At 40.1% G+C, this 1,095,144-nt stretch overlaps 9 protein-coding genes, 7 long non-coding RNA genes and 3 pseudogenes across 33 annotated transcripts; 10 read left to right on the top strand and 9 right to left on the bottom strand.

The window, feature by feature from the left end:
* Positions 1-35,458: 35,458 nt before the first annotated feature.
* On the bottom strand, positions 35,459-51,203 carry MTFR2 (mitochondrial fission regulator 2). The gene is made up of 8 exons (XM_020881097.2): positions 50,993-51,203; positions 50,034-50,146; positions 44,017-44,121; positions 43,422-43,534; positions 41,965-42,200; positions 40,112-40,466; positions 37,310-37,494; positions 35,459-36,343 (listed from the first exon to the last, which is right to left on the bottom strand). The coding sequence occupies exons 2-7, from the start codon at positions 50,094-50,096 to the stop codon at positions 37,311-37,313; spliced, it is 1,056 nt and encodes a 351-aa protein (XP_020736756.2). The 5' UTR covers positions 50,097-50,146; positions 50,993-51,203; the 3' UTR covers positions 35,459-36,343; position 37,310.
* A 7,474-nt stretch (positions 51,204-58,677) lies between these two features.
* Positions 58,678-88,407, bottom strand: BCLAF1 (BCL2 associated transcription factor 1). 9 transcript variants are annotated; one of them, XM_020881094.2, is made up of 13 exons: positions 88,233-88,400; positions 80,687-80,777; positions 78,908-79,021; positions 77,198-78,103; positions 75,303-75,968; positions 74,981-75,150; positions 72,547-72,652; positions 71,419-71,503; positions 68,826-69,001; positions 67,512-67,692; positions 66,299-66,445; positions 59,948-60,160; positions 58,678-59,793 (listed from the first exon to the last, which is right to left on the bottom strand). In XM_020881094.2, the coding sequence occupies exons 3-13, from the start codon at positions 79,009-79,011 to the stop codon at positions 59,788-59,790; spliced, it is 2,760 nt and encodes a 919-aa protein (XP_020736753.1). In that variant the 5' UTR covers positions 79,012-79,021; positions 80,687-80,777; positions 88,233-88,400; the 3' UTR covers positions 58,678-59,787. The 9 variants fall into 9 exon arrangements, 8 of the variants coding, with proteins under 8 accessions (XP_020736753.1, XP_070317582.1, XP_020736752.1 ...); XM_070461481.1 differs by having other exon boundaries at positions 75,303-75,449; XM_020881093.2 differs by having other exon boundaries at positions 77,198-78,109; positions 88,233-88,399.
* A 14,734-nt stretch (positions 88,408-103,141) lies between these two features.
* LOC110140312 (uncharacterized) lies at positions 103,142-129,455 on the top strand. The gene is made up of 3 exons (XR_011485633.1): positions 103,142-103,785; positions 104,875-104,942; positions 128,467-129,455. It is a non-coding gene; the product is annotated as an uncharacterized lncRNA (long non-coding RNA).
* LOC110140311 (zinc finger protein 639-like) lies at positions 106,240-107,723 on the top strand (annotated as a pseudogene).
* Positions 129,456-149,951: 20,496 nt separating the features above from the next.
* MAP7 (microtubule associated protein 7) lies at positions 149,952-320,969 on the bottom strand. 6 transcript variants are annotated; one of them, XM_020898704.2, is made up of 18 exons: positions 320,885-320,969; positions 210,305-210,406; positions 203,654-203,731; positions 186,815-186,978; positions 185,418-185,535; positions 181,585-181,695; positions 176,160-176,273; positions 171,322-171,473; positions 165,930-166,045; positions 165,317-165,600; positions 162,798-163,020; positions 161,182-161,353; positions 160,854-160,955; positions 160,304-160,354; positions 160,158-160,215; positions 157,269-157,371; positions 153,605-153,828; positions 149,952-151,467 (listed from the first exon to the last, which is right to left on the bottom strand). In XM_020898704.2, exons 1-18 carry the CDS (start codon positions 320,949-320,951, stop codon positions 151,457-151,459), a joined length of 2,250 nt encoding a protein of 749 aa, XP_020754363.2. In that variant the 5' UTR covers positions 320,952-320,969; the 3' UTR covers positions 149,952-151,456. The 6 variants fall into 6 exon arrangements, with proteins under 6 accessions (XP_020754363.2, XP_020754358.1, XP_020754359.1 ...); XM_020898699.2 differs by lacking the exon at positions 320,885-320,969 and adding an exon at positions 297,025-297,357; XM_020898700.2 differs by lacking the exon at positions 320,885-320,969 and adding an exon at positions 297,025-297,357 and having other exon boundaries at positions 157,269-157,368.
* LOC110140318 (uncharacterized) lies at positions 195,932-214,564 on the top strand. The gene is made up of 3 exons (XR_002314710.2): positions 195,932-195,991; positions 210,025-210,111; positions 214,326-214,564. It is a non-coding gene; the product is annotated as an uncharacterized lncRNA (long non-coding RNA).
* Positions 320,970-322,326: 1,357 nt separating the features above from the next.
* LOC110140319 (uncharacterized) lies at positions 322,327-326,455 on the top strand. Its single transcript, XR_011485621.1, has 2 exons — positions 322,327-324,561; positions 326,090-326,455. It is a non-coding gene; the product is annotated as an uncharacterized lncRNA (long non-coding RNA).
* A 443-nt stretch (positions 326,456-326,898) lies between these two features.
* On the bottom strand, positions 326,899-571,459 carry MAP3K5 (mitogen-activated protein kinase kinase kinase 5). 2 transcript variants are annotated; one of them, XM_070461452.1, is made up of 30 exons: positions 571,248-571,459; positions 479,183-479,322; positions 461,853-461,876; positions 456,012-456,205; positions 454,606-454,774; positions 453,139-453,245; positions 450,676-450,846; positions 428,602-428,714; positions 418,277-418,436; positions 415,182-415,335; positions 409,211-409,318; positions 403,174-403,223; positions 400,717-400,812; positions 396,050-396,131; positions 379,631-379,764; positions 376,184-376,311; positions 374,993-375,129; positions 373,958-374,063; positions 366,693-366,850; positions 364,162-364,339; positions 363,416-363,436; positions 358,239-358,416; positions 357,980-358,148; positions 350,959-351,144; positions 346,770-346,875; positions 337,655-337,898; positions 331,043-331,155; positions 329,954-330,066; positions 328,381-328,457; positions 326,899-327,670 (listed from the first exon to the last, which is right to left on the bottom strand). In XM_070461452.1, the coding sequence occupies exons 2-30, from the start codon at positions 479,303-479,305 to the stop codon at positions 327,610-327,612; spliced, it is 3,660 nt and encodes a 1,219-aa protein (XP_070317553.1). In that variant the 5' UTR covers positions 479,306-479,322; positions 571,248-571,459; the 3' UTR covers positions 326,899-327,609. The 2 variants fall into 2 exon arrangements, with proteins under 2 accessions (XP_070317553.1, XP_070317552.1); XM_070461451.1 differs by lacking the exon at positions 571,248-571,459 and adding an exon at positions 538,826-539,562.
* On the top strand, positions 361,673-372,798 carry LOC139032999 (uncharacterized). Its single transcript, XR_011485622.1, has 3 exons — positions 361,673-361,694; positions 365,700-365,761; positions 372,372-372,798. It is a non-coding gene; the product is annotated as an uncharacterized lncRNA (long non-coding RNA).
* Positions 369,120-370,207, bottom strand: LOC110140315 (protein lin-28 homolog A pseudogene; annotated as a pseudogene).
* On the top strand, positions 571,391-644,514 carry PEX7 (peroxisomal biogenesis factor 7). Its single transcript, XM_070461455.1, has 10 exons — positions 571,391-571,621; positions 573,377-573,434; positions 574,459-574,609; positions 585,240-585,317; positions 585,705-585,813; positions 598,332-598,438; positions 600,038-600,151; positions 602,092-602,147; positions 626,774-626,873; positions 644,046-644,514. The coding sequence occupies exons 1-10, from the start codon at positions 571,492-571,494 to the stop codon at positions 644,112-644,114; spliced, it is 972 nt and encodes a 323-aa protein (XP_070317556.1). The 5' UTR covers positions 571,391-571,491; the 3' UTR covers positions 644,115-644,514.
* Positions 644,515-651,223: 6,709 nt separating this feature from the next.
* On the top strand, positions 651,224-654,799 carry SLC35D3 (solute carrier family 35 member D3). The gene is made up of 2 exons (XM_020898698.2): positions 651,224-652,045; positions 653,032-654,799. The coding sequence occupies exons 1-2, from the start codon at positions 651,604-651,606 to the stop codon at positions 653,859-653,861; spliced, it is 1,272 nt and encodes a 423-aa protein (XP_020754357.2). The 5' UTR covers positions 651,224-651,603; the 3' UTR covers positions 653,862-654,799.
* A 69,046-nt stretch (positions 654,800-723,845) lies between these two features.
* On the bottom strand, positions 723,846-757,657 carry IL20RA (interleukin 20 receptor subunit alpha). Its single transcript, XM_020898708.2, has 7 exons — positions 757,531-757,657; positions 738,434-738,569; positions 733,109-733,287; positions 731,592-731,767; positions 730,878-731,022; positions 726,916-727,055; positions 723,846-724,746 (listed from the first exon to the last, which is right to left on the bottom strand). The coding sequence occupies exons 1-7, from the start codon at positions 757,637-757,639 to the stop codon at positions 723,955-723,957; spliced, it is 1,677 nt and encodes a 558-aa protein (XP_020754367.2). The 5' UTR covers positions 757,640-757,657; the 3' UTR covers positions 723,846-723,954.
* A 51,763-nt stretch (positions 757,658-809,420) lies between these two features.
* Positions 809,421-825,670, bottom strand: IL22RA2 (interleukin 22 receptor subunit alpha 2). The gene is made up of 5 exons (XM_070461514.1): positions 825,568-825,670; positions 821,203-821,338; positions 818,665-818,843; positions 810,974-811,140; positions 809,421-810,044 (listed from the first exon to the last, which is right to left on the bottom strand). The coding sequence occupies exons 1-5, from the start codon at positions 825,626-825,628 to the stop codon at positions 809,895-809,897; spliced, it is 693 nt and encodes a 230-aa protein (XP_070317615.1). The 5' UTR covers positions 825,629-825,670; the 3' UTR covers positions 809,421-809,894.
* A 5,602-nt stretch (positions 825,671-831,272) lies between these two features.
* Positions 831,273-858,131, bottom strand: IFNGR1 (interferon gamma receptor 1). Of its 3 annotated transcripts, none has more exons than XM_020882055.2 (8): positions 857,887-858,131; positions 846,096-846,210; positions 845,285-845,448; positions 843,675-843,847; positions 841,594-841,780; positions 838,048-838,119; positions 837,171-837,298; positions 831,273-835,382 (listed from the first exon to the last, which is right to left on the bottom strand). In XM_020882055.2, exons 1-8 carry the CDS (start codon positions 858,071-858,073, stop codon positions 834,834-834,836), a joined length of 1,575 nt encoding a protein of 524 aa, XP_020737714.2. In that variant the 5' UTR covers positions 858,074-858,131; the 3' UTR covers positions 831,273-834,833. The 3 variants fall into 3 exon arrangements, with proteins under 3 accessions (XP_020737714.2, XP_070317665.1, XP_020737715.2); XM_070461564.1 differs by lacking the exon at positions 857,887-858,131 and adding an exon at positions 848,336-848,399; XM_020882056.2 differs by lacking the exon at positions 838,048-838,119 and having other exon boundaries at positions 857,887-858,088.
* On the top strand, positions 857,120-859,764 carry LOC139033025 (uncharacterized). Its single transcript, XR_011485647.1, has 2 exons — positions 857,120-857,623; positions 858,447-859,764. It is a non-coding gene; the product is annotated as an uncharacterized lncRNA (long non-coding RNA).
* Positions 859,765-874,449: 14,685 nt separating this feature from the next.
* On the top strand, positions 874,450-876,817 carry LOC139032962 (uncharacterized). Of its 2 annotated transcripts, none has more exons than XR_011485573.1 (3): positions 874,450-874,767; positions 876,049-876,134; positions 876,227-876,817. It is a non-coding gene; the product is annotated as an uncharacterized lncRNA (long non-coding RNA). The 2 variants fall into 2 exon arrangements; XR_011485572.1 differs by having other exon boundaries at positions 875,867-876,134.
* A 33,080-nt stretch (positions 876,818-909,897) lies between these two features.
* On the top strand, positions 909,898-918,781 carry LOC139033013 (uncharacterized). The gene is made up of 3 exons (XR_011485634.1): positions 909,898-909,982; positions 912,895-913,053; positions 914,698-918,781. It is a non-coding gene; the product is annotated as an uncharacterized lncRNA (long non-coding RNA).
* A 141,637-nt stretch (positions 918,782-1,060,418) lies between these two features.
* On the bottom strand, positions 1,060,419-1,061,725 carry LOC110130252 (DDB1- and CUL4-associated factor 13 pseudogene; annotated as a pseudogene).
* Between the last annotated feature and the right edge of the window lie 33,419 nt (positions 1,061,726-1,095,144).

Below are 1,095,144 nucleotides of genomic sequence, written 5' to 3'. Positions count from 1 at the left end.
ACCAGGGACATTTAAATAAGTGTTAGTCGCTAAGTAGGGCCCAACTCTATGAGACCCCATGGACTATAGCCTGTCAGGCTCCTCTGTCCATGGGATTCTCCAGGCAAGAATACTAGAGGGGGTTGCCATTTCCTTCTCCCGGGGATCTTCCTGACCCAGGGATGGAATTAGGGTCTCCTGCATTGAAGGCAGATTCTTTACTGTCTGAGCCACTGGAAAGCAGAACTGTCTTTTCTGTATGTAAAGTAAAATGCTCCTCAGCCTAGCCAGAGAGAACCAATCTGTCAAGGCTTTCCTAGAGGTAGTGATAATACAACCCCAGTTATTTGGTTAACAAATAAAACTTGATATCCCGTCAAGTTTTCATGAATTCCATTCATACCCTATAAATTCTATCCACGGACATTTCCAGTGGCCCTTCCCCCTGTAATATTAGATCCTTTCTGGCCACGTGGAGAATCCAGGGGAGTCTCTGTAAATAGATGATCCTAAAATAGATTCTGTTCTCCCAAATTACGCTTGACAATGCATATGCTAAAAGGTGTTTATAAGTATTCCTTGGGGGGGGTGGGGGGGGGTGGAAATGGCTTCTGGGACTTCCCTGGCGGTTCAGTGATTAAGATTCCATGCTTCCACTGCAGGGGGCACTGGTTCAATCCCTGCTCAGGAAATAAGAGCTCATAAGGGCTTCCCTGGTGGCTCAGATGGCAAAGAATCTGTTACAAGGCAGAAGACTCCGGGTTTGATCCCTGGATAGGGAAGATCCTTTGGAGAAGAGAATGGCTACCCATTCTTGCCTGGAGAACATGACTGAGTAACTAACACTCAAGCTGCAGCAGGTGGTCAAAATTGTAAAATTTTTTAAATGGCTTCATAGCCAAAGAAATTGGCTATGAATTAAACACTCAAGTTCCTCTCCTGCATGCTACTCAGAACCTCCCATATACTAAGGCACAGCTCCACAATGACAATATAAATGGTATGTTTCAGATCTAATTTTGGTTTCATATGATCAAGGATTCCTTGACCACATCAACCCAGGATGATCTCCCCATTTATCATTTGTTTTAGTTTTGTTAGTGATTATTAGTTATTTATTATTATTAATATGTGTGTGTCTATTCTGCCCAACTTGAGATATAATATAACATTGTGGTTAACTTGTTTGAGCTTGTGGCTTGAATTTACTACTTACTAGGTGTCTGACAACAAAGGTCCAACAAAGGTTCATCTACTCAAAGCCGTGGTTTTTCTAGTAGTCATGTGTGGCTGTGAGAGTTGGATGATAAATAAAGCTGAGCACCAAAGAATTGATGCTTTTGAGCTGTGTGTTGGAGAAGACTCTTGAGAGTCTCTTGGACTGCAAGGAGATCAAACTAGTCAATCCTAAAGGAAATCAGTCCTGAATATTCATTGGAAGGACAGATGCTGAAGCTGAAACTCAAATATTTTGGCCAGCTGATGCAAAGAACTGACTCATTTGAAAAGACCCTGATGCTGGGAAAGATTGAAGGCAGGAGGAAAAGGGGACAATCAGAGGATGAGATGGTTGAATGGCATCACTGACTTGATGGACATGAGTTTGAGCAGACTCTGGAGTTGGTGATGGACAGGGAAGCCTGGTGTGCTGCAGTCCACGGGGTTGCAAAGAGTCGGACATGACTGAGTGACTGAACTGACTGAGATGTCTGACCTCAGGCAAGTTTCTAAACTTTTTGTGCCTCTGTTTCTTCATTGGTAAAATAATGATTTAAAAAATATTACCTATTTCATAGAGCTTTTGAAGATGGAAAGAGTTCATGCATATAAAGCACTTGAAAGCCTGGCACACAGAAAGCACTCACTAAATATTAGCAAGAAGCAACATGTCCCTCGCCCCTTGGCCCATAAGCTCCATGGTAACAGGAGTAGCTATCCTTTCTAGTATATTCTCCAAAGTGTAGTACAGAAAGCACAAAACAAATACTTCTTAAATGAAAGAACATAATTTTGATTGATAAATTGAAAATCATATCAGAACAATAACATTACTATTTAAATCCGAACAAACATGTTCCAACTGGAACAGTAAATGTCCTATAATTTGAATACCGATGTTGCTTTTCAATTTTGCTGAATTTCTATCCAGTAGACTTACATTGTCTCTAAGAAAAAGATTTAGGAAGACAACATGTTTTCTCCTCCCAGTTTACGAGCCTACTCTTTTGAGTGGTGACAGCAAAGATAATTCCCCTAAAAAAGTTGATGCCCAAAGATTTCTAGTTTTTTTTTCTTTCATCCAAATAGAAGAGAAATCTGCAGGACCACTAAATTGCTTCCTTTGCAGAGCTAATAAAAGTCTCCTGTTGTAACAGACAATCCAAGAAAAGGCAGACATAAATCCCAACACTCATCTTTAAAAGGGAACATGAGAGCAGCAGATGAAATCTCCTATTTTATCTTTGTTTCAAGCACTTGCAATCCCATATTACCAACTCCTGCTTTCTCTTCCCTGGAAGCAATTACATGTGCATTTCTTAAGTTGTCAGCAAAGTAAAGCCTAAGGGATCAAAATGAAGGGTCATTTCTTAGGGCTATTTATCCCTTCCCACTTCCCACTGTTATATTTTTGTTTGGACCTTTCTAAGCAAACAGTCAGACTTGACATATCAAAGGACTTTCATCCACACTTGAAGAAAAATAACTTACAAATGAAAATAAAATGCCAAGTGTCATATATTAGCATAAGTGAGAAATGTGTTCTAGAATTACAGATGACTTTTCAAGTGTTAACCTGACGGACTTGGGGAAGAACAAAAAGTTCAGATGGATCTTTCAATCCTTGAGTTATGTAACATGCTGTGAAATAGCTCTTAGACGCTTCCACTAACTTTCTTTCTTCCTTTTCTTTTTTTAAATTGGAATAGAATTGCTTTGGGCTTCCCAGGTGGTTCAATGGTAAAGAATCCGCCTGCCAGTGCAGGAGACACAAGAGACGTGGGTTCGATCCATGGAGAAAGTGGAAACTCCAGTATTCTTGTCTGGGAAATCCCATGGACAGAGGAGCCTGGTGGGCTATAGTCCATGGGGTTGCAAAGTGTCAGACGTGACTGAGCATGCACACGCACATCATTGCGTTACAGTGCTGCATTCGTTTCTGCTGCCCTACAGTGAATCAGCTATATGTATGCTTATGTCCCCTCACTCTTGGACCTTCCACCCCAAACCCCTCATCCCACCCATCCAACTCGTCACAGAGCACCGAGTTGAGCTTCCTTTGCTTTATATCAGGTTCCTGCCAGCCATTTTACACACAGTAGTGTATGTATGTCAATCCTAACCTCCCAATTTGTCCCATCCTCCTCTTACCACTTGTAGAAAGTGATCTCTGAGGCTTAATTTTGTTTCAGAAACAATAAGAATAGAGCCTATTTTGTAACTTTGGAGTGAGGATTAGAGCTAATATACTTGCAGTGCTTTGTACAGTATTTTGTATATTATTGACACCTAATAGTCATATCTGACTCTTGGCGACCAGTCCATGGGATTTTCAGGGCAAGAATACTGGAGTGGATTGCCATTTCCTTCTCCAGGCAATCTTCCCAACCCAGGGGTCGAACTTGGGTCTCCTGCATCACAGGCGGATTTTTTACCACTGAGCCACCGGGAAAGCCCCCTTTTTAATTTTTCTTCTAACTCAATGAGGCTGGTGATGGAGACAGGAGGCCAGGAGGAGAAATGGTGAGGGAAGTGAGCTTGTATTGGTTTTCCTTTAACATTCAAAGTAAAATAAGCTTTTAAGGAAGAATAACCAGGCTGAAACCAAGGTACTCCTCCCCTGCTATATAGTGTCCTGAGGCTGCTCTAACAGGTCACCACAAACTGAGTGGCTTCACACCACAAAACTCCATTCTCTCCAGATATGGAGGCTGAAGTCTGAAACCAAGGTGCCATCAGAGCCATGCTCCCTCCAAAGGCTCCAGGGAGGAAGCCTTTCTTGCCTCTTCTAGTGTTTGGGAGTTTCCAGGTGTTCCTTGGGAAACCAGTCATGGGGTCAGGATCCACCCTAATCTAGTCCGATCCCATCTTAACGAGTTACACCTACATGAATTATTTCCAAGGAAAGTCACATTCTGAGATTCTAGGTGGACGGGAATATTGAGAGGATGGGAGTTCTATTCAGTTCAGTATAGCTGGATACTGTGCACCAATCCACTCTGTGCCTTACCGCCCATGGCATCAACCCCATCACTCACACACACACACACACACACACACACACACACTACATACACATCTTCTGGATTCCCCCTGAGTGAGGCTACTGGGACAGAATGCTTTAGGTTTGAGATAGGGTTGTTTTGCATATTTGAAGGGAAAGTCTGGAGAAAAATCTTATAGGAAAAAAGATCGAAAGCACATCTTTCTGTCTTTCTTCTATCTTCTTCACTTACTAATTCAGATCTGTCTCAGAAAAAAAAAATTCTTGAAAATCTCTCTGGCTTCTGCCATCTGGAGATGACAATGTGTGTCTTATTCCACATTTCAGCTTCTTCACTCTCTCATCATCACTAATGTTCTAGACACTCCAGTCCATTTATTCACTAGTATTTTGGAAGCAAAGCAACAGATCCAGGAGGGTTGGCCACAGGAGGGAGTAGCTTCAGGACATGGAGGAGAAGGTTCGTGTAGATGAAGAACAAAAAGGACCTGGTGGCAGATGAGTTATCAACTTCGTGCTGAAGTCATGACACGCAGAATGAAGGTAGGACTTGAGGTGAGAAGCCCGGGGCCTCTCCAGTAACTGCAACAGAGAATATGGAACAGGAATGCTACGTAACAGGAACCCCAGGGAACAGAGTGTCAGCGTTTTGGACATCTCGGTGAAGGAAGAGGACTAGTGGTCTAGAAGTGGCAGTCAGATGTAAGAGGACACCAATCCTATTTCCCAATCCTGACATGAAGGACAGTTGGTGATAAATGGCCTCCATTTGAGAGGCATCTTGAAAGCAGGGTCTTGCATGGGGTTGGGGGGCAGTTTTCTGTTGAAGCATGAAGGATAGAAGAATGTCAGTTGTGGAGATAGGGGGTGTAATTATGTGTCTATCCTGTTCTGGAAGCTCCAAAGAATGAAATACAAGGATCAGAAAGGAGGACTCTAGTGAAAGGTTAGATCAGAATAACATGGAGTATGAGGTTATAGAAGAAGACAATAAGTGGAGGAAGCATTATTCTTAGGTGGTAAGCCAGGTGAGGGATGGTGGGTTACGCTGGGCATTTGATTGCCCAGAAACTAGTCCCAACATTCCCTCTGTGGCTGGAAGGAGACATTCTGGGATTTACAAAGTTCTCCTAGATGCACTTTCAAGCCATGGGGAAAAGAGGAACCCTGAGCTCTTGAAAGATGTGACTTACGGTTTGGATTGACTGTGATGGGCCCAAGGAGGTTCTGGGCATCAATAACTTGCACTTGCCCCCAGAGAGTGGTTAGGGGCTCCCAACCCAGACAGCCTTGGCTGGGAGGGGTGGTGGGAGCAGGCTCTTTGAGAAGCAGCAATACCCAGATCTCAGCATACGATCAGCTCAGCTTTTCCTGTGGGGACTCCAAGCCCAGCAATACTACTGTTCTAGATTCTGTGTGCAGTCTAGAGGCAGAGATAGGGTCTGTACCTAACACTTTTTAAGTGTCCTTTGTACTGGGTCCACAGAGGTCAACTGTGAGCCCAGGCAGCTAGCTATAACAGGAAGGCTCATCAAATATGCCAGTTTTCTGGATGAAATGGAGATATAATAAATCTGAAAAATGGAAAGAAATTTACCCTGACCAACCAAATGGGCTACTCTTTAATAATGGAGAATATTATGTAACAGCAAAGACTAAAAATGGATACTAAAAGGCAAATGATTTTTGATAACTATTTCTAATTACACATTGGAAATGCAAGCAATCTCTTTGTAAAGTATAAATCAAGCAACATCCAGAATTTAATCTCAATTCTAACTCAGTTAATGGAGAAAAAGAGGCCCAGAAATCAGTAAGGAAAAAAGACTTCACTCAAGCCCTCTTATATCTAATCAGGGTTGGCTCTCAAAAAGCAATGGATAATACGGAGAGAAAGAGATCACTTAGACACCATTGTGTGGTGATTTCTTATTAACATTTAATTTAAGAAAAAGACCATTCTTAGAATTTGAGAACTTGCTAGAAAATAAAATACTTCTTTTTCCCTGAAACTGACCTTGCTGCCCAGAAGCCTCCAAGCCTTCCTGGGATTTTTATTTAGAATTATAGAGAGTTCAGTAAAGATTTATAAAGGCAACCCCATCTTCTGCTAACATGATATGCAGAGGCCTTCTTCCTCCTAGAATTACAGGATCTATAATCCAATATTCTTTAGAAATGAAGAGGTCATAAGGCAATTCTGCTACCAAAAAGCAACAATTTCAACTGGAATGTAATTTCGAAATCAAGACCCCAGTCAGTAAACATTACACTGAAACGCACGATGTATTGAAGTTATACTGGGACATTGGTTAGTCCAAGGAAGCATTGGTAGAGGAATAGAGGATGGCTTGGTTTACGTGGTCACTGCAACTTCTCAGAGACTCACCCAAAGAATGCAATATTTGGGATGTTACTCTTCTCTTCCCCTCAAACCTCCACCTCTACTATGATTAACTAGCAGTTGTCTACTAAGCCACTGATTTCTAGTGGTGATCAGTGGAGAAACAGCATAGAAGAGTGGTTACAGGAAGATTGCCTGAACTGGAATTCTGGCTCAGCCACTTAGTAGCTGTTTATCCCTTGGAGGGTTCCTCAGTCTCTTTGTGTCCCTGTTACATCAATGAGGTAATAATAGCACCGCTCATGGGCTTCTTACAAGGATCAAATGAGTTGAAACAGTGTGGCCACATAGTAGCAGCTTAATAAGTTTTTAAATTGCTAAATGGTCATATGAACAGGAAACATGAAAACACACTCTCCTGATTTTTCTCACCTTGCTCAGAATTCAAGGAGGGTTACTCTAGGCAATATTGTCGGTATATATTTCAGTTTTTGCTTCCATGGTAGCTGTTGCAAGATTGCTGTCATAACTTCGGAGGTCATGTTTCCAGACACAGTGTTCCCTGAAACTGTCTCATTCACCAATTCATGCCCAGTATAAATCCACACTTCTAGCAGATAATAGGTCCTCCAAGAAAGATTGTTCAACAAAATGAACCTTAGATGAAATAGTTACAGAAGACTTACGGTTATCAAAAGGAGAGAGAATGCAAAAAATGGAAATAGCCAGGAGTGGCCAATCAAAGAGTGGGCAGAACGGCCTGTAAACCAACACCTGGAAAGTGGAACTCCAATTCATCTTTCCAGTATCTTCTACCCAATCATGGTCCCTCCACCATCATTCGTCCATGCCGGTAAAGAATAATAACTAAGCTGCTTAAAATAGAGGCACGGAAGCTACTGGGGGACTTCTCTGGCAGTCTACTGATTAAGACTCCATGCTCAGCACTTGGGGTAAAGAACCTGCCTGCCAGAGCAGGAGACATAAGAGATGTGGGTTCAATACCCGGGTCGGGAAGATTCCCTGGAGGAGGGCATGGCAACCCACTCCAGTATTCTTGCCTGGAGATTCCCAGAGACTGAGGAGCCTGGAGCGCCAGGCTGTGACAGCGCAGGAGCAGTGGCCGAGAGGAGCTTCCCCACCTCCAAGGAGCAGCAGCTGCGGGGGCGCAGGAGGGCCGAGAGGAGCTACTCCACGTTCAAGGTCAGGAGGGGCGGCCGTGAGGAGATACCCCTCGTCCAAGGTAAGGAGCAGTGGCTGCGCTTTGCTGGAGCAGCCGTGAAGAGATACCCCACGTCCAAGGTGAGAGAAACCCAAGTAAGACGGTAGGTGTTGCGTGAGAGCATCAGAGGGCAGACACACTAAAACCATAATCACAGGAAACTAGCCAATCTGATCACACGGACCACAGCCTTGTCTAACTCAGTGAAACTAAGCCATGCCGTGTGGGGCCACCCAAGACAGTTGGGTCATGGTGGAGAGGTCTGATAGAATGTGGTCCACTGGAGAAGGGAATGGCAAACCACTTCAGTATTCTTGCCTTGAGAACTCCGTGAACAGTATGAAAAGGCAAAATGATAGGATGCTGAAAGAGGAACTCCCCAGGTCGGTAGGTGCCCAATATGCTACTGGAGATCAATGGAGAAACAACTCCAGAAAGAATGAAGGGATGGAGCCAAAGCAAAAACAATACCCAGCTGTGGATGTGACTGGTGATAGAAGCAAGGTCTAATGCTGTAAAGAGCAATATTGCATAGGAACCTGGAATGTTAGGTCCATGAATCAAGGCAAATTGGAAGTGGTCAAACAGGAGATGCCAACAGTGAATGTCGACATTCTAGGAATCAGCGAACTAAAATGGACTGGAATGGGTGAATTTAACTCAGATGACCATTATATCTACTACTGTGGGCAGGAATCCCTTAGAAGAAATGGAGTAGCCATCATGAGAGTCTGAAAGAGTCCGAAATGCAGTACTTGGATGCAATCTCAAAATCGACAGAATGATCTATGTTCATTTCCAAGGCAAACCATTCAATATCACGGTAATTCAAGCCTATGCCCCAACCAGTAACGCTGAAGAAGTTGAAGTTGAATGGGTCTATGAAGACCTAAAAGACCTTTTAGAACTAACACACAAAAAAAGATGTCCTTTTCATTAGAGGGGACTGGAATGCAAAAGTAGGAAGTCAAGAAACACCTGGAGGAACAGGCAAATTTGGCCTTGGAGTACAGAATGAAGCACAGCAAATGTTAATAGATTTTTGCCAAGAGAACGCACTGGTCATAGCAAACACCCTCTTCCAACAACACAAGAGAAGACTCTACACATGGACATCACCAGATGGTCAACACCAAAATCAGATTGATTATATTCTTTGCAGCCAAAGATGGAGAAGCTCTACACAGTCAGCAAAAACAAGACCGGGAGCTGACTGGCTCAGATCATGAACTCCTGATTGCCAAATTCAGACTTAAACTGAAGAAAGTAGGGATAACCACTAGACCACTCAGGTATGACATAAATCAAATCCCTTATGACTATACAGTGGAAGTGAGAAATAGATTTAAGGAACTAGATTTGATAGACAGAGAGCCTGATGAACTATGGACAGAGGTTCATGACATTGTACAGGAGACAGGGATCGAGACCATCCCCATGGAAAACAAATGCAAAAAGGCAAAATGGTTGTCTGAGGAGGCCTTACAAATAGCTGTGAAATGAAGAGAAGCAAAAAGCAAAGGAGAAAAGGAAAGATATTCCCATTTGAATGCAGAGTTCCAAAGAATAGCCAGGAGAGATAAGAAAGCCTTCCTCAGCGATCAATGCAAAGAAATAGAGGAAAACAACAGAATGGGAAAGGCTAGAGATCTCTTCAAGAAAATTAGAGATGTCAGGGAACATTTCATGCAAAGATGGGTTCGATAAAGGACAGAAATGCTATGGACCTAACAGAAGCAGAAGATATTAAGAAGAGGTGGCAAGAATACACAGAACTGTACAAAAAAGATCTTCACGACCCAGATAATCACAATGGTGTGATCACTCACCTAGAGTCAGACATCCTGGAATGTGAGGTCAAGTGGGCCTTAGAAAGCATCACTACAAACAAAGCTAGTGGAAGTGATGGAATTCCAGTTAAGCTATTTCAAATCCTAAAAGACGATGCTGTGAAAGTGCTGTACTTAATAGGTCAGCAAATTTGGAAAACTCAGCAGTGGCCACAGGACTGGAAAAGGTCAGTTTTCATTACAATTCCAAAGAAAGGCAATAGCAAAAAATGCTCAAACTACTGCACAATTGCACTCATCTCACATGCTAGTAAAGTAATGCTCAAAATTCTCCAAGCCAGGCTTCAGCAATACATGAACCAAGAACTTCCAGATGTTCAAGTTGGTTTTAGAAAAGGCAGAAGAACCAGAGATCAAATTACCAATATCCGCTGGATCATCAAAAAAGCAAGAGAGTTCCAGAAAAACATCTATTTCTGCTTTATTGACTACACCAAAGCCTTCGACTGTGTGGATCACAATAAACTGTGGGAAATTCTGAAAAAGATGGGAATACCAGACCACCTGACCTACCTCTTGAGAAACCTGTATCAGGAAGCAACAGTTAGAACTGGACATGGAACAACAGACTGCTTCCAAATAGGACAAGGAGTACATCAAGGCTGTATATTGTCACCCTGCTTATTTAACTTATGTGCAGAGTACATCATGAGAAACACTGGGCTGGAAGAAGCACAAGCTGGAATCAAGATTGCCGGGAGAAATATCAATAACCTCAGATATGCAGATGACACCACCCTTATGGCAGAAAGTGAAGAAGAACTAAAGAGCCTCTTAATGAAAGTGAAAGAGGAGAGTAAAAAAGTTGGCTTCAAGCTTAACATTCAGAAAACTAAGATCATGGCATCTGGTTCCATCACCTCATGGGAAATAGATGGGGAGACAGTGGAAAGAGTGTCAGACTTTATTTTGGGGGGCTCCAAAATCACTGCAGATGGTGACTGCAGCCATGAAATTAAAAGACGCTTACTCCTTGGAAGGAAAGTTATGATCAACCTGGATAGCATATTAAAAAGCAGATACATTACTTTGCCAACAAGGTCCATCTGGTCAAGGCTATGGTTTTTCCAGTGGTCATGTATGGGTGTGAGACTTGGACTGTGAAGAAAGCTGAACACTGAAAAATTGATGCTTTTGAACTGTTGTGTTGGAGAAGACTCTTGAGAGTCCCTTGGACTGCAAGGAGATCCAACCAGTCCATCCTAAAGGAGATCAGTCCTGGTGTTCATTGGAAGGACTGATGCTGAAGCTGAAACTCCAGTACTTTGGCCACCTCATTCGAAGAGTTGATTCATTGGAAAAGACCGTGATGCTGGGAGGGATTGGGGGCAGGAGGAGAAGGGGATGACAGAGGATGAGATGGCTGGATGGCATCACCGACTCGATGGACATGAGTTTGAGTAAACTCTGGGAGTTGGTGATGGACAGGGAGGCCTGGCATGCTGCAATTCATGGGGTCACAAAGAGTCGGACACGACTGAGTGACTGAACTGAACTGAACTGAACTGAACTGAGGAGCCTGGCAGGCTACAGTCTACAGAGTCACAAAGAGTCGAACACAACTGAAGCAACTTAGCATGCACACACTTTTCCACTGCAAGAAGTGCAGTTTGGTCCCTGGTTGGGGATCTGAGATCTCACATGCTGTGCAGCATGGCCGAAAGATTTTTTTTTTTTTTAAGTTACTAGGAATAAATGAGACGGACTTCCAACATCTTCATGAGATGGGAGCAAAAGCACATTTGGAAGAGTCCCAAAAAAGGCAGACAGCAACTGCCAAGGAGAATGACGCACTCTCTGTCTTAACGAGGGCTCTCTGCTTTCATTGGCAGAGGTACTCTTCACAAAGCTCCAAGAAGAATTCCTTCATCTATTCTCCAATTCTCGCCTCATGCTCTTCCCTGATTTCTTCTCCACTTCCTAAAAATTTTTTGTGTGTGGTCATATTTCAGACTTTTTAAAATTGAAGTATAGTTGATTTACAATGTTTTCTTAGTTTCAGGTGTATCCTAATTTGTTTAAATGCCTTTTTTTTCATCTTAAGAACTTTTGCATCTCAATACTGCAAGTATTCGTTTCCCAGTCATGTAGACAATACATAAAGGAAGAATAACCATCAGAGGCTTGCACAACATATGGAAAGGCAAATGACAAAAAATTACTTCCTAAACCAGATTCAATGGGACTCTAGGGGTTGTTCACTGTCTTGGGTTAAATAAACTATGTAGACTTAGGGAATCATAAGAGCTTATTAAAACATAATCAGAAATAACAATTTAGGCACAGAAACAGTAGAAAACTTACCTTTTCCTCATCCAGGAAACTGAGACCCTTTTTTCTTCTTATATCTATTTTACGATAGCTGGCATAGATCAATTAAGGCTGCAATAAAACTAGCACCTTATTATTTAAAAATTGCTTCAGGGGGACTTCCCTGGCAGTCCAATGGTTAAGACTTTGCCTTCCAATACAAGGGTGAGGGTTCTCTCTCTGGTTGGAGAGCTAAGACCCCACGTGCCTCATGGCCAAAAAAAAAAAAAAAAACATGAAACAATAGTATAACAAATTCAATAAAGACTTTAATGATGGTCCACATCCAAAGGAAAAACAACTTTAAAAACAAAACAAAAGCCTCCTCAGGGACTTCCCTGGTGGTCCAGTGGATAAGACTGGACTCCATGCTCCCAGTGCAAGGGGCCCAGGTTCAATCCTGGTCAGGGAACTAGATCCTGCATGCTACTACTACGAGCACACATGCCACAGCCAAGATCCAAGGCAGCCAGGGAAGAAAAAAAAAACCTCCCCAAAAGATCCTAAAGCTCTATCTGCACTTCCCATGAACTCTTAAAAATCACTGTAGTCCAACTTCTATCTTAAAAGTGCTCGTGAAATTTCTCACCTTTCCAAATTCAGATGTCATAACTATTCTTATCTCACATGTCATTATCATTTGCAACTCACTATTTCTTCCTTTGAACACTCTTTTTTGCATCATATTCTCTTGATTTCACTCCCTGCATCTACTAGCCATTCCTTTGTAGAGTGACCATCCCTATTTGTCTAGGAGCCTCCTAATTTTAAGGGGCTTCCCTGATAACTCAGTTGGTAAAGAATCTGCCTGCAATATGGGAGACCCTGGTTTGATTCCTGGGTCAGGAAGATCTGCTGGAGAAGGGAAAGGCTACCCACTCCAGTATTCTGGGCTGGAGAATTCCATGGACTATATAGTCCATGGAGTCACAAAGAGTCAGACACTTTCACTTTCTCCTAGTTTTAGCACTGAAAATGTCACATATCAAAAAACCCCTCACACCAGAGCAAACTGGGATGGTTGATAGCCCCAGTCTTAAGTCTCCTTTGAAGTCTCCAAGTCTTCCACTCACTACTAAAACACCAGTGTCCCAAGGGTGCCATCCTTGGCCTTCTGACCCTTTCATCTATAAAGTCTCATTGATGACTTTATTCAACTCAAGGCTTTGAAAACTATTGATAGATTTGGATGGTGGTTACCAAATCCATACTTCCTCTAAACCTGAACTGCCAATATAGCCTAATGTATCAAAAGGGAACACATCTTCTCCATAAAATTGGCTTCTTATTTGTCATCTTGGTAAATGACCGAGGTGTCCATCTACCTAGTCATCCAAAGCAAAACAAATCTGGAAGCCTCTGATAATTCCTCTTTCTCTCTCACCCCTATTAATTCTACCTTCTAGATATTTATCCCTTGTCCTTCTCCATTTCCCATATAAAGCTTTTGTTCAGGCTTCCTAATTCCCCATCTGAAATATTACAGTCCAGTCTGTCAATACAATAGTCCTTCTAAAATACTAAGCTAACTAACATTTTTGCAGTCATTTAATGGTCTCCCCTGTGACTTTTCACAGAAAAATACAACTCTTTTTTTTTTTTAAATATTTATGTATTTGGCTGTGCCAGGCCTTCTTTGCAGCATGTGGGATCTAGTTCCCCAACCAGGGATCAAACCTAGGCCCTCTCCATTGGGAGAATGGAGTTTAGCCACTGGGCCACCAGGGACGTTCCAAAATCTCAACTCTTTAGAGCACTAAGGTCTTCATACTGTGAATTCTGCCAATCTCCACAGCCTTCTCACAATCACTGTCCCACCCTCCCTCTTGCCTCCCCCTCACAGTCTTGAGTGAGGTCATTGCAGACGCTTGCTGATTTCTGAAGACCACGTGTCATTTCTCACCTGTGAGCCCTCCCACCTGCAGTTTCCTACAATGGGAATGCCCATTCTCCACCTTACCCTTTTTGGAGCAATTGAAACAATTCTGTTTGATTGGCTGCCCTCCATCAGACAGCTATCGCACCCTCTACCACGGCACTTAGAATTCAGTTTTCTCACCATTGGCAATGTGTATGTTTCACTGCCTGGACTTTGAGCAACTTAGGAATAGAGTCTGCATGTTATTTGCTGTTATAAAACGCAACACCTAAAACAACTGTGCTCAATAAAACTTAACAATGAATAGGCAAATGATTTAATACCCAGAAACAAGATGAGCTGGCTTTAATGGCTTCATGAGCTTTATTCCTTTAATTTGGTGTTTCCATATTTGCCCACATTTCAGAAGTCAAAGAACTTTCTGGAGTTGTAAGAAGACCAAGTTTCCCACTGATAAGAAAAGGTAAGTGCCAGAACTTAGTTGAAAATATCTATGAATTTATAAATGGGTTGTGAGGATTTTTACAAGAGCTTGGTCAGTAAATAGTAAAACAATAAAGCAATCACTGTATGACTGTGTGTTCTGAGTCACTCAGTCGTGTCTGACTCTTTGCGACCCCATGGACTGTAGCCCACCAGGCTCCTCTGTCCATGGGATTCTCCAGGCCAGAATACTGGAGTGGGTAGCCATTCCCTTCTCCAGGGGATCTTCCCGACCCAGGAATCTAGCCCGGGTATCCTGCATTGCAGGTGGATTCTTTACCATCTGGGCCACAAGGGAAGACCTGTATGACAGGAGAGTCTGCCAAAAAGCACCAGAAGCACAACTTGGAAGTCTAACCATGTTCAAAGGGCAATGGGCCGACTGCAGTGCTCAGGCCATTGTATGAGTATACTTAGGGCACCTGGCTACACTTTCTAGTTTTGTCTCTTTCTCTGCCTTTTCATCTCTCAGGCCTCTCCCATTTGTCAGATACCCTGAGAACTCGTTTTGCCCACTGACTAGTTGTCTGTTAATTCTGGTCGTGGCTGTGATGCAGTCATTAGTTCTATTTGGGAAGCTCAGCTCCACAAACTCTCCCTTTACCTTTTCCTGGAAACTTCTGTAGTTTCTATGCGTGTTGTGCATGCTAAATCGCTTCAGTCGTGTCTGACTCTGTGCGACACTATGGACTGTAGCCCGCCAGGCTTCTCTGTCCATGGGATTCTCCAGACAATAACACTGGCGTGGGTTGCCATGCCTTCCTCCAGGGTATTTTCCCAACCCCGGCATCAAACCTGTACCTCCTGCTTTGGCAGACATATTCTTTAACACTAGCATTACCTGGGAAGTCTTATTACCAACTGGGCCTAGTTTTCATGATTATATGGTAATACATTATCACTTTTACAAAATGTGTTTCATAAATACAGATTTCCCTCACAGAGAATGTCTTGTATATCTCCTCTGCCTTGCTGCCGTCTGGTCTGTTTTGGATTCTCAGATTGGTAGCTTGGCTAAACCTCATCCCATGGCCACCCTCCTTCCATCAACTGCTGAGAGCTCCAACTAATGAGGCCTTATAGCAGATGAAGCATTCCAATTTCCCCTTGTCAGTTCTTACATTCCTGTGGTGACAAAAATATCTTGATTTCTTTCTCTTTGCTTTATTTTTTAGGAGGTTTGGGGGTGAATCGCAATCAACATGAGTTCACTCTTTTTCCTTTAACAGGGTGCTTTTTTGATTTAAGCTTTGCTCCAGAAAAATAGAGAATAAGAGCTGGTAGGGATTGGAAGGCAGGCCTGGCAAGGACCCGCATGTAAGAAGATGGGGTCAGGAAGGGCAGTGTGATGATGGAGAGCCCTGGAGAAGACTGGCCATCTTGGTCACAGTTGTCTGTTGGGGTGAGCAGAGAGTGGCAGGGGGATCAACACCTCCTGCTCCACCCAGATCTGTCTTCATTTCAAAATGGAAAGTCCCACATTCTGGGAATCCCCTCAGTGTCAAGGAGACCCAGATGATTCATAGCCACCTTTTCTGTTTACTTGGGCCTTTTGAAATTGCCTTCTTGGAGGGAGTGGAGTCAAAAAGGGGATAGAATGACACATAATTATTATGGTTCTACCTCACACTTCGGGGCTTCCCTGGTGGTTCACGGGTAAAGAATCCGCCTACAATGCCAGAGATGCAGGTTTGATCCCCTGTGTTGTGAAGATCCCCTGGAGAGGAAGTGGCACCCACTCCAGTGTTCTTGCCTAGGAAAGCCCAAGGACAGAGGAGGCTTGCGGGCCACAGTCCACGGGGTCGCAAGAGTTGGACACGACTTAGCAACGAAGCATCAGCACCACCTCATACTCCATATCGCAATCTGGAGGACAAATACGACTGTGTCCATGAGAATGCTTGGTAACAGGAGAGAGCTTATAAATAGAATCATCATCATCATCATTATAAGTGACCCTTTACTATCAATAGCGTCCCTTGTGGCTCAGCTGATAAAGAATCTGCCCGCAATGCAGGAGACCTGGGTTCGATCCCTGGGTTGGGAAGATCCCCTGGAGAAGGGAACGGCTACCCATTCCAGTATTCTGGCCTGGAGAATTCCATGGACCGTATAGTCCATGGGGTCGCAAAGAGTCAGACACAACTGAGCAAATGTCACCCACTTCACATTGTCAGTAGCAAAGTAGACACAGGATTGAAGTGACCGAAGTCCTCACTCAGTGTACGACTCTGGTTTTGTAATATTTTTTAAACTTCCAAGAAAATAACTACTCCTTTAAATTCTCTCATGTAAAATCCTGCCCGGGATTAACAATCCTTCTGATATCTACCAGAGAGTCAGGTAGCAAACCAACTAAACCAAACAGCTTTGACATCTGGTTTGCTCTTAAGACAAGAACACATTTCTAAAATCACAATTTAGGTACATATCACAGTGGAAATAAATAAACACATTCAGCAAAAGACTAGTGAAACCAGAAACAAACCACAGAAATGACCCTACTGAGCTCACTGGGAAATATTTGGGGGCCATAGAAAGAAAGGAGGCCATATTAACTTGGTGCCCACTCAGAAATACTTGTGTAATTAATTGCGTGGGAAATGTAATGATATGCTTCAGTCCCGTACACATCTCAGAAACAGGCAGAAACACAGGGGACAGAGATTCATTCCTTAAAAGAACACAGGAGGAGTAAGAAATGAAAGCACTACAGAAAGGACACAATCCATCTTCGGGGCCAGACATGAGCTCAGACGGCGAGAGCAATTTAGAGCTATTGAAACAGGCCCCTTTGGCCAAAGGCAGCTCTGTGAACCTTCTCTGACTTCACGGAACACTCACAGGCAATCTGTAACAAGTACACAGCCTCTAGGAAACCTGAGTGCTTCAAACACCCGCACTGATTTTACAAAAATGACATAAACAAAAACCACCAACAGAAGCCCAGGGCCCTAAGGAGTTATTGCCAGCCACACCGTAATGAGAAGGTAACCTACACACCCAACCGTCTCTATGTGGAGAAAAGGACTGACCCTTCTCCTGGGCCTTGTTTTGGCTATTTGAATTACATTTACGTGGACTGATGTGTTAATTTGCAAATAATGCCTTTGTTCCCTTTGCAACACTGAAAATTGTCATCACCTTTAGGAAGAGCAACTTTTCTCAACCTCTGACAGAGCAGCAAACTGTATCATACACATGCATCCTTCGGCTAATTTTGGGAGTTGGTACTGCTGCCAAAACCCTTTCAGAACATGGAAAATAAGGTCAAGAGCCAGGCCAATGAGTCAGTGAGTGGGGACACCTGCTCCTCCCTCTCCACCACTTGCCTGCCTGTGGCAGTACCCTGGCAAGGCCCCTGCAACTGGATTTGGGCTAAGGACTGTCCAGAGAGTGAGGCAGACAATTGCAATCACCCTCTCCCCCAACCTCACACAGGCACATGCACGTAAACACACACCACCAGAACTGTCCACACTGCTGGGCTCTAACTAAGAGGCAGAGAAGGACTTCACCTGGGAGCTGGGACACAGCATCAGCCCAGCGGATTGGCAGCTAATCCAGTGGCAAGTTATACAGGGAAGCAGAGTGAGAATTCATCACAAAATTGATCCTCACTGAAATCCAGTGGTCTGCATGTTTGTGTGTGTGTATGTCATCAGTCACTTTAGTCATATCTGACAGAATTCCAGTTGAACTATTTCAAATCCTAAAAGATGATGCTGTGAAAGTGCTGCACTCAATATGTCAGCAAATTTGGAAAACTCAGCAGTGGCCACAGGACTGGAAAAGGTCAGTTTTCATTCCAATCCCAAAGAAAGGCAATGCCAAAGAATGCTCAAACTACTGCACAACCGTACTCATTTCACACGCTAGTAAAATAATGCTCAAAATTCTCCAAGCCAGGCTTCAGCAATACTTGAACCATGAACTTCCAGATGTTCAAGCTGGTTTTAGAAAAGGCAGAGGAACCAGAGATCAAATTGCCAACATCTGTTGAATCATCAAAAAAGCAAAAGAGTTTCAGAAAAACATCTATTTCTGCTTTATTGACTATGCCAAAGCCCTTGACTATGTGGATCACAATAAACTGTGGAAAATTCCGAAAGAGATGGGAATACCAGACCACCTGACCTGCCTCTTGAGAAACCTGTATACAGGTCAGGAAGCAACAGTTAGAACTGGACATGGAACAACACACTGGTTCCAAATAGGAAAAGGAGTACATCAAGGCTGTGTATTGTCACCCTGCTTATTTAACTTATATGCAGAGTACATCACGAGAAACACTGGGCTGGAGGAAGCACAAGCTGGAATCAAGATTACCGGGAGAAACATCAATAACCTCAGATATGCAGATGACACCACCCCTATGGCAGAAAGTGAAGAACTAAAGAGCCTCTTGATGAAAGTGAAAGAAGAGAGTGAAAAAGTTGGCTTGAAGCTCAACATTCAGAAAACTAAGATCATGGCATCTGGTCCCATCACTTCATGGCAAATAGATGGGGAAACAATGGAAACAGTGGCAGACTTTATTTTTGGGGGCTCCAAAATCACCACAGATGGTGATTGCAGCCATGAAATTAAAAGACACTTACTCCTTAGAAGGAAAGTTATGACCAACCTAGACAGCGTATTAAAAAGCAGAAACATTACTTTGCTAACAAAGGTCCATCTAGTCAAGGCTATGGTTTTTCCAGTAGTCATGAATGGAGGTGAGAGTTGGACTATAAAGAAAGCTGAGCATTGAAGAATTGATGCTTTTGAACTGTGGTGTTGGAGAAGACTCTTGAGAGTCCCTTGGACTGCAAGGAGATCCAACCAGTCCATCCTAAAGGAAGTCAGTCCTGGATGTACATTGGAAGGACTGATGTTGAAGCTGAAACTCCAATACCTTGGCCACCTGATGCAAAGAACTGACTCCTTTGAAGAGCCCCTGATGCTGGGAAAGATTGAAGGCAGGAGGAGAAGGGGCCAATAGAGGATGAGATGGTTGGATGGCATCACTGACTCAATGGACATGAATTTGGGTAAACCCTGGGAGTTGATGATGGACAGGGAGGCCTGGCATGCTGCAGTCCACGGGGTCACAGAGTCAGACACGGCCGAGTCACTGAACTGAACTAACTTTTTGCGACCCTATGGACTGTAGCCTGCCAGGCTCCTAGCTACTTAAATCGAAAGGACCTAAAGTATGAAAGTGTCTCAGGCCTTACTGAGGTTCTCAGAGAGCCTGCCCAGAATTGCAGGAACAGCATGATGATGGCAATGATGATAGCAGCTCACATTTGTTAAGCACTTCTCAACATACTGTTTTAAGAGTTCTGTGTGAATTCATTCACAACAACCCTGTGAATTGAGTGCTATGGTTTCTTCTAGAGTGAGAAAACTGAAGATGAAGCAAAGGGTTAAATCCTTGTCAGGGGCAGTGAAATAAGGCCAGCTGGCTCCAAAGCCTGACAGGGTTGGACGGCCCTTCAGAAGCTCCCTGAAGCGTCCCCTTGCTTGAAGTCTCCAAAGCAGGCAACTCTTTACATCGCCAGCCAGCTCTGGTCATGAACTTCCTCAGTGTGAATGGGGGTACTGTTACATATGCTTTTTTTGTCAGCAATTGCACTTCCAAAAATTAAATCCACAGATGTGCATATAGACATTTTTTGGTGCAAGGTTGTAGTCTGTACAGGAAATAAGTCAAATTACCATCAAGAGATAACTAGTTAAATACAGGATTAACCACCCAGGGCTCTAGTCTATAAAACTGGCTCCTCTGCCCTGTCCCTCTGCCTCCTGCAGGCTTAGACAGTGGGTAGTATCTTGGTAGGAATAAACCGTGCCCTTTTCTCTAAGTGGAAGCAGCCTCAGGGTAGGATCCTTGCACAAACCATGCACTTTAGGCAGCAGCCCTAGAGCCAGGACGAGTAAAATAGAAAGAGGTGCATACACATCCATGCATAGGGTATGTGGAGTACCTCTGGAAGGACCTGATGACCATGGTTGCTTCTGAATAGAGGGCCTGGAGAGCTGGGGGCTGGGGCATGTGCTTTTCACTTATGAATCTTTTGGTCATGTTTACATTTTTACATGTACATGTGAACCAAACATACCTTTAAAAAGCTGAAATATAAAATTTTAAAAATGTAAACAACCCAGTGGATATTAAATATTCATTATTGGTTAATCAGAAATGAAAGAAAAACAATCTAAGTGTCCAACAATTAGAGGAATGAATAAGTGCATGAGAGGATACATCTTCATGGATGTACAATCATTAAAAGCTGGAGACATAGAAGGCAGGTAAAGAAAAGGGAAATATTTAGATGAATTATCATGAAATTAATTTCATGTTAATGAAAGAACAAAATACTATAAATGCAGTATGATTTCAAATCAAAATAATGTGAAAAAAATTGTCTTCTCTTAGCAACTAGCATGAGGATTTCTTCTGAAGGTGGGATGAGGAACTTACCTTTGTTGGGAAAATGGTTCATTAAGTCCTTTGGTGCAGAAGCTAAACTCATAGAGCTTCTCTTCCAAATCCCCAGGGAAGGTGTCAGTAATTTCTACTTTGCTCCCAACAGCACTAAATTGAACAGATTCTTTTCATGAAGACCACATAGAAAGACAGGAGACAGCCAACCCTAGGTTATCCCACAACATACAAAAAAGGAAAGAAGGGTCAAACTAAATTATGGTAAATTGCTAAGTAGTCATATTAGCAAGGGCTTCCCAAAATTTCCTGATTATAATATGATTTTGTTACCTCTATACTTTTTTAAAAAGTCAATGTTTAACTGTCCATGTAAAGAAACAATGAGAAGCAACTCCATTCCAGCTGTGGAAGTCAGTTGGAAATCTTGCAGAAGAGATTCAGAGGAAGGCTTAGTAATGAACCCTCTGCCTTTCTCAGATCCTCAGGCTTTTGGTTCTTGCTGCCTTCGTGTTCAAAAGGAAGTCTGAGCTGTGGGGAGAGGAGGAAAGTTTGGGAAGTAGGAGAGGGAACAAGGACCTTAGAAGCAGAAACAACTGATAATTTTCTCTAAGTTTTTGAAAACATCTAGAGAACTGCATCTCAGATGGATAACCAGTGCTCATAGAGAAACTGAGGATCACTCCAGGGAAAACGAGAGGATTCCCTGGTTATATCTGTTTAGTAACATTTATAACCAGATAGTCTTGAGGCTGATGTCTGTACTAAGCACAAGATATGGTCACAGTTGACATTTAAGTAGATGGGTATTATTTTAGAAACTGCATTTTTCATCCTTTTACCTCTGGTATTCTGTCCAGCCCACAGAACATGGGATTTGCAGTCAACAATCCAGCCCCTAAAAGGGATAGTTAGGGAGTTTGAGATCGCCATGTACATGCTGTTGTATTTAAAATGGATAATCAACAAGGCTATCCATAGCAGGGAACTCTGCTCAATGTTATGTGGCAGCCTGGATGGGAGGGACGTTAGGGGGAGAATGGATACATGTGTACGTATGGCTGAGTCTCTTTGCTGTGTACTTGAAACTATCACAAAATTGTTAATATATCATTGGCTATACTCCAATAAAAAATAAAAAGTTTTATAAGAATCCAGCTCCCAGCCTCCTACTGGAACATATGACTTCCCACATTACTTAAGCCTTCAAGCCTCAGAATCACCATTAATAAAATGGGAATGATAACAGTAACTACCCTTTCAAAGGGTAATTCGAACTACCTAATTCAAAGTCATTTTGAACTTTAAAAATGATATTAGATATGAAAAGCACTCCAGGAATTACATTACATTATCCCACATAAACAAGACTTATGCTGTTTCTGAAAATACAGAGAACTTCCCCCAAGTAATACAAATGACTAAAAGACTCATTTTGATATATCACATAATTTAAAGCATTAGCAATTTACATGTTGTTAATAAACTTGAAATTATATATTGCCTTCTCATTTTTATTTCGATATGTATTTATAAATAGAACCCAGTTTAAAGGAAAATGGGCTTTTTCTACCATAAATTTACTTGTGTGCTAAGTTGCTTCAGTCATGTCTGACTCTTTGTGACCTCTTGGACTTTGCCTGCCAGGCTCCCCTGTCCATGGGATTCTCCAGGCAAGAATACTGGAGTGGGCTGCCATTCCCACTCCAGTGGGAATTCCCACTCAAGTGCCTTTTCCAGGGGGTCTTCCCATCCCAGGGATCAAACCAAGGTCCTCTGTATTGCAGGCAGATTCTTTACCATCTGAACCACCAGTAAAGTCCCTTGAGTTTCCTTAAAGAGTGAAAAATAACATTAATAGAACTTTGAAAGGAAGATTGTCTAAACAAGAGGATAATGTCACTTTCTTGAAGTCACTTTTCAAAGTGCACCAGTGCTATAGGCTGCAGACTGCCTTTAATGAAAAACTCAGTAATATGTCCCTGAAAATTCCACATAGCTTAATCAGAATATTTCATCTTGTTCTTAAACTGAACTTTCTAAGTAAAAATTTTTTTCACCTTTCTTTTTCATTATACTGAATGTAAATTCATTCATTATATTAAATAAGAAACTGCTGTGTGATTATCAAGACTGTTATTACTATAAATAAACTCACAAATCAATTGGAAATGGATACTCTAAATGAAATATAACTCAGTGTTCAAATCACGTCACAGAGCCATCATCAGGCTGCAACCTATTAAGGGAGGCTCTGACCCAGATCCCACAGCCTCACAGGTAAAACAGGTAAAACAGCTCTCAGGGTTAGAAGCCTCTTCGTAACTCAGAGCCTCCATCTGCTTTCCTTTAACTTCCACTTGTGAGCTTGGTGCTTCCATCTGGAACAATACATAAGATGGGCCCCTCTCCATAAGGGGCTTCCCTGGTGGCTCAGAGGGTAAAGAATCTACCTACCTGCAATGCAGAAGACCCAAGTTTGATCCCTGGGTCAGGAAGATCTTCTAGAGAAAAGAATGGCTATCCACTCCAGTATTCTTGCCTGGAGAATCCTATGGACAGAGGAGCCCGGCAGGCAAAGTCCATGGAGCTGCAAAGAGTCCCAAAATGACTGAGCAACTAACACTTTCACTTTCACTCTCCACATGAAAAGATCTATCATGCCCTCTATCAATCTCCTCTTCCAAATTAAGTGCATCAGATTGGATAAACTCCTCCTTATAAAATAGGGCATCTGTTCACTAACCACCCTGGTCCAACTTCTCTGGATGGACGAATGGCAACAACAATGTCTAATGGATATGTTATTCCAAGTATCCCCTAAAATGTTCAATATACAGTAGAATCAGTAGATATTATTTCTACTACTATAACTTAAATGTACATACAGTTTGTTTATTTATTTATTTGGGAGGAAATATTTGTTTAGGGATATTCATTTCATTCCAGGTATATTTTGAGTTTGTACCCCTTATAGTTGGAAATTTTATGATTATGTGAATAAACTTCCCTTTTTCTTCAGAAAACATCTTGGCATTTTTTAAAAATTCACCATCCCTAGCATCCCTTTAGGTCAAAGAGAAAAGAATTACATGCAGCTAACTTCTAAGTGATCTCAATGGAAGCAACCTAGATCCCCATCAGCAGACGAATGGATGAGGAAGCTGTGGTATATATACACCATGGAATATTACTCAGCCATTAAAAAGTATTCATTTGAATCAGTTCTAATGAGATGGATGAAACTGGAGCCCATTATACAGAGTGAAGTAAGCCAGAAAGATAAAGACCATTACAGTATACTAACACATATATATGGAATTTAGAAAGATGGTAACGATAACCCTATATGCAAAACAGAAAAAGAGACTCAGATGTATAGAACAGACTTGTGGACTCTGGGAGAAGGCGAGGGTGGGATGTTTCAAGAGAACAGCATCAAAACATGTATATTATCTAGGGTGAAACAGATCACCAGCCCAGGTTGGGTGCATGAAACAAGTGCTCAGGCCTGGTGCACTGGGAAGACCCAGAGGGATCAGGTAGAGAGGGAGGTGGGAGGGGGGACCGGGATGGGGAATACATGTAAATCCATGGCTAATTCATTTCAATGTATGACAAAAACCACTGCAATGATGTAAAGTAATTAGCCTCCAACTAATAAAAATAAATGGAAAAAAAAAAGCCATGTATGATAAATTACAATTAATCAGTAAGTATGTTTAATCACTCCTATATTGATTTTTAACATTGAGTTATTCAATAAATTATCATTCAGACAGGTAAAAAAAAAATAAGTGATCTCAAAAACTAAATTACAAATCTCTATGAAGAGCAGTATATTTCTGGAAAATTCTATGCAGTCAAAGCTAGAATGTTTTTTGATCTTCAAAACATATTAGCTAAGTGTCTTGAAAATAGAACTAGGTCCTATACCAATCAGATAAATCTTAGTAACTGTTTTAGGTAAACTTTCAATAATTATAAGTTAGGTTAAATAAGAGTTGCAGTTAGGATGATCTTTTAAAGTGTTTTATTACATCTCAAGGACCTAGCATGGTACCTGGAAATCAGACCTTGTTCTATTTGCCAAGGATACACCTATGAATAAAGCAATTCCTTAACTGACATGCCACTTACATCTGCACACACACTTGTAAGTATGTGTATGGTGGTAGTATACACCCATGAATTATTAAAACCAAAAGTACAGAAATCAATGCCCCCCCACTTGCCACCAAAAGAACAAACCAGGATGGGGCAGGTATAACTAGGAAATAGAAATGCTTCATGGCTCTCTGTCCTTAAGGGATCACTGATGTTCTATGAATTAATTGGGCAAGAGAAACTATTCCAGGCTTTTGAATAGAATAAGTACAAGCAAATAAGTGTCATCTTGGACTTGTCTAGTGAACCAAAGACTGTCAACACACTTAGACGTTTGTTCTTCTACGATAAGGGATAATATATTAGTGATATAACCTTTGAGATAAAAAACATTTTTGCTTTAGAGTTTTTCCAAAGTCTTCATTTACAGAGAAGGAATTTGAGGCCAAAAGATGTTAAAATACTTGGCTAATATTTTTTTAACTTGTTTTATAGAAGTAGAGTTGATGTACAAATTGTGTTAGTTTCTGCTATGCAGCAAAGTGACTCAGATTATACATTCATATACATTCTTTCTCATACACTTTTCTATTATGATTTATCACAGGATGCATTGGGGTTTCCCTGATAGCTCAGCTGGTAAAGAATCCGCCTGCAATGCAGGAGACCTGGGTTCGATCCCTGGGTTGGGAAGATCCCCTGGAGAAGGAAAAGGCTACCTACTCCAGTATTCTGGCCTGGAGATATCCGTGGACTGTATAGTCTATGGGGTTGAACGACTGAGCAACTTTCACTTTCAAAGGATATAGAATATAGTTCCCTGTGTTATATACAGGAGGACCTTGTTGTTTATCCAGTCTACATGTGATAGTTTGCATCTGCTAATCCCAAACTCCCAAACCACTCTTCTCTTATCTCCCTTCCTCCTTTGGCAAACACAAGTCTGTTCTCGATGCCTGCAAGCCTGTTTCTGTTTCATAGACAAGTTTCTTTGTTCAGATTCCATGTATAAGTGATATGATACGGTAGTTAGGCTTTGGCTAATATAAATCGATACACTGGCGTCACTGCAGTGACAAGCTCTCCAGCCTCCCAGGGTCCAGTCTGCACTCTCTCTATTCATCACAACTGCCCCTGTCGTATCAGGACAGAGGAAAGGGAGAAGGAAGGAAGACCACTGTAACAGAATGCACAGTCCATTTTAATATGCTTTCCTCAAACTCTAGTTCTGAAATTAAGTTGAAAAAGGCTAAAGTTGGAATTCTTACAAAATAAAGCTTGGAGTAAAAACTATGAAACTGGGAATTCCCTGGTGGTCCAGTGGTTAGGATTCCGAGCTTCCACTGCAGGGTGCCTAGGTTCTATCCCCAATAGCAGAGCTAAGATCCTGCAATCTGAGTGGCCAAAATAAATTTAAAAATAAAACCTATGAAACTAATACTCAACATAGCATATAGTACATGAAATGCTCAAAGACTGGTTGACTTGGACAAAATAATGTTTTTGTTTTTTTTTTTTTCACGTCCAGCTGACTATCATCAATGTCAGCAATTTATGAGATGACGGATTCCTGGTCACAGACAGATTTCATTAAAGGAAAAGAAATCAACTTTTGTGATATTTTATCCTCCATCTACTTTTTTTAATGACTCAGTTTGGTCAGAATATGCAGTTCGAGTTGAAAATAGCAGATAAGTATAAAATTCCCATGCACATCTTAAAGAAATAAAGGTAAATAGATGTATTTATGATGTAACATTCCAGTTGTTGTTGTTCAGTCACTCGGTCAAGTCTGGTGCTTTGTGACCCCACAGCCACCAGCCTCCTCTGTCCGTGGGATTCTCCAGGTAAGAATACTGGGGTGAGTTGCCATTTCCTTCTTCATGAGATCTTCCTGACCCACAGATTGAACCAGTGTCTCCTGCATTGGCAGGTGATTCTTTACCACTGATTTGTGAGGGAAGCCCATAACACTCCAGTAGCTTCTGTCAAATCTAACCTGCTTTTGACATAAGGAGACAAGAATATATTATCTTCACCCAAAATTTTACTCTATCATTTGTTAAAACTAACATTTTAAATCTTAGATCCAAACAGCTATTCAGGCAATACCAATCACAAAACACATGGATGATTGGAAAGCCCTGTGATGGATATACTGACACTTCTATCAGAAATTCTGTACTGAAAACATTTTAAGTGAGTTTTTTACTTCCAAAAGCCATTCCCGGTAATGCAGCCGATGTAGCTGCTGCTCAAAAATATTTTTGGAACCAGTCTTCAGAAAATGCCTTCAAAAGCAGATTACGACAATCCTTACAAGAAAATCACTTGAATTACCTGCAAGTCGGACATCATTTGTGACCCATCGTACTATCATTCAGCTTGATCAACCATTCATTCATCAGACTTGGCACTTGTCTATTTCCAGAAATCAGATTCATCCTCAGAGGAGAAATAGATACTCTTGCTGGAAGTGGTTTTCCAAAGACACTGAAGCAACCCTTAGGCAGGCTCTTCTGTGGTACATCACAGGATGCAGAGCTAGCAGAAAGTGGGAGGGAATCTGGGTGGGGCAGGGACCTGCTCACTGAGGTCCTCACGTGGTCAAAAGCGCTAACCAAATGCCCAAGGCTGGTGGTTCCGTGAGGGCCAAAGACCTTGCCATCCCGTGATTGGTTCAGGCAGTCAGTGGTTCCAGCCTGATCTATCGGTTAAGAAAACCTGGCCTGAGAAAGATCTTGCCCTTCAAACATGGGCCACAAAGACCGAGGGCAGCTGCCCCTGGCCTCAGCAGCCCTAGTTTAAACCCCAGCTCATAACTCTTCTAGCTACTTGAATTCGAGACATTAACTTGCATTATTTGTTATACTTTTGGATAAAGTCTGTTATTGAATAACAGATGCTGTTTTAACTAAATAAATTTATAGCATATCATTTTCTATCACATTTGTCAAAGAAAAGCATGGAGTCTAATAGTTACATGCATAGGCTTGGAGATCAGACAAGCCCGGGTTCGAGTCCAGCTTTTTCAGTTGGTAGCAGTTCTCTGAGCTCCACTTTTGTCTGTAAGATGAGGATAAAAATATCTCTCTCGAAGGGCTGTCATTAAACACTATCCTAAACACCCTTCTTAATACATTAATGCTCACTAATTGCTGCTTCACTAATTTGTGAAGTCAAATACACAAATAATTTTTCAAAATGCCCAGTGGAGTTGGGGTGAAACAGACCCGGAAGCAATTAGAACTGCAACAAATACAACAGCAAAGAGGAAAGCCCAGTTGGTGGGAAGTGGTCACGTCTGCTGGAGGGTCTAGGGGAGAGGGAGAATCAGATAAGGCTTCTGAGAAAAATGTTCCCTAAACTGAGTCTTAAAGGGTGAGTGGGAACCCCCATGTGACAGAAACAGCAAATGCCATAGCACAGAATTATGCTAACTTGGCACTTTGGGGACCAGATGTTACCTATTGCCTTTGGCGATCAGATGAGGCAGCAGTGGTATCCACTGGGAGGGGCTGGTTCATCAGGAAAGAATTCAGACTCTGGAACCCAGAGTCTGAACTCTAGCAGTTTACTAGTAGCATGAATGTGGGTAAAGTACTTAACTTCTCTGCTCCTTAGTTTCCTCATCTGTAAAAAAGGAATATGACTTAACAGGTTAATACTTGTAAAATGTCTAGTTCAGAGACCAGAACAAACTAAGTTTTTGAGTTTAGGTACCGTGATTGATTATCATCATCTCTGACCACAAGCAGCAGGACCTTGGAGGACAGGAGCCATAGTCTAGCTCTCAGGGAAGAAGGGTTGGAGTGGGCAGACCCAGCACCGGCTCCCTGGCTACCAGCTGTTTAGAGCAAGGCTGAAAGCCTGACCGTGAAGGGGGGACTCAAGGTCCTTAGTGGGGAGGACCAGACAGAGACCTAGGCAAAGGCTGAAACCGCATGGGCCAGAGTGCCGTCCTGCTCAGGGGACCCCCGTGCCACATCATGCTTCCATGCCCCAGCAGATGGACCTGAAATTGCTGGTACTCCTCTCCAGATTAGCCTCTCATAAGGCTTCTCTCAACTGCAGGATGACACTGGGCTAATACAAAAGTGGGGGGCGGGGGGGCGGTGGTAGAAGGGGAGGGCAATCATTTAAACAATTACAGTGTCTTTGGAAACATATATTTTCAAGTGTAAATTATGGTATGAAGTGAAAATGTTAGTCACTCGGTTGGACTATAGCCCTCTAGGCGCCTCTGTCCATGGCATTTTTCAGGCAAGATTTCTGGAGTGGGTTGCCGTGCCCTTCTCCAGGGGATCTTCCCAACCCAGGGGAAAAAAAATTCTACCACTTTTTTTTGTGTGTGTGTCATTATGTGGGATCTTATTTCCCTAACCAGGGATGGAACCCATGCCCCCTGCACTGGAAGCCCAGAGTCTTAACCACTGGACAGCCAGGGAAGTCCAAAATTCCACCACTTTAATGTACTAATCTTTACTGGAATAAAAACAAAAACTATAATCCTATTATTCATAATTAGCCTTATGCTTCTCTCTAGCAGTCAAATAATAGCTGTACTTACACTGAAGAACTTATAAGAATCTCACTGAAATCTTAAAGTTTAGCAACACTGTCTTCTGCTCTTATCCTTGAATTATACAGAAAATTTATTTTGTTGGGAAAAGAGCTGAATTACAAAAAGATACAAGCATCCAATGCTCATAGCAGCATTATTTATAAGTGTTTAAGTGTTAGTTACTCCATTGTGTCTGACTCTTTGCAATTCCATGGACTGTAGCCCACCAGGCTCCTCTGTCCATGGAATTTTCCAGGCAAGAATACTGGAGTGAGTTGCCATTCCCTTCTCCAAGGGATATTCCCAACTCATGGATCAAACCCCAGGTCTCTAGCATTGCAGGCAGATTCTTTACCATCTGCGCCACCAGGGAAACACACAGTCTAGACATGGAAGCAACCTAAATATATACCAATAGATGAATGGATAAAGAAAATGCGGTACATATGCACAATGAAATATTACTCAGCCATTAAAAAGAATGAAATAATGCCACTTGCAGCAACATGGATGGACCTCAAGATTATATTAAGTAAAGTCAGAAAAAGACAAATATCATATGATGTCACTTACATGTGGAATCCTAAAAGAAAATACAAATGAAATGATTTATAAAATAGAAATAGATTCACAGACATAGAAAACAAATTTATGGTTACCAAAGGGGAAAGTTGAGGGGGGACAAATTAGGTATTAGGGATTAACAGATACACACTACAGTATATTATATAGATAAGCAAGAAGGATCTCCTGTATAGCACAGGGAACCATATTCAACATATTCTAATAATCTATAATGGAAAAGAAACTGAAAAAGAATCTGATTCAGTTAACTGAATCACTTGCTGTATACCTGAAACTTTGTAAATCAACTATACTTCAATTAAGAAAAAAAGTTGAATTAGTTTGATGATAAATCTCAGGTTGATAAAAGCCATGGTCATTTGTAATTCATGATTATGCTTCAAAGTAAGCTGTTTATGCAAGTTATGAAAATCTGACTCTACTTTATGACTTCTAAAGATTTGACATTCAAGTGGTATAACTAGCTGGTAGCTTCCAGGTGGTTCTAGTGGTAAAGAACTCCCTGCCAATGTAAGAGACACAAGAGACGCGAGTTCGATCCCTGGGTCGGGAAGATCCCCTGGGGAAGGGGATGGCAACACGCTCCAGTGTTCTTGCCTGGAGAATCCCCTGGACAGAGGAGCCTGGTGGACTACAGTCCAAGGGGTCGCAGAGTCGGACAGAACTGGAGCGACTTGGGTTGCACGCAGGTGCTCTCTAATACTACACTTCCCTCTTGTGGCAAATAGAGAAAACTGCAGTCTGAACTTCTTTCCCTTTCAAGTTTTTCTGCCAAGTTTTATACATCCTTGTAAACTGCCTTAAATACTTTCAGAAAAAAGGCAAAGTGTAAACAAATAAGTAAACAAATTTACAGGATGGACAATGCTTCCCAGGGGTTAAAAGTATGTATTTTATAAAAGCATGTATATATGTGTATGTGTGTGTGTGTTTGCAAACCCATCTGCCTGCGTTCAAATCCCATTTGGCCACCTACCAGCAATAGAAATCTGGGGGAGTTCATTCGGCTCCCCACGTCTAGGTCCCATCTGTGAAATGAGGAAAACAATAGTACCTTGTCTTGTTATAAGGGTTAGAGTCAATATTTGTTAAGCACAAGGAACAGGAGCTGATAGATCAATGCCATTCAAAATGAGAGATATTCGCTCTCATCTGAATGGTAAATCACAGCCCACTCCCAAGTGCAGTGTAACAGACGTTCTCAGGGACCCGTAGACCATTTCCCCACAGTGTCCAGTCCAAAACCACATCTCCTTGATAAGAATATTTGGCACAGAGTACAGAAAACCTGATGCAAAGAACTGACTCATTTGAAAAGACCCTGATGCTGGGAAAGATTGAAGGCAGGAAGAAAAGGGGCCGACAGAGGATGAGATGGTTGGATGGCATCACCGACTCGATGGTCATGAGTTTGAGTAAACTCCAGGAGTTGGTGATGGACAGGGAGGCCTGGCGTGCTGCAGTCCATGGGGTCGCAATGAGCCCATTGCAAAGTCCTGAGTGACTGAACTGAACTGAACTGAACAGAAACTGAAATGGCAACCAAATTGAGCTGTGAAAGTAAAAGTCACTCAGTCGTGTCCAACTCTTTGCAACCCCATGGACTATACAGTCTATGGAATTCTCCAGGCAAGAATACTGGAGTGGGTGGCCATTCCCTTCTCCAGGGGATCTTCTCAACCCAGAGACTGAATCCAGGTCTCCCACATTGCAGGCGTATTCTTTACCAGCTGAGCCACAAGGGAAATCCAAGAATACTGGAGTGGATGGCCTAGTCCTTCTCCAGGGGATCCTCCCGACCCAGGAATTGAACCGGGGTCTCCTGCATTGCAGGCGGATTCTTTACCAGCTGAGCTATCAGGGAAGCCCAATTGAGTTATGATTAACCAAACTGAGCTATGCTTATGTCTCTTTTCACCTGAGCCAAGTAAGTCAGAGGATGTTAATATCATACATCAGACCCCAGGGCATGTCCTGCTTCATTTTATAGTCAAGGAGCTCGGGGCCCAAGAGGTAATAACACAGTTCTCCCAGCACATTTCCAGCACTTCTTCCATTGGTTCCCAAAGCCACACAATGAGATAACTTTAATGTTTCTGAGTCCTTGAAAACTAGTTATTTCCATGAAAAGAAAAGCACAAAGCTGTGAAAGACCAACCAAAAGTTACCTACACGGGAACTGAGGGGAGCAGAGTAGGTTCGAAGGGGGATATTTGGAGACAGAAAAGCATTCTCAACACCAGATTTTAAAATGCAAACATTTTCAGGAAAATAAGTAGAAGGAGGACAGGGTAATGGGTACTGGGAATTCTGGACAGTCAATAAAACTCAAAGGCTCATGGCAGTGGAAGGCAGGCTGGACCCTGCAACATTTTTGGAGCCCGTGTCTTCTGTGGATGACTAGTCTGCTAATGGACTGTGATGCACCACTATGACAAACCTCTGGGGGAATGGCCTTGGTTGAAGAAGGATGCTTTGCTCAAGGTCATGCCGCACTCATCAGTGTAGGGTTAATGTGAAGACGTAAAGACCTGGCACCCTCAGAGCAATGGCAGACTACAAGCACGTGCGTTAAGTCGCTTCAGTCATGTCTGACCAGGCTCCTCTGTCCATGGGATTCTCCAGGCAAGAATACTGGAACGGGTAGCCATGCCCTCCTCCAGGGGATCTTCCCAACACAACCCAGGGATCGAACCCACGTCTCCTGTGTCTCCTGTACTGACCACAAGCACCACGTAGGGAGACTGCCCCATACGGCTACTCCAGCTTCAGAGCTCCCTCTGGAGTGCTCTGAGGCCCTTGCTGAGGCTACATTTCAGCCCAGCTTCTGCCTCACCCAATCCTGCTTTCTTCCCTAGTGGGAGTATGTTCCTGAGAACACAGTCAGATAGATTTCCTCACATTAATCCCTATCTCACAGTCTGCCTCCCAGATGACCCAACCTGCAATAGCCCTTTTTTGGTTTTGTTTTTGATTTTTTATTATTATTATGAATCTATTTTTTGTATGTCTTGGCTTCACCATGCAGCCTGTGTTATCTTAGTCCCTTGACCAGGCCTTGAACTGGAGCCTCCTGCAATGAAAGAGCAAATTTTTAACCACTGGACCACCAGGGAAGTCCCAATAGCCCTCTTTTTTTAATTTATTTGACTGCATTAGGTCTTAGCCGCAGCACAAGAGATCTTTGTTGCATCATGCAGGATCTTTCGTTGCAGCGCATGGACTCTAGTTGTCACATGAGCTCTAGAGCTGTCAGGCCCAGCAGCTGCAGTGTGTGGGTTTAGTTGCCCTTCAGCATGTGGGATCTCAGTTCCCTGACCAAGGATCAAACCACGTCTCCTGCACTGCAAGCCAGATTCTTAACCACTGGACCACCAGGGAAGTCCCCCAATAGCCCTCTTTTGATATAAAAATCTCACACTTGCATGATTGCCTTGTCTCCCAACCCAATTTTTATATAAATTTCATAATCAAAGCACAATTGCATTCTCATTGTAAAAACAAGGGCTTTTGGTAACCCCTACCCATGACAGTCCCATGCCACTATTTGCAAATCCAGTGCCTCCTCCAGTTGCTGATGTATCCTCCTAGGAGGTCCTCCTAGGAGGTCCCATCTCCCCTCCCTGCCTTGACAATCTCTACTATCATCTGCCTGTCCAACCAGTCAAGATTTTGATCAGCATTAACTCCCTGCAATCTATATTATAAAACCAATATTTTTTGCCAAATATAAAATAGTATTAGAATGCCTTGTCAAATGCCTTAATTCTTCTATATGGGTTAACTACCAGCCAATCAAGAAAGAGAATACAACTTCGTTTAAGGCATATGAGGAAAAGGGGAGAGGAGGGACTCTTTAAGACCAAGTGTGAGGATTCATGTCATAGAGTTAGGAAAATGAGTTCTTGTTTATGTATCTTGCAGGAAGATAAAGTTTCCACATTGACAATATGTTTAGACAAGTTTAAAATATGTTATAAACAACACTTAGGTATTAATTTACATATAGATTCATGATGAAAGCCTAAACCCTCACAGACACTACAGTCGACATTAAGTCACAAGGAGCCCAAGTGTAGGCCACTCAAAAGGCCTCCCAAAGGGGAGTTTCAGGGCACGGACTTGTGTTCTCCAGGACATTGGAAGTCAGCCTTCTAAATAGAGGTGTTAGTCACTTGGTCCAACCCTTTGCGACCCCACGGTATAACCCACTGCTCCTCTGTCCATGGAATTCTCCAGGAAAGAATACTGAGTGTGCCAGACTTCCCCGGTGGCTCAGACTGTAAAGCATTTGCCTACAATGCGGGAGACCTGGGTTCAATCCCTGGGTCGGGAAGAGCTCCTGGAGAAGGAAATGGCAACCCACTCCAGTATTCTTGCCTGGAAAATCCCATGGATGGTGGAACCTGGTAGGCTACAGTCCATGGGGTCGCAAAGAGTCGGACACGACTGAGCAACTTCACTTTCTCCAAGGGATCTTCCAGATTCAGGGATCAAACCTGGATCTCCCATATTGCAGGCAAGTCTGAATCACCAGGGAAGCAAATAGAGGTGAGCCCAAGGTCAATTCAATTCTGATGCATCCTAGTGCGGACATGGGCTTTGGGCAAGCAGGACATTCATTCTGAAGGAGAAAAGAAAAGCCCCCCTTCCCCCAAAACCAAATTAAGGTTTCTTAGGAAATAGACCTCACTTGGCAGAAAATAGTATCTTCAAAATGTTCCTGCAATGCAAGACTGCCCTATGGGATAAAAAGTAGTTATTTCAGAGAAAGAGGGACTCTAATTCCAAGTACAAGATGAGAAGAGGCAGAATGGGGACAATGTCTAGGAGGGGCGGGAACAACAGAAAGAACAAACTGCTGAGAAGTGTCAGAAGACCACTCAGAGGGAATAACAGGCGGGTCCGAAAGCCACACGGGCATACTTGCTGTGTCACTATGAATGCTTTTGGCTGCAAATAACAGAAAACCCACTCAGCATACTTTTTCATCTTCCTCATGTAATAAGAAGTCTGGAGATGGCTTTTGCTGGTGTTAGTTCAACAGCTCGGTGATGTCAGGGTTCACATTTCTATGACTCAAAGCCTATTCCTCATGGACGTAAGATGAATGCAGCATAGCCAGGCCTAACTGGAAGGTGCCAGGTGAAAGGGGTCGGAAATGGAGATAACCAGGCAGCCGACTCTCGACCACCATACCATGAAAACGGTAAGCAAACCGGGCTTTTTTAAAAGGAGAGAGCTTCCAAAATGGGTGGGTGCTGAGTCCATCCAAATGGAACCTAAGATCCGTTTCTAGGGAAAAATGGAAATTCCCACACACATTAGTGTAACGGCAGAGGGAAAAAACACCTATTCCAAACTTAAGTGTTTCATCATACTGACCAAGAAACTAACTACACAACTCTCTTTCCCCCCAAAAGTTTAGACTTCCTAAATGTAGTGAGAAGAAAACATGAATTTGAAGCGCTATAAAACACAAGCAAGTTCAAAAAGGTGTATTTACTTACAAAGGAACAGAGTACAATAGAGAACAAAGGGAAAAAAATGACAGGTGTACATATTTACATAGCAAGTGTAGACAAAACTTATCAGGCAGATTCTTTAAATACTTCTACAATTGAGCGTTTAACAGTCAAAATCAGCTTTAAGAATAATTCTTTATCACCTCAAGGGTTTTAGGGGGTTCAGTCTATGATTCAAGGTATGACTCTCTTAGTTAGTGAAAAAATTATAAGTTTATATTCTTTGAAAATCTCCAAGTTGCTGGAGGCCAAGTAGACCACACCACTACCAATCTTTAGAAGAGTCAAAGACGCTTAAATAAGCAAGTCATAACTGATTTAAGAAATCTTTTTTAAAAACAGAAATGTACCATCATCGACTGTGTAGTACAATACAGACTTAGTTTACATTACTTTCTTAATCCACTAAATGGTTTCTGTTACCTTATAATGAGGTCTTACCGTTCTCAAATGAGAAACATTAAATCGTTTACTATTTAGCTCTTAGGAAAATCATTCAAAGTATTTATTCAGCTTTAATAAACTTAACATATGTGGGAAAAAATGAAAAAGACCCATACACCCGACTATCATCAGTAGCCCGTTAACTGTTGGATCTTATAAAAACCAGACACAGGTCAGCATCCTTCAGACCTTTGCACTAACATACCCCAGTGTATGGACTACATTTAAATTCATTAACAGGAGACGCGATCCTTTCACAGGCGTGTAGGTATACTTCTGCAGTCCTGCCTTCGAGGTGTAGACACAGCCCCTGTTGCTCATGGCTTGGTCTACACCTGCTGGGTTTGTAGGTTCTTCCTTTAGTTCAACATACTTCTGACTTGAAAGACAGGGTCCAAACTGAAATAAAGCAAATGTTTAATATATTATGCTGATGTAAAAAACAGAACAGCACCAAATGACCCTGTGAAGCTCAACTCATTCAATAGTAAGTGGTTGTTTGAGAGCGGGCTATGTGTCAGGCACAGCACTCAGGGCTGAGGACACGGAAAGTGAGACCTCAGTTCTGCCAGAACTGACAGGAGAACTCTCCTCTGCTCTGCTGCGCTGAGTATTCATCTGCTTTTCGGCTTCCGCCCCCCCTCCTCTGCCACGCCAGTGACACCCACTGGACGTTAGACTCTGTCCCTCTTTCACTCCCCCCTTGTTCCCATGGCTTAATCCTGTTTACTTCCTCAACGAAACGATGAGATGGGAAACCACCCACCAAATTAAGGTTATATCTGAAGTAAAGCAAAGAGGCTTCAAGTAAGGAGCAATCTTCAGGGTTAAGAGTTGAAATATATTGTGAATTTTTTTCAGTGTCCAGGGAGCATGGTCATTGAAGATAATTATGATCTCACTTGCTTTGTTAAGCACAATTATAAATATTCTATTTATCTAAATAATCCAGTCTTTACATGTGACCAGGAGAAATACTGGGAGTATTCACATTTAAATATGGTTAGGTTGAATCTATTACATCATTCCTTTCTGGTCCTCTTAAAGTTACAGACGCCCAGTTCATACTGGGCAGTGACAGTGACAGACAGCAATGTCAAGTTAGCACATGTCCAGGATAAACCATTATAAACTTATGCATAAGTATTTTCCAAATCAAATGTTTTATCTCAAAAAACATCATAGGATGCTAAAAGCTAAAATGAGCATGTAAGTGAAAGTCAGTTCAAACAATCAGAACATCAACAGCACACCATATCAACAAACAATTTTAAGGCCCAGTCCACATAATTACTTCAAAAGAATGTGAAGATAAAGATACATCATGAACAATATGCATGAGAAAAACTGAAAATTTAACCTTACATTATAAGCGCACCCTTGAAGTTTCTGGACTAGAAAACGGAGAAGACTCCCAACAATTATCTTCTTTCTCAAAGGAATCTTCTTGGAATGCAAATTTCTGCTTAAGTGCATGGGATATTAGAGACACTGGATCCCAAGGTGAGTCTTCTCTTTTCCTTTTATGAATGGGTCTGCCTCCAGGAGACCTAAAAAAATGGGATAATTTGAAACTTTGTGTATTAAGTTCCTTACTGAAGAGCTTCCCAGGTGGCACTCATGGTAAAGAACCCGCCTGCCTGTGCAGGAGATGTAAGAGACAGGTTCGATCCCTGGGTCAGGAAGATTCCCTGAGGAGGGCATGGCAACCCACTCCGATTGAATTCTGGAGAATCTTTTGGACAGAGGAAGCTAGCAGGTCCCAGTCCGTGGGGTCACAAGGAGTTGGACACAACTGAAGCAACTGCGCACATAAGCCTTGACAAGCATAGCAAAAATATAAGCATTATACAGCAGAAATACAAGCATAATGTACTACAGTCTAATCAGTCTTCAATAGATTAGAATGTTTTGCCTTAGGATAACAAATGTATGGATTAGGAATCAGAAAGCTGAGAAACCATATGGGGCTCTACCACCATCTGCTAGAACCTGGGATTTATCAAATATCATCTTTGTTTTTTTATTTTCTAATTCTCCAGTAGGTAGAAAAGTTTAAAGAAATATTTAATAACTTTTAAAAGGACTACGGAGTTCATGAAAAGAAAAACATCAGGCTGTTTGTTCACTCATTCAGTCTCAATGCTGAGACTGAATTTTGCCAGGCTCCATTTTTACACTTTGAGGGTAGAGAGGTAATCCTGCTCCCATGGAACACTCTAGGGGCAGGAGTTCATCAGTGAACAAGTAAACAAGAACATCTGGGGCAGCAATTAGTGCTGTTAATAAAATAAAAGAGGGAGGGACTTCCCTGGTGGTCCAGTAGCTAAGACTCCCCACTCCCAATGTAGGGGCCCTAGGTTTGAGCCCCAGTCAGGGAACTAGATCCCATTGCTACAACTAAGATTTCGCATGCTGCAACTAAGACAGCGCAGCCAAATAAGTATTTTTTAAAATAAATAACTAAAAGAGGGAAATGTGATAGTGGCTGGGATAAAGCACTTTCGATGAGATGATGAGGATAAGTCTCTTAAAGGATTTGCCTGTTAAGGAAATGACAAGCAGTCAGTTTTACTGTAAACAACCAATGATGCATCAGAAAGGAGGCTGGCATCTTTTAGAAAGGGAAAACAGGTACAACTGGAGTGCAGTGAAGAAAGAAGGGAAGTGGGATGGAATGTCAGAGACACAAGGGCTGAATCCAGGCCACAGCAAGGTGTCAAGATGTCATTCTAAGCATAGTGAAAACCACCAAAGGATTTTCAGCAGGTGAATGGCATGATCTGACTTCAATTTTTAAAGATCACTCTGGTTATTATTCATATATGGAGAACGGACAAGGAGGCAAGAATGAAAAGGGAGTGACCAGTTAAGAGGTCACTGCCAAAGTCCAAATTATATAAAATGGTGGCTTAAAGTGAAAGGTGGCAGTGGGGACCATTGAGGGTATATAGATTTGTGTGGCCTTCCCCCTCAAAAAATGACAACAGGAAAAGCACATAGAAGAATTGAAAAGGATTTTCTTTAAAAGTATGATAAAAAAGCAAAGAGAAAGAAATCAGTAGAGGAAAGATATGAAGATAAGACAAATAATTCTGGCATTCAAACTTCTAATAGGAGTTTCAAGAAAAGGGAAAAAAATAGGAGAAGTATCAGAAAAATATTTTAAGAAATTTTCAAAAATAAAAGACAACTGATTAAGTCCATAAGTGCTCAGCATGAGAAATTTCAAAAGAACACTCCAGGGCTCATTGTCATGAATTTTGAGAACATTAGGATCAAAGAGAAGATCTCAAATGCTTCAAGAATAAGGGAAACAGGTTTCATACATAGTATCAGGAATTAAAATGACATTAACCTTGCAACAGAATACTGAGAGCTGGAAACCAATGGGATAATGTCTTCAAAATTATGAGGAAAAATGATTTTCTGCCAATTATATATCCAGCCAAACTAGCAAGTGTGAGAATAAAAAAAAAGTTTCAGATACACAAGATCTTAAAATAATTTAGCTTTTATGCATTCCTCAGGAAGCTACAGAAGATGGAACACCCAGGAAACAGGTGATGCAACATTGGACAAACAGGATGCCCATGATGACAAAGGAAATCCTGAGGATAACAGTGCAGCAGGCTTAGAGCCACAAGTAAGATCAGAGAAGGACAGAGGGCTCCAAGAGGGCATTCCCAGGGTTCTGGGGGGAATTCAGAGAGGCAAGAGTTAACTGCCATAAAAAATAAAATTAGTTAACAAATGAAATGTAATTGTAGTATATGAAACGGCTTTCCTGTGAATGTTTACTATTATAATAAGGATATAAATTCTGAACATGGATTTAAGACTGTGACTCAACCATATTGGGAAGATGTAAGAAGAAGTGTATGTGTGCATGTGTGTTAGGAGGTAGAATGTCTAAGAGAATGTATTTCAGATTTTTAACAATTCCAGTAAATATAACTAAAATACCAAAAGTACAATGTTGTTTCAAAAATATGAAGATAAGACACTAGAAGAGTCACAAAAATTTGAAAATGATTCTCTCTGAGAGCAGTATTTAGGGTGAAGAAGAATCAAAGAGAAGACTTATATATGTTTACTTTGATAAAATAATTTCTTTAAACACCACTGATAAAATTTTGGTTCATTTTGCAAACTATGACAACACACCTTTCAATAGCACGTAGTTTAACCTTATTCATATCCTTTAGAACATCCAACATGTTTGGAATATCTTCATTTTTCTGATGTTTTGAATGATGACTATAATTGTTCTTCCTAGCATCTGGTTGCAGATTTTTCACTTCAGTTGTTGAATTATCTGATGCACAAATATTATTAGACGCTATTTTTGTGAGAGAACAACATGGAGGCTGTACAGAAGATATCTGAGGAGGCAGTGGTGGAGGAAGAGAAGAAGGAAGCACTGAACTTGAAAACGAGTCTTCTTTGACATTGAGTTGAGTAGCCCCTGATGATGGCTTTTGTCCAAAACCACTAGGCCTGTCATTCAAGTCCAAGAAACCTAGAGAAAATTTAGTCTGTTGAAAAATGATGCAAAACTGTCTCTGACATAACAGGTAACACTAATTAGAATCAAAATAGGAACAATTTCTGTAATGCTATCAAAATAATGACACGGTGGCCAAGAAGGAGAATCAACCCCATCTGCTTAGCAATTTTTGGGACAGTCAAGCAAATAGTAGATTTCTTTTTAAGCCAACTAGGATTCTTTGTGTAGGGGGAAGGAAGAGAATGCATTTCAAAGAGAAAGTAAAAAATGTTTTCAGTTACAATCTAAATTTCATCCTCAGTTTACAAAAACTAAAACACAATCAACAGCTTGTGGCTAGAAACACACGAACTGATATATTCACTCTATGATGATACTGTAAACACCCAGGCACATATTTTCTAGGCAAAAGCCTAAGATGGGTACCAAATACTTAAATTTTTCACAACAGATTTGCTCCTAAAATCATATGTAACATGACTACTTTTTAAAGTGTATACATAATCTCATTTTTTATTCTATGGTAACATATATTATATAGTATTTCATATAAATTATAAATCTATAATACTATATAAATATGGGTTATAAACAAATCATATGTGTGTTTATATAGACATTTCTACATACATACAGATATGGTGTGTGTATGTATATTTTATTTAAAGCAAGTCACATCTCTAAAACTTTAGAAAGAATCATCTAGAAAACAGTATTCACCTAGATTTGACAGAAGTATAGCAGCAATAACTTCAAATGACAAATATATGAACCTCAAACCTATACTCTTCTCTCAAATTAATGCATCCCTCTGCTTAAATTTCCAACACTTTTCTAAAGACTTAGAAAAGCTTATAGTTGTCCATCCATATCCTCACCCATATCCTCTACATCTGTAGATTCAAAAAACTGCTGATTGAAAATATTAAAAAAAAAAAAAAATCCAGAATGGTTTCAAAAAGCCAAACTTGACCTGCCACGCACTAACAACCATTTACATAGCAATTCCATTATATTTACAATGCTTTGCATTTTATTAGATATTATAAGTAATGAGAGATGATTTAAAGTATAGAGGAAGATGGAGGCTGTGACAGGTTATATACAAATATGCCATGCCATCTTATATAAGGGACGTAAGCATCCTTGGATTTTGGTGGCCACAGGGGTCCTAGAACCAAAATGCTGAGGGACAACGGCACTTAGAAAATCGGCTTTTAAATATAAAACTACCATCTTTGGCAGCATAGCTAGCTCTTCTTTAAACCAAAGCCATTCCGGTCACTACAAACGCATCTTAATTTATTCTTAATAAACATCAGTGGTGTTATATATATATATACATACACACACACACACATACACACACGCACACATGCAACATCCCTTCATATTCCATATCATTCAGAAGATACATTAGCAGCAAACATTCTTTTCTTACTTAGAACCACACCGACTTAAACACTAGAGGAATATCATCCAACCAAATCAAAAACCCAGCGCTACTTACCAGCTTCTGTACTGTTCCCCAGTTCTTGCCGTCCCACAATTGTGGCAATCTGAGAGCGAAGAAAAGCTAGCTCATCTTCAAGGGCAGCTATTTTTTTAATTGCAGTTTCACTTTCAGGCCAATCATTTTCTCTTGGTTTGTTATGCCTTAAAGCAGGTGTCAATGGACCTTCAACTAGTTGCAAAGGATGAAAAGATGCAATTTTCTCCTCTTCTTCATTTTTCCATGTACTATTTCTATGGGTAGAATGAAGTTAAAAATGGAAAGAGAGAGATGGGGGAGGGAAAATTTTCTAAGAGAAATAATTTCTTTCAGTCAAAGAACAAAGACACCACAACAAAATCAGAATAGCTCTCTTTACTTTGTAACTGTCTGTAGACTCACTGAGGACAAACAGTATCTTACACAGCTTTGTATTCTCAATACCCAGAACAGAATGTTGCCCTTAGCAGGTGACCAAAAGTGATCAGTGAATAAAGGGACACATCTTGCTTTCAAACTGTAAACCAAAAATAATTATCCTATAACTGTCCTATTAACATCAAACAATACAAATGGATTTATTTAGAAATAAAGTTAATTTATTTAGAAATTCTACATATTTGGAATATAAGGCATGAAAGGATTCCATGTTAAATTGGGTAAGTGCTCTAATTTTTTGAAAATTTATAAACCAGCTTTACATAGAATAAATTTAAGCAGAAATTTTGAATAACTGACCTTTATTGTACTTACAGCCTGTATCTGAATACACTAGTATTCCCAAGCAGTAAAACAATCAAATGATGAAATATATTTAACATCATCACCTGGTACATAGTAAATACTATATAAATTTTGGCTAAATATATAAAACAAAACAGATCTAGTATTGGACTTCCCTGGTGATCCAGTGGTTAAGAATTCGCCTGCCAATGCAGGGAACACGAGTTCGATCACTGGTCAGGAAGATTCCCCTTGCCGAGGGGCAAATAAGATTGTGCACCACAACTACGAAGCCTGTGCTCTAGGGCCCACAAGATGCAATTCACCGAGCCCACGCTCTGCAACAAGAGGCTACCACAATCAGAAGCCGCTGCACTACAACTAGAGAAAGCCCACATAAAGCAACAAAGACCTGGAGTAGACAGAAATAAATAATTTTTTTAAAAAAAAATCCAATATTTAGTATACAGGAAAGAGTTTTCTCCTAAAAATGAATGTGGTGATCTTCAAATCCTTATAATATCATTTCTTTGTAGGCCTGGGTTAGGTTTAAACGTGCATTAAGAAAAACAAGCCAAAAATGAGAAAAAACACCAGTCATGCTTATCATGAAGACATTAGTAGGACTCAGAGTACTACAGAGATAGACAAAATAAATGAAAAGGCTCACTTAGTCTGAACACACTTCAACACGGGCAAGAATTCAGATTGTAGCCCACACCCCACTTTTGCAAGATATGTAGAAAAATTACCGAAATCTGAGATAACTGGCTTCCTCATCATTTGCCACACACCAAACATCAGCAAAAGACGGAACTACAGATCCACAGTGAGCCGGGTCCACAGAGCTCAAGAGCGGAACCAGCTAAAGGGAAAAAGGGAAAAGACAGTCAGAGCTCTGTGGGCAGTCAGGGCGAGACACACGCCTGCGGAAACCACTTACATAAGTCAAAAATCCACAAGTGTAAAAATTTCACAAGTGTGCAAAGGAAAAAGGGTATGCAAGAGAAAACCATACACCTGTTAGCAAGAAAAAGGACTCAGGAAAACCCAGTTCTAAAGTCTGAGCGTGTGGTACCATTCTCTCCCCAAGGAATGTCCTCCAACATAAAACACAGACTAAAAGAATCAAAGAAACAACTTGGGTTTCTTCACATCTGCCAATCTTGGAATATAATTATTTAAAGTAATAAAGACAAAAACACAGGTGAAATCACTTGTTTCCAAGACAAGCTACAGGTTTTTGGTTTGCAGGAAACATTTCTTCTTCTGTTCCAGTCTATGTCCCTATTTTCCTATAGAAATTTTTATACGTGGTACTTAAATAATACACGTTGACTGACTTACCTCGAAATTAGGCCTGGGACAAGGTTCTAAAGGAAGAAATTTTCCAATGATACGAACAATACTCCGAGCTGATCCATAGTCTTTGTTTTCCCAAATGTGTAAAACCTATTTAAACATAAATCATTATTTAAAAAGTACTACTCTATTGAGCATGTTTATACTGTTTATGGAAAGAACAAATGTTAAAGATAGAATAGCATTTTTTTTAAATATAGAATAGCATGCTTTTAAATTATTTTCTTCAGAGAATCAAACTAGTCACATGTACTTTTTAAAAAGCAAGGGTACAGGGGAGTTCAGCAGAGGGGGGAAGTTAACATTGCACATTCCAGGAAGATCTTCTGGGAAAGCACCACAAATTCACTTCCTTTTCTTTCTGAGAATGACCAAATATCCTGGGGAACTTTATTAATTTTTAAAAATTGACAATGTCAATTTCTCAAGCAATGAATACAGAGTATATTCATGTAATTTCCTTTAAAGAGGTGAATAAATAAGTCATGTCCTAGATAACTTAAGGATGCTTTACTTACTGTGGTATTGGCACAAAAACAGACATGTAGATCAATAGAACAGAACAGAGAGCCCAGAAATAAACCCACCCATGCACGATCAATTAACCTATGATATGGGAGGCAAGCATATACAATGGAGAAAAGACAGTCTCTTCAGCAAGTTGTGTTGGAAAGATGCACAGCTACATGCAAATCAGTGAAATTAGAACACTCCCTTACACCACGCATAACAATCAACTCAAAATGATTTAAAGACCTAAACATAAGATATGATACCATAAACTCGTAGAACAGAACATAGGCAAAATATTCTCGGACATAAATTCTAGCAATATTTTCTCACATTGCTCTCCTAAGGCAAAAGAAATAAAAGCAAAAACAAACAAACAGGATCTAATCAAACTCAGTAGCTTTTGCACCACATGAAAACCATAAACAAAACAAAAAGACAACCTACAAAACATTTGCAACCAACAACTGGATAATATCCAAAACATACAAACAGCTCATACAACTTTCTAGTAGCTACATTTGAAGAGTATAAAGGGACACATGAAATTAATTTACTTAATGTATTTAATTCATATGTGCATATTATGTCAATGTGAAATCAATATTTTTTAAAAACAATGACATTATTTTATAATACATTATTCTTTTCAGACTAAATCTTCAAAATCCATTGTATATTTTATACCTGTAACAAGTCTCAACTTAGACATTTCAAGTATTTAAAAGTGACAACCACACTGATCAGCACAGCCTACGGTACAGATGCCCGACTTAATTAACATTATTATCTCTGTGGTTCTGAAGATCACTCACAGGTGCACCCTTGCTAAGAACCACAGGCCTAGACGCTTCACTACAGTGAGAGCCACTATTGTCACATACAGTCACGTAACTCTTGGTTAATGCAAATGTCTTGCTCTGCAATTCCCATCCTGCCAAACTTCTGTCCTTCTCTCTCATTCCTTCATTGCCACTAACCATCTTCATCACTCTTATGATTTCACCTCCCTCTTATATTCCTGCTCTGGCACCCTCCAACTAACTTCACCGACTGTCCTACTAAGTAGGGAGTATCAAGTTGTTTCCATGATATGTTCAGTTCAGATCAGTGCAGTTGCTCAGTCATGTCCGACTCTGCAACCCCGTGAAGCACAGTACACCAGGCCTCCCTGTCCATCACCAACTCCCGGAGTCCACCCAAAATCACGTCCATTGTGTTGGTGATGCCATCCAACCATCTCATCCTCTTTCATCTCCTTTTCCTCCTGCCCTCAATCTTTGCCAGCATCAGGCACTTTTCAAATGAGTCAGCTCTTCGCATCAGGTGGCCAAAGTACTGGAGTTTCAGCTTCAACATCAGTCCTTCCAGTGAACACTCAGAACTGATCTCCTTGCAGTCCAAGGGACTCTCAAGAGTCTTCTCCAACACCACAGTTCAAAAGCATCAATTCTTCTGCACTCAGCTTTCTTTATAGTCCAACTCTCACATCCATTCATGACCACTGGAAAAACCATAGCCTTGACTAGATGGACCTTTGTTGACAAAGTAATGTCTCTGCTTTTTAATATGCTGTCTAGGTTGCTCATAACTTTCCTTCCAAGGAGTAAGTGTCTTTTAATTTCATGGTTGCAATCACCATCTGTGGTGATTTTGGAGCCCAGAAAAATTAAGTCTGACACTGTTGCCACTGTTTCCCCATCTATTTGCCATGAAGTGATGGGATCAGATGCCATGATCTTAGTTTTCTGAATGTTGAGCTTCAAGCCAACTTTTTCACTCTCCTCTTTCATTTTCATCAAGAGGCTCTTTAGGTCTTCTTCACTTTCTGCCATAGCAGTGGTGTCATCTGCATATCTGAGGTTATTGATATTTCTCCCGGCAATCTTGATTCCAGCTTGTGCTTCCTCCAGCCCAGCATTTCTCATGATGTACTCCACATATAAGTTAAATAAGCAGGTGACAATATACAGGCTTGACCTACTCCTTTTCCTATTTGGAAGCAGTCTGTTGTTCCATGTCCAGTTCTAACTGTTGCTTCCTGACCTGCATACAGGTTTCTCAAGAGGCAGGTCAGGTAGTCTGGTATTCCCATCTCTTTTGGAATTTTCCAGTTTATTGTGATCCACACAGTCAAAGGCTTTGGCATAGTCAATAAAGCAGAAATAGATGTTTTTCTGGAACTCTCTTGCTTTTTCAGTGATCCAGTGGATGTTGGCAATTTGATCTCTGGTTCCTCTGCCTTTTCTAAAACCAGCTTGAACATCTGGAAGTTCACGGTTCATGTATTACTGAAGCGTGGCTTGGAGAATTTTGAGCATTACTTTACTAGCATGTGAGATGAGTGCAATTGTGCGGTAGTTTGAACATTCTTTGGTATTGCCTTTCTTTGGGACTGGAATGAACACTGACCTTTTCCAGTCCTGTGGCCACTGCTGAGTTTTCCAAATTTGCTGACATATTGAGTGCAGCACTTTCACAGCATCATCTTTCAGGATTTGAAATAGCTCAACTGAAATTCCATCACTTCCACTAGCTTTGTTCATAGTGATGATATGTTCATTACTACCCCAAAATGGTTCATTCTTTTGATACTGTTCCTGTGTTACTAATGGATGAACCACCCCATTCATCTAAGAGTAGATGAACTACTCTTAGCTAGAGAAAAAAAAAATTAAAAAATAGCAACATTTAGAAAGACAACAACATTTAGAAAGACAACTTCCGCTGGGTGTTCTGCAACCTCTTCATAACATGTTTTGTTCACTATTTTGTCACCCAGAGCAATTGCCCATCTCTGAAATTGCCAAGGCTACCATTTCCATTATCTGCAAGTGGTCTTGCCTCTGCTCTTCAGAAAACCAGTGACTGATTTAACATACTTCAACTTTCATTTCTCTCCATATAAAATCTCTCCACCATGGAGCCCATTATACAGAGCGAAGTAAGCCAGAAAGATAAAGACCATTACAGTATACTAACACATATATATGGACTTTAGAAAGATGGTAACGATAACCCTATATGCAAAACAGAAAAAGAGACTCAGATGTATGGAACAGACTTGTGGACTCTGGGAGAAGGCGAGGGTGGGATGTTTCAGGAGAACAGCATTGAAACATGTGTATTATCTAGGGTGAAACGGATAACCAGCTCAGGTTGGGTACATGAGACAAGTGCTCGGGCCTGGTGCACTGGGAAGACCCAGAGGGATCGGGTGGAGAGGGAGGTGGGAGGGGGGACTGGGATGGGGAATACATGTAAATCCATGGCTAATTCATATCAATGTATAACAAAAACTACTGTAATGATGTAAAGTAATTAGCCTCCAACTAATAAAAATTAAAAAAAATAAAAAAAATAAATAAATAAAATAAAAAAAATAAAAAAAAAAATAAATAAAAAAAAAAAAAAAAAAAATCTCTCCACCATCTCTCACTTTTATTCTACTCTTTTTTGGTGGTGCTGTTTGAAATTGTATTAATTTTTTTAAATTAAAGTATAGTTGATCCAGTGTTGTGTCAACCTCTACTGTGCAACAAAGTGACTCAGTTACACACAGACATTCCTTTTTTATATTCTTTTCCATTATGGCCTATCACAGGATATTGAATATAGTTCCCTGTGCCACTAAACAGTGTGATCATGTTTATCCAACCTATATATAATACTTTACATTTGCTCATCCCAAACTCCCAGTTCTTCCTTCCCTCCCCCGATCCCTTGGCAAACACAAGTCTGTTCTTCATATCTGTGAGTCTGTTTTGTAGATAGGCTCATTTGTACCATATTTTAGATTCCACTTATAAGTGAGATCACATGATATCTGTCTTTCTCTTTCTGACTTACTTCACTTAGTATGATAATCTCGAATTGCATCCATGTTGCTGCAAATGGCATTATTTTGAGACTTTTATTCTACTTTTGAGCATCCATCTTCTTTCCACGGCCTTATTTACTTCTATTCCCTGACCAACTACTTTCTCCAGGGCATTGCTCAATCGTTCTCTCACTTGTATCTTAATTTTTTTCTATGATTAAGGATAAAATGCTTACAAACATGAAGTTACCTCTAAAACTGAAGATTGCTGAAGCCACTTTCCTTCCTGGATTATTCTTCAAACTACTACAGCTCACCTGCCACTCTCCACCTACAGAAATCCCTAAAGCCATCAGTAATCTGATAATCAACTATCAGCAACTACTGATAAGCAAGTCTTCAGCTATCACTTGGTCTTTGTTATTTTTAACCTTCCCAATTCTGAAATTCAAAATGCTTTGTTATGGACATCCTCTATCATCAAATAACAAAAGTATACAGATAACTCCAAATCTCAATCTCTTTTCTTTCCTACACCCAGAACCAATCTAATTATCTGCAAGATATTTGTATTTATATACTCCAACAGATTTACCTTATCTCCCTAGGAGAAAGTAGTTCCTCATACTGAGCTGTCCATTTTTATTAATGGCTCCTTCGTTCTTCAACTTACTTTTGTTCAAAATCCTTTATTTATCCTTGACTACTCTAATTCACCACACCAAATAGCAACAATTTGCCCATTTTCTGTATGCCCCTTTATTATTTTGCCTTATATGTACTCTTATAGCTATATGTATATATTTCTCATATCTCACACTATATTTTAAGAATAATGAACACAAGAAAGATGCGTTGCTACTCTGCATCACCTACAGAACCATGCATATTGTCTTAGATCTTAGATGTCATAGTTTCTAAGTAAGTAGACAAAATCTGATTTACGATTCTCACACCTAAGTCAACCTTTCTCCTGAATTTGCTGAACTATATAACTCATCATTCTATAACCAATGTCAAACACTTTTTTTTCAACTTTTTATTAAGGACTGATGTTGAAGCTGAAACTCCAGTACTTTGGCCACCTGATGCAAAGAGCTGACTCATTTGAAAAGCCCCTGATGCTGCGAAAGGTTGAAGGCAGGAGGAGAAGGGGACAACAGAGGATGAGATGGTTGGATGGCATCACCGACTCAATGGACATGGGTCTGGGTGGATTCCGGGAGTTGGTGATGGACAGGGAGGCCTGGCATGCTACAGTTCATGGGGTCGAAAAGAGTCGGACATGACTGAGTGACTGAACTGACTGACTGGCTGACTGACAGTTGACTGACAATGTTGCATTAGTTTCAGGTTCAAATTACCTTAAATACAACCACTAGAATTTTTAAAATATTTTATCTACGAGGGTCATGTCTGTCTTTCACTTCGTCATGTCTATCTTTTGCTTGGTTTCGATCTTTCATCAGCTTTTGACCCTTCAAGTAAATAGGTTCCTAATAATCATATCCTTTTTTTAACTCAAATTATCAAAGCTACACTACTGCAAACTTGCCTTTGTTACACCTTATACAGAAATAAGAATTTTGCCTTGAATGTTGACATAAAAATCGTTTCCAAAATAAGACTCCAAATACAACAGGTTCATTCAAATCCATTAAAAACCATTTACCTGGTTTATGGGAACACCAAAATATTCCAGCATCTCTCGTAAGATACTCAAAATGAATGACATTGATGAAGCAAATACAGAAGCAAATTCAAAGAAACATTGTTTCTTGATACCTTAAGGGGAAAAAAATAAGAAAACATTACTCTTGATAAATAACTGCTGCACACACAAACAAAAAAGCCTTCGTTACACATTACACCATCAACGAAACTAATCTTTCTGGCCAGCATTATTTTGAGGTGAGGAGAGAAAAAGGAATGGGGGAATGGGGAAAGGCTGGGTTAAAAAACAAAAGCAAAAAAACCTTCAATTTATCAGTTAAGTTGCATTAAAAATTCATGGGATTTTTTGAACCTCTTAAGGGACGCAGCGCTCAGCTGCTCAGTCGTGTCCAACTCTTTGAGATCCCATGGACTGTAGCCCACCAGGCTCCTCCGTCCATGGAATTTTCCAGGTAAGAATACTGGAGTGGGTTGCCATAGGCTCCTTTAGGGGATCTTCCCAGCCCAGGGATCGAACTCGCATCTCCTGTATCAACAGGCGGATTCTTTACCACCGCGCCACCTAGTTAATATCAATCAAGGATAAGCTGGAAACTTAGCAGGAAGCCTTCAATTTAGTTGCAACAGCGAGAGCCGAAAGCTTCGCCTCCCTCCGAAAGCTACGGCTGAGACTACGCAGGGATGAGATCAGCCCTTCCTTGAGGGCAGGCAGGCGGCCGACTAGAGACTTTGACCAAACAAAAGGAATGATAACACTTCCCTCCTGACTATCGGAGCACCACCCATCCCTCCTCGCTCATCCTAAAGATAAGGAGTTTGAAGCCCAGACAGGTGACGAGACTTGGTCACCCAACTACTAAGTGACAGACCGAGACTAGCTCCGGCTTACGTCACTCCCTTTGGCCCCAAGCCGCCTCGGGGTCTCTCCCACTCGGGGAGCACCGTCGCCCGGCTCACCTTCCTCCGAAGCCCAGCCTCCCGGCAACCGCGGGAACTTCAAGCTGCAGTCTTTAAGGAACCTCGCGGCGGAATCCGCAGAGGACGAGGCCAGGCGCGCTCTCGTCCTGATCCAGGAGCGCTTAGAGGTCCACACGTGCCCGCCCTCGCGCCCCGACTTGTCTGCCACGGGCGGAAACGACACCTCCACTGGCCCAGGAATTGTCCCCGAAGCCCCTCACCCAGCCGGGGTAACCGGGATGAAGACTCGGCCTTCCTCCAGTGCGACACTCAGCCTGTGGCTTAGATCTGACCGCTGCTTCCGCGTCCCAGGACGAAAATTAAACTCCGCGGGCCTTGACCCAAGCCCGATGTCATTGGACAAACCTTTAGATCGCTGCTTGTGATTGGTTACGGAAGGTTATTTAGACCCACAGAATGTCCATTTCCTTCAAGAAGGCGGGCCTTCAGCGGGGCAGCCAATGGAAGCTTAGTCAACGGGTGGGCGTGGCAGATCGCACAAAACGGCGACGCATGCTCAGAACGTGCCTCTAGGTTTCCCCCGCGCTGTCCCATACCTGCGTAGGAAGCCTGGCGTTATGGAATCTTACGGCCTCTGGGCCAGGCTCACGATCCCGAGTTCGTGCCCCGTACAGATCATCGCAGAGAAAGTGTGTCGTCCTCTACATACAGACCCCTCTCCCAAGTACGCTTGTCGTGGAGTGTCGCGATTTATTGTTTAATCATTCGTCCATTCAGCGAACATCTATTGTTTATGGGACTAGTGAACCAGTGAAGTTGCTCAGTCATGTTCGACTCTTTGCGATCCCATGGACTGTGCCCTACCAGGTTTCTCCATCCGTGGGATTTTCCAGGCAATTCCAGTACTGGTGTGGGTTGCCATTTCCTTCTCCAGGGGATCTTTCCGACCCAGGGATCGGACCCAGGGATCGAACCCAGGTCTCCCGCATTGAAGGCAGACGCTTTACCGTCTGAACCACCAGGGAAGACCTGTTTAAGGGACTAGCAGGTGCTTAAACACTGTCATCGAGAAATCTGCAGCATTCATGAAATGCTCCAGGTTATCTAGGCTATCAAATATATTTGATATCTCGTCGGCTGACCTGGTCTAGCCGACGATGGTTAAGCAATGACCAAGTCCTGGCAGTTGATATCTCATTTTTCAGTTCTGATCTTAAGTTACTGGGCTTCATAAAAAACTACAGCTCCTGCTTTTCATATTTCAGCATGAAATGCATTGGAGTGACATAATAATCTAAGATCATCTCCTGCTGACCAACACAATTTTTAAGTGGGAGAATTTTTCAACAAATTTCTCTGTGTCCACAACATGTATTCATTCAGCTAACACTGGATGTCTACTATGTGCAAGGCATCATTCTGACCACAGAGAATGCAATTAGCAAGGTAGCTAAGATCCTTACCCTCCTGGAACTTACATTCTAGTGGAGACCTGAGGAGGTTTCTCTGAACACCATATAAATAGCATATCTCCATTCACTTTCCATGATTTATTTTTCTTTACAGTACTCAGACCATGTACTGAGTACACCTACTGCCAAACTAAACTCCACAACAAGAACTCTGTGTTGACCCATGCTGCATCTCCAGCATTTTAGAGAATACCTGGTATATTTGATGAGCATTCAATTAAGAGTTTGTTGAGTAAAATAATTCTATATGCTTAAGAGAAAACAGACACCAAGAATGATTTGACACTAAGAAACTGGCAGAACAATAGTGCTTAAAGTCATAGGCCCAGTAGTATAAGCTAGATAAGGATTAAGGGAGCAGGAGAGGGCTGCTGGACAAATCTAACAGAAAACAAATGGATTAGCGACCCTACATTAAATTTTCTCAGCTTCCTTATCCTTCCCTTTTGCCTTCGCAAATAAATCATGATCTTGTAACTTCCTCTTTCCAATCAGGTATCAAACAGCACACAATAGGGCCAAAAGGCAAAATATCCCTTGAAAGAATGAGAAGGAAAACCAGTAGTACTAACACCTCCTTCAGGCTGCACTATTAATAGAACTCAACTGATCCAAGTGCAAGATGGGCCCAGGTCAAATGCTACACCTTCCATGAATGCCTTGCTGACAACTTTCCTCTAACTCTTCAGAGATCCTTCCTCCACTTTATGTGTACCAAAAGTCATACATACCACACCTTGCTAATCTTTTATGCGATGCGACATCATTTTTCTATTACCTTTAAGTGAAATTACTGTCCTGAACTTTGAGAATGATGCAGGATTCAGTAAATCTTTTCTATCTTTTCTGTCATTTAGTGGTGTTTGAAAATACAGTGGCATGCTTTCTAAGATCTTCCTGGCTGTGTTCCCCTCTCCCAGTTGAATCTAGGCCCTTTTCATCTCCTGTCTCTACTCTGCCCATTAAGATTTCCTTTCAGTCCTTTCCTCACTGTGGGGTCCTGTCCATAAAAGGAAGTCTTGTCTTGACAGGTCTACTTTAAGAGCTCACCGAGGTCAAGGGCTCCAGTCTTTACTGTGGGTGCCTTGTGCTCACTACTGGAGAGGACAAAGCCCCTGTTTTAGCAGGCACATTTTAGAATCTCTTTTTCCAGCCTGTCAGATGCTACCCAGCTCTTACTTTTACTCACACAGGCATCAGTACCAGGCAGGTTGATGATCTGTCCCCATCCCGCGACTTGCAGGTTAATGGGAAAACTTGTCACCTTTGGTTTTATTATCTATTTTCCCAGAATCATTAATAGTACACTATTGTTAATCATCACACTAGGTACTGTATTCTCAAGAGCAAGAAATTTTGATTCAACTTTAAACCCAATGCTAGGAATACTTTCCCAGTGAATAAATGGAGGTTGAGGGCTAGTTTGAACAAAGGCTAGAAAGCTAGGTACTTAATCTTGTGAACTGCCCAGTTACAAACCCCATTAGTCTTCTGACACAAACCTCAATTTTAGGTGATGAGGAGAACTCCAATTATTGTAATTACCTTAAGTAATGTGGCAGGATACAATGTTAACATTCTACCAAGTATGTAATGGTCTGTCCATAGTATGTTATGTCCTACACAACACATAATGCTAATTACTAAACATTTTACTCTAGCAAAGCATGACACATAAACAGGAGTTGCCAGCCTGAAAGAATAAGGACAAGAGGAAATTTTCTGATTTTTCGCTAAGGTATAAGATTTTAGGACAGATAAATGAACAAGGAGTAGGATAAGGCAAACGATTTAAAAAAAAAAAAACAAAAACGCAGCTCATAGAAAATTCCTGTAGTTCATCCTAAGATTTAGGCAACAAGAAATCAATTTTAGTTTAAATTTTTTTTTCAATTGAAAAACATTTCACTGAAGGCAATTAAAAAAAGAAATTTAAAGGTCAAGATTTCCAAATTAGAAGATTGCTGCAGCAACTGAGGTAAATGTGATGAGCATCTTTACCAGTTATCACAGGGGTGAAAAGAGCCACTCGTTGACTTTGAAAGTTGAGTATCATCACCAAATGTAAACATAAAATCACTGTATACTGACATTAACCAGTGAAATTCTGTTTTTAAAATATTATGTTTGGCTGCCTCGGGTATTAGTTGCATCATACAAGACCTTTGATGATTGTGGTGCGGGGACTCTCTAGTTGTGGGCCCTGGATTCAGCAGTTTAGGCACGTGGGCTCAGTTGCTCTGTGGCAATGTGGGATCTTGGTTCCCCAATTTAGCTATCAAATCTGTGTCCCTGCATTGCAAGGCAGATTCTTAACCACTGGACCACCAAGGAAGTCTCTAAATTGTGTATTTTAAGTATTGTTTTATGACTCCATTTGGTGATGATATTCAACTGCTTTCAAAAAAACTCCAAGTGCATTTAACAATCCCCTCCTAGCAACCACAGAAGTATCCTGGAAACTAAGTTTCTAGAGAATTTCCCCTGTCCAGTGGTTAGGATCTGATGCTTTCACTGTCAGGGCCCAGGCTCAATCCCTGCTTAGGGAACTAAGACTCTGCAAGCTGTGTGCAAACTCCAAAAAGTTTCCTTTTCTAATACAAATAAGCTAGAAAAATTATGACCTCCCATAATCAAGGATTAGGTAAGATTACAAATAAACCACCATTCTGGAGGGTGACAGTGGTAATTTTGTGGCTTTTCACAAGCCATGGATTTGCAATTACTATGACAGTACCAAGAAGTTATCATTGTCAAATACAGACTTCATACTGTGAATGTACATCCTTTCTTCACCTAAGTTTATGGTTTACTATCATTTTTTTTGCTTGTCCCAATTTATTTTATGGGGTGGCGTTTGTGGGGGTTTTTTATTTTATATGGGACTATAGTTGATTTACAATGTTGTGTTAGTTTCAGGTATACAACCAAGTGGCTCAGTTATACATGTATCTTTTTCAAATCTTTTCCCATTTAAGCTATTACAAAATATTAAGCACAGTTCTTCCCTATGCTATACAATATGTTTTTGTTGGTTACGTATTTTAAACATATATCATCTACTTTGGGGGCTCATTATTATTCAATCAAGAAGCTGGGCAACTCTAAGAGATTACTAAGAAAAATCTGATTCCAATTCTTAGAACAGTATTAAAACCACTTATTGTTTTCTACTTTCAACAATCAAGATTATCTTCTGCACTTTAAAAGCACTGCAAATCAGCTCACTGTTGTCAAACACCTAAAGATAAATGTCTTACATACAGATCCTTATAATTAAGACACATTATTTGCAATTTTTCTCCTAGTAATTGTAGGAAAGTGCCATCCTAATGCCTGTTCTTTTTAACCACTGGGATCCATTTTTGAAAAAACATGTGAGGATGTAACACAACAATAAAGAGAACTAGCACACTTAACGTACAACTTTGGATTCATTTGCATAACGGACACTAATCATTACTGAATGATTCTGAAACGTGAGTCCAGCTCATAAATTTACACGATCTCTACTAAAGCTCTCAAGTCAAACAATGGAATACAGTTAATTTCTATATATTCCTGGATTCCAAAATAAAATTTTCACTTTAAATTTCATTAACATAGACTTCAAATTTTTAATATCCACCTCAATAAACTGAACAATTAGACCCTTGACACTCACATTTATAAATGATTTCAACTATATTTTGAGAACCCAAGATGTTATGTAACAGATAATATTCTAAAATTCTGTCAAAGGATCTATCACAATCTACTACTTATATAGACTGAAACCAATCAAATACAATCTGAGGGTGAAGTTAATTTCTCCATGTTCCTTCCCTATTTAAGCAAGTTACAAATTCAGACAGGTCTCTGTACTTCTCTTTCTGAATGTGAAAGGAATATCATTCCACGTGGAACAAAGTGTATCCCAGAGATTCCAGCTGAAAAGTCAGAGGAATTTCCTGGTCGTCCAGTGGTTAGGGCTCCTCTCTCCCACTGCAGGGAGCACAGGTCCGATCCCTGGCCAGGGAACTAAGATTCCCTCATGCTGCGGTCACAAAAAAAAAAAACCAAAAAGAAAAAAAGCAACTATCTTATGAAAATAAGTCCTTAATAAATAAGATGGCATACTTTTATGCAGGTAGCTGAAACATGTTAAAATTATCCAGTGTAGTTAAATATACAGAGAAAGGAGTAACTTAACATTTGTATTAATCAAAATGTTACCTGACTTAGCACACAAATTTCTGTGAAAATTGTTTAAAGTTACAGAACGGTCACTTTATATTTCAAGTAACTTACAAAAGGGTTAGGCGAAGTTAAGAATTACACCAGTTCTAACTCAAAGTGAACAAAGACTAAGTTACCCAAAAAAAAAAAAAAAAAAAGACCACTTTTTAGTTAATTACTACAGTTTTAGAAACAGAAGTAGTGCTGATGTCTCCATCATAATTTATAGCTGACAGTTCCTGTATAAACACATGAACAGGAGGGCTAGACTAGAATCTGGAATTCCTGTGTTAACAATGGCTTACAATCACCACTGTAACATTTCCCATGTTTCCAAAGGAAAAAAGAAAAAAAAGATGTGAATTTGAACAGTTTTATAGAGTATTTACTGATCTCCCCCAAAACCCCATCATACTAGTAACTTTACTAACAGATGAGCTGGTATCCTAAAATTAGACATGAGCCACTGACATCAGCTGTATAGAACAGACACAGACACAGTCTCAAAATCAGGTAAACAAACAACAGCTATTACCACTTATGACATTTTATTGGCATATGACAATTTACAAGGGTCCCTGTTGCATTATACATCACACTGAGTAAGAATCGTTTAGCCATCTACATTCATTCTTATTGGGTATATTTTTACTCAAATTGTAATTGAATTCCCAACACTTGATTTTAACTGTGACAAAAGGGAAAAATGTAATTCCCAAAAGTAGGCTGCAGTAGGAAAAACAAATTTTGCTTTTTATATTAAAATTTCTAGGATGTTGAAAAGTGTACACAGCTAAAGACTGAGTCATGGCCTTAAACAGCTTTCTTAATCCTTTCTAGAAATATCCTTTGGTTATTTTTATTTTCCTTCTCTTAAGCAAAAGGAAATGTATTAATGCAGGTTATCAAACAGCTACTATTTTCTGGCACTTGTAAACAAATATCCTTACCAAGAGCAACCATTCAGCTTTTATAACATGTCATTAAGTGTAGAGTTGAACTGTGGTTGAAAGATATCACAGGCTTCTTTGTATGCTTGGCTCTAAAACAAAGATAACAGCCGCAATGGCATTCTACTGAAGTGTTTTCACAATCCCCCTTCCCACTATATTCTAACAGGATACTCTTCCTCTCAATTTTATTTAATACAAGTAACCAAATATGAGTACATGTGGGTTAAAGCAATGCACTTGAACTTGTAACCTGCTGATAGGACTTAGGTAGCTTTATTCCTACTCCCTATTAAGTAATTTCTGAGTAAATTCCCCTTTCCACTTCTCTTATGTGGAAAAGCAAAACTGCACATTTATAGTCATGCACAGAGATTCAGTATCTAACCAAGTAATAACTGTTAAAATAAAAGCTAAATTTATTTGTATAAAATAAAATGGTCGTGAAAATTTTCCTGTGTTGGAAATCAAATCCATGGTGCTTTAGCATGTAATTACGTGCTATGCCGACTAGGAGAATATTAGTTATGTCCTGATCAATGCTACATATACTTGTTTTTACAGTGTTTCCTTTCTGCTCAAACAATTTCGGAAAAACAAAATAAGAGAAATCATGCAATGCTTAAGGATTTTAGGGCTACGAACATCACATTTGTTGAATTTTGTTTTTCTATTTTTCCCTCATATAGCTGTTAGGTAAAAGCCTCTGACTGCAATCAAGGTGCCAGAAGCATCCCAAATCATCAGTGAGTATGAACAAGCCATACACGTAAAATGCTTAAGTTTACATTAACACAATAATCATTATCTTTTAATGCAAACAAATATAACTAATTCAGTTGCTGAATTAACAAAATGAAATTTGACTACTTTTATATTATGCTCACAGAGCAGACTTAGCACTGAAATTTTACTATTTCCGATTTTCATTCCTTCTAAGAGATATCATAAACATAAAGGCAATTCACATTTGAAAGATTATCTTCCTGAAGAACAGAACCCTTGGGAAGAAAAAGAAAAACCCATTTTACAAACTGAAAATGAAATAGTGGGGGAAAAAAAAAAAACCAAGGTAGATCAATGCTGTGACAAACTTCCTGTCAAATCTTTTTATTGGTGACATTTGGAAAACAAGTTCCTTAAAATACTACTAATGAGCAATATATTCTGTTTGCCTATTATTCCTTATGGTTAAACTATGAACTAGTGATTCAGCTGTCTAAAAGCTCAAATAAGTATGTGAGATATGACGTCAGGTACACATCTTTTTAACCTTATCAAGTTATTCTGCAGAATAATCCTCTTCCATACCAATATCAGAATTATAGGCTTTGTTCTGTTTTTCTTTTTTAAGTAAGACGTTCAGTAGGAATGGGGGTTTTGTTCGTACTATTACAAACCAGTTTCCTCTCTCAAAGAACTGATATCTAAAGACCATGACTCAAACTAAAAGAAAACAGAGAACATTGAATTTTGAATGCAAATGGTAAAGGCTCCTAAAAATGTTTTTTATAGTCCATTGCTTGCTTTCAGTTTAAGAAAAAATTTTTTCCATACTTTTCAATTTAACTTTTAACAGCTAGTACTTTTGAGCTATTGGCAAAGCTTCTTTTTCCATCTTAAACATTTGATGAGATGTTAAATTAGCTTAGTTTACCAAAATAACAACTTTTTCCATGGTACATTTCAAAAATTAGTCACCCTACAATGTAGTGTGTTTGAGTTAAGGAGAATGTTAAACAGATGCAACCAGTTAAAATAATTAGTGTGGTCTCTATAGACAATTCCTCTTCAGGGATTTGTATGTAGAGCTAACGTTTACTTCAGAATAAACATTAACACAAACAGGGAGGGGAGAGAATCAGAACTTTCACAGAGCTGTACTTAACCATATCTTATAGACAAAGCAGAATTACAATGCATGTAACAAAAACAGTAAAAGTATATTTTTTTTAAAAGTTGATAGTTACAAATATGGTACGTAACAATTTTCTACTTTATTTCAGTACAATTTTCAACATACAGTCTACTATTTTTCAAGATATTTGAAGATTCAAAACAAAATTTCTCTAGACTACTTGCAAACAGTAAAATTTAAGTAAAATGCTTACATTCTTATTTGAAAACAAAAATCATGTAAAAAAAAATGGTGGGTGCAAGTTCTGTTCTCTGTTGCAATCTTACTTCAGATTCCCTATTCCTAAAAAAAAAAAAAAAAGAAAATAAAGATTAGCAAAGATATGAAGAGTGAAAATAATTCAAAATAATCACTGTATCTAAAAATCAAAATAACTGGCCCAACAAACTCACACAAAAGAACATGTCAGAACCACTAACAAGTTGAAAATTTCTACCTTTTCTTCTTTGCGTCTGTCCTTCTTTTCTTCATTATTTTCCATGGTCTCTTCTTCATCTTCAACAATCCCGTCCCCTTGGTATTTGTCATGAGTCCACTTTGGACTGCTACCTGACTTTTTGAAGTTAAAGCGCCCTCTGCCACGTTGAAAAGTACCACGACCTCTTCCTCTTTTGGCCCAATAATCCACACCATCATCTCTGTCATCATGCTACAGAAAGGTTAAAGAAAGAAAGAAATGTCTTTCTTGTAAGGAATATGATTACATCCCCAATCGTGTTATTGTATAAATCTTCTGAAAATTGGGTATATGAGGTGGGTACTGTTCTAAAACACACAAAACCAATAAAACTGAGCTTTTCAACAAAAACATGCTGCATCATGAAAGTAAATAATCACATGCTTAGTAACCCAAGCATTTGAGAGCTGCCCAGTTTTCTGAAGAATCTCAACTGCTAAATTACTGCCAGTTATCAAAATTTTTATTGTTCTGCTTTCCATTATTTCAATCTACTATGCATAGGTGAGATAATGTAACTGATATTTTCCCCCCAAAATTACCTCAGTCACAAGTACATAACAAAGTATAAAAATGTCATTACAACATTATCAATAACATTTACTAAATAAAATAGGTGGTAAGAAGGATCTCTTACATATAGCTACAGACTTTTAAAAATCCTATTGAGATACATCTAAATTAATGTGTATTACCTATTAATCTTCTTGGCAAGGGCACAAGTCAAATCAAGATGGAATGATCCCGAGGGTAATACCTCAAGTTATTTCTTGTTCACTAACCTAAAATTCTGCAGCTATTACATCCCAACCTTAATGTTTCATTAACTGCATCCAAATAGATTGTTCCCGAATTACAAATTATTCCATTAGCCAAAGCAATCTGAAAAAGTGAAAAGTACTTGGCTTTGTGTATGAGTAGATGAGCATTAGGAGAAGGCAATGGCACCCCACTCCAGTACTCTTGCCTGGGAAATCCCAGGGGCAGAGGAGCCTGGTAGGCTACAGTCCATGGGTTCAGACATGACTGAGCGACTTCACTTTCACTTTTCACTTTCATGCAATGGAGAAGGAAATGGCAGTGCTCGCTGGGGCAGCACATATACTAAAATTGGAAATGGCAACCCACTCCAGTATTCTTGCCTGGAGAATCCCAGGGACGGGAGCCTGGTGGGCTGCCGTCTATGGGGTCACACAGAGCCGGACACAACTGACGTGACTTAGCAGCAGCAGTAGCGGATGAGCATTACATCCCAAAGAACAAAACAAAGAATGAAAAGTTCCCCTAGTAATGTAACTGCTGCCCATCTCAAACAAACTTTTTAAGTTTGTACCTAACCTACAAAAAATGGGAATGATGCCCCTTTATGAGACAACAGGTATAATACAAACATAGCTGCATAACTTATAGAGTACTGATATTGACCAACTGTCTAAAACTCACTCAACTTTTTAAAAATACATAACTAAGCACCTTTTCAAAACAAAGAATGTGCCTTTGTGCATATTCACATAATACAGCTCACCCTCCTACATGACTTAAAAAGTTCACACATGTAATTAACAGACAGTGTGAAAGAGTCCTCACCAATTTCTTTTCTAATTAAATCTAGCTTTATCAAAACAGTGAAAGATGACCAGCTAGAGGTATGCAAGCTTCAAAAAATGAACTTAGGAACTATCAAAAATGTACCATTTCAGTACGTCAAAGTTTAACTGTAAATCCCAAATTAACTATTTTAAAATAGTTTGCCACTCAAAATAATATGTACATACAATGACGTAATTTCAGGCTCCTTTTTGTTATCAGCACAACTATAGAGTTTATGCTTTTTGTTTGTGGTGTTTACACAGTATCCCATGAATTTGTAAGAAGAAGCAAATGCGTTTTGAAGCCAGAGATATGGATTTAAATCTTAGCAGAAACTGAGTGAACTTGACTTCCTCATTTTAAAAAAACAAAGATAGGCTTAATGGAACACAAATGATCTGTAAAAAGTGCCCAGCCCGGTGCCTGACAAGCAAGCGCTCAGAGGTGGTGATAATAATGCTTACATGGTGCTTATTTCTAAGAATGAGGCATTGGTCTCAGCATTTTCTATATACTCACTCACTCATCTAATCCTCACAACAACTGTAAAATACTGTTACTAACTCCACTTTAGGAATAAAGAAATCGAGGCACAGAGAAACTGAGTAACTTGCCCAAAGCCACAGGGCCAATCTCTTCCAATGCCCCTTATGCCCATCATCCTCAGAGTAAGCTTCCCAGGAATCATGGTAACAGTAAATGATTACTAAATGAGGTAGCCAAGAGCTAAAACGGGAAAAGCAGTAACAAAGCTAAACACTAGAGTTAGGCTAGCAAACACTTTTAAATACACAATCATCTTACACAATAATCTGAAGACTAAACAACAGCTACATCATCACACTGTGTTTTTCAAAGGATATCCCAGCAGCTACCGAAGTGACACTTTGATGCTAAGCATACTAGTTCTTTTTCTTTTCTGGACAAGTGGCATGCAGAATATTGCTTCCCCGACCAGGGATGGAACCCATGCCCTCTACAGTGGAGGCACGGAGTCTTAACAATTGTACCACCAGGGAGGTCCCTAAAGCACACTGAGTCTTAATCCTCAAATTCTTACATCCAAGATATCAGTCTTACTGTAGACTAACTACAGAAGATAAAGGGGACTTGAGATATTTACAATATATAATCAAAAACATGTTAACTGAGGCCTTCCCTGGTGGCTCAAAGAATACACCTGCCAATGCAGGAGATAGGTTCGATCCTTGATCCAGGATGATCCCAAGTGCTATGGCTAACTAAGCCCGTGCATCACAACTAGTATAAGCCTGTGCACTAGAGCCCAGAAACCACATCTACTGAGCTCACAGGCCCTAGAACCCGTGGTATGCAACAAGAGAAGCCACTGCAATGAAAAGTCTGAACATCACAACCAGAGAAAAAGCATGAGCAGCAGCAAAGACACAGCATAGTCAAAAATAAGTAAAATTATTAAAGGAAAACTCCAGTTCAAAAAAAAATATGTTAACAAAGAAGGCCATATTAGAACCAAAACCTTCTGAATCGTCTTCTCTTCTCTACAGAATGATCAAGTTTCAAAAGAGTTAATTTACTAAAGTTCCAATGCAAATCTCTGTCCCCACAAGGAATTTTCTCTTCCTCAGATGACATTAACACAGGTAACTTACCCATTTCAGTACTTTCCCATTTGCTCCAACTCTACAAATACTCTCAATCCCTCTTCAGAATCTCAGGTTCTAAAGACTACTATCTTTCCTGAAATATTTATTATTGAAAACATTATCTTTGCATAACTCAAAGTTTAGAGAAGGGAAATTTCAGATAAGAATGCAATAACTGTTACCAAGGACTAGAGGAAAAATGATAAAGCCTGTTAAGAACCTTTGGACCCCAAGGCATGGGTTCAAATCCTAACCCCACTCCTTCTGGCTGCACACCTTTGGTCAAGCTGCTCAATCTCTTTACCTCTGTGTTTTTCATCTGTACAAACTGAATAATGGTCCTACCTCAAAATGACTTTAGAAGCCTGAAAATAAGCAACTTTCACTTTCAGTTCAAAACACTTAAGAATGGTGCCAAGCAAAATGCTCAGTAAATATTATCCATTATTATTACTAAGTATTAAATGTTTCATTACTAGGGACAGAATGTCCATGCTTATTAATTATTCTGAAAAAAACCTAGAGGAATCTATAGCTTTCAACTTCATTCTGAATTTTAAAAAAATTTTTGTATTTCTAGTCTCATCACTGAAAAATACCTTTGCAGACTATCCATAAATTGAAATACACATGTAGAAACCAAAGCTGTCATTCCAATGGCTCATTAATTAAGAACCAAAATAATTAATTTGGGGAACTAATTTATATATAAGAAATGTGACATTAATTTTACTTCTAGTGAGCACTAGCCTGTGACAAATGCACACGTATGTCTTATACAGAAATGAAGATTTTAAAATATAGTACAGAACAAAATGTTAAGTAACACTCATCTTGATTTGTGTTAACTAAAGCCTAATTACACACTAATCAAAATTATGTCCCAATTTAAGACAAAAACTATGATACTAGAGAGAATGTCATAGAAAAGTCAAAGTGAAAGTGCTGGTCACTCAGTCGTGTCTTTGCAACCCCATGGACTGTAGCCCACCAGGCTCCTTCATCCATGGGACTCTTCAGTCAAGAACACTGAGTGGGTAGCCATTCCCTTCTCCAGGGAATCTTCCCAACCCAGGGATCAAACCTAGGTCTCATGCATTGCAGGCAGCTTCTTTTACCCTCTGAGCCACGAAATTAAATATTTGTAAAATGTTTTAAGTGTTAAACAATTATTTAACTTGTTCACCTCTCATTTCCTTAACTTTCTGTGCTTTTACACTTGTTTTACTATCTGGCAGTTTTACAAGCACTTGCTCCTCACCCACACCTTTGAAAGGCTGGCCTTTTAATCTCTTCTCTTCTGACTCGGTGATATTACTGTGGTTTTGTGACTGTATGATGGCATCTAGATTTTTTTCTCTCTAGTTCTGCATTAGCAACTACCTACACTGCACATTTCCACTTATTATGTCTTGGGCACTTCTGTAACAGAACTTAAATTAACCTTCACCTCAAATGAGCTGCTTTCCTCTGTATTCCCTGTGCTTGCAATATCCTTTCTTCTCACTACCAACACCAAACTAGAGGGTCCCTGAATAAGCCTTCATAAATGTGGCTTTAACATTTTTCAAAACTAGTCGCTCAGACACTCAATTATTTCTCAGATCTGTTTGTCACAGCCATGTTTTTCCAAACTCTGCTTAACATCCAAATTTACTCAAGTATTATCTTCCACAATTTGGCTCCTGCTTCTTCATTTTCCCAAACTTATAACAATCATCTAGCCATATGAGCACTGGAGTTCTCTATATTAGGATGTCTCACTCTTGCTTTTTTACAGCACACCTGCTCATCTTCCAAGCTTATGATTCAATCCAAACTCCTCTACAAAGTCTTTCTTCATCAGTATCTCCTTTGCAGTAATCCACTCTTCCTTGGGAGGACATCTACCATATGTATTTAGAATGTTCTCCAGTATCAGTCTCTTAAGCCAAGAATTGAAATCCTATGTATCTTTCCATCCATAGCATAAATAGCAGTGTATTAATTCATAAATTCCTATATTAAAAGTGAAATATCTTTTAAACTTTCTGTAACTGAATAAAACACCTTTCACTTTCCAGAGATTGTCAAGTCAAGCATAAATTTCTCCTCAAAGGAGCATAAATTGTGGAAACATTATGCATAATGTACTCTATAAAAATTTAACTTTTCTAGACTCTTGGTCATTAAAGTACTCCAAAAAAGAGGCAAATGGAAATTAATTTTTGAAACAACCACAATGCCCATTCTTCAACCAAAATATAGATCTAGTTCAGAATACAACTATATAGTCTATGTTGGCAGATGGCTTGGACATTCAGCTTTATTCAAATATACTCATAAAAAGTCAAACAAAAGACACATTTCTAAAAACTCAGCACTATTTTCCTCCTTGCTTCAACAAAACAACTAGACTTCAGAAATAATCTCTAAAACATGACTTCCCTGAAAAGCTATGACAAAAATGAATATTCTGTTAATAGTTTTGGTATTTCCTTAAGTTTCTATAATGGAAGATAAACCCTCTTCTAACGTGCCAAAGTGCAAAAAATTTCCATCATTACTTAGAGAATCTTTCAGGACCCACCTCCTCTAGCTTCATCCCTTACAAACTACTTCAGAAAGAAGAGCATCACAAGGAAGCATCAAATTAATGTATATCTAGCAATTTTCCCATAATGTAATTTTTCATCTTCCTTTTACTCCAATAAAAGTTAACAGCCTCCTGAAAACCTTAATTACATGCACTGTGGAAGAATTCTTCTCCTTGTCTTTCAATTAAACACACAGCTGCAGTGATGAAAGGGAAATCTTAATGATTTATCTTCTTAACTTTACCGTCTTATAGACAGATATGAAACAATTTAATGTTTTTCTCTGAATGTGACTATCAAATCAGGTATATTTTTACTTTACCCTGACCAGTCCATAGGTAATATCAATAAGGTATAAACAGGACTAAAGGGACCCACATGTTCAAAACTTCAAATCATCTGGGTAATGATTTATTTTAAAAGTTTCCTATATTATAGTAAATCTTCTCATAGTAGTGGATGCCTGTACTCAAATGTATTCATCCAGTATGCTTTGAAAATTAATGCAAACCAAATAAACAGAGATTTCTAACACCCACCAAGAAGTACTTCTTGCTCTTTGGGGTATATTCTGGATCCCATTCCTCTTCCTTCGGTCTCTTTTGAAAAGTAGTATTTGAGTTGTTTGGACCAGTATTTGTCCCAGCAAAAACTCCTCTGGCTCTTCCTCTGCCTCTAATTCGAAACTGATTAACAAAGTTGTTTAGTAATGAAATCAAAAGGTATTAAGTTACATGCAAACTCTAATTTTACTGCAGTAACAAAAAACATTCCCTAATTTCTTCCCTGAATCTCAACTTCACAGCCACTGAGGATGGGAAGGGTGCTCATTTTATACTAGAAAGGAGGGAAAAAATTCTGCCTATTGAAAGCTGAATAGGTTAAGAAGAAATGCACAGTCAACCTAAGTTGTCAGAACACTGCACTTTCTTCACAGCCTAAACTAAAATTTTTAAATAGTTTAAACTTTAAAAAGTTGGGTTTTTTCCCTTTTACTAGCCAAGAGTGTCTAATTTCTTTGAATTACACAGGAGTCCGAAGCGTTAACCACATCTACCACCATATGCAAAGCTCTTCTCTTTCCCAAATGATCTAATTAATAAACCCTACTAACAACTAACTGGATACTAGCTCAAGTTAGAAATCTGAACCTAGAAATTAGTCAAGAAGATGCACTACTATGAAGTCATTAAAATTACAATTGTAAGAATTTATGGAAACATGGGAATAATAATATATATACTAGGTAGGATAAAAACTCATGTAATTTCTATGACTAACACACATATAAAAAAGAACCTGAATAGGCAAAAATGAAAATAATTGTTAATACAAACATGGATTTTTTTTGTTTCAAGACATGTTCTTATTAATAAAAAAGTGATTAAAGAAATGGATCTAAATCATTAACTGCCTTTGACTCTTGGGTCTCTAAGCACATTGCACAGCTATTGATTCCAAAGTTAGTAAGTTATAGAGATGTTTCTAAATCTCAAAATGGCATACTTTCAAAATCAGGCAAAAACGTGGATTTTTTACTTTCTATACAAAGGAGGTTATCATCCCAGCTCCAGCTCCTCCTCACTCTCCCAAATGGCATTTCTTAATGAAGATATATCAAATACTATTTTAAAGACTATAGGAGTAATGAGTCACACAACAATGACTAAATCATCATATATCTTCCTTTCCTTATGTACAGTGCTCTAAAGTAAAGTTCTGTCAAAGACAGAAAATAATTTTATTACTTACAAAGGTTCCTCGTGGTCTGCTAACTCCTGCAAAGCCTGAGTATTCTTTCAGCTCATGGTGCGTTTTAAATTCTTCTTCTCTTTCCTTCTTACTCTCCTTTTCTTCTCGAGAACTAGGAGAAGAAGGTGATGCTGAAGAGGATGAAGATCGAGAATGATCTTGCTCTCTACTTTTATGTTTACTGAAAAATAAAAGAAACAAGAAAAATGTGCTATTTTTAAAAAAAGATTAAGAAAGACCCTGCTGTATCTTACAATAAGAGGGATATTTTTCAAGTCAAAGAAACTATCCCCTATTAAAATTATCATGAAACTAAAATGATTGGGTGTTCAACTTTGCCATAGTCTGTTTCCATTCTCCTCCAATATTTGTTTTATATCACTACTGGAAAACATGCTATGACCTGCCAGTTAGAAACTAGCAGTCTGGAAACTTCAAGAATATAAAGTTCAGTTCTTCAACATTTTTAACTTTTTTTTTTTTTTTTTTTTTAAAGGAAAGGAAGGGAAGAGTAGGAAAAAGTATGAATGTCCTTAAGGCCATGTTTCAAAATGACTGCAGTTTGTACAACCCTGGGTAAAAACAGTTGATAGGTTTGGGCCATAACTCCGTTATTGAAATAAAAAGCATATGACATTATAAATACCAGTAAATTAAAATTAATCATAAATTAAAAAAACACAAGTAAAATTACCACCATTCACCTAATGAACAGCAAGAAAAACGATTATCTATGATACTTAGTATTCCTATTATTTACTTGACTCTATCATGATCAATACATGATTCTACTGCAATACCCACAAAGGTCATACCTGCGATAACTCTTACCACTTCTAACAGAATCCATGGAAACATTACTTTGAAAGCCTAATACACATTGCTATTTCAAAAAACTAGTCCTTCCTCCCCCCATCTCTCCCATGTTAAACCACTAGACATCAGTTTAAAATTCTTGTACTCTGGGTGTTATGAGTTGAAAAAGTGCGGAATCAAGCATAACGAACCAAAGTTCTTACACAAACTGTTTCTAGAAATGCACTGCATTGAAGTCCAACCTCCTGATGTAGCCTGGATAATAGGACACATTAATTTGTCATTTTTTTTTCAGTGTTAGCTTGCTATTCCAAAGTTTTTGTCCTCATCCACCATAAGCCGTGTAAAAGACAAATACATTTTTGCTGTAAAACAAATAATTTTAATTGTTTAAATTTAAACATTCGATTACACAGTCAAAATTGAAAGCAATTAAGCTGACAATTATTAAAGGCTAATTAGAAGCTAAAACCTAACTCCGACAGTTTTAACAATTACCTGTCATCTTTGTAAGATTTGTATTCCTTGTAATCTTTTGGAGTTTTTTCCTGCTTTCTTGATCCACTGGATTCCCTGGAGCCCTTGGAATCCCCCCGTTCTTTACTTCTTTCTTTTCTCCGACGATCTATGTCATGCCGAAGATCAGCAGAATCACATCTTAATTTTTTATCTCCCTATAAAAGACAGATATAAAATACAGATTTCAGGGAAACTATAGGGGAAAAAAAAGAAATATGTATATATATATATAAAAAAAAACCAGTTTTTTTTTTTTTGCCAGTTTCTAAGCTGACATTTTAGTAGCAGAAAAGAATGAATATAACATACTACTTCCATACTTAAGTTTTTGTTTAAAAACGTACTTGCTGTTTTCACTAAACACTTGTGAACACAAGTACAACGGGACTGGAGAAGGAATTAAAAGCTAACTGTCCTCAAAACGTCATAGGTTTCTGTACAAAACAATCCATAATAAGCTTTCATAAAGTAAAATGATATTATTTTTCCACTCGGTACATCCTCGCTAATTAGCTCTCATCTTTTGAAACAGCTTTTTATATACTTTAACAATGATAGAGATTATACTCAGTTGTGGGTATAGCCATCTGACAGTAAAGTTAAGGGATCCTAGAGTAAATGGTTCTCATTATTTAAGCCTCATTATCACCAAGTTCTTCCCAAATTAGTTGACCAACCCAATAAATATCACTTTAAAAGTTAAATATTCTGTATTTTCCATAACATGCAAACATAATATGATTAATGAAACCAACTGAGGTTGAACAAGGGTAGAAACAAAGCCAGAAAGATTCATTCCCAATCCTGTACTCAGTATCTGGGCCATATACTGCCCTTTCTCAATTCAGGTATTGCAACGGACATTAGTTTAACTGGGTCACAATTCACCTCCTTCTTGTTCCATTGCTTTTTCAAATACTATATAATTTAGGAAGATGGAAAGAGGCATCTAGGAATGAAGAAAAATTATACATCAGTAAGATGCTAAGCAATGTGGACATCCTTGCTAGTATTCAACAATAAGAAGTACTTACTCTGGGAAGTCTAGCTACAATGTTCATAAACATTCCTAAAACTGGAAGTATATGTCCAAATGGTATCAACTACTCACCTATTTGCTCCCACAGTTATGAGAAAAACCTAATCAAGAGCAAAAACCTTCCTATTCACCTAGTAATATGCTATTGCCAAGCCCATGGGTAACAGTGTAGGTGGAAGTACTTTGTAAACATCAAACTATATATGTAAACTATACACTATTACATGTATGTTAATTGTTCATTCAGATAGGAAGATAAAGGATAAAAAGCAATGTCTTTTCCTCTTATCCTTCCATTAGTTATCACTATTTTCCCTCCTCTAGGTCAAAATCTGGTCTGAATAATGAAGAGAGAAGAAAGACACTCACTCTGTCAGAGTATAAGAATACAGTAAATTGTGGGCAAAACAAAATTAACCAACATTGAACCCAAGATATTGAAAATAGAAGCCAAAATTAGCATTCACTTCTCAGAATCTGCTTTACCATCAATGTACCCCATGCAAAGAAACAACTTTCTAAGCTCTAAATTTCTTATTTAATAAATTAACAGCATGCCTAATTAAAAAGCTTATAAATGAAAACCCTTAGTAACAGCTTCTAGTAATAAAAGTGCCAGTGTTATCATAACAGCCCAGTTATTCAATTCTGCAAAACAGATGTATTCTCATTTTTCTTATTAGAAAACCGACATCCAAAAAGCTAATCACATTCCTATTATCAAGATAGTACTCAGTAATGGCCACGATTGGAACCAAGTAATAACTGCTCCAAGTCCGTAACCTTTTCATTACAACAGACAGTTGCTCCCTTTTAACCTTGCTCCACATTTCAACTAGAAATGTTATGGCCTGTCATAGACTAACGTGCCTAGACAGTATCAGTTTCGAATTACCATGACACAGAGCCCCCTTAAGGGCTGACTTCCATTCTTAGAGAGCCCCCTACCCCAACGCCAGGCATTCAGGCTCCTTTCTCAAGTTTAAAAGCGTTCTTCCCCCAAATCTACAAATATTCCAATAGTAACACAGTTTTTACTGCAAGTGTTCATTTGTAAACCAGTTTTTAGAATGCTTATTTCCTAGTCCAGATCAAAAACACCCAGTAGCATGGCGATTACTTCTTGTTCTCTCTTTGAAGAACCTAAAGATACTAATTTAGGCACACATAAATCAAGGAATATTTATTCTGGATCACCCATTTCACCTCTAACAGAAACCTTTATATAATGTTTATCTTTGCTGTTATAATTTTCCTGTCTACTCACTGATTCTTTGCCTTTTTCTTAGAAATACTTTTCTCCTTTCATCAGCATTTAAAATAGTTATTCTAGGTTTAACATATAGTAAAGGGTGAGCTTAATTTTTTTCTAGGAAGAAACACTAGATACACACTACCACAGATATAATACATTTACAAGTTATAAATAGATGATGTCTATAAACATTTTGCCTAGACAAACTGCTTATTAGAACAATATCATTAACTAGCCAGAAGTTAACATGGAAAAGAAAAAGTGCGTTCAAAACATACCTTTTGATTTTCTTCTTTAAAAACTCTCTCTTCCCCTGCTAAACGGGTATGCTTCCTCAGGGCACTTGGAGAGATGTCAATTCTCCTTAATGTAAAATAAAGTCTATTGTAGTCACACTGATTTTATGATTCCACAAATTCCTAAAATTTGTCCATTTTTGTAAAGGGAATACCAGACAGTTGTTTCTCTCCCAGTTGACTAAATTTAGTATAACAAGTTTATTAATCTAATTCCTAATAGATAATTAAGAAATAAAAATTTATTAAAAATAAATTAAAATGCCTCCAATTATTCATCTACAAATGAAGCCTGATCTTTTAAGATATCAAGCTTACTTTAATCATCAAAAAAGAAACTTTTTTGATTAAAATGAATATTATCATGTAAGTATCAGCATATGATTATAATACATCAGTATCAACAAATACACAAGTAGGATTATTCATTCTTAAGTGATCTCCGATCTTTTTACACATTCAGTATCTCTAGTTTTACTCTGTGCCTCTCCTTGCCTTCTTAAGCTACTGTCAGTTGAGTCTTCTCAGTGCCTCTTCAGCAGTGACCACCAAAACCATACCTACTATGTATTAAGCACTGAATTAGATACTTTACAATTAATACTAACTGTCACCATCATCCTGCAAAACAGGATATTTTATTTGTTATTCTTATTTTGTAGATGGAAAAAAAACAAACATTCAGAGATTAAATAACATTTTTATCACAATGCAATTAAGTGAGAACAAGGAATTGAACATAACTATCTGACTTCAAACTCATGATCTTTTCACAAGGAACAATTTTATCTCACCAAGCATTTTTATTTTACAAACGTACTGGAAGTGAATAAAATTTAAGGTTTACTTACTCTAGGCATCCAACCCCCTCCCAAAAGACAAATTGGTAACTATTTAATTCCATACTGGGAAGTGATAAGAGTATTTTAAGTTCTAACAACCAGTTTTAACCAAATAAACTGAAAATTAAAAAGAAACTGTAAATTACAAACTTTCATTTGAGTCATGATACCCATATAGTTTCATGTATCTTATCTATAGCTTCAACATGAACTTGTCTAACAGTGTCTTCCTAGCAAAACAACACTTTCACATGCCCAGCACACATACCTGTGTATCTCAGGGCTCTTTTGCCTGGCACTATGTTCTTCAGTGGCTTTCTGATACGACGTGAACCTCTCGTTTAGGGTCATTGAAGATGATTTGAAGTATTGCTCTGTTGATTTAGGAGAAACACTGCCCAATTAGTTACCTTTACCTTAAGAGGAATTTTCAATTGAGACAGAAGGGCATATAGCAGGTGAATAGAAAATAAAAATACTCAAGACACCTAGTAGAAGAGAATCAAGTGTTAGAAAGAACTCCTACCCTGACCCATGTAACTTCTTGTACCTCAACAGCTAACTGATGCAAAGTTCCTCACAGGTCTCTGTCAATATTACATATAATCCAAGAACAATAAATATGCTAAATCAAGAGTCTCTAATTCAATTTCAATAACACACTACACTTCCTCAAATAAACAAAAAGCAACAATACGTGAATGTCCTTAAACCTTGCCAATATGAACCAATGAAGCTAACTTCAAGTAATCATTTGCAGAAAACAAAAAATACTAAAATAACTTGCAAAGCTTGTTTTAATAAACTAATAAAATTATTTCGGCAATAACTATGTAGTTAACAAAACCTGGATTTAAGAAAAAACTGAATACTGGCACTTCAATTGGAAAAATATTTTTTACATCAATTAACACTAATTACTCCAAAAATCTGGCATCTTGGCAAACCTGACAGTACATTTGATATTACTGTCTTGTCTTTTAACAATTTTAAAATTAGTAATATCAACACCAATTCTTTTTTAAACCATTTCAAAATATGCTGTTGATGTAATATAGAAAAGACGTATAAAGTCATGAAACGTTACATTACGAAGCAAGCTATCTGCTTAACAGGTCAACATACATCTGTGTCAACTTACCGCCCAATATCCAGCACATGTCTCATAACCAATCATTAAAACTTGAAATGGCCACTACCAGGGTAGTGCCTCAATCATAATTCCATGAAACCCAGGAATTTGAGCTAGAAACTCAGTTTTTATGCCATTTTTGCCAGGAAGACAGAAGATTCAACTTTGCCTGTATCTTTCAACAGCTATTTTACTTTGAAACATGGATTTGCCATTTCAAAACATATTCCAGGACCTAGTTACAATGAAAAAGAAAACATCACTGGGCATTTTCAGCTCTATAGGAAGTAAGAGCTGTTCAGATCGGTTGCACAATACCAATAATGAAACATAACTACAGTTCTTTTCTTTAAAAAAAAAAAAAAAAAGAAAAGGAAAAAGGAAAAATTTATCAAAACCTGATCTCAAAATTCAGCAATAAATTGTAAAATGTAGAGACAGGTAAAAAAAAAAAAGTGAAAAAAGAAAAAATGTTAATGCTTCATATTCTATGCACCACATTAATATGGTCACAAATTGGTTCATAAACCTAGTTATAGACAAACAGCAAAACTCTTTTGTTACTATGTTTAAATAACTACAGTAAAAAAGAAATTCATTAACTCTTCACTATTTTTAAATAAGTGCATGAAGAATTCCTGAGTGACAAGTTTCAGCTATGAGTTGTTCTCAGGTCCAAAGACAAACTTTTCAAAAACGGCTTTTCAGAGCAACAGCCACGGAGATTCCTGGGTAAGAAACCTATGTCAAGGTAAACTCCCTTTCAAACACAAAAACAAAATAATAACATCTATTTGCCCAAAAAGTCACAAGCTAAAATCTTTGAAAATTATTAGTAACTCTGGAACCAAAATTAGACACTGGTGAAAAGAGAACATCACTACTTCAGTTGAAAAGAAGATCCTTCATCATCCCCAGGACCTCAAGGAATGTCGTCATTATTATCCTTAGTCATTCACTACTCACATTATCACTACTTACCTAGCATACTTTTAAATTTCTTGAACTTTTTTCCCCCTTTAAAAATCCTAATAAAAGTTTTCTGATTTATCATATAAAAAAGTAAAATATTTTAACAAATTAAGTAATACAAAATTAACACAGAAATATTGTTTTCCCCTCCCCACTGGTTTCAAGTTTCTTTAAAGGTTAAAAAGAGATTCTTCATAATAGTAACAACATTGCACCATTTTGTTATAAATCTATACCAAGAGTACATTAATACAAGTCTTATGAATGCAATCAAAGATAATCTGCAAGCACTCTGAACTTCAAAGACAGTATTATGGCACATTTCAAAAAGACTTTCAACACTGTATAAATCTGTATCATTTTTTATCATCATACAGATTTTCAGGGTATGTTTTAATTTTACTTACACTTATTAAATATTAAAAATCACTTTCTTAAATAGGTGTTAATGTTAACAAGACATATCTCATTTATGAAGTGCTATTTATACAAAATTTTAATAGAGTCTACATAGAGCCCTAGGGTATGTTATTATTATGCATAGCTGTTAATTTTTTTTTACTTGCAAGAAAAATATAATTCACGATACTAAACATACCTTTAACATGATGAACCAAGGACACAATGTGTTGAATAAATGACTCAGATGTGCTTTTGCTGGCCTGTGGCAACTTAATGTGGTCAAAGATGGATCGGAATTCTTGCTCCTTCTTGACAGAATGGACAAGTGTACTAGCAAGCAGTCTGTCTTTAGTCAAGGAAGCAGGTCTGGAGCATATCGGTAACAGACAGACACATACAAACAAAATATACCATTGGTTTGAATATGAAAATGGGAAGAATGGTCAGAAAATAAGATAATTAACTGGATTATTAACTAACCACCCACAGATTATTTATTGGGGAGCAATGTGGATTACCTGTTAGAATCATCAAGAGGAACAGGTGCCATTTTGAGCTTGACTTCAGGACGATGAGAATCACTGGCTATCATTTTGATCCTAAGTGGGCTCTCTTCTCTGAAGGTAGACTTTTCTCGTGCATCCAGATTCTTGTGTAGAGGGGGACTGTAATCAAAGAGGTCTTTGAGCTTTTCAGACTTTACCTGCTCAGGTGACTGAGTTTCTTTCTTTACTGTTATTCTCTCAGAATTTTTGTCGTCTTCCTTGTGCTTATCTTTTGCAGTGCTAGGCCTTTCCACTACATATCCAGTCTCTTTAAGTTTGTAATTTTTTTCTTCTCTAAATCCATCACTTTCTCTATTGCCTTTCAATGAAACTTTGGACTTGTACTTGGGTCCTTCCTCCTCAGTATTCCGGTGAGACGTAGTAGCAAAATTTTTACCCTGATCTGCAAGAACTGACTTCCTGAACTGTCTATAATCCTCTGTCTCCTCTGTGTCATCCCCTTCTGAATCATTAAACTTTTGTTTTCCAGATTCTTTATCACTGAAGTAATCTAGAACTTCCTGATCTTCCCATTCTCCCTCTGCCCTCCCTTTCTCTGATCCTTTCTCCTTTGAAGCCTCTTTATCCCTGGTATTACCCCTATCAAGCAGGAATACTCTAGACTCTTCATCTGTGAACCTGTGAATAAGCAAAGAAGAGGATGGTAACTCTGGATTGCATTCATTCTGGACCACTTACATACTTAACTGTGCTTCCCAATATCACAGGGCCAGTAATAAGAGGAAAAAAACCCTACTGAAAATTGCTTTTTTTCATATTCCACTTATAGAAACCATTAAAAGCATCCATGAAGCTTGTGTTGAGTTTTTAAATAAATGCACATATTAAGACTTCTGAAGTTTAAAAAAAGTAAAGCCATTCTCAAAAACTTGTTCTATTTACTGATAGTTCACAATTCTACACTAACAAATCCAAATTTTCAGAGCTTAATTTTTGAGACTAAGAACCACCAAAAACTTATTTGTAATACACTTATCTATTTGACACTTAAAATATACTTATCTATTTAATATATTTATCTATTTGAATTCTACTTATGATTACACTCAAAATTTCACTCTTTAACATATTTACTAATATAAATAAGAGTTCAAAAAAGTGGACTTCAATGTAGTTAATATTAGATACTACTATTCTATCTAAATCACAAAATAATTCATGTATATACTTTTCAGTAGAAAATGATTTCTGGCAATATTAAGTAGAAACTACATATCAATTCAATAAAAAATTAATTTTAGGTTGGGAAGCACTAAACCATAAACAGCAAGCTTGCTGTATTTCCTCACTTAAAACCAACCACATTACCTTAGCAATCCATTTTCATTAAGGAACCTTTAGCAATGCTTAAAATTAGCATTTAGACCAAGCATCTCTCTGAAATGTTACTAGAGTCACTAAGAAATACCATTTATTATCTTTTCTACAGTCAGGTTTATTAAAAATTGGCAGCTGGACTATTTATACTACCACACAAGAATATATAACTGCATTATTTTATGTAGGTCACATTATAATGATGAAGACGACAAAATAAGCTTTCAATGCTTTAACACTTGTAAAATTCATCTCTGTAAGCTTTTACAATTTTTACAGGTTAACCATTAGTTATGCTTTATGCTACTCAACTTCTCATTTACATTCTTAATTCTGCACTTAAAAAATGGATGAAATGAAGAGTATGAATTAGCTTCATAAACATTAAAACACTTTACAATCAACTTGGAATTATTTTTTAAAAAGAGTAAAAATACTCAAATACACATCACAATGCAATTTGAAAACATACATCTGAACAGAATTCAGAGAAATATTACTATTATGACCTAAATTCTCTTAACTCTTACCTTTTTAAGAATTTTCCTGTCTTTGCAGTTTCCTGATCTCCACCATCAGGATAAAATGAGGACCGTCCCCTAGCCTCATCTCTTGGAGCATTCTGTGGTGTGATTGTCTTTGCAGGGCTTCTTCGTGAAGGTATGTGATGAATTGGACTATTCTGAGAAGGGCTGTATCTACTTGATCCATTTCCAACAGAACCAGACCCAGACCTTTCAGGACTATGCTGAATGGAATGTGAGTGCTGAGAGGGGGTGTTTTTTGCAGAGTGCACTGTACTGAGCATGGGGGCGTCAGAGCAAGATGAGCTCTGACTCGGTGGTGTAGCAATCGGTGAAGGACTATGGGGCGACCTGGGGCTATTATCATAAGCTGAAAGGCCAGGCCAAATATCACCAGATGTGGCCGAGGATTTATTAAATTCATCAATAGATTCAGATGGGTCGTGTTCAAATGTATCTTTCGGTTCCTCCTGTGATTTATTTTTCAAAGGACTCTCTTCTTGAGGTTCCCCTTCAGCTTTTTTGGTTTGTTTTTCCTGAGACCCTCGTCTTTTAGAGACAGGAGACTTGCTATAAGGGGACGAAGAACGAGAAGAGGATGATCGTGGAGACCTAGAGGACCTATATGATCTGCGAGATCTGCTTCGGGATCTTTGAGAAGAAACGGATCTTCTTTTTGGACTCCTGGAGCGTGAACGACCTCGTCGAGGACTCCTAGAGTGTCTTCTATTCCAAACAGGTCTATATCCACCTCGATGATATCTACCTCCTCCTCCTTGATAATACCCTCTACCCCTTCCTCTGTACCCATAAGGTCGTCTCATTCCTCTGTTATTTCTGTAATCTCGACGATAATCTCTAGAATAAATTCGATCTCTACTACGAGATCTTGAATACGTCCTGGAACGAGACCTGGAACTAAAAATGAAATAAATATCAATGAAAGAAAAATAAACTATTCCATTGTACCATTCTGACTGAATATATTATGCAAATAAGTTGTCAAAATAAAAATTTTTTTTTTTTTTTAGAAAACCCTCATTTATATAAAAGTAAAAGGTGACTATTTTCAATGAAGAACATCTCAATTCTAAGGTATATATCGAGAAAATGGGGGAAAAACTGACATCCAACAATAAGACACACTAACAAATTACATTTATGCAGGCACTTAAAGTGGTAATGTCAAAAGAATATGTAATGCCATGGAAGAATATTCACTAGTGAAATACCACTGGCTAAATGCATATGTAATAAAAAGTTAGGCCATGAAAAATACTAAAGAAAAATCAGAAACTAATTCATAATGACATTATGGTCATTTATTTTTAACTTGTAGTTTCTATTTTCCATGCTAAGTATGTATTACCATTTAAAGAAAAACAACCAGAGTCAATCATATTTATATAAAAGATTAAACTTGTTGAGACCTCAGAGTCAGAAACAAGAAACTATGAAATAACATGCAAAGATTGTTTACTGCCAAATAATTCTTACATTATCCAATTCATCTCTTAACATTACAACAGTTCCCCTTTATCTGCAGGAAATTCATTCAAAGTTTCCCCAGTCAACTAATTCTAAACAACAGATCCACTCACAGGGTTCTTGGAGACTAAAACATGTTAATGAATTTAGCCTTCTGCCTGTGTAAGCAATCGGTAACTATTAGCTGGAATGATTATTATTTAAAGAGGTAAAAGCACAGTAATTCACCTGTATCTCTTCTTCCTTGAGTGTGATCTTGATCTTGATCGAGAACTAGACTGTGATCTAGACTTTGATCTTGAAGAATGTGATCTAGAATTGGAGCGACCCATTTCTTTTCTCCTAGGCAAATGAAAGGGCAAAAAAGGTTAAAATCACAATGCAAGAGAAGCAGTTTATATTACTTATCTTCAGATACAAATTAAATTTATAAAACTAAGTTTCTCAAAGGATATTACCCATCATTATTCAATTGAGTACTAAGTCAATTATCCCTAACTAAAACTGTATTTTCACCTGCATGGCAGGTATTGTAAAGACACAACAGAAGATTTCTATGGACTTTTCCACTTATGTGCCTCAATCCAAAAAAAGCCAGCAGCTGCAGAAGTCAGAAAGAGCAATGACATCAGACTGCAGCAGTACGTTAGATGTTATTCCATGCCCAATACAAATGCCTAACTCTCCTGTAAAAAAGATAAATAATATCAGAGTATTATAGATAACAAACCTGAAAAGAAAATACAAATGACATAATATTAGAAAACAGAGTAAACCCACCCAGCTGTCATCATTAAGTGTTTTATGGCTTTGAAATGGGACTAAATTGACCACTCCATGTATACAATACTGCTTGGAATGGTGATGGATAAGTCTCCTAGTAGAATAAAGGTCACTAAGTCTCTGAACAGCTGGAGCCCACAGCTCTGCTTTCAATAGTCATAACTGTAGAATAAAAATGGACTTATGTGACAATGCCTAGTTCACCCTATAGCTTTCTGGTGAAAAGATGGAAAAGGATAAAAGAAACTAAAGAGATTGCTCCAAGAAGAGATTGGGACTGCAAGAAAAAGAGAACTTGTACACCAATATTCTAACTTTTCTAAATACTAGCTAGTATCTATTGCAATAATCAGACCTCATGGAAATCAGTGACAAGACTAACTGATTTATAAGATCTACTCTTTACAAAATTAAACCTATACATCTCCCAAGTTTATTCCTGCTACAACTATTTTCGAATTTTCACTAACTTCCACAAAATAAGTATTTTTTCCAAAAAAATCAACTCACTAAACTTTCCTAATAGCCTGCAACTGCCATGTATTTAAACCATTTTGATCTAATTAGACTTTGCTCAATATTATGAAACAGTTTTTGAAAAGTACTGAGATGAACTAGAGGAGGCAATGATGTCTGAAGAGTTCCTCACCAAAAAAGCCACATAAATGACAAATTCAATGGGTTTCAAATAAATATTTATTCCAAAATAAAACACAACTGTCTTCAAAGAGACAAACACCAGCTACATCTTCTCTCACTCTTAATTCCAAGTGAGTTAAGATATAAATACAGTACCTTCCTCAAAGTTGTACTGAGGATTAAATGAGTTGATACATGTAATATTCTTTAAACAATTTTTAGCACATAATAAGCAATCAAACAATTACTTTGACACCCATGTAAGGGGGGAAAAGTTATGGAACTCTTCTTGTATGCATAGGGATAAGTTAAATAAGCAGAGCTATTTTGTCCTGATTATTTTTGAATAACTGTGTATTCTGAATCTTTAAGTAGACGTGTTTATACAAGTAAAAGCAGATACACAACCTAGAAACAGAAGAGAATCTTTTCCCTAAAAACTTTTAAAATCTGGCTTACTTCATACAAGTCACCATAACAAAAGTTTCAGACCATATCACGTGTAATCAGTCTAAATCATTAAGTTCAGAAGTCACATTTTCTTTAAAAAGTCCAAACTGCAGACTAGAAAAACTAATCATCTACCTTGGGTTTTATGCAGGATCAAGCAGTCAACTGAAGTCGTTGAGATACTGTAAGATTCTTCCTGGAGAGAATGTTCTGAGAAATTAAATTCCTAGCAAAGATAAAAAAAAAAAATTGAATTATGGTAAAAAAAATCCACTATTTACAACATATTACCACTCAGCACCACAATAAACTCTTAATAAAGGCACTAAGTATTTCAGCAACAGGATACTGAATCAGGAAATAAGTTTTTAACCATAAAAACTTAAAGAAATTTAACTTTTATTTTAATTAGAATGCAGCAGTGCATTGTGAAACTACAGCACCTTTAATTCGAACACTTGAGTTCTAATTTTAGCAATCTGGGCTTTAGAAAACAGAAGCTATACTGTCACCCTATCAGAAAATTCCAAAGTGGTTAGCGTGACAGGCCATCTTGGTATATCAAAACATATTATGTATCTACAGTAGGGGTTTCCCTCACAGCTCAGTCGGTAAAGAATCTGCCTGCAATGCAGGAGACCTGGGTTCGATCCCTGGGTCAGGAACATCCCCTGGAGAAGGAAACTGCAAACCACTACAGTATTCTTGCCTGGAGAATCCCATGGACAGAAGAGCCTGGCAGGCTACTACTACCATCTACAGTTGGTATTCATAATACTACAGTTTATAAGAACTATGGTATGAGTTTCCTTTAATGTTATTTATCTTGTTTTCTCCTGACCACTTCCTTTCATATATTCAGTTTCATTTGGAGCTGATTTTTAAAATTAATGTAACAGCCATCATAGTAACTCTAATAATTTTGTGTCTAAAAGTATTTTTATATATATATATATATATATACACACACACAGCTGTTCCAAAAAAAAAGAAAACAGCCAGTAAATGAAACAAGTATCAACTGGAAGCCAGAGCTCTTCCTAAACTAATTTACATTACTATGCAAATAAATTTAAGTTATACACAAAGTATTAACCAGTTTCAGTATTTACTGAAATGCTTAGCATTATGAATAAAATTCAGTTATTATAAATTATGGGGCTTCCCAGGTGGTGCTAGTGGTAAAGAACCCGCCTGCAATGCAGGAGACACAAGAGACGTGGGTTTGTTCCCTAGGTCAGGAAGATCCCCCGGAGGACCACATAGCAACCTATTCTAGTATTCCTACCTGGAGAACCCCATGGACAGAGGAGTCTGGAGGGCTACAGTTCATGGGGTCACAGAGTCATAAATGAGTGAAACGACTTAGCACAATTATCAGCTATGTACAAAGCATGGTAAAAAATACGAGGGGATCAGAAACTAAACAATACAAGATTGTACGTGACTATACTCAAGGAATTCATAAACCAGTTTAAATGGGGGAAAAAACTCATGTTAATATGAAAATCTGTCTTATCAAATTATCGATCCAATGAAAAAATGTAATAAAAAGGAAAACATAAAGTAGAAGAAATAAGATTAAACTGGTAAAACAAGAACATGTCCCCTAAATATACATGGCCTTACAGCTAAGGGAATTATTTGATTTTTAAGATAGGAAGAAGGAATAGGAACCTAGCAAGTAGGGGAAATACCGCAAAACAGAAATTCGCAAAAACAAAAGATCATGGATACATTAACAAAAAGATTTCTAAAGTACTCCTATGTTTAGTTTTAAAAACAGTAGATTCCCCCAAGTGGGCAGAGAAAAACTCTCATCTTTTAAACTGATAGGTTGTTATGAAACTTTATTCTAACCAAGAAGTCCAATACTACTGATTCACTGCTGGAAGTGATAAAAGGCTCATTTTAGCCAACACTTACCCCAAACAATTCTAAAAGGCTTATTTTAGTTTCTGTGTATCCAAAGAAGAACCAATTGCCAAATCTCTCTTTACTCCAAGTCATGATTTCTGAAGTACCAAGAAAATATATGCTAGACATAGCAAAGTGAGGAAAGAGGGGCTGTTAGCCTAGCAGATGTACCTTCTTGTTCATGATCGAAGAATATATTCAAGCATCCATACCAAGAATTCAATGATCATATATAAAATATGACACATAATACATTTAATAATATATAATATACATTACAAATTAACATTTAATACTATGTAAATATTTAAGATAGTACAAAGACTGTAATCAGCTTGCCTTTTTTCTTTTTTAAATGAAAGTCTATACACAAAGCACTGTTATATATTACGGGAGACATGACAGATCCCTACCCTGCAAAAAACAACTAGAGAGGAACTAGAAATAAACAAATTACTGGAAATTAAACTAAACGTCAAACATGTGCCAAGAACTGTGCTAGGTGACTTTAAATAAAATTATCTCATTTAATCCTCATAATTTCATAAGCTACATATTTAACCCCACCTTTCAGATGAATTTAAGCTATCATAATTCATATGAATTTAAACAAAGGAGACTATCAGAAGCCAGACACTACTACTGTAGGAAATACAGCACTGTATGTGAGACACTAAGTTCCCTTCTCTGTTGGAGCTTATGTTCAAGCTAGCGGAAGAGAGAAACCAAAGAATACAAAGTGATGTCAAGAGATGGAGAGGAGGACTACTACAGTGGGTCCTTGAACCATTTTTATAGAGGTAACAGTTAAGTTAAAGAGAAGGAACATTGCAAAGGTCCAAGAAAAGCATTCTAGGCAAAGGACACAAACTTAACCAGTTCAAGACAAACTTGTAAGAAGGCTGAGGTACTGTGATCAACGAGAGGGTACAAGATAAGGCAGGAGACAGGAAAGGACTAAATCAAATAGCATCTAACAAAGAGGCCAGAGTCGAGTCGAGATTTTATTCTAACCATAATGGGAAGGTCCTAGACGGTCTGATTAGGGAAGTGTCACCATCTTATTTATTTACATTTTAAGATGGCTGCTATATAGAGCAGGAACCACATGGAGAAAAGAAAAGGGAGACAAATTAGAAGGTTGAAGTAGCAGTAAGTACTTGAGCCGAGTCTTATGGGCTCCAAATTTTTGGAAACCACTGCTATTCGTAACTTTAATAATCCTCAGAATACCTCCCATGACTATTACTCCAACTGACTAGGTTCAAAATTCTGGTTTGACAATTAACCAGCTACCCAACTTTGGACAAATTACCTTAATCTCTTTCAGCTTTACTTTCCACATATATAAGATAAACCTAATCACAGTACTTACTCATGGGCTTAAGATTAAATGTGCTAAACTAATAAATGGAAATAACTTACCTGGCACATGGTATGTATTCAAATATTAACCGGTCTGAAACAGTCTTAACTGCAGTTTATTAATTTCACTTCAAATGATTAATATTTAATATTTTTGGCATAGCATTAATCAGTATTATTAAAAAAAATCAAGAAATGCTTAACAGGGTGTGAGGATGGCCAAGTGGTCTAAGGCTCTAGACTCAAGAGATACTTAACAAAACAAGTGGAATTTTGCTTTAAAACACTCCAGAAAAATGGAATTTGAAAAAGAACAGATTTCACACATGTAACTGAATCATTTACTGTACACCTGAAACTAACACAACAATGTTAATCACCTATACTCTAATACAAAATAATTTTTAAGCACCCTCAAAAAAAAAAAGCAAATAATGTTAAAGTTGGTAAATGCTGATAATTATTAAGCCTAAATAACAGCTCAATATTCTACTTTTGTGCTTGAGTATTTCCTTAAGAAAAAGCTTTAAGAAAAAAAGGTTTAGTCACAGAATTTTTAGTTCTGTGTCCAGCTCTTTGTCAGCCTGCTTTAGAAAAAAGCAAGCAGATCTGAGAAAAAGTATACCTGCATTCCAGACCAGATTGTGCCACTCCCTGGTTCATGTGGCCCTAAAAAGTTTTCCACCTTTTTTGGCCTCCTCCTAGTATACGCTTGCTCCTTGGAAGAGAAGCTATGATTAACCTAGACAGCATATTAAAAAGCAGAGATGTTACTTTGCCAACAAAGGTTCGTCTAGTCAAAGCTATGGTTTTTCCAGTAGTCATGTACGGATCTGAGTGCTGGACTGTAAAGAAAGCTGAGCATCAAAGAATTGATGCTTTGGCATCAATGAAAACTCTTAATTAAGAGTCCCTTGGAATGCAAGGAGATCCAATCAGTCTATCCTAAAAGAAATCAGCCCGGAATATGCATTGGAAGGACTGATGCTGAAGCTGAAACTCCAATACTTTGGCCACCTGAGAAGAACTGACTCACTGGAAAAGACCCTGATGCTGGGAAAGACTGAAGGCAGGAGAAGGGGACGACAGAGGATGAGATGGTTGGATGGCATCACCGACTCGATGGACTTGAGTCTGAGTAAGGTCCAGGAGGTGGTGGTGGACAGGTGGCAAGCTGCAGTCCATGGGGTTGCAAAGAGTCAGACACAACTGAGCGACTGAGCTTAACTAGTATACGGAGAAATACTAGATCAAGTAAAGTTGAAGGTTTGAAAATTCCAAAATAACACACAAATGTCAACCTGTATTATTATTAATGTTTGCAGACTTTTTTTCCAGCTGGGGGCAAAGAAAATATTAAATACTTAGGATCAAACACTGGACTGGTTCCAAATTGGGAAAGGAGTACTACATCAAAGGCTGTATATTGTCACCCTGCTTATTTAACTTCTATGCAGAGCACATCACGAAAAATGCCAGGCTGGATGAAACACAAGCTGGAATCAAGATTGCAGGGAGAAATATCAATAACCTCAGATATGCTGATGACACCACCCTTATGGCAGAAAGCGAAGAAGAACTAAAGACCCTCTTGATGAAAGTGAAAGAGAGTGAAAAAGTTGGCTTAAAACTCAACATTGAAAAAATGAAGATCATGGCATCCAATCCCATCACTTCATGCAAATAGATGGCGAAACCATGGAAACAGACTTTATTTTCTTGGGCTCCAAAATCACTGCAGGTAGTGACTGCAGCCATGAAATTAAAAGATGCTTGCTCCTTGGAAGAAAAGCTATGACCAACCTGGATAGCATATTAAAAAGCAGAGACATTATTTTGCCAACAAAGGTCCACCTATTCAATGCCATGGTTTTTCCGGTAGACATGAATGGATGTGAGAATTGGACCATAAAGAAGGCTGAGCATGGAAGAACTGATGCTTTTGAACTGTGGTGTTGGAGAAAACTCGAGGGACCTTGGACTGCAAGGAGATCCAACCAGTCAATCCTAAAGGAAATTGGTCCTGAATATTCACTGGAAGGACTGAAGGAAGCTCCAACACTTTGGCCACCTGATGGGAAGAGCTGATTTCATTAAAAAAGACCCTGATGCTGAGAAAGAGTGAAGAAGGCAGGAGTATGACAGAGGACGAGATGGTTCAATGGCACCTCCCATTCAACAGACATGGGTTTGAGCAAGCTCTGGGAAATGGTGAGGACAGGGAGGCCTGGTGTGCTACAGTCCATGCGGGTTGCAAAGAGTTCGACAAGACTGAGCAACTGAACAACAACAACGTTTGTAGACTTTTTTCCAGTTGGGGGCAAAGAAAATATTAAATACTTTACATTCTGAGGTTAACACTGACAACCAGTTTAATAAACTTGAATTGAAAAATGAACAAATTCATAACCTACAGCTATAACCTAAATATTTACACTTACCAGTCAGAGACAGTTGGACTTCCTAATTCCCTTATCCATTTCTTTGTCACTTAAGAAACCACTGTAAATTACACAGCGGTGGTTGTTGTTCAGTTGCTAAGTTGTGTCCAACTCTTTGCCACCCCATGAACTGCAGCATGCCAGGCTTCCCTGTCCTTCAATGATTCTGAAGGTAGCTTCTGGAAAACCCTAATACAAAGTTCTATATAAAATAGAACTGAAAAGACTTTCCGTTACTATTAATGCAAGTAGTCACTCACATAGCTAATCTAGTACAGGTAGCCGCCCATATTCAATACGCTGAACTAAACCTGAACCTACCCAAGTCATAAGTTTTTAGAGACCTCCAAGTCCTGAAAGACTACTGCTCTTCCAACTCAAGAATCAGCTCTAGCCAAAAAATTTCCTTTGCCACAATTATCTGAATCAAGGGGGATTCCCATGACTACCACAATTTTAACAATGAAAGTGTGGTATTCTTAAAACAAGATGCTAACTGCCATCAGTAGACAGGCTTTAGTTTACTCACCTAAAGTGAGTTATTTCAAACACCCAATCCTTCCATTCAATAAGTTATCCAAAATTGTTTAGGATTACATAAAACTGCAAATAAACTGGGAGCGTTTCCTTCTATGTAAAGGTTCTTTGTCTAAACTGTAGCCCAACCATTCCAACTATAGTCCAATCTGAATGAGAATTCACAGTGAGAGATAAACTATTTTGCCTTTTAATATTCCCCAAATTTATGAGGCTCTGCTGCACAAAAAAATACAAGACTAAAGGAGCTATCTCTGTACGTCATTTTTGGTCATATCTGCCTCCAAATTTAGTTTCAACTTTTTTCACTTCTAATTCTCTCTCTCTCTCTCTCTCTCTCTCTCTATATATATATATATATATATAAAATACATTTTAAAAGTTTGACTTAGGAAAGTAGTTGCCATTACTGCTGCTTGATTCTGACAAGATACACCTTAAATAAAGCCAATCACGGCGTTATGATAGCAAAGTCCCTAACCTCAACTCACCACTCCCACCCAACCATTTATACCACCAATCGCGGATGCAACTTTTCTAACAAGGTACAATGGCTAAATCTGCAGGAAGGACGTGGCCTCGCGGGTACTGCAGAATTGCCCTTTAGCCCCGGAGGTGGCAGGGCCGTCCTTACATCCATTGGCTGAGGCCGCTGCCCGAGCTAGTAACTAGGCACCAAATCCTGGGGTCAAGAGTGCACTCTCGCTTGAAATCACAGTTACCAGGGGGACCCGAAGAAAATTTTCCCGCAACCCGGAAAGCCGGAGGCGGATGCCGGGGTCAGAGAGTGCGGAACGAGATCCTAGAACAAACTAGAGTAACAAAATAAAGGCGAAAACCGGCCGGGAGCGTGAAGCCGGGTAGAAAGAGTTAAAACACGGCGCGAAAAAGGGCTAACCTACCCAAAGCACTTTGTTGCAGGTTAGTTATTTTGTCCAAGCCTCTCAGGACGGAAAGAAAGGTGGCGATTCCAGCCAATGAGAAGCGAACACAAGTTGCACCTCCGACCGCCTGAGGAGCCGTAGGCGGGGAAGGGAAAGAAGAGGAAGCGCGCGTGCGCCGGGGCGAGCTTTCAGTCGGCCACGCGCACAGGTCCGGGCTGAGGAAAAATGGGGGAAGGGTTGAAAAGGCAGATCTGCGCAAGCGCACGGAAGGCCGCGCGGTCTGTGGGTCTCGAGCCAGACTCCCAGGCGCGCGCGCGCGCACGGTTCTCGCTGCTCACCCCACCCCCCACCTTTTCGGCCCGTAGTGCCTCGAAAGCCTGAGGGAGACTGACGGGGGAACGCACAAATAACGGCGCAACGTCTCCTGGGCTCTACTGTCACCGCCAACCCACCACTACCAACAAAAGATTCAGTAATATTCATTCCTCCTCGATATTCACTGCCTTTTGAGTTATCTGAACGCAACGCAAGGCCTACCTGACACGCCGAAGGACGGTTCCCGGGACTTATCTCACCGGTAACTACACAGCGGCCATTTCCCCACTCAAGAACGGGAGGAAAACCATAGAGGTATCTTCGACGCGCTAGCTCCTCTCCGTCACTTCCGATTTGGGGCGTGGCCTCCGGTGCCGCTAAATATCTAACCAAGCCCCACCCACCCCACCGCCTTAAACCCTCTCTCCGGCCGCGGTAAAGATGTTGCCTGAGGCTTTCTGGGAAGTCGCGCGGCTGGTCTCGCGCGATGATCTGGCGGCTCCGCCTTCCGGTCTTCATCAGCCGCCTCCGCCAGGGTGGCGGTAGAAAGTGGGCGGGGTGTTTTGGTGATGTGAGGTCGTGGTTCCACACCGTGGGATGCGCCGGTCTGGTTTGCATTGAGCGAACCCTCCGGACCTCTCTTGTCCTCACTTTTGCTCGTCTGGTCTATTTTTTCCGTGGGACCAACTCTGACGAGGCCGGAAACAAAAGGATAATTTCACACTGAGGAAAAGACACGGACTTTATTAGCACACTGCGTCTGTCTGCCAGGAAGCGCCGAGTTTTTTCTCAGACGCCAACTGGAAACTAGGAAGTGTCGCTTTTTGTTTGATAGAAAATATGCCAGACACACTTAGAAAGTAGAAAAATGGCCACGATCTGCGTCCGTTTCTCTAGTGGCGTCACACCAACTCTCCTACCCGTAGCGGAGTTCACGCTGCGGTACTCCCAAGTGGCTTAGGCTGTCTTGGCGGTTTGCGTCAGAAGATACTTCTTGTTCTCGGACGTGGTTAAAGCATTACCACTTAGCCGCCTGGAGACGTTGGTTTAAGCATAAAAATAAAGCATAACACGAAGCTTTACGATTAGTTGTACTGGTCCAGAAACAACCTAATCTGCCAAAACTATAAACCAGATTATGACTAGGGAAGCCACATGTTTTGATTTGGATAAAATTTCAAATAAGAGTCATAGCACATTTTCTATTAAGACTTAGCTGCGCTTAATTCCTTAGAGCCTAAAATGGTTATTACTTTGTTGTTTAGGGACCTGAACTGCCTGAAAGGATTTAAAAGTTCTAATTAGCAACCAGTCTTCTGTCAGTAAATGCAGTCCAGTATTAGGCCGTATCCGTGGATTTAATACTGTGCTTAGGGCATTCTCTCATCACAATCCAATTTACGAGCTCAACTAGAAAAAATACCTCATTTTTATGGGATGTATTCTGGGTTATTTCTTGTATAGCATGCCCCTCAACCCCTCACCACTATCAGGTGAATGTGATAAACGTAGAATGTGGAAGCAAGAATCTTTGGCCTATGTCGTGCACTGATAAGTCCCAGGCATTCAGTAGGTGCTCAGTAAATATTTGTTGAACGGATAAACTATATTAAAAGAAAAAAAAGGAAAAGCCGTTGATGGCTCAATACAACTACTATTCTGCAAGTAAGGGAGGGGTCTGATTTAAAGCTAAAAGCCCTTACCCATTATTTCATGATAAACCACAACCTGACAAGAGTGCTTTATAAGCTAGGATATTATCTTAAGCCCTTCTCTGCAATTCTGCGAATGCTTTGAAAACGAAGTCACGTTGCTATCTGAAGCAGTATGCTGCCAAGTCGATTCAGTGCGACCCTATAGACGGCAGCCCACCAGGCTCCCCCGTCCCTGGGATTCTCCAGGCAAGAACACTGGAGTGGATTGCTATTTCCTTCTCCAATGCATGAAAGTAAAAAGGGAAAGTGAAGTCACTCAGTCGTGTCTGACTTCTAGCGGCCCCATGGACTGCAGCCTACCAGGCTCCTCCTTCCGTGGGATTTTCCAGGCAAGAGTACTCGAGTGGGGTGCCATTGCCTTCTCCATGAGGCAGTATAACTCTACTTTTAAATAACCTGAGGTAATAACAAAGTAGAAGAGACATTGGAACAAATCCTTTAATAAAAAGCAATCCAAGCTTCTCTTGAACTAGGTTCATTTGATATATGACACTTTTATCAAGCTCCAAAATTAGAGGGTATTGAATTTAGATCATGTTTTATGTACTTCACTGTATTGTTTTCTTTTACTTTCAAAACCTGAAATTCCACCATTACAGTTTCATTCTTCGTAATGGAACTTTTTACCCTGTTGAAAATACAAAGAAGGTGGAGAGGAACATGAGAAAATCAAGAGCCCATTTAACAAAAGGACATTGTTTAAAAATAGAAAATTTCCCAAGAAGAAATAGTAATTGTAAACAAATGACCAACCTTATTAATAAGATAAATGCCTACAAAAAGAATAATAAATCAGTAAGCTAAAATTTAACTTACAGGTCATTGGCAGATTACTCTGTTTATAAAACTCCTTAGGGTTTTGGTTTGTTTTATTTAAGGTAACTTGAAAGAGAGAACAAGACAAGACTTGCTGTCTGAAAATGGTGTTGGAAGGTTAGACTTGGAAGGCAAAGTCCCTCCTTCCACTGGTTTTGTTTGTCTTTTTAGGCTGAACAACATTGAAACTGTTTTCTCATTTGGGGAAATTAAAGTTGAAGGGGAATTTGGAGGGTGTCTTCCCACTCCCTGAGAATAGTAACTGTTGCTAACCCATTAGTAGTTGGAAGCAGGCAAAACAGAAAGTGGAGCCAAAAGAGTTTAGGTTGTGTAGACTGAGGGCCTGTGAGTGGTTGGCTTTTGTTTCTGCTACCTCCTCTGTTCCTGTCCTTCCCAAGGCTTTGTATTGATCACTTTTTTTTTTTTTTTATGGTGATAAAATGTGTGCTGATACTTGGAGCTAGCTGGTATCTTTCAGTAAATTTCTGAATGAGCTCACCAGAGTTGCTTTCTGTTGCTCAGTCAAGAACCCTCAACTGCATGCTCTGTTTTGGGTAGACACATTTTCTGTTTATGAGGACATTTTCCCAAATGGTCTGGCATTGTTCCATAGCTGTATGATTTGAAATAAATGGTTCCCCTTGCCAAATCTGTTTCACTTCCTACTGGTGAGCACAAGTTGACTGGGTTTTTTTCCCCCTGCTCTTTCTATCCTCTTTTTGCCTGCTGCAAACATGGAAGTTGTTTTTTTCCCCCAAGATTTAAAATTACTAAAATTATATATTCAAGAGTTATTTATTACACTATTATTCCTTAATATTCATTTCAAAAAATTGAAATATCAAAATATGACTGTTAACCATTGTTCTTAAGTCCCACCAAGATTAATGTGCATCTTTCTCACAATGATTGCAATAAATGGAATATGTAATACTTTCAAAGTTTTCATAAGAAATCTTTGCCACAAATTATGCCAGCTGGCTATTTAATCTAGCTATTAAAGAGCAGAGAGGAAAGGCCACCTAAAGTGAGGTAATGGAATTATGATTTAGATTTATTACCAAAAACCATTTCTTCCTTGAGAGAGGTTATAGGAGGAGTAGAGCGCTCTTTGTTGAAATTCTTTGGGGTTCAGTCCTGGGTCATCTCTTGTCTCTCTATATCTGTCATCCTGTGATTTTAAGTATCATCTTTGTACTTTATGTCAAAGCTGGAATTCTGTTTTGAACCACAGACCTGCACATATTTGACTTCATACCTTGTCTTTCTTCTTGGAAGTTACACACATCTCAAACCTAATATTAAGAATGGAATTCCTGGGACTTCCCTGCTGATCCAGTGGCTAAGACTCCATGCTTCCAATGCAGGAGGCCTGGATTTGTCTTGTGGGGGAAATAGATCCCTGCATGCTGAAACTAAGACCCGGTGCAGCTGAATAAATAAATAAATAAATAAATAAAAGTGCTAGAAAAAAAAAAAATTTCTAATTTCCTTTCTTTCTCCCAACTTGTTTATTCTTTCCTTCCCTATTATTCTCTCCAATCTTCCCAACTATTATAACTATCAAAATCCAGTGAATTAAGGTCAAAACCTAGGGAGCAACACTATTTCTTCTTTTCCTAAATTTCTAATCCAATAAATCAGCTGAGACCTGTCAATCCATTTCAAAAATACATTTACAATTATTTGCATTTTCCTTTTCTCAAAATGATCATTGTTACCTCACCTAAACTACTAAAACAGCCTCCTAGCTGGTCTCCCTGCCCACTGTCAATCCATTTCTCAGAGAGAGCCGCTTGAATGATCTCTTTCAAATAAATCATGCCATATCTCTGATTACAATATTAACCTTCCACTGCAGCTGGATTGAAATCCAAACTACTTATGTAGCTTATCCACTATATATCCATAACCACTTATGTACCATGACCTGCATTTATCAATTTATTCTCACCTTGAACCACCTTCCTCTTAATTAATTATGTACACTACCATTGTTTCCATTCCAGAAACAGAAGGAGATCTTTTCTACTCCAGGGAATTTCAACATTTATACATTTGTTTAAAAAGGAGGAGGAACCAGTAAGGAGATTGAGAAAAAAACAACCAGGGAGGTAGAAGACAAATGAAATCAAATGTCGTAGTTTCTCTGTTACTGCAGGAAGCAACAGTTAGAACTGGGCATGGAATAACAGACTGGTTCCAAATAGGAAAAGGAGTACATCAAGACTGTATATTGTCACCCTGCTTATTTAACTTATATGCAGAGTACATCATGAGAAACGCTGGACTGGAAGATGCACAAGCTGGAATCAAGATTGCCGGGAGAAATATCAATAACCTCAGATATGCAGATGACACTACCCCTATGGCAGAAAGTGAAGAGGAACTAAAATGCCTCTTGATGAAAGTGAAAGAGGAGAGTGAAAAAGTTGGCTTAAAGCTCAACATTCAGAAAACTAAGATCATGGAATCTGGTCCCATCACTTCATGGGAAATAGATGGGGAAACAGTGTTAGACTTTATTTTGGGGGGGCTCCAAAATCACTGCAGATGGTGACTGCAGCCATGAAATTAAAAGACGCTTACTGCTTGGAAGGAAAGTTATGACCAACCTAGATAGCATATTAAAAAGCAGAGACATTACTTTGCCAACAAAGGTCCGTCTAGTCAAGGCTATGGTTTTTCCAGTGGTCATGGATGGATGTGAGAGTTGGACGGTAAAGAAAGCTGAGTGCCGAAGAATTGATGCTTTTGAACTGTGGTGTTGGAGAAGACTCTTGAGAGTCCCTTGGACTGCAAGGAGATCCAACCAGTCCATCCTAAAGGAGATCCATCCTGGGTATTCATTGGAAGGACTGATGCTGAAGCTGAAACTCCAATCCTTTGGCCGCCTCATGCAAAGGGTTGACTCATTTGAAAAGACCCTGATGCTGGGAGGGATTGGGGGCAGGAGGAGAAGGGGGTGACAGAGGATGAGATGGCTGGATGGCATCGCCGACTCGATGGGCATGAGTTTGAGTAAAATCCAGGAGTTGGTGATTGACAAGGAGGCCTGGCGTGCTATGATTCACGGGGTCGCAAAGAGTCGGACACGACTGAGTGGCTGAACTGAACTGAACTGTATAACAAAACTTAGCAGCTTTAAACAATAATTTCACAGTGTCTGTGGGTCAGGAATCTAGAGGGGTTATCTGCATGATTCTGGCTCAGGGTCTCATGAAGTTGCAGTAAAGTTGTCAGCTGAGATTGCAAACATCTGAAGTCTGAAGATTCACTCCACAATCACTCATGTGGACGTTGGCAGGAGACCTCAGTTCCCAATCACATGGACGTCTGCACGGGATGCCTCAGTGTCCTCATGCTACAGCTGGTTTCCCCTAGTTAATGATGAGAGAAAGGGGAGCCCAAGACAGAACTTGTTACCTTTATAAGCTAATCTCAGAAGTGACACACCATCACTCTACTATATTTTATTGACCATTCAGACCTAACCCTGGTGCAGTGTGAAAGCAGACTATACAAAGTCATGAATACCAGGAAGTGGAGATCATTGGAGACCATTTTGGAGATTGTCTTCCAGGCCAAGAGAAGCATGTGCTTAAGTGTGTGAATTCAAAAAGACAAGGACAATGTGCCTCTGTGCCATTCGGTCTGCAAGAAACACTATATGAATGCAATAATTAATACCCCTCTGAACTGAACTGAATGGGAATTCTGAAACTAAGCAACTCCAGCATCTACCAGCTATTTCAACTCACATTCATCCTCTGTTCATGTTACAACTTTCCTTCTGATTTCAGATTATGCTCCTTCTACCTCTTTACAACAGCTCACAACTTTCTTGATACCCATTTCTACAAGTAAACTTTAGGTATTTTTCAAATAAAATATTATTTTATTATTTATGTGTTTCTTAGCCACTTAACATGTATGAAACTCTGCTACCGTATTTGCTAGGTTCCTATTTTTTTTCATGTGTAACTGATGAAGTTTTTGAGTGTTACATCCTAAGCCTATTTTTGCCAAAAGCCCTGTGATTTTTATTGTGTTTTTGCCTAACACGTTACTTTTTAAAAAAAATTTTTATTGAAGTGTAGTTGACTTACAAGGTTGTGTTAGTTTCAGATGTGCAGCAAAGTAATTCAATCATATATACATATATGTATATGTATGTGGCTACATTTTATATATACATGCTTTTTCAGTTTCTTTTTCATTATAGGTTATTGTTGATCAATCTCTAAGTCGTGTCTGACTCTTTGCAACCCCACGAACTGCAGCACACCAGGCTTCCCTGTCCTTCACTGTCTCCAAGAGTTTGCTCAAACTCATGTCCACTGAGTCAGTGATGCCATCCAACCATCTCATCCTCTGTTAGTCTCTTCTCTTGCTTTCACTTCTTTTTGCCTTGGGAGAGTGACCTAAGAAAACAAGGCTATGATTTATGTCAGGGTAAGTTTTGCCTATATTCTCTTCTAGGATTTTTATAGTATGTCTTTTTTATTTTTAATATTTATTTGTTTGGCTGTGCTGAGTCTTAGTTGCAGCATGTAGAATCTTAGTTGTGATGTGTGGAATCTTATTTCCCTGACCAGGGATCCAACCTGGGCCCCCTGCATTGAGAGCATAGAGTCTTAGCCACTCTACCACCAGGCAAGTGTCACATGGTGTCATCCATGACCTATATTTAAGCCTTTAAGCCATTTTGAGTTTATTTTTGTGTATAATGTGAGGGAGTGTTCTAACCTCATCGATTTGCGTGCAGCTGTCCAACTTCCCCAGCATTGCTTGCTAAAGAGATCATCTTTTCTCAATTGTATATTCTTACCTCTTTTGTCACAGATTAACTGACTGTACATGAGTATGTTGATTTCTGGGCCCTAGCACATGAATTTTTATGAACACACATATTTCATTATAACAGAGCTGATTATATAACATTCAATAAATAGCGCCCCAGTTTTAACAACAAGGAAATTGAACCTTGCAGAAGTAGAGTATCTTGCCAAAGTCACATGTCAACTAAATTTTATCAAATGTCCATCTGGCTCTAAAGACTATCATCTTTTTACAGCAGTTTTTAACCATGTAAATACTTTTAGCAGAAGTAACATTAGATCAACCTGACCTTGTGCTGTTCCTTGCAACTTGGTTGATAGTTCCCATACATCTTATTCTAAGTAATAGGATACATAGTCTAGCTTGTTTACACATGCATATATATTTATCTGAACCGGTCTCTTATTACCCCAAAGTAAACAAATTTAAAAATTGAAGGGACTTTTCTGGTGGTCCAGTGGCTAAGACTCTGCACTCCCAATGCACAGGGCCAAGATCTGATCCCTAGTCAAAGAACTAGACCCCACATGCCACAAATAAGAGTTCATATGCCACAACTAAAGATCCTGCATGCTGCAGCGAAGATCCTACATGCTGCAACTAAGACCTGATGCAGCCAAATAAATAAAATAAATTTTTAAAGAAATTTCAGTGTCCAAGTAATGATTAAATGGTCTTGATAGATAAATGATGCATAACATGCTGCTGCTGCTGCTGCTGCTAAGTCGCTTCAGTCGTGTCCGATTCTGTGTGACCCCATAGACGGAAGCCCACCAGGCTCCCCCATCCCTGGGATTCTCCAGGCAAGAACACTGGAGTGGGTTGCCATTGCCTTCTCTGGATGCATAATATATTTCTAACTGGAAATTAAATGTTTAAAGCATTAGAAAAATGAGACACTAAGGGTATATACAATGGGATGACAGGTATGGAAGAGAAAGCAGAATTAAATAATCTCTCTGAGAAGATGGCTCAGTTATAAATATATAAATTGCCTGCAGGGAAGGCATATGCCCTCCAGCTTTTCAGAGATAAATGATTGTGTCAATGTCAAAAAATGATTGAATTTTGAAAAGTAGATAAAGTCAACTAGATGAATTGTGATGCCATATTTTATTCTGTTATTCAGCACATTTTTCATCAAGACAGAAAATAAATTATCAGTGCCACACCTGAATCTTCCCTTCCTCCAAACCTTAGGCTATGCTTTGTTTAAGAAAATACCTGATTTTTGCCCCATGAAACTGAAAGGAAGTAAAGAGTAAATGTAAGGGGAGTAAATATTCATCTAGGTTTTAAAGTTACTGGGAGTTGTGAGATAAATCCAGGTCATAAGAAAAGTTCTGGCCATCTTTGCAGATGGCTTGCTCTTTCCAATATAAGCTATATAATCTTTACAGGGTCATAATAATTTTACCCTGAGTGTTACTTTAGATGTTTTACAAACATTATCCGAGACCCAACAGTTTAACTCCATCCTATAGCTTTTCATAAAACTGCATTAGAATTTTATAATAAACTAAATAAAATTATTTGAGAATATATATATATATAATCATTCTGTAACTAATTTCAATGTAGCACAACATTGTTTCTTTTTTTAATTTATTTTATTTATGTATTTTTGGCTGCACTGGGTCTTCGTTGCTATGTATGGGCTTTCTCTAGTTGCAGCAAGCTTTTCTGTATATTCTAAAGCTTTTACAATAAGCACTGCTATCATAATACAAATTTGTCTTCAATTTAGACCATTTAGTTTTACTTAAGTTGCATAAGATAATGAGGAGCTAAGAACTAACTTAAGATTTTTTTTGTATGTGGTTCTTATAAATCATGGTCAAAAATTATACTTTAATAGAGGAAAATGAAATATTCATTAGTAAATCACCATTTTGATCAATCTAGTTCTAAATTACTGCTAGGCACATATTTGCTTCCAGAGAGAATTGTTGTTTCTTTTCTTTTTTTCTTTTTTTTTCTGGCATGCCCTGTAGTACTGTTTTTGCTTAATGAATCTTCTCTTGAACAGTGAAGGGGAGTACTATATAGTTCAGTGAGAAAACTATAAATGTTACATGATTCGCTTCCATTTAAAAGGAATCTTTATACTGAATTCCAACCAACCATGATATATATGCCTAAAAATGGCTTGATCTTTTGCAAGACAATTATTTTCAAAATTCATTTTGTCATATAGGATCTGGCTAGTTAGGTTGAAATTAACACCACCGGCTCATTTTTAAAATTCAATTTTAGAAAGAATTGTAAAATCACAGACCTAACTTTGTTTTCTTAGTGGTTGTACCATTTATTTTTAATGTCGGTGACAATAAAACCCCTTCAACCTTGTACTATAACTAGCTTAATTTCTTTCAACACAAACCCATCCAGCAGCTTTACCTAGATACATTCAGTCTTTCAGTCTCCATTACTTATCCCAGGGAGATATTTCTGCCAATGGTATCTGGGATGATCTGTTGTCCCTGTGATGAGATGCTCATTGTTTGAAAACAAGTTCATTAATGTGCTTAAATATCTTTTAGGAGCATGAGTCATAAAAATATTGATTATTATTGATTATTTACAATTTACTCATAGGGATCCTGCTGGCAACCATCTGGTGTATAAGACTGAAAGCTGGAGGAAAAAAATAAAAGTCACTGGAATAATATAATTTAGTCTCTACATGTCTTTATTACATGTACATATTAAGTTAGTGAGTTAGATGATAGTGGAATGAGATGAATGCTCTACAATAGCAGATAAATTTATGGAATTTAACACAAAGGTAAGTTAAAATTTTACTCAAAAGTGTATGTTGAAGGAAAAAATAAAGTAGAAATAATATTGTAATTAATTGGCAAATGTATTAGGGAGTATAGGATAGGCTATAGTAACAAATGGACTTTCCTAACGGCTCACTGGGGCTTCCCTCATAACTTAATCGGTAAAGAATCTGCCTGCAATGCAGGAGACCCAGGTTCAATTCCTGGGTTGGGAAGACCCCTGGAGAAGGAAATGGCAACCCACTCCAGTATTCTTGCCTGGAGAATCCCATGGACAGAGGAGCCTGGCGGGCTACAGTCCATGGCAAAGAGTCGGACACTACTGAGTGACTAAAGAGAGACAGAGTGACTCATTGGTAAACTATCAAGGGTGAAACAGACCACCAGCCCAGGTTGGATGCATGAGACAGTGCTCAGGGCTGGTGCATTGGGAAGACTCAGAGGGATGGGATGGGGAGGAAGGCGGGAGGGGGGATCGGGATGGGAAACACATGTAAATTCATGGCTGATTCATGTCAGTGTATGGCAAAAACCACTACAATATTGTAAAGTAATTAACCTCCAACTAATAAAAATAAATGGGAAAAAAAAAAAAAAAAAAGAATCCGCCTGTCAATACAGGAGACACAGGTTTGATCCCTGGGTCGGGAAGATCCCCTGGAGAAGGAAATGGCAACCCACTCCTGATTCTTGCCTGGGAAACCCTGTGACAGAGGCCCCTGGTGGGCTATAGTCTACAGGGTCGCAAAAGATTTGGACACAACTTAGGGACTAAACAACAAATAGTATTAATAACAGATAGACTCTAAAATATATAATGACTCACACACAATAGAGGCTTTCTCTCTTTCAACAGATCAAGGCAATTCTAATGTTTTGATAACTATTTCTTCAAGTAGTGATTCGGGGTGCTAAGCTATCTGTGGCTCTCCAATCTCATGGGGCCTTTGGCTAGAATTCAAGAGTCCACTAACCTCCAAAGGATTCAGGGCTGCCCGTATATTTGCACGGGAAAAGTTACATCACTGTTAACTTCAAACCAAAATTTGTCATTTCCTTTAATTATGAATATAGGCAAGAACCACAGAAAGCATTATCAGTATTTGCATCTTTGTAACAAATAAATCACGGTTGTTTTTTTTTTTATCATCACTGTTGTTGCCAAACTTTCAAAGAACCACTTATACTCAGCACACTTTCAAAATTACAGTGGTTATTAGACTTTCCTCTAGATCTTGTATTTTAATACAAAACAAAAACAAAAACTTCATTGTGGTATGCAGGCTTTTGCATGGCCCCCAGTTTCCTGGCATTCACACCTTTGCATAATACTCTTCTAGTGAATAGAGTCTGGTGAAAGTGATTCTATGTCATTTCTGAGATTAGGTCATAACATTTCAATGGATTCTGTGCCCTCTCTTTGAGCATTTGCTCTTGGGGAGGTCATGCTGCCATGACATGAGAACTCTGTGGAGGGGTGGATGTGACAAAGGACTGAAGCCTGCCAACAGCCGTTTGAGCACGCTTAGCAGTGGATCTTCTCCCCAATCAAGCTTCCAGATAGTTGCATCCCTAATTGTCACCTTGAATGTAGCCTTTTGAAAGACTCTGGACCAGAACTGCCCAGTTCAGCTGCTCCTAACCCACAGAAACCATGAAAAAAATGTTGTTTTATGGTAATTTGTTACAAAGCGATAGATAATGAATATGCTCAGATATATTATGTATTATTGATTTTCTAAATATTCTAATAATTTTATTTAATGCAGTTTGTTTCCTTTATAATTCTAGATTTGTATACATTTAACAAACATTCTGCAAAGGGATTCAGAGGCTTCTAAGGTGTGTCAAAGGAATCCATAGTACAGTAAAGATTACAAGCCTCATTGTTGCTCTATGACGACCAGCAAAAGGAGAAAGGAGTATGGAGGAAGTATACTTTTTTATATTGGCCTAGAAGAAGACATCATTTCTGATCACATTTTATTGGTGTGGACTAGTCACATGACCACAACTTGACCCAATGAGGGCTGGGAAATGTAGTTCTTGGTGAACAGCCATTTGCTAGCCATTGGTCCATGTAAGAGGAGGATATGCTCTAATGGATAGTGCCAGAGCAAATGTTCAAAATATAAAGAAAAGCAATGAAAATAATATGTACTAGAATAGAATCTTAAAGCTCATTTGAAAATTGAACACAGAGTCAAATGAAAGAAGCAGATGGTAATGACAAATCATTTTCTGTGAAGTGATTTTTATTCCAAATGATAAGACATCTGTAAATCTAAAGATGTGAAGAACTAGTCTGGGTTTACCATCTAGATCAGAAAATAAGAAATAAAAATCTTCTTTAGTGTACCTTAAGAATAAATTTTTGAGATTATAAACATAGAATCTTAATTTTTCTGAATTAACTGAACAAGGATGTGATAGGATTGTTGGTGATTCATTTATTCAATAAACATCTGCTGAGGGCCTACTCTATAACAGAGACTGTAGGAAGTACTGGGGAAAATGAGATGACCAAAACTGAGACAAGACCCAGAGAGCCTAGGATAAGGAAAATGGCCCAGCCAAGTAAATCCATAATGTCTTCTGCTCAGTACTGTGACATACGTAACCACAGGGTGCTAAAAGCAATACACTGACAGCAGAATAATTCTTAATTACTTGTTTCATTTCAACATGCCTTGAGCTAAGATGATCAAATTAAATTGGAATGTCAAGCTCTAGTTGTTAAATAGGGTAAGACTCCTCTGGGAATCATTTATCAGGCCTTCCCAGAATCCCTAAATCCACAAAGTAAAGCTGTCCATCAGTATTCACAGAAGAGAGTCCAATCCTCTGCTGATGGGGTCATGGCAAGAAAGAATTCTTGGAGGTCCACCATGGGGTTCCATGCATGAAGTGTTCATGTGAAACAACTAGTAATGCTATGTACCCGCCAACATTTTCAAGATGACCAATGACTAATTATGACCGCTGGAGAAAAATCCAGGCACAGGGAAACTGGGCTGCCAACAGTTGATCGGTATCGGGAGCTTCCCTGATGGCTCAGCAGGTGAAGAATCTGCCTACAATGCTGAAGACACAGGAGACTCAGATTCAATCCCTGGGTTGGGAAGATCTCCTGGAGGAGGAAATGGCAACCCACTCCAGTATTCTTGCCTGGAAAATCCCGTGGACAGAGGAGCCTGTTGGGCTATTGTCCAAAGTGTCACAGCAATTCAGACATGGCCAAGCAACTGAGCATGCATCTTTGAGAGTAGGCAACCTATTCTTTCCTTGAACGGTGGCAGCCCCATGCTCAGGTACATGGCTTAATGAGCAGATGAACAGAATGCAGGCTGGGTCCCAGTCCCATGTGACTCCCAGCTGCACATCCTGGTGAAGACAGTAATCTACATAATCTACTGTCGTGGGCAGAGGCTCTTGCATGAAAGTTCCTTGGTAAAACAGCACGTCTCCCGACTACATCTTTCTTCTGAACATCTCTCCCTTTGTGACCCTCATCTTAACAACTTGAGTTTTTAGCACCATGTCTATTATCCTTACGCAGCCAACAGGACAATGCAAGAATTATACTCAGTTTTACGATGTTGAATATTCATTCAACAAATATTTATTGATCAATTGTTCCAGTGGTCATGTATGGATGTGAGAGTTGGACTATAAAGAAAGCTGAGAGCCAAAGAATTGATGCTTTTTGAACTGTGGTGTTGGAGAAGACTCTTGAGAGTCCCTTGGACTGCAAGGAGATCCAACCAGTCCATCCTAAAGGAGATCAGTCCTGGGTGTTCATTGGAAGGACTGATGTTGAAGCTGAAATTCCAATACTTTGGCCACCCGATGTGAAGAGCTGACTCATTTGAAAAGACCTTGATGCTGGGAAAGATTGAGGGCAGGAGGAAAAGGGGAGACAGAGGATGAGATGGTTAGATGGCATCACCAACTCAATGGACATGGGTTTGGGTAAACTCCGTGAGTTGGTGATGGACAGGGTGGCCTGGTGTATGCAGTTCATGGGGTCACAAAGAGTTGGACATGACTGAGAGACTGAACTGAACTGAACTGTTCCTTGGGTGAAGAAATTAAGTATTATGCATATGACAAGGATAAGAAATGGATTATCTCATCAAACACAAGTAACTTGATGCCAAATAACTTATAAAATCATATCTTATTAAAATAGGCTTCGTCATTGCATCGATCAGAAAAAAAATACAGGAATAAGTGAGTGCTTGTCATAGCTCTATTTAAAGAAACATTTAATTTTCAAGAAGCCTTCTTTAAAAGGATCTAACTGACTCTTAGAAAGATACTAATCCTGGCGTTCTGCCCAGCTGACAGCATTTTGCCTCTGTGGTAAGTAATCAAGACCCTTCCTTTGGTCAATAGTTTAAAGTTGTTCTCAAGTCTGGTGTCAGCACACTGGTGAGTTGTAATCAGTTGTACAACATTTTGAATGTAACTTTTATATTCTCAGTGTGAACTGAGATGCTCTTTCCTTTTCCTTTTATCAAAGAGAAGCATGGTGGTGGGGGAACGGCTAGAATCATCATTCATCCCAGGTGACTATAATAGAGCAAATGATTCTGGAAACAGCAGCAGCCTCACCCCAGGGACTTATTAGACATGCAAATTCTGTTCCTTCCACAGAACCACTGGATTAGAAATTCTGGGATGAGGTCCAGCAAGCCGTTGTTTAACAAACCTTCCAGGTGACTGTAATGTACACTCGAGTTTGAGAACTACTGTAATAAACCCATTCCCGGTTGATTAAATTGTCCTTATATTGTAAATAAGATCAAGAAAGAATCAAATGCTGCTTTACATGATAGACTCAGGCTATTATTTCACAGATCGCCTGGAGTAGGAAATGGCAACCCACACCAGTATTCCTGCCTGGGAAATTCTCATGGACTGAGGAGCCAAGCGGCTACAGTCCACGGGATCTCAAAGAGTCAGACATGACTGAGTGACTGAGCACATTATTTCACAGATAGGATAAAAGTCATGCTCATAGGAGAAATATGGCGAATCTGGATAATGGAGAGAGATTAGTATTTGCGGAGGCAGTTGTATGTGCACCTAGGTAGTTTGAGGCAGAGAGGAAAGATTAGCTGAAGCTGTCTCTGGTGGAAAGACTGAACTGGAATCTGACTACCTGCCATCTCCTCTCTAACTCTTGAGTCTTAGAAGTCATCAAAACCCTCCACTCTCGGGGCAGGGACAGCCTGAAGTGCAGGGACCTTAGTTATATACTTTATAGTCAGACCACTCAAGATGGCTGTTCCGTTGTACTCTGAGCCCCTGCTTTACCTATATACCCTACTCACATGAATGTGCTGGCCCCATGCCTCTTAGGCCAGAATGGCTCCACCTGCTAGTTTATTAAAGGAAAACCTCTCCTGATGCTCTTTAACCCAAGGAGCAAGGAGGGAAGTGCCTCAGTTGCTGGTTTCCCTGGTCGCTGATGAGCCAATCGCTGACGTCACTGCCCCTAGAAAGGGTAGGCCCCTCCCCCGCACCAGCTGTGGCAAAGATGGCGGCTGTGTCCTGCTTACTCTCCGCCACACATGGTCTTCTGTCACTCCAGGACCTTGCTTCAGATGGGTGAGACTCCCAACCTATGAAGCCATTTATGTCTGGGTCACTGTCTCTGAGCTCTTTCTTCAGACTTGAGGTTGGGCAACTACAAGGCTTGTGGGCTTGAGGGGTGCAGCCCAACAATTGCCAAGCCAGCCGAGAGACTGAGGAAACTCCTGGGGAACGCCAAGGCACCAGGAAATAAGGACGTCAGGACGGGGAACAGAAAGCTGCGGGGGTGATGCCAAGGTGGCCGTCCACTAGCATGTGGGGACCTGTGACAAGTGTCTACTGGGAGAGCTAGCTTTCTCTTCCATTATATTGATATTCTGTTAACCTCAGTCTTTTTCCAGCTAAAAAAGTAGCAGCCCCATCCTCATGGTTCATCTCGTTGTAAGGGGTAGGCTTCATATAGACAAAATACAAGGACCTGGGTTAGCTACAAAAGACAAGCATACACCCAACGCATCACCCCTAAACAATTACAGACACAGGCTTCAGGGACGTGGATTTACGAGCAGGTTTGTGAATCGGACTTGTTCAGTTACCCAGGAGGGCTTGGCTGGGGACCTGTGGCAATAGTAAAATAGAGTACTTTGGGCTTCTGACTTGAGCTGCAGAAGGGGGCAAAGCAGTGATAGAGCATGATAACATCCATTGTTCCTGTGTCGTCTGCAATGCGTTACAACAGGTGGAAGATATTACAAAAGGCCTGCCTGAGTCCTCAGGCAATGCAAAAAAAACACCAGTGTTTGGAGTCTAGAACAGCTGTGTGTCATCAGAACCCCCGTAGGACCCCATGACTGTAAGGGTTATTCAGGGTAGGTAGGGAAGGAGTGTATGATCGGGCCACACAAGATGGCTGTTCTCTTGCTCTTTGAGCCCCCTGCTTAACCAGTCCCTACTCCACTTGTGCCCTGTTCTCATAAACGTGCTTGCCCCTTAAGCCAGAAGGGCTCCACCTGCTAATTTATTAAAGGGCAATACCTACTCTTGTGATGGGCATTAACCCAAGGGGCGATGAGGGACATGCCTCAGCTGCTGGTTTCCCTGGTAGCTGATGAGCCAACCTGATGTCAATTCTCTGTGTAAATAGTAGCCTTCTTTTCCCTCCAGGTAGCAAAGACTGCTCCCATGTCTTGCCCACAGTCTGCTGCATGTGGATTCTCCAGGACCTGCTTGAGGTAAGTAAGACCTCCTATCTATTAAGCCATTGATGTCTCTGTCGCTATCTCTGGGTTCTTTTTCAGTCTCAAGGCTAGGCAACTACAAAACTTGCAGAGCTATGGGGTGTAGCCCAACATACATACAGCTATATCCACTAGCTCATCCCTACGTTTTTACCAAAATATATCTATCTCTCCTTGCCGTTTTTAACTCTTAGTGTCTCTTTGCTTTCTTTCCAAAAAGCTTTTTCTGCTCCTTTGCCCTCTTCCAACAGTGGCTTTTCCTTGTTTGCCACCTTTTCCTTCAACTGATCGTATCTTACTACTCACGCTAGGTGCGCATCTTTGTGTCCATCTCCAGTATCTCACCCACTTTCCTCATCCCAAGCCACTGGCGAAAAAAATATTTTAAAAAGCAGTGGCCTGTGTGAGACTTCCCTGGTGGTCCAGTGGCTGAGACTCCACATTCCCAATGCAGGGTCCCTGGGTTTGCTTCCTGGTCAGGGAACTAGATCCCACATGCCGCAGCTAAGAGTTCACATGCTGCAACTAAGACCTGGCACAGCCAAAAAATAAATAAAAATATTTTTAAAAAGCAGTGTCCTGCAGCACCAACTAGCTGTAATATAGATGTGTAACTCCTCCCCACATGTGTGCATGCTAAGTTGCTCAGTCATGTCTCTTTGTGACCCTATAGACTGTAGCCTACCAGGCTCCTCTGTCCATGGCATTCTCCAGGCAGGAATACTGGAGTGGGTTGCCATGCCCTCCTCCAGGGGATCTTCCTGACCCAGGGATTGAATCCATGTCTCTTATGTCTCCTTCATTGGCAGGTGGGTTCTTTACCACTAGTGCCACCTGGGAAGCCCAGTCTCCCCCACCCCCACCTTTAAATCAAGTCTTATGGACCAGCCTACCTGAGGTACCCAATAAGCATGATTCCATAAACATGTGTGCATACACGATTTGAACAGTCTGCTTTCTTTTTCTCTGAGACCAACCTTTTTCAGTCAGTATGATGTCTGTTTTATTACCTTGCATTTGTTTAGGACTTGAATTCTTCCTAGCTGGAAAATGCTAGAAGTTCTAAAAAAGAAACTTGATGTTCTTTAAAATACTGTATTATAAGGCCCAGTGGAACGCCAACCTGAACAGTGCCGCCTCTCCGCCCTCGCTCGGGCGTCTTGGCCACTGCCTCGCAGCTGCGCCTGGCCTGGCCAGGCGGCCCTGGGGACTGGCATATTTCACCATCCATGAAAACTTCCCTGTAATTCTCCTCACTCCAGTATTAAGAATTACACCAAATTAAAAAAATATGAACGAATATCCTAAAAAAAAGGAAAAGGAAGACTTTACATCCTTCTCGTTATTTAGATTCCTCTGGAATAAGCAAAATTGCAGATGGATTGAATGGAATTTTTTCTGATCATTGTTACAGTGTTTGTTCTGTGAGACAACCAGACTTAAAATATTTTGACAACAAAATCTTTGATATACAGAGACGTCGAATGAATTGCCAAAATTTACAGGTGGAATCTAGGCCAGAAACAGAAATTAAAACTACCTGGTTCCCAGTCCTGTACTTAAAATTCTAGACCAAACTGCCTTTCCTACAGAAAAATCTGCTGATATTGAAATTTGTGATGAAAGACTGTGACTCCCCTGAATCAGTCCACCAGCGAACCCAAGAAGAGAGCCCCGTAAAAGTTCACACTGCTGAAGATGTTCCAATTGCCGCAGAAGTGCATGCAATTTCTGAAGACTGGGATGTAGAGGCAGCAAACCATTCCTCTGAGAGTCTCCAAGTCCATCAGCTGGTGGCTGATGAAGAGCTACCAGCAAAACTTTGCAGAATTGTTGACAAGAGCCAAGCTTTGAATGTGACTGCTCAGCAGAAATGGCCTTTACTGAGAGCTAGCAACAGTGGCCTCTATAAATGTGAACTTTGTGAGTTCAACAGAAAATATTATTCTGATTTAAAGCAGGTGTATGATCTTGAAGCACAGGTGTTCTGGTTCAAACGTGTGTCGAGTATGCAAAGAGTTTCTCTACCAGCATGCTTCTGATTGAACATGCCAAACTGCATGAAGAGGATCCTACATTTATAAATATTGTGATGATAAGACAGTAATTTTTGAGAACTTCAGCCAGCACATTGCAGACACCCATTTTAGTGATCACCTCTATTGGTGTGAGCAATATGACATACAGTTCTCCTCAAGCAGTGAACTCTACCTACATTTCCAGGAGCAGCCGTGGTGAACAGTATTTGTGTCAGTTCTGTGAACATGAAATGAGTGATCCAGAAGACTTGCATAGCCATGTGGGAAATCAGCATGCATGTAAATTAATAGAGTTAAGTGATAAGTATAACAGTAGAGATTGTGGACAGTATAGCCTCTTCAGCAAAATCACATTTGACAAATGTAAAAACTTCTTTGTCAAGTATGTGGGTTTTGGAGTAGACTTCATACAAATGTTAACAGACATGTTGCTACTGAACACAGTAAAGTTTTTCCCCATGTTTGTGATGACTGTGGGAAAGGCTTCTCAAGTATGCTAGACTATTGCAAACATTTAAATTCACATTTTTCTTAAGGGATTTATTTATGTCAATACTGTGAATATTCAACAGGACAGATTGAAGATCTTAAAATTCATCTAGATTTCAAGTATTTGACTGATTTACCTCACAAACGTAGTGACTGATGAAGTTTGGAAATGAAAGGGAATTAATAAGTCACCTTCCAGTCCATGAAACAACTTGATTGTTCTCTTTAACTTCCATAATGTTGATGTGAAATAATTAATTAGACTTTTTTGGAGGAAAAAAAAGTTATAGCCTTTTGGGTTTCCTCTATTAACATGTGAGCCAGCAGGGCAAGTGGACTGCATACCTGCTGTGTGCTTTTCGCATACCTTTTTGATGTGCAAACTGTGTGTTACTCAAAACACTTGATAAATAACTTATGAATGCATGCCTTTTTAGAATGACAGAATGACTAGTTTATAAGCAATAGGAAAGATGTTGATAAAGAAAATTCCAGATCATTGACTTTTAAAGTATTTTAGATCTGGTAGATCTATTTCTATACTCGTGTTCTTGGAATAAGCCTACAGCTTTTCTCTGAATATGTGAAAAGACTGCTAAAATCTAGCGTAATAGATTCTGCAGAGGCCATTTTTTTGCCTTTAGTCAAATTGCTGCTTAAATGAGAGTCATTAAGAAATGGCAGATTCTCTCATCTTTTCTACATCAAGTTCTGTAGTACCAAAAAACCTAAATGGGTTATATAAGAAGATGTCCTTTTGCATTAGAAATGAGATCTAAAGGGGTAGGCCATCTGCAGCTCACTCATATAGATAGAGTGTTGTTTTAGTCACTCAGTCATGTCATACTCTTCGCAACCCCATGGACTGTAGCCCACCAGGCTCCTCGGTCTATGGGATTTTCCAGGCAAGAATACTGGAGTAGGTTGCCATTTCCTTCTCCCAGGGATCTTCCTGACCCAGGGGTTGAACCTGTGTCTCCTGCATTGCAGGCGGATTCTTTACCACTGAGCCACCAGGGAAGCCCATAAATAGAATAGCTCTGGCCAATAGAAATACAATGAATGGCATAGATGTAATTTAAAATGCACCAGTAAGCATATTAAAAAGAACAAAAAACTATTAATAAAAACACACTGCTCCCATCCTACCAATGAGAAGCTGCATAAACTACAAAATATTTAGAGCCTGCCAGAGCTAAGGTTGCAAACCTATTGAATCCAAAAAGTAAAAGCACCTCCTAGAAGAGAGGTGGTGACAACTGACTTCATCTTTGACGTGGCTGTGAACAGGACAGTGCAGGGAAGAGGAAGCTTCCACAGATGCAGGTAAGGAGACAGCAACTGAGCTTGCAGTGAAATTTAGCTGACGTGGCCCCTTTAAAAAAAATTTTTTACCTGCTTATTTTTGGCTGTGCTGGGTCTTCACTGTTGCTCGGGCTTTTCTCTAGGTGCGGCAAGCAGAGGCTACTCTTCATTGCGGTGCGGCAGCTTATCCTGGCAGCGGCTTCCCTTGTTGTGGAGCACAGGGTTAGGGTGTGTGGGCTCAGTGGGTGCAGCTCCCAGGCTCTAGAGCACGGGCTCAATAGTTGCGGCACACAGCGTAGTTGCGCCATGGCATGTGGGATCTTCCTGGACCAGGAATCGAACCCTTGTCTCCTGCATTGGTAGGTGGACTCTGTACCACTGAGCCACCAGGGGAGCCCCTGACACGGGGCTTGGGAGACAGAACTCTCTTCTGTAGACTTTCATGGAGTGCTTGTGAGAGACTGGGGGCAAAGCAGGAGAGCTGAAGGATACACCAGCTGAGGCACACATCTGTGGGCCAAGCCGGAGGATAACAAATCCACAGGCACTTTCGGCCTTGTGCAGCTTTTCATAGTTTTCAGCTGGGGGAAAAGCAACTGTGTGAGAGGACCCCCAACCCCGAAGTAGAACATGGGGCCTGCTGCAGAGGGAGAGCAGGAGAGAGAAAATACGCTCTTCAGGCATACAGTTTCCAAGTATATCAAAGACAATATTTTGAGGCAACCCTTGAATAACTTGGTAAAGAGTCTGCCTGCAATGCAGGAGGCAAGGGTTTCAATCCCTGGATAGGGAAGATCCCCTGGAGGTGGGCATGGCAACCCACTCCTAGTAGTCTTGCCTAGAGAATTCCATGGACAGAAGAGCCTGGTGGCCTATAGTCCATGGGGGTCACAAAGATTTGCACACGACTGAGCAGCTAATACTTCCATTTTCAAATAATTTAATCTGTGGTGAGCTGAATCTAACCATAGAGCCCAGCCCCAGCTCAACTACAGATTAGTTGCACTCAAACTTCATGGCTAACATCCTGATGGAAAAAAAGATCTGCCCCTTGCTGAACATAAAATTTATTTCAGCCGCTTCAATTTTTAAACATTATATACTGCATTCCACCAAAATTACGAGGCATGCAAGGAAGCATGGCTTTGTCAAGAAACAAAATGTTAATAAAATTGAATGTTTGTCAGTTATGACAGAGCTGTTGAAATTACCAGTTAGGGACTCTTCCAAAAAAAAAAAAAAAACCCAATAAATATGTTAATGAGCCTAGTTGGCTAGGTGCACAGTATGAGTAAATGGTGAATTTTAGCAGAGACATGGAAACTATAACAAAGAGCCAAAGAAAAAGGCTAGAAATAAAAAATGGTCTCAGAGATGAAGAATACTTCGATAGACTTATCAGTAGACTGAACACAGCTAAGGAAGGAATCCGTAAACTTGACAAGTCAATAGAAATTACAGTAAACAGAAAAAGGGAGCAAAATAAGTATTGCATTCTTCAGAATTGATAAAATAATCAGCCCACAGATCAAAGAGACTCAGATACACAAAAAGATTCAATAACTATAAACAAAAACCCACACAGACACATCATAATCCAGACTGTTAAAAATAAAGGGAAATCTTGAAAGCAACCAGAGAAAAATACACTACCTAAAGGTAAACAATTACACAAATAACAGCTGACTTCTCAACAAAAACCACTGAAGCCAGAGGAAAAAAGGTAAATGCTGGGTCAAAAAGTAAATGCAATTGTAGTTTTACTAAATATCACCAAAATGCCCTTTAAGAGAATTGTACAAATTTGAAAAGCCACAGGCAATGTAAGAGTGCCCATTTCCCCAAAGCTTTGCCCAAAGAGTATGTTATACTTTTTCCAATTCGATAAGCAAGGAATAGTATCTCAATGTAATTTCTTACAAGCAAAGTCAAACACTCTTTGACATGGGTAAGAGTCATTGCCTTATTTTTGGATGAGTTGTCTCTTCATATACTTTATTCATGCCTTTTCCCCTTCACTCAAGTTTTTAAGATAGACAAACATATTGACCTTTAACTATGATATATTTTGCAACTTGTGTCAGCCTGACTTTGACTTGCTTTATGGTATTTTTGCCCTGAAAATATACAGTCAAATGTGTCCATTTTTGTTTTGCTACTTCTGGACTTTCAGTCATAGTTGAAGTCTTTCTTCTCACTCAAGATAAGGATGAATTCACTCGGGTTTTCCTCCAGTCCTTGTGTGATTTCTTCTTTTATTATATTCAAATCACTGGTCCATTGGGAATTCAGTCTTCGATTTTATGCTTCACACCATATATAACTTTTTCCAAACAACCAGCCAGTTGTAGCATCATTTATTGAAATTCCTTCTTGCTCTCAGTGACCTGAAATACCACTTTAAAGATTTCGTATGAGCTTGGATCAACTTCTAGATTTTTTGTTTTGTGTTCCACGGGCTTGTATATTCATGGGCTATTCAGTTCATTTGCTTAGTCCTGTCTGACTCTTTGTGACCCCATGAACCGCAGCACACCAGGCCTCCCTGTCCATCACCATCTCCCGTAGTCCATCTAAACCCATGTCCATTGAGTCGGCGATGCCATCCAACCATCTCATCCTCTGTTGTCCCCTTCTCCTCCTGCCCTCAATCTTTCCCAGCATCAGGGTCTTTTCAAATGAGTCAGCTCTTCGCATCAGGTGGCCAATGTATTGGAGTTTCATGGGCTGTTAACCACGGTTTTAGTTACAGACTTTACAGTTTATTTTTCATATGTGAGGGCTAGTCCTCATAAATTTTCTTAGTATTTCTGTTAACTTCATATGGAGTAGCATGTATCAACTTGTCTGTCTTCACAAAAAAGCTAGAATTGGAGGTGAGGAACTGAGTGAAATCTATCAATAAACTAGGGAGAACTGACATTTTTATGATGTGGTGATATCTGATCCAAATATGAGAGATAACATTTTACCAAACTTAATTTTGTTTAAAGTTTTCCTCATATAAATTTATTTCTAATTAAATATTATTTGTAATATTTTGTTACTAGGATGTTCTGTCATGTCTAGTTACTGTTTGTTTATAAGAAGGCTAATGACTTCCACATGTTCACTTTATATTCTGCTACTGAGTTAGTTTGATCAATGATTGTCTACGGGGTCCAGGTGTATCATATTGTCTACAAATAGCCAATTTTTTGTGGAATATTAATTGTGGAAAGTCAAGTTGATTATAACATTTGTATGAAAATGCAGTGAACCTGGAAGACTCAAGACAAAAACAAATGTGGGCTTATCTTACCTGATTTCAGGTCTCATGGCAAACCACAGTAATTATAGTGTTGACATTGGTGTCAGGATATGTAAATAAATGGAATAGTACAATCCATAAATGGACCTATACATATATGATCAATTGATTAACAGTCACCAAGATTAAATGAGAGAAGTGTTTAAATAAATAGTGCTAAATAACTCGATACAGATGTGGGAGGGGAAAAAAATCCTTGATTAGTAATGATCTGGAAGTACTAATATTTTGTGGTTTTTTTAAGAGCCCTTGGAGGAGGAAATGGCAACCCACTCCAGTATTCTTGCCTGGAGAATCCCATGGAGAGAGGAATCTGGTGGCTGCAGTTCACGGTGTCACACAGTGTCCAACAGGACCTAAGAGACTGAGCGCACAAGTTCTGAAATGTTTAGAAGGTTCACAGTTTCTTATCTGTAGTTCCAGAATTCTCTCTAAATCTTTTGGTACTAAAACTCTACCTAATCTGAATTTATTGGCAGACAAACCTAATCTGGAATGTTTGGGGGCAACTTGTATAGCTTTTATGTAATTTACCATATTCATACATTTCACTGCAGGTATATACATGTATTTGATTACAAGTTAACAGACCCTACTAATTGTGTTCCGTGCTATATAATATATGCAATTTATTACCTTGCTAAACCCCTAAAGTTCTGAATTCAAACATACATACAAATGAAATAATACATGTGAAACAGTATCCTGTTTGGCACAGAATAACTCAGTATGTTTACTATGCCACTGTCACCACCATGACCACTATTATAAATTGTGGAAGTAGCTGAAAAAGTGACTACTTTTAAGTGTTTGGTTAAAATGACAACAAAGGTTTAAAGAACTGGCTCGTGGTCTGTAGGTGAATCAAGTCTCAGGCATCCGCAGGGAAGTGCACTGATGATCCCACAGAGACCCCGCCTTAGGAGGAGGTGAAACAAAGCCATGTGCCTTCCAGGAAACCTGCCTTTCCTTCCCAGGTGGAGAGTCTCCCTGCCTGGCTGAATTTTTTTTTAATTTCTTTTTATTAACACCAAAAGCATTTTGTATTGGGGTACAGCCCGTTAACAATGTTGTGCTAGTTTCAGGTGAACGGCAAAGGGACTCAGCCATACATACACATGTGTCCGTTCTCCTACAGACCCCCCTCCCATCCAGGCTGGCACTTAACACTGAGCAGAGTTTTATGTGCTATACAATGGAACTTTGCTTATCCATCTTAAATAGGGCAGTGTGTACATGACCTTTCCCAAGTCCTTAACTGTCCCTTCCCAGTGACAACTTGTGGTTCCTTTTCTAAGTCTGTGAGTCTTTCTGTTTTGTGAGGTCATTCATATCATTTCCTTTTAGATTCAACATATAAGGGATGCTATATTTCTCCTCTGTCTGACGGCACTCAGTATGACACTCTCTAGGCCCATCCATGTTGCTTCAAATGGCCTTATTTCATTCTTTGTAATGGCTGAGTAACAGTCCATTGTATATGTGTACCCCAGCTTCTTGATCCATTCCTCTCTCAATGGCTAGTTTGTTCCCACGTCTTGGCTACTGTGAACAGTGTTGCAATGAACACTGGGGTGCAGGTATCTTTCTGGGCCATGTTATTCTCTGGATATATGCCCAGGAGTGAGATTGCAGGGTCATACTTAGTTTTCTATTTATATTTAGGATCTATTTCACATCAAAATAGAATATATTTCATATTTAGGGTCTATTTTTAGTTTTTTAAGGAACTTCCATGCTATTCCAACTTACATTCACACCAACAGTGCGGAAGGGTTCCCTTCTCTCCACACCCTCTCCAGCATTTGTTGTCTGTGGATTTTTTAAATGATAACCATTCTGACCCATGTGAGGTAACATCTCATTGTAGTTTTTATTTGCATCTAATAACTAGTGATGTTCAACATCTTTCATATGCCTATTAGCCATCTGTATGTCCTCTTTAGAGAAATGTCTATTCTGGTCTTCTGACCATTTCTTGAGTGGATTGTTTATTTTGATGCTATTAAACTTCCCTGGCAAAGTTTACTTTGCCGACAAAGATCTGTCTGGTCAAAGCTATGGTTTTTCTAGTAGTCATCTATGGATATAAGAATTGGACTATAAAAAAAGTTGATCACCAAAGAATTGATGCTTTTGAACTGTGGTGTTGGAGAAGACTCTTGAGAGTCCCCTGACTGCAAGGAGATCAAACCAGTCCATCCTAAAGATCAGTCCTGAATATTCATTGAAAGGACTGAAGCTGAAGCTCCAATACTTTGGCCACCTGATGGAAAGAACTGACTCATTGGAAAAGATCCTGATGCTGGGAAAGATTGAAGGTGGGAGGAGAAGCAGATGACAGAGGATGAGACGGTTGGATGGCATCACTGACTCGATGGACGTGAGTTTGAATAAGCTCCGGGAGTTGGTGATGGACAGGGAAACCTGGCGTGCTGCAGTCCATGGGGTCACAAAGAGTCAGACACGACTGAGTGACTGAACTGAACTGAAGCTTCCATGGTTGCTCATATGGTAAAGAATTGCATGCAATGCAGGAGACTTGGGATTGATCCCTGGGTTAGGAAGATCCCCTGGAGGAGGACATGGCAACCCACTCCAGTATTCTTGCCTGGAGAAGCCCCGTGTATGGAGGAGCCTCGTGGGCTACAGTCCATGCGGTCACAAAGAGTTGGACATGACTGAGCGACTAAGCACAGCACACAAGTATCAGCTGTACATTTTGGAGACTGATCCCTTATCAGTCACATCATTTGCGAATATTTTTCCCCCATCTGTAGGTTGTCCTTTCATTTTGTTTATTGTTTCCTTTGCTGTGCAAAAGCTTTTGAGTTTAAGTAGGTCCCATTTATTTTCGCTTTTATTTCCATTATTCTGGGATTGAAAAAGATGTTGCTATGATTTATGTTACTGTTCTGCCTATGTCTTCCTCTAAGAGTTTTATAGTGTCTAGTCTAACATTTAGATCTTTAATACATTTTGAGCATATTTTTGTGTATGGAGTTAAGGAATGATCTAATTTCATTTCTTTACATGTTCTGCCTGGCTAATTTTAGAGAATCTGTAGGGAATAAAAGAGGTAGCAGATTTCCCAGTAGGGCACAATCAGGAAAAGATTGTTACCATCCAGAAAGGATTTACTTTTCAGAGGGGAAGAGGAGAATGATTGAAATACACAGAAAGAATAGGGTAAGGGCAGAGAAAAGAGGCAGGGCCAGAAAGAACAGCTTCTTTCCAGAAACGACTCCTTTTCATGGGTCAACAATAAGAGTGAGTCATGACCAGTGAGTATAATTGTATGGACTTTAAGGTCCAATGAGAAACTTAAATTAGCTTTAGCAAAAGCTATAAAGATTTTCTCCCACTTCATAGGTTGTCTCTTGATTCACGGTTTCCTTTGCTGTGCAATAGCTTTTAAGCTTGATTAGGTCCCAGTTGGAGGAGGCAATGGCATCCCACTCCAGTATTCTTGCCTGGAAAATCCCATGGATGGAGGAGCCTGGTGGGCTACAGTCCATGGGGTCGCGAAGAGTCAGACACGACTGAGCGACTTCACTTTCCCTTTTCACTTTCACTGGAGAGGGAAATGGCAACCCACTCCAGTGTTCTTGCCTGGAGAATCCCAGGGACGGGGGAGCCTGGTGGGCTGCTGTCTATGGGGTTGCACAGAGTTGGACACTACTGAAGTGACTTAGCAGCAGCAGCAGGTCCCATTTATTTTTGCTTTTGTTTCTTTTGCTTTGGGAGACTGATCTAAGAAAACACTGCTGTGGTTTATGTCAGGATGTTTTGTTTATGTTCTAGAAGTCTTGTGGCATCATGTCTTTAACATGGTCTTTAAACCATTTTGAGTTTATTTTTTGTCTGTGGTGTTAGGGAGTATTCTAATTTCATTCACTTACATCAACCTGTCCAGCTTTCCCAATGCTGAAGAGACTTTTCTTTTTTGTGTATTCTGCCTCATTTGTTGAAGATTAATTGACTGGGGGATGAGGGTTTCTTTCTGGGCTCTCTTCTGTCCCGTTGACCTGTGAGTCTTTGTAGTATTGCCTGATGTCTGGGAGAGTTATGCCTCCAGCTTTGTTTATCTTCAGGATTGCTTTGGCAATTTTGAGTCCTTCATGGTTCCATATACATTTTAGGGTTCTAGTTCTATGAAAAAATGTCATGGGTAATTTGATAGGGATTGCATTAAATCCGTAGATTGCTTTGGTAACATGGCCTTTTTAGCAATATACTTCCAATCCAAGGCTTCCCTGCTGGCTCAGCTTGTAAAGAATCTGCCTGCAATGTGGGAGACCTGGGTTCAGTCCCTGGGTTGGGAAGGTCTCCTGCAGAAGGGAATGGCTACCCACTCCAGTATTCTGGCCTGGAGAATTCCATGGACTGTATTGTATTGTCCATGGGGTCACAAAGAGTCAGACACAACTGAGCAACTTTCACTTTCATGCTTTCCAATCCAAGAGCATGGGATATGTTTTCATTTTATTGAATTGTCTTCCATTTCCTTTATCAATGTTTTATAGTTCTTAGCATATAGGTCTTTCATCTCCTTGGTTAGGTTTATTCTGAGGTGTTATTTCTAATGCCATCTTAAATGGGATTTTTTTTTTTTAACTTTCTCTGATACTTCATTTCTAGTGTAAAGAAATGCAACAGATCACTGTATATTTTGTATCCTGCCACCTTGCTGAATTCATTTATTCTAAAATTTTGTGTAGAGTCTTTAAGGTTTTCTACATAGATATTATTTCATCTGTACATGACGACATTATGTTATCTGTATTTAATGACATTTACCTCTTCCATTCCAATCTGAATACCTTTTAACTTCTCTTTGTTTGATTGTTGTGGCTAAGACTTCCATTCTATGTTGAAAAGAAGTGGTGAAAGTGGGCATTGTTGACTGAAAAGACAGTCTGGAATGGGAGAAAATACTTGCAAATGATGTAAATGACAAGGGATTAACCAATATATACAAACAGCTCAGACAACTCAATAACGAAGACAAGTCAGCCAAAAAATGGGCAAAAGATCTAAACAGATATTTCTCCAAAGACATGCAAATGGTCAACAGGCACAAAGATGCTCAACATCCCTAGTTATTAGGGAAATACAAATCAAAACTACAACAAGGTATCACCTCATGTGGGTCAGAATGGCTATCATCAAAATATGTACAAATAATAAATGCTGGAGCGGGTGTGGAGAAAAGGGAACCATCCTATTACTGTTGGTGGGAAGGTAAATTGGTGTAGTCACTATGGAGAACAATATGGAGGTTCCTTAAAAATAAAACTACCATGTGATCCAGCAATCCCACTCCTGGCCATATAGCCAGAAAAGACAAACTCTAATTCAAAAAGATACATACACCCCAGTGTTAAGAGCAGCACTGTTTTCAAATAGCTGAGACACAGAGGCAACTGAACTGTCCATCAACAGTGAATAAATAGGGACTTCCCTGTGGTCCAGTGGCTAAGACTCCGTGTTCCCAATGTAGGAGACCTGGGTTCAATCCCTGGTCAGAGATCTAGATCCCACATGCCACAACTAAAACCCAGCACAATCAAATAAACAATTTTTTTAAGTGAATGGGTAAACGAGATGAGTGTGTACATGCTCAATCATGTCCAGCTCTTTGCAATCCCATGGACTCAGTCAGCCAGGTTCCCCTGTCCATGGAATTTCCAGGCGAGAATACTAGAGTAGGTTGCCATTTCCTACTCCAGGGGATCTTCCCGACCCAGGGATTGAATCCATGTCTCTTGCATCTTTTGTCCTGTTCGATCATTCCCAAAACTGAAATACTCCTTTATGAAGTCCCTTATTTTCAAAATCTATCTTCCTTCTGCCTACTCTCACACATCCTTTTTAAAACATAATTTTAATCACACGATGACTAAGTGGGTGTGTTTAGTCCATGAAACTCTGCAAAATCCAAGCCATCTACTTTTATTAGTGTTCTGGAACAATAAATTTTTACAGATTTTTTTTCAATGGAATATTAGCTATAAAAAAAGAAGTACTGTCATTTGCAGAAACAAGGATCTAAAGAATATCATACTAAGTGAAGTATGTCAGACAAATATATCACTTGTATATGGAATCTAAAATATACAAATTAATTTACTTAAAAACAGACATTGGTAACTAAGTTTATTTTCCAATGGGTAGTGGAGGTGGGGAGGGAAAAACTAAGTATGGAATTAGATACACACTACATAAAATAGGTGAACAACAAGGGTTTACTGTATAGCACAGGAAACTATATTCATTATCTTGTAATAGCCTATAATGGAAAATACCTGAAAAAATACATATAACCCAACTGCTTTGCTATATACCTGAAACTAACACAATATTGTAAATCACTACGCTGTTATTCATGTCCAACTCTCTGCAACCCCATGGACTGATAGCCTGCCCATCTCCCTGTCCATGAGATGATCCTGGCAGGAATACTGGAGTGGGTTGCCATTTTCTTCTCCAGTAAATCACTATACTTCAACTAAAATAGATAAGTAAAATTTTTTAAAAAGTGTGAAAAGTTATTGTCCCAGAACAGTAAGAAAAGCAGGTGGCTTGGGTTTTTCAGAGTTTAGTGGACCAAATAAACCCATTTAGTCTTTGTGTGATTAAAATTCTGTTTTGAAAAGGATTTCAAAAGTAAGCAGCAAGAAGATAGATTTTGATAATAAGGGCCTTCATAAAGGAGTCCTCCAGTTTTGGGACAGATGGAACAGGACAAAAATAGGCTCAGATTCACAGGAGAGGATCAGTGAAGAAAAGAATCCAGACTTGACCAGAAATGTGTCAATTCTATTCATTTGTGCTGAGAACTTTCACCAGCTCCTTCTTGAGACCCACTATACATCTTTTTCAGTTAGTTGTCACGGACTAAGGGGCTTTCCAGATGGCGTTAGTGGTAAATAACCCACCTGCCAGTGCAGAAAATGTAAAAGACTCTGGTTCAATCCTTCCAGGGCAGATCCCCTGGAGAAGGGTATGGCAACCCACTCCAGTGTTCTTGGCTGGAGAACCCCATGGACAGAGGAGCCTGGCGGGCTATGGCCCATAGGGTTGGCAAAGAGTTGGACACAACTAAAGCAACTTAGCACAGCATGTCGGTGGACTAAATGTTTGTGTCCCCTTCAAATTCCCATGTTGAAGCTTTAACCCTCAACGTGATGGTACTTGAGGATGAGGTTAGATGAGGTGATGAGAATGAGGCTTGTGGTGGGAGTGGTGTCCTTAGACACTGGAGAACATTCTGCTTTGCTGTGGGAGGATGCAGGAACGGGTGTCTGTCTGCAAGTGACAAAGAGAGCTCTCCCAGGAACCGAATACCAGACACCTTGATCTTAAACTTTCCAGCTTCCGGAACTGTTAGAAAATAAATCTGTTGATTAAGCCATCTAGCCGATGTCATGTTGTTAGGGCAGGCTGAGCAGACTGTGTAGCAACACACTTTCATACTCGAATGAGTCAACAGATGTGAATTCAGTCGGTTTATATGAATCCTAATCTCATTATTCCAAAGCAGAAGAGCCCCCTTAAGGTACTTTTATATTGACATGGATTGAGTGTACCGAATATTGAAACCCAGTGAGATCCAACCAGGGAAGCAGCAGCCGTTATGCAGCGCTGCCTTAGTGAAAATTATTTCTGCCTGGTAATGCTAGAAGTTAAACAAGTGAATAGGGATAAAATAGCTAAATAGGCCAACTTCTCTGCTCAGTTCAAACTGGTAATAGGTTTTGGAAGGCAGCAGGAAATCGTAGGCTAAAATCTTTTTGGTGGCTCACTGCCTCCACCTGCTGGAGATTTGGAGCTATAGCAGGGCTGTTGGTTAGACTTGTTAGGCATTTTTTGCTTTATAATTCTTTCTTTAGAGTTATTTTTAGACGTTTGCTAGTTCTTGGTATTACAACTTGTTTCTTCTTAAAATTTTATTTTCTAATTATTTGCTTGTAAATGGCTTTACAAATTATTTTTAAAAAATTTACCTTGTATCAGCAATCTCACTAACCTCTTACTAGTTGACTAAATTAACTTGAATTTTTTTCTATACAATCAAATAATCTGAAGAATGAGTTTTACTTATTCTTTTCAGTATTATATATTCTTGTTCTTTTTCTTATCACATACACTGGCTAGGCTCTCTGATACAAAGTCAAATAGAAGCAGAGTAGGAAGCATCCTTTGCTTTTTCCTGGCCTCAGAGCCTATGCTTTCAACATTTGACACTTAATAATGTTTGCTATATATATTTTTGAAAATAGGCCATCATATAAAGGAAATTCTCTCATACTAAGTTTATTGAAGTTTTTTTTTATCATGAATTAATGGTACTTAATAAGGGTGGTGATAAAGAATGATGTATAATTCTGCTTCTATTTGACATTGTAGATTTAGTAAATGAGTAAGAGTTAGATTGCTGATACAAGGTACATTTTTAAAAAATCATTTGTAAAGTTATTTACAAGCAACTAATGATTAGAAGATTTTAAGAAGAAACCAGTTATAATACCAAGAAAATAAAATACCTAAAAATAACTCTAAAGAAAATGTACAAGACCTCTAATTAGAAAAATCTAAAATATTGTTGGGAGAAATTATTAAAGAGACTTCAGTGAAGGAAGTATATATCTCATTTTTGTGGATCAGAGATCTTGATATTATACACCAGTTCTCCCAAAATTCATCTCCAGATTCAATGCAAACCCAAACAAAATTCCCACAGATTTAAAAAATGAAATCGGTTCTGCAGTTGCTTCAGAAATGCAAAAGTCTTCCTACTTGGTGAAGAACAAAAGAGGACTTGCTCTCCCTGAATATCATAACCATGCGGATTGGGCCCAAGGATAGACAAATTGACTATGGGACATGATAGAGAAGTGAAAAACCAGACCAAGAGACAAAATGGACATTTGATTCATTGCTGAAGTTGATATTGCAGTTGTGCTTTGTTCAGTCCTTAACTTGTCTCCAACTCTCCGCGACTCCATGAACTGAGCACATCAAGCTTCCCTATCCCTTACGATCTCTCTGAGTTTGCTCAAACTCATGTCCACTGAGTCAGAATGCCATCCAAACCTCTCATCCTCTGTAGCCCCCTTCCCCTCCTGCCCTCAATCTTTCCCAGCATCAGAGTCTTTTCCAATGAGTCAGTTCTTTGCAACAGGTAGCCAAAATATTGAAGCTTCGTCATCAGTCCTTCCAATGAATATTCATGGTTGACTTCCTTTAGGATTGACTGGTTTGATCTCTTGCTGTCCAAGGGACTCTCAGGAGTCTTCTGCAGCACCACAGTTCAAAAGCATCAATTCTTTGGTGCTCAGCCTTCTTTATGGTCCAGCTCTGACATCCATACAGGACTACTGGAAAAACCATAGCTTTGACTATATGGACCTTTGTTGGCAAAGTGATATCTCTGCTTTTCAATATACTGTCTAGGTTTGTCGTAGCTTTTCTTCCAAGGAGAAGGTGTCTTCATTTTGTGGCTGCAGTCACCATCCATAGTGGTTTTGGAGCCCAAGAAAATGAAATCTGTCACTGTTTCCATTGTTTCCCCATCTATTTGCCATGAAGTGATGGGACTGGATGCCGTGATCTTAGTTTTCTGAATGTTGAGTTTTAAACCAGCTTTTTCACTGTCCTCTTTCACCTTCATCAAGAGGCTCTCTTCACTTTCTGCCGTTCAAGTGGTATCATCTGCATATCTGGGGTTGATGATATTTCTCCCAGCATTCTTGATCCCAGCTTGTGAGTCATCCAGCCCAGCATTTCATATGATGACTATACATATAATTTAAATAAGCAGGGTGACAATATACAGCCTTGACATACTCTTTTCCCAATTTGGAACCAGTCCATTGTTCCATGTCCAGTACTAAATGTTGCTTCTTGTCCTGCATACAGGTTTCTCAGGAGGCAGGTAAGGTGGTCTGGTATTCCCATCTCTTTAAGAATATTCCACAGTTTGTTGTAATCCACACAGTCAAAGGTTGTAGCATAGTCAGTGAAGCAGAAGTAGATATTTTTTTGGAATTCCCTTGCCTTTTCTATGACCCAACAGATGTTGGCAATTTGATAGTTGGTTCCTCTTCCTTTCCTAAATCCAGATTTTACATCTGGAAGTTGTCAGTTCACATACTGCTGAGGCCTAGCTTGAAGGATTTTGAGCATAATCTTGCTAGCCTGTGAAATTAGTACAACAGTATAGTAATTTGAACATTCTTTGAGATTGCCTTTATTTGGAATTGGAATGAAGACTGACCATTTCCAGTCCTGTGGCTTCTGAGTTTTCCAAATTTCCTGGCATATTGAGTGCAGCACTTTCACAGCATCATCTTTTAGGATTTGAAATAGCTCAGCTGGAATTCCATCACCTCCACTAACTTTGTTTGCAGCAATGCTTCCTAAGGCCCACTTGTCTTCACACTTTAGCATATCTGGCTCTAGGAGAGTGAGCACACCATCATGGTTATCTGGGTCACTAAGCGCTTTTTTGTATAGTTCTTCTTTGTATTCTTGCCACCTCTTCTTAATCTCTTCTGCTTATTTTAGATCCTTACCACTTTTGTCCTTTATTGTGCCTATCTTTGCATGAAATTTTCCCTTGGTATCTCCAGTTCTGGGGCACTCGGCCATGGGATAACATGGCGGTGGCAGTCTGAAGAGGCATTGGTGGCCTGCGAAGCGACTCTGCAGAGATCACAGTAATACTGCAGAAGAGTTGCTGAAGAACAGTTTTTCATAAATAGTGCTGGGCGGTTTGTTATCCAGAAGCGATATTAGACGGATAACAAAGATGGATTCCCACAGTAAGACTGAATGTGTCCCGCTCTGAACATTGTATGCTGAAGCCCAAAGAGACAAAGTGATGGCATTTGGAGGTAATTAGGTGTAGATGAGTTCATGTGGGTGTGGCCCCTGTGATGGAATCAGTGTGCAGAGCCCATGGTTGTTCTGCTCTGTGAGGACTCTTAAGTAGATGGCCATTTGCAAGCAACTTGGTCTTGGTCTTTCATCCTCTACAATATAGTCTATCTTCATGAACTCAGAATTGGGAATGTTTTTAAAATAGGACACACACAAACAAACATAAGGGACTAGATTGAGAACTTGAACAACAGTAAAATTAAGAAATTTTGTTCATCAAAAGACACCATTAAGAGGATGAAAATGCAAGCTGAAAAGTAGAAGACAACTGTAATACTCATAAGCAAGAGTAATCTTATATAGGCTATAGTAAGAGCTCCTAACAATCAATAGGTATGTTTAGGTTTAAAGCAAAAAAAGAGTCAAAAAAGTGATTGTATTCAAGTAAGAATAGTGGATACTTTGGGGGAAGGAGGGATATGTGTTTTGGAAAGGGCATGTAGAGATTTTCTGGGGTTCTGATGATAATCCTCTCTGACCTTGGAGATTTACATGGGTGTTAAATTTAACATAATTCCTTAACCTATTATTTATATTTTTTCTCTGTTTCTACATGTGTATTACGTGTCACAGTACAAAAAGGTTAAAAGATAATATTTTCTTTTAAAACCCAAGGCGAAACAACCAAATATGTGCTCTTTGCCGAAGCTAATGAATCTTGAAAAATACCCCCACAAATTCAGACAATATATATCTCTAGGCCTGGCACAGCAGCTTTAATCTTCCTTTTCTTATAATAATAGTAATTAAAAAAATAGTTTATTTCTGACTGTGCGGAGTCTTCACTGCTGGAGGGCTCTCTAGTTGCGGCAAGCAGCGGCTACCCTGTTGCGGTGTTCTGGCTTCTCCTGGTTGTGGCTTCGCTTGTTGCAGAACACAGGCTCCAGAGCTCGCAGTCTTCCAATGACCAGCATGTGGGCGCGGTAGTTTCAGTTCCCAGGTTTTCCGGAGCACGTTCCAGAGTTGTGGCACACAGGCTTAGTTGCTCCATGGCATGTAGGATCTTTCCACACCAAGGATCGAACTCACATCTCCTGCGTTGGCAGGCAGATTCTTCACCACTGAGCCACCAGAGAAGCCCTAATAGTAATATTAACAGAAAAAATAATAACAGCCAATATTTATGTCAAGTGCTACTATAAATGCTTTCCACATCTCATTTCACGTAGTCCTGTTCACTCTAGGAAGTAGGTTTTTGGTTTTGTTGTGTTAATGCCTCATGGGCCTTTTAACCCTTATGAGTTGAAATGTATAGTCTGACCAGAATATCCGAGTTCAGATATGATTACCTTGTTTCCCATGAAGAGATTTTTTTTTTAATTAATTTGTTTGACTGTGCCGGGTCATAGTTGACGCACTCAGCATCTTCCATCTGCCCTGTGGCAAGTGGGATCTTTAGTTGTGGCAGGTGAACTTAGCTGCCGCATGTGGGATCTAGTTCCCAGACCAGGGATCAAACCCAGGCCCCCTGTATTGGGAGAGCAGAGTCTTAGTCACTGGACCACCAGGAAAGTCCCAGTTGGTATATTTTTTTGCCCATTTACAAATGAGAATATAGGAACAAAGGAGTTAGTTGACAGCTTGCAAGTGGTACAGTTAGAATTCAAATACAAGGGTCAGAATTCCAGATTGTGCGCTCTTAATCATGACGGGATAGGGTAGCTTCTGCCCTGCGCTGGCCACAGCATCCTAGAGGGTGCTCATTGCAGCCAGTTTGACTCTAGGCTTGGAGATCTCTCAGACTTGCAGTATTAAGGACAGCAACGGCTCTGAGCTCATTCTGCTGAGCTGATTTGGCCCCATTTGGATCTGAGTTACTGGTCCCAGATGGAGTGATATCTGCTAGTGAGAATTAAACACAAGAGGCTTTTCATGTCCTGATAAGATCGCTCCCTGGCCAGTTCAGAACAAACCACTTAAAATATATGAGCCTTAGTTTTAAGTTCTGAGTGAGCAAAAGCTTGGATTTTCTTTTGAGGTGAAATAGATTGTATCTTAATGACTCTATAATAAGGCTCACTTTCTTGCTGGATTTGTTAAAACTGCTTTTGCAGTGAAATCTGAAAATATTTAAGAGTTGTGCTACGTGTCATGAAAATTTTCTCCCTGAAATAAGGTTTAACATTTACATTAGTTAAAGAGATTTTTTAGTGAGCCTGCCAAAAGTCTTAACAAGATATTCATTTATGAGAAGGTGTAAGAATGGAGGGATAAATCATACAAAAATAGAACAATGGTACAAGTTACAATCAATATTAACTGCATGGTCTGTTAGTGTTAGTCACGCAGTCCTGTCTTACTCTTTGTGACCCCATGGACTGCAGCCCACCAGGCTCCTCTGTCTGTGGGATTTTCCAGGCAAGGATACTGGTGTGGGTTGCCATTTCCTTCTCCAGGGGATCTTCCAGACCCAGGGATCGAACCCAGGTCTTCTGCACTGCAGGCAGATTATTTACCCACTGAGCTATGAGGGAAGCCCACACACTACTATCAAGGAGTTTGATAAAATCTGAGGGAGAAGAGAAAGAAGAGAAGTTGATGATGACATGGTTGTAGGAACAAAGGAAAAACACAGACTCTTCATTTGAAATGCCCCTCAGAAAGCAAAACATATTTCAAGTGACAAGCTTCCTCATAGAATCGCTGAGAAATATTGATATTTGAGCCCATATTGAACAGGCTTTGGTACCCTGGGGTCCTGTTAATGACTAGAATGAAATGATGCTTATTTTAAAGTCTTATGGGTTCTCTGAATAGTACAGATCTGTCTTTCAAAAACTACACATATTTGCATAGCACATGATTCGAAGCAGCCAGTATTACCTGATGTAATCGTGGAAGCTTGGTTGTTTTTCATCTAGGCTGAAAGCTGGAATAACATAGTCCATTTATATTCTCTCTTTCTCCTTCTGCCCTTTTGTTATCCATTTCCTGAGAGGATAAATCCCAGTGTAGAAGGAGCCATGACAAGGGCATCCAGTGCTTAATAAAGATTATATGCTGTGTTCAGAAAACGCCTAGCATTAAAAAGAAGGTTAGAAAGGATTTCTTGCTGGCCGGCTGTGTTCCTTTAATCCCATTTTCTGTGGCCTTGAATAGGATTAGGGCACGGAGGGAGGGATAGGAGGAGGAATGGATAGAGGGGAAAGCAGGGCAACGAATGGTGTGTGCCAGTATTTTCCACAGAACTGTCTGTCAGCCTGCAGTGAGGAGACTTTCAAGCTGACGCAGGTGCATAAAACTTTCTAGTACAAGTTAAGCTACTCTGAGGGAAGAGGAGCTAAGTTTAGTTTCACTCCTGTTTTGTCCCAGGCACTTTATTGTGTTGAAAGAAAATCTTCCAAATCTCTACCCTTAAAACTTACACCTGGTTTTAGGGTTTCAAGCAACACTTTCAGTCTTTATCATAACATTGCTTATACTTTGGATAGCTAATGAGTGACTGCATGGAGTAGATGAAAATAACATTTCAAATGAGACATTCGTAGGTTTCAGTCCTGACTCTGGCTTTTACCAAATGTGGTTTAGGTAGGTTCCCTAATTTTTCTGAGCCTCAGCTTTTTCTTTTGCAGAATGATAAATGGTTCTGGTATTGTCTATCTTGAAGGAATGCTGTGAGAATTCAGTGAAAAATACAGATGAACAGCTCAAAACCCTCACTTGTGGCAGACACAGCCAGCCTTCAACTTGTAGATGTTATGATTACTTTTTAGTTTCTTACTCATGAGATATTTATATATGAGATGGGGACTAAACTTTGATTCCCACCTGCTTTCCAGTTTTAAGGAAATTTATATGCAAGGAGAAGAAGGGGTCAGAGCTTCAATTATATATTTATAAGTCGTCTTTGTAGGTTTATGAAGACAACAGTGAGAAACCAAAAAGAAAAATGAAGACAGGAATGAGTTACACTTAGTTTTTTCTTATTTTTCCAAGATAATTTAATTTGGCTTTTATTATTGTCATTAGGTTTTGCCTTTCAGTACTAATGTTCTTAGCTATTCATTCTTCTATCAAGAATTTTTCATATATTGAGTACTAACCCTTTGAGGGACAGCAGAATTTTTTTATCCCTTTCCCCCCAATACCTATCTTGAGAAACAGGAAAATACTGCCAGACTTGCCAAATTAGAAATCTCATTTGAGGTAAAAACACAAGGCAGCATTTGATGGCACATCAGACCATCTGAAGGTGAGGTTTGTTTTTCAAGAATCCATAGTTTGGAAGGTATGAAATGTATCTCAGTGTTAAAGTGGCAGCATAAATGTTTTAATTAAGCCAGTGCCCGGGGTGGGTGTGGAATGTGTAATTAGACCCCATAGGGTATCAGTAATATCTACAGCTCTAGGGATGGTTTCTACCCCTGAGAGAATAGCTTTGCCGAAAGTTGGCTGTGGACTTGCCTACAGATGGCCGGTCACTGCAGAGGTTTCTTTTTCTCCCTGAGAATGTTTGGAAACGGAGAAGTCTTTTATTGAGTCCGTATCTCATTACAAAGTCCATCTCACTGTCAGTTGCTAAAGAAAGTGAGAAAGGGAGAAAGAGCGAGGAGAGAGAGGGTTCGATTGGGCTCAGGCAGGGGTTGAAGCTTTGCACAGAGCCTGCATCTTACAGGGCCCCTCTCATAGCTCTTGAAGTCACATCCTCTCGGTGGTTGGAATTCCAGATAAATTGAGGAGCTGTGTCTCCATGGGAACAGCATGGAGGAAGCAAAATGGGGAATAAAGTTAATATTTATAGCCCAGGACTGTTGATTTTAAGTGCCAGCTTTACCCGTTATCTCAGGGTGCCCTGGGTAGGGAAGGTAAGGCTCATTCGTAGGTGCCTTAGTTCCCAAATCGATTCTTTTCCATCCCTTTTCCAACCCATCCCTAAAATGTCAAGCCCAAATAGTGAGCATTAACTGTAATGTTTATTTGCATAACTTTCCTTGGACTGTGTTTGGTAAATGAAACACAGGCTTTGGTGTCAGGATGACCTGAGTTCAAATCTCAGCTCTGCCACTGACCTGTTTCTTCATCTTTAAAACAGGAATAAGGATACTTACCTTTTCCAGGTGGTGGGAGGATTCAAAATAATGCAATTTAAGTCCCTGATTCTGATGCAGGCAGTCAGCCCTTCACAAATGGTTGTTATTATTCATATTATTGACTCTCTGCTCACTTAAATGGTTCTTGTCATATTTTGATTTATTAAAATAGGGATAAGGAACAGAAGGGCAAATCATATTCTTTAGCAGAGTTCAAAGTTACCCAGGAGAGCTTAAATCTAGAGTTGGAAGGGAACATTTTATAATTAAACATCTGGATTCTTTGTGCTTAAGAAGCTTAAATAATTACCTCTTTTCAAAGCCCTATTGTCTTGATGTATGTGTAAAAAATACTTGCCACAATACCTGTGACATCTGTATTTTACTGTTATTTCCAGGCTGTCGGAGGGGCCCATTTCATCAATACTGAGTGTCAACGACACAGAAGATACACATACTCACATACAAAAGCTTCTGGCAGCAAAACCTATTTGTTTTGTCATGGCAACCCTAGTCATTTCCAGTTGGAGAGTGAGTGATGATGTCATTCTCAAGAGAGGTGGGGCTGAGAACCCAGCCTGAGTTGCAAGGCTGCAGAGAATTATATTTCAGAGTCAAATGGTCATGATACGAAGACAAGCCTTCTGTATGAGGCACTTAGGTTTTATATAAATATAGACATACTGTCCCTGGCAAGGACAGTATTGGGCTGGAAAATGTGACTTGATGAGCAATATCTGCATATGATTTTAAGAGGATATATGAAGCTCTGAAGAATCTATACTGGTGTTTGGTGAAACTGTAAACGACTCCTCTGATCTAGTGGTCCCTTGAAGCCTTGGGGACAAAGTGAGACCTGGTCTAGTCAGAGACCCGCTGGCTAGATATGGGGACTAACGGTGCACGGGAGACAGACTACGTGTGGGGGGTTCTGACACCCAGACCTAGAAGGAAGGCTCCAACCATAAGACCTGTGCCCACAGACCCATGGAAGAGGAAAAATGGGAGCTGTCAGTATCTATCCCAGGACAGCCGGCTAAATGGGGCCCATTCCTCAGACCAGGATGCATGGTCACTGCACGTAAGTCATGGACATGATCCGGTTCCCTCACAGAGAGCAGCTCTGATGTTTTAGCTCTGGAAGTGTGCCATGCAGCAAAGGATGGCCAAGAGGGGGATACCAGTCACCTACATACAGGTCAAGAGAAAATACCAGGTGAGGGTCCAGATGTCATCTCAAATTAGCCCTGGCGAAGGCATCTCACACATGACACCAGCAAGTCTGAGTCTAAGAGTCACCTGGGGCACCCTCACCACAACACCAAATGAATCACAGTCTCCAGAAAAGAAATCTGGAAATGTGCGTTATAAAATCTTAGTGCCAAAAGAGGTTTCACAGGCATTTATTGCTGTTTTAACTTTTTATAAACTAGAATAGCAGATCTGTTGTAGCGTGAACCTTGCACAAGGCAGGCCTGAATTCACAGCCTGCCTCTTTTAGCTGCGTGATCCTGGGCAAGGTGTTGAGGCATCCTGAGCCTCATGGCTTTGTTGGGAGGGTGTGTACCATGTATAAAGTGGTTTGTGCTCTGTCTCCACATAGAAAGACTTCAACAGATAGAAGGCATTGTTACTGTTTGACTCGCTCGTGGTCAAAGTGCTGGTTTACAGCAGGGCTGTGAGTGGGATCCTTAAACTAGGTTACAATTGGTCATATCTTCTATGCTTATGGCAGGTAGAGATCATCCAAGGCTATGTACATATATTTAAACATTCTTTATTTGGTGTAATTTCATATTCTAGAAAAATTATAGAAACAGCAGAAAGAATTCCCATATACCCTTCATGGAGATTCTCCGGTTAACTTTTTACATTTGCTTCATCTTTGGATCTTTATGTGAACAGACACACACCCACATATAATAATACCTATATATATATATATACACACACACACATATATAATACCTATTATAGGTGTATGACATATATTTCCCCTCTGAGCTATTTGAGGTTTACAGCTATGCTCCTGTTACCCTTTAATATTGGTTTGGCCAAAAGGTTCATTCGGGTTTAAACCTGAATGAACCTTTCGGCCAGTGCAATACTTCAGTTTGTAATTTCTAACAAGAGTAGTCCCCAAGTTGGTGAGAGTACAGTCTGGAAATTAGCATTGATACTCATCACAGTTTATTTCTCAGACACCACACCCATCCCCATTTATTTTGGCTGTTGTTCCAGTATTGTCTTCTCTAGACAAAGGAGCCAGTCAAAGAGTACATATTATATTTAATTTATATGGTTTTTCTCTCTAACTCCTTAGATCTGAAACTGTTTCTCTTTGCTTATCTTTCATGGACATAACATTTGGGAGAGGACTGGCCTGTTACTTTGTAAAGTGCTCTTTATTTTGGGATTGTCTGACGTTTCATCATCACTAAATTTAGAATATGCATTCTAGGCAGAAATATCAAAATGCTATGCTTTCTCAGTGTATCATATGAGGATATATATGTGGATCTGGCCCACGACTAAAACTAGTGTTACTGTTTATCACTTCAGATGACATTTGACAGATTTCTCTACTTTAATGTTAAGTATTAACTTTTTAAATTAATAATAGGTATTTTGTGGAAAAATGCTTTAAGACTGTATACATATGCTGTTCCTCATCAAATTTCCACCCACTCTTTGTGGTATTCATTGATGATTGTTGCCTGAACCAGTTATTATAATTGCAAAATGGTGATTTTAAGATTCCACACTTCTGTATTTATTACCTGAAATTTGACTGTGAGTTAAAGTTTTTTCTTCTATTTTAAATCAGTATGGCCTCATCGGTTTCTCTTTTATTTAGTGGGTCACAAACTATGACTATCATTATTCTTTTCCTGCTCAAAGTGTCCTAGATTTGGTCAATGGAAGGCCTTTAAAACCCCTTCCTGTACATTTTTGACATGTCCCTGTAATTTTTAAGGCACTTGCCCAGTTTCTGGGACAGAAGATACCGAACTCATCTTGTACTTTTCCTGCTCTTGCCTTGCCAGCAGCCATTTCTCTGGTTACTTTTAGTAGAAGATAATATTTAGTAACAAAATATCCAGATACTAGATGTGGTCATTGCTAATAGATTGTCATTCCTTCTAGGTCCCCTCAATAGGCAGAGCTAAGAAATAAATGTATGCATATACATGTGTAGATGTAGAGAAATCTCTATCTTAGATACCATGCATTCACATCAGTGCTTCCAAATCTAATTCAACACAACTGGGTTTCCATATCTGTAACTATTCTGAGAATGAAGAACCATACTCCAATTATCTCTGAATGTATTTATTTGTCGATCTCTGTGTTTAATCAATGATAAATAAGACGCAGCTTCCTTCCTCACTGCCCCCGCCCCCACCCCGAAAGTTTACTGTTAAACTAAAGCAGTAATTCCCTTCACACACACAGCACAGTGATTTCAATGAACTCACTTTGGAGGTCACATCATCGATGGAGTAGTGACTGTGAGCTTGGGCCTTGGAAGCAGACCTGGGTTCTAGTCCAGATCGTGTACTTAGAAGCTGTGTGGTTTTTCACAGAATTACTTACCTCTCCAAGCCTTGGAGGATAATAGTACCAACCTCAAGAGGTTGTGAGGATGAAAGGAGTTAAAGGGGCTAATGCATAATAGCTGTTAACGCAGTGACCAGCACATAGTAAATACGCAATAAATGAGAGCTATTTTAATGATAATTGTATTTTCTACTTAATAGAGGAAATTTTCTCTAACTTTGAAATAGGCCAGTATACAAATTTGGAAAGACAATTATCAATAAGCCTCAAATTTCATTAAAACTTAGGGATGAAACAAATCCTAACATTTTTAAACTTGTATATCCATATGAGAGAAAGAAACTATATTTAGCTCATAAAAGCCTGACTCTTCATAAATTTTTAGGTCTCCATTGAATGCAAAGCGAAGATTGTATTGTGTTAGATGTTATGTCATCTTTTTCTGATCTAGAGTAATCATCTACCTTGAGTTGAAATCAGTTGATAAGTTGCCTTTTAAAGACCTCCAGGGAATTCCTTGGAGGTCCAGTGGTTAGGACTTGGTGCTTTTACTGATGTGGGCCCAGGTTCAATCCCTGGTTCGGGAACTAAGATCCCACAAGCCATGTGGTGCAGCCAGAAAAAAGAAAAAAAAAACAAAACCTTCATCAGCTGATAGATATGAGGAAATGACAAAAGATTTTGAGCATGGTCCATGCATTAAATAATACTAATGGGATCAGAATAGAAATGAAGATGATGAGAGTAGGAACATAAAGATAGAGGTAATATATTTCAAAGGAAGTGGTCAGCATTTAGCAAGAAATAGTGTACTTAAGATAGCAAATGAGAAATGAGTACATAAATACTTTTTGGTTTGCCCCATATTTTTTGTGTTTTCCCACTAATATGATGAAGGAATACAGGTACCAAAAGGTAAATAATAGGCAAACTATAACCAGAAAAACTTCCTGGCAGAGCTGGGCATGGGAGTGGACCTTTTTTCAGTCTTGATGATCTGAGTGGGGATTAGACATGCATAATGTCACAACAGGCAAACTCAAGGAACCTGCTGACAACAGCTCAGAGTTAAGGTACCACTCTGTTGCTTTTCTTTCATGTTAGCCTGTGTGACCTTGAAATTGTGAGCTTCAAATTGAGGCGGCAACTGTGTCTGAACTTGCAATCTTCTGAGGCAAAGGGTGCTTCAGCTGTGGTGTGCAGTTGCAAGGGGCTGCAGCTAACAGGGTAGAAACAGTTTAAAAGTTGTGTGACAGGGAAATCTGGAGAATGGAAAATAAAAAATATCTGATGTTCAAAGCATGGATGACTGAAATGGCGGGGGAAAAAAAGGGGTTATAAAGGTAGAGTTGATTTGGGAATTAATGATGCAGTTAACTATAGATGTGTTGAGTGTGCAGTGCTGGCAGGATGCCCAGTTGGCACCAGCTGACAGGCATATGGACCAAGAGAACAACTTTAGGAGGAGGGAAGGGCTGGAAATTAAACTTTGTAAATTGGGCTAGGAAATGATATGTGTATTATTGCTATGCAAGTCAATTTCAGGGGAAGGGGTGATGACTAAGGGTAAAATCATATTGGATGGGGTGCTGAGATGAGAGGGAAGACTCGGTGAAGAGTACAGAGTTGGGGCTGGGGAGGATACTTGTGCGCTGACTTAACAACCAGTTCAGCATGAGTCTAGGATGCCCTTCTGTGGGGTTAAGACTGAAAACTACATTTCCCAGATTTCCTTGCAACCAGAGGGTCTGGATGTGATGCAGTTTCTGAGAATCAGGTGATTTGAGTGAGCCTGGGAAGATGTTGATAGCACTTCTGAGCTGCTTCTGCTGACAAGTAAGGTCATGGAATTGTTGGCTGCCTCTGCCCCTCCCAGCTGGCATTCAGCATTCAGGCACCAGCTTCCTGAGGGACAAGAGGCAAAGGCCTAGGAATTCATGCTTTGCTTGTGTGATTCTTGCAGAAAAGTTCACTTGTGGTGGCTTCCTGATCTTTGGATCTCAGTGAAGGCAATATGTTCCTGAAGTCAATGGCTCCAGGGGCAGCTTCCTGAATTCTCATCTTTCTGTGTGGGAGAAGTTGTAGCTCTCCTAGTGGGTCATTTCTGCTGTGATCTGAGTCATTCCTGAAGGCTCAGTCTACAGCATGCTCTTCAGTCCTTCCAACAATTCTGTGCTCAGTTGCTAAATCGTATCCGACCCTTTGCAACCCCATGGACTGTAGTCTGCCAGACTCCTCTGTCCATGGAATTTTCCAAGCAAGAATACTGGAGTGGGTTACCATTTTCTTCCCCATCCAACAATTTTAATGGTGTTTAAATCCTTCTCTGCTGAAAATACTGTATTGCTTTCTGTTGTCTGCAGCTGACCTCCAAATAATACAAATGCCAATGGAGGAAAGATACTCAAGGATAAAGGGCTAACCAGTAATTCAAAAGCTGCTGAAAAGTCCAGATGAGGATTTCATGAATGCATGCAAACATCCATCCATTATAACAATTATCATTATAAGTCCTTAATGGGTACCAGGGCCACACTGGACATTTGGAAACGCTGTACACAGATGAGAAATAGTCTTTCTCTTTAAGAATTCAGTCTTGTGGGGGACAGAATCATGAATATAAATGTAGTAGACTGTGGCTACTACAACAGTAGAGGCATATTCAGGGAGCTAACGTTAGAAAAGAGAAAGTGCACCTAATCTGCAGTGAGACTCAGGAAGGAAAGTCGGCTTCTTGAAGGAAGAAACCCAAACTGAATATTGAAGGATGAGTCTTTTTATTTAGTTAATAAATACCAAGCACTTATTGTGGGTTAAGCATGATGCTAAGACCTTTACATGCTAGACCTCATGGAATCCTCTGAACATTCATATGAAGTAGAGAATATTATTAGCAGAGGGAACAGCATGAGCAGGAAACACTGTTCCAGCCAACACCTGAAGATAGGGCCCTGGCTCCCAGCTGCTGTGGGAGTGTAGGGGCCCAACTTTGATAAGAATCAGTTAACAAATCCAGATGATTTTCATACAGACCAGTGCTTCTCTCCTAACTTTTTGTAATATTTTACCTCCCTGGCTCCACTGAGTGCCTGCTCAGCTATCTCCTTTTTCCCTCGTTCTCCTTTTAAAAGACCATCACACACACACAAAAATAATAATTAAAAAATAATAAAAGACCATCACCTCTGTACAAATTACTTAGGTGTCATTTATCCTTGATTCTTTCCTCTATTGCAACAGTATATTATTGATTAAAATCTGTCCTGACCACTTTACCTAGCATCTGGCTTTGTTTATTTTGGTTAGAAATCCTGCAGGCCACCTCTGAGCAGACTGACATCTTTGTCTCAGGGTGCCTCTTACACCGGGTTTGCCAAAATTTTGTTCAGGTTTTGCCATAACACCCAAATGAACTTTTTGGCCAACCCAATAGATTTGGGATTATGAGTCCCGTTATTGTTGGAAATTTGCACCAAGTGTAAAAGAATCCATCACAAACAGCAGTTGGAGCCTTGACTAGTGTCCCAACAGAGAAGATACAGCAGGGGCAGAGATCCACAGGTGTAAAATGTGCCTGGGCAGCAGCAGCAGGAGCATTCAGGACGGCTCCTTAGGACACTGTGGGGCTAAGAGCCCAAACCAAACTTGGTCTGGCTATGAGTGCAGCAGAAATGCCTCTGGCTGTGCTCCTGGTGTGGCTGAGATATCATAAGGAAACCCTTTTTCTGAACTGACTCAAAGGGTTAAGAAGAGGGTGATACAAAAGACCTATATACAGAAAACTATAAAACACTGATGAAAGAAATCAAAGAGGACACAAATAGATGGAGAAATATACTGTGTTCATAGATTGGAAGAATCAATATTGTCAAAATGAATATACTACCCAAAGCAATCTATAGATTCAGTGCAATCCCTATCAAGCTACCAATGGTATTTTTCACAGAACTAGAACAAATAATTTCACAATTTGTATGGAAATACAAAAAACCTCGAATAGCCAAAGCAATCTTGAGAAAGAAGAATGGAACTGGAGGAATCAACCTGCCTGACTTCAGGCTCTACTACAAAGCCACAGTCATCAAGACACTATGGTACTGGCACAAAGACAGAGATATAGATCAATGGAACAAAATAGAAAGCCCAGAGATAAATCCATGAACCTCTGGACACCTTATCTTCGACAAAGGAGGCAAGAATATACAATGGAAAAAAGACAGCCTCTTTAACAAATGGTGCTGGGAAAACTGGTCAACCACTTGTAAAAGAATGAAACTAGAACACTTTCTAACACCATACACAAAAATAAACTCAAAATGGATTAAAGATCTAACTGTAAGACCAGAAACTATAAAACTCCTAGAGGAAAACATAGGCAAAACATTCTCTGACATAAATCACAGCAGGATCCTCTATGACCCACCTCCCAGAATGTTGGAAATAAAAGCAAAAATAAACAAATGGGACCTAATGAAACTTAAAAGCTTTTGCACAACAAAGGAAACTATAAGCAGGGTGAAAAGACAGCCTTCAGAATGGGAGAAAATAATAGCAAATGAAGCAACAGACAAAGGATTAATCTCAAAAATATACAAGCAACTCCTGAAGCTCAATTCCAGAAAAATAAATGACCCAGTCAAAAAATGGGCCAAAGAACTAAACAGACATTTCTCCAAAGAAGACATACAGATGGCTAACAAAAACATGAGAAGATGCTCAACATCGCTCATTATCAGAGAAATGCTAATCAAAACCACAATGAGGTACCATTTCATGCCAGTCAGGATGGCTGCTATCCAAAAGTCTACAAGCAATAAATGCTGGAGAGGGTGTGGAAAAAAGGGAACCCTCTTACACTGTTGGTGGGAATGCAAACTAGTACAGCCACTATGGAGAACAGTGTGGAGATTCCTTAAAAAACTGGAAATAGAACTGCCATATGACCCAGCAATCCCACTCCTGGGCATACACACCGAGGAAACCAGGTCTGAAAGAGACATGTGTGCCCCAGTGTTCATCGCAGCACTGTTTATAATAGCCAGGACATGGAAGCAACCTAGATGCCCATCAGCAGACAAATGGATAAGAAAGCTATGGTACGTATACACAATGGAATATTACTCAGCCATTAAAAAGAATACATTTGAATCAGTTCTAATGAGATGGATGAAACTGGAGCCTATTATACAGAGTGAAGTAAGCCAGAAAGATAAACACCAATACAGTATACTAACGCATATATATGGAATTTAAAAAGATAGTAACGAAAACCCTACATGCAAGACAGAGAAAGAGACACAGATGTATAGAACAGACTTTTGGACTCTGTGGGAGAAGGCGAGGGTGGGACGTTCTGAGAGAATAGCATTGAAACATGTATATTATCAAGTGTGAAACAGATCGCCAGCCCAGGTTGGATACATGACACAAGTGCTCAGGGCTGGTGCACTGGAAAGACCTAGAGGGAAGGGATGGGGAGGGAGGTGGGAGGGGAGATCAGGATGGGAAACACATGTAAATCCATGGCTGATTCATATCAATGTATGGCAAAAACCACTACAATATTGTAAAGTAATTAGCCTCCAACTAATAAAAATAAATGAAAAAAAAAAAAAAAGAGGGTGATATCATTCATGATTTGCAGGAAACCTAGAAGGTAACAGAGTGATGGTAGTGCTATTAGGAAAGAATGACATTTTCATCTCTAGTACATCCTAGTTTAAAAACTATGCTACATTTCATTTCTTCCTATCGAGAACATGAGCAATAGATAATTTTTCTATCAGCATGCTTTCAAGGTTTGGGGCTTTATACTTCTATATCTCTCTTCCTAAAATATCTGAATAAATATCAATATCATCAGAGATTTAAATTTGGAGTACTTAAAATATGCATAAAAGACACAAGTGGATTATCTTTGTGTTTATAATACTGCCCCAAATGTTTTAAAAAAATTTAGTAGCTAAAAAATGCTATTTTAAAATGATTTATCTTTTGAACTTGTTTTGTTTGTAACTAAAATTTGTTTATAAGTGTAAATTAAGCATTTTGATAATGTAAAGACCAGCTAGCACATTTTAGGAATCTTATGTGTATATTTATGTAACATCATTATTTCTTTATAAAATAGCACTTACCACTGTTTCCTTACCATTTCCATGTGGTCGCTATAAAATATCTGGAAAAAAAAAAAAAAACCCTCCCTTACTTGCAATTTCTATAAGGAGCAGTAGCTATTTTTAAGTACTTGATAAGATTCTGAGTCTAACACACCATTAGAAAGATTGTTAGTTTTAGATTCTTTCAGAAAATGTAACAAACTCAATATTCCAACTCGCACAAATTCAGCAACAGCACAGAGACTGTGCTGGGGGGATGAGCAGTTATCCCCTGAGAGGCTTCAAGGACTGTAAAGAAAATTAGGGTTTTAGGGGACTTTAGTGGTGGTCCAGTGGTTAAGACGTCACTTTCCAATCCAGCAGGTACAGGTTTGGTCCCTGGTTGGGAAGCTAAGATCCCACAAGTCCCATGGCCAAAAAACCAAACAGAAGCAATATTATAACAAATTCAATAAAACTTTAAAAATGACCCACATAAAAAAAATCTTAAAAGTAGGGTTTTTAAAAAAATATGTAGAACTCTCACTAAAAAGTATCTAGGATATGAGATGAGAAAGCAGAATTCAACAACTGGGAGTCACTGACCTGAACATAAAGAGCAGGGAAGATAACAATGGGAATACTTGGGTGAACACGGGCCTATATCCACCTGGAGGTTAAGGAATGTCCACTATTATTAATTTATATCCAGTAAGAACTGAATTATGCCGAAAACATTTTTCACTGATGGGTGTAGGTATGTGACAAAATGAAAATGAGAAAACTAGAGGGGGTCTTGGAAGTTAAATTTATTTAATTCATTCAAGAACAAGAGCTGTGCTCTTTTTAGGAGATAAAATGCTCCTTGTTTTATACAATATGTTAATAGACTTTAACTTAGTACCCTGAGTCCTGGTTTCCCTAGAAGCAGACCCTAGAGTAGAGATTTGAGCACACATAATCTATCTGGATGGCAGAGGGAACCCCGGAATAGGAACGGAGGAGTGAGACCAGGAAGAAAAGGCAACCACAGCAGGAGTGTCGTCACGCCATGACCGCGGTGGGTGACAGGAGCCGAATCCAGTGAGGAAAAGGCCTGTGCTTTTTCTGAGACGTTTCCTCAGGCACGTCGGTGTAGGTGTACAGCTGGAGGGAACAAGCCTCTGATTGTGACCTTGAGAGTAATTTTGACTGTTTTAATCTTGGCAAAAAGATGTTAGTCACTGATACTGGTTCCCACTTACCTTCTCCAATCATCCAATTAAATCCAAATGTCCAAAAGTCTGGGGCACTGACTGTTCCAGTCACAGCTTCCTCCTGTCACTTGGCAACATGATAACGGCAAGAGGGCAGACGCAGATCACAGCTAAGAGGCAAATTCTGCCAATCATTCTGAGGGGGAAGGATGACTCCAGAAATCCAACAGGGATCTCTGAGTTCTTGCCTCTGTCTCCTCTCTGAGCTCTTTCGGTAAGGGAGCTCCATGTGAGGAATAAAAAAAATCATTAGCTATGAGCCAAATATGATTTGCTTAACTGTCCTCAGGGCAACTGCTTTAGAAGCTTCTCTCCTCACTGCTCCAGCCTCTTCTCTTGAAGCACCTCCTGAGGGTTGGTCAATGGTGACAGGAACTGTTGGAGAAATACTCAATCTCCCCTCCCCGAAGTCCACTTTGTAGGCAATAAGATAGCTCTAATAGTGTCAAATGGTGTCAAGAAGGGCCTCCAAATACATAAACATATCAATGAACTAATTCTTTTTGGAAAGAAAATACTTTGGGTAGGGTTGAGGAAAGAGGAGTGAACTGCAGGAACTTAAATAGTAATGTGCTAACTTAAAAGCAATTACTTGTTAATACTGGTCTAGAGAAATGAGCTCATATCTGTTTGGCTTGTTTGGTGTAATACCTGCAAGTTGTTGTTTTTACCACTAGTGCCACCTGGGAAAGCCCTAGCACGTACAAGGCCAGTGTTAGGAAAATGGTGATGTTCCCACTTTTTGCATGGTTTCCTACTGGCCTGACTAGAGGTCCTGTCTCCCATGGGTATCTCAGACTAGAGACAAACAACTTGTACCTTACTGAACTCTTACTGTGTACTTTACTCCCATTTGATTCACCCTTGATAACTCCTAAGACAATCCAGGGGATGGTCATTGTCCTTCCACATATAGATAAAGAAACCCAGACGCAGGTGGCAGGGCACTTCCGGCCACCTCTGCCTAATCAGTGACAGCCCTGCTGTTCAAACCCAAGTCTAATGCCAGACGTTAGTTCTTAACCATTCAGTGGCTTGCAATACTAGCCCTGTCTCCTAACCTTCTCCCTGTAATCTCCTGAGAGATATTAGGGATCCAATCATTCAAAGTGGTTATGAGTCCTAATTTTATTTTTAGTGTGTATTATTAAACAGTGATTTAAATTTTTCTCTTTTGAACTTTACCAATCTTGACGCTAATTCCTAATATTACTTAAAAATATTTTTAAATTGTAGCATAGTTGATGTGGGGCTTCCCAGGTGGCGCTAGTGGTAAAGAACCCGCCTGCCAATGCATGAGATGTAAGAGACACGGATTTGATCCCTGGGTTGGGAAGATTCCCTGGAGGAGGTCATGGCAACCCACTCCAGTATTCTTGTCTGGAGAATCCCATGGGCGGAGGAGCCTGGTGGGTTACAGTCCATGGAGGTGTAAAGATTCAAATACGATTGAGTGTGCACATGTGTATATGTTAACCCCTAATTTATCCTTCTCCCCTCACCTCTCCCTTTTAATAATCATTTTGTTTTCAAAGTCTATTTGTTTTGTAAATAAGTTCATTTATATCATTTTTTTAGATTTCACATATAAGTGATACCATTTGATATTGTCTTTTTTATCTGACTTATTTCACTCAGTATGATAATCTTCAGGCCCATCCATGTTGCTGCAGATGGCATTATTTCATTCCTTTTTATGGCTGACTAGATTACAATGTATATACGTACCAATCCTCTTTGTCCATTCCTCTGTCTGTGGACATTTAGGTTGCTTCCATGTCTTGGCTATTGTAAATAGTGCTGGCAATGAACGAGTACATGTATCTTTTTTAAGTGTGATTTTCTCTGGATATATGCCCAGAAGTAGGATTGCTGCATCATACGATAGTTCATATTTTTAGTTTTTAAAGGAACCTGAATACTTCTCCATAGTGACTGTACCAACTTACATTCTCACCAATAGTGTAGAAGCGTTCCCTTTTCTCCACATCCTCTCCAGCTTTAATTGTTGGTAGAGTTTTCAGTGATGGCCATTCTGACTGGTGTGAGGTGATAGCTTGTAGTTTTGATTTGCATTTCTGCAATAATTAGCAATGATGAGCATTTTTTTTATATGCTTTTTGGCTATCTGGAAGTCTTCTTTACAGAAATGTCTATTAGATCTGACCATTTTTCAATTTTTTTTTTTTAAGCTGCATGAGCTATTTGTATAGTTTGGAGATTAATCCCTTGTGGATTGCTTTGTTTGCAAATATTTTCTCCCATTCTGCGTGTTGTGTTTTACTTTTGTTTCTGGTTTCCTTTACTATGCAAAAGCTTGTAAGTTTGATTAGGTCCCATTTGTTTATTTTGGTTTTTATTTTCATAACTCTAAATTGTCGTTGAATGACTCAGTCATGTCTGACTCTTTGTGACCCCATAGCCTGCAGCATGCCAGGCTTCCCTGTCCTACACTATCTCCCAGAGTTTACTCAAACTCATGTCCAGATGCCATCCTCTGTCACCCCCTTCTCCTCCTGCCCTCAATCTTTCCCACGATCAGGGTCTTTTCCAATGCTCTTTTCCAGGCTCTTCGCATCAGGTGGCCAAAGTAATGGAGCTTCAGCATCAGTCCTTCCAATGAGTATTCAGGACTGATTTCCTTTAGGATTGACTGATTTCATCTCCTTGCAGTCCAAGGGACTCTCAAGAGTCTTCTCCAGCACCACAATTTGAAAGCATCAAATCTTTGGCATTCAGCCTTCTTTATGGTCCAATTATCAGATCAGTATGTGACTACTGGAAAAACCACAGTTTTGACTAGATGGACCTAAATTGGCAAAACAATGTCTCTACTTTTTAATACGCAGTCTAGGTTTCTCATAACTTTTCTTCCAAGGAGCAAGTATCTTTCAATTTCATGGCTGCAAATTTCATGGCTGCAGTCATCATCCACAGTGATTTTGGAGCCCAAGAAGATAAAGTCTGTCACTGTTTCCATTGTTTCCCCATCTGTGTGCCATGATGTGATGGGGCTGGAGGCCATGATTTTAGTTTTTTAAATGTGGAGTTTTAAGGCAGTTTTTTTTTTTTTTTTCACTCCCCTCTTTCACCTTCATCAAGAGGCTCTTATTTCCTCGTCGCTTTCTGCCGTTAGGGTGGTATCATCTGCATATCTGTGGTTATTGATATTTCTCCTGGCAATCTTGATTCCAGCATGAGCCTCATCCAGCCCAGCATTTTGCATGATGTACTCTGCATATAAGTAAATTAAGCAGGGTGACAATATACAGCCTTGACATACTCCTTTTCCAGTTTTGAACCAGTGTATTGTTCCATGTCCAGTACTAACTGTTGCTTCTTGTCATGCATACATGTTTCTCAGGAAACAGGTAAGGTGGTCAGGTGTTCCCATCTCTTTAGGAATTTTCCACAGTTTGTTGTGATCCACACAGTGAAAGGCTTTAGCATAGCCAATGAAGCAGAAGTAGATGTTTTTCTGGAATTTCCTTGCTTTTTCTGTGATCCAATGGATGTTGGGGCTTCCCGTGTGGTTCAGCTGGTAAAGAATCTGCCTGCAATGTGGGAGACCTGGGTTTGATCCCTGGGTTGGGAAGATCCCCTAGAGAAGGGAAAGGCTACCTATGCCAGTATTCTGGCCTGGAGAATTCCATGGACTTTATAGTCCATGGGGTTACAAAGAGTCAGACATGACTGAGCAAATTTCACTTCACTTCAGTGTATGTTGGCAATTTGATCTCTGGTTCCTCTGTTTTTTTTTTTTTTTTTTTTTTTATAAGTCCAGCTTTTACATCTGGAAGTTCTTGGTTCACATATGCTGAAGCCTATTTTGAAGGATTTTGAGCATTACCTTGTTAGAATGTGAAATGAGTACAATTGTGTGGTAGTTTGAACATTCTTTGGCATTGCCTTTCTTTGGGATTGGAATGAAAACTGATCTTTTCCAGTTCTGTGGCCACTGCTGAGTTTTTCAGATTTCCTGGCATACTGAGTGCAGCACTTTCATAGCATCATCTTTTATAATTTGAAATAGCTCAGCTGGAATTCCATCACCTCCATTAACTTTGTTTGTTAGAATGAGTCCTAAGGCTCACTTGACTTGATACTCCAGGATGTCTGGCTCTAGGTGAGTGAGACACCATTATGGTTATCTGGGTCATTAAGACTTTTTTTGTACAGTTCTTCTGTGTATTCTTGCCACCTTCTTAATATCTTCTGCTTCTGTTAGATCCATACTGTTTCTGACCTTTATTGTGCCCATTTCTGCATGAAATATTCCCATGGTATCTCTAATTTTCTTGAGATCTTTTGTCTTTCCCATTCTATTGATTTCCTCTGTTTCTTTGCATTATTCACTTAAGAAAGCTTTCTTATCTCTCCTTGCTATTCTTTGGAACTCTGCATTCAAATGGGTATATCTTTCCTTTTCTTTAGGAGGTGGATCCAAAGAGGCATTGCTGCAATGTATGTCAGTGTTCTGCCTTATGTTTTCCTCTAAGAGTTTTATAGTGTCTGGTCTTATGTTTAATCTTTAATACATTTTGCTTGTTTTTTGTATGGTGCTAGAGAATGTTCTAGTTTCATTATTTTAGATGTAGCTGTCCAGTTTTACCAGTACCACTTATAAGGAGACCATCTTTTCTCCATTGTATTTTCTTGTCTCCTTTGCCATAGATTAATTGACTGTAGATGCCTGGATTTATTTCTGGGCTTTCAATCCTGTTCCATCGGTCTATATTTCTGATTTTGTGCCAATACAGCACTATTCTGTTTACTGCAGCTTTGTAGTATAACCTGGAGTCAGGGGGCCCATTCCTCCAGCTCCATTTTTATTTCTTAGGATTGCTTTGGCTATTTGGGGTCTTTGTGTTTTCCTACAAACCATAAATTTTTTTTCTTCTAACTCTACGAAAAATGCCATTGGTAATTTGATAGGGATTGCACTGAATGATAAGGAATCTGCCTGCCAATGCAGGAGATGAAGAAGATGGTGGGTTTGACCCGTGGGTAGGAAAGATCTCCTGGAAAAGGAAATGGCAACCCACTCCAGTATTCTTGCCTGGAAAATTCCAAGGACAGAGGAGCCCGGTAGGCTACAGTCCATGGGATCGCAAAGAGTTGGACATGACTGAGCATGCACGTACGCATTGACTCTATAGATTACCTTGAGTAGTACATGAATTCTTCCAGTTTGTGGTATATATGGTATATCTTTGCATCAGTTTGTGGCATCTTTGATATCTTTTATCAGCATCTTATAGTTTTTGGGGTACAGGTCTTCTGCCTCCTTAGGTTTATTCTTTAGTACTTTATTTTTGATGTGATGGTAATTGGGATTCCTTCCTTAATTTCTCTTTCTGACCTTTTAGTATATAGAAATGCAACAGATTTCTGTGTATTAATTTTGTATCCTTTAATTTACCACCTTCACTGATGACCTCTAGTAGTTTTCTGATAGCATCTTTAGGATTTTCTATGTATAGCATCATGTCATCTGCAGTGACAGTTTTATTTCTTCTTTCCCAATTTAGATTCTTTTTGTTTTGCTTCTCCAACTGCCATGCCTAGGACTTCCAAAACTATATTGAGTAAAAGTGGCGAGAGTGGACACCCTTGTCTTGTTCCTGATCTTAGAAGAAATGCTTTCAATTTTTAACCAATGAGGATGACATTTGCTGTGGGTTTGTCATATATGTCCCTTATTATGTTGAGATAGGTGCCCACTTTCTGGATAGTTTTTTATCATTAATGGATGTTGAACTTTGTCAAAATCTTTTTCTGCATCCATGGAGATCATACGGTTTTTATTCCTCAATTTGTTAATGTGGTATAATCAAACTGATTTGCAGATATTGAAAAATCCTTGCATGCCTGGTTTAAATCCCACTTGATTATGGTTTAAGATCCTTTTAATATATTGCTGGATTTGGTTTGGTAGTATTTTGTTGATGATTTTTGTGTCTATGTTCTTCATTAATATTGACCTGTAATGTTCTCTTTTTGTGATATCTTTTGGAATTTGAGCCTCACAGAATAAATTTGGGAGTATTCCTTCCTCTGTAGTTTTTTGGAATAGTTTCAGAAGGGTCAGTCTTAACTCTTAAAAGTTTAATAGAATTCACCTGTGAAGTCATCTGGTCCTGGACATTAATTTGTTTGTTGGACATTTTTAAATCACAATTTCAATTTCATTCCTTATGACTTGTCTGTTCATATTTTGTATTTCTTCCTAGTTCAGTTTTGGAAGATTGTACTTTTCTAAGAATTCATCCATGTTTTCTAGGCTGTCCCTTTTATTGGCAATATAGTGGTATCAGGTGTAACTTCTTTTTCATTTCTAATTTTTATTGGTTTGAATCCTCTCTTGATGAGTCTGATTAAAGATTTATCAATTTTGTTTATCTTTTCAAAGAACCAGCTTTTGGTTTCATTGATCTTTTCTGTTTTTTCTTTGTTTCTATTTATTTATGCTCTGATCTTCGTGATTTCTTTCCTTCTACTAGATGTTAGGTTAGGTTGTTTGAGACTTTTCTGGTTTCCTGATGTCTGCTTGTATCACTATACACTTCCCTCTTAGATTTTGCTATGTTCCACAGGCTTTGGCTTGTTATTTTCATTTGTCTCTAGGTATTTTTTATTTCTTCAATAACCCATTGGTTGTTCAGTAGCATATTGTTTGCCGTCCATTTGTGTATTTTGCAGTTTTTTTCTTGTAATCATTTCCCAGTCTTATAGTGTCATAGTCAGAAAAGAAGTTTGATGTGATTTTAATTTTCTTAAATATACTGGGACCTGATTTGTGGTCTAGCATGTGATCTATCCTAGAGAATGTTCCATATACACTTGAATGAGTATTCTCCTGCTTATAGATGGAATGCTCTATAAGTATCAGTTAAGTTCGTATGGTCTAATGTTTCCTTTAAGGTCTGTGTTACCTTGATTTTTCTGTCTGGATGATCTGTCCATTGATTTTAAGTGTGGTGTTGAAGTCCTCCACTACTATTGCATTATTGTCGATTTTCCTTTTATGGCTGTTAGTGTTTGCCTTACATATTGAGATGCCCCTATGTTGGGTGAATATACAATTATTACCTCTTCTTCCTGGATTTATCCCTTGATCACTATGTAGTGTTCTCCTTTGTCTCTTATAACAGTTTTTAAATTTTGAAGTCTATTGTGCCTGGTAATCAGTATTGCCGCTCCAGCTTTCTTTTGATTTCCATTTGCATGTAATACCCTTTTTATCCAGTCACTCTTGATTGGAGCATATAGTCCATTTACATTTAATTACTGGTAAGTATGGAAGGAAAGTTACGACCAACCTAGATAGCATATTAAAAAGCAGAGAACTTACTTTGCCAACAAAGGTCCATCTAGTCAAGGCTATGGTTTTTCCAGTGGTCATGGATGGATGTGAGAGTTGGACTGTGAGGAAAGCTGAGTGCTGAATAATTGATGCCTTTGAACTGTGGTGTTGGAGAAGACTCTTGAGAGTCCCTTGGACTGCAAGGAGATCAGTCCTGGGTGTTCATTGGAAGGAATGATGCTGACGCTGAAGCTCCAATATTTTGGCCACCTCATGCAAAGAGTTGACTCATTGGAAAAGACCCTGATGTTGGGAGGGATTGGGGGCAGGAGGAGAAGGGGACGACAGAGGATGAGATGGCTGGATGGCATCACCAACTCGATGAACTTGAGTTTGAGTACACTCCGGGAGTTTGTGATGGACAGGGAGGCCTGGCATGCTGCGATCCATGGGCTCGCAAAGAGTCGGACACGACTGAGCGACTGAACTGATGTTCATATTTTCATTTTGTTAATGGTTTGGGGCTTGTTTTTGTAGGTCTTCCCCTCCCCCTTTCTCCTTTTGTTCTTTACTCTTGTGATTATCTTTAGTGTTGTTTGAATTGCTTTTTGTGTGTATATAGACTATATATCTAGATATGCTCAGATGCTTAGTCATGTCCAGCTCTTTGTGACTCCATGGGCTGTAGCCTGCCAGGCTCCTCGGTCCATGGGTTTCTCCTGGCAAGAATACTGGAGTGGGTTGCCGTTTCCTCCTCTAGGGGATCTTCCTGACTCAGGGATTGAAATTGTCTCTTATTTCTCCTGCATTGGCAGGATTCTTTACCACTAGTGCCACCTGGATCTATCTATCTATATATATAAGCAGTTAAAGGATATACAAAACAATTAGATGTAAAATATGATAGTGGAAACAGTAATCATCTTGTTTTGTGTATCATCTAATTATTTTATGTATCCCTTTAACTGCTTATTGTGGATCTTGATGATTCCCTAGTTTTGTTTGTGGATGATTTCTTACCTTTACTGTATATTTGCTTTTAATGAAAAGCTTTTCATTTCATAACTTTGTTTCTAATTCTTTAACATTTGTTGTAAAATTGGTTTGTTGGTGCTAAAATTTTAGCTTTTGCTTGTTTGTAAAGTTTCTGATCTCTCCAAATCTGAATGAGATCCTTTTGGGGTAGAGGTTGTAGGTTTTCCACTTTGACCACTTTAAATATATCATGCCACTCCCTTCTGGCCTGCAGTTTCTTCTGTTGAAGTATCAACTGATAGCTTTATGGGAGTTCCTTTGTATGTTGTTTGTTGCTTTCCCCCTGCTGCTGTTAATATTCTTTTTAATTTTTGTCATTTCCAAAAATTTCTTTGATCTCTGAAATTGTAATCAAAACTATCAACATAAACCTCAAGCTAGTAGTCACCAAGGAAACAGTTATTAGCAAATTACTTGGAACAAATTTTAAATTGTCTCTGTTCACAGGATGGTGCTTTTCTCTTCCATTTTTTGTCTTTACAGCTCCTGCCCCAAACCAATGAAAAGCCAAAAGATGTGAAAAAATGACAGTGAGTATTTTTGAACAAGTTCAGGTGTTAAGTGGGATGGGAGGATTGAAGGGGTGATGTTTCCTAGAAGGTCATCTAAAATCGCTTTTCTAACCTGAGAAGAACCGTTTCATCGTGACTTTTAATGTTCTATACACAAAACATATATAAGCCAATAGGTGAATCATTTCCATTAGTTAAAAAAAAAATGCAAAAGATGGTTGCATTTATTGGTGCCTGTGACTCTTTGTGACCCTATGGACTGTAGCCTGCCAGGCTCCTCCGTCCATGGAATTCTCTAGGCAAGAATACTTGAGTGGGTTGCCATTTTTCCTCTAGTTAATATGCAATAATTTACTTCAAAACACTTTAACATATACTTTGTGATGTATGTGTGTATGTATGTTGTTGTTCAGTTGTTAAGTCGTGTCCAACTCTTTGTGACTCCATGGACCATACATAGCATGCCAGGCCTCCCTATCCCTCATTATCTCCTGGAGTTTGCTCAAGTTCATGTTCATTGAATCAGTGATGCTATCCATCCATTTCTTCTTCTGCTGTCCTCTTCTCCTTTTGCTTTCAATCATCAGGGCCTTTTCCAGTGAGTCAACTCCTCACATTAGGTGGCCAGAGTATTGGAGCTTCAGCACCAGTCCCTCCAATGAGTATTTAGGATTGATTTCCTTTAAGATTGACTGGTTTGATCTTGCTGTCGAAGAGACTCTCGAGAGTATATATACATGTATATATAAGCTATATATGTTTAATCTTACCATGGGGGTAGGACAGATACGATTTGAAAGACCCCAATCTGGTGGCTTTAAACATTGCTGTCTAAATCTGTATCACTGTTAATCAGCAGAAAGGATGTACTAACTTTTCATTAGTTAATGGAGCTTGAAAGATCAGTGGTTGTCTAGAAAGGCTGAGAGGGAATATGCATGAGGTAAAAGAATATGGCAGATCCTGCAAGCTCAGGACTTTTAATTAGTACTGTAGGTGTAAGTTCTGGGGGTTCGCCTTCCCATAACCCACCCATTTAGGACTGTGCTTCCTGATTCAATCAGCTTACCTAATCCTGCCTTTAGAATATTACTGTGCTCCTACCTGCTGTGAGGCAAATCATAATCCCACAGACACCTTGATGGTTTTGAGAAGGAACTTACTGAAGCTTTCCAAAGGTCGTTCTGTGAATTAATGTTTGTTCATGCGAAAGAACTGTTTTAGATTTGCTTTTATTAGAATATGCCACCAGGTAGTGAAGTTATGCCAGAGAAGGCAACGGCAACCCACTCCAGTATGCTCACCTGGAAAATCCCATGGACAGAGAAGCCTGGTGGGCTGCAGTCCATGGGGTTGTGAAGAGTTGGACACGACTGAGCGACTTCACTTTCACTTTCACTTTCATGCATCAGAGAAGGAAATGGCACCCCACTCGAGTGTTCTTGCCTGGAGAATCCCAGGGACGGGGGAGCCTGGTGGGCTGCCGTCTATGGGGTCACACAGAGTTGGACACGACTGAAGTGACTTAGCAGCAGCAGCAGCAGGAGTGAAGTTATGCAAGAGGAAACATATAGCCTTACCGTCCAGTAAAGGTTTGTGGCTATCTACCAAATGAACATGTGACTGGTGACTAAAACAGACCACAATGGTGTGGGAAAACACCACACTTTTTTGTGGAAACAAAAAGCCCATGCACCTTCATGCCATGGAGAGGGTCATATTTGATCCCCGAGACCTTCCCTTAATGTAGTCCCTACTGAGCACCTCTTTTAAGATCAGTAAGTAGATATGTACTGATCTGAAGGGGCTGGAGAGAAAGCAATCCAACTGTTGTAAAGGCAGTGTGACTAACAAAATAAGAGTTAACAATTTTCTATTACTTCTAATTAAAACTTGATTACTTAGAGACTTTCAGTTTGCTAACGATTTTGTGGAAGTTAAATATAAATAAAAAAAGGAAAACCTAGCAAAAACTGAATTCCTGCTCTAAATTTTAAAGAAACCTATTCTGTATGCCTGTTCAGAGGAAGATGGTTGAGGTTAAGTGAAGAACAATTGGAAAACTCGAGAGTCAACCTAAGTACAGTTATAACATGAGAAAGTTAAAAGTAAAACTATGTCAAACACATTTTATTTGGTGTTTTCATGCTAGGTCAATCTAAACAACAACAACAAAGACCCAATTTGAACAGATTTTCTTTTAATATGACTATGTGTACATGGACAACTGAGAACAGGGAAAACCCCCAAATTAATGTTTTAACAAATTACAGCTGTTACTAAAGATGGTACGTTGGGATTTTAAGGAAAGTCCAATAAATGAACAGCCCCTCATTCAATCTAATTAACCAACCCCTCTTTTAATAAAAACACACTAGTGGCAGAAGTTTATCAGTTTTTAAAAATACTCCAAAATAAAACATGTGTTTCCTCAATGTTGTCTCTCCTTCAGTATTTAGTTACTAACAGTCTCTCAAGTGATAAAATAAAATTGAATTTATATCATCAAATGAAAGTGCAAGTTTGTATAGCCAAGCTCAGCAGCAGAAGTGAAGGGTGAAAGCTGATGGATGTCACACAGAACAAGAACCTTCACGAAGGTGTCCTGCAGTGTCCTGGGTGCCAAACACAGTCAACAATTCCATCATTTTTTTCACTGCTCTTAAACGAGCAAAACCAAATTCTTTTTTTTTTTTTATTTAAAGAAATAGTAAATCTTTATTCCCTCGCACATAATTTGAGATCCAGTAAGGCAAAGAAAAGTCCCACCATCACTGGGGACAGCAGCAATAAACAGACTTCAGAAATAGCCCTGAATTATCAGCAACATTCTCTCATGGTAATATAAGGAATGCATCTCATAAATCAAATCTGCAATGTTATCACATTGTTCTAATTTATTTGATTAGTTTCTCTGAAAAACTTTATAAATACATTATTTAAGAGGACAGTAAATTATTTTCTTGCTCTAGAAAAAATAATTTTTTCACATTTTAAAACTCGAGTACGCTTTAGCAAAAAGATGCAAGAAGAATGGGACAGCGGGGTTTGCAGAATGTCCATGTACAAGTTGCATTTACAGGAACCTGGTAATCTGCCTCTACAAATAGAGCTCTTTGCAATAATATTTTAACAAACAGGCTTAATTTAAACACCTCTCCTACTGACTCTACCTGTGGAACCAAGAGGTACTTATATTTTCAAGTATTATATTGTAAAAGGTAAAAATTTGTGTCAATTTTACATGTTAGCATTTAAAGACCAAAATATCTATGTGAAAAATCATGCCTACTCAGCCCATTTTTGATAGCCAAATGGTCTCATCTTTTAAAGAATGCAGAAAAATATTGATTTCCTAAGAAGGAGCACACTGGAAAAAGACATTTTAAAGTACTGAAGAACAAGGAGCTTTTTTTTTTTTTCTCTACTGGCGAAAATTATTAGAAAAGTTTTCCAGTCTGTTGTCTTTAGCTAGTTTTAATAAAATCTTTTCAAAATGATGGTCAAGAAATCTTTAGAAAACTGGAGGAAGGGAAGATGCTCCTTTGTAGCATGGAAGGAATTCCATTAACTGTAGAAATTCTTTTTAAATTTCTGCTTTGGTTCTTCAGAAGAAATGCTCATATAACTTCTATATTAGGAGACAAGAAAGAACAGATTAATATGACATTTACCTAAAGTCTTAGAAAATACTACAGTAATATCTTATCAATATGTTCCTAAAACTTTACCATGCTTTTTATACACTGTCTTACATAAGAACAGGAAATTTTATAAGGATCCCTGGTCTTCTATCTAAGTGAATTCTACCACTAATAGGAAAACACATGTCCATTCTTTAACTTAGGCTATATATCATTTTCTTTTTCAAACTGTGTCAGTCAGTTTTACTTTGCTTTGAGATTAGAAACTTTACATTCATTGGTCTTCAATCCTTAGTACCTGATGCTTCAGGCTCCAGTCATATGTTGAAGCTGAAATAAATGATGGTTGATAAGTAGCCATGAACAAAAACAACCCCTAACACCACCTACTAATGCAGACGCTGGACTATGTTCCTAGAAAAGAGTGGGAAATGAAATGACAGGTAAATCATTAAATCACCTTTAAATCAAACGGTGATTTAAAACCTGGCAAATGAAACAGAAAGTCATCTGAACATTCCTTACATCTCTGTGAATCTCTGACATGACAAAGTAGGAAGATGTACCAGGAGTGTTTCCATCAACACATAGGTAATCAGATTGTTCTCAAAGGCTTAATTTAACAGAATGTCAGGTGTTAATAGCTTTCATTTACAGTGGACCTTCTTCCTTTCACAATCTAAAAAAGTAGATCACTAAAGCAAAGTTACAGGCCCAAAGTTAGAGGAGGAAAAAAAGACTAGCTTCATTTGCATAAAAACTCAACTTTGGCTTTTTCAACCAGTTTTAAACTGGAAAATATTTGTTAGATCTAACATATTTAATATACTTATATCTAAAAATATTTGTTGTAATCTAATACGAAACAATTTGACCACAAGTAATGCTTTATCGACTCATCTAAACATCCTGAATTTGCCTGGCGCTGTTCACGACAGTATAGAGATGCTGGTCAATATGTGAAAGTGAGGTGCTGGGAGAGACAGAAGTTGATAGAATTCGAAGAGGTTTGAAAAGAGATGAAGCTGGATTATCCAATTTGTTCTTGAGCCTGATGAGATTGTGCTGTTGAGTCACTAGGAGCACTGAGCTGGCAATTTTTTATGTTGTTATTTCTCTGGGTCCTGTAAAGGTGGTGTTCTTTTTTGCACAGGGACTTCAGCTTAAGTGTAAGTCCCAGAGGGTCTGAGAGAGTCAACGGCTGCAGTCACTCAACTAGGAATGGAAGGCCCCTGGGCTCAGTATACTCCTATACTGGTCCTGGTCCCTAAATTGTTATCTTATTACACGTAAAAAGGACAATAGTGTATTATCCCAGGTTGCTGTGCCAAACGAGAGAAATCACGGGAGAACATGCTTAAAGTGAAAAAAGTGACTGTGTTAGTTGCTCAGTCGTGTCCAACTTTTTGCGACCCTATTGACTGCAGCCCGCCAGGCTCCTCTGTCCATGGGGTTCTCCAGGCAAGAAAACAGGAGTGGGTAGCCATTCCCTTCTCCAGGGGATCTTTCAGACCCAGGGACTGAATCCGTGTCTCCTGCATTGCAGGGGGATTCTTTACCATCTGAGCCACATGTTGGCAGTCTTCAAATATCTTTAGAACTGAGAAAGATGGAACAGAAACCAAACAAACCTTGTCTCCAGTGGACAGAACTTGGTTCAGTGGCCACTCAGTTATGGTTAAGTTTTTCTTACTGTGAAGCGTGTTCTGACCAGCAGTGTCTCTGGGCAATGAATGTTGCTCTGTGAGGGGAGCACAGATACCCACAGGTGCTACAGACTGAATTTCTACCCTGAGTGGGAGGAAAGGAGGGGCCCTAGAAGTTGCCCAACACGACTCAATATTCAGTTTCTATGACCCATGCAGTCTTTTCCATGAGGCATATCTGGTCCCTTGAAGGACAAAGCGTGCCAAAGTCACACAGCAGAAGGTTCACTCCCTCTTAAGTGTTAGTCATTCAGTCGTGTCTGACTCTTCACGATTCCATGGACCACAGCCCACCAGGCTCCTCCGTCCATGGATTCTTCAGGGAAGAATACTGGGGTGGGTTGCCATTCCCTTCTCCTTCCCTCTTTGGTGTCACCTATTTCTGACATTTACTGAGGGAAGTTTGAGGCAAGCTTACCTGCTGTCTGTTGTGTCTGAACACCGTCTACCTGAGGCAGGGGCCCGAGTGTCCCTTCATCGTCAAAGGCCAAAATTGGATTCAAAGGAATATCTGGATTCTCACTGTTGGTGACATCTAGTCTGGATGGTTTAGATCCAATGGGTAAGTTTATAATTTCTTCAAAATTTTCATTCTGAACTGATATTCCATTTTCACTTGGTTGTTTTTCCAAACTGGGAGTACTAGGGAGTTGGAAAAATCAAAATTAAAGGAGTTAGTATTAAAACTGGAAAACATTTTTAGGACAACCCAAAACTTTTATAATAAATCAGAATGATATCATTTTTAATGAAAATGGTGAGTTCCAACCTATTTATACTTTAAGTTTAAAAACAGATTTTTAAAAAATAATCAAATGGAGCAATTTATCAATTAGAATAGATCATTATCAATAATTCTACATACATTTAACAATTTCTACTGCAGGCATTTTACATCCCTTTGTCTGATAAAAATAGCCCTTATTAGTATCTTTACTTCAAGGATGCTGCTGCTAAGTCACTTCAGTCGTGTCTGACTCTGTGCAACCCCACAGACGGCAGCCCACCAGGCTCCCCCGTCCCTGAGATTCTCCAGGCAAGAACACTGGAGTGGGTTGCCATTTCCTTCTCCAATGCATGAAAGTGAAAAGTGAAAGTGAAGTCGCTCAGTCGTGTCCGACTCTTAGTGACCCCATGGACTGCAGCCCACCAGGCTCCTCCGTCCACAGGATTCTCCAGGCAAGAGTACTGGAGTGGGGTGTCATTGCCTTCTTCAACTTCAAGGATGAGGGGATTATAACTTGGGGGTGAGGGGAATAATTTGCACAAGTTGCACAAGTACTGAGAGACAGTCTGCATTCCAGACTGGCTACATGACTTCTAGTCCTGTGTTTTTCTCATAATGCTGTTTTGTACACTGCCTGGCTATTCAAATTCTTTCTGGCTATCTCCAGCTTCCTAAAACATGAACATAATTGTATAGGCTAATTGTTCTAGAACAACCTTCTCATCTTTGCCCCTTAACTCTCCTCTGACCCTACCTCGATTCTTATCAATTCATGCTTAATATCTAGGATTTTTGAGATACATTCAATTGGCCATGAAATCCTTAAGTTTTTACCTGTAATTTCTTTTAGGTTTTTTGATCCCTCTACACACTGCACAACCAAATCAGTGGCCTTTTTTAGGTTATATGTTCATTATTATGCTTTACAATGTGATAAAACAATGCCTGTGCATTGAACGGAAGCTAGATGAATTTTACTGTTGATTTTACCTGACTGCAGCAGTAAACATATTTGCAAGCTTCATGATTTGTTCAGTGCTCATAAGAAAATGACCCTGCTTGACAAGAGTTAGTCTTCAAATGGAAAATGAGGCAAAAATTGTGAATGTTTTAACTTTTAATATACACTGATCATTAACTGAATGTTTAGCTATAGACAGGTCTGTGGAAGAGATCAGAAAATCAGGTCTCTATCAGTAATGCCAGCAACTTGAACTTTAGCAAGTTAGTCTTTTTCCCATCTCCTTCCCAAATGATGAAAATGAAGCTAATATACATCCAATCTTTCCACTGTCTCCCTCCCTCTCACTTTTTTTTTTTTTTGAGGAATCTTTGCTTCTCTGCCCCTGTATTGAGGATATAGTTTACTTTCCTCAGTCAGTGAGATATATTGACTTCGTGGAACATATTCTAAAGCATTCTGATTTGGATATTTTGGTACATTTTTTGTTAACTATTAAACCTCTTCTTTTAGGAGACAAATAAAGATGTCTGACCTAACTGCATCACAAGGCATTGCAGGGTACAGTGAAAATATTTGTAGAGTGCTGTGGAAAAGAACATAAAATTATTATACAGATTCAGACTATGACAGCATGGTGCTTTCTCACTATTGTACCATGGAACTGAGAGGAAGCTTGGCATCACAGTCTACATGAATGTGCATGTACGCACACACCCCAAATGCCTGCCATCCTATTCTTTCCCAATACGAGTGGGCTTTCTGTAAGCAGGGAGAGTTTCGGTTCTCATCCCACAGAGATTTTTAAGTGGAAGTTTTGGCAAAAGAAGAATACATCTTCAAAGCCCTTGTTCCGTGACGATGTCAACCTGTCACCTTCCAGGCCTGCGTGTGCTGACAGGTTATAATGGCAACACCAACCCCAGGTTTGACTCAACAGCTGACTTCATTTTCCCCTTCCACTACTACCCAACCACTCCACCCAGTCTTGTTAACAACTAGAGGAATAATCATACCATATGCTTTGGATGAGCAATTATTAAATGTTCACAGGACACAGTGATATGCAAAAACTATAAAACTGAAGCTCAAGTTGCTGAGGTTAGGGTTTATGGATCCTCTTTAAGATATGAGAACCGGCTTTGGAATTCCCCTTCTTTGGCTTACACTCGAGGTTGAAGCTGGATGCAAGACTTTTGAAGATATGTTTCAGGTTATTATACAATGATTGATCACTTGGTGATTTTACCACTGAAGAGGGTCAGCTAATGTATAAGCTAATTTTATTCCCTGGAGAGAATTATCAGTGGCTTAAAAAAGTTATTCCTTGTTATAATACTGGGGCACTCTCTGCAGTACTTCTTATAGGAGTTGGAAATGAATATTTTATTTGAAAATCAAACTAATTTAAAAATGAAATATTACTTAATATGTATCAGATAATTTTGCAAATTTATTCAACATAATAAAAAGCTTATTGTTAAGGTATCTCTTCAGAAAATTGTGGGGTTTTTTGGAATTGTAAGTGGGCAAAATAAAAAATGTTTACTGTCCCAGAAAGATATACAAAGATACCCTATGACACCTTAGGATGACTTGTCTTTTCATTGCTGCCAATACTATAAAACATGTGGTGTATGTTTTTAGATTAAGAATTTATATATATCAACTATTATGCCATATACCTTAAACTTACACAGTGCTATATGTCAATCACATCTCAATATAACTGGGAAAAAGAAAGATCTTAGATCTTAAGACATATTGTTCTATCAATTAAAGGAAAATTAATTTGAGGAGCTTCAATTCTCTTATGGTATCTAAAGCTGGCATTAGAGACAGAACTTTTTTCATGTTTGAGGGAGCGCTGTTAAAATCCTGTCAATATAAATGCAAGGGAAGAGAAAGGCAATCTTCTGTCAACCCACACTTCTTAACTATTGTTAGCGACCATTTGTTTCCTCATAGGAAGTCCTACTACTGGCATAAGAAATACTGGCATCTAAATTACTAAGGAACAAACCTGTGATTCACAGCTGTTATATATCATCAAAGTGTATGAAGATGGTCTAGGATCATGCCAAAGATATATAAAGGAAAGTAACAAATCATTCCCTATAATTTGATTAAATAGCCACACAAAAACCTCACCATCATATTTAGCAGTTCAAGAAAAGACATTTTCCTTTTCTCAGATTACAAAATTACTACCTCTAACCAAAATAATGAACCTAAATATAATAAATCTGCATGTTAAAACTCTGAAATTCTGTCTGGCCCCAGAAAATTCTGGTGGGATTTGGCGGAGCCAAGGGTGGGGGGGTGGGATGGTTAGACAAAAACTGTCATGCTTTGCTCTAACGTGCTAAGAAAAGCCCCAGTTGTCTAACTCACCTGTCCACAGTCACTTTTGATTGTTGAGAGGTAACCACATGGGTGCTGGCCTCTAGCTCCTCCGATCCTGGAGAGTCTGTCATATTCGGAAGTGTAGATACTGCTGGACATAGCAAAGATGATAGGATAAAGGGTTACTGCTACTCGACTATCAAACCCAAAGCCCAGCAACCAGAATGCTTAGATTTATGTCCTGGCTCTGCCACTTACTAGCTGTGTGACTTTGGGCAAGCCGTAAATGTGCTGTGCCTTGGTTTCCTCGTGGCTAACAGTGCCTACCTCATAGGCGACTGTGAGAAGTGAATGTACTTAGAACACTGCATGGAACATTGTAAGGGTGGAAATTAGGGCTGCTATTATTTTTGCCTGCACCCAATTGATTTTGGGCAAAATATGTAATATTGAAATCATAGCAATTGATGAAGACAGTAGTATGGTGACTTGGCCAAGCTGATGCTAAACAAATGATTACTGAAGGCTTAGGAGCAAATAATCATGAAACACCCTAAGTGGTGACAAGTGGTTTCACCCTATTTGGTAAAACTCAGTTTAGTTCCAGTCACATTTAAGAATGGTGTGGATTTCACACACGGAGGGCCAGGGAATTATACCTAACCATGCTACCTAGTCATTCAGTGCTCCCTGCTGGAGTCTAGCGTAAGCCAACAGTATTGATAAGTGACTTTAAAATCTGGGCCAGGTTTATATAAAGTCTTATAAAACTTATGTAGGTCATCGTTTCAGGGACCTTTGTGGCAGTTTATGGTTTCAGCTTGATGTCAGAGAATAAGTGAAATAGTTCCAAAGTGTTATTTCATAACCTAGTACAAACTGAATAAAATACTGCCAGATGTACACAGAACTTAGTAACTGAAGCAAAGAAGAGATTGATAACTTAAAAGCTGTCAAAATTTGCAAAGTTGGTAACATAGCTTCTGAGAAGACTTCTGATAGGTCTGCAAATTCACCTGCTGGCCTAGCCTACCATTTAGCCCTCAACCACATGAGAGACTGGGAGGAGAGGAACATGTGTTAGATAATCCTCAGGCCTCTTTCTAGCAGTATTAAATCAAACTGATTATTAGTGATGATAAACACAGGTATGATGACTGACAAGTTTCACTTTGCCTCTCACCATTGTTTGTTCCAGAAGTGAGGTAAAAACAATATCAAAAGAATTGATAGGAAAATAGCAGAAAGAAGAAAGATTGGGGGGAAAAAAAACAAAACACTAGGAGCTGTTTGTTTGGCTCTGCACAATCTATAGCATCAGCTCCTCAAATAATCCTGAGTTGGTACAATTTACACCCTAAAATGCGCATTCTGATCACTCACTGGGTGCCACACCTGCTTCAAGCCTGCATCTATTACAACATTCCTGGAGACAACCTGTTAAAAATACAGTGGGGTTAACAGGCAACCATTAAGGCTGTTTTCCAAACAAATATAATTAGGGCATCTTTAAAAAAGAATGGGGCCTTCCCTGGTGGTCCAGTGACTGGGAGACTCCATGCTCCTAAGGCAGGGGGCCTGGGTTCAATTTCTGGTCAGGGAATGAGATCTCACACGATGCAACTGGGAATTCAAATACTGCAACTAAAGATCCTGCCAATACAACTAAGACCTGGTGCAGCCAAACAAATATTTAAAAATAAAGAAAGCATGAAAACACCATTAAGAAAGGATCATGACCTAAAGGACCTAGGAAAGCCTCTACTGAAGTAAAACCAAATCCCTAAACCCCAAATTTCACATTTGAAAATCCCTAGAGTTTATAGAGAATGTTCTTTCATGTAAATCATTTCATTTGTCTTAAAAAAAAAAAAAAAACAAAACAGCAAAAGAAACTGAGGTATCTCTGGTCCTTTCTCTTCATATTGACATTGCAGATGATGAAACAAGAAAACTGAATAATGTACTATTGACCAACCACCCTTCTATAAAATCATGAAGTTTTATTTTTATTTACATCAAATTTGATTTAAAATCAGGAAGAAATTAATCATCTCTGGCCAAAGCCTATGGCATATAAACAATTTTCTTTTTTTTATGAACAATTTTCTAATGAAATTTCAACAATTTTCAAATTTTAACTGTCTTCTGAAGTCAGAACTTAAATAACATTTAAATCCTTTTCTGAGAACTGCTGTAAGTACAAAAAGTTTAATGTCCTTAATAGTAAATATAAATACAGGTTCCTTTAGCGGATGGTGACAGTGTTAGTCCTATAATCGTGTCTGACTCTTTGTGACCCCATGGGCTGTAGCCCACAAGGCTCCTCTGTCCATGGAATTCTCCAGGTGAGACTACTGGAGTAGGTTGCTATTTCCTTCTCTAGGGGATCTTTCTGACCAAGGGATCAAGTCCGGGTCTCCAAGTGATATTTAACTGTATATTCAAAGAAAATTAATTTTAATGTGTGTATATACTGGAGAAAGAAATGGCAACCCATTCCAGTATTTTTGCCTGGAAAATCCCATGACAGAGGAGCCTGGTGGGTTATAGGCCATGGGGTCACAAGAGTTGCATGTGACTTAGCGACTAAACCATCCACCACCATACATACCTATAAAGGCATATATATCAGATATGGACACAAAAATATATACATATCGAAGAAGTATATGATGTAAAATGACTTAAGATATCAAACACTCCATTAGAGTATAACCAAATGTGGAAAAAAATCTGCTAGAAATGCTAGAGATTTTTAGGTAAAGGGGATTTATTTGTAGATTAGATGATATACACCTAAGCTTCTGTGAATGAGTGAGTTTATTTTTAAATCAATGCTTTTTAAAATCATTTATTTTTAAATCAATGCTTATCTTGACCTCTAGAGTCAATTCAAAAATTCTGCATTTGAATTGAGTTCACTGAAATACATACCTGTTTCTCCAGAGGGAGTTCCCTTGGTTATATCTCCATTTCTCTGATCAACAGTTTTCTAGCCAAGAAAAAAGACTTTTTAATGTTAAAATTACAAGTTAAAAAAAAGCCATTAAGAATAGTTTTTAAAATGGCCATCTGAATACCTTATCTGAAGCTTCTGTTCTTCTGGTTCTTTTCATAATCTCCTCAAGTCGCTACAAGAAAAGGACGAACTGAGCAAACAGATCCGATAAAGGAAGAAAACTAGCCTGGTGCATTTCACTGACTAAGCAAATGCAGAGCATTGAAACATGTCTACTATTTTGGGAAAATACTGTCTTTGTCTTAACTGGAGTTATGAAGTTAATAGTAAAGAACCTGCCTGCCAATGCAGGAGACATAAGAGACACAGGTTCAGTCCCTGATTTGGGAAGATCCCCTGGAGGAGGAAATGGTACCCACTCCAGCCTGGAGAATCCTGTGGGCAGAGGAGCTTGGAGGTTTTCGGTCCTTAGGGTCGCAAAGAGTCGGACCCAACAACTTCGTAGAGTGCACACACAAAAGCGTTGGAACTGGCTCAGGCCACAGGAAGGAAGTGACTCTTTTTGGTGAGGACTGAAACACCAAGACCGATTTCTTTGGAGGAGAGTATTAATACTGAGAGCTATTTTAGAGAACCTAGAATGGGCAAGACACATTGAGTGTCCCAAATACCTTCTTCCTCTCCAGGCGCTCTTGCTCTTCTCTCTGGAAATGCTTCTCCCGCTCCTGGCGGACCCTCTCTGCTTCTTCCCGAACACGAGCTTCTTCTTCCTTCTGAAAATGAGAAGTCGGCGTCGGCTTCGTAGGGAGAAGCTGGCTTTGCCCGCTGCCCCGAAATGCCGGGGCACAGGATGCAAGGACTAGGATGGAGCGCAGGAGTCAGGGCGGTCCTCACCACAGGCTGGACACCTTGCTCCGCTCCTCTGCGCTGCCCCTCGCGCGGTCCTGAGCCAGGGCTGCGCCGCCGACCCGCTGCCCAGCCCGGGCCGGACCCCAATACCTGTTTCCGGATGCGCTCCATCTCCTCCCGCTCGCGCCGGGCCCGCTCCTCCTCCTGCCGCCGCAGCTGCTCTTCCCGCTCCCGGGCTAGCTCAGCTTCCAGCTGGCGGGCCTCCTCCTCTCGGCGGCTCCTCTCTTCAGCTACCTTCTGGGCCAGTTCTTCTCGCTTTTGTCTGGAAAAAAGACCAACCAAGACAAAGAAACGTGAGGGGAGTTCCTTGGCGAGGCTGGAGCTGTGGTTATCTCAAGGACGGTTTGTTGGGAGGTCTCCCACAGTCTCCACTAGGATACATGTGAGGCCAGTCACTCTCCTCCACCTCTTATTGCCTCCTGGGAAGTCCAAGCAAAATGTAACCACTCATATTCTGAGGGCAGCTTGTGTTTTTAAGGATCTGCAATGTAACTATCTTTAGAGGCTCAGACTTGTTTAATCCAATAATGTTAACTTTTTAGTAAAGAATTAAACAGTCCCCTCCCAGTCTCCGTAAATAAATAAAAGCTGTAACGTTCTGCGGCAGGAAGCGGTAAGATGGACCGTGTAAGCTCCCTTTTGGGACCAAGGGTAGGGCATGTCCAAGACGGTGGCCCAGCATGCTTTCCTGAGAAGCAGTTCTGCTTATTTGAAGAACAATTATATTAATGTTAGGTAGTTAGAAAACAGGAGTCCAAAATGGTGAGGGCTAAAAGACAAGGAAGGGAAAAGCCTGCGAAAATAGAACAAAGGAAGATCCGGGGGCTCTCTCTCTCTCTCCCCCCATCCCTCCCGGAGCTGCGGTGCTCTTCTCTTCGTGTCTTTGGGTCGACATGCCCTCATGCCTCGAAGATGGATTTTCCTGCTTTATCTAAATAAAATAGAGCTGTAACACTGATTTGTCTAAGAGCTATAACTCAATCTGTTCAAGACCTGAGAACTATAACATGGTCTGTCCAAGACCTGAGAGCTGTGACATGCCAAGGGCTTTAATGTCCGTCACTCCAAATCTTTGGTGTGACGAGAGAAGAACCGAGGAGCATAAGCTTGCCTGACGTTAACATTAGCCTTATTCACTCCAGAAGGAGGCCAACTAAGCAAAGTGCCCCTGGCGTACTGTCTGACAGGCAGTCATGGGGCATTTTATCTCCCAGCAGCTACCCTATGAGAGGAATTCTATCTGGAAAGAAGAAAACATGAACTTCTATTACACAGCTTTAAAATAATAAGATAATGAGGAAACATGGAGATGAGCGAGATGTTAGATTAAAAGAAAACCTCAGACTGTACAACTGTATCTCTATGGTGGTTACAATCATGAAAATACGTGTGTCTGTATATAGGCATGTGTATACACCCACACGCTGTTCAGAGACTGGAAAGGGTGAATCAAAATGTACACACTTTTTGAAATCTGGTCAGATGATGCATGATTTTTTCTTCAAACCTTTCTCCATCAGTTTTGTTGTACTGTCATTATAAAAAGAAAATGTGACTTAAAAAGTTGCTTAGTCATCAGAGGAACAGCAGGTGAGAGTAATTCTGTAACAACTGATTTAGATTCACCTTCAACACTACTACCACTCCTGACTGAAGACTTAATCCAAGGTGTCGCGAGGGTGTCCCGAGCAGTGTCCCTCGGTTACCTTTCGCGCTCTTCCTTCTCCCTCTTCTCTCTCTCCTCCTTCTCTCTCTGCTCTCGGGCCAGCCGCCTCTTCTCAGCCAGCAGCCTCGTGGCCTCTTCTGGGTCGGTGGTCCCCGCAGAGGTTTTCGGAGAGGCACCGGCAGTCAGAGTGGACGGCGGGGCTGGTGTCGGGGCTGGGGCGGAGGCTGGGGCCAGAGCTGGGGCTGCGGCTGCCGCCGGAGCAGCTGTACAAACAGGTACAAGGAGAAAGCCAATTGGAAACAAAAGCCAAAGAACAAAACAAAAACTAGCATCCCCCAGACCCCAGGCCTAGAATTCATCATGATCAAAGAAACGGGAATGTTACGGAGCGTTCTCAGGGTTTCACCGTATTCTATCTGTAACCGGGCAACAGGTAACAAAAAGCTGCATGTGCGAGTGAGACATCCAAAGCTGACACTGTCACTGAGTCTTATTTTTACACAGTTAAATCAGTTAACAACACATATCAAACGTGTACTGAATACAGAGCCTCACATTAGGTTCTGTAGGAAGTTATAACCCTAACAAAAAAAGGAAGATGAGAGCTCCCATTTGCCTTTCATTACGTTACAAAAAAAAAAAATTCCTTCTCTTAAGTGACTATTTATCATGAGAGGACTAAAGCCTTTCTATGACCATGGCCAGTGTCCCTACTACAAGCCCAGGTTCAGGCTGGGAAGACGACAGTCAAGAGACCCCTTCCAACTAATAAAAATAAATGGGAAAAAAAAGAGATCCCTTCGGTCCACCCGGCATTGTCTCCAGGCCCTAGAAGGAATGAGCTAGTATCCGTGCTCCTTAGACACAGCAGGTCTTCACTGCCAATCCTGATGCGAACATGCAAGACTAGAGCAGTTCTCTGACCTTGCCTGGATTCAGAGAAAGGGTTGCCACAGGGAACCCTCCCAACCCCCAACCCCAGGCACCATGGTGAGATGCACCTGATCACTCCAGATCCTCCTTTCAAGACTTACATTTCTCCTGCTCCCACAAGTTTTTTCTTTGCCCTCAGGACATTTTTTTGGCCTCTCTCTTCTCCCACTTTACACGTAAACAGATACTGGACTCTCCCATTCCCTTAACAACATTATCATTTGTCTTGAGTCATCTATTCTTTCTCTGCCCTCACCCTCTATCTTCAAATTAAGTTTCAAAGAGAAAACTTTTGGATGAAGACAGTTTTCAACAAGATGTACTGAATTTCTAGTTCCAGGTGATTTTTAAACTTCTAGACAGCATCTGGTTAGTCTGGTAGAGATGAGATCCACTGGGTCTTCTGGAAAAAGTTCTGACCTCTGTCAGTCACACAGGCTAATAAGCCAGTGGTCCTCAAACTACGTACATGTAGGATGTGAAGTATAAGTGAAGTGTTAGTTGCTCAGTCATGTCTGACTCTTTGCAACCCCATGGACTATAGTCCACAAGGCTCCTCTGTCCATGAGGTTCTCCAGGCAAGAATACTGGAGTGGGTAGCCATTCCCGTCTCTAGGGGATCTTCCTGACCCAGGGATCGAACCTGGGTCTCCCATATTGCAGGCAGATTCTTTACTGTCTGAGCTACCAGGGAAGCCCCCACACAGGATAACTGCCACTGTTTTATCTGGCAATCCTGCACAGGAGTCAGACGAGCTTAGTATCAGAGTCCATGGATCCACAACATATCCTGATTCAACTGCTCTGAGGTAGGGGCAGGGTTCTATAGTATGAAACATTATAGATGTGGTTGAAAAATATTTCCATAATTTTTTTTGAAAATCCTCCTTCTAAAAGGTAGAGACTAATCCCCTCCAGTTGAGTGTGCGTTGAAGCTAGTGACCTGCTTCTAATGAACTGTGTGACGGAAATCGTGACTTCTGTGTATGTGAGATTTCTGAGATTAGGCATGAAAGATACTGTGGGCTTCTTGTGTTTCCTCCAGGTCACTCAGCTGGGGAAAACCAACAGAGCAAGCAGACAGACTGTGTGGCCATCAGATAACCCTATGGCGAGGTCCATGTGTCAGGAAAGGACGGCCACTTGCCGACAGCCCTGTATGTGAGTCATCCTCTAACAACTCAGCCAAGCTGCTCTCAAATTCCTCTCCCAAGACCCTGCGTGATACAGTAACTGTCAGTTGTTATAAACTACAAAGCTTTGGGATAATTTTTTACACAGCAATAGATAAATGATTCTGATGCAGGTGCTCTGAATACCACATTTTGTCAAATTATTGGACTCAGCCAATGAAAGGAATCCTAAACCATACCTGAAACAAATATGCTGTGGCTCTAACAATAGGCTGTTGGATGGATGATTCCTTCTTTATATGTAAGAAAATTATACTTAAGGAAAGATCCCCAAATTAGTCTCAGGGTAAAAGTTCCAAGTGCCCAAAAAGGGAGCAAAGAAGGGAGGGAAGGAAGAAAGGAAGAGAGGAAGGAGGACGGGCCAAGGAAAAGCAGTGCAGGAAACAGAAGGTGCAAGCAGCCGCCGGGGCCCCGCCGGTCAGTGGCTTCCTACCGGGGGCAGCCTCTGCTTCGACTGCTGTCGCCTCTTCAACTGTGGCCTCTTCTACCTTCACCAAAGGTGTTCTGCCCTTAAGGGAGGGCTCACTGGAAACTTTCGGAGGCTCCTTCTCAGGGTCTTTTCTCTCAGGTTCCACTCTGACTTCTCTCTTGACAGGGCGGATGTTGCCGGGGGAGGGGGGCCGGACCTGAGCAGGGGCAGCTTTGACTGGTCCAGGAGGCGTGGAGGGTGCTGGTCTGGGGGTGCCGGGCAGATGGGGAAAGGACTTGGATGGGAGCCTGGGCAACAGACAGAGAGAAGAGGGAACGTGAGAACAGGCTCGCCAGAACCCACCTTTCTCCACATCTCTACCATGTAGTAGTCTTGGAATACCAACACCAAGAGAAATGAAGGTATTTAGCTGTGTGAACATGTCTCTTACATGGCGAACACAGGAGTATTTGCTTTAGAGGCTCATTCCAGGTTTCTTTTTTCTTTCCTCTGAGGAAAAATGTTACTCCCTAAGAGAAGGCTAAACAGTGTGGGGAGAACAGTTTCTTTTCAGAGGACAGACACTACTAGTTATCCAACATGGAACAACACTGCCAGGCTCTTATATTTCACTTACCAAAGTCGGGAGGAAGCCGATGATCTGGCTTTGGGATGAGATGGAGACAGAGACCTTTGGCTGCCGGATGTGAGGTGGAAGGGTACATTCTCTCTCTCCCTCTCTCTTTTATAGCCCTAAGTTCAGAGAAACACAATAATTAGATTTTTCCACAAGCGGAACAATCACATTCATAGTATTCAACAGTGAAGCTGTAATCCACTGAATGACTTGGAAAATTTCCAGCCTTTGCCATGTATATCCATTCCGCCCCAACAAAAGGCCTTTATTAGGTTAAAACTGAACCTTATAATTGAATCAACACAATCTGACACTAATAAGAAGGTTCTGGGAGTGTGATCTGGATATGTATTTGTAAAAAACAAAGCAAAAACACACTTTTAGAAAGCACCTATGCTTTCCATCTAAAACTGCCTGGACCAAAATCTCTCATAGTCTGGTTTAGCCCACACAAATGTCAAAATAAAGGTCACTTCCAACTTATCCTCCCTACACCTCTGTCTCTTTTAATTCTTTAGCATTTTTCTTTTTTTCACCTTGGAACACACCACTGTTCAGTCTTTTTTTTTAATTTACAGGTCTGCTACATCAGACATTAATTTTTTTCTTTATATTAATGTTATACAAACAAGTCCATCCTTACCTAGTGCCCTCTTGCCCTTGAAGGAAAAGTCAGACTCAAGGTGAGGAAATTTAGCTATTTTTGGCCTTCTTCGTTAGGGATGAAATGGGAATCTGACAGTGGGCTGAAATATGAGTCCTCCTCTGACTGAACACTAGGAATTAGCCAGAGAAATGACACTTTTCCTAGGCTGAAATGGGCAAAAGGAAACCCAGAAATGTTCTGATAAAGTCAGCCAAGACAAAAAACAAACAAGGAACACAGCAAGAGAGACTCATTCCAAGTGTCTGAAACAGGGCTGACAGTGTTCTGCGAGGGCAATGCATGCTTGCTGGAGACACCTGTGTGGATGTCTAGCAGTCCTTCACTCAGTGGGATCCTTGCAGGAACTCAGACTGAGGGTGTTAGGGAAGAGACAGAACATCATCTAGCTTCAGGGTACATTCTTTTCTCTCCTTCCTGCCTGGCTTAAGCATCACCTACCTTCTCCATGCCCCCACCACCGCCCCCCTGCCCCCAACTTGTTCCCTTCAGCATTTCTTCTAACTGCTTCTCTTTTCCTTAGTAGCATCCTAACTGATGGCCTGGATTATAGGTGGGGGAAAACAGCTCACTGTCAAATAATACTCAACATTTCCCCAGAATTTTAAATAAAACAAATGAAGGATGGGGCAGGAAAGAGCTTCACAGGGCATGTGCCCCCTCTGTATCACTTGCAGCTGCATGACTGCCTTCTGTCCCCATCTCTGGTACCAGAAAGCAGGAGGCAGAGTCTCGGAGAACAGCTGCATTCCTTGGGGAGCTGAAGCAGTAGCCACCATATGGAGCCCTCTTTGCAAGTGTATAGGGTGGCAATTATGCTTCCCTTCCCAAGGGAGGTTGGGGTTAAGTAGTTGAATTGCTTTTCTCTTTCTCAAAACATTTTAATGTGGTTAAAGTCACAAATGTCTTCCAAATGTCTTTCTGTTGGTCTTAGACTCAGTCACTTATTTGAGTTCCACACATGTGAAGGTGCTCCTAATTCTTATCCTGATCTGAGTTAATAGCCAGTGGTTTGTATAATAATCTTTCCTGTTAACACTTTCCACAAGACTAAGGTGGAAACACACACAGCAAGCTGCCTGTGTCAATGGTATGGACAATTTACCAGCAGGACAAAGACTTTAATTTTACAGTTAGAGTTAGGTTTAGAATACAAATAACCTACAAGAGAGACAATATAAGCAGGTATTCCAAGGTAGCACTGTACAAAAGAATTGGGATGATAGTAATATTCTGCATCTACACTGAATAAAATGGTAGCCACTAGCCACATTTGGCTATTTGAATTTGGACCTAAATTAATTAAAATTTAATGTTAACTTCAGTCTCACAAATGTATTTCAAGTGCTCAAGAGCAGTCAGTTGAATTTAGATAAACCAAATAAAATTTAAAAGACAATTAGCAAAACAATACCATTTACAACAGCATCAAAAAAAGAATATGTAGGAATAAACTGAACCTAGGACATGGAAGATATCTATGGTAAAAACTAGAAGGAACTGCTGAAACAAATTAAAGAAGATGCAACATAAATGGGAAAACCTCTTATGTTCATAGGCTAGAAGATTTGTTATTGCTAATATATCACTACTACCCAAAGCAATCTATAGAATCAATACACTATCAAAAGGCCACATCATTTTTTGGGGGGGCGGGCAGGAATAGAAAACTCTATCGTAAATTCATGTAGAATCTCAAGGGACCCTGAATAGACAAAACAGTCGAAAAAAGAACAAAACTGGAAGTCACACTTTCTGGTTTTAGAACATATTACAAAGCAATGGTAATCAAAACAATATGGTACTGGCATAAAAACAGACTTACAGACCAATGGGACAGAATAGACCACCAAAAATAAACCCTTGAGTATATGGTCAAAGAAGCCTTGACAAAGGTGCCAAGACCATGTAATGGGGAAAAGATAGTCTATTCAGCAAACGGTGCTGGGAAAACTACATATCAACATGCAAAACAATGTAGTTGAAACCTTACCTTACACCACATACCTTATACCATATACAAAAATGAACTTAAAATGCTTAGAAAACCTAAATGCTAAGACTTCAAACTATAAAATTCCCAGAAAAAAAAAAGTGGGGAGAGTCCTAATATTGGATTTGGTAATAATTTCTTAGATATGACACTGAAAGCACATGCAGCAACAACAAAAAAAATTAAAAAATGGGACTACAAACTTAAAACCTGCATCAAAGGATACAGTCAACAGAGTAAGAAGGCGACCTTAAAGAATGAGAGAAAATATTTGCAAATCATACATCTGATAAGGAATATTCATAATATATAAAAACTCCAATAAAAATTAAAAAGATTAAAAAACTAAAAATTAAGATTAAAAATATGGGCAAGGGACTTGATTGGAGTTTTCTCCAAAGACGAGATACAGATGGCCAACAAGCATATAGAAAGATGCTCACTATCACTGACTATTAGAGAAATGCAAATCGAAACCATAATGAGATCATCTCACACTCCTTAGGCTACTATTTAAAAAGCAAAACAAATATTGCTGATGATGTGAAAAAGTGGAAGATCTTGTACCTTGTTGGTTACAATGTAAATAAATGGTATTGTCATTATGAAAAACAGTATAGCAGTTACTTAAAAAAGTAAAAACAGAATTACCATAATATCCAACAATCAGGTACATATTCAAAAGAACCGAAGGCAGGATCTCAAAGAGATATCTGTATACCCATGTTCATAGCCATGCTGTTCACAATATCCAAAAGGAAGAAGCAACTGAAATGTCCATCAACAGGTGAACAGATTAACAAAATGTGGTGTGTCAATACATATGTGTGTGCATGCACATACACAATGGACTGTTACTAGTCTTAAAAAGAATGGAAATCCTGTCACATGCTACAATATGGAAGGACAGACTTAAGTGCTAAGTGCAAGCAGTCAGTCACAAAAGACAAATGCAGTATGGTTTCATTCATGTGAGGCATCTGGGGCAATCAAATTCATAGGAGCAGAAAGTAAAACGGTGCCCGCCAGAAGCTGAGGGCTAAGGAAATCGCAAGTTACTGCTTGGTGGGTACAGTTTCAGTTTTGCAAGATTTAAAAAGCTCTGGAGATTGGTTGCATAACGAGGTAAATACACTTAACACTTTTGAACTGTGCACTTAAAAACAGCTGAGAAGGTAAATTTTGCTTTTTGTCACAATTAAAAATTGTTTAAAAGATAAATTTCAAATTTGATCTGTCAGTCTCATTAGTCACATTTTCAAGTGCTTGGTTGACTTCTGCAGTGCAGCTCTGGAATATAAATTATGTGAGTTGTTTTCTGACAGTAAGTATTTGCCTAAATATTTAATTGTAAAGAAATGAAAAGGTAGCCGATAGATCAAATACAGAAAGAAAGAGGCACGGAAAAGACAAAAGAAAACCGGTGAGAAAACACAGGCTGTGGATCAAGTGATGACAAATCCCTCTCATTTAATCTGTTGGAGGATTGGCTCTCATACTTTCCTCCTGGTGTGTTCATTTTCCTTTTAATCTCTAAAAAGATATTTTTCCTTTGGTAAACACTTTTCCCTACCCAGTAAGTATCCCGTGTTCAGGGCCAAAGCTGTTCTGCTTGACTATTGCTATTTAGCCACAGCTAGGCTTTCTGAAGCACCAACATGCTAATGATGGTAAACTTCCCAGACTTCAAAGGTAGTTTCACTTCTGGCTTCAAGGGCTGGAGGTTTGACTCAATCATGAATTAAATGTCGATTCCCGAAAGCTTGAGGGGCATGAAAGAAAACTGCCTATAGGCAAAGCCATCAACCTCTCACAACTCTTGAATTATCCTCAAAGGTCTAAGCAAAATCCTTTTAAGTGTCCATCACCTTTATACATTTGAACTGCTCTGGGAAGTTAAGATTGAAAAAAGCATTGTTCCAGCCTTTCATGGGTCATTCTACTACCATGAGCGAGGGGCAATGAGATCTCCTGGTACTGGGGGGTCCTTTAACACTAAAATACCAATGTCTACATATTTCAACAAGTGCCAAATAATACACGGCTTAAAGAAAAAGAAATATTCCTGGAGATATACAAGTGACCTCATTGCATTTACAGCATGGTGAAAATTGAGATTAGTCCAGCCACCCTGCCAGGAACAACAAGTACAAATTATATTCTTCACTTGCAAAATGTGACTCTGTAAACAGAGCCCAACAGCCTTTCAAGAATTACTTAGCAGGTAATTAGTGTTTTCAAAATACTTTGTCACTATATTTTAAGATCTGGGCCTTGACACGGATTAGCTAAACAGACAAAAAGTCTTTATCTTGCATTTTAGTGAACCGCATTTAGACTGCAGCCAGCTTCTGGATATGGTTGGAATAAAATGCAAAGGCAGCAGTCCAGACCCACTCCTCCTTCAAAGCTTTTCTTACTTTCACACATAAAGTATGCTGGTATTGCACTGATTTGTTTGGAAGCACTCAGATGCAGTCCAGCCACTCAGACATGCTTGAACAAAGAGCGGCTTTCACCTTCAAATTTAGATTTTCTGTGGAAGTAGAATCCCCAAGTGGGAACGAAGTGTAGGGGCAGGATCACTCAGCCAGGCAGACTCAAGACTGGCGGGGTGGACGTGATGATGGAGTCGGCATGGCCGGCTCTGACATCCGCGCTGCCCCTCGGGGCGGTGACCGGTCTGCCCAAGGACAGCACGGACTCACCAGGCTTGCTTCCCCAGAGCTACTCACCGCTGTGCTGTGAACAGTCCTCCTTCTCGCGGAGCCCTCGGGTGGTGTTACAAAGAATTTTGGTCGCTCCAGTGGGTTTCTAGAGTGTGCGGCTCTGTAGGGCGTGATGTTGATGGGGCTGCAAGATGCTGAACGAGGACAAATGGGGATAACTAGGGTGCAGGTGATTGTTTTACACACAAGAGTGCCAGAGGAGCAGTTGAAGGAAAGCCAAAAGCAGGATCAGGACAAGAAGCAAAGCAGAGATAGAGAGAAAAGTAGGGAGAAGTGTTATTACCTAAAGGCCTCCAGAACCATCACGCTCAATTCTCCTCACGGTCCTATGTCCAAAAGGAGGGCACGTCCAAGTGAAAAATCAGGAATATATAAACTATTTGGCTATTTAAATACTTTAATCAAAGAGACAGACATCAGCCATACAGAAAGCAATGGCCTTATATTCCTATAAACAGATGGTTCTGGTAAAATGCTATATTAGTGACAGATAATTTTCAGATAAGGATTGTTTAAAATCAGATTTTTCCTAATTAGCTTTCAGATGGAACAAAAGGTGGAAAGACAGCAAGTGAGCAAGCAGGCAAGCAAGATATATTGCAGCTATTTTGGGAGTAAAATTCAGCAGCCAGTGGGGGAAAAAAGCAACTGAATTTTTAAAATGTTAAATGACCAAGTCTCATGAGGTGTTAAGACTTGCTACATGAATAACTAATAATTTCCAGAAAAAAAATTCTGTAAATGTTTTATCTACTTAAAGGCAAATCAAATGCATGCTTTTGGGTTTTTTCCCAAAAGCCAAGGCATTGGATGGTTCATAACAAGCAGAGGAACGTATAGGGAAATGGGATGTCATCATTTAAAACGGTGAAGAGAACATGAATATGTTAGAATTGCCAAAAATAAAGTTGAATCGTGAACAGCTGTTATAATCATGAATAACTTATAGTTTTACTTAAGATGAGATTTTTGTTTTGTGAAAACCACATACTTTCTGACCTTACTTTCAAAGGAACATTGTCATTAATCAAGTGGTTGATTCTGAGTAACAATGGGGTTAAAGAAATTCACAGAACATGCATAGGTATCAGACATATGGGTACTAATGATCCAAGGTTCATTTTCATATTTCATCCAGAAATCTCGTTTTCTAGGAAAATAAGACAGACATGACTACTGAAAGGAATACTATGTGTCTGGACCATGTTATGACTTTACCCAACCCTCGCCATTGTAGCAACTCTTTAAAGAAACTATTACATCAACTGAATATAATAGTATTAAGTTAATAAATTCAAAACTCAGAAGTTCATAAGACAAATTCAAAATAATCTTAATTTCAGAATTATGGTTAAAAATATGTTATTTTGGTTTACTCTACAGACAGAAAGTCCATCAGATTGCATCTTCACCCTTGTGTTCTCTTTCATTAAATGCCTTGCAGTATCTTGTGGTTATCACTGAATGGTCAAGGCAGTGAATCGTCTGGAAACAGCATTCTTTTCCCATCATCTGAAAACAGAACTCTTATTTCATGGATAAGCTGAAACACTTTGCATTCCCTCAGTTCTCCTCAAAAGATATATGTCTTACTTGCAAACTGACATAAAGTTCTGCTTCAGACCTTAATGGTGAAGGAAGTTTCCTTTATGTTGTGAAGGAGACCCTCTTGTCATTTGGCTTACTGTGATCACAGGCAAAACGATTTGAAAACTTATCCTTTTCTTAAGTGCCACAACAAAGCACTTGTCCTTCCCAGACAAGGAAAGAGTTCATTAATGCAAACCCCTTCCAATCCAATCTAATGCCTTTAAAGATGAACATCCTAGCACAAGGCACTTGTGTTGGATTAATGAGCAAGAGGCACACACAGCCCAGGCCCCAGCCAGAGGTCATTAAGTGCTCAACGAGCAAGAAACCCTAGATGACAGCCTTTCTCTGAGGCCGTGGGTCTGACACTGAAAACGGAATGAAGCCCAGAAATATGATTTCTTTTTCCTCTAGTGGGAAGTAATGATTTCAGGGGGTATCTATGCAACATTTCCTGAGACCATCATGGCTGTAAACTGATCTCATCATGTCTTTGGTTCATTCTTTATTACAGTGCTGAGTGAATATGAAGGAAAGGAAGAAACCTACCTGATGTAGTCTATACAAAAATCCTCAAATTTAATTGTTCAAGAAATACTGTCTGGTTAATTCTAAGGAGACTACATTTCATGGAATTCATTGCTGTTCTTAACAGCAACTACTTAAAAACCTGAAACCTTTAAATCAATAGTTCTAATGATCTTGCCTTTCTGAAGGAAAAAGAAGAGCGATATTTGTTTTTTTCTCCATAGAGGGCCCTCCATATTCCAAAGTAGTCTTATTAAATATAAAGTTTCTTTTATGGAAATGTCTTTGAGCAAGTCTTCCACAATATCTGTATTTCTTTCTACTCTTGGTAGCAAGTATGCATTAATTTAACTCATTTGGTATTTTCTATTTGAAATAATGGCTGCAGAGAAAAGATAAAGTAGTTCACATGGTTGATATGCAGCAGAGAGAATGGCAGAACATTATAGTAGAATAACAACATTTATGAAGTGCTTACTATGTGCAGGTCCTATCCTAAGCTTCTTTTTGCTTATGTTAATTCACTTAATCCTGAGCTCCAATAAGCACATGTATCCTAAATGTATTTTTAAAAAATGGGCAAGGAAAAATCAACCCAAAGCAGTGGTCACAAATGAAACATATGAGACTGCTTTCCAATTTTCAACTGCTCTTATTAGTTGTTCTGGGAATTTACAATCACCGGACACCCTAGGGGTGAGGGTGGCTGTTTTGATCTGCTATTATAACCCTGGCTCTAGATGTAGGTCATCCTCTTGCCAATGGCAATTGGATATAAGGTGAACTGAAGGAATGACATTAAAAATAGGAAGACAAGAAAAAAAAAATCAAGGAGAGGAGTTGGAAAAATAAAAGTTGATGGGAAAAGTGTTTTTGACAAGATAAATGTGAGAGACATTAAAACAAATAATTTCAAACCGAAAATTTTAAACACCAGTTTGGGTTCATTAAATATAAGCTGTATCAATGCAATAATAGGTAACAATGATCTAAGGAATGTATTAATAAAACAAACAAGTAAAGGCTATGTATGGCATTGCTTCACATTAAAATAAATGACAAAAATGTATCAGTTTGTGAAAAGGAGGATGTAAAAGTTGTAAACAAGAGCCAGTTAGCAGATTAAAAAGCACCTTGATTGAGCATAAGGATGTCAGAAGGTGGAAAGATGGGCAAGTCAAATGGGTGGAAAATGAAGAAATGGTGTTGGCAGAGACTAGAGGAACAGTGAAAGAATTGACAAAAGTTAGTGATGACAGAAATAGCAAAGGAAGACAGTTTTGTTTTTTTTTTTTTTAGCTGTGAGGCAGTCCTTTAGTATGAAGCAACACACAGTGGAGGTTCAGAAGCACAAGAGACAGACTATTTGGAGCCTATGAAACATGACTGAAAAGCAGTTTCAAAGGTTCTTCAATTAGCTGGACATAAAGAAAAGCTTTCATGACTTGTATGTAAGTACAACAAAATGGGCATCAAAGTAAATTATCTTGTACTTTTTCCTCCAGAAAAATCTCAGATGCAATGTGACAGCTGACAGAAGAGTTGCTTTACAGAAAGCACAGATCGCTGTGGCCCAGCTAGTTGAGTGCATGATGGTACACACAGCATCACAAGCGTGCCAAGGGTAGAAGCACATCTAAGATCGAGTCCACCTCAGCAGCTCTGGTGCAAGTCACTTATTGTCAAGCTCTTGCTTTCCACAGGAAGGTGGTGGGAATGCCTCTACTTGCTTTCTTGACTGCCTCCCAGGGGTACTGTGAGAAGTCAAGTTGACACTAGCTCCCTGGGCACTATAGACGAAAGACATCATAAAACTACCAAGAGTTATTATTTAAAAAAAAAAAAAAAGAGGGTAGTGAACATGAAGAGGCTTGCAAAGGCAAAGCCTTTTTAAAGGGAGCTTTATGAGGAGGCAATGCAGTTTCCTACATACCAAAGATGAGGGCTGGTCACATGGATATTTGGGAAAACCTAAGTCAACTCACTGTGAGGAGACACTGCCAAATGCCTAATGTTTCTTTCCAGCTAGGTGTAGACTATACGAACTTCTCATTAAACTAACTGGCTCATTCAGGCATGTTTTACATTTTAAAAAAGTAGAGGAGTTATAACTAATTATAATAACTAGTACTTGGCACATTTTACATATTTTCAAAGTAATGTTACAACTAAGAACACTGTAATTAGCCTTCTCCACAACTCTTAGCATTTTGAAAGGGTACTATTCCTCGATTACTAAATATAAAAGCCTGGCCCAGGGAGGATAAGTGGCTAGCCCACGGCCACATTTATGAAACACTATGCTTAAACAGGCTTGTGCTTTGATATTATCCCCAAGCCCACAAAGTAGTATTCAATCTTAAATTATTTCTACCTTTGATCATCTGCTCAGATGCGAAGGCAGAAAGGAAGGGAAAGGGATAGGATTTTCTAGTAACAGTTAGGAACTGACAGAAGCCTCTGGAGCCACCAGATCACAGGGAGGGACATCCTTTGTCTGCCTGGCATCTGGTGTCCAGATAAGATGCTAAGATGGAAGCGCAGAGGAACAATGCCAGGGGCATGAAACCAACGCCAGCAGACATATTTCCCCCGCCATCCCACCAGGAGGAGAAGCACGCAATGGGAAGAACTGAGATGTGATCAGATGCAAATGGGGTGGCTCAGAGAGGGCTTTGAAAGGAGGACTTTACCTCACTGAGGAAGGTGCACCTTGACAGTTTTACCTGCATCTCCAGACAAGGCAGCTGCGCTTTTACTCCTGGCCAGGAACGCGTGTGTGGGCGTCAGCAGTCTGTTAACCACGCTGCTCTCCCACGGGCTGAGCTGCAGGCGGCGAGCTAAACGTCACCACATAAGCGAGATGTTAGAAGCGTTCTTCCAGGGGCGAGGCGGGTGCAGGGCATGACCCTTTTCACTTCCCAGGCCTCGGAGAGAAACCTCGACAGAGACCAGGCTGTCCGGGGAGGAAGGTGGTGCAGAGCTGGGGCAGGAAGGACTCTGCTCAGAGGAGCGGCTATTCCATACGGTTGGCTCCCTTCAAGGTGTTAAGTCTGTGAGGCTCTATATTAGGTTTGTGGACACGGCTTTTGCTAACCACCTGCCTATGGAGTCAACAGGTAACAAAACAGAAGAACCATTTCAAGCGGGCTTGGCATGTTTCTCTGAGTCCACTGAACCAAGCTGCCTTCACTGGGATGGGCAGTGGGACTAAGGCATGCACCTCAGCCAAAGGGCATCCTAAGTATCCTGCATGTCAAGTTCAACACAGGCTTGGGCAGCTTAATGCGAGACTGGAAATATGTAAATAAAGATAGAAAGGGTCTCCATTATATTTTGCTACATCTCCATGAACTGCTATGTGGGTAACTGGGAGGGGCGGAATTAGATATCATAAAATGAAAGAGGACTCCTGTAAAGTTCTGCATAGAACTTTTGTCTTCCCCATTCAGCAAGCAGGTTCCTTCAGGTCCCTGGTTTGGCAAGAACATAAAACTTTTGATGGAGGATAAGGATAAAGCTGAACATAAAATTAAGGTAGAAAAGCCAAAATCCAATATAACCATAATGTTGGAAATTAGTAGTGGGTGTATGAAGAATCCAGAAAATATATTTAAAATGATACAATGCAGTAGAGTCCCAAATTGTACTGGGGCTTCACAAGACCACTGTTAGGAAATGCAAGCTAATTACAAATAAATTACTTTGCTTATGCTATTAGCTTCCAGTAATGGTCTATGAAAATACAGAAGCTACTTTCCAAAGATATCAGGGAAGAAGCTTGCAAAATCCTACAAGTATCACTAAAATAAAGTGATCATATAGACTTGACCCTTAAACAACAGAACTTGAACTGCACAGGTTCACTTATATGTGATTTTTCCCACCAAGTATACTGTTGGCCCTTGGTATCCACGGATGCAGAGGGCTCACTATGGGGCTCAAGCACTTGAGGATCTTGGTGTCTGCAGCAGTTCCTGGAACTGACCTCCTGTGGATACCAAGGGAGGACTGTATATTTTAGAACATACTCCCAAATCACTTATAAAACCTTTAAAACTAAACCTGACAAGGCCATTCTGTTCTACACCACAAACAGCAGGTGCAAGTCCTCTGGCCTCTGGAGCAACTATTCTTATAATAATTTTTTATATATGTTATATTTTAAAGAAATGACTCCTAACTTCCAGAAAATTAATTTTAGTTAATAGAAGCCATCCAGTGTTAAAGGTTGTTAAAGAAAATATCTGCTATTTCAAAGGGAGGTACCAACCTCCAATAAGTACCTTAATTACCTGACTTTATAGTAGCCATTTTGATCAGGCACTGGTGTATTTAAGAATTAGTGAATAGTTTATTAGATTTTCTGGGTTTTGGGGGGAGAGTCTTCATGGTGAAATTAAACCTTATCTGTTGATATGAAGACATACAAAAAAAATATGTTATAAAAACTATTATAATACAGTTGGTAGAATGCACAATAGGATAAGTGCCATTATAAGCTATAGTATGGCAGTGTGTGTGTGTGTGTGTGTGTATCAACAGAACATAATCTAACCTAAAATTAGAATACATTCAGAGAATTAAATCAGTGGGGGAAGTAATTAGGATTAAATTAAAATCTTCAACAGAATTGTAATTTCAGTAGATGATAAAGGAAAGAAGAGGTGAATCCTTCCTTTTCTTAGATAAACTCTGTAGAATAAATGACTCAAAACTGCAGCTGGTCTATCATTGAAAAGACATGTCTGCTTTTTCTCCTCGATTAAGAAGTTTAATTGCTCTATTTCTGTTTCGTCTTTAAGGTATCAACCAAAGAATCTGCTTCAAATGAAGATCATTAAACACCCTCTTTGACTTGGGTTTAAAGCAAATCCGAAGAGATTTGTTTTAATAACTTCGGAACTCTGAATGAAAGATGTTGCTAGGAGAAATATGTTTCCAGTTCTACCATATTCTTAACTATGCCCTGAGCAAGAGAGAAGATAAGATAAATTTTTAGTAAAGGTTAGTACAGGAGAGTTACTTTAAAAATTTTTTCAACCTAGAAGGGCCTGATCTTGAGATAAGCTGCTGAAGGAAAAGGTATTAATTCTCACGAAACAACTATAGTATTGATCCTCCTTAAGCAGTTAAAATGAGATATTGACAATTCCCTTAATAGACAATCTGGTCCAAGGAGGCAACTAAACATTACAGATACTTGTGCCGCCCTGTTTCCTCCACAAGCAGGAAAGCACTATTTAGTTCCTAATGATGGGTGCCACGTAGAAATCAGGTACATATTGTTATATCCTGAAATGTTCTATGATATCTTCCATTTTTTTTTTTCATATGATGGCATAGTTTGAACTAAAACAGTAGCAACAACCAAAAATCCATTCTCAGGCCAAACAACATGCGGGCAGAATTCAGCTTTAGGTCCACCACCATGTCCTCTAATCTAGATTCGGGGGGTAGGGGGGAAATGTATGGACTAATTTTCAGCTAAGAGTAGCCAATTTCCTTCTTATTTTTTTCAAATACTCAGTCTTCCTTGAGGGGGGAGGGGAAACTGGTGAAGAAGGAAGCTTAATAATAAACACTTTTAATGCAAAAATTCCCAGTGGCAATATTGTCTCTGTTGCAGCAATTACAGAAATCTTTAGTAATCAGGGGTTTCCTTTTTATCACATTTTATCAGTCTATGTGACTCTATATCCAAGTGTGATAATCAAAACATTTAAAAACTGATGGGGCAAGGCACAGAGCTAGTAGGTAACACTCTTTAACCCCTTTAGCTCTGGAGGGCCTGGGGAAGCACAGCTTGAGGAAGTGGATATTTACCAACTGGTATGGAAATATTCCAGCATTTTGAATAACCAGCAGAGCATTTCAGTTGAATGTCAACTTTGATAGTATCAGAGCTTCAATTTAACATCACCTTTAAGTCCTGTGCTTGTAGGGCTGAGAAAGCTCAAACAATCTAGTAATGGTGTATACTCTCTAAAGACTAAACTGTAAAAGCCTCTAATAATTTGATAAGAATGCTTTCTACTTCGATAACAAAGCATAATTGAATTTAACAAATAGCAGAGAAAAGAAATTATACTAACTAAATTACTTAGATCTCTCAAATTAGAGAAGTTCAAATGCAGAAGATTCTCATTAAAAGACAGAGCCTTCTCACTGTGCTACTGATTGTTCTGTCTAACGTAAAAAAAAATTGCTTCCTGAACCACATGGGAGCCTCTGGATGAACCAGATTTTTCTTCCAGGCTGACCTCACCAGTTAAACCAGGACTGGATCACAGTTCTTTTGATAAGGGGGCAGAGAAGTGGAACCCCCAAATTTAGTGCTGTCCTCCTTGTCCTTTTAGTCTAGCTTGGCATCAGGTTTTACAGACCTGTACCATGATTGAAGGGGCAATTTCCTGGCTCCAGCTATTCACTGCTTGAACTTTCCCTGACCCTTAACCTCACCAAAGGCAGAGTGGATGGAGTCAGGATTAATGTAAGGAAGGACACCCATGAAGGAGAGAACTGCAGATGCATCACAGCATCCTCATGAGTTGGGAGCTGGCGATCTTCGCTCTAACCCCTCTTCTCCGTGATTAAACTGCCGGTTATGAAGTCAGGCTCTTCATTTCTCAGGGGCTCTGCCATCCAGTCGAGCCATCCAAGTTTTCCCCCGTTCTACGATCCGATTACTTCAGACTATCCAATCATATACCATCATGTGTCAGATACTAGCTGACACAGTACTGTCACTCCATAGAAGTGTGGATAGGATACTGGTCAGTTTACCCCCACTCCCAACATTGCCCCAGTTTCAGCTACGGGATCAATAAGCAAGGTTTATTGAAAATTACTGTGAAATCCCGATTATGGTTTGTCTTAGATCCATGTTCACAAAAATATAAAATTCAAGTGCTAAGTGGCCAATTCCAAAGAAAAGACTGCTAAGAATAGTATGCATATTTTACACTAAGGGAATTGGCTTAAAAATAAAGGCTACTTATGAAAGGAGCTTCAATTCATAATACTTATCCCTAACATATAAAAGGCCCATCTAATATCAATGATTTAGGCAAACTAGGTTAAAAAAAAGATTTAGGTTAAAAGGCAAAAATTGAAGTTGTTCAAACATTTACTGCTTTAAGAGATTAATTCTAACATCAACACATTATATTATACATTACAATGACACCATAACTTTTATACAATACAAAATATACAAATACACATGCACACATATAGAACATGCAAACATTACAATCTTTTTTAAAGACTATAAACACTTCAAAACCAATCAGTTTCTTAATGAAGCATTCAAAATAACCACAATTTGTTACTTTCAAAGAGTATGTGTTTTTATATTGCACAATAATTCTTTGGTTTTTCAAATTTAAAATTGTTTTAGTTATGTAAAACAAGTAGCTTATCTTAAAAGTTTGATTTTTCATTCTATGATATATAAATACGTAGAATGAAACTTTAATTTTAAAAGTAACTCAGCATTCATGTACTGTAAATCCATGGGATGAATAAAACTCAAAATTGAAATAAAATGTTAACTGGAGGACTATGAATATTGAAATTTTTAGGAAGCCTACATGATGATATTCTTAAAGTTGGACCATATCCCTTTAAATGAATGGACACCAAAAAAACCAGTCACACACACAAGAAATGCAGTAAGAAAGGTTTGGTTAAAGGAGAAATAAGTTAGCAAAATGAAATCTGCCAACATGAATCATTTAAAAAGATTTTTTAGAACGTTAATGCCTGGAATTCCCCAAGTACAGATGAAATGTCAAAGACAATCTGATTGAAATGAAATAAATGTTCATAACAGATTATTAGCATGTTGGTGGATAAGTGGGTGATTTCTGGAGCTGTAAACTCCTCTACTAAAAACTTGAGAGAAGCACCGCTTTTCATCACTGCTAAATGCAATCATTCAGCCAAGTTCTAAAATGAGAAATGTTCTTGTCGCAAGGAAAATGCTGCTCAGACGTTTATTGCTTTTTTACTCTGAAGTTTTTTTCTTCCTATTTAAGAAACGTAGGGAAAGCAACTTCAGATGCTTATTCTTAGCTGCAAACATCCAAAAAATAAAAGCATTAAGGAAATAACAGAACACTTTTTTTGTTTTCCTTTTGACTGTACCTCTATCTGGAGAATTTAGTAAAGTTGCAGATGAAGAGGAGAGCCGCTTGCTAATGACGGGATCAACATGTTTCGAAAGATTCATGGTGGAAACTGACCGCCTGTCTGGATCTAAAACAAATGGAGATAATGCTAATTGACAGCCAGCATGCAGGATTGCAATTTCCTAGTTCACTGATGGAAGGAAAAACTAGGATTGGATGCTTTCAGCTCTATGGCTAGATCTTTACTATAGCACAGTTTTCTAAGTGGACATTTTAAGGTAACTTAAAGGCCAGAAATAATACTCATTTTTCTTACAGGAAAATAAAAATATAGAATAAAAATATTAAAGAACTATTTAGTTCACCAGTTTGTCAGCCAGGGAAGTTCAAGTATATGGTTACAACACAACAAATGGAGAAGACCAAGGGAAAACCAGTGGAGGGCAACGAAAATGATGGAGGCAGCCCATGAGGCAAAAGCGGGTCTACAGAAGGGAGTGCCTTCATAATTTCCCAACGGAGAAACAATGGGGCAGTAATAGTGCTGGTGAGACAGAATGCAAACACTAGAATAAAAAACATCAGGGTCTGTGCATTTGCTGATACTTTTGCTTATAAAGTCATTTTACAAAGGACACTATAGAAAAACAGCTTAATCAGAAACAAAAAAGCAACACTGCAGGTGCGAAAAGGATGGCCCCTAGAGCATTTCTTTTTTTAAAATCTACTAAGGACCACCTCTGTGTGCCTAGATCACAGAGATGAGTGGTTTACAGACACATTATGAATCAGCCCACAAACTTACCTAACAAAACTGGCGGCCATGCAAAGATAATCAGAATTAAGTTTATTAATAACATTCTTATTGCTGTTGGATAATTTTAGAGTAATTCTTCAAGTTAGAAGAGAAATAATATCTGTATAAAAGGGAAAAATCAACTCTGATGGTTTGCTCTCTGAACAGTGGAACCAAGCTGTAACTACACTCACTAGTGACATGTTCCCTGAATACAACTACATATAATGAAAGTCTAAAAAACCTCATTATTTTATTTATTTACGATGCAGGGACTTGTTCTGACCTATATGAGCCAAAGTTCAAGGACTCTTGATGTATTTTGTTCTATTTTCTATGGTTAGCTTCTTCTAAAACTGAACACAAACCAAAATATTCCCTATGGGAGAGGCCTTCAAACCCTGTTCCCACCTGTCTAAACTAACCCTGGGAGTAAATATGTTAAACTTTCTCCCACAGAATAACCACTTCTGGCCATTATTTACAGTGTACAGGGGATAAGTAAGTCTTCCACCAACATCAGATATTCCTATCTTCTACAGGGACTCATCTTTACAGTTGAAGCAATTAAAAAATTTTCTAATTTATTGAAGTATCATTGATTTATATGAAGTGATTTAATCATCAAAAGAAAAAAACCAAACACCATTTCTGTGACTCAAATTCACACTGAATGGATGGGCTCTTAGGGGAATCCTAACAAAGAAAAGACTTGGGGTAAAATGTCTAAAGAAACAATGACAAAATGTGAGGTTTAAGGACACAAAGAAGGATAAGGAAAGTTATTTCCAGGACAATTCATAGCAATACATTTTCTGATATTGTTTTATATGTTCAGCTTCAGTTGGGAGGAAATTGTGTCTACATGTAGGCCTATCACACATAATTAAATTTATGGAGATAAAATATGTATTTATTATATTACTTAACAAATAAGAATCTTTATAGTCTTTTTTTTCCCCTCTCTGAACAAAACACAAACTCACAAAAGGATTTATGAAGAACTCGATTAAAAAGTATAGTCTTTACAAAGCAGGGCTAGCTGATGTGGGAACAGTCAGAAAACACACTGATTTGATCTAGATTAAAGTTAATTTCCAGTATTTGTTTGTTGTGTCCACCACAAGTGAGCACTGGTGTGAAGTAAGGAGTAGGCAAAATGAGCAAGACCTGGTTACTGCTCTTGAGGTCTTGGCAAATTATTCTGACTATTGAGAATTCTGGTAAATTCTCATTGTTTTCAAACTTCTCTGTTATATTATAGGAGTAATTTTCTCTAATTCACAGCCCTAATAAAAAATGATTTATCCAACAGCTCACAAATACAACTCTGAGTGGCAATAACAGAGGCCATATATTGAACTCTAAGCATGGAAACAAGAAGTAAAGCTAAGCAACTTGATATCCCCTCAAAAATGTTGGAGGGAATTCCCTAGGAGCCCAGTGATCAGGGCTCCCAGCCTCCACTGCAGGGGGAACTAAGATCCTGCATGTCACACACTGCAGCTAAAAAAAAAAACAAAAAAACAAAAAACTTGAAAGTCTGCACAGGTTTACCTGTTTAACATGCACATGTAAAACATGAAGGCAAATGAAAGAAAAATAAGTAATGTTATAAAAGCACATACCATGATGGCTTTTTCTGTATGGAACAAATATGCAAAATTATACCTAGAATGAAATATCACATGTAAATGATCCTTATGACCACAGATTTGATGTGCCCCACGGCAAATACAACTGGGCATGAAGAGCCGAGGGGGAAAACATGCTTTCAAATTTGGTTCACTGCATAGGAAAGAAAGTTGTGGCAACAGGCTTTTAGATTTTGTAAATGATGAGGCTATGGAAGATACACTGAATGTCAGCAATGAAAGGGAATAGAGAGAACAAACAAAAATCCATAGTTATTTATATGAAAACAAAGTGACAATATCGGTATTGATGGAGGCAGGGTGAAATGAAGCCAAACTGGATGCGCTTTGACCTCAGGTGATTTATCAGTGAAAAAACATTTTCTTTAAGGTTTTATCCAAAATGATCATTTAAAGAAAAAGTAAACAGATCACAGGGAATTACTTTATTTCAGTACCTTTAAGTCACCCGAGTTATACTGTCAACACTTGACAAACACTGTGCCATGTCCAGATCTAGGTCTATGCAGTAGGATATCAAGCATGCATTATGACTAAGGTGGCAATGGTTCAGCTACTGATGAACTGGCCCTCGTCTGGGGTGCTAGCTACAGGTCAGGCAATCAGCAAATCACAAGGAGGTCTGTACCAGGTTTTCTAGTACCACCAAAAGCTGTGAAGTGGTGGTCCAGGCCTGCTAAATCGAGAAAGGTGAATGATGATTCAACAAAACCACCTGGGGACAGAATGTAAGACAATGATTTTCCAAAGTAAATTAAAAAAGAAAAAAAAAAAGCTTATTAGACTCACACATATGAAACTGACACTCTATATAAAATTCAAGGTGTATTGAATTTACAGTACAAAAATAAAGCCTTTCACTAAGTCCAAATTTCAGTAGGATTTTAAGTCAATTTAAGAACAAGGAAGCGCTTGGACATTCACTGCTATTTCTAGCTTCAGAAATCTGCACTTCCTCTGGCAGAGCCTTCGTGTTGCATATACTTTAGGATCAGAATACATAAGCTCATAGGATTGATCCTGATCGGCAACGGTGCTAGGATTCTCGCAGAGAAAAAGGCAAAACTGGTTAACCCATTCCATAATCTTGAAACCCCTAGGCAAATAAATTACCAAAATAATGTAGAACTGAAAATAGTTGCTGAGAAAAATTGTACAAATTTCTGCTTCTTTAAAGAACTTTGTAACAAATGAGAAAAGCAGCCTGTGTGGAGGGAGGGAACCTTATCTTCTTACCTCCATCACCCTCTTATCCTCAAACAGTAGAAGCATCATTTCATTGTAGCTTAATTATTTATGCAGGTTTTTTTTTTTTTACAAACACAGAATAAAAAAGTAACAGTGACTTTAACTGTGATTTAAAAAATAGTAATTTTGGAAAGCAGCTTCTCCATTTACCTGTGCTGTGGATGTTTGGGCTCCCGTGGAGAGCACCTCCCCATGACCACCGGTTTTGTTTCTGTTTTGGCTTCTGGCTCCTCTCCATTGTACGTCGCACGACGGCTTCATGACGCTCCTTTAAATGGAACAGAGGAGTTGATGACTAGATTCTACCTGGTTGTTGGAGGATTCTTCAACTTAAGGCAGAGTGAAGTGAGAGGTACTACTTAAATTTCAACCTTAATACTCCTAATACTCAGAAGATTCCTAACCTCTACACTTTAAGGTGAGAGTAGTTCTATCAACATGGGGGTGGGTGGGTGGTTACTGAAATTATTAGGTTCCAGCTGACCAAGGCCTTGGCATACAGCGGGTACTTAAAAAAAGGACTATTACTGTTACCACTGACTTCTCGGGTGGCACTAGCAGTAAAGAACCTGCCTACCAATGCAGGAGTCGTGAGACGCAGGTTCCATCCCTGGGTTGGGAAGATCGGCTGGAGGAGGGCATGGCAACCCACTCCATATTCTTGCCTGGAGAATCCCATAGACAGTGGAGCCTGGTGGGCTACAGTCTGTAGGGTCACAAAGAGTCAGACACGACTGAAGCATCTTAGCACACTACTGGGAGTGTGATGCTTTTCCATCAACTAACATAAGCCCGTAGTGCAGGTCTTAGTTCAAGCAGATGTAACACATGTGGTACTGTATTTAAAAACAGAATCTAGAATCTGAGGATGTGGGTAATCCCGACCCCGCAATTTAATGGACTGTATGACTTTATGTAACTTAGCTATTCTGCGTCTAAATCTTCATTTCCACAGAAAGTGGTAACACTCAAAGGTTGAGCAAGAGTTAAATGAGATAATCGATGTGAAAACATTTATAAATGGTAAAGCCCTACAGAAGCCCAGTTGCTGGGATTAACACTTCAGCATGCATGAAGTAAACATAAACAAGTTACAGGTCCAGACCAGAGAAATGAGCTTTTAAAGGTCCTGTGGAAACAATGACAATCACATCATTCTCAACCTGATTTCCACACCACAACCTCCCTAGAAACTATGAAAGTGAAAGTTGCTCAGTCGTGTCTGACTCTTTGTGAACCCATGGACTGTACCCTGCCAGGCTCCTCTGTCCATGGAATTTTCCAGGCCAGAATACTGGAGTGGGTAGCCGTTCCCTTCTCCAGCGGATCTTCCTGACCCAGGGATCGAACCCATGTCTCTCACGTTGCAGGTGGATTCTTTACTGTCTGAACCACCTGGAAAGCCCCTAGAAACTATGACTGCTGGCAAATCTGCTGCCACAGACACGTGAGCTGTGCGTCTCGGCACCCCCGTGGGAAGCTTCCCAGTTAACGCGCTGTGCTCCTGAGACAGACGCGCCCCGCGCGTCCCCAGGGCAGCATCGGACCTTGTCCTCCTCGAGTCTCTGCCGCCGCTTCTCCTCCACGGCAGCCCGCCTCCGCTCGTCCCTCAGCCTCTGTTCTTCCAGCTTCTTCTTCCGCTCCTCCAGGTGCTTCTCGTAGTGCTGCCGGGCCCGCTCTTCCCTTTCTAACCAGACGATCTCTCTTGCAGCTTCAGGAGGAAAAACAAGGGAAGCCAGACACAGGCAGGTTTAAAACCTTAACAGTTGCGGATGCAGAAGTGGCCCACATTTAACAAACATGGATGGGGTCTTTGGTTTTTATTAATCAACCACGGCCTGTGCTTTCCTCAAATTTTCAGGGAAAAAAATACTACTGGTGATTTTGAGCATAATTTAATATGCAAACAATGAGGCGGAAGAAGATGCACTTAACTCTGTTCTTTGGGAACTGGAACAGCCCTCCAGTTTGGTACATTATTACTGAAGAAGAAGGCATGCGTCACATACTCTAGCCTCAAAGCTGAGAGCGATATGATTCTCTCAAAACCAGCAGCACCACCTGTCTCTCTCTCATTAAAATATGTGATATCCTTCAGATTGAAAGCCTGCGACTTCCTCTCAACACAGCATTGGTTCCGCAAATGTTAAAAGGATTTGGGAGAGTGGATATGTGTATATGTAAAACCGACTGACTTTACTATACAGCAGAAATGAAAACAACGTTGTATATCAACTATATTCCAATCCCAGGTGGCACTAGCAGGAAAAAACAACAACAACAACAACAATCTTTCCTCCCGGGAAGATCCCCGGGAGGATGGCATGAGAACCCCCTCTAGTATTCTTGCCTGGAGAATTCCATGGTCAGAGGAGCCTGGCGGGCTACCGTCCAGAGGGTTGCAGAGTCGGACATGACTGAAGTGACTTAGCATACACACCAATAAAAATTAATTTAAAAAAAGATTTGGGAGAAAATTCCAGAGATTGATAGTTGATGAAAGATACGCCTCAGGGGCATATCGCACTGGGTCAGCAAAGGACAGGAGGGATCAAACGAGCAGCCGACCTTGTCTCTGAATTGCTCCTAATCTATTCAGGCAACACATTATCATCACGGAGTGAAAATATACAGCTCAGAAAATATTGTTTAATGGATGGACCTAGGGAGTGTCATACTGAGTGAAGTGAGTCAGACAGAGGAGGAGAAGCATCATATAACATCCCTTCGATGTGGAATCTAAAAAGAAATGATACAAATGAGCTTACAAAACGAAGACTCACAGACTTAGGAAACGAACTTATTGTTGCCAGGAGGAAGGGATAGTTAGGGAGTTTGGGAAGGTCTTATACACGTTGCTGTATTCAAAATGGATAACCAACAAGGACCTATTGTATAGCACATGGAACTCTTCTCAATGTTATGTGCCAGCCTGGATGGAAGAGGGGTTTGGGGCAGAATGGATACATGTGTATGTATGGCTGAGTCCCTTTGCTGTTCCCCTGAAACTACCACAACATTGTTAACTGGCTAGGCTATACCTCAACGCAAAGTAAAAAGTATTACAGTTTGAAAAAAAGTAAAATCTATATGACCTTAAAAATATTATTTAATGATGGAATGCTTCCTTTCTTTACATATACATGTACTTTCCTCATTTCCGGGCACACAAAAAAAATTTTTTTTTTAATATGATGCTTCCTTCAGCCATGATAGCTAAACACATTCTCACTTTTTATTTTTTTCATTAATTTTTATTAGTTGGAGGCTAACTACTTTACAACCTTGTAGTGGTTTTTGCCATACGTTGACATGAATCAGCCATGGGTGTACATGTGTTCCCTATCCTGAACCCCCCTCCCACCTCCCTCCCCATCCCATCCCTCTGGGTCACCCCAGTGCACCAGCCCTGAGCATTTGTCTCATGCATCCAACCGGGACTGGCGATCTGTTTCACACTTGATAATATACATGTTTCAATGCTGTTCTCTCAGATCATCCCACCCTTGCCTTCTCCCATAGAGTCCAAAAGTCTGTTCTATACATCTGTGTCTCTTTTTCTGTCTTGTATATAGGGTTATCGTTACCATCTTTCTATAATTCCATATATATGCGTTAGGATACTGTACTGGTGTTTATCTTTCTGGCTTACTTCACTCTATAATGGGCTCATTTCATCCATCTCATTAGAACCGATTCAAATGAATTGTTTTTAATGGCTGAGTAATATTCTATTGTGTATATGTACCATAGCTTTCTTATCCATTCGTCTGCTGATGGGCATCTAGGTTGCTTCCATGTCCTGGCTATTATAAACAGTGCTGAGATGAACACGGCTACACATGTCTCTTTCAGATCTGGTTTCCTCAGTGTGTATGCCTAGGAGTGGGATTGCTGGGTCATATGGCAGTTCTATTTCCAGTTTTTTAAGGAATCTCCACACTGTTCTCCATAGTGGCTGTACTAGCTTGCATTCCCACCAATAAACACATTTTTAATGTGAGTTATTAATACTGTAGGCAAAAGTATCCAAACAAAGTATAGAAACTACATGGTATATAAATTAAACTGTTACTTTTTAAGAGAAAAACAATGAAATTCAGAACATTTAGCTTCCTCTAGATATTTAATATGAGAGATTCTGTATTCCTGCTACCATTAAATCTTTCCAGAGCTATTCACTTCAGGAGACAAAACCACTGAAAGGGATGTGACCTGACTTGACTTTCATGGAGGAAAAAGGTAAGGACAAACCCAAGGTGAGCGTGTTCTCTGACATCACTCAGGGTGGTACATAGAGATCTGGGTTTTCCCAGCAGCTCTGCTGTTAACACATGGTGAGACCTGGACAATTTCATTTGGATTTCAGTTTTCTCTGGCTTGAAACATGAAGAAATTGATCTTTGAGGTTCCCTCCTTCCAATGTTCAAATCTCATGGTTTTAAAGAAATTCTCAGGCTCAAGATAAAAATTTACTCTGAGCAAAAGCACGTAGTATGAGGGAGTTGCTCCCCACTCCAGTATTGCCTGGAGAATTCCATGGACAGAGGAACCTGGCAGAATACAGTTCATAGGGTTGCAGAGTCAAACACAACTGAGCACACACACACTCAATAAATATTTACTGAATGACTGAATAAATAAAAAAATACTCTGAAAACATATGTTAAAAGTAACATGGACAGCATTATTCACAATAACCAAGTCATGGAAGCTATGTAAGTGTCTGCATCAATAGATGAATGGATAAAGAAGATATAGCAAACACAGGCCATGGGATATCACTCAGCTATAAAAAATAAGGAAATCTTGTCACTGTGACAACACAGATGATCCTAGGGAATATTATGCTAAGTGAAACAAGTCCTACCTAAACCTGGCCCCTCCTTCTCCCTAGAGACCTTTTGCCTTATTGCATCTCTCAAACAAACCATTCCTCCCCCATCTCTTTGCTCCCAAGGTTGTGGTTGTTGGGAAAGTTGCTATCCTTGTTTCAATCCAGTCATCCTTTAAGGCAGTTCAGTTCAGTTGCTCAGTCGTGTCTGACTCTTTGCAACCCCATGAACTGCAGCACGCCAGGCCTCCCTGTCCATCACCAACTCCCAGAGTCCACCCAAACCCATGTCCATTGAGTCAGTCATGCCATCCAACCATCTCATCCTCTGTTGTCCCCTTCTCCTCCTGCCCTAAATCTTTCCCAGCAACAGGGTCTTTTCAAATGAGTCAGCTCTCTGCATCAGGTGGCCAAAGTATTGGAGTTTCAGCTTCAACATCAGTCCTTCCAAACCCAGGACTGATTTCCTTTAGGATGGACTGGTTGGATCTCCTTGCAGTCCAAGGGACTCTCAAGAGTCTTCTCCAACACCACAGTTCAAAAGCATCAATTCTTCTGTGCTCAGCTTTCTTTATAGTCCAACTCTCACATCCATACGTGACCACTGGAAAAACCATAGCCTTGACTAGACAGACCTTTGTTCACAAAGTAATATCTCTGCTTTTTAATGTGCTGTGTAGGTTGGTCATAACTTTCCTTCCAAGGAGTAAGCATCTCTTAATTTCATGGCTTCAGTCACCATCTGCAGTGATTTTGCAGCCCAGAAAAATAGTCAGCCACTGTTTCCCCATCTATTTCCCATGAAGTGATGGGACCAGATGCCATGATCTTAGTTTTCTGAATGTTGAGCTTTAAGCCAACTTTTTCACTCTCCTCTTTCACTTTCATCAAGAAGCTCTTTAGTTCTTCTTCACTTTCTGCCATAAGGGTGGTATCATCTGCATGTCTGAGGTTATTGATATTTCCCCTGCAATCTTGATTCCAGCTTGTGCTTCTTCCAGCCCAGCGTTTCTCATGATGTTCTCTGCATATAAGTTAAACAAGCAGGGTGACAACATACAGCCTTGACATACTCCTTTTCCTATTTGGAACCAGTCTGTTTTTCCATGTCCAGTTCTAACTGTTGCTTCCTGACCTGCATACAGGTTTATCAAGAGGCAGGTCAGGTGGTCTGGCATTCCCATCTCTTTAAGAATTTTCCACAGTTTATTGTGATCCACACAGTCAAAGGCTTTGGCATAGTCAATAAAGCAGAAATAGATGTTTTTCTGGAACTCTCTTGCTTTTTTGAAGATCCAGCGGATGTTGGCAATTTGATCTCTGGTTCTAAAAGCCTTTTCTAAAACCAGCTTGAACATCTGGAAGTTCACGGTTCACATGTTGCTGAAGCCTGTAGTCTCATAAATGCACAGATTGCTGGGTTATAATCCTCATTCATTTTTACTACTCCCAGGATGAGGCCTGGTAATCTGCATTTTAAACAAACCTCCTAGGCTATTTTGGTCCCAAGTGATCCATGATGGCATACGGAGGACCACTGCTCTTAACTTCTCCAGAAATTTAATCTCTTCGGGGCTCAATGCAGGCCTTATGACATCTACCACAAACTTAAGCATTTCTTATATTCTGATTTCTGTGTAGTAAGTGACTATTTCCCTCCCCTTTTCTCCTACTCACTAGTGTTTTTCAGGGCTTCCCCAGTGGCTCAGCTAGTAAAGAACCTGCCTGCCAATGCAGGAGATGAAACAGACACAGGTTCAATCCCTGGGTCTGGAAGACCCCCTGGAAAAGGAAATAGCACCCCACACTCCAGTATTCTTGCCTGGAAAATTCCATGGACAGAGGAACCTGGTGAGTTACAGTCCATGGGGTCACAAAGAGTCAGACCTGACTGAGTGCACATACACATATAGTGTTTTTCACAGCTTGTATATAAGCAAGGGCCTTAATAATTACTTCCTGATTCGTTGAGAACAATTGTACTTCTTGATTTATTCACCCTTAACTGTGTGGTCTTAGGCAAATTACTTAACTTCCTTACTCCTCACTTCTGTCAGGGTAAACTGTGGCTAAATATGGGACCTTCTCATAGTGTTTACTGTGAGGATTAAAAAAAGCATTACACCTAACACAGAACAGTTCTTGGCACTTGGTAAGCATTCAATAAATATTAGCCATTATTGTCAAATTTGTCACCATAATTTCAATTCAGAAAATTCAAGGTAGTTCTTAAGCTTGTGCTATCAATCAAAACCGAGCTAGATATTATGACAATAACAATCAGTTTTATCCCAAATAATCTTCTAAATGAAGAGCATTTCTTCATCAAACTCTTAACTTCCCCTTCTATTTTCTACCAGGAAGTGGAGATCCTATTGCAGTGCCTTCTTAAATAATTGTCATCTTTACACAGTCATACAAAAAACAGGCAAATAATGGTGAAATAGCAAACAATGGTTTCATATTATTGCAGACAATGGTGGTGAGCACCAGGATTATTACCAAGTACAGATCCTGTGACCCTTTAAACAGAAGGATAATGCATAAAAGATTTCAATATTTTAGTAAGAATTGAAAGTTAACTTACCCTAAGAGGTTGAGTTACTTAAAATATTCCTTGTGGATGATATATAACAACAAAGTTTTGTATTTTCTCATTAAGAAATAAGACTTCTGAGCGTAAGAAAAAGAAATCAACACTTGCTATGGACTGAATTGTGTCTCCTCTCCCAGCAATTGGTACATTGAATCCTTACTGCCCAACTACTGCCGAAAGTGACTGCATCTGGAGCTAGGGCCTCAGGAGATGATCATGATTATGTGAGGTCATAAGGATAGGAACCTAATCCAATAGGATTCAGTTAAGTTCAGTTGCTCAGTCGTGTCCGACTCTTTGAGACCCCATGGACTGCAGCACGCCAGGCCTCCCTACCCATCACCAAATCCCGGAGTTTACTCAAACTCATGTCCATCCAGTCAGTGATGCCATCCAACCATCTCATCCTCTGTCATCCCCTTCTCCTCCCGGCTTCTATCTTTCCCAGCATCAGGGTCTTTTCAAATGATTACTCCTTTATAGAAACAGATACCAGGGAGCTCTCTCTCCCTCTCTTTTCATGCTCAGAAGAAAGCCCAGGTGAGAACAAAGCAGTCATCCATGAGCCAGGAAGAGCGCTCTCATCAGGAACAGAAGCCTACCAGAGCCTTGATCTTAAACTTTCCAGCCTCCAGAATTGTTAAGAAAAAACAATTTGTTGTTTAAGCCATGCATTCGACAGTAGTCTGCCATGGTGGTATGAACAGACTGTATAACAACTCATTCAGTATTTAAATCATTAATGATCACTAATTTCACAGAGCTCTACGAAAGAATAACATTCCAGAAAGGACCTGTGATGAATATCATTAGCCTTTGCTCTTGTGACGTGAGCATTTTCTCCTGGACTCTGAGATCATAATAAAAAATGAAACGAGAACCCACTGTGGCCCCTGGACGTGAACGGTCCACTCCCATCCCCGAGCTGCTGCCACCAGGACACTGTAACAGAAGGCCAGTGCCCCACGAAGGGGAAATCCACCGCCAGCCTGGGCTCTGTTTAGAAACTGGACTCTTGTACTAAAGCAGCAAAGACTCCTGTACTGAAAGGAGTTTGAAGCCAAAGGGTACAGGGTGGAGAAGCAGCTCTGGCTTCACAGGAACCTGAGTCCACCCCCTCCTGCCACTCCCTTGTTGCAGAGGGACTTCTGTGGTCCTGTTTCCTCCAGCCGTCTTCCTGCCAGAGCTGCCAGATGAGCCCACGGTAACATATAAAGTGTTCAGCGCAGTGCCAGGTACATAGTAGGGACTCTGTACCTGTAACCCCTACACCTCCACTCCACCAACCCTACCCCTACCATAGCAAGGGGGAAAAAAGAAAGTTTAAAAGGACTAAAACTAAGCCTACTAGTTAAGATCGAGACTTTTAGACCAGGCCGAAATCCAAAATGCCCAAGTTATGTTGAAGCCTGGCGTGCGGCAGTCCATGGGGTCACAAAGAGGAGGACACAACTGAGCAACTGAACAACATGTTGTTTAAAAGAAACAAACCTAAAACAAAGTGTTAAAAAAAATCATAAAGTAATGAATGAACAAAACCTATCAGGCTAATGAAAACAAAATTGTAATAAATGTGGAATTATTATTCAATTATTATTATTGTCTGGCAGTAAAGATAAAATGAAAAAAATAAAAACAAAAAACTACACACACACAAAAAACCCGAAGGAGATAAATAGCTCTCCCAGAATTAGTGTCTAAAAGAGGAAGAGTTGAAATTATAATTCAGCTCTGATTGTAAAGCCTGTACTCTCAGTTACTATACAATACTTCCTCCAAATTCACAACTGCCCGCCTAAAATTTCCTCTTGAATTTCCTTGTCAGATCCATCGTATAACCTTACTCATCATCCCTACCTCAAACCGGAACCTGCTCCGCCTTCTCCATTCTGAGAGCAGATACATGACCTCCCAATGGTTTACGAAGATCCCTTGGAGTCACCCTCAATTTCTCCTTCATGGATGCTCCAACCCAACTCAACACTTCCACCTTTTCATTCTACATCAGAATTTAGTGTCTTCTCTCTCATCCTTCCGATTCTATTGTATTTAAGCCCTCCTTTTTTTTCTTACTCCCAGGGTTTAGTCTATTTCCTCTTCACAACCATCCTGCATACTGTTCTCAGACATCTCCCTCCCCCTACCACCGGCCCCACTCCCAAACAAAACCTAGTGTCATAGTCCTGCCTGAAGATCTGTTAGTTCCCCTGTCCCCTGGTTCAGCTCCTTAGATTGACCATATGATCCTCTACATTTTTACGTGGTACCCCTGCCCCAAACGGCTCTTCCCACCTGGCAAACCTCAGTCATCTTTCAAGTTCTAGGTCAAACGGCTCTTCCTCTGAAAAGCCTTCCCTGGCACCACGGCCGGATCCATAGCTCCTCTGCGCTCCTACCTGTATGCCAGATGGTAATTACTCTGCTCTTACATGTTTCTGAGTCTTTCCCCACATAAAACAATGACTTGTTTAGCAGATGATTAAAGTAAGTCTGATGAGGAATGAGCTAAGGAATTAAAGGGTTATATGACCTCCAAGCAAAGTGATTTACATTGAGCCTTAGTGTTAATTCAAAGCCTTCTTTCTCAACCAGTCATTTACACTGTTTCCCACTCTCCTCTCATTTGAGTATTATGCTGGAGAACTGCCTGGTAATAAAAGTGACCTTGTAATAAAGTGACCTTGTAAGTGTTGTAATATACAACACTGCATCTCCTGACTGAGGGGACCTCCTGGTCTGCCTTCATCCCTGGACACAGTGGTGGACTAAGTCAGACCTGAGGAGCTTATACCTGTGAAAGACATTTTCTTTTGAGACAGGAGAGCAATACTGTGCCAGGATTTCTTATCTTCAGAGCTAGGCTCCATGGACTGTTTAGCTAGGCCTCAGCTAAAGTCAGTAGAGTTTTGCTAAAGCACACATAGCGATGATTGTCCTTGGAATCTCGCTGCCTCGACCCTAATCCACTTTCACTCCTCCAAAAATGCTGCCATCCTCTTCCCTCGTTGTCTTACTGAGCCCAGCCTACTAGACCAGGAAGCACAAAGGCCCCTCTATCTCTGCCTCCCCGGAGCTCAGAAGCACTGGCTTCTCCAGTCCCAGGCATGTCAACCAGTCTCTGGAGTCACCTGACCTGCCGTCCTCACATGTATCATCACAATCGTCCTGGTGAGCTGTGCTCAGCTTTGTGCTGACACCAGGTGATTTACAGGCAGTACCTTCACAGTCACCTGGCGAGGGAGACACGGCTATTAAACTTACAGAGAAGTGAAGTAACCGGCCTGAGGTCTCACAGTAAGTCCGAGGGGGGACTGGAATCCAAACTCTGGACTGTCTAACTCCAGAAGCAAACAAGAAACCATTATGCTAAAAGGCAGGATTTGGAATACTTCCCATGACTAAGGCTCCTCCTCTAGACTGGGAGAAGGTGGGCACCCCAAGTGAAGATCCTGATTTTCTCACATCACTCTTGGCCTTCATCATCCATTTACAAGACCGACCCCTGACTTTTCAGGTTTTAAGACCTTTTCACTGTCAGCTTTACAGGCAGAGTAAACTTGGGAGAAATAAATAATGGCTGCTTAGTCACAGTGATTCACCTGATGTTACAGCTTCAGCCTGTGTTATTTAATCCATCCCACAAGAAGCGCTTCTTCTTCCCAGTCCTCTGCCTGCCTCCTGATGCAGAGCTGCGGTATGCGCTCATGTCCGCAGCCCTCCCACTCACGAGCAGTCTGACCCTTGGTTGTTCACAGCCTGCCTGGCAGCCTTGCGAGACTTTGTACACTCAATTCATCAAGAGACAACTTTAGGAAACCAGAAGCCACGGGTGACCACAGATCTGTCAAAGTTTAATCCAGCATGTATTTGGATTAGAAAGACTATTTTCCAAAATCCCAAAGTCTGGGTTTTGGGGGTGTGTGTGTGTGTGTGTGTGTGTGTGTATGTGTATTGAGGACAGTTTTGTCAAAACCACTGACTTCCTTATATGTCTAGCAATAATAATAATAACGTGACATATGAAACCAGGGACAATTTCACTTGTGATTCTAATCAGAGTACGGCATCACTGGTGATTTACGAATTAATTCTACTCTGTCAACATTTTTGAGATGAACATTCTAAGCCAGACTGAAAGGACCATGTAGGTCTTGACCACACCTTTATTAACATTGCTGCCCCTGAGCTGACAACATGCTGAGACTGGAGGAGTGGGAAGGCAGGCAAAGCAGAGAAGTTGTGGCTGGAGGGGCGAGAAAGTCTGGTGAGTTTACCTGAGATACAAGGCGAATATAATCTAATTGAACATCAAAATCGTTTTCATATTATCTTCTGGTTGTTTCTCACATATTACATTCTGACAGATCTCCTGCACAGCTTTGAACTCGGCCACGAAACCCACTATGAATGAACTGAACGAGGGACTTGAGAGATTTAATTCTTTTCTTCATGAGCGACGGGAGTCACTCACACAATTCACTGCTAATCTCTGGTGATTTCACACTCTCGAAAGCCTCTGATCCACACCTTGAACTTAATCTGCATCACCTTCAGAAAGGGAGACCTTATATCTTCCTAAACACAGAAAACTTCTTGCCTGCTCAATATTCCTCATACATTCCTTAGAATTTGTCAGCATACTGTAGGATTATTAGTTTCATAACATATATGAAGACTAAGCAGTTTCAAGGCACAACCATTATATAGATTATCTTTGTGTCCTTGTTCATCTAATTGAGAAACTGCATCAGAAGGAGATTTTCAGACTTGTTTGACTGGATGTTATAAGGACAGATATTACCTGATAATTTGGTAGTATCTAATTAATTTGCAGTATACCTGCTGCACATACATTGAAATGCACAGACTATTTGCTTACCATTCAACCAACAGTTGTTGGACATCAACTGTGTGCCAGGCACTTTTCTAGGTACTAGGCTACAGAAGTTAAAATGACATAAATCCTTTCTTATAATAAGCTTATATTCCAGTGAAAGCAGACAAGACAATAAACAAGTAGAATATCAATATATACATGGTTAGATGTTGCGAATGACACGGAGAAAAACAGAGGGTGCTAGTTTGGGGAGCTGCAAATCTGAGGAAGATGGCCAGGGAATGCCTCACTAAAGAGACGGCATTTAAACAATACCTGAAGGAGGAGAGAAAATTATTTACACGCATCTCTCAGGCCAAATATTCCAGGTGGAGGGCAGAGCAATGTAAGTTCTAGGAGGTTAGAAAATTGATCTTTCACTTCAATAGCCCCAGGGTTTCTAAGCTCAACAGTGACCCCACATCAAATACTAGGTGAATGAATATGTGAATTAAAATAGCAATGAAATAGCTTTTTAAAAAAGGAGGTGGTGGTGGTAGTGGTGGTATTACTTTACCTAAAGTCAAAAATTTATATTACATAAATTTCACAGGCTTTGATTCTTGTAGATGTTTCAGAAGAGAAGTTAGTAACCAGGATCTATCCAAGTTCTTACAGACTCTTAATGACCCCAAGGTGAACAAATGGTCAATGCCACAAAATATTTTCAAAAAGATGTCAGAATCTGCTCCAACACTTACATTTACCCTCTGGTTCTATGTCAAGTGGACAGTGAGCACAGCACGCACATAACCTGCTTGTATGTGGAAGCGGAAAGGCCTTTCCTCTACATGAGAGCTGGGTATGTGCCCAGCTCTGAAACCTGAAAAAACCCACCACCCGAATCCAAAGCATAGGGACTGCTCTATTTAACAGCATCACCATTTGTTGAAGAACATAAACATGGACCTTGGTGACCCTGTACATAAACAGCTGATATGGCAGAAAGAAAAAAGGGACCATTAACTATCCCATTTTTAAAGGTTCAGTTCCTTCCTTAAGCTAAATTATCCCAGTGCATTTTTTAAAAAATAAAATAAAAGACAATGCATAAAATAACTTACATCAGCAACTGTGAAAGGCTTACACAACAGAAAGTACAACCATTGAGTTAATTTGCTTCTAAGTGGGATAATACAGAGTGAAGTGCTTAGAACATTGCTTTGCCCATGGTCAGTGCTCAATTAACATGATTATTAATAATAATATTATTAGCATTTAATTAAAGGTTTGAGTATAGTCAGAAAATATTTATTATATATCTGTTTTATATTTAGCCCTAGGTACTGGGATAAAAAGAATTAGAAAACTATGACTAGACTCTTTAAAAGCTTAAAATATATACAACTAAAAAGTTCTATAAAGTCCCAATAGAAGTTCAGTAACATATAAAATAGCTAAAACATGATAGTTATGCAAGATACATTATATAGTAAGAAAATGAGAGTTTCCAAAAGGGAAAAGATCATAAAAACTAGGAAGGCTTCAAAAAGAAGGACTGGAAGTGAATGTGACAGAGCTGGACGAATGAAGTACATCAGTGAGACAGTTTTGGGTAACAGAAATCTAAATTTATTAAAGTGTGCAGTAGGATGATAGCAGAAGCAGCAAATTTAAAGGAAAGGATCTGAGACCGCTGGTGAAGACAAGAGGAGTACTGGACCTGTGACTTTGTGGGTTGAGGGGCAGGGTGTGAGGCAACCTCCACCTACAAACCTGAAGCCACAGCTAGAGGACCAGGCTGAGTCCAGACTGACCAGCGGCACCTACAAGAGGCTCAACAGGCCATCGTGGGGCCTAGGCAGGCAGCACTGGACCGCCAGGAAGAGAACATGTTATTCTGCGAAAGATTCAGTAGTTAAGGCTGGCAGTCAGAAAGACGCCAATGCCTCCAGCAGCAGCAGAAAGTATCAAAACAAAAACAACCACAACCTGAAAAATAATGCTGTGGGGGTGGGGAAGGGTGGAAGGCATATTGGTGCAAGTGACTGGTACATGGCAATCACTTGGAGTGAAAGTTGATGGACAATTTATGGTATAGAAGTTGAGTTTCAGATGACAGGAAAGCATCTACTACCTTAAAGAGTGAGTTGGGAATGTGGAACCCATAATATTAAAACAAGAGAGTAGAAATCATGAGAACAAATAACAATTCTCCCCACCTATCCCAGGAAAAAAACAAAATTAAAGCTTAGAAAAGAGATGGTAAAAATAGTCAAGAGAGAAGTTTGAAGGAATGGTCTGAATTAGAGTCAGATGAAATAGACTAGTTGAGGACATTTCTTCATGAGAAAACCTTTTAAGGCAGAAAAATAAAGCTTTCAGAGTATATATGCCCAACCAAATGAACAGAACAGTCCCACACTTCAAGAATTATCCCTGATTTTATGTGATAAATTGAAGGATAATGTAGAAACAGCAGGCCACATGACATAATCCTATCATAATGCATTAAAGCATGACTCAGAGATTTAACCCACAGAAAGTTATTAACAGACCCTCTGTTTGCAAAACAATACAAACATGACATGTCACCCAAAGCAAAGATCTTTATTCTCCTTTGCTTTTAAAAATGTGGTCTTAAAAAAAAACTTCAATGATTTCAATATTATTTTCAGTGTACATTCAACAGTAAATAATCAATTTCAAAAAAAAAAAAAAATCAATTTCATCAGCCAATTGCTTTCAACTTTGTTTTGTTGGAATTTCTGGGATATATTCTTTTCTTTTTTTTCCCTTTATACTTGGAAAGCTTTAAACTTTGAAAGCTTGGCAATAGTTGATATTATCAACTGCTTTTGTGTTTTCAAAAAGCACACTCCAAAGATCTTTGAGATAATAGCCATTCCTCCACCCTACTTGCCATTTTTTCAAAAACACTATTCTACTGCCATCATAGTTTCTGCAAAGCACAGTTTAGGGTAGTTTATCAGATAGCTCTTTACTTTTCTCTTAGTACTAAAATTTTTTAGAAATAGCTCTTTTGCATTCTAAGGCACAGATTAAATCAGATGCTAGATTTTAGATGACTCTTTCACAAACATAAGGGCACATTTATATGTTTGTGTATTTCTGAATATTAATTTCTACTCAGAGAACTTAAGTGGAAAAGAACAGGCCAAAAGACATTGGGTTAAAATTTTAAAAGAAAATATAATTAACGCAGAAAAAATAAGAACATAAAAGTGCAGGGTAAAATAAAATATAAATACAATAAATAAAATGCTACTTCATTAAAACTATGACTGTCAACAACAAGAAAAGAGATCAAAATTAAGGAAACTGTAGTATTAAATGCAGCAGGGGTAAGAAGGAAGAAAAACAAAGCCTAGAATACGCTGTGTGTACTAATTGCTCAGTTGGGTCCGACTCTTTACGACACCATGGGTTGTAGCCTGCCAGGCTCCTCTGTCCAGGAATTTTCCAGGCAAGAATACTGGAGTTGGTTGCCATCCTTCTCCAGGGGACCTTCCCAACCCAGGGATCGAACCCAGGTCTCCCGCATTACAGGCAGATGCTTTATTGTATGAGCGACTAGCTCACCAAATAAGTAAAGCTGTGACCACAGGATAATATAATAATTTGAACTTTACTCTGACCCATGAATTAATCTGACGATGAACAGATGTTGGGTCTGTTGCCACCTGTCCTTGCACCACTGATCTGCAGTCCGCATCTCTTCCAGTTCCCTGATGACTCCGTCCATCCTCCAGCTGGAAGCTCAGGCGGTCCCTGACATCCCCAGGCTGGGTTAGGTTCTTCTGTGGATTCTCATGCCCCATGTGCGCACTCCTTCAACACCATCCTCTATTAGAATCGCTGTGTGTTTATCTACCCTCTCCCACCTCCCACTAGACTGCAGCTAACCCTGGAGGGCTGGGTCTCAACCTTTATTCATCTTTTTAGCATAGTACCTGGCAAATAGCAGTTTTAACATATATAAATTAATGATGCATGTTCTATACCATTGATGTATGGTCTGAAATATGATTTATTTTTTTTCCATTTTGAAATATGATTTAAAATATGGGGTTGTATATTAAGAAGAAACCCAGCCACTTAACAGATAAAGCAAGGCAATTTACAGGGAGAATCTGCAGGCTTAGAGCTATACAGCTTTATAGCATAAGAAGGGAAATCATTATTGTGTGAGCAGCATAATCATGCTTTCCATGATAAAACTAGTAACACCTGGATTTGAAAGACAAAGAAACCCAAATGGAAAGACATGAGTTAAGGTGGAAAAGCTAATTCTTGATGGGATTTAAATCATAAAGGAATAGTCTCCTCACCCTGTGGAGCTCAGGCAGCTATGAATCCACATTGCAATGCTAAGGAGACATTTAACAGGGTGAAGCCTAACCTGTGGAGAAGGCAATGGCACCCCACTCCAGCACTCTTGCCTGGAAAATCCCATGGACGGAGGAGCCTGGTAGGCTGCAGTCCATGGGGTCGCGACGAGTCAGACATGACTGAGCGACTTCACTTTCACTTTTCACTTTAATGCACTGGAGAAGGAAATGGCAACCCACTCCAGTGTTCTTGCCTGGAGAATCCCAGGGACGGGGTCACACAGAGTCGGACACGACTGAAGTGACTTAGCAGTAGCAGCAGTAGTAGCCTAACCTGACAGGGATGGCGTGGAGAGGAGAGAGTGCTTTTCCCTGTTTGGATGGATTCAAAACCAGAGTGTAAATACCAACCACCCTGGAGCAGCAGTCTGCTGCTTTATGCTCATCTGGGATCTCTTCTTGCTTCTGTAGCTCTGCCTTTCCTTCCCTCTCAGTTCTGATCCACTTGTCAAATTGCCTGGGGAGCAGGGGGCACAGTTCATAAAGGAAGGAATCCGGACTGCACAGCACTCCAAGCAGAGACGAGTGGAACAGGCCACAGGTAGCCCTGTTCCCCAGGAACCTACCAGCCGGAAGGAGACCCCCCAGAGGTGGAGAACGTCAAGCGTAGGCGCAAACTTTAAAGCCAGAGAAATGCGGCTTGTTAACTTCCAGCAAGTCATTGAAATTTGTGTTGGAAAAACCTTGGCAGCAGAAGAAATGACCTCACATGCCCATGATGGCAAGGGAGAGAAGGAGGCCTGTGTTCAAAGAATGTAAACAATGTCAACAGACTTTTGAAAACCAGCTTCCAGTGAACTTCACAAATCTGGGTTCTTGAATACAAATAATCAGAGATGGGATAGGGGGCTGGGTTTCTCTAATTGAAACACTAACTCTTATAAAATGCAGTAGAACTTTAGAAAAGTTATAAGTCATCCACTGGAAAGATTGTGACAACCTAAGTTAGTTCTGGTTTTAAAATATCAGACACCCTGGAAACACTGAGACACATGACTAGACATTTCATCTTTCCAAGGCACATAAAGAGACTATCCGGTCTTGGAAAACTTTGCATAAATGGACATTCAAGCAAAGGAGGAGCTAGCACCAATATCCTTGCTCAGCATCCTAGAAGATGATTGCTGAGTGCTTAGATCTTGGCTTGCTGGTCAGCTAGTCCCGTGACCCAGCTTTCTAGCTGATCGTGTGGCAATACTGCAGTTGCTAAACTTTTGCAAGGGCCTTGGGAACAAAAGAAAAGTCAGACATCACAGCTCAGGTCTTGTGTTTTTCCTGGCAGCATACTGGTAGCATCTGTCTATAAATTCAGCAGCGGTGTTCTTTTAACGTGGAAAGCAGTGAGGGCCCTAGCACTAAACAGTCTCATAACTGGGCACATAAAAAGAACCCTATGCTGACTCTCCTGGTATTTTCTAAGTTGTAAAATGTAAGCTGAGCCAACACGCCTCTCATATATACATTCCTCCAGGGTCAGATGAAGCTGTCATTACACCAAGAAATGAAAATCTCCCTAATCCTGGGCTGGACTTCATTGTGGGTGAAAACTTGGTTCTATGTTTATATCACCTACTAAATTCTGTCTCCCAACCCATCAGCAAAACTCATAAAGGCATGCAAGACACCATTGGCTATTATAGAAATGTCCGTTTGCTCAATGTTAAGTGTCCATTATCCTAGGCGGAAAAAAGTAACATTTCAACAAGAGTGTCTTTGAAAGGGACATACCTAGCTGCTTCTCCCGCTCCTCACGCCGCTCCCTCGCAAGCCTCTGCCGGTCATCAACACGCAGCACAGGTGGCGGGTCTGAAAAGGAGATGGGAGACATAAGAGGAGCAGATTTTTAAAAAATGATATACACTGATAAATATCTCTTTGTCTGGTAAATCTGATGAATGAATTATTACTACATCTTACCTATAGTAACATTACAATAATTATGACCATACTTGTAGTGATGTACTTTATTATAATTTTCCTGAGAATTTCCCAGTATTTTCTTCAATTTAAAAATACTATATATGAGGTTAGATTCTATGAGTTCTCATCACAAGGGAAAAAAATCATTTTTCTTTTTGTATCTATATAAGATGCTGGATGTTAACTAAATATATTGGAATAAATATGTCATAATACAAGTCAAGTCATTATGCTGTACACCTTAAACTTACAGTTTAATTGATGCTGTATGTTAATTACATCTCGGTAAGACTCAAAAAAAAAAAGACACACAGCCAAAACAAATTATGTAAAAACAAATTATGTAAAAACATAATTATGGCTTATTTTCATCAAACACTATTCATGAGGTTTTATGTTCCTAAACTACTGAACTTTTATTATTTTTATGTTTTAATAAGTCTCCTGGGGCTTCCCTGGCGGATTAGTGGTAAAGAATCCGCCTGCCAATGCAGGAGACACAGGTTTGACCCCTGGTTTGAGAGATCTCACATGCTATGGAGTAACCAAGCCACAGCTACTGAACCTGTGCTCTAGAGCTCGGAAGCCACAATTACTGAGCCCAGATGCCGCAACTGCTGAAGCCTGTGTGCCCTAACATCTGCTGAAGCCTGTGTGCCCTAACATCTGCTGAAGCCTGTGTGCCCTAACATCTGCTGAAGCCTGTGTGCCCTAACATCCGCACTCTGCAACTAGAGAGTAGTCCCCGCTCGCCCCAACTAGAGAGAAAAGTCAGAGCACAGCCAAATAAAAAGTTAAAAAAAAAATTTTAAAAAGTCTTCTCCTTAACAACAAATAGAATCCTAAGTGAATTTACTCTACTAAATAGATGGTCAGTCACCAGTTAGATATGAAGAGCCCAGCTTTGAAATCAGACAGGCATGAAATCACTTCTGGTTCTCTCTCACTTGCTGAGACTTGGCCGAGTTACTCACCCAGCTCTCTACATCTTAAGCTGTGACATCAGTTTCATGGGTTTTTACCTGTTGTCTGTGAGGATAAAATAGACCCTATCTAACATCACCATATGGATTAAATAAAATGATGCTTATAACAGCATTAGTACAGTGCCTAGCACTTGCTAAATCTCAGTAAATATCTGCATTCATTGAATACATTAAATACCTACTGTGATCAGGCAGTGTTTTATGTGCTGAAAGGAGAGCTAACTTCCTTTCAAAGACAGAAATCTCTGCTCAAATAAAGTTTGCTTAGGGAAAACATATGTAAAATATAGAGAATGGGAAAAGGGGTAATATATAGAATGTTCTGGAGAAGGAAATGACAACCCACTCCAGTATTCTTGCCTGGAGAATTCCATAGACAGAGGAGCCTGGCGGGCTACAATCCATGGAGTTGCACAGAGTTGGATGCAACAAAGATGACTTAGCACGCACACACGCACATAGAATTGTTGTTGTTTTAATAGCTAAGTTGTGTCAGACTCTTTTGCGACCCCATGGACTGGAGCCTGCCAGGCTCCTCTGTCCATAGGATTTCCCAGGCAAGAACACTGGAGTGCGTTGCCATTTCCTTTTCCAGGGGATCTTCCTGATCCAGGGATTGAACCTGCATCTCCTGCATTGGCAGGTGGGTTCTTTACCACTGAGCCACCTGGGAACGTTGCTGCTGCTGCTGAGTCGCTTCAGTCGTGTCCGACTCTGTGCGATCCCATGGACGGCAGCCCACCAGGCTCCGCCGTCCCTGGGATTCTCCAGGCAAGAACACTGGAGTGGGTTGCCATTTCCTTCTCCAATTGAAAGTAAAAAGTGAAAGTGCAGTCGCTCAGTCGTGTCCAACTCTTAGCGACCCTATGGACTGCAGCCCACCAGGCTCCTCCGTCCATGGGATTTTCCAGGCAAGGGTACTGGCTGAGATAAAAGCTAAGGAGACAACAAAGCAATGAAACGGACTGAAACGGCAGGCTGGACATTCTGGATAGGCGCCAAGGGAATTCTAACTTGATGGTAGCTTGTATGTGTAAAAACATGATGGAAATAAGGGAGCTGTCTGTGCAGACATTCCAAGAGGTGAAAAGCTCAAGTGCAAAGGCCCTGAGGTCACAAGTCCCTAAGATGCTCAAGAAACGACAAGAAGATCTGAGCCACTGGAGCAGAGTGAGATCAGTTAGGCGATGGGGCCAGAGGCTGGGGTGCTGGTGAGGACTTTGGATTATGCTGTGACTGAGACGCCACTACGGGCTCCCCAGCAGAGGTCTATACAAATGCGCTCGCTCTGCCCGCTACTAAATAAAACCAAAAGTGAAGTAATGATGACGACGATGATGATCACACTTAAAATCAGCATTATTTTCCTTGCTACTAAATTAACAATTTAAAATCGCATATTAAAAAGAAAAACCTACTGGAATAATACTTTAGGGACAACACAGGAGTACTTCAACAGATTTAAAGGCCTCGCATCTCAAATGCCTCCTAAATGTTACAGAGCGTGTCCATTTAAGAGAAATAGAACTGTATGAGTGCATGAGAAGCTGCCTAAACCCGGCAGTGCGGTCATGGGCAGGACCAGGAGAGGATATTTTGTGTTTTTCCTTTGCTTTAAGGTATTTTTTTAATATTGATAATATGAACCCCTAATTAGCTCACATTCATTATGATAATTATTTCCCCATTTGCTAATCATTTATGAGGTTTCAAATGTTCTTTATGTAGAAAAATATGGTCTTTGGTCCCAAAAGGTTTTCTCCTGACACCGGAAAAGAGGCACATAGACCCCTCCAGGCACTTTGTTAAGGGTCACAGACAGGGGAGCTTTGCTGTCATTTGTTTTTGGAAATGACAGCCCTATCGAAATGATATTTTGAAGAAAAAAATTATCTAAGAACACAAGCCAAAACGAAGTTAGAAGCAACGACTTCTAGCAGTTACTTATTGCTTAAAAAAAAAGTCTTTTAATTTAAAGTGAGGTTTTACTCCCTTATGAAAACTTTGCACTTATTATGAAACTTGAAAATCAACTTTATTTCTAAAAATTACATGGGCACATTATAGAAAGTCTATAAATAGAGACTATGAAGTAAAATTCTGTTCATAGAATACGGAGTATGTGACATTTCTACAAATTTCCCACAAATTTTGACAAAAATTTTCAATAACAACATAGTCATCCTCATCTACCTTCTTCCACCCTAAGCAACCCTGAGAACCCGAAATCAATACCTGGTGTTCCTGCAGTCATGAGCCAACACTCAAATTATGCAATGGAACACCTGCCTTTTAGATACATAGAGAAAGGGCATAGTTTACTTCTGATTTCTATGATATCACTCCATATGAAAATTACACTCTTCACATGTAATAAACTGTATCCTGTCTGGTAACACCAGTACCTAAGAAACCAGGTTGTATATAGTGCTATAAAGATATATCAATAAGCACTATAAATAAGGCCAATGCTTATGACTTCAATAATCCTCCCTGGCCACCATTATTGCTCCAGCACTGATCTCAACCACTATTTATTTAGAATTTGATTTGAGAAAGCAAAGAACAAATGCAACACATTTCTAAAATATAACGTGCATAGTGACTATCACATGCTAGACGATTTTGGTTGGTTTTGGGACCTGGAGCTAAAAAGCACTGTAGAGTGAAAAAGGTATTCCGTTTGAATTCTGTTTCCATCCTTCTGGTCACATTGATAAGAAGGTCACTTTGGTACCAGAATGTTAATAAAAACCCTGTGGCAGATTAAAGATGGATGTGAACATGGGTAGGGAGGAGCAGGGCCTGGTCAGTTTTGTTCATTGCTATACTTCCAAAGCCTAGGACTATACCTGGCAGAAAGAGGGCATTCAATAAATATTTATTAAATGAATGAAAGAAGAAATGAGCCAGCAACCTTGGCTAACGTTTGGAGCCTACACACTCTAAATGTTAATGGAATTAACATTCCCTATGAGGCCAAACTCATATTTGACAACAGACTTTTAAAAAGGTATTAGTAAATACTAGTGATTACAATTCTAAGGTTTAATAATTAAAAAATGATAAAAATGACCTTTAAAGGTAGGATTTCAGAAAAAAAATATACAATTGAATAATTGCAAGTAAATAGCGAATTTCCTGAAATTTTTTTTCTCCATCTCATTTCTATCCTCATACCACTTTTTTTCTGGAACAAAGTGAAGGTATAGAAAATAGTTTGACATCATGAACATTTCACACTGTTTCCCAATAGATCTAACACTGTTAGAATAGAATTAAGTTACTTAATTCTTAGAAGGAAAAGTTTTTAAGAGAAATAGGATTTCAGTGGAGACACACTTGCAGCTACACTCTGCATCCAACCTCCTACCTGTGATAACTGGAAAGCAGATGGACCACCTAAACCAAGGTACTTTCGAGAGTGAAAGGGCATACTGAAAATAGCCTGTGGTTACATGTGAAAATGTACAATCCTGAAAAATCTGGAACTAAAGAGTGACCCTCAAAGATCAAGAAAAATAAGCTCACTGTGACAAGGCTTTTTATAAGAACTCACTAAACCTTGACTCCTATCTGAACAACTACTGTCAGGATATTTGCATTTGGTTAGGGCAATAGTCAAAATATCCCCCAAAGAGCATGTACTTCTTTTCAAGTTCCTGAAGTAAGAAAAAAAAAAAAAAAAGCTTTAGACAGACATTCCCATGACTCATATCCCATAAAATCAAAAGGTTTTACTCAAGCCTATAACTCCAACATGGAACCTCTGATATCATCTTCAGAGATACTCAGGAAAATAACATGGTGGTTTTAAAAATAAGAGTCTTGATATATCTGTGCTTATGTGTATATACAAGAAAGCAGACACAAGAATACTTAAAAGACACAATCTGAAATGAAACGTCTCCTCACTGAACGTCACTCTAGCAATATAAATCAAATAGTTCTATGAAGAGACAGTCAATTGGGGTAGAAAAGAATTTTCTTTTGGCCTCTATATTTCTATGCACTCTGCATATTTCTCTTCTCACAATGGAAATACTATGTTAGAATGATCTAGTCACATACTGATTTTTTCTGCTACACTTGTCAGCTAGAGAGTAGGGTTATGTCTTTCAATAATATATTCCTAGTACCTACACAGTGCTATTACCAGATGAATAAACAAATTATCAGGATATAAAAGTATAAACTGCACAGTAAAGAATGGGAGGAATCAGAAATGATGGTTGATGGAGAGAATAAGGGAAAATCAGTATAAACCATTTAGCTATGTTCAATTCTCATGATAAAACAAAGGGGATTTTCAGGCTAAACAGCTTCTACTTCTACAAGGATGCCCACTGGATTACAGGGAAAGAAAGTCCATTAGAATAAGCTCTGTGAGGAGAGCGGCCCTGTTGCTTTGCTCACATGGCATCTCTGAGTCCCCCCATACTGGGCAATTACTCAAGAAACATTACGTGTTGGCTGGGCTTTGGGTGGATATATGGACGGATACATGAATGAAAATGTAAACTGACTAAATGGGGAAAATCTCAGCCTGTGAATTAAAACTCCACTGAAACTCCACATCATTCGCTACTAATGGCAGCAAATGCAACATTGCAACTGTAACTTATACATCCTCTGAATGGCAAGGCAGACTTATCTGCTCTGTTCAAGACCTCCTCCACATAGGAAAAAAGACCCCACAAAACTAGGCGGGACAGGGAATGTTTTCTATGGGGCTAGGTAGAGTTATTTCCATCTTTAGTCCCACTGATTCACTGTTCTTGAGTGACTCTGGCCGTGGATGCAGCATGAAGCAGGCTTCCAAGAACCTCAAGAGGGGTTTGGTTTGCCTTTCCCGCCATCACACAGTAAGTCGGTCTCTCCCAAAGACCATCTCAGGGTCGCTGGGCACCCGGAAGCTAGCGCACTGTTTACTCCATTGTTTGTAGCTTGTTTACAGAGTGTTTGCTTCTTTGTATCGCTGAATGGAACAGACCATGAATCACAGGCTATTAAATGAAATTACTGTGTAGGTGTACAATCATTGCAGGCAACAGGGAACAAAAACGTAATTCTATACCAGCATTGCTGTGTGTAATGATTTCCTTAAGTGGGTTTTGAAAAAGTCACAAAAGAGATATGCACGAATGCTGGGCATACAGGTACAAAAAAACTGTGTCATTTCTATCATTTCAGGCAGAATGGAAAAATTACTACCTCTCATACACTGCCTGACAGTTAACAGTGCATTCACAGATACCAGCTTGAAAATGATTCTGAGAGGTGAGTAGGGCTTAGCTTTGAATCTCCACTTTAAAGAACGAAAATCAAGGTGTGAGAGGTTTTCTGACTTCTAGAAATCTGTCTAAATGTGTGTTTTGGTGGCAGGACTGAAACCCAGCTCTCCTAAATTCCAGCAGGCCTAAGACCTTGGGGATTGCCCTCCTTTGTCCACAGCAAAGGCAATGCACAGTACCTGGCTTATTTCCTGACTGGTTGCTGTTTTGTCCTGAAATAGTAGTGGAGGGCCGGTGGGAGGCAGCGGTTTTCTTATCTTGTACCTTGTTGCCATCAGGCGCTACACAGATGAGATAAGAGAGAAAAGACATATTTAGTTTCTCAAAATTTGTTCAGAAACATTCACATATTCAAAATTTGCTGTCAACCTTGGTATCAAGAACTAGGCTAGACTCAGGAAATACAAAGATTAAGCAGCTGATAAATCCTACCCTCAATGAGCATAACGTTCAGTGGCAAGAACACACCCAAGAATTAATAGCCTCAGCTCAACTGACCAACGCTACAGCAGTGGTGTGTTCAGGGTCCACGAAGTCGTCCACCCTGGCTGTTCCAGTTTATACATAAAGCAACCATGAAGAAATAAGACTGGGATCTAGAGCATCTGATCTTTGTTCTTACAAAGGCCATGCATTCGGAACCAAAAAATTCCAAGAACATAACCGAGCTGGTCACCAAAAGGGGACGAGGGATATAATTTACTAGGATTTTGGAAAAGCCTCTAACAAATGTTCAGTAACAAAGATCATTCAAGAGACTAAAGGAAATGTATTCTAGGAAGTGACCAAAGGGCAGAAATACCAGGCAACTCCCTGGTTATATAAAGTATAAAGTCCTCCAGGTAAATCGTTCTTTACACATTTTACTTTAATAATATATTTTTCAAAAGATATTTAAAGTATTTTGCTGCTTCTCATAAGTGGTGTCAAAAACCAAACTCTTGATTTTCCCTGCCTCCTACCCTCTGCCTGAAAATCTGTTTCACCCACAGTCTTCCCCATCCATTCAAGCAATTCCATTCTTCCAGTAGATTAGGCCTGGAGCCTTGGAATCAACTTTGCCTTCTCTCCTCCAATCTCTCCCCAAATTTGATTCAGTAGTAAGTTCTTTCAGCTCTACCTTAAAAATCATTACCTTTATCACCACCTTTCTGATCCTCTCTTCCCTGTTTGACTGGAATGTCCTCTTAACCAGTCTACCAGATCCTACCACTGATTTTCAGTCTCTGCTCATCTCAGCAGCCAGGGTGATCCCATTAAATCATAAGTCATGTCACTCCTCTAACAGCCACCGTTCCACTCAGAGAAAAATTCAAGGGCTGTCCATGGCCTGCAGGGTACTATGTGGTCTGCCCTTTACCTTGTACCACTTGACCTCTTAATTACTCTGCTCAGATCTTGCATACTGACTGCGTCCATCTCAGAGCCTCTGCATGTACCTGAAATGTTCTTCTCTGAGATGTTAACATGGGTCTGTCCTTCACTTCCACTGAGTCTCTGCTCAAATGTGATACTAGAGTCCTCTTGATCTATCTAAAATAGCACCTGTGTCACTCATCTCTCCTCCTTACTCTGCCATGTTTGTGGTCCTTATCCCCTGACACATTGCACATTTATTATCTCCTCCACTAGGCTGAGGGAAATGGAGAATAACTAGAAAATGAGATTCAGTTGTTCAGGGTTTTTGAACCTGAAAGAGTGTGACAGTTACACTTCAGGAAGACTAAATTTAAAAATGGTACCCCAGATGTACTCTAAAAAGTTATTCAATTTGCTAAACCTTTCCCTTTAAGCTCTGAACAAAGAATACACCAAATTTTTATGGATGCCTCTCAATTACATATGGTATTAGCTAGCAGAGGAAACCACAGACTGAACAGCAGAAAGCATCCTATGCCGTATTTTTAACACTGTTTAAGTGCCCAGTTTCAAACAAGTTGTTGGCTTTAAATAACAGGTTCAAACATAAACACTGGTTGCTATAACACTCTCATCCCACATGCCAAAAACAAGTTGCCAGTTATCACTATGTGGCAGGTAAAGGCCACACTAGTTCGTATTGGCCTACAGCCTCACAATTTTAAAGGCAGCCCCTAAAGATCAAAAATTGACTTAATTGCAACTCTGGTGCTCAATATGGATAGAACAACTTTCTCCCATCTTTTGTAAGGTATTCTCAAAATTGCTCATAAAGAAGATGAACAGAAAGGAGTGCACACAGATTGGGAATATTGTGATTATTTTCTTTTTATTATACAGCCACCTCTAGCACATAGCAAATAAAGCCTTAAACTAGTAAGGTGTTTAAGCGATCTTCTATTTATCATTTTTACTTAACTGAAAGATAATTAGGACTATTTGTTTAGACTGTATTTCATATGCATTCATTTCTTTCTTACCTTAGCATATTTGACATAATTTAATCTGTCTCTGCTGATTATCTGCAATGCCCCTAGGCCCGGACAACAGATATCAATCATAGCTAAATATTATGTTACAGTAGACCATGGAGGAGATTCAAAAGAAGACATATTCAGTGCAAGTGACTTTTCCAAATAATTCCTGGGTAATCCCTCTCCCCCCATTTTTGGTTGTAATTTGCTTTGTCTTGAAATTCAAATGTAATATATAAATTTCAATTAAACTGAAAGCTTGGAGGTCTGGTTACCTGAATTCCAATTTACCTATCAATATATCTGATTTTTATTAGACCCAGTTGAGTTGGATCTATCTGCCCACTTTCTTATCATCTGGATCTCAGGAATTCATTTCTATCACAAAATCCTTCTGAGTCCTATTCATAACAAAACAAATTTAAACTTGATCTTAAAATGTGTTATGTTCCTATAAAACCGATAAGCTAAATTTAGTAAAATAAAGGTAAATTTGAAAGTCAGTCTGTTTAAACCCAGATTATGTGTGTGCTGAGTCGCTCAGTTCTGTCTGACTCTTTGTGACCCCATGGACTGTAGCCCGCCAGGCTCCTCTGTCCATGGACTTCTCCAGGTCAGAATACTGGAGTGGGTAGCCATTCCCTTCTCCAGGAGATCCTGGCTCAGGGATGGAACTTGTGTCTCTTGCGTCTCCTGCATTGCAGGCAGATTCTTTATCATCTGAGCCTCCAGAGAAGCCTCTGTGAGCCCTGCCACTTACTAGCTGAGTGACTGTCAGAGTTTCTTGACTTCTCTGAGTAGGTAATATGAGGGTGAAATGGCCTAACTCAGAGGGTCACTGGGAGGATTAGTTGAAAAGATCTATGGTTAAGAATCTATTATAGAGCATGGTCCACAGGAGGTGTTTCGCAAACATTCAGCCCTCCGTCTCTCAGCATTTATGCTCTTCCTCAAGGTCCCAGGCCTCCCACGCTCCCAGGTGGAGAGCGGTGAGTTGAGGTCGTAGCGGAGGCGGTGTGCACTTTGGAGTCAGCTGACCAGACTCTGCCAGTTATGAGCTGTGAACCCACAGCACGTCACTCAACCTCTCAGTCATAATTTCTCCATCTGCAGTGTGGGAAAACACTTTCAGGGTTGTGAAAATTAAATGAGACTGCCGGGTCCACTGCAAGGCTCAATCAAAGGTGGCAGGTATTTTTGGCTCTCCCCCTAGTCCTACACCAACGTGGGAAAGCAGGTTTCTAGTTAGTTCCTCTGGGCTTTGCTTGCTTAACGCTAACAGGGAAAGCAAACTTCTGTCAAGTTGGTGACAGCAGACCTAGGGAGCAGAGCCTGGCTCTGCCGCTGGCTTCAGAGGTTTGCAGCTCAGCTACAAGCACACCTCCTGGGGGCGACAGGAAGGTAGGACTTATGTTTCCTGACTTAATCATCAGTCTTTCTGGGGCTTAGAGAGATGACAGTTTTCTGAGCTGTAATACCTTTCAAGTTGCCAAAAGTAAGGATAAATCTTCAAAAAAGAAAAAAACTCACTCACAATAGCAGGAAAATAGTAACTTCTAAGAGGGTTGGTGTTTTGCAGCCCCCCCCCCCACCAAGCAAATGGCAAGGAATTTTGCTGTTTGAGAACAGAATGAAAATAGTAATTTATCCATTTTAAAATTTCCAACATTTAAAAATCTGGAAATCCTAGGTAAGTAGCATGTAGGATCACACACACACTTTTAAAAATTACCATTAAAATCCCAGTTTTAAAATGACCCAGATGACATTTCCAGTATTATTTATTTGAATCTCTTTCATTTTTCAGAAAAGAAAACTGAGCCATATACTATGACGCTCAACAAGACATTGCCGGCCTTATAAAATTTTTATTGATCTTCCTGCTAGCTTGAAAGCTTTATTCCATTAGCATCACATGTAAAAGTGTTAAAGAGAAGAGGAAGGATGGAGAGAAGCACCCTTGCGGTCTGGGCCTCTGTCTCTAAATCACTCTGCAATAGAAGATGCAGGCAGCAGACCTTCAGAGCTTTCATTTAGTAAAAAATTCTGCAGCTTCAGGAAGTGCCACAAATGTGTGTTTACAATCGACCTTCTTTATGACTCACTACTAATACACTCCTTGCAAGGTCTTTCCATGAAGGTCATGGGGTTCTCTCTGCTTTCGGTCTAAGTTTCACTGTAGGGGCTGGTTGAAGTGCCTTCTCTCATGTGATGAAGATAACTGGTCCAACAAATGCTTCATTGAGTCAAAATGCTCTTATAAGACATTTATGACTACAACTTTAGGGACCATGTTGAGCTTAAACTCAATCACAGGTGGTCTTAACCCCCACAAAAATAATATATTTCTGTCACTGTTTTAAATCAAGTATGGCATATGGGCTGGGAAAGAGCAAAACTTTAGCCCTGCTCAGTATGGGTTGGACTTTGTGGAATCAAGTCCCCAGGCTACACACATACCTTTGGGGAGTAAACCAGATCACAGAACCAGAGGCTGAACTGCACACAAATTTTTTTTTTTTGTAGTAAAAAATGGCTGAACATTGCAACTTCATATGTCTCATAGCATCAGTCTACCTGGGCAGAAAGAAAAGTTAACATTCCAGGCTTGCCAGTGTGTTCTCAGAAAGGTCTGATTTTGCTTTATGTCTTTCTCCTACGATAAATCTTAGGCACAAGTATGACTATATGTTAAGCTGAGTCCTTCACAGTGACTCACAGAACCTGAATCACAGATAAGTTATATGAAAATCAGATTACAGAATACAACTATGACAACTAAAGAACGTTACTGGTTTAAAATCACAACATCTGAAGATTAAAGAGAACTCTTGGGAGATTCTCAGGTAATTCAGAGTGTTTCACCTAATGTTCTCCTGTATGAAATCCTTTTGCTTATTTATTTGACAGTTAAAATTTATTCTAAAAGAGCTGCCAGGAATATTGTAACACTTAAGTCATTGCTATTAAATGTTTTATATAACATTATTTATAAAACTTGCATTAGAATAAGAAAGTCATAATGCAATCTCGTAACTTCTAATGACTTTTCTGATTATTCCACATGGAGAGAGCTTTTCAGTTTAAATTCCTCCTAATTGTTTGTGAAGTTGTGTAGGAATGATCAAAGCTCATGGGAGTCAGAACTAGAGAAACCTAGGTTTAATCTTCTACATTATTTCAGTTTTCTTCACATTTATTCAGTTGATACCCTACTCCGTGGGACACCTTGTGCTCAGTATTGGGAAAATCTTAAGTGAACAATACATCTTTTCTACAACTTTTTCCTTTTCCAGACCTCTAATTCTAGGGAGCTTTGATTTCCCCCAGTAATTTCTCTCCTTGCAGAAATATTCTCCCCCATTATGGCCTAAAGCACAATCTTGACCTCAGTCATTTTCCAGTCTGGATTTACAAATATGCTTTGCATTTATAAACAGTCTTCCACCCCTAGGAATATATGCTCATGTATCTTTGCTATCACTTGAAACTATGTCAAAAGTTGAACTAACCGTCCTCACAAAATGAGCCAACCCGGTCTCCTTCTTACTGTCAATGGAACCACAGTATTCCCAGGCTCAGAAATGTTACATAATGTTTTCAGTAAAAATTTACAGACACTTCTATGGGCTGGCCACTGTGCCATGTGCTAAGAATACAAAGACTGTAGGACCTAGCATCATGACATTGTATGTGACATGCTAATCAAGACCATCCCCAAGAAAAAGAAACGCAAAAAGGCAAAATGGTTGTCTGAGGAGGTCTTCCAAATAGCTGAGAAAAAAAAGAGAAGTGAAAGGCAAAGGAGAAAAGGAAAGATATACCTATCAGAATGCAGAGTTCCAAAGAATAGCAAGGAGAGATAAGAAAGCCTTCCTCGGTGATCAATGCAAACAAAAAGAAGAAAACAATAGAATGGGGAAGACTAGAGATCTCTTCAAGAAAATTAGAGATATCAAGGGAATATTTCATGCAAAGATGGGCTCAATAAAGGACAGAAATGGTAGGGACCTAATAGAAGCAGAAGATATTAAGAAGAGGTGGCAAGAATACACAGAAGAACTGTACAAAAAAGATCTTCACAACTCAGATAATCACGATGGTGTGATCACTCACCTACAGCCACACATCCTGGAGTGTGAAGTCAACTGGGCCTTAGGAAGCATCACTATGAACAAAGTTAGGGGAGGTGACGGAATTCCAGCTGAGCTATTTCAAATCCTAAAAGATGATGCTGTTAAAGTGCTGCACTCAATATGCCTGCATATTTGGAAAACTCGGCAGTGGCCACAAGACTGGAAAAGGTCAGTTTTCATTCCAATCCCAAAGAAAGGTAATGCCAAAGAATGTTCAAACTACTGCACCATTGCACTCATCTCACATGCTAGCAAAGTAATGGTCAAAATTTCTCCAAGCCAGGCTTCAACAGTAAGTAACCGAGAACTTCCAGATAGTCAAGCTGGTTTTAGAAAAGGCAGAGGAACCAGAGATCAAATTGCCAACATCCACCACATCACTGAAAAAGCAAGAGAGTTCCAGAAAAACATCTACTTCTGCTTTATTGACTACACCAAAGCCTTTGACTGTGTGAATCACAATAAACTTTGGAAAATTTTGAAAGAGATGGGAATACCAGACAACCTTACCTGCCTCCTGAGAAATTTGTATGCAGGTCAAGAAGCAACAGTTAGTACTAGACATGGAAAAACAGACTGGTTCCAAGTTGGGAAAGGAGTACATCAATGTAGCATCAAGGATGTATATTGTCACCCTGCTTATTTAACTTACATGCAGAGTGCATCATGCGAAATGCCAGGTTGGATGAAGCACCAGCTGGAATCAAGATTGCTGGGAGAAATATCAATAACCTCAGCTATGCAGATGACACCACACTTATGGCAGAAAGAGAACTAAAGAGCCTCTTGATGAAAGTGAAAAAGGAGAGCGAAAAAGCTGGCTTAAAACTCAATATTCAAAAAACAAAGATCATGGCATCCGGTCCCATTACTTCAAGGCAAATAGATGGGGAAACAATGGAAACAGTGACAGATTTTATTTTCTTGGGCTCCAAAATCACTGCAGATAGTGACTCCAGCTATGAAATTAAAAGATGCTTGCTCCTTGGGAGAAAAGTTATGACCAACCTAGACAACATATTAAAAAACAGAGGCATTACTTTGCCAACAAAGGTCCACCTAGTCAAAGCTATGGTTTTTCCAGTAGTCACGTATGAGAGTTGGACCATAAAGAAAGCTGAGCACTGAAGAATTGATGCTTTTGAACTGTGGTGTTGGAGAAGACTCTCGAGAGTCCTTTGGACTGCAAGCTGAATATTCATTGGAAAGACTGAGGCTGAAGCTGAAGCTCCAATAGTTTGGCTATCTGATACAAAGAGCTGACTCATTAGAAAAGACCCTGATGCTGGGAAAGATTGAAGGCTGGAGGAGCAGGGGAAAACAGAGGATGAGATAGTTGGATGGCATCACCGACTGAATGAACATGAGTTTGAGCAAGCTCCGGGAGTTGGTGATAGACAGGGAAGCCTGGTGTGCTGCAGTCCATGGGGTCACAAAGTCAGACATGACTGAGCATCTGAACTGAACTGAGGACATAGCATCTACCTGCAAGATCCTCATTGGTGGAGACAATATGCAAATATAGGGATTTACAACAACAGACCAAATGAGTTTTCAAGAATCGATACACTACAGAGGACTAGTAACCAAATAAATGATACAGTGTTATAGGGAATCAGAGGTGGGAGGCCTTACTACAGGGGGTAGTAGAGATGGGAATGTCACTGAATAAAGATTTTGAGGAATGGAGAGAAAATGGATACGTGAGGGGATGCCGAAAATCCTCCTGGCGGGGGCAGGGCATGTGCAAAAATACCGAGGTACAGAGACAGAGTGCATCCAGGGACCATCCCGTCAGGCAGGGGGTGTAGGAAGGCAGGCAGGTGAAAATAAGACCAACAGCCCAAGGTCAGCGCCCCCTCAGGTTCCAAGAGCTTGGAATTTGTGATGAAGGCAACAGGAAGTCACAAGAGTGCCAGATGGCACTTCAAGCTGCGAGCTAATCTAGCTTCAGCAGATTCCGGGTAAATGAAAGGCAAGGCCCCACAAGCCCGCTGGAAATGTATTCAAAAAGGTTATCATCTTAATAAAAAGGAAATCCAACTAAAACCACATCTTGAGAACTCCACTTTCTGCACAATTTAATAATTATGCAGATGTTCCCACTTTCCCTTAACCTGTACCAAGAGATGATTATTTAACTATTAAGGGAGGAAAGTGACACGAGTGAGTGTGTTTTGAAACTTCTGTCTGCAGCTGAAGCATCAGGGAGCCGAGGATGAGCAGGGTCGGTGTGGCTGTCCTCGTGGGAGCCCGGACAGGGGGCGGCACTGCACAGGGACCCTGCGTGGGTGCTCCAGTCTCCCCGGCTTCAGACCCTGCAGGAAATGGAGACTCAGCCACAGGCTCCAGGAAGCAGGAGCAGTGAGCAGAAGAGGAAGTAGAGAATGGAGGAACAGTGCCTGGCTGGGAAACAGGTGGGGTGTTTCTGAAGGTGATACACAGGCAGGTGATGTGGGTAGGTGCTGATGAGTATCTTTACTCTTTCATAGGCAAAACTAGGAAGCAGTCACTTCACTATGCAAACTTACAGGTACTGCACCATGGCAACATATGTAACTAGAGATGCTGAGAAACACTGCAGTCTGATTTACCCTTCTGCACCAGAACAGACCCACTTTGTGGTATGGTGCGACATCTGGTCACATTTAAATTGATGCAACAATAAGAACAATGAACCATTTATCCAGCACTCTTGCTCACTTCTTATTGCAAAAACAAATGCAATTAAATGAGAACATTTGATGATAATGTGTATCTGGGACATACACTGCATCCTCCTTATTCGTATTGACAGAAATGACTCAATTAAGACTTTTTTTTTTTTTTGCATTTCACACATTCCAAATAGAACAAAAACTAATGACTCAGCAGCCCCACTAGACTACATTAGAGGCTTGTAAGACCCTGTGGAGGTTTTAAAATTTAGAGGGAGCTCATCCAGCAACAATGAATAGTGATTGAAAATCCCTTTCTGATCATTTTTCATTATGAAGAAATTAAGTTATGACAGTTATGGAAAATGATATTCATCCAAAAAACAAAGAAATCTGTCCAATACTGAGATAATACAAATCCAATGTAGAGACACTGATTTTACAAATATCAATATAAACCAAACACTGTGCGAAGTTATGTGATGTATGGGAACAGAATCCACCGAAAACATCACTCATCTACAAAACTGACAATAAGGCATGAAGAATGGAACAGACACATGTTGGTGTTTATTAACAGTTCGTAATCAATCAACTTCCAGAAAGAAACTTCAGTTGCACTGAAGTGTTGTCCTCAACAAGATAAAATACCAACATAATCTTTTCTATAAAAATCCATTTTGTTTGCCAAAGTACACAATAGGGAAGATATAAATATTATTTAAATAATTGCAACAGATAATTCTACCAAGTTACCAAGATATTTTTAAGGGATAAGGAGTAAGCTACTTGTTTACTCCAAAGAGTTGATATCTAATCATAGACATCATACTTAAATTCTCAGGTGGCTCAGTGGTGAAGAATCCACCTGCCAAGCAGGAGACACAGGTTCGATCCCTGGGCCAGGAAGATCCCCTGGAGAAGGAGATGGCAACCCATTCCAGTATTCTTGCCTGGGAAATCCCATGGACAGAGGAGCCTGGCGGGCTACAGTCTATGGTGTTGCAAAGAGTCAGAAATGACTAAGCAACTGAACACACACACACACACACACACACACACACATACACAGACATCATATTCTGACCTTGAAGAACCATAGATGCTCTCCAAGTAAGGGGAGTGACAGGCTAATTTAGTCTTTGACACTTGGCCAGGTGCTTCCAGAACTACGATAATTTCTACCAAACCCGAGGAACTTGAGGGCAAGGATGGTACCTTCATCTTTATCAGCTCCGTACCTTTAGTATTTAGCCCACCATTTGGCATAGAATTGACACTGAATAAAACGCATGAAGAAGGAAACAAGAGAACAAGAAATTGTAGATAGTGTACCCCAAACAAACTGTGGCAAAAGCCCAAGAAGAGAAAGTATTATGACAAGTATACATTTGCTCACTTTTTGAAGGTGGCTAAGATGGTGAAAAAGTGAAAGTCGCTCATTCTGTCTGACTCTTTGCGACTTCTCATGGCCAGAATACTGGAGTGGGTAGCCATTCCCTTCTCCAGGGGATCTTCCCAACCCAGGTCTGAACTCAGGTCTCCCACATCACAGGCAGATTCTTTACCAGCTGAGCCAGAAGGGGAACCCAAGAACACTGGAGTGGGTAGCCTATTCCTTCTCCAGCAGATATGGTAGAAAAAAGGTGACCAAAAGAACTGTCAAATCACAGTTACATCACTCCGCGTCAGAAATCAAAAACTAACATAATTCTAGGATGGTGCTGACAATGTGTTAGGCAAGACTCAAAATCAAATGACTGTTTTGGCAGCCACATAATAGAAAGGTTTGCTCAGTACCACTTATAGTGAGGGCTTCCCTTGCGGCTCAGCTGGTAAAGCATCCACCTGCAATGCAGGAGTCCTGGGTTTGATCCCTGGGTTGGGAAGATCTCCTGGAGAAGGGAAAGGCTACCCACTAGAGTATTCTGGCCTGGAGAATTCAGGCCATGGTGTCGCAAAGAGCCAGACACGACTGAGCGACTTTCACTTAAATAGCAACCCACTCCAGTGTTCTTGCCTGGAGAATACCACAGACAGAGGAGCCTGGCAGGCTACAGTCCATGGGAACACAAGAGTCGGGCATGATTTAACGACTAAACCACCACCACCAGTTAATAGTGAATATCTGGGGAACAGAGGGTCAATCTCCAATACAACAGAGTACCACCTATACTGCCTGGGACAAAGCCTGAGAACAGTACAGTCTCCGGCTGGAAACATCAGACACTCTGTGCAACAGGCATTTCATCTTTGAGAGTTTTGTGAACTCCAGTCTTTTTTCCAAAGCAACTTAATAGATATGTTCTGATAATATGTTTGTTAAAAAGCCAAAAAAAAAAAAAATCCATCTTAGCTGAAATGAAAAGCATTTCAGAAAAGCACATGTTCCCTGTATTTTGTGGAAATGACTGAGAATTATTTCTCAAGCTGTTTTGTTTATCACCAAAAGCAGCTTCTTGATTTGTGTTACAAAGTCCTCCTGATACATTTAGCCAACAGAAGTAAACACTCACTACACACTTTAAATTCCACCCAAGAGGCTTTTATTTAAAAGTCAACAAAAGATAAACAAAAGCCTTCCTCCAGCTGGATGGAGGCAACACTATAATCAACAGAGAAAATGCTGTATTTTTCACTTGTATGAATATAACCAGATTAAAAGGTAAGCCTTTTCATCCCTGTGGGCGACGTATTTTCCTGGCCATATTTACTAGTCACAGTGCAAGCCGTTTCACAAATGATCTCTGCCCTGTAATATGAATAATGTTTATGATTAAGCAAAGTACAGGGCAAAATATAGAAAAAGGGTGAAAACCCTAACGATACTGTTTTCCAGTATCACTGAGAAATGGTAAATTACAGATTGCAGTTAATTGTCTACATTTCAACAGCTGGATAGGGAGCTGATCAAATTAGATCCAATTCAATTAAATTCGGTGTGTAATTAAAAGCAACTGTTTAAATAATTAATAAAAGAAAAATAATTAGAACTCGACTTTATTTTACTCCCCTTAATTAAAGTCACAAACTCAAAGAAGCTGCTTTTACTTTTAACAGGATTACAACTTAACTTGAAAGAAAACTAAAATGGCTAATGCCAGAGTTTTAAAAAATGCTTATTTTGGGCCACAAAACAGAAAAGATTTTGTACTTAAATATAAAGTAAAATTATCAAGGTAGTAAGTGTACAATTCTTAGAAAGAGTCCCAAATAAGCAGTAGATTTAGTTTTAAATATCAGTTTTGCAATGAAACGTGAAAGTAATTTTAATCCTGTATTAGTTGAATAAATGAGTAATCTGTTCTTCCCATATATACATGGTTGCAGAATATTAATCATTAATCATTCCTCCTCTGCAGAAAATAGTAAAATACTTAACTTTAAACTTTTTTATGTTAACATTGGCAAACTCAATAGGAATGAATGGTAAATAGTGAAAGGTTAAAAGTCATTCCAATTCATTCCAGGTAACTACTGAACATTTAACTTAAAGGTTGTTTTAACATGACTGGTCAACCCAGTCTCACCATGCTGTCTGATGCTGTAGTCATTTCTACATTTGTGACCTTGTTATGAATAGTTTTTCTTCTCTCCTTGGATCACCAGTCTCACCATCTCTCCAACTATTTAATCCATCTTACCATTTTTTTAAAATAGTCTTTATTTTTGAGATTTTTGGTTTACCTAAAAATTGTGCAGAAAGTTTAGAGAACTCCCATGTACCCTCTGCCTCTACACAGACACACTTTCTCCCACCATCAACCTCCTTCACCGAGTGGGACATTTGTTTCAATGATGAACCTACACTGACACCTCATCATCAGCTGAAGTCTACAGTTCACATTAACGTTCATGCTTGGTGTTGCTTTGGGTTTTGAAAAATGTATAACGTCATGTATCCGCCATTATGGTATCATATGGAATCCAGATCATTTTTCATAGTCCAGCTCAAGTCTCTTTTCCCTAAAATCTCTTCTAGTTATCCTACCTTCAACACAGTTCTTGCTCTGACTTTTGCTACACTCCAAGGCTGCCCCACATTATGGAGCATTTGACTTCATTGTATCTTATGTGACTTTTAGAATGTTTATTTTCAAAAGTTCTAAATACTGATAATCTCATGAGAGGCAAGGCAGAAACTATGCTTTATTGTTTAATAAACTGGGGGAAATGCTTGATACGCTGTTTCTTGTGTGGAAATTCATAGTGCCAGCTTGCACAGGGAAGGCTCTGTGCAGATCTGTGCTGGTTATCCAAGAAAGATACATTCTCTGATGCTTCTTTCTAATAGAACCCTGATTGGCCACAAAGCACAGCTCTGGCTGAAAAGCTGAAAACTGAAATTGCTGGTGGGGTTTGTGAAAGCTCCTAGATGAGGAGCAGACCCTCCTGTCTTTTTCTTTCTGCCTTGAATCTCGATGTGATGTTCAAAGTAGAGCATCCATTCACCTTATAACCAGGAGGCAACGATGACAAAGAGGTGATGGGAATAACAGAAATGACCCTGCCATTTTTAAGCTGCTGAACAAGTATTAGCATGTTTGCTGTTGGCAAAAAAACAAAACAAAAACCTAATTTGTTTAAGTCACTTTATTTTCTAGATCTTGTATTGACAATGAAAAGCTATCCTTAGCCTGAAGGTAAAATACATTGCGCCTTGAAAGAAAAGCTATGACAAACCTAGACAGTATATTAAAAAGCAGAGGCATTACTTCGCCAACAAATGTCTCTACAGGCAAAGCTATGGTTTTTCCAGTTGTCATACAGGGATGTAAGAGGTGGTCCATAAAGGCTGAGTGCTGAAGAACTGATGCTTTTAAATCACCGTGCTGGAGAAGACTCTTGAGAGTCCCGTGGACTGCAAGGTGACCAAACGAATCAATCCTAAAAGAAATCAACTCTGAATGTTCATTGGAAGGACTGATGCTGAAGCTGAAGCTCCAATACTTTGGCCACCTGACGTGAAGAGCTGATTCACTGGAAAAGACCTTGATGCTGGGAAAGACTGAAGGCCAAAGGAGAAAGGGGTGGCAGAGGATGAGATGGTTGGATGGCATCACTGACTCCATGGACATGGATCTGAGCAAGGTCTGGGAGACAGTGAAGGACAGGGAAACCTGATGTGCTGCAGTTCACAGGGCGGCAGAATTGGATGTGACTTAGCGACTGAATAACAACCGCCGCCACCTGATAGAGTTTTCACTACAGAATGAAGGCCAAGAGCTTAGCTTCCAAATAGCTTCCAAAATTGGGCCCCAGCCCAACCTGCTGGCTTCCACTTCCTCTGCTTTTCAACTATCACCTCCTTGGAGCTCAGTCAGACATCACTGAGGGCTGGAGGGGGTGCTCCAAGCTGGCTTAGAAGGTGGGTGAGATTCAGAAAAGGCAGAGGATTTCATTTAGGTGGGGATAATAAAAGGCTCCAAGGACAGTGAGGAACCAGAAAGGGGAAAAAAAAAGGGCACACAGAGCTAGGTGGTGGTTAGATGATAAAAATATCTCATGCGCGATGTCTTAGAGAAGGGCTTTTCATTCAAGGTGTTCATGAGCAGGCTTGACACTGGGGAGTCTGTACATGCTTCGTGTTTCAGCATCGCCTTCATCTGATGCATTGTGACTTACTCCAATTTCTTCCAGAAGTCAGAAAGCAAAACGGGCTGGTTTAGCATATTAAAGCAGATTTGCATTTAGATTTGAAAAATAGCAGTAGGAAAAAAAAATGAGCAAAGCTGCCAGATCAGTTTTTTTTTAACTTATTTATTTATTTGGCTGTCTTGGGTCTTAGTTCCAGCATGTAGGATCTTTAGTTGTGGCACGTGGGATCTAGTTCCCTAACCAAGGATCAAACCCCCTGCATTGGGAGCACAGAGTTTTAGCCACTGGACTACCAGGGAAGTCCCTAGATCAGGTGGTTTTAATAACATCATTTGTGATAGAAATCACAGGAATTCCAACTTAGAAGCCAGTATTTCTGAAAAGAATGTGAAGGTTTCACCCAGAACAAACTTGGTCATCTGGAATAGCTCTTGGTAACTCCTGAACCACAATTCTACTTTTTCTCACCAGCTGTTGATAGTACCCTAAGGCCCTCTGTATGGCTGCTTACACTGCACGGAAGCACTCAAAGGTTGGCTTGGGGACTAAGTTACATTTATAGAACTGTTGAGAGAGAAGCTTTCAGAGCAGGTATTAATCATACACTTGCCTATGAAAGGAAATAAAAAGTTTCAATTGAATTAGTGTATTTTAAAAAATAGCATTTACTAGCTTTTCTATACAATATAAAGACTATGGAGGTACAAATTTGAAAGGTACAAATCTGAACAACCCATTTATTCTTTTTATGTTAAAAAGAAATGTCTCTTCTATGGTTAGCAAAGTCAAATTGTACATAAAAGTTGTAAATTAAAAATAGAAGCCCCTTCCTTTCCCCTCTTTTCTCTCTGGAAAAAAAGGTCTATGTGCATATTTGTATTTACATTTAATTTATTCAAAACATCATGATACTTACTTTTCTGTTGAATTTTTTAACCTCAGCCTACTTTCCAAGTTCCTTCTTTGACTGCACTGCATTTCATCATTTGCAACACATGATGGATTAAAGATCTAAACGTAAGACCAGAAACTATAAAACTCCTAGAGGAGAACATAGGCAAAACACTCTCCGACATAAATCACAGCAGGATCCTCTATGACCCACATCCCAGAATTTTAGAAACAAAAGCAAAAATAAACAAATGGGACCTAATGAAACTTAAAAGCTTTTGCACAACAAAGGAAACTATAAGCAAGGTGAAAAGACAGCCCTCAGATTGGGAGAAAATAATAGCAAACGAAGCAACAGACAAAGGATTAATCTCAAAAATATACAAGCAACTCCTGAAGCTCAATTTCAGAAAAATAAATGACCCAATCAAAAAATGGGCCAAAGAACTAAACAGACATTTCTCCAGACATACAGATGGCTAACAAACACATGAAAAGATGCTCAACATCACTCATTATCAGAGAAATGCAAATCAAAACCACAATGAGGTACCATTACACGCCAGTCAGGATGGCTGCTATCCAAAAGTCTACAAGCAACAAATGCTGGAGAGGGTGTGGAGAAAAGGGAACCTTCTTACACTGTTGGTGGGAATGCAGACTAGTACAGCCGCTACGGAAAACAGTGTGGAGATTTCTTAAAAAACTGGAAACAGAACTGCCATATGACCCAACAATCCCACTTCTGGGCATACACACCGAGGAAACCAGATCTGAAAGAGACATGTGAACCCCAATGTTCGTCGCAGCACTGTTTATAATAGCCAGGACACGGAAGCAACCTAGATGCCCATCAGCAGACGAATGGATGAGGAAGCTATGGTACATATACACCATGGAATATTACTCAGCCATTAAAAAGAATTCATTTGAATCAGTTCTAATGAGATGGATGAAACTGGAGCCCATTATACAGAGCGAAGTAAGCCAGAAAGATAAAGACCATTACAGTATACTAACACATATATATGGAATTTAGAAAGATGGTAACGATAACCCTATATGCAAAACAGAAAAAGAGACTCAGATGTACAGAACAGACTTGTGGACTCTGTGGGAGAAGGCGAGGGTGGGATGTTTCAAGAGAACAGCATCGAAACATGTATATTATCTAGGGTGAAACAGATCACCAGCCCAGGTTGGATGCATGAGACAAGTGCTCGGGCCTGGTGCACTGGGAAGACCCAGAGGGATCGGGTGGAGAGGGAGGTGGGAGGGGGGATCGGGATGGGGAGTACATGTAAATCCATGGCTAATTCATATCAATGTATGACAAAAACCACTGCAATGTTGTAAAGTAATTAGCCTCCAACTAATAAAAAAAAAGAAAAAAAATGAAGTAATTAAATAACAGTAATTCCCTGTCTTGCTTTCTAACTTCAAGTTATCTGAATCTTCCTTCTTGAGTATAATTTATATTCAATACCAGCACCTGATCTCTTGCCTCTGGCATTGGTAAATTCATCTTTTGCAATTTAAGCCTCTCTGTTCTTGCCAGTCTGGATGCTACTGAGAAGGCAACCAACTGCCAAGGAGGAGGACTACCGAGAAAACTCCAAGACAACTTGACTTTCCTGGGAGAAAGGGGAAAGCCAGCAAGGCAGGAAGGGAATCCGCTAGGAGCCACAGTGCTAGGTCTGAATCAGAAGCGGACAAACCAGGTTGCTCCAGTGGATCCACGTACCACTTTCCCTCTCGGTTTTCCAAGCCCAACCTGTATTGGTTCAAGCTGTGCTTCTGCCAACTCTGATGTGAGATGCTGTGGGTTGAGTGGAAACCGAATTGCTTCTCTGGCACCTTCTCTGCACAGGAAATGGAGCAGGGCAGCAAAAGGTAGAAGAACACTTCCTGGCCGCCTTCGTGCCCACTTCGAAGCCAGAATCACAGGCTGTTAAATCAGAAAGTGCTGAGAAGCGTGGAAGGTGGAAGCTGCTCCTTCCTCCGCCAGCCAGTGGTGACAAGCTGGGGAGGAAGGCTGATGACACCCGCGATGACGCAGAGCCCATTCCCACCTCCGCAGCTCTGCACATATGCTGTACTAGGACCTACTCTGCTAGTGACTATCAGGGGCGTACAGTTTGTGGTCTGAAAATACATTCGACTCTATTAAATAATTCTAGAACTAACGCCAAAAAAAGATCCCCTTTTTATCATAGGGGATTGGAATGCAACAGACAGACGTCAGGAGATACCTGGAGTAGCAGGCAAGTTTGGCCTTGGAATACAAAAGGAAGCTGGGCAAAGGCTAACAAGAGTTTTGCCAAGAGAACACACTGGTCATAGCAAACACTCTCTTCCAGCTACACAAGAGATACTCGACACATCGCCAGAGATGGACATCCCCAGTTGGTCAATATCAAAATGAGACTGTGGCTCAGATCATGAGAGCCTTATTGCAAAATTCAGACTTAGATTGAAGAAAGTAGGGAAAAACATTAGAGCATTCAGGTATGAACTAAATCAAATCCTTTATGATTACCCAGCGGAGGTGACAAATAGATTCAAAGAATTAGATCGGGTAGACAGAGTGCCTGAAGAACTATGGACGGAGGTTCGTAACACTGCATAGGAGGCGGTGACCCAAACCATTCCACAGAAAAAGAAATGCAAAAAGGCAAAGTGGTTGTCTGAGGAGGCCTTACAAAAAGCTGAGAAAGGCAAAGGAGAAAAGAAAACATATATCCATTTGAATGCAGAGTTTTAAAGAATAGCAAGGAGAGATAAGAAAGCCTTCTTAAGTGAACAATGCAAAGAAATAGATGAAAACAATAGAATGGGAAAGACTAGAGATCTCTTCAAGAAACACCAGAGATCTCTTTAAGAGATACCACGGGAACATTTCAGGCAAAGATGAGCACAATGAAGGACAGAAATAGCAAGGACCTAACAGAAGCAGATGAGATTAAGAAGAGGTGGCAAGAATGCACAGAACTGTACGAAAAAGGTCTTAATGACCCAGATAACCATGATCGTGTGGTCACTCTCCTAGAGCCAGATGTCCTGGAGTGTGATGTCAAGTGGGCCTTAGGAACCAGTACTATGAACAAAGTTAGGGGAGGTGATGGAATTCCAGCAGAGCTATTTCAAATCCTAAAAGATGATGCTGTTTTAAAGTTCTGCACTCCTCAATATGCCAGCAAATTTGGAAAACTCACGACTGGAAAAGGACAGCTTTCATTCCAATCTCAAAGAAGGGCAATGCCAAAGTATGTTCAAACTACTGTACGATTGTGCTTATTTGACATGCTAGCAAGATTACGCTCAAAATCCTTCAAGGCTTTAATTGTATGTGAACCGAGGACTTCCAGATATACAAGCTGGATTTAGAAAAAGCAGAGGTACCAGAAATCAAATTTCCAGCATCCCCTGGATCATAGAAAAAGCAAGGGAATTCCAGAAAAACATATACTGCTTCATTGACTATGTTAGAACCTTTGACTGTGTGGATCACCACAAACTGAAAAATTCTTAAAGAGAAGGGAATACCAGACCACCTTCCCTGTCTCCTGAGAAACCTGTATGCAGATCAGGAAGTGACAGTTAAACGGGACATGGAGAGGTTCAAATTTGTGAAAGGAGTGTGTCAAGGCTGTATATTGTCACCCTGCTTATTTAACTTATATGCAGAGCATATAAAATGCCAGGGTGGATAAAGCGCAAGCTGGAAGCAAGATTTCTGGGAGAAATATCAACAACCTCAGATATGCAGATGACACCACTCTAATGGCAGAAAGTGAAGATGAACTAAAGAGCCTGTTGATGAGGGTGAAAAAGGAGAGTGAAATAGCTGGCATAAAACTCAACATTCAAAAAACTAAGATCATAGCATCTGGTCCCATCACTTCATGGCAAATACATGGGGGAAAAAATGGAAAATAGTCACAGATTTTATTTTCTTGGGCTCAAAAATCACTGCAAATGGTGACTGCAGCCATGAAATTAAAAGACACTTGCTCCTTGGAGGAAAACCTATGACAAACCTAGATAGCATATTAAAAAGCAGAGACATTACTTTGCTGACAAAGGTCTGTATAATCAAAGCTATGGTTTTTCCAGTAGTCACGTAGGAATGTGAGAGGTGGATCATAAGGAAGGCTGAGTGCCATGGAATTGATGCTTTCGAATTGTGATGCTAGAGAAGATTCTTTAGAGTCCCTTGAACAGCATGAGATCAAACCAATCAATCCTAAAGGAAATCAACCCTGAATATCTGTTGGAAGGACTAATGCTGAAGCTCCAATAATTTGGCCACCTGATATGAAGAGTCAACTCATTGGAAAAGACACTGATGCTGGGAAAGACTGAGGGTAAGAGGAGAAGGGGGTGACAGAGGATGAGATGGTTGGATAGCATCACTGACTCCATAGATATGAGTTTCAGCAAACTCCAGGAGGTGGTGAGGGACAGGGAAGCCTGGTGTGCTGCAGTTCATGGGTTCACAAAGAGTCAGACATGACTGAGCAACTGACCAATAACAACTCTGAAATAATGACCCTGGAGTGTCAGTTGCTCAGTTGTGCCTGGCTTTTTGTGACCCCAAGGACTGCAGCCTGCCAGGCTCCTCTGTCCATGGGATTTTCCAGGCAAGGATACTGGAGTGGGTTGCCATTTCCTTCTCCAACTACCCTGGAGTGCAAAGAAGTGTGATGGAGCCCAGACCTTGCTATGCTCACACAGTAAATGACAAGTTCAGTACCAGACCAAGAAAAGGGATTTAAATCACAAAGTTTCCTTCCAGTCTTCTGCAGGAAAGGAAAAGTGAAATTTAAAACATGGTGTTCTGCTCTCTTTATTATCTTTCTACTAGACATGGCATTTTATCTGATCAATTTCTTTAATTTGCCACACTCAAAATATTCCCAAATAAAGGATCTCAAATTTTGGAACCTACTGCATATCTAAACATAGTAACACAAGAGAACAAAAACTAAAGGAAAGGCTCTCAGTCTCAAAAACAAGGAAATAGTTTGGCAGAAGCTGGCCAACTCACGAAAGGACAAAGGTGACTGTGCGGCAGGTGTCCCAGCCTGGCAAATGGTATCAGGCCAGGTGGAAGGGCTCTTTACAGTACAGAACACTAACAGCTATTTGGTTTATAGACTGCAACGTACATGTTTGTTTTCTAATACATATATTCATTTGAAGTATGCTACACCCATTCCAAACAAGAGAATCCAATTACAAGTCCTAAATCTGCCTAAGCTTTAAGGTTTTTCAGGGTCACAAAGAGCTAAGCCAGAACTAAGCTGATAAACTGACTCCTTTCTTCGAAGTGCTTTTGGAATGCATTTTGTGAGGCCATTTCTTACTTGACAATCTCTATTTGGGAGTTGGGAGCTACAGTAGTTAGAGAAGTCAGGAGAGGGGTGAGGAAGATTGGGAGGGTAAATCTGTACAGACAGCTCCTCCAGGAAAAAATTCAACAGATACTCAGAGGAGATGGGGAGGAACAGAGCTGCAGTAAGTCAGACTGCTGTCCCTGAATTCCAGGAACACTGGCCTTGTTACTGGTCAGCAGTCACTGGCCTTGACTGTCTCTCCAGCCTGTTCTTTAACTAAGAACCTGCTCTGTTTTCAAAATTCCAGTAGAATCATTGTCAGAAAGGAACATGTTTAAAAAACTATCCGAGGTTTTTAGTGAGGTGTGAATGTATCTCAGTGAAGCCTTGGTAAAGTATGGGACTGCCCCTCAAACCCACCACTCTGCCTGGATGAGCCAGGAATAATCTTGGAGCAACAGAGCAAATGGTTTCTTTGTAATTTACAAATGAAGCACAAGCCCAAGACTTCTTCAAACACGCTTGCTATTCTACCTCATTTGTTTTAGAGCAGTGAAAATCCTTAGACAATTTTCAAAAGGGTGTGTGCTTTCTGTAAATAGTGAGGTTGGGAGAAGCTGGGATGTTGTTTGGTCTTCATGTAGATTAAGGTAGGAGAGCAATTACGGTTGGGTGAAGGCAGGGCAGGAAGAAGGGAGGTGGAGAGAGGGAAACTCAGCTTTCAATACAGAATATGAGCAATTTAAGGGTAGATCACTGTACTATCAGGGCTTCCCTGGTAGCTGAGTGGTAAAGAATCCACCTGCCAAGCAGAAGATGCAGGTTCAATCCCTTGGTGGGGAAAGATCCCCTGGAGAAGGACACGGCCATCTGATGAAGTGTTCTTGCCTGGAAAATCCCATCGAGAGAGAAGCCTGGTGGGCTACAGTCCATGGGGTCACGAGAATCGGACATGATTTAGCGACTAAGCTACCAGTACCACCATTGTACTATTAGTACAGATGCCTAGAAACTGTGGAATAATTGAGTTTTTAAAAATAGAGATTCTATGATAATATTGCTACCAAATAGGTTAAATGGGCTTTTGAGGGTCACCAGTTGCACATGTAATATTTTTATAATATGAATGTGTTCCAGCTTTCAAACAGTCAATGCACAAATGAACTTCTGAAACCTAACAAATATATCACAGGGAATTGCTATCTTTTTTTTAAAAAATTAATTAATTTATTTCTTTAAACACCACAGAAGTCTAGCAAATATGCCTAAGGCAAAGGTCATAGGTGATCATACTTTAGAACTAGTTGAGAAAGGAAGTTCACTTCAAAAGTGTCATTAGCCCTTTCAGTTTAAATGTCTGAGAAATAGTCACTCATATGTTGCTCAGTTCAGTACCTCTGATTATGCTATTCAGTTTTCCTTAGGCGAGATGTTTCTAGAAGGCAGGCTGAACTTGACTTTGTAAAATAATGTTCAGTAGCAAAATTATGGCAACTACTGATGCCCGATAAAAATTTCATGTTTCATATGTCTAAACAACAACATTTTTCATCATCTGAAAACGCTATGGACAAGCATTCACTAGAAAGCTGAGCACCAAAGAACTGATGCTTTTGAACTGTGGTATTGGAGAAGACTCTTGAGAGTCCCTTGGACTGCAAGGAGATCCAACCAGTCCATCCTAAAGGAGATCAGTCCTGGGTGTTCATTGGAAGGACTGATGCTGAAGCTGAAACTCCAATACTGATGCAAACTGGCCACCTGATGCAAAGAACTGACTCATTAGAAAAGACCCCGATGCTGGGAAAGATTGAAGGCGGGAGGAGAAGGGGACGACAGAGGATGAGATGGTTGGATGGCATCACTGACTCAATGGACATGAGTTTGGGTAAACTCTGGGAGTTGGTGAGGGACAGGAAGGCCTGGCATGTTGAGGTCCATGGGGTCGCAATGAGTCAGACACGACTGAGCAACTGAACTCAAAGTAGGAAAAAGAAAGATAAGGATGGCTGACAACTATCTCAGTGGGAGTTGTTTTCAAAAAGGAAGCATTTACCTTTTTCAGCTCACCAGACTGATTTTAGAGCATCTTACTAATTAAATCACACTGAAATCAAATATGGATGTTGGCCTTCAGAATGATCAAATTAATGTGATTACATTAAATGAGTATCTAAGTCCTTGCACCAAGTAACCAGTCATATACAATTTTTGCTGCATCAACATCTATGCTCTATAATAATACATCAATCAGCCTCAGCAATACAAGCACTGATGACAAGTGCATATGTACATGTGAAGTTGCTTCAGTTGCATTTGACTCTTTGCAACCCCATGGACTGTAGCCCACCAGGCTCCTCTGTCCATGGGGATTTGCCAGATGAGAATACTGGAGTGGGTTGCCATGCCCTCCCTCAGGGGATCTTCCGACCCAGGGATTGAATCCTCGGCTCTTAAGTCTCCTGCATTGGCAGATGAGTTCTTAACCAGTAGCGCCACCTGGGAAGGCCTATTGATGACATGACGGTATAATAACTCCACCATACAGGGAGATAGGTGTAAATACAAATGACATCATGTTTCATCTTTGTCATCAAGGTTGATTTTTAAATCCTCCACGTGTACGTGCCCTGTGCTAGACTAAGTGAGTGAAACCAGTTGAACAGGTGAACTTCTGAGACCGCTTGACTAACTGAAGTTTTACTTGTATATCTGGTAGAGCAACACTTCTGTAACGAAGGAAAAAGTTCTTACAATGACATACATTGCTCCCAGAAACACTACTGCCTATGGCAGAAAGATAATAGAAAGTCTATTCTCTTTAGTTTCAGCAGAGAACTGCCTCCTTGCCCCCTTCCTTCCTCTTCCACTGACTCCCAAGCAGTATCACCTATGTTGGGGATGTTGCTGCTTCTAATCAGAGTGAGATTTCCCAGGATGGGAGCCCAACAATCCCCCCACCCCCAGACCCCTTGGTAATTGACTGGATAGGGTCTAGTGCCCACTCACAAGAAGTCTGTATGAGAGAGCATCTCAGACCCACCCAGTGCTGGCAGAGTGGGAAGTTTCCCACCTCCAACTCCAGAGTCCTTGGCCCACTCCACAGGGATTCCCAGAAGCCAACAGCTTTGTTCCTAAGAATTTAGTTCGTGCACACATCACTCTACCCTGGAATAGAGCCAGTACTATCTCTGTGGGCTGTGCCTTAAAACTCACTGCTCCTTGCAGCAATCAATACAGGCACCCCCACGCTGGGATTACACAAATATTGATACTGATTTGACTTACATCAGTTGGAGAGCACTGAGCTAAATTTGCATTTAAGAATGACAGTTTCATCTACATGTTTGGAGATGAGACAGAATTCATGGTCATTTCTTAGGAGCCTACAATAAAATATCTACTGGCAACAGATTTTCATTTCCATTAATCTGGAAAAGTATTCTCAACCAGCTTTAGAAATGTACTGATTCTCATTTCACTAGGGACAAAAATCTTAGCCCTTTTATAAAACTCAACTTTAAGAAAAAATTTAAGCTGAATATAAAAGCTAGAAAAACTATCTTAATTCTATGCAATGTTTAAAATGCTGATTATAAACCTTCATATTTTGGTTTTAAACTATTATATACCTTTTTAGATTACTTAAAACAATGCTTCAAATTCTAATTAAAAATGTACGGTTTAGTATACGCTACTTCTCATTCAACCTTCCCCCAGCACACTTCCAGTGGGCTCTCTCTTATCTAGCATCAGATTAACTGAATAAGGAAGAAAAGCAGCCTGAGGCAAAGCTAACAAATGAAAAAATGAGAAACCACCAGTGAAAACAATCAGTGTGAAAGGGGAGAAACACAGACTGCTCATTAGAAAATTCATGCTTTAAAAAGTTAAATAAGACAGCAGAATCGCTGTGAGAGGGAAAAAATAAACATATTAGTCACAATAAAAAAGCAACAACCATGAGAGCTATGTATCAAGTGGCAAATGTAATCAGCACTGTGCTAGAGTCTTTACATCCAACACATCAAATTCCTACAGGCATCCACGCAGGGCAGGCAATGAACACCCCCATGTTACACTGAAAACACAGAGAAGAGAAGAGTAAGTGGTTGAATGGGGTGATCTGCCTCGTGTAGTTTTCGCTCGTGCTGATCTTCGAGAAAAGGGTTAGACAAACTCATGTGCTAGACTACCTGGACAGTAGCCCTGGTCCTGAGGTGTGACTAGGGTATGAGAGACCAGCGGCTTTTTCCTTTTCTCTCTGATGAGAAAAAGCAACGCGAGGCCTCAGGCTTCTGATGACCGATCCTGAACCTCAGGAGAATCTGCATATCTGCTTTGTGAAAGTTCAGCCTTGCATGGGCAAGCGCACATGATGTCACAGTAGTTTTACTATTTCTTGGTGGTTCATAATACTAATGAATTCATAATGAAGCCACAGTTAGTTTTAAAGAAAGAAAGCAGTCTCCGAGACCACAGAAACAGAAGCAACACCTTACATGGAAATTTAGAAAATCCACACGGGATGAAATCATATTTTTCTTCCCTCGCTCTCATTCTCCCCCCCACCCCAGCTTAGTTAAAAGATATAAAATGGAGAGCATGAACCATTCTCCTAGCAATCTGATAGTAGCTACAAGATGTAAGTTTCAACCCCTTTCCCTGCCAAAATTGAGGCTACAGAGCACAGCTGATCCATGCAGCTCAGTCTTATCTTGTATTAATAATTTTATGTTCGACTTCACTATTGATCAGTTAATGCCTAAAACCATGTGGAGGATGCATAAAATCTTTAGGATGCACTCAGGACGCTCAGGGCCATAGGGTTCCTATTTTCCAGGAATAAAAGTAAGAAGTCAAAAGGAAAAAATAAAGTAACAAGTCTACTGCCATCTCTTTTTTTTTCCCTCCCCACTTATCAAGATGAAACGCAACTGCTCTCTGATCCCAGCTGACCCCTGAACAACATGAGTTTGAACTGAGCGGATCCACTTATATGGAAATTTTTCCCGAGAGTAAACACTACAGTCTTGGGGAAAATTGGCATAAATGGACAAACAGTACAGTACTACACAGTCCATGGTTGGCTGGATCCAAGGAAATGGAGGAACCCTGGGATGTGGTCCCCACTAAATTCACTGGATGTCATAAGACATTAGTTCAGGATGCTATTTAGTTTTATGATTATAATATTGTGTGTGAATGCTCAGTTGCTCTAGCCCACCAGGCTCCTCTGTCCATGGAATTTTCCAAGCAAGAACACTGGAGTGGGTTGCCATTTCCTACTCCAGGGGATCTTCCCAACCCAGGGGTCAAATCTGCATCTCCTGCATCTCTTGCAGCGGTAGGAGGGTTCTTCACCACTGTGCCACCTGGGAAGCCCCATAGTAACATTGGGGTTGGCCAGAAAGTTCATTTGTATTTTTAATATCTTACAGAAAACCTGAACAAATGTTTTGGCCAACCCAATAATTGAGCAGACATAAGTAACTTTTTAGAAAGTCAATATAGGCCAAGAAGAAAGGAAATCTTGCTAAGACAGTGATAAGATGGCAAGTCTGGGAGTCTGAAGTGGACCTAGACATAAACAGGGAGTGGTTGGCTTAGTTGTCAACTTCATGCTTGGTCTTGCTCCCACTACGAAGGCTGATGGCCAGTCTAAATATTGTGAGACTCAGTTTGGACTCAGTTGATTGTACTGAGCTGCCAGTCGGGCTGAGCAGGTTTGCCTGGGTGGCTAGAGCAGGAGTTTGAATGCCAAAGCATAATCCATGTGCTGATCCAGTCCAGAGCCGCTGTCAAGTACAATAAATAATGGGTGAGCAGCATGAGTTGGGTGGCAATCATATGTAATTACTCAGCAAAATATTTAATGAGCAGACATCATTCCCGGCATAATAACACAAGGATAATGGTAGCGAAGTCAATCTCTCAAGACACAGAAACTGACAATTAAGATATAGCATGGTAAGTTGTAAGACAGAGATATGCACAAGATTCAGTGGAGGGACTTCTCACGTAGTCCAGGGGTTTTAAGACTCAACGCTTCCAATGCAGGGGGTTCAGGTTCAATCCCTGGTTGGGGAACTAAGATCCCACGTGCCTTGAGGCACAGAGAAAAAAAAAGAAACAGGTTTGGAAAAAAAAAGAAAAAGGTTTGAGGAAAAAAAAAAAAGATTCTATGGAAGCACAGACAAAGGTAAGGGTGGCTTTCTGGAGTAGGCATGTGGGTGGAGGGGCACTTCTGGTCAAGGAGAAAGCAAGATAACCAAAAGCAGGAAGAAATTACCATTACAGAGAAAAGAACAGATATGCATCAACCTTCAATCATGCCTACTTGAAACTGTCAACTTCTTTTGTCAATGTAAAGGTTGCATCTTTTCTTTATTCCTTTAAAAATATTTTTTCCTAAAGTATAGTTTATTTTTTCACTTGTTACAAGGAGGAAACTACATTTCACAGCACATTTCTACTGCTTCATAATTTTAGAATATGGGTCCCAGGACACAAAACTGTCCAAGGTAGGGGGTAAGTCCAATATTAAAATAAATTTATTTTATTTTAAAGAAAGCTAAATCTTGTTTTAATGATCATTTTGGTTTTGGATTTTTGCATGTGTGTGTGTGTGTGTGTGTGTGTGTGTGTGTGTGTGCTCAGTTGTGTCCGACTCTTTGGGACCCCGTGGACTGTAGCCTGCAAGGCTCCTCTGTCCATGGGATTTTCCCACAAGAATACTAGAGTGGGTTGCCATTTCCATCCCCAGGGGATCTTCCTGACTCAGGGATCAAACCCACATCCCCTGTATCTCCTGCACTGCAGGCAGATTCTTTACCACTGAGCCACGAGGAATTGGATTTTTACATGTAATTATGTATTCAATAAAGTTTAATATTTTATATTTATTTTTTCCCTAATGTATATATAACATCCAAACCACTTGTTTGCCACCCTATGATGCCTTGTGTTGCAAAAAACATATATTTTGATCCCAGGAATTAATGATAAAGTCATATCATTCAAGTTCAATGCTTTTATCATAGAATTAATGGTATTCTCATAAGTTTCCTTAGTAGGTCTACTAATTTTGTCTTTTGCTTACTTCATGATTACATTTTACCATCTCAGTATATGGGAAGCTATTTCTTGCTTCTTATTTAGATCATGAATACCCTTGCAAATCTCAGGAAAGCCACTGTTCCCTTACCCTGAAAAATATACATGCAACTTCAAAACGTTCATGTCTCCCAGGGATGGATGGTCAAGTACCGGTTCACCTTTTGCCACAGCAAAAGATGCCTTAAGCAGTTACAAGTTCCAAACTATAAAGTGAATCTTCCTCACTTCTTGATTTTTTTTTTTAAACCAAACATAAATCCTTAAAAATGTGATACTTGAAATAGTTCTGAAAGAACAAGCTTTCAAAGCACGTCTTATTTGCGGGTTTGTATGAAAACCACTTCTGGGCCTTTCACACACAGATGTGCAGGTCTGACCCAGACCTGCTGAACTGCAATCCTGAGGCATAAGGCTCAGCTCTACGATTATAAATAGCTCCCTAGAGGAGTCTAATGTACATCCCTGATTTAGAACCAACGGATCATGGAATTTAAACTAGGATTCCCCTCCCGCAGGCTTAAGTGGTTTTTTTTCACATTTTTTCATACCCTGGCAAAAAAAAAAAAAATCAAGTCTGGGTTTCCTGGACTAACAAAAAGACGAGTTGGTGGGTTTCAGTCCTTTCTAGGCTCCGCAGCCTTCAATCTAGGGTATGAATGCTCTTAAAGGCACCTGAAGGCTTTCCACAAAAGGATTTTAACCTTTCTTTCTGCTTTGGATTCCTTCGGCAAAAGGTCAGGCTAGATTCCTACCCAGGATAATATTTTTAAATGAATAAATTAAAATATGTAGCATCATAAAAAAGACATTTATATTTAAAAGCTTATCAAGATAGCAAAAGATCTGTAATATACATACATACAAGTGCTTCTTTATTAACCCATTAAGTAATACAATCTAGAGGTATGTCTCACAACTGCCATGATTTCAAAGCAGTTATCTCTTTAAGCTGCCTTTTGACCCTCTCCTAAAACAACTGCAATGTGTTATGAAAATATCTGACTTCTGTTAATGCTAATACTGCCGTAGGTTTTTCTGCTCACATTCATAATTAAAAGAAACATTCAATTTCCAGAAAAGGTTATTAGAAATACAGATGCAATTATTTTCTTCATCCAAATTTACAAACTCCGGACTACAATTCTATTAGTCACGCTACCTGGAGTTTAAATTTTGGGCCTTTAATGAATGAATGACCCAGTTTAAAATTATTCTTGAAGAAGCCTGGCCCTGCCCACTGGTATCTCCTAGAGGTACAACGTGCTGACTAATTGTTTAAGCCTACATCTTTGTTACAGCTCTCAGTTATTATGTGACCAGATCAACTCTACCCCAAGGTCAATTGTTTGCTAAATCATGTGATTGATTCCACTATTAACTGACAACACAGAATGTAATCCAGAAATTTCACAAGGAGTGCTCACTCAATAGCTAGCACAAGCACAGTTTCAAGAAGCTGTATTGTGGGCAATGTACAGCGGACCAACTGTATACATTCTAAAATCTATTCCCGTGTTAAATTAGACTAATAAAGAGCTGTGTAATGAACCACACTGTCCTCCATAAAACCTGTTTTTATGGTTACTTCCCAACTTTAGCACGCATTCAATCTGTTTTCAATGTTTTATTTTTTTAATTGAAAAATTAAAAAACAATTTTGGGGCATCACACAGCATATGGGATCTTAGTTTCCCAACCAGGCATCAAACCTGTACCCCTTACATTAGAAGTTTGAAGTCTTAACCACTGGACTGCAAGGGAAGTCCTTGTATTATGTTTTAACACTCATTTCGACACTGAATAACATCTGGGGCTAAAACCAAATGAAAAAACTCTGACATATTTACATCATAATCAGAGTATTTTAAACTAGAACACCCACCTCTCACATGTATATACCTCAAACATTTTCCAGAGCTTCTCTTTCCTTTTGTCAATGCAGTAGAGACATGTTTTAATACTATTTCAACTAAGATTTATACTTTATAATACATCTTTAAATTGTAGCAAGGCAAAATTTAAAGGCTCAAATGTTGGCTGCATAAGCATCATTTTGAAAACAATACTTAAGGTCTTGGTGCTTTTCAAAAATTGAAACAATACTGTTCTTTTAATATTAATTTATCTTGAAAGTTATCATCTAAAATTTTAAGCAGTAACTTTCATATAGTGCTGTGCTAAAACACGATGTTTTTCTTTTAAAGGCAAGGAGTCCAAGCAATTACAAATAAGAAGCTGTTTTGACTTCTGAGAGGATAAGCAGGTTCTGGGAATTCTATAGTAATGCTCTGGGGTCTATACTGGAGAAAGTCTTTATAAATAAGTTCAAGTTGCCTTAAAGTTGTCTTTTCAGCAACACTATTATTTAAAACTTTGTAGGACAACAGTCCAGACTTTTACAAGGCCACAAACTGTTAAAGGACAATGGATTTCTTACAAAGTATTCTGAGTCTACAAAATGTTTCACTGAGATACTGGACAAATAAAGACGCAGGAAGAAGTATCCAATCAATCCTTTCAACTAGATGCTGAGAAAAGAAAACACACTTCAACGTTTTAGGTCTTTTAGAATGACCAACTTGCGCTCCCAGGTGGCATGGTGGTAAAAGAACCCGCCTGCAATGCAGGAGACACAAGAGAGGCAGGTTCAATCCCTGGGTTGGGAAGATGCCCTGGAGAAGGAAATAGCAACCCACTCCAGTATTCTTGCCTGGAGAATTCCATGGACAGGAGCCAGAATTCTTCCCCATTACTCCATCCAGCCATTGCTTACTGAGTGCTGACATCCAATGTGTCAGGTAGTCGGGATATAACGGTGGGAGGCAGGCGTGGACTCGCCCATGTGGAACTTACAGGTTACAGGGGGTCCCTGCTGGTCACAATGATGACTGTTACACTGAGAACTGAGATAACAGCTCTAAAGGGAAGTACACAATTCCACTGAGGAATATAACACAGTGAGCTGAATAAGCGCTACTATTTAAAATTCCACATGGCTTCTTTTAAACCTTTGTCCTTCAAACTAACACAACTCAGGATATATCTTAATGTATAAAAATACTGTGACTAAAACAACTTAGTTTACTTATGCTTACTCTTTGGAAGAAAAATTATGACCAACCTAGATGGCATGTTAAAAAGCAGAGACATTACTTTGCCAACAAAGGTCCATCTAGTCAAAGCTATGGTTTTTCCAGTAGTCATGTATGGATGTGAAAGTTGGACTATAAAGAAATAAAGTTGCTCGTGCCTGACTCTTTGAAACCCCATGGACTGTAGCCCACCAGGCTCCTCTGTCCATGGGATTTTCAAGGCAAGAATACTGGAGTGGGTTGCCATTTCCTTCTACAGGGGATCTTCCCGACCCAGGGATTGAACCCGGGTCTCCAGCATTGCAGACAGACGCTTTACTGTCTAAACCACCAGGGAAGAGGGACTATAAAGAAAACTGAGCACAGAAGAATTGATGCTTTTGAACTGTGGTGTTGGAGAAGACTCTTGAGAGTCCCTTGGACTGCAAGGAGATCCAACCAGTCCATCCTAAAGCAGATCAGTCCTGGGTGTTCATTGGAAGGACTGATGTTGAAGCTGAAACTCCAGTACTTTAGCCACCCGGTACGAAGAGCTGGCTCACTGGAAAAGACCCTGATGCTGGGAAAGATTGAAGGCAGGAGGAGAAGGGGGCGACAGAGGATGAGATGGTTGGATGGCATCACCAACTCAATGAATAAGAGTTTGGGTAAACTCCGGGAGTTGGTGATGGACAGGGAGGCCTGGCGCGCTGCGGTTCATGCGGTCACAAAGAGACGGACATGATGGAGTGACTGAACTGAACACAACTTAGAATCTGAAACTAATTTCCAAGATTTCTTCATTTAATTAAGTTTTTAAATAACACCTCTTCCCCTCAACCACTTCATAAATGCAGATTTTTAAAAAATGGAAGGTATTAATTCCCACCATGTAATACTTTTACCTGTCTGCCTAAAAATGAAGAACTTAATACTTCAGTATAAAATTAGTATCTTAAGTATTGACTTTTTAAGAGGGGCTTTTTGAGATATATGACTTTTTTTCAAAGGGGCTAAATCTTCTCGGAAGAGCCAAGGCTCAATAGTATAAATCAATGTCCTGTGTTTTGACGGTTACTGCAAAGCTAGCAAACAACTGCAAATGCACGGAGGTAAAAACCTTTCTGTTTATCTCATGGGTGTAATTTCAAAACATTCTGATGACAGCTATTGGCTGTAAACCCTATGTACAACGTTCAGCATATTTCAACAAAGCTTAATAATTAATAAACATCCTATGTCATTAATTTATAATCAATTGAAGCTGTTCAGTTTTCCAATGCATTGCTTAAGATTCTACCCAATGGTAATTAGCTGATGGTGACAGCTCTAAAATTCCTTAATTTGAATGTGTCATTTTGTGCCTTCTGAAAAATCCAGTGAATTTGGGTGCATTCACCCAATGCACAGCAAAGCCAATTTGCTGACACTGTGGTGAAGGAAAGCACAGCATTTATTGTAGGATACCATGCAAAAACAGGATAGTTTGTGCTCAAAAGACCTAAATACTTGCCAATAGCTTTCAGGGAAATGTTTCTAAGGACAGTGTGAGGAATAGGGTCTTGGGGTAACTGATCAGCTCATGCACAATTCTTGAATTGGCTGACAGTGAGGTAACACTGTAGTATTTTGGGAATCTCAATTATTAGTTTTCTAGTTCCAACCTGTCTGGGGTCTACATGATGCTAGCCAGTATATGGCTGACCGCCCCCACCCGGTAGGAGTTTTTACTATCTGTAAAACAACTCAAGGATGTGGCTCAAGGTGTTATCTGTAACCCTTGAGGAGGAACTAAAAGTCCTTGATTTTGTTTTGTGGCTAAACTATAATTTTGTCCTGCTTGACTGCTTTCCTTTGTTTCTGCATTTTTTCCATTTCTCTGATTAAATTTGCACTTTGGAACTCGGGGAAGGCTAAAGAGGCTAAAGGTTTTGTTTTTTTAAATAAAAAAGAGATGGGGGAGCATATGGGTGGGAGGATCTGTCCCCAGGAAGGCTGGTATCAGTCTCATTGGCAATCAAATGCTAATTTGGATTTAGGACTAAATAGCTCATGAAGATTTAATGCCATCCATGCTGGGGTCACGAGAAGGCAATGGCAACCCACTCCAGTACTCTTGCCTGGAAAATCCCATGGATGGAGGAGTCTGGTAGGCTGCAGTCCCTGCAAGTCAGACACGACTGAGTGGCTTCGCTTTCACTTTTCACTTTCATGCACTGGGGAAGAAAATGGCAACCCACTACAGTGTTCTTGCCTGGAGAATCCCAGGGACGGGGGAGCCTGGTGGGCTGCCGTCTATGGGGTCACACAGAGTCGGACACGACTGAAGCGACTTAGCAGCAGCACTGGGGTCACAAGAGTCAGATACGACTCAGCAACTAAACCATCACCAGCACCACATGATCTATTTGGGCGTCCCTGGTGGCTCAGTGGTAAAGAATCCACACGCAGTGCAGGAGATGGGGGTTTGACCCCTGAGTCAGGAACATCCCCTGGAGAATAAATGGCAATCAATTCCAGTATCCTTGCCGGGAAAATTCCATGGAGAGGAGAGCCTGGCGGGCTACAGTCGAGGGGGTCACAAAGAGTCAGACGTGACTGAGTGACTGTGTACACGCAGAAGGCATATGATCTACTTGCAATGAAGGTATCTTCAATTATCCCTCATCCTGAGCGGTCTCCGTGTGATTGAGATGCTAAATTCAGCTGGTAGTAGGGAAACCTGGAGAAAAGCATCTGCTTCAGTCAGTTTATGCTACTCCTTCACAACCGCAGCACCAGTCACGAATACTGGAACCAGCTTCAGCAATGGTTATAACTATCCCTTTCTAGATCCTTGGTGCTTTTCAACTAGTGTGAACCCTGAAGAGGAATGTTAGACATGTGCTTCCAAATGCAGCACTGAAAACCCAGAAAGCATGAGGAACAGAAAGCAGCAGTATTAGAGTTACGGTTAATTGGTATAATTCCACGAAAGGAATTTAGTGATATGAATCTACTGCCATTAAAAGGTTTAAAACTACTAGCTTGACAATTGCACTTCTGAGACTATCTCAAGGAAATAATCTAAAACATGAGAAAAGTCTTACACCTAAAGATGTCCATTAGAGCACCATGAAGGGCATCAGAATGCACTGTTCCAAAAGATGCCACTTTGGCATTATTTTCAGCTGAAGGCATTGAGAATCAACAGATGTGGAGAGAATTCTCTGCGCATACCACCTAAAAGCTGGGCGTAAATATCCCCTGTGATGGTGCCCCCTCTCCTGTATCAGGAGGAGGAGAATGGCTCATGCCCAGAGACAGAGATGAGTTTGCATAAACAAACCTACTATATTAACCCTCATCTTCCATTAGCTCTATTTCCTAATCACTTCCCCACAATATATCATCTCTCAAAGTCCAAGCCACCTTTCTTTTGTTAAAATGGTATATACTGAGTCCAGCTAAAATCCCTCAGACTTACTTGCTTTCTTAAACTTGATTGTGACTGTTGGGTAAAACTGACAGCACTGAATTATAAGAACATCACACTTAAATGCTTGCATATTTGAATTCTGTATTCTGATTAACAAGAAGTAAAACACAAAATCCAGATATTCAAAACAGTAATTCCTAATAATATTATATAAAGATGTTAATCTTTGATTCAGGACTTTATAACTGTTGTGTTACAGAAAAACATGAAAACTATGCACTGTTAATATTAAATCAAGTAAGGAAAAGCTTAAATATTAACTTTTACCTTCTTGGTCCTTCATCACATGTTACTTGTTATTCAAGTAATGTTATTTTATGCTGTCTAAGATAAGACATTAGAAATACATTTACATAACCAGATTAAGAGCCAGAAATGGATTATGGCATTATCTTTTAAAATAAAGTAGGTCTTATAGAAAATCACTTTTAATGGAGAATGATTCCTGTGTATTAAAATGCCAACCTAAGTTTTAAAGTTGGCTTGTGGTTCAGTTGAAGTTCATTTATTCACTTCTGAGGTTCTGACAAGAAATTATATTATCAAGACTGTACACTGATGCTTGCAATTCAGTACTAAAATGTCAGTTCAGAGAATATTTAATTCAATGACTCAGTGAAATGCTGAGAAAGGATTAGTGACATTTAATACATGATTTACATCTTGGACTATGAACAATGAATCTTGGAACTTAAACATCTCTAGGTTGCATAACAATACGTGTTGCTACCTTGATGCCCTTCTTGTTCATTCCCTAACAACACACACTTCCTAGAAAGAGAATTTTAAACTCCTGTCTTTGAAAATCCCTGCCACTGCTCTTTCTTTATAAGTATCTGTGCGTTCTGTTACGGATAAGTCTATTTAATCTAACGTACTTTGAGATCCCCCAAGCTTTAGGTGAGTATATTATATTAGAAAACTTTTAGTTGTATTGATGTTTGTTTCAAAGACCACCTAATTTAAAGAATCATCAGGCTCAGTAAAGTAAGAGCTCTGAAAAACTGTAGAATTATTTTCTCTCAGGAAATTTCTAGCAGATTTCTATACAGAGTAATAGTGGCTAATATATTTTAAAATCTCAGTACCATATCATTTAAAAGGCAAACCATATACCCAATGATATTTATAAAGAATTAAAATAACTACAAATGCAACTGGTGTTTACTGAGCATCTATTATGTTCCAAGGTTGTACTACATGCTTTAAGCATTTTGTCTCATTCAATTTTTTCTTTATAGTAAGGCTGCATTTAGGTAACACTTTCCCCACTGTACAGAGATGAAAACTGAGTCTCAAAGAAATCTGTCTAATGTGAACAGCTAAATCATGAATAACAGCCACATCAATATGACTTTAAAACCTAGTATCTTGACCGCTACGCCATAGTGTTTTATTTTTCAAATGGGGCATTAAAAATTGTACCTTAGTCTTTTTTTTTATTGTTTTGAAGGGGTTTGCCCCTTTCATTAGTGATATTCTGACAAATAGTAAAGTTATAAAGCACTTAAATCCTCATTTAAGGAAAGAACTTGCCCTGTTTTCTAAATGTGTATTCAAGTAACACCGTATAATTTGTTTGATGGATTACAAGTCACTTTCTTGTGTATAAACTCACTTGACCATCTTAACTTGATTATGGTAGGCATGCCTGTTGCCCTTTTATAGCTGAGGGGAATGAGACTCAGAGATCAAATGGGGTTTGCCCTTGGTCATACAGACAGCCCTAGAATAAAGTTTGAAAACCTGGTCTTTTGACTCTAAAGTACAGCAATTTATCTTCTTGATAGAGGTATAGATTCAGTGTAACTTTGAAAATGGCTAGTGTTTTGTGAAAGTCTTACTGAACACGATTCTTAGCTTCTGAAAACGACACCTACATAAAATTCCCGGTGAAGGAACCCACAGGGGCCTGTGATGCTTCCGGAGTGTGTGGGAGGGGCTGTCCCTCTGGAGCCAGCTCGGACCTCACCCAGGGCTCAGGGGAGGACGGAGTTTATCTGGCCTGTGACTTGGCATTTCATCACAAAATTATTTCCCTAGAGTCCTTGATTTACCTATTTTTCATAAAGGAAGTAAACTTTTTTGGTTTCCTGCTCTTGGCACATGTCTAAACTGAGGACAGTAACATTTTTCTACTGATTTTCTTTTCTTCTAAAAGTTGGAACAAAGCTCTACTTCTGCGTCAACCACAGGATAAATTAGCATACCCTGGTACAGATTTTATACAAAACTGTATCTTTGTTATTTGCGCTTTACAGGGAGAGCAGGCATGGCCTTCCTTACCTTGTTGCCCTCTTGAAGACTAGGGGTCGACTCATTAATTTGATAAACTGACTAGGTGCCTACTGGTTGCCAGGCACTGTTGTAGGCTCTTGGGAGACAGCCGTGAACAATAAAGCCAAAACTCCCTGCCCCTGTGGCTTATATTCCAGTGTGGGAGAACAAAATCAACGTGGCAGCCTCAGTCGGTGCTAAGTGCTAACGTGAGAACAGACCGAAAGACAACAGATACCAGTTTCTGTCTGGGGTTGGGGGGGGTCACTCTTACAGCTTCTTGTTGTTACTCCCAAGCAGCCTGACAGGGCGACAGGCTCTGCCCCCCCCATGGGATGGACTTCCGTGAATGAGCTGGAGGGGCTGTGTGAAGTTACAGGGCTGGGTTCAGCCTTCATCTCCACTCCAGACAGTTATGGTCTTCACGCTGAAATTTCAGTTTACGGAAACAGGAAGCTACTACATCTACTTTTCTAAGGTCTACTCAATATCAAATTAAAAGCTGGAAATTGGAAGAGACCAAAATCCAGTATCGAAGATTAATTTAGAAGACTTCCCTCATGGTCCAGTGGTTAAGACTCCACATCTCCAATGCAGGGAAGTCTGGGTTCGATCCCTGGTCTGGGAACTAGATCCTGCATGCTGCAACTAAGACCCAGTACAGCCAAATAAATAAAGATAAATACATATTTAAAAAAAAAAAATAATTTAGTATTTTTAAACCACTTATCTAAGATTTTTTGACCAATTTTCTGGATGAAAAAATTTCTCCCCCTCAATATCAATTTTATCTATTGGATATTTATCCAGTTTTCTTATTGAGTAACCTGTATTTCATTTGATTCAGTCAATATTATTCATCAAATTTAAATAATTCATTATGAAACCCAATGCTTATTATGCATTAACTGTCTTATCCTAATATTTGAATACTGAATGCAAATATGATTTCCACACAGAAAGATATTCTTTTCTGACTCATTAAGTACAAAGTGAATTTAAAAGTGAGTTAACTGAACAAATACATATAATATCACCAGTTTTTTTTTTTTTTCTGAGAAGCCAGTTAGGTGAGGCATTTGCTTCTCTTTTAATGTATATATAGCTCTGAAAGTTAGATTATTCCCATTATGCAGTGATGATACTAACATACTTATAGAGTATAAATAACTTGTTTGAGGTCACAAAACTAGTGTCAGAGCTAAAATGTAGGCTTGGATCCAACCCTCAAGATATTTCTAATATGCCTCTTTGACTCTATAATCATAAAACACCAAAAGCAAACCACTTATTTATAGCATAATCCATCTCCTTAATGCTTACTGGATACTGACACTACGTACAACTCATTTTTCTTTCCTAGATGTGTATTATAAAATTTGCAAATATTATCCATGCAAATGAATAGAGGCAATATTTTAAAAGGGCAAATAATTTAGTGAATAAAGCATCTTTACTACTCTTAAAATTAAATCTGATAAAGCATCCAGAACATATAGAAAATTCTAGACAAGAAAATACAGTGATAAAAATACCTCTCCAAAATGTAGTGCTTAAGATTCTGATCACTATAGTTTTTTTCCATAAAGCCTACATGCGAATTAACTGATTTACATACCATGGAAATGAAAGTATTCTGGTGAGGAAAGATATGAGAGGAAAATGCAGGCAATGTTTTTGATGGTAATAAATAAATAAATAAATAAAAACCGAAGAGGTAGGCAAGAGAAGTACGACTTTTTTTAATCAGCAAAAATCCTCAGCACTCCTCAAACATACTCCCCTAAAATAGAAAAACAATCATTTCTCAAAATCTTCATGATCTAATCCAGATACAAATATTAAAAGCAATAAGAAATCATCAATAAATTATGTGCTAAAATGTTCTTTGGACAGCAGTGCAATTGTATGTGTAGCCTGCTACTACTGTCTACCTCCAGCACTCAGGAGACCCGAGGAGCTGTTTTAGGGTTTTCATTTTGTCTTTTGCCAAATGAAAAAAAAAGCACAAACATGGAAAATGGAAAATAATATCATTTGCCTTGAATTTTCATAGAGGCTATCCCATGGCTGCAGGACAATAAAGTACAAATCCATCATCTACAGAGCACAAGGAATGTTTCACTGAATTAAAATTCCCACTTCTTTTTCTTAGAACATTAAAACCTAGTCCTCCCTACCCCCTAAAACAAAAAGATCTATTAAAAGATTTCCTACTCCGTACTTTGACCTGTTGAAAGTATTAGTGTGCCAAACTGAGTTAAAGATTGCCCAATTCCTACACATCCTTATTAAGAAGTTTCAAAACATATTTTGAGCCCAAGAACTTACAGGCCAGTTTAGTGTCTTCCATCCTAAAACCCTTCTTTCTTGAATATGCTGCAACATATCTGCATGTTTCCCGCTTGCTGCTTTGAGTTTCTCAGCCAGGCCAAGACCAAGCGATCAGTGAAGAGACCCTTTAATCATCCCGAGTATGAATATCATCTTGATATTCATGCAGCTTGAGGTACACTCAGGAAGAAGGCAAAAGGGTGAGGACACATATGACTCGACAGCCACTGTTTCTAAACAGTAACCTTGTTCACTGAACCAAGTAAAAACTGAGAACGGCTTCTGTTCAAAAGAGCCAGTGAAGCTCGAATGGGTGTGGGCTGGGAGAAGGGGAGGCCTTTCCTGGTTAAGAAATGGCTGTTAAACATCAGTTCGGTCTCAGGGTTTAAAATCAGCCTGGGCCCCAAGCAGGATGTGGATTAAACACATTTGAACAAATGTTTAACCAAGATCATCTAAACAGTATTTACTATCTTTCCAAATTCTTCTGCCTTTTGGCTTCCTAATGTACTAAAGATGGCATTTTAAAACCCAGAACATTATGGCTGATTTTGTTCCCATACCAAATGCCTCTGAGAGAGGCAATCATTTAGAATCAGTCAAGCAGAGAGACCTCTGTTCATTTCCTCCCTTCACTGAGAACATTCATGGAGCCGTTGGGAAACCACATGAAATGAAGTTTCACTATCCTTCAGATTGACTCGCTTTAGCAAGTTTTGAAAAATTCTGAAGGTCTTCAAAGTGAAGAGGAAGAATCAATAAACAAACACTAAAGTTTTAGAAATTATTTCTGGACAAATTCATTATAGGGCCTCAGAAAAAAACTTTTAAGCCAGTGATGAGTTTTACATTATGAATTTCAAATTCAACAGTTCTATCACAATGTTACCTTAGGCTTGTCTTTAAAAGGACTTTTTCTCTAGGGATATAGAGGGGAATCTGAGGAGAAAAGATCATGTCAAGTCCTTCTGCCTTTCTAGAATTTAAAACTGTGACATGGGAGTCAGAATGCTTGAGTTAAAACCAATGAACTTCATGAGTCTGGATGATCCATGGGTCCTATCTGGAAAAGGAAATACACTGTTTAGAAGAAAACAAATCATTTCAAGCCTCTTTGAGTAGTAGGACTTGTCTCAGTGAAGAGACTGGACACATAGGATTTATAGGATGTAGGAGTTGAAGCATCCACTGGACTTGACAATGAACCCTTTTTAATGTCCTTGGAACTAAAGGCTTACTTAGTAGGAGCCAATGGAATACCAGCTGTGGCCAGTACCATCCCAACACCTCCAGAGGCTTAGCATCATGGGTGCCTAAGTACCATCATTCCTGCCAACCAGTCCCCTTGCGTTTTCAAAAGCAGCTCTGAGGCTGGGAAAGACTGAAGGCAGGAGGAGAAGCGAGAAACAGAGGATGAGAGCTGGATGGCATCACCAACTCAATGGACGTGAGTTTGAGAAACTCTGGGAGATAGTGAAGGAGAAGGAAGCCTGGAGTGCTGCAGTCCGTGGGGTCACAGAGTCAGACATTACTGAGTGATTGAACAACAGCCTAAGTACAGACAGGATCCCCAGTGCAGGAGTTCTCAGCCTTGGTCCTCCCGACCTTTCAGGCAGCATAACTCTTTGCTGTGGATGACAGGGGAGGGGATGAGGCTTTAACAGTTTGGCAGCATCCCTGGCCTCTGTCTCCTGTATCTAAGAGCACTGCCTACAGACACCCCCCTCCCCACAGTCAAGGCCATTAAAAAAATTTTTTTTTCGGGCACTGCCAAATGTCCCAAGGGGGTTTGGGGCAAGACTACTTCTGGTTAAAGAAAATTACAACTCAGTGGCACCAAATCCAGATTTTTTTCCTTCTTTCTGCCCCTCTGAGCAGGGCTAGTGTGGTAAGGAGGCTGGATAGTAAAGCACCTTCTCCGGGGCTGGGGGGTGGGCGGGAGGAAACATATTTGAATTGCTCTACTGTTCTACTACCTTTCTGCCCTCCCCAAAGAACTTATTGCCTCAGAGAGGAACACAGAACTGACTCCATGGAAAAAGGGAGGTCAAGGTTCACAACACTGGTACTGTGGGTAATAAACACGCCCTACACATTTCTCTTCGCTCACGTGTGATACAATGGCTGGTATGTGATTTGCCTAAATGTCTCAAGAAGCAGACAAATTCCCAACTATGTCCAATTAAAGCAATGAAATGCCTGACACAGAGTGCATGCTAGCCAAAGAAATATGTTGGTTATTAATTTCAGAAAATTTGGAGGCATGTTATTAAAATATCGACCCATTCCCACAATTCTATGCCTGTACATTCAATGTGCGTATGCTAACTCACTTCAGTGGTGTCCGACTCGTAATACCATGGACCGTAGCCTGCCAGGCTCCTCTGTCCATGGGATTCTCCAGGCAAGAATACTGGAGTGGGTTGCCAGGCCCTCCTCCAGGGGTACGCTTAGTAGGGCTCCGTAAATGTTAGAACCCATACCCCGAATTATCTCAGAACTCATTTAAACAAAACAAGGACAGGAATCGTGAATTTATCAAATAAAAAAATAACTCCTACTAGCAACTTAAAAAAAAAAATCCTTTCACTGCTTCCCTCAGAATCTTTATATTTATACCTTAGACTCAAGTGTAACTAGCCCTGTTATCTATCTCCCAGTTCATTGAAGATTAGAGGCACCCGGTTTTCAGAGGACAGGGAGGTGTTATATGAACGTCCTAGCTGTTCTGCGGCCGTCCAAATCCTGACCGCCGAAACCTAGTCACCAACACAGCTGTGGCATTTCTAGAATACAAATCTGATCCTGTAACTCTTGCAGTGCCTCTGTTTTCTTGGCCCTTGGTGGCCTCACACACCTGCTTTCCTCACCACGCGTCAGCAGCACTACCGGCTGCCTGTCTGCTTTGCCTTCCCCCTTCTGGCCTCATAGAGGGTGGCGTTCGGCTGCATTTGCCTGGACTTGGCTCTCCTGTCCCCAACAGCTGTATACATGCTGCCGTTGCTTCTTGAAGATTCCTCTCCTCCCTCCCTCTGGCTAACTACCACAAGCCTTTTCTCTACCTTCCATCCGCTCCTCAGGAATTCTCCACACTGCCACCCCTGCTGGGGATCCGTCCTTCCACACTGTGACCAGCTGTGTGCGCATCTGAGGTTTACAGGAAAGAGAAGGGCTGGTGGGGAAAAAATGGCCTTATGTACAGACTGCCATGTGCTGTGTTGGGCTTGTCGCTCAGTCGTGTCCGACTCTTTGCGACCCCGTGGGCTGTAGCCTGCAAGGCTCCTCTGTCCATGGGATTCTCTAGGCCAGAATACTCGAGTGGGTTGCCATGCCCTCCTCCAGGGCATCTTTCCAACCCAGGCATCAAACCCAGGTCTGCCACATTGCAGGCAGATTCCTTACTGTCTGAGCTTAAGCTATTATTTTCATGATTTCCTATGGTGATCTGTCTAAGCCATGCTTGCCTGGTGGCTCAGAGATTGCCATAGGAAATCATAAAAATAACAGCTTAAGCTTGTGGATGGCCTATTAAGTCAGTCACTATTCTAAGGTCCTACACGTAAGGATTGGTCTGGACTCACAAACACCCTATCATGCTTAGTTTACTGCTGAGGAGACTCAGATACACAGAGTAATTTGGGTGAGCTAGTCAGCGGCAGACTCTCAGGCCCCACACTCTGCTCCACGGCAGTCTCTGCCCTCCAGCTAGGTGACTTCTCACTTCCGAGCACCCGGGAGCAGCAGGCCACTGTCGCCTGCTGACAGGAAAGGGCTGGCACCACAAGGAGAGAAGACAGGCGTGGAGAGACAGGAGGCGACACTCCGTGGAGACAGTGGCCCACTCTCCCCTTAGAACAACAGCGTGAAACTAAATGGCAGAGCATTCATCCAGAAAAACAGCTGAAGGCTAACAAGAGAGGAAAGAGAACAGAGGGCTTTGTTATGTGACGAGTGGCTCAAGGAGATTTCTATGTCCCAGTGCATGGAGCGGTGGGTACGGTAATAATGCGTCATCTGAAACCCTAGCTGCACAGTGAGCATCTTGGAAAGAGGCACATTTCTAACTCCATGCATGGTTACTGTCATTTTCTCCAGACTAAGGCTTCTGCCTACCAGTCTATTTTTGGCTTCATTTTCAATAACCAGCAAAACTATCAATGCAGAATACTGGCAGATGGATGATGGCTGAATTAACAGCTTATTATTCAACTTCTGAGAATGGAAATCACTTGGAAAGCTTAGCAAGTTTTACAACGGAATACGTGAATCCTGAGACATCAAGGGGAAATGAACCTGTTTATTAAATCTACAGTATATCATCCTTAACAAATGCAAAATGTGATGTATACTTTGTAACGGGAGCTGGTGAGTTATAAAACTCGCAGAACAGTGCTAGAACTCAGGAATCCACCTTCTCCCCCCGTGCGTTCATTCATTACCTGCTCACTGACGACCTGCTTTGCTCACCAGCCTCCTAAAACTGCTCTGTGGCTGAGACGATGATTCATCAGCTCTCTGCTCCATCCTGAGTCCCGCCATAAACCTTAAAACTGCAGAGGCCCTCACCAGGGTAAAGCGTGAGGGCAGCTCTTATCTGTGTTTTCTCCCACCTAATCTGCTCACTTACCACTCTGCTTCTTCCTTGTTCTTTCTTTCCTATTTCCCTCCGGCTCCTCCCACCCCTCCCCACCTTTACTTTTTGGCTACTAAGAGAAAAATCAGTTCTTATAAAATAGGATCTTTCAAGCTGCAGCAAGAATTCTATGACTGTTTGGGGAAAGCATCTTAGGAACTTGCTTGGGAAATCAGCGATGTTTAGAAAGTGGCCCCTCTCATCCACCCGTTCTGCACTTCAGCCGCAACATTTTCAGCCTCCTGTTCCCTTCAGGCTGGCGGCCCCAGTGAGAACTGGCTCTGGCCACTCTATCCTGCTACTGTCCTGAGCTGAGTGGTTTCGGGACACTGACAGACTCCCCCTCGGTTTGTCTCAAGCCTCAAGTCAAGGGGAGATTCTGTCAGTAACCAGGAACCTCTGTGTAGTCCTGAATGGCGGGTTTTTCCTCCAGTTCCAGGCCTTGTCCCTACACCTGTGCTCCTAAGTGTATCGTTACACCACCTATCAGATTGAATAGTTGGTGAATATATCATGCAGCTGTTAAACACACTGTACCCTTTGGAAGCTGTCTGTCCATTTTATCTTCATTTCAAAAATCTGAACAGAAGGCTAGCATATACTTGAACTCTTGGTGAAATTTAAATGTTAATAAAGTAGTATACCCATAAATAGAAGAATTCTATGATACATGAGACATCTGGCAATGTTTCCACCTTTTCTTTTTAAACAAAGAGAATTGGGTGATCCAACTTTGTTTTGCACTTCTTAGCAGGGGGAGGTGTGTGTGTATGTGTGTGCATGTGATAATGAATATATAAAAATATAGATGAAGATCTAGTTGTTCTATCAAATAACTGAAAGAACATGGTAGACTAAGCCTTTGGGCTGAAAAGATAATGCTCTTATAGTGTATTATCATTATTTATAAGAATTTAAAATATGTTTCTAAACATATTTTACACATAAAACATTTTTATATGTAAAAATATTTTTCATTTTTAACTTTGTATGTGATTTGAAAAATCACATATATTGTATTTTATTACCTCAGTTATCAAAATGATGCAGTTTAAAATCTTGGTATTTGGTAGAATTTAGTGTTTATCTACTATAAAATACCGACACCATGGCTATTGCTATTTTAAGGGGTAGATACTGAGAAATAGGGAGAAGGAAATGGCACCCACTCCAGTATTCTTGCCTGGAGAATCCCATGGACAGAGGAGTCTGGTGGGTACAGTCCATGTGGTCAAAAGGAATTGTACATGACTAAGCTATTTTCACTTCACTTAGAAATAGATTTCATTTGTTTCATATTTAGTTGAAAAGTAAAAGCAGAATCATTTTATAAAGGAATTTATGCTTTTTGTTGAAGTTTTCAATAGCTACAAATCATAGATTTGTTATACATAATTCATTAAAAGACTCAGTTCCTCAGCTCATTATCTTCCACAAATTGATTAAATCATGGCCAGTCTTATTTGAAAATATGTGAACTGCTCCTAACCTCAATGTCAGTCTAGGAATATCGTAGCCTACCACTTTCTCCAAGACCCCTTCTTTATCTTAATTCTTGTTTTTTTTTTTTCCCCATTTCCCTTGGGTTCAACAAGTAGTAGGCTTTGGGAGAATATTTGTTAATTTCAACCTTTATATAGTAACCAGCACTCCGTTTTCTTTTCCTTCCCAATAGATATCTTGGCTCATTCTCTTTCCTGTTTAGGTTGTCCTCAGAGGCCATAATCTTTAAGATCCTGGAATAAGAAAATTCTGCTTTTCAGCCCCCCACTTATTAGTACCTTGGACAGTGACAAAAGCTACAAGAGTCGGTTGTTTAGGAAAACTCACTCAATTCAGTTAAAAATATACTCCACACACAAATGTTTTCTTTCGGGGAGTATGTTATAGCATGCTTATCTGTTTCTCAAAATCCATATTTGCACTGCCCTGGAATCTTCCACGACCTCAAATTACGGAAACAATTTTCTTTCATGTCAACACTTCCCAGGAATGGACAAAGCTATACTTAACAAATGAATGAGATATTTTTAGTCTACATTGAAATCTTTCCCCTTAGCTGTAATCAAACTTGCTCAAGCCTTTTCCTACCCTACTCTAGTCATGTCACCAGCTATAACCAGTTTTCCTGTGGCACTTGTGAGGCACACTAGTTTAAGGATAATTATAATAAAAAATTGCTATGCTTGAAGCAAGAGTTCTAATACTAAACACTTCCGCAAAATCAAGTTTTCAGGTCTAGATTTTGGATGCAGAAACTGCTAAAAAGGGTCAGCTATTTTTCAGTGGGAAAAAAAAAATCTCTGCCAAAATTCTCTAAGCATTTTTAATGACTTCTCAAAAGTTTAAATGTCCACTTCCATGTGGGAAATTTGTAAACAAATATCATCTGAACTTTCCATCTTTTGCTGTCAATTCCTGCAAGTTAATTACAATGTACTTTAGAGAGGATTTCACTGCCAGTGGAGGATTAATGGGGTAGTCTGACAGCTGGAGTCCTGAATTAGATCAGAAATTAAAATAAGGAACTTGACCTAGTTTCTAAAGGGATATTTGTTAATTTTCTCAACCCAAACCAATTCAACCTTTCAGGTATTTGCCTTCAGAATCTGGAGCCAAAATGTCAAAGGTTTTATTGCAGAGAACTAAAATATATATCCATATATGTAAAGAACTCTTGTAAAACACAACTTTGAACTTACAAAAACAATCTGATGTTTCCTTTTTTTGTACAGTCAACCTTTTGTAGCTGCATGTTCTATATCCATGGATTCAATCAACCACACACAGAAAATCATCCAAAAAAAAAAAAAAGAAATCCAGGAAGTTTCAAAAAGCAAAATTTCAATTTGCCACATATTGTGCACTGTATTTATAACTATTTAGTTAGTATTTGCATTGTATTAGGCATTATATATAATCAAAGGTGATTTAAAGTATACAGAGGATGTGCTAGCTTATGCAAATACTATGCCATTAAATATCAGGAAATTGCACATCTGTGGATTCTGGCATCCCAGAAGTCGGGTGTGTGTCCCAGAACCAAGCCCCTGTGGATACTGAGGAATGACTATATTCCAGACTATGAGCACTCACTCCTCTTCCACTTTCCAGCTCTAGACATTACACCGCCCTCAGGAGAAATGTCGTAAAGAAGTTGGGGAATAGAAGGACGTAAAAATGTCAAGTGTGATATATCCAAAGTACAAACTCTCATTTTATAATCTAATTTACATGCAAGATCAGACTATAATAGATTTATGGCACTGTGGCAAATCACTAGGAAACAAGAGTATTCAAGCTTTGCAGCTTTCTGCTATCACACAGAATAGAGTTCAGTCTACTTGGGAAACCCCAAAGGCTCAGCGGGTAAAGAATCCCCCTGCAGTGCAGGAAACACAGGAGACATGGGTTCAATCCCTCAGTCAGGAAGACCCCTGGAGGAGGAAATGGCAACCCACTCCAGTATCCTTGCTGAGAAACGCCATGGACAGAGGAGCCTGGCGGGCTATAGTCCGTTAAGTCGCAAAGAGTCAGACACTGCTGAGCATATGGCCCGTGCACACGTGACCAGTGGGCAGACAGCTTCGTCTCAGACCAGCATCACCACTGTTTCCACCATCAGGCTTCAAAGCTGGTCTCACCACTGCCAGTCTCTCCTCTTCATTCCTACGATCCATCAGACTAGTTGCCTTAAAAACCAGCTCGAGCAGCTTACCATTCCCCTGCTCAAGTAATCTATCATGTTTCCCAGTTACCTTCCCAATTAAAGCACGGCAATGTTCCCACCAACTTTGAGAATTTTTTCCCAAGGCTCCTTCAGATAGCCCATGTTTTTACAAAGTGGATGCACTTGCTGTCCCTTTGACATGCTTCAGGATTTCCTTTCCTTTCCTTCCCACTTCTTCTTCCTGTGTGGAATGTCTCTTTGGTCATCTCCGTTAATAAGCAAGGCAAATACCCGCAACCTCTATGAATTCTATCTGGATTCTCCCAGACACAAGAGCTTGCCCCCATCCTAAGCCACAAACACATCAATTACACTTCTCTAACGGCACTGCCTTCAGAGAGGAGTTATCAGACTCATCCACCTCCCCCCTCAAAGGCTCTCTGGGTAACTGAAGCTCAAGAAACACACGAAACTGCAATGACTTAGCTTCTAGTTATATAGGTCAATTTCAGTGCTATTGGGGTATATATTTCAGCAGATTATAAATTAGATGATAAACATTAAGTGTAGAAAACAGAAAATAAAAATAAGCACAAAATATTTAAGATAAGTTGCAATCTCAAAATTCAGACATTACCACTGGTAACATTTTAGTTACTTGCTCCTGAAGATTTTTTAATGTTTAATTTGCACATATATTTAAAAAACAAAAAAAGCAAGCTTTTTATGTAATACTATCTTGGAATGTATTTTATACTCTGTTCATTTTTCCACGTCAGCTATGTTCAAAATGCACCATTATTAATGGTTGCCCAATACTGAAATCCCACAATATATGTAGCGGACTCTTAAACTTTTAAGTTGTTTCTAATTCCTTGATGTTATAAACAAGGTTGACTATAGAGTTTCACAAATCTTGACAATGTCTGAAGGACAGATTCTAAAATAGAATTGCTGAATCTTTGGTTAGGAATGTTTTTAAATGGTTTTGAATTTTTAAGTGATACATTTCACCAAAGAGAGCCTTTCCCACCATATCCTCAGACAGTAGCAATACATTCACTAGTTCATTTGTTATCTGACAAGTACTTGCTATATGCCAGGCACTGTTCTTCAAGACTCTTCCATCCCATGGAAGTAGATGAACGATACAGGAGACAAGAGATCAATAAATAAGATCAATATTGTCAATGAAACAATACTGGGGTGGGGCAGGAGATGTCGGGTAGAAGGACCAGGGAGGGGTTTTCTGAGGACCTAGCGGTGCAGCAGGTTAAGGAGGATCCGCTCAGCCCAAAAGCCAAGGACACGGAGTTTCAAAGAGAGACAGAGGGATGAGGAAGGGTAAAGGTCCTGAGGCCAGGGTGAGCAATGAGGATTAAGAGAATGAAAAGAAAATCATCTGGATTAAAATGTGGTGAGAAGGAAGAAAAGCAGGGAACTGTAGTTCATGAAAAATCCAAATTATCCAAACTTATCACTAAGTTGTGTCTGTCTCTTTGCAACCCTTTGGACTGCAGCCCGCCAGGTTCCTCTGTCCATGGGATTTCCTAGGAAAGAACACTAGTGTGGGTTGACATTGCCTCCTCCAGGGGGTCTGCCCGACCCAGGGGTAGAACCTGTGTCTCCTGTATTGCAGGTGGATTCTTTACCCACTTGAACCATCGGGGAAGATTCTAATTGTAGTTCATAATAAGGATTTTATACTAAAATCAATGGGAAGCCAGCCATTGGCAAGTGACAAATTTTAAGCAGAGAAGAGCCAAAATCAGATCTATAATTTTAAAAGGTCACTAGCTGCTGTGCAGAAGGACATTGACTGGGGGCTGAGGTGTCCATGGAAGAGCAAGACCAGCTCAGTTACTAATGACATAATCTGGGGCAAGCACATATGATTTGTACCAGGAATGGTGATGGACATAAGTAGACAGGTTTGATATATTTTGGAGGTAGTGCCAACCGGACTCATTGATGGATTCGATGTGGAGGGAAAAACTAAACATGACACCTAGGCATTTGGTTGAACATCTATTAAGACAGAACTGACTGAGGATCAAACAAGCGTGAGGAGAACAGAATTACCATATGACTCAGGAATTCCACTCCTGAGTATATATACACGCCCCCTCCCCCCCAAAAAAACCCCAAACACTCCGCAAATTGAAAAAGACACACAAACCCCAATGTTCACAGCAGCATCATTTGCAATCGCCATCCCATGGAAGCACCTTATGTGTCCATCAACAGATGAAGGGATAACGAAGATGTGGTCTATAAATACAATGGAATACTACTCAGCCATAAAAAGAATGAAATTTTGTTGTTTGCAACAGCATGTGGACTTAGAAGGCATTATAATAAGTGAGTCAAACAGAGAAAGACAAATACTGTATGATCTTATACATGGAATCTAAAAAGGACAACAAAGTAGTGAGTAAATGAAAAAGAAGCAGACATAGATACAGAGAACAAAGTAGTGGTTATCACTGGGGAGGGGGTAGGGGAAGGGACTGCAGAGAGGTAGTGAGAAAAGGGGTTATATGGGATTACATGAAACCACGTCTGTGAAACTTTTGAAAACTACAATGCACTACAGAATTTAAAGAATCTTTCATTCAATTAAAAAAAATGTTTAAAAACATCAAAAGGTAAAATCTGTGATGTGATAAGCCCAGATGCTATCACATTATTTTTCTATATTTTGCATCTTCTTGTACATTCAAGTTTTTCTGGTTCTTTTTTACTATGTCTTTACACATAAACTTGAATTGTACATTAGATTGTGAAGGGAACTACTCAAAGTTAGGAATGGTTTTAAAGCTTTGATACCTAGCACTGGAAATAATTTCCTGGATGGCGTTACCAATTTCCTCTCACCAACATGGTGCAAGAATTACTACCGAGTTGCACTGCTTATTCTCATTAGAAACAAACAAAAATAAATCTTGGCATAGCATTTATTAAAGGTTGTAAACATGAGTTATATCATTGAACCTATTAGAGAATTAGCATTTTTGGAGGAAGTATTAGTACTAATTTAATATAAGTATTGCCAGTACATTTTAGCTCTAAAAAAAGCATTCCAGTTGAAAACAGCAAGTGCTCAAATTATAGCTATGACTATTAGTTACTATTAGGTACTGAAAACAAGTCAAGTTTGAGTTGTTACTGGTCTTCAAATTTTCTTTGAAATAATAAATATACTGCTACAGATCATCGTGTTGAAGCTCCTGGGATTTTAAAAAACCTGCTAAAAAATACACCAGAGGTTCTGGTATAAAAAATTACAATTATTAGGCTTCCCTGGTGGCTCTGGGGTAATAAATCTGTCTGTTGATTCAGGAGACATGGGTTCAATCCCTGATCCAGGAAGATCCCACATGCCGCAGAGCATAGCCCATGAACCATAACTATTGAGCCTGTGCTCTAGAGCCCGGGAACCTCAACTACTGAGCCCACGTGCCACAACTACTGAAGCCCCCCATCCACGGAGCCCCTGCTCCTCAACAAGAGCAGCCACCACAATGAGAGGCCCACACACCACAGCTGGAGAGGAGCCCCCAGTCCAAGCGCAACAAAGACCCAACACAGCCAAAAATAAGTAAAATCACTAAAAATTATCATTATGATAAAAGGTATATGATAAGGCTGGTCTAGTCAATTTAATCTGGTATGCACTATCAAAAGAGCCTGCGTGGCTTCTGTCACTAGCATCTATGTGATGTGAAGCAAGTCATTACTCTCCAGAGTTGCACTGTCCAATATAGTAGTCACCAGCCACATGCAGTGATGCAATGTCTTAGGTATACACACACACACACACATAATTTCACAGAGCTTGGCCTGCTGACAGCCTAGAGGTGACCATGAGCACAGCCAGCACCCAGATCTTGGATCACAAAATATCATTTTCCACCCTAAGGAACCACGGCTCCTAAAGAAATGACAGATTCCAAGGCTCAGTCAAAGAAAGATGATTCGATAACATCTTGTGTCAGAGGGGGCAGATGTGCTCAAAGAATAATAAAGATGCATTGAAAGGACACAGGAGCCAGCCTCAAAGGGATCCCACTGGCCAAATCTGGGACAATTTGAGCATCAGAATAAATGCAGAAAAGCATTCAAATCTACAGAGTAAAATAATATTTATGAGTCCACACTGGTAAACAAGTAAGAGAAAAGAAAGGTCTTCCCTACAGTAGAAAGCTAACCAATAAATGTGGAGGGAATGGTGAATTAGAAAATTACTATTTGGCAGCCAACTGTTTCAGCCAAGAATCACTGATTCTAAAACTAAGAGATGAATATAAGAGGAAGAACAGAATATTTACACAGCCTCAAGTACCTCCCCACAAGACATTTATTAATTACACAGCAAGATAAGTAAGCTGATAGTGGAGAAACCCGGAAGACATCACCTTCACACAGTGATGGAGGGTATCACCAGGATTGGGACAAATCAACACTGTGACTCCTGGTAGGATACACCAAGGACTAAGTACCACTTCTCTGGCATTCCTGCCAGAAATATGTAACCTAAATCCAATCATGAGGAAACATAGGGCAAACCCCATTTGAGAATATCCTACAAAAATAATTGGCCTGAATGCTTTAAAAATGTAGCATGAACTACTGACTCAAAGAAAGAAAGACTGGGAGGAAGCGAGAGTCAACAGACACAATAACTAAACACAATGCATGACCCTGGCTCATCTTCTGCTATAAAGGACATCTCTGGAATAAATGGTGACATCTGAGGAAGGTCTGTAGCTTAGACAACACTATTCTATCAGTGACCATCTTAACTGTGATAAATGGAACATGTGAGGCAGTGGTACAGAATCCGCCGGCCAATACAGGAGATGCAAGAGATGCGGGTTTTTTATTCGTGGGTTGGGAAGACCCTCTGGAAGAGGAAATGGCAACCCACTCCAGTATTTTTGCCAAGAAAATTCCATGAACAGAGGAGTCTGGTGGACTACAGTCCATGGGGCCACAAAGATCTGGACACGACTGAGCGACTGAACACGCACACATAAGCACATGTGGTTATACAAAAGACAAGGCTTGCTTTTAAAAAGGAGAGGATTAGAAATAAATCTTCCAAAATGTTAATATTTGGAGAATCTGAGTGAAGGGCACATGGAAATTGCTAGTAGTACCATGATTACAACTTCTCAGCTTTTCTGTAGTTCTGACACTATGTGGGGGTCAAGTTTTTTTTAAAACCAAGGCTACTGAATTCCTATTTGTTCTTGATAGTTTCAAAAAATTAATGTAACTAATTTTAGTAAAGAGGAACTTTAATTAGAACTGGGAAAATATGAATGTAAAACAAAGCTTTCTGAAAATATGCTATATATAATATTTTCTTCAAAGTAGAGTATAAGATACATAGCAAAAGCAAGCACCTTACCTATTTTTATTCTTCCTTCCAATTACAACTGTCTTGCTATAAAATGCAGACGAAATTAAAAAATCTATTCCTTTATACAGTGGTCCACCCTCAGATATTTTTAACCTTTTTTTTTTTCTTCCAGAAGAAAAAAATCAATTTGTTTTGACCAGATGGTAAAAAACCTTTCATATGCCTAATATGAAATGTTATGCCTAATGTTAAACTGGCTAAAAATAAATAGGAAAATTGAGCAAAGAGCAATTTGAGGGTGAAACGAGCTGGCCCTTTGTGGCAGAAGGAAGTGGAATCTGGTATCCGGAGCAGCAGGACATGAGCTGGGGGAATTTCAGGGAGCAATTTCCCCACACCATGCATCAATTGACTTGAGATTCTTTTTAACTCAAGCTAAGCCCTGAAAGCAAAGTCCAGCTCTACTAAATCAGCATTTCCCTCCCAGGAACAAGACAGACCTCAAATCTGGCTCAAAAACTGTTGTTAAACAAAAAGCCAAAAAAAAAAAAGAAAGGTTTTCATAATTTTCCCCCTAAAGTAAGATAAAAGCTAATGAAATATTCTCTTAAAAAGTAAAATAGCATGATTTTGAATTAGGGAGTAGAAGCTACTCTATCTGGATCTTAGCATCATTTAGCATGTTATGGTTATCAGAGCCATTTGTAATTACTGAAAACAATCGCATTTCTTTCTCCCAATTTCCTTCTCTTCCCTGAAATGATCATTCAGTATATAAGGATGTATGTATTTAACGTTGTCTTTGCCAGCTAAACTATCAAATTTTAGACTGAATTTCTCTGCTTCCTTTGTCAATAACTGGGTAGAGGAAGTGTTTCCTAATCTATTATGTGATGTGTTTTATGTATGCATATGCTTGAATAGAGATCGTTATATACTTAAAAAACCGGGAGATAGAGAAATTTTAACTATTTAAGTGATTCTTTAACTGTAAATCATATGGTATTCTTAATCACTTATTAAAAACTTATACTATTGCTAAAGAGCGTGCCTCCAGTGATGTTTCTCACAACTGGGGTTCTGATGTAAATGCACTTGGAAAACAGCATGAAATAATTCTTATTTTGAAGAATTACAATATTTATTATATTAAATGTTGTGAGGAAGCCCTTAGTAAGTAACTGATTTAATAAGGGTCTCCCAAATTTACTTGACCAAAGACCATTTTTGGGGGCAATATTTATTAATCTGGGGTAGGTCTGGGTTACATTTACAAATGTCATTAGGGTTTAAAAGTTAAGATTGTTAACTTAAGGCTTCTCTTTAATAGATACAAATAATGTTATTTCAATAGGACATTTCTCTTAAAAGGAAAACTATGTAGCAATAAATTCTCTTTGTAGGTCAAGCGAACTGGGATAAGCGCATTGATCAGGAATTTAGGGGAAATCAAATTTAGAGGGTCACCTGATTGCCTTAATAGAGCATAACTAAATTGGATGATTTAATGATTAATCCCACTAAAAGTTTATTATTATTATTATTCTTTAAAATACAAATCCATAATGCATTTTCACAGAAGGCAAAAATAGACATTAAACTCCATTAGTAGGCTCCACAAGTCTGTTGCGGATGAGAATTTTTTTTCCTCTTCCTAGAACTTTGTGAAACATCAAGTGCATCTAATGGACCAATTAAAGTGATAAACCATCCCAGCCTGTTCACTGCTATATCCAAATAAGCCATTCTAAGAACAAGTACAGCTAATTGCAAATGAAAATTCCCCCTAAATTCTGGATGTCAGAAAGACAGGGGCAGCTATCAGTTCAGTTCATGAAAAGGCCATGAGAAATCCCTGGAAGTATGCAGAATCCAGACAATATCTATTAGGGGAAAAAAAAAAATTCTGGCGGGCAGGGGAAGCAAAGAGAAAAAAATAAGATTCAAATCTGTCATAAAATATTATGAAAAATCACGAACACCAGAACGGAAGCTCCCTCGTTGGAAGAACAAGAACAGGACAGAGGCCTTCACACTAAGATGCAGCACCCGTCCTGGAAACAGAAATCTTTAAGTCTCTAAATAATGTGAGTATACCTACTTCATTTTCAAATTAAATCCTTGGTACATAATTTCACTAATAGCAGCCATATGGGAAGCATTTGTAGCTTTTCTCAATTCTAATTTTCATACACAGAAGAAACACCGACAAAAATAGCCCCACAGTCTGTCACGGAGGCACTGCAGGCTGACCTAGTTAGATCAGCAGGCTGTGTGCATCTGAGCTGGCTTAATCCTGACCCAGCATCGAGGCTGCCCTGTGCCCCAGAGCTCAGGCCTCAGGGTTCACGAGGTCTTCACAGTTCATTTTAGTGCAGATCTAAGTGAATCACCAATCACCAACGAACAGACAGGCCCAAGTCAACTCTCTAAACCAGGAGATTTCTGAAATCACTAAAGAACCAAAACAAAGATTTAAACAAAAACCTGTAACAATATTAAACTGCAAATGCTAAAATGGGAAAATATCTAAAATACCTATCATGCATGTGGTCATGTGTGATAGATATTATATATTTTTCTATATTAAAAAAACATGCCACTAGAAAATGTCACAAGAAATAAACACGTAATTCACAAAAGTAAAAGGCTAACAAACATGTAAGAATTAACATCAGTTATTAAATGAACGCAAAACAAAAGATCATTTCCTTTCCTATAAAATTGACAGAAATTTCAAATAAGAGAATATTTACTGTACCTATTTTAGAAAAATGTTTCAAAAATGTTTTTGACACTAAATGGAAAAGAAAACAGTTTGCAAAACCACATATTCAACAATATGACAAGTCTGTAAACACAGACACCCGAGTTTCTAAAAACTATATGTTCACACACACACACACACAAAATGTGAACAGATATATATGTAGATGGTAGGATTATAGATGATTTAAAAATGGGCTTCCTTTGTGGCTCAGCTGGTGAAAAATCCACCCAAAATGTGGGAGACCTGGGTTGGGAAGATCCCCTGGAGAAGAGAAAGGCTACCCATTCCAGTATTCTGGCCTGGAGAATTCCATGGACTGTATAGTCCATGGGGTTGCAAAGAGGCGGACACAACTGAGCAACTGTCACTTTCACAAATAAGCTTAATCCTTTTCTGCATTTTGTAAGCGTCTAACAATATTTATTACTTTTACTATCAGAAATATGTATGTGGTATTTAAGGTATTTAGACAGCAACCAGGAGGAAATGCTTGGAGCCTATTTCTGTTCATGATTTTCTGTGCTCTAGTCATTAGTGATGGCAGAAAGGATGTTTGAAGTTGGACCACTAGGATGAGTGCTCACTTTATATGCTAATGTGGAGAGCTGAAAGTCTTGTTAAAAGGCGAATCTATTCTGGGAAAAAGGCCTCCCTAAAAACCAATCAAAAGAGACAATCTTTGAAAAAAAATAAAATAAAACAGAGACAAGCCTTCTGGGGAAAGGGCAGCTTACAGTTATTTATTTTCACATTATGCTCATACTTAAATAATTATAACATTTCAAAAAAGGCAAATTTCTGTGATTTGATTTCATTTGCAACATCTCTTTTTAAAGTTTCAAGTAGCTTCTAGATAACATTCCTGTACAAGCTTTTCTACTTTGAAGAAAACCAATTTGCCAAGTAATAACTTCTCACATTTTTATTCACTTTTTAAAATTCAAAAGATGGTGGAGACACTATTTGGCAGTCTTTTTAGAAAGGTGTTTTTTTTTTTTTTTTTTGGTATCATCAAATATAGCAAAAGCAAACAATATGAGTCTACATTTATTTTACCAACAGGATATGTTCCCCTTAAATGATTATCATTAACATAAAATCCTACTTTGTTCTTAATACATTTAGACTGGAATAGTGTTCAGTCAAGCAACAAGTATTTATTGATTCTTGCCATGTGCCATGCTATGCATTTAATTTCTTATGTTTTGAGAAAAATAATACACTATAGAAAACACATGCAATATGCTAGGGATTTTAAAATTTTAGACATGACCTATGTCGATCCCCACACTTAAATTCACCATCCCTCTATTTTTACAACTTTTTTTTTCAGATTTCTGATTTTAATAGAAACAGACTCTAATAGGTCTAATAGGTGCTAATCTCCCTGAACAACATCAAAAGTAATTCCAAATTAAGGTCATTTCTCTACCTTCCCAGGAGTAAACTGCATTTTTTTCATGAGATTTCAGAATTCATCTCCCAACCCACAATGGGATGGACATGGAAATCAAAGCATGTTGTACTTAAAGGTGAAGAATTGCATAAATTCACTTACATCCCGAGAAGCAACTCACAAATCTTCAGAAAGAGAAAGGTATGCTTCTTTAAGCTGGTATTAACCAGAAAATATCTGATTAACATCTGCCCTTTTATTCCTAACATTAATGATGATTCCGTCCTTCTCTCCTCCATTTTTGCTTAAGTCTACACATTCATTTTACCTCTTCACGCTATTCATTTGGCAACAGTGTACTCCGGAGAATTCCTGGGTCATTCCAATACTCTGTAATATCAGGGGCCTTGATGATGCTGCAGACACATCGCCATGGCATTTTCCTGTCTTCCACCATGAATGGACAGAAATGTTTTGAATGAGTAACTTAAAAACTGCCAGCACACTGGGAATACCAAGGCAGACAGGGAGTGGTAATGGCATCCCAGAACTTTTTAAGCAGTAGTTAAGACATGAGGGAAAGAATAAGCTGTGGGTAGTGGTGGACGTAGGGAAAGGAGAATCACCTAGAGAGGTAAAAATAACTAAAAACACTGAAGTAGAAAACTATATATATATACACATATATATAACCATACAGAATTTAAAGAGAAAGAAGCTGATCTATACAAAGCAAATTGTGATATTTAAATCTGAAGTCTCAGGAGTTTCACGTTTATTTCAGAGTAACGTGACTTGAAATAAACTGTGTGCGCATGCTCCGTCGCTAAGTCGTGTTTGATTCTTTGCGACCCCATGGATTGTAGCCGTCCAGGTTCCTCTATCCTTGGGGTTCTCCAGGCAAGAATACTAGAGTGGGTTGTCATTTCCTTTCCGGGGATCTTCTTGGTCCAGGGATTGAACCCATATCTCCTGCACTGGCAGGCAGATTCTTCTCCACTGAGCCACCTGAGAAGCCTCAAATTAATTCTCCTCTCAATTAAAATGGGGCATTCTTAACCAAAAGCCAGGTAAAGTGTAGTTCCCCTGCCAGTGCAGTTTTCTAATCTGAAGATTTTAAATCTATTTTCCATATTACAGTTGTGAAAACCAAGTTGGATATTCCAAGGCAACACATTGCTCTTAATAAGAATGAGGACAACCAGCTTGAAACACAAAACTTGTAGAAGCATCCACAACACCAGAGACTCACAAGACACTTCTGAACTGGAGACGGCCAGCAAACACATACAACTTCACTTCCATATGTAACTGTTCTCAACAGGTGTCACAAGACAGACTTTGGTTCAGTCAGTTCAGTTGAGTCGCTCAGTCATGTCCGACTGTTTGCGACCCCATGAATCACAGCATGCCAACGCCAGGCCTCCCTGTCCATCACCAACTCCAAAAATCCTCTTATATTTAAGTGTGAAGTTACAAACAGTTAAGTACTCTAGCTTTGGTACCTAATTCTTTTCTTTAGTCCTAGAATCTAAGTCTACTCTCCAATGAAATTTTTGCCATTAATAACACTGTTTCTGAAAGTGAAAGGCAGTATTAGTAACTGTGTAAATTCTCCTAGACTATACAATGTGCTTTTAACAGGTAGTAAACTTTTTTAAGTAAAAAAGTTTAAAATTACAGTGTAAGAATCTGAAATTTAAACAGATTTCACTATATTTTGTATTAAGCTGAACAACGTGAAATTGTCATATTAGGTAAAGAACGGTCAAAAATGGCAATTTCATATAGTTCAGCTTCATACTTGAGCCAATTTATGCCAATGATTTCAAGCACCAAGATGAACTGTTGGTGCAAGACAGAGGACAACCAGCAAGCTTCTTGCTCCCAGGACATGGCTGTTCATGATGTGATCTAGATTTCACACCCTGTGGGGCCTGCACCCAGTCTATCAAATGGCATCACTGTTTATCATGACAAAGGCTTCTGATCACTGAGGAATGGTTGGCCATTCCTCACCCAACAACATAGATGAAGAGGACAAACAACTTGGTAAGCACGCTGTATTCCTTGTACAAGGTTAGCATCCTCATCAACAAGCAACAAAGATTAAAAGGAGAGACTTAATCTCTCTCTCCTTCCATTTCATATTTTTCTTTTAAAATTCATTTTCATTCAATTCATCCATTTTAGTGGGTTATATTGAGTGGAAATCTGAGATTTAAATACTGAAATGAACCAAAAAGCAAAAATATCAAAATGCTGCTCCTGTAATTTTCCCCCACATGACTGGTGAGCTCTCTTTGGCTTCACATTCTGATCTCAAAGAATGGGGAAACAGCAGAATAATCATAATATGAATGAATTCCTTCTACACAAGAAATAACCACTTGAAAGGTTCTACATTACCAATCACACATATTCAACACTCCACTAAGTTGCAAAGGAAACTGGAGGGTGTGGGGATAGAGAAGAGCTCTTTTCTGTCATGCTCCCTACCCATGCACTTTTATTCCAATAGTTGATGGTGAGGACATATAAACAAATTGTTATAATGCAAGATACTGTGGAACTTACACACTATAGACAGTAAATATAACACATATGCAATCATTTCCTTTAGTTTTTGGATCCAATAATATGAAACACATAACTTCTAAGTCAAGAATTGCACTGAGAATCTTTATACAGACTAACAAGCATTCTTGATTCTTGGAAGCTTACATCCATCTTACTTTAAATACCTGGAACCATGCACTGCTCTACCTAATCTTTTAATGAATGAAGGAAAAAAGGAAAACTATCTTTCAAATAAGCATGGTTTGATGCAAATCAGTACATAAGAGTCAAAGATACATATAACCCTCACTCTAACTAGTTCTCTTTCTTTGAGAATTTGGGAAAAGGCATTTATATTTATTTGTTGCCAGAGTTTTTTCACTTGAAAAATGGAGAATTCATTCTGATCAGTAGAGTTGAAAACATATGAGATAAATAATGGCTTTAACTGATTTCAGAATTATGCCATAAAGAGCATTATCTCCATACAAGAAGTGTAGAAGAAAACAAAAATAATGAAAATAAAATTATTCACCTTAATTTTGGTAGATGAACCTAAGACATTTTTCTGGAGAACAAAAAGAGGAAATGTCAAATAATACTCTCATTTAAAGCATCCTCAGAGAGGAGCAAGGGTAGTGGGTTAAACCAGAGCCAGTAAGGGCACTATGGAGTAAATTACTTAAGGTCTTTCTGCCTGGAAGGGAGACTTGCCAGTGGACAGAAAGTAGTGTCTATTTACAAAATTTTGTCAGATAAAGCTCACAGATCTTATGTTCTAGGACCAGAATCTGTTAAAAGACTGAAAAAGGTCTTTTGGAAAAATCATACAAAGCTCAACACTATTAACTGCATCGTACTAAGAAGCACCCTGAACACAACCTTTATCTTCAATTTTTAAAAATAAACATCTGAATCAACGAGGCTAAGGGGCTTTTGGTAAAATCCTCACCCTTGAAAGTTACAATTCTACAAGAAGTATCTTAATAAAGTTTTGCAAAGCTATTTCTAGGAAATATATTAGACACCCATATGGACAGTATCCTTTTTCTCACTGGATTCAATTACGTTTCAAAACTCCAAGACAAGTGAGTTGAGTGCTTTGTCGCAGAAGCATGCTAATCCCTAATTCCGTCTGTGCCAACGGGGGCCGTTACCCCCCCCATGGGTCTCAGAGGGGTACTGGACTCAGTCTAGCATTCCGACCCCACAGCATTCTACAGGAAGCTACTACCTGAGGCCATTATGTCACCTTTACGTTTCAGACCCCGTACCTACAAAATGGGGACGGTACAACTTACCTACCTCTCAAGTCAAACCTGATTAAAATCTTTAGAGCTCTTAGTCCCTGACCATTTTTCATTTGTAAGGTATAAAATCACTTCCAGAGGCTGCAATCCATGACGCTGAGGAGAACTGGAGATAGCAGATCTCAGCAGAACAGACAATCAACATCTGTTAGTCTGATTTGGGAGAACCGGGCACGCTGAGGTGGTGCCTGCCGTCTCACAGCCAACCTCAAAATAGACGGTTACTTAGGAGACAGAAAAGGGAAACATGAGGATATGCCACAAGAAAGGCTGCCTCCACAGTGTGGTGTTAATGCAGTAGCGAAATTAGAATCCTGACAGATTCAGTAACAGATTTGGTGGCAGTTGTAATACTGAGTCTTTATTCTACTGTAAAAACCGAATTCACAGACTCAGTGATTTTAGGAGACACATTATTTTAACGGACATGTTTTACTTACATTGTCCTTGGGATAAGTAAGATACATGGTTTTCTGAAGGAGAAAATCTCTGACCAAATAGAAACATTTGCATAGAAAAACCCATGTTGAAAAACCCTATAGTTGCACAACAAAGTGATTGTACTTAAGGCCCCTAATCTATAAACTTAAATATGGTGAAGATGTCAAATCTCATGTGATGTGTATTCCACCACAATTTTTAAATAAATCCTTAAATAGTCACTGTCCTCTCTCTAGTAGGTGTCATGACCACCAAGGCTACAGCTAATTCAGAGTCCCTTCATTACTGAGTCATGTTCACATGAGATAAAAGGCAGACTGACAGGAGACAAACTAGAAAAAAGGTTGTCAAGAGATAAGATATCTCCATCTTTAAAGAGTAGGTCTACAAAACTTGAGACTGCTGATGGCTTCACACTGTCAAATGAGCGAACAGAATATTTCCTTGAGTCTCTGGATTCAGTAATATGGAACAAGCATTTCCAGATCAGGATTGCCCTAACGTCCACAGATACCCTCACACAAGGTCTCCTCACACACACAACCATATACGGTCACTCAAATACACGCCGAGACGAGAAATGGGAGAAGCCTAACGGCTCATTTTATAAAGCTACAATCACTGAAGCTTCATATATGAAGGTTGCAGCAGCAACCTAATCGAAACAAAGCCACTGGTTTAGCAAAAGCTCTACATGGCCTAGAAATTACACCGACTCTCCTTATGTTTATCATTATTGCTAATTTTCTATACAAAACCAGTTTTTTCTACCCTCCTGAGATCTCTAAGACCCTAAAAGCTTGAGCATGTAGAAAATTAAATTCAAGAATCCTAAAAGGATTGAAGAGGGACATTATCTAGTTCCACTACCTAACTTATTCTAGAAAAGTGGTTTCTAAATTGGGTCACAGCTTTCTCTAAGAGAAGCCCATAAACTCCAAATCTTCTTAGAAAATGTAAATTGTTGCAATTTAGTCATAGCCCACCTAAGCTCATCTTTGAGCCTCTGTCCTCTAGATCTTGGGTTTGAATGCGTAAGCTTATTTTCATGACCAGTAAGACATGTATGTGACATTTTATCAATATATAAATTGTATATATACATGCACACATGTTCATACATATACACACATCAATGAATGTTCTTTCTACTGGGATGTGTATAGGTCTACATATCTAAAGTGTGAAAAAGGATAGCCATTGGAATATAACCTATAGGTATCTTACATACCTAAAATCTATTTGCTATGAAAAAAAAATGACACTTCCCAAGTTTACACTAAGATTTCTTTTAAGAATCACATGTCTTGAATTTTTCTCTTGGATTTTATTTTTACAAATCAAAATAAATACCAGAAAGTGAAAATATTGATGAGAAAGGTAAAATTATTTACTAAAAGTACCCTCCAAATAAAAGTAATTTGCAAAGTGTTGGCTCATGAAGGAATGAATTCATAACAGTCAGAGGAATAATTAAAATACTTAACAATAAGCTATAACAGTTGAAATGCTTTTTAAGTTACAAACTGTTAAGGGGCATAGCTTACATCTGTAAAGCATGTATTAGTACTTCCTTTGTCACATGAACACACTGGATCCATCTCTCCCTACCCCAGAGGTGGCATCAAAATGAAATTAATGGGTGACCAAAAGTTTGTGTTTTTCCCTTCAAAGGAAGAAATATGCCAATGATGTGTTTCATGACTCAGGCCTTGGCAGGGTGCAGCATTATTTAAGCTCCCTCATAGTAGCAGCTCCTAATTACTTATGATTGGAAGGGAACAGAGGCTGAGTTGACACAAAAGGAGAGACAGTAAGCGTCTTCTCTTCTGTACCTCATTCGGCCACCATGCAACTAATACATGGGTAGAACAATTTCATGTCAAAACCACATTAACTTCATAAACAATGAAAAAAAGTGTAACTATCTGTCAATGTTGTGTTTCTCTGAATTTCTCAATTTTTGCCTAAGAATATAATTCCTCAAGACCTCACCAATTTTTATGTAAGCTAGTAATCCCCAACATGTGGATAGGACATTTGACTGGAATTTAGAAAACAGTTCCCCCACAGAAGCAATATAATAAATGTGAGTTCCGAGACTGATCTGCCGAAGCCCGTGTGATCCACAATCTAACCTACAACCTAAAGCTGAGATGCACCTTCAGTCCTTCATGAAGCAGGATTTCCGAGGGCTGGAGTTTCAATTTCGAACACAGCTCTCCCCTGTTGTATGAAGACAGAACTCTCCCTATTTCCCAATAATAACTAAGCTGTCAGAACCTAGGGGTAAGGAGGGATTGCTAGGGAAGGATCGGTTCCTAGAGGGGACAATGGAACCACCAGAGCTAAGTTACAGTCACTGGAAACCTGTTTCAGAGCCAGCCCCTTTCTGATTTCATAATCAACCCCTAAACATGACCCTCTCATTAAAATATGATTAATAATAGCTACTATTTACTGAGCTCTTAACACTTTTATAAACAATCCCCAATCTTCATGCAAATTTAGCAAGTGCTCTTAATCTCACATTTCAATTAAGAACACTCGGTTTCAGAGGTTATAGGAGTTGCCAGGTGTCACACAGTGAAGCAATGAGCCAAAATTCAAATCCAGATCTAGCTATTTCTTAACAAGCTCCAAAACCCAAGGACTTCCCATCAAGTGAGTAAATGTTGGAGAGAATTAAATGAAAAATTCGAGCATGAAGCTCAGATTCCAGAGAAGGCAATGGCAACCCACTCCAGTACTCTCGCCTGGAGAATCCCAGGGATGGGGGAGCCTGGTGGGCTGCCGTCTATGAGGTCGCACAAAGTCGGACACGACTGAAGCGACATAGCAGCAGCTCAGATTCTGGCACATGGAAGTTGCTTACTACATGTTCCCCTTTTTTCTTCCTCTCTTGGTTGGCATGCTTCATTCTCCATTAGAACTGATGGTTTCTTCTCTTCTTGGCCTCTTTCCTAACCTTATGCTCCGTACTAAGTATTAATACTTGGCAGGGAGGACCCAGTAATATAGTGAAGTAGGTTATACATTTTTTTTCTCTCCTGCATCTTTCACCCTTTATTTCACTGAGATCTCATAGAGTGATGGACTTATTCTCTTGGCCCTGTGTCTTTTTGAGAACCTTATAAAAGCTATAGATTTTTCTCTCAAAAAAAAAAAAAAAATGCTTGACATATTCACATACTTTGTAAATAATTTCACAGATCCATGAAACTTGAGGGCCCCAGCAGTTTTAGGGAGTCCTTTGTAAGATCCTCTACCACCAAGAAAGAATTCTATATTTAGATCCTTATACTCTAAAAGGGAAACATCCAAGGCCTGCAGAGTTTATCATCAGTGTAGCAATGGGATGGGGAGAGTTAGTGGGGTCTTTACCTGAAGTAATGCATGTAGCTGAACACCCTGGGAATGCTGGGATCGGCCTGTTGTGGGGACAGGAGATGAGAAAAGAAACAGTTACAGGATTTACGCACTATCCTTTCCCCCTGACTTTGGTCAAGACAGTACATACAGTGGTTCTAGAATGAAATGAAATCTGGAAGCCTGTGTGTCCCATGGTGCTCATGAGTATCTGTATCTATGCGAGGCTATCTCTCGAGAGGAAATGGATGGAGAATATTTGGAGGCTGGAGGGAGGAGGCAGTCTGAGACATGAGTTGAGAGGGAATGGATTGGTGATGGAGGAGATGCAAAATTAGGTAAGCAGAGGTCTGACAAATCATCCAGTCACTTTGATTGGGTAGCTGTACCTATAAGGCAACGTATATATAAACAACTTCATAAAATTTCTATACACTCACATGGGCTTCCCGGTGGCTCAGCAGTAAAGAATCTGTATGCTAACACAGGACACAGGAGTTCAATCCCTGGGTCAGCAAGATTTCCTGGAAAAAGGAAATGGCAACCAACTCCAGTATGCTTGCTTGGGAAATTCCATGGACAGTTGAGCTTGGCTGGCTACAGTCCACGGGGTAATACAGAGTCAGACACGACTTAAAGAGAGTAAATGACAGCAATATGCTCACATATTTTGAGTTAAGAATTTAAATATGTGAGCATATACAAATTATATAAATGCCTTTTGAAATCCAGAGCTGTTTATATCCAACTATGCACATGTGTACACTGCACCTGCATATATGAATGTGCTAGATCTCCAATTTGATCTAAGAATCTCATTTATTATCCTTGTTAATAAAAATGCATCTAAATAAAGATAACATATGAAGTAACCCAGAATATCAAAGATAACATTTAAATAACAAAGATTTACTTTGTAACTTTGGCAGAGGTACATTTTCATTTTTAAGTCATTTATTTGCACAGCCCAGTTGAAGAACTAAGTTGACTATAATGATGTAGGATGGACTTTCTGAAATATATCCTCCCAGATGCAAACAGAAAATATTATACAAACCTGCCATTTAATACCTGTTTTAAAACAATATATACAATGTGCTTAGTGGCTCAGTCATGTACGACTCTGCGGCCCCACGGACAGTAGCCCATCAGGCTCCTCTGTCCGTGGGGATTCTCCAGGCAAGGATACTACAGTGGGTTGCCATGCCCTCCTCCAGGGCATCTTCCCAACCCAGGGATCGAACCCTGGTCTCCTGCATTGGCAGGTGGATCCTTTACAATAAGCACACTCATGAATACATTTTGAAAAAATCTATATATCTGAATACAAACCTGAATTACTTTCCCACCTAGTATTCCATATAAGTCACAATCTAAGAAATGCATCTGGGGTCAGTGAACATTAGCAGCTGTGGCATTGCTACCACAGCAGCTCCTGGTGAGTCAACAGCTTCTTTTCAGGCTCCTCTGCAATCTGACTTTGCCCCTCCTCACACCAGCAGGGGGGGGTTTCCCCTCTCCGTGAATTTGAGCTAGCCATGTGATACATGTTTTGATCATGTACATGGCAGAAGCGACCTTGGGTGACTGTCAACACCAGGCCATAAAAGGCTTTGGAGTTTCTGCTCTCGTGGAATACTTCAAGATCACTAAATAGGTCTAGCCTACTAGAAGAGAACCCAGGTGCACCAGTAGATCACCCTGACCATGAACTCCAGGCAAGTGAGTGAGGTCATCATGGACCTTCCTGCCCAGCCAACCCTCGAGCTTAATGAGCCCGTGAGTGATCCCAGGCAAAACCAGCAGAACCACGCAGCCAGCCCACAGAACCATTAGAAAGGGTAAGCTGCTATTGTTTTCAGTCATGTATTTGAGTGGTATGCTACACAGCCACAGTTAACTGATTCAGTAGTATCTAGTGGAATTCGAATGCCGGTCTATACTGAGAAAAAAGTTCTCGTCCTTTTAGGTCCCTTCCCTTGCACATGAAATGTCGGCTTGACTGTGTGGTGATGGTACGCTAGGAGGTACTAGAGACTTCCAGGTGTGGGACATAACCCTCTGGCTGGTCTAAATGTCGTACCTCCTGGAGGCTCAGAAATACACAGATAACTTTTGGAGAGACATTCTGGACTTGAAATTCTAAAAGCAAATTCACTTTAAAAATGATGTGATAAATTGAAAGGATTTTAAAAAGTTCAAAATACATTACTAATTGCTCAGGAGCCTTACAATAAAGTCCAAAGTTATCTTCTAAAATCAACTCATACTAGTAGAGAATAATTCTGACAGCAAGGTAACAGATAATGGTGTCTACTCTGTCTAAAGAAGCGTGTTAATGGTTGCAGAGGTCATCATGGTTCCCGACAGCCACTATAACCCTCCCTTACTGTATCCCCACCCAGGTCCATCGGTGGGTTCCAACTGGCCTAAACTAAGGCAGTCCTCACTGTTGTATTATTTACAGGAGTAGTTAACACATGCAGAAAACTGTAACAATCAGAACACTTTATGGGCTGAATTGCATCCCCCGCCATTCATACATTGAAGTCTTAACCCCCATTTCCTCAGAATGGGGCCATATTTGGAGATAAGGCCTTTAAAAAGGTGATTAAGGTAAAATGAGGTCATATGGGTAGATCCTAATTCAATAGGACTATGTCCTCCCTAAGGGATTAGGACATAGACAGGCAGAGAGAAGGCCATGTGAAAAGAGTAGAGAGCCAACTACAAGTCAAGAATACAAGCCCTCAGAATCAACCAACCTTGCATACACCCTGATCTTGACTCCTAGCCTCCAGAATGTTAAGAAAATTAATTTCTGTTGTTAAAGCTACCCGGTCCACAGAATTTTGTTACCACAGCCCTGCACAATACTTCCAGTTTAAGCATCAGCAAACTCAGCTTAGGTAACTTAAATAGTATGGAGGATTTACAGGCATTCATAACTGACAGGTCCAAAAGTGGAAAAGGCTTCAGTCTGTCTAGGAAATTCAGCAAGTCATCAGGACAGTGGTTCCATTTCTCTGAGAATTTTTTTACCCTTGGCCTCCTCTTTGGGCTAGGTTTGCCCTCAGGCTGGTCTCTCCTATGGCCAACAACTTTAGCAAGAGCCCTCCACCTCCAAGGAGAAAGAGTGTCTACTAATCTCCCCTGGATATGTCATTTACATGAGCCCAATACATCTCACTTAAAGTATCTTAACTAATATGATATTTCACAAATATCCCTTCATTTAATGAAGAGATGACTCTATGAGGTTGCATGCATACTAAGTTGCTTCAGTTGTGTCCAACTCTTTGTGACCCCATGGACTGTAGCCTGCCAGGCTCCTCCTCTGTCCATGGGATTCTCCAGGCAAGCATGCTGGACTGGGTTGCCATGCCCTTCTCCAGGGGATCTTCCTGATCCAGGGATCGAACCCACATCTCTTACATCCCCTGCGTTGGCAGGCGGGTACTACCAGCACCACATGGGAAGCCGTCTATGAGGTTAAGTACTATTATCATTGACATTTTACAGGGCTTGAGAAAAACAAGGCTCAGAGGTTACATAAATTGCCTCAAGTTGTTTAGCTGATAACATTAATAGTAACAGAACCAGAAGTGAACTCAGAGCTCCCCAATTCCACAGTTGATGCTCTTGATCATGACACTCACTTTCCCATGTACAGAGAAAGACCTAGACAGGAGTCAGTAAACCTTTTCTCTAAAAGACTGCGCAGGAAATATTTCAGGCTTTGAAGCTACATGAATACGTCACATATTCTTTGCTGTTATAACTCTTTAAAATGTTTAAAAAAAAAACCCAAAACCCAAAGCCGTCAGTGTATTGAATGCCACTGAACTTAACAATGGTTAAAATGGTAAATTTTATATTACGTACATTTTGTTGTTTAGTTGCTAAGTCGTGTCTGACTCTTGGCAACCCCATGGACTGTAGCCCACCAGGCTCCTCTGTCCATGGGGCTTCCCAGGCAAGAATACTGGAATGGGCTGCCATTTCCTTCTACCATGAGATCATCCTGACCCCGGGATTGAACCTGAGTCTCCTGAATTGGCAGGTGGATTCTTTACTGCTGAGCTGCAATTTTAAAAATGTGAAAAGCTGTTCTGAGTTCTTAGTACAAAAGTAGGCCAAAGTCAGATTTGCCTAGAGGCTGCATTTGCCAACCTCTGGAGCATCACTGAGATTTACATCTTTGATGAACTCAGGACAGCCACATATGTTCCCTTGGTTTAGCAAATAAACTCTGCAACCTCTATGGGAAAGTTCCGAAACAGAAACAACAGGCTGCCATTCAAATTTACAAGCAAAAAGCTACTGAGGAGAGCAAATTCATAGCAGCAGAGACCTGCCAATCCTCCCAGGCTCCTCCAGTCCTAAGGAAGAACTAAACTCTCCTCAGTTTAGTCGCTCAGTCGTGTCTGACTTTGCGACCCGATGGACTGCAGCACTCCAGGTTTCCCTGTCCATCACCGACTCCCGGAGTTTATTCAAACATGTCCATTGAGTTGGTGATCCCATCCAACCATCTCATCCTCTGATGTCCCCTTCTCCTCCCACCTTCAACCTTTCCCAGCATCAGGGTTTTTTCAAATAAGACAGTTCTTTGCATCAGGTGACCAAAGTATTGGAGTTTCAGCTTCAACATCAGTCCTTCCAATGAATATTCAGGACTGATTTCCTTTAGGATGGACTGGTTGGATCTCCTTGCAGTCCAAGGGTCTCTCAAGAGTCTTCTCCAACACCATAGTTCAAAAGCATCAATTCTTCTGTGCTCAGCTTTCTTCACCATCCAACTCTCACATCCATACATGACTACTGGAAAAATCATAGCTTTGATTAGATGGACCTTTGTTGGCAAAGTAATGTCTCTGTTTTTTAATATGCTATCTAGGTTGGTCATAACTTTTCCCCCAAGGAGCAAACACCTTTAAATTTCATGGCTGCAGTAACCATCTGCAGTGATTTTGGAGCCCCCCAAAATAAAGTCTGTCACTGTTTCCACTGTTTCCCCATCTATTTGCCATGAAGTGATGGAATTGGATGCCATGATCTTAGTTTTCTGAATGTTGAGTTTTAAGCCAACTTTTTCACTCTCCTTTCACTTTCATCAAGAGGCTTTTTAGTTCCTCTTCACTTTCTGCCATAAGGGTGGTATCATCTGCAATCTGAGGTTATTGATATTTCTCCCGGCAATCTTTATTCCAGCTTGTGCTTCATCCAGTCCAGCATTTCTCATGATGTACTCTGCATATAAATTAAATAAGCAGCATGATAATATACAGTCTTGATGTGCTCTTTTCCCAATTTTGAACCAGTCTGTTGTTCCATGTCTGGTTCTAACTGTTGCTTCTTGATCTGCATACAGATTACTCACGAGGCAGATTAGCTGGTCTGGTATTCCCATCTCTTGAAGAATTTCCACAGTTTATTGTGATCCACACAGTCAAAGGCTTTGGCATAGTCAATAAAGCAGAAGTAGATGTTTTTCTGGAACTCTTGCTTCTCAACGATCCAGCGGATGTTGCAATTTGATTTCTGGTTCCTCTGCTTTTTCTAAATCCAGCTTGAATATCTGGAAGTCCATGGTTCACATACTGTTGAAACCTGGCTTGGAGAATTTTGAGCATTACTTTGCTAGCATGTGAGATGAGTGGGAAAGACTACAGATCTCTTCAAGAAAATTAGAGATACCAAGGGAACATTTCATGCAAAGATGGGCTCAATAAAGGACAGAAATGGTAGGGACCTAACAGAAGCAGAAGATATTAAGCAGAGGTGGCAAGAATACACAGAATAACTATACAAAAAAGATCTTCATGACCCAGATAACCATAATGGTGTGATCACTCACCTAGAGCCAGACATCCTGGAACTCGAAGTCAAGTGGGTCTTAGGAAGCATCACTACAAACAAAGCTAGTGGAGGTGATGGAATTCCAGTTGAACTATTTCAAATCCTAAAAGATGATGCTGTGAAAGTGCTGCACTCAACATGCCAGCAAATTTGGAAAACTCAGCAGTGGCTGCAGGACAGGAAAAGGTCAGTTTTCATTCCAATCCCAAGGAAAGGCAATGCCAAAGAATGCTCAAAATACCACATCGCACAATTACTCTCCTAATCTCAGGGGGGAAAAGTGAGAAAGACCTTACCTACAAGGATTATCAGTAGGAAAAGGGAAGATAACCTGAGGTCTTTTTGTCACCAAAAGATAAGTCTCCCTTCCTGGTTACTGATTTTGTTTTGCATAGAGGAATGGGAATGGAAGAAGAGGATAGAGTCACCCTGCAGAATCATTTTCAGGGTCTACAGGTCTAGCAAGTGGTTATAAGTCCCTTGGAATTCAAATGAGAAGACATTCAAACACTAAAGATTTCCCCAAAGAGAGGTTCATGTGTTTTTATCGGAGCCTAAAGCCAAATTCTAACTCTGGAAGCACACACAGTTGACCCTCCAAATTCATGGTTCACACATCTGCAGATCCCACAAACTGAGGCTGGAATTTTGGGTGCAGGGCCAGCTGGTGGGACGAGCCGCCTCCACCACTCCATTTTACATAAAGGTCCGCAGCACTGGCGTGGATTTTGGCATCCAAAGGGTTCCTTGAACAAATTCTCCTCGGGTATCGAGTGATGACTATCCTAACCATGTAAGCCAGTGTCTTACCTGAAGAACTCTGATCAGGGTCTCACCTAGAACTTAAAAGAAAGTGCATAAGATGCAGCTGAGAGACACATAATGGAAATGATCCAAAGGAAATAAAAAATACCAGACACCCAGAAAATAGAACATTGCAAAATATTGAGAGTGAAAGTTTCAGAGTGTGGACTCTGGACAGACCTGGATTCTATTCTAAATCAGATGCTAGCACTTCTTAGTTGCGTGATCCTGAGCAAGTTACTTAAGCTCTCAGAGTCTCAATGAAGAACTCTGTAAAGAGGATTTTAATAATTCTGTCATAAGATTACCATTAAGATTAAAAGGAAATTATCTATATAAATAACCTGGCACATAACAAGTGCTCAATAAATACTGGCAACTATTATTAAACAGTTATTCTGTTAAAAGTTTCAATTACCAAAAAAAAAAAAGTTTCAAGTACCACAGGTTTCACAGGCATCCCCAGGCAGGAAAACTGTTGCTCACTCCCTGTACATTGCTTCTTCAAATGGGATTTTCCTTCTCCATTCCTTCCTTATGAACCCTCTTAATAGCTGATTTTTTTTTTTTTCAGTTAATCTTAACATTTAAATGCATTTGTAAGGAGCATATGTCTAGCCATCACCTAAAGCTGCCTCAAGTTTTGCAAGATTCTTTTCACTGATCTGGAATCACTTTGGAACTAACTGTAAATAAATTCTTTCTGGGCTTTATAGTAATGTTAGAGTTACTACCTTCCATTAAGAATAACGATGCTACAGTAGCAGAGTGCTATGCTGGTGGTTACACCACTAAGTGCTTCTAACTGACTCCCAAAGGGATTTGAATGGCAAGAAGGAAACTTCTGATTAACAGTTTCTCAAAAAACAAGTGTTCCCAAATCTGCTATGATTTGTCAGCAATTACATACTTCAATCTTCAACATTTTTCTAAATTTTTGTTTTAAGGAGAGTATGAACTCATCTCTTACTAACATTTTCTGGCACCGTCAGGTAACGTAAGCTTAAGAATATCTGGGGAGAATCTTCAGTAATGTAACCACAGTAGATTTTACAGCAAAACATCACAATCCAAATCACTGGGACAATAAACAGAAAACAGACTGGAAGAAAACATATCCAAAATTCAGTGATTTTTCTCAGATCTTTCTTTTGATTCCTTTCTCTTTGCTCTTATATATCATTTATTTTACTTATTGGGTAAAATAAATGATATATAATAAATAAGTGATATACATTAGAAAAGATCCTGATGCTGGGAAAGACTGAAGGCAGGAGGAGAAGGGGAAAACAGAGGATGAGATGGTTGGATGGCATCACCGACTCAATGGACATGAGTTTAAGCAAACTCCAGGAGATGATAAAGGACAGGGAAGCCTCGCGTGCTGCAGTCCACGCGAAGAGTCAGACATAACTGAGCAACTGAACAACAACAATAAATTACTTATTGAAATTCTCTGTACAAATGTCTTTTATTACATACATACCAAAGAAGTAAGCTGTAGAATAATCTAATCACTGTATGACTTAAATTTCATTTTACTTATCCTTTCAGAATACAGAAAATAGATCCATCATGACTTGCTCGCATGCAGATCTCAGTGGAAACGGTCAAGTTCCTATCACAAGTTTTCCCTTCTTTTCTCAGTGGAACATCTGTGACAGAGGGTCACAGACTGTGTATGAGGTTGCAGAATATAGACAGACCATCTCCTCTCCACCGACTCTGCAATAAATTCAGAGGGCCAGACGTGGCCATGACTTCACTGATCGGAGTCTGGAGATCCACTGAGATCGTATCTGACTCCAGCTTCCAGAGCAAGAACAAAAAAGATCGAGATACCTTTTTGTGCATTTTCACCAGCAGCCAAGTTAGGTTTATAGACTTCTGTTATGTTGCAGGAGTCCAAGTTAGACGTTGAGAGATTTAGACACATCAAGACTTGTCACGAGTATCTCCCAGAAGCCATTAAAAAAAAAAACAAACTAACATCCATTTGCATTGAAGCAGCTCACAGCTTTGGCACCACGTGGTAGCAAAGGAAGAATTTCCTAAATGATGCTTTACAAGCAAACACACACACACACTACAGAACCTCCTAAAGTGGCGCTCTGTGCAGTAGCGTGTACATGTGTGAGACATACATATACTCGACACAGAATTATTCCTTAGTCAAATGCATCTACTAAGTCTTTCTTGGTGATTCGTAATAGTATACTAAATGCCCTTATGAGTCCTACAGTAAAGACATTTCCTAAAGTGATCTGAATTAGAATCACCCTATTGTTGGCACATCCATTAACATCCTGCAGAAGGACTGACCCAGAGTCTGGGAAGTGTTAAGTGTAGAGCAGTGTGCGGGCGCAGGATGAACCGGGAAGGCACCTTAGGGATGGAGGTGGCCCACGTGTGAGTAGCTTTGTTTACAGTGCAGCGAATATCCTCTGGGAAATACCCTAATTTTGAAAAGGATACTTTGTGGGGGTTCCAGGTCCCAAACCAATGAGTTAGAGTCATGACCAAGGCAATTTTAAACTATAATAAGAATTATGCTTAGGTTGATATGATTACACCAAGTATAGCCCTCCTCCCAGGAATTCAGATTGTACCCTTATAATTGATATAGATAGAAAGCACAGAATATTGCTACCCCCTCCCCCAGCAGAATACCTTTCTTGTTCCAGGAAAATACGGCAATCATACAATATATCAGGACATGTGGTTGAGCTGAGAGCATTACTAGTCTCCACACCAGCAGTCTACAAGTCTAAGCTTCCTCTTGTTACTAAAATAGCCTCCACAATAATAAAAGAAAACCCACAGTCACATACAGCTAACTCCATACCTTTTAATTATTCATGTTAATACCCTGCATTTGTAGAGTTTATACTTTACAAATACTAATCAGATCCAAGGGTTACATGAATAATGGAAAGCTTCAAATAATTACCAAATCTGATTTTAAGCAATGTTTTCAACACATGCTCTCTCCAGAAATCTTCCCCAAACATGGTCTCTACCCTCCCCACCATTTACAGTCTTCATCATTAAGAGAAATCTTAGTATATAGTTATCAAGTTTTCTCAAGAAAGTCAACTTAACTTTTATATACACGGCATTTTCTCTGGCTACCTAATAGCAGTGATAGCGACCGGGCGAAAGACGTAAAGGGAAGAGAAAACCAAAAGGCTCAGGCCTGCAAACAAGATGCACTGTTTGAAAAGGGGAATCTGAAACCCTGTCCTAAGGCCCAGCCATGCTTTCAACGAAGATAACTGCCCTCCCTCCAGTGCAGGGTGGGGGTACCATCTGTTTCTTCCCCCAGTGACTCAGTATACCAGCCAAGAACAAGGAGCTTTAAGCCACATTACTGATGCAGTGGTTTCTCTGCCCTCCCTTGGGCTGGGAAGGGGTGGGGAAACACAAACAATACCAGTGTTCCCATTATTTAAAAGAAAAAAAAAAATCAACATTAGCCAATGTCCGATTTTGCTAATTAAAACCAAATACCATTTCATATATATCCAACTAGCAAAAATCAAATCGTCTTACTAATAAATCCAGTCTAAGTTAGGATATGTGACTCTTACATACCATAGGTGGAATGAGGCTGATAACACTGTTCTGGAGAGCAGTTTGGTGTGTGAAAATGCACACACCGTTTCCAGGAATACACAGAGAAACTGGTACACATGCCCAAGAAGTAGTTTATAAATGGTTATTACAGCAGGATTTGTAGTAGAGAGAAGGCAAAAAAAAAACAAAACTCTATAATCAACTTCTTCATCTGTCAGATGGGGAATAGTACACTGCAGTGAAGTCACATTACAGAGATCTAGGCTACAGTTAAAATAAATTATGCTGATCATTTTAGAAAGTTCTTTTAAAACTTGAGTGACGGGAAAGTACCAAGTAGCAAACTGATATATTAATATAATTTATATAAATTGAAATATGCACACATGCTACTTATAGGTACAGATATACACATGAAGTAATACACCTGGGCTTCCCGGTGGCACTAATGGTGAAGAATCCACCTGCCAATCCAGGAGATGCAGAAGACACTGGTTTGATCCCTGGGTCCAGAAGCTCCCCTACAACAGGAAATGGCAACCCACTCCAGTATTCTTACCTGGAAAGTTCCATGGACAGAGAAGAGTGGCAGGCTATAGACCATGGAGCCACAGAGAGTCAGACACGACTGAGCGACTAAGCCCAAGGGCACACATATAGTAAAAGTTCAGAAACAGACCGGAAGAGTGCGTGTTATCTCCCTGAAGGGGACAGGGAGAGAGGGAACAGAAGACCATGGGAGGAGACACAGGAAACGAGGACATTTGCGGTAATATTGCACTTACATTTTCCCAAATTATGTATTTAAAGTATTTAAATAATTTTTTAAAAATGGTCTGGGATGGGTATATGGATATTTATTATGTAACCTTACAACAATGTATAAGGTGAAAGTGAGTTGGGTGGCCAAGACGAAAAGTAGTACCTTTCTGGGTATTTTCTTAAGAACAATGCATTGCAATTTCAAACACATTTTCACATCCTCATTTTTGTGTGGCTGACGGGAGAGCGCTGTGTGACTCACAATGCTGTTATCAAGGTAACTGTCAAGGATAGCGAGTTTCAATAAAAATATTTGCTACAGTTTCACATTCACTAGAAATCTACAGTTATTTTCAAAGGATAAACTGAATGTAGAAGAAAAATCATCTTTAATTATATAAGTAATTCTCATCAGATATATAATTAATTCTCAGTTATTAAAACTTTGTTTTAATTGGTTTCAAGTCTCTCAAAATTTAGGAGTCTTAGCAGACATGCTGGTCTCTCAGAACTATTAAGAAAAGCCAGTGAGCTAAGAAACTTTTCCAAGTGACCTTCGCCACCACTCACATGCCAGCACAGTAGTGCCAGGCACAGTTACCAGCATGTTTGATGCATTATCCCATGTAATCATTAATAACCCCATGAGATAGGTGTCACCATTATCCCTGGTTTTTAGATGAAGCCAACAGGCACAAGTATAAAGTTCCTTGCCTGAAGCATACACTTCAGAGGTGGCAAAACTGGCTCCGAATCCACATTACCTCCAAGAGATCATAATGACATACCGCAGATGTGAGCATCTGACATTTGAACAGCATGAAACTGCTCAATTCAACATGTACTTTGACCTACAATCCCCAATTTAACATTTCAGAGCTGCTTCTAGGACATTAACACATGACTTGCTCATTTTACCAGTCAGAACATTTGGTTTTCACCAGGGACTACTCTATCAAAGGCCTGTCACACCACTGGAAATCTGAACCACTTAGAACCCTGTGGTTCTGAGAAGGAAATCAGCATCAGGAAAAGGAAATTAGTTTTTGTCAATCTTTCAACTAGTTACAGATCTGAATTTTGGCACCAGCACATTCTACCCCTCTAACCATCCTAAGCTACGCACTGACCCAGTATCCTTCGTACAGTCTCATACATGGATGCCTGCTTTTCCCTTCCTCTCCCCGGTCAACATTCCAGAAGAATGAACACTAAGCTTTAGGGCCACACTTGTGAAAACAGAGAATGCTAAATGCTACAGATCTGTCCAGGGTGAACGATCCATCACAGCCCAAGACAGTTTAGCTATTTCTTCTATTTTAAATTTCACACTAAATCATCACAGTAAAGTTTTAAGAATAAAATATGTTAGAGGAAGACTGAAATAGCCACATATTCAGCCAAGAAATTTCCTACTACCTAGAGTCAATAATCTTGGAGGGGGGGAATCAAACCTAGGACCCTGAAAATGATTAGGTAGACCTCCACTGCAATGATTACAACAGTACTGTCAGAAGAAAGGAACTCAAGAAATACTAAAAGCCCCGAGCTAAAGGCTTTGCCTTTTTTAAGTATTTTATTGAAGTATAGTTGGTTTACAATGTTGTGTTAATTTCTGCTACACAGCAAAGTGATTCAGTTATACATATATATACATACTTTTTCATATTTTTTTTCATGATGGCTCATCACTGGATATAAAGCTTTGCTTTTGAACACATGACTTGCAACTGTATGTCCTCATTCTTTAACCTTGTTCTTTCCAAGTAATAAGGCACAGATTAATGACTGCATTAACTTGGTCATGTGGCATCTATAGTTGTAACGATCAACAAGAAATGATTTAGAAATTCTCAGATGGTACCTGGAACATTCAATTTGCTTTTCTCTTATGTATAATGCCTCAATAAACTGTGCTGCTGATCATGAAGTTACAGTCATCCTCTGACAAGTTTTATTTAAATCCAATGTTAGTGACCAAAAGTCCTCTTAAATCTTACCTTCTTCCTTCTTCAAAACTTCTTCAAAGTTCCTCTTCTCTTTTCCATTATTGAGTTTTAACTAGAATAATACAGGCTATATGCCTTTCCATTTATTTTCTCCCTTTTTTCAAGAGAGTAGATTATGATCTAAAAGCTAATACAATACATCCTCAGTATTCATAGCAAAGTGGCAGAAAATGTTAGATGTTGAGAGAGGCAGAGTGGATGAGACACAGGATGACTACCAGCCGTCATGTGCTTTGACTAAAATGACTGTCCAGCAGCAATCAATGGTGAGAGAACAGGAAAGGAACAGACCTGAGTGCTTTCACATAGCAGTCAGTAGGCCTAAATAAGAGGCCAGGCGGGCAAACTCACAGCCTGCAAAGGTGGCCTGAACATCATAGCAAGTGCATTGCTGAAATGGCTACCCATGAGTTCCAGGCTTGAAAAGAAGCAAGGGTAAGCCAGGTGAGCTGGAAGGGTACTAACAACTATAAGAACACAGAGAGTTCGGGAACCCAGAGGTTCTGCAGAAGATGATGGGTTTGGAAGGTGTGAGGCTGTGTGTCCAATAGGAGGATGAGCTCACAGATCTGGGAAAACCTAGCACATTGTCTGGCATGGGGTCAGCACACAGTCAGTGTTTGCTAAATCTGAGATCTGTGGCTGCCTGGGGGAATCTGAGTTCATGACCCTGCAGGTGCAGCGCTAACAAGTCCCAGCTTGCACTGCTGCCCGGCTGCCTAAATGAAGGTGACGCGAAGGCCATGGAGCAAAGCAATGCCCAGGCCACTGCAACTTGCAGCAGTCGAGTGAAGATGGTTTTGAAGTCACCGGGTTTGTGAGATAATGCTGTAAAGTTGTCTGGTGATTGGAAGTGTTGACAAGGGGCCAGTACGGAGTTCCATTCATAATTCATGCCCAGGTTACTGTGACAGTATTCAGATGGGTAAGGATGACAGTATTCAGCTCAGTGGTATTCAGAGCTGTAGGATAAGGTACACCACCTTGGTGGCTCACAATAAAGAACCTGCCAGCAATGCCAGGTTCAATCCCTAAGTCGGCAAGATCCCCTGGAGAAGAGAACGGCAACCCACTCCAGTATCCTTGCCTGGAGAATTCCATGGACAGAGGAGCCTGGTGGGCTACAATCCATGGGGTCGCAAAGAGTAGATGACTGAGGAACTAACAAGTGAAAATTAGAAGGCTTCACTGGAGTATCACAGAAGAATCAGCAGTAACAAGTAAGCAACTCGTTAAAAAAAAAAAGGTGATCCTGAAGCAAGTCCAGGGTAAAAACCCAGAGTGCTGAAGTTCTGAATCCAAAAGTCTCAGTTGCTACTTTGCATCTATACAAGTTGCTGACACAAAGGTCTGCACCAGGACCTGTTTACTGACAAAGAACCTGTTTTTCTGGGAGTTGAGGAAAAAAAAAAAAAAGCTGACGTAGAGACAGTAAAAAGAAAGGCATAAAAGGACACTTCAGAGGTGGCTTAATGAGATGCACCAAAATGGGTGGGAGACCAGCAGGCACGTGACTAGGAACACAGGAGCCCTAAGATAACAGCTCTGGTCTCAGAGTCACTTCTTGATCCACAAAGCAGCAGGGAAGAATGGCAGACACTATCTGTCGAAGCACTCAGGGAGGGTGCTGAATGAGGGTTTGTTTCTTATGTCATTCTCTCCCGTGCCACAACTCCTTCCGATTGCAATTTATGCTTTCAGTTATGATAGTCAACTTGAATAGTTCCAAAGTAAGGTAAATCTTTAAACACTTCAAATGTGATGACAATGAGTATACACCACAAACTAATAAGTGAAGGACAGGGAAGCCTGGCACGCTGCAGTCCATAGGATCACAGAGAATCAGACACGACTTAGTGGCTGAACAGCCACCACAAATTAAAATGAATTATTTTATAATGAGCTCTCAGCAGGTCATGGAAAGATGATGGTAGAAGGTGCTTCTGGAATGGTCTAGCACTGGAATTTGCTCTAAGTCAGTCAATGCAGTATCTGCAGGCTCTCTGTCACAACTCTTGGCTGTTGGAAGAAGAAAACCAACAACAGATCATCTCTGCACGAAGGCTAGTGGAACAATGTCTTTAACACTGTCCCATCACTAGGCAGAGTGATTCTTGATCTGGTATCTCTAGCCCTTGGCCAGATTCAAAGCCAAGTCCTGGTCCCTGGAATGTTCCGGGGCCCGGACAGTCTCTCCCAGCTGTGTTCCCCCATCTGCTCTGGCTGCTGCTGCAGGGTACCAGTCTCTCATCAGTCATGTGGCAAGTATTTAGGGGCCCTCAATCATGTACCAGGCCTTGGAGGTGCAGGGGTGCAGTGCAAACAAGACAGCTACAGTCGCTGCCTGCTCAGCGTTTAGTCTGGTTGGGGAGACAGATGTTAAACAGCTATTTGACAAATGATCTACAATTTGAAGAGAAGAGACAAGTAGCAGGTCCTGCGAGAGCCTAGAACATGGGACCCTGCCTGGTCTCTTGAGGAAATGACATTAAAACTGAAGGACAAGCAGGAGTCGACCAGATAGCGCGAAGTGGAGAGGGGAGGAGAAACCCAAGTGCCACCCGGAGGAGGAAGGGCACAAAGACCCACCAGCCTGTGGTTTTTAGTAACAGCAGCTGAAACATCCAACTCATGCTTGTCACACAGCTGCCTGCCTAGTGAATGCAATGAGACTACCACGGAGAAGTATTAAAGCAACCTAGAACAAATCCTGGTGCTGCAAATACACATATAGGAAAAGAAAAATGCCCTGCATAAAGTTGGCAGTCCCACATGTGAGTGCCTATAACCAAAGTCACTGGTAGAAACCTGCCCACAAATCTAGGACATCTCCATCAAGCAATTCACTCACACACACACCATATCAGAAGGAAAAATAAACAAATTTTAAGGAAGAAAATTTCCTTTTGATTGGTTTCCAAGATGGCAGAGTGCCTCTCTGGTAGCTCAGCGGTAAAGAACACGCCTGCCAATGCAGGAGATGTGGGTCTGATCCCTGCGTCGGGAAGACCCCCAGGAGGAGGAGGAAATGTCAACCCACTCCAGTGTTCTTGCCGGGAAAATTCCACGGACAGAGGAGCCTGGAGGGCTGCAGTCCATGCAGTCACAAGAGAGTTGACACGACTGAGTGACTAATCAGCAGCAGCAAAGAGGGCAGAGGATCGGGGCTGCTGTTCCCTTAAAGACCAGGTGCTTCCCATCCATCCCGAGGAAGAAAAGGCCCACTCCCTGAGCTGTATTTGAAATAGTAGGTGATCTGACATAATGGCAATTTACTTCCCTTACTTAACATGATGAAATTACAGGGTTTTGCAATGAGTAATCTACCTGATGAGTAACCTACCTGATCAGATGTGGTACATCTGATCCATGTGAATAAGCACGGAACAATGATCCGGTCGCATGTGCCTGTGATGGCGAAGGAACTAAAAAGGCCTCGGAGAAGAGGCAGCCCTCCTGAAAACTTTTTACAAGCAAGTGAAAAGGTAGATCAGACTAGAGGAAAATCTTTCTCTGAGGAGGATGCCAGAAGGGATAAGCATGGTGGTCTTTCTGTGAGCCCATAACCCATACCCCCAAGAGTACATGCTGGTAGAAGTTAACAGAAGATGTGGGGCATAGGACTACAAATGATCATTTCTGTAACTCTCATTTAATGAACCCCAATTATTTCCCAGAGAGGGTGCTAAGTACTTACGTTATTGCTAATTTTCACCACCACTTGTGAGTATCATTTTATTAATTTCTCTTTACAGCTGATAACATGAGGCTTGGAAATAATGAGGTTAAATAAACCTAACTTGCCTATTTTCACACTCAATAAAAACTGTGAAAATAATTTCCCCTAGTTTATACTCCTAAGCTCTATTCTCATTTCATATCCCACACTGGACCAGGGATGGTAAATTCTTTAGAATCTGGACAGTATCTGTTAGAATTCTCTCACTAACAAACCAATGCTGGGCATATAGCCTAAAAAAAAGGACTTGCATTTTATAGTCAGCAAAACTATTTGCATGGTACTCTGACAACTATTTCAAATACAAGGTCTATGTCCATCTGTGATACACTCTGGGCCTTTGCATCTGAGGTATAATGTGGTATGACTCGCCTTTGGAAGCTAGCAAATCTGCAACCTAAACCTAACACCCCACAGAGGGTTCGATACAAACGGGCCTTTTTCTAAATGCCTACAAAAATCTGAGCATTAAGACGACTCTCTCAAAATTAATTTTGTTGCTGTGAAGATATTTGTTTCTGCTAAAAAATATGGTCAAGGTGCCTGCAAGTCACCTGGAAAATTTTTGGCAGCAATAAATTAAATGCTCCTTGAGACATGCTGATGTTAGTGGAAATGGATACTCACATCAATCTTCCAATAAATAAGGCCTAAGATTTATCAGTTGGGACAGCCTCATCAAATATGTTTTGACTTCTTACGGTTGGAGCAGTCAGCTAAATTTTAGCTCGATCAATTACGGCTCTTGAAACAGGCACACAAGTTTTAAACCTATTAGAGTTTTAGATAGGAAACAAATTCCATTACATACAGTAGCTCACTGTTCAAAAAAACGTGGTTATGTACCAGTTAAATCATGTTTCCCTAGTACACAGTGATCCATCTATGCTAATTTCTACTTCTAGAACAATGGGATGCCTGAAAGACAGCTACGTACAGATATTCATGGAGAATCCAATGAGTGCAAGCCATACATTAGATGTTGTGGTCCTTGTTCCTGGTTCTGTTCTTTTTGAAAAGATATAAATGCTTCGAATAAATACATTTAGGGTTTCTTTAACAAATAAAAGATATGCCAATCAATTTGTCTAAGATGTTTCTCCTCGTAACAGAGATCTTTGGTATCACTGTTCTTCTAAACTATACTTTTGCCTCACTAGCTGTAAAATTCTATGGCTAAAGCCTTTTGCCTAGTCTTCAAATGGCACAAATAAGAACACTGGGAACAGACAACAGTCCAAGTCTTACAGAAGAGAAAAAGAAACGAGGAAATGTGTAAGAATGATTCTTGAATGGCATTCACATGTCTTAGCACATCACTTGCCTGGAAAAGAAAAAGACCCATGACTTTCAAAGAGGACATTACAGCTGTGAGATCACCACCTATCCAATAGGAATATAGACAGTAAATGGTAGATTGTATTTCATTTGGAAACCGTAACTGGCAGAAATTCTACTTTTACGAGGGACAAGCTGAAAGAAGAGTCGCTTGGAGGCTCCATCAATACACATTTTTAACAAAACGGGGGGGAAGGAGAGAAGAGGAGCTTAGTTCCTCACAACTACTGTGTCCTGATTTCAAGGAGAAATTTTTATTTCTTTACACTCTAACCTGCGATTAGCTAACAAGAGGGGCAGAAGGGGTTCACCGGATACTAACAAGTAGTCAACTGATTCTACCTTGTGAACATATACCTGTATTTTTTAAAAAAGAACGATGCATACTATGATGGAAAGCAACAAACAGCAGAATCCTCAATATCCTGTTAGACAAATGCAGTGCCGCAGAGAATAATACAATGAACACATCAGATATATCCAAATGCTACACTCCTTCAAAGTAGTTACCTTAGAAGGATGATTCTAACACCATCCACATCTCTCAGAATCCCTGCGTTAGTAAGACCTTTAAGAACCAGTGAAAATTATTTCTGAATGTTACATCTATCTCCATTCAATAGTTTTCCCTGCATCTGCAAAGCACTTATGACATGGAGTAGATTTGGCCCTTAAGCAGCTTACAGTCTAGAGAAAGGTATGGATGAATGCAGAGGTAACATCATTACATTACCAGCCCTTAATTAATTTCAGTTAATATCCTTGCATTATTTGTACATACTTGTCTTCTTCTATTAGACAGTTAAACACTTCTGAGAGCAGAAACCATGCCAGTTATCTTTGTAGCCCTTCCAATGGCCAGCAGAGTAATCTGCATATAGTGAGCAATTAACAAATGCTGGTTTAGGGAGAAATGTCATATTACTAAATTATCACACTGAACTCAGCAAAACTTATAAGGCAATTTGGCCTTGAAACCTATTCAGTCACTGCAATACCTAAACGATCTCTGCTAAGCAAGTTATACAGGCAGCATTACATGGAGGCTTGGGTTCTGAGGTGTAAGAACAGCATAAGCCCAGCTCATTCCCAATTACTAAGTGCTATACATCAGTAACAAGCAGGCATGTAAAACATTCATTGCTATTGATTATACAGGAGAGAAATCTCTCCTTTAATAGTTGATCTAGCCTACCAGCTAACCAAACTACAGTATGACCCCATCAGGTAATTCTGAAGCCACCGCTGGGAGTCCAGATGGTGATCGACGTGTTCATCCACACTGATGAACCCAGCAACAGAGCACCCGGAAAGGTGCGACTGCCATTAACCCGGGGCAATCCCAGACAAAAACATTCAGCTTATTCAATTCAAATAGCAAGCCTCTCTATTCCTGGTAATGATACAAGAAAGATACTAAACACTGAAAACCAGGTTGGAACATGGTTGGCTGATTAGATCATGTAGTAAGCAGGAAAAAAAAAAACAAAACAAAACCCAAAGTTTTTGACTGCTTATCTTAAAAGGTTAGACTAAAAGATAAACTATATGTTATCCTGCTGTGATGCTTTGGGGTTAATACAGAAAATAGGAGTTCATTAAAATGGCATAGGAAATGAGAACTGGTAAGGATAATACATAGAGCAGGCAATAACATTTAAGTGGGAAAGGAAAAATGAGGTTATCTATAAATCCAGGTTAATGTGCTACTCTGCAGAGAGCAGACTGTCTGCTCCCTGCTGCCCTTCTTAATGACACATTCATTTCAGGACTGACCGTATCTAGCACCAGGAAGCAATCAAGCATGGACAAAGAGGACAAATTCAGAAAGTCATAGCTCTACGGACTAGAACTGTGTTATCTAGTAAAGTAGCCACTAGCCACATGAGGCCATCTTTAAATTTAATAAAATTTTGAAAAAAATTTTAATAAAATCTTTAAAAATTAATAAATTTAAAACATCAGTTTCCCAGCTCTAACAGCCCTATTGTAAGTGCTCTTAGCCACATGTGGCTAATGGTTTATTATACTGGACAGTGCAGACAGTATTTCCATCACTGTCCTCCTGATGGACAAAGCTAGACTTAAAGTGAACATTCCTATTGCTCCTATAGACCTGACGACAAATTCAGAATCGAAGTTAATAGTCTTACCCATGAAGAGACACCCAAGATGACTGATCTGCTTATTTTACTGAATGCGTCCTAAATTAGAGACATTCTGGGATATACAGAAAGTCTGGACATCCTTACCAGTATAGGCTTTTTCCCCCTACTCGTTTCCCCTCCCCTCTGCCCTTGGTGTGGGGAAAGGTAGAAAAAAACCAAATAGTAGGGGATCAGAAACTCCTCAGTTTAAGTCTCTTACCCAAGAAGTTGCATAAATTGCCAAAAACAAATAGATTTTAAGAAGCACCTCCGTCCCCCAGCCCGCTTTCCTTTTAAATAAAATCCTAGAGGCAACTGAAAAGAACAGGAGACAGAGAGGAAGTTCAAGAAAATGACTAAGGACAAAATGGATGATGATCCTGAATTACCGTTCTAGGACACACAGAGGGGAAAGAGCCACAAATCAACAACTTTCCCAAAAACACACAGTGGCCATGATTCAACAAATCCACATTAATTTTTCAAAGCTACCAAATGCCAGAAGCCAAATGATTTGCTACCAACAATTTAAAGCATTGCGTTTTCACCAAGATCTAGTTCACAGGCAAATAAAAGAATCGCCTGAGTCACCTTCTAGTCATACTGCATCAGACACCTGAAGACGGCTGGTCCTCAGACAGAAACGAAGTCTGACCGTGAAACGAGATCAACGACAGTAATCAGACTCTACTTATTAGGACTTCCCTGTATAGCCTTTTAAAGATGAGATTAAAATACACTTTTTGGTTTAGAGAGTTTACATTATATTTCCTAAAAGCAAAGAGATTGAACCCAGAACGAGGAGAGAAAGAGCCAGCTGTCTTCAGACAGTGGCTTCTATGTAAACGCTCATTCCATCACGGCTCAAACATTTCCTTGCTCCTTTGCTATGCTACAGCTCTGAGATACACTGAGCAAAATGTGATCTCTCAGGGACAGAACAATTTGAACACGAGCTAAAATGTAATCAGAACATAGGAAACAACAAAACTGATAGCCGATCAGCTTAATAGCTCATCTATGTGTGGGAAGGGGGTGCTGCAAGAATGATACTGGAAAATGTAAGCCTTAAAGTCCTGCTTCAAAAATGCATGGTGTTGCTGTCTGAATGGTGACTGCAGGCCCAGGACAGCGGCCGTGAGACAGCGCTAAAGATGATGCAGTACTTGGGATGGAAGAAGCCGGCGAGCTGTGGCCCCATTTCATCCTGATGAAGGGACAGCACAAGAACTGGTCCTCTCCTTTCCATACCGGCACATTTCAACCTCTACTCAGATGCAGCAGAGTTGCCATCAGAAGTTATAAAACCTCAGGGTCTCCTCCCTGCTCCCCAGCCCTGCCTCCCACAGTCTTGCTTGGTGTTTGATTTCCTCCTCTCTCAGCACTCCAAAATAGAAAAGCAAGTAACAGCTTGACCCTCTGCCCATGGAAAGGCTGCACTCGGGTCACTCGATCCAACTCATCTCTCTCAAGGAGAAAATCGCCCAATGCACCTACGGGAGGCGGGGAGCTATTCATTTTAACCTTGAGAACTCACATTCCCTCCTCTTGATGAGCACAGTCACTGGTGACTGTTTAACCAAGCAGGTGAAGAGTAAAGCTCTCTAGGCCCAGAAAGCATCTTGAGTCAAGCAGGCAGCTGATCTGAAACCTACCCAATCTGCAAAAATCTGTTCTCCCTTTCAGACACACAAAGCCCTACAGAGTGTGTAAATATAACCCGTGAACTGTGCCAGCAGGTCACCATCACTTCACATAGCGTGCACCGGAGTCTAGTTGATAGGAGTGCTGGAGGGAGTGTGGGAAACGCGGGGCTGGTCTGGCTCTGACCACAGGGTAGGGCTGAGGCATACCTTTTGGTCTTCTGGAATGTCCATTCTTCTGCTGCTCATCTTCCTCATTAATGGTGAATAGACCAAGCGGGACTGGCCTTGCATGGGTCTTCTTCAGCCTCTCTTGTCGGAGAGCTGTAGCTGATCCAGGCATACCGCTGCGACTTGTTTTTTAATTACTAGTATACCCAAAGTATATGCTTATATAATTGCAGCTCCAGGAAGCCGCTAGTTTCTAAGCTGCCGGTTCATTTGAGCACTTGTAATAGATCCCCTATGGGGAAACAGTGTGCAAACAGCTGACAGATACTACCAGCCTCCTGGCAACTGAGGCCCTGCAGTTCCCCCTCACCTAGCAGCGCCCCCTCCCCTTCCAGCCCCCTTCCACTTACTCCTCACAGGCACGTGTGCTGGCTCAAGCTCGCGGCTCACACACCCATACCCACACCCACACCCCCCACTCTCTCCTTGCAGAAAAGCCCTGCAAAAGGCACGCAGGGGCCAACGCTTCTCTCCGCTGCCTAACCTGCTCAGTCAGATCCCAGCTTCTCCCTCCTGCTCGGCACCTTTTCCCAGCCTTCCTCCCGCTACCACACAGAAAATACTCAGCACGCAGCACAGAAGGGGAAGCAGGAGATGCTGCCGTGAACAGTTGCCCTGACAACCCTGACATATCCTAATCGAGGAGGGCTGGGAGCGGCTCCATCTTCCCGGTGGAGCGGCGGCAGCCAGCCGGCTGGGATGCTGGTCCTGGGAGCTCGCCAGCAGAGGGTTACAGCGCGAGGAGGCGAGGCCGCCCGGCCGCCGGGCAGCTCCCTCTCCCTCGCAGCGGCAGGAGCAGCAGGAGGGGAGGAGAAATGTCGTTCTGCTTGTGCAGGCAGCAGTGGACTCCCTAGTTGGGGAAAGGGGCTCCAGGTGAGACCGCTTTTGCTTCTTTGGGGGACCAGATTTTCCATCGTAACGATGTTTGTGAGCCCCTGGATGAATGAAGGCTTGACTGGTACCCTCCAGCTCACTTCACACTCGGTAACACATCCCAGCTTCCCTGACACGCTTAAGACCCCAGAGTCTGTATAAGTGCAGGCTTGGAGTTACCTGTCACGAGGACTAGCCTGGCCATGTCCCCGAGACTCTCCACTGAAGACAGGCAGGGGAGAACTCTGCCTGTTCTCACAGAGACCACAATCTGAAATATCACTTCTGCAGGTCATGCTGAAGGGACACAAACGAGACACTACAATCCTCCAATGGGCAAAAAGCTGCGTTGAATATATCCAGCAAACTCCCCCCAATTCCTACCGCTCTGGGCAACTCCTTACCGGCAGGGCTGAGCAATTTCCAACACTTGACCCAATTCTAGCTCTTTTTTGGACTGATTTCTCCAAAGCACACAATCATGTGATTATTGTTTTCTCCTGAAATCATCTCTCTCATTTTATGAGACTCTCCATTTCTAGGCTGCCTAAAATTCATGCTGTGTGCAAGAAAACCTAAATATACAATAAATGACATTAAAAATGTCAAACTCCACACTAAGAAAATAATCTTTGTTCCATTTTTTCTGCCTTTCAATCAAAGTTGGCTTAGAAAGTCTGTAGCCATCCTCCCACCCCCAGCCTACTCTCTTACTTTTTCTCAATCCCTAAACTTACTATGGACTTCCCTTGTGGCTCACTGGTAAAGAATTCGCCTATCAACGCAGGAGACTCAAGATACACAGGTTTGATCCATGGGTCGAGAAGATCCCCTGGAGAAGGAAATGGCAACCCACTCCAGTATTCTTGCCTGGGAAAATCCATGGACAGAGGAGTTTGATAGGCTACAGTCCACAGACTCACAACTAAACAACAAACTTATTTACCTAAGAGGGGACCCAGGGGTGCTAAGGCAAGGAAGACATCCTATCTAAATCCGTGGCATGGCAGAGTAACTTCAGACAATTCACTACCCTCCTGGTACCTCAGTTTTCTCTATAAAACTGGGTTGATGACATCATTGGTCTCACAGGATTAGGGGCAAGGTTTAAATGATGCTGGTGCCAGCAGAAAAAAAGTGCTTAATAAATATCAGCTGCTTTAATTATATTTTATAATAATTTTTATAACTAGTTCACTTTTGCGTGATAATTATTTAAGGTGTTTTCAGTTCAACTGTCAACTGCATCTAGGAATCCTTCTGCTTTTTATTTACTTATACTGCCCAGCCTAGGGCTGGAAATATACTAAATGGTTAGCAAATGCCTGCTGGAAAAAAAAACAGCAACAGATAAATCTTCAGAAATCTTTCCCTCCAAAGGCTGGGAGATTTAATTAATGCATTTTGATTTGCAGCTTAGAGAAATGTAGAAGTTTCAGATACGGGGTTTATTTAAAGTCATGTTAACCTGTGACATAGGCATTTGGAATAAAAGAAGAAAATGAGCTGAATGGGTCTCGGAAAGCATCTCAATCAGCATTATTTTACATTCAAGGAAGCCCAGACCCATGAAATGAAGTTCCTTGCCCAAGTCAAATGTTAGTTGGCAGCAAGTCTATGATGAAAATTTAGATTCTCTTCTTCCTACTTCAATCTTCCTTCTTATAAAGAATTCTTGGCCCACAAGGTTTAAAATCCCAGATCCCTCTACTCCAACTTCTACAGAGAGGGCAAGATGTGGAGAGGAAAGAAAATGCCTTGAAATAAACAGTGGATACAAACTGGTTAATGTATTTCCATAACCTTCTATAATTGGTAAGCATTTTTCTGGATTAAAGAATTTTTTATTTCTTAATTATTTTTCTTTAATCAGATGATTAATAAACACAGGTCAATTATCATACATAAACATATCTGAAATATTTTCAAATCTATTTTAGTTCCTTCTCGAGAATCAGGCTGGTACTTACAAAAGCAACATCCACACAAAGTATAGTTGAAACTACCTTTTGAAAGAGAAAATGAAAATCAATGTCTGGGGCAAATGACAGATTTCATTCAGAAAATATTCCTCACTCAACTATAGCTAACAGCTTCTGATCATCACCATGGAGTTTAATAAAAGTACTACTGAAGGAAGACAAAGGGATCTTCTTCTCCACCTTCTAAATAAAAAACTGAAATGACAATATTTATTCGTTGTCCTAGAAGAACAACAAAAAGCTTTCCTAAGAGTGGTTTTTTTACCTCTGCAGGTGTCCATTCCATTACTTTCAAGGATGGTCTCAATCATTTTATGGGAGAAATGCAACAGCAAAGCAAATACTATCCAGCGTTTAAGTTGTCCAGACAAGATTACAAATTTCAGGAAGGAGTCCGCCTTGAAGTCTGTGGCTGCACTCAAGGTTCCCAGCAGAATGAAGGTCCTGGGGAAGACAGCTCACAGGACAGCCCAGCTCCAACACTCAACCCAGGCAATCAAGTCTTCCTCTTCCGAGAACTTCACTGCAATACCCCTCAGGGAGGGAGACGGAATTGTTCCTGCTCTAGCCCGAGCGGTCTCCTGGAAAATTTTGATTTGTCTCAAAATGTGAAAAACCACTAAAATAGCTGTTTGGTTTTGCTTTAGTTTTTAAAAGAATACAAGTTATACTTAAAATCATTTTTTGGGGGGCGGGGGGAAACGAGAGCCTACCGGAGGAGGTCAGAGATTGCCACCATCACTCAACTCATAAGGCAGGGTGGTCTCAAGTGTAGGTTTATAATAAGAACCCATCAGCTGGCAACATGTTCAACTTCCTGTCGGACACTGTGCCAGGTGTGTTAGATATGTTATCTTGAAAGTCAAAGCGTTAGTTGTTCTTTGGGACCCCATGGACTATAGCCTGCCAGGCTCCTCTGTCCATGGGATTCTCCAGGCAAGAATACTAGAGTGGGTTCCCTTCTCCGGGAGATCTTCCTGATCCAGGGGTTGATCTCGGGTCTCCCACATTGCAGGCAGACTCTTCACTATCTGAGCCACCAGGGAAGCCCCAAAATATTTATTCAGTTGCACTGGGTCTTAGTTGCAGCGTGTGGGCTCTAGTTCCTTGGCCAGGGATCGAACCTGGGCTCCCTGTGTTGGGAGAGCAGAGTCTTCACCACTGGACCACCAGAAAGTCCACAAGGTGAAAGTCGCCGGGCTGCTCTGACGATGGGATTGTTCAGGCAAGAATACTGGAGTGGGTTGTCATTCCCTCCTCCAGAGGATTGTCCTGAGCCCAGGATCAAGCCTGGGTCCTCTGCATTGCAGGTGGATTCTTCACCACCTGAGCCGCCAAGAAAGCCCATTACCTTGGTTAGTTACAGCCGCCCCGAGAGAGACGAGCTGTGACTTGACAGATCAGGAGACGGAGGCTCAGAGAGGTTCAAGTGACACAGCTGGTTAAATCACAGACTCAGAATTAAACTCAGGCCCATCGGCTCTAAAGCCAAGATGCTTTTATCCTGCTGCCCTGTGGATCCTGACTCCAAAACCTACGACAGCACCGTCACAGCTGTGACCAGTCACAGGAAAGCAAACAGCTCAAGATCAAATAATTATAATAAAGTATTTTTTCCTACCCATGAAGTACACATTTGTTACCCCATTTAAGACATAGGAATACATTTGAGATTAGTTTCCTAAATGCTCAAACCCAGCTTTTTACAGATACAGATACGCAATTGCAGGACTGTCCCGGCTTGATCCCTGAGGATCAAGGCAGAGCCTGAGGCTATAATCTTTTCCTTTTTACACTCTGACCCAAAATAAAAGCAAATGTGAAAAGGGGGAGAGTGGGACCTTAAATTAATATTCCCAGAATTAAAAGGATTACTACTCTGAACTTCTTTACTGTTCTCAGCACTAATAGGCATTTTCAATTCAACATGTCACGACGGTCTTTGCCTGTCGCCTACAGATACAGGAGCTTCATTCAGTTCCCATGGGAATGCGGGCATGTAGACTTCCAAGAATCAATCAGGTTTTACAAATGCTTTGTTTAAACTGTTAAAATAGTAAGTGATGTAGTAACAGAGACGCCGTACAAATGAGACTAACTGGTGCAAAAGGGTAGATTTTACAACTAGTCTGGCTTTGTACACAGAAAAAAATATTAGCAGAAAAATCACAAAATGTACTGATAAATCATAGGTGGAAATGGTACCACTCATCATTGCTATGAACCAAACAGGCCAATAGGACTTTTGAGCAACTGCTGTTCCACCCCGCTCCCACAGTACACAGTGAATTTATGTCTGTCTTTCTACCCTGGCTGCCTGGCTGGCACCAAACTGTGAGCATGAAACAGTTAAACCTGCTGATCTGCAGGAGAGTCAGCTCATGACTTGGGCCTCGTTGTCGTGATGTTATATAAGAGACTAAACACATGTAGGCACACGCATCCACATGTACCCTTCAGGCTGCTGTTCGTATTTATGCTACCCAAGCTTTTGTGACCACAAAACTGGAAGACAGCACAGCTCCTGAGTGCATCTAAGAATTTCCTCTTGCAAAGAGAAATCTGCTTAATCAGTGAGAAAGCATACTTAGATTTTCCTTTCTGAAAGCCTAGTGGGCTTTACAAAAACATTACAAAAATGGTAAAGGGGCTGATTTGCACTAATCAAGGACTGTAGTTGAAAACAAAAATCACTACTGCTGGATCACATGGCCAGCCACTGGTAAATTACAGTTCTATATCCATATAAGTTACTTTCCAGTGGGGCCCAGAAGTGCCAAAATGCTTTCCCACATTTCTATATTTGTGGAGACTATTAGTTCTTCAAAACTACTAGATTTCAGTAATCTTTTAAATACTTGATGCATCTCCCCAAAGTAAGCAGCAATTTACTGCAAGCAGGAGCTTTAGAAATCCATATTTTAATGTAATTAAAAAAAAAAAACTCACCTGGTTTGAAAACAACAAAGCCAGCATAGGTGGATGTGAAATCAAAACAACTCGGAGGGAACAAAAAGTCCCAGCTGGTTCTCTGCCATCCCCTTCCTTGAAGTTAAACGGCTCCCTTACAGTTTCCTAGAATGATGCTACTTCCTGATGGCATCTGTGGCCATAAAGGCACAACATTCTGCCATCTTGCAGCATTAGGGAGAGCTGGACAAAGAAATACTACACAAAGGCAGACTGACGCTATGAAAGGAAAATAAAGCAGGTTTGCTTTGATCTTCTGTACCACCTTTTGTTAACAGGTTTATAAGAAAAAGGACTTCCCTGATAGCTCAGTCGGTAAAGAATCCGCCTGCAATACAGGGGACCCTGGTTCGATTCCTGGGTTGGGAAGATCCCCTGGAGAAGGGATAGGCTACCCACTCCAGCATTCTTGGGTTTCCCTTGTGGCTCAGCTGGTAAAAAATGTGGGAGACCTGGGTTTGATCCCTGGGTTGGGAAGATCCCCTGGAGAAGGGAAAGGCTACCCACTCCAGTATTCTGGCCTAGAGAATTTCACGGACTATATGGTCCATGGGGTTGCAAACAGTGGAACATGACTGAGCGACTTTCACTTATAAGAAAAACAGTAAATAGTACCCTAGTAGTTAGGTGCCATCAACCAAGGAGTACCAGGTTCCTGCCATGCCTTTTGTAACATTTCTATTAATCTTTGCTGCATGAACACTTCATGGTGCTAGCAAAGTCCACTTTCCCTTGTCTGTTCTGTCATAAATGTGAAACCTGGAGGGATCATTTATCTGATTGTAACGTACAGATACTAAGTTTTCTTTAAAACCCTTTCCTAAACATTAGGTATCACTAGCTAAGTTGCAAATGTTATAAAACGCCACATTAAACTTTAACTCAGTACCATATGCTAGAGAGTCTTTAGGCTTTCCTGTTCATTATTCTCAGTGGTAATACGTTATTAATATACATCACATGGGCTTCTGAATTCCTTGACAGAAGTTAAAATGCTCATGAAAGGTCCTTTCCTTTAATAGGGACAGCCTTATGAGCTTAGACACCAATTTTAGAGATTCAAAATGAGGCAAAGAAATCAATCATTGGATTCAATAGAAGAATGAGACAGATGCCCAGAGCAGTGTTTCTAAAAATTACCCAATCCATCACTGGTCTATGAGCAAGTTACATGTTTAATTTTTGAACCATACAATTAGAAAGACAAGAAAACTAAGAAACAGGTTCCTCATTTTTAGGAGTTTTGGTGAAACATCAAAGACGCAAGATGAGGTGCTCTGGCAGATGACACCAGAGGGCAGGCAGGTGCCAAGCCACATAACTGTTCTCCCAAACAAGGACAGGGGCATCACTGAGGAGCGCTAATGTGTCATCCAGATGGGCCCGTCTGGCAGCTGTGGTTGGATGGGCAGGAAGGAACAGGAGTGGGACTTAAGAAAACCTTGTCACATAATAACTTTGTCCACGTGGAGAAAAGGGATCTCAAGTGGTGGCTGGGAGGACAGAAAGAAAAAGGCAGAAATACAAGAACCACTCATTCACTTTTTTTATCCAGGCATCCCCCGGCATGTGGAAGACTTACGCAGGGGAGTGAGCATGGGTATACCAATAGTCCAAATAAAAGCTGAGAGGTAGGCAGTGGGAAGAAAAGGAGGGTAACGTTTTTACGAAAGATGCAGATGAGAACAAGGATTTTACATCTGCAGAAAAAACACAGCTGAGCGATGGTTCGAATCAGGATCAAAATGATCAGCGGTTTGAAATAATGGACTGTAGCTAAAGAGATGGCTTTAGTTGTGATACATATGAACACCTCTTCTTGTACTAAAAAGGAACCGCACAGGTACAAAACGAAGACCCAGCCCAGCTTCAGCAGACACGAGGGAGGAGGGCCCTCGGACAGGAAGTTTCCCACGTCTGAGTGTGACGAGGCAGGGCCCATCCCGACAGCATCGTGGGGGGCAGCAGCGCACAGCCGGCGTGCTGGGCCAGAGGAGCAAGCCTCCTGCATTTCCTGGCCCTCGGATCCCACGGTCTGAGCTCCACAGTTCAAATGGGATGAGAAATGAGAACCTATTCAGAAAAGCAGCTAAGACTTACAAAGACTCGAGCCTGTAACATAGGAGGATCACTGGGGAAAAAGTACATTTTCTCTGGAGAAAATAGGACTCTGGAGGAATAAAAAGAACGGATTTAAAGGTGAACTTTTAGTGTCGTTTAAGCACACAGGCTGAGGTGGGGTGATTGGAAGTTACCAAAGGTAACAGCAACGAGGACAGTCGTGCACTGTGACTGTGATCCGGGGTGGTATGCTGGGCTAATGCATGGTACACAGGTTTGAGTTTTAGACTCTAGAGTCCCTTCTGATCCTGACATTCCGTGACCTGACGAAAATGGAAACTTAAGCTATAACCTCAGGGAAAACAGTCGGGCCGAGAGAAAAAGCCCGAGAGAGGTTCAAACTGCCCTCTTCCTTGCTGTCGCTGACTCTCCACACCTAAACTTCACAGGCCTTCACTCTGTAGGCAGCTCGGCAGCCCTATTGCTTTACTCATTCAACTGATGCCCCCCAGAGGTTTCAGACTTAAAGCTAAATATTGAAAACAATGGAGGCCTCCCTCAGCGGGTGTTCGGACAGCAGAGACCCACGCCAGGATTCCTGCAGCTGCAGCTTGCAGACCTCCCTCTTCTTCCACCCACCCACAACGTACTGAAAGCCGCTGGGTGAAAAACTCTGGGGAAGGGGGCGTAAAGGTGAGTAAGACATACACGTTTTCCTTTCATGACACAATTTATTACGGATGGCTTACTGTGGCTGTGTGACTTGAGAGATGAGATCTAAAGGTTCGTGAGTGAAAAAGCAACAAATATAAGCCAATTCAGTTTATTACTTTATGGACATTTTAAGGCGAAAGACAGTCCTAAGTCTTTAGGTCAGTGAAGAACACAGCAGCTCAAGAACAATGCGTTTCAGACTCTGAAACCTAGCCCCCCTGCACCCCCGCAATCCTTACCTTCTGTTGCTCTTCCCAATTCTCCTAAAACAAAAACAAATCAATTGGGATTTTTTTTTTTTCCAATTTAGGAAGGTTTAATATCCTCTTTTAACCTTAAGATTAAAATTTTCTCTCAAAAAGTAATTTAAGTGTTTTGCCAAGGGTAAACCCTTGGTTTTCTTCCTGTCGGTCGACGTATCAGTCAGGGTTCGGTTCCGTGTCTTTGGAAAAAAATATAATATGTAAAATATATATGCTAAGTCACTTCAGTCATGTCCGACCCTTTGCGACCCTACGGACTGTAGCCCATCAGGTTCCTCTGTCCACGGGATTTCCCAAGCAAGAATACTGGAGTGTGTTGCCATTTCCTTCTCCAAAATATATATAAAGAGATTTATTTTAAGGAAAAATAGCTGCTGCAGTTGTGGAGGCTGGCAAGTCCAAAACTGTAGGGAAGGCCAGCCGGCTGAAACTCTAGCATGACTTGTATGTTACAGCCTTGAGGCAAAATTCTTCCTTCTCTGGAAAACCTCAGGTTTCACCGATAGCCTTCAATGATAGGATCAGACCTTCTAGATTATAGAGAGTAAATTTCTTGATAAAGGAGGAGATATTTAAAGTCAACTGACTGCAGATATGATTAACATTTACAAAATACCTTCACAGCAACACCTACTCCAGTTTTTGACCAAACTGGGCCCTGTAGCCTGGTCAGGGTGACACATAACCGTCTCAGTCAGTGACCCCGAGATGAAGACCCTAATCCCACACTGAAACAAAGTATGTCAGAGGACTACCTGTCAATGATCATAACCTTCATTGAACAGACTGGAATACTACCTACTCAAATCATTTCCAATATTGCAATGCTCTATGAAAATAGTATTTATAAACTGGACACCTCAGAATAGATTAAATCTCCCTGTATTTTCACTTATGATTTTTCACTGAGAATCCAATACAGGTTGGCTTCAAAGCATCAAATGAACCCTTTTTTATCATTATAAGAACTAAACAGCCTGGTTGTCTCAAAAGCAAATGGTTTAGAAAGTACAGATATGAAACTTAAAGAAATCCTTCCTACTGTTTCAATTAGAGGAAACTACGGTATGTAGATATATTTGGAAGGAGAGAGAGTGAAATAAAACACATTTTTCATGAGAAGATAAAGTGTACACGAAGGTTTAAGGTACTAAACTTTACATAGTTATTGATTTATTTGTTAACTAGAGCCAACTCTGACCAAAGACGAATTATACAATTCTTTGGCACAGTTCTGAAATCAACCTAGTGGAAGGAAGTAACAAACAAATGCTGAAGTATAAAATTCTGGTGGGCAAGTTTAAGGTTTGGTCATTTTTATTCAGTTGAAGGCTCCCAGTGAAAAGGATTAGCACATCCATTGTAACTGTGTGCAACCAACCAGAAGCCTAAATCTAAATTATACAGGTACAGACTTCCCTTAAGACTTCACCTTCCAATGCAGGGGGTACAGGTTCGATCTCTGGTCGGGGAGCAAAGATTCCACATGCCTCAGGGCCAAAAAACCCAAAACATTAAAAAAAAAAAAAAAAGCAGCAATATTATAATAAACTCAATAAAGCCTTTAAAAATGGTCCAAATCTTAAATTATACAGGTAAGAGAGAAGTATACTTGGGTTAAATAGCAAGCCCAGAAGCTTTCAAAATTTGCAAGTGCTAAATAAAAAATGTCCCTAATGCATCAAAGTGAGTGTTAGTCGCTGAGTTGTGTCCAAGTCTTTGTGACCTCGTGGACTGTAGCCTGCCAAGAATTCCTCTGTCCATGGGATTCTCTAAGCAAGAATACTGGAGTGGGTTGCCATTTCCTTCTCCAGGGGATCTTCCTGATCCAGGGATAGAAACCAGGTCTCCTGTATCGCAGGCAGATTCTTTACCATCTGAGCCTCCAGGGAAGAAGCCCAATGCATCAATAATCACTAAAAAAAAAAAAAGATACAAAGTACTTCAATGTAGATATTACTAGCAACCCAATTTGGTTTTCGATAAATACAGTTTCTTTTTGTCTTCCCTAACCTAGGGCCATCAAGATTTCAGGGGGCTCTTATATAGAAATAAATAACATCTCAGAAGGATGGAAGGACACTCAAGGTACCCCGAAACCTCATCTCTAAAACCTTTTACCTTACACATCTGCATTCTAAGCCCTCATTTTAAAACTCATGTACACTTCAGACAGGTTACTGAGGAAAGATTACAATGCCAAATGAGACTCGGCAAACCTCCTAAAAGATCACCAATACACCATTTTGCCTTTTTATCATAAGCAAAATAGCTACACTTCCACTGTTAAAAGTACTAAAATTTTGGATGTATTAGTAAAAAAAAAAAAAAAAAGGCTGTTCCAGATACATGCAATAGTGTAGAAAGGAATCAATCTCATAATAAAAATCTCTTCTCCCTCTCAAATTTTTTTCTTGCTGGAGACAGTATTACCTGGGCTCCATAGGCACAGAGGAAGAGACTCACCCTGAACCACTGAAACAAGAGGCACCCATGTCTCCCTAAAGTGCAAAGCCAGGGTGCATACAGTTCAGTATAAAAAGACTTTGTCCTTGCTTTCTGTTTACAAACCAAAAGAGGGCTGTTTACATAACCAAAGCTGTTTGCTTTAAAAATAACTGCAATACTGAAAACTGTTCCATGAAGTGTTTTCAGGTAGGTACCTCAGTAATAGAAAACCACATGCTCTGTACAAGAAAGTCATCATACACTTCAGAGCAGTGTGAACTCAACTTCACGGGTGTCCAAGAGCCATACGCCGAGTCCCATTTCTGAACCAGCAGCCAGATTTAAAACAGCCCTTTTCTCTTTCCTCCTGACATTCTATGCTCCTCCTCTTTCAAAACCTTCTCGAGTGACTCCTTAATTGCCTTCACAATGACATGAGGTTCTAATCATGTGTATGGTTTAGACTTGTGTTGTACAAATTGGTGGATGATGGGGACTCTTTTTTTCCCCCCCTCCATGCTCAGAGTAGCAGGCAAATGTAAATAAACAAGATGACATTCTCAAAGCTGACTACTTCAGATACAGTTGGACTACCAAGAAATTCAATTAGAAACGCCAAACTGGTGTTATTTCCCATGAGGCTTCATTGGATTGTAAGACTATGGCATTTGCCCTCTCATAGGTCTCCTGAACTAAAATAGCTCCATCTCCCTTTTCTCTATTTTCATGGTTTCTTTCTACTGTACAGCTATTTCTTCAACTTGTATTTTACCTTCTGATTCTCAGTCTGGGACTTAACACAAAGTCTCGGGACAAAACATGTGGATGTACCTTGCTATATACCAACAAGAGCATCTTCACAGAGATGGTAGATGGTAGGAAGCCACTGGTGCAAGATAAATTAATGGGTTTGTTCCAGTGTTAAGCATATTATATAATAATGCCATTTATGATTTTTTTCCACTGAAGAATGATACAAATTTCATAAAAGATGGCAAAAAGCATATTTGTTTAATTACCACAGCAGCTATTGTATATATAAAGACAATCTGAAGGCATCTAAACCCAGGACCCCCTGGAGGAAGTGATATTTTAAGATTTACTAAGTTATTTTCAAGATAAAATCTAAATTACAAGGTGAAGGAGATAGTGTTCTCTTAGGGAAAATGTCTCTGCACATGTGCATGTCTCACTCTCTCAAACACACATACTCATACACACAACCAGAACTGGCCTTGTAAATGGAGCCTCTGCAATTTAAGAAAGTCTCTTATAAAATTCAATAGGAAACTGACAAGTAAGACAGCTTACTGATTTTTCTCTTTCATGTCTGTACTTTGAAGAAACCCAAATTTTCTTATGGAAGTTTGCAGAAGGCAAGCTGTATATGCTTCCTCTATCTTCCTCGTAGTGAAAGTCTGACTCTTTGCAACCCATGGACTATACAGTCCATGGAATTCACCAGGCCAGAATACTGGAGTGAACAGTTGTTCCCTTCTCTAGGAGATCTTCCCAACCCAGGGATTGAATCCAGGTCTCCCACATTGCAGGTGGATTCTTTAGAACCTGAGCCACCAAGGAAGCCCAAGAATACTGGAGTGGGTAAGGCTATCCCTTCTCCAGGGGATCTTCCCAACCCAGGAATCAAACTGGGGTCTGCTGCATTGCAGGTGGATTCTTTACCAGCTGAGCTAAACGTTAAATGAAGTGACAGTGACTTCTGAAGGATATAACAAACCTGGCAAGTCCATCTTTGTGGTTTGAAAAGAATGGAAGTCCACCTTTCATGTAAAGTGCAATAATCCTATAGCAATCACACTTTAAGAACATTTAGAACTATGTTAATAAAAACACATTTGAATACCATAAAAACAAAACAAAAATAAGCCAAGATGGGCTGGCATGGCTGTCCGACTCAATTACAACAGAGCCCATGAATCTCACAGGCCAGGGTGTCACCATCTTCTCCTGGGAGGTTGCGTCCAACACTGTGGCAGGTGAAGAGTACCCAGGTGCTTCGATGATGCTTCCCATGCCTGGGACAAGCCAACGGCCCTGTGATCACAGCAGCTGTCAAGCCTGAATCAGCACTATATTCGAATCTCTTATTAAGGAGACTTCACAATTAGAAAATTTGCTTAAGGGAGAGATGTAGCATGCCAGGGTCCACAGTGTCACAGTGATGCAGCACTAATCCTTAACAGTCATGACCACAGTAATCATAACACTTCATGCCTATGCTGTGTCAGACACTGATCTACATGTTCGACGTGCATTAACTCATTTAATCCTCACTCTATGAAGCTGGTACCAAAAGGAAGAAACTGAGGAATGGTCAAACAACTTACCCAATTTCCCTCAGCTTGTGGGGGTGGGGAGTAGAGCTGAGCTTGCAACCCAGGCAGCCACAGCCCAGAGTCCGGCATAAAGTAATTTGTTGTTGTTCAGTCACTAAGTCGTGTCCAATTCTTCTGCGACCCCATGGACTACAGACCACCAGGCTCCTTTCTCCATGAGCTTTGCCAGGCAAGAGTACTGGAGTGGGTAGTCATTTCCTTCTCCAGGGGATCTTCTCAACCCAGGGATCGAACCTGTCTCTCATATATTGGCAGGCAGATTCTTTACCACTGAGCCACCTGGGAAGCCCCAGCGCAAAGTAATAGTTTAGCATTATCCCTAAATAATTGGGCAGTCAATTCTGAGAGTAAGACTGTATGTCTTCCCACGTGCTCAGTTTCAGTGTAATCTTGAAGAAAAACAACAACAACGAAAAAGATACTCTTCTCCAGGGATCATCCCATTGTATCTCCCCTACTGCTCTTTCTGTTTCGGCCTTGGATTTTACAGTTAAGCAGACACCAGCTACAAGGAGCAGAAGAGAGGAGACCAGTTCTGCCAAAGGTAAGCCCTCTCGGAAAGGGCTTCCAACCACAATGGATGGCACCACAGGGCCTTGCAAGCACACACAACTGCAACTCAGAAGTGTCTCTAGAGGTTCTGACACAACAAAGTCAAAGATGGTCATGTGAGGTGAGGTTCAAAGTCGTAGATGTGAATAGTACTATTGAGAAAAATTGCCAAATGTAAAGAGCGGAGCTTACCAGACCAAGCCTTTGGTCAAATACCACAAATGAGGAAAAAGAAGAGGTGAAGGAAAGATCAGCCCAGAGGGCACTGGCATCATCAGGTCAGGTATGAGATGAGAGAGGAGAGCATCAAGGCTAAGGTCATCCTGGTGCCACGTATTTACAGACGGAAGAAACAAGAGCTGGTCTCCAGCCAGGCACCTGGTGATTAGAGTTCATGGGTCACCATGAAGATCTCTGGGAAAAGTATGTAATTTTCTACAAAAAGAACCCTTTAATTATCTACCCGAAACTGAACTTTGAGGAGGAGGAAGAGGAAGGCAGTGCAGCAACTGAGCCAAGTAGACAAAAAGAAAGCTAATTACCTAACCTTGTGTCTACCTGAGCATATTCAGACAATAAAGTGCTTAAATATGTCCCAGAATATGTGTGTACATATACTTGGCTATTCAACTGGACTCATACCCATATTTACTTCTCTTTCCTTAAAAAGAAAATGACTGGGCTAAAATAAAAGAGTAAGCTCAATAGTTTGAGGGCAGTAGCTGTTACAATTTTCTAGGTGGTTTTCATAAGATACACTCAATACCTCCAAATTAAACCTAAGATCAACTGGAATAGTATTAAGTAGAAATGGATCTAAAGTAGTTCTCAATCTTGATTGCACACTGGAACCACCTGGGGAATTTTTAAAAAATACTGCCACCTGGCTCCCACCCCTAGAGATTCTCAGGTAATTGCCTAGGGTGCAGCAAGGGTATTGAGTATTTAAAAGGTCCCCAGGTGACAGCCAACTGAGACTACCCAAGGCGAGTGAGAACCAATGATCTGAACCAATGACGCTCCAGCACATGACCTCAATAATTGGTTCAACAGCATGACCTTGTGGCAAGGACTGAGCTATATTTAAATAAACCCAGCAGGGCTGTGGGGTATACTACCTTAGAGCAACTACCTGAAAATAAACCGACCCAGCAGGAATGATGGAAGCAGGCAACCAGGCCCTGTTTGGTATGTCTGCCACACTAAAGAGGTCAAGAGCTTCTGGGAAACAGAGGCCTGCCTGGATTAAAACCTTGAAAAGCAGTCAGTGTTTTCACTACAGCCAATTATTATGCACATTACTCTCCACCCAAACAGGCCTTGTGTTGGGTTGTGGGAACACTAGAAGAAGGGGGGTTCCTTCTAGAATTGCTCCTTGGAATTTCAACTTTTCCTAGACTATAACAATGGTGTCAGGGATACAGGTTGTACACGTAGAGAGTGATGCCATAGTAAAAGATATTTCTGTGTACCACAAAGCCAGTTCTAAAAAGGAGACTTTTAGAGCATTAAAAAAAATCACAGAAGAAATTAAGACATCCCAAATCTCAATACTCTAAACTGAAATATCACAGTTTTACTAAATATGCTTGCAAAGCCCAGTTCATAGATACCAAATGCATTTCACTCAGCTTCCTTTCTGCTTCATTTTGCATTTCTACATTCATCTGCAGCAACATGGATACAACTAGTGATGATCCTACTAAGTGAGGTAAGTCAAAAAGAGACAAATAACATCATATGTGGAATCTACAACATGCCACAAATGAACCTATCTACAAAATAGAAACAGACTCACAGACAGTACAGACTTGTGGCTGCCAAGGGGTAGGGGGTGGGAAGGATGGACTGGGAGTTTGGGGTCAGTAGGTGCAAACTATTACATATAGAATGGAATGGATAGACAACAAGGTCCTACTGTATGGCACAGGGAACTACATTCAATATTCTGGGATAAACCATAATGGGAAGTATAAAAAACAATGTATATGTGTGTTATCACTGAGTTACTTTCTGTACAGTAGAAATGAGAAAACTGTAAATCAACTATACCTCATTAAAAATCTTAAAAAACTGGTGTTTCTAGAAAACAATAAGCCTGAACACCGTACACATTTCGCTTTTAGAACCTTGGCCCATGCTCAGTGATTAAAGGTCCAAACACATTATCAAGACTTTTTACAAAGCTCTACAAGTACACTTCAGTAACTGAGAACTGATACTGAGTTGGACAATATAAAGTCTGCCAACAAAGAAAACAAGTTACAGTTAATACTTCCAACTTTCTTACTGCAAAAAAAAAAAAAAAAAGGTTCCAAATTCTGGAAAGCCATATTTCCAGAGGTTGGAAGACAGACAGTAAACAGGGAGAAGAGAACTTGGACTAGCATGGGATGTGCTGTATGACGACACTCCTGTTCATCATCAACTTCAGAATGCAGACTCCACAAGAAATAAATACTACGGAAAAAAAGAAGCTGATGACACTTGAGCCAAATAAATCCTCATTATACCCTGGGCTCTGGGAGCACCTCCACAGGTTTTCCTGGTTCAAGTCAGCATCAAGTAGTATCCCGAAGGGCACCAATTTACTTTGAGGTGGCTACATTGCTTTACTAAAAGAACTGGGTGCAATGTCTAAAAACCAAACCTAAACGTAACAACAACTATTGACCAGGATGCAGAGCAAATAAGACACTGCTTGGAGGAATGCAAGACTGCACAGCCACGACAGAGAACAGTTCATCGGTTTCTTATAAACGTGTAGTTACCTATGAGTCGGCAATTCCACTCCCAGGAATTTCCTTTAGATAACTAAGAAAACCTTGTACCTAAGTGTTTGCAGCAACATTTATTTCACCAAAGCCTGGAAATAGCCAATGTCTCTCAATGGGTAGATGGATTAATCTGTGGGACTTCCTTAAAATGGCAAACCACCAGCAACAAATACTGATGCCCCCAACACATTCGAATCTCAAATGCATTATGTTAAGCGGAAAAAATTCAGACTCAGAAGTCTACGTCTAGGATGCCACTTTTATGATATTTTGGAAGAGGCAAAACTAGGATGGTGAGCAGATCAGTGGTTGCCAGGCGTTAAGGGTAGGAGAGCTGGATCACGGAGGAGCCGCAGGAGGGAATTTTCTGGAGTGAGAACTCTTCTGGATCATTACCATAGAGGTAATTACATGACTATACATTCGACAAAACTCAATGAATCACATACCCCCCCAAAACAGTAAGCTGTGTGCAAATTCAAAAGTTTTAATAAGAAACATTTCAAGCATTTTACACTTTTTCTTTTCACCAGTGTATTTTATGGAGAGTCTTTTAAATTGGCTATCTTTACTTCCCAACTGCTAGTCTATTAATCCCATAATCTGCTACATCCCCCACTGTGAAATGCCCCAGCTTTGGGGGTGGTCAGTGACTACCCAGTAACAGGCCGAATGCTTTCTTTTCAGCCTCTGAATCCTTGACCGGCTCATCCCTCTCCCTTGGCTGGTACAGCACTGCTCAATTATGCTTCTCCTAACCTCCTGGCTTTCCACCTCCTACCCTTGAAGTGTTCTCACCCCCTTTAAGTTTTCCTTTCAGAACCCTCCTCATTTTCAAGCCTCCATTACATTCCCCTTATGGAATGAATCTTCCCAGAGTCCCAACCTTCATTTCCTCCTTATTCCCACCCTTCCAGGTGTCCATTAAATATTTTCTTGCATCTCTCCCTTGCAGTTCAAATCTGTGTTTAAAGCAGAGATTTGTCTGGTTCTCCCACCAAAACCAGGTCCTCCTCATGACTATATTCATGCCACCCTTAAACAAATGAACTGAACTCAAACCTGGAGTATAAACTTAAACGTCAGTGTTTTACCTGCATCCTTGGACACATGCCTCTATAGAATCTTGAATTAAATCATTCTCTTCCCACTTGCACTGCCATGCCACAGTGCCAGCCCAACGCCTGCCCAGGAGCTTCCTTCAGGAACTTCAAAGCTGGTCTGTACAGCACCGCATGCGTCCTTCTTAAGTCCCGCCCCTAGTTTACAACACTTCAAAATGAGGATCACGTGGGTAGAACACCAATTACCCTCCTGATCGCCAGAGATTTGGCTGATCTGCCTGACTACATGTATGTTCCTCATAAACTCCCTCCTGCCCTTGCCCCCGAGACCCTTCCCAAAGCAGCAAAATTCAATCAAGGGAATGGCTTTCTTTGATGAACGGACCATACACTTCTAAAATGCACAGCTGAGCACTTGTGCCAGACCTTGCTAATCAAGCTTTCAAGATCCAAAGGTAGAGAACTGCCTAATTTATTGCACTTTATCAAGATATGTTATCCTTAGGAGTCATCAACAGTTTCTCACTGACTGCAGAATCATGGACTAACCTCTGAGTTGGATCACTCAACAATTGCCTTCACTCCTAATCCGTCTTCTAGATTCTTTCACGCTAAGCTTCACCCGACTCACTAGGACCCAAATTTTGCTCTTTTCTACATCTGCACCTGCATTTTTTTCCTCCTGCCCCCATTCAACTTTATATGTCATTTACCTATTTTAAAAGTTTAAGTTAATTACTACACCCAGTACATCCTCCCTGATGAAAGGCCACAGCTTAGAAGTAACTCTTTCTTCACTGAACTCCTTATAACCCTGTAATTATTTGCTTGTGGGTTTTGTTTTTCTTTTGAAATCTAAGGATCATGTCTTTATCAACCTTTCAGTCACCATTATGTTTTCGAGAAGGTTCATATTTCTTGGTTAAATTATTCTAACCCTTAATATTTTCAACTCATATTAATAGACTTGAGTTTAAAAGAAAAAACAAAAATAGCCCCAGGGGCTTCCCAGGTAGCGCAGTGGCTAAGAATCCACCTGCTAATGCAGGGGACATGAGTTCGATCCCTGGTCCGGGAAGATCCCACGTGCCACGGAGCAACTAAACCTGTGTGCCACAACTACTGAAGCCTGCATGTTCTAGGGCCCACAACTACGGAGTCACAACTACTGAAGCCTGCATGTTCTAGGGCCCACAACTACGGAGTCACAACTACTGAAGCCTGCATGTTCTAGGGCCCACAACTACGGAGTCACAACTACTGAAGCCTGCATGTTCTAGGGCCCACAACTACGGAGTCACAACTACTGAAGCCTGCATGCTCTAGGGCCCACAACTACGGAGTCACAACTACTGAAGCCTGCATGTTCTAGGGCCCACAACTACGGAGTCACAACTACTGAAGCCTGCATGTTCTAGGGCCCACAACTAGAGTCACAACTACTGAAGCCTGCATGTTCTAGGGCCCACAACTACGGAGTCACAACTACTGAAGCCCACGCAGCCGGGAGCCTGTGCTCTGCAATGAGAAGCCACCCTCAGTGAGGGGCCTGAGCCACCACAACCAGAGACTGGCCTACATGCAACAAAGAAGACTCAATACAGCCAAAAAAAACCCCTTTCAAATGATTATTTTTCATGCCCCAGGAGATGAAGATGTTAGAATTCTTTTTTACAGAACATGCCAATGTAAATTAGTGATTCACACACATGCCTAACTAATGTATCAATTAAATGCAGGCTCCTGAGCCCACAGGCCTAGTCTAATAATACTTCCCTTCTACTTAGCAAGATGTAAAGGTAAGAATTAGCTAAAATATAACAGGGAAAAAGTTATCTATTCCCCTGAATGAGGCATTACTAGCTCTAGGATGTGAATTTCAAAATGGATGAATTTAATGCCATCTGAACCCCACCTAACAATTTTTATTTGCAGACCCTGAAATCTAAGATCTTAAATACCACTTTATAATTTGGAAAAAACGCAGTGAAGAGTCAGGAACAAGATCACACAAAAGGTCAATGCTCTTCCTGCTAAAGAGAGCTGCTGCTGCTAAGTCCCTTCAGTCGCGTCCGACTCTGTGCGACCCCATAGACAGCAGCCCACCAGGCTCCCCCGTCCCTGGGATTCTCCAGGCAAGAACACTGGAGTGGGTTGCCACTTCCTTCTCCAATGCATGAAAGTGAAAGTGAAAGTGAAGTCGCTCAGTCATGTCCGACTTTTCGAGACTCCATGGACCGCAGCCCACCAGGCTCCTCCATCCATGGGATTTCCCAAGCAAGAGTACTGGAGTGGGGTGCCACTGCCTTCTCCAGCTAAAGAGAGAAAGAGCCCAATTCCAGGTTCTAAGTTATTTACCCCAAAGGAGTGTCAACAGATTTCATAGGTCATCAGTATTAACTTATCTCCAGTCCATGAAAGTGTGCCCTCACGGATTAGTCAAGAGCAGCTCTAGATTTGGTTTTAATTCAACAGACTTTTTTAAAAGAAGTTATTAAATTGACAAGTTAGCTCTGCACACTCACTTTCAGAGTTCTTGAGCACTAGTATAAAATTAAATACACAAAGCCTGGGCAGAGGCAATTTCGTGAATTTCAGTCTGCTACACAAAATAACAACCTGAATAGACTTGACATCCTTTAGTGGTGAAACCAAAAACTTGTTTCCAAGTCAATTATTTTGCTCAGTTCTTGCCTACATTTAAGTGGAAAGAACGGTTCGTTTTAAAGAAAAAATTAAAAACTCATCATAAGGAATGTGACTTGACTACTTCTGAGTAGAAAATAAACATATGCTGACAGAAATACAGTTCTGAATGCTGAAATAAATATGATTTTTATATTCTACCTTTCAATATTCTTAAAAAAGTCTCATTTTATGGGTGGTATGCTGCCAGTTTCAACCCATCTTTGATACACACACATACATATGTATATAATAATGAACACATTACAGGTGTTACTTTTATAATCAACTGAGATTCTAATCTAAATTGCCCTAAAGTTAGACCACAGTCTTTTTAAGGACAGAAAAACTAAGACATTTAAGAATGGGCTCTACCTCCGAATAAACTAATGTGCTGTGCTGGACTTAGTCACTCAGTCATGTCTGAATCTTTGCCACCCCCCTGCCAGGCTCCTCTGTCCATGGAATTCTTCAGGCAAGAATTCTGGAGTAGGTTGCCATGCCCTTCTCCAGAGGATCTTCCTAACCCAGGGATCAAACCCAGGTCTCCTGCATTGCAGGCGGATTCTTCACCATCAGAGCGACCAGGAAAGCCCAATTACCTAATAACCTGATCTAAAAGGGAATTCAATGAATCATTCAACAAATGTTGCCATTTAAGGTGGCAATGTTCTTCTCTTGATGGTAATAAAAGACAGAAATCCCCACTCCATTCCCCAAAACCCACTTCAATATAATCCTGTAATTATTAAAAAAAAAAAAATAACTTGCAGCATTTGTATCTTAATATTAAATACGTCCATAAGAAGAAAAGTACTACACTGAAGTCTGATATTCAGATATAGGTCACATATTTTAAATACATGAAAAACTTCCTAAGTTGTTACAATCCTCAAACAATTGCTACCCACATTTAAATATATATATATATACATATTTTTTTTTTTTTCACCTTCCTTCTTTCTTTGGCACCTAATCACACAGGTCTTCTGACCATAAAAAGCCATAACAGTAATCCAGGGCTAGAAAAATAGGAAAAAGATATGAGCCAGAAATAAGCTTTAGTTAAACTATGGTGGTTTAGTCACTAAGCCGTGTCCAACTCTTGCGATCCCATGAACCGTAGCCCGCCAGGCTCCTCTGTCCATGGGATTCTCCAAGCAAGACTACTGGAGTGGGTAGCCATTTCCTTCTCTGGGGGATCTTCCCAGCCGAGGGATCAAACCCTGGTCTCCTGCACTGCAGGCAGATTCTTTTATCAACTAAACTACACTTATTCAAAAGACTGTATACAAAACTTGTCCTTTGGAAACTGAAGTTTCCAGGCAGAGATGTGGAAGAATTGTTCTCTATGAAGGAGATGGTAGCCAGTTAAATTGCCCTTATCATAAAGAAAATATTTCACTGACAGCGACATGGTTGATTTGTATGTTAATTGTTAGAAGCATGACCAGTTCCTTAGCAAACATGCCTGAGCACTGAATAAACTAGTTTGTAATTCACTAACATCTGAAAATCTTCTTCATGTGCAAATTCTAGGAAATGCTTATTTATTATTTTTAGCATAAAACGTGCGTATTAACTCACTGGAACAATCTTGCTTCGGAAGCAGTTTGTTGTTGTTGTTGTTGCTGTTGTTTTTTCCTTTGCGCGGATCAGGCACCAAACCGTTTATATTCTTAATGAGGATACTGTCCTCCTGCTGCCCTAACCCTCAGAACCCAGTTTATCAAGTTCTCTAAAGCATTTACAAAGGCAGGTCCTCTTAACCACTCCTTCTCCACCCCAAACCAAAATAATGCCCTGCCAATCTTTCAAACACATTAAGACAAAATAAACCACCCTTCAGGAAGTAGCGTGACTTCAAAGTAAACAAGTTCAAGATGCTTTGTCTTAATCTCAGGTACTTTGGCTGGAGGGATTAAGTCTCCAGACTTTAGGTGCCCCAACTCTACCTAGCTGAACAGATCCTTTCGCATTAATAGACCTTTCGCATTAATAGAAGCAGACCTTCTAAATCAATACCTCTCTTGAGGGTGGAGGGAGTCTCATATCTAGGTAACAATTTTTTTTTTTGCGATTATGTGTAAGCAGAAAACGCAACTTAACTGGGGAGCCTGCAACTGGCACTGCTTTTTAAAACAAGAAACTGCCTCACCGCCCCCAAGTGTAGGAAGGTACCAGAAACAGTTTACTGGCCAAGAATAGAAGAGGGGACTAGAAAAGAGGTGGATCTGCAAGAAAAAAAATGATCGCGAGGGAGGGAAATCGAGTGGGGTGGGGGTGGGGGGGGGGGGAGACAATGCTCTCAGGGATGTGAGCTCCAGCCCTCGACCGCGGCTTGGAAGTGGAGGGAGCGGGGTCCTCAGAACAGCGTTCGGAGGGGCCGAGACGACGTTCCCACCTATGGCTGGTGCACGGACTTAAAACATGAACTCTTGAGGATCCTTTCAAGTCAGCGACTCTCTGAGACCCCCACCAGCACCCGCAGGCCCGCACCATCCAGAAAGCGGCCCCTGCTTCCCGAGCCCCCGATCTCGGTCTTCTCGCGACCAACGTTGTAACTGCGGACCCCAGGACAATCGCTCCGGAGCGCCGGGCTGCGTCCACCACGTCGGGCGACCCCGGCACCCAATGCGCCAGTTAAGGCGAGATGGTTTGCGCAGAAAAGGATAATCCTACGAGCCGCACCTGGACAAGGATTTTCCGGCTGGTGGTTTGGTTGGGGGAATAGGATTTCCCCATTCAACCGAATTAGACCCAGCCTGGCAGGTGGGTGAGGAGGACCGGCGTCTCCCCATTTCCTCCTCCCGCCCGCGCTCCCTGGCGCGCTTCCACCTGTTGGGGGAAGTCGAGCTGGAGCGCGAGAGGGGCGGCCCTGGCTGCGGCCGGGCGCCAGCGAACTTGGGCGCCGGGGCCGCGCGATCTACTCGCGGCGGCGGAGGGCGGAGGGCCAGCGCGCTCCGAGCCGGCCGTTCCGGGCCGCGGCCGGGCCGGGGAGGGGAGCGCCGGCCCCACGCGAGCCCCGCAGCCCCGCTGGCCGCCCTCCCGCCCGCGCCCGCCGACCCCCACCTGGCCCCGCAGCTCAGTCACCTGTTTCGCTCTGCGCCACGCCATCGCCGCCCGTGTGGCTGTCGCCGCCCGCTCCCAGGTCCGCCATGGTGCTCCGATGACGCGCCCGGAGAGCCGCTCCGCCCTCTTCCTCGGCTTGGCTCCCGCCGGCCCCCCGCCTCCCGGCCCGCGGCCCAGACAGGTGAGCGCCGACTGGGGAGGGCGGAGGAAGGAGGGATCGAGCGCTCGCGAGCCCGCGGCGGCCTGCGCCCGGCGCGCCCCCTCGTGGGCAGGTACGGCGTGGCAGCCGCTCCGGCTGACGCGGCTGTTTCCGCAACCAGAGCAGCGGGCGGAGTCTGGCAACCTGGGCCGCGAGGTTCTAGTCTCGGCTGCCCAGCTCCTCGAGGTCTGCAGGGGGTTCGGGGACGCTTGGTGGCGCTAGGAACTGGGACGCTCTGAGGATCCGTGGAAGCGAGGCGAGAGCATCCGGAAAGCTCTATTCCGCTCAGAGCTCCGAGGCAGCCTGATCAATTGTTAGATTCGCCAGGGCTGGGGTTCCTGGTGACAGCCGCCGGAGACTGTGATGTCACGGGGAAAGCCGAACTACACGGGCTGGATTCGACTCAGCGGTCCAGTCTTCATTTGCGTTAGCACATCGTTGCCGACGGCCTGTCTTTTCATTAGGCTTCTGTATCTTATGCTCCCCAGTGCACACAACTTTGTGCCCGATGATGTAACTTTTCTTATTCTTGACTTCTGATTAGCAGCTTACCTTATGACTCGTGGCTGGCTCCGGAAGACCAGGGGAGAAAGCAGTAGGCAACAATTTCTTTTTTTTTAAGAAACAGATTATTAGCTGCAGAGACATCACTTTCTGCGCTAACAAGCAACAAATGCTGAGAAGAAAAAAGCAAGTAGCCTGTATAAATGGAAACATAAAGGAACGAAATGGAGCAGAGATCAGTTCTGCCTGGTTACACAGAGATGCAGTCCCACAGCCTTGGTTGGCTGAACACAAGTCACAAGCTCCCAACAGTTTAAAATCCTCTCAAGGACTTCAGCAGAATCTAGGGGAGCCCAAGCGTGTCTGAGAACAGCGCTGGATTTCTTGGTAGGGTGACAACTCTCACCATCCATGCATGAACATCCTGCCACTCTGAGCCCAGGAATGGGCTGGTTTTATTTGGTTTACTGGGTCATTGGCTGATTAGATAGAGGTTTTCATTAAGGCACACGTGCTGCGGTTTGTTGTTATGGATTTTCCCTCCGTGCTATTTCTATAGTAGACTAGGCAAACTGATCATCTGGCAATGTGACCTTCCTAAATCACATTCAGATCACTCTTACCGCCTTTCTAATCAATGAAAATAAAGCATCAGGTGGATGTAGTTTCAGACCTCAGCTTGGGTCCAACCAAAGGTATTTTTTTTAAGTATATTAAGTCACCAGGGTTTAAGACACTTTCCTTTGAACATCAGAAAGACTCTGAATTCTCTGAAAGAAAAAGAATCAAGAATGCGCCTTAGGAAAAGGAGGCCGTTTGTTTTTAATCTTCTGCTATACTATTTACTTAAGTGAACCAATGAGTTCTTCCTTTGACTTCCTCCCCTCCCAAAAGTGAAGGCTTACTGGTGTGTTTATTTGTATGTGCCTTTGGTTTTTGTTAGTCTGTGCTCATCCTGTCTCCCATTCTTTTGATAACTTATGTTTGTTTGTCACAAGTTACAAAAAAAATGCAACAAGAAACACACCAAAATCCTGCACTTATAGACCCTGTACAGACTGTATTCCAGACCCCATGCAGTGTCTGAACAGAGTGGACGGTTGGGTGACTACGGGGATGGGTGACATCTGTTAAATGTCGCAGCACCACGCTGTATTTCATGTTGCACTTTACTGAGAACGTGGAAGCCATCTGTCCTGAGCACCCACATCCAACTCAAAACCTTGCTGAATCATCATACTCCCTTTTCCAGGGGAGGAGCTGGATGTCCTCAGGCCACCCACTCCCCTTCCTGCCTCCTCTGAAACCTCATCTCTCCCTTATCCTTACTCCCTAAACGCCTCCATTCAAGGGGCTCTGCCCCAACAAATACATTCAGGACTCTCTGATTCTGAAAAGTTTATCCTTTGACTCCCCACCCTGCCAAATCTCATGATATATTTTGTTCACCAAAGGGAATGAATTTGTGGACCTTATGCCTCCATCAGTGTATCATCTTTGTTTAACTGGCTGTGGTCTTTCTTACCTGTCTGTAAAAGCTTTCCCGCTCATAAAATCAAATTCCATTATTAATTTTTTACTTGTGTTCCCTTAGACTTTCTGCAGCACTCGAGCCTGATTGTTTTCCTCGTGGCTTACCCCACTGGCCTGATGTTTCTCACTCCTCTGTGTTCAGTTCTTTTGTCTGTTTTGTGGACTTAAATTCTTCCTCCTTCTCAGCTTGTCCCCAAACCTGCCTCCTCCCCAAATCTTAGGCCATGACCTTTCTATCTCTATTTCTGACAGCCCTCATCTACTGTTATCTCTATCCAAGTGACTCCTAAATTGAGAATCTATACCCTGACTTCAGTCCTGACTTCCACCAATACATCCTCAAGGGTCTCTGGACATTCTAGCATGTTCTCACTCATGCACATTCTAGCAGGATGCCCTGACATTAATTCAACAGGTCCCCAGACCAGCACCCCCCCGCCCCCCCTGCAACATGCCTATTTTTGAATTCTCTTACCTAGGTTCAAAATCTTCATCACTGCCCAAACCAGGATTCCAAAATTTTGTCAATTCATTGTTTTAATTCTACCTCTCACATCATATCGCTCTGTAGCTTCCACTAGACCCTCATTCACATCTTAAACAGTTTCTGAACTGCTCTGTCAAATTTCCATTCCTTCTAATTTATCCAATACAATGTTGCCAAGTTAATCTTCTCACACACACACACCTTGCTCAGAAAACTTAGATTCCCCATTTCTACATAATTAAATACTAACTCCACTTCCCTCCTTGACCATCCCCCAATTACATCCTCAGCTCTCCTATCCCATTTCCACTTTTCATCTCTATAATTCATATTTCCAGCCAAGTAATAAATGGCAACCCACTCCAGTATTCTTGCCTGGAGAATCCCATGGAGGGAGGAGCCTGGTAGGCTACAGTCCATGGGGTCGCAAAGAGTTGGACATGCCTGAGCGAACGACTTCACTTCTTCAATAGTTAAAATGAGTTAAGATTTGTGTATGCTTTAGTGTAATATGAAAGTTGTTCACTTTCTCTAGAATATCTTGAAAATCTCTTACTGCCTTTATTCTTGGAGCTGTTTGCCAAAGTGACTTCTCCAGTCCTAGGTAATTTAATACTTCCCTTCTTCCAAGGCCCAGGTTGAGGTCCACCAACTCAGTGAGATTTATTCCACCTGCCCTGGGTCTCTTGGCAAGCTGGTCCTCTGAACATCTCCGTGCTCTTCTGTACTTGTAACAGACCACATGTGGTTTGTTACTGCACATCTGCCTCTCCAATCTGATTCGAATGACTTGGTGGCAGGGACTTTGTCTTGTCTTTCTCTGTAGGTGTCCATAAAGTCTGGAGCCATCAATTATTTGATTTGGTGACAGGCTGCAGATGTCCTCAATGACCCACGTGCCTGCACTCTGAACCTGATGGGCTGCGTGTCTATCTCTCCTGCTGCTACAGCACCTCACACACAGTAGGCCTTCCAGTGGGTTCGCAGTTAATTCCTCTTTGCCAAACTGTGTCATGTGATAGCTTGGGAATGAAAGAAACACACTATGCAATAACAGAACTAGGAGAAAGAGGTCAAACTGTGGTTTAAAAGAAACATTGGATCTATTTTTGAGTCTGCCCCTGGCACCCATGTGCATCTATTTTGTTACAAAAATCTTTCTAGGCTCAGCTCTGGACCTTCACTTTGCTGTAAAGCCTCTCTTGACCCGCTCTGGCAGTTTGATGCAACTATAGCGCTTACTACATGTACTGTTGTTTCTGTTGTCTTGATTCCACCTCTGAAAGTGAGCTTCAGGGAAAAGAACTGTGTCTTCTTCATGCACAGGATTCAGTACCCAGTACATATTTAAGAAGTACTTTGGAATGAATGATCATAATAGCAGGCAGCATGGCAGTGCTATCCATCTGCTAAGTATTGTACTAAGCAGATCCACACCTATAGGTTTAAAACAATTACTTAAATCTTACAACAACGCCATGTACTTTTCCCCATTTCAAATGAGGAAACTGAGAGTGGGAGAGGTGAATTAGCTTGCCCAAGGTCACAAGGAAGGTGGTAGTTTTGCTCCAGGCCTCTGTGCCTGGACTCTTTCTGCACTAAATGAACAATATATAGTAACCATCTTATTGCCACGTTAATGGAAAGGAGCTGTCCGTGTATCTCTCCAGGTGTCACCTGGCATTAGGAGGTGGGACCTGACAGTGTTAAATTATCTGTTGTTGTTTAGTTGTTAAGTCATGTCTGATTCTTTTGCAACCCCATGACTGTAGCCCGCCAGGCTCCTCTGTCCATGGGATTTACCAGGCAAGAATACTGGAGCAGATTGCCATTTCCTTCTCCAAGGGATCTTCCCCTCCCAGGAACTGAACTTGCATCTCCTGCACTGAAGGCAGATTCTTTACCACTGAGCCACCTGGGAAGCCTTAAATTATCTGTAGAGCTTTGTAAAAAGATCTCTGGGCCCTACCCCAAACCAGTAACAACAGTTTCTCTGAGGTGGTGGTATCAATATATTTTTTTAAGTGTCCAGATCATGTTAACATGAAGCTGGATTGAGAATCACGGGCCTTGATGGATGCCAAAGGCCTTTCAGTGCAAAACTTTCATGGAAATTGAGCTATAATGGAACTGCCTTCTTTTGTGACTAAGGCCCAGAATTGTGAAAAAACCCCAAGGATGCTAGTCTGGGAGTATATTATGAACCATGTAGGGATAGAGAAACATTTGCCCATAGATACAGGGGAAGAGGAGGAGGAGGAAATAGCAATCCAATCCAGTATTCTATTCTTGCTGGGATAATCCCACGGACAGAAGAGCGTGTGGCCTGCAGTTTATGGGGTCACAAAAGAGTTGGACACGGCTGAGCTACTGAATACTACTACTACATAGGGTAGGAGGGAGATTCCAAGAGGAGATTACATCATTAAAGAGTTGACTCAAGATGGGTAGCTTGATGTGTATATACATATATGGTTTTAAAAGAAGCACTTAACCATTACAGGTGGGGATATGAACTGTGGCTTGATACACAAGTTATCCTGTCTTTAAGTGTGAGTGAGATGATTTATGACTTCATTTACACCTCACCTCCTTTGAGATTTCGCCACAGGACACATCACGGCTCTCAGAATTGGGATGGAAGAAAAAAATGCAGCTGTTGCAAGTATCAAATAGGAACATACTGGTGAGAACTTTTTGCACACTCTAATGCAATATGTAAAAGGTATATTGTATGTTGATTTTCACATAGAAATAAAGATGACTCCTGTTTTATTAAAGACTGTTCTGTATGGATCAAGTCATGATACAAGATCAGCTCTGTTATTTCTATATTGCATAATAAACAAGTTCCTCTGTATTTAAGAAATTTGTTTATGTCATTCATCCATCTAGGAGCTTCAGATTTTATCCTATTCATATGGGTAGTCTTATAAAATATAACACATATCCAGCTTAATATAAAAATATTTACCTCAAATATGAGAACTAAAATTAAGGAGACAGAAAATGCAGTGTTCCCCAGTGGGGTGCTATGTGCAGACCCGTTGAGATACACAGTAGTCATCCAAGGTAACTTGGGGTCTTGAGAAAAATACACTGAGTTTCTTTTATTCTGTTTTCCATGGACTTTCTCTCTTCCCACTCAGTAGCTCCAAGGAATGACTTGGACATCAGTTGCTCTTTGAGTACTTGAAGAGAAGACAGATTCTATTTAATGTTAGAGCTGAAGGAACAGTTAGAATTTTGACACAGTAATTATCTAGACTGCCAAAACAAAATACAAATTCTTTAGAATTTATCAAAACAGTATTTTGAGAGTCTTTTTACTTTTTAGAGTAAATATGACACAAGGGATAGCTTTAGAACAAGCTAACATTACTAGGATTCAGGCCGGTGCAACTGGTACAGTTCAGTAGTACATAAATGACTCAAACGAATGTACTCTAGACCAGAAACTTAAGTTACAAAATAGTTAATATTACAATTAATACAGGTAGGTAAAAACCACTGCTCTCAGATTCTGCACACTTTAAAAAAAAAACCCATAAACTTTATACAATAATCCAAATCACGCACTTCTACTCAAATGATCAGGGTATAATACAAACACACATAAGCCTAAAAAGTTATGGTCACATTTTGGTTTTGTTCCAGTGATGCACAATCACATGAAATGTTCTATCTGTTTCGTGTGAAATAAACATTTGGCTGAGTTATTATAGCTGCTGAATTAAAAATATTTCCATAAAAATGTTCAGACCAAAATAATCCCAAACATCACAGTGTTTGGCATTATTTTGAGAGTCCTTATAAAGAGTCCTTATGAATCATAGAAACAGAAGCAGTTAGGAAATTTCAGTGTATTTCATCTATTCTTTTTTTAACACGAGTAAACAAATACTGGATTTAAAGTGCAGCTTCTTTCTCCTGTCCCTTCGATTCTCCCTCCCCTAGAAGAAGATCAGGTCTATATTCATTTTTAGAATCTCCGCGGAAAGCTGGAAGCAAGCTGAGTGACAGTCAAGCCTGTTTGTCTCGGAAGTCAGTGATGGCTTTCCACAGTGTGCACAGCATCCCGCCCCTGTGTAAAGACACAAGAACATGGTGAAGAGATGGCCACTTGAAACAGCGCCCTTGAAATATGAAAGTGACTTCTCAGTTTTCAGCGGCTCTGATCAGAACATGAAGATCCCAAAGGCTTGTCAGTCCTGATGTATTCTTTTTGTAGATATTTTCTCCTCACCCCTCCACGCCTTTCCTCTCTACTCCCACAGACAACCAGAGCCCAAAGCATCATTTTAGATTTTCAGCACTTTTGAAATGCATCTTTCTAGAGGTGGATAAAAACAATAGTTATGTCTGTGCTTGGCCTGATGGAGACAAAAAATTATTGTAAGGAACTGTGTTCAGATTATACCATGTTATTTGGTATTTTTAGTAAGTATGATATGATCATGAACCAAATTAGAGCATTTGGTTTAAGATACCAGCTTTAAGATATCTGCATGGTCTTAATCTGATATGTTATCAAGAAACTCTTCTGGCTGATTTGCATTTCCTAATACGACGTATTGCTTATTAGTGCTCCCAATAATAGCCTGGTCTAAGCAACTCAGGTTACTCAGAGCAGCTGAGAACTCGAGCATTCTACCCAAGACTGGAGAGCTAGTTAGAGCTAGTTAGAGCTAGTTAGAGCTAGTTAGCAATCAGCTGGGAAGGGGCCCAGGCTTCTTGATCTCAGCCCAGTGCTCTTTCCATCATGATGAGACTGAACAGAAAGAAAAGTGGTACCTTAGTCTCAGGCATTTTAAATCATCACGTGTAACATAGTAGAGAACATCCATTAATGAATACTCCTCAGCCAAAAACTGTGGAGAAAGTAAAATATGCACAAAAGTAAGATGTCTTACGCACTTCCATAAGCAGCAAACTATCCACAATGTAAACATTGGCAATAATGAAAAATAAATCTAAAAGGAAATTCACTAAAGACAGACTCTTTTGGAATTATTAGAAAAAAGTCCCCCCATTACAAAATAATTACAAAGAATTACATCCATAGGACTGCTAGGAGCAGAAAGATGATAAGTAACACAGTACTTCTGATTGGTCTTCTGATGAATAGATAAGACTTGCTTGTAATTACATCTTCTGCTTATAAGATAATGTTTGTATTTAAAAGGTTTAGTGCTTTGTAACTTTATTTTTTCCCAGTGGGTAAAATGTGTTGTTTACACTTAATTTCGGAAAACTTTCTGATACTTACTACAAAACCAGAGTCCTGAATTTAAGTGAAGCTTTTAATTTTAAATCTTTCAAAAAGGTCAGTGATTTAGTGGGCCGTCAATGACTACTCCTTAGTTTTTATTTGAGTCTAAGTTAGAGGGGAAAATATTTTGGAACATTTGATTGGATAAATTTTTCCCATAGGTGAGAAAATCCTTTAAATTTTTGTAATTTGCTTGCAGATTTCTAAGGAGACTCTTAAATTTTATTAAACAGTCTAATAAATTATCAAGCCAAGAGAAATTCATCTTTTTTCTTAGTCATTGAAAAAATTTAAATATAAAACTGAAATCAATGTAATATTGTATTAAAATAAATAATATATTTCCTATTTATATAAACTATTATTTCTATAAAATAATAAAAATATAACCTGTTACTGCACATATGTGTGATCTTACAACATAAAGAAATCTATTCATGCTAACTACAAAAGTTCCCTATATAATATAGTTTGTATAGAAAGTGTTTCTGATATAAGTTCACTAACTTGTCTATTTTATTAAGTAGCAATAAATAGCTGCTGTCCAGTGGAGTCTAAGAATGTCACATGAGAATTTAAGAGTTAAAAAATGAGAGAAAGAATGAGAAGCAGAACTTTTTCCTTTTAGTTCTTGTCTTGATTTTTCCTATTCTTCTTTTTCAATTAAACAGCATAAAAATCCTTACGGGTTCTGGACCACAGAGCTTTTGTCTGCCTCACTGCCTCTGTCCTCCACCCTGAATGGTCTTCCCTTTTTGCCTTTCCCCCATCCCAGAACAGACATACAGTTTATTCCTAAGTATTCCTTTAGACTCCAGCTCGCCAATCATCTTTTCCAAGAACCTTCCCCAACTTCTCCCTCCCTCTGTCTCCTAACACCTGATAACCTTTCCTTTACAGACTTGACCAGGACGTAATTACATTTGTACGCGTGGAATTCTCTGATTATGGTCTGCCTACCCTAGTCTGTGAGCCTCAGGAGGGCGGGGCTGGGTCAGTTTCTCACCAGTGTACCCCCCGTGCCTGGCACATCGGAGGCGCTCAGCATTAGGAAAGAAGTGAGAAAACATTCATCTCGTGGAACATTTTCTTTACCCGACTTATAGTGTCTTCATCGGCTCCATTCTCCCTCAGCCAGTCACTAAGTGCAGAATCTTCAGTGTTTGTGCCAGGGGAATTGGAGTGGCTCAGAGGCAACCCAGGAATATCTAGAACAGAATTGGGGTGGGGGGATAAGGAAGGACATTCTTAGCTTCAGAGGTCATTTGATAGTCCACATTTATTGATACTTTAACAGACTTTTCTCCATCACAGTATAATTAATAGAAACCACTGAGATTGGCAGTCTACAAGATAATGTAAATCAAACTCTTTAAGGCTGCTTAATATACTAGTAAATGGAGAGTCACTAACAATAATTAATGGTACGTCCACCTTGTAGTTTCGTATCAAGTTTATAGCTTCTTAGAATAAAATGATGCTTCAAAATCATACTGTGTGTTTTTCAGGCAACAAAAATGAGCATAATTAGCAGAGAACCATATAATTATAATAATCTCTATTCCCCCTATTTGCAATAATATGGAAGGACCATATATCTGAACAAAAAATAATGACTTTTATTTTCCTCTAAATCGGCTAAATAAGATTGCCTAAAGATTATCTTTCATCCTCAATTTCTCACAGAATAGATTTCTTTAAAGTTCCAATCTATGACTTAAAAAATAAAAAAACTGAGCTATAATTGACAAAACATTTTATTAAAGTATATTCAACTTATGACTTGCTACTGCTTTATCTTTATTATACTTAAGCCTTATCAAATTATAAAACACTAGAACACATAGAATACAAATGTAAAATGACAAAAATAGTATTATATCATTCTAGTAATTTCTTTGTGAAATCCTTAAAAAGAAAGACAAAAATACGGAGAGCCCTATTTACCTCAGTAATATATAATCTCAGGAAAAGATAATTATGAATCATTTTTACTGTACTTGTAAGAAATAATAGTTTGCTACAATTAAGAATTGGATATTTTTGTACAGCAATCTCTGCTTGTAGTTGTGGTACAAGTGACAGATGCTGAATAAGCCATGACATAAAGTTTGCCTGTTGGCTTTCTAGTTTTCTGTGGCAGTCTGGTTGAACAGTGTTACTTTAAAATTTTCTGCTATTCACCTATTGGTTGGGACTTAAGCTTCAGGTGTTTAATTTCTTGGTCTTTCTCTTCAATAGCTTGATGAAGGAGTGCTTGTAATTCTTTCTCTTTCTGAACCAATTCTTCCAGTAATCTGCAGAAGGAAATTATATTGGTTGACAAGATAATGAAGCGGGAGCAGCCACAGAATGACCTTCTAGACAAGGGTTCTCAAGCTAAAATGAACACAGACATCCTGGGGTTTTATTGAAATGCAGATTCTGATCCAGCAGCTGGCTGGGGAGCAGGGGTGGGTTGGGAGCTCTGAGTTTCTGCTTATGTAATAAGCTCCCAGATCCACAGACATCCAAGGTGAGTAGCAAAGCTCTAGAAAGTGTGTTTCCAGACAAGAATTTAAAACTTGCACCACTAATTGGCTGACAGACTCTTCAGAGATGTTGTTCTGTTTTCTTTTATGGCCATAATGGCAAACAAATTTATATATGGTGTTTACCTGCAGAGTCCCTCATCAAAAAAAGTTGGTCAACATGGGTAATATAATAGGCAATGAATGCAAAGAAGAAAGGTACTCTCTCTTTTAAACTATGAAAATTTGAGAACTCTTACCTGGTGGTTCAGACAGTAAAGAATCCACCTGCAATGCAGGAGACCCGGGTTTGATCCCTGGGTCAGGAAGATCCCCTGGAGAAGGGAATGGCAGCCCACTCCAGTATTCTTGCCTGGAGAATTCCATGGATGGAGGAGCCTGGCGGGTTACAGTCCATGGGGTCGCAAAGCATCGGATATGACTAAGCGACTAACACTGTGACTTCACAACTACAGGGGAGGTCACCAATAGTACCTGGCACATAATCAGTCCCCAGTAAATGTTAATGAAGATTGCCTGGGTTGTTGTGTCTGTTACTGTTATTTTTTCTGCCTTCTAAGGGGAGCAATGAACTGAGTAAAAGGACAGCTGTGTTCCTGGTACATTCAGTTCCCCACTGGTATCTGATACATTCTCCAAAGAAATAAGAAGTATTCTTTTACATGGTTCTTACCCATGAAATGTTCATTGCACAGCTGACAGCCAAGTAGTAACCCACTCACCATTCCCACTACTGGGAAAATACTCCAAGTTGTGAAGAGAGATGTTCTGAGTTTTTAGAAAACTATCTGAGTAACGAATTCAGAATTGTAATACTTTAAGATAGATGGGGAAACAATGGAAACAGTGACAGACTATTTTCTTGGGCTCCAAAAATCACTGCAGATAGTAACTGCAGCCATGAAATTAAAAGATGCTTGCTCCTTGGAAGAAAAACTTGACAAATCTAGCCAGCATATTAAAAAGCAGAGACATTACTTTGCCAACAAAGTGAAAGTGAAGTTGATCAGTCGTGTCCAATTCTTTGTGACCCCATGGACTGTAGCCCGCCAGGCTCCTCTGTCCATGGGATTCTCTAGGCAAGAATACTGGAGTGGGTTGCCATTTCCTTCTCCAGGAGATCTTCCCGACCCAGGGATTGAACTCGGGTCTCCTGCATTGCAGGCAGACTTTACGTCTGAGCCACCAAAAGAATCCATATAGTTGAAGCTATGGTTTTTCCAGTAGTCATGTATGGATGTGAGAGCTGGACCATAAAGAAGACTGAGCACCAAAGAACTGATGTTTTTGAACTGTGGTGACTCTTGAGCATCCCTTGGACTGCATGGAAATCAAACTAGTCAATCCTAAAGGAAATCAACCCTGAATATTCATTGGACGGACTGATCCTGAAGCTGAAGCTCCAATACTTTGGACACCTGATGTGAAGAGCTGACTCATTTGAAAATACTCTGATGCTGGGAATAATTGAAGGTGGGAGGAGAAGGGGATGACAGAGGATGAGATGGCTGGATGGCATCACTGACTCAACGGACATGAGTTTGAGCAAGCTCCAGGAGATGTTGAAGGGCAGGGAAGCCTGGCGTGCTGCAATCCATAGCGTTGCAAAGAGTAGGACATGACTGAGTGAATGAACAACAAATATAATTGTGTATAAGATCATCAAGGTACATTGTTTCATGGCTCTTAACAAGCTCTACTTGTTTTACTTTCTGAGTATTGATAGATTTAACTCAGGACCAGATTCCATTCCAAAAGTTTGTTTTTGTTTCAGCTGACACGGTCTGAAGGCAGCACAGCCCAACTGAAGACAACCCTGGGTTTGTATCCTGGTTCAGCCATAAACTTTCTGTGTTAACCTTGACAAATGACTGAATGCCTCTGGGCTTCCGTTCTCTCATTTGTAAAAAGGAAGAGTAGAGCTTCCTAAGAGAATGACTGTAATCACTGATGAGAATCGGCATAGGTAGAATGCCAAGCACAGAGTCTGGCCTTTAAGAAGGGCCATCTGCTCCCTGCTGCAGCCTCAGGCCCTAGACAAGAGGCCTCCCAGGGTTCACGAGGGTCTGTCTCCCCGACCCCCAGGTTCCACCCCTTTCCCACAGGACAGAGACATGGGAGGCTATCAGGTAGAGAAAAGGGTTGTAGTAGAGTTCAGTTCAATTCAGTTCAGTCGCTCAGTCTTTTTCTACTCTTTGTGACCCCATGGACTGCAGCATGCCAGGCCTCCCTGTCCGTCACCAACTCCTGGAATTTACTCAAACTCATGTCCATTGAGTTGGTGATGCCATCCAACCATCTCATCCTCTGTTGTCCCCTTCTCCTCCCACCTTCAATCTTTCCCAGCATCAGGGTGTTTTCCAGTGAGTCAGCTCTTCGCATCAGGTGGCCAAAGTATTAGAGTTTCAGCTTCAGCATCAGTCCTTCCAATGAATATTCAGGACTGATTTCCTTTCTCCTCCAACACCACAGTTCAAAAACATCAATTCTTCGGCATTCAGCTTTTTTTATAGTCCAACTTTCACATCCATACATGACTACTGGAAAAACCATAGGACTAGATGGACCCTTGTTGGCAAAGTAGGTGAGTAGGTGAGACAAAAAGAAAACAATGGGAGACAGACAGAGACAGTGGTTACAGGAAGACAGCTTGTGGAGTAAACAGCCACACTTAAATGGATTAAGCAGTAGGAAATGAAAGAAGGAAGGAAGGAGAGGATTAAGGGAGACAGACTTACCTACTCCAACACAAATGGTATTCAGAGAAAGTTTCAGCAAGCTCAGTATGAACTTTTTATTTGGCACTTTTTGGTCTGGCATATATTTTTGTCTTTCATACTAATTTATAGTATCAATAGCGATAGTATATTCTTACTGTTTTTCTCAAAGAACACACAGTGAAATTTTCTAGAATTTAACTACATCTATCTAGATTATGGGCTTCGCCGGTGGCTCAGCCATAAAGAGTCTGCCTGCAATGCAGGAGCCGCAGGAGACCGTGGGTCAGAAAGATCCCCTGGAAGAGGGCATGGCAACCCACTCCAATATTCTTGCCTGGAGAATTCCATGGACAGTGAGAGGAGCCTGGCGGGCTATGGTCCATAGGGTCACAGAGAGTTGGACATGACTGAAGCAACTTAGCATGCACACATTTAGACTATGTATTTCCTTTTAATCCTAAAATCCAGAACTTAATGCTGGAAGCAAAGTACTGACAGGCCAACTTATTTGTCCCAAATCCAGTCCTCAAAATTATTTTTAGGACATATCCAGTCCATCAGTTTTGTTTTTACTTTGTCTTCTGTTAGTAGGGAAATCCTTTGAAACCAAGGCGATTGACTGCCTCTCTGTGCCAGACAAATTTGGCCTCACGGATCAGCCGTGAGGTCAATTTTTTAACTCAAATAGGTGAGGGTGGGGAGCTGGGTTGGTGGGTAATTCCAGAATTGCAGGAAAGGGAAATCAGATAACCAGTCAGCTTCTCCTGAGTTAGATTTTAACTACCCCTGCATTTTTGTCCCAATTCCTTATGTGAAGTGAATTATTTTCAGAACATTTTAGGTAAGCATATACTTTATATTTAAGTAAAACATGCTTCCTAAAGCTATTTTGTTACTTTGTGCTATTTAATATTATTGATGATCTAATAATCAAGAGCTGGATAGATATTCATCAGTGATTATCCTAAATATAAGCTTACAATTTCTAACCTGAGGATTACACCCTTTCCTAAAAACACATTAACATTTCCTCAAGTTTATTTTGCAATATATGTACATCTGTATATCAAGTAATATTAAACTGAAAATTACAAGGACCGGTTGTAGACATGACCAGCCCCTCGTTGGCACCTGTCCCAACACAGCCGCCCTTTCTTTAGATCCCTAGGTGAAGTGAATGTTGTACCTTGTCTCACTTTTCTAGGACTTGGAGGAGCTGTGGGAGATTCTACTAGAAAAAGAAAAAAAGGAGGCCAGTAACCACAGAGATTTCACACATGTGAGTGTAAATACATAGAAAACATAAATCAGTGGGCTTTGTAAGAACTGCAACAGCATCCTAACGTAATAAAGACATGGTCATTCATGTGGGGAGCAGGCCCTCAGCTGTCCGATACCCTCAGAAAAGAGATGTGAGGAAAGCAGCCGGGGACGGGCAGCGCCCAGGGCCCACAGGTGGGGCAAGCATGGTGGACAGGTGGTGGGGACCGTGGGGGTGGTGAGTCAGGGTAATGCAGATGGGCTGAGGAGAGGAGGAAGACGCTGCACTTGGGAGAGGCATGTTCTGTTGACATAAGCCAGGGTAAGTACACAGAAGCTTCAGGAGCCAGAGGAGCAAATGTACTGGCTCACTGGTAAATAAAGTAGCTTTACTGTCTGGCAGCCGTGGGCAGGGCCGGGGAGGTGGTGGGACCTAAACAGTCCTGAGTGCATGCCCCTCCTCCAGAAATCAGAGAAGGGTATGAAAACACAACTCCATTCAGGACTGGGTGCCAGAGAGTAAACTAAAGAGAAGTGACTAAAGTCAACAGCTGCTCTAACGGATGGAGAGCCATAATGGGACTATTGCTTGAGTGAAACTGAAAGCTGCTCAGTCATGTCCGACTCTTTGCAGTCCGTGGAATTCTCCAGGCCAGAACACTGGAGTGGGTAGCCTTTCCCTTCTCCAGGGGATCTTCCCAACCCAGGGATTGAACCCAGCTCTCCCACATTGCAGGCAGATTCTTTGCCAGCTGAGCCACAAGGGAAGCCCAAGAATACTGGAGTGGGTAGCCTATCCCTTCTCCAGCGGATCTTCCCAACCCAGGGATTGAACCAGGGTCTCCTGCATTGCAGGTGGATTCTTTACCAACTGAGCTATGAGGGAAGCCCATATTGCTTGAGAAGAGGAGGAAATGAAGGACATGAAGATTTAAATGAAGTCTTAGGAGAGACTCCAATTCTTTCTCACTAAGTAACAGAGGTGGGAAGTAAAGAGGTGGGTTTCAGAGGACAAGACTGGGATAAGCAAACTTCTCTGTTGGTCCAGCGGTTAAGAATCTGCTTGCAATGCAGGGGACATGGGTTCGATCCCTGGTGAGGGAACTAAGACCCCACATGCAGTGGGGCTACTAAGCTAGAGAGTCTGCACACAACTACTGAGGCCGTGCATTGCAACGAGAGATCCCGTGTGACCCAACAAAGATCCCATATGCAGCAACTGAGACCTGATGTTGCCAAATAAATAAATCAGTATTTTTTAAAAAAAATCCAGGATACAGAAACAAGAAAGCCACTTTACATACAGAAATTTTTCTGAATAAAGGGAAACTGTAGAAGCTAAGTATGGATTTACTGAATCGTGCAACTAAAATTCAAGTTTCTAAATATAGGATGAGGTTGGTCGGTATTACTCATACAAGCTTGGTATTCAAGCTTATTAAGAACCCAAACTTATGACTAGAAATAAAATATTTTTATCTCCCCGGTGAATAACTTGGATTTTCAACTAAGGTTTCTAAATATTTGAACAATGTTTATTGATTCACTCCAAAAATATAAATAATAAAAAAGTTTTCCCTGTCAACCCAAAGTCATAAAGTCAGTTGCCCACATGTCAACGGTAAGCAGCACAGGAAGCTATAAATCATAAAGATTCAGACCTTGAACTGTGTCAACATCTTGTGAAGCACAGGGACATATTTCCTGTTCCCTTAATAACCTGATCATGTGAGTTCTGTGTCATCAAATTCACAAAGAAAAATTAAACTCCAGATATGATATAGCATATTAAAAATAAAATAATAAATGTGGTCAATGGATCATGATTTCAAGGTTCTAAAACGAAAAACTTTTGAACCATTAGTTTTTTCTCCTTAAGAACAGAGCTCTTCCTCTCCTGAAAGAACCTGATATTCCAAGTCATGGGTCTCAAGATCACAGACTCTCTGCTTGTCTTTCAGCTATCTACTGGACGGTACATGCTGCTCTGAGCCTGCATCCCAAACAGTCTGGGAGGTTACAACTAAGTTATTCTGAAAATCTTAGTGCAATGATCAAAGGAGAGATGCTGAAGGACTGAATTGGGAGCAGCAGAAAACGTATTTGACTAAAGAGGCTAAAATAAATCTCTCATTTTAATAAAGAATTAAATCAAGGTTATATGAATGGGGAAAGGAATTACTTTACGTATATTCTGTGGACCAATCTTTAAAGCAGACTCCAAACACATGCACTTGTATAAAAGAAAGAAAAAAGAAACCCGACCACATTGGAATAGGCCTTACCTATTTGTTTCTATTTTCATCCTTCCAAGTTGTACATTCAGCGATCGGTGAGCACTCTGGGAGTCGTGGGATACAGTAGAACTGAGCGTGCTCACCCCTGAGGTGGCCACCGCATCTTCAAGGACTGCATGAGGTCTTCGGACAGTTTGATTTGAAGGCCGTTCATCATGGTCACCTTCTGCATCCAAGTCTTCTTGATCGGCAGTATCACTCTCAGATGCAAGGCTGAAATGTGGCCTCAGTTCTGTTAAGCATATGATCAACAACAATCTTAATGAAATAAGAATGACTGCCTTAATTTCTTAAGACATGTCATCTCCCCTGCCATCAATAAGAGATGTATGCCCAACTGCTTTTCCAAAAGTGAGGATGGATTTCTGCACATTATTTCAGATTTGTTCTTCCAGTAAATTTGCAAAATTCATAAGATATGTAAACTCAGAATGATCTAACTCAAACAGAAGAGAAATGTTCACACAGCACATAAGATACGTGGGAAATCTGTTAAAATCAGATAGGCAATTGTGTAAAAACCTGTTAAGAATATAAAATTTTGTTTATACAATTGAAATTCATAGTTTTGATTCTGTCAACTATTAACTCACTCAGAAATGAGGAAAGTGAGATATAGAGAGATTGTATAAACAAAAGTAAGAAGACAGAATGCTTTTTGCTTGTAATATTCAAAATGTCTGGGGGTGGGAGGGGCAAGTACTGAAAATACACACACATTCTTATATTCACTCTAGTAGGCCTATCTGCTTTTGACTTTTTGACTATAAGGTTAATTTTTAGTGTGTGTCCTACCCTAACCTACTGACTCACCACTAAGATTTAAAGTGCAAAAGTTACAAGTCTCCAGGTTAAACAGACTGCCGGCCAGGAGTTCATCTGCGGGTCACTTCAGAATTGGGATGATACCTTCTGATGGGAAAAACTATTATACATTGTGATTAAGTTCTCAAATTACATTCATAATTTAAATAAAATCAGGGTAACAGAAATATTGGATCTTGGCTCCATATGCTCTGATACATGAAACTTTTATTTTCAAAGAAACATTCTTTAAATTCTATAATTCTTTACAATTTTCACAAGTTTCACACATATGATTTCATATAATCCTAGAATGACCCTTATTTTCGCTGGACCCTGTATGGCCCCTTTCCCATCCCCTCTTCCCACCGGTAAACACAGATTTGTTCTCTCTATCAGTGTTATATTCACTAGTTTATTGTCTTTTTTAGATTCCACATATAAATGATATCATACAGTATTTTTCTCTCTTGTCTGACTTTTTCACCTCAGCATAATGTTCTTCAAGTCCATTCATGTCATGTTGCTGCAAAGAGCAAAATTTTATTCCTTTTTATGGCTGAGTAGTATTCCATCACATACACACATTTACACACACACACACACACACACACACACCCCACATCTTCTTTAGTCATTTATGTGTTGAAGGACACTTAGGTGGTTTCCATAACTTGGCAACTGTAAATAATGCCACTCTGAACATTGGAAAAAATGTATTTTTTCAAATTAGTGCTTTTGTTTCTTTCCAATACATACCCAGGAGTGAAGCGACTGGGTCATATGATATTTTTAGTTTTTTGAGCCACCTCTATCCTGTTTTCTGCAGTAGTTGCAACAGTTTACATTCCCACTAGCAGTGTAGGAGGGTTCTTTTTCCTCCACATCCTTGCCAACATTTGTTATTTGTATTCTTTTTAATGATAGCCATTCCCACAAGTCTGGGGTGATATCTCATTGTGGGCATGTGGAGCTTTCATTAGATCACAGAACCCACCGAGAATCTGATGAGAGCCATGTGGATTCTCCCCAGAAGAGAAGCACATTCAGACAGCATTTTCCCTGTTTCCGGGCTCACTGACTCCCTGGAAGCCAATTCGGAGAGTCCATGAACCACAGTTTAAGAGCCCCTGTGTTGGGGGAGGGCGCCAGAAGGAGTGATGGAAGACCCCGCCCACTACTCTAACATTGCTGCTACAGCAATGCAGCCAAAGGGCCAATTCATTGCCAAATCCTCCAGGGAACTGTTTTGTCTTTGCCTTATTGACCTGTGTGTGGTATAATGTCCTTAAATTTCAAGCGTGCTGTTGCATGTGTCAGAATTTCCTTCCTTTTGAAGGCTGTATGGTACTCCATTGTTTGCGTATACCACACTTTGTTTATCCATTCATCGGCCAATGGACACTTGTGTTGCTTCTACTTCTTTGCTACTGTGAATAACGCTGCTGTGAACTTGGGTGTGCAGTTATCCATTTGAGATCCTGCTTTCAATTCTTTTGAATATATGCCCAGAAGAACATATGGTAATTTTTATTTTTTTGAGGAGCCACATATTGTTTTCCATAGTGGCTGCACCATTTTATAGTCTCACCAATAGTGCACAAAGGTTCTAATCTCTCCACATCCTTATCCTTTATCTCTTAAAGTCAGCCAAACTCCACCTCTATTCTGCTGTCTGCATTACTGCCTTCTCCTTCCAAAATTATATTTCCTAGTTCATCTATAGTATTCTCTGTTTAGTTGCTCAGTTGTGTCTTGACCCTTTGTGACAATAGACCATAGCCTGCCAGGCTCTTCCATCCATGGGATTTCCCAGGTAAGAACACTGGAGTGGGTTGCCATTTCCTTCTCCAGGGGATCTAGAACCCGGGTTTCCCGCATTGCAGGCAGACTCTTTACTGTCTGAGCAACCAGGGAAGCCCTTTTGTCTTCATTCTGTGTGTTAGTTGTAGGTATAACTCAAAATCAGGTGTTTTTAAGTTACGTAAATCTGCTACAGGGGCTGAGCCATATTAACTTCATAAAAAGTGTTGGCAGAATGGAAGTTATCTTACTACAATTATTTAAAAGGGAACAAAATAGTGAAAACAAATCTTTAAAAATAAGAGGACTTCCCTGGTGATCCAGTGGCTAAGACAGCACTCCCAATGCATGGCGCCTGGATTTAATACCTGGTTGGGGAACTAGATCCCATGTGCTGTGCAACTAAGACCTGGCATTGCCAAATAAATAATTTTTTAAAAAAATATAAGAATTCTATCTATATTAAATTAAAGCAAGAATAGGCCTTTTTAAATTTTCTAAATTTTTTTCTTATGGTCTCTAAACTGAAATTTTAAAACTAATTTTAAAGGTTTATTATCTTGTTGAATATAATCTCACTTTAGGAGAGGGAAAATTTCTAATACTTATTATTACATTATTGCATTTAAATGTTCCCTTACATTCCTCTAACTCTGTACCCTTTAAATGATCATATATCATCATTTTACTTATGTGCCAATGACTAAATTTTTTCTCAATAATTCAAGGAAAGTAGAAAACTGTAAGTGAATGCAATACTTTGTTATTTTGATCTTTCATGATGGCTCCCTAAGGACACATCATCAAATTAGATATTGTAAAACATGCAAATAAGAGAGAGCATCTGGTCTTGATCCTCCAAAAGAAGCAACCTGAAGGAGAACTAGGGCAAATATACACAAGGGTCATAAAAGCATATTCGAAGATAACGTGGAATTACAAGTACAAATGAATTCAGCTTGAATATCTTAGATGCTTTCAGTTATATACCTAGCTACATATATAATTCACAGGTACATACAATAAGAGTGCTAAGGGGTAAGTAAAGTATATTTGCAATGACTAAACCTAGTGTGGGGTTTACTCATTGATGGATTCAAGGAGATGGAAGGGCCCAGGCAGGTTCTGGAGGAGGGGAAAGCCCTGGGGTGGAGAAAGGGGAAGAGGTACTTGATAGAAGTGAAATGTTAGTTGCTCAGTCATGTCCAGCCCTTTGCAACCCGAAGGGCTGTAGCCTGCCAGGCTTCTCTGTCCATGGAGTTCTCCAGGCACGAACACTAGAGTAGGTAGCTGTTCCCTTCTCCAAGGGATCTTCCCAACCCAGAGATGGAACCTGGGTCTCCTGCACTGCAGGTGGATTCTTCACTCTCTGAGCCGCCTGGGAAGCTTAGGAGAAGGAAGGACAAATGAGCCCTCCGAGGAGAACGGAAGGCAGAGGGAACTGTCCGGACAGAGACAAGTGTCACAGGAAAGGCAGGGACTCAGGGGACAGCATTTAAGCCCATGTGTGGGAAACTCAAGGGAGTGCATGTTTCCAAAACACAAGGCAAGGTCAAACAGCCATGCTATCCCCACCTCCCCTCACCCCCACTCCACCCCAGCTGGCAGCCTCATCAGAGGAAAATAACCAGACCAAGCTTGTTTAACACATGGTAGGATCACAATACTTGTCAGAGTGGTGTATGATCCCTGCACTAAACACTGCATGTAGTTTGGGGTGCTGGTCATTTTATATTGATGTGGACATGGGGCAGAGGACTGATTCAGCGTAACAACTGGGAGTAACACCAAGGCCTCTAGCAGCTTAAACGACTGGAGTTCCCATCAGAAGTGCGCCTGCACTGCACATCCTCTCTGCCTTCGCTGGCCAACACGGTCTCATGCACAGAATTTTGCCATCTGGTCACCCACCACCAGCCTGTACTTGAAGAGTAATGAAAGATACTCAGTGTTACCAATAATTCACAGGCTGATCCTTGAAGATAAGCAGGAAAAGAGTCTGAGGGGAAAAAAAAGAAACTCATATGGGGTTTACACAGTACTCTCTGTTCTGTGCATTCCTTTTCGGAAGAAAGAAGATGGAACATTTTCTTATTTTTTCCTTGTCATTTTGAAATAACTTTAGAATAACAGAAAAGTTGCAAAAAACAGTACAGAGAGCTCCTTGTACACCCAGTATCAGCTTGCCCTAAATATTTGTAACAGCTTACACTGCTTTGGCACTATTACCAAAGCCAGCAAATTCACATGGATACAATGCTATCAACCTAATCTATAGACCTTACTTGTTTTCACCATTTTCCCAAGGATGTCCTTTTTCTGATCTGGGATCCCACACAGCATTATTCGTCATGTGTCTCTCAGTCTTTGCCAATCTGTGACAGTAACCTAGTATTTCTCTATCCCCCAAGACCTCCGTACTTTTGAGGAGTCCTGGTCAGCTATGATGTACTGTGTCCCTCATTTTTGGTTCATTTATGTCCTGTCAAGATTGGGTTGAGGCTCTTGCCTTTTTGGCTCCTATACCACAAAGGCGATGCTGTGTCCTTCTCAGAGCATCATATCAGGAGGTACCCGATGTTGCTGTGTCTTATGTGAGTGATGCTTACCTTGAACTTTTGGTAAAGGAAGCGTCACTATTTTCTCTTTGTAGTTAGTAGATATCTTGTCAGGAGAGTCCCTGAGACCATTCGAATACCTCGTTTCTCAGCATTATTTTTCCTGCTTACCTCAGCAGCTATTGATAGTTCTTGCTGTAATAATTATTACTGTGGTGTTTGCCTAACAGTGATTTTCTATTTCCCTCATCCCTTCTACATGTATTAATTGGAATTCTACTAAGACAAATAAATGGCCTTTTTCCTCCATATACATATTTATTCAATTACTTATATCAGTATGGACTCATGGCTATTTAGTTTACTCTATGCATATAATCCAATATTATTTTTATTGATTTTTTGTTTAATTTGTTCTGGTTTAGACTTCTGGAAAGTCCTTCAAGCTGTCTCCAGGGTCCTTTGTATCAGCTTCCATCCTTTTGGGGCACTTCCTTACTTTTTGCCATCACAGTAAGTTACAGGTTCATCTTGTATTTCCTCTGCCCCAGGCAGGCCTGGAAATCAACCATTTCTGCAAGGACCTCTGATTCCTTTTATTAGAGAATGTTTAAAAGCCAGCATCTGGGTCCTCTCAGCAAACACATCTAGGAAATGTGTGTACTGATGATGGTATACTTTTAAATTTGTTGGTTTCTTTAGCAAGTCTTAAAATTTGGTAGGTTAATTGCAGTATTTTGTCATCTAAAGGGAATTTTTATCAAGAGACTAAAAAGACAGGCATTTTAAGTGTAGTTTCTTTGAATCTTAATTGTATAACAAAATCTTTAGGGACATTTGGAAATCAATGGAATTGTCAAATGCTTGAAATTGGTTGCCCCTGTTCATATATTTCAACATATACATATTAATGTACAGTGTATATTGTCTTCCTGCATCCTGAGAGGAATATTAAAAAATACTTTCCTAATGTAATTCTCTGAAATTTCTACTTATTACTATTATCCTTGGCCGTGCCATGCAGCTTGTAGGATCTTAGTTTCCTGACCAGGTATTGGACCCGTGCCCCCTGCAGTAGAAGTGTGGAATTCTAACCACTGGACTGCAAGGGAAGTCTTTTTTTTTTTTTGCTCACTTTTTAAAATGCTTTCAGAGTCGTTTCAGTTGTCATCAGAGACCCCTAGTGGCCTCAAAGAAACCAATTTCACAGTGGAAGGACAGAAAAATTTGCTTAGCAAACTGTTTTCATAGAGTGTGCCTTCCTCTGCACACGAGCTGGGTTAGAGCAATGCCCATCACGGGGACACTCATGTGAGGAGCCACGCCTCCCTGCGTTGTCCCTGTCTCTCCCTCTAAGATTAAAGTGTTTCATCTACAGCATGATAATCAGGGTGCTTTATAAACTTTATATTTTGGAAGAATTTTAGATTTACAGAAATACTATAAAGATAATGCAGAGAACTCCATATACCTTCCACCCAGTTCACCTAGTACATCTTATGTAACCATGGTACCTCGGTCAAAACTAAGGAGTTAACATTGGTATGGTATCAGCTGTATTAAGGAAACTGGGGTACTTTCAGATTATGCTCGATTTCCTGATGTTCTTTTTTCTATTCCAGGGTACAATCCATTGCATTTAGGTAATCCATTTTAAAAGAAGTTATTACAAATTAGATTAACAGATTATTTATATGTTATTTAAATTATTTCAAAGTATAATCCCTTTCTCTTCTTCTCATTTAGACATTCTCAATTTAGGTTACTACTGGGTGTAGCTTGGGGCTTCCCCAGTGGCTAAGCGGTAAAGAAGCTGCCTGTAACGCAGGAGTGGCAGGAGATGCAGGTTCGATCCCGGAGTCAGGAAGATCCCTTGGAGAAGAGCATGGCAATCCACTCCAGTATTCTTGCCTGGAGAATTCCATGGACAGAGGAGCCTGACAGGTTAGTCCATAGAGTCACAAAGAGTTAGACACAACTGAAGTGACTTTGCATGCATAGCACACAGTGTAACTCATGGCCTACATCGACACTACTCAGTGACACACACTTATCCCGTCCACCCCTTATGTCTTTTGGGTTTATAACCCCTCTTTGGTACACTTCCCACACCGAAGCTCATCTCCCTGATTAACCATCTAAACATTAGTGTGTGCTGACTTCCTCAGAGCATCACACTAGGTCTCCATCAGCTTTACATTCTTCAGGTTCATATCCAACTGCCAGCCGTTTGTTTCAAAGCCTCACTAGGGTTTCTTCTAAGTGATGCAAAAGTTTTCACCCTAATTTGTTATAACCAGGTAAAACTCACCTACTGATTGCTTCAACCAATATTTATTGGAAGTCTGTTAATTTCCAGGCAACATGCTGGACAATGTGTTTGACACAGAATAAAAGACATAAGTAAGGGTAAGGGAAACAGCCATTAGACAAGAAAATTAAAGTAGATTCTGACTGGGCAAATGTCACCAATGGGAAAACCATTTCCAAGGAGAGATAGGGGGTCTACTGTAGACTTTGGGGGTTGGTCAGGACTCTCTGAGAGGGCATCTCGTAAACTGAGACCTGAAGAAGGCAAACTTACAAGAACACAAGGGGAAAAAAAAACCAAAACAAGAACACAAGGGGAGGTGGCTGGAGGGATGAGGGTGGGGGGACAGTGGGGGCGGTGAGGTATGCACCACATAGAGGAATGACCCATTCAGGGATGTTAGAACTTCTTCTATTTCCTCCTTTTATAAGAAAGAAATGTTAATCCCTCACTCTGAAACCAGACAAGGCATTCTGAAAGAAGAGAAGGAACTCCACAACTCAGAAGGGTTTATGATAACTTGAAAGTTTGTGGTACCATTTATAAATAACATAAAATCTGAAATGTTTCATATTTATATTTACCTTATCTTTTTAGATTTCTGTTTTAGAATATTTTATAATACATGTATAAATTAGTACAACAGAACATGTTTCTTTTATTTTAGAACACGTTTCTAATTCATATACCTAAATCAATCTATTTCTCTATCTATACACACACACATACACAATGCAAGCTGGAATAGCTCCGCTTAAATTTTCTATTACGGGTACACTATCAAAACACTTAGGAAGCTTGTCTTAGAACATGAGTGCATCTCTCCCTTTCTCCGTAACAGGCTTCCCAGGTGGTGCTAGTGGTAAAGAACTCACCTTGCCAATACAGGAGAGGTAAGAGATGTGGGTTCAATCCCTGGGTTGAGACAATCCCCTGGACGAAGGCATGGTAACCCACTCCAGTATTGTTGCCTGGAGAATCCCATGGACAGAGGACCCCATAGCCCATGGGGTTATACAGAGTCAGACACGACTGAAGCGACTTAGCATAGATGCTTACTCCCATAACCTGGTTGCATTCATTGAGATACCCTTTGGTATAATATCTCAGTGCAAACATAGCTGGAATCTATTTAGACCCATGATTTCCAAACCTGGCTGTGTATAAAAATGACCTGGAAAATCAGATTCCTGAGCTTTATCCTCAGCAGATTCTCACTCAGTCTGGGATGGAGCTCTCAAAGCTGTAATTTTAAAAAGCTCCTGACATCACTCGATGCACTGGCAGATAATGAGAACCACTGGTAAAGGATGACATGGAGGGTGTTTTGTGGGTACAGATATCTAAATATTGAAAAGTATATGTATTTGGAGCTCCTGTATCATTTTCTCTTTGTCTTTATATCCAATGATGCTCTTTAAAGGCAAGGAAACAAGTCTTCCTCACTCATAGTAAACATTTTGCTCAGAGTACACGCACTAGATAAATATTATTTGGTGGTTTTGAAAGATGAAAAAAAAAGGCTAAGTTGTCTTAAAAGCAGTGAGGAGACATCATAAATGATAGATGAACAGTAACTGAAAATACCAAACTCTAAATATCTGCAAAGTGGTTAAGTATTTCTGACCTGGAACCAGAATAGTAATAGCCGTCTGTACCGCCTTTCGGATGATACTGTCCAAGGCAAACATCCAGTGTGGCTTGATGTTATGATTCCGAAGAACTTTATTGACCTGGAGAAAGAGAGTGATATATGGTTTACTTTAATATTTAATTGCAAATAACCTAGCTGATGCATGCATTTGGATGATATTCTACCAATAATAATAACTAAAAGGCTTCTTCACTCTGAATTGTGAATAATTTATTTATGTCACCAGAAAACAAATGAAAAATTGCCATTTCAAAATGAAGTTTGGTGCTCCCCATGTAAGCAAGTGAGATATACCACTTCAATGAAAGGCAATCCAGTTGAAAGGGAATGTTGCCTCTTTGGGACTCGGTATCTGCAACTTCTGCCTTTTATGATGTCAGCAGATTGGATGGTGGAGGTGATAAAAGAAGGGGGGAAAAAAGGGTCCACAGGGTTTAAAATGGATGCACTAGCGGTAAAGAACCCACCTGCCAATGCAGGAGACATGAGACACTGGTTCTATCCCTGGGTTGGGAAGATCCCTTGGAGGAGGGCTTGGCAATCTACTCTAGTGTTCTTGCCTGGAGAATCCCATGGACAGAGGAGCCTGGCGGGCTACAGTCCATGAGGTCGCAAAGAGGTGAACATGAATTAAGTGATTCAGCATACACACATGCATCAAGACTATGTATTTCCTTTTTATTCTTAAATGTTATGCTGTTCAACACAACCAAGCACTCAGCATAATGAGATGGCTTGAAAGTGCCAGTCACCGTTTAAAGGGGGAGCATGAGAACACGCGTGCTACCTACAGACCTGCCATGGTGCATGCCTTGTTTTCTACCCCACACAGCTTCTGTCTTTTTAAAAGGGGAATAAAGTGTTGAACTATTCCAGACAATCTGTTCACATTAAAAATCTCTGTTGTAAGACTATCTTTTTAAAGTGACTAGTAATGTTTCACTTATTTACACAGACACTGACACAGATATATGCATTACTTTTCTTTTGAAAAATTATGCTAAAATATGTGTTCCATCAAATTTACCATCTCAACTATTTTTTTTTCATTTATTTTTATTAGTTTGGAGGCTAATTACAATATTGTAGTGGTTTTTGTCATACATTGACATGAATTAGCCATGGATTTACATCATCTCAACTATTTTTAAGTTTTAACTATTTTTAACTGTACAGTTAAAGTGGCATTTTTAAGTGGCATCGAGCACATTGACACTGTTGTGCTAGTGTGAAATGAAAAATTTCCTGCTGTATCAGTGGGCAAGATATGTCACAGTCGTCAGCGATTTCAGGCCTCCTAATGTGAATGAGGGCTCCCAAAACTGTCATCCAGCAGATGCCACCGCCCCCAACCATGGCAACTGCTGGTGGGGTGAAGAGATGGGATGTTAGAAGCAGCCATCCACCACACCCTTCACCCCTTGCGGTAAAAAAGGAATTAAGGATGGAAAGCATCTGGAAACAGATTTGGCCCCTGGCAGCTGAGGTGCCTATGAAAAGAATGAATTCAGAGAGCCCAGAGGTTTGCATCTTTCCATACACAGAAAACACTAAATTCCTTAGCTTGAAATCTGGTTTTCCTTACTACTTACCAATAATCTTTGATGTTCAGGCTGCCTGCCCACTTTGTTGCAAACTTGTCTATAGCCTGACTCCCTCTCCTGCCTCCTCTGAGCAGATTTCACAGAGCTACTGAGATGCTGTCTCCTGGGCTCGGATCCTTAACGTTCCCACCAAATAAAGTAACTCTCTACTTTCAGGCTGCGGCTCATTTTTTAGTCAACACTACCATCACCATCAGAAGGCCCTGATGCTGGGAGGGTTGGGGGCAGGAGGAGAAGGGGACGACAGAGGATGAGATGGCTGGATGGCGTTACTGACTCGATGGACATGAGTTTGAGTAAACTCCGGGAGTTGGTGATGGACAGGGAGGCCTGGCATGCTTGGCATTTCATGGCCTGGCAATTCATGGGGTCGCAAAGAGTCGGACACGACTGAGCAACTGAACTGAACTGAACTGAACTGAACCATCACCACTGCTCATCTCCAGAACTCTTTTCATCCTGCAAAACTGAAACGCTAAACCCATTAAACAATGATTCCCCCCTGCCCTCTCTTCCCAGTCCCTGACAACAACCATTCTACTTCCTGTAGAATCTGACTACTCTAAGTGTCTCACACAATCAAAATCATACAGTCTTTTTATGTCTGGCTCATTTCAGTTAGTGCAATGTGTCAGAACTTCGTTCCTTTTTCAGGTTGATAATATTCCATCAAGTATAGGTAAGCCATTACCTTTTTATAAATGACTTTTATCATAAGGCTAAGAGAGATTTATTCAAAATTAGGTTTAACTCCACTAATTTCTGGTTGACATGAGTCTTTAAGAAAAGACGCTATTTTTCCCAACAGGACTCTGACTAGAGATCTTAGAGGAAGTTGGGGAGAAGGTGACCTAGCTACAATCTCACACCAGAAGCTAGAGTTACAGTGGCTCATTCCTGCCCTTGATCCATCTTCATCAAAATCCAGCAGTGTCAATGGCAGTCTGTCTGAGGAATTCCTCAGAGTGGTTGTTCCCAAGGAAGTGGACCATTGCTAGGTTCCCACTTGATCTAGGAAACCCCTTCAGAATAATTTTGTCCTGGCACTTTCTTAAAGGACTCACCTGATTATTTGACTAAGGTGGGTACAACATTTAGTAACTAATAATCTTTCTCTCAAGGGTCCCAAACAGAAACTGGAGGCAGGGTCCCCTACCATGACCAGCTCCTCACAACCCCTCATTAAACAGTATATTACATCTGGGCCATTCTTTGGGTTCATTCCCATCCTGGACAGTGCAAGTCCATTCTGGACATCTCTAGTCAGAGCAAAAGCAGGTAGGGGTGTGTGTGTGTGACTTGGTCTGTGGCCCAGGATTACACCCAACCCGCTCTCAATCTGAATTCTACTTGCCTATTTGCCTTCCAATCTCTAGATTGGAAGCCAAATGTCTGAGCAAGTTGTAAACTCACTGAGTTATGTGATTCTATTTGCAGCTGGCTGGGGTTCCCTAGTTACAGAGTAAGTGTGCCTTTAGCATTATATTAGTGACAGGCCTGGCCAGTTGCTCTCATTTCCCATGACGTCAATCGAGTCAGGAGTGTTGCCCTGCCCAGGATACAGCCCAAGACTGAGCAGCTTGCACAGAGTTCCAGGGAGCACGGGGTCACCGAAGGATTACAATTTAGTTTTAAATCTGGGATCTTTTGATGCACCAAATGCAACTGTCAAGACATCTTCTAGGTAGGAGCAGTAAACTCATTAGGACTGAGGCAATTTGGGGAGTTTACCTAAAATGATGCCAAGTGCTTCCCTATTCACAGGGCCAGCACCTTGGGAACTCTCTTATTTCTGTCTCCCGAAGTCACTTGTAAGGGCTTCTGGGAGGGACTTCAGGCTTTTTTTGGTACAAGTTCCACAGGCAAGTCTCATTCAAGGATATCACATATGGTTTGAATCAGGCTTCTGGAAAACTGGCTTCAAGTTTGTGTTGCGTAGCAACTCGCTGTGAGAGCGAGGAACGGTCAGTGATCTCTCACCAAAGCCTGTGGATTAACTTTTATCCAGTGAAGCCCTGTGCTCTAAAGTATATTTCTGGCTAGGAAGTAGTGAATATTTATTAAACAAGCATGTCAAAAATGTTCTGCTTGGAAAACAGAGCAAGGGGGGAAAAATTTGATCATTCCGATCATTCTGATCAGTACAGTTACATTTTTCCGAGTGACCACTAGATGGCATTTTTCATATATAATAGAAAGTGCAGGACTGAAGAGTGCTCTGTTGCTAAAATCATCAAAATAAATAGTGACCAACTACATGATTTCATAAGAACAAAGTGCAGTCATGGGAGATATCTGTGAGTGTTGTTATTTTCCACGGTGTTCCATTTTATGTGTATCTAACCTGGGGGAGATACCAGATTATATAACAAACAAAGCTAGTGCTTCGAGGCACACAGACAGGCAACCATCTCATACTTACTCATGTTCTAAAGAGAAGAGAATTCATGGCAATGATTAAATAAAGAAAAGGCAACAGAGCTTATGTTTTTATCCTGTTTTTCTGACTAATTTTAGCTGGAGTGTCTGGGAAAACATGGGCGAAGCATCATACTTACAGCATCTTGAAAACCAAAGAGCACCACCTGGACCTGACTGATACCGTGGCTGTCGAAGTCCAGCTCCAGTTTCAGCTTGGACAGGGTGGTGGCTATGATCTTCCGGTCTGTGGACCTCACAAATTCTCTGAGGCTTGCAACGAGAGTTGTGATGTGTTCCCATTTTAGTTTAGGTTCTTCAGCCCCCTGTGAACAGTAACCAACAGTCTGTCAGTCGGTCAGATATTTCTATACTGGATGTATCAGCCATGGGCCTGCTGCCCTCATAGCCCCTGTTGAGAAGAACTGGACTTTTTTATACATGCTATCAATAGCCCCCTGCTAAGGGGGAATAGCCGTATTTCAATTATGGCTTCTCCCCTGCAAAAAAAAAAAAAAAGGAAACAGAATTCCTTGGGAAGGAAAGAAACCCACCGCATACACTGCCCAACAGCCGTGATGTAGTCAAATGGACAAACAGGGACAGGCAGAGACTGAAATTCCACTTTCAGAAATTTTAATTGGGAGCTAAAGAGAGATTCAGGCAATAAGCCATAGGATCTCAGGCTCAAAGTCTGCCCAGAGAGAGAAGTCATAAAACAGGGTGAGAGTGCATCGAGTTATAAGGAAGCACAAGGAAGAGAGGTAAGAAGGACGATTGGTAGAAAGAGAAGCAGACGGAAACGGGTGCCAGCAGCAACCAAGCCAGAGAAGCACAGACTGTGGGCCTTGAAGGCCTTGGAATCACACTCCAGTTTCTGTCTCTGTGAGGCTCCGCGAGACGCTGAGAATCCATGTGTCTGCCTACATGTTCCTAGTCCATCAAGGGTCCTTCCAGTTCGGTTCAGTTCAGTTGCTCAGTCGTGTCCGACTCTTTGTGACCCCATGAATCGCAGCACACCAGGCCTCCCTGTCCATCACCAACTCCCAGTTTATTCAAACTCATGTCCATTGAGTCGGTGATGCCATCCAGCCATCTCATCCTCTGTCGTCCCCTTCTCCTCCTGCCCCCAACCCCTCCCAGCATCAGGGTCTTTTCCAATGAGTCAACTCTTCACATGAGGTGGCCAAAGTATTGGAGTTTCAGCTTCAGCATCAGTCCTTCTAAACCCAGGACTGATCTCCTTTAGGATGGACTGGTTGGATCTCCTTGCAGTCCATCAAGTGCCCTTAAAACACATCAATTCTTTGCAATCAAAAGCAGCTAGCATCAGCTGTCTATTTTATACATAGTATCAATAGTGTATATGTATCAATCCCAATCTCCCAATTCATACCACCCTGCCTACCCCTCAGTATCCATACATTTGCTCTCCAAGACTTTGTCTCTATTTCTGCTTTGCAAATAAGGTCATCTATATCATTTCTCTAGATATATTCATTAATATATGATATTTGTTTTTCTTTTTCTGACCTACTTCACTGACAGTATCCTAAATGGGAGGGAAGCTCAAAACAAAGGGGAAATATGCATATATGGGCTTCCCAGGTGGCACAGGAGAAAAGACTCCACCTGCCTATGCAGGAGATGCAAGAGACATGGGTTTGATCCGTGGGTTGGAAAGATCCCCTTGAGTAGGAAGTGACAACCCACCCCGGTATTCTTGCCTGGAGAATCCCATAGACAGAGGAGCCAGGCGGGCTATAGTCCATGGGGTCACAGAGACTCAGACACGACTGAACATGCACATGTATGTATATGTACAGCTGATTGATTCTGCTGTGCAGTAGAAGCTAACATAATATTGTAAAGCAACTATACTCCAATAAAAATCAATTAACAATAAAAACATATAAAACATTTTGCTATTAAAAGGAGCTTGCTTCAAACTTTATCCTGGAAACCATTCCTTACACACCAATAAGGCAATCAGTAATAAGAATGGACCAAATGGATGACTCTACATATTAAAAATTAAATATTTAAACAAATTCCCTTCTTCAAGTTGAACTTCTACTTTGAGCAAGAAACGTTATTACTTAAAGGAAACATAGTAGAATGCTATTGATCCTCATTTAACTTTAAGAAAGAAAGGGATTTTTATTATCCTCATTTCTATCTCGTATTGTGTATTTTGTTACTGCATCGTTAAAATTAAATTCCTCAACGGGGCTTTGAAAATGACAATTTCTAAGAGTCTATTAAAATAAAAGAGAAATGCCCCATTAAGTTCGTTCTCTCAATCTATTTTCATTTGGGAGCACCCTCTCATGTTTATGTTTGATGAGAAAAGATTATATTGAAAAGCTTGAAAGCTATCATTCAGGAAATATTTGAAAATCAGACAGGGAACAATTTTAAACTTTGTTTCTTTTCTTGCCACAAACTAAATTACACTCAAAGTAAAGATTCACAGGCAATATCATAAAAACATGAAAATACGTTTGAGAAGAAAAATATGTGCTATTTAGAAATTGGAAGCTTATCTTAGTGAAAAAATCAGTTACATGTTTGCCAGCAGTTTAAACAGCAAACATTTTTTTGGAGATTTGCTTTGTTTTCACAACAGAAAAACAAGCTCCTGCTGGTTTTTTGATGTCACTGTCCCTTTCCTACAAAGTAACACTATCTACCCTGGGAAATGTTTTTCATCTGGGGAATTTCATCACCTACATAATAGTCATAATAATGGTTGCTTCTGTCCTCAAGCCTGCCTCCCCACGTGTACTCATTAACATGCCTTTATGATTCAGTGTCAGAAGGTAGCATCTGACAGGGTGCCTTTCCTGAACACTCAAGAGGAACATCCTAGATTCTCTGGCAAAGGGGCTCTGCCTTCTTTGTCCTTAAACTCCTTCAAAGTGATGAGTGGATTTCAGAAGGATGTTACAGACTGAAAGTGCTCTCATGGGCCACACTTTGAGGATCTACACTTCAGTCTTGTCATAAAAGGGGCAGGCTTAAATGTAAAGATGTATCTAGAAATATTTAACACAGTGAAAATACATTTCCATCTGGTCATTGAAAAAAATCAGACACTAGATAACTTCTTGATAATGATGATATCACCAATAATAGTTAACATTTATGGAATTCTCCCTGTTATTGTCTCATGATTCATGATCTTAGTTACTCCCCGTAGCAACCCTTTGCTGTGGTGACTAACTCCATTGTTTCTTCAATTTTTTGGATTAGGAAATTCAGCCTCAGAGAGGTTAACTAACTTGTTCAAATCACATAGCCTTTAAGTGGTAGAATCAGGCCTCAGAGTCAAGTTGAGGCTGAACCCAAGCTCCTAATCATTACCTTCTACTGCCTCAATTAGCTGTCTGAACCAGCAGTAAACCTGGGTGGGGACCTGCTCTATTGCAAGATCACCACGGGATGCCCTAGGAAAGGATTCACAGCGTCTGCAGCAGTCACCGTCAGAAGGACCCTATCTCTCACTTGACAATTCTGGATTTACTAAGCAACTGTGACCAGCAGTTTCTGGTCAGAATCATACCGGTCACTTCATACTGGTGTACTGAGGCAAGCCTTCTGACAGTCACTTTTAAGCTTTTCTTTCCTTTTCTCTTTTTTAGAGAACGTTCAAGCACTCTTAAAACACTAGGAAGTCACAAACACTTGAATAGGATTGAAGTGAAGGGAAGTGAAGTCGCTCAGTCATGTCCGACTCTTTGCGACCCCACGGACTGTAGGCCACCAGGCTCCTCCCATGGGATTTTCCAGGCAAGAGTACTGGAGTGGGCTGCCATTTCCTTCTCCAGAGGATCCTCCCCACCCAGGGATCTAACCCGGGTCTCCCACATGGTAGGCAGACACTTCACCATCTGAGCCACCAGGGAAGCCTTGAATAGGATTAACCAACTCGAAAATTTAGGAATTTCAGCACAGTCATGGAAGCACAGCCTCCTGCTAGGCTCTCTGCTGAGGGCCGAGACCATGACACGAATCAAGGCAGACACTTTTCTGTGTTAGGCGAGCACACCCACAGGGGATGATCGTGAGATTTAAGCAATCACTGGCTTCCGTGTACTGACCTAAAACAGAAGCCTCCACGCCACAGCCGCTACTGGCGATTCCTTCTCCCAAACCCAAACCCCGTCCCCTCCCCCGCTGCATGTGTTTCTCCCAGGACCTGCCACCCTCTGGTGGAGCAGGAGGGACAGCAGTGTGGTTCTAGACAGCACAGACCCTGGAGCCAGACTGCCTGGGTCCAAACCCCAATTGCATCGCTTAGGGCTGTGTGGCTTCTGCGAGTTACTCAACGCCTCTGTACCTGCTCTGTGCAAGATGAGGAGACTACCAGAACTTCTGCTGCAGGACTGCGGGCACAAGAGAGTGAGTGAGCAGAGACACAGGGACTACTAAGAACAATATCTGGCCCACAGAAAGTATTTGCTATTATTACTATATATTTGGGTTTCCCTGGTGTCTCAGATGGTAAAGAATCCGCCTGCAATGTGGGAGACTGGGTTCGATCCCTGGGTTGGGAAGTTTCCCTGGAGGGCGGCACACCAACCCACTCCAGTATTCTTGCCTGGAGAATCCACATGGACAGAAAAGCCTGGCGGACTACAGTCCATGGGGTTGCAAAGAGTTGGACACAACTGATCGACTAAGCAGACACATACACACACATTATATATTCAACATACATAGTAACATATATGTAACATACATAGTATATAACAACATTTAACTATATATTAAACTACTATATATTCAACTATGCACTTAGTACATTTTTAATGCTTTTCTTGCTCTACAAGAATGTCAGCTTCAATGGGATGCATCTATTTTTTCCCATTTTGTTCACTATGGTGTCCTAGCATACCCAGCACATAGATGGGGGGATGCCTGGCATCTAGTAGATGCTCAATAAATATTTGTTGAATGAATGACCTCCAATTACTGCACAGTTGCTCCTTCTTTCTAAACTTGGTTCTGCTTCTTTATCTCACACCATCTGCTTCTCAGGCCTTGAATGACCACAGTGAGCAGATGGAAAGGCACGAGTGGCAACTACAGGTTCCAGACTACTCCATCTCAGCCACATCTCCAGATTCCGCTGCGGCATCCTCAGCACTCATTCCACTTCCAATTCAGAACTTGGCTGTCCCTCACCCAGAGCACCTCCTTTCAGGGCCTCAGACTCCCTGCTCACTCCATGCAGCTTCCCCTTAGGACTCAAGTCAGAAGTTTTCCCAGAACACATAGATGTCAGTTTTCCCTGTACCCAGAGACCCTGATGACACACACATGGCATTTAAGCTCCTCCTGTGGAATCTAAAGACGTGAATAATAGAGAATTCCTAAGGCGGTGGAATCGGCAGAGAAATTTCAGGGGCTTCTCAAGATAAAGACAAGCAAGGGCTATATAGCAAGAGCCGAGAAAGAGACAGCCTGGCTTCATTTACATTCTAATAAAAGCTGAGACCAGGTAAAGCACTGGACTGAGATGAAAACTTGACCTGATCCCTCCAGCTTCACCCTTTGTGCAGCTTTTCTCCTAGGACAGAAGAGAGGAGAGAAATTACATGTCATCATGGTCATCATGGAAGACAGGTGGTGACCACAGGTGCTGAAGCAGGTTCACAAGTCCCCGACACCCACAGAACTGAGAGAGGATGCAAGTGTCATGTCCGGGCCAAGTATGTCTGGGGAGTTTTATACTCAGAGGAGGCCTCAGTCTCTGCTCCAGGCAAGCAGGCATCACCTGCAGTGTAGAGGTGGTGGACACCCTGCCTCCACTAGGACAGGGTTGGGAGGGCATTCTTCTGCATTTCTATAAGAGAATCCCATGGAATACATTTTTCCAGGTATCAGGATGAAACTGTGCCATTTCCCCCATCCCCCAATTCATGTGTTGAAGTCCTAATCCCTCAAGGTGACTGTATTTGGAGACAGGGTATTTAGGAGATAATTAAGGTTGAGATCATAAGGGTGGGGCCCTAATCCAACAGGATTAGTGCTCTTGTAAGAGGAAGAAGAGACACTCCGGGCGCACAGAGAAAAAAGGGCAGGTGAGGACACAGGAAGAAAGTGGCCACCTGCAAGCCTAGAAGAGAGGCCTCAGGAGAAACCAAACCTGCCAACACCCCAGTTTTAGACTTTCAGCTTCCAGAACCGTGAGAGAGAAAAATTCCCTGTTGTTCAAGCTACTGAGTCTAACGTATTTTGTTATGGCAGCTCAGCAAATACACACACCAGGGAACAGAGTCTGCCCAGCTTTGGTTTTTTCTGTAGCATGTGTGGCCTTTTACCACCCGAGATCATTTACTTATTATTGCCTATCTCCCTATTCTTGACTGGAGCCCTCAAAGCACAGGGATCTCTGTTGAGTAAGTGAGGTTTCCCAAATGCTCAGAGGAGCCAATGGCAGGTGGTCTCATGCTAACGGCGGGTAGCAATTCACATGTCTCAGTGGATGTTTATTGCCTAAATGAATAAATGAATGAAGGGTGAAAGGATTTGCAGGAACCCGCCAGAACTTCATCAACATTTTGCTTCTGACTTAAAAATAAGTGGAAAGTGAAAGTGTCAGTCGATCATTTGTGTCTCTTTGCAGTCCCACGGACTGCAGCCCGCCAGGCTCCTCTGTCCAAGTAATTCTCCAGGCAAGAATACTGCAGTGGGTACCATTCCCCTCTCCCGGGGACTGTACCAACCTAGAGACTGAACCAGGTCTCCAACACTGCAGGTGGATTCTTTCCCGTCTGAGCCACCAGAGAAGCCTGATGTAACAACAGCTTATGTTCTAAAACAGTTTCTGTGTTAGGGAGTCTGCCTACCCCCCCGGGGTAGGTTTGCTTTGTCATCAGGGGGTGGAAACTTCTTCATGTCTTCACATCATCTGAAACAGGTCCAAGTGGACTTCTCTAGTGATCCAGTGGCTGGGACTCCTCCTTCCAGGGTAGGGGATGTGGGTTCAATCCCTGGTTGGGTAACCAAAATTCCACATGCTAAGGGGCAACTAAGCCCATGTACCACAACTAAAAAAAAAAAAAGCCCCAGCACCACAGCAAAGAGGCAGCAGAGTCAAGAAAAGAAAAAGTCAACTCTGGGGAAATCAAGTCTCCATATAACGGCTTTTACCTGAGCCAGAGATTCCATCAAGTTTCTCACAACTTTGTCTTGGTCTTCGGTCAGAATTCTGTGAAGCGTGGCCCGTCTCTCACTGTCCTTCCTCAGCATGAAGAATCCGGAGTCTTTTTCCTCTGGAGAAGGTGGAGCGCTATGGTCTTCAAAATTTTCATCAGGGATGCTGGAATAATTCAGGCAGCACATGTTACCATCCCCGTTATCAAAGGACACCCCACATACGTCCCTCACCCCAGCGACGTCAGGTCTTTACCCCAGAAACAGCGTCCGGATGCCTCTGACGTCCTTTTCTCCACAGGACTTGGCTCTTGTTTTGAAGGAGAAGGGGTCCACCTTTAACTCCGTGTCGGGGGAGACGGAGCCGTACTCGCTGCTGCTGCTCGTGTCCTCCACCAGGACAGGCACCGGCAAGGAGATGCTCCGGAGGTACTCTGCGCGTCACGGAGGGGCACGAGACGAGTGAGGCTCCCGGGGCGCGCGCACCCGACGCGACAGCCGGCTGCTTGTCAGGGGCCTCGTCCCAGCGAGCAGCCGCACTATGCAACATACCGGGCTGGCCCCGGGACCACAGTCCCCCAGAGGAATCATGCAGGGGGTCGGCGAGGAAAGGGCCTCCTAGGCCCTGCAAGAACCATCTCAGGGGCGTGAAACTGGAGGAGGCACTCGGCCCAGCAGGTCTAGGTTCTCAGCCCTTTTTTTTTTTTTTAAAGATATTTATTTATGTATTTGACTGTTTTGGGTCTTAGTTGCAGCAAATGGGATCTTTACTTGCTGCATGAAAACTCTTTTTCCCCCATTTATTTTTTATTAGTTGGAGGCTAATTACTTTACAATATTGTAGGGTTTTTGCCATACATTGACATGAATCAGCCATGGATTTACATGTGTTCCCCATCCCGATCCCCCCTCCCACCTCCTTCCCCATCCCATCCCTCTGGGTCTTCCCAGTGCACCAGCCCTGAGCACTTGTCTCATGCATCCAACCTGGGCTGGTGATATGTTTCACCCTTGATAGTATACTTGTTTCAATGCTGTTCTCTCAGAACATTTGTTTTTATTGTCCACCTATTAGACTTCAGGAGCTTCCCAGGTGGTGCAGTGCTAAATGATCTGCTTGCCAATGCGGGACATGCAAGAGATGCGGGTTCGATCCCGGGGTGGGGAAGATCCCCTGGAGGTGGGCATGGCAACCCACTACAGAATTCTTGCCTGGAAAACCCCAGGGACAGAGGAGTCTGGCTGGCTACAGTCTAAAGAGTTGGACATGACAGCACACACATACCCACTAGAATTTAGGAAGGTCATTTGTAAGTCTTAGTTTTTCACATGTATAAAATAAAGGACCAGATTCATAACTGATAAACTGTGCTCCTTAGAAGTTTAAGGTCCACCTATTTCTCGGGGCTGCCTTGGATGGGGTGAGTGGGTAGATTTCTGTGATCCTAGAACACAGGTTCCAACCCTGTTTTACCTAAAACAACTATGCTCCTTCAGTCATATATCAGAGCCCTGCTTCAGTTCAGTTCAGTCACTCAGTCGTGTACAACTGAGTCAGACCCCATGGACTGTAGCACACAAGGCCTCCCTTTCCATCACAAACTCCCGGAACTTGCTCAAACTCATGTCCATCAAGTTGGTGATGGCATCCAACCATCTCATCCTCTGTTGTCCCCTTCTCCTCCCATCTTCAACCTTTCCCAGCATTAGGGTCTTTTGCAGTGAGTCAGTTCTTCGAGTCAGGTGGCCAAAGTATTGGAGTTTCAGCTTCAGCATTAGTCCTTCCAATGAATATTCAGGACTGATTTCCTTAAGGGTTGACTGGTTGTATCTCCTTGCAGTTCAAAGAATTCTCAAGAGTCTTCTTCAACACCACTGTTCAAAGACATCAATTCTTCAGCACTCAGCTTTCTTTATAGTCCAATTCTCATATCCATACATGACTACTGGAAAAAAGTACTGCATGATGTACTCTACATATAAGTTAAATAAGCAGGGTGACAATATACAGCCTTGATGTACTTCTTTCCTGGTTTGGAACCAGTCTGTTGGTCCACGTCTGGTTCTAACTGTTGTTTCTTGACCTGGATACAGGTTTTTCAGGAGGCAGGTCAGGTGATCTGGTATTCCCGTCTCTTTCAGAATTTTCCAGTTTGTTGTGATCCACATAGTCAAAGGCTTTGGCGTAGTCAATAAAGCAGATGTTTTTCTGGAACTCTCTTCCTATTTTGATGATCCAGTGGTTGTTGGCAAATTTATCTCTGATTCCTCTGCCTTTTCTAAATCCAGCTTCAACATCTGGAAGTTCATAATTCATGTACTGTTAAAGCCTGGCTTGGAGAATTTTTAGCATTACTTTGCTAGCATGTGAGATGAGTGAAACTGTGTAGTAGTTTGAATATTCTTTGGCATTGCCTTTCTTTGGGATTGGAATGAAAACTGACCTTTTCCAGTCCTGTGGCCACTGCTGAGTTTTTCAAATTTGCTGGCATATTGATTGCAGCACTTTCACAGGGTCATTTTTTAGGATTTGAAATAGCTCAACTGGAATTCCATCACCTCCACTGGCTTTGTTCGTAGTGATGCTTTCTAAGGCCCACTTGACTTCACATTCCAGGATATCTGGCTCTAAGTGAGTGATCACACCATCATGGTTATCTGTGTCATGAAGATCTTTTTTGTGTAGTTCTTCTGTGTATTCTTGCCAACTCTTCTTAATATCTTCTGCTTCTGTTAGGTCCATACCATTTCTGTCCTTTATTGTGCCCATTTTTGCATGAAATTTTCCCTTGGTATCTCTAATTTTCTTGAAGAGATCTCTAGTCTTTCCCATTCTGTTGTTTTCCTCTATGTCTTTGCAGTGATCGCTGAGGAAGGCTTTCTTATCTCTCCTTGCTCGTCTTTGGAACTCTGCATTCAAATGGGTGTATCTTTCCTATTCTCCTTTGCCTTTAGCTCCTCTTCTTTTCTCAGCTATTTGTAAGGCCTGCTCAGACAACCATTCTGCCTTTTCACATTTCTTTTTCTTGGGGATGGTCTCGATCACTGCCTCCTGTACAATGTCATGAACCTCCGTCGATAGTTCTTCAGGCACTCTATCACATCTAATTCCTTAAATCTATTTGTTACTTTAAGCTCTGCTTAAGAATTCATAATTTTTTAAAAAGCAGTTCTTTGCTAAACACATATTTTGGAAACCAATAGAGCAGATGAACTCTTAGGCCTTTCCCAGTTCTCAGAAGTTACAATTCTATGACAAACATAAGCTTTTATTTTATTTTGATGGGAGTCTGAACTGACACAATAGGAGGTGCCTAGTTCTCATCAAATCCTGGTTTGAAAATAAGTAATTTTGTCAGAAACATCTCTATCAAGCAGATCAGTGTCTCAGGCCAAGGAGGCAGAACAGAAACGGATAAGTTACTGCGAAATTAAAAAGATCCAGAGAACTGAGGAGGCCTGGGAGATGTTCTGAGCGAGGAAGGTAGGGAGTTTTTAGGGAAAGAATAGGGGACTTCTGGACTGTGGTCTAGAATACTAAACAAGCCACTGGGCATGGGCAGGCCAGAGCAAGAAAAGCCCCACAGTAAGTCATAATAACCACCTTAGGCAGTTGCTAAGCATCTCACATGTGTGACTGTAATTTAATTGTCACAAAGCCCCATGGGCAGTTTGTCTAACTGAACTCACTGGACAGATGAGGTGACTAAGGGTAAGTCATTTCCAGGGTCACCCAGTTAAGGCATGAACCCAGCTCTGACTCCAATGCCCATTCTCTTAATGCTGACTCTACAAAATCGTAAGATTCTAAAATACTTTAAGTAAAAGACTCTAAAGCCAGAGTTGAGTCCCAGATGCTCTTGAGTCACCCTGAGTGCAGAGCGGGGAGGGTGTGTGGGAAAGGTGACCGAGCGGTCAGCAGATGGACACCTTCCACCTCAGGCTCGCTCTAAGGCGCATGCTCACTGAGAGGGCTTGTGGGCAGCACTGTCAGCTTACATTCCCTCTCGCTAGTTGTCTCTTGCCAATGTGTATAGTTGAGTTCACAGAATTTAAATGTGCGCGTGATGAGACTCTGCTTCCTGCAACAAAAACCTACCCATGTGGAAGGGATGAAGCAATCATGGATTGAGCTTCTGGGCATGGCTCCAGCTTCTTTTGGTATATATTTTTTATTTTGTTCTCAGAAGCAAATCTGTGCAGTAGGTATTGTTCCCAGCACAGAATGCCTGATGAAACAAGTAAATTGCTGCGTTGTCATGCTTTTAGAGAATGGCTCAGTTGGGATCAGAATTGGCTTCCACCTAAGTGCAAAGTGAATCGACTTCTGCTGGAGTCCAAAGTCAGGGCCCATTTTATGACATCAAAACCCAGCTGCCGGGGAGGCTGCTGAGTGCCCCGGGGTCCTCCTTGTGAAAGGCAGTGACCGTGGAGAAGGGAGGGAAAAAGGGGCTCCTCTTCACAGAGTTCTTCTTGACTCTAAGAATTGAGGGGGGAAAACTGGAGAGGCTGTGGTCAAGAAACCCTGATTACTGGGCTTCTTCTTTGGGCTGACTGACTTTGAGGCACATAAGGAACCTGCAAAAATCTACCCCCAGCCGGTGGAAGAACTCACAGGATGCTCACAATGAACACCGAGCCCCATGTCTATTTGATCAACAACTCATAAACTTAGGAAAATCCCAAATCATGGTCATTTCTTCCCTATGCTTTGAAATGCATCACTTGATCTTCCTAGAGCAGATTAACCTTCCTAGTTATAATCTGCAAAGCCTAATACTGAAAATCAAAACCACATCTAGTCCTGACCAGCTAAAGTCAGAGGAAAATAGGACACCAAAGATGACAGGGAAAGGTGTCCAGCACTGAAATATTCCCCAAGAAATGAGTTAGGTGGCCAGCTAGCTCTCAGATAAGAAAGCATGTGCGCATGCTAAGCTGCTTCAGTTGTGTCCAACTGTTAGCAACGTTATGGACTGTAGCCCCCCAGGCTCCTCTGTCTATGGGATTCTCTAGGCAAGAATATTGGAGTGGGTTGCCATGCCCTCCTCCAGGGGATCTTCCCGACCCAGGGATGGAACCCACGTCTCTTTCGTCTCTTGCATTGGCAGGGGGTTCTTTACCACTAGCACCACCTGGGAAGCCCCTAAGAAAGCATGGACTCCTCTCACATTGAAGATTTCAAAAACAGAGTCACCATCGTGCATTTAGGAAGGATCAAAAGAAGCCTGTCTTATGACGGAGAAAGTTGAGGGCTTTCTGAAAGAATGAACCCAGCCAAGCTTGCAACTACACATCCTTTGTACCCAGGAGCCCCTACCCTCACCCCATGGAAGCAAGGAGCAGAGGATGAGGCTCTCCAAGAAGAAATCTAGAGCTTATTTCATGATGTACCAAGCTTCAGCCCAAAGGACAACATAAAAATAAACTTACCATTTGATCCAGCTGAAAGAGCTGTGGAAAGAAAAGTAAACACAGCAAAATAAGCAGGCATTTGGTTTGTTATTAAACTGAGAAATCAACAAAAAGTGAAGTGAATGCTGGAAATGGGATTGATGTCCTTTCCAAACATTCATTCTGCCCATCTCATCCCACATAGACACCAAAAATGTTAACAACAAGTGAATCACTTACTTTTTCCCTTTCTGAATGAGTTATGGAAATTATTGCAAAAAGCCAATTTATATTTTTACAGTGCTATTTTATTATAACTGGAAATCTTCTCTTTTTTTTTTTTTCTTTTTTTTGGCGGTGGGGGCGTTAATTATTTGGAACGATAGTCTCTGAAAGGCAATTGGTGTTTTGGACAATCTAAAATTAAAAGAACATATTATCCGGATGGTTTGGAAGCTTAACAGTCCTCTAATAACTCTGTAGTCAGTCAATGGTAATTTGGAGTTTCAGTTTGAAAAAACTATCTTCTACCCCTTCTGTCCTTTGATCTTTGTATCAGCAATGCTAATATATAGATGCTGATATACTAACCCCCTACTATCCATGTGCTGGAAGATCATTATGTGTGAGGCCCTAGTATTTGTGAATTTCATGCTAACAGCTTCGAGATGTCAGTATTCAGTGACACCTTTAAACAAATTAGCTCACCTCTGGAAAAATCTTCCATCTTAAAAGTTTAGTGTTTAGAGACTCTGACCTACACCCCCTTTGATGCAACCACATACCTGAAAGCTTAGGCTGTGTCTTTTTCTTTTTGCTGGAAGCTTTTAAGAACTCATCCATAAGCAAGTCATTAGCACAGTCTCTCTTGTCAGGGTCTGGTTCGAAACACTTCAATATGAACGCCTTGGCCCCTGCTGACATGGACTCTGGGATCTCTGGGTGGACTTTAAACATCCCCACCTAAGACACAGGACAAATGGCTTCTGAATAACCATCTCATCCCATACCTCGGTCCCCTAATGAGACAAGCTCCTTCATCAAAAGCTACAAACGTGTGGCTTTTTTTTCAAAGTGAGACAGAACCTGTTCTCTGTAGGTTATGGGAAGTTTTCAGTGTTTTTGTAACTTTATCAATGACACAGGCACAGTAATTAGCTTAAGATAGTAGACAGCGCTGCTGCTGCTGCTAAGTCGCTTCAGTCGTGTCCGACTCTGTGCGACCCCACAGACGGCAGCCCACCAGGCTCCCCCGTCCCTGGGATTCTCCAGGCAAGAACACTGGAGTGGGTTGCCATTTCCTTCTCCAATGCATGAAAGTGAAAAGGGAAAGTGAAGTCGCTCAGTCGTGTCCGACTCTTTGCGGCCGCGTGGACTGCAGCCCACCAGGCTCCTCCGTCCATGGGAATTTCCAGGCAAGAGGACTGGAGTGGGGTGCCATTGCCTTCTCCAGTAGACAGCGCTATGAAATAATAATTCAGTCCTCAGAGCTTCGTGCTTGTTTTTTTTCATTTATGAGATCTCATCGAATCCTCCTAGCAACCCAGTGGATTAAATATGATCCCAGTTACAGCAATGAGAAAAATGAGGCTCACAGGGGTGAGGTTACATGCTTATGAAAGGGCAGAGCTGGGATTTTGAACCTTCATTTGTTTGGCCTAAAGACTGTGTTGTTTCTCCTGTGCCATGATTTGTGAATGTTTTCCCCTGTCTCAAATTGCCTACCTTAAAAGAGATATTTAAAAATACTTAAAATTAAACAAACAGTATTTTTATAACAATGAGAACGTTTTTCTCATTGCTGTCATTCTAATGTCTTTCAGCAATGTTTCATGTATTTAGTACAGAGAAAATTTCCTAAGGAAATGTTTTGTTATTAAATAGCTTACATTAACTTATTATATAGATAAGATACATTTGTACTAATTATAAAGCCTTTACTATGTATCAGACATTGTTTTAAGTGCTTTTCACATATTATCTCATTCACTCCTCAAAAACCTTCATTAGATAGGTACTATTTTTCTACCCATTTTATAGATGAGGAAACCAATGAACGAGAAGGTTAAGTAATTTACTCAAAGCCAGTAAATAGCTTGACTGTGTTGGAGCCTGGATTAAAACGTTGCAAGTCAGTGCCAGAGCATGCTATCTCCTCTAAAGCATGTTGCTTAATAATCCCCGCACCGATGTGTAACAGAGGAACATTTCAGAGCGAACTCCCAGAGATTGGTAAGAACCTGAAAGACTGGCCAAGAAGAAAAAGACATCCATTCATGCCCAGAAAGGCAGACCTCTGAGAAGCTCTCATTGTTTTTTTCAGGTGTGGTTACACTACTCATTTCTGTATCAGCAGCAGCCCATCAGCTTGTCTCCAAGCTTCAGGTAAACCAAGTTTGGTCCAGACACAGCAGGGACATGACACATGGTCCCTCATAAGAGAGGCCATTCACAAATGGAGTAAGTGCTAGAAACATGGTCAGGGGCAGGGAAAGGAACAATAAACTACAATCAAAAGTCCGATGCCTCGGAGAATAGCAGAGATGTGAGCTTCACTTCCTGGGAGACAGGGGCTCAGTTTAATATTCCTCCGGCTCAGTGGAGTGGCAGCAAAGGACTGCAGGGATTCAGGGGCTGGTCACTGTCCAGGCCCCGGATGCTGAAGCTGTGCCCCGGATGCTGAAGCTGTGCCCCGGATGCTGAAGCTGTGCCCCGGATGCTGAAGCTGTGCCCCGCAGGCTCTCTCAGGTCTATTTCCATTTCACATGCTCCCTACTTTGAGAGCTGGAGCTGCTTCCTTTCCCAGCCTCCCAAAAAGTTACTAATGGGCAAAGTAACAGGCTGGAAGAGCAGATAGATGAGACTAAGGCTGATGTACTTAAAACCACTATGCCCTTTTATCTATGGAAACTTCAAACTACAATGATAGAGGAGAAAAGGAAAACATGTCTTTAATACCTAAATGGATAAAAAGTGTTCTCATATGTCCCTCAGTGGAAGATTTTTCAGACTGTGTTTCCCAAAGGGCTTAAGTCATCTTCTGTGGAGTGGTGTGTTATTTATACTGCATCGTGAAAAGGTGGTCAGAAGGCCTTACACTGAGTCTCACTTGGTAGCTGAGAAAACAAATGTGGAGAGAGACTCTCCACGTGAAGCTGACCGAGGGGAGTGAAACTTGAACTTTCGATCTTACATTGTGCTAGCTCAGGCTCCTTTCCTTTTGCTTAAAAAAATATGACATACACACATGGAACTCCAAGAGCCGTAAAGTGCTTTAACCACTGATTTTTAGGACATTTAAGATATGAAATATGACCTTGAACATAGCTGCTTGTGGTTCCCCCAGTTCATAAAAGGGTGGTTTTCCAGTGGCCATTTCAATGATCGTGCAGCCCAGAGACCAAATGTCTGCTGCCTTCCCATAGCCTCTTGGTCCTTTATCTATTATTTCTGGTGCCATATACTGGAGGGTACCTGGATAGAATTCAAACACAGTTAGAGTTTAAAAAGAGAAAACAGATGCACTAACAACAGTTTCAGGTTATTTACATAAATAAGACAATTTAAAAGCATGATTCAGGTTTTAGTATCTCATCTTCTTTAAGCCCCAGTTTTCTCTGCTGCTAATAAAAGGGGAAATAGTAGTTGTCATAATGGATTTCACTAGTGACATAAATATATCTTACTAATATTATCTGTTTATGAATAGATACTTCCTCATTTCCTAGACAGCAGAGTGTAATTGAGGCATCATTTCACTGGGACCTCTTCAAAACTTCTAACAGTCATTTGAGAATAACAGAAAATACGTCAACACACATTTTCTGCGATCAGTTTTTCAAATACATGGAGATTCCCTTTACGTAACTTCCAATCTTTTGCAGGAAAAATCTGGGTCATTCATCCATTTCCTTAGTCTGTTATTTCTCAGTTCCTGATTGAATGCTTAGTTCTTCTGTTTTCATGTTTATTTCTTAAACATGAAAACATGAAGATTTCTGAACGCCATTGTTTAAAATAATGTAAATAATTTTGGTTGTACTTTACTCTGTTAATCTAACATACATGGCTTCTGCTATGAGCCTGTGGTCCACAGAATAATAGATTTAATGGTTAAAGTCGAGTCATGAGCCATCAGTATAAACAAATAACTGGAGTGAAGAAGAGCAGAATGAAAAAGAGAGGGAATTTAAAAGGCTTCATGGAATCAAGGAGTTGAGAAGCGTGGTATGATGCAAAGAGCACCACATGGGGGCTGAGAACCCCTGGTTTTAGTTCCGGTCTCGTACTTCCCAAGTGGACACTAACTTGCAATTGTCTTATTGGCTACAACTAGAGGCCAAATTTATATATCTAGTTTGGAGTGATTTCTCAAAATCCGGCAAGTAGTCAGGAGTACAAATAGGAACAGATAATTGCCATGTCCCCAGCTTCTGATATACTCATAAATGATGTAATCAGCAAACAGGACCCAAGATGCCATAAGAAATTATTTCAAATACTGAAGCATTTGCCAAAAGAGCCACTTGAGCATTTTCTTATTCATAAACAATAAGAGACATTTTGATAAATACAAGGAACACTTTCTACAAATGCTCTGTGCTTAATTTATAGGTGAAAACTGCTACACAAATTTCCCCTAAACAGTTCCTATGAAACCCATGATTAAAGGCTAGAAACTGGCTGTAATTTTTTTTAAGTGAAAGTATATTATTTTTGTCAAGTTTTGTCATCTTACCAGGTTTATCTTTGAGATCTCGTCATTACATGTGAGTGGCTCATGCTCGTGGTCACATACAACTTCACCTGTCTGTTCTCAGCTTAAATCAGTCATATTTTTGAAAGAAAGCATTTCACCTGGTGAAGGATAAGGTAACCATGCTCCTCAAATTATTACCCTTAGCAGAAAACTGTTACAATTTCTCTTCATTGACAGTTTCCTCCAAAGTGATAATTTTTTACAAAGTAAACAAAATCAAGTGATCATTGAGAAAATATGAGCTGAAGCCTACCACTCTTTTATTATCTGTGGACCTAAAATGGATTTAATGGAAGAATTTAAGTTGTACTAATATCTCAGTAGGAATGACAACTGACCAAAAATATAATGAATTTTAAAAATTGGATAATTCAAGTAATAACAATAAATTAGTGTTTTGATTCATTAGATAATACTTCAAAGAGTGATATTTGACGATTGTGTTTAATTATCCCCCATAGATCAAGTACCAAAAAAGCACGTTTAATCGTGTGTTCATATCTGCTCTATTTACTCCACAAGCACACGACACAGTATTTTATATAAAGAGATTTACAGAACTGGATAGTGAAGATCAAACCAGTCTGAACATTAACCCAAGGAGAACAAGTGAGAGTATTAACTCTAAAACCCATACCTCAAATACCTTCATTAGAATAAACAAATTAGTTTTTAAAAATTTTTTTTACAAAACCAGAATATTTATATTCACGAAAAAAAAAGTTAAAATGCACAAGATACATCATTCGCACATAGCTAGTGCAGTTGGCATCCTGGAGAAAGTGGGATGCAAGGTACAGTCACCCAAGGCAGCAAATAAAATTGAGTTGGCCCAGGATGGGGTGAGAGTGAGCTTGTAAGCAGCAAGTCTGCAGCTGTTCCCTCGATCACCCCTTTATCTGTCATCATAATCCATTACTTGGGACAGTTCTTAGCATTCTGTCCCAAGAGGGGGTTATGAGAAGAGAAGAGGAAAACCCTGCCACCCCCACCCCCACTCCCGAGATGTTTCCTCCCATGGAATGTGGTGGCTTGTTGGTTGGGTCCATCAATCTGTTCTTAATCTTTACACTCTGATATGGGAAATATTATTCCATATTCTTCTTTAAGAGCAAAACAACTTCCCTACCCAGGCCACTTTCAAAAGCTGGAGATTCTGGGGGTGGAGACTCATATAAAGCATGCAGGGAGGGTTAACCCCCAAAGCCCTCACATGCATCTGGAAAGAGCTAATTGGAGTTTCTTTGCCTCACCCCTTCTTCCCACCAAGAGGGAAGAGGGGGTGATGCTGTGGACTCCAGCCTCAGATATATGGCAGTGCCAGCTGCCCCCTGCCCACCCTGTCCCCACTTTCTCCACTCTGCTGATTGATGCCTGCTCCTCAAAGCTTTCTGATCACAAAAGGATAGCCCCCACCCACTGTGGCTCAATTCTGGGCCTCTGGGAGCATGGCAGAGCTATGGATCTCTTCTTCCTCCTCCGGAAAGTAGGCTGGCTTTCCCTGGGGGCTGGGAGCTTGCTGGGCCTTCAGTGGGCACGAGGCTGCCACATGGTTGATGCTGGCAGAAGTGGCGCTTCTTGGGCTGGGTGGCAGTTTGCATTCCTTGGCATGATGGTCTAGACCTCCACAGTTTTAGCACCTGTCTCCCTCTGATCTGCGTTTCTGCTTCTTCTTCCCTTTGGGCCGCCTTTCACTCCCAATACAGAACACCCCACCAGGGCCGGTAACTCGGATAGATTCCAGGCCCTTGGCGGACTTCTTAAAGGTGAACTCCACGGCCTCACCCTCCTTCAGGCTCCGGAAGCCCTCCATGTGCAGCTTACTCTGGTGCACAAAGACATCCACCGGGGGGTCGAGCGCGACCCCTGCGCTGGCGGTCGTGGACCGGAAGCCGACCCCATGCGCACGTTGAACCACTTACAGATGCCGGTGCCCGGCAGCAGCTCCGGCTCCTCCGCCGCGCGGGCAGCGTCCTCCGGCGCCTTCGCGCAGCCACCTGCGAACTGCTGGTTCGACACAGCGCCCATGGTAGTCGGCTGAGCCCACGGCCCCGGGCCCCTGCTTGGGCGGCTGCTGGCCCCAGAGAAGTCCGGAGGCCAACAAATTACTTTAAAATCACCTATTTTAGAATATCTTTACCACTACAACCACCTGGGGAGCCACTACGAGATAGTAGCTAAAAGCTTAAACCTTGATGTCACATCACATTCACCCATGCATTTAGGTGGCGAAGGAAATGGCAACCCACTCGAGTGTTCTTGCCTGGAGAATCCCAGGGACGGCGGAGCCTGGTGGGCTGCCGTCTATGGGGTCGCACAGAGTCGGACACGACTGAAGCGACTTGGCAGCAGCAGCAGCAGCGTGCATTTAGTGGCTTAATACTGCCTGAAGGGCTTACCAGGTGGCTCAGTGGTAAAGAACCCGCCTGCCAGTGCAGGAGACGCAGGTTTGATCGCTGGGTTGGGAAGAGCCCCTGGAGAAGGAAATGGCAACCCACTCCAGTATCCTTGCCTGGAGAATTCCATGGACAGAGGAGCCTAGCAGGCTACAGTCCATGCGGTCACAAAGAGCCGGAAAAGACGGAGCAGCTGAGCGCAGCACGGTTCTATGGGCCAGGCACTGAGAATGAAGGAGTGGCCAAAACAGGCAGAAATCCCAGGGCTTGGGCAGCTTACATTTTTGCGGCGGAAGACAGACAACAAACTATAGTAAAACACATAAGTACATGACAGAGTATGTTAGAAAGTGATGTGTTAGGATAAAATAAGAAAAAGGCCGGAGAAGGGGATCAGAAGTGTCTGGGGAGGGCTACCATGTAAAAAGGGCAATCACAGGCCTCACTGGCATGACCTGTGAGTTAAGATTTGAAGAACGCGAGGGATTTCGCCATGTAGATAGCTGGGAGAAGAGTGCCATAGAAGGAAAAGGGTGTGCAAATACCCTGCAGCAGGATCCCGCCTGGTGGAATGAAGGAAGGGCAGGAAGGCCTGTGCAAGGTGGGAAGGGTAACAGACTAAAAGGTAACAGACTCTGAGAAGGTCTGAGCCTTGTCCATCATTGTAAGGACTGTGGTGTTTGTTGACTCCAAAAACAGAAAGCCATAAGTCTCTGAGTGATAGGGCTCGATTTATGTCTATTCGGGATTGCTCTGGCTGGAGAGTTGAGGGGAGACAGTAGTGGAAGCAGGAAAAAAGGCTATTGAGATCACTATTGTGAGAGGCGAGGGCGGGAGCCAGGGAGACGGAGAGGAACCGGTCCAGATTTGGACACGTTTTGAAGACAGAGTTGATAGGTTTCCTTGGCTGACTGAGCTGAAGTGTGAGAAAAGAGAGGCACAGTAGATAACTCTAAGGTTGGAGTGGCCAAACAAGAGAGAGAAGAGTGTGGGTGGAACAGGTTTGGGGAAAAGCTAATTCATTCCATTTGGCGTGTTAAGTCTAGTTGAATTGCAGCTCTTTGACTTACTAGCTTTGCGACCTCAGGCAAACTATTTAACCTCTTTGAACCTTAATTTTCTCACCATAAACTGGGGTAATGATATGTAAGGATTAAGGCTTGATGTATGAATTTCGATGCAATAACATGTAAAGCACTTAACACAATCTGGATGCAGTAAGTGCTCCATAAAGAACAGTTGTGGCTGCCTTCCCTCTCATCAAATTACGAAGAAGTCACACAGGCCACTGTCTTTTGACTCAGCTCATCAGAGGCTGCCTGCACCAGTGACATGACCAGCGCTGAGTTAGTGCCGGGAGGTCTGCACGCCCCAGGCCCCCACGATCAGTGCTCGTGACAGACCCACGCGTGTGTCACGTACGGCACACCACGTGAGGGCCAGTGTGAGAAGTCCGAGCAGAGGGCTTCTGGAGGACTGCTTGACTACAGCCTCTCTGGGGAGTAAAGAAAACGTTTTAAGATAAGCAGCAGATATTAAAGTGACATCTTCCCCAGATCCAGTGTCTGAAAGTCAGGATTTTCCTCGCAGAAGTTCCTAAGACTTGGCAGTATTTAAAGGGTCTCCTGCCAAATGGAGGGAGTAGGGGGAAAAGAAATGTAAGTATATTTAAAGTTACTAGAAGGTCGGAATTCATTTTGTTTAAAAAATGCATTCTAAATGGGTTTGATTGTGTCCCGAAATACCCACTGCTGTGAGAGTAGGAACTGGATCAGAGACATTGCTGATTGAATGTTCTGAGACTTCAGACTATCTCTCTCTCTGCCTTTCCCCTTTTCAGGATGCCACTAGAGACACTTCAGGAAGGTGGAGAGAAAGATGGACTGGAGCAAGAAGCTCAAAGCAAAGTGCAAAGGGTGGATTAAAAATCAGTTCTATCATTTATAAACTCTTGTGACTTTCAGCTGTGATGTCCCTTCTCTCTCTCTCAATTTCTTCATTTGCAAAATGGAAGTACTGCCATCATGTCACAGAAATCAGAAATGAGGGCATTTGGACAATCTGTTTTATATTAGACTAAAGATGATCCATTACAGTATCTTTTTTTTTCTAAATCTCTCTGATGATAATAAGAATTTAATTTTTACTATTAATATTTTTTGCTGCACTCCAAGACTTGTGGGATTTTAGTTCCCTGACCAGAGATTGAACCTGAGCTGAGGCAGTGAGAGCACCGAGTCTTACCTGCTGGACCACCAGCGTGCATGTGCTGTCACTTTAGTCATGCAACCACATGGACCGCAACCTGCCAGGCTTCTCTGTCCTCAGGATTCTCCAGCAAGAATACTGGGGTGGGTGGCCATGCCCTCCTCCAGGGGATCTTCCTGGCCCAGGGATCGAACCCACTTTAAGTGGGTTTTAAGTATTATGTATTAACCCACTTTAAGTGGGTTTTAAGTATTAAGCAGGCTCCTGCATTGCAGCAAGAATACTGGAGTGGGGTGGCCATGCCCTCCTCCAGGGGATCTTCCTGGCCCAGGGATCAAACCCACTTTAAATGGGTTTTAGGTATTAAGTATTAACCTACTTTAAGTGGGTTTTAAGTATTAAGCAGGCTCCTGCATTGCAGGTGGATTGTTTACCACCAGGGACCACCAGGGAAGTCACAATAACAGGAACTTAACACTTCATGAGAATCAGCAGAGTGGATGATGAAAACTTGGAGGGGAGAGCAGGGCTGGACTTCCAGATGTCCTCCCTATAACTGTTGGGCGGTCATTAATCTCTCTGAGCCTTGGTTTCCTCTTGGCTACTGTTACCTTTGTGGAAGTCACGTTGTCTCCACCCTCTCAAGATTTTGGTCCAGAGGGAGCTTAGTAGCTGCACTGCCTAATTTCTCAGCAAAGCTTTCTCTCCACCCTACTTCTGAGTTAGTGAGTCACTTCCTTTTTTTGAATTGGAAATCTTAGTTATTTAGGTTGTGAGTAGGGGAATAGACCACAGGCAGTAAACAGATTAGGAAAGAAAGAACTTGTAGTCCAAATGGGAAGTGATTAAAGTATGAGTAAGAATCACTGAGAGGCTGGGCTAAAGAAATGTTAAAAAAAGAAATGCTGTCAGGATTATAGTGGTTGTAGACCAACCAGGAGAGAAGTAATGACATGAAAAGAAAAACAAATATCAAATTGAGAGTTAAAAAATATATATATCTTCAGCAGTATTAAGCAGGAGACTGAGTGAGTTATATAAATACAAGGTAAGAAATGGTCAGATGAAATTCTGTATAGCATTTTTCAGTAAGCATCAAAAGATACCAACATGAATGTTGGTAAGAACCCAGACTAAATTTCTCTCTCACATCATGCTCAAACACAGCAATTATTTCTTTAATTACATAAGATCTGTATCATCACTGCCAAAACATACCAGTGAAAGTTTCAGTACATGGATTTATGCCAGCAAGCCTCTTTGATGTTCCGAAATCAGAAATCTTGAGAACACCACTATAGGTATTAATCAACACATTGTCACCCTAGAGAAGAAAGAACTTTAATCAGAAATGTTATCTTTCTCCCAGTACTGTTTGTTATTGGCTTGAAAGTCTAATAAGAAAAAGTGCCCTTATAGAAAAAGGATACTATCTATAGTCTTCCTTAACTGTAACATCAGTAGTGAATTATTGACACCATTTTTGTTTACATACTATCAGTTCACAATCTGCTACTCAGGTCACAAGATGAAACAAGGTTTATAGATAGTAGGGCTATTTGTGTTTGATATGAGTATGATTAGTTAAATTATGATATTTATACCTTCCTAGTATTTGACTTATTCTATGTTGTTTTACTTCTTTTCCTGGAATATTTAGGGGCAGCACAAATAAATGGACATTCGTGTTAGTTTTAGGGTAGTAATATTAACTTACTTTCAACAGTCCAATTTTGTTATAAATTTATTAGTTCTAAATTTTCCCTTTTTAAGGAGAATTTCACAGATTATCTAATTTTAGTTCACCCCAGGAGTATATGATATGTGTGAGAAGTGGGGATTTTACTTTTTTCCTTCTAACTATTCATCCATTAATTGAACAAGCATTTATTGAGTAGCTACTACGGGCAAGGATACAAAGATTAACCAGCCTACAAGCCTCTTGGGAGCAGAGACCATATCCTTGTTAACTTTGCTCTGTTGAGCTTCCAGCCCCATGGCGCACCTCAAACAGTACCAGCCATGAAGTGGAAACTCAATCTTTGTTGGCTGAACATGGTTAAGGAGTTTATTCCTTGAGTAAAAGCGATAAGACAGGACTATCAATAACTGACTCAGGGCAGAGTGATATATATCTGCTGTTTCTATGATTTACTTATCATTCCAAATTAGTTCTCATAAGAAAAACAATTTTTGCACATAAAACAATTACCCATCAAAGACCTTACAAGAATGAATCCTAGTGCAACCTACCTTTATATCTCGGTGAACTATTTGATTGTCATGGAGGTATTTTAATCCTTCCAGTATTTGCTTTGTATAAAAGCCAATTGTTTGCTCATTGTCTTTCAGTGGGCCCCATTTGGAACGAAGGAGAGCAGAAAGACTTCCTGTAAGTAGGGAGAAACAGTGGATAAAATCTTATTTGAATGAATTCTTTAAAGCATGTTAGTATTACAACATTAAGCTAACATTTGTTGGTTATTAACAGTGGCCCAGGTAATATATTAGACACAGTACTTGGGTTCAAATATAAATAGGGAAAGTCCCTGCTCTGTTGATGGTCTTTATCAAATACGGTCGAAAGGACCACTCGGGGCTTGCCAGGTGGCTCAGTGGGTAAAGAATCTGACTTCAGTGCAGGAAATGCAGGTTTGATCCCTGGGTTGGGAAGATCCCCTGGAGAAGGGAATGGCAACTGACACCAGTATTCTTGCCTAGAGAATCCCATGGACAGTGGGGGCTGGCAGGCTATATAGTCCATAGAGTGGCAGAGTCGGACACGACGGAAGCAACTTAGCACACACACACAAAAGACCACTCAGTTTGTAAACCTTAATCTAAGACATAATGATTGATACAAGAACAGTTCTGATATTTATTTATTGTCTCCCAATAAACTGGAGGGGCTTTCCTGATAACTCAGTTGGTAAAGACTCCATCTGGGTTTGATCCCTGAGTTGAGATGATCTGGAGAAGGGAAAGGCTACCCATTCCAGTATTCTCTCCTAGAGAATTCCATGGACTCTGTAGTCCATGAGATCACAAAGAGACAGACACGACTGAGCAGCTTTCACTTTCACTAAACTGTAAGGTGATGGCATATGTCAAGATTTTATTTACATTTACACAAATTAAGACCTGTAAACTAGTAAATTCCGTTGTTTTACTCTTCAAGACCCTAGAAACATACTTTTTTTAAAAGTTAGGTTTTTTTTTGAGATTTTACTAAACTTTATTTATTATTTTATTGAGGTATAGTTGATGTACAGTATTATATGTTTCAGGTATATAACATCTGAAGTTTTTAAAGGTTATTTTCCACTTATAGTTATGATCAAACATTGGCTATGATCCCTGGGTTGTGCAATATATCCTTGTAGCTTATTAATTTTATGTATAGTAGAAACCTATACTTTTTAAAGAAATAAAACCATCTCTTACCTCCTGGGACCTGCTCCATGAAGATTTTAATGAAACCATTTTCACTGAAAGAGCCCAGATACTGGACAATATTTTTGTGCTTCAGATGCTTATGCAAGGCTATTTCTTCATGCAGGGGCTGGGAGTATCTGAAAGACATGCAAATGTCAGTGAGCTAATTATGTCAGACTTTCTTGTATAAATTTAAGCAATACAAATGGGAAATTCCAGCTAAATGAATTCACCCATATGTGAAATAAAATATGACCATCTAAGGCCTTTATTTCTCATCACATAAATTCTGTGAAGCTGGGGCCCTGGTAGGGTTTGAGGGGAACTGTGTCAGATACTAGTCTAGGTCTTTGTATATATTAGCTCATTTCACACAACAACTTCATGAGAAGGTATTACTAAGATGCCCATGTTACAGATAAGGAAATTGATTCACAGAACTAACCTATCCAAGATTTCCAAGCTAGTAAGTAACAGAACTAAGATCTGAACCCAAGAGAACTGAAATCACCCACACAGCTCACTGTTACATTCATATAACCTTCTATTCCATTAGCTTCATAAGTTTATTATTTCAGGAGATTCTTTCCCAGGAAGACAAAATTGCAAATAATTTTAATATTCATTCCAGAACTTTACTGAAAGGTCCAACAACTCTTCAGTAAAAAAATATAAAACCATTTATATGCCAAGTCTCCTTGATTCTATTCTATCCAGTTCTACTCTATCGTAATTATTTTTTACTCACTCCTAGCTGAGCCTCCATATTGAAAGACCCCCTGACAACCTATTAAATATCAATCATAAATGTTTAAACATAAGATCGTGAAGAAATAAATATACAACACACACTTCTTATGTAACCAAAGGATAGCTCAAAAGTTACAATAATATAATTCATCCTAGCTGAGAATAAGGACTCTTCTCCAGTGTGGAAACGATTAGTAACACCTAGCAATTCTCACTAAATGTAAGTGAAAGTCTAAGTACCGCGCACTGAATAAGCATGGAATTATAATTTGTTCAGGTCAATAAGCAATGCTTGTCTTTGGGAATTACAAGAAAATCCCATTTCTTCTCAATTACCTGTGACAACAGAAAGAAAAATGGTATAGATATTCAAAGATACTTAAATATGCACTTAGCCTTGAAAAATTAATATATAATACATGTCTCCAGAGCACCCCTCCTGGGTCAAATTCCCACTACAACCATCCAAAGCAGTGAAGTTCCCAACCTTGGCTGGCCATTCTGCATCTCCTGGAAGGATTTTTAAAAATATCAATGTCTATGACCTACCCCAGAATTTTGGGGGTTATGGCCTGAGCATCAGTATTTTTTAAAAGTTCCCCAGGTTCCTCTGACACACAGCTGGGTAGAAATACCTGACCTAGGAAAATAGTTGACGAATGGGTAGAATGTTAGCGGAAGCCAACTCAAGATGTACAACTAGTTGGGACAAATTATGAGAGGGTCCTTAGAATCCAGCAGCTTGCTCTTATGACTAGTCTGATGCTCTAACGAAGTGTTTTTAGAGTGTGAGGGAACCATGGAAGAAGCTGCTTTTGTTGCTGTGAGCCTTCACTACAGACGGTAGTGTTTAGTGTATGCTGGATTATGCATTATTCACAACCATCCTACCATCTGAGCAATTATCCTTTGTAACTGCTACCTTTTTAAAAGCCACCTTAAAACTCTCCAGGTCCCAAAGGTGGAAATACTTTCTGTGTTGTATCTCACAATAACATGATAGACTTCACCTTAATCTTCTCTTAGAGGTAACAAAAAGATGCCCCACAGCAGCTGTTCAAGAGAAGGGCTTGTCACGCAAGTGTTTTCAAACAAACCACATTATGCCAAACGGATCTTCGCTGGTGTTGGTGTAATCTGTGTATACACAGTGGCAGCTGAATAAACTTAAGCTACAAAGACAGTTTTCAAAGTGGTTTTCTTCCAAGTGACTAGTTAAATTTATCTGGTGGTGGGGAGGAAGGTGATGTTGCTAAAGACAATCCTTTAAAATTTTATATTGCTTAAAAATCCACTCTATGTATCAATGTATAATACTTAAGAACCTATAGGAATATTTGATGAAATTTTTAATATAACACACACATGCACACACACACATATATATAGTCCCTTATGTATCTAGTGAATAGTTTCTATCACCACCCCAGAAGAATTCATACTTATGTCTCATGAGTTAACCAAGGAGAAATTGCAAAAATACCACTGAAAACCTAAAACTGAATTTACTGTCTACCTGCCTAATATCTGTTCCTCCCTCTTTCTGTGATTTTGTTTAGAGAAACAACTAGCCAACTTAAAAACTACTGAGTTTCTAACCTCCTTTGTAGTCAGGAGTGGTCACTTTTGACCAATGAAACAAGAGGCGAAAACAGGCTGGACATTTCTGAGAAAGTTCGTTTTCCTTTTCCCTCTCCCTGTCTGGAATGCAGAGAAGGCAGGGTGCCCGCCTGTCAGAAAGTCAGGTACCAAGGACGGAGACTAAGGAGGGCAAGGCAGAAGGAGAACTGAGGCCTGGGACAGGCCTGACTCCCCCTGGTTACAGGGGAAAGAGGGGTGTCTTTTTGAGCTTGCGGTAATCAGAGAAGGCATCTCTGAGGGGTTGAGAACTGAGCTGGGACCTAGCTGATGACAACGAGGCAATCCCACCAATATGTGGTGTTGGTGGGCCTGATGAAAACAGGTCAGCATGGCTGCCGTGGGGGAGGCGAGGCCACAGAGGCAGGCGGGTGTCTGTGTTAAGGTTCCCGGGTTCTGTGTTGTAAGAACTCATAGCCATAGTTGTAAGAACTACATAGTTTTAAGCAGTAATGACATGATGTGATTTCAACTTGAGCAAGAGCTCTGTGCAGTCTCTGAGGAAGGGATTTCTCTAACAGTCTTTGCGAGGATCAGACTCACAAGAGTATGGGACGGCCCTACGTCTGTCTCTCCAATGTTGGGGGACAGCGGTTTTGCCCTGTGACATCACTTTTCTGATGGCTCCAAGAAGAGTCGTTGATTTCTCAGTTGGTCCAACTTTGCACCAGCAGTTTAGGATGGGGTGCTGACTTCCAGTGTCCTTAACACACCTGACCGGAAACTGGAACTTCAGGTTCAAACCATTTGAGCTGGTGCTTATTCCCCATGTAGCCATATAATAAACAAATCACGATGAAACATAACCTGAGCCCAACACACACAGAGCCATTCCCTTTTCCACTCTTTGAAAGTCCTAGTTGCCATGGAGATGTCATGCTTCCCCACCAGTCTTGGGCTTGAATCACTAAGTGAGATGCAGCAGCTAAACCTCAGAGGGAGCTAATTAAAGCCATGGAGTTTTCAGACAGAGTTTCATTAATTAGAATATCACCAAAATATTTTGTAAATGCTATTAACAACTGAAATACCTTAGAAAGCAGCTTTGATTAGTCACAATTACTGTACCTGCTGTCTCTCTCTGGGATTTCCTTAATGGCGATTCTGACTTGGTTGCTCAGATCTCGACCTGCATAAACTATCCCATAAGTGCCTTTTCCTAAAACGACTCTGTCACCATTTTCGTCGTATTCATAGTCATACTACAGAAGGACAAAGGGGGAGAGAAGATTGAAACATTAGCCGCAGTCCACATTTTAAACATCAACTTTTTCCAAGAGCATTTTTCCTTATTTTATCAAATGGTTTTAACAAGGGAAACAATAAGATGAGGTTCTAATGAACAGTTTCAAGAACCAAAGAATAAACTTAACACAGAGCATCGTGTATTCATATTTTCCCAGCTGTGACAAACGCCGGGCTGGGATGGGGGTGCAGAGAGGGACTATGTATTAAAATCCATAAAAGCGCTTCTCCAAAAGCCCACTTAGATTCTTTACCCACTGAATCCTGTTTTTCATTGATTCTGAAGATGAGTATTATTAGCATCAATGTCTCTCAATAGCTATTACACTGAATTAACTCTTCTTTTGTTTTTCAGCTTTTGGTACCATCAAAGCATTTCACACTCTGCCAGGAGAAGAAAATCACTGAATGGCTTTGAGTAAGAAGAAACTTTGAGGTCTTACTAGCTGACAATAATAAGCAAGGATTATTTGTACTTTACCCCTGTTCTCAATTCCCCAAGACTAAAAAACATTTTAAAAATGAAAAATGGGGACTTCTCTGGAAGTTTGGTGGTTAGAACACTGTGCTTCCACTGCAGGGGCCACGGGTTCTATGTCTGGTCTGGGAACTAAGATCCCACATGCCTCATGGCATGACTAAAAAAAAATAGAATAAATGTAAAATTTTTTAAATTTTTAAAAATTTAAAAAGTAAAAACTTCAAAATGAAGGAAAAGCTTCATTTTTAATGCAAAAAAAGGAAATATCTACAGCCCTAAACCCAAAGTGGCAAGCATGTCAGTCGAATACGGAAAACAGCATCAAATAAATGAAAGGGGGTATAATGGCTTTTAGAACTTCCCAAGTGGCTCAGTGGTAAAGAATCTGCTTGCCAAGCAGAAGACACGGGTTCGATCCCAGGGAGAAGATCCCCTGGAGAAGGAAATGTCAACCCACTCCAGTATTCTTGCCTGGAGAACCCCATGGACAGAGAAGCCCGGCAGGCTACAGTCCACAGGTCACAAAGGAGTGGGAAAGAACTTAGCTGCTAAACAACAATATGTGACATGTGGTAGACATCTTCTAAGACCTGGAGGCATCATCCACAATGGCATCTTTTGTTGTGGACTTAAATTACAGGATTCATAGTCATCAAATGATCAAGGCATGTCTACGTAGAAACCCAATGTAAAACTACAGACCAGCAGGAGAGACCATAAAAACAAGTTCTTTCTTTTGTCTGTATTTTGCTAGGGTATAAAACTAGCAGCACATAGCTAGGTTCAACTCACAGAAGGGTTTGGGTTAGCCATTTAATAAAAAAAAAAAAACTGATTTCTAACATTCGTATATCAGCAAATTTAACACTAACACACAAAATAATCCAAAAGAGATAATGATTATGGATTTTGACACTCAACTAACATTGCCTCAAAATAGATAGAGCTGATAAAATTACAAAGAAAAATATACAATATAAACCATAATAGGTTCTAAATATAACTCTTTAGAAACCAATATATCTAGCAGACAAATTCAAAGTAGAGACCCTAATGGCACAAATACAAGTTTGGTATGGTAAATACAGAGATATCCCTGTACCCAGCTACAAATTCCTTTCATGCATATATGAAAAATATAAAATAATTAGTCACATATTAGGCCACAAAGAAAATTTCAACAAATTTCAAAGAACATGCTATGAAAAAGACCATGATCTTTGACCACAAGATACTAAAAATAAGACAGCCAAAAACTGTATTTGAAAACTGAGCATTGCAATTTAAAATTATCAAGGGATCAAAAAATAAATGATCATGGGAATTACAAAGTAGTTGAAAAAGAACGACAAGGAGAGCATTGCACATCAAGAACTACAAATTTAGAACTATGTAGATAAAAATTTTCATAGTTTTAAAGAATTACATTAGAAAACACAAAATTTTTAAATGATCAAGTTAAATGGTTAAGAAAATACAAAAAGAAGAATATATTACTGTCCAAAGAGAAAAGAAGAGTTTCTGGTTTGGGCAATATGGTAGGCTACGTACATGAAAATATTCCCACCAAAAAAACCTAGACAAAATTAAATAGACATACTTTAAATGTCTAGTGTGTGTGCTCAGTCATGCCCAACTCTTTGCTACCCCATGGACTGTAGCCCACCAGGCTCCTCTGTCAATGGGATTTTTCCAGGCAAGAATACTGAAGTGGGTTACCATTTCCTACTCCATTAAACGCCTACCTGGGCTTGTAAAGAAGGCTTCTAGGAACTAGAAATTAAAAGGAAAAGTGACACTAAAGGGATAATCACAAGAACTGATGACCACGCAAGCCCAAGTTCTGGGGATGACGCCTTTTAATTTATAAATCTAGGGCAGAGGCTGGCAAACAGCTTCTGCCAAGGGACAGATATTGATTATTTTCAGCTTTGTGAGCCACAGGATCTCTATGGTAGCAACTCAACCCTGCTATTGTCAGTAGCTCAGTCAACACAGAAGCAAATGGGCATGGTGGTGTTCCAATAAGACTTTATTTACCAAGAGAAGTGGTGGGCTGGTTTGGCGTCTGGGCTACAGTTCATCAATTCCTTATCTGAGACTTTGGCCTTGGTGCTCACTGGGGATAGGAAATGAAGCCTTGTGCCTATGGAAGGTGAAGAGATGGAACACACAAAACCAGGGTCCTTGAAGGACTATAATTTGGTGAAAGGGTGGATTAGAAAAAAGTCAGCCCACTGCATGGAGAAACAAGAAAACTTTGTCTTAGATCAAGCTCTGAGTGGACAAAGTCTCCTCTGAATACTTTTGACCACTGGCTGACACTCATGCTGTCTGGAGCTCAAATGGACACTTGTCATTAAAACCCATAATCTGTATTGAGCCTGGAAAATTCCTGGTGTGACAACAGAAACAAAACAAAACATTTAAAAGGAAGACTTCCTTAACACAGGCTATAAAGGATCTACCAGTGAAATTAAGCTCATAATCCAAAATTTTAAAATATATAACAAAATAATTCACCATCAGTGAGTATCAGTTGATTGACAAATATCACTCTAAAATAAGTACATTTAACATAAAGACATAAAATATGAAATCCAAAATATGAGGAAAGGATGAAAAGTCAAAGTGAAAGTGACTCAGTCGTGTCCAACTCTTTGGGATCCCATGGACTGTATAGCCCATGGAATTCTCCAGGCCAGAACACTGGAGTAGGTAGCCTTTCCCTTCTCCAGGGAATCTTCCCAACCCAGGGATCAAACCCAGATCTCCCACATTGAAGGCAGATTCTTTATCAGCTGAGCCACAAGGGAAGCCCAAGAATACTGGAGTGGGTAGCCTATCCTGTCTCCAGGGAATCTTCCCGACCCAGGAATCAAATCAGGGTCTCCTGCATTGCAGGTGGACTCTTCACCAGCTGAGCTATCAGGGAAGCCCTTGAGAAAAGGATAAAGACACTCTAAAAAGGGCCAGACAGACTTGAGACAGACTCAAACTTAACCTCCAGAAATTGAGCCCTAAATAGGAAAAGATAAAAATAACATCCCCGCTCAGATATGATATAGGGAAACTACAAAATATCAAAGGCAAAGAGAGGATGATAAAAGGAAGCAGAGAATTTTTTTAAAAAAAAGAACAAATAACCCACAAAGGCAGGTAATCTGGTTACTCTGCAAATTCTCTGGGGTACACATTCTTAACTTGAGAGACTACTATCACAAAGGATGAGGAAGATGGGGGGCATATTGTTACCAGCTTTATTTGCTTCCAAGAGGTTTCCAAGCCTTGATAGAGATAATCAGGTTGTATTCTTTTGAGAACATCATGCCCACTATGGCAGGACTCGGTAAACACGGATCTCCCTATCATGGGCCCTTCTCTGCCAGAGGAAAGAGGCCAAGCTCTGGACAAGAGCTGTCTGCTTTCCCTGTGGCAGTACTTTACCCAATGTACATTAGAGAATACTCCTATTCTAGCAATCTGACCTATGGCTAAAGATTGCCCTTAGACTGGAGGAGAAAAACAGTTATTTTTACAGGATGGGAGAAGAGGAAACAGGGATCGTTTAGCAAATTCCCCAGACTGGAAGATATTCCAGCAAAGGGGCAGTACACACAGTCCAAAATTTCCACTCGAAGGAGCTCAAGTCTCTATACCCAACTCCTGGTCCAGACTTTTGCAATGCTATACCATGCATGCTGGAAATCTACCAGCCCGGACCCAGGCTGGCAGGAGGCAGGAAAGGAACCATCATCAAAGTCCTGTAACTCATCTTTGCCAGCGTGGTCTATCAAAGGGAGGGAAACCTACCCACTGAACCTAGTACTACCACCGCCTCACATTATTGTAATGCACTTGTGGTGTAGTCGCCAAGTCATGTCAGGCTCTTGCAACCCCACGGACTGTACGGCTATAGTCCATGCCAGGCTTCTCTGATTATGGATTCTCCAGGCAAGAATACTGGAGTGAACTGCCATTTCCTTCTCCAGGGGAATCTTCCTGACCCAGGAATTGAACTTGGGTCTCCTGCATTGCAGGCAGATTTTGAACTGATTGAGCTATGAGGGAAGCCCCTTTTACAATGCACTATATAATTTTAATTATTACAATTAAAAGAAAAAATATAAGCCTTCAATAACCTACCACATTTGATGGTCATAATAAGCTTGTGTCATAGCAGGAAAGGTCTATGATTAGCTTCAGTTTACAAATGATCAAAAATATTTTCCACTCAAAATATGTCAAAATGGTGGTTGAAACCTAGCTCACCAGATCCTACCAATGCTGTAGGACAATCTTTTATACAGTTATCAACATTCAAAAAACTAAGATCATGGCATCCAGTCCTACCACTTCATGGCAAATAGACGGGGGAAAATGGAAACAGTGGCAGATATTATTTTCTTGGGGTCCACAATCACTGTGGACAGTGACAGCAGCCACAAAATTAAAAGACGCTTGCCCCTTGGAAGAAAAGCTATGACAAACCTAGATATTAAAAAGCAGAGACATTGTTTTTCCAACAAAGATCCATCAAGTCAAAGCTATGGCTTTTTCAGTAGTCATGTATGGAAGTGAGAGTTGGACCATGAAGGCTGAACAATGAAGAACTGATGCTTTTGCATTGTGGTGCTGGAGAAGACTCTTTGAGAGTCCCTTGGACAGCAAGGAGATTAAACCAGTCAATCCTAAAGGAAATCAGTCCTGAATATTCATTGGAAAGACTGATGCTGAATCTCCAATACTTTGGTCACCCGATGCAGAGAGCCAACTCATTGGAAAGACCCTGATGCTGAGAAGGATTGAATGCAAGAGGAGAAGGGGGTGACGGAGGATGAGATGGTTAGATGGCATCATCGACTCAACGGGCATGACTTTGAGTAAACTCGGGGAGATGGTGAAGGACATGGAAGCCTGGTGTGCTGCAGTCTTATAGGTCACAAAGAATCAGACACAACTGAGGGACTGAATAACAATAACATCAGATTCTAGATTTTCTATTCTTCATACTACCAATGCTGCAGGAAAATCTTTTTTACAGTATAAGAACTTATAAGATACATCTCAGTTCTGTTTCCAAATACCAGTATTGTAAAGATGTTCCAGCATATTCTTGGTATCCACTGAATACCCATATATATTCAAGCAGATATAGGGCAGACATCTGTTGGCCATCTTAGACTCCATGCTTCCCTTTCTCCCCAGGTCACAATGACTGCCAAACGCCACCAGGCTGAGGACCGCTCTTGCCTCAGATCAGGCCCTCCTTGCTTCTGTGTGTGTGCATGCTCAATCGCTTCAGTTGTGTCCATCTCTTTGCGACACTACAGACTGTAGCATACAGGATCCTCTGTCCATGGAATTCTCCAGGCAAGAATACTGGAGTGGGCTGCCATGCCCTCCTCCAGGGGATCTTCATGACCCCGGGATTCGAACCTGCATGTCTCACATCTCCTGCATTGGCAGGCAGGTTCTTTACCACTAGCACCACTTAGGAAGCCCCCTTCTTCTATTATTCTACAAATCCTCAGTGCGCCTTCTGGCTACCTCTTACCCTGTTGCTCTGTTTTCCAACTCACCCTCCAAAAAGTTAGCAGTGGACTTCCCAAAGTCTAAGGTTCCAAAGGGAACTTTCCACATTCACACCACTGCTTCTGCTTTATGTGTTCCTCAGCACTTTCAGGATCAAATCCAAACTCCTTAGCCTGGAGTCCATACCCTTCAGAATCTCTTTGCTGCCACTGTGTCCAGCCTGCTATCTCATCAACGTCCTCCAAAAACTCCCAGTGAAGTTCCCCAGATCTTTGTGCCTTGACACATAGGTGTTTTCTACCTAAGGAGTTCTGCCTCATCCTTCAAAATAAGGACGCTTTCTTGAACTGTCCACCTAATCCTCAAAGCTGGGTTAGATTCTGGTCTGATAGGTTTCCAAGGCCTTTTGCCCTCATTCGCGCAGGCATTTTTCACACTTCTCTTAGCCCATCTGCATTCCAGTCTCTACTCTGAGATCTCTGAGAACCAGAACTTCATCGTGAATTGGTCTGTCCCTAGTCTTAGCCATATCTGGATTGTAGTAGAGGTTCAGTGAATATTTGCTTGATCAATCGGGCTGTAGAAAATTTAACGGGAACCTTTTCTTAGTTTGTTTTTCCACTGTGGAGCCCTAACCACTGAACCATCGGAGAATTCCCTTGATAACAACAAGGTGCCAAAACAAAACATTTGCCATCAGTATCTGTTTATTTTTCATTGAAAGGAGTTTGGCCACAGGAATACTTACTTAGCGTAGTGAAGAATACACAAGCCTTGGTGAAACTGCTCAAAGTTGGGTATCCCTCAGGAATGCAAAGCATCAAAAGACTGTTCTTTTTTTTAAAAAGAATATTAACTATAGAAGTTGACTCCTGCTAGACCAAGTGGTCATAGTGACACTCAAAAGGCTTTCAAAAAAAACTGAAAACCATTCCAATGTATGATTGCTGCTTGGTTGCTTTTTTCTTCTTTAATTAATTAATTAACTAATTTTGGCTTTGCTAGGTTCCTAGTTGTGGCTCACGGGATCTTTGCAGCAGCGTGCGGGCTTCTGAGTTGTGCGTGTGGAACTCTTATTTGCAGCATGCCAGATCTAGTTCTCCAAATAGGGATTGAACTAGGGCTTCCTGCACTGTCAGCGTGGAGTCCTACCAACTGGATCACCACACAAGTCCCTTTCTTCTTCTTTTTCTTTCTAATCCCTTCTTCTTTTTCTTACAATATAGAGATATAATTTTAAAAGGCAAGCTTGAGAAAACTTCCCAGACCTTTAAGGACACAGAATTATCTCTGTGATGACCAGAAGAAGTAGAAAGAAGTCTTGACCAAAGCCAAGGGTCTGTTAAATAACGAAAATGGAGAAAAAAAGGCAGGGGCTGGGGGAATCGAGTGTTTTTAAAAATAAGAATAAAATTACACTGCTTACATAGTTTGCATTCTATTTCTATGGCAATGGGTTAACAAACCAGGTGTTGCTAAGGGAGACAACTGCATTTTGAAGCAACGAAGGGAATGCTTCAAGAATCAGCCTCTCTGTTGCCTGCCCAGAACTGTCTAAACTGGTGCGCGTAGGAAGACAATCTTGACAAGGCCAAACACCAAAGTGGTGACTCACTTAGTCCTTGCACTGTCAAGGGACTCACAGTAAAACAGCCACCTTCTAAAAAGCCATGCACTGTCCCTGGTATTAATTACCTTAGCTCAGTAGTCACCTCAAGGACTCAAGTCGTAGCTTTGCTACTTTTCCAAGTATAATGCCTTAGTAAGATGTAAATGCATTAATAACTAATAATAGCATCAAGAGAAGAGTAAAAATGCGGTAGGTACAAATATCTAATTCTATAGCTCTCTCTTTTCTCAGATCTCTATTTCCACCTTCCCTCCTCAAGGCTTCCTTGTGTAAAATCACATACCTGTTTCACTATAACTTCCTAAATCCTTCCCCGCTTAATTTTTCTCCTTTATGTTGATCATTACTCAAACATAGCATGCATTTTACTTACTTCCTGTCAGTCTCCCACTAGAGTGTAAGCTCAGTGAAGGCAGGGATTTCCTCTATTTTGTTCTCTGCTAGATCCCCAGCACCTAGAAGAGTGTCTTCCTCACAGCAGGTATCCAATACATATTTGGTGAATGAATTGATGGGATCCACTGGGACCCCCTAATGTGATATTAAAATTATTTTAAGATGAAAACAACTCAAGAAAGAGCTGCATAAAAAAACTAATCTAAACATATTTTGCTGACTGAAGCAAAGCCTCTTGAAAATATAGATGCCACAATCTCTTCTCCAGGAGGTTTGGGACCTTTTACATCTGGATGAGAAATTACTAAACAAAACCTTTTTCAAAACTTTCCATACTTTCCACTTGTTTCTCGTTAGTTTCCCACCATGTTGCTTCCCCTTGAAGTCCTTCTAAAAACTTTTCTTTAAAAAAATTTTTTACTGTGCTTTTTTTTTTTTCTTGATGTGTGGACCATTTTTTAAAGTTTTTATTGAACATGTTACAATATTACTTCTGTTTTGTGTTTTGGACTTTTAGCCATGAGGCATGTGGGATCTTAGTTCCCTGACCAGGAACTGAACCCACATCCTTTGCATGAGAAGGTGAAGTCTCAACCACTAGACTGCCAGGGAAGTCCCAAAGACTTTTCTTATTAAGATAAATAAACTTTTAAATCTGGCTATGCAGGAATCACTTCTTTTCAGGTTCTCTAAACCTCTTGTCTTTTCTCCTGTTAATCTTTCTTTTGTCAGTTAATTTGCAGGCCTCAAATTACTGAACATGAGTTGATAGAGGAAAAAAGTTTCTTTTTCTTGCAACGGAACAAATGAATGAGTAACAACATATTCTTATCATACAACAGCATAGTGACAGCTATTCTGTGGGTGATCAGCTTCAGATCTGGTTGTTGTGGTTTAGTCACTAAGTCCTGTCCAACTCTTTTGTGACCCCATGGACTGTAGCCCGCCAGCCTCCTCTGTCCATGGGATTTCCCAGGCAAGAATACTGGAGTGGGTAGCCATCTTCTTTTCCAGGGCATCTTCCCAACCCAGGGGTTGAACCCGCCTTTCCTGCATTGGCAGGCAGGTTCTTTACCACTGAGCCAGATCTGTACAAAAATAGAAACATGAGGCCAAAGAAAAACAAACCAGTGTGCTACTGGATGACTCTGAATTGATTTAAATGAATTCTAAACCATAATTCACTGTTAATGTTTGTGAGGCAAATCATCAAAAAAAGAAATGGTAAGGTTGCATCATCCAGCAGATGTTTGAGTGAAAGGAAAACATTTCATTTATCTTACTTGTTCCTAATCCATCACACAGGGGGCAACTTCCTCTCTATGCAGCCTGGAAACTACATAGAAACAGGTTCACAGGGCCAGCTGCTATGATTACTTCAGGTTTGTGTCAATTGTTTGCCCATTTTGAGAAAACAGTGAGGTATAAATGCATAAAAGAAAAAGGGGCAGGACGGGAAAAGGGAGGGGGAATATATGTGTGTTTGGAAGAGGCATGAGGAGGAAGGCAGCATACTCTGTACTGAACACCAAAGGAACTCAGTAATTTACGGTTTCTTCCAAAAAACTTAAAGAGAGGGAGAGATGAAGCAAATGGGCGGAGAGTGGCTTGATTGTGGTATTCAGCTTGATTATGATATTCATTCTTTCATTGACTTCACATTGATTAAACAGTCATCAAGCTCATTTCCCAGCATTTTCTCTGCCCTCCTCCAATCTATATCTCTTTCCTCCCAGTTTGAGATATTGTTTAAACAACTCTGGTTTTGTCACTCCTCAGCTTCAACCCCTTCTAAGCCTTCTGAATGAACTGCTTGGAGGCCTGATCCCTGCAAGACGATCGGGTGAAAAGCGAAAGAGAGCCACAGTCCCGCCTCGGGATGTAAAGAGCCCAGGGCAGGCTACTGAATTACAGGGAAAGGAAAAGGGTCAGGGCAGAGGACGGGGCAAAAATGCTGTAAGGGCAGAGAAAAGTGAAAAGTTGCGGTGAAAATGGTTCAAAGCAAAAAGCACCCTTGACTTGGATCTCAAAAACTTAAGAGTAGAGTCACCAAGTAGGACAAAGCAGAACAAGATGTGGAGCTGGGCATCCGCATGCCAAGTCCGGAGGCTGGACCAGCATGGCTGTGGAATAATGGAGACGAGTCTGGCACTGCAGGACCACAGGGTGGAAAGGAAGGGTAGGTTACAGCCAGAGAGATGAGAACATTGTATGGTGCAGAAATCTTCTAAAAAGAAGAGCATCAAAGATTTTTATTTTTGTTTTTGAAAATGCCCTTTGCAGTGGCATGGATGGACCTAGAGATGGTCATACTGAGTGAATTAAGTCAGACAGAGAAAGACAAATATCATAGGCTTATGTGAAATCTAAAGACGTGGTGCAAATGAGCCTATTTACAAAACAGAAGTTGAGTCACAGATATAGAAAAACTTGCACGGAACTGACATATATACACCACTATATGCAGAATAGACAACGAATAAAAACCTACTGAACAGCACAGAGAACTCTATTCATTCCTCTGTAACGACCCATGGGGGAACAGAATCTAAAAAAGAGCGGATACATGTCCATGTATAACTGACTTTGCTGGATGGCAGAAACTAACATAACATTATAAATCAACTATACTCTTATTAAAAAAAAAACTTAAGAAAATAAAAAAGCTTTCTAATTAGGGAAGTCACAGGATTAAATCTCCCTGAGAGATCTCTCCAGTGATAGCAGGGCCAGTGTTATTGATGGCAGGAGAGACAACAGGCCATATGAGAGATGATGAGGACCTGAGATAGAGGAGTGATTGAATGGAAGGAAGGGGCTGGAAGAAACACTGGCCATAGACTGGAGCAGAGATTCTCTGAGGTATCTGGCTTGGGTAACTGTGTAGATGCCCTTGTTCTAAGTATAGACATGAAAGACTGGGAGAACAAAAACAGGGACCACAGATGATAAGTGTTCAAACACTTATAGTTGACTATAATCAATTGTTCAATGAGTTCAGTGTAAATTTATTAATATAATAAATTCTTTAAGCTACGGGTTCATAACTCTTCCATTTCAAAAGATAGCCCTGAATAAAAAACATGGCCTTGAATCAAAAGAAGTTGTTTCTCTCTCTGTTTAAAAACAGAAAAGTCCGTTGAAAGTGGTATTGAGCTATATTTAAGAAACCTTGTACAGTTTGTACTATTTTCAATTTTTTTTGAAGAAGCTAGGAGCTAGGAAAGGACATGTAAGATCTTCCTGTTCAACTCTCATTTAAGGAATGATACCACCCTAATCCAGCAGGAGTAGGAATTATGTCCAAAGTTATAAAACTGGTTATTGGCAAAGTCAGAGCCAAAACCCAAGGCCCCTGACCCCAGCACCAGGATTTCACTGGAGTCAGGTATGATCAATTGGAAGAAGGGTCTGACCATGACCCAAACAAGGCTGAATCCCTCCCACAAGTGTATCGCTCAAAGAAACAGCATTCAAAATCAGAAAGAAAAGCAAATCTTAACTTGGACTTCAGGTACGTTTTTCAAACACCAGGAAGTCTAAGGTTTAGTTCAAATTTGTGGTTTATGGAACCACATTAATAGCTAATGTCTGCCAAATGCTGACACTACCCCATGAAAAGTTAAAAAACATTTAAAAAACACATCTGATCTTTCTAACATTTTAATTTTCTTTTGGGCCAATTTGAATTCTATCTCAAATGGAGGTGAAGATCAGAAAATAATTATTCTGAATACAAAATTTTAAACACTAAAGTAATCCTTCTCACTTATACTGTAAAGAATAGGGAGAGGAGGAATTATTTTCAGCATGTCATTCACAGCCCGAAGTTTGAGTTCAGTTTGCAGTAATGAAATTAAGGAGCAAATTTTAATCAAATATTTAGAATACTAAAAATCTGATGTTAAGGCACTAGTGATAAAGAACCCACCTGCCAATGCAGGAGACATAATCCTGGGTACAGAAGATCCCCTGGATGAGGGCATAGCAACCCACTCCAGTATTCTTGCCTGGAGAAACCCAGGGACAGAAGAGTCTAGCAGGCTACAGTCCATGGGGTCACAAAGAGTTGGACACAACTTAAGCGACTTGGCAGATGCACACACAATGTTAGTCATGAATACTGAAAATATCTAAGAAATGTGATCAAGGGTATAACGGAGTTATCATAAGTTGTAAAAAAATGTAAGTTAAAGTTATTTAACAGCTCATATTGTATAGGTGCTCTGGCCATGAAGGGACTGGGAGGGCCATGAAGGGATTGGGAGAGCCAAGATGGACATCATCATCTTCACAACCCAGAACATCACTGTATCCATTCATTCACGTCATGCTACCAGAACACCCAAGACTACAACATCAGCAACGTCACTAGCTGTAGCAATAATAGCAAACTAAGCCAAAATACTTAAAACAAGTATGCTTGAATTCACTGTATAGACTATACAATCCACTGGGAATACTGCAGAAGCCATTCTAAGTCAGAGATTTTAAATTATTCTGATAATACACGTAAATCCATGGCTAATTCATTTCAATGTATAACAAAAACTACTGTAATGATGTAAAGTAATTAGCCTCCAATTAATAAAAAAAAAATTAAAAAAAAAATAAATTATTCTGATAGAACACAAATGATGTATAAGAAGTAGAAGAGTGTTTTTCTAACATTAAAAGAATAGTGTCCCTGCACTTTCTTGAGAAGGTCTCCCAGGTGGCTCAGTGGTAAAGCATCCATCCATCTGCCAATGTAGGAGACTTGGGTTCGATCCCTGAATCGGGAAGATCCCCTGGAGGAGGAAACGGCAACCCGCTCCAGTATTCTTGTTGGGAAAATCCATGGACAGAGGAGCCTGGCGGGCTACAGTCTATGGGGTTGCAAAGAGTTGGACATTACTGAGCAACTGAGCATGCACACACTTTCTTGAGAAGAGTGGGTTAGGAGCACTTTGATAAATCAGAGAGCTCTATGGTATGAGTTGTTTTTTGTGAGGTCAGCAGACCTACTAAAACGTCTGGACATTCCTAGAAAGAAAAACTGAATGTTTCCCTCCTTATCTGGCTGGTGAGTGTTCTCAGCACTTGCAAGAGAACTGTCTGATCAGGAAGGGTATCTCACAGAACCCACCCCATTGATTACCACTGCATACAGATCGAGAGATCCTGACCCTGGGTCTTCTTGAGAGCTATCTGAAAAGCAATCTACTTATCCCTCTAACAGTATAGGAGACCTAGTCTTAGAAAAATTAGCCAGTGTAATTCACCACAAATTCTAAGGGAATTCAAGCCGTGTTATGCTGTGCCTATAGTTAAAGGAGTTTCTAGAGCAGAATCTCTGAACTGATGATTCAATCAGTTTATGAAGACCAAGCTTGCCCAACCTGGCTATCATAGTCTGGCTATGCTATGTACGTTTATCATAAGATGGATTGTTTTTCAAAGAAGGATAATAAAGAATAGGATATCACTGTTTTTTTTTTTAAACTCAGCAATTTATGATATTGTAAAATAACTTCGGGGGTTTTCCAATCTATCCACTGCATAATTTATTATTAATGGAACTGTTTCATTTTCATTGTTAACTCTTACCCTGGCAGTTGCTATGTATCAAGTAATGCTAAATTTAACCCAAATAAAAATAGAGATAATGAAGTACAGTCAAAAGAGCACTGATGTGGAAGTCAAGATACCTAGTTTCTAACATACTCACTTAAATAAGAAAATATAATATTGCAAAATATTAAGCATAACAAAATACTGTCTATTACTCTGTAGACAGCAAGCTAGTACATGGGGCAAGATTATTTTGTTCCAAAGTAGCTCTATCACCTTTTTATAACTTAAATGAAAAAGACTCGGGCTTATTCAGGAATAATAAAGCTATACTACTGCCGGGGTTTCCTAGATGGTGCTAGTGGTAAAGAATCTGCCTGCCAATGGGAGACAAGGATGCGGGTTCGATCTCTGGGTTGGGAAGATCCCCTGGAGGAGGATATGGCAACCCACTCCAGTATTCTTATCTGGAGAATCCCATGGACAGAGGAGCCAGGTGGGCTACATTCCATATGAGGTCACAAAGAGTCGGACACGACTGAAACAGTTTAGCATACACACACATGCATATAACTGCTAAAGAATTACAGAATTTAATTATAGACATAATTAACAATTGCTTATTATGTTTAAATTTCCTTTAATTGTTACCCTACCACTACGCTTACATAAAAGCATACATAAAACGTGCACTTCTAGTATACAAGATGACATTATTAAGGTAATCTAAAACATAAGTATACCAGTCAGACTGGTGCTGTAGTTCAATTTCACTGTAACATTAGGAATGTAAATTTCAACATTGTTTGAATTTATAATTCTCTCCCAAGTCATAAAATGGGAAGGGCTTAGAGAAAACAGAGGCCCATGCCAAGCCTGGAGAAGTGTCACCTTTCAGACACTGAAGATGCCCCAGTGTGAGAGTCTGCACTCTTGAACCTCCCCAGGACTGGTCCTCACTGTGGTAGAACACTCTTCTACACACAGTAGACAGGATGGAGAAGATGGACACAGTTGAAAAACAGGGGTCTGCAGTGTACTATATCCAGGAGGCACCAGGAACAGGCAATGGAGAGGAATAGCATCGGGGTGAGTGCTATCACCTGCTCTCTTTATTCTACTTATCTTCCATTGTTTCAGGTTCTCCATGTAAGCATATGAATGAGGGCTGCAAATGGCTCTGTCATTCAGAATTTTCATGGAATTTTGCTGGTCTGATTGCAGGACATCTCAGAGGAGAAGAAACACGCGCAAGGGCCCTGGGACTCTTGCACTGAGGGTTATCAACACCCTCAGATAAAAGCACAGTTACTCTCTGTAAGTGAGACAAAAACATGGTAGTCCTAAGAGTTCTCTCATATTTGCTTTTCAGCCCTTGTGTGTGTGTGTGGATCACAATAAACTGTGGAAAATTCTGAAAGAGATGGAAATCACCAGACCACCTGACCCACCTCTTGAAAAACCTGTATGCAGGTCAGGAAGTAACAGTTAGACCAGGACATGGAACAACAGACTGGCTCCAAATAGGAAAAGGAGTACGTCAAGGCTGTATATTGTCACCCTGCTTGTTTAACTTATAAGCAGAGTACATCATGAGAATTGCTGGGCTGGATAAAGCACAAGCTGGAATCAAGATTGCCGGGAGAAATATCAATAACCTCAGATATGCAGATGACACCACCCTTATGGCAGAGAGTGAAGAGGAACGAAAAAGCCTCTTGATGAAAGTGAAGGAGGAGAGTGAAAAAGTTGGCTTAAAGCTCAACATTCAGAAAACTAAGATCATGGCATCTGGTCCCATCACTTCATGGCAAATAGATGGGGAGACAGTGGAAACTGTCAGACTTTATTTTTTGGGGCTCGAAAATCACTGCAGATGGTGATTGCAGCCATGAAATTAAAAGACACTTACTCCTTGGAAGGAAGTTATGACCAACCTGGATAGCATATTTAAAAGCAGAGACATTACTTTGCCAACAAAGGTCTGTCTGGTCAAGGCTATGGCTTTTCCAGTGGTCATGTATGGATGTGAGAGTTGGACGGTGAAGAAAGCTGAGCGCCGAAGAATTGATGCTTTTGAACTGTGGTGTTGGAGAAGACTCTTGAGAGTCCCTTGGACTGCAAGGAGATCCAACCAGTCCATCCCAAAGGAGATCAGTCCTGGGTGTTCATTGGAAGGACTGATGTTGAAGCTGAAACCCCAATACTTTGGCCACCTCATGTGAAGAGTTGACTCACTGGAAAAGACCCTGATGCTGGGAAAGATTGAAGGAAGGAGAAGGGGACAAGAGAGGACGAGATGGTTGGATGGCATCACTGACTCAATGGACATGAGTTTGGGTGGACTCCGGGAGCTGGTGATGGGCAGGGAGGCCTGGTGTGCCTCGGTTCATGGGGTTGCAGAGTCGGACACGACTGGGCGACTGAACTGAACTGAACTGAACCAAAGGGATTCTCAAAGCTGTTTTTAACATTTAAGAACAGCTTATAGACTCTAGACTTTCTATTCCTCACCACTACTCACGTAACATGCCTGCTCTCTCTCTCTCTCTCTCTCTCTCACACACACATAGACACCTTTCCTTCAGTAAAACTTTAAAAGTTCACTTAAAAAAATTAGCCACAAGAGAAATTTTGTAAAAATTACCTCCAGGGAGTCACCTTCACAATCTCCTTCCTCCGTGTTTTTCCCCTTCTCTTCAGTAATGGTGTTCACCATTTCAAAAAACCTACAAAGAAAATAGGTATGTAGTCACTTATAATAACTAACATATTAAATATATGCAAGCACATTTTAAAGTGACTTTAGAGCAAAAACTGGGACCTAGAGGAGTCAGGCAATAAAGTATGAGCTTCAGTAAGAAAAATAAGGTTTTCCAAAAAGAAAACACAGGTTGGTATAATTTGACAGAAATTTCAGGCAATGTCTAACACTTAAGATAACAGTAACATGATATGTTACACAATCAGAATGGTAAGGCTAGACAAGGACAGAGAAATGTAAAGAATGTGGACTTGTGTATAAGACCAAGATTGGGAGTATTTACAAGATTTGGGACAAATTCAAGAATGAGACTCATTCTTTAACTATAAGTGGGGAATGCATGAAGATGACTTGTGAAGTGCTCAAGGCAGTGCACTCCTCATTAAATATTAACTATTATTGCTTTGCTGCTATTAATGTTATCATTTTAAGTGGGACATAACAGAAACGTCCACCTTCTGAAGTAGTGTCTCTAACTCCTGAGCTAACTCTCTGACACAGTGTTGGCCACTACATTTGATCTCAGTTTCTGAAACTTCTGCCTGAGCACCTCAGTATCCATGTGGGATCCCCTATACAGTCTGCAAAATATGATGTGAACCAGGAATGGCTGTCTTTTACGCTTGTAACAGAAGCCACCTCTCTTTTGGTGATAAACATTTTCTTCAGTAACTGTTCTTGTTTTATTTTCTGGAGATCATTGCAGAGCTTAAAAAAAAAAATTATGGCAAGAAACGGATTTTCCCTCTGCACACTAGCTGAGTCTGCCCCTCCAGAGGGGATGCTAATGGTTTCTCGTCCAGACATGGAGTAAGGGAGGCGCTCTGAACAAGGGCTGATGATCTCACGGGGAGGTCATGCTGTCAGCCCAAGGAAAGAACAGGCTACTGTGTGGCAAGAAAAGCTTCCTACCACAACTCAGAACTTATCTGTTGTCTCTATACCTATGAAAGCATAGAAAACAAATATACTGGCCTCTGCCCCAGGTCCTGGGCACAGAGATCCTAAAATCCTTGTAATTTTCTGAGTGATAAGAATACGAGGAGCATCTTGTATTCTAATATTTGTCTTAGACCTCGTCTCTTGATACAGGGCTCCTAAGACCTTCATAAGTTCCTAACTGATAGAGAACCAGGAGCGTCTTGTGTTCCAATGAGGCGATTCTAGGCGGGCTTCTAGATGACTCCTGGATGGGAACTGGTCACCATAAATGCCAAAACATGATTAAAAGCCTGGAATTTTCAATCTTACCTCCCATCCTTCAGAGATGGGAGAGAGGCTGGAAGTGGAGCTATTACCTGTTCATGTCTACTTGAGGAATGGGGCTTCCCAGGCGGCTCAGTGGTAAAGAATCTGCTTGTCAATGCAGGAGACACGGGTTTGACCCTAGGTGGGGAAGATCCCCTGGAGGAAATGGCAACCCACTCCAGTACTCTTGTCTGGAAAATCCCATGGACAGAGGAGCCTGGCAGGCTACAGTCCATGGGTTGCAAAGAGTTGGACACAACTGAGCAACTGACCACATGCACACGTGAGGAAGCGTCCACAAAATACCAATAGTAAGGGATTCAGAGAGCTTCCAGGTTGGTGCAAACATTCACACAGGGAGGATGACTCACCCCAACTCCACAGGAACAGAAGCTCCTGCACTTAGGACCCTCCCAGACCTCAGCTTACAAATCACTGCATCTGCCTGTTCATCTGTTTTATGTCCTTTAATGATCTGGTAAACACTAAGTGTTTTCCTGAGTTCTGTGAGCCTCTCTAGCAAATTAATCAAACCCAAGAAGGGTGTCACCAGGACCTCTGAGCTATAACTGGTTTGTCTAAAACACAGGTGATAACCTGGGCTTGCAACTGGCACCGGAAGTCTTACGGGACTGAGCCCTTAGCCTATGGGATCTCTCTGCCTCCAGGTAGACGGAGTTCAATGGCAGATGTCACACAGAATTGTGGGGGAAAATCTCCACATATTTGGGGACAAGAAATATCAGAAATGAGGTGTTTTGTGAGGAATAAAGGAGACACACAGAAAAGAAACACAGTAGGGAAGAATTGGGGTTTTCCCTATATAGGAAGGAAAACAATTTTTTTCTTATACAGTGCTTTTTTTTTTTTTTAATCCATCCATCCAACAAATACTCATCGAGTGTCTAATGGAATAAAACACTGTTCTGGCCTTTGGAAACATGACAATGAGCAAAATAGGTAATGCCCATTTTGTTTTGTTTTTTAATACATGCACTGAAGGACAAAGCACTCAGTGCCCAAGAGAACAGCACCCAGGGACCTTATTTAATTAAATAATTTTACATTTTGGCCATGCAGCATGTGGGATCTTAGTTCCCTGACCAGGGGTCGAACTCACACCCCCTACGGTGGAAGTGCAGAGTCTTAACCACTGGACTACCAGGGAGGTCCCCGACAATGTCCATTTTGGAGTTGGGAGCCTCTCTCTGGAGTTTGCTTGTGACACTAAGTTCTTCACTCTTCCTTTCTTTATGACTTCCTCCAAGAAATACATACATTTCTTGGAGGTTAATGACATGGAAAAAAAAGATCCCAAACCTGATCATAATGACAGTATGTTCTGATGAAGATGACATATCTTGATGAGTTAAAGACACAAGTAAATTTAACCAAAAGGAAGAAGAACGTGAAAGACCTAAACAAATTCTAAAGATCTGGGGTGAAGATCTCCATCAGCTACTCACACAAAATTTTCTAACATGAACATTCTAAGTAGAAAATAACACTTCTGGTGGGATGGGAGCACAGGTAATTTTTAGACGCTTGGATTCTGGAGTTGCATGTGCCTTGTTCAAATCCCAAATTTTATGCTTTTTGGCTATACATGATTATAGGCTAGTTAAACTCTCCAGTTCAGTTCAGTTGCTCAGTCGTAACCCCATGTTACGTTCATGTTCAGTTGCTCTTTGTAACCCCATGGACTGCAGCATGCCAGGCTTCCCTGTCCATCACCAACTCCTGGAGCTTGCTCAAACTCATGTCCATCAGGTCGGTGATGCCATCCAACCATCTCATTCTCTGTTGTCCCCTCTGCCTCCTGCCTTCAATCTTTCCCAGTATCAGGGTCTTTTCTAATGAGTCAGGTGGCCAAATTATTGGAGCTTCATCTTCAGCGTCAGTCTTTCCAATGAATACTCAGGACTGGTTTCCTTTAGGATTGACTGGTTTGATCTCCTTGCAGTCTAAGAGGCTCTCAAGAGTCTTCCCTAACACCACAGTTCAAAAGCATAAATTCTCCAAGACTCTACTTTTTTAACTCTTTTCAACAAAACTATTAATATTACCTACCTAATAAAGTTTATTTAAAGATTAAAATAGATATAGGCCTATAAGATTTATATAGTACTCCATAAACCTTAGCTATAATTATCATTGAAATAAATGGCCTTGAGAATTCAAGTGTAAGTAGAAAAGTCAATCATATATGTGCTAGGAATTTTTTCTTATTTCCAAGTCTTTTTTACTACACGTTTTACAATAGTAAAGATAAAACTTTAGCTAAGAATCATAAACTAAGCATACATATTTTTGGTACCAAGATAAAAAGATTGAGTGTATATTGTAGCTAGTATATCAATCATTTATAACGGGGTCATATATTGATTATTTGAATAAGAAAAACTCCCAACAAAATTTTCATTCCAAGCTGGCTTTTACTGCACTTTGGTGTCCCCACTGTAACTCACTTCTACTTGTTGCTTAGTTGCTGAGTCACGTTCAGCTCTTTGCGACGCCACGGACTGTAGCCTGTCAGGCTCCTCTGTCCATGGGATTTCCCCGGCAAGGATACTGGAGTGGGTTGCCATTTCCTTCTCCAGGGCATCTTCCTGACCCAGGTATCAAACTCACATCTCCTGCCTGCCAGGTGGATCCTGCACTGCTGAGCCACCTTGGAAGACCCACTCATTTCTACAGGTCCCCACAATTAGGGACCGGGAAGAACTCAGCTATCAGCCCAAAAGAAATATACCCAAGGAGGTTAACACAAACATACAAAGCAGTTCATGGATTTATGGATTATCTTTTATTGGTGTAAATCAGATCACTGGTTTTTAACTCAATTTGGTCCTCCACCTAAAAATCCAATATAATTAGTCCAGGGTACAGCTCAAGCACTTTCTAGTGCCCACCCGTTGACTCTAATATGAACCAGAGTTAGGAGTCACTGTTGTAGATAATGGTGAGAATTTTCATTCAAGAATGAAAATTTTGGTAATCATAGAATACATGAGTTCTTTAAAAATGAGACCTAAGACTTGGCAATTAACTGGTAAATTTGGTTCAAGTTTTGTCTGTGGAAAAGTAAGTTATGACTAAGAAAAAGGTTGATTTATTAAAGAGAGGTCCCAAACTTCTCAGTTAAACAAGCCACATAATTATAAAATACCAACCCAAATGAAATATTTATATAAGCACATGGCCATGAATTCTCTACAGGAGCTACATGTTCATTCACTAATTAAAAATAATGATCAGGTAAGAACAGTCCTTTTCACGCATCAACAATGACTAATACGTACTTTTTACAGTGAAGTTCTGTACAGAAATAGATTTGGAAATCGTCAGAATTGTGAAGCACATACAGAAAACAGCATCGTTCTTCAAATTTAGAAATACTGAAACAAACAAAAGAGAATTATTCACAGTAATCTCAATACCTTCCATGAATTGTGATGAAAAAGGAATGCTTTTATATTCAGTCCCAAGTATGATATCAATGCTGTTTATACCAAAATGTTATAAATAGCACTTCAAAAGTGACATTCTCTGTACCACAGTGCTAAAATTATTTAATATTCTGAGAATTGTCTTCCTACTTGTATCTACAGATAAGGCTGGCTCAGGGTGTTGCAGGCACATAACCTACGTGTCCTACAACTTATTGTGGGGAATGGGTCTTGCCTGTTGTAGCACTAAATTGTGCACTGGGAAGAAAAACACACATATCAACTGGCTTACGGACCCTGATGATTCTGGTTCTATAAGATCTGTTGAACAATAAAATTCTTCCAAAGCTAGGAAGGCAATGTGTGGAGGCAGTAAGAGCAGCTCATTACTGTAGACAGTACAGAGGAGTGAAGAAATATGAAATAGCACTTGGTTTGGACTCAGCAAGTTGTTTAGTTTACAGCAACTGAAACAATTTTGAGTCTACAGTCAGGCCATGCTCCTTTATGCCAAGGGTTGGCAAATATTTTCTGTAATGAGCCAGAGAGTAAATATATTAAGGTTTGCAGGCCAAACTACTCAGTTTTGCTGTTGGAGCAGCCTTAGGCAATACACAATGAATTAATATGGCTGAGTTCCAATAAAACTTTATTTACAAAAACAGGCAGCAGGTCATATTTGGTCTGTGGGCTATTGTTCTCCAATCCCTATTTTATGCCTTTGCATCTGCTGTTCCTTCTATTTGGAATGCACATCATTTTTCACTTCTTGCAGCAATTCTATTCATCATTTAAGGCCCAGCTTAGACCTTATTCCATCTTACTTTGCTGCTTCTAACTGAAACAGAAAGATTTCCTCTTGTCTCTCTGGTCTTTGAACATACTTCTGCTAATTTCACACTGTACTGTCATTAGTTATTAAATGTCTATTGCCCTGCTGGGTTGTGAGTGCTTCAAGGGAAGAGTTCAGGTCTTAGTCACTTTTGTATCCTTAGCAGAACAGGACTCAACATTTGACAAATAGCTGGCGTTCAATAAATGCCAAATGAGCTGATGCAAGATAAACTGCTGACAGTTGGATTTTTTCCTATAGTTTGTCTTCTATTTATAGAGGAGGAGGCCAAGAAAAGTTAGATCTCTTTGAAGCCACACACTGGAACTCAAGTTTCTCAACACACAAGTCGGCAGGAGCCACAAATAATCATTCCAAGTTGATACCGTCAGTCACAACAAAGGCTGTGGAGTGATGCCATATCTCGTTAGAGAAAATTAACTCATTGGAAAATAAATACGACAAAGAGAAATTTATATTTACCATACTTTCCTAGATGGATGGCTTTAAAAAGGCAGCAATAAACAGTGTCTTGCTAAGACTGGTCTTAAAAATTAAATATTAGGAGAGCAATGCTTTATCTGAGAAGGCATGGACTGGAAAAATATATATGAGTTAGTCTGGCCTGTCGCTGTTCACATCATTCACAAGGTAACAGGTGGTTTTGCCAGGCTAACTCCAATTATCAGTGACTCAGACAACTCCACCAGTTCATGCTCCAACAAAACCAATTACCATTATGCCAAAAGCAACAAAGTATTGCATAACTGGTCTGCAGGAATCTGGCTTTTCTCATTTTTATTTATATGGGACAAACAGAAGTAAATGCAACTAATTTGGTTTGAAATGGGCAAGAGTTGGTTTCTCATAAACTTCTGTAAACACTTAACTAGAGACTCTTGACTCTGAAAAAGTCTCATTTCTAAATGCCAGGCATGGGCATTATGATGGCAATGTCCAAACTGAAGGAAGCCACTGTAACCTCAAGAACATGTGATGAACAAAGATCTCAGGAAAAGTCATTTAAAAATGAATTCCTATAATCTCACCACAGTAGTATTAGCTAGAGGACCCAATCCAGTAGATGGTACATGTGTTTTCAATACATCTAAAGAGAGAGTAGTTCCTGGTATATCAAAAAACCCCAGAAAAAATCATCCTCTAACATAAACCATCAGCTCCCCCAGCTGGAGGGGACCTCCAACAGCTCGCTTCTATCCTCACCTTGACTCTGGTCCACAACCACACTTATCTCTCAGTCACCGTATTTTAAGTAGGTGACAAGTACAGAGCCCATGAAGCTTTTGTTGCAAATCTTTTTGTAACGAAGATAGTGAGTCTGAAGAAGGCTGAGCATTTTCACCAACAGGAGGGTGCTTGAAGTTCTTTGCATTTTTAAATCATGACTGTAAGTCCTATTCAAGACATTCAGGCTCTAGAAAAATGTTTTCTAAGTAAACAAAACTAAGAAAACTTACCTCACACCCCTGACAGAAGAAGCACTAAAATTCCATTCATGTATACCTTTCTAGAACACAAGGACAGAACAACAACAAAGGTTGAGTCATCCAAATGGAAATAACATAACAGTAATTTAATTATTAATAATATACTCAGAGTAATTTTTCCTAGCCCATAATTCTGCAAGGACAAACTATCTAGATGGAAACTGCAGTTCATTTTCAAGCCACAAGGGTGATGTTTACTGTACTTAATAATTTCTGTACTCCAATAAAACAGCTTCCAAGAGAATCTAGGAGAATTCGTCTCATTAAATTCTAAAACTTGATTTTTAGCAGATTATCCTATTAACTGTTGTGCCTTTACTCTTTAGAGTAAAAAACCCCTGATCAAAATAATTTAATTACTACAGTTGAGTGATATTTCTTTTCTGAGAAAGAAAAACATTAATTGGAACAAAATCTCTGCAAGGTTTTAAAGATAATTACTTCTGAATTATCTTTAGTTATACTTTCTAACTAAAATGGTGCTTTTATTTCTTCAGAAAATAGCACAGCAGGTAGGTATGTGCATGTGTGGTTAGTCGCTCAGTCATGTCTGACTCGGCAGCCCCATGGACTTAGCCCGTCGGGCCCCTCTGTCCATGGAATTCTCCAGGCCAGAACAGTGGAGTGGGTAGCCATGCCTTCCTCCAGGAGATGTTCCCAACCCAGGGATTGAACCCAGGTCTCCCACATTCCAGGCGGGTTCTTTACAATCTGAACCACCAGGGAAGCCCATGTATGTGTAAAGACACATGTATAGTGTCCATCACTGCTATAAAGTGTGACCTAATGTATGCAAAATTCAATATGGTAATAAAGTTTGAACATAAGAAATTTGATGACCATTTGATAAGCATGGATGATTTGCAGGGCCAAGATGAAAACTAAATGTGGGAATTTATTTCCTGAGTTTATTACTAAAGCTGAGTTAAAATCAGGATTAAATTCATATGTATCAAAATGAAATAAATGACAAGATAGATGACATTCCCTATAAAGATATAAAATATAAAAATATTTTATATTTCCTATAAAAATATTATTGTCAACAATTTAGAAGTAACAACATACATATTTTTATGGAAATAAAGCAGTTGATATATGTGTCTAAATTTATCAAGTACTATACTGTAGTCAATTCTGATTGCAATCCAACTCTGTAAATGTAAAAGAACCAGAGAAACAAGTTCTTACCCACCCACTTAAAATACTGCTGGAGGCTCAGGTCTTGGCTGGGCTAGTGAAGTGAGTAACGAAGCCTGAGACTCTGAGGTGGTCCAGAACTTTCCTTTGGGCCAAAGCAACTTGAAGAGTCACAATTTATCTCCACAACACCTGGTCCTCTGCTAGGACCGTGCATCTTAAAAACAGACCCTCTCAAACTCAGAGCTGATGTACTAAAAATCTACTTTCAGTGCACATCAGTCGGGTAACGGGGATGTGACCTGAGTTAACACAGAGCAAATGTTGCTGTATGTGAGGTCCAGAGAGGGAGGGGACCACAGAAAGGTACTCCTGGAACTCCGCTTTCTTAACCAGAGTACAGAGGGACTTAAATTAAAATAGCAGCCTGTAGCTTCAGCTGGTAATTTGGAAAGTGGCTTCTAAATCCTGTTGGCCTCAGGTGACCTTCTAAAAATACGTGAGCAAGAGCTGCAGCGGTTACCTGCACACTCCTTGCACACAATGCAGCCTTATCCTCAGAGGCTGCAACTGAGCTGCTTTCTAAGGCCAAGCCCGGATCAGGAGGGGGGCGCTCCGCGCGGAGGCGGCCGAGCAGAGCGTCAACCTGCGTGCGATGAACACAGCCGCTGCCGAACACCGACCAGACAGCTCTGGTAAAATCTGTCCTCCATCAGCCCCGTTCTGGGAGCAGCCAAAGCGAGATCTCCCAGATTGCCCGGGCTGGTTCTGTAGGAAAGAAGTAGAGCACTTCCAGAATGTTAGGTTCCTGGAAGGCCCTGAGTGCTGCCAGGGAATGTTCCATTTCGGTGGTGCAAAGCCCAGGGCCCGAGATGCGAGTGATGGGGGATGAGGAGTCCGCTCTCCTCACCTCCCTTGCTACGGGGACTCACCACACAGAGGCGCTGGTGAGCCAGAAAGCCAACAGGCGAGGTAAACGTCTCCCGGCTCCTCTGGGAGTCTGGGGAAAGGGGCCGAGCAGAGGCCGTGCTGCAGTGATAATTAATTCCCCAAAGCCCCAAACCAACACTCAACCTGATGTGCACAAGCACCGTTTTCGTGGAAATGGTTAGCCTCAGATGCCGTGCCCCAGCTAGGGCAAGGCTGAAGACAAAGTGGCAATACTGAGCTAACACGGCCGCTTCCCTGGTGGATCAGCTTGTCTGCCTGCCATGTGGGAGACCTGGGTTCGATCCATAGGTTGGGAAGATCCCCTGGAGAAGGGTAAGGCTACTCACTCCAGTATTCTGGCCTGGAGAACTCCATGGACTGTACGGGGCTGCAAAGATCGGATACGACTGAGTGACTTTTTTCTTTCTTTACCACGGCTGCAATTCTACTGTGGCAGACACTGTTGGTTCCCCAGGCGACAGCCATTCCCTTCCGTCTTTGCTAAGGAAAAGCGTTTGTTGGTCCAGCGCAGGTGGCAATGTTTAGAGATGGTGAAACAGATTCCCTAAATTAGCCATGGTAAACCTATTTCCCTTGCTGGTGATTGGTTTAGGCATGGACACATGATGCAACTTTTGGTCCCGGAGAAACGGGGAAAGGCTCTGACCTCCTTTGCATGCTGTCTGTATGGAGTGATGCTTGCTGCTGCTATTTAAGACCATGAGAGAAAAAACAAGAGCACATAGAGAAGCCAGCCAGAAATCTGACACTGCTAAGCCACTGAAAGTAGCCCCCAATGACCCACCTCAGAAGTTCTCATAATAGGAGACAATGTTTCCTTATTACTTAAGCCATTTTTTAGTTGGGAGTTTTGTAGTCAAAAACTTCCTTGATGGGTGAGAGCATCATACTATCAAAATATAGAACCTAGGGTAAATACATCCCCCTAATATATTTCCTGGGTCTCCTCTGAGTGGCCACTGGTTGGAGCTGGACTGAGGGAAGTGGGGTGACACTTACTTCTCCACTGGGACCGTGCACCAGATAGACCAGAAGTGCTTAACTTCAAATTTCAAAGGATGGGAATTCTAAATAACAATGCTTTCAAATATCTTGCAAATAACTTCTCTCTTCCACAATCTAGGTTTTTCTTTCATGTACACATGCAGACTTTCTTCAAGCACTAACTTTTTAAAGCAGCAACCAGGAAGAACTGTTAAAAGACTGGGACTTCAATTAATTTGCCCCTGACCACAGGGTCCCTAACTCTTGGGACTTGGTATAATGATCTTAAAGTTTTGAAAGTAGCAATATAAATTATACACTAGCTCATAAAACTATTCACCCCACATTTTAGAATGAAAATACTGGGAGAGGGAGTAAAGGAATAAATAATGATCAACAAAAAGCAACACTATGTTGTTCTACTTTTAAAGGAAAAATTTAAACATTTTATGACACCCTTCCAAGAAAAATCTACTTCCTATTTACCATTAAAACCTATTAAACCTGTTGCTTATTTGATTTAATTATAGCTATTACAGTTGCTTAAAACTAGTAAAATAATAACAAAGTAATCTCCATTGCTTGTCTTCATTCCATTTGTATCACTTCTATTTAAGGTGAAAGTGGGATGACCTGAGAGAATAGCATTGAAACATGTATATTATCAAGGGTGAAACAGATCACCAGCCCAGGTTGGATGCATGAGACAAGTGCTCAGGGCTGGTGCACTGGGAAGACCCAGAGGGATGGGATGGGGACGGAGGCGGGAGGGGGGATCGGGATGGGGAACACATGTAAATCCATGGCTGATTCATGTCAATGTATGGCAAAAACCACTATAATATTGTAATGTAATTAGCCTCCAACTAATAAAAATAAATGAAATAAATAAAACAATAGAGAAAATGGCAGTGGTAATGAATACACTATGGATAGAATTAGGGATAATGAATATAGACATTTATGTATAGAACAACAAATAAATTGACATTAATTTAAAGTGGAAACAGATCAATTTTTAAAAAGCTTAAATTTTTAACAAGGGACATTTTTAACACTGAAGGTAATAAGCAGTGGGGACAAAGCAAATGTAATATTTCTTGATCAAAAGATAGTAAAAATGGAAGCAGGACAATTCACAGCCTATGTCTATAACTACTTAAGGCAATGATTTATATCCTAATATATTTATTTCTTAGCATAACATAAAAATGGTCTCTACAGTTGTCACAAACATAAAAGAATCAACACAAGGCTAACTATTGAACACAGAACCTCCAGAAAAAGAAAAATAATGACAACTGGAAATAGTATTCATTTTCCAAAAATTCCTGGCTTACTTTCTGTTCTTTTTCTGTCTTCCAAGTAACTTCTGGCTCTCTACTCATTCTCTGGGACTTGCTAATCACTCATTCCTTTAGCCCCGGTCTGTTCTAAGTGTCCTTGGATAACCCTGCTCTTTCTAATCAAGCTTTTGAAAATCTCCTCTCCCAGATAACAATTTTCATGTCTCTAATCTCTCAGATTTTGTAGTTTCAACTGGATGACTACTCTACTTCTGCGTATGCATATACTTTAAAACAATATAAAGAAAACACTTTACATTGCTGGTAAGGGATTCACCTGCAACGCAGGAGTTCAGTTCAGATCAGTCGCTCAGTCCTGTCTGACTCTTTGCGACCTCATGGACTGCAGCATGCCAGGCTTCCCTGTCCATTGCCAACTCCCGGAGTTTACTCAAACTCATGTCCACTGAATTGCTAATGGAGACCTGGGTTCAAACCCTGGGTTGGGAGGATCCCCTGGAGGAGCGCACAGCAACCCACACCAGTATTCTTGCCTGGAAAATCCTCATAGACAGAGGAGCCTGGTGGGCTCCAGTCCACGGGGTCGCAAAGAGGACACGACTGAGCAACTCAGCACATCAGAGAGAAAACAGTGCACTTTATAAAAACAAGGCTAATAAGATGTATGTAGAAAGTTATATTAGTTATGATCAATTTCATCATGATGCCACGACTCCAAGTGGAGTACGGATTGGAGGTTAGTTCAATTAACTTACTGGAGCAGCTCATAGAAGTCAGAGAAACATTTTACTTACTAGATTACCAGCTTATTATACATGAATATGATTAAGGAACAATCAGGTGAAAGAGATGCACAGGGCAAGGTATGGAGAAAGGTCTTGGAGCTTTTGTGCCTTCTCCACATACACCCGTCTTTCCAAATCCCCAAGTATTCACCAACCCAGAAGTTCTCTGAACCCCATCCTTTTGGGTTTTTCTGGAGGCTTCATTACATAGGCATGTTTGATTAAATCATTGGTCATTGGTCAACGACCCAACCTCCAGCCCTTCTCCCGTCCCAGAGGTCAGGATATGGGAATGACAGTTTCAATCCTCCAAACTACTGGTTGGTTCCCCTGGCAACCAGGCCCCATCTTAGGTGTTTTCAGGGTACTACCTCAGTAACATAACATAACAAAAGTCATCTCAGCATTCACGAAAATTCCAAGGGTTTTAGGAACTCTGTGCCAGAAATAGGGACCAGATCAAAAACATATTTCTTACTATAAACTGCAAAATCACAATTCCCTAATATAATACGAACAACCTCCCAAGTAATTGCTGCCAAAAATAAATAAATAAATAAAATTATTATTTTTTTTTAAAAACAGTGCCATTTTTGAGTGCCCTTTGGATGGCTATGCCATCTATAATAAAAATCCAAACAGCAGAATTATATTTTATTGGGTGAAATCCATAACCAAAATTTAACAAATTTTATATTACCAAATACATCTATGCCAAAATAAATACACAGGAAGCTATTTCTTCTAAACTAATACAGACATTTTCCGGAATATATAAATGCCAAAAGGTATAAAATCTTTCACTACTAATGCTCTTGTCTTAATAACTGCACAATTTACCTTGTCATCAGGAAGCACGTGCCAAATAGATATTGTCTTTTCCTCAACTTCATTGTTGATAGACAAATACGAAGGTTGATAGATTTTGGTTGGTTCTAATATTAATACCTTCAAAACATAAGGCAAAGAAATTAGTATTATTGACTTAAGATTTAAGCCATTTAGAGTTGTTATAACAACCCTGCACGAGATTAACAGATAAGGCTTAGTCCAAAGCTGGAGTAAAACTATTTTAACTTTGGATTCTTGCTATCCTATGAGGCCTCTGAGCAATTCATGGTATTAAACAGTTACCATAAGTTCCAACAATGCATCACTTTTCACTGCTAAAGAAACTGGAAATGAATTTTTGAAGTCCTTATGTTGGTTTCGCTATCCCCAGGGACTCTACTAATTTCATACACACACACACACACACACACACACATTTAAAAGCTTCTATTTTATTTACAATCAATACAGAATGTATTTCTCTTTTTTAATTTTTTTAATTTTAATTTTTTATTGACGTATAGTTGATTTACAACGTTTTAGGTATATAGCAAAGTGATTCAGTTATACATATACATATTCTTTTTCAGATTCTCTCCTCATAATCTATTTCTATAAATGTAAATGTGTCAAAGCAAGGCAGCAGTGTGGTAGAGGAATAAATAATTCTATGTACATAAGATTCCATTTACAGACTATCACATGCTTATTTTACATTTTTTTGTGGCCACACCTTATCAGAAAGATGTAGTAGTGTGGTTTTCATACCCTTGTAAATGGATTGAGAAAGATTTTTATCATTATCGAAGGAGTTTTATATATGAGCCAAAGAAATGGACATAATTGTATGAAATAATAAAAATGCTTTTGCACTGCCTCCAAGATAAAATTAGTATCTTCAATAATGATATATTTAGCTTTGTGAGAGAAAAAGAGAGAAACAAAACTCGCTCCTACTTCGGAGAGTATCTGAGGATATATGATAAGTGGGATGAGAGTCTCCATCAAAGGACTGTACAACATTTACATTATTACTAGCATATCATATTAGGAGCAAATAACACTGAAATGCCACACCTACCTTGATTTCAAAGGTGCTACAGATATTACCGTTTTGTACAGACACTTAAAGGCACCTATTCAGCTCAAATTTCCTGTGTGGTCTTAAGCAAGAATATTTGGGAAGAAAATAAAATACCAGAGAAAATGGAACAGCTCTTTTTATTCAAGTTAAGGTACAGAGAATTAGAAAAAGGGGATGAGAAAGACAACATTTTCTTTAATCAAGGGTAAAAAAACCTTAAGGGCATAAAGAATTCTTGGTCAGGCTCTGATGATGAAAATTAGATAGCGTATGCCACAAATAAACAGTAAGAGCTCGCTGGGGAACACAGTCTGATTCAGAGACATGCTGGGTGAATCAAGATCCAAATTCCTATCAACAGAGAACTAAGTGGCACTGATTAATATGAAAATCATTACTTTTCAATCTTAGTTTAGTAAAAAAAAGTGCTTTCAAATGTGAGTATCCCAGTATTTGTGAAGTCAAAATAAATAATAGGGAATAAAATAGTTTCCCAAAACAGCACCCAAGACACTCCACTGAGGACTAGAACTTTCCTTGTTCCCTAAAGAAGTGAGCATGCTATCTAACGTTAGGAAAGCACAGCACAGGTTACCTCCTACCTTCTTAAACGATGGCGTCATTGTTGTCTCAAATAGTTCTAACAGATAAAATCGGAACTTTGCATTACCTATCTTGAGACAAGGAAAAAAAAAACTGGTTGCAATTATTATTGTCTAATGATTGCTTCAACAGTATGTGAACCAAGAACTTACAGATGTTCAAGCTGGATTTAGAAAAGGCAGAGGAACCAGAGATCAAATTGCCAACATCAGTTGGATCACAGAAAAAGCAAGAAAATTCCAGAAAAACATCTATTTCTGCTTCATCGACTACACTAAAGCCTTTGACTATGTGGATCACAACAAACTGTGGAAAATTCTTAAAGAGTTGGGAATACCAGGCCACTTTACCTGCCAGCTGAGAAACCTGTATGCAGGGCAAGAAGCAACAGTTAGAACGGAGTATGAACAGTGGACTGGTTCCAAATTGGGAAAGGAGTACGTTGAGGCTGCATATTGTCACCCTGCTTATTTAACTGCTATGCAGAGTACCTCAAGGGAAATGCTTAGATGGATGAATCACAAGCTGAACTCAAGACTGCCAGGAGAAATATCAATAACCTCAGATACACAGATGACACCACCCTTATGGCAGAAAGCAAAGAGGAACTAAAGAGTCTCTTGATGAAAGTGAAAGAGGAGAGTGAAAAAGCTGGCTTAAAACTCAACATTCAAAAGACGAAGATCACGGCATCCAGTCCCAACACTCCATGGCAAATAGATGGAGAAACAATGGAAAAAGTGACAGACTTTATTTTCTTGGGCTCCAAAATCACTGCAGATGCTGACTGCAGCCATGAAATGAAAAGACACTTGTTCCTTGGAAGAAAAGCTACGACAAACCTAGACAATGTATTAAAAGCAGGGACACTACTTTGCTGATAAAAGTCTGTCTAGTCAAGGCTATGGTTTTTCCAGTGGTCATGTATGGATGTGAGAGTTGGACCATAAAGAAGGCTGAGCTCCAAAGAATTGATGCTTTTGAACTGTGGTGTTGGAGGAGACTCTTGAGAGTCCCTTGAACTGCAAGGAGATCCAACCAGTCAATCCTAAAGGATATCAACCCTGAATATTCATTGGAAGGACTGATGCTGAAGTTGAAGCTCTAATATTTTGGCCACTCTTTCTCAATTCATTAGAAAAGACCCCGATGCTGGGAAAGATTGAAGGTAGGAAGAGAAGGGGACAACAGAGGATGAGATGTTTGGATGCCATCACTGACTCAATGGACATGAGTTTGAGCAAGCTCTGGGAGATGAAGGACAGGGAAGCCTGGCGTGCTTCATTCCATGGGATTGCAGAGTTGGACATGAGTGAGTGAATGAACAACAACAAATGCTTGCTGAACTCTCTGAACTGCTGTTGAAATGGCAAAATGTGAGGAATTTGTAGCATGCCTTGTGGATGTCACAGAAAGGCTATTTAAAGACAAGAAAAGGATGCAATTTGATGAAACCAGCTAAATACAACTCGCTCGGGAGTATATGTTTTCTTGCTTTCAGTTTCTTGTCTTTTATATCAATTAACATTACAATTAACTGCTAAATTCTGAAGTATAAAGGAAGACAGCAAGGCCTGCAGACTCTAAGAGGAGACAGTAAGCAGAGGTACATACTAAGCTCCTATAGAAACCATGAAAGTACCACTTCCTCTTCCTCTCACCTGACATTATCAGGTGGGTTGATGGTCTCCTAACTTTTCAAAGTAGGAAGGAAAGAAAACGTACACTGAAGAGAGGTGAGGAGAAAGAATGAATCAAACTGAACCCAAATAATAATAAATGATGGGATCCTTCATCTTCCAAAGAAACTTTGGTCTGTTTTCTTTTGCCCAGAGTCATCACTATTTCTTGGAAGCATGAGAATGGATGTGATAGTGAGCTAAATGGAACCAATTAAATAATATTTTTTAATATAAGCTACCTGGTCAAACCCATTTCCAATGAAGGATAAGGTAATCACCCCAATCAAGACCTAATGCAGCCTTCACAAGTGTGGGCTATAGACGATGCTACTCTAAGGACATGAATAGTTAAACAGTGACTGACATAGAACAACAGGATCTAGAAGCGTGCCTTTCTCTACGCAATAGAAGGTGGGCAACAAACTCCATGGTTGCAGCGACTGGGCTGGGTAAGAAAGGGCAGTGAGTGAAGCAGAATGAATGGGATTGGAACTGACATCTTAAATGTTAGCCTCCAGTTGGCTCAGGAGATACTGTTTTTTAAAGAAGGCAGTTATGAATTGTCCATCCTTTTCACTGTTCAGGAGCAGTTAAAACTATGGATGACCATTTTTCTGTTCCTTTTGCTTATCAGTTTGTGGGAGTTGTTTTGTTTGTGTGTGTTTGTTTTTGCATATTGGGTGCATTGATCCTTTTGCAGCATTAGTGTTAAATATTCTCTCCCTTTCTAACATTTGCCATATTTAGGGTGGGTTTTTTTTTTTTTTTAAGATGACCAAAAATTTGAACTTTTAATTGAATCAAATTGGTTAATATTTGCCTGGGGAGCTTATAGTCCCTTTCTTGCTTAAGAGAGCCTCTTTTTCCTGGAGTATACACTTATATTCTAGCTTACCTGGTGGCTCAGGCAGTAAAGAATCTGCCTGCAATGCAGGAGACATGGGTTCAGTCCCTGGGTTGGGACGATCCCCTGGAGAAGGGAATGGCAGCCCACTCCAGTATTCTGGCCTGGAGAAGTCCAGGGACAGAGAGGCCTGGTAGGCTACAGTCCATGGGGCTGCACAGAGTCAGACATGACTGAACAACTAACACACACACACACACACACCCCTATATTCTCCTAAATTCTCTCTCACTATTTTCTGGAATTTTTTTTTTTTTACATTCACATTATGACAAACTAATTCATATTAAAGTAATTTAAATTAGCTCAGAATCGCTAATATAAGTGGTCTCCTCTCATAGCCAACTTTCTTAGTCCATCAAGTCAACAGTTGATTAAATACTTCAGCTTTGTGCTGTCTTCTTTCACGACCACATTTACTATCATCAAAGCACCAGCTAAAGGCCAGCTGCCAGCTCATTCCGAGAGAAGTATTTTCCTAGGCTACACATTATCCAGGATAGAAAACAGAGTGAAGTGTTATAGTTTGAAAGGCTTTTCAACGAAAGATCCTGCTGAGCTATGCCATCCTCTGGAAGCAAGAGCAAAAGAAGTGTGCTAATGCCAGGGACAGATCTAATTAAATGAAACATTTGATCCTACCAATGAGCACTAGAAAACAAGATTTTATAAAAAGAATTAAGAGTTGTCACCACCGCTGAGTATGAAGGATTGAGATTTACAGAGCTCAAACAGATTTCTGGCATCACTTTGACGTGGGAAGAGGTCTGTGTATACAGTCAGTTGCCAGTAATTCTTGAATTGGATGCTAAAGTTACATTGCTTTGGATGATTTTCCAAGAACTATCAGGATGGGTGTGGAACCAGCTAAGGTGGACAATGTATTTTTAAAGTGTGTGTATGTGTGTTATACATTTAAATATTGCAATCTGATAGAAACGAGGCATAATGAGTTGCAGACCAGAACCTATGAAGTATTATTTCCCATCCTCTAGAGCAGCGGTCCCCAACCTTTCTGGCAACAGGGACCAATTTCATGGAAGACACATTTTCCATGGATGAAGTGGCACGGCGGGGAGTGGAGGTGGGGAGCTTTCAGGATGATTCAAGTAATTTACATCTATTGTGCACTTTATTTCTATGATTATTACATTATCTCCACCTCAGATCATCAGGCATTAGATCCCAGAGGTTGGGGATCCCTGCTCTAAAGTGCTGTAAAAAGCAACACCGCATCTAACTCTGACCCACGTGGGTAGGAAGGGGTAGTGATGGAGTAACAATGCAGGGGAACCTGATACTTTTCACCACAATAATGTTGACGATATTGATGGTGACAAAGTCAGCAAAACTGTAGTATGAATTAAAAGCACCCATTCACTGATCTGAAGAGATATCTTGACTTCTTGAGCTAAGAGATAATCTTTTCCTGGGAAAGCACACATTATAGCTTATCAAAGGAAATTACCAAGTGTCATGGCAAAAACATGAAAACGCATCTTATTTCTCTGACTGTGACCGTTATTTTTAAAAGTAGGCTAAAGCAAACCAATTTGTAGAAAGTAAGTATTTTAACCAGATGACCATCTTCACTTGCTGTGCATGAAAAGGAGCACATTAATACCATTACAATCACAAGTGCAAGATGTTCTTTAAATAAAGAAAACAGAACATAAACGCCCTTAGAGTTAAGTGAAGCGTACTTACTGGAAACCTAACTACGGTGACATCTGTCTTTGTGGCCTCGACCAGGAAATCCATCCAGAAGTCCACAAGTTCCTGTTTGGCCACAGGCTGTTCTGAAGTCAGTTTCACAAAATGCTTATATATCAAAATTGTCTCTACGATAGACTTGAGGTACCTAAAAATTAAATGATATAAAACTTGTAACAGGCAAATTTAGAACTACCTATTCCCACACATCCCAGTCCTACTCTGTAAATGTAATTTAAACATGGCATTAATAATTATACCAGCCAAGTCACCAAACTGTATTCATTTTTTGTTACACGTCATGTAGTATCACGTTATCTCATTTAAAACTCACAAAAATGCAATAAAGTAGGCCATTTTTTCCCCATTATAAAGATGAGGAAACTAAGGCTTAGATAGATAGCTTACAAAACTTGGACTGAACAAAACATCTACTTAAAACATGACTTTTAAAGTAATGCCTAGTGACTTCTCTGGTGGTCCAGTGGCTAAGACACTGCACTTACATTACAAGGGGCCCAATAGATAAACAATAATAAATATCTTAAAAATCACAGACTTGTGGACTCTGGGAGAAGGCGAGGGTGGGATGTTTCAAGAGAACAGCATTGAAACATGTATATTATCTAGGGTGAAACAGATCACCAGCCCAGGTTGGGTGCATGAGACAAGTGCTCGGGTCTGGTGCACTGGGAAGACCCAGAGGGATCAGGTGGAGAGGGAGGTGGGAGGGGGGACTGGGATGGGGAATACATGTAAATCCATGGCTAATTCATTTCAATGTATGACAAAAACTACTGTAATGATGTAAAGTAATTAGCCTCCAACTAATAAAAATAAATGGAGAGAAAAAAAAAAATCAAAAAAATAAATAAAGTAATGCCTATATTCTACTCAAGAAAGTGTTAATGCATTTGCTTTAAAGTATGTTCCCTTGGGAAATCTTTCTAAATAGACCCATCATAAGAAATATTATTTTGCTCTGAAGTAACTCAACTCATATGCATTATATGAACATCCTTAAATTGCAAGACAGATGGTGCCTCGAAGGAAGAAGTCAGGAAAACATGAGGAGTAAGATAATTACATGAGATAATGGGCATGCAAGCACTTTGTAAACTATAAACTACACACATGGAATTAACACTAAATTAATGGGAACAAAACATTGTTTTGTGGTTGTTGTCACTACTGCACAAAATAATGCCTGTTTTCTTGTTAACAAAGGCCAAGAGACCTCTAACTGAAACTCTTTGTATCTGCGTTCCAGCCTCCTCCTCAACCATCATCGGGCTGGTCGTCATAAAGAAACAACCAATTTGACCGCATGGGATGTGTGTGCATTTATTGGTTCATTGATTTTCATGTCATTTGCTGAATGCCTGCTGTCAGCATGCTCCTGACAGGACCACCCTGTCCTCAAGCTGCACGCAGGGCCAAGGAGACAGAAATGTAAAAGGTGTTGAGCACCATTAAATAAATGCCCATGGAGTTTTAACTCACGGAGATAATAGAGTACTATCAGCAGACATATGACTAAACACGGAAAAAGAAAGTTTCAGGAGATGAGTGGGTCACACACAGAAGTATATGTATCAACATCCACCATCTTCTGTCTGGCTGTGGGGCAGGGTCTTAGGTTGGCATGGGATTTAGGAGCAGACATGACCCACCAATGCTCCCCAGGTGGAGGAGAGGGCTGGAAGATGATGCTCATCGCGTGGTGAGACGCAGCAGCACAAAGCCAGAATCTTGCATGTTCAGTGTAAACAGACAGCAGTGTAAACCCAGGGGTGTGACAAGACTGCGGTTTAATGACTGAGGGCAAACCTTCTTTGCCACACCAAGGAGGTGGACTTTATCCCTTAGGCTGTGAGGAGTCATTAAAGTATGCTGATTTAAAGATTTCACTGGAGGGGAAGGCTCAGACATGCATTTTAGAAAGATCATTATGAGAGTGATGCTGGGGAGCATTTGCTAATGAGGGAGACCTGAATGTGACCAAATGCTGTAAGAGGCCACCAACGTCTACTGTGGTGGGCATCTCCTTAAATGGTCCCTCTGATGACAAAACATCAGTGGCCTGAGTCCGGAGATGCTTTGAGCCTTTCTTGATATCACAGGTAAGCTTTATTTTTCTTAAATTATTTTTTATTGGAGTATAGTTGCTTTACAATGTTGTGGCAGTTTCTGTCATACAGCAAAGTGAACCAGCTACACATACACAAATATTCCTCTTTTTTGGATTTCCTTCCCATTTAGGTTACCACAGAGCATTAAGTAGAGATCTCTATGCTATACAGTAGGTTCTCATTCATTACCTGTTTTATACACGGTATTAATAGCATACACATGTCAATTCCAATCTCCCAATTTACCCCACTCCTTTTCCCCCCTTGGTGTCCATATGTTTGTTCTCTATATCTCACAGTTAACCTTTAAAAATCTTTAAAGCTAACAGTCAATCATTACATGAGATGCATAATAAAATTAGCACTAAAAATAGTCTCAAATGCAGATGGAATTTTGTTTTCATCTTTCCAGTTACTTACATCCATAGTGATGAGACTTGGGTGCATCCCAAGAACTATTTGAAAGTAGAAAAACACACATAATATATTAAACATCTTAAAGTGTCAGGAAACTCTAAGTAACAAAGAAGTGCAACTCAAGAATGTGAGTCCTAAGAGGGAGGTTAGATCATGAAGGGCACATGTTTGGAGCAGAGACCGGGAAGCTGAGACAGAAGCTTGTGAATCTGCTGATCAGAGCCACACATGTAACACTGGAGGCCTGTGTATGATTCAAGTAGCAGATACTGGCCAACTTGAGCTGGTGGGTTGGTCAGTGTGACAGAAAGGCTAAGCTTGATGGCCATCGGATACCACCTGTGTCTAAAGTCATCAGAACCTACAATCAATACATTTTGTTTATGAGTATCAATCACTTTTTCCTCTAGATTGTGCATTTCAGTCTCTAAGCAAATAAAACCATCTAGTTGTCAGTCCAACATATTTAACAATTTAGAAACAAGTGATAGGAGCATTTATAAAAAATAATTCTATAAACACCTAACAGTTAACTATTACCATGCAGGTGTCTTCAGTTTAAAAAGCTTTTCAGATGCTTGAATGACTCTCAAGTGGTCATTGGCCAGGACACTGGCCCCCAGGAAAAATCCAACTTCCCAGTAGCTCTGGAGTTTTTCCAAGTTTCCCTTTTTACCAAGAAGACTACTTAGCTTCACCCCTAGAAGATGAATAGGAAAAAAGAACATTACAAACACACCACAGTCAGGCAGAGCTGACTTCTTTATTAAAAAGCAAGCTTTCATTCTTCCTTTCAGATTAAAACACCTTTGTTAAGTTTCTGATCTTAAAAGGGCTTAAGTTCATTGTAAAAGAAAAGAAAAAAGACTAATCAGAAAGGTACAAAGAAAAAGACTGATAAGTTCCCTTCAATTTGAAAAGCTCCAAATAACTTCCAACTTCACATTGATGTACATCATTCCAGAGTTATTATATATGTTGGTATATGGGCTTCCTTGGTGGCTCAGTGGTAAAGAATCCACCTGCTGATGCAGGAGAAGCAGGTTTCTTCTGTAGGTCAGAAGACTGCCTAGAGAAGGAAATGGCAACTCACTCCAGTATTCTTGCCTGGGAAACCCCATGACAGAGAAGCCTGGTGGTCTACAAGGCATGGGGTGGCAAAAGAGTCCGTCACGACTTAGCGACTAAACAACAACCATAAACGATCTCAGGCTTAGAGAAGTTTACTTGTGAATTTGTGTTTTGCTCAGTAGATATCCAAATAATTTCTGTCTAGTGAAACAATATCTAATATTTATAATCGGCTGGTCATAAACTAGCTTTTAAAAAAATCAAACTCAGAAATCTGATTCTAAGATTTCTTTGTTAAATTATGACTACCTTATCTCCAAGGAAGATCCCCAGGAGAAGGGAATGGCTACTTACTCCAGCATGCTTGCCTGGAGAATTCCATGGACAGAGAAGCCTGGCAGGCTACAGTCCACAGGGTCACAAGGTATCAGACGTGACTGAATGACTCACATTAGCTTCTTAAACGCACTTCAAACAGGACATAGCCTCTTACTGTTTCCATGTTCACTGAATTAAATAGAATCTTTTATATTTTCTGAGAGTCATGAATTTACCTTTTTTTTTTTGCTTTAATGAAACGAAACAACCTTTAAAAAGTCTTATGCTGCTTTTTATTATATAATTCCACTTAAGCCATGAGTATTTTAGGAAAAAGTCCATTTGGGAATTCTCCACATTTTGTGATGATAATTTAAAAAGAGAACAGCTTTGCCACCTTAAAATTTCATGAGATGGAAAAAAACTGCACGTGTATGCAACAACATCTATGATATCCTATCTGAACAGAAAAAAAAACAACAAATATAAACGGAACAAGAAAGTGTGGGGGGAAATTAGATACTAAAAATGTGTGTCTCTGTCAACCTCAGTTGAAAATGAATATTTCTTTTTTTTGTTTCATACTTTCAGAACAAAGAATGTAGGACTAGGGTAGCATCAGACCATTTAAACATTTAAACAGGGACTATGAAAGTGTTTAACAGTAAAAGTATATTAGCTTAAAATTAAAATTTAGATTTATTCTTGCATGCCAGAAGTTTACTCTATGAGGGTCATCTTAACTTTGGCCTTAGCATAATTTGGTCACATGATGCGACTCTGAATCATTCAGCATTTGGACAAAATGTATTTTTTGTTGAAGGGCAAATAGTATTTTAGTATACAGAAGGGTCATGGTTTATTTACCCAAATGCAGATGGTAGCTGCTTTTTATTACTATAAATATTTTTGTACACATAGCTTTGTGCACTTGTTCAATTATTACTTTGTAATAAAATCCTCAACTTGGACTTGTTGGGGATAGAGATATGCTCATTTTAGTGTTGATATTATGGGTAGTGGGCTTCCCAGGTTGCACAGTGGTAAAGAATCTGCCAGTCAACGCAGGAGACACAAGATATGTGGGTTTGATCCCTGGGTGGGGACTATCCTTTGGAATAGGAAATGGCAACCCACTCCAGTATTATTGCCTGGAAAATTCCATGGACAGAGGAGCCTGGCAGGCTACAGTCCATAGGGTCGAAACGAGTCGGACCGGACTGAGTGGCTGAGTACACATTATAGATAATATTACATCCTTTCATCTTTGCCAGTGTAATGGAGAACAAAAGGAAACACGCTTGTTTTTAAATCTTTAAGATTGACTCTCTTCATATTTTATATATCTTTTATGAATTAGCATTTATGTTCTTTCCACATGCTGTATGAAACCTGTTTCTACATGAGATAGTAATCTTTTAAGTTTGGAGTTAAGAATACGGCTCTAATTTTTTATATTTAGGATATCCAAGCCCTCTCCACCCACACATCCAAGGAAGAGAGGAAAAAATATCTTGGTATATAATATTTGTTCCATAACTAGGATTATTTCCACTGGATAGACTCTCAGAGGTAGTGTGATGCTTGGTCCCAGGCTATAGCACTTTTAAGGTTTTTGATCACTGGAGCCAAATTATCAAAGCACTATTGCAGATGGATGATTCTATCTTTTTACCAAGTCCTTGCTATCTGGCTATTTTTCACTATTTAAAAAAATTTGGCAAAATTTATAAGCAATTAACAGCATGTCATTGCTGTTTTAAATACCAGTTCTTTGATTCAATCATCTGTTTAGGCAAGTTAAAGGTTGACAATGCTCTAATTAGACCTGGTTGACTTCTAAGAATTGAACATTTTTTTTAATAGTTTAGTTTCTATCATAGTTTTTATATTTTGCAGCAGCTATTTAACAGAGAAAGGTAGGACATTTTTATTGAACACTCATTATATGCCTAGCACTAGCATGGCACATTGAAAAGGTAACTCTTTTCAACCCATACAACAACACAAATTAGAGATATCAAGGGAATATTTCACGCAAAGATGGGCAAAATAAAGGACAGAAATGGTATGGACCTAACAGAAGCAGAAGATATTAAGAAGAGGTGGCAAGAATACACAGAACTAGACAGAAAAGGTCTTCATGACCCAGATAACCACGATGGTGTGATCACTCACTTAGAAGCAGACATCCTGGGGTGTGAAGTCAAGTGGGCCTTAGGAAGCATCACTATGAACAACGCTAGTGGAGGTGATGGAATTCCAGCAGAGCTATTTCAAATCCTAAAAGATGATGCTGTGAAAGTGCTGCACTCAATATGCCAGCAAATGTGGAAAACTCAGCAGTGGCCACAGGACTGGAAAAGGTCAGTTTTCATTCCAATCCCAAAGAAAGGCAACGCCAAAGAATGTTCAAACTACCACACAGTTGCACTCATTTCACATGCTAGCAAGGTAATGTTCAAAATTCCCCAAGTTAGGCTTCAACAGTACATGAACCAAGAACTTCCAGATGTTCAAGCTGGATTTAGAAAAGGCAGACGAAGCAGCGAACAAGTTGCCAACATCCATTGGATCGTAGAAAAAGCAAGGGAATTCCAGAAAAACATCTACTTCTGCTTCATTGACTACACTAAAGCCTTTGACTGTGTGGATCACAACAAACTGTAGAAAATTCTGAGACGGGAATACCAGACCACCTTACCTGCTATCTGAGAAACCTGTATCCAGGTCAAGAAACAACAGTTAGAACTGGATATGGAATAATGGACTAGCTCAAAATTGGGAAAGGAGTATATCAAGGCTGTATATTGTCACCCTGCTCATTTAACTTATATGCAGAGTACATCATGAGAAATGCTGAGCTGGATGAAGCACAAGCTGAGCTCAAGATTGCCAAGAGAAATATCAATAACCTCAGATGACACTACCCTAATGGCAGAAAGCAAAGAGGAACTAAAGAGCCTCTTGATGAAAGTGAAAGAAGAGAGTGAAAAAGCTGGCTTAAAGCTCAACATATAAAAACCGAAGGTCATGGCATCCAGTCCCATCACTTCATAGCAAATAGATGGGGAAACAGTGGAAACAGTAACAGACTTTATTTTCTTGGGCCCCAAAATCACTGCAGATGGTGACCACAGTCATGAAATTAAAAAACACTTGCTTCTTGGAAGAAGCTACGACAAACCTAGACAATGTATTAAAAGCAGGGACACTACTTTGCTGATAAACGTCTGTCTAGTCAAGGCTATGGTTTTTCCAGTAGTCATGTATGGATGTGAGAGCTGGACCATAAAAAAGGCTGAGCACCAAAGAACTGATGCTTTTGAACTGTAGTGTTGCAGAAGACTCTTGAGAGTTCCCTTGGACTGGAAGGAGATCCAACCAGTCAATCGTAAAGGATATCAACCCTGAATATTCATTGGAAAGACTGATGTTAAAGCCAAAGTTCCAATACTTCAGCCACCTGATGGGAAGAGCCAACTCATTAGAAAAGACCCTGATGCTGGGAAAGATTGAAGCCAGGAGGAGAAGGGGATGACAGAGGATGAGATGGCTGGATGGCATTACCGACTCAATGGACATGAGTTTGAGCAAGCTCTGGGAGATGGTGAAGGACAGGGAAGCCTGGCGTGCTGCAGTCGATGGGGTCGCAAACAGTCAGACTCACCTGAGTGACTGAAAATAACACCACCACAATCAGTTAAAGATTAGTCCCTTTGGCAATGATGGGAAAAAAAATGCTGAGAGATGTTGAGCAACTTCTTGAAGGTCGCACAGCCCCGGTGGAGGTTAGATTGTTACCAGGTTAACTTTCCATTGTGATGAATTCCAAGCATACAACAAAGTAGAAAAATACTACAAGGATCACATTTTCAACAGCTGCTAGCATTTTGCTATTGCCTCATCTCCCTGAATACTTTGGCTGAACCATTTCAAATAAAATTACATATTTCACCCTTATATATTGTGTCATAGTAGAAGAATTCTCCTACTCATTCTACCTGATCATTTTTTTGAACACTTGTCAGCAATTGAACAACATGGGCATCTGACATCTGCCTCTGTGGAGACTGAAGCCTATGCTGCTGAGCTTCATCACCCCCTGAGGGGAATTCAGGGTGGAGACTGAGGCACCCTGTGCTCCAGGGAAATTGGTGGAACAGGTCTTTAGACAGATATTTTTAGCAACTGATTCCATGTTTCCAAATCCTTGGTGGTGGCGGTTTAGTCGGTTTAGTTGTGTCCGACTCCTGCGACCCCATGGACTATAGTCCTCCAGGTTCCTTTGTTCACGGGATTCTCCAGGCAAGAATATTGGAGTGGATTGCCATTTCCTTCTCCAGGGGATCTTCGCAACCCAGGAATCAAACCCAAATCTCCTACAGTGCAGGCAGATTCTTTCCTGACTGAGCTACAAGGGAAGCCGCATTTGATTATTGCACCTAATAAAAATAATAATAATTGTCTCATATTATTTAATATCTGGTCCTGATTCAAATTCCCTGATCATTCCCCAAGTTTCTTTGGCCACCTGACACAAAGAACTGATTCACTGGAAAAGACTGATGCTGGGAAAGATTGAAGGCAGGAGGAGAAGGGGATGACAGAGGATGAGATGGTTGGATGGCATCACTGACATGATAGACATGAGTTTGAGCAAGCTCTGGGAGTTGGTGATGGACAGAGAAGCCTGGCGTGCTGCAGTCCATGGGGTTGCAAAGAGTTAGACATGACTGAGCGACTGAACTGAATAGCTTTTTGTTGTTGTTCTCTTTGTTTTTTAAAACTGGAATCCAAACGGGGATCATTAATTGCATTTTTTTTAAATGTCTCTAATGAGCTGACTCATTTGAAAAGACCCTAATGCTGGGAAAGATTGAGGGCAGGAGGAGAAGGGGACGACAGAGGATGAGACGGTTGGATGGCATCACCAACTCAATGGACATGGGTTTGGGTGGACTCCGGGAGTTGGTGATGGACAGGGAGGCCTGGCGTGCTGCAGTTCATGGGGTCGCAAAGAGTGGGACACGACTGAGTGACTGAAATGTCTTTTAACCTAATCAGTCCACCCACACTTATCTCCATGACATTGACTTTTTGAAGAGATCAGGCAGGGAGTCCTGTAGAATGTCTTCACCTTCTGGATCTGGCTGATAGCATTTCTTGGTGTTGTCTGACTTATTTCTCTATCCAACTGTGGTTCTATTAACTGACTGTTAAATCTTAAGGCTTGGGTTAAACATTTTTGGTGAGACTATTTCATAGGACTGAGGGCAGGAGGAGAAGGGGGTGACAGCGGATGAGACTGTTGTATGGCATTACTGATTCAATGGACATGACTTTGAGCAAACTCCGGGAGACAGTGAAGGACAGGGAAGCCTGGCGTGCAGCAGTCCGTGGAGTTGCAAAGAGTCGGACATGCCTGGGCAACTGAACAACAGCAGCATTTCACGGGAGATGCTGCTTGCTTCACAGTCTCTGTATCAGCTGGCAAATGGCCAGCCATCAAGCCATGCTGGGTGGATCACGGACGCCTGGACTCCTGGAGGGGATATATACAATGAATTGTACGGGTGCATTGTTTCTTTGTGATTGATAAGCAATTTGTGGGTGAACTTGGGTTTCATGTAAATATGGCAAATGAAAATTAAAAAAAAAACCTAATGGTGTTAGTTCTCATTGATGATCCTTGTCAGAATTATTATTTTAGCATCACTATCATTATCAGTTTTATCAGTCCTTCTGCTTTATCAGCTAGCATTCTTTAGAAGAATACGGTCTTAAGAATATAGAGTTAGTATTAGCATATCTTAAGAAGAGCTTTATCTCCTCACCTGGAGGATCTATGCTCTACTCAATCAGGTCTGACTCTGCGACCCAGTGGACTGCAGCCCACCAGGCTCCTCTGTCCATGGGATTCTCCAGGCAAGAATACTGGAGTGGGTTGCCATTTCCTTCTCCAGGGATGAACTATAGTATCGCTTTAAAAGGAAGGGAAAGTACTGTACTTTATCCCCTATCATTTTAAATTTTCTGAGAATTTGGTCACCTCCATAGACGGCAAATAAATTGTTTTGTGGTTGGTGATGGATTTTGTTTTGATTTCTTTTTCTTGATTATCCTTTTAGAGTCATGGATTTTTATATTCAGTAACACAGATTTTATTTTCATGGCTCCCTGAAAATAAGATTCAAATAGTGGTTTGTCTCAATTCCAATCACACTGTTCTCTTATTACATCATCATCTCATAAAGTGTCTCATGGTTGAAAATTCCACAGAACACAGGAGAAACATCTTTTATTTAACTAAAGCTTGATTATTAATTTTAAGTCTTGCGGAGCTGATAAAAGGATAAAGATAAAAGATGCGGTTGTTTCCAAATCCTAGTTCTAAACAGTACAAACACCAATGATTATTCAAAAAACTGGGATACTGAAAACACACATCATGAAACAATTAGCCATAACCTCAAACAAACACTCAACTAGAATTAACAGTCTTTGGTTAACAGATTACAACAGTTAAGAACTATTCTTAACATTAGAATTCTTAAACTTAAGATAATATGTTTGAAAAGCTTCAGGCTTAATAATCATCTTATGACATCTTTATTGTTGTTTACCCTTTATAAATAAAGTAAATTTCAAAATACATCTAAAGAAAAGATTTCATAAAGAAAAATGAATACTATCAGAACTCAAGAACTGAGTTATGATTTTTAAAAAATGCAACTACATATCTTCAAAATTATCTCAAATATGTTGTTAATTAGTAAGTTAAATACTTTAATTAATGCAATTATTACATTAAAATATTCATTTATTTAATCAACCTGTTTCTCCCTGAAAATCCCTTTAGTCCTATTTTACCATATAAACGTTAACTTTAGGTCAACCTATATTTATTAGCATAATTTATGAGTAGAATCTAAGTTAGTGAGCTTTAACTGCCTTTTAGTATTGTCATTGTTTAGTCGTTAAGTTGTGTCTGCCTATTTTGTGACCCCAAGAACTTTAGCCCTTCAGGCTCCTCTGTCCATGGGATTTCCCAGGCAAGAATACTGGAGTGAGATGTCATTTCCTTCTCCAGAGGATGACCCAGGGATAGAACCCACGTCTCCTGCATTGGCAGGCAGATTCTTTACCACTGAGCCACCTGGGAAGCCCCCTTTCAGTTATTTAAGGACATACATTTTATAGTATATATCACAGTATTTTAGAAGCCTAAAATTTAGCTTTTATGGGAACTAAAAATTCATTGTCAAGTCATATTTTAAGTCTGTGCAAGTTTTGCAATTTCCAAATTAAAAATTCAAATTCATATGCTTTCAAATACTTGTTCAACATGTATTATGAATGAGCTCTTCCTGGAAAAAGCTGAAGTGTGTTTCCTTTACAAAGTTCCATTAATCACAGTTCCTCAAACCTCAGAGTGCTGACCATCCTTTTTTCCCTCCGGTTCTTCAAAGACATAATTGACAGAATATTGTATAAGTTTAAGATGTGCAGTGTGTTGATTTGATACACTTGGATCTGGCAAAATGATCACCACTATAGCATTAGCTAACACCTCCATCATGTCATATAATTTCCATTTCTTTTAGTCGTGAGAACATTTAAGATCTACTCCCTTAGAAGAGTGCTGACCATCTTAATCTACATTTAACTTAAAAAACAGAGTTTAGAACAGGTACATTTCAAACCACTATGTTACTGCTCTACCTGCACATGCAAACCAATGTCAATTTCTGTAATGATCTGGAGGCTTCAACCTCAAGTTCAAGAACAGAGTAATACAAGTCATTTTAGATCATTAATACAGCAACCCCATGGTCTGCAGCCCACCAGGCTCCTCTGTCCATGGTATTTTCCAGGCAAGGATACTGGAGTGGGTTGCCATTTCCTTCTCCAGGGGATCTTCCCAACACAGGGACTAAATCCAGTCTCCTGCATTGCAGGCAGATTCTTTACCAACTGAGCTACCAGGGAAGCTCAATACATAAGGATCAGTATAGTTTTAAAAATAACTTTAGATGGAGAATTTTATTATGATGATTATTTCTAGAAAGTACACATTGCGGTGTATTGTTTCTGATTTCATTTTCCAGCTTAAAAAAAATTAATTCAAATAAAACTTTGTGCATTGAATACCACTGCAATCCAGCAGCAACAAACACTGTATCATTCTTTTAGTCTGGGCTTTTAAAAAGAATTTAATACTCGAACTTTACTTGCCTTCAAAGATTTCCCAGAATATTACATATGGTTATTTAATTAGCCCTTCCCAAATAGTGTAAAAAAACAGCCAGGGCTCATTTTTTCTTTATGAAAGATTAAAAATATTCTCCAGTTAGAAATCTTAAAGGAAAAGTTTCATCTACATAGAATTCACAGCTTCACTAAGATCATTTTTTTTTTCTCTACAAAAACCATGGAAAAATATTTCTGTGTCTGTAGTAAAAACTCCTATGAGAGTTAGAAAGGTTCTCTGCAAAAAGACAGTTTGACATTCAAGAGAGAGAAGAATTTGACTACCTTACACAGTATTCAGTATCTAGAACCTTAAAAACATTATCAAAGCAAGAACTAAGGAAATCAAAAGTTATTAACTTAAGATTTCCTAACATTTAAAAATTCCAAAGAAGGGTCAGCATCTGAGACGATGTCCACTGATAAAAGGGACAAAAGCACATTCTATCAATGGCTATAATTCAGAGATGGTCTCTGAGGAGACCAGTCACTGCCAAGACTCCATCTGCTTGACCTGTTATTCTAGGGTCTTGGGAGGCTCCACCAGTAACGACGCTGAAGTTGTAGGGCAGGTGTGCATGAAAAACAGAAACAGGGAGGATCAGAAGTCTTTCTTTCCCTCTTTTTTCTTAAGCATCAGGAAAACAAAATTAATCTAAAATAGGAAACTTTCCTGATGTTCCAAAGAACACTACTTTATTTGGGAGTTGTGGGCTCAATGCAGAGCCCCTATTTCTAACATGAGTTTGAGAAGGAATGGGCTTCCCTGGTGACTTAGCAGGTAAAGACTGTCTGCCTACGGTGCAGGAGATCCGGGTTGGATCCCTGGGTCTGGAAAAACCCCTGGAGAAGGAAATGGCAATGCACTCCAGTATTCTTATCTGGAGAATCCCATGGATAGAAGAGCCTGGTGGGCTACAATATATGTGGTCGCCAAGAGTTGGACAGGACTGAAAGACTAACACACACACTGGGAGTGAATAAAAAAACATCAACTAGGGGATTTTTAGAATCAGGTGAAATAAATTAAAAGCCTAATTACATCCCAATATTAAGATGCTGCACAGTAGCATGAAACATTAAATAAGGAGATATAATTTTTTTTTTTTTCAGGAAGTCAGATGAGACAGAAAGCAAAGGAACTATCTATGAAAGATCCTTTTTCTTTGCACTGAGTTGGATCCACTTTCTTGATTCCATGTAAAACATCAAGCTGTAATTACCAACTTTTCGGAGCTCAAAGGAAGATTCAAACTGGTGCCCAGATGCCAGGAGGAGGACCGCATAATTAATTCCTGACTGTAGTGTTGGCTCTGATTCAAATGCCTTTTTGAACCTATAAAAAAAAAAACCCATAAATGTACAAGTTTACTTTCTCAATCATGAAACTGTGAGTTTGCAATAGCTTCTGTTTGCATAACTCCAAGGCCTGAGCAAGTAAAAATATTCCACTGGCCTTCACCCCAGAATCTAGTGTGCTATTAGGATTTAATGCTTAAGTAACTGCATACCCTCACCCTCAGCAACATGGCATTCCCCCCATTTAACTCAGCCTCACCATAGCAGCCCCAGTCTTTAAAAAAATCCTCTCTTCAACAGTCTTCCAGAAATGTGAGAGAATGTATGTGTGTGTGTGCGAGTATTTATAAACAGTGAAAATTTAAAGATAAGAACCCTGTGCATATTTGTTAACTGGTTTTTTGAAAAGTTTTATAAGTAAACAAAGTAAAAACAATACACAAAGCAATCAGGAATATTATCTACATAACATACTGAAACAATCACTTTTGTAACAGTGATATAGAAACACAATAAAGAATGTCAATTGCAATAAGAAATTAGGAAAACAGAGATGGTGCTTGTGCATACTAGTTTTCACTCAAAGAGAATGAGAACCATTTTCTGGATGTGCCTAAATCTATCTACCTTTTAAAATGCTTCAACATTTGAAAAGTCTTCAACACTTGTGCATCCACTATATTTTCAAGGTAACACTTCGTAGGTCCTATTCAAGGGTCCCCTCATATACATCATTTAACAGGCAATAATACTCAGTATTATTTCATTTAAGAGCATGAAGAAGAACAAAATTAACATAAATGGCCTGGTAACTAATAAAACTGAGACAAACATGAAAAATGAAATCTCTACTTTAAAAAACCAGATTGAGAAAAATATAAGGACTAAATACTAGTGAATAAACATTTAATGATACAATAAAGAGATACTTAGGGGAAAACATTAAAATTTCAAGACAAAAGCATTTTTATTAAAATCATTAACTGAAAATGAAAGATGGGAATTGCAAAAATGGCCGCGGGCACAATGGTGTAGAGTAGAGGATATTCTCGGCTATTATACATACTTGAAATTTTCTGTACTTTAAAATGGTAAGGTAAACTTCAAAAGAAAAGGATAATACATATTTTCTGAATACTGAGAATCATGTGCCCTTTTAAGGGTCTTACTTTTTAATCGGGAAAAGTATCTCTGAGAAGAAACAAAACCCAAACAAGTATTAACTTTAACTAGTTGGCTTGAACAGTTTTGCATGTGGAATAAGAAAAAAACATTTTCAACTGCATCACTGCTGATGATTAAGAATTTCTTTTCTCTCCACAAGTACAGGAGTTTACCAAATCTAAAATGGAAAAGCCATGTAACCCAGATTGCTGATATCCAAAGCAGGTCATATCAAGGAAAGACATGATTTATAAGTTTTAGACTAATACAGAATCCAAAGGTCTTTGTGTTTTCTCAGAGGCAAGTAGAAAGTCCAAATAAAAAAGATATAGCAGAAGAAAGGAGTTAATACCTTTCTTTCTAGCAGTAATTTATACTTTCTGCCAATTCATATCAATATATGAAATATCTTTCAACAAATAAATTTTTCATTTTTACTGAAAGAAAAAACCATGGAAAAATTCTCTTAATATATTCAAAGGAAGATGCAAAAAGCAAGATAATCCTAAATCATTCAATAAATACTGGTAAGTACTTCCTATGTGCCAAACTAACCAAACTGAAAAAATTAAATGGGCTTAGATCTGTTTTTCTGTTACCAAAAACAATACAATTTAAAACATTTTAAGCAAAATATAGATGCCAATAAATTAATACTTTACATTTTCTATGGCTCAGAACACTTCATAATAAGATGCATATTGAGGAGAAATTCTTAAGGAAGTAGGAATTCTCACACATTGAAAAGTAAATTAATATACTATTTCTTGGTAGAAATTTTCCAATATCTATCAAAAATTGTAAAATGTCAATAAAAAGCAATGCATACCTATTGACACAATATTTCCATATCTATGGATTTATACTAAGAAAAAGCATTAAATATGAATACCAGACCACCTAATCTGTCCCCTGAGAAACCTGTATGCAAGACAAGAAGCAACAGTTAGAACCAGACATGGAACAACTGACTGGTTCAAAACTGGAAAAATTGTCACCCTTCTTATTTAACTTATATGCAGAGTATATCATGAGAAATGCCAGTCTGGATGACTCACATGCTGGAATCAAGATTGCCAGAAGAAATATCAACAGCCTCAGATATGCAGATGATGCCACTCTAATGGCAGAAAGCAAAGAGGAACTAAACAGTCTCTTTCTTGATGAGGGTGAAAGAGGAGACTGAAAAACATGGTTTGAAACTCAGCATTAAAAAAACAAAGATCATGACATCTAGTTCCATTGCCTCGTGGCAAATAAAAGGGGAAAAAGTAGAAGCAGTGACAGATTTTATTTTCTTGGGCTCCAAAATCACTGTGGACAGTGCCTACAGCCATGAAATTAAAAGATGTTTGCTCCTTGGAAGGAAAGCTATAACAAACCTAGACAGTGTATTAAAAAGCAGATACATCACTTTGCCAACAAAGGTCCATATAGTCAAAGCTGTGGTTTTTCCAGTAGTCATGTATGGATGTGAGAGCTGGACCATAAAGAAGGCTGAGTGCTGAAGAACTGATGCTTTTGAACTGTGGCGTTGGAGAAGATTCTTGAGAGTCCCTTGGACAGCAAGGAGATCAAACCCGCAAATCCTAAAGGAAGCCAACCCTGAATATTCACTGAAAGGACTAGTGCTGAAGCTGAAACTCCAAAACTTTGGTCACCTGATATAAACAGAAGAATCATTGAAAAACACCCTGATGCTGGGAGAGATCAAAGGTGAAATGAAAAGGGGGTGACTGAGGGTAAGACGGTTAGATAGCATCACCGACTCAACAGACATGAATCTGAGCAAACTCTGGGAGACAGTGAAGGACAGAGGAGCCTGGTATGCCACAGTGCATGTGGTCACAAAGAGTTGGACATGGCTTAGTGACTAATCAACAACAACAAAATGTAACCAGACATTTGGTTATAAGAATATTTGTTACAAGATAAAAAGCTACTTCCTAAATTTACAAAAATATTAGAAAATATAACATGGAACAAAATGTATTCTAATTGTTGGAAAGCTATGTAACCATTTAAATTGTAGAAGAATATTCAACGTCAGGGGAAATTTGAGCTTCCAAGTAAGATGCAATAGTCTACTAGGGAGCCATCCCTCCTGCTACAACAACTAGCTGGGGAAAAGGATACACGCCAACAACATATTTTTATAGTCACTGGAGATCTATGGAAGCAACAACATCATCATTGAAATAAAACTCCAAGGAGGGAAGTGTCCTTCCCAGATGAAGTGCTTTTGTCTCTATAGGGGCATTTGCTGATTCTGACCATAAGATTAAGCATAGGCTTGGTATAGGCAGAGAAACTCTACCTATTTGAAACTTTACCATGGAAAAGAGAAACAAGTGGATTTCCTGATAGTTGCATGAGTTGGCTGGCATGACAAGGGGAAACCCTGAGGGCCCCCAAACATGTAGCTGATTTTCTCCAAAGGACATTTGCTTAACACTGGCTGTATGGGCAGTTGGGGATAAGGTATGGCTGGAATGGCAGTGAAATCTGAAGTTTGGCGGTGCTTAGAAGTAAATACTAGAGGGAGGAGACTATAACGAATAGCTGACAATCTCCTCCAAAGTCTGGAGCTATATAATGTAAGAGAATAAAGACTCAAACTCAAAACTCCAAAGGGCAGTTATAAAATCCTCCAGAGTATTCAAGGGATAAGAAGATAGAACCCTGCTTGGCTCTCAGTCAAAAGCTGAGGGTGGTCATATCAGGAAGCAGGGGCAAAGACAGAGATAGACGGCTCAATAAAACTGAAACCGAGACCAACCCAACTCAACTGCAGTTTTTGAGGTAATCAACGCCTCACCATGTCTGGCTAACAGAGGGAAGTGACAGCCTTCTATGAGGGAAAATAAAATCATTCTTAATCTCAATAGTTCTTATATATAAAATGTCTGACATGCAGTAAAGAATTATGAGAACTTCAGAATCAGGAAAAAATGACCAATAAACAAAAGAGCAAAAGAGACAAGAAGACTTGACTCACAGATAATTCATATGTTGGAGTTTGTAGACAAGGACTTTAAATCATTATTACAAATATGGTGAAGAAAATTGAGGAAAAAATGGACAAATGAAGGAAAAGAAGATTTCAACCTAGAGTTGGAATCTAAAAATAAAGAGAATCAAGTAGTCTAGAACTGAAATATATAACACCTGAAAATAAAAATTCATTGGATAGGTTTAAACTAGACAGCATATTAAAAAGCAGAGACATTACTTTGTCAACAAATGTCCATCTAGTCATAGGCTATGGTTTTTCCAGTGGTCATGTATGGATGTGAGAGTTGGACTGTGAAGAAAGCTGAGCACAGAAGAATTGATGATTTTGAACTGTGGTGTTGGAGAAGACTCTTGAGAGTCCCTTGGACTGCAAGGAGGTTCAACCAGTCCATCCTAAAAGAAATCAGTGCTGAATATTCATTGGAAGGACTGAAGCTGAAGCTGAAACTCCAATACTTTGGCCACCTGATGCGAAGAGCTGACTCATTGGAAAAGACCCTGATGCTGGGAATGATTGAGGGCAGGAGGGGAAGGGGAGGACAGAGGATGAGATGGTTGGATGGCATCACCGACTCAACGGACATGAGTTTGGGTGGACTCTGGGAGTTGGTGATGGACAGGGAGGCCTGGCGTGCTGTGATTCATGGGGTTGCAAAGAGTCAGACATGACTGAGCGACTGAACTGAACTGAACTGAGACATGGGAGAAGATGGATTTGGTGAAGGAAAAAAAAAGTCAATAAAATTTTGTAAACTGATACAGAAAGAGGAAAAGGGAGGGGAAAAGACACACAGAATGTAAGAGACACAGAAGACACAGTTAAATAGTCTAACATATGTATCAAGGTAGCCCTAGAAAGGATTAGAGAATACAGAACACAAGAAGTATTTGAAGACAAAAAGTCAAAATTACTCCAAGACTGTCAAAAACATTAACACACAGATTCAAGAAGCTCAACTTCAAGCTGGATAGGATAAAATACACATAGCCTAAATGCTAAAAATCAAAGACACAGAGGGAAATATTAAAATCAGCCAGAGAGATAAAGGAGGCATTCAAAGGAGGCATTTTATTGCAATTTTATAGCAATTTTATTGATAAAACTGATAGCTGACTATGCAATACAAACTATGGAAGCCAAAAGATAATGCAATGACATATTTAAAGTGATGAAAGAGAAAAGAAAAGTTACAAATAAGCAAAAACTGGCAGAATTCGTCACCAAGAGATCTGCATGCAAAAGGTACTAAAAGTATCCAGGCTAAAGGATAGTGATTCCATTTGGAAGCACTGAACTGCAAAAAGAGCATCAGAAAGAATACTGAAGGAAAAGTGAAAGTCACTCAGTTGTGTCTGACTCTTTTCCACCCCATGGACTATAGAGCTCATGGAATTCTCCAGGCCAGAATACTGGAGTGGGTAGTCTTTTCCTTTTCCAGGGGATCTTCCCAACCCAGGGATCAAACCCAGGTCTGCTGCATTGCAGGTGGATTCGTTGCCAGCTGAGCCACAAGGGAAGCCCAAGAATACTGGAGTGGGTAGCCTGTCCCTTCTCCAGGGGATCTTCCCCACCCAGGAATCAAACCGGGGTCTCCTGCACTGCAGGCGGATTCTTTACCAACTGAGCTATCAGGGAAAGACACTAGCTATTTTTAAACTACTGAATATTTATTCTGCTTTTTCTCCAGTCAATCCTGAAGGAAATCAGTCAACCAAACCAATCAATCCTAAAGGAAATCAGTCCTGAATATTCATTGGAAGGACTGATGTTGAAGCAGAAACTCCAATACCCTGTCCATCTGATGCAAAGAACTGACTCATTGGAAAAGGCCCTGATGCTGGGAAAGATTGAAGGCAGGAGGAAAAGGGGATGAAAGAGGATGAGATGGTTGGATGGCATCACTGACTCGATGGACATGAGTCTGAGCAAACTCCGGGAGATGGACAGGGAAGCCTGGCGTGCTACAGTCCATGGGGTCTCAAAGACAAGACTGAGTGACTAGATGGCTGAGGTTTCTTTCTCCTCTTTAAGGAAGTGGTAAAATACAAATTTAAGGTAGACTTTCAGAGTCAAGGATGTGGATGGCCATCTCTAGGGAACTCCTAAAAGCATAATGTAAAGAGTATTGTGGGGGGGTGTGTGTGCGCGTGTGCATGCGCACATGTGCTAAGCTCTTTCAGTCATGTCCGACTCTTTGCAACCCTATGGACTATAGCCTGTCAGGCTCCTCTGTCCAAGGGATTCTCCAGGCAAGAATACTGGAGTGGGCTGCCATACCCTCCTCCAAGGGATTTTTCCCAATCCAGGGATTGAACTCGCGTCTCTTACATCTCCTGCATTGGCAGGCAGGTTCTTTACTATGACTAAAGTATTAATAGAGTATAAAATGCAACACTAAATTAATAGAAAAAATGGGGGAATGGAGGACTAAAGAAACAAAGATATGAAATAAACAGAAAATGAATTGCAAGACATAAGCACTAGATAAAAAATATCAGTGATATGGAAGATTTGAATGTTATGATTAAGCAAGTCAATCGAACTATCTTATGTGGAACACTATAACCAACAATGGTGGACTGTTTCCGGGGCTATAAAGGCACCTCTTATTACAGTAGAATTAAACTGGAGAACAAGAAAGGTACATCTATAAATTAGGCAACCTACTTCTGAATAAGCCAGGGTTCAAAGATTCACATTGAAAATTAAAAGGTATTTGAGCTAAACAACATTGAAAGTTCAATATATCAAAACTTCTGGGATGCAGAACAATTTTTATCTTTAAATGCATATGCTGGGAAAGCAGCAAGGGTGAAAAAAAATCAATGCTCTAAACTTCCATCTAGAAACAAAACAGCACATATTTCAAAATAAAGTAGAAGGAAGATATAATAAATCAATGAAGCAGAAAATAAATGTGCAATAAAGAAAATGAACAGTGTCAAAAGGGGAAGATTAATAAAATTGATAAGCCCCTAGATAGACTGCTCATCAGAGAGAGAAAGAGAAATGAAAAGGGGTACATTAGTATAGGTCCTACAAGCATTGAGGGTCAGTTGCTCAGTCGTGTCTGACTCTTTGCAACCCCATGGACTGTAGCCCGCCAGGCTCCTCTGCCCATGCAATTCTCCAGACAAAAATACTGGGGTGGGTTGCCATGCCCTTCTCCCAAAGATCTTCCTGAACCAGGGACTGAACCCATGTCTCCTGCAGGCAGGCAGATTCTTTACCATCGGAGCCACAGGGGAAGTTTCCCAGCTGGCGCTAGTGGTAAAGAACCCGCCTTGTCAATGCAGGAGACTTAAGAGAAGTGGATTCAGTCCCTGGGTCTGAAAGATCCTCTGGAGGAGGGCATGGCAATCCATTCCAGTATTCTCGCCTGGAGAATCCCATGGACAGAGGAGCCTGGAGGGCTATATAGTCCATAGGGTTGCAAAGAGTTGGACATGACCGAAGTGACTTAGCACACAAAGGTATACAAGCATTAAAAAGAAAGTAAACGGATATCTGGAACAGCCTTAAGCCAATAAATATGGCAACTTAGGAGAACAGGAAAATTTTCCTGAAATTCACAGATGAGTATGATACAAGGAAAAAAAAAAAAGGAAACAATAGTTCCATGTCTATTACAAAATTGATAACAATCTGAAATTATTCTTTTTACCATCTATCTCTCATATTGTACGCACTCTGACAGCAGGGGCCTTGCCTGCTGTCTTGTTGAGGACTAAATCTTCAGCACTTGACTCAGCAGGAGCCCGACTCACTGCAGGTGCTTTCAAAATACCTGCTGTGTGAAGAAAACCTGCATCCACCTCTTACCAAGAGCCAGGCTGTGACAAGTGATACATACAGCAGGTCATATAAAAAATAATCTCTTCATTTCCTTAGTAGTCTAAATCCTGACCTTGATAAAACCATAAGCCCAGAGAGCTACCACCTTAGCCCACATTACTGAACTACATAGTACCTTCACCACATTCTATTTTAATGTTACTAGAATGCACTATTTAATAAAGATATTAAAGATACTGTTTGTATAGTTTTCACTGTTGCCTACTTATACGAGAAACTACTTTAATTTATTATTAGGGAGAGGATAGCCTCCTCTGAAAAACAGCATATGATTCATTTTTCATGCTATTACTGAAGCTTATTTTAAAGAGCATGTTAATCCTTATCACTGGCGTATCCATGTTCCTTGGTGCTAACTTTCCATATATGTATTATCATTTCACCGTTTCTTTAAATTCAAACTTAATAAAAATGCATGCACTGTGCCCAGTCGCTCAGTTGTGTCTGACTCTGCAACCCCATGAACTGTAGCCCGCCAGGCTCCTCTGTCCATGGGATTCTCCAGGCAAGAACACTGGAGTGGGTTGCCATGCCCTCCTCCAGGGGATCATCCCAACCCAGGGATCAAACCCAGGTCTCCTGCATTTCAGGCGGATTCTTGACCATCTGAGCCAGCAGCAAAGCCCAAGAATCACTGGAGGGGGTAGCCCATCCCTTCTCCAGGGGATCTTCCCGACCCAGGAATCAAACTGGGGTCTCCTGCATTGCAGGCAGATTCTTCACCAGCTGAGGTACCAGGGAAGCCCCAAAAAGAATACATACAGAGGCCAACATAATGAAACAATCCATTGCAGCTGAAGAAGATGTACAATCATTTTAGCATAAATGTGCCAAGTATCAATAACAAACCCCAGTGGCTTGCCAATTTCTGCATCAGCTGGCTCAGCTCTGCCTGACACTTTTTTTTCCCTCTGAGACCTAGCCTGACGGAGCAGCTTTCTCTAGAAACAGCTAAGGAAAAACATATTCAGCACAACCTAGACACGGCTTTTAAAGCTTCTGCTGATAAAAAGCATCAGCCAACATACAAATCAGAACCTGGTATCATGGGGTGGAAACATATAACCTTCCTATGAACAGGGACAGTGTATTTCTAACAATACAATAGAGTGCTGATGATATTCTCTACCACAGGAAGCTGTGGTTACTGCCAGATAGTGAAAGACACAAAAATAATAGCTGCCTCCCATGAGTGGGCACCTACTAGGTACAGGCATTGCATTTGACACTTCAAGCATAATATTTCTAATTCATACAGCTCCTTAAGGCAGGGAGGATTCTCTCAAGTTTAGTAATCAGAACTCTGCAGCATGGAAATACTAAGTCATGCGGTTTAAAAGTGGTTGAGGAGGAACTTTACCCACTTCTGCCAGATTCTAAACCTGAGCCCTCATCTCTGTATAACTCTGCCTACCCTTTGGTGTGCATTTAAAAAAATTTTTTTTTAATCCATTTTCATTACTTAGGCTTTTGTTTTTTAGTAAAAAGGAATCGGGTGAAATAGGAAAAATGATAACGAGGAATAAAAATAGAACTGTTTTTACATTAAAAATAAAGTTTGGATTCTATACACTACAGAAACCGGTATTGATGTACTCTTGGAAAGAATGGTGTTTGTCACAAAATGTACTTGATCCATCTTATCAGATTAAAGACTAAATTTTTAAAAGACTGGCATGGCAATACCACCGGATGTGCCCATAAAAATGAATCAAAGAGGGCTTCCCTGGTAGCTCAGTGGTAAAGAATCTGCCTTCCAATGCAGGAGACGAGGGTTCGATCTCTGGTCTGAAAAGATCCCACTTATGGGAAGCAACTAAGGCCCTGCTCCACAACTAGAGAGCCTGAGCTCTAGCATCCTGAAGCTGCAACTACTGAGCCCTTCTGTCGCAACTGCTGAAGCCCGCATGCATTAGAGCCCATGCTCCACAAGGAGACAGACCACTGCGATGAGAAGCCTGCACACCGCAACTAGAGAGTAGCCCCTGCTCGCCACCAACTACACAGCCACGAAGGCCCAGCACTGCCCAAAGTAAATGAATAGATCAATAAAATTATTTTTAAAAATACACCAAAGATGTTACATGCCATTGAACACTTGACAGTTTAACTAGCAAGAGGATAAATGAACACGAACAGTAGGTTAGACCTTCCACAAAGAAACAGATACACAATGATTAATAATATAAAACTATACAAATACAGCAATAAAACGATTAGAGGGCTTCTCCAGTGGCTCAGTGATAAAGAATCTGCCTGCAATGCAGTGAGAGACAGGAGACACAGGTTCAATCCCAAGTCGGGAAGATCCCCTGGAGAAGGACATGGCAACCCACTCCAGTGTTCTTGCCCGGAGAATCCCATGGACAGAGGAGCCTGGTGGGCGAAAGTCCATGGGGCAGCAAAGTTAGACACAACTGAAGCAACTTAGCATGAAGCTAAATTAAGACTTCATGAAGGAAACAAATCTTAAGGATGGCAACAGACATCTCAAGAAAATTCTAGGGAGTATATTTGAGTAACTAAAGTTATTTACGCTATTGTTGTTTTTTTCTACTTAGTACTAAATGTGTGTTGAAAGAGGATAAATAATTCGTAATCTTCAATTCATTATTACATTGAAGAGATGCAAAGTTACTGTCCGAGTTTTCAGAGCAACAGATTTTTGTTCAACGACTGCCTTATATCAGCACTATATTTGTCACTTGATTGCAACTAGCTCTAAGAAAGCTAAGTACTTGTTAATAGAGTGATGAGTCTTTAGAATAAAAACTTGGCTCACTTTTTGCATTTGTACTGAGATGTGCAACCAAGTAAAGAATAAAGGAAATATTCTTGAATCAACTGTTTCTAGCTAAAGAGCATCTATTTCCCACCAAAGAAGAAACTAAGCTCTAGTTCTTTCTATTTAGTTGTCATTTTCCTCCTTTGTGATATAAACAGCTGTGATTCTTTCTGTAAGACATACAAGTAATTAAATTAGAATTTCACAGTGCTTTACATCTCTAGGGATATTTCTGAAATTATCACTCACAAAATAACTCAGAAGTAAAGCAAGACAGCATGAGACAAAAATTAGTGCTGAATCACTCTGTTGATTTTATCTGGAGATGGGGAAACCCTCTCCAATTCACACAATTTATTTGTATATAATTTTATTGTAATAGGAAAGTCAGGATGAAAAATATAAAAAGTCAAAATTCTAGCTATCTCCTTTCAGTCCTTTTACTATGTACATATTTTTCCAAAAACAAGAATCATGCTATTTTAATAACCTGTTTTTAAAATTTTCATATGATATCATGATGCATGTTACTATTAAGTATTTATTTAAAACCACAATCGTCTTTTGGGCTTACACTCAAAAGAATTGAAAACAGAGGATTCAAATAGATATTTTTACACCCATGTTCATAGTAATATTTATTCATAATAGCTAAAAGGTGGAAACAAACACAAATGTCCACTGACAGGTGAATGGGTAAAGACTATGTACATAAAATGGAACATTATTCAGCCTTTAGAATGGAGATTCAGACACATGCTACAACATGAAAGTGAAAGTTGCTCAGTTGTGTCCAACTCTGCAACCCCATGAACAATACAGTCCATGGAATTCTCCAGGCCAGAATACTGGAGTGGGTAGCCTTTTCCTGCTCCAGGGGATCTTCCCAACCCAGGGACTGAACCCAGGTCTTCCGCATTGCAGGCAGATTCTATCAGCTGAGCCACAAGGAAAGCCCAAGAATACTGGAGTGGGTAGCCTATCCCTTCTCCAGTGGATATTCCCAACCCAGGAATCGAGCCTGGGTCTCCTGCATTGCAGGCAGATTCTTTACCAACTGAGCTATGAGGGATGCCCCATTGCTACAACATGGATGAGCTTTAAAAACGTCATGCTAAGTGAAATAAGCCATTCACAAAAAAGATATATACTGTATGATTCCACTTATATGTGATACCTAGAGTAATCAAATTCATAGAGACAGAAAGTGGAATAGTGGTTGCCAGGAGCTGGGGGGAAAGGGGAATCCAAAATTGTTTAATGGGTATAGAGTTTGAGTTTTGAGAGGGAGGAGTTTGTGGGGCGGGGAATGGTGATGGAAGCACAGTGTTGTGAATGTACTTAATGCCACTGAATCATACCTTCAGAAATGGTTAAAATGGTAAGCTTTATTTATGTATATTGCTACCATCAACCCTCCACACACACACCTTTGAATGAATGATATCCCATCACTTGAGGGTATCCTTCCATTTAACAGCTTCCTGACTATTGGACACTTAGGTTTCTTCTGGTTTTTCATTACCATAAAATTTAGTGTAGTGAGCACTGTAAACATATCTTTATTTCCATATCTGCTATTTCTTTTGGACAGTTTACAAAGGATGTAACTGAACTAAAGAACATGAATTATTTCAAGGTTCTTGATACATCATGCCAAACTGCTTTCCAGAAAGGTCTTACCAGTTCACATTCCCAAGAGCAGCATAAGAGAGAGATTTTTACCTTGCACTCATGCCAAAATAGTCTCATCTATTTTCATTTTTGCTAACTGATAATAACAAGAGAGCACAGCTCAGGATTTTAATGGGCACTTATCTGATTGCTCCTGAGAGTGAATAGTTTTCAAATGTTTATGACCAATCTAAATGTATCCTTCCAATAACTGCCAATTCTCTTAAATTAAAATGCAAAACCCATACTCTTAAGAACTCTAGGAAGACAGGAGGAGATACATTTGGGAAAGTTCTGAAGAGGAGGCAAGGCCAAGGGTTTAAACTTAATCTTTAAGGATATGAAGAACAGTAAACATTTAGGAAGAAGGAATTGGCAGTAAAATCCAGGGAAAGTCTAAATATTTAATTAAAAAAGAATAGTCATATTACCAATTACGGGTTAGCTATTCAATAAAATGGATCCAGTAAGCGAAATTTCCAGAGACAGAGAACTCTGTACTGTTGAAAAACTCCCCAAGCAGTTCTGATAGTCAGCTAGATTTGGAAACAACTGCTTTGGTTCACCAAGCAAAATCACTACTGTTCTTCCAAATGCTCCTTCCTTTTCATCATAATGCCTGGCAAACATCCAGTTCTTGTTCTCACTCAACCCTCTGACAACTTGGTTACAGAGAGCAAGCCTTAGTTTCTCTCCTTCGGTGCTTATTACCTGTAAGACACAATTAGGAAATCTCCCAGTGACTTGTTAAATATTACCATCCATGGACTTCGACTTGGTCATGCCACAATCTGTCATCTGTTGAATGGCGTGTTAAATCAAGGTCAAGGCATGAGACCAGTGTACCAAGTTGCTTGTTTACAAAGCAATCGTGGGTACATGGTGTGTTCTCCCCAAGTCTCCAGGTCATCTTGGAATTGCTGGTTCCTTAAGAGCCCGCTACCCTTGGACATCAATGAGCTGGGTGTCATGCTGAGTTATTAAGAACTCTTCAGGTTTTGTGGTCTGAGGATAAAAATCATCCAAATTTGGGAAATTCGATTAATAGATACAACCAAGGACTAAATGAAAATGATGTCAATGGAATAATGGTGAGATCAAACTTGGGGGGTTAGGAGGGTAGTGGAAATAAGAGATAACATGAAGAAAGATATCTCGAAGCCAAGATAAAGAAAAAAAGGCAAATCTGGCAAATGGAAAATAGACATTGGTCTTTATTTGTATGTCAGTTGGTTTGTTACATAACTCTTCCTAAGTAAAGCCAACCCCATTAATAATGTACAAACTAAACAGTTATTAGGCACGATCACTGTTTGAATAGCACTGTCACTGACGTAAAACAAAATCAGTTGATAAGGCAAAGCTGTCTGTTCTTTCCCAAGCTACTATGGAAAAATGAACACATAAATGCTAAAAACAAACTTAATGCTTTTAGCTTCCTAGCTATGGATTTTTTTGGCATTACAACAGGGGAGACCTGATTGTTAATATAGAACAGCACCCAATTTCCTCCCTAAGTTCTAAAAATGACTTCTATCTCCCCTTAAGAATGAGAATACCATCATCTCTAAAACCAAGTATGATTTCAAGCAATCACTGCCTATCCCAGGTGACTCCACGATAGCTATGGTATATGAAATTCTATCAAGTACTATGTAAAAAATACACACACTCTCTTTCTCTCATTCACTAAAATGGTCAGCTAGATTCAGAAAGAAGAGAAAGAAAACTCAGCAATATTTTAGGGACAAGGAATCTAATCAGTATCCATTAGTCAAGTCAATATCTACTTTGAACATAAGTATAATATTATATGCAGAAATAAATATTTTCACATATTATATACTAAGGATATAACTCTAAGGGTTTACTAAATTCCAAGGCTTGAACATATGTTGCTTCATTTAATCCCTCAGAGGATCTATTCTTCCTAAAGTGATGAGTCTAAACCACCTGTAATCAAACCATCTACCTTGCTAGTGATTTGTGTAGTATTGGGCTGATGATGAAATACTGGAAGCATAAAGAAATGTAAGGAATGTGTGAGATAGGTTTTTTATGAGTGTTTTCTTAGTCCTAAGAGAAAGATACAGAAAGAGATGGCCTCCTTTTCTCTCATCTTAGATCTCGGCATAGCTAAGTTAGATTGATATCTGAAATGGCCCAAAGGTACCTTGTAACTAACTCTAAGAAAGCCAGACTGAGGGCAGTCACCCACAATAACAAGGAAACAGATCCAGCTGGCTTTTAAGCTGCTGACTCAACTGCCAGACCCAGCCCTATTTCTGAACTTCATGTTTTAGAAGTTACATTTTCTTTCTGCTTAAGCCCATTGAAGTAAGCTATTCAGCTACTTTTTGGATACTAAGAGCATTCTAATTCATCCAGGTAGGTATTATTCTTATTTTTCAAATAAGAAAACTGAATTTCTTAAAGGTTAAGTCATTTGCCTAAGATACACTGTTTCCAAGTATTTAGTCAACATGCATTCCATGTGGTCTCTCACAGTCTAGGCTTCTTCAGTAAAACAGTACAAATATTCCTAGAAATGCCTGTTCCTGGAAATTCCAGGAAAGAGAGGCTAGAGTGTAGTAAAAACAACACTGGATCTGAAAAAAAATTAGATTTGAAATTTTATTAACCATAAAACATCAAGAATTCACTTAAGTTCTTTGAGTTTCATTTGCCTTAGTTGTAAAATGGGAAGAAAAATATCAGCTTTGCCCACCTTACAAGGTGCTTATAAGCTAATTGCTAATAACATATACAAAAACCTTGTGTGAACTCTAAAATTTAAGGAATTGATTATTATTTCTACCCACTGAACAAATACTGTATATATCAAAATGTTCTCAGTAAGTCATGCTGCATATGAATTCAGCATAACTACTTTGCGGTTTTTTTTTTTTTTTTAGATTAGGTTTAAAAAGAAGTTGTAGAGATAAATTTGGCAGTGAACTTCCCATGGACCTCCAAGTCATGGTCCATAATATTGCCTTGGGTCATTTCAGTTCAGTCTGTCACTTCAGAAACTCTGTGGGTTTTGTTTTTTGTGGGTTTTTTTTTTTTAAGATGTAAGTCTAGGCTCTTGAGTCACAATATGTCCTTTGAAAGCTGGCTCTCCCAGCTTTGCTCTCTCACTGTCCTCTTTATCCCATAACAGCCCCTAAAATTCCCCAAGCAGCACTTATGACAGGTACCATTGCTGCTTGCTTTAACTTATATTTAAGTTTATATGGACCAGCTATGTGAAAGGCTTTTAATAACTGAAAGTCAAAGTCAAAAAAATGCATTTTTCATAACTTGGATTATAGAAACTTACATAAAGAAAAGAATAGCGTTATAGCCATCTGTAAGAGCTTCAATGACCAAAAACAACTAAGGAAATGACAATGATTTTTTACTTAAATCAACAGGATGTGTTCTTTCAAACCCTTCACCCTATGTCCCAGATAAGATTCAGTATGTAAAGTTTGTTCTACAACATACTACAATTCTGCAAATTTTAAAAATCTAAACCATAAACTTCTTTCTTGTTTTGTATTTTCATCTTCTCAGTCCCAAGTAAACCTCTCAGAAAACAGACCTGCATTTCAGTCTCCCTAAAAGCAAATAAGTGCCCTGGGATAGCGCTCATACCAAATATTACAATGAATGCTCAAGAGGAGTGTCTGACTTTCTCCCTGTGCTGTAAGTCAGGAACAGTCAACTCATGAAGGATGTTAAAAAGGGGAACTTTGAGACTTCTATGTGCCATTGTAAACACAACTACTTGGGGCTGTTTTTCCATTGAGTTGAAATTCTTATTCCTAAACTTTTCATGCTTAGTAAATGACTGTCCATTCAAGCTAGCAGAAAATGATTCAGGCTGCGGGCTCGGAAAGAAGCTTCAGGGACTCACTGCCTGCCACTCACTGCTATCCCACCCAGGCACCTGACAAGTAAGAGCTCAGAGAATTTCAGCTCAAAAAGGGTAAATAAATAAATAAATAAATAAGACAGCTGAAAAACTCTCTGGAACCCAGGACTCAGGAAACGCAAAACCTGGAGTAAGCCTGGCCAGCAGCCTAACAAACTCAGTAACAAAACTCTTGAGTCAGCACCTTGACAATGTGCTTTCACTTCAGCTGTGACATAAGAAGAGATTACAGATGATGCCAACACACCATCGCAAGTGAGTGGGAGTGGGTTGGATGGAAACAGTAAGAAATACTGAAGTGGCTTTACAAGTGTGAAGGCATGAAAAAACACTTCTAAAATAGGGGGGAAATCTTTGTAATGACCCTTACGACAAATGGATATAATGACAATATGACAATAATGGCAGGTTATAGACCTGTAATCTACAGTAGAAGTGACATTCTTATATTACTCAATATATCAGTGAGTGATACACCCAGATCAACTCCTGAAGCTCCTCCCATGAAAAGACTTTGAGTTCTAACAGCTTTCCCTGTTCTTACTAGAAAATCAACCAACAGCTTAAAATGAAATCATACAAAGCCCAACAACTTCAATTTGACCTGAAGACTTAAAAGACAAAGCTCTTTTGAGAGCTAGTTAATGTTCTTCAGTTTAATAGGAACCATAGAAAAGGAATCAGAATTGGGAAGTATAGAAAGACAGAACAAAAAACACAACCAGAAAAAAAACTGTGTTCCTTTTGACTGAACTTTATGTGACCTTGAAAGCTCTCAGTAGTCTAAATTGTTTGGTTTTTCAAACGGGGAAACACTTCTATTCCTGTGCATGAGGCACATGAACTTCATAAAAGATGTTTTCTATTTTAATTCACTGACCATGAACATCAGACTTCCAAAGATTATCTATGCATTTCATTATCACCATTAAATCAAAGCATTTATACCAGCACAATGCTTCTAAATATCAGATTCTAATGTTCCCACAATTAAGAATCTTCTTAAAGATTAAAGAAATCTTCTTTCTTCTTAAAGAAGAATTTATTCTTAAAGAAATCTTCTGGTAATAAAAAAGGTTGTATAGGTACATTTCTCTTTTATGACATCAGGGGAAAAAAAATTGGTTAAGGGAAATGGTAAAACTCTCCATTGATTGCAATAAAAATTTATAATTCAAATTTAAAAGTCCAAACCAAATCCGTCCATGAAAATCCAGAAAGTCACTGTCCCCAAATTTTCTTCCCTGGTTAAAATCCATTAGCCCAATTTCAGTCCCTTGCTAAACTGGTAGGATGACACAAGATTTTGAAATGTTAAGATCTCTATTTCACAACTTAAAAAACGTTATGGCCATTACTAAGGAACGCCTGAACTAAGTCAATCGACGTTTTTTTAAACTGAAGTATAGTTGATTTACAATGTTGTGTTAATTTCTGCTGTATAGCAAAGCGGCTCAGTTATACAAATATACATATTCTTTTCTACTATGATTTATCATAGGCTATCGAATATAGTTCTCTGGGCTACATAGTAGGACCTTGTTGTTTATCCATCCCACATAAAATAGCTTACATCTGCTATCCCACCCTCCACATCCATCCCTTCCCCAGGCCCTCACCCCGGGCAACCGCAACTTAGCTCTCCAAATGCGTCTGTTTCTGTTTTGTGAAATAGGTTGATTTGTGTCATACTTTAGATCCCACATATAAGTGATATCATACGGTATTTGTCTCTTTCTGTAAGTCAACCTTCTTTAATAATTTTTTTTAGAATCAGAGACTATTTGGGGAACAGTGGTAGAAACTAAAAGGTACAGAAGAATAATATAAGCAACATTTTCTACCCACATACCCACCACTCAGCTTAAGAAATAAAATGTTTTAAATATTCTTGCAGCCGCATGTGAAATATTCCATGATCCCTTTTTATTCCTTCCCTACTGGGAACTATGATACTGCATTGGGGATTTATTATGTACATTCATGCATCTATACTTTTTACTAGATGTGTATGACTGGTTTCAAAGTTTCTATAAACAAAATCATACTCTGTATCCTTCTGCCATGTGTTTCTTTGCAGTATATTCCTGTTGACTGATGTTTTTATTGTGGATCACACTTTCCTATCTTCACAAATCCAGTACTTTCTGATGGGGTAGTAGGCATTTTGGATGATACATCATAGAGTTTGGATTCTATTATCTTCCTCTTAAGAGTATTGAGTTTTGTTCCAACAGGCACCTAAATTATTGTCAGTTCACCTTGTTTTTGTGGAGTTTCGGTTTGGGGTTTTATTAAGGTGGTGCTTACCTGGTTTTCCTCTTCGTTTTAGTACCCTTTCTTAGTCCTTGGATGTGGTTTTTTATTCTGAAGTCTTGGACCTACTGGAGTTTCAGTGGAAAGCTCAAAGTGTTTATCAAGCCCCTCTAACTTGATGAGATTCAAACCCCAAACTCTGTCTCTCCTACATTGCACGGCTACTGAAATCTTGGTTCAGCTCTAGCTTTTTAGCTCCTATTTTCTGCTAGACTCCTTTGAGTTTTACCACATGTGTGCAGATGTCAGGGGTCAGCCAAGAATGGAAGGTGGCTTCTATGCATATTTTGGGCTCTCTCTGTGGCTCCTTCATGTAAGGGATCTATCATTCAATTTGCAGGCACTAGTCAAAGCTATGGTTTTTCCAGTAGTCATGTATGAATGTGAGAGTTGGACTATACAGAAAGCTGAGTGCCAAAGAATTGATGCTTTTGAACTGTGGTGTTGGAGAAGACTCTTGAGAGTCCCTTGGACTGCAAGGAGCTCTAACCAGTCCATCCTAAAGGAAACCAGTCCTAAATATTCATTGGAAGGACTGATGCTGAAGCTGAAACTCCAATACTTTGGCCACCTCATGTGAACAGCTGACTCATTTGAAAAGACTCTGATGCTGGGAAAGATTGAAGGCGGGAGAAGAAGGGGATGGACAGAGGATGAGATGTTTGGATGGCATCACCGACTCAATGGACATGAGTTTGAGTAAACTTCAGGAGTTGGTGATGGACAGGGAGGCCTGGTGTGCTGCAGTCCTTGGGGTCACAAAGAGTTGGACACGACTGAACAACTGAACTGAACTGAACTGGCAGCCTCAAACTAACTCCTTCAACTGGTAAGACTATGGTTTTCTTCTTGAGTTGTATCTTCCTTAAGCCTGCAGATTTGAGAGCTCTCCCAAAGGAAAAAGCTTATATATGTGGATCTTATCTAATGCAGTACTCCTCATCTAAGAATCAAAAGCTCTCCAATTTCTGACTATCTTTAGTCACTCTTTGGTGCTTTCAAACTTTTTAAAAAGTGTTTTCGCAATGTTTATAACTGTTATTGGCAGGAAGGTCAGTGCCATAGAAGCTACTCTTTCCCAAAGAGTTGATGAGCAGATGCAAATTTTAATGGGCTCTAGTTTCCCCAACATCTTGTGGTTTATGGTATTTTTAAGCCTTCTTTAAGATAATTTTTCCCTTTCCAAGTCATAAATCCATTTTGTGTATTTTATTATAAAATTTTTTCCAAATAAAATGTTTTGATCTTTAATTCACTCACTTGGATTTTATTTTTGTGTGTGTGGGTTAAACTAGGGATTCATTTTTATTTTTACAGGCAGGTAAACAAATTTTTCCAATATCATTCCTAAAGAGCCCATTCTTTCCACTCTGGCTCATGAAGCATAGCTGAAAGTTGCTCAGTTGTGTCTGACTCTGCAACGCCATGGACTGTAGCCTGCCAGCCTCCCCTGTTTATGGAATTCTCCAGGCAAAAATTCTGGTGTGGGTAGCCATTCCCTTCTCCAGGGAATCTTCCCATCCCAGGGATGAAACCTGGTCTCCTGCCCTCATGAAGCATATCATACCATAAATCTAGTCATAGGCACACAAACTGATATGTCTTAGGCACTGTTTCAGTTTGTTTCTTTCCAGGCTCTCTCTTCCATTTCAGTGTTTTATTTTTTTAATTGTTTCAGTTTATTGGAGTATAATTACTGTACAATGCTGCTGTTAGTTTCTGCTGTAGGACAAAGTGAATCAGCTATTTATATACATATATCCCCTCCTTCTTAGAACTCTCTCCATTCTCCACCCCCATCCCACCCACCTCGGTCGCCACAGACCACCAAGCTGAGTTCCTTGTGCTATACATCAGGTTCCCACTGTGCTGTGTGATCAGTCACTCAGTTGTGTCTGACTCTTTGTGACCACATGGACTGCAGCACACCAGGCTCCTCTGTCCATGGGGATTCTCCAGGCAAGAGAATCCTGCAGCGGGTTGCCATGTCCTCCTCCAGGGCTATCTATTTTACAGATGGTAGCGTATATATGTCAATCCCAATCTCCCAGTTTGTCTATGCTTGCACTCATACTGGGCTTTCCTGGTGGCTCAGCTAGTAAAGAATCCGACTGCAATGTGGGAGACCTGGGTTCGATATCTGGGTTGGGAAGATCCCCTGGAGAAGGGAAAGGCTATGCACTCCAGTATTCTGACCTGGAGAATTTCATGGATTGCACAGTCCATGGGGCTGCAAAGAGTCGGAGACAATTGAGCGACTTTCACTTCACTTACACTAATAATGTAATACCTTGATTGTTACACAGTTACAGTATGCCTAATATGGGGAAGCAAATCCCTCCACCTCATTCTCCAAAATAGCTTTGCCCATTCTTTTTTTTTTTCCATTTATTTTTATTAGTTGGAGGCTAATTACTTTACATCATTACAGTAGTTTTTGTCATACATTGAAATGAATTAGCCATGGATTTATATGTATTCCCCATCCCAGTCCCCCCTCCCACCTCCCTCTCCACCCGATCCCTCTGGGTCTTCCCAGTGCACCAGGCCTGAGCACTTGTCTCATGCACCCAACCTGGGCTGGTGATCTGTTTCACCCTAGATAATATACATGTTTCGATGCTGTTCTCTTGAAACATCCCACCCTCGCCTTCTCCCAGAGTCCACAAGTCTCTTCTATACATCTGAGTCTCTTTTTCTGTTTTGCATATAGGGTTATCGTTACCATCTTTCTAAAGTCCATATATATGTGTTAGTATACTGTAATGGTCTTTATCTTTCTGGCTTACTTCACTCTGTATAATGAGCTTTGCCCATTCTTGGCCCTTTATTTTTTCAAACAAAGTTTAGAATCAATTTGTTGAATTTCATGAAAAGTCCTGCTGTAGAGAATTAACATCTTTAAATCAAGTCTCCTTGATTTATCAAGTCTTCTCATCCACATACTTGGTATATTTTTCCATTCATTCAGGTCTTATTTCATGTCTTTCTGTAAAATTTTATGAATTTCCTCCAATTATACTTGTATTGTATTATACTTATATCTTTTAAAAATTCTATTTTCTTGAACCATTATCTTTTCCTCCAATTTACCCCAATTTACTCTGCCTTATTAAATGAATTTCATCAAAATTATTTGCTAAAGCTATAAATTCTAAGATTCATTTTATAATATACAATCTAAAGAATGAAAACAATAATTTAATACTCATTTACAAATAATTTTTTTGTGTCATGGACTTACCAAATATCTTATCCTATACACTTACCAAGAAGCTCCGTGGTCTCTACTTTCAGTGTCCATGAAATTAGAGTCCAAAAACATATCTTTGTAGATTCGACCAACGAGGCAATACATATCTGAAGCAACCTGCCCTTCATTTTGCACCAGAGGAATCATAATGTCAAGAGCTTTTGCTCTATCTCCAGGGAGGTTTCTCCTAAGGTAGAGAAAGGGAACATCACTCTTTCTGTATAGACTACAGAAGCAGTTTAGGCCAATCATCTTTTTAAAAAGTCTGTTTAAAACACTGATTCCCATTATTAAGTTTGGCAGAATAAAAACAACAATTATGTTTTGAAAGTCTTCTGCAACTCTTTTTTAGCCTACTGCATGTCTAATCATCTAAAAAGGATTTATTTAGAGCTGGTTTTCTGCTGATGTGATGATTTGCGCTTATCCATCCAGAGTCATTCCAGTTTCCCTGCGGTCTCTGTGTGGGTTCAAGCTGACAGAGTCAGATTAAGAATGCAGCCTGTGGCCGTGAACGGGACAGAGTCAAGGAATCCAAACAGGGGCAAAACCCTGATGCTATAGGTTTCAGTGGCTTTTGCTCCAAAACATTGAGCAAACTAATTCATACACAATACCAATAAAGCAACCTGAGTTGACCAATCAGTCACCTAAGGAAGCTGCTTTATATAGCTCATTTTAAAACTGCTGAATACATACAGACTGTTCTCAAAGATAAAAATTCTCTTTAAGAGTTCTTTATTGAACCTTGAAAACATTTACGCTAAATGAAAGAAGCCAGCCACAAAAAGACTATATATTGTACAATCTCATTGCATGAAACATCCAGAATAGGCAAATCTATGGAGACAGAATGAGATCTGTGGTTGCCTAGGTCCGGATTTGGGAGGAATGGGAGAGTGTCCTGCCCCCGTTGGAGCAGGACTGGGTGTGGGTGGTTTTGGGAAAGGTAATATAAATACTTTAAAACTCATGGTATTGATGGTCACACAACTCTGTTAATACATTAAAATCCATTGCATTATACACTTTAAATAAAATTGTATGATGTATGAATTATATTTCAGTAAAACTGTTACATAAAAGAGTTATTTCTATTCTCAATTACTATTTTAAATCTTTTTGTCCATGAAATTCCTTTCTACATTCTGTACTAAAAGCCTTCAGTTTAGAATAATGCTCGATACAAATACATTTATCATTTCATTCTATTCTATCTTAGGAAAGACAGAGACAAAATATAGATAAAAGAAAATATAAGAGGCTCTTAGGGACTTTCATTTTTCATTTCAAAATATAATATATTTCATTCCATCTTCCATTTCATCTTTCAAAAAAGGATTTATTTGAAAACCAGTTGGAAAAGATAATCTCTGGAGCTTTCATCTCTCTCTGCCAAATCTAAAGAAAACACGTTTAATAAATGGGGAGATAAAATTGACTTTCATGATCATATTGATAAAGGTAGCACATTGTAGAACTTGGGCAGAAGAATAAAGGAAAGACACAATATCTGGTTGAACAGCACGCTGACTTTTCTTTGGAGACAAAGGCAGGAAAACTGAGTGAGGGAGAATACAAGTGTCAGAATTGGCTTGCTCTGGGTCTAAGCCTGTGTTATGACATAACTACGAGCCTTGAAGAAAAGTCACTCAAGCACTTTAGTTTCCTCATCGGTAAAATAATTAAGACTTCATGGCAAATGAAAAATAGATGTGAGGCTCCCCTCTCTCTCTCTTTTTTTTTTTTATCATTCTCTTCAACTGTAGTGATTACATACATATCCAACTCTCTACCATCAAAGAGAACAGCAAAACTAAGTTCTGGAGAGTTTAGTGCTTTAGGCCTCTCTATGGCTAGAGTAGGGGTGGTCTTCCACGGTGACTCTGGGTAGAAAGTGGCATTGGGGTAGGTGTCAGTCATGATGCGGACAGAAAGCACAGAGGCAGGACTGGAAGCATCACTATTAGTTCTGATCCTAGAAAATTCATGGACACATGACCTAAAATGTGGTCCACAGAGTTTTGATTATATTAATAATCAGGTATATTCAGAACAATCTCAGTGAACATCTTCTCTGATTAGGAATATGTTCCCCTAGACATAACTATCCCTACTCTAGTTAGTTTTCATATAAATAACCACTTGGTGTTCAGTCTATTTAAAGACAATATCTCATCCATGTAATTTTAAAAATCCCCCAAATATATTTAAATAGAAAATACAAACTTTGACAGAGAAGCAAAAGAATTTTAAGAATTTAGATATATAAACATTGAGGGTACTTCTTTTACTCACGAAAAGTGAGACAAAATCAGAATGAATGCTTCCTATGTTTTATATGGTTGAAGTAGAAATATTAACAATACATTATAATAGGAGTGGTTGCAAGGCTACATGAAAAACAAATCATGGAAAGAATATGCAGGTTAAAAAGTAATACATTAGGCACATTGTGGGGGGAACTTTTTCTTCTTACCTATTCAGTGCAAATGCATAATGAAACTTCACATGGTGATGGGAGGCCAAATCAAACGTTGGAAGCTTTTCTAAAGTCTCTACCAGCTTCACAATAGAATCATAGTCCTTTCAAATGGGAGAAGAATAACATAGAATTAAATCTTTGGGAGAAAGTCCTGACAATGAAATGCCTTTGAACAACCAGATGCCTGAAACCAAGAAGGGTATTAAAAAGGAACTAGAACCCATGAAATACCTTAAAGAATCTAGAACCAAGAAGAAACTGTTTGTTCATTTGCTTGCCTGAATAAGGGTTTTAGATTATATAGATAAAACACTGGAAATATTGAATTACCATCTATGACCTACAGAACAATAAACTCTCTAGCATGGTAATACTACATTTTCTCAGTATAGGTGGTTTACTTCTCCCTGGAGCTAGATTCCTTGTACGCAGGATGTTGTCAATTACTTTCAGGGAGACAATTTTCAAGATATCAAGAACATGGAGCAACCGATAGAACTTCTGTTATAAATAACAAAAATATTTGGTTTCAACATTAGAAGGCTCTCCAGTCATGGGATCTTAAGTGCCACACATCTCCCTGTATGTGAATCTCTGTTATCCACATGAAGCTTTACTTGAGCCTGAAAGGGTAGGAATAGGAAACCACAAGTCACTTAAATTTTACTGTAAAAATCCAACAGCAAATCCCCAACTCAGAGAGGATTTCATTCTTCTTGTGTGTGTTGTATTAACCTGCTTCAGTCATGTCCAACTCTTTGTCACCCCATGGACTGTAGACTGCCAGGCTCCTCTGTCAATGGGATTCTCCAGGCAAGAATCCTGGAGTGAGTTGCCATTTCCTCTTCCAGGGGATCTTCCTGACCCAAGGATCGAACCCACGTCTCTTATGTCTCCTACATGCACAGGTGGTTTCTCTACCACTAGCCCCATGATTCTTCTTAGTGTAATTTAAAAAATTTTAAGACTTCCCAATAAAATAGTACTTATTTTTAAAGTTATTTTTATAATTAATCAATTGCACATTTCTTACTTTTGGCTAGTTAGATCCAGCACTATCAATTCCAAGCAACACAATTCTAGGAGTAAGAGATCTATCTGGAAAGCTCTAAAAATGTCTGTTCTTTGCTAAAACAAAGATTTCACTTAGTGACAGGCAGGTGTGCCTGAGGCTAGCAGAGCAGAACTGTGGATTAGCTATGCATGCAAATTTTTCTTTCTGTTCTTTTGCAGTAAAAAGGCAGCCTTTTACCGTACAAGACTTTCATAATCACTGATGGTTAACTTATACGAGTCCATTCATTTATCATAAAATCTCTGGATGGAAAGCTTAGGAGAGTCAATAAAAAATTACACGTAGTAACATGAGTGACTTACTAGCTAACTGAAACTGGATATTAACACTCCCTTATTCCTCCAACATGATACACAACCAAGACTTGATTTTGAGCATCTTCTCACCTGGATATCTCTGTATGAAAGTAACAAGTTTATGACAATATCTGCTGTCAAGACTTCAATATTATCCACTCGCTGTCGAATTCTTGCCAGTTCAGCTGCCAATTCTTTGCCAGTATATAAGTTACGAGCTTTCCTGATATCGTTGAGTATAGACTCCCGGATATACTGGCTGGTGGAAAAACACACATTTTTAAGAGTCGATACTAGAAAGTATTTCAACGAAAAGCAGTGACCTTGTAAGGAAATAAATGACACCTGCAGCATTCATATCTTTCAGACAATTAAGATGTACAGAACGAACACCTCATCTAGCTGGTATTATTAAAACGTTGGGGCATCCGAATATTTTACACTCTGCCTTGCTCCAGGAAGAATGAAAGGTAAAGATACTCCACGTTAATGAGTTGTCCGAGAGCCTGCAGTATTCCAGTCGAAATGCTAAAACTTTATTTCTCATTTTCCTGTCTTGAGTAGAAATTGTTCTAAATAAATTAGGTGTGCCCATGATTCGAACATAATATAACATGTGCCTTCTGATCCAGCATCATCATTTATCAGCATAAATGACTCCTCTTAACTAAAATATAATAGTGCTTTCAACAATTTTTAGAGAGTTCTTGTCCTTACTAAAAGTCCCTGGACGTTTATTCAGATAATGTTTCTGTCCTTACATGGAATATATTTTTAGCTCTACCATTACTATAACACAGATAGCAGTCTTTCTTTCTTCTGATTTCAAGTTGTTCTCCTCTGAATAAAGTGGACAAAATTCAAAAGATAGATTATGCTACATGTATTTTATCCACTTAAAGGACATTATATATATATTTACCTGGTTCTTGACTGAGTATTATATGTAAGAAACATCTGATATGGTGCATAAATACAGCAAGTCCGCGACATACGAATGAGTTCTGTTCCGAGAGCGCATTCCTAAGTTCAATTTGTTCGTTAAGTCCAACAAAGTTAGCCGAGGTACCCAACGAACACAATCGGTTGTATAGTACTGTACTTTAATAGATTTATGATACTTTTCACACAAATAATGTGTAAAAAATAAACATGAAAAATAAAACATTTTTAACCTTACAGTACAGTACATTCGTATAGTACAAGAGCTGGCATACAGAGATTGGCATCAAGTAAAGAGGTAGGAAGAGTTACTGACTGGACAAGAGAGAGAGGTTGATAGTACAGCTGAAGGGTTGTCAGCAAGAGGAAATGGAGGGCAAGCTGCAAGTGACAATGTACGCCACGTATGTAAACCAACTTATGTGGCTGCACATACAGACTCACGGTCACATCTTTGAAAGTTCACAATGTCCAGGTTCAGATGTAGGGGACTTACATAAATTAAGCACACAAACACTTCACTATCACTACCAAATGGCATTATTAAACTTTACCTGGAACTTGCTTGCGCCACCTTCAAAAGCTGAATGAAACGATCCACAAGAGGTAAGCAGATGGGTCCCAGAAGCAGCTCAAAGTTCGGCTGCATGAGCTCAGTCAAGCCCTTCATGAAGCTGCTGTCACAGCAGTAGACCTTGTTATGCGGCGTTATCATGTAAGGAATAAATGTGTAGTTCCCAGTGCACATCTGCGGAAAGAGGAAGCACCAGGAGGTGGTGAGCTGACCTGCTGACCCCACACTAACATCACCCCAAATCTGACTTTTAAATAATAATCCTAAATGTGAAGGGAAATAAAAAAAAACTTCATTTCCTATTCATGACCTATGAAAATTTCCTCCAATTTCTTTAATTGCTTACTTAAAAAAAAAATACGGCATGGCACAGTTTCTATCAATCCATTAAATATTTATCCACCATTCTCTTGGCTACAGTACTATGATATATGCTGTAGGTGAAACAAGGTAGTTTAAAACACAGCCCTCAGCCTTCAGAAAACTTGTCAGAGACACAGCATAAATACATGGAAATGATAAGAGCTAACATTTCAGGGCTGCCCACATAACACCAAAGTGTGAGCGATGCCAGAATAAGCTGATCCCCTCCAGGCTGCTCGATCGCAGTCATGGCTTTGTTAACATCTCAGTTACTAAATCAAGAGACCCTACATATTAAAAAGCAGAGACGTCACTTGGCCAACAAAGGTCCATATAGTCAAAGCTATGGTTTTTCCAGTAATCATGCACCGATGTGAGAGTTGGACAACAAAAGAAGGCTGAACGCCAAAGAACTGATGCTTTTGAACTGTGGTGCTGGAGAAGACTTGGGAGTCCTGTGGGCAGGAAGGAGATCCACCAGTCCATCCTAAAGGAGATCAACCCTGAATGTTCATTGGAAGGACTGAAGCTGAAGCTCCTATCCTTTGGCCACCTGATGCAAAGAGCCAACTCATTGGAAAAGACCCTGGTGCTGGGAAAGACTGATGGCAGGAGAAGGGGGCGACAGAGGATGAGATGGTTGGATGGTATCATCGACTCAATGGAGATGAGTTTGAGCAAACTCTGGGAGATAGTGAAGGAGAGGGAAGCCTAGCATGCTGCAGTTCATGAGGTCAAAAAGAGTCGGATACAACCTTGCAGCTGAACAAGAGACCCTGAAGTTATCCTTGATGCTTCCATTTCCTCCACCTCCCACAGACTAGCAACATCCTGTCTATTCCACCTCCAAGATACATCTCCTGTTTGTTCATTTCACTCCATCTTCTCTATTAGCACTGCAGACCATGCCACCATTACCCTGGCCTGGGCCATTGTAACTGGCTTTTACCTGGGCTCCCTGCTTCTCCTCTTGCCTATCAATCTGTTTTTTCACCCAGCTGTCAAAGGGCACTTTCAATAACATACATCAGATGACTTCTCTCAGCTGCTCAAGCCCCCTCCCTTGCTCCTGGGATGAAGTTAAAATAGATCACTGTCACCTACAAGGCCTTAACTATCCAAACCCTGCCTCTCTCCCTAGCCTCAGCCTGTATCCCTCTCTACTCACTCAACATGATCTTCTATCTGTTCCTGATGATGCCAAGGGAGGGTGCACTAGTGCAAACACAAGTGGAACTGGGAAGAATAAAGGAGACATCAGACTGGATGCCCCTGAGGAAGACAGCCTGACTGCAGCTTAGGGCTCAGGGAAGGGAAGTGAATACAAAGCCAAGGATTTCAGTCTCTGTTCCGGGCAGTGGGAATCCTGGAAGGATTCGGAGTAGGAAAGAAAACATAACTAAAGCTGTGCATTTTGACAGCCTGTGCAGAAAACAGAATGCACAGAGAGAGAAAGAAATGACATTTAAGGAAATTAGGTGGGAAGCTACAAAGCAAGACCAGATCACAAAAGTGGATGCATGAACTTGATGTTACGAAGAAAGAATCACTGAGACCAGCCAACCAGTTACAGATATTGAAAGAGAGGAAGAAGAAGGCATTGAAGGCCACTCCATAGTTGTAAATGGGGCTCCTTAAAGGAGAATGGGATCCTTAACAAAAAGCAAGAATTCAGAAGCAGAACCAGACTTAATAATATTTATGAACAAATTACATTTGGGGGCATTTCTTATGTATTAGGTAATGAATCATAAACAGAGCTTGACTTCTAGTTAAAATATGACATGAACTTCAAGAGGGTGAGATCTGATTTGGTGAGTAGAGTGACATGCACAGTTCTGAAAGGTTGGGATTTAAGGGGAACAGGACTTCTAAAGTGATAACATCCAAGAGTTCCAAGCCAAAATGCAGACCTGGAAATTATCTGGTATGGCTGAGTCTGAGGAAATGAGACAGACCTCTAAGAGAAAAAGCTGGAGAGAAAGCAGAAGGCTGAAAACTATAATGAGATGGGGAGAAAAGTCTATTTATCATTCTTCCAGGGAGTCCAGGAGCCCAAATCATATGTTCCATGTCAGCAGAATGGAGAACAATGCATTGCTTCTCTTATCCTTTAAACTAAATGAATGATAGTAAACATTTATTCATTACGTGCAGGTGCCAAGGAATGAACCGTCATATGTTTGCAACAGTCCACTGATGGAAGGAATCTTGCCTCCATTTCACAGGTGAGGATTCAGGTAAGGCTTGCAAGGTCACACAGCTGAGCTGTGATGTGTCTAGGACACCAGTCCATGGCTCCTTTTCCAGAGGGCCTGCCATTATGGCTAGGGGGCTGAGCAACCTGCCGAGTGTCCTTGATTTGCTGGCACACCAACTCTTTGCTTCAGGTCACCTTGCACGGACCCCGGCATGAGCCAAGTTACTGCCTCGCAGCAAACAGCCAAGAAGTACCAAATGCCCTCAATGGCCCCACTTGATTATTTATGACCATGTTATTCTCTGAGACACTTGTATCTCAGGTAATGAAGCAGAAACTGGACTGGAAAGTACGAGAAGAACCTCCAAAGGTTGCAATTTGATTTTTAAATCAAGCACATTAAGGTGTTCCTTTCACAAATTCTCCTTCATGGAACAGTAATTGGAAGACTAGTCAGGAGGAGGAAAAATAAACATACCCTGCTTCTAAAATGTTACCAAGATCCCAGAGCGGGTTCACCAAACTAATTCTTGGACCCAACCCACTGTCTAAGCAGAAAAGAAAGGCATATCAAGAGATGGCTTTTCCAATCTTCTAGAGCTTAAACTTTTGGGTGAGTTGTAAAAGAGCAACAGAATCAAATACTCCTATTTCTGAAAAGCATTTTGACTCAAAACCACAAAAGAGAAGGCTCCAAATCTTCTAAGTCACAAGGTAAGGACAAACAGGTGAGAAGCTGTTAAACCAGAAAAGCACTATTGGAATTTTGGAATATTATTCCTCTACTGCTGGATAAAGTTCTACACCTTCAGAAGCCTTAACATCATGTGTATTTGTGTATAAGATAAGAAGTAGAATACATTATTACTGAAAGACTGGACACTGAGAAATAACATATCTGTGTAAAACATTCTGAGAGAGGAGGAATATCAGATGTCTGGGTGTGTATGGAGCAGTAGGTAGGTAAAGAAAGAAAGATGACTCATGCAAATAGCAGAGAAAATCAGATTCCAACTATCTTCAAACCCCATGGGATGAGGTTTCGGAATCCTTGAAGGTATTCCGCATGCTGAGGCTTTCCCAAGTTCCTGGTCTCACTGTACTTTTTGGAATCTCTTCTCTAAGCCAGCATTGTTTTTCAATGTCCCATTGTTGGTGACCAGAAAAAAAAAAAGGGGGAGAAAGAAGTAAGAAGCAGGAGGCACTTCTGGGCCTGAGCTAAGAGCCAACCCAGGAAGCCTGCAGTGGGGAGAAAGAATGTGGGGAGTGGTTGTGGATGGTGTGTTTTTTAAAAGGATACCAGCTATTGAAAAAAGCACCTTTTCAAAATGATGAACGCTAATAATATGGGAACATTTATTTCCCAAGTTGGCTCACATAAAGCTTAGAAATACCATTACGGCAATTTCTATTTACAGATTGCTGCCAATCCTGATTTTGAAATACCTAATAATCCAAAGAAAATAAAAAAGACTGTGATCAAGAACAGACATTTTAGGTGCAACGACTGTCTTTTATTAATAAGGTACTAATTCTAAAATGATTAAACCTGCTTCTCGAAGGAGAAAGACCACCTTTCCTTAAGTTTCAAAACAATGAGGCATGGTCATAAAATAACAAGACTGGTCTCTTCAGCCCACACTTGTTTACATGGTTATAAAAACACACAGCTCAAAATCTAGACGAATTCTCTCCAATTATCTCTACTACTTTTGTTTAAAAAATAATAAGCCCAACTCTGTTTTCAATTTTTAAAAGTTACATAAAGGTGAACATAAGTACATGTGGAGCATGAATTAAGTTTCTGGAAAGACATGCCCTCAGCCACCAAATATAATTGAAATATATGCCCAAAATACTCAGCTTTTGAGAGGGACTTAGCACTGGAAACACAGCAGCTTACTTGAGTCAATAGATGACTTGTTCATAATGTGTAATATTGGGTCAACTCACAAACCTGCTTCCCCACATGTCCAGACTCTCACTGGGAATGATCAGTCCTTCTCTGCCATTCAGGTGAATGCTACCTCCTCTGAAAAACCTCCATGACCACTGGAGAGATGGGCTACCCACTCTTTGAGATATTGCCTTATGCTAATTTCTAATTTGTTTGTTTGCTTATTTGCTTGACCATCCCCCTCACCCCCAACAACACTCTGGCAGGTCTTAATTGTCTCCTGGGACAATTATGAAAGAGTTGTCTCCACTTTCAGCCTCCATAGTGAGTCTCTTGCAGCACCAAACCCAAAACCTGGCACACAGTTCATGTTCCATCAATATTTGCTTCATAAAATCTGTTACACTGAACTGATGCATGAAGCAATCCTTGTTCTTTTCCTGTTGAGATGTGAAGGATAAGTTTATTGTGGCAACATTATTCATGCTGCAATGAGTCCCTGACCTGAACTCTTAAATTTCTTAAATCTTAATTTCTTCAATTTCTGATTTAAGGGAAATTTACCCATTGTACTTTTAATCTTATCATCATAAATGGAATCATGTGCAGATTTTTATGCAGTATGTTATTTCCACTCTACATTTCAGAAATACATTAAGGTTTTAAATACTGGCTTACTTTCCAAAATGAAAACACGACCATTGACATAACCATGCTAATTCCAAAATATAATTATTCTTTATGCATTTAAAATTTCTTAAATTTATCTTTATCACTCTTTAATTTTTAATTTTCTGTGGAGGGTAAGAACTTTGTAGTGTGGTTTTAAAGGTCTTAAAGTGTGCTCTATAAGACTTAGGAACTTAAGTCAATCTCAATGTAAAGATGATAGAGATATGTAGACATGTCTCCATATGTGTGTGTATGTGTATATATGTATTGAAACATTTATAATTCATATATATAGTATACATATAGATATACAGTATATAATATCAATATCTGTGTATCTGTATATATAGATATGCATACACACATATGTGTGTATCAGTGCATTTATATATATATGCTGCTTTAGTAACACTCATAATTATACAAAATTGAATATACTATGTAGTTTTGTTCTAAACATAATTATATATAGAAAAAAACAGGCATCAGTGTCATCTCCGCTAGTATAAATAAAGTTTCACTATAAAGGGATACTTATGTAAAATAGCCATATTTATATTGATACATCAGAAACTTTAAAAGGAAGAGACAGAAATTAATAATTTGTGGAAATAGAAAATATACCAGCAATTAGCTGATAAAAAAGAAAAGATAAAAACATTTATGGAAGGGTTAAGTAAAATACTCACAGTATTCTTCTGGCAAATGATTTCCTGAAAAAAGAGAAAAGAGAAGAACAAAGCAAAAGTTAATACAAAATTAATTAATTCAACTAATTAACTGAAATATTCTATGTGACAAAATTTGTATTAACAATTTTATTTATTTATCACTAGCAATTAGAAATTCAGAATGCGAAGACTAAAAGGTATCAACTAAGTTCCTGCATCTGAGTTTACAGTCTGATGAAGGGGACAGGAGTGCACAAAAGTATCAACTATGGTTTTAGGAAGACACCATAAACATGTAGAATCCAAAACCCAAATCTGCAAATCATTTCTGCAGAGTATGTATGTGCAGAAATATCTTATCAGCTACAATCTTTGGGGAAAGAGATTAAAATGAGTTAGCTTTCCCAAAGCACAGTCTCAATCATGCCCTGAGAAGGAACCCAGCAGCATGCTTGGAGAAAAGCTAGAAATAAAGGGTGCTGGCTACTGGGCAGTGGGCAAATCGTATGTAGACAATAAGGACATCTGACAATAACTAGTCATAAATGTTATGTATTGTTCCATAAGAAGTGAAATATGATAAATACATTGCAGGTGGTGCCCCATCTTCTAGATTATGAGAAATAAATGTGATCATGGGAATAATGTGGCTATATCATATCTGGCATATAGAAAGCACTTAATAAAGCCAGCTATTATTATTTCTAGACTTCAAGATGAGTAGAGACGTGGAAGAGACAATCTAGAAGAGTCTGGGGCATAAAAGCTTCACTGAAGTTGGGGAACCATGATTGAGAAAGGAGAGATGGGACTGTGTTTTAGAAAAGATGGCATGTGTGTTGCCGGGGAAACAGGAAACTTGAGGCATTTGTGGAGTCTACAGTGTGGTCCGTCTGGCTAAGACCGGAAGCGGAACCAACCCAGGCGAGGTAAGACAGGAGCAGAGAAGTGATGCAGGCTGTCACTCACCCCAGGGGACCGGCTGTCATTCATCCCAGGATCGACGTGGGGCAAAGGGGGGCCTAGGAGGGCTTCAGCTTAGAGCAGGAGGTAAGATTTCTGAATGATTAAGGGGAACAGATGAGTAAACAAAAAGAGGAAGGGATTGTGCAGGGTAATTCTGAGAGCCCTAAAGATGTATATAAAATACTAAAAGAGGCCCTTCAGTACTCACAATCTTGCTGGCAAAAAAAAAGAACACATACACATGTAAAAAGAAACATAAGTCTCTACATACAACCATGTATGCATATCTGTCCTACATCCAAAGAGCGATATGACAGTAAGAACTGGGGTTTCTGGGGAAAAGATGTTCCTAGGGACCGAAAAAGGCTGAAGATCAGCAAAGAAGGTGGAATTCAAGAGGACAGTCATATCTTCCAAACACAAAGCGGGAAGGTAGGAATCCAGGCTAGAGGACTAGGAATGCAAAGGCCCATTTAGGAAACAATAAATATTATTCCTGGGGCTAAAGAAAACAGCTCATTTTTTTGAGAAGTATAGAAGAGAGAAATAAAAGGGTTTCCTTTTATTATTGAAAAGATCTTGAATTCAATCATTGGGCTAAAACAGAAAGTTCATTTTGGCACATACTGATAATAATAGAAATTTATTTGGGGCCTAATTGAAGAAAGCCTTGAATGCCAAAATAAAGTCCTCTGTTGTGTGGGCATTTGGGCATATGAGAGTAAAAGTGTTTTTTCAGGTGAGTGACAGACATATAAAAGTCTCTGCACACACTGGGACATTGTTTGTAAAAGCAAAGGTTGGGAACAACACAAACGTTCTATCAACTAGAAATTGGCCGACTAAACTATGGTTCCTTGACACGATGGAATACAGTGCAGCTGAACAAAAGATGAGAAAGTTCTCTATGAAGTGATACGGAAAGATCTCCAAGACATACTGCCTAGCGAACAAAGGGAAAGGGCAGAATGGCTGTTACCCTATGTTTCTACTTACGTATATAATAGGGAGAAAAATAAAATCCTCATTTGTCTGCTTCTAAAATCTTTCTAGAAGGATATACAAGAAACCAATAACAGTGGCTGCCAAAGGAGAGGGGATCTGACTGCCTGGAGGACAAGGATGAGAGGACAGCTTTTCAGTAATGTATCTTTTTGCACTTATAAATGTTTATATTGGGTGAATGTATTACCCAAGAAAGACAAGTGATTAAAAGGTAAACCTTGTAAAAGTTTTAAAAATATGAATTAGATGGTGGTATTTAGTATTGGATGGGAAAAAGCATTCACGTAGTTATCGCCAAAGTCCAGGAATGTCTGGACTTTGGACTTGGACAATGGTAGTGCCCTGGGGGGTGGAAATCAAGAGACAGATGAGCAATGATGTAGAGGAAAGGTGAAAGTGTCTTTTCCCACAATGTTTCACAGGTAGTTAATGCATCTCTTCACCTCCCCCACTACACGCACACGCACGTGCACACACACACACACACACACACGGTTCATGAAAAACACAAAGCCAGGATAGTCTAGCTATCCTGGCTCAGATAGTCACAAAGCCAGGAATATAGTATGCAGAATTTTCTGAACTTGAATTATGGAGCATCTCTCCAGAATAGCAAACCACACTCTTTCCTAGATAGGCACAGCCTTCTCTCATCCCTCTAAGCAAAAAAAAAAAAAAAAAAAAAAAAAAAAAACAGAAAGAAAGAAAAGGAAAACAATACTCTTCTCTTAATCCTGTACCACACAGCATCCTCTGCATATTGCACAGGAAACCCTGTTCTCGTGACTGCCTGCAGTGACACCTAACCTAACAGAAGCAGCTGATGTCCTTATCTTTGCTCTCATGACTCCGCATGCAGACCTCTGAGACAGCACTGGATATACCACACTGCAATTACTGCTTTATTTGCTTCTCCTGTCCTATATCATGAGTTCCTTGGGTGCCAGAGCCATGTTTAGTTCATATTTGTATCCCCACTGATTGCCTAGCAGATTGCAGGGCATACAGCTGGTGCTCAATAAAAGAATGAATACATTAACTAGTTCATGAATGTAAAAAACACTGGACTCTGAATTAGGATAGATAGGTGTAAGTCTTGGCTCTGCTCCCGACTGGCCATGGGTCATCTCACCTCTCTCTACTGTAACTCACTAACAACTGGAGAGGGATTGTTGGTCCCTTCCGGTGCTGTATCCTATCACCTACTTTGGTTAAAGGCCTATTAGAGCCAGCATTGTTCTTGAGCCACTGGAAGGAGCGATGTCCTTACGCCCAGCACAGGAGCTATTCAACCATGATTTCTGTTTGGTGCACCAGGCACAGAGATGGAGGTGGTGATGAAGGGAGCTGTGATGCGGGCTGAATGAGCTGAAGGCTCCTTCTGGCTGTCACCAAAGGAAATAACCACAGTGCTTACTGGCCTACAGTCAGTATGTTATGTCCTCCTGAAGAATTACTTATTGAAGTAATAACCCTCTTACATGTCTTCTTTGCTTCCATTTCAGGTAATGTACGCATCACAAAAAATTCTAAAACTATATTCAATCATCCTTATAGCCGTCCTGCTGAATTTTTATTAACTGCTTGCTCACGTTTTTATAGAAGCTAAACGGGTACAAATGGTTCTCCTGAAGAAGAGTTTACTCACAGCTTACGATGTGACCTTAAAGGAGGCATCAACTTTAAAGAAAGAAAGGTACTATTTGTGCATTTTAACTCAGTACAAATAAACAGCAAACAAGACCTAAAAGGGTATCTAACTACTGAGGTGGAATAGTAAATGTCTGCATGCATACGTGCTCAGTTGCTTCAATCGGGTCCACCTTTTTGTGACCCCCATGGACTGTAGCCCACCAGGCTCCTTTGTCCATGGGATTCTCCAGACAAGAATATGGGAGTGAGTTGCCATGTTCTCCTCAGGGGCTCTTCCTGACCCAGGGATCAAACTCTCATCTCTTGCATCTCCTGGACTACAGGTGGATTCTCTACTGCTGAGCCACCGGGGAAGCCCCAGTGACTAATCTGTGCTAAATCCATTGAAGGGGAATAAAAAGAGGAAGGGGAATAAATTTAACAGGCAACTGCAATACTTCACATCACTCAGTGGAAATGTCTTGTCTAAAGAGCCTAAAAATGAAAAAACAAAAATCAACATAAACTCCAGGTCCTTAACCGTGAACTGTTTCTGAAGATGCATCCCTCCACTACAACTTCGCTCTTGCCTAAAGTCTTTAGGGGAACTTTAACCAATGTACTCTCTGGCTGTACCAAAAACATCCTCAAATGTTTTCTCCAGGATGCTTTGATAACCAACCCAGGAAGCAAGGCAAACCAGACAATCTAGCATAGGTCTCAATCCAAAGGAAGACAAAGACAACTTTTGAGAGCTACTTGGGACAATGTAACATTGAAGAGGTCATCATAAGGATAAATAAATGTGGAAGAGTCTCCAAAATTGGAAAGTTTCTCTGTCTAACATTTAGGTAATTACAGCCAGGGGAAGGAAGTGGGAACAGCTGGTGTGAGGTTGCCAAACCAAATGGACACAGGGTGGAAGAAAGAGTTAGCAACCAGGATCTATTTCCTGAAAGAAAAGAAAGGCATAGGCTGGTGGTTTTTGGCCAGGGAAAAAGACCATGGCTCCCTGCTGGTGACCTTCAAGGTCTTCTCTTCTGAGATTGCTTTCTGTCCCAATGGAATGTGGCAAGCCTTCCACTAAAATTGGGGAAAAAAGGAATCTTTCTTGTACTCCCCAGCTCCATCTTCTTACTCAATTTCAGTGCCTCAAAGCTAAACAAAGATATGTCATATGGGCTGTGGTGAACACCATGGGCCTCACTGAGAAGATGGGGCTGATCTTTATCCTTCTACGTGCTGGGTGGGCTTAGGTAGAACAGTCCAACACAGATGTCACAGAACTGGTTCATCTTTAAAGTCGGGGAACCAGGCATTCTTGTGTTTACATGTTATGCTTACATAAAAGCTCAAGGTAAAAAAAAAAAAAAAAAAAACTCAGTCTAACAAAAACCTGGAAAATCATATTTTTAATGGACATATGAAATCTGTGGACAGATATACAGGAAAATATACCTGATGACAAGTCCAAGAATATGGGGTTTGTCCTGCTCTGATGCTTAACTATGTGTGTACCTCTAAATCATTGCATCTCTGTGGTTTTAGTTCTCATGTGTAAAGAAGTATCTTCCATCTGCTCAATCTGCATAGTAACGGCACTGCCCATCTCAATGGGTCATGTTTAAAGACCAAATGAAATAAATTTATGAGAGACCTTTAAGCATTTAAAGTCATATGCAACATGAGGTATTAATACTATCAAAGCAGACAAGCACAACTCATTTCCTATGTTATCGAATGCAGAGGCATCTTACACCTGCATTCTTTTCCTGGGAAGGAACACATCAGGATTATGGAGAAGACATATGAGCAACTGTTAATAAAAACAACCTGCATCCAAAATCAGGTTTAATGATACCCAAACTTGAAAATTATCCTAAAAGAAATTCTAGACTTTCTTCTCCTCCTCTATTAATTTTGTTTCATGTTAAAAAAATATATCTTGGTGGGAAAACTCTGACTGCAAGTAGATACGTATCTTTAAATGGGGCTAAGATGCTGAAGAGTGACATTTTATACATACAGCACTTGAAAGAGCTTCTTAACACAAACTTCTTATAATATGCTGTTATTATTATAATCAACTTCCTCTTCTTTGTCACCATCACTTCTTTCAGCAAGGCCTAATTGGACCTTATTATTCAAGTACAAGTATTTCTATTTTTAAAAAACTGTATTATTGAAAAGTTTCAGATATAATGAATTCTAGCATGGTAAATTATACTTTACACATAGATTTTAGCCAAACTTTCAAGGATGCTTTCTTAAAAGACTCAAATAGGATGGAGGTTTGCAGTGCCACAAAGATCAACTTTCAGAGAAAGAAGCATTTATTTATGATGAACAAACAGCTCTAGAATTCAGCTGGGTGGGAGGTAGGAGACTTTCAGACTCACATCCTCTGTGTACAGAGGTATTCCTTCTTGCTTTTTAAGGTATTCAAATTCATGAGCCTGTGATGAAAATCTCGACAAATGAAGAGAATACACCCAGAGATGTGATGGCATCCTCCACTCACTACGTAGCCTAGATTTCCTTCCCCTTTGGATGAGATGGCAGTAAGATGCTAGACACAATGAGATGGGGGAAGGGAAAGGAGGTCAGGAAGGAAAGCAAGGGCATCCTTTACCCAGCATACACATAATTCCTTTGAAGATGTAATCTTGTTACCTGACATCAAAGAAAACTGGATTTTCCAGTCACAAGCCCTTTCCCAAAGCTTAGAGATACAACAGCTGGAAATCCACTCCGGCTAAAGACATCTTCATCCAGTTTGTCAATTCAAGATCTTGAGAGAAAATCTTAATAACGCAGTGCTCACAGGGATTTCTTCTCGATTTCTCCCCAAAATTACCTCCTTTCCCCCCAATTTGACATGGAACTACATAGCTCAGAGGAAAGTTAGATCATTTCTAAAATAAGTAAAATAAGAGAACTAGAACTTTTTTCTCTCAATAGAAAATATTTTTTCCATGAAATATTAACAAGGATATGTGATGATTATACTGGACAGAGGAGATACAGAGAGCCATGGTTTACAAATCAATGGCCAGGTATTAAGTTAGTAAGACCCTTAAGAAAATGTCCAGGAGCAGCCCTGTTCCATGGGGCACAGCCAATGTTTCTGGCTCACAAATCGTTACGACTACTTTATAGGATCATATCCTCAAATGACTTTTTTTCCCTAACGTTTACCATGTACTTTGTACCACTAAGTTAAGTGCTACTTTAGAGTGCTGAAAAGAATGTAGTAAAAATTCATTATTAAACTAAGAGAATTATAAACCTTTGGGAAAATACCAATTTTACTTTCCTACTCAGTTCAATCTAAAACTAAATTCATCTTTGTTCTTTATCTTGGTAACAGATAAAAACTTTAAGAAAAGGAAGTAGTGGTGTAACAGGAAAAAAAAGTCTTTTGAGTTTAAGAACACTCCAGAATCTGAGCTAATTTGCCAAATACATGTGAAAATTTAACTTAAGTTCAAGGTTGTTGTTGTTTAGTCACCAAGTCGGGTCTGACTCTTTTGCCACCCCATGAACGGTAGCCTGCCTGGCTCCTTGGTTCATGAGATTTCCCAGGCAAAAACACAGGAGTGGGTTAGCATTTCTTCCAGGAGCTCTTCCTGACCCAGGGATCGAACCTGAATCTGCTGCACTGCAGACAGATTCTTTACCACTGAGCCACCAGGGAAGCCCTAAGTTCAAGGTATTTATAACAATATTACTTTGATCTCCTCAACAAATTACTAGAAACTAGTATTAGGCTGGTCAGAAAGTTCATTCAGGCTTTCCCATAAGATGGTAGGAAAAAACCTGAATGAATTTGCTGACCAACCCAATATAATCATCAAAATTCACGGTATTGACATCACTGCCTGGTCTTCTAAAAAAACTAACCATTTGCTTCAAGTGGAAATGAATATTATCAGCAAAATGGACTCAATATCCAATTTCTCGCATACAAACTCCAATGGAGATTGAGTCCCTCTGTACCTACAGATAAACATCATGGGTCTAAGTACCATGCAACTTTTGAATGAGCAACTACGACAGTCCTCAAGGTTCATCCATGTAGTAGCATGTGTCAGAATTTCCTTCCTTTTTAAGGCTGAATAATATTCCATTGTATGTGTATATCACATTTTGTTTTATCCATTCATCCACTGATGGACATTCAGGCTGCTTCCATATTTGGCTGTTTTAAGTATTGCTGTTATGAACATGGGTGCATAAATATTTCTTTGAGATCATGCTTTCAATACTTTGAGGTATATATATCCAAAGTGCAATTGCAGGATCATATGAAAAAACTGCCATATTATTAAAAATCGTTGATTTTTAAAGGGGTAATTTAGTGATAACGTTACATATTTTGGTTTGTGCACCCACAGTTTCATGCTAGTCAGATCCTGGTCTAGAAAATACTAGCTTCACTGAGGCAGAGGAAGAGTTTCAGCCACCAAATATACTATATTCAGTGAGACGGCAAAAGATTAAGCATGTGGATAGACTGCTGTAAAGAGCAGTTTATGAAAGCAAATCCCACCTGGAAAGTGACATTTCAAGCAATGGTTACAGAGGAAAACACAACTAAATTTCTTGAATAAGGAATGATCTCACATAATCATTATGTTTCAACATAGGCTGTGTCACCACTAACTGGTATGCATATCAATCTCTAGACATTTATTCTGCAATGGACAAAATGGGAACAAAGCCTATCTTCGTGCAGAAAGAATAATTCTAAATGCATGTGAGGCCTTCTAGCCACAGTTAGAACATTAGGAAAAAAATATTTTGAGATTCAAATGCCCAAAATATATGTAAGTTATCCTAAAGGACACAGAAAGTAACAGACTATAAGAATTTTTTCATTAAAAACATTAGTTATGAAATATTTTAAGAATATAAAACTTAGCCACTCCTTTAGCACAGCAAAGAAAACCACCAACAAAATAAAAAGGCAATCTAATCAATGGGAAAAGATAATTGCAAATATATCTAAAAGAGGTTAATATCCAAAATATGTAAAGAACTCATACAACTCAATTTTTAAAAATCAATTAAAAATTGACAGGAGATCTGAAATAGACATTTTTAAAAAGAAGACATACACTTTTCAACAGGCATATAAAAGATGTTCAACATCACTAGTTATCAGGCAAATACAAATCAAAGCCACAATGAGATATCACCTCACATCTGTCAGAATGGCTATTATAGAAAGGCAACAAACTGTTGGCAAGAATGTGGAGAAAAGGGAACCCTCATACACTGTTGGAGGAATGCAAATCAGTGCAGTCTCTGTGGAAACAGTACAGTGGTTCCTCAAAAACTTAAAAATAGATCTACCATTTTTGTTGTTGTTCAGTCATCCAGTAGTGTCCGACTCTTCACGACCCCATGGACTGCAGCATGCCAGGCCTCCCTGTCCCTCACCATCTCCCAGAGTTTGCCCAAGTTCATGTTCGTTTCATCAGTGATGCCTTCCAGCCATCTCATCCTCTGATGCACTCCTCTCCTGCCCTCAATGTTTCCCAGCATCAGGGACTTAGCTAATGAGCCATCTGTTTGCATCAAATAACCAAAATATTGAAGCTTCAGCTTCAGCATCGGTCCTTCCAGTGAATATTCAAGGTTGATCTCCCTTAAGATTGACTGGTTTGATCTCCTTGCTGTCCAAGGGACTTTCAGGAGTCTTCTCCAGCACTACAGTTCGAAGGCATCAATTCTGTGGTGTTCTGCCTTCTTTACAGTCCAGCTCTCACAACGGTATGTGACCACTGGGAAAACCACAGCCTTGACTATACGGACCTTTGTCATATACGATATGATCCAGAAAATTCACTTCTGAGTGTTTATTCAAAGAAAATACAAACACTAATTTGAAGAGATATATGCACTCCCATTCACTGCAGCATTGTCTACTCTAGCTAAGATATATAAGCAACCTAGATGTCTATCAGTAGATGAATAAATAAAAGATGTGCTACACACACACACACACACACACACACACACACACACATAGGAATACTACTCAGCCATAAAAAGAATGAAACTGTGCCATTTGCAACAACATAAACGGAGCTAGAGAATACTTATGCTGAGTGAAATAGACAGATAAAGACAACCTCTGTATGATGTCACTTATATGCAGAATTAACAAACAAAAAAAGGCAAACAAAACATAATAGAAATAGACTCATAGATACAGAGAACAAATTATAGTTGCTAAAGGGGACGGATGTGTGAAGATAAGGAAAATTGGTGGAGTGGATAAAGTGGTACAAGTTTCCAGTTATAAAATAAGTAAGTCATGCGGATATAGTATATAGCATAGGGAATAACAAGAATAAAGTACTTTGGCCACCTGATGCAAGGAGTCAACTCATTGAAGAAGACCCTGACCCTGGGAAAGACTAAGGGCAGGAGGAGAAGCGGGGGACAGAGGATGAGATGGTTGGATGGCATCACTGACTCAGTGGACGTGAGTTTGAGCAAGCGCTGGGAGATCGTGAAGGCCAGGGAGCCTGGTGTGCTGCAGTCCATGGGGTCACAAACAGCCACGACTTAGTGACTGAACAATAGCAACACAAGGAGTAACATGGTCAGTGACACTGTAGTGGACTCTGCATAGAGACAGATGGTAGCTAGATTTGCGGTGATCATTACTGTTATACACCTGAAATTAATACAATATTGCAAGTTGATTATACTTCAACTTAAAAAATTAACAAAATTTTTCACACACCCATGGATATACCATCCAGACTTAGAAATGCAATACATATATAGTTGAAGACTCCTTAATTCTATTCCACGTATCCTTCAAAGAAGTATTCATAATTTATTTATAATCCTCATATATACTTCTATCCTTTTATTACACAAATGTATAAAGAGCACTGTCTTGCACGTGGTGACATTTTGTATAGATGGCATCATACTGTACTCATGCTTCTATACTGTATTTTTTTTCTCTTAATACTGTTTTTGAGATATACTAACAGTGGTACTGAAAGCTCTAGTTAATTGAATTTTAAGTGCTCTAAACATTCCATTAAATGACTAAACCAGAAAGTATTTTTATTCATTCTTCTGTTGATAGATATTTACCAATTTCTGTGACAGGAGGATTACCACAAACAATGTTTACATAAGCTTTCTTGATTATACCACCTTATGCATGCTAAAGACTTCTTTAAACAGAAATGATCTTTATTTTTCTCAAAAAATAAAAGAATCAGAACTTCTTAACATTAAAGATCAGTGCATTTGAAGAAAACTACCACAACCTACACATTTGAAAGAGTTAAATGAAAATGACAGAGTAAGAAAATCTTCTTTCTATAACTTTCAAAAGTAAATTTAAAATGAAATTTTAGAGGATTTGACATGCTTAATCTATTTAGAGTAATTTCCCTGTGTATCCCAACATGGTTTTATTTAAGATTTTTTTATTACTTTATTTAAAAATTTTTTATGAGGCATAATTGACATGTAGCATTATATTAGTTTCAGGTGGGCCATATCATGGTTTGATATTTGTGTACACTGGAAAATAATCATTTCAATACACGTAGTTAACATCTGTCACTACAGATACTTACAAAATTGTTTTATCTTAAAAGAACTTTTAAGGTGTACTTTCAAAAAGTATTTTTTAAAAGAGAAAGAGATTAGTTGAGACTGCTAATCTGGGCAGAAGAAATATCAGTGGAACTATAAATATTCCATTAAATGACTATAACAGAAAGATTCATATTCATTCTTCTGTTGATAGATATTTACCAATTTCTCTGGGGGAGGGATTATCACAAACAAAGTTAACATAAACTTTCTTCATTATATCTCCATATGCAAGTCAAAGATTTTTTTTTTTTTAACAGCACACATCTAGAGACAGAACTGCTGACTCCTGGTGATAAACTCAGTTGATATTATAAGCTATTGCCAAATTGATCTTCAAAAGGTAGTGCCAACATTCCTTCTACCAGCAATGCATACACTTCAAAGCACTGCCATTGGTATAATAAGGGCTTTTAATTGTTGACTAACTGATAGTGTGAAGGAAGTTTTGTTTTGCTTTGCTTTTATATGAAGCATTATTTAAAAGTGAGTGGGGAATGGCCTAGCAAAAAGAGACGGAGCTAAATAAGGGAGAAAGAGTAGGAGTCAAGATTTATAGCTGAGAGGTATTGTTATAAAGGAATTTCTTTTTTTGTCTTTATTTATTTTTTAACTTCTTATTTTATATTGGAGTACAGTTGATTAACAATGTTGTGATAGTTCCAGGTTTGCAGCAAAGTGATTCAATTATACACATCTATTCTTTTTCTGCTCAATATTATGTAACAACTTAAACAGGAAAAGAATTTATAAAGGAATTTCTGACGAGAGAAGAAATGGTTCATTAAAACAACTTCCTCACTCTACACAACAGCCATTCATTTCTCCCAAGCTCTTTCTGATGACATATGGACTCCATGTAATTTGTCCCACAGACCATCAGCCAATGGTTCCAGACCTACAGTCCCATTTACTGAGAGACCCCAAATGAATATCTGATCATTTCTGTAATGTACCAAAAATCAGAAAACATTTGTTACAGCAGTTTCTGATTTTCAAACAAACGTAAATTTCAGCAGAGTCTCATTAATAGGTACATAAGATGTTTTCATGTTATCTATTTAAAGAAAATTGTGTTATTACTTTAAATAAATTTTTTCCTATTTGCTAAGGAAAAAAATATCTATCAACTTCCCTTTCTCAAAAGGGAATGATGATCTTCTTTTTGAAAAAAACTATTTCATTCTTGCTACAGTGAGAGAGTACTGGTAATTTAAAACTGATACAAATTCTATTGCAAATACATGATCTGATTAGAGTCTAATATCCTTTCATTTGAAAACTGAGACATAGATTTTTAAGTACTTGTATGGTTCCTATCTATCAGGAGCTTAAACTTTAAAAAAAACCTTCCTGTGATTTCTTCCCAAGAATTTGCTGCCAAAGAGAAACAATTCTTTTCAACAAAGAACAGTAGATGAAAATAAAACTGGTACAGGTGTACTTTCTAGATGTCCAAAGAACCAATTTGAGTGAGGCTAGATATGCAACAAGAATACCATTCTCATTCTGTCTTGCCCTGTGAAAACAGGGAGATACTTCATTTTTATTTTATTTACCTAATCCATATATATTATTTATAAATATCTCTTATTTTGCCTATTTCACAGCAGCTTTCCTGTCTGTTGCTAGATGGTAGGGATAACAATTTCACTTTTAACTACCTGCAACAGAAATAATTTTAAAAAATTAAAATACACACACACACACACACACACACACACACACAGACCTTTCTCAGTAGCAGAACCCAAGGAACTTCCAGGGCTCAGAGGAGGTTGTTAGACTGAAGGAAAACACTTTCTACCCCATAACTTTGTACTTTGCAACCAGATACTTGGGCCAGGTACAAACTACATAAGAAAATAACAAAAGCTTACATTTACTGGAAGGAGGAAGACAAATGAAGGGATGGATGTTGCATGAAACAACTCAGGCCATATGGTTGATGGGTTTTTCTAAATGAACACACTTAGGAATGTCTGCCATCCTTCTAACCAGAAGTAATTGGAGTCAAGTTTAGTGGTCAAGGGGGCCAGACTTTGGACTCAGGCAGACCTGGACCCAAATTTTCTACCTCACCTTAGGCAAATGACTGAATTTGTCAGAATTACAGTTTGCAATCCTATAATTTGTTGATGGTATATATACCTCAAAGCTCAGGAGACACAGGTTCAATCCCTGGGTCGGGGAGATTCCCTGGAGGAGAGCACGGCTACCCACTCCAGTATTCTTGCCTGGAGAATCCCATGGCCAGAGGAGCCTGGTAGGCTACAGTCCATAGGGTTGCACTGAGTCAGACATGATGAAGTGACTTAGTATGCACACATGCATATACCTCAAAGTGATGTTTTAAGGATTAATCTGGTCCCATCACTTCATGGCAAACAGAAGGGGAAAAAGTAGAAGCGGTGACAGATTTTATTTTCTTGGGCTCCAAAATCACTGCAGATGGTAACTGCAGCTGTGAAATTAAAAGATGCTTGTTCTGTGGAAGGACACCTATGATAAACCTAGACAGCATATTAAAAAGCAAAGACATCACTTTGCTGACAAAGGTCCATCTAGTCAAAGCTATGGTTTTTCTAGTAGTCATGTATGGATGTGAGAGTTGGACCATAAAGAAGGCTAAGCGCCGAAGAATTGATGCTTTTGAATTCTGGTGATGGAGAAGACTCCTAAGTCCCTTGGACAGCAAGGAGATCAAAGCAGTCAATCCTAAAGGAAATCAATCCTGGGGGACTGAATCTGAAGACCAAACTCCAATACTTTGGCCACCTGATGAGAACTGACTCATTGGAAAAGACCCTGATGCTGGGTAAGATTGAATGCAAAAGAAGAGGGCAGAAGAGGATGAGATGGTTGGATGTCATCACTGACACAATGGACGTAAGTTTGAGCCAACTTCGGAAGATGGTGAAGGACAGGGAAGCCTGGCGTGCTGCAGTCCATGAGGTCACAAAAAATTGAACATGACTTAGCGACTGAACAGCAACACAATAACAAAAGGGCTTAGTACCTAGCATACAGTAAGTGCTCAATAACAAACAGCAATTGGGTATTGTACACAGGAAATGAGCATATTTTAGATAGACAAGCCTCTTTAAAGAACTATTTTATTCAAATAGCAATAACACATTTATACAAAGGCTGGCTGAAAACAATCAGTTTATTTGTCCCACACAAAGTTCTGATAATATTAGCTTTATCTCTTCTCTCAAATGTAATTTTAAAAAACTTCCCTAGGAAAGAATGGGCATAAAATTAAATCACTAGATACCAGTAGGACAAGAATAAAAATACTGTAGAGTGAAAAATGTCCGACACAACACTGCCTGCTTAAAATGGATTTACTGCAAAGAAAACAGAATAGAAAGAGTAAAATAACCTCTTCATCAACTTGCTAATATAAGTTGCAGTTCAGTTCACTTCAGTCGCTCAGTTGTGTCCGACTCTTTGTGACCCCATGAACCGCAGCACGCCAGGCCTGTCCATCACCAACTCCCAGAGTTCACCTAAACTCATGTCCATTGAGTCAGTGATGCCATCCAACCATCTTATCCTCTGTCGTCCCCTTCTCCTCCTGCCCTCAACCTTTCCCAGCATCAGGGTCTTTTCAAATGAGTCAGCTCTTCACATCAGGTGGCCAAAGTATTGGAGTTTCAGCTTCAACAACATCAGTCCTTCCAATGAACACCCAGGACTGATCTCCTTTAGGATGGACTGGTTGGGTCTCCTGTAGTCCAAGGGACTCTCAGAGTCTTCTTCAACACCACAGTTCAAAACCATCAATTCTTCAGTGCTCAGCATTTTTTTTATAGTCCAAACCTCACATCCATACACAACTACTGGAAAAGCCATAGTTATGACTAGTTGGACTTTTGTTGGCAAAGCTCTGCTTTTTAATATGCTGTCTAGTTTGGTCATAACTTGCCTTCCAAGGAGTAAGTGTCTTTTAATTTCATGGCTGCAATCACCATCTGCAGTGATTTTGGAGCCCAGAAAAATAAAGTCAGCCACTGTTTCCCCATCTATTTGCCATAAAGTGATGGGACTGGATGCCATGATCTTAGTTTTCTGAATGTTGAGCTTTAAGCCAACTTTTTCACTCTCCTCTTTCACTTTCAAACAGTACTAAATCTCTTCATCAACCTGCTAATATTGGTTGCTAATATAGGTTGCAAAGAGTACTAAATCAAACTCTTTAATTAAAAATGTGTCATCATGAAATGTATGGTACATTAATTAAAGGGGCAAATCTGGGGTAAGATTAAGTTTCTGCTGTTGTTTAGTTGCTAGGTAGGGGTTTCCTTAAAGAATTGCTCCAGGTGAAAAACAGATTTAGACAGATGGGGAAAATCTCTTACAAGTGTTTCGGAGTATTCTGGAAAGGAATACCCAATCAATCCCCAGCACAATGGCCTGGCATGCAGAAAACGTGTTTACTAAATGATACTGCATATTTTTTAGAGAAAGCCATACAAGCTTTAGATACTCAGATAAAAGCAAAACACGACTACATTTTTTTCCCTTGGATTTTGGGTTAGAGATCTTCATATACCAATTCCAAAGTGATAGAAGCATGGCTCTGAGTTTCAGGACTCCACATCCCAAGGTTGGTTTTTTTTTTTTTTTTAATTAATTTTTATTGTATTTTACCAAGGTTGGCTTGGATTTGGGAACCTGAAGTGATGAATGAGAAAAAGCCACAAAGAGCTAGATGGAAGTTTCACAAAGGAAATGACTGATTATGAGGTTCAGAATGAGTTACATGCTAAACTGTTAGATGATTTTCAAAGAATCATACAGTGTAAAATCATTTGGCATTGCAAAAGCATTTTAGGCAATCTTCTTAAACAGAGAAAATACCTCCTATCATTAAGTTACTATCATAGAGAGAATGCCATGAAACATGTTGAATTTTGTTGACAAACATAAGATCATGGTATCTGGTCCCATCACTTCATGGCAAATAGACGGGGAAACAGTGGAAACAGTGGCTGACTTTATTTTGGGGAGCTCCAAAATCACTGGAGATGGTGACTGCAGCCATGAAATTAAAAGATGCTTACTCCTTGGAAGGAAAGTTATGACCAATCTAGACAGCATATTAAAAAGCAGACATTACTTTGCCAACAAAGGTCCGTCTGGTCAAGGCTATGGTTTTTCCAGTGGTCATTTGTGGATGTGAGGTTTGGACTTTAAAGAAAGCTGAGCACCGAAGCATTGATGCTTTTGAACTGTGGTGTTGGAGAAGACTCTTGAGAGTCCCTTGGACTGCAAGGAGATTCAACCAGTCCATCCTAAAGGAGATTAGTCCTGGGTGTTCATTGGAAGGACTGATGTTGAAGCTGAAACTCCAATACTTTGGCCACCTGATGCAAAAAGCTGACTCAGCGGAAAAGACCCTGATGCTGGGAAAGACTGAGGGCAGGAGGAGAAGGGGACAACACAGAATGAGATGGTTTTATGGCATCACCGATTCAATGGACAAGGGTTTGAGTAAACTCCGGGAGTTGGTGATGGACAGGGAGGCCTGGCGTGCTGCGGTTCATGGGGTTGCAAAGAGTCAGATACGACTGAGCAATTGAACTGAACTGAACTGATGGTACGTTTTTCTTCCTCCTCTTCCCACTTTAACTGAAATCATATTCCAGTGACAGAAGATGCCAATTTTCTGGTGAGAGAGAATTTGTACTCAGAGCACTTTCAGTAGACAGCATACTTCTAGTGGGAGTCAAGTGTGCCCCAGGAAACTCCCAGTGGTGACAGAGCATGCATGCTGACCATGCGTTAGGTTCCCTCTTCTTTCTCCAGTGTGTGCATTGACAACTTCCTGTTCACAACCATCTCCTTAGCTGCAATTCCAACCGGGGCTCAGAACTCAACGCTGAGTCTTCCCCCTAGCTGGCTGTGTATCAGCAAATTTCCACACTGAATTCCAGATAAACCTCACAATGCAACTAGTCACTGTTGCATAATTATTCCACTGACAATAACATCCTTCCACAAACATATGCTACTTCATTTTTTTTTTTTTTCTGGATGATGGAGAGGTATCCCAAAACTGGGGCCTAAAGTAAATATTTAGTAAAGAAGTGAAGTACCTTCAGTGACTGCAGAGAGTCTGAATTAGTATCACAGTAGAGGATGATGTTGTTGGCCATGCTGAAACTTTCTCTCACTCCGAGGTGGTAAAATAAGGATGGTTGTCGGAAGGCATCACTCATCTCCACCACGGCGATATCTGAAAACAGAAAACAAAGTCCCCCAAATGATGACACCTAAATAATGCTCAGTAAGCACTTTTTTTGTTTCAATAACTTAGTATTCAAAGAGGAAATGATAGGGATTTTCCCTCTTCATTTACCACTGAATTTTAAATCAGCCGTTCTATCGGAAGTGGTTTTACAAACTGCAGCAAATCTGCCCTTTTTTTTTTTTTTTTAAAGAAAAGGATCATGTAATTACTGGAAACTAAGGAGAGTCTGCAATGGTGGAAAGTGGGGCTAATGCACTCTGTTAAATTTTAACACTGAAAACAAGTTAACTAAGTTTCCAGATGTAGATCCATGGGAAACAGCAGTAAGTAATAAGTGTAAAATGAGATTTTAAGAAGCAAACAGGTAAAATTATGACTCAATCCAGAACTGAATTTTATAATAAATATCTAGCAAGTCCTTACCAAGTATAATCAAGAAAAAGAGGAAGCCAAGGTGAAGAAATTATGACTAAGAAAGAGAAAACAGCTATAGACACAAGTTCTTCCAAACTTCACAGATGACTAACACCAAGGTAGCCTAAACTTGGTAACAAAATTTGACAGTGTCACAAAAATAAAATTCAGGTTGGTTTCAAACTCATTTATATACAAAGACAGAAACATGAAAGAAAAATGAGCAAAATGCGCCAAGCACTATATACTATCAGAACACTAGATCATGGATTTAAAATTTATTTGCGGAATGCAAGGATGGCTCAGTGGAAAAAACTCATCAGTGTTCCCAAAGATGTCCTTAGTACTTTATGTAAAATTCAGAATCCACTTTTCATTAAAAATAACTGCAAACTGAAAATATAAGGGCACATCTTTAAATTGAAAAATAATATATATTTCATAACAGCTTTGTACTTATAGGTATTCTCATTAAAATCAGGAAAAAGATGAGGCTGTCAACTATTTTTACTACCAGTACACCATCTGAAAATCCTAACTGATGCAATAAGATTTAATGAAGTATGGACATATAATTCTATAAAATAATTATCATTACTTGCAGATGTTATGGATTACCAACCAAAAAACCACAATAGAATCAATTAAACAACTATTATAAGTATTAATACAATTTAACAAGATGTCAAGGTGCAAAATTATGAAAACCAACAACTTCCTTTAAAATCATAATAAGCTTCTGAAAAATATAATAAATAGATCCTACTCAAAATTTAAATAAAAATATTAACATATAACAAATTTAACAAGTGATATTAATTTGTTTAAAATATGTGCAATATGTGATAGATGAAAGGTTAATATCTTTATTGTTATCTCTTATCTCTTTATCAGTTCAGTTCAGTCGCTCAGTCGTGTCCAACTCTTTGCGACCCCATGGACTGCAGCACACCAGGCTTCCCTGTCCATCACCAACTCCCAGGGTCCACCCAAACTCATTTCTATTGAGTCAGTGATGCCATCCAACCATCTCATCCTCTGTTGTCCCCTTCTCCTCCCACCTTCAATCTTTCCAGCATCAGGGTCTTTTCAAATGAGTCAGCTCTTCACATCAGGTGGCCAAAGTATTGGAGTTTCAGCTTCAACATCAGTCCCTCCAATGAACACCTAGGACTGATCTCCTTTAGGATGGACTGATTGGATCTCCTTGCAGTCCAAGGGACTCTCAAGAGTCTTCTCCAACACCACAGTTCAAAAGCATCAATTTATCCCTTATTGGTCAATTTAAAGCAAATAAGAAACCATAAAACATTATAATATTATAGAAAATTAGGCTGTGGACATAGGCAGGTAAAATCACAAAAGTGTAACTAAAACGGCAACATCACATATAAAAATATTCTACATCTCACTCCTAATAAATGAACACTAAACCAATACAAAGTTTTTTTCCTATCAAGGGGCCAAAGATATTTCAAAATATCCAACGAAGATGCAGAGAAATGGTATTCTTACATGCTATGGGGAAGTATAAACTCTTAAGGAGATCTTGAGTCCTTAAAATTATGCATATTCTTTGACTCAATAATTCCATTCCTAAGAATTTATCCTGAGAAAATTCCTACACATGTGGCAGATTTACTTGTAAGTATATCTACTGAAATATTATTTTTGCAGTAACAATGGAAAAACGCCTAAATATACATTATTAGAAAAATGACCACATACAAACACACACACACTGTATTTAGGAAAAAAGTAAAATATACACATTATGATGTATAGCATACACATTAAAACATAATGTATACATTATAATCAATTGATTATTATATATATTCTATATGTATAGATGTACATGAATAAAAAAGTTTTGGAAAGTTGTACAGCAAAATATAAACTGTGATAACAACTGTGTAATGGAATTATCACTTTTCCTCTTTATGCCTTCTATATCTTGTACAACTTTTGTTATGAACACTGATTACTTTTGTAATTTAGGAACCCACCAAAATATAAAAAGAGCATTGAAGACCTGTGTGCAACCGAAGTGCGACCCTTTTACAAAAGGAACACAGACCCTCAAGAGGTTGTTTGATACAGCCGGCCTTATCTAATGAATATGAAATTAGAGTCTACATTCTGTGAAGGAGAAATAAATCAGATCAAATGAAAGCTAAAGACCCAGAAGATTTAGGGAGGTTATAAAAGGGGAGGGCAAGTCAAAGGAGCTTCAAAAGATACTTTTCAAGGCTAGCCATGACTTCAAGGCTCTCTAATACAAATAGAGAGCTTTCTTCTGGGGTCCTTAACATTTCTACATCAAAATCAACACACGAAAAAAAATGAGTCACTGTATCCCACCCACATGGCCCATCTGCCTCAGGCACCCACTCGGCTTCCTCCTCCCACAGATACCAGCCACTCACCGTCAGCCACCCCGCGTTAAAATCAAGAGACAGCACGCAGTGAGGCTGAGAAAAATGAAATAAAACAGCTACTGATGAGAAAACAAATGAGAGATAGCAAGGGAAAATACTAAATAGTGACAATAGTGGGGGGAAATGGGTTCTTTCCAGAGAACTGATTTGTGGAATCTGTGGCTAAAATAAAGTAGAAATGCTGCAGAAGGCTTTCAGATTAAGAGAGAAATGAGATACGTAAAATAAATGGTACAAGTAGACTAAAGTATATTCATTAGATCTGAACGTGGAAACAGGGACAGACCCATGTGGGATGCAATATACAACATTAAAAACGCTTATTTGTGTAGCGATTTTAAAATATCATAAGACAGTATGATCACAGAGGAAGGCACTCTCCCTACTTCAAATTCAGTCAAATGATTTGTTCTGATGTATTTGTATTTTTTCCTTAATATATTTTAAAAATCTCCATAGCATAATATTCACTCTTTCATCGTCTTTGGTAACATGTTTAAAGCACGTGCCCGCCCCCCCCCCACCTTTTTATTGTTGAGCTTGTTTTCCTAAAGTGAGTTTTGTCTGTTTTTATATTGATATTTTCCCTTTGTCAGATATGTGATTTACAAATACTTTCTCCCTGTTTGTGACCTGCCTTTTCATTCTGTTAAGTGTCTTTAGGAGAAAAGAAAATTTTTACTTTAAGCAAAATTTGCCAGTTTTTTCTACTATGGATTGTGCTTTAGGCGTGGTATCTGAAAAAAATCTTTGCCTAACCAAGTCACAAAAGTTTTCTCTTATGCTTTCTGCTGAAAGTGTTACAGCTTTTATACCTTACATTGAAGCTTATGATCCATTTTGATTTTCTCTTCCAAAAATTTTTGGATGTTCTATTCTATTCCATTGATCTATGTATCTACCTTTTGCAAATACAATGTTTCTCAACTTACAATGAGGTTATGTCCAGAAAAACCCATTGTAAGTTGAAAATACTGTAAATTTAAATACATTTAATACACTTAACCTACCAAACGTGGCTTAGAGGTTAAAGCATCTGCCTGCAATGAGGGAGACCTGGGTTCGATCCCTGGGTTGAGAAGATCCCCTGGCGAAGTAAATGGCAACCCACTCCAGTATTCTTGCCTGGAAAATCCCATGGACAGAGGAGCCTGTGTGGACTATACTCCGCAGGGTAGCAAAGAGTCAGACACGACTGAGCGACTTCACTTTCTTCACCAAATATCATAGCTTAGCCCAGCCTGCCTTCAATGTGCTCAGAACACTTACACTAGCCTATAGTTGAGCAAAATCATCTAATGCAAAGCCTATTTTATATTAAGGTGCTGAATATCTCATATAATTTATCAAATAGCGTACTGAAAGTGAAAACAGAATGCTGTGGGGACAGAACGATTGTAAGTGTATTGGTTGTTTCTCCTCCTGATTGCCTGGCTGACTGAGAGCTTTGGCTCTCTGCCCAGCATCACAACTGAGAATGTATCACTAAGCTGGGAAAAGATCATAATTCAAAATTCAAAGTCTGGGTTCTACTGAATGGGTATCATTTTTCCGCCATCATAAAGTAAAAAAAAAAAATCATAAGCTGAAGCATTGTAAGTTGGGAACCATCTGTGCTGTGTACACTGTCTTGTCTGTTGGAGCTTTACGGTAGGTACTAGAATCAGGCAGTGTGAGTTCTCCCACTTTTCTGTTTTCAGAACTGTTGTAGCTATTTTAGTTCTTCTATTTTCTTTCCTATATAGATTTTAGAATCAATTGGTAGTTAAAAGCTATCCATTGATAGCTACAAAAATTTCTCCCAGAATTTTGACTAGGATTATGACAGGTAAAGAACCTGCCTGACAATGAAGGCGACATAAGAGACTTGGGTTTAAGCCCTGGGTTGGGATGATCCCCTGGAGTGGGCGTGGCAACCTGCATCCGGATTCTTGTCTGGGGAATCCCAGGGACACAGGAGCCTGTGGGCCACAGTCCATAGGGTTGCAAAGAGTCAGACACGACTGAAGAGACTGGGCGTCCACTTATGATGACTATAGACCATTTCCAAGAGAACTAACACCTTAACAATATTGAATTTTTAAATGCATGAATAGGCATACCTCTTCACTTATTTAAGTCTTTGATTTTGTTCATCAACATTTTGTAATTTTCAATATACAGTTCCTATACATACTTTGTTAAATTATACCCAAATGTGTCATTTTGGGGTACTATCATAGACGTACTCTCTAAAATTTCAAATCCCAATTGTTTGTTGCAGTATATAAAACAATAGTAGATATTTGTATATTGACCTTGTATCCTGAGACTTTACTAAATTAACTTATTAGTTCAAGAAGCATTCTGGGGGGGCATGTGTTTTGGGATTTTCTACATGGACCATTATATCATCTATACCTAGAAATGGTTTTACTTCTTCCTTTCCAATCTGTATGTCTTTCATGGTTTTTGTATTCTGGTTAGTTGTTTTCTGTTTTGCATTGTTATACTGACTATGACTTCCAGTTACACAGCATTTTTTACACAATAATATTCTATTATCTAATTAAAGAACATATTATGGCTACCTTCTGACTCTGATGCGTATCTTCTCAAAAGTAATAAAACAAACAGGTGAAGATTATCTTCCTCATGAAATCATCCTAAGACATGATAAAAATGCACAAGATGATGTAATTATAACAAACTACACAGACACCTAGCTGTTGTCCAATCACTAAGTCACACCCGACTCTTTGCAACCCCATGGACTGCAGCATGCCAGGCTTCCCTGTCCTTCAGTATCTCCCGGAGTTTGCTCAAACTCATGTGCGTTCAGTCAACAATGCCATCCAACCATCTCATCCTCTGTCGTCCCCATTCTCCTCCTGACTTCAATCTTTCCCAGCATCACGAGAACTTTTCCAATGAGTCAGCTCTCCGCATCAGGTGGCCAAAATAACAAATATTTGATACTCCACAATTCTTGAGACCCACTCATATGAGGTACAATTTACCCATTTTATTTTACAAACATGTATTTAGTAATTACATGTGTCAGATATCATATGCTTTTCAAGTACTAAATTACTTAATCTTCATAATCCCCCTTTTGGGGTAGGTAATGTTATTGTTTCAGGACATTGAGGTAGAGAAGATAAAAATAATCAGCCCCAAACCAGTTTGAAAATGCTAGCACCATGATTCAAATCCAGGCAATCTGGCTGGAAAGTCCATGCCCTTAATTCTGAAATGAGCCACATGCTACATTTATGGGATATGGAGGTTCCAAAGATCAGGACATGAATGAAAAGCGAAAACAGATCTGGAGACTGATGCATATACTCTTGTAGTATATTTCCATGAGTAAATGCACTTAGTAATTTTTTAATTGAGTTTCTGTGGTAATATTGTGAGTAAAACTGCCACATTTCAAAATTTAAGGCTAAGTCGGTCATTTAAAAATGTGCCTCTTACAACTTTACATGAGGTGTAGTTTCTTTCCTTGTTCCAATTCAATTAATGCTAAATGGAACGTCTAATTAGGTTTGCCAGGAGTTTATTAAAGCACAATAAATTTCTAGGACAATCACATAAAACTGTTGTGCCTAATTGCATTTCAGTCAGCAAATGGCAGTGGTTCGTGGTCTTTGTTACTTTTTTTATTCAATTTTTCCATGATAATACCATATCTGTTAGTTAAATATCTCACAAGAGCTGCCTCTGCTTGTGAAACGCAGCACTGAAGGAAAGACATTAATGTTTACTTTTTATCTACTCAGTTTTTTTTCCTGAGGTCTCAGGATATCTGATGACAACACAAGAGCCCAGCAGTGAGTCAGCTTATCCTACAGTCTACAAGGTGCTCTGACATTCCATAATCACTGGAAACTTCCCAAGTTATCACACAGAACTACCCATCCAGTCGTGACAGATTAATCCCTGCAGTGATCCATTAGTTCCAGTTTAATTAAGCAAGCGTCCTGAGCACCCATTATATAAAAGTTTCCTTGGTGGGATGGATGACAGAAATCTACGTGGGTGAGGCATCAGCTGGTAACGGAACCAGAAAGTGGAGTACCTCCAAGTGCAGATGAAAAACTGCACATCTAAGGCACTATGGAGGAAGCCAAGGAAGGGAAGGGTGCGGGGCTTGGTTGAGAAATTCAGAAAATCGCAAGAGAAAACTAAGTCGAGGACTTCCCTGGTGGTCCACTGGCTAAGACTCCACGCTCTCAATGCAGGGGGCCAGGGTTCGATCCCTGGTCAGGGAACTAGATCCCATATGACACAAGAGTTCACACGCCACAACTAAGACCCAGCACAGCTAAAACAAAAGACAAACAAACAAAAAAAACACCTAAATCAGTCCCAATAGGATCCTCAGTGGATGAACCAAGAGTCTCTAAAGAGCAGACACTAATCCCCAAATGATCATCCCTTCCTAATTCTTCAGGGAACCATAATCTGCATTCCATAGATTTTTATTTCATGAATGAATAAGGGTTACCTGCAAGTGATCCACAACATGAAAATTACTAAAATGTTACTCAGAGCCTAAAAAGTAATGCCCCAGTAGAGTCTCCTGAAGGTTCTAAGTCAGTTTTCTAAAGTCTGGTAGGGATACAATGTTGAGAGATTGCAAACTAGAACTGTTGAGATTTTCAGGCAGGATAGAAGAATAATCCATCATCATGTTGTTTTGAATGGGTCATGGTTTGGAAATTCCTGCTATAAATTACTACACATTTAGTTTCATCAGCATCCTTTTATTTTCTTGTATGGTGTTTGGTGAACTCTACAGTGTAAAATGATACATATTTGTATCAACAATAGATTTTGGCCCACAATTTCCTCATCCCTAAACTACAACAAATATATGTATAGTGATTCAAACATGAATCATTCACATATTGCTCACCCCCACTCCAGCACTAACTTGCTTATTTGATTATTACACTGAGGTATCGCGGGCTTTTTGAACCTGAAAAGTGAAACCTGCAAGGTGAGTGATCTGAGGGACATTGTGCACTTCCAGAGGTTGATCTTTCAAAAGTGCTGAGAATCACGGCGCGTACCCAAAGAAGGGCAGGCAGGGCGGGACGGGGCGGGGAGAGGACAAGGGAGAAGCCTGCAGGGGAAGAAAGAAACAGAAGAGAAAGGGAGGGAGGAGGAGAAGAGAAACAGCAAAAGAAGGAGGGAGCAGAACCAAACCAAACCGGTGGTGTAAGAACTCAAGTCCCCTTGCCCAGGCAATAGCTGCCAGAGCTCAGTTCACGATGCGCCAGCTTCAGAGAATGTGAGGGGAAAACCACACATCTGCAGAAGGGCCGGACCTAGAATCACAGCTCTCTGTGAGGAGGAGAGAGGCTGCCCCAGGAGAACAGAGCAGAGAGCTGCAAGCTGGAAGGGAAGCCTCCTCATCTCCCATGGCCTTGAGAGGCGTCATGAATATGCAAAAGGCAAGCAAGCTGAGTCGTGATTTCCAGTGTCCGAATCCTAATTAGGTTTCTGGCCGGATAACATTAGACACCTTAAATTCTCCAGGCTTTGGTGTCCTCAACTGTAAATTGAGGCTAATCACACAGGTATTTACCCCCACAGAGCTGTTGTGCGGGTTACATGTACACCACGCACAGGAAACTCTTAATACACGGCCATTACATGGAGCCACTGTAGGAAACATTCATCGGAAGCCCTTTCAGCAATTTTTCATAAAAATGTTACTGAAGACAATGTGAATAGATAACTCAACACCACCTGGTGAAACTTCAGGTGAATAATTACTCACAGAAATGATGCTGAAATCAAATTACGAGGCATAGAAAGTCAACAAAGGAATTCTGACTTGATTTTTATAATCAATGGTGATCCGTCCATGTCCGTGAGTTTTGAGAAGTGGTGCAGCAGGTTTGTAAGGATAAACCTAGAATTGGTAGATGGGTGAGTATCAAAAGAGACTAGAAGGTGGGAGACAGTTAAGGAGTCATTCAAGGGACAGTGTACCCGCAAACTAATGTAGAGACAACTTGGTGGGAAATCACAGTGGAAGGGAAGCTTTAGAGATTTGGTGGATGCAGGATAATCAAAGAAAGCATTAAAAATGATTCTGTTTCAAACTTGAATGGTTAAGACTGATGACCTGTCATTAATACAACAAATGACAAGAGGAAGAGCCACTTTTCTGGCAGTAACTTATCTTTAAATTGGAACACACTAAACATTGTGTTTGTATGTGTGTGTGTATAATTGATAGCTGTCATTTTATATCTAAGCAGGATGATCAGAATCAGACTGAGAGATTTTAAGAGTGAGAATGACGGGGGATAGCTGAGGTAAAATTGTAGATGAGATTGTCAACTTAGTACAGAAAGAAATGACAAGGCATCTTTGACTCAGAAAATCTGTTCCTCTTTATATACCCAACAGAAACACAAATAGATGTTCACCAAAAGATCCATAATCAATATTCATAACAGCAGTATTGGTAAACCATCAACAGTTGAAAAAATAACATGTGCTCTATATAGACAATGAATGCTACATAGCAATGATAATTTAAAAATCTATAACCACATAGGACAACATGAATGAACCTCACAGATAGTTAGAAGAAAGAATCCAGATACAAAAGAGCTAGGTTTATTCTTCATGATGCGGTTCATATAAGGTTCACAAATGGGATAATTCAAAATAGTGAATTCTTTGGTAGGGGCAAAGGCTGAAAGGGGACTCTGGGGGTCTGCTGGAGAGCTGATAAGAGTCTCCTTCTTGATTGAAGTCTTGTTTACTCAGGCATGTTCACTTTGGTCAATAATTTTGTCAAGAATGTCCAAAGATGGCTATATTTAGCTTCCTATAGCTATCTTGTCCCTTAAGACAACAGAAATTTATTCTTTCACATTTCTGGAGGCTGAGAGTTCAAACTCAAAGTGTCAGCAGAACCAGGGTCAGGCGTCTTCAGAGGCTCCAAGGCAGAAAGTGTTTCTTGCCTCTTTCAGAACCTAGCAGTTTTACGCATTCCTTGCCTTGGGCTATGTGTGCCTGTGGAATCATGAGCTTCTCTGGCTCATGAGAACCTGTGTGATGGCATTCATGGCCTATTCAGATAATCCAGGGTCCTCTCATCTCAAAACCCTTAATCACATCTGCTATCAAATTTTCCAAATAAAGCAGTATTCACCAGTTTCATTTTGACATAGACATAGGAGTGTAGGGATGAGGTCATTTTTCAGCCCACCACAAGAATTATAAAGAAGCCACAGGATGAGGAAGGTGAAAGGTGAGTAGAGCAGAACTACAGGTGCTGAGTGAGAGCTGAGGAAATGGTGGCAATAAGCACAGACATTCTCCAGCAACGAAGAGGATTAACACTCACAAAGGTCTAGAGGAGGGATTGTTACATTCAATAAGGAAACCGAGACATCAGACAACTGAAGGGGATCTGAAAGCTAAAGGTGTTTAGTTTTAGGATGGTGCACTTGACCATTTGTAGAAAGATTAAGATTTTAAAGAGGGGAGCTAATTAGTGGAGACTGCCTCTATAATCTTGGATAAGACAGATGGGAGGGGATCAAAGATGAAGGGGAGAAGTCAACCTTGGAAAAAAGGGCGGATAACTTTAGAAACAAGAAAAAGGGAAGTGATACAAAACAAAGACTGAGAAAGGATAAAGCAGAAGGAAGAAGACTGTGAACTTTCAATTTAGGTGATAACTCTTTTAGGATAGAGCGGGGGTGCTGAGAGCCAATAGAGAAGACAGACCATCTAGGGACAGCTCGAGTGATGTGCCAGAAGGCAGCACCACCTCTGCTCTCCAAAGTCAGGACTCCAGTACATTTCCTTTTTGGGAGGAATTGTTGTCACTTGTGTTAGTAGGAATGCTATTACAGCTAAGGAGCAGGATGTGAACCCAAGCATAAAAATAACCAAAAAATTCTATTTCTTTGCTTACTTATCTATTGCCTAAAATGTAGTAAAGGAGTATTGGATGAAAAGAGGGATGCCAAAGAATAGAGTTCAATTTGAATCTGCTTACTGTGCATGTGTGTGTGCAAAGTCACTTCAGTCGTGTCCAACTCTGCAACCCTATGGACTGTATGAAGCCCACCAGGCTCCTCTGTCCATGGGATTCTCCAGGCAAGAATACTGGAGAGGGTTGCCCTGCCCTCCTCCAGGGGATTCCTGACCCAGTAATCAAACTCAGGTCTCCTGCATTGCAGGCAGATTCTTTACCATCTGAACCACCAGGGAAGCCCTCTGCTCACTAGCTATAGACAAAAACCTCAACCAGACATTAAAATTTCAGTCTTACAAATGCATATTCTTGGTCACAAGGAAGACTGGCCTAATGAAGAATCCTTCCATCCTATTAAAGAGGAATTTCAAACACACAATATTTTGATGGTGATTTGGTAAGTGTTACTAAGTCATTTGTCATGTGCTCATTCAGTTGTGTCCAATTCCTTTGCGACTGCATGGAGTATTGCTGGCCAGCCTGCTCTGTCCATGGGATTTTCCCAGCAAGAATACTGGAGTGGGTTGCCATTTCCTTCTCCAGGGGATCGTCCCCACCCAGGGATCGAACCTATACCTACTGCATCCCCTGGACTGGCAGGTGGATTTTTACCACTGAGCCACCTGGAAAGGAAGTATTACTAACGGAACCCTGTAAGTACTCTAAAACTATTTAGTCTTGAAGTGAATCTTTCACTATCAGAGCACAGACCAAGGAAGGTAGATAAGTCACAATTTTTATCTTTGATGAGTGGCAAATACTTTATCAAATGATACTTCCTGCTCACAGGTATGCCAATTCCCTATATAATTTTGCTTATTAAGTTAAGTGAAAGTCACTCAGTCATGTCCGACTCTTTGCAACCTCATGTACTATACAGTCCATGGAATTCTCCAGGCCAGAATACTGGAGTGGGTAGCCTTTCCCTTCTCCAGGCGATCTTCCTAACCCAGGGATCAAACCCAGGTTTCCTGCATTGCAGGTGGATTCTTTACCAGTGAGTCACCAGGGAAGCCCATTTTATTAAAGAAATACAAATAGGTCCTACACCAGAAAGTATTAACTCTCCAAGTTAAAAAAAGGGTCCAGTTTATAAGTCAAGAATTTATTTTTTAATGTTACAGCAGTAACAACAGAGCTGGCCAATGATCCATAAAGAGTATGCGATATAAGAAAAGTATGAATCAAAATTAAATCTAAGGTTATTGATGTGACAGGCCTTATGGCATCTTATAAGCAGCAATGGAAAGCGAGGCTGCTTTGATGGTTAAAATGTCTATGTCACCACTGAAAACTATTTTTCTCCTTGAAATTATTCTGTTTCCTGAAGCTATATTGGGTTTAAGGGTCTATAATCACAAATTTAGATCTCTATAAACTCATTGTAGGTACTCAATTTCAGTCCTGAAGTAATCCATCTGTTTTCATTACAGGCTGAAAGAGCTATTCAGAAGAATGTGAACAGCCTTCTTTAGAGTTTAGTTTTTATGGTGGTTTCAGTACATGCCATTTTTTTAGGTCTCTCATATTTAATTTTAATTAAATCTTCATAGCTGTCTGCATTTATGCTTCAGTGAAGTTCCTAAACACACAGCATTGCCCTCTGTCACTGAAAGACTCTTACAAGAGTCATCCTTGCCCATCAGATTAATTGGCACTGGCATTAAGTTGTGAAACTTTACAAGAGTCCATTTATGATCATTTATGGAAAAACTCTGATTGCTCCTCACAGATATGCATCCTGAGTGGCATCCTCTTCCCTAATTATTTTATACCTTTATGACTTTTTCACACAGAGACAAGAGATAGTGGCCAAAGAACACCTGAACATTATCTCACATGGTTCTAAAGCAAAAATGACTGTGGCCATGTCATTCTCATCTGAGGCTGTTCTGATTCAGACGAGATTTGTCTCACTCTGGGGAGGGCAATAGCTGTAGGATGTGTGTGCTAGACCTACACAAACAACAATAGTGATTGAAGCAGTGCAACGCAGGGATGCAATCAACAGAATTCAGACTATGGAAAATTCTACAGGGAAAATGACCTGGTTTCCTCAACAGAAACATTACAGAAGGTGAGGGAGTGTGATAGAGGGAAAAATTAGGTATGAAAAGAGACTTAAGGGATATTATCAATTGCAATGTGGGAACCTTACTTGGATTTTAACTAAAATGAATCTTAAAAAAATCACGACACATAGGAGACAATTTGACAACTGACAGGATAATTGATGATATTAAGAAATTATTTTAGGTGTGATAAGGGCCTCTGGTAGGAGCATGGTAATTTAATCCTATATTGCAAAAAGAAAAAAAAGTTAACTGCTAATGTATGCATTTTCTTTTTTTACATATGTATTCATATGCATTTTACATATGTATTCTTTATATATTTTTACATATGCACTTTTAAATATGCGTTTTACATGTGTATATACGTACATACATATGTGCACTGACAATATGTATTCATACACGTTTACCTATGTATTTTTTTCTTTTTTTAACAAATATGCGAAAAAGTGTTAGTCACTAAGTCATGTCTGACTCTTTGTGACCCGATGGACTATAGCCCACCAGGCTCCTCTATCCATGGAATTCTCCAGCTAAGAATACTGAAGATCCCCCGGGGAAGGAAATGGCAACCCACTCCAGTACTCTTGCCTGGAAAATCCCATGGAAGGAGGAGCCTGGTAGGCTATAGCCCAAGGGGTCACAAAGAGTTGGACACAACTGAGTGACTGCGCTTTCACTTTCATAAGTACATACATATGTGCATTGACATATGTATTCATATACATTTTTACATATGTATTTTCTTCTTTTTTCTAACAAATATGTGAAAAAATGTTAGTCATTAAGTCATGTCCGACTCTGAGACCCCATGAACTGTAGGCCACCAGGCTTCTCTGTCCATGGAATTCTCCAGGTAAGAATACTGTCCATTCCCTTCTCCAGGGGATCGTCCCAACCCGGGGATTGAACTCCAGTCTCCTGCAATGCAGACAGATTCTTTACTGTCTGGACCCCCAGGGAAGCCCATCAAAGAGTGTTATTCCTCGGCAATAAGAAATTTAATTGCAATCAATAAACACTGTACTGTTCCTGCTGTAGAAAGAACATAGGCAGTAAGATGAAAGAAGCTCAGCTTACACAGTACTTGTTTGGCAGAAATAGTGACTCAGCCCAGTAAGCAGGCCAGTTTGAGAAGGTTTTTCCTTCTTGCGTGTAAGGCTATCATGTCCTGTACTCATAAACCCAACTGGATCTAAGAAAACTGGGTGAGTGCCCAGTAGCTCCACAGTGCTCCAGATTCTTAAAGTGCACACAAATGGAAATCTCCCTGAATTAGTATTATTCTAGAACGTCTCTAAATGATGTCAAACTGTTGCTTTCTTTGTACACTGTCAAAGTCACTCCCAACACCTAATAAGGACTCAGCCTCTAGTCAAAATGTGCACTATTTCAATTCAAATTTACTTTGTTCTTCCTCTGAGTATCTAATTCTCTTCACACAACAGATGTGTAAATAAGATACTGCCAGGAATGATTTCACTCTGCAGCTTACATGCCGACATTCCATTGCAGTACAACAATTCATTTTGGGTTTTCTTTAAAACAATCTACTAGAGAGAAGCAGAACTGAAACTATTCATTGTTAAATAATCCTTTTACTGCTGTCAGATTACGTGGTTGACCTTAACTGACTGTCATGAAATAGTCTGGGTCCTTTTTTTTCCCTTTTCACTAAGGCTAAGACAGAGGATGAGATGGTTGGATGGCATCATTGACTCAATGGACATGAGTTGGAACAAACTCCAGGAGATAGTGAAGGCAGAGAAGGCTGGTGTGATGCAGTCCATGGGGTTGCAAAGAGTCAGACACGACAGAGCAACTGAACAGCAACAAAGTTAAATCTGTCAGTCTCAGGAGTTCACTTACTCTCTAGGAAAGTTATGGTTTGTTTTAATGCAACAAATTTGTGGGATGATTAAAAAAAAAAGTCACTGAAAAGAAGAGCTGTCAGTACAGCTCAAAGGCCAGCCACACACACGGAAGGAAAGCCAGCTTCAGCAGCTCTGCAGTGGGGAAAATGGGAAACACCTCTTCCACAGACCCAGTGATAAAGATGGGGGTGGGGGGACACGATGGGCAGCCCCTTCCGGCATTACCCCCTAGGTCACACCCTCCTTCCAGCCTTCACAGCTTCTTATCACCCTGCATCGTAGGATCAGGCTTCTTGAACTGGTTCCAATCCCAGTCATCACAGCACCCTGGAAATGCCCCGCTTTCTCTGCTCCCACACTGCCTTATTTTAACAAGCATTGATTATTCTGTGCAAGAGACATGAAGAGGTCAGAGAAAACTGCACCAGCCCTTCAAATGCATGAGAGCTGCGCGAGTCCCAGGTCAAGTGAAACAGATGTAAATGCCCCATGGAAGCACAGAAGGAGGGGTGGTTACTGCTGATGGGGGTCTCAGGACAGGCATTGCAGTGGCAACAGCTTTGAGGTCAGCCTTGAGAAATAGCATATTTCAGTAAACAGAGACTGGAGGGAAGGCCATTTCTGGCTGCTCTGTGATTGCATAATACAGGAGTTTCTCTCCACCAGAAAAATTGCCCCACCACCTAAGAATGGACGTGGGCACAGCCTCCCACTGACAGAGGAAAGGCTTATCGCTCCATCTATCTGGTCTCCCTGTGGGAAGTTTACAGACAGTAAAATAAATTGCATAACTAATGGGTTTTTTTTTTCCTGGAATTCTTTTCAATAAAAACTTTTCTTACCAGGAAGAGAGAGATTTCATTTTGCCTGTGCCCTTACACACTCTAAGCTATGTTATGAAATATTTCTCCTTCCCTTACATGCCACTAGGATGCCCATGTTACCCTCTCCCCTACTCCTTGGTCCAAGGTGAGTTTCACTCCCTTGCCTTTCCACAGCTCTCTCTGTTCACAATCCGACAGCTTCTGTCTGTGCATGAGAAGAAGGTAGGTGATGCCTACAAGTTAAACAGAAAATGCTGGTAAGGAGTGACATTTAATGCATGTTGCTGAAGTAGAGACAAACAGGAAGAGTCTTCCAGGTAGTGTTCTGGCTAAAAGATAAGCCCACCAAACATCATCACAGCCATGGAGAGTATTCAGAGGCAGTGAGGAGCACAGAAAGTATATTTGCTAAAAAGCATTAACGGAATAACTCGCTTCAAGGAGAGGTTACATACCTCCCAAAGTCTCAGCATTTTTTCCTATGTGTATATTAATAACCAGAAACAGAAAGACCTATAAGAACTGAAATCACAGTGAACAGTCCAGGCAGTGTATGCATCTATTCTTGGAGCATCTGCTATTGGACTCAGAGTAACCTGTAGCCATGTCAGATCTGACACATCAGCTACCAGTTCAGCCCATTAAATCTTTGCTACGAGCGAGGCCCAGGGATACAAAAGTCACACACACACACAGACTCGTCCTCAGAAAACTGATGCTCTAGTGTGGGGACAATCAAATAATCATACAAAAGCAAATGCACATGATAACACACACGGTGTTTGGGAAGGATGCTTTGAACTGTGGTGCTGGAGAAGACTCTTGAGAGTACCCTGGACTGCAAGGAGATCAAACCAGCCAATCCTAAAGGAAATTCACCTTGACTATTCATTGGAAGGACTGATGCTGAAGCTGAAGCTCCAATACTTTGGCCACCTGATGCAAAGAGCCAACTCATTGGAAAAGATCCTGATGTTGGGAAAGATTGAAGGAAGGAGAAGAAGGGGATGACAGAGAATGAATTGATTAGATGGCATCATGAACTCAAGGCACATGAATCTGAGCAAACTCCGGGAGATAGGGAAAGACAGGGGAGCCTTCAGTGCTACAATCCATGGGGTTGCGAAGAGTTGGACACAAGTTGGACACAATTTAGCGACTGAACAACACAAACAGAGAGAGCTAATTAATTGGTGGGGCTCCCCTGACAGAGTGATGGAATCTGAAGGAGAAGCAGAAATATAGGGAGACCAAAAATAAATGTGGCCTATCAGTAGTGAGAACCGACCAGGAATTACAAGCAGCCAGGGCCCCCCTGCCCCCCGCTCAGGTCTGCCGGAGTCTGCACTTCATTTGTGCAGCCCTCGGCGGCCTGAAACCCCCCTTCGCCCACCAGTTTCCTCATCCATCACATAAGAACAGCAGTCCCTGTCACAGAAAAGGCTAGGCAACCACAAGCCCTCAACGACCATTAGTCATTATTACAGAGCCATGGACTGGGAGGGAACTTCACACCCTATTCTCGCCACGGAGAACTGTCCACCACTTATACATAAGTTCCTGCCCTTTTCCTATCTGATAAACGGGTGCCATAAAATCCATAAAATGACTTTCCTTCTTCTCAACAGGAGCTTGCTGCCTTGACAAAATCTGTAGGAAAGAACATCTTCAACAGAGGCCCTGGACCCTAGGGAAACAAACTAACAGGGGGTTTGAAGGAGGCAGATGAGGGCGAATAACTGCAGAGCCCTCAAAAGGGGCTGGAATGGGCAGCTGAGTTCACATCCTGGCTGGCTTCAGACAAGCCCAGGGCATGTCTTCCGGCCCAGGGTAATTCCTGGTGGAGCACCCTTCAACCCCAGCCTGAGCCGTGCTTCCTGTCCCGCTGTGTGGTCACTGTCCACAGCGAGCGCCCGCAGGGGGCCCGCGAGCTGTCAAAAATCTCAGCAAGTATCAGCCCCTGCATCCCACTAGGCTTGGCCCTGGGGCTTAGATGAAGACCTCAGCCCTGAATGTTCAAATGACTTTCAGACATGAGCTGCTTTTCCAAATCGCTCAGGCCAAAATAACAGGAAACTATAAAAATGGGATGGAGTAGAATCAGGCAGTTTTTTAATTCACAGCCTCTTGCTACTCCTAATGAACTAAACTTCATTTGTTGGGATTCTTCACCTTTTCTTTGGTGACTGTCTGCATTATTGTCTGCATTTACATGCATGTGCATGCGCACACACATGCAACTGTGTGTGTGTGTGTGTGTGTGTGTGTGTGCACGCGCGTTTCCTTCTTTAGACCTGGCCTCCCTTTCCCTCACAGCTCAGTCGGTAAATCATCTGCCCGAAATGCAGGAGACCCAAGTTTGATTCCTGGGTTAGGAAGGTCCCCTGGAGAAGGAAATGGCAACCCACTCCAGTATTCTTGCCTGAAAGAAGCCCATGGACAGAGGAGCCTGGCAGGGTTGCAGTTCATAGGGTCTCAAGAGTCAGACAGGACTTGGCGACTAAACCACCCTTTCACTCTAATCTTGGTTTTCCTTTTATGGAATCTGCATCTTCCTCCAAGAGCTTATATTTGTCCTCTCATATTTCTACTGTTTACTTATCATTTCTATTGAAAATGCCTGTGCCAGGGTCAAGTTGCTTTTAGACATCAACAAGCCAGAGCTGGTTTTACAACAGACCACGTGTCCCCTGGATCTGGGACTAAAAGTCCCAGTGGTCTTTGGGAACTAGTTTAAACCAGGCAGACAAATCTGAAACAGTATATTCTCCCCAGTTATTTCTATACCCATGTGATTTCAGAGCAAGGTTGAGACAATGGGGGAAAATTAAAAAAAAAAAGAAAAATTACCTGAAATTATACCACCCATAATCACACCACTATTAACCCAGATGCTATTTTTACTGTGATTCCTGAATTAGTTTTTATGTCAGCTTGCTTTTAGAAAAACTATGACACAAATTCTTTTCTTAAACTGCCCAGGTCTTCCTTTTGCACCACTGTAATAAACAATACAGGCTTGTGAAATGGTATATGCGTGATTTTCAGCCATTTATTTGGATCCGATCACTCTGAAGAAGATATACATTTTTCCCTTTTCCTACAAATGTAGGTTAAATTGATGGCAAATGTTTTTCACTTCTGAAGCCACTATTTACTTCACATGCTGAATTTCCAGTAATTCTCATCATGTCTCATTAAAATACATGCACTTCCTTTTCTATCAGTAAGACTGCCTTGATTAAAATTAAACATACTATCAACATGATCCCAGCAATGTGACTCTCTTTACTAAATTCATCAAACAATAAAACTATATCCAGGTGAGCGGTAAAAATTTAAATGTTGTCAGCTCTCAAAAATATATTCAGTCCTCACCATCAAAGAAGTAAAACACTATGCATATTAAAATGATCTATTATTAAAACTTACCACAAACAGAAATTAAGCACTTTGGTACATTTGTTTCTTGGCTTTTCCCTATAAAATTATTACATGTACAAACATACACATATACATACATACACATACCCATATGGTATGGGGACAAACCTGCAATTATTCTACATATAATGTTCCAATAATAACTACTTCTGCTTTACACTTAAGAAAGCTTGAGTTTGATGTTCATAATTTGCTGCTGAATCAAGATGTTAAAAGTCTGTGTTCAAATGTGTACAAAAACACTAAAGTTAACAGTACTTCACGGTGAGAAACTTGGAAGTTTCTCCACTAAGACCAGGAATTGAGCAAGAATGTCTCTCCCCATCACTCCTTTCTATCATTGGACTAGAAGTCCTCGCTAATGCAAAGAGACAAGAAAAGGAAATAAAAGGCATACTTCTGGGAAGGGAGAAATAAAATTGTCTTCACAGATAACATAATTATCTATGTGAAACATCTGAAAGATTCAACAAAAAACTATTAGAACTTACAAGTCATTATAGCAAAGTTGCAGGATTCAGGCTTAATACACAAAAGTTAATCACTATTCTATTTATTTGACTTTTTTCTTGTTTCTTGAGGTAGGCCTGTAATGCTATGAATCTTCCCCTTAGCACTGCTTTTACAGTGTCCCATAGGTTTTGGGTTGTTGTGTTTTCATTTTCATTCATTTCTATGCACTATTCTATTTACCAGCAATGAACAAGTGGAATTTGAAATTAAAAAGAGAATACTATTTACATTAGAAACTTACACATGAAATACATATATTTCTAACAAAATATGTAAAATATCTAAATGAGAAAAACTACAAATCACTGATGAAACTCAACAAAGAACTAAAGAATAGATAGATATTCCATTCCATATGTATGGACAGGAAAACTCAGTACTGTCCAGATGTCAGTTCTTTTCAACTTGATCTGTACTGTATGGTATTGCAAACTATACTCAATATTTTTTAATAATCTACAAGGGAAAAAATCTGAAAATTACACATATATACATGTATAAATGTATACATGTATATTGTATAACTGAATTACTTTGCTGTATTCTTGAAACTAACACAACATTGTAAATCAACTACACTTCTATACAAAACAATTAAAATGACAACAACAAGATATCATTTTGTAGCTAACAGAATGGCTAAAATTCAAAACACTGACAACATCAAATGCTGGTGAGGATTTAGAGCAACCAGAACTCTCATTCATTGTTAGAGAAAATGCAAACTGGTACTTTGGAAGAAGTTTCACAGGTCACAGAAAATTAAAGATACTCTAGAGACATGATTCAGCCATCATGCTTAGTAATTACCAAAAGGAGCTGAAAATTTATGTCCATACAAATGCCTGTATATGGATGTCAATAACAGTTTTATTCATAATTGCCAAAACTTGGAAGCAATCAAGATATCTTTCAGCAGGTGAACAAATAAACTGGGGTACATCCAGACAATGGAATATTACTCAGCATTAAAAAATGGGCTATGGAGCCATGAAAAGGTATGGAGGGGGCTTAAATGCCTACTACTAGTAAAATAAAGACAATTTGAAAAGGCTATACATACTGCATTATTCCAGCTATATGACATTCGGGAAATGGAAAAAATTAAGGAGACAGTAAAAGGGTCAGTGGTTGCCAGGAGTCAGGGAGGGGACGGGGATGAACATGCAGAGCACAGAGGATTTTCAGGCACTGAAACTATACAGGGGGATACGTGGCATTATATTCTTTTCAAAACCCACAGAGTGTCACAACATCGAGAGTGACCCCGAATGGACTCTGAGTGATGACTGTCAATGTAGGTTCATCAGTGGTAACAAATGAACCACTCTGGCGGGGGACTGTGATTTGGGGGGGGCATGTGTATTATCCTTTGTGACAGCAGGGGGACATGGGAAATCTCTGTACGTCTTGCTCTACTTTGCTGTGAATCTAAAACAGTTCCACAAAACAGAGACTATTAACAAAGGAATCCTAGAACCCACTCCCTCCATCCCTGGGCTCATGATGTCAGTCATGTACAGATGTGAGAGCTGGACCATAAAGAAGGCTGAGCATCCAAGAATTGATGCTTTCCAACTGTGGTGTTGGAGAAGACTCTTGAGAGTCCCCTGGACTGCAAGGAGATCCAACCAGTCAATCCTAAAAGAAATCAACCCTGAATATTCATTGGAAGGACTGATGCTGAAGCTGAAACTCCAGTACTTTGACCACCTGATGCAAAGAGCTGACTCATTAGAAAAGATCCAGATGTCGGGAAAGATTGACGGCAGAAGGAGAAGGGGGATGACAGAGGAGGAGATGGTTGGATGGCATCACCTACTCAATGCATGTGAGTTTGAGCAAACCCTAGGAGACGGTGAAGGACAGGGAAGCCTGGCATGCTACAGTCCATGGGGTCACAAAGAGTCGGACATGACCCAGTGACTGAACAAAACAAAGAAATGATGTCAGACTTTATACAGAGGGTCCCTTCCGCAGGAGCCATGGAGCTCCCACGCACCTGAGATTGTGCTGGAAGGTGAAGCAAAGCCCTGCCACCACAGGGTGGAATCAATCATTCCACTCCAGGAGCAGAAAGCAGGTCCCGTGTGCCCTAGTGAGAACTAGCATCCACATCCCGCACAGCCCTCACCCACCCCACAGCTGTGAGTCCTGCTCGGCTGTGGGGCAGTTACAAGGCCTCATCATTTAAACATGAGTCATAGTCTTGGCTTCAGGTTGTAATCACCTAGAAGCTTCCAAATACAGCCTGAGAACTTGCTCCAGAGATCCTGATTTACTCGCTGTGGGGTGTGGTGTTGGCATCGGGACTTTTAGAATCAGGTGATTCTAATTTTCAGCAGGGCTAAGAACCACCAATTTGGAAGCTGATTTAAAGATGCTCACTCATCCATCAACCATGCAACTTGCCTGGAAGCAAAGCATATACTGCTTATTTCAGCATTTGGGCCCATGATTGTGCTCCTTAGAAATGCTGGCAACAAATACTCATTTGCATACTAATGAAAATAACTGGCTTTTATAATGAAGACGAGTGGAAGCAGTGTTTGGATGGAACTCAATTTTTCCCGTTCGGAATGCTGACAGGGCAGCAGCTGGCATACACTTGGCAGTTATTAAATATTTTTATTTTTTGAGCAATTTAGTTTTAATTGGAGCTTTTGCATCTGTTATGTATCCTGTTTAGAAAAGTTTCGTTGAACTAGTTGAATAATAACTACTTTGCCCTTTTCCTGTATCAAATTATTAACAGTGGGAGAAACATAATTATAATCATGTAATTCACCAATATACACACATTTGGGGGAAGAGAACAAGTTCCTGGCCATTTTCAACTTTCTATCCTCAAAACATGAACACATCTTTCAATAGAGAAATAACACTGATGTGGTCTAGAAAAGAGGTTTTACCCAGGCACACAAAGAAAGGATTAAAGCAAAGATCAGCCAGCTCTCTGCTTGTGACTGCTATGGGGTGGGAGGGAAGAAGGGGAAACTCTACCTCTGAATGGATCTTTTTCCCCCTTTTCTGAGCTGGGAGACAGGCCATGACCCCCAGCACATCTACACTACCAACAAGAAAATCACAACAATCTGTTCACAAGGCAGACTTTGACAGTAAAATCCCTTTAACTCATGAGCTTGGCTTCTGCCTTTGCTTGCATCTATTTTTCTGCAGGTATTCAGCAGGTTTCTACTGATTATTTCTTCAATGCTTTCCAGCTACATACAGAGAAAAAGGTAGCATGTGTGCATGCACAAACACACACAGACACACATGGGAAATGGGTGAAATCTGTGTATGCTATTTTGCAATATTATCAGTGAAGGCATGTATTATGTGTTCTTTTTTGAGGCAGATAATTCAATCTAGATAATTTCAAGGACAGTCAGTGTGATTCAGTGATTTCTTAGTCACATTGCAAGTTGATAAGGTGAAATCAATCAGGTTGATTTCTAAAGTTTTCTTCTTGTTAAAACCTGGATTGAATCTGGGAAGTCTGCCTATGGGACTCAGGTTTGTAGGGGGGCTGCTACAGGGGGCTGGAGAAGGCAGTGGCACCCCACTCCAGTACTCTTGCCTGGAAAATCCCATGGACGGAGGAGCCTGGTAGGCTGCAGTCCATGGGGTCGCTAGGAGTCGGACACGACTGAGCAACTTCACTTTGACTTTTAACTTTCATGCATTGGAGAAGGACATGGCAACCCACTCCAGTGTTCTTGCCTGGAGAATCCCAGGGACGGGGGAGCCTGGTGGGCTGCCGTCCATGGGGTCGCACAGAGTCGGACACGACTGAAGCAGCAGCAGCTACAGGGGGCACAGCCTGGAAGCAGGGCAGGTAAGAAACACAGAAATAAGCCAGGAGGTAACTGCCTAAGTCCAGGTATGAGAGGAGGATGTTATTACAACCTGGGGAGGTAGCAGTAACAATGGAAAGATACAAAAAGGTTCCGGACACATTTTGAAGAATCACTGATACTTAAAATGATTTAATATCTAAATTATTTTTATCTCCAAATTATGTTAAGTAAACAAAAAATAATACACGAGATGCAGAAAATCAAAGTATGCTATCATTTTCTGTATGTACCTACAGGATACAGAAGAAATGAATACTGTCAGTTGCATCTGTAGAGAAACAAGAGTTGGAGGGTAACTCTTCTTTGTATATACTTTTGTGCCTTTTGAACTTTGTAAATATATTACCTGTTCGAAAATCTCTTAATTTTTAAAAGAGGAAGATAATAGTGAAACATTGCAAGTTTTGAAAAAAATCTCATCTGTATCATTTTCTACACCTCCACCAAAACTCAACTGGTATCCCAATTAAAACCCAATAAAATTCAGACTTAGTATCTAAGTCTAAAACTCTTGACTTCCTCAACAGAACAAATACTGGCCACAGTAAACACAGCAGGTTTATGGCCTAACAGTAAAATCAAGAAGGCTTCCCTAGTTTGGTGTTACAAAAAACTTGGCATAAGAGAATCAAATGGAAAAACATAAAATTCTGATGGCCAGAAAAATTAAAGTATGTTCATTTTTAGGTCTGTGTAAAATGATACACATAGAAGACAATCGAAACCCTAAAAAGATATCTGACTATGAACTGTTACAACAGTAATTGTAAATTGGAGATCTAGGAGTTCCCAACTACTGTTCCCTGATATTGGCTGCATGATCTTAGGAGAAGGTGACCAGGGGAGCAATGAACAGCACAGAAAGAGTACTGGATAAGACACTGAAAGCAGCATGTATCCTGAAAACCATCCTAGTAGAAAGCTATAGCCCATCCATACAAGAAAGTCATAGAGGGTGCTAATGCCCAAGAGATAAAGACAAAATCTACGTATAATCACTGTTTCAGAAAGGGAAAAAGAAAGGATTGGAAAATGCACAATAATGTTCTTTCTTTTTGGCAACAACAACAAAAAATAAAGATGAGAACAATTTGCAGAAATCACCCAGTCATCTTTCCCCCAATACCCTTCAGCGCTCCCAGAGGCCTTGGCTCAAGCACTTTCTGTGTAATAAGGATGGTCAGCTTGCTCCACACATCTAGTTTTACATGTAGTTGGAAGAAGTATGCTCCATTGTTGTTGGAATATTCAAATTCTTTTTTTTTTTTGGGCTGTGCTCCCACGGCCTTTGGAATCTTGGCTCTTTGACCAGGGGTTGAACCTACACCTCTGCATTGCAAGAGTGGGTCATAAACACTTAACCACTAGGAAACTACCTCAAATTCTTTTTTAAAATCCTTCTCTATACAAGTACAAAATCTTCTTTAACTTCTACTTTTTATTTCTCCTTCCACTCTCCTAAACCTACACTGAAAAAAAAATTCTTCTTCCTCTAAAAGCCTTCAGGCATTTAAGAACAACTATATTGACATCTCTGACATGTTTTTCCCCCTAGGTTACACACATCTCTAGTCCCTTCAGACAACAACAGGATTTCCACTTGTTTACATGCCTGCTCTCTGGCCCTACTTTGACCAAGGAACATATAAGGAGCCAATGACCAATAAAAGGGTTTTCCAGGGTGAAATGAGATAGAACTACTTTTCAAAGTGTAACTCCTAGTGGAACTTACAGAACTGATTAGCCATCAAGATAGTACATGCTGAAAATATGTAACAAAGGCTGAGAAACACTGTGTGTTTAAATTAATAGATCATAAGTGTTTTTCATAAGATTGGAGGATTAAAGACAATAAAATGGAAAGTAAGTGGGAGGTTCCGAAGTAAAAATAGTGAGTGCAGTCCAGGGATCTCAAATTTAATGTGTACATGAATGACTAGATCTTACTAAAAAAAAACCAGATTTTGATTCAGCCATGGGTGGAGGGAGTGATGAGATTCTGTCTTTAACAAGCACCCAGGTGATACCCAGGCTTCTGATACAGGGACCACCCTTTGAAGCAACAGCCATACTGTAAATCCATTAACAGGATATAGGGGATGTTTTAGTATAAAATGAAACAAACTTGATCCAACGTGGCAAACACTGCTCTACCAAACAAAATCAAAAACAACTCAGGTCTACTGGATATATGGTAGCCCAAAATGGTCAATAACATCAACTACCATGATCTAAGAGAGAGATTTCAAAATGCCAAGTTTCTGAAAGAAGCACATTTCCATCTTCTGTCCCAAAGTGAGAAATTCTAATAAACCAGTACTCCTTTGCTTTTTTTGTGGCCGTGCCATGGGGCACATAGGATATTAGTTCCCCAACAAGTTAGTCAGTTAGTTCCACTTGCATTTGGAAGTGTGAAGTCTTAATCACTAGCATTCCTTGAGTCATGTGTCAAGCTATGGATGAACATAGGTAGTGTAGTGTATGCAATGTTATCCTTTTCATATTCTTACCCAAATGTCTTTATCCCAACTTTTTGCATCAGGCGTGAAGATCTCGGCTGACAAGATCTTTCTTTGTGAATTGTGTTCAGATAAAGGAGGCACTTGGAAAAATATTAATGTTTACCACTATCTATTCATATCTGGGCCTTGTAACTATCCGTAAGAATCCCAAATATGCCTATTTATGGCTGCTTACACAAATATGTACTTATTCAGAAAAAAACCGTTGAAAGAATTTTTCTTTGAAAAATGGGGAGGGGTTCTTTACAAAACATGCAAAGAAAAGGGACAGGGCAAACAAAATCTAAGAAAATGTATTAAAGATTACATGATGTCATTAAGATGGGGGGGTATTTTGTTTTGTTTTGTGTTAGAATAATGATGAAATTAAATTCCAGACCTTAACACTTGGAATAGTACAATTAAAAAATCACCTTTGAAATTAAGAATCTAAAACTGAAGGCAAATTTAAGAAAGTTAAATGCTGAAATAGACATTTTATAGAAACTGTGATTTTAAAAAAAGAGAGAACTACTTCTAAGGAAAAGGTATAGAAAACTTTAAAACAACTTTAAATAGACCAACAACAATTAAGTTTCTTGGGTACCTGCATACGTGTGTGTGTGCACTCAGATGCTCAGTTGTGTCTAACTGTGACCCCATAGACTGTTGCCTGCCAGGCTCCTCTGTCTATGGGATTGTCCAGTAAGAATCCTGGAGTGGGTTACCATTTTCTCCTCCAAGTGGTCTTCCTGACCCAGGGATCAATCTGCATCTCTTACATTGTCTGCTGAATTGGCAGGCAGATTCTTTACCATGAGCACTTCCTGGGAAGCCAGGTATGTACACATATACACATTTTATATATAATTAAGAAAGAAAAATTAGGCCAGGGGAGGGGTTTCTTCAGTATTTTTCTTTTTTTTTCTCAGTATATTTCTTATATATTTATAGGCAAATTACTGATCTTAGTTAAGAAATAAAAGTGGAGCAATAAAGAAAATTATATAATATGGTTGAAAAGTTGTAAAAAAAAATTATGACAATAACTAATGGGGGCCCAATAAGATACTTTTGTTAAGGTGACCAATGAAGATGCAATCACTCCATGCCAGCTGGTTGTCTAATGTTAACTTAGACTTTAATATCTCAGGACCATGTCCATACCCATAGCTAGATGATCTTTTTCAGCACCTATAGAATGCTCATTCATCTTTCAAAAGGTTGAACTCAAAAGTGACCTCCTATTAGATCTTCTGTCATACACAGTACAAAGTCTAGTTTGCAATTACCATGAATCTGTCATTTATTTATCAGTCTTGTCCAACAGGATGTGAACATCCACTAAAGGAGTCTACTTCATCAGCATCATATAAACCTATGTGAATATCTATTGAGTGACCAAGTGACCTAGTGAATAGGGCTGGAAGCCAGAGCCAGAAATGAAGAGGGTTCCTGGGGGTTGTACTTTGCAGCAAATCTCCATCCAGAGTTTAAAGAGCTGCCCAATAAAGCTCATGGTGAGCAGCTACATAGGTGAACCACCTACTGATGGACCTTTCAAAGTCATTCTCTTCCAACTTATCAACATGTAAATGACTACCGTTACACAAATGCCCCTACATCAACACACTCATCAAAGCCGACATAAGAGACAAAGTGTGATCACCCTCCCTCCTTAACCCATTGATTCTGGGTCACAGTCACAGTCCCCAGGCCTTCCATTTTTTCATTAGCCAACAAAGAATGGTTCAAAAACACCTCCTACTGTCCTCTGAGAGACAACAAACACCTCTTCTCATACAGTTTGGTGTCTTTAAGAACTGCTGAGGACCAATAGTTCTCCTGAATGATGAAGGGATGGGCTGTTAAAGAGTTTATAATGCATCAAAGTATTTATGTTGTCAAAAATAACTTGTCACATTATTCCCTCAACAAGACCACCTGGTATCTTTAGGTACATTTAGAACATATTACTCTTAAAAGCTATTTCTGGATCTAGACTAAAAAACTGGGCTCTTTTCCTTTCCAATTTATCTTTGATTTCAATCGATGAGAAGAAAGGGGGTCTTACACTTGTCAAAAGTTATCATCGCACACATTTCATTTTCCACCATCTTCAATTAGGTAGTTCTCAGACCTTGTCCAGCACTATGCTTACACAGTTGCCTCCTGCTTCTAAAGATCAACTGCTAAATGCAAAGCTTTCCACTAATCTCACTTAGTATTTCAGGGATGTTGAAAATTCTGGATTTTCTGATATAACTTTAAAATTTTGCTTGTCAGAATGACTAAACAAAGAACTTGTTCCTCTCTTTGGGGACCTCGTTAGGTCGTTTTCTCATGACTTCTAACTCCAGTGAGTGCATTTCATTCTTTTTCTTTTTTACTCCCTCCCTTTTCTCCACTACTTAATCCTTCCAGAGCAGCATTCTTTTGCTCTAATTCAAGTACTCTACAGAAGTCTACTCATCATCTCTGCTTCTCCATGGGCTCTGGCTGCTCTTTCGGTTTACAATTTTACCAACTTCATTTTGGATGAGGTCACCAAAAGACCTGCCATCCTGCATCTTCCCATGCACATTAAGCTTTTATTTGGGGATTACAGCAATATCATTCTGCAGTTTAAATTATAGATTAGTGAAAAGAAGTGAATTCCAGATTGCATTACTATAGCCCATGGGAATTTGGGAGAGGCAGAGTTTACTAGAACGAAAGAAACACAGACACAAACCACTAACAGGATGTTAAATATAGTTACGAGGACTTTGGCCAAATATAGTAATATTTTCACAAAGAAATGTACTGGTAGATAATGATCTGCTTATTTCTTCCTTCTATCCAGCCAACATAAAAATACCAAAATGCCTCTACAGTAGAAATCTGCTGGCAGTTGTAGCCTGCAGGTGCTGAATTAAACAATCCTTCCCCACCCTACTCAACAACCAATTTAAAACAGCAATGGTTTAAAAAGGTGACCTCAGCCTAGAAAGGCTGTGAACACTACTTGGGAAGAAGACAGCATTTTGTCACAGTTCTTGTTTTCTGGCTCGGAGTATTGTTTCCCAACCCAGGCCGCTAAAGAAGGGATGTGGTTATACAGAAAGTAGATTCGGGCTTGCATTCTTGTCATCCAACCCATCAAACATGTAAAATATCAAAAACACACTGACTTAAAAGAAAAAGCTAAGCCACTCCTACTTTCAGAAGGTTACCACCCTAGAAATAAAAGTGAACCTTTAGTTTGGTTATGCCTTGATGGCATACCCAGGACCATGGTACTCAACTGGGTTCTAGCTCAATTAATTTTTTTCTTTTAAATTCATTTTATTGAAATATAACTGACTTACAGTGTTGCATTAATCTTTCCCTATAACAAAGTGATTCAGATATATACATATACATTCTTTTTCATGTTCTTTTCCATTACAGTTTATCATAGGATACTGAATACAGTTTCTTGTGCTATACATTAGGACCTTGTTGTTTATTCATTCTACACGTAATAGTTTATATTCATCAGTTGAGTTTTAGCTCAATTTATGAAAACATCTCTAGTATTATTTTAAAGTCATCTTGGGTGGTGGTCCCCCCATCAAGAGGGAAGGGACATATGTATACTTATGGCCACATCATACCACTGTAGGGCAGAAACCAATACAACATTGTAAAACCATTTTAAAAGTCCTCTTTATTTACTTTTAGTTCATCTTTTTCAGTGAGTTTCAGACCTTCCAAGAAAGGTTTACACTTTCATTCTCTGCTTCCCTTCATCCCTCTCTCTCTCCTCTTCCCTCTCTATCTCATTAATTCAAATATTCCAGTTTTTTAGCACCTATCATGCCCCAGGCATGGTCCTAGACACTGGAACTATTAAGATGATTAAGCTGCTGGGATGTCAAAGGCTTACAGTCTGGAGCAGGAGAAGGCCAATCAATTGCAATTCACATCAATAAAGGTTGTGTGCTAGGGAGCTGTGGGTGGGAGAGTGTGTGGATTACAGATGACATTTCAGCTGCATTCTGCAGTGTGGTTTCACCAAAGAAACAAGAGGAAGGGCCCTCAAGACAGAGGAAATAATGCAAAGGTATAGAGTTATGAAAGGGGAGCAGCTCAGCACGGCTGGGACAGTGCTGGATGGAGGCAGAGGCCAGGCAGAGGTTTAAGGGTTTGAGGATCAGGGTTCAAGTCCAGTGCAGGGTTTGGAAGGTGGGCTCTGCCCCTGTCCTGAGACATGCTCCCCCCAGATCTCTGCATGGTTCCTTAACATCCATCAGGCTCTGCCTCAGTACCACCTGCTCACGATTCTTGCCCCTGCATCTACCATTCCCAGCTTCAGTCCACCTCTGCCCTGTGCTAATTTTTCTTCATGGTATTTATCCAGGGGCTTCCCTGATAGCTCAGTTGGTAAAGAATCCACCTGCAATGCAGGAGACCCTGGTTCGATTCCTGGGTTGGGAAGATCCCCTAAAGAAGGGATAGGCTACCCACTCCAGTATTATTGGGCTTCCCTTGTGGTTCAACTGGTAAAGAATCTGCCTGCAATGCAGGAGACCTGGGTTCAATCCCTGGGTTGGGAAGATCCCCCAGAGAAGGGAAAGGCTACCCACTCCACTATTCTGGCCTGGAGAATTCTGGTCGCAAAGAGTTAAGACACAACTGAGCGACTTCCACTTTCACTTTTCATCCACCCCAACACAGACTCAGAATTTGTTTACCTGTCTGCTTGTTTATTGAGTGACATTTTCTTAAGACACACTGCAGAACCACAAATGCTATATAAAAGAATGCTTACATTTCAAATATTTTTTTCATATGTGGGAAGTTTGCATTTAAATAAATCAGAGTCATCAACATAAAAGAGTAAAAGAAGTCTTTATGCTTTTTTCTCCCGTGAACACTGAATTTTCTACCATTCCTTCCTGTGAAATGATACATGAACCCAGCGCTGGGCAGTTATATGAACTACAGCGGGGCTGTATGGCTTTTTGTGTCCACAGAGGCTGGCTGTAGGCACTCAGATGAATGGAACAATAAAGGGGCAAGAAATCAAAGATTTCTAAAGTGTCCAATCTGAGTGACTGGAGAGAAAATATCATCACCAATAAGCAAAGGAACACAGGTTTCAGACAGAAGATGATGGCATCAATTTGAGGTCGAAAGAGTTGTCCATTCAGTAGATTTTTGGATACATGGAAATGGAGCTAAGGAGGGAAGCATGGGTTGCGAACATAAACTTGAAAGTTAACAGCAGAGAACAGTGAAATGATCTTTTTGGATGTCTGTCTTTACAAATAGACTATTAGCTCTTTAAGGGTTATATGAACTCCATGGTGTCCTGCTGCTATAAACTGAACATTTGTGTCTCCTCCCCAGTTCATACACTGAAACTGAATCCGCAAAGAGACAGTATATGGAGAATGAATCTTTGAGAGGTGATTAGGTCATAAAGATGGATCCCTCATGAATGGGATTAGCACCCTTACCAGAGAGACCTCACAGAGTTCCCTCATCCCTTAAACCATGTGAGGACCGCTAGTCACGAACCAGGACACAGGCTCTCACCAGACACCAAATCTTCCAGTGCCCAGATCTTGAACTTCCACCCTCTGGAACTGTGACTAGCAAAAAGTCTGTTGTTAAGCCATCTAGTCAGCCTGAACTGACACCAGCTTTTCATCCCTGTGCCCTAAGGAATGAGAAAGCAGAAAAGGAAGGCAGAGGGACTGGTCAGCCTCACGTCCTTTCCTGTTGAGGAGAATGAAGACAAAAGGCCATATTATTTGATGCTTGAAGTCTCTGTGGATTCATCAGAAGAAGTGAATTTCTAACAGATGATAGGGGGAAAGACAACCATAAGAGGTGAAGAACATGAGTCGGAGAGCAGAGATTACTTTTCCAAGGATTTTAAAAAATCCTTGAGATGCGTCAGCCTCATGAGCGCTAATGACCCAGTACGTGGATAAGATCTCTTTTTCCTCTTCCAACTTGTCCCAAACACGCTTCCAGGAGACTCTTTCTCAAGTGTGTTGTGTACATGGGTTTTTCCTTCAGATCCACTCTAGGCCTTGAAGCAGAGCTCCTTTCTGCTCCCCCAGCACCTTCATGGACTTCCATTCAACCAGGGTTGAGACCTGAGGAAACTCAGGTTTCAGTGCTGTAGTAGGAACCGACAGGAAGACTCTGACCTGCTTTGGTTCTAGATCATTAAAGCCACCTAGTCCAGAGAAGGAGATCTTCAAGAACTTCAACTTAGCTCATCATTTTTACATTAGGGTCCAGGGCCAGGGCGCCATGTAATAATCAAGAGATGCTTTGCCCTGCTGTATTTTCTGCCCAGATAGCTACCTCTGGAACCTCTCAGGAAAATAACAATAATTTAATAAAATAATCCTTCCAGGGCAAGACTGCGGTTTCCTCAGGAACCCAGCCAAATACAAATGTAACAGCATTTCAATCTCAACACAGTTTACAGAAAGAGAGTCAGGGCTGGGTGCATGGAGAAAGAAGGTCAAGGGAGCTATCTGAATACTGGGAAGCATTAGCTATTATAAGAATCATCTGTGTCATCAGACAGCACCACAGATCCATAAATGTTCAAATATTAACTGTTAACAAGATTCCCTTTTGCTCCTATGTTTACCCTGTTAGATAAATAAAAAGTTCATCAGACATATTCATCAGAGAACTCATTCTGTAGATTTTAGAGACTTCTTTTCATACCTCAAAACATCTAAATACATTTTAGATAGAAAATAAAGAACATAAAAATAAAACCATTTAAAGTGGTAGTCATGAGTATTAAAATACTAGAACTAAAGTAATAGTCTTTTGTAAATAATTAAAGCCTATTTTAATACAGGCACTCAATGCAAGACTATTGTTTAAATATTTTAGTACATTAGGTTCTTTAGCAATTCAGGAGCAAACACTATTTTGATTTTAATTTCAGTTCAATGCACTGTAAATCAGTGTCCTTATATCATACTAAAATTTAAAGTTAAAAAGTCTTCATGCATTTTAAAAGTTAGCTTCCTCACTCCTGAAAAGTTTATTCTTACATAACATTTTAAAGCATTGCAAAGAAAATCAGTACACAATAAAGCTTTGGAGTTTTTCAGTCACTTTTATTATTTTGATTAATTTTTGTCTTTTATGATGTTTAAATAAAAGTCTTATAACTTTACATAATGAAAACTGAACCAAAATAAAAATAGTCTCTGAATTTATGCTGCACTTACAGTTCTCTGAGACATTCTTCCAGGACTCTAAACTATTACTATGACTAATAATATCTTTTGCTTCCCATTAATAAAACATGAGCTCTGCCCACCCTCCCATCCATTTTAAAGTGGTATATCAAATAATTTTTGTAGTTAGGGTAGTCAGTCCAGAACTGTAGATTTTTGGAAGCAAAACATTTTTACCTCTCCCTTATCTGAGCTTTAGAAAAATCAATAAAATACAGACAGACCAGTAGGAAGCAACTGGCAAATTAATAAGTGAAGGCTTTGTTTATACTTTAGTAATTTGCAAGTCATCAATTATTAGGTTTAAGTGTATTCTGCCATGATTAAAACTGTTAGTCCCTCTGAGAAAATAAAAATGTTTTGAGTTTTTGCACATCTTACATTCACAGTAGGAATCCTGGTTTTTGTCCATGTTTCTATGTGCCAAACCTTTATTAAGTAGAGGCTTTTGAAAGTAAATTGGTCTCTGTTCAGCCTTATTTACTTGTTCAAGCAATGAATATTTATTGAAAAAGTATTGTACAGAAGGTGCCAAACCATAGGCACAAAGATGAATAAGAAGTTGATTCACAAAGGTGCGCTATTTCCCACTACGGTTGATAGGCAAGAATCAATAACAAAAATCTGTGCTATAACCCAAGAATAACAAGCTCCTGAGGTCTTTAAAGAAAGCTTTCTTAAATAACAATTACACTAAAACTATACTTAAAGCTGAAGGATGTAAAAGACCACCCATACAAAAACTATCCCCCATCTTTAAAGAACAGGTTGTGTTTACTATGATCATGAGGAAAGTCCATAGAATTTTAAAGGGGAAATGAAAATAAGCTAAAACAACATTCTACACATGTTTTAAGTTACTGAGACAGGGAATGGGTTTTCAAAAGCCTTTACCTCGTTGTCTCTGTCTGTGAAAAGTGAAAACATTAGTTGTGTCTGACTCTTTGGGACCCCATGGACAGTAGCCAGCCAGGCTCCTCTGTCCATGGGATTCTCCAGGCAAGAATACTGGAGTGGGTTGTCATTCCCTTCTCCAGGGGATCTTCCTGACCCAGGGATGAAACCCAGGTCTCCTGCATTGCAGGCAGATTTTTTACCATCTGAGACTCTAGGGTAACCACTATCTACAAGTTCCAAATAAATGCAGTAAGCCAGGAGAGAAGACTGCAGTCACTGACTAATTTGTATCCTGCTCTGACAGGCAGGATAGAAACCACATGGGATGAACCAATCAGTTCTCTGTCGACATGTGGTAGAGCGATACAGTATTTTTAAAATGTACCCGGTCGGGATATTCCAACTGTCATCAGATGGCAAGAACTTCCCCAGCCATAACAGCAAAGAATAGTCAGCAGTCGAACACATATCTGTCATAAGCCTATGTGCGTGAGTGCTAAGTAGCTTCAGTCATGTACAACTCTTTTTAACGCTATGGACTGTGGCCCTCCAAGCTCCTCTGTCTGTGAGATTCTCCAACTAAGAATACTGGAGTGGGCTGCTATGCCCTCCTCCAGGGGATATTCGTGACCCAAAGATCAAACCGACCGAGCGGTCGAACCCACATCTCTTACGTCTCCGGAACTGGCAGGCAGGTTCTTTACTACTAATGCCACCTGGAAAGCCCGTCACCAGTCTAGATTTTTTTTAATTTCAAAAACAATAAAGGCCTTAAAGGCAGTTAAGACTAGTAAATCCTATACTAAATGCTATTGTGCATATTAATGAGCTTTTCTTTTTAGCCACAAGCAACAACTATCATTAGAACAAAAAGCAAAAGATTTTCTGAATAAAGTGCTTCCATAATATATTGACTATGTGACAGTGAAAGTGCTGGTAGCTCAGTCGTGTCTGACTCTTTGCAACCCCAGGGACTGTAGCCCACCAGGCTCCTCTGTCCATGGGGATTCTCCAGGCAAGAATACTGGAGTGGGTTGCCATGCCCTCCTCCAGGGGATCTTCCCAACCTAAAGATGGAACTCAGTTCTCCCGCACTGCAGGCAGATTCTTTACCATCTGAGCCACCAGGAAGCCCCCTTATGTCAGAATGTTCGACAGATTTAATTAACAGCACCATTTGTTTACCTAGTCAAGAAATTCTTATTGAACAGCTATTACAGGTGAGCACTAAGGACCCAAAAATGAAGAAAACAGTCCTCAACCTAACTTAAAAAACTAAGTCTTAGGACTTCCCTGGCTGTCCAATGCTTAAGATTCCTTACTTCCAATGCAGGGGGTTCGAGTTTGATCCCTGGTCTGGGAACTGAGGTTCTACATGCCACAAGATGCAGCCAAAAAAAGAAAAAAAACAACCAACCAAACGAACCTAAAAACTAACAGTCTCAACAGGGAGGCCAATCACATAACTAGAAGCCAGCAGCTGGCACTGTGAAAAGACAAGAGTTACTAACTGCCTGGGTGGGGACGCTTGTCCAGCTCAGCCGCTCGGTCATGTCCAACTCTTTCCAGTCTCATGAACCGCGGTATGCCGGGCATCCTGTTCTTCACTGATTCCCGGAGCTTGCTCAAACTCACTTCCATCAAGTCAGTGATGCCATCCAACCATCTCAGCCTCTGTCGTCCCCTTCTCCTCCTACCTTCAATCTTTCCCAGCATCAGGGTCTTTCCCAATGAGTCAGTTCTGCACATCAGGTGGCCAAAGGATTGGCGCCTCAGCTTCAGCATCAGTCCTTCCAGTGAACATTTAGGACTGATCTCCATTAGAGCAGGTCTAGAGGATGCAAAGGAGCTCCCCAGGAAGGAAGGGAAGTGAATTCCAGGCAGGAAAGAGTCTAGAAAACCAGGTCTCACTTCCCAAATCACTGGGTCTAGCAACTCTCATCACAGTAATACTATAGAACTTGAAAGGGAGGAAATGGGAAAACAAACAGAAAACGACACTTGCACATGAGAATAGAGAGATCCCTGAGCTTAATTTATTAGAGAAACGGTCCTGAATCTAGGTCCAATCACGGGGCTTGTGAGAGGCACTTGCCGAAGGGGTAGATGGATGCCCAACCTGGGCAAACTTTGCACACTGTGCTAACACATTTAGTTTCCTCCTGCCAACACTCAGGAACCCTAAGCAAGAAACTGCATTGGAGAGAAAGCATTTCTTAGCAACTACTCAGACAGCACCAAAGAGAAGTGATGGAAGATAAGAAGGAGCCCCCAAATAGCCCTCTCGAGAGCAAATGCAGATGGAATGAATGCATTTGAGAGATACTGGCTCAGTCAGCAATTCTACCAAAAATTCAAGAGTACTGGTGTCTTCACTCACCAACAATGTGCTAGAAAAAGGAAACAAAATAATTTAAAAATTAACTCTTCAACTTCTTTAAATTTACAAGCCATGGCCTTAAAGAAAGGCAGGCAAATACTTCTTTGGTTTCTGATTTAAGCAAAGAATATGGTATGCTTGGATTAAGGGAAAAAAACAAGCAAGAAAAATCTACACTGTTGGCCCCACCAGAGGAGAGTTGCAAGAAAGAGGCAGCTAGCAAGTGGAGAAGGAAGTTGGTGTAGGAAACAGCACACAGAACCACGGAGCTCCCGATTTTGTCTCGTTAATGCCTGGACACATTTTGTCTGCTGAGTGGAAGAACCAATGCCTTTTCCAAATATAAACAGTGCATTAGATAGGATACCCAGCCAAGAACCGCCTGTTGACGTTTGCACATGACTCTCAGGTGTTCTGTGGGCAAAGATTAGAAAGAAAGGTTGGCACATGCTCCTCACTGGGTCAGCCACCCAGAAATAAGGCAGAGAGTGGGTAAGGCAAGAGGAGGGCTTAGATTAGGAAAAGTATAAACAGAAAAGTCAACTTCTGGTTGAGTTCCTAAGGCCAAGTAGAATTAAACAGGTGAAAAGCAACAAGGAGAATTATTCAAGAGAAAGTACCTCCTGTACTCTATCTCTCTGGAAACTTTAATGCTGGCTGCAAACCTCTCTTGGGATAGGCAAGTTGCCTGCAGATTAAACCAGTCCATGAACCACATGCCTATATCTGCACTTGACCGTCAAGGAAGGTCTCTCCCTCCCCTTTCCTATTCCCAGTCTCCCGAGGTCTCTTGATTAACAGTCAGGCCATTGCTACCACCTGGTCCTCTCTGTGGCCCTAATCCTTCCTTGCCTTTCTTTCTGCACAGCTAGAGGCAGAAAATGACAAATTCTGCCCATTCTCAAAGCTGAGATGTGGTGGTGAGTCTAGCATGTTAATTTGCATAGATTTTTTAAAAGCATCAATCTCTACTTTTCTGCATAATGAGTCAATTAAGATCTGAAGTCTTGGGAGTTTCCTGGTGGTCTATTGGTTAGGACTCCATGCTTTCACCACTGAGGTCATGGGTTTGATCCCTGGTCAGGGAACTAAGATCTCATAAGCCTAACAGTGTGGCCAATGAATGAATTAAATAAAAAAAGATCTGAGGTCTTAGATGTATAAACAGGATTTTCACAAAATTGTTCATTGCCTTGTTCACTTCAAGCAGCATCCAGGGAAAATCTTCAGCTATCTAGTCTCTATTCAACCATCTAATCCCAATAGACCCAAATATGTGGGGAAAGAGGTCAGCTTTCAGGCAAATGTTCTTCTGGTGGACAGGAAAAAGTCTCAGGACAGTATTTTGACAGCAAATTTCCTACCATCCCTAGCTGTAGAGGAAAAAAAAGAAAATCTATAGGGAAAAAAGTGTATTCTTGCTGAATCCATTCAGGTACCTTCAATTTTGAGTTCTAATTGCTTCTTTCTCAAAACCCAACGACTCCTCAAGGCCAAGGCCTTGGTTCTCCCCATGGTATCACTACTAGATGGACGTGAAGTAGGCCGAGAGCTACTGATCAGCCGCTTGCACGTGTGCACACCCACACGGTGGCAGAAGTACGCCAGGACAGTCAGACCGTGGTGGATGTTTCCAAGGATGGCCGCCATCGACTCTTTACCCGTGCTCGGCACAGGCCCCCTTCCCCATTGAGCAATTCCCCTCCTCTTGAGTCATGTTGGTACTCTGACTGCTCTGACCAACAGCATGTAGCGAAAGTCCTGAGAATTCTGAGACTAAAACATACAAGAACTAACCGCTTCCACTTCCTTCTTCTGAGAAAGAGCCCCTCTCAGAATGCAAACACGTGTGAGAAGTCCAAGCTGGCCATGTGGAAAGGCCACCAGAGGAGAACTGAGGCCACCGCAGAATGCCCACACCAACATCCAGGGATGGAAATGAGTCTTTCTGGAAAGCCCTGCCCAGTCCAGCCTCCAGATGACTGCAGAACCAACCAGCTACATATGAAACAGAAGAACCACCCTGCAGAACCTAGTCAATGCCCTGCCTTGTGAAGGAAAATAACCCTTTGTTATTAGAAGCTACTGCATTTGGTATGGTTTGCAATGCAGCATACAGAAAAATGAAACACACATCTCTCAAAATAATAAATCAAAGCCCTTTCATGTTTCACTCCTTTCATGTTTCTCAGTTAATCCTCAAAGCAATAGCAAATACAGGCTTTCTCATTGCAGACAGGATATGTGAGGCAGAACTGAAACTCAAAGCAAGCCTCCTAACCCTAAAGCGTGTATTCTTCCCGCCACATCTCAGGGGCTGAAACGTTGTGAACTCTGTGGGGTCCCCACTTGGCTCCCTGCAAATCTGTCCCTTTGGGCACCATGTGCAACACTTTGGGCACACATTTGCTTCCAGGATTGTGTGATTCCCCCAGCCCCAAATGCCCAGGCAGTGGAGACCTTTTTAAGCAGTATCTTACCAAAGTCAGGAGTCATCATTAGATGCCTGCCCCCATAAAAATCAAATTTATAAGGGAATATGCACAGGCCCAGGCCTGGAGCTCTAATAAGGCCAGTGACTTCAGCTGTGTATGTGACCGATGACCCCTGAAGTTTCATGAGTATGAGAACAAGGAAGAGGATCTGGAAAGTCAAGCGAGTAAAGGCTGACTCCCTGAACTCGAGGTCCAGAGTTATGACCTGGACAGAGGCACCCACAGCTGTGGTGACAGGTGGGGAGCACCACAGCATGAGCCTGGAGCCTCTGCAGTTGGCCAAGAGCACAGGGTGCAGGAGGCTACTGATCCCACATCATGCCTGGTGTGGACAGCCTGAACTTGGCCATAGCTATGAGCATCCTGCTCTTTGAAAGGAAAAGACAACACCACGTGAGGGTGGAATGCTAGAGCAGGGCAGGAGTTAACACTGAGAGGCAATGCAGAAGCATCTTCAGCTTAAGGTTATCTCTGTGGTTATTGGGAAAAATAAGAACTTCCCTGACTTTCTTCAGCCTCAAAAATAATGAAGGTCAAAGTTCCTCCTGAGATTCTCCCATCTTCCCACCAATTTTTATATGTGTGTGCATATAAATATATGCTTCCCGGATGGCACAGTGGTAAAGAATCCACCTGCCAATGCAGGAGACACAAGAGATGTGGGTTCGATCTCTGAGTTGGGAAGATCCCTGGAGTAGGAAATGGCAACCCACTCCAGTATTCTTGTCTGGAAAATTCCATGGAGAGAAGAGCCTGGCAGGCTACAGTCCATGGGGTCACAAAGAGTCAGACACAACTGAGCATGCACAAAGAAATGCTATGTTTATAAATTTCGCATAGCTCACAGGTTGGTTCCTTTTGTCAACTGCAGTACATTGGAATACAGACTCGTTACTTTTCCTATATCATTACAAAATTAATTCAATATGGAAGAAGGAGTCAAGTGTAAAAAGAAAATCTATTCAACTTTCTAGAAGAAAATACAAATGAATAACTCTCAGATCTATGGATAAAGCAAGAATCTTCAATTAAAAGCAACAGTGGAATTCACAAATGATAACAGTTTTGACTATAAAAATGTGTCAAGATTTCACATAATAATTAAACATCAAACCAAGGAAATAAAGTAATACATTATTGGGAAAAATAAAAGACTGCTATTCTTGACCTGTATACAATTTGTGATTATTTTAAAAGAATCTGGATCAGGTTTCTGGTTTTCATAATTGGGTGCCATTTAATGAGATGTTAGGAACTAGAGGAGGGAACCGACTTCTGTAGGGAAATGAGTTTGAAGGTATCTGTGGGACGACAGGAAGGTGTGGAGTACAGATGGTTAAACCTAGAGCTCTGAGGTTCTGGGCTAAAAAGACATAGTAGGGAGACAGACATCTGATACCAAAAAAAGGCATTTTGTTCACTTCACATGGACAAAAGGAATGAAATCCAGCTAATCCCCCATATTCTTGCTAGAAACCTGGACAACTAAACCTTTCTACTCTAATCTTTTTATTACTGTAATTACCATGGTTATTATCAAAGAAGATGCTATACTATCCTGACAACTCAATATTTTAAAAAATATGTTCTCTTTGGAAATGCTCTTTTAGAAAATTCAAGTTTCACTCTCAGAACTGACTTTCAAGGGAAGTTTTTTAAAAGACTGGACTCTGTCAAGGTTTCCTGTTGTAAGAAAGAAGGACGGAGGGAGAAAAGATGGAGAAGGGGGAGGGGGTCATGAGGAGGGGAAGGGAAAGGAGAAAGAAGTCCAGTCATCCACAGGTACATGAAATGTTTCTAAGTAAATGTGTTTCTTCTCTCTCCTACTCCAGTAAGTGGGACACAAAAGATGAAGAGAATATCATCAGAAACATGGGTCAACATCAGACACGGTGTACCCCTCACAGGATGCATAAAAGATAAGGCTGAAGGGAGCTGATTCCAAGATAAGCCAGTACAACAATAGTAACTATTGAGATAAAGTTTTTCGTTTGCTTGTGGTTTTTTTTTTTTGAGACGGATAAAGTTTCTTTTGGAATGAACCAGGCAGAGAATACAAGTGAAGCAGCCTGTTTCATAACAAGAGTATACTCAAAGTAATCCAAGGATTATACCAGTTCTGCAGTCAGAGCAGCCTTCCACTTGGGGGAGGTTGGGAACCTAAGGTGAAGAAAGCCTAAAAAGCAATCAGTTTCTTTCTTTCCTTTTTTTTCTTTTTAAAATGTGTTTTCATTGTACTGGTTTGGCCAGAAAGTTTGTTTAAGTTTTTACACAGGATCATAGGGTTAGGGTTTCTCATGGGAAAATATGAATTAACTTTATGGTCAAGGCATAGGTTTATATCACCACATGGCCAACACCAAAATCAGATTGATTATATTCTTTGCAGCCAAAGATGGAGAAGCTCTATACAGTCAGCAAAAACAAGACCGGAGCTGACTGTGGATCAGATCATGAATTCCTTATTGCCAAACTCAGACTTAAATTAAAGAAAGTGGGGAAAACCACTAGACCATTCAGGTATGACCTAAATCAAATCCCTTATGATTATACAGTGGAAGTGAGAAATAGATTTAAGGGACTAGATCTGTTAAACAGAGTGCCTGATGAACTATGGACGGATGTTCGTGACATTGTACAGGAGACAGGGATCAAGACCATCCTCAAGAAAAAGAAATGTAAAAAGGCAAAATGGCTGTCTGAGGAGGCCTTACAAATAGCTGTGAATAGAAGAGAAATGAAAAGCAACAGAGAAAAGGAAAGATATACCCGTTTGAATGCAGAGTTCAAAAGAACAGCAAGGAGAGATAAGGAAGCCTTCCTCAGTGATCAGTGCAAAGAAATAGAGGAAAACAATAGAATGGGAAAGACTAGAGAGCTCTTCAAGAAAATTAGAGATACCAAGGGAACAATTCATGCAAAGATGGGCTCAATAAAGGACAGAAATGGTATGGACCTAACAGAAGCAGAAGATATTAAGAAGAGATGGCAAGAACACACAGAACTGTACAGAAAAGATCTACACCACCCAGAATAATCATGATGGTGTGATCACTCACCTAGAGCCAGATATCCTGGAATGTGAAGTCAAGTGGGCCTTAGGAAGCATCACTACAAAGCTAGTGGAGGTGATGGAATTCCAGTCGAGTTATTTCAAATCCTAAAAGATGATGCTGTGAAAGTACTGCACTCAATATGCCAGCAAATTTGGAAAACTCAGCAGTGGCCACAGGACTGGAAAAGGTCAGTTTTCATTTCAATCCCAAAGAAGGGCAATGCCAAAGAATGCTCAAACTACCGCACAATTGTATTCATTTCACATGCTAGCATAAATGCTCAAAATTCTCCAAGCCAGGCTTTAGCAATACGTGAACCATGAACTTCCAGATGTTCAAGCTGGTTTTAGAAAAGGCAGAGGAACCAGAGATCAAATTGCCAACATCTGCTGGATCATCAAAAAAGCAAGAGATTTACAGAAAAACATCTATTTCTGCTTTATTGACTATGCCAAAGCCTTTGACTGTGTGGATCACAATAAATGGTGGAGAATTCTGAAAGAGATGGGAATACCAGACCACCTGACCTGCCTCTTGAGAAATCTGTAGGCAAGCCAGGAAGCAACAGTTAGAACTGGACATGGAACAACAGACTGGCTCCAAATCGGGAAAGGAGTATGTCAAGGCCGTATATTTTCACCCTGCATATTTAACATATACAGAGTACATCATGAGAAACGCTGGGCTGGATGAAGCACAAGCTGGAATCAAGATTGCCGGAAGAAATATCAATAACCTCAGATATGCAGATGACACCACCCTTATGGCAGAAAGTGAAGAAGAACTAAAGAGCCTCTTGATGAAAGTGAAAGACAGAGTGAAAAAGTTGTCTTAAAGCTCAACATTCAGAAAACAAAGATCATGGCATACGGTCCCATCACTTCATGGCAAATAGATGGGGAAACAGTGGAAACAGTGGCTGACTTATTTTTTGGGGCTCCAAAATCACTGCAGATGGTGATTGCAGCCGTGAAATTAAAAGACGCTTGTTCCTTGGAAGGAAAGTTATGACCAACCTAGTGAAGTGAAGTGAAGCCGCTCAGTCGTGTCTGACTCTTTGAGACCCCATTGACTGTAGCCCACCAGGCTCCTCCTTCCATGGGATTTTCCAGGCAAGAGTACTGGAGTGGGCTGCCATTTCCCTCTCCAGAGGATCTTCCCAACACAGGGATAGAACCCAGGTCTCCTGCATTGTAGGCAGACGTTTTACCATCTGAGCCACCAGGTAAGTCCCTATGACCAACCTAGACAGTATATTAAAAAGCAGAGAGACATTACTTTGCCAATAAAGGTCCATCTAGTCAAGGCTATGGTTTTTCCAGTGGTCATGTATGGACGTGAGAGTTGGACTATAAAGAAAGCTGAGCACTGAAGAATTGATGCTTTTGAACTGTGGTGTTGGAGAAGACTCTTGAGACTGCAAGGAGATCCAACCAGTCCATCCAAAAAGAGATCAGTCCTGAGTGTTCTTTGGAAGGACTGATGTTGAAGCTAAAACTCCAATACTTTGGCCACCTGATGTGAAGAGCTGACTCATTTGAAAAGACCCTGATACTTGGAAAGATTGAGGGCAGGAGAAGGGGACGAGAGAGGATGAGATGGTTGGATGGCATCACTGACTCAATGGACATGAGTTTGGGTAAACTCCGGGAGTTGGTGATGGGCAGGGAGGCCTGGCGTGCCGCGGTCCACAGCGTCGCAAAGAGTCGGACACGACTGAGCTGAACTGAACTGATAGGTTTACAGGGCTTCCCAGGTAGCACAGTGCTAAAGAATCTGACTACCAACACAGGAGATGCAGCTTCGATCCCTGCGTGGGGAAGATCCCTGGAGTAGGAAACGTCTACCCACTCCAGTCTTCTTGCCTTCAAAATTCCTTGGACAGAGAAGCCTGGCGGGCTACCATCCAAAGGATTCACAAGAGTCAGATGTGACTAGCACGTGTGCATTCACACACACACACACACACACACACACACACACACTTACAAAGTGAGATAGCATTATGTAAAAAAGATCTCATTTAAAGAATCATTTTTACTTACAAGTGGCCAGTCATATGCAACGAGGTGTTTCAAGTGGCTGAGGAAATAATAAAAGCATTTTTTGATCTCGCTTCTTATTCTTTGGGCTTCAAAAATCTTTGAAATCCAGCCACCGGAGACAGAAGAATGAAAACCTTACCCAGTCTGAACTCTCCATTGTCTTAGTAAACACTTCACCTCCTGAACAAGTTCTGCACTTCTGTAAACTGAGTTCTACCAGTGAATAACCCTCAACTTAAAGCCCATACCACTGTGAATTCAAATTTATCCAAGTTACAGAATTTCACAAAGAAAAGCAACTCTACTTTCAGCCCTAATTGCAATTAGCCAAAAAAACAAGCACACTTGCAAAGGGTCATGCTCCGAAGTTCTTCCTGGAAGAAAATGGTTGGGAATTTGTATTCCACGTTCCCACAGAAACAATGTTAAATAATACGTGAGCCCACAAAGGCTTACTGACCTCATCGTGTCTCTAAGGCATAAAAACAACTGGCAGGACCAGGCAAGGTCCCTCAGCCCGGGAGGAGGGAGTGCTCCTTCTAGCACCTGGGTTCGCTTTCTGTTTCTCTCACCAACACACTGGTTTATTTATTTTTTTCACTTATCTTCATTTATTATAAATTATTTTCATTTATCTTTTTAAAATTGAAGTATTGCTGATTTACAATGCTGTGTTAATTTCGGCTGCCCAGCAACAGGATTCAGTTATACAGATATATGCATTCTTTTTTACACTCTTTTTCATTATGGTTTATCTCAGAATATAGTTCCCTGTGCTATACAGTAGGACCCGGTTGTTTATCCATTCTATATGTAATAGTTTGCATCTGCTAGCCCCAAACTCCCGGTCCATGCCTCCCCCAACACTTCGGCAACCGCAAGTCTGACCTCTACATCTGTGAGTCTTTTTCTGTTTCACAGATAGGTTCATTTTAAGGACTACTTTCTGTTATACGCCTTCTGCAGTTCAGTGGCAATCACTCAAGAGGCTATTCGGGACAACCACTGCCACCTACTCACATGGAATTGCTCTGGCAGAAGTTATTAGGGGCTTTCTAATCTCCAAGTCCAGTTATTTCTCTGAAAAATTCAAGTTTCCTGACTTCTGACCTCTCTGCTGTTTTCAGCTCGCTCCCTCTCACTTCCCCTCTCTGAACTTTCCCCTATTCCTGTCTCACCTCTCGACCACTTCTCTTTCTCACTGGTTGATGTCTTCCTCTGTCCATCTTTAAATACTGGTGTTGTCTGTGTTCTACCATAGGCCCTTTTTTTATTCTGCCTCTTTCTTATAGGGAGACTCACTTGTCCTCATAATTTAAAATGCCTGACACACAGTGTTTTCACTGTTATCCTTCAAAACCCAATTTAAATATCACCTCTTGCCCAAAGCCTTAGCGAACCTCCTCCACACTCCCTTCTTCACTAGAAGAATCCTCTGTCATTTGTGTTCCCCAAGCACTTAATATAAACTTTTAGTATAGCCATCAGCAATCAGCATAACCTATTATATCTTAATAGGCTGGTATCCTGCACCAGACTGTGAGCCCCTCAACAAAAGGGGCTAATTTCATTGAATTCTATCCCATAAGCATCAGTAAGTGTGACCACTTCATGATCAAGCTCAGGTCAAGCAAAGAAAGAGAAGACCTCGGGCATGTCAAGATCCATAAAATGTGATCTTTGACACCAGGGAACTTAAGTCACATTTGAGTAAAAAAGACAGATATCAAAATCAAGAACTAAACACCAGGAGGGGGAAATGCAATATTCATTCATTCAATCTATCCACAGATATCAAGTGCCTTTTAAGTGCCAAGCACTGTATAGAGTATAGAGATACAGGATAAACAAGACAGACAAGGAAAGGAGACGTGGAATTATATTTTAATGATCCTTTCAAGTACCTGAAACTGCTGCTTCTATGGCAGACCTTTCTAACAAAGGATTTCTCATTATCCTTCCACATTGGACTTGACTTTTTCGGTTGTTCCTTCTTAGTCATTTCACATATGATGCAAGACTTATGAAGCAACAGCTTTTTCTTTTATATCTCCCAAAGAATCGAGTAAACAAGTTAAAATGTACTTAATAGCTTTTAGGAGATTATTTTAAGAGGTAACAGACTAACATAAACATGTAATAAAAATTACACAAGCCTTAAAGAGAGGCTAAAAAATAAAAAGTTAAATAGTTCCATGATTATTCTTAGCTTAAATGAAAAAGCATGCTAAGCTCCAGCTCATAAATAACTATACAATATGTTGGGCTCAGGAAGGAATTTTCCTGGCGACCACATATTACGTACACATTATAGCTCAAATGTTGGGCAATACTTTCTTCTGTGGCTAAAGGGGACAGTTACAAGACTTGAGAAGGTAATTCTCATAGACTAAATATAAAGTCATCAGAAGCTTATAAGTCAGTCCAAGTCTTAAACGAAGCTTTCAGAATTTAGACCAGGTAACTGAAAACTGAAAGCAGATCAGGACCTTGGATTCTCCAATCATAGGTTTTTGGGTTTTTTTCCTCTGTTAATGCTCTTAGAAAATCTTCTCAAATTAAGTTGGCTTATCCTCTGGCATGGAATCTGTTTAGGGAACATACTCTAGCTCCCCTGACAAATATGCCAAGGACAATCAGCCCCAGGAAAGTGAAATTTAAAAACAGAAAAATCAAGACTGCTTCATACATCTGTCTCTGCAAACTTATTCCAACATGTCTAATGGTATTTTCAGAAGGAAGCACAAACCTATTAAATAATGGTGGGTCCGGGAAAATTAAGGCATGCCGACACATAAATATCATAGTATAATTTTGTTCAAAATTCCCAAATGGTGTCACAACACAGTGGCACGAGTCTTTTTTGTTTTGGGTGAACAACTTACTTGTTTCTGATGATGGTGTCTGGCCCCTCTAGGGCTATTCCAAGATTGAAAATGAATGGAGGGCTTCCCTGGTGGCTCAGTGGTAAGGAATGTGCCTGCAATGCAGGGGACATGGGTTCGCTTCCTCATCGGGAAAGATCCCACATGCCACAGGGAAACTGGGCCCATCCACCAGGCTCTAGCCTGTGCTCTAGAGTCCGGGAACCTGAGCACCCCCGAGCCTGTGCTCCACAAGAAGAGAAGCTACCCCATTGAGAAGCCCGCGCACCACAACGAGAGAGAAGCCCAGGAGATAACGAAGCCCCAGCAGCAGTGATGACCCAGCACAGCCAATAAATAAATCTTTTAAATGAATGGAAATGCTAACCTCTCAATTCATCCTATCATGTGTAAAACTGACAGCTAGTGGGAAGTCGCCATCTAACACAGGGAGCTTAGCTCTTTGATGACCTAGAGGCGTGGGATGGGGCGGGGTAGGTGGGAGGCTCAAGAGGGAGAAGATATATGTACACGTATAACTGATTCACATTGTTGTATGGCAGAAACGAACGCAACATTGTAGAGCAATTATACTCCAATTTCTGAAAAAAATGAAGGGAACTAAGCAATAAGGAGAAACTATCAGTCTTGGATAATCAAGAGATTATCCATCATGAAGAATGTTCACATTCATTTAACAATATGAAATCTGCTTCTTTAATAAAATCTGACCAGATGCAGAATCCCGAACTCAGTGAAGCTTGAAAATTGTGAAGGAGCACTTTTCCTATCTAACTTTCACCAAACAGTGAAAATATGTGTCAATGCTGGAGGAAAACCAAAGAGATAGCGCCATATCTTAACTTTGGTTCCAAGTGTTTAAGCGATTTGGCTGATGTAGAAAAGTGTCGCTCTTATGTTATCAAATTTTACCTTCTCCAAGATTTCCTAAAGGGGCACCGAATGATAGTTATAAATGTAACCATAAAACTCCATAGAGGTTACTTAAGCTGAGTCACCTACAATTCCGGTCTGCCATTTGTCTGACTTCTATTCCCTTAAATAAAGAATCAAAAACAGAATTTTGTCTGAATTTTTAAACGTTCCATAAATCCAAGCAAGCCATTCCTTAACCCTCTTATTTGTGAATACTGATGAATATTTACACGTTAACAGTTTGTAAATGCTCCTGCAATTTACCTTCTTAATTGGCACATATTTGTATCTAACTCATTTCTTCAAAAGAACCTTAAAAAGTGAACTTTGTAAACATATTATGGTTGTGATAAATACAGATTTTGTCACTCATACCTTGATGTGAGGGCTTCCCTTGGTTAAAAAAAAAAAAAAAAAAAAATCTGTCCACCAATGCTGGAGACTTGGGTTTGGTCTCTGGCTCAGGAAGATCTCTTGGAGAAGAAAACGAAAACGCACTCCATTTGCCTGAAAATATCTACTTCCCTGGAAAATCCCATGGACAGAGGAGCATGGCAGGCTACCCAGTCCATGGGTTCACAAAGAATCAGACACAACTTAGCAACTAAACAACAACTTTGATGTGACATAAATCAATCAAAATTAACTTATGACCAAGTGTGCCACTTATTTGAATATATGCTCGAAGGACCAGTGAGCACTAACAAAATACTCCTGGAAATTAAATGTTAAGTCAAAAGCATAGCTGACTGTGCAAAAGATTTCATAATGCTGACAAGCCTTAATTTTAGACTTTGGAAACAAAACAAATGCAGATGTGCAGGTCAACATTCTAGTAAACACAGCAGGATCAGTCCTTGGTAACCCACTCACGTGTCATATTTAATGATTAAATAAATGTTCTACACTACTGCATTTATAAAGGAAAGAGGAGTCTAGGACTCTGTCTAGAGTCAAGCCTGGCATTTCCTTTCCAACTTTATTTCAGATTTACCAACTGCCAAATGTACTTTAAGCACATAGGCTATTGGCAGTACTAAGTTGCTGGGCAAGAAAAGTTAAGCCAACTATTCTCACCATAATGCACGTGCAAGCTACAACACAGTTCTCAAATTTCACTAGGTCAAGCCAAGCAACTTACACCCCAATCCTGTTTTGCAACTAACAACACACACACATACACAAACACATAAAGAGATCCATTAGGTTGTAAAGCCAGATTCTGCCCCTCTATATGACCTAGAAATCTTTTCTTACTCTGACTGTATATAAATAGTTAACAGTAAATGGACCAAGAATTAGTTTCAAAAAACTAAAATCTTACTGTCCAGATTTGATGATATGAATTTTCACTGGATCAACCAAAGTTAGTTTCCCAGATCAATTTCTAGGAATCTAGAAATTGTATTGATAGAGCTAACATACATCAACTGTGTGTGTGTGACTCAAAAACAATTAGAAAGGTTGTGTAAAGTACACATTAATAACTATGATGAGGAACTTCAAAGTAGCCCAGATTTCAAACTCAGTCATTTTTACGTATACTGTAATACAGATACAGTTCTGCATGCATCACTGTATCTAATAGATGTTTGCCATTCAAATTCCATTATCTAAATGGAATTCTGTTTACTATGCTCATTCTGGACAAGCCATTCAGTAACTCTGAATTCAAGCTAACTATTTCCTGTCAACCAAGGACCATACATAGACCCAAGGCATTATCAACAAACAAGCAACACCATTCAACCATGGAATATACGCCTAAGGAATCTTAAATTGATACTACACCACTGGTGGGTTGCAATTACCTAAAATAGCCTCAATTTTTTTCACAAACTAAAAGGACTAATACAAGAGAATTCTGAGCCAGATCAAATTTCACTACTATAAAAACAAAATATAAGAAAAAAGATTCTAAGTCTCAGGTAGTAACTCTACTTGTTTCTATGAGTCAGTATATAAGAACTCTTCTTCATTAAAGAATTATTTACAATACTTCCTTAAGGTCAATTTAGTGAGATTCTGTCAATATTTATAGAAGACCTTAAAGGTTTTTTTAATACAATTGAGTACTTATTTACATAATTTTGAACATGATACTGATTTCACATAAAAATAAATGAAGAGCCTAATGCATAGTTCACAGACGTGTAAGATTTTTGTCTTCACTGCATTTTCACATTTATTTTCACAGTAATGAACATTGTTCTCATGTGTCCAATTCAGTGAAATCATTGAAGTCTGTAAGAGTTTCCTTGGAGTTTTCACTTATTCACTACTTAGAGTATCACCTTGCATTTGATAGGCTTATTAATAATTACTTATTAAATTGTTGAATTCAATGGGCAGACTGAAAGATCATAAAAGGCAGAAATTACACTCAGCCTAATTCTGTGCAGACACTGGAAAGAAATCTTGCAGATTTTTAAGTAGTCAACTTTAATAACTATGATGAGAAGGCTGTAATTTAAATATTCTCAAACAGAAAATTTATTTCTAGGAGACAAGAGAGCATAGTTATAAATGAACAGACTCTGAATTTTGCCTCTCAGCTTTAAGTCCCTCCTCTATTTGGATATGATTTCCATATATGCTGTGAGATAGGAAACCATATTCATTTTTATTCAACTATTAAGCCCCATGAGTTAAATACATTCTCATTTCTCAATAAGTAAATGAACAGACTCTGGGATCAGACAGCCTCAGATTCAAAACTTGGTTCTATCAAGTGGCACTGGAAAAGTGATTACCTCTGCTGGATCTCAATTTCTCCATATGTAAAACTGATCTATTGATGCCATCTGCCTCATAAACACTGAATAAGGAATATGATTGGGCATGTGAAGTGTTTGGTATGGCACCCAGCACACAGTAACACATGGTGTTCATCTGGGTAGCAATGGCCTTAAATTGGGTTTCCCTGGTGGCTCAGAGGGTAAAGCAACTGCCTGTAATGTGGGAAACCTGGGTTCAGTCCCTGGGTCAGGAAGATCCCCTGGAGAAGGAAATGGCAATCCACTCCAGTACTCTTGCCTGGAAAATTCCAAGGACTGAGGATCCTGGAAGGCTACAGTCCATGGAGTCCTAAAGAGTTGGACACGACTGAGCAACTTCACTGGTTGGTTCACTGGTCTTAAACTACAAAGATCAAAGTAACATATTTGGTATATATAGTTTTACAGCAAATTTGCCAGTCCTCTAAAATATTATAAGCATTTTTTCCTTGCAAAAAAGAAACCCATTTGAAGGTGTCTGGACTACTGAAGTTCCTATTAGTAATAATGATTTCCCGGTATATCAATAAAGCTGGGTTTGCAGACACTGTAAGCAACACATCAGTCTATTCTGACTTGGTTCTGGTCAAGCCATGCTCAGGGAATTATCTGATTTAAAAAAAAAATACCTTTGATTGTCCTTCTAATGATAAAAAACCACTTGATAATGCTTTGGGGATAAATATTAAGTTGTATAAAACTGATAGTATTGCAAATAATATCCATCCACAGCAATACGAAGAAATATTCTTTGGTAGAGATACAATTGATTTCCATCCTGTAGAAAAGATGACTCCAACATTTATACTTAAGAATTAATTGTCTTACAGCACATTAGTCAGTTTGGCATCTATTAGCAAATCATTTCAGCATTCCTGATTTTGTGTGTGTGTGTGTGTGAGAGAGAGAGAGAGAGAGAGAGAGAGAGAAATCTCGGCTCTTCAAATTCTCCTTATCATGGACCAAGATATTAGAACTGATCCTCTAAAACAGCATGTGTGTTTTGAAACGTTTTTCACTGTGAGGGGAAGACACCTGGATTATTCAGAATTCTGAAGACATGAGTTTGACTCACTACTCAGCCAGTTGATTTCCTCTGGCCAAAGTCAAATACCCTTCTCCAAGGTGGAGTTTTCTCAACTGTGACGTATAGAGCAACTACACCGCCACATCTGTTTATTTTCTGGAGCACATAAGACAATCAAAAGAGGACTCCATTGCATAAAACAACACACATTTACATTATCACCCTCATCTAGCCACATGACATCACCTACACGCCGGTGTGAACAAACTATAAACCTGGAAAACACTGGAGAGATAGGGAAGAAGTGCCATGGCCCCAAGACAGCGGGAATCACACTCCTGGTCCTCGACAGCCTCAGCTCTAAACTGATCTTTGTCACAAGAAACTGACTGGAAGGACTGATGCTGAAGCTGAAACCCCAATACTTTGGCCACCTGATGTGAAGAACTGACTCATTGGAAAAGACCCTAATGCTGGGAAAGATTGAAGGCAGGAGGAGAAGGGGACGACAGAGGATGAGATAGTTGGATGGCATCACCAACTCAATGGACATAGGTTTCAGTAAATTCCGGGAGTTGGTGATGGACAGGGAGGGTGGAGTGCTGTGGTCCATGGGGTCACAAAGAGTCGGACATGACTGAGCAACTGAACTGAACTGAATGTGATATCAAGAGGTACTTGACATGTTTCCTTAATTCTTTGGGGGTGACTTTCAAATAAGAAATAGGAGAAACTAAGATTTTGAAAGGATAGTGAATTCTCTCTGAGCTTCCTCAAGGACAGGGCTTCCTGGGTTTGATTCCTGGGTTGGGATGCTCTCCAGAGTATTCTTGCCTGGAGAATCCCATGGACAGAGGAGCCTGGCAGGCTACAGTCCATGGAATCGCAAGAGACGGACACGGCTTATCAACTAAACCACCACCAGGAAATACCCAATTTTACATGGTTTGGAGTCAATAGTCAAATGGCCTGACATCGATTAATAATTCACTAGGGTAGTTCTCTGTTTCTGTCTCTTAAGAGGTCTTAGAACAGACTAAAAGTGCTGGAAAATACTAATTGGTCAGAACTACATTTAGAGCCTTACTGTACCAAAGAATATAACTCACTTCCTGTATGAATCATATACCAAAGGCAATTGCTTTGCCCATTGTTGATTACCTATTGTAACAGAAAAGGCTGGCATGCAATCGAATGTTTACTGCTATGTTGGGCAACTCCGGAAGCATTTAAGTTACACAGGTTGGCTCTGCTAGGATTTCTGGTAGGAGACTCTAAGAACATTTAAATTTTTTCTCCTCTCCTCTGTCTCCTAAGAAGACTGCCACAAGGTAGCCTGGATTCTGTATCTTTTAGTTTTTATGTTTTCTTCAGAAAAAAAATAATAAAATAAAACACATTAAGATGTTAGGAACTCACTTTAAAGTTTTTTTGGTACAATTTGACAAGACTTGAAAAATCAGCTTTGCCTCACTCATACCCTCTCTCCTTCTGTAATAATCTGACACATCTTTTGATGAGTTCCTTAAGTCAACATCTCCAGCCAGAGATAAAAGCCAATATATAAAAACAACGAAAGCAGTCAGTTTATTTGAATCATCAGTGGATTTTAAAATAAGTTATCATTTCCTAGTTTTCTTTTATGCCACTAAGAAAACTTGCAAATCGAACTTTGCTCCCTGAAAATAAGGGGAATCTTTCTTAAACAAAGCCAGTTTCCCCACTTGACTATATCCAGTTTACAGGATGGCGAGGCGGTTTTCTTCAAGATGTACCTTTCCCAAGGCTGTTGGTGATTGGTTTCTTCCTGATACCCACATAGCTGTAGTTCCTGCAACACTGTCCACTCCCATCTCACTTATTACAGTCTCAACTCTCATCCTGCCTCGGGCAGAGTGGGATACTGCTCGAAGGGAACACTTGGGACAACTACTTGCAAAGCAGAACCAGTTGGTACCTGTTGATGGAAACTCGCTATTCTATTCGTTGGGCTTTGTGCTTGTGGATCTCCCACTGCTCCACAAAGAAGCAGTGAACCAGTTTTATCCTGCAAACCAGAAACAGGAACTGAACGGGCTGCTAACCAGGCCTCCAAAACAGGAAGCAGGGGACAGTCCCCGTAGCCGCCGGAGGGGAACTAACTCAAAGCAGAGGACTCCCAGAAGGCTGGCAGCAGCAAAGGCCACTGGTGAGACAAGGCCAAGTTGTGTGCCTATAATTAGGCTTCACCTAGAGGTGGAACCGACTGTAATTCAACTTAGGACTCTCTGAAGCAGACCAAAGGTGACCAAGTTGAGCCAAGGAGCCAGGAGCCTGGGAAGCAGGATCAGTGATGACAATCTGCACTTGACTATTTGGGGTAAGAAATGAGTGCTCTACAAACAAATGTACTTTGTGTTTTGGAGTCTTCTTTTTAGCTGTGCTTTTTTCCAATTTTCTAGTAAAATCCTTTTGGAAAAATTTTAATTTTGCCTCCAAGAAAGCAAGAGGAGGCACAGAGCTCTGTGCTCCCACAGGGTGGACAACGATATGCCAGCAAAAAACATGAGTGTGGCTCCACTGGGATAATTTTTTTAACCCCCTTCCTAAACTAGACCTTTTTTTTTTTTAATGAGTTTGCTGACATTTGCTCTTTAGATAATTTTCTTTTTTTTTTTTTTAGACAATTTTCTAAGGTTGTTCCTTGGTTGAAGAAAGACTGACTGAAAGTGGGAAGGGGCTGTAGGTGGTCTAGATCAGAGCTTCTCAAACACCATTCTGTTGATTGGCATGATAAAGAGTTTTTATCTATAATAAAATAAGAGTTTCACCATAATAATAAAGTTTCACCATAATAATAGAGTTTCACCATCATGGTGAAATGGGAAAAAGAATAATAAATAATGCATTTTCCCATATATTTACTCTATGTAAAAAGCTATTCTTCAAGATTATGTTTCCCTAATTTAACATTTAAAAAATGTCTTTTTAAGAAATAGTGGCAGTGGTTGGCTGGTTGTTTTCTTTTTCTTTTTAATATCCTTACTTGGAAAAATAAAATGACAAATTCATGTCAGTCTTCAATTTTTTAAAAACCAGCTCATGGGAACCACTATTTAGGAAATACTGACACCACCTTCTCTCTCCAAGTATATGAGATAGTATGGATAAAAGCCTCACTGGATTTAAAAGCAGAAGATGCAGAAGTGGGCTGGAAGACTCTCAGGAACTTCTCATTCTGAGATACACAGGATACAAAGGTTATGTTTGCATTGTTTTGTTATCAAATAAGATTGGAAGTCCTAGGGAGCTGTGCTGGAAGCAAGTGAAACCAAACCCAGAAAGTTCAGATGCCTGTCCAGTGACATGGCCAAATAGGAGACTGTTATCACAAGCAAGGCGGGAACACTACACCCATGAAAATATAAAGGCTAAATTCTTAAAATTTTGACCTGCATATGTTTCCTTCCTGTTCCCCACTTGCTGCTACTAGGTGATAGGCTGAGTAAGAGATTGCAATCTACAGAGAGCCTGCCTAAGAGAAAGGCCAGGGGATACAATGGTAGTTGTTGGGGGTGGTGTGGAGGCAGGGAAGGGGGAAGCAGGCAGCCATCCAATTGTGAGCCCCCTGAGAAGGAGTGAGGTGGCTGTGAAGAGAACACTGTCCCTGGGTCTTACATCAGCTGGAATTCAAGGACCATAAATAGGTTTGGAGGGGATGAAGGTGAAGGTGTTCCTGGATCCCCTGCTGGCATCGCTTCCTCCTTCACTGAACATCCTTCTCCCTCCCTCACTGTCCAGCCTCCCTCCTCTCCCCAAGCTTCCCAAGCCTTCCTTTGTCCCCTGCCTCACCAAAGCCTCTCCTTCCAACACCACCAATCCAAAGTGATACGCCCATCCAGCCAAGACGCTACCAGAAGCTAGGTGAACACAAGTTACCAATTCTAACTCAAGGCAAGATGGACTCAGAGTCTCAGTTTTAGGTTGGCCAGCAACACAATTTTACTGCTTAAATAGACAAAGGAGCTCCAGACTTCAAGTTCACTGAGTTAAGGAGGGTTCTTGGCTAGACCCAAATCTAACCACCATCTATAACACTGTTTCTAAGAAAAAGTGTGCTTCTGGTTCTAAGCAGCAACCTTAAATGATTTAGGCTGAATGAATGAATATAACTCCTTTATGGTTCAGTTTTCTCATAAAAAAGTAGGGGAATAATAAAGTCTATCCCAGCTATACTTTGCAAAAGTACTGTTCATTTTTTTTTTTTTAATTTGAGTCCCTGCCATTTAGGGCCTGTCTACCTCAGTGGAATAGCTCTGCATCACTAACATCTGTATCACTGACATTTGTATCACTGACATTTGTATCACTGACATCTCAGCTTTTCAAGAAATTTACTCTCTATAATGCAGGGGCCTGGGAAGGGGTGTTATTAGCCTGTCAACTGACATCTCTGAGTGCTAGTCTTATATACATGATGACTTTTCATAAAATCTTAGATAAAACACTAGTTTAAGGATGGAAATGAAAGAATGACAAGAGTCGTCAAAGGACAAACTTGATTATAGTTGAACAATAATCAAATAGGAAAAATCAGTGAAAACCTGTAACTGCAATCTATGTTTTAGAACACCCCCGTACACATAGAGAGCAGAAGCTTGTAAAAATGTAATCAAACTACTTCAACACCAACATTCTATTTTAAATGTTGAGGCCCTTGCTAAATCCTCCTTGTTTACCATTCTATCTCAGGTTGGGAGGGGGGGCACCTCTGACCCACCCTTCTTCCAGTTTGATTCTAGAGGCTATTTCCTGGAAGCCCAAGGCATTCCACGAGGACTCTCACAACCAGGAATCTGCACTTGAATCTGTGCTGCTCACCAACCCTGAGCTCCTGGTGATGACATTATACATACAAGCAGTTCATTCATCTCTATGAACTGAAGTGATTCCTTTTAAAATCAACACTGTTATAATTTTAAAGTACAGAATTTAGGGCTGGAGGGAATCGCAGAAACCAGTTATTACAACCCTTCTCTGAGATTTTAAATGACTTGCTCCAGATTAGAGAAGAACCAAGATCGTGAAATTCAGAATCCAGATCGTGAAACTCTTGTTCAGATGCTCTGTCTTAGCACAGCTTGCTGCCTTCCTTTGCAAACTCATAGGATTACATGAGAGAATCCTAGAAATTTAGTTTCATCTCCCCTCTCCCCCTCCATCCCTGGTCCAATTGTTTAAGCCACTGAAGGAGACAAAGGACCTCACCCCCAAATAGATGGTTCAGAGCAGAGCCAGGATGAAGACTGAGACCAAACTAGACGGATAAAGTTCTTCCCACTATGTAAAAACGATTCAACTTTCAAGTGGCAGTACTAGATGTAGAGAAGAGGTCAGTATGGGGCCAAAGCCTTACCAGGCCTGTTTTTGCAAGGCCGGCAAGCTAGGAATGGTTTTTCTATTTTTTACATGGTTGAGAAAAAAAAGAAAAATCAAAAGAATATCACTTTGTGAATAATATGATATAAATTTCATAAATCTGACAACATCCATTAACAAAGTTTTGTTGGAATACAGCCAGGATGATTTATTTAGGTCCTCTTTATGGCTCCTCTTGAATCACACCTGCAGAACTGAGAAGGTGTGAGAGTCACCTCCAGCGAAATCGAAAACATTTATGCCATCTGGCTCTTTACAGAGGACAAGCAAGTGCTCTCTTAGAAATCAGAAGTCGAGTTCTACTGCTGTTCACCTTGGCCTCCCTCGAGTTTAGAAAAACAAAACCGATACCATTTTCATTCTGTCACATCTTCAACGTTTTCTTGCTGAACGAGAGACCTGAGAGTTCACGTCACAGGCAGAGGTGAAACTGGGGCCTGCTTAGGTTGAGCTCAACAGTGGGATGGGCCAGAGCTGACCCGGAAACACTGGTCTCCCTAGAGTGTGTCCTCCTCTCCACTATTCCACATTGCACACGATGGCTTACAACATCCCCACCAGCTCTCCATCACGAGTTCGATGCTTCCCGTTCTTAATTCTGAGAATAAATCAGTACAGCTAAATGGAGGTAGCAAGGGTGAAGCCGGACCTTTTACAGTCAGGCACCCAAAGTGGGACCCTCCATTGACCAGTTATTAGCCACAACCTTGAGCCAGTGATGGAGCCCCTCCATCACTGATGATGGTTTTCGCATCTAAAGAAGGTAGCTAAATACTTCTCTCATAGGCTTGCTTGGAGGATTAAATGAGATACATTTCAAATGTCTGGTACTGTCTAGTCTTTCTCTCTCCCTTTCCCAGAGATAGTATTTGGAGAATAAACATTACGTGAAGCTTGTTAGGAAAGTCTTTCAAATTAGCTTAAAGATTATTTTTACAAAAACATACCCAATCTATCAAAGCAATAAAAATAGGTTTAGCACTTCATTGGGTGTTTTCCTCATATATCTTTCAGTTCTTTGAAGCTTTTTCCAAATTATAATCCAAAAATTAAAATGCTGTAATTTTTAGAAATGTTATATTTATGTAATTTTTACAGCAAGTCACACAAAGACCCAAGCTAAACTATATTCTACCCATGTCCAGTTATGAAGACTAATACTGTAAAATATACCAGAACCAGAAAGTCTTAGTTTATTTAATCTGGCTTCCTTCACATGAAGTTCTTCTTGTTCTTAAAATACTCAGTTTTGGCTAAATTCCAAGGCTGACATAAGCCTACTTCAGGTGTTCTGAAAAGACTGAAGAGAATCAGAACTGGAAACAAGATTGGAATATAAAACCTTCTATGTGATCACAATGCAAGAAACTTATTGTCTGAAAGCACCATTAAATCAAATTTTATGCCTACACTTACAAAAAAATAAATATGTATATATTCTCAACATTGGTTGTACAGGGTGCTAAAGGTTAATTTCAGTTACATGCTTTTATCTCTAACATTTGCTAACAGATAGCAAATTGCTTCAGTCACTTGAATTGCAATGACACTTTCTGAAATCTGTGGCTGAAAATATTTTTTTTCATGAATTACTCTAGCAGCCACTCTAATGGGCACACTTTAATGGCCAATCTAACTTAGTTATTAAAACTGGGTATCAGCGTTTTACATAATGTTAAATTATATACTTGGCAGCCCATCGGGGTATATGGAGTCATAAAAAACAGACTCTGCTTTTTCACCAAAATTCCAACAGAGATATCACACAAGCTTACTGTCAAATTACAAAAGTTGCTTTTGAAAGTAATTACTTGAAAATTCAAATTGGTAAGAGATGGGAAATCAAGCCACCAAACTTCAGGGAAAGGGAGTTGGGAAGATCGTGACATAACATGCAAATTATACAGATCCTCTCTGCGTGCAGCTGGCTGCGTGGCACAAGTCAGAATTTTTGTACTCTCAAAAGTACACGGAAAAAAAATGAGGACATCTTCTAAAACAGGCACAGGTATATATAGAAGGAAAATGTGGGCCAAACCTAACAGAAGAGAAACCAAAACACTGGATAGAGCAGGGCTGACTGGGACCAAAAACTCGCAGTGCAGGCGAACAGAAGTTCTTCAAGAGGACCACACGCACCCCGCGACTCCCAGCGCGGGCTGGCGGCCGGGCGGTCAGACTCTGCCCCGAGCTGCGAGCGACCCGAGCAGTCACGCAGCGCCGCTCGCTGCCCCTAAGGTGGGGCAAGAAGTAAATAAGTGAGATGCTCGATTGCTGCCCAGAAACTGATCGATTTTTCTTATGGGGGCAGGGGGGAGGAGGAACAACACCTTTCCCCACTGAGGTGGCCCCTGACCGCGGAGGCTGGAGCCCTGCACTGTAAAATCGCACGCACCTGCATTGTAAAATCGGTCCAGCACCGCAGTTTCCCCAAAGTCCAGTTTCCCAAAATGCAGGGTCTCCAGGGCGGCGCCCACCGTCTCGCACGCCTCCCGCAGGCACTGCAGGGCCTCGCTCTCGGCCACCACCAGCTGCCCCTGGCTCGCCTCGTTGATGACATAGGCCACCGTGGTCCGTCGGCCGCCTCCGCCCCCAGAGTTGCCCCGGCACCGGGTGGCGCTGCTCCCGGAGGTGGCACTGGGACAGCCGGCGCCCGGAGCGGCGGCACTCTCCACGTTCCAGAAGCTGCCCGGTGGCGGCGGTGGCAGCTGGTTCTCCTCGTCCCCGGCCGCCGTCGCCGCTCCTCCCCTCCGGTAGCTGCCGCCCTCGGCGAAGGGTGGCACGGAGAAAGTGATGCCCTCGCCCGCCTCCGCGCTCATCTCTCCCGGCCGGGCTGCCGCGGCGGCGTCGCCCGCCCAGCCGCACCGTCTGGCCAGCCACAGCTCGGGGCTGCTCCGCGCGCGCCGGGCTAAGCAGCTGCCATCCCGCGTCGCGCCTTCCGCGCCGCGCCTCCGCCTCCTCTCCGGCGCCCTCTCCCCCGAAGGGACGCCGCTGCCCGGCGGCGGCTCGCCCCTCCTCGGCGCCTCCGTGGCCGCGCCGCTCGCCCGCTGCAGGGTGTAGAGTACAAGGGGTGGGGAGCCGGGCTGAGCGGGAAGGGACCGCGCTTCCTTTTCTTGGCCCGCCGACAAGTAGGCTCGCGAACCTGCTGCGCGGTGCGGCTCAAGGGCGCCGCTCTCGGGGGTGCGGTGCGCCCTGGCCACCCGGGAGCGCGGTCCCGGCTCCTTCCGTGCCGGGCACCCTGGGAGGGGCCGGGGAGGGGGCCCTCTGGGTGGGGAGCTACCTGGCCAGCACCTCGCGGGCGGGCAGACTCCCTGGACCGCGTCCCGGAACAGCGGCAGCGGCCGCCGAAAGGATCCGCCTCCTTCCTCGGCGGCAGCTCCCCTTCATCGGCTCTATTTCCTCCTCCTGCCCCGGCCCCGTTCTCTTCCGATCGCCGCGGCCGCTTCGTCCCGGCACCAGCCCGGCCGCTCGAGTCTCGCCGCTCCTTGCAGCCGCTCGCCCGGTCCGCCACCGGCTTTTTGCCGCCCACTCGTCGCGGCCCCGAAAGTCTGGGCCCGCCCCGGGGGAGGGCGCTGCTGGGAAGCTCGAGTCCGGACGAAACCGACCGCGTCGCGGCTCCCGGACCGCAGCCCAGCCCGGAGCACCGCGCGAGGCCAAGGTTCTCCTCCGTCACCCACTGGGCTCCCCACCCAAGACAACCTGGAGTCGGCAACAGCCCGGAGCGCACGCGACTATAGGATGGCGCAAAAAATAAAGTCTCTCCTGCGAATACTCGGGTCTTAGCCAGCGCCAGGAGGCACGCGCCACGTTCCCCGTGACCACGGCGCCCTCCTCCGGCCGGTGCCAGCCTAGCTCCGCCGTGCGGTCGGGTCCCATGTGCGGCGCGGGGAGCAAGAGGGCCGCGTGGGGAGGCCCGCGTGGCGCAGGGCCCGAGGATTTTAACTACGGTCCTGCAGGCGGCCTCAACAGTGGCTCTCCGGAAGTGGCAGGCTGAATTTATAGGGTCTGCCCCTGGTCCTGGAGAAGGAAATGGCAACCCCCTCCAGTATTCTTGCCTGGAGAATCCAGTGGACAGAGGAGCCTGGTGGGCTGCCGTCTGTGGGGTCGCACAGAGTCGGATACGACTGAAGCGACTTAGCAGCAGCAGCAGCCCCTGGTACTTTATGTTTGCAAGTTTTCAATAGCTCTGCTATCGTGAATAATTGATTAGCTCCAAGTGCTGAACGGTATAACATTTGCATTCCCATTTGAGTTCATAAAATTTCCCCCAACGCACCGTATACTTATTTGAGATAGAAAACCGGTTCTATCCTGGCCCTGGCAAATCATCGTCTATCTGCCAGATGAAAGAGGGAAATTAAGCAATTACTTCAATTTTTTAAAAATTGCACTGGGGGTGGGGGAGGGGAGAGGGGAATGCCTGGCTTGCTTAAGAGCAATCAAAGCGTATGTACTTATTTGGGAAGTAAAAACATATGTGCAAGTTCTCAGAGAACTTCTCCAGAATGCTATAACTTTAGGAGAACCAGTGGAACCTACAGTGAAATTAAGTAACAGGTTTAGACTTTCCATCTCCAGGAACAGAGATGATTAAGTTCTATGAAACAGGTAGAAGAATACTGCAAATTACATGCAAGCTAGGAGGGAAGGGGGGCTTCCTTGGTGGATCAGTGGGGAAGAATCCATCTGCCAGTGCAGGAGTGGTGGGTTCTTTCCCTGAGTGGGTAAGAAGGAAATGGCAACCCACTCCAGTATTCTTGCCTGGGAAATCCCATGGACAGAGGAGCTTGGCAAGCTACAGTCCCTGCGGTTGCAAGTATCAGACATGACTTAGCGACTAAACAACAGCGGGGAAGGAGGATAAAACAGTTGAGCAGGAGAGGGTTAAAAGAAGAAAGGAAATAATATGGGGAAACACCCAGCAGCTGAACAACTGTATTCTCAATGAAGCCAAGTGACCTTAGATTTTTCTAAAGATTTGTAAAATGATGGAAGTAAACTTCTAGTAAGGAAACTGAAATCTATGTGATCCACATCTGCTTTTGAACTTGATACCATAGGAAAATAGATATTTAATGAATCGCTGATCATACAGAAACATGGATGGATTACTGATAAATATATATTCTTTAATATTTCCAACAACTTGTCAAACCTCCAAACTTCTGTGAAAGTATACAATCCTCTACCCCATCCTGACCCAAAACAAAAAATGCAGGAGAGACCATATCTGTAAAATTAGAATGCCCAAATTCTCAAATAGCATTTGACTACACAAATAAGGCCCAAGAGTATTCATAAAGCTATTTTCTAAAAACTATAACTTTTAGACTATGTCATCTTTGCTTCCCTTCCAGATTTTTTCAGATCCACCATTCATACACAGTTTGTTTTACTTTGGTCACTTTGTTTTATTTAGAATTGATTTAATATCTTCAGAGATGTTACTGATTACTGGCAACTAAACTCCAATACAGTGCTGGAAGAAAAAGCAGGTCTTGGTCCCAAGGCTCTCCCACCTAAACGGGCATGGTTTAGCTGATTAACCTTACACAACCTGTTTTAGATGAATCCAGATGAAATTTTCATTTTTATAGCTGATAAACAGTTCAAAGTGTTTAAATTCAAATGGTTCAGTTCACAACTCAAATTGAATCCTGTGTGTAGGCAGGGACACCATGCCGAGGGCATGGGTGTGGTGCTGAAATCCCTTTAGCCTCAAGTTTGCCATGCCTGCCTCAGGGTGTGTGGGTCTGGAGGAATGAAAGCCTTTTTCTAATTGGGTCACCCAGAAGTTGCTTTTTGCAGTTCATCTGTATATAAGGAGCAGGTTTTCTAATCCAAAAGCACATCTAATATGGTAGTGGTGGACAGGAGAGAAATCATTGCCTGGCTTGGGCTTCCAGGTTTACTCTTGAAGAGATAAAAGGGAAAACTTTAAACCTGAAATGGCCAGGTGTCTTCTAGCTAACTTAGCTTTTACTTTAGGTGACAGATTTGCCTCTTTCTCTGCATCCTCAGGTAGATAAGAAGGAATATTATAGACTCTTAATTCCAAAAAGTATTAAATGCTATGTACAAAGCAAGGTAAATATAATTTTAAAGTATCAGAAATGAACAAGGAAGCTAGTAAAAGGTATCAAGCAGCTAGGATAAATTAAAAATTTGATTGCTAAATTTTGCTCTGTGTTTTGACTGTCAAAAACAAAATACATAAACATACATAAAAATGTACTTAAGAAGAAAATACATGTGTATATAAAAGTACACATATTCATATTGAAGAGTCAAGTCTTAATCTGGCATGGAATCCTATAAAGACTTTATTATATAGACTCTGATATGGAGGACAATGGGCAATACAGTGCAGTTGAATATACTTGTAACAAGTATATATGTTCTTCAAACTTATATTTAATATTTTTAAAGCCAAGGTCATAATATTAAATATTAATTCAGTGAAGGCATTTAAGAGGAATATGTCAGATACAATGCTTTCTAGTTATATTAACTTAAAAAAAGAGGAATTGAGGGGATTATATTTTTTATTGCAAGCTCACAAATTGGCATCCTGCATCAGGGACAAAAAGAATTCAAGGAAATAGAGAAGTAACGTATTGTTTAGATCCTTACCAAAAATAGAGGCCTCCTTAGAAGCTCTTGGCAAAGATTAAACCATACTGAATGAATGATAGAATTATAATATCATGAATAGTTTGTGACATCTTTGTTTTTTAATTTTTAAAATTTATTTTGGCCTTACTGAGCATGTGGGATCTTAGTTCCCTGACCAGGGCTCAAACCCATGCCCCTTGTGGCAGAAGCATAGAGCTAGAACTACTGGACTATCAGGGAATTCCCCTGTGACATCTTTACACTTTAAAAAGGCATGGGAGCCTGAGTCTGAGATGAAGGATCTTGCAGACCATTAAGCTACATGTATTTTCTCTGAATCAGTACAAACTCCTAAGCACAGTTGTTTCCGTAATTATGATACACTGGGAAAATTCTCTGTGTTTAGTGGCCCTCAGATTCACACATCCACCTCAGCAGTCACATGTCAGTCTAACTCCACCCTGTGCCCTAAATCTCTGGTGTCATTAAGAAGTTGAAAACTTCAGAAAGCAGATTGGCAGCTGTGATGTATAATATAGAACATTTCAGGAAAAAAAAAAAAGCATGGCAGCAGAACTGAAGTTTACTGGTTGAAATTATATCCTCATTCAGAATCCATCACGCTTCCATTTAGAGATTATCCTTGGGACACCTTTGAGAACACCTACAGGTAAGGTAAAATTTTTTCTTAAAAAAGAGCTAGAGAAATATAAAGGAGAGATTTCTGCTTCTGATTATGACCAGTTTAGATAATACTGATCATCCCTCTCACTAGAGAAAACTAAGAATGCTGGAAAAAATTTAAAATAGAGGTTATCAAAGAACTAATGAGAGAATGAGGAGCTATCGGACCAGATTCTCGAAGAAAGGACAAGGATTCAGAGGGTGTGCCTACAGTTGGGGCTGCTTTTGGCCTGACAATTTTTATGAACCTGACTTAGGCAACTGGGAGGCCGAACTACATTTTTGACACCTGGAAGGGTTCAAAAAAAGCAAGGATGATATAGTTTAGAAGTAGGTGTGAACTGGACACAAAATGACACTTTCATGGATAACAACTCTTCCTCCAGATGTCTGAGCAACCCAGGAAAAAAATCATAAACCCTGAAACTGGATTAAGAAAATTCCAGGCATTCAACAAACAAAATTCACTCCAGAGGAAGATGACATTATCCTGGCCTGTGAATTACTAATATAAGATCCAGGGATGTAGACAAACATTTGAACGCATGGAAGAGTGGTAGGGTAGGAGCAAGAATCTGAATCCAATCCTGCCTCAGTGCCCTGTTCCTGAGTTCTTCTCTAGATCCACTCTCCATTCGTATCTGCATAGTCTCTGCCTCCGGAGGCTAACCTGTATGAATTAAATCAATGGGCTTCCTTGCTTTCTGTTTACCAACTGGGTTTGGTCAATGGGGAGTCCAGGCAGGAGATCTGAGGAAGGACGGATATCGTGACTCATGAGTTATGTCAGGCTGGCCATATTGCTCAATAGGAAGTCGTTGCTCTTCTCGAGGTGGCAGATCCTATAGGAAGTACACGGTTTCATGCTCATCCCTCACCTTGTCACCTTGTTCTTTGACACCTAGAAATGATGATGGCTCTGAAGCTTCTAGCTCCGAGTTCCTGCACAGCTCTTTAAAGCTTCTCTATAACTCCTCTGCACCTTTGCAGTTAGTCTTTTTATAAATAAAGCCACCTCAAATTGTCTTGGAAACAAACCGAGATCATTTTTTCATTTTTGAGACTGCACCCAAGTACTGCATTTTAGACTCTTATTGACTATGAGGGCTACTCCATTTCTTCTAAGAGATTCTTGCCCACTGTAGTAGATATAATTGTCATCAGAACTAAATTCACCCATTCTCATCCATTTTACTTCACTGATTCCTAAAATGTCAATGTTTACTCTCCCTTGGACAACAAGGAGATCAAACTATTTAATCCTAAAAGAAATCAACCCTGACTATTCATTGGAAGAATTGATGCTGAAGGTGAAGCTCCAATACTTTGGCCACCTGATGCAAAGAGCTGATTCACTGGAAAATACCCTGATGCTGGGAAAGAATTGAAGATAGGAGAAGAAGGGGGCGACAGAGAATGAGATAGTTGAATGGCCTACTAACTCAATGGACATAAGTTTGAGCAAACTCCAGGAGATAGAGAAGGACAGGGAAGCCTGGCATGCTATAGTCCATGGGGTTGAAAAGAGTTGGACACAACTTAGCAACTGAACAACAAATTGACTTATATCCTGCTGAGACTCTACTAACTACCATGAGCTTTTAGAAATTGGAAAACTGATGTAACTTCTTCAAGTTTATTTCTTCATCTATTAAAAAAGTGCTGCTGCTGCTGCTAAGTCGCGTCAGTCATGTCCAATTCTGTGCAGCCTCATAGACGGCAGCCCACCAGGCTCCTCCATCCCTGGGATTCTCCAGGCAAGAACACTGTGGGACCCACTGGAGTGGGTCGCCAGTGCCTTCTCCGTAAAAAGAGTGCTGGATTAGGTTAAGCTGAAACTCCTTTAAAGCTCTAATATGCTGTGTTTAAATATTCAGTTAGGATACCAGTTCTACCAAAATGAAATGTGTAAAGAATGAAAATACTACTGGGTAACCACAGTGGATGAGGGAATGTTATCTTTATAGAAATATTTCATATAATACATATAGAGTCTAAGGTGGTTAGAATTTTCACCATTTTGCAACTCAGTAAATTTGGATTCAGGTATGGATGATCAATAGTTACTAATATCCCTAAGGGAGAGATAACCAGAATTATGTGCTTCCTGATAGAAAAACAGACCACCAATTATGAGGTAATCATACCAGAAACAGTAGGTGTGATTCTCATCAAAACCCCAGAATCTGAAGCTGACATTCAATAACTAATTCCAAGAAATACATAGAACCGTAAAGCAGGTTAAAATACTCAGGAGATGCAGTGAGTAAAATCTAGATAGTGAGGAATCTACAATCAAAGGACTCATTTTAATTTTTGCATAATAAGTTACTTCCACTGTAACTGATGCCAAGTTCATTTTCTAGTAATAACATGATCAAATGTGTCTTAGAGCAATTTCCATTTGGAAAAATAACAAGTGCCCATCTCACCATGCTAACTGCTTTATAGGCATATCTCACATTTTTATGATAAGGACTCCAGGAACCCAGAGGGAAAAGGTTACCTGATGTCAGATAAGTGAAGTGAAGTACTGAAAGTGTTAGTTGTTCAGTCATGTCCAGCTCTTTGCAACTACATGGACTGTAGCCTGCCATGCTCCTCTGTCCGTGGGACTCTCCAGGCCAGTATACTGGAGTGAGTAGACAATCCCTTCTCCAGGGAATCTTCCTGACTTAGGGATCGAACCCTGATCTCCTATATAGCGGGCAGATGCTTTACCATCTGAGCCACCAGGGAAGGCCCCAATGCCAGATAAGGAGTTAGTAACAAGACCAGGTTTCCAGTATAGAGCTTGTGCTCTTTATTGTAATGGGAGGAAAAGACCATCACGTCACATCTGCTTTTTTCACTGTGATGTGAGGACCAGTTCATCTTGCAACTCAGTGAATTTGGATTCAGATACGGATGATCAGTAGTTACTAATATCACTAAAGGAGAGATAACCAGATCTATCAGGTGCCTCCTGATAGAAAAATAGGCCACCAGTTAAGAGGTAATCATATCAAAAACAGTAGGCATGCATAATATAACCAGTGCGTTTGACAGCTGCATAACGTTTAAAAGAAGAAGGCTGAGAAGTTAAGACAGTCTATCTGTCAAATTTAAATACTAAAATATCACGTCAAAAGACCATTCTTACTTGTTCTGGAAGCTGTGTACAGTAGCTGTGTTTCCAAACTTCTCCCTTCCAAGCCAGGGAGTGTGAAGTCTTGAGAAATAATTTGAGGTTATAGTCCACAAGGGTGAATGTGGTTTGTTTGCATCTGTTTGATGCCTCTGTTTTGTCTTGATGTTTGCCATTTATTTCATAATTAATGCCAATTTATTTTAATACAAAATCATGTTTTGAATTTCTTAATTCTCCAGGAAAAAAATCTATAGTCCTGGAAAATGAACTTGGTTTCTTCCCTTATCCAACAGCTTCTAACTCTCTCTCCATCCATTTCAGCCAACACCAGGAGCAGTGGTTCTTAGCCACAGGTGCAGATCAGATCTAACTAAGGACTTGTACACAAATAAAGACCCTTCACCGAACCCCCACCGCCCTCCCCCAGAGATGTAATTTAAATAAGTTTAAGCACAGGACACCTTCAATATACCTATAGGATTTGATAAAGCAATTTGCTTACTATTGCTACTACAATTAGAATACATGTCTGATATGACAGTTGTTCAGAAACAAGTATGGAAACTGAGGCTGAGGCTAGATTTTGAAGCATCTTCAAGAGAGTTAAGTTCAATTTCATTCTATAAGAAAAGGAGACATTCAAGGGTTTTAAGCAGGCCCTTCTGTTCATGGGATTCTCCAGGCAAGAATACTGGAGAAGGTTGCCATGCAGCTTTCTAACCCAGAGATTGAACCCGTGTCTTAGGTCTCCTGCATTGTCAGGCAGGTTCTTTACCACCCGCACCACCTGGGAAGCCCATAAGAAAAGGAGACAATCAAGGGTTTTAAGCAGAGGAGTAATACAATCCTATCTTTATTTTAGAAAGAAAACTGTGGCTCGATGGAGAACTTTAGGCCTGTACCTAAACCCAAAAGGAAATTAAGATGCTTCTGGAATATTTCAAGCCTGGTCTCAGGAAGGAACAGTGATCTTGCAGCATCTCAGGTCTCCTCAGGCTGGAATGACTTTTGATATAATCATTGAAATGCTTCTTTTAAAAGTTTAGTTGCCAACATTTTTGTTTCTAGTTCTGTCCTAGTAAGTTATAGCAGTTTTAAAAAAGAAAGGCCAGGTTTTGCTCCATGCTGACAAGTGTCCAGTCATGTTCGACTCTTTGCAACTCCCATGGGCTGTAGCCCACCAGTCTCTTCTGTCCATGGGATTTTCCAGGCAAGAATACTGGAGTGGGTTGCTATTTCCTTCTCCAATTGCTCCATACCCCACCCACGCATTCACTGTTTCCCAGACTGTCACTGTGTCTCCTTCTTCCCTCATTTTGACTACAATTCTCACTGTTAAAGGCATCTCTTTAATATAATTTAGATAAACAAATCGTGGCAAATACAGAGAGCCACAGTAAGACCTTTTGTGTAAGCTTTGGAAACCCAACTCTGACTACCAAAACCAAAAATGAATTTTTTGTGAGGGTATTAGAACTCATGCATCAATGCCAGGTTGGCATCCAGGCTCAGAAAAGATCAAAATCAAGAACCCTCAAAGGCCAGGAACTATAGCTGAGGTCACTCCACCGGAGTAATAGCTGTGACTTTGCCCCAAGTAGTCACAGCTATTTTCTGTGACGTAAGTCTTCTAAAATTAATAGTACTGCTTCTTGAATAAATAGATAAATCAATGAGACAGAATAGAAAATCCATAAATAGATCAAATTACATAGGAAAATTTAGTATAAGAAACAGACTTTTAGAGTACTGGATCAAAGGGACTTTGTAAAAGTGGTGCTGGAGTAACTACAAAGCCATATGGAAAAGATAAAATTAGACTCCTTTCCCATACCGTACACCAAGAGAAACTCCGTTTGGATATAAGATCTAATTATAAAAAATGCACAGGGAGGAGGCTCAGAAGTAAATGGTATTTTTGAAGGCCAAGGAATAAAGAAATCCTCTGGAATGTCAAACTTCGTATGTCAACTTATCTGGCTGAATATAATCCAGACCAGAGAAAGAGGTTTGCAAGTGTTTAAGCCTGTATTTTAAAATAGAACTTTTTTGCTGCAAGTTCTTTTTCATTGTAAACTTGATAAAGAGATAAAACATGAAAAAAATGAAAATATATAAGCACTCAATAAATTTGTGTGTGTGTGCGTGTGCTAAGTCGCTTCAGTCATGTCTGACTCTTTGTGACCTTATGGACTATAGCCCACCAGGCTCCCCCGTCCCTGGGCTTCTCCAGGCTAGAATACTGGAGTGGGTTGCCATGCCCTTCTCCAGGGGATCTTCCTGACCCAGGGATTGAACCTGTGTCTCCTGTGGCTTCTGCATTGCAGGCAAATTCTTTACTCCTGAGCCCCTGGGGGAGACCTTCAAAAAATATATGGGTATATTCTTTTCAACTTAGGAGCAAGGAAAACTTTTCGGACTATGACTCAAAATTTAAAAACGAAAGAGGAAAAATACATAAACTTGATAACATAAAAATAAAAAGTCTTCATATGGAAAATGATGTCACAAACCAAAAAGATGAATAGCAAACCAGGAAAAAATATCTGCAGCTGAGAGCACAGCCCTTAAAATGAGTTTCTAAAAATAGAGACCAAAAGTCCTATAGAAAAGTGAGCTATAGAAAGCTGCAGGCAATTCATAAATATAGAAATACATGTGTCTTTTACCATATAAAGAGATACTCAACCTCATTCATAATGAGATAAATGCAAATTCAAATTATACTAGTATTCCATTTTTCAGTTACTGCCTGCATGCTAAGTTGCTTCAGTCATGTCCGACTCTTTGCGACCCTATGGACTGTAGCCCGCCTGGGTCCTCTGTTCAGGGGATTCTCCAGGCAAGAATACTGGAGTGGGTTGCCATGCCCTCCTCCAGGGTATCTTCCCAACCTAAAGATCGAACCAGCATCTCTTATGTCTCCTGCATTGGCAGGTGGGTTCTTTACCACTAGCACCATCATTATTTACTATGTTGCCAAAAATCAAAAACTTTCACAACACACTTTGTTGGTGACAGGATAAAAGAAGGCGGGGGGGCATTCATTGATTTCTGGTGGAATGAAACAATGATAAAATATATCTGCAGAGGGAAATTTGGCAGTATCTAGCAAAAGTATATGTCCACTTACCCTTGGCCGGCATGAGTGTATTAAATGGCCTCAGTCATGTCTGACTCTGCAACACTATGGGCTGTAGCCCACCAGGCTTCTATGTCCATGGGATTCTCCAGGCAAGAATACTGGTAATCCAGTTTCTAAAAATGTACCCCAAGGTTACATTGGTGAAATTATGAAAGACATTTTTACAAGGCAGTTCATTTTAGTACTGTTTGTGTGTGTGTGTGTGTGCTAAGTTGCTTCGGACACATCTGACTCTGCGACCCTATGAACTGCAGCCCTCCAGGCTCCTCCCATGGTATTCTCCAAGCAAGAATACTGGAGTGATTTCCCATGCCCTTCTCTTGGGGATCTTCCCAACCCAGGGATCTAACCAGCATTTCTTATACCTCCTGCATTGGCAGGTAGTTTCTTTACCACTAAGTGCTTCTTGGGAAGCAGTACTGTTTACAATAACAAAAGATTGAACATCATCAAATGTTCTCATTCAGGAATTGGTTTAATAAACTATGATATATTCACTCAATGGAGTACTATGCAACTATTAAAAGGAATGGTGACTATCTCTAACCGTAATCATATTTTTCTAGTTTTCTGGTTATTTTCACTGGGAGAATAATCCCAAGTCCTATTTCTCTGTCATGGCTGGAATCAGAAATTCAAGAAATATTTTTTTAAAGTAATGGATTATATTGCTGAATTTTGTAATAGAAATACACACACATGTATATGTCTCATTTTCTTAATATAATGGTAACACATGCTATATAATTCTTTACTCCCTATAGTTTCAGGTATTTGACAACAAGCAGTACACAAATTGGAACCCTGAAAAAAGGGCAAAGAATTAGGTGACTTTTCTGTCAGGAGGCATTTTCTGTATAGTAATGTAAGGAAGGAGAGCTTCAAGACTCCCAGTACCTTAATATGAAGATAAAAAGATTGAAATTTGAGGAGGCTTAGATGGTTAGAATGTGAACATGTATCTGAGAGGAGAAAGCTATACAGAGAAAGAATTCTAGAAATCTGCATAGAAGACCCTAACTTTCTCTTAACTGAGCTTAGAAATTAGAAAGTTCTCCCTTAAGTAGATTTACTTATTTATTAAGTAGGTAACTACTTGTCAGAAAAAGGTTGATATCCTCCAAAGAAATGTAACAAAAATATAACACTCAGGAAGCTAGAACAAAGTGAAAAGTAAAGTCCGATGCTGTAAAGAGCAATACTGCATAGGAACCTGAACTGTTAGGTCCATGAATCAAGGTAAATTGGAAGTGGTCACATAGGAGGTGGCAAGAGTGGACATTGACATTTTAGGAACCAGTGAATTAAAATGGATGGGAATGGGTCAATTTAACTCAGATGCCCATTATATCTATTACTATAGGCAAGAATCTCTTAGAAGAAATGGAGTAGCCCTCAAAATAATCAACAAGAGTCCGAAATGAAGTACCTGAATGCCATCTCAAAAACAACAGAATGACCTTGGTTTGTTTTCAAGACAAACCATTCAACATCACACTAATCCAAGTCTATGCCCCAACCACTTACACTGAAGAGGCTGAAGCTGAACAGTTTAGACCTACAAGACATTCCAGAACTAACACACACACAAAAAAATGTCCTTTTTACCATGCGTGTGTGCTCAGTTGCTTCAGGCATGTCTGACTCTTTGAGACCCCATGGACTGTAGCCTGCAAGGCTCCTCTGTCCATGGGATTTTACAGGCAAGAATACTGGAGTGGGTTGCCATTTCCTTCTCCAGGGGATCTTCCCGAACCAAGAATCAAACCTGTGTCTCCTGCAGCTCCTGCATTACAAGTGTATTCTTTACCACTGAGCCACCAGGGAAGCCCCCTTTTTATTATAGGGGATTGGAAGTGCAAAAGTAGGAAGTCCAAAAATACACGGAGTTACAGGTAAGTTTGGCCTTGAAATACAAAAAGAAGCAGTGCAAAGGCTAACAGAGTTTTGCCAAAGAAGGACACTGATCGTAGCAAACACCCTCTACCAACAACACAAGAGATGACTCCACATACGGACATCACCAGATGGTCAATACCAAAATCAGATTGATTATATTCTTTGTAGCTGAAGATGGAGAAGCTCTATATAGTCAACAAAAACAAGACCTGGAGCTGACCATGGCTCAGATCATGAGCTCCTTATTGCAAAATTCAGGCTTAAATAGAAGAAAGCAGGGAATACCACTAGACCATTCAGGTATGAGCTAAATCAAATCCTTTATGATTATACAATGGAGGTGATGAATAGATTCAAGGGATTAGATCTGGTGGACAGAATGCCTGAAGAACTATGGACAAAGGTTCATAACATTACACAAGAAGTGGTAACCAAAACCATTGCAAAGAAAAAGAAATGCAACAAATGTTGTCTGAGGAGGCCTTACAAATAGCTGAGAAAAGAAAAAAAAGCAAAAGGCAAGGAGAAAAGGAAAGATATACTCAACTGAATGCAGAGTTTCAACGAATAGCAAGGAGAGATAAGAAAGCATTCTTAAGTAAACAATGCAAAGAAATAGAGGGAAACAATAGAATGGGAAAGACCAGAGATCTCTTGAAGAAAAGCCTTTGACTGTGTGGATGGCAACAAACTGTGGAAAATTCTTAAAGAGATAAGAATACCAGACAACCTTACCTGCCTCCTGAGAAACCTGTATGCAAGACAAGAAGCAACAATTAGAACCAGACACATAACAACTGAATGGTTCAAAATTGGGAAAGAAGTATGACAAGACTGTATATTGTCGCTCTGCTTATTTAACTTCTGTGCAGAGTACATCATGGGAAATGCCGGGCTGGATGAATTCCAAGCTGGAATCAAGATTGCCGGGAGAAATATCAATAACCTCAGATATGCAGATGATACCACTATAACGGCAGAAAACAAAGAGAAACTAAAGAGCTTCTTTCTTGATGAGGGTGGAAGAGGAAAAAAGAAAGAGGGTGAAAAAGCTGGCTTAAAACTCAACATTCAAAAAATGAAGATCATGGCATCCGGTCCCATCACTTCATGGCAAATAGATGGGGAAAAAGTGGAAAGAGTGACAGATTTTATTTTCTTGGGCTCCAAAATCACTACGGACGGTGACTGTAGCCACGAAATAAAAAAGACGCTTGGTCCTTGAAAGAAGAGCTATGACAAACCTAGACAGCACATTAAAAAAGCAGAGATATCACTTTGTCAACAAAGGTCCATATATTCAAAGCTGTGGTTTTTCTAGTAGTCGTGTATGGATATGAGAGTTGGACCACAAAGAAGGCTGAATGCCGTAGAATTGATGCTTTTGAATTGTGGTGCTGGAGAAGATTCTTGAGAGTCCCTTGGACTGCAAGGATATCAAACTAGTCAATCCTAATGGAAATCAATCCTGAATATTCATTGGAAGGACTGATGCTGCAGCTGAAACTCCAATTCTTTGCACACATGATGCAAAGAGCCAACTCATTGGAAAAGACCTTGATGCTGAGAAAATTTGAGGGCAGGGGAAGAGGGTGACAGAGGCTGAGATGGTTGGATAGCATCACTGGATCAATGGACATGAGTTTGAGCAATCTCTGGGAGATACTGAAGATAAGGGAATCCTGATGTGCTGCAGTCCATGGGGTCACAGAGTCGGACATGATTTAGCAACTGAACAACAACAAACTAGAACAAGTTATATTTAGCATCCTATCAAAACTTGCCAGACAAACAAAGGAAAAAAATCAGTTGTAGCAATAGACACAGAAATGGCAGAGATAGTGCAATCAATGAAGACATTGAAACAGGTATTATAAATATGCCTAACTGCTTAAGAATACAAAAGAAACGAGGGTGAGCATAGTAAGGATAAAATGGAAGATATAATAAACAACAAAACTGAATTTCCAGAGAAGAAAAATAAAATTAAAATTAGTGGACTTCTGTGCTGGTCCAGTGGCTTAGACTCTTTGCTTCCAAAGCAGGGGCACCGGGTTCCATGCTTGGTAGAGAACTAGATCCCACGTGCTGCAAGTAAGAGCTGGTATTCTGCAGCTAAAGATCTCACAGGCTGCAGCTAAAAGATTCCGCATGCTGCAACAAAGACCTGGGGTAGTCAAATAAATAATTAATATATTTTTAAAAATTAAAATTAAATTGAATGGGATTAATGGCAAATTGGATAATACTGAAGATGAGTGAACTTGAATAGGAAGCACATTATCCAAAATGAAGCACAGCAACATCACTCATTATCAGAGAAATGCAAATCAAAACCACAATGAGGTACCATACACGCCAGTCAGGATGGCTGCTATCCAAAAGTCTACAAGCAATAAATGCTGGAGAGGGTGTGGAGAAAAGGGAACCCTCTTACACTGTTGGTGGGAATACAAATTAGTACAGCCACTATGGAAAACAGTGTGGAGAATTCTTAAAAAGCTGGAAATAGAACTGCCATATGACCCAGCAATCCCACTTCTGGGCATACACACCGAGGAAACCAGATCTGAAAGAGACACGTGCACCCCAATGTTCATCGCAGCACTGTTTATAATAGCCAGGACATGGAAGCAATCTAGATGCCCATCAGCAGACGAATGGATAAGGAAGCTGTGGTACATATACACCATGGAATATTACTCAGCCATTAAAAAGAATTCATTTGAATCAGTTCTAATGAGATGGATGAAACTGGAGCCCATTATACAGAGCGAAGTAAGCCAGAAAGATAAAGACCATTACAGTATACTAACACATATATATGGAATTTAGAAAGATGGTAACGATAACCCTATACGCAAAACAGAAAAAGAGACTCAGATGTATAGAACAGACTTGTGGACTCTGTGGGAGAAGGCGAGGGTGGGATGTTTCAAGAGAACAGCATCGAAACATGTATATTATCTAGGGTGAAACAGATCACCAGCCCAGGTTGGGTGCATGAGACAAGTGCTCGGGCCTGGTGCACTGGGAAGACCCAGAGGGATCGGGTGGAGAGGGAGGTGGGAGGGGGGACCGGGATGGGGAATACATGTAAATCCATGGCTAATTCATTTCAATGTATGACAAAAACCACTGCAATGTTGTAAAGTAATTAGCCTCCAACTAATAAAAATAAATGGAAAAAAAAATGAAGCACAGGAAAAAAGTCTGAAAAAAAAACAAAACCAGCAGAGCTTAGTGATCTGTGGGATCTTGAATGATCTAAAATATATAGTTTGAGTCTCAGAACTGTTAAAGAGGAGTTTTCAGGTGAAAGCTTTTAAAAATCACTTTTCCCTTTTATGAGCTACAAGTCTCCTTCTTTAAAATGACACATCAGGTTTTTGTCATGTTTTGTGTTATTGTTATACTTTAACAGTATAGTTTGTGAGACTTCCCTTGTGGTCCAGGGGTTAAGACTCTGCACTCACAATTTAGAGGACATGGGTCTGATACCTGGCCACATGCTGTCACTAAAGATCCCACATGCTATAACTAAGACCCAGTGCAACCAAGTAAACAAATATATATATTTTTTAAATTACAGTTTGTAGAAATCTAAATGATTTTCTTAGTAATATCTTGACCCAGTACCAATTATAATCTTTCATTTCCAGTGGGATAATCAAAGTTTATCTTGATATCTTGGAATTCTATATGAATAGCAAAGATGGATATGTGTAAAGGATAGGTGGCTCTTGAGATAATCTGAAATCCTCTTTTGATGTAGGGACCAAAATGTCATATATATTTCAACTGGGTTTATTTTAATTAAAGATAACTAATCTCTAGTATAGAATTCTATTTTAATAAATACAAATATTTTTGTCTTAATGATTTGTGAACTAAAACCTACAAAAGTCAATCAAGAAGAATTTGTTTAAATCACATTTTATTTAGGTAATAACATTTAATTAAGTTGATCATTGTGACAATTAATTTTATGTTTCAATTGACTAGGTTATAGTGACTAGTTGTTTGAGCAAGCCCAAGTCTAGAAATTGCTATGACAGTATTGTGTAGAATGATTAAAATTTGCAATAGCTGACTTTAAATGGATTACCAACCATAACATGGGCGGGCCTCATCCAATCAGTTGTAGGCTTTTAAAGCCCAGATTGAGGTTTCCTGGAAAAAGAATTCTGCCCTAAGATTCAAACATAGTTTCTAACCTGCCCCATGTATAGATAGATAGATAGATAGATAGATGCACATATAACTGCCTCATAGATAGATAGATAGATGCACATATATGTATATATATAAATGTGTCAAATGCTAAACATTTAAACTTGCCCACAATTTCAAAACAAAGTTTTCTATAGATTCAGGAAACTTTCAATTGTCTTAACTTACATTAGAACTAATTCACAAAATATCAAATGTTTATATACATCAAGCACAATATGTTTCACTTGAAACCTCTTGTTTTTCATTATATTTACATAAATTTAACTATTTAATTTTAGTATACAATTCAGAATTTGTGCATGCCATCAAACATACAATATCCCAATTCCCAATTTGGTATTTTTTAGTAAATGTACTTGTCATTACTGATAAAACCAGTAATACTATATTTCTTTAAAAATTAGGGTAAAAATTTAAGTCTCCTAGATTCTTTGTAGACTATTTTATATCTTTAGATATTAAAATATGTGTAATACAAAATATCCAAATTTGGAATGTTAGAAAAAAATCCTGGAATTCATAAATCATTTTTCTACTTTCTACCAAAAGGGATGGGGGGGGGGGCTGGTTTAATCTCTATCTATATAAAACCAGAAATTTTATTTTAAACTAGATAATATTTAAAACTATCATTTTTTTCTCCTTTATTTCTTTGGAGTTCTTTCTAGTTCCTATCTTTTTTTTTTTTGTATCTCTTTTCAGTGAAGTCGCTCAGTCGTGTCCAACTCTTTTGCGACCCCATGGACTGTAGCCTACCAGGCTCCTCTGTCCATGGGATTTTTCAGGCAAGAGTACTGGAGTGGGTTGCCATTTCCTTCTCCCTAGTTCCTATCTTTGAAGTCCCTTTGAAGTGCCTATTCTTTTACTGTCACCTGTAATGTTTCTTTTTTATATTTTTGAACTTACATCTGATTTTAGAAAAAATATATTGTTTTTCAAAGTTTATTTTACACTACTTTTAGCTTCAAATACATTCACAGTCCCCCTGCTCCTCCCCACTTTTGGATAAAAGCAATTTCAAGTCAGCCTCCAGTTCTTTTTATTTCATGTATTTTACCAATCAAAGCTTCTTAATTACATTTAAATCATGTTTGGAATACATGTGTCAGATAATCATTCTTGAGCCCTGAGATCTCTGAATATCATTTCCAGTTCAATAGACTTCTACTATGTTTGTGTGATTCACAGCCTTGTAAGCTCTTTTTGGATAGAATAGAAACTTGTATCTGTATAACAAATTACCCCACACTATAAAGCAGAGTCTAAACATTTATAAATATTTAAAATTCATCACTGCTCACTCACTGCCTTCTGTTTCACTGGGATTCTTTATTTCAAACATGGACAATTCTTTACTCTTTGTAGTCTAGGCTTATTCTGACTTTTTCTGACTTATTTCTGAAATACTAAGCTTTAGACCATGAGGAAATTAATTTTACTACATCTGACCTCTTCTGGAGAGATGTCTTTCGTCCATTTAAGATAGGTGGGACAACTCCAGAGGAACACAGCACTTTATAAGGCCTATATCCTGGTAATTCTGGACTTCCCCGGTGGCACTAGTGGTAAAGAACCGGCTTGCCAATGCAAGAGACATAAAAGATACAGGTTCAATCCCTGGATCGGGAAGATCCCCTGGTAGAGGGCATGGAGACCCACTCCAATATTCTTGCCTGGAGAATCCTCATAGACAGAGGAACTGGGCAGGCTACAGTCCACGGGGTCACAAAGAGTAGGACATGACTGAAGTGACTTAGCACGCACGCATCCTGGTAATTCTACTTCTATTATTTCTATGATGTTTGCTAGGATATTCAGCGAAGCTTCTCCTCAAAGTGGAAAGCAAATAGAAAAAAAAATGCCAGGGATTTAATAGTGTAGCTCGGCTCATGTGCACTGCTTGAATGGGACTGTCTCTGGCTCAGAGAACTGGGAGAGTCTCAGCCTTGGTTTTATACCCAGGCGTGTGGAATGAGGGTAGAGAGAACAGAAGTCAGCTGCTATAAGGGAGGAAGGGGTGTTGAGCAAATTGGATTAATAGCCAGGGCAGAGATTTTAAAGTCACTACCTGTAGACTGAAAGTACTCAGTCTAAGCTGCTTTTGCATAAATTCCATTGCATAATGCCCATCAGGATTTCCTGGGACCTGAGCTTTGTAACACTGTTACTATGCTGAGTACTCAAGTGTCAGTCACAGGAAGGAGATCCTGCTTTTACCAACAGTTCTGCTACCCAGCATGAAAAGGATTAGATAAGAATAGTTGGTCACATAACTGGAAAAGGAAAGCGATCCATGTTTGTTCCCAAACGAGCTGAGATATCTTTATCACACCATTATAGTCCTTTATAACCAAATGCAGAAATTATAGTTTTGTCACACATGCGTGGAGGTGATGCTGATTGCCTCATTTTGCTCTGTTGAAAGGAGTCTATATTGAGCCAAAGGATGCAGTTTCAGTAAAGAGGAGCCATGAAAGTAATGTGCTTTGTATCCTATTGTTCACTTTTAGTCCTTTTTATTATTATAAATTTGTGAAGAAAAAAGAGAAACTGTGAAATGTGGTTTTCCTCTAGGACAAATTTTCTCATCTGTAGCCTCTGAAGATGCATGTTTGCAGCACTGCTAGTGTGACTGTGAAGCTCATTTCACAACGTATAACATAACAAAACAGGTATAGATATATACATTTGCTATTTATCAAGTATACCAATTTAACAAGTATACCAATTTATCAAGTATACCAATATCAAGTATACCAATAAAAAGTATACCAAGAAGAGTTCCTATACGGTGTGCATGACAGGCAGCAACGCTATGCCTTAGTCTTCCTGACTGTGCAGAATCTTAGCGATCAGCCTGTTTAATACCATAAACATTTTCAAATTTTTTTCCTCCATGAGCTCCAGAAATGTCATGGTTTCATAAGCGCTTGTGCTCAGGCGCTAAATCGTGTCTGACTCTTTGCAACCCTATGGCCTGTAGCTGCCAGGCTCCTCTGTGCATCGAATTTTCCAGGTGAGAATACCGGAGTGGGTTGCCATTTCCTTCTCCATCATAAGTGTTTAGTCAGAAGTTAATATCAACATCAGAGAATGAATGTAACTACACTGCATTCATATAATTCCAGCATAAGAACAAATAAAATTAGAATTTCTGACTAGCCTTTGCTGCAGAATTATAAATGTGCAATATCTGTTTGGCTTTTGAAACATTTAGATTAGTTTCTCTATTGCTGCTACAGTCTTCAAGACCTCCTAGCTAGAAATGATTGATCCACTGGAAATTTCCATTTTACATCAGAAGAAATAAAAATGTAGGGGAAGTATGGAATTGACCTTAAAACAAATAGACATTAAAGCTCAGTATCCTTTGTTCCATAACTCATTTGCATTTAAAAAGAAGTCTTCAAGTAATTAATTTTAAAAGTCACAGAGAATACATTTCTAGTACTGGAGTTTCAGGCAGTCCTTAACTCTACTTTCATCCATACCTCTAGGAAATCTAGACTCCACATTGGAGAGTTCACACGTGGGGAGGGATGCGAAGAGGGGGACAGAGAGATAGAGGAGAAGACAAATATTTCATATCTCCTATTCCTTAATTTTCCAATTCAACTCAAGTTGTCAAACATTGATAGCAGGCTTACTGTACATAAAGAATTCTTTAAAATTCTGAAGATAAAAACAAATTAGACCTGGACTTGACTTTTAAGTGCCTAAAATCCAGCATAGGAGTGTGGTTTATTTATATGTAGGTCTAATAGTTTTTATCCTAGGAGAAGGAAATGGCAACCCACTCCAGTATTCTTGCCTGGAGAATCCCAGGGACAGGGGAGCCTGGTGGGCTGCTGTCTATGGGGTCGCACAGAGTCTGACACGACTGAAGTGACTTAGCAGCAGCAGAAAACCTAGTCTGTGAGATGAAATATTTTACAATGCTGTAGTCACGTATTGGTCAGGAAGGGTGGCTAATATCTCGGAGTTCCTTGGAATTTCTTCCACGGTCAGGACCATCGGAAACAGTTTACCACAGCTGGAACCAGCTTCTGTGCTTTCCAGAACCACCACACTATTTTTAGCTTAGACGGGAAATCTTCCTGTACCACTCCTGGCCAAGGTTCCAAGCTGCTTTGTGTTTGCTCATTTCAATATTCAATTAACTTTTCTTTGGCCTTGCAGAAAACTCCAGAACGTTCCTAGTTTACTTTTTGCACTATTACAGAAAATACAGTGACGATTTAGGCTTGTATGACACTGCAGTCATGCCACACCAGTATTACTTGAATGCCTAAGTCAGGTACTAGGATATGCCAGTGAACATAACAGACAAAGATTCCTGCCCTCATGGAACACATACTCCAGTTATTACATATAATAAAAAATCCAAAATAATCGAGGCTCAAAAGAACATAACTTTTTTTCTCATATAAAATAAGTCCAGATTTAGTCAGTCCAGGTCTCCATTGATGGCTCCACTGTTGCTCAGCTTCCTGATTCCTTCACTGTTTGTTCTTCTCTTAGCCAGATCTCATAGCTTTGATCCTCAGAATCACCTCATAATCAGAAAATGGCTGATATAGTCCGGCCATCATATCCACATTCTAAAAGGCTGAAGGGTGGGGAGTGAAGGCAAAAGACCGTAACTTCATGCCAACCAGCTCTTTAAAAGTAGCTTTCCTAGAAGCCTCATCCAATTATGTCCAATTAGAGAAGGGATATCCACCAGGGGGGCTGGAAACTGTAGCTTGAAACATAGCCCATACACACAGGCAACAATTTAGGGGGTTTGTTACCAGGGAAGAAGGAAAGAATGGATGTAGGATAAGCAACAGTCTTTTGCACGTATATCTTAATCTTCAATATAATGTGTGTGCATGTGTATATATTTATCTATAAATAGACAGATGACAAGTAGGTAGGCAGGTATATGGATAGATAGATGTACAAGGAGAAATTTTAGAGCATCATAAAGGGGAATTATCACATGCATGTAGTGCTTTGCAGTTGTTGTAAGATGTTCAAGCTGGTTTTAGAAAAGGCAGAGGAACCAGAGATCAAACTGCCAACATCCTCTGGATCATCAAAAAAGCAAGAGAGTTCCAGAAAACCATCTATTTCTGCTTTATTGACTATGCCAAAGCCTTTGACTGTGTGGATCACAATAAACTGTGAAAAATTCTCAAAGAGATGGAAATACCAGACCACTTGACCTGCCTTTTGAGAAAACCTGTATGCAGATCAGGAAGCAACAGTTAGAACTGGACATGGAACAGACTGGTTCCAAACAGGAAAAGGAGTACGTCAAGGCTGTATATTGTCACCCTGCTTATTTAACTTATATGCAGAGTACATCATGAGAAACACTGGGCTGAATGAAGCACGAAGCTGGAATCAAGATTGCCAGGAGATATATCAATAACCTCAGATATGCAGATGTCCCCACCCTTATGGCAGAAAGCAAAGATGAACTAAAGAGCCTCTTGATGAAAGTGAAAAAGGTGAGTGAAAAAATTGTCTTAAAGCTCAACATTCAGAAAACTAAGATCATGGCATCCGGTCCCATCACTTCATGGCAAATAGATGGGGAAACAGTGGCTGACTTTATTTTTCTGGGCTCCAAAATCACTGCAGATGGTGACTGCAGCTTTGAAATTAAAAGATGCTTACTCCTTGGAAGGAAAGTTATGACCAACCTAGACAGTATAGTAAAGAGCAGAGATATTACTTTGCCAACAAAGGTCGATCTAGTCAAGGCTATGGTTTTTCCAGTGGTCATGGATGTGAGAGTTGGACGGTGAAGAAAGCTGAGCACCGAAGAATTGATGGTTTTGAACTGTGGTGTTGGAGAAGACTCTTGAGAGTCCCTTGGACTGCAAGGAGATCCAACCAGTCCATCCTAAAGGAAATCAGTCCTGTGTGTTCATTGGAAGGACTGATGTTGAAGCTGAAGCTCCAATATTTTGGCCACCTGATGTGGAGAGCTGACTCTTTTGAAAAGACCCTGATGCTGGGAAAGATTGAGGGTAGGAGGAGAAGGAGACAACAAGATGAGATGGCTGGATGGCACCGCCAACTCAGTGGACATGGGTCTGGATGGACTCCGGGAGTTGGTGATGGACGGGGAGGCCTGGCATGCTGCGGTTCATGGGGGTCGCAAAGAGTCGGACACGACTGAACGACTGAACTGAACTGAACTCTTGTAAAAAATCATATATATAAAACCTATCTTTAAATATTAGACTTCTACCTATCTTTAAGTTTTTACAGTGCTGATAATCCCATGTCATTATTATTTTTTTTCCCATGTCATTATTATTTAAGAAGTATCAGTTATGAGCTGTCACTCATTAATTGAATGAAATCCACTATTCTTAGTTCTCAAAATAATCTGCCAATTTTATACTTTGTTTATAATCTCAATCAAAAAGATCCCAACTGATGTCCTAAATAAGAGAAGAAGAAAAAAAAAGAACTTCTCTGAGAGGTCCTGTATTTGGTTCAGGTAAAATAATGTGTGTCCTTAAATCTTTGGCCTCTTAATGATGTAGCAGGAGATGAGAGTGAAGTTAGTTTCTCCCTTCCTTTCCTATTTACTGCACCCTGTAGTCAAAGGAACGGAAGATACCCACGGCTCTAAAGCAGTGGGTTTAATGGTGAGAGCTCTGTGCAGGATTACTCTTAGTTCTGGCTCAGTCAGGAAAGAGCTGACTTCCTTTCTTTTGGCCTAAGTATCCGAATTTGTAAAATGAAGGTGATTAAGTTCAATTACTGTCTCAGCATTTTATTTAACTGTTGGAATAATCACTAAATAATCTTTTGAAAAGATTCTGAATTTGTACTATCTTTCTCTTTCTCTTTTTTGTCTTAGAAACAGTTTTGGTTGAAGACAGGCAAATGTATCTATAAAAGCGATAGCATATTTTCCAGATGTCTTGCTGGGGGGGAAATTCCTTCAATAGCTACTAGTCTATCAGGCTGCTGTAACAAAATACTGCAGATTGAGTTGCTTGAACAACAGCCATTTATTTTCTCACAGTTCTAGAAGTCCATGATCAAGGTGCTGGCAAATTTCGTTTCTGGTGAGAAGTTCTCTTTCTGGCTTGCAGATGGCCATCCTCTTTCTGTGCCCACACACTGTATTCCTCACTGTATGCACAGAGCTAAAAGGACACTGATGTCTTTTCCTCTTCTTATAAGGACTCCAATCCTTTTGGATTAGGGCCCCACCCTTACAACTTCATTTAACCTTAATCACCTCTATAAAGGATCCATCACCAATTTTGGTCACATTAAGAGTTGGGGTTTCCACATAAAAATTGGTGTGAGGACAGGGGGAGACACAATTCAGACCACCACAATAGTAACACAGAGAGCAATGTTCTACCATCACTTCCTGATAATTGTGACACTGCAGTAGACGAAATACATAAGCTATATGTTAGTTTAATGCTTCAAATAGCTTCCTCACTTTGGGCATAAATTATTCAAAGGGATAGCATGACTGACAACAAAACTGTAAAATTACTCTATGTTTTCTCATTTAACCACCGAAAAATTAAATACATGCCTCCTTTCAAACGGTACATGACCTTAGGTACCATTTAACACTTTTCAGAACTCATTTCTTCAGAGCAAAAGTCCACTATGAACACAGACAGTAATAATTAATAACAACAATAACACTATACATTTGTCTTCCTATTTTAAGCATTTAATTAACTTTTCCAAATTACTAAAAAGCCAAAAGAGAAAAAAATCTAAACTTCACTGAGCACTTGCTATTTGTCTGGCATAATAACAGGCTCTGGGCATAATTATTCACTAAATCCTTACAGCAACCCTAAGGGCTGTTATTGTATCCATTTACAGAGAAGGAAACTGAAGTGAAGTGGCTTGCCCACAGTTGAACTGAGAGTGGTGGAACCTGGATTTCAACCCATATTTCCTTAGTTCCAAAGTGTTCTCAGCAATATTATTTTGGGTAAAACTGAATATACATAATTTCAAGGAGATTAAGAAACTTCTATATTATTAAAAAGCATGGGATAAAATTATGTGTGTTTATGGAATGGTCTACAAGATACACTGTGAGAATTTTTAACTGATATTTGCATATGGTAAAAAATTAAAAGATGAAAAAATATCCAGTGACTAGTAAGTCTTGATTACTAGTCCAGTGTCTTTTCCCTTGCTTTCCAGTGGCAACCACTATTATCAGTTTCCTTCTGTTTCTTTTCAAAGATATTCTATGAATTGAATAGCAGGACATGTACACACATATACATATTTTGAAGACACGAACAGTGGCATATTAAACGCTGTTTTTCACTTTGCTTTTTTTTGTAAACAGGATATTTCTCTCTGAGCAGGGGCACTGAAAAGTTAGAGTGAGAAGGAGACTGCTTCTATGTATGTTGTAAAACATATACGCAAGAAAACGTGCATATTCTTAATATTTGGATGAAGATCTTAAAAACAAATAGTTAGATTTTAAAGAAAACTAATTCAAGGCCATTTTATGTCTCTTTCTGTGGCATCTTTCTACAGCTTGAGGAGAATGATTTTCAGCATCATTACTTTCTGAATTAAGCTTTGGGTTATAATGCTACCTAAAATCAACTCACATCTAATAGGAAATGTTATTCTGTCATCTATGAAATATATAATCCAAATTTTGGGATAATGTGTGGCAACATGAAAGTAGTCTTACTTTGAATTTAAAAACCTTCATACAATAACTTTTCTTTATGACAAGTCTTGGAGTCATGATAGTAAGTGATAAAAAGAATTAGACTCTATCACACTTATTTTACATATAAGAGTACCAAAATGTAAAGTAATATATCCCAAAATGTAAGAGATTCTTGACATTCAGCCTACTGCTGTCTCCATTAATAATCATTATCCTTATAAAGATTTTATTCATTAAATTTGTCACAAAAAGGATATGATCCATACAACCCTCAAAAAAAGAAAAAATAAGAAAAGCAATTAAAATTGTCACAAATGATATTAGGCCGTTTTCATATTTGGAAGTTAAGTTCTAGAGATGAGCTACAATTTCTCGAAGTATTCAACCTTGAGGGAGAATTTGGAAGAGGACAGAGAGTTAGTTTGTGGGATAAGAAAGCAAAAGACTTTTCCTGCGTAGGGGGTAGCATTAAAGAACACTCAGAAAAGTTAGTGGGTGTAGGGAACAAAAGGATCTTTCAGAAGAAAGCTGTATGCAGCAATCTGTGTTAGTGAGATGAGAGAAGGGAGATTTTATTTTCTTTTTTAGCTTTTTGAAAGTTTTCTCTCTGAAGGGTAGTGGAGAATAAAATTAAATTTTAAGGCCTTTTGATTTATTTAAGAACATTAATTGCCATTACAGTTTTTTAATGCACTAGACTTCCTACAAGATTAAGACTATTTTTAGAGCCATTTTAGGTTCACAGCAAAATTGAGGGGAAAGTATAGGAATCCCGATACCTTCCTTGCCCTGCACATCCATTGTTTCTCCCACATCAACATCCCCACTAGGTTGATACCTTTGTTACAGTTGATGAACCTACAATGACACATCTAAGTCACCCGAAGTCCATAGTTTACATCCGGGTTCAGCCTTGGTTTTGTACATTCTGTTGGCTTGGACAAATGCATAATGACACGTATCCATTATTATGGAATCATACAGAATGTTTTCGCTGCCCTAAAAATCCCCTGTGCTCTGCCTGCTCATCTCTTCCAACCCCACCCTCCTCTCCCGACCCAGCACCCACAGATCTTTTTATTATCTCCATAATTTTGCTTTTCCAGAATGCCGTAGTTGGAAATCATACAATATGTAGACTTTTGAGATTGTCTTTTTTCACTTAATAATATTTATATATAGTCCCTCCATGTCTTTTCAGGGCTTGATAGCTCATTTATTTTTAGTGTTGAATAATATTCCATTGTCTGGATACACCACAGCTTATTTATCCGTTCACCTATTGAAAGACATCTGGGTTGCTTTCAGGTTTTGGCAATTATAAATAAAGCTGATATAAACATCTCTGTGCAGGGTTTTGGGTGGACATAAGTTTTCAACTCCTGTGGGTAAATACCAAGGAGCACAAGTGCTCAATTGTACAATAAGAGTATGTTTAGTTTTGTAAGAAACCACCAAACTGTCTTTCAAAGTATTGGTACAATTTTGCACTCCACCAGCAATGGAGGAGAGTTCCTGCTGCTCCACAGTCTCACCAGCATTTGGTGTTGTCAGAATTAAACACTTTGATCATTCTTATAGGTATGTAGGCGCTTCCCAGGCGGCACTGGTGGTAAAGAACCTGCCTGCCAATGCAGGAAATGCAAGAGATGAGGGTTCGATCCCTGAGTCAGGAAGATCCCCTGGAGAAGGAAATGGCAACCCACTCCAGTGTTCTTCCCTGGAGAATTCCACAGACAGAGGAGCCTGGTGGGTTACAGTCTACGGGGTCCCAAAGAGTCAGACACAACTGAAGCAACTTAGCACACCTATGTGTACATACACATAGGTATGTAGTGGTATCTCAGTTCTCTTAACAAATCTCTAAGTCACATGGCTTCCAGATCCCTCATTGCTCTGCTTGCCCTTCTCAAGAAGTTCTATTTTATGAAGAAACTGAGACTCAAAGAGAGAAATTATTTGCTTAAAAACATACTGTCAACATCTGCGCTAAAATTTGTATTCAGCATTATTTGCAATGAATTGATTCACAATGTAGAGAATTCATTTTCTTCTTTTTTTTTTTTTTATTGTGAATAATGCTGTACTTTAAAAAATGTTACAGAGCCTGGGGGCTATGAGAAGAATGCTAGACAAAACTCTAAGATTCCTCTTTCACATGAAAGCATGCCTGGCTTTTTGAACAGTTCTGAAGTAAATCAGTGTTGTTTCTACTCCTCAGTTAAAGAAAAGGATCACGTTTGAAGAATACGCTATTTTCCTGAACTAAGAAATCCAAGGCAGGTAATGAAGATACTAAATTTCCAAAGTCTGATATTCACATTTAAGATGATCTTGTATATTCCTTTTGTATTTGGTACAAAGCTGAAGCCCAGGTGGCTAAAGGGTAAAGAATTTTCCTGTCAATGCAGGAGATGCAGGAGATGTGGGTTTGATCCCTAGATCAGGAAGATTCCTCTGGAGGAGGGCATGGCAACCCATTCCAGTATTCTCGCCTGGAAATCCCATGGACAGAAGAGCTTGGCAGGCTACAGTCCAGGGAGTCGAAAAAGTCAGATATAACTTAGCAACAGCGCTAGCAAGCACAAGCTGTTTCTTTACCTGATCTTATCTTAAGAATATGTAAACATATACACTGCATATTTGCCTGAGAGAATGAAATGTATGTAGTTACCTAGGTTTGCGTTCATTGTAAATGGTAAGATTTATGAGTTGCTGAATCAACCTTACCAAGAATCCGAGAAATGAGCAATTTTAATCTGTGATTTCTCCCTGAGGTCAGCTCTAGGTCATCATATTCTGAGTCTTTATGCCACTTAGTCATGATGGGAATTACAGTTGACCTGGATTTCCTCATTGACATTTCCAAGTCATTAGCTCCGTTTCATTCTAGACTTAAGCAGCAAGAAACTTCTGCTGTCCTTCTCAAATATGCCCTCAAATTTATGGAGTCAGAAGTCCCAGTCAAAAGTCACACCACAGACATTTCTGGCATATGATTCACCTATTGGGACTATGTAGGCACTACTAGTAAAGGAATTTTTCACAGGTCCCCAGGGTGTACTTAACAAATTAGAACCAGTTCTTGCTAATTTAAACTCATTGGACACAGAAAAGTCTGAATTAGTAAAATTTTTAGTCACATCCTTAAGAAACCCTTTTAATTGTAATAATTTCAAACATAGAAAAAATCACAAATACATGAAATGCCCATATATATTTTACCCAGATTATCATTTTTTTAACATCTTAAACCACACTTGTTTTATCTTTCTCCCTCTTGTGCCTGTCTATATGCTTCATTTTTTTCCCTGCACCATTTGAAGAGTTATTCCTTTATAATTCCCTTTAACTCTTTTTTTTAATTTGTTTTTATTAGTTGGAGGCTAATTACTTCAGGATGGGGAACACATGTAAATCCATGGCTGATTCATGTCAATGTATAATTTCCTTTAACTCTTATTACTACTTAAGTATTTCCTAAGAATAAGGGCATCCTCTTATATAACCATAGAACAGTCATCAAATTTGGGACGTGAACTGATACAATTGTTTTTATCTAACTATCATTTATATTTTTCAATTATTCCTAATAAGGTGGGCACGATGGACAGCAACTCTATTTACCTCAGTCCTCTTTGCTGTTCAGAATCTTAGAGATCAACCTGTTTAATACCTACAGGTGCATGCTAAGTCGCTTCAGGCATGTCCAAGTCTTTGTGACCCTATGTACTGCCAGGCTCCTTTGTCCATGAAAATTTTCAGGAAACAATACTGGAGCGGGTTGCCATTTCCTTCTCTAGGGGATCTTCCCTACTCAGGGATAGAACCCATGTCTCTTATGTCTCCTGAATTGGCAGGCAGGTTCTTCACCACTAGCGCCACCTGGGAAGCTCGTTAAATACCTGTAAATGTTTTCATTTTTTTTCTTCCCTGAGCTCCAGAAACATCATAATTTCATAAGCAGTCAATCCGAAATTAATATCAACATTAGAGAATGACTGTAACCACACTGCATTCATATAATTCCAGCCTAAAAACAAAGAAAATTAGAATTTCAGGCTGGCCTTTCCTGCTGAATTATAAATGTACAATTCCTGTTTGGTTTTTGAAATATTTAGATCAGTTTCTCTAGCCCTGTTATAGTTTTCAAGACCATTTAGGTAGAAATGATTGATTCGGTTGAAACTTTTCCATTTTACATAGGAAGAAACAAGAATCTAGGCAAAGTTTATTACTGAAAACTAAAGGGCGAACTGAAATCAAACCTCAGTAATTTTTGTCCTATAGCCTACTTGTGTTTAAAAGAGGAATCTTTAAATAATCAATTAAAAAACTCACTGGTAATACATTTCTAGCATTGGAATATCAGGCAGTTCTTAACAGGAAAACCAGGTCAGTGGTTGATTAGAGGTAGGGGTAGCTTTGAATGAAAAGAGGCACAAGAGAACTTTCAGGTTAGCTAGGCTTGGAAAATACCCTAGTAGGTTAGACTCTAGGTAACTAGTTTTCCCTGAGAGCAGGTCTTATTAAGGCGTATTTCAAAATGGTTCCTTTTCTTCTCCTTCTGCAGAAGATGTTTTGTTTTGTTTTTTCCTTCTGATATTTACTATGAGAACCTGGCTGCCCTCCTAGGAGTAAATCTCACAATATTGTAGAATGTAACTCTCTCCCATTAGCATAATCTTTGTTTACATTCTTATCTTTTGCTGGAACTATTGCTAAAGTCTTTTAACTGGCCTTCCTATCCCCAATCACTGTCCTCCAGTTTTGTGCTGCCAGAAGATCTTATAAAATGAAACTTGGTCATTTAATTTCTCGCTTAAGAAATGATGGTTACCCATTGTTTAAATTACAATATTAGTCAAATTCCCTTGGTATGACACACAAGAGTCTTCATGCCACAGCACTAGTCTCTCACCCAATACTCTTCACTATACCCCTTCCACGAGGCCAGGCTGATTCATGGCAGCTATAGTCTCCTATAGATCATGCTATTTTAGGTCTCTTGTTGTTCCTGCTCCTGTAATGACCTCCATCTCCTTGTCCATTTAAAGGAAACCTTATCATCAACCCGCCTGCGAATGCTGGAGATGTAAGAGACTCGGGTTGGATTCCTGGGGCGGGAAGATCCCCTGGAGGAGGAAATGACAACCCACTCCAATATTCTTGCCTGGAGAATCCCATGAAGAGCGGAACCTGGCAGGCTACAGTCCATGGTGTCACAGAGTTGGGCACGACTGAAGCAACTTAGTGCTTATCATTATTTACACAAGTATTACTTGCTTTCTGAAGCTTTTCCTCCTGTTCCCCATCCTCCAACACTGACAATTAGTTTTATAAAAAAAAAAAGCCCCTATATATTTCTCATAGCACATACAGTATTTTGGTTACACTTAACTAATGACATGGGACTGTATCTTCTTGCTTTGGAATCCCCAGTGCCTAGCATTGCACTTGGTGTGTATTTTAAAGTGGCCATGTGACTAGGTTTGTACTTGTTGACCTGGCTTAATTATTAACTGCACTCTCTTCCACTCTCAAAAGGGGCTTATTGGCAGATAAGTACTATATGGTCACTCTCTATATGGTATAGATCTTCCCCGGTGGCTCAGCGGTAAAGAATTTGCCTGCAATTCAGGAGCCACAGGTTCGATCCCTGGGCCCGGAAAGATCCCCTGCAGAAGGGTATGGCAACCCACTCCAGTATTCTTGACTGGAGAATCCCATGGACAGAAGAGCCTGGTGGGCAAAAGTCCACAGTGTCGCAGAGTCAGATATGACTGAAGCGACTTAGCACACTATATTGGTATGTGAAATGACAGTCGCTCAGTCATGTCTGACTCTTTGCGACCCCACCAGGCTCCTTTGTTCATGGGGATTCTCCAGGCCAGAATACTGGAGTGGGTAACCTTTCCTTTCTCCAGAGGATCTTCACAACCCAGGGATCGAACCCAGGTCTCCCGCATTGCAGGCGGATTCTTTACCAGCTGAGCCACAAGGGAAACCCTATATGGTGTATGCCTGGTAAATACTTGAATGGATGAATGAGCCTTAGTTTTTCTTAATCAGCTCCAACATCTGAGCAGTTAATTCTATACAATAAATATAATGAGAATTAAAAAAAAATTTTTTTAAGTTAGTTGCTAATGATGTCTCTTTCCTGAGCTTCACGCCCGTGGATTTAACTATGCCTTAAGTTTCCCTGAGGAACAAATCACTCAGTAGCCTTTCGGACTCGCGGCATGGTTTCAGACTTTGCTGTAACTTGTCTCATTTTGTAATCATCAACCACATTCCCTGATGCCAGTTTTTCAAAAGATCAACGAACTAATAAGAGCCAGATAGCCCGCGGTGGAGGCTGAGATGTAAAAACAAAAGGTGTCAGAATCACCACTTAATCCTTGAAAAATTACCTTCAGGTTTAATTCATTACAGCCGGCGTCATGCGTTTGTTTTGCCCAAAACAAGTATGGCCTCCATCAGAGTCAATTCCCTTTCCCTTGGGGACCAATCGAAATCTAGCATTCAGGGCACCCGGTGTCCTCACTTCCGCCTTGGCTGCTAGAGTCTAACTCCCGTAGCGAGTCCGGACGGTCCGCCTCCCATTCGGAGCGGCTTCGGCGGCCAAAGCGGCGAGGGCCGGAGGCAGCGGGCGGGATGAGCGCGACGCCTGGCGGAGGGGTACGGACGCTGCGGGTGCCCGGCCACCACGGCTACGCCGCCGAGTTCTCCCCGTACCTGCCGGGCCGACTGGCCTGCGCCGCCTCGCAGCACTACGGCATCGCGGGTGAGGCCGGGTGGCGGCGAGCCTCCGGGGCGAGGGCGGGTTCCAGCCAAGCTCCGGCTCCTCCCCGTGGTCGGAAATCACTTCCGACTGTAGAAGGAGCCGCGAAAGAACGCCAGGGGTAGCTAAGGAGTTGGCTGGCTTCCTGACCGCTTTTGTCCAGTGTGCGGAGTTGGCCTAGAGTGCCACACCTCTCCACTTACTGTGCGGAAGCAGGATGTGGAAGGTGCCTAATGCCCGTAGTCCTTCCTCTTAAAAAGCGCACCAGTTCCTTCGCCCGCATGACACACGCCCCGCCGGGTACAAGTGGCTCTGCGGAGAGCTGGCTGAGCCCGTGTGGCTCCTCCTGCCGGCCCGACCGGACCCACAGCGCTTGGAAGACGGTCTGCAGGATCACCCAGTACCGGCTAATCGGACCACATTCACCACAGGCTGTGCGTCCTAAGGATGCACCCTGTTCAGTTCAGTTCAGTCGCTCAGTTGTGTCCTACTTTTTGCGAACCCCATGGACTGCCGCACGCCAGGCCTCCCTCTCCATCCCCAGCTCCAGGAGCTTGCTCAAACTCATGTCCATCCAGTCGGTGATGCCATCCAACTATCTCATTCTCTGTCGTCCCCTTCTCCTCCTGCCTTCAATCTTTCCCAGCATCAGGGTCTTTTCCAAGGAGTCAGTTCTTCGCATCAGGTGGCCACAGTATTGGAGCTTCAGCTTCAGCATCAGTCCTTCCAATGAACAGACGCTAGGAGTTTCCCCGCAAGAACCAGCAAGAAATTCATCAAGCGCTGAGTCCTTTGTTGTCTTGAGAGGAATACAGACATATACAGGCAGTTAGAGGCTCAAGTTAATTGTCTCTGGTTGAAAGGAAGGATTCCTTTCTTGATTTTGGACTTTCTTTTAATTCATTTCCTAGCTATTGTTTACACACAAATTCTATGAAACAGTTCATTGCATAATATCAGATCGCGATAGTTTTTTTTTTTTTTTTTTTGGTAGAATCATAGTTGGAAAAGTGATTTCTGCAGCTCAGAAAGAGAGAAATATTTGCTTTTTATGTTTTCACTATTAACTTTTAGTGGTTGCAAATTCAGATTTACAATACTTGCCCACCTTTAAGACTGAAGACTCGTGAGTTTGTAATATTTTAAATTAAATCCTTAAAAATCTCTCTAAAAGCAGTTGATATTTTTTTAAAGTCAATCGTGTATAAATAGAGCTTTTTTTTTTTCTTCCAACCGTGTAAAAAATATCTTTTTAAAATACACTGATCCTTCAGTAAAATAATTCCTCTTTGGTAGGTAATGGTATATTGTGTTCAGCACTTTACTGCCAAGTATGTGGTAAAATCCACCAGGTATTTGTTTTAAAATCACACACAATGTATTTTAGGTTTTTTTGTGGAGGCAGTGTGATGTATTATAGTAGAAGGTGCAGTCCCTGGTGTCTATAAGCCTGAGTTTTCTCACCTGTGAATAGGAATGATCACACATGTTTGGGAGGTTTGTGTGCATGTCATCCTGGCCATAGAGGATGCACTTAAATCTCTCTCCCCTGTTGAGCTGTGTCTGGAATCCAGGCATTGGTGAGATAGTAAATTTAATATTTAATTATTGAAGTACAGTGTAGAGAGAAATGGAGAGCACAGTCCTGATCATTTTGTTTATGTGGTCTCAAGAAACTTTAGGGAGAAATTTGTGACTAGTATTGTTCTCGGTTCTTGATACCCCTTTGCATTGACCTCAACTTTTTTTCTCCTTTAGGCAGTGGGACTCTGCTAATATTGGATCAAAATGAATCTGGGCTTAGGCTTTTTAGAAGGTAAGATGGTTCTATTAAAATTATATGTATTTTCTGTTGCTTTTGGTTTTGAATCTTTGTGATCAGTAAGATGTTTTAATTTGCAATATAAAAGAGCTTTCAGGATTTGCATAGTGTAGAACTGATTTTTGCCATTAACTTGTGATTATGTCACTTCTAAATCTCTTGTTCAGTATTCACTTATCAATGATAAAACTTAGACATACAAAAATGTGAGCTAGTTGGTATCCTGTTTGACATTCCTATCTTTGCTGTCCTTTTTTTTTTTATATATATTTATTTGGCTGCATGAGTCTTAGTTGTGGCACACAGGATATTTGTTGGGTCACGCGGAATCTTTTGCTGTGGCGTGTGGCCTTAGTTGCCCAGGGCATGTGGGATCTTAGTTCCCAGACCTGCATCCTCTGCATTGCAAGGTGGATTCTTAACCACTGGACCACAAAGTCACCTTTGTGTCTTAGTGTAGGTTAGCATTACTCATTCAGGAACTAATTATTACCTCTTTCCCTTTCTTCATTCTGTACTTTTCTTACCTGTGTGACTGTTAGACTCATTAACACCTCCCTCAGAGTTAGTCAAGGGGGGAGAAAGGAAAGGAAATTTCCTCAGAAAATAACTACCTGCTGATACCTCAGGTGAAAGATTTATGGGAAACACTGAAATTATTGATCTAAAGTGATATTTTCAAGTGCTTGCTGATCCCTCCTTTGAACCACAGAACACAGCGAGCTCACAAGTGTGGCAGCGTGTTCTCACGTAAACGGTGCCATGTTTCTAGTTGGAAGCCCTGATGTTAATTTGCTGTGCCGTTCTCTGGCCTCGTGACTGGGCTGTTCTTTTAAGGTTCTCTGCCCTTGTTTCGGCATCTGTCAAGTGCCTCCTCCACGAATCTCCCATATTTGTGAAGACATTGTGAGATACTGTGTTAAAATATGTGATCAACTGGAAAAAACAAAAAAGATTGTTATTGTATGTTCAGCTGCCTATGTCACTAGATTTTTGGGTCTTACTTTTCCTGGTGTAGCTTTGACTGGAATGACGGTTTGTTTGATGTGACCTGGAGTGAGAACAATGAGCATGTGCTGATCACCTGTAGTGGCGACGGCTCCTTGCAGCTCTGGGATACCGCCAGGGCCACGGGCCCACTGCAGGTCTTCAAGGAGCACAGTCAGGAGGTAGGAAGGACGTCTTTCTGGGCTGATTATTTTTCTTTGGTTGAAATCCATTTGGGGGTGGACACATGGGGAAATGTCTTCAGGGGACAAGAAGTTTAAGTTTTAGTGTTTCTTATACACGTTAGTTGTCACTGGTTATCTCATTATCCAGCCATCAAGTACCTCTTGGCCTAAGGAGCTGGAAAAGAAGAAAAGGTCAGGCTTCTCATTAGTCAGTAAAAACGCCTCTGGTAGGAAGTTTACTGTGGCACTGTTTCCTCCAGAGGTCCATTACTGTCTTTAGGCTTTAGAAAGGCTATGCCTCCATACACTGCCTTAAGATAGAAGTAGGCAGACTTTCCACCCAGACATTGTAAGACTTGCCTTTAGGCCTTCACCAAGGATTTTCAGAATATATTTAAGCATGAGCATGAAATCCTGAATATAAAGCAGAGCTTACCGAATAAGTTTAAAAACTAAATCTCGTTTCTAAATCTCATTACTAGATATTGTCTGTGTGTATGGGTAGCATAGAAAGTAGTTTGGTCTTCAGTCATTAAAATGCATATATACTTTTACTGAACATGGTAGTAAAAATTTTCTTCTTGGGTGTGTTTTAAAAATTTTCTCAGTAGGTCCTTCAAATGTATACTTGCAAATTTACTTTCAAATTTGTGTCCACCACAGTTCCTGGCTTCAGTAAAGGCTTATTACATGCAAGAGTGTTCGTTTTTTGTAATAACAGAGTAGTTATGTGAAGATTCTGAACATCATTTTTATTGCTCTAGCTTTTAAAAAATCATAATTTCTGAGATTGTGATGAAAATAATAGAAGATTTCAGTTCTTCCATTTTATTGTGAAGGAGGATCTTCGAGTAGATGTAGTTATGAATGATTGTATTTTGATAGAACCACTGAACACTAAGACAGCTTTGATAAAGGAGGAACTTTAGTTTTAGGATGTTCAGTGCAAGAATCCTCACAAAACAGCGTGTCCAGAATTCAGTCATTTTTGTGGTACCTTCATAATTTTTACCATTTCCATGTATTACTTATAGTTAACTGAATGTTTTTTCTTTCTTTTTTAAAATTATTTTTCCACTCAAAAATTTTCTTTGGGCCTTGTATTGCCTATCTATATAAATTCTAGGGTTGTATCTAACAAATCATAAAGTAATATATCCAGTTATGTTAAATCGGAGATACTGGTTTAATGTTTTCCTTTAAATGAACTTTACATTGTTATTTCACTTATCCTAAAACAGCATGTATTTGTGAAACCATGGAACTGATGGCTAACTTAGTATGTACATTTATTTCATGTATGGTAAAATGAATACATAATAAGATTAAATGTAGGTACCAGTTAAAATCATGTCTTGTACAACCAATGATGTGTGTGTACTGCTACAATTCTGAAAAATACTGTTCTAGAATGTTCTTTGTGATTGCAACTCCATCTTTACTTCATCTCAGGGAAAGTGAATTTCATTCTCTTATGTGATAACTTATTTGGCTTTGTTTTTCGATTATCTTTTGTTTATTTTTTTGTTGTGGTGGCTGCACACAGGCTTTCTCTAGTTGCAGCAGGCAGGGGTTACTTTACTCTTCTTTGCGATGTGCGAGCTTCTCATTGCAGTGACTTCTCTTATTGCAGAGCACGGGCTCCAGGCACATGGACTTCAGTAGCTGCAGTGCGTGGGCTCAACAGTTGTGGCAGAGGGGCTTAGTTGCTCTGTGGCATGTGGGATCTTCCCCAACCAGGGATGGAACTCGTATTGCCTGTGTTGCTAATTGGTTTCTTAACCACTGAACCACCGGGGAAGCCTCTCTTGGCTTTTTGATTGCTCTATTGGTTAGACAGTTGCTTTCTTAAAAGCAAATCTACCTGCAGTATCAACCCACTATTGCTTCTGATGCCTTCCTCTGACATGATGAAACTAAGTCCTGTCCCCGCTTGCAAGGAGAACCCTTGGAAGTAGCCATCATGCCCTCTCTAAGTCTTCTGTCTTCCAGACTGTGCATTTGTATTAATAATTCCTTTGGCTTGTCCTCAGGTCATACAGTCTCTTTATCTTTCACCCTCCTGGTAAACCGCTTTGGGTAATCTCCTGTTTTGCAACGTTGCTTTTAACGTTGTAAGCCTAATTTATCTCAGAAATATGATTATTGGTGTTGAACTTTTTATGACTTTGCCACCATGATCTTAAGCCTCTAGTTCTAACATGGTCTACTTGACATGGTTGTAATATTTTTCTGAGCCAAGCTGTAGTGCTGGGTTACTTTTAGTCCACTTGTAAAAAGCACCTCGATCTTTGTTATTTGAGTTACTGTTAAACTAGTAGTTTACTAGTTTTTTAAATGTAATTGTATAACTGATTTTTTTGAACTGAAGACATGTTATTACTTGTTTTTTCAGACTTTTATTCTAGGTTGTCCTTCTTCATTTTCTTTTTAAATGCAATTTTTGATAAACATCTGTATCAGATGGCTTGGCCATTAGAATAAGAGAAAACCCGAGTAAAAGTGCATTCAACAATCAGAGTTTATTATTTCACATAACCAGGCATATGGAGGTGGTATGGGTCCAGGTTTGGTTAATTTAGGCTTGACAGTGTCATCAAATACCCGGGTTTCTCCCACCTTTCCACTCTGCTCTCCTCAGTGGGTTTCTTTATTCTTACACTCCCTATGGTTCCAGTTATTAGGTTGCTGCAAACGTAATTGTGGTTTCAGACCATGAATTTTAAATCATTATAAGTAGACTCCTTAAAAACAAATCTTTATTATCAAAATCAGAAGCATTAAGAATCAACACATTTTTGCCATGAGAGAAAAGTTTATTCCTGTAACATAAAAATCCAAGCTTTGGTGGGATGTAATGAACTCTTGGAAAGCATTTTCTGCCTCCTGCTGGTTGTGGAAGTGTTTTCCCTGCAAAAACTTATTAGGATGCTTGAAGAAGTGGTAATCGGTTAGTCAACAGTCTGGTGAATATGGTGGTTGAGGTAAAGCGTCGTAGCCCAATTTTTCAACTTTTGAAGCATTGGTTGTGCAATGTGAGATTGGGCGTTGTCATAGAGAAGAATTGGGCTGTTGCTGTTGACCAACACCAGCAGCAGGTGTTGCAGTTTTTGGCAGGTCTCAGCTATTTGCTGAGCATACTTCTCAGATGTAATGGAATTCAGAAATCTCTAGTGCATCAGACCAACAGCGGACCACCAAGCAGAGACCATGACCTTTTTTTGGTGCAAGTTTGGCTTTGGGAAGTGCTTTGGAGCTTCTGTGTCCAACCACTGAGCTGGTCAAGGCTCATTGTCATATAGAATCCACTTTTTGTCACACATCACAATCTGATCAAGAAATGGTTTATTGTTGCATAGAATAAGAGAAGGTGACTCTTCAAAAGACAGTTGTTTGGATTTGTGGTCAGCTCATGATGCACCCACTCACTGAATTTTTTCACCTTTCCAATTTGCTTCAAATGCTGAATGATCACCATCGACATTGAGTTTTGGGCAGCTTCTTGTGTAGTTGTAAGAGGATCAGCTTCAGTGATGGCTCTTAATTGGTGGTTGTCAACTTCTGATGGCTGGCCACTATGCTCCTCATCTTCAAGGCTCTTGTCTCCTTTGCAAAACTTCCTGAACCAGCACTGCACTGCCTATTAGCAGTTCCTAACAAATGCGGGCCAAAAGCGTTGTTGATATTGCAAGTTGTCTCCGCTGCTTTATGACCCATTTTGAACTTGAATAAGAAAATTGTTTGACTTTGCTTTTTGTCTAACATCATTTCCATGGTCTAAAATACATATAAACAGCAAGTAATAAGTCATTAGCAAAAAAACATAAAGCGAGAAGTGTGCATTTAAATGATGTATAACATAACCGCATTTGTTTAAGAATGGCTTTCAGTGTCAAATGGCACATTTCGACAGTGCAAAAAGCTCAATTACTTTGGCACCAGCCTGGTATCATCTCACCATATGCCCAGTCTCAGCTCTTGTCACTTGTGAGGGAAATGAGCCACCACTCGTGTGCTTTCACCTGCGTAAACTCACCCCTGGGACGAGTGAGGAAGGGACAGAGCTTTCCCTGAGGACAGCGCTGTGACTCAGTGAGCAAGGAGAAAGGGAGATTGGTGGTTGGGAAGGCACCCGTCAGCACGTGCTGCAGTATTACTTCTTGTCTTTCTCATGCTGGTTAGTAAAAGTCAGACCACACCAAGCAGGGTGATGAGTGGAGGACTGTCAGGCCCTCAGAAAGGTCGTCCTCCATGAGATGAGAGAATTTCTGCTGATCGGCCTAAAAGCTCAGTATTAAAACACCAAGTATCTGGCATTTTTCATTAGAGAGAAATACAGCATTTATTTAAAGTTTGTCTCTTACACCAAGTATGCAGAAACACTTAAAAGGACTGATTTAAAATCGAACAGTTTTGCGAAGCTACTAAATATTCATTGAATATTCAGCAAGCAGTGTTGAATAAATTAAGTTCAACCATTAGTTTTCTGATAGTCAGATGAATAGTCACTGAAGTAAAAATGAGACATCCAAGACCTAGATGTATTTTAGGCCTAAAGGAATGAAGGTGAAATGAAAAGAAAGAAACACATGGACATTTTCCCTTTGCATGGCTTCTAAACTTAGCATCAAAGCAGGAATTGATTTTTCTCTGTGTTGTTTAACTGTAGAGGCCTTTGTGTCTTTTGAGCCCCATAGAATGCCTTTAGCTTAGCCTGCTGTTGAATATGTAAGTGGAATGGAAGAATGAGAAAATTTGAAAAGATTCAGCAAGAAGGAGAAAAAAGAGTGAATTGAGACTCTCGTTTCTGACTTGATGGCTTATAGCATAGTGCTGTTGAGGGTGAGTTAAAGTGACTTTAAAGATGATAGATTCAGTTTAGTACTTCAACATCTGATTCTCAGTGTGCTTAATACAGTTTTTAAAAATAGTTAACGTTTGTCTTCATTGTCAAATAGTGAGGCGTATCAGTTTGCTGAAAAACTTTAATTAAGAGATATTTGATCCATTTAAAGTCTTTCATCATGAATTGATAAATAAAGACTTAAGGCATTTATACTGCTTTTCCTGATATGAATTTCATTGTGGGGTAATCATATAGTTGGTGTGGAAAATTTCTTATAATAGAATTTTCCTAATACAATAGGAAGCTAAAAAAAAAATGACTGAACTGAATGGAATCAAGCCTCTAGATCTAAATTCCAATTTAAATAAAATATGAAGGGTAGAGGAAAAAGTTGAACACTACCATGAGGAAACAAGTCAAATTCAGAATGTAGAACATTCCGTAGGACCAATAACTTTGTTTCTTCAACAAATAAATGTCATTGGTGGGGTAAGGCGGCAGGAAAACCATGGTGGGGAGGGAATTTTATTAGATTAGAAAAGATTTAAGAGACATAACAGCTGAGTATAAAATGTGAACTTTGGATCCTCGTTCAGATCTGTGTGTGCATGCTTCATTGTGACCGACTCTTTGCGACCCCGTGGACTGTAGCCCACCAGGCTCCTCCTTCCATGGAATTTTCTAGGCAAGAATACTGGAGTGGGTTGCTGTTGTCTCCTCCTGGGGATCTTCCTGACCCAGGGATCTAACCCACATCTGTTGCATCTCCTGCATTGGAGGCAGGGTTTTTTTTCTTTTTTTTTAAACCAACTGCGCCGCCTGGTAAACCAACTAGAAAAGATGTTTTTGATGCAGTTAGGGAAATAGGAATATGGACTAAGTATTAGATGAATGTTAAGGAACTGTTGTTAATCTAGGGTGCGAAAATGGCCTTGTGCTCATGTAAAAGGTGAAAACATTCTTACTTCTGAAGTATTTGTGAATGAAATAGTCTGATGTTAAAATACTCCAACAGTCGTTCAGTCAGTAATGGAACAGATGAAATAGGATGGGTAAAATGCTGATAATTACGGAAGGTGTGTGATGGATACCTGAGGATTTGTTATGCTGTTTTCTCTACTCTTATGTGCATTTTAAAATATCTATAATGGAAAATACTTTTTAATTTGTTTCATATTAAAAAAATGTAGCCCTTTCTAATCACTCAGTAATTAAAATTCAGTGTCCCTTTCCTTTGTATTGATACAGATAAGTATGAACATTCTGGATACAGTTTTTATTTGATGATTTTTAATTAAATAGACCAACTTGAAAAAGGGCAATACTGTGTGGTAGATTAAAACTGAGCTCTATGGGAATTGGATTCAGTAATAGAATTTGTCCTCCTCAAACTGGTTTTGATGAGATTCAGATTTCATAATGCCCCGCAAAGTATTGTTCCATTTCTCTTTTTCCTTTTTGTAATTTCCCAGTTAATTTTCTTCACCACTACCAAGAGTAATTTCATAAGATAGGCCTTCAGAGGACCCTGTTTTTAAAGCATAGCTGCATATCACTCTTCTTTTTATATTTAACTTAACCATTTGCCATGTCCGCTCTTTGATTGGGAGTGGAGCCAGAAATTGGGACTGGGGAAAAGGTAGATGCGCAGACTAATGTGAGACGTGCTTTCCATCCAGATTACTTCTGTTCCTCGTTCAGTCCAAAAACTTTGATTAACTTGGTCTGCAAGGAACTGTATAAGGCCTAACAGGGAAGATGAACAGGTCAGGCGAGGTCCTTGCCCTCTCTAGGAAAGAGAGGCTTGAGCTGCTGGGTTATCTCATTTGAAATGTAATACATGCTGGTAATGTCCAGAGTGCCATGAGAGGGGAGGATCTGGTCTGGGGGAAGGGACCGGGAGGCTATCCTTGAGTCTGAGGAGACAGTAGGAATGAACTATTCAGGTGGAGATGTCAGAGGACAGGGTTCAAGGCGAAAGAGCTTGCTTGCTTGCAAGGGTAGGGCTGAGTCTGTGTGCCTGGAGCAGTTAGCATTTTGGCTGTTATGCTAAGATCAATGGAAGAATAGTGAAGATTTAAAACTTTTCCTATGATACATTTCGTGCATATAAAATATATGTGAGTTGTAAAAATACAGAGTGAGCACTTACATATTCATCATTTAGGTTAAGAAATAAAGCATCACCTGTACCATTGGAGCTTCTGGTTGCTGCTTCTCTTCTTCCCCGAGGTTCTTTTCTCTGAGTCAGTCCTTCATCCTCCTTTTTCCCCCAAGAGCAACCATTATCCTGAAATTTCTGTTTATATCTTCTGTATGTTTCCTTTTAGTCTTATGCATATACTTGCACTCCTAATTCATGCATAGCTTTGCATGATTTTGACCTTTGGCTAAAAAGCAGCAGCATGAGTGAATGTCAGTGTTGAGTGAAGATGCTAAGTGGTAGGAGCCATGTAGTAACCACGTGGAAGCCAAGTGGTAGCAGAGGATGAGATGGTTAGATAGCATCACCAACTCAGTGGACGTGAATTTGAGCAAACGCTCGGAGATAGTGGAGGTCAGAGGAGCCTGGTATGCTGCAGCCCATGGGGTCACAGAGTCAGATACCACTTCCCAACTGACCAACTGACCAAATGGATTGGAGGTGAAGAAGAGTGGAGGAGGGAGCCGTTAGAAGCGTCCTGTAATGTAGGTGGTCGCTTACGGTTGATGGTTGTAGCCTCTTCAGAGAAATTATATACAAACTCATGGCCCGTTGGAGTCCCATCCCTCTGAACTGTTTGACCTTGCTGGTCTTAAGATGTGATGAGCTTGCTTCCTACTTCAGGCTTGCTCTTTGCTTTGGAAACCTTTCCTCTCAAATCTGCAGGATTCTCTAGACTTACTGCACTCAGGTCTCTGTTCAGAGACATCTTCACTGACCACCAGCAGTGACCTGCCACCTCCCCACCCTTGTTATTATTTTCTAGTCTTCTTACTCTGCATTATTTTTCGGAATAGTTTTTTTTTTAATCACAACCTGAAATTATATGCTTATAGTGCATCTTCCCTTGCTAAAGTATAAGATCCATGAAGGCTGGTACTTTATCTGTCTTGCCTAACACTATACTCTTCGTCCCTTGTTCATAGTAAATATTTATTAAATAGATTTGACTTGAGATTGGGATAATGGGATCCAGTCATTCCTTTTTGGCTGGCTCCCAAACATCTCTCTCGCTGTAAATTTTTTTCAGGGCTTGAGGTTAATGCCCAAACCCTGTCCTTCCTAGACATTTCCACTTGACTATCAGGCTGTCACCTCAAACTCACCATGTCTAAAATTACACATTATCACTCTTCCGCCAGTCTTCCAGCGTTGTTAATGCCTCCATCGCTGACAGTCCCAAGGCACAAAACCTTGGTGTTATCTTGCAGCGTTCACTAGTCCCCATCCCGAGGGAGGTTTATGTCCCCATTTATGTCTCTGAGGGAGTTTCTGGTCACTGTTTTCACCTCTGCCTTCTGCTATTGACATTTTAGCCAGCCTTCAGGGCCTCGCTAAGATTCTTCTCTTCTGGGCATCAAGCTGAATTTTCCATCCCACCAGCTTTTGTATTCATGGTCTACAGTTTTTGTGTTTTAAACACAGTATCCTGGCTTACACTGTTACATTTCCATGTCCTAGTATTTTAAACAGTAAAGCAAACAAAAAGTATTTACTGATTGAGTCACCTTTATCTCCGTGTTTTTTATCCCATTTTAAACCTCACCACGTGTGTTCTGTGCTCAGTCTTGTTGTCCTAGACCTTGAGGCTGGTCCCTTTGTCCTGTGTCACATGGAAGAGCTGGCAGCAGCATAGTTTTCCTATCTCCTGTCTTTTGTTATCATTGGGGCTGGATTTTCTCTGAGCCCATGGAGGCTCTTGAAGTTTTAAAAATGAGAAGTCATAAGGTTTCAAGTCCTGTGTCACATTGGAAATGTGTAGGGGCAGAGGAGTCTGAGCTAATGACGTTAGCGGTAGCTCTTTATAATTACTTAGCAACGATGCAGGTTGTGGAGATAAATTTGGTTTTTTAAATCATTATATTGCAATGAGCACAGACTCTTTAGGTCTCAAGATCTTCTCTGATTGCCTCCAAGCTTGTCTTTTTCCATCCGTAACTGACAGATGACTGCAGCACCTCTTTGGGTTTTGCTGACCCCACTGTCAATCACTGACCCAGGGATTGAACCCAGGTCTCCCGCATTGTAGGCAGACACTTTACTGTCTGAGCCACCCCAAAAAACTTCCCGGGTGGCACTAATGCTAAAGAACTTGCCTGCCAGTGAGGGAGACACAGAGACATGGGTTTGATCCCTGGTCAGAAAGACCTCCTGGAGGAGGAGATGGCAACCCACTCCAGTATTTTTGCCTGGAAAATTCCACGGACAGAGGAACCTGGCAGGCTACAGTCCATAGGGTCGCAAAGAGTCCGACAGGACTGAGTGCACACAAACAGCTCAGGAGTCAAGATAAGCAATCTCTTGTGCTCATGCTAGTTCGCTTCCGTTGGTGTCGGACTCTTTGTGACCCCATGGACTAGAGCCAGTCAGGCTTCTCTGTCCATGGGGTTTTCCAGGCAAGAATGCTGGAGTGGGTTGCCTCTTCCAGTGGGTCTTTCTGACCCAGGAATTGAACCTGTGTGCCTTGAGTCTCTTACATCTCCTGGATGGGCAGGCGTGTTCTTTACCACACGCGCCACCTGGGAAGCCCTAAACAGTCTCTTAATGCAGTATTTTTGAAATAAAAATTAACGTAATCTACAATAAGCAAAATATCAAAGTTTTAAGTAAAGGCAGAATCAGTGTTACTAATTTTTTTGGTTTTAAATTGAGGTTCCAGTATGGCTAGGCATAGCATTAGGCAGCGGAGAACAGGGGACCCATACTTCAGCCGCCACAAACTCCAGACAGTCATACCGCCTACATAAATATGGTAGAGTTTTTAGATTCAAAATAAACCTGCTGGCTATTCACACTTGCATATTCTTGGGTCTGGGGCAGGACTAGTGCCACTTTTGTGAAGTTTAATTATGTGCATAATTTAGTTGAAGTTAGCTTCCAGTAGTGATCTGTATATAACTTGTTGTATCTGATAACAGGATTAAAACTGTTTCCATAAGTTTTCAAATAATTCACTTGCAGTGGTTTACTGAGAGCAGCATTAGACAACTGAAGCTGTTTACCAAGAAATCTGAAAGGAAAACCTCATTCCTATATGCTTTTATGAAGAAAGACTAAAAAAGGGATATTAATTGAATACTTTCTGATAAACATTGACCTGGCAAGTGTTTTTAGATGACTAACTTTCTAATTTTCTCTGATGTTTCTTCAGGGTGCTGCAGACAGTGATTTATTGGGAGGTTTAAACACATGTATAATTTGTTTTAGTGAAGAAGGTCTTGGAAATACTCTGTAGGATTCTCAACTCTGTAGAATGGAGTTTTATCTGTTAGGGGTAAGTCTAGGGGAATGGACACGATGACCTTTCTCTGACACCATGTGGAGATTTGTAGAACTTTGATGTTTTAACCAAGTAAATTAGTTGTTCTGACTATTCTGTTACAAACAGATAAGATGTAATGTTGAACTTGATGCTCTTGCCCTTTTTTTATTAAATTAATTTATTTATTTTAATTGGAGGGTAATTACAATACTGTGATGGTTTCTGCCATACATCAACATGAATCGGCCGCAGGCATACATGTGTCTCCCCCGCCCCAGCCCTTTCGCTTTATAAATGACACTTTTAAATGTTTTAGGTGTACAGTGTTGATTGGAGCCAAACCAGAGGTGAACAGCTTGTGGTGTCTGGCTCATGGGATCAAACTGTCAAACTGGTATGTCAGCATTACTGTATTTAAAACCAAATATTCCCTTCCCCAGAGTGTCCACTGAAGTTTTTTATTTTCTAGAACATACTTCCCTTGCTTTTCAGTTAGACAGCTAATTTTCTTTTCAAAAAATATTACACTAAAGCGTTTATTAGAATTTAAAATTTTCTAGTCTTTGCGCTATAAATTAATAATTAGCTCAGCATTGATTATTTTGGCCTCTTAAATACTATATTGCTTTATATAAAAATATACTTTACATAAATCCTTGAGATATATGTGTATATTGTATGTGTATATACATATTAACATATATATGGTATATATAGTATATATAAAGCATAAATTTTAGTTTACTTCTGCTAAGTAATTGATCTGTTCCTTTATTTGTAGTGGGATCCAACTGTTGGAAAGTCCCTGTGCACTTTTAGAGGCCATGAAAGTGTCATTTATAGCACGATCTGGTCTCCCCACATCCCTGGCTGTTTTGCTTCATCCTCAGGTAAATGATATTTACCAAAAACCTTGTTTGTGATGAATGGTGGCCTCACTTTCCCCAGAAGGTGGCGCTGTGTACCTTAGGTTTAGAGAAGAAAGCATTCCTACTTGAACTCTTGAGACTATTTCATTCTTTCTCAGTCTCTAGACAAGAATTAGCCATGCCTGCTTCCAACCGTTTGCCTTAACATGTACTCTTTTGGTGAGGTGAGACGTAAGGGACAGAGTGAGGACTCTGACATCGGACTTGACTGAATTTGGAAACTCTGAATCAGTGGTCGATTGTGGGACCTCAGGGTGATGTGATGACTTTTCTCATCAGTAAAATGGGGCTAAGAATGTCTGACTTGTGGAGTTGTTCTCAGGATGAAATAAGGAAACACACAAAATGTCCTGCACACAGTTAACCTCCTTTGCTTGATATTTACCCCCCTTTTAGGGATATTCTCTTTAATTCATTGCCACTAAGCCATAGCAAGACTGTATTTGGTATGATCATTCTTCCTGTTTGCTTTTAATTTGTCTTCAATTCTAAGACTAAGTAGATACATACATTTATATATCTCTCTTTTTTTATGGAGAGAAGTCATTTTATAGAAGTTTAAAAATTAGACTTTGTACCGTTTGCATGAGGGTTTACAAATTTGGTTCTTTAGGCCGATTCATAAATTACGTATAATCTGAACAATATAACACACGTGATCTGTAGAGAAACATCGCACAGCTTGTCTGCAGTCCATTTAAAACATGGGCCACCTGCCAAACGGTCACTGAAAGAGCTGTCCTCCTCTTCACTCGCCCCTGGCTGCTCTGGAGCACCTCTCCCCGGCTGTCTGCCTCTCTCTCATACCCTGCAGCCCTGCCCTCACAGCTCTTGTACTTTCATTGTTTTACCATTTTTTCCACCAGCCTAGCCTGTCATACTTCTGTGGTCCTGGCTTTACATGAACAAGTTCAGTGGCAGGGTCCTCCCAGAGGGTGATGGAGAGAAGAGGCTTGAGACAGCAAGAACAATTTTCCTTTCTGTCCCTGGTTAGAAGGAAGAGTCATTTCCAGTGGGGAAACAGTATGTTGGAAGTCAGAGTTACATTCATGTGGTTTAGAATGCAATATTAATTCTTAGTAGTATCATCATATCTGTCACACCATGACTTTTCACAATTAAATTTGACAAGCACAACTATTAATGAACAAATATGGTTTAATTAATGATTAATGCATGATTAATGGTCTGTGTTAGGTAGATCATAACCAGTTATGAATCTTTCCAAGTTGGAAACCAGTCTAGCTTCTTTTATTAGTTACTGAGCTGCTTTGGCTTAGATAGCTTTATCTTTAGTTTATCAGAATAAGGTTGCTAAGACCGAGTAGCAGTTACAATAATGTGTAACATGTGTTAATTAATCATAAATGTTTGTGGTGATTGACAAGATAATATCAGCACTCCTTGTTTCTTGTGTAACTATCAAAAAGTAAATTTATGAAGAGAAAACAGAAATGGTATCCCTGAAAATTTCTATTTGAGCATATACGTAGTAAAGAAATTCAGACAACACAGAATGCCAAATAAAAAGTAAGTGCTCATTCCCCCTCTCCTACAGAACTGCTGTTAATAGCATTTTCTTGTATTCCTCCATAAGAAGTCTATGCCCATTCCAAAATGTATGTTCAAAAGATTAGAATTATTAATAGGGAAGGTATCTTTAAAGGCTGAATTTGCTTAGTGATGTTAGGCTTTACATGCTCATAGGTACAGAACTTTGGTTGTTGAAAACTGTATTTTCAAATGTTTATTTCAGGGCAGCAACATGTTATAGATTAGACAAACCAATAACAACAGCCTTCTTGGTCTAAGTGATGTCAATTTATTCTGATAATAAGAGTTCTGATATTGTCAAGGTAACAGTTATTTTAAGATTTGGACCTTGGAATGGTATGTCCCCTCAGTCTTTTAAATGTTTGCCAATCTGATGAATGAAAGTGATACCTGATTGTTGTTTTGATTCGCATATTTGATTACTGGGGAGAATGAACATTTTTTGTATGTCACTTTGGCTACCATAGTTCTTCTCTGAGTCACTTGTCTATGTCTTTGGCCCATGTTTCTACCGAGAGCTGTCCGTTGTTGTTTTTCTGTGTTGATGTATGAGCTCTTTTTATATAGGAATTAATACTCTGTATCTTATGTGTGTTATAAATATTTCCCCATTTTTTCTGTCTTTTGAACTATTTATTATATTTTAATTTTTACTCTGTTAGTGTCAAAACTTTTTGATAGTCAAACTGTCAGTTTTTTGCTTGATATAGCCAGGTGTAATTCGGTACATGTTATTTAATTCAACCATGTTAATAAATAAATTATTTTTTTCCATAAGGCAGTTTGGGTCAGAATTTCTTTAACGTTCAGCCAAAGATGTCCTGACTGTATGACCACTGTTTACATTAATTTCTAATACAGCAAAGGAAGGTAATGTCTTAAGCAGTCTTTTTTCCTATTAAAGCAAGTGGACATTCTGTTGATAAAAGACTGTTTTTATAAACTGTTTACAAAGTATGGATAGTCAAGTTTTATGATTATACTGCTCACTGTCTACACACAGTTCATCTTTTTCTGCTATTCAGTCTTACACATGGAGTATTCTATATATAATATCCAGAGTCAATATTCTGTATCCACACTACACAAAAGGCCAGTGTAATACAAAGAGTTGTGTGTGTGACTCAGCCCAAATAAAGGGCTCATATATATACAATTCTGCCTGACACTTAAATCAACTGTATCAGTTCATGGGTTTGTCACTATCAGATGTATACATTGTAGGGGGCCAGTATTAACTAAGCTATCTCCATATCCAAGGCTTAGAATAAATCAGAAGGGGTTTGATCAAAGCCTAGTACTGGACCTGTGAGCCATAACCTATGTACCTTTAAAAAACATTGAAATCAGTAAAGCCGTTTTCTGCCAGCTTTTCTAATTTTGGAAACTCCTTGGAAGGTTTGTTTATCAAGCGTTTGACATTTTCCTGAAATATTTCTTCATGATAATTTTCCAACATTAGCTTACTTAATAAAGTTGAAAAGATGTAAAGCTTACCTCCACTCTACAAAAGGAGGGTTTGTGGCATAGTAAAAGCTGGGGTAAGCTCTGAAACTCTCACTGTACCTTTGCCATTTCAAGAGAGACAAGAAAATTTGCTTCCCAAGTTGTGTGCAGTGCACTTCTTTGCATATATTCTTTGCTTGAATTGTTTTCATGTATTTCCTATAGGGCATGTGTCTTCAACATAGCTGAGTGCCTTACACAAGCAAACACTACAGTTTTTTGATTACTATTATATAAGCTATGGAAATAACCGTATTATCAAAATTTTTAAATATATTTAATAAAGGTTAATTTTGATTGTTGAAAGGGATATTGTTGGTGAATCATTCAGGTCTTTAGTGATCTGAATCACTAAATTAGCAACAGACCTGCTGTTGTCTGGGCACTGAAGTTACATTGAGCATGTAGTCCAGTGGGGAAGAGAGATGCTAAGGAAAAAAGCCTAGGGGCAGCAAGGATGAGGAGCGTGAAGTTCTCTGAGAAAGCGGTCACAGCACAGTGGTTAGGGCCGTGGACTCTGGAGCTGGACTTCCTGTGATCAGATTCTCCTTCCACTGCTGCTACATGGCTTCAGTCACACTCCTTAACCTCTGTCTCTTCATTCCTCATTTAAAAAATAAGAGTGATAATAATAACCTATGTTGTGGAGTTTTGATGAGGATTAGGTGAATTAATTCATATACAAGCGTAACGGCTTAGGACAGTGCCTGGCACAGAATAAGGCCTCTCTGAGTGGTGCTCCTGTCATTCACATGTATGCTCAGGATTCCGTGGGAACACAGCAAAGGGTTCTGGAGCCTGAGCAGTCAGTTCTTGAGCTTGTCAGAACTGGCTGGTCAGAGCGACTTCCCTAAGGAAATAGTGCTTCAGCTGCTACCTTGTGAACAAGTAGATGAGATGAGAAGTGGGAGTAAAGCGATGAATGTGGAGAATACAGGCCATGTTGGAGGAAGATTTGAATCGTCTTTGCATGCGTTATGTGCTGCAAGGATAGAGTCAGTGCTTACCTGGGAACTAAAACTCTGGGAACCAAGTTCTAGGGTAACTTGCTCCAGGTAGAATCTGAAATGTGTGCTTGTATAATCACATACCTGTCCAGTGATCCTGAAACCTGCCCACCATCACAGTCTGTTGCCGTGGTTTAGTTGCTAAGTTGAGTTTGGCTTTTTTGCAACCCCATGGACTGTAGCCCACCAGACTCCTCTGTTCGTGGGGTTTTCCCAACGAGAATACTGGAGTGGACTGCCATTTCCGTCTCCACAGGGTCTTCCTGACCCAGGGATCAAACGCGCATCAAACCGCATTGGCAGGCGGTTTCTTTACCCCTGAGCAACCAGGGAAGAGGAAGCTTAAAAAACAACAGAATGCTAGCCTTCATCTTAGTCCTACTGAATCAGATGCCTCTAAGAGGTATATTTTTTAATCACCCTAGCCAAGTCTAGTGATGAGCCTGATTTGGGAAACACTATACTAGTCTGTGATGTTGCTCTGTTTAAGATGTCTAAAGAATAGCTTATTTCTGTTGATGTGATGGAAATTTCGTGTTTATTTTTAATAGAAATATACTATCTCTTAAAAACTATAAAATGGTTTCAGTGCCGAATTCAAAGAAGAAGCAGTTTCCTAAGATTGAGAACTTAGTTTTTTTCCTGAGTTTTGTCAGTTATAGTTTGAGATATATTATAGTCTTTTATCTATTAATTCTCTTTGTTTTCTTGCTTACAGACAAGAGTTTTCTATGAAACATACTATAATATTTGCATAAAATAATCTCAACTGCAAAATTCATGGTTGAGGAACACAAAGTTGTAAAATATTTGTCTGCACAAATATTCAAAATGATAAGCAGCTTATATAATTGGCAGTCAAGACATAGCTTTATGTCTAATCCTGTGGCACACATACAGCTAATTATATCATTCAACGGCTTATAACAGTTTATATTTTAAGATAGTATATAAAAATATGGGCTTCTGTGGTGGCTCAGATGGCGAAGAATCCACCTGCAGCGCAGGAGATCTGAATTCAATCCCTGGGTCGGGAAGATCCCCCAGAGAAAGGAATGGCCACCCGCTCCAGTATTCTTGCCTGAAGAATTCCATGGACAGAGGAGCCTGGCGGGCTACAGTCTGTGGGTTTGCAAGGTATTGGACATGACTGCGCAACGAACACTTTCACTTTCACAAGAATATAATATTTAAGTTTTTCCAGGAATTTGATCACTTTCAAAGTTGTAGAACTAAATTCGAATTAGCTAAGCTAAGACAAACCAAAGGGAAGGAGTACTTGGAGATGTAGATCTTCCTTAGCAGAGTGCTCTAAGGGCATTGGTTTTGTTTAGTTCGTCAAAGTTTTGTTCTTACATAATTCACATTTCCAAATTATATGAGATGGGAGGGAAGAATATTTGAGCTCTTTACATGAGGAGGGTTAATATGAAGTAAACTTTCTTTTCAACCAAGAAAACTAAATTACTGCTATTACCGACTCCATATAATTGCATAAATCATAGCCACGCCTGAATGTGTGGAGTCCAGTAGTTTGGAAAAAAACATCATTCTACTCCAAGAAAAAAGTCATCTGATAGGCATCTGGCATTTCTAATAAATTAAATTATTTGGGCCCAATATGAATCTTTTGCTGTTCATTTCACTTCCTGGCTTCAGATTCCCCGTTTACACTCTTTCTCCTAACCCAGCTGCTTCTTAATGCCGCAGCTTGAATTACACATGGTAGTAGCCAGCACTTCCTGTGCCATATATGCACTTAAATTCACTGGTTCTGTTGCCAGTGGCGAGTCTGCAACTGATAAGAGAAGCTGGTAATTCAGGTGGGTCTATGGCACTGCCCCAGGGCCCTGGTAAACGTCTGGCTGACAATGAAAGGCCAGTTGTCTGGAAAATGCAATTAAAAAAGCAATATAAATATAGATGTCCTGGTGGCTAAAAGAGTTGAATGAGTCAGTACCAGTTGGCCAGAAGGTCTCTCTCCTGCCTGGCAGGCGAAGTGAGGAGGAGGAGGGTGTGCAGCAGAAGTGGGATTCTCAGCTCCCTCAGAGTGCTTCTGTCTCTTTGTGCTCTTTAAGTTAACTGCCAGAGGGGAAAACCTAAACCACGGTCTTTAAAAAAAAAAAATGTTGCCTGACTATGCTGGTGAAGAGCCAGAATATAGTCCCAGAGAAATTTGATATAGGCATCCACCCAGCCTTTGTGGTTGTTATTTGTTTCATCTTTTGTTGAAGTATATAATACACACACAGAGCAGTGCCTAATTATAGCATGATGAATTTTCACAATGAGCACAGCTGTGTCCTGGGGCTTCCCAGGTGGCACTAGTGGTGAAGAATCTGCCTGCCCATGCGGGAGACTCTGGAGACCTGGGTTCTCAGGACCCAGATCAAGAAACAGAATGTTCTCAGAGGCCCCTGTTATATTCTTCCAGTCATTACCCACCCCTGTCCATTCGAGTGTGACCTCTGAACTGGCTCCTAATAGCATCGATTAATGTTGCCTGTTTTTATGTTGTCCTGTCTTGGTTTCTTTTGCTTAGCATTATGTTATGTGAGATTCATCCATCTTGTTGCTAAAATTACTGCTTACTTCTTAATCTCCTAGTCCACGTTGATTGTAATGTTTTGATACTGTAGAGCATTCACATACACCCATAGAGTGTAATTATTAGGATGAACATGAGCTCACTGAACTTAAACAATGCTTTAGTCATGGTTATATAGCAGACTTTATGGTTTCAGACCTAATGAAGTGTTAGTAACTCAGTCTTGTCTGACTCTTTGCAACACCATGGACTGTAGCCTGCCAGGCTCCTGTGTCCATGGGATTCTCCAGGCAAGAATACTGGAGTGGGTTGCCATGCCTACTCCAGGGGATCTTCCTGACACAGGAATTGAACCTGTGTCTCCCACATCTTCTGCATTGCAGGTGCATTCTTTACCATCTGAGCCACCAAGGGAGCCATTCAGACCTGATCGGTTCAGTTCAGTTCAGTCGCTCAGTCGTGTCCAACTCTTGGCGACCTCATGGACTGCAGCACGCCAGGCCTCCTTGTTCATCACTAACTCCTGGAGTTTACTCAGACTCATGTCCATTGTGGAGAAGGCAATGGCAGCCCACTCCAGTACTCTTGCTGGAGAATCCCATGGACGGAGGAGCCTTGTGGGCTGCAGTCCATGGCGTCGCTGGGAGTCGGACACGACTCAGTGACTTCACTTTCACTTTTCACTTTCATGCATTGGAGAAGGAAATGGCAACCCACTCCAGTGTTCTTGCCTGGAGAATCCCAGGGACCGGGGAGCCTGGTGGGCTGCCGTCTATGGGGTCGCACAGAGTCAGACATGGCTGAAGTGACTTAGCAGCAGCAGCATGTCCGTTGCGTCGCTGATGCCATCCAACCATCTCATCCTCTGTCATCCCCTTCTTCTCTTGCCTTCAGTCTTTCCCAGCATCAGGGTCTTTTCAAATGAGTCAGCTCTTCACATAAGGTGCCAAAGTATTGGAGTTTCAGCTTCAGCATCAGTCCTTCCAATGAACATTCAGGACCTGATTTCCTTTAGGATGGACTGGTTGGATCTCCTTGCAGTCCAAGGGACTCTCAAGAGTCTTCTCCAACACCACAGTTCAAAAGCATCAATTCTTCGGCACTCAGCTTTCTTTATAGTCCAACTCTCACATCCATACATGACTACTGGAGAACCATAGCCTTGACTAGATGGACCTTTGTTGGCAAAGTAATGTCTCTGCTTTTTAATATGCTGTCTAGGTTGGTCATAACTTTCCTTCCAAGGAGTAAGTATCTTTTTATTTCATGGCTGCAGTCACCATCTGCAGTGATTTTGGAGGCCCCAAAAATAACGTCAGCCACTGTTTCCACTGTTTCCCCATCTATTTGCCATGAAGTGATGGGACTGGATGCCATGATCTTAGTTTTCTGAATGTTGAGCTGTAAGCCAACTTTTTCACTCTCCTCTTTCACTTTCATCAAGAGGCTCTTTAGTTCTTTACTTTCTGCCGTAAAGGTGGTGTCACCTGCATATCTGAGGTTATTGATATTTCTTCCGGCAATCTTGATTCCAACATGTGCTTCGTCCAGCCCAGCGTTTCTCATGATGTACTCTGCATATAAGTTAAATAAGCACAGTGACAATATATAGCCTTGACGTACTCCTCTTCCTATTTGGAACCAGTCTGTTGTTCCATGTCCAGTTCTAACTTTGCTTCCTGACCTGTATATAGGTTTCTCAAGAGGCAGGTCAGGTGGTCTGGTATTCCCATCTCTTTCAAAATTTTCCAAAGTTTGTTGTGATCCACACAGTCAAAGGCTTTGGCATAGTCAATAAAGCAGAAATAGATGTTTTTCTGGAACTCTCTTGCTTTTTTGATGACCCAGCAATTTGTTGGCAATTTGATCTCTGGTTCCTCTGCCTTTTCTAAAACCAGCTTGAACATCTGGAAGCTCAAGGTTCACATACTGTTGAAGCCTGGCTTAGAGAATTTTGAGCATTACTTTGCTAGTGTGTGAGATGAGTACAATTGTGTGGTAGTTTCAGCATCTTTGGCATTACCTTTCTTTGGGATTGGAATGAAAACTGACCTTTTCCAGTCCTGTGGCCACTGCCGAGTTTTCCAAATTTGCTGGCATACTGAATGCAGCACTTTCACAGTATCATCTTTTAGGATTTGAAGTAGCTCAACTGGAATTCCATCACCTCCACTAGCTTTGTTCTTAGTGAGGCTTCCTAAGGCCCACTTGATACCACATTCCAAGATGTCTGGCTCTAGGTGAGTGATCACACCATCGTGATTATCTGGGTCATGAAGATCTTTTTTGTACAGGTCTCCCATGTATTCTTGCCACCTCTTCTTAATATCTTCTCCTTCTGTTAGGTTCATACCATTTCTGTCCTTTATTGTGCCCATCTTTGCATGAATTGTTCCTTTGGTATCTCTGATATTCTTGAAGAGATCTCTAGTCTTTCCCATTCTATTGTTTTCCTCTATTTCTTTGCACTGATCACTGAGGAAGGCTTTCTTATCTCTCGTTGCTGTTCTTTGGAACTCTGCATTCAAATGGGTATATCTTTCCTTTTCTCCGTTGCTTTTCACTTCTCTTCTTTTCACAGCTATTTGTAAGGCCTCCTCAGACAGCCATTTTGCCTTTTTGCATTTCTTTTTCTTGGGGATGGCCTTATTTCCATCTCCTATGCAATGTCATGAACCTCTGTTTTCATCAGACACTCTAACAGATCTAGTCCCTTAAATCTATTTGTCACTCTACTGTATAATCATTAGGGATTTGATTTAGGTCATACCTGAATGGTCTGGTGGTTTTCCCTACTTTCTTAAATCTAAGTCTGAATTTGGCAATAAGTTCATGATCTGAACCACAGTCAGCTCCTGGTCTTGTTTTTGCTGACTGTATAGAGCCTTTCCATCTCTTTGACTTCAAAGAATATGATCAATCTGATTTTGGTATTGACCATCTGGTGATGTCCATGTGTAGAGTCTTCTCTTGTGTTGTTGGAAGAGGTTGTTTGCCATGACCAGTTTATTCTCTTGGCAGAACTCTATTAGCCTTTGCCCTGCTTCATTCTGTACTCCAAGGCCAAATTTGCCTGTTACTCCAGGTGTTTCTTGACTTCCTGCTTTTGCATTCCAGTCCCCTATAATGAAAATGACATCTTTTTTGGGTGTTAATTCTAGAAGGTCTTGTGGATCTTCATAGAACTGTTCAACTTCAGTTTCTTCAGCATTACTGGTCAGGGCATAGACTTGGATTACTGTGTTGTTGAATGGTTTGCCTTGGAAATGAACAGAGATCATTCTGTTGTTTTTGAGACTGCATCCAAGCACTGAATTTTGGACCCTTTTGTTGACTGTGATGCCTGCTCCATTTCTTCTAAGGGATTCTTGACTACAGTAGTAGATATAATGGTCATCTGAGTTAAATTCACCCATTCCAGTCCATTTTAGTTCACCGATTCCTAAAATGTTGACGGTCACTCTTGCTATCTCCTGTTTGATCACTTCTAATTTGCCTTGATTCATGGACCTAACATTCCAGGTTCCTATGCATTGTTGTTCTTTACAGCATCGGACCTTGCTTCTATCACCAGTCACATCTACAACTGGGTGTTGTTTTTGCTTTGGCTCCATCTCTTCATTCTTTCTGGAGTTATTTCTCCATTTATCTCCAGTAGCATATTGGGCACCCACCAACCTGGAGAGTTCATCTTTCACTGTCCTATCTTTTTGCCTTTTCCTAGTGTTCATGGGGTTCTCAAGGCAGGAATACTGAAGTGGTTTGCCATTGCCTTCTCCAGTGGACCACATTTTGTCAGAAATCTCCACCATGACCTGTGTTATATGTTATATCAGACTTGATATAAATTTTTGAAATCTAGTGTACATCATTTAAACATTCCTATGTTTTTACTGAAAGCCCTGTGCTGAATTTAATCTTTTTCACTGGCGCTAGGCTTTGAGAGTCTGAAGCTTCAGGTGAATTCCATTCACTGTTGCCATGATGATAAGGAATCACCTCTGCCTGCAGGTGGTAATAGTTTGAGCACCTGTAGGTCTTTGTAGAATTTATTGAAAAGCAGCCCCAGAAGGGGAAACGGATGCTTAAACAACCTCAGAACACACTCTCTGTCTCTAATCTGGACTTTTCTCTGCTGGGTGACTTGACTGTGCAGGTCAGCTTTCTCCATACAGTGAAACACACGGCCACCAATAATTCCTCAGTTTTACAACCTGTAAATTCTCCTGTGTGAGGGGGACTAGCATTATTTTTTCAATTAATAGTTCAGAAAAATCCCAAATATCTCCTTTTGGCCAGTCTAGCTGTGACAGGGGCAGCTTTATAAGGCAGATATGTTTTTGTGTCTTTTGAAGTATAGTTGGTTTACAAAGTTATATAAGTTGCAGGTGTACAAAATAATGATTCACAATATTTAAAGGTTATACACCATTTATAGTTATTATAAACTATTAGCTGTATTCCCTTTGTTGTACAATATATCTTTGTATCTAATTTTATACATGATAGTTTATACTTCTTAATCTCCTACCCCTGTATTGTCCTCCTGTCCTTTGCTCATCAATCTGGTGACCACTGATTTGTTCCCTGTATCTGTGGGTCTGTATGAGGCAGATATTTTATCGTAGGTAAGGAAAATGAGCATCCAAGATGTTAAGTAACTTGACTGAAGGTCAACAGCTACGAGATAATTGAGCTGGACTAGAGCTAAGCTCTGAAGCTCCAAAACCCCTATTCTTAAACTACATTTCATTACCACAAGCAGTTTACTTCTTATCTTTCTCAACTTGCAAAGAAATCAGAAAAAAATTGTTTGAAATTATTGAACTTAGCTAAATGATAAATAATTTTGAATTGGGATGATAGGAAATTATATATAGGTAGCTAAAGGAAATGTTTAAAATTTAATGTTTTTATATACTACTTATTAGCATATCTGCTATATGCTAGAGACCATTCTAACGCTTTACAGAAACTTTATTACATGAAATGTTTTTGTACCATCCTCCATCCAGGCATCCTGAGGAACTAGTCTCAGAGACATTATACAGCTTGCGCAGGGTCACACAACTACTAAATGGAATCAAGACCATGACTGCCATCACACCATTATTTTTTTTACATTAACCTGAACTGGCTTTCTCAGATGATCAGTTATTGTTTGCAGTTTACTTTTGATGGAGATATACATGTAGTCAGAACTTTTCATCTGGTCATTTCGTTGTTTCCTCATATTTTACAAAATTGAAGGCAAACAGCATCTCAAACAGTTAATCAGGGTTGACTCTGCGCAGCTAGGTGGTTTAAGTCATCTTTGTAGTAATTCAGAGTACAATCCTTACATTTTCTCCACTTGTTTCTTTCAAGGTGAAATCCATACCTTTGGATAGCCCTTTAAAATGTAATCAATGTAAAAGCTAAGATTTTAAATTATCCATTCTGACTTGGTAGACTTTGCACACATTTTACAGTAAAACTGTTACCATTTTGCTTCCTGTAGAATATGCTGGTATAGGGTGCTAACTTTACTTAAGAGAAATGAGGATTTTCAGAGCCTTTTCCTTTCCTGAAGAAAAATGCACTGGCTGTGTGCTCAGCCACTGCCCTGCGTGTGTCTATGTGAGATTCAGATTGTCCTGCTTTGAGTAGATCTAAAAACTTAATGTGGTGCCTTATTTTTTGTAGTTGTCACTTTTAGTAGTTCTTATATATTATTATAGTATAAAACAATGTATATGTGTATATAACATACAGATGACAATGTCCTGATAATGGAAGTGGTGTGTTTTCCCCGACTTGTCATCATGGGTATCAAGCATCCAAGTGGTGTGATAAAGGGTGATCAAGTCTTCCTCTTTCACCAGGCGATCAGACTTTGAGAATTTGGGACATGAAGACAACAGGAGTCAGAATTGTGGTTCCAGCACATCAGGCAGAAATTTTGAGCTGTGACTGGTGTAAATACAATGAGGTACCCTATCTGGTTCTATCCTGAGCTACTGAGCCCTTCCTAACGTTGAAATGTTCTAGATTTTATCTTTGTTTATGTGGACTTGGATAGTGTTTACAGGCCATTAAGTTAGATTCAGTCCCTTTCATTTCTAATTGATGATTGTGAGTGACCTGCATTAGCATTAATTGGATTTAAGTGCACATAAAACAGGCTGAATAAGAAACAGAAATTCTGAAAAGTTCAGTAGTGCAGCCTTACTTGTTTGTTTGGGAAACTGCTTTACAATCTATGTAATTTTTTACTTTATTGCTCTTAACCTTGCCAATTTATATAATCTTTAACCTTCCATTTCTTGTGCACTTTGCTGTTGAGGCTGCTGAACTATTTGTAACTTGATTTTTAATTTGACAGTTCATCAGTTTTAGGAATTTTCTGTTTCATTTTCCCTTACAAGCCTAACCAAGCTTCATGTTTCTGAAAGAGAGCAGTGTCCATTTGCAACCTTTTGCAACCTTCAGCTAACCATATGAGCATATGAATTAGAAATAGAAATGGATTAAATATTTGTTGATATGCCGTTTAAATATATTTATCTACCTGAAGTGGTCTGTTGACTGTGACAGTTAAGTATAACATATACTTTGTTTTTTTCCAAAGTTTTAGTCAATGAAAATTAAGGGAACATTGTATTGGCTGAGTTCTTTAATTAAAAAGAAATAAATTAAAAGAAGATATAGAACATATTCAAAATAATACCTGATTTTAATAGAATTTTCAGTGGTGACGACTACAGTTCAAATCTCACCCATGAATTTTGTAAATAAGAGAATGAAATTGTGGACTATATGTTATACTTTTGGGAATTCTAAAAAAGATGCTGATATACACTTGAGAGTACTTTAAAAATTTTTTTAAAACAATCACTGAAGCTTTTTTAAAATGAGCTTATATCGAAGTCCAAAATGTTCAGACAATGGATTACTGCCCTGGTCGATGTGGAATGGGGCTGAGTGTGGACCCAGCTCTTGGCTTATTCAGCTGTGAACTCTGGGTTCACTTAGGGTTCTAGATAGGAGACTACCCACTATTTGCATAAATTCTCAGATAGAGTTAGCTATTACATTAAGGCCATGGTCCATGAGAGTTAGATGCAATGATTGATTTAGAATTAGGAAAACAACATTTAATTTATACCTTTGCCCTTTCAAGTATTTGTGAATTAGCAGTCTCTTGCCTTTTAGCCTGGTAGAAACCTCAGAGGATGCTGAAGAGACAGGTGGGCTCTTTTGTAATTTTTAATAACGTGTGTTCTTATTAATATCCCTAAAAGTAGATGGAGAAGCTACAATGTTGTTTGAGACTAAGCCTTTTTCTCTTGTATGCTGTGTTCCTTCATATGCCTGAGGCATATTGAGTTCCTTTTCTTTCAAGTCATACTAAGTTTTGCTTTTGCTGTATGTTTTAACCCATTTCTATAATGTTATGTAACTTTTCAAGAGTGACTCCTGGGTTCAGATTAAATAAGTACCAGAAAATAGACACTATTTCCAGTAGGAAAGCTTGGCTACTGCTTAATTGTAAAGAGGCACACTTAACCTTGCTTTAAATTGTTTTCAGAATTTGGTGGTGACAGGGGCGGTTGATTGTAGTTTGCGAGGCTGGGACTTGAGGAATGTACGACAGCCTGTGTTTGAACTTCTCGGTCACACTTACGCTATTAGGAGAGTGAAAGTAAGTTTTTATCTTTTCTTTTTCTACATAGAACAAAAAGATAAATACAGTCAATGAAGTACATTTAAAAGATGTTTAAGGGATGGGGTTATTGATTCATTTTTTTTTTTTAACATTTTGTTACCCAGTGAATGGTAGTAAACATTGAAAGCTAAAATTAGGTAAAATGCTGGAATGATTATTGAGTGACCTGTAACGATATAGTTAGGTGGTACTCAGGAGTGAATAAAAATGTTTTTCTCATTCTGTCATCCCCATGCTACTATTTGTTTTAAAACTTTATAACTATAGTAATTTAGTTTTAGTATTATAGTCTTTATAATTTTTCATTCAGTGGAAAAGTTTATCTGGTTGAAACTTGTACAGAGAGGTGGTTAATTCTTTCTTTTCCCTAACATGATTATATATATGAATGTTCACAAAAGTTGTATAGAAAAATTTCCACTTTGTAAATAATAGAGAGAACTTTTTTCTTCTGCTTCTCCTGAACTTGTCAGGTTATGAAGTGGCCAGCGTTAGTTTCCCAGTTTTGTTTTTTGGTGTGTTGGGTGTTACTCCGCGGGGGCATCCTCCAGGTACGGCAGGCGGGACGTCCCACGTGGCGGCCTCTCTTCTCTGGACCCGTGGGCTCTGGAGTGCAAGCTTGGTAGTTGTGGTGCGTGGGCTTCGCTGCATGTGGGAGCCTCCTGGGGGTCACACGTATGTCTCCTGCATTGGCAGGTGGATTCTTAACCACTGAATCGCCAGGGAAGTCCTTCCCAGCTTTTATTTAGGTAAATTTTGCTGAGTCACTCTGGAAAACATCTTATTAAGGGACATCTCCCAATTTCACTTTTGGTTTTTTACATTACAGATAAGTACCTTTTTGATCTTTTAATTAAGATAGTTATGTTATTCCTGTTTTAGAAATTCTAAATTGCAGTTAACATTAAAAATTTTTCTGGTTATAACTCAAAATATGAGACCCAGTGCCCAGATTTTTTTTAAATGGCACACAAGGTTTGGTAGTTAAAAAATATTTTCTATATATATTTCATAGTGCTTCTGAGAATGAAATAGGGTGAAATAGTGAAAGTGTTTTGCAAACTGTGAAGAACATTCAAATGTAAGTATATATGTGTATATAAACGTTAAAGTACTGGTAAGAAATATTCTGAAGAAATAAAATTACAGTGGGCAGCCAGTTAAAAGATGTATGTTAATACTTGTACATAACTTGTCTTTAAAATTTGCAGTTTTTGACCTTGATACCATTTTCATTAGATGTGATATACAAATAACATAAAAATTATTTTAAAACTTTTAACATTTAAGTGTTTGATGCTTGTGCTAATAGCAGTCATAAAATGTATTCACACGTTTGGTAAATTATATAATTATGTGTATGAATCATCACACACTTATGTCCTTTAGATTTGTATAAGTTTCTTTTGGATAGCCAATATGAAATTGTGCTTAATTTTTCTGGAATAGCAACATTGAGGGAATATTTAATTATAAATTAGATTTAAAAAGCTTGAGAAATGACTTTCTTTAAAGAATGTAAAAACAACCATTTTCCCTGTAGGTGGATACTTAAAAGACTAAAAGATTTTTGCCTTGAATTAAAGTGTAATAAGGTTTGGAAAAGCATACTTAAAATTTTTTTTTATTGGAGTATAGTTGAGTTACAATGTTGTGGTAGTTTCATGCATAGAGCAAAGTGAATGTTATATTCTTTTTTTAGATTCTCTTCCCATATATGCCGTTACAGAGTATTGAGTGTAGTTCTCTGTGCTATAAGTAGGTCCTTATTAGTTATCTATTTGACATATAGTAGTGTCTGTACTTCTGACAGTCCTGTCTAGACTTTGTAATAATGTTCATGGGAATGATCTTATGAAGTACCATGTTATAATTACAGTTAACCTCAAAAAGGATTTTTTTGTTTTCTTTTGTAGTTTTCACCATTTCATGCTTCTGTGCTGGCCTCTTGCTCCTATGACTTTACTGTAAGGTAAAATGGATTTTGATATGTTTCATTGTAAAATACCAAGTACCATTTGCATCTTTGTAACTTTTATTAAGGATAATGTATTTATTTTGCTAATATAAAAATAATCTGAGCTGGACACAGAATATTTTCTACTGGGATTAATATTATATTTTCCTGTTTTTATGATCTGGTCACATGGATGAGAGATTTCTTTATTATTTAAAGATTTTCTTGATCTTTCTGTTTAAGTCTTTTTTTCCTGACTGTTGTTCCTAAAGTAGTATCTTCTTATGCCATAGATTGACTAGCTAGTACCTTTTAAAATTTAGATTTCAAAAGTTGTGAAATCTTATTTGCTTAGGTCTAAGTATATGAATCTTACGGCTAAAATTCATATAAAAAAAACATGAGTGTATGTATGTTTGTGGATGACTATGTATGTGTGTATACATGTGTATCTTATGTATGAATATGTATATATGTATCTCTAATCATAGCCCCAGTTCTGATCCCACACCACACAAGGTTCATTCTACTTTTTCTCCTTTTCAATATTTATAACTCCTGATTTTTATCATTTACAACGTTTTTACTTACTTGCTATTCTAGAATTCTAGGAAAGTACTTTGGAAATCACTTTGTATCAATTCATAAAGATCTTTTTCATCCTGCATGATAACTCTTTTATGTACATATACAATAGTTTATTCAGTTATTCTCCTATATATGGATATCTAACTTATTTCAAGTATTTTATAAATAACAGTGCCACAGTGAGTAATAACCTTGTATGTGCGTATGTTCACATCACTAGAGAATTAGCTTCAGAATATATTCCCAGAAGTGGGATTGCTAAATTAAAAGGTGACGATATAAATATATATCTTCTGATTTGTTATATATTCCTATCCATGAGGAACATTCCAGTTTCCATTCCAAGCAATAGTGTTTGAGAGCCTATTTCTGTACCATTTAAGGATCATTGATTCTTTAGGGGTTTCCAAGTTCATGATCATAATATCTATAAATAATAGTTTTACATCTTCAAGTTCTGATGCCCCTAATTGATTTATCTAATTGCCTTGACAGATACCTCTATTACAATGTTAAATAGTGTTATAGTGAAGTGAAATTCAGACATAAATTGCAGAAAATAGGGAAAACCACTACACCATTCAGGTATGACATAAATCAAATCCCTTTTGATTATACAGTGGAAGTGACAAATCAATTCAAGGGATTAGATCTGATAGAGTGCCTGAAGAACTATGGATGGAGGTTTGTGAATTGTATAGGAGGCAAGGATCAAGACCATCCCCAAGAAAAAGAAATGCAAAAAGGCAAAATGGTTGTCTGAGGCAGCTTTACAAATAGCTGTGAATAGAAGAGAAGTGAAAGGCAAAGGAGAAAAGGAAAGATATACCCATTTGAATGCAGAGTTCCAAAGAATAGCCAGGAGAGATAAGAAAGCCTTCCTCAGTGATCAGTGCAAAGAAATAGAGGAAAACAATAGAATGGGAAAGACTAGAGATCTCTTCAAGAAAATCAGAGATACCAAAGGAACATTTCATGCAAAGCTGGGCTCAATAAAGGACAGCAATGATATGGACCTGACAGAAGCAGAAGATACTAAGAAGAGGTGGCAAGAATACACGGAAGACCTGTACAAAAAAGATCTTCATGACCCAGATAATCAGGAGGGTGTGATCATTCACCTAGAGCCAGACATCCTGGAATGTGAAGTCAAGTGGGCCTTAGGAAACCTCACTAAGAACAAAGCTAGTGGAGGTGATGGAATTCCAGTTGTGCTACTTCAAATCCTGAAAGATGATGCTGTGAAAGTGCTGCACTCAGTATGCCAGCAAATTTGGAAAACTCGGCAGTGGCCACAGGACTGGAAAAGGTCAGTTTTCATTCCAATCCTAAAGAAAGGCAGTGCCAAAGAATGTTCAAACTACTGCACAATTGCACTCATCTCACACACTAGCAAAGTAATGCTCAAAATTCTCCAAGCCAGGCTTCAGCTTCAACAGTATGTGAACCATGAACTTCCAGATGTTCAAGTTGATTTTAATAAAGGGCAGAGGAGCCAGAGATCAAATTGCTAACATCTGTTAGATCATCAAAAAAGCAAGAGAGTTCCAAAAAACATCTACTTCTGCTTTATTGACTATGCCAAAGCCTTTGACTGTGTGGATCACAACAAACTGTGGAAAACCCTGAAAAAGATGGGAATACCAGACCACCTGACCTGCCTCTTGAGAAATCTGTATGCAGGTCAGGAAGCAACAGTTAGAACTGGACATGAACAACAGACTGGTTCCAAATAGGAAAAGGAGTACGTCAAGGCTGTATATTGTCACTGTGCTTATTTAACTTACACGCAAAGTACATCATGAGAAACGCTGGGCTGGACGAAGCACATGTTGAAATCAAGATTGCCAGGAGAAATATCAATAACCTCAGATATGCAGATGATACCACCCTTATGGCAGAAAGTGATGAACTAAAGAGCCTCTTGATAAAAGTGAAAGAGGAGAGTGAAAAAGTTGGGTTAAAGCTCAGCATTCAGAAAACTAAGATCATGGCATCTGGTCCCATCAATTCATGGCGAATAGATGGGGAAACATTGGAAACAGTGGCAGACTTTATTTTTGGGGGCTCCAAAATCACTGCTGATGGTGACTGCAGCTTTGAAATTGAAAGACGCTTGCTTCTTGGAAGAAAAGTTATGACCAACCTAGACAGTATATTAAAAAGCAGAGACGTTACCTTGCCAACAAAGGTCCATCTAGTCAAGGCTATGGTTTCTCCTGTAATCATGTATGGATGTGAGTTGGTCTGTGAAGAAAGCTGAGTGCCGAAGAATTGATGCTTTTGAACTGTGGTGTTGGAGAAGACTCTTGAGAGTCCCTTGGACTGCAAGGAGATCCAACCAGTCCATCCTAAAGGAAATCAGTCCTGAATATTCTTTGAAAGGACTGATGGTGAAGCTGAAACTCTAGTACTTTGGCCACCTGATGCGAAGAACTGACTCATTGGAAAAGACTGATGCTGGGAAAGATGGAAGGCGGCAGGAGAAGGGGACAACAGAAGATGAGATGATTGGATGGCATCACCAGCTCAATGGACATGAGTTTGAGTAAACTCCAGGAGTTGGTGCTGGACAGGGAGGCCTGGCGTGCTGCAGTCCATGAGGTCACAAAGAGTTGGACATGACTGAGTGACTGAACTGAACTGAAGTGAAAGTGAAAGTTGCTCAGTCGTGTCTGACTCTCTGCGACCCCATGGACTATATAGTCCATGAAATTTTCCAAGCTGGAATACTGGAGTGGGTAGCTGTTCCCTTCTCCAGGAGAACCTAGATCTTCCCAACCCAGGGATTGGACCCAGGTCTCCCACATTGTGGGTGTATTCTGTACCAGCTGAGCCACAGGGAAGCCCAAGAATACTGGAGTGGGCAGCCTATCCCTTCTCCAGCTGATCTTCCCCACCCAGGAATTGAATCTGGGTCTCCTGCATTGCAGGGGGATTCTTTACCAACTGAGCTATAAGGAAAGACAAGTGTTAACAAAGAATGTCTTAATTGATGTGTTCAGTAAAAATGCCTCTAATGTTTCCCTGTTTAAAGAAGGATGCTGACTTTAAAACAAAGTGTATTTATCATGCTAAGAAAGTATTCATCAACTCTTGTTTTGTTGAGTGTTTTTTTTAGAATCAGGAATGGGTCTTAAGATTTGTTGAAGGCTTTTTCAGCGTATATGGAGATGATCATGATTTTTCTTTTTTGAGCTATTCGTATGATGTGTTTTATTAATGGATCAAATTAGCTTTGCATTCTTAGACTAAATCTCTCCTGTTCTTTGTATATCATTATCTTATACATAGGACAAGATATTTTATTGGATTTTGTCTGCTAATATTTTATTTAGAGCTTTTACATCAATATTCAGAGGTGATTTTGGCCTGTATGTTTCTCTAATCATATGTGTATCTCTAATAATAACCCTAATTCTGGATCCACACCACACAGGGTTTATGTAGGGATTTTTTTTTCTGTTTCTTTTAAAAAATGTTTGTGTATCAATGTTTAAATTGCTTCATAAAAAAGAATTAAGTTTTTCTACATTTTTTAAGCTTCTGAACAATTTTTACAACATAGAAGGTATTTGGTTTTTGCAGCTTTGATAGGCTTTCCCTGTGAAACCATCTGGGCATGGGTCTTTTTGTGGAGTACTTCTTGATAACTTTATTTCTCCTATGGGAATTTTTCTCTTTTAACTTTCTGTCTGTAATGTGATCAGTTTAGGAAATTATCCTCTGCTTATGACTTTTCACATTTCTTTATATAGATGTCTATAATGTCATGACTTTTTCGTTTCTTCTGATTCAGTGGTATTTCACTCTTATTATTTTTGATTTTGGATATTTGTGATTTCTACTTCAACTAATCTAATGGTATGTTTATTTTGTTATTTTTTTCTTAAGCATACAAAATTTTGATTTGTCTAGGAGAACTAATGTTTTTCTGTTCAGTACCTCATTAATTATTGCCTTTATTTCCTTCTTGGTACTTTCTTTTGGCTTTTTCCACATTTTGAACTGGGAATTTACTTATTTTTATTCTTTGATCTTGTTAATAAGGTGTTTAAGACTATAAATTTTCTTCTAGTTTTTATTTCATTTGTAACCCATGAATTCTGATACATAATATTTTCATTATTGTTAAAAAATATATGACTTCTATTTGTATTTCATGTTTCTTCCAAGAGTTGTTTAGAAGGAAGTTATTTAATTTCCATATGAAAATACTTTTTAATTTTTGAAAATTTGTGAGTAATTTCTAGTTTTATTGCACTGTGATCAGAGAATACTATTTTTTAGTCAATCTGTTTTATGGGGGAGAACCTTATAAAAGGTCAATTTTTTGAATGTTACATATGCAGTTGAGAAGAAGGTTTATGCTCTGCTTTTACTTTGTAAAGTTAAATATATAACTGTGCATATGTACTTGCTAAGTTGCTTCAGTTGTGTCCAACTCTTTGCAACCTTAGGGACTGTAGCCCACCAGGCTCCTCTGTCCATGGGATTTTCTGGGCAAGAATACTGGAGCGAGTTGCCATGCCCTCCTCCCGGGGATCTTCCTGACCCAGTGATTGATCCCAGGTCTCTTTTATGTCCTGCATTGGCAAGCAGGTTCTTTACCACTAGTGCCACCTTATAACCATAAGCTCTACTAAGTAATTATATTATTTGGATCATCTGTATCCTTTCTTATTCTTAGTTCACTTAATCTGTTTTGTCCTAAGAGTGGAATATTAAAAAATCCTATTATCAGTGGGCCTCTGTCTATGTCTCCCTGAATCTCTTATAGTTTTGACTTCATAAAGGCATATGCTGTATTATTTGGTGCATAGATATTTATAGTATACATTTAGTGAACTGAAACTTTTAACATAAAAGAGAGTCTACCTTTGACACAGTTAATTGTTTTTAGTTTTTACTCATACTTTATCTCTTATTGATATCATTGCTCCTGCTTTCATATTGTTTCCATCTTCCATATATCTTTTTCTGTACTTTTAGCATTTTTGATCCATGTTGTTTTTGGTATGTCTCTCGTATAGAGCATATATTTGGGTTTTGCTTGGTGAACTAAATAAAAAATCTTTTATTGTAATATGCAAGTTTAGTTTGTTGCTTACTCATGTCTGACTCTTTGTGACCCCATGAATTCTAATCTGCCAGGTTCCTCTGTCCATGGTATTTTCCAGGCAAGAATACTGAAGTGGGTTGCTATTTCCTTCTCCAGGAGATCTTCCCCACCCAGGATCACACTTGGGTTTCCTGCTTTGCAGCCAGATTCTTTACCAACTGATCCACCTGGGAAGCTTTAACTTATTCATATTTTTTGATAAAAATATGTTTGGTAGCAAGTCTGTTGTATTTTGTTATGATTATTATGTCATATGTTCTGTTTATTTTTCCTGTATGTGATATATTTTATGTTGTAATTTGATTTTTTGCTCTTTTATTTAAAAAATTATATTTAGGTAAGGTTTTTTTTTGCTTTGTTTTAGTGGTTGCCTTTGGTCTTATAAGTTTTGTAATGCTTTTATTCCCTTTATTTTATTTAAATTTAAAGAAAAAAAAACCCAAGCAGTTCACTCAATTCTCATATCTGCTGCCTCTGGCAACCACCAATCTCTGTTCTCTGTGTAAGCTTGTTTTGTTTTTGTTTTTGTTCATCTATATTGTTGCAGTTGGCACAATTCCATTCTTCTCTTATGGCTGAATAATATTCCACTGTAGTCATATGCTACAATTTCTTTATCCATTTATCTGTTGATGGACACTTCGGTTGTTTCCATATTTTGACTGTTGTAAATAACGCTGCGAGGAACATGGGGATACATATATCTTTTCATGTTAATGTTTTTGTTTCCTTCAGATAAAAATTCAGAACTGAAATTGTTCGATTATATGGTATTCTATTTTAAAATTTTGGGGGAACCTCTCTACTGTTTTTCATATTGGCTACACCAATTTGCATTCCCACCAGTGATGCACTATGGTTCCCATCCTTGACAGTAATTTCAACAGTAAGCTCATCAAATCTTGTTCAATAGATTTATAGAACTTTATTTCCAGCCCTTCCTCTTCTCTGGGTATTCAGTGGATGGGGCTGAAAATTCCATCCCTTTAGTCACATGAGACTATGTAAGGACTCCATCTGAAGTCACCTTATTAGCATAATCTCAGGTGTGCTCCAGAGGGAGTCCTTATAAATAACAACAAATACATTCCTTTATTTGGGCTTCCCTGGTGGCTCAGAGGTTAAAGCATCTGCCCATAATGCAGAAAACCTGGGTTTGGTCCCTGGGTCAGGAAAATCTTTTGGAGAAGGAAATGGCAGCCCATTCCAGTACTTTTACCGGGAAAATGCCATGGACAGAGGAGCCTGGTGGGCTACAGTCAACGGGATCGCAAAGAGTTGTACAAGATTGAGCAACTTCACTTCTTCCTTTATTCGGGAATTTCCAGGGGTTTTAGGAGCTCTGTGCCAGGAACTGCAGGTAAAGATCAAATATAATTCTTATTATGTTATACTGATCTAGGTCAAGTTTTTTTTGTTTGTGTCTCCAAATGCTTGTTTGGAGATATTAGTTCCATTTAGAATGTTATATTACAGTTTTCTTACACTTTGCTATTTATTTTTTTGAGGTGATCTTTTCTCAGGTGAATTGTTTGAGTTTATGACATCAATTGAAGGAATTTTTTTTTACAGTAGAGTAAGACTTTATATGTTTCTGCATATCTGTGTACAGGACTGATGCTTCAGGACTGGTAGCTTTCTTTCCTTTTAGTCTTCTTTTCCCTTTAAACTATTAACGTCCTAAAATACCACCTTGTGTCCTGTGCACTTTAGAATCTGTACTCTATTCTATGCTAAGCTTTTTCAGTATTTTCACTCATAGGATGGGCTTTCTCTTTGTGGTGGTAGCTTTAAATCAGTTTTTGACCTGATCCTAGCTCTTCTCTGTTCTATTCAGTTTTTCCTAAATTCCCCTTGCTGTTAAGTAAAGCTTAGATCTAGAACATGGGAGAATGCACACTGAGATTCTGTTTTTATTCTTTTTACATGTAATTACAAGTTGCAATTTGTTAAAGGCCTGAGTTTTATTTGTTCTTTTTGCTGTCCTGTATTGGTTTTTGTGAGGATACACTAAGAGGTTTGGATTTACATGGCCTCATTACTTCAATACCCAGTATTCCTTTCTCCTTTAGTTCTAAGTCAGTATTTGATATGGCAGAAGCTATGTAACTTTATTTATGTGGAATGTAATTCTGATAGAATAAATTACAACAATGCCTGAGGAGAAATTACATGCCCTAACTCGGTTTTTTTTTGGACTGATCCAATACAAGCAGGCAGACACACTGGGAAGTATAATCATACTAAGTCTTCCAGCTCTCAATTAGAAGGATACCATGACCAATTTTTTTATGTAATAGTCTGTATAAAATAGTCTGAAGTGATTATAGAATTTTTAGCATGGGAGCCAAAAAATGGCAACATGGTAGACAGGAGGAAAACCTATCAGTTGTTCACCACCCACCCCAAGCTGTTCCAGACTGCACCTATGGAGCTAGATCATTGGCTGGAGGTGAGGGCTGTAAGCATGGATTTGAAGGCCATTAACTTAGATGGTTTAGCCCAGAAGAATGCATCAATCAAAGGGAGATAAGTTTAGAGAAAGAAGAGCAAGCCAAACAGACAGTCGTCAGGAGGGAATTAATGTTGGAAGGAAGAAGGGAACAGGTTATCCAAAACAAGAGGAGGCCTTGGAGCATGCAGTATGTCAGAGAAACTGCAGGCAAGAATGTCAACCTCACATGTGTGGCCTGTGTAACGTGAGATCCTCCAGGGAGACTAAACAAGACCAAGAGTGAGCTTGGAATCTTCCCTCTCACATAGTGTCACTTGTGGGCTCAGAAGAGATTTCTGAATATAGAATCCAGTTCTTGGATTTCAGAATCTCTTCTGGAGTTTGAAGCTGATTGCCACAGGCTTGACAACTGAAGTGGGGACATTAATCTTGGGACATCTTAAATCCATTTCACTGACCTTTTCTAATTAAAGGGGAAAACCTAGTGACTGCTTGTTCTTGCTTTGCAGAATTGTCATTATGATCTTAATTTTATTGACCACTCCCTGTTTTATCTATATACTTAAGTATCCCTAAACACACAGTTGGGAGATGCCTCACTTTTGTTGATGTAGGTTTATCTCAGGAATATTTGTCCAGACTGGACTTTTGAATGCAGACTGCAGTACTCTGAAATCTTGTAGGTACCTAACTATGCTCAGATATCATTGCAGTTTTGTGGCACAGAGTCTTCCCTCCACTTTTTAATTGAAGTATAGTTGATTTATAATATTGTATTAGTTTCAGGTGTATTACATAGTGATTCACTACTTTTATAGATTCTTTTTCTCTCCACTTTTAAGAATTAGGGTGTGGTTTTTTTTCTTAATCCTGAGCAGGACTAGAGATTGGGGGATAGATATTCAGTGCTTCTAGGAGAGAGAGATGGCTTAGGTCTTGGTTCTGTGACATACTGCAAGATCAGAAGCATCACTGTTAAACATTTGGTAAGATTGTGATCATAATTAGGTTATGTGAAATCTTTAACATTGTTGAAAAAGACTTCAAATAGGCAATTTTGTCTATATAACTAGAGTTTAGGTTTCTTTACTCTGAAAGTGGAATGTCCTCACAAGCTCCCAAAGTGATTGAAGAACTGCATAAAAGGACATACCTGAAAATACTGTGCTAATTCTTTATCTAGGTTTCCAATCTTTACTTCTCTTCTTAAGTCACCTCCCCTGCCCTATTCTCTGCACTTTTCAGCAAACCACCTTCTCTCTCTCTTTAAAAAAAAAAATAATTGTAGGGCTCTAACACAAATTATCTTAATTTTTTCTGTGCTGTGCTTAGTCATTCAGTCGTGTCCGACTCTTTGTGACCCCACGGACTGTAGCCCGCCAGGCTCTTCTGTCCATGGGAATTCTTCAGGCAAGAATTCTGGAGTGGATTGCCGTGCCCTTCTATAGGGGATCTTCCTAACCCAGGGATCGAAGCCATGTCTCTCATGTCTCCTGTCTTGGCAGGCGGGTTCTTTACCATCTCAGCCACCAGGGACGCCCCAATTTTCACTGCAAACCTGTAAATTTATCTAAACCTGTACCTATCCATTTCTTCTGTGCCAGTCAGAACCCATGCACCTGAGTGGGTTTAAACCCATACACTTCTATGTCCTTCAGCACTTTTCTCCATTAAATGCCTACTTTCCGTTGTATCATCCGTCTGCAACTCTCTACTGACTTTCTCCTCAGCCTGTAACTTCTTCCTGTGTCCTGTATTTTCCTTTAAGTTCCCTTTCTTTCTTAACCAAGCTTTGTCGTTGTTTATAGTCGCTAAGCTGTGTCCGACTCTTCACAACTCCATGGGCTGTAGCCCTCCCGACTCCTCTATGGGAGTCTGTGGGATTTCCCAGGCGAAAATACTGGTGTTGCCATTTCTTTCTCCAGGAGATCTTCCCAAATCAGGGATCGAGCCCATGTCTCCTGTGTTGGCACGCAGATTTTTTTTTTTACCGCTGAGTCACCTGGAAGCCCTAGCCAAGCTTTCGAGCCCCCTGAGGCTCCATTCACCAAGACCATAAAAAGCTCTGTGGTCCCAGGTGCTCTGCTTGGAGGTCTGACTTAGCCTATCTTATTTGAATCTATAAAATGGATCCACATCACTGATTTCACAGGGCTAATTACCTTGAAAGATTTGTATGCTTTGGCTTTTGAAGTCATCTTGCAATGAGTGGCTTACTTGTGATGAATTATGGTTTCTTGGCAATCATTATGCTTACTTAGGAATTTTGGGGAAGTAAAAAAAAAATCCAACCTAAAAGTTGTTTTTAAATGGAATGAAATGTTTAAATACAACACTTAACAATTAGTAATGTTAAATTTATATGTACTTAATTAAAAATTGATTTTAATTGTCAGCTCTCAGACATTCTTGTAGATCCTTGAAAGCTTATAGTCCTCCACGCTTAGGGCGATATGTCCGTTTACTCCTAAGCCTAAAGCTGGCTTAGCCCCACTTCTTTACTGAAATTGCTCTGGCAGAAGCATCAGTGACCTCAATAATACCAGTCCACTTGTCAGCACTTGTACTGGACCTTGTTGCTGTATTTCGAATTGTTGATCAGGCTTTCCTTCTTAAAACTCCTTACCTTAGGGATTCCATGTTCTTCTTTTTTGTTTTTATTTTCTCATCCTCCCCAGCCCTTCCTTTCTGTACTTCATCATGGCATCTTTTTCTCTCCCCTTTAAACTTGGTAAACTGTGGCTCAGTGTACTTCTACATGTGCCTTCTAGCTGATACTGCCCACCCCCCTTGTCCAGCTCTGACCTCTCTTGCCCAGCTCAGGCCCACTTCTTCAGCTCTCTGCTGGATGCACACAGCTGAGTGTCCACACAGGCATCTCATTCTTTATTTCTTCACTTCCTTCACTCTGCAAGGTTTGCATATTTCTCTACGTTATTTGTCTCAGTTATTGAGAACAGTAGCCCTAGTCAGATCTAAACCCTGGAGTTCTCCTTTTCTTCTATAAAATTGAGAAACACTTTCCCAATATGAAGTGGAATAAAAAAGATTTGAACCCAGTTTCTTCACTGGCAGTACATAGAGACAAAATCATTTTTCTTCCAGAAATAGGATTTTAATTTTAACATATAATTTTGGAGGAACTGGCATCCCACCCCAGTATTCTTGCCTGGACAGAGGCGCCTGGCAAGCTCTAGTCCATAGGATTGCAAAGAGTCAGATCATGACTGAAGCAACTTAGCCTGCTTGCATAGCTACTACTGTTCAGCTTCATGCAGGATGTGACTAGAAGCTACTAGTCATATATTCCAGGATAGGGTTATCAGACTTTCTTATGCAAAGGAAGATGAATAGAAAAAGAAATCAAAATTATTTGAAAAATGTAATTTTTTAATGTATGTATATATGTATGCACATTTGTAACTCTCAACACATGTTGAAAATATGACTTTAATTGTACTAACTCGTTGTTTGACTTTTGTCTCATTACTTGTGAGTGGTGACCACTCATTGGAAAGGTCAGGAAAGGTGCATTTTGGGTAGATTTTTACTCCACGTGGTATTAGTTAAATTTATCCTCTGAAGAATTTTAAATCTCATTGGATTGATAATATTTTTAGTGACAGAAGAATTATTAAAAAAAAAAAAGATCTGAGACATAAGACGAACAGTCACCAGTTTAGTTTTTAGCACTGGTAATTTTACATATAGCTCTGTAGATTCTGTGTGGCTAGTTTCTCTAACATAGGCTCTTCAAATATATATTTTCATTTACTTGTCAATTTATATTTTGTTCTGTTTTTAAGCTTTTAAAACAGTTTATATGGTGGGCATTATATCAAAACTGATGCTATGGTGGACATTTTAGTTTTATAAAATTCAAGTTCTATATTTTTTTATGTGGGTAGATTATCTTATCTAACTGGGAAAAGTTTTAAGTCCTTTCTTTACCTGTAGAGTAGCTCATTATGTTTCATCAATTAAGTAATAACGATCTAAAAAAGTAATGTATAACATAGATTTGAAATTATTTAGTATAGTTTAGGTTAAATAAAAACTCCAATCTTTTGGAAAAAATATCAGAACTCCTTCAGCTGATGGGCAATATAGTCTATAGAAATGCACATTGGTTCTTTCTAAACTTCCCTCAGAATAGAACTTAATTTTAAAATATTTAATACTGAATTATTTACATTCTTTTATGAATGTTATCATCATCGATGTTAGTGTGTTACCTTTCTTCTGATATACTCTTCATTAGGTTTCTGCTTTTTCTGCCAAGACACGTTTGCTGTACCAGCCACACTTAAGTATGGTCTGAGTTCTAAATGCTAGTATTTGGTTTTATACCTATAGATCATTTCATAAACACAGGCAGAAATCAACAAAGTAGATATATATGAATCCAGCAAAAGTAAAAGCTGCTATAATTCTGTTTCTTCATTAGGAAGGACGTTTTGTCTCTTCCATGTATATAACAAATACTTCTCAGATAAAGATATAACTTTCATAAATTGATAAAGCTAAAATGATTAGTCTCAAACAGAGTAACACTTTTCTGTTTCAGGATAGTTTTATAAATATTATAACTTTTAAAACATTTTAAAATCAGTGCACTTTGATAACAATAAACCAAACAGCAGGGTTTTTTTTAGGCTTAGATTCTTTTTGCAAGAAAAATTTGAAGTTTAATTTAATTCCAGTGTTTTCAAACTGTACTTATCCACAGCTTATATGAAATTCTTTGCTCATAACAGCAATTTTAATGTTTCCAACTGAACTGTTAAGCTCTTTTTTGGAGTACAGCTGTACTCTGCTTTTAAAATTTAGCCATATTTTACAGAATGGCTGTTATCTGCCAGTTATTGTAATAAACAGTTTGGACTATCTTGCTGAGGAAATGATAAAAGCAAAGACTTAAAGAGAAATAGAAGCACATAAAGGAACCTGAAGCATGTCAGTTGTGTTGGCATAGTGGGAGATACATAGTCACAAAAACAGGTGCGGGGTGGTGAAAGATACATTTGAATAGACTGACTGTACATTGAATAGACTAACTGTGGGTTGGCACGTTCGCAGGTAACATAGGAGTTAGGACCACAGACTATGGAGCCAGATTGCCCTTTACTTCCTGTGTACGTGTGAATATCTGTAAACTGGAGATAGTAATAGTACCTACTACGTTAGGACTGTTGTGAGGATTAGGTGAGTTGATACACACAAATGCTGACACATAGCTGACACTATATAGGTTTTTGCTACTGTAGTCATTATTAGTGTTGAATGGATGGTGACAGAAGAGCCTCTGTATGGGGTTGAGGCTGAGTCTAGGTCTAGTCTTCAAGGGTAAGGTAATAATCTTTCTTTACGGCCACACAGTCAGCCCCAGCCTGGCCTTTGGTGGTCCTCTGCATCCTTGGAGTTCGGTTTCCAGTGAAACAGTGTGAACCTTGTCAATATGTTCTCCGGTACATAACTTTGAAATTCAGAGTTCTAGCCTTGAGTCCTAATATATATATACAAGGTAATAGTATTTTTATAATATTTTTTATCTGTGCTTCTTTTTTGTGTAGACCTGATAGTGACAGCATTTGAGTTTATTAACAATTTATTATTCAGCATAGAACACAGTGAGGGCTGACTGGTGGTGTGGTGGTAGATGTTTTAACAACCAGCCATCTAGGTGAGTGGGGGGAGCCTGACTTGTAGTGTTTGAAGTAGGAGTTCAATGGTGCAAGTACTCCGCACATGGCAGGGTAAAGCGACCAGTATGACATGATGTCAGTAAACTTGGGGTCAAGAAGAGACATGCACACCAGCTCTCACACGCCAGTGCCCTCCACTGTGGCTGGCCCTAGACCTCCATGATTGCTGTCTTCATAATTGTTGACTCTTTAAAACTTCTGTAATCACCAGGTTGGCCAACCCAATGTATATTCATTTTCATTGAAAAATGTCTGAGAAGGAAAGGTATACACCAGGTAAACTTTTACTCAAGCATTCTCTACCTCCTTTCCTTTCAGTGGCTTTCTGCCCCCTGGGCAGAACATTTTTTTCCCTGCAGTGCATCTTAGATTTCTAGAACTTTCATATTGTCTCCCTGGGCTTTCAGAAGAACATTCTTACCCTCCTTGGAGGTAATAGGGCCTGAGGCTTGCTGTGCATGTTTTCTAGTTACATTTACACTCTGAATTACACCTGTATTCATTCCTAGTGGGGCGCAGTTGATTTTGTGACAGTGGTGGGCAACCCTACTGGCATTTTGTTGGCAGTGACCATGCATAAGGTCCTGCAGTGGCCATGACAGTCCTTACAGTTATGAATTGACTCTCCCTCTGCCATTGTCAAAAGTGCTCCGATTTTTGAGTGGTGTACAGCCAAGAGTAGCTAAGTCTTTATATGCCAAAAAATCTTTACACATCAGTATCTGTTCTTACATTTTAATTTTAATTATTTTCACACAACACTACTGTGAGGGTGTGCCCATTTATCCAGAAGACAGTTGACTCAGACGGAAAGACTGACTAATGTCACATAGGTGGCAAGTGATAGACCCAAACTTGAACCTAGACCTTCTATTTCCAGTCTTTTTACATTACTTGATACCTGAAAATTCCTTGTTAAGTCCAGAGTTCTTTTATTTCTGATCAAAATTGCTAAAAAAAAACCTAGCAGAATCACAGAAACACTCAAATGTCTGTGAAAGTCGCTCAGTCGTGTCCAACTCTTTGTGACTCGATGGACTATACAGTCCATGGAATTCTCCAGGCCAGAGTACTGGAGTGGATAGCCTATCCCTTCTCCAGTGGATCTTTCTGACCCAAGAATTGATCCAGCAACTCCTACATTGCAGGCAGATTCTTTACCAGCTGAGTTATCAGGGAAGCCCTCATGATGTCTGTAGTTTATTTTTAGATAGTTCAGCAGAGATATTATTTTATATGCAGATGTGTAGAGGGAGAAAAAACAAATGTGGCAAAATCTTAAGAACTGGTGAATCTCGATGAAGAGTATATGGATGTTCAATATATATTATTTGACTTTTTCTGTGGGTTGGTAATTCAAAATAACATTTGAGAGAAAAATAAGCAGTGTTTAATCATGTGAATTAAAATGCTGAAAATGTTTCTTATTATCAATACTTTCTAATAAATGTGATATTATAATGTTTAATTGTAAAATAAGATAAATAGCTTTATTATGTTGCGTAAGCATGAAAACGGCCTTTAGGTGAATTGTAGTAAATCTAAAAGCCTAACAAAGCAGCAGACACAGAAATACCTTTTATCTTTGTCACATTTACTCGCCAGGGATTTGCCTTTATACAGTAAGTGTCTTAACTTTGGTGTGCATGACAGGCTTTTTTTATCCTTATGATTATTAGCACAGAGATTTCCACAAGCAGATACTTCTCTTTCTTCCCCTTCCCCATAAAAAAAAAGGTCAGCCAAAGCAAACAGATAGTATAGCTGAATATGTACTCTGTCTCACAAACCTTTCATTTCAACTTTACCCAGTCCCCCTTACTCACGAAAAAAAAAAAAGGTCAGTCAAAGTAAACAGATGAGAAATGTGAGGAGCTGAACGTGAGCGCCTGTGCCGCCTCACATGATCATTTTACTTCATTGTTTTCAGACAGTTGCTTATAGTTCTTCTACATTTGTTCCTCCAACCACAAGAAATTGTGTGGCTAACCATAGGATGCTAATTGTTAGTTTGTCGGAACAGATTCTTAAAATGATCAGAGTTGTTGAATGTTCCATGGCTTTCAGAGCTGTTAGGTATAAATATGTTTGTAACACATCACTCATCACATTTTTCACTTTGTGACAAAGGTTCACTAAACTTCATCCCTGGTATTAAGAAAGCATCTTAATGTAGTCGTCTCTGGTTTGCTTTTTCAATAATGAAAATATTTGCATTCACATGTTTCTTTAATTCTTGGAGAATATTTTAGTACTAAATATATTTTGTGTTAGTAAAGCATGTTGCCCGATTACAGGGTAGGACTCATATCTCTTTCTTCATTTTGTACCTGGCACCTGGGGATATACTAACATAATTGTTAGTGGATATACTAACATAATTGTTTATGAATATAAGCGAATTTAAATTATATGAAAATTTATGATATCCTTTGGACACGCTGACCTTAAGAGCCTGCAAACAGTTGTATATAAATTAGGTTTTCACTTTGTGTTTTAAGTAGTAATTCATAAAACTGAATTTAAAGTAGAAAGCCATACTGTGATAAAAAAAAATGATATTTATCAAGGAGAAAACTTGCTGGTCTCTTGTGTTTAACATGTGTGTGCGCTTAGTCACTAATGACTTGATTGCAAAATTTTACTAATGAACAAATTTGGAATCTTTTATTGGTATCCTGATTGTTAACTGAAGTTATAGAAATATATTTTTGTCTTTTTCTGCAGTTAATTGTAATATGCACTTTACTGTTATTTCTAAGCTTTATATACCTAATGGTTAAGATATTTGTAGGTATGAACCAGTAACTCTCAAGCTTGTTAGTATGTTCCCAAAGATTTTTTCCATTTGACTTGTTTAAATTAGAAAATTCTTAAGGTAATTATTGTCATACTGGAAAGATCTTTTGATGAAGTGAAGCATAAATTTGCTAGTTAAATGCTGGGTGAAAAAAATGAAAATAATTTCCTATAAAATGAAACAACATATTAATTAGAAAAAAAACTTGTAAGACTTAGGATTTTAAGTACCTTGATTCATAACTGCAGAACATTTTTCAGAATTATTTATTACTAACATTTTTCTGTAAGAATCACCAAATCCATGTCTAATTCATAACCTAATGCAAGTGCATGAAGAAATAGATCTAAAAGGAGTGAGGAATGTTAAGCCTTAGCTTAATGCAGTAGAAGTCACTGCTTTGAACTTTGAATTGTGCTGATTAGTTCCAACAGAAAATTTATGGATTTTTGTCAGTTAATTTGCATTATAATTTAAAAATTCTGTTGTGCAGTGTCTGGAAGGCAGCTGACTGGATTTTGTTGTGATGTTTATACAACATCTAGTGTAGATGTTGCTTTGCCTCATCTTCCATAGTAGGAAGTCAAAAGATAAAAATCTAAAAATGAAAATAATCAGTGATGTCTGTGTGTGTATTATTTAGAAATATGGAATAAAATATCAGAAGAAATAGCTAAAAGAATTTAAAGTGATTGCCTCTGAGGCAAAGGGTTAAGGAGGTGCATCAGGAAGCATCTGCTCTTTGTCATGAACCTCGCAGAAGTAACGGACTCTAATCTGTGCAATTATCATTTTTAAGAAAAGGGTTACAGAGCAGAGAACCTCAGTGTTTTCTTCTGTTATTTATTTGCATGCGTCAGTTCAGTTCAGTTCAGTTGCTCAGTCGTGTCTGACTCTTTGCGACCCCATGAATCGCAGCACACCAGGCCTCCCTGTCCATCACCAACTCATGGAGTTTTCTCAGACTCATGTCCATCGAGTTGGTGATGCCATCCAGCCATCTCATCCTCTGTCATACCCTTCTCCTCTTGCCCCCAATACCTCCCAGCATCAGGGTCTTTTCTAATGAGTCGACTCTTTGCATGAGGTGGCCAAAGTATTGGAGTTTCAGCTTCAGCATCAGTCCTTCCAATGAACACCCAGGACTGATCTCCTTTAGGATGGACTGGTTGGATCTCCTTGCAGTCCAAGGGACTCTCAAGAGTCTTCTCCAGCACCACAGTTCAAAAGCATCAATTTTTCGGCGCTCAGCTTTCTTCACAGTCCAACTGTCACATCCATACCTGACCACTGGAAAAACCTTAGCCTTGACTAGATGGACCCATAGGAAGTCTTTATTTTGAACAACGGGGTACTCCCTGTCAGCTGTTAGTAGTTTATTCCTGAGAACTCAGGGATAAATAATTCGCCCTTGAGGTCTGTCCTGAAACCCTAGTCTAGAATGTGTCAGCACTAAGTGTTCTAAAATTGAATTCTTAGAGATTTGACCTAATAGATTGAACTATATAGAGAATGCAAAGAAATAGAGGAAGACAATATAGAGAATAGAAGCCAATAGTTATTAATGTTTTCATCTTCAAACAAAATTCAGTCGCGTCCCTTCTCTTTCTCCAGTATTAGATCCTGTGTTTGTGTGTGTGCACACGTGCTTGCATGTGTGTGTGCATGCATGCATGTGTGAACCAGAAACCATCTTGAGCTAGCTTCAATAGAAAAGGAATATTTCTCAAAATACGGTTCTCATGAGGTTCTCAACCTGCACTGCACATTGTAATCACCTGGAGAATGTTTGCACCGTCCTGTGCCTGAGGTTCACCTCAGATGAGTTAAGTTTCTCAATTGATTCCGACAGTCAGAGTTGAGAACCACTGCCCTATTAGCCTCCCTTTCCTGCCTAAGAGCTCTGCTGTTTCTCATGGGAATTTGTCACATTGGTATCTTGAAATAAGTTAAGCTTAAGAAGTACTGCTTTGGTTCCCAAACCTAGTTGGTTGAGTATCAGCATTTCCTGAGGAAAGCTTTCTGGGTTCATTTCTGATCTACTCAATTTTCAGGAAAAAATTTCTCAACAAAGCTGGGGAGTGTGTATTTTTTGAATGTCTGGTATAAGGAGTTTTTGGTCCATCATTTGGGAACCAGGTCTAAAGGTGATTTAAATGTTACCTTATTTGTGAGGTTGACCTTTGTTATTTCTCTATCTTGTCCTTTATATCCTCACTTAATTTTTTTATTCATCCATTCATGAAACATTCTTTGAGTGTCCATGTGTGAGACAGACATTTTTATACATGTAAGAGATACAAATAGGATACTGTCCCTGAATTCAAGGAGCCTACTAGAGGAAAATGTGCTGTGCTTAGTCACATCTGACTCTTTGTGACTGCATGGATTGTAGCCCGCCAGCCTCTTCTGTCTACGGGGATTCTCCAGACAAGAATACTGGAGAGGGTTGCCATGCCCTCCTCCAGGGGATCTTCCCAACCCAGGGGTCGAACCCAGGTCTCCCGCATTGCAAGCAGATTCTTGACCATCTGAGCTACTAGGGAAGCCCAAGAATACTGAAATGGGTAGCCTATCCCTTCTCCAGGGGATCTTCCCGACCCAGGAATCGAACTGGCATCTCCTGCGTTGCAGACGGATCCTTTACCTGCTGAACTTCCAGGGAAGCCCCACTGGAGGACAATAGATCTGTAAATAAATGTATAGTGGAAGCATTGTAAGTATTATGCTAGAAGCCAGAAACATGGGAATCAGTCTTGATTTCTTCTGTCCTATTAATTCTGCCTAAATTTGTCTCCGTCCTACCAGCCTTTCTTCATCATCACTACTAGCACCTTAAATACAAGCTGCTTTTTCTGTTTTCCACCTGGCTATCTCCTCAACCTTCAGATTGCAGCTCGGGTCACTGTCCTCGTGAGTTCATTCTTACATCCTTCTTCATTGTCTTTTGGGGGCGCTTGTCAATTGCAATTACACTTGTGTTTTTGTGATTTTTTTTTTTTTAATGTCAGTCTATCCCACTGGACAATGAGCTGCAGGAAGTCTGAGGTCAGCTCTCTTGCTTCTGGTGCTTGTACCTGGCATATTCTGGGACTTACAAATTGTTGAATAAATAAGTAATTAAATAATGAGAAAAGAAGCCATTGTGACATTTTTGCTTACCACTGCTAGACCCAAACAGTGCAAACAGAGGGACTTTTAATGGTGCAGTTTGCTTAAAATTTTAAAAACACGAGAAGACCATGACTCACTAATAAAGGACCTAAAATGCCTTCTCATCCCTAAAAAATTAAATTATGAGCAGTGTGAAAACAAAAGCCTCATGATTAACTAATTACTAATTACTAATTAATTAAAACTAATGTACATATAAGACATTGAAAAGTTGCCAAAACATTTTCCCATCTTTTTCTTGTAGTTAGGAAAGACAAAGAGTTAATAACTCTAAAGTTGAAAATGGAAAAGGAAAAGAAAGAACTTTGAAAAACATTTTAAACCTTCTGCTGAACTCACCTATAGGCTAAATTTCAAAAGCATTAGTATAGAGTTTTCAAATTACATTTAAATAAGTAAAAAGTAATTTCAGCTTTATTTCGGCTTTATTTTTGAAATAATTTTGATGTTTTGTTTGACACAGTACTACATGTTTGCTGTGTTCATGAATTGTAGAGTCAGAGACAAAAAGAAACTCAACTGAGACATCATACTATGATGCTCTTTTTCCATTTCCAGTTTAAATGAAAAATGTTCCTACAGTTCTGTAGTATTTTTAATCATTGGAGGCCTTTCTAATATATTTACTTCCCATGAGTCAGTGATTTCATCAGCAAAGAGACAAAAAGGCACCAAATAGTGTATGTGCTAGACCAAAACAAACATTTCACTTAAAAATAATATGTCTTATTTGACCACTGAATGATATATGTGGCCTGACTTCTCCCAATTAAAAGGAGCCAATTTTACTGGCATGATAGGCATATGAAAGTCCTGAGATATATAGAACTTCTGGAGCCCTAGAGTCCAGAGGAAGACTGCAGGAAGAGAACTTGCCCACTCCCTCCATTGCACTTGCAAGGAAACCTGGAGAAAAGCTCACCTGCTCCTTACAGTTCACCCCTTCCTATTGCAACGTAACAGAAGAATTCTGGCCGTGTATACCTATCAGACTGTTAACAGCGATTGCCATTGGAACGTGGGAATGAAGAAAAATAAATTTCTTTTTGTTATTTATTGAAAGAGCCGTTGCAGTTAAAAAACAAATTACATAGTCACATTGCTATGTTTTTGGTTTTCTCAACTGATTTAGCTTATGCAGTTTACTGTGTTTAACTTGATATTTTTGTTAAGACATTTTAATTTGGTTAAAATTATTAATATTAATTAAATCTGAAGCTTGAGATCTCTCTATTTAGCAGATCCTCTGAAGGCAGAAACTGGCATCATTGTTCCACATCCATTTCTGGGATTCAGTGTTCACATGGTTTTTACCTGAGTGTTCCTTGCTGATGCTTTTATGAAGTTTTTCTGGTGTTTGTTTGTTTTTCTGTATTATGTAGGATTTGGGGTTTTTTCCAGTAGGAGTATTGGTCTAGGCACCTAGTCAGCCATTCTGCTAGGAATGAATGTCTCATTGTTTTTGCACTGTAATATACACTTTGTATGTTACATAATTTCATAATTACATTAGAATAACAGTCAATAATGCTATTAGGACATTCACTAGACTAGCCCTCCTTTCACCAAATAGTAACCTTAGAGTGTTGGCATGCATTTTGTTTCATGAGGGTTTTGCAAAATGCACAGTAATACTTGCATTATGTTAAATTTATGTTAAAATTAGGATAGTGTGAATCTGTGGTGTGGAACTGGGTGGGGCCATGACCACCCATTAAACTGTGTATTAGAGCAAATTCAAACTTTTTGAGTAGAATTTCAGCCCTCCTGCATGTGTGACTTTCTGTGTCACACTTGTTCAAGCTAAAGTTGGATGGTTTCACACACGTGCCCTTGTTAGTAACCAAATTTTCTTAAGGCCACCTGTCTTGTCCTCAGTGCTGCCTTATCCTTTAACTGGCCTAAAATAACAAAAGAACAATAAAAACTGTTTTCCAGAACCTTGTCAGGAGGGTATAAACAAATCCATGTTCAGTTCAGTTCAGCCACTCAGTCATGTCCGACTCTTTGTGACCCCATGAACCTCAGCACACCAGGCCTCCCTGTCCATCACCAACTCCCGGAGTCCACCCAAACCCATGTCCATCGAGTCGGTGATGCCATCCAACCATCTCATCTTCTGTCATTCCCTTCTCCTCCTGCCCTCAGTCTTTCCCAGCATCAGGGTCTTTTCCACTGAGTCAGCTCTTCATATCAGGTGGCCAAAGATTTGGAGTTTCAGCTTCAGCATCAGTCCTTCTAATGAACACCCAGGACTGATCTCCTTTAGGATGGACTTGTTGGATCTCCTTGCTGTCCAAGGGACTCTCAAGAGTCTTCTCCAACACCACAGTTCAAAAGCATCAATTTTTCGGCGCTCAGCTTTCTTCACAGTCCAACTCTCCCATCCATACAGGACTACTGGAAAAAGCATAGCCTTGACTAGACGAACCTTTATTGGCAAGGTAATGTCTCTGCTTTTTAATATGCTGTCTAGGTTGGTCATAGCTTTCCTTCCAAGGAGTAAGTATCTTTTAATTTCATGGCTGCAGTCACCATCTGCAGTGATTTTGGAGCCCCCAAAAATAAAGTCTGGCACTGTTTCCACTGGTTTCCATGAAGTGATGGGACCGGTTGCCGTGATCTTAGTTTTCTGAATGTTGAGCTTTAAGCCAAATTTTTCACTCTCCTCTTTCACTTTCATCAAGAGGCTCTTTAGTTCTTCTTCACTTTCTGTCATAAGGGTGGTGTCATCTGCATATCTGAGGTTATTGATATTTCTCCCGGCATTCTTGATTCCAGCTTGTGCTTCATCCAGCCCAGCGTTTCTCGTGATGTACTCTGCATATAAGTTAAATAAACAGAGTGACAATATACAGCCTTAACGTACTCCTTTTCCTATTATCTTTAAAAAAATTCTAAAAGAAACCATTTTTTATGGTTTGTATTCAATTCATTGTACTGAAAAAAAATCTAAATCTCAAATGAAGTTAAGAGAGCTGGTACCTGGATTAAATGACTTTCCCATAGAAGGATTCTGCTAAATCACCATTTGGTGTAATGCTGACTCATGAGGAAGAACCCATGAAGCAACATCTCTGTGTTTCCTTAAGGAATGTTGAGGATGCTCTTCATTACCTAAGTATAGGATTAGGTAATGTGAATTCCTATGGATGAATTTCTGTCTGAAATTTCCAAGAGCAATTTGGATGTAGACACTATGAATTCAGGGCCTGGTCATGTCTCCTATTCTGCTTTGACTGCTGCAAGGCTTAGCATCTCAAGGTCCTCACTGTCAAGTATATACAACTTCATGAATATATATTTTTGTTTACCAGTCTCGTTACAGGTTTGAATTGACTTTTCTACCCTTACTTTTCCTTTAACTTATATATTTTTTGCTGTATTAAGTGCATATTTTCAAAACCATTGTTAACATTTTTTGGAACAAAGTGGGTATGTACAAAATCATTTGATTATTGCCTCAAATAATGAAAATCAGTGAATAACCATGTTTCAGGAATGAAAGATACAATTAGATATTTACTTTTGCTTATAAACATTATCAAGATCTAGAAAATTAGATTTCAGTACAATTCTGTCTCTAGATCCAAATGAACAAATATGCAAAAACAGCAGAGACCACTTTTATAGTTTCTGAGAAAGACCGCAGCCTGTACCCTCATTTGTTTGGACAAGAAATTTTTCAAAAGTAAAATCACTCTCCTTAAATATTGTGTAGATTTCAGTGATCTGATTAATGGGCTGTTTATTCATTGTCTCTGTGGTACCCCACAGTGGATTATCCATAGCAACAGTCCTTTTCAAACTTAATAAGACCAACTCTGTATTTATTAGGGAAATAATAACCACCGGGTTAAACAAACTGACTGTTAGTTCTGTGTATTTACTCTTTCAAAGAGATCTGCTAAACCTTCAGCATGTCCCATGTTGTAGATGATTAGGCAAGCTGAATTGGTAGGCCTCTGTGATTCTGAATATGCCATTTTTGTGGTGTGTGTAGAGTCAAATAATAAAGATGATGAGCAAATAAAGCTTCAGACATAAAGTACTATTTTGTGCATTGAGAACAGGACAAAATTCTTCTCTGTATAGTAGAAATCAGGGATATATTATGATAAATATTACCACTCCCAGTCTATAGAGGATAAATAGAATATTTAATTTTGGCTGAGGAAAACATATTTCAGTTTTTCTTGCCTCTAGAAATTACATTGATGTGGAATCTATAAGAAAGGCCCTGCCTCAGAAAAAAGATAATTTCAGAATTACAGAGATTTTCATAAGAGAACATATTATTTTTAAAGACTTTGAATTGCTGTTGAAATGTAAATTAAACCTACAGTCTGTTCATGTCACGTGTTGAGAAATGAAGTAGTATTTAAAACACAAAATGTTAAGAGTTCGTGTAATCCAATATCCTTATTTTACAGCCATGAATAATGCTTTTAGAATTTGTAAAAAAAGCCTAGTGTCTTTCATCTCAAATGTCCTTGGACAATATTAAAAAAAAATGAACTATAACTTCTGTCCTATAAAGTATACTAATGGGAATACAATAAACTTCTACAGGAGTGCATTGATTAATAATTCCATTTGGTTTTTGTCTTTTTATATACAGTAGAAAACATTTTTTTCTTTATTAGATTTTTACGTAGATTAGTAGTGGGGCTCTGCATTTATGAATTGGTTGAGCCTGTTTGATAAAAATCTTTGCTATGTTTAATATCTGTTTTTTCTTAAAAGTTTTTTTGTAGTTTTAATATTTAAATTATTTATTTTTCTTTATATTCACAGATTCTGGAACTTTTCAAAGCCTGACCCTCTTCTTGAAACAGTGGAACATCATACAGAATTTACTTGTGGTTTAGATTTAAGTCTTCAGAGTCCTACTCAGGTAATGGATCAATCTCCTCATATTTTTTCCTACCCATACAGTTTACAAATAGCTCTACGTGTGGCATGCATTGCTTTTATGAACAAAATTCTTGCCTTTAGGGCAAGGTAAAGTACATTTACTTAAGAAACCTGACCTTTTTCGCTGTGTAAACTTGAGCATTTGAAATACTAGGGAAGAAGAGGTATCCAGAAACTTGACATACTTTTTTTCCTCTTGAAGGGTTAACTTTCCTGAGAGGAAAAGGAAACTTCCCCCAAACTATTGTGCCTAACTTGTAGACCTCCTCCGAAGGAAAGAAAGGGTAACAGGAGAAGAGTGGAGTGAGGAAGGATCAACCCCAGAGGTTGATGGAAGTCAAGAGTGTGTGGCCCTGGATTCAGCTGTCCGCTAAGCAGTCCAGATTACGGGCCTGTCATTTCCCTCTCAGGACGGTCACCCTCTCTCCTCAGGCCATGTCAGAAGAGAGGCTCCACATGGGGAGCAAAGTAGAGGAGAATGGCTACTGTTTCAGTTACCAAACTTCATCTTTCCCCCTTTTTGTTCTCTTGAGGACTTTTTTGAATTTTAAATATTCTTCAGATTTTTTAATAAAGTAGTTTCAGTTTTGGAAAGTGTAAACTCAGATCGGAAACACTTGACTACCTTGACTGATAAAATACTTTAATAAAGCAGGCTATGTGAAAATGCCATCATATTACTGAAACAAAATAATATGTGGAAATTCTACTGTATGACTAAGAAGTTATGCATTTATGATAACTTTTAGAAGTTAAACACAAAGCAAATTCTGTTTCTCATTACTGTGTTCTTAAATTTAAATGAATACATGGGTTTCTTTTTGTTTTAGAAATTCAAGACATAATTCTAAGTTTAAAATATTCCCATTATATGTTAAAATATTCTCATTAGCATTAGAATAATTGTTTGAAAATGACTTGGTAGCATCTAAGAAGAGAAGAAATTGAAATAATGATGAGTGAAATGGTATGATCCTTAATGTAAATACAATGTGCCTTAAATATATTAGTTCCTTTTCTGAGAAAAACATTTATCATAGAAGCTATTTTTAATAAAATAATTATACATGTTTGCTATTCCAGTTTATAAAAATGTTGTAATGTGCCTGTTGAAGCATGACAATACTCCAAAAGGGACCCTAAATTAGGTATTTTCCTTCTCCTCTATTTCTGTTGACCCATCTCTACAATCCCCAGTCTGTGGCCTGAGGCAGTAGATGTGCATCTATGATGCATGGCATCTCCTCATCCAGGTCTTGGAGAGTGCCAAATGTCAAATTGGTGTTTTCACTTTCTTCAGATAAATACCGAGAAGTGTAATTCCTGCATCATATAGTAGTTCTATTTTTAATTTTTTGAGGGATCTTCATTTTTTCCCCCATCGTGGCTGTACCAATTTGCATTCCCACCGACAGTATATAAAGGCTCACTCTTCTCCACATCCTCGCCACCACTTACTATCTCTTGTCTTTTTGTTAAGAGCCGTTCTCACAGGTGTGAAGGGATGCCTCATTGTGGTTTTGATCAGCATTGCCCTGCTAAATAGTGACCTTGAGCACGATTTCATGTATTATACCTGTTGGCCATCTGTATGGCTTCTTTGGAAAAATATCTATTCACTTCCTCTGCCCATTTTTTAATCAGATTATTTGTTTTTGGTGCTAAGTTATACGAGTTCTTTACATATTTTGGATAGTAACCTCTTATCAGATATATGGCTTGCAACATAGTCTCCTGCTCAGTAGGCTATCTTTTCTTCTTTCTTGATACTTTCCTTCACTGGGTAACGTCTTTAGTCTGATGTAGTCCCACTTGATTTTTTTTTTGCTTTTATTGCCTTTGCTTTTGGAGTTAGAGCCAAAAAATTACTACTAGGACCAGTGTCAAGGAGCTTACTGCCTATATTTTCTTCTAGGAGTTTTATAGTTTCAGATCTTACATTCAAATCTTTAATCCGTTTTCATTTTTGTTTATGGTGTAAGATGGTGGTCCAGTTTCATTCTTACTGCACGTGGCTATCCTGTGATTTGTGTTTTAAAAGATCGTTCTGGCTATTGTGGGAGAACAAACCATAGGTATGACTAGAAATGTAAAGATGGAAAGATTCAGAATACATTTCTAAATGTTTCATATGATTTAACATTTTCAGTGATTAGTTTATACTTTTCTTCTCCCTGTAAATTTATCTTTTTCCCTTTATTTTATTTATATTCTGTCTTGGACTTTACACTTTCCTTTCAAACTAAGTTTTTTTAAAACCAGCATTTTTTTTAAAAAGAGCATATCTAAAATCATCACATTTTAATGCAAGCATTTGTTTTATTTATATTATTAATGTATAGTTTTACCAAGTAACATTAAACTCCTTCCTAGGGGGAATAAGCATCAAGTTCTTAGTTCACCTCCCTGTCTTCCTCTCACTTATCTTATCTCAGTTATCTTTTGCTAACAAAACAATAAAAAAAAACAAAAAAAGATAAAAAGTTCTCTTTTGTAACAAACTCCCTTACAACCTAGTAGTTTAAACAACAATTTTCTTTGCTTACAATTAATTCTGTGATTCAACAATTTATACCAAACTCAGCCAAGTAGTTCCTTTATTGATCTCACCTGGGGTCACTCATGTGACTGCAGTCATCTAGTGACTTAACCAGGGCTATGTGATCTAAGATGGCTTCACACAGATACATAGAGTATAGCACTGGTTTTCTTCTGAGCCATATGTCTCCAGATGAGTCCAGGCTTCTTTACCTGGCAGTTGTAGATTTCCAGGAGGGTGATAGCGAGGTGTCTTCAGGACTAGACCTCAGAGTCACAAATACATAGAGTATAGCACTGGTTTTCTTCTGAGCCATGTGTCTCCAGATGAGTCCAGGCTTCTTTACCTGGCAGTTGTAGATTTCCAGGAGGGTGATAGCGAGGTGTCTTCAGGACTAGACCTCAGAGTCACACAACGTTCCTTCTGTTGCAAAGCAAGTTAAAAGGCCAGGTCAGATTCAGAGTGACAGAGGGACTCCACCTCTTGTTGGGAGTAGGTGCAAGGAATTTGTAACCATTCTAAATCTACCACATTAACCTTTTGTTGGTAGTTTAAGTTATTTTTAACATGTATTTATCCTTTATTCTCATATATATGTATTCGAGATTACTGATTGCATGTTAATTTAATCTCACTCTTTGCTCATAGTTTATTCTGTTAGAAAGTAGTTTTCTCTCACCTCATAGAGGATACCTTTCAATCTTCTTTCAAAAACTTGTCATCTCTTGTGTTGATTCTAATAGCTACGAGACTCTGCTGACATACTTTTGGACTTCCATGCTTTAATATATTCCCTGTCTTAAAAGAGATTTTTCTTGTATTTATAATTTTCTTTTTAGCTTCTCCCTTCTTAGAGATCTGAAAAATGAGATCCAAAGAGATTCTTGTGTTATAACCTCCTTTCTTTTTGACTGAGTGTAAGGTCTTGTCTTTAAAAGTTTAAAACTTGACAAATAAGTGTCTGGGGTCATTCTTGAAGGATAATTGCTAAGAAATACTCCGTGCCCTCTTGTTAACCAGACTGAAATCATCTTTCACTTCAGAACATTTTTCTTTGAATTTTTTCCCTCTGATCTTGATTTGTATAGTCCTGGCATTTTCTCTTTTCTTTCTTACCCTTATTATTTCTAAATTGGAAACCTTTTTTTCTGTCTTTAGGCTTATGATTCTAGACCTGTAATATATGTCCATTGGTATAATTGGAATTTTCTGTATTAATGTATTTTTAGAATCCCTGACTTTGTCTCTTCAGTATCAGTTCTGCTCATTGATATTTAGTTTAGTATTTATAAGCTGGGTATAGGTTTATGTATCATTATGCATTTGGAAGATAGTTATTTCTCTTTTAAAAAGCAGACATTACTAGCTCATTCCAAGATACCTCATCTGTGTGTTTAATAAATATATCTTTTTTCCTTTATGAAATTGAGAAGTTATATTTAGAAGAAAGTATAAAGATTATCCATGGTTTTGCCACTCTAGAAAGAATCTGTATTATACCTTATTAACTTGCTTCTTTTCAGCCTTTTTCTAGGAACTTTTATTTGAAGTGTAGTACATACATTGGAAAACACACGTATTTTGTGTGTAATTCAGCAAGTTACCAAGTAACTACACTTGTGTAACAACCATTTAGGTTAAGTATGGATCACACTACCAGCATCCCAGAAAGCCTAGTCGTGCTTCCTTCCAAATATCACCCCCTCTCTCCTTCCCAAAGGGAAATACTCTTCTGGTCATTTTGTGTACATGTTCTTCATTGTTGTGATTGTATCACATGTATGCATTTATCTTCTGGGACTTCAAAATATCAGTACTTGGTAATCATAATCTTTTAATGAATGAATTTCCTAGTCTATCCATGATAGGAACGTGTAGGTACTATAAAGTGTGAAAGTGAAAGTGTTAGTTGCTCAGATGTGTCCCGCTCTTTGTGACCCCAGGGACTGTAGCCTACCAGTCTCTGTCTGTGGGATTGCAGGCAGATTCTTTATGAACCACCAGGGAAGCAAGATTTTTCCCTAAAATAAAGCAGAAGAAATTTTGTGTATTTTCATTTGGTGTCAGTGAAAGATGCTTAGATTTGGTTCTTTCTGTGTGTGTGTATAAGATATATATGTATATAATCATTATGCTGTATACCTGAAACTGATGTTAACTTGTCAGTTCTATCTCAGTTAAAACAAAATAATAAAGAAACAACAGAAATACTGGGCTATCATTAAAACATTCAGCTCATGTTTTGATTGAGATCCCAAGTTTGAAGGTTGACAGTAGATAAAATATTTTAAAATTCTCAGTATGAGATTGGAGAATCAGATTTTAGAAGACAGCTCGCATTAGTGGTAGATGGGGTGTACATGTCCTGTTTGGCTTTAGCCTGAGGTGGCATTTTGCGCTTCCGTCATAGACTGGCTCTAGAGTTGAAAAGAGCAGGTGCCAGAAGCACGCAGTGTTCTCAGGCATTGGGCTCTGTTGTTGCCTTTTTAAGGCTTTCATAATTGTGAAACATTTAGCTTAAAATTGTGTAACAAGTGCTTGTTTTCCCCCAGCCACAAAACCTTCCCCTGGTCCAGCTCTGCCGGATCTTGGTGTAATCCTGTTGTGCCCCCTGCACTCCATGAGCAGTCCTTGCAATGAGAGGTTCTGAAATTGTTCCCACCTTAGCCTCTGCTGTTTCTGGGTTCCCTTCCTGAATCAGTCATTCACTCTCTTACTCATTTTTCTTTCTCTTGACTATGGTGCATTGCTTCTTAAAAAACAGGCAAAATTGCTGACAACACACAGCAAATTACTTTTTCAAAAAAACTTCATTTAGGCTCTTGGTCCTACTCAACCTGCCTCTGAAGGCTTTTTGATTTTCCAGTCCATTCTCCACAATATCTTCCCTCAGCCTTCTGCAACATCATTAACACTCTGAACATTTGTCTTTACCTCCTACCTTATTGTATAAATAGACAAGAATGAATGTCTCCTTTCAGTTCTATAACCTCACAATATTTATGTTAAGCTCTGTTTTCCCCCTTTCCATTAAGTTCCTAATTTTCTCACTGGCTTTCTCATTCAGATCTTTGCTTCCTCAATAATCCACTGTGGGATTTTGTTTTTGTTTTAGATTTCCAGTCAGTTCTTTTCTCTATTTTCAAAACTCACTTGACCCCACTGTCTTACCTCCCTACCAGTAAATTTAGTTTCTCTTCTATTATTAGACATCAAGAATTAGTAGCTTAACTTGCTTTTACTTTCTCAAAGTCAACACTTTCTTTTTAGCCCCTGTACCTGTCTCCCTTTCATCATTCAATTGAAGTTAAGTCCCAAAAGGTCACCAGTAAAAGCTTCTGAAAACCAAGTTAGCCTTTTCTTGGACTTTTTTTAGCTATATAATTTTTATAAAAGAAAAATCTTCCCCTCCTGTTGCTTTAATGTAAACCGTGCTAACCAGTTGTTCCTTCTTTGCTAAATATCTCCATCTCCTTTGCCAGTCTTTGTTACCATCCTTCCAAAACCAGATGTTCTCCAGTATACAAGTGTTAGTCCTCTTACTTTTACACACCTTCTTCAAGTTGGCCTTTAATTATATGTCAGTGATGCTTGACCTGTTTATCCACTTGCTTTTGCTGTGTGATCTCAACAGATGTTTCATTACTTTTCTTTCAGTATTCCTAATGTTGCATCTTGGAGCCAGACTCAAGACCTGGCAAACCATCCTAGTTTTCTTGTTTCTCTTTGCACCCCTAAAATTCATTGGGCATCAAGCTTACGGATTTTTCCCTTAGCAGCATTTCTGAAATGTGGGCCATACTCTTCTAGCTTTGCTGCCTTAGATAAGCATTTATTAGTACCTCTGCCATGGATAACTGCAATCACTTCCAAACCGGTCTCTAAGCTCTTTGCATCATTCCATTGATTTCTTAGAGCTGCTTATGGCAGAGCTCTGCATCATGCTAATCTGATTTTTCTTCATCCTTGACCTTAAATATATCAATGGCCCCATTGAAGACAAGATGAGATTTGCCACCATTATTACTGTTAATCAACATGGTTCTAAAATTGTCACCAGTTAGTAATAGGAAAAAACAAAATGGAATATAAAAGGTAGAAAATTCTTAAAAGGTAGAAAATTTTATCTTTGTACTTCATACAGTTGTCAAGTGTTATAATCTAAGAGCCTCAATTTTAAACCCATTAAAAATAATAAGAGTTCAATAAAAAGCAATAAAATATATAAAAAACGAATGCCATGTGGATATACATAATCAGTTAAAGAGTAAAATAGGAAAACTTTTTACATGGCAACAACTGTGTATGTGGTATGTGTGATACATAGAAGAATAAAAGTTTTAAAATGTGCAGGACTCTAGATAAAGAAAATTATATACCTTTACTAAGGGACCTTAAAAAATGACTGGAATAAATGAACAGACACATCATGTTCTTGCAGCAGAATACTCTCTTTTTTTTTCTTCTGGCTATCTTTCTCATCTTATAAAAGATACTACATCTGCCTCCTAATAGGTCTTTCTCAGGAGAAGGCAGTGGCACCCCACTCCAGTCCTCTTGCCTGGAAAATCCCATGGACAGAGGAGCCTGGTGGGCTGCAGTCCATGGGGTCGCTAAGAGTCGGACACGACTGAGCGACTTCACTTTCACTTTTCACTTTCATGTGCTAGAGAAGGAAATGGCAACCGACTCCAGTGTTCTTGCCTGGAGAATCCCAGGGACGGGGGAGCCTGGTGGGCTGCCGTCTGTGGGGTTGCACAGAGTCGGACACGACTGAAGTGACTCAGCAGCAGCAGCAGGTCTTTGTCATCTGAAACACACGGTCAGCCATCCCTGTGACTGCTCTTGAAGTGACTCTGAGCATTAACTGTCTGCCATACTAGTTACATAGTAGTTTTTAATTTACAAATCAACATAGTTAAATTGTCCTCTTCATCATGTCCTCCCAGCAACATTTCAAGAGGCAGCCTGTTACCTCCATAATAGTCTGAACTGTTAATCCTACTTTCAAGAGTCAATGTAATCTGTATTGCTCTCTGATTTAACTTCTCACTATCCTATGTAATCTCTCTATTTTATACCAATTATATTTTATTATTTGTCATCTCCATGTGTTTGCCACTGTTTCCCTATCTGTCCTCCACTTCTGCTTGTGCAAAGTATTTCTGCCTTTCCAAATCCTGGCCAAGGTCTTCTCCCCCTTCTCTCCTTTCTGTTTTTTTGCTTCAGTAAATATTTGAGTACCAGCCCCTTGCCAGAAGTTACATAAACTCCCTGATATGTAGGTACTGAATAAATGTTTAATGAATGAATGAGTGGATGAATGAAAAGACCCTTTTTTTTAGTATATTAGTCAACACTTTTCTTACCTTTACTTAAACCCCATACTGATTAACATAATAAACCACATTCTTCTCTGCAGTCGCTTCCTTTGGGAAGCTGGTTGAGTAAATAAGACATGTTTTGTTTAGTCTGTAGTTTAATACATTGCAACGTACTGTCTGCACTGCTTTTTAAAATTTAGATTTGACTCTTTTTGATTTCTTTAATTTTCTCTACATCTGTCTGCTTATTTCTCTTGTCCATTTTTGCTAAAGATTTATAACTATCTGTATGTATCATACAGATAATTATAATAGATTAAATAAATTTCCCAAGGGCAAAAACAATTGTGCACAAAATTGAGAGGAAAGAGTATAATGATAAATAAGAATGGAAAACTTGTCAGTAAAGTAAACTTTTTAATGGGTCTGTAAGATGTCTTTGTTGTATAACAGCCGTATTAAATCAATTGAAATAAATTGCCTTATCAATGGCATGTGTAAACATTTTAATAAAATGGAGAACATTGATAAACTAGGAATATAAATCATTTCTAAATTACACATGTATATAAAGTCTTATATTTTTATTATAATGTTTTCCAAAATTTGCATTTATAGGGTCATTATTATTGACGATGCTTTATAACAAGTCTTACTTGATCCATCACTGATAAATTTTTATTATAAACTCCTTATTGACTGAATTTGTTTCTTTAATATCCTTGGGTCCACTGTGGAACTTAGCCTAGTACTTTACACATAGAAAATGGTAAAATATTTAATACAGTTGCTTTCAAGCATTCCATGTATGATGTCATGATGTATATGCTATAGCTGAATTCAGAAATTAATAGGCTTTTTCGGCAGATAATAAGTTTCTATTCTGTTTTTCAAGAATGCTTCCTTACATGTTTTAAAGAAAATGACATGCTAGGATAATATCAAGAAATTCATATTTCTAATTAATGTGCTTACTCCTAAAATTAGAAATATCAAATGCACTGTTCAAAGTAAAATTGAACTAACAAAAAATAGATGTTTGTATGCGCCCTCACCTTATCGATTATTTCTCACTACCCTGGAAAGATAGGAGCTTTTAAAAATAATAATGAAAAAGATTAATCTTTTCTTCCAATTTTACATTAAACAAATATAAAATATTCTAACAAACCATTTTTCCTGTAATGTTGGTAATTTTCATTCTGAGTTTTACTGAAAAGGTTGGTGTTTTGATCTCAGTTAAAGGACGTTTAGAGGACACAGGGATGAGATGTACAACAATGGGAGCTTGCAGGGTAAGAAATAAGTTTTCCACTTGAGTATCCTCGGGCAGAAGATGCAAAGCCTGCAGGCTCCTATGCTATGATATCCACATGCACGCCTTCAGAGGAGAGGGTCAAACAAGGTAGGCCTTGGCAGCCAGCCTTCAGAAACCCTAGACTCCCTAGATGGTAGTCAGCAGTCAGAAAAGCCTCTCTTGAAAGATTAAGGGTTTTATCAGAGGACTTATAATGCAATTTAGTTGCCTTTAAGCTAGAACTTTTTAGTTCCTCATTTATTCTTTTTTTGTTGCTGATATATAGTTATTATTTTAAGATAGTGGGTATAATCCCCAGATTCTGCCAAGACACATAATCAGTGACTAAAAAAATTGTGTTTAGGTGTATTTGTACAGAAGTGTTTCCATCCATATGCGAACGTTGTTAGAAAATAGAAGCTATATCGCCCAGAATAGTTTCATTTTCTCCATAGTTATTGTAAAGCAAAGAGCCCAGTTTATTATGCAGGTGTTGTAATATGATTCGCTCTGAAACCTGGAAGGTTTTGCTACATTTGTCCGCTTCAGAACAGATTTATTAAAATCTGTATTTATTTTATTTGGCCCTGTGGGTTTATCTGTAAACTGTTCTAACCCACTTGGAACTCACCAGGGTACAAATCTAAAATAAAATAAGTAACATAAAAATACTGTTATTCACCAGAGTTTAAATGAGTAATAGAATTTTCTAAAGTGTTCAAGTAGAAATTCTGGATTCTTACTTATGGAGAATCAGGTCAAGAAGCTACACAAACTTTTGGTTAAGAATGCTTCAGGTGTAAGACTAGTGATTTTCTTTAAAGATAGTTCAGTGTTTCTTCTTTCTTGGTCCTCCTCTCAACTCACTGTCTTCCCATCACATATCAACCCACCAGATTTGAAACTTAGATTCTAAATAAAAATGTAAAACTATGGCTCAAACTGTCTTCCATTGTATTAGTGGCAAATTAACCTCTTCTTTTCCCGCAAGATTGGAAGAGAAATCTTCCTTAAAAAGATTTTTTTCAATAATGCTAAATTTCCTTTTAGTTGATAACCAAAAGTTCTTGCACATAAAGTACTTTCTCAGAACTCCAGGTTAGTGCACAGGACGAAAGCCCAGGTAATTGATGTAGAGTAAACCTTCTGTACCATGGTCTCCCCATCCACAGATTTTCAGTTCAGTTCAGTCGTGTCTGACTCTCTGCGACCCCACGGACTGTAGCCTGCCAGGCTTCTCTGTCTATGGAATTTTGCAGGAAGAATACTGGTGTGAGTTGCTGTTTCCTACTCCAGGGGATCTTCCTGACCCAGGGATTGAAGCCACGTCTCTTGCATCTCTTGCACAGGCAGGCAGATTCTTTACCTGGGAAGCTATTCTAATGTACACCAAAGCTTGAGACCACTGCATAGTAGGAATGCCTCTAGGAAACTGAAGTTTAACAGTGTGCTTTTGTCTTATTTGAGGGTTGAGATGTTTATTTTTAAAACAGCGATATGAAGAATGATTTTTTAATCTCTTTTAAATCTACTCTTTTGGCATTATATTGCTTTTTGTAACAGGGGTCTATTATGTATTTCTCTTATAGTCAAGGTCTAGAAAAAAACTTTATCTCCCCTGATGAACTGGTAAATTCATTATATTTGTGTATCTTATATTATTGTTTGCCTTTTTCACTTTTGCTGCCAGAATATGTAGATAGAGCTCAATTTCATACCCTATTTTAGCAATTGTTCTTAGCCTCCTTTTTCTAGATGATTATCAGCCCCTTATTCTCATTTCATGTTTGTTCTTTTAATGAAATGGCTTTTCTGTGACCATATTCAAGGATAATTTTCAATATGGCAGTCATGGCTCTCATACAAGTATAATATGAACATGTGTCAAAGACCTTTTGTAACTTGTGAAGGATTTTACAGCTAGCACAAAGGAACCAAAGAACAAAATATAGGCAGCTGATGAATGTGAGAATGAATTTATAATAGGTGCAGAACTAGTCAGTATCCATGGACAGTAACACTTAATGATTAGAATCATCTCTCAGGAGACAGGACAAGGCATCGATTGTGTCTCTATAGGACAGCCTTCATTTGCAATTTTAATGGCTGAGAATCATTTGATTACTATCAGTTTTCTATAACTTTAGAGTTGTAAAATAATCCAGTCAGAGCCAGTGGAAGGCATAAGACCGACCCCTATAGATTCCAGTAATCCTGTGAGGCTCTAGAACAATGCCAACATTCCACTGAAAGAACATCTAGCAGTCTATCTGCTGATTGCAATCTTTCACAGTTTTTCCTGACAGCAAGGTAATGGGCAAAGAAATGAGTCCTCATATAGGAGCCTGAAACGGAGAAAGAGGATCTTCGGTAGATGAGAAAGGAGATATCCTGTTATTGTCTTCTCATTCTCTGTCGTGAGTCTGGCCTTGAAGGAGTCTTCATGTCCAGGAGTGAATTCCTAGAGATGGGAGGGAAAGATGGCTTTGCCATGGAGAAGCGGGATGGGGGCTGGGAAAGATTCCTTGCTGCAATGGGTGGATCTCATCCAGTAGAACAAGAGTATTTATTACCCATGTCATCTGATTTACTTACTTATTTTTTGGTTTTTCTGTTAACCCTAATTTTTAGCAAAGTCTTTTAGGCTGGCTTCAGATAGGTAGCATGGGACATTAAGAAAAGGCCCTGTTTACCCTAATTTATAGAACTAAGTAGGGAAGCAGTCCCTTCAAGGCCATTTCGGTTGTGATGGTAATTAATGAGTGCCCCACTGCGGACCCCCAGTGACCTCATGGCCACTTTTCTTTATCAGGAAGTCTTGTCTCTACATTGCCTGCCTTAGAGAATCTGGAGCCTTGTTAGTTTAGTAAAGTGCTTTTCTTTCTTACCTTATTATTATTATTTTTTTTACTTGTTAGCTTTTTAAAACTCACAGCATTCAATGTTGTTTATTTAGTCGCTCAGTTGTATCTGACTCTTTTGTAACCCCATGGACTGTAGCCCGCCAGATTTCTTTGTCCCATGGATTTTCCAGGGAAGAATACTGGAATGGGTTGCCATTTCCCTCGGCAGGGGATCCTCCAGACCCAGGGATTGAACTTGTGTCTCCTACATTAGCAAGGAGGAGGATTCTTTACCACTGAACTACTGGAGAAGCCCAGCACTGGATGGGGTTTAATTAAATAGTTAATTAGTTAATGTGTAAAGAGTGTTTGCGTTAATTTGAATCAGTCTATTCATGTGTGCTCAGTCATGTCCAACTCTTTGCAACCTCTTGGACTGTAGCCCCCCAGACCCCTCTGTCCATGGGGTTTTCCAGGCAAGAATACTGGCTGTGCGTGCATGCTCAGTCATGTCCAACTCTTTGCAACCTCATAGACTTTTGTCCACCAGGCCCCTCTGTCCATGGGATTTTCTAGGCAGGAATACTGGAATGTATTGCCATTTCCTTCTCCAGAGGATCTTCTCGACCCAGTGCTCAAACACATATGTCTTGCATCTCCTGCACTAGGAAGCGGATTCTTTACCACTCACACCACCTGGGAAGCCCATAATCTAGTCATGATTCTGTATCCTTGCAATTTTAGGTCTTTCTCGTATTATCAATTAATTTAGTGTAGAGTTATGAACATTTGCTGATTCAGTGGCCTTGACATTTGTTAGTTTTATTTATTTATTTATTTATATATAAATATAAGTTCTCAGTAGGTAAGAAGCTGGATTGAAGAGTGCTGAATAAGGATTCAGAAACATAAGTTACAGATACATTTTATTAGAAGCTTGTCTCATTTCCCTGATTATCTTTTCTGTAATAGTTGACACAACATACAGAAAGGCCCAGCACTTGAAAAACTGTATACATAAATGAGACAAATAAATTTGTATAATAATCTTTGTGTTTTGGGGTATAAAAATTTACAGTTGCAGGATTAGGCAGATAATGAGTGTGAGGCCACGATTTTCAGTGGACAGACTCAGCAGTGTTAGGTTCTGGATCCACCTCTGCTGCTGTAGTGTGAATATGAGAAAAAGTTAAGGTCTGCAGTCTTAATCTATAAAACTCATTCTTTGAGCTAATCTTTTTTGAATCATTGTTAAGTTATAGCACAACATGGTCCATGCCCTCAAAGACCTGGAAACACTTGTTAATAAATAAGCACAGCTGATATATTATAGGTACAGTGAATGACTTCACAGAGGAGGTAATGCTTAAATGGATTCTTCTACAAAGAGGTGTCATCTCCAGGCAAAGCAAGATAAGGACCAGAGAGGAAGGGAAAGAGAAAGGTTATTCAGGGGAGGGGATCAGTAAGAAGACGTGAGCACAGAGGCATGGACAAGATGCCAGGATTTGAGTGTGTGAGCCTGGTGCATGGAGAAACAGAAGTAGGTAGCAACCAAATCTTGAAGAGTCTGGTTTTTAATGCCTACATTTTAAAAGTTTGACTGAAAGGTCTTTCATGCTTTCTCTAGCTTGGGTTCTGAGCTGAGATACTGTTAGTGAATGATAAGGAGTTTATCTGTTCTGATTGGGCTTACTTTGTGACTCAGCTGGTAAAGAATCTGCCTGCAATGCAGGAGACCTATGTTTGATCCCTGGATTGGGAAGAGTCCCTGGAGAAGGGAAAGGCTACCCACTCCAGCATTCTGGCCTGGAGAATTCTGTGGACTGTATAGTGCGTTGGTATTGCAGAGAGTCAGATGTGACTGAGCAACTTTCACTTTACTCTATGTTCTGATTAATCTCTGCAGTTCCTGTATTCTATAGTGACAGCCAGGTAATTTGATTGACTGAGACTTTGAGTTCCCTTGTGTAACTTTCAGCCTTTGCAACCATTAAAGGACGGGAAATACAGTGCAAATAACTTTGGTCAAATCCCTCTCTAGCTGCTTCATCCTTGATGTTACTGTCTACATTTTTTCATTTCCTTCTCTTACTTACTCTGGAAAATTTCAAATGTATAGAAAGTAAACAATAGGATAATACAATTCCATTATCCAGATTTGACAGTTACCAACATTCTTGTTTTGTTTATTCTTCTACTCATGTCCTCATTCAATTTTTATTACCATCATTATTATTCTTACTGTTTCTAGGTGTCATTTTCATACACTGAAATGTACAAATCTTATATATAGGTTTTTGACAAACAGATACACTTGTGTAATCTACATCTCATTGCAATCCAAAACAATTGCATCTTCCTTTCAAATTTCCTTGTTCTCCTTTCCAGACTCTCCCTAGCCCCCTCCCTCCCTCCAGTTGAAAAGACAAAACAACCATTTCCTTAATTTTTTATTTTGCCTGAGATTAGTTTTGCCTGTTTTAGAACTTACATGATGGCATCTCCTGTGTGTCCTCTTGTTTCTGTCTTCTTTCACCCACTTACTGTCTGTGAGATTCGTCCATGTTGCTCCCCCTCCATCAGGAGTTCCCTCTGTTGTGTTGCTTAGCAGCATTCTATTTGAATTTACTGCAGTTTGTCAGCCATTCTTTTGTATGTCTTATGGTCATTTCCAGTTGTATGCTATTGTGAATGAGGTTGCTAAGGACATGCTTATATACACTGTTTTGTAAACATGTTTTCAGTTCTGTTGGAAGCCCCTCTAGGAGTGAAATCACTCGGTGCGTGTTCAACTTTATAAGAAACAGCCAGCTTTCCACAGTGGTTATACCAGCACGGGCTTCCCAGGTGGCGCTAGTGGTAAAGAACAACCAATGTGGCAATGCAGGAGACATAAGAAACAGGTTCCATCCCTGGGTTGGGAAGATCCCCTGGAGGAGGGCATGGCAATCTACTCCAGTATTCTTGCCTGGAGAATCCCATGGACTGAGGAGCCTGGCGGGCTGCAGTCCATAGGGTTGCAAAGAGTTGGACACGACTGAAGCAGCTTAACACACATAACACACATGAGAGTTACAGCTCCTCTGCATCCCTTCTAACATTTGATGTTGTCTATCTTTACTTTTGGGGCTTCCCTGGTAGCTCAGCTGGTAAAGAATCTGCCTGCAGTGCAGGATACCCCAGTTTGATTCCTGGGTCGGGAAGATCCCCTGGAGAAGGGATAGGGTACCCACTCCAGTATTGTTGGCCTTCCATGGTGGCTCAGATGGTAAAGAATCCATCTGCAGTGTGGGAGACCTGGGTTCGATCCCTGGGTCAGAAAGATCCCCTGGAGGAGGGCATGGCAACCCACTCCAGTGTTCTTGCCTGGAGAATCCCCACGGACAGAGGAGCCTGGCGGGCTACAGTCCATGGGGTCACAAAGAGTCGGACACGACTGAGTGACTAAGCACAGCACAGCACATCTTTAATTTTAGCCATTCTTGTGTGTATGTAATGGTATCTCATTGTGGTTTTTATTTGCATTTCCATGATGCCTAATGGTATTGAATGTTTTTATGTGCTTACTGATCATTTTATATTCTTATCTGTTAACAAAGTCTTTTGTCCATTTTTTAATTGGGTTGTCTTTATTACTGAGTTATAGTAATTTATATATTCTGGATACAGGTTCTTTGCCAGATGTCTGTTTTGTGAATATTGTCTCCCACTCGCTTATTCAGTTTCTTAGCAGTGTCTTTGGATGATCAAAAGTTTTATTTGATTGAGTCTATTATCTAATCTTTATGGTTATTACTTCCTGTTTAAGAAATATTTGCTTGCCCTCAGATTGAGACTATATGTCTCCTGTGTTTTCTTCTAAAAGCTTTATACCATTAGCTTTTATATTTCAGTCCGTGATCCATCCATCTTAAATGAACTTTTGTTTTATGGTGTGAAGTTGGGGTTTAATTCTTATTTTTTCCATATGGCCATCCAGTTCTAGCATCATTTGTTGAAAAGACTTCTCTTTCCCTATTGATTGTTTTGGAACATTTGTTAAAAAGCAGCTGCCCAAGTGTTGGGTCTGTTCCAGACCTGTGTTCTCTTCCTTTGATCTGCTTGTATATCCTTCTTACAGTATTGCATTGTCTTGATTGCTTTTGCTTTATGAGTAGTCTCACCTCCAGTAGTGTAAACAGTATAACTCTGTTGTTCTTTTTCAAAATTTTTGTGGCTATTCTAGATCCCCTGTCTTTCTACATGAACTAAAAGTCATCTTCTACATTTCTTATTAAAAAGCTTGCTGAGATTATGAATTTTTTATAAATCATTTAGGGGGAAAATTAACTTTTTAATAAATATTGAACCCATGAACATGGTATCTTTTCCATTTATTTGGGCCATCTTTAATTTCTCTCAGCTGCATTTTAGGGTAGATGTTTTGCATACCTTTTGTTAAATGTGTTTCTAAGTATTTTGTTATTTGATGCTATTCTAAATGAATTTTTTATTTGCAGTTTAAAAATTTTCTCTTGGTATACAGAAATACGATTGATTTGATACCCTGAGATATTGCTATACCTACCAATTTTTTTAACACAACGTTTCCTGAGCACCCTGAACTATCTTCCCTTCATGTTTTTATATCACTTTTTAGACTTGAATGTCTGTGTCTACCCCATATCTGCCCCTGAAGACGGCCAGTGTGAATGCAATGGCATTTGTGAAATCTTCTGACACTTTCCCAGCTAGATTCAAAGAATTGCTTCCCTGAGAGTCTATTAGAGCACTTTCCACTTTTGGTTTTGAATGAGCCATTCTTTGAAGGCAGGCACTATGCTTTACCTTCTTTTTTATCCCCATAATAGCTGGTATGGTGTCTTGGTTCACAGTTTAGGAATGTACCTTTTCAACATTGATCTCAGGAATTATGTTAGCTCTGGTGGGAAACCCTTACAGGCAACTTCAGTCAGCTGGAAACAAGCCCCAAAGTGTATCTTAAAAAGGGGAAATAGACTTTTTTCCAGAAACGCGTTCCTGTGTTCCACCTATTTAAAGATCTGTTCTGTGGTGGATGATCTACTTACACAAGTGACGTAGGCTTTTTTCTCCCAATTTTGAACGTTTGTGGATTGTTTCTTCTCACTTCCTTTCTGTTTTCCAGGTGGCTGACTGTGCTTGGGATGAAACAATAAAGATATATGATCCTGTTTGTCTTACCATGCTGGCTTGAGACAAACTTCTCCATTCAGAAACAAAGGAGACTGACTGAAGAACTGCTTAGCAGGAAATTATTGATAATACAGATTTTGTGTTTTTATATACTATTCATATTTCAAATTTTACAAATTCATTTTGGAGTCAATTTTGAGGCAGCTGATAAAGACTTTGGCTCACTATTTAAAGCCTGGTACATAAGCCATATTTCTTAAAAATCTTAAGAATAATTGAAGTTATGGTGTATGGTGTATCTTGTAGTATCTATTAAAATATAACCTGTTATAAAATGGATTAAAATATGGGAGCTCCGTAGATTATATTGATAGTGATATATTTCACTTTTAATTTGTCATTTGTGATTTAACATATAATGACTGCTATTGATAAAAATCACAATAAATGGCATCTCTTGATCATTTATGATTTTATGACACCCCCACCAAGGTTACTTTTTCTAATACAGTGTATCTATATATAACACTATATAATATAGATACATCTATGGTTATAGTAGCAGGGCTGTTAAGAACTGCAGATTCATTCAGCGATTAATTATTGAGCATCTACTCCGTGCTTGACAGAATGAATGAGAGCCTCTCAAGGACTGGTGTCCATCATACATAAGAACATAGGAGCTTTCCTGGTGGCTCAGTGGTAAAGAGCCTGCCAGTGCTGGAGCCTCGGGTTCAGCCCTGGGTCCAGGAAGACCCCACATGCCGCAGAGCAACTAAGTCCGTGTGCCACAACTTTTGAGCCTGTGCTCTAGAGCCCAGGAACTACAGCTCCTGATCCCACATGCCTGGAGCCTGTGCTCTGCAACAAGAGAAGCCACCACAGTTAAAAAGCCTGCACACAGCTAGAGAGTACCCGCCTCGCTGCAACTTCAGACAGAAGCCTGCACAGCAACTAGGACCCAGCAAGCCAAAAATAAGTGAATAAAATTATTTTTAAAAAAAGGATGCTGAGAGTTAAGAGCTTACGTGTATTTTACTTTTATTCAAATAGTGTTAGATATTATACCCATGACCCTATATTTCTTTCTTTCTATTTCTCTGTAATCAAATTTTTGAAAACCTGGTCCCTGGGCAAAAAGTCTTAGGTCCTACCAAGGTTTCAGGAAATTACCTTAAAACTAATTAACTTAGTTAATTCATAACTAATAATGAAATATCCTAATTAATGCCATAAACCCTCTTCACTACCTCCTTAAGTCGTGAAAAACCTTAAGGTGTGATGATCCATAAAAAATTAGGTTATAAAAGAAAAAGTAGTAGAATAGACAACTTTGTTCAGAGGGAGGGGATATTTGTACACCTGTGACTGACTCCAGTGGCTCAGCTGGTAAAGAATCTGCCTGTAGTGTGAGAGAGCTAGGTTCCATCCCTGGGTTGGGAAGATCCCCTGGAGAAGGGAAAGGCTGCCCACTCCAATATTCTGGCCTGGAGAATTTCATGGACTGCATAGTCCATGGGATCGCAAAGAGTTGGGCATGACTGAGCAACTGGGCATTCACTTTCACATGGCTGATTCATGTTGAGGTTTGACAGAAAACAGCAAAATTCTGTAAACCAAGTGTCCTTCAATTAAAAAATGTTACAAATGGCAAAAACTGTCATTAAATTTTTAACAAGTTTTTGAGAATTTGTAAAGAGCAAAATACACTTGTAGTTATCAGAACAAAAATAAAATATATGTATTTTGTCTAATTTACATATTTCCTGGTTTCTGCAGAAAAACAAGACACAAGATACAAAGATAAAAAGAAGGAAACATAAAGTGGAGCAAAGCGTGGGCTTGAAAATATATGTTTTCTGAGAAGACGTTTTAGAAAGTTGCTACTGGAAGCATAAATGGAAAGTCTGGTCAAGTACAGGATGCAGTGGCCAGGGCCTGAGAGCAAGGACCTCATTCTGGCTTGGCCCTGGCACCATGCCCGGCACCCAGAAAGTGTTCAGTGAATATCTGTCTCATGAAAGTATTCACTGTTTTTGGTTCTTAGACCCATCAGTGCTAACTGTTTTTGAGAGGCCCCCATAGAGAGGACACTGCTTCACATGACTGTCTTGTAAGGTGCAAGGTGCTCAAGCACATGCTTAGAGCTGGCACGAGGTCAGTTCATAAGCTGCTTTTGTGTTGCTTCCCTCTGTAAGAAAGACCAACTGTTGCACCAAGTGTATGCAGCTCAATAAAAGCAGGTTCACAGTTGGTATTCTCTGTATGGGCAGAATTTATAATAGACCTTCTAAAATACCTAACCCAGATCATGTTTACAATGAAAGGAAATGACTTATTTTCCTTTTAGAATGCAAGAGATTTTATTAAAATAATTTACCATGTATCATTTGAAACAGACACTGGTCATTTAAAAACTAATATCCCTCTTGGTTTTTTTCCCCCTCTGTTTTGGGGATGTTAGCGCTGTTTAGAACACTACTTCATAATACTTCCCTCGGGTGCTTGGGGTCTGTTAATCTGAAGGAGGGTGGAGGAACATTTATTTAGTGAGTGCCTTGAGCTAGGATTGTCAAGCTAGAGGGAAAGGAGCTGGATTGTATCCTGAAAGAGAATGCACAAGATTTTTGAATTCTCAGTAATTCACAAGCCAAGCTGCCTCTGGATTCAGAGGACAGCCAGTCGTCCCTCTAGGTTGGGAAAATCAGAATTTGTCTCCTGGCGGCTGAGTTCTCGAGTTTCATCCCCGTCTGCCTCTCCCAAGTTCCCCCTGTCCCTGCAGCCAGAGCACAGCCCTGAGGAGTGACTGCAGGAAAGGGGAGCTCGGGTCACTGGGCATCGTCTGTGACCTGGGCATCACACGAGATGCTTTCTGTATCTTATTCCTTTTAATTTTTATGACATCCCTGCAAGGAAGCCTTCCCATTTTCCAGACACGGAAACGAAGGCGCTCAGGAGCCATAATTGCCAGGAAGTATGGAGCTGGAATTTGAAATCAGCTGTAACTGGATCTGGTCCTGCTACGTGGCCTTTTTCTTAGGAATACCAGAAATTAGCCCACTGAGAAATAGAAAGTTGTGGGACTCTCTGGTAACTAGATGCTCATCATTGCTAAGAGAATTGCTTCCAAGTCTAAACTGACAAGATTGTGTTTCCAAGTCTAAAGAGCTAAGAAACACCGTGGTCCTGGGGTGGCCCTCCTAAAGCATCTCTCATCTGGGAAGACCCAGGCTGAGGGTCAGCTGTCCCTTCTGCTTTTGGCAGTGAGCACTCTCTCTGTATCTTAACTATAATTTGGCTCTTCCGGAAATGAACTCATCAATTTCTTATTTAATAGGCCTCTTTTTTGAAAGAGATAATCTACTTATATGTTCTTGACTTCCATACTGACTACTCCCGGATCTCCTGCCTTCCCACCTGGGTCTCCCAGTTTAACGAAATTCATCTTGTTCACTGCATGGGCTCCTGCACATGCGTTTTTCATTTGTTGTCAGTACAGTCCACCCAGGAGCTCAAGCTAAACTCCTAATGCCATCCTTGCTCCTTTCCTTAGTCCCACCTCTCCACTCCGAGACACATCAAATAAGTCACTAAGTCCTATCCCTCTTACCCGCTAAATACTTCTCCGCTGTGTCTCTTCTCCTCAATCCAAACACCACTGCCCTGGTTCAAGCCCGCATTAGCTTTTTCTCTGGACAATTGCTGCAGTTTTCCTAAATGATGTGTCTGTTTTGAGTTCTGGGCCCTCAGAGCCATCCTTCTCAACACAGCTGCCGGAGGCTGATCTAAAATGCAATGTGATTACATCAATTTCAGTGTAGAACCTTTCTCTGCTTATAGGGTTGCCTACAGGACAAAGTTCAAGCTCACTAACCAGGCAGCCAGGGCCCTCTGGGGCTAGCCCTCGCCTCTATCTGCAGTGTTGCTTCTCCCAACACTGTCACAGATTTGTGCCCCAGGAACACCAACGTGCTCACAAACTCCCCATGTAAATAATGCCTCCAAAGTCACCCAGGGGATTGTTAGCCGGCCTCGGATACTGACTGTGTAGAACCCTCCACTGGCTGAAGTGTCCCTGAAACATGGCATCTGGCTCTCCCTGAGACTGACTGATATAAGTAAGAGAAAGAAAATTCAACATGGAAGTCTCGGTCTTTTTCATACTCATCTCCGGAGTGACACCATCAGTTCTGTTGCATCCCTCAGACCACCTATGGTAGAACGTGGGAGGGGGCTCACAGGGTGTAAAGATGAGGAAGCCAGCAATCTTTGGGGACTCTCTTAGAGGCTGGTTGCCACAATGTGCTTTTATAGGTAGACAGGTGTGTATGATAGCGTACGTTTATTTTTTTTTGAAGGAGGGCTTATGTATGCATCCATATGTGTACAAGAAAACCTGAAATGTTCATGTCAAACAACAGTAACCAGCTCTCTCTAGTGGGCCTGGGGGTGGGAAATATTGAAGACAGCATGTTTGCTTATTTATAAATTTTGTTTTCCTCTTACGCAGTATAATGAGCATGCCTTATTTTTGCAATTAAAATGATGAAATAAGACCTTATTTCCTTCTCCAGGAAGCCTTCTCTGATGCACTTCTCAGGCTGATGTTGCTGCCCTCCTTGGCACTCCCCTGGTTCTGGCACAAGCCCCCACTGTTGTACAAGTGCCATTGTGTTACCTTATCTCCTGCGAATCCCGTAAGGACTAAGATGGGCTTTTATCTTTGAATCCTCTGTGGCTAAGAGATGGCCTGGTACGACACACTAGCTGGATATATTCACTGAATAAATGAACTCAAGGATTTATTTAACACTGTAAAAATTTATTGTGTGGCTTCAAAGAAAATGGAGGTTGAGCCTAGACCCTGGATACCAGTAAGTCAAATAAGCTTTTTGACCTTCAGATTGACATTCATGTTCAATTAACCTTGCTAAGAATGGTATTCTTATTCCCACCCACCGCCCATTTTTCTTCAGGAGATTTCCCATTTTTTCTTTTAGGAGCTTATCTAGTAACTGGTGAGGGAGATGGTATTAAGTTTTTTTAAAAATGAAAGCCCTAATGGAAAAGAATTATCTGCAGTAAAGTGGAGAAAATGTACTGTTCTATGCCAAAGCAGGTTTCAAATTAAGCTAAATATTCTTGCCTAAATGAGAAGAGTAAGATAGCTGAATCAGCCTCAAATCTTTTACTTAATGTTAGCATCACAAATGGAAGCAATTATAATTGCTGGCAGAAATGAATCATTCCAAAACTAGGTCTGTGCAGACAATTCTTTATATTTACTTAATATGGCTTAAAACCACCATTCTTTGATTGGAACAGCCCCCAGAAGTAGAACTGTGGTATTTGCTGATGCTGTCTTTAAAAAATTAATTTTCAAAGTTTTTATGAGTGTACTTTGAATATAGGCTTATACCACACACATAAATGTCAACTGTTGCTTCAAACCTCATTTTCTAAAGAAATAACATCAACAGTTGAAGAACAGAGTCCCTGAAATAGCCAATGGTGTGTAACCACAGATTGTAAGTACACACACACACACACACAAAAAAAACCCCAAACCCACGAATTCCCCAGGGAACCGGAAGCACTGCCTATAAGTATAATACTATCCAGTTTTGTTCCTGGAAAATTGACACAGGGGCCATTCTGAAGACATTTTCTTGAATACTCACCTGTGGGGGGGGGGGGGGGAGCAGGGAGGTGGCCCTGCTAGGCCCTGGGCATCCCACCGAGAGACAGGCCTCCCACCCACATGAGCTCCCAGCACACACAGAGCCGGCTAGGATGAAAGATCGCTCTGACTGTACCTATCCCCGACGTAAACTGTTCTTTCCTTCTGGCACCAATAATAATCGCGACTTCAACATCTGGACTGGAAATGATGCGGTGGAAGTGTGGAGGACAAAAAAGAATTGCTGGGGGAATGTGTCGTGTGTCATTGTCGTGGTTAGAAGATTGGGATCCTGGTGGGTAACAGAAGTGAAGGAAAGGAGAGGGAGGGCGCCGCGATCTCGAGCGCTCTTCCTCGCTCGCAAGCCCTGGTCCAGCCTGCCATGTTTAAGCAGCGCGAAAACCAAACTGTGCTCACTCTTAGCGGCGACCTCGGCTGGGCGAACCCTTCTGATGCTGAGTTTGCAGGTCCGGACGTTACTTTACAGAAAACGAAATTCAGATCAATGGAACACACAAGTGTTGCACCTGCAGAAATTAAGAATTTCATTATTTTTATTCTGAGCCAAATAAGAAGTAAACAGCCCACCAGTCCTGTGGGAGGCGGGCATCTTCTGGGCCGGGGAGCCAGGAGGTAGGGGTTGTCCTGCTTCCCAAAGCGGCCGGCTGTCGGTTGCGCGGATCCAGAGAAAGCTGTATCAAGTCTCATCCCGGGTTCCCGCCCTCGGGACTGTGCCCTCCCCTGCCTCCGCGCCCGCACGCCCCAGAGCCTCCAGTCGCTCCCGGCTCACCCCTGGGAACCGGCGATCCTCGGGAACCATTAGACACTACTGGGACTCAGATTCTGCTTTTTGGCTTATTTCACATCGTTGCCTCGCTTGAAATAGATGTCCATGCCCCCCGCCTCCAGGCTTTGCAGCCCCGCAAGGCCACGGCGACCCCCGGAACATCCCTGCCCTCCTAGCCGCGAGCGTAACCCCGGGTCCCTCCGTGGAAGGCGCATGGACTGGAGAGAGCATCGCCTGAGACTGGAAGGGACCGGCTCGCGCCCTAAGTGAAGCACGCCCCGGTGGCGTCCTTGGGGGGGGGGGCTCTGGGTTCCTTCAACGTTGGCACCCGAGCATCCGAGAGCCCGGCAACCCGCGGGCACCGAAGTTTCTCTCTTCCCTGGCAGGCAGCTGAACAGGGTCCCGCGGCTGCGCCGGGAGAAACCGTGGGTGGAAAAGCCGGTGCATCTCGCAGGGAAGGGGGCTGCGAGCGCTGTCACTTGTTGCGGCTAATAAACACGATGCGGCCCCGGAACGCTGTTGTTTCCAAAATCTTTAGCTGTGCCCGCGATCCTCCAGCCCGGATCCGGGAAGGAGGGACGAGCGCGAGCGGCTGGCAATGCAGAAGCGGGGCCCGCGCCCCGACAGCCTACCGGGGCGGGTGCTGGGGCGCCCGAGGGGAGCAAGTCCGGTCCCCCTCGCGGCAGCTGCCGGGGTTTCCAGCCGCAGAGCGTCCTCCCTGCCGGTGAAACCGCGCGGGACACAACCCATCGCCGCTCGTCACCTACTTACAAGTCTCTGTCGCTAGGATTCCCGCCACTCCTCTCAGACCAGCCCCCCCACCTCTGCCACTTTTCGGAGTCCCCCGCCCCCGTTCCTGCCTCCCCGAAGCTGCGGGGCAGTCGGACGCGGAACCGCCGAGCCGCGAGGACGCCTGCCTGGAGCTGCCTTCTCTCCGCAGCAGAGCCGGCGCCCCCTGCCCTTGGCCGCGGTGTTGGGCGGGCGCCCCTGCTGCCCTCGCTCCGCTCATCCCGGCCTTCTTCCGCGCTCTCCTCCCGCCGGTCCCGGAGCTTAGCCACCGCCGGGTGCGGCGGGGCAGGCGCGATGCGGCAGCTGTGCCGCCGGGGCCGCGTGCTGGGCATCGCGGTGGCCATCGCGCACGGGGTCTTCTCCGGCTCCCTCAACATCCTGCTTAAGTTCCTCATCAGCCGCTACCAGTTCTCCTTCCTGACCCTGGTGCAGTGCCTGACCAGCTCCACCGCGGCGCTGAGCCTGGAGCTGCTGCGGCGCCTGGGGTTCATCGCGGTGCCCCCCTTCGGCCTGAACCTGGCTCGCTCCTTCGCGGGGGTCGCCCTGCTGTCGACGCTGCAGTCCAGCCTCACGCTGTGGTCCCTGCGCGGCCTCAGCCTACCCATGTACGTGGTCTTCAAGCGCTGCCTGCCCCTGGTCACCATGCTCATCGGCGTCCTGGTGCTCAAGAACGGAGCGCCCTCGCCGGGAGTGCTCGCGGCCGTGCTCATCACCACCTGCGGCGCGGCTCTGGCAGGTGAGCTGGACCCGCGCGGACCCCCGGCCCACCCCGCCCCACCAGCCAGAGACCTCGGGGATCGCTCAGCGCAAAGCTCTCCCTGCCAGATGGGGAGACTGAGGCAGAGAGCTTGGAACGCGGTGGCTCCGCTAGCAGATGGGACCCCTGAGACCCAGCCGAGTCTTCCTCTGCGCTCCGGCCTCCTCCTTTAGAGCCCCCACTCCCACTACTACTCCGGGTTTCCGACCCCCGCCCTTGTCTCGCTCCGTCACGCCCTTCCCTCCTCGCCCTCCCCTTTCCGTCTTTCCCCTTTATTTCTTCCTTCCTCCGGGAGGGGGTGGGCGAGCCGCCCTGGAGCTAGAGCCCCCAGACCGAGACGGAAGGAGGGGGCCGAGAACTTCCCTGGGTCACGCGGGGTCGGAGTGGGGAGGGACGATGAGAGCCAAGCTTGAGCCCCGAGGCTAGCTTGGGATCTCCCGCGCCGCGCAGGGGGCTGCGGGCGCTACGCAGAGGTGGGCGGATTGAGACACGGGCAGGTTGGGCGCTGACAGCGAGATGGGCGCCAGCGGAGCGGGAAACCTTCTTTCGAGGGCCGCCCCATGCCCAGCCTGCCCGGTGCGAAGCCACGAGCCGGGGGCCCCCTCTCTCTTGTGTGCCCCACGGAGGCGGCAGTCGTACCAGGTGCCCAGGCGACACCCGCGCCAGCTCGGGGAAGCCACAGCGCCTACCCCGAGGGCATCGGTGCTGTCCTGAGCCTCTGTCTTGGAGAGAGGCAGACGGGACGCCCCCGAGGATAAGAAAGGGAGGGCGCGCCTCTCCTGCCTCGAACTGGGCAATTGACTGTACTTGGCTTTTCCTTTCGATACGCGTGGGTAGAGCTAGGGCGCACACCCTACTTTCCAACCTACGCCGTTTCCCCCAGTGGATACCAACTCCCGCCAACCCAGTGTCTTCTCTGTTTCCTTCCTGCCCTCGTTCGTCCGACCTCTCTCGATGCGCTCCAGGAGCCGGTGACCTGACCGGCGATCCCATCGGGTACGTCACCGGCGTGCTGGCGGTGCTGGTTCACGCCGCCTATTTGGTGCTCATCCAGAAGGCGAGCGCAGACACGGAGCACGGGCCGCTCACCGCGCAGTACGTCATCGCCGTGTCCGCCACCCCGCTGCTGATCGTCTTGTCCTTCGCCAGCACCGACTCGATCCACGCCTGGACCTTCCCCGGCTGGAAGGACCCGGCCATGGTGACCATCTTCGTGGCGTGCATCCTGATCGGCTGTGCCATGAACTTCACCACGCTGCACTGCACCTACATTAACTCGGCGGTGACCACCAGCTTCGTGGGGGTGGTGAAGAGCATCGCTACCATCACGGTGGGTATGGTGGCCTTCAGCGATGTGGAGCCCACCTCTCTATTCATTGCCGGCGTCGTGGTGAACACCCTGGGCTCCATCATTTACTGTGTGGCCAAATTTTTGGAAACTAGAAAGCAGAGCAACTACGAGGACCTGGAGACGCAGCCGGGGGGAGAGGAGGCGCAGCCGAGTGGAGATCAGCTGCCGTTCGTCATGGAGGAGCTGCCCCCAGAGGGTGGAAGTGGCGGGTCAGGAGGTGGGAAGGTAGCAGGTGGCTCCACTCAGCGGAGTGGGCAAGAGGCTAGGGGCAGCCCCAGAGGGGTCTCGCTGTTGGCTAGGAGCTCGCAGATCTCAGACAGCCCTGAAGAAGTGGGCAGGAGTTCATTAAAGGATGCTTACCTCGAAGTGTGGAGGTTGGTTAGGGGAGCCAAGTATATAAAGAAGGATTATTTGATAGAAAATGAGGAGTTACCCAGTCCTTGAAAAGGAAATGCACGTATGTATATATGTACATACACTTATTTTATATGTGAAAGATGACATATTTTAATGAGGAGCTGCCCAGTTTCATGCTTGGAGGAGTGGGGAAGGGGAGCAAAGAAAGAAGCTGAAACGCCTGACTGCAACAAAATTAGTACCCGTGTGAATTATTTAGCCTGAGAATACCAGAGGCATCACAGAGGCAAAAGAATGGGAAGGTGACTAACAAACTAAGGCAGGGTTTCAGCTGCAGACTCCTGGCACATTTTTGGTCATTATGACCATAACCGAATATCTGCATATGTGGAGAGTCCTTCAACCACCCCCTCCAAAGATGGAGCATAGAGATGATGGCAGCACTTAATTAAGTTCAAAGATTACATGCAGGGGCACTTTTCTGACGAGAGTTTCAGCTATAGTTTTTATGGCCACTTCGGAAGAATATATTATTGAAATGGCGTACTTAACTACACTGAATTGATGTTTACTGTTTCAAGTCACCTGAAATATGTTTACTCTAATTTTCCTCACTTTGAAAAGGTATATAAGTGCTCTATTGTTCTATTGGTAGAAGATGTTAAAACTATTTTGAAACTGAATTCTTAGCTTTAATCATGAAGTTTAAAGTTGGCTTTTAGTAATTAAAAATATTTGAAAGGTTGTTTTAGTTCATTGCTTTGTAATATTTGTTATTGACTGCTATAACCTTTTTAAAAAACAGTTTTACTGTGTCCAGTTTTCTTTCAAGCAAATGCAATGGCTGATGTATAATTCAGTGTTAACTGAAACCCAAACAGAAATGAGACCGTTCAGTTAAGCTAGGCCTTTCAAGTCGCACTGCACATCCTAAACCGTGTTACAAAAAGAGCAACTGCTATATTCACTTTATGATATTTTTCTATCTTAAATTTGTCAAAATAAAGTATGAGTCTCTGCTAAAAGGTATATTGTTAGAAATTTGCCTTGGACTCATCTTTGTTCTGTTGTCACTGTGTGGCTTGTGTTTGCCCCCTCTGAGTGGTGTTTAGTATCTGGGGCGCAGGGCCCACCCCCCATCAGGAACTTCCTAAATTAGCATGGCAGTTTGGTGTCAAACAACAACATCAAAAACACTCCCATTTTCCAGTCAAGGAAAAGTAAAGTGAAAATAAAGTCCTGCCTCATTCTGTCTTGTGAGAGCCAGCCACAACTGACTTCAGTTAAGATGGAGTTTAAAACGTCATCAAAGCGGAAAGCCAGAGGAAGTCTTCCTGTCAGCCCCCTTCTGGAGAGGTACTTGGAGGGTGAAGACAATCATTACTTGCCAGCATGTTTCTGAGACCTTATTTTTCTTTCTTTTCCAAAGATCAAAACCAAGCAAAAAGCAGAGGCATCAGTCTGTCTCTACAAGCTTTAAGTGTCATTGTGATGGTTTATGATTGGTTCTGGCTTGCTTGTTTTCATCAGCAATTGATGTTTCCATAGGTACCTCTAGAAGCCATTTAAGTGGTAGGAGCTGTCATCTGGCTGCAGTTAGAAATGGTTGACTAGAGTTATAATGACTTCTTTCAAAATAAGCATTAAAGGTAATGCCAGCATGCCAGAAGGCAACATCCTGTAGCTACTCTATGAAGCTGAGAATCCGTGAAAAGCAGCAAAGCTGAACAAAAAATATACATATATATATTTTAAGTCCATTTCAGACAAATCAATAAAATGATTGTTTTTCACTGAAAAAATTCCCTTCTGGTTAAAACTGTGGGTTTGCATTTTTGACAAAAAAAAATTAACTCTTTTCCGTCAATAGACTTGTAGAAACATTTGTAGAGACACTCCAACCAGTCCAATGGAAGCATTTCCTCTACTTGGATGAATGAACTCCATTCATTCAGGGATGGTCCTGGAACCTGTCAGAGGCAGGAAGGTGCGAAGGTACTTTTGGTAAAACTTGAGTTTCCTATTTTTCTCTTCTGGGCTTGCCTGGTGGTTCAGCAGGAAAGAGTCTGGCTGCCAGTGCAGGAGATGCGAGTTGGATCCCTGGGTTGGGAAGATCCCCTGGAGAAGGAAATAACAACACACTCCAGCATTCTTGCCTGGGAAATCCCATGACTAGAGGAGTCTGGTGGGCTACAGTCCATGGGGTCATAAAGAGTCAGATGCAACTGAGCGACTAAGCAACAACAATATTTTTCCTCTCACTGGCCTTGAACCTAGGAGGGTGGGGTGGGGGTGGGGCAGACATACTGTTGTCATCTTACCACCAGGAAAAGATACAACAGGAAAAAGTCAACCCAGAGAGGTGGACCAGAGTGGTAGAGAGAGAGAGAAACTGAGTCCTGAGTCCTGATTTCACAGGGCCCTGGCATTCAGACGACTTTCCTGCAAGTTAGCACTAGACCTCAGATTATCAGATATAAAACAAGGTCTTTTTTAAAAAATTGTTTTTATTTGCCTTAATCATTAAGTTGAGATTTCTGCCACTTTCAACAACAAAGAATCCCAAGTGACACAAATATAAATGACTGGTTCTTAGCAACAACGTGGGGTAAAAGGACTAAAAAGAGGTTTTTTGTTTTTTGGTATTTTTTGCTTGGTTTGTTTGTTTTTCATTTTTCGCCACACAAGCTTTTACCCCTACCCCTGACTAGGGATTTGATATGCCACTCTTAAAAATTACCATCTATTCTGTATCACCCATGGTCTTAAACAACCCATGGTTTTACCTGTCATCCTTGTCTTCAGTTTACAATTCAGGTGAATCCTACATTCATGCTTCTCAAATGCACTGGATGTTGGAGCGATGTTTTGTATTGCACACTATTATAAATAATAATATCTGAGGTTTATTATTATAGTCCTTGCTAGGTGCTAGGTACAGTTCTCAGTGTTTTACATGGACTAATTCATGTAATTCTTACAATATTTCTATGCTTTGGCATCAATATTATCCCAATAATACAAAGAGTAAACTGCGCGGTGTGGAGGGCCAAGTAACTTCCCCTGACCTCTTAGCTGGTAACCTGTAGATGTGGGAGCTGACTTGAACCCGGGCAGTCTGACTCCTGTGCCCAGCTATCTCGCCATTATGCTATCGTGCCTCTCGGTGAGACGCATTCAACCTGACATCCTAAAGCTGGAGAACGTGGGAGTGCTGGTGGGTAGTTCCAGTGGGTAGTTCATTGCAACTCAGTGAGGACCATAGAGTCTGCTGTCCTCAGAAAGAAAGGCTACAACCTATATGTGTGTGTATATGAAGAGTGTCCTGTTTGTGAGCACCAAGGGACCCAGAGAGCAGTTGAGGTATCATGGAAACAGAATCCAGAAAGGGCTTCTATTGCTATTATAACCAAGTCCCCAAGATCTCCAGACTTTCCAGTCCATCACTCATTTAATATTCAAACAAGTCAACCTAATCCATCACCTTAAACAACCCTGAGAAGTACAGACCTTCAGACTAGAGTTTCTGAGGATTCACTGAGCATGCCCAGTGTTGCTGACTACTTCCTGTTTCCAGCTGCTGTGCTGATCCTTTTAAAAACAGACTTTATTGAAATATAATTTACATGCCATAAAACTTGCTCGTTTTAAGTGCACGATAGTCATTAGTGTTTATAGAATGGTACAATTCTTACCACTAATTCCAAAACATTTTTATTGTCCCGAAAAGAAATCCTGTACCCATTAGAAGTCACTATCCATTTCTCCTGAATCTCCCCAGCCCCTGGCATTGCTAACCAACTTTCAGCCTCTGTGGGTTTGCTTCTTCTGGTTAAATGCTTTCTGCTGTCCTGAAATTGCTCTTTCAAGCTGTTCTTCCTAACCTGCTCTTGTGCTCCATGTTTTTTTTTTACACCAGGTACTGCTATTAATAATAAAAAGCTGATGTTGGAATGCAGTTGATAAGATTTACTGAATGCTTACAACTACCTATCCTAAGGACATTTCGGTGCAGGAAAAGAAAACTTAAAAGTCAGTTTCGGAAGTCTCTGCTCTTGGGGTCTCTGAGTGGTCCTCTGTCCTGGGCCCCGCCTGCTGCTCTGTGGGGCCCACTCCTGCTCAGAACAGTGCCTTCCCCACGGTCACACTTACCCTAGGCTTAAGCCCCCAAGATGCTTATTTTCCTATTATTTTTCTGAAGAAGTACCTGGAAGAGCTCTAACACTAAAACAAATGAGAAATCATTTGAAAATATAATTCTTCTCTTCCAAGAATGTGGAAAAGCCATAGTTATCAAAAAAAATATCATCCCTGGGACTTCCCTGGTAGTCCAGTGGTTAAGACTCTATTTCCACTGCAGGGGGCAGGGGTTCTATCCTTGATAGCAGGGAAGATCCTGCATGTCATGCAGCATGGCCAAAAAAATAAACAGGCTTAAAATTTTTTTTTAACACAAAACACACACACACACACGTATAGGAGGTATAGATAAATAGAGAAAGTTATTCTGGAAAAGTTTGTAACTAATGCAAAGTTGGCTGTCTGCCCACCTGTTGGTTCCCAGCCCCTCCCACATTCTTCCTTGCACCCAGAACTCTAAACTTGCAATCAAGCAGCAATGTGCTCAGGGAAGGTGGGTCGACCCCCTGTTGGATTAATCATCATTTTCCTAAAGCCTTCATGGAGGACCCATAGCTCTTTGCCAATGATTGGTTTAGCAGAGGGCCTGCGATGCAGCTAGAGAAGGAGATGAATAAGTACACTAGGAAAGGGGTTCTGGGCAAGTTCTCTGTGATAAGAAGATGCTCTTCAGAAGATGCTCTTAACCCTTTATCCTGCCTCTGTATGCAGTTGGTAGGGATGTGATTTCTGAAGCTACGACAGTTATTTTGCAGCCTCAAGTGGACAACCGTAAATGTGAACAGTGATGTGTTCAGGGCAAACAAGAAAATGAGGGAAAGAGCCTGTTTCTTGATGCCTTCATTGTGCTGCTCATTTAGCAACACTAGAGCTGCCTACTTCAGGCATCTTGTTACAGGAGAGGATAAATTCCTAGTCACTTGTAGCTGGGCATTCTTTTTCTTTAAGCCAAATCTTCCCAACGGATATTAAATTTAAATTTGATAGTTAATTTTGCATAAAAAATACAGTTGAAAAGCAAAATGTTTTTTCATTGCAGCATCAATTTTAATCCATCCACCCATAATTTATTCCTTGATTCAACAAACAATAAGTCAATATTATATACCAACTTCTGAACAGTTTATTTCCGTTTTAAAACTATTTCTTTATAGTCAGTGTAAGTGGTGATTTTTTTGTACGTGAAGGATTACTTCCAAAAGGGCTAATTTGAGGATGAAGACTAGCCAAACATTCTTTGAAAGGGCAATAAAAACTCTAAGGTTTATCTTCTAAAGTTTATCTGAAAGACATAACTGGACAATGTTTCCCATAGTCACCAAGAGTTTTAAAAAAAGATCCAGAAATGTGATGAAAAAGGGGCAAAGGGTATCAACAAAAAGTGTTTGGCAAAGGAGATCAAATAGCTCTTGTACAATGAAAGTATCCTTGTGTGTTCAATCGCTCAGTCGTGTCTATCTTTTTGTTACCCAATGGACTGAGTAGCCGGCCAGACTCCGTGTCCATGGGATCTCCCAGGCAAGAATACTGGAGTGGGCTGCCATCTTCTCCTCCAGAGGATCTTTCTGACCCTGGGATTGAACCGGCATCTCCCGTGTCTCCTGCACTGAAGCTGGATTCCTTACCCACTGAGCCATCAGAGAACTCCAACCTCATTTAAATAGGAAAAAGCAAATTAACCCACAGTGAAAGCATGCGTGTCAGTGAGGCTGCTGGAATGGAAGTTTGTTCTTGAGCAAGCACATTAGTACCACCTCTGCAGAAAAAAAAACAGATAATAAACAACGCACATTATTATGCACCAAATGTTAATGTCTCCCTCCTTCACCCCCAGTTCCTATGTTGAAATCCTAACCCTCAAGGCATTGGTATTAGGAGATGGGGCCTTTGGGGTGATTAAGTCATGAGGGTGTGGCTCTTTCACTCGGGATTGGTGCCCTTATAAGAAAAGACAGGTGAATGTGCCTCCTCTCTCTGCTCTTTGCCAGGTGAGCATAAAGAGGAGCTGGCCATGTGCAATCCGGGTATCAGGTCCTCACCAGACACTAGATCTCCCGATGCCTTCATCTCATATGTTCCCAGCCTCCAGAATTGTGAGAAATAAATGTTGATTGTTTAAGCCACCCAATCTATAGTATCCTGTTATAGCGTCTCAGAAAACTGAGAAACTGAATATTCCTGTGAGTGAGGGTTTCTTCCATTACAGTCCCACCCCTACATTCAAACTATTATGAGAAAGAAATGCACTTTTGTTGAGCTTTTGTATTCAGGCTCTTTTTTAGTTCAGCAGTTTAGCCAGTATTCTTACCAAAACACTGTCATGTCACTTGTCACAGTGAGAAAGAATGATTTTGGAAAAATAGAGGCAGAGGATGAGGGCTTCCTCCTTCTCTTCTATTCCTTCTCACTGTCATCCTGACCAACGCTCCGTGTGTAATGTCCACACTTCATATGCCTGCTACATCATCTTAATTTACAGCACTACTGAAGGCATAGTACAGTATATAAGAGTGTGGCTGGTTTAGTCACAAAGTCGTGTCTGACTCTTGTGACTCTATGGACTGTAGCCCACCAGGCTCCTCTGTCCATGGGATTCTCCAGGCAAGAATACTGGAGTGGGTTGCCGTTTCCTTCTCCAGGGGATCTTCCTGACCCAGGGATCACACTAAGGGCTACTGTATTGCAGGCAGTCTCCTGCATTGCAAGTGGATTCTTTACTGACTGAGCCACAGGGATGGCCATATATATATATAGAGAGAGAGTAAGTTACTACTATCCATTTTTCCCATTGATTTCATTAACAGTGGATAGAATTCAATGAGTATAATATTCTTTGCATGTTTAGTCATGTCCAACTCTTTGCGACACTTTGGACTGTAGTTAGCCAGGCTCCTATGTCCATGGGATTTTCCAGGTAAGAATATTGGGGTGGGTTGCCATGCCTTCCTCCAGGGGATCTTCCTGAACCAGGGATTGAACCCATGTCTCCTGAGTCTCCTGCATTGCAAGTGGATTCATCACCACTGAGCCATCAAGGAAGCACAATATTCTTTAGTAGAACTTAAATAAGAATTAGTTCATGGTTTACACCAACAGAATCAATTGAATATATCAAGTGCATTCTAATGAGTAAAATCATTTTTTCCTTAGCTATCTGAGTAATGTTTATTTGTCATTTCTTTCTTTGATTTTACTACAGAAAAGATTTTGGAACTCAAAAGCAAATGGGTACAACCATCGCTTATCTGAAATCCATCCTTTATGGCAAACTAATTTGATAGATATTCAGAACTTGCCAGAATGTAACAATGGATTAACTTTAGTGATATATTCTGAAAATAACCCATAAGATAAACTTGATGCAACAGAAAGAACAATTACTTATTATCAAGAGCAAGCATTTGATTTTGTCTCTTCACATGCTGTAATATGTTTGGTTCTTTTCTGCCTCTGGATGAGCCTTTTCCTGTGGTGTGATGGGAGAGAGAAAATTTGATTTTAATTATTTGATGCCAAAATGCCAAAACACCTGTTGAAAAATTGAAAAACCTGATAATCCTGATGTTTTTCTATCTTGATGCAGAAGACCTAATTCAGAGAGGTCTGCACAGTGGACCAAATTTCTTGCTTTTTACTTGGCTTTTGGCATCATACATACCATATGTGTGTATGTGTCCTTGCATCAAATGTCTCTCAATGGGTGAGAGATGCTATTGGTCTTGGACTGGCTTTCTGTACAATTATGATGAATCTAGAGTGCTAATCTATGGTGTGATTTAATAAAATAATACCAGTTATAAATCTCTGCTGTATAGCACCCCTGCCTTGGATTATTGGGAGTTAACACAGGTCATGTCTGAATTTCAAAAGTCCTGACTGTATGTGGAGTGCTTTCACACTGATTGCCCAGTTCTCTGGAGGGCTACCATTCTTTCTCATCAATAATTGCTGTGTACAGTTACCCTTAAAGAAGCCCATTGCAAGCAGCCCAATTCAAAAGACTAGTTTCCTGTTTTACTTTCAAGAAGAATGTTCAATTTTCAAATGAATTGATAGGCAAATAGGGAAAAGTTTTACATTTTGCAATTTGCCTAGTGGCTGTCTTCCAAAATCTGCAATGTATTTTGTAAACGTTATTACCGACTTGGTAAGCGGCCATTTCTGTAGGCACTTATTGTCATTGTGATGGTATAAAGGGAAATTCACTTTACCTAATATTCCCTAAGCCTTCCAGAGCACTGCTGTGATCATAGGATTGCGCTACCTGTTCCATGTGATAGATGTGAATGGCTTTGTAAGTAAACACTGTCCCCTTTAATTCCATGACCAAATGGAGAGATGATTGTGGAAAGGGGACCAGTAGGCCAGACAGTTCACCACACAAAGGCAAGTATTCCTCTGTCTTATCTGCCCTCCTCTTTCCCACCGCCCAGCACTCTGCCTAGAACGCAATCTAGCACTCAATTAATATCTGTTGACTGACTGACAAAAGAAAGCCAAGTCAGGAGAAGTCAAAGCACAACTTCAGTTTTCTCATTCAATTATAAGCTCTTTTAAGATGGCCCAATTGGTAAGCCTGATTTCCCTAAAGTGCCATTCTTGGAAAATAAAATGCTGTAAATTGAATCTGCTGGATAAGGAATTGGCTCTGTAGTCCCTGCATAAAGGCAGAGGCAGGAAGGTTTGGTGCACTGTTTGGAGGTCTGCTCTGCAAGGAAGGAGCTCTTGCCCAGCATTTTTGGTGCCCCGGGGCTCCATGCAGTCAGGCTTTAGGAGACTTGTTGTGGCTCAATCTAATAAAAAATGTTCATAAAGAAACTTTTTTTTTGGCTAGGATGCTTGTCTTGAAAAATAATATAGAACACTGTTAACAATTCAGCCAGGGAAGATAGAAATAGGTCACACAAAAAAATGAAGAGTGAAGTCGTCCTGGCCTTTCTTTAATCTTTTGAACAGTGTTTGAAAGAGCTCTTGGCTGATGAACAAATGTGTTCTGTACTGTGGAGTTAATATCTGTGCCAGGGTTTCTGTCATCCCTCTGGGGGTGGTGATCAATATAACTAATAAATAGGAAATGACTAGACTGAGCCCTTTGGAGGCCAGCAATCTCCCTAATGGGAACACAGAGGAAGACATCCTGAGATACCAGTCACTCTTGAGTATGGAGAAGTGTGGGTCTTAACAGAACAGTTAGCAGTTACTCAGCACTGTTATCTTAAGGAAGCCAGGTAACATCCAAGGATAACATTAAAAAAGAGCAGGAGAGTGAGCTTAGTGGACTTCCCTGCTGGTCCAGTGGCTAAGACTCCAAGCTCCCAATGCAGGGAGCCTGGGTTTGATTCTGATCCCAGAACTAGATCCCACATACTGCAAATAAGACCCAGTTTAGCCAAATATTTACATATATATATATATATATATTTTTTTTTTTTTTTTTTTTTCAGTAAGAGAGAGAATGCACCTAGTGAGTAAGGGAAGAAGGAACTATGGAAGAGAGTGAACAAGCAGAAAACAAAGAAGCCTTTTTGCAAAAGGCTTTTTCTTAGAGCATTTTTAGGTTCACAGTAAAACTGAAAGCACAGAGATTTCCCACTTATCCTCTGCCCAACACATGCATGGCCTCTCCCATTGTCAACATCCTCCCCCACAGAGCAATACATTTGCTGCAATTGATTAATCAAATTGACACATCATTATCACCCCAAATCTGTAGTTTACTTTACAGCTCACTCTTGGTATTGTATATTCTACAGGTCTCAACAAATATATAATGACATGCATTATCATTATGCATCCATCATTATAATATCATGGAGTATTTTCATGCCCTAAAAATCTTCTGTGGTCTGCCTATTCATTCCTCTCACATATTCCCCACCCCTGGCAAGCATTGATCCTTTGGTTGTTGCCAGTGTTATATAGTTGGAGTGTTATATAGTTGGAATGATATAATACTTAGCCTTTTTAGACTGATTTCTTTCACTTAATAATATGCGTTTTAGTTTCCATGTCCTTTTTTGGCTTGATATTCATATTTTTTAGTGCTGAATAATATTCCACTTTTGGATGTACCATAGTTTACTTACCCATTTACCTACTGAAAGATATTTTGGTTGCTTCAAAATTTGAGCAGTTATGAATAAAGCTGCAAAAACACCCATGTGCAGGTTTTTGTGTGGACTCAAGTTTTCAACTGCTTGGGTAAATACCAAGGAATATGATTACTGAATAGGATGGTAAGGATATGTTTCATTTTGAAAGAAACTGCCAAGCTGTCTTCCAAAGTGGCTATATAATTTTGTATTCCAGCAGAAATGGATGAGATTTCCTGCTGCTCCATATCTTCACTAGCATTTGGTGTTCAGTGTTCCAGGTAATGGCCATTGTAATACCTGCATAGTGGTATCTTACTGTTGTTTTAACTTGTATTTCCCTGATGATATGCAGTGTGGGACTTTTTTCCATATGCTTATTTGCCAGCTGTATACCTTCTTGGTTAAGGTCTTTGGTCTGATTTTCTTAATGGGGCTGTTCTCTTGGTGTTGACAAAGGACACTTTTTTAAGGACAACAGAAGAGTTTGCTGATATTGGGAGTAAACCAGTGACCCCAAAGGTGTCTCATGTATATATATATATTTTTCTATATACACACACACACACACACACACACACCCCTGGGCTTCCTGGGTGGCACTAGTGGTAAAGAATTTGCTTGCTAATGCAGGAGATGCAAGAGATGCGGGTTTGTTCTCTGGGCCAGGAAGATCCCCTGGAGTAGGGAATGGCAACCCACTCCAGTATTCTTGCCTAGAGAATTCCATGGACAGAGGAACTGACAGGCTACAGTCCATGGGGTCACAAAGAGTTGGACATGACTGAGCATACATAGATATTACAACCAGTGCTAACACAATCTAAGTCACATCCAAGAAAACCTTTTATTAAAACACAATGACAAATAGAGAAACAGGTAGTCACCAACTCAAGTGCAAGGAAGAAGGTACATATTGTTAGAGGTATTGTTTGAGAATCCAATAGAAATTCTGGTTTCAATAGAATTTTAAGGTTTAATGGTTCAATAAGAAAAGTTAAGGAGGTCTTTCCCTTTAGAAGACGATTGACTGATTGCTGAAATAGAAATCAAATCTAGTTACCAAGTCTGCATTCAGCGTTAGGAAGAAGTTAAAGAGGTGTGTGAAGAATTAACTGCAAAGCAGGAGCCCATGTTTTACCCCAGGCTCCCATTACTACCCAGGGCGGCCTCAGATTTCCTCTTTGAAAACTGGGATAATCAAAAAGATTCAGTAATAAGTTTTATATGTTTCTTCATTTTTGTTGTTTTAAGAGCTATGTATACACCTTGGTTATTTTTAAAGGCTTAATAGGTCAAAATCTGATTAAAAACAAAATCATTGATTTGCTTTACAAATTCTAAAATGGTTTGGTTAGGTTAGAAAATTACTGCACTGGGGACTTCTCTGGTGGTTCAGTGGCTAAGATTTTTCGCTCCTGACACAGCGGGCTGGGTTTGATCCCATGTTAGCTGCAAATAAGAGCTAGCATGCCACAACTGAAAAAACCCACATGCCGCAACTAAGGCCCAGCACAGTCAAATCAATAATTATTTTTTTATAAAAAGAAAGTTACCTCATCTACACTGGAAGAACCTATTCAACTTCCTCAAGCCTCCCCTAGTAAGATCCATATCAACACCTCCCCTCTCATCTTCCACCAGGTATGTTCTTATTTATGTTTTTGTATTTGTGTCTCCAATATTCTGAGCTTCCATAGAACAGGGTTTGGGTTTGGTATTTGTAGTGACCATGTTCTTCCTAGCACTTACTATGTATTTAGTAAGTGTTGGCTCAATGCATGAATTCCTTCTGTTGAAAATGTGTTTCAGTCAAAGAAACACTTGTAATAGAGTTACAGGCCCTTCAAAGGCAGACATCGAAAAACAGTGATGCAATGAAAATCCTCCTTCAATTTCCTGCTATGGCATTGCTGTCACAATATTAAAAACCAAATTATGCCACAGACATTTAGTTAATTATTCTTCCCTTTTTACTAATTTGGCCATGCATTTCTTACTTGCAAATTATGTTGTCCTCAAATCTGGGCAAGTCATTGTTACTCAAGCTGGACTTTCACAGACAAAGAATTTGGTTTTTGTTGTTTTGTTTGCAGGTTCAAAATGGAAAAAGATCCTCTGGGAAACTAGGAAAGCAGGGTGAGTAGGAAGAGTCCAGCTATGGAAAGATAGAAAAGGTGGCTTTCTAAAGTGGCTTAATCAATGGAACTAAGGCTGAGGATACATTCAAATGCCTGCCAGAGCCTATTAGTTCTGGATGAACAATGCAAGCTCTAATTTTTGTTGGCTTAACTTTGAGGATCTTTCCAAAGCCGGAGATACTCTGATTAAATCCCCAAATTTGTTAATTAACAAACATTCTTACGCAGGCTAGAATTTCTCCTGATTGAACACTTTTTTAATATACAACACAGAAGCACAGGGTACCTCAGTAGATAATTATTTAAATGAGGTGCCAAATACTTGTGTTAAACAGACGTCTTAATTAGCAAAACAGATATGTTCATATTTTTGCATATGAAATACTTAATAATACCACCATTCAAGATTTATAAAGACTGTCTTCTCTGAGAAGGTCATTGAAGTCCCTGCATTGTTCATTTCCATGCGTCCCAAAGCACGTTTCTTATTTCCTGCTATTCAAGTCGTTCTCATGGAGGTGCTTAAGAGGTGTTGCACTTGGCTGAGAGAATAATATTCATTGTCAGTTATGTAAAATGATGTTTTCCTGGGACTGTACACGTTGGCAAAGCTGAGAATAAGAATATGACCTAAAATATTCTGTGGAGCAGCATTTAGCTTGTTTGTGATGTTTTATTGGCTGCTTATGGGAGAAAAGGCTTATCTTTTCTGAGATGGATTATGATGGCTGGTGGCTCAGATGGTAAAGAATCTGCCTGCAGTGTGGAAGACCCAGGTTTGGTCCCTGGGTTGGGAAGAGCCCCTGGAGGAGGAAATAGCTACCCACTCCAGTATTCTTGCCTGGAGAATTCCACGGACAGAGGAGCCTGGTGGGCTACAGTTCTTGGGGTCACAGGGTTGGACATGACTGAGCAACTCTCACTTTCATCTGAAGCGATTATTAGAAATATTAAAGGAAAGGTATTAATCTCTCTGAGTGATATTCAACTTTATTGGATGGTTGAATTGTTTAATGTCTGCAACAGTAGTTTAATTTTGAAAAAGACTGGATTGATACAACTACTATGACAGATCAAAATTAGAGAGTATATTTCTAAATTTAAAAAATATGAATATGATCTCTCAGGCTTTTTCTTTGACCAGTCATCCAGTTAACAAATATTTCTCAGGCACTACATTGAGTAAGACACTTTGGGCACACAAAAAAATGTAAGTAAGACTTAGTTCCTGCTCTCAAGGAGCTAACATTCTCCTTGGAAAGATGAGACATATGTACCTGGCAAGTGACCTAACAGTCCAAAATAGTACACAAATCAGTACCAAAAGCAAAGCAAAGCAACAGACTATTCACTTGCCAACGATAGATGCTTACTCCAAGGCAGAATAAAGCTGGTAACTACCAAAGCTGGATTAAACTTTACTCCCTTGGTTAGTCTGATCTTCGGTGGCCTCAGCCTGCAAGTCTTGAAGCAGGGCTTGGATTCCCAGTCAGAGATAGGGTCTGGGTCACACCATGAAAACACCAAATCCTAGCTACTAGACCAGTGGTCAGTGATAAGGGCCCTAGACCTTCAGTTTGCAGAAAAGAATTTCCACAAAGAAAGTATTGATGCAAATAAGCACTTGTTAAAAGGAAAAATAATACAGTACATGTGGATAGACACATGGGCAGACTCAGAGGGATAGTCCCTGAGTTGCCCCTTCGTGGCAGTTTAAATCACTGATATGGGGCATGCCTTCTGGGTTTCCTTTGGCCAATAATTTTGATTTGCCTAATTCACAGTCCACATTTGGTATATCTCAGTATCTTCCCGTGTGTGTGCATGCATCTCTTAGCCAAGATGGATTCTCCTGCTAAGGCCTGTGGGTAGCCTGGCATTAGTTAGCATCACTCCACTTTGACCTCTAAGAAGGCTTTCTGTGCTTGTGTGGTCAGGGAGGTCTCCTGACTTCAAGAATGAGAAATGTGTGGTCTGGGCAAGGCCCAGCCTCTTCCCTTAATTGTCCTGCTATTCCTGTCGTGAAGTTTCAATCCTCAGGGTATGAATCTCCAATCACCTTATCCTGGTGATATACCAGGTTTCTTAATATACATATATTTTTAAATGTTGACTTGTCATTAATATGTACTATACATTCACAACAGTGCACACACCCAAAGTATGCAGCTTTATCAGTTGTCACAAGATGAACATATCTTTGAAGCCAGCACCCAAATGGCTGCCTCATTTTGAAAATTATTTATTCTTTGTTTCCAGTTATAAAGCTTCCTTGGTAATTCAACTCTCTACCTCATAGTGAATTTAGAAGGGCTAGCTAATTAAAATCATAGCTATTAACTATATTATATATATATATATATTATTACTATAGTAAAAGATTAGAGGTGTACAGACTGGCAATGAGAACTATTGGTCTACAGATAGTTCAAGTTTAGATTGTGAGCTAGATCTTTCATACAGGTTGGCAAGTGGTAGAAAAATGAATTTATTAGAAGTAATGTGAAATGACTAGATTTTTCAAAAGAACTAATGGAAAGGGGACCAATCATTCTAGCAATTCCCAGTCAGGCTGGAATGATTGGACACCAAACATCAGTAAATAGAAATAATATTAAGGAGATTCCTTCTTATGTGCCACAAAAAGCATTTTTCTTCCTCCATTCATATCATTGTGGAATAACCACAATAGCTGATGCACTATTTATCGACTTTCTGGGACCAAAGTCTTGTGCAGCTAAATTATTCTTTCTTCTTGCTGCTCACTCTGAAATTCTCTAGATTTTACTGTCAGAGTCTTTGTCACATAAGGGGTTCTCTCTCCCCGCTTCTCCTTGACAAGGTAGCAGCATCATCCTCAAAAGAGGCTGGTTGCTTTTCTGCTCACTTGTCCCACATTGAGATGAGTCCTCCTGAGTAGTTTCAAACCATGCTCCTCCAGATTAGAAATGACCTAGAATTCCCTGCTGGCTCAGATGGTAAAGAATCTGCCTGCAGTGTGGGAGACCTGGGATTGATACCTGGGTGGGGAAGATGTCCTGGAGGAGGGCATGGCCACCCACTCCAGTATTCTTGCCGGGAGAATCCTCGTGGACAGAGGAGACTGGTGGGCTACTGTCCATGGGGTCTCAAAGATACTGTCCATGAGTCCCAAAGAGCCGAACACAACTGGACGACTAAGCATAGCACAGCACAGCACAGATTGATTTCAGACTCTGAGAGGTGGCCCACTCCTGGAGAAGGTTAAAATCTGAATGTGGCTCTGTACAAAATTATTAACAATGCCTGAAAACCAGTAGTTGAAGCCAAGGACTGGTGACAACCAACCATATGACCAACTTGTAATACATGGAGGTTTTAGGAAACCATTATTACTTTCAAACACAAGATTTCCCGTAGCTACAGAAAAAGGAATGTAGACAGAGTTATGAGAAGGGAAGGGTACTGACTCAGAACTCCAACAGGAATATTTCAGGTTACAAGCTGCCTCACAATAGTTTAAAAAATTCACAAGTCTCCATTAAAATGAATTTCAAACACATCTCTTTTGTGATCTGTTAATGAGGACAGTTTGACATTTTCCCAGGTGAAATCATTTAAGTAGAAACCATGTGACATTATAATCAATTTAAGCAGCTCTCTAGCTACTTCAAGTTTGTCAAAGTGTTTTACAGTTAAAGCTATAATTAGCTAGCCCTTCTAAATTCACTGTGAGGTAGAGAGCTGAATTACCAAGGAAGCTTTATAACTGTGGAAATGAATAAATAATTTTCGAAAAGTGGCAGCCATTTGGGTGCTGGCTTCAAGGATATATTCATCTTGTGAAAATTGATAAAGCTGCCTACTTCGGGTATGTAAATCTTTGTGAATGTATAGTACATATCAATGACAAGTCAATGTTTAAAAATATATCTATATTAAGAAACCTGATATAAAGAGAAAGAAGAAAGATCTCCTTCCAGACTAACTTTTCTGAAACTACCCAGGGAAAATTTTTGTGTTTAGTGTAATGGGCCTTCATCTTGCCGAGCCAGTTGCTTAGGTTGCAGTGAACTCAGTTCTTCCTAGACTCGAGTTGGTATTCGGAAAGACTAGAATTGTGTGCTCAGGTGTGTGTAGATGGGAGTTAAGGTGGCAAGAAGATAAATAGATGGATTTTCGCATCGTGCATTTACCGAGCCGTTTGCTTCTTGGACGGAACTCTTGGGTCGTGACTGCCTAGTGCACCAGAAGCAAGGCATGATTGTGATCTCCTGGTCCAAAGCTTTATTTCGCAGAGAAGGAACCAGGCTCCTAGAGGGGGAAGCAGCTAGTGAAGGGCGGACCCTCTCGCACCCAGGACCTTGGTGCTTCAGATTCACACAGAAATGGAACCAAATTCCAGCTCAATTGGTTACATACCCTGCGCTGTGGGCAAGCCAGGGGACCTTGCTGATTCAGTTTCCTGAGAAGTTGAAAGAGAGAGTCTAATAACGCCCATGCTGTAGAACTGCTGGGATGATAAAGGGGAGAAAACAGATAAAGCTCTGATGGCAGCGAGTGTTCTGTAAATTCCTGCACCGCAAATATGATTCTTCTTTCATTTAAAACCTGAGTACTGGATTAGATGAGTCCCAGAGTTCTCAGCGGGCAGGAAATAAAAGGTGACTGCGCCTTCTTAAAGCAAAACTCACCTCTCTCTCCCTCCCTACCCTTCTACACACACACACACACACACACACACACACACTCCTCCTGGACCTGGGTCTCTTGTTTTCTGCCCCTTCTTTCCCCTAGCTTTCTATACTAAGCCTCCTGAAATTCGGGTCTGCTTTGTCGTTTCTGCTTTTCCTTGTCCCATTTGTCTTCACAATTTGAGGTCTAGATTCGAGCCTGACCACTGCACTACAACTGCTCTGCAGAGATCCTCAAAGCATTGCGCTTACAAAGGCCAAGTTCCTTCTTTAGCTTGATCGTCGTTACTTTTCTGTGGCATTTGTCCCTGTGAATCGCGCTGTCTCTGAAACATGTTCCTTCCTTGGCTTTTGCATGGTTCTTTGTTTTCGTTCTGCCCATCTGGCCTCTCCGTCTTAGTCTCTTTTTTAGGGTTCCTGAAATGCAGGTGATCTCTGGGCTCTCTGTTTCCCCCTTGGTCTTCTCCTACCTGCCACGTGGTACCCAGATGTGCCTCTCTGTCCTGCCTGGGCTCCTGACCTCTGCATCTCTGTATCAGCTGCTCGTAGGATGTTTCACTGAGTAAAATCATCTCAACTGTGTCCACTCTCTTCGTTTCTTCCTCTTCTATGATTTTCTATATTCCTGAGCCCTGAATTGTACCACCAATGATGCTGTCATTTTACCTTTCTCTCTCTACCAGCACCCAATCCGTCAACAGCTTTGGCACCCCTCTTTCTTATAAATCCTCTTGAAATATACGTTGTTTCTTGGTCCTCACACTCACTGCTCTAGGTCTGCTTTTTATCCTAGTTTGGTTCAGTTCAGTTCAGTCACTCAGTCGTGTCCGACTCTTTGTGACCCCGTGAACCGCAACACACCAGGCCTCCCTGTCCGTCACCAACCCCCAGAGTTTACTCAAACCCATGTCCATCGAGTTGATGATGCCATCCAGCCATCTCATCCTCTGTCATCCCCTTCTCCTCCTGCCCCCAATCCCTCCCAGCATCAGGGTCTTTTCCAGTGAGTCAACTCTTCGCATGAGGTGGCCAAAGTGTTGGAGCTTCAGCTTCAACATCAGTCCTTCCAATGAACACACAGGACTGATCTCCTTTAGGATGGACTGGTTGGATCTCCTTGCAGTCTAAGGGACTCTCAAGAGTCTTCTCCAGCACCACAGTTCAAAAACATCCATTTTTCGGTGCTCAGCTCTTCACATTCCAACTCTCACATCCATACATGACCATTGGAAAAACCATAGCCTTGACTAGACGGACCTTTGTTGGCAAAGTAATGTCTCTGCTTTTTAATATACTGTCTAGGTTGGTCATAACTTTCCTTCCAAGGAGTAAGCGTCTTTTAATTTCATGGCTGCAATCACCATCTGCAGTGATTTTGGAGCCCACAAAAATAAAGTCAGCCACTATTTCCACTGTTTCCCCATCTATTTCCCATGAAGTGATGGGACCATATGCCATGATCTTGGTTTTCTGAATGTTGAGCTTTAAGCCAACTTTTTCACTCTCCTCTTTCACTGTCATCAGTTAGTTTTCCTGATTGGTGTCATTTAGAGAGGAGGTGACAGGCTAAGCACTGCACTGATGCTGTGAACACTAATCAGGGTAATCCTTTCTTAAAAATACTAGTCATCACTTCCCATCAACTTCAGAATGAAGTTCAAACTTGTAGTGTAGCCTTCAAGATCTTCTATGATTGCCCCAGTTCCTTTTTCCAAATTTAACTTTTTCAGTTCATTTCTTATATCCTGCTATTGTACAACTGGGATTGCTAGCAGTATCTTTCCTTTTTCTTGAACAACCCCTGTCCATCTTTCAAAACAGTCAACTCCAGGAAGAATTCCTTCTCCTTCACCTTCTGCAGTCCATCCCCAGCTGGGTTGGATGCCTGGCGCATAGCATCCATCTCATAACAGGAGACTTCCCTCTCTGTATTTTGGTTATCTGGCTCCTTGTCTGACTTTCCCATTAGAGGCAGGAAATGTGTTCTTTCATCTGTTTTTCCAGGGCATAACATGATGCCCACAGGTACCAGTCCCTCCATAAATGCAATTTGAGTGAGCGATGAGTTGGCTACAGCAAGACTGTGGGAAACTTCGGTGAGGCTGTGGAGGAGGGGGAGGTGTGCTTATGTATGAATCGGGTAGCTTATCGACTCCTCCACAGTCTAGAACTAGCTCAAAAGTAATTTAAATACAAAATGAGAAGTTCATTTTTTCCCCCCCTGATCCACCCACATTATCATTTCAATGCTACCTGAAGACTAAAAACCATATAACTTTCTATTGCTTGCATGACCGCGTCAAGTGATCTGAAACATGTCATTCGTGAGCAGTGTCTCTGGCGGGGCTGACACCCACAGGAGCAGAATCTTCCCAATCTTTGCTTTTCCCCTCCTTCTTCTGAAACACATCATATATTCCTGTGAGCTTTGTCATCCTGGAACAATCCTCCTCTGATGAAAACATCCTCTTCATCTTGTTCCAACCTCCCTCTCCCGTCGAAAACCTCCATGGATAGAACAAAGGTGATGGCTCATTAAAAATTTTAATGAGGCACCCAGAGGGGTGGCAGAGAAGGAGATTTTAATATTATACTTAAAAGAAAAAACAGACAATTTGTCTGAATCTTCTTTCAGGGATGTATCAAAGGGAAATACTTAGAATTCAAATGTAAATTATAAAACAGAAAACAGAGTGTCCATTAGAATGAAATTGATGCTGATCAGGGGCCCAACAATCCCACAGAAACAAAGACGTTTGTTTCTTTGAAGTTAAATAAATGCTAATTATGCTGTTTTTTACCTCATCCATTTTTCTTTAGAAATGCTAGTATAGAAGATAAAAATCCAAAAACAAACTATTAAACTCAATCTTATCTTTGTTAATAAGTGTCTTTATTGTTATTTTACTTCGAAGTCTATATCATCTTAATTCATAAGGAAAAGAATCTTTATTCCATGACCTTGTGATTAAAGAAAATTGTTGAGTTTAAAAAATTATTGGGCAGACAGAGAATGCAATGTTGAGGAAATTCGTTATCTTTTATGGACTTCAGTATCTGTAGATAGCTACCTTACAGTTATAAAACTTCATGCTGCTTAGGTGAGAGACTGAGAATTATTGTTTAGTCACAGACCTCTTCCATTTTTGGTAGGTGTTTACTTATAAAATGGGAATATAAGAGCGATTGTTTGAGCGGTGTGTTTTATGGCTGATGACTGAGTCTATTTTTCCCTACAGAGTGAAGATCTCTTCACATTCCCTCTCAATCGCTCTCTTTCTCTCTGCCTCTCTATTTTGTTTGGTTTTGAGTAAACACAGCCATTAATGCCTCAGCTACTCTGACCAAGCCCCCTGCCCCTCATTACTTGCTGTATCTGCTGCTCTGGAAATAATTTCGTAAGATTTAGTCACTAAGTCATGTCTGACTCTTTTGCAACTCCATGGACTGTATAGCCCACTGGGCTCCTCTGTCCATGGGATTTCCCAGGCAAGAATACTGGAGTGGGTTGCCACTTCCTTTTCCAGGAGATCTTCCCAACCCAGGCATCAAATCTGCATCTCCTGCATTGGCAGGTGGATTCTTTACCACTGTGCCACTGGGGAAATCTCAATATAATTTACCAGGGAGAAAATAATGTAGAGGAGAAGTTGGGAGGGACCACGTGTAGCAGAGGGACTCTTAGTAACACACATCTTCCTTGTCTGTTCTTATCCTTCATTTATTCAAATTCCATCCCTCCAGAGGTCTTCCTTGCCTCTCCCTGCAGCTCCATACCCTTCAGCAACTACATTCATATCTATGCTACAGACTTTTCTTATGTCCCTTTCAGATTATTGGCCATCAGTATGTTTGATTACCTCCAGTAATTTATATATTCTCTAGGAGATCTGTTTTCTTAAGTTGGGAATTAAGAAATAGAGCCATCTCTTTACTGACCCTCATTGGGATATCAAATTTACCATGAGATTTTAGACTGTTGGTTTTGTAGTCTAAACACCACCCTTGCCTGAAAGATGAAGTCTCTGACTAAGCCAGTCATTTGAGGAAGATCTGCAGCACTTAGATGCTTTTGGAATTTGGGGGAATACACGACTGAGCGACTGAACTGAACTGAACTGATTGGGGTTTTGACCAGAGGGTCTCAAGAGGTCTGGGAATTAGCTCCCAAATGTTGGATCATAGGGTGGCAATGTCCATCAAGAAGTAGGCTGGGAGTAGAAGAGGCCAGGATTCTGCCGCTTGCAGTTTGCCTTTGGGGCTGGATTAGTTGGCAGAGTCTAGAGATGCTATGCTGAGTAAACTGTGGCAGGATCAGATACTGAAATCCAGTGTCAGAATATTTGTTGCTTATTTTATTCTCTGTATTCCTTTCTATTTTATTTTCTCAAAATATTTAGTAAAAATCCCTTTGAAAGTTTGAGCTTTTTTTTAAGATATGTTAGGGGAACTAAGGGAAAAGATATAGACTTGAGTTACACTCTAGACCAGGAGTTGTTCTTTTTTCTCTAAAGGATCAGATAGTAAATGTTTTAGGTTTTGTGGGCCAGTGGTGACTGTCACAACTACTCAGCTCTGCTATTATAGTGTGAGAGCAGCCATAGGCAATGCATAAATAAATGAGCATGACTGGGTTCCAATAAAACTTTATTTACAAAAAATAGGCAGCAAGCTGTCATTGGCCCACTGACCTTAGTGTGCTGTGGATAAGAAAAGGGGGTATGACCCATCCCTGAGGGCCAGGGTAGTGGTGGCAGAAGGAGCCAAGTAAGAGATGCAGAAGGCTCAGGTGGCTCAGGAGACAGGCTGAGATCTTCCTGGCTGCCAAAGCCTTGAGTGTTTGGGTTTTAATTTACTAAGAGAGATACTTCCCTACTTCGCTCCTCTCAAAAAGTCTTGAGAGCAGGGATTTTTTTCTACTTTGCTTCTGCTGTATTCTCTGCACCCACACAGTTGCCTGGCACTCCAAAACACTTGTTGATGAGTACATATTTGAGTGAATAAAATTATCTTACATAAAAGGGTTGAATGAACATTTTGTATCTCTTTGACTCTGGGCATGACTCAACATATTAACAAACAAGCATAAATACTAGTTTTGATATTGTGAGGCTAGAAAAGAGAACAGGGTTGCAAAGAAAGGAAATCACATATACCCTTTCAATTTAAATCTAACTGAAGGTAAGTGCTGTGTCTACTCATCTCTGTATCCAGCACAGAACTGTACCCTCTGTAATCCACACTTAGTGTTGGTAATGAGATGCTTATGGGTAGAACTAAGTCTTACCAGCAGACTCAAAGTGTCTGAGTGTTTCTGTTCCCTTCCTTCTCCCCCACCCCACCCTGGGATTTATATGTTAAAACCTAATGCCCAATATGATGGTATTAGGAGATGGGGGCTTTAGGTCATGAGGGTGGAGCCCTCATGAATGGGATTAGTGCCCTTAGGAAAGAGACCCCAGAGAGCTTCCTTGACCCCTCCATTGTGCAAACGGACAGTGAGAAGATGCTGTCTGTGAATCAGGAAGCAGGACCTCAGTTCAGTTCCGTTCAGTCTCTCAGTGTCTAACTCTAACAACCCCATGGACCACAGCATGCCAGGCCTCACTGTCCATCACCAACTCTCGGAGTCTACTCAAACTCATCTCCGTTGAGTCGGTGATGCCATCTAGCCATTTCATCCTCTGTTGTCCCCTTCTCCTCCTGCCTTCAATCTTTCCCAGCAGCAGGGTCTTTTCAAATGAGTCAGCTCTTTGCATCAGGTGGCCAAAGTACTGGAATTTCAGCTTCAACATCAGTCCTTCCAATGAACAATCAGGACCGATCTCCTTTAGGATGGACTGGTTGGATCTCCTTGCAGTCCAAGGGACTCTCAAGAGTCTTCTCCAACACCACAATTCAAAAGCATCAATTCTGCAATGCTCAGGTTTCTTTACAGTCCAACTCTCACATCCATACATGACCACTGGAAAAACCATAGCCTTGACTAGACAGACCTTTGTTGGCAAAGTAATGTCTCTGTTTTTAATATGCTGTCTAGGTGGGTCATAACTTTCCTTCCAAGGAGTAACTGTCTTTTAATTTCTTGTCTGGAGTCACCATCTACAGTGATTTTGGAGCCCCCTCAAGATAAAGTCTGCCACTGTTTCCACTGTTACCCCATCTATTTGCCATGAAGTGATGGGACCAGATGCCATGATCTTAGTTTTCTGAATGTTGAGTTTTAAGCCAACTTTTTCACTCTCCTCTTTCACTTTCATCAAGAGGCTCTTTAATTCTTCACTTTCTGCCATAAGGTGGTGTCATCTGCATATCTGAGGTTATTGATATTTCTCCTGGCAATCTTGATTCCAGCTTGTGCTTCCTCCAGCCCAGAGTTTCTCATAATGTACTCTGCATGTAAGTTAAATAAGCAGAGTGACAATATACAGCCTTGATGTACTCCTTTTCCTATCTGGAACCAGTCTATTATTCCATGTTCAGTTCTAACTGTTGCTTCCTGACCTGCATACAGATTTCACCAGACATCAAATCTGCTGATATCTCCCATTCACCAGGACTGTGAGAAATAAATTTCTATTGTTTATAAACCACCAAGTCTGTGGTATTTTTGTTGTTGCAGCCTGAATAGACTAAGACAGCCAAAGGAGGAAAGGAAGACTTTGCCAATCTTCACCAGGCTTCTTACAGAATTCTACATTGTACCCATGTGGAAACCATCCTACCTGAAGATTTTAGTATTTTCACTAATAATACCTTTTTGAAGACTATGTTATTAGGTTATATTGTATTCTATTTAAAGTATTTTGTGGATTAAGTGCTTATATCTATGCACAAAGGGAAGGTAAGTTCCCTTTTTTTCAGGTTTTTTAAAAAGACAGGGGCCTTTGTGGGTAGTCTAGTGGCTAAGACTTCCAATGCAGGGGCCGGGTTTTGATCCCTGGTCAAGGAACTCTGAGCACTGAAGAACTGATGCTTTTGAACTGCGGTGCTAGTGAAGACTGTTCGGATCCCCGTGGGCAACAAGGAGACCAAACCAGTCAATCCTAAAGGAAATCAATCCGGAATATTCATTGGAAGAACTAGTGCTAAACCTGAAGCTCCAATACTTTGGCCATCTGATGTGAAAAGCCTACTCCTTGGAAAAGACTCTGATCCTGGGAAAGATTTAGGGCCTGAGAAGAAGTGGGCGACAGAGGATGAGATGGTTGGATGGCATCACTAACTCAATGGACATGAGTTTGAGTTTGAGTAAACTCACGGAGATAGTGAAGGGCAGGAAGCCTGGTGTGCTGCACTTCATGGGGTCACAAAGAGTCGGACATGACTTAGCGACTGAACTACAATGGAACTAGGTTCTACATGCCTCGACGAAGAGTTCAAATGTCACAACTGAAAATAGATTCTGCATGTTGCAACCAAAAGATCTCACATGCCGCAACTAAGACCAGGAGCAGTCAAATAAATAAATGAATAAATAAATATTATTTTTAAAAAGTAAATGACAGGGACATTCTTGAGCAGGGAATGTAAGCACAGAGTAAACAGGTCAGAGGGCAGTGGGAGAGGACGGACAGAGGACAGGGGAAAACCTCTACCTATGAGCCACCTGGCTCTCTGTGCGCATATGTGTGTGTCTGCAACTGGGCACATGTGCACATGTGTGAAAATGCTGCCTTTCCAAGAGCCTGCTGGAATCAAACCTTCTGAGAATAATAACCCTTTAAGTCTTTGAGTGATTATTGCCTCATTATGAATTGGTTTATAAGATCCTCTCCTTGGAGACAGAAAATAGCTGCTCTTTATTGATTAGTGACCACAGACAGGCACTTTGTTAAATACTCTGCATGTTCCCTGCTTTAATCCTCTATGGTGTAGTGGTCCAGAGTATACACAAAACATTCTGGATGGTAATGCTAGGGAGGGAGAGGTGTAGATTGGAAAAAGTTTCAAAAGCTCTGCATTCTTTGCACCTGTTTAAGTTGATATCTAAAAGTTTTCAAATTTATGTAGATGCAAAGGATTTAATTTCCACTTTCATTTAAAATAAAACTGAGGGACTTCCCTGGTGGTCCAGTGGTTAAGACTCTGAGTGCACACAGGTTCTATCGATGGCTGGGGGACTAAGATCCTGCATGCCTCTCAGCATGGCCAATAAATTAAAAATTAAAATAATAAATAAATAAAATTGATATGTAATTTTTAATGTAGTCAACAAAGCTTAAATCTCATAATGATAAGAAAGATATGGGCATAGACAAGGGGAAAATTGATATTCTCTTTTTGCTTCAACCTTTTGAAATTGTATTTTTATTCTACTTTCTAATAGAAATTTTATCCTAGTGTCATCTGTGTTTGAAAGTCTTAAATATTTTTCTTAAACATAAGTATGTATGCAATTGAAACTAATTTTTTGACCAACAAGATCCTAAATGTAAGGATTGTCTTCTAGAATTGAGTTATCAACATGATTACTATCAGGGCTCAGTGGGTTCTCAACAGAAATATATTACAAACGTTGATAGTTCCTAATTATAAAAATAAAGTTCTATTAGAACTCCATCTCTTAATGATATAAATGGGGTGCTAAAAACTTATTTCATGAATTCATGAGTGAATATTACTTTTGGTCAGAAAAAGACAGGGCTCAGCTCTAATTTTCATTATGCCATTTTTATAGGTGTGTTGAGGAATTTTGTTCACTGAATAAGTGAGTGGTAATGGAAAGAGTTTTGTTGTTAGGAAAGCCACTCACTTCTCCAAGATATATCCTGACAAAATCACATAGTGATCTATTGTGGAAAATTATTTCCAATGATTCATTAGCCCTATTTTCAAAAGAATAAGAAAGTACTTGACTTGCAAAAGGATTTGTTAGCCAGTCATTAGAGTCACAACACCAACGCTACTATTGAAATATAGTGGATTTACAATGTTTCAGGTGTGTAGCAAAATGATTCGATTACACACTTTTTTAGATTCCATATATAAGTGGAATATTAAGTGAATATCACAAGATACTTGCCTTTCTCTGACTTACTTCACTTAGTATGAGAATCTCCAGACCCATCCATGTTGCTGCGAATGGCATTATTTCATCCTTCTTTTGGCTGGGTAATATGCCAAAGATACATGTACCACAGCTTCTTTATCCATTCATCTATCGATGGACATATAAGTTGCTTCTTGGCTATTGTACATAGTATGCTATGAACATTGGGGTGCATGGGTCTTTTTGAATTAGAGTTTTCATCTTTTCCAGATATATGCCCAGGGGTAGGATTGCTAGATCACATGGTAACTTGATTTTTAGTTTTTAAAGGACCCTCCAAACTGTTTTCCATCCAACACTACTATTTTAAGTTGATTTTATTTTTGAGTGCCTCAGAGAGTTTTAAGCTTTCTGGTAATGCACTGGATTGAGTCCTGATAGATGAGAGGTATACCTTCTTCATCTTTTTTTTTTTTTTTTAGGTGAGAAAAGGGTGCCTATGAAAGAGGAGACAGGAACAGAGAACCAGAGGACACCTTGATCACAGGCTGTTTCTCGGGGATAATGGTTTTAATAACAAGTTTATATGGATGCTAAGGATCTGAGAATTGGTTCCTATAATACTACCTGTGCCCATTTTGAGGACCACTGGGATAGAGCATGATGGACCTTCATGAAAGAGCTGATAAGAACCATTTCAAAAGTTAGGATGACAAGGGTGGAGGAGGGTGTGCAGAGGGCAGTGGGGAGGAGGAAGGCCGCACCAGTCCAGCAGGAAAATGGGGGAGAACTGAAAAGGTAGAAAAGGGTGAACCCCCCTTTGCCTGTCACTGGCCCCTCTGTGTCATATATTGGGCATTGACTCACTCTAGCCAGCACAAGATTTAGAACCTGGTATTTTCGTCTTGTGTGTGTTGGATGATCTGATTTTTATTCATGGTTTCAATGAAACAAGGAATTGATATTAGAATAAGTGGTTTACAAAATGGGTCAAGATTAGAAGATAGAGTACAATTGGGAAAAAGAAGAGAGGACTTAAGATAAAGACTGGGCAGGCTGATTTTGTGTCCCTGGTTTGTGTCATTAGCACTGTTAGCAGCAGATGTTGCTTACTCTTCTCAAATTAAATTTTAATGTCCTTGGAGCTGGAATAATGCAGTTCAGTTATCTTTCAACCACAGTATACCATCTCTCGGTCCTTTCAAAACTGCTAAGTGTCTTTATTTGTGTGTAACCTTCATTTTGTGTGTAACCTTTACTTCGTGTGTGATATACATGAATGTTGTTGAGCATCATTCAGAAACAGGCCATTTCTCTGTGACAGGTGGGCATCAATTCTGGGACATGTTTGCTGTCAGGTTTATATTGTTAATCCATAATCACCTATGTTAAGATTAGGCCCTTTAAGTGGAAAACTCATTAAGCTAAGTTTTTAAAACTATTTTTGAATGAAAAGATGAAAAGAAATAAGATTAATTTTTAAAATCTTTGCTTGAATTCAAAGTTCATGAGACTCTTTAGTGAACTTATATTTTAACACATAAGGTTAAAATTGAAGAAAATATTTGAAAATGTTTCAAATTATTTTTTAGCACTGATTTTAACTGGAATTGTAAAACTTACCTGTTTATTTGTAGAAATTGTACTTTCTCAATATGACTCAAGTATATGTATTTGTTTCATTGTTAAAATATATCTTCACAAGATAAAAGCAAGTGTTATAGTCACACAGGTATAAAAATATCCTGTGTATGTGATTTCTGTTTTAATAAGTCAAAAAAGACTTTTGAGACAGAACTTTCCTTATTAAATATTTTATATAACACTCTCCTGCCTAATGCCAACTAGATCATATTTCCAACCGATGATCCAGCTGTTAATTCACAAAATAAAGTAGATGAGAAGGTCTCTCATCTTTAGCTTTCATTATTTTAACTTTTTTTTCTCTTTCTCTCTTCAAATATTGAACACAACTCATTAGCAAACGCCACCTAAATGTACTTCCTTTGTGACTTTGCATCTGTCATTGTTATGCTTTCAGCAGGCCCAAAGGGCTGTTCTTCCGTGTATTTCTGGAAAGCTATTCCACTGTTTAAGCTAAACAAATGGAGCTGTTTAAGCTGTTAAATACAGTACTACAGCTTTTTTCTTCTTTTTTTGCATCTTCAAGTTGCATCTAAATGAAAGGTCTGACTAATTGGTTCTAGGAATAGTATCAAAAGCAGTCGTAGAGAATTTCTCCTGGTAATTAAGCGGAATGCATTTCCGGTGTTCTCCCAGACCTCGAGCAGCAGGAAGGGCGTCCCCGTTTCCCCCGCTTGTGCTTATCGCAACCAGCTTAGTGGTGGTGGGCTGGGGTAGTGGGGTCAGGAGGAAAGCAGATAAACGTGGCCCACTGCAGGCAGACCCGTGCTCGGGGAGGAAGGCAGTGCTCCCAGCCAGAGAGGCGCCGGGGCCGGGCTGTCCACGTGGGCGGGCGCCCCGTGCGGTCACTCACTGTCCCGCGCCCAGAAGCCCCCAGCCCCCACCCGCACGCCCAATTTCTGCTGTCGCTGCCTTGCCATTCTGATTTATCTTTGAATTTGTGCTCTTAAGAGGAGGCGACAGAAGAGAAGGGGACGACAGAGGACGAAATGGGTGGATGGCATCACTGACTCAATGGACATGAGTTTGAGCAAGCTCTGGGAGACAGTGAAGGACAGGGGGCCTGCGTGCTGCAGTCCATGGAGCTGCAAAGAGTCGGACACGACTGAGCGACCGAACGACACGAAGTGAAGTCCCCTGGGACAGTGACGTTTGGCCCGGAAACCCTGAAGCCTCCCTCCTCCCCTTCTCCCGCGCGGGGCTGGGCCGGGGCTGGGGAGGGCGGGGGCGTGCGTGCGTGAAGCCTGCGCTGTAAAGTGAAATATGGTGAAATATGCACCATGAAGGGATCAACTTCTTCCACACCCAACGCCCCCTCCTCTGGACGGCTGCTTGAAAGATTTATTAGTGGTTCCTGGTTCTGTTTCCCAAAGGGTTGGAGCAATGCCCCGAGGGCTTGTCACTTAGGCGTTCGCCCTTCTAATCAGCCAGATGGCAGCTGCAGGAAGCGGCTGGGAGAGCCACAATCACCGCGCAGTGTTGACAGGCAGGTCTTCAGCTGAACGGGGAGCGGGAGTGGGCATCTGCGCCCGTGAGGGTAGTGTTCGCTTGACTCTGTTCATTAACTGAGCCAAGATAGAAAAGTGCTTTTAAAACAGTCCTTCTAGATTACAATTTCATCCCAGAAACATTAATAATTTGTCCCTGCTCTTTTCTTTCAAATATTGAAAACATCTTTTAATTGTAGGCCACCGTGTTAACTGATAAATATGAACAAGGTAAATTACATGCTTATAAACTTATTTGGAGTACAATGAAAAGAAGACAAGGTGTTTCTCCGAATATTTTCTAACACAGTTCTACCATATAATGTATTGTGGATTACTTCATATTGATCAGGTAAATACATGTACTGTCTAACAAGTTGCTTATAAGTTTATCTTTGATTCTTGATTCTGTTTAACTCTTGACTTTCAAGGTTTAGAATTAAAAACATTCCCTTATTGTGATAATTTATTTACAGATTTCTCCTCTTTATAAACATATATCCTGAAACAGTTTCAAAACAAGCTATTGCAGTTGGGAAATTGACTTGATTATTAAGTGCATCACTGCTCTTGATCTAAAAATTCTTCTAACTTTGGAAGTGGTTCAAGGTGTGTGGTGTTTGTATATTTATTTTTAAATTTTGATATGAGAAATTGTATAAGAAGAAAAGTCACTCTGACTCTTTAGTAGCAACCTGTAAATCTCATAATTCTTAAGGAAAGGGACCAGAAAAAGGGAGCTAGGAGGAGAGATGCTGCCTGCTTTTGCAGACCTTGTGTAGTCATTGACTTCTCTCAGCAAGGGTAACAAAACGTGCAGATGTGTAATAGAAAGAAAGTGGACAATCTAAGGAAAATGCCAGTAAGCTCTTTGGGAAGCTGGCAAACAGAGTGTGTGACAGACGTGGACACAAGCTCCATTCATAGACCTATTCTTAGAATAGGGACAGTGTCTGGCGCCCTGAATTGCAGAAGGACATACACCTGCCATTTAATTGCCTCAATATCACCTGTGACTTATACCTAATCTTAGACTGCAAGATCATTTGTTCATTCAATTATCTGTGTTTGTCTATCAATTCAACCATCCATCCAAAAGATTGAATGTGGTCTTTTAAAATTGTGCACAATAGGCTTCTTCTGTAGGTACAAATATTCCCTCTTGGAAACCATGAGGTAACATGATTTATGGTTAAATGGATGATATTTTCCTATCAAAATGGCATTATAATGGAGAGCTTGCTTATGTTCAAATACCAAAAAAAAAAAAAAAAAAAAAAAAAAATTTAAAGAGGACTCAAACTATTTGGCAAAAGCACCTATAAAAGTAAAACTGCACAAACTTCTATAATCTATAATATAGTAGAAGCATATTCCAAGACACAGACCCTTGGGGATGGCAGAGACTGCGATAATCTTTTGTTTGTTTCACAAGTGAGTAAACCAAAGCTGTGAGAGAGGGAAGGACTTCCTTGATGTCGTCCACTTAACTCAAAAAAGTTAAGCTGAAATAGTTAATATATACTGAAATAGTTACAGGTTGTTATTCAACTAAAACTTTAAGTCAGCTATACTTCGATTAAAAAATAAAAGTTGTTTGCTGTGTTAAGAGCTACTAAAATATGGCAGGAACATGGTGGAAACCCATTTCTCTTAATAAAACTGCTCAGGAACATCTGAGCCAGTAACTCAGCGGACTCTGTTGTTTCCCCAACCAGGCTCCACGCTATTCTTCCTCCTTCCCTACAGACCCCGGTTGTATTTGGATTCCTGCCACGTCTCTGCCCCTTTGTGCCTGGGTAGACCAGACCCTTTCCCGGCTCCAGGGCTTGTCCCTGCAGGTCTAAAAGAGGCCTATACCCTCCTTGTCCTTCATTGGTTTTGGGAAAGTCATGTGATAGTCAAATGGGACCCGAGGGGAAGATTGTTGGAGGCTCTGGGGCAAATTTTCAGAATATGCTCTCTGTCTGAGATTATTTTATCAGGACTGAGGTTTGCAGCGGCATCTCATACCCACCCAGAAGCTAACAACAAAGTGAGCCAGTGGTGTATCATTTAAGTCCATTGTTTGTAGCCCAGGAGTGCTTCCCTCCACCTCCTGTCCCTCCCTGGCCCCCCTTTCCCCTCTATTATATTGTTATTAATTGCTGATATCCACAGGTGTCCTCTTCAACGTGGAGGATGAATGTGAATTCTGAATCCCAGCCCCCAGAGTGCTGAGAGCAGGCTTCCCAACTTTTTCCCATTATCATCCCCCTAAAGAGCCTTTTATAGATACACTTTTCAAATACCCTATGTGTGTGTATAATACCTATCTGTCTCTGAGCTTTATACATTACAACAACAAGTTTTTTTGTCCTCCCCATCCCCACACTCCCGAGAAGCAATTTTTGCCTCCTTGGGAGTGATATTGCCTCTGTTGAGAATGGTTCAGAGGTCGAGATGGAAGCAGGCAGTCATGCTGAGGACTGTTAGGATGAGAACATCCTCAGGATGGGAGCACCCATGCCCTCACAGAAAGCAGGGACACAGCAAACTCTTTCACAAAATACTCATTGCAACACACACATTTTTAACAATATGACCATGGACTGTCAGTTCAGTTCAGTCGCTCAGTCGTGTCTGACTCTTTGTGACCCCATGAACTGCAGCACGCCAGGCCTCCCTGTCCATCACCAACTCCCGGAGTCCACCCAAACCCATGTCCATTGAGTCAGTGATGCCATCCAATCATCTCATCCTCTGTCGTCCCCTTCTCCTCCTGCCCCCAATCCTTCCCAGAATCAGGGTCTTTTCCAATGGGTCAGCTCTTCGCATCAGGTGGCCAAAGTATTGGAGTTTCAGCTTCAGCATCAGTCCTTCCAATGAACACCCAGGACTGATCTCCTTTAGGATGGACTGGTTGGATCTCCTTGCAGTCCAAGGGACTCTCAAGAGTCTTCTCCAACACCACAATTCAAAAGCATCAATTCTGCAATACTCAGCTTTCTTTACAGTACAACTCTCACATCCATACATGACCATTGGAAAAACCATAGCCTTGACTAGACGGACCTTTGTTGACAAAGTAATGTCTCTGCTTTTTAATATGCTGTCTAGGTTGGTCATAACTTTCCTTCCAAGGAGTAAGCGTCTTTTAATTTCAGGGCTGCAATCACCATCTGCAGTGATTTTGGAGCCCAGAAAAATAAAGTCAGCCACTGTTTCCCCATCTATTTGCCATGAAGTGATGGGACCAGATGCTATGATCTTAGTTTTCTGAATGTTGAGCTGTAAGCCAACTTTTTCACTCTCCTCTTTCACTTTCATCAAAAGGCTCTTTAGTTCTTATCCTCTTTCTGCCATAAGCATGGTATTATCTGCATATCTGAGGTTATTGATATTTCTCCCAGAAATCTTGATTCCAGCTTGTGCTTCCTCCAGTCCAGCGTTTCTCATGATGTACTCTGCATGTAAGTTAAATAAGTAGGGTGACAATATACAGCCTTGATGTACTCCTTTTCCTATTTGGAGCCAGTCTGTTGTTCCATGTCCAGTTCTGACTGTTGCTTCCTGACCTGCATACAGGTTTCTCAAGAGGCAGGTCAGGTGATCTGGGATTCCCATCTCTTTCAGAATTCTCCACAGTCTGTTGTGATGCACACAGTCAAAAGCTTTGGCGTAGTCAATAAGGCAGAAATAGACGTTTTTCTGGAACTCTCTTGGACTGTATTGGGTCTTAAATTCATCCCGTTCCTGTTTTTCCCCTCTCTTTCCCCTTCATATTCTCCCACCACAGCCACCTTCTGGCCTGAAAGAAGAAAAGCAGAACCCAAGGACAGCCAGGGATGGGGAGCGGGTATGGGAAACAGGCTTTGAGTCAGAAGTCTCAGTTTTGTTACAAATCATCTTCTTTTCTGCCATGTTTCTGAAATCTCTCTCTCCTTTTTGTCTTTTTCATTTTCTTTGCCACCATCCTCATAAGCCCGTGTTACCTCTGGTCTGGGGAATCATCTCTCTCTTTTTAAAGATTATTTACTTAAGACCAACTGTATTTTAAATACTTCCTATTTCAGTCTCAAGCAACACAACAACTATGTGGATTACGTATGTGCATCCGTTTTACAGACAAGGGAACTAAGGCTCAAGTGTTTCAGCGATTGGTCCAAAGTTAGACACCAGTTATGTATAGACAGAGCTGACACTCCAACCCAGTTTGCCACCTATGTTCATGCTCCTTTGACTGGATTTTTGTAATATATTTTAATGTATTTTAAAAATTATACATATGATAAAAGAGTTCCTTGTTTTTGCAAAAAACAAAAAAGATATTACAACTTAATACTCCTACTAATCCTCTTTATTCCTATTCTTCTTGTCCTGACCCCGACATGTAACCACAGTCAGTTTGGCGTGGATCTTTCCAGGTCTTATTCTAAGTGTTTCATAGTAGCGGCAGCTATTTTTTCACCACTCCACTGGAGGGACCAACACAGTGCCTTCAGCCCTTATCCACTGCCTGGATGACCTCCCGTGACACAAGCCAGCATCTTATTTGTAGCTAGGCAGCTCCACTTGGTAACTGGCTGGTGTGCAAATCCTTCTCACAAATTGCAGGTTGCCAATGTGCAGGAGGTTCTCTGCAGTGAATATTCACCATATTCCTTTTGATTTATGTTTCTACCCCTTCTCCTCTTTACACCATTTCTCCTCATCCCGTTTTAACCAGATCACTTGGGTCCCTTTCTCTCTTTAGGGTAGCAACAGTTCTTTTTGTCTCGGCCTGGGAAAAGTACTTAGGTAAATATCAGCGTGGGCTGTAAAATAGGCTTAAGATAGCACTTTTCTACTACAGATTTATTAACTGCCTCCTCCCTTTTTGCACCTTTTTCATCAGTAATAGCACTTGTGAGCTAGTGGTGGGGAAAATAAGTTATTTTAAGATTGACAAACTCTCTGAAGTCAGCTCCGGGGAATATTAGTAGACTGGATATGCACTGTCTTCCCACTCCATGTACATTGGTTCTGCCACCCCTTCATGGCCCAGCAGTAGGACATTTGGGAGGGAAGAAGGACATATTTGTGGGGGGAGAAGCTGGTGGTGTTGACTGTAATGGAGACAGGCACGTGGGGACTTGGAGTCCCCACTTGGGACGTGGAGGAACCAACCTTGGCATCTGTGCCGGTGGCCCCATCCAGCCTGGAGTCCTGGCTGTGTGCCCCAGACTCCCCTGCTCAGGTATGCAGATCTCTAGGTAGAAGATGGAGACCATGCACCTATCATATGGCCCTGATAAAAGGGGGAGGAGGCTCATCTTCCCTAGGGAATTCTCTGTGGCTCAGAAGTAAATAATCCACCTGCAATGCAGGAGATGCAGGAGACATGGGTTCAATCCCTGGGTTGGGAAGATCCCACGGAGTGCTTGGCAGGTGACCCACTTTAGTATTCTTGCCTGGGAAATCCCATGGACAGAGGAGCCTCCCAGTTCATAAGTTTGCAAAGAATCAGACACCACTGAGGCAGCTGTGCACACACTCACTCATCTTCCCTGCAGGGACTGAGGTCAGAACTCAGGGCCACACTTAGCGGACTGTGGACATTTGCTCCTCATTGGTATTATTTGAGGCACCAGTCAGGGGATTAAACAAGCTGGGAGGAAAGTGGAGAATGTTGAAGGAATCAGCTACTGCCTATATCCCTTTTTGGCAGGGGCAAGCAGATGAGAGAGTGCCAGACACTGTGGTCCAGAAACCGCCCAGGCTCTGGGAGTCCCAGGGGGCGGTCACAGATATGCTGTCCTCCACCTAGGAGTGGACACCGTGCGGCAGGGGTCTTGTCAAAGCTCGGCTGGTTCCTGATGGGGGAGGGATGGGAGGAAGCTGATTGGTCTGAAAGATGAAAAGAATGGAGAGAGGGGAAGGAATCTGGGTGATGTTTTGGTCAAGTTTACCATTTCTGTTCATCTCTATTCATCCTCTCTGTCTCAGGATTCCTAATATGAAAGCCAGGGGACATGCAGTTTGCTCAGTGATTTGTGCCTAAGTCCTGTTGATGGACAGAGACGCAATGTAATAACTGCTCCACAAGGTGGCAGATGCATCTTCTTGGCTATGCTCTACTAGCCTAGGGGGCACATTTCTTTAACTGCAGAAGAAATGGCTGTCTCTCTGCTTGTACTTTCAGAAACAAATTGCTCTTTGAGAACCCAAGGAGCTTCACTTGTACTTATCACAAGGAGTTTTCTGAATGTTTCTCTTTTCTTAAATTAACGTCTTGGAAAAAATGAGGTTAGGCATTAGCAGATGACTCTTCCGTCTTTTCCTAATAGCCAGTATTTAAAATCTAACTTCTCCTATTAGTGAAGCCCGTGGGTTTGCAATGGGATTAGGGGGACAAGGGAAGGTGACCAGATGTTCTAATTGAGGCAGACAGTCTTGGTTCTGGCAATGAGCAGGTGCTCTGGAAGAAGTCCCAGGCAGGCTCTGCTGTGCCCCTTATCTGAACCGAGCTGATGAGCTGGCCCCCTTCCAGAGGAGGATGACCAGAGCAGAGAGGGATCCAGAGACCAGGCATGACAGGGACACATGGAGGGGAAAGGGGATATTTGCTGAGGAAGAGATGACATGGATGCTGCAGTTAGATATTTGAAGGGCTGTCATGGAGAAGAGAGGTGGTTGGAATCAGATCAGTCAAATGATAGTTATGGGAGGGATCTTAGAAGTCCCATTGGACACACTCCCCAGTTTACGAAGGAGGAAAACGAGGCTGAGAGGGTGCCACTTTTCTGCTGTCACACAACTGGCCAGTCGTAGAGCCAGGACAGGATGAGAACACTGACCTTGAACTGTACCCCAACACGGCCACCCAGCAGGTTGCAAAGCTGTACTGGATGTGGGGAGGGAGCGCGGCTGGTAGCCTCTGTGCAGGGCTGAAGCGGAAACTGAATGTCTGTAGACACAGATCCTGAATTGCACAGAGGACTGGCCACAGCCCAGCCTCTAGAAAACCTCTGCGTTTACTTCTAAGATCCTCTGCTTCTGTGTGGTTGCTGTGGGACTCTTTCAATAACTGGTAGGTAATTCATGGTGCCGGAAAGTTTGTGTGTAGCTGGGTGAAGGGAGAGTTGGAAAGGCAGGCCCCAGGAAAAGTCTGGCCTTTAGAAAAGACCAGTTTTAGGTGTTCCTCCATAATAGGAGGCTAGGGAGGTCTCCAGCCTGGGATCGCCGCACTCGAGACCCTCCTTGCCTTTGTAGAGTCCCCAGGCTTTGACTCGGAGGGTGGGTGGGAACAATGGAAGCAGGAGAAAGGGAGAATTGCAGGGTTCTCTACGCAGCAGCCAGGCCTTTGAAAAGGGAGTGGGACTACTTGTGATCTGAACTTGAAGCTCCCCTTGCCAGCTTCTCAGGACCCTACTCTTGTCTTTAACCCTGAAAAGTCCTTCTAAAGCACTATATGATATTAATGTTCTATTAGCTTTCCATATATTGGTTTATTCTTTGTCAAGGTGCCTGACTGACCTAGGCAAATGGTTTCATCACACCCTGGGTGCCTTTGTTTCTTTTTAAAAATTGAAATGTAGTTGATTTACAATAATGTGTTCATTTCAAGTGTTCAGCACAGTAATTGTAGATATAATATTCTTTCTCAGATTCTTTGTCTTTATAGGTTATTACAAGATATTGTATACAGTTCTCTGTGTTATACATTAGATCCTTTTTGTTTATTTAATATACAGTAGTGTGTATATGGTAACCCCAGACCCCTAATTTATCCCTCCCCTCTTTGCTTTAACCATAATTTGTTTTCTGTGTCTGTGAGTCTATCTCTGTTTTGTTAATAAGTTCATTTGTATTGTTTCTTTAGGTTTTTTAGATTTGTACATATAAACAGTACCATGTGATATTTATCTTTCTCTGTCTGGCTTACTTCACTTAGTGTGATCATCTCTAGGTTCATCTATGTTGCTGCAAATGACATTATTTCATTCTTTTTATGGCTGAGTAAATATTCCATTGTGGGCTTCCCTGCTGGCTCAGATCATAAAGAATCCTCCTGCAACGCGGGAGACCTGGGTTTGATCCCTGGGTTGGGAAGATCCCCTGGAGAAGGGAATGGCTACCCATTCCAGTATCCTGGCCTGGAGAATTCCATGGACAGAGGAGCCTGGCAGGCTACAGTCCATGGGGTCACAAAGAGTCGGACACGATTGAGTGACTTTCACAAATATTCCATTGTATATATATACCACATCTAAGAGACAACATACAAAATGGTAGAAAATATTTACAAACAGTGCAACTGACAAGGGCTTGATTTCCAAAATATGCAAACAGCTTATACAGCTTAACATTAAAAAAAAACAAACAAACACAAATTAACAACAACAAAAAATGAGCAGAAGACCTAAATAGACATTTTCCCAAAGAAGACATGCAGACCAACAGACACATGAAAAGATGCTCAATGTCACTAATTATTAAAGAAATACAAATCAAAACTACAATGAGATATCACCTCACACCAATCAGAATGGCTGTCTTCAGATGTCTGCAAATAATAAGTGCTAGTGAGGATGTGGAGAAAAAGAGCCTTCCTACACTGTTGGTGGAAATTGGTGAAGCCAATAAATTGGTGAAGCCTCTATGGAGAATAGTATGAAGGTTCCTTAAAAAACTACAAAGAGAGCTCTCATATGATCCAGCAATCCCACTCCTGGACATACATCTGGAGAAAATTCTATTCAAAAAGATATATGCATCCCAGTGTTCATAGCAGCAATATTTACAGTAGCCAAGACATTAAAGCAGCCTAAATGTCCATCAACAGAGGAATGGGTCAAGAGGCTATGGTATATACGCATGCCTTTGATGACCATCTGGATGATGAAGAAATGAGTGCAGGCCATTCCTTAGATATGAGACACTGCAGCAATTAAGCACTTGATGACTATTTTCTGAAGATGGATAGTAATGACAATGTTGTACAGAGGAAAATGATATCCTTCCACTGCATCTGACCAGAGCATGGGCTGGTCATGCTAGAAGAAATGAAGGCAATTATGTTTCCCAAATGTGTCCCACATACTATAACGATGCTGAAATGACTTAAGTGTGAAGAGGAACATTTCCAAATGAAATTGCTGTGTACATATTTTCAAATATTCTAGAAATACACAGTTGATGTTCTATACTAGATTTATTTGCTTAGAATGAGGCTAAGGAAATTACTGAAGTTAAACAAGTGGGTATGTTAGAAAAATAACATCTGATCTAAGTGTAATGTGCCTCAACAAATCTTTGTTGAATGGATGAATGAAAGAATAAGTAGCATGTGGTAGCTGCTGATTCAGGCAAAAATCGTGCCTGAATCAGTTGGTACGTGGATGTCTGAAGCTTCGGAAACCCTGACCTAGTTTAATGGTTTCAAAGTGTGTTCTCAGGAACCACCCTGGTGTTCAGACCACAGAGGAGCCTGCAAGGCTGCTGGGAGAAGTGGGGAAGGTCAAGAGACAGGTTTCCAGCCATTCTCCCAGCTCCCACTAGGGAGGCTTTTTTTTTTTTAATCAATTATTGCCCCTTCTCCCACTTTAATTTTTGAAAGTCTTGACTGCTTCTGCAATCAAAACAAAACAAAGCAAAAATCAACTAAACAACAAAACCCCCCCACTTCCCAGTCATCCCCTTGCAATAACATCGTGATACAGAAGAAGAAACAAACAGGTCCAGAGAAGGAAAGATGAGAACAAAGCCAGAACTTGAATCCGGTCCTTCTGACCCTTTGCCCAAAGCAGATCCCATCACACTGAGAAAGTGATGTATGAAGTTTTGTTGGAGAACATCATTGTAGAACTGATGTCTGAGAGACAGCTGTAGGGGTCAACCCTGACCTGCATAGAGATGCCTTGTAGATCCTGGGCGTTCCCCTCCATAGAAACGTCTTAGGCCAATTCTCTGTTTCTTACATAAGGAACAGGTAATTTAGAAGCATGAATTTAGGAGGAGTACATGGAATTAGCCAATCTGATTTTTCAAAAAGGGTTTAGTATACATTGTAACAAAATATATTGCTCAAACTCCGTGACTTAATAAATCATAGTTCAAACCCTACACATAGATAAAAGATAACACTGTTACACAATACACAGGATATAAGATGAACTATAGACAGAAAATGACTAGTTAAGCAATAGGAAGAAAGTGCTTCCAACTAAGGTGATTTCACGGCTCTAAGATACTGGCAACTCCTGAGGGCGCCTTGAAGGATTGATAGAATCTAAACATTCAGGATATAGGGAGGGGGAAGACTTCGGGGAAGGTGGGTAAGTATTTTAGAAAAACATTTATAGTTGGAGTTGAGACATTAGGCTGGGTAGGTGGTGAATGCGGTAACATCCTTGAGGCAGAATGTCTGTTATATTGTTCACTGAACTAAAAGACATCAAAGAATCTTTAAACATTAAAATAATGTGAAAATCAAAAGGCAACTTTTATTATCATAATAATAAAATTATTATTTAAAAATACAGTTTCCTTCAACTGTATGCAATGGAAGACCTTTATTCCTTAAGATCTATAATTGTTTTATGATTGCATATTGGTCCAATTTTATGGAATACATGTAAATTGTTAAATGTAAATCAATTTTAAAAACTGAAATCCTATTTCAAAGAAACTGGAGATTTTGTTACTTAACGTAATCAGAGTGTGAATTTTTATTGTTGTTAAGTGATGAATCACTGTACATAAAAATTATCAAGTTTGTATTTTGGAAGAAATAGGACTTGACGCTTTCATTCTAAAGATAAAACTTACTATGAAGAATAATTTGTAAGATTAGCAAGAAAGCTCAGAAAAGATGAAGTAGTGAGGGGAAAGATACAGAATATTAAATCAAAAACCTTAATAAAATAGCATTATATTCATACAGTAATAGACATAAATCAATGGAAACAAATAAGAAAATACAAGTTTATAAGAGGTTTATATCTGCTGAAGAGGGTGCAATCATTTCCAAGGGATGTTGTAATGAAGAACCATAAAATGGGTGGTTTTAAACAACAGAAATTTATTTTCTAACAGTTCTGGATGCTTGACGTTCAAACTCAAGGTATCTGCAGAACAGTGCAACCTCGGGAGTTTCCGAGGGAGCACCCTTCCTTGCCTCTTCCCAGCTTCTGCTATTGGTGGCCATCCCTGGTGCTTCTTGGCGTGGGCAGCCTGCCCGCAGTCTCTGCTGCCGTCTTTGCTGGCGGTCTTAGTCCCCACTTGGTGATCTCTCTGTGTCTACTCTTTTCTTCAAATTGGATTAAGGGCCCACCATATTCCAGCATGACCTTAGCCTAACTAACTAGGTTTGCAATGGCCTTATAATTTTTTTTAAAATAAGGTCGTTTTGAAATCCTGAGGCTTAGGACTTTCAACATATCTTTCTGGAGGACACATTTCAATCCATAAAAGACGGTATCATAAAACTGTAGGGAAAGAAACCATTATTCAAGAAACAACAATTTATTTAGCTCTTTATGAAAAAAATAATAAAGTTGGTTGGATACTGTACATCTTAGCCCCAGATAAATTTCAAATGGATTAAAATTAAATGTAAAATATGAAAAAGTAAAATAGAAAAATAGAATGAAAATGACTACATCCTAGGAGATCAAAGACTCTTAACTATAGCAGCAGTAGTAGATGTTTGTCTAAATTTGTTAGAAACCTTTAAAATTAAAAAAAATCAATCAAACAAATTCTAAACAGGGAAAAGACTTGCAACAAAAATGAAAAACTTATGCAGACTTCTTCAATATAAAGAAAAAAGCACTAGGGAAACAATCGAAAAAAGATACAAAATTCTGAACAGTTAGTGTAGTTCAATCAGACTTTAATGCCAGATGTATGTTTTACACATTCAAAAATAAATTTAAATGTAAAACCTGCAAAAACAATAGGATAACTACATACATGAGTAGATATATGAGTAGAAAAGAGTTGAAGATAAATACCTTAAAATGTCAACATGGGTTTTCCCTTGCTGCTGTAATTACTGCTGATTTTTATTTTCTACCATTTATTTTCAGTATCTACCCAGTACACATGAATTATTTCTACAGATTAAAAATTTCTTTTAAAAGTTCCCCATTCCAATTTATTTTTCTGCAAATATAGATTGCTAAAATTGAATTGCTTAAGTAGAATTATAGCCCTGGTATACTAAATTAGTTTTCTAAACTGATGTGACATAAATCCAAAAATGACAAAGTTGGCTCAAGAGACTGCTAGTATTACACACAATACATGTGTGTAATATTATTGGTTTTATTGCATATCTGAATGTTCTGAATTTCTTTATCAGAGCAAATAGTACACACCAGTCTTAGTTTTGAGACTTTAAATGGGCCCTTTAAGTGGCTTGGCTTCCCAAGAGTTCTTTGAGAATATGATTGTGGGAACCAGGGTCAGGAATATGCAGACTGACTCCAGGCAGAATTTGACTTTTCGATGACTTCCCCCAACTTGGGGGGCTCTTTCATACTCCAGGGTGCTCTTTTTCTCTTCTCTTCAACAAGATTCCAGTTCTTGCCTCTCTAGTACATCTGGCTGGAGTATAAAAGCAAAGCAATTAGTCACCTAGTCACTGGTGTGTTTCTCTGGTAGTATCTTAAATGAAGGCCTAAGGAAATTTTGCTTGTAAGACGCTGTGTGTATGTAGGTTGTATAGAGGGTGGGGAGATGATTTTTTTTTTTTTCCTTTTTGATTGGAAAAAAGTTTCCGGTAATCTTCATAGCCATTATTTTAATTTCTCTTTACTCCTCAAAAAAGTCAATGGTTCTTTGAATGAAGTTGCCCCAATTCACTGTGCCTGCCATTTGGGAAGTGACCAAAGACAGTAAGGAAACTATTCCTGTGTATTACAGGGTACCAAGTTTGGAGTAAATTGGCCACCATCCCTTTTGATCTGTAAAGTAAACTACACTCAGGGTTTCAGTGTCTTTAACCTACTGTTTCTGGTTTGTGACTGAGCTGGGGTCAGTCATTTGCATTTGCCTTTTATTTGCAAATGGTATACTTACTATTTGTCTCATGAGTTTCATAGTTCTTGCCTTGATGGAATATAATTAATATAGTCAAATGGCATCACTAGGCTAGTTGACCATATATAAATTGTTAAATATAAATCCATAAGCAGAGGCTCGTTTTTTCCAACTAGCTCTACTTGATAGCAAGGGACACAGGACTGCAAAAACCTAAGTCTATGTTCCAAAATTAAGTAATTATTCTGGGTGGAGAAACTTAGACAGGAGGGTAAAGTGGCAAGCCAAGTGTACCCTATACTAATGGGGTGTGTGGCGTGTTAAATTGCCTTAAATTCCCTTAAGTGGTAGGTCTCTGGCAGGCTGAAAGGAAAATCAGGAAAGTACCGAGTCAAAATATATTGACTATCTCTACAGGACGATCTGTATACATGTCCCTGGAAGACTTGTTACTGACCAGACTTACTCGCCTCCTTGAGTGTGTATGAGCTCAATCATGTTCAACTCTTTGTGAGCCCGTGGACTGTAGCCCACTAGGCTCCTCTATCTGTTTGATTTTCCAGGAAAGAATACTGGAGTGGGTTGTCCTGCTCCAAGGGATCCTCCTGACCCAGGGATCAAACCTTTGTCTCTTTCATCTCCTGCATTGGAAAGTGAACTCTTTACCACTCTGCCACCTGGGAAACCCAATTGACCTCCTTAGTCAATAGGAAGTGATCAGAGGCCGGACAAGAAATTCAGGCTTTATTGGGGCCCCTGCTACAGTAAGAAGGAGCGAGAACAAACACAGTTCCCTTGCTTGCTCACTACTTGAGCAAAGGTGAGCTTGTTACATTTATGGGGTGAGGGGTGTGCAGAGGTCTGGCCAGGGGGGTGACTAAGATGATCTGCCCAACCTTGTGCTGTTGTCGTGTCTGACTCTGAGATCCCATGGACTGTCGACCGCCAGGCTCCTCTGTCTATGGGATTCTCCAGGCAAGAATACTGGAGTGGTTTGCCATTTCCTCCTCCAGGGGGTCTTCCTGACTCAGGGCATCGAATCTGAGTCCCTTATGTCTCCTGCATTGGCAGGTGGAATCTTTACCCCTGTCTCCATCTGGAAGCCCCTTAGGTAGTGTTGCAGGTTGGGGGTGTGTGAAGTACCCTCCTTTTGCTCCTGACTCTTCAGAAGTGGCAATTGTGTTTTCTTAAGACCTGAAGGAGCATTTTGCTTCTTAGTCACTGAACTGAAAGAGTATCTGCTTCCTAAACAGGGTAAATCCAGCGGTCTGTCTGTGCTTCTCTTCACGTACCCCAGACGGGGCATCTGGCAGTGACTGGTAATCAGATCATATCAAGGGACACTGAGCCACCTGCCCTGCTCTCAGCCTTAAGAACTGAGCTGTTGGGAAGGGTTTCAGCTTTTCATCTTGAGCTTTCAAGCCCACATGGTCCAGTCTTCTCAATGACAGGATCTATTCATGCCTTTAAAAAGAATTCCCAGGCTTTCTGACATCAAGGGCATGACCCATGCATCAAGGTAAAAGAGAATCAGGCTGTGAATAAAGTTATTCAGCTTTCTCTTACACATAAAACAAAAGTCTAAAATGCCAACAATGGCCAACAAAGAGCAGCAAAGTTTAGGACTTTAGGATCAAGAAAGTACAGTGTTGGGAGGTGATGAGGAGGTTAAGGGTAAGAAGCTGCGGTCCCCCTAGAGCCAGCGCCAGATTGGAATGCTCCCACACTACACTGGCTGTGAGGTATGAAAGATAGCCCTCAATCAACACTTTGGCTGACATCTATTAGTTTGATCTAACATTATTTATTTGCCACCTGCATGGCTTGTGGCATTTTAACTCCCTGACCAGGGATTGAACCCGGGTCCCCTGCAGTGAAAGCGCAGAGTCCCAACTAATGGACCACCAGGGAAGATCCGGCTATCATCTATTTTATATTCATCTTTTTAGTATCAAAGTAGTGACATTTGCTTCCTATGAAATTGTTGTTCAGTCGTTCATTCATGTCTGACTCTTTGCAACCCCATGGACTACAGCACGCCAGGCTTCCCTGTCCTTCCCTGTCCATCTCCTGGAGCTTGCTCAAATTCATGTTCATTGAGTCAGTGATGCCATCCAACCATCTCTTCCTCTGTCATCCCCTTCTCCTCCTGCCTTCAATCTTTCCCAGCATCGGGGTCTTTTCTAATGAGTTGGCTCTCAGGTGCCCAAAGTCTTGGAGCTTCAGCCTCAGCATCAGTCCTTCCAATGAATATTCAGGACTGATTTCCTTAAGGATTGACTGGTTTGATCTCCTTGCTGATCTTCTCCAACACCACACTTCAAAAGCATCAGTTCTTTGGTGCTCAGCTTTCTTTATAGTCCGATGCTCACATCCATACATGACTGCTGGAAAAACCACAGCTTTGACTAGATGGATGTTTGTCAGCAAAGTAATGTCTCTTCTTTTTAATATGCTGATGAGGTTTGTCATAGCTTTCTTCCAAGGAGCAAGCATCTTTTAATTTCACGGTGACTATAGTCACCATCTGCAGTGATTTTGGAGCCCAAGAAAATAAAGTCCGTCACTGTCTCCATTGTCTCCCCATCTATTTGCCATGAAGTGATGGGACTGGATGCCATAATCTTTGTTTTTTGAATATTGAGTTTTAAGCCAGTTTTTTTCACTCTGCTCTTTCACCTTCATCAAAAGGTTCTTTAGTTCCTCTTTATTTTCTGCCATAAGGGTGGTGTCGTTTGCATATCTGAGGTTATTGATATTTCTTATAAATTTCAAACTAATAAATATATGTTTATTTGGAGTATCACATTATAGTTGACGTATTTAAAAATTCCTGGGATTTTTAATTCCTGCTATCAGACGGGATGTGTGAAGAGGGATGGAGCTCTGCGTGATGCAAAGAAGGATACTTTTATTCCCACTAAAGACCTGAACATATAACAAACATCAAAACTGACTGGCTTTTAAATTACTTTTAAATTTGTTATTATCTTAGTTTGCTATAACAGAGCATCATAGGCTAGATGACTTAAACACAAATGTTTATTTATCATGTTTCTGGAGGCTAGAAGTTCCAGGTCAGGGAACTGGCACACTCTTGAAACTGAAAGTGAAAGTTGCTCGGTCATGTCCTACACTTTAAGGCCCTGTGAACTGTACAGTCCATGGAATTCTCCAGGCCAGAATACTGGAGTGGGTAGCCTTTCCACTCTCCAGGGGATCTTCCCAACCCAGGGATTGAACTCAGGTCTCCTGCATTGCAGGTGGATTCTTTACCAATTGAATCACAAGGGAAGCCCGACATATTCTTAGTGAGGGTTTATATGGTTATGTGAAGTGTTCCAGTCCCCTGTGATGAAAAAGGACATCTTTTTTGGGTGTTCATTCTAGAAGTTCTTGTAGGTCTTCATAGAACCATTCAACTTCAGCTTCTTCAGCATTACTGGTTGGGGCATAGACTTGAATTACTGTGATATTGAATGGCTTGCTTGGAAAGGAACAGAGATCATTCTGTCGTTTGTGAGATTGCACCCAAGTACTGCATTTCGGACTCTTTTGTTGACTATGATGGCTACTCCATTTCTTCTAAGGGATTCTTGCCCATAGTAGTAGATACAATGGTCATCTGAATTAAATTCGCCCATTTCAGTCTATATTAGCTCACTGATTCCTAAAATGTTGATGTTCACTCTTGCCATCTCTTGTTTGACCACTTCTAATTTACCTTGATTCATGGACCTAACATTCCAGGTTCCTATGCATTATTGTTCTTTATAGCGTTGGACTTCCAACACCAGTCACGTCCACAGCTGGGCGTTGTTTTCATTTTGGCTCCATATCTTCATTCTTTCTGGAGTTATTTCTCCACTCTTCTCCTGTAGCATATTGGGCACCTACCGACTGGAGAGTCCATCTTTCAGTGTCCTATCTTTTTGCCTTTTCATATTGTTCATGGAGTTCTAAATGCAAGAATGCTGAAGTGGTTTGCCATTCCCTTCTCTAGTGGACCATGGTTTGTCAGAACTCTCCACCAAGACCTGTTCATCTTGGGTGGCCAAAGAATGTTCAAACTACTGCACAATTGCACTCGTCTCACATGCTAGCAAAGTAATGCTCAAAATTCTCCAAGCCAGGCTTCAACAGTATGTGAACCATGAACTTCCAAATATTCAAGCTGGATTTAGAAAAGGCAGAGGAACCAGAGATCAAATTGCCAACATCCATTAGATCATTGAAAAAGCAAGAGAGTTCCAGAAAAACATCTATTTCTGCCTTATTGACTATGCCAAAGCCTTTGACTGTGAGGATCACAACAAACTGTGGAAAATTCTGAAAGAGATGGGAATACCAGATCACCTGACCTGCCTCTTGAGAAATCTGTATGTAGGTCAAGAAGTAACAGTTGGAATTGGACATGGAACAACAGACTGGTTCTAAATAGGAAAAGGAGTACATCAAGGCTGTGTATTGGCACCCTGCTTATTTAACTTCTATGCAGAGTACATCATGCGAAATGCCAGGCTGGATGAAACACAAGCTGGAATCAAGATTGCCAGGAGAAATATCAATAACCTCAGATATGCAGATGATACCATGCTTATGGCAGAAAGCAAAGAACTAAAGAGCATCTTGATGAAAGTGAAAGAGGAGAGTGAAAAAGTTGGCTTAAAACTCAACATTCAGAAAACAGATCATGGCATCCGGTCCCATCACTTCATGGCAAATAGATAGGGAAACAGTGGCTGACTTTATTTTGGGGGGCTCCAAAATCACTGTAGATGGTGACTGCAGCCATGAAATTAAAAGACACTTGCTCCTTGGAAGAAAAGCTATGACCAATGTAGATAGCATATTAAAAAGCAGAGACATTACTTTGCTAACAAAGGTCCATCTAGCAAAGCTATTGCTTTTCCAGTAGTCAGGTATGGATGTGAGAGCTGGACTATAAAGAAAGTTGCTGCTGCTGCTGCTAAGTCGCTTCAGTCGTGTTCAACTCCGTGCAACTCCATAGATGGCAGCCCACCAGGCTCTGCCATCCCTGGGATTCTCCAGACAAGAACACTGGAGTGGGTTGCCATTTCCTTCTCTAATGCATGAAAGTGAAAAGTGAAAGTAAAGTCGCTCAGTCGTGTCCGACTCTTCGCTACCCCATGGACTGCAGCCTACCAGGCTCCTCCATCCATGGGATTCTCCAGGCAAGAGTACTGGAATAGAGCACCGAAGAATTGATCCTTTTGAAGTGTGGTGTTGGAGAAGACTCTTGAGAGTCCCTTGGACATCGAGAAGATCAATCCAGTCAATCCTTAAGGAAATCAGTCCTGAATATTCATTGGAAGGACTGATGCTGAAGCTGAAGCTCCAATACTTTGGCCACCTGAAGCGAAGAACTGACTCACTGGAAAGACCCTGATGCTGGGAAAGATTGAAGGCAGGAGGAGAAGGGGACGACAGGGGATGAGATGGTTGGATGGCATCACTGAGTCTATGGACATGAGTTTGCGAAAGCTCCAGGAGTTGGTGATAGACAGGGAAGCCTGGCGTGCTGCAGTCCATGGGGCTGCAAAGAGTCAGACATGACTGAGTGACTGAACTAAGACTGAGATGTGGTTATGTTCTCACGTGGCCTTTTCTAGGCACGTTCATGCACGCAAACACACACACACACACACACACACACACACACACACACACACACACAGAGATTGACATCTCACATCTCTTTTTCTTTTTATAAGGACACTAATCGAATCATGGGGGACTCCCCACTTAGGATCTAGCTACCTGTTTACCACCACCAATCAAACTAGGGATTGAGGATTTCAACAAAAGAATTTTGAGAGGACAGAAACTTCAGCCCATAGCACTTGATAGTATGTATTCTATTCAGAATCTTTGGACTGCATCTTAGGTTCTACTTCCCAGAAGTAGACCCTGAGATAAGGATCCATGGAAAAGTAGTTTATTAGGAAATGTTCCAGAAGACCTTAGGCAATGGGATTGTGTAAGAGTATTCTATGAACATCTCACAGGCATAATTCTTTCTTAATTCTCCAGTAAGGTAAACCATCCAGAGTAAGGCAAAGGTTACAAATAGCACCAAGGGGATGTAAATTCCCCTGCAGTTACAGCTCTTAAAACCAATAGCCTGGGCAGGCTGAGAGTAGCCTTGTAACTAAGAGATGCAAGTAATGATTGGTAGGAGTAAAAACACCTTGTGTAGGAGACAGATAGGCTGTGGATGGTACAAAACTAGCAAGCTGCAAGAAACAAAAACCCACCCAAGCTAATATAAGCAAAAGGATATCTCAATTATGATTTCATTTGGCTGCATATAATAAAAACTAGATTCAGTGCCTAACAAAAAGAGTTTATGTTTCTAATACAATAGGACATTCAGGAGTTGACGGTTTAGGGTTGTTACAGCTTCTTTCTGTGTTTCAGTTCTACTTTCTTGCTTATTGCTTCATGATTGCAAGATGGCTTTTCTACCTCCAGCCTCAGGTATACATTCCTGGTAAGAAGAAGAGGAACAGAAAGGCAGCCATATGTGTATCAGGAAAGCACATATTTCCAGAAATCTAGAGCAGCCTTCTGATTACTCTTGATTGGCTCTGAGTTGCATAATTACCTTTAGATGTAAGGAATTCTGGGAGGTGGCCTGCGGCTCCCCTGAAAAGAATAACTTTTCTTTTAGTACAGAAGAGAGAAAGGACAATGACTGGGCATCCTGTAGTGTCTAACAATAGGGAAGTTTTCATAAAAATACAGTGGATGCCATCTTACTGGCACAGCTTGGATCCCTCAGGGATGGTGACAGAACTTGCCAGAGGGGTTTGTGTTTTATAAGCTAAGTCTTCATAGATAATGGAACATGAATGTGCAAAGAGGAGATATATGAACTGCACATGAACACACACACACACACACACACTTAGGCAGGCTGGCTTAGTCCTATGTCACAGTGAGCAGTGGTTAGTGTACATGCCAAGTGCTTAAGCTGGCTGCACATGCCAAGGCTGGGACCAGGTCCATAGTGGTGGCAATGATGGTGACGGCAGCAGCTGAAGCAGCCTCAGCCCTGGGAAGCAGAGGGGCTCCTTGTGAGAACAATGCTAGGATCAGTGGTGGGAGGCCAGTCTGCTGGTCTGGCCGTGGAGCTCCTCTCTGGGGCACTGACACAAATCTTAAATCTCCGGCCTGGAACCACTGGAGCTCAGCTGGTAAAACTTGGCCAGCAAATTAATACTAAATAGAAAAATACACGTGGGCATTGCAATAAAGCCTATCAGTAAGTTATTAGGACTCTTTATAATTTAAAATATCTAGTTTTGAAAACTGCTGCAACATTGCAAAATAAATATCCACAAGCTTAGAAACAAATTAAATTTAAAGATGATCACATTTGATGGCAAAGGACACTATTGTCATGTGAAGCATCAGATGAACCAATTATTGATCAAAAAGGTAATTTTACAATTGTATCTTTTGTACTGGAAGATCAGTGATACAAGACACAGATAGATGTTTGAATTACATACAAATCATAAAGTCAGATTTTTTGTGTAACCTGCATAAATCATAGGAAATATTAACATGCTGTTGTTCAAATTTACATTTAAAATTGGATCCAGACTCACATGAAAGGGATTTGTATGAAAGACTACATTTTTAAAGAAAAATTATTCTTCAAGAATCATCAGCTTTTGATGTGCTGATATTTGTATTTCAAAATAAATAATCAGAAAATTTCCCCAAAGTTTTCACAGCTTATAACATACTCTTAACAGCTCCAGTAACTGGAGTTACCTCAAAATGAAAAATATTCAAAAATCATTTACGATCCTGAATTTTCTAAGAGCAACTCACATTGCTTTCAATATCATTAGAAAATAAAGTTGCTAAGAGTATAAATTTTGATGGCTTAATAATTACATTTACAGATATGAGCCAGGAAAGTCTTAGCATCAATCAAGCTACACGAATAAAATATTATTTATTGTGTTATATAAGATTGTAATACCAAACATATTATTTTGTTCATTTTTTAAGCTCAATTTGTAAATGATTCCTATATATCACTATTATTACCTTGTTACAGTCTGAATTCTATCCCCGTCCCCAATTTGTATGTTGAAATGCTAACCTTCTCTGTGACTGTAGTTGGAGACCGAGCAATTAAAGAGGTTGTGTTCTTGTTCAGTTGCTATGTCTGACTCTTTTTGACCCAAGTCCTTATAAGAAGAGGAAGAGACACTAGGCATCTCTTTTTTTTGCATGTACAGAGAAAGGGTTATGTGCGATACAGTGACAAGATAACTGTTTGCAAGCCCAGAAGACGGGTCTTACCAGAAACCCTAACAACACCCCGACTTGGGCGTCTAACCTTCAGAACTGTAAATTTTGTTGCTTAAGCCACCCAGTTTGTGATATTTTGTTATGGCAGCCTGAGTTGACTAATACAGTCCTGCACAATTTATAAACAATTGTAAAGGAAAAATATATTGTAATAACTTTAGTGCCATCCCCTTCCAACAGTTGATGTTGAATAAGGGGTTCTACATTTTCGTTTTGTGCTGCACCCTGAAAATTTTACAGCTGATCATTCTCTGAATTGAGGTCGCCTGTGTCTCTCCTAGGGCTTCAGGGCGGCTCTTCTCTCTGTTTTCTTTCTCTCTAATTGGCTTTTCCTGGTTGCGTGCAGCCCAAGAAGGCACTTCCATCCTGACTCTCTTGTCCTCTCAGATCAAGCGCTCAGTATCAACCCATTAGTTCTGCGTCAGAGCCCTGACTTTGTATTTCTAAAAGAGAGAATCTAATTGGCTTGGCCCAGCCTATGGATTTATTGGTCCAGTGTTAGGTGTCCATCAGTTCTACTGGACTGGGGCCACACATGTGGACCTGGTTAACCAGGCCTCCAGCTGCAGGAGCTGAGATGGAAGGCAATTGCAAAGGTTGTGAAGTGGGCTTGTGCCCTCAACTGAGGCAATTAAGATGCATACCTGAGGGATTGCTGGCTTCAATTCCAAGCTCAACTTCTTTTCTAAAGGTGTGCACTATCGTCACTCCTAAATATAACCAACCATAGTTTAAAAAGCAAAAACCACTGCTCTGTGCTAACAAGTATTTCAGGGCTGTATTCCTCAGTTCTCTGCTGACAAAGAATCCATTAAGAATAGGATTAGGTAGGTGGAGATTTTCAACAGAATAATGCAATGTCCGTGCATTTTTAGTTGAGGGTTCTCAATTCATTTCTACAGGGATTTTTGACAGCCTTCCTCATTTAACATTAAACTGTATTTGAAAAAATTAAAAACAACAAAGATATAAATAAACAGCAATGTAAATATTTTCCAGTGAGATAAGTTTTAATAACACACTTTGGTAAAATTCATATATATCATTTAAAAAGTATAGTAAAATCAGAAGTTTTGCTATACATGTTCAGAAGCAAATTTGAAAGAGTACTATTGAAATAAAAGTACAAATTAAAATGATTGATTACTGACAATTACCATATGATGTCACTTATATGTGGAATCTAAAATACGGCACAAGCGAACTTATTTGCAAAACAGGAACAAATTTACAAACACAGAAAATAAACTTATAGTTACCAAAGGGGAAAGAAGGTGGGGGAGGCATAGATTAGGAGTTTGGGATTAGTAGACACAAACTACTACATATAAAATAGATAAACAACAAGCTCTTACTGTATAGCATTGGAAACTATATTCAGTGTCCTGTAATAGACCAGAATGGAAAAGAATATAAATATATATTATATATATATATTATATATAATTATATTATATTATAAATATTATATAAAAAGAATATACAAGAATATAAATTTATAGAAGAATTATAAAAATATATAAATATAACTGAATCACTTTGCTGTACACCCAAAACTAGCACGACATTGTAAATCAACTCTGTATCAATTAAAAGATCACCAATTTTCAAAAAGTTTAATACAGTCACATCTTAGTTACCTCTAGGCAACTTTCAGATTTACTGACAGCTCCTCCTGTCTGCAACACAGCAGTGGGACAAAGTTCCCTGAGGTGCTGAGACAGCTCTCACAGAATCAGTGCACTGAAGCTCATTTGCTTTAATTGTAGAAGAGGGAGCTGGTCAGGGCTGGTTCACCCTTACTTTATACACTCTCTAAATACCTTTGATTTTCTGGTTTGCTAGCCCACAGCAGATTGAAACCAAAAATTAATTAGGGTAGTGGAAATAAGTGAATAAAAAGCAGGAATACTGCTACAATTTATAAAGTGGTTATTAACAACAGAGAGGAAACTGAAGAGGAGAAACGGTAAAATCACAGTAGTGTGGAGACATTTAATACACCCATGCATCCATTTAGCATCTCCCATGCATTTAATAAGCATAAGCTGAGTGCATCCTATTAGCCTAGCACTGTGCTCAGTGTCCAGGACACGGAGATTGAAAGTTAATGCCTGCCCTCAGGGCTTATAATCCAGCATATAGACTGACAGATAAAAATGCTGTTATGATATGCTGCTGCTAAGTCACTTCAGTCATGTCCGACTCTGTGTAACCCCAAAGACGGCAGCCCACCAGGCTCCTCTGTCCCTGGGATTATCCAGGCAAGAACACTGGAGTGGGTTGCCATTTCCTTCTCCAATGCATGCATGTATGCTAAGTAGCTTCAGTCCTGTCCGACTCTGTGCGACCCCATGGACAGCAGCCCACCAGGCTCTTCTGTCCACAGGATTCTCCAGGCAAGAATACTGGAGTGGGTTGCCACTTCCTTCTCCATGTTATGATATAGTATGGTGAATGACTAAGTGCTGGATAAGACTGAATCCAGAGCTATGAGCCAGAATGCATTTAAATGATTTCAGGTGAGATTTGAAGAAGCCCCAATTAAGGCAGTGGAAATGAAGAAATACGTGAGACCTGAAACGTCATGGAGGCAGAATTTCCAGTTTGGGATGACTGATTGGATGGGAGAGGTGAGGAAGAAGGAAAAGTCAAGGATGGCTCTCAGATTCCTGGCTGGCGTGAAAACACAGGGAGAGGCTCCAATCGCCCCAATAAGGGCATCACCTTATTATAGTTGACAATTTAAATGAAGACTTGGGAGTCATGACAAAAGGTCAGGGAAGTGTGAAATCCATTTAGTAGTGATTTTCTGTGTTGGGGAATAACACACCTCATTGGAAGTGGATGGTACACAGAGAAGTCCTTGAAAGTTCCTTGAGGGTAGGACATACATCATTTATCCTGGTGTCCCACATGCCCCAAGATGGTGGATTCTTAATAATAATTTATTTATGTGAATCACAGGAAACAGAATCACTTTGACCTTTTCTAGTCATCTCCCTTTAGGGAGTAAGACTAAACAGAGGAAATTTGTATTAATAGATGTCTTTTGTGCTTGAGCAGATAGCTGTTGGCGCCAGACATATTCTTCTTTCAAACAGGATTTTTCTTAAGGCAACTGGAAAGTCTATCTTGCCATGTTGGATCAGATCTTCTGAAGACCCTGGCAAGTAGCCTTTCCATCTCCTGAGGTTACCAGTGGCTTTTATGAAAGTCAGTTCAGTTCAGTTCAGTCGCTCAGTCACGTCCAACTCTTTGTGACCCCATGAACTGCAGCATGCCAGGCCTCCCTGTCTATCACCAACTCCTGGAGTCTACCCAAACCCATATTCATTGAGTTGGTGATGCCATCCAACCATCTTATCCTCTTTCATCCCGTTTTCCTCCTGCCCTCAATCTTTACCAGCATCAGGGTCTTTTCCAAGGAGTCTGTTCTTTGCATCAGATGGCCAAAGTATTGGAGTTTCAGCTTCAGCATCAGTCCTTCCAATGAATATTCAGGACTGATTTCTTTAGGATTGACTGATTTGATCTCCTTGCAGTCCAAGGGACTCTCAAGAGTCTTCTCCAACACCACAGTTCAAAAGCATCAATTCTTCAGCACTCAGCTTTTTTTATACTCCAACTCTCACATCCATACATGACTACTGGAAAAACCATAGCTTTGACTAGACGGACCTTTGTTGGCAAAGTAATGTCTCTGCTTTTTAATATGCTGTCTAGTTTGGTCATAACTTTCTTTCCAAGGAGTAAGCATCTTTTAATTTCATGGCTGCAATCAGCAGATACCAATTCTCTCCCTGATACTGCAGGGTCTGGAGGGAGCGGGCAGTGCCACCTTGGGCAGTGGGAGTGGCCCTGTGCACTCACAGTATTAGTCGCTCAGTCGTGTCCAACTCTTTGCGACCCCATGGACCGTAGCCCACCAGGCTCCCCTGTCCATGAAGTTCTCCAGGCAAGAACACTGGAGTGGGTTGCCACACAGGCACTCTGCATTCTCACTGGTCCAGGGATGGGGGTGCAGTAGGAGGCTGTCATTTCCTGAATGCAAGGGGACCTCATTCAGCTTTCCTGACCCCTAGGAGATTCCTCATGGGTATCTATTCAGAAAATAAACTCCTCTCTGAGAAGCAACTTGTAAACAATTAATTAAGTCAATATGCATTAAAAAAAGCTCAGAATTAGGTCAGGGTTGGATGAAAGGAAGAAACTGTCTAGATACATTATGGAATTTCTCTGAAAAGAACTGTTTTTGTGAGTTTAATTACTGACATCTACTGGAGCAATGCTATTTTTTCATTTGAATGTTTAATTTTGAAAGTTAAGCCTGAGAAGTAGAAGCATTTTATCCTTTATCAAATAGCTATGAGTCATGGTGGATATGTCTGAAAAAAATCAGTTATAAGATCTGGGTTGGCTTTGAAGCAGAAACAAAAACAAGATAAAACAAGAATCACATCGCACAAGGAAAACTGACTTCCAAAAACACTCTCAAGAATGCTCATCCTTAAGAGTGAAGCATAGCTTATTCCATCAGATTGCCAAATTGTGAGATTGAATAACAGATTTTGTCACTACAAAATCTCTGATTGGATAAACATCCCACTGCAAGGATATGGGTGTGTGAACTAAAATGAGAGAGGGCTGTAGGCATGCTTGGTCTTTATGTCTTATTTTTTATGTCTCTTCTTTGGAGGAGTCATGCTTAAACCCCCAGGGCAACTGGGATTTTCTGTAGACCTTAAAGGTGTTCTGTATGTGTTGCTGGCTAGTTGCCAGCTAGAGGTGAGCCTTCCCACTTCAGCTACCTCTCTGCGGAGAAATCATTCTGGAAGCATTTAGCTGGAAAGCCGGCCACCAAGGAAAGGGTGCAGAGCCTAGCTCCTGGGGACAGAGTGTGGATGAGGAGGGAAGGGGGCATTCCTGACTTCTCCCTGGCTTTGCTTTCCTCAAGCAGAGGTCACCTGTCAGTGGGAGGGCTTGGTCAACTCAGAGCTGACCCCGAGAGCTGGTGGGGCCTAAGACAGACAGGCAAAGGGGGGGATCTGGGGGCTGCAGCACTGGTCACAGTGACCAGACCCTGCTGGTTTCTGAACGCAAGTGTGTGTGCGTCTTGGGGTGGGGGGTGGCGCGCTGAGAATGGAATCTCCTGTTAACAGCGGCTCCTTGCCCTTCGTGGGGGGTGATGAAGACATGACAGATTCTCCTCTGGGAAGGCTGTGGGATCCGAACGAGCCATTTTTGGATATACATGTCAGTGGCTTTGCCTGCTGCAGTTAAGGAAGACGTAATTGCTGTGTGCTAACTCCCCGCACGGAACCACCCACCTCCCTGGAAGCTGAGCCGCAGACTCCCGTGGAGGGAAAGGCGTCAGAGGCTGCACCTGCTCGCCGTTGCTTCCCAACCCGGCTTTCTCAGAATTCTGACCCTGACAGCCATTCGGACCCTGACAGCCTTGAGGAATTCAAGCGGGCAGAGGCCAGAGCATCCGCCAGGGATGTGAAGATGTCTTGGGCTGTTCCGCGATTGAGGGCTCATGTACGACCCAAAGTGTGAGTCTCTCAATCGCCTCTGACTCTTAGTGAGCCCTTGGACTGTGGCCTGCCAGGCTTCTCTGTCCATGATATTCTCCAGGCAAGAATACTGGAGTGGGTTGCCATTTCCCTTCTCCAGGGTATCTTCCCAATCCAGTGATTGAACCCGGGTCTCCAGCATTGCAGGTGGATTCTTGACCTTCTGAGCCACCAGGAAAGCCCCACCATGACCCAAAGGCGGGAGCCTTCTCTGCAAAGACATGCCAGAGTTTACACATTCTGAGATAAATTCTGGGCCTGTCTAAACTTTTGCTTTGGAGACCACTGATTTCTATATTTTCCCTGGAAACACAGATGTGACTCAGAGATATTTCTGTTTGCCATTGATCTTATCAGATATGTAGGGTCTTTGCTAGATTCTTGTGAATGTTGAAATTCATAATTCCTTTCTATCATACCTACCACCAAGCCCAGAATTCTGTTTAAAAGTCAGACTTATTGAGAGTTAGGGAACTTGCTGTTCCAATATATTTGCATTTTAGATTCTACACAAGCCAAATATGGCTTCCTAAGTGAGCATGGTACCTGGCACTATTGAAATATTCAGCTAACATCCCACTGACAAATACACACTTTACTTTGGTTCTTTTAAACAGTTAAGGTTAAAGGTTCACAAGTTTGTATGAACTCCTTTATCTGTGACTGGGTTGAAGAGCTATCAAAATTCCTGGGGTGGTAGAACTCCGTTGTTTCCTAGTTTCGAATCTAATAGATGTCAGTCACATGGGACTATTCACCTTCTGTTGTGTCCATCTGGTTTTACTTCCTAATTTCAATTACATTTTTTAATGTTCCTGTCTGAGTTTATACCCTGTGCCTGTCCTTATAACATTATTGGAACAATACAAGTCATTTAATTCTCACCATAATTACTTTTTCTGTGACTCTTTGGTCTTTAAAAATGCAATAGCTAGCTGTCTCCATCTTCCTGAGAGTGGTCTGGTAACAGAGAGAGTCAGTGTGCTCATAATAGAATTTCCACACTTGTTAAAATATCACAACTGACACATGACCATAATGAAGATGAGAAAATATGTGAGCAGGAAAAAAACCAATGCATTCACATGTGCATATTTATAAATATATATTTAATATATATGTATATTTGTAAAAATGTGATACATTTTATCACTTTTTAATATTTTCCTGTTTAATATAATATGAACATGTTCCTTTATTCTAATGGTTGCCTAATTTTGCCTAGTATGGTTGTAATAAAATTAACCTTTTATTAATGAAAATTCAAATTATTTAAAAATCCTTTTTATGGTCAATTCAGTGATGAATGTAATTATAGGCTTGTGCCTGTGCTGAAGTATTTTTGTAAAGTGAATATTCTGAATGTAATTTCTTTTTGACCATGTCTCTGCTCATGACCTCTGGTTCCAAATTGGGAAAGGAGTATGTCAAGGCTGTATATTATCACCCTGATTGTTTAACTTATATGCAGAGTACATCACGTGAAATGCTGGGTTGGATGAACCACAAGCTGGAATCAAGATTGCTGGGAGAAATATCAATAACTTCAGATATGCAGATGACATCACCGTTATGGCAGAAAGCTAAGAGGAACTAAAGAGGCTCTAGATGAAAGTGAAAGAGGAGAGTGAAAAAACTGGCTTAAAGCTCAACATTCAAATAACCAAGATCATGGCATCCAGTCCCATCAGTTCTGTTAAGTTCAGTTGCTCAGTTGTATCTGACTCTTGGAGACTCCATGGACAGTAGCATGCCAGGATTCCGTATCTATCACCAACCCCTGGAGGCTGCTCAAACTCATGTTCATCGAGTTGGTGATGCCATCCAACCATCTCATTCTCAGTCTTCCCCGTCTCCTCCTGCCTTCAATTTTTCCCAGCATCAGGGTCTTTTCCAATGTGTCAGTTCTTCACATCAGGTGACCAAACATTGGAGCTTCAGCTTCAGCATCAGTCCTTCCAATGAATATTCAGGACTGATTTCCTTAAGGATTGATTGGTTTGATCTCCTTGCAGTCTAAAGGGCTCTCAAGAGTCTTTTCCTTGGAATACCACAGTTCAAAAGCATCAGTTCTTCAGCACTCAGCTTTCTTTATGGTCCAATTCTCACATCCATACATGAAAGTACTGAACTCAATATGCCAGCAAATTTCCCCAGGACTGGAAAAGGTCAGTATTCATTCCAATTCCAAAGAAAGGCAATTCCAAAAAATGTTCGAACTATCGCACAATTACACTCATCACACATGCTAGCAAAGTAATGCTTAAAATTCTCCAAGCCAGGCTTCAACAGTATGTGAACCATGAACTTCCAGATATTCAAGCAGGATTTAGAAAAGGCAGAGGAACCAGAGATTAAATTGCCAACATCTGTTGGATCATTGAAAAAGCAAGAGAGTTCCAGAAAAACATCTACTTCTGCTTTGTTGACTACACCAAAGGCTTGACTGTGCGGATCACAACAAACTGTGGAAAATTCTTAAAGAGACTGGAATACCAGATCACCTGATCTGCCGCTTGAGAAATCTGTATGCAGGTCAGGAAGCAACAGTTAGAACTGGACATGGAACAACAGACTGGTTCCAAATAGGAAAAGGAGTATGTCAAGGCTGTATATTGTCACTGTACTTATTTAACTTATATGCAGAGTACATCATGCGAAATGCCAGGCTGGATGAAACACAAGCTGGAATCAAAATTGCTGGGAGAAATATCAATAACCTCGGATATGCAGATGACACCACCCTTATGGCAGAAAATGAAGAAGAACTGAAGAGCTTCTTGATAAAAGTGAAAGAGGAGAGTGAAAAAGTTGGCTTAAAACTCAACATTCAGAAAACTAAGATCATGGCATCTGGTCCCATCACTTCATGGCAAATAGATCGGGAAACAATGGAAACAGTGGCTGACTTTATTTTCCTGGGCTCCAAAATCGCTGCAAATGGTGACTGTAGCCACGAAATTAAAAGACGCTTTCTCCTTGGAAGAAAAGCTATGATCAACCTAGACAGCATATTAAAAAAAAAAACACAAACACAGAGGCATTACTTTACCAACAAAAGTCCATCTAGTCAAAGCTATGGTTTTTCCCGTAGTCATGTACAGATGTAAGAGTTGGACTGTAAAGAAAGCTGAGCACTGAAGAATTGGTGCTTTTGAACAGTGGTGTTGGAGAAGACTCTTGAGAGTCTCTTGGACTGCAAGGAGATCCAATCAGTCTAAACTAAAGGAAATCAGTCCTGAATATTCATTGATGCTGAAGCTGAAACTCCAATACTTTGGCCACCTGATGCAAAGAACTGACTCATTTGAAAAAACCCTGATGCTGGGAAAGATTGAGGGCAGGAGGAGAAGGGGACCACAGAGGATGAGATGGTTGGATGGCATCACTGACTCAATGGACAGGAGTTTGAGCAAGCTCCGGGAGTTGATGTTGGATAGGGAAGCCTGGCTTGCTGCAGTTCATGAGTCACAAAGAGTCAGACTGAGTGACTGAATGGAACTGATAACCTAATCACTTTGCCATATAGCAGAAATTAACACAACTCTGTTGATCAACTAGATTTAAAAAAAGAAAAGGCTCCTGGTCTTTAGCTGCCCCTTGCCCTCCTCTTGTCCCAGGCTCCTCCTGGTTCACCTGCCTTCTTTCTGACCTTCCCTTCAAAGTGCAAGTTGCTTGTACATCTCAGAGACATAGCACTTGCCCTTCTCTTGGCCAAGAACCCCTTCCTGGATTGTGCTTTTGCTGTTGTAATTAAAAGCTTATGGCTAAGCCCAAAGTCACCTATTCTACTATGTTTTCTTCTAGAAGTTTTATGGTTTTGCATTTTACATTTAGGTCTATGCTCTATTTTGAGTTAATTTTTTGCAAAAGGTGCAAATTTTTGTCTAGAATCTTTTTTTTTAACATGTGGATGTCTAGTTGTTCAACACTATTTGTTGAATATATTATCCTTTCTTCAAGACTGCCTTTATATCTTGGTCAAATATAAGTAAACTATATTTGTGTGGGTCAATTTCTGGGCACTAATTCACACAAATTTTAAAAACCATTCATTCATATTTTCCATTAGCAAATATTTATTGAGCAACTAATATATCATAGACACTGTTTTAGGTGCTGGGAACATAGAGTAAAAAAAGATCAAAACCCCTGCCTTCACGGAGTTTACACTCTAGAGGTTAAGTAATAACCTGTGAGAATAATTTTGGAGTTATTCACATTATTTTGCCAACTAAATATAGTGTGTCTTTCAATGCCCAGGTATTAGCTGCAGTGTGAAGGTACCTGCTTCCTTCCCACCTCCATTCATTCCATTTTCACTTTCTCTAGTTGTTGGAAAAACACAATAATACAATTTTTAGATCTAGGCATACCTGAGACTTTGAGTGCAGTAAGACACTGGTTAAGTTGTATTTACCAGCCTACTCTGATGCTTCCGGCAAAAACCCTCTACTCCAGTGCTAACTGCCGCAGAGTTTTCTGGATAATTGAAATGAAAACAGGTAAGATTTATTCAGGTGAAGGGTAATATAAGCAGTGTTTTCAAAATGTAAACCATGACAGAGATCTCAGTACCTCATATGGCCATGAATTAAGAAATGCCACTTAATTACAGAAAGCACTTCCTTCCTTGGAACTGAACTCTGCCTTCTAGCAACTCCAAAATATGTATCCTAATTGCATTCTTTGAAGCAAGAAACACATGGCTAATGTCCTCATTCATAGGAAAGTACTTTGCATGTGGCAGCTGTTAGGACTTTACTAAATCCTGGATTCCATCCACATTTCCCCTTATATCTTGGCTGTTGGACCCACTCTGAGATGCTTTCTGGTTATTCAAGCCTTTGTTAAAATGTGATGCTCAGGCAGAAGGAGAAGAGGGCAACAGAGGATGAGATGGTGGGATGGCATCACCGATTCAATGGACATGAACTTGGGCAAACTCCAGGAGATGGTGAGGGACAGGGAAGCCTGGCATGCTGCAGTCAATGGGGTCGCAAAGAGTCTTAGCAACTGAACAACAACAACAGAGGAACATGTGCTCTAGATTTTTGAGACTGAGGTTTAGATGATGTGGGTTGCTAAGAAAGAAATATTAGCACATGTCTTAATTATTCTTCTGTTTATACCTTATTTGGGGGAAAGTCAAATGTTTAAAGTTCATCATTATGCTTGGATGAAAGGTGTTTCCACTTGAAAGTGTGGTTTAAACCTGTAATTTTGTAAATTGTTCATTCTGGAAGCTGCTAGTAACAGGTTGGCAGGAAATATGGGGACTTAGGAAAAGCAAACACATTTTATTTGCCAATGGTCACTAAGCATGTGTAACCAAGGCAAGCTTATTATAGAAAGGAGCAGTGAGCTGGAGTATAAAGGCAGAGCCTTTGAAAGTCCTAATCCTTCTTCCCTGCATACTAACATCAGCAGAGATCAACTACTAGCTGCTTCGTAAGGAAGGGATGTGTTTACACTACGTAATTTTTGTCCGTGGGACTGCCGGCCTGTCTGAGACATTAACTCTTTATCATCTGTGAGTCAGAGAAGTGCTTGCATTTCAGAAGTTCGTGTGAACCACGTGTCCTCCCCACTTCCTGTCAGGGCTTTGGTGTTCTCTCTGTGAATAATGGCAGTTCTCAGTCAAGCCAAGGTTTTCAGGGCACGTCCTTCACTGGGCACAGAAATCCAATGAACCAATCTGTCAACAGTTGTCTTCCGTTCAGAATTTTAAGACATAGTCAAATCTGCAAGAAACTTTGTAAACAGAATATAGCCATAAAATACTGTTTCTGACTTGCAAGGGAAAATGTCTGACAGCTCGCATCATTCCAAATGGCTTTACCAATGGTACAAGGCTGACGCAAGTTATGGAACCTATGAAAATGAAACAAAATTCAGGGGCTTTCAGGTCAGTCGCTCAGTCATGTCCGACTCTGCGACCCCATGGACTGCAGCACGCCAGGCTTCCCTGTCCATCACCAACTCCTAGAGCTCGCTCAAACTCATGTCCATCAAGTCAGTGATGACCTCCAACCATCTTATCCTCTGTCGTCCCCTTCTCCTCCTACCTTCAATCTTTCCCAGCATCCGGGTCTTTTCCAATGAATCAGTTCTTTGCATCAGGTGGCCAAAGTATTGGAGCTTCAGCTTCAGCATCAGTCCTTTCAATGAATATTCAGGACTGATTTCTTTAGGATGGACTGGTCTGATCTCCTTGCAGTCCAAGGGACTCTCAAGAGTCTTCTCCAACACTGCAGATCAAAAGCATAAATTCTTCAGTGCTCAACTTTCTTTATAGTCCAACTGTCACATCCATACATGACTACAGGGGGTTTGGGGTTCCACTATTTTTCTTTATTAAATATATACACATTAGGCATATATAAAATGCATGCACAGTTTAAAGAAGAATACCCTGTCTCTACCATGTTTAAGGAGCCTGCTAATAATTCCGTTGAAGCCCCAGGAGCTCCATGGGCTCCCTGGATTTTCAGTCCCTGAGGGTATCTATGATTCTAAACTTTGCTTCATGTTAATAATTTCTTTGGCTTTCTTTATAGTTTTACTTTGTATATATGACTAGTGTTTAATTCTGTGTGTTTTGAGGTGTTGTGTAAATGAATTTATGCTCTGTATATTCTTCTAGAAATCATTCTTTTAGTGCCACATGCTTGTGAGTTTCACTCAGGTTGCCATGTAGATGCATGGTTCCTTCATTTCCGCATCTTTCTCCCGCTAATAGATAAACACACTCAGTTTGTGTCAGGCGATCTTCTAAAAACTGTCAAGATATTGATTCCTTAAACCTCCCACAACTCTAGGAGGTATGGACAATTATTATCCCCACTCCACAGATGAGGGAACTTGGTCCCAAGAAGTTAAATAATTTGCCAAATGTAACGTGGCTTCCCAGGTGGTGCTAGTGGTAAGAACATCCCTGTCACTGCAAAAGATGTAAGAGACACAAATTTGATTCTTGGGTCAGGAAAGTCCCCTGGAGGAGGGCATAGCAACCCACTCCAGTATTCTTGCCTGGATAATTCCATGGACAGAGGAGCCTGGAGGGTTATAGTCTGTTCGCAATGAGTTGGACATGATTGAAGCTGTGGAAAATTCTGAAAGAGATGGGAATACCAGACCACTTGACCTGCCTCTTGAGAAATCTGTATGCAGGTCAGGAAGCAACAGTTAGAACTGGACATGGAACAACAGACTGGTTCCAAATAGGAAAAGGAGTATGTCAAGGCTGTATATTGTCACCATACTTATTTAACTTATATGCAGAGTACATCATGTGAAATGTTGGGCTGAATGGAGCACAAGCTGGAATCAAGATTGCCAGGAGAAATATCAATAACCTCAGATACGCAGATGATACCACGCTTATGGCAGAAAGCAAAGAACTAAAGAGCCTCTTGATGAAGGTGAAAGAGGAGAGTGAAAAAGTTGGCTTAAGGCTCAATATTCAGAAAGCTAAGATCATGGCATCTGGTCCCATCACTTCATGGCAAATAGATGGGGAATCAGTGGAAACAGTGGCAGACTTTATTTTTGTGGGCTCCAAAATCACTGCAGATGGTGACTCCAGCCATGAAATTAAAAGACGCTTACTCCTTGGAAGGAAAGTTATGACCAACCTAGACAGTATATTAAAGAGCAGAGACATTACTTTGTTAACAAAGGTCTGTCTAGTCAAGGCTATGGTTTTTCCAGTAGTCATGTATGGATGTGAGAGTTGGACTATAAAGAAAGCTGAGCACTGAAGAGTTGATGCTTTTGGATTGTGGTGTTGGAGAAGACTCTTGAGAGTCCCTTGGACTGCAAGGAGATCCATCCAGTCTATCCTAAAGGAGATCAGTCCTGGGCGTTCATTGGAAGGACCGATGCTGAAGCTGAAACTCTAGTACTTTGGCCACCTGATGCCAAGAGCTGACTCATTTGAAAAGACCCTGATGCTGGGAAAGATTGAGGGCAGGCAGAGAAGGGGATGGCAGAGCATGAGATTGTTGGATGGCATCACCAACTCAATGGATATGAGTTTGGTTAGACTCCGGGAGTTGGTGATGGACAGGGAGGCCTGGCGTGCTGCAGTCCATGGGGTTGCAAAGAGTCAGACATGACTGAGCAACTAAACTGAACTGAACTGAAGCTATTTAGTATATGTGCATACACACCATGTGGATTAAAACATTGCCTGCCATCTCCTGATGGTTCACAAAGAGGGGTTTCAGGATGGAGAAAAGCAGGACACTGGCCCTAGATAGTTAAGGTGCATATCAAAGGAGTGATTTCAGGGAGCCCAGCCTCTTGCATCTTCCCAGACACGGAAAATTCCTAAATTCATTAACTTGAGATATCTTGTTTTCTTTAATTATCAGTAGTCTTTTGATGTTCTGTTTTTAAGTTCTTATTTTATATTGAAGCAGAGTTAATAACAATGTTGTGTTAGTTTTAGGTGTACAGAAAAGTGATTTGGTTATACCTATACATGGATCATTTTTTTTCAAATACTTTACCCATTTAGATTATTACAGAATACTGAGCAGTGTTCAATAGACTGGGATAGATTGGGAGTTTGAGGTTGATATGTACACACTGTTACATTTAAAATAGAGAACCAAAAAGGATCTACTGTATAGCACAGAGAACACAGTGCAATATTCTGTGACCAATATTTTTGGTGCAAAAACTCTCCCTATCCTGGCTCCTTCCTTATCTCTTCAGAGCAGCCCCTCAGAGTTACCTGAGAGACTGCCTCCCAGGCTTAAGACCTCAGAAGGTCTGTCAAATAAAATATAAATCTTAATCTCTAGATTCTCTAATTTTTTTTAGTTGACAATCCCTATATTGCTTTGTTTCTCAAATTCTGCCAGATTCTTTTAGAAGCACATATTTGACAAATTGAATGAAGATCCAATATCCATGCCTCCTTTGTGGGAGGGAGTTAGGATTAAAATCTTCCATTCTCACATCAAATGTTCTGAAGGGTCTGCATTTCAAATCAGTTTCAGATTGGGGAAGAATGCACTTCATGAGAAGGAAGAATAAACTGTCTTAACTATCTTAACTCTGTGAGACCTCTCAGAGCAGTGTCTAAATCATATGTCCCGCAGAAGTCAGTTTCAGGGACAGGCGAACAGCAGATGGTATTTATCCCCAGCAGTGTTCATCGTCTCAGTGGACTGGGTGTGAAAACACAAACATGAGCCATATGTCCATCGTCTGAACTGGTGGGAAGCCTCCAAATACCACTTAATCCAGAGAATGACAGATTGAGATACCAAAAGAAATCTGTTGAGAAGTAGGAGAAGACACCTCATCTGCTTCCAAATTTAGCAAAGTGCCAGACACAGAGTTGTAGGAGAACCCAGGAGAGGCAGCCTTGCCTGAGGACAGAGGAAGCCTCCTCCAACCGGCATAAACACGGTGCAACCTCGCAGCCCTCACCCCTCCAGGAAGGGAGCTTTGGATGAAGCAATGTCCTCAGAATCTTAACCCTACATCTTTACTGGCTTTCAGAAATGAAAACCAACTGGAAGATTTGTTAAAGTCTAAAACTAGTAAAGTAGAAAAGAAATCTTGGTGCTGCTACAGACAAACAATTCTGGAGGAAAATCAGTGATAAACATGAAAGAAACCCCAAAAAGCCAAGATGGCCTTCTAGGACCTGTCACTGAAGATTTTAAAGACTTTAAGAGGAAAAGTGGTCAAAATTAAGTACAACAGAGTCCAACACCTCAAAGGAAAGGTAAACGACCATCTAATAGTCATCCAGCCACTTTGCAGAGACAGTGATTTGCAGGAAAAACATCTTGGAGAGGTTCAGTTATCTCTAAAGGATTCACATCATGTTGCTCTTAATAACGCCAACTTTTGGTTGCTATTTGACTAAAAAAAAATTAAAGCGTTAAGTTCAGAAAAAATAATCCATCATCTGTCGTTTCAATAGTTCTAGTCTGAATAAGATTGGTGCTTCATAACATTAATCTAAGTATAGTTAAGACAGACACATATTTTTGAGTGAGTGAAAAGAAGTTATGAGAGAGTTCAGTAGGATTCTTTTTTGGGAGAAAAACTGCAATTAGCTAATAGAATGCTTGAAACTAAATAGTAATGTACCTTGCTGGTCATTTGTGTGTAGTCAACCTCTTCTTTTTTAATTAAAAATTTTAATGTATTTGTTTTTAATTTAACTTTTATTTTATATTGGGGTATAGTCGATTTACAACATGGTGTACAGCAGGGTGATTCAATTATGCATACACATGTATCCATTCTTTTTCAGATGCCTTTCCCATGTAGAATACAGAATGCCTTTCCCATGCAGAATATTGAGTAGAGTTCCCTGTGCTGCAGAGTCCTTGTTGGTTGTCTATTTTATATATAGTAGTGTGTATATGTTAATCTGAAACTCCTAATTTATTGCATTATTTATTTAAAAATTATAGGCCTAAGTTTTTGAGCAAAGTCTTTGAAAAAGAAACCATAGATAGAAGATTTATGGAAGATACAATGTGGGGAATCACAAAGGAAATAGAAAAAAAGTTCTTCTCAAGATAATTTAGCAAAAATTCATCTCAAGACATGGGGGCGGTAATGTGTGGGCCGGAGAGAATTTGATTTATGAGCCAGGCGCACCGATCCACACTGATGGAGCCCTCTGTTTGATGTTCTCATTAGATTTACCATGCTGCACAGACTAGTGCTCTGAGCTGTACTAGCAATTTCACCCTGCACCGATTTCCCCCTGAGATGAGTTCAGCCTGGGGGCACCTGATATTGTCCACATTGCAAGCTGAGGGGGAAAGGCCCCTCTTCACCCACTTCCTTCCCATGTGCAGTGTTGGCCCTCGGTCTCACTCACTTTGTAGTGAGGGTGTTTGTGTTCACCCAGTTGTTTAGAATTTAGGGGGTGTGGACATAGGGCCATCAGCGGGTGTTTTCATGAGGAAAGACCATCTGATGTAGAAGAGGTTATGTGAAATCCTAAAGCTGATGAGCAGCTGGGGAAAGGATGAAAGTGCTGGTCCAAGATTCTGAAAACTCAACTTCCCAGCTCCCTTGGGACTTCAGTCCTAGGGATGGAATCTGCTGAGGCTCCAGAGGACGGCTTCTCTGAGTTGCTGAGGCTGTGGTCACAGAAGTAACAGGAAGCATGATGGCCGCCACCACACAGGTGCACCGCATCAAAGAATGTGCCGCCTTTCCCCACAAGACATGCCTACCGTATGCTCACATTTGAGTATACATGTGTGTGTGTGTGTATTGCAAAGTGCTGAAGAAACAAAATTTTACAAAGGCTCAATACTTCTGATATGCTTAGAATGACAAGAGCTGCAAAAGCAACTCAGAATTAGATTCCCTTTTACAAAACCACAGATGGATTTCAATCTGAAGGCACAATGTAGGAAGCAAATTACTATTGTACTTTTAGGTAAGAGAAACACAGTGAGGCAAGCTCTGCCTTCGAATCAAAGTAGTCATATGTCTAAATGGCTTGTCTTCTTGATGCTAAGCACATGTTTTGGAAGTAACTAATGATAACATGGAGAAGGAAATGGCAACCCATTCCAGTATTCTTGCCTGGATAATTCCATGGACAGAGGAGCCTGGTGGGCCCCAGTCCAGGGGATTGCAAAGAGTCAGACACGACTGAGCGACTAACACTTTCACTGATGATAACAAACACATTGTACTCACTATGTGCTGGGCGCTGTTCTAAGTGCTTTAAATGTCCTAAGGCTTTTTCATCCTTAAAATAACCCTAAGGTTGTTGTTTTCCTCCCTACGATGAGCATGTTATAGGACACAGTAGATGCTCAATAAAGTATTTTGTGAATGAAATTAATAAAGCAAACAACCATTAATCACTTTATTTTCTTTTTGCTCTTAATAACAACTCATTCTTTCCCACTCCTGAACTTCCTTTATAATAATAATAAACTTGTTCTTCAAAACTGGCTGTCTGTTTTGAAGCAAATGGTGAAGGAGAAGGGAATAGCTAGTGGAATTTAACTAGGATAGTATTGTTTTATGATATACATTTGTTCCCACAGTATATTATGTCAAACCTTTCATACACTCTCTCTTACATATTTACTTAATAATACATTTGTTCTTCAAACTAGCAGCATCATTTTTACAAAGATTGAGAAGAACAGGACACTCTGGTTAATAGAATTATGCTCTAAATTAAATCGCTAGATCAGTAGCTGTTTGGATTTGTGGACAATCTCAAAAGACCATGACTTCAGAATCCAGGGTTGTCTGTCTGTGCCAAGAACATAAATAAGAAAATATGGATAGTATCTGTTTTCCTGAAAGAGCATCAATGGATCATGAGTTCATGATTAAAACAAACATATAGTAAGGTAAATTATAGGAAATTATTGTCTCTGCAGGTCAAATATGAATAATTTTATATGATTCAACTTAACAGATTCTGTCATATTTTAACACAGTGTTACTACTGAATTTTATTTTCTAGGCAAATAGTGAAGGAGGTGGGAATGGTTACTGGAATCTAACAAGGTTGGTATTGTTTTATGATACAGTTTCATTCCCACAGTAAACTATGTCAAAATTTTAATACACTCTCCCTTACATATAAACTCAACATTTCCTTTGTATGTCTTCATTTACTGATTTTAAGATTATGGAGTTATGGGATATTCATTCACATAAATTCCAAAAAGTCTCTGAGGCACTGTCCACTCAAATAGAATATTTAATATTATAATGGTAACTGGAAGGACTGATGCAGAAGCTGAAAGTCCAATACTTTGACCACTCAATGCAAAGAACTGACTCATTGGAAAAGACCCTGATGATGGGAAAGATTGAAGGAGGAGGAGAAGGGGACAATGGAGGATGAGATGGTTGGATGGCATCACCAACTTGATGGACATGAGTTAGAACATGCTCCGGGAGTTGATGAGGGATAGGGAAGCCTAGCATGCTGCAGTCCATGGAGTCATTAAGAGTTGGACACCACTGAGTGACTGAACTGAACTGAACTGAACAGTAACTGACTCAGCTACTAAATATACTTTGGTTTATAGACTACCTAAATATCTTTTGAAAAACACATTTCCAGAAATAAATGTAAGACTCTATTATAAAATGTGACATTTTCTTTTAGGTTAATTCCCTACTAAAAAGCCCCCACTAAATTATTGAGAGAATATTTTCTGAGTATAAAATAATAACAACAATTGATGTTTACACTCCAGAACTTCTCCTAAAGTATTAATATATCCACTTAATGTAGTCCAAATCATGTGACATCAAGATCTCTGCCTGATTCCTTCACTCTGAATGTGGATTATTATGACTAAAGAGTGGATTTGGGTCTTTAAATGTGACCACTTCCCACCCACTTATAGGTATTTGCAAGTTTTAAGCATGTCATTTGGGCAACAAACCAAATTCTAAAAAAATAGCACTTGTACAATGAATGTTCTTCATGGAATGTTTTTTTACACTGCTATATACTTGGTAGCAGCTTCCCTGATGGTTCAGATGATAAAGAATCTGCCTGCAATGCAGGAGACCTGGGTTCAATCCCTGGGTTAGGAAGACCGCCTGAAGAAGAGAATGGCTACCCACTCCAACATTTTGCCTGGAGAATTCCGTGGACAGAGGAGCCTGGCAGGCTACAGTCCATGGGGTTGCAAAGAACTGGACACGACTGAGTGACTAACACTTTCACAGTTGGTAAAGGCCCAGGAAAAGCCGTACAAGTGTTAGAAAACCATACATAAGAAGACTACCATATACCCACCTGAATAAATTCTGTATCCAGTTTGGTCAACATTTTTGAATATTTACTGGGTGCAAAGAGGGTCAGCCCCTGCCCTCTGGGTGCCCACCACTAGTGCGGGAGACCCCATGCATGCCTGAATCCCATACGAGGCAGAACTAAACAAGTGCTATGAAAATAAAAGCAATAAGTGATTCTCACTGACACAGAAATCTGAGCAAACTTCTAGCTCAGGTACTTTATTGTTGGGTCACTTCTCTGGACTGACGTTTTGTTAACAGTAGAGGTCTGGCAAAGGGACATTTGAGGGTTAGTCTTCCATTTGTACATATAATCCCCATTCTTCCATAAATTGCATGAGATAGGCTTCATTTTCTTCGGGTGCCTTGTCTGGAGCCCGATCCTGGTAGAGTCTAGATAAGAGGCCCTCCTCCCCGACCCCCTCAGATTCAGGATGCCCACATCCCTCTGGGTCATGTTGAAAGCTGGGTAATGAAGGCATACACAGCTTGCCAGTCTGAGGGTCCCAATCAACCAGCGTGGTGGATGGCTCTTCCGCTGGCCCCTCCTCTGTGTCCGCATGCTCCTGCCGCAGATGGTCCAAGTCTCTGAGCTGAGGGGTATATGAATACAGCAGTGTCTGTGGACCCAAGTCTGCTGAAGTTGCCTGTTGCTCAAACATCTTTCCTTGGAGGGACACCTCCTCCTGCAAATTGAACTCCTGTCCTCTAGACCCCACAGAAGTGTCACTACTTCTTACATCATATTCATATTCAATGACTGCTTTACCCATAGGCATTGATCTGCTGGGTGGCTCTTGCTGGGTTAAGGAAGCCCCTCTGGAGCTTTTCTCAAGGTCATACACGATGTCCATCACATGTGATACGTAACCAAGGTGTTCCACCTCTGCATCCTCCCAATGGTGTTCCTGGTCCTCGATGGGCTCATTCAGGTCTGATGCATCACTGCTTTTCTCCATTACACTTATACCCTTGGGAGAAGTTTTAGAATCCTCCAAAATATTGAGGGTGATGAAGTTAATCACAATTTTTTCAGTAGGTACAAAAAATCTTTTGTCAAATTCATTTCCATAAATCAAAACCTAAAAAGAGAAAAGAGAACAGTTCTCACCTTTTCACTTTAGAGGGACATTAAAGGCAGCTGTTAGTTAGAATTTATACTGTCCCCACATAGTTTTAAAGGCCTATACCTACCAACTCATGGAAGTGAAAGTTATGCTTGGAGTACGCAGGACACCTCCCTTACCTGGACCCAAGGGCCCCCAGATGCACGAGATGCATATGGCAGTGGAAAGTGGTTCCCTGGGTGGTCCTGATCTAATCCAAGGGTCAGGGTGTGATTGCCCCTTCCTCTAATTGGCTCGGGGCATTCAGGGGGTTGTTTAAATTCTGGAGCCTCATTTTTAAATTCTGTAAAATCAGAATTCCTGCTGTGTCAGGAGGGGTGAAAACAAATAGAGGTTTTGAAATTCCTTTGTTAATCACAGTTTGAAAGTGAAAGTCACTCAGTTGTGTCCAACTCTTCGCGACCTTATGGGCTGTAGCCTGCCAGGTTCCTCTGGGATTCTCCAGGCAAGAATATTGGAGTGGGTAGCCATTCCCTTCTCCAGGGGATCTTCCTGACCCAGAGATCAAACCCAGGTCTCCTGCATTGCAGGCAGGTTCTTTGCCACCTGAACCACCAGGGAAGCCCTAATTACAGTTTAAATGTATTTATCAATAAATCGTCCTCTGGGCCACCAGCTCTCTTCTGCATATACTCTGGACAGGAAATGTGGAAGGGTATGAAAACTAGGTGTAAAAAGGGAAGTAAGCACATGGCTAGAGATGGTTTAACTAACTGCCCCCCTACACTATGCTATAATAGGGCCAAAATCAGAGATTCACCTGCCAGTTCATAGCAGATAGAGAAACTCTAGATCATGGGAGGAAACTTGTTTAAGATTAATATTTTGCTGGGGATATGTGGACGGTGCCAATTTAGACTGTTGACCATGAATTACATTCCAGTTCTCATTGTCCACCCTATGATGTGATTTCATTTAACTAGAAAATAGGAACTCCAACATCACTCTTTCATGAAAGCTTTGGTTTCAAAAAGCCACACGTGGTCAGTTCTCCTGTGCCTTTTCCTCCTAGGAAAGCTCTCCCAATCTCATTAAAAAGCTAACTCTGAAAGCTAAATGAAGGCAGAACAATAGGAATGTTTTAAAACAGAACAGAAATGCATATATGTATCATGTACATAAAAACATGTATTTTGATAATTCCCAAAGAAATAATTTTTGTTTGTTAAAATAAGCTCAGCCCTTGGGAACCCTCCAGTACATGGTCTAGAAGCATAAGGTTTGTTCCTTCTTCTACCTTCTTGCTTCTCCTTGCTGTGAGTGATGAAGTCCTGGCCACTTTCCCCCTAAACGTGTCTCCATCCCGTATCTGTCTCCAGCCCTATCTGCCACTCTCCTCTTTCAGACTCTCATCTTCCCTCTCCTGGACAACTCTCACAGCCTCCTAGCTGCTTTTTTTTTGTTTCTAGGCTTCCTCCCCTTAAAGTTGTCTTTAACACTATCCAGTTGTATCTAAAACCCAATATTGACTCTGAGATTCCAACCCAAAATCCTACAGAGTTTTGCAAACACAACGAGGCCCAAGGTCCCTAGAATAGCATTTTTCTCCCATTACTTGGCCTTACTCCCTCAGCCTCTTCTTTCATAGCTCCTTTTCAGGAACCTTATTTCAGGAGCATTATTATGTGGTTTCCCAAACATCCACCCACCTTTGACTCTGCTATTTTTTCTGCCTGTGGTAGGTGCCCCAACTCTCTCTCAACATTCATGACCAAGCCCCGGCATGAAATTCCTTCTGATCTTCCAGGTAGCATGCCACTGTCCTTTCTGTACCCTCAAGAATTCTGAAAACCCACTTTCATCTTAGTCTTCACATATCACTTAAAAATTCTAGTTCCAAACTAGACTTAAGCCTCTGGAGGGGCATGGGTCATAACAATTTATCTGTGTACCTCAAGACCGAGTCTAATCTGCTCAGTAAATATAAAGTCTTTGTCAATGTAAAGGAATCTTTCTCTTGAGTTTCGTTAATGAGCTAACCTAGTACAGAAAGTGTTTTTAACTCATCAACTCTTTAACTTGAAACTCACTCTGCCCATAAAAGGAATGGTATCTGTTCTAGAACGTCCTTTTCTATCTTCTTGGAGGTGTGTCATCGTGCCTCTCACCACAATAAGCACTCACCAGATTTGCTGGGTGTTTCTCTTTGCCGACATGGATATATCTGTACATGGAGTAGCCCATCACAGAAAAGATAAACACAGTAACAGATACGGGCAAAACATACCAGAGGATGATTTTAACCTCCAATGCAGTTGTCTGATCTGTAAAAACAGAAAAGCGAGGTGGGGTAGATAGTTGTGATTTGGTGGGGTGGGAAAACATTGCTAATGTCAAGTGACTTTGCAGAGATCAGTTTAAAAATTAAGTTTTATCATTTATAAACTGAGGAGCTTGAGCGAAATGTTATAAGAGATCTCAGAATTCTTACTCTGTCTGACAATAGATGGCCTTAAGGAATCATCTGGACTTGTCTCAAACCTTTATGGCAAAGATGCCTTAACAACCCAAGTCAGCAGATATTCCAACAGTTTATATTTGGCTGTGAGACTCATACTGGTCTTTATATTTGAAGTTAAGTGTGTATTAAGGCAACTCAGAGCACTGAAAACCAAACAAAACCCTCTTGTGATGATCCCATTAAGCTGCTCCACATTTTCATGTCACTCATTCAACTCAATCTTTTCCACATATTCAGGAGAGGAGAAGAACATATGGTGTCATCTTTTGTGTAACAAATAGAACCACCCTATACAGTTGGCCAGGGCTTCTGGTAGGTCTGGAGCTTGGGGATGTGTGTGGGAGGTGGCTGAGGGGGTATATGCCGAGGATGGCAGTAACTCCCTTCCAGGTCCTGCTCTCCTGTAGATGCACAGTGAATTTAAAAGTCCATAGAGGAATGAAAAGATCTGCTGAATAGTTTTAATAAAAGTAGTCCTGGATCACCATTGATCAGACTGTATGGTTGATGGACAGGACTCATTGTGACTAATTTATATTTGCTAAGCTATAGGGTACTTGAAAATTGAAAGGGTTAATTTTACATGTCAATCTATGTAGGCCAAGGTAACCAGTTATTTGGTCCAACATTATTTCAGATGCTTCTGTGAAAACTTTTCTTAGATGAGATTAGCATTTATATGAGTAGACTTGAGTAAAGCAGATTATCCTCTATAATGTGGGTGAGCCTCATTCAATCAGTTGAAGGCTTTGATAGAAAAAAGACTTGATTACTCCCCACTCCTCTGGAGGAGAGGATTCTGTTACCTGATCACTTTCAGACAAGAACTGTAACATCAACTCTTCTTTGGTTCTCCAGCCTGCTGGCCTGCCCTGTGGATTTTGAATTTACCCTGTGCCTTCAAAATCATGTGAGTCAACTCCTTAAAATAAATCTTTTTCTCTCCCTCTTTGAGTATATACATATAAAGATTATATATATTGTGTTCTCCAGAGGATTGTGACCAATACAGCTGTAGAAAAAGGGGCCGCTTTAGCACAAGTGACAAAAGTTCTAGGGCATTGTGCATGCATGCTCGGCCGCTTAGTTGTGTCTTTGTGACCCCTATTGACTTTTTGTAACCCCAGGGACCCCAGAAGCCCACCAGGCTCCTCTGTCCAGGGGATTATCTCGGCATGAACACTGCAGTGGGTGGCCATTTCCTCCTCCGGGGACGTTTCTGACCCAGGGATCAAATCCACCATCTCCTGCACTGGCCTCCTGCACGGGCAGGTGGATTCTTTACCACTGAGCCACCGGGAAGGCCATTCCTTACATACTAATACAGTCAGCAGGAGTGTCCTGAGAGCATTCTAATCCATGCAGACACTGGATGCTCTGGATGCCTAGTCCTGGGAGAAAGCTGCCAAGTCACTGTCCAGTTAAAAAAATGGAAAGAGAAGCATCATGGACTTCTGGTCAACAAGTACCAGTAGGAAAGGTCCAGGTACATGGGTCTAACTGCAGGTCCTTCCATCCCGAAGGATGCATCTGTCTACAAGTTCCACATAGAAAGACGCCAATAATGCAGATATGGCAGGTGACTGAGTATCACCTGCTCCTACTTCAGGCTACAACTCAGCCCAGTCCTCTTAAAAAAAAAAAAAAATTGTACTGGGGCTTAGCTGATTTACAATGTTGTGTTAGTTTCAGGGATACAGCAAAGTGAATCAGTTAAATGTAAACATATATCCACTCTTTTGGATTCTTTTCCCATACATGCAATTACAGAGTACTGAGTAGAGTTCCCTAGGCTATATAGTAGGTCCTTCTTAGTTATCTGTTTATTCCAGTGTGTCTATGTCAATCCCAGTCAGTCCAGTCCGCTTAATTCAATCTCTGGTCTCTGGACCAAACCCGCCCTGTTTAAACAGGGCTGCGACAACAATGACTGATGGCAGCAACACAAGTTTGCAACAATCAACTAGTAAGCTGTGTCTGTATTTTAGGAACTGGGGGATTCTGGAGACCAGAAATATTTCCAAGAACAGTCCCCAAAGAGGTAATAGCAAGTTTTTGAAAAAAGTAGACCCTCATAGTGGTGTCTGAGAAAGGTACCTGGGTTGATCAACAGCTAGGAGATCACAGAAAAGGTCAGAATCTGAAAGGGAACCTTGTTGTTTTGTTACTTTTCCAGGACTAGTGAGAAAGGCAGATCCATCCGTTTACTGGGAAGTATTTAATTTAATCTGTATTTTAGTTGCTTTAGCTTTGCCAATGGCTTGAATGATTTCCACTGGGAATTCATTCCTACCATTTGGCCACTGATCAAGCTGTTAGTAAACAGAACACTCTTCCAAATACAAAAATGATTTCCTCAATCTGCTTTGCTTTGCCTTTTGCTTGTTTTGCATTTTAATTTTATTGGACATATGGTAGAGAATCCTTTGTTTAAAAGGGGAAGGTATAATAAGGATGGAGATTCAAACATAAGGCTTTTCACTTTCGATACGTAGTCACAAAATTCCCTTTTTAATCCCTGGACAGTTTAATCTCAAAATGTGGAAGGCATGAGGAGAGAAGAAAACAGGGATTCTGTCACCAATCTTGTCTCTTAGCTGTGATGAAAAAAGGCTTGGGAGAAAATGGTTGTTTCATGCAGAAAGCCAGCACATTTGAAAGACAGACAGAAGAATGGACGAAGAGCTGTTCCATGAAGGTAAACTTTAGGATTTATTTTCAACTTTTATGTTTTGATTTCAAGGTCTTGCCACTCTCAGGGAAAGTGTCAGTCACTCTGTTGTGTCGGACTCTTTTGCGATCCCATGGATTGTACCCAACCAGGCTCCTCCATCCATGGGATTCTCCAGGCAAGAGCAGTGGAGTGGGTGGCCATTCCCTTCTCCAGGGGATCTTCCCGACTTCAGGGATCAAACCCAGGTCTTTTGCATTGCAGGCGGATTCTTTACCGTCTAAGCCATCAGGAGGACCCTCCCTCAGGAAAGAACAAATAAACAAATGCCAAGCTCCTAACTCTAGTCTCCTAACAGGAACAAGAATCTTCAATCATACTTCCTTGTCAGCCAGGTTCAGAAAACATGAGGAGACAAATAAATGGAGAGAGAGAAGCAACCATAAGATGGAGAGAGCAGTAACTGATTTGCTGACCCCAGGCCCTCCCACAGCCAGTGAGTGATATTTGAACACAACCCGCACAGTCTCTAATTTGTATTCTGGAGGAAAAGCCAAACACTATCTTAAAGTGTTTTTAGGGTACTGTCTGTTTCTAGGAATAAAACCATCTGATGTTCTTTAAGACCCACAGGACTTCTACTGATTGGAGTGATTATAGATTTAAAGACGAAAGACCATGTGTGTAAAAATTCCTATAATTCTAATTCTGCAAGGCAGAGTGATGTTGGCAGTGGATGCCAGGACCCATATTGAGAATTCCCCAGGACGTGAAAACACTGTGAGTCCAGTTCAGAGGCAGAGTCCCAGGCTGTCTGGGGATGGTTGTTTCTGCCTTCACTTCAGCCTGTTTCAGGTAGACATGGATTTGTTAAAACCTTGTCTGCGCCGCCATGCTTCCTTCTAGTTTTACCAGATTTCCTTCTGCAGATGAGCTGAGATTTTCAAAGCTTACCTTCGAGAGTACTGACGCACTGCCTCTCAGAGGGCTGAGTGAGGCGAGGAGGGCCTGGGACAAAGGACTCCACGAGTACGCAGTACAGAGTGGCCGGCTCCAGCCAGCTGAAGACCAGAGTGTGGTTTGTCACACACTGGGACCACTAGGATCGGGAATTGCAAACACAGTCAGAGCCAAAGATTTCCAGCAACCCCCAGACAAACAACGACAGAAAGAAATAAAAGATGGAGGTACCATTAAGTCCTTTGCTATCACTATGAGTTTTCTGTTTTGCAACAGCTTTAAAATAACTTTCCCCTTCAGCTCGGCAGGGCATGGTCAGGAACTAAACAAATTGTGGGAACAATTCTAAATAATGACATAGGAGGGATTTCTTATTCAACTTTATCCTGTGTTCTTGCTAATATTTTTTTCTTTCTTGGAGAGTGACTGGCAGATGTTAAGCAAGCAGAAACTCTCCAGCAGGTGGACAATTGCTCTGCATGTTAGCAACAACATCATAGCAGAGACTCTGTAAAGAAAATCTGAAGGTAGCTCTTTAAATTTCTATGCATCACCTTCAACTGTATCCTGCAAGGCATCACGTTTGAGTATCACACCTTCCCAGATTCACATGCTGGGAATTTTAGAATCAGGGCTGCATGTTCCAGCATTAGCTTCAGAAAGTGACACAGATTATAAGTATAGGTCCCCATTCCATTTCAGGCTTACCGTTCTATTGGATCTAGTATTATATATGGACACATTATACTTCAGATTAGAGTATATTTGTTGCATGGAAATAGAGCTTTCTTCTGGACTTTTCTTCCACTTCTTTGGAGCCGTCAGAACAATAGAAATGGATTTCTCATCAGTAGTCAAAGCAACCTCTGGTGGGCCAATTTGTGCTTAAAGGGGAGGCAAGAGGGAATTATCATGTTCAGATGTAGAAAACACCTTGGATGAAGCTACAGTATAATTCTACTGGGATCAAAGCTCTAAACCCTATCCTCTTATTTGAAGTGCCTCAGAATGCTCACCTAGACCCAAGTTATACCAAAGTTTGAAATAATCAAGTCACAGACTCTGATACAATGTTAAAATAGCTGATTTACTTAGTCACATGTAGTTCCTAGTTACTTGGATAAACAGTACCAGTGGATAGTAAATACAATTAAAAGTGTTTGCAATACTACTATGACCTGACAAGTTGATGATAAATAACTTAATCAGATTTGATGTGTTTGTAAAGATCAGCAGTGGAGAAATGAAGCACTGCTAAAGACCTTTGGGGATGTAACCTTGGGAGAATGATTGAGAACAGAGATTAGCAAACTTTTATCACAAAGGTACAGGCCGTATTTTAGGCTTTGCAGGCCATGTGATCTCTGTTGCAACTATTATTTATATAAATGTAAAAACCATTCTTGTCCTGTAGAAAAATAGAAAGGAGTGGAGTGCTGTATTTAGTCTGAGGCTCTGGTTTGCTGACTTCTGATCTAGAAGGGCAGCAAGGGGAAGGTGCCAGCTCCAGACCTCAGGGAGCACTTGTAAATGTCATCCTGGCAGCTCTGAGTGGCTCCTCTATGGCTGAATCAGTCTTAGATTGGGGACGGAAAAATTTAAAAAGCAAATACCAGGAAGATGTTGCCCTTGTTCCGAGTTATACCTAGAAATTATGTCATCACACTATCGAGTTTATAACAAGCAGAGACAGTTTGGTGATCAGAACAATCTTTTTTTAAACTTATTTTTAATTGGAGGATAATTGCTTTACAAAATTGTGTAGTTTCTGCTGGACAACAATGTGAATCAGCCATAGGGACATATACATCCCTGCCTCTTGAACCTCTTCCTGAAAACAATCTTTAGTCAACCTGTGGGCATATGCCAAATAGTTTATAAAACCACAACATTAAGATAATCCTGTCAGTTGTTCCTGAAATTATACAGTCTCAATTGAGCAATAAAACAAAATCAAAATTTGACAGTTTGGCCTCTAGTGCCAATTCTGGATCGGGGAGCAATCTGAGAGACACTTGGTCAAACCTTTTTTTCTAAAGATGAGGCTCTGAGATACAGTAAGGTGAAGTACCCAGTACTGGGCTGGTCACTCCACCTAATGGACAGAGTGCAGAAGAGAGCCAAGCAGAGCGCTGGGATTTGGACAAGGCTATCTATGAGGCAGAGATTGTTACATTAGGCCAGATGAACTTGATACTTATTTAATACACAACTGAGCTACTTACTTTCTAAGAAAGGATAGAATCGTCCAGTTTCTGCCCATTTGGAGCAATTTGTTCCCCACATGGCCTTAACTTTAGCATAATATTGATGTTCATAGTCAGAAGTTTCAGCAGAGAGGTCACAGTAGGTCCTACTGATATTTCTGCATTCAGATTTATTCAGCCATTTCTTCTGCCCATATCTGCTGAGAAGAAAACTGTGAATCAACAATGAGGTGCTCTCCATGTTTTACAACAGGAAACAAAAACAGTCATTATATAAAATTGAATGGAACTTAAGACCTTCTCTTCAAAACAACAAAAGTGCCTGTCATTGAGATAAAAAGAATCTACTTTTGCTGTTAGCAATTTTTTTCATTAGCTGTCAGGAGCATGAGTCAGAGTTTCTGTAATCATCTGTCTTTTCTGTGAATTATAATGTGGATAGTATATTTGAAAGCATGTATTTTATTATTATTCTTGGGCTACAGTATAAATATTACAGATTGTGAGATCAATTTTGCTATGTAAGTTTACAGCCCACATGCATACCAAGGTCAGTTTGATGGATAGTTTTTGTTCGTTTGTTTTAGATGGGGTGTTTTAAGATAAACTACTAATTTTTTTTCTTAGAAATTCTTCTTGATATTCTCATAAAATTTAAAAATACACTTGCCCTCAAGGGTTCTAGGGAAAATTCACTAGGTTGGAGTTCATTTCAAAATCTGCATTTTCGAAGATCATAGTGATAATGATGATACAGACTAGGTTGTTCATATAGATTTTTCCTCTCCTTTATTAAAAACATAACACTCACAGCAAATAGGGAGGGGGGGATATTTTTAGCATTTTTCAGATGGGAGAGACTGAGGTATTGAGAGTTTAAGTGACACGGGATGAGCCAAGTGTAAGAGACAGGGTTGGAGGAGAGGCTACTGAAAGGATGAAAGCAGGCATGTCGGTCTATTAGGTGTGTCGGGCTATTGACTCTGGTGGTAGCAGAGAGAACGTAATGGGTCATGAGTGTCAGACTGGGGAACAGTTGAAGAGAATGCTGCAGTGGGCCAGGTGGAAGATGTAGGTGGATTGCACAAGTATGGTGACAGTGGAGTGAATGACAGGACAAAAGTAAGAAATATTAGGAGACAAGACTCGGTGATTGAGTGCACGTAAGAGATGATGGAAAAGAAGGTGTTAGGCATTACATCTCTTTCTGTCCAAGATAGATAGGTAGAATGGTGGTAACATTTATCCAGATCAGGAATGCGGAGGAAGAGTGGGTTTGAGAAATAGAGAGTGGGGGATGGGGAGGAAAGAAAGATGAGTTCAGTTTTTGACATCCTGAGCTGAAGATATGTGTAAAAGGTATCCGAATGCAGATGTCCAGAAGGAACTGGAGTTCGGCAGAAAGCTGTGCGTGGGAGGTAGGGATTTTGAAATCAGTGACATAAAACTGCTCATTGAAGCCACAGGCATGAATCAAATTATCCATGGAGACAAAGCAAAGCCTAGGATAATATTTCAGGAGCATCAACATTTAAAGGTGAGATACAAAGTACCCTCAGAAATAGCAGTTAAAGAGGGAGAAGGAAAAAGAAAAACAGACATCTCAAAAGTCAAGGGAAGACTGTGTTGAGGAGGAGGAATCACCAACTTTATCAAGTGTTGCCAAAGCTTAAGGGTATCTTCCCTTTTCAGAATATGGCAATAGAGTCCTGAAAGTAAACATCTCCTGTTTCCTAAGTACCATAGTTACTAGAAAACATTAAAAATGTAGTTAGATCTGGGGACATCCCTGGTGGTCCAGTAGTTAAGACTTCACCTTCCAATGCAAGGGGTGTGGGTTTGATCCCTGGTTGGGGAACTAAGATCCCACATGCTTTGGCCAAAAAGCCAAAACATAAAACAGAAGCAATATTGTAAAAAATTCAATAAAGACTTCAAAAACAGTTCACATAAACAAAAATCTTAAAAAAAGATAAAAGGAAATAGAGCTAGAGTTTGTTGATCCGTTTCTACAATTCAAGTAATCACCATGCCAAGGGGCTTTCACACTTTTGTCACTTTCTGTGATGGTGAGCCACAGAAAGAAATACATCTCACACTATGACCCAGATCACACATATAACTCACATACTAAAACAAAGGTTTTGTAAGATCATACAACTTCACTACATGCCAGGCACTCAGTTATTTTATTACTCGAGTCCCCTCCACACCATCCTAAACCTTGCCATGCTAGTTATGGCCCTCAAAATTGATTTCATGGCTCACCAAATACTAGTGAGAAAAATATTAGAAAAATACTGCCATTGCCTATTTGACCCTTTCTCCTCAAACTTCCTGATTCTGCTAAGGCCGGGGCAGCATCCCATGACAGATGTTGATGGAGAAATATTCTTGACCAAGTTCTGGATAAAATGCTTTGTAGGTTTGACAAGTTGATAGACGTGAATCCCACAATAAATGCCACAGCAATGATGTTTATCCACGCCCAAAGTCATGTGGGCTCTAGGTGGTCTCCGACTGCTTTCTGGTAACAGCAGGAAACATTTATCAAGGGCCTGTTAAGCATGGACGCGTGCTTAGGATTTGAAAGCTTTATCTCATTTAATTGTCATAATAACCCTTGGAGGTAGGTACCATTATATTCATCCCATTTTACAGATGAGGAAATCGAGGCTCAGGATGTAAATGGAGCTGCTCAAGTTAGTCTGACTAGGAACAGGCATAGATTGGATTTGAACCACTTTCTCTGATGCTAAAACTCATGCTTTTAATGCCACACTATATTTTCTGCATTAAATTCCTCTCGTAGGTATAGTTTAAACTTTTGCTAAAATTTCATTTTTTACTTGGAAACAACCTTCACTCAAAAGTAAAAATGTATAATCTATAACCAGCCAGGTCCATAGCCTGGCTGTGAGCCCAGGACTGTCTGCCTTCGGAACTGAGGGTGGAGTCTGCCCTGTATTCCTGCCCACCATCCACATGCACAGGGGGCGTAAGAACTCCAAAACGGAAAGTTTACTTTCAAATATTCTTTTTTGAAATGCGTATAATCTAAATGATCTGCTCTCTCAGAGTAGTGATGACTCTCTTTTTTAAAAAATCCTTTTCTGAATCACACAAACACATGCAGAACAGAGCAAGCTCCTTGCTCCACCTATTGGAAAAGGAGGCAAGGGCACACTCACGAGCCATTTCTCTTGACAGAGTGATGCCTCTTCCCTAAAATGGGTCCTGAGAAACTCACTAGCAATGAGCGTGAGGTTCTAGATAAATGAGGTCATTGTGAATAGCAGCCAAAGTCTTCCACTGCCTTTAATGGTCAGAATATTTTTTTTTCAAAGACAAAAATGATATTATTCCTTTTTTTTGGTAAATATGGTACATTTTAAAAACTTACATGATCAGAAAAGTATAATGGAGAGATAAATAAATTACTCTGAAGCCCATTACCCTGAAACATTTGGTACATGTGATTCTGTACATCTCACTGTGCTTATATGTACCCAGAAGAATGATTCAATAGTTGAATACATAGACAAAAACTCTATTATGCCATACTTATGATTTTAATAAAAATAGTAAATTTAATTTGATTTGAACTTTAATGAGAAAGAAATTAAACTGAAATGAATCACTGCAGTTCAAATGTTTCATCACCACAGATATTAATTCTTAATATCTTTTAATAAGATAGTTGAAGAAAATCATATATGAAAGATATTGAGAGTTTAGTTATTCAAATGATAACATTTTCATTTTGGATCACATATAATAACTTGGCATCACCGACTCAATGGACATGGGTTTGGGTGAACTCCGGGAGTTGGTGATGGATAGGGAGTTCTGGTGCACTGCGGTTCATGGGGTCGCAAAGAGTCGCACACGACTGAGCAACTGAACTGAACTGAACTGAACTGATAATAGCTGGGTGCTATAAAAGTCAGTACACATACAGTCTTTCCCCACCTTATGATTTGCTATATTATTAAGTTCAAACATTTAAAGAAAGTTCTGTAACCACATTTCTCATTACTATTTAGCTTAGTTCTACATTTAGATGGTTTCAATGCATCCTATTCAGCTTTTTTGCCATAATCTTGGCATCATTAAGGTCATTTAGGTTCATTTTTATCTCTCTTTCAGTTGGAGATCCTCTTTAGTTAGTGTTTCCCCTCCCAACCCTCTGCAAGAAAGTCTCAGTGGAGTGATATCCCAAGTTCCACCTGCTTGAAAATACATTTGTTGAACTTGGTGGGAGTCTTAGGTCACACCTATATTTCCCTCAGAAGATGTATCACTGCCATCAGCTGAGTATTGCAGATAGAAATCATTGCTTTTACTATGATGGTTATAAATCATGTCATTTTTTCAAAGTTCAATAACTTCACCAGGACGTCTTCCTATTATTTTTATTAAATTTTCCTAGGCAGAGCATGCATTTACAATATGCAGTTCCAGACAGTCATTATTACCCGTTATTACAATTATTGCTATCAGCTATAATAGATTTTTCATCTTCATAAAACATTTTTATTTTCTATCTTCCTCCTAAGTTCTGCCATCTTGCTTTTAAAAAAAGTTCTTCCTCTTGGAGTCTTAGAATCTTCTCTTTGATTGTTTATCTCTACTTTGACACTTACCATTAGAGACCATGTTGTTTATGGACTCAAACTACAGACAATTACTTGTCTGAATTTTTTTTCTATTTCCACAAGAAAGCTTTCAAAAACTTTTAACTTATGTTCATTTTTTTTTTTCTTTCTCCCTTTCAGTAATTAGGGATAGGTTGCTGGATTCTTTGGGGCAATTACTCTTTGAAGGGAGCAGTTCTTTATTAAATATTAGGTGAATGGGTATGGGAGTGACAATCTAACCCCATACTCGCTCATCATTTTGCATTCTTTCTTGCTTGTCATGAGTTTTGAGGGAGAGGTGAAAAGTGAAAATGTCTGTTCATTACTATCTTTAATAAAAACCATGGGTTGTACAGAATTCTGTACTCAGTTTCACTTTAAAATACCCTGTAATTCTAATAAGTTTACATGTTTCAGAGGTGATGGATCTCCTTGTTTGCTCAGCCATAGAATAACATTTTGATCATCTTCTTTTCTCCATTTAAATATTTCCTCTTGCCTAAGCACTCAACCCTCTGTTTACATGAAGAAATTATTGCCTAATTTAATCTAACAAAACATAACAAGATAATTTAACAGGAAATATCTAAAGTCTCTCTTTTTCTTCAAATACTCATTTAATATAATAGATGGTTTGTTAATCTTTGCATAGGAGTCTAAGTCTTGCTTTTATAAATAAACCAAAGGAAAAGAACCAACTTACATGAAATACTGCACAGTATAACTAACTTCCACACCTTGTAAGCCCTCTGGGGGGTTCCACTGTAGGATATTCTTCATGTTTATGGATATGAAGGTGACATTTGTAGGTTTAGACAGATCACCAGAGACACAGGGAACTGAAAAAGGAGTAGAGAGGAATTGAGGGTTTAATGGAGAGAAAGGAAGACCTAACCTGTGGTGGCTGGTCTCTAGATACAGCCCCCAAGAAGCAGTACCTTCCAGTATTCACGCTCTGTGAATTTCCTTTCAGCCCCACCTGATGTCATGACCCTCTTTAACCAACAGAAGTTATTCTGGGACTGAGCCTTCAAAAGGCCTGGGAGCTTTCACTTTTGCTCGTTTGAAAGCCCTGAACTGCAATATGAAAAGCGGGCTACTCTGCTGGACAAACCATGTCAGGAGGCCATATGACAAGGGAGATGTCCAGCTGCCCTAGTGTCCCAGCTGAGCCCAGCTTCCCAGCCAAGGGACCAGAATGAAGCCACTGTGGACACTGTAGCCCCACTTGCCTCAGACTAAGGCTGCGTGAGAAGCTTTGAGAGAGGCCCGCAGAAGAGCCCTAGTTAATCATCAGAACTGTGAGAAATAATAAAATGATTGTTTTAAACCACCGTACTTTTCTGAAATAAATTACCCCCTGAAATGTGTTGTCAATCATTAATGTTCAATGATTCAACAGAAATTTTGATTAGTGTTTTGTAATTGTTTAAGTGATCCTCTTGGAGAAGGCAATGGCATCCCACTCCAGTACCCTTGCCTGGAAAATCCCATGGACGGAGGAGCCTGGTGGGCTGCAGTCCATGGGGTCGCGAAGAGTCAGACATGACTGAGGGACTTCACTTTCACTTTCACTTTTATGCATTGGAGAAGGAAATGGCAATCCACTCCAGTGTTCTTGCCTGGAGAATCCCAGGGACGGGGTCGCACAGAGTCAGACACAACTGAAGTGACTTAGCAGTAGCAGTAGCGAGTGATCCTCTAAAACTGTTATGTGTTGGTTTAGTTGCTCAGTTGTGTCTGACTCTTTGTGACCTCATGGACTGTAGCCGCCAGGCTCCTCTGTCCAAGGGATTTTGCAGGCAACAGTACTGGAGTGTGTTGCCATTTCCTTTTCCAGGGGAACTTCCTGAACCAGGGATCAAACCCAGGTCTCCTGCATAGCAGGCAGATTCTTTACTGACTGAGCAACCAGGGAAGCTTAAAATGCTATATCAATTATCAAAATGTTACAAACTCTGTATCCTAAAGGATCAATTTCTAGAAATCCTCTGTAGAGAAATGATAAAAAAAAAATAAACATTTTAATAGTTTAAATAAAAGGAGTAATAGGTTAAATAAAGAGAATTAATAATGTGACAACAATATCAAAACATTAAACAATTTTCTCATCATACCATTCTATTTTTTAAAAATAAAACACATTTCGTTATAAATGTTGTGAACCTCTTTGCAAGTTTACATTATGGATACATCATATGTGTTACCACAGTTTTGGTGGCCAGTCTCCAAGATGACCTTCAGTAATCCCCTCCTCCTGGCGTTCACAGCCTGCATATTCCTCTCTCACACTGTAGCTGGGTTGGTCTATGTGACCAACAGAGTATGACAGAAGTGAGGGTACATCATTTCCAATATTAGGTTATAAAAGATACTGTGGCTGCCATCTTGCTTTCTCTCGTTTGGATCATTTACTCTAGGAAAGGTCAGTTGTCTTTTTGTGAACAGTCCTCTACAGAGGACCATATGGCAAGTAACAGGCCTCCAAGATATGTTGAAGAATTGAATGAAGTTTCTTGCCAAAAGGCACATTAGTGACCTTAGAAGTGGATCCTCCAGGTCCCACTCAAACTTTCAGATGACTGCAGCCTCAGTCATCTATACTCTCATATATACTCTTTTTTTTTTTTTTCTGGTCCATATTTTTATTTTTATTTATTTATTTTTTTTCAGTATTTTGTTCATTTTATTTTTTTTTCCATTTATTTTTATTAGTTGGAGGCTAATTACTTTACATCATTACAGTAGTTTTTGTCATACATTGAAATGAATCAGCCATGGATTTACATGTATTCCCCATCCCAGTCCCCCCTCCCACCTCCCTCTCCACCCGATCCCTCTGGGTCTTCCCAGTGCACCAGGCCCGAGCACTTGTCTCATGATATACTCTTGACTGTACTCTCGTGAAAGACCCTGAGCCACAACCACCAGGTAAGCCATTACTAGACTCCTGACCCGCAGAAACTGAGAGATAATATGTTGCTTTAAGCTGCTAAGTTTTGAGGTAGCTTGTTACACAACACTAGATATCTAATACAACAAAGAGTCTAAAACCTAGAGAAACTAAGAAAAATTAATCACTTAAAAAAAACACAAGTTAAATGGAGGGAGGAAAAAAATGGTTCCCTTCATTTCCAATGATGTTATAAAGGACTATTGCTTTCACAGTCTTGAAAAATGTTCTATTTAGTAGTTTCATTTCATCTTTATGAAAAAATTAAAAAAGTCAATGAGAAAAATGAAAACTTTTTAGACTTTTAATTACAAGTGAGGGTTACAGCAACAATTTTTTGAATTTTTTAAAAAAGATAAATGCTCTGTTAAACATATTTTATTGGGTTGGCCAAAAAGTTCATTTGGTGTCTTCCATAACATCTTATCATGAACTTTTTAGCCAATCCAATAAAGACACTGATAAGGATTCAGAGTAGCAAACACCTTTAATAGAAATACATTTTAAAATGGATGTTGCTGTTTGGTACACTATTTCTAGGGGAAGAATAGCCTAGCTTTTTAGTCCTTTAGATTCATTTGGATTGACATTATCTTTCAGATTTCCTAGGCAGAAAAGATATCAGTTTTGGATATCCTCTAGTCAATAAATCAAAGCATTGCCTCAGGGACAGCCCTAAAATAACAACAAGAAAAATCTGAAGACATAGGGATACACCACTTGAAGATGGAAGATTGGAGTGATACATCTGTAAGTCAAGAAGCCCAGCTACTACCAGAAGCTAGGTAAAGTGAAGAAGGAGCTTCTGTCTGAAGCTTTAGAGGGGGCATGGCACTGCTAGCCCCTTGGTTTCATACTTCTAGCTTTCAAAACTATGCGAGAATACATTTCTGTTGTTTTAAGCCACCCAGTTTATGGTACTTCGTTATGGCAGCTCCAGGAAAGGAATGCAGCTGCCGCCATGTAGATACATGATGATGAATAAACAGGTATGTTCCTGCCCTTGTGGAGATCCCAGACTAGTGGAAAGAGAGACAGCAATGACAAGTCAAAAATCAAACAAGCACGTGGTGGCCCAGCTATGGAAGAGAATAAGGTCGGAGTAGTGGGTCACAGAACCTACTTAGATAGGGGCTTAAGAATCAGCTGTGAGGTGGGAGGGCAGTATTCCAGGCAGACTCCAGAGGTGGGGAAATACTAATCCAAAAAGACCATGCCCTTGGAATAGTCAAAAGGTCAGTGTGGCTGGAAAAAGTGAAGGCTACTGGCCACGTTGTAATTGAAGAAGTTCAAAGGGGCTAGATCTCCCACCACTACCCCTGTCTTTGTAAATCCTGGAAAGGAAGTTGGGATATAATTGAAATACAGCAGAAAAGCACTGATGCCTTTTAGGCAGTGGAAGTCAAGAGCCTATTTGTATCTAAAATGGATTACTTCACTACTGAGAGGAGAAAAGATTGAATGAGGGCAAGAATAGACCTGGAGAGACAGGTAAGACCATAGCTGCAGCAACCCCAGTGAGGATGGCTGAGCTGGCACCAAGGTGCTGGCTGTGGATATGGAAAGTGGGGTGGCAACAGCTGGGAGCTCTATTTTCAATGCAGAAACAACAGGAATCTGTGATGAAGCAGAGTTATGAGTCTTATCTGGTACGAGAGTTGCCTGTTGTGAAAGCTACATCAACAGATGAGGATTTATTAAGGAATATTTGCCCTTTTGATGATGCAAAAGAATGATTAAAAAATAGAATTAGTACTTGTTTCTGAGGGGGAGAAATAGCACATTAAAAAAAAAAGCACAATCAACTAGTATTTCCTTGTGGCGTTTTCATCTTTACAAAGTCATAGGTACTGTTTGTTTCCAGTTTGGAAAAACATAAAGAAAACACTCCTGAACAAATGTTCCAACTGAGATAAGTCATTTTCTTAACCTGCCTGTACTGATAAGATAATTTAATCAACATCCTAGTGAAAATATGTCATACCCACATTGATATCGGGAGTCATGTGCTGATCTGTGAGTAACAAAAGCACTTCTGTTCGCATAGATTTATGACCTGCGAATACAGATCTGATCTTCTGCGAGTACTTCTATTTAATATCCCAAATCACAAAGTTTTTGGATTGGTACACATAATTTTATTTCTGGGCGTGGTGTACCACTGCAGCTTTGGTTTGGTACAAGGGTGTCCACAGTCTGGTCTGGCCTCTCCTTAGGTTATTCAGCCAAATGCACTATGTTCACTAGTCATACCAAATTACCTGCAACCCCCCAACTTGCTTAGCTGTTTTATACCCTTTATAATTTTGGTACTCTCTCCCTAAATATCTTTTGGAACTAGAAGACGCCTTATTTTCCCTTGTGGGCCTCCATTCAATGAATATTGGCCTGTGCTATTTTAATGACGTGATTGTGTTGTGATATTATGGAGAGTATGCGTGGTATACCCTAAAAGGGAGTGGGCATTTCTGATGACAGTCACTGGGTAGGAGGCATTTCTTCCAAGAGAAAGTGAAATGCAGAAGACCTCAGAAAGGGACCAGAATTTTGGGCTCCCTTTGAGCTTCCCCGATGGGGGTGTGAATGTTGGGCAATGGGAGGGAGACTTGAGGCGGGGTCCCCTTGGATTATGGGTAATCAAGATGGCTCCTGGAAACTAGTGGTTATCAGTGGGGAGGGAGGAAGGGCAATACAGGAGAAGAGAATCAAGAAGCACAAACTATTACGTATAAGATAAGCTACAAACATATTGTACGACACAGAGAATACAGCCCATAAATGGAGTGTGGTGGACCAATGAACCACAACAACAAAAAAGATGGCTTCTACCCTAACGAAGCTGTGAGCAGTCAGCAGGAGGACCCACTCAATGAACTCCCAAGTAATGATGAGTTAGCTCTAGCTTGTAAGTCATGTCATTAAGACTTGTGTTCCCTCTGTGTTTATTTTCCCCTCATTATATCCTGGCCTTTGGGAAAGCCTTCTAGCCCAGCTTCATCTATTGTTATAACACCATAAAGAAAAAGTCCTTTGTCTCCTCTTGGGTCCTTTAGTAGAAAGAGAATAGATAAATGGCATTTGAAATGGGTAAGTCTTTGACAAGTTCATTAGTGGACTTTTACAAAGTGTGGCTCCTGCATTAGTTCCAAGAGTTATCTTTTTTTTAATTTAATTTTATTTATTTATTTATTTATTTATTTTTCCATTTATTTTTATTAGTTGGAGGCTAATTACTTTACATCATTACAGTAGTTTTTGTCATACATTGAAATGAATTAGCCATGGATTTACATGTATTCCCCATCTCAGTCCCCCCTCCCACCTCCCTCTCCACCCGATCCCTCTGGGTCTTTCCAGTGCACCAGGCCCAAGCACTTGTCTCATGCACCCAACCTGGGCTGGTGATCTGTTTCACCCTAGATAATATACATGTTTCAATGCTGTTCTCTTGAAACATCCCACCCTCGCCTTCTCCCAGAGTCCAAAAGTCTGTTCTATACATCTGAGTCTCTTTTTCTGTTTTGCATATAGGGTTATTGTTACCATCTTTCTAAAGTCCATATATATGTGTCCCATGGAAGCAACCCAGATGCCCATCAGCAGACGAATGGATGAGGAAGCTGTGGTACATATACACCATGGAATATTACTCAGCCATTAAAAAGAATTCATTTGAATCAGTTCTAATGAGATGGATGAAACTGGAGCCCATTATACAAGAGTTATCTTATAGTTACCTTTCTGTAAGTGTAATGAAATAGTATGACATTTCCCTAATGGCCGCAAAGATAATACAAAGGTCGCTGTCTAAATATGTTGCAGTTTTAATCATATGCCTGACAGTAAAATGTATTTCTATTTCATTACACTATGGGAAAAATCAATGCATAAATTAGTACTCGATGAACACCAGTAAAAAATGGCGAGGTTTTCAGCGTGAACTCATGGAGGGTAACTGGTCTCATGATAACCCAAATTTCTCTCTTCTGGGGCTGAGACTTTCTGACTTATCCTTTATGGACAATATGTTCATGCACTCCTGAGGAAAACCACCAGACTGTAAGAGGCTGAACAGTCAAATGTGGCCGTTTCTGGGGACTTCCCCTTGGGACCATTCAAGTTTTGCAGGCTCATTAACCTGGGAACCTCAGCATTGAGGAAGCCCTGCCCAGCTCTGCCCTGAGAAAGTCTCCAGCCCCATCCGTCTTTCTTCAGCTGAAGCAGTGAAGCAATCACCAGGCTCTGAGCTGTTTGATGCAGGGCACCATGTCTTACAGGAGCCTTTGTATCCCCAGTGCCTGGCAAATACTTTTGAACTAAACAAACCAGTGACTGCTTGGCTCACATATGTCATGAGGACAGAGCAGGACCCAGGTTCACATGAGCATCTGAATGAGGGTGATATATAGTGATATATATATAGATAGTCTGAACTATCAAACCTTGATAGCTTGAAATAACCCTGGGAAACTTGCATTGTACACAGGGGATACTCAACATATTTTTAATGAAGGAAGAGCAGCTCATGGCAAGTGGTTGCCACATATTGTAAATGTCTTTCAAAATGGGAAAATACTTTACTACCTTGTAAGACCAAAAGAAGAGAAAAAAACCACCTGACTGAGTTTTCTGTTGTGGGAAATGGGCTTAAGAAGAGTTGATGTACAAAATGGCCCCAGAGGGTGATTAATCAATTTCAGGAAGCAAAGTTGTAAATATCTCATCCCAACCATCTCATCTCATTCCACCAAAGGAGAGCTAAACAGTGTCCCTGCCTTCCAGCAGATGAAGTATTGTTCTAACTTGATCATGCTAAGAGGAAAGGCACATTTTCTTTGGTCTTAAGTTTTAAATCATTTCTCCTGAAAAATATTAACTCTTCTTTCCTCCTTCCTCAGCCACTGCAATTATATTTCAAGTGCTCTTAAAAAGTGAATTGTCTAACCAACACTTAAAGTGTGATGCAGGAACTGTTTACCTGAGAAACTATACTTAACTGTCTTCTATGAAGGAGAGAGTGTGGTTTGGAGTTAAGACTAGTTCCTCTGAGCTCGATTATCTTTCTCTACCAATTCTGGTACTATTTCTCTATTACCGCTTAGCCCATTTGCTGTTGCACTTGAGTATGGCCTCTGCTTTGTCTATAATAGGACTGCTCATTGTTGTATGGGGCGTGGCCACCTGCTCTATCTCATTGACTTCTAATAACTGTTTGTGTGAGCAGGTCAGAGAGAAGGCATAACAATAAGAGCCCTAGAGTTACACTGACACCTGCTCCCTGCTCTCCGCTTTCCTAAGCTGTGTGCCCTAAAGTAAGTTACTTAGCCTCTGCACTCAATTTCCTCATTTGTAAAAGGAAAGAATATTATCATCTGCCTCACAGGTTTGTTGGGATGATTAAATAAGGTTCCTAAAATAGTGCCTGGCACAAAGAACTCAGTTATTACTAGCTCAGCCTTGTCCTTGAGGGGCTTCCCTGGTAGCTCCATGGTTAAGAGCCCACCTGCTAATGCAGGAGACACAGGTTCTATCCCTGAGTCAGGAAGATCCACTGGAGGAGGAAATGGCAACCCACTCCAGTATTCCTGCCTGGAGAATTCCATGGACAGAGGAGCTTGGTGGGCTACAGTCCAAGGGATCGCAAAGAGCTGGACATGACTTAGCGACTAAACAATAACAACGTTGTCCTCCATGGTTACTATTCTCCTTTCACAGCTGAATAAAGGCCCAGAGAGGCTGACCAACTTGCCTGCAGTTATTCAACCATTCGGAGGGTGCTTGAGTCCAAGTGTTCTTAGGACAACAGAGATCTCTCTGCTAGGATACTCACTTACTGCCTTTAGGGAATGCTCCGAAGAACAGTGTTGCAGGAAGAAGAGATTTCACAATCATTATAAAGTTTGCATGTTACTGATAATTGCTTCTAAGGAGATATATAAGAAATTCAATGCGGAAAACCTGAGTATTTCTCCTTCACTGAATATTTTTCTGGTGGAAGTATACTTAGTCATATCATTCATTCAACCTCATTACCAGGCACCTACTAGAAATAGAAACTGCTAGTTACTAAGGTGCACTAGAAGACAGAAACCTGCTCTTATAGAGCAGGTATTTTCTGAAGCTGGACATAATCCATCAATACACGCTTTCCCTGCCAAGTATGTGAATGTTTATATGGATGAGTGATACATAAGTCATACATGAAAAACATGTTATTTCTTTATAGCCACACCTCAATAAGTAAATCTATGTGCTTAAACATGTTCTGGAATATTGCTGTTGGTGCATGAGAGTAAATAGGACTTTAGGATTGAGATTACTTCTTAAAATAAATATATTGGTGTTCACCCATCAAAAAGAGTGCACATCTTCCAAGAAGTTTCCTTGGGGCAGTTTATAATGATTCCTGGCATTGCTCAGTTCTGGCATTTGGGACACATATCCTTTTAGCTACAACTGTCTTCCGAAGTAGCTTATAAATATGCAAAAATTCCATCTCATTTTTAAAAAATAGGCACACCTTGTTCTTGCCCAACAACCATTTCTTAGTTTGGTTATACAATTTGCTTGGAAGTGGCTCTGGAAGCTTTTGAAAATTAAACCACACCTCCAAGATGAGGTTTGCCATTTAATGGGTTATTCTGACCAACATGTGGAGGTTCTATCCAGAACTCTGAAAAAAAGGAGTTTAGGAAAAACACTGTCAGATTTTTGTGCATAGCTTCGTAAAATGCCTATTTTGAAGATGTCATTATCAATTTGTATATGTTGGTCCCATTGTTAGAGAATCAGTCCCACTGCCTTGTATCATTTCTTGTGTGAGTGCCTTCCCTTCCCTTTCAGAAACTGGCTTTTTGAGGGCAAGCGTTTGACTTTCTCCACATTTTGTGATCGCCAAAGTGTCTATCCAAAGTGACTATCACAATAACTGTGGAAAAGAAGATTCAAATGTGCGTTGCAGTCTCTACAACTCAGTAACTTGCCTCAGAAAGGAAAAGACAGAAGAAAGAGCAGACACAGACTTCCCTAGCGGAAGAGTGGATAAGAATCCACCAGCCAATGCAGGGGACATGGGTTCAATCCCTGGCCCAGGAAGATTCCACATGCTGCGGAGCAACTAAGCTGCCCAACATAACTACTGAGCCCGAGTACTGCAACTCCTGAAGCCTGTGTGCCTAGAGCCTCCGCTCCACCATAAGAGAAGTCCCCACAGTGGAGAGGCCTACACACCACAGCTAAAGAGTGGTCCCGCTCCTTGCAATTAGAGAAAGCCCATGTGAAGCAGCAGAGACCCAGCGCAAGCAGAAAACTGAAAATAAATAAATGAAAAGAAAGAACAACAACAACAAAAAGAAAGAACAGAGAGAAACCACTTGGAGCCACTAAGGTATTGGAAAGAACAACTATTGGGAGCTCCAAGTTCAACCAACAGATATTTATTAAATATCAACATATATCATTCTCTTTATCTTTCACATTATTTCCAAATCCAGTACTTCTTTTTATCCTCACATATGTAATACAGTTTTTCCACTGATATCTCTATCACTTCACATATTCAGAGAGAAAATGAACAAGATAAAGATGTGAGGAGACAGAGAAAAATAGAAAAAAGCAAGAGAAACAAACAAAAAAAGAATGTCTTAAAAATAATTACTGAGTGGAGATTTGGAAGTAATCATTTAATGGAGACTTGGTAGCAATTAATAATATTTACTTTGTTGGTTGGGATTTTGAGGCAAATGAGGTTGAGAGTGTGATCTCAAGCTGTCTAATCAAATAAGATGAAGACAGAAGTGTATAGCAGCCATTAAAAACACAGTCAGAAAGATGCATCCTTTTTCAGGGGGCTAACTCTCCTCTGTAGAGACAGGTCAATGCTTTGATGTTTTTGACAGTGACCTGGACGCGATTTAGACCTCTTCAGGTTGGATTATGCCTTGATGAAGCTGTGTAACTAAATATAACACAATGGACAGGGGGTCCCTGTGCAACACAGGTCCCTCTGAAGATCAGCTCTTAGGGGTAGTTATCCTGCCACAAAGACGTTAAAAAAACACCGGTCAGGATAAGGTATCGGCAGCACTGGAACTTCTCCAGGATCAATGCAGAGAATGGATCAAAGCAGACAGTCCCGTGCTCTTGCTATTAAAGCTAACAGAGCCTTCTAAGGACTGTGTTGATACAGGAAGTAGGAAACAGCACCTAGGATATCCGCCTTCTTAGAAAACTGCAGCTGTAACATGGGTGCCTTTTGATAAGTGTTTGCGGTTGGACTCAGCATTGAGTAGAGCCACAGTCCACAGTGACCTGGTGAGGTTGTCAATGACCTTGAGGCCAGGCTGTCCGTAAGCTGCAAAGCTCCTCACTCCTATCCATTTGGCAAAACCACCCTTAAAAAACAATTCCTCCTTTTCGTAGGATTTTGCTATTTGTTGTTGGGTTTTGTTTGTTGATTAGTAGCTTTATAAGAAAGAAATATAAGTGTGGAAAAGCAATATTAACTACGTGGTCATTTACAGATAGAATATGCTTAGAGCAGGATTTAACTTTATTTTCTTGCTAGTATTTTAAATGAAAAATACAACGAGTATGTTGGCAATTCTCATAAGTTTCAGTTTCCCTTTTCATAGAAAGCCCCTCTTGACTCCTAAATTAGAGCAGTTGCCTTGTTCTGTGCTTCTAAAGAAGCTTGGTTTCTTCAGTTCTGGCATTTATACTGTAATCAGCTGAGATTAAAAGCTCTGCAAAGAAAGAGTCCTTGCTTTCTTGTTCAATTCAATACTTAGAACAGTTTTTGAAATGTATGAATGAATGACTATGAGTAAGTGAATGAATAAATGAAAAGTACTCAAAAGAAGGTTATTTAAAAATCACATTGCATCAAGTTATATTTTAACTTATGAAAACTCAAAATGAATGTGTGGGGGTATGAAGCTGATTCTTTTTCATTACATCTGATCAGCTCAAATACCTCATTACCCTAAGTTAGGCACATATGCTGTTCTATTTTGCACTAAACCATTAGCCAACTTAAAAAATAACAACATAAAGCATTTAGTAGATAATTTAGAGAACCTTTTAAACATATGCATTTTAATCTAAAATGGAGGAGAGAGGCTGACTTGGAATCATATGGGTAATTAGCCTTAAGCATGCAAATGGTCTATGTTGGAGCAAGATTTTGCAGGAAAGTGCTCCATAGAGAAATGGAGGCAAGAGACAGGGGTTGGAAGAGAGTGAACCCTTCTGCTGAAGAAATTTTAACTCCATCATCTTAATACACATCCATTGATGTTTCTTTTTTTTTAAAAAATTGAGATATAATTGACATAAACATTATATTAGTTTCAGGCATACAACATAATGATTCTGTGTTTGCATATATTACAAAATGGTGGCTCTCTCTTATGTTCACGTTACAGAAAGCACAAGAGAAGACTCATCTATGCCCTTTACATCCTCAAGGGAGGCTTTCAGGTGTGAGACCTCTGCAAAAGTTTCCCTTTGGCAGTGGACATAGATTAATAAATATGTTGAGGAGAACTACATGGGATTGAAAAGGCAGCTTTTCTTCACTTTAGGAGCCAAGCTCATGGGTCCTGCTCACCACCCTCCAAGTCTTTGAGGGTATGGTGTGTGCCTGCTCAGTTGCTCAGTCGTGTCCAACTATTTGCAAACCCCATGGACTGTAGCCTGCCAGGCTACTCTGTCCATGGAGTTTTCCAGGCATGAATACTAGAGTGGGTTGGCATTTCCTCCTCCAGGGGATCTTCCTGGCCCAGAGATTGAACCTGGGTCTCCTGCGTTGCAGGCGAATTCTATACCACTGAGCCACCTGTGAAGCCTGTTGAGGGTATGGTTGGTGTTATAAATGCATGTTGAAAGGACTATGTTGCAATCCTGACCTCCAGTACCTCATTAGGTTGGGGTTCAATCCAACAAGGTATCCTTATAAAAATGGAAAATTTGGACACAAAGAGAGACAGGCACAGAGGGGAGATTATGTGAAGAGACAGAAGGACCACTCTGAAGGCAGAGGACTGGAAGGGTGCTCAACAGGCTAAGGAATGCCAACGACTGCCAGCAACCACCAGATGCTAGGAGAGAGGTGTGGAACAGATGCTCTCCTACAGTTTTGAGTTCTAGCTTCCAGAACTGTGAGATAGTAAATTTATATTGACCTAAGCAACCCAGTTTGACGTACTTGGTTATGGCAGCCCTAGAAAACTAATATGGTAGGTGTCTCTTGCTCACATCTTTCCTCAAAAATGAACATAATGCTTATTTATGAGAACAATGAATGCCTTAAGGGCTGCCAAGTTACCTGAAAGTAAAGAGGAAGGGATTGATGTAGGAGAAAAAAAAATCTGCAACATTGAAAAGAAGGAAATCTAAATGGTGGAAGGAATGTAAACAGATGCTTTAACTAAGAGGGTACACTTGCCAAAATATCTCATACTACCACAATATGTAGTTGTATGAAATGGAAATTTCAGGAGGCTGGATTAAAGGCATACATGCCCAGACTCAAGAAGTATAAGGAAAACTTCCTGACAAACCTGTAGAAGAGAGGTATGCCATTCTCTGTGCCTGGAGGTGGAGATGGCATTTGATGAAGCCATGCATAAGGTGATTGGAAAAGTTGCGTGGAAGTCATTTTGGCATCTCCATGTGCAATGCAGTGAGCACCCCAGTTGAAAAATAGAACTGATTTTGAATAGATAATATTTGTAATCAATAAAAATTTCCTTTCCAGAAAAGTCTCATCAATTGCATTAAAATCCATCATCACAGATTTCACCAGCTCTAGCCAAAACATTATGCCATACTTCCATTCTCTATAATCTAAGAAGTGAAGAGAAAGAAAACTGCCTCTACAAAATGAAATTATATTCGTATGAAATTCTGAGTTTAAATGAGGGGTCAAGGTCTGTGTCTCATAGGAGAAGACAATGATGAAAAAAAGGGAGGGTAACTTTTAGGCATTAGGGACCTGTGTTCACCAAGAACCTGATGCTAAATCACTTAAGGACTAATATGCCAGGGGTAGTGTTTAAAACGTGGCAGATGAGCCATCTCATCATGATCTACAGTGAGTCAACCAGAACACAATATACGGACAATCCAGAACACACACCTACAGAAAGACCAGGAGAGGGAGGGACCTGGCATGATGCGACTGGGGAGGCGGTTAGCTGAGATGAAAGAAGACAGAGGGAATGTGATGGCTGCAGTCAATGAGCTGAACAGCTTGTTCTGTACAACTTGATCCACTCAGAGTGAGGACCAAGTGGGAGAAGATGAAAGAGATCAAGATCTCTGCTCATTACACAGAAGAACATTCCAGTAGCTGGAAGTCTGCAACGACAGGACATCGTGACTTGGGTGTCAGGTAGTGAGTTTCGTATGATGGGAGGTGCTTCAAGAGCAGATAGGTAATGACTTGGAAGTTATGCTGCAGAAGAGATTCACAAGAGAAGCAGTTGGATGGGATTTTAAGGTCTTTTCAAGTCTAGTTTTCTGTATCAAAAAGAATTCTGAAAATAAAGCAGGATATTTAATTTTAACATCGCCAGTCAGCTTTTTTTTTTTTAAGAGAGCCCAGAAACAAGAAGAAGAGCCTAGAAACAAATAGGAAAAGGAGTACATAAAGGCTGTATATTGTCATCCTACTTATTTAACTTATATGCAGAGTACATCATGAGAAATGCTGGGCTGGAGGAAGCACAAGCTGGAATCAAGATTCTCAGGAGAAATATCAATAACCTCAGATATGCAGATAACACCACCCTTAGGGCAGAAAGTGAAGAAGAACTAAAGAGCCTCTTGATGAAAGTGAAAGAGGAGACTGAAGAAGTTGCCTTAAAGCTCAACATTCAGAAAACTAAGATCATGGCATCCAGTCCCATCACTTCATGGCAAATAGATGGGGAAACAGTGGAAACAGTGGCTGACTTAATTTTTCTGGGTTCCAGAATCACTGCAGATGGTGATTGCAGCCATGAAATTAAAAGACACTTACTCCTTGGAAGGAAAATTATGATCAACCTAGACCGCATATTAAAAAGCAGAAACATTACTTTGCCAACAAAGGTCTGTCTAGTCAAGGCTATGGTTTTTCCAATAGTCACGTATGGATGTGAGAGTTGGACTATAAAGAAAGCTGAGTGCTGAAGAATTGATGCTTTTGAACTGTGGTGTTGGAGAAGACTCCTGAGAGTCCCTTGGACTGCAAGGAGATCCAACCAGTCTATCCTAAAGGAGGTCAGTCCTGGGTGTTCACTGGAAGGACTGATGCTGAAGCTGAAACTCCAATACTTTGGCCACCTGATGCAAAGAGTTGACTCATGGAAAAGACCCTGATGCTGGGAAAGATTGAGGGCAGGAGGAGAAGGGGATGACAGAGGATGAGATGGTTGGATGGCATCACAAACTCAATGGACATGAGTTTGGGTGGACTCCGGGAGTTGGTGATGGACAGGGAGGCCTGGCGTGCTGCAGTTCATGGGGTCATAAAGACATGACTGAGTGACTGAACTGAACTGAACTGAACTGAGAAACAACATTCCAGTAGCAATGAGCACACCTGGCAATGAGATTTTGGTTTCTAGATCTTCTTCTCCAGGAGAAGGAGCTAGAGCTCCTTGGGGAAGTGGCTGATTCAGCCCTCCATACCTGCATGCTAAGTCACTTCAGTTGTGTCCAACTCTGTGTGACTCTGTGGGTGGTAGCCCACCAGGCTTCTCTGTCCATGGGATTCTTTAGGCAAGAAGACTGGAGAGGATTGCTATGCCCTCCTCCAGGGGAATCTTCCCAACCCAGGCACCCAACCAGCATCTCTTATGTCTTCTGCATTGGCAGGCGGATTCTTTACCACTTGCCCCACCTGGGAAGCCCATTCAGACCTGGGGAAGGGAAAATATGAGATGAACTTGAAATATTTTGTGATGTTACAAAGTAATGAAATGCTCAGAAAGAATGGGACCTGTTGAAAGCATGCAGGAACCAAACTTTTGATGGCGAAAGCCAGAAAATTTGAGCAATAAAATTAATACTAAATAATAATAGTATTGGATTATAACTCAAAGAATAAAGTAAACATTTATGAGTCCATATTCATATATGTAAGAAACTAAAGAAATAAATGAGGGAGAAGCAAAGGCTCTTACCTGCATTAGAATTCCAATTTAATAAATTGAGAAGGAAAGAGTAAAATTAAAAAAATCACCATTAAGCATAACAGTTATTGCATCCAGTATCCACTGATGAATATTAAAATTAGTGGGTGTAAATTTGAGGAGAAACAGGATATTTGCTCCATCTCACAATATCTTCCCACTGCTGCTGCTGCTGCTGCTAAGTCACTTCAGTCGTGTCCGACTCTGTGCAACCCCATAGACGGCAGCCCACCAGGCCCCCCCATCCCTGGGATTCTCCAGGCAAGAACACTGGAGTGGGTTGCCATTTCCTTCTCCAATGCATGAAAGTGAAAAGTGAAAGTGAAGTCGCTCAACTGTGTCCGACTCTTAGTGACCCCATGGACTGCAGCCTACCAGGCTCCTCCGTCCATGGGATTTTCCAGGCAAGAGTACTGGAGTGGGGTGCCATTGCCTTCTCCGATCTTCCCACTAGATATTTATTAATCAGAAAGTGAAAATAGGAACCCTATAGACACCACCTAAACCAAATGATCAAGGTTAACATCATCAGGAAGAAGACGTATTGATATCATAAGCCCTTTGATAGGATGGGTTGGTAAAGATAACATCATCTCTGTGGTATTATTGCCCAAAAGGAATAATCTCACTTTAATGAGGAAACCACAAATGAACCCATAATGAGGGACAAGTCTGAGGGAGAGGTGACCAGGACTCCTAAAGTGTCAAGGACATGAAAGCAAAAAGACACTGAGGAGCTGTCACAGATTGGAGGAGAGGAAGGAGACGCAGCAACTAAAGGTAATGGGGACCCTGGATGGATCCTGGAACACAGAAGCGGCATTAGTGAGAAATAAGGGTGAAGCTGAAACAAAGTCTGCAGTTTAGTGAATAGTATTACATTGTTGTTGTTTAGTTGCTAAATTGTTTCTGACTCTTTCTGGATCCTATGGCCTGTAGCCCACTAGGCTCCTCTGTTCATGGGATTTCCCAGACAAGAATACTGGAGTGGGTTGCCATTTTCTTCTCCAGGGGATCTTCCCAACAAAGGGTTCGAACCCAAGTCTCTTGCATTGGCAGGAGGATTCTTTATCACTGAGCCACGCCAGGCGCCTGAACAGGGTTACATCAATGTTAATTTCATGGTTCTGAACACTGTATGGTTATATAAGATGTTAAAATTAAGAGAAACAGGGTGAGGGGGTTAATGAGAGCTCTATTATTTCTATAGCTTTTCTGTAAGGCTCATATTAGTTCAAAATTAAAAGCTAAAAAGAAGAAAGTAATGAAAAAAACTTTAATTAGTTCACTGGAATCATTTGTGTGTGTGAAAAATATCTTAAAATAACTTCTCTATGAAACAAACACCTGATACTGCTGTGTTTATATCAAAGAAGCAACACTTCAAGAAATACCCTCACTGTGTTAAATATAGTATATTCTAACAAGCAGAGTACTTTAATACTTAGACCATATTCGAAAGCTCCAAACCTAGTGTTGGCTCCTTTGTTTATAGACACAATAAACTCTATTTTTTCCCTCTTTGGGGATTTTGGGAAGCTCTTCTTGAGGGAGGCACACCAGAGGTGAGATGTGAAGTCTGAACAGGAGTTAGCCAGAGACAGAGTGGGCTGGAACATTCCAGCACAAGGAATTGCAAGTATGAAGTCCCTGTGACGCAAAACAGCTTGGTTTGCTCAGGAACCGGTAAAAGTCCACAATAGTAGGAATTAAGTGGTGTGAGTGAGGCTGAAGAGAGTGGCAGGAGGGGACACATAAGACCACACAGGAGAATTTAGAATGATTCTATCAGCAGTGGAAGTTTCTGAAGGGTTTGGGGAGAGGAGATACGTGACTTTGGCAAGTCATCTCCTCCCACTCTCTGTTACTGGCTTTAAATGCTCATTAATATTATGCTGACCAGAGTTCTTTATCTGCAGTGACAAATAAGACGTGGGATTAGGCCAACAGGGCCAGGCTGCCAAACCACAGTGATGAACCTCCTAGGGAAACTTCTGTCCCTGGAGAGTTGAGAGAGTCAAGTTTGTGTCCCTCCTTGTGGGTGTAGTACAGATGTTCCAAATCCCTTAGAAAGTTTACCTGAAATGAAATACCAAAGACTTTCCTAAAACGTTGATGCCACATTGAAAATTTTTTTTTCTTTCCCTTTGGATGTTTAGTATTGTAGTACAGCCCGATCCAATCACAGAGTTGTGTGACTTCAAATTTTTGTGCCAAAATTTTTGAAATATTACAGCATTTACTACTGGAATGTGACAATGTCATATAATTCTTAAAGTTCACATGGCTCAACAGATACGGTGGTGGAACCAACAAGACAGAATAGCTCTCTATCCACATAAACACATGTACCTTCTCACCTGGTTTTCCAATAGCTCTGAGTGCCTGAGGCCCAGAAGAGGACAGGAATGTTTTAAGATGAGCCAAGAAAGTACCTGCGTTAGGAAAGAGTTTCTTTGTTTTTTCCCCTAACTTTGCTTCGAAGCCAAGAATATTATTACCTTCTAACGTCAGCCTCCCAATCCAATTAAGGAGCAAGCTTTATTTCTTTGATTAGAAATAGAAACAACCAAATTCCTGTCAGTTAGTTGAAGCTCAGTATCTGGCTAAGTCAGGAGCAGTCTCTTCCCATTCAGCTTACCTAGGAATATTTTTCGCAAGACGAAAGAATGACGATTTCTGGTAACTTCAGGATTTAGAAGAGAAAAAGAAACTTTTTGTGCACAATGTCTATTGTCCAAAAATCTCTCCAAGATCTATATGCTCACTTTTCTTACCTTTGTAAGTATATTGAACTTTTGCAACTTGTTCTTTGATTACTAAGGACACCACAGTTTCATGGACAACTTCCTGCATTCACAGTCATTGTTCAGTTCTGGGTTAAAAACACAGAGGTCTGGACCAAATCTGCACAAAACACAGTATTTCAAGCTCTGTTGCTTGAAATTTTTTAAAAAGAGAAGATCCTAGAGACCTTGCTTTAAAAACATTCTTTTTCTTGTACACCAGAAATGCAGAAGGGAAAAAGAAATCAGTTAATGAATCATTCTGATTTACTGGCTTGCAGCTGGTAGAGTTAAAAACAAAACCAAAAAAAAAAAAAAACCTGTATCACAGATCAGTTCAAAGTTTTGTTACTTCCAAAAAATCAAAAGGCGCTTACATGTATGTGGTCAAAACTGCAAAGGAAAAAAAAAATGACATGCCCAGGAAAGGGATCTTACTTTAGAAACGTTGCCCCTTTCTAGCGTCCGTCCCCTGCGAGCCCAACTCTTTCCCGGAGTTTGGTTTTTAAAAGCGCAGGCATCGCCTCCTTCCTGGAATGCTCCCCGTAGAAGGGCAGCTGGTCCGTGGGGCCGCGGCGGGGGTGGCGACAGCCTGCCACGTGGGGGCAAGTGCAATGTGCGAGGGTACGGTCACCGACCGCAAGATACCAGCTGCGGGTACCACCCAGGGCGACTACCGTCAGCCTTCCTCCACCGTCACCCGCAACCCCCGCAACGAGTGTGAGCAAGTTCTCAGCGCGCGCGTGGTATTGGTGTTTCTTCCCTGGGCTCCCGGGCTCCCCGCGCGGGCCTGCGCTCCTCCGGCTCGGCGCGCCTGAAAGCAAAATCCGAGGCAGGCTGGACGAAATCTGTCGGCTGGCCCCGGCCGGGATACTCCTACCTGCTCGTCCCGTCGGCGCGGCCACCAGCAGCAGGAACAGCAGGGCCAGGAGGCCGGGTGCCGGGGCCCCTCTGGCCGCCACCCTCGCTGAGGGTCCGGGGGCGCACATGGGCGCCGGGGCTGGGTCACATCTCTGCAGGCAGCCGTCAGCATGGGACGCCCCCTCGGGCCGCGGGCGCTGGCAGCGCTGTCTCCGCTCCGCAGCCTGGGCCCGGGCTCAGGCTGCGTGCCGCGCTCCAATCGGCTGGCTGCCCGGGGAGGCGGAGCTGCGGGGAGCCCCACCCGCGTCCCGCCCGACCCGGGGCTGGGTGCCAGCGCCAGGGGAGTGTCTGACTTCCCCTCCCATCCCGGCCGACTCGCAGCTCCGAGATTCCGTGACTTTTATCTCCCCAACCAACGAGGTCACTTGTTATTGTTGTTTAGTCTCTAAGTCGTGTGGTTCTCTTTTGCAACCCCCATGGACTGTAGCCCACCAGGCTCCTCTGTTCATAGGATTTTCCAGACAAGAATACTGGAGTGGGTTGCTATTTCCTTCTCCGGGGGATCTCCCCCCCCCGAGGGATGGAACCCACCTCTCTTGCAGTGCAGGCGGGTTCTTTGCCGCTATGCCACTGGGGAAGCCCAAGGCTTTAAGCAGTTCCTCATAGCAAATTCTTTCTGTTAAAGTAAATAGTGGGATGTTCTGAGAGAACAGCATTGAAACAAGTATACTAACAAGGGTGAAACAGATCACCAGCCCAGGTTGGATGCAGGAGACAAGTGCTCAGGGCTGGTGCACTGGGAAGACCCAGAGGGATGGGATGGGGAGGGAAGTGGGAGGGGTGATCGGGATGGGGAATACATGTAAATCCATGGCTGATTCATGTCAATGTATGACAAAAACCACCACAATATTGTTAAGTAATTAGCCTCCAACTAATTAAATAAATAAATAAATAATAAACTCCCCTACCAAAAATAAATAAATAAAATAAATTAAATAGTGTGTTTTCTGTTTTCCTAACTGGACTCATTGATTTGGTAAGAGTTTAGGAAGGACAACATTTTAAAAAAGGCTTTATGTTATCAATGGGCTTCCCAGGTAGCACTAGTGGTAAAAGAACCCACCTGCCAATGCAGGAAACATGAGACGTGGGTTTGATCCCTGGGTCGGAAGATCCCCCTGGAGGAGGCTTGGCAACCCACTTCAGTAGTCTTGCCTGGAGATCCCCATGGACAGAGGAATCTGGTGGGCTACAGTCCATGGGGTTGCCAAGGAGACCCACATGACTTAGGAACTAAACACGTAACACGCAATACCATGTCTCAAAAACTGAAGAGTTGGAGGAAGATTTGATGAGATAAGATTCCATAGGCTTTTAAAGGACTTCCCTGTGGCTCAGCTGGTAAAGAATCTGCCCGCAATGCGGGAGACCTGGGTTCTATCCCTGGGTTGGGAAGATTCCCTGGAGAAGGGAAAGGCTGCCCAGTCCAGTATTCTGGCCTGGAGAATTCCACGGACTGTATATAGTCCACGGGGTCACAAAGAGTCGTACACAAATGAACGACTTTCACTTCTTTCACTAAAGCAGTTAAGTCCCTTTCTGGATTTTAAATACTAGATACACACACACACACACACACACACACACTCCAAAGTGTCACTCAGCCATAGCAAAGAATGAAATAATGCCATTTGCAACAACATGAATGAACCTAGAGAATATATACTAAGTAAGCGAGACAAAGACAAATATGTGCTATCACTTATATGTAGAGTCTAAAATATAATACAAATGAGTATATATACAAAAAAGAAACAGACTTACAGACATAAAAACTAACATGGTTACCAAAGGGGAAAGGGAATGAGGGATGGATAAATGAGGAGAATGAGATTAACAAATACAAACTACTATACATAAAACAGATAAACAGCAAAGACTTATTGTAGAGCACAGGGAAGTATATTCAATATCTTGTAGTAACCTATATGGAAAATAACCTAAAAATATGTGTACATATAACTGAGTGATTTTTTTCTCTATCTGAAATTAACACAATATTGTACATCAACTATATTTCCGTTAAAAATTAGTCTAGCACCATCATTGTTATTTCAGTTCTGGTGGGTTAAACATGATGTATATTTGCCACAAAGGTATTTTGAGTGGATCATTTTTGGTATCTAAACCTTAAGATTTGTGTGTGTTTTGGTTCCAATGTGAATTGTTCATGGCCCTAAAAGGGCTGAGGCAAATATACATAACCTTCCCTCCCTGTCTCCTAACCACCCCCCCTTTTTAAAATTGATGCATAGCTGATTTACAATGTTGTGTTAATTTCTGCCATCAGCAAAGTGATTCAGTTATACATATATATTGTTTTTCATATTCTTTCCTGTTATGGTTTATCACAGAATACTGAGTATAGGTCTCTGTGATCTATAGTCTCCTAACCCTTCTTAACTAGAGCAGAACAGTTTATTGGTTCCCCCTTCTAGGAAGCAGAAATGGGGAGCGTACCTGAGACCTGTAGTCCTTTCCGCTTATGAGTGGGCACCCCTTGTGTGTGCGGCAACCATCTTCTGTGTTCCCTTGCCAACCCCCTCACCTTCCTCCTCAGCTTCTCCTGTGCACTGATCAGATAGGAAGTCAGAATTTTATGGTCTCATACCTGTGAACACTCTCACGTTTCTGTCCTCAGGTTGCCCGTGGCTTTTGCAGGATGAGTGTGACCTGAGCAATTGCTAGGCCTTCAGTTGTTGCCCATGCATTAAAGAGGACAGACATGACTTTTGCTTTTAGCTGTGACCTGGAATTCACCTTAGGGCGTTTCCTTAGGACCTTTAAATTCTACCATCTTCTCACCATTGTGAACTTCAGTAAGAGACAGTCTCAGTCCCTCCCAGTCTAAACCTCTCAGGTTGAAATAAATCCTAGTATATCCTTCTGCAGATTTTTGAAATGACTCAACACATTCAGTTTTTCTTCTCCTCAAAAACATTACAATTTTTCTTGCCATGACTTATCACACTGGAATCTTGGTTCTGTGACACCTGATGTATGAGTTTCTGGGCTTTCTGTTCAGAAAGTTCATAAACCAATCCTTCCCATCCAGCCCGGACATTAATACTACAAACAGATATTATAAATTTTACCTATTCCAGTTTAACTCCTAAATAGTTTCCAGGGATAATATCATCATCATCATCTGAAGTTACTATGTTCTGTTGTCAGCCAGGTACCAACTAAAATTTCTATATTTGCTACTTTCTTTAGTCCTTAAAACAATGCTGTGAGTTATATTACACAGAGTTACAAAAGGAACAAACACGCTTGTACAGATGGTTTACTCAAAGGGACAGAACAAGGATCTGAATCCTGGTTAATGCAATTCCAAAGTCTGGATTTTAATGACTTCCTTGTATGCCTTTTATATTAATACATAACAAAATGAATCATATACATATGAGGGGTGAACTGTGAAAGAGCGCACGTAGTAAGACGTATTCTGATTAATTTATGAGAATGCAGCAGACTTGATTTCCTTAGTGTAAACTACCCTGTGAGTGGGAAGAGATGCCATTCCCAGACACCCAGGCATGGACAGGGCAGGATCAGAACGTAATAAGATTACTGCTCCAAGAGTACACCTGAAAATTAGGGGACAGGTGGCAGGCAGAGCAAGAGAGGTGGCAAGATAAAGTTCTCTGAAAAGGGCTGGGGGTGGTGGCAGAAAAGGAGAGTTCTGGGGAAGTAATAAGCATCCAGTATTTAGAGGATTTCTACAGTCCTTTTAGGCTACTCTACCATGCTCTGTTCATTGATTGAATGAACTACTCTGTGGCTATATGGGGCCATTAGTACTTTTTGATATGCTGTCTGCTTAAATCCAGATTATATCTAATATTTCAAATCCTATGGAATCTTATCAAATCTTCCCCCAACTCTTCAGTTTTTATTTTGGGAAGTGCTGTGTGTTCAGTCACTAAGTCATGTCTGACTCTTGTAACCCCATAGACTGTAGCCTTCCAGGCCTCTCTGTCCAGGGGATTTCCCAGGCAAGAATACTGGAGTGGGTTGCCATTTGCACCTCCAGGGGATCTTCCCGACCCAGGGATCGAACCCAGGTCTCCTGTGTCTCCTGTGTTCCTTGCGGGTTCTGTACCATTGAGCCACTGGGGAAGCCCCTTTGAGAAGTGGTACATGCTTTTAAAAATGTTTTATAATTGTGAAGTCTAATATTCATACAGAAGAATGCGCAAATGTAGTTGTTACAGCTCAGTTCAGTTCAATTCAGTTGCTCAGTCATGTCCGACTCTTTGCGACCCCATGGACTGTAGCACGCCAGGCTTCCCTGTCCATCACCAGCTCCCAGAGTTTACTCAGACTAATGTCCATTGAGTCAGTGATGTCAGCCAACCATCTTATTCTCTGTCGTCCCTTTCTCCTCCTGCCTTCAATCTTTCCCAACATCAGGGTCTTTTCCAAGGAGTCAGTTCTTTGCATCATATGGCCAAAGTATTGGAGTTTCAGCTTCAGCACCAGTCCTTCCAATGAATATTCAGGACTGATTTCTTTAGGATTGACTGGTTTGATCTCCTTGCAGTCCAAGGGACTCTCAAGAGTCTTCTCCAACACCACAGTTCAAAAGCATCAATTCTTCAGCACTCAGCTTTTTTTATACTCTAATTCTCATACCCATACATGACTACTGGAAAAACCATAGCTTTAACTACATGGACCTTTGTCAGTAATGTAATGTCTCTGCCTTTTAATTTGCTGTCTAGGTTGGTCATAACTTTTCTTCCAAGGAGCAAGTGTCTTTTCATTTCATGACTGCAGTCACCATCTGCAGTAATTTTGGAGCCCCCCCCAAATAAAGCCTGTCACTATTTCCATTGTTTCTCCATCTATTTGCCTTGAAGGGGTGGGACTGGATGCCATGATCTTAGTTGAATGTTGAGTTTTAAGCTAACTTTTTTTCCACTTTATATATATATATATATTGTGAATGTATTTGTTTTTTAATAGAAGGATAATTATTTTACAGAATTTTGTTGTTTTCTGTCAAACACCAACATGAATCAGCCATAGGTATACATATATCCTGTCCCTTTTGAACATCCCTCCCATCTCCCTCCCCCATCCCACCATTCTAGGTTGATACAGAGCCCCTCTGAGTTTCCTGAGACATAGAGCAAATTCCCATAGGCTTTCTATTCTACACATGGTAACGTAAGTTACCATGTTACTCTCTCCACGCATCTTACCCTCTCCTCCTCTCTCCACATGTTCATAAGTCTGTTCTCCATGTGTGTTTCTCCATTGCTGTCCTGCAAATAAATTCTTCAGCATCATTTTTCTAGATTCCATATATAAGCATTAGAATATAACATTTATCTTTCTCTTTCCGACTTACTTCAGGCTCTAGGTTCATCCACCTCCTTAGAACTGACTCAGATGCCTTCCTTTTTATGGCTAAGTAATATTCCATTGTGTATATGTACCACAACTTCTTTATCCATTCATCTGTTGATGGACATTTAGGTTACTTCCATGTTCTAGCTACTGTTAATAGTCCTGTAGTGAACAATGGGATACATGTGTCTTTTTCAATTTTGGTTTCCTCAGGATATATGCCTAGGAGTGGGATTGCTGGTTCATATAGTGGTTTTACTCCTAGATTTTTAAGGAATCTCCAAATGGCAACCCACTCCAGTATTCTTGCCTGGAAAATTCCACGGACAGAAATGCCTGGTGGGCTACAGTCCATGGGGTTGCAAAGAGTTGGACATGACTGAGCAACTTCACTCACTCTATACCGTGTTCCATAGTGGCTGTATCAGTTTACATTCCCAACAACTGTGTAAGAGTGTTCCGTTTTCTCCACACCCTCTCCAGCATTTACTGTTTGTAGATTTTTTGATGGTGGTTATTTTGACCAGTGTGAGGTGATATCCCATTATGGTTTCGATTTGCATTTCTCTAGTAATGAGCGATGTTGAGCATCTTTTCATGTGTTTGTTAGCCATGTTTATGTCGTCTTTGGAGAAATGTCTGTTTAGGTCTGTTTCCCACTTTTTGATTGGGTTGCTTGTTTCTCTGGTCTTGAGTTGTATGAGATGCTTGTATATTTTGGAAATGAATCTTTTGTCAGTTGTTTCATTTGCTATTATTTTCTCCCATTCTGAGGGTTGTCTTTTCACCTTGTTTATAGTTTCCTTTGCTGTGTGAAAGCTTTTAAGTTTAATCAGGTTCCACTTGTTTACTTTTGATTTTATTTTCATTACTCTAGTAGACAGGTCAGAGGATCTTACTTTGATTTATGTCATCGAGTGTTCTGCCTATGTTTTCCTCTAAGAGTTTTATAGTTTCTGGTCTTACTTTTAGGTCTTTCATCCATTTTAAGTTTATCTTTGTGTATGGTGTTAGGAAGTGTTCTAATTTCATTCTTTTACATGTTGTTGTCCAGTTTTCCCAGCACCATTTATTGAAGAGACTGTCTTTGCCCCACTGTATATTCTTGCCTCCTTTGTCAAAAATAAGGTACCCATAGGTGCATGGGTTTATTTCTGGGTTTCTATCTTGTTCCATTGCTCTATATTTCTGTTTCTGTGCTAGCACCATACTGTCCTGATGACTGTAGCTTTGTGTATAATCTGAAGTCAGGAAGGTTGATTCCTCCAGCTGCATTCTTCTTTCTCAAGACTGCTTTGGATATTTGGGGTCTTTTGTGTTTCCATATGAATTGTGAAATTTTTTGTTCCAGTTCTGTGAAAAATGCCATTGGTAATTTGATAGGGATCGAATTGAATCTGTAGATTGTGATGGCAGTATAGTCATTTTTCACAATATTGATTCTTCCTACCCAGGAACACGGAATATCTCTCCATCTGTTTATGTCATCTTGGATTTCTTTCATCAGTGTCTTATAATCTTTGGTTTACAGTTCTTTTGTCTCCTTAGGTAAGGTTCATTCCTAGATACTTAATTTTTTTGTTGTTGCAGTGGTAAATGGGGTTGATTCCTTAATTTCTCTTTCTAATTTTTCATTGTTAGTAGATACATGTGCAAGTGATTTCTGTGTATTGCTTACATATATTGCAACTTTGCTAAATTCACTGATTAGCTCTAGTAATTTTCTGATACTATCTTTAGAGTTTTCCATGTACAGTATCATGCCATCTGCAAGCAGTGAGAGCTTTACTTCTTCTTTTCTGATATCCCTTTTATTCCTTTTTCTTCTCTGATTGCTGTAGCTAGGACTTACAGAACTATGTTGAATAATAGTGTGAAAGTAGACACCCTTGTCCTGTTCTTGATCTTAGGGGGAGTGCTTTCAGTTTTTCACCTTTGAGAGTAATGTTTGTTGTAGGCTTATCATGTATGGCCTTTACTATGTTTAGGTAGGTTCCTTCTATGCCCAGTTTTTGAAGATTTTAATCATAAATGGGTGCTGAATTTTGTCAAAGGGTTTTTCTGTATTTATTGAGATTATCATTTGGTTTTTATCTTTCAATTTGTTAATATGGTGTACCACACTGATTTATTTGCATATACTGAAGAATCCTTACAACTCTGGAATAAACCCAACTTGATCATGATGTCTGAGCTTTTTGGTTGTGTTGCTGAATTCTGTTTGCTAAAATTTTGTTGAGAGTTTTTGCATCTATGTTTATCAGTGACATTGGCCTGTAGTTTTCTTTCTGTGTGTTGTCTTTGTCTGACTTTGGTATCAGGGTGATGGTGGCCTCATAGAATGAGTTTGGAAGTGTTCTTTCCTCTGCAATTTTTTGAAAGAGTTTTAGAAGGATAGGCGCTAGTTCTTCTCTGAATCTTTGATAGAATTCTCCTGTGAAGCCATCTGATCCTGGGCTTTTGTGTTTTTTTGGGGGGAGGTTTTTTATCACAGCTTCAATTTCAGTCCTTGTAATTGAGTTGTTCATAATTTCTATTTCTTCCTCATTCAGTCTTGGAAGATTGAACTTTTCTAAGAATCTGTCCATTTCTTCCAGGTTATCCATTTTATTGCCATGTAGTTGTTCATAATAGTCTCTTATAATCCTTTGTATTTCTGAATTGTCTGTCATAACTTCTTTTTCATTTCTAATTCTGTTGAGTTGATTCTTCTCTCTTTTTTTTTCTTGATGAATCTGGCTAAAGGTTTGTCAATTTTATTTATCTTCTCAAAGAACTAGCTTTTAGTTTTGTTAATCTTTACTATTGTTTCTTTCATTTGTTTTTCATTTATTCCTGCTCGGATCTTTATGATTTCTTTCCTTCTACTAATTTTTTTACTTCTTCTTTTTCCAGTTGCTTTAGGTGTAAAGTTAGGTTGTCTATTCAATATTTTTCTTGTTTCTTGAGGTAGTATTGTATTGCTATAAACTTCCCTCTTAGAACTGCTTTTGCTGCATGCCAGAGGTTTTGAGTTGTCATGTGTTCATTCTCATTTGTTTCTAGAAATTTTTTGATTTCCCTTTTGATTTCTTCAGTAACCTGTTGTTTATTTAGAAATGTATTGTTTAATCTCCATGTGCTTGTGGGTTTTTTTTTAAACAATTTTTTTTCTTGTAATTGATATTTAGTCTCATAGAATTATGGTCAGAGAAGATGCTTGATATTATTTCAATTTTCTTAAATTTACTGAAGCTTGATTTGTGACCCAAGATGTGGTCTATCCTGGAGAGAATGTTCCATGTGCACGTCAGAAGAAGGTGTATTCTTCTGCATTTGGATGGAATGTCTTGAAGATATCAATGAGATGCATCTCATCTAATGTATCATGTAGGACTTGTGTTTTCTTGTTAATTTTCTGTATTGGTGATCTGTCCATTGGTGTGAGTTGGGTGTTGAAGTCTTGTACTATTATTGTGTTACTGTCAATTTCTCCTTTTATGTCTGTTAGTATTTGTCTTACATATTGAGGTGCTCCTATGTTGGGTGCATAGATAGTTACAATTGTTATATCTTCCTCTTGGATTGATCCCTTGATCATTATGTAATGTTATTCCTTATCTCTTGTAATCTTCTTTATTTTAAGGTCTATTTTGTCTGATATGAGGATTGCTACTCCAGCTATCTCTTGCTTCCCATTTGCATGGAATATATTTTTCCATCCTTTCACTTTCAATCTATATGTGTCTTGAAGTCTGAAGTGGGTTTCTTATAGAGAGCACATATATGGGTCTTGTTTTTGTATCCATTCAGCCAGTCGGTGTCTTTTGGTTGGAGCATTTAATCTGTTTACATTTAAAGTAGTTATTGATATATATGTTCCTATTGCCATTTTCTTAAGCCAACTTTTCACTCTCCTCTTTCACCTTCATCAACAGGCTCTTTAGTTCTTCTTCACTTTCTGCCATAAGGGTGGTATCATCTGCATATCTGAGGTTATGGATACTTCTCTTTGAAATCTTGATTCCAGCTTGTGCTTCATCCAGCCCAGCATTTTGCATGATGTACTCTGCATAGAAGTTAAATTAGCAGGGTGACATTATACAGCCTCGATGTCCCCCTTTCCCAATTTGGAACAAGTCTGTTGTTCCATGTCTGGTTCTAATTGTTGCTTCTTGACCTGCATACAGATTTCTCAGGAGGCAGGTAAGGTGATTTGGTATTCCCATCTTTTTAAGAGTTTTCACTATAAACTGTAGTGATCTACACAGTCAAAGGCCTTGGCATAGTCAATAAAGCAGAAGTAGATGTTTTTCTGGAACTCTCTTGCTTTTCTATGATACAACAGATGTTGGTAGTTTGATCTCTGATTCCCCTGCCTTTTCTAAATTCAGCTTGAACATCTGGAAGTTTATGGTTCACGTACTGTGGAAGCCTTGCTTGGAAAATTTTGAGCGTTACTTCTCTAGTGTGTGAGATAGATGCAGTTGTGCAGTAGTTTGAACATTCTTTGGCGTTGCCTTTCTTTGGGATTGGAATGAAAACTGACCTTTTCCAGTGCCAAGTTATAGCTCAGTGAGTTACAAAGTGCAAGCATTGGTCAGCATCACTCACTTCAGGAAGTGGAACAGTTCTGACCCGATGGAAACCCCTCTCCTGCCCTTTCTCTTCTTCCCCGGATCACACAGGGTGTATTCTGTCTTCTGTCACTCAGCACTAGGCTATGAGAGTTACCTGTGTTACTGCCTATAGCTGTGATCTCATGCCGAGAAGTTATTTATTGGATGGCGATGCCATCATTTATTTATTCACTCTACTTTTGATGGCATCTAGATTGTTTCTGGTTCAGGACTATTAGCAAAGGTACTGTTTTGAACATTGTTGTATGTGTCTCTTGCTTGGATGCACATATTTCTGCTAAATACATACCCAGAAGTATAATTGCTGGATAAGACAGACCTAATTTCAACTTCTGTAACTTAAGTAACTTATTGCCAAAATTGATTTCTGAAGTAGTTGAAGAATTTACACAATTCACACACCCTTCAGGATAATGAGCGTTCTTTTCCACATTGTTTCTAATATTTGATATTTTCAGGGTTCATAGTTTTTGCCGTTTTATAAGATATGTAGAGTTATGTGATTGTGGCTTTCATTTCCATTTTTCTGATGATTAATGATGTTAAGAACTTTTTGGCAAGTTTATTAGCCACTTGGATAATAGATACTAGTTCTTGTGTCATGGATCTGCTTAAGTTCTTTTCAATTATTTTTTCTGTTAAATTGTGTCTTTTAATTTTGTTTTTAATTGTTTTGAAGGAATTTGTTACAACTTCTAAATATGACACCTTTTGCTGTTACATATGAGCAACTTCACTTTCACGCATTGGAGAAGGAAATGGCAATCCATTCCAGTGTTCTTGCCTGGAGAATCCCAGGGATAGGGGAGCCCCCATCTATGGGGTCGCACAGAGTCAGACACGACTGAAGTGACTTAGCAGCAGCAGCAGCAGCATGTTGCAAATATTTTCCCTCGTTGTGGCTTGCCTTTTCACTCTTGAGAGTAACAAAAGAAATTCTTAAATGTAATCAAATCTAATTTACCAATTAGTTCTTTTATGGTTATTGTTTTTGTTCTGTTCTCTTTAAAAACTGTTATCCAAGGTCATGACAATATTCTTCTAAGTTATCTCCTGAAATCTTTTTTTTTTGTTTAATTTTTCACATTTCAAATTATGATCCACCTGGAATTGATTTTTATATATAATGTGAAGTAAGGATTCAAGTTTAATTATTTAAGAGTCCAGCTGACCCAGCACTATTTACTGAAAAAGCATCCATTTCTTAGAACTCTTCATAAACTGTTGTCCGTGAATGGGTTTGTTTATGGACCAAACTCTTGTTCTGTTAGTCTGTTTGTCTATCACTGTGCTAATTCCACACTACTTTAATTATCTTTTTGCTAGTAAAGCAAATTCTTCTACTTTGTTCTTATTCAAGTACCCTGGCTATTTTTTTTTTTTCACTTTGGATTTCCAAATAAATTTTAGAATTATTTTCCAGTTCCCACAAAACAACCGGTGGAGACTTTTTTAAAAAACATTTTTTATTAAGTCATAACATATGTAAAATAAGGTGCAAAAATTTTTCTTAAATTTTTCATGGATACACAACTATGTTACCAAGTACAGATCAAGTTAGAATATGTCTAGCACTCGAGAAAATTTGCACATGCTCCTTTCACATCCCTCTAACATAGCCAGTATTGTGACTTCCATTACTATTTTATTAGGTTAAAAAAAATTATTTGGTTGGATGCATTGGGTCTTAGTTGTGGCACACAGGATCTTCATTGTGGAGTGCAGGCTCTGGAGAGCAATGCATGGGCTTAGTTGCCCTGAGGTACATGGGATCTTAGTTCCCTGACCAGGGATTGAACCCTTGTCCCCTACCTTGAAAGGCAGATTCTTAACCACTGGACTGCCAGGGAAGTCCCAACATTTGGTTAGTTCTACTCTTCTTGCCCTTCCTATTAATGGAACCAGATAGTATGTACTTTTTCTTTTTGCACATGTCTTCTTTTGTTCCACATAATGTCTTTGAGGTTCATTCATGTTATAACATGTATCAGTAATTTTAATCCTTTTTTTCATTGCTAGGAAGTGTTCCATGACAAGCTTTTAATATCTGCATTCCTTCATTTCTGTGCCAAAAGCAAAAGGTTTCTAAGGCAGAGATCAGAATTACTATTATTGTTGTTTGTCATTTAGTTGCTAAGTCATGTCCAGCTCTTTGTCGACCCCATGGACTGTAGCCCGCCAGGCTCCTCTGTCCATGGGATTTCTCAGGCAAGAATACTGGAGTGGGTTGCCATTTCCTTCTCCAGGGGATCTTCCTGACCTAGGGATCAAACCCGCGTCTCTTGCATTGGCAGGCAGATTCTTCACCACTGAGCCGCCAGCGAAGCACCACAGATAGCACAACTGCATCCATTTTCCATGCTCTTTTCTCCCTCTTCTGAGGTGGTCTGATGAGAGCCAGGTGGATATCTTATGCATGAGAAAGAGCAGAGGAAGTCCTAGATTATGAGTCTGGAAGTTCAAACAGATTATACATGGCTTAATGGCTTCACTGTCACTAACTGCTACCTACCTTTCTGAAAAAGGAAAAAAAAAACCCCTTATCTTTCCAATGTGAACAAACACTTGGGAAAGTAAACAAATTGTCTCAGGAAGGGAAAAGGGGAAAGTCCCTACCCTGGCCTGCAATCATTTGGCTCTGGGGAGATAAGTTTTATTATCCTTTGAATGGGAACATATGGCTCCAGGTCTAACCCTTGTAATGTGAGGAGCACTGTGAGTCTGGGGAAGAAGAAATGTGCTATGGTGTGCCAATTTCGTTTGAAGACAAACTGTCCAGAGATGTGAAAATATTCATGGGGCATTGTTTCCCTGACATTCCCTTGTATGAATACTTCATCTGATTTATCCATTCTCCTGTTGAAGGACATTTGGGTTATGTCTTATTATGAAATTGTAGGAGTTTTTATTGTATTCTGGATATAAGCTCTTTGTCAGGCATATTTGTTGCAAATATTCTCTTCCAGTTCATGAAACCTTCTAATTTTTAAAATGATGTCTGCAAGAGCAAAAGTTTCAAATTTGTTTGTCTAGTTTTTCATTTTTTTTCTCTTTATCATTGCGTTTTGGTGTTCTATCTAAGAAATTTTTGTGTATTTGAACAAAGAGTTTATAATTAAATACATTGTAAGTTATTTTTTTTGTGCTTAATATGAGGAAAAAGTAGAGATTAATTCTTTTCCCCGTAAGAAGTTCTGTTTTGCTAAAAACAGATTTGCTAAAAAGATTTTTGGTGCACAGTGAACTGCTTTAGCCATTTTCCTGAAAATCTATTGACCATCTATTGACCATATATGTATCGGTCTATTTCCGAATCTCTCTTCTTCCCACTGATATTTGTCAATTTTTTCACCAATACCACATTAAAAAAGCAAACTAATTAACCTTTTTAGGGGCTTCTCTGGTGGCTCAGTGGTAAAGAATCCGCCTGCTAATGTAGAAGATATGAATTTGATCCCTCATCTGGCAAGATCCCACATGATGTGAAGCAACTAAGCTGGCACTTGGCACAGCTACTGAAGGCTGATCCCTCTAGAGCCCACCAGGCTCCCTTGTCCATGGAATTTTCCAGGTAAGAATACTGGATTAGGTAACCATGCCCTTTTCCAGGGGATCTTCCCAGCCCAGGGACTGAACCTGGATCTCCTGTGTTACAGGCAAACTCTTTACCATCTGGCCATGAAGGAAGTTATGTACATACCTTTAAGAAAATACTTAGTTGCTGAAAAATGCTAACCATCATCTGAGTCTACAGTGAGTCATAATCCTTTTGCTGGTGGAGGGTCTTTGATGGCTGATGACTAATCAGGGTGGTGGTTGTTGAAGGTTGGGGTGGCTGTGACAATTTCTTAAAATAAGACTACAGTAAAGTTTGCTGCATTGATTGACTTTTCCTTTCACGAATGATTTCTCTGTTGCATACAATGTTATTTGGTCATGTTTTACCCTCAGTAGAACAGCGGTTGGTGAAGGAGTCAGAATACATAACTTTATGGATTAAATTTTATATGGGTGCAATTCGTGGCTCCCCAAAACAATTACAGTTATAATATAAAATATCACTACAAATATAATAATGATGAACCAGTTTGATGTTGCTAGAATTACCAAAATTTGACAGAGACAAAAAGTGAGCAAATGGTGTTGAAAAAATGGCTTGCTCAAAGCAAGGTTGCCACACAACTTCAATTTGCAAAAATGCAATATTTTCAAAGCACAATAAAGTGAAGTTTAGTAAAACAAGGCATAGAGTCCAGCATTTATAGACATTTGATGAATGACAAAAGGGATATATATTCTTTTTCATATTTTTTCCATTATAGTTTATTACAAGACAGTTCCCTATGCTATATATACAGTAGGAGCTTGTTGTTTATCTACTTTATATATAATAGTTTGTATCTACTAATCCCAATCTCCTAATTTATCCCTCCCCCATCCTCTTTCTCTTTTTGTAATCACAAATTTGTTTTCTATGTCTGTGAGTATGTTTTCATTTTGTAAATAAGTTCATTTATATCATATTTTAGACTCTACCTATATGTGATACCATATGATATTTGTCTCAAAGAAGACTTTAAACTAAAGGATTTATAATATTTTGGGGTCATCTTTTCTATTTTGAGGTTGAAAAATGGAAACTATACTCTTAACAGAAATAATGACTTCTGGAAAGGTTTTCAAAAAGCCACAGAAGTTACTTCAGTCAGTACCATAAAGAATGGTGGTAATAAAGAAGATGAAAATCCTTGCAAATGTTGAATGACCTTTCATTCATGATCATCAAAAAAGTTCTCAATGCAACAACTGTTGGTATAATAATTCAGCTGGTAGTTGCATCTACCAGGCATGCTAATTAGCCAGACTATGCAAAGTGAGACTAAAGATTCTTCTTTTCTGGTATAGAAAAACAAAAGCACAACATTAATAAACCTCTTCCTCCAAATCCAGATTTAGACTGGCTTTTCTTGGTTGTAGTATAGTACCCTCTGCTGGGTAATTTAAGGAATTTAAATCTGAAGACTTGAAAATGCTAGATTAGCACAGAGGTCATTTCAGAGTTTTTATTTCAAAAGGGCCTAGAATAGTCAAGATAATCTTGAAGAAGAACCAAACTGAACAACTTACACAAAGATATTGTGACTTATGATAAAAAAAAAAACCATTAGAGAATGAAACAGTAAGTACAGGGCGGAAGATACTAGCAGTAAATACATACATTGAAAGAAAATATGAATAACACCCACATATGGCCATGAAAAAGACAGACAATCCACTGTAAAATGGGCAAAAGTTTTAACAGGTTCTTCACAAGACTGAAAGTGAAAGTCTCTCAGTCGTGTCGGACTCTTTGTGACCCCATGGAATATACAGTCCATGAAATTCTCTAGGCCAGAAAACTGGAGTGCGTAGCCTTTCCCTTCTCCAGGGGATCTTCCAAACCCAGGGATCAAACCCAGGTCTCCCATATTGCAGGCAGATTCTTTACCAGCTGAGCCACCAGAGAAACTCAAGAATACTGGAGTGGGTAGCCTATCCCTTCTGCAGCAGATCTTCCCTATCCAGGAATCGAACTGGTGTCTCCTGCATTGCAGGTGGATTCTTTAACCAACTGAACTACCAGGAAAGCCAAAAGAAGATATCAAAACAAATAATAGCCTTCTCACCAACACAGGTCATCAGGGGAAGGCATTAGATGCTTCTAGGAGCTCGAACCCCACTGTGAACTGAGCTTGCGAGGGATCTTGGTTGCAAGCGCCTTATGAGGATCATCCACAAATCATCCCCCACCCCCAGTTTGTGGAAAAATTGTCTTTTAGGAATCAATGCCAAAAAGGTTGGGGACCTCTGCTGTTGGGCAGGCTCTTGACCAGGAGGGAAGTGCAGTTTATGTGTCTATGCTGTTCCTTGGTACCCCTGTCATGGAGAGCGCTCACCATGCCTATGACCACAGTATTCTTGTGGAGCCCCAATGCCTGTGAGTTTAATGAAGCTCAAAGGAATACAAGGTAAGTGGGGATGCTGATAGCCCTGAGAAGCCCCAGTTCTGCTAGAACCAGATCTTGCATTGAAAAGAAAGAACACAATGCTATTTTAAGGAACAACAACAGCAACAAAAAACCCAAAGAATTCTATCATATTCTTACTTACTCATGTTATTTCCTTGCATTAGCCAAATGCAGGTGTTAGCAATGATAACATGGAAAGAAAGGAAAGCTAGGGCAACCTATAGTTCTTTTTCCTTTTGATCCTGCTTTCTCAACAGTAAACCAAGGGTAGAAAGTGTTGATGTAGTGGGCATGTACCAAGAAGCGAAGCAAAAATATTTACCTTAGTTCCAGGAAGCACGTTCACTGTTCTGTTAAGAATGAGATGCATATGCATGTACAAGCTATGAAAAATGAATTGTGCTATTTCAGTGATCCTGTCTGCAGCTTAAATGCTTTAATATTTGCACTTAAAACAGCTGTTGCCCAATATAAAGGTAAATAGTAAAATACATGTCAAAATGTAAGCATTTTAATTTTTTTACTTACGAAATAGTAAATAAAAGAACACCATGACAAGTTGAGAGAGACTTGGGAAAAAGGAGAAAGCTTTACACTTTAGTATCTTAAATAGCATGTTTCTCCACTTTCTGAACAAGAGGCTCTGCATTTTCATTTTGCATTGAGCCTTGCAAATTAGGTAACTGGCCCAGTTTCTGAATCAGTGATTTTAATCCTAGATAGAAACTCAACAAAACTGAATGCTTGTTTTCACCCAAATATGTGTACAATAATGTTAATAATAGATTTTGTTCATACTAACCCCATAAAACAAGAAATAATCCAAAAGTTTGTTAACAATAGAACGTATAAACTGTACTATATCCATACAGTGGAATATCAGACAACAGTGGTTAAAAAATAGATTACAGCTACATGCAGCCACCTGAATGAACCTCACAGGTGATTGTTGAACAGAAGAATCTGGAAGCAAAAAGAGCACATGCTATGTGATTTAAGAAGTTAAAACAGCTGACTAAATAAGTATATAATGACAGAAATAAAAATACTGATTACCTTTTGGGGGTAAGCTAGAAGGGGACAAAGACATCTGAGCAGCTGAGAATATTTTATATCTTGATGTCAGTGGTGGTTAAACTTACAAATGTAAAGACTCAAACATGTGTAAAAATTAAGCAAGCTGTACCCTTTAAGGTAAGTGTAAGCGAAGCAAAACTCTCTCAGTTGTGTCTGACTCTTTGCAACCCATGAACTATACAGTTCTTGGAATTCTCCAGGCCAAAATACTGGAGTGGGTAGCCGTTCCCTTCTCCAGGGGATCTTCCCAACCCAGGGATCAAACCCTGGTCTCCTGCATTGCAGGAGGATTCTTTACCAGTTGAGCCACCAGGGAAGCCCAGATAAGTGTAAATTATACCTCAAAAAGAGGAAGTAAAAAGTTATCTTCCCCAAAGTATCCTTATCATACTTTGTCAAATACCATAATGAACATAAAATGCTTTCTCCACTCGTGTGTGTGTGTGTGTGTGTGTGTGTGTGTGTGTGTGTGTGTCTGGGAGCCCTGGGAGGTCTGAGTTATATTGTGCCTGCTAAATGCACTTTAAGTAGGAGACTGAATGAAGCATGCAACTCTCCACTTTCCTATGCCTCTACCTTGAAATAATGATTTTAAATAGTGGCATTTGTTATTATATGACAGTGTTTTGGGTCTGAATTGGCTTTGAATTAGGATTCAAAGTTTGACTGTAATTAACCTTTGTACTCTCCTGTATAAAATACAAAAGTTGAGCTTAGGCTCAGAAGTTCTTTTCATCTTTAAAAATAGAATTAAAATTGCTTTCATATATAATTACTTTTATCAAAACTGACACCATTTTTAATTTTCTCCGTGTATAGATTTCGCACAATGGCTCCTTTTGATTATTTGCCTTTTTCTATGTTTGGACTGTACTTCCCTTGATATATACATGATCTGACCCTTCAATTCATGTTTCAGCTAAAACGTCCTCAGAGAGACCCTATATGACCACAATGCAAAAATAGCAGCAATTCTCCTGTCAAAATCCATGTGCGTATCTTGTTTCATTTTTCTTTTTAGCATTTACCAATACCAGACATTATGGGATCTCCATATGTGTGTGTGTATATGTTTATGTACATTACAGTCTGTCTTCCCCAAGAGGGAAAGGATTCCTCTTGTACTCATGGCCTGGCACCTAGTAGGTGCACAAAAAACATTTGTTGAATGAATGACAAAGCTTATTTATTTTCAAAACAAAGAAAAAAATGTAATCTTGAAATTTTACATTTTCTCAAGGGTTGAGCATTTATTCATTTTTATGATGCAGTTTAAGACGTTGCAGCTCTAGGGAGAGATGAGTGCTCATTCTGAAAGTAAAAAAACCTAGAATATATGGGAGGATAAATATTATTGGTTAGAACCTGGTTGGTCTGAAATCATAACCTTCTTGGAATCTCAGAGGGTTGGGAGGCTTGGAAAGACAAAAGCAGAAGTCAGTCTCTGCAGTAAAGAGTGAGCCCCGTCTTTCTGACTCAGCGTGGCCCGCACATCGGATATGCAGCCGGCCAGCCACTGGATGTCGCCGTTTCCCACGCGCTTGAGTCTGGGTGTCCCGCTGGTCTTGTGTATGAATAATGCAATGTCCTAGTTTATGACCCTGACAGAGGCCGCGGACTCACCTGTACAGGCCTCCTCAATATGGGATCACTTACTGCTCCTACATAAAATTGATTTTCGGTTCTGAGCAGCCCAGAAAGGTTTAGCAGAGATGAGTGATCTCCAGTGCCCCTCTCAGCTGCAGCCTCAGCCTCAATACAGCGCTTGGGAGAAGGACCACAGCTGCCATTTCTGTTTCGGTGGAGAGTCAGGTCTCCTCCAGGGACCCAGGTCTGAAAGCAAGGACTGAAAACCATTTGAGTCTCATGGCTGGTTTACATTCCAGTCAAAGGTCGCACCAATATTGTTCCATTGAAAAAATTAAGAAATTAAAAACAAGGCTTAGTGACTAGTTTGGTGCTTCCCCGGTAGCGAAGCAGTAAAGAATCTCTTTGCGATGCAGGAGATGCAGGTTTTATCCCTGGCTGGGGAAGCTCCCATGGACAGAGGAGCCTGGTGGCCTATGGTTCATGGGGTCGCAAAGAGTTGGACACGATTGAAGCAACTGAGCATGCACGCATAACCCGTTTATGTCAAAACAAGACAATTGCTCTCTGAAATACTTAAGAGCACAAGGTTAGGGTTTGATTCAGAAGTACACATTTAGTCAGTCCCAATCGGATTTTCATTCATAGGCATTTCTTGTTTGCCTCCTATACTCACTGACCCACAAGTAGAATAAAGTAGGCACGTTGCTGTGGGCTCTTTACTCGTTGCTTCTCTTCCACTCCCTTTGAGCCTATGCTCAATTATCACTCATGTCATGGTATGAATGTAGGCACTCCCGTTAGGAATATGTCCTCTGAAGCATTTATTCACCTATTCAACCCGTATTTATTGAGTGCCACCTTCTAAGTACTGAGCACTGTTTTAGGAGCTGGAGACACAGCAGAGACACAAGGAGCCCACATTCTAGTGTTCAAATGGAGATTAAAATCTTTATCCAAAAGGAAATCACCCAACTGTTTCTGCAGACATCAGCCAAACGAGTGGAGGTGCATCTTCCTTCTCATCATGGAGAAGGATGTTTGACAGCTCACTGATTAAACACAGTTCTAGTGAGAACCTCTACACCCCCGTGGATCATCCCAACAGCCTTTGAAAGCCTACCTGAGCTCCAGTCACTTCTGCAGTGAAGTCAGTCCCCTCCCTGGATTAATCAGGTTTTCCCTATTCCATAGTCCTGATAATGGGCTTCTCTGGAAGGCTCAGTGATTTAAAAAAATTTTTTTGCCTGCAGTGCAGGAGCTTCAGGAGATGGAGTTCAATCCCTGGGCTGGAAAGATCTCCTCCAGGAGGACATGGCAATCCACTCCAGTATTCTTGCCTGGGGAATCCCATGGACAGAGGAACTTGGCGGGTTACAGTCCATAGGGTCGCAAAGAGTCGGACATGACTGAAGTAGCTTAGCATGCCGCACATAGCGATGCTGTCCATGGTACCTCTCAGCTGTCTGCGCCTGTGTACTGCCCTTCACGTCACCCCATCCAGTTCGCCCCGGTTGATGTCCACGATGCGCTAGTTTTCAGCATCATTGCTCCATGTACCACCCTTTGTGGGGTCCCCTTTAACAGCTGGCCAGCAGACAACTTATTTCCAAAACCCCAAGTTAGGGTCTGATTCCTAGGATCATTTCTGTAACCAACTGTCTTTGGTTGGGTCCCCTGGAAACAGCTCTGAAACAGAGATTTATGGGCAGTGTTTAATTGGTAAGAGCTTCAAAGATCAATGCTGGTCGGGGAGCTAGGGAAACACTGTTGGTGCAGTGAGGTTGAACTGTGATCTAGTAGTTGCAACAGGGGCTTCAGCCAATCTGGTGAGAGGCCTTGGAGCTGAAAGGAGATGTCTTAATCGAATTAAGAGACTGCTGGGTCTTGTTAGTAAATCACTGTGGATGGTAACTGCAGTTATAAAATTAAAAGACTCTTGCTCTTTGGAAGGAAAGCTATGACAAACCTAGATAGTGTATTAAAAAGCAGAAACATCGCTTTGCCAACAAAGGTCCATATAGTCAAAGCTATGGTTTTTCCAGTAGTCATGAGCAGATGTGAGAGTTGGACCATAAAGAAGGCTGAATGCTGAAGAATTGATGCCTTCGAACTTCAGTTTGAAGAAAGCTCTTAAGAGTCCCTTGACATCAAGGAGATTAAACCAGTCAATCCAAAAGGAAATCAACCCTTATTATTCACTGGAAGGACTGAAGCTCAATACTTCGGCCACCTGATGTAGAGAGCCAGTTCATTAGAAAAGATCCTGATACTGGGAAAGATTGGAGACAGGAGGAGAGGGGGACGACAGAGGATGAGATGGTTGAATAACATCACAACTCAATGGGCAAGAATTTGAGCAAACTCCAGGAGACAGTGGAGCCTGGTGTGCCACAGTCCATGGGGCCACAGAGAATTGCACACGACTTAGTGACTGAAAAATAAGTGATCATGTGTGTATTAATTGAAATAATAAAATGAAAAACTAGACAAGCCCCCCCCAATATATCCAAGGTAGTATTCCTATTACGAATTACTTTACTATTTTTTAAGTTGCTAAACTATTTTACATTAACTTTGAAAACCAAGAACTTAATAACTGTCTTACAAGTTTATGTGTGTATATTATCTGTAGGTTTCTGCAAACAGTAATTGCAAACAAGAATAGATTTTTAAATGAATCATTTCACAGCTCTCCACAAACCTCCTTAATCCTATATTATGTGCTCTATGATTTTTAAAAAATTTTATTTGTTCATTTTTGGCTGTACTGGGTCTTTGTTGCTGCGTGCAGGCTTTCTCTAGTAGTGGCAAGTGGGGGCTACTCTTCGTTGAGATGCACAGACTTCTTGTTGTGGTGGCCTCTCTGGTTGCAGGGCATCAACACTAGGCGCTCTGGCTTCAGTGGTTTCAGGACACAGGCTCAGTAGCTGTGACTTGCTGGCTCTAGAGTGTGTAGGTTTCAGTAGTGTGATGCACAGGCTTAGTTGCTCCGAGGCATGTGGGATATTCCTGGACCAGGGATCGAACCCGTGTTCCCTGTGTGGACAGGCAGATTTTTAACCACTGGGCCACCAGGAAGTCTTTATAATTCTTAATTAGGTATTATTTATTTCTAGCCTCCTGTAGACTGAACCATATTAATAAAACATGAAATAAATGTCACCTAGGTAGCCATGATATTTTTTATGTCTATTTGTCTAATAACCTCTAAACTCCGTAGATTATTATATTTTGGTCTTAGAATCTGCTCACTGTTTCGACCTTTGTCCTCATATGATTTCAGCTATCCCAATATTCATTCTAGAGTGATTAGCACAGGACTAGAAGCAAAATAATCTGAATTCTAGAATGAGCTTGTTTTCTCATATGTGAAACAAAATTAATGCTTATATCATACTTTGCTGTGAGATGGATTAAGAGAAGCTATGTAGAAGTGCACTGAAAGCCATAATATACTTTAAAAATAAAAATATTATTACTAAAAAGAGAAAAATATAAGAAGAAAGAAACATGGAAGACGTTCATTGGCTGCGCACCGTGTTCCAGGTACTTGACACAGCTTACTTCACAACTGTGCTGGGAGGTCGGTATTGTTAACCCTATTTTAGCGATAAGGAAACTGAGGCAGAGAGAGGTTAAATGACTGTTTAATGCCGTTGACTCATAAGTGTCTGAGTCAGGATTCACACCTAGCATTTTGGATTCCAGACCATGCCTTATTTTCACTGCACCAAAGCTGACTCTCAATTAATTTTGTATAATCCATACAGATCAGTTTACTATAGTCAACCCTCAGTATCCATGAAGGGATTGGTCAGGACCCTCCTAGATATCAAAATCATGATGCTTAAGGGACTTCCCTGGCAGTCCAGTGGTTAAGAATCTGGGCTTCCACTGCAGGGGCTCAAGTTTGATCTTTGGTCAGGGAACTAAGATCCTGCATGCCTCAAGGTGTGGCCAAAAGTAAACAAACAGATCATGATGCTCAATTCCCTTATATAAAGTGGCATGGTATTTACATGTAAGCTATGCACACCTTCTGAATACTTTAAATCATTTCTAGATTATGATATTTCTATAATATAATCATTTCTAGATTATGATTCTAGATTATGATACCTAATGCAAATACATGCTATGCAAAGTGTTGCCAGTGTGGCAAATTCAAGTATTGCTTTTTGGAATTTCTGGAATTTTTTCCCAAATATTTTCCATCAGCAGTTGGTTGAATTCTGTGGATTCAGAAACTGTGGATAATGAAGGGTCAACCATATTGTGAATTTTCCCATTTACTCCCAATCCTATCTCTTTCCTAGTCATCTCTGGTAGTGTTCCCTAGCATCTTAGGGAGGCATGCACGCTTAGTCGCTCAGTCTGACTCTTTGCGACCCTTTGGACTATAGCCTGCCAGGCTCCTCTGTCCATGGGGTTTTTCAGGCAAGAATATTGGAGTGGTTGACATTTTCCCCCTCCAGGGGATCTTCCTGACCCAGGGATGGAACCTGCACCTCCTGTGTTTCATCAGTTGCAGGCAGATACTTTACCAGCTGAGCCATCGGCGAAGCCCCCTTAAGGAGGCAATGGATTATAACCAAAACTTCTTGTTTTTGGCAGTTCAGTTTACCTTATCTCCCATGTTTGTTTTAGATTAGGAAATCTGAACATCATGAAAATGCACGCTATCATGGCAACTTACAAATGTAACACAAATCTAAACATCCTAAAAATGCATGCTATCATAGCAACTTATGCATAGTTTTATATATCTAATGTCAGTCCTTAAAAGGAAGAAATTGCTCTGAGGATGCATTTCATAGGTCAGTTCCAGAAGGTCAGGAAGTGCAAATGAGCTGAGCTGTTGATTCAGTTGAGGCAGTTTTGATGAGCACATGCTTGCATGTGGGTCTATAATGTGGTTCATCTCCATAAAGTTCCAAGCTTTATGGGTTTGAAAGCATTAACTCATGTCTTAGGAACATCCCAGATAGATTATTATAATTCTTGGTGTGTTGCCTGACCATCTGCTTACCTACAGGAATTACAATCAGATGGAATGGCCCCGTTCAAATCTAGCTCAGAAAAGAAATATGAGAATCCCTGAGTCCTTTTCTGTTGTGTTGAAGCAGCACTATTTTTTTATACTCTGCCCAGCATAATAATAAAAGTATGTTAATTTGTGATTTTTCTTGCTTCAAATTGATCAGAGCAGGAAACCAGTTATAGTTTCCCTGCTCTGTGGTTCTGTGAGAATAAATCAGTGATCTCATGCAGCAAGCCTGTAAGTTAATGATACTTGAAAGCTTGCTGCCTTGTATCTGTCAAGACATCTCCTCAATTTCAGCTTGTAGATTTAGCTAAATCACAGGAAAAATACACTGTAGCTCAGTTGGGTCACCTAGTTATGGTTTGAATGAAGGAGAGGGAAAGTGACCAGATTCCCTTTATTTTTCCTTCTCCCCTGATAATTAAATATTAATTTTTAAAATCATCTTGTTAACTGGATGCTAACAGACAGGAAACACCCATTTTGGTCCAGTAAAGAGCTTGTATGACCTTAAGAATGTCATGATTATTAAGACTATAATGAGGTTTCGGTAAAAATCATAGTGTCAAATATTAATTTCTTAGTTGCCTATGAACAACACAAAAATACCAAATTTCAGTATTGCTCATCTCATTTCTCTCTTCATATAACCTCATATGACCATGTGACTCTCTCCAGGTATAAAATCCAGAAGGAGTCCATTGCATATAAGAACTGTATATTTTTCCTTCTCTGAAAATATGAGTGTACAATTATAAAGACTGAATAGAATACAGTACATACAGAAATAGTGTCACTATATAATGCCTATGTGGGTTATTGATCTCCTAATTATCTTCTATTTCATGACCGCACATTACATCCTAAACCTATGGAGCTACTAGAAGACAAGGCATTCATAGTCATTCTGGGAAAATAGCTGAACCTCGGAAAGATCCCTCCTTTTCTCTCTTCCTTCCTCCCTCCTTGCTTTCCCAACTTCCACATGTATTTTATTGCTTCATTCTAAGTGCTGACACTCTGTTGGTCTAAGGACACACAGAGGAACAATAGACATTGCACTTTCCTTTAGGAAGATCCCATTCTAGCGGATGAGATAAATATCAAACATAATTTCACCATGAACTTGGGGATTGCTCTCTTGGTAAGTCTTATGTCTAAAAATTCCTGGATGCTGTGGGGGAAAATATGGAAGTACAACTTCTTATTAGTATTTTTCTTTTGTTTTTTTTCAATTGAAATACAACTGGCATGGAACATTGTAGCTTCAGGTGTGTAATGTAATGATTCGATATTTGTATATATTGCAAAAGGATCACCACAATAAGTCTAGATAACTGCTAGACTAGTCTAACTGCTAGTCTAGATACCATGCACAGTGATTTCTGAAGTGAGATTATCTCCATTGCTGTTTTGCTATCAGCAATAAGCATTTGGCAACTCAACAGGCCAAATCTTTTCTACTCTCCTCTCTGCTTCTTGACCAGTTTCAACAATGGCCTTTTGCTATCTTGAGCGAATGCAGTTTTATAGGAAAATAGTTATAGTTCTAATGCCTTTGCTTAGTCATAAACCATTATATCCCCTGCCACCCAAAATGACATTAAAAAAATAATTTTTAGGTTTTTACTCTAGTTCTCTTAGACGTATTCTTATAGTGTCAGTTCAGTTCAGTCACTCAGTGGTGTCCGACTCTTTGCGACCCCATGAATTGCAGCATGCCAGGCCTCCCTGTCCATCACCAACTCCTGGAGTTTACTCAAACTCATGTCCATCGAGTCAATGATGCCATCCAGCCATCTCATCCTCTGTCGTCCCCTTCTCCTCCTGCCCCCAATCCCTCCCAGCATCAGGGTCTTTTCCAATGAGTCAACTCTTCACATGAGGAGTGTCCTGCTTAGGTGCATGTAATTTTTCAAGTGCAGCTGACTTCCAATTGCAGACAGAGGATTGATTTTTATGGAAGCCCAAAGAACTTCGAAGAGCTTTGTCCTTAAAACAGTGGTGACAGGTGACTAGGGTGGGCTGTGGAGAGAACTGGAGAAGAGAATCACGGTGCTCAGAAAAGTTCTGAGAAAGTGGGGAATGAGTTGAATAGACCTCAGGGCCCAGAGTTGTGTGTGATTCTGTTACTCTATAAACTTTGGTTTTGAAGTGTAGCTATAGAATTTATTATCAGTTAGTTTATCTCCCGCTTATTTTATTTATAAAAGTTTTCCCAAAATGTGTCTGTGAATACTTATTCCATGGAGTGTTAACAAATGTTACATGGAAAAAAGCCACAAAATACACAAAATTATCCATGGTCAAAAAAGGTTCTTTACTGCCGGACTTCTCAGAAATTAAAAAAATCTAAGGCACATTATGAATCACCAAGAGAGGAACCATGATCAATATATATTCAACTTTATTTGATAATGAAACTCTTTTTTTATAGAACATCTTATAACTATTGCTTGGACTGAAGTTTGGGAAACACAGGCTTAGAATTACTTTCTAAATTAATTTATTCTCTTAAGGATAACAATGAATGATGAGGAAAATGTTTCATCACATATAAAACATTGGAGAATAAAATGATTCTGGGATTAAAGTATTCCTATGACAATTCACTAGATGGCTAATTCACATTGGGCAAAATAATTGAGAATTGACAGTTACTACAATGTTATATAATTTCACAACAGAATAGTGAAAATGAACACCAGTGTAGTTTACATATATATGTGAAATTTGGCAATAGCAATCTGTTCCTAGGTGCTTTAGAGTCAATTATGTAGAGCTTCCCAGGTGGTTCAGTGTAAAGAATCTGCCTGCAATGCAGGAGATGCAAGTTTGATCCCCGGATTGGGAAGATCCCCTGGAAGAGGGCATGGAGAATCCATGGGACAGAGGAGTCTGGAGCGCTACAGTCCATGGGGTCACAAAGAGTTGGAAATGATTGAAGCAACCGAGCACACACCCATGTAGGTTAGAATAATTTTAATTTCATGTCTTTCAGTCTACCAGAGTCGATTTTTCAAGTTTCACCCATTTGATGTAAACATCAATAGTTTGTAGCATTTCCATCCTTCTTTTCCTAGAAATGAATTTTTTGGCTTAGGATATGGGTTCACTGGAGATGAATAAAAGTGAAATCTAACTGAATGCTGCATGATTTCATAACTCTGTAAAAACATATTGACCGCTTTGAATTGGTCTATGAGGATCTCTTCCTGTTTGTTTCAATATCAGTTTTCTCAATTACTGTGTTCAGTGGGAACTTGTGGTGTCTCTTTGGGATTCTAACACATGCTATATAACTCAATGCCCAATTCCATTTCCTGATTTCTTGATAGAAGCAAAAAATACAGTTATGCTTTTTGTTCCTGTGGCATCTGAAAAAGAACTTTGCTCTTTTTTCTGGAATTAGATTGTTTAATCTATCTTTTTTATTGAAAATCATCCTTTAAGTTATTGGCCACATAGTAAAACACTTTACTTAACAGATAAAGTAGAAACATATTTCAGATGGGTGAAACCGTCTTTATTTGAAATTAAAAAAAGGGAGGAGTCGAGAACAAGACGGCGGAGGAGGACATGGAGTACATCTCTCTCCACGGATACATCAGAAACACACCCTCAGACATAGAAGTGCATGCAGAACACCAGCTGAGAGTGGACAGGAGGATCTTATCAGTGGAAAAGAAAATATAGAATCATGCAAAACTTGGTGTGAAAGTAGGGGGAAGAACAAGAGGGTTAATAGGACGGGACCTGCCCTTGGCGGGTGGGGGAACTGAAGCAGGGGCCTGATCCCCACATGGGGACAACTGTCTGAATCAGAGTTGAAACATTTAAGGCTGAGAGTGAAACAGCTGATCTGCGGCAGCCTAAATGGAATGAGACTCAGACAGTCCTTGCCGCAGCCATACATACCCTGGACAGGAACGCTGGTCCCCTGGAAGGCACAATGGTTGGGAGCTGGAGTTTAGGGATTGTGGAGCAATCCCAGGGCGAGGGCTGCTGTTGACTGTGGAGAGAGATTTGAGGGGATGTGAGGGAGGAGATCATGCTGGGAAATAAATGCTGGTGGAGGAAAGCCAGGCAGCTATGGAAGCAAGGCAATACTGCTAAGTCACATGTAGGGGGCGGAGCCATCACCATAGTCTCTGTCTCCCCACATGCCAGCATCAGCAGCTGAACAATAGAGAGGCTGGCCCATCAAACCCCTGATGCACTCATCTACAGAGCAGGGCCCCAGCCAGGGGGGCCCCCTCTATGTGCCTGACGCGCCAAACAACAGAGAAGGACCCCAGGCCAGGGAGCCTCTAAGTGCCTGAACTACAGAGCTACAGAGAAAGACTGGCCAAAGAGGCCTTCTGATCGCCAGCTTCAAGAGGCTTGGAAAAAAAGACTCTGATTGGGACATAACTCCTGCGGGAGGCAGTCCGTGTCCCTGCCCACTTGGCGCCACCAGGGTCCCCGCAAGCCAGCAGCTGCGCCACCCTCACGCTCAGCTCTCACTGGGGCAGGGCGGCCACAGGCAAAAAAGTCTTGCCTCCATGCACGCAGGGTCACTTTGGTCATGCCCAACTCTGTGACCCTGTAGACTGTGGCCTGCCAGGCTTCTCTGTCAGGGAGGGGGGTTCTCCAGCAAGAATACTGGAGCATATGGGCCAATACTGGTTGCCATGCCCTTCTATATTTCCTGCTGCCCTAGTCGCCAACCCCCCTGAGTACCTGGTGCTGACAGAACCCCTGCGACCCAAGCAGTGGCACCACCTCCGCACCTGGCCTCACAGGGGCAGACCCAAGTCCTTCAGGGCAGCCTCAGGAGCAAACCCCAGTGGACGACCCATATCCAGAGGTGAAAATAAAACCACAGTTGAAACCCAGGGGCAGTGTGACTAAGAAAGAAGACCCAAAACCTTTCCACTGGCTGTACAAGCTGCAGATTAAATCCACACGATCAACTAGGCAGACTCTGTGTCCATGGAATATATAACAGGTCATCAAGAGCTCCCACAAAAGAAAACACACTAGTTCTGATAGCTGTGGACATTGGAGGCAAGAACACACAGGAGTAGGGCCAGATTAGACTCTGAGCTGCTCCCACAGCAGGTCCAGAGACCAGCACACAGTTGGAGGGCATCCTAGGGAGATGAGGTGGACTGTGACTCCCAGTGAGGGAAAGGGTTCTAACAGCAGTGACACAAGAAAAACATTTATTATTCTTAATTTTTGACTTGTTCTGTAAATTCTTTTGGATTTTCTTTTTCTCTTTCCTCCCCACCCCCCCGTCCCCATTGTAGTTGTTAATTTTATTGACACTAAGAAATTCAATTAAGCTTTTGAGCTTTTTTTTTTTCTCAGTCAAATTTTTTATTGTTGTTATAAACCTCTGCCTCTACATTGGGCTTTTGCAGTTCTGTGGAGTTTTCCTTTTTTTTTTTTTTCATTTTTCTTTCTTCTGTTTTTCTTTTTTCTTTTCTCTTTTTTATACTTTTAATTTTTTAAACCTATTATATTTTTTCTATATTTGTTCGTTTGCCTTTCCTACTGTTCTTTTCCCCTTGCAGTTAATCTTTAATGTATATACATCTTCTTCATCTACCTCTATTTGACTTTGCATAGCTATTCTTTCTTTTTTCCTTTCCTGTCAACATATCTGTTAGTTTTATTTTCATGGCTTTCCCCCCCAACTTTGCACCTTGCTGTAGTTTTGTTTTCCAGTTTTTTTTTGTGTGTGTGTGCTTTAGTTAGCTTTGTTCTTAACTGGTAAATATAATTTTTGATTTCCTTTGTTTGCCAGGTCAGTCTACTGTACTTTATTTTTGTTGGACTGTTTTGACTTTGCTCATGAGTGTATATATATATAGGTGTGTGTGTCTGTGTATTGCATTATTTTAATTATTATTTGCCTGATTTTGTAACTGCCATTTGTTTGGGGTTCATCTTTGGTGCCTTGTTTTTGGATATTTGTTTTAATCTCACTTAATGCCATAACAAACCACTTGTGGAATCTTCATTCCTGACCAGAGGTCAAGCCCTGAGCCTTTGGAGTGGGAGGTCTGACTCCAAGACCCTAGACTACCACAGAACTAACCCTATGGAGTATCAGAGAGTGAGAACCCACACAAAGGAAGCCACTTGAATATAAGACCTGGCATCATCTGACCTCCAGTAGCACCCTGTGCAAACAAGCAAACAAACAAAACAAAAACTCAGCACAGATTTCACCCTTTATGAAGCTTACACAAACCACTGGACCAACCCTAGGAGGGCAGAAACCAAAAGGAAGAAAGAGTTCAACCTTCTTCAAGGAGAGAATTCAACTTTTCTTGAAGCCTGGGAAAAGGAGACCCCAAACACAATATATTAAAAAAATAATGAAAAGGCAGAGAAATACTACACAAATGAAGGAACAAACTAGATGCCCAGAAATTCAAATAAATGAAGAGGAAATAGGCAAACTACCTGAAAAAGAATTCAGAATAATGATAGCAAAGATGATCAAAAATCTTGAAATCAAAATGGAGAAAATGCAAGAATCAACCAACAAAGACCTAGAAGAATTAAAGAATAAACATACAGAGAAAAACAACACAATCACTGAAATTAAAAATACTCTAGAAGGAATCAATATCAGATTATATGAAGCGGAAGAATTAATCAGTGAGCTGGAAGATAAAATGGTGGAAATAACTTCTGAAGAGAAGAATAAAGTAAAAAGAATGAAAAGAACTGAGGACAGTCTCAGAGACCTCTGGGACCATATCAAATGCACCAACATTCAAATTACAGGGGTCCCAGAGGAAGAAGAGAAAAAGAAAGAGTATGAGAAAAATTTTGAAGAGATTATAGTTGAAAATTTCCCCAACATGGAAAAGGAAATAGTCAATCAAGTTCAAGAGGCACAGAGAGTCCCATACAGGATAAACACAAGGAGAAACATGCCAAGACACATACTAATCAAACTCACAAAGACTCAACACGAAGAAAGAATATTAAAAGCAGCAAGGGAGAAGCAACAAGTAACATACAAGGGAAACCCCATAGCTTAACAGCTGATCTTTCAGCAGAAACTCTGCAGGCCAGGAGGGAATGGCAGGATATATTTAAAGCACTGAAAAGGGAAAAATCCACGACCAAGATTACTGTACCTGGCAAGGATCTCATTCAAAATTGATGGATAAATGAAAAGCTTTTCAGACAAGCAAAAGTTAAGATAATTCAGTACCCCCAAACCAGCTTTACAACAAATGTTAAGGGGGCTTATATAGTCAGGAAATACAGGAGCAGAAAAGATCTAAAAATTTAACCCCGAACAATTAAGAAAATGGCAATAGAAACATATATATCAATAATTACTTTAAATGTAAATGGACTAAATGCTCTAACCAAAGATACAGACTGGTTGAATGGATAAAAAAACAAGACGCATATATACACTCTCTACAAGAAACCCACTTCAGACCTAAAGACACACATAGGCTTAAAGTGAGAGGAGGGAAAATCTGTTCCCTGCACATGGGAAGCCAAAGGAAGCTGGAGCAGCAGTCCCGCATCAGACGAAATGGAGCCTGAAATACAGACGCGCACAGGAGAGGAGGGAGGACCTGCACGATGATCAAGGCTCAGTCCAGGAGGAAGGCGTGGCAACTGTGACTCTCTATGCGCCCAACACAGGAGCAGCTCAGTACATGAGACAGACACTGACAGACGTAGAAGGAGAGACTGACAGTAACACAATAATTGTAGAAGACTTTTTAACATCCCACTCACACCAATGGACAGATCATCAAAACAGAAAAGTAATAAGGAAACACAAGTCTTACATGATACATTAGATGGGATGGATCTCATTGATATCTTCAGGACATTCCATCCGAATGCAGAAGAATACACCTTCTTCTGACGTGCACATGGAACATATTCCAGGATAGACCACATCTTGGGTCAGAAAATTACTAGAGATAATCAGTGAATTTAGCAAAGTTGCAGGATACAAAATCAATACACAGAATTCACTTGTATTTCTATATACTAAACAATGAAAAATCAGAAAGAAATTAAGGAATCAATCCCATTCACCACTGCAACAAAAAGAATTAAATATCCAGGAACAAACTTACCTAAAGAGACAAAAGAACTATATATCGAAAATTATAAGACACTGATGAAAGAAATAAAAGATAACATAAACAGATGGAGAGAGATTACATGTTCCTGGGTAGGAAGAATCAATATTGTGAAAATGGTTATACTACCAAACTCAGTCTACAGATTCAATGCGATCCCTATCAAATTACCAATGGCATTTTTCACAGAACTGGAACAAAAAATTTCACAATTCATATGGAAACACAAAAGACCCCAAATAGCCAAAGCAGTCTTGAGGAAGAAGAATGGAGCTGAAGGAATCAGCCTTCCTGACTTCAGGTTATACAACAAAGCTACAGTCATCAGGACAGTATGGTGCTGGCACAAAAACAGAAATATAGACCAATGGAACAAGATAGAAACCCAGAAATAAACCCATGCACCTATGGGTACCTTATTTTTGACAAAGGAGGCAAGAATATTAAATGGGGCAAAGACAGCCTCTTCAATAAATGTGCTGGAAAAACTGTACAGCAACATGTAAAAGAATGAAATTAGAACACTTCCTAATATCATACACAAATATAAACTTAAAATGGATGAAAGACCTAAATGTAAGACCAGAAACTATAAAACTCTTAGAGGAAAACATAGGCAGAACACTCGACATAAATCAAAGTAAGATCCTCTATGACCCACCTCCTAGAGTAATGGAAATATAAACAAAAGTAAACAAGTGGGACCTAATTAAACTTAAAAGCTTTTGCACAGCAAAGGAAACTATAAGCAAGGTGAAAAGACAACCCTCAGAATGGGAGAAAATAATAGCAAATGAAAAAGCTGATAAAGGATTCATTTCCAAAATATACAAGCGTCTCATACAACTCAAGACCAGAGAAACAAACAACTCAATCAAAAAGTGGGAAACAGACCTAAACAGACATTTCTCCAAAGAAGACATACAGATGGTTAACAAACACATGAAAAGATGCTCAACATCGCTCATTATTAGGGAAATGCAAATCAAAACTACAATGAGATATCACCTCACAATGGTTAGAATGGCCATCATCACAAAGTCTACAAACAATAAATGCTGGAGAGGGTGTGAGAAAAGGGACTGCTCTTGCACTGTTGGTGGGAATGTAAATTGACACAGCTACTATGGAAGATGGTATGGAGATTCCTTAAAAAACTAGAAATAAGATGACCATATGACCCAGCAATTCCACTCCTAGGCATATACCCTGAGGAAACCAAAATTGAAAGAGACACATGTATCCCATTGTTCAGTGTAGCACTATTTACAACAGCTAGAACATGGAAGCAACCTGGATGTCCATCAACAGATGAATGGATAAAGAAGTTGTAGTACATATACACAATGGAATATTACTCAGCCACAAAAAGGAATGCGTTTGAGTCCGTTCCAATGAGGTGGATGAACCTGCAACCGATTATACAGAGTGAAGTAAATCAGAAAGAGAAAGATAAATATCATATTCTAACACATATATCAGAGAAGGCAATGGCAACCCACTCCGGTACTCTTGCCTGGAAAATCCCATGGACGGAGGAGCCTGGTAGGCTGCAGTCCATGGGGTCACAAAGAGTTGGACACGACTGAGCAACTTCACTTTCACTTTCAAGCATTGGAGAAGGAAATGGCAACCCACTCCAGTGTTCTTGCCTGGAGAATCCCAGGGACGGGGGAGCCTGGTGGGCTGCCATCTATGGGGCCGCAAAACGTTGGACATGACTGAAGCGACTTAGCAGCAGCAGCAGCAATGCACATATAAGGAATCTTAGAAAAGTGGTACTGAAGAATTCATTTACAGAGCAACAGTGGACAAACAGACATAGAGAATAGACTTATGGACATGGGGAGAGGGGAGGAGAGGGTGAGATGTATGGAAAAAGTAACATGGAAACTTACATCACCATATGTAAAAGAGATAGCCAACTGGAATTTGCTGTATGGCTCAAGAAACTCAAACAGGGCTCTGTATCAACCTAGAGGAGTGGGATGGGGAGGGAGATGGGAGGGAGGGTCAAAAGAGAGGGGATATATGTATACCCATGGCTGATTCATGCTGAGGTTTGACGGAAAACAGCAAAATTCCATGAAACAATTATCCTTCAATAAAAAATAAGTAAATTAAAAAAGGAGAGGAGTGTTCCCAGCTCATACTCTAGAGTGAAGGTTGGATATTTCTGAGGCGGTAAAATTGAGGGTAATGAGTTTTGATTGGATATATCTCAATTTAAAATTCTACCACATGTGTTCAAATAGAAATATTTTTTTAAAAATTAAAATGCCCTCCATTGCTGCCCTGCAAATAAATTCATCAGCACCATCTGTCTAGATTCCATATATATGTGTTTGTATACAATATTTATCTTCCTCTTTCTGACTTGCTTCACTCTGTATAATAGGCTCTAGATTCATCCAGTTCATTAGAACTGACGCAAATGCACTGCTTTTTATGGCTGAGTAATATTCTGTTGTATATATATGTGCCACAGCTTCTGTAAAGCTATTATCCTTCAGTTAAAGAAAAATTAAAATGCCCTAAAATCTTGGTCATAAAGTACTCCAGAATAGTAAGTTGTTAAAAAGCATTTGCAAATAATGCAGCATTGTCTCAACATTAAATAATGACGGAAGCCAAGTGGATTTTATGATTACCTTTGATCTAGGATGTCCTTAAATATGATAATCTGATTGTTAATCCATGCCTTCCCCTTGTCAGATTGGATTTCACAGTCAGTTCGAAAGTGGGATTTCATCTTTTAATTTATTTATTTAAAAAATTGTCTATTATTTATTTATTATTTTTTTTAATTTTTATTAGTTGGAGGCTAATTACTTTACATCATTACAGTAGTTTTTGTTATACATTGAAATGAATTAGCCATGGATTTACATGTATTCCCCATCCCAGTCCCCCCTCCCACCTCCCTCTCCACCGATCCCTCTGGGTCTTCCCAGTGCACCATGCCCGAGCACTTGTCTCATGTACCCAACCTGAGCTGGTTATCTGTTTCACCCTAGATAATATACAATGCTGTTCTTTTGAAACATCCCACCCTCGCCTTCTCCCAGAGTCTCCCAGACTCTCCCAGAGTCCACAAGTCTGTTCTAAACATCTGAGTCTCTTTTTCTGTTTTGCATATAGGGTTATCGTTATCATCTTTCTAAAGTCCATATATATGTGTTAGTATACTGTAATGGTCTTTATCTTTCTGGCTTACTTCGCTCTGTATAATGGGCTCCAGTTTCATCCATCTCATTAGAACTGATTAAAAAATTGTCTATTATTTATTAACTGAGCTATCCTAGATAGCTCAGTTGGCAAAGAATCCACCTGCAATGCAGGAGACCCTGGTTTGATTCCTGGGTCAGGATGATCCCCTGGAGAAGGGATAGGCTACCCAGTCCAGTATTCTGGCCTGGAGAATTCAATGGACTGTATAGTCCATGGGTTTGCAGAGTCGGACATGACTGAACGACTTTCACATACACATTATTAGAGTATAATTATGATTATAATATGCTGAATTTTAAGATGTAAAGAAAGTCAGGCATTTATTCAACAATTATTGATCATTATATATCTTACATACCATAGTCTATGCATGGATCTTCATGCTGTCCAGAGACTTACTATAATTCACTGCAAAGAAAAATTTGGAAAAATCAACAATAATTCAAAAACTTGTCAAAATTCTTGTATCAAATTCTTAAAAACAAAACAGTTTGGACTTATTCAAGAGGATAAAGAATCCAAACTTAAAACTGGGTCATACATGGCCTTGGACCTGTAAAGTGTGAGGACCAGCTTGCAAGAATTGATTGTCCTCATCCCTTTCCAGCTCCTAGTTTAGTAATGTCAACTTGAAATGGGCCATGACAGAAATAATTACACCATACAAACTGGCAAGATGTACAAATTGGGGACTTTTGTCCCCAGAAAACTGGTTTTGAGACATTTACCTGTACACCACTGAATGTATGTTACTTGCTGCCTGAAGTAATTTATTACCAAATCTGTACTTATTCTATTAAAAATAATAGAAGAGGATAAAGTTAGAAACCAATAGCAGGAGTAAAAGTGGTAAATTCCAAAAATTGTGGAAAGTAAAAAACATGCTCTTAAACAAGCAATGGATTAAAGAAGTAATCACAAAGGAAATTATAAAATACTTAGAGGTGAACAAAAATGAAAATGCAACATACCAAAATTTATGAAACACAGCAAAACAATGAGTGCTAAGGAGATATCTTATAGCTATAATCGCTGACATTAAAAAACAAGAAAGATCTCAATTCAGCAACGTAACTTTACAACTTAAAGAGCTAGAAAAAGCGCAAAGTAGAACACGTCCAGTACAATGACAACCACTTTCCCAACGATGACACAGGAGCGCAGGATACATGTTACCAGCAGTTGCTGCTTGAGACCTGAGAAGCAGCTGGGTTTAAGTTGAAGAAGGCACTTTGAAATATGGCCACAGGAGGTCAGTAGTGTGCTGTGGGTGCGCCAAGAAGCAAAAAAAAAAAAAAAAAAAGCCTTCTCTACTCTCTTTAATCCATAAATTCCTTACTCTAAACTAGGAATGTCTATTCCTTTCATACTTTCAGATAGATTGATAGATTAGCTTTAAGAAATATTGTTTGCAGCTTATAAAATAGCATAGGCACTCATCTCTTCTTAAAGCTTCATGTACTGTGATACCAGTGTGTTTGAAGAAATGGTGTTTCATTAAACTTGTTTGATTAAGGGTGTCACCACCTATGTCACATTTAGATTACCACTTTTCAAGGAGAATACACGCGGTATATGTATAACCAAATCACTTTCCTTACACCTGAAACTGACACAACACCGTAAATCAACTATAGTCCAATAAAAAAATACACTCAAACACATTTATTGTTAGAATTAGACTATGCCTAATTTCAGATTTCTTTGATATTTGGGACGGCAGTTCAGTACCTTGGATCTCATCCTATGGATAACTGACCTTATCTGAACCTCAACTTCTTACCTTTAAAATGGGGATAATTCAGTTACTGTCATAGTTGAATGAAACTATGTAGGCGAAGTACCCATCATTAAGCCCTAAGATTTGTGGTTCTGGATGCCCAGAGCCCTTTCTGTTTGGGGAGAATGCAAAGGTGGATGCAAGACAGGGCTTGCCCTACTCCAGTGGAAGTCACAGGGAGGCAGATCCATTTTCTACTCTTGACCCCCGACTGTTAGTGGATGGGTGGTGGCCGAAGGGTGGCCGTGAGGCTGGGGGCATGGCAGCGAGGACCCAGGGTGAGCAGAGTTCAGAAGGACGTGGGCTGACCTTGTGTGTGTGTGTGCTCAGCGGTCTCTGACTCTCTGTGACCCCATGGACTGTAGCCTACCAGGCTCCTCTGTCCATGGGATTCTCTCGGCAAGAATGCTGGGGTGGGTTCCATTTTCTCCTCCAGGGGATCTTCCTGACCCAGGGATCGAACCTGTGTCTCCTGCATCTCCTGCATTGGCAGGTGGATTCTTTACCACTGAACCACCTGGGAAGCCCTTAGTTTCTGCCGAGGCACAGTTCTCCCAACTGTTCCGGGAACTAATTTATGTCCTTGGAACAAAATCCTGTTTACTTCAAATTAGTCAGAAAATCTGCTGCTGTTTGCAACCAAAAGCACTGGATAGTGTAAGTTTCAACTTTAATTTGAGGGAAAATATGCAAAATTACTAGTTAAAGAAAGATTCTGATTGGTGGATTGTTGAGTTTTTCCTGAGCTTTATTCCACAAAATAACTGACAATTGTGAAAGAAAAGCTAGATAACTCAAAAGATGCCTTTTTTTGATATTCCAATACAAAATATATTTTCTAGCCACAGAAAGCAGAATTTCAGCCATCCTGTAGTTGTCAGCCAATAAGATTATCTAAGACATAGGGTCACAGATGTAGAAAACAAACATTTGTTTGCCAAGGGGAAAAGGTTGGGGGGCGGTGAAGGGAGAGGGATAAATTGGGAAATTGGGACTGACATATATACACTACTGTATCTAAAACAGAAAACCGGTAAGGATCTGCAGTATGGCACAGTGAACTCTCCCCAGTTTCTGTAATGGCATATATGGGAAAAGAATAGAAAAAAGAGTGGATATGCATATTATATAACTGATTCGCTTTGCCATACACTTGAAACTAATATGACATTGTAAGTCAATTATGCGCCAATAAAAATTGATTAAGTAGAAAAAAATAAAAAAGAAGATTGTCTGCGGATGGCTGTGGGTGCTTATCATCCTGGGCTGCCTGGATGAGTTAGCTGGGTCCCGGGTAGCTTATCTTTCTTCCAGCTCAAGATGGGGTACCCCAGCTCTGTTTCCCAGGGAATTAGCAACTTCCTCTCATTCCCCCACCCCCACTAGACCTTGAAGAGACTGGATGGAAATGCCTCTGAAATCCATTAATAAGAAGACAGCAGAAACATTGTGTACACTTGTGTAGAGCAGAAGTGCCTCAGTATTAAAACACAGATTCCTGGGTGTAAATCACAGAAGGATATAGAAAGGCCACTAGCCATTGTACCGGAAAGTGTTTTCCCTTCAAATGAAGCTGAGGGTCATTTGTTCAGTTTTTGAAGTTAAACGTCACGTGGTTTTGAAATTTTCATCGTGATTTGAAGCCAGTAACTAAAAACAAGCCAAGAAAACAAAATAAACTCCAAACTACTGCTCTTTATCTCCCCAAACAGTTCTTATTCTCTCACATCACACTCACCAGGACGGTTTTCTTGATAGGAACTTCTGTCTCTTTTCTGCCTCCCTCTCTCTCTTTCTTTCTGTTTTTCTTTCTTGTGACAAATACGTGATGTTTCGTTTTAAAGCACTCTTTAAAGGAGAGAGGTGAAATTTCCCTTCTGTGTCCTTGGCTGCCCACCCTGTCCACGCTTGTCTTGGGAATGAAGAGGTCAGAGAGGATCATCTCATAAATGTCTGATGATTTTAAAATAGGTTTGCTCTCCCTTAAGAGGGGAAGACATTTGTATCACCTGTATTCTAGGTTGATGATAAAACTATCTTATAAAATTTGTTAACTATGCTGGGTTTCAACTGTTTACTATGCTGAAAACGAGGGCTTGCAGGGAGATCCAAGGGGAAGAAACTGGTGATGAAGGAGGCCTCGACTTACAGCTTTTACTAGCAGTAAAATCTGAAGCCTTGAAAAATCTCAATAGTGCCCAATTACATAAAACCAAGTTAATATTTCTTGCATCATCAATATTTAAAAGCCACTTGGTGGACCATGTTGGGACATCTGTATTTTGTAGTTTGTAAGGAAACAACTGTGGTCACATTTATGGTATTCCATTGGATAATGTGCTTCTAATTCAAGATGTGCAATTTCTCACTGGTCATGTTTACAGACGTGTTTGCATCCAGTTCAGTTCAGTTCAGTTGCTCAGTCGTGTCTGACTCTCAGCAACCCCATGGACTGCAGCACGCTAGACTTCCCTATCCATCACCAGTTCCTGGAGCTTGCTCAAACTCATGTCCATCGAGACGGTACATCCAGAGTGCCCCCTAAAAGTTAAGATGAAATGAAATCTTGGAAGAAAGGAGGCAATTCATTTTCCTCACCTCCTTCTCTTTTTAAAAACCTTCTCTTTGAATTTAATGTTTTCGCATGATGATTATTTCCCTCTAATACTTAAATATTTTTTAAAATTACTCTGAAGTCTTCAGTGACTCCTTTCTGTATCAGAGACACAATTTGCGGTCGCCCCTTCTCTCTCTCACTGTAACGATCTGACCTCCATACTGACATACATCTCAAATATGATCAGAGGGACGCTATCTTCCAAAACTAAACCAAAGAGAAATGTAGTTAGCAAAATCTAATTAAGAGAATCCATTTGACATTGTGATGTAGTGAAACAAATTTCTTTTCTTGCCTCACTGATATTTACAAGTTACTTGAAGCCGTTTTCAGATACCTCTGTTTGCTGTAAGCATAGGTAACAGCTGGGTAATGTTTATAGCATTCCATTCAATAATACACTTCAGAGTCCAGGTTTTGGATTTCAGATCTGTATTTTATAGGCATATGCGCCTCCAGATATCAGAAGACTTTGAAGTTGGATAAAATCATAAAAAAGAAGGCATATCATTCTACCACAAAATTTTTTTAAACTCTTTTTTTTGCAAGTATTACTATTAGTATGATGGCTCTTTTTTATATTGCTTTAATTTTGAACACTCTTTAGATCTTAAACCATTCTTCTTCCTATGAAACTCATTCTTAGCAGTTTCTTTCTATACCTACCCCATCGTACAAAAATGCAACCCTGAAAATAATTGAAAACAAATTTGTTTTTGAAAATAACTTTCCATATGAAATACTATTGAATTTTATGATGAGTCTTATTGAATTCTCCAGTTTTTGAGCAGAATGTGTTGGGAAAAGCATGGTCTGTGGATTCTCACCCATCTTTGTTCAAACAGTAGTTCAGTTAGATACCCCTGCACTTGACCTCAGTGAGCTTTGCTTTATTCTTTCATGAAGTGGGTAAAACAATGCTGACTTTACAGAGTTGTTTCAAGGATTAAATGAGAATGACTGTAATAGCTAATATTCATAAAGGAATTTCTACATGCTAAAAACAGTGGGGGAGGAAAACCTTTTCCTCTGTTCTCTTAGGTTTTGTGTCTGGGAAGCTGTGAATGTAACTGAGAAAGACAGATTAACAAGAGGGAAGGAATACACATTTATTAATATTTTACATGCACAGGAATTCACAGGAAAGAAGTGAAACTCAAAGGAGGGGTTATACTTGGGAGCTTATGTAACATTTTGTCAAACAAAATAGGGTTTGGATTTCAAGGGACTGTAACTTGTGGGGAAGTAACTAGGAAATACATGGGGGAACTAGTGGAAGACACAGGTTATTTTAGTAAAGTGTGTTTATGCAGAGTCATCTTGGTGTTGACTCTCTCTCATAATAAAGGTCACTTTCCTCATTTTGGAATAGGAGTGTGGGGAGAACTTAAGCTACCTTCACAAACGGAAATTTATGCCTGCATCCAGGCAAAGTTAAGGGGAAGGCAGAGAAGTCTTCCTTTTTCTGTTGCATCTTCATTTCCTTTAGCTTAAAATAATCTTTATGCCAAATTGGCACATTTGTGGATGACATATCCTGATTCCTTTCAGGACTGTGCAGAGAGCTTTATGCGGATCAAATGTCCTTGGAAAAGGGCAGAGAAATATGAATGTCCCTTCCTATGGCATTACAAATTCTCCTACGAGTGACTTTTGATTAGAACATAATAGTCTAAAGGACACTTCCTAATGTACTTTGCCATTTCCCTGTTGTTGAAGAGCATTCAGATGGTTTCCACTCTTTGTTTTGGTATTAAACACTGCAGTGAATATCACTGTGCTGAATTTGTATCTGTGTTTTGGAATTTTCACCCTTAGTATGAGGGCCCAAAATAAAATTAATGGGTCAAAGGATTTGAATGCTTTGAAGCCAATTTGCTTTCCAGATTGATTGCCTTATTTATTGATCTCATCCCATCCTTGCTATTGTAATTTAATCTTTTCCTAGTTGATAGGTGTGGAATGGTACTTTGTTTCAACTGAAGTTTTTAACATTACTAATGAATTGAGCAATAAAATTTACTGAAAATCTGTGTTTTCTCTGTTGAGAACTGTTTATTTATGTCTTTTTCCTGTGTATCTGTTGCTTTGGTGTTTTCCTCGATCTCAGGATTTCTTTATATGTTTAGATTATTAACTCTTTGTTCATTATCTGTTACAAAAAAAACACACACACCATGCTGTTTGACTTTTAATCCATTTTGTGCTAAAGTTGATGATTGAGAAAATTTAAAGTTTTATGGAATAAAATCTATCAATCTGTTTCTATTGAACTTATTCCCTTGTTTTTATGATCTAAAAGTCTTTACCTTCCAGAGATCAGAAAAAAAAATTGTTAAACTGTATTCTTCTAAGTTTATTTTTGATTTAAGTGTTTTCCATTTAATTTTTTGGTCAATCTAGAATTTGTTTTGATGTGTGGTGTAAGGGGAAGATCAGAGTATTCTTTGGTCTGTACCGTAAGACTGGGCCCACAGAACTTGGGTCCCATTAAAAATAAATGAGCAAGACATCTAAAACAAGACATACAAAGCCAAGTAATCCATTAATGGATTTTTTTTCTTAGAAAAAAACTGTCTTTACAAAAGAAAGAAACTTAGAAAAATTTTTGTAACCTTAAGTTTAAGATTTAAAAACACAAGAAAGTCTCTTTTTTACCTTAATTATTGAAGGCATACAAAACATTGTGCTACATTGCTTCAGTTGTGTCCAAGTCTTTGCAACCCTATGGACTACAGCCCACCAGGCTCTTCTGTCCACTGGGTTCTCCAGGCAAGAATACTGGGGTGGGATGCTATTTTCTTCTCCAGCAAAACATTACTTTTACTTTATTCTAGAAAACCCATTTGAACAAACTCAGGGAGATAGTGAAGGACAAGGAAGCCTGGCATGCAGCCATCTACGGGGTCACAAAGAGTTGGATACGACTTAGCAAATGATCAACAACAAAGAAAATCTGTATCTTGGTATGTAAAAACTCTGAAACTTACATATCTGTGTCTCTATCACTTATATCTGTATCTAGTCTTTATTATCCACAGACATGCATACATTCCTCGTTTAGCCACTGCTCACCTTCTGAGGACTTGCTGGGTTAATTCTCTGCTGCCGCACTGCAAGTTAGGACCTCAGGAGGGTATCCTGATTGAGATTGAAGCATATACATAAATAAATCCCCAGCCAATGCTTGATTTGAATAGATATATGGGAGTTGGGGATGGAATTGACCAGATGCTGGACCATATGATAAACACAGAGGGTCATGGTGTGGTATAAAAACTGGGCATTTATATGGTACAGCTGGCTGTGCATAATCTTCTACTAATTTATAAGGCAGGAGCATCTGGTCTCTAGCTGCTGCTCTTTCCAATTTTCTAACGGCCTTCTCCTTGAGTCTCTTGTTTAATCGAGCAGCTCCCCCCGCCCAACAAATAAGCTGCGGGAAAGAAGGGGGGCGGTCACACCAGGGAAAAACAGCATGGTCCTGAATCTGCCTTTCAGAGAAGAAAGCCAGAAATAACTCCAGGAAGATTCTTGGTCTCATTCTAAATAAGACTTCTTTCTTGGATGGTAGCATTTTGAACACGGTCTTTTACATGGAGCATCTTGGTTGCTATCATTGGGCAGGGTCTTCCTCTATAAGGAGAAGTTTCTCTTTGTCCCTTAACCTATTAGAGGAGAATTTAGGTCAAATTAAAGCCTCACATTGCTTTCAACCAGAATTACTATTAGTTTCTGTTTAATTTGAATTGACTAGCATTACTGGGGACCCTGCAGGCAAAATTGGGAAGCAGGATCTATGACTCACTCCTCACCCTACCCCTCCCCTCAAAACGTACCTTTGAGGGAGTCTGCCTCCCTACTCACTGTTCTTTCCTCTGTTATCATTTTTTCTTCCTACCTCCTGCTAGGACGAGGTGGAGTTATGGAGGTGGCGTATGCTTTATTACCTACTTGACTAGGATCAGCATTCTCCTTCCTATCTACCTAACCCCACTCATGTATTAGGCGATGAAGGTTTAGAATATTTTTATTTTAAAAGGGACTTCCATCACTGATTTCAAAACATGCAAAGAAATGAGCATCTTCATGATGAAATTTTGTTTCCTGAGATGCATGGATCATATAGTTTAAAGAAAAGAAGCTCTAACTTCAAATGATTCTATTTGGAAAGAAACCTACTGGTCTAGGCTTTAGAAGAACTTTAGTCCTGATTTTGACACTCATAGCTTTGTGATGTTGGTCGTGTCACTTAGCTTCTCTAAGTCTCTGTTTCCAGAATGTTATGGTAGGGGTAATAAGACCACCAATTCATTTTGCAAGAATATCTTTTAAGATGTAAGACAGTAGGCAAACATAAGTGACTATGGTTAGATCCATGGGCATGTATATTCAGTTCAGTTCAGTCGCTCAGTCATGTCCGACTCTTTGCAACCCCATGAATCACAGCATGCCAGGCCTCCCTGTCCATCACCAACTCCCGGAGTTTACTCAAACTCATGCCCATTGAGTCGGTGATGCCATCCAGGCCATCTCATCCTCTCTCGTCCCCTTCTCCTTTTGCCCTCAATCCCTCCCAGCATCAGGGTCTTTTCCAATGAGCAACTCTTCACATGAAGTGGCCAAAGTGCTGGAGTTTCAGCTTCAGCATCAGTCCTTCCAATGAACACCCAGGACTGAATTCCTTTAGGATAGACTGGTTGGATCTCCTTGCAGTCCAAGGGACTCTCAAGAGTCTTCTCCAACACCACAGTTCAAAAACATCAATTTTTTGGCACTGAGCTTTCTTCACAGTCCAACTCTCACATCCATACATGACCACTGGAAAAACCATAGCTTTGACCAGACGGACCTTCGTTGGCATAGTAAATGTCTCTGATTTTTAATATGCTATCTAGGTTGGTCATAACTTTCCTTCCAAGGAGTAAACGTCTTTTAATTTCATGGCTGCAGTCACCATTGGCAGTGATTTTGGAGCCCCCCAAAATAAAGTCTGACACTGTCTCCACTGTCTCCCCATCTATTTCCCATGAAGTGATGGGACCAGATGCCATGATCTTAGTTTTCTGAATGTTAAGCTTTAAGCCACTTTTGTAGAGTATTAGAGCTACACATAATTTATTTAACCATGTCGTTGACAATTTCTTCTCACTCCCTCCTTCAGCTTTAGCCATCTCTTCTGGGGCTGTGTGCTGTCCTTGATGGCCTGTGATCTTCCCACCATGCCCTACTCCAATCTAAGACCAGCTTCCCTGCTGGCACCCTGAGTTTTTTTGTAGTGAACATTTTTAACTCCTCTGATCTTAAGAATCACTTGGGTGCTCTCCTGGTGATTCTGAGTCAGAAGGTTTGCGGAGGAGTCTGCTGATCTGTATATTTAACCAAAGTCCCAGGTGATTTTTATGATCACTTGAGTCTGAGATACATGAACTCAATAAATATGAAAGTAGAAAGAAGTCCTCAAGATCATTTAAGCCAGTGGTACTCAAAGAATGTCTTTCCAACCCGGAGCATCAGTATCATCTGGGACTTGTTAGAAGTGTCAATTATGGACCTTCTGTTGAGTAGAAACCCTGGAGGGGAACCCACTGACTTGCATTGTCACAAGCCCTCCAGAGATTCTCACATAGGCTCAAGTTCCAGACCACCGACTTAGACCAGCCCTTTCCTGTTGTCCTTGATTTTACAGACGAGAACTGTTGATACTCTCTTCTCTCACGTTGGGACCTTGAGTGTTGATGGAAGGACAGTACTACAATCCCTAGATGATTGTGAACAGGGTGGGATGACAGAAGGTAGGGAGCCACTGAGGATGCGGCATCGGTGAGTGTGGTCCTTAACTCTCTCTCTCTCTACCTCCAGAGTGAGGTCTTGCCTGTGCAGATAAGGAGTCATGTTCTCCAAGGAGACTGCCGAAAGACACGTTTCTGGAGAGCCGTGTCCCTGTGGTAAACCAGAGCCTGGTGTTACCAGAGACTCCCCACCCAAGAAAGCCCCTGGGAACCCAGAAACCAAGGAGCCCCAGTTCCCTCCAGAGAAAGACATGTTTCACCCTTGGAGAAGTTTCAGCTCTGCTTTCGGTGGTTAGTCTCTGCTCATTCTCAGGGTGGTTGATGAACGAATTCTAATTAGCGCTGCCTAAGAGTCATCTGAAATTGTAACCTGTGGGTGGACACTAATGTGGTTAAGTCACACATCTTCTTACATCACAGTGGTGAGGAAGAGTGAGTGTTCAGCGGCTAGTTCACACATCCTTGGTAAGTTCAAAGCCAGTGTTCCTGAACTTTAGTCATTAACTACAATTTTCACTGTTTTCAATATTCAAGTACAATATGTTCTATTATTTAATACTTTTTATTTACTGAACTTTAGAAACTCTTTAAAAATAGTTTTACATTTATAAAAAAATTATGAAGATAGTACAGTGGTTTCCCATATACCTACACCTAATTTCCCTTATCATTATCTGATGTTGGTAATATATACTTGTCATAATGAATGACCCAATCATGATACCTTATTATTAACTGAAGTCCATGCTTTATTCAGAAATCCTTAATTTTAACTTAATGTCCTTTTTTCCTGTTTCTTGATCCCATTTAGGATATCACATTAAATTTAGTTGTCATAATATATTTGGGTTCTAACCCAGACCTATTGAACAGTGAACTGATGCAAAATGATGATACTCTGTGTCATGGTATTGCCATGAGTGTTAAAACTCTTTGTCTTTGACTCAGGAGTCTCATCTCTGCTGTCAGCATTGAAAAAATATTGACAGGCTAATTTGTTAGCTTCTAACTGGAGTAATAGTTCCAGTGAACTTTGTGTTATACAATTGAGACATTCAAAAGAATATGGAATATATTAAATTTATAGATATTGAGAATAATTCACTTAAATTGTAAAAGCCCTCTTAAAAGTGATTGTTTAAAAGATGCCAGATTTATAAACAGAGTAATAAGGTTTATAAGTTGAGCTGAAATTCAAAGAATAATAAGGGATTTGAATTTGTCATTCTCATAAATCAAGTATTAATTGAAAACAATACCAATATCCTCTGAATAATTTTTTTCTGGCAAAAAAGCCATTGCTAAGGATGTCATAAAACTCATGTGTGTGCTTAGCCACTCAGTCAGGTCTGACTCTGAGGCCTCGTGGACTGTAGCCTGCCAGGCTTCCCTGGCCATGAAATTTTCCAGGCGAGAATACTGGGGTGGATTGCCATTTCCTACTCTAGGGAATATTCTGGACCCAGGGATAGAACCAGTGTCTTCTGCATCTCCTGCATTGACAAGCAGATTCTTTACCAGTAATGCCACCTGGAAAGCTCCATAGAACTCATACAAATAATCCCAAACTTGATCTTGGGTTGCTGTCCTATGAGAATCCATCCTAGAAATGAATTTATGTCATGAATGCTTACCTCAACCCTATTTTGAGAACACTGTCTAAAATTCCTCCTCATCAAAGTGGGCATGCCACATGAGATAAGTGCTCAGGCCTGGTGCACTGGGTAGACCCAGAGGAACGAGATGGAGAGGGAGGCAGGAGGGGGGATCGGGATGGGGAACACATGTAAATCCATGGCTGATTCATGTCAATGTATGGCAAAAACCTCTACCATATTGTAAAGTAATTAGCCTCCAACTAATAAAAATAAATGGAAAAAAAAAATAAAAAGGACACCTAGGGACTTCTCTGGTGGTCCAGTGGTTAAGACTCCATCTTCCAATGCAGGGGACACAGGTTCAATCCCTGGTCCGAGAAGATTCCACATACCGCAAGGCAACTAAGCCAGTGTTCTGCAACTACTGAGGCCTGTGTGCCTAGAGCCCGTGCTCCGCAACAAGAGAAGCCATCGCGATGAAAAGCCACCACAATGGGAAACCCATACACCACAACTAGAGACGAGCCCTCACTCTCGACAGTTAGAGAAAAGCCTCAGCAGCAACGAAGACCCAGTGCCGTCGAAAGTAAATAAATTCAAAAAATAAAGACCAAAAAAAAAAAACCCCAAAATGGGCATGCCTTTTTCACATTCCCAATGTCTCTCCTTCCATCCTTTTAAAGAAAATCTGGGAGGGGACTTCTGGCCTTGACCACTATCCAAGCAGAACAAACAATGCCTAGGAAATGACACTCAGTTGGAAGAAGAAACAATGACTCCAGGAGAACTCTCTGCTCAGATCTGCCCACAAACTGTTCTCTGCTTATCCCCATCATTGCAACTTTGTAAAGAGTGGCTGGCTCTCTCACACTAACTTATGGAGGAGGATAGGCAGCTTGTACAAAAGGATAAGAAAACCACCCCCTCCTGTCCTCCTTACCTCTTCTCCCATGATCTCAGTGGTTCTACTCTTGTCTCATTAAATTATCGACAAATATAAATGGAGCATCTGCTGTGCATTGCTTCTGTTCTAGGGAATGAAGAGACGGCCGTGGGAACCAAACCAAACCAAACAACAGCCCTAGTGGAGGAGGGGAAGACAAGCAACGAACAAGATGAATAAGTAAACTACAGAGCATCAAGTGGTTTAAAGGCTGTGGGGGGAAATGAGGAGTAGAGAGAATGATAATGGGCAGTTTGCAACTTTAGATTGATGGTCAGGGAAACCTGACTGGTCATGCAAACTTCCAGTAAATACTTGCTGGGGGTGAGGGCATGAGCCTATGGATTTCTAGCACAGCTCTCCAGGAAGCAGCTGGCCCCGGGGCCAGAGCATTTTCATTCGAGGGCCAGGCAGTGGGGTCAGTGTGCTGGAGCAGTGTGAGAATAGCCGAAATCAGGAAATGAAGTCTGAGAGATTATGAGCAAAGGAATTAGATCATCCGGGGTCTAGGGGGCCATGAGAAGAACTTTGGGTTTTTTTTTTTACCTTTATGAGATGGGGAAGCACTGGAGGATTAGAAGAGTGATATGACCTGATTTATGCTCAGAAGATCACCCAGCTACCCTGCTGAGACCAGACAAAAGCAAAGAGGAAGATTAGCCAGGTGGTTCTAGAAATCATCCAGATGAGAAAGGATGTTGGCCTGGAATAAGGTAGTTGTGAGAAATGTTGTATTTTGGAGTTTAGATCCAAGAGAATTTCCTGACAGATTGAATATGGGATGTGACTGAAATGGGGGAAGCAAAGATGGCCCCAGAGTTTTTGGCCTGAGAGCCTGTAAGTGTAGAATTGCCATTTGATCATAGGGCGAGATCAGTGATGAGCTTCCCTAGCAGCTCAGATGATAAAGAATCTGCCTCCAATGCAGGAGACTGGGATTCGACCCTGGGTTGGAAAGATCCCCTGGAGAAGGAAATGGCAACCCACTCCAATATTCTTGCCTGGAGAATTCCATGGACAGAGGAGCCTGGTGGGCTACTGTGCATGGGTTTGCAAAGAGTCGGGTGTGACTAAGCAACTAACATTTTCACTTTTATTTTTTAAGATCAATGATGCCTCAAGTCCTGCTCAAAACATTTGCTCCTTTCTGGCTGGGACTTAGTGTGGGTCTAACATGTCTAATTAGAATTTCATCTGACAGACTTCACAAGTCTATCCTTCAAAAATCCAAAGAATAGATATTTCAAAATACAAAGCAAAAATTTTAAAAGATTTATTGAAAGGGATATATGTACATATATAGTTGACTCATTTTGCTATAAGTAGAAACTAACACAACTTGGTAAATAACTATACTCCAATAAAAATTAATTAAAAAAAATAGATTTATTGAGCCCTGGAGTCTACAGATTCTATGGTGGGATTGTTGGCTATCTCCGGGAGGGCTTGTGCCCAGGGGCACCTCCCAGGACTGTTGCTGCTGGTGCCGCTGTCCCCGGGATGAGTCGCTGCTGACCCATGTCTCCACAGGAGACCCTCCAACATAACAGAGACTGGTTAAGTATGCTGAGCCCCCTGATTGCTCCTCCCAGTCAACAGCCAGCAGAGCAGCATCAGGATTCTTCTGGAAGCTTGAGTGCTCAGTGTAAAGAAGACGTGAGTGTGGAAGAGGACAAGGAAGTGCTGACTCCACTGTGTGACGCGTGTCTGAGCGGTTACTTTGATCCCCAGACTGGGGAATGCTAGGAGTTGGTGTAATGCCTCCTTCCAGGGCAAAGAATGGCCACTCCAGGTGGAGGAGGATAGCAGTTCTGACTCTGCTAAGTTGGCATCACAATGAGTGTCTTGGGCAGGGCCATGGAATTAAAAGGAAGGTGGCTCAGTGGTAAAGAATCCGCCTGCCAGTGCAGAAGACACAAGAGGCATGGGTTCACTCCCTGGGTCAGGAAGATCCCCCTGGAGCAGGAAATGGCAACTCACTCCAGTATTCTTAACTGGAAAATTCCATGGACAGAGGAGCCTGGAGGGCTACAGTCTAGGGGGTCACAAAGAGTCAGACACGATTGAGCAATTGAGCACTGAGCAAAAGAAATGAGGTTAGTTTGTACATAATATTCAATGTTAAGACTACCTACTTTCTTTTTGTGTATGGATGTGTTTTTTGTAACTGTGAAGGAATTAATACAGAGACAAGATTATAAAAAATTTATTGATTGAAATAGTGTGACAATTCCTAATACAATGAAGAATATGACACTTATCTTTTGTTACAAGGTATTTTATAGTTGCTTAAGAATGCCCAAGTCATATGCCTAAGCATGAAAGCAAAAACAAAGTATAGCAAACATGAAACAAAACTTGATTCTACCTAATAATTTTCACGAGGCAACCATAACTTTTTTAAGCTAGACGTTAGGACTATTGAACTTCAAAAACTTAAATGCTGTTGGCCATGTGTAATCCTTACTCCCAACCCACCCCATTGCTGTTAATTACCCCTCAAAAGGACAGTAAGCCCCCCCAAAAAAGCATAATTCAAAAACACAGATTAAAGTAACTTTTGTTTTGAGATGTATGCTCAAATTCACTTTTTATAACTTTATAGAAAAGCAGTGAAGCTAATTCTCTAGCTCTTTCTCTCTTATTATCTCCCTCCTTGCATTTCTGAATACTTTTTAATGTTTATTATTGTCTAGGTGGTTCAGTGGTAAAGACTCTGCCTGCCAATGTAGGAGACTCAAGAGATACAGGTTCGATCCCTGGGTCGGGAAGATCCCTGGAGTAGGAAATGGCAACCCAATCCAGTATTCTTACCTGGGAAATTCCATGGAGAGAGGAGCCTGGCAGGCTACAGTCCAGCAGGGTTGCAGAGTCGGACACAACTGAGCATACGTGCATACATGTAACTGTGTAAAACCAGAAACTCTATACTTCTGTCACATTTTGAACAATGTTTTTGAGGAATTGTATAAAGGTTCTCCAATTCATGTTGTTTCACAAGAAAGACAACCTTAAACACATACGCAAAGCTGAGACTAAAGTGGGGAAGGCCACTTGAGCCCAAGGTCATAGACCTTTACTCACTGGGGACATGGAGCTGTTAGAAGGTTGTTGGGGGGCTTTAATAGCCCTACAATCTCTATCAACACCAGCTCCTTTCCCCAATAAACCCCCCACCAATGCTATGCGTTCAGCTGCAAGCCAACTTCTCTACCTGGTCCCCAACCATCCCCTATGTCCCCAATTCAAACTGTCATTCAGAAGATCCTTGTATGCAGAGATAATGAAGATCCCACTGGCAGGAGACCCTTCACTGGAAGGGCTGGGTAATGAGTGTGGTATAAATTAGAGTTAGGCATTATTTTTTAACTTGTTGCTAAAAATTATTATACCTGATTTTGAGAATAAGGATATAGTCTTCTCAGGCAGTATTAAAAATGGAAACAAAAACAGAAAAAAAATATTAATATGCTGCTGCTGCTAAGTCACTTCAGTTGTGTCTGATCCTGTGCGACCCCATAGATGGCAGCCCACCAGGCTCCCCCGCCCCTAGGATTCTCCAGGCAAGAACACTGGAGTCGGTTGCCATTTCCTTCTCCAATGCATGAAAGTTAAAAGTGAAAGTGAAGTTGCTCAGTCGTGTCTGACTCCTAGCGACCGCATGGACTGCAACCTACCAGGCCCCTCCATCCATGGGATTTTCCAGGCAAGAGTACTGGAGTGGGGTGCCACTGCCTTCTCCGAATATTAATGTGAGTATGTGCTAAATGAGGGAAGTTGTATTGAGTAGGCTTTCTTTGGTATTTAGATGTTATTGTTGATAAACTATTTAGATATTAATCCAGAGATTGTGAGAAGTTTTTAAAACTTCTTATTTACATAGGGTAGAACTTAAAATAAAATATTAGTTCATTAAGTAGGAATGTTATATAATGGAAAATGAATGTCTTTGAAGTATATTCATATAAAATAGAAACATATGGGAAAATACTTCTTCACATAAAAATTCCACTTATGTGAAAGTTGAATTACCTATGTCACATTAACTGTCAATAGAGACTGAAAAAGGATTTATCTGGATCACTTGTTTGTAAAACTATTTAAAAAAATTTATTCAACAACATTTTTTTTTAAATGCCTACACCTCTTTGGTTCTTTAGTTTTTATTTAGCAGACTTGGAAGAGTGGAGATTATATTAGAGATGTCAGAGACAGAAACAAAGTTTTGTATTTCACAGAGTCCTTTGTTCTCGGACTCTTTAAATTCTGATGATTTTGGGGGTGGGGTGGGGAGAGGTGCTGCTTAAATTTAATTTACAGATAAAATATAAAAGAAGAAAGAACTGTTAAATAAAGAAGTCCCTGAAGTATAATGATGAACACTGTGTTAAGAAAATAAAAAAACTAACATTGTAACATTGTAAATCACCTATACTTCAATTAAAAAAATAAAGAAAATATGAGAATGGCTTTCAATAAGATTCTTCAAAACAAGTGGTCCCATCCTCAGAGAGCTTTGAACTGCACTCTGCCGAGCACTTCAAGGACTTTCCACGCATCTCTCTCGGCTTCTCTGGCTTTTTCTGCCTAACATGGGCTGGTATATCTCAGCCACTACGCAGTAACCGGTGTGAGGCGACAGAACTTTAATTTCAACAACTCTGTGAGCTCCTTCATACACCTTTTGCTCCTGCACACAAGGGGGGAAAATGAGATGATAAACAGCTTTCAGTAAGTCATTGGCTTGCTCTATTTTTGATAAAACTGAGTTGTTCATGACCACAGTAGTGGTGGGCAGTAGGGCTTCCTCCCAGACACACCCCCCATCTCCCGAGTCCTCGTTCCCAGACAGAAGGGACACGTCACGTGGCTGCGCAGGCGCCTCGCGACTCCTTCCCGAGTGGTGTCCGCTGACTGCCCCCGTGGTCAGAGTCTCTTTTTAAGAATTTGAGCTGCGCAGTGAGGAGAATGGAGTGGACTTGGAGACAACTGTAGACTTGTGACCTACTTCTCTAGTAGGTCCAGTCGTTATAAAACCTGGCGGCACTTTATTTCTTGCTTCCGGCTGTCTTAAGATTGATCTTTACCTTTTAGTAAAAATCCTCCTCCCCTCCACTTTCCTATTTGAACCAGTTTGAATGGGTTTCTGTTGTTTTTACAGCCAAAAGAACCCTGTCTTAGATGGATACCAAAAAGGGGAACATTCAGTTAACCACCAGACCAAAATAAAGGCACCAATGGGAGATTGTAATATCATAGCAAAATTGGCACAAATATGGAGTGCTCTGATCCAAAAGCCACTTTGAAAGGTGTGTAAAGATTCCATAAAAATGAATATTTGTGACCATCAAATGGAATTGAATATTGTTAATATCAATCTTTAGATATACAGGGAAGATCAAATGGAAACCAACTGAGAGATCAAAAAGGTGCAAGCATGCACACAATTCTGATGGTGATGGTAACCATCATTTGCTTATCAAAGAGGGTGAAAGGGAGAAGGAACTAAAAAAAGATAAGGAAAAATGAGAGGGGATAGAGTAGCAAAAGACAGGACCTGTTTCATGGCTAGAAAATTACTTAAAAGAAAAAATACCAAATTTATCTATCTGAACTTACCTTTTCCAGTGAATTGTTAATTACGAAGACTCGATATACTAGCTCATAGTATTCCATTGATACATTTTCCCCTTTTTGGTCTCTGTATGGTAAGTTGGGAGCATGGAGATTTACCAACAAAGATCCATTAACTTGGGTTATACTCATGACTGGAGGATCTATTTTTGCTGAAAGAATAGGAAATTTTGCCAAATCACTCAAAATGTAATATTTCACATGAACACATAATAATAAATCATTATTAACTTCAGGGATCAGGCAAAAGTTATCATGGAGGGATACTGGTGACAGTCAAAATGTAAATATCTGAGAGGTTTCTTTGAAGATGATTTTTTATTTGCAAAGACTGATGTATTCTGAATCAACTTGAGAGGGCATTTATCAATCACTTCCACAGCCTGCAATGATTGTTTCAGAAAATGAACTATAAAAAGTTATTTGGGTGAATATTCTTAGCATAAGGTTAAAATATTTTCTAGGTCCTTAAATAGGTAAAATTTCAAAGCAGCTTTAAAATCATTTGAAGACTTGTTTGTATAAGATTATTTCAATGGAACTATGTTATATACTATGGAGTAGCTGAAGAAGGATTGAGAGAGAATTTTTGTTTCTTGAATTTTGGTGTCAATAGCCAGGTGATCATTAACTAGGAAAGAAAACCAAATAAACTGTCACTTTAATTTCCCCCAGATTAACTATTTGGGGGCAGGGTTTAAGGTCAGTTTAATTTAATTTAGCAAGTTAAATTCATTTAGTCATTCTAAATGAATTAATTCATTAATTGATTTTGTTGTTGTTTTCTTGTTTGGCATTCATTATGTGTTTTTAGTTTGTAGATTTCTATCTTTTATAATTCTTGAAAATAAGCCATGATCAATAGATTTATAGATAAATCGATACAGAGATTGGGATACATATGCTTCTATTCTAGAATTTCAGTTCAATATCTGTCACTATTTCTTATTTGATTTTTCCATGTCTTAATTTCTTTTTTATTTTTCCATCTTTTTTTCTCAGTATTTTGAATGGTTTCTTCAGAGCTGTCTTCTAGTCCATTGATTTAAGAGTTGGAGACCAGTTAGCAACTGAACAACAACATGTCTAAACTGATCTTTGCATGTGTGCATGCTAAGGTGCTTCAGTCAAGTCCGACTCTTTGTGACCCCACAGACTATAGCCCACCAGGCTCCTCTCTCTGTGGGATTCTCCAGGCAAGAATAGTGGAGTGGGTTGCCATTTCCTTCTCCAAAACTGATCTTTAACTCCTCCTAAAATCAAAATTTTAATTTCATTGATTATATATTTTTATTTCTATGAGTTCATTTGAGTGCTTTCCAGTCTATTTGGGCTTAGTAAAATTTTTTCCTTTGATTATGTTTTTATTCTTCTCTATTATTCCTTTAAACTTATTTATTTTATTATCTGCTTTCAGTAATGCAAATCCTTAAAGCGTTGGTCCAGCCAAATGCTTGCTCCTTATAAACTTGCTCGTGGTGATCTGCTTCCTTGTGTTTTTATTGTGAACACATGTTGAAAGTTGGTACTCATTTTTGTTGCTTTGGTTTGAAGTTTTAAACTTTAAATAAACTTTTTTAAAAAACCAACCTATAAGACAGATGCAGGCAAATAAATCATGACAATATGGCTAAATAAATCTTTACAGATAAACACCCTTGTACAGCTACCACCCAGATAAGAACAAGGACATTACCAGCACCTCGGAAAACTCCATGTTTTCTCCAATTACTTAACCCTAGAGAATAACCACAATTGTCCTAGCTTTTATTGCCATGTACATTTGTTTTTGGAATCATACAATACACACTTTTTTGTCTGTCTGGCTTGTTTCACTCTTTCACTTTTATTTGTATGTATATAATTATGGGCTGAATTATGCCCCACCTCAGACTCATAGGTTGAAGTCCTAACCCTAGCACCTCAGGATCTTAAAAATAAACACAGTTAAGATAAAATGAAGTCATATGGGTGATCCCTAATCCAATATGACTGGAATCCTTATAAGATTGAATACAGAGGGCTGACCATGCAAGGACACAGTGAGTGAGGTGGTCAAGGAGAATGGCTTCAGAAGAAACCAAACCTGTGGATACCTTGATCTTGGATGTCTAGCCTCCAGAACTATAGGAAAATAAACTTTTGTTGTTTGAGCCACCTCGCCTATAGTACTTGGCTGTGGTGGCCTTGGCAGTCTGATGCATACATATCCATCCATGATGCATGTATCAAGAATTTGTTTTTTTGATTGCTGTGTGGTATTTAACTGTATGAATAACACAGTTCATCCATTGTGTTATTCACAGACTCTTAGTTTGTTTTTAGTTTTTGGATATTCTGAGTAAAGTTTCATGAACATTCTTTTGTATGTAATTTGGAAAACAAGCCTTTTGTTGGGACTATAACTAAGGGTGAAATTTCTGGGTGATAGAGTTTATATATGTTTAACTTTTATAAACCCTTACATTTTCCCCACAGTAAAGACACCATTTTTATTCCCATCAGCAGTATATGAAAGATTCTGTTTTTCACTTGACATTATTATATTTAAAAAAGTTTAATTTTGGTCATTCTAGTAAGTGTGTAGTACCAGTTAATTGTGTTTTCAAGTTGCATTTCCCTACTGACTAGTGGAATTTCATGTTTATTGGTCATTTGAATGTTCCCTTTTGTGAAAAGACTATTCAAGTCTTTTGCCCCTTATTATTGATGTGTAAGAAGAGTTCTTTGTACATTGTGGACATAGTCCTTTTTTGAAAACATGCATTGTGAATATTTTCTCTCTGTGGCTTGCATTTTCATCATTTTAATGTCATATTTTGATAATCAGAAGTTCATAATTTTAGTGTAGTCCAATTTATCAGTCATTTCCTTCTTCATTAGTACTTTTGGGAGTCTACCTATCTCCAAATCATACAAATATTCTTCCATGTTATTTTACAGTGGTGGTTTAGTTGCTGAAGTTGTGTCCAACTCTTGCAACCCCATGGACTGTAGCCCACCAGGCTCCTCTGTCCATGGGATTTCCCTGAGCCATCAGGGATTCCCATGTTATTTTATAGAAGTCAGCAAAAGTTCTCTGTAAAGGGCCAAATAATAGATATTTAGGCTTTGTGGGCCCTATATGGGGCTTCCCAGCTGCCTCGGTAGGTAAAGAACCTGCATGCCAATGCAGGAGACATAAGAGATGTGGGTTCAACCTCTGGGTTGGGAAGATCCCCTGGAGGAGGGCTTGGCAACCCGCTCCAGTATTCTTGCCTCGAGAAACCTATAGATGGAGGAGTCTGGGGGCTACAGTCCAAAGGTCCCGAAAAGTCAGACGTGACCGAAGTGACTGGGCACACACACGCATACAGGAGCCATATATGTCTCCGTTGTGACTGCTTGACTTTACCATTATAGCATGAAAGGGGTCACAAACAAAGTGTGCATGAATGGGGGTGACTTTGCTGCAATAAAACGTGATTTTATAGAAACAGAAGCAGGTCAAGTTTGGCCCACAGTCTGTAGTTGCCAAGTTTCGCTGTTTTCATTCTGCCATACTTGATTTTGAGAATGAGGGATGTAGGAGACCAAGATTTCTTATTTTTCCAATTGATCCAGTCTCCTTCATTAAACAGACAGTGGTTACTCTATAGAACGGCACCATGGACATGGATCACATGACCTCATCTGTGTAGTGTTGCTTCTGAACTTGGGTTTGAGCACTTGCTTCTGCAAGGTATCCATGGCACCATCAGCCTGGTACAGCCTCAAAGTGGTGTTTTCTGGAACATGAAGGTTGTATGTATTTGAATCTCAAAACTTTCTGAATTTAGGAAACATTTGATTCCTAACAGTCAAGACTGAAACTTACACCTTTCTTTGTTTCTCTAAAGGGCTTTTTCCTCGTCTGCACTTTTATGAGAGTGTAGCCCTTTGTGGGGGCAAGATTTTCTGGGAATACACTCCCCATGTTGTGCTGGCTGTGACATGTCTTCTGTTCCAGGAATGGCGGTTTCCCCTGCCAGGATCTAGTTACTACTAGTTACTAAATTGGCCAAATGTCCTCAGGGCAGTGGGACTTCACTTTGTTTCTTCACTGGCTTCTAGCTGCTTTGTTTTGGCACCTGGGGATTTCCTTCCTTTTCTTTCATGTTCCTCTACAGAGTTAAGAGAATGTGGTGTATTATATTCAGAATTTCTAAGCCTCTTAGAAAAGGGGGATTAATTTTAATTTGTAACCAAAAAAAGGTTAATTCACTTTTCAACTATGTTGGAAACTTTGCCCAATTGCTTGAAGAAGGAATTCTTGTTTGTTTACATTTTAATCATGCAAAGTGGTTGATATTTAATTGTTTATGGTTTTCATACTCCAAATTCTGGTGACCATGGACCTCCTGCCTATCACTTGAAAGGTGAAAAGCAAAAAAAAAAAAAGAAAGGTGAGAAGCATGAGTCAATTTTGTAGGCCAGTATATGTATAGGGCTTCCTGGTAGCCCAGCTGGTAAAGAATACGCCTGCAATGCAGGAGACCCTTGTTCGATTCCTTGGTTGGGAAGATCCCCTGGAGAAGGGATAGACTATCCACTCTAATATTCATGGGCTTCCCTGGTGGCTCAGATGGTAAAGAATCTGCCTGCAGTGTGGGAGATCTGGGATTGATCCCTACTTTGGGAAGATCCCCTGGAGGAGGGCATGGCAACCACTCCAGTATTCTTGCCTAGAGAATCCCCATGGCAGAGGAACCTGGGGGGCTACAGTCCATGTGGTCACAAAGAGGCGGACACGACCGAGCAGCTAAGCACAGCATAGCACGATATGCATAACTGATTTTCTCCTAGTAATATCGTTCTTTCTGGCCCAAGTTATGACTGTTGAAGAATTTTCCTTAATCATGTGCATATAGGCCTCGTCCTTGGAATGTATCAACTCATTATTTTAGATTCTGGTTGTTTAATGTGTTATTTGATCCTACATACAGATGAAGCACATGATTTCAAGCACTGGCCTAGGAATACCAGTGAACCTTACTTACAGACTTCATAAGGGCTCCTGATCTGTGATCTATGATGGAGGACTTTGTGACTTAGAGACCATTATCAGCCCTTTCACTGGACTGCGATTGCGTTACAATGGCCAATTTAAGGTTACTTGACCTCATAGCTCTGTTGTGTTCATTGACTTCTCTCTCTTTGAGATACTCACAAATAAAGCAGTCCCCTGATTTCCTCCTACATCTTTGACTGTTTCTTTTCAGTTTCCTTTTAAGATTTATCCTCCCTTTCTTTAGGATTGACTGGTTTGACCTCCTTGCAGTCCAAGGGGCTCTCAAGAGTCTTCTCCAACACCACAGTTCAAAAGCATCAATTCTTTGGCACTCAGCTTTCTTTATAGTCCAACTCTCACATCTATACATGACTACTGGAAAAACCATAGCCTTGACTAGAAGGACCTTTGTTGGCAAAGTAATGTCTCTGCTTTTTAATATGCTGTCTAAGTTGGTCATAACTTGGTAATCCTTGGGGACTCAGAATACGACTGTGTGAACACAAAATGGATCAAAGATTTAAATGTAAGAGCTAGACTATAAAACTCTTAGAAGAAAACTTAGGATAAGTCTTCATAGCCTTAGATTTGGCAAAGGATTCTGAGATACAATGCCAAAAGCATGAGCAACAAGAGAAAAATAAGTGGACTGGACTTCATCAGAGTTAAACACTTGGGGCTTCAAATGACACCATCTAGAAAACTCAAAGAGAAAACACATAATGGGAGAACATACTTGAAAATCACATATCTGATAAGATACTGTTGTCCATAATACATAAAAAACCTTCAAACTCAGTGATTAAAAACAAAGCATTCAATTTCAAAATGAGCAAAGGGTCTGAATAGACAGTGCTCCAAGGAAGATATGCCAAAGGCCAATAAACACATGAAAAGATGCTCAATATCACTAGTCATCAGGGAAATGCAAATTAAAATCACATGAGAGACCACTTCATATCCACTAGGACTGCTATAATCAAAGAGTCAGAGAGTGGTGCTGAGGATGTGGAGAAACAGGAACCCTCACACTCTGCTGATGTGAATGGAAAGTGGTGCATCTGCTTTGGAAAACAATGCAGCATTTTCTCAAATGATTAAACACAAAGTTATAAGGTGACCAAGTGATTCCACTTCTAGGTATATACCTAAGAGAAGTAAAACATGTCAACCCAAAAACTTGTATATGAGTGTTCGCAGGAACTCTATTCATAGTAGCATAAAGGTGGAAATAACTCAAATATGCATCAACTGAGGAAAGTATAAAAAAAATGCAGTGTATTCAGGCACTGCAATGTTTTCAGCAGCAAGAAGGAATGAAGCGCTAATATATATTACAACATTAATGAATCTTGAAAACATGAAATGCTAAATGAAAAAAGTCAGTCACTAAAGATCATATATTATGTGACTCTATTCATATGAAATATGACCAATAAATGGTGCTATTTCTTCCATGAACAGAATTCACTGGTCTAGGATATAGGAAGTGAAAGATGGAGGGGCAATTCTCACTTTTGAACACAGTGAATGATTCATCAAATGGTTTGTTTCCCACACACTTGATCCTTTCATTTTCTGGGTTATAACAACAATGGTTTCGAAGAATTGGAAGTTAAGGCTGCCTCTTGACGGTTGGGAGATTTTTACGCCATTTAACCAACAAGGAGGAAAAGAGGTCTTTGTGTTGTCTAGGGTGACTGGTTCCAATTATCAAAGTGAAATAGAGTTGTTATATATACTTTGGGGTCAAATATGCTAGGTATTCTAAGAGGCACCTCTGATATAACTCCTATATTCAGAGATAAAAATTAATGTAGGCTATGTTAAACTAATAGAAGAAAGAGCAAAAGGACACAAACTCCTGAAAAATGAAAGGCTAAGGTGCTGGCTGAAAAGAAAGCAAATGTTGAGTTAATCATGAGAGGAAAAGATGTAAATACTAACTGCAGCTTCATGACTAGTTGCATTGTGAGGACTATAATATCCATATTTTCGTTCTTGTTTTGTTATGCATATCTTGGTACATACACTTTAGACACATTTTTCTCATACATTTTGTCTACTATTTTATATGAGGTCTGTTAGTTTTTTTAAAATAATTTTCATCATAAGTTATAATACATTATGCTGAGATTATGACTAAATTAGAAGGAGAACAAACATTATTGAGAACTGGATACAAGAGAGCATTTTGGATCTCCTGTTTTGGAGAGGTAACTAAAAGCCTTAATTTTCTCAATAGAAAATTGCCTAATGTGTATTTTCAAGAATGTAACCCTCATGCTTAGGAAGGGCAATATGAATCCTTTCTGCTATATAGAAATACTTTTTTTTCTAGGCGGCAACATCTTGGCAGTAGGATGGAGTGTCAGCTCTGTAATCAGATGCAGTCCATTTTGAATCCCAACTTGGCTTATACAGGCTGTGAGGCCTGGGCTACTTCCAAAGACTCTGTCCCTTGATTTTCTGGACTGTAAATGAGAACAGTAAAACCCATCTGCTAGAGTTGTTCTGAGAATGAGATCAAATGAGATGATGGTGTGCACCTCAGCAAAGCCCAGGGCCTGGTAGCTAGCCAGCCAGGCTCCATGAGGGCTATTCAAGGTCAGAGAAAGCAAATACAAAGAAATGCAATAGAACTCACTTTCCCACCATGGAGTGAACCGCTGTGTCATGGTCCAGCCTGAGTGGATCCCAGCCAGAGTTGTCCTCACTCTCCCATAATAAGGTTCCCATATATCTGACGTTTCATTGGTAAGGTCACAGAAGAACTCTTGAATCCCCCAGCAGTTCTCTTTATTTCTCCACTGTCTCTCTCCATACCTAGAGACAGAAAAAGACAAAAATCCGAGTTCCTTTATTCCACTGGAGGGGTCTTCAGGTTTTTTTTTTTCCCAGTCTATTCAGTTTTCAGACTGGTTGGCATTTGTCCTCCAATATCAGCACCCCTGTGAAGGTTGACAGTTGCTCTTAAGTCTCTTTAAAATTTTTTTTCTTTTCGTTAATCAAAGTGCTATCTTGTTGAAAGATCAATTCAAGCCTGATAACCTTCTGTATCCCTAGCATAAGGGTTTTTGGATTCTTAGTACCTAGGGAAGCTTTTCTGCTGGTGTCTAACCAACTTCCATTTTTGACTACGTCCTTCAGGCTCCTGAGGTTTCAGCGCTTTGTGGTTTTCCTCACTTCTCATCAGCCTGCTGTTGAGTAACGCGGCTGGTTCTGAGAAGTCGCTACCACTTTTCATCTCAGGTGATGTTTACCCAACACCTACGGTCAATCTCTTTTTTGACAACTGAGCAGGGGTGGTAGTGAGGGTTAGCTAAGGAGTTTTGCAATTAGAGGCTGGGAGGGAGGGAGGAGAACCCAAGAAGAGAAGATAATGAGTCAAAGAGCCAGATACAGTGATTCAGCCTAACACTCTGGGATGGTGTAACAGCAAAGGGGAAGATTACCAGTCACAGATCAGAGAAAACGCAACAAGGTGATGGTGGGAGCAGAGGAGGGATTAGATGCTGGGGAGAAAAGCCCCCAAAGTATTTGTTGAAGGACTTGAAATATAATTCTATAGTCATATAAAGAGGAACATTGATGGTATTTGTACTCTGCAAACTATATGTTGACAATAGTTTCATTATATCAAAAGATACCATATGGGCAGAACCAATAACATATATTGAATACAATTTAATGTTTTCTAACTCTTATTTATTGATGAGACATTGTCTTTACTAGCTAAATTTAGCTGTAATGACTGGCTTCTTTTTTTGGTGTAATACCTTATTTTTTGTCCTATTCCAAAGGGGATAGATACTAACAGTATATCCATGAGAACTGGATAGACCCAAAGCAAAAAATTTCAAAAATATAAATCTGCACTGTGCTACTGAAAATACCACATGGGTAGGAAGGGATCCAGATATTCTGAATTTTAAACAAGTCTGGGAGCTCTATTTAAGAAAAAGAATTAGAACTATGAAATTCTTCCATTGGGCCCTAAAGTCTTATCTTCATTAATTTCATGGTAAAACAACTTCTAATCCGCTGTTCATATTGAACCACAAATAGGCTCATTTTGAACATGTTTACACTGCCTAAAGGGGAAGAATAAAAAGATCATCGATCCCCACTTCCTATATGCAAGGAGCATTTCCAAAATAGATGCACAAGTCTATTTTAGAAGTGGAGAAATTTTTATCATAAAGATTCATAAAGTTTATAACTGCTCCACAAAACATGTTGAAAAAAGCCACCAAGCCTGAGAGACTTTTGGAGATAATCCTTCTGAAGTTAGAGAGACTGATTAATGGAAAAATTTGACCTGAATCTATCCCATGCTAGAGAGACAGGAATGAATTTATGGCACAAAAACTGCCATTTTGGTCCATAGCTGCATCTGATCTTCTGGATTTCTAATAGAAAACCATAAAAGCTTAACAGTTATATTGCCTGCCTCATGTTCAACTAGCATCTCAATCTATGAAAGAGAAGCAAGAGCATCAACTCCCACCTTGTACTCCACCGCCCCACCCTGCCCAGAGCAAGATGTGCGAAGGGGAAAATCTGCCATCTGCAAATCAGAAACTTCGGGTCCCAGGCCTCGATCCTGGAAAGGAGTAGATTATATCTGAGTTTTTGCACTGATCTATCAGAATTAGCCTGAAGAGCATGCAGGAGGAACAGGCCGTGGTGTGTTCCAATTTGCGTCCATGCTCACAGGAGGCATTCAGTTTTAAAAGGACTTTCCTAAATAGCAAACTCACTCTAAATTTAAAAAGACTTTTAATTGAAAATATACTTTACACACCCACTTGCATGTGTCCCACAACTTCTTTTTCAACTATCAATAGCATCAGTTTAATTGAGATTGAGTACTTATTATATGCTAAACAAATCTCTTATAGCACTCGGTGGACAAATGTGCAGTAAGAGTCTATTGTGAAGCTGAAGGCTGAGCCTGTGAGGCCTCAGTGGGGTCTCCCAGGGATGAAGTATCTCCCTCCACAGACTGCACATCATCAGGCATTTTGTGTCACCTTCAGGGGAGACACTTTCTTGCCCCCATCTCTGCTTCTTCTCAACCCTTCTGAAACTGACAAAAGCTCAGACCCTGACACGCCATCGCGTTCTAGGACATGGAATCTCAGCAGCTATCTGCTAGCTGGAGGAGACTCAGGTTACTTACATTTTATACTGCACAAAATAGACACTGTTGTTCCCAAGACAAGCCTGCCCAGGCTTCCAGTGCAAAATGTTGTGAAAATTTCGGGATTGAAAATGGACTCGTTGAGGTTTCAGAGACTCGTTGGCTGGCTGAGTTTCTAAAATAATAAGAAGAGAGACAAAACTGAACATTGATACATGCACCATTGTCATTAGCCATAACTTTCAGTGCAGTAATATCTCCATTGGGATTCTTTGGAATAGTTGCTATAAGAGCAGGTGGTAGAAAGTGGAGCCCAGAAATCCACATTTTGGATCTTTGATGTGATGGATTTTGATGCATGCTAAAGTCTCAAAACAGTTGTGATCCAGACTGTAAAAACATATGTGATCATCTCCCACATCACTCCTAAACTGGAGAGGAAGTAACAGCAGTGAGAAGATACTGTCTTTTGATCTGTCCCTGGTGGTGATGAAATATAATGACTGAGATGCCCATCTTCCTAAAAGGCCTTGTATTGCCACTCCTCAAGCTTTCGCCTGGGATCAGTTCTGCCTCCAGGACCTCACCCTAGCACTCATTCCTCCTTCCTCTGGTTCTTCCTCCATCTCCAGGTCCTGCCGCATTGTCCTCTGCCTCTCTGGTTGACCTGGCTTTATTCCATGTAGGTTGGTTCTACTCCTGAGTAGATCCTCTTAGCTGCCTGCATCCTGACTCCAAGTGCCCGAGCACAATTGCTCAGGTAACTGGTCCAGGCTATGGAGGGAGACTGCCTGTGCCAGGAAGTTCCCCGAGGGGAGTCTCATCAGGGGTCATGACAGGAATGGGCATAATGTCACACTGGCACAGTTTGTGATTTCTTGCTCAATTTATGGGGTGTGAGAGCTCAGTCTCACCAGCCTTTAGTCTGCTGGAGATAAAAGATCTTTGACAATTTTTTTTTTTCTGGAGTCTGAAGGAAACCAGAATATATCACCCCCAGAAATGTCTCTTTGACATGAAAACTATTTTGAGCTGAAGGCAATTGAGAAGAAGCAAATGCAGTAAAAGCTGTCCTGATCCCCCTTTTCTGCCTAAATGCTATGCTATGCTGTTACTCAGTCATGTCCAGCTCTGTGACCCCTGACTGTAGCCCGCCAGGATCCTTTGTCCGTGGAATTCTCCAGGCGAGAATACTGGAGTGGGTAGCCGTGCCCTCCTCCAGGGGATCTGCCCAACCCAGGATTGAACCCAGGTCTCCTGCATTACAGGCGGATTCTTTACCCTCTGAGCAACCAAGGAAGCTGGCATATAAATTCTTCTTTTACTTTTACTGGAGACAGACTCTTACCAGCCGAAAGAAAACACTAGAAGAATCTGCAAAGGAAACTTGCTCCATTAGTTTCCTCCCGTGCATTTACTTCCCCACAGATTGCCACCTTTGGAAGCCTAGAACTGCTCTGCTTTGTCCTGTCCTGTTTCCACAGGTATATCATTCTTTGTTGAAGATGCTACAGGAGCTGGGATTTTAAGACACCATTTTGAGTTCCTCTTCATTTAAGTTCCCCACTAGTGATGTGCTATGTATGCATTAATAAACTGTTTTTCTTTTATTAATCTTTTGGCTAGAGTCCTAGTTGACTTTTTGACTGAATAAATTTGTCATGTAACATTGTGTAAGCAAAAAAAAAAAAAAGAAGGGAGTCCCAGCTGAAAACCTAAAAGAGGCAGAATTAAAGTTTGCTTTCCTGTCAGGCCCAATGTTTCTGCTGAAGGATAGGAGACAGGCAGAAGCAGGAGTCAGGAAGCATGTCTCCCCCACCTGTCTTTTCCTCATCTTTTATCACTTGCCTCCTGGCTTCTCCAGAGTGTCCTCCTTTCTCCTGCTCCACCATGCCGGGCATGGCTCCATCTGAGGTCTCCATGTTGGCCCTTTCATTTTCCTCGAATACTCTTCTCTGGATTTCCACAAGCCTCAGTTCTTCACCCCCTTCAAGTCTTTGCTCAAATATCATTCAGAAGGAAGTGAATATTCCAACGCCTATGATCTCTGCTCTGAACTTTCGAAATTTGTTATTCTCGGGGCTTCCCTGGCAGGTCCAGTGGTTAAGAATCCCCCAGCCAATGCAGGGGACACAGGTTTGATCCCTGGCCTGGGACGATCCCACATGCTGTGAGACAACGAAGCCCGTGCACACAACTGCTCAGCCCGTATACCCTAGAACCCCTGCCCCTCGACAAAGGAGCCGTCACAATGAGAGGCCCACGTACTGCAACTAGACAGCCGCCCCCGCTCACCGCAACTAGAGAGAGCCTGCAAGCAGCGAGGAAGACCCAGCACAGCCAAAAGTAAACAAATACATAAAACGTGTGTTATGTATTTATGGAATAAATATGGAATATTTATGGAATATAAATATAATATAATATATAAATTTATATATTTATATTTATAAATATAATATAAATATAATATGGAATATGGAATATTCTCTAAGGAATGAGGCTGTTTCCTTAGGTATTTACTTTTACCAACCAAATAATGTCAATGCTGTTATTTGGTTTTTGCTTATTTTTCACTTTTTTGGACTTCCTTTAGTTCAAAGTACAAGAACATATCACTTGAAGAGTCAAATGCCATGATTTGTTTCGCTCATGCAAGTCACTATCAGATCAATCATATTTAGTACGTAAAAACTTGGACAGTTTTCAGGAGTTGATAGGAAGTGATAGGCACAGTTTCCTAAAGATCCTGCCTACAGTTGATCTGCTATCCTGAGGACAAACGGTCCAGTGTCCTTAATCTCGTCTGTCTTCAGGCTTCTTCTCTCATTTTTGTAGCACCGTTGGTAAGCACCATCAAAGAAAATAACAAGCCCTCTGTGCAAAACACCGCAGGTCTTTTACCTGCAAGAACTCATTGAATCTGCCCAGTTCACCTATGAAAAGGATAATATTATGGTCTTTCTCTTACAGACCAAAATCCAAGTCTTGGGGAGTAAAAGAGCTGACGAAGTGGCAGACAGTGAGGCTGATTTTGTACCCAGGTTGTCTGGCTCCAGAGCCTGCCTCACAGCGGCTACAGCAAACCAAGAGCAAAGCCGGGGGGGACAGGGGTTGATGGAGGAAGCAGAACAGTGAGAAGTCAAAGATATTACTCCTTTTTGCCCTCTTCCTCCTCTTCCTGGCTGGCATTCATATTTAAACATATTTTGAACATTAAACATCTATCAGGCACTGTGTGCAAAGCTTTACCTCTTTTTTCATTCTTACAACCACCCAATAAGATAGGTACTTTTATTAGTACATTTTACAGATGGGAAAACTGACATCTAAAGAAGTTGTGTGATTTGCCTAAGGTTGGTAAGATGCAGCACCAAGGTCATTTTGGTGGCACTTCAATTCCTGTCATATTCTTTTAATTGAATCCTTGGTATGACCAAAGATCAAAGGCGTAGTCTACTCAAATCCACCCATTTCTGGGAAATGGAGGCTTGAGTTGTGTTTAAATTATCAGTTACTGGGCAAATGTAGAATGCTGGGAAATTTAGTTGAGCCACTTATACTGAAAGGTACACATCTGTTAACTGGGGGCCCTCTTGGTTTTGCTCAGAGGTAAGCTGGGGTGACAAGATGCTCTCTGCTTTTGAAGAATTCTCCATGAATGCCAACAGCAAATTCTCACATGTTGTTTATGATCTATCCTATGCTAGGCACTGTGCTAAACACTTGGCATATATTATTAACTCATTTAATCCTTACAGTGACCTACAATCCCCATTCTACAGATGGAATAATCAAGGCAGAGGAGGTTTAAGCCTATCAGCCCAGTTTTTCTAGATAATAAAGAGACAGGCATTCTGGTTTAGGAGTGCTGCTTGTTCCTTGAAGTTGAAAGAAATGCTAAGGAGACAGAGAAGGGTGTGTATTTCTCCTGTGTGGAGTTTTTTGAACCCACTAGAGTGCCTCCTCTTTAGTAGCTACTCATGAAGTCTGCATGTATTTATTCAGACTATAGAGGGAAACTGTGGGCTTCCCAGGGGGTGCTAGTGGCAAAGAACCTGCCTGCCAACACGGGAGACGCAAGAGACGTGGGTTTGCTCCCTGGGTCAGGAAGACCCTCTGGAGGAGGGAGTGGCAACCCACTCCAATATTCTCGCCTGGAGAATCCCCGTGGACAGAGGAGTCTGTGGGGCTGCAGTCCACAGGGTCACAAAGAGTCAGACACGACTGAAGTGACTTCACACAATGAGAAACTGACCCCGTGTCTGTTCTGACTGATTTGTGACAGGAGAGAGCTGAAATTTTTACAGAGCCCGGAAAAGCGCCCCTGTCATGTCTAACGGCCCCCTGGAGCAGACTCTGATGACAAGGCTGTGAGAAATTAGGACGAAAGGAAGCACTTACCTACCACTCCAGGCAGGAGGACACTGAAGAGGAAGCCTAGAAAGCAGCATTTCGGCGTCATGGTTGCGAGTGTGACTGGCCGGGTGGCCAGCGTTCACCTCAATGAGACAACAGCTCTGGACAAGGGAGGAAACCAGAATCCTCTCTCTCAAAGATCCCCTTTTGGTTTTAACCATGCTTCTTGAAGTAAATACGATTCCATCCTGTTCGTGTATTATAATTTGAGAGGAATAAGTATTAAGAATCATTTCAAAAATATTGTCAGTTAAGTCACTTTAATGTGGAAGCTTGTTTTTCCTGGGAGCTTTGCTAGCTGAGAAAAGGCAGGACAGTGAGGGTTGGTGGGCCGGAGGGCAGGCAGGGTGGGGAATTATGCAAGGTTCTTGCAGGTGAGAGGAGGAGGCCTGAACGGCATCCGGCAGAGGGGGCAGAGGGGCCGCCAGTGATTCTGAGTAACGTGCTTGGCAGCTGCAGTGATCAGGGCCCCTGGCGGTGGTTCAAGCAGGTAGGGTCTCTGGCTAGTTTTTCCTTTTCCTCCCTTCATGGGAACTCCTCGAGTAGCCTCCCAGGTGTAGACCTCATACCCTCTGCCGGCTTGGCCTCTCTGCAGGGCTCCCTCCCACCCTCTGCGGCCCTCCCAGGCCATGGCCCCCTGGCCCCGACGCAGCTCCTTCCTCCCTCTTTTCCATCTGCGCTCTCCGTTTCCAGCAACCTAGCTGATAAAGATGTTGAGCCCGACAAACCAAGTAAATCCTTAAAAGGATGAAGACCAAGGACAATCATTTTGAACTATGTTAAATCTTCACCATATCTTCTTGGAAATCTAATCAAACTAGGTCATCTGTTCTTTGCCCATGATTCACTACATCAGTTTTCTTACCAAACTTTTTTTTTTTTACCACATGTTTTTAGCAACACGAAGATTATACATTAAAGCACAAGAAACTCAAAGATTTTTTAAAAGCTTTTGGGGTAAAAGAAGAAATACATGCTGATTTCTTTTTCCTCTTGGGTAGTTGAACTTTCAAGCTCTTGGTAGAATAACCCCTTTAGTAGGGAATAGTGATGGCTGCTGAGCAGTATCCATTAATTAATAATTATTTAAGTAATAAGTAAGTAAATACTTGACTCAATAACATAGTTTCTGCCCTACCATGAGATAGGCATTGTTCTCATCAAGGATGCAGCAGCAAACAAGATAGACATTGTCCCTACTTACCTGAAGATGAGTTTTAATGGGGGAAGTATGCACATTCCCTAAGTAGGATGGGGGGCTTTGTGGAGACAATGCCCGGTTTTCCAGCACTTTCTGGGGGGGGGGTCAGACTTCTGAATCCAAACTCCTTATCTCCTCCAGGTGAAGTTTCCACTGCTTCTAAGTTGACTTAGGCTTTCAAAGAAGAAAGAGCAGCCTACCTCAGGTGCCCTTTGTATGAATACTTTCTGAGGGATCTTTGTCCCTCAGCGTTTTCAGCATCATCTTTCATTTCCTAGGTCATGATTAACCACTGAACGCTAGACTTCTTATTCACCTTGGTTTCAAGTGGGGAATAGTCATTTAGGTTTGAACCATTGATGCTCACTATCTTTAATGCCGATAACTCATGTTTTAGAGCAACCAAATTGCTCCAACTTCCAGTTAAGACAAAAAAAGAAATTAATTCAAGGTTTAATAAGTGGAGAAGCAGAGAAGGAAATTGGGGTTTCCACTGGAGTGACTTTTTGTAGGAACAAATAAGGGGAAAATGTGGGGGAGAAGGTTGGAGGAGAGCAGAGAATACACTAAGAACCAAATTCTCTCAAATATGTGTGAGTGTCTGAGCTACATTAAATTTCAGAAATGGAGCTCATCTTGTCACCCTTAGATGAGCTGTCTGATTGTCTGAAATCACACTCTGCATAAAAGCCGACACTGCCAACTATGCCTCAAGTTAATGAAAAGATACAATTAAAATCCCACCAATTTGAAAGCAGAGGAATTTGTACAGAATTATTTCAAATCAAATGAGATTTGCTTTGGGAAGTAAGAAACTTACAGACAATGGGAGACCCCTGCTTTACTTGGCTTCAGGCATGAAATGCTGGCTTCAAACTTATTCCCTCCCCTCCCAAATCCCCAACTCCCAGCCACCGGCCCCTTAGCAGGAAGAGACCACCTTGACAGTGACCGTGGATGCCTCTACCGTGTTGGATCTGGAGAGAAATTGCCTAAAGCCCTGCCTTGGACAGACCTGATTCTCTTTTCACCTGTGTCTTCCAGCCGACCAACAATTCATCAAATTAAGGAATCTTTATTCATTATTTTTAAGAGTGATATGGGATTTTAGTTATTATTTTAGAAATACGTATTGAAGTGTCACAGATGACATGACATAATGTCTGGGATTTGCTTCAAATAATTCAAGCGGTTGGGGAAGGGGGATGACCAGCAATGAGCTGATAACTATTGAAACTGGGTACTGGGTACAAGGCAGTTCATTATACTCTGTACTTTCATATATGTTTGAAATAATTTGTAACAAAAGAAAAAAATTTTAAGTTTATCTACAAGATGTCATCTCTGTAAAATTTCTTATAGTAATTGTAATGCCATTTTAGTGACAATAATAGTATCTAACAACTCTGAGGCAGTATGTTGGATCCTCTTTGAACATTACTTTAGCTAATCCTCACAATAAGCCCAGGAGTTTGGCATTATTATCCTGATTTTGCAGATGAGGAAACAGATGCTGAGAGGCAAGAGAAGCTGACCAGGTGATAGCATGCAGTATCACATGAGCAGTGAAGCCAGGTCTGCCTACCCTCAGGGTCTGAGGCTTATAAAAATCGGAAGTTGCTTTCTTCTTGTAATGTTGATTCCATAAAGGGATTGAATGATGTCAAAGAAGATTCAGCCATTTATTCCTTTGTTTATTCACTCAAACAAATCTTTCCTGGGTATGCTGTGTGCCAGGCACCCGACTAGCCATGCGGTACTGAACAAGCCAGCAGTCAGTCCGCAGGGAGCCAGGGTCATCATCTCCAGTGCTTCCTGGTAACGAACGGCTATATGTTTCTTATTATCTTCAGAAAGGTGTTTAAAAACTGCCATTCTGCACCATTTCAGTGGGTTTACCCAAGGGGGTCGGATGGATTGGGTTTCTGCTTCATGTCCTTTCCCTCATTCTATGACTTGGTAAGCAGCAGGATATCTTTTAAACTTCTATCATGAATTACATCTCGAACACTCACTCTTCTCAACCTACAGAGAACCACATGCCTTTAGCACCCTTAACTGGGAAACTGTTCTTTCTTATCCAATGGGCCCTCGATAACTCCGCTGAGTAATAACCATGACCTTTAAGTACTTCTGCATTCTGGAAATAGCTGGCATGCATTTTAAAATAGTTTATGGACTTGAACTCAGTAAAAAAGGAACTGTATTGTTCAAATACAGGCAATAAGCACCATGACCAATTTGATCAAGTTTAATTTTATTTTTGAACTTTGTACACTAACACATTATTCTCAGTCTCCATTCATAGGACTTAGGGCTTCATTTTCTGCTCTTCACTCATATTGTTTGGATAAAAGATGCTACTGATTTTGCTTCGATTGTTCTTGACCAAGTTCTTTCACTGACCTCAAAAACTCTATTGGGTGTCATCAATCATGATACTCAAGCACTAGCATATGCCTTTACCTTGTTGCAACTCTGAAAGGATTTTTGGCATAGTCAGATCACCCCCTTGATCCAACCACATAGGTCTCTGCCGCCATCATCTCCTGCCCAGGTTGAGGCTGACTGTCTCCTTGCCATTCTCCCTGCCTCTGTCACTGTCCTCTGCATCAGGCAGATTGTTTCTCTGAAATGTCAGATCAGAGCCATTGCTCAGAATCCTCCCATGTCTTCCCATGCCTCTCAGAATAAAAATCAAAATTTTGATGGTCATCTCTGAAGCTCTGTGTAATCTGGCCCTGCTAGATTCTGAATTCATCTGCTATAACTCTCCTCCTAACCCCAAGCGCTCTGGCCCTGGTGGCCTTTTTTGCTGTTTGTCAAATACATCAGGCACATCCTCCACTAGGGCTTATTTTTACTAGCTGTCCCTTCTGCCTGAATGCTCTTCCTGAGATGTCTAGGCTCACTCCCTCACCTCCTTCATATCTTAACTTAGATATTACCTTATCAGTGAATCCCTCTGTGACCACTCACCATGGCAGCACTTCATCTGCTTCATTTTTCTCCATCACACTTTCATTTAATGAGCTGTGTTATCGTATTCTTGCTGTCTGTCTCCTCCACTAGAATATAAACTCCATGAGGTCAGGAAAATTGTATGTTTTATTTGCTGCTTCCCTTGGGAAGGATGCCTGGCATAGAGTAAACACAGAATACATATCTAGTGAATCAGTGAAAGGAAGTGATATAGCAGTTTTCATGAATTTGCAAGACTGAAGTTAAAGGAATAAGAAGATGTTTCTTTGTTTTGGGGGGCTTTCCTGATGGCTTAGACAATAATCTACCTTCAATGCAGGAGACCTGGATTCAATCCCTGGGTGGGGAAGTTCCCCTGGAGAAGGGCATGGCAACCCACTCCAGTATTCTTGCCTGAAGAAATCCCATGGACAGAGAAGCCTGATGGGCTACAGTCCACGGGGTTGCAGTCAGACACGACTGAGCGACTAACTCTTTGCTTTTTATGGTCTGAGTGTTGGAGTCTTGGTGGGAGAGGGCTGAGATTCTCTGATGCCTGGGGTCACTGTGGTTCAGTCAGACACATAGAGGAGACAATGACCTTCACCATGTTATACGGCTATGCAGCTGGACAGATCAATCTACATGACCTGAGAACTATTTGCTTCTTGAGGGTTGGAGAGATTTCCCTGAGAAATCATCTGGGTGCTTTCCTGGATGGAACGTGGGGGATCTTGCGGGTAGCATTTCTTTGGCAATTTTCTTATTATAATTCTCGCATGATCATTAGTCTGTTTAGATTTTCTATGTCTCCGAGGTTTAGTTTCTACAAATTGTATTTCTTTAGAACAGTCAGTCTCTACTTCATTCATGCTTTTAAATGTATTTGCAGAGAGTTGAGCCAATTATTCCCTTATGACGTATACAATTTCCCCTGTTTCTGCAGTTTCCTTTTTATAATTTCCTATTCTGAGTAGTGATATTTTCTCCCTTGTTTTCTTATTTTTAGTTAAGTAAGCTAGTTATTTATCTTTACCACTTTTCAAGGAACCAGACTTTGTGATTCGTTATATATATTCAGCTTTTTGAAAATTTCATGTCTCATTCATATCTCCCCTTTTACCTTTCAAAGTTCTTTTTTTTTTCTATATAACTTGTTCTTTTTAAGAAAAATTCTGTGTGTCAGATGTTTATTTCATTTGCTTTGTTCTTTATTTGACAGCAATACAAATATTTACACTAGGAATTTATTCTGGAATGTATCCCGCAGGCTCTCCCTTTGCTTCTGAAATGTGATTTTTTTCCCCTTTATTTTTAACAATTCTGTAACTTGGATTACTTTTTCTGATCCAAGAGTTTTTAAAGAGAATTAAAAATAAACTTTCCAAGTGGGGAAACTTTTTGAATTCGCATTGTTGCTTTTTCATGATTCCCAGGGAAGAAAAGGAGCTGATTTTGGCAAACATTTGCAACTTGGAAACCCCCTTTCTTATTGCTTTGCTTTCTGGGAGGAGTTGAAGAGCAGAGAAACAGATCAGTCTTAATTTATTATTCATGAACAAAGATAAAACATGGCCAGACAATCCAACAAGAAGGACATTGAGTTTCTTAACAAAATTTTAAAATCCTCATGAACCTCAGAGTAAGCAAAGGACCTCTCCCATTTTAAAATAATGACTTCATGTACTATTTTATGATAGCATTGTGAGTAACCACTGTAAGTAACTTATGCCAGTATATTTCCAGCTTCATCAAAGGCTGTTTCTGGGGGTAGGTGCCAGTTGTCAAAGAATAACACATATTCAAAGACAAGTGGAAGGTTTAGTGTTACCCCTACCCCTTTGTTTTTTAATAATAGGAAGCTAGAGACATCAGACCACAACAGAAAAATCCTGGACTTTGGAGACAAGTGATACTTGAGTTTGAGTCTCTCAAAATGAGTTTCTCTGAGCTTCATTCACCAGTGTAGTCCCCAACCAGCTGCTCAAAGGCCTGGAGGATGCTATTTTTTATCCCCTTCCACCAAATGTCCAGAAAAACCCAGAGCACTAATTTTTGATTTCTGGGGTCTCTGGACTTTTTAAGTGTCCTATATTCCCCAAAGTCGGGGTCCCTTCTCATACTGCAGAGGTGATCTGCCTTTCCCTGACAACTTGTCCTTTCCTCAGCTCAAGAGGCTCCCGCAGAGGTTCCTGCCCAGGGTCAGGCTGGGCTCCTGGCTTCCACATTGCAGGACTTGGCTGACCCCTTCACCTCTGGGCTGCAACCCACCAGCACTCCCAGCCGCATAGGTCCCAGTGCTGCTGTCCTTCAGGTTCTATTGGCTTCTGAGTGCCTACTGTGCTGTGTTCCCAAGATACACCTCCGTGATTTCTAGCTTACCTAACAACTTTCAGCAACTTACATGTGCCCCAGTTTCTTTACTTGGAAGAAACGTAGAATACTTTCCTCATCAGGTCACTTGGGGATCAGTAAGAAATTTGCCAGACATCTGCTTAGAGCAGAGACTTGATAAATGTCAGTCCTTCCTGCAGGCTGGGGGAGTTGAGATAGCTGTTGCACTTTTCCAAACATTCAGGCAGGAATCAAGGGGGATTCCCGCTGGGTGAAACAAAGGATCCCTACAGATCTAGAGAGGGAGGCATATCTTGTTCCACATAGCCCTGCAAGACACTGGGAATGATGGAAAGGAACAGTTCTATAGATGGCACAACACAGGTGGAATTGTTGAGGTAAAATCAGTTCACCAAGTTTGGTTCCCTGTTATGAAACATGGAAATTGGTTCTCTTAAAAAGTATGAGACTTCCCTGGTGGCGCAGTGGATAAGAATCTGACTGCTAACGCAGGGTACATGGGTTCAATCCCTGGTCTGGGAAGATCCCACTTGCTATGCAGCAACAAAGTTGATGCACCACAACTATTGAGCCCAAGCTCTAGAGCTCGAGTGCGGCAACTCCTGTGCCTGTATGCCACAAATACTGAGACCTGCACGCCTAGAGCCCAGGCTCCACAAGAGAAGCCATAGCAATGAGCAGCACTGCAATAAAGAGTAGCCCCTGCTCACCTCAACTAGATAAAGCCCGAGTACAGCAGCAAAGATGCAGCACAGCCAAAAATAAATAAAATTATATGAAGAAAGAAGTTAGTTTTGTAACGTGTCTAGCTTATCATGACTTTAATCCCACGTTTATTCCAGATTTTGACTCAGTTCTTGCTTGCAAGAATTTGTGATTTTACAAAAGTTTTCAGATTTTTCTGGAATCACAAAAGCAGACCACTTCTCTCTATACACACACACACGTTTTGCTGCAAAAGGAGTAAAACTGACACGGACATAATCATAAGCCAAATAGAAGTGATTGTGTAGACAACTCATTTCATCAACAAGTATTTACTGAACACTTGCTGTGTTCAGCAACACTTGCAGGCACTGTCCTAAAGAAGAAGGAATTCATAGGGCCTGGGCTCCATCTCAGGCCTGTTCATGCTGATCATGCTTGGCCACCTCTCCAGTGGACTCTGAACTCTGGGTTTAGTGTCTATGGAAATGACAATAGAAGGGTAAGTCTCCCTCCGGACAGGGGAATCTTGAAGTTCGTATCCAGGTTACTCATAGCCTAAGAGAACACATATACTAATCACCCCTTCCTCCAGACAGGCCATAAATTTTTCTGTACCTATTGGAGTGTAACCTTGGGCTTATTGATTATCGGCTAATTGTTTAACTGAGCACATGGCACATGAGTGATGGGGTTATTGGGATTTTATTTACCCTTCCTTAGTTTATGTAACTCTCAAGGAATTTGGGGTGGTGGGTTCAGACATGTACACATGGGGTATAACAGATTTTCACAAATGCTGGTTGGGGTCCTTGGCTAAGAGGAGACAGTGCCTTGGGCCTGCCGGTGTAATAAGCTGCACTTCACTAACTGCATTGTCCTTCTGAGTGAGTTTGTTTCCCAGAACACGTGGCTACAACACTAAATTCTGGAAATATTACAGGGGATTAGAAAATTCTTCCTCTCAAGAGAGCTGACATCCTAGCATCTACATGTGGAGGCAGACACATGACTTGCTTTCTCAGGCAAGGATCAGCAGGGGGCAGGGTGACAGCTTGGCAGCAAGGTGCTGTCGCCAGTGGAGGTGGGGAGGGTTTGCCTGAGCAGGTGACTCATGAGTAGAGGCCTGAGTTGGGTGAGGCAGGGAGCCCTTCACAACCTAATTTGCACTTTCAGGTAAGAAGAAATATGCTTTTTCCATGGCTTGTTAACTTACTCATGTAATGTGCATTTAACATTTTTGGGGGTGAGTTAATTAATTTGAGTCCTAAAATTCCTACCCTCTTAGCAATTTCCCAAACTTCTGTGTAATATAAACTTTTGGTTTTCCTTGTGCGTGTTCTGCACACTGACTGCTAAATATTAAGATATAGATACACAAGGACCATTTTTAAAGATTAGGGTATTTTTAGGATGGTTTTAAAGATATGAATAATTAGAAAATGATTCTATAATATTAATGGATAGAAACAAGCAAATGAATAAAACACATCCCAGAATAAATGAAAACAAAAATGAATTTTAAAGTTATTTAAAAAGTTATTAAAAAAATCCCTATAACATTTCATAAAAATATACATACATGTTTTTACTTATACATTCTATTTAATACTACTGATTTCAATGCAATTTTAAGTGCATTTTTCTCCTGAAAGTATATACATAGACTTCCAAAAACAAATACCATGCTGAGACACAAAAAGGAAAACAATTCTTATCATCTCCTAAAGTGGTTAGAAAGGACCCTGGAGTTAACACCTATAGGAAGCAGGGTTATGTTTACTATTAACATGTAGACGCAAAGGTTCACATGTGACAATGCCTTTTTCTTTTTTAAAGAGACTGCAGTTTTCAGACCAAAAGTGACAAGTCCAAACAGGCTCTTTACACTTTTATCTAAACCATGACACTCCATCTGATTTCTATCAAGACGACGCAATTTCTGAAATCATGGATCTGTTCACGGAATATAAGTGGAAGCACTTCTCAGGAAAAGCAGATCCTTCCCGGTTTGTGACCTTGGTTGATCTCATGAAAACTCTCTGGAGTCTGCTGTAGGTCTATAACCAATCAAGGACTCTTTACCACCTTCATCCACAAGCAGGTCCACTAACACATGTGGTTTATCATAACCAAAGGAGGTGGTGGTGTTTCTCAGAGTTATGAAGTCTTGTCCTTCAGTCTTTACTTCAGTTTTATTACTTGGGGGAAATTCTGAGCTGGAGCAGTTGTCCGACACCACCAGGCCACTATCAGAGCCGTTTCTGGAGTGATACGCATTCAGAGTGATGCTGCAGGGCTCAGACTGGCTGCTGGTTGCGTGGATAGAATCCTCTCTCTCTGGGGTCAGGGGACTACATGGGACCAAGTCAGAAATATTTTCCTCAATGGTCACCACTTCCACTTCACTAGAAAGGTCTCCGTGGTCCACTTTTCCGGGATCGTCCTCAGTGTGCACGCTTGAAATGGTCCCTGGGGACAGCTGCTCATTTTCTACGGTAATTGGCTGGTAGGTGATGGGTGATATAACTTTTGAATCAAATTTTGCCTCTGAAGAGGCATTTTTCACCACAGACAGCTAAGGGAAGAGAAATCAGTGATTAAAAATAATAAATTATTAAAGTTAAGTACTTATCCTCAAAAAAAAAAAAAAAGGTCTAAAAGGGGTAGAGGGTAACTAAATGTATCACTCATTGGCATATTTAGGATAACAGTGGAATAGAGTCTGATAATTGCCTTTTCTTTCTTTTTAATGGAAACACCATTAAGATTAAAAACAAGTTTTTAGAAAGTCACTATCTCACCAACATGTTGCTTTCTGTGTGCTACCTTCGACAAGCACGCACATTACATATGTTATAAAAGTCCAATTACTTATTCTATGTAATGTTTCGCCATTTGTCTTTATAGTCTAATTTTCAAAGGATCAATAATTTTATACTGATGATGAAATCATTTATCTAATACTAAGTGTTAAGGTGTTCGAATTTTTACCATTTACAGAACATGCTGAAGTTAATATTTTTATATATCTTTTTATTTATGAAACTGTCTCTTTAAGGATTAATTTTTTAGTGTGGCATGCTTAGGATGCTGCTACTTTGTATACCCACTGCATATTTATCAACTCCTCAGGGCTAAAATTTCTTTTTTTGCCAGCATACACTACTTTTATTACAAGGGACTAATGGATATTCAGGTTTATTTTTCCTTCTCTAGTAGGTGTAAAATAGCATACTGCAAGCTTCATTTGTGCTTAACCACTAGTAGTTAGTAACTCACATGTGAATTGTCTGCTAACTGTTGACAGTTCTTATCCCCTCTACTTAAAGACAGTGTTTCCATCACAAATTTAAACGTGCCCTTTACACATCACAGGTATGACTCCTGTCATATTTGACTTAATATCATTCTGACACCTTTGAATGTTCTTTTCATCATACTTTTAAATGTTAGGCATTAAAATGTCAACCTTCTAGTTTAGACTCACTGTTGGTCATCTTTCCTTCTACACTTCAATTACCATGAAGCATTTCTGTATTCACAGGTTTTCGAAAGCCACACCTTATTGACAGTGGGCCTTAGCACACACTGTCCCTCGGTACCTGTATGAACTCCTCTCTGCCTCTCAAGACTGCTTAGCTATCACTGCCCCTGGAGAAGCCATGACTAACCCAACCCCGCAAAGATGGACCAAGTCCTCAATGGCATGTACATAAACCTCCATCTCCGAACCTCAGATCGCACTGGACAACCACTGAGTCCTTATCTTTTTCCCACTTGACTTTAAGCTCCTGAACACTTAGGCCTAACTATGCCTCTGTCCCTCACATAAAAAAGCACCCAGTGCATAGTTAAAAAAAAAAAAAGTGGTTTTGGGTATGTGGGAGATTGAGTGATTTATGATAGGTGAGCAGCTGAGCATTATTCTACTTTAAAAAACCAATTCAAAGAATTATCAAAAAGGTTTAAATTAACATTTTAGGGTCCAGTTCACCCTTGAGCAATACAAGGGTGAGGCGCATTGAGCCTCTCTTGCAGTCAGAAAATCTACATGTGACTTTTGACTCTAAAAACTTAACTACTAAGAGTCTGCTATTGGCCAGAACCTACCAATAACATAAATGGTCGATTAACACATACCCTGTGTATTATATTTACATGCAGTTTATACATTTTTTTCACTTAAGTTTTTCAATACTTCTAGGCAATATGGTGAGTTTTTTTTCAAACTGTCACAAATCTCCAAAAAAATTTCCAATATATTCACTAAAAAAAATTCTGACGTGGCCCTGTGCAGTGCAAATCCATGTTGTTCAAGAGCCAACTATAAATAAATAAAGGAAAAAATAACTAAATATATTACCAAGGATTTGGGTAACTTGGTGCCTTCTGGCTTAATTGGATTCAGCTTCTTAAAGATACAACATGCAACTACCAGAGCAAATATAAGAAAGAGAACTAAAGCAGCAACAATAGGAATCCAAACAGGATCTATGAAAAGAGAAAAAAATCACAAATTAGAATTGCAATCAAACAGTGCTAGATCCATCAAATAGTTAGAGAGTCTCAGTGCTACTCATCAATGGATTTACATATCCGGTAATTAATACGGTCAGAGTTTTAAAGAACACTGACACAGAAGTCAGAAGACATGAGTAAAAAATTAGTTCCTGTCCAAGGTATCAACATGGAATTCTTCCCAGCATTCAGATTCTAAACTTTCTGCAACTATACTGTCATATAGTGTGGCTAAAATGACTTTTTCATAGCAATTTCCTTACAGCCCCCAATACAGGGTGTTTCTCTCAGTTGAAAAGGCAAAAAGAACAAAAAATATTTAAATATATTTCTTTAGAAATAAACTCTGGCAATGTCTGTAACTCTTAAAACAAACTGAATGTCTTTTAGTCCCACTCTTCTGAATTGTTACATTTTATTATTTAGTTAAAGATTATAAAAACTTAATAAAATACACAGATGTACACAAACACAGACAGATACAGGCAAGCTGTACATGAATAAAGTCCCTTTGAATGTAAACCAGATATAAATAACAATATAAAACAGGGAAGGTTTGTTTCCGAGTACAAACACCTGTAATCACGACTGTATATTTTTCTCTAATGCTGTTTTGTATTTTCACAGCACAATCTTCAATTTTTTTTTCTGGTCCGCTCTTCAAATTAACAGTGCCCTACATGCTGTGGTGGTGTTTGCCATCCTTCACAGCATTTTATTACCTTTAATTTCTATTCCAAAGTTACTTCTTTGAAATAATAACTCTGACAGCAAGATCTTTTTTGACCCATCTCCTAGAGTAATGAAAATAGAAACAAAAATAAACACATGGGACCTAATGAAACTTAAAAGTTTTTGTATGGCAAAGGAAACCATAAACAAGACAGAAAGATAGAAAGGCACAAAGTATTTGCAAAGCAAAGGAAAAAGGATTAATCTCTAAAATATATAAACAGCTCATGGAACTCAAAATCTAAAAAAAAAACAAAACAGCTCAATCAAAAAATGGGTGGAAGACCTAAACAGACATTTCTCCAAAGACATACAGATGGTCAAGAGCACAAGAAAAGATGCTCAACATCACTAATTATAAGAGAAATGTAAATCAAAACTACAATGAGGTTATCACCTCACACCAATAAGAATGGCCATCACCAAAAATTCTCAAACAATAAATGTTGGGGAGCACGTGGAGAAAAGGGAACCCTCTTGCACTGTTGGTGGGAATGTTAACCGATACAGTTACTGTGGCAAACAGTATGAGGTTCCTTAAAAACAGAACTACCATACAACCCAGCGATTCCACTACTGGGCATATACCCTGAAAGACCATGATTCAAAAGTGAGACGTATGGACAGAGTAACATGGAAACTTACATTGCCGTATGTAAAACAGACAGCCAGTGGGTATTTGCTGCGTGTCTCAGGGAACTCAAACAGGGGCTCCGTATCAACCCAGACGGGTGTGATGGGGAGGGAGATGGGAGGGAGGTTCAAGAGCGATGGGACTTATGTACACCTTGGCTGACTCATGCTGAGGCTGGGCGGAAAACAGCAAAATTCTATAAAGCAATTATCCTTCAATTAAAAAAACAAAACAAATTTAAGAAAAGGACATGTGTGCCCCAGTGTTGATTGCAGCACTATTTACAATAGCCAGGACACAGGAACAATCTCTATGTCCATCAACAGAGGAATGGATAAAGAAGATGTGGTAAGCAGTTACAACGGAATATTACTTGGCCATAAAAAAGGAATGAACGTGGGTAATTTGTAGAGATGTGGATGGAACTAGAATGTGTCATGTAGAGTGCAGTCAGAACAACAAGGATTGTACGTTAATGCATATACATGGAATCTAGAAAAATGGTACAGATAAACCTATTTCCACAGTAGGAAGAGAGATGAAGACGTAGAGGACAGACATGCGGACGTGGAGGGGTGCGGGTGGGACAGACTGGGAGGGTCGGACTGGCATACACAGGCTGCCATATGTGAGACAGACAGTCGGTGGGGACCTGCTACGCGGCACACGAAGCTCAGCCTGATGCCCTGTGATGACCTGCCCGGCCAGGGACAGGGTGGGTGGGGGGGGATGCTGCACACACGCACGTGGCTGATTCCATGCACTACAGCAGAAGCTAACAGCAGTCATACTCCAACAAGAAACTAAAAAAGAGTGACTCTGCAAGTTACTAAAATAAATGCCTGTGTCACACCCGTTAGAGGACACGAAAACGTTTTTTACAATAGGAAAAGATAAAATGACCACACAAGCAACACAGCGCCCTGCCCAAAAGCACTGGCACAGACAGGCAGAGAACGCTGCCTGCGCATGAGCCAAAGAGGCGCCACTGTGCGCCTGGCAGTCCGGCGTGTGACTCAGGAGCTCTCTTTTTTAAAATAAATCTGGGGTATTTGCATTACTTCAAATTTTATGCATTTTCTTGGTCAAAACAGCATAACACAAATGGATATTAAATGCACTGCATCATTTTAAGTTATCTATTTGAAATCCTCACATAATGGCCTAAAAGTTTTCTGTATTCATTTTAAGTGTTTGGTCTGATTCTTCAGGCTAGATTTTCATTCTTTGAAAAGAAATTTGCAACATTTTTTGTACATTTTTAACCTAGGAAATATATTCTAAAAACACTTGAACAACGTAAAATACACACACACACACATGCACACCCCCAAAGACAGTCATCAAAGTATGATTTATAAAGACAAACTGACAAGGTAATCAAAAAATTGAGAAACATTAAATATGACCTTTGGGCTTCCCTTAGGCTCAGCTGGTAAAGAAAATGCAGGAGACCTGGGTTCGATACCTGGGTTGGGAAGATCAGAAGGGAAAGGCTACCCACTCCAGTATTCTGGCCTGGAGAATTCCACAGACTGTATAGTCCATGGGTTCGCAAAGAGTTGGACACGACTGAGCGACTTTCACTTCACTTCACTTCAAATATGATCTTCATAATAAAATATTTTAAAGATATTAAAAATACTATTAATAAAGTATGTAAAATAAAATGAAAAAATATTTACAGCATATGCTTAGCATGTGTGCATCTGTTCAGCTGTGTCCAACTCTTTGTGACCCCACGGACTATATATAGTCTGCCAAGCTCCTCTGTCCACGGAGTTTTCCAGGCAAGAATACTGGAGTGGGTTGCCATCTCCTCCTCCAGGGGACCTTCCCGACCCGGGGCCAAACCCATGCCTCCTGTGTCTTCTGTACTAGCGGGCAGACTCTCTACCACGGAGTCACCTGGGAAGACTCATGCACTACGTTATATTTGTCCTGTAGTACGATCATGGCTACAAAGCAAAAGAAAAAATAGGATGGAAAAAAACCCCACCAAACAGTGAGTAACTGAGTATTCATCTGGATGGCAGAACTACAGCTTTTCTTTCCTTCCGGCTTTTTACACTTTAAAAATTTTCTATAATAAACATTTAAATTTTGTAACATCAAAAATAAGCCCGAAGTTTTGTTAAGGTACCTGCCAAATGAGAATGCCTGTTAAAGAAAATAATAATAAAATGAAAACATTTATTTTAAAAATGTGTTATAAAAACGACCCATTATCTATGATTTAAACCAATCTTTATTTTTAGATGTTAATTTCCAGTGCTTGTCCAGTTCACAGGTAACACAATTTTAGTCAGTGCACATTCCTGCTTTTTAGTTTATAAACTTACTGTCCCCAGGAAGAATATTTTAATGGATATATAACATCTTGCTATATTAGAGTAACAAACTGATATATGTCCTTACCCATAATCCTGAAATGCAGAAATTTATGCACACAGCTTTATGTGTTACCTTTTTTCGTTCCTGGGTCAAAGGTCATCACACGGCTTTCTAAATTGGTTGTTCCGTATCTTTTAAGACTGAAAAATGGCCTTATTTTTAATTTTAAACTTCTGAGAAATGGAACTACTAAATATTTTTTGAAAAGAGCAGAGATGTACTGAAATTAAAAATCAACTTTTTTCACACTACCGTTTTAGTGATCACTCCTTATACTGGGTTCCCCTGGTGTCAGTGGTAAAGCATGCACCTGCCAGTGCAGGAGATGTGTACTAGGTCCCAGGGTCGGGAATATCCCCTGGAGAATGTCCACTTCAGTGTTCTTGCCTGGGAAATCCCATGGACAGAGGAGCCTGCTGGGCTTCGGTCCACCGGTCCCAAAGGAGTCAAACACTACTCAGTGACTAAACCAAAACCCTACATTTAGGAAAAAATGGTAACAACTTACCTTCTGTGTTGCTATCATCAGAAGAGGTAATACAAAGTTCATCAGACTTCTCAGTGGTAACAGCCCATGATTCTGAGACTCCTTCTGCTGAAACACAGTACTGAGAATTCAGTGAGGACACAGGAATGTTTAAGAAGCATTGAGTCTCGTTACAATCCTCTTCCTTCGTGTACATTTTATCTGTGGTCTGGACAGAAAAAGAAAAAAAGAAAATGCATGGCACCTTTTAATTTGGAAAAAAATATCACCATACTTATCCTGGTCGAACATTTGAAGAAAAACATAGACATGATGAGTGCTGACATGTCTGAAAATAGTGTTGATATTCAAACAGTAAGTCAATCTGTTACTTCAACACAGCATGATGCATGATGCCATAAATCTGTTAAAATGTTCTTTAGATAGATTATAAATTTAAAAATTAAAATACAGATTATGAATATAAAAATTCAAATAGCAGGAATGTTCAGTGTTAGCTGTCAAACCAACAAATGCTCACTGGTCCTATTTCTATAGTGCCTGAAACTTAGCTGGTGAGAGAGATGAGCATCTCATAGGAAGAGTAACCCAGGCATCCTGCCAGAGCATCTCTCAGCAGTAATACATGGACAGGACTGAAGCAATCTCTGGGAGCTTATTATTCATTCAACCAGCCACAGTGCGTGGATCACTGTGCTATGGCCTAAGGACACAAAGGTAAGAAGTGGTGCCTGACCTCCAGTAACTTATGATAGAGTGTACAAGAGACACAAGAAAGAAATGCAAGTGAGTGATGAGGACTGTAAGAGAAAGCCCCACTCTATGAAATGAGGAATAACCAGACCACAGAAGGGGAATCAGTCCACGGGGTCAGAAGAGACTTCGAAGCGCAGCTGATTTGCCAGCTGAATACTGAAGAAAAAACAGAAATTCTCCAAGGTGGAGAAGGGCGTTCTGTGAGAGAGCAGGGTACCCGCAGGAGACTCAGAACAGAAGCAGGTCCGCAGAGCACACACGAAAACGAAGCTGGAAGGCTACGCAGGACACGCGGTGGAAAGGACGCAAGAGGCCACGTCATGAAGCCAAGGGGCCGTGCCACGGAAGAGAACTTAGACATGATTTTGTACTAACGGGGACTTGTTAAAGGGTTTTAAGCAGTGAAGTAATATGGTCAGATATGCACTTCAGAAAGACAACTCAGCGGGCAACCACAGTGATGTCTCACAACCTGAATCAGATGTCCTTCTCCTAACATCTCTCCATGAGGCACGACAACTCAGTAAGAAGACTCAGATCTCTCCACCACCTCAAGAGAAGCGGCCCCCAGCGAGCCCTCCAATGCCAGCGGCCCCAGCACTCTGCCCAGCCGTGCTGCCCCGTTACGGGCCTGGGCGCCTCTGCCAGGCCCTGCCTGAAACACTCTCCCCACGGACATCCAGGAGCTCACCTCCTCACCTCCCTGAGGCCCAGCTCCAGTAACGCTTCCCAGTGAGGCCCGGCCACCCTGCTGGAAATCACTACTGCCCTGCCCCGCCCCGCCGCCCGGCCTGCCTCCCTGCCGCTCCGAGGGCCTAAAAGGCAGCAGGCACGTGCTTGACAAACTCCGTTAAGTAAGGACTGGCAGTGCTCTGGAGAGGGGCCGGAACAGGAAAATTCTAGTCAAAGTGGGGTCTGCACGTCAGTGCCGGACTGTAATCACATCCTACAGGAGTCCTGGAAGCTGCTTCTTTCAAAGACAAGGATTCCAATGAGAGCTTCGTATTACTTCACGTCACTACCAACGAGGAAGGAAGGATTAAAGCTATCCTCACCTTACCAGTGGAGAAATGGAGATACACAGGTTAACAGTCTAGATTAGAACCACACTGTTAAAAGAGGCGAAGAAAAAAACTTAAAATGTATTCACCGGGCCAGTGTTAAAGATTAACTCCAGTACGGATTCCCTTCAACATATATTTATTTTTTTCTTACTAAAACTGATGAGCCATGAGTCGTGACTGAATATCCATAAACATTCTACTTTCATTTTACCACATATAAAACAACTTACGCAAACAACAGGAATATTTCAATGTAGAAAAAGATGCGATAGAAACACATACCTCACTTCCATTGACGCTCACAAACACAGTGTATGTGAATGTGTAACAAGCATTTTCATCATCATACATAGCTTCTGGCTCTTTTCCATTTACGGTAATTAAAGGGTGAAATATATCAACAGTAATTTGGTTTTCTTTCTTTCTGATACCCAGTTTAGGTGGTCCAACTTTCCCTGGGGGGTGGAGAACAAAAAAGAAGTATAATTTGTATCAGACTTTGAACTGTGATCCACAGCATATTACCTAACAGTACCAAACTCAATCCATCAACCTACTCTTTCTGTTGCTATTGTTCGAAAGCAGGACAGAATTTAAATCACTCCACAAACATCTAGAATATATTTTACTGTCCTTAATGAATCTTGGTAAAAAGCCTTGACATCAAAGAAACTCTATGAAGTTATCTTTCCTTTATCTTTGATTCTGTAGATTAAAAATTATTAAACAGAAAACAGAACATGCTTATTAAAACACATTTCAGAAAAGGCATTGTAATTATCTTTGAATCCTCATCATAACTTTTTGTATTTCCAGTGCCTATGGACACTTGGCATGAAGACTCCATAAAAGTTTGCAAAATACATTCAATTTTTACTATGAAAATCAGAACTAGCTATTCACGGATTCCATAATGTTTATTATTATGTCTTTGATGTCTGGAACTCTGTAGGTGAACCATTTATCTATTTTTCACATATTTACTGCATACCTACAGATCTGTTTTTAGGGCCTTGCATACTTTCTGGCACATAGTATGACCTTGATAAATCTGTGTGGGAAAAATCTGACATAACAGATAGTATAATTATCAGGTGACAGAAGCGTGGACTCTGGGGAATGAAACTACTTCAAGGACAGGTAGAGGCAGGGCTTCTAGAAGAGATGAAGCAAGCACAAACCAAAAGGAAGGAGCAGAACTCAGGCAGTGGCTGAAGTCATGAAGCATGGAAGCTGAACAAGGATGAAAGAGAAGCTAGAAGGCGAGGCATCAAAGAGCTACAAGACTGGGAAGGAACAGGCTGACTACCGACTTCTCTTACCCACGGGTGGCGGTATGAGAGCTACAGGGTAGGATGTGAGCCAGAAAAGAAGAATGGGCACTGAAGAGTCTGGAGCTTGAGGTGACATTGAAGATCAGGCAGATCATGGGAATGGGATGTCGGAAGCGTGAAGAACTGAAAAATCACTGTGACTGAAGAGATTACAGAGCTGTAACATTTTTAATGTGTTAAATTAAAAACGTTAAATTTAATGTGTTGCATTGCCAGAGGCCTTGAGGGGAAGACTGAGAGCAGTTCTCACAGTCCTCAGCGAACGGAACCCGGGGAGGAAATGACAGAAGACAGAGGGGAAGCGGGTGTGGCGATCAAATGGACAGCACGGATCCATACGTGCGTGGGGTGGGAGTGTAACGGTTGAGAAGGGCAAAGTGACGGGCACCTCTCAGCCCTATACTGTGGGGCTTGGGCGAAGAGAAGACAGGAACTCCCTAAATTCCTCCAAATGTTCCTGAGGGCATTGTGGTAATTTTTAGCAACTGCTTATAAAAGCAAATATATACAGAACACACGAATGAAATTAAAATTCAGACATGTATACATTCTACTCACCTTCTTTGCATAAAATAAATTCTTTGGACTGTACATAGACAGATTCTTCTTGTCCAACCCTGGCCTTAACTCTAGCCCAGAGAGAACTTGATGGATCATTAATTATAGAAAAGATATTACAAGAATGACTGGAAGTATGGCAGGCATCAATCCATTTCCCGTCGCTAAAATAAACAACACAAAGGTAACTTTTACTGTTAACACATAAACCGTCTCTGTCTGTGCCTTGCTGTTCATTCACGGCATGGAGCTGGTAGACAGAGATGAGTAAGGACAGGAGGAAGAAGCGAGATAAAGTGGGAAATATTTACTCTTTGATTAGAAGATCTATAAAATCATTTATAATAAAGAGGCTCAATTCAGAATAAGACCTCTATAAACCACATTCCACATGTAATTAAAAAAAAATCTGTTCTTTCAACAAAAGCAGAGTCCATTTAACAGTCATAACTTATAGAATCCAACATATTATAATAACTCCTGACACTTGTATTTTTCTTTCTACTTCATACATACACTATAGGAAGTAAGATGACTTGGCTGTTTTTAACACAGAACTGTAAGCTTCATTCGTCATGCCTTAACATGTCAGAAGTTAGTCCTACTACTCTACCTTAAATCTGACAGGAAGAAGTACTAAGAGGCAGGAAATATTCTGAAAAGAACTAATTTGCATCCTTATTACATCTGGAAGTCGTTAAGCAGTTCAGGAAGTTCTGCCACATGGGAAGGAATGATGATGGAAGAATCAGTTATGAGATGTGCAAGGACCTAGGCAAAAACAGGATAAAAAGATAAAAGTGACACTCACCCATAGTTCATCACTTGTACGGTAAACATAGGACTCTGTAGCGTAATAGGGTAGCCCCAAAATATAACAGTGTTCAAGTTGTAGGCTTGTATTGTAACATCGGTTGGTGGTGGCACTACAAGAGATGCAAAAAGAAAGAAAGATTAGTGAGCAACAAACACTGACATTACAAAACCTTAATGTAAGAAGCCAAATATGCACTTGAAGATTTCACCAGGATAGTAAATTTATTTAGATTAAGTATTTCTAAAACTTAATTTTATTAAATAATGTACAGAAGCATTCTAATTCATTTTAAATTACTGAAACAACATCGTGATACAAGGGACACACAAATATAGTATGAACAATGGTGGTTACCAGGGGGTGGAGGGAAGGGGAAATGTGGAACTGGTGTCCAATGGGTATAAATGTAGGCATATGAGATTAGTTAAGTTCTAGATATCTGCTGTATACCCTTGTGCCTATAATTAACAAAGCTGTATTCTTTACTTATAGGAAGACTTGTGAGAGTCCCTTGGACAGCAGGAAGATTAAACCAGTCAAGCCTACAGGAAATCAGTCCTGAATACTCATTGAAAGGACTGATGCTGAAGCTGAAGCTCCAATACGTCAGCCATCTGATGTGAAGAGCTGACTCATTGGAAAAAACTCTGATGCTGGGAAAGACTGAAGGCAGGAGAAGGGAGTGGCAGAGGATGAGATGGTTGGATGGCATTACCAACTCAATGGACATGAGTTTGAGCAAACTCCAGAAGGTAGTGAAGGACAGCTAAGCTTGGCGTGCTGCATGCAGTCCATGGGGTTGAAAAGAGTTGAACATGACTTAGTGACTGAACAACAACAACAACTGCTGTATTTAAAATTTTGTTATGAGTGTAGATCTCATGCTGTGTTTGTACCACAATAAAAAATGTGGCATATACATGTAATGGAATGTTACTCAGCCTTACAAATGGATACGACAATTCTGATACCTGTTCCAACATGGATGATCCTTGAAGACATTATGCTAATCGAAATAAGTCAGATACAAAAGGACAAATACTGTATGATTCCACTAATATGAAGCATACAAAATAATCAAATACATTGAGACAGAGACTAGAATGGTGGTTATCAGGGGTGGGCGGCGGGTGGGGGGGTAAAAGACAATGGGGCGTTAATGTTTAATGGGTACACGGTTTCAATATGGGATCATGAAAAGTTCTAGAGATGGAGTTCTGGCTGTACAACATTGTTAATGTACTTAATGCTACTGGACTGCACGCTTATAAGTAAAATGGCAAATTTTACATCATACATATTTTACCACAGTAAAAATAAAACACAACTGACTTAAAAAAAATAGTAATATAGCACGAGTAACACATTCCTAGAATGTTTTAGGAGTTTTTATCAGTAATTGCACCACAACTATAATTGCACTGCAATACTAATCCTCAATTCGTTTCGTCACTAGAATTTTCTATATCTGGTACCAAAGACTGTATTCAACGTCTAGAGAAGAACTGGCCACAGGTGGGAGGGTCGCTTTCACTCTGAAGTGCTCCCTGGGCTCTCAGCCCTCCACTCCGCACTGGTACACACCTTCACTGCCGTTTCTCCAGCACTGCGATAGACACCGAACGGCTGCCTGACGGGGGGTGGGGGGGGGATCAAGCGTTCCAGTTTCATCAGCATTTTGCTCTCTGGGGTGTACAGGACTTTTTTCAAAACATACCCTGTATTTCCTCCTGCCTTTGCTCTTTTAAACCATTTTAGAAAATGTCTGTTGGTAAGATGTGCCAAGTGTCACACAAGAAAATAGGCAGAAGTTACTTTAACATCTTATAACCAAACTCTACCACAACCATTATCTAGTCAGTGAAAGCTGCCGTTTTCCCCTGCTGGGTGTAAAGGGCTATTGTCCACCACCCCACAGCAAACTGAGCACACACCTCCCTTCCTCCTTTTCTCTCTCTCTCCCCCTCCTTTCTTGCCCGTCTTTGTGAACAAACATGAAGGTACAGTGTTAGCACTATGACCTGAAATGTAACAGCATTCAATCCTACCTATCTAGAAAACTCCACCAAACATGATGTGCTTGTACAGCTAAAATAAATAAATGAATAGCAATGTGGTCAGGTGCAGTGGCTTCCAAACATAACTTGTCACCCTAAAAACCTCAAAGAGAGCCAAAAGTTTACACTTTTAAAAAATGTATCCCAGATAATAATGATAGTCACTTAGATTCATACCAGATTGTCTATTTGCTAAGCCGTGTCTGACTTTTTGTGACCCCATAGGCCGCAGTCCACCAGGCGCCTCTGTCCATGGGGTTTTTCAGGCAGTACTGGAGTGGGTTGCCAGTGTCTCCTCCAGGGGATCTTCCTGACCCGGGGATCAAACCCGCATCTTCTGCACTGCCGGAGGATTCGTCACCACTGAGCCAGTAGGGAAGCCCCATACCCAGTAGCCTTATACCGAGTAGATTGTTCTAATAAGAAGTATATTCCCTGGGTTGGACCTTAAGAAATCTGGGTTCTTTTCTTACTATATTACTAAAGAGTTGTTTCAGAATCCCTCACCTGCCAAACAAGGTGTTAATTTCACATACATAGGATATTTGCTTGCTGCTGAAGAAAACACCTACTAAATTTTTTCCCAAAACAAAAATTCCAATATTTGAAGCCAAACTGGTACACTGTCTTAATTTACAATTATTTAGCACCTGCATTATTGTTTCAGAGCAGAACGTGGATCAAGAGTTATTTAGGTAAAAAAATACAGTGTGTGTCTGCATGCTTAGTCACTAAGTCACGTCTGACTTTGCGACCACGTGGGCTGTAGCCCGTCAGGCTCCTCTGTCCATGGGATTCTCCAGGCAAGAACACTGGAGTCGGTTGTCATTTCCTCCTCCAGGGGATCTTCCCGACCCAGGGGTCAAACCCACGTCTCCTGTACTGGCAGGCAGATTCTTTACTGCTCAGCCACCTAGGAAACACTCAAGGACAGTGTGATTCTATTGCCATGCCCCCCACCCCCTTTTTCATCACAAGAGGTGATATGTCCCCTAGGGATATATGGTACTGTCTATAGACAGTTCAGTTCTCTTAACGGCATGGTGGTGGGGTTTTACTCGCATCTAAGGGATAAAAGCTGGGGATGCTGCTGATATCCTGTAATACACAAGATAGCCCTCCACATTTTGGCAGTCCAAAATGCCCTCAGTGCTAAACACTGAGAAACCCTGCCTTATCATAATTTTAGGAATCATTTTTATTTAGGAGGAAAATTAATTTAAATAAAGAATGGAATACGAAACCACCCCACACCTGTCAGAATGGCTATCATCGAAGTCTATAAATAACAAATGTTGGCAAGCATGTGGGGAAAAGGAAACTCTAGTACACACTGTTGGTGGGAATGTAAATCAGTGCAGCCACTACGGAGAACCGTATGAAGGTTCCTCAAAAACTAAAGATAGAACTACTGTATGGTCCAACAATTGCACTCCTGGGTATATACATATATCTGAAGAAAACAAAAACACTAACTCGAAAAGATACATGTCCTCCAATGTTCACAGCACCATTATTTACAAAAGCCAATATATGGAAGCAACTCAAGTGCCCATCAATGGATGAATGGGTAAAGAAGATATGGTGTTTGTGTATCTATAATATATACACACACACACATGCACATACATAGTGGAATACTACTCAGTCACAAAAAATGAATGAGATTTTGCCATTTGCAGCAACATGTTTGGACCTAAACTGTATTATGGTTAGTGAAAAAAGTCACAGAAAGACAAACACTGTATATTATCACTTATATGTGCAATCTAAAAACAAATGGATGACTGTATCAAAAAAGAAACAGGGTCACAAATATAGAGAACAAACCAGTGGTTACCAGTGGTGTGGTAGGAGTAATAGAGGAGTAGGGGACCAAGAGACACAAACGACTATGTCTAAAATAAATAAGCTACAAGAATACACTGTACGGCCCAAGGAATATAGTTGATATTAATAACTTTAAAGGAGTATAATTTAAAAATACTGAATCACTGTTATACACTTGAAACTAACACTGAAAATGAACTATACTTCAATAAAAAATAAAAGGCAAACAATTTCTTTTGATAAACTAATATGTTTACACTTCCTGCTCAGCAAATAGCCTTGGTGTCTGTTGAAATCTCTAGCTCCCATGTTATTCACCAAAGTAGTAGAACAATTTGTACCTAAAGGTTGAGATGATGAAGTTGGAAGGATGTCTCATGTTCAAATACTCAATATGCCCTTTGATCTGTAGCCAGTGATCAGACAGCATTTTTCTACTTTTCCTTTCTAGAATAATGTTGATGGCTTTTGGTACCTATCATCACTGGTTCTCTAAGCAATTTTCTTGCAGGTAGTCAGGAAGCACTGGACTTGCCAGATTTAGCCCTGGTGTTAGTCGAGTTCCCATGGCCATACACAGCAGGGTGGCCTGAGCCCTCCTTAGCTGGGCTCCTTTTACAGCGTGTTCACACCTCAACTTCATGAAGCAGCCTGTCTCAAAGAGCTGATACTCTATGGTTGAGAAGGAAATTATAGGCATCCCCCTCTAGGGTCAATTCAACATTAATATCAAATATCAATCACACATATAATTTTGCAACTACATAAGAAACCTAACGCTAAGAAAACTCATAATAAATCAGAACATCCCTCACATGCCAATTCTTAATTTTAACATCTTTTGCTGCTCTTGTTCAGTCTCAAAGTTGTGTCCAACTTTTTGTGACTCCATGGACTATGGCACTCCAGGCTCTCCTGTCCTTCACTATCTCCCTGAGTTTGCTCAAACTCAGGTCCATTGTTGGTGATGCCATCCAACCATTTCATCCTGTCACCCCCCCTTCTCCTCCACCTTCAATCTTTCCCACCATCAGGGTCTTTTCCAATGAGTCAGCTCCTTGCATTAGGTGGCCAAAGTATTGGAGCTTCAGCATCAGTCCTTCCAATGAAAATTCAGGGTTGATTTCCTTTAGGATTGACTGGTTGGATATCCTTTCAGTCCAAGAGACTCTCAAGAGTCTTCTCCAACATCACACTTCAAAAGCATCAATTCTTTGGTGCTCAGCCTTCTTTATGGTCCAACTCTCGCATCTATACATGACTGCTGGAAAAACCATAGCCTTGACTATACTGACCTTTGTCGGCAAAGTGATGTCTCTGCTTTTTAATACACTGTTTAGGTTTGTCATAGCTTTTCTTCCAAGGAGCAAGTGTTTTTTAATTTCATGACTGCAGTTAGTAGCTGAGAATTTACAAACCATCAGGTACTGGTTTCTTTTAACAGTCCTTCTCTTGACTACTCTCTCTAATCTTGTACTTTACAGTAAGAAATAAAAAGACACGACATGGCACCTTCAATCTGCCTGGAAACTTCCTCTGCTAGGTCACTGGGTTCACAGGCACACTTCCCATTTTCCCTGCTATTAAAGGTGATGGTGGTGGTAAGTTTCCTGCCACTATATAACAAGGATCCGCTCACAGTTTCCCGTAAAGACAAGTCCTTCACTTCCTTTTAAGTCCCTGTTAAAAAATTATTCCCAGTAGGAATATGTATGTAACCCAATCTGAAATTAGTTTCTGCATTTGAGGAAAAGGCATATAGAAATAAACCTATATACTAGAATATAAAACAAAGTGCATTTATATTTAAGAAGAGGTTACTGAATCATACATTATGAAATACAAACAGCAGTAGACTTGTGTTGCATTCGTCTTTAGAGTGAATCAAATATTTCCCAAAATTTAAGTAAAAGCTTGGCATGATTAGACTAGGACAAAGACTTAAATCACAGCTTTCAAAGCAATCAAGACAGGTAGTAGGAAAAGAGGTTTCAATGGATTCTGAAACACAGAAATTACTACTAGATTATAGGACAGACTTTTGAATATTTACATCAAAGGATGTAACCTGTGGTTTTAATGCTACCAGAAGAGAAACCATGTGGTGATCAGACATCTGCTTTTGTCATCTTTGCCAAAATCACATGATAAAGTAGACATGACTAGTTTTCTCCTTAAGTTTCAGAATTTTGTAACCTAAAGTTTAAATGACTACATAATCAGCTTAAAATAATTGAGGCTTACAGCTAACTTCTATTCATAATAAATGCACTCTATGTCAATAAAAATATGTGTAGAAATAGCAAGAGTATGAAGTTAAAGGAGTATCTCATGAAATAAGATCATCTTACAGATTTCCCCATCTCTTAAAAATGCCAGAAGTTTTCTGTAACACATGTTGTTTTTGGAAATGGGTTCAGAGTTACTTGTAGCATTATTATCTGCATATGACCCACAGTCAAGTTCAGCTCTTTTTTAATATCTGCTTCTGCAAACTCCTCTAGAACTAGCAGCTGAAGATTAAACAAAAGCAAACAAATGAGAGAAGAATCACTTTTCATAACATTCTAATTACAACACAGATAAAAAGGAGAGATCTGGTTACAACGGACTGTTTCCTGGTGATAAGATATGAAAAAAAGAGCAAGGATACGAAAAAACAGCAAGGGAAAGGATAGAAAAGACAAACGAAGTTCAGCATGTGCTGAAGCCCTGCCGCTAGATGGGGCAAGAGGTGTCACCGAAGCCCCTAAAGCAGCAGCTAGGACAGCTCTAGGATCGTCGCTGGGAAAGGCAGCAGAGGGGAAGCAAGCCATCACAGACGCCTCCAGATTTCCTCTGCAGGGACAGTGACGGGGGTGCGGGCAGCCTCCTCTGCTCCATCCCCAAGCCTCTGAAAGCATCTGTGCCTCGGCCGAAAGACGGACAGTCACAGCAGTTCACCGATTTTTACACAATGGCATTCAAAGACAAAAAAAATTGTGTGAGCGCATGTGAGCATGGTCAATCGTATCTGACTCTGCGACCCCATGGACTGTGGCTCACCACACTCCTCTGTCCATAGGATATTCTAGGCAAGAAAACGGGAGTGGTTGCCATTTCCTCCTTCAGGGGATCTTTCCAACCCAGGGATCAAATCGGCATCTCTTGCACTGCAGGCGCGTTCTTTACCACTGAGCCATCTGCAAAGCCCCAAAAGCTGTGTACATCTAAATGTAAAACAGAACTCTGCACTCCACAGACACCGTTCGACGGTCTGCTCACAACCTCTCTCGGAGAAGGACAAGCTGAGAAGCATAAAGAGGTCAAGGAGACAGTGGCCAGTAAGTAAACTGTTTTGGAGGATTCAAAGTCATCTGACACTACAACTCAAAAACAAACTAACTTAAAGCATCCAGACTCTTTTCTGAGTGAGCAACTCTCAAAATATCTAACAACTTCCTCATGTTAAAGATGCGGGGTTATGGACATTTTCACAAAGGTTTCTTCTTACACAGCAAAACAAGAAATGGCATGAGAAATCCAGGCAGAAAAAGGGGAAAACATTAAGACTTCTGCATTCTTTTCAGAATATATTTATAATTACGATCTATCTACTGAATGGTTTTACGATGCTGATAAAATAACTTTTTCTTAGTGCTTTCCAACTTCTTCTCTTAGCAAATACTGATAGCAGCATCCTCTAAATTTAAGCTGAATAAAGACATTTAAAAATTCTTGCACATGGTGTTTCAAGCATTCATAAACGTTTTAAAACTGAAACATTCAAATATTGGGGGGCTTTGAAAGCAATCCTATCACTTTGTGAAACGAAAGGAAGAACTATCCTATTTAAAATTCCTTCTATTATTTCCTTGTACCTTTGTAAAAAGGGTGTTAGAACTAAGGGTTCAAGCGAGTTCATTAAAATATTTCAGGTCTGTTTCACCTTCCAGAGTTCCTTAGCTGTGTCAAGACCTCTAGTGTCCTTGTAGTCTTCCCTTCCTCCTGTCTGCACATTTTATCACTCACTCTCTCTTCCTTAAAATGTAGGGCCCAGAAGTAATGTAACTGCTGTGAATGAAATACTTTTCTGAAGAGATGATTCCATCAAATCATGGCTTACATTGAATTTGTAATGAACTAAAGCCCCCCAGGTCTTTCGCAGAAACCACAACCAAATTAGGGCTTATCCAATAAACTTCTTCCCAGCCACTCTTTTGACCTGAAATGCAGGGCTGTATTATTGTTCCTGTTTATTCAATCTCGTCTAGTTGGGTTTGCTTGGCATGCCAATAAAATTCTATTTGAACTAGGTCCACCTAGTCCCTGAGAGAACTCATTTTTCAAGACTAACTCTCTTTTGGGATGATTCACTCTTAAGTTAAGAAATAGTTTAGGAACAGAAAAAATTAAACAGGACTTTTCAGTCTTAGGAAGAGTGGGAAAAAGTTGGAAGGAGTTAGTCACGGAGCTTAAATTTTTCATATTGATCTGGATGAGCTTGTTTTTAAAGCTCACACAATTTCTCATTCACAACTAAAATAATGCAATATTTAAAAAATATATTTGTGAAAATGACACACATAATTGAATGACAGTCACCAACATATATGAAACATTTACTGGACAAACTATGAGCTCAACTTTGTTACCATTATCTCAGTTAAACACCACAATCATCCTAGAAGGGAGGTAGTATTTACATCTTTTTACCAAAAAGAGAGGGGAAAAAAAAAAAAGCTTAGAGAAGCTACTCAAAGACTTGACAGTGTGCAAAGTTTTGTTGGTTTTAATTAATAAAAGATGTGCAAGCATTTTTGTGATAGTTTACTAAAAGTGGGGAAAAATATAAATAGAAACTGGAGATAATTGTTTTCTGATGACTGCATAAGCATTTGCTTCAAGTAATTTTGCCTAATTTAGTATACTATCACAATTACAAGACAGTCACCAAAAATCTGAATATACTATTTATTTAGAATGGATATGATTGAAATAGATATCCAGTATTGGGATAATCTAAAACAAAGACATTCCCTTAATAAGAAAATTACAAGTAACTGATTCCTTATTGTCAGGAACTCATTTAATTCTGGCTCATCTTTCATTTTGATTCTTTGTCCAATTAAAATGGAGCCATTAATTATCCATTTAGCTCAGTCTTTAAAGGGGTTATTTCTCTCTTGAGTTCTTTAGGTTTTTTTTTGTATAGAACCAAAATGTGGATCTTCCAAAAACCCATATAAATCATGAATCAGAGTAAAAGGAAAACAAATTATTAATACCCTCTCCAATAAATATAATTGAAATGCACTGATTTAAGTATTCTGCATCTCTGAAATACATATAGAATCTAAAGTAATGAAAACTCTCAACACACGCAGAGCATTACCTAAAGTCAGAGAATGAACAGCTAATAATCAAATGGAGAAGGTGAGTTAAGAGCACTACTCCTGTTTTAAAGCTGTCTGCTCTTCAGATAATACCCACAGTGGAAGAACAAACTGGAAAAAGGTAGCTGACACCTGTGGTTATACAATGCTGAAGTATAGACGGCCACAGACCTTCCTATGGAGAAAGGTAGGCAATCTTCCTCCCAGGGCTGGCATCAAGGATACAGGGACTGTGTAGTCACAAGAGGCCCATGGCCAGGAGGGCTCCAGGCTCAGAAGGAAGGGCTTCTTATTCTGCCCTAGCCAGGAGGGCTCCAGGCTCAGAAGGAAGGGCTTCCTAGGGCTTCCCTAGCCAGGAACCTCAGTCATTCTCTTCCTCTCTTCCCACATCCAGTCATCCCCAAGTTATGCTGACTCTGTATTCTAATTTCTTCTTTTCCATTTAAACTTACCACTGTCTTCTCCCAGACTTAAGTAGCAGCCTCCTATGTGGCCTCCCTCCTTTGAATCTATCTAAAAACTATCCTCTAAGTTGAATGGTCTTTCTAAATGGCGTATCTGATCCTGCATAAAATCACCGATCTCCTGAAAATAATCCCATGGCAGCTCACTGATTTGAGCAAGAGTGAGCCTATTATTCCCTGGGCTCAGCACCTGAACTTCTTTCAGCAATATTATGGCTCTCCTTCCTGGGATTCTCCTACTGTTACCACCTGCAACGGTACCCGTCCCATAGCTGGCACCTGACCCAAGCTGGGCAAATCGGAGCATTCTTCTGGGAGTTTGCCAGGGTGGAGGAAGCTGCAAGATGTCAAGATCCAAAAGCCTGTCAACATCCATGATTCCTGCCAAGTAGGGAAGGCTGCCAACAGCCAAAGTCAGTAATAAAAAATGGAGGGTCTTGGCACTTTGAGTTTCTGGTTCAGCCGACACCTCTACGTTTCTGTTTTAACTCTGGTTTGGACTGTCTCAGCCAATAAACTCCTCTTTTTGTCCAAGTGAGCCGAAGCTCTGTTTCTGTCCTTTGCTGTTACACACGACAAGGCACTTCATTCATTGGTTCCCACCAACCAACTGGTTCCTAAACAACAATTTCGCTGTTGTTGTTTAGTCGCTCAGTCGTGTCTCTTTTGAGACCCCACGAACTGTAGCCCGCCAGGCTCCTCTGTCCATGGAATTCTCCAGGCAAGAATACTGGAGTGGGTTGCCATTCCCTTCTTGACCCAGAGATCGAACCCAAAATGCTTAAATTATTCCACAAATTCAACCTGCTGGGTCAGAGCCCTTCCTCTGCACACACAAGTCTCTTTAAACCTCCCGCTCCAACTCTGAGGTCACCTTCTCAGTGAAATCTTTCCTGATTCCCCTGCTGAGTCAGGCACCCATGTCTTGCTTTCCAGTAAACTATATGTAAGTTCTAGCTCTTATCATAACCGACTGTAATTGCCCTTATGGGTGACCAATTTGCCCTAATAATGGCAGAGGACAGAGGTAAGTACTTCAGACTCTGGAACCCAACTGCCAAGCTTCCCAGTGAATAGCAGCAATTTAGTAGATTCCATGCCTCAATTTCTCATCCATAAATGAGAGAACAGCGTCTACTTTATAGGACGTCTGGGAAATGAGGTGATAAGAACTTACAACAGTGCCCAATAACTGTTAGCTATACCATCAGGATCCTTGATGGCAAAAACTGAAGTTATTTTTGCATTTCCAACACAAATGGCGCAAAGTCTCTTCCAAGCAATGACTCAACTATTTGTTTGCTTGGCTTCTAAACAGCAAGCCAAAGGAAGGCGGGATATGAAGGCCCTGCATCTAACAAGTGTCACAGAGGAAGTCATACACTGGTGCAGACCCAGAGTTCGCCAAGAGTAAAGGAAGCGGGGTCGCCTTGACCCCTTTCAGGCAGCTGCTCACCTCGTACACAGAGGAAACGCTCAAGAATGCCCCGCTTTCCGATAACCTAGGCTTCCCCCTTTTGCAGAAACAGTTCACTGATTTCACCGGAGCTCCTAATTATCACTACACTGAGCTTTTAGAAAAACGTTTCCTGGGAAATCTCTTTAAGCAGGCGGAGATAAAGAAGGAACTGAGGTCTTCCAAGAGACCTACTGCCTGACAGACGGACTCGAGAGTACGTGCCTCGAACCACTTGCAGACTCGCACGTAAGACGGCCACTTAACTGCCTTTCAATAATTCTCAGCGGGCGAAAGAAGGTCTAAGGATTCGAGGCCACGGTGTGCCACTGCTCACCAGGTAACTCACTTATTTAGAAACGAATTAAGAGAACGCGTTTTGTTTCGGCAACCGCGGAAGAGGCCAGAAAAAGGGAACTGAAGGCTGCAAACCGCGGAGACTCGGCGTCACCTTCCCGGCGGCCGCCCCCTTAGGACCCGAAGCCGCCCGGCGTCGAGGACCGACGTGGGCGCGGCCCCCACCCCGGGCGGGGCTTCCTGGCCGGTGGGGCTCCCTCCTTCCCCGTCCCCACCCGCCTGCGGCCCTGCGGCGAGCGACAGTACCCGAGGATAGCTCCGGATTCGCGGCGCTCATCTCAGCCCAGCTTCTGGCCAGCAAGACAGGGACGAGGAAAGAGAGGAGAGCCATGCTGCTCGGGACTAACGCGGGTGCTGCCCAGCACCACCGCGGGTATACACCCGCGCGGACCTCGGGCTGAGGTCTTGCGTCACTTCCTCCTCCGCGGACCATCCCTCCAGCGGGAGGCGGGGCGTGGACGGGAAAGTGGGGCGCGGACAGCGAGGCCGAGACCAGGACTGGGCGGCCAGCTGGCTGGGAGGCGGGGCCAGGGCCTGGAGGCGGGGCCTGGGCGGGGAGGGCGGCCTGCGTGGGTAATTAGGGCCCGTGAGGGGAGGGGAAGGTGGCCTAGGAGGTTGAATGGGGTAGGCGAGCTGGAATACAACGGGAAGTCAAAGAGAGTCCGCCTCTGTGGAAGGTCGGCGTTGAGGCACGGCAGTCTGTGGTGGCGATCTTGGCTCACCCGTTTGTGAGCACCTTGGGTCCAAACGTTATGTTCTTTAAGCTTGGCACTACTTGCTGTAATTCATCTTCCCCTTTTTTGCAGTGTTCTAGGATTGCTAGGATCAGTCCTGGGTGTTCATTGGAAGGACTGATGCTGAAGCTGAAACTCCAATACTTTGGCCATCTCATGCGAAGAGTTGACTCATTCGAAAAGACCCTGATGCTGGGACGGATTGGGGGCAGGAGGAGAAGGGGGCGATGAGATGGCTGGATGGCATCACCGACTCGATGGGCATGAGTTTGAGTAAACTCCGGGAGTTGGTGATGGACAGGGAGGCCTGGCGTGCTGTGATTCATGGGATCGCAAAGAGTGGGACACGACTGAGCGACTGAACTGAACTGAACTGAGGATTGCTAGAAACTCCAATACTTTGGCCGTCTGATGCGAAGAACTGACTCATTTGAAAAGACCCTGATGCTGGGAAAGATTGAAGGCGGGAGGAGAAGGGGACGACAGAGGATGAGCTGGTTGGATGGTATCACCGACTCAATGGGCATGAGTTTGAGTAAACTCCGGGAGTTGGTGATGGACAGGGAGGCCTGGCATGCTGCAGTCCATGGGGTGGCAAAGAGTTGGATGCGACTAAGCGACTGAACTGAACTGAGGATTGCAGAACTTTGTTCTAAGCCACAGCCTAGCCCTAATTCTTCCTTTACCACGTATTGCCTTTGGCATCAATGCCTCGGGGAATTTGAGAGTTTCCGGCAGAAAGAGCCCTTACATGGCTTCTGTAATCCCTGCATTTGTAGTTGAGGAACCAGAAGCTTTGCCAGTGAAATGGTTTGTGCAAACTGTCACAGCCCAAATCTAATTGTCTCGGGCAAGAACTACTTTATTCTTGGAGGAAAAAGAACTTGCATTACGTTTTCAGCTATTAAATAGCATTCTCTCATCATAAGATCTGCCCTCTTAGCTCTTTGATCACATCTCCTATTACTCTGCATTGCCTCACCTATTCTACTTCAGCCACATTGGCCTCTACCCTTCTTAGAACATTCCAGGATCATGCTTAGATATGCATATGGCTAACTACCTAGCTTGCCTTAAGTGTCTGCTTATCATGGCTTTCTGCAAAATTTTGAAATTGCAACCCATCTTCCCATCCTCTTTACCCTGCCCTGCTGGTTTTTTGTTTTGTTGTGTGTGTGTGTGTGTGTGTGTGTGTGTGTGTGTGTGTGTGTAAGGGGCATTTATCACCTTCCCTCAGGTGTATTCCTCTCTACAAGATGTATATTGATGTTTATTTTCTTGTCTTTGTAGAATGTAAGTTCTGTAGGGCTGAAATCTTTGGGACTCATTTAGTATTTGTTGGATGAAAGAAGGCATGATCACACTAAAATTAAAAATTTTTTAAGAAAAACATTATGAAGATGTTGTACAAAGTAGAGAGAAAATGTTAGCAAGATCACTTTATTAATAATAATAAATCCCTTAGCTCAGTATTTCTGAAAATCAGTATGAACAACCTGGGATCTTGTTAAAATGCAGATTTGGATTCAGTTGGTCAGATTCAGGTTGGGCCTTGAGAGTCTGCGTTTGAAACAAAATACACAAGGAATGCCAATGGCCATAGCTCTAAGATCATACTTTGAATAGGAAGGGTTTAACTCAAATAGACTGTTTGGGGGAATATTTTATTTCTTGAGTTTATGATGTTCACCATCTTAGTCTGCTTGGGTGGTTATAACAGGATGCCACAAACTCAGTAATTTATAAACCACAGGATTATATTTCTCCTAGTCTGGAGGCTACAAGTCCAAGATCAGAATGCCAGCATGGTCAGGTTAGGGCTGCAGGACTCTCCTGAATGGCAGGCTTCTAACTTTACTCACTTGACAGAAGAGGGGAGGGATCTCTCTTTTGTAACGTGTTAATTCCATTCCTGAGGGCTCCAGCCTCATGACTCCAGCACCTCCCAAAGGCCACCTAATATCATCACCTTTGAAGGGATAGAATTTCAACATGTGAATTTTGGTGGTATATAAACAGTCAGACCATAGCCCTCCCTTTATAAAAGTCACCTTCTAATCAGTGCAAGGATACAAGGATAAGTAAGAAGTCCCCTGGTGGCTCAGACAGTAAAGCGTCTGCCTGCAATGCGGGAGACCCAGGTTCAACCCCTGGGCTGGGAAGATCCCCTGGAGAAGGAAATGGCAACCCACTCCAGTACTCTTGCCTGGAAAATTCCATGGGCAGAGGAGCCTTGTAGGCTACAGTTCATGGGGTTGCAAAGAGTTGGACACCACTGAGCGGCTTCACTTCACTTCACTTTGCTGTATAGGAGTTTATGAAGCATAACGTTCAATTCAATTGAACATAATATTCAGTTCAGTAAATATTTTTGTAGTATCCATCAAAGGTTGAGTTACCCATGGAGTAGACTCTCCGGGGAGATAGGTGTCCAGACGTGTTCTTGTGTGCTTTTGGGATTGACTCCTGTGAAGGGGAGGTGGAGGAAACAGGATTGAGCAGAGGATGATGAGCTATGATGCCATCCTTACAAAGACTTCAGCTGATCCCTTCAAGACCTTTTAGAGGTATCTTTGAGTTGGCATGAGTGGCTGGGTCTTCAACCCCAAGATTGATTAGTCATTGAATAACAACCACGCAGAAAAAGAACATGTTTGGGGTTGCCTGTTTCTTTCAGTGAGGCATTCTCTTCAAAAAGATACATATACCCCCAGTGTTCATTGCAGCACTATTTACAATAACCAGAACATGGAAGCAACCTCAGTTCAGTTCAGTCACTCAGTCGTGTCCAACTCTTTGCGACCCCATGAACCACAGCACACCAGGCCTCCCTGTCCATCACCAACTCCTGGAGTTTACCCAAACTCATGTCCATTGAGTCAGTGATGCCATCCAACCATCTCATCCTCTGTCATCCCCTTCTATTCCTGCCCTTAATCTTTCCCAGCATCAGGGTCTTTTCAAATGAGTCAGCTCTTCACATCAGGTGGCCAGAGTATTGGAGTTTCAGCTTCAACATAGTCATTCCAGTGAACACCCAGGACTGATCTCCTTTAGTATGGACTGGTTGGATCTCCTTGCAGTCCAAGGGACTCTCAAGAGCCTTTTCCAATATCACAGTTCCAAAGCATCAATTCTTCTGCCCTCAGTTTTCTTTATAGTCCAACTCTCATATTCATATATGACTACTGGAAAAACCATAGCCTTGATTAGATGGACCTTTGTTGACGAAGTAATGTCTCTGCTGTTTAATATGATGCCTAGGTTGGTCATAACTTTTCTTCCAAGGAGTAAGCGTCTTTTAATTTCATGGCTGCAATCACTCTCTGCAGTGATTTTGGAGCCCAGAAAAATGAAGTCTTCCACTGTTTCCACTGTTTCCCCATCTATTTGCCATGAAGTGACGGGACTGGATGCCATGATCTTTGTTTTCTGAATGCTGAGCTTTAAGCCAACTTTTCTACTCTCCTCTTTCACTTTCATAAAGGGTGGTGTTCTTCACTTTCTGCCAAAAGGGTGGTGTTGTCTGCATATCTGAGGTTATCGATATTTCTCCCAGCAATCTTGATTCCAGCTTGGGCTTCTTCCAGCCCAGCTGGAAGATGTACTCTGCATATAAATTAAATAAGCAGGGTGACAATATGCAGCCTTGACATACTCCTTTTCCTATTTGGAACCAGTCTGTTGTTCCATGTCCAGTTTTAACTGTTGCTTCCTGACCTGCGTACAGGTTTCTCTAGAAGGTGGTCTGGTATTCCCATCTCTTTCAGAATTTTCCACAGGTTAGTGTGATCCACACAGTCAAAGTCTTTGGCATAGTCAATAAAGCAGAAGGAGATATTTTCCTGGAACTCTCTTGCTTTTTCAATGGTGCCCATCAACAGATGAATGGATAAAAAAATTATGGTACATATATAGAACGGAATATTAATCATAAAATAAAACGAATTTGAGTCAGTTATAGTGAGGTGCATAAACCTAGAGGGTATTATACAACGTGAAGTAAGTCAGAAAGAGAAAAGCAAATGTTATATATTAACACATATATATGGAATCTAGAAAAATGGTACAGATGAACTTATTTTCAGGGCAAGAATAGAGAGGCAGACATAGAGAATGGACTTGTGGACACAGCAGGAGAGAAATAGTTTGAGATGAATTGAGAGAGTAACACTGACATATATACACTACCATGTGTAAAATAGGTAGCTAGTGGGAGCTGCCAGAGAGCTCAGCTTGGTGCTTAGACATGACCTAGAGGGGCGGGATGGGGGTGGGGAGGGAGTGAGATTCAGGAGGGTGGGGATATATGTGTACACTCACTTTATTGTACAACAGAAACCAACGTGACATTGTAAAGTAATTATCCTCCAATTAAAAATAAATTAAAAAGTGAGGCATTCTCCAAAGAGAGCTGGCAGCTGAGGGTGTCTGCCAGTAGCAGTCCCAGCAGCAGGGCGAGAATGGTACTAAATTTCCTATTCCTGGGCAGAGCTCCGCAGTCAACATCTGCTGCAGTATCTATTTTTTGGCAGCATTATGCTAGTCACTTGGAGACTAAAGTTACTTGTTAATTCATTAAATGTTGTTGAATGCCACTGTGTATATCCAACACTGCTACACAATGAGGTGTAGACTTAAGCAAGACAGAGATGGCCTCTGTCCTCATGGAGCTTACAGTCTACTGAGAGCTTGAGCAGGTATTAATCTAGCTATTGCTGTCGCTTAGTCACTTAGTGAGTCTTGACTCTTTTGCAACCCCATGGACTGTAGACCACCAGGCTCTTCTGTCCATGGGATTTCCCAGACAAGAATACTGGAGCGGGCTGCCAGTTCCTCCTCCAGGGGATCTTTCTGACCCGGGGACCAAACCCATATTTCATGCATTGCCAGGTGGATTCTTTACCACTGAGCCACCTGGGAAGCCTAATAAAGCTATTATAAGTACTGAAATTAATAATAATAATAAGTAATAATAATAATAATAATTAATAAGTACTGAAATAAGTGTTATCAAAGGGAGTGATGGGTTTATGGTAGCATGAACAGGAACTTAGTCTAAGTTTTAAGGACTCTTTAGGTGATTACAACTGTGTTAGGACCTGAAGGATAAAAGGGTATTAGCCTGAATAAAGCTGGGTGATAGGGGAATCACAGGCTAGTTAAGAGAGGTAAGAAGAAGATCAGTAGAATAATTTAAAAATTCGGTATATAAATCTTATATAGTCACACAGAAGTCACATGAGCAGTGCCACTTTCCTTGGTAAACATCTAATGCCTAATGGCCAGAGAATGTCCAAGTATATGCTGGTCCCCATTATATCCTCTGGTGAGTTTTTAAAACCAAGAAAACTAATGTGGGGTGAGGGATGGTTAAATCTAAGGTCAAGTGCGTAGAGGAGTGCTGCTCAGCAGTAAAGCTACATTTTGTAGGCCACATTCAACACATCCTAGAGGAAGTTAAATAAAGGCCAAATAAAGTAATTTTAGAAGTTAAAACTATGTTCTAATGGGAACGGGGACAGGGTATACGGCAAAAACTACACTTTTGGCTCCTGGCAGTGTGCATTTCCTTCCTTGTTTCTCTAGCACAAAAATGTCTGTCAGTTTCTCTGTGAAGGAGACAGACTGAAAAGTCTGTGGCTAAAGCATCTAGTTCTGAATTCTGATTCTATAAATAAATAAATAAATAAATAATTCTATAAATTAAAGCCAGTATGCCCTCCACACTGCTCCTTACTGAACTGTGTTTTTGTCATTATATGTCCACAGACATGTAAGCACTGAAATTATGGCGATCCTTACAAAGAGAAGAACAGGATTATTGGAGCCTAAGTTTTCTCTGTCTTCCACTAGAAAATAAGCTCAGTGTTTTCTTCACTGTTGTAGTATTATTCCATTAATATTGAATATTATGAGTGGACAAATATATGAATAGACAATGCAAGCTTGCGGGAATGTAGCAGGTAGAGCTAAACTTACAGTTGATCAGCTATAATTGGATCATTGATGGGAATTTAGACACATGTGGATATCATACCATACCAAGTACTATCCATTCTCACCCTGCACACAGCCTCATTTTGAGGAAAGCTCTTATGCTGATGTCTGATCGTATCAGATCAACCCCTGACTCCAAGACAGCTATCCATAGGCTATAGTCTTCTAGGAGATGGCTTGTTTCGGAGCACTGCCTAAGATCAGTGCCATATGCTATATGCTGACCGTGGCAAGCATTGTTCATCGACTGATTGCTAATAACCTTTCTTCTTGTTTCCTTCCCACTATAGAGGCTATAAAATCTCAGAAGTCACTTTCAGAACCCTCATGGAAGCAGCATAGTCATATGACATAGTTCTGGTTCACGAGACATAAGCAGAAGTCTGTGAGCATGTGTACGTGCATGCTTGTGTGTGAGACAGATGAACAAGAGAGCTTGCTGGCTTTGACCCTTCTCTAATCTTTTTGCCTTAAATGTTGGCACATGGTGACTGAATCTGCAGCAGCTATCATAAGGCTGGTTTTTCACAGTTAAGGATGAAAAACCAACAGCTAAAAATGGAAGGCTAGAAAAATTAGAAAGACTGAGATATGGGTGTTAGCATTGAGCAGATGAACCAGTATCTGGTACCACCTACCTCTGGGTTCTTGTTATAGGAGGAAAAATAAAATCCTATGGATTTAAGTCATTGCCAGTTGGGTTTTTTGTTAACTAAGCTTTAATCAAGTTAATTAAGTTTTCTGTTAATTTTTCTCACTTAGTGTCAGACCAAGCTAAATAAATGCTCTTTCAGAGAGCTGAGATGTAAACCATAGTGGAAGGAAAGATGGCTGGACAGAGGGGGTGGGAAAGAGGGAAAAAGAAAACAAGAATATGTGAGAAACTCAGGGACAGAAAATAGACCACTAGAACAGTAAGCAAAGAAGAACCTTTGTTGAAGGGAAACAAGAGGCCCGAGCCTTGGAGCTGCAGCGGTAGCCCAAGGCCTTGTAGCACTGCTGCCTCCCTGAACAGTACTCCCTCACTGTGGTCTGCTGAGGACCCCCTCAATGGTGACTGTTTCCTCTTTTGACTTTCCCATACATTTGCACCAAAATTCCTTATCACTTAAGGTAATCAGAGTCTGTCTCTTGCAACTAAAACAGCCCACCTATCATAATTTCTGGCCAGTGTGTGGTCAGTTCTATAAAGAAGAGCTACCATGTTCTTTAGAAAACATTTCTCAGTATCACACAAAACACTGGGCTGGGTAAACTGTTGCAGGGCAAGAATCAAGCAATGTAAAGAAGCATGCAATTTGTCTTGGGTGCCTTGAACTTCCTCTTTCAGAGTTTCTTCCTCTTGAAGTGCTTTCCTGTGTCTCACCAATGCCCGGTACCCGCTCACTGCTTTTCAGACGAGAGTCCTTCTGCTTTGAGAAAAACTGGAACTGCCTTGGTTCATAAGGTTTCAGCTTAAGGTTTCTCTCCATCTTAATCTTGATAAACATTTGGGTACAGTAAGTGGTTCTTTAATCTGCAGGCAGATGTTCTTTGCTTGCAGTGAGTAAAGATGTGTAAACAGATTAGTTTATAGATATCAGCATTTTGATAGCCATTTTTGGGTTAACACTGCTAGATATTTTAGCATTATATGCAGTTTCTAAGTAGCAAAACAATGGATTTACAGTGACAGTGTAACAACAGTCACGTTGGAAGTCTTGACAAGAAGTCTAAGATACTTTGCTCTGAAAGAGGGATCTCTTAGGTACCTTTAAAGTTATGCTATGACAACCCACTTTCCACAAGACAGGGCTCACCTAATACTAGTTACTGCAAACTCACAGCTCATGAACGAAAGTCAGCTGATAGACGTGTTTTGTTTGGTCAGCAGGGCTGGCAGTAGTATGCGTGCATGTGTGCTAAGTCACTTTAATCGTGTCTGACTCTTTGTGACCCTATGCACTGCGGCCCACCAGGCTCCTCTGTCCATGAGAGTCTCCAGGCAAGAATACTGGAGTGGGTTGCCATACCCTCCTAGAGGGGATCTTCCCAACCCAGGAATCAAACCCACATCTCCTCTGTCTCCTGCATTGCAGGTGGATTCTTTACCTGCTATTGGGGAAGCCCAGGTGGAGTATAGATTCCTTTGAAGTTTTTAATATCTACATTTATTAATATTATCCTGTACACCAATACTGGGTTTCCAGAGTAAAGCAGAATATTATTTACTTACAGCAAATGATCATCCCATCTTCGCTCTGTCCCAATTCTTATCTCTGGGCCATGCAGTGAGAACCAGATGTCATCCTACTCATAACAATGTCTACTATAGGTGAGCAACTCACTCCCCAGAATCAACCTATACATTTATTTATCTCTCCCATTCTGAGAGGCAAAGTAAAATCTTTAGCTTCATATTGTAAACAAATTCTCCTTGAGGAACAAAGGAACAGGATCCTGGATTTTTGCCCTTTGGGATGTAAATAAATTTATTGACACAGAAGATAAGACGAGAGATTCCAGCTTCACATCACAAAAGATGTCTGCATGGTCCTGAATGGGGGTGAGGATGATGGGGATGGGGGGGAGGGGATTGCATTGCTCTTTGACATTAAAGAAAAAACACAGCTCTAAATAAATCTCTCTGGAATTCACAATAATTAATCACTCATAAATTCACGTCGAGTCTTGTTCTTTTAACTCAGATTACAAAGGTCTTTAAAATTTGCTCAGAAAATCATAACACAAAAATATTAAACATGAAAACTTTCTCTACTGTTTACCATCCCAGTTGAACCACAGTCTCACTGTCTCAAATCACTTCACACATTGCTTGATTTACTCTACCTTCTGAGTTCTTACAGGAATTTGAGTTTGGGACCTCCATTTCATATCATCCTTTAATTAATTTATTTTAAGAAATATGTAGTTGGCTGTGCTGAGATCTTTAGTTGCAGCATAGAAACTCTTCGTTTCAGCATGTGGGATCTAGTTCCCTGACCAGGTATCTAACTGGGGCCCCCTGCATTGGGAGTGCAGGGTCTTAGCCCCTAGACCACCAGGGAAATCCCTCATTCTTTGGTTTAAATTAACCTTTAATGTAAGTTTTCCACCAAGCTATCACAGTCAGTACTTTGATCAAAGAATGTATATGTGCTACCTTCTGGACCTCTAAAAGGAGAATTGAAATACATTATGTGAAAGAAGAATTTATAATATGATTTTTTGGACTAGAAATAAAACCAAAATGAGAAGAAAATCTCTTACTATTTGCTAAAGATGGAATGTTTGTGTCTCTCCCACCCCACAATTCATATGTTAAATCCTAACTCCTAGTGTGATGTGTTGGGAGGTGGGCCTTTTGTGGGGGTGATTAGGTCACAAGGTAGAGCCCTTGTGAGTGGCATTACTGCGCTTATAAGAGAATAGCATTGAAACGTGTATATTACCATGTGTGAAACAGATCACCAGTCCAGGTCGATGCATGAGACGGGGTGCTCAGGGCTGGTGCACTGGGACGACCCTGAGGGATGGGATGGGGAGGGAGAGGGGAGGGGGGTTCAGGATGGGGAACACATGTACACCCGTGGCGGATTCATGTCGATGTATGGCAAAAACCACTGCCTCCAATTAAAATAAATTAATTTACAAAAAAAAAAAAAAAGAAACCCCAGAGAACTTGCCCCTTCCCTCATGTGAGAACCCAATAAGAAGATGACTGGCTGTGAGCCAGGAATAGGGTCTTCACCAAGTCTGCTTTGGTGAATTGGTCTTGGACTTTGGTCTTGGACATCCCAGCCTCCAAAACTGTGAGAAATAAATTTCTATTGCTTATAAGTCACTCAGTTTAAGATATTGTTCTACAGCAGCCTGAACAGGCTAAGATATGACTCCAAAGTATGCAGCAAACAATTTTATTTGCACGGAAATTTGTCACATGGAAGTGTGTTAATTTTGTTAGAGAATCCTGGTTGCTGCTTGGGAGTGAGCAAGACAGTCTTTTCTTCAGTCAGTCAGTCCACCATCAGACATTTCATCAGTACAGTGCACGGATTAAGCATGAAGCCTCTGAAGTTGGTCTGCCTGGGTTCATCACCACTGAATAACTTAACTTCTCTGTTCCTTGGTTTCATTACCTGTAAGTGGAGCTAGAATAATGTGTACCACATAGGGTCATCGTGAAGGTTAAACGAGATAGTTGTGCCTGTGGCTTAGCCCCAGGTCTGACAAGGAAGTAGATAAATATTAGCTGTGTGTTATTATTTGCTCAATATCCCCACTACAATGATATAAATAAGAATAAGCTGTCATTCCTTTTCTGAAGGAACTTATTTTATGAGAGAGAAAGAGAGGGGGAGGAGTTGTAAACTAAAAATGACATTACAGCTTTATTTGTCTTGTAATAAAAGTTTGTGCCAACTCTAGTGAGAACACAGCAGGGAGTGGCCAGTTCTACTCAAAGTGGTGGAAAAAATAATCAGGAAGTTCTTCACAAGATGCAGGGATCTTTGAACTAAATCTTGAAACTGGGTTTTTTCTACCCTCTTGATTTCCTAGCAACCACCAAATACTGGTGGAGAAAATAAAACAGAAATTTTTTAATAGTACGTATTTTCCTGTAGACTACTAAGAAATGACTACATTTGACAAAAAAAAAAAAAAAAAAGCTTACTGCTATAGATTTTAATGATACAAGTACTCTCTGCTTGCATTTCCCCTGTTTTTGCCTTTTGTAGCTCCTGAACTTACAGACTCACAGACTCTATACTTAAACCATGCCCAATTCTTTAGTCATTCATGTCAGCTTCAAGAACATTGGCAGTCTTTGGTAGAAGACTGTAAGAAGTCATTGGTAGAAGACTATAAGAACTTGGTCTTTTTGTCTTGTTGAGGTATAATTGACATATAAAATTTTATTAGTTTCAGATGTAAAAAATGATTTGATATTTTATACATTGTGAAATGATCACCACAATAAGTCTAGTTATATATATCACCATATATAATTACAACATATTTTCTTGTGATCAGAACTTTTAAGAGCTATTTCCAAAGAAAGGCAATGCCAAACAATGCTCAAATTATCACACAATTGCACTCATCTCACACGCTAGCAAAGTAATGCTCAAAATTCTCCAAGACAAGCTTCAACAGTACAAGAACTGTGAACTTCCAAATGTTCAAGCTGGATTTAGAAAATGCAGAGGAACCAGATATCTAATTGCCAACATCTGTTGGATCATCAAAAAAGCAAGAGAGTTCCAGAAAAACATCTATTTCTGCTTTATTGATTATGCCAAATCTGCTTTATGTGATTATCCACACAGCCTTTGACTGTGTGGATCACAATAAACTGTGGAAAATTCTGAAAGAGATGGAAATACCAGACCACCCGACCTGCCTCTTGAAAAATCTGTATGTAGGTCAGGAAGCAACAGTTAGAACTGGACATGGAACAACAAACTGGTTTCAAATAGGAAAAGGAGTATGTCAAGGCTGTATATTGTTACCCTGCTTATTTAACTTATATACAGAGTACATCATGAGAATTGCTGGGGTGGATGAAGCACTAGCTGGAAACAAGACTGCCAGGAGAAATATCAATAACCTCAGATATGCAGAGATACCACCCTTATGGCAGAAAGAGGATAAGAACTAAAGAGCATCTTGATGAAGGTGAAAGAGGAGAGTGAAAAAGTTGGCTTAAAACTCAACATTCAGAAAACTAAGACCATGGCATCTGGTCCCATCACTTCATGGAAATAGATGGGGAAACAATGGAAACAGTGACAGAATTCACTTTGGGGGTTCCAAAGTCACTGCAGATGGTGATTGCAACCATGAAATTAAAAGATGCTTACTCCTTGGAAGAAAAATTATGACCAACCTAGACAGCATATTAAAAAGCAGAGATGTTACTTTGCCAATAAAGGTCCATATAGTCAAAGCTATGGTTTTTCCAGTAGTCACGTATGGATGTGAGATTTGGACTACAAAGAAAGCTGAGTGCCGAAGAATTGATGCTTTTGAACTGTGGTGTTGGAGAAGGTTCTTGAGAGTCCCTTGGACTGCAAGGAGATCCAACCAATCAATCCTAAAGGAAACAGTTCTGAATATTCATTGGAAGGACTGATGCTGAAGCTGAAACTCCCAATACTTTGGCCACCTGATGCAAAGAACTGACTCATTTGATAAGACCCTGATGCTGGGAAAGATTGAGGGTGGGAGGAGAAGGGGATGACAGAGGATGAGATGGTTGGATGGCATCACCAACTCAATGGACATGAGTTTGGGTAAACTCCAGGAGTTGGTGATGGACAGGGAGGCCTGGTGTGCTGCAGTCCATAGGGTTGCAAAGAGTTGGACACAACTGAGTGACTGAACTGAACTGAACTGAACTCTTAGCAGGTTTCAAATACGCAATATGGTATTATTAACTAGAGTCACCATGCTATGTGTTACATATTCATAACTTATTTATTTTCTAGCTGTAAATTTATCTCTTTTGACACCCTTTAGCTATTTCCCCCACCTCCACCTCCCACTTCTGGCAACCCTTCAATTTGTCCTCTATCTATGAAGGAACTTGCTTATTAAAATCAAAATATAATGAAGTTAACACTATCTCTTAGGCCAAAAGCAGGAGGAACAATTTAATCTTGACCTAAGTGAAGATATTTAGCATGATTTTTCAAAACTGCATCAAAAGAGGAGGAATGGTTTTGATGGAAACACAGAAAAAATGAAGAGTTCAGGTAGGTAAAATCATGGAATGTGTCACCAGCAGTGTCGGAAAAAAGAGATGTCATTTCTGGATTATGCGTGCCTGTAGTTCCTTTGCTAGAGAATACTATGGTTAATTAAGAGTGTGGTAAACTAGACTGTCTGGGCTCAGATCCCAACTGCATTACTTAATAACTCTGTAACTTGAGTACGTTATTATACTCTGTAGGCCTCTCCTTTCTCGTCTCTGAAATATTGAAGAAGAGTCATACTCACCTCCGTAGGGCAGATGTAAGACTTCAGTGAATGGAGGCAAGAGTGTTAGCGCAATGCCTGGCACACAGAAGGGGCTTGAGAAATCATAGCCAGTATTTCTCTTTTCTCAGCATCATCTGGTCAGTTTCATCATCTTTCCTCCAGCCCCAAATGCCAGCACACCCTGTAACACAAATCTGGTCCATTTTGACATTCTGATATTAACTTTGGTTATTTAGTGGGGCTGAAGCTGAACCTGACTAGTGGTGTTAGGTGTGATGGAAGAAATTGTCAAATATTTAATGTATGTGGAAGTCCTTCTGGCTTATACATGATTTAGCTTGAGCGGAGCTGGGTGGCCATCGTGGCTGTGGTTTCAGTCACGTTCTTACATCCCTGAGAACTTGAGTTTTTTGAAGTGTATCAGTTTCAAGGACATTACCAGTCATCCTCAATATAGTATCTGCTAGCAGTTGTCAGGTGCAGCCTTATGGTCTCAAGGGAACTAGGAATCCAGTTCGAATCCCAGCCAATCCTTGCATAACAAGCACCCTTATTTCTTGCCAGCTCCAGTGATAATTCTTGACAAACAACTTACATAATTTTGCAGGTTTTGCCTTTAGAAGACTTTCCCCGTGCTTCCTGAATCCACGTCTCCCAGGCTAGATAGTCCTCAGTTTGATTAAAATAAAACTCTTTTCTATTCCTATTATAGATTGTTTATTATTTCTATCAACAGGTGAAACCCTGCTACAACTCCTCATATTGCAGGAACAAACAAATTGAGGTTTATCACAGATTGCCGAGGACTTGTCGACGGTCATGAAATGTTCATGAGCCTGAAATAGCTGCTAGGCCACAACCAGACTTCCCAGGTGGCTCAGTGGTAAAGAATCCACCTGCCAAACAGGAGACCTGGGTTAGATCCTTGGGTCAGGAAGATCCCCTGAGAAGGAAATAGCAACTGACTCCGGTACAGTCAACTGGGTCTCGAAAGAGTTGAACATGACTGAGTGACTAAACAATAACAACAACAGGCCACATCCTCTGATTTAAAAGGAACTGGGACTCTCTTGAGGTGACCTTGTTTTCGTTGTTCACTTTCTCAGTCATGTCCAACTCTCCGTGACTCCATGGACTGCAGCATGTCAGGCTTCCCTGTCGTTTACCATCTCCTGAAGCTAGCTCAAACTCATGTCCATTGAGTTGGTGATATTATCCAGCCATCTCATCCTCTGTCATCCCCTTCTCCTCCTGCCTTCAATCTTTCCCAGCATCACGGTCTTTTCTATTGAGTTGGCTCTTCACATCAGGTGGCCAAAGTATTGGAGCTTTAGCTTTAGCATCAGTCCTTCCAATGAATATTCAGGACTGATTTCCTTTAGGATGGACTGGTTGGATCTTCTTGCAGTCCAAGGGACTCTCAGGAGTCTTCTCCAGTATCACAGTTGGAAAGCATCAATTCTTTGGTGTTCAACCTTCTTTATGGTCCAACTCTCAACATCCATACATGACTACTGGAAAAACTATAGCTTTGACTATACGGACCTTTGCTGGTGAAGTAATGTCTCTGCTTTTTAATATGCTGTCTAGGTTGGTCATAGCTTTCCTTCCAATGACCTTGGACTCTGCCTGAATTTGGGACTCAAGGACATAGACCCTGATATGAAGGACCGAGGTGGAGAGCAGGGCTCTGAGAGAAAATCATGACAGAGAAGGCTGGCAGGGGGACCCATGATAGGCCACAGGGCCCTCCATTAGTGAGGGCCTCATTTAATCAGATGACATCTTAATAAATCAGTGACTGACCTCCTCCTCTAAGAAGGAATTCTGCCAGCAGACAGCCTTCAGACTTGAACTGCAACCTTAGCTCCTGAGTCTCCAGCCTTCCAGTCACACCTTGCAGATTGTGGATTTGCCAGCTTCCGTAAAAATATGAGCCAATTCCTTAAAATAAATCTCTCTTGAGTTAGGCAATCGTGCTTAGCATTTCACAAGTTGATCTGGTTATTTATAGACTATGCTGCTAGCTCTTTGTGCTCAAGTCTCGGAGACTGTGGGGCTCTGCTCTGAACATCAGGGTTGTCCTTAGAACCCCCAGCCCAACAGCCCCTGCTACATAGCAATCATGGGTTGTGAGTTGAGTTGCTCTCACTCTGCAATCTAGGCCAACATCTGTTATGTAGGGCCATTGGCTTTCTCAGGGTCCACCAACTTAAATGTAAATCTCATCCAGAAGCACATAATGTTTGATTAACTATCTCAGCGCCATGGCCCAACAAAGTTCACACATAAAATTAACCATAGACACTCAAAGTAGAGTTAGGCACTGAGCACTTTCTCAGGATCACTGGCTTCTGGGTTTTCCCACTTGCTCAGGTATTAGTTTGTGATATGGACAGAACTTGGTCTTCCTGTTGCAGATTGGGGGGTACTTGTCTCTGAGAGGGCTGAGGGAGGGAATAGGACTGGCAGAACACCAAATCCCCAGAAGCAGGCCCGGGAGAGTAAGAAAAGGCTTACCTTCCTAGCTACACAGTTAATCTTGGACCTAATTACCCCTGAGAAGTAAAACATCCAGAAAAAGGCAAATTAGTAGAATCTGCTTCAGAAAGAATACAATCAGTGTCCAGTACAGCTTTCACATATGTGCTGGGCATAGTACCTCAGGAAAATTGGAAATCTGAGATGAAGGCAAAATTAGGGAGGTGAATGGTATACTGATGTTGCCTTGTGGGACCTGGGCCCCATTTCTGACTGGGTGGGGATGAAGATAAAACCCTCAGTTCTTAAAAATTTCAGCAATGTAATAGTTTCTTTATAAAATGATTATTGGAATGATGACTGCACTATATTTTTTTAGTAAAAAATTGAAACGAGAAATAATCATATTTGATGGCAAAAAACTTGTCATTTTCTCTGTTGAAAAAAAAAAAAATTAGAGCCTAGAAGTTTATGTAGCTCTAGTGAAGTTTCCTTTTTAGAAGGTGTTAAATTCTAATCATTACTTCATTATCACTTCAAAAGGTTTGTGTTTTTCATCTTTGTGGTTGAAAATGTATGTGTTAATGTGTCAGCAGTGTAGAGAGCTGGGGACTTGGTTGAGCTCCACAACGGTAGTTTCTAACTAGACCACTCACTGTTTGCATTGTTTTAGTCCAAATTTCTGTGAATGAAGACTTCTTTTTTACATGGAATATTCTGGAACAAAAACAACAAAAATAGACTGGACATACAATGTAAAAGTGAAGGTTTGGATCTGCAAATCTGTAAACCCAGTGTGGTTTGGAGGTTAGGAAATGAGAAAAACATCTAAAGATGTTTGAAGAGCCTAGACTTGACACTAGTTACTGTGGCTGCACAACTTCTTTAATGTGGCTCCTCCAAGAGAGATGCACAGAATGCTTACTGGATTTGGGAGACTTAAAACAAAGTAAGGCATATTATTAATATTCTTTTAATATTGATTATATGTTGAACATATTTTGAATGTGATGTGCTATGCTCAGTCACTCAGATGTGGCTGACTCTGCGACCCTTTGGACTGTAGCCCACCAGGCTCCTCTCTGTCCATGGGATTTTTCGGGTAAGAATGTTGGCATAGGTTGCTATTTCCTCCTCCAGGGGATTTTCCCAACCCAGGGCCCAAACCCACATCGGCTGCGTCTCCTGCATTGCAGGTAGATTCTTTATCTGCTGAGCCATTGGAGAAGCATTGGGTTAAATAAATTTATTATCAAAACTAATTTCATCTCTTTCTTTATATTTTTTTATGCCTATTTGATGTGGCTACTGGGGCTCAGTGGTAAAGAATCTGCCTGCAATGCAGGAGACCAGGGTTTGATCCCTGGGTTGGAAAGATCCCCTGGAGAAGGAAATATTAACCCACTCCAGTATTCTTGCCTGGAAAATTCCATGGGCAGAGGACCCTGGCAGGCTATACAGTCCATGGGTTTGCAAAAGAGGCAGACACAACTTAGCCACTAAATAACACCAATGTGGCTATTAGAGAATTTTAAATCACAGAAATGGCTTGCATGAACATCAGCTGAGCTGAAATTATGTGCTTTGTTTCTGCCATTTTCTCTACATATCTCTGGTTACCATTTTGGTCTCAGGCTCTCTTGCTTGGTTAGTACAACAGCCTGCCGTCTGCCACCATGTCACTTCCTCCTCACTCCATCACCCCTTCTTGCTGGTAAAATCTTCCTCAGTCAGCGTGTCATTGTTTTGCTTAAGACTGAGTCTTCTTTCTGCCTGATCTTCCTTGGCATCGCTCTGAGGCTTTTGAGGAAATTGTACCTCATTTTAGTCCCCCAGATAGAATTTGTGGAAAAGATACTGGAGAATCTTGGAGTGGGGGACAAATATTATTTTAGTTCCCCAAGTAAAATTTTTGGGGAGGATAATGGAGCATCTCAGTGGAAGTGGGGAGAGGACTCCAAAGACTGAGCCTTGGGAAAAGAAGCAGGGATGAGAGCCGGGTAGGCTACTTGGGGGAGTCATTTCAATGGTTTTTTGTTCCTCTGAAGGTGGTTACAGAGGCTGGTTAATGGCTTCTGATGTTTACCCATGAGTCTGGTTCAGCTACAGGCAGAAAATGCACCTGTCACTGGTCAACTGACACCTGTCTGATTCTAAAGTGGAGATGTCTACCTTGGAGCCATGGTCTGGTAACTCTAGCTAAAACTTCTTTAAACCTTCCTCGCTGTAGTTGGCCTGAATATACGGCGCATCTCTCAACACTGATGGACTCATATAACGATAGTAACAGGAGCTTACCACCATTTGCTTTGCAGGGTAAGTACCTTGTATTCTTTTTAAAGAGTCATTATGTCATCAGATTCCTACAACTGTAGGTAACACCAATGTTGTTGATCGTTATTTTGTAGACGTGGTCACAGAGATGCAGACCAACCAGATGACTTGGCAAGGTCCCAAGTCAGACGCCTTACTGCTTCATCCCACTGATTGGGCTCTTGACTGCCAATCAGGACTCCTTCCACTCTTGCACACTTCCTGCTGCTGAATTTCTTCAAGAAGCCCATTTGGCCCTGACCTCTGAAAGAAAGCTCATCTTTAAAGTTCGTCAAGTAGCTTGGTCTGCTTTCTATTATTTGGATTACAAGAAGAAAGCATGCGCTGTGCTGAATAGATGAATCATGGTCCAAAACTGAGGAAGTAAAGATTTGTATCTTGGGGATTTTCAGGAGGATGATGAGAGTTTCTTGATGTTAAAAACAAATAAGCAGAGAGAAGAGAAAAATAGCTTTTGAGTTTTTATTTTCCCTTCCCTCTTTTCATGAGCACTCTCCCTATTACATTTCTTTTCTTTTAAGCTTTTAAAAAAATTTTAATTGAAGACTAACTGCTTTAAAATGTACATGTTGCTTTCTGTTGTACAACAACACAAATCACTCATAATTATATATACCTTTTCTCTTTAGCGTCCCTCCCCCTCCCATCCCACCCCTCTAGTTTGTTGCAGAGTGACAAGCTAGGCTCCCTGTGTGGTATAGCAGTTTCCCACTAGCTGTCTGTCTTACACATGGTAGTGTATATGTCAATGCTTCTTTCTCAATTTGTCCTACCCTCTCCTAGTACATTTCCTACTGCACACATCACTATTCATGGGGTTCTTGTGGCAAGAAAACTGGAGTGGTTTACCATTCCCTCCTCCAGTAGACTGTATTTTGTCAGAACACTTCACTATTACCTGTCCATTTTAGGTGACCCTGCATGGCATGGCTCATAGCTTCCCTGAGTTATGCAAGCCCCTTTGCCATAACAGAAACATGTATGTAGGTCAAGAAGCAACAGTTAGACCTGGACATGGAACAATTGACTGGTTGAAAACTGGGAAAGGAGTATAACAAGGCTGTGTGTTGTCACTCTGCTTATTTAACTCAGCTGAGGAGTACATCATGTGAAATGCTGAGCTGGATGAATCACAAGCAGAAATCAAGATTGCAGGAGAAATATGCAGATGATAGCACTCTAAAGGCAGAAGAGAGGGGGAACTAAAGAGTCTCTTGATGAGGGTGAAAGAGGAGAGTTAAAAAGCTGGCTTAAAACTCAACATTAAAAAAAAAAAGATCATGGCAACTGATCCCATCACTTCATGGAAATAGTAGGGGAAAAAGTGGAAGCAGTGACAAGTTTTATTTTCTTGGGCTCCCAAATCACTGTAGACAGTGACTACAGCCATGAAATCAAAAGATGCTTGCTCCTTGGAAGAAAAATTATGACAAACCTAGACAGCCTACTAAAAAGCAGAGACATCACTTTACTGACAAAGGTCTGTCTAGTCAAAGCTATGATTTTTCCAGTAGTCATGAATGGATGTGACAGTTGGACTATAAAGAAGACTGAGCCCCAAAGAATTGATGCTTTTCAATTGTGCTGGAGAAGATGCTTGAAAGTCCCTTGGGCAGCAAGGAGAGGAGATCAAACCAGTCATTCCTAAAGGAAATCAGTCCTGAATATTCATTGGAAGGATTGATGCTAAAGCTGAAGCTCCAATACTTTGGCCATTTGATGTGAAGAACGGGCTCCTTGGGAAAAACCGTGATGCTGGGAAAGATTGGGGGCAGGAGGGGAAGCGGGTGACAGAGGATGAGATGGCTAGGTAGCTTCACAGACTCAGTGAACATGAATCTGAGCAAACTCCAGGAGACATTGAAGGACAGGCAAGCCTGGTGTGCTGTAATCCATGGGGTCACAAAGAGTCAGACATGACTTAGTGACTGAGCCACAACCACTTGCCCCACATCTAATTTAAACAACTTTTTGGTAAAGAAAAATGCTCATTGCTTAAAAATGAATTTTATTTCCCAGCATTGTAGTTTGCTTTCTCTGCCGTGTTCTTAACTGATTCCTTCTGTATAGGTGCTGAAACATATGCTTCACAAGGTAGTTTTTCAAGAATCCTTTCCTGTTCGTGCTAGGGTGTGGCCTTAAGTAAATAAACCTGAGGTTCAACATTCTTTTCTTCCATTTCTGCTTGGCTGTTTTCATTCTCCTCTAGCATTTTACCCATTTGCAAGAAAGTGTTATGAAAGGTGACCTACTCCTTGCCAGGAAGGAAGAGCAATGTGTTTTCTCACTAGTAGAAACACACAGATGAGTCATGTTAACAGTGTAATTCTTTTCTGCCTATGTATGTTCCCTAAACATTTTCTTATCAACCTTTAAATGCTCTTTTGTGTATTTAGTATTTTCTGTGAGAATCTGCAGGACTAGTGAGCATTAAGTTCTGAACTGTTATTTTCTGACTTGATTAATTGCTATACTGAGATGAATGAAGTCTCTGCTGAGAAAACATATGAATTGGACACTGTTATGTTTGGGGATAGTTTTATGAAGACTTGGCTACTGTTACTCTTTAAGCTTGCTACTAATTGAAGCATCCTCCATACATTATATCTTGGGACCACAGGAACTTTTCTTTTGCACTTAAATTTAATATAGCAGAAGTTTGACACATAGCACACTGATTAATGAAAAGATTTAAGATATTTAATCTCTTTTAAATCTAAGATCTTTTAATCTCTTTAAGATTTCACTTCCAGCTCCTCAGTTCAGCTCAGTCTGCTCAGTCCTGTCTGACGCTTGGCAACCCTATAGCACACCAGGCCTCCCTGTCCATCACCAACTCCCGGGGTTTACCCAAACTCATGTCCATTGAGTCGGTGATGCCATCCAACCATCTCATCCTCTGTCTCCTTCTCCTCCTGCCTTCAGTCTTTCCCAGCATCAGGGTCTTTTGCAATGAGTCCACTCTTCACATCAGGTGTTCAAAGTATTAGAGTTTCAGCTTCAACATCAGTCCTTCCAATGAACATTCAGGACTGATTTCCTTTAGGATGAACTGATTGGATCTCCTTGCAGTCCAAGGGACTCTCAAGAACCTTCTCCAACACCACAGTTCAAAAGCGTCAGTTCTTTGGTGCTCAGATTTCTTTAAAGTCCAACTCTCATACCATACACAACTATTGGAAAAACCATAGCCTTGACTAGATGGACCTTTGTTGGCAAAGGAATGTCTCTGCTTTTTAATATGCTGTCTAGGTTGGTCATAACTTTCCTTCCAAGGAGTAAGTGTCTTTTAATTTCATGGCTGCAGTCACCATCTGCAGTGATTTTGGAGCCCAGAAAAATGAAGTCTGCCACTGTTTCTACTGTTTCTCCATCTATTTGCTATGAAGTGATGGGACCAGATGCCATGATCTTAGTTTTCTGAATGTTAAGCTTTAAGCCAACTTTTTCACTCTCCTCTTTCACTTTCATCAAGAGGCTCTTTAGTTTTTCTTCCCTTTCTGCCATAAGGGGGGTGTCATTTGCCTGTCTGAGGGTATTGATATTTCTCCCAGCAATCTTAATTCCAGCTTGTGTTTCATCCAGCCCAGTGTTTCTCATGATGTACTCTGCATATAAGTTAAATAAGCATGGTGACAATATACAGCCTTGACGTACTCCTTTTCCTATTTGGAACCAGTCATGTCCAGTTCTAACTGTTGCTTCCTGACCTGCATACAGATTTCTCAAGAGGCAGGTTAGGTGGTCTGGTATTCCAATCTCTTTCATGATTTCCCACAGTTTATTGTGATCCACACAGTTAAAGGATTTGGCATAATCAATAAAGCAGAAATAGATGTTTTTCTGGAACTCTCTTGTTTTTCAATGATCCAGTGGATATTGGCAATTTGATCTCTGGCTCCTCTGCCTTTTCTAAAACCAGCTTGAATATCTGGAATTGCACAGTTGAAGCCTGGCTTGGAGAATTTTGAGCATTATTTTGTCTATGTGTGAGATGAGTGCAATTATGCAGTAGTTTGAGGATTCTTTGGGATTGTGTTTCTTTGGGATTGAAACGGAAACTGACCTTTTCCAGCCCTGTGGTCACTGCTGAGTTTTCCAAATTTGCTGGTATATTGAGTGCAGCACTTTCACAGCATCATCTTTTAGGATTTAAAATAGCTCAACTGGAATTCCATCACCTCCACTAGCTTTGTTTGTAGAGATGCTTCCTAAGGCCCACTTGACTTCACATGCCAGGATGTCTGGCTCTAGGTGAGTGATCACACCATTGTGTTTATCTGGGTCATGAAGATCTTTTCTGTACAGTTCTTCTGTGTATTCTTGCCACCTCTTCTTAATATCTTCTGCTTATGTTAGGTCCATACCATTTCTGTCCTTTATTGAGTCCATCTTTCATGAAATGTTCCCTTGGTATCTCTAATTTTCTTGAAGAGATCTCTAGTCTTTCCCATTCTATTATTTTCCTCTATTTCTTTGCACTGATCACTAAGAAAGGCTTTATCTCTCCTTGCTCTTCTTTGGAACTCTGCATTCAAATGGGTATATCTTTTCTTTTCTCCTTTGCTCTTTGCTTCTCTTCTTTTCAGAGCTATTTTCAGAGCTATTCAGACCTTCTCAGACAGCCATTTTGCTTTTTTGCATTTCTATTCCATGGTAATTGTCTTGATCCCTTGTACAATGTCGCGAATCTCTGTCCATAGTTCATCAGGCACTCTGTCTATCAGATCTAGTCCCTTCAGTCTATTTCTCACTTCCACTGTATAATCATTAGGGATTTGATTTAGGGCTCCTAGAATTCAATAATGTTTACTTCATGAGACTGTGTAGAGAAATCTACCTTTGAATAACTAATTTTGACTCCTAATTTAAGTAATTTGAATAGAAAATTCTACAGTTATATGCAAAGGTAAATCTGTTGTATGTTCTTTTAGACTCCTCACAAATTTACAAAATGTACTATATTGTGAGTTTTCTTGTTTGTTTTATATCTGTTTGTTTTATAGTTGTATGATTTCTGACAAACCTATTCTCTCAGGTAACTAGCACCACAATCAAGTTACAGCAATTTTTCCTTTCCTGAAGGAAGGTCCCTACAGGCTCCTTTGTAGTCAGACCTGCAACTACCACCTGATCTGTTTTCTACCTCTTTAGTTAAACCTTTTCCCGAATGTCATACAAATGGAATCATTCCATGTGTTCCCCTTTGTGTCTGGCTTTTTCTCCTTAGCAAAATGCCTATGGCATTCATCCATGTTGTTGCAGGCATTAGGATTTTGTTCTTTTTACTCCTGAGTTGGATTCCATTTTATGAATGCAAAACAATTTATCTGTTCAACATTTAAGGTCATTTGGGTTGTTTCCCATTTGGGGGTGATTATGAATAAAATTGGTATAAATATTCACTTATGGATTTGTGTCTGTGTGTGTGAATATGTGTTTTAGTTTCTTTTGGGAAATTACCTAGGAGTGGGATTGATGGGTCCTATTTTAACTTTATAAAATATTTTTTTTTCACAGCTGCCAAAATATTTTCCATAGTGGGGCCATATGGTTTTGCATGCCCAGAGGAAATGAATGAGAATCCCAACTACTTTCTGTCCCTGCCAATATGTGGTGCTGTAAAGTTCTCTTTGTTTTTGCTTTAATTTTGCTTTAACCATTCTACTAGGTATGTGAGCTTTTATTATTATTATTATTATTATTATTGTTGGAAAGCATCAGTCCTTTGCCCAGTTTATTTGGTGCTGGTATTTTTCAATTTCTCACACTTAAGAGAGTTCATCAAATTGTGGCAAACAGAGGGGCCCAATCATCCTACTGGCAGTTTGAACTGTGGCTTCTTTTCCATGGGGTTGAGTCAGACCTTTGCCTTTCACAGGTTCCCTGGGCTCTGCTGAAATCTGGATGACGTGTTCAGGCACCAGTGTGGGGAAGTGGGTGAGCAAAGCCCCTTGTTTCTGATGAGAGCCTGAGAGCCTGGGGAATCTCTGAGAAAAGCTTTGTTCCTGGATGACTAATCAAGATGGAATGCTAGTGAGAAGACGAGAGCTCGGGAGGCACTGCAGAAATGGACTCAGGAACCCAGTCTTGCCCTGAGCTCACGGGGGCTTAGGTTAGATTGTACTGTTAGTAAAGGCTGGATAGGATTTTAGAAAAAAAGAGGATGGATAGGATAATCTATATTAGTATAATCTATATTAGTATAATTAGTATAATCTATATTAGTGCTGCTACGCTATGAAGTTGGGGGCTTCCCTGGTAGCTCAGATGGTAAAGAACAGGCCTGCAATTTAGGAGACCCAGGTTCAATCCCAGGGTTGGGAACATTCCCTGGGAAAGGGAATGGCTACCCACTTGAGTATTCTTCCTGGAGAATCCCATGGACAGAGGAGCCTGGTGGGCTAAGTCCATGTGGTCTCAAAGAATAGCTAAATAATAAGGTGCTGATTTGCATGAAGTTTCTCATTTAGAGAATAAGGAGAAGGATTCCACTATTAAAGAGAAAGAGCATTTTTACAAAGTCCGCATCTTGCTAAGTCCAGTGGTCAGGCAATCCTCCAGTTGTGTTTTACTTGACTTATCAGCACGTTGATGTAGGTTAACTGACACATCAGACACCTCTTTTTTCTCCTAACTTTGATGTATTACTCTTGGGTCCCCTTTGGCAATACTGCCTGCTCATTCTCATTCTCCCTGTTCTCGTTCCTCTCTCTCCTCCTCCTCTGAATCTTTATATCTCTAGCCGGAACATTTCTCTTGAACTCAATCTGCATATCAAACTACTGACCCAACACCACTGCCCTGGTGTCTAACAGCCATCTCAAATGTAACACCTCCGTGGCCACACTCCTGGTCTCCACAATCCCAAACCTCTGTCCCTGGCTTCCTCTCTTCTAAGCACTCGGGCCCCAAACCTAGAGATCAGCCTTGACTTCTCTTTTTCTCACACCTCCATCATTTCCATCAGCCTTTGCTCTTGGCTTTACTTTCAAAACATGCCTAGCATCTGACCTTTTCTGTCAGCCTCTGCTTACTACCATCCTGGGCCAAGTCACCTACCCTTTGAGCCTATGTTTCTCACCTGTATAATAATAATAATAACGATGTCTTCTTCATAGAACTGTGCAAAGAATAAATGAGGTAACTCATGGAAAGTAGGACAGCATCTTGCATACAGTAAGCACTAAATAATTGCTATTCGTTATTTGTATAGGGGTTTCCCAAGTGGCACCAGTGGTAAAGAACTCGCATTGGCCTGCCCAATGCAAGAGATGTAAAAGATGCAGTTTTGACCCCTGAGTTGGGAAGATCCTCTGGAAGAGGGCACGGCAACCCACTCCAGTATTCTTGATTGGAGAATCTCTTGGACGGAGGAGCCTGGCGGGCTATGGTCCATAGGGTCACAGAGAGTTGGACATGACTGAAACAACTTAGCACGCACGTTATTTCTATAACTTACAGAAAGAGGTATTCCATATCAGAAAACATATAAAGGTATATGAAGAAAAATTGTTTCTTTTCCCTGGTCCCCACTTCGAATCAACAATTTTCAGTTGCTCTCTTTTAAGGATATGACTATTTACACTGTGACAGTTTGTGGTTTGGTTGAGGGAAGTTGCACAATGCACTTATTTATGCTGACGACTTAAAAAAGTTTCTGTGTTGTTACAAGGAATTGCATAGTTCTGAATAACCTAAAGCATGGCTTGAAAATGGGAATTTGGGAGTTACTGAGAAGAGTCCCCATGTTTCTGAATTGTTGCTCAGCTGTTCCTTCTGTTTAGAGAAGAACAGGAAATGCTTTTGGTGGGCAGCCTGTTCTCCTGATGGTAGAGAAGGGAACAGGTGATATTTCTTGTCTCCTTTATTTTGCCTCTAGTCAGATTTCTAGCCCTTGCACTAGATGTTCCTTCATTAAAAACTGGCAGATGGCTTTATTATCTATTACTTAATAAAGAAACTTATTTAGGGAAGACTTTGGTAGTTCAGTTAGTAAAGAATCTGCCCTCAACACAGGAAAACATGGGTCAATCCCTGAGTTGGGAAGATCCCCTGGAGGAGAGAATGGCTACCCATTCCAGTGTTCTAGCCTGGAGAATCTCGTGGATAGGGGAGCCTGGTGGGCTACAGTCTATGGAGTCACCAAGAGTCGTATGTGACTGAGCAACTAACTTTTTTTTTAAATTAACCATAGTTACTGAGAAAGGGAAGCTATGCACGCTCTTATTCAAACTCCCTTAATCTTTTCATTCCAGAAGATGAGAGGTTTAGATTTTGGAAAGATATCCCTTATAAACTTTCTGTTGGCCAGTAATAAAGTCTTCATTACTGACTCCTTATCCCTTGTAATAGGTTGTTTTTCTGGTTATGATTTAAAAACAAACACACACGCACGCGCAGACACACACACGGAAAATGTTCTCTAACCCAAGTTTTTCTCAGTTCTTCTTATGAAAACTGACCGTCTATTAGAAGAGGGCGACCAGGATGTGAAACACACACACCCCTGGAAGGGAAGCTAACTGGCGGTGAAAGAGATATGTATCTAGCTGGAAACAATGTCCCATTGTGTTCACTCCTACAGCATCTAATTTTTGGTAGTCAAATATTTGAGGGAACAAACCATAGAGCTGTGCTGTCTTCTCAGAAGCTCTTTTTGCTTGTGGATTGTCTTGACTGGCTGTGACAATTGCTATTACTGGGTGTTTGCAAGAATTGTACCAGTTGGAATCAGTGCTGGGAATACACATATATTAAAACGAGGATGTGCCAGAATCAATTGGGCCTTTGTTCACGGTCCAAATGAGGGGTCATCATGTTTAGAGCTAAAATTCAGATATGAACCTTATTTTTTCCTATTATGTAATTATAAAGCTTAAAGCTTGAACATCATTGTTTTCCTGTCTTTCTTATTTTTTATTTATTAACTTTTTCAAAGGGCTTGAACCTGGGCCCTTGAGAGTGGACCCACTAATCACTGGAACACCAAGATAGTCCCACATGATTATTTTTCTGATTTTTTTTTGAAAAATATAATTGGAACAAAGAGCAAAGAAATATAGATGCTTAAATATAATTAACATTCTCTTTTCTGTTTCATAAATGCTGGTTCTTCATTCATTCTTCATTGAAAAAAAAAATTCTTTGGTTTCTCTCCAGACCTCAGGCTTCATGCCACAAACTCTCTCAAGTTATGCAAATTTCAGAGCTTTGAGAGTTTGACCTTATATGTGGGTCAAAATACCTAACATTCTGCTTTCACCTTTCTGACTGCTGAGTACTAAAATTCTTGCCAATTTTTCCAATCTCTCCTCAAGGTAATACTCAGAGGTTTTCATTTTCTTTCATTGAATTTCTTTTTTTCCTTTCTTCCACAGGGAAGAAAGATGAGAGATTGCATTTCCCTATGATGGACTTTACAGTCACTTGGATGAGCCCTATATTTATTGTTTAATCAGGAAATAACTTCCTCTCTTCTCTTAACCTCAGCTCTGGCTCTATTTTTTTCTATTATATATTAAATAGTCTCTTCACAGTCATCCCTCGCAGATGTTGGAGCTACAAAAAACAGTTCTAACAAGTCTTAACTTTAAAAAGTGTATTTAAATGGTTCTTTTTAAACAGCAAAGTTTGAAAACATACATAAGTGATATCCCTACACCGGCCTTATTTTATAACTCCCATGACACATACACATATTTAACTTATGTATTTATTGTTTTCTCTCTCTTCCCCCCTTCCCCCTCTGTTCTGTTTGTTCTGATTAACTTCTGAACTCTCAGCACCTAGAATAGTGCCTGGCACATAAAAAAATAATATTTGTTGCGTATATAAGCTAATATCTTTTCATTCCTGTGTGGTTCCTATAGATATTAAGGGTCTTACTATGTTGTATTATATTGAAAAGAGGGATTTGAAGGAGAGGTGAGAAGTTTCAAACAAGAGACCCATATATTTTGGTTGTAAGTCATAAAAGCATATAGTTATGTGATAGACACATCTTCTGAGAATTCTGCATAGGAAAATTGAGCCAGGTATATTTATTTGATATCTCATACAAATATAACATTTTGACACATAAAAGGAATTGGCACAATGGTTAGAAGTTCTATATTCTGGTCTCAATTCTCTCCTTAATTATGCCTGGTACTGTGAGCAAGTTCACTTTTCTGGACTTCATTCTGCTGTGCCTGCCATACTGGATGAAATATCTCCATGATCTCACGGGGTTGTTTTCACTGCTCCATGCTCATCAAGCACACACATTTCTCCACACTGCTGACGCTACACTGAGCACGTCCACTTCTTTGTGTTTCCCCACCAGATTTAAGATTTGGGCTCTATCTCATAGAAATGATTGCTACTAAATTTTAGTACCTTCAAGTGTCATAATCTACCTAATTGAATGTTTTTAAAGAAGACCACTAAATACGTATATCTAAGTTCATTTTGCAGAAGAGGAAATTTATGATTTTTGAGAACTTAACCATTATGCCCCAGGTCTATAAACATTTGGGATACCAACCTCTACTTTGATCTCCAAATCTCTGCTTTTATCCATCTTACACTAGATCCTATTGTCTCTCTGAAAGATGGACATCATGTCCTGAACACATACTAAGTGTCAAATGCTTAGATAGTGATTATAATCCTAAAATTCTTAAAGACAAGGGAATACCAGACCACCTGACTGGCCTCCTGAGAAATCTGTATGCAGGTCAGGAAGCAACAGTTAGATCTGGACATGGAACAACAGACTGGTTCCAAATTGGGAAAGGAGTACAGTAAGGCTGTATATTGTCACCCTGCTTATTTAACTTATATGCAGAGTACATTGTGAGAAATGCTGGGCTGGATGAAACACAAGCAGCAATCAAGCTTTCTGGGAGAAATATCAATAACCTCAGATATGCAGATAACACCACCCTTATGGTAGAAAGCAAAGAAGAACTAAAGAGCCTCTTGATGAAAGTGAAAGAGGAGAGTGAAAAACTTGGCTTAAAACTCAACATTCAGAAAACTAAGATCATGGCATCTGGTCCCATCACTTCATGGAAATAGATGGGGAAACAATGGAAACAGTGACAGACTTTATTTTCTTGGGCTCCAAAATCACTGCAGATGGTGACTGCAGCCATAAAATTAAAAGACAATTGCTTCTTGGAAGAAAAGTTATGATCAACCTCAGGTCACTTCAGTTTAGTTGCTCAGTTGTGTCCCACTCTTTGCGACCCCATGGACTGCAGCACGCCAGGCCTCCCTGTCCATCACCAACTCCCGGGGATTACTCAAAATCATGCCCATTGAGTCGGTGATGCCATCCAACCATCTCATCCTCTGTTGTCCCCTTCTCCTTCCACCTTCAATCTTTCCCAGCATCAAGTCTTTTCAAATGAGTCAGCTCTTCACATCAGGTGGTCAAAGTATTGGAGTTTCAGCTACAACATCAATCCTTCTAAAGAATATGTAGGACTGATTTCCTTTAGGATTGACTAGTTGGATCTCATTGCAGTCCAAGGGACTCTCAAAAGTCTTCTCCAACACCACAGTTCAAAAGCATCAATTTCTGCGCTCAGCCCTCTGTATAGTCCAACTCTCACATACATACATGACTACTGGAAAAACCATAGCCTTGACTAGATGGACCTTTGTTGGCAAAGGAATGTCTCTGCTTTTTAATATGCTGTCTAGGTTGGTCATCACTTTTTTTCCAAGGAGTAAGCGTCTTTTAATTTCATGGCTGCAGTCACCATCTGCAGTGATTTTGGAGCCCAAAGAAATAAAGTCAGCCACTGTTTCGTCTGTTTCTGCTTCTATTTGCCATGAAGTAATAGGACTGGATGCATGATCTTTGTTTTCTGAATGTTGAGTTTTAAGCCAAGTTTTTCACTCTCCTCTTTCACTTTCATCAAGAGGCTCTTTAGTTCTTCTTCACTTTCTACCATAAGGGTGGTGTTATCTGCATATCTGAGGTTATTGATATTTCTCCCAGAAATCTTGATTCCTGCTTGTGTTTCATCCAGCCCAGCATTTCTCACAATGTACTCTGCATATAAGTTAAATAAACAGGGTGACAGTATACAGCATTGACATACTCCTTTTCCTATTTGGAACCAGTCTGTTGTTCCATGTCCAGACCTAACTGTTGCTTCCTGACCTGCATTTCTCAAGAGGCAGGTCAGGTGATCTGGTATTCCCATCTCTTGAAGAATATTCCACAGTTTATTGTGATCCACACAGTCAAAGACTTTGGCATAGTCAATAAAGCAGAAATAGATGTTTTTCTGGAATTCTCTTGCTTTTTCAATGATCCAGCAGATGTTGGCAATTTGATCTCTGGTTCCCCTGCCTTTTCTAAAACCAGCTTGAACATCTGGAAGTTCACAGTTCATGTATTGTCGAAGCCTGGCTCGGAGGATTTTGAGCATTACTTTACTAGCGTGTGAGATGAGTACAACTGTGTGATAGTCTGAGCATTCTTTGGCATTGCCTTTCTTTGGGATTGGAATGAAAACTGCCCTTTTCCAGTCCCGTGGCCACTGCTGTGTTTTCCAAATTTGCTGGCATACTGAGTGCAGCACTTTCAAAGCATCATCTTTTAGGATTTGAAACAGTTCAACTGGAATTCCATCACCTCTACTGGCTTTGCTCATAGTGATGCTTCCTAAAGCCCACTTGACTTCACATTCCAGGATGTCTGGCTCTAGGTGAGTCAGATCATGACCATCATGATTATTTGGGTCGTGAAGATCTTTTTTTTGTACAGTTCTTCTGTGTATTCTTACCACTTCTTCTTAATATCTTCTGCTTCTGTTAGGTCCATACCATCTCTGTCCTTTATTGAGCACATCTTTGCATGAAATGATCCCTTGGTATCTCTCATTTTCTTGAAGAGAGCTCTAGTCTTTCCCATTCTATTATTTTCCTCTATTTCTTTGCACTGATCACTGAGGAAGGCTTTCTTATCTCTCCTTGCTATTCTTTGGAAGTCTGCTTTCAAGTGCGTGTATCTTTCTTTTCTCTTTTGTTTTTTGCTTCTCTTCTTTTCAGAGCTATTTGTAAGGCCTCCTCAGACAGCCATTTTGCTTTTTTGCATTTCTTTTTCTTGGGGATGGTCCTGCTCCCACCTCCTGTACAATATCATGAACCTCTGTTTTCATCAGGCACTCTGTCTATCAGATCTAGTCCCTTCAATCTATTTTTCACTTCCACTGTAGAATCATTAGGGATTTGATTTAGGTCATACCTGAATGATCTAGTGGTTTTCCCTACTGTATTCAATTTAAGTCTGAATTTGGCAATAAGTTCATGATCTGAACCACAGTCAGCTCCCGGTCTTGTTTTTGCTGACTGTATAGAGCTTCTCCATCTTTGGCTGCAAAGAATATAATCAATCTGATTTCGGTGTTGGCCATCTGGTAATGTCCATGTGTAGAGTCTTCTCTTGTGTTGTTGGAAGAGGGTATTTGCTATGACCAGTGCATTCTCTTGGCAAAACTCTATTAGCCTTTGCCCTGCTTCATTCCATACTCCAAGACCAAATTTGCCTATTACTCCAGGTGTTTCTTGACTTCTTGCTTTTGCGTTCCAGTCCCTTATTATGAAAAGGACATCTTTTTTGGGTGTTAGTTCTAGATGGTCCTGTAGGTCTTCATAGAACCATTCAACTTCAGCCTCTTCAGCATTACTGGTCAGGGTATAGACTTGGATTGCCATGATATTGAATGATCAAACCAGACAGTGTAATAAAACAGGGGCATTACTTTGCCAACAAAGGTCCATCCAGTCTAAGCTATAGTTTTTCCAGTAGTCATGTATGGATGTGAGAGCTGGACTATAAAGAAAGTTGAGTGCCAAAGAATTGATGCTTTTGAACTGTGGTGTTGGAAACGACTCTTGAGAGTCCCTTGGACTACAAGGAGATCCAACCAGTCCATCCTAAAGGAAATCAGTCCTGAATATTCATTGGAAGGACTGATGCTGAAGCTGAAACTCCAATACTTTGGCCACCTGATGTGAACAACTGTCTCATTGGAAAAGACCCTGATGGTGGGAAAGATTGAATGTGGGAGAAGTGGATGACAGATGAGATGGTTGGATGCGTCACTGGCTTGATAGATATGAGTTTGAGTAAGCCCTGGGTGTTGTTGATGGACAGGGAAGCCTGGCATGCTGCAGTCCATGGAGTCTTAAAGAGTTGGACTCGACTGTGCAACTGTACTGAACTGAAACATTGCATAATAGATCCTCAGCTCAGGATAGAGCAATAGATCAGAAAACTGATGCTCGGAGATGACATGTGAGTTATACAACTATGTAACTAGTACATGCTGATTAGTCTAGAACTTCTTACTGTAAATTATCATATTTATGCTTCACTTTATCTTTTACCTATTCATGTTCTCTTTTCCCTTAGCCAGCAGCTTGCATGTGTGTGTGCTAAGTAGCTTCAGTTATGTCTGACTCTTTGCGATCCGCCAAGCTCTTCAGTCTATGGGATTCACCAGGCAAGAATACTGGAGTGGGTTGCCATGCCCTCCTCCAGGGGATCTTCCCAACCCAGGGATGGAACCCATGTCTTCTGCAGCTCCTGCATTGCAAATGGATTCTTTACCACTGAGCCACCAGGGAAGCCCCTAGCCAACAGGTTAGCTAGCTGGAATCCTTTACAACGCTGGATATTTTTTACTTGGTTAAGTTTTTGAAATCTTCATTCCTGAAAGGTCTGAGCCCTTACTGGTCCTATCCCTATTGAGTTATTCTGGTCTTTCATGCAATTGATCACTTAATATGAAAATCCTGACAGACAGTCCCTTCCCCCAATGACTTGCTGAGACTGAGTTGGGTTGATTTGCTTCAGGAAAGAGACTGGACTTGTAAAAAGAACAACAGCAACAACCCTAATTGAACTTGTCCTATTTGCAATTACATTTATGATAATTAGCAGTCATTCTCAAGAAATGTGTCTCCTTCACAAGCTAGAAAAGTGAATTAAGTGGGGATGTAATAGGATTCACCCTAAAACCCTATGTTTTCCACTTCTTTGATAGGGGGTGGTACTGATTAATGTGATTCCCTTCAGTTCAGTTCAGTTCAGTTCAGTTTATTTTAGTCACTCAGTCGTGTCCAACTCTTTGTGACCCCCTGAATTGTAGCACACCAGGCCTCTCTGTCCATCACCAACTCCTGGAGTTTACTCAAACTCATGCCCATCGAGTCAGTGATGCCATCCAGCCATCTCATTCTCTGTCATCCCCTTCTGTTCCTGCCCCCAATCCTTCCCAGCATCAGGGTCTTTTCCAATGAGTCCACTCTTCGCATGAGGTGGCCAAAGTACTGGGATGTGCTATTGTTTTGATTGATATTTTAGGAGGAAGAGGGAGTCAGAGTTGTTCCCACCTTGTGTTTTCTATCGTAATATCCCTTACTCTGTGGTAGAAAAATTTTTATTACAGCTCTTTGAACTATATACCCAGGGACTGGAGAAACAAATTGAGTTCACAGATATTTTGAGACCAGTTCAGGCCAAGACTTTGCTTTCCTCTGCTCTCTTGGCCTCCACCATTAGGTTCTACTCTGACAAATGGACCCAAGTAGAATTCTGGTTCCACTGTGATTAGGGTCGGTTCTACTCTGACAAATGGACCCAAGCAGAATTCTGGTTCCACTGTGATAAGGGTCAGTTCAAATCCAACGTCTAATTATATCTTCAAAGTCTGGGAGCATTCTTTTTCCTAGCGCTTAGTCACCTGGTGAAGGACTTCATGGCCTATGGGTTAGAGTTTTAGGAAAAGATTTGTGGTACACAATTATGGCAGTGATGAAGGGTTCTTGCTCAAGGGAACTCTATTGCCTCTTAATTCAAGTGACTCTGCCTCCATGACTGGCCCATATCTGGGAGCTGTATGAGAGATGGTGATTTCTCATTATAATGGTTCAAGTTAGGTTCCTATTTGCTGGTCCTAAACAATTATTTTTTGGTTGGGGGGTTTGAGGGAGGGGGTTCCCTGCTGGCTTAGACAGTAAAGAATCTGCCTGCAATACAGGAGACCTGGATTTGATCCCTGGGTCAGGAAGATCCCTTGGAGAAGGAAATGGCAACACTCTCTAGTATTCTTGCCTGGAGAATTTGATGGACAGAGAGCTTGGTGGGCTGCAGTCCACTGGCTTGCAAAGAGTCAGACATGACTGAGCAACTAACACAAAGTGTTTTTAAAAACATACATGTATAGAAATATGTTACCTTGCTGAGCTGATTGTGTATAAATATATCTTTAATTTATGAAAATAGTATTGGGCTGTGATCTTTTTCCTTACTTTGGAATTGTATTCGTATTCCTTCCGACTGCTAACAGTTCCATGCCAGATTTGACTCATCTGTTTTCCAGTATTGGACACCTGCAATGCCGTTAGCTTCCTGCTCTGTGAAGGAGCTCCTGTGTTCAGACTCCAGACTGGACCTCCGGGGAGACCACTCTAGGGATAGACCCGGGGGAAGGAGTGCCTCTTCATGGACCTGCTGAGGACTACTGATGTGCACCCCTGAATTGCTAAAATACTACATTCCCACCTGCAGTACATAATCATTCCCATTTCCCTTTGTTTTTACTAAACTTAACATTTTTTTTTGATTACTTAATTATTGTCTGCCTAATGTCTAGTTTATCCACTTACATTTACCTAAAGCTCAGGACTTTCCTGGCGGTCCAGTGGCTCAGACTCCATGTTCCCTGTGCAGGGGGTCCAGGTTTGGTCCCTGATCAGGGAACTAGATCCCACGTGCTGCAACTAAGAGATCCGTCATGCCACAACTGGCACAGCTAAAATATTTTTTAAAATTGTTTTTTAATTACCTACAGTTTAACCTTTTTAGTTTGCATCTCTCCAGTTAGGCTGGGTTGAGCCTCTATTTATATACTTGCTAGACTCTGTATTTCCTCTTCTGTAAGTTATATCATATCCTTTGTCCATTTTCTATTGTTTCCTGCCTTTTGTTGACATGTTTCTGTTCTAGAAAAAGCCCTTTTTGATTTTAGATATCAAGAATATTTTTTCTCAGTCTGTCACCAATGGGTTTAACTTGTCTGTGTATTTTTTTTGTTGCTGTTGGAAAGAAAGCCTTAATTTCAATATGTTAATCTATCACTTTTTTAACCATACTACATAGTGTTTGAGTCTTATTTAAAATTCTCCTTATCACATTAAATCTGCAAAGATATTTCTCTACATTTGTCTCTGTTACCTTTATAGTTTACATATACAGTTCTTTAAAACATGTAGAGCTGACCTTCATGTACAATGGGGAGTAGAAATCTAGTTTTTTTTATAATAAGCTACTGTTATAAAGAGAAAAACAATTACCTACTAAACAATTCTACTAAACAACCCATCATTTCCTTATTTATTACATGTGATATACAAAGGACTGTTTTTAGCTCTCTGTTCTGAACCCATGCTATTTTTAAAAGTTGTTACAGTAGCTTGCAGTATGTTTAATATCTATTAGCAGAAAGTCCTTTACTTGTTCTCCTTTTTTCAAAATTGTTTTATGTATGTATAATCTTTTATTCATTCATCTACTTTTTGAAATTTGTTTATTCTTCAGAAAAAAATCCAAATGGAATGTTTATTAGAATTGCATTAGATTAAAGAAGAAATGACGTCTTAATAAAGTTAAATTGCTTTTCTATGGTGTCCCTTAATAGAGTCTTAAACTTTTCCCCTAGTACAATTTATTTTGCTATTTTTATTGCTCTATTATTTTCTATCACATTTTTCTTTAGGAATTGTTTATGTAGAGGAATATAAATTGACCTTAATTTTGGCAATCTTACTAAATCTTATTTTTATTTCCTGAAATTATTCTGTTGATTCTGTACATGTTTGTTTTTGCTAGTTGATATTCCTTGTAAATAATGGCAGTTTTGCCTCTTCCCTTCCAATCATTAAACCTTTGTTTCTTATTTCTTGTATGTTGACCAATGTTTTCAGTACTGTCAAGCAGAATCTATATGGAGGGTTTTGCTCCTGATCATAAAAATGTAAACATCCAAAGTTTCTCCATTAAGTAGGATATTTATTAAAAGTTTTGTTAGATAAACTTAAGGAAATTCTTTATATTCTAGTGTTCCGAGATATAAAAAAATAATAAATAGGTGTTGAATCCTGAAGATTCATCTAGCTGGTCTCTGGTGTACAACAACCAGAGACAGTTGGTCTCTGGTGTAAAACCTCAACTTTTATCCATCTGCTCCACCAATAGTGAAGCCTGGGCTGCCTCTAGCTCCATGATACAGAGACAGTGCTGCAAGGTACCTTCTTGGCCAGATTTTCCAGGAGGCTTTCCTGTGTAATTTCTGAAAGTCTTTTTAGGATGCTATTTTACCTATGCACTTATTTTAAAAATTATCTTCTATTTTAATATTTTTTTTGCTCTATTTAATTAATTTCTAAATATATCTTTATTGTTTCTGTTATTGTGTTTTTTTTTCTTTATTCATTTGTACTCATGTTTTCCCTTCCTTGTTTCTTGAATTTCAGATATTCTATTTTTTGATAAAGGAGTTTAATCAGTTTTCACTTACTGTAATTCAGTTCAGTTCAGTTCAGTCGCTCAGTCATGTCCGACTCTTTGTGACCCCATGAACCACAGCACGCCAGGCCTCCCTGTCCACCATCAGCTCCCAGAGTCCACCCAAACCCATGTCCATTGAGTTGGTGATGCCTTCCAATCATCTCATCCTCTGTTGTCCCCTTCTCCTCCTGCCCTCAATCTTTCCCAGCATCAGGGTCTTTTCAAATGAGTCAGCTCTTCACATCAGGTGGCCGAAGTATTGGAGTTTCAGCTTCAACATCAATCCCTCCAATGAACACCCAGGACTGATCTCCTTTAGGATGGACTTGTTGGTTGTCCTTGCAGTCCAAGGGACTCTCAAGAGTCTTCTCCAACACCACAGTTCAAAAGCATCAGTTCCTTGGCGCTCAGCTTTCTTTATAGTCCAACTCTCACATCCACACATGATCACTGGAAAAACCATAGCCTTAACTAGATGGACCTTTGTTGACAAAGTAATGTCTCTGCTTTTTATTATGCTGTCTAGGTGGGTCATAACTTTCCTTCTAAGGAGTAAGCATCTTTTAATTTCATGGCTGCAATCACCATCTGCAGTGATTGTGGAGCCCAGAAAAATAAAGTCTGACGTGTTTTCACTGTTTCCCCATCTATTTGCCATAAAGTGATGGGACTGGATGCCATGATCTTAGTTTTCTGAATGTTGAGCTTTAAGCCAACTTTTTCACTCTCCTCTTTCACTTTCATCAAGAGGCTCTTTAGTTCCTCTTTACTTTCTGCCATAAGGGTGGTGTCATCTGCATATCTGAGGTTATTGATATTTCTCCCGGCAATCTTGATTCCAGCTTGTGCTTCATCCAGCCCAGCGTTTCTCATGATATACTCTGCAGATAAGTTAAATAAGCAAGGTGACAATAGACAGCCTTGACGTACTTGTTTTCCTATTTGGAACCAGTCTGTTGTTCCTTGTCCAGTTCTAACTCTTGCTTCGTGACCTGCATACAGGTTTCTCAAGAGGCAGGTCATGTGGTCTGGTATTCCCATCTCTTTAAGAATTTTCCACAGTTTATTGTGATCCACACATGTTACATTGAAATTTATTTTTGTGATGACATGAAAAACAATATAGCTTTATCATGTAAAGTCAAACATTTATACAGCTTATGCCCCAGCCATTTCTGTCTAGCTACATGCAAATGAGGAAGTTCAGTACTGATGTATCAGGAGAGAAGCAGAAAAATATTGATAGAATCATGCTTTATAATAGCAAATAATTTGTGAACAACTCAAATTCTTGTTTACCAGACAATAGATAAATATAGTATGTTTTCATGACAGAATAGTATATTACACAGAAAATGAATCAAGTACAACTGCATACAACAATGTGAATTAATTTTAGGAATATAATTTTGAATCAACAGTTCAGAGTCAAAAAGGCAACACATAGTATAACATTCTTTTTATAAAGTTCAAAAACACATAAAATCACATGGTATTTACATAGGAATACTTGGTGGTTCAGCAATAATGAATCCGCCTGGAATGCAGTTCAGTCTCTGGGTCTGGAAGATCCCTTGGAGAAGGAAAAGTCCGCCCACTCCAGTATTCTTGCCTGGGAAGTCCCACGAACAGTGGAGCCTGGGGGGCCACAATCCATGGGATTGTAAGAGTCAGACAGCACTTAGCGACTAAATAGCACCACCAGAGTATTTATGCACCTGTTTATTTTTACTTCACATATATTTATTGTAAAATAAATAAAAGAAAGGGCAAGGGAAACATGAACATAAAATTCAGGCTATTTGTCCTGAGGGAAGAGAGAGATATAAGGTAGGGGAAGAACAAACAGGAAGATGCAGATTATCTGTAATGTTCTAATCTGTGGGTGATGTGTTCATGAGTATTCAATGTATTATTTAAAACTTTGTATGTATTAATAAATTAAAAAATAAAAGAAGGTCATGTATAGAGTGATGAGAATGTGTAGGCCATGTACACATCTGGTACCTTAAATCTGTAGATCTAGTCTCAGTTAACAACAGAGAATATTTGTATCCAAAGCACCTTGTGTATTTAGTGAATTCATCAGAAAACTGTTTCGAGTGAATCTAATTATGCAAAAAAAGTCCAATTGAGATAACAGATTTGACATTAGCTTAAGTAAAATCTTAACATTTGTCCTTTGTAAGATTTGAGTTCTTGCCCTTTATCAGATTAGGTCATCAAAAATTATACTATCCAGTCTGAATTAGTATAGCTTCTTGCTGTGTTGCCATCAATAATGTAACTTGAAATTGTCTTTGCCATCCTTGCAAACTGATGTAAGAAATGGTCCTTACTGTTCTGACCTTAGGATTAAGGTTTCTGCAGCTTTTAAGAGGTCTCTGTTGCAAAGATTAATAATCTAGCAAGACGTAACATTCAGAAAGCACTCCATCTGTTTCAGACACATGCTATTACTGAATATCATTTTCACTATAATCTTCCTAATTAGATGCTATAATCCCCCCTTTAAAGATGAGGAAACCAAGATCAATTTAAACAAGTTGGCCACAACTGAAAATTGCTTGACAAGGATTCAAACCCAGATCTGTTTGATCTTAAAGTTTGTTCATTGTTACTGTCCTACTCAGTTTCTATAAGATGAGGCTTTTAGTAATCAATTATTTGTAAATTGGGAAGAGGTAATCTGCAGAAGAGAGGCTATAGACATGACAGAAACTGAAGTCATGTTGGACAATCCACAATCAGGATGATGTCCAGTGTCGGAAAGAAAGAATTTTCTTCTACTTTTCAAAGGTTTTTTTAACTGGCTTAGCCATCAAATCAAAATGAGATGGATTGACAGGAGAAAAACAAATTTAACTTTATACATACAGGAACCCAACATACATTAGAGGTTTTAAGACAGAAAGACAAAATAAGGTATATATGTCAGGCTGAGCTAAGGAACGGGACCTGGATCTGGGGTTTCAAAGAAGTAATTCATAAGATAATAGAAAGAGCAGATGTTTGGTAATTAGATATTTGCCTTGTCATATGGATGAGTCACTCAGATAAAATTTATCTCTGGTAATAATCCCCATTCTAGGAAAAACCCCAATTTAAATTCTCCTAGGTACTTAAAAGACACGTAGAAGTTTCTCTTGCACTCTACAAGTCTCCACTGCCTTTAGCTCCAAAATAATTCACATGACACAGTGGCACATTTTAAGGAGGCTGGTTCTGAACTCCTTCAGTGGACCATGTAAGTTTGCCCAGAAAATATCTTTGGCCAGGAAGCCATAAAAAGAGCTGGACTTTGGCCACTCAGTCATGCTGGAGACTCAGACTATTTATGACTTGGACATCAAACAGAAATTTGATTGCACAGACAATGATACATGGGACTTTGAGGTGACTCATATGCACAAGAGTTTACCTATGATTTCAAAGTCATTAAGAAACTGTGGGTTAAAAACTCAAATCTGAGCTCCCATATTTCCCAATCTTTCTTGGCTTCTAGGAAACCTAGTATTGGAGGTCAGGGCAAGGTACCCCAAAATATGGTATGAAAATATGTGTGTATCAGTCAGTCAGTTCAGTCACTCAGCTGTGTCCAACTCTTTGTGACTCCATGGACTGCAGACGCCAGGCTTCCTGGTTTATCACCAACTCCCAGAGTATGTTCAAACTCATATCTATCGAGTCAATGAAGTCATCCAAGCATCTCATCCTCTGTCACTGCCTTTTCTTCCTACCTTCAGTCTTTCCCAGCATCAGGGTCTTTTCCAATGAGTCAGTTCTTCACATCAGGTAGCCAAAGTAGTGGAGCTTCAGCTTCAGCCTCAGTCCTTCTAAAGAATATGTGGGATTGACTTCCTTTAGGATTGACTGGTTGGATCTCCTTGCTGTCAAAGGAACTCTCAGGAGTCTTCTCAAGCACCACAGTTCAAAAACATCAGTTCTTCAGTGCTCAGCTTTCTTTATGGTCCAACGTTCACATCCATACATGACTACTGGAAAAATCATAGCTTTGAGTAGACGGATCTTTGTTGGCAAAGTAATGTCTCTGCTTTTTAATATGCTGTCTAGGTTGGTCATAGCTTTTCTTCCAAGAAGCAAGCACCTTTTAATTTCATGGCCGCAGTCACCATCTGCAGTGATTTTGGAGCCCAAGAAAATAAAGTCTCTCACTGTTTTCATTGTTTACCCATCTATTTGCCATGAAGTGATGGGACCAGATGCCATGATCTTTGTTTTTTGAAGATTTTAAGTCACCTTTTTCACTTTCCTCTTCGCTTTCTGCCATGAGGGTGGTGTCATCTGCATATCTGAGGTTATTGATATTTCTTCCTGAAATCTTGATTCCAGCTTGTGCTTCATCCAGTCTGGCATTTCGCATGATATACTCTGCATATAAGTTAAACAAGCAAAGTGACAATATACAGCCTTAACGTACTCCTTTCTCAATTTGGAACCAGTCTGTTGTTCCATGTCCAGTTCTAACTGTTGCTTCTTGACCTTAACACAGATTTTCTAGGAGGCAGGTAAGGTGGTCTGGTATTCCATTTCTTTCAGAATTGGTTGTGAGCCACACAGTCAAAGGCTTTAGCGTAGCCAATGAAGCAAAAGTAGATGTTCTTCTGAAATTCTCTTGCTTTTTCTATGACCCAACAGATGCTGGCAATTTGATCTCTGGTTCCTCTGCCTTTTCTAAATCCAGCTTGAACATCTGGAAGTTCTCAGTTCATGTACTGTTGAAGCCTAATTTGGCGAATTTTGAGCATTATTTTGCTAACATGTGAAATGAGTGCAATTGTTTGGTAGTTTTAACATTCCTTGGCATTGCCTTTCTTTGGGATTGGAATGAAAACTGACCTTTTCCAGTCCTGTGGCCACTGCTGAGTTTTCCAAATTTGCTGGTATACTGAGTGCAGCACTTTCACAGCATCATCTTTTAGGATTTTACATAGCTCAATTGGAATTCTGTCACCTCCCCTAGCTTTGTTCATAGTGATGCTTCCTAAGGCCCACTTGACTTCTCACTCCAGGATGTCTGGCTCTAGGGAGTGATCACACCATCATGGTTATCTGAGTCATTAAGATCTTTTTTGTAAGGTTCTTCATTGTATTCTTGCCACCTCTTCTTAACACCTTCTGCTTCTATTAGGTCCATGCCATTTCTGTCCTCTCTTATGTCCATCTTTGCACGTATTGTTCCTTTGGTATCTCTAATTCTCTTTCTTTTCTCTTCTATGCATGCACGTGTGTGCACACACACACACATATAGCTGTCGTTTAGCTGCTAAGTTGCATCCAACTCCTTTTGATGATGGATTGTGGCCCTCTGGGCTCTTCTGTCCATGGGATTTCCCAGGCAAGGATATTGGAGTGGGTTGCCATTCCTACTCCAGGGGATCTTCTTGACTAAGGAATCAAATGCACGTCTCTTGCATCTCCTGCGTTGGCAGGCGCCTTCTTTACCACTGCATCCCCAGGGGAGCCCAGGGTGTGTACGTTTGGTTGCACTAGGTCTGTGTTGCAGGGCACTGGGGCTGCTCTTCACTGTGGCACACAGGCTTTTCATTGCGGTGGCTTCCCTGGTGCAGCACAGGCTCCAGGCCCTGGTGGCGTCAGTAGTTGCCATACTCAGGCTCAGTAGTTGCAGCTCATAGGCTATAGAGCAGGGGCTCAGTAGTTATGGAGCATGGGCTTAGTTGCTCCTTGGCATGTGGAATCTCCTGGACCAGGGATTGAACCCATGCCCACTGCATTGGCAGGCAGATTGTTAACCACTGTACCACCAGGGAAGTCCTGAGTTCTGTGTTTTAACAGGCTTCTTCTACTTAGTTTGTATTGAGTTGTTATATCATTTTCATATCAAATGAGATCTGATTTATTCCCAGTCTATTGATTTTGAGCAGCAAATTGCTTTCCTTGAAAATGATGCGTTATCCCTGACTCTTCCCAGTGAGAAACTTGGAAATTACCTTTATTTTTTGGCTAGATGATCTGATAAATGAGATTGTGATGACTTTGAATATTTTTCTGTTCAATCTGCAAATGAAGGAAAATGAAAGCAATGCAAAAGGGTTGGCTAATAGAGAAAACCAATGCATGTTACTAGGTATTTAAGGCTTCTTACTTTCCTTGCTCCTTGTTTCTGCATTTGAAACATCATTAAAGTAATTGTTCAATGAGGAAGGAAAAAAATCACTTGATTTTGTTGCATTTTTTCCCATTTTTGAGCTGTAAAATATATCATGCATATGTGTGTGCATATTAAGTTGCTTCAGTCACGCATCTTCATCATGCTTCAGAATCTGCATCTCGTAATGTCTCCTGCATTGCAGGCGGGTTCTTTTCTACTAGCGCCACCTGGGAAGCCCAGCATGCATATAACTGGTATAAGAAACATACATTTATTGATTTAAAAGGAGAGTGAGTCCCATTGTGTATATATCTTCTGTTTCCCCTTTACCTTGACACCTTTGTTCCACGTACTCTGTGCTCTGGGGAGCTGAGCCTGACCCCAGCAGTCTCCAGCCACAGCCTCCTTTGCTTTCTGACTCCTGTTGACATAGGCCAAGGGGGCAATGCATTGACTTATTTCCTACACACTGTCCCTTCCTTTGTTAAGTAGTCCCTTTGGTAAATTCCTCTCCAATTCATTGGAGTGTATCATCTGTTTCTGAGAGGAAGTGGCTGTGGAGGTATTTACCAGTCCAAACTTGGTGTTTCTTATTCTCTTGCTTTTTAAAAAATGTAATTTCACCACATATGTATTTTAAAACATGTATTATTTAATTCTGCAGTTTTTGACTTATGTACATGTATTGATTTTTAAGGTATCCCCTTGCCACATTTCATTTTTTTTTCCTCTGCTAATTTGGAAGTGACACATTCTATTTCTAAATATTTAGCAGTAATTCTAGAAATTTTAATATTCACATTTAACTTAAGTGTTAGTCACTCAGTCATGTCTGACTCTTTGAGATCCTATGAATTGTAGCCCACCAGGCTCCTCTGTCTTCTGTGGGATTCTCCAGGCAAGAATACTGGTGTGGGTTGCCATTTCCTTCCCCAGGGGATCTTCCTGACCTAGGGATTGAACACAGGGCCCCCACATGGCAGGCAGATTCTTTACCATCTGAGTCACCAGGGAAGCCCTCATTTAACTTAAGTCTCAACTTAATCAAACACTTACCTTTCCTAACGTCAATGCTTTTTTAATCCAGAATTTTGATTCTGTCTTATCTTTATACTTGCAAAAAGTGGGCACTGATGGCATTAATATTCTGTGTAATCAGTGAGTCTCCATATTTAGTCGTGCATTTATTATTTTCTTCATTCACCATTCCATTTTGCATCTGAGACCTTCTTTCTGGGATCATTTTCCTTCTTCCAGAAGAGCATAGTCATCCTTCAGTATCTGTAGGAGATTGGTCCAAGACCACCATGAACACAAAAATCCCTGGATGCTGAAGTCCCTTGTATAAAACCATGTAGTATTTGCATATAACCTACACACATTCCTCCTGTATAATTTAAATCATCTTTAGATTACTTATAATACCTGCTAAGTTGCTTTAGTCGCGTCTGACTCTGTGCGACCCCATGGATGGCAGCCCACCAGTCTCCTCCGTCCATGGGATTTTCCAGGCAAGGGTACTGGAGTGGGTTGCCATTGCCTTCTCCAATGGCAATATAATACCTAGTATAATATATATACCTCGTATAATATAGTATATAATATAGTATAATATAATACCTAGTATAATATAAATGCCACCTAAATAGTTGTAAATGCAATGTAAGTGCTGTGTAAAGAGTTTAAGGCCAATAAGCTTTTTTTCAAGTTTTTCTTTTTGAAGCTTTCTGGAACTTTTTTTTTTTTATTTTCTGAATATTTTCAGTCTGCAGTTGGTGGAATCCACAGATGCGAAACCTGTGAAGGCAAAGGGCTGACCATACCTCAGAAGTTCTTTAGTGAGTTTCTGTTGCTGGTAAACTTTGTCTTTATCTTCAAATGTCTTTATTTTACCTTTCTTCTTGAAAGAGAGTTTCACTGAATATAATATCTCTTAGCACTTTGAAGATAGAAGTAAACACTTGTTCTTTTTTGGCAACTTTGGGATAATTTGGGTGTTCTTTTGTTTCAATACATTTTCAGTAGGTATAGATTTCTTTTTGTTTATCTTGCTTGAGGTCCCTTGGATTCACTGAATCTGAGAATTATTATTCTCTGTAAATTCCAGAAGTGTCTCTATCATGATCTCTTCAAATTGTTTTCTCTCTCATTCTATGGGCTCATTCTGGTATCCTTTACACTTTCTCATTCCATGACTCTGAACTTTCAACCTCTTTCCTAAGTTTCATCCCATCGTTTTCTGACTGAGTTTTGATAATCTTTTGTTTGGCCATGTTTCATCTGCTGTGCAGTTGTCTGTCAGCTAAAAGAAAAATGTACAGCGTGAGAGTTGTGAGTTTCAGTTTGCTTCAGGAGCTGTACTGAGGACTATAGTCTTGGAAACAGCCTTTCAGTAGCTCTGAGGGAACTACTCCACAGAAGTAGGGGAGAAGTGGGCAGATATATGTTTTTTACTTGGAAAATCTGTAGTCAAGCACACATCTCCATTAAAGATTACTGCTAGTCACAAGGAACTGATATCTCAGTTAATGATTTCAGTGCTTATCTGTGTATGGGAAGAGTCTTCCTGAGTCATACATCTATCTATCTAAGGGGGTTGTTTATCAAATGGCTTGGGGAGTTACTCAGTTTTCCTTGGTATTCTCTCATTTTCCTTGGTATTCTCTCATGTATATAAGAGACATACAAAGTATTAAGCTTCTGTTTGTTTCTCTCCTGTTAATCTGTCTTTTATTACAGGGAGGAGTTCAGCCAAAAAGCTGGAGGAGTAGAGAGAAAATTATTTTTCGTGTCCTACAATAAGCAGTATGCCATTTGATGAAAATGGATGTGGAATAAATAATGTGATATTTAAAAAACTTTAGTAAAAGTAATGATGTGAAAGAAAGGAATTTTTTGGTTTAAATATTTTGATTTGAACTTTAAAATAATTGTAACCATTTTTCTGTGGTGGAATGAAGAATATATCTTTAAAAATATAATTTTATTTGTCACAGTTAGAAACATTTAGCCGTGTTCATGCTGCTTATTCAGAGAAGAGAGAGGATTTATATCGATACTTGCTGGGATTTTAGGACCAGGGCCTATGCAGGTAAGACATCAGGGAAAATTATTTTTAATACAGTTTTCCCTAAACTGCACTGAATTAACAGCATGATTCTCTGAGGTGGGCATTCTCATAGCCTGCCGTATTGATGGATTCACTTCCCACATTTTGTTCCCTAAATCTTAACGATGACTCTTAGAATGAAAGGTGAGACCAAAAAAATTGTTAGATTGTAGATTCAAATTCCCTATTGATAGAATTCTCTTCTTTCTTTACTTGATGAGCAAAAGGCCTTTTGAATTCTCAAATTCAATGGTCTTTTCAGGAAAAGGGCAAATGTCTAGCAAATATAATTTTTTATTTATTAGGGTATGTTTAAGTTAGTGATAATAATGAATAATAACAGCTTTCCTCCATGGAGGAAGAATGATTATTCTCTTTGAAAAACTGGAAAAAACTCATTTTCCTTAAGGCTATTGTTCATTGCTTTACAATTTCCTTTAAAAAGGAAGTCATAGAATCCTTCAGAGTACTAATATAGTATATTTCATTTGTAATAACTTCTGCGAGTCAAGTGCTTTATACATTTTTTTTTCTGATAACTCTGCAGGATAGACATTATTATAGTCAGAAACTGTGGATCAGAAAGGTTAAGTCATTTGCCTAAGGTAATACAGCTCTTGAATAACAAACAGATCAGAGATGAAAACCATGTTATAGCTTGTATCATACATGCCAATACCCCCTCACGCATTAAATATCTATACCCACTTAAAGGTAGAAAACATAGAGCAGGGAGGAACTTCTACAGTAGTCTACCCTCTGAATTTTACAAATCAAGAAATCAAGGCCCAGAGAAGTTAGGCAAATACTCAAGGACACACTGTTAATTAGATCCTAGCTTCTTTTGATTCATGGGCCACTGATTATTTCTGCATACAAATTGTAATTTAAAGTTCATGGACTGTGAATGAAAAGCATTTTAATAAGTATGCAAAAGAAAGAAAAACTTTGGCTGCTGGTTTAATTTAGGGATGTTTTTGTTGTTAGTAGCTCAGTTGTGTCCAACTCTTTTGCAACCCATGGACTTTAGCCCACCAGGCTCCTCACTCTGTGGGATTTCCCAGGCAAGAATACTGGAGTGGGTTGCCATTTCCTTTCCCAGGGGATCTTGCCAACCCCGGGATCAAATCTACATCTCCTGCATTGCAGGCAAATTCTTGACCATTGAGCCACCAGTGAAGCCCAGTGGTGGGATATTTGCCACATAATACTGATACTGATATTCTGATGGAGTGGGGAAGTGGTGGTGGAGATTGAGAAGTACAAAGCCTTGACCTTCTTCCCTGGCGGCTGACCTGCTCTAGAAGAGGATGTCAGTCGTTCCTTCTTTCCTTTTCCATCCTGGCTCAGGGCCTTTGCATGTGCTATGCTTTCTCCCCTGTATGCTTCTCCACCCACTCACTGTGTTAGCCTCCATTCTTCCTTCAGAACTCAGCTCAAAGCATCACTTCCTCAGAGACATCTCCCCAGACTTCCCTGGTTTGGAAATGCCTTTACTAGGCACTCATAGCACCACATCTTGCTTTTGGATTACAAATCACAATGGAAATCACACTTGGATTTGCAATGTTTTGATTGATGTCTGTGCCGTCAGGAACCCGGGGGTTCCGTGAAGTAGGATTCATGCATTATGAGGGTTCCTGTTGTGTCCTCACTGTCTCACACAGTGGCCCGCATAGAGGAGGCAATCTAACATCTGTTTATTGATGAAATGAATAAAGGCTCTCAGCAAATATTTATTGAGCATTTACTAGGTGCTTGGTAACCTTGGTAACCTAGGTACTATGGTAACCTTGAAGAATCTATGGAAATGATCCTTTGCCTTGAGTAATTAACTGTACAGTGAGGGGGCAAAAACAAAACACAATGCATGGCTGGAAGTTACACACACGGTTTTGGGGAGATCAGAAATTGCCTTGGGGAGAACTAGCTTTTAGATGGTGGGATTAGAGAAAGTTTATTGATGAAGATTTTGAACTGAGTGTAGTGGATGCATTTCAAAATCTGCCTTTGAAAATTCTCCTGTCAATTACCTAAGATGGCACTTACTTAGGTGAAAAATCATTTTTTTAAAAAAATTGAGATATAATTGACATACAACGTTATATTAATTTCAAGTGTACAACTCAAAAATTCATCATTTTTATCTATAGGTTTCCCCATCATCTGAAAGGAGAGCTTACCTATGGCAACTTTAGTAAGTTGAAGTGGCCTAAAGCGAAGAAGCCGTTACCTTAGGACACATCTGGCTGATGCCTGCACAAAATGAATCAAAATAAGACAAAGATGCTCACAGACATAGTTCACAGCTAGGGCAGCTTGATGTTGAGATGCTGAGGGCCATGCCCAGGGAAGGAGCATGGTGGTGCCACTCTCACCACTTGGGGTGTCTGCTGTTTCTATAAGCTTCCCTGCAAAACAATCACCAAACTCTAATTTTGCCCATTTTCATAAGAATGAAAATCCTCTTTGGATTTCTTTTGGTTATACAAAACCGGTACTACGGTAAGTCTTTTGTAAAAGCAAAGTGGTGTAAAGAGAGCCTTCACAGAGTGGGATACCTTTTCGTATTTTGGAATGATCACCACAGTTAAGTCTGCTGCTGCTTCTGCTGCTAAGTCGCTTCAGTCGTGTCCGACTCTGTGTGACCCCATAGACGGCAGCCCACCAGGCTCCTCTGTCCCTGGGCTTAGTTAACATTAATTACCATGCAGTTGCAATTTCTTTCCTTGTGATGAGAACATTTAGGATCTATTTTCTTAGCAACTTTCAAATGCACAATTCAGTATTATTAGTCATCATGCTGTACACTATATTCCCATGACTTATTTCATTCTAGTCATTTTTCCATGGAATTTAAACCCTTTCATTGTGATTTATTTGCACATTGTATGAGTAATCTCATACAAGAAAGAACAAATCCAAATGAGCACGTGGAATCCTTCACTACTTTAAAGCAGTCTCTCTAATATAATTTTAACTTTAGACTTTAATTTAGGAAGGAATCTTAGAGGTACATCTCTGCTCTTTTATATTTCTGACATCCGTGTCTCAGAATTTTTCGTGAGTTCATCTTCTTCCTCGTCATTTTCATTTTCCAGGCTCTTCCTGGAGATCTTACTTGCTACCTTTGTTTAATTTCTTGATTTGAAACCTGTATTTTGGGTTAGGCGTGTGGGCTTTTAGTTCCCTGACCAGGGATTGAACCCAGCCTGGTTGTGAAAGCACTGTGTGCAAACCACTGGAGAATTCCCATTGGATGAATTTCAAAAACGATGATGATGATAAAGACTGCTGTGTAGCATTCAAGTAAATATCTTTCTAGACGTGAATGCTGACTCTATCATTTGCGGGCATTGTGATCTGGGTAAACTAACTTACTTTACCTCTCTGAGCATTCAGTTCTCAGCTGTAAAATGTGATAGCAATTTGCACATCTCAGGACTGTTGTAAACATTAAGTTTAAAGGTGAATACAAAGTCCTCCTCATAGTTCCTGGTTCTTAAGAAGCAATAGCAATAACTAATAGATGTCATTGTGCAGAGTATAGCTTTGCCAAGGTGTGCTGGCACCTTCGTGGCGCCAACATGTTTACAATCAAGCTTTTCTTGGCTCAGTCGAATCCCTACTTCCTGTCATTCACACTGAAACCCTTGCTCTCCCTAAACAAATCAATAGCCAGGTTTGGGGATGCTTACCCATCAAGTTACATCTCATTGACATCTCTCCTGTGTGACTTCTCTCCATCTGTTGTGAATTTATCATCCTAGACATGGTCTTCTCATCTTACCACCCAGCCTTATCTTGAGAGCGTGACTGTCAGCTTTGTCCTTCCCTAAGGTGTAAATCTAATCCCGCTGATTGCTTGCTTAAAACCCTTCAGTGTGATCTGAGGGAAGAGAAGAAGCTTAATGTAGAATTAAGCTTTCAAAGTTTATTTTTTTAAATCCTGGTCTTGGTGCAAATGTTAGTTATACCTTATTCATATCACAGTTAGGTCACCACTCTGTGACCTGTATTCTGTATTCGTGTATGTCTGTATGTATTCATGTATGTCTGTATTCATGCTGTCCTAGATACTTTTGTAATTATTTGTTGCAGATTGTGACTGTCCCTCTTAACTTTCTTTTACATAAGTAATTTGTAAAAAGTTTCTTAAAAATTTTGCTTTTGCTTATTTAATTTTGAATAAAAGCTAAATTCATAATACTTCTTTTCTTATTTATTAGAAAGAAAGAAAGCAAAAGTCACTCAGTCACGTCCAGTTCTTTGCAACCCCATGACTATAGAGTCCATGGAATTCTCCAGGCCAGAATACTGGAATGGATAGCCTTTCCCTTCTCCAGGGGATCTTCCCAACCCAGGGATCAAACCCAGGTCTCCCGAATTGCAGGTGGATTCTTTACCAGCTGAGCCACCAGGGAATGTTTAAAAAAAAAAAAAAAAAAAAGAACAGATGAATTTTCTTTACTGTTTTGTGCTGTAAGATGTAAATAATACAGTTTTGAAAATATTTTTGAAAAAAATTTTTGGTCATCTTTTGACCGAACAGTGAAGTGTCTTAAGGAAGCTCTAGGCCCATCCTCTAAAGCACATTTTGCAACCTCTTAAAAATCTGTCCCTAGTTGCGGTATGAGGTAGGGAGCTCAACCTGGTGCTTTGTGACAGCCTAGAGCGGTGGGATAGGATGCAGGGAGGTTTAAGAGGGAGGGGACATATGTACGGGAGGGGACAGTCATACCTGTGGTTGATCCATGTTAATTCATGGCAGAAAGGAACACAACCTTGTAAAGCAATTTTCTTCCAATTAAAAATAAATGAAAAAATATCTATGTCCCTTTAGGATTAAAAAAAACAATACCCTTCAGGGGTCTTGATTGCAGCAGGGAATACGGGGCCCCTACCAGACTTGCCCCTCATCTTCCTTCTGAGCACTCTTCTCACCTCCCTCCCTCCTTACCTTATACTCTGACCCAGCAGGGCAGGGTGGAAGGACTGCCATTTCCCGAATGAGCCACACCTAGAATCAAGGTTCAGGGTGACACCTGCCAGCAATGCCACCCACCTCCTGGTATTCCCAGAGCCACCCCTACCCCACCTTCTTTACTGGCAGACATATACTTATCCTTCAATTCATGCTTTAATCATCATCTCCTGATAAGTTTAGATGTTCTCCCCAGGTGTCAAGACCTTGCTCACACTTTCTAGCTCTCTCTTCACTACTGGACTGTGGCCAGGTTTTTCATTTCTCTATTAAAGGGACAGTTCCTGGATTAAAAGATATTAGATAAATACCTTTGCAAACAAAATCAAATCACTGAAAACTATCCAATTCATATTGAAACTCTGACTGGGAAATAGATTGGTAAACAGTTAAGTTTCTCTGAACAGAAGGTTCTCCATTGCGGGCATAGCTAGAGTTATAACGTAACTTACTCTGTTTCACTGTACAAAATAAAATCCCCACTGTGCCTGTCAAGGTACACAGTGTCTTTTATAGTTACACTGTAAAGATTTGTTAATTCATGCAACAGGTTAGATACTTGTGCACTTTTAGAAAGGATTTGGTCATTTTCTGTGCTCTCAAAGAGGATAAAATCTAGACTAGGTATTAGCACCTTTCCAGAGAAGCTCTCCTCCTGCCTGTTCTGAAATCCCCAGCTCCAGGGTCTGGTGAAACTCCCTCACAGCTGATCATGATTCTCTGATTAAAGCCAGAATCCAGAACACATCCTCTCTATTTTGGGGTCAGTGACGATGTCCCTTGCTCTTTGGCAATTGGACTTTCTCCCCCGTGTTGGACTTCAGGACTCCAGGGCTGAGAAGTCCCCCCATTAAATATGTTTTCTTTTTCCACCAACACCCTTTCCTTCCTCCCTCCTGTATTCATTTCCTTCTGGTGTTCTAACAGAGTACAACAAACATAGCAGCTTAAAACAACACAGATGTATTCTCTTACAGTTCTGGAAGTCAGAAGTCTGAGATGTGTCTCGCTGGATTAAAAACAAAAGGTAGGCAGGCTACGTTTCTCTCTGGAGGTTCCAGGGAACCATGTGTTTCCCTTCTTTCCGGCATCTAGAGGCTATTACCCTCTCCTTGGCTCCAGGCCATCTTCTCCTCAAAGCCAGCAACTAACTGCAGATTGTATCCTTACCTTGCTTTACTCTAATCTTCTCTTATGCTTCCTTCTTCCACGTGTAAGAATTACATTGTGATTCCATCGGCCCACCTGAGTAATGCCTAATAATCTCCCTATCTCAAGCAATTTAACTTTATCAACATCTGCAAAGTCTCTTTGCCATGGCACATGACATATTCTCAGGTTCTGAGCATCAGGACATGGGACTCTTTGGGGGAGAGGGTCTTTCTGCTGTCTACCACATTCACCATTCCCATGATTATCATTTTCATGCAAATATATACAGCAATCTCATTGTTCTCCATTTTTTATCAATTAATTTATTAACTTAATGGGTATTTATTGATTGCTTTGATGACAAAAATGAGTTATAGTATCTCTGTGTGCTGTGTGCTAAGTTGCTGCAGCGATGTCTGACTTTCTGCGACCCCGTGGACTGTAGCCCCCAGGCGCCTCTGTCCATGGGGTTCTCCAGGCAAGAATACTGGAGTGGGTTGCCATTCTCTTCTCCAGGGATCTTCCTGCCGTTCTCTTCTCCAGGGGATCTTCCCGACCCAGGGATCGAACCCATGTCTCTTACGTCTCCTGCATTAGCAGCTGGATTCTTTACCTCTGGAGCCATCTGGGAAGCACTGAAGTACCTCTGCTCACAGTCTAAAACACAAAATATGCAACCAAGCAAAGAAGTATAAAATCAGGCGACAAGGGCTGTGCCTCCTTCAACTTTCCTGTCAGCCCTGGGAGGAACTTTTTTCTTTTAACATTAAAATTGTGTTTATTCTTTTTAATATACAATTTTTAAAGGTTCCACTTGGCAGGAACTTAAAAGAATTTCAGAGTACAAAGGTTTCAGAGAGGAAACAGTGCTCAGGGAGACAGGAGATTGGAAAGTTCAGGGAAGTCTCCTAAGGGCAGGTGTCTCCAGACTCTAGGATTTACCAAATAGATAAGAGAGAGGAAAAGATGCCAGACAGAGAGGACAGCAGGTTCCAAGGCTCTAGACTGTGAGAAAGTGGGTGGGACTTGGGAAACTGCTGTTAATTTGGTATCTTTAGAACAGTGCTGTCCCATAGAATTTTCTGCACAAGTGGAAATATTCTGTATCTGTGATGCTCATCGTGGCTGCCACCAGCCACAAGTGGCTTTTGGGCACTTGAGATGTGGCTAGTTGACAACAGGACCAGGTTTTTTATTTAATCTCAAATTAATTTAAATCTAAAGAGTTGCATGTGACTAGTGACTGCCATAGTATCAACACAGCTAAGCGCATAAGATATCTCCAGGGAATGAAAGGAGGCGATGAAGCTGGAGAGGTGAGTGGGGGTTAGATTACAGATGTCTTTTTTTCCTTTTTTGCTATGCAGCGAATTATGAATTTACTTTTTAGAAATGTAGTTTTTAAATGGTGTTCCATGGATATCACTGGTCCTGTGGAGGTTACTCAAAGCTGCTGTCAGGGCTGGAAGGAAATGTGGGGGAGATCCAGGAAGGCTGCATGGATGTGTGGAGGTCTGTTCCTCCTCTTCCCATCAACCATCACAGAGACTCCTCTTTTAGCTGGGCAGTGCCTTTTATCAGGTTAATATATTGGGGCTTTGTGTACAATATTAAGGAGGGAAATGACTGACTTCAGGGATGGTGGGAAATGGGATGATGGATTTGCTTTCCTGATAAGTCACTCTGGCTAGAGGTTAGATTTCAACCGTAAGGAAGGAACTGAAGGCAGAGCGAGAACTGGGAGTTGGTCCTAATAGTCTGGACAAGAGATGGTGCTGCCTAAGCTAAGTGGTTGTAGCTCAGTGGAGAGTAGGGTCAGATTAAAAGGGGGCCCATAAGAACAATTACACTCAGTATTGTAAGGAGCACGGCAGACCATTGTCTGCAGAGAGAACTGAATTAAAGCAATTTTATAGCAAAAAATAAAATAAAATAAAGGGGGCCCAGGAGGGAAATTAGACAGGCCTTGAAGAGTGATTATATACTGGGAATAAAAAAGAGGAAAGAATCTATGATCACTATGTTCGGTTTCAGCTATGGGAGAATGAGTAAATAGATGTGCCCAGGGAACACAGGAAGATGAAAAATTTAGGAGAAAAAATGAAATGAACATCCAGGACCTTGTCTGTTTACGCCTCAGGCTACTTGCTACTGAGAATATTTTTATCATGGCTAATGACACAAGGTGGGCTTCCCTGGTAGCTCAGTGGTGAAAAATTCACTTGTCAGGGCAGGAGACCTGGGTTTGATCCCTAGGTTGGGAAGATCCCCTGGAGAAAGAAATGGCGACCCACTCCAATGTTCTTGCCAGGGAAATTCCATGAACAGAGCCTATCCATTGGGGTTCCATAAGAGTCAGACAGGGCAGTGACTAAACTACAACAGTAAAGACAAATCACAAGAGAGCCTGAGCCAGGTAAGCTACAGACTGGTCTTTCCCAGCCTGAGCTGGGTTGACTGTGGATGGCACCTTGCTATGGGATGAAGGACTGGAAATGACTGAGGATATATGGTGGATGCTATAGATAGGCTGAGGCCATACCAATCAGCAACACACCAGATACGTGTTTTCCAGATGGCCCTTGGATCTTTGACACCAGAAATGCAGTTGAGAGGGCCAGGTGGAGTCCACATTTTCAACAACTCACTGGGTGATCCTCATGTACCCTGGGATTGGAAACCCACATACCTAAGGATGGTTTGCACAGACTTTCTGCCCTTAGAAAACCAGATAGAAACTCAGGTGAGGGTAGAGATTTTGAGAATTGAGTACCAAAATCATTTCAGGTACCTGGTGCAACGTGGTGGGCACACCTGTATTCACAGCAGAAGCAGAAGCAGGCCCAGTTGTGGGTCCAGCAGAACAGAACAGATGGACGCTCCCAGGGAGGATGCGGGGGAGCGACAGAGCCCTTGGTGGTGTGAGCGGAACTCACTTGTTTGCAGGTGAGCACAAATGAGGCAACCCTGGGAGCCCGTGGGAGAAATGAACTTAAAGGGAACCAGAAATCCTGCCTGAGCTGGAGGTTCAGTTGCCAAAGTAAGCATTGTTATGGTTAATGTGACCTCATCTGCATGTTTCCCCCTGGTGAAGCCAGGATGAAATCAGATTACAAGTACAGAAGAGGAAGCTGAAGTTCACAGATTTTAAGTCTGTTCATTACTTTCTTTCTTCTGTTTTTTTGGTCTTTTTCTTTTTTTAATGGTCTGAGATAATACAGCTGCTTAGTGAAGTTCTGACTCAGGTCTGCCTAACTCCAAAGCTCAAGATTTTGCTACTACGCTTCCACGTGATGCGGTTCAAAGCTCTCCTGACAACTTGAAAATAACGGCAGGGTGGGACATTCTCCAAGTTTGAACTCATTGTTTTGTTTGCTCTTAGAAAAAATTCCTCTGATGTAACTTGGGAAACTTGGAGCATTGAGTTCAGCATAATGTTTTTAAATGAGTGGACAAGAAGCTTACTCATTATTGATACAAACTGAGTACCAATACACTGTGCTTAAATTAGTTTTGCTAATTTTTCTCACAATACTCTTGAAAATTATTTATTAATTCAATTGTTATGTAAAAGGAAGACATAAGCAAAAAGGATATAGCCAGGAAGACCTTTTTTTCCCCTCAACAGTCCATAAAGTTTAAATGCTCAAATATAGTACTACAGTATGGGTTTGCAAGGCAGTCTGAATAATCTTAAAAGAAAAGAGAACCTTTGTGCTTTAAGGGATGCGAGGCAAAATCTTTTCAGTTTTATGTCAATAGTTGACTACTTTCCTGAAAACATTTTAAGATTTCTCTAGAGACAAGGCAAATCATAAGAACACTCAGTACACCTTAGTTTTGAATAAATGACTCCTCAAAGCAAAATGGTGGTTTTATTAAAGTAAAAAAAAATAAGTTGTCAAGAAAGGGACTTGTCAAGAATTTGTCAAGAATTAATGGGTACAAACTTTCATTTTGTGGTTATGAAAATGTTCTCAAATTAGACATTATGGAATTAGATGGCTGCATAATTTTGAATATACTAAAAACCACTGTTTTATATTATAATGGGATGACTTTATGTTATGTGAATTGTATTTCAGTAAGCTGTTATAAAATAAAACAGTAACCAAACGTCACAGAAAGATTTAGTCATAACACACACACACTCCACTCAAAAATGTCTGGAACTAAAATGTTTCTAATTAAAAATTAAAAGACAAGTTGATCACTGCTGAAACCTAAATTAGTTGCTTTGGAGAAATTTTTTTAATCTTAGAGACAGAGAAAAATATAAGGAGAAAAAGAAACCACAACTGAAAGAAGTTAAAAGCCTGGAAGATATAACTAAAAATAACATATAAATAACAAATTGCTAGAACAAAATATATGGGTTTTAAAATTCACATGGAAATTCAAGGGACCCAGAATAGACAAAATAATCTTGAAAAAGAAGAACAAAATTGCAAAATTCACACTTACTTCAAACCTTAGCAAAAAGCTACAGTAATCAAGACAACGTTGTACTGGTTTAAGGAAAGACATATAGATCAATGAATTACAGTTGAGAGTCCAGAAATAAACCTATTTATGTTTAATTGATTTCAGGTGAGGGAGTCAAGACACTTCAATGAGGGAAAGAATAGTCTTCCTCAAAATGGTGCTGAAGCAAGGAAATATCTACATGCAAAAAAGGAACTTGGGGACTTTCCTGGTGATCCAGGAGGAGGTTAAGACTCCGCCTGCCAATGGAGGAGACACAAGTTTCATCCCTGATCCAGGAAGACCCCACATGCCGTGGAGCAGGTAAGCCCGTGCATCACAACTACAGAGCCTGCGCGCTGGAGTCCATGAGCCCCAGCTACTGAGCCCGAGAGCTCTAACTACTGAAGCCACGCGCCTGGAGTCGTGCTCTGCAACAGGAGAAGCCACTGCAATGAGAAGCCTGCACGCCACGATGAAGACCCAGAGCAACCAAAAATTAGTTAACGTCAAAAATGAACTCGGGGCTCTATTTCACGCCATACACAAAAATTAGCTCAAAATGGGCCACAGACACAAATGAGGTCACTAAAACTACAAAAATCTTAAAACAAACCATAGGATTAAATCTTTGTGACTTTGTTCTAATCACAATTCTTTAAATATGATGCAAAAAGCTCAGCAACTACACTAAAAAGATAAATTGTATTACATCAAATTTAAAACTTTTGTGCTGCAAATGATGCCACTAAGAAACTGAAAAGGTAGCCTACAGAATGGAGAAGATATTTACAAATCATGTATCTGATAAGGAATTTTTATCTAGAATATACTAAAAACTCTAATAACCCAGCAATAGAAATACAAATAACCCAAATTAAAAAAAGCAAAAAGAATTTGAATAGACATTTCTCCAAAGAAGATATACAAATGGCTAATAAACAGATGAAAAGATACTCAACATATTAGTCATTAGGGAAATACAAGTCAAAAGCACATTTACTAGGATGACTTTAAACAATAAAAGACAATAACAAGTGTCAGTGAAGATATGGAGAAATTGGAACCTTCATACAGTGCTCGTTGGGAATGTAAAATGGTGCAGTCACTTTGGAAAATATTTTGACAGTTCCGCATAAAGTTAAATATAGTTACCCATAGTATGGCCTTCCTTGATAGTTCAGTTGGTAAAGAATCCGCCTGTAATGCAGGACACCCTGGTTTGATCCCTGGGCCAGGAAGATCCGCTGGAGAAGGGATAGGCTACCCACTCCAGTATTCCTGGGCTTCCCTTGTGGCTTAGCTGGTAAAAAAAATCTACCTGCAACACAGGAGACCTGTGTTCGATCCCTGAGTTGGGAAGATTCCCCTGCAGAACACAAAGGCTACTCCCTCCAGTATTCTGGCCTGGAGAAGTCGGTGGATTATACCTCATGGGGTCGCAAAGAATCAGACATGACTGAGTGACTTTCGCTACCAATAGTATCTAGAAATTCCTCTCTTAGCTATATATAGCTAAGAGATATGGAAACACACATCCATACAAAGATTTGTAAATCTGTGTTCACAGCAGCATTGTCCGTAATAACCTCAAATTGGAAACCATTGTGGTTTCCAATACAATGGAATAGTATATGACAATAAAAGGAATTAAGTACTGTTATACATGAGAACATAGGTTAACTTCGAAAACACCATGCTACAAGAAAGATGCCCATCACAAAAGACTGTCTATTGTATGATTTCATGTATGTCAATGTCCAGAATAGGCAGATCTATAGAGAGAGAACATAGACTAGTGAGTGCCTAGGGCCGAAGTCAGGGAGGATAGATAGTGATCGCTGAGTACAGGGTATTCTTGCCTGGGAAATCCCATGGACTGAAGAGCCTGGAGGGCTACGGCCCCTGGGGTTGCCAAAGAGTCGAACATGACTGAATGACTAAACAACAACAACAACGGGATTTTGTAGGGGGAGGATGGTGAATGTGTTCTAAAATTAGATTGTGAAGATGATCGAGAAAATCTGTATATTGAAAACATTGCATCATAACTTTACATAATTATAAATTCAAAAATACTTGTAAATTTTATGATACGCGCTATCTCTCAGTGAAGATATTAAGAAAAAGTCAAGAAAACGAATACAAATTATGCAGCTATTTCACATTCCAGAATCCCGTTAATTAAAACTGCCATGTCTTGTTACTTCTCTAGATTTCTAGGCCAGATAATAATAAACTCATGCTTACCTAGGAATTTCCTGGACATACTCTGGATGGGAACACTTTAGCTGGTTGGGGAGCCTTAGAAATTCTGATAGGCGAGTACCATCTTTTGATCAACAAAGTTGGTCAAGGGAATTATTACGTCAGAAATACTGGCTTTCTGAAAGATGAAAGCTTTCGAAACTTAATATTAGTAGGGGAAATGAATAACAGGGATTTTTGGTAGTGGGAGCAATGGAAAAGAAGTTTGCAAGGCTTGTAGGAGACAGCAGAAGAGCACGCATGATTTAGCAGGTGTTGACTGAGCACCTACTATTTACGCGAAGTTGTTAGGCACCAGAAAGACCTACAGGCTGAGTGCCTATCTTATGGAAACTTACAGTCTGGGAAAAGAAAAAAACACATTTAAGATTGTATGTCCAGTGCTGTACGGAGAGTATGCAAGGAAACTACTAACGGAGAGATCAGGAAGGCTCTCGGGAGTTGTTTTTAGGAAGGGCTCTGGATGGGGGTGAGATGGATTGCCAGGCACAGTCATCTGCCGTATGTATCCAGAGAGAAGAAAGACACGCAGACAGTGTCCAAAAAACCTCACAAAAGACTGTTCTCTCTTGAGAGACTGTGTTCAAGTTTCCTTGAGGAAGGAACTATTTTAAGAGGCAAATATCTGAGCGTGAGAAGAAACTGCCTTAACTCATTATTTCCTCCTTAAGCAGTAACATCTCAGAAGACTGCTAAAATATAGAGGAGAAGCAACATTAATCCTCATTTTCTCTTCTTTTCTCATCTCTTTTCACATTTGGGTAAATTAAACAACCAAAATTCTTTATCATAGTAGAAGTCATTTTTTTATATATGTGTATATATGTATATATCTTTTACTTTGCACAAAATTTTACATTTCTTTAAAAATCTGTTTCAAACATACATAAAGAGAACAATCTAATGAAATTCCATCTTCCTGCCAAAAAAGAGAACATACTTCATATATACTTTATATATTCTGTCAGTATTTGTCTTCTGCTTCTTCAACTCTAGATGGTTTTTCTATTCACCATGATCAATGCTATGTTTCTTTCATGTATTTTCACAGTTCTTGAAATATTTCTGAAAAACTTTCTCTTTGCCTCAGTTTCATAACTAAAAAATTACTGGGTTAGACTAGAAATGATCTCTACATGTCTTTTCCCTTTAATATCATTAAATTCAGAGCTATCTTCAACCTTGTAATAACTGCTTGAATCCACCAGATGTCAATGCAACATAGCAACCTATTTTTTTTGTCATTTAAGCCACTTGAATCCTAGATTTAAAATCAGAGGATTAATGGCAATAGTAATTTTCCTTTGTGTTATGTAAATTTAGTAAAAGATAAATGTAAAGTAATCCTGTTTAAAAAGACCATAAATAAACCTGTTCTGCTTCAAAGACTGGAAGCTTAACTCTATTAGAGGTACTATTTTTTTCCAGAGGTTTCCTCTTCTCATTGTTTAAGTTTAAACATTCATGTCCTATTCTACAAATCAACACTTGTAGGCTATTTCCTATCAGATAAGCAAGTGGCAAAAACACTTGAAAATCAGTTATTCATCCACTGTGGGTTTGTATGCTCAGTCATGGCCGACTCTGCAACCCCATGGATTGTAGCCCACCAGGCTCCTCTGTCCATGGAATTTTCAAGGCAAGAATAGGCGTGGGTTGCCATTTCCTTCTCCAGGGGATTGTCCCAACCCAGGGATCAACCTGAGTCTCCTGTATTGGCAGGTGGATTCTTTACCACTAGCACCATCTGAGAAGCCCACTAAATAATAGTTTACCATTTGGTTTGTTTAAGAGAAATTTGTTTAATATGATCAGAGTTAATGGTCTTGCCAAAAAAGTATAATGTTTAAATTATATATTGTATGAAATTATTTATTAAATTAATTTAGTAATCTACTCTATGACATATTTTAATTCCTTTATGATAAATTATTATTCGCAGATAAACATAAACATAGTATTCTTTCCCTTCCTTGAAAAAAGAAATGATAATAAAAATAATTATAAATATAGAATGCTATCATGTTTAAAATCAGAATGCTGGAAATAGTAGTTAAATTTTTTTTTCATTAAACTTTCAAGTGAGGTAGTGTGAGAATTACTGATATTTCAGTTTAGTTTTTTTTTCTTTTATTAGTTGGAGGCTAATTACTTTACAATATTGTAGTGGTTTTTGCCATACATTGACATGAATCAGCCATGGATTTACATGTGTTTCCCATCCTGACCCCCCTCCCACCTCCCTCCCCATCCCATCCCTCTGGGTCTTCCCATTGCACCAGCCCTGAGCACTTGTCTCATGCATCCAACCTGGGCTGGTGATCTGTTTCACACTTGATAAGATACATGTTTCAATGCTATTCTCTCAGATCATCCCACCCTCGCCTTCTCCCACAGAGTCCAAAAGTCTATTCTATACATCTGTGTCTCTTTTTCTGTCTTGTGTATAGGGTTATCGTTACTATCTTTCTAAATTCCATATATATACGTTAGTATACTGTATTGGTGTTTATCTTTCTGGCTTACTTCACTCTGTATAATGGGCTCCAGTTTCATCCATCTCATTAGAACTGATTAAAATGTATTCCTTTTAATGGCTGAGTAATATTCCATTGTGTATATGTACCATAGCTTTTTTATCCATTCATCTGCTGATGAGCATCTAGGTTGCTTCCATGTCCTAGCTATTATAAACAGTGCTGTGATGAACATTGGGGTACACGTGTCTCTTTCAGTTTAGTTTTTTTAAAGAAAATTCTACCCTTTTACTTGTTTTGTTGTTTAGTCACTAAATTGTTCCAACTCTCTGCAAGATCATGGACTGCAGCGAACCAGGCTTCCCTGTCTTTCACTATCTTCTGGAGTTTGCTCAAACTTATGTCCATTGATTGAGTCAGTGATGCCATCCCACCATGTTGCCTCTTTCTCCTCCTGCCCCCAATCTTTTCTAGCATCAAGGTCTTTTCCAAAGAGTTAAATCTTTGCATCAGGTGGCCAAAGTACTGGAGCTTCAGGTTTGGCATCAGTCTTTCCAATCAATAGTCTAAGTTGATTTCCTTTAGGATTGAAAAGTTTGATCTTGCTGTCCAAGGAACTCTCAAAGTGTCTTCTTCAACACCGCAATTTGAAAGCATCAGTTCTTCAGTGCCCAGCCTTCTTTATGGTCCAACTCTCACATCTGTACCTGACTCCCGGAAAAACCACAACTTTGACTAGATGGACCTTTGTTCATAAAGTAATGTCTCTGCTTTTTAATACGCTATCTAGGCTGGTCATAGCTTGTGTACCATTACAAACAGCATGCTCAATGTTTGCACATCACACACACACACACAGACATACACACACATACATGGCACATAGTTTTTCCTAAACAGAAACTGTGAAAGCCAGTTAAAGCCCATCGCTGGAGAGAATAATACTATTCACTTCTCAGTTCCCTAAATAGCAATGATCTGGGTTGCAACAGAAGGGGGGGCAGATCACTGGAGGTAACTATTAATAATTCAAATGAAAGTTTCACTTCACATTAATTACTGAAAAATTTATATTATAATCTCAATTTTAAACTGCTGATAAGAAAGTCTTCAATTTAAAATGACAGATTTCCAGTTAAGGTCAAAATAGTAACCTATATTCACTGAGATTACTTTCTATCTGCTTCAACAAATCTAAATCTCTAATTTTACATTCTTTTTGTAGCTAATTCATTACTTAAAAAAAGCTCATCAATTTGACAAAATGACACATTCTATTTACAAATACATTGTTGTTTGAACTTTCATACAGAGACTCAGTTTTTACCCAGCAACTGTGTTGTGGAAAGCTTCCTTCTTCCTGATAAGCGACATAGCTTGTAACACTCCTGTAATTTTACATCACTTTCTCGCACTTAACTTGTATGAGATTTCTAGGAAGTCACGATAAGATTCAGAAATCTAAGCTTTTTCTTAAAAACTATATAGTTCTATTTCATATTTTAGATATACTTGGAACAGTGAACATGTGATACTGACAGTCCCCAAGCCTAACACAAGAAAGAAAGGTACATATGCTTTAGTCATTTCCTTCCGCAGGGAACTCCTCCTTCCAGAAATGGTTTGCAAAGGCTTTTTTTTGTGGTTATGAATGTTTACATTTGGGGAAAAAGGTAACTGGAGAGGCAGGCCTGGAGGATTGCAGTCTGAGGTGGAATCGTGTTCCAGACACTCCTCACTGGCGTGTCCTTTGAGAAGTTACTCCTGAGGACTAAACAGCTGCCTAGTGAAAGTTTTAGATAAAAATTTCAGGAAAGCTCAAGGAATAGTATTAAGCCTATGTGAAAATGACAGTTGTATTTATAAATTACTCATTTATATCTTACTTGTTGAAAAATATTTGAGTTATCAAAAAACAAAAGAAAAAGAAACAGAGAAGAATAGTGGTTATGGGGGGCTGCAGAATGGGCAAACTGGGAAGATGTTGGTCAAAGGATCCACACATGCAGTTAGAAGGTAAGTTCTGGAGATCTAACAGCCCAGCATTGTGGTTACAGTCAGCAATACTGTATCATCCACTTCAAGGCTGCTAAAAGACTGGATTATAAATGTTTTCAACCCCAAAATTAAATAATAACTACGTGATGTGATCAAGGTATTAGCTAATACCAGGATGATAACCATATTGCAATATATAAATGTGTCAAATCAACATATTGTACTCTCTAAACTTACACAATATTATACGTCAATTGTGGGCTTCCTTGGTGGTTCAGATGGTAAAGAATCTGCCTGCAATACAGGAGACGTGGGTTCGATCCCTGGGTTGGGAAGATCCCCTGGGGAAGGGATTGGCTACCCACTCGAGTATTCTTGCCTGGAGAATTCCATGGACAGAGGAGCCCACAGAGTCACACAGAGTAGGACACGACTGAGTTACTAGCACACACTTGTCAATTATATCTAAATGTTAGAAATGAAGACAAAAAGGAAAAGTAGGAAGGAAATCAGTAGTGAACTAAAGTAGTGTCAAGTTTTATGAAAACTCAGTTAATACAAAGGAGAGAGCAAAGGCCATCTTCTGCTAGCAAATTATCTTGTAACAGAAAATTAATGTAAACAAGAGTGAATGTGATTTAAACCTGATTTAATATAACTATTTATCGTGATATATGTTATACATATGTATAGTAGCAATATATATATATGTCTATTCTATATATATGTATCTGTTTATACTCCATCTTACCTTAATTGCTATCTAGTCATTTAAATTCATAAAGTTGTCATATCTTTAGAACAATTTAAAGAAACTTTATATATAGTAAAGTGTATCACTGCAGGACATTTGGAAAGTATTTCGCCTTGGAGTACAGACTGAAGCAGGGCAAAGGCTAATAGCGTTTTGCCAAGAGAATGCACTGGTCATAGCAAACACCCTCTTCCAACAACACAAGAGAAGACTCTACACATGGACATCGCCAGATGGTCAACACCGAAATCATATTGAATATATTCTTTGCAGGCAAAGATGGAGAAGCTCTATACAGTCAGCAAAAACAAGACCAGGAGCTGACTGTGGCTCAGATCATGAACTCCTTATTGCCAAATTCAGACTTAAATTGAAGAAAGTAGGGAAAACCACTAGACCATTCAGGCATTACCTAAATCAAATCCCTAATGATTCTACAGTGGAAGTGAAAAATAGATTGAAGGGACTAGATCTGATAGACAGAGTGCCTGATGGACTATGGACGGAGGTTTGTGACATTGTACAGGAGGCAGGGAGCAAGACCATCCCCAAGAAAAAGAAATGCAAAAATGCAAAATGGCTGTCTGAGGAGGCCTTACAAATAGCTCTAAAAAGAAGAGAAGCCAAAATCAAAGGAGAAAAGGAAAGATGTACCCATTTGAATGCAGAGTTCCAAAGAACAGCAAGGAGAGATAAGAAAGCCTTCCTCAGTGATCAGTGCAAAAAAATAGAGGAAAACAATAGAATGGGAAAGACCAGAGATCTCTTCAAGAAAATTAGAGACACCAAGGGAACATTTCATGCAAAGATGGGCTCAATAAAGGACAGAAATTGTATGGACCTAATAGAAGCAGAAAATATTAAGAAAAGGTGGAAAGAACACACACAAGAACTGTACAAAAAAGATATTCATAACCCACATAATCACAGTGGTGTGATTACTCACTTAGAGCCAGACATCCTGGAGTGTGAAGTCAAGTGGGCCTTAGGAAGCATCACTATGAACAAAGCTAATGGAGGCAAGGGAATTCCAATTGAGTTATTTCAAATCTTAAAAGATGATGCTGTGAAAGTGCTGCACTCAATATGCCAACAAAATTGGAAAACTCAGCAGTGGCCACAGGACTGGAAAAGGTCAGTTTTCATTCCAATCCCAAAGAAAGGCAATGACAAAGAATACTCAAACTACCACACAATTACACTCATTTCACATGTGAGCAAAGTAATGTTCAAAATTCTCCAAGCCAGGCTTCAACAGTATGTGAACTGTGAACTTCCAGATGTTCAAGTTGGTTTTAGAAAAGGCAGAGTAACCAGACATCAAATTGCCAATATAGACTGGATCATCAAAAAAGCAAGAGTTCCAGAGAAACATCTATCTCTGCTTTATTAACAATCCCAAAGTCTTTGACTGTGTGGATCACTATAAACTGTGGAAAATTCTTCAAGAGATGGGAATACCAGACCACCTGACCTGCCGCTTGCAAAACCTGTATGCAGGTCAGGAAGCAACAGTTAGAACTGGACAAGGAACAACAGACTGGTTCCAAATAGGAAAAGGAGTATGTCAAGGCTGTATACTGTCACCCTGCTTATTTAACTTATATGCCGAGTACATCATGAGAAATGCTGGGCTGGAAGAAGCACAAGCTGGAATCAAGATTGCCAGGAGAAATATCAATAACCTCAGATACGCAGATGACACCACCCTTATGGCAGAAAGTGAAGAAGAACTAAAGAGCCTCTTGATGAAAGTGAAAGAGGAGAGTGGACAAAGTTGTCTTAAAGCTCAACTTTCAGAAAACTAAGATCATGACATCTGGTCCCATTACTTCATGGCAAATTTATAGAGAAACAGTGGAAACAGTGCCAGACTTCATTTTTCTGGGTTCCAAAATCACTGCAGATGGTGACTGCAGCCATGAAATTAAGACACTTACTCCTGGGAAGAAAAGTTGTGACCAACCTAGACAGCATATTAAAAAGCAGAGACATTACTTTGCCAACAAAGGTCCATCTAGTCCAAGCTATGGTTTTCCCAGTAGTCATGTACGGATGTGAAAGTTGGACTATAAAGAAAGCTGAGCACCGAAGAATTGATGCCTTTGAACTGTGGTGTTGGAGAAGACTCTTGAGAGTCCCTTGGTTTGCAAGGAGATCCAACCAGTCCATCCTAAAGATCAGTCCTGGGTGTTCATTGGAAGGACTGATGTTGAAGCTGAAACTTCAGTACTTTGGCCACCTGATGCGAAGAGCTGACTCATTTGAAAAGACCCTGATGCTGGGAAAGATTGAAGATGGGAGAAGGGAATGACAGAGGATGAGATGGTTGGATGGCATCACCGACTCAATGGACATGAGTTTGAGTAAACTCCAGGAGTTGTTGATGGACACTGGCGTGCTGCAGTCCATGGGGTCTCAAAGTGTCAGACATGACTGAGTGACTGAACTGAACTGAATGAAGAAAATAAAAATGATACTTACCAGTATTGTGGTTTATTTTTAAATGTTTATTTTAATAATTATACATATATGCATTCAAATATATGTTTGAATCTTTGTATATGATATACATATATAATGTTTACATTAAGATTATATACATTTATGTCATATGTACATTGTATGTATGATGTGCATATGATGTAAATGTGTAATGTTTTATCATAAATTGAATGTAAATTTAATGTAAATGAAAATGAATTTTCATCAGTTTTATCACAAAAAGCTTCCAATTCTTTAAATATGCTTCAGAAGCATCATTTCAACAGTGGAATAATAGTCTATGAAATTCATGACATAAATCATAACTTATTTTGCTGTATACCTGCTTCTGGATATTTTGATCATTGCTAATGTTTCTCTTCTATAAATAACAGTGCAATGAACGTATTTACATATGTCAGTCTATCTCTGATTATCTCTTTAGAAGTATAATAACTGATTTAAGTACTGTGAATATATGAAAGTATATGACAATTTTCAGATAGCTGTCAGTTTGTTTCCGTAAAATTAATATCAGTTTACATTCCTGCAAATACCATGTGAGTTACTTAAATTAACATTTTAAAGTATATTTTGTCAATTCTACAGATTATAAGTAATATAGTGGCCTAATTGCATGTTTGTCTAGTAATGAGTTTGGTAATTTTTAATATATATGTTGTAACTAATGTATTTCCAATCAAGAATTATATGTTCATGTTCCTCCTTATTAGAGTAATAGTGATTTTTAGATCCTTTTATTATGTACTAAGGATAGCCACCTCTTGTCAGAATTATTTTTATTCAATAAATGTTTACTTTTATATTTTGTTTATGGTTTTGTGCTTTTAAGTACAAAAGTCTTAATTTTTTACATTGTTTTTCCTTTGTTATCTCTTTCATTGCCTTTATCTTAGAAAATTCTTTTGTATTTTATACCAGTTTAAAAAAATGTCTGTTTTTACCTAGTACACAATCTGTGATTGATCCATTAGTATGATGTAAGTTAAGTGCTTATCTTAATTATTCTTCGAATAGATAATGTTCTAAGTCTTTGCTGAATAAATATTCCATCTTCCTTGCACTTATAGTGCTTCTTTACAATATACCTATTTCTTATGTATTAGAATTTTCAAACTCTTTTACTAATCTGTTATAGTAATGTCTTAATTTGTCTATCAATACCATGTCAATTATATGGATATCTTACAATTCTTACAAGCATAACACTCTTTTCTAATGTTAGTTTAAATATTCCTGGGCTGTTCTTTCTTGTTGATTCTCCCATAATCATGGAAAGTGTCTCCAATATCACATAAAACCTCATTGTATGTTATTTTTATTTGGCTTTCATTAACATGTAAAATTAATTTAGGAGGAATTACAGTCATGCATTGTGCTATCCATAAATGTGAAGTGTTTCTCATATTTTCAGCTTACCTTATATTTCTCTGTGAAAGTTAGCAGTTTACTGTAAATAGGTCCTGCTCATATCTTGTAGGGTTATTTCCAGGCCTTGTATATCATACTATCTATGACTATTGACTTTTGTAAGTTTATTTCATATGCACTTAGTTCACTGAACTCTAAGGGTTACTATTTGGCTTTTTTGGAATGATTCAAATACACAATCATATCATAAGCAAAGAATGGTAAGATTATTAAAGTCTGTTAATGTAGACTTTGATAATAATCAAAACATGATTTAAATTTCTTTATGAAGAAAGTAATTCTCATTAGCTTTTCATTTTACATTTTACATTTTAGAGTCAAATCTAAGTTAATAAAATAACTTTATTCTTATATGGCATTTTCTCCTTGAATATCATTAAAGCAGAATAAGAATGAAATTTTTTAAAAATAAAAAAATAGCTATTTAGGTTTTTTTTTATTTCTTAGTACCCAAAGCACTAGCGATGTTATTCTAAACATGTTAACACAGTAAAATAAACACAAATAAACTGTGAGTGTATTCAACATTGTTATGGTTTTCTCCGAACAAAATGAAAATCAATTTCTGCATCTAGTTAAGAATATCTTTGTTAACTAGCTAATTTTTTGAGACAAGAAACAACATTTTTTGGTATAAATCTTTGGCAACATGTTCATACATCATACTTGGCCAAACAGTGTCTTCAGAGTGTAAACATAAACTTAATCCTGCCCACAGTATAGACATGCATTCTGAGGTAAATGATCTAAAAAAAAAAAACCTCAATGTGAAATAAAACAAATTAATTCTTTTATATAGTGTATAATTGTTTATTGTAGAAGTACATTGGAAAAATCTATGCTGATAAACTCATAATCCAAATGTAACAAAGGTAATTTTAAGTGATTTGCATTCGGATAATGTCTATATATTAATATATATTTTATTTATAACATGTTACATTTAATAATAGTAACATATAGAAATACAATGAGATAAAATATATCTTAAAATATGAATAACTAGAGCAAAGACATTCTCCAATTAGGTAAAAGCTAGAGCTCTTATTTTAATTAAAATACATTCAATGGGTGAGACCAAACATCAAATTCCTTGAATTACATTTAAATACATACCATGCATTTTAAATTCATGCCATGGAATTTAAACTTATACCCATGGATTTAAATACTTGCCACTCTATTTAAGGTTTATTTTCAAGAGGTCTAAATTACCATGAAAAGTTTTGTATAGCTAATTATGTTTATAATGCATTATTAATAAAATAAAAACTTAGGTAAATTATTTTAAAGCAACATATTCTTAAACTAATCAATTTAAGGATTTGAAAATTTAAATTTTCAAGAGTTTAAGGATTTACATTCTTAAGGATTTAAAAATAACTCAAAAGTTTGAGGCTCAAGAAATCTAAAATAACTTAAAATTTTGTTTTTGTATATTCTATTTAAACTCATCTTAAAAGACTTTGCTTGTTTTCTTGCTTTTCTTGTTTATAATTTTTGTTGTTGATATGTAAGCGATTTTTATTCAAGGGGTTGTTAGAAATGTAGTGCTCTCTACTCACCACTTAATTTACAGAAATACATGATATTTAATAAATTAAATAAAAAACATCAGATGCAGTATAATGCTGAAGAAAGAGCTCACCTTAACAGAGATCTGTGTTCTAGACTGGCTGAAAGACTTTGGATAAATCACTTAATTTGAGTCTTAGTGTATATATATATATGTATATATATATATATATATACACACATACACACATATACATATATATGATGGTAGACAATTACAAAGAAAGATAATTTCTGTTGGCATATCTACAAATTTTTAGAAGGTTTGTTGACATTTTGTCCTTGAAAAAATCATAACAGTGATGATTAATGTCTTTTTTTCTTTTATTGAGAGTTTGAAATAAGTGTCCAGTTCAGGAGCTTGCCTTTAGATGAAAAGTCTGTATTTATTCTTAGAAAAAATTTGAAAGATTTGACAGTTGGAAGACCTGCCAGTTTATCAATCTTTTCTTTAAAAGATCCTGGAGACTTGGAATTATCTATGGATTGGAAGGTTTACAGGGTGCTTCAGAGTTACTATGAAGGAAATGTAAAGAGAAAAAGGTTGATAATATGGTTAGACTCAGGATAAAATAGCCAGGTTAGTGTTCACACACACAAGAACTGAGTGAAAAGACATTATAGAGTCTTTGTGGGGAAGATACAGTGAATTCCAAATGGAAGGCTGATCTGAGCCTGTTAGCTTAAGTGGGTAGCAATCTAAAGAAGCAGAGTGTACAAAAGTCAAATATCTGTTTAGATATTTGAAAAATATGTTTATATTGCAACTTTGTATCATTTGATGGCTTTCTGGCTGGGCTTGTTTTCCATTGCTTAAGAGTTAGATTTGGAGCTATTAAATGAATTGTTCTATCTATAGTAATTATAATTTTCCAAATCTAACAGCTAGTGAATAGAATATTTTACCATAAAATTAGCTATGAACTTTAACCCAATTAAGCCTCCCTAATCTCCAAAAATCCACTGAGAACATTCTGGAGTGCTGTCCACTCCTGGTTCTGTGAAATACACAGCTCCTTTGAGGAAAACTTTAAATCTGGAGTCTTGCAAGACTTTTACACCATTTTTGTTTTCATGAAGAGACATCAACTTTGAGAAATTATTATACTGTATAGTTTCTTTCTCTTAAAAACAATTTCATTATATTAATTTTGAATGCTTGGGTTTTAGCCCTTTTCCCTGCCATGATTTTTCTCTTGAGTACAAATCATATCTCATATAACGATTGTTTTACAAGGGTCAAGGACATCAGCCTTCCAAACTGTGTTTTAGAAAGTGGCTAAATGGAGCTCTTCTTGTATAGACTTAAAATGCACCAGGCATGCAAATGAATTGTGGTCCAATTAACCACTGGAAAAAAAAAAACAACAAAAAAAAACACCACTAAATATCCTGTTAATGAACAGCATTCAGGCCCTAAAGAGACATTCCATCATGATGGGATTATAAAGATCCTGCCCTTAATTATGAGTTGTAAAAGCCACTTTCAGGTAGAAATAAAGAGGGTAACAGTTGTTCAATTAGAGGTGAACATTCATCTAGGAGGGGAAAAAAGCCTTTCTGTGATAAGACCCAGAAATCTTGTTTTTCAGCTAATGCGATTTCATACGTTTTTGTTGCACGGTGGGCCGCTCAGCATTCCTGCTCTGTTGCCTCGGATGGGAATTGTTCAGCGCCATGTCACACATAGCCGAGCCCCGGGTCCTCATGCTGAGCGGGGAGCTGATCCCAGGGCTGTAAGCGACAGTTGCTGGAGAAAGTAGGGCGCGCTGATTCATTCTCGGCCTCCTCCTCCCATCTCTGTCTCCAGCCTAGCATCCTTTTCAGGTTTATTCATGAGCTCATCGCTTGGGAAGAAAAAACTTTATTTGCATTATACCATTACATTTAAAAGCTATAAATTACACAGAGCTATAAATACTGCCCCCTGGTAAATACTAGCCCTCATAAAATCTGTTGAGTCTTTGTGTAGGCACATGCATGAATATGTTCTTGGGATTTTTCTCCCTGCTTCCTGCGTCTTACAACTCTATCTAGTCTTTAACATTCTGAAACCTAGCAATTAAAACAGTGATCACTTTCCTTTGCTTTCTTTAAATGGACTGGAGAGAATTTGGACTTGTTTAAAACAAGGTGTGATTCCGTGTGAAGCAAGACACCAGGCTTACTCCAAGTTTGGTTAGACATTCATCATTATACAAAGTGTTGCAATGTAATATATCTGGAAATTTTAAAAGTAGACTGTTTTTATTCCATTCTGTCCAAAAGAGGCATAGGCAACTGAACTGATAAATAATTTTTTCACCATCCTTGCCACCTTGAAGTATTTGTGTAAGTACTTAATATCCTAGTAAGACTTTTAATCACCAAAATAATAATTACTATTGGTCAAATATTTTCAGAAACTAAAGAGTTTAAAATTTGAGAAAAGCCTAAACTCTTAGGTTTAATATAAGAACAGTCATGACTCCCTATTTCCTCTCTCACTGTAAGAGTTTTGCACATCAAGACTGTTGGATGTGCACACAAACTTGAACAACCAGTAACTCAGCAACCGGAGTCAGGTGTTGGTCATTTCATTATTCTGTCTTGGAATAGCCTTAGTCGGGGGTGTGAGTGGGGATGACCCAAGGTGGCACAAACTTTCTCCCTGGTGAAGTACATGTTATGTACTGGCTCGATATATTATTTTTAACTCATCAGGATGATGTAGTCACATGTTCCAGGAAACAAACTCACTCAGAAGAACAATGCAGATAGTGGAGTGTAGTTTATTACACCGGCTGGCCCAAGGCAGAGCCTTCTCTTAGCCAAGGACCCCAACCAGTTTGTGTGAAAACCTTATATACTCTAGACTTCCCTGGTGGCTGAGACAGTAAAGCGTCTGCCTACAATGCGGGAGACCTGGGTTCAATCCCTGGGTTGGGAAGATCTCTTGGAGAAGGAAATGGCAACCCACTCCAGTATTCTTGCCTGGAGAATCCCATAGATGGAGGAACCTGGTAGGCTACAGTCCATGGGGTTGCAAAAGAGTCAGACACGACTGAGCAACTTTACTTTCACTTATATACTCTACGTGTACCTGCCCAAACCCACCACCCCAAATTCCCTGAAGCTAGTCTGAACAAAGGAAAAGAAAGATAAAATCAAAGTTAACCTGTGATTCATATGCCTTAGGCCTAGGTAGTTAACAGTGGACAATTATCAATAGGCCTGTGGTCATATCCCAATAAGCATAATAGGATTTTTGATTCTATTTGGTTACACAGATAATTAGGGTATTTTTTAGGCAATGGAGAGTCTAGGTATGAGCCGTTGGGCTCTTCCATCCAGGGGGTCTGGTTTTCCAGTTGGTATGTTGTTTCCATAGATACTGCGCATATAGCTCATAGTCCACTGTCTGGTCCAAGATGGAGTTCTGCTTTCCAGATGGGACCTGTTTTGTCTGTTTCCTCCTTCAATGAGCCAAAATCTGAACCACTGCTTCAGAAAGTTTATAGGCCAATCTTCTGTTTTGAAAATGACATAATCACATCCTTTTCCTTTTGCTGTCCTCATATTCCAGAAAGTCTCCCTCAAGTCCAACTGAAGCCCAACTACCTCCTTTCATTGATTTGTTTGTTCTTTCATGTATCTGTAATTTTGATGGCACTATGTCTTCATTATGGTGCACAGGCTTCTCTGGTTATTCCACTCAGGTTTTGTTGCCCTGTGGCATGTGGGATCTTAGTTCCCTGACCAGTAACTGAATCTGTGTTCCCTGCACTGGAAAGTGGATTCTTGACCACTGGATCGCCAGGAAAGTCCCCCTACGTCCTTTTAAACCCATTTCTTCTTGCCTGATCTCAAGCAAAAGTTAATGAATAATTCAGATTACTTGTATTTTGTCTCTCCCAAACCCCAAAGTCTGTAATAAATTGCTCCTTGGTTTATATTTGGAGGAAAGTGAGGTGTAAGTATGAATTTCCATCTGCAACAAGCCTGTAAGAAGCTTTTCTGTCACTAAAACAAACTTCATTGAAGATATACCCATTCCTTTGGGTGGCAGAAGGTAAGTTCAGTCAATTGAGTCCCCAACTCACTATTCAGACCTTTCTTTGGCTCCTGCACCTCTCTGGTCATGGGAACTCTAGGGACTGATGTTCTATCCGGGGCTTCACCAAGGGAAGGCATTAGGTCTTCCTGATTTTAAATTTCCAAACCTACCCACGGGTAAAGTGCTCAGGGCTCACCATCTCTAAGATCACACATGCTCCCTGGCACTACTCCCCTTTCCTCGACCCTGGAATCTTCCTAGAGTCTCTTCAGGACCTGAATATGTGAGGCTCAAAAGCCAAACGTAGTCTATGTCATCCCATCCAGGAAGCAGTACAAAAGGCAGGCATCTTTAAGCTGAGGAAATGGAGAAGCACCAGGAATAAAATCAAGTGCAGGCAAACAATTATTATTCTACCACTTTTTGGTGAATGAAAGAAAATTAGTTCACTTTGTCTTCTCTCTGAAAGGCTACTTTTGAAAATATCACCATTTGATTGCTCAGAAGGACTGGTGGTGTGAAGAGGGCATTTGCACTTACCAAGAAGAAGGAATGGAACATGAAAAATACAGAAAGGATGCACCGAAGGTGGAATGTGAGGAGCTGAGGTCGATACCCTTGTAGAAGCAGGCCCTGAAGAGCCTTTTGTGCTGTTCTGCAGAATTCCACAACTGTGCTGAAGGTAACAGAGCCAGTGACGGATTCAAGCAGAAGGGGGCATGATGAGATTTATGGCTAGAAATTCTGGCTTGGTCATCGAGCAGGATGGGGAGGTCGGGGGCAAACTGGGAGAGAGTTAGGAATCCTCTTGGCCAGTTAGTTGATCTAAGACTGTGGCCATTGGAATGGAAGAGGGGAGATGATGTGACAGGTGAGGGATGAGGTGACAGAAGAAATGTGCTAAGTAGAGGCGAAGGAGATAAGGATACCTCTTCTTGGAAGATTCCTGGTTCAGAAGAGGGTGAGATAGCAGGACTTGTCTTTGGGCAGAGAACTTTGAACTCCTGAAGACCCAAAACCCATCACCCAGTTCAGTGGAATTATGTGTGGAGACAGGTGAGAGGTAGTTTTATTCTCTGATTTCCTCTTCCCTTGTACACTTCGCCCTTCCTCCACTGTTAGTGGTATCCATTGTCTCAGGAGAAGAATGCTCAGCTGAGATCAGATCTTGGAACTCTGAAAGCTCCTGACTATCAATAGTTTAAATCTAGAATGTCCAGGACATGAAGTTTATTCACAAATGTTATCTTTAGACCAATGTGTGATGACCAAAGCAGTCTGCTGATGTGGTTGTGGTTAACAGTACTTGGGAGGGGGTAGGAAGAGAATTGGAAAGGGTCTAATGGACGCTGTGTATTTCCATGGAGAACTGTGCTCTCTGACCACTTCTGCTCTGCCCGGCCACAGGCTAAGTCCTCAGGGTGGGATGGACATGTGACTGTGGCCTTGGAGAGGCAGGGACAGCCCAGGATCCCAGGGCACTTGAGGCTTGCTTTCAGAGGAGAGCCCAGAGAGAGGGAGTGAGCCACATAGATTTTCCCTCGACTGACCACCTGTGGAGTGGGGAGGCCAGCGGTGGCTGCATGCATAGACAAGATGGTATCAAGAAGTTCTCTGCATCCTGCTAGGTCTAGGGAGAGGCCATGTGTTCCCAGTGCTCCCTGGAGTGGTCACTCCCTTCTGCACACATTTCTTCTCTTCTGGAAGGTTGGGAATGAGGCAAGGGACAGGGGGAATATGAAATAATTGAAGCTTCTCAATATTACCTATGCAATAATACCTGTGTTTCTCCATCAGCACTGATACTCTATAATTTAAACAAACAGAAAACTTATTATGAGCTTCCTATGTAGACTCCGACTGGGTATGTCTCTGTCTATTTATTTGTCTATCTATTTCTAAATATTCCATCTGTTTTACTTAGTTAAAATTGCAGCCACAATTTCAAAAACACTTATCAAAAAGAGAGAGAGAGAAAAGAGGACACAATTGATCAAAAGAAACAACTATATAGATGGCACTTAACATTAGGAATCTGGCATTTATTGTTGGAAACTTAACATAACTCTAAGTTTTCCAAAACTCACGTATATATATATTTCCTGTTGTCTGACAGGAAGTATTGGACCAGCAGATTAGCCAGGACATGTTCTTCTCAGGTAAAGGTCGAAGCACAAGTGTGTAAGGTATAATCCTGCAAAACATTTCAAACCTTTAGGCTCACTTTAGTCCTCATACCATTGTCCAAAGAAGTTACCTGACCACGTCCAAGTCAAGGGGTGAGCAAGTACATCCCATCTAAGGAGGAGATGTGTGAATATTTATTAACAATAATCTAACCCTACAAATTAATCACTATTAAAAAGTTATTCCTAAAATTATAGTTGCATCTATAAATTATATTTCTTTTAAAAAATATCAAGCTGCTGCTGCTGCTAAGTCGCTTCAGTCGTGTCTGACTCTGTGTGACCCACAGACGGCAGCCCACCAGGCTCCGCCATCCCTGGGATTCTCTAGGCAAGAACACTGGAGTGGGTTGCCATTTCCTTCTCCAATGAATGAAAGTGAAAAGTGAAAGTGAAGTCGCTCAGTCATGTCCAACTCTTCGAGACCCCATGGATTGCAGCCTACCAGGCTCCTCCATCCATGGGATTTTCCTGGCAAGGGTACTAGAATGGGTTGCCATTGCCTTCTCCTAAAATATCAAGCAAATATGATTAATTGGTGAGATGATAAAGCTGGCTGATATATCTTGCTTACATTTTAATTATTGTCAATAGTTTTCAAAATGTTAGAATACCTTTTAATAGAAATGGCTAGTAAATTTTCTGTCTAGAAAATGGGAATAATAACACTGGTTTTGCCTTTTCCTGTGGTTATTGTTCAAAAATGAATTTGGACAACACATGTGAATACACTACAAAGTGTCCTACAATGCTGCTATTATCCGACTTGCCAGGAAAATCATAATTCAAAAACAAAATTCAGTTAATACCATGATGAGCCCTATATGTTTCACCATATTAAAAAATGTGTAGAAATGATCATTAATAAATGTAGCAATGATCATTGATGTAGTACTTTTGTCTGAAACCAATGTGGCTTTGAGTAATATTTTAATAGGATCCAGTGCTTCCTACAAGGCCACAAAATGCTCTGTGAATGACTGTATCACATGTTAGTAAAACACCCACTTTATCTTATTGTGGGTCATATTACAATCTTATATTAATTTCAGCTTCCTGAGATTGCTTATTCTCTCTTTTCCATTCCTATGTATAAGTGAGGCTTATTGGCCAAGTGTCTGTTTATGGCCTTATGGTTAGATGATCACATTGTGAAAACGGAAAGCTGAGTTCTAAGAATTAGCCTGAGATCTTTTTGTGAGCCATTATTCAAGTGTTACAAGCTAATTAATCATCAGTCAATTTAAAATTGAATCTACAGGCAGAAGAATGCACATAAAAAGAAAGTACACCGGACCTTGTCAACTGTGATGTTTCCAGCTGAGGTTTTTGAGATTATACAGTTTTATTTTTGTATATAAAAGCTTTAAATCTGCTGTATTTTTCACATAACCCTGGAGTTGGGCAAGAGATTGATGAAGACACAGTTTCTTACATGGAGGAACTTGAAGGTTAAGAAGAAAGGAATCACACAAGTGGATATCCATGTGCAGAAAAATAAAGTTAAACCCCTTATCTCCAAACATACACAAAACTTAACTTAAAATGAGTTAAGACTTAAATTTTCAGAGATAAAACTATAAAATTCTTAGAAGAAAACATAAGTATACATTTTTGTGATCTTCCACTGGGGAACCAAAACATAAACTGGACTTCATCTAAATTAAAAACTTTTGTACTTCAAAACACGCCATCAATAAAGTGAAAAGACAGCTCACAGAATGCGGTAAAATATTTGTAAATCATATACCCGATGAGAGATTTTACTCAGGATATATAAGGAACTCTTATAATTCAACAAAAAAGAGACAGTTAACCCAGTTATAAAATGGGCAAAGTATATGAATAGGTATTGAAAATAAGATGTACAAATAGACAATAAGCACACAAAAGTTTGCTCTACATCATTAGTTGTTAGGAAAATGCAAACCAAAATCATAGTGAGATATCACTTCATACCCACTGGGGACACTTTAATAATAATAACAAAAGAAATAATAACAATTTTTGGAAAGAGTGTAGAAGATTGGAAATGTGAAATGGTAGAACCACTTCAGAAAATAGCCTGGCAAATCCTTATAAGATATTAAACAGAGTTACCATATGATCTAGCATTTCTACCTCTAAGTATATACTGAAGATAATTGAAAACATATGTCTATGCAAACACTTGTACATGAATATTCATGGCAACATTATTCATAATACATAAAATGGAAACAATCCAAATGACCATCAGTGAATAAACAAAATATAGTATCTCCATGTGATGGAATATTACTCAGCAAAGAAAAGGAATTGATACTTCCTATAATTGAATGAACCTTGAAAATATTATGGGCTTCCCTTGTGGCTCAGCTAGTAAAGAATCTGCCTGCAATGTGGGAGACCTGGGTTCAATCCCTGGGTTGGGAAGATCCCCTGGAGAAGGGAAAGGCTATCCACTCTAGTATTCTGGCCTAGAGAATTCCATGGACTAAGTCCATGGGGTCGCAAAGAGTCTGACACGACTAAGCGATTTCACACTTCACTGAAAATATTATGCTCAGTGAAAGAAGTCAGACACAAAAGGCCATATAATGTGTGATTCCATTTACATGAAATGTCCAGAATTGGCAAATCCACAGAGAAAGAAAGTAGACTAGTGGTTTCCAGGGACTGGGAGAAAAGGAGAATGGGGAGTGACTGCTCATGTGTATGAGGTTTCTTTTGGTTGTGATGAAGTGACATGGGCTTAGATGGTGATAATTGCTGTACAATTTTGTGAATATACCAGAAATCTATGAATTGTTCCTTTTAAAAGGGAAGGGGAGAAAAGAGGAGAGAGACAGGAAGAGCTATGTGGTAAAATGTCCAAGGAACTGCATTTGAATGATAAGAGATATGTGATACTCACTTAAAAATTATGTTTCTGTGATGTTAAAACCTCTTTATTTCTCCAAACCTTAGGGCAGGTCTCTCTCAGTTTCACCCCAACACCCATATATACACACCAGGAAAATTCTCATAGAAAGATTAAGGAGGTCATTGATTATATCTACTCAATCTCAGCATCCAGAACAAGGTGTGGTGTATGGTAGGCACTTGATAAAAATATGCTGAACAAATAGACAAATACTTGCACAAACAGGTTTGGTTTAGATACACAATGGTGACCACAGTGGTTTTGTATTTTTAAAGGTGCAGAGTGATTAGATTTATTCTACTGTCTCCATGCATCTAACAGCTCTATTCTGAAAAATTATGCTTTTAAGTACTAGGATAATTTGTGAGAAATTTCAGTGCTCACACAATCTGTTAGGACTCTAGAGAGTGAAACAAGGGAAAATGAGAGTGGAATGGAGTTTCAATTTCTAGCTAACGAGGGATGGTTAGAAAAAAAAAAAACTTAAAAGAAATATGTTTGTATGCATGCTCAGTCATGGCTGACTCTTTGTGACTTCATGGACTGTGGCCCTCCAGGCTCCTCTGTCCATAGAGTTTTCTAGGCAAGATTACTGGAGTGGGTTGCCATGCCCTCCTCCAGGGGACCTTCCCAACTCAGGGATCGAACTCGCGTCTCCTGAGTCTCCTACATTGGCAGGTGAATTCTTTGCCACTAGCATCATCTGGGAAGCCAAAAAAAAGTATACGGTGCCTTGAAATGACAAGTGTAGGAGCAGTTCCCTTAGAAATTAAGATGATGCTCTCTACTTTGGACAGCTGAAGAACGCAATGGAAGAGATTTATTAATACCTATGGAGTAGGTTAGTATTAGCAGTAGATGTTCTCTATATTTTTTTAAAAGAAATGTACTTAAAACATTTACATAAAATGTAAAACAAAACATACAATGCTCTCAACATACACTATATATTTTTAAATATTTTAAAAGTTATACTGCATCTTATTTTAGTAGTGCCCAGTAACTTATTTCTCATGAGTTTTTCCCAAAACTCTTCTTTTTTAAATTGGAGGATAATTCCTTTACAATGTTGTGCTAATTTCTGCTGAACGGCAAGAGATTATTAAAGTTATTGTCCTTTCTCGGCAGAGTTTTCTAAAAAAGGTTAATATTATCATAATGATAAGAAAAAAAGAGAATGCTGCATATGTAAATGGAGTTCTGAAAAATGAACTGAAAGACGGTCACATCTGTCCTTCCCATGACAACTGCGAATCCTGGTGAGGGTGGTGACAGTCAGCCTCGTTCACTCTCATATACCCAGAGACTAAATGAAGTGACCAAAAAAGAAAGAATGTTCAGTTGTAGCCACATTAATAAATGAAAATGTCCAAATGGTGGAAAGAAAAAAATATTTCTATTATTCAGAAAATATTGAGGACCTACTGTGTGCTGTCTCAGAAATGAACAAAATAGACCAAGTCCTGCCCGCATAGGTTTCTCATGTTGGTAGGCTCCCAAGTGCTCCCCAGTTGTTACTAGAACTGGTGGCGTAGGTGGCAAAGAATATGCCTGCAATGTGGGAGGCTCCGGTTCGATCCCTGGGTTCGGAAGATCCCCTGGAGAAGGGACCGGCTACCCACTCCAGTATTCTTGCCTGGAGGATTCAATGGACAGGGGACCCTGGTGGGCTACAGTCCATGGGTTCGCAAAGAGTTGGACACAACAGAGTGACTAACACTTTCATGGGAGAGGCGTGGGAGGAAGTGGGAGGAAACTGCTGCTGGTCTGAAGCAGCCATTGCTGACCAGTGCGGGGCTGAGAGGGGAGGAGAAGGAGAAGAAAAAGGAAGAGGAAATGCAGTGTCCTAGAAGCGTCTGCAGTCATCGTAAGTTGCCTGCCCACCTGGGAAGAATGGCCCATCTATGAGACCGTTTATGAGGCACCCATTTTCTTATTAAGCAAAATGCCCCCTCCTTGGCCCCTATGAGGCCAAGGGATGGGGTCAATTTCCCCTCATTCCCTCCGATTCCCAACAAAACATAAAACAAAAATAAAAGGAGAGCAGTTCCTATCTCCCAAGACTTGCACAGGGGCTGAGTTTCAGGGGATCGTAGTAGAAAGTACTTGAGAATAAATATCAGAAGACTCGAGCTCCAGTGTAAACTCAATGCTAACTAACCATTTACTGATGTGTGTTACGAAATGAGAAGTTTAGCTGATAAAATCACTACGGTCCCTTTCAATCTAAACTACATCTATGGCTGTATAGATCATTAGAAGCAGGAATAAAGATCATCCCTTGTTTATGTATACACATCCCTTGATCCAAATTCAAATCTTTACATAGTGGTTACTAATGGAGTAAATAATTCTTCCTGGGAAGTCTTATTTATAATAGAATTCCTGATATTCTTGTGTATGTAAGGATATACATTGAAATACCCCCAATAAAAGCTTTTTTTATTAATTGTGAAACTTTATGCTATGAAAGTCAAAATACTTTTTAATAAAACCAATTCACCAATTGCCATGTTTTCTTTTGTGTAATATACATATCTTCTTTGCCTATTGACACTCTGTCTTTAGATTATATATGAAAATATTAACTTACCTATGAAGTTCCTAATATTCTCAGAATACATTCTTTTTTCTCTTCTCTCAGCACTTTTTTAATCCCTCTGTGGAATAACCCGGCACTCTATGACTGGAATTAGGGGTGTGTGTGTAGGGTGTGTGTGTGTGTGTACACATTTCCCACAAGCAGATTGTGAATTCTTTGAGGGCAGGACTTGTATCTTTCTTATCTTCCTGTCTAAACAATTAGCACAGTGCTTTGCGTAAAGTCAGTGCCTAGTACGTGCATGTGGGTTGCATTTCTCTTTCCTCTGACACATTATGCCAACTCTTATTGCTCATGCAACTTCTCAACTTCCTGAGTTCCTAGGAAACCCATCTTGTAGAGATTAAAACCCACTGATTGCAGGAAGCAGTGAGATAAAACACACAGATTGTCGGAGTCTTGGGAAGGCTATATTACAGATGGAATTGACCTTGGCAAAACACCAAGTAACAGAAAAATGTGGTAGAATCAATTAATTCTGCCCAGTAAATAAAGTTCATTTACCTGCCCAGTTAATCACAGACCTGTTACTCCTGGTTCAGGCAGGAGTAGAGGCTTTCAGGCTCCTCAGTTGATAGAAGAGGACCATTTGATTAAAGTAGCCTAGATAAGGCTTTTCTGAAGGTATCTGATGCTATCTGAGACTACCCAATTTATAGAACAGACAGAATGAGCCGCATTTGGGAGAATTCTAGTTTCCCTGTCTTAAGAGAAACACCCTCCATTTGTTTCTCTTTTATTTGTTTCTCTCCATTTGTTGTGACTGAGAGGGAGAGGGGTGAGGCAATGTTAGGAAACTGATCATATCACCAAGTCAGAAGTTGCCTGCAGTGTTGGATCCACCATTTATCTTTCCATCATCAGGATTCATTTCTTGGTAAATAGTTCTTTGGTATAAATTCTGAGGCAGCTCAGGTTTTTGCAAACCACCTGGGTGGACTTTTTTAGTGGGATAGCGGGGGAAGAGTGTGGGTGAAAGGGAGAGAAGGCCAAGATGAGTGAAAAATAATCCTTATCTTCAAAGTTGGGTGTAATCCAGAAAAAGGTTGACATGTCTACATCAGTAAGGGAAATGGTTGTGTGGGCTGACTGTGGAATTTAGGCAACTTCTAACTCCTATATTTACATCCTTCTAAGTGCTTCTCCCTTCAGTTATTTGCACCAGCCACTAATGGACTCCCGAAAAGCAGGTGTACGAAGCACACATATGACAAGCTTGCTCTCTTTAAAGAGTTTATTGGCGTCTTGTGGAGAAAAAGTTGACCCCAAGAAGCAGAAATTATATAAAATAATCTTAGGTGCTATGTTGCAGGATAATAACACCAAGAGTCATAGAATTGCACATGGAAAGCAAAACTTGGTATTGGCTTGAGTATTTGGAGGTGTCATGAAGGAGAGGGAATTTGAGGTAGACCTTGAGGAAAATAAGGGCTTACAGCAGAGAGGAATTGACCCGCTAACATCATAATCATATTGTGAAAAGTCTTTTCTGCTACACTATGATCCTGTGTCCTTGAGAAGCTCATGTATTCACAGATGTTTTACAAAATATTGATTTCAGTGAGGTAGTTGTGTAAAGGCAAGTTTCTAAACCTAGCGAGTTTCAGAAGCTCATTAAAAAGCTATTTTCTGCAGAAAATTTAATTATAAGTGTTTTAGCCATGTGTATTTTTCTGTAATAAGTGAAAATAATAAAATTGTTAATCCAAACTTAGAAAACAATAAAAAGTTAGAGGGAATAATAGGAATACCACTCTAAGACCAGAGGAAAATCAATGAATTTCTAGATCACTATTTTTTACAATCCATTTTTGTAATAAAACCCCAAATTGAAATAACTGTTTTTTATTTTTCCATAAAAGCAAAAAAATCAAAGGTGTAACCAGGGTGGCAGAGTAGAAAGACCCAGGACTTAGTTCCTGCCAGGGCACACCAAAATTACAGCTATTTACAGAACAAAAGGAGAAGGGGCGGCAGAGGATGAGATAGCTGGATGGCATCAAGAGACATGAACTCGGGCAAACTCTGGGAGATAGTGGGGGACAGCAAGACCTGGCTTGCGGCAGCCCATGGGGTTGCAAGGAATCGGACACAATTTGGTGACAGAACAAGAGCAGTAACAGACATTATCTATAACAACCTGAGGAATGGCAGAAAGATTTTTCACAACTAAAGATAAACAAAGAAAGAACCACCACGAGACAGGTGGTTCTATCTGCTTCTGGTGGCAGGGGAAGAGACGCAGTATCTTCAAAACCCACACCCTAATGTGGGAAACCCATAGACATGAGAATAAGAACAACAGCAGAGGTTGTTTCTGAGAAGTGAGTGGTCTGAGCCTGGCACTGGGTTCCTCAGCCTAGGGATCCAGCCCCAGGAAGATGAGCCCCTAGAACTTCTTGCTCTGAAGGCCAGCGGGGTTTGCCTATGAGAGAGCCAGAGGGCTGTGGGAAACGACGCCTTTGAGGCAGCGCCTGGCAGCTGACTGGTGCGGCTACAGTAGTTGGCCCCACCGCGACAGAGGAGATGTTCCTAGAACATCTCACTCTGGTTGTTGTAGCCATGCATTCTGGGAAACAAACTCAGAAAGACAATGCAGATAGTGGAGTGCAGTTTATTACACCGGCGGGCCCAAGGCAGAGTCTCCTCTTAGCCAAGGACCCCGACCAGTTTTTGTGAAAACCTTATATACCCTAAGTGTACATGCCCAAACCCAGCTCCCCACATTCCCTGAAACTAGTCTGAACAAAGGAAAAGAAAGATACAATCAAAGTTAACCCCTGATTCTCACGACTTAGGCCTAGGTAGTTAACAGTGGACAATTATCAATAGGCCTGTGGCCATACCCCAATAAGCATAATAGAACGTATGGTTCTATTTGGTTACACAGATAATTAGGGTATTCTTTTAGGCAATGGAGAGTCTAGGTACAAGCCCTGGAGCGCTTCCTTCCACAGGCCTGGTTTTCCAGTTGGTATGTTGTTTCCATAGATAATGGGCATATAGCTCGAAGTCCACAGTCGGGCCCAAGATGGAGTCCTGCTTTCAAGATGGAGCCTTGCTTTCAAGATGGAGCCTATTCTATCTGTTTCCTTCTTCATGGTGACCTGAGGTGGGTTAGTTGCTGAGCTCCACAGGATGTATTCTACATAAGGCCACTTCCCCAATATCAGGAAACATAGCCAACCTGTCTAATACTTGGAAATAAACACAGAGGATTAGGCAAAATGAAAACAGAGGTAACAAAAAAAATCTCTTTCTGGAAATGTTATGAGGATCAAGTCAAGTAATACATAGTGTGAAAGTGAAAGTTGCTCATCGTGTCTGAGTCTTTGTGACCCAATGGGCCATATAGTCCATGGAATTCTCCAGGACAGAATACTGGAGTGGGTAGACTTTCCCTTCTCCAGGCGATCTGCTCAACCCACATCTCCCACATTGCGGGCAGATTCTTTACAGCTGAGCCACAAAGGAAGCCCAAGAATACTGGAGTGGGTAGCCTTTCCCTTCTCCAGCGGATCTTCCCAACCCAGGAATCGAACCAGGGTCTCCTGCATCGCAGGTGGATTCTTTACCAACTGAGCTATCAGGGAAGCCCCAGTAACCCATAAGGCTCTGACAGAGATGCTCAACTCTTAGTCCCACCTTGCCCTTGTCTGTCTTAATGTAGCCAAAGTCACCCTTGTATGTAGTTCTAAGAAGAATGGGTTTTAGAATTTTAAAAGTTATGACTTAAAATTTTTTAACTTAATCCCTTCTAAGTTCATCCTTTATCCTGAAAGTTATATCTCAAAGCAGTTGAAACTGGATAAATATCTAATAAGCCCAATATCTTTAATATTCTAGGAGTGTTCTGGGACCTACATGCTATGACGGTAAATCCTAAGGAAAATCAGGATCTTACTTTAAATGGGAGTATACTGATTAAGTAACAGGGACTCTGAATTCAGGCTTCTTGGATTTAATTCTCTCCAAATTCTAGCTTCATGAAGTTTATCACCTGAAAAATGAATATAATAAAGATACTCCTTCATAAAGGGGTGTGGTGAGGAAGTGAGGATTAAATGAATTCAGTCTTGTTCTGTGTTTAGTACAGGATCTTCAGCACAGGAAGCACTTCATAAATATTAGGTTTTGTTAGTTTCACTGAGGATTCAGAAGAGGGGAATAAACAGCTGACATTATCTAGGGTGGAAGTAAAAAAAAAAGCAAAAAGCACACTTGTGAAGAGAAATGAGGTGTATCAGGTGGAAATATTGTGCCATTTCGCATGGAGTTAATATGTCTAGGCAGACTCTCCTGAGTCTTATTCAGAATCATGAGTGAGGATATGGTGGGCCAATTAAACATTAAGTCCTTGATGAAATCATATCTTAAGAACTAAACATTTAAAACTCTTGCTCATGAGCTTCTAAGCCCTATGTCATCAACCCAAGCCATCAAAAATAAGTACATTTTTAAAGTCCTATTTGTGAAGGATGACTTTCCGTTTTTTCCTTGCTTTCTGAGTGATCTGCATGAGAAGCCCTGAGTAAATTATTTCTTCCATGAAAGTATTTCTTTTATCATGGAAAGGAAATGCTGAGTTATTCCTGTGGATCTGTAGCTCTCTAAAGAAAGAATCCAGTAGCTTTTCCTGAGATACAGGGCTAGCCCAGCAGGGAAAATAAAACAGATAAGTCTGGAGTTCAGTCTCCTTTGTCAATGGGCAGCCCCTGGCCTTGGGAACTGACTGGCGGCAGTTTGCAAATGTATGTGCTTGACGGGAAGCCTGCAGTCCCTTTTATCCTTGAACCATAGGAGGCCTGATAGGGAAGCCGGAGTGTGCCAGCCCTGACTACCCTAGTTTCCAAGCAGGAACAGGATGGGTAACTCTTCAGACAATACCCAACGTGAGCATTCAGTGTTTAACCTATTCTTCTTCTGTACCCAAGTAATAACTAGTTTTACACACTTGCCCACAAACCTACTGCCAAGTAGAAACACAGATGTATGACCAGCTCTGAAGCCTTAGTTTCTGCACGGTCTGAATAAGTTTCTAGTCCTTTTTTGTGTCACCTCCCACCTAGCCTACTCTTAACAATCAGTATTTATCCTCTCAACTGGCTTTCTCAAAAAAAAAAAGTGATCAAATCAAAGCTATTATTTTTACTCGTCTTAATGACGAGAAATTATAGACATTTCCTGCCAAACTGCTTTATATGTGTGCTTCCCTCTGTCTAAGAGCTTAGGAGGACACCTGTGGGGGGGATAAAGCTATCTTCCATCAGCAAATTCAGTTTCATGATCTTTTCCAACACAAATGAAAACCCAGAAGAGTCATTTTTTGGGTTCCTTCGAATTCAAGTTTGTTCTCAACTCATTTGCGAGTGAAACTCTTCTTTCCAATCCTTACTAAGTTAGATATTATAAGGGTTCATCAAACTCAATTAGAAAGACCATTGTCTAATTCTGAGCATGTAGAAATGAAGTACTTTCCCATCTGGGAAAATGTTTAGGTTTGGCTGTGTAATTTACTCAGGTCAATGAAATCTGAATGGAAGTAATGTGTGTAGAAAGTGTTGGGAAGAAAATTTTTCTTCTATCATGTTAAGTTCAAGGGTTGGGGGACTGCAAATTAACTGGCAATAGACCAATTAACAAAAGTTCAGTGTCTCTCCTTGAAGCAGGGGGCAGGTTTGTTTGCTGTCCAGTATAATAATCTCCCTTTCTGTGGGGCAAAATTGGGCAAGTATACTTATTTGATGTCGTTCAGTTGCTAAGTCATGTCTGACTCTTTGTGAACCCATGGATTATAGCATGCTAGGCTTCCCTGTCCTTCACCATCTCCCAAAATTTGATCAAATTTATGCCTGTTGAGTCAGTGATGCCATCCAACCATCTCATCCTCTGTCATCCGCTTCTCCTCCCGCCTTCAATCTTTCCCAGCATCAGGTTCTTTTCCAATGGGTCAGCTATCCACATCAGATGACCAAAGTATTGGAGCTTCAGCTTCAGCCTCGGTCCTTCCAGTGAACACTCAGAGTTGATTTCCTTTAGGATTGACTGGTTTGATCTTTCTGCGGTCAAAGGGACCTCTCAAGAGTCTTCTTCACCATCACAGTTTGGAAGCAAAAATTCTTTGGCACTAAGCCTTCCTTATGGTCCAACTCTCACATCCATACAAGACTACTGGAAAAACCACCAGATACAAAAATCTATCAGAAATTCCCTGTAAAACTTTGTATTAGCCATGAAGGTATAAATGAATAGTGGATTGATAGTGTAAAAATTTATTTCCTGATTCTTGATTATAGGTTTTTTCAACTGGTTCTTCTTGTATTTTAAGACTACTACTGCTTTATCTTGAGCTAGTAGGTTAGGAGTCAGCATAATCTTATCTATTTTTAAGATTTAAGGAACTCTGTGATCAGAAACCTTGTTTTCTTCATTTTGCAACTTAACTTCCTCTTTGGGTCTCAAATGGCATAGTCTATTTTAACACTGGTTTCCTTCCCTTTCTGCATTCATATAGTGTTTGACTTTGCAAGACTTTCTACCCAATAAATGTTGTTATCTGTAATCTACTACTGCAGCTATTTTGTATCAAATTTAGAACCATCTGCATTATTGAGCCTCTAAAACAGGTCTAGCATTGAAGGAGGAAAGGAACAGGCCGAGCTGACTCCATCTTGGAAAAGAAGGAATCTCCATCTTACATTTCCAGTAAACTTTGGACTATGTGCCTGGTAGCCATGGAGATCACATACCTACGGCCAAACAGACCCTCCAGACTGATAGACGCCAGATTCCATACCAAAATTTTCCTTCGCCAGAAAGAATGTAATAACCCTCTTTGTAGTTAATCACCTTTGTAATCTTCATGGCATCCATTGGTGTAGGTTACAATGTATAACCAGCAGACCCTTCTGATCATGAATCATGGCTGTAACCTGATTCTATCTCCCTTTAACACTTTCCAGGCTAGGTTTAAGGAATTTGGGGATGTGGGCTTGAGCAGTACACTTCAGGTATATAAGGTTTTCACCAAAGTCAGTCAGTTCCCTGGCTAAAGAGGAAACTCTGCCTCGGACCTGCTGGTTTAGTAAACTGCACTTCACTATCCACGCTGTCCTTCTGAGTGAGCGTTTGTTTCCTGGAGCGTTTGGCTATAACAGCATGAAAATACTAATGGTTCGTTATTCAGTTGCTTAATTATGTCTGACTCTTTGTGACCCCATGGACAGCAGCACATCAGGCTTCCCTGTCCTTTATAATCTCCCGAAGTTTGCTCAATCTCATGTTCATTGAGTCAATGATGCCATCCAGCCACCTCATTCTCTGTCATCCCCTTCTCCTCCTGCCTTCAATCTTTCCCAACATCACAGTCTTTTCCAGTGAGTCAGTTATTCGAATCAGGTGGCCAAAGTATTGGAGCTTCAGCTTCAACATCAGTCCTTCCAGTGGATGTTCAGGGTTGATTTTCAAACCAGTCAATGGTTTGATATTCTTGCTGGCCAAGGGACTCTCAAGAGTCTTCTCCAGTACCACCGTTCGAAGACATCAGTTCCTTGGTGCTCAACCTTTTTTATTGTCTAGCTCTCATATCTGTACCTGACTACTGGAAAAACCATAGCTTTGACTATATGGACCTTTGTAGGCAAAATAATGTCTCTGCTTTTTAATACACTGTCTAGGTGTTTCATTGCTTTTCTTCCAAGGAGCAGTTGTCTTTTAATTTCATGGCTACAGTCACCGTCTACAGTGATTTTGGAGCCCAAGAAAATAAAGTCTGTCACTGTTTCCATTGTTTACCCATCTCTTTGCCATGAAGTGATGGGGCAGGATGCCATGATCTTCGTTTTTTGAATGTTGAGTTTTAAGCCAGCCTTTTCACTATATATCTAACAAAATATTTGGCACATTATATATTATATATATTTTTATTTACAAAAATATTTGGCTATATATGTACAACATACATATGCATGCTAAGTCACTTCAGTCGTGTTCCAACCCTTTGTGACCCCTGGCACTGTAGGCCAGGCTCCTCTGTCCATGGGATTCTCCAGGTGAGAATACTAGAGTGGATTGTCATGCCCTCCTCCAGGGGATCTTCCCGACCCAGGGATGAAGCCTGAGCTTTTTATGTCTCCTGTATTGGCAGACTGGTTCTTTACCGCTAGTGCCACCTGGGAAGCTATGTACATATATAATGTAAAATATAAAATGTGCCAAGTATTTTGTAAGCAAAATCTTATTTAATAATGTTAACTTATTATTACTTAAGTCACCAGTTCTTAGGATTCAAATCGCTGTAAATGCTGCTCAATTGTCGGACCCGTAAATTGTATTACAAGTTTTGTGTTCATTAGGTCTAAAGTCACATATAGTTATTGCTACTCTAATATTTCCCCCAAGACAAAGTGTAGAAACTGGACCAAATAGTGAAATTTAATTTTGCTGACTCATGGAGTAAGTATTCAGGTGTTAAATATTTGAATTTATATTTGTAGAAAAATAAATCCACAGGAAATTACATTTCTCAATCATTCATAATGCTCAAAATAATTTTAATCATTTTTACCTTGTAAGAAAAAAAGAGTATATCTGTGGTTTAAAAATAATATATTGTTTATCAATCAATGTCAATGTCAATATGCAAAAATGACATGATATGTAGACATCTTTCCCACAGTGCCTATCACTCCTTTTAGAACCTAGACTGTGGGTTTATGCTCTAATGCCCTGTAGTACTGCTGAGTTCTGTTTTATTATTTCCAAGCTTTGAGGTGTTTTGAAAATCATCTAGTTTCATTTCCTCATTTCAGAGATGATAAAAGGAAGGCCCAGAAGAGATAAAATTAACTCAATCAAGCCATTGAAGAATAGGAAAGAAGAGTGTACAATCACACTGCTAGAAAAGATTTTCCTTCATAATTAATTTGAAAATTCCATGTCTAATCTGGAACGAAATATATCCTGTAAAAGAAAATTCCTTGAATACCATGGATAATGCATTCTAATATCTAACAACGTCTCTAGTCAGAAGTGTCATTCTTGAGTGTAATAACCTCTTTTCATGCAAATTAAGCTTATTTCCACTTGTTAGATGCTTAATAGAGATGGATGATAGTCACTTTAATAACTACAATCGCACTCGGGCATTAAAATATTTTTCAGTATTAACTGATTCTCCATTATTTTCTTTGCACTTCCTGAAGAATCCAACACCTTTGATTTTTTTCTTTTTAAAATTCATTTATTTTTAAATGAAGGATAATTGTTTTACAATATTTTGTTGGTTTCTGCCATTCATCAACATAAATCAGCTATAGATGTACACATATGCCCTCCCCCTTAGCCCCCCTTCCCACCTCCCACCGCTTCCCACCTCTCTAGGTTGCTGCAAGGCCAAGTCTGATTTCCCTGAGTCCTATAGCAAATTCCCATTGGCTCTCTATTTTATATATGGTAGTGTATATGTTTCCACGCTACTCTCTCCATTCGTCCCACCTTCTGCTTCCTCCCCACCACCTGTGTTCATAAATCTTTTCTCTATGTCCGTGTCTCAGTTGCTGCCCTCCAAACAGATTAAACAGTACCATCTTTCTGGATTCCATGTACATGCGTTAATATATATTTGTTTGTCTCTTTCTGAATTACTTCACTCTGTCTAATAAATAGGCTCTAAGTTCATCCACTTCATTAGGACTGATTCAAATGTGTTCCTGTTTATGGCTGAGTAATATTCTATTGTATATACATACCAAACTTCTAGATCCATTCATCTGTAGATGGACATCTAGGTTCCTTCCATGTCCTAGCTATTGTAAATAGTGCTTCAAAGAACATTGGGCTACATTTGTCTTTTTCAATTTTGGTTTCCTCAGGGTAAATGCCTAGTAAAAGAGTTGTTGGGTCATATGGTAATTTTATTGCTAGTTTTTTAAGGAATCTCCATACTGTGTTCTCTAGTGGGTGTATCCATTTACATTCCCACCAACAGTGGAAGAGGGTTCCCTTTTCTCCAAACTCTCTCCAGCATTTATTGTTTGTGGGTTTTTTGATGATGGCCATTCTGATGGGTGCAAGGCAATTTTGATTTGCATTTCTCTAATAATTCACTGATTTGCATTTCTCATTGTAGTTTTGATTTGCATTTCTCTAATAATGAACATCCTTTTATGTGTTTATTAGCCATCTGTATGTCTTCTTTGGAGAAATGTCTGTTTCGGTCTTTTGCCCCCTTTTGGATTGGGTTGTTTTTCTGGTATAGAGTTGTATGAGCTACTTATATATTTTGGAAATTAATCCTTTGTCAATTGTTTCATTTGCTATTATTTTCTTCCATGCTGAGGGTTGTCTTTTCACCTTGCTTATAGATTCCTTTGCTGTGCAAAATCTTTTAAGTTTAATTAGGTCCCATTTGTTCATTTTTATTTCCATTACTCTAGGAGGTGGGTCATAGAAGATCTTGCTGTGATTTATGTCATACAGTGTTCTGCCTATGTTTTCTTCTGAGAGTTTCTATATGTTAATTTTGTATCCTGTGACTTTACTAAATTCACTGATTAGCTCTAGTAATTTTGTGATAGTATCTTTAGGGTTTTCTATGTACAGTATCAAGCAGTGAGAGTTTTATTTCTTTTCCAATCTGGATTCCTTTTATTCTTTTTCTTCTTTGATTGCCATAGCTAGGACTTCCAAAACTTTGTTGAATAATAGTGGTGAGAGTGGGCACCATTTCTTGCTCCTGATCTTAGAGGGAATGCTTTTAGGTTTTCACCATTGAGAATAATGTTTGCTGTGGGTTTGTTATATACATGGCCTTTATTATGTTGAGGTAGTTTCCTTCTATGTCCATTTTTTGAAGCATTTTTATCATAAATGAGAGCGGAATTTTGTTGAAAGTTTTTCTGCATCTATTGAGATTATCATATGTTTTTATCTTTCAGTTTGTTGATACGGTGTATAACATTGATTGCTTTGTATATATTAAAGAATCTTTGCATCCCTGGGATAAACCTGACTTGATCATAAAGCACCTTTATTTTTGAACATCAGTCTTTGCTTCGCTTTCTTAGTTGCTGAACCAGAAATGTGCATATCATGATAGCAGGTTTATCTGGGGTTTGCTAGTCTCATGGCCAAGGGCAGAACTTCAAGGGTGGCAGAGCTCTGTCATGAACAGTTAAAGATTCTGTTTGGAATTGGTGTATGTCCAGTAAGATCTTATTGGCTGAAGTGAGTATCTTTGTCAAGCTCAAAGTCATTGGGATAGAAAAGTATACCATGCCCGTCAGTGAGCGTGGCAAGGGGAGGGAGGAAATAAACATTTATGAACAAGTAATGGCCTCTACCACATGCAGTAACCCACCTACAGTTGTATTCCTCCTCAATTCAGTCTCACACAACTTATCTCACAAACAGGATCACGACAAGTCCCCAGTAGCCCTGGGATTATTAAGAGCTGAGGTGAGGGAAGAATTAGTGAACTTCTCAGAAAAATGAGTCCTGAGGAATATATTAAATTTTCTAGAAGTGGGGGAGAAAGGAAGAGCATACTTACTCTGAGAATCCCAGAGAACAAAAAAGCTGGGAATCCTTCTGAATGACTAGTTTCCTATTTCTCTAATATAGAAACTCTTCCCGGGAATGTCTCAACTGCAGGGCAGTGATTTGTTTTATGGTCTCCTCTACCCTGTTGTTGTACAACTGCGAACTTCTTGAAGGCAGGCATCATCTCTCTTTGGTCTGTGATTACCTAGCTCCCAATTCAATGCCTTGAACATAATAGGCACTCAAAATGCTTGAGGGGCATGTCAGTTCAGTTCAGTCGCTCAGTCGTGTCCGACTCTTTGTGACCCCATGAACCGCAGCACGCCAGGCCTCTCTGTCCATCACCGACTCCCGGAGTCTACCCAAACTCACGTCCATTGAGTCGGTGATGCCATCCAGCCATCTCATCCTCTGTCGTCCCCTTCTCCTCCTGCCCTCAATCCCTCCCAGCATGTGCTCGTGTTCTAAAAGGTCTGATTTAGCTACTTGAGTCCTTCGGGTCCTTCTGCTGGGTGGAGACTGATGCACTATTAACTAGCACACCGTCACTTTTTAATTCCCAACTCACGCACGTTCTCTTGTGTGTGCGTGCTCAGTTGTGTCCAACTCTTTGTAACTCTATGAACTGCTGCCTGCCCAGCTCCTCTGTCCTAGGAATTTTCCAGGCAAGCATGCTTGAGTGGGTTGTCATCTCCTATTCTAGCGGATCAACCTGACCCAGGGATCGAACATCTCTTGCGTCTCCTGCATCAGCAGGTGGATTCTTTACTACTGAGCCACCTGGGACGCCATTTACTTCTCTTGGCTCTTCTTTAAAAGTTCTCAGTCTGTTCCTTCCTTATTCCTCTCCTCCTTGTCTTGTGTTCTTTTTAATCATTGCTTCTCCAACTCATCAAGACAATGAAAATACTAGTCTGCTTTCCTGATACAGCAGCACCTTTGAACTTAAAGGGACTCATTACTCAATATTCATGCAAATACTTAATACCACATCCAAGGCTGACCTTTCATTTACATGCTAGATGTGCACTTTTGTTCAGCTTGAGAATTTAATCTACACTCTCTCTGTTCCCTTCAAGTAAAAGGCTGTCCCCTCCCCACCAGCCCAAGATTTTCATTCCAGTTTCTTTGTATCCATTGCTCTTTAGGTTTGCAGCTCCATCTCCCCACACCTCCATCCGCAGAACACAAGTCTTCGCCAATTAGGGCTTTTTGCTGTTTCCCAAGCATAGCTGGTTCCTCCACAAGTCTTTCTGGATTTGACTTTTGTTGATCCCTTTGCTAGGAAGCCATCCCTCTTTGCCTCTTTTAGAAAAATCCTACTTGTATTTCAAGGCTCTACAAGGAGGTCATTCATTCTGTCTCTAACTCTTCACAATAACCAAAGGAATAAAATGAGTGAATGAGTGGGAAAAAAAGCTTACTCAATAGTTCAGATTTAATTTATAGCAATTTGAAGCTTCTCTCATCTATAAGGGTTGGAACTTCAAATTGTTTTGATACTTTTTTATTAATCAAATTTATTTGTTCTTTTCATATTTTAAGTTGGAACTAGTCATTCTTTAGTCACTTTTTTCAATGCCATGTGGAGGATTTAATAATATATTCCTTTGTGGATATTCTTTCTTTATCCCCATATGTAAATTGTTGGTCTAACAAGTTTATAAGCCCAGTGCTGCCAAGGCTCTAGGCTTATTTTTTGGCACATTTAGGTTTCTGCCTTTTGAAAACTCAAAACCCAAAATGGACCTCATACTCTCTGACAAGTCCTAATAGGATAGATTTGTCTGTAACAGTGTGGATATACAGAATGCATTAAAAAAATGTACTAATGGATTATTATTATGGAGAATCACTGCAGATGGTGACTGCAGCCATGAAATCAAAAGATGCTTGCTCCTTGGAAGTAAAGCTGACCAACCTAGACAACATATTAAAAAGCAGAGATATTCCTTTGCCAGCAAAGGTCTGTTTGGTCGAAAGCTATGGTTTTTCCAGTAGTCATGTACGGATGTGAGAGTTGGACTATAAAGAAAGCTGAGCACCGAAGAATTGATGCTTTTGAACTGTGGTGTTGGAGAAGACTCTTGAGAGTGCCTTGGACTGCAAGGAGATCCAACCAGTCCATCCTAGAGGAAATCAGTCCTGAATATTCATTAGAAGGACTGATGCTGAAGCTGAAGCTCCACTACTTTGACCACATGTCATTTGAAAAGACCCTGATGCTGGGAAAGATTGAAGGCGGGAGGAGAAGGGGATGACAGAGGATGAAATGGTTGGATGGCATCACCGACTTGACAGACATGAGTTTGAGTAAGCTCTGGGAATTGGTGATGGACAGGGAAGCCTGGTGTGCTGCAGTCCATGGGGTTGCAAAGAGTCGGATGTGACAGCATGTGAACTGAACTGAAGAGAAAAATGGAATTGTATCCTTCAAGATGATAGAGAAGAAATTAGTGTCCGACTTATGGCTTGTCAGATAGGCCTAATGACCTGGCCTAATACAAAATAAAGAGTGAGTTTCCTGAGAAGTCGTAGTTCTAGTAGAGATGTCTAATGCCTGGACTCAGGAGCCAACTGCTTTGTCTGAATCCAGCTCCATCGCTTGACTTGAGCAATCGACTGATGCTCCCTGTGCCTCAGTTTCCTCATCATACGATTAGGGGTAATAATTGTTCACATTACAGGGCTGTTATGTGTAATAAATGAATTAATATGCATGAAGCACTTCGAACAGCGCTGGGCAAGTGCTATAAAGTGTTATTATTTCTACTTTGGAATTTCTTTCACTTTTTTTTCACTCTTTTTTAAGTTGGAGTAAAAAAAAAAATCCTTGTTCTCACATTTCTGGATTTAGAGTGGGGAAAATCAGTAAGCAGTGTGAGGCTTTGAATTTCTAATTAGACACGCTAAGTCGCTTCAGTCGTATCCGACTCCAGATGCAGCTAGCCACCACAAATCCATCCTAGTCTCTGGCCCCTCAGCTACCCACAACCATTGGAGGATGCTGCCCTCTGGTGGTCACTCATTACTGCTCTCTCACTCAGACTCATGCCAGAATTTTGTCTCCATTTTCTTGTAACTTGGGCTTCCCCGGTGGCTCAGAGGGTAAAAGAATCCGCCTGCAATGTGGGAGACCCGAGTTAGATCCCTGCATTGGGAAGATCCCCTGCAGAAGGGAATGGCTACCCACTCCGGTATTCTTGCCTGGAGAATTCCATGGACAAAGGAGCCTGGCAGGCTACAGTCCATGGGGTTGCAAATAGTCTGACACTACTGAGCCACTTTGATTTTCTTGTAACTTAAAGACTAATTTATCATCAGCTAAAGTATTTCCCTCTGGGCATCACTTGAAACATAACTGCTTGATCGTAGAAACACATGCAGATTTCAAAAACTGGACTGATAATTAATATAATTTGTATTTAAGTGGCTATACACTTAGAGGATAATGTATGCAATTTTAAAATGTATTGTGTAAGTCCTTTTATTGACTTGTTTGAAAGTAAGATAAACATTTATATAGTAGCCAACTACTTGAGGAATCAAGTAGATACCTCTTTGATGTCTAAGGGTCCTTTTAGAAAAAAGTATGAATGCTAGTATAGGTATAGTATTTCGTATTAAAATTTAACTTTTTATACTAAAATTTTTATTATTCTGGCAAAATGTTTTCTAGAATTGAGGAGCCAAAGCCATATTTATTAACATTAGAACTTATGCAAGTATATGAAGTCTATTAGTATTGTAGGTTTTATGTTTTTCATCATCAAAGCATCTTTAGTTAATGTTCCAGCTGCCTAAACCCTATTTCTTCAGGAATCTCATAAACAGATATTTATTTTCCAGTGAAATTATGAAAAAACTATTCTTTGCTTTTTTGAAAGCATATAATTCTGGGATGCAGCTTGAGGCAGTTAACTCACCTCTGCTGAGTGAACTGTTATGTAATTCCCAGCACCAAAAAAAAGAACATCAGAAGATCAGTGACTATTTATTTACACATTTATCGTTTCTACTTGAGAATAAAGAATGAGTTTGAACTCTAAAAGCTGAGCCCGCAGGAAGCCCCATCAGTCTCTCCACACTTCTGCTGTCATTTCTATTGTAGGGAAAACATTATTCAAACCACAGGCTCCAAACTCCCAGGTAACTGAAGCCAGCAGGAAGCTCTGTTTGATATCAAGTATGTTCTTTATCAACCTTTTTGTTGTGATGGGAAGAAATGAACTAACTTTACTTTTATCTTGCCCTGTTTTAACATAACCCAGTAGGTGAATGCTTTATTGGTGTTCTTTGGCCAAACTCTTTGATATACACTGACTTTGTGGTCATAAATTTTCCATACAAAACAATTAATGGTTTTTCATCAGTCCATTCCAACCAGAAAGTATTATAGGTTCATAGGCTTTTGGGTTTTTTTTTTTTAATTAAAAGTGTATTTAAAATTTTGCTTTTAATAATTGCAACATCGAAAATACAACTTGATTTTTCTTATTATATTCTGGGAGACAGCAGCCGCTCTGCCCTCAACAGAGGCTCAAACATAACAGTGCAATCTTGAACTTTGGGGTCAACTTTATAGACTCTACTGAACACTCAGTCTCAATGCTTTTTATTTTTTGTATTCAAAAGACTTATGTAAGATAAGGAAATGAAGAATCTTTATTTTTTTCCTTCAAGAGTAGTTGATTTTCAATAAGCAAGCTAGCAGTGCTTACACTGTGGAGTTCATTAAATGAGTGTACATCTAATGCTCACTTTGGTTTTGACACACCACTAAACCATAAGTGAAATCTATTCTTTGTTCTCTGTACAATATTATTTGCATAACCTTGTTTGGGTTCAGCTTTACAGGGAAGAAACAAAGGTTCAGTAAAATATACAAGCTTTAAAAAAAGCATTTAAATCTTAAACATGTAAGATTTAGGAGGTTCTTAAGTTCACGTCTTTATCTTTCTTGCATTGTTTTCTGTGATGCCTTATCTATTTTGGATGCTAGGTTTGTTATAAATCCCCAGAATCTAAATAATCTAAGGCAAGGAATCCTGAATTTCCTAACAGAAACAAGAAAAATAGCAAGAAAATTTTACTGTTTTATTTTAGCCCAACATTGAAGATTTTATAGTATCTTTTGCAATTTACAACTTAACAATTACTCAAATACCAGTTATTTCAGAGCTGTCTTCATTCCAGTATTAGAGATATTACATGTATTTAAAAGCTTAATATCCTCCCCTAGAACCAGTGTAATATTCTCACTATTCAGAATTTGTGTAGTGAGCAAACTTCCGCTAAGTGTTATTGCCAGAATATAAAAAGAGTATTATAAAAAGATGTCATTGCAGGGAAATAAGGTGATTTTTCTTATTGGAGTTTTCATTTTAAGTCAGAATGTCTCAACCGCGGTGCTCCCGGCACTTGGGGCTGGATACTTCTTTGTTGTAGGTGGCAGTCTTGTGCGTTGCAGGATGTTTTGCAGCCTTAGCCTCTGCCTCCAGGTGACAGTAATGCCTCTTCCTCCATTGTTACAACCAAAAATGTGTCTTGACGTTGCCAGACGCCTGCTGTGTTCCCTAGCCCCGTTAGAACCGTTGTCTTAAACCAATACACTGTGCACCCCATTGTTCTTATTCCAGCATCTCCAGTCAGGAGTTGGCCATGTCCCGTGGCTTCCAAGAAGAGAGGTGGGATACATGGTCACAAGTGTATTTTTCTACCTCTTTCTATTCCTCAGCTCCATCTGTAACATATCTCCTCATAAACACACGTGTTGTAGCTAACTTTTCATCTTATTATGGTGGCTATCAGGGGAGGAGCATAGACAAATGGGGCCATGCAAAGAGTGAGGTTGAAAGGCCAGCAGGCCTGTGTTTATTTCCTGACTACCTTCCCTAAGCCTATGCTTTAGAACTGTGGGGCTGGAGAAGACTCTTGAGAGTCCCTTGGATAGCAAGGAGATCAAACCAGCCAATCCTAAAGGAAATTAGTCCTGAATATTCATTGGGAGGGCTGATGCTTCTGATGAAGTGAATCTCCAATACTTTGGCCACTGATGCCAAGAGCTGACTTTCTGGAAAAGACCCTGATACTGGGAAAGGTTGAGGACAGGAGGAGAAGGGGACAACAGAGGATGAGATGGTTGGATGGCATCACTGACTCAATGGATGTGTTTGAGTTTGAGCAAACTCCAGGAGGTAGTGAAGGACAGGGAAGCCTGGCATGCTGCAGTCCATGGGATCACAAAGAGTCAGGTGACTTAGCGACTGAAGAGCAATAACAAAGATTATGTTAGTTTGAGCTCCCCTGGTGGTTCAGAGGGTAAAGCATCTGCCTGCAATGTGGGAGACCCGGGTTTGATCCCTGGATTGGGAAGATCTCCTGCTGGAGGAAGTGGCACCCCACTCCAGTATTCTTGCCTGGAGAATCCCACGGATGGAGGAGCCTGGTAGGCTACAGTTAGTTCAGCCTTGAAAAGATGATCACACCTGCACTACATGGAAAGGAGAATACTTTCTCTGTGGCAGCTGTGAGTTAGGGGATGGATTTAGATCTTTTCACTATATTTGCCCAGCATTGAAGCTCCCATTTTACAGATAAAGAAACTGAGTCTCTGACAAAATATGCAAGGGCACACTGGTATTAAGTAGGGACATCAAGTCTTTGAACTTTGAAGTTGCCAACACATTTCATACAGTTCCTGAAACAAAGCAAGTTTTTCAAATATTATTTATCCACTTAGGGAGGGCCAGAGTAGTCTGTTGAAATTTTATTCCATCAAAAGACACATGGAGCAAAGTGTTAACCTTATCATTAATAACTCAAAATACTCTGGTACATTTAGACTTATTTTCAGAGACTTATGCCTTCTTATCTTCTTGGTAAGGTTCATGCTATTCATTTAGTTGGGAAGGTTTATGCTGATGGGAGTTTGTTAACCATTTTTACTAGAATGTATGCTTGTTCTGTGGCTCCTGCCTACTCTTTCTCCCCCTGGTTGCTTTTACATTTGTGTTCTGTTTTTAATCACTAGCAGCATGAAGCTGACAGATGCAAAAGTAGGGTCTGTCAGATAATCCTTGAGCTGTTGGAAGGACAACTTTGACACATCTGTTTTTGAAGGAAACAGGTATAAGTAGCTATAAGTGTTGAAAAAAATATTTTTTTCATATTAAAAAAATATTCTCTGGGGAAAGGAACTTGGAGTGGAAGAGTGAGATAAAATTAAAAAAAAAAAATTTTTTAAAGATGGTTGCTTTTTCAGGGAAGTTTGTATTTCCATCATTTCTATTGGAATATGATGTGAAAATGTCTTGGCATTGGAGTCCAGAGCAGAGGGAGAAGCAGGATTCCATGTTGAATCAATGCCCTGCTGGACACGTCCCCACCTTCCTACTGGCTTTCTTACTGAGCATCATCTCAGTCCATGTGTTTGCGGCCAGAGTTGTTGGAGTGATTTCTCCAACAGCAAACGACAGATCCCATTGGAAGGATGGTGCCATGATCTGACGGACAGGGGAGCCACATTTTCCACCTGAGGGTTTCCTTCTGCCCACCCGCTTTGTCTCTTTGCATTTCTTCAGCCCTTTAGAAGCACAACTTCATTTCTAGACTTATGTTATCCCAGAGCTGAAAGGCTTCAATATTTACTGAAGATGTGTGGCTAAGTCGCTTCAGTCATGTCCGACTCTTTGGGACCCCATGGAATGTAGCCCACCAAGCTCCTCTGTCCATGGGATTCTCCAGGCAAGAATACTGGAGTGGGTCGCCATTTCTTCCTCCAGGGGAATCTTCCCAGACCAGGGACGAACCCACACCCACTGCAGTTCGGGCGAATTCTTCACTGTTGAGCCACTGGGAAAGCCCATTCAATAGTTAGAGGTTTTATTTAAACAAACAAACAAAAACCCTCTTTAAAATCTTTATATGGATTCCTTGCTCCTGGAGAAAAGTTTCATGCAGAAAATGTGGATCCACCATGGTCAAAGCTGTGTGACTCAGGCTATAGCTCACTGATAGACCCACTCCAAAGTACATGCGCTCAGGTGTGTGCCCCTTAAACTCCACGAGAGCCCTGGGAACCCTGCATTCAAACCCCGTATGGAGGGAAGCCCTCCTAATATGGCAGCTGCTCCTGCCTGGTCTAGGTGGGACATTTGTGACCACACGGGTCTCTGGACCCATAGCACCTCTGCAAAGAATCAAATAGAAGGTCATTCATTGGCCACAGACCACCTCTGCTGAGACTTCAGACCTTCTCAGGCAGAAGGGGTGAAGGGTCAGTGGTATGGGTGGCAAGATGTGTCTAGTCTGACGACTTTTGTTCTGGTTACAAAGTGTTAGTCGCTCAGTCCTGTCTGACTCTTTGCGACCCCATGTACTGTAGCCCCCCAGGCTCCTCTGTCCATGGGATTCTCCAGGCAAGAACACTGGAGTAGGTTGCCATTCCCTTTTCCAGGGGATCTTCCCAACCCAGGAATCGAACCCCGGTCTCCTGCATTGTAGGCAGATTCTTTACTGTCTGAACTACCCAAGAAGCCAAAGGGCTTCTGAAAATACTTCTCCAGGTTTTGGTTACAGACATAGAAATGAAAATCCCTACCAAGCAGCTTTTAGAAATAGTTGATGTTTTTCATTTTGAAAATGTTGCCTGGGATTTATCCAGTTCTTATGATATTGCTTCTGTGTGGCAGCATTTGAAATCACATATGCTTTATAGAGAAAGAAAGTCTTAGACACAAAAAGGTAAAAATCACCACCAAATGGAGGCTGTGTCAGATCATGAATTCCTGAGTGATTTTCTAAATATTAGGTTTAAATGGCATTTATGAACATTTTTAATTGATGAAAAACAATTATGCTGTCAGTTTACATTGGTAACCATGGAGACAAAATTTAATAAGACGGAGAACATACCAAATGAGAGGAAAATGTGTGAAAAATTACAATGACAGACTGAGTTGGTTTTTATAAAAACCATTTATGTATACGGTGATGGAGCCAGATGAAATATGGACTCACCTTGCCAGAAAAGAATTTCAAATTTTTATAGAAAACCACTTCACACATATAAAATCACACTTTCATATTTATATGTGCCATTTTTCTATAAATTTTAATATTTATTGTCTGTGTTTTCAGCTATCATTTATTTTATTTACATTTAAATTTTAGTGGTTTTGGATGTAGAAGATTTGTCTGATTTCAAAAGTTTTGAGTGAATTTCCTTAATTTCAAATTAAACTTCTCACCATCTATGATGTTTCTGGCAAAATGTAAAAGACAGATATGCTTTTTAATAAAGGAAGAATTCCTATGATTTGCTAGCAGGGACTTAGGGATCTGTCACAATATGAAGCAAATTGGTGTTTGTAATATATCTGATTTTACATCTGTGATTCTGAAATCCTTCCTATTTAGACATAAAGTGAGAAAATGTATTTCCAGTCACAACGGTAGACATATATGTACCTATCAAGATGTTGCTGACGTCAAAGTGCAGTGTGTGTGTGTCTGTGTGTGTGTGTGATTGAGAGGGTGTCTTGCTCTGTGTCTTCCCTCTAACACTACCCCAAGCAGATCAGGGAATTTTGAGAGACTGTTGGAGTGAGATGTTGGGAGCGTTTGTGGTGATGGTCAGCACACTCTGATAAGCGGATTCACAGCTTGACGGGCAGGCCATTGGCACCCACAGTGACTGGCTCTGGCCGCAGCCCCGAGGCATGAGATGTGGGTCCTTCCAAAAGCAAACAACCTTCGACCCACAGGCTTCATCTGGGCCCATCAGGTCAACAGTTGTTTCCCAGAACATCGACAATTGTCTTTCTCCTTGTGTCAGGAGCCTCTTGAAACATTATACGAGGATAATTAAGTGGTGAATAAGGGTCAATGTGGACAAATAAATCAAACTGATAGTTTGAACACAGACTGATTGAGCAAAAACAAGGAATTCTGCCATGCCTGTTACCACAGTGCTTGATGTGAACTGACTTCGTCACCATTACATCCCAAGGCAGCAAGTGGGAGACAAAAGCTGAGCAAAGAGACATGGGATTTAATTGTTCAGCTTTATTTTTGAAATAAAGACATGCCGTGCATCCATTTACTTGACTTTAAGGGAGCACAAAACCAAACCCATTCTTAAGCATGCTAATTGAGTTAGAAGAGCCTTTCCTCTCGTATAACAGAGATGCAAAAAATGCCAGTGAAATTATTAGACTTTTATAAGTTCAGAGTTAAAAAATATGAGATATTAAGTCCCTGTGTCTGTTGAGACAGATTAAATCTACTTGTACATGTAATAATCTTGTCAATAGTTCAAAACTTGTATTACAAATCTACAAGTGGTAAATATTTATACAGTAAGAAACCACTGATATCAAATATATTAACTCAGGGAGAAGGTTTTGTTAGCAGAAGGGCAGCCTAGAAATCGGGAGGAGAATAGGAGAAAGAGAAAGACAGAAAAGCCTTAAAAAGGCTACTGCCTATCCACAGGGTTGTGCTAAGTAGCAACATTATTAGAAAATACATGTAAAGGAAAAAAAAATCTATTAGCAAGAATAATTTCTTTTTCCCTGCAAACATGCATCTGGACTATTTGGGTATTGAAATTCACTTTTCCTAATGGTCTAAATTTGACTTCACGTTCCCCCTCTAAGGCTACAGAAATAAATTATTAATGAGTAATGTTAATTATTTCAGTTGTGCTCTAAGACTTTTGTCTCAACTTATCGTGTGGCACTTGTATCAGACTGTGTAAGACCCTGGATTTCATAACTTATATCTTCGCAGGTGAACAGCATCAAGCTTATAAATGGTAACAATTAAAAGAGTCTCACATATAAAGTGAAAAAAAATGAGTTACATCAACCCTTATCAAGCAATTAGTAAGTTTTACCATAAAGAATTATTTTACAAGCTTAATCAACAAAAAAATTTATAGAGAAGAAGGAGAAATCAGCCACTTTCTACGCTTCTGCTCATTTGCTGTTTTCTGGTTAGACCCCTTGAAGATGCTGGCAATACAGTGAATAGTGACTGAGAACAGTGATTTATAAATTTAAAGACAATTAAATGATATTGGCTTAGAAGTGCTGATTATATATCCACTCCCATATCTGGGCATCTGTCTTCAATTTTTAAGTACAGTTATAAATATCAATTGCTTAGATCAATGAAAATAACACGATCTGTCATTGATGTTGTCCTTGAACAGTGTTAATATTAAGTAACTACCAAGAAACAATTCTCTTGGGAGAGGCAGCTACTTACTGCAGTGCTCCTGGGTCCCTCCTCCCCCTCACAAATAATTTCATATAAAGAATTTAAGAGAAGCTCATCTGTGAGCAGTCTGCCCTGAGAAAGTAGGTTGAGAAAGGTGTAATGGATTATGGAGCGAGATGAAGGCAAGTTTTATACCATATCCAATCAGGCTTTTTCCTAAAGGTCAGGACATGCTGTCTGGGTCCATTTGTGTTTCTGATTCTGCCGTTTCACTATTCAGGAACACAATGTAACTGTCAGTCTCAACAACAGCTCCTGGCTCCACCGGCTCCACGGCTCTCGGGGTAACGTACAATATTTCACATCCACAAAACAATTCGGCGTCTGCGTGGGCAAACCATATGATGACCACGGGGAGCAATATGGTCACACCCTACTGAGCTCTCTTAAGGAGACTCTGTAAGGAACGACATCTGAAAAAGAAGAAGGCTTTGCGCCTCGGCACTTTTGCAGACTTACCAAATAGCATTTTAATGTTCTGTTTCTATCAGCGGACGTCAAATGCAAATGCCATCCCTCTGCTCCATCTCAGGAGATAAAGACAGTTTTACTGCTATGCTAAACGAGTGTCATCATGGACTTGGGGGGGGGTGATAGATATTAGAAATAATTTAGCACATTAATGATGGCTGTGTTGGATTTCCCCTGTGTGTTTTTTGTTATATTATTTCTTTCTCTTCCCAAACAAAACCAAACACCAGCTCAAATTTATCAAGGCAAAGGATGAGTTCTAACAGCCCAGGGAGAGCAGAGAACAAATACTCTGTTTAACATAATTTTTTTAATCAGTGGAGTTTGAACTGAGCTCTGGAGAATGAATGCATATGGTACATTTTCAAAGGATTTGGCCCAAATCACAACTTTTGGGCCCACATCATGGATTTAAGTTACAGTCCAGGCTGTTGTGTCACTCAGAGGAAAACTGGATAAAGGGACTGTTAAAAAAAAGAAAAGAAATTACTTACATAAAACAACAGCAAAGGAAAAAACAATAAAGGAAAGAAAAAGCTTGTTTTTTTAGGCACTCAGATCAATCCATTTCCTGACTAGATTAAGTGCGTGCATGCTAAGTTGCTTCAGTCATGTCTGACTCTTAGGGACCCTATGGACTGTAGCTTTCCAGGCTCCTCTATCCATGGGATTCTTCAGGCAGGAATACTGGAGTGGGTTGCTATGCCCTTATCCAGGGTATCTTCCTGACCCAGGGATAGAACTCACATCTCCTGTGGCTCATGCATTGCAGGTGGATTCTTTATTACTGAGCCATTGGGATGCCCAACTAGCTAATATTTATCCTTGTGGCAGAATCTCCAATCTCTATTCTTTCTTTATCCAAGCTTCATCAAAATTCATTTTTTTTTCAGTGAATTTAGTTTTAAAGACTTTTAAAACTTCCTTGAATTTTTCTAATAGCAAAAATATTTTAAAATGTATTTCCAAGTAATATGTGTTCCCTTTCCATCCTTTTCAACATTTTACCTGTGCATCTGAAGATTTCTTCATGTTCATAACACTAAACTCATCAGATACATAAATTATTACCTGATGATTCCTCTAATAGAGCTAAATTTGAATCCTGCCTGAAAATCATGTCTAGTTATACGTTGATAACACACATGGTAATGCTGATTCATATGAGATGATTATGAATTTTTTTTTCTTCTGATTGATTGTATTTACAATAATTAGGGCCAGTGAGACTTAAGAACCACAAATAATTTACCTCTGGCTTAAGAGTGTAGTTTTGTGTTTTTGCTGATGCAGTATTCTGTCATTTGACTTTATGAGAATTTTTCAGGGGCTTCCCAGTTGGCACTAGTGGTAAAGAACCCATCCGCCAGTGCAGGAGACATAAGAGATACGGGCTCAATCCCTGGGCCAGGAAGATCCCCTGGAGGAGGGCACGGCAACCCATTCCAGTATTCTTGGGCTTTCCTTGTGGCTCAGCCAGTAAGGAATCTGCCTGCAATGCGGGAGACCTGGGTTCAGTCCCTGGGTTGGAAAGATCCCCTGGAAGAGGGCATGGCAATCCACTCCAGTATTCCTGCCTGGAGAATCCAGTGGACAGAGGAGACTGGTGGGCTACGATCCATAGGGTTGCAAAGAGTCGGACTCGACTAAAGCAACTTAGCAAGAATTTATCAGGCAAGCTTTAATTTTAATGAGTCAGTGAGACTGCATGTTAAAAACTAACTTAGAGAAGGTAGAAAATTGTTCAATTTCTGTAATTGGTCTGAAAAAATACAAATTTTATGGAGATTTGTCTGAAATCTTACTTCATGTTATTCTATATGGATATAGTTCTTACATTTAACATTGATGGAAAGTACCAGTCTCAGTGAATCTAGATTTTTATCTAAGTGACGACTCAATACTTGGCAAAAATTATAGTAAAGAGTATCAAAAAGTAAAGTAAAAAACTGTTAGAAAAATTAAGTAAAAATAAATCCACAGTTAACAGTGAAGAGTAAGTAAGTCCATGAAAGGGTACTGTTGAGAGTAAATATCCCACTTCCCTACTCCCTGTGACAGCATTTCTTGCTATCACAATTCAAGTTGAACCTTAGGTTTGAGTGGGTTGGTTACATGATATATGATCCACGGCTTAAAAATACAGTGTGTTTAAGGACCAGGTCCAGAGTAGTGTGGGTGAAAGATAGGAGGTTGTGCCAGAGATTGTGGTGAGTTTAGCATCTGCCCCAGCTGCAAAGTGGAAATGACAGTCTTGTATTTTGGTTAGAATTCCCTTTTTTCGGACTTCCCTGGTGGTTCAGGCGGTAAAGCGTCTGCCTACGATGTGGGAGACTCAAGTTCAGTCCCTGGGTCAGGAAGATGTCCTGGAGAAGGAAATGGCAACCCACTCCAGTACTCTTGCCTGGAAAATTCCATGGATGGAGGAGCCTGGTAGGCTACAGTCCTTGGGGTCTCAAAGAGTCGGACATGACTGAGCGACTTCAATGTCATGTTCCCTTTTTTTCATTGTTCAGGAAAAGTTATATGCTGTACTATACTAATGAACTATGGCCAGGAGTGTCTCCCAACATGTAGGATGCGAGTGTGTGATCTGGGGTAGATCAGAGGTGACTTCTTAGATCTTAATGGTATCACTGATGTTATTTAAGTCTTGGGTTGGCTGCAAGTCAAATGGCAAAATGGTGAATTATTTGAACATAGGACTTTATCACTTCCTTTAAGTATAGAGGATGTAATCTCTTCCCTAGAAGAAAATAAAGAAACCAGGCTGTTTAACACCTTCTTTGAGATATTTATTTTGCAGCTTCCTAAACTGTTTAAAGCATACACATTGAATTATGACTTCCGACAGTACCAACATAACGCAAACTATCCCCCCTCCCTTTCCCTGGGTACATGACTGTGTAGCTAGAGATTGCATTTCTGTCTCCTTTGCAGTTAGGTGTGACCAGCTTCTCCCTGGTAGGTTTTCATGCAGCCAACTTCTAGTTGCCCGTTGAAAGCTGCAAGTTATCTAAAAATACTTGCTGTCTTTGCTCATAGAATCTTTTTAATAGAAATTTTTTTCTGATGTGAACACTTTCCTCTACCCAAACTGCTTTATTACTATCTCCCATGAGAACAGGAGCTTTTTTCTTCTTGCCCTCTGTCTATATACCCTGTTTGTCCAGCTAGAATGACTATTTTTCTCTCTGCTTAGAAGGACTGACTGAGCTAGCTTTGAATTTGCAGCTTACATCTTGCTTCCTTTATGAAGTTCTTTCCAATACTGCATCTGGAGTGACCTCAAGTTCTTATCTGTTCCCAGAATGTCTATGGTTCTTTATTACTCGCTTGACATTTAACATGTGCTATCCTCTGTTAAATGAGTGGAGTGTGGTAGGAAAACCCTGGCTTAGGTGTCAGCAGACCTGAGTCCTGGCCCTGACACAGGATATCACTCTTGGTTTCCTTGTCTGTAAAACTGAGGTAATGATACTCAAGTGAATTGCTTTGACAACTGAAAGAAATATTGGAACATTTTACAAGCAATAAAATCTTATGTAAGAGAAAGCATTATTACTATCACAAACACATGTGTTTTACTGTGTTGTCCAAAATACCTAGCACAGGGCCTTGTAAATATTATATCGCTCAAATGAATGAATGAATCAACTAGAAATCTGAAGACCTGAGTTCTGAGGCTATTCGGCCAGCTGCACAATCTTTGGCCTGGCATCTTTTGTAAAGTGAGAGAGCTTGTTTACTGTCTAGGCTGATGGGTCTCAACCCTGGCTGCACAATGGACACACTAGGGAGCTTCTAGAAAAAGTTCGTGCTTGGATCCCACCTCAAATTGACCCAGAGGTAATGCTCACACACAGGTGTTAAAATCTTTTGTTTAGTTTTGAAAAACTGCCAATTTACCGAGAAGTTGGAAACAGAATAAAGAACTTGCCCCTCACTCTGAATCATTTAGAGCAAGTGGCCCACCTAATGACCCGTCATCATTTAATACTTATGTGTGATTTTCCTATAAACAAGGACATGCTTCAACATGGATGCAATGCAACCATCGGAATCTGATGGTTAACATGGATACATTCAAGATGCTTTCAAGTTTCACCTTTTCCTCGAAAATGTATCTTGAAAACTGAACCTGTTAGTAGGACTTAGCTGGTGGTCCAGTGGCTAACACTTTGCATTCCCAATGCAGGGGGCCCAAGTTCGATCCCTGGTCAGGGAACTAGATCCCACACACCACAACTAAGAGTCCAGAAGCTGCAACTAAGATCCAGCACAGTCAAATAAATATATAAAAATAAATATATAAAAAAAGCTGTACTTGTTTAGAATCACATCTTGCACTTGGTTATCATATCTCTTTAGTCTCCACGGGGCTTCCCCGGTGGCTCAGATGGTAAAGAATCTGCCTGCAATGTGGGAGACCTGGGTTTGATTCCTGGGTCAGGAAGATCCCCTGGAGAAGGAAATGGCAACCCACTCTAGTACTTTCGCCTGGAAAATTCCATGGATGGAGGAGCCTGGTGGGCTACAGTCCTTGGGGTCGCAAAGAGTCGGACGCGACTGAGCGACTTCACTTTCTTTCACTTAATCTCCATTAGTCTGCAAAAATTACTCAGTATTTCCTCCACTTTTATGACCTTGATACTTTTGAAGATTACAGGCCATTGATTTTGTAGAACATCCTTCAGTCTGGATTGGTCTGGTGCTTCCTTATGATTAGATTCAGGTGATATTTGTTAAATAAGAATGTCACAGAAGTGGTGATGGTTTTTCCCATCAAGATGCACGATTTCCATTTGTCCCATCACTGATGAAGTTCACTTTGGTTTAGGTGATGGTGGACAGTCTTCTCCACTATAAAGTTAATCTTGTCCCTCTCAGTAATGAATAAATACTTGGTGGAGGACATTTTGTGATTATTTTGTATATACAAACTTCAAATGTATTCATTTATTTCTGTCTACATGTTATCATGATTTTCTATTATATTCAGTGTCTTGATGTGTTATGATCATTGTTCATTTAAATACTCAAATTGTCCTGAGTTTGGCCAGTGGGAGCTCCATCAAGTCAGCTCCTGTGTCCTTTTCACATGCCCCTGGATTCTTTGAGTGCTTCTGGCTTTCTGGTGCAAAGATGTTTCAGGATCATCTGGTCCTTTCCTTCCCCCAGCCCCAGAATCAGTGACCTCTCCAAGGAACCCTGGCTCCTTTTAGTAGAGAATGGAATTAGAAGCTAAGTTAGGGTCCTAGGTATGCTCTTTGCTGTGAGTATTGTGACTTCTAGGCTCTCTCAGTAAACAGGGAATTCATGAATGTGAATATGTACCTATGCATACTTTTGTATCCATATTTACTTCTATCCCTATGTATATATTTTGAAACCATGAATTTACCACTTACATATTTACTTCTATCCCTTTGTATATATTTTGAAACCATGAATTGCGAGGCTGGATGAAGCACAAGCTGGAATCAAGATTGCCAGGAGAAATGTCAATAACCTCAGATATGCAGATGACACCACCCTTATGGCAGAAAGTGAAGAGGAACTAAAGAGGCTCTTGAAGAAAGTGAAAGAGGAGAGTGAAAAAACTGGCTTACAACTCGACATTTATAAAATAAAATTCATGGTATCTGGCCCCATCACGTCACGGCAAATGGATGGGGAAACAATGGAAACAAAGAGAGACTTTAGTTTCTTGGGCTCTAAAATCACTGCAGATGGTGACTGCAGCCACGAAATTAAAAGATGCTTGCTCCTTGGGAGAAAAGATATGACAAATGTAGATAGAGTACTAAAAAGCAGAGACAAAGCTTTTGCACAACAAAGGAAACTATAAGCAAAGTGAAAAGACAGCCTTCAGGATGGGAGAAAATAATAGCAAACGAAGCAATTGACAAAGAATTTAATCTCAAAAATATACAAGCAACTCCTGCAGCTCAATTCCAGAAAAATAAATGACCCTATCAAAAAATGGGCCAAAGAACTAAACAGATATTTCTCCAAAGAAGACATACAGATGGCTAACAAACACATGAGAAGATGCTCAACATCACACATTATCAGAAAAATGCAAATCAAAACCACAATGATGTATCATTTCACACTAGTCAGAATGGCTGCTATCCAAAATTCTACAAGCATTAAATGCTGGAGAGGGTGTGGAGAAAAGGGAACCCTCTTACACTGTTGGTGGGAATGCAAACTAGTACAGCCACTATGGAGAACAGTGTGGTGATTCCTTAAAAAACTGGAAATAGAACTGCCATATGACCCAGCAATCCCACTCGTGGGCATACACACCAAGGAAACCAGAAGTGAAAGAGACATGTGTACCCCAATGTTCATCACAGCACTGTTTATAATAGCCAGGACATGGAAGCAACCTAGATGTCCATCAGCAGACGAATGGATAAGAAAGCTGTGGTGCATATACACAAGGGAATATTACTCAACCATTAAAAAGAATACATTTGAATCAGTTCTAATGAGGTGGATGAAACTGGAGCCTATTATACAGAGTGAAGTAAGCCAGAGAGAAAAACACCAATAGAGTATACTAATGCATATATATGGAATTTAGAAAGGTGGTAACGACTCGATGGGCATGAGTTTGAGTAAACTCTGGGAGTTGGTGATGGACAGGGAGGCCTGGCGTGCTGTGATTCATGGGGTTCCAAAGAGTCGGACACGACTGAGCGACTGAACTGAACTGAACAATAACCCTATATGCGAGACAGCAAAAGAGACACAGATGTATAGAACAGTCTTTTGGACTCTGTGGGAGAAGGCGAGGGTAGGATGATTTGGGAGAATGGCACTGAAACATGTATATTATCATATGTGAAATGGATCACCAGTCCAGGTTTGATGCATGATAAAGGATGCTCAGGGCTGGTGCACTGGGATGACCCAGAGGGATGGGATGGGGAGGAAGGTGGGAGGGGGGTTCAGGATGGGAAACACACGTATACCGGTGGCAGATCCATGTCAATGTATGGTAAAACCACTACAGTATTGTAAAGTAATTAGCCGTCAATTAAAATAAATAATTTTTTTAAAAAAGTGAAAGTGGAAAAAAATTTAAAAAATAGAAAGCAAGGACATTATTTGCCAACAAAGGTCCATCTAGTCAAAGCTATACTCTTTCCAGTAGTCATGTATGGATGTGAGAGTTGGGCGATAAAGAAAGCTGAGCATCAAAGGATTGATGATTTTGAACTGTGGTGTTGGAGAAGAGTCCAACACCCTTAAGACCCTTGCATCCAACACCCTTGAGAGTCCCTTGGACTGCAAGGAGATCAAACCAGTCAATCCTAAAGGAAATCAGTCCTGAATACTCATTGGAAGGACTGATGCTTAAGCTGAAGCTCCAATACTTTGGCCACCTGATGCGAAGAGCTGACTCATTGGAAGAGACCCTGATGCTGGGAAAGACTAAAGGCAGGGGGAGAAGGGAATAACAGAGGATAAGATGGTTGAATGGCATCATCAACACAATGGATATGAGTTTGAACAAGCTCTGGGAGATGGTGAAGGACAGGGAAGCCTGGAATGCTTCAGTCCTTGGGGTCGCAGAGTCGGACACAATTGAGTGACTGAAAATGAAAGTGAAAGTGAAATTGCTCAGTCGTGTCCGACTCTTTGTGACCCCATGGACTGTAGCCTAGCAGGCTCCTCCATCCATGGATTTTCCAGGCAAGAGTACTGGAGTGGGTTGCCATTCCCTTCTCCAGAGGATCTTCCCGACCCAGGGATCGAACCCAGGTCTCCCGCATTATAGGCAAACGTTTTACTCTCTGAGTCGTGAGGCTGACTGAACAACAACATAAACTTACTAATTCCAATTCTAATTTAATTATCTCAAGGTTAATCCTAGTTTTCCCCCTTTCAGAATTTGTAACTCCTTCTCATCTTCAGGAGTTTAGGAATTTGAAACAAACTCTAAGAGAAAATTCTCTAAGTGATTTTCTTCCCTTTCATTGCCTGCCAAACTTAAAATTAACATCACAAATTATTAAATAAGATACATCTCTTTTTTAAGCTCCATTATATTATGGTTCCTTAAAAACACACAAGCACATGCACACGGATTCACACACACAGATTTTAAAGCTAAGAATACATGCGTTCTACCTGATGTCTTAATATTGCTTTTATACAAGTTCATGGAATTGTGTCATCCTTTATAGCCATTTAATTGTTACTGAAGTATTGTCTTTCTAAACTAGTGTATACAAGATGGATAAACAACAAGATCCTACTGCAGAGCATGGGAAACTATATTCAATATCCGTGATAAACCAGAATGGAAAAGAATATGAAATAGAATGTGTGTACAACTGCGTCACTTTGCTGTACAACAGAAATTAATGCAATATTGTAAACAACTATTCTTCAATAAAATTTTTAAAAAATTAAAAAGTATTGCCTTCCTAATTTAATTAAAAAAATATCATAGGAAAGCTTATCTCCCTGAACATTTCAAAACCAAAAGCAGGATGCATAAATAGATTTGTCTCTTGTCAGGAGCCGTGGAGTGGAATCCTCCTACAAGATGGGAAAAGTCGAGCATTCAGCAGTCCGTGACGAGCACACGTTGAGCCAGACAACACCATGCTGGAGCTCTGTCTGCCTGGGACACACGGAGATGGGATTATTTGTGTCGGTGAAGCTTGTATCCATCTCAAAGGAAAGGAGGCGGCTATTGTGGATGGAGGTAGCCATTTGGGAACGTTCACGTCATGTTAGCTGCACTTTGCTTCACATTCACTTTGCTTTCTATACACCCCTTGGTTGGAAGACCACATTTCCATTCAGAAGTATCACATATTTTATACACAATCCATGCAGTTAGAAGAGGGGTTGTGGGTGGGCTAAATATTGACATTTTCTGTTGAAGTAAGAAAGTGATATCTTTGGGGTGTTGAACTACCAATCAGAAGCTGAGTTGTGGTTGAAAATAAGAGAAAAATTAAAATGCTCCCTCACTGAATTCTTTGACATTGCTATGATCATGCATATTATATTGGATTGCCAATTTGTGCTCATTCTTCATTACCCAAGCACTTGTCCTCTTTTAAATAGTTCCAAACCTTTTATTGCTACAATTGTGAGTGTGCGGTGTGGCTCAGTTCCTTCTCATCCCTTCACCCTCTTTATAAATGGCTCTGAGCTTAGGGAATGTACCACACAGGACAAGCCATTGTCACGTGTTTACTGTCTTATGTAAACAATCAGCACTTTAGCTGCTATGTCTTTAGCTCACAGTCATTCATTCATTACCATTCAATCAATCATCCATCAGTTAATCAGCCATAGTATTTTAACCTGTTAGCTTTTTACTGGGCTTCCCTGATAGCTCAGTTGGTAAAGAATCTCCCTGCAATGCAGGAGACCCTGGTTTGATTCCTAAGTTAGGAAGATCCCCTGGAGAAGGGGTAGGCTAACCACTCCAGTATTCTTGGGCTTCCCTTGTGGCTCAGCTGGTAAAGAATCCTGTCAGTGGAAGTCAGTTATCCCTTAGAATCTCATTGACAGCTCTCACCAAAAATTTTTTAAATACTGAGGTCAACTAGCATAAACGCAATTTTATTTTAGATTTTAAAGGAAATGATAACGCAATGACAGAACTTTAAAATATCTATAAATTACATGATTAAATTAGCATACCCCAATTGGTGACTAGTTGTATTCACTCACTTTCTTAAAATATCTGTGTTTCTCTTGGGAGTGAGGGAAGATAGGAATAAATGTGAGAGATTGTCACAGGGAAGGAATCATCAAGTTATGAAGATATAAATGAACCACCACTTTTCAGGAGATCAAGTCACGGAAGACCAAGTAAATCTTAACAACTGAAAAATGTGGAGAAAATTGCTTTAAAAGAGGAAAGAATTTCCCTTTTTTTCCCTTATGTAAAGAATTTCTACTTATGAGAGTAGAATTTTCTCTAAAGGAAAATATTTTATGAAAATAAACTAGAATGTTATTTCTTAAGAGTACTTTTTATGTAACAAACCATTTCTTGTTTCTATTTGAAATCTGTTGGGAGCAGTTATCTTTCTGTAAAGTCAGTTGAATGATCTAACTACACAAAAGTATTGTTTTGATTATCTGAATAGTGATACTACAGTGAAGAGAACTAGTCTAAGAGCTTGCTACATTTCAGAAATCTCTTACCTTGCATTTGAATTGAATCCAGTCTGCCCCAAATAAGACAACATTCCATTTGAAACTTGAAAAAAAAATTAGACATTTCTACTAAATTTTTAAATGTCCTAGGGATTGTCCTTTCTCTGAGGGTATGTTTTCTGACCTATTTGAAAAGGGAGTGAGAAAATAGAGTGGCTCTGTTTATGATAAAGCCTCTCTTTTGGTATAAAACCAGTTAAGTAGAGAACACTGCATCATGCATGAGAGAATCTTCCCCTGGGTGCGTCTAAAAGCGAGTACAGACTGCCATGCACAGACCAACAGATGCCCAACAGAGGAGATCCAGGTCCTCACCTCCCTCTAGTCTCTTGTGTTAATGAGGACTCTTGATGCAGTTTAAGGCACACTAGTGAGAGGCCCTAAATCAGAGCTCGTCCTGCGGAAGGAAACTTTACAACGGGTACCGAAGCTGGCCGGTTCGAATTCCAGATGTGAGGCCTGTACCCTGCCTCTGACCAGCATCCCTTTCTGCGCTCCACAGCTGGTCCATGTAAATGTGCCATATTGCCGTCCATCTGCTCAGAGAGTGCACAGCGGCACATCTCTCTCTGACAGTGGACCGTTTTATTGAATGCTATAAATATTGAAATTCATAGGCATGAAGCAGCAGATTTTTAATGTTACTTAGAGAGACATTTGAGCCACAACCTTTGGCAGCAGCATACACTGTGAGCATCTCAGTACACTGTGCACCATTTGGTTCAGACTCATGAACAACTTTTCCGGGAATTTCATGGCTCTCCAATCCCAGGTAAAATGGAGTAGAGACCCTGGGGGATGCTATTTAGTGTGAATGTCACCCTGCATACAATGCGCCTTTGGGATATGGACTTTCCAGCCCTGTGCTGTGTTAAACCATATGTTAATGTTTTTATACTCAGAAAAGATTAGATTGGGGACCAATAAAGTTTCAAAACTACAAATAATAGGCTAACCGTAGTGAAACGTGAAGCATTCCTTCCGCTGATATTTTTCCAAAGTCTCTGCAATTTTCATTTTTTGAAATGGCAGGGCTATATTTTGTTATAGGAAACCAGCTTATCCATATTTTATAAGCTGATATGTGCAAATGTTGTATCAAAGTGTGAACATCTCCATTAATTTGAAATGACTGGCACATACTGGATAAGAAATGGAAAATGGCTCCGGGGTGTTTTTTCTCCTACTGACCAAATAATAAACAAACTTTGAGGCCAAAAGGAAGTCAACCAAAGCCCAGGAATGAAAAGGGAACAGGTTATCTTGTGTGATTTTTTACTTCGAGGGTAATGTTCTTTGTCTTTAATGAGCAGCGAGCCAAGGCAAAGCTGTTTAAGACAAAAATGGACATGGGTTCTGTAGGAAGCCGCCTGTACTCTCCCTCCAGTTCTGTTGTGAAAACGTGAAATAAACAGAAAATGCCCTTCTAGCAATTGTCAGGGATTTAACAACAGAAGTGAATCACTCATTTAAAACAGTAAGTAGTTGGAAAAGGATGCAATAATACTCCCAGTTTGGCATTTGTTTACATCAGAGCTGTGTAACAAATGTGACAACTATTAAAAAATAAAACACTTTTCCTGCCTAATTGATGTAAAGAATCGAAGGGGATCAAAATCCAAACTGAATTTCAATTATTCTTCTGGCATGTACATTTCTCAAGACCATGATGCTTTTTAACTTGGCTTCATTATCATTTTCCAATTGCTCTGTGGTCTTCATAGTTTTTTGTTTTGTAAAATAGCAACTTGCATCTTTATTACTGAAGTTGTAACATTCCAACAATAAGCTGTGTCATTGCTCCAACATTTCCCCGAGTTCCCAATCAGCAGAGTTATGTAAGGTGGCAGGTTAATAAATGCAACACACTGAAATCATTTGTACCAGATTATCTCTCCTTCCAAACTCTGACAGATGCTAAGTCCAGCTGGTAAAAAAAGTTTATAGGCGAGCTGGATCTGGGGTCTTCACACACTCCACAATGTTGGCTACCAGTACTGGTTTTAATGAGTCACGGATTGCCTGTTTATCTTCTGCTCCCTGCTGTTTCTGCATTTTCTCTTCCAGAACAATCCTAGAAACACATGCTGCTACAGACGCTGGAGCAATGTGTGTAGACATTTGAGCCAAATTATTATAAAGAACTCTTTCTTCTCTGATATTAAAAAAAGGAGCGAGAATTGCACATTGCCTAGCAAATCGTTATCTCAGATGTTCACTGTGACATGCTCAATATGGCCTACCAGAAAAAGTTGGAGACATTTGAAACCTTAACAACTACACAAAATGACACTGTAATTGGCGGGTTTTGTTGTTCATGTTCTGGCTCAGCTAAAACTGCTCTAAACACTTTGTTTAATGATGTTACATTATGACAACACATGGCTTCTATACAGCAAGTCATCATGTTTAACATGCAACTACACAGGAAAAGTAGCAAGTGGCCAGGAAACCTTACCAGGAGTCACCCTTCGAAGTTCTTGCTGCAAACCAAAAAATATTAGGCATGAATCTCCAAATAATGCCTCTTTTCACTAAAAGCTCACTGAAGTCAGGTTTCTAATTGTGCTGGCTTAAGGAATCTTTTTAGAAAGGCTACTGGTTTGAGTGTGTGTGTGTGTGTGTGTGTGTTGTGGGGAGAAGGAAATATTGCAATCACATATTTAATATTTAACTGAGACTTGGGAAAATGGTTGAAAAAGAGAAACACACAAACAAGATCATTGCTTTAGGCAAATTGCTTGCTGAAACTCAGGTATTTTCCTCTGGATGTCAAAAATTTTTTTAATAAAATAAGAAAGCATGCATTCTCCTCCCAATAGATTTATTAATGCATTTTCTCTATTTTAATAAAGTTTTTGACTATCTCTTAAGTGTCCCAGCTTTTGCTGTCTTAGAAATAGTGAACACGGATGCTGGCTCTGTCCTCAGATATTTTGGTTTATAATAAAGTAGGGAGATGACATACATCAACAAATGTAATGTAGATATATACCGAAAATAATGTAGATGTAAAATAGCTTTGATGGAAGAGTTCAGTTAAAGTTTATGATGGCAGGTTGGAAAATGTTAGCATGACACTTGTGGAAACATTTTGTTTGGGGATGATTAAATTTAGGAAAGGAAGAGTTAGACAAAGATATGTAAAATCACATTCGGATGTTTGGGATATTCAGAGAGGAGCCCGATGAGGATAGATACTGAGTCTGCATGAAGCAGGGCCTTCTGACAAGCTGATCTTCATGGTCTTGGGGGTCATTGCTAAAAATAGTCATTGTGTCAGAAGAAATTAGGAAACGTTTGTGGAGTGAAACAAGGATATAAGACATTTTGTAGGAGACAAAAGCAGAAGGCCAGGAACTGTGAAACCATCCAGAATTATACTGTGCTTGAACATGGCTTCATTATCTCAGAAAAACTGAAGAGGGATTTTTTTCCCCCACATATCACTGGATATACTTTATAGAAGATCCCCTGTGATAATTTATCATCTGTATTAAGTTTTAGAAATTATTTCATTTCCTGAAATAACTGTATTTTTATTTTAAATAATCAAGGATGGACCTCAAGTTACTATATTACCGTTTTAGATGTCAACGACTTACCAACCAATGATTAAGATTTGCTTGCTCACAGCAGGAGTCTGAAATAGTCTCTTCCTTCTGTCTCTACTGGGACATTTCCGCCATGTTTCGTCTTGAAGTCGTCTCAGTTGCTTTTGGAAATAGAGGGTGTAGTGCAAAGTGGAGAAGATTCAAAAATTTCCTCACATTATGAAATGAAAATGTAACATTTATTTATGCTTCTTGTTTTTTTTTTAAAGTAATTGATCTAATTTTCATTACAATGACCCAATGCGTAGAGAGAAAAATAAACTGTATTTTAGCAAACTTTATTTTGCTTTCGATAATTTAAGGAGTTCCTTTAAGTGACTTGTCGGTTTCCCTGACGGCTCAAACAGTAAAGAAGTGAAGTCAGGTGAAAGTCGCTCAGTTGTGTCCAATTCTATGGAATTCTCCAGGCCAGAATACTGGAGTGGGTAGCCTTTCCCTTCTCCAGAGGATCTTCCTGATGCAGGAATCGAACCAGGGTCTCCTGCATTGCAGGCGGATTCTTTACCAACTGAGCTATGAGGGAAGCCCCCAAACAGTACAGAATCTGTCTGTAGTTCAGGAGACCCAGTTTCAATCCCTGGGTTGGGAAGATCCCCTGGAGAAGAATTCCATGGACAGAGAAGCCTGGCAGGGTACAGTTCAAGGGATTGCGAAGAGTCGGACATGACCGAGCAATGAACTTTCACTTTTAAGTGACTCAGTCTCTTTAGTAAATAGTCACTGCTTTGGAAGCTCTTGTGCTCCTCCCTCACAGGGCATCCGTGTAGTTAAGGAAGAGGGGCTTACTCGCCCTCACACCGAAATGGGAGGAGGTGTCTGGTTGGTGGGCGCTTGTCTTCACCCTTGCCCGCCACCTTGGCCTTGACCTGCTTTCCTGTGTGTCCTGGGAGCCTGATCCCTGCAGAGTTTATCTCCTAGGCCTCCTGGCTGGATGACTTCTGTTGGTTCAGTTAATGGGAGGCACTAGCAGAACACAGTGTTCGGAAGGTGAAAAGTGGGAGCATTTCTCCCCTGTTCCCTCCCTGCTTTCGAGCTGTATCTCTGGCCGGGTGCCTCCATGATGGCAGCTGACACAGCCCCAGCTCTCCACTGGCTCTGGCTTGTCATCTCTGGTCCCTTTAGCTTTGTGGGAAGGAAGATGCTAGTCTCTGGGTGCCTCACTGTCCACTGTTGCTCCCTTAACTCTGCCCATGCCTCTGGGAATAGCATCCTTGCTAAGAGCCTTCATCTCACCATCTCTGCTGCCTGCCAGGCTTTGGAGGACTCAACTGCATCCTAGCACAGACCCTCTTCTCTCCTTAATGGAGGCTTTGTTCTTTGGCTGCTGCTTTTTCCTGCGTTTGTGACTGAAGCCTGGTGAACACAGAGATTGCTATCTCTCAGTTTACTCATGCCCCAGCGTAGGAAAACTGTGTTGGAAACTTTAACCTTCTTATATTTTGTAATCTTTCCCCCGGTGATTTCTGATGCCCCCCAATTTTTTTAAAGATTTTTTTTGTGAACCATTTTTAGTCTTTATTGAATTTGTTACAGTATTGCTTCTGTTTTATGTTTCGATTTTTTGCAAAAGGCATGTGAGATCTTAGCTCCCCAGCAAGGGATCAAAACTGCACCTCGGTCTTAACCACTCAAACACCAAGGAAGTCCCTTTATGTCCATAAATATTACGTTAGGTGTACTTGAGAACATTGGAAATTTGTCTATTACTCAATAGTAGGCCTCTTCTTACCTTCTATTTTCCATGACTCAACCAAATGAAGACTGCCACAATCCCTGATTCCTTGAGTGGTTTGACAGCTTCTAAGTTTGCAAGGCCTTCTGTGTTTACTTTTCTAAAGTCAAAATTTCCTTTGTTCTATTCCTTGACTCAGACATCATTATCTTAGCAGCTATTTCATTAAGATATATAGATTATAATATATAAAATAGAAAATCAACAAGGACCTACTATACAGCACCGGGAACTATACTCAATATTTTGATAATTTATAATGGAAAAGAATCTAACAACACACACACACACACACACACACACACACACATAATTGAATCACTTTGCTGTTTACCAGAAGCTAACACAACAATGTAAATCAGCTATATTGAAAAAAAAAACAACCTCGTATGTCATTTTACCCATCTCTATAGACTTGAATTTCTCGCCAATTGAAGCATCAGCAATAGAAATAGGACCCATGGCCCCTAAACTAGGAGATGGCCCTGTTCTCCAGAGAGGAATAGATGCCCGTGGTCGTCTGAGCAGTGGATGAGGGCAAGGCCCTCACATGCAGCACCTGGAGTGGTCCAGTTGGCACTCGAAGCATCTGCTCTGCTGCCTGGGGGCCTCCTGTCTCTGACCACCCCCTTTTGCATGGGGCCAGCTGAGGACTTGTTGAGTATTTAGGGTTCAACTCAATATTTTGCTGATCTCCCTGACAAAACCTTCTCTCACATACTAACTGGCTCTAATGCGTGCTTTTCTGTATCCCAGAGTGTCATCCTGTGTCTTCAAGATGCCTTCTAACTGTGTGTGTGGTTGTGTCATTGGGCCTTCAGATTGGGCAACCCTGCTCACCGAAGTTCCTGGCCCAGCGGTGCTTGGGGCTCAGGCAGCTGAAGGCCCACTGGATCTTTTCTGATCATCACAACCAAATTTATTATTCCACATTTTTGAGGCTAAAAGTGGTTCAGACAAGAAAGCCACAAGATAACTAGACACTGGCAGAAACAGACTCTGTCCCCAGGGCTGCCTGGTTCTAACCACCACCTTCTTTCCTCTGCCTGATTCATGCAAGCAGCACTTCTGGCAGAATGCCTCCAGGCAGGGCGGGGACCTGGCTGGTCTTCCTTTGGCAGTCACCATTGGTTCTACTATGGAAGCCCAGAACTGAGGATGGAGCGCAGGAGTCAGCTTGCAATGTGGACATGGGTCCCATCCGAGCTGCCTCCTTCTGGGACCAGGTATCATCTCATACTGTTGGACAGTGTCAATACTTAGTTAAAAACTACTCAAATTCTCCATTTCTCTGTACTTCTGTACTACTTCCCATAGCAGCCCCATCCCTGGGGTACGTCTTTCCACAGCATAGCTGTATGAATACGGCCAAGTCATTCCTTTCCACACAAAAAGATGTTTGTGATGTACACAAACCACGCATGCTGTGTAATTCACTTATGTCAAAAAGAAGACAGTCTATTAACATGTTGAGTGCTGCTCCATGAAGATAGAATTTTGAGTGATTATTTACTACTTTTCTACATTTTTCACTATCAAACAAACCAAAGTATCTGTGTTGATGCTTATTTGATACGCAGTAAAATATGGAATAATACAGACTTCGGAGTCTGGAGAATTGGATTAAAATCTGTGCTCTGTGATGGTAGAACAGTTCAGTAGGTTCCATGAACTTTAGCTTTCTCAGCCTTACAAGAGAGAGGATGATCTCATCCTTATGGAATGTCTGTAATGATTATGAAAAATAATCTATATAAAGTACTTAGCATGAGGCTGGCACATAGCAATCATAGTTACCAATATTTACAGTGTCACCCTATGTGCCACTGAACTCATTTAATGCTCACAGGAGTCCCTGTGGGGTAGTATATTACCAGCCTCCTTTCTCAGGTTTGAAAAGCTTAGAACAGAGAGGTAATACACCCTGCCAAAGGCTTCACAGCAAGAAGTGGGGAAACAGGAAAAGGGACTTCGGGCAATTTGGTTCTTGAAGCTTCTCTTTTAATCACAAAGCAACAATGCTCTCAGATAATATCATTCTCAATAACCCTCCTCCTAATAATAGAAAACTAGTAAGTGTTGGTCATCATCTTCCCCTTTCCTTACCATCAAGATGTTCTATATTTATGGATTATTTATTTTCAGTATTCCATGAAAATAGAACTAAATAAATATTATTTAGTATTCCTAAAAGTCAAAGGAAAACACAGGCTTCCCCTTAAATAAATACTGACTTAAATACAACATCTCTTGTTAAGAACTAGCTATTATTCCTCCTTCTGTTTTTCAGTATTTTCAATTCCTTTTGTCATGAGTATCTGCTATCTAAATAGGTGGCGTCTGACCTCTATAGGAAGACACTTAACACATTTTTCATTGTAATTAAGCAGACTCATATTGTTTAGTAAAAACCTCATGTTACTTGGCAAGAAATAATTAATAATTTGCTCTTAATGAAAAAGCACTGCTTTACCATTGTCAGAGTTTTAAAAGACTCATTTCCAGTCTACTGACTAACTCAGTGTGTTGGTGTTTAATATAAGTTATAAAAAGAAGAAGCATTTTCAACAATTGTACAGCTAATAGAAAATTTAATTCTTCCTTTTTCTTTCAGCATGGGAAAATGTACACAATCCTAGTAAATATCTCAACACCACATTTATTCCGTCTATTTCAACAACAGGTGTTATACTTTGCTAACAAAAAATATTTGTCAGGGGAGATCATCATCATCTATACTGTGTATTTAGCCAAGAGAAACTTTGCTCTGGGTAATCCACACCTGCTCTTAAAGGAACCACCAATATTCTAGAAACTGATTTTATTCTCAACTACTTCTCTAATGAAAAAGCCTTTGCCTTTTACATGAACACAGGAATAACTATATAAAGCAGTTCCCAATGACTGTGTTCTTATTTTATTTAGCTGTTTTAACAGTATGCTAATGACAGGAAGAAAACATACATATAAAATATTGTAAGCATCAGGACTTGGTAGGAGAGACTAAGTTTAGCTTCTGACCATGAAATCTTATTCTGTGGTTGCCTTCTTAATGGCATCTCTTGAGGCCAGTGGCTTTACATTCTCCCAATTGTATGGGGTCACTCTGGCAGCACTGACCAAGTAGAAAACATTCAGCTAGAGAAAACAATGGCAGAAGTCACCCTTTAAGTGTCCTGCCTTCTATATTGTTCAATTGACTCCAAGGCTCCCCACTAAGATGTCACTGTTTGACCAGTTTGCTTTAAAACAGCTTAATTAGCTGAAAGGAAAGCTATGTCTGAGCATTTTGGTGAGAAAAAAACAAAAAGATCTCTCCTTTCAGAAAGCTCATGCTCTGTCTTGTCGGAAATCTTTGGTTTTGAAACAAAACAACATTCCTTTCATATGCAATCAAGCCCCTGACAACAGATTTTCCTGGATCAGGGGAAATAATTGGTTTGGAGCCTCCAAGTGGCCATTTGGATTCAGTTTTTACATATCTGGGTCTGTGTGGGACCCAGACAGCCACCCATGGCATTCCTTGAGTGATTCTTGCCAATAGCATGTGTTGATTTCCTTTACCCAGAAAGATCTAAAACTGATCAGGACATAAAGACAATGTAGGCTTTCTGATCCATATCTACTAACTTTACTCTAATGTAATATCACAGTGACTCAAGTGCTAACATCGAAGAAAAAAAAAAAAAAACCCAAAACCCTTGGTTCATTCCTGCTTAATATTTTAAAAAACTGTACAGAAGAAATGTCTCCGATGTCATTTTTGAGATGATACAACAAGAACACTTCTGTCAAAATAATTGAAAATATTCCTGACTTGATGCGGATCTTCTACAAATGCATTCAGACCATCTGCTGTCTCTGGACGTGCAGCCGTGCAGTGAACACGGAAGATACATTTAGGAACCACTGTACATTAGTTAGTGCAAGAGGAAATTCGCTGGCTAAGAGTGAATTACAATTGTTCTGTTGCTGTTCATTACATGGATTTTGGAGGCTAAAGCTGTTTGAGAGACCTAGAAAATGTGTGTTTTTATTTTTCAAGGTAAATTGGCAGGGAATTGTTTTCATTTTGATGGGGCCCATAGCAGCAACTACAGAAGACTTGGGTCCATGTACGTCAATCCCACAGGCAAGCTGGTGAATTGTGGATAAGGCAGCCCACTCCAGAAAGCTTTATGGATTTGTTCTATTTCTTTCCTTCTTCCTTCCTCCCTCCCTCCCTTCTTTCTTTCTTTCTTGTATAAGAAAAAAATATCTGGGGTCTAAATATTTAACTGTAAAATCAAATACTTTCAACAATTAAGCAACTGTAGTGTGGCCTACCTACTTATCTGATTTCTTCCATAAGTCTCTCTTCTCGATAGGAATTATTTGATGAACACTTAAATTCCCAGGTAATCAGGTTTATTTTTACAACTTCTAAGTTACAGAGAACATCAAATTCCCACTAACGGATATCTGCTTTTTGTTGTGCTGAGTCTTTAATTTGGTATAACTCTGTCAATGGCGTGTGTGTGTGTGTCTGATGTGTTGTGTGTTTTGCCAGTCTAACTCGAGAAAGCTTGTATTGTGGTTTGCAAAAAACGCTAAAGATGATGGTGGCAGTTTGGTGGTTTCATCGCTAAGTCGTGTGATGACACCCTTCCTAAAGTAGCATTGGATTTTAACCTGGAACTGTATTTTTTTCTTTTCCTAATGAAGAGAAGGATGACTAAATTAAGGGGGGAAAAAGTCTATAATTAGCAATATAAATCTTTCACCGATTTCTGGAGGTCACCAGACGAACCGATGCAGGTTTCAGACACATCTGCTCTTTTGGCAACCACTGCCTCTTTCGAGGCTTCTCATTGGTTCACGCTAATCAGATGCGAAGCCTCCTGGAAGCGATTTGCGCCTCCCCAGGCTGGAGCCGGCAGAGCCGACGAGGATCTGCATTGCTCAACTCCAGCCAGCACGCCGGCGCCGGCCCGCACCTTGGAGAAAGATGCCGACGGCTGGGGCGGTGCGGCGGGGGCCGCGGCGTGGCCGGGGGCGGGCTGCTAGGAATAGCCCTCGAGGCCCCGGGAAGCATGTTTCCCAGGCCCGGGAAGGCTGGCCCGCAGCTCTCTGTGATGCGACGTTATTTTCAGGCACGGGCCCACGAGGTGGCATCACCGGTGCCAACAGCAGAAAGAAGCCCGTGACTGGTTAGTCTTCGAAGGTGGGGTGCTGTGAGGCTAGCGCAGGAGAAGGCAGAAAAACAGCATCCTCGTGAAATAATTCAAACCTTAATGAAGTTGTTTCTTTCAACATGCCTAAACAAGAGTGAGGAGAATGCAGAGGGTTGCGTTAACTCGTTGGCTATTGTGCTGTCAGGCAAGGGGCCAAAGGCCAAGTGCCTTGGACAGAACTGGCCAGGAATTAATAATAGACTCTAGACGCAGTGCTGTCATCAGCGCCGTGGTTTCAGACACGATTATGATGGTAAACTATTGGCTTTCTTAATGACTAACAATGCCATACACGGCCCAGGTTCCAGGGTGAGCTTAGACTGTGCATCTGCAAATTCTGAATGGGAAGGGAACAACAGTAAAAAGTTCTTCCTGTTCCTAAAAAGCTGCGAAGTATCGTCTGTGTGTATAGTCACCCAGACGAATAAGCCCTTTGAATCTTTTTTGCATCATTGCCGGGTTGAGAGGCAGATATAATCCAAGTACAATGTTTTCCGTGTTCGCAACCCGTTTCTTGCTTTTCGTATTTTGGTAAACTCCCTTTCCATGAAATAATGATAGTTTTGTCTTATTTGTGAACCTTTCTTCTGACTAGATAAGATCAACCACCTCTCCCAATTATGCAGATACAGGATCTGAGTGTATTCATCTATTTTGAGAACAATCCACTTATTTGAAGTACCCTAAAGTGAACAAAGCCCATGGCTGTTATTTTCACTTTGATAACTGATCACTGAAAACTCATGCTTATTGTTGTATGTCATCTTGCATTCAGAGAGACACACGTTTATTTTATGAAGCTGTTTGTAATTAACCGAAGCTGGCCACGGTAGGAGGCTGGTCCAGTTCTGAAGGCAGACAGGCTGGGGTCACACTTGACCGCACCCCACATTTCAGTATGAGACTGAAAGAGCAGCGCTAAGGAGGGGTGGAGGAAGAGTGGAGAAAGTGTGGAGCCCCCCTGAGCACTAAAGACCTCAGAGCAGGGGTGATCCCTGCCTGAGCATCCATGAGGAAAGCCTGCAGAGCCTTTGTGCCCTGAGAGCATTCAAGAAGAGGAGAAAAGAAAGAGAATTAAAAAGATGTATTTCTGAAAGATTCCCCCCATATTTCGCTGTTATATTTAACTCCTCTCTCACCTACTCTTAATTTTCATCTCTCCAAAAATATAAAGAGTTTGTGGAGATCATAGGGCTATAATGCGCTTTGAGTGTCCATATATTCTGAAAGACTCCTATGCTAACTAGATATTTTACAAAGAAGTATATTATGCCAAAATACATGCTGTCTCAGGGTCTTTCATGTAAAATAATCTTTATGCTCCTTTAGAACTGGATACCAAAGTTAAACATTTTTTAAATTAATATGTTATTTGTCAATTCCTATATCCCGATCTGAGTTAAAACAGGCCCCTAAATGATCTTTACATCTCACCTTTAGTAAGTTATAACTTCTCTGTCCTCATTGAGAATAGGTGTTCTCTTCATCACCCTTACCCTGGTTTCTTGCAGATAGTTACAAAGAAAAAGTAAAGGAACTATTTTTAAGAAAATTGTAGTGATTAAGGGAGAAAAGAGAAATTTGCACAGAGTTTCTTTTATTGTTATTACTTAGATGTTATTTTTACCAAGACTTTGTTAATAAGATTTTGTATGCAGAGTTTCTAATCTTAGGCTGTCTACCTCAAGAGAATCTATTTTTTCAGTTGTATTGAATTATAATTGACATACAGCACTGTGTGAGTTTAAGATGTACAGCATAATGTATTGATGTACATATATTGGGAAATGGTCAAGAAAACTCAGCCCCAAAGAAAGAACACAAATGTGTGAAGGTTTAAAATTAAATAACTGTGGGGATGGTTGTATTTATAAGGATATTTTAAAAGATAGTTTTAACCATCAATTAATTGTGTTAAATTGAGGTGATTATTGAATGCATTCATGCACATCTTTTCACTGGTAAAGTCTCAGCTATAATAAACATATAGTAATATGTATTATACATAAGGTCTCCCCTGATGGTTCAGTGGTAAGAATCCACCTGCCAATGCAGGAGACATCAGTTTGATCTCTGGGTTAGAAAGATCCTCTGAAGAAGGAAATGGCAACCCACTCCAGTCTTGCCTGGAAAATCCCATGGACAGAGGAGCCTGGCAGGCTACAGTTCATGGGATCACGAAAGAGTCAGACATGACTAGGGACTAAACTACAGCAAAAAATTTATAATATAATTATTACATATGATAACTATATAGTATTATTTGTATAGTATAAATATTATGGTCCATCTAGTCAAAGCTATTGTTTTTCGAGTAGTCATGTATGGATGTGAGAGTCGGACCATAAAGAAAGTTGAGCGCCAAAGAATTGATGCTTTTGAACTGTGGTGTTGGAGAAGACTCTTGAGAGTCCCTTGGACTGCAAGGAGATCCAACCAGTCCATCCTAAAGCAAATCAGTTCTGAATATTCGTTGGAAGGACTGATGTTGAAACTGAAACCCCAATACTTCGGCCACCTGATGCAAAGACCCTGATGCTGGGAAAGATTGAGGGCAGGAGGAGAAGGGGGTGGCAGAGGATGAGATGGTTGGATGGCATCACTGGCTCAATGGACACAAGTGTGAGCAAACTCTGGGGGCAGTGAAGGACAGGGAAGCCTGGTGTGCTGCAGTTCATGGGGTCACAAAGAGTCAGACATGGCTTAGAGACTGAAAACAACAATAATGAATTTATATATATATATATACACACACACACATAGTATCCGGTTCATCTGGCGGAGCACTCACAGTCCGGGAGGGTGGGCAGTTTCCTCCCTAAGAGCACTTGAGGTTAATGGCTTGATATAGGATGAAGGCGGCTCGGGTCTAGGGTGAGAGCCTTTGCTTTTCATAATTAGTCTTTCCTAAGGGGCCTCCTCCATGCGGTGCCCCAGATTGCAGGTTGGATCTGCCTGCAACTTATAGAAGGGAAACACTCTCCTGAGACCCTTCTTGCAGTTTGAACAAAAGAGGAAATCCATATCTGCATTCCCAAGGATTTTCTGTGGGATGGGACTACACAGGTGGTGGGTTACTGGTTTGACAATGTGAGAACAGAAAAAGGAGTCAAGAGGGGTCAGGGGACCCTTCTCCATTCTTTCGGACACAAACCTTTTGTCTTCTGGATTGTCGGGAAATGATCTAAGTATTTATTTCAATGATACCTACATATATAACGTTTGATAAACCAAAAGTCAGAAGGAACTAGATAAAAGAAACTGGTAAGAGAAAAAAGAAACCACCAAGGAACTTCCAAGGTATCCCTTTCTTTCCCCTCAGACATGTCCTTCTTCAGTGTGCATCAGCCTTAATGCATAATGCCGGGCATGAATGCAAAAAGGAGGCGATTCTTCTTTTGTAGAGTGGAGGAGACACTAACTGTGCTGAAATGACCTTGACAATACCTTCTGTATTCTATATGGAGAAAGGAGTGGAAGATGAATCACCTGTGATGTCCCTTGTCTGCAGCAGAAAGGGAAGGTAATTTATTTTCTTTTGATCTCAATCTATAGAAAGGTAAAAAAATAAATTTGATGAAGAATAACCTGGAGCATACAAATGCAGGAAGTCCATAATTTCCCAAGCAGAACCCCTAATGGATCTTTTTATGAAAATGCTCCTTTCAGACCAGTGTGACCCCTCACAATAAGGCAAGATTTCTAGCCAAAATGAATATCCGCTGTGATGCTGACAGCCACCCAGTGGGGTGGGGTCATGGAACAGCACTGCAGGCATCCAAGGGACATCGGTTCTCGACCTCTATGTCAACCTCTGGAGTTCCCAGGGCCGGGTCAGCATCCGAAGGACGCCTGTGGTCTCATTCGGGGACACCTCGGGGTATCCCACAGAACAGGGGCATTCTTTGCCCAAAGCGTTCCCAGCCCCGTTTTGTGGCTTGCTTTGTAGAGCGACACGGTGGAGCATGAAAACAAAAATGGGGAGTGGAGGCTGGGGCAGAGATCGTCAAATCATTGAGAAGCCTGTAAAGACAGGCCTCCTCTCTGGCTTGACTTTGATGGGAATTATGGGTGCACCCTGGAGGAGTTTGACATAGAGAAAGGACTGTTTCTTTATCCATGAACCACACAGACTGCATGCTTCTATTGTGGATTTTTATTTTCCAACCATTTGGCAAACACTGGGTTATAATCTTCAAGGGATATGTAAACATTAACACTCTACTCTTTGAGGGTCAGATTTAAAGAAATCTTGTGTTCCCAGATAGTACCAAGTAGATAAGTGATGCTACTGGTTCAGAAGATGGTCACAAGTCCTTTGCCCTAGAGGTATACACTTTAGTTTCTTAACCTCTCAACCTCATGGTCTCTTATTTTGGGTGCATTTTTCCTGGTCTTAATTAACATCAAGGAAGGGAAACTGAAGGGTGATAACTTTTATTTTTTTTCCATTTTATTTTATTTTTTTTCCATTTATTTTTATTAGTTGGAGGCTAATTACTTTACAATATTGTAGTGGTTTTTGCCATACATTGACATGAATCAGCCATGGATTTACATGTATTTCTCATCCCGATCCCCTCTCCCGCCTCCTTCCTCACCCCATCCCTCTGGGTCTTCCCAGTGCACCAGCCCCGAGCACTTGTCTCATGCATCCAACCTGGGCTGGTGATCTGTTGGGTGAGAACTTTTAAAGGGGGAAGTTGATGTGACAACCAACATTCGGCTTAGAGGAAGAGAAATTCAGGACAGAATTATAATGCTGCATAAAAAATACACTTTCTTTTTTCTAGGAAAACTACATCTTCAGGACAGGTTTAAATGATATCACCTTGTTCGATAACTTCTATTCTAAAAGGTAGAAGTGTGAAATGTATATTTAAAGAAAATTTTCATGAAAAATAGGGGGCAAAGCAGTTTTTTTGTATAACTGGTGAAGTTTACATTACTGTACAATTTGCTTGTGCAGGCCTGTTAATCTTTAAAGATGGATAATAAGAAAAATTACATTTGGATACATATAGTTGGAAAGTTTTGATAGCTTATTATGCTTAAAAACTTCTTATTCTTAAAAATTTCTTTCAGAATATGTTAATAAATATATTCACTAAAAAAGAGTAATCAACTTCATATATGGTGTGTGGATGATTCTGCTTTTACAAAGCTTATTTATACAAGACAGGAAACAGAGTGTGTGGTTTTCTCTGAGAGCAAGTGCTTTTCTTCTAGGGTGGCAATGGGGTTTGCTTTCTTACTCTTTGGAAGGCCTGTGGGAAAACATGTACCGATCTTAACTTCTGGAAGGAAGGGCTCCAGGGGGACACCACCCCCCCCACCCCGACCAAAGCTAATTTCAATGTCTAGTTGTGAACACTTGGAAAAGACCAGTAAAAATACACTCTTAAAAATCAGATTGGAATAAAATCATTATCTCAAAAAGATATCTGCATCTCCATGTTTATTGCATATTATTAACCATACCTAATGCATGTAAACAGACTAAATGTCAGTAACTAAATGAATAAATGAAGAGGATGTGGTATATATATAGACAGATAGATAGAGGTATATTTCATCCACAAAAGAAGGAAATCCAGCCATTTATGACAACATGGATGGACCTTACCATTACGCTAAGTGAAATAACCAGACAGGGACAAATGCTCTGTGATCTAACTTACAAGTGAAATCTAAGAAAGAAAAAAAATTAACCTATAGATACAGACAACAGATTAGTGTTTGACAGAGATGGAAGGTGGGGATCTGAGTGGAAAAGGTAAAAGTGGTGAAAAGGTGTAAGGCAACTAAGTCCTGGAGGTATAATGTACAGCGTGATGACTGCAGTTAATGATACTGTGTGGTATGTTTTAAAGTTGCTAAGAGAGTGGATCTCATCAAATACACATATGAAATTTGTAACTATATAAGGCGTTAACTTATGTGGGTGTTAACTTATTTTGGTAATCATTTCATTATATATATATATAGATATAGATAGATAGATCAAATCATTATGTTGTCTACCTAAAACTAATACAATTTATATATCAATTAAAAAATAAAAAGGTTGCAAATACTCCCCAAAATAAATCAGATGGCTAGGGAAATAAAAGTTGGTGTAAATCACTATTCTGTTAATTCATCTTGTCATAGCAATGACTAGTGTATGCGAAAGGAATATATGTTTTCATAATTCTGTTAACCAGTGATGTTTTGCATGTGGCAAGAATTTTAGGAGTGTGGGGCTATGTTTTTTTTTTTTTTTTAATCAAATCCAATCGCTTCGAACATAGAATTTCTCTTATAAATCTCTTGAACTGCACAAATATTACTAAACTAATAGTACTCACCTACCAATGCTGGCTCATCTCACATACTTTTACTGTTTCAATTTTGATGATTTTCATGGGACTCTGAGAATCCGTTTACTAGACTCAGTGTAATGTGCATATTTATTCATGCAAAATAAAAACACATTTGTCCTGTCAATATGTCACATCTGTCAACACCATTTGCTGATTTCAGCTTTTGGCTTGAAATGTGATGTCTAGTTGCCGTAGATGATCTTATGAAATTTATGAGAAAATGAGTGTATCAGGTGGGTCAAAGAGTGATCTTTTATTAGAAATGTCAAAAACTCTAAACCCAAAACTTTAAAAGTAATTAGAAAGTGTAAATTTCAAAAAGTGCTTCTGTGGAAGAGTTAATTAAGCATCGTTCTTTTTTGTGAAAGTCACTCAGTCATGTCCGAATCTTTGAGACCCCATGGATTATACAGTCCTTGGGATTCTCCAGGACAGAATACTGGAGTAGGTAGCCTTTCCCTTCTTCAGAGGATCTTCCTTAATTGAAGTATAGTTTATTTACAGTGGTGTGTTACTTTCAGGTGTATAGCAAAGTAATTCATATACTATATATCTCTTTTTCAGGTTCTGTTTCATTATAGCTTATTACAAGATATTGAGTAGAGTTCCTTGTGCTATACAGTAGGTCCTTGTTATCTACTTTATCTATAGAAGTGTGTGTATGTTAATTCCAAACTCCTAATTTATCCTTCCCCCCTTCCTTGGGCTTCCCTCATAGCTCAGTCAGTAAAGAATCTGCCTGCAATGAAAGAGACCCGGGTTCAATGCCTGGGTCAGGAAGATCCCCTGGAGAAGGAAATGGCAATCCACTCCAGTATTTTTGCCTGGAAAATACTATGGACAGAGGAACTTGGTGGGCTACAGTCCATGGGGTCGCAAGAGTCAGACACAATTTAGCGACTAAACCACCACGCCCTTCCTTCCCCTTTGGTAACCATAAGTTTGTTTTCTATGTATGTGAGTCTATTTCTGTCTTGCAAATAACTGATGGAGTGGGCCAGTGTCTCAGAGAACACAGAACATCCTCTGTGTCAGAGACTGCAGCTCCCAGCTAGACACATCTACCACCCCACACCCTCAGAAAAAGCCCTTAACTATGAATCATATGCATTTCCTAGTGAATACTAAACATCACCCAGCAGTTTCATCTCTTCAGCATCACACAGTGAATCAAGTATCTGGATTCCGAGAGCAGAAGGAAGTTTGCTTGCATGTAGGCATCAGAAGGTTCGAGTGAGAGTGGACACATTTCAGAAAAGGGAAGATAGGCCAAACTGAAGAGTGTGAGAAAATTAGCTCATCTGATTTGATGTGAACATCTGCAGAAATTGTTAATGGGCACTGTGTCTAATTAAATCCACCAGACATATGCATGCTTGTTATCTGTGGAACTGTGTTCTTCCCCCCACTGCACCTGTTGCTGGCAGGGCTGAACTTGCATTCCATCAACTGTCATATCTAAAGGGTTCAAGAGAGAGGAATTTGAGGCTCCAGGCTGATCTACTGAGAGACAAACACATCACTAGTGGGAGACAGCCACTCTCAGAATTCAAATATAGACCAAAAGACAGGTACACTGAGATCTCACAAGTCTCCTATCCGCCTATCCAGTGTGTGTGTGCTAAGTCACTTCAGTCGTGCCTGACTCTTTGTGACCCTGTGGACTGTTTCTCGCCAGGCTTCTCTGTCCCTGGGATTCTGTAGGCAAGAATACCACAGTGGGTTGCCATGCTGTCCTCGAGGGGATCTTCCTGACCCAAGGATTGAACCCACATCTCTTACATCTCCTGCATTGGCAGGTGGGTTCTTTACCACTAGCTTCACCTGGGAAACCCCCGCCTGTCAGAGCTCCTCACAATTCTGACCAGGACAGGAGACCTCTGAGCGATGGAGATTTGAGAAACATGTCAGTTTACTTCTTTGAGCATTTAGCCTGTTCCACTGGAGGACAAAATTGTTGAATTCATATCAGCCTCCAATTGTATACAAATGGCTATTGTGCAAATAACAAATGACCTTTGTACATCCAAACAGGCTTGTTTTGGCCAGGTGTTTCCTTGATTGTCCCACTTTTAGTCAGGTGTTAGTTTGTGTTTACCTACATCCCAAGCTCTTTCTTTGATAAATCAGTCTCCTCTAATTCAAGCAGAGCATCTCCCCAAAGCAGGGCGTGTTAGGTTTCACCCATTCACTGGGTTGCTAGTGGGTACCAGTTGCATTGGGGAAGCAGCAATTCAGTGATTAATAATGAAGGCTTCTGCAGTCTTTAGAGTCAGTCCCAGCTCCCACTTGCTAGCTAAATGTCCCTACAAGAAGTGTTTAGTGTCCGTTTCTTCATCTGTACAGTGGATAATAACAGCATCTTCCACATACAGAGCTCGTGAGATTTCATGTCAAGCGCTTAGAGTTATACTGCCATAGTGAACATGCTCATTAACATCAGGTATTTTCATTTGTTATTACTAAACAAGCTATCTCCAACAGGTATCAATTTCAGCTCAGTTCTCAGATTTATCTAAAGAGAGAAATGCAAATTAAAAGCTAAGCCTGAGATTGAATAGATATATCTCAAGACCTATAATTTTATTTAGACCCCAGATGTTTTCTTATCTTAGTTCCATATACAGTTGTCACTTTATTTTTTTCTTCAGTTGTCACTTTATAACATCCATATCTTTGTCCTCCTGCCCACTCCCTATGGGCACATGTTCATGGGCTAATATAATCTGATGAATTAAAAACTAGGCTGATAGAAAAGTTGTGTTCTTGGCTAGATTTTCTCACTAAATCTGTAAAAATGTATATAATCACTACTGCTAACTTAAGTTTTTGGCTAACAATATGATAAAGAGGAAATATTCGAAATCTATCACCTCTCACTTGGTAGAGTGAGGAAATTCTGAGAAATAGATCTTTGGGGGTGGGAGGGCGAAGGAAAAGTGTGGAGAATAGGCTATAAGTGAGAATGGGATATCCAGTCCCTTCATCTAGTATATCTCTAGCTACTTACCCACACTTTCTCTTCCTCATGTCACCCCCAAGGGTGACATAACCAAGATGAATGAGACCATGATATAATGCATCTGCAGTCTTAATAATAATTCTGCTGTCCTCTCATTTAACATAATGTTTTCAATTAAACTTGTAAATAACATTTTGTGATGCTTTCAATGAACGTGTTAGTCTATCTTTGTGAGGCATTTGGAACATTTATTAAGTATAAAGAAAAAACAGTACTACATAAACATTAACACTCATAATCACATCTCCATATCATGTCTGAGAAATTTCTCTTCAAATTAACCCCCATGGAGTAAAAGTCTGTGGAAACAGATGGACTTTGTACCTGGCCCTAAAGGTCAGCTGGAAAGAGTGCAGGGGAGTCGGCAGTAAATCCCTTAGTCCAGGACTTTCTCATGAGAAAAGCTTCATCTTCATTTCAAGTGACAGGAATGGGGTTCAGCTTCTATCATGGACACAACATTCACCTGGGCTTCCAAAGGATCCTGTTAGTGATGACGATGTGCTGATGATGCTTGTGAGGGTGTGAGGCATGTTGTATTTTCCAGGCCTTTCCACACACACTCTCACAAGTGAACCCGACAACACTACAGAGTGAGAAATGCATGTGCAAAGTGGTGTGTTTTTGTTTTTGTTTTTTTTGCAGAAGAAGAAAAGACACATAATTCAATATGATTTCTTGAACTTCTCTCATCAAAAGAACATTAAGATGGTTTGGATATATCTCAGAAGAACCCAATTTTCACGTGTTTTGATGTGCTGTCTCAACTAGTAATAACACTAGCAACTCTGGTTTGGGGACCACAGAAATAGGACATACACTGCACTCTTTCACTGACTCTCCCCACAAAGTTAACCAACAATGGGACTTCCCTCGTGGTCCAGTGGCTAAGACACCTCACTCCCAATGAAGGGGCCCAAGTTTGATCCCTGGTCAGGAAACTAGATCCCATATGCCACAATTAAAGATTTCACAGGCTGCAACTAAGACCTGGCTGAACCATATAAATAACTATTTTAAGAATAGCCAACAGGAAATATGGTCTTCATAAATGACTATTAGTGAGGCATGGTGTATGCATTGTTCTGGGGAAATGTGAGTTTTCTCTGTAAGAAAACTCAGGAATGTGGTGACTTCCTGTCCCCCTATTCACTGGGCCCTTCAACAGTACCCATTTTATGTTCTTAGGTGGAAATCTTGGTTTAACCATGTGTTTGACAGAGCACAAAATATACTTATGAACAGAGTGCTTACTGGATTTTTCCTATGACCATAGTACAGCTCAAAAGAACTTTGCTCAGAATTCAGCTGAGTTTCCTTTCCTTTCTTTCTCTCCTTTTTTCCCCCTATAACCATTGTTGGGGTGTCAAATGGGCATCTCTCTCATCTCCCAGATTGATGGCATCGTCTAGGACTTCCCACATAGACAAGATAAACGAAAGGCTTCCATGGACAGGTATGTAACTGTGGAGACAGCAGTGCTGCAAAAGAGGCCTCCTGATCAGAAAGAATGTCTGTCCCACAGTCAACTCTCTGACTCTGCAGTCACCTTTGACATGACTTACTGAATAGGAGTTTGTTTTCCAATTTCCATGGTTCAGACATAGGCCATGCAAAGTAAATACTAGTAAATGAGCAGCAGTAGGTTCAAAGGAACTTAAGACTAGAAGCCCTCCTCCTTTGGAAGATGGTTTGGGGAACATTCACATATGAATCAATCTGTTTGCAGTCTTTGAAGTGACTTTGATTAAAAGTTGTGGCCCCAGTAGTAGTGAAATGGGTGGGGCCATCAAAGGAACTGGCAGTTTCCAGATGGATCCTGAGGCTCACACCACATCCAGAGAACGCCCAGGTAATGGCCCTGTACACAGAATGTTTTCAGCTTCAGAAAAATAAACCAGGAACTCACTACTCTTGGAGATTTGCTTGGGAGTGGGTTTTGTTTGAAGGAAAGAAAATATGCCATAAGATTTCAAGTTCCTACTGATCAGTGTTGAATTAAATTAATACCTAGTCCATTAAAATTTTTTCAGTGCTCTTTAATGTACAGAAAGTGATAACTTTCTTTGAAAAAGCAAGCAGTTTGTATATTTCCAATAGATACCATCTATGTTTATTAATTAAACCACAAATAATAATTAATACCCAAAATTTTAAGGACCACATAAAATCAAATACAATCCATTACACTCTCCCTGATTTTATTAGAAGTGTCAGTTAATGAATATCTATACTTTGTAAACTTATTAGAACAGAATTCAACAACTTTTTGAATTCTGAATGAGAAGGAAAACAATTTATTGAAAAACTAAAATATCTACCCACTCCACTTAAATAGAAGAATCTTGAAAATAATTGAAGAACCCGTTCCTTTGTTTTTGGTCTTTGAATTCAAGTCACTCTGAAATTTGTGTCTGAATAGTTCATGTTTTCCACTTTAATATTTTCTTGACTTTAAAATACTCTTAACTGCTTAATGCTACAAATTGCAGAATTACCTTTTAATTCTTGAAAAAATTAATTCGTTTTTATTATTACCTTTTAATTCTCAAACATTAATTGATTTTGGAGGCCAAACAAAAAGGAAAATTTGAGACCAGCAATACAGTTGGCATAGTGGCTTTGTGATCAGAGAGGAATTAATAATTAAGTCACTTGGGCCAGTTATTCCATCTTTTGGAACCTTAGTTTCATCATATGAAAAATGGGAACATAATATATCTTGCCGAGCTGTTATGAAGATTAGATATAAAAACTGAACCATAAACTCTGCAGTTATTTATTTAAAAATTATAATTACTCTTATTAAATTTCTTAGGCCTATTTTCTGATTTTCATCAGGTCTACAACCTGTTTCCTGTGATGGGTTCTGTCTTGGAATAGCATTACATCTTGTACACATGTTTCCAGTTTTCATGGGATTTGAATCATAACTATATGCATACACAATTAATTTTTAAACTAATGTCTCAGGGTTGATAATTTATACTATTAATAATAACTATGATGAATATCTTCTAGAATGATTTAAAACAGACATGAAAAGTATGACTACATCATTATTGGCTCAAAATGTAACGAGCACAAACACATTCTATTCTAATAAGAATATTTAAATTGTTACCCAACTTGATTCAGAAGGAGTAAGAAATCTCCAGCTAGTGTGGGAAAATCTCCAGCTAGTATAGTCTCTTTTTCTCTGTAGTGGAGATCTGAAATTCATTGTATTTTTCAGTCCTCCTCCTGAGGTACCATTTCTGGCAGACTCTGGTTCTTTTCATCTATGACCATATAAGAGCAAATGCTGCTGCCTCAACAAATTTTGTTTTCTTAAAGACTGAAAGATCTTTTATATTTTAAGAAAAAATATTGACTGATAGTTGTAGGAGTATTCAGAAGATGCTGAGGGCCCCAAAAGACTGTTACTCTGAGCACTCATTTAATTGCTGAGCAACACTTATTAATACCTATTCATATAGTCAGCCACTTACTATCCAAGTGCCAAAGCTTTGGTCCTCTGAGCCTACCCAGGTGGGACCTAGCAGAGTTGGTGGCTAAGGTCTCTCTGTGCAGGTTGTGTAAAGGAAATCTGGATCAAAAGTTTACTAGTTAGCTGTTTGTTTACACTGAATTTATGAAGGGTGGAGAAGCTTAGGAAACTTGAGACTTTTCATTGAATAATATGCCCAGTGAAGTGGTGATGAACCTCATATGCCAGGATGGCTGCTAGACTCCCTTCCCAGTTCACCAGTTTCCCCTCGTGAATTCCAACCAAAATGGAGTTGAATACACTTTGTGTCAAAGACCAGTTATCTCAGACCCTGCCCCCCCCCAAAATGTATTTCCTGTAAGAAATTAAGAATATCTTCGTAATTCATGAACACTTGCAGTAGACTTTTGAATCTTTGAACATAGGAATAATGCTCTTTTCTTCCCTCATGTCTCCATGTTTCTAATGTTAAAAAAAAAAAAAACCAAAACCTCTGATTTAAAAAAGTAAAATATTTTAAGTAACCATTAAAAGTTCAGAAGGACAGGATGAGACAATAAGGCAGAATAATCTTTTACACACTTTACTAATGATAGAAGAATTTCAGACAAATATACTCTAGATTTGATAGAGACCAGAGTTGGGGGAAGATTCATTTAGAGATAAAACCTAGTAAAGCAAAGATCAGAAGAACAGATCCACAGAGGTAATCAGTACTCAATAGGACAGGAGAAGAGAAAAAGTAAAGAGATTTTTTGCAGTGGATGGCCTGTTGTCATCTTCTAAAACCAGGAGAATGGGGCAAGGTCCTGTGTAAAGGAGGAAGAGAAGAGAGAGAGCCTTTGCTAGGTAGAGCTGCATCGCATCCATGTGTTTTACCTATTCCAGCCATTACCTATAAAAAAAGAAAAAGCTGTGCTTCGTTCACTTGTGTCCATCTGCTTCACTAGCTTAAAGAACATTTCCATTAGAGCTTTACTTGGCAATTACAGTTATCATTTGTAATTGGGAACTATTCATATTAGTGTAAACCTAATTATTGTTTGCTGCTAAATAACCCCGATGATCCCTAAGATTCTCGATAATTCTGGCTTTTTAAGATAATGCTTGAATTTGAAATGTTTAGCTTTGGCCTACAGTCTTCTAACACGCAGAACTGATCCCATTGGATCAGTTCTTTAGTTCAGATGTGGCTACATCTTAATTTGTATAATATCTTTTTATAGTTTACTAATTGATCTACATGATCTTTATTTTTACAGTGGGAGAAAGCTCATACACTGATTTTATAGATAGGTAAATTGAGGCACAAAATAAGTGGCAAAGGCAGAACTGAAGCCAGGCTTTCTGGCTCAAATTTGACATTCCTTGTGCCAACTAGTATATGAATTAAGTGTACCAGATACCTCCTTTCCATTAATCTACAAAAGATGTCATGGTGACTGTTCTTGGTATTGAGCAGGCAGAATTACATAACACTGTCCTAATGTCTTCCTGAAATTTATTCTAAAATCTACTCCAAGGGTAAGGAAGGCCACCATCCTTGAATGATGTGACACCACTGATTGACAAAGACTCGGCTCAGACCTCAGGAAGAGCGGGGGGGATAACAAGCCAAGTCACAATCCAAATTAGTGCAGCCGCTCCTGCAGCAGGATGAACACAATGTGGTCTTTGACCAACCTTTCAAAGCCCCATGTAGCCTGAGCTCTGATGGCACTTGTTAAAGAAGGGCAGGGCGGTGCCGAGCTGACAGCCTGGAACACTGACCCAAACACTGCAAACTGACGTGTAAATCACCCTCTGACTAGGGGTCTTTGAACTTGGCAAAGGAAATGTCATCTCCAGATTCTGCCCATCATGTGTTTATGCAGAAATGGCCCTCCAGGTGCCTCTCTCCATCTCTACAGGCTAGTGACATGGTGCTGGCAGAAATAACATTTTTGGAGTTTATTCCCAAGACTGGCTGTGATTTTTTTCAAACATTACTTTTATCTGAAATTCAAACATATTTTCCCTTTAAAATGCCATATATTTCTACATCCAGAAGATAGGAAGCAGAGAACAATATCCAGTCAATGCATCAAATATCATACCCCCTTGCCAAACTGAAATTCTTCTCTGCTGCCTCTAGCCTCTGGTCGCGGGGCTGTCTCTCTCTCTCCTCAAATCTTTGTTTAACCTTTCAGGACCACTCAGTTGGGCTCTTCCTCATGCAGGTGATTTGACCAAAATCTCATAGCATCCTGAAATGTTCAGTCTATCCATGAGTGGCCTGTCACTTCTCCTTTCACTGATCATTCCTAATAATTGAGAGAAATGAAATGAAAAGTCAGCCATTCCTGACAATAACTTAGCAATTCTTGAAAATATTGACAAGGAAGAAGTCATGATGTATGTTTACATACATGGTCAAAAGATACAAACTCCTAGGTGTAAAATAAAGAAATTATGGGGATGTAATATGCAGCATGGTGACTATAGTCAGTAATACTGTATTATACGTTTGAAAAGTGATAAAAGAATAGATTTTTAAAATTCTCATTAGGAGAAAAAATTTATAACTGGTGATAGATGTTAACTAAATTTTTTGTGAGCATTTTGCAATACATATAAATACTGAGGTTCATTATATTGTACATCTGAAACAAATACAATGTTATATGTCTGCTATACTAAAAACAACAACTACAACAAAAAAAGATGTGTGTCTAATATGAAGCTTTTTTGTCGTTTCTATTTTCATTCCTATTTACCTGGCCAATCAAGAGTTGTCCATATTAGTGACTCTTAAATGTGCCTATGAATGTCCGGGTACTTTTCATTCATTAGACCTGGGTTCTGAATTTCTAAGACATTGCTTGATGATACTGATGCTGTTGGTCCAAGGACAACAGTTTGTGTAGTATGGACCTGTATATTGCACATTAGCAGAACAAAGACTATGAGGGATTGTGTGTGGTAAAGATAATATAATTCAGATTCTTCTGATAATTTATAAATATCTAGGCAAGATGGCTTCCCAGGTGGTGTTAGTGGTAAAGAACCCGCCTGTCAGTGCAGGAGGCAAAGCAGATGTAGATTTGATCCCTGGGTAGGAAAGATCCCCTGGAGGAGGGCATGGTAACTCACTCTGGTGTTCTTGCCTGGGAAATCCCGTGGACAGAGGAGCCTGACGGGCTACAGTCTATAGGGTCACAAAGAATCAGACCTGTCTGAAGCAACTTAGCACACACACACTGGCGAGATAGGGTCCATACTACAGGAAATCCAATCATGTTTTAAGAATGCCTATTGATTTATAATCAATAAGTATCAAAATAAGTGAGAGCTAAATTTTCCAATTTTTTCCCCCTTAGTTTGCAAGATACAGACAATTCTCAGTTTGTAAACAAAATACTAGATGTCCTCTTTTTAAAGCTGATTTTTTAAGTAACAAATTTAGAATGGAATTATAAAAGCAGGAGCCACATTGAGACCTAAGTTGACAAAAAACTGATTACAGCTATGGGGCTTTCATCACATCCCGAAAGGTCGCCCCCAAGACCTCTTGGGTCAAATCAGCTTGCCCCAACCTCCAAGAGCGGAAGAGCTTTCCCCTCACAACAGTGAGTGTCATTTAGAATATTGAATATCTCTATCTGGTATTTCCAAAAAAAAAAAAGATGAATTCTCATTGGTACTGTGAAATACAAATGCTTTTTGTTAATTGAATCATCATACAGTATCTTTTTTAAAAAGTAATTTGATAATTTAATTAATTTATTTATATATTTATTTTGGCCATGCTGGGTCTTCATTGTGGTGCACTGGCTTTTCTAAGTTGTGGTGTGGAGGCTTTATTGCTCCAAGGCATGTGGGATCTTAGTTCCCCAACCAGGGCTGGATCCTGAATCCTGTCCCCTGCATTGGAAGGCAGATTCTTTTTTTTTTTTTATCTTTATTTATATTTATTTATTTATTTTTTCATTTATTTTTATTAGTTGGAGGCTAATTACTTCACAACATTGCAGTGGGTTTTGTCATACATTGACATGAATCAGCCATGGAGTTACATGTATTCCCCATCCCGATCCCCCCTCCCACCTCCCTCTCCACCCGATTCCTCTGGGTCTTCCCAGTGCACCAGGCCTGAGCACATGTCTCATGCATCCCACCTGGGCTGGTGATCTGTTTCACCATAGATAATATGCATGCTGTTCTCTCAAAACATCCCACCCTCGTGGAAGGCAGATTCTTTACCACTGGACCACTAGGGAAGTCCCTTCATATTGTTTCTTAATATTACATTCCGTTTTTGGTGATAGGAATTCAGATTGTTCAACAAATGTTTATACTTCATGACATTTAGCTAGGGGTTAAGCATATAGGTAAACAAGACAATAAAAATCTTAGCCATTGATATGTCAGTCGTTTGTCTTTTTTATCCTAGTATGTCTTTTTATAACTTTGTAACCATTCCCCCAAAACTTCTTTAGTTTTCAGTACAAAATTGAATCCTGAATCCTTATTCAAATTTTTAAAAATATTGGCAACTGAAACATTTATAAATGTTGTCACAATTGGAAAGATCATAAATCTTGCACCTATTTTTGATATGTGCTATATAAATGTACATGTATAAAGTATGGCTTCTGCCTGCACGCAGAATACTTTGCACTTCTAATTTTTGTGGATGATGTTGTATTGTAATAACTTCAGGTAAAGAATCCACCTGTGATGTACAGGAGACACGAGAGACATGGGAGACACAGGTTTAATCCCTGGGTTGGGAAGATCCTCTGGAGGAGGAAATGGCAACCCACTCCAGAATTCTTGCCTCAAGAATTTCATGGACAGAGGAGCCTGGGTCTCCCGCATTGCAGACAGGTTCTTTACTGTCTGAGCCACCAGGAAAGCCCAGAGGGAGCTCTCTAAAATGTCAGTGGTTCGTGTCATGCCTGGCTTCAGTGGATTCTCATGAACAATCAGGGTAGATCCAAAGCAGTATGCAAATTCCATGAAAAAATACATGTGGAAAATGTTGCATTCTGTCTACATCCTTTGATTCATAGTGCATTTTGATATATTAAAGCTTCTGAGAAGACCTGCAGTTAAACAGACCTCTCTTGTTTCATTTAATTCAGAATGTCTCAGATTTATTTAACTATGAAATTCTTCTCTTCCTAGGAATTCCTATAAAACTCCTTCAAGCCAGCATTCTCTCGGACACAGTTTGGGAAGTTCACTTGGTGATCTTAAGGCAAAGCTCTGACCTTTGTCTTTCTGAGGGCCCTTAATCTGAATCTCCTCTGAGTGGCTGCATTCAGCTGCTGTACTTGGTTAAACACAGCTGATTCAATAACACTTTGGAGCTATATTCTAAAGTTTAGACTTTTAAAATCATTGTACACAATTCAGTGCTTTGACATTTAAATGAAGTAAGATTCAGAGAGGGAGATACTTATTCAAGGTCACATGGATAATACACTGGACATCAAATTGCACAAAAATAGCTTAGTACAGAAAATAAAACAATGGCATTTGGGGGGAGCAGGTGAGAACAATGTATATGACAAGAAAATAAATGGGAAAAAGAAAGCAAAAATCAAACAATGATCATCTAAAAGTTATTCTTTAAAATAGACACATACTATAAGCTACACCTGTAATCCATGTAATGTAATCATAATTTTTCCAGTAGCCAGAAGAGTAAAAAGAAATAGATGACATTAATTTGAGTGATTTATTATATTTAACTCTACATGTCCAAATTTTCATCATTTCAACATGTAACGATATTAAAGACAATGTAATATTATACATTTGTTTTGAATGAGGTCATCAATCATATCTGATGTGAATTAATGCACCATAGTATTGCTATATCTCAGTTCAAACTGGTCACATTTCAAGTGTTCAGTAGCCACATATACCTGTGGCTATTGTGTTAGCACAGAGACAGAACCTTTCCATCATTTCAGAAATTTCTATTGGATCACACTGATCTAAAGTGATGGTTCTCAACTGAGGGTGATTTTGCTACCCAAGAAATATCTGGCACCATCTGGAGATAATTTTTAATTATCACAATGAGGGGGGAATTGTGACATCTAGTAGGTAGAGGCCAGGAATATTGCTGAACATTTTACCATGTACAAAAATTTATCAGGTCCAAAATATCAAAAGTGCTGAGATGAGAAACCCTAGTCTAGAGAATTGGTGAACTAATGAAAAATTGTAATCTATTCTGTACAAAGAATATAATTTCTAGATAATTTATAGTAATTGTAATCTCTTCTCTCATTTATTCATTTAACAAATATTAACAGTTTCAAATAGCAACAGATACTGTGTTAGGACTTTAGACATACAGACTCATCAGACTTCATAAAATATGTCAATGAATAAGCAATAAGTGCTATACTATGTAAGATGCAGAGATGGGGCAAAGGAAGAAGTAATCAATATTGCTTAGGTTTCTCTCCACTACACAGGTAACATAAGGTCTATATATAGATGAATGAAAGGGAAAATAAAAGAAGGGAAAGAAAAAATGAAATCAAGTAAAAACTAGAGAAATCCGAAGGAAAAAGATTTTTAAGAAAAATAAAGATAAATAACACAGTAAGTTGAGAGACTGGGAAGGAAATGAGAAGGTCAAGTAGAGTGAAATGGAACCTAAGTTATATGTGCAGAACAATAGGAGAAAGGCCAGTGACGTTAACCACAACTGTCCAGATCTGTTTGCTCAGGGTCTTCCCTACTCCATTTGCCACAGTCCTCCCTAAAGGATCCTATCTACACCCATCTCCAACGAGTTTTCATTTTTTTCCTTTTGAGAGTATAAAGAGCTTATTTTCTGGAAGGATGTCAACTTTCTGTATACTTGGAGTGGAAGGCAGGCCAGTTGGAGATAGAATGGGGTCAGTGTTTGGACAGCAATCTGTCACGAAGCAAAGGCTGTCATAGACAGCCTTGGAGACACAGACAAAGACGCATGACCATTGTTTTCCAGTGAGAGCCTTTAAAGCGCCTTGGGGTCGCCATCCTGCATGGGGCCCCAAGTTTCCGTGTCGGACCAACTGCCAGGAGCTGCGCATCGCGCTGACCTCTCCCAACCCAGTGTGAATAACTTCCGCGAGGTAGCCCCCGTGAAGGCAGGGGCTGCAAGCCAGTGAAGAAAGAGAGGAGATTTATAGCTCTAGGATATCTCTGCCTTTTGAAAATAAAATGGCACATTAGGGCAAAAGGGGAGTTTGGCTGAAAGGGGGGGGTGCCTATCTCTAGACATGACCAGTTCAATGTTTATTACCCAGTGCAAAAGCTTGGGTCAGTCCAGGCAAGTCCGTGGACTAAAGAAAGGGTTGGTGTGTTTAGTAACAAATAAACAGAGGCTTCTCAAGACCTCTTTGATCCATTTTTCAAAAGCCTTATCCCAAATGATTTTCTTGCCCAGAAGCGGTGTTTTTGCCTGGGAGCCTTGGAGGCACAATACTTCTTGCCAGGATCTAGAAACAGGCTAGGTTCTCCTCTAAAATATCTTGGGACTACCATCAGTATGCCATTAAAAATCTCCTTGAAATAAAAAGAGAACTAGGTGCTGTGTCTTTTGTGGTCGTTTGATTTTTCTAACCTTTAAGAAATTGTTTGTCCTCTTAAAAACCCTGATGGCTCTCTTAAATCCCTATGACTCTTTTAGCCCCTGAAAAAGATCAATTCTTTTAAAAAATAAGATAATGGCCGTATTCCTGATGTTGTTCCTACAAGGATAGAGAGTCACTTAAACCCCCAAGTCATCCCTGCTTTTTGATGGCAAACAGGAAAGTGAGGAGATTCACCATCAGAAAATTTCACATTCTTGGAGGACGGGTGTCTTTCTTCAAGTTTTGAGGGGAAAAGAGGAGTTCTGGGCAGAAACACTGAGGCTCAATTTCAGAGTTCCACCGTGGACATGTCTGAGGCTGTACCGCGGAAATCTATACCATGAAAACACGGACAAGGGAGATTTGCACAGCTTTTAACTTAGGTCAAAAAACGTGTAATTTGTTAAGTAAGAGGGCGCTAACACGTGCCACGTCACGCTGGATTTTCTTGAAAAATAAAAAAAAATCACAAAGTTAAACTTTCAGTCAACCTGAAAATATTAGCTTTTTATGGGGGCAGGGCGGAACGAATGGAACAGCAGCGCTTTTTCTTTTTTCTTTTTTTTTGATTGCTCATTTTCTGAGTCTTCTCAGAGAAGGAATGAATGATGGGGGAGCGAAGCAGGCAGAAAACAGGGTTAGGGGGAAATATTTAGGAAAGTATTAAAGATACAGCCCAAGTAGAAAAGGTAGGTGTCTACAACTAATGATCAAAATATATGGCAGGGCACAATGATACATGTTGTTTTCTTAAGTTTGAAATCTTTTAGTTGAAGGAAGAAAATGCAACTCCGTCTATAGAATGTTATGTTATAGAACATTCTATGGAATGTTATGGACAACCCAGCTAAAAGCAATGCTTGACTATTTCTAACTTTGAAGTGGCAAATACTTTTCAAGAAGTATAAATCACGTGGGTTTAGAAAGAAGAGATAATAATTATAGAAACATTTCTTTGTAAACAATAAATTTTTTTTTTAGAAAAAAGAGAAAAGCTTGTCCACAAGCATGATAAGATCAAAGATCAGAATTCATGGGTATATAAAACACTATGAGAGATTTCAGAATGAGGTTCACATCTGAATCTAGATACTGATATCTATTAACTACTTTTCATGAAAATTTTTCTTTCTCTTATTAAATAAAAACTACATGATAAAATTTGTAAATTTTCCTTATCAGATTTTTAATTATCTTCACTTCTTCCTTCATTGATTATGAGTGTTTTATGTTAATAAGAAAGCCCTGTCTCCTCTGTGTACTTCCCCTCTAACTTTTAGCCAACAATCATGTGCCTTTTAAAATCAATTTTAAATGAGGAGGTAAAGGGAGCTAAGGATACTGAATAAGATATCTTCTGAGTCCAGTGGATACTAGTTTAAATCTGAAACAGACTCTACTTCTCTATCATTAATTATCCTTCTATTACCATTTCAGATATTCTATCTGGTCTCTGAACAGAAAAGTTGATATCAAAAAATAGCAATTCTATTGATGTCCTTATGTTAGGATGTACCTGGTGAGGAAATGGTGGACCAATGAATAATCCTACGTTTTTGCTCTAGTGAAAATCCAGAAAGAGCTTACTGTACTTACACTCCCTGTCCTCCCTCTCCTGGTACTGGCAGGAATATGGAGAGAGCTCTGACCCCCAGCGTCCACACAAAGAGTGTTGGACAATGAAGAAGGTCGACTCTTTATACACAGACCTGCTTTTGTGCTCCGTTTGGGGCTTGATCCTTGCAGCCCGAAAGCTCGGTAGATGCCAGGGAGATAGATGTGGTGTGTTTGCCTCATCCAGAGCAGCAGCTGAGCCACTTTCACACAGGCAGGCAGGTACAGCGGAGCCTGGTAACAGATGAGAACCCCTGGGGAGCCCTTGACTATGGAGAATGAACAATGAAAAGAAACCATATTGGACACAGATACAAAAGGAGTCCCCCGCTCCTTTTCTCTCCTCCCCGTTCCCTTTCTCCCTTTCCTTAGGAAACATCCATGAATGTGGAAAGCTGTCTTTCCCCTGGAAGCATTTGAGTGCCTCGGGGCTCCAGATGCTATTCTATGCAAATAGTTTCCACCCTCTCCAGCTTGGGGAAATGCTCTTTTTAACCCATCTGCATATCCATTTTCTGTCTTTTCTGGAAGGGAGAGGCAAAGGGAGAGATGAAAATCCTTCCCAGACAACTGTTTCCACTGCTTCACTGGTCTTGAGTGGGAATGTCACCCAGCAGAAATGTAGTTGGGTTGTGGTGGCAGTCCACTTCAGGGTACCAAGGCTAGCATCTTGAGTGACGGGAAGGGAGAAGTTAGGGAGCAAGCCCCAGGAGGGAGGAGGTCAGTAAATTACCCATGGAAAACTTAAAAAATACCAAGTGTTTTCCTCAAACTTGAAAGTAGGGGGTAAAGGTATTTGAAAAGACTTGGCACCAAAATTAGGTAAGTACTTTTTTTTGGCAGCACCTCGAGACATGGAGGATCTTAGTTCCCTAATCAGGGATGCGACTTGTGCCCCCGCAGTGAAGGCATGGAATATTAACCCCTGGACTACCAGACAAGTCCCTGGAAGTACTTTCAATGTAATATAATTAAGTTTTATATTTCACTGTTAAAGATGATCAGTCTCCAGGGCTTCCCTGGTGGTCCAGTGGTTGGGACAAACTGGTTGGGACTTCGCCTTCCAACACAGGGAGTACTGGTTCTATCCCTGATCAGGGAGCCTCGTGGCCAAAAAGCCAAAACATACAACAGAAACAATATTGTAATAAATAAGAGTTTAAAAATGGTCCATATTAAAAAAAAATAAACCTTAAAGAAAAAAAGATGACCAACCTCTACTTTCCATATTTTCTCTCAAAGTATGACAATATGATTTTCTGTTGTTGTTTTTTGTTTTACATTACCTCTTTAAGAGATAAAACCAATTTCATTATTTTATTTGTATGATTTTGCAATTTTTCCTAAGTACAAAGGATGCCAACCCATTACCAAGAATTTGAGGCAATAGACTATAATTGTGAGGTAAACCACAGTAAGTCAAAGAAGATTCCAGTAGTTTCAGAGTTTGGCGTTTCAATGTTCCTCACTCCTTCAACCTATACTGATGTAGAATTAAACTCAGAACTAAAGCTCAGATAATGTTCAAACAAACTTGATATATGCCAGAATGTTTTGCATATTTATCTCTTCATTAAATGTCAATCTGACTAATATCCTGATGAAATGAGACTCATTTATATTTTAAAATATACTTTAGGATAATTACACTGAGGTTTGAAAATTCTGGCCACTTTGTTGGTCGCCAGTCCATGCTGATGTTACTTAAAATGAGTAAATAACTCTCCATCAAGAAATAAATCCATCTTTTATCCAAGAATCCCATCCCAGGGCATATATTCAGACAAAAACTATAATTTGATAGGATGCATGCACCCCAGTGTTCACTGTAGCACTGTTTTCAATAGTCAGGTCATGGAAACAGCTAAATGTCCATCAATAGAGGAATGGATGAAGACAATTTGGTGCATGCATACAATAGGATATTACTCAGCCATAAAAAAGAAGAAATAATGCCATATGCAGCAATGTGGATGGAGCTAGAGGGTGTCACACTGAGTGAAGTACGTCAGATGGAGAAAGACAAATATCATATGATATGAAATATGTGAAACCAAAAGAAATGATATCTATTTATAAATCAGCATTGAGTCACAGATGCAGAAAATAAACTTGTGGTTACCAGGGAGTAAAGGGAATAGGGAAGAGGGAAGAATAAATTGGGAGTTGGGATTGACATATACCCACTACTATAGAGATAACTCATAAGAACCTACTGAATAGCACAGGGAACTTTTTAATACTTTGCATTGAACTATATGGGAATAGAAAATCTTAAAAAAGAGTAGGACATGTATGTTCAGTCGAGCTGAGTCGTGTTGGATTCTTTGCAACCCCATGAACTGCAGCACGCCAGGCTTCTCTGTTCATCACTATCTCCCTGAATTTGCTCAACTGTACAACAGCAACAATATGTGTGTATACAATGGATACATTTTTCTGTACAGTGGAAAGTGAAAAAGTGAAAGTGAAGTTGCTCAGTCGTGTCCGACTCTCTGCGACTCCATGGACTGTAGCCTACCAGGCTCCTCCATCCATGGGATTTTCCAGGCAAGAATACTGGAGTGGGTTGCCATTTCCTTCTCCAAGAGATTGATTCTGGGTCTCCTGCATTGTAGGCAGATGCTTTACCGTCTGAGCCTCCAGGGAGGTCCAGTGGATATAACATTGTAAATCAAATATAATCCAATAAAATATTTGTTTTAAAAAAGAAATAATCTTTTAAAGGGGATCGGTGGAGATCAAACCAGTCAATCCTAAAGGAAATCAACCCTGAATATTCACTGGAAGGACTTATGCTGAAGGTGAAGCTCTAATACTTTGGCCACCTGATGTGAAGAGTGACTCTTTGGAAAAGACCTCGATGCTTAGAAAGATTGAGGGCAAGAGGAGAAGGGGGCGACAGAGGGTAAGATGGTTGGATGGCATCACCAAGTTATTGGATATGAGTTTGAGCAAACTCCAGGAGATAGTCGAGGACAGGGAAGCCTGGTGTGCTGCAGTTGATGGTGTTGAAGAGTCAGATTTGACTTAGCAACTGAACAACAGTGCTTTTTTTTTTTTTTTTACCATATTTATCTTCAAGGACACACACATACTCACCCAGCCTGTGTCTTGAAAAGAATATTCTAATGGAGAATTTGTGACATGTAGCAACCCCTTGTGCTAAAGTTAGTGAAAGTGAAACTCGCTCAGTCGTGTCCGATTCTTTGCAACCCCATGGACTATACAGTCCTTGGAATTCTCTAAGCCAGAATACTGGAGTGGGTAGCCTTTCCATTACCCAGGGGATCTTCCCAACCCAGGGATCAAACCCAGGTCTCCTGCTTTACAGGAGGATTCTTTACCAGCTGAGCCACAAGGGAAGCCCAAGAATACTGCAGTGGCTAGCCTATCCCTTCTCCAGCGGATCTTCCCGACCGAGGAATGGAACCAGAGTCTCCTGCATTGCAGGTGGATTCTTTACCAAGTGAGTTATCAGCGAAGCCAAATTCAGGTCCTGGATCAAATAAAATAATAATACACTAAAGATGCAAAGTATTGAAAGCATGTACTCCCTCTTGCAAACTCTAGGAGACAGTTAAGGACAGGGAAGCCTGGCATGCTGCAGTCCATGGTATCGCAAAGACTCAGACAAGACTGAGTGACTGAACAACAACAATTTGCACTCATGGCAGACATTAATCAGTCACAACACTTACACCCTGCTGCAGCCTCAGAATCCTTCTCAACAATGCTCCAGGTACGTGCTAAGTCACTTCTGTTGTGTCCAATTGTTTGCGACCCTATGGACTGTGGCCTGCTGGGTTCCTCCATGGGATTCTCCAGGCAAGAATAGTGGAATGGGTTGCCTTGCCCTCCTCCAGGGGATCTTCCAACGCAGGTGGGATCTTTACCACCAGTGCCATATGGGGCTTCCCTAATACTCCAAGGGATCAGTACTATTGATCAAGCTGCATATAGGGTAAGATGTGCCACTCTTGGACTAGTCCCTTTCTCTATTTGTGCCTCGGTTTCTCTATTAGGGAAATGATCCAAAAATTTTAGTACTGTATGATATAGGATTGAGAATTTCTGGAATTAATTATCAACAGACATCATCTCAGTTAGGGGAGGATTACCTCTATTTAAAAATGAGAAATTATATTGTGCATAATATTTGAAAATTCCTTCATTTTTAGTAAGAAATCCATTAATTTAAAACTATAAATAAATGAATAGCTTTTTAAAAATAATTGTGCTATCTGTTGTAGAGGAAAATCTAGCTATATCTGTCTATCTATCTATCTAGATTTAATTAATAGCTGTCTTCTCCAAAAAGGTAGGTATCACTTTTTTGTTGTTGTTGTTGGTTGGTTGTTCACCACCTAAAACCCTGACATATTCTAGAGTCTTTCACTATGCATTAGAATCTCCCATGCAGGTTTTCAGAAACCCCCAAACCCAGGCTGAACCTGAAAGAATTCCATCACAAGGAGAGATACCCAGGCATCTGTGTGTTTTAAAGCTCTATTCCAATATCCAGCTAAGACTGACAAAACCCTATTATGAAAGGAGAAACACCAATGTAAATTGCCATGGCAAATCTACATTTTTTTCATGTTAAATAATTTTAACAGTACGTTACACAAAAACACTGTAAATAGGACTGTGAGTTATGAAAGGGGTTGGGGGGTGTGGTGACAGATATTTTGACCATGAAAAAGATGTTTTTATTTTGTGTGCCGCATTCGTGGACTGGCCTGTGAATGGACTGAGTTCAGAAATGAAACACTCCCCTTTTCAATGAGCCTTGCAGTTTGCCAGTGACGAGTACAAAAGCTGAGGAAAGGTTTTGTGCCCATTCAATAATCAGAGCTAAGCAGGTGGGATCATCTCTCTCAAAAGTGTGACAAGAGGTATTTAAAAACAAGAGGAAGATTGAAAGCTTGATGCCTCCTAGACATTCACTAAAAGTGAGCTGTTGAATCAAAGTAAATACAACCACCTGCATATAATATATGTATTTAGAGAAAGGATTTATGCAAAGCATCTTGTTGTCCTTTGGTGTAGATAGATACCCCCTGGGTCTCCAAAGCCAGAAATTGGTGACCTTTGGGTGGGCCGTGCAGGAAGTGATGGTTGAGGGTGGAGGACAGAGATTTGGGGTCAGAAGAGTGATTTGAGACACTGCTGTGTCACTGACCCTTTTGGTAAGCGTGTGCAAGTTACCTGTCCTCTGGGCCTCGGTCTTCTCAGTTTTGTTACGAATGATACTTACCTGGAAGCAATGTTGTAAGGTCAGCTGTAAAGCCCCGTGTAAATGATGCTAGTTGTCATCGCTTTGTGCCTTAGAGCAATCATCACTCCGCTCCAATGTTCCTTTCATGCAATGAAGGTGAGACTCACCTGCCTTACCAGAACACTCCACAGATGGCTAAATAATATCATTATGCAGCTTTTGTAAAAAGAAAAAAAAAACCAGTTCAGTTCAGTTTAGTTCAGTTGCTCAGTCGTGTCCAACTCTTTGCGACCCCATGAATCGCAGCACGCCAGGCCGAAACACTACATTCTGTCAAATTGTTTAATAAAGATCATTTGTGATTGGATCAAAATTATAAACTAAGCACAAGCTCCAGCCTCCTTTCCTTTCTGAAACTCTAAAAATAATAGATTTTTAAAAAACTAATAAAGTCTCAGAAGGTATTATCTAAATAATGAAAAATGGGAAACATTTTATGATTAAATGTATGATGTATTTACACTGTGGAAAACTATGTAATTAGTAAAATATTTCTGGGACTGCTTCAATGATATAAAAAGTGCTTTTTATAAAATGTGAAGTGGAAAAAACAGGATAAAAAGCTATGCAATAAAGTCCCTATGAAGTAAAAACAAATAATTGGAAAAGCACAGAAAAACAGCCAGAGAGGAATATACTAAATCTTAGTTATTTTTAAAAATCTCTAGGTTTTTCTTTTTAATACTTAATTGCATTAAAAAAATCTCCACCCCCCCTCAGGTATATGTTAGGTTTACATTAAAATTCAGTGGATATAGGCAAATAGGTCCTGGGCCAAGGCCTGTCTGATTTATGTTTTAAAAAACTCAAAAATTTCTTATTTACACGTAAAGTTAAATGACTGAGATTGTTAAAAAAATACTGACTTTTCTCTCTGGGACAGACATTTGCTTGTTATCCCAAAGATTCATGTCATGTTACCACAAAGTTAATCTAGACAGAAGATATGTCCCTTCTGACCTGATGGGGTTTCAGGCACTTTGGAGCCTGGTGATCAATTTTTAATGACATGGAGGAAATGCTCAGAAAATTACATGTTTTGTGACTGTCAATCGAGTGAGTAAATGAGTAAATGGGAAGAGCCTACTCACTGGAAAAGACCTGATGCTGGAAAAGACTGAGGGCAGGAGAAGAAGGGGACAACGGAGGATGAGATGGTTGGATGGCATCACTGACTCCGTGGACATGAGTTTGAGCAAACTCTGGAATATATAGTGAAGGACAGGGAAGCCTGGCATGCTGCAGTCCGTGAGGTTGAAAAGAATGGGACACGACCTTAACAACTGAACAACAACAAAAATTACTCCATGCAAACACTAGAAATAAATAAAAATTATATTATCTTTTGAAGAAAAATAGAACCTGGCTCATGTCATCAAAGGCCATCCCACCCGAGACTCTATTTCCTGTTTACTCATTTACTCAATTGATTGACAGTCACAAAACATGTGATTTTCTGGGAATTTCCTCTATGTCTTTAAAAACCAACCACCAGGCTCCAAAATGCCTGAAACCCCATCGGGTCAGATGGAACCTGTCTTCTGACTAGATTAACTTGGTGGAAACATGACATGAACTTTTGGGATAACAGGCAAATGTCTGTCCCAAACAGAAAAGTTTTAATATTTTTACCAATCCTAGTAATTTAACTTTATGTGTAAGTAGAATTTTCTGAATGTTTTCATTTTAACATAAATCCAACAGACCTTGGCCAGGGACCTATTTGCCTATATTCAGCTCCATTGAAGTGTTTTCCTACTTCCCTCAGATCCTATTATCCCAGGACCCACTATTCTGTTTTTAGAGCAGTACAAGAGAGAACCGGCATAGTAAGCCTGGAGGACAGGGAAGCCTGGAGTGCTGCAGTCCATGGGGTCACAAGAGTAGGACATGACTTAGCCACTTAACAACAACAACAAACCTGGGGGAGAAGTTATTTTCCAAGATGGGTCATTTCTTTCCTGCACAAACTATCCAGAATGCATGACTTCTGAAAGGCAACATTTTGACTCAGAAAGCTTTCCTAGGATGTCCTTTTGAAATGGGTCCTCAACGTCCTCTTCCCATTTGGGGTTCCTGCTGATGCTTCTTCTGTAGCTGCATCCAGTTATCCAAACCCTGTATCTTCCCCTCTCAACATACCTAATAGTCAAATCCAGAAGGTGAATCAGATCCTCCTGTTATCCTCAAGAACCAGCTTGTCTAACCCCCCTATCCCATCTTGGAGTGAATTTGCCTAGCACTTCTATAACCTAAGGGCCAGCCCCTTCTATAATGTTTATAAGTTTCTCCCAGAATAATTTCTTTACAACGAGCCCCTTGTCAATTCTGATTACAAATTTAGTCTATACTAATATGACCAGCATTTCAACAAGAATGGCTAAAAAGATGATGAGCATGACAGCCTGTCCTTGTTACAGCCCAGTTGATAACCCAGATCTAGCAGCTGCATAGAAGATAAGGAAGTTCTGTTTTCTTTAATAATCTTATCTTTAGCTTTATCTTACTTTCCTACATCTATTTTCCCTTTACCTTGATTTACATATCCATGTATTTTTTATATATTTTGTAATTATTTATAAGATATTTCAAATCTTTTGGGGGAGAAGGAAGTATATGAACATTTATTTATTGACATAAAAGTTTTACCCACATCACTGGACAGAAGCCAGAGCTTCATGGTACCTTTTGCGATCATTGGCCTCAATCCAATGAATAGGGCTATTGTACACTTGCAGAAAGAAAATAGATTGTTGTTTCAGAGAGAAATGGCTTTGGATGCTGTCTCCTTGATGTGTAATTGGAAGTAATTGTTCTCTTTGGGGATGAGTTAATAGACACAATATAAAGCTGGGATAAAATAATACATCTATTATTTTTGAGTTAGGAACTTATTGATATCCTCAGAATTTCCTTGGTCTCCCCATCTTCCCCACTCCCAGAACTGAGGGTGTACTATTCTTACTTCTCTTGGGGTAACATCATGGAAAAATGGAAAGAGAAAGTAAAAAACCAGCTCTCAGCTTTTCAGTTTCAAAATGAACTTTCATAACTCGTGGCAGATGTAAAAGTAGGAGAGGGATGCCATAATGAGCCAGGGTCTAATATATTTGCTGTGAATAATGTGAATGATGTGATCATGAATCTTCTTTTACCAGAAGAGAGGAAGACCCTAAAGATTGGAAGGAAAGAGAAGCAAAGTAGGAAAGTAAGACTGAGGTCATGGTGAGCATCCTTAATATGAAACTGTGCACTCTGCTAGACAAACCAAGAACCATGGTGAGGGCATGATCTGTTTTCTGAGATCTGAAAGCCCACAGTGGTGTACCAGCAGGGTCCTTCCACGTGATCTTTGTATTGGAGCAGGTGTCTAGGCAGGTGACAAAGCCTGAGGTAGCCCTCCTATTGTTGTTCAGCTGCTAAGTGGTGTTCGACTCTTGGCAATCCCATGGACTGCAGTATGCCAGGATTTCCTGTCCTTCACTATCTCCTGAATTTTGTTTAAACCCATGTACACTGAATTGGTGATGCCATCCAACCATCTCATCCTCTGTTGCTGCCTTCTCCTCCTGTCTTCAATCCTTCTCAGCATCAGGGTCTTTTCCAATGAGTCAGTGCTTTGCAGGACAAAGTATCAGAGCTTCAGCTTCAGCATCATGCCTTCCAGCGAATATTCAGGGTTGATTTCCTTTAGGATTGACTGGTTTGATCTCCTTGCTGTCTATGGGACTCTCAAGAGTCTCCTCCAGCACCACAGTTCAAAAAGTATTAATTCTTTGGCACTTAGCCTTCTTTCTGGTCCAACTCTCACATCTGTGCATAACTACTGGAGAAACCATAGCTTTGACTATACTGACCTTTGTCAGCAAAATAATGTCTTTGCTTTTTAATATGCTGTCTAGCATCTAAAAAATTCCTCCACTCCCTTGAGAAAAGTTCTAAGTGGCCAACAAGGGATGGTGGACCTGGAGAGGTCTTGCAGCCAAGTTTAGGGAGGCCCAGGTGGACCTTTTCTTCTTGTTATGTACCCTCTACTCTGACACTCTTGTTAATTCATCATTATATAACCATGATCACAGGAGAGGAAAGGGAGGGACAAGACAGATCTCTGATGCCAGGAACCTGTAGGCTTCTGTGTCATTCTCTGTTGATCTGTGACTTGTTTCAAGCTGGGGTTGTAAGTATATTCTTTTCACTATTCCCATGCACTCTTGGCTCCTGATTGGGAAAAAAAATCTCTTTATTTTTTTTCCACTGCAAACTTGCTCCCTTCTTAATTTGACAGAATCGTTTTAAAATTTCTCTATCAGTATATACAATCTAGAGCCAGACATCCTGGAATGTGAAGTCAAGTGGGCCTTAGGAAGCAACACTACAAACAAAGCTAGTGGAGGTGATGGAATTCCAGTTGAGCTATTTCAAATCCTAAAAGATGATGCTGTGAAAGTGCTGCACTCAATATGCCAGCAAATTTGGAAAACTCAGCAGTGGCCACAGGACTGGAAAAGGGCAGTTTTCATTCCAAACCCAAAGAAAGGCAATGCCAAAGAATGCTTAAACTACCGCACAATTACACTCATCTCTCACTCCAATACTCTTGCCTGAAAAATCCCATGGATGGAGAAGGCTGGTAGGCTGCTGTTCATGGGGTCGCGAAGAGTCAGACACAACTGAGTGACTTCACTTTCACACTCTAGAAAAGTAATGCTCAAAATTCTCCAAGCCAGTCTTTAGCAATATGTGAACCATGAATTTCCAGATGTTTAAGCTGGTTTTAGAAAAGGCAGAGGAACCAGAGATCAAATTGCCAACATCTGCTGGATCATCGAAAAAGCAAGAGAGTTCCAGAAAAACATCTATATCTGCTTTATTGACTATGCCTTGACTGTGTGGATCACAATAAACTGTGGAAAATCCTGAAAGAGATGGGAATACCAGACCACCTGACCTGCCTCTTGAGAAATCTGTATGCAGCTCAAGAAGCAGCAGTTAGAACTGGACATGGAACAACAGACTGGTTCAGAATAGGAAAAGGAGTACCTCAAGGCTGTCTATTGTCACCCTGCTTATTTAACTTATATGCAGAGTACATCATGAGAAACACTGGGCTGAAGGAAGCACAAGCTGGAATCAAGATTGCTGGGAGAAATATCAATAATCTCAGATACGCAGATGACACCCCCTTTATGGCAGAAAGTGAAGAAGAACTAAAGAGCCTCTTGATGAAAGTGAAAGAGGAGAGTGAAAAAGTTGGCTTAAAGCTCAACATTCAGAAAACTAAGATCATGGCATCTGGTCCCATCACTTCATGGCAAATAGATGGGGAAACAGTGGAAACAGTGGCTGACTTAATTTTCTGGGCTCCAAAATCACTGTGGATGGTGATTGCAGCCTTGAAATTAAAAGACGCTTACTCCTTGGAAGGAAAGTGATAACCAACCTAGATAACATATTAAAAAGTAGAGACATGACTTTGTCAACAAAGGTCCATCTTGTCAAGGCTATGGTTTTTCCAGTAGTCATGTATGGATGTGAGAGTTGGACCATAAAGAAAGCTGAGCACCAAAGAATTGATGCTTTGGAACTGTGGTGTTGGAGAAGACTCTTGAGAGTCTCTTGGACTGCAAGGAGATCCAACCAGTCAATCCTAAAGAGATCAGTCCTGGGTGTTCATTGGTAGGACTGATGTTGAAGCTGAAACTCCAATACTTTGGCCACCTGATGCAGAGAGCTGACTCATTTGAAAAGACCCTGATGCTGGGAAAGATTGAGGGCAGGAAGAGAAGGGGATGACAGAGGATGAGATGGTTGGATAGCATCACTGACTCAATGGACATGGGTTTGGGTGGACTCCAGGATTTGGTGATAGACAGGGAGACTTGGCATGCTGCGCGTTCATGGGGTTGCAGAGATGGACATGACTGAGCAACTGAGCGACTGAATGGAATATCTTAGGGCTTAGGGCTTAGATACTGACTAATGTGCTTGCAGTATTTTTAAATATTTCTATTCCTTCACCTCAATAAAGGATTCAAAAGAGAGTTAGATTTGTCTGCTTTTTTTTTTTAAAGAGCATGTCCATTTCAATAAGATCAAACCACAATTGCCAAACCACAATTCAGCTTAAAAGAATGTTTAGAGTAAAATAGGGCAATTCTTCCTTGTACTTAGGTTCTCCTTCTTTGTTGTTGATATTCCTTCATTATGCAGAATTTTGTAGGAGCAATTAGGAAAAAAATGTGAACCAGAGCCACTGCTTGTGATCTCACTGCCTTGTTCATCTCCTCAACTTGCTGAGACAGAAAGAGAGATCAGGGGAGGGGTGGGATGGAGAAGACAGAGTGGGTGAGGAGGGACAAAGAAGAAGAGAGAGACAGAGAGAAGATAAATGGAGAGGGAATAAATATATTGGGTTGTAACATATGGCAACCCAAAGAGGCAGAAAGCACGCATTAAAACTTTTATTTTATCTCATGTTTACTTGCTGAAATATAAGCAGAGAGATTCGATGCTTTTAATGGGGGTGTGTGAGTGCTATTTTAAGCCAGGATAGATAAGTCTTCCAAGCACTTAGTAGCAGGCTAAACAAATAGTCTTAACTGCCTTGAATGCACTGAGCAAACTTGTGGTTTTTATTCATGGACCTCTGAGCCATGGCTCCCAATGGATCCATGAAGATTAAATAAATTATGTCTCCGATCATTAGAGAGCCCCACTCTCTTTTTCACAGCAAAGGTGGAGCCTGCATCCTGTGGACAGAATCTCAGCTTTCTAATGGGCATGAAAAGAGTTTTTGATTTGTGAGGGGGCTAGGCAGAGGACTGAAGACTGTGTCTGGGCTCAGCGCAGCCCATTCAGCTGATGGAGGGTGCCCAGAGCATGGGAAAGGGGAAGAGGGCCATCCTGTCCACTGGGTCCTCTAGTTGAAAAGGCGACTTCAAGCAGTAAAAGTCATTCTCCCTTGGCAGCCAAGGCTCTGCTTCAACTGCAAAGGGAGAGGGAAGTGAAGGGAGCTCTTCTGTGTCTCTCATGGGACATGCTTTCCTAAAGATGAGAACAGGAGCTCACCTACTGTCACCAGGAAAGATGTCCAACCCATACAAGAAGCCAAAGTGCCTTCCTTCCCCAGTGATCTGCAGCTTCGTTATCACTCCACACCAAAGCTCTCCACGTATCCCCTCCTCCCTTCCATCTGGTGATGACCTCAAGTCCAGACCCACCGTGGAGGTCAGCAGGGAAATGGGAAATCTATTCAGAAAACTGCCACCTTCTTCTGCTTTCTCCTCTTAGCCCTGTCCTCCTCCCCAAGGTTTGTTCTGCTGTTAGATGTCAAGTTGATGATTTGAAATCCCAGATGTGTCATGCTCAGTTAGTGAATAACAGACTGTCAAATAGAGCAATAAATCTTCTTGCTCGGTGAGTGCTGTGCAGGGCCTCCATGCCAAAGCACTCACTAATTCTGTGTGATGAGTGAGGCTGGCGGCAGCCGCGTGTTCCCCAGGGACCAGTACCAAGGTGCAAACATATTGAGATGGGATGATTGCCGGAGCAGGCCTGCTTTTCCAGCCCCTCGGCTCATGACAGGGAATCCAAGGCAGCCTGCCCTGGGAGCACTGCTAATTATGTTGGCTTCCTGCCTTCTTGGAATCTCTCTCCTTCCTGAGGTTCTGACAACTTTTTCAGAGAATAGCATGATCCTGGCAAATTGGTGGTTTGAATTATTGTGTGAAGATGTCTTTTAATGCTGGGATTCCTCCATTTTTCTTTATGAGGTGGTAAGAGATGGGTGCATGTGTGCTAAGCCACTTCAGTCACATCAGACTCTTTGTGACCCCATAGACTGTAGCCCATCAGGCTCCTCTGTCCATGGGATTCTTCAGGCAAGCATATTGGAGTGGGCTGCTATTTCCTCCTCCAGGGGATCTTCTTGACCCAGGGATCGAACTCGTGTCTCTTACGTTTCCTGCATTGGTGGGCAGATTCTTTACCCCTAGTGCCACCTGGCAAACTGCAAGAGGTGGGGCTTTTCTGTAATCCTCCTCTCCAAATCTGCATCATCTAGAACACTGGGGATCTCTCCTTTCCCCTTTAGGCTTGCTCCTTCAGCCACTCCTCAGGAGAGAAAGCACTGAGTTGGCTTTCATAAGGACCAGGGAATGGAATGGAATGGATTCATGGGATCCAGCCAAAAACATCATAGCTGTTCCAGACAGTTGCATTTTTCCTTATTCTAGGTGTGATTGGGAGACAGAAGTCACTATTTCCACTAAGTGAACATGACCCAAAGTGGTGACAGGATGGGAACTTTGTGCATATCTGAGCTGTAAGAAATATTTAGGGCTCTTATCTGAATGGCCCTAAGGGTATGATAATTCCACTCAATGATTAAGAGCAGAATCTAAACAGACTACTGTGTGGTTTGTGTCCTTCCTCTTGCTGTATACTGAAATACTCTGTGCCTCAATTTCCATAGCATAATATTAGCACTCACTACATAAAGCCAATAGTGAACCAAATAATGTAATGCCTGTAAAGCGCATGACACCCTGTCTGGGATGTAGTCAGTGTTCAAAAACATGATAGGAGTTATTAGTACAATAGCACTGCTGACCAGGGTTTCAGTATTTAAGGTTCATCTTTGCTCCTGGTTTATTATTTTATTTTTGACAAATAGTACTACTCTGCTGTGTATGCTATGTTTATAAAAATCAGTATTTTTATCAGAATTGTGAGATATAAAACTGAGATTTAGTTCCATGTGCTCACTTTGGGAGAAATTCAATGACCTTATCCCATATAGGCATTGTTTAGCTGGAGGCAAGTATGAAGAATCCCTTTATATACTTCTAGTCTGTTTGTCATTTTGTTTTTTCTCCAACTCCTAGAATAAGAGAATTATATCATTGGAAAAGAGTCAAGGTAGAAATATTTAGAAATAGCACTGATATTTATCTTATCCAGTAAGGTAAAAGTTTTGGTGTAGACAGGGAAATTAACACCAAAGTACAGGCTTTTTAAAATCATTGATTTTATAATTTACATGAGTTCCACAGAAACTACTGCAGATGAACCAAAATATATTTTAATCTTCTCAATTTGACTTTGTGGCAAATCCTGGTGATTCACTTTGTAATCGGGGTCAAAATTTGTCTTTTTCAGGTAAAAATCTTCAGTTTTCCCATAGGAACTCTTAGATTGCCAAATTATTCCCATTTCCAGCCCAGGTATTAAGTGTATAGCTTCTAAAACCAGGGACTATTTGCTCCATGCAAAATGTTACTTGCTCCCATAAACTCCTTCATACTTAACAATCTAGAATATATCTTCTATAGATTCTGTGATGAACTGATTACTGAAAGGAAGTGGTTAAATGCAAAATCCTGAAGATGTCACCTTCTCTGTGTTTTTCTTGAAAGCCTGGATTCTCTTCTAGCTTTGGATTTTCTATTATAACAGTCTACAGAAATGCAATTATTTCAAAAAGACATATTAGCACAGGCCACACTCTCTCTATCTGCCAACTGGAACTCAATGCTGGTGCTTGTATGGGGGTGGCTTGTGATCACAGAACTAAATAATTATTATACCAAAAGAATTATCAGTGTGACTTCTTTTAGAAGAGGCCCAAAAAGCAATAGGTAAGGGTTCTAACTTTTTCACTTATAGTTGTGTGACCCTGGAAAGTCACTTAACTTTTCTGAATCTCAATTTTTTCCTTTGTGAAATGAGGTGATAAAATGTGTCAATAAACCAAGCTAGTGTGCGTAACTTCTGGGCACAGAGTATAGTTAAAAAAATAATAACTATTATGAAGCTTATTATTCATGAAAAAGAAACTTCAGAGACATAGAAAAAGTTATGTCAAGACAATGACCTAGTAATAAGTGAAGTAATTTATTGGTTCAGTTATTCAGTACTTAAGTAAGCACGTGTGGATTGCTTATTTAATGCATTTACAAGGTTTATGTTAAATAAGGACCCTAGTTTAAACATGTTTGATCAAGGTGAAAAGGCATTGAAAAATTAGCAACATACCTCTTCCAACATTAGTTTTTTGTTTGTTTGTTTTTGTTTTGTTTTGGGTCATACCACATGGCATGCAGGATTTTTCCCGACCAGGGATCAAACTTGTGTCCCCTTCATCGAAAATGTGAAGTCTTAACCCCAAGACTTAACACTTAACACTTAACACTTAACACTGGATCAGACTGACAGTCAAAGGCAAGAGAAGAGCCTATTTCAAAGCCATTTAGTGTCAAGATAACTAGAACTCTGAGGCCAATGATGAGTCCTTAATATACCATGAAAATTTTGCAGTGAATTATTGTTATATATTATATGCAAAAAGGGAATTTTTTTTTTACAAATCAAAAGAAAATTATACTTAGGAATTTCTACACACTATAGATTTTATTCTGGATTGTGTGTCTTTTAGAAAGCATTAATTGGTCACTAATACATCTTTATACACAGATGCTCAAATAAAAATTTCTATTGGCTGGAACAAACTGCCCAACTCTATGTTTGACGATTAACTGCTAAATTAATGAATAATTTAGCTGTTTGAGTCCATAAGGACATAATCAAGGTACAATGCCTGCTCAGTAGAAGTATGCCCCAATTGTATCTTAGTCTCATCAGCCCTGTTACTCTTATAATTAATACCAATAGAGAGACATCATCAGAAACCTCCAATAATTCTTTAGAACTGAGGTTGAGAAGCAAATGCTGACCTTTGGGAGTCACTAAACCACCTTGATCGTTGCCTTCATCCTGAGCTACCACCTGGTCTAGCTAGCCTTCCTTCTCTATCATGACTAAGGAACTTTTGCTTCATTGTGGTAGCACCAGAAGATATATCAAGTGCTCAGTCTATATATATTTTAAATATCAGTTAAGAGACCTGTTTTTAGTGACATCATCCTTTCTTGGCACTGGCTTGATTTTTCCTCTTTTCAAGCCACAGCATCTGTGAAGTCTTACCGTTCCCTCCCAGTCTGCATTTGCGGCTGCAGCTTCAGTAGCCTCAGCTGGTGCTTGCGATTCTTTATAACCCTCCTTTTTGTTCTACATCTTAAAGAGTTGTGTCGGTTTCCTTCCCTAACCCTGGAATCTAGAACAAGCCAAAAATTCAAGAGACAATGGAGGAAACTCAGACCCTGGTCATCATCTCAACACCTTTATGTAATTAAAAAAGCGACAGCCAGTCAAGTGGTATCAATGTCCCCATTCTTCTTGCAGGTGAAATTCCTTGGCTTTTTTTTTCCTTCCCTACCCCACCACGGCACTCAGCCACTTCACGATGAGGGATACCAAGCTGTCCCAACACTGGCTTGGCTGATGCCCACCCATTAGTGATATGGGTTTGTACAAGGGTCAATGGGAATTGTTTGTTTTTTTTTAAGGATCAGTTTTCAATAACTAGATAGATTTTTCAGATTTAGGTGTAATTCAAGTTTCAGCAAATTTGTAGAGAAACCTATCTGTTTGTAATCCCATGTAAAGTTTTCATGGGCATTTTTATAACACTAAATATTTGGGGAGCTTAAAAGTTCACACAAAAAATGTAGATTTCTGTGATTTAAATTTTTGAAATATGTTAAAATTAGAATAATTTTTTGTTCTGCATGCTTACTTCTTGAGAATGTGGAAATAAGGCATGGAAATCTCTACATGTTCAATGTCATTCTCATGGAAATTTAACTTAGAACCCTGTAACAACCCACATGCATATGTGCCTAATCACTCAGTTATGTCCAACTCTTTGTAACCCCATGGACTATATATGTGGCTCACCAGGCTCCTCTGCCCACGGACTTCTCCAGGCAAGAATACTGGAGTGGGTCGCCAGTCCCTGTTCCAGGGGATCTTCCCAACCAGGAATCAAACTTGTCTCCTGCAATGGAAGGTGGATACTTTACCACTGAGCCCCTGAGAAATTCTATAACAACCCAGAGATCACTCAGTTTCTCAATTCTGGTTCCATTTCAGCCTTGATGACTTACCCAAATTTAGACAATTTTTATTTTATTTAAACTCTCGTTTATTCACCATTGTGTCTTCTTCTTGCCTTTTGAGAAACTCAGAAGTAAAAGATGTACTCTCGAGAAGTAGCAATTTAAATGAAAAAAGCGAAAGCAATTATCTTTCCAAATTCTGATTGCAATCAGTGTTTATAACCTTCTGTCCCTCCACACCTATTACTAAATCTAAATATCGCAAAACCCGGCTTGCTTAGGTTTAATGTTCTCTTAGTTCCCTTGACCTCTTAAAACAACTGGAATAAGAGATTCCTTCAATTATTCATTGTGAACGTATATAACTAGAGGGGGGAAAACCTTCCATTAAGAGAAAACCCATCAAATAAGTACTTATTTTTTAATGTCATTAAAAAATATGACCTAGGTTTTAGCATGGCAGATGACAGTAATATATTTTCTACTTCTGACTTCATCTTCCATCATGCCCTCACAATGCTTCGGTCCATCACACTAGTCTTCATTCTGTCCCTTAAACATGCTATGCTTATTGCTACCTCAGGGTCTTTGCATCTGCTCTTGCTTCTGTTTGGAATACTTTCCCCTAAGATTGTCACATGAATGCCTTTTCCTCATTGTTCTCATTAGATTTATAGCCTTGGTTCCCAGCATTTCCTGTTCTGAAGTGACTTTATATGTATGCTCATTCATTAGCTGTATTGACTGTTTCCTGCCTTTAGAATGTTATCTGGAGACAGAGACTTGGTCACACTACTCTATCCCCAGTGCTTGAAAAAAAAATAAAACATCTGGCAAGAAATAGGTATGGATTGATACCTGTTAATACATGAATAAAGGAATCAATAAATATGGCCTTGGGCTGGTTGCTTCAGCTTCCTTGTTTTCCTCATTAGTAGAAAAGGATAAATAGCACCTATACATGATGATGGGCTTCCCTGGTAGCTCAGCTGGTAAAGAATCTGCCTGCAATGCAGGAAGCACTGGTTCTATTCCTGGGTCGGGAAGTTCCCCTGGAGAAGGGATAAACTACCCACTCCAGTATTCTTGGGTTTCCCTGGTGGCTCAGATGGTAAAGAAACCACCTGCAATGCAGGCGACCTGGGTTCAATCCCTGGGTCAGGAAGATCCCCTTGAGGAGGGCATGGTAACTCACTCGAGATGCTTGCCCAGAGAATCCTTGTGGATAGGAGAGCCTGGCAGGCTACAGTCCATGGAGTCACAATGAGTCAGATATGACTTAGAGGCTAAGCAGAGCACATCACAGCATATGATGATATTGGAAAAATTAAATAAGTAAATGAGTCTGAGATCTGAAAATAACTCTGAAATCTGAAATCTAGTACAGTACCTAGAATGAAGCAGCTCTTTGATAAATGTTAGTTCCCTTCCCACTTCCTTTCTTGATTTCTCAGTTGGGCCCCATAGCTTTGCATCAAATAGAAGTGTTATTCCTTCCCTCCAGCCCAAAGTTACTCCTGTAAATATAAGCCTCATTTCACAAGTTTAGATATGCAGGGATATAAGATATTTTTGATATGTACTCCTTGGAAGGAAAGTTATGACCAACCTAGACAGCATATTGAAAAGCAGAGACATTACTTTGTCAACAAAGGTCTGTCTAGTCAAGGCTATGGGTTTTCCAGTGGTCATGTATAGATGTGAGAGTTGGACTATAAAGAAAGCTGAGCATCAAAGAATTGATACTTTTGAACTGTGGTGTTGGAGAAGACTCTTGAGAGTCCCTTGGACTGCAAGGAGATCCAACCAGTCCATCCTAAAGGAAATCAGTCCTGAATATTCATTGGAAGGATTGATGCTGAAGCTGAAACTCCGATACTTTGGCCACCTGATGTGGAGAGCTGACTCATCTGAAAAGACCATGATGCTGGGAAAGATTGAGGGCAAGAGGAGAAGGGGATGACAGAGGATGAGATGGTTGGATGGCATCACCGACTCAATAGACATGGGTTTGGGTGAACTCCGGGAGCTGGTGATGGACAGGGAGGTCTGGCGTGCTGTGGTTCATGGGGTCGCAAAGAGTTCGACATGACTGAGCGACTGAACTGAACTGAATTTAAATTCAATTAAAAAATTCAGCTCATTTTTTTTTTCTGAGCCTATATTTCTGCTGCTTGCTTTGATTTATCTCAAACAAGAGAGGGTTTTATTTCATTCATTTATTTATTGATGATCTGCTAACAGTCCATCTTTTCCCTGTTTATTTGTAGTTTCCTTATATTCACAGGTCGCTGAGCTCTTGTTTCAGTTCTGTTGATCTATTAGTCTGTTCTTGAGCTGATACTGTGACTTAAGCCATCTTGACTTAAGTCATCTTAAGCCGATGACTTAGCACAGTCATCCTGTGTGTGCTTCTCAACCCATGCTGAATCCTCATATCTGTGATTTATGCTGTCAGTGTGTATCCTCGCCCCAAAATCAAATAAAAGTATAGAATGTTAAAATTTTGAAATGCTAGATTATTGCAATCTGTTTTGCCAGCCCACCTTGAAGGGACCAGTGAGGAAAATTCTTCATTGCCTTGAAGGTCAAGGCAAGAAGAATATGGAGGAAATTCTAACCCTAGGACTGGGATAGCCTCAAGAGTTAAGCTCAGAGAAGCCCTTCACAAAGCCCTTAGGGGGAAGGTAGAGAATTCTCCACACCTGACTTCTGTAGATCAGAGAATGGGCTCATTGTGGGTAAGCTAAGGAATGTGGCCATGTTACAGGCTGCCCAAGATTCTCTGGCTTAAAACCAATCGAGCACTCAAAGTCTTTTGCCCTTTCCCGGCATGCATGGGCCTCCACCTCTTTCTAGAAGAAGGACTTTCTTGGGCTTACTTGAATCAGAGAGTGACCATGGCTTGTGCCCTGGAAAGTATTCTTGCACATGGAATCCTGGTGCCAAGAGTACACGGGCGGGCATTTGTCTTCTATTTTTCTCCCACTAGATCAGCCTGGGATGCGAATTATAATAGATGGAAGACCAAATACATTGGTTTACAGTCAATTCAGATGCAATCTGTTAGTATAAATAATGGCAAAACGTGATGGGAAAGCCATCTGTCACTTTAAGGCAAACATACAGTTACTTTTAAGAAAAGAGACTCAGGAAGAATAAATTCATCCCAAGGCTCTAAAGCCTGAAATGCATTTGAGCCAGTTTGGCTGAGTTTTTTGCACCCAGAGGATAAATCACATTGTCGTGATTCCAGGTCTTTGTTTTGTTTAGTTTTTCTATTAAAGGATCATTCTGTTTAGAGCATGTACCCTTGTGATTCTTCTGGTTTCACCAGGATATTTGAGCAAGTATCATTTTTAGTGAGGCAGCATATGGTCAGGTACTTTGTTTGCTATTGTGTGCCTATGCATATGACTGTTTACTGTGCATCACACACACACACACACACACACACACACACATACACACGTCTTTTCGGTTCTGAATCCAAACCTTCTCTGTAAATTAAGAGGGTCTAGAGAGTTGCAAACATAACAGCAGCAAAAGGCTGGAGCTTGCAGCAACTGTTTCAAGCTGCATATGACATAAAACTGGATTAGAATGTCATTCCCTAACTGACAGATCATTTAGCGTCTTGGAAGAGACTGTTTTCACACTGCGGAAGCTCTCACAGGGGAATTCCGTGTGGGCTCCTTATTGTCAGAGCTATTTTTCACCCAATTTGTTTCCAAATGATGTCTAACCTGAGGTCTTCCCACTGAGAGAGGTTTAAGCCATGATTAATGAGGAGTGTTTGGCCAGGCCCACCTGGGAAATGGCCCATCTGCAAACTCAGGTAAGAAGGGGAGGCCTACCAGGCATCAGCCTGTGAATGGCAGGCAGTTTCCAGGGCTCGGGGCTGCCTCGCAGCAGTGGCAAGGTGTTGGGTCTTAGCCACAGAATGTTTCAGGAGGTGCTGGAGAGAAGTGTCACTCTTGGTATTTTTTTCCTGGGATATTCAGGGAGGGAACGCTCTCAGTCATGGTACTAAAAGAAGCATTTCCTGTTCCTCAAGTCCCTTTATTCTCCTCCAAGCTTTCACACACATGCATGGTCATCAGATCAACATATACACAGAGATAGGGCTTTGTCTCAAACAATAGGATTATCGAGCAAGCAGGAGTCAGATTTGTAGCACCCTGGCCTGTTTGGACTTAGTCCAAGAACCTATACGATCATTTACAATTTCACATTCCTAAAATAAACTGCTTTTGGTTATCTTCAAATGAACCAGCTATTTATTTTCCAATGAATCTTTTTCTTTGTGAAATAATTACCAAAATGTGTTTATTTTTTGCCAGATCAGTGGGTAGTATCCGTTCTCTAATAACTTGAATAATTTAGAATCTTTGGAAAGGGAGTTCCTTTCAGTAAAGGTGTAGAATAATAAAAACATGCAGAATCTAAAGTCACATTGGTTCTGAGGCAAAATTATATAACTGGATAAGGAATTGAAAATTAAAAAAAAAACAGCGAGCTGATCAAATGAATATGCGGGTGGAACACAGTCTTTCTTCATAACCAAGCTCAATCCTCTTCTCATTGAATATACATATTCTAGGCTCTCTCTAGATTGCCATTAAACATGACATCCCACAATTCTGTCTGTTAGGACTAAACAGATCTAACTAACAGATCCAACTGTCTCCAAATTAAACAGATTGTTTGCTAGAAACTTTTATGACCCATAAAGAGTGAGAGTTTATCCTGGCAAAACATTCCTTCTTATAAACAACCCACATCCCCCAACACTCCCCGTTGTATCCCTCTCTTTCTTGCTTGGCATTTGGCTTCATCTCAAGCTTCTTTGACGGCATTTTGTACCCAACTGCTGTACAAAAGATGCTTTCCATTGAGTTGGTTCTACATTCAAACACCAAAACAATCCTCCACTTTCTTTAACTACTTCTCTTGCCAGCAACATGTTTACCATGATTTAGATGTCTATTATACGCATGAATGACTTGTCTACTTAATTTCATCACAAAAATGAACCCTCATAAGTGGCACAGATGCTGGTATGATGGTAATCAAATTAGTTTTTGGACAGCTTTATGGCCACTTGCTGTCAGTTTAGCTCTCTTTGGCTATCTTCACTCCTAATACAGTTTTGATGGTGATTAATGGCTCCATTAATACACAGTTTGTGTTATGATAGACCTAACATTATGGTCTCATTTGCTGACCACAGATGACAATACATTTGCTAAGATTCAGGTCCACAACATACTAGTAATATATCGAGTATCTCAGTCTTAACTTCCTTGGGCTTACTGTATACACTAAGTGCATATGTATTTAGACCTGATCATGCTAGATATCACCCTATTTGTGCCAGAATTCTTTCTTTTTAAGTTAATACTCTGTCTATGATCTTTCTCTATCCTTTTCTTTGTTACAAGGTTGTTGTCCTCCTAAGTTATTCTAACTCCATGTTCCATCCATATTCTTTTCACTCCTACTGTTACTTGCTTCAACTTCTAAATTCTTACAAATTTGTGGTATATAAACTTTCAAATATTTTTGCTTAATTTTTTAACAGCTCTAATAGTTCTCCAAAAATCTCTAATTATATCTTTTCAGAATCATTGTCTTTAACTTTTTTCTTCCAGACAGCACACATCATTCTATTCATAGCTTTTCCATCCTATTTCTTCTGTTTTTTGATGAGTACATTTTAAATCAACATCTCTTGTGAGCAGCACAAGTTTATTTGGATTGTTCAACTGTGCTGCTAAAAGGATGGGAACAAAATGGGAGCCCTGTAGGCTAAACTACCGCAAACACATTTGGATTGTTTACACAGCTTTTTTATGTTTAAACAAACATGGTTTTTTATAATGAAATTGAGTTTCCTCCTGCCCATATTTGATTTTTATGTTCATCTGTGCACTTGCCTAAACTCCACCCACTTGCTGCTATGCAAATACTGATTATGCAAATTTTTGTTTTGGAATTGGTGAGCTGAGCAGATGCCCATTTCAGCACAAATAGTCTTCAGAAAAAAATGACTTCAACAGACAAGTATCATTGTAAAAATATCTAAATGGACCTGAAGATTGATGTCTCTTTTCACACAGACAAAAATATTTAAGGGTGTTTTACTTTTAGGAGGAAAATCTAAGGTCATTTGACAATAAGGCTAAATGCTGAAATTCAATTCCTCACTTACTAGCAAGACTCCAGACTAGATCCCATCTACTGTAGTGGATCTTTGAACCTATTAATTTATTGTAATCCCCCTTCACTTAAGTAAATATGATCCCAGCTGTCTAGTAAATTGCCTTTATCACTGGCATCTCTGCTGGCTGTTTTTTTGTTTTTGGATTTTATTGTTGTTGTTACCACATAAAATTTACCAATTCATGTCAATGTATGACAAAAACGACTACAATATTGTGAAGTAATTAGCCTCCAACTAATAAAAAAAAATAAATTAATTAAAAAAGTGGTTTTATATGTATTTATTGATCTATTTATTTTTTAAATTTCTAAGCTTCTTTATTAGTGTCCAACTGACATACTAAAACCTGTATGTGTTTGATGTATCCAATTTGATGAGTTGGAGGGATCAAGACAAACCCAGAGAAAAAGAAATGAAGAAAGCAAAATGGCTGTCTGAGGAGGCCTTACAAATAGCTGTGAAAAGAAGAGAAGCGAAAAGCAAAGGAGAAAAGGAAAGATATACCCATTTGAATGCAGAGTTCCAAAGTATAGCAAGGAGAGATAAGAAAGCCTTCCTCAGCGATCAATGCAAAGAAATAAAGGAAAACAACAGAATGGGAAAGACTAGAGATCTCTTCAAGAAAATTAGAGATACCAAGGGAACATTTCATGCAAAGATGTGCTCAATAAAGGAAAAAAATGGTATGGACCTAACAGAAGCAGAAGATATTAAGACGAGGTGGCAAGAATACACAGAAGAACTATACAAAAAAGAACTTCACAACCATAATCACCATGGTGTGATCACTCACCTAGAGCCAGACATCCTGGAATATGAAGTCAAGTGGGCTTTAGGAAACCTCACTAAGAACAAAGCTAGTGGAGGTAATGGAATTCCAGTTGTGCTACTTCAGATCCTAAAAGATAATGCTGTGAAAGTGCTGCACTCAATATGCCAGCAAATTTGGAAAACTCAGCAGTAGTCACAGGATTGGAAAAGGGCAGTTTTCATTCCAACCCCAAAGAAAGGCAATGCCAAAGAATGAGCAAACTACTGCACAATTGCACTCATCTCACATGATAGTAAAGTAATGCTTAAAATTCTCCAAGCCAGGCTTCAACAGTACGTGAACTGTGAAATTCCAGATGTTTAAGCTGGTTTTAGAAAAGGCAGAGGAACCAGAGATCAAATTGCCAACATCTGCTGGTTCATTGAAAAAGCAACAGGGTTCCAGAAAAACATCTATTTCTGCTTTATTGACTATGCCAAAGCCTTTGACTGTGTGGATCACAATAAACTGTGGGAAATTCTGAAAGAGATGGGAAGACCAGACCTCCTGACCTGCCTCTTGAGAAACCTGTATGCAGGCCAGGAAGCAACAGTTAGAACTGGACATGGATCAACAGACTGGTTCCAAATAGGAAAAGGAGTACGTCAAGGCTGCCTATTGTCACCCTGCTTATTTAACTTATATGCAGAGTACATCATGAGAAATGCTGGGCTGGAGGAAGCACAAGCTGGAATCAAGATTGCTGGGAGAAATATCAATAACCTCAGATATGCAGATGACACCACCCTTATAGCAGAAAGTAAAGAAGAACTAAAAAGCCCCTTGATGAAAGTGAAAGAGGAGAGTGAAAAAGTTGTCTTAATGCTCAACATTCAGAAAACTAAGATCATGGCATCTGATCCCATCACTTCATGGCAAATAGATGGGGAAACAGTGGCTGATTTTATTTTTCTGGTCTCCAAAATCACTGCAGATGGTGATTGCAGCCATGAAATTAAAAGACACTTACTCCTTGTTATGAAGTAACTTTCCTTGTTAAGGAAAGTTATGACCAACCTAGACAGCATATTATAAAGTAGAGACATTACTTTGTCAACAAAGGTCCATCTAGTCAAGGCTATGGTTTTTCCAGTAGTCGTGTATAGATGTGGGAGTTGGACTATAAAGAAAGCTGAGCACCAAAGAATTGATGCTTTTGAACTGTGGTTTTGGAGAAGACTCTTGAGAGTCCCTTGGACTTCAAGGACATCCAACCAATCCATCCTTAAGGAAATCAGTCCTGAATATTCATTGGAAGGACCGCTGCTGAAGCTGAAACTCCAATACTTTGGCCACCTGTTGTGAAGAACTGACTCACTGAAAAAGACCCTGATGCTGGGAAAGATTGGGGGCAGGAGGAGAAGGGGACGACAGAGGATGAGATGGCTGGATGGCCTCATTGACTCGATGAACATGAATTTGAGCAAGCTCTGAGTGTTGGTGATGGACAAGGATGTCTGGCATGCTGCAGTCCGTGGGGTCATAAAGAGTCGGGCACTACTGAACTACTGAACTGAAATACATCTATGAAGCTATAATTACAATTTATGCCATACCTTGTCCATCACCTCCAAGACCTTCCTCCTGCCCCCATACATATTATTATTTTTGTTGTTATTTAATATTATTGTTTAAGTGATAAGAATGCTTATGACTTAGTTGGTGAGTTTCACAACCGGATGGCAATGCAGGGTAACGGACCAGAGAAGTGCTTGTCCTACAGGTTCACTGTCCTACTAAGAAGCAGGTAACAGCATACGGGCAGGGATTGTAGCTTATATGTCTTATTTACCCTGAAGATCCCTTCACAATGTCTTAATAGGGTCTGTTGATCTGACCTAGAATTTCTGGTTCTCCAAAATTATAATACGCCTGTTAAAAGAACTGGACAAAAAAAAAAAAAGAACTGGACAGCAGTTTTGCTAAATGATGGACTGGACTGAAATTGATCATGCATTTTCAATTGTTTTTCTTTTAAACTGCACAAAAGGGAGAAGTAAATTAAGCCTAGTGAGAATAAGTTGAAAAGTGAAGTGAAAAGCTTCTTTCCAATTTAAAATTCTGTTTAAGGTGCAATAGTTATGAAATAAGAGCTCTTATAACCTTGTGAAACCTGTACTGAAAGTGTTAGTAGGCTGTGAATCAGAGGGCTATGAAGATAATGCAGCCTTTCTTTCTGAATAGAGAGAAATGTCATAACTGATAATGTATATGTGTTAACTCAGCATATTTCACCAAAAGGTACAATTTGAGGGTTAAGATGATACATTAATTTTCTTCCCCATCTCACTTCATATGCACATACCAAGGACATGATGACACATCGTTGTTTCTATTATCTGTGGCTATCTAAAAATAATACATTTGATCTGCAGTCTTATTAGTGTTTATGAATTTGTATTTCATCAAGGCAACAAAAGGGTACTTGGTCATGTTATTATTTGCCACTTGACAAATTGGTGGCTAAATCTCAACCTATTTACATTATTATGCTGTTTCTGGCTTTGATTGCCCTCCTTGGAGAATGATTTGTATGGAGGTAGTGCAATACAGGAGACCTGGTTTTGATCCCTGGGTCAGGAAGATCCCCTGGAAAGGGACTAGCTACCCATGCCAGTATTTCTGCCAGGAGAATTTCATGGGCAGAGGAGCCTGGTGGGCTACAGTCCATGGGCTTGCAAAGAGTCAGAGACGATTGAGCAACTAACAGTTAACATTTAGTTAACAGTTTGAGGTTTAGCTTGGATATGCCTTTGAATTCTTCATGTTAAAATCTGTAGTGGTGTCTGTCAAGCTATCACAAAATGAACTTTCAGTCAATTACTCTTAGGGAAGCTGAGTGACAGTTAGTAGCAAGCAAGAATGAGGAAACCCTGCCAATCCAGGTACACTCACAGATACTAGAAACGACTGAAACAGCTACACTAAGTAATGTTGAGCAGCCACCATTATTGGAGAGCAATTTCATGTCTTGCTTTAGCTAAGATAGTAGCAAATAACGTACTAGATCGTTAGAGGCTCAATGCGCAATATTCTTGTGCTTCTGGCTAGTTACGTCTGTAGGTACTATGTTAATGTGATGAAACTTATCCAACAGTGACTTGAAAAATAAACCAACTCAGCAAAACATCTGGTATTTACTGGAAGGATAATCGACAACCATCTAAAGGCAAGTGTCTAGCCTACAGAAAGACGAAGAGAAAAGGAGTCTTCTGGCCCCTAAGAGAAACAAATAGCACCTAGTTACCTTTCAAGCCCACATGAGAGGCTCTGTGATGACAGAGCATGTGAGACACTGTGGGTGTCGAAGAGGGAATTTCTCACAACAAGAAACAAGACATGGAGAGTGCATGTGAAAATGAAGCTTCTGAGAAGCGCAGACCTTCCCTTTAGCCTTTCATACCTGTAGCGGTTCACCCATACCTGCAGCTACCTAACGTGTGTGTGTCCTGAGTTGCTCAGTTGTGTCCGACTCTTTGTGATCCCATGGACTGTAGCCCGCCAGGCTCCTCTGTCCATGGGGATTCTCCAAGCAAGAATACTGAAGTGGGCTGTCATGCCCTTCTCCAGAGGACCTTCCCAACCCAGGGATCGAACGCAGGTCTCCTGCATTGCGGGCAGATCCTTTACTGTCTGAGCCACCAGGAAATCAGCCACCCAATAAGGACAACTAAATCAAGGTAACTGGAGTCAGTTAAATGTTTAACTCATTATACTCCTTAGGACTTGAGTCAGCGTCACCTCCTTGACTATGGAGTGCTTATGGCTGCTCCATTTTGTTGGCTTCTACTGTATTTTTGAACTGAAGTATAATTGGCTTACAATGTTGTGTTAGATTCTGCTGTATAACAGTGGGTATCAGCTGTATGCATACATACCACCCTTCCTTGTGAGCCGCCCTTCCACCACGCCCCCATCCCACCCTCTAGGTGAGCGCTGAGCTGAGCTCCCTGCGCTATAGAGCAGCTTCCCACTAGCTCTCTGTTTTACAAATGGTGGTGCATAGACGGCTGTGCTATCCTCCCAGTTCATCCCACCCCCTCCTTCCTCCTGCGTCCACAAGTCCGTTCTCTACATCTGCAGCTGCCACTCCATTTTAAAGACATAAAGATCACTATCTTTCCTAGAAGAATGGAGGACTAGAATGGCCTCTTCACAGCGTTCTTATTTCTGTACTGTGGGTGGCAACTCAACCCAGTTGATAGTCTGCTCCTAAATCCCAAGACAGGGAACATGATGCTGGGAAGGATATCGAATAAAAAACCGCAAGAACTTTTTAGTGAAAACATTCATTGAGTCTCATTTACAGAGTACTTAGAAACTAGGGTGTTTCTGCCAAATGGTACCCTTGTATGTTGACAGCAGCAGACTACTTTAGAGTTGGCAAATCCTTGGCTGACTCCTTAGTCCTTGCCCTTCTATCTGCATCATCTCACTGTCTTCCAAGCAGTCCTAGTCTTCTTTCTAGCAGAGCCCTCCACATTCCTCCAGCAAATCCATCTCTCGATTCAAAACTAAGTCAAAATGACATTTATTCTGTAATGCCATCTTTGACCTCGCTCACCTGATCTCTCGTTTTTCACAACTCCAGTAGCACGTTTTCTTTTTCTGTGCCTCATTTGGCATTTTTCATACATTCCTTGACCACTTTTATGATTTCTAGAGTTGTATAAGTTTTATACTTACTCTCCGCAATGATATGGTGAATAATTTGAGGTCATGATTAAATCTTCATTGGTACCTTCCACCCCTAAGCAATGATTACCTCCCCCACAGAACTCTCACCCCTGGTAAAGTCCAAACAACATGTCTATTGGCATAGACTGTGGCCACATGTGTATAGTTCAACTTCCAAAGCATTTAATGACATTAGTAGTTTGGTCTTTGGCAGCTTTTAAGGAAATGTGGCCACCCAGAGAGATTGACTCAGATCCTAAACCTGTTCCTCCTTGATGTGCCAACTGTGTCAGAACTGATATTCTATTTAATTCATTCTCTGTCACCAAAAAATTACTTCTGGGCTATGGATTAGGTTTAGCTTTATTAAATCTATCATATGAAGCCAGGTTCTAGGATGTAATAAGGGATCTAGAAGCTAGTATCGAATTCCTTCAGGACAGAATTCCAGTGTGACCCTACAAGAATACCATTCAAGTACCTGAAATAGACTGATTCCTAGACTCTCTGAAGATAGTCAATATATCATATTAGAGATTATAGGTAAGTTTCAGACTCATCACAGTTATAAGCTGGTGAGTAACCTAAGGGAATGAGTCTGCAGTCAGACAAGACTTATAAAAATTTTCACCTTGGAATATGAAACTAAACCCGGTTACTTTGGCAGTACCCTACCAAACAATCAAAAAGTCAACCAAGAAGTAGGAGACAGCGTTCATAGACTGGTCATTCTGTTTGGGCAAGTGTCAGAGCAAACTAAACCAATGACATATCAGACAAAGGCAGTGGCTTCCTTTTGCAGACCAGGTCTTGGACCTACTAATAGGTTATGCATGACTGAATTTTGCAATATAAAGGTCTTAAATATACATAACCTACAAACACTGTGATGGCTGCTGCCGCTCTCTGCTCACCTGAATGTGTCTAAGAAACATCAGAGAACACAAATAAGTAATTTATGGAGCACTTGGGTGAGAAGAGGGCAGATAAGGAGGGCCTCTTTGCTGTTTCACCAACCTTACCACATCATCGCATCATATGCGGGGTCAGTCAGGTCTGACTCTTTGCAGCCCCATGGACGGTAGCCTGCCAGGCTCCCCTTTCCATAGGATTTCGCAGACAAGAATACTGGAGTAGGTTGTGATTTCTTACTCCAGGGGATCTCCCTGACCCAGGTTTTGAAACTGTGTCTCTTACATCTCCTGTGTTGCCAGGCTTGATTCTTTACCACTATCACTACCTGGGAAGCCAACATTTATAAGATTTTGAAAAGTACAAAAGATCTGAGTTTCCCTTGTAGGCAAGCTGGCTCCAATAGGGTTTAAGTATGAAGACACTGCTGACTCTGAGGTTGAAGAGCAGAATCAAGGGACACTGGAGAGGGACTTAACTGGTGGTCCAGTGGCTAACACTCTGCGCTCCCAATCCAGGGGGCCTAGGTTCAATCCTTGGTCAGAGAACTAGATCCTGCATGCCGCAAGGAAGATTGAAGATCCCATGTGCTGCAATTAAGACCCAGTGCAGCCAATAAAGAAACATTTTGGAGAAAAGAAAAAAAGGATGTTTTGGGCTTAGTTGCTCAGTTGTGTCTGACTCTTTGCGAACCCATGGACTGTAGACTGCTTGGCTCCTCTGTCCATGGGGATTCTCCAGGCAAGAATACTGGAGTGGGTTGCCATGCCCTTCCAGGAATCAAACCCAGATCTCTCACATTGTGGGCTGATTCTTTACTGTCTAAGCAACCAGGGAAGCACAAGAATACTGGAGTGGGTAGCCTATCTCTTCTCCAGGGGAGCTTCCTGACCCAGGAATTGAACTGGGGTTTTCTGCACTGCAGGTGGATTCTTTACCAGCTGAGCTATCAGGGGAGCCCAAGAAGGATGTTGGAGAGGCCAAATTCAAAAATGAAGGCAAAGGTCAAAGACTCAACAGTTAAGGCAAAGCAGTTTCTGAAAGAGTCATACATAGAAAGATTAGAAATGAGGCCATAAAATAACAACCAGAGATATAAGGAAAGCCAGTAGGCACAATGAGTGGGTAGCAGTGAGCTTGGGCAGTTCCTCAAGTCTCTAGAATGTAGACTCAGAGAACTTCGTATGGGAATCCAGTGACTCACTCACGGGTGAGAAGGAAATTTTTAAAGGTGCTAACTCAATGAGAGCAAAAGTATTGATTTTGCTTTCTGACATATTTCCATATCCTTTGTTTTTATTCTTCACAAAACTGAAGTTCACAGACTTGTATGGAACTCAATTCTATCTATCACCTTCTTAAGGGTAAATATTCCTATGTCTTCTAGATGTTGTCAAGAAAATTCACTCATAATTTAACTTTGGAAAAAAGCTATTTTCTTCTAATGTATCACTTATAATTACTTTCTTAATTAAGAAAAAGTGGCTATTCATTCATCCATCTGATGAATGGAGGCGTCTATGTGTGTAGTATTTTGTGGGACATTTTGTTAGTTTTTATGCTGTTCCTCCTCTTGCATCAAAATTATGGTATATATCACATAGAAAGTTATCCATTAACTTTTATATTGTACAGTAGTTTTCTTTACCATTACTAAAATCTGCATTCTTAATCATACAGTTTGAACATGCAGCCCAATTATTATTGCATACATACAAATAATTCTTTAAAAACTTCAAAAAAAGATTCTGGTCCTTTCAGAACTTGAATGACATGAGTTTTCATGATCTAATCCATTATTCATTCTAATTTTTTACAATTATATTTTCTTCTTAAATTCCTCTTCTCAATTTTTCTTCAACTTAACAAATAATATTTAATTCTGTGATTGGTCTACAATGATTTGCTTCAAAAGCATTATTAATAACATTAATTTGATGTATATATATACAGGATTATATTTAAAACAAACAACATTTGCAAAGTGTTCTTACTATAAATTTGCTTTTATTTAAAATATTAAACACTCCACTGACATTATGTTTACTTAGCTTTACATTAAGGACTTATCTATTTTTATTTATATTCATTACTCAGAAAAATAGTGATTTTTATTTTAAACACTGCTTGCTTAAAGCAATACTGAAGCTACCTAGGTTGCTTCTTGGATTACTTGTTTTAACTTCAAGAGACCTTAAGTTTTGCAGTCTTTTCTAAATTTCTTCCACATATATCATTAGAACACTTATGTCCTCAAAGAGTCCATGGGAGTATCTGCTAATGTTTAAATTTTTGTTTTTGTTGTTGTTATTGTTTTCCATGGAGTATTCTAATCATTATCTGATTAATACTTGAGAATTTGAGTTCTTTCCAGGCTAAAAATTCAGTATGTACTATTTTGAAATTCTGTAAGTATAAGTTTGTCCCATCAAAGTTATTCTATCAGTAGGATAAAGGATCCTCAGATCCTGGTCTTGATTCAGGAGTGGGAGCTGCTAAAGGTGAATTCCTGAGCCATGTATTATGGAAAGAGGGTCAGCTTCCATTGCTCAGACTCTCCCCACTAAACTAGCCATAGTCCCCTGAAGCCAGGCTGCCAGGTCATAACGAACATGACAAGAGAGGAAAAGTCTTCAAGATTTTGGCCCTCTTTGTTGACCTGCAGAGATCTATAAAGGACATTTTCTTTCATCTCTAGAAACATTTGATGCATCCTACAATCTCCATATTTGGATAGCAGGTTTTAAGTTTTGCCTTTGATAAAAGCATTCCCTCCTAACATATTTGTTTACCTTCTACATGTCTTAAGGTACTTGTGTAATTATGATGCAAAAGTTGAAAAAAATCTTGTCTGCATCCTCTACTTGTTTTCTATTTTTAATATGAAAAGTAAAGAAAGCTATGCTTCAAACAGCTAACAAAGTTCATGTTCATTACTATCCTTTATTTTTTTTCTCGAATCTGTAATTTGACATTATATTAGTCGTAAATAGCAATTGATATTATCCATTCACCAGGTAGTGAATGGTAAGAGAAATTTGTATGTTTAGGCTCAGGTCTCTACTGGCTTCTAGAGTTGTCCCTTTATCCTAAAGACGATCATCACTGAGGAACCAGATTTTATAGAGTATTTTGATATAATCTACCATGAATGTCCAGATCTGTTTATAACCATATGAAAAAATTGTAACATTTATCAAAGTCCAGGAAAACCCCTCTCGAGTTGCATTCGGCCACAAAAGCTTTAACTTTTGGCATCCCAAAGATTAGTTTTTGCCTCTTCCATTGTTGGCCTTAGTGATTTCATCTGTAATATGTATAGTGATTGTTTGCAGCCTGGCAACAGCTCGAAGGAGTGAGGGGGGCTGGAAGACTATAGCCCCTTGTTAGTTGCAGTCCAAACTTCAAAGCCTTTGAGAACACTGAACAGACAGGTTTCAGCAGCCGATAAAGCAGCCATGAAAACAAAAGGCAGCTTCCCTCTCACCGAGGTGTCTCCAGATCCAGGGTGATTTTCAACCCACTTTTTTCTTTTATTTGTGATCAAACTCCTGGCAATGAGAAAGACCCATTCTGCCCACGGTTGTGTGCCCCCTTGATTCGGCATCAGAGGGAGAGATGGGCATTTATGGCACCATAAATCAAGGGATAAACCATACATGAGCAGCTGGCACATGTGCTAATAACTATAATTATTAATCATGTCAATTTCACACCCTTCAAATTTATGCTATGTGCTTTCTGTAGGAAAGCCATCCCTGGCGCCTTGAGCTGTTTATGGTATGAAAATATGATGTGCTGATGGCCTTTGATAATTGTCTTATGACAGTATTGATCTGCCTACAATTGGGTTTGTGGGGCATCGAAGCCCTGCAAAGTGGTTGTCCTTGTCTCCTGGTATATATCATTGTCACACATCCCCCATTGTTAGTGAGTGGCGTGAATTACTTTCAGCATTTGGCCAAGTCTCTAGCTGCTAGGTCACCATTATTCTATCCTTATGTCACTCTCAGGACATTTACTTTGATGTTTCCTTTGTACCTCTTCGAAGGCAAAAATCCTTTAACTTCAGAATGGTAGCCTGCAGCAGGGTTTCAAAGAGAAAAAAAAAAAAAAAATACACGACAGGTTTGGGGTGGGCAGAGGCCAAAAATTAGGGAAAAATGTGCTGCCTTAAAGAAAGGTGATGTTTTCCTTTCCCCTCCTTGGCCCTGTCAAGGCTTGTCTGGAGCAGAGGAGGTGTGGCGAACAGGGAACTGGAGACTCCAGTCCATTGCCAAGTCTGGTGCTCATTAAATAGCCCCCTTTCAGGACACCCCCAAAGTCGCTGCCACACATCAAATTATGAATCTCTGCTTATGGCACAGATGGTCGAGTTCAGAAATCAGACTGGCCCTGAGCAGTTACCTGGGTCCAAAGTGGCCAGTTTATTCCAAGTGATTCATTCTTTATGAAACCATAATGTATCTTAAAAATAAGCCTCTGCAAGACCCAGAGCAAAGCAGCACCTTGCCGGTTGATCTGCATATTAATCTGACCTTGCAGCCAATCATCTACGAGTGGCCGAGGAAAGTGCAGAGTGCATGGGACTCTGCCCACTTGTTTGGAACTTTGCACAACCCTCATTGGGTCGTGTCAAAATCACTCCTGCTGTCTCTACAGCTGCTCTGTTCCAATGACCCCTGGAAGGTTCTGGGGATTGTTAGAAGAGATTTCTATTAATCAACTACAAACCGACTGTTACAATTTCACACTTTTTTTCCCATCATTTCACACATTTAATGAATTTGGGTGTCTTTTAAATTCAAAACATTTACAATCGGGCCCACCCCCCACCCCCCCTGCACAACCCCCTCTCCTCAACCCCCTCCCCCAAAACCTCTTCAGCACAATAGTCAGCAGCAAGACAGCAAATGCTCCTTTAAGACAGAGTTCCTGAAACTGGCCGTTTAACTGAGTGACCGCGGGTCTGCCAATGGCTGCCTGGAATTGTTACCAGGCAGCTGCGGCCCCCGCAGCACTTCATGAAATTATTAGGGATAAAACATAGACCTTGTCTGAAGATTCCATTTGTTCCTCGTTACCAGGATTCTTTCAGCAAGTTATTCTCTAAGCCAGACTAGAGTTCAAAATTAAGTCTTGCTGTCTGGATACTACTTAGCGATTGAGCACGCATGTCCTTAAAAACAGTCTCAAAGGAAACACAAAAGCAGTCTGAGGCCCAGCATTTCATCAGAAGGACTTCAGGCTCTTTTCAGAGAGTGGAGAATCAGCCAAACTCCTTCCCTTTCTTATTCAGACTTTGTCAGTCCTTTAGTCCACAGATGGGATCCAGCTTGATGGAGCGCTAAAATCTCAAGTCCACGTACAACTCACCAAGACACAGAAAATTCGAAAACAAGGACAACCACTGATGCTTGTTTCTTAAGCTCTAAGCCCAGAATGACTCATCTCTGCACAATAAATTTGACTTCTTGTGTTGTGTGGGATCTCGAAGCCTTGACTGCCAACCAAGGCTATAGTTTTCTCAGAGGATTTACTCGGATGCTCCTCCACTTCCTCTGCGGAAACACAGGGTCTGAATTGTTCTCTAGCAACCCCTGCTGGTCGACCCTGCACACAGGCTACGGAGTGAGTTAACTGTGTTGGTCACTACTCTGCGACCCCATGGACTGTAGCCTGCCAGGCTCCTCTGTCCACGGAATTCTCTAGGCAAGAACAGGGGAGTGAGTGGGTTGCCATTTGTTTCTCCAGGGGATCTTCCCAACCCAGGGATCAAACCTAGGTCTCCTGTATTGCAGGCGGATTCTTTACCTTCTGAACCACCAGAGAAACCCTATGCCAGAGACTAACCCTGAGGTATTAGTTCATCCCTGCCAGGAGGGAAATACTATAGTATTTAGATTTAGTATATAGATTTCAGGGAGTCAGGAGAACTGAGAAGTGGATGATATGACAGAGTAAAAGGACCTCGTGTTGACTTATTCTAAGAAAAGAAGACACAAATTATATTAATATTAGCATTTGGTGCTGAAAATAAAAACATACAAAGAGTTTATCGATCTGTGGAAATCTAAACTGTTTTTCCATTAAAATCATCAGATTTCATTATGGATTAAAATTACTAAATACAATACTCTACTTAAAAGTTTACAAATTTTATCTTCTTTCATTTTTATATGAAAGGGCCACATGGTTTCTTTCATGGCCCTCCCGCGCACTTTTGCCTTTGTGGCCTCGCCCACCAAAATGAATATGTCAACTTTTTCCCCCTTTTTAGGAAATGTAATCGATTTTCGTGGGCTCCTGAAAGTATCGTGTACCCTGTCCTCATTAACGTTCCCCCAAGGTGCCTGGACTTCCCATGTAGCACAGTAGTAAAGAATCAATCGCCTGCCAATGCAGGAGACACAAGGGATGGGGTTTCGATCCCTGGGTCAGGAAGATTCCCCTGGAGGAGGAAGTGGCACCTCACTCCAGTATTCTTGCCTGGGAAATCCCATGGACAAAGGAGCCTGGTGGGCTATAGAGCTTGGAGTGGCAAAGAGCTGGACACAACTTAGCAACTGGGCACTTTTCATCATCAAGTTGTGTTTGTGTCAAAAGGCATTATACTGCTACTTGACTTATTAACCTGGTTCTTATATTTTTATAATTATTTGCTCCCGCATCACATCATGTATTTTTTTCCTTTCATATCATGTATTTTTAAGGGAAACATTACTCACTGGTAAGGAAGCCACTGTAGGGAAGGAAAAGGTTTTCCTCAGTTTTCTTAGGGTTTCTGGTTGAGTCTGAAAATTCAACTGACAAAGAAAGATTAACAGGAAGAAAGCAAACAAATGTATTTGCATTTTGTGTGACATGAGAGCCATCATCAGGAAATGAAGACCCACAGAAACAGACCTGTGTATTTTTATGCGAGGTTTGATGAAGAGTGGACAATAGTGGAGCAATGTGATAGGTTAAGGAGTAAACTGGGGGAAACAGCAAGGCTTGTTTGTGAGGACATAAAAACGCTCCTTTCCTCTGGGTATAGAGAGGACACTCCTTGCATGAGGATTTATGACCTGCGTCAGGGGAGAACAGTAGAGGGACCTCACAAGGACCCCTTGCTTCTCTCACACTCCTTCAGCTTAAAGTATTCAACATGCCAAGGGGCCACATTCTGGGGCATCGTGTCCTGAACCCCATGGGTACCCAAAGCAACTAGGCTCACAGGTCCTGGATTTCATCTTAATTTCCTGCAAGCATTTCACTGTACCTAGAGATGTTTGGACAAAGTTGCAAATGAGCATACACACCCACTTAACATTCCTTAATTTGTTCTGAAGAAGACAAATCCTAGTTTCTCTTCATTTCCATCAGTTAAATTGCCACACTGAGGTTTTAAGCGATGACCCCAGGAATTTGATTTCTTAGAAAATTTTTCCAAAGGCAAATCAAGACAACAGCATATTTAGTTATCTGAGCTGCTGATGATAGGCTAAGACAGGCCCGTTGAAGTGAAAGACTATCAATTTAACTGCTTTCTGGGGGTCCAGACTAGGTATCATTCAGCAAAAAGCAGGCAAAGGGGATGGGAAGGCAGAACCATTTTGTCCCTAGAAATGAGACAGCCAAATTCAACAGGGACTTTATTCTTTTTCTCTTTCCTTTTTTTTTTCCCCCTTCCTTTTGAGGATGGTTCTCTCTGACAAGAAATATCGGAGAGAAGCACAGCTTCTTTCAGCTGTGCCTTTCTGTGGGTTTTCCCATACGAAACTATGGCCGGCCTGCCGCTCTGCACTTTGTTATTATGACAGGAAAAAATGAATATCTAATGTGGTACCTCTGCCAGCTGCAAGTAGCTTGTGGATCTTCAGTCACCCTGAGAGTAATGAGCCTGAGTTACGAAGAAGGGCCAGTCCAGAGAACATAACCTCTAGATGGGAAAAAAACCACAAAAACTATTCTCTTTCCCTCTGAGCTCAGCATGGAGATGTTGTTTATAAGGACAAAGGCAAATTTACAAACACACATTGGACAGAAAAGGCTGCATAGCAGTGTCTCCTATTGAGAACCTGACCCTCACACAGGTTATTTCATTGATTCCCAGACACTTTCACAGAATGTTAGTTCCCTGTTTACATACTAAGAAACTACAGGTTAGAGAGATAAGTCTTCTGCCCCAGGGTGAACAGTGGCTGAGTCTGGGTACGTCCCACTCTGACAACACTCTATTTCAATTATGTATCTCAGTGGAAATAGAAGAAATTAGATGTTCTTTAACCTATAACGTGATAGGAATGGCTCTGGCTATGCTCCCAACATGCGTATGTGCCTGCTAAGTCACTTCGGTAATGTCCAACTCCTTGTGACTCTATGGACTACAGCTTGCCAGACTCCCTTGTCCATAAGATTCTCCAGACAAGAATACTGGAGCATTTGCTGTGCCCTCCTCCAGGGGATTGTACCAACCCAGGGATCGACCCAGGTCTCTTAAGTCTCCTGCATTGGCAGGCGGGATCTTTACCACTAGTGCCACTCTGGAAGCCCATGCTCCCAACACCATTTGATATTTTATTAATACTTATGGAGCACACATGCATGCATAAACACTCGTTTTTAAAATTTGCTTAGACCCATGGCAATGAGCAGTTACTCATAGCCTAGAGAAAAGATTCCCAACCTCTGGGAACTGATGCCTGATGAACTGAAGTGGAGCTGATGTAATAATGATAGAAATAAAGTGCACAATAAATAACAATACATTTGAATCATCCTAGCAGCATCCCCCTCCCCAGTCCATGGAAAAATTGTCTTCCATGAAACCAGTCCCTTGTGCCGAAAAGATTAAGGACCGCTGACCTAGAAGACAGATTCAAAGAGTGGAAAAGGTCTTCGAGGTCATGTGATTGACTTCTTTTATTTTATCTCTGAGGGAACCTTGTTTCAGACCTTCAATATTGCACATTTGTCTGATGGCAACACCTTCTAAGCTGGTGATTCTCTTACTTCAGTCCCCCTGTCACACCAAAAGGAAATGTCTTAAACCTGAGTCTGATCATCTCATGCAACTCCTTTCTTTACCCTATAATTCCACCAGACTTTTTAGCATCTGTAGTAAATCGTTCTTTGCCTCTTAGATCCATTCTCTCCTTCCTGGATACACGTGTCACACCTGAATACCAGTTGGAGTCCATATTTCTTAGCTTGCTTGTGACCTTGTGATCAAAATTGAATTCTTACCAATGGAATGAGCTGGAGTGATAGGTACACTTACTGAAGAGGAAATCGTGCCCCTGGCCTTTCTCGTTCTCTGTCTCATGAGATGAAACATGGATATGACTATGACCCAGCTGCAACGGTGCGTAAAGGTCAATAGCCCAGCAGATGTAAAATATTAATAACAGAAAAGGAAGGGACCCAATCTCTGAATGACCACATGAAACAAAGACACCATTTTCTTCAGGGTTGTTACCTGAATCATTTCTGTTTTCTTTAAGACACTGCAGTTTCGGAGCTTTTTGTTCCAGAGGCTTAGTATTTAACTAATATGGCATTGCCTGTCTCATCAGGAGTCCTGCCTCCCTTTCATTCTCATTAGTGGCTACACTTCCAAATGCTCCCTACTCTCCAATTACAAATTATAAATCTTCCAATTACATGATAGATCACACCTAAAACATTTCCCAGTCCTTTTTACAGAGAATATTGCTACCTGTCTTCCCATCACCCATCCCTCCCTTTCTGGCAACAATATTTTGACATTTTCTTGAGGAACTTGGGACTTCCCTGGTGGCTCAGCTGGTAAAGAATCTGCCTGCAATGCAGGAAATGTGGGTTTGATCCCCTGGAGAAAGGAAAGGCTACCCACTCCAGTATTCTGGCCTGGAGAATTCCATGGACTGTATAGTCCATGGGGTCACAAATAGTCGGACACGACTGAGTGACTTTCACTTTCACTTGAGGAACTTCACTCTCTATGTGATTAGATGGGATTGGTCTACTTCCAGTTTGAAAGATAGTTCCAGATTGGCTGAAGGGATATGTATTAATGCATTGCAGGTGGATCCTTTACCAACTGAGCTATCAGGGAGCCATACATATATGTGTGTATATATATATATTTATACTTTTCATCAATTAAATAATAAATTCAGATATGCATATATAACCCAATCAGTTCTAATGAACAAATATGAATTCTAAAACTTTTGCTACATTTCTCCTGGAAAATGGTAGGTACAGATAAGAGATCTGGAACTGTTGTTGTCATTTTGATTCCATGAGCAGAAAATGAAAGAATATAGAGCTGAGAGGATCACAGGAAAATGGGGTCAGAATCAGGATAACATTGAGTCCAACATCAAATTATTTCTGAAAACAGATCTACCCATCTTTCAATTCAAGCCAAGTTGGCTTACAAGTTGTGTAGTTTGTGACCATCAATGAAAAGAGTTCTAACATACATTTGAAATGATTTTCCTTTGGACAAGACTGTTCTGAACACTCTTCTCTGTCTGCTAAAGCCCTATCTATCCTTCAAGGCTTAAGCTAGCTCTTATTTTCTCAGTCAAACTTTGCCTGACTCTCCACTAGCCCTACCTCCCTCAGCCAGAGATATTTGTTTTTCTTAATGCTCTTGAAATGCTTCACATCAATTTTGCCACATGTTGCAATTATTCATTTAAAAGAATATCTGCTCCAGAAGGCCTAACAACTGTGAACAATTTAAGATAGAAGATCATATCTCTTTTTGCTATAAATTCGAATGTAGCAGAATGTTTGAACTATCAGCACTCAATACATTTGTTATTCTTTCTTAATATGTGAAGGAGACAGCAGAGTTTATTTCAGTTAGTAGTAGAAAAAAAAAAACAATTACTTAAAATTAGATCTTTTTGCAGTTGGAATTTTTGAGTCAGTTAACCACCCATCGCGTGAGGGGCTGAATCAAACTCTGAAGGCCCTGCTTACTGTTGTAAATTCACGGCAGGGGTTTCCTTTCAATTCTGAGATTTTCTGAATGATTTCTCATTTCAGTCTGCTTAATTCAGTCTGTATGATGATTGGAGTAAAGTCAAAGTGATCACAAAATTAAACCCAAAAGGCTAGAGGAAAGTTTGGTTAAAGTCAACACATGCTGACTTCCCTGGCTGCCCAGTGGTTAACACTTTGCCTTCCAATGCAGGGGATGCAGGTTTGATCCCTGGCTGGGGGCTATGATCCTGCATGCATGGAAGCCAAAAGAAACCAAAATGGAAAACAGAAAAAATATTGTAACACATGCAATAAAGACTTTTGAAAAAAGTCAACACATGTTTAAAATGTCACATATTACTCAGACCTACCACAAAAACAATGCTTTTTTGCACTCATATGTTCTCTCTCTCTTTTTTTTTTTACCAGTATCTACTTTTTTTGGTATGAACCTTGAAATTTTTATAGCTTTCCAAATAATTAATAGCTCTCATCTAGGACAATTTAAGAATACTGCATCTTGAAGACAAGGGTCTGGGCACAGTGACTTCTGTGATTTTATTCCTTCTGTCCTGGGTTCCATGATTGAATCATCAAAATGTGTGGGGTGTTTCAAGATTTGGTGTGCTCAACCTCAGGTAGGCTGGGACTCTGGCAATCTTAAGGCCAGGGAGCAGGTGTAAATGTGTTCACTGTGAAATAGGTCAGAGCCTGGTCCTGGAAAGAATAACTGGGTGTGTCAAGGTAAAGTGGTTAGACATGTTTAGTTGCTCCCAGATGGTCCAATTGCCTGGTCCAGCCTCGCAGAGCAATACTAAGATGGAGCATACATTCTCGTGCTGAGTCACTCTGACATTTCTGCCAGGATGCAGCCCAGCTTCAACAAGAAGGCAGGATGCTGACATAGGAAAGGTGAAAGAATTTGATCTCATCCAGGCACGCTGGGGTTCATAGTAGTGTGCTTAGAAACCTACAGAGAGACTGACTAGGCCACAGTGGGGTCCTCATAGAGAAGCCCAGGTATGAGGGTTGGACCAACCCAGGAACTGAAAGTGATGAAACTTGAAGACAGGTGGGCCCTAAGCCTCACCTTTGTGAAACTGACTTACCTAGTTGGTACTGAAGGAGTCTCAGAGCTAGGGAGACCAATTATATTGGGTCAAGTCAGTATAACTTAGCTCAGACTCTTGTGGACTCTGGGGTGAAGTCTATTAGATATGCTTAAAAATCTTCCAGGACTGACTTAAAAATTAAGGCAGGCATGGTTCTTCATGAGGAGTATGACAGTCAAAAACAGATTTAAGGAGCTAAGACCAAGGCAGAAAAAAGTAAAATCAGAGGCCTGTGGAGAAAAGCATTTGATCCTGATGGAGAAATGTAGAGCTCTCCTAAATATCCATTAATAGACATGTAAACAGTCAGCTGAGTACCCCTCTTGCGTACCATGATCACTATTCACTGTGATACTGGCAATTGTTTTAAATTTAACATTAAGTCTCCATCCCAGAGGGCTTCCTAGGTGGCTCAGCGGTAAAGAATCTGCCTGCAATTCGGAAGCTGCTGGAGACATGGGTTCTATCCTTGGGTCAGGAAGATTCCCTGGAGGAGGGCATGGCAATCCACTCCAGTATTCTTGCCTGGAAAGTCCCATGGACAGAGGAGCCTGATGGGATATAGTCCTTAGGATCACAAAGAGTCAGACACCGCTGAAGCAATTTAGTATGGATGCACTCCATCCCAGTACTAAGTTTCCATATGCCCTGTCCCAAGTGTTCACATAGTGACTTAAAATAAATACACAGACTTCCTACTTTTGCTTTCCATTTAGAGTTGGGCTAGCAGTACATTTTCTCTGACCTCTCTATAGAATAAAAGATCCATTTACATTTTGATAAAACAATTCAAATACATCTAGGATCTTTTCCTCTCACAAAAATCTCTCACATAAACCCTTATACTTCTTTCTCTCTGATTGGACAGTCATTTCTGCATCACAACGTAAACAAAGGCAGAGGTGTGTTCACCAATTATTCTAGCGTAGAACCTGGTACCTAGCACACAGCACTTGTTTAAAAAATATTTGTTGAATGAACTTCAGTGTTAGCAGTTGAGAGGTGAGTGAGTTTCTTTTCCATTGCATTCTCTTGTATTTTCTTCTCTCTTTGATCTCATGTTTGTTAAAGCCTCTACAAGTATATGAGATTTTAAGACTTATTCTGACTTAAAAATTACTCGGAAAAAATTACTTAGGAATCCTTAATTAAAAAGAAAAATGAAACATCTACTACAGGCAAAATATTAAGCCAGGCACTGTAAGAACCGCAAGCATGAAAAGTCTAAGAACCTATTTTTAATTGTTTGTTACCTAAAGAGGGTTACTGGACCCATTTCAACCTATGTATGTGGAGGCTTCCCCACACCCACAAGCAATTGTTGGAAGCCAGAAAGATTTCTAACAATCCAACTCAGTTCTGACCCTATCTACCTAGAGCTAGAACCAGATTCCACAGGCAAAAACTCAGTCCCACAAGACCACTCTATTCCCCATTCCAGATGCCAGTCAGAAGCTCTGGATGCTACCTGTGCTTTTGACCCACAGATTACAAATGAGAGGGTCCCACAGCCCCCTCCCCAGGCTTAATTAACTTGCTAGAATGACTCATAGAACTTGGGAAAACTCACTTACTCACTAGATTATCTATTTATTATAAAAGGATATTGCAAAATACAACCAGATGAAGATGGGGCAAGTTCCCCCCAAAAGGAACATCTGTCTTCTTGGAACGTAGGGCTTGGCATGGAGGCCCTCAGAAGCCCTCTGCTTCCCCAATGTGGAAACTATCCAAAAAAGGACAAAAAGCTGTGCTTTGGGTTTTTGAAGGAAGCTTCATTATGGTCGTAATAAACTAAATCATTGGCCACTGGCAACTGATTCAACCTTCAGCCCCTTTCCCCTTCCTGGAAATCAGGGGGTGGGACTGAAAGCTCCAACTTGGTTGATTCTTCTGGCAAACAGCTCCCACCCAGTCGTCATCTTTTCTGAAGAGTTTTCAGGAACTGAGGACATGAAACCACATATTTTGCTCTTCTCACTTAGGAAATTCCAAGGGTTTGAGGAGCTGTGAGCCAGAAACTGTGGGTGAGGACCAAATGTATATGAGAAATGTATCTGGTCATCTGAATGACCAAATACATGTTTCCCATAAACCACCTTTATTGTAAATAAAGGAGATACAATATTCATAAGTCACTGTAATAGGTAATGTTATGAGATATGTGATTGGGGAAGAAGTATATAATCCATATTGTGATCTAAGGATGGTTATAGTCACTTGTACATATGTGAAAATTCCTGAAACTATGTACTTAAGACTGTAAATTTTATTTCATATTGATGTGTAATTGATAGCCCTCATTTTGAAAAAGGAGGTATGAATTTTAAAGTATTCAGAGAGAGTTTATGACAATGAGAAAGACTTCACTCATGAATACTTCATCTAATTAGGCAGCTAGCTGCCTAGATTTGCTTGGTATCAATGTGTCACAAACACACATAAAAACAAAACAAAACGCCAAAGTATGTTTTTGCCATGCATGAAAGTCCCTGCTATGTTTGCTTGAAGTGTCCAGTTTTCATTTTTAAAGATGATCTTCCATAATTTTAAGTGAATACCAAGGAAATGTCCCCTTTGACTGGCCTGATGCTCACCAGTTGTTATGTAGGTAAGCAACATCACTAGTATCTTTAATATATTTCTGAAGGTGGAGTGCTTCCTAGAACTTACTGGTCTTAGCAAAAAAGAGCCAGTAGCTAATACCTTGCAAGCCCTGAGCATAGCCCCCACTGGGGACTGATGGCCAGCTGTCAGGCCTGAGTGACTGACTGACCATTGGCTGGGTCCCTGCAGGTGGCGGTGACATTGATGGAGGATGATGGATGACTCTGACAGGGTCCCACCCCACCCACTTACCCATATGCATGACAGAAGGGCTCCCAGCCTAGATGCCCTGGCTAATAATGCCTCCAAGTAGGCATTCAGATGTGTAAAGACAATGCATTCAGATCCAGCCGTGATTCAGCTACAAGTATGGAGGCCTTTAATGAGTTGCTAATGTGAAAATAATTTTCTTTTCTGACTTTAGAATTGTAGGGATAAAGACAGAGGGAAGCCATACAACTGGTAATGACTATGCTGAAGAAAAGCAAGGAACTTTCAGGAAATGTAAAAAAGATGGACCCAGCCCAGGCAGAGGTTGACAGGAGCTCACTGATACTTTCCTCTTTTATTTTTCTTCTAGTTTGTCTCTTGTCACCCCAACCCATCCAGCTTTGTGCAAGCGTATGTATTCATTACCTCTTCTTCTTCCCCCCATCTCGAATGAATCCTCTCTACCTCTCTGATGCATTTTTTCTCCTTCCCTCCCTCCAACCTCAGTCCTTCTCTTCCTTCTCCACTACCCTTGGCTTGACCTTCCATTTTTTCCTCCCTTAATCTCTCTCACCATCTCCCTCTCTCAGATGAGATTGTTTCTTTCTTGATTTCTGTTTCATATTTCATCATCATTTTGGCAAAGATTTCAGGTCAAATGTGTCTCTAGAAATACAACTCAGGAAATGTGTAGACTAAAAAGAGAAGAAAAAACCAAGAAAGAATTTTTCAAACTTAAACCTACCTTGGGAGCTGAGCAAGGAAAGTGAATTATCCAGGATTGTGTTTTCTGTTATCTACCTAGGAACTTGATGTGATAAAGAATGTGATATGAATAAGGAGGAACTCAGGATTCTAGTTTTATATGCCCCCCAAAAAAATTCTAGAGTGGGCCCACAGAAGTCACTCTTCAGATGAACAAAAGGTACATGAAAAAATGTTCAACATCATTAAATATCTGTTGTGCCGTTCAGTCGCTAAGTCATGTCCGACTACTTGTGACTGCATGGACTACAGCACACCAGGCCTTTCTCTCTTCCACGCTCCGGGAGTTTGCTCAAATGCATTTCCATTGAGTCAGTGATCCCATCTAACCATCTGTTGCCTGCTCCTCCTTTTGCCTTCAATCATTCAGCAACCTGTTTTTTTCCCCAACAAGCTGACTCTTTGTATCAGATGGCCAAAGTATTGGAGCTTCTATCCCAGACGTGGAAGCAACATAAATGTCCATCAACAGGTGAATGGATAAAAAAGATGTAGTACATATATACAATGGAATATTATTCAACCAAAAAAAAAAAAAGTGAAACAATGCCATTTGGATTCTACATGGGTGGACCTAGCAATAATCATATTAAGTAGGATGGAGAGAGAAAGGTAAATGTCACTTGATATTGCTTAGATGTGGAATCTAAAAAAAATGACACAAAGGAACTTACATACCAAACAGAAATAGACTTGCAAACATAGGAAACAAACATAGTTATCAAAGGAGAAAGAGGCGAGGGATAAATTAGGCGTTTGGGATTAACATATATACATTACTATATATAAAATAGATAATCAGTAAAGACACTGTATAACATAGGGAACTATACCCCTGCTGAGTCTGAAAATTCAACTGATAAAAACTGATTAACAGGAGAGAAGCATCCACATTTATTCAGTCTAAGCTTTACATGACATAGGAGCCTTCACAAGGAAATGAAGAACCTAAGAGACAGTTAAACCCGAGTGTTTTCACGCTAGGTTTGATGAAAGGTAGAGAGCTGTGGAGAAATACATTAGGCTGAGGAGTACAGGGTAAGCATAGAAAGTTTTTTCTGCAGTTAGGGGAAACTAACAAGACCTGCTTGTTTGGACTCTTCTCAGGGCTGGACCATGTTTGTAGTAAAGATGTTCCTTCCCTCCAGGGAAGGCATCTCTCACATGAGGGTCTTATGACCTGCTTCAGGGGTGAGGTTAGGGGGACTGCAGAAGGTCAGAAAGACCATTCTGCCTCTGCTATTTCTCAAACCCTCAGCTTAAAATATTCAACATGTCAAAGCACCATTTCTTGTGGTAACGTGTCCTGAATCCCATCAGTTCTAAATGAGCTAGATTTATGATCCCTGGGAATATCCATGGCACATTGTCAGGAAGGCCAATAGAAATGAGAATTTGGTTCATCCCTGAGTCCCTTTTCTCATTGTTAAAATGTGTTAAAAACATATAATCTTCTTAAAGTCAAAGTACACATAAAATAGAGAAAAATAAAATATTTAATTAAGAAAGTTCTTCCTGAACTTTCAAAGCTGAATATAATTGAATTAAGAAAGAAATTTAATTCTGGGACATATTCTTGTAGATAATAAATTGAATTGTGTGTGTGTAATAGACATTTCCCAAGTTGTTTCCTCCAGATTCCGTATCTGTCTCTATCTCTCTTACACACACACACACACACACACAGAAAATGTTTTCCCTATTCATCAACACAGCAGAAAGAAAGCATGGTGCTGAGAAAGGAGAAGATGATCACACTCAGCCTCCTGGTTTGATTAATAAGCAACAGAATCGTGTTCCTGTTTGCAGGGAGCTTTCCTATCATGGCTGTAGTCTCTGGAGAGCTCAAGCCTACAAAGCGATAACATCTGGTGCCCATTATTTCCCCAGATCTGTTGTGATTAGTCCATATGATAAGCCTGGCCAATTGCTATGGGCAAGGGATTGCTACATTCCCCCCATCAGGGGACTGGAGCTGTCACTTCTGGTTTGTGGCCCCTGCTAATTTGCCACCACAATTTCCAATATCTGCTAGAATTCCACAAGGACATCTCAATGCCTCACAGGGGTAATAGGCTGTGTGGCTGTAGACAGAAGGCGAGCACTGATCATGAAAAGGAGAGGTTTATCAATTAACTCAAGCACCACTGTGTAGACAGTGGCTGGCTGTCCACCCCCACTTCCGTCGTGCCAGGCTGACAAAGCGGTCCAGAACTTTAGATCTGCTAATGATAGAAACAGGGAAGTCTCCAAAAGTTATAAGAAAATAAAGATCAGAGTATAAAAATAAGTTTATCTTATATTCCCATTTGCTCTCTGATAAGGTGAGTTTTCTGGCTTTCCAAATGCTTTCTGATCTCCTTCCTTCACCCTCCCTCACAAGCAATGATACGAAAGAATAATGGTTGGAGGCCATCCAGGTGGCAGAATGGCTTGTCATTTCCAATGACAGAAGAAGATTCAAGGTCCTAAAAACTCAGTTATGCTATTTGAAAGAACTCATTAGTATCAGAGCTGAATACTGAATTACAAGTCCCTTTAAAACCTTTTACATGAGTTTTGCAAATTTATTAGGAGCAACTATGGACTGACTGCAAAAAGTAAAAAAAAAAAAAAAAAAAAATTCAGTGGAATAATTGGACTTTTTACAGAGTCCTAATAATTTAATTAATATTTTTTTCTCTGAAATGAATGCTAATTTTGTCATTAAATAAATTCTGAAGATGAAATTTAGAAAATGTCACCAAACAGAAGGGCTTTCGTTATAGTTCAGTCGGTAAAGAATCTGCCTGCAGTGCAGGAGACCCGGGTTTGATCCCTGGGTTGGAAGATCCCCTGGAGAAGGAAATTCGACCCACTCCAGTATCCTTTCCTGGAAAATCTCATGAACAGAGGAGCCTGGTGGGCTGCAGTCCATGGGGTCGCAAAGAGTTGGGCACGACTGAGCGACTAACACCAAACAGAGATGAAGGGACAGATTGTTAGCTCTTTATCTTTTTCTGTGATCTTGGTAGTCACTTAAACATCATTTGGCTCAAAAATATTTTTAGATGTATAAGCTTGTTTTGGTACCTGTATAGGTCTGATCAGCTAAAAATGTGAAATTTGAAGTGAAACAGTAAAATAAAAGCTTGATTTCACTTAGTCAGTAGAACCTATAGTTCCTAACTAATCACATTCCAAGTGCTGTGACTTACCTTATTAGAGAACAAAATGGGAAAATAAAAAAAAACTTATTTTTATATTCTGACCCTTTATTTTCTTGGAACTTTTGGAGACTTGTCACAAATTGCTTAAGTTCATGTGTCGCTTAAAGTTGCATAAAGAAAGTAAGACTGTCAGCCATGTGACAAAAAGACAGTGAGACTGTTGCCTGAATTTCTGCTCTGCCATCTAGGCATTTTGCCATCAACAAACATGGACTTCAAATCTAGAGTGGAAGGTTAGCTTGAAAACTAATATCAAATATGTTAGGAGGAACCAATTGCCAAATGCTTAATAATATAAAGATCATATTTTATATCCAGAATCAGTCCAGTAAGTGTAAAAATAAATAAAATGGTGTTGGAAAGAAAGAGGAAAAATTTTGACCTGACTTATCAAGTAATTATGCCTATTTTTTCTTATCATGAGCAGCAGTGCCCAGAAAGAAATGTTGATTTAGGCAAAAACGCAAACGGTCCTTTGATCTTACCTTGCCTGAGTCAGATGGCCTTTTTCCTTTCTCTATCTTTATTAATTCAATCCTCGTCTTACTCATGCTGACCAGAACACTTTTAACTCTGGATTGCGGCAGGCCAGGCCATCACTCATTTCCTTGGTCCCTCTACTAGTTAATTCTCTCCCTATTCCTCTCTTAACCTCTGACCTTTATCCAGGGCTCAGAGATCACATACAATGACCAGGTGCATCTCTTAAGGGTAAGCAACTTTGGTGGCAAAGCTGTCATTCTCTGAATTGCGAAATCTAATCATTTAGGTCCCAACTGGATTTGGAGAGGCCTGAATGTTATCGATTAGTTGTATGCAAACTACACTTGCTCAGTAATTAACTCTTTTCCACTTTGAATGCTGGTGATTTAACCAAGAGGTGCCGCGTAGGCAGGTCACTGAAGGGAATGGAATGAAAAATCTATCATTAATAAAGTTGCCTCCTGACAGATCCATGAAGACAGGTCCTGGTTGATTCGGGTCGAAGCTGAAGTCCAATATGTACAAAATGCTGGGCCAATAATTTGGATAAATCTAGGCTCCTAAGTCTTTCTTCAATCATGAAACTCTTTCCATTGTTTTTTTAAAATTACATACTAATGTATCACTTCCATCAAAGAAGAGCTATCTGAAAAAAAAATTTTGCTATTGTCATGAGTAAATCAAAGTGCAAAACTGATCTACAGAACTATATAAATGATATAAAAATATTGTAATCAAATGTGACATTTTATTTCCTTTGCACTTCTTTAAAGTTGAAAACTATTGTCGATATTTCAATTTTTCTATGGAGGAATAGTTACATTTATGTCTTTTTATAACAATGTCAATCCTTCTTACAAGAGTGATGATTCCTGCACAAGGTTAAAATTTCTAGAAATGAGAATATTTTTCAATCTTTCACATACATAAAACAGATTCTGGTTATAGTCAAGCTGCCAAAAGTAGAATACAATGATAGTTTCTTAGGCATAGATTGATTCTTTTACAGGCTATTATTATTATTTTTGCAGAATATCTTCACTTTAATAAATACACTTTATTACTCATTTTTCTTCTTTTAAAAAGAAACAATCAACTTAATAACTTAAGCATGACAATTTTTTTAAAAACCCAGAAGTTGTTTTCATAGTGACTTCAAATTACATTAACTATGTTTCCAGCAAATGTGTTTTGCTGAATCCCCAGTTGCTTCTTATGATTCATTGCTCAAAAAACTCAAAAGAATCCAGTAAAGGATGCAATAAAAAATGGTCATATAAATACACTCAATGAAGGATGGACATGGAAGCAACCTAGATGTCCATTGACAGATGGATGCATAAAGAAGTTGTGGCACATTTATACAATGGAAAATTACTCAGCCATAAAAAGGAACCAATATGAGTCAGTTGTAGTGAGGTGGATGAACCTAGAGCCTCTTATACAGAATGAAGTAAGTTAGAGAAAAACAAACACTGTATATTAACACATATATATGGAATCTAGAAAAATGATACCCATGTACCTAGTAGAGAATGGACTTGTGAACACAGTGGGAAAACATGAGGGTGGGATGAACTGAGAAAGCGGCATTGACACATATACACTGTGCTCAGTCATGTCCAACTCTCTGTGACCCCATGGATGGTAGCCTGCCAGGCTCCTCTGTCCATGGAATTTTCCAGGCAAGAATACTGAAGTGGATTGCTATTTCCTATTATAATATATAGACTATCATGTGTAAAATAGACAGTTAGCGGGAAGTTGCTGAATAACACAAGGGAGCCCAGCCTGGAGCTCTGATTTAATGACCCAGAGAGGTGGGATTGGGGAGGGACAGAAAGGATGTATATATATAATTATGACTGATTCACATTGTTGTATGGCAGAAACCAACAAAAAGCTGTAAAGCAACTTTCCACCAATTAAAAAAAATAAAAAAAAGGTTGTTAATCATTGTCAGTGTTCCATATTTTAACTCATGTGGTGGTGACATGGGTGCTCACTATATTCACCCTTCTGCACTCATATTTCACAGTGTACTAACATAAAATAAAAACATATTAAATTTGTAAAACTTGGGAAAAAAGAATTTAATTCCAAGGGATAAAAGAAAGAAAAGGCAAACTTCACAACAAAAAGTGAAAACCAAATTTGATTCACGTTAGCATCAGTAGAGTTTTGAAAGTGTGAGTGATGTCACTTTGGTGTGATGAAAACACAGTAATCCTGCTGGTTTAAAACAACCTGCTTTAATAAACAAATTATCTGCCATAATTTTAAAGAATCAGGTGTATATGAAAATGTTTAAGTACGTCTCCAACTTTGCTAAAATTATGCTTTGCCCACTGAAAGGGTAATTATTCTTGTTTTTTCCATTTAATGCATCGTGATGTCAAGCAAAGTCTCCTGGGGTGGAGACATCGCCTTCCAGTCCAAGTGCAGCCCTGGTTGTTCCACTTGACTAGGCTTGCAGAGCAGCCCAAGGAGGTCAGACCCTCTCCATTGACACTAATGGACCATTTTATGCAAAACTGTTCGTTTTCCGGAAGGGGCCATGTCTGACTGGTGGAGTGATTCACAAAAATCACTTCATTCAATGCCTGCTCCTCATGCATGGCCGTACTCCCTTTAGTGGGCTGGACACTGAGCCACGCATGGGTACGCAAGGCAGGGAAGCTCTTCCTCGCTCTGAGTTCAACGCCTGGTTCCAGGTCTTGCTCCCAGACAACGACATCCTGGGACTGGCACACAGGCTAAGAACCCTGGTGACTGTTCACCCCTGGCATGCCAGCCCCACACAGAGCCTCTGAGAACCAGCCCCCTCTGTCTCCACACCAACCCTGGTTGTATTCTTTCCCTCAATTCTCCTTGGAGCAGCAAATGACTGTTCACAACGATCTCCTTCTGGATGGACTCCTGAGAGCTGATACCCGCGAACCTGGGAAACCAGTATGCTTCTCCAAAAAGAACGCTTGCTCCCAGAAATTCTCCCACAACCTCCAGCAACATGGCAAGTCCAAAGATGTAAAAATATCAGAGGAAGAAGTTTCTTAATTTGGAAAGGAGACGGGAACCAGGTTTGTTGAGATTTGAAAGACAGAGTGAGAAGTTGAGGTGCTGGTTTGAGCCTGGTAAACATCTGGGAAATTCTGGGACAGTTTATCTAAACCTGTTGGAGTTTCCAAAGATGAAGTTATCTTCAGCTGTGGGTCACTCTGATCCCCTGAAGTTGTCTGGCTTACCTGAATTTAGTGCTTCCACAGGCAAAAGGTCACAGCTTGTCATTTGTCTGAATGAAACTTCTCTAAATAGGAAGTTTCTCTCCCATTATTTTTCAACCTCTGCATTGCGTAGGGCAATGGCAAGATTTCACTGAACATTCAGAGTGCAAACCCTTTGACTTTTGAAAATACTAAAAATGAGTTCTTTGTCTTTAAGAATGCCACGGCAAGCGATGTGTGCAAGGTCCGTTTTGCGTGATTTGCACATCCCAGGACTGCTCTGAGCTCAGCTGCACCAGGCTAATTTCCATAAGCATCATGTGGTGTTACAGAAACCACATTTTGCCAAGCTGTCAACTATACAGCCTTCTCTTTGCTAAACAGACTCCCATTAAAACTGTCTGCACAATTTGTCAGTTAAATGAGGTACAAGAGGGACGCTCTATTTGCCCCTAATTAGCTGCGCAGACTACCTTTGTCTGTTTGATTAAGCATTCACATTATCAATTTTGTTTAATCTGATTCATTTCACACACCTCCCCTGGGACAAAGCCCATACGGTTAACTAATCTCTGATATCATCTCTCATATCAGGCAGCTCTCATCTCCCCCGGAATACGTTCTACCCACAGGCTCCACGATCGTCAAGCTCCACGGAGGGGAGTTGGTCGGATGAGGGGCAGAAATTTCGCTCAGCAACTGGAGCTGAACTCCGACATGCCTAACTTAAAGCCTCAAGCAGATTCTTCCTCGGTGCCATCTGTCCGCATTATTCATCCATTCATTTAGTCGTATTCACTAATTCATTCATTCCGGCAGTAAACATATTGTCTGCCTACTATGCACCAGGGTCTGTGCTGCGAGCTGGGAGGGATACAAAGATGTATAAGCTAAGGTTCCTGCTTTCAAATTGCTTATTTTCTCAACCCCCAAGATTACTGTACAAACCATCAACTAGAGTAGAAAGCACACTTGCTCCCTGAGGCCAGTTCTTCTAATATCTGTCACACATGGCCTATTCAACTCAGCTACCAAACAACTCTCCAAAGAAAGATTTCGGATCAAGGCATAAAAGCAAGTGGTTATGGTTTCCTGAAATAATCTTGCCTCCCTCTCCTGTTGGGAAACATAGCTGGCAATGGAGATGGAGGAGTTTTAGAAACTAGAAAAAACAGTCACTTGATCTTCAGTAGTTCTGAAATGTCATTGTAGCTGATAACTTCATAAAAGTTATTGCTTAGTGAAAGCAAACCACTAAGTTATTTAACCTGACATCTTCCATAAGTTGGTAGAACAAGTGCTAACCACTAGTAGAAAAGCTGAAATTTTTGAGAGAAAGGTGATTGGCTTAATTTAGTGGGAAGTATAAAACTATTCTGAAGAATATATATACTTATATATATAATACATCTTATTTATATGCATAATATATATGTATGACTGAATCACTTTGCTATACACCTGAAACTTACACAATTGTAAATCAACTATATTTTAATAAAAATTAAAAAAGATTCTTAAGATGAGAGCAGTTGAAAACTATTCAAGAATTCACGGCTCATGAAACACTTGTATTCCTGAAAATCTATATCAAAACCTTATGCTGACCAAGGTGGCAATCTCAGAATCATATTCCCCCTTGAAGGTTTTTGGGTCCCAGCAGGTGATAAGTCTTTGAAAATGAATAATTGAGTCTCAGAAAACAGAAGTGGAAGGCTTTGGAGTTTTTCAGTGTGATTCTCTACCTGTCCAAGAGTCTCCTGGACGACATTCCTAGATGAAGGAATTGTTGGATTCTGTGTAAGTGCGTCCAGAAATGGGTTCCACATCCTGCAAGTCTGCCCTCTTCTCTTCAGTCAGTTCTGGCTAGCAGAAACGTAGTGGTTATGTTTGCTGAGATCTTCCCCGTGAAACATCCCCTCACTGATTTCAGGCAGCTGGTCCGAGCAGGCAGGCCTAACACCTAAATAATTTTGAGGACAGTTTTGTTTCCTACCCAGGACCTTCCTTCTCTCAGCACAGTCCCTTCAATGTTTTCAGTGGTTCTGCATTTGGTAGTTTCTAGTCCTTCTGCCTTCTCCAGTCACTCTCTTCCAAATATTCTTTGGTTAGTTATCCTTCCTCTCAAAGTCTGATCCCCAGAGCTGAGAACTGTTTCCAGGAGTATATAACATATGCATATGTCTGGGAGCGAGACTCTCCCAGACTCTGGACCACATCTGGTCCAGTTCTACCAATGTGATCTAAGATCACGTTGACTTGTTCAACAGCATCATTGCTCTGTGGATTCATATTGGCTGAAAATCCTTGGGGTCTTTTACATGAGGCTTTTACTCAGCTCTCATCACTCTGGATTTGCCATGCTATTCAATTGTATGTTAATCCCTGTTATTTATTATCTTGGTAACATCAATTAAGTTTATTTCATTTTTTTTTTAACTAGAGCCATTAGTTTTATTTGTAGAGTTTACAAATCAAAACATAGCAAATAATTACACATCAATATCGGTTGGAATACCAAATATTATTTCACAACTGCCACTGTGTGTTTTTTTCTCTGACACAAGCTGCATAGATCCAGGCTTTCTATGTTTGATACTATTTAGTTCCTTTCATTGACAAGCTTCTTTCATGATGTGCTGTTCCTAAATCTGACTGTAAATAGGTTTTGGTAGATGTCAGTGATAAGGGACATGCTTCATGTGAGGATGATGTTGAAATTTCTCCTTTAATTTCTGGTTATAATCTGTGGCTGTATTTTCTCAAGGTGTAAGCACACCCAACTTTTCAGAAGCATTAGTTTTTCATAGATGAATGTTTATTTCATTATATCCATATATGATGTCCAGTACTTGCTGTCAAAAGTGCATTTTACATGGATAACATGGTTTTTTGTTTTGTTTTGGGCCCCACCTAGCTGTATATGGGATCTTAATTCCCTGACCAGGGATCAAACCCACACCTCCTGCACTGGAAGTGCAGCTTCTTAACCAGGGAGGTCCCACAGATAACATGTTGCATTCTCTGTGTGAGATAGACTTTTGTCCACAGGTACGGTTCATATGGATTTATCAAAACTAGCAGACACAAATGATTTCCCAGCGGTAGAGTAATCCACATCATGCCCCACAGATACATGAACCACATGTACAATTACAGGCCTGTTGAGAGCATACATATTAAAAGTATATAAGTCGTCATCTTCATTTGCTCCAGTAAGAATGAAAGCTTCCATAGGGCTTCAGCAGATTGTATTGGTTCTCATATCCAAGATGATCTTTTTCAGAGAAATAGCTTACCTCATGTCAAACAGTATATTCCTGTGAGAAGCACAGCTTCCCAAGAGAAATGTTTCCATTAGGTTAAAGTTAACACTGTTTATACCATCAAATCCCCAAGTCATTGAACATATAGGGTTGACTCTGTTTATCCTAAACGTCTACTTGCTATCCACATGTGGCAAAAACAACTTCTTTCCAGTGATGATCAATTCCTGTATATCCTGTCTTTCCTAATACTGTGTGCAACAATTCCTCCTCTTCTTCATAGTTTGGTCCACCCATTTTCCATTGCTTCAGAGTTTTTTAACTACCAACAGTAAAAAGAAAAAAAAAGTTCCACAAAACAAGTGCCTATTCCTTATACAAAATCTTCATGTGCTTGTACCATATGAACACATTTCATTTAGTCAGGTTCCAAATTCTAACCTCTCCATCACACGCCGCAGAGAGTACAGAGGCAGGCTCTTTGGATGCTTTGCCAAGCCACTGACTCCATCTCAGTGACCAGCCAGGGAAACATCAGTTCATTTCAGCTTGTGGGTTTCCGTCTAGCTCTGCCCTCTTGACTTCTGTGGTCTCCCAGCTTAATAAGGATGGCATCATTATTTCATCCCAATTATTGATTAAAATGATTTTTAAAAGGACACAAATCACACAAATCAAGTGAGTAACAGAGAGTTACCCAAGTTTCTAGAATGATGATAACAACTACTACTACCATATATTGGACAATTATTCATGCCAGACACTACACTAAGTACTTTATGTATCTCATCTCCCATGCAGCATTCAGAAAACTCTATAGTATCATTGGCACCAGATTATAGATGAGAAAATTGACTAGAAGTCTAAGAAGCTAACTTGCCCTAAAGAATGCAGTTAATAATTATGTGGAGGAAGGGCTTAGACTAAGGACTGACTCATGCCTGAGCCCAGTTTATTAAGCACTCTCCTGTAATCACGTCTGTAAGGAAAACGTATCAAACCATAGACAAAGTCAATGACAGAATTGAGCAGGGTACCTTTTATAACCCTTTGCATTAATGCACGTTTGTTAGTTTACCACACATCCCTCTCAAGTGTAAGGGTTGAATTCCTTATACTCTTCTATTCAAGTCACACTATTATTGCTGTAGGGCTCCATTCACATTTTACTTGCTTATTCTTTTAACCCCATTTTCCACTTCCATTCACCTCTCCCCACAGGAAATTATGCTAAGGTGTTTGATCTATAACCTTGAATTTGTGTATATCCTTGTAAAATATGTAGTGTTATTGTTTTAACTGTTTTTTTTTTTTAACCTAAATACACTGGGCTGTAGACCTCATTCAGTTTCTTCTTTTTATTCCTGAGCACCTTTTGTTAGAAATCTACCTATGTTGCAGGGCATGCATCTAGATTGCCTCTAACAGCTGTGTGGTATTCTATGACCTGTATGGACCACATCTTATTTGTCTATTCCTCTAGAGGTAGACAGTAGGTTGCCGCCAACTTTCTGCTATCACAAACAAGGCCAAGAAACATCTTGGTATGTGAAATTTGTGATCCTGAGTAATAATATCTCTGGATTATGGATCAAGGGCAGAAGATCGAGGGCATAGATAATAAGTGTTCAGTAGTCCCATCAGCAGAACATAGGATTTCTGTTTTCCTGCATGACCTATTTGGTATTTAAAAATGTTCAGTTTTTGCTAATCTGATGTGTATGAAGACACTTCTTACTACTGTTTTAACAAGTGTTTATCTGATCATTTACGGATTTGAATATCTGTCTATACATTGTTGGGCTTCCCGGTAGCTTAGCGATAAAGAATCTGCCTGCAATGCAGGAGCCCCAGAAGATGCAAGTTTGATCCTCGGGTCAGGAATATCCCCTGGAGGAGGGCATGGCAACCCACTTCAGTGCTCTTGCATGGAGAATCCCATGGACAGAAGAGCCTGGCAGGCTACAGTCTATAGGGTTGCAAAGAGTTGGACATAAATGAAGCAACTTGGCACACATGCACACACTATATATTTGTAAGCAATTTGAATTTCTTTTTCTGTATTTGCCTTTTTATATCTTAGTCCATTTTTCTATTTGTTTTCTTATTTCCAAATAAGCGGCAAGAATTCTTTGAGTAAAAACATACTTGTTATATTTTCTTATTTATTTTATTGTTTACTTAATTCATACCTACTTCTATATAGTGAATAATAGCAAGATTCTTCAAAAAATTCTGACCATCTGTAGGCAATAACAAATCTTGAAACAATTTGTGTTAACCTTAAGAGTGTCCAACTCTAAATGAGAATTGACTCTGATTGCTTAGCAAATATCACCAAAATGCAAATGAATTTACCATAAGAACACCTATTCACAATAAAAGATTGAAGGAGAAAAACAATATGATCAACAATATGATAATTTCCATAGATGCAGAGAAAACCATTTGATAAAATTCATCATCTACATGTAATTTTAAAAAACAGCACATATTTTTCTAGATATGAAATATTTGAAGTATTTTTAAAAATTACCATTAGGAAAATGATGTCTAATATCATCACTTCCATTCAGCATTAAACTTAAGGACACAGATGGTGTAAGAAAAAAAATTAAAAAGGTATAAAGATTTGTAAGGAAAATTTAAGTTGTCTTAATTCACTGAATTCTATATGGATAAAATTATGCAATCCATAGACAAAATTATAAGAATTTGCAGGTTAGTTTAACATGAGGACTATAAGATCAATATAAAAAACCAATTGCATTTTTATAATCAGCAAAAAACAATTAGAAAATAAATTTTGTAAACAGTAGTAAAGCATGTTATGAAATAAATTATTCTTTTGTTATATGCACTGTGTGCTTAGAGGTTTGGGAAAAAAATCTCTGTCAAAATGTTAATCATGATTTTTTTGGTAGTTTGGTTTCTTTTAAAGAGATTTCTGTATGACTTACTTTTCTAATAGATTAACTTCATTTTCAGAGTTTAGAAATAGTGTATATAATCTGTATTTTAATCACACGTTACTTAAACTATTTAAACTTGAAGAATAAAACGTGAGCATGTACCTGGGGTGTAATGTTATTTTCTACTACTGCCAAAGCCTCTAGTTCATGGGGAAAAAAATTGCAAGAATTTTTTCTTCATGTCAGAAACTGGTTCAGTGATTTAATATTTAATTTTAAACAGCTTTTTGAACCTCTCAGAACATTAGAGAATCATCTAGTTATCTAATAATTGCTTGTTACAATATCAATATCTTAAATAAAAATTGGCTTTTCATTTCTTGATTGAAATGGCTAAAAGAAAAGATAGGTTTAGGTAAAGGATTTAAGCTAGCAAGTGCTTAGAAAGTATGTTTTGAGATCACTTAAATATGGTTGGGTGGCATCACCGTCTCAATGGACATGAGTTTGAACAAACTCTGGGAGGAGGTGAAGGACAGGGAAGCCTGGTGTGCTGCAGTCCATTGGGTCCAAAAGAGTCGGACACAACTGAGTGACTGAAAACAAAAGATGCCGGTGAAAGTGAAGAAAGAGGACCATGAAAGGGAGGCAGGGAAAGTGTTAGTCTCTCAGTCGTGTCAGACTTTGCAACCCCACGGACAGTAGCCCTCCAGGCTCCTCTGTCCTTGGGGATTCTCCAGGCAGGAATGCTGGAATGGGTTGCCCGGTACTTCTCCAGGGGATCTTCCCGACTCAGGGACTGAATCCTGTCTCCTGCATTGTAAGCAGATTATTTACTGTCTGAGCCACCAGTAAATGCTTAGAAAGTATGTTTTGAGATTACTTAAAGACACCAAGCAGAGTTTTATTCCTGTATTTGCTTTCTTATCAGTGTTTCTTTACCATCTATTTATGTGTTTACTTGTATGTTTTAATTTTTAATGTAAGTATTCTAAGATCTTTTATTTCCCAATAAACAAACTGACGGATTTACATTTAAGACTATTACTAACTCAGTACTCCGACCTCAAGAATCACTTGATTGTTCTTCCTGGTATTAAACTTCTGTGAATAAACATAACTTGAAATGCTTATCAGCAGCCAGGAACATCTGGCTTATATGTCTAATAAAAATAAACCCTTAAATTAAAAATTTTTTTTCATAGATGCCCTCAAAAATTTAACTTCATATAGGTCCTCTTTTCTCCCTATTATACAAATGGAATAATAACAGGTAGGAAATTAAAGTATTTCTAAATTAAACACAAAGATATCTTATTTATTACAAAAACTATGAGAAGTTAGCCGAATGTAAATGGATCGTTCCAAACTTCATAGCGATGGCTTAAAGTAATCAACCCCTCATTTACATGAATAAGTTTTTTAATAGCTCTATATGCTGAGCTCTGAGAATCATTCTGACTCATTAGTTTCTTTCATCCAATGCTATTAAGTATCAATACTTATGCTCTTTGGCATTGCCATCAGTTTTATACCAATCTAATTAGTACCCCTATATGTAGTCATGTTAATTAAAAAGGGTTTCAAATCTCAAAGATGGAAGTTTTATTTTCCTTCATAGCATTTGGCTAAAGAGTTTCAAATAATTATGGATAAGTGCCAAGAATCTAAATTCATTCTGCTAAGAGAAGCAAATATTGGGAGGCAACTAGTTTTCCTCCCACTTTGTGAGGAAAGTAATCTTGGGGAGGAGGTTTTATCATTCTCTGTGTTTGAGACATACAAAATGAGGAAAACTGTGGGTATTTTTTTGTTTTTTTTTTTGGTTGTTTGTGAACAATGGATTAACCAAACCATGTAGTCTCAACTTTAAAATAGAGATATGTTCTTTAATCTAAATACTCTATGGTACATATCTTTAGATGAACTCAACTAAATGACTTCTGGATCTCCTGATTTGTTTTTCATTGTGCATTTGCTGTTTTGTTAACTCATTCATTGATGGATTATGGATTGATCCATTCAATAAAATTTGATGAATAAATATGTAATGATTATTTACCAAAGATATGATATTTTGAAATAATCAAGAAAAAGTTCTTTTGAGTCAGACAGCTTTGGCTTACTTTCTGTATTTTCCATAACTTTGGTCAACCTAATACCTCTACCACTTAACAGCATTGTGCCTTGATTTTCTCACCTGTAAAATGGGGATAATAATCAGGAAAGTAATAGTACTATTATCAACAAGTTAATATATATCAAGTGCTTAGTCTACCATAGCCTATCATTGTCAGCTTGTCATGTTGTAAGTAATTAATATATATTAACTGTTATCAGTTAAGTTCAGTTAAATCACTCAGTCGTGTCCAACTCTTTGCGACCCCATGAACAACACGCCAGGCCTCCCTGTCCATCACCATCTCCTGGGGTCCACCCACCCAAATGTCCATCGAGTTGGTGATGCCATCCAGTCATCTCATCCTCTGTCATCCCCTTCTCCTCCTGCCCTCAATCTTTCCCAGCATCAGGGCTTTTTCCAATGAGTCAGCTCTTCATATCAGGTGGCCAAAATACTGGAGTTTCAGCTTCAACATCAGTCCTAACAATGAACACCGAGGACTGATCTCCTTTAAGATGGACTGGTTGGATCTCCTTGCAGTTCAAGGGACTCTCAAGAGTCTTCTCCAACACCACAGTTCAAAAGCATCAATTCTTCGGTGCTCAGCTTTCTTCACAGTCCAACTCTCACATCCATACATGACCACTGGAAAAATCATAGCCTTGACTAGATGGACCTTTGTTGACGAAGTAATGTCTCTGCTTTTTAATATGCTATCTAGGTTGGTCATAACTTTCCTTCCAAGAAGTAAGCATCTTTTAATTTCGTGGCTGCAGTCACCATCTGCAGTGATTTTGGAGCCCAGAAAAAAAAAGTCAGCCACTGTTTCCACTGACTGTTTCCCCATCTATTTGCCATGAACTGATGGGACCGGATGCCATGATCTTAGTTTTCTGAATGTTAAGCTTTAAGCCAACTTTTTCACTCTCCTCTTTCACTTTCATCAAGAGGCTCTTTAGTTCTTTTCCACTTTCTGCCATAAGTGTGGTGTCATCTGCATATCTGAGGTTATTGATATTTCTCCCAGCAATCTTGATTCCAACTTGTGCTTCCTCCAGCCCAGCGTTTCTCATGATGTACTCTGCATATAAGTTAAATAAGCAGGGTGACAATAGACAGCCTTGACGTACTCCTTTTCCTATTGGGAACCAGTCTGTTGTTCCATGTCCAGTTCTGTTGCTTCCTGACCTGATACAGGTTTCTTAAGAGGCAGGTCTGGTATTCCCATCTCTTTAAGAATTTTCCACAATTCATTGTGATCCACACAATCAAAGGCTTTGGCCTAGTCAATAAAGCAGAAATAGATGTTTTTCTGGAACTCTCTTGCTTTTTCAATGAACCAGCAGATGTTGGCAATTTGATCTCTGGTTCCTCTGCCTTTTCTAAAACCAGTTTGAACATCTGGAAGTTCTCCATTCACGTATTGCTGAAGCCTGGCTTGGAGAATTTTAGCACTGTTTTACTAGCGTGTGAGATGAGTGCAATTGTGCAGTAGTTTACATTCTTTGGCATTGCCTTTCTTTGGGATTGGAATGAAAACTGACCTTTTCCAGTCCTATGGCCACTGCTCAGTTTTCCAAATTTGCTGGCATATTGAGTGTAGCACTTTAACAGCATCGTCTTTCAGAATTTGAAATAGCTCAACTGGAATTCCATCACATCCACTAGCTTTGTTTGTAGTGAGGCTTCCTAAGGCCCACTTGACTTCATATTCCAGGATGTTTGGCTCTAGGTGAGTGATCACACCATCATGATTATCTGGGTTGTAAAGATCTTTTTTTGTATAGTTCTTATGCGAATTCTTGCCACCTTTTCTTAATAGCTTCTGCTTCTGCTAGGTCCATACAATTTCTGTCCTTTATTGAGCCCATCTTTGCATGAAATGTTCCCTTGGTATCTCTAATTTTCTTGAAGAGATCTCTAGTCTTTCCCATTCTGTTGTTTTCCTCTATTTCTTTGCACTGATCGCTGAGGAAGGCTTTCTTATCTCTCCTTGCTATTCTTTGGAAATCTGCATTCAAATGGGTATATCTTTCCTTTTCTCCTTTGCTTTTCGCTTCCCTTCTTTTCACAGCTATTTGTAAGGCCTCCTCAGACAGCCATTTTACTTTTTTGCGTTTCTTTTCTTGGGGATGGTCTTGATTCCTGTCTCCTGTACAATGTCATGAACCCTCATCCATAGTTCATCGCGCACTCTGTCTATCAGATCTTGTCCCTTAAATCTATTTCTCACTTCCACTGTATAATCATAAGGGATTTGATTTAGGTCATACCTGAATGATCTAGTGGTTTTCTTCACTTTCTTCAATTTCAGTCTGAATTTGGCAATAAGGAGTTCATGATCTGAGACACAGTCAGTTCCCGGTCTTGTTTTTGCCAACTGTATAGAGCTTCTCCATCTTTGGCTGCAAAGAATATAATCAATCTGATTTTGGTGTCAACCATCTGATGATGTCCATGTGTAGAGTCTTCTCTTGTGTTGTTGGAAGAGGGTGGTTACTATGCCCAGCGCGTTCTCTTGGCAGAACTCTATTAGCCTTTGCCCTGCTTCATTCAGTACTCCAAGGCCAAATTTGCCTGTTACTCCAGGTGTTTCTTGACTTCCTACTTTTGCATTCCAGCCCCCTATAATGAAAAGGACATCTTTTTGGGGTGTTAGATCTAGAAGGTCTTGTGGGTCTTCATAGAACTGTTCAACTTCGGCTTCTTCAGAATTACTGGTCGGGGCATAGACTTGGATTACCATGATATTGAATGGTTTTACATGTGCTAAATACTGTAGGCTCAGATAGTACTCAGGACAGTAACAATTCAAGCTTTAAAAGCTATTTTTAAGCTGTCTTGTACATCATAAACTCTATAAATATTTTACTCTCATTATGAATCATTCTCAAGTTGTACTTTTCACATAAATTTATCTCTGTATGCACCAATATGCATGCATTTGTTTTACATGATGGTTTTGTTCATCATTATTTTCTACTAGATTATGAATGTCATGAAATAGGAAGTTTCTTAAACTTTCGAGTTAATGAAATAAATGCCTCAATTCTCTCTGTGATTTGATTGAGTCAATAAAAAATTATTTGTCAAACCATAAGTGTAGGCTGCTGAAAGTTTGAATCTCTTGATAGAGATGAACTTCTCTATTACAATACAGATGTGAGGTGGCAGGAAGAACATCCCCTGCCTCAAGGGTAAAGAAGCCACAACAGGCTTGTATTGCAATATTCTATGTAACTTACTAAGTTCCAGGCAGTAATTATCCTAGCCATGACAAGATATGTAAGTGGTGTGAAGAAGTATTAATTGAGAGACTGCATAGACAATTCTTTCAATGGAAGAGAGCTATAATCCAATAGACTATTCAAGAGCATCACCCAAGAATAGCATATCCTTGGCTTTGCTCTCTGTTAATTCCTATTTCTTTTACCATAATTTTCAAATACCAAATCACATCTTTGTATATTTGGCATCAAACAGATTCCATTTTTATAAATATTTCCTAATTAAAGGATAAAATTAAAAGAATTTATGTCACTCAATTGGACACCCGGGAGCCACAGAGCAAATAAAAAACAATTATTTGGAGACATTCTGAGTAGCCAAATAAAACTAGACTAATATCATAATAGTTTGTTCCATTCATGTAGTGTTTCTAAAATGTAGTTGTATTTGCCAAGAGTCTTACTTCAGAGGGAGTAGATGTGAAACTCTCCAATCATCTTACTAAGATACTAGAGAAAGTATGTGTAACAATGAACATCATGTTGAGATATTCATTACCATTTTTATGGAGAAATTCCACTATTTTGTCACAAACATACAGTAAATCAATTAAAAATAGTGTTAATTTTGGCTGACTCAAGTGTTATACATTTTGAAGACCAGATTAAGAACAGTAGGTACAAGAGTATCTAGATATTATTAGGTTGGTGCAAAAGTAATTGCGGTTTTGCATTGTTGAACTTTGACATTTGATATTGGAAAACATTCTTAAATAACCCGTGGTTATGTTATACATTATTTTAATATGCATTTCTTGCTTTTCTTGATAGTGAATTATTGAAAGTGAAAGTGTTAGTCGCTCAGTCATGTCCGACCCTTTGCGACTCCATACCAGGTTCCTCTGTTAGTGAGATTCTCCAGGCAAGAATACTGGAGTCGGTTGCCATTTTCTTTTCCAGGAGATTTTCCCAATGCAGGGATCGAACCTGGGTCTCCTTCATTGCAGGCAGATTCTTTACCATCTGAGCCACCCAGGAAGCCAAGTGAATTACTATTACTTGCTGTTTATTTTATATGTATTTTACACTATGGAAGTGATGTTAGACAAAAGCAAATTTGAGCAATTTTCTTATTCAAGTTTAAAATGGGTCATAAGGCAGTGGAGATAACTCATAACATCAACGACACATTTAGCCCAGGAACTGCTAATGAACGTATAGTGCAGTGGCGATTCAAAAAGTTTTGCAAAGGAGATGAGAGCCTTGAAAATGAGGTACTCAGTGGCCAGCCATTGCAAGTTGACAACAACTATCTGAGGGCAATCGTCGAAGCTGAATCCTCTTACAACTACATGAGAAGTTGCCAAAGAACTCAATGTTGACCATTCTATGGTCATTTGGCATTTGAAGTAAATTGTAAAGGTGAAAAGCTCGTTAAATGAGTGTCACAAATCAAAGAAGTCTTCTTTTGAATTGTTATCTCCTCTTATTCTACACAAAAACAGCGAACCATTCCTCAGTTGGATTACAATGTGCAATGAAAAGTGGATTTTATATGACAGCCAGGGATAACCAGCCCCGTGGTCGGACTGAGAAGAAGCTCCAAAGCACTTCCCAAAGCTGAACTTGCACCCCAAAAAAGGTCATGGTCACTGTTTAGTGGTCTGCTGCAGGTCTGATCTACTACAGCTTTCTGAATCCTGGCAAAACCATTACATCTGAGAAGTATGCTCAGCAAATCAAATGATGTTCTGAAAACTGCAATACCTGCTTCCAGCATTGGTTAACAGAAAGGGCCCAATTCTTCTCCACGGACAATGCCTGCCCTCACATTGCACGACCAGTGCTTCAAAAGTTGAATGAATTGGGCTACAAAGTTTTGCCTCATGCGCCATATTGACTTGACCTTTTGCCAACTGACTACCACTTCTTCAGGCATCTCGACAACTTTTTGCAGGGAAAATGCTTCCACATGAAAAAAATGTTTTTCAAGTGTTCATCAAATCCCAAAGCACACATTTTTAAGCTATAGGAGACAGGAATAACCTTATTATTCATTGGCAAAAATGTGTTGATTGTAATGGTTCCTATTTTGGTTAATAAAGACGTGTTTGAGCCTAGTTATAATGATTTAAAATTCAGGATTTGAAACTGCAATTACTTTTGTACCAATCTAGCAAATAGCTAAGCTTTCCAGTAAAGAGTCATTTAGTAGATTAAATGGTGTGATTCATGAAAGCAGAAACTGAGAAAAAGCCAGTAGGAGAAAGTTAGAGAGTTAGACCTGTTGAGTTGATACATTGATGAGATGTACTTGAATATTTGGAAAAATTCACCAGTAAAAGCATTCCAATTGGACTATTTTTGTGAATAAATTTAAACTATTAAGTAAAACTATTTAATGATTACAAGACTAATTATTTACTTGTTTTGAGTATATTCTGGTAAGTTTTAATTTTCTGTAAAATTATCCATTTAATCCAAGTTTTCAAATTTACTTGGACAAATTTTTCCAGTGTATGCTTATGTACATTTTTAACCTCATGCTCTGTTGAATTTTTTTTCTTAAAAATGAGTTTTCATCTAAAATGAATTGATCTATAAAGTAGAAATAGAGTCCCAGATGTAGAAAGCAAACTTATGATTATCAGGGAGTAAGTGAGGGGAGGGGTGCATTTCATTCTGTCTGCCCTCTGACAGATGAGGATAAGAGGCTTATGGAAGCTTCCTGATGGGAGAGACTGACTGTGGGTGAAGCTGGGTCTTGCTCTGATGGGCAAGGGCCATTCTCAATAAATTTTTAATCCAACTTTCTGTTGATGGGCAGGGCTGTGTTCCTTCCCTGCTGTTTGACCTGAGACCAAACTATGGTGGAGGTAATGAAGATAATGGCAACCTCCTTCAAAAGGTCCCATGCACACACTACCATACTCAATGGCCCCGACACTTCAGCAGACCACTGCCAACCCACGCATCCGCTGGAGGCTCCTGGAAACTCACAGGCAAGTCTGGGTCAGTCTCTTGTGGGGTCACTGCTCCTTTCTCCTGGGTCCTGGCATGCAAAAGGTTTTGCTTCTACCCTCTAATAGTCAGTTTCCCTGGTTCTGTGTAAGTTCTGGCAGCTCTATGGTTGGGTTAACGGTGACCTCCTCCAAGAGGGCTTATGCCACACCCAGGTCTGCTGCCCCCAGACCTCCGCCCTGGTGGCAGGCCACTGCTGACCCATATCTCCGCAGGAGACACGCAAACACTCAGTGGCAGGTATGGCTCAGTCTCTGTGGGGTCTCCTGGTATACACAAGGTTTTGTTTGAGCTCTCCGAGTGTCTCTGGAGGGTATGGGGTTTGATTCTAAATGCAATTTTGCCCCTCCTACCATCTTCTTGGAGCTTCTCCTTTGTCCTTGGACATAAGGTATCTTTTTTTGGTGGGATCCAAGATTCTCCTGTGGATGGTTGTTCAGCAGCAAGTTGTAATTTTGGAGTTCTTGCAGGAGAAGATGGGCACACGTCTTTCTACACCATCAGCTTTTGTAGTTAGGAAGCCGTAGTTAGGTCTCCCACATTGCAGGCAGATTCTTTACCAGCTGAGCCACAAGAGAAGCCCAAGAATACTGGAGTAGGTAGCCTATCACTTCTCCAGTGGATCTTCCCGACCCAGGAATTGAACCACTGTCTCCTGCATTGAGGCAGGTTCTTTACCAACTGAGCTATCAGGGAAGCCCTAATCAAATTGATCACATGAACCACAGACTTGCTTAATTCAATGAAACTATGAGCCATGCAGTGTAGGGACACCCAAGGTGGATGGGTCATGGTGGAAAGTTCTGCCAAATTGTGGTCCACTGGAGAAGGGAATAGCAAACCACTTCAGTATTCTTCCCTTGAGAACCCCATGAACAGAATGAAAAGGCAAAAGGATATGACACAGAAAGATGAACTCCTGAGGTTGGTAGGTGCCCGATATACTACTGGAGAGGAGTGGAGAAATAACTCCAGAAAGAATGAAGGGATGGAGCCAAAGCAAAAACAATGCCCAGTTGTGGATGTGACTGGTGATGGAAGTAAAGTCCGATGCTATAAAGAACAATACTTGCATAGGAACCTGAAATGTTAGGTCCATGAATCAAAGTAAATTGGAAGTGGTCAAACAGGACATGGCAAGAGTAAAAATCAACATTTTAGGAATCAGTGAACTAAAATGGGCTGGAATGGGTGAATTTAACTCAGATGACCATTATATCTACTGCTGTGGGCAAGAATCCCTTACGAGAAATGAAGTAGCCATCATGGTCAACAAAGGAGTCTAAAATGCAGTTCTTCAGTGCAATCTCAAAAATGACAGAATGATCTCTGTTCATTTCCAAGGCAAACCATTCACTATCACAGTAATCCAAGTCTATGCCTTAACTGGTAATGCTGAAGAAGCTGAAGTTGAATGGTTCTATGAAGACCTACAAGACCTTCTAGAACTAACACCCAGCAAAGATGTCCTTTTCATTATAGGGGACTGGAATGCAAAAGAAGGAAGTCAAGAGATACCTGGAGTAACAGGCAAATTTGGCCTTGCAGTACAGAATGCAGCAGGGCAAATGCTAACAGAGTTTTGCCAAGAGAACACACTGGTCCAAACAAACACTCTCTTACAACAACACAAGAGAAGACTCTACACATGGACATCACCAGATGGTCAACACTGAAACCAGATTGATTATATTCTTTTGCAGCCAAAGATCGAGAAGCTCTACACAGTCAGTGAAAACAAGACCAGGAGCTGACTGTGGCTCAGATCATGAACTACTTATTGCAAAGTTCAGACTTAAATTGAAGAAAGTAGGGAAAACCACTAGAATATCCAAGTATGACCTAAATCAAATCCTTTATGATTATACAGTGAAGTGACAAATAGAGTCAAGGGATAAGACCTGAGAGACAGTGCCTGAAGAACTATGGATGGAGGTTTGTGACACTGTACAGCAGACAGGGAGCAAGACCATCCCCAAGAAAAAGAAATGCAAAAAGGCAAAATGGTTGTTTGCGCAGGCTTTACAAATATCTGAGAAAAAAAGAGAAGTGAAAAGCAAAGGAGAAAAGGAAAGATATACCCATTTGAATGCAGAGTTCCAAAGAATAGCAAGGAGAGATAAGAAAGCCTTCCTCAGCGTTCAATGCAAAGAAATAGAGGACAACAATATAATGGGAAAGACTAGAGATTTCTTCAGGAAAATTAGAGTTACCAAGGGAACATTTCATGCAAAGTTAGGCACCATAAAGGACAGAAATGGTACGGACCTAACAGAAGCAGAAGATATTAAGAAAAGGTGGCAAGAATACACAGAAGAAATGTACAAAAAAGATTTTCATGACCCAGATAACCGCAGTGGTGTGATCACTCACCCAGAGCCAGACATCCTGGATGAGAAGTCAGTTGGGCCTTAGGAAGCATCACTACAAACAAAGCTAGTGGAGGTGATGGAATTCCAGTTGAGCTATTTCAAATCCTAAAAGATGATGCTGTGAAAGTGTTGCACTCAGTATGTCAGCAAACTTGGAAAACTCAGCAGTGGCCACAGGACTGGAAAAGGTCTGTTTTCATTCCTGTCCCTAAGAAGGGCGATCCCAAAGAATGCTCAAACTACTGCACAATTGCACTCATCTCACACACCAGTAAAGTAATGCTTAAAATTCTCCAAGCCAGGCTTTAGCAATACATGAACCGAGAACTTCCAGATGTTCAAGCTGGTTTTAGAAAAGGCAGAGGAACCAGAGATCAAATTGCCAACATCCGCTGGATCATTGAAAAAGCAAGAGGGTTCCAGAAAAACATCTATTTCTGCTTTATTGACTATGCCAAAGCCTTTGATTGTGTGGATCACAATGAATTGTGGAAAATTCTTAAAGAGATGGGAATACCAGACCACCTTACCTGCTTCCTGAGAAATCTGTATGCAGGTCAGGAAGCAACAGTTAGAACTGGAGATGGAACAGTGGACTGGTTCCAAATAGGAAAAGGAGTACGTCAAGGCTGTATATTGTCACCCTGCTTATTTAAATTATATGTGGAGTACATCATGCAAAATGACAGGCTGGAGGAAGCACAAGCTGGAATCAAGATTACCAGGAGAAATATCAATAACCTCAGATACAAAGACGACACCAATGATATGGCAGACAATGAAGAAGAACTAAAGAGCCTCTTGATGAAAGTGAAAGAGGAGAGTGAAAAAATTGGCTAAAAGTGGACATTCAGAAAACTAAGATCATGGCATCCGGTTCCATCACTTCATGGCAAGTAGATGGGGAAAAAATGGAAAGTGAGAGACTTTGTTGGGGGGGCTCCAAAATCACTGCAGATGGTGACTGCAGCCATGTAATTAAAAGATGCTTGTTCCTTGGAAGAAAAGATATGACCAACCTAGAAAGCATGTTAAAAAGCAGAGACATTACTTGGCCAGCAAAGGTCTGTCTGGTCAAAGCTATGGTTTTTCCTGTAGTCATGTATGCATGTGAGAGTTGGACTATAAAGAAAGCTGAGCACTAAAAACTTGATGCTTTTGAACTGTGGTTTTGGAGAAGACTCTTGAGAGTCCCTTGGACTCAAGACTCTTGATCTCTTAGGATTCAAACCAGAGAATCCTAAAGGAAATCAGTCCTGAATATTCATTGGAATGACTGATGCTGTAGCTGACATGCCAATACTTTGGCCACTGGTGAGAAGAACTGACTCATCAGAAAAGGTCCTGATGGTGGAAAAGATTGAAGGCAGGAAGAGAGGGCATGACAGAGGATGAGATGTTTGGATGGCATCACCAACTCAATCAACATGAGTTTGAGCAAGCTCTGACAGGGAAGCTTGATGATGGATTGGGAAGCTTGTGCTTCAGTCCATGGGGTTGCAAAGAGTCGGACATGACTGAGTGACTGAACTGCACTAAACTGAAGTGGCAGGGGGGAGGGATAGATTTGGAAGATAGGGAGTGATATATACACTCCAATTTTACTATATAAAAATGTATAACTAATAGGGGCCTACTGTACAGCACAGGGTACTCTACTTAAAATTCTGTAATAACCTACATGGGAAAATTAGCTTAAAAAGAGTGAACATTTGTGTAACTGATTCACTTTGCTTATACCTGAAAGTAACACAACACTGCAAATCAACTATACTCCAAATTTTTTTTTAAATACCAATTCATCATATGAAGTATTTGTGCATTCCCTCTTTTTCTTTTTCTTTGGTGAGTCATTACAGAGAATTAACTTGTTTAATTAGCATTTTCAGAAAATTGGGGTTTTTGTTGCTCATGACTTTTTATTGCTTATATGTTTTCCAATTCATTAAGTTTTACTTTTATTTTCTTCCTTCTTTCAGTCATTCTTCTTTTCCTCTTAGTTTCTTTATATATTAGGTTTTCTTTTTCTCAAGTTCAAGCATTTGAGTATATTAATTTTGACACAAATAGTGATTTAGTAGCATGTTTAGATGTATGCTATTTTCATTATAATTTAGGGCTTTTTCCCCCAAATTTCCAGTGTGATTTTTTTGTGTTCCATGACATATTTTAAAAATTATTTTAAATTTCTAAGTGTTTGGGGGAATTTCTAGCAGTATCTTAATGATTATTTTCAAACTTATTTGTACTGTGATCTAATATTATTAATTGGGTTTCTCAGTAATTTGCTTTCTGCTTGCTATATCAATTACTGAAAAGAATATTTAAAGTTTCCCACCACAATTTTGAATTACCTTTTTATTCCAAGAATTTTTTTAACCACAGAATTTTGCATGTAATACAGATGATCTGAGTACATTTACCAGAGATGAATGATTCAGTATGCTAGCTCAGTAGCTGGGAGCAGATCTCAGTGTCTGGTCACTTTTCATATTATTGTAGTGTGTACTAAAAGGATTTGAGGTGCTGGAAATTTGTTGGTATAATTTAGACCAATTGCTCTCCATCAGAGGAAGTGAGAAAGATGTGGGGGCAATTTTATTTTATGAAAGGAATGATGGGAACTTGATTTTCTGGGAGTAATGGATGGAGAAACTGGAAGCAGGGCCTCACTCCAACCTAGAATAGCTAAAAAAATCAGATCAAATATGATAAACAGTTTCTAAAGGCAACTAAGAGCTTCAGAAGCCACAAGAGGTAAAGGAGCTCAGATTCCAGCAAGAGAAGACCTTGAAAGAAGTGAGCTGGGCCTTAGCAGCTGCTTTTTATCCTGGGCCATTTGGTGATTCTGGGCATAAGCACTGGAGGATGAGAATCAAGAACAAAGCCTGGTGAGTATCCACAGAGAAAACCAAATTTTCATTGCAGAGTTTGAAGATCTGTGTTCATTCGCTAGAGCTCTCCTAACAAAGTCCAAACACCAGATGGCTTTAAAAGCAGAAATCTATCGTAGCACGGTGCTGGAGGTTGGAAATCCAAGATCAAGGTAAGAGCAGTGTTGGTTCCTTCTAAGCGATCTGCTGGAGACTGTGTTCCATGCCTCTCTCCTAGCTGCTGCTGGTTTGCTGACCATCTTTGGCATTCCTTGACTTGTAGAATCATCACTTTAATCTCTACCTTTGTATTCACATGACATTCTTCCTGTGTGAATGTTTTTCTCCAAATTTCCTCTTTGTATAAGGAACCAGTCACACTGGATTAGGGACCCACCTTACTCCAGTATGGCTTCATCTTAACTGATTACATCTGCAATGTCCCCATGTCCAAATAAGGTCACAATTTGAGTTACTGGGGCTTAAAACTCCAGTATATAAATTTGGGGTGATAGAACTCAATCCATAACAAGGCCTCAATCCCATGGCTTGGGTAAAACATTTACTGTGTTCTAAAATTATGGCAAGAGGAGATCATGCCAGTAAGTAGAAACAAGTATAAGAAATAACAAGATTCATGACTAAAATAATATATACCCACAAGGAGCCACAGGAGTTAAAACAGAGCGGCATTCTACAAAGTATGTTCTTCAGCCTCATGTAGATCCATGAATGGATGTTACTGGTCTGCAAGAAAAGTCTGGAAATTAAGTTACTGTTTGGCAACTTTTATAGAAACTTAGAAGAGTAACTTTACCACTGAAATTAGAATTATTTTTAAATGGACAAAAAAAATCATGGACTGAGTGGTTGAAAAAGAAAGTTACGGACACCAACCATCATATTTTACCGAAATGATATTTTACCGAAATGAGGACTGTGGTATCCAACATTTTTTTCATGCTGTGAATATGCATACACACACACACACACACACACACACACACACACATATCTAGTCATTAATATGTACATAAATTCATTAATTTTTCCTTTCCTTCACTTTTAAATTTTATTTTGTTTCTTCATATGTTAACATTCATGAAATGTGTGTATGTACATTTTTGCATACTTGACATCTCAGAAACTGGATGGCACCTAACAGCTAATGGCATATTTTGGTTTAATGACAGTGTTTTTTTTTTCCTTTTAAGTGGAACAGTATTGATAATGTTGCATTTTACAAATGATAAATGTCTTAGATTTTTTTCAAATTTAATAAACAGATGTTGGCAGTGGTTAATCTAGTGTTTAAAGTACAGAGTTAAGATGAGATTGTGATTGTAATAGAGGAGGGATAAACCTCACTCAAGGGCTTCCTTCATAGCTCAGTGGTAAAGAATTCACCTGCCAGTGCAGGAGACACAGATTCTGTCACTGGGTAAGGAAAATCCCCTGGAGAAGGAAATGGCAACCTGCTCCAGTGTTCTTGCCTGGGAAATCCCATGGACAGATAAGCCTGGTGGGCTACAGTTCATGGGGTTGCAAAAAGAGTTGGGCACGACTTGGTGACTAAGCAACAACAATGAACCTCACCTAGAACTACTGGAAAACGTCAGTAAATAATAAGATTGAATCTGGCCCTTTTGGAAAGAATGTGATGCTGTCCTCACTTTTGAGGGATAGTAGTGCTGTGTGTTCGGAGAAGGCAATGGCACCCCACTCCAGTGCTCTTGCCTGGAAAATCCCATGGATGGAGGAACCTGGTGGGCTGTGGTCCATGGGGTCGCAAAGAGTTGGACACAACTGAGCGACTTCACTTTCATTTTTCACTTTCATGCATTGGAGAAGGAAATGGCAACCCACTCCAGTGTTCTTGCCTGGAGAATCCCAGGGACGGAGGCGCCTGGTGGGCTGCGGTCTATGGGGTCACACAGAGTCGGACACGATTGAAGCAACTTAGCAGCAGCAGTGGGAGCAGTGCTGTGTTAGATGGAGTGTATAATTTCTCCTATTACTGTTTAGAAGACTGAATGTAGAAGAATATATGTTGTTGGACAAACAACAGGTGGACCATCCTGGACATCAGTCATATGGACCTGCATAAAATCACTTGCCTTTACAGTCATTGTGAATTCTGCCTTCTTTAGGTGTAACACTTGAACTACATTTTTCAGACTCTTGAGAGTAGACAAGTGTCTACCAAGCAGATGAACCCAAGAGACACAGAGGTTGGAGAACAGAAAAGAAATTTAAACAACTCAAGTGATGAGGTAGAAATATTGTAAATTGCAAGCAGTAAGCCACGGGTAATTGTCAAAGCCACACTAAAGAATGCAAATTCCATTTCTTGAAATGTAGGATCATCTCAATGATCCCTTATTTGCAATTAACACTATGGAGGTATATGATGGGGATTATTCTAAGCTGGAGATATTGAGTTGGGAATGGCAGAAAGTCAGTAAGATAATAGGTCTAAGGCTCCAGAAAGAAGTTTTAAGTATTTATTTGTAGGGTCTAAGATAAAGCAAAGGACTAGAAAGTTAGAACGAAATGGAATGGTGAGATGCTTAGGCAAGTTTGGGATAATGAGAAAATACTGTGAGAGGAAGAAAAAATACAGAAGACAAAATATACATACACAGAAATACAAACAGTGTACTAACAACTTGATTTCATGACATCCCACTACTAGGAATTACCCTTCTGTTAGCTGTCCACCTTTGCTGCTATTGCCACTGGGTCCTGAAAGCCATGTATTCAGGAACAGGTCAGTCCTTGGAATGAGAAATCCAGTGGCAAAATTTCCCCCTTCCTCTCTTGTTTTGGAATTATCTCTCTTTTGTTCCGAGGGAAAATTTTTGCCCATTGTTTTCTCGTCTTTTTATGCTGACATTTAAATTGCACAAAGTCTCTAGAGGACATACTCCTTGCAGTAGTTGACTATAGCTAACAGATTTCTAGAAAAATCCTTGAGAATCCATGCTCCCAGCTTTTGTGGTAATTACACTGAACTTAGCATCGTACAACAGCTGAAGTACTAAACTGTTTAACAGAATGCTTTCCTAGAAGGTCAAAACAAAGTATGAAGATCTGTCTTAATTAATTTCTACTTCAAACTGCTTTTATTCGAGTGTGGCCAATTAAAAATAAAAAAGAACACAAAGTCTTTGACAGTCCTCCCATTGAGAGCTGAGGTCTTGGCCTTCTTCCCTTGTATCTAAGTGGCTCATCACTGCTTTGCCCAACAAAGTCCAGTGGAAGTGGCATTTCTGGGCTCAGATCTTATGAGATTGACAGCCTTAATTTTTCTTTCTTGGAACACTTGTTCTTGGCTCCTCTTGGCCATCTGAGCCTCTAGGCAAGTTCTAGTACTCTGCTGGAGAAACTGCATGACAGGTCCTGCCCCTACATAGCAAGGGACCGAACTGAGCCCAGTCTCCTCTCTTTTCTGACCAAGACTCTAAGCATGAGAGTAAACCACTCTTTAACCTCCCAGACTAGTCCAGTAGTGTGCTACTCAGTCCTGCTGGACTCTTTGCTACCTCTGTCCATGGAGTTCTCCAGGCAAGAATACTGGAGTGGGTAGCCATTCCCTTCTCCAGGGGATCTTCCCGATCCAGGGATCAAACTTGGGTCACCTGCATTACAGGCAGATTCTTTACCATCTAAGCCCCCAGGGAAGCCCCGCCACCTGCTAAATGCCACTGAAAGGAGAAGTGCTCAGCCAGGTTCTGCTCAAATACTTGATACACATATCATGGGATTTAATGAAATGGCTGTTATTTTAAGTCACCACATTTTGGGATAGGTTGTTACCTCGTCATAGATAGTTTGAAAAAGAAGCATGCGGCATGTTAAAGCTGCATTTGAAGACTATTTTTAACAGTCTCTCAGAAATTTCTCCTTAATATGCTTCATAATTGAGAGTTGCCTTCTGTTCTTTTTGGTGAGTACTTTAAGGATTCTTATCCCTTACGCCCTTCTCTTAAGGAACTAATGACCTACAAACATAAGCCTGTGCTCATTTGGGAGCTCCACACTTAAAGAAGTGGTAAAATGAGTATGTTTTTAATAAAAAATAGCATAAAGCACAAATCTTCCTCTTCTCTCTTGTTCTTACTCCTATTTTAACTACTAAGTAAGACACATAAGGGAAGTATTTACATATCTATGTTTTATAGTTACTCATACACATGGAGATATTTACATATAAATACACACACATATAGGGGCTTCCCAGGTGACTCAGTGGTAAAGAATCGACCTGCAATGCAAGAGCTGCAGGAAATACAGATTCGATCCTTGGGTCAGGAAGATCCCCTGGAGGGGGAATGGCAACCCACTCCAGTATTTTTGCCTGGATTAATTCCATGGACAGCGAAGCCATGCAGGCTACAGTCCATGGGGTTGCAAAGAGTCAGACACTACTGAAGCGACCAAACATGCACACACTCATACACACACACATTCATTAACATGTACATACATATTTTTACACATTTTAAAAAATAGGAAGGTAATGTTCCCCGCAGTGGCCGTGTTCCAAGCTTACTCCACCTAATGCCTACAGACAGAGTGGGTGAAGCTATTTGCAGACCTGTAAAGCATTTGGGATCCTCCTGGGTAAAATGTGGTGCTGAAATTATAAGACCATTATCATTAACAATTGGCAGGAGATTCCCTTCATTTCTCCCGGAGAGATTCTGGGGGTTGAAGGATGTTTCCTTTCATCACTGTGCTGACCTCACCTGATGGAGCCTTTGAAAGGGAGCCCACTCTGCTCTCCCCAAGGTCCAGCATCGCCTACCCTCAGAGCCACAGGACCACAGTCTACGGTAAAGAAATTCCTTTGCCAGACAAAACGGTTACAGCAGGTGGTGGTCATTACCCAGAATAGTGCTTCGGAGGGATTAAATGTGAGAAATGTCACAGAAGGAAAAATAGCTACATTTAGGACAGCTTCATCAGTCTAAGTATACATCCCAGACATTCTGGTATAATATCCGTGACCCACATTTGAGTTGACATGTAGAGCTACACAATATAAACCAGTGCTTAGTTATTTAGTAAAATAGTAACAACTACGATTACAGAATGCCTCTTATGTGCTAGGCACTCTATATACCTTTCTCATTTAATCATAATTGTGGTTCCAGAAGTCGGTAAGTACTTTTTATTATACAGATGGGTGTGTTTAGTAACATGCCCAGGATAACAGGTAACCTTCCCAGCTAAAAATAACATAAGTAGGCTTCAATGGCTTTCTGATACAAAAGTTGCTGTTTCTCCCACATGTATACACAAAATTGGCAGCACAGTCTTAGAATTTAGATTCATCTGCTTAAAAAGAGAAACAAGACAGTAGCAATAACTAGACATGTAAGACCACTGGAAAATTTTTTTTTTTTTTTGCTACAGTGAGGATTCTGAAAGGGTTAGTTACCAAAAAGGAGATAGTGGTTAAAATAAATACTGAGAAAACACAGAAGCAGTAAAGAATAAACACAAACATTAGTAAAGTGCTTTCAACCATCTAAGTACTGATGAAAGTTCTTATATATTAATATATTTCATTCTCTACAATGACTCGGTGACATAGGAATTACTAAGAGCTCCATCTTACAAATGGGGAAACTGAGGCACTGGTAGGTTAAGTTGCCCAAGTTTACACAGCCTGTAGGTAAAAAAGCCAGGCTCAAAGTCAGGAATCTAATCCTTGAGTCTAACCAGTTAAGCTTGAATGCTTTGGCCAGGGTTGGAAGGTTGGTTTTGTGACTTCCTAGTTTCATGGTGCAGAGATGTTGTTTATGTCCCTTATCTCTAGAATGGGTGGTGGGGGGGTGGTGGTGGTGGTTTAGTCACTAAGTTATGTCTGACTCTTGCGATCCCATGGACTGTAGCCAGCCAGGCTCCTCTGTCCATGGGATTCTCTGGGCAAGAATACTGGAATCAGTTGCCATTTCCTTCTCCAGGGGATCTTCGCGACCCAGGAATCGAACCCAGATCTCCTGCATTACAGGCAGATGATTTACCAACTGAGCTATGAGGAAAGCCCAGAATAGGGATGCTGGTACCCCAGTCTATGAAACTGCTGGGAGGAGTACTCGTGTGATTCATCAGCAGCACCAGTCTGTGCCTGCCCTTAATAAATTCTCAACAAGTATTAGTCTCCTCCCAACTTGGGGCTGCTTCCCTGCTTGTTTCTTCTCTCCTTTCTTTCACCTTCTTGCTTTTTCAGCCCCTCTCATTGACTTCTGCTTTGGTTCATTAGTGGCTGCCTCTTGTACTTCAGGGTGGTTTGCATCCACAAAGGCAGTAGGGTGGGCACCCTGCCTTCCAGCTGGTGGTGGTGCCCAGAGGAGAAAGGACAGCTGCTCAGACCCTTTACCATTCTCTGTTCTTCCTCCCCCTTCATCTGGGCTCAAGCCATTCAAGGTTACCGCAGTATGAAGTCTGACGGATGCCCTCGGGTAAGAAAATATCTGTTGCTCCAAAGTTCAGAGCTAGCCCTGGGGAGAGTTCCGGCACATCGCTGCAGGAAATGCTGGTACCAGAACTGGGGTTGCTCCAACATCATGTATGTGGTGACAACACCATTGTCCCAAAGTCTGCTTTTGGATTTGTCTGCTTTGGGCCCCTAGAACGAGAGCAGAGGAAATATCAGCTGGGCTGGCACCGTCCTTTTTCTTTCATGTCCCCCTTGTCTACAGTTAGAAAGTGAGATGGCTAATTTTGTGCCTGACGAGAAAGGACGGATCATTTTCTCAGATGCTGTTATCAGCAGAGTCAGAGCTGGTACACTCTCCTGGGGAGGCCCTGAACCACAGGTTACTGGCAGGCAGACAAACACTCGCTGACAGCCATTTGTGACCAACTATGAAACACCATCTGCCGTGGCTGGGGGAGGAAGTGCTCCAGCAAGTGAGAGTCATCATAGACCTCCTCACTGTTAATTCAGGATAGACTTTCAGGAGCTCTAAAGGAAAACCAGTTTTGTCTTCCTGAATAGTATGTCTCACCCAGACTGGTACACATATAAACTGTAGAACAGTGATGCTTTCCTAAAGGTGAAAAAAGTTTGAATTCATCTTTCTGTTAAAATGCAAACATTAACCACTAAATCCAGCAAAAATTTTGTGAAATAAATATAGCCCAGAACTGAACAAAGTTTCTTCGGAGACTTGAGCCAGCTTGTGCATAGACCTCACTAAAAGGACAGTGACTGGATTGATATGTTTTTGACGTTTTGCTTAAGATTGAAAAAAGAAAAATCTTTATTCCTGTGTTTTTTGAGAGGAGAGGGTGTTGACAGTTTCCAGAAGGTGTTCTGCTTCAAAATTCAAGATGTATGTCCAAAAAAGTATAGTCATTCATAATGAGTAATGGAAACATTCCAAAGAAAATGGTGCTTTGCTAAGAGAAAAGATTTCTGTTCTTTGAGATACTTAGGAAAAGAGAGTCTTTCTTGCTCGTTAACTTTATTAAGGCACACAGCCAAAGGCATATGCCAACCTCTCCCTCTATGGTTAGGAGTCTGGATTTTCATTTTTAGGAGTCTTAATAGTCCTGTGTCTCATGATTAAGTAATGAGAGCTGGCATCAAAGTATCTGAACTTTAGCTGATCTTGCATTTATCCTTATAGGCTAGGGAAGATCGTAAAACAAAATATTTTAGAGCCAAGTATACAAACACAGACACAAAGGCAGATAGACACAAACAGTAGAAAAATGCCAGCTCTTATTGACTCTGCTTTAACTCAGAGGTCCCAGCAGGGGTTACCAGGTTTGCTGGTAGGAAATACTATTTGTAGATTAAAACACCTGAGTTCTGGATCCTAGCTCCCAACTGAAAAGCCAGTGTATAACTTAATCATTCTGGTTAAAACCTATCAGAATGTCCATGGCTCTGTCCTTTCAAAGTTCTTAAGATGGAAGAGATTTTGGATGTGTGTCCTTGTGTTTTAATCTCCTAGAACAGAAGAGGAGCTTCTGTTCTGAAGCTAAAATCCAATAACCTCAAGTGAAGAATTCGGATCACCCCTGAAATCTGTGCCTTGGAGGGAGGGGAGTGATGGGGGTGGCAGCCCAGGCCTTTACGAATCCTATTACACCAAAGCGTGGGTATGCCCTGCTCATGGGAACATAACCCAGTGGTGATGGAGGAGAAGGAAAAAGATTTAAATGTGCTTTCACTTATGGCCGTGCAATATGAAAAACAAATCTAAACATTTGTCTGTAGAATCAGGTGATGATTGGCTGTCTGCTGTCTCAAGGGGAGCAAGAAAATTGTCCATGCACCTGCCACCTAATTCAGTTTAAAACCTGACACATTTTACCAGGAGTGGGCTGGCATAATGAAGTTCATTCAGGCTGTCAGCAGAGTCAATAACTTATCCTCAACTGCTTTTGTTTCAGCAGCCACAGTGCCTCTGATCGGCTGAGGTACTTATTCAAGTAAAATTTATTTTCAATTGCCGGCCATAATGCCATGGGCACAAGCCTGGTTTGACAGAACCTTTGCTCAAGGCTATACTATTGTTAAAGTTTGTGTCCATTGTCTGGCGTCTTTGATCTGTCAAAGCTGCTTAACAAGCTGGTTAAAAACTGTTTCAGATAACAGGTGTGTCCTTTGAGGGTACGGGAACATTTTTCAGCTCCTTTAAAAGGCGGGTTTGAGGACTGACTAAAATTTACAAGCTGGTTGGTGGTGATATATGTAAAGCACTTTTAAAACAAGAAACTGAGATTTAATGTCTTCACTTCCTTGAATTTCTGCAGCAAGCGATCTTTTCAGAGCAAAGATTTAAGAGACATGTTGTTGTTGTTTTAACCAAGTCCAATGTTAAATTGTTTGTAGATTTGTATGGAATTAGGGCCAAAGTTGATTGTGCTCTAGATGTGTGAGAGGTGGCTGCCCAAGCAGAGGCCCCCGTCATTGATGATCAGCCAATTACTTACTAAAAATCCAAGGTCTTCTAACTTCCAGAAAGGGCAAACTGACAGCAAAATGAGATGTGCATGCCATAGAGATGCTAGAAAATGTATTCCTTTTCCTAGCTGTGGTGCCAGAAAAACCAAATAGATGTTACAGAGGTTCTTTTTGGGCAGCCAAATTATTTCTTCCTATCAGTTTTGGAAACATCCTCATATTTTTCCAAGGGAAATATATCCTCAGCTGCCTCTTTTCAAGTCTGTCATGAGCTTCTTATTCTCTTCTCTTTCATGGCAGTAATTTTGTTTTGGCTGAAGATTAATGGACCTAGAAAGAGGTGGGGGCTTGAGCTAGGAGGACACGGTTGGGTCATTTACACTATTCATCTGCATAAAGCTGCCTCAAGTCCACCAGATCTTCTTTAGGAAAGAGTAGAAATTAGAGAGAGTCATAACTCTGCTTGGAACACTTGGCGAAACACCTTCCACTATACAAGCAATTTTCCAGATATTTCTAAATTGAGTCAGAAATAGGGAAATTGAAATTCAAGAATCCAACAGTATCTTTAGTCCAAAAATCCCTGAAAAACAGAACCAACAAAATTTACCTAAAATAATTACATGTAATAGTTTTCTTTCTAAAGTAGTTAAGTCTGAAGGTAGCTTTATACCCAGAAGTTTCTAATAAAGAAGGTTAAAAAGGAAACAAGTGGAATATTTTTATAAAAAAACAAAATTTTTAAACTCCCCCCCTCCAATCAAAGCAAAAAAAAAAAACAAAGCAAAATAATACAGAAGGAGTATAGATAATGTGCTTACTAAAAATGAGAAGCCTTGGCCATATGCGGAAAGTCCTCACTACATATAAATGTTTGGAAAAATCCTCAGAAATGGGAGAGGGAGGGGAGAACCAGTAAACCATTGGGGGAAATGTGGTTAGTCATGGCAGGAAAAAAATCAGTTTTGGTTCTCATCCAGCACTATACTCTGAAATAATTCCCAGGTGGAGACATTATAGTTTATGTTTGAGTGGAAGCTATTTAAATTGAGGCGAGATTATTTTCTTTTCTAATCCTCATCCATAAATTGCTGTTCATTCGTAAAATGGGGACAATTATTGCAGCTACCTAAAGAGAGTGTTTTAGGATTAAATATGATAATGTTTAAAATGTAAGTCTGGCTATTTGTTAACACTAGTTATTGTTATTGAGTCGCATTATACGATTGGACAGCAAGGAGTTCAAACTAGTCAATCCTAAAGGAAATCAGTCCTGAATATTCATGGGAAGGACTGATGTTAAAGCTGGAAGCTCCAATACTTTGGCCATCTATGCGAAGAGCTGACTCATTGGAAAGGACCCTGACACTGGGAAAGATTGAAGGCAGGAGAAGGGGATGACAGAGGATGAGATGGTTGGATGGCATCACTGACTCAATGGACATAAGCTTGAGCAGATTCTAGGAGGTGGTGAAAGGAAGGGAAGCCTGATGTGCTATAGTCCACAGGGTCACACAGAATTGTATATGACTGAGCAACTGAACAACAACAAATATGATTACTAACATAAAAGATCCATTCTTATCAACTTCTGGATGCAGAGGCCTTGCTAAAGCATAAAATCAATCAGAAATAAATGAATTCATGGTTATAATTATATGTAGTTGTAAATCCTCTATGCCATAAGAAAAGTAATCAAAAGAAATTAACTATTTGAAAAAATTTTTTAAAGGACAGAAATGAAAAAAAGAAAACAAAAACAACAAAAGGAATCAAAATTAAAAGGCAAATTCAAGCTAGAAAATACACTTTTAAGAAAAAATGTACCAACTGCTACACAAAGCATTCACAAAAATTCGTAGAACATTGTTTTCAATACATAATTCTATAAAAAGCATAAATTAACACTTCTCATTAAAGGCAATTTTATTTTTTGATGATCATAACATCAAGATTATAAACATTGGAAGATCCAGGAACCATGTCAACATTGCTTACTGCAATATCTCTATAATCTTGGAAAGAACTTAAGGGACAGCTGATACAACTTTCCCCCAAATTTTTATTTCATTAAAAGATGTCCCTCTTTGGGTGTGGAGAAAAGGGAACCCTCTTATACTGTTGGTGTGAATGCAAACTAGTAGAGCCACTATGGAGAACAGTGTGGAGATTCCTTAAAAAACTGGAAATAGAACTGCCATATGACCCAGCAATCCCACTCCTGGGCATACACACCGAGGAAACCAGATCTGAAAGAGACACGTGTAATCCAATGTTCATCGCAGCACTGTTTATAATAGCCAGGACATGGAAGCAACCTAGATGCCCATCAGCAGATGAATGGATAACAAAGCTGTGATACATATACACAATGGAATATTACTCAGCCATTAAAAAGAATACATTTGAATCTGTTCTAATGAGATGGGTGAAACTGGAGCCCATTATACAGAGTGAAGTAAGCCAGAAAGATAAACACCAATACAGTATACTAACGCATATATATGGAATTTAGAAAGATGGTAACGATAACCCTATATGCAAGACAGAAAAAGAGACACAGAGGTACAGAACAGACTCTTGGACTCTATGGGAGGAGGTGAGGGTGGGATGATCTGAGAGAACAGCATCGAAACGTGTATATTATCAAGTGTGAAACAGATCGCCAGTCCAGGTTGGATGCATGAGACAAGTGCTCGGGGCTGGTGCACTGGGATGACCCAGAGGGATGAGATGGGGAGGGAGGTGGGAGGGGGGTTCAGGATGGGGAACACATGTACACCCGTGGCAGATCCATGTCAATGTATGGCAAAACCACTACAATATTGTAAAGTAATTAGCCTCCAACTAATAAAAATAAATGAAAAAAAATTAAAAAAAAAAAAAAAGAAAACTGGGTGAAAGGTTTATGGGAAATTTCTGTGCTGTATTTTTAATTATTTTGTGAGCCCCACATTATCTCAGAACAAATATGCATTCCCCTAATTACTAATGAGGCTGAGCATAATTTCAAGTGTTTATTTGCCTATGCAGGGATTTAAAAAATATAGACATTTGAGTTTTTCCTCCATTTTCCTTTGCTTTTTTTCTTATCATTTGATATGTATTAATTTACTATATATTCGTGATAGCATTGTCAGTCTTATATGTTCCAAATATGTATTTTCCTAGTCTGTTGGTTTTTTATTTTTTATGTTTCCTCAGTGTATGGCATTAAAAAAATATGTTAAGATTTATTACTAAAAAGAAAGAGATTCAGAAGGGCTGGACTCTGTAAAGAAGTTTTAGGAATGTCTTAATTAATTTACCTTGTTTATTTTTTTTACTCTATATACACACAAGTGTGACACATTATTTTAAAAAAAAACTAGGTCTAAATAACTTTATTTTTTGTAAATTAATTTATTTTAATTGGAGGCTAATTACTTTATATCTAAATAAATTTAAAAGAGATATTTTAATAAATAAAAAATCTAAGTAATAAAACTATTATGTTGTAGTGGAAAAAAAAAGATGTTCCTCTTTGTTATCAAAGAAATGTAATTCTAAGTAGATAAGAAAACAACCCTAGGTACACAGTTGTATACACCCAATTATTTATTCAAGCTGATTCATAATAATGAAACATTGGAGAAAGCCTCTATAAACAAGTATAGAAAAAAGGCAAGTTTTCATCTTATAAAAGAAAAAAAGTAATCCTGATTTTCCTTCTTCTAACATTCATTTTGAGGAGAAGCTAAAAATTTTCCTGACTTAAGCACTGAGAATTCATTGGCCCAGATGTTCTCCGTCCATAACCCACAGACCCTAGCTGACTATGAGTCAGCTGATGCCGGGAGTGAGGAGGTTTGAGGATCTTAAAAATCTCTCATGGGTTGCTATGAACAACAACCATCTCCTAGGATCATATTTCGGAAGGCTGCTGCTCCCATCAGTAGGTCAGTGACCATCCATGTATTCCTATCTGCTCTCAAAGAATCACAGATAATTAATAAAGGAAAGAACATTAAGATCATTTAATGCAACATTCTCATTTCATAGAGAAACAAATAGGCTCAGAAGACCTGAACTTAGGTCATGCAGCTCTGCTAGGGTATAACTGGCCCTGGCATATCCTGACTCCAGATTATTCCCTCAGCCAGGGAATAGCTCTACCACTCAGAGCCCTGATCACAGCACTTAGGGAAGTACAGAGAAGCAAAAAGAGACAGTCTCTGCTCTGGAATTAAATTCTTAATTATGTACTCTCTCTATAAGGAAACTCTGTGAGGGCAGGGGATGTCTTCACTGATAATTAGGTATCGGTCAGGATTCTCCAGAAAAAAGAAATATAAATATATATAAAACTTCAATAACTTTATGAATGAAAGAATTATTATTTATAAAATATATGCATTGTATATATATGGTATAGCATATATTACAAATGTTATATTGTATAGCATACATTTATATATACACATACAGGGAGACTGCAATTCATGGGGTCGCAGAGTAAGACATGACTCAGCCACTGAACAATATACAGGGAGACCAAGTTCCTTCACTTTAAGGAAGTGACTCATGTGATTGCTGGGGCTGCTATGTCTGAGATCATTAGGCCAGGCTGGAAGCTCAGGAAGGATTTCTATGTTACAGTCCCAAAGCAGAATGCTTTCTCTTAGAAACCTTAGGTTTTGCTCTTAAAGCCTTCAACTGATTAAACAAGGCCCACCCACCATGGAGAGTCAACTCCTCTACTTAAGGTCAACTGGCTATAAATGTTAATGGCATCTACAAAAGGACTTCACAACAATGAGTTGGATACAGCAGCTTCACAAAGCTGACACATAACATTAACTCTCCCACATCTCCACCACCCAACCCATATATGCTTATTCCTACTACCTGGATTTCTCTGACCTCAATTGATGCTTGAGGTCACAGCTCCTTGCCACCCCTTGATAGAACTCTCCCTGGCTTCCCTAGGTAAATTTAATGACCCAAGTCAAACTCAAGCTACTCTGCTGTTTGGATTTCTTCAGACCTCTCATCTCTATCTCCTTAATTTTTATGTTGTTTGCCTGCTTATTTTCTGTCTTCTCCCTAAAATGAGAACAGAGAGCCTAAGTGGTCATGTGCATCACTTTATTCCCAGAAGCAGTTTATTCTAATGTTAAAACCATAGGCACTGGAGATAGGTTACCTGAGTTTGAGTCCAACCTTGTCATTTAACAGCCGTATGACTTTGGAAAAGTTACCCAAACACTCTGGGTCTTGGATTTCTCATCCTTATAACTAGAATAATAATAATATTTATTTATCTCGTAGGTTTGCTGCAGGGATTAAATGAGTTAGTAGGTATAAAGCAGGTAGAACTGTGCATGGGGCTTGATAAGTGCTAAATGTACAATCTATGGATTATTTAGGAACTTAGTTAATATGCATTAAAAACGCTGAGTGAATCAATTGCAGAGCCTCTTGGCAACTGACTCACTCTTGCCTCTGCAGGATCAGATCCTGCTTTGCTCTATTTTAACTCCACTCTCACAAAGGAATCCTACTCTCCAGCTGCACTGAAATGTCTCTCACATCCCCTCTGCTCTTTGGCTTCTGGAAATGCTGTTGCCTGTTGCCAAAACTCCTCCCCAACAGGTCAACTTGACATACCCCTACACAGGGTTAAATGTCCATGGGGGTGGCGGTTGCATCCTCTAGCATAGTGTTAGGACACTGCTTCGCCACTTGCTTGATTAGTTGCCCCACTGAGCTATAAGATTTCTGAGCGCTGATAGCTCATTTCTTATTCTCTACAGCACCCTCAGAACCTAGTACCATGCCCAGAGCCAGGCAAGTTTCATTGAATGAGTGAATGACTAGAGAAAAAATTTCCACTACCCCTGATGACCCCAAACAAGAGCTTGTTACAGAGGTGAAAACTGTTAGGGAGGGTTGGACAGGAGCCGTCTTATGTACGTTACCTTCAGTAGGGCATGGCCACCAAGAAGGATAGGAGAAGCTAAGAAACAGGTCACAAGGATATTCATAAAGATGTATGACAGCTCTTAGGAGCACTAACTTTTAGAGTAACACAGCAGAGAGTTCAACATGCAGCTGTACCATTTATTGGCTGGGCATCTTTTTCAAGTTACTTAACCTAAACCTTTCTCTCCTCACCTGTAGAGGGGCTCTATGACATTCTTGCCAGATTACCAAGACATCTATGAAATAGCAATCATGCTATTCATTAAATGGCAGCTACTATCCATACGACATACAAAAATGGAGCAATCAGGGTAATAAAGCAACTCTATTCCCTTCATTTTATCTGATTGAATTATAAAGTTACTTTCCACTACCAAAAGGGCCTAGAAACTAAGTGATAAAAGTCTTTATTCCAGTGGAGCTACAGTTTTTTTTAAACAGTAATAACATATCCAGACTTTAAAATCTGAATCAGACTTTTTGCTTTTGTAGCATATCTTTGTGAAATCTCATAGATGGAAGCGAAACTAAAGACCATCTAATGCAATAATACATTCAAAGCTTAGATCTATCTCCTCTACAACATTTCTCATTCCTTAGTTCAGAAAATGTCCTTTATGCACCAATTATATTCCAGACACTATGTTGGGTGAGCAGGACCATCCCAGTCCTGCCCTATAGAGTTAATATTCTGGTAAAAGAAAAGGACAAGCAAGTCATTCCAGGTCAGGAGTGCTGCCAAGGGGATGTACATTGGGCTATGACAGCACATGGGAGGGTAAGTATCACTGATCCAGGCTTCCGGGGGAAGCTGGGAAGTGAAGCTTGGCTGTGAATAGGTAGGCAAGTGAGGATAGGGTGGGGCCAAGTATTCCAGGAAAAGGGATTAGAATGTGTCCAGGCTTGGAGGTTTGAAAGAGCCTGAGCAAGCTTGAAAGGCTTCTATTCAGATTTGAATCCATCTGCAAAATGTTTTTCTCAGGATGAGCAGGAAGTCCCTCCTTAAGAAGAATTTCTACTCTCTTCTGTAGAAGACACTGAATAGTAGGTACATGATGATGTAGAATATATAAGGTAATGGAACATAACAACGGACACTATCTCTACATTTTATAGTCAGAAAGAAACTTGCTTCTCAGCCCAGATCAGTGGGGCACTAGGGAGTCATAAAGCTTGAGAATTTCTGTCCACGATGATCAGTTTTGAGGTTGAGGAAATAGAGTGAAAAAATGAAAGTATTATGATAACTCTAAGAGACCTGCATATACACATATCTCTTTTCCCTCCAACACTCTACCACCTAAAAGAACAGGTAATAGAAGTCTGGTAATATCAGCATGGCATTTAAAAAAATCATTATTCTCATTGGCCTAGAATGTACTCAGTTTGGAGGTAAATATGAAAATTTTGTTGTCCTTGGATTCATTTTACCACAAACTAAGATGTAATTCTAAGTCACAGTAATAACGATATACTGGTAGTGACAAAGAAACAGACCAATATACCAATGACACCGAGCAGAAAGTTCAAAAAAAGACCAGTGAAATATCGGGACTTAATACAGCACAAAGACGCCACCACAAAGCAAAAGGTAAAGGACAGACTGTGGAACAGACAATTCTGGGAAAACTGGGCACCCTACATAGAAAAGGAACAAAAAACACAAAATTAAAATATTAGGAGAAAACAGTTGTTATATCTAAAACTTTCAGTATCTCAACTGTACAAGGAACCCTTCAAAAACAGATAACCTGATAGAAAAATGAGCAAAGAATATTGATTGTATATATATATATACATACTGCATTATGTATATATAATAAATTAATTAGTATATACAATCTCCAAGATATATGATCAATATTCTATATATATGTGTATAATTTCCAAGATATGTAATCTATCTGTCTGTCTATCTATATATATATGAAAACTTCTTGAAGAGATACAAGAGGAGACAAATAAGTAAAGATTTTCACAGCAGTGTTATCACATGTGATACGGTGCTACAGGGAAGCTAAGTTTCATCCCAAGGGAAATGAGGAATGAAATGTGATGGACACGCAGTATGGAATACTCAGCAGAGTTGAAACTGGGGGACATTTTACACATGCAACTAGCAGATAAATAAATCCTGGAGATGTAATACACAGCACAGTAATTGCAGACAACAAAACAGTATCCGAAACCTTAAACTTGCTAAATGACTAGATCTTAATTGTTCCCAACATTGAAAGAAATGATAATTATGTGACAAGATAGAGGTTTAACTATTGCTACAGCGGCAATCATAGAGCAATATAAATGCATCAAGAGAATACATGGTACATCTTGAACTTACACACAATATTATATGTCAAATATAATTCAATAAAAAAGGAGTGGAACAAGATTAAGTAATGGCCAAGTGAATGGGATCTTAAAAGCTAATGCCGAGGGGGGAAAAAAGTAACAGAAGAAGAACTATAACCCAGTTCACTCATAAGTTAAAAATGGGTACACATACAAAGAAGCCCTGCTTATTATGAA

The sequence above is a fragment of the Odocoileus virginianus genome, chromosome 34, assembly GCF_023699985.2.
Source record: "Odocoileus virginianus isolate 20LAN1187 ecotype Illinois chromosome 34, Ovbor_1.2, whole genome shotgun sequence".
Taxonomy (NCBI): domain Eukaryota; kingdom Metazoa; phylum Chordata; class Mammalia; order Artiodactyla; family Cervidae; genus Odocoileus; species Odocoileus virginianus.
This window is presented reverse-complemented; position numbering and strand designations above follow the sequence as displayed.

Excerpts from the sequence above, each read along its gene's own strand:
- IL20RA (XM_020898708.2), bottom strand. The coding sequence starts at position 757,639 with ATGTGCGCCCCCGGACCCTCAGCGAGGGTGGCGGCCAGAGGGGCCCCG. Across the intron at positions 731,768-733,108 it reads ATTCTATCCTTTCTTAGAAA|CACAAATTGGCCCACCAGAG; the intron begins GTAAGTAGCTCA and ends CTCCCCTTTAAG. Across the intron at positions 724,747-726,915 it reads AGAAACACCCAGCAAATCTG|GTTTTGATTTATGGAAATGA; the intron begins GTGAGTGCTTAT and ends TTCTCTTTTTAG.
- BCLAF1 (XM_020881093.2), bottom strand. The coding sequence starts at position 79,011 with ATGGGTCGCTCCAATTCTAGATCACATTCTTCAAGATCAAAGTCTAGA. Across the intron at positions 67,693-68,825 it reads AAATCTTACAAAGATGACAG|TAAACATAAAAGTAGAGAGC; the intron begins GTAATTGTTAAA and ends TTTATTTTTCAG. Across the intron at positions 66,446-67,511 it reads GCAGACCACGAGGAACCTTT|TTTCGAATTAGAGGCAGAGG; the intron begins GTAAGTAATAAA and ends TTTGTTAATCAG.
- SLC35D3 (XM_020898698.2), top strand. The coding sequence starts at position 651,604 with ATGCGGCAGCTGTGCCGCCGGGGCCGCGTGCTGGGCATCGCGGTGGCC. Across the intron at positions 652,046-653,031 it reads CTGCGGCGCGGCTCTGGCAG|GAGCCGGTGACCTGACCGGC; the intron begins GTGAGCTGGACC and ends GATGCGCTCCAG.
- IL22RA2 (XM_070461514.1), bottom strand. The coding sequence starts at position 825,628 with ATGACGCCGAAATGCTGCTTTCTAGGCTTCCTCTTCAGTGTCCTCCTG. Across the intron at positions 818,844-821,202 it reads TATTTTGTGCAGTATAAAAT|GTATGGAGAGAGACAGTGGA; the intron begins GTAAGTAACCTG and ends TTCTGTCTCTAG. Across the intron at positions 811,141-818,664 it reads GTTCACTCCATGGTGGGAAA|CAAAAATAGATCCTCCAGTC; the intron begins GTGAGTTCTATT and ends CTATTCTTTCAG.
- PEX7 (XM_070461455.1), top strand. The coding sequence starts at position 571,492 with ATGAGCGCGACGCCTGGCGGAGGGGTACGGACGCTGCGGGTGCCCGGC. Across the intron at positions 573,435-574,458 it reads GGGCTTAGGCTTTTTAGAAG|CTTTGACTGGAATGACGGTT; the intron begins GTAAGATGGTTC and ends TTCCTGGTGTAG. Across the intron at positions 585,318-585,704 it reads GGGATCAAACTGTCAAACTG|TGGGATCCAACTGTTGGAAA; the intron begins GTATGTCAGCAT and ends CTTTATTTGTAG.
- IFNGR1 (XM_020882055.2), bottom strand. The coding sequence starts at position 858,073 with ATGGTCCGCGGAGGAGGAAGTGACGCAAGACCTCAGCCCGAGGTCCGC. Across the intron at positions 841,781-843,674 it reads TGAGCGTCAATGGAAGTGAG|ACCACAGATAAAATGTACAC; the intron begins GTATGTGTTTCT and ends TTTTCTGTCCAG. Across the intron at positions 837,299-838,047 it reads CTTTGGAATAGAAATTAAAG|ATCCTGTTTGGATTCCTATT; the intron begins GTAATAAAATGC and ends CTCTTTTCATAG.
- MAP3K5 (XM_070461451.1), bottom strand. The coding sequence starts at position 539,249 with ATGAGCGCGGAGGCGGGCGAGGGCATCACTTTCTCCGTGCCACCCTTC. Across the intron at positions 363,437-364,161 it reads GACACAGCCTAAGCTTTCAG|CTCTTTCAGCTGGATCAAAT; the intron begins GTATGTGGTTGC and ends TTCTTTCCACAG. Across the intron at positions 328,458-329,953 it reads ATGAAGACACTATAAGTCGG|TTTTTGGCTGAGGAGTATTC; the intron begins GTAAAGAAAATG and ends CTTTCTCCACAG.
- MAP7 (XM_020898699.2), bottom strand. The coding sequence starts at position 297,157 with ATGCCTGGATCAGCTACAGCTCTCCGACAAGAGAGGCTGAAGAAGACC. Across the intron at positions 157,372-160,157 it reads AACTCCCTCTGGAGAAACAG|CAGTATCTACACTTCCGAAT; the intron begins GTATGTATTTCA and ends TGCTATGTCCAG. Across the intron at positions 153,829-157,268 it reads TCAAAAGTGACTGTGGACAG|TACTCCCAGTTTGGAAAAAC; the intron begins GTGAGTTAGACA and ends CCAACTCCCTAG.
- MTFR2 (XM_020881097.2), bottom strand. The coding sequence starts at position 50,096 with ATGTCATTCATTTTGAGTATCTTACGAGAGATGCTGGAATATTTTGGT. Across the intron at positions 43,535-44,016 it reads GTCCCAGGCCTAATTTCGAG|CTGGTTCCGCTCTTGAGCTC; the intron begins GTAAGTCAGTCA and ends TTTTCCCTTTAG. Across the intron at positions 37,495-40,111 it reads AAACTACGTGCTATTGAAAG|GTCTCCTGGAGGCAGACCCA; the intron begins GTGTGTTGTCAT and ends CCATTTTTTTAG.